Source organism: Lissotriton vulgaris, chromosome 5 (assembly GCF_964263255.1).
Source record: "Lissotriton vulgaris chromosome 5, aLisVul1.2, whole genome shotgun sequence".
Lineage (NCBI taxonomy): Eukaryota > Metazoa > Chordata > Amphibia > Caudata > Salamandridae > Lissotriton > Lissotriton vulgaris.
The window spans coordinates 1,515,312,458-1,516,367,414 of NC_141693.1; the positions used below are offsets into that span (position 1 = coordinate 1,515,312,458).

The 1,054,957-nt window shown below is 46.3% G+C and overlaps 2 protein-coding genes and 1 long non-coding RNA gene across 10 annotated transcripts; 1 reads left to right on the forward strand and 2 right to left on the reverse strand.

The window, feature by feature from the left end:
• Positions 1-9,652: 9,652 nt before the first annotated feature.
• On the reverse strand, positions 9,653-231,758 carry GNAT2 (G protein subunit alpha transducin 2). Of its 2 annotated transcripts, none has more exons than XM_086923569.1 (8): positions 231,256-231,758; positions 86,728-86,770; positions 57,943-58,084; positions 50,761-50,918; positions 49,471-49,599; positions 19,731-19,860; positions 15,433-15,586; positions 9,653-11,380 (listed from the first exon to the last, which is right to left on the reverse strand). In XM_086923569.1, the coding sequence occupies exons 2-8, from the start codon at positions 86,730-86,732 to the stop codon at positions 11,190-11,192; spliced, it is 909 nt and encodes a 302-aa protein (XP_086779695.1). In that variant the 5' UTR covers positions 86,733-86,770; positions 231,256-231,758; the 3' UTR covers positions 9,653-11,189. The 2 variants fall into 2 exon arrangements, with proteins under 2 accessions (XP_086779695.1, XP_086779694.1); XM_086923568.1 differs by lacking the exon at positions 231,256-231,758 and adding an exon at positions 115,878-116,177.
• Positions 231,759-235,405: 3,647 nt separating this feature from the next.
• On the forward strand, positions 235,406-900,330 carry AMPD2 (adenosine monophosphate deaminase 2). Of its 7 annotated transcripts, none has more exons than XM_086923574.1 (18): positions 235,406-235,717; positions 687,623-687,753; positions 688,843-688,973; positions 690,444-690,512; positions 731,658-731,769; positions 739,567-739,753; positions 740,674-740,815; positions 751,509-751,598; positions 806,400-806,529; positions 808,867-809,061; positions 841,740-841,871; positions 842,733-842,896; positions 845,006-845,132; positions 851,367-851,530; positions 856,077-856,197; positions 895,151-895,324; positions 897,003-897,113; positions 897,847-900,330. In XM_086923574.1, the coding sequence occupies exons 1-18, from the start codon at positions 235,708-235,710 to the stop codon at positions 898,060-898,062; spliced, it is 2,406 nt and encodes an 801-aa protein (XP_086779700.1). In that variant the 5' UTR covers positions 235,406-235,707; the 3' UTR covers positions 898,063-900,330. The 7 variants fall into 7 exon arrangements, with proteins under 7 accessions (XP_086779700.1, XP_086779702.1, XP_086779698.1 ...); XM_086923576.1 differs by lacking the exon at positions 235,406-235,717 and adding an exon at positions 239,096-239,309 and having other exon boundaries at positions 897,847-898,307; XM_086923572.1 differs by lacking the exon at positions 235,406-235,717 and adding an exon at positions 400,227-401,060.
• Positions 736,268-738,376, reverse strand: LOC147712899 (uncharacterized). The gene is made up of 3 exons (XR_015295773.1): positions 737,714-738,376; positions 737,160-737,651; positions 736,268-736,918 (listed from the first exon to the last, which is right to left on the reverse strand). It is a non-coding gene; the product is annotated as an uncharacterized LOC147712899 (long non-coding RNA).
• Positions 900,331-1,054,957: the final 154,627 nt, after the last annotated feature.

Sequence of the window (1,054,957 nt, forward strand, 5' to 3'; positions counted from 1 at the left end):
CAAGAGCCTAGACAAAGCTGATATACTAAAAATCTTGTCAGCCTTAAAACATTCGACATAGTACACTTTATGGACCAAACAGTGATCCCTTCTTAGTGTAAGGCCTCATTCCAGACTGCTTAAAAACAGTCAAGTTTCCCCAATCCTGAACGCTGACCAGATTGACACCAATAACTACTGACCAATTTCCAATATTACCTTACTAGCTAAATGTTTTCATAACCAATTGAGGCAAAAGAACAAACAGTTCAACCACCTTGACAATTGCCAATCTAGGTTCAGACAGTACGAAAACAGTTAATAGTCCACATATTGAATGAGGCATTACAGATACTCAACTGTAATGAATCCAGCCTGCTAATACTTTTTGATCGGTCAGCACCATGTGACAAAGTGATTCATGACTATCTACTAACTCTATTAGAAAGAAGGATGGGGGTCTCAGGAACAATGTTAAAATCCTTCTCATCTTTTTTCCACAACTGATCACAAAGAATCAAGTTAAATCAGGACCTGTCCAATCTAACCCCAGTGATTATAGGGGTTCCTCAAGGTCTCACCCTTACCCCACTCTATTAAATGTGTACGTGGAGCCGCTGCCTGAAATCCTTAAACACTTAACCAGCTTGTCACTTGTTCGCAGATGTTACTCAAATCTATATATAAATATCCCCTCCAGAAAGTGGCAAAATACTCAATGGTACCTTGATGAAGAGCCAACACTGACTAGCATGAAACAATATCAAATTAAACACACAACAGAATTTCTGTTAATCTCTTCCTTCAGCCGCACAATGGACCAAATACCTTCATGCGCTAAACTGCATCCCTCTTTGATAGACTCTACAAATTCCCTTGGAATCATCTTAGATAAAAACGTAGACATGCAGGCTCACATTAGCACCACAACTACGTGGGCTCTCTTCCAAATGAACACTCTAAGAAAGACCAAGCTTTTGCTTCCCCAACATACTTCAAGATTGCAGTTGAAGCTCTAGTAATCTCTAGGCTGGAATATGGTAGCACAACCCTCGCAGGGATAGACAAAACCAAGATTGGACCACTTATGGCTTTATTAAACACTACAGCTAGACTCCTCACAGGATCTAGAAAATCGGACCACATCACTCCCTCCCTTTAATGTTTAAACTGGCTACATTCTGAGGCTCAGATTCAGGTCAAAATAGCCTGTATGACACACAAAGCCCTAGATCCTAATACCCCAGATTACCTTGCGCAGAAACTCAAGCATTCGGGGGACAGCAGAAGTTCACGAAGCTCTTGTTGTCTGTTACTGAAACCGTGAAATTCAAATAGAAGAAAATCTACAACTGCTCATTCACTTGAGTAGCACCACAAAGTCACTACCACTAGAGACTAGGGTAAACCCTCAACTGTCTCCTTCAAGAAGGTGAAAGCTTCACTGATAAACATATTTCTTCCTTAACTGACACTACTACAATGATGGCACGCAATACAGCCCTAGTTAAGCTATGTAAATATTGTTCCTGATCTGTATCTTGACTGCAAGATTGACCTCAATATTTATGTGATTGATATTTTGTTATATGTTTGTCTACTTGCATGCTTGTACCACGCTCTGATACCGTAGGGGGTCATGCTCTCATTTTAAACACTCTAGATAAAAAAAATCTAAAGAAAGAGCGACACAGCTTTCCAATGCTGTTTCAAAGGCTTTGGGCACCTGGTGAGGTGTGATATCATTTACAAGACAAAGATTGGCACAACAGGTTTGTAGGTTACACAGAGATCTAGCGGATGACATAAGCAGACTAGTAAGGTAAGTCCCGAATGGGGCTTGCATCCCATTATAAGATTAGCTTTTACATGTCTGGGCACCCAACACATAGAATGTATGCAACCATTGGAAATTAAGTTGCACAAACTAAATCTTCAGATACCACATCAACAATCCTGAGCAGGGGGAGGAGCTTAGCGCGCAACCAAGATGGTCGCGTGAGCACAGGGCTCCTGAGACCCTCGCCGCCTCCCGCACATATCCTGTCACTAATCCGGATGACGACGGCGGGTTATTAAGGACATAACCCAGCTGATATAATAGCTGTTTTCAGGAATTGATTTGGATGCCGGGAACCGGACTTATTCCACTCCGAAGATTGATGGCCTCCACCGAGGAGCAGCCAGGGACTCGAGTCCCGGTGATGCCCAGGTGGTAGTTGAACAACAACGGTCAGTGGGAGTTGACTTGTGCCCTTGGGTGTACTTTCCGTTTCGTTTTTGGATTTTCCTATTGAAACCTGCCATCGCCCACCTTTGGTGGCCCATGGACTAAACTTTGGATTGTGTGATCGCCTGTTGCATCTCGTATCAAGACTCTCCCAGGACTGACTTGTGCGGAGCCATTCTTACCAGGTCCCAGAGGCCCCCCAGGGGCTCATCGCTCAACATGGCGGGCAAGCCAGACAGCGAGAAGCGGAAGACCAAAATCACACACCTTGGGGGTACCATTCAATCAAATGTTATGGATCGTTACACCCAACCTAAAGGATCCCCCAGTGGTGCTAGTAGGACTCTGGAAGAGGCCAGAGATGGCTCCGCTGCAACGGATGATTTAACTTTGCGAGCCGTCATGGGCGCTATTGCGAGCATGAAGACATTCATGGGCCAACAATATGAGACATTGGCTCTAAAGCTCAACACAGTGGCTATAGACGTCAACCTGATCAGGACTGACCTGGCGAAGAGCAATGAAAAGGTCAAGTCTCTAGATATAAAGACTGCCAGCCTTACGACCGACATGTCCGATCTGCAAACAGAGGATCGCAATCTACGGTCCTCCAACGACTTATTTGCCCGCCGACTGGAAGATTTTGAAAGTTTGGCAAGGCGCAATAATGTTCGTATCATCGGAGTTCCGGAGAAGTCCACCGAGTTGACCACAGACCTCCTCGTGGAAGACCTTATTCTGAATCATCTGGCCCCCAAGGGCCTCAGTAATTTTTTTGCTGTGGAACGTGCGCACAGAGCTCCAGGTGGAAAGCATAAACCAGGTGCTCCACCTCGGCCCATAATAGCTAGATTCTTTAATTTTAGAGACAGAGACGCTATCCTGCAGGCGTCGCGGGCCAATGGCCCCACGAAATTCGAGAATGCGACGGTCAGCTTCTACCCAGACTTCACTCAATCCGTTCAGAAACAAAGGATGGGATTCTTGGGGGTGAAGCGGAGATTGAGAGACATGGTATTGAAGTACGCAATGCTTTTTCCTGCTCGGCTTCGTGTTGAATACAACCAACGGACGTTCTGCTTTGATCGGCCTGAGAACGCTAGTGACTGGCTTGACTCTCTGCCGACGCACCGAGACCGCCCGGAGCAGTCAGGAGGCGCAGAGGGTGGCCCGTTAGAACAAGAGTGAGGAGTGGTAACCGGCCCGAGAAATATACGGAACTCACAGCTGTGGTTTGATGACTTTTGTGATTGTACATGCAACTGTATAATTCCCAGAGGCGGTAGAGGGGACGGGACTCTTCCTCCTTCCGGGGTTCTTTTTCTTCTTGTAGACTAGTTTTATGTTAGGGCGACAGGCACACTGCAAGTTGGGGTGGCTATTTAGTCTAACGCAGGGGTGCAGGGTGGGGGGATGTGTTCAGGGGTTTTTTCCGGTGGTGGGGAGAGGGACTTTGTTTGGTTGTTTTTCGTTTAGAGGCAATACATTGTTGCATATTCTGATTTGGGTGGCCTGTTCGCTGTGGGGTGGAGCCTGCCTTCACTTCTGGGATAGGGGGTTGAGGGTACTATGTTGGAATGTTAACGGTTTAGGGGACAGGATAAAACGAGGAGTAGTATTACAGCTTTTGAGACGTCTTTCCCCCGATGTAGTATTATTGCAGGAAACGCATTTGATAGGAAATACGTGCCATGCCATGAATCGGCGAGGTTATCGCTTAGTTGCACATTCGGGATTCACCACTGGATCTAGTGGGGCGGGTATCCTAGTTAGGAGCTCCCTCCCCCTGGAATTGGATGATACAATTTTGGACGACAGGGGACGCTATGCCGCCATCACGGGCAAGTGGGAGGGGAAGACGATCTCCTTACTCTCCATGTATGTTCCGCCAGGTTTGCAAACAATGACTTTTGCTGATTTGGGGAGAATAGTGTTGAGACTCCATGAGGGCATTTTAGTTATAGGCGGAGATTTCAACTCGGTTGTCTGTGGTAGGGAGGACCGCAGCCCTCCTAGGGATATTGTGAGATCGCAATCTTGGTTGGGTAACTTCTTGGAGACACTGGGTCTGGTGGATTGCTGGAGACTGATGCACCCGGGGCAGGCACAATACACTTTTCACTCAGGTGCACATGGTAGCCTTGCTAGGCTTGATTATGTCCTCATGCCGACAGCACAGGTCGTCTCAGTGAGGGAGATTAGGCACTTGGCCAGGGGTATCTCGGACGACTCCCCACTGTGGCTCTCTATTGATATACAGCTGGGAGAGGAAGGTCGGGTGGCCCAGATTAATCCCTGGCATCTTCGTAATCCTAAAACCCAGGCGGGCCTGGTCAAATCTATAGATCAGTATTTCTCCGAAAATGTGGGGTCGGTATCCTCCTCAATCTTACTGTGGGAAGCCTTTAAGACGGTAATCCATGGTCAGGCTCTGTCATTGATTGCTTGTGCAAAGAAAAGAAAGAATGAGGAGGTAGTACGACTGGAGGCTGAAATAACTGAGCTTTAGGGAGAATTGGAGTCTAGTATCACGCATGACAAGTTGCACGTTCTCAACCTCAAACAGCTTGACTATAGATCCTTGGTGACTGATGGGGCTAAAGCTATGAATCGTGAGCAGCAGGGATGGCTGTATGATGTTGGAGACAAAGCAGGGAAGCTGATTGCCTGGTTGGATAGGAAGGAGAGATTGAGTCGTGTGGTTCCCGTGATTGAGAGAGTGGATGGAGTGCGAGTTGTGGACCGTATGGAGATAGTGGGATGTTTTGCAGAACACTTTCAAAAGGTATATGCGCCAGTCTCAGACAGACCGGAGGAAGACTTGCATTTGTTGCTGCGAGATATCGCACTGCCTTGTCTATCCAACTCTGATAGAGAGCTGATGGATGCGGAGGTTTCAGACGATGAAGTAGCACTCGCCATCCGCTCCATCCGCTCAGGAAAAGGTATGGGCCCGAATGGTATCCCCATTGAGCTCTACAAGCTTCGTCCAGACAAAATGGCGCCGTATCTCCGTGAGATGTTTTTGGAGTCGCGAGACGTTGGGTCCCTTCCCCGTGATCAACGGCTTGCATCCATTGTTGCGATCCATAAGGAGGGGAAACCTCGGGACCAATGTACGTCTTACAGACCGATATCACTTTTAAATGCAGAACCCAAAATTTTGGCAAAACTGCTGGCAAACCGACTAATAAAGGTAATCAGCGATTTGATACATCCGGATCAGTCTGGGTTTATCCCACATCGCAATACCGCATTGAACCTGCGTCGTCTTCATGGCGTCCTGGCGAGAGCGGAGTTGCTGCGTGAACCGGCCATTTTGGTCTCCTTGGATGCCACGATGGCCTTCGACGCAGTGGAATGGCCATATCTGTGGGCCGCTCTTGCAAAGTTTGGTTTTGGCCCAGGGTTTATTAGCTGGGTTAAACTCCTTTATGAGGAACCACTGGCCCAGGTTGTGGTAAATGGCAGGGTCTCGGAGTCCTTTGTTCTCGGGAGAGGCACGCGACAGGGGTGCCCATTGTCTCCGTTGCTCTTTGCCCTTGCTTTGGAACCCCTAGCCGCTTGGCTGCGGTGGGAGCCATCACTTAAGGGTATTAAGTGGACCCCTGATTTTGAAGACCGAATATCACTCTACGCAGATGATATTTTGCTGTACCTCACATCCCCCCGGAAGTCATTAATAGTATTGTTTGATGTGCATAGCTCATTCGGGAGGAACTCTGGTCTTGTGATTAACTGGACTAAATCCTGTGTTTATGTCCTTACTGGAGATATACCCCCCCTCTGCCGCGTGTTTGCCCGATACAGGTATCACAGATTGGGTTTAAATACTTGGGGATTTTCATCTCGCTTGACCCTGCTGTCCCATATGAGCGTAACCTACTTCTCCCGCTCCGACGGCTGAAATCCGACGCGGCGGCCTGGTGCGGCTTGCTGTTGTCCCCTCTCGGGAGGGCGGTCCTTTTTAAGATGATGTCTCTGCCACGATTTCTATACGCCCTTCAAAACACACTTGATCTCGTACCGGTGAGCTATTTCCGTGAGGTAAAGAGTTTACAGAGGCAGTTGATATGGGGCGGGCGTCCTCGTATTGCCCTGGCTAAATTGACGTTGCCCTGATACGACGGGGACATTGCGTTACCGGACATCAAGCGCTATTACTGGGCATTTCAATTGTGCGCAATCAATCATACCATGTATGGCCCCATGCCAAATCCCGCATTTGAAATGGATAAGTGGCCGTTGCCGGGTGGAAACTATAACAGGGCGCTATACTCTAAATCGGTTGAAAGGAAGCTACTGGGACCCACTAAGATTGCAGTACGAGTGTGGCTTAGTGTGAACGCAGCAATGGGGTGGTCGGATACATTGACCCGGGCTACCCCGCTCTACGTCGCTGAAAGATTGGGTAGCTTGTGGTAAACGAAGGGCTTTGAGAAGTGGGATCTCGTAGGTATTAGTAGGGTCGGTGATCTTTGGATTAAAGATCGGATTAAGACCTTTGAGGAGTTGCAGTTGGAATATGAACTTAGTAATAAGGAGTTTTTTCGCTATATGCAGATCCGCCATGGGCTGTGTTCGGTTTTCCCAGCCGGGGCCACAATTCCGGAATCTTCTCCTCTCGAAGATCGGGCTGGACGGACACATTCTGGACAGCACCATTTCTTTGATATATAAAAAACTAATTAACGACCGTACGGATTCACTACTACAGCTCCGGGAGGCTTGGACCAGCGATGGGCTGGAATTGGATGATGAGGATTGGCAGGCTGCGATATCCTCTCCTAAAGAGGTCGCGATCCCGGCCCGTCTCCGACTGGTGCAATTGAAGATCCTACATCGGATCTATATAACGGGCCCCGTCTACTCTGTATGGATTATTCTGTGGATGAGTTGTGTAAGCGTGGGTGTGGTTCGATTGGCACTTTCCTTCATATCATATGGGAATGCCCGGAAGTGGTTGTGTTCTGGAACCGTGTGCATGCAGTTATGGAAGAGGTTACGGGAGTTTCGCTGTTGCCTGAAGCCCGGCGCTGTCTGCTGAATGTATGGGAACCGAATGATTATAATGTGGCACAGACTCAAAGGGCTACCCTTGGGAACATGATAGCTAAAAGAGACATAGCACAATTGTGGGGGTCCCAAAGAGCACCTACGGTTATAGCGTGGAAGGAAAACATGGATTGGTGCATGTTTAGGGAAAAAAACGGTGTATGTTGCTCGTGGCAGACCGAGGAAATGGGGTAAAATTTGGGACCAATGGAATCTGTACCGGGGGGAGGTGTGTACTCCTCCTTTTGTAGATATTCCGGAAATGTCGCAGTCCCCATAGCCGAGCATTCCTTGTACTGTTTAGATCCTCGTAGACACTGTAGTCTATCTCCTCCCTGCCCCCCTCCACTTTACCATTTAGTATTGAAACGTACATTGTTTTATGGCGTGGTTTCTTCCCCCCCTGGGGCAGGCACTCGCCGACATTGCTTATTTTGCCTCGTTAGTTCTTGTTTATTTATTGTTTATAATTAGATTTATATATAAATAAAATACAAAACCTTAATTTCATCCTGTGCGAGTATCTCATGATTAATACGAACTGTACGCTGAATCGCTGCCGGGCCCCTGGGTTGTCGGCTGAAGAGCTGTGTTTTTTTTACAATACCATGTTTGCGTCTAATTCAATTGGCGGCTGGCCCCTGTGGTTGTAGGCCCACGCTTGTACTGTTACTGAAATACACAATAAAGGTTTAAAAAAAAAAAAAAAAAACAATCCTGAGGCAAAGCACCGACATGGATCATGCAGATATGGTTCTTCGATTTAATGAAGATGCCTGCCACAAAGCTTAAAGGGAACTAGTCTGAATCGAGATACATGGTCAGTCAGTGGTACCTCTTAGTTTCTTTGCACCTTACTCAAATTGCTGATTCTTTAAATGAAAACATCAGTTACGAAACCGAGCTATCTTTTAATTCTTTCCTTGGTTTTCCACTTCACTGTCTGTGAAAGCATCTTTCATCAATTATAAGTGAGCGAATTCACCTGCAGCTCACTTGGAGACCCATGTGTGAAATCTGTCTGGACCTTCAGGGCGTTCAATTGTAGCTACAGCATATGCTGAAAAGACACCTAGATATTCAGAACTCTTCGCAGAACTGGTTGACTTATGTGTTTGGTAGATTCCAACTCCAGCCTAGTGGTTAGCCTCTAGCCTCTGTCCAGGCAGGTGCCAAGTGCACGTGGCAGAGATCAGAAAAATACTGCTTCACTCATTCCCGGCTGGCACAGTTGGTAATCTCACTCATTTATTCTCAAGGGATTGAAAATGGGCAGGAAATGTTGGAAATGCCCAGTACTCTTGTTCCATGTGGTTTAAACAGGCTGTGCCTGTAGGGGCATGAAATATTCTGAGCCCAGGCCTACACAATTCAAGCTCTAGAACAACAGATAAATACTTGGGGCTAGATGTAGGTAGGAACGATTTACCGATTTTAAATTACCGAATTTTACTGATTCGGTAATTTAAAATCGGTAAATCAATGGGTCCGACATGTAGGTATTCCAGATGTGCTGGAATACCGAATCGGATGAATTCGGTATTTACCGATTCGGTAAATACAGAATCGGTAATGCCCATTCATTCCTATGGGCTTTGAAGCCCATAGGAATGAATGGGCATTACCGAATCGGTAAATACCGAATTTCACAAGGGTGCTCGGGGTGTCACTTTGACACCCCCAAAACAGGCACGGGTGCCATGTGGCAGGCATGCCTGCCCTAAGGGCAGGTCTGCCTGTCACATGGCATAGGTGTGCATGCACACTTGTGCATGCACACCGGAATCGGTATTTTACCATGAAATTGGATTTGATGGTAAAATACCGATTTGTTAAGGCTCCTGGGACTCTTCAGAGTCCCACCTACATATGGGTGGCTCCGAATCGGTAAATTTACCGTTTTTTATTTTTTATTTTACCGAATCGGTAAAATTACCGAATCGGTAATTTTACCGATTTGGTAAAATAATGCCCCCTACATGCCATTCACCTGTTTACCGATCGGTAACAGCCGAAAATACCGATTTTCGGCCGTTACTGACCGACATACATCGGGCCCTTGGTCTCTAAATTAAAGCTTCCAGGTACAGCGCACATGGATGTTTCTAATTTAACATTAGACCCAGTAAACTGATGGCATGTCCAGTCAAACGCTAAAAGGGCCCCAGTTTGAGAATGCGCTACAATGCCATTGAAATGGTGGTTAGCACTACACATTGTGTATAATATAACAAGCTTAGCTCTGGCCCACCATGCAATCCGCTCGCCCTACCTTGGGTACCTGTGTGTTCACCAACCTGCAAAAGTGGAGCAAAATGAGTGGTTATGACATTTTTACTTATCATGGCGGCTTCCACCCATGAGATAAACAAAAGAAACACACCTTCGTAGGTGAGGAAGTAGAAGAATTTTATTTAATTAACACATATTTAAGGTACAGACACGTGACTAAGGGATTACGGTGGCTTCCGCTGCACCTCTAATACCTAGCACTGAAGCTCAATACTTACAACAGAACTATAAGACTAGAGAACACTGCTGACCCCCCTGGACTCGTGCATCATTCTCGATTATGGTGAATGTGGCTGCCCTGGGTGTGGAACCATATATGAAAAATCCTTGAATCTGCCCACAATTTACGATCCATTTTCAATCCTTCCATTGTGCCACCTGATCCAGTTCCGCGGGTTGTAGGAGTTACATTTTTCCTATCTTGGTATTGTGCAGCAGTTAAGAGAAACTTAGTCCTTGCACAGAGATGCTAGATGTGGCGGAGTTGTCCATGCACGGTAGTGCTTTCATGTGTCTTCCAGATGTTCAAGTCGAGTGTAGCAGCAATTGCTGTTCACCATCTGTCTGATCCTTGCCATTTTATGGCTACTCTTCAGAAACCCTGCAGTTGTAGGTACTGCAACAGAGGCTCTAGTGAGCGCTGTGCAACTATCATATTAATCAACGATTGTAGATGGAAGAGGAAGGCAAAAGGGCCCTGGACCTTGGTACAGACTCCCAATGGGGGCCTATAAACCAAGGTTTAAGTACCTAACTCACGCTTTAGAGGAAGTTTGACGAACACATTCTGATAAATTAAAAGTTTCCTATGTTTATTCAAACATCTTCCCCACCTCTCTGGGGTGGTGAGTGGGGGTGGGGCAGGGGGGGGGTAGAAGGAGGGAGAGGGAGTCGGAGCTATACGTATCATGGAATAAGCAATTTTCCTTTGCCCTCACAATTAGAATGTTAGCGCCATTGCAGAAGATTTTGGCTTTTTTGTGAGAACAAAATTGGACAGCCATTCAGCTAATTTTGATGCCCATTCGGATACAATATATTATCTACTTGGTCGATCCCAAAACCAGCAACATATTTGCTCAGGGATCTTCGGTGTTCTAAACAGATATGAAGGAATGAAGCAAACTGGAAGCAGTTCCTGTAAAAGTCTTCATATCTGTCTTGCTTTAACACGCTTTAAGAAGGGGGTGCCCATAAGTTGTGCAAGTGCAATAGTTAATCAAATCCTCGTTTCTGTTACTTCTGTATCCACTGTTTGCCTGTGCGAGGATTGCTTCAGTTCAGTTGAAGTCTAGGGTTTTGCTGCTTCAATTCCTGTCTACTAGTGCTCAAGTTGCAATTTAAAGGATGAGGTGATGAGTCCATGCTTCTTTTGCAGGCTACAGTAGATGTGATGAAGGTGTTTAACAGTGTGCATCTGGTCCACTGGGAATCTGTGAAAGAGATGCACTAATCTTGGAAACTAGATGCTTTGAAGAATTGCTGCCTAATGATGTAGTCAGTTCTTTCTTCACCTTCCTACATTCAGAAAAGAGAGGGATTGGTGGCTATGAATTGCTAACAGTTGGCCACTAAAATTCCTCTTCTGAAACGGGTAAGGTCATAGGGACTACCTGCTTAAGCAACAGTCCTTTTAGAAGAGGCCGCAATCCTTCAGGGTTTCCTTGATGACGATGTCTGTGACTGCATCAAAGACAAACTTCACGTTCTGTGTGTCCGTGGCACAGGTTAAGTGGCCGTATATTTCCTTGATATCTTTGCGCATGTTCAGATCAAGGAACTGTAGCTTGATGTAATTTGCAGCATCGTCATAAGTGTTGGGTCCTGGGAGCAGGAGAAGAAATCAGTTAGATACAAAGAAGCATGACTGAGAACATTGGAATTAAGTGTTTCTGAATTAGTAGCCCCACCAATTAATAACTTCTAAAGCACCTTACTGTTATATTTCATTATACTACTGAACTAGAATCACATTTAAAGAAAAGTTAAGGATATTGCCTTGCAGAATAGAAACGCACTGGACATCATGGAATTATGGATCGTGAGCCCGTGCTTTAAAAGGCCTACGTCTTTTCCAGAACCCTTTCCCTTACCAGCCCCCGATTATGCCTCAATTACTAATTTAGTGAAAGTGAATGTTGCATTTATCCAGACTGGAAGAAATCCGTGTTCTTGGTAGAAACATCAAGGCATCTGTCACTTTTTTATATATGATGTTTTTATGTATTGATTGTAGTTTTCCTGAATACCAAACGTTTCAGACACCATTTGACCCCTCCCCACCTAACAAATCTCTAAAATGTATTTGAATGTTTATTGTCGTTATTATTCCCAAAGCAAATATCATTAACCTTTTACAATTTGGGTCGGATGGACGATCAGATTACGCGCTGAGCCAGACGCCATCAGATGCAACATCACAATCTCCAACTGTAATTTTGTTGCCAGCATCAAGTGTGTCAGTCCGACTACGCGAGCTTGTTGGATACTTGTTACTTCTCAATGTATGGATTATGTGGTACATTCTAGTGTTCCTCCTACAGTTTTATTGATTGCCCTGACAACCCAATAAGAAAAAGCTGGATCAGTGAGTTGCTCCAGATCATATCTTTGCACATACTTTGTCTCTGTCACTCTTTCTGTAGCCTGGATCTCAAGGCTCTGAAGTTCTGTGGCAGATCAGGCTGCTCTAAGCACATAGTCTTAAAATCTAAGCACCGTGATCTGGCTCTATATTTAGGTTTTCTTATATGCTGTGCTAAATCTCAATCTGGCGTGTTGTCGCAGGTTTTTTTTTGCCAGCTGACACTGTATTTCACCTTGGATGTGTGAAGGGCTCATCGCCTGTGTGTCTGAATGGGACAATGAACGATAAGGATGCGTGGTTTGTGCATTAATGGTACAGGAATTTCCTGAAACCTATGAACCAAAGAGATGAGGGCTATGCTAGTTAGACTGATACCGCACATTGGCACTGGCATGAAGTTATATTTAGATTGTGTGTATATTTGTAATATTTGTACGGTGTTAACCTGGATCAGAATCAACAGACGCAGAACTATGCATAAGAACTGGGGAATATGATCACCATCATGGCAAGTGAGACAATTAAGAGGTAATTAATAAAGTGGGAAGTAATACTCCTTGAAGAGATCTGTCGTTTTTTTCTTTTCATTTAGAGTAGATTATGGGCAAAAGGTATTTCTCCATCCCTATAAACAATAGTCCTGCTCTCAGCGCAGTTGCAAAGAGCTCCCCTCTCTGTTTTCCAGTATTCCACCTTCAGAAGGTCTTTTTTTTAAAACTATCCGCAACTCATCCGTGGTCATCTCCAAAAACAAATTGTTTATTACGTATTCCCTGGTGGGAGTGACTCCACATGCTGTCCCTGCCAACACAGAGTAGAAAGTATTTATTGGACAACACACATACTCCGTGTTTGGGTAATACCCTGGGCAAGCTAGGATGCAGGATGGAAACTGCTACAGTACATAGTGAAGTGGATGAAATCTCAAATATTTCCCGTTGAGGAGAAAGGGATTGGTTGGTGCCCATAACTTATTGATAATGACATTACCAAATGATATTATATGACACAATATTGGGGAAATGATATTTAAATTGCCCTGAAGAAGTTGGTTATTTGTAGTGTTGCCTAAAATGCGTCAACAAGTTTTAATGGCACGTTCTGCAATGCACGGAGGATCTGTATTTGTTATCCACTGATTTTATGGAGACCTAGGGCTAGATGTAGGTAATTCTATTTTACCACTTCAAAAATACCGAATTTTACCGATTCGGTATTTAAGAAGTGGTAAAATAGAAGGGGGCACATGTAGGTATTTCAAAATCGGTAAATACCGAATCTGTAAGATTCGGTACTTACCGATTCGGTAAATACAGAATCGGTATCCCCCATTGATTCCTATGGGCCTTGAAGCCCATAGGATTCAATGGTGAATACCGAATCAGTATTTATCGATTCGGTAAATTCCGATTTTTGCAAGGGTGCAGGGGGTGTCACTTTGACACTCTCTGGCACCCCAATTCCGGACTTGTGTGCCATGTGGCACACAGACATGCCCTAAGGGCATGTCTGTGTGTCACATTGCACAGGTGTGCATGCACAGATGTGCATGCACACCTGGATTCGGTATTTTACCACCCAATTGGATTGGGTGGTAAAATACCGAATCTGAAAGGCCTGCGGCACTCAAAGATGTGCTACCGACATGTGCTTTTATAGAATCAGTATTTTTACCGAGTCTGTATTTACCGATTCGGTAATTTTACTGAATCTGTAAATACAGATTCGGTAAAATACCGATTCTGTAAAGCATGCTCCTACATTAGAAAACCCTAATACCGGTCGGAAACGGCCGAAATCGGCCGTTTCCAACCGGTATTAGGGCTCCTACATCGGGCCCTAAGTGACATAAAATATAGATGTGTTGGTTTTTTAAGACTAATTGTATTGTCTCAGATGATCTAACTATATATATATATATATATATATATATATATATATATATATATATATATTTTAATTGTGACTATGCATATGAAATTTTAAATGTGAAAAAATTGTAATGCTTACATGAAAAAATTAAAGCCATATATATTTTTCTAAATCTTCAGTGGTATGTGGTTGTGTTAGATCAGGTGTTTGCACAGTCTGAGTACTGATGTGAGTAGGGTACCTAGGGGAATTACATTCTTTTTGGACAATAGAATGAGTGCCATTGGGAGAAAGTGGATCTAAATATTACACAAGATATGTTTTGCTCCATGAAAGGGGAAGGGCGTAGACTTATTTTAAATCTCTATTTCATAAACAAGTCTTTTTTTTTTTTTTTTTAAAACAGCAATTCAGAATGACTTCTCTAGACCTCCCAAACTGGATGGTCTTATGAGACCTTTAACAAGAGTACTTTTGTTTGCTGAATACTTCACAGGTGGCTTGAGACTTGTATGAAGAGATGCAGTAAAGCTTTGGTCTTGGGCTATGAGCAAGAACATTTGCTTAACACAAACAACATCGAGGAGAGTGCAGTACAATGGAAGATGCTCTGAGTAGACTTGTTGCTTCTGATCACAGTGGGCAAGCGAGTGAATATATTCAATGACCTATTGAAGGTGGCTTATAATTGATTGCCTTGAGACAAGTGTCAAGGATACTTGAGCGCTATAAGTCTACTCTAGACTGCCCCATACCTATCCACCAGTACCAGTGATTTCTATGGAAGATCAGAGCAGAGAATGTAGATGTAATTTTTAATATTGCCAGGATAGGGCAATAATAATTTGGCATTCCAGTCTATTGGCACTGGGTGTGCACCCTCTGTGGCAGTTACAAATCAGGGAGAATCTTCTCTCACCGAAAGGAGGGTGCAGGTGGTTCTTCTTTTTGCAAACTTTTAAACCTGCTTCAAGCTTGTGGAACTATGTGGCAATTATATGTCCATGTAAAGTCATATGTTCATCTATTGCAAATGAAAACTGACTGTTCTTTACTATAAAAGATGAAGGGACCATGGCAAAATTAGCAGTGTGTTGCCCATGTTGCACCAGTACTTTTCCCCTACAAGTACACTGCAATGTATTAACTAATGTGTAATCTTGCTAATGTGAAATGTCCAGGCATTGGTACTGTACTCCACAAGGGTACAGAACCAATTTAACGGTTAAAGAACGATGAAAATGTCACAGAGGTGGACCAAGATCACATTCCTTTTTATTGACTTGAAGATACCTTCAGTCTGATTTATGGTTTCTCCTCTTCCCCACTTATGAAGGTTTATGTGGCAATGTCCTCCATCCTGTTGTACTCGGCATTGCCTGTATGTCCGATTTATGCCCCATCCACTCCTACTCACCGTCATAATCTGGGAAGCATATACTGAGATGAACCTTCTTGATCTTGACCTCGAAGAGATCTTTCTTATTGAGGAAGAGGACGATGGAGGTGGCGATAAAGAACTTGTGGTTGCAGATGCTATTGAAGAGGTGGAGGGATTCATGCATGCGATTCTATGAAAAATAGAGCACAATGTTAAAGCCTGCTGCTTACCCAGAGTCCATGAAGGCTGATAATTTTAGTGACCAACTCCCAATGACCCTGCACAGCCTGCTTTAATATGCATCTTCGAAATGGCTACTGCAATGTCAACATAAAGATTTCTAAACCATTCTATGCACCACTCTCCCCCTGTTTTGCATCTGAACCAGTGATCTTCATTGTTTATTCAGCCGTCTGACATTATACTAGTTAAAACCCTGGAGGAGTATCTAAATTCACCCCTGGCCCTTAGACGGTATAAAAGTCAGCAGTGAATTTAGATGCTCCTCCAGGGTTTTAAGTTGTATAGACTATGCAGTTTTCCTACTAAACAAAATGTGTTGCATACATATATAAATACATACATAACTGCACGGCTTCCTTGTACCGTTTTGGAACTCCAGAATTACAGTAACAATCATTCCACTCGCTGCACTCATTGGAAGTAAACGCGGCCTCTTTTCTTTTATAACTCAATGACAATGTATTCATTGGTCTCTTTCTATACTCTCTTTTCACCTCTAGAAATCCTTTTTTTTATGTTTGACATGTTATGTTTAATTGTGTTGGTTTATGGTATGTCGAGTGTTTAAGGATGTCTAAGAAGCAACTCCTCACTTTAGACTGCGGAGACCTGTCTGATAAGCTCAGAAAGGAAATGCCCTCAGTTTTTCAACTCAAGTTGGTTTCTGCATCTCACTCAAATAAAGCAATTTGTAGAGTTGTTGGGCACAAAGTCTTTTCACAAAAAAAGCTCTGGAGCTTTCTCGTCTAGCTTAAAGCAAACAATCAGGGGCTTTTCACAAACGTCAGATACTCTTTAGTGCTGAGAATATACAGAAAAGCCCCATATGCAAAACCATAGTGAACACTGTAGGCGACAGGACATTTTGCCTTCTGTGTGATTGGTTGCAGGAGAACCGAGGATGCCTGAGATCGTTGGAGCGTGTGCTTGGTTTCATATTTCGAGAACAGCAGAGCACAAAGGCTTGGCACAGACTGGAATCTGAATGAAGGCCCACCAGAGGAAGATTACAGGCACCAGACTGGACAAGCTGAATATTGCTCAGTTGAAACATCGTGGAACTTGGGTGGCCATGATGGGTGAGTGCGTGTTTCGTGGTCACTCTTTGGTAATATGCTGGCTGTCTCGCTGGAAGGTTGAGTTTGTTCCGAGCGTGTGCTTGGGGAACATTTCATTAGCCTGAAGTGAAAAGTACTTCCAGTTTTTATAGGCATGTTTAAGGTCGTGAGATTTTGAGCAGATGCGTTGCTCAGCTCATGGGTGCTCGGTGGCTGGGCCAGCATTTGTAGATTCCTGTCAGTAAACACACCTAGATACACTGGAAGTACTTTTCACTTCAGGCTATTAAAAAGTTCCCCAAGCACACGCTCGGAACAAACTTAACCTTCCAGGATGCACTCCATCGGATACTACTATGATTGAGGAGCTCATTCGCTATTTAGTTTAACTCAGAGCCCAGACGTTTAAACGGGTAATGAATCGAAGAGAAGAATTTTGAGAAGGAGGATAAATCAAATTGCCCTGATGATTTCCCTATAAGGGATGAAAACCATTGGCTGGGTCTGTTTTAAGTGTGATGGAATTGGATACTTAATAAAAAGAACTTTATGGAAAAAGACACCAATGTCTGGAAATAATTGAAAAATGAAATACGGAAATTAATTGAAAACAAAAGTGATTACAGATGCATGCACTTTGAATTGAAAAGTTCGATGTGAACAATGAAATTAGGTTGCCCTCCTAATAACGTGAAAACATTTACCAAGGATTACGTTTTATGGGCAGTCAGAACTCCAGGAGTGGGCATAAGAGAACTGTAAGAACTCCAGGAGTGGGCATAAGAGAATTGTAATATTCGGATATTTGCTCGGTGCTGTCCAGAAACACCCCTGCTGGCTGCCTCCCTCAAGCTGGAATAACCATGAAATGAGACTGTAGGAGGAGCCGCTTTTGGATATATGTAGACAGATGTCTGGAAATGCAGGCATGATCAGAAGATACAAATAAAAAAAGAAGGTGGGATCAAATCACAAATATGAAATTGAATTATGAGACGCCACCTGGGTTCACAACTATTTCTGATTCAGATCAGGTTGGACTGAAAACTAAAATCAGCCAGGCAAAAATGTGCACACCAGCCCCACACTGCAGGAGCCCGTACCAAGAATGAGGCTACAGGAGCATGGTTGAATCATGCAAGCCAATCTTCCTCCGAACTCCGCTCACTAGCCTGCAGCCCGATGGGATAATGCCAGAGTGGCATAAGGGCCATTCCTTCCTGAATTCAGAAAAGTATAGGACATGATGCCGAGACATTCAAATAATGTATTGCCAACCACATCTGGGAGGTTTTCAGTGACGGGGGAGGGAAAGGTAATCCATCCAGCAGGTGAAACAAACAACAGCAAGACAGACCCTGTGAAGTTTAATGTATGCGTACTCTCTACTGCATGTCATATTGGTATACTACAAGTCTACATGTATGTACTGCGGGTTTAGTAGATTTGTAAAGTGCAAACATAGCAAAGGAAATCTATACAATAGAGTAGTACAGTGGAATTAGTTTGAGGTAATGTCTTGGTCAAGGTGCTGGAGAGCAAGAGCTCCCTGATGGACGGGGAAGGAGCAGAAGATAGATCCAGAGGGATCTATGAATCGGCGGGAAGAGAGGCATGTTACGTTGATGGAGTAATTGAGAATATATAACTCTCTTAGAATTATTCCTTCTCAAGATGCATGTGATCCCTTGCATGCACCCAGGGATTTCTGTGTGCCTCACATGATATTCCTCTTTTACTCTTAGATACGGTAGGTGATGTGTGATGTGTACACAAGAGGGTTTTACTGCATTCCCACCCAAGTGGAGATCAGCAACCTATACTCTTAACAGAGTGCAGATGGCTATTAGTGTAATTGAAAAGCATTTAATGGTGGCCATCATTCAATCTTCTGCCCATAATGAGATTTAGAGCAACTATATTTAACTTTAAACTGCCTCCTCTTTGCCCTACATGCATCTGCTTTGGGAATGGGCGCAGTCAACCCTGATGCTTTCCCACGATACTCACTTGCGTGATTGGGTACATGTTCATTTGCTTATGAACCATTGCAGTTGGCCTCCAGCTCTCTCCAGCACAAGTTGTGGGACTTCCATTTATTCAATCTCATTGTATATTTCGTAGGCCCTAGTGATCCATTCATACCCTTTACAAGCATTCACATGCTAGTGAAAACTGAAAATCTTGGTGCAGCTCATAGTCATTCACCCTTGACCAGGGGTCTTCAAACTGGGGGGCGGACCCCGCATGGGGGAGCCTCAAGTGATCCCAGATGGGCGCCAATTCTGGCCAAAAGAAGCATTATGCTGATAACAGTGCTTTGTTTTAAGTGAGCGGCAGTAAATTGCTCTGCAATGGGTCATCACTAACATCTTTTATCATTTATTTCTTATCTGGGAGTATGTGTCAAAAGGGAAGGGAATCCAAATGTTCTTATAACCCCCATTTCTAATATCCACACTGTGGATACTTTTACACGTTAGTACGGTCTGCCTGACTAGAATAGTATGTTTGGCAATCATGTATTTAATTGCATTTTTAAAACTGTGTGAGAACTCCACTGAAATATTTAAATAGGTCTAGACATATTTAAACATTGCCAATTTAATATAATAATTGTGAAAAATTTTAAGGGGGGCCCAATGATTTATTTATTTTTCCACTGGCTGGCGTGCCATTAAAAAGTTTGAAGACCACTGTTCTAGACACATTTTGTCACCAAGTCACCCTTCCATCTCCAATATCTCACACCACAACCTCCCATCCCCAGCTCCCTTTAAGAAACCCGCTCAAACAAGCCTGAACATCCCAGTGGTGACGTCACAGGTGAAGCCCTCAGACCGAGCCTTCATCACATTCGACCTGCAGACACTCTCTAACACACAAGGGCGAACACTACATAAATGGGGTCCAGACCGGCTGTAACCCACACAGTTAACGTACTGAGACCTCACTGTGGGGTTAAGGACACATCTCCCCTCCAGAATCTCAAACCCTCTCAAGGCGGCACCTAAGAAGAGACGCCATACGCACCACTTCCTCGTCCTCCACCAGCACCATGTCGTAGGCGCTCAGAGCCCCGCAGAAGATGATGCAGGTGACGCCTTCGAAGCAGTGAATCCACTTCTTGCGCTCCGACCTCTGACCTCCCACATCGAACATCCTGCAGAAAAAGTACACAGAGAGTGAGCGCGCTGGCCTGTGTCATGCTTTTGTCCTGAGAGTAGACCTGTTGAGGTCAGACTTTCCTTCTAATACATAGTGCATTCTCCGGAGTCAGCGTTTCACGTTGTTGCTTACACTTTTACAGGGCTTTATGTGGGCCGGGTCGCACTGGCAGTTTTTAGGTCTTGGCTAGCGTAGGCTGCGCATGTGCAGTCTCGCTGGCGAGATCTTGTGTCTCCAGAGTAGCGAGGCTTGAACCCGCCCCTCTTCTCCATTGGCTGGCTGCCTAAACGGCGGCCAGCCATTGGAGAAGAGGGTTCTGGGATGTCATTTTTGGTAGCTACGCCCTGTCCGTTTTGGATGGAGGGGCGTGTTTTTTTCATTTCTTTCTCTCCTCGAAAAACACGCCCCCCAGTCTGCAAAGGACAGGGCTTGGCTTCCAAAAATGACGCACCTCCTCTACCCCACCCCTCTTCTCACCTCTTAACTGGTTTGTGCGCGCCCATGTCAAGCCGATGGCCGTCTACCAGCCTGAACCGAGTAGTTGAGCGGCTGTGGGAAAATACTGTCCTCCAACATCTTCATGACCTTCCATTTAAGGGGTTTGCAGCGGCTTAATGATTTTGTTAAGAGTTTCCCAGCGGGCCCGGCCGGGACCCAGGCGGCAGCCCAGATAGTTTAAAAGCTGCAAAGCGACCAGCCTGAGGCACAAGCGGTGCTCTGGGCTCGCTGGGGATGTGTTAACCAGCAGCACAGCAGTACACGTGGAAGCCATGATAGTCGCGTTGCAACCCCCTGGACAGCTCCAGAGACCGCAGCCCTAACTCTAGTCAAAAATCCACTCCTCCATGCCCCCTTCCAGTTCTAGGTTCACTTCAACTTCACAGTGATCAAACATGTTGCGCGCTCCTCTGCCCCAGGCTTGCAATTGGTCCACACAAAAGACACGTTGGTCTGATTGGGCCAGTGTTGTTCTTTTGCCCTCTCCAATGAGCACATAGTATTATGATTAGAGTGCATCGTTTCAATTGAAGGGTGAATCTATTTGAAGCTAGACCGCAACTCTTTTTTTTATCGTGAATCCGGTTTAGCAGCCACGTTAGGTCAAGTGCAGAAACATTTGGGTATAATAATCGGAGGAAAAGGATCAGCGCTAGGGTGCCCTTGCCGTATCATGAGCACAGAGACCTTTGATCTAACGCGAACACATTATTTAATACTAACCAACAAGTTATCATGCAACACTGATCTTAGGCCTAAACTACTGCAGCCTTGAATGTTATGTAATGTAACTGGTCCTTTTATAAAGTGCTCTTACACCTTTAGGTACAGCTATATAAAAACGCATTAAATAAATAAATGTCACTTGTCAAGGGGCCCTGGGGAGGAGAAGCGAGCAGCTGCACCTTCCAGTCACTGTGAGCCGTGGCTTTGTCTCTTGTGTCTCTTCTGGGTGTATGGAGACCTGATTAGGGTGGGGGGCGGTCCTGTTACTCTGACAAAGGTGATGAAGGTTGTGGGGGTCACAATAGATTCATCACTTTGCACCCTGTGGACAGGTATGGAGAAGGTCCAGTTTGACCATCAAAAAGTTAGAGTTCAAATATAATAGTAGGTCATGGGGAGGGCCACTGGAATTATGCGATCCTGTGTTTGCTGCTTCTGCTTTATTTTGCATAATTATCCCTCATCTGGCGCATAATCTGTACATAAATTGTTTCTAACTCAAAAGGATCAAAGCTTACTGAAAACTGTGGCTGTGTGTGTGGCTGTGGTTGTGGGTGTGGGTGTGGGTGTGGCTGTGTGTGTGTGTATGTGGCTGTGTGTGTGGCTCTGTGTGTGTGTGTGGCTCTCTGTATGTTTGTGTGTGTGTGTGTGGCTTTCTGTATGTGTGTGTATGGCTGTGTGAGTGTGGCTCGCTGTATGTGGGTGTGTGTGTGGCTGTGTGTGGGAGAGACAGCAGTGTGAGAGAGACAGCAGTGGGAGTGTTCTAGGGAGAGCATGGTGTGTGGGAGAGCATGGTCTGTGTGCATTTGTGAGTGATTAAGCGTTTGGCATTGTAAATGACAATGCCATTTATTTATCTGTTTTCAAAACCAACACATAAATAAAAAATGTGTAATTTACAATGCCATTAGCTCTAACTTTTGCGAAGGCGAGACCATTGCATTTTAAATGCTTGTTTTAAGGAGGCCTCGAAACTGGTCCCTATAGGGCTCTGTTTTGTGCCCTGCCTCAGGCGGTCCGTTTTTTTCCGGCCTGCAGTGACAGCAGGCACATGGATGTGCGCTGCTAACACTGCACACTGCTCACTTCTCACTAGTGGAGTAGTTACTGCGTGAAGTCATGCCAGGGGAGCGTTGTAGGGAAAGGGAAATCCTTTAAAGAGAGTCATTTTCTCTCTGGATTTCCCTTTTTCTGTTTTAAACTCAGGAGCAGCAACATTGTCGTGGTATCACCAGGGCTTTAAGTGGAAGCTTTTTCAATATTATATACAAGCCTTAGTTGCTGCTTATTATTCATATGCAACTAACACCCATTGACAAAGCCAATAGTCCTGACTTGTTGTATATATGATGTTACTTCTTGTACCCTATATCTGGATGCAATGACAGAAACAGCAATATACAAGTCTGGCGTCCCACAATATGGTAAGCACAGATTTTAAGCTTATGTGTTAAGCCACACCCTTAATTACATTGGCCATGCTCCTTTGAGAGACCCCCCAGTTTTTTATCCCACTTAATACCCTGCACTTTTCCCTTTCATGGTTCTTTCCCTGAAAAGCCCTGCACCAAACATCAACAAGACCTATCAATATCTGCCATTTGTAACGCACTCGACAAACCCTCAGAGGTGCGCAAAAGCAAGGCCTTGTTCACCTTTGTGTTCCTTAGTGTAAGTCATACACGTTTAAGAAAAGAAATGAGTACTGAAGTCATGAGAGATCATCAGAAATAAACACTTGTGACTCATAGGGGCTGAAGAAGGCAGTCATGCCGTAAGAGCAGGAGTTTGTGCTCATCTCCTAAGAGATGACCAGGAACGTGGTCTCATGTCTCAAGACATGCAGGAGACGGCGCTGACGGCATGGGAGAGTGTCATGATTGGGTGCTTCTTGCCATGCGATGCATGGTTGTATGCACTTACCATTTTGTAGCAGCAGCATTATAACATCAAAGCATCTTGGTGCACCAACACTTTAACTGGCCTAGTCCACTGTAAAGTACCTGCAACGCCCTACTTCTCCCCCACTACGTTTACCCATCCCACTTAGGGTGAAAAGTGCTCCGCAAACAAATGATGGACGTGGGTCCCTTGCTCACTTTGCCACTGGATTCAAGCTAGCCTGGCTGATAAAGGGTATTACCCAGAAACCGGTCCCAGGATGCGTATTTCCGGTTCAGGGAAGACATGGCTTGGCAGTTCGGGCTGGGCTGTTCCCATGAGGCACAGGGTCAAGACTGATTTGCATATAGCTGGGTCTGAACTGAAGTGGCGAAGTGAGCTAAAGAATGATGATAGATTCAACCCAGATCTGTGGCTGGGGGAGAGTGTCTGAAAAGTTGGATATGCAATCATCCATTGATTCATAACTACCCAACTTCTTGTGGACTTTCTGAAAGCTGACCTAGGATGCATTCCACCCATTGCTTACCTTTGGCTTTGTGATTTATAACCTACTATTGCTTGCTTTCTATTTACTGGCTTTATTTGTTTTAGGCTGTCAACTTTGTCTTTGCCCCTCTTGTGGAGATTAGCCAGTTTACTGTTTTCTTCCAGATTCCTTGCTTTCTGTTAACAGGCCTTTACACTTTGTTCTTATCTTGTCACATTTCCTGTGCATTCAAAGCCAAAGGTCAAATGGTAGGCTCTTTCTTCTGAGGGAGCCTGGTGTTTATTTAATTTGTCGACTTCAAAGTGAGAAGATGTATCTGACAATCTGGAGTGTGAAAGAAAAGGCTTGTTTCTAGCACACAACAAAATATTAATGCCTGTAAATGAACTGTGCAAATATTTCAGAATTAGGAAACCGCAAATAAAGCAAACTGTTTTGCAATTCTGAAGTGCGGTGGAAACCATTATTTTAATATGATCAAAACAAATCAACACACTAGGAGATGCCATTTTCACACATTATTGTTTGTGCGCTGCATAGTTTTATCAGTAAAACTGTATGTCTCTACAAATGCAATGGTCATTTCAATTGAAAATGTGTTGTCCCTAATGGCAGTGCACTACCACACGATGCATATGCCACCCTATTCTATGACACTCTAAACGACTCTATGCCAGTTGACGACCTGACACTCTACGCCACCCCACTCTCCGTCACTCCATGACTCTCCACTCTATGCCACTCCACTCTATTCCATTCAACGCCACTCCATTCTATGACACTTTACTCCAGTCTATGCTGTGCCACTCCACTCTCCTCTACTATACTTTACTCCACTCTATTCCCCTCTAAGCTATGGCCCTCCACTCTATGCCCTTCCACTCTACACCCCTCCACTCTACTACACTTTACAATGCTCTATTCCACTCTACAACACTTTACTCCACACTACTCTATCCTCTCCACTCTATGCATCGCCACTCTACGACATTCTACGATACCCTACTACACTACACTCTATTCCACTCTACTCCAATACACTGTACCCCCCTCCACTTTTCTCCGCTCCCCTCTACAAAACTGCATGCCACTGTACACCACTCTATTCTACTCCACTCTATCACACTTTACTCAACTCTACGCTACGCCACTCCATTCTATGACACTCCACTTTGTGACACTCCACTACAATCCAGTCTATTCCACTCCACAACACTCTATAATATGATACTTTACTCCACTATACCCTAAGCCACTCCACTCCACGTCACTCCACTCTATGCCAGTCCACTCTATGCCAGTCCACAACACTCTACACCACTCTAGTCCACCCTACACTAGTCTACTCCACTCCACTCTACGACACTTTACTTAACTTTACAACACTTTACTCCACTGAACTCCACTCTACGTCACTCCACTCTATGGCACTCCACTCTACGACACTCCATCCTGTCTCACTCTACCCTGCCCCACTGCACTGTACACCGCTGCACTCTATAATAATTATAACAATAATTACATTTGTAAAGCGCCTGGTTACACTGAACCAGTGTGTCCCCGCGCTGAGGTAACCGCTAAAAAGAGAGCAGCATCCACAGTGACCTGGTAACAAAACAAATTAAACCGCAGGAAACAAATAGGTCTACAGCACTCTACTTTACTATACTCTACTCCACAACACTCTGACACTTTATGCTACTTCACTCTATGCCCATCAACTCTGACACTCCACTCTACGACCCTTGGTAGACAGGTCAGCCTTAAGGTGTTCTTCCCCCCCAACATTTTGCCTTCCTTCTCCATTTTTCTGATTTCGTTTTTGCTGGCCTTAGAACTCTGCACACTTTACCATGGCTAACCAAAACATGGTACACCCAGTTAGCATATTTAATTTACTTCTAAGACCCTAATAAATTGGCACTACAGGTGGCAAGGACCTGTAAATTAAATACTATTAGTAGGCCTGCAGCACTGATTCTGCCACCCACTTAAGTAGCATTTTAAACATGTCTCAGGCCTGCATTTGTAGCCTGTGTGTGTGCAGTGTCCGGGTCCGGCAGAACCAGATATCCACAAACTTTCGACCTGGAAAAATAAAGCTTTTGCCAGGCCCAAACCTTCCTTTTTATTAATACATATAAGAAACTCCTAGGGTAGGTCGTGGACAGCCCAGAGGGCAGGTTGCAATATATTTAAAAAGTAGGACCTGTACTTTTAAGTTTTTCACTTCTACAAGGCCTATGTCTCCCATAGGATAAGTCTGGTGTTGCCTTATAAAATGTAATAAGTTTAATTTCCAAATGGGAAGAGATAAGCAGTTAATGTTTGGTGCCCCAGCAACAACAAAAACTAATCCTAACTTATGGTGAAGTCTATTTTTAATTAGAATTCTGAAAATGCCGCTTTTAGAAAGTTCAAAAGATTGTGAATGCACTCCTTCCCGTATTTTATTTATGATATCGCTGTAACTGCAAAAATGAATGCGTCCCCTCCCCGCATATTAAAGATAATGAAAAAAGTGACGCTGGTTGCGAGCCTAATGCCGACTTTTAGAAAGTTGGCATTTTTCTGTCATAGCCATGTAGTGCCCATAGCCTGTCTCTGGTCCCATGGCAGGGTGTAGCTGACAGTTGGGCTTTATGTATGCCTCCTAGACATATAGACACAATATGGAGCTGAGGTGAGTGCCTGTATGGGCCATCACTGTCAGGATGGGAGGGAGTAGCTGGGCCCAGCCTCACTGACACAGGAATAGGGTGTGTCCTGCTGCCACACAAAAGGCTGCAAACCCCCTGGAGTTAATCTGGAGCCAGGACAGGGAAGGTAGGATGCCTGGGGACATCAAAGGAAAACCTCTAGAAGCTTCTCCCACACGTCAAGGGCACTACCCCCACTTCAAGGGCACAGTTGGGCATAAACTTTGGACCGCAGACACCAATTCTTCAGTACCCTTTATGACCTGTGGATACTCGACCAGGAAGAAGGACTGAGGTGCTGCTATAAGGACTGCCACTCTGCTGCTCTGAAGGAACGGGTGTCCTGCGGTGCTGACCTTCTGCCCTCTTGCCTGGGTGAGATGGACTAGACTTGCATCTCTTGAAAACAATTTGAAGTTTCCGGTACATAACAAGCTTCCATCAACTTTGCATCTGCACCTAGTCTCTGCCATCTGTCAGTCTACACTGCCAAGAGATGTCGCCTCTGTCCTGGACCCTTGGAAGTCGGCTTAAGGTGCTCTGCCAGCCTCTGTGGATCCAGTGGAACGGGTGCATTGCCTCTGCTGTGCGGTGAAAACCGAAGCAGAACCGAAGCACCATCGCTGCTGCATGGATGAGATCTGTCGCAAAGAGCCACATTGCATTGTTGCCTCTTTGGAACCACCATTGTGTGATGCATCCTCAGCGCCAGACTCCACATCCCTCGTCGACGGAAGCCTTGGCGATGAAGCCAGACTCCACATCGTAGCCTTGCAGCTGACGCATTGCCCTAACTGCACATTGCATCTTCAATGCTGGACAATGCATCACTTGCCACATCGACAGGAGTCCCGACAACGACCCAGGCCCTAGCATCACAGCTTGCCACGTCTCAGAACCAATGCATCTCTTCGGCTGCACTACGCATCTTAGTCGCAGATCCTCGCAACGCTCTGAAAACCAGGATGAAGGTACTGTGTTCACTGGGCCTGAGCTTGTGGCTTTGACCAGGTCCGGCACAACCAGATATCCACAATTGGCGCTTTCTGCTTTTTGGAGCTATTTTGCCTAAAATCTTTACAATTAAATAGCTCCAGTTCTACTATTTGTATTTTTTTCGTTTTGGTCTTGTTTTATTTCTTTTATTAATCTCGATTTATTATTCTAACCTGGTGTATAACTCTTTCTGTGTGATGTTTTCACTGTTTTACTGTTTGTAGAGTTGCACAAATTCTTTACAAATTGCCTCTAAGTTAAGCCTGGCTTTTGTGGGTCAAGTTACCAGAGGGTTGAGCACAAGTTAATTTAGGGTTGGCCTGTGCCTCATCCTGACTAGGACTGCAGATGCTGCTTGATCAGGGCTCAGACCCCAGTAAACACATGTCTTAAAACCCTCCACTTTACAACCCTCTACTCTCCAACACTATACTCTAAGACACTAAATTAAACTCTTCGCCACTCTACTCCAATCCATGCCACTCTGCTCCACTTTATGCCACTCTATGCTATGCCACTCAACTCCGCTCTATGACCCTCCACTCCACGATACTCTACTCTTTGGCACCTTACTCTTTGACACTATACTCTCCTCCACTCTATGCCACTCTAAGCCACACTACTCTACTCTAGTCTCTTCTCGACACCACGCCACTCCATGTCACTCTACGCCACTCCATTTGATGTCACTCTACTCTAATCTGCTCCATGACACTCCACTCTACGACCCTCCACTCTACGGCCTTCTGCTTCAGGAAACTCCACTCTACGATACCCTACTCTGTGGCACTCCACTCTACGCCACACTACAACATTCCACTCCACTCTATGCCACTCCACACCCCTCTACTCTACAGCACTCAGCTCCACTCTATGCCACTCAACTCTAACATTATACGCAACTCCCTGTATGCTACTCCGCTCTACTCTAATCTGACCCACTGCTTCACTCTACAACACCCTATTCTTTGACACTCTATGTCATTCATCTCTACGACACTCTACTCAACTCTGTCCCACCACTCTATGACCTTCCACTCTACACCCCTATATACAACTCCACAACACCCCATGACACGACACTCTGACACAACACTTCACTCTACTCCACAACACTCTACTCTATTCAGCGACACTCCATGACACGACACTCCAGTCTACTCTACTCCACTCCACTCCACAAACCCACCACTCTACACAACACACTGTGCCAATATACTCTACGACACTCCACTCTATTTCTCTACGCCACTGACTGTTAGCCATGCTGAACACCAGCCACTACATTTCCAAAACAGAATGGCAAAGTCAATAGCTCAGGTTTTCTTCTCTGTTCAGAAAGCTAAATTCTTTGGCCAGTTCATGGAATAGCTCAGTAAGGTTCACTGTACGCTGCTTCTCCATTTAATACACTCCAGCACTCTATCCATCATACGCATTCCTGAGCGCAGCACAACACAGAGGAGAAGACCCTCTCGCTGTCCGACAACAGGACACAACAATGTCTGCTGTGAGTTTTTAAGGAAATGCGTAAAAGAATGTTTTCTATTTTACTTTGCTTTTCAGGAAATAGGCCCAGCCAGCTAATGCAACATTATTGTGTAATTTCCTTTTCTAGGTCTCCGCCTGCGTAGGCTGCGCTTGCGCAGTCTCGCCGGCGAGATCTTATGTTTTTCAGTGTGGGGCTTGAACCCGCCCCTCTTCTCCATTGGTTGGCTTCCTAAATGGAGGCCAGCCATTGGAGGAGAGGGGCTTTTGCCCGATCTTTTTGGGATTCGGGGGTGTGTTTTTTAGTTTCTTTCTCTCCTCTTCCCATTGGCTGGAATTTTACATTCCAGCCAATGGGAAGAGGAGAGCAAGAAAAACACGCCCCCAATCCGAAAATGACGGGGCTTTTCGGAGAGTAATTTCTGCTTGACCGCTGCCGGAGGAACAAGGGAGAACGTCCGAGTCTTCCTCCCCAGCCGGTGAGTGCTTGCTTTTCTTGCCTCTGCCCCCTGTTTGTGCTCCGTTGTGATTGTTTTTCTGCCCTCTGTTCCCCCTCATTTTCGGCCCTCTGTTCCCTCGTTTTTCTGCCCTCTGTTCCCTGCCATCTGTTCCCTCTCGTTTTTTTGCCCTCTGTTCCCTCTCGTTTTTTTGCCCTCTGTTCCCTCTCGTTTTTCTGCCCTCTGTTCCCTCTCGTTTTTCTGCCCTCTGTTCCCTCTCGTTTTTCTGCCTTCTGTTCCCTCTCGTTTTTCTGCCTTCTGTTCCCTCTCGTTTTTTTCTGCCCTCTGTTCCCTCTCGTTTTTCTGCCCCCTGTTCTCTCGTTTTTCTGCCCTCTGTTCCCTGCTTGTGCTTGATTGCCTCTGTTCCCTCGTTGTGATTGTTTTTCTGCCCTCTGTTCCCTCGTTGTGATTGTTTTTCTGCCCTCTGTTCCCTCATTGTGATTGTTTTTCTGGCTTCTGTTCCGTGTGTGTGTGTGTGTGTGTGTTTGTGTGTGTGTGTGTGTGTGGCTCTGTGTGTGTGTGTGTGGCTCTGAGTGTGTGTGTGTGTGTTGGGCTCTTTCTGTGTGTGTTTTGGACTCTGTGTGTGTGTTGGGCTCTGTGTGTGTGTGTGTTGGACTCTGTGTGTGTGCTGAGCTGTGTGTGTGTGTGTTGGGCTCTGTGTGTGTGTGTGTGTTGGGCTCTTTCTGTGTGTGTTTTGGACTCTGTGTGTGTGTTGGGCTCTGTGTGTGTGTGTGTTGGACTCTGTGTGTGTGCTGAGCTGTGTGTGTGTGTGTTGGGCTCTGTGAGTGTGTGTGTGTTGGACTCTGTGTGTGTGGCTCTGTATGTGTGTGGCTCTGTCTGTGTGTGTGGCTCTGTCTGTGTGTGTGTGTGTGTGTGTGTGGCTCTGTGTGTGTTGCTCTGTGTGGGTAGCTTTTTTGTAGGTGGCTCTGTCTGTGTGGGTGGCTCTGTCTGTGTGAGGGTGGCTCTGTGTGTGTGTAGGTGGCTCTGTGTGTGTGTGGGTGGCTCTATGTGAATGACTGTGTGGGTGGCTCTGTGTGGGTGGCTTTGTGCGGGTGCAAATGCAATAGGTCTCACATTTGCGAGCGATTAAGCTATTGCCATTGTATATGACAATGCCATTTATTTATATGTTTTAAAAACATAAATAAAAATGTCATGAGCAATGCCAATAGCTCTAACATTAACAATGCCGAGACCATTGTATTGTAAATGCTTGTTTTTTTTATTTGCAACATCGCTTCCTTCTGGTTAAACCTTCCAAAGCAGTTTTCTTTGTACTTTAGGTGTCATGTTATTTTGGATCATTATAAACTGTAACTGCTCGCCCCAAACCTTACATTTCCTTTAGGCGGACAGGATAATAAAGAATGACGTTTTGCTGCATGTTTTCTCTGGCAGATGTGACGTCTGCTACCACACAAGACAATCTTACATCTTAGTAGCCTCAGTGTCAGAAAGCACCAACACACAGGTGCTCTTGTACAATAGCCTTCGGGGCCTTGCAGCAGCCAGCTACACTGCAGTCCGACACCTGTGTGGTCATGAATGCTGTTTATGCCAACTTTGTAGTTTAGTTGATCCAGTTAGACGTGCTGCAAATAACAAATGCCAATTTTGCAGATAGTGACGTGAATAAACAGCCAATGAACGTTCGCAGAGGACTTTTTGATGGAGTGACAACTGGGACGAGACTGCATGTTAGGCCATGTCACCCACGGTAGTAGCTTCCTTTCACTAAGCTAATGGTGATCTAGTCCTGCTAATGAATGTGCGCGGATTCTGGAAGAAAAGGTGTCACCCTGGGTGTGTCAACCTGTCATTTGTCAATGAATGATGCTTTGAAAAGAATCTTTCGTAGCCCATTCATTGCTTCCCTCTTGTGTCAATCTTAAGCTTGATTTTTCAACTCACCGGTTTGCGGCAGCTTTGCTATCAAACTACGCGAACATAAATCTCTCAGGCATTCTTTGATTACAGTCATATATGTTGAAAATTGATTTCAGGAGAGCAGAGTTTAATCAGGGTTCTGTCTATGGAAGTATTACCATGAATAGTATTCGTGGTAGAATAAGAAAAGAGAATAGAATAGTGACAGCTTCACTGTTCCAGAGGTGTCGCCTCACTACAGAACTGGAAAGAAAATTAATTAGATTGAAGGAAGTCTTGGACCCCTCTGCTTACTAGAACCTTACGTTTTGAGATGCACCCTGTTCAGCTTCACTCACACCTTTTATTCAAAACTCATATAACCACTGTGTACATACGACCTGACCCCAAAACAGGGAACTCGCTGTATAGCTAAGAATAGGATGCCCGCGAGGCATGTAAAACACTTGATTACCACAAGTGGCCTCTTCATGAAAGGTGCTACATGATTCATGCATTATGGCGGAGAGACTCATGAAAAGAAGATGTAAGACATTTCTGAAAGGTGAGGGCTTTTTTTGTGGTCCACCAGCTGTTGGATGGAGTTCCTTGGGTTGGCTATGACTGCACGGAAAGCTCAGCTACTGATTCAAACCTTTTTGAACTTTGAGCTCAGGATAGTATTGGAGTTCATATACATCAATTTTTCCTCCACAAATAGGGAAATGTCCCATCTAGCACACACTGGGCTCTCCTGCCTCCTTAGAGGTCCGAGAAATGCTTTTTTTCCGCAATGACAAAGCCATTGTCAGCACCGCCCCAGGGAAACTACTATGCAGGCCTGATGCCAGTGGAGATGGTGTCATAGGGGTAGTGACCTGTCTGTGACATATCTCCTGATGTCTTTCCTGTCCTGGTCTAACATGTAATCCATCTATGGGGGTCTGAGACAGAAAATATGTGCCACACACCTCTGCACTAGAAGAAGATGTGGGGGGATATTGATTCTGTGAATCCTGAAGGTAGATGGGGCTCTATCTTCAGGTATCACAGACGTGTTAACAGGTCCTAAGCCTGCCAACCCAACACCAAACTCTATATTGCTCACCCACTTTATAGCTTGGGTGGAGGAGGCACCACCACCCAGCTCGGCCTTCAAAGCGCCTAATGAGTCCCACAGGACCCAGACTTTGAGATACAAATATGTATGATGTATGGGTCTATGGCTGCAACTGTACCCCCCATACACAGGAACCGCATGAGGTTTTCAGTATTCTGGAAATGTGCCTTCTTTTATTAGCGTTTGAGCTTCAACCAACGTGCAGCCATGCTTTGATGCTTGATTTGGCTTTTCAGCTGCTTCCATGGTCTAATCTTCAGCACCACAAGGTGGCCAAAAAATAGTGCATTTTTGAGAGACATGAGCAAAGGCAGAACATTTAAAAGGATCTTGGGGTGAAAATAATTATGTGGTTGTGGAGCTAGTGACATCTCATAGACCGTTTAAAAAGCTACGATTGTTAACCTGAAGTATTTGAATAGGCACTGCTACTTATACTTGTGATGTTTGTCGCACTAGCATTATGTCAGTCCTGCTTGTTCTGTTTTATGCAATGCTTTCTCTTCCTGTTAGTGAGGGCCCTAATGCAAGCTGTCCATCTAAAGGACTAGAGTTCCATTCTCTGCTTCGCTTCAGCATGGTCTGAGTAATAGATAAAGCTAAGTGCCCTAATGCTGATGCATATTAAATGCGACTGGTTCCTTGGGGGTCCACAGTTTTAGGTGAATTGAGGATGAAGTGAAAGGTAGGAGTTGGACTTGAGTGTGCTCTGTCAGAAACAAGTCAAGCAACCTCAATGCATCTTTACTTTTTGCTGCTAGGAGGTTGTCAAGATTGACGGTGCTAAACGCAGCAGACTTCACGATTGCACTGCCACCATTAAACTCTCTTTGCTTGTCATACAAGATTGATACCAGACTGGTTTGGTGCCCCAGAAGGCTATAAAGGTTACCTGAAAACCATCCAGGATGTTGGCTCCTTAGATATGCTCCCATATTTGTGTAGTTTCTGCCCTTTCCACGAGTTCCCTGTGTATGGCAGTTTGAAAATCACACTTAAGTGGAAGCTACAGGTGGTGTGACCCCCCAAGGCCAACCAAGTCCATCTGGGCTGGTAATCTCCAGCTCCTACCAGCGTTAACGGCAGCACGGGTTTTGGGGACGGTGACCTCTTCCTGCTCTTACCTAGCATCTCAGGGCGGCAAACAGAGAAATCTCTTGCCAGAAACCCCCTGCTCTTTACTGCGGCCGCCGCAGGAAAACGCAAGGACTGCCACAGGGGGCTAGCTATGCCACTGAGCCTGAAGCCTGGCTCTGGCTCTGGCTCAGCTCGAGGTCCTGTTGGAACCTTGAACAGAGCTTTAATATGGATTCCAGCCAGCCACCCTCACTCTGCCCAGGATGTGGCATTATGGCCAGAGTTTCCGACTTTAGAACTGTGGAACCAAACCAGGCTCGGGCCTTGGCATCGGCTGGCTACCTCCGATTATGGGTAAATCACTTATAACCCCAGTGCAAAAAAAAATGAATGTTACCTTGCATAATGTAATTGATGCTCATGTAACGTACTCCAAAACAATTGGGTCAAGTTTGTGCTATATAAAAACTGTAGAGAAATGGAAAAAAACGTGCAAACAATGCATTAATACAAAAAGTAAAGACAAATAGATATCCATTTAGTGGCTGATTTGTACAAGGGTGGAACCAGAAAATCTGGATAAATTGTGATTTCCAGTATAAATTATTTGATTTTAGGAAAATGTTATTTCACCTGAATTCCCTTTTCTTCAGAATCGTGTATGAAAGCAGTTTTTAAATATATGAGTTCAAAATACCAGCTGTACGAGAACCTATTGTGTTTGATTTAATACACTTTAATGTAGTTCTATTTTAATCTGGGCCAAAAACAGGTTTTACCCGACAACTGTCTTGCCTCTTGGTTCACTAATGGTACTGTCGCCAATGTTGAGACAGAGGCGGGAATAGTTTTAAGTTCATGTTTAAAAACGATCTCATTTAATAATTACTTCTCAGTGCAATGCTATAATGTAACGTTATAGTGTCAAAAAATTTCACATGTTAAAGTATTTCACTTTTAAAATGTTTAAGATACTTTTGATATTGTATGTTTGTTGCATGATTTTCCTACCCTTCATTTTCAGGGCTTGGCTTATATAGGGGCTATAAGAGCCAAGCCAGACCCTTGGTTAGGCTGTGGCTCTGCTCGCCACCTCTAAGTTCAACCTTGGAACCCCACTACGCACACTTAAAGCTACAACATATCCCCTTCAGGTATTCACGCACCAAACATGAAACTAACATATCATAGTTAAGCATTAAAGCAAAAATAAAAACTAGAAGAAAGCCCGAAAGGAAACCTGCAATAAATGAAAGGGAAACAAGAATTACTCAGTAGCATGATGGAAAGAAATATCGGGACTTACTTTGTAATATGGATAGAAAAAGCAACAGTAGACATTTTCTGAGAAAAGGTATAGGCGTGGCAGCCTTACCATGTGCAATCTTGAAATCTCATAGGTGCCCTCCTTTTTTAGGTCTCGGCTAGCATAGGCTGCGCACATGCGCAGTCTCACTGGCGAGATTTAATGACTGAGTAGCGAGGGTAAACCCCGCCCCTCTTCTCCATTGGCTGGCCTTCTAAACGGCGGATAGCCATTGGAGAAGAGGTCTCAGTTACGTCATTCTCTCGCTCTAAGCCCCGTCTTTTTCGGATTTGTTCCACTCTCTTCTCCATTGGCTGGAATGTCAAAAACAGGCCCCCCAGTCTGAAAAGGACAGGGCTTACTTACAAATGGCGAGCGTTGTACCCGGGTTGTTTTGTGCAGCTCAACTAAATGGATCTGCCACGAAGGCTCGCCCGATGCATTGACTACTTAAATGAAGCGGCGGAGCTGCTAACGATATAACAAAGAGTAACCTGGTCATTGTACTTGCAAAGCACTGTCATTACGAAGTTCGTAAACTTTCTGAGAGCACAGAAGAAGAATCCATACTTCACCTATCTCAAGTAAGGTAGTGTCAACCAAAGAGCTTTCAGTTTTAGACCTCGGTAAAGGCAGTTAATCTGGGCCTTATGTCACTTGCATGGGGATCAAATAGTGAAACTAAACCGGCTTGACACTCACTGACCCTCCTCTTCCCGTGTCACGAGCAAAGCATTAGCCAATAGCAACATAAAAGCTATCCGACCCACTCCCCGCAATTGTGAGGAAGCGGCTCTCCCCAGCACACGACTCCATTGACACGGCGCACGTACTCCGACAGAGGCTGTCCGCTTCAGATAGCGCCCTGCTAGCTCGTGCGCCCAAAAAGTTCAGTCCCCCATGCACGAAGCAGGGCATACACTTGAAAGCATTTTTACTTCTGTCAACAATCTTGTCACTACTAAAACTCTACCTGTCACCTGGTCTGACCACTCGCTTATCGAATTTACCCTGCCCTTTACTTCCCTTAACCCGACCGAGACAGTAAAAACCCTGGCCGCGACAAAAACTGGGAATTAATGGACAGACAATCTCTCCATTCTCAGCTGGAAGCTTCACGCCCGCACCTTACCGGGTCTCCTGAGACAACTGCCCGGGTATATACGAAATGGTTGAATGATGCCTTCAATATCTTCGTACCTCTAAACAAAAAACAGCTCAGTAACAGGCATAACCCATCAGTGCCCTGGTTCTTTGATGATCTGCGGAAGGAAAAGCAGCTCTGCCGACAATCGGAAAGACGCTGGCGGGCCAAGCTCTGCCCGAACGAAAAAGAAAGGTACATAGTTGCCTTAGCACAGTACAAGCGCCATCTGATAAGTAAAAAACGGATTTTTACGCAAATCAGATCGAAACAGCAAAAAATTCATCCAAAGAACTCTTTGCGGTGGTAAAAAAACTTACTTCCGCCAAAATCCCAGGGATCAAGAGTGACCAAAAGTTGTGCAATAACATCGCTGCCGCGTTTAAAACAAAAGTATTGGACATTGTTAAAAAATTTCAGGACTCTACCCCTCCATCCCCAAGGAAACCCATTACAAGAGATTCTAATGTCAACACACTTCTCTCTTTCTCTCCTATCTCCCCGGACACAGTAGCTAAACTCATCCTTGACTCCAGATTAGGGTCCCCCACTGACCCTTGTCCATCTAAAATTCTTAAAGAATTAGCCGACCAGATCAGTCTAAGTCTTACTGAAATATTCAATTCTATGTTTACTTCTGGTTCCTTCCCTTCTATCTGGAAAGGCACTTCCATCTTACCCCTTTTAATTAAAAAAACCCTCTCTGGATGCTTCCGACCCTAACAACTATCGGCCTATAGCTCGGTTACCATTACCGGCGAAAATAATTGTTAAAATTATGAACTCCCAACTGACCCTGTTCATTAACAAGAACAGCTTGCTAGATGCCTCCCAGTTCGGCTTTCGCCAGGAACACAGCACCGAGACTGCACTTATCAAGGCCACTGAAGAAATCAGGGCTGTGATGGATCGAGGTAGCACAGCGGTGCTAATTCTCCTCGATCTGTCAGCCGCCTTTGATACTGTGGACTATTCTCTCTTGCAAGAACTGCTTGAGAAGCTGGGGGTAGGGGGTTCAGGACTATCCCTGCTGTCCTTCTTTTTGAAAGACAGGAGGCTTACAGTCTCAGTCGACACATTTCTCTTGGAGCCCTATTCCCTTCCCTGTGGGGTGCCACAGGGCTCTTCGTTGAGCCCTTCACTTTTTAATGTGTATGTTTCAGAGCTGGCCCCGCTAATTCAAAGATTCAGTTTCAACCCTACATCCTACTCTAATGACACTCAGATAGTAGTAACAGCTTACAGAAATGAGGTTCCCCCCACTCTACAATTTTTAAATTGTATGTGCTCCATTAACCTATGGATGAACACACACTGCCTCAAATTAAACTCAGGGGGGGAAAAACTAAATTCAGATTTTTGGCAACCTAATACCCAGCTGGGGAAACCTGTGGTGGCCTCGTAAAGAAAATAAGGAAGATTCTCCCTTACCTCCCGGCAGACACAAAAAAAACGGTAGTAACATCCCTAATAAAGTCCAAACTAGACTTTTGCAACAGTCTTCTGAGTAATGTACAGAATCAATTTCTAAAAAAATTACAAAATGTACAAAACTCAGCAGCACGATTACTAGCTAACATCCCCAGGCACGACTCGATTTCTGCAGAAATTTCCGAACTGCATTGGCTCCCTGTGGAGCAGCGGATCAAGTTCAAGGTTCTATCTCTCGCCTATGAAGCCTTGAACCAAAGTGGCCCGTTTTTTCTACAGAATCTGCTCACCTGGTACGAACCCATCAGACATCTACGATCCTCAGCCACCAAACTTCTTCAGGTGCCAAAAATCTGCACCTTACAATGGGGCGGCCGTAGCTTTCACTATCACACCGCCAAACTCTGGAACTCCCTCCCCCTTGAACTTAGGAGTGCCCCTACCCTCCTTTCCTTCAGGAAGGGCCTGAAAACCTGGTTGTTTCAGAACTAGAGGCAAGCACACTTCCCCACTGTCCATAGCGCCAAGACACCTCCGGGTAAACGAGCGCTCTATAAATCCAGATAACATTAACATTATACCATACTGCCTCCCTGACCAATGTACGGGTAACCCATATAGGGGGATACTAATCCACACAGCTATTTCTCTGACAAGCTTGCCCCTCACAGGGGGATGAAGCCGGTAACCGGCACACAAAGCCCAGCCATGCGGGCGGCCTCGCGCTCCTGAACATAGCCCCGGCCACGAGGAGGAAGACAGACAGGGGCTCGGAGGGTAGGGGACACCCTGGTGCACGCACCTCGCAGTTCCGGCTTCCTTCCCTGCGTGTAGTGGTGGCAGCACTGCCCCCACTCAATTGCTCCAGCAGAGAGTGTAGTGCTCGCAAAATGGCGGCCGTGCCTCACACTGCTGGCAGCCCGCGAGCCCGTTCGGTGGTGCGCTCGCGGCAGCGGCGGATGTGGCAGTGGCAGTGGCGGCGGCGGCTTGGCGGTGGTGGTGGTTGTGGTTCCTCTCTATGGGAGCAAATACAATAGGTATCGCATTTGGGAGAGATTGCTATTGGCATTGTAAATGACAATGCCATTTGTTTATCTGTTTTCAAAACCAACACATAAATAACAATTTTGTCATTTACATTGCCAATAGCTCTAACTTTTGCAAAGCAAGACCGTTTCTACTCTGTAGTACTCACAAATCACTCTACTACTCTCTTCTCCCTAACTACTACTATCACTAATCACTACTACTCACTAAAATACTACTTACAACTATATAATACACTAATACTCTACTTACATATTACTCTATGATAATCATTCTAATAATCAACTACACACTCTCTACTGCTCGCTCTCTAATACTCGCCATTACTCACTCTACTACTAACTGTCAACTTCTTACTCATTGCTACTAACTTTCAAACTCACTCTTTAATACAACTCTACTAATAATACTATTCCTCTGTACAACTCTCTATTCCCTCTCTGCTACTCACTCTCTACTACACACTAGAAGTACTCTCTACTAATGTCTGTGTGGCTCTATGTATATGCCTCTGTGTGTGTATATGTATATCAGTGCACAAAATAAAAGTACTACTCTCACTACTACTCACTATACTACTCTAGTACTTATAATACAACTTTCTAAAATTAACTAATAAGTCCACTAATCACTGTCTACTCACTCTATACAGCTAACAACTCACTACAACTTACACAATTACTCTAAAAAAAGTATTACTCCATAATACTCACTATTAATGCCTATTACTCTATAGTGCTCACTACTACACACTCTATATTCCTCTAAAATAAAACAATCGACTAGTCACTATTAATCACTCTACAACTCACTCTCTACTACTAACTCTCTACTACTCATTGTATAATACCCTATTCACACTATTCTAATAACTATATCTACAATATACTACTCTCTCGCCACACCTCAAATACTCTATACTACTCACTAAAATACTCTGTAATATCCTAATACTCTCTACTACTCTACTCACTAATAATAATTCACTACTACACACTCTCTACTACTCTAAATAATTATACTAATAACTTTCTACAATATTAATCCCTATTACTCTATAGTACTTACTATTACACACTATATAAAACTATCTACTACTCACTATTACTCTCTCTACTACTAACTCTCTAATACTCAATTTATAATACCCTACTAAAACGATTCTAATAACTATCTACACATTACTACACTCATTAATACTCACTATAATACTCTGTATTAAAACTCTCTAATACTCTTCTACACTTTACTAACTACTCACTCTACTACAACTGTAAGCTACTCACACTTTACTCAATCTCTACTACTCTCAATTCACACTCTACTACTAACTCAACTAATCACACTCTAATACACCTTCTAACTACTCTCTACTACATACAAGTCACACTCCTCACAACTCACTAAATTACACTATCCACAATTGTATACTCACTCTCTACTACACTCTAATACTAAAAAGTACTAACTAACTACTGCTCTCTAATATATACTCTATTTTAAGTCATTCGCTACTCACTATACTAAATAGATATACTACTTCATATACTATCTACAACTCACTACACTACATCTATTTCTATCTACTACTTTTCATTACTCACTACTACTCTGTCTCTACTACTCACTAACTCCTACTTGCTCTCTACACACTATCTACTACTCACTCTATACTACTCTCCACTAATCTACACTACTCACTAACTACTATTGCCTACAACTCACTCCTACTCTATACAAGTATTCTCTCTATTAATCAACTAGTCGCTCTCTACTAACTATTAATCACTGCTAATACTCTCTAATGTTTACCTATTGCCATTGTAAATGACAATACCATATATTTATCGGTATAAAAAAGAAAACAATAAATGAAAAAAATAACATTTGCAATGCCAATAGCTCTAACTTTAACAAAGACGAGACCGTTGCATTGTAAATGCTTGTTTTAACTTGAGACCGGTCTGGCAGACCCATCAAGCTCCCACTCACCCAGTGCCACACCCAGTTCTCCTCCTTGTCCTTCACTCAACCTCTCATTTCCTTCACAACATACTTTGTCATTAACATCATCCCGTTACACCTCTTCTGTAGGTGTACCTCACAACCCTTCCTGAGGCGCTTTCCCTTCTGATACAACAACACTCTCCTTTTATTCCACCCCTGTCTACCTTTTAACTCAGTCTTCACTCACCATTCTCACCCTGACCAGTCCCTTAGCTTTTGACATACTTAGTCCAATATATGTAGACCTCGCCTTTACCCAATCGTCTTTGCAGGGCCTTTGCTTCCTCTTTGTTCCTACTTACTTCTCTACCACCTGACTATTCTATCCAGCCACTAAATCTATGAGCCATTGTGGTACCCGCATCGTAGATGCCTCTCTGCTGCCCATCACCCTGAACAGTGTGTGACCTGTGGCACCATTGATAAATGCACTACATGCCCACACAAAAACTTCAAACACTTTGTTTGGATTCAGACTGCTGTTATAAACCATTTAATCACCCAGGCAGTTCAGTTTACTCTCCCCACCATGCTAGTAGATTGTAAGTTATAAACAGTTGTCCTTATATGTGATGCTTCACACTCTATCAAGAACTATCTCCTTACAACAGAACATAATTGGGTCCCATTATCTGTTACCAACCATTTGGCACTCCCTGCCTTGAAAATATATTTCTTAAATCTTTGATGGTGCTAGTAGTGGTTATCTCCCTAACCCATTTCATTTCCAGCCACCGTCTGTGCATGTCCAGCATAGTGTTTAGTCTCAGGTAAGCTCTTCATTGGACCAATGAATTTCATGAGCATCCTCATCCATGGAGTACCTGGACCCTGCAAATGCCGTTTGTCATCCTCATCCACACTCAGCCTCTCTGCACTCTCGTCACAAACATCACAAGACTGAGCAAATCCCACCATTTCACTGCGCATTCCAGGCTACCGGAAGTTCTTCACTCTCCTGAAAGTCAAAGTTTGACCTTGATGACCTTCATTGGCCCTGGCCGACGACCCTCCTCCTCCTCCTCCTCATCTTCTCCAGTGGTGCAAACAATAGATGCCTCCAAACATTGAATTCCAGTCTGAGTGCTAATTCTTAACTCTTTCTCTGCTCCCTCCCCGTTCCTAATTGTGTTCCTCACATCACCTTCATAGTGGCCTTCTCATCCTCAACCTTAAGCCACTCCTCCTTTACGATGGCGCTCCAGTGCACCGTGACTGAGGTCTGTGACATCACAGCACTTCCCCATCCGTGCACGTGCCGTCCTGCAATTCGTGAGCCAAGGCGCGTGTGGTGGAATAGAGCAGTGACTGCACAGCGGCTCGAGCTGCTCGAGCTGCTCGAAAGGCAAACAATGGGGTGCGTGCGCTGCCACGTGATGGGAGTTCAAATGACCATTAGAGGCCGCACAGAGCCTGTCGCAGAGACAATTTAGTTTGAGCACAACGTTATATGTTATAAATGTTATGTTATATGTTATAAAACCTTTTATTACGCGCTCTATTACTCAAGAGTATCCTGGCGCGGTGAGTAAAAAAGAAAAAGGAGCAGCCAACATAACAGAGATTACAAAGTGATATTAAACAGATGGGTTTTGAGTCCCTTCTTAAACTGAGAAAGTGAGGGAGCAGTACGAAGGGCCAGGGGAAGAGCATTCCATGCTCTGGCTGCCTTGACAGAAATGGATTTGCCTCCTGTTCTTGAAAGCTTGAACTTTGGCTGAACCATCTGACACAGGTTGGCGGAGCGGAGAGCCCGATTAGGAGCATAAAGAGCGAATCTATTCCGCAGATATACTGGACCCAACTGATGATTAGCACGGTAGGCCAGGACCAGAATTTTAAACAGAATTCGATTGGCAACAGATAACCAATGAAGGCTGCGCAGATGTCCACGCACACTGGATCTCCTAGGTAATTGAAACATCAGTCTGACTGCTGAGTTTTGAATCACCTGGAGTCGATGGACCATATAGTCTGGTAGGCCGCTAAAGAGTGCATTTGCGTAATCCAAGCGTGACAAGATCAGCGCTCTTAGCACAGTCTCTCTAGCCTCACCAGGGATGAAGGGGAAAAACCTTCTGAGGGCCTTTAGAGTGAAGTACCGGTTAATTTCTTAATATGCTCCCCGAACTTTAAGTCCTGCCCGAACCAGACACCCAAGTTCTTTACAGGGCCTCCGATTGAGTTCGGACAGGGTAGATCAGAGGGCCAGATTTGCTCCCTGAAATTATCCGGGAAAGACCCATAGAGGAGGATCTGTGTGTAAATGTGTAAATGTGTTTCGATTTATATAGCGCGCTTTAACCCAGGGGCCTCAAGGCGCTTGCTTAGGGAACCCGTCCTGGTATTCCCCTGTGAGATACCCCAGCCGGGTATCCACAAGGTGAAAGCCAGGCGTCCCGCCGCGAGGGGCCGTAGTGGAGATTAAGCAAGCTATTGCCCAGAGTCGCAGAGTGTGACCCCGTGAGTCGAGTAGGCACCAGAGCAAGAATTGTCGACTCCGTGGAATTTTTTGAGCCTGAGACCCGCCGAGGCGGGGAATCGAACCCTGGTCCACGGCCGATCTCAGCTTCTGGGTCTGCCGCCTCTAACCACTGAGCCACGCTTCTCCACATCTCTGTCTTTTCCTCATTACACTTAAGTTGGGCCAATGCCAGCCAACGGAAAACGTGCGACAAACAGCTCTGGACGGTCAAGGGGTCTAAGTGGTTTTTTGGCCAAGTGAAGAGCAGCTGGGTATCGTCCGCATATGCCATTATTTTGGCACCCAGCTGCTCAGCTAGATAGACCAGGGTGGTCACATAAACATTGAAAAGCAGAGGGCTTAAGGTAGACCCCTGCGGGACTCCTGTGGTTAGTTCCTTAGCCTTGGATGCATAGGGGGGCATCCACACTTGCTGTGATCTGTCTTTCAAACACGAGGTCAGCCAGTCCAGAGCTCGGCCTGAGATACCGATGGCAGCCAATCTGGCCAGAAGCATCGAATGGGGCACCGTATCGAAGGCGGCAGAGAGGTCTAACAAAATCAGAACCGCCCTGCCACCTCCATCCAGGCACTCCCGAATAGCCTCCGAAACCTCGATTAATGCCGTTTCAGTGCTGTAGGCCGCTCTAAACCCCGATTGGGCAGGATGGAGCGCGTGAGAGGACTCAATGAACCCTTCGAGTTGTTTAAAAACCATCTTTTCACATGTTTTAGCCAGGGCTGGCAGTAGGGATATGGGCCGATAGCTGGAGGGCACAGCCGGATCCAGGCCGGACTTTTTCAATAACGGGAGGAGCTTGGCTTGCTTCCAACTCAGAGGCACGGAAGCCGAACAGAGAGATAGATTAACAATCCTAGTTACCTCCTGGCAGACTATAGACGACACCCCCCCCAAAACTCTAGCAGGGCAGGGGTCGGAGGGCGACCCAGATTTAAGGGCAGACAAGATTGTCAGAACATCCAACTCGGAGGCTGGGGAGAAGGATGTAAACAGCCCCTCCATCGGAACAGCTGTCAATATGGGCAGTGAAATGGATGTCTGGGACTTGTTCAAAGCAGTCTGGAGATCCTGCTGGATCTTTAAAATCTTTTCGGAGAAGAAAATTGAAAGCTCTTCGCACCATTGATTGGAAGAAGGTAGAGTAGGATGCCCGGCTCTAGGAGAAAGAAAACTCTGGACTATGGCGAAAATTTCTTTACTATTATTGCTGGCTTTTTCAATACGTCCAGCATAGTAGCTACTTTTGGCCGCCTTAATTTCATTGTAGTATTCCTTTTGGGAGCAGCGCAGCAGCTTCTTAGCCTCAGGCGAATAGTCATGCCTCCATGCCCTCTCCAGTTTCTTACACTTCAACTTCTGCTCCCGTAGCCCATGGGTAAATCAGGGCTGGGAAGGCGAGAAGTGAGGTCGGCAGATGCGATTATTCTGCAAGGAAACTGCCGAGCCGTTCGCCATCCAGGTGTTAAAAGGGTCGACTGCTGCATTGATTTCCGTGGTCGGCGACGGCTGGCAGCCAGAGAGGAATTCGGAAAGGGATGCAACATTGATACGTTGCTGATGGGCCTGAGGATGAGTTGACATTAATCCAGAGTCAGTTGCCAGTGTCCAGGAAAATCTAATCAGTCCATGGTCGGTCCAGGTCATAGGTTCTGGCCGCTCCATAATGATGTCAAAATTGGAGCAGACTAGATCAAGGACATGGCCACCCACATGCGTTGGAGTCTCCACCCATTGTTTAAGATGGGCCATTGATAAGGTTTCACCAAATCTAATGGCCTCACTGTAGTCCGGGATATCCATATGGATGTTGAAGTCCCCCAAGAGAAGATATTTTACAAACTGGAGTGTGCGGGGTATGATGGTTTCTTCAAAATCCCCTATGAAGTTGCCAACATAACCTGGAGGGCGATAAACTAGCGAGCCACCCAATGTACAGTGTGAGTTAAAAACAAGGCTAAAGTGTAGGAGTTCCGCTTCACTAAAACCTTCCAGGGGTTCACATACGAGGGTCCAATGCTCTCTATAGATCACTGCGATCCCTCCCCCTCTACCACTGGGGCGGTCTACTCTACTGTTTTTGAACCCTCGTGGAATTGCAAGTTCTACCACCGGGGCGCACGAATCGTTCATCCAGGTCTCCGTAATGAAGAATAGATCAAGCTGATTCTCCCCTAGGATGTCGAAGATGTCCGCTGCGTGTCTCACTAGAGATCTAGCATTAATAAGGGCCGCTCGGATCCGCATGGTATCCGTGCTAGCTTGAGCAAGATGGACCCCAGGCTCGGGGAGGAGGTAGCTACAGGCCGAGCACAATCTGGCCTGGCTGTCGCTTACCAACCAGGTATTACTCTCCACGCAGCCACGGGATCTAAGAGCCATCAAGTCTGTACGAGTATAACTCAGTGCAGTGCGGGGCTGGCGCATGATGAGACACCCTACGGGCCCTGCCCTGGGCCCGTCCGGGACACGGACGGGCACAGACGGGCCCTCCTTTGGCGCTCCTTCGGCGCGCAGACGGCGCGCCCGCTGCGCAGCGTTTGACTCCCAAGAGTGTTTCTGGGCTATGCGGCCTCCCTCACTAGAATCGTCAAACATGAATAGTTGCTCTGTTCCAGTAAAGTACCGTCCAGTGTAATGAGTTCATTGTTTCCACTTCTCTGCTGCAGCTCTGCTCATCGAAAAGCAGGCCAACTCATTGCTAACACGTGTTGCAATACCCCGTCCAAGGCCTTTATTGCAAACAGAAGCTGCAGACGGTGTGATCCCAAGGCCAGCCAAGCCCATCGGACTTGGTACACCACATGCATTCTCCAGTTCCCGCCATTGTTCCACTTTGGTATTCCACTGCCTCTCATAAAGCTACAAGAAAGCATATGTGTAATCTAATTTAAAACAAGCATTTGCAATGCCATAGGTCTGGCATTAGGAACGTTTGAGCTATTGGTATTGTAAATGACACATTTTTTATTTATGTTTTGTTTTTAAAAATTGCGAAATTAATAGCTTTGTCATTTACAATGCCAATAGTTATAACTTTCGCAAATGTGACACCTATAGCATTTGTAATGCAATTTGTGTTGTATTTACGTGACTTACATGTGTTGATATTACAAATAACAATGGCTTTTATTTTTTTTAATAATACTTAGATAAAAGTTATTGTAATTTATAATGGCAATAGCTTAAACTTTTGTAAATAATTTTTGTGAAGATTAAGTTCAGAGTATTTTATTCTGACGAAAATCCAAGAACAGAAGTGAAATATTAACATCTTTTTGTTACATTTGGAACATTGAGAGAACATATTTGAACCAGTTGTTGTTGAATGGTTGCACAGATTGATGCTGTGGTGGCGCTGAGTGATGTTGTGGTGGCGAACAAGTGATGCTGTGGCGTTTAGTGATGCTGTGGTAGCGCATAGTGATGTTGTGGTGCCCCTGAGTGATGTTGTGGTGCCCCTGAGTGATGTTGTGGTGGTGCTGAGTGATGCTGTATGCTATGCTAGGTTTTGTTTTGCTATGCTATGTTTTGTTATGCTATGTTTTGTTATGCTATGCTTTGTCATGAGGGGGTGTAAGGGTGTGTGAGGGTGTGAGGGTGTGAGTGTGTGAGGGTGAGGGGGTGTGAGGGTGAGGGGGTGTGAGGGTGAGGGGGTGTGAGGGTGAGGGGGTGTAAGGGTGAGGGGGTGTAAGGGTGAGGGGGTGTGAGGGTGAGGTGGTGTAAGGGTGAGGGGGTGTGAGGGTGAGTGAGGGAGGGTAAGGGGGTGTGAGGGTGAGTGAGGACAAGGGTGTGTGAGGGTGAGGGGTGGGAGAGGGGGGGGTGTGAGGGTGACGGGGTGTGAGGAGGATGGGTGTGTGAGGGTGATGGGCTGTGAGGGTGTGTGAGGTTGTGAGGGTTTGCAGGGGTGAGGGGGTGTGAGGGGGTTTGTGAGGGTGAGGGTGAGTGAGGGGCTGTGTAAGGGTGAGTGGGGGGTGTGAGGGTGAAGGGGCTGAAATCCTTGGGATCAGATTCTATGTGTCATACTGCAATCCCGGGACTGAATTGTATGCATCAGATGGAAGCCCTTGCACCAGATCCCAGACGTCCAATGTCAGTCCCATAGGTGATCCCATGTGTCGTTCAGGTACGCACAGAGAACTGACCTTACAACTAGAGCGCAGCTATCCAGGCGCGAGGCCCCCCGCTTTCATATCTTAATGGTTAGGAAATTAACAGGGGAACCCTACTCACTGGGAGCCTGGGTAAAGTATTTCTACAAAAACAATGGCTCCTGTGGACAATTACTCAAATAATATGGTAATATTACTGCACAATGTGGCGGAGTATAGAGTTGATGTTATTTTTACATTATTTTTGCATTGATAGGTTTTTTGAACCGTGGACAAGTTTCATGAATTGGTAAAAAATCATTACGAGTACACCAAATTGAGTCACGACAGGGGTGAGTTCGGATCGCCATCTCCATGCACATGTGCATATCTTGCAGTTGACCGTATCCTTAGTTACTGACCCTCCTATAATTGTCCTTTTTATTACAATTAGGTCCCGGCTGGGATCTCTGCAAGTTGCTTTCATTCACCTTCATCACGGTGTCACTGTTTTTGTATACATATTTACAAGCATTGAGCAGGTATTTCAAACCTTTCCTTCGAATTTATATATAGTTCCCTATAGATGCGTTGGTCCATAGGTCTAAAAATCTTTATTTAAACCTTTATTTTTTAGGTGCCCCGTATACAGTCAGTCCTGAAGAGACCTTCTATCCATACAAGGTCGAAACGTCGTCGACAACTTGTAAAGAAGCAGACCGTTTTTTAAGTTGGCATTACTGGTCAACTTGAATATTAATTTTGAAACTAACCAATAGGTCGCCTCTTTTCTTTTCTTTCCAAAAAACGAATTCACAATAGAAACCCTATGTCACTCCCTTTTCTTTGTATGAAATTTTGTAAATAAGTTGTGTTTTTTGTTCAAAAATATTCACTTGGGACACAAATTCACTGTTTTCAATTTGTATAAGTGTATATAAATGTGTATATTGTCTATATGTGTAAAATCAGTATTTAATTTGGCTGGTATTCAAATATATTCTTCCAGTGTATACACCACTTACTTGCCTTTCGTCTGTTTTCAAATCACCCACATTGCCATTGTGCAGTAATATTACCATATTATTTGAGTAATTGTCCACAGGAGCCATTGTTTCTGTAGAAATTCATATCTTAATAAGTCTTTTCAGCTTGCTTGAGTTGTTACATCACACGCATCCACTCAATCCTGGTTCACAACCTCTGCATGGAGAAATCAGCAATGCAGACCATTTTCAGAATGCATTGCCTTAATTACTTCCCCTGTGCATCAGTTCCCAGCGTCTCCACATCTTCAGGCGCCAAGCCCAGAGCAATAACACATCCGGCCAGACCACGGCTTTGACCCCTGCGCAGTCCTCCATTGACATCACGCGAGTCTATTCCATCCGGCTCACCGGTGCCTCCCTGAGGGGAATTGATACTTAGGCCGACAAAATAGGCCGCCGTCGACACTTCGCCCCGAGTACAGTTGTGGCGCCCCTGCAGAGCGCGCGCGCTCGATATCAGTAGTTCACAGACGGAGTTATTTTCCGCCTCTTTAGAAGGGGCCGCTTGCTGTGTCTGTTCTGGATGTGGTGTGTTGTATTAACAGCATGGTCTGTTGAAATCCAGCCAAGCCTGAATCTGCATAAGGAAGTGGACCTCACGTGGAGACCAGGCCTGTGCAGGTATTACTGACGGGCTTGTTAAAAAGAATCTCCGCGCTTTCTCCTTTAACAGTCCTTTCCTCCCTGGCAGACACAAACCTGATGCGTGGTTATTAACCAGAGATAAATTCAATTGTGCAAATTACTGTTCCCTCCCCGTCTCAACAAGGCACTACTGCCCCCGCTGCTCTGGCTGCAGTACATCAGAACAGGATAATTGCATAAACAAATATTGTTTAAGTACCAGCAAGGGCTAAAGGTCTACAATCAACACAGTGCCCGTTGTAACGTTAGGGCGGTCCAAACCGAATGCGTTAACTGTGCAGAGGCCAAACACTTAAAAAAACAAGAGGTGCTAATGCTACCCGCGCTGAATGCTGGCTGCCGAGGGACATGCGAAAAAAGCCCGGTGAGTGTGTGTGTGTGGGGGGGGGTGCGCACGCGTGTGTCTGTGTGTGCGTGTGTCTGTGTGCGCGTGTTTCTGTTTAAGGGGGGGGTGCGTGTGTGTATGCAGTGTGTGTGTGTGTGTGTGCCTGTGTGTGTGCATGCATGTGGCTGTGTATGTGCGCATGCGTGAGTGTGGCTTTGTGCGAGAGGCTGACTTACTGTGAATGTGAGACAGGAGATGTGCACGGCGCCGGGCTGGGCGTGCGCGCCCACGAGGTGAAATCGCCGAGGGCTTGCGCGTGCACATCCCCTGTCTCAGATTCCCAGAAAGTGGGCAACAATAGATACTTCGCTGGACGCAATGCTTCGCATTGCTTTTACCAGCTCGACCTAAAAAACGACATCTCGTTTTTTGTTTTCAATAAATGAGGAAATTGTAACCCTGAATGGTCTTAGTACTAACTTAATAGAGGTGATAACATTGTGAAACGAAGCCTCAAGCCCTGTCTCTTCCCCATCTCTGCCCCGATAAGTAAACTCTTAAAGGCTGACGTGTGGTGCTTCACTCCCCTGTGTCTCGCTCGCTTAAAGTCCAGTCCGTGCTTCTCATGGACCTCGGGTTATGTTAGCATCGTCTGTTGTGTATGGTATCTGTGGCAGGTTCAGGGCGTTGCATACAGGGTAGGTTGATGGGTTCTTACCTGAAGTGCAGGTCCTTGAAGGAGAACTGTGACTCGATGATGCCCGTGGTCTTGACTCGGGAGCGCAGCACGTCCTGCTCGTTGGGGAGGTATGTTGTGGCGGTGATCCTGTCCAGCTCATTGAGGTAGCTGCAGGCAAAACCAAAAGAGGGCACTCAGCACTGCTTACATAAAAGTCACTAGGGGAGTGTTTTATTCACACTGTGCTCCTTGCACACACTTCGTCGGAGTGTGTGAGACTTAACACTAGAGCGACCCTGCTTCCGAGCGTTGCTGATAAATAAGTGAAATGAAGCACAGACATTGGTGGCACTATTTGGTGAAGTTTGGAGGTTGTGTTTAGACTTTAAGTTTTCCCTTCCTTGGTCACTAAACCTTATTTTTTCCTAACTCTTAACTTATGAAGGAGCCCTTACTTAGCAGGTGCTGTGGAATGGAGGAGAGAGAAGGAAATGTGTGATGTGTGAGTGGAAGAAAGGAGTGTTGTGAGAAGCAGGATATTGGTAAGAAAAGTCAGATGAGCCTAAAAAAATTCACACTACTTTGGAATACCTATTGAGTGACCGCCGCTGAATCAGAGTCGTGGTATTGCGGCTCAACATGTTAAAAATTAACATGGCCAGGCCCCATCATGAGAGCCTGTGGTTAATAGTTCCATCATCACCCACCACCCCGTTCACCCTCCAGTACTTTGTTAGGTATCTATGTGTTTCCGACATCTTCTACAGTGCAACATGTCACCCCCCTCCCCGAGGAGAGGGATCGCCTAGTTCTCCCATTGTTCTTGTGGATGTTAAAGCGAAGATTGGAAGCGAGCCAGGAAACGGAGCATCTTAAATGGAGGGTAGTGAAATCAAAGTAAAGGTTGGTGAGACTGGAAGGAAGGAGAAAGATCGTGACAACTAGAAGAGGCGGAAGAGTAGAAGTAAAGATGATTGAGAGGAAGATAAGAAATGGAAGTGAAGATGGTGAGATTATGAGGAGGGGAGAAGAATGGAAATAAATATGAAATATCAAAAGTAGGGGCGGGAATTAATGTAACCAAAAGTAGTTCATCAGGAGCTGGATATGGTGTGGAATGGAAACATAGATTAAAGATCAGGTTGCGTGGACCGAAGGGAACTGTAAAGATGGGGCATGAGGAAGAGGAGAAGACGAATAGAAGTAAAGACGGGAAGATTAGAAGAAAGGGACAGGAATGGAAGCATTTATGGGGCGGGTAAGAGGGAAAGATTAATATAGCAGGAGAACAGAATTTAAAGAATTTTGTTGCTGCAGATATGGACTTACTAGGGCGCGGAGTCATTAAGCTGGTACTCAGCGGCTCGTTCGAAGCAGGCCTGGACCCCCTCATCCTTCCACAGTCTCTTGATCACATCCACCAGCTCCGGTGGCATGGTGCCCTCCTCGATGGAATCAGCCAGGTGGCAGAGAAGACGTCCATCCTCCTGGCAGAGACAGGTTCAGAGGACAGGAATGAGTTAATGAATGAATAATGTGTTTCATTGGAGCATTCTGTGATTCCTCTTGCCTTTAGCCACTCACCAGAGGTAGTCTTTACCTCTATGAAGCAGTCTTACTTAAGCAAAAAGATATTTATGCATTTTTGTTTATTGTGGAGTTGCAGCACGAACCTTTGACTAGGGTTTGCCAGCATTTTGACATTATTAATTTTATGTAATGTTGGAATACCTTTTTTGAGCGGAGTGTGCCAGAGCAGTGTTGTGATCTAAAACTGGAATTAAAGGTAGTGGCAGCAGACGGGAACGAGAACCTTTGGCTTTGACTTGGAGACAGAAGTAGGTTGTTACTCCTCTCGCCGGAAGTTGAGCCTCCACGGATAGGAGTTCTAGAGCGCCATAGCTTATACTGAGACACTCTTACCACCAATGCACAATTTTAAGAAAAATTGAACTATAAGACATTTCGGTCTTTTTATCTTCAGGGATTGTGAAGGAGCACAATACTAATTTATTAAATGTAGTGTTCTTGTCCAGTGATCCACACTGTCTCAGAGGAAAGGAAAGAAGGCGTCCGGCCTCTGCTTTGTGGTCATGTTATCCAAGCATGAGTCTAATTTTTGAAGTCTAAATTTTATATAGTGCACTTATTTCTTACAGAGGGATGCATTCTGCCTGCAGAAGCTTGAACTTTTACGGTCTGCTGCTAAGCCTAGTTTAAGGCATTTTTTAAATTTCGGTTGCATACACTTTTAGATGTCAGCTCGCGAGAGCACTGGGCCTTCCACCTATGACAGCGAGGCCTTGGTGAGCTCTGGGAACAAATCCAGAGAAACGCATAACTTTTAAAAAATGATTTCTTTCTTCGCGGGCATCTAACGTAAGAACGCAGTGGCACCGAAGAGTACATGCTTTCTCCATGGGATAGGAAGTGTATACATGTTGTGAATTCTGGATTCTTGCTCCAGGAAAGCCAGCGAGTGCTAAATAGACCCACTTCTGTAGTTCATGGAATAAGGCACCAGTGCAGGCACAGTTTGTGAGAATGCAAGTATCCTTAAAATTCTCCTCAGGAACTTGGGGCTGTTTTACAACAACAAAAATGTAGGAGATAAATGAACACTCATAAGCAAAACTGGGCCCTTAGTTATTAAGTCTGGCATTAGCCAAGACTTTTTGATTTTTCTAAAATGTACTCAATAATGTTCTTACTTAGAGAGGCTGTCAGCCACCCACTTCATCCATTTGTTGTTGGGTAATTTATATTTTTCTTTAGCCTCCTACTGCATGCAGTGAGGGGCAAGGAGTCAGCCTATTTCAGCCATTGGCTAACTTCACTGTGAGTGACACCATTATGCACTTTCACAAAAAGCACCTCCACACACCAAATAATTCCCTTCACTATCAGTGACTACTATGGCAATGTTTGCTTCTTTAGGGCAACTTTGTTTGTTGTTGTTGCTTTTAACCACTTAAAAAAATGGTTTTAGCCTGGCACTCCCCCAATAATAAAATGTTATAAAACCAATGGCAAAGCGAAACAAGCATTGAACATTTTAAAGGCAGGCCGCCAGGCAGATAACGCCAGACCTATTGACTTTGCCAGTGTTTGTTAACGTTGTTCCCCAGAGCAAGGCAGCCGCAAATGCAGAGCTCAGAGGGCCGCGCCCCTAGAAGAAGAGCATCTGTCAGGTCCACTGACATCATAAACTGCGTTTTGCCAGGGCTGGGCCTACATTTGTTAATTCAGATTTTGGGGCCTGAGTGCCTCAGACCTTATCAAGCACAGAAGGAGTGCGGCATCTGAGCGGCTGAAAACACACCTGAGTGCCACTGCTCCCCTCGGAGTTACTAGGAAGGATGACCTATATTCAGGGGCAGGAGGAAAACACTGAAAAGTTAGGACAAGGCACCGTACGTAAATCGGATGCACTGGTGGCAGTGCTGGAAAAGGGAAAACTTATACTGGGATCAGCTAAATTGGGGTCCCATAGGTGGAACAGAAAGGGACTGGGGTCACGAGGGGTGGAATCATGAGGACTAGATCTGACAATGAACTCAGACATTTTTTTTAAATAAAAACTCTGCTCTAAAGAAATTAGCTTCAAGAATTTGTGCTGGCTTACTCAATTGTTGAAAAAAGACTGCCTTTTAAAATATTTTATAGGTTAAAAGGAACCCACTACAACGATTTGTGTTTAGCCAACAATTTCCATGGGATAATAACAGTAAATTAATCCCGATGGCTTAATGCACTTGCTGAAGAAATCTGTGTGCTCTTTAGCCAATGGTTTGACTCATCGTAAAATAACCTAGACAGTTAATGTGCCTGTTGCAAAGCATAACCGGCAACTTGCAGGTCACAGACATCTATTTTATGTAGACAGCTCAGTGGGCGACTGCTTTTGCAGCAGTGGCCATTGAATTACCTGCAGGTTACATTTCATAATCCTTGCAATATAGTTTAGTCCGTTATGAACCAGCAACACGGGCCATGCTAACTTCAAGGCATAACTATAGATCCTTACAGTTTTTTCCTCACTGCTTTGTAATTCTAAGGTTGCTAAGAAAGGTTTCCTTTGAGTAGCTATGAAGACTTACTATTAAATGCTAAATAAATGATTATTGGTGAAATCACTCATAGAACAGATATAACTTAATTTTTTCAAAAGGTGATTGAGAGAGATTGAGAGTTTGTAGTGAGGAAATTTGATATTTGCACATGTGAATGTTTTAATGAGATATTTGTGTTGTAATCATGTGAAAAATGTAAATGCTTTGCAAAAATTGAAAAATTCTTCTTTTGAAAAATAAGTAATAATAAAAAAATTAATTCAGACAGTATTAGGAGTCTGTAGCGCATGTTTTTGGTCTTTCAATATGGCTGTATTGATTAGATTATAAATATATAAAAAACAGTATTGGCGTTTGTTTTGTTAAATACAAGTCAGTGGCTTGGCCTTACTGTTGGGAGCCCGAACCCAGTGGTGTTGTTAAATGCAGATGAACAGGGCACTTCTAATAACGGTTGTCTTTGAAGCTGCATCTTTTCAATTTCATTTGAAGACACTGTGTTCATGATCTCCCTCCAGTACTTATTGACATCCCTTATTAAAAGGGAGGAAAAGCAGGTATTGCAGATATGTAACCGAGCTAGAGATTAGAAGCACACTTTGGAGACCCATATCTCTGAGTTTGTCCTGGAATATGTCTTCAAATGCAGTAATATGCTGCAGACCAGACCAATAGAACTTAGAGAATGAAAAACAATAAACTCCAATAAATTGAAGGGGTCAATGATACCTGTCCTACTTAGTGTGTCTCAATAGGAAACAAGCATTGGCATAGCCAATAGGTCTCTCTTTGTGGACATTATAAGTGTTTTGCCATGCAACAGTTGAAGTTGTTGCACCAAGGATATTGTGCTGCATAACTAAATACTTATAAGGTCCCAAAAGCGAGACCTAGATGTTCTTTTGAATGTGGGGTTGCCTCCCTTTCAGTGGGTGCAATGCGATGTGCAAGGGACTCAAAGCTCTGGCACGAATGAGGATATCTGATATTTTACATTTTTGTCAATAAAAGGCCTACAGACAAACTTACCTAAGGGGTTCAGTAGAAAAAGACCACTATTGAATCAACACAACATATTTTCTTTCTGTAGATGTGTTAGCTTGATTAGTTTCCTACTGACACCAGCAGATGTCAGCAGAAAACTGCCGGTTTAATAGTATGCATGTCTCCACCATTTGGAATCAAATTTACTGATGTTGAAAGTTTCAGTATGCCTTGTGGAGACCACTCAATATTTTTAGGTCGAGCCTGGGCAGCGCTTGCGCTGCGAGGCATGCTGTACTCAGGTATGGACTTGGAGCGCTGTCCACTCTCCGCCCATATTTTCAGTTGACTCCTGTTACTGTCCTTTCTAAATGGTTGCTTCTGAATCATTAAGAGACTTGTTAGTCCTTCCTTAGTGTTATGTTCCATTCAGGTAACCCAATATAGGCTCAGATAGCAACCTAACCTCTCACCTATATTTCCCCTGCCATTGCACTACATAACAGTTCTTGGTACTGACCTTTTACCTGGTTATGCTATTGCTTACAGGCCGTGGGGTTTTCCCTGAAAACTAGCCTCCTCCATTATGCATGAGGATTCTTGGAAACTCAGCAGGACTACCATCTCCTGCATAATAACTATGTATACAGGTCATTCCTTCCATCATCTTAAGTAATGTAAATTGATACTTGTATAGCGCACTACTCACCCGCAAGGGTCTCAAGGCGCTTGTATGAATACCACTGTGGAACCCATCCTGGCTTTCCCTGTGAGGCGTCCACTCCTGGGCACCCCCAAGGTGGAGGCCAGGCATCCTTAGCGTTGTGGGGGCCGTTGTGGAGATTAAGCAAGCTATTGCCCAGAGTTGCAGAGTGGGACTCCATGATTGGAATAGGCACCGAGGTGAGAATTATCAGGTCCGTGGAATTTTTTGAGCCCAAGACCCGCCCAGGCGGGGAATTGAACCCTGGTCCCGGGCTAGACCTCTGCATCAGGGTCTGCCGCTCTAACCATTGAGCCACACTTCTCCACTAAGTCTGACATGACACAGCAAGGTAGATCCCCTTAGGGTACCACTTTGGGTATATAGACATCATATCTTTGCTGAGGCAGGGAGAAGTGAATAAGGACTTCCACGATGACACACTGACGCAGGACGCTGAGGTTCCTGCACGCAGACACTCCAGCTTGCAGTGGTCTGACATCCCTCGCAGGGTGTCCACCTCGGGACAAAGTCGGGCTCCCACAGTCTCTCACTTCAAGTAATGGGTTGACTTTATCCTAGAGGGATTCTTGGGTCTACACCTATATACATGCTAGGTACACTTACGTACATCTAGGTAGGGTTGCATCGTAGGAGTACGCATCTTATTGTCATGTATTTTTATACTTGCCTGTATTCATCGTTTTAGCACTATGGTAGAAATCTATCATCCTTTTACTCTTTTGGTACTTATAATCATTTAAATCTGTTTCTGTCTAATGGTTGTTTCAGCACACCTATTTTACTCTAGTTTGACTCTGGTTCAATAAATGCTTATTGAAAACGTCCCCACAGTTTATTCTGTGTATCTCCCTGAGACAAAGTGAGCACGAGTGACTAAGCAAAAGTATTACACTGTTTCCACGATCCCTGATGGGACAGATTTGTCATGTTCGATAGTTGCCAAGAACTATTCTCTCCTTGGTAAGAGGGGTTTCTAGTGGCACTGTGAGCTAGTGGGTATACAGGTGAACATACTCGGTGGGGGTGTCTGGAATCAGTTGGGACACCAATCCCATAAGGACCTTTTACTTGTATGGTTACACAGTATGTTTATTTAGTCTGTGAGATCTATTTTCTTTCATTATTTTGTCCTACTCCATTCACAGCACGCTTTCCTGCAATGGCCACGTGTCTTGCTTTCTTTATTTTTCCAGCACGGTCTGCTTACAATAGAGCGGGCACGTGCCTTTCTTTATTTATTAAATGCATTTTTTTTTTTAATCGGCCCATGCAGCGCTATAACGTTTATATCAGCCAAGCACCATTCTTTACGCGAGCCGCGTCTAAAGATATGGGCGTGGACGGCATTAAAATGAAAGGGCGGCAGGGGGCTTTAAAAAAATATATTTATTTGTTTGTCAACTTGACAAAAAAAATATTTGTTTGTCAACTTGACAAACAAATGCTTTATTTTGGTAAAAGCGCCCCACACCGCGCTTTCACTTTAATGTCGCCCACCAATTTCTTTAGATGCAGCTCATCTAAGGAAAGAGCACGGCCGACATTAAAGTGAAAACGCCGCATGGGTACTTTGACAAACAAGATTCTGCAATGCAATAGGTCTAGCATTTACAAGAGTTTCGTAAATTCGAGACTTATTGCATTGCACATGCTTGTTTATGTGTGCAACAAAGACCGTGTCTTAGTTTTCACTTGAATCCATAAACTGCAAAATTTTATGAGCCAGTTATGACAAACGGACTGTATCAAAACAATAAAACACTCATACATTTTTGTGACTGTCATTCTTTAATTTCTCTTGTTTTTATCAGAACAACTTGTGCAATAGAAGCTAAAGAAAAATTTCATTTAGGTCCAGCTCCAACTTTCTACATGAAACACATTCTGAAAAACGGGAAGCTTACTGGAGTACAGAGCGCGTGCGTCTCTGCCTCCACAGTGGCCTTTGCTGGGGCTTGGACACTGAGTACAGGTATAAAGAAGCAATCTTGAGTCAAGTTTTACAAAAGAATAACACAGTTTGACAGTATCTGCAAATTCATCAGAGAAAGAGTAACCCAGATAGGCCCTTTGGAGTATGGTGGGCACCATAGAAGTGACAACTGAGCTTTTCAACTCTTAGATGATCAAGGAAGAGAGCTGAGAGGTCCACAGACTAGCGCTTGGGGTGGCAACCTAACCCTTGGTCCTCACATACTCTTCCTCCAGTCCTGAGTTTTTGTGTGGCAACCTTATAAACTATGGGTATGTTTCTTTGCTTCTAATGACCTCATTCTACCAACATACTTGAAAGCATTTAGATGAAAAATCCAGGCTTAGAAACAGTGTCCATGATGACAAAGATGCCACACTCTTAAATATTCTAGCATGCCCCAGTAAGACCCCCACCCCTTCCAAATACCAGGTAACTTCAGAGAACAGAGATATGAGCTCAAGTGGACCTCTGAGCAAACCACCCTTCACAACACCGGGAGGCCTTTCTAGGGGCAGCAGGAGTTTGTGAAATCCCTATCATAATCCAGATGTGAAATTCTGACAATTTCTCAAAAGTCCTTAGGATTTTGAAAGTTGTCAGCATTCTTCCACTTTCCACAGTGACACAATATTTTCCATCACCAAGTTCCGACAGAGAGGGTACAGACCGAAGCCATGTCCACAGGATTAGAAGAGTGGGACAGAGCTTGGCCTTGACAGAGAGGAATTTGAAAATGAAGGAGTGGTACAGACCGCTCTCTGGTTGCTTCCATAGTCGATGCCCAGGGTGGTCATGGCTCGGATGATGGACAGGATGGACTGCAGCACATTTCCGTAGATGATGGCCTTGAACTCCATGCACTCCTGTTCGGAGTAACCTTCCTGGTGAATAATCCTAAGCAGGAGAAAGACATATCAAGAAGCATCAGTAGGAATGCGAGAGTTTGACCTGGAAACAAAAGGTTCACTGGCTACATGTACACTGCAGCGTAGAATGTACACCCTCAAAATTGTGCTCTAGTGGTTTCCAATCAAATAGCTGCTTATATGAATCAGGCTAGGCATTAGAGTACTTGCATACATGTTTGACTCCTATGGGTGTAGGCATTATATGTACATCTGTGCTTTCTTGTCTTTACATGTTCGGTAGTGCTTATAGAGGAGTGAAAGTAAATCTAGGTTTGATTTGAGGATGATGGTTTACTTCAGATCCTAAACATCTTGTGCACAGCGTGGACATTTCGTTGCGTTGTGAGTGCTACTGTGAACTTTGGCTATGTAATGTCTGGTGTGTCACTGAGACTTATTGTAATAGAGGGTCCTGCTCACTTATTGTATTAGGTGTAGAATTTCATTATGTTGGGTGTTCCCTACTAGACTATGACATTGTTGTATTTTAGGTGTTCCAGTGACTCATTGTGTTGGGTGTGCTGTGGTAGAATTTGTCTTGCTTGTGGTAAGTGTGCAGTAGAGACTTTGACTTTCTTGTGGAAGGCATGTACTAATTGACATTGACTTGCTTGTGGTGGGCCTGTTCTGATTGACTTTGACTTGCTTGTGGCGGGTGCGCTCAAGTCGAATTTGTCTTGCTTGTGGTAAGTGTTCTGTAGAGACTTTGTCGTGCTTGTGGTGGGCGTGTACTGATTGACTTTGACTTCTTTGTGGCGGGTGTGCTCAAGTAGAATTTGTCTTGCTTGTGGTAAGTGTACTGTAGAGACTTTGTCTTGCTTGTGGTGGGCGTGTACTGATTGACTTTGACTACTTTGTGGCGGGTGTGCTCAAGTAGAATTTGTCTTGCTTGTGGTAAGTGTACTGTAGAGACTTTGTCTTGCTTGTGGTGGGCGTGTACTGATTGACTTTGTCTTGCTTGTGCTAAGTGTGCTCTGGTAGACCTTGACTTTTTTGGGTTGGACGCATTGTAGTAGCTATTGCCTTGCTTATGGCAGGTGTGCTCTAGACATGCATGTGTTGGCTGTCCTCTAATGGACTATGACTATAATGCTGCTAAGTTTTGTGTTACAGACAATGTTGTTATGAAGTCACTCTAGTTGAGGATTCTTTGAAAGACTTAAACATTTGTCAGTGGGAAGTTTTCAGATGGAATTAGTGTAGTGTTCTAGTGATTTTGGAATGTTCACTGTGGGTTCCTCCTTAGTGTTCCGAATTGAACCTGGGTTTTGAAGGGGAGTTTGACGGTTGTTGTACTTGCTGTTGGCTGCTGCGCAGCACTTGTGCCATGGAATAAACACATCTTTATTTTACCTCAACTGTGTTACGGATGTATTTACTACAAAATACTTGGCGACGATACAAGGGCACAAGTGTCTGCCGAACCCACGATAAGAGAGAAACGTAGTTACCTATTTGTACTAGCCGAGATCTGCGAAGAAGTCGTTCGAAAAAGAGGCAGACGACGAAGAAGTTGCAGAGGTGGCCGATTAATGAAAAAAAGGTACTGTGGCAAATATTTAAGAATTTACGCGGCAGCAGGAGCAGCAGCAGCGCAACCGTTTGAAGGGAAAAGATTGCATCTAAAAAAAGCTGCGCGCGCAACGTTAAGGTCAGCGCACCAGTTTGCCAAAGGCGGACATATTTCAAGTAATTGTTGGTGTCTCTTAAACGGATCTACGCAACGCGCGTGTGACGCATTGGACGTGGGTGCCATCTTGTGTGTACAAAGAGAGACTAATCAGAGCGGCATTACGCTAGTGCGTGTGACGTATTTGACGTGGACGCCATCATGGGTGAAGCAAAAAAAAAAAGGCCTCATTTTCGAGGGAAACAACGTGCAAGATGATGAATATTTAATCGGAAAAAGTTGTTTTGGAAAATAACGAAGTGACGGAGCATGTACACGGTGACACGCACACCTGTGAGGATGTATTATTAACTCTCCTTCGAGAAAAAGACAAATACAAAGAAAGAATCGAAGAGTGAAATCAACACCTTTTCTTTACTTATTTACCGAGATGTGCATGTCGAAGCAACAGAGAGCTGATGTGTTTCAACAGTGATGTGCACACCAGAGACAGTATTTTTTAAATTATTTAAGTGTTAATACATATTTTGATTTTGATTTATTTTTATTTTAGGTTTAAAGCATTTTATTAAGACAAAAACATAGGGAGAGGGAACAGGAGGTTAGGGTTACATACATTGAAGCGAAGGAAATAAGTACGATACTACGAGTGCGACGGTGGACCAGTCCCCTGTGGAAAAGGAAGCAGCAGCAATTGAAAAAAGCTAAATATAAGCAACACCTTCATTCTGGGCATAGTCAACACCATCAGTCTGAGCAGAGAGCAATAAACAGTAACACAAGGAAACCCAACCCACCATCCCCTAAACCCCCCCCCCCCTGCCCCCCCGGAACACCCAAACTCACCCCAACTCCCCCCTCCCCCGTCCAATATATCGCTAATAACACTACCTGCCCCCCGCCGCACCCCCCCCCCTCCATGAACCCAGCCCCGCTATCCCTCCTAGTCTGCTGGAATCACCGGTGGCGTCAGCCTTAGAAGTCTAAGGTACCTCGGGCAGGTGAGTTCCCTAAATTCCGTAGTTAAAAGCACACGAAAGGGCTGCCACAGCTCATCAAATTGGTCTATCTCCCCCGCTACCGTGAGTGACAATTTTTCCATACCCAGCACATGCCAGAGCCTGTGCAACCAGCCAGTGATGGAGGGGACCGTGGTGGTGCGCCAGTGAATTAGGATGTTCTGAACCGCTGAGCCCAGCGCTATCGCGATTTGCCTGCCCCTGCGGGACTTCAGCGGATACATCAGGCCATTAGGAAGGCCCAGCAATACATACGCCGGAAAGCGCGGTAATTCAATTTCAAAATGCTTATCAACCTCATCAAGAACCTCCTTCCAATACGCAGCCAACAAAGGACAATCCCAAAGAATATGTGAAAGGGTCCCCACCTGACCACAACCTCTCCAGCACTCCCTCTCGATATGCCTGTTCATCTCGTGCAGTCTCTCTGGGGTGTAGTACCAGTATGTGGACACCTTGGTGAATGTCTCAGTGAGGCCAGTGTGATATGCTGAGTGTCTCGCACGGTGTGCAATCTGATCCCACTCCTTATGGCTAAGTGTCCTACCTAATTCCCTATGCCAGCGTTCCCTGCCCGGATTGTAGTAGTGAAACGGAGGGGGCTGTAAGAACTTGTAGAGATCAGTGATCAGTTTAGCATCGGAGGTGCGGGTCACCAGCCACCGCTCGTATGATGTTATCTGACGATCAGCTGTGTCCCGCACCTGGGGTTGAAGCGCCCAGTGCCGGACCTGCATGTATCGCAGTCTATCCGATTCCGGCAGGTGGAACTCCTGTTGAAGATGCTGAAAGGGGACCACCCCCTCCGAACCATAAATCTGAAAGAGCGCCCGACAGCCCGCCGCCCTCCAATGGGAGAAAGCGCCCGGCTCCATCCCCGGGGAGAAATCAGGATTACCCACTATGGGCGTAAATGGTGAGGGGAACGTGGTGAGTTCCCGAGCCTCGCAAACTGTGTCCCACACTCTCAGGGGAACCCGCGTGACAAAGGAAGCGTAAAGGTTGGGGGGGGGGGGGGGGGGGGGGGCGGTGAACCCGGCGCAAGAATGGAACTTCCTGGAGGGTACGCCCTGCCACCGCCTGGTCCTGAAAAAGCCAGTGTTTATCGGATTCCCACCTACTCCACAAGGTAGCGCAGCTGCGCCGCCTGAAAATATTTCCGGAGGTCCGGAATACCAAGGCCCCGGGGCAAGCGTGGAGAGAACCCTCTTCATCCGCGGCTTGCGGCCTTGCCAGACAAAGCGTGCGATGTCAGCTTGCGTCTGCCTGATCCAACCCACTGGCGGCTGGAGCGGCAAGGCTCGGAAAAGGTATAGGATTTGGGGCAGAACCGTCATCTTGACCGCTGCAATTCTGCCAAGCCAAGACAACAAGCCCTTGCTCCAGCGGCCAAGCTCCTCCTTGATCTTCTTACTAAGAGAGGTGTAGTTAGCCGATACCATCTCAGGCAACGTCGGCGCCAGCAGAATCCCCAGGTATGGCACCAGGGAAGATGACCACTGCATGGGAAAGAGCCGCTGAAGGTCCTGTCTAGTATCCGCCGCCAGAGACACATCTAGAGCCACCGACTTGCCCATGTTCATTTTGAAACCAGCCACTCGCGAAAAAGCATCCAATTCGTGGATGCAGGCGGGAAGGGGCCTCCTGGGATCGTCCAGGGTCAGCAGGACATCATCCGCATAAAGACTGACTGTGTGAACGAACTGCCCCATCTTGATCCCGATTGTATCCGGGTTTTGGCGGATCCTCTGGGCAAACGGCTCCATGTAAAGAGCAAAGAGGAGTGGGGAAAGTGGGCATCCCTGTCTAGTGCCGCGCTCAATTGCAAAACTACGGGAGCTGCACCCATTGACCCTCACCGTCGCTGAAGGGTGCCTGTAACAGTTGAAAACCATCGAGCAGAATTTATCACCGATGCCCAGTTTCTTGAGCACCTGCTCGAGGTAAGGCCAGTGTACCCTGTCGAAGGCTTTCTCGGCATCCACCGCCAGCAGCATCCGCTCACCTGGGATCCGTGAAGCCTTCTCCAGAATGTGCGTCACTCGCTTAGTAATGTCGACAGTCTGTCTGCCGGGCACAAAGCCAGCCTGGTTGGCTTCGAGCAGGCCCGGGAGGTGCAGGGCCAGCCTGGATGCCAGAATCCCCGTGTACAACTTAAGGTCGACATTCAGGAGCGAGATGGGTCTATATGAGCCACACAAGGCCCGATCCTTCCCAGGCTTCGGGATCACTGAGACCGTCGCTCTCAGGAGATCCGGCGGGATGGCTCCTGATTCGGAGAAGGAATTAAACAGCCGGGCGAGGATAGGGGCCACAACCGGGCAAAAGGTTTTGTAAAACAGGGACGTGTAACCATCCGGGCCCGGGGCTTTCCCGTGCTTAAGTCTGGCTATCGCAGAAATCACCTCCTCGACGTGGATATCGCGCTCAAGATATTCCGCCTGAGCGGAGTCTAACGCCGGAAGGGTCACTGATTCCAGATATTCCACGGCTTCCCGCGACGAGGGGGGCTCCCCGGCGTACAGCGCCTCATAGAAACTACAAAAAGTTTCCGCGACCTCCGCATCACCAGAAACAGCCACCCCGTCTGTACCCAAGAGTTCCTTCACCACATTACGCTGTTGCGCGACACGGAGCCTGTGTGCCAAGAGTTTGCCACACCTATCCCCCCCTGTGTAGAAGGCATGTTTCAGACGTAACGCTGCGTATTCCGCCCTGTCCATGTCCAGCGCCGACAGGAGCTTCCTGGCAGCCTTCAACTGCCTCCAAACCCTTGGGGCACCCGTACGGCGGTGGACCTGTTCTAGCTCCCGGACCTGGGAAGTCAGCTCCTCCCTCTTCCGCTGCCGTTCCCTGTTTTCTGCTGAGGAGATGGAGATGAATTCCCCCCTGAGGATCGCCTTCAGCGCCGCCCATTGTGTCGCCAATGAGGTGTCTGAGTTACTGTTGTATGCCTGGTATTCCTGTATGGCCTCCTCAATAATTTTTACAACTGTTTTTCTGTGCAGAAGGGTGTCCCTAAGGCGCCACACCCCCGAGAGGGGGAGGTCGCCGGCCACGCAAACGTACCCACGACCGGCGCGTGATCAGACAGTGTCAGGACCCCAATGTCCGCCGCCGTAGCAGCGGCACGCATCGGTCCACTAACCAAAAAGTAGTCCAACCGTGCGTAGGTCCGGTGCGCATGCGAGTAATAGGAATAATCCCTATCTATAGGGTGGAGGGTGCGCCAAAGGTCATGCAAATCCATGTCGGTGATTCGAGCCTTCCCTGCCTGGGAAAGTTCCCCAGTCTGCGGGAATCGCTGCGCTGACCTATCTAAGGCAGAATCGAAAACTATATTTAAATCACCCCCTAGGATGACATGACGATCGGGGGAGGCAGTTACATCCACCAGCACCGAATCTAAAAAGCGTTCTTGATGATCATTCGGGCTGTATAAGGAGCCAACAGTAAACGATGTGCCACCTAGGCGGAGGCGGTATGCCAAAAGCCTCCCCTTCTGTTCAGCAAATTTATACAACACTTCCCCCTTGAAGGAGCTCGCCAACAGAATAGCCATTCCCGCAGTCTTGGACGCAGCAGAGGAGAAAAACTGGGTGGGGAACTTGGCAGAGCGCATTCTGTGACAGTCACGGGACAACAAGTGGGTTTCCTGCAGGAGGCATATGTCAGCTTGCGTCCCCTCTAGCAGAGACAAAATCGCCCTACGCTTCACAGGGTTATTCAGACCCTTGACATTAAGGGTCACCACCTTCAGGGACGACATATCTCCCAGAGTCCGGAGAGGCTATGTCGCGGGCAGGCAGCCGGAGGGGGGGGCGCAGGGCAGCAGCGCAGGACAAGCAAAATAGGACCAAGCGTGAACACAGGAAATATCGGACGGTGTCTTCCCAACCCCTGAACAACTCCCGACCCCACCCCAAACGAACCAATGGCAACTAGCCAAATTCCAACTCAAACACAAACAACCCATTGTCCCAGTCAAGTCCCAAAACGGACGAGTCTGCAGAAAGTACCAAAAGTGGACGTCCGGCCACTCGCCTTCCCCGCTCCCCCCCGGCCCTCCCTCCGACCCCCAAACCTGGCAACGAAGAAGCTATGTCCATCTCCCCCCGGAGTGAGTCTAGGCCGTCAAGGCCACACCGTTCGAGGCGGCCGAGTCCCTGGCCGCTTCTCTCAGGGCGCTGGCCATGTCCGCTCTGATGGTGGGCGATTCAGGCCGTCCAGCGCTCGCCACCGATCGCCTTCTAGCCGACCGCCGTCGTCCTCCTCTATCTGAGCGCCTCCAAGTCGGCGTTGCTCCATCCTCCTCAGTAGCCGTGAGCCCCAAGACGCCACAAACATCCTGCAAGGAGCGCAGCTGGTGCAGTACTCCGTTCCAGCGGAATATCAAACGAAAGGGATGCCCCCAGGAGTACGGCGTCTCGTGTTCGCGCAGGAAGTCGGTTGCAATCTTGAAGGACCTGCGCTTCTGCAACGTGATGGCAGACAGGTCCTGATACAGCGCCACAGGTCGCTCTCGGAACGTCAATGGTTGTTTCCTGCGGGCCTCGGACATGATGCGCTCCTTCACCGGAAAGTCAGGGAGATAGGCCAAGATGTCCGGCGGAGGTGCCGCCGACTGTCGCTGACGGCCGACTCTGTGGGCCCTGTCGATGCGGATCGGGAAGTCCGCGGCCTCTCCCAGAATTTCCCGGAACAAGTCCTGCAAGTAGCCCACTAGGTCTGTCCCCTCATCTGCAGACGGTACTCCCCGTACCCGTATGTTATTCCTTCTCGACCTGTTCTCCAGGTCCTCGTTATGGGCTTGGAGTTCAACATGTTGCTCCCTGAGACGGAGAACGTCCTGTTGCAAATGGACAATCTCGTCGTCCCGGCGTTGGGCCGCCGCCTCCACCGTCTCCATCCGCTCACCAAGGCCCTCCACCTCCCTGCGGACCTCGCGCACTTCACTGGCCACCTCCTGCTTCAGCGTCTGGAAGTCTGCTTTAAGCGAGCTGAACAGTTCCTCCATGAAGGACCTCGTGACGGGGGGCTCACCCCCGGTCGGGTCCGCTGCAGCCCGGGAAGAGCCCGGAGACGGTTGCGCCCTGTCTCGCTGTTGCTGGGCCCTGCTAAGCATGTCTGGCAGGGTGCGATCCCCCTTCCTCGATCCTCCTTTCCCGGACATTCGTGTCCCGTACGCTGCCGCACTCAACCGAAGCAGGAACACTGGCTTCGGCCACCTGCAGCAGGCACTGCCCTCGATGAGCTTCCAACGTTCGGTAGAGTCCCTCGGGAAGGAACACCCGGCCAGATAGGGGACCTGCGCCACAGGCGACAAAATGGCGGGTCAGTCCAGTCACAGAGAGTCGTTCGGTGCCCAGCCAAGATTTCAACAGGGACCCCCACCAGGGAACCCCGGCTGGGGCGTCCCGCTGGAGGGGAGAGCTGCGCGAAGGCAGAGGTGTAGGAGACGACCTCAAGCGACACTGAAGGAGGGCTGCGTCACCGTCGCCGTGAAGACAAGATGGCGATTGGGCAGGGCCGGGTAGATCGACCAGGCCCGGCGACGCCACCAGGGCCACTCGAAGAGCCAGGTATACAGAGGAAAGTCCTATCCAGGGCCGTTCAGCTAGAGAGGAGAAACGGTAGACCAGGCTCCGATCTTAGGCTTTGTCGCCAACTGGCCACGGGGCCGGGCCCCGTACCACATGAGAGGCCACCACCGCAAGTCCAGGCACCACCACGATCACACAGCGGGGTCCTCGCTTAGCGAAGTTACACAGCCGTTGTCCCTCTGACGATCCCCGTCGAGTACCGGGGCGAGCTTCACTCCCGATCGCCAGACATCAGCACCAGCCCCGGCCGAGGCATCCGGACAGCGCTCCGCTCAGCTCCGCCTCCAAGGCGCTCCTCCGTCCGGCAATCGGTCTTTTAGCGTGCTTCCACCGGGGCGATTGGGGCCAAAGTAGCATCAACGTGTGCCCCAGGATCTCCGCCGCCTATCCCTCAGCCGCCGACCTTCAGCGGGGGGAGAGAAGCTAACGAAAAAGGGCTCGGGCCTAGTCGGGCCGGAGGAGCTGCGGGAAGAGGCGTCCGCTCACCCCGCCATCTTGGGTCGTCCCCCCTTTATTTTTATTTTAGAGTCAACAAGGATTATTGTAGGAGTTTAAAGGTGGTTATTCTTTACTATATTATACAGAAGCTATGCAGTCTGTTACTCCTCCACCACCTTTTTTAGAAGTACCAGGAGAACCCCCATTGCCTGGAAGAAATGGTATGATGCTTTCACTAATTATCTTGGGACGATTGGGGCTTCTCGTTACAGAGCGAAAAGGAAGAAATGCTTATTTTTAAATACCCTTGGGTTTGAGGGACGCTCCATTTCCAAACATCTTCCACCTTTAGTGCGTGCTCAAGAGGAGGAGGACATTGATGAATTTGTCGAAACAGTTAAAAAGCTTGAGTTACGTTTTGAGGTTCAACCGAGTTTGGTTGTTATCAGACACAAGTTCTTTAAAAGAGAGCAGACGCATGGGGAGAAAGTTGAAGATTTTATTTCTGCACTACGCATGTTGAGTGCAGAGTGCCAGTTTGAGAATTTTAGAGATCAAATGATCAGGGATCAGTATATCTGTAAATGTGTTGACAAAAGTATGCAACAAAATTTGCTCTCTTTAGGAAATCCCACTCTTGAGGAAACAGTGCGTGTTACAAAGAGCATTTAAATCTCTAAGCTTTCCGTGAAAGAGTTGGAAGAAAAGCAGCCTTCTGTCGCTAGTAAGGAGTATAGTGTGAGTGTTGTTAAATTTAAAGAAAATAAAAATAGTGTGCTTATACACATCTGTTTCAAATGTGGATATTTTCCACATGTGAAGTCAGGACGTCCTTGTCCGGCTAAAAATGTGACATGTAAGACGTGCGGGAGGGTAGGACATTTTGCTAAAGTGTGTCAGAATGTGAAGAGAAATGTGTCTTACTTTCAAGACAAAAAACAGGGTTCTCCTTCTTCCTCTTCTTCTACTGCTGTGGCAAATGTGAGCGTGACTGATTACAGACAAGAGGAATTAGGGAATATTCAAGATGATTTGCGAGACATGGTTGTTGTTGTCGGGGATTTGCATGGTGGCTCTGACTTGTCAACAGAATGTGTGGATCCATATACCGATATAGGTATAGGTGATAAGGTTGTGTGTTTATTGGTTGACTCTGGGGCGAGAATTACAATGTTGACTCAAGAATTATTTGATGAAGTTTGGAGTGGTCGTGAATTGCAACCACCTGAAAGATCTCCTGTCTCCTATGAGGGTAGGAAAATTGAGCTTGTAGGCTATTTTGAGGACACGTTAGAGTTCAGAGGGAGGAACATTTTTGGTAAGATTTATGTATCTATCAAAGGATTGAATATTCTCGGGTGGTTCCATCAGGGTTTGTTCAAGATGGTGCTTAGGCCGGGAACTAAAGATCCAATTTCTATTGTTCAAACGGATGACTTTGTTGACAAATTGGTTGATCAGTTTCCATCTGTCTTTGGTGACGAACTTGGAGAAGTAAAAGGATTCATGCATACCATAAAGGTAAAGGATAATGCTATTCCTATTAAGCATAGGCTTAGGAATGTACCTTTTAGTGTTAGGAGTCAGCTGGAAGAGGAACTTAATGGTTTGTGTAAGAAGGGAATCATTGAGCCAATTGAGTCTTCTCTTTGGCTTTCGCAACTTGTCGTCGCGAAGAAGAAAAATGGCGATCTTCGCGTTTGTGTGGACCTGCGTTGTTTAAATAAAAACATCTGGGTGGACTCTCATCCTCTGCCAAAAATCCCTGACATGTTGTCCTTGATTAATGGTTCCAAGTGGTGTAGTAAACTAGATTTAGCCTCAGCCTACCATCAGGTTGTTCTTGATCCGTCTTCTAGGCATCTCACGGCTTTTATTTCTCCAATTGGGTCCTTTCAGTACTGCCGCATGCCATTTGGATTGGCCTCTGCGGCAGCAGTCTTTCAAAGGATTATGTCTAACTTGTTAAGAAATATCAAGGGTGTCGTCGTCTTTCAAGATGACGTTTTAATTCATGGTTCCTCCTGCGAATCACATGATTACACTGTGCTGAAAGTCATGGAGGCATTGCGTGATGGAGGGGTTGTTTTAAAAAAAGAAAAATGTGTTTTTAGAGTTCGGAAAGTAGAGTATCTTGGTCATATTTTGTCGGAGCAAGGTGTGGAACCGAGACCAGGTCTTGTTAAAGCTATTGTGGACAGTTCTTCTCCAAAAGACAAGGTCGGTCTTAAATCTTTTATTGGGTTGTGTGAATTTTATTCACGGTTTATACCTGATTACGCATCAAAAGTGCAACCCCTTTCTAATATGCTTAAAAGGGATGTTCCTTTTCTTTGGGATGATAAGTGTCACTCTGTTTTCATTTGGATCAAAGAGCAACTTGTTGGATCGAGAGTACTTAAACCTTTTGTACCGAATGCTATGTGCACTATTACTGTTGATGCAAGTGGAGTTGGTTTGGGAGCTGTGCTCACACAGAAGGTCAATGGGATTGCGCATACGTTGGGTTGTGCTTCAAGAGTTTTGCGTGGTGCGGAGTTTAATTTTGCCGTTATTGAGAGGGAACTCTTGGCATGCTGGTGGGTTATAAGAAAGTTCAGCCCATACATTTGGGGTAATCATTTTCGGTTAAGAACTGATCACAGCCCTTTGGTTTCAATTCTGTCTTGCAACAAGGTGAAAGAGCACACTCCCAGAATTGCTTGTCTTTCCACTAAGTTGTTGCAATATGACTTTGACATAGTGTATATCCCTGGCAAAGAGAATGTTAGGGCTGACTATCTTTCAAGGCATCCACTATCTCCTCAGTCTGAAAATGACTGTGTAGAAGACTATGAAGATGAGGATTGTTTTGTAGCATACTTAGGTTTGGATGACATGTGTGCTATCAGTGAAGAAGAATGGAGAGAAGCACTCTCGAAGGATGTTCTTCTTTGTGAGGTTATCAATAGCATTAGGCATGGCTGGCCAAGGGAGAATAGTGTCTATTATTCTCTTCAAACATTTGTGAAGGTTGGAGATGAACTTTCAGTTGAAGGTGGACTTTTGGTTCGTAGTGACAAGTAGATACCTCCGGATGTGCTTAGAACAAGGATTGTGAAAGGTGCACATGAGGGGCATTTGGGTAAAACTTTAACCAAGAGAAGGGTTCGTGAGCATTTCTAGTGGCCGCAAATGGATAAAGACATTGATCTGCTCATTGATGAATGTGTGGTGTGCTCCAGTGCAGAGAAAAGTTTCAAGATACGGTCTCCACCACTTCAACCTATTCCTCTTCCTACAAGACACTGGGAGAAGTTAGGAGTTGATTTAGTTGGTCCGTTTTATGCATTGCCTTCTACCTCTAGATATGCCATTGAGGCTATTGACTATTATTCAAAGTGGCCAGAGGTACGGTTCATTGGTGAGCCCAATTCCAAGAATGTGATAGACTTTCTGAAAGATTTATTTTTGTGTGAGGGTTTCCCTTCTTCCTTGGTGAGTGATAATGGGGTGCAGTTTGTGAGTCAAGAGTTCAATTTATTTTTAAAACAAGGTGGCATCAATCATCTCAGAAGTGCTCTTCATCATCCCCAAACTAATGGTTTGGTTGAGCGTATGAATAGGGTGCTCAACAACTGTGTACAATGGGCCTTGTCTCAGAAATGTAATATTCAAAATGCTGTCAGATCCATGGTATGGTTCTAGCGCACCACACCACACTCATCAACAAAAGTTTCTCCGTATGAGCTTCTTCGTGGGAGAAAACCGTGTTCAAAAATCTGTCCAGGATGGATGTCGCTTTGGGTAAAAACTAATTCCTTAGAGAATGTGGATGAAGAAGTGAGGCACAATGTTTCTCAGGCACAGTTCAAACAGAAATTGGTCTTTGACTCTAGAAAAAGAGTTTTTTCACAACATTTTTTTGTAGGAGATAAGGTTCGCATTAAGATACCTACTCATAGAAGCAAAGGTGATTTTAAGTTGTCAGATGTTTTTGTGGTGGACAAAGTGTGTGGGAATGCTGTGAGAGTGGATGGAAAGAACTGGTGGAATGTCTCAAGGGTTGTTAAGATCAATAGGCAACCTTTTGATACTATTTTTGCTGACAAGGATTTTTCCTGTTCTCCTGGTCCTGGTACTTTGGGTCTTTCTTCTTCTTCTCGAAATGTTGAGCCACATTCTGCCAATGGTTTGCGCAGGAGTACGCGTCAATGTCGCGTTCCTGCAAGATATCGTTGATGTTTGTTTCTGGTGTTACTTCTTTCTAGTTCTTTTCTTGGTTTTTCCTCTTCTTCCCTTCTTTGTTCTTTTTCCTTTCTTTTACTCTTTTTATTGAACTTTTTCTTCTTTTTATCTGCCTTCTGTCTCTTTTTGTTGTTGTATTGGAAGGGAGGGGATAATGTAGTATTCTAGTGATTTTGGAATGTTCTCTGTGGGTTCCTCCTTAGTGTTCCGAATGGAACCTGGGTTTTGGAGGGGAGTTTGACGGTTGTTGTACTTGCTGTTGGCTGCTGTGGAGCACTTGTGCCATGGAATAAGCACATCTTTATTCTACCTCAACTGTGTTACGGATGTATTTACTACAATTAGGTTTTCCATTTGTTTGAAATGGCCATAGATCTTTCATGAATGGGTGTGCTATTTATGACTCTTTTACATTCTGTTTATGATCCAGTCAATTGTGTGAACATCGGAAAAATTTTCCCTATGACAAACCATGAAGAGTTTTTGGTCCCTTTGCACTCATGTAAATGAATATCCTAGAATTTTTTCTTTTTAGGGGTGGCGCATACATCTGACACACTGTGCCTTACCGTGCCCTAAGAAAACTGAGGGCAAATGTGTGGAGGGGGAGACCTCACACAAAGATGTGAGCACAATTCTACTTGGAACAATAAAGTTTCTTCACTTTTTTTGTCAAATTGTTCAATCAATAATCCAAAAGGTTTTTTCGTAGGTCATCTGATGCTTTATTGTTTGATAATTTCCATTCCTTATTATGTTTAATAACGGTGAATTATTCTTTCAAACAATCACGTTTTTACATTTTAATCCGTTGCCCAATGCATTTCGGGTCGAGAAGCATGACCCTTCATCAGGGGCCTGAAAATGACATAATACAGGACATTAGCAAACATCATAGGTAAAAAACGTATACACTATACATGTGCAAAAGTGTGTACGTGTTAGACAGCGTGATGTAAAGTGAGTCAGAGCAGTAGTGCCGGGTGATCAAAATACCAGCTGTGTGAATGATGTGAGTATACGACATGCTTAAAAAGACTAACACGTCGGAAAAGTTAATAAAAATGGTCAAAATGCAAACTAGTGCCGATGTGCGGCATAAGAGAAAAAATATAAAGTGGTGTTGCGGCAGAGAAACAAGCCGTCAAGATGGAAAAACGGAAACACTGACTCACTTTACATCACGCTGTCTTGCATTCTGACCACCTCGATTAATTTTCTGGTTGAGTTAGCCGTTTCAAGCATGCTGCATATTCACATTATTCACACTGCTGGTATTTTGATCACCCGCCATTATTTTTCTGACTCACTTCCCTCAGCCTGTTCATCCCTTAACCTTTGCATGCTTATTTTTTACTTATCGGTTAACACGTACACACTTTTGCACATGTATAGTGTATACGTTTTTTACCTATGATGTTTGCTAAGGTCCTGTATTATGTCATTTTCAGGCCCCTGATGAAGGGTCATGCTTCTCGACCCGAAATGCATTGGGCAACTGATTAAAATGTAAAAACTTGATTGTTTGAAAGAAAAATTCACCCTTATGAAACATAATAAGGAATGGAAATTATCAAACAATAAATCATCAGATGATCTACGAAAAAAACCTTTTGGATTATTGAACAATTTGATTAAAAAAAGTGAAGAAACTTTATTGTTCCAAGTAGAATTGTGCGCACGTCTTTGTGTGAAGTCTCCTCTTCCACACATTTGCCCTCAGTCCTATGACAAACCGCCCATGAGTTTACCTGGTTTACAGGAGCTTCTTACATTTATTGTCCTGCTAGTAAATTATGGAAATACTTTGATGGTCTATCAGTGTGTTACATTGTGATAAAATAATTATTTTATCACACTGTAGAAATAACCAACAGGCAGGTTGATCCTGAATTTGACACATAATCCTTGAAGCTGAGTCCTGGGAGTAACCAGTACAGGGGTTCTACAGTGGAAAAGAGATCACCGTCTGGTAACTTGTTATCGTTTACATATGTCTAATCAATCAATCAATCAAAGACATTTATAGAGCGTGCTACATACCCGTAGGGTCTCAAGGCGCTGGGGGGGGGGGGGGGGGGGGTGCCGCTACTGCTCGAACAGCCAGGTCTTCAGCTTCTTCCTGAAGGAGAGGTGGTCTTGGGTCAGGCGCAGGTCGGTCGGGAGGGAGTTCCAGGTCTTGGCGGCCAGGTAGGAGAAGGACCTTCCTCCTGTAGTCGCTCTTCGGATGCGGGGGACGTCGGCGAGGGCGTGGTTGGCTGATCGGAGGTGGCGTTTGGGAGCGTAGAAGTTGACTCGGCTGTTGAGGTAGCTCGGGCCTTGGTCGTGTAGGGCTTTGTGTGCGTGGGTGAGGAGGCGGAAGGTGATTCTTTTGTTGACGGGGAGCCAGTGAAGGTCTCTCAGATGTCCGGAGATGTGGCTGGTTCGTGGGATGTCGAGGATGAGTCTGGCTGAGGCGTTCTGGATCCGCTGGAGTCTCTTCTGGAGCTTGGCGGTGGTACCGGCGTAGAGGGCGTTGCCGTAGTCCAGTCGGCTGGTGACGAGGGCCACCAGAAGATCTTCCGTAGCATGCGAAGGATGTTGAAGCATGCCGATGAGACGTTGTTGACTTGCCTGGTCATGGAGAGGGAGGAGTCCAGGATGAAGCCCAGGTTGCGCGCATGGTCTGACGGTTTGGGTGCGGTGCCCAGGGCGGGAGGCCACCAGGAGTCGTCCCAGGCGGAGGGTGAGGAGCCCAGGATGAGGACCTCCGTCTTGTCCGAGTTCAGTTTCAGGCGGCTGGTCGTCATCCACTCGGCTACCTCTTTCATCCCTTCGTGCAGGTTGGCTCTGGCGGCGGCGGGGTCGTTGGTCAGGGAGAGGATCAGCTGGGTGTCGTCGGCGTAGGAGATTATGTTGAGGTTGTGCTGGCGTGCGATGGCCGCGAGGGGGCTCATGTAGACGTTGAAGAGGGTGGGGCTCAGAGAGGATCCTTGAGGGACGCCGCAGATGACTTCGGTGGCCTCTGACTTGTACGGTGATAGACGGACTCTCTGTGTTCTTCCGTCGAGGAAGGAGATGATCCATTCCAGCGCCTTGTCCTGGATTCCGACGTTGCTGAGGCGCTGTACTAGGGTGCGGTGGCAGACAGTGTCGAATGCCGCGGAGAGGTCTAGGAGGATGAGGGCCGCTGTTTCTCCGTTGTCCATCAGGGCTCGGATGTCATCGGTGGCGGCGATGAGGGCGGTCTCGGTGCTGTGATTGGCTCGGAAGCCGGACTGTGAGGGGTCGAGGGATCCATTCGTCTCGAGGAAGGCGGCCATCTGCTTGTTGACGGTCTTCTCGATGACTTTGGCTGGAAACGGGAGGAGCGAGATGGGGCGGTAGTTCTTGAGTTCGCGTGGCAACATCCCTTCCTCCAGCCCCTGGGACTCCTGGAATCCCTGTCATGGCATCTTTTTTTGGACAGGCCAAGGTAGCTGAAGAAGAGATCCTGAAGGCAGTTCCACTGCTGCAGTGAGAGAACACTGGGTGGAAGACACCGCAGTCTGCCCCTGCCATGCAGCACCACTGGGCGATCCCCTTCTCCTCTCTAAAGGTTGTAGTGGGGAAGCCTGGCTTTTAGGGAGAGGCATAGCCGCCTATAACTCCAAGGTACAGGAATCTGTGAATACAGACCCTCCTTTCCTGAAGCCCCGTCCTGGTGAGAAGTGAATGGAAGCCACTTTCCTGCTGCTTTCAAAGGCTTGTTCAGGGGGAGAGTGTGGGTCTGATGGGGCTGTTTGGAAAGTTAAGCACCGGGCCTAGCAGTTTGTTCCTTACCATCGCTGCCCCTCCTAAACCCTCACACTGGCGGATGAACAGGATGCTCCTGTGGAGCTGTCTAACTTACCATGGAGCAGACACCAATGATACAGCTTCTCATGTCCTATGGCAAGGAGGAGTGATGCTCAAATCAGGATTCGTAGGGGTAGCATTGTGACAGGGATATGTGGCACGGGAAGGAGATTTTTAGATGCTCACATAAGAACAAGTGAGCTGCTACATTATATCATTTTGGGTGTGCATTGCCCCTTTCTGATATGGATACAGTGCAAGAAAAAGTCCAAACAAAAATGTTTATGATAGAAACATGACTTGAGCATCTGCTTCGTAAAAAAGTGTGGCATTGAGATGCTGATGAACCTGTCTTCTGGGGTCTTCCTAAGCCCAGCAGAGACAGCTTTCAATATTCTGGTGTCCTTCCTAACCAGCATGTGCTCTGTTGTAGGGGAAAGATACAACGATGACCAAGAGGTTATAAAAGAGATAATGAATATTTATTTTTAAGTTACAGAGATAAGCTGGTGTCCCTCTCCAGGCTAGCAGGCAACTGCCCCACTAAGCAAAGAGAAAGAACACAACTACAATGAAGAATCTAAAAGGAATGCACATGTTAAAGGGACAGTGCAATGAATATAATATAAATACAAAAACAAGATACAACATGCTCATTGAGCATTTCAAGACTTGTCACTGTTTTAAAGTGAATGCTAGAAGAAGGATCTTTGGGTGGTACATAGTAGTACTAGAGAGAGGTGTCTAGCCTGTTGAGGTATGGATGGTTTTGCTGTGCCTAATGCTAGTATGGTGCACCTGGTTGATTAGTCAGACAGTGGTTAGCTGGAGTGCCAAGCGCCCGAATGCATTCAGGTAAAACAGACCCCCAGCCCTCTTGTTGGTAGTAAAACAGCCTGAGTTTGAATGCATTGTGACCCTCGGTCCTCTTGATCCCTGTGAAACTACACCAGCTTCACTAATATACACTGGTATATTTTCGGCAACACCTGCTCAGAGTCCTTTCTACCATGCATGCATCTGGACAGGATCTTCTCAGGTTCATCACAGACCATTTCTGACATCCTACCTGTTGCGCCCACTGTTGTTTGCTGCCCACGTAGGCCAAGGACCGAGCGCCGAGGGCCGCCATTGTGTTGCAAATGCCTGGGGGACCGGGAACTACGCTGCCCAGCATCCCTTGCAGCTGCTGATGCCGCGTTTCGCGCCAAGAGGCGTTTAAAGCTGGTCCAGGGCTCCCGCAGCGCGGGAGACCATTTCTGACATCCTACCTGTTGTCCCCACTGTTGTTTGCTGCCCACAGAGGCCAAGGACCGAGCGCCGAGGGCCGCCATTGAGTTGCCGACACCTGGGGGACTGGGAACTACGCTGCCCAGCATCCCTTGTGGCTGCTGACGCCGCGATTCGCGCCATGAGGCGTTTAAAGCTGATCCAGGGCTCCAACAGCGCGGGAGACCATTTCTGACATCCTACCTGTTGCGCCCACTGTTGTTTGCTGCCCACGGAGGCCAAGGACCGAGCGCCGAGGGCCGCCATTGTGTTGCCGACGCCTGGGGGACCAGGAACTACGCTGCCCAGCATCCCTTGTGGCTGCTGACGCCGCGATTTGCGCCAGGAGGCGTTTGAGGCTAATCCAGGGCTCCGCAGTGCGTCCACGCCCGTCGTAGCTAGGAGGAGACTGGGCTGGGCCACGTCCCTTTTATACTTCAGGTTTATTGTGGAGGACTTGCTGGTGGACTTGGTCAGAGGCTTTTTGATTGATTGTGTACATACAATTTGGGTATATCATATTGGCATTTACTAATATAAGCATTCTATGTTCTGTGGGGCTGTGAACCAAAACTTATAATAAGTGTAAGAGTAAGCGGGGGTTAGGGCCATAAAACGAAATCTTGTGGGGCAGAAGGCAGGGGGTGGTGGCAGGCACATTGGATTCCTTTTTGACTAGGGCTGAATCCGTGCTCCAGAACGAGATACAGCTCACGGAAAAAAGACTATCCTTAGGAGCCTATGCAGAACAAAAAAGGTCATCTTTGGGGGCAATAAGAATGGTCAAGTCACATATGGTAGCTACCCAATCTGCAAGCCACTCAAACATAGACCCCACTAAAAACCCACAAGGTGGCACGGTGGACACGACCCAGAGCCCGGCTCTGGAATGGAGAAATGTGCCCGATTTTTGTGCTGCAGAGGGCATTAGCTCTCCGAGACTGTCCTCACATTGTGCTATACATGGTTTCACGGTGGTCCCTAGTAATTTGCAGAACCTAGATTCCCCCTTGGTTCAAGTCTCAACCCACGCCCAATCCCATTCCCCCATTGACACTGGGGGAGCTCGAGATGATCAAGCAACTAGGTCAAAGAGACTTACAAGGGACAGTACTGGTGTAGTGGGTGGTTCGGGGGAACCTTTGTCGAAGCGAACCAGGGGCGGCTTAGCCACGCGGGACAAAAATAAAGACAAAGGGAAAAGTAAGGATCAAAAAGGAAAATCGCCCAGCATATTTGAGCCTGGGGACTCCATCTGCTAACCCTAATGTGACTGAGCTAGGTGATATAGGGGATAACCAGGTTTATTGGGAACATATGCAAACATTAATTTTAACTATCCTCGCACCATTTTGGACTAAACTAGGGGCCATAGAAGATAAAGTTGCCCACTTGGTAAAAGATTTCGAGGCAAGGGGAAACACAGAAATATCGAACGCTGCAGGGGAGGGTAGTGTCCCGAGTATACATATGGGGAATAAAGGATTATGTGGGACTCGCAACAAGGCAATGACCCATCTGGCTGCAGATAGCGTGAATGGAACAAAGCGCATCCCAATCCCACCTGCCCAGGGTATAAGCTTAAATACCGGGGGTCAGACACCATTACCTAGTATTATATCTCCGGGGTCAGATCGACAGACTCTCCTGCCATGTGTAGGTACTCAAAATTCGCAAATGCAAAGTGATCTGCCCAAGGCACTGATTGTTCCCCCAGTGTGCCATGGTGGTGGACACAACAAAATAAACAACACAATAAAAAACGCATTGCTTAAACCTGCCCGAGATATTTTAGATCTTCCACCAGCGGCTAGTCCCCTCGTTGTAGTCCTGGCTGGTGTTCCCCCATTGAGATTGGATACACCTGAATCTTGGACTCAGTTAAAAAATAACACTGTGGACTGGTTGGCCAGACAAAGGTTTTAGGTTCCTTCTGGCCAATAATATCCTGATGGTCCGTAGAGTTGCGTGGGTCGGTAAATCTCAAAAAGATAGGGGGGTTGCGTTATGGTCAACTTCCGAAGCCCCGTAGTTGCTCAAATGATCCTTGAAGCTCATGACCATCATTTTCCCCCCGCTACCTCCGTTGTGGCATTGGGGTATTTCTATAGGCCTCCGTTGAGACCACAAGGGGAGCTTATCCCGCTTATTGCGGTCTCAAATAGATTCAAGGCCCTGTCCAACTCAGATGACCAGGGTTGACTACAAGCAAATCATGTACCTACAGAGGAGCTATTAACAAAGGGGACAGTGGTAGATGAGGAAACCCCACTTATAATGTCTAATCCTGTATTGGTAGTATTACCCCACACGGTAGACCCCAATCCTGCGGTCCCAGCAGACATTGAATGTAATCCAATGGGGCAGACCGTAACCGCGCCAGAAGTAGAAATTCTCTCATGGAATATAGCCGGTTTGCGGTCAACAAGGGGGACAGGAACTGTGAGTCTTTCCTCTTAACGTATCACATTATTGCTTTGCAGGAAACCTGGGATTCGAATGATTCTTACTATTTGGACGGGTACTGTTCATTTAGTAAAAATGCTGTGCCATCAACTATGGGGAGACCTAGGGGGGGGACTTCTGTTAGTGATCAGTCTTAAACTATTGTATAAAACCAAGCTGATAGACACAAGTACACCAAATATTTTAGCAGTCAAACTCATAAGCGATACTTTACCAGGTCTCTTGGTGGTAAATTGTTATAATTCTTTCACAAGAATTTATGATTTGGAGCATCTAAGATCACTGGCTACCTTTTTGTATGATTGAGGCCAACGATGATGCGCCCTACCATCTATTAATCCTTGGTGATTTTAACACCCATGTTTGTCCATCCAATTGTCTGTTAGGCCTAGAGGAGGAGTATGGCCCGCAGGGGATATCCCATTTTGAACACCCGAAGTATGGGTTTTTTCTAGAGAGTTTTTTATCTGTTTATAATTTATTTTGCCCTGTACAGTCAGATACTTCGCCTCCAATTCCTACATATACTGGTCAAGGTCACCGAAGCATCATTGACTATATTTTAGTCTCAAGCCCATTGATGGACCTATTAGGCACCTTTTGTGTAACGCATAGTTGCCTGAGTGATCATAACCTCCTTACTCTGGCCATTAACATTCAGGCCTTTGATAATGTAAAACCCCTGACACTCATATCTAATTCCAACATCGCCACCAAAGACCAAGATCGGAGGCTAAGATGGGAGGTAATTAACCCGGAAAGCTTTCTTGACAACCTATACAGAAGCCACTAGAGGATTTTAGTATATGTTCAAATACGGACTCTGACCCATCAATAATCTTAGGTGCTTTTGACTGCATTACGAGACAGGTAGCAGCCAATTTGATGCTTCACTGTAAAGTAAGGCCCAAGAAACATAAAAACTGGTTTGACTTGTGTAGTAGCACCAGATTTTGGAGAGTGGTCAATAGTCCAACGTTTGACAAGACAATCAATTCTGTTAAAGACTGTCTTATTCCCCCAGAAAAGTGGGTTGAACATTTTAGTGGCATATACACTGTTGTGAGTCAGGAGTTGTCTAGCTGGCAGGGGGTTAATACCTATGCCTCAAATGTGGTATTTTCGGAGGAGGAAGTAACTGAGGCAATCATGTCTACCCTAAGGGGAAAGGCACCAGGCCCAGATGGTGTACCGGCCGATCTTTATAGGGCAGATCCTATTGTATGGGCCAGGATTTTAACTCTTGTTTTTAGCGCAGCGACACAGGTCGGATTTCCCCCGTCTTGGGATAAAGCTGTAATAATTCCAATATTCAAAAAGGGCTCAAGAGAGGATCTGGCCTGTTATAGACCGATTTCACTCTTGGACTCTGCAGCCAAGATAATGGGGAAGGTCGTACTTGCCCACCTAACAGATTGGCTAGACAAAAACAGCATCATCCCGGATCTTCAGTACAGATTTAGGCAGGGAAAGGGCACGAATGGGACAATGCCTTAATCTTCACCTAGTAATAGGGAAATATACGGTCGCTAAGCGTGGGGACATCCATTTAGCATTTATGGATTTATCCACTGCTTTTGATCTCATAAATAGGCAAAAACGCTGGGCTTCCCTTCATAGCATTGAGCTAAAGCCAGCCTTGATCTCCTTCTTGGCAGGCATTCACAAAAACACCTCGGTGGCGGTTCGCTATAATGAGAACGGCAGCCTAACTGATGCATGACACGTCAAGCAAGGGGTGCGACAGGGGTGCATTTTGGCACCCCTATTGTTCACACTTTACATTAATAAATTGGGAGATGTTTTGACCTCCTCCTGCAAGGATGTCCCAAGAGCAGGCATAAAAATGATCCCTGCATTACTGTACGCAGATGATGCGGTTTTGGTAGCAAGGACGTCACAAGGGTTACAATCTCTTTTAGATTGTTTTATTGATTTTATGGACTATCTAGGTTTAATTAAAAACCTCAAAAAATCACATTGAATGTCAATTGGCAAGGGCCGGGCAAAGAAGGTTGAATTTTATTGTAAGGGTTTGGAACTTACGAAAGTCCCTGCTTTCCCATATTTAGGCGTCTTTTTTGATGAAAGATGATCATGGGTTATGCAGCGTGTGCATAAAAAAGAACACTCTTGCCAGGGCGTCTGGGGTAATACTAGGGTTTGCAATAATAGGCTCTAAACCACTTCCGGCCTTCATGAAGATTTATAACGCCAAGTGCCTCCCAATGGAGACCTACGGGAGTGATGTATGGGGTTACAATAAGACTAGCGACATACAGACAGTTGAAAATAATTTCTTTTGCAGGATGCTGTCGCTCCCATCCTCCTCCCCAATTTTTAATCTTCATGAGTATTTAGGTGCCAGCTTTTTTTCAGATCAGATTGCGGTCACCCCACTATTATGTTGACTAAGAATCTGGGCTCAGCCATCACCTAACCTGAACCAGTTGATCATTCAGGACTGTGTGTCTCTAGACAAAGGACTTGATATCCCGTGGATCCATTATATCAAGACGCAAATGGATTCATTGGGCTGCCCTGACTTATTTTCAAACCCTAGAGCTCTTGGCAAGTTGGCCATTAGAGGCCTGAAGCACCAGTTTCTGAATAGCTCGATGTTAATAAGGGAGGAAGTGGAACTAGCCAAACCCTCAGTGAGGAGATTTGTTATGTTGAGCTCAGGCAGGGAGATGCAGCCATACCTAACGTACATAAATAAACCCTATCATTTGTTTGTGTTAATTAGATTTAAGTATAATATGGTTCCCTGGCTATTATCGTTTCCAAAAGGCTTTTTTAAAGAGGGGTCTTTGGGCCCGGGCCCCTGCCCCTGTGATAACTTCTCAGAGCAGAACACCCTCCATATGGTATTTTTCTGCGATTTTTATATCGCGTTATGCAGAAAATGTATTTTACCACTGTTAAGAGGTGGTAACTTTGAGCAAGTTAGGCCAGCGCTAGCCTATTTGCAAATGCTGGGCTCCAGGGTCATGTGTTTTAGGGGTAGCCAGCTATATTTCAGGGGCAATTAGGCTACGGAACAAACTTCAATTATAGTGGTGGCTTTCTTCTTTTTTAAGCATTTTAAGTAAAACTGACCTTTTAAATGATGGAATTTGGTGTGTGACAAACATTTTTAATATTTTTTTATGAACACCAGGGGCTGCTCTTTGGTGGGAACGCGTATTATTGGATGGCCCACGCTTTTTCTTGTGAATGGCATATTTATTGTATTGAATGTTTGTTTTATTTATAATGTGTCATAGGTAGTATGTAATGTGATCTGTACTTTGATGGTTTTAAATTTTAACCGAATAAAGTAATTTTTGACTTTGACTTTGCCTGTCGTGTCATGAAAGTGCATCTGTCTTGGTGTTAGTCACATCTGGTTTGTTTGGAACAATAAAATCAAAGCTATAAAAGAACAGCCCCAAGCCCCCTACCCACAGGCTGCCTTTGATTTACGCCACAGGTTTCGTAGACTCTGGGCCCAGAGGTAATGGAAGTCTATCCACTGAACCATTGTCTGTACCGTGCATCCACTCTGTCACGGTGGACTATGATTAATGACCATCGTGGTTACAAAACTGCACGCACACAAGCATCCGGCAGCACACCGTCGTGTATGTGTGGCATGCCCAACTACAGGACTTCCTCCAGGACGTTCTTCCCAGGTCTCTGAGCTCCACAGTCATGAGGTCACTTCCTTCTGGTAGCCCAGACAGCGGCAGCTCCTCTGCTATGGTGCAGGAGCATCGCCCCACCTGCCATTAGCCAAAATAATAAAAAATAAAACTATAATAAATCCTTCTTTATTATTGTTTTATTTTTGCTCTTGGGGGTGGGGCCAGGGTGATGCCAGGCTGGTGGAGGAGTGGTTGCACTGCTAGTCAGTGCGTATGACGGTCTGGTCGCCCGTCTCTGGCCAAACAAACCGCCATGCGCACTGAAGCGGTCTCCAACCCGAGCTGTGCTGGTGGGTTGGAGCGAGCAGGCACAGGCTCCCAGTCTAACTGGAATCGCAAATATCAGTGCTCAGGCCAATCCTGACGCTGCTTTCAGCAGCATGAAAGAAGCATCAAGATTGGCTGCAGTGGACTCGGGGAGCCTGTGGCTGCAGTGGAGAGGGGCGCCGTGCAGCAATGTGGCAAAGAAGTGGTTTTAAGTTTTTCTTTTTATTTGCCTCGTCATCCGTCTGTCCATCCCTCCCCATCTAACCAGGCAACTCTATTGACACACCGGCCGCTACTGAGCCAAGACCTCCTGGAGAATGGAGTCATGATAGCAGTGTCACTGCTAAGCCCAAAATGAGGAAATCGATTCTACTCCCCGAGAAGAGGAACCAGCAGACGGTGGTCAGAGAGCACCGGAAGCTGCAAAATTATCTACTCATGTCCTTGCTACACTTCTTCAAACCCAGCTGTAAAACGAGCAACAGTCTGTTCCATATGGGTTTGACACTTTGGTGTGAGGTTGGAGTGTGATTCTGATGGTGTTGGTTGGAAGTACGATTCCAACTAGTGGTGTAAAGCAAAATGAGGGGGTCTCCCTGCAAAATGTGGTGGGTGGTTTCTGAAACTCTTCTAGTTCCACAGATACTCTCAGGCCTCAAGCTGATTGTGGGCCCCTAATGTGCAGGGTCACCTCCTCCGCAGCACAGGGGTTGCAGTGGCCTGAGCTACGCACCTGATTGAAACCTTGCACCATGTCATAAGGATACCATCGACCTTATGTACCAAACATTTTTCCATTACGAAACCTGTGCTGCACTAAATGGCAGACTTTGCAGGGGGAAAAAAGCAAATATTGAGATGCATCAAAGTGACATTTAATTTACAAGGTCAAAATTACCAATGGCAAGTAAAAGTGATGTAAGTGATAGGCAAGGACATGCATGTATCTTTCTTTGGTTTGTAATTGTCAGCAGTTGTGAAGCATTACCATTTTTACCAACTGCCCATTTCATCTGGTAACCACTTTTTACTGATGATGCTGTACCACTGCAAGCGGCAGCTGCATGTATCAGGGAGAGAAGATGCAGTCTCATGGACCACTGAAAGCCCTCCTTCGTGATATTCCATGTTATTTTGTGCAGTGACCACTGTCCCAGCAGAAACAGAGGTCTACTCTGTGCATTTTAATGGGTCTGGATTTCTGTAAATGCTTAAGGACTGTGGATTGATCAAGCATGTGAAGAATTCGCAAGTCGGATTGCAGAAGGTCTGCAAAGATAGGTCTGTAATACCACCTGTCCAAAGCTACATTTTGCTTTGTGTGCTTAGTTCTGTTTTCATTTGCCATTATGATGCTTTTGGTAGTTGTGGGTCTTGCTTTTCTTCCTTTGAACCAATTGGACTAACGCATACAAAAACAACAATCTCTAGCATAACAGCTCAAGAATGGAAACATGAGTCCTGTCATCATGTACAGCATCAATTTTAGGACATCCTCATTTCTCATTCGTCATCCCTACTTCTCACTCCTATTTTGCATCCATCCTAAATTCTTCTCATCCATTATCCCTACTGCTCATCCCTGCTTCTCATTCCTATTTCTTATCCATCAAACATGTTTCTCATTCATCATCACTACTTCTCTTCCACAATCCTTACTTCCCATCCCTGCTTCTCATCCCTACTTCTAATCCATCATCCATGCTCCTAATCCATTGTCCTTACTTCTCATTCATCATCCCTACTTCACTTGTATTATTCCTACTTCTCATCCCTAATTCTCATCCATCATCCCTACTTCTCTTCCATCAGACCTACTTCGTATTCATAATCCCTACTTCTCATCAATCACCCCCACTGCTCATTCCTACTTCTTATCTATCAACCCTATTTTGCATCCCTACTTCTCATCCATCACCCGTACTTCTCAACCATCACTTTTCTCATCCATCTTCCCTACTTCTCATCCCTACTTACACTCCTCATCCATCATCTATCATCCCTACTTCACATTCCCTATCCCTCAGTCATACAAATATGCATGCTTTCCTTCACACTGATTGGTTGGCAACAGCCAATCAGAGTTAAGCAAGTTGGTGTGCTTCACAGCATTGAAAGTGTGTTGGTAAAACTGAGAAATGAGAAGTAAGGATGAGGTATGAGAAGTAGAGATGATGGATAAAAAGTAGGGATTACGGATGATTCACGAGAAGTAGGGATACAAAAAAGGGACAATGAATGATGGCTAAGAAATAAGACGGATGGAGAAGGAGTAGGGATTATGGATGATTGATGATGGATGAGAAGTAGGGAGGATGGATGAGAAGTACAGATGAGAAGTAAGTGATTGGTGAGAAGTAGGGATTATGGCTAAACAGTTGGGACGAGAAGTAAGAATGATGGATGAGAAGTAGGGAGGATGGATGATAAATAGGGATGAAGGATGAGACGTAGGATATGAAGTAGAGGTCATGGATGAAAAATAGGGATGAGAAGTAAGAATGATGCATGAGAAGTAGGGACGAGAACTAGGGATGATGGATAAGAAGTTGGAATGAGAAGCAGAGATGATGGAAGAGAAGTAGGGATGATGAAAGTAGTAGGGACGATGGATGGGCAGTAGGGATGATGGATGAGAAGTAGGGATGGGAAGCAGAGATGAGTGATGAGATGTAGAAGAAGTAGGGATGATGGATGAGAAGAAGAAATGATGAATGAGAAGTGAAAATGACTTATGAGAAGTAGAGTTGATGGATGAGAAGTAGAGATGAAGGATGAAAAGTAGGGATCAAAAGTAGGGATGATGGATGGGAAATAGGTATGAGAAGTAAGGATGATGTGTGAGAAGTAGGGATTATACATGAGAAGTAGGGATGAGAAGTAAGAATGATGAATGAGAAGTAGGTCCGAGAACTAGGGTTGATGGGTGAGAAGTAGGAATGATGATTGAGAAGTAGGGATGAGAAGCAGAGATTATAGAAAAGAAGTATGGATGATGGAAGACATGAGGAATGATGCATGGGAAGCAGGGATGAGAAATAGGGATGATGGATGAGAAGGAGGGATGATGGATGAGAAGAAGAAATGATGAATGAGAAGTGAAAATTACGTATGAGAAGTAGAGTTGATGGATGAGAAGTAGAGATGAAGGATGAGAAGTCGGGATCAAAAGTAGGGATGATGGATGCGAAATAGGGATGAGAAGTAAGGATGATGGGTGGGAAGGAGGGATTATGGATGAGAAGTAGGGATGAGAAGTAAAAATGATGAATGAGAAGTAGGTACGAGAACTAGGGATGATGAATGAGAAGAGAAAATGACATATGAGAAGTAGAGTTGATGGACGATAAGTAGAGATGATGGATGAGAAGTAGGCATCAAACGTAGGGATGATGGATAGGAAATAGGGATGAGAAGTAAGGATGCTGGGTGGGAAGTAGGGATTATGGATGAGAAGTAGGGATGAAAAGTAAGAATGATGAATGAGAAGTAGGTACAAGAACTAGGGATGGTGAATGAGAAGTAGGAATGATCATTGAGAAGTAGGGATTTGAAGCAGAGATGATGGAAGAGAAGTAGGGATGATGGAAGGGAAGTCAGGATGATGGAAGACATGAGGGATGATGCATGGGAAGCAGGGATGAGAAATAGGGATGATGGACGAGAAATAGGGAGGAGAAGCAGGGATGATGGATGGGAAGTGGAAATGTTGGCTGTGCAGTAGGGATGAGAAATAGGGACGATGAATGAGAAATAGGGATGATAGTTAAGAAGTATGGATGAGAAGCAAGGATGATAGAAGAGAAGTAGGGACAATGGATGAGAAGTAGGAATGAGAAGTAGGGAAGATAATTACGATGATAGATGAGAGGTTGCGGATAAGAAGTAGGGATGATGGATTACAGGTAGAGATGTGAAGCAGGGATGAGAAGTAAGAATGATGGAGGAGAAGAGGGAATCATGTATTTGATGGCAAAACATGGAGCCTTACATGTATGCCTGCCATTATAACTACACACAGGGTTATTGAATGCACTTTGCTAGGTTTGAATGTGCTTTGTTTGGTGTTCTCGTCCAAGCCTCTATATTATTAATTTACTGATACATTGTGTGATACCCATCCTTGACACTTCTTGATTCATGTTGTTCAACTTTTAGTGCACCCCCCCCTGTTAGTGACCCCCATGATCTCTAGCAATACTCACTTCATTTGTTTGACAATCGTGCTTTTGCCTGATTCACCAGCTCCTGGAAGACACAGAGGAGAAAACAGAAAGCGAGATTTGAGAATTGGAACACTGTGATAATCAGATTAATACCAGCATGAATTGCTTGTGTTATCATGTGTTTACCCATGACCTCTGGACCCCCTCCCTGTTTTTCATACTTCCGGGGTACACTCCCTCAAGAATGGCTTTCGAAGCACAGACCTCAGGCTAGAAACGTGCAGCCGCGGCCCATGCAAGTAAAAGCGGTGGGGCAGTGGGGTTGGATTTCGTCAAACGACGACGACCAAAAAATGAAGTATTTATTTAATTTTCCCTCATGGTCGTTTGTTGAAAACCCCCCAACCACGCCCCACCGCTCTGACCTTCATGGGCCACGGCTGGAAACGCAGCATGATTAAATGAGGACTCCACCTTTTCCGAAGTCCTCCTGACTGCAGCCTCAAAGCCCCAGTCTCTGCTTCACAGTGTAGGCCTTCATTAAGGGTGCCATGCGAAACCGCGACATCCATGCAGGATTTTGCAAGCGTGTCGCAAGTACGAATAGGTCAGATTTTTCTCAACCTTCGGAATTGTTTAGAGGTAAATATCGCAGACCAAACTAATGAATATTTATAGGTTAATAAGGCCGGGTAAATACCATGACGTAGATTTTGGAATGGTGTGCGCCCAAATCTGCATGTTTTTCCTATCACAATTGAGAAAGTTTGTAATAGGTACCACTTTTCTTATCCAATATAGCCTTATAGCCCGCCTTAGCGGGCTATACCGGCTATTAAAGGCCCACTGAATCGTTAAAGGCCCCGAGCCCAAGGCGAGGGACTTTAACGAAACAGCGGGACTTTCATAGCCGTATAGCCCTGCTACGAAGGGCTATAAGGCTATTAGAACATTCTGCCACTAGAGGACAGAATGTTCTAACAAATTAAACAAAGGGTTCTCGAAGTTCGAGGGGATATAAATCCCCTCGAACTTTGAGAAGCCTTTGTAGAACATTGGAATGTTGCTCTGCGGGCCTTTACCGGCCTGTAGAAGTAGGGAGCACTCCATTGTCTGCAATGGAGCTCCCAACATTCCAATGTTCTAATAAATTCTAAACAATAGGGAGTCGGTATTTAACTGGCTAAAAATTTGGCATCTGTAGTCTGAGTTGCTCGCTATTCCCATTGGAAGGACATTGTGATGGGGTGCAAACTGTCGAGCCATGGACCTCCCTCTGCCAGACCACCCACCCAGATATGCAAACCTCATGTTTCTGACTTACATAGAGTTTAAAGAAAGCTGAAAACCAATTTTATATTTACCACATTAAATAATAAATTATTAACACTATCAATGGCCCCAATAATTTCAATATTAATTGGAACATCAAGGAGGTGTGTGGCAACGAACAACTAGGCTAGAATATTTCAAATTAAGAGTGCATCATATTCAGCCCCGCAGAGGGCTGTGAGCAGGTAAGGATTCAACCTATAATGAATGTTGCTAGGTTAGTTGCCCATGTAGGTAATCACAAACGAAGCGACGGTGATCAGGGTCTTCCTGAAGGACACACAGGGGAGGATGATGGGCTTTAGATAGTGAGTCGTACATCAGCTATACTGGATGAGAAAGCCCCGCCCATATCTTGTGGCATGCTTTGTCATATGCTTCCTCACCCCACTGAAAGGTACCCACTAATAAAGGAAATACCTTGGATTTTCCTTGAGGTATTTTTAGCCATTTCTCAATCGATCCCTCCTTTATCCAGTATCTTTTAAAAAGAGCTATCTGATACTATGGTTGAGTCCGCCCTGGTAGTACCATCTTAAAAGGTTGGGGTGAGGATACCTAAAGTGGGTCATCCCCCCCTGGGTGTTCTGGGGAAGATCCTGATCATCATCACTTCAAGCACCTTGCACTTATCTCTGAGGGTAAGCAATGGTTGGGCCTCTGTCTCTCTCTGTGTAATAGACTTAGTTGCTCGCACTACCCAGCCGGTGTCCAGATAAGTTGTCAGCTGCCTTCTTCCACTTACCCTGATTAGGAAACCCTAAGTGAGGGCGATGCTGGTACTTTTGCCTTCCAAATATTCATTACTGGCAAAATGACAAGCTGGTACCTGCATCTTCTTAGTTGTGATAAGATAATGTTGCAGCTAAGCAAAAGATCTGAGAGTGGTTGGTGATCTCATCAAAAAGGTCTTAGCCGCTGGTCACTGTCTCCCACTATCTTGTGCAAGCGCAGTTTGGATGGGCAGACTTCACCCGCTGACATGGTGTCTGCCGTGAGTGGTAGTGCGCAGATACCCTTCAAAGTATGCTAATGTTGAAGCCTCAGGATCTACTGGGCAGTCAGGTAAAGGGATCTCTACTGGCACACTAGTCCCGTACCCTTGCAACATCCCCATTGCAATAGCCCTGGGGATATTGGCAGATTCGTGGTGTTGCCTGTTGGTGTTCTTGTCTGGGCAAAACTTGAATGCAAATCTTTTCCTTTGCATTGACTTTTATAACTTGATTTTTTTAAATAAAAGCCTGTTCTCCCAGCTGCCCTTCCAGGTTTGAAAGGCTGGGGCTCTTTGGGGTTCAAAGCTCTGCATCTGGTGCGCAGAAGTGCATCTTGCTCTGCCGGAGTCCTGTTCCACAGCTCTCTGCCGCAGCATCTCTTCCGATCGCAAGTCCCTATACACCTACATGTCCTTGCATTCACACTGATGGGAGCTACATTGTAACAGGGAAACACCTCAGTACACCTCAGAGGTGGGCTAGAGGCTCTATAGCAAGGACTTTCAGAATAAGGAGACCTGGACAGGAAGCAACTTTTTGTCACACGTCTACTAGAAAGGGCAAAAGGAGGCTTCGATTGGAATGGAATATTGTGATTTTCATTTCCAGATGATATGGTCCAGATTAGCAGAAGCATTTAAATATGAGATAGTGAAGTGTAAATAGAAGCTACCATAGTATTTTGTAGTTGTACTATTGAATATCGAGGCCATGAATATCGTGGTACAGCAATATCGTTCACATAAAAAATCGAAGACCAAAATATCGAAAGGTAAGAGTATATAGAGGAATTATAGATTCACTCCACATGTACGTAATTTGAAGATATACCCCTTCAAGGTATGTGGATGTGGAGCGAGGTATAGAAAATCACTAATTAATGACCTCTTTTGTTTTTGAGATTTGCCTCCTTCAACATTCTGGCTTCGATACTCAGAATGCCCACTGTATTCTGCCTATGGCATCTACGTCTTATATTCAGTTGTCCATTTATGGCTCATACATGTACTTGGCTTTTCCTGGGTACCGCCATATATACTGCAGCATTTTGACTTGCAAACCGTGCACATGACAATCAGTCTGGCTGGCATAACATTATAGCGGTCAGATCTGTGACTCTGCCGAGTCCCTGCTACTACAAACCTATCTTTCTTGGATAGAGAAGGAAGTGTGTTAAGTTTCCACCTTGCACCGTTTGTTTGGAAAGCCTCTGGAGCTCAGTCGAAGGCGAGGAGTCTGGGTGTACTGTCTGATGCAGAATAGTACTTGATCCCTCTGCTTGCCAACACAGTCCAGTACTGTTAGAAGGAGGCAAGAGCTGCCAGCTGTGCGCGATACATAGCAGCCATCATGGCCAAAGTGTTAGGATGCCCATCATAGGCTTTAGAGTCCTCCCTGTCCACACTTCCACTGTGAACTTCACGGTCACCCTTTGCTGGTAGTCCAAGAGGAAGACGCTGCATCTGATGTTTCTAGAGTCAAACCGAAGATGCTAGGACCAAATTCTTCCACATTCCTCCTCTATTGTCCCAAACATAACACACGCTCTAGCTCTGCACATGGCGAAAGCCATTTGACAAATTTTGGGACGTTTTAGGGAATCGGAGGCTCTGAGTGGATTTCCTGGAAAAAACCCAGTACCTGAACCAGCAGTGTGGTACCGGGAACTTGTTCAGAGTGTCTCAGGCTGGGCCAGAAATCCCTTGACACCCCCCTGTTCACGCAGTTACACGGCTAGTTCCGCAATGAGACATGACAAAGTCAGGACAAGATTTTATTTCAGGTTTTGCACCCGCATAGCACATTAACAGACGTGTAACACAGATTGTATTCTGCTTTTCCTGGATGAGGGGCAGGCTGTGCAAGTGCTATACCTCAGCAATTCCTCTTCTCTGGAGCATACGCAAAAGCGCTTGGCGGATGGGGATTCGAGCATGTCCCTCATTAGAAGACTAATTCTGTCTTCCTCTTCGGAGGAGGCTCTAAAAATACAAATGTAATTACCAGGATACATATACTTAAGGCTGTGGTCTATGTGCTATTTTCACAAACCACTTATTTTTTTATTCGCCTTCTTAGCACTTTTCTAGGAGTAGGCTTACCTCCTCCAGTCAGCTTTACATCTCTGTGCGAATCATCAGATCACTCCTCCTGGCTTCGTGCAACCATCTGTTTCTGTTTGTTAGACTTCACCAGAAGGAAATACGACTAAATGTGTCCCTTGTCAATGAGCAATAGGGTTTGTTTTCTCTCCTATTCTGACAGCACCTTCTTGTGGGGCTTCCAAGACTTCTTCCAAAAATAGTTGAATTGCAACATTCTGCGTCCTGGAGCACAACACTCTGTGGTGAAGTCAAGCCAGCCATATCAAGGTTCAAGAGCCCGAAAGGCCTCGATGGAAGACTTCAATGTATCATATGGAAGAGTCTTGATTTACAGGGAGAACACAACTACTGTCTGCATACGGAGTCGAGAGACAGATTACAAGTTCCGGTGCTTGTTCTCTCTGGTTTTTGGTTATGACAACTCACCTCATGGAGAATGAAAACCTGCATTGACTTGGTAGGTTCCACCAAACTCTGCAGGGCCATACCTAAAGATTACTGTGGAGTGCAGGGCTGAAGCTGCTGAGATCACCCTTATGAGGTGGCATCTCCCTCTCAGGACACCTACATGGGCCCACGCTGATCAGGATGGCCGGGATGCAGGTTTACTCAGGATGTGTTTCAATGTCATGGTCACCGAAATTCTTATATATCTTTGTACTAACTGTACTGCTCTTGAAAACCTCACAATATCCCAAAATGTTTCCTGTTGTAAATGATCCTACGGCCCTCCTGGTTTAGCACATATCTGCTTTGTGGTATCTGCTTACTCTGGGCCAAGATGACTCCTTCCTTGCCCCTTCCTTTCTCAGAGGGAATGCTTCCTGGGAAGAGCACTCGGATGCACGCTCTTCTGCCTACATCATAAACCCAAGCTTAGCATCTTAAGTGTCTGGCTCCTTAATCTGTGGCAGAGAGCACGTTAGCTTCTCAGAAGAGAATCTAATCTTCACACAAGCTGCATTAAATAAGAGTTTGAAGTCACCACCTTGCCTTATGCCCAATGTTCCATGCCTGTTTCCTCGTTAGTGTGTTCTGGAATTTAGGTTTTCGTTCTATAACTTGTGATTCCATCACTGGTCCCTACAGACATACGCGTACGGCTCGATTTCTTTTTAGAACAGGATAATCCACTGTCACTTTATAGAACTGTGAGATATTTCACTGCCCGTCAAGAAACGTCATCTGATTTGAAATTAAAATGTTTTTACATGCTTTGCTTTGTAGGCCATTTGAATCCAGGCATGCCTTCTACTTACAGTAAACTAGTGGTAGCTGTAGGGGCGCCATGGTGACATGGAAGCATCATCTCTGGCAGCTGTAGTGACGCTGTAGTGATATGGACGTATCCTGTCTTGCAAATGTTAGTGCCGCCATGGTGACAAAGAAGCATCTTCTGGCAGCTGTTAGTGGCACCATGGTGACATGACAGCATCACCTGTAGCAGCTGTAGTGACGCCGTAGTGATATTGAAGCATCCTGTCCGGCAGATGTTAGTGGCACCACGGTGAAATAGAAGCATTTTCTGACAGCTGTTAGTGGCACCATGGAGAATATCTCACGCATGGTGCACAGGCATGTACTTGTACCCTAAGCACACAACTGTGTGTGTACTTAGAATCATGACTTTTTTTACTCTGGCCTCGTCATAATCTAATGTGTGCGCCAAAGCCTATCCCTGATAAGGTGAGCTCCAGAACCTCCTCTATGACCTGGAGAGGTGCTCAAAGAATACCTTAGTAGTGGTCAGTGTACTCCTGTCCATGCGTTAGATGTATGCTTAAAGCAATAGTGGCAGCGTACTATATTTTGTGCATTTGTACTGTGAACACGCCTTTTCTCAGTGTCAAGACAGAGAGTAGTTGATAGACCCCTCTCATGTAAAGTTATGTTGATTGGGAGCATTGAAGTCAGTGGGATCTATTTTGGATGCCCCCGGTTTAGATTACACAAGATGGAGGGCGATAGGGGCAGCACCCATCAGACAGTGGGTGTGTATGGCCTGCATTCCTGTGGCTTGAGAGTGGAGACCTCGTCACTGAAGTGAGAAGGATCAAAACAGGACTGTCTTTAGAAGTTCCACGGGGGCCTTGGTAGCAAAGGACTGCTGATTGGTCCTTCCTGAGCACTTCCATTTAGTAGATTGTAGGGGTAAGGGGTAATATTACAGTTTCCATTCCTCAGGGTGAGAAGGTTTTTAGGCAGGTACTTCCATTTTGTTTGTTCCTGATTACTGTTTAATTAGGGTGATACAGCCAAGTGCTGAGATCTTACATTTCATCATGATAAACACACTGGCGAAGGGTCCTGCACCCTCTGCCTTCCGTTTAAAATCCCTTCTTTTTGTGGGTGTTCACTCAGTCGGGGTATAGACTCTTAGTTCCCCCATTGTATTACTTGTGCAAAGAAGCGAAAGAGTGTATACTCTTTTAGTAATGAGCCACACTCTTGTCCGTTTATGTATTACTTCAAATGTACTTTATTCCATTTTCCAGGGTAACAAGCTGAAGATCTGTGTGATGGAAGGGCAGCCGACACGTGTTCCCCCCCCTAGGGCTGATTGGGCTGGGGCTTTCTCAAGGCTGTATTGATCAAATAAGATAAAAGAAACTAAGAATGCGATTTTTGAATCAATGTCTTTGTTAAGTGTAAAACCATCGCCATTAAGTGAAAATGAGGACACGATATGCAATGTGAATTCTATTGGCATATGGATAATGATGTATTCGGAACAACTAAATCTGTTGTGCATGGAGGTGCCATGCATCCCACAGCGTAGTCTGTGTGGTGTCGTACGACAATGTGAACCTCTCAAAGGCCCCCAGCGAAGTCCGCAACTGTGTGAGTGCCCGACTCATGTTGCCCCGTGTCCCAATGACTGCATGAGTGGAGCATCCAGGATCACTGTTATTTATACCTCCCGCTCCACTAGGTGTGTGGTGAATGTGTGTCTATTGTCAGTTATGTAATTAGCTAATGCCTTGCAAAATGTTTCAAGGCATACTGGTTCCTCCAGCGCAGTGTGCTGCAAGCACCAGGTATTGCAAACAAAACAGGTGATGGACCGAATGTGGATCAATGTCACACATTCACCCCAGTCCAAAGATCTGGGCCCAAATCCATCGTTTTTTTGCACTCCACACCACCCTGGGTTAGACAATGGCGATATGCAAATCAGCTCTGACCCTGTGCCCCATGGGAACAGTCCAGTCCGAACTACAAAAGCCATGTCCTTCCCAGAACGGTATCAGACGTGGGTCCCAGGCACTCCACACCACTGGAGTCAAGCTAGCCGGGCTGATGAGAGGTGTTACCTCGAAACCGGTCCGGTCCTCGGATGCTTGTTTCCGTTCTGGGAAGGACATGGCTTTTGTAGTTCGGACTGGACTGTTCCCATGGGGCACAGGGTCAGAGCTGATTTGCATATCGCCATTGTCTAACCCAGGGTGGTGTGGAGTGCAAAAAAACGATGGATTTGGGCCCATATCTTCGGACTGGGTTGAATGTGTGACATTGATCCACATTCGGTCCATCACCTGTTTTGTTTGCAAGCACCAGGTAGGCACTGGCGGGGCAAGTCAAGTCAAGTCAAGTCAAAACATTTATATAGCGCACTACACACCCAGAGGGTTTCAAGGCGCTTAGGAAGGGGAGGAGGATTATTTGTCAAATATCCACGTTTTAAGCTGCTTTCTGAAAGCTAGGTGATTCTGGGTGAGGCGAAGGTAAGCGGGGAGGGAGTTCCATGTTTTGGCAGCCAGGTATGAGAAGGATCTGCCTCCCATGGTGGACTTGTTGATGCGAGGAACAGTGGCGAAGGCTTGGCTGGAAGAGCGAAGTTGGCGGGAGGGGGTGTAGAAGGACAGTCGAGAGTTGAGGCAATCTGGTCCGATGTCGTAGAGTGATTTGTGTGCGTGGGTAAGCAGTCGGAAAGTAATCCTCTTATTGACTGGTAGCCAGTGGAGGTCTTTAAGGTGACCAGAGATGTGTTCGTTGCGTGGGATGTCTAATATGAGCCGGGCTGAGGCGTTTTGGATTCGTTGTAGTTTCTTCTGGAGTTTAGCGGTGGTGCCTGCGTAGAGGGTGTTTCCGTAGTCCAGTCGGCTCGTGACTAGAGCGTGGGTGACTGTTTTCCTTGTTTCGGAGGGGATCCAGCGAAATGTTTTTCTGAGCATGCGAAGAATGTTAAAGCAGGAAGAGGATACGGCGCTGACTTGTCTGTTCATTGAGAGTGAAGAGTCCAGGATGACGCCAAGGTTCCGTGCGTGGTCTGTCGGGATGGGTGCATTTCCGAGGGCTTCCGGCCACCAGGAGTCGTCCCATGCAGAGGGGGATTTACCTAAGATGAGGACTTCTGTTTTGTCTGAGTTCAGTTTCAGACGGCTTTGTTTCATCCATTCGGCGACTTCTTTCATTCCTTCGTGTAGGTTAGTTTTGGCAGTGCTGGGGTCCCTGGTGAGAGATAGGATCAGTTGAGTGTCATCCGCGTAAGAGATGATGTTGAGGTTGTGTTGGCGGGCGATGGCCGCGAGGGGGCTCATGTATACGTTGAAGAGGGTGGGACTGAGTGAGGATCCTTGTGGTACGCCGCAGATGATTTCAGAGGCCTTGGACTTGAATGGTGGGAGACGGACTCTCTGGGTTCTTCCGGTGAGGAACGAGGTGATCCATTCCAGTGCCTTTCCTTGGATTCCGATGTTTTTGAGGCGTTGTAAAAGGGTGCTGTGGCAGACTGTGTCGAAGGCTGCAGAGAGGTCGAGGAGGATGAGGGCGACTGTGTCTCCATTGTCCAGTAGAGTTCGAATGTCGTCTGTTGCTGCGATTAGGGCGGTCTCGGTGCTGTGTTTGGCTCGGAAGCCAGATTGAGAGGGGTCGAGTGATTTGTTGGCTTCGAGGAAGGCGGCGAACTGGTTGTTGACAGCTTTCTCGATGACTTTGGCCGGGAATGGAAGAAGCGAGATGGGGCGGTAGTTTTTGAGTTCGGTGGGGTCTGCTGTTGGTTTTTTCAGAAGGGCGGTGAGTTCAGCGTGTTTCCAGTCTTCTGGGAAGGTAGCGGAATTGAAGGAGCAGTTGATGACGTCTCGGAGGTGCGGAGCTATGACGGAGTCTGCTTTGTTGAAGATGTGGTGAGGGCATGGGTCTGTGGGGGATCCAGAGTGGATGGAATTCATCAGGCGGATGGTGTCCTCAGTGGAGATTGGGTTCCAGGCGTTAAGGGTGTTGACGGGGGGAAGATGGTCAGCTGATGGTGGGGTGGCTTGGCTTCCGGGTTGGTTGTCAAAGCTGTTGTGGATGTCAGCAATTTTGTTGTGGAAAAAAGAGGCTAGGGAATCGCAGAGGGTTTGAGAGGGGGTAATGTCGTTGGAGTTGGCCGAGGGGTTGGAAAATTCCTTGACGATGTTGAAAAGTTCCTTGCTGTTGTGGGCGTTGTCGTCAAGTCGATCCTTGAATGCTGTTTTCTTGGCTTTTCGGATCAGTTGGTGGTGAGTACGGATTGCGCTTTTGAAGGCGTCCTTGTTGCTGGTGGATGGGTCTTTTTTCCAGGCCTTTTCAAGGGAGCGGCACAGTTTCTTGGACTTCTTGAGGTCATCGTTGAACCATGAGGCCTTCTTGATGCCAAGTTTGCGTTGACGTTTTTTCAGTGGTGCTAAGGTGTCGGCAGTGTTGGATAACCAAAGGGTGAGGTTGGAGGCGGCTTCGTTGGCGTTAGAAGAGAGGGCTGGGGAAGTTTGAAGGAGCGATGTGGAGATCTGTTCTGTGGTGATTTTGTTCCAGTTTCTTTGTAGAGTTGGTTGGAGGTGGGTGGTGGGTTTTGGTTTGTTGTAGGTGAAGTGAACGCAGCTGTGGTCAGTCCAGAGGAGATCCGTAGTGTGGCTGAATGAGACGTGGTTGCTGGAGGTGAAGATGGGGTCGAGAGTGTGGCCTGCGATGTGGGTGGGGGAAGTGACCAGTTGTTTAAGTCCGAGGTTGGCGAGGTTGTCCAAGAGGGTGGCGGTGTTGCGGTCGTTGATCTTTTCAAGGTGGAAGTTGAGGTCTCCCAGAAGGATGTAGTCTTTGGAGGGGAGCGCGTGTGGGGTGATGAAGTCCGTGATGTCTTCACTGAATTTTGCGCGTGGTCCTGGTGGTCTGTAGAGGAGGGTGCCTCTGAGCGTGGTCTTGGGGTCGGTGTGGATCTGGAAGTGAAGGTGTTCGGAGTTGGCGAGGTTGGCGTCAGAGCTGGTTGAGATGCGGATTGATTTCTTATGGACGATAGCGATTCCATCTCCTGTATGGTCGGTGCGGTCCTTGCGTGTGATCTTATAGTCATCCGGGATAGCGATGGCGATGTCAGGGGCTGAGGAGGCGTTCATCCATGTTTCCGTTAGGAAGGCGATGTCAGGAGAGATGGTGTCTAGTAGGTTCCAGAGGTCAATGGCGTGCCTATGGACCGAGCGGGTGTTGAGAAGGATGCATTCTAGGTGGTTGGGGTCGGCGATCTGTGTTGTGGTCGTAGCGGAGATGATGTCGGTTCCGCTAAATTTGCAGGAGAAGCAGGAGAATGGGCCATGGGTGCGTCCAGGGGCCCCATGCAGTGTGTAGTAATAGTAGATTGTGGCTGACACCCCGGTTAACTTAAGCTGTATGATAAGGTGACAAAGGATGTGGTCAAGCCGGACATATAGATCATGGGGGGGGGGTGTGGGGGGGGGGGGGGGAGAAATTAATATTCTCTAGTGACCGGGTTCAGGGTCCACCAGTGTGACAAGTGTGCAATCCATTGTGTGAGGTGTGTCTCTGCACATGCTTTGGGGGAAGTAGGGAGGGGCAGTGTGAGCGATCAAGGTTGGGGTCCATTACACAGTCAAAGTCGCCCCAATGATCCTTGACAAGCGGGACTGCTTTGTCTGCATTGACAATATCCTTGCCAGAAACTGCAACTGGGCCATTTTAGGCTCATACACGCTGCCCAGTAACACCTCCCATATGTCCAGCTTCTCTTCATGAATACATAGCCATAGCACACCTCTGGGTCCATCTCAGGCCACGTGCTTTTGAAAGCTACAGAGGGGCATAGCCAAATTAACGCCCCCCCCCACCCCCCTAGGCAAAGGCCAAATAAGTTGTGCCAATGTACTATTACCCCTCCAATACTTCTGCAGTCTCTTTCCCCAGAGTGATATGTATTTATTGCTATGGACCCCTTGTTGTCTGATATATTGGTGGACAGCGTGGCACATCCTGGCAGTGCCCATGCCCTGGGCATTCAGGATTAGAAACAATACTCTACCCATGATAATTCTCCGAGTAAGTGTGGGGGGGGGGAGGGGGTGGGGGGGAGGTGGCGGTGTGGCCAAAAAGGTGGATCTCCGATCGTGGGTTGGTGGGAGGTTGCCATGTTTAATACTGTGCATTTGTCAGGGGAGGCTCAAATGTAACAATGAAACCAATTCTTCAACTCTCACCCCCAGGGAGGCACAGCAACATATGGCTGCCCAAACAGTTAAAGTAGCCCAGCAAACTTATAGGTCCTGTGCAATTACATCAAGAGTTCCCAAAGTGGGGGGGTCCAAGCAAGATCTCTGCAGTCTGCCCAGAGCCTTCGACATCCAAGTGTGGCAGTGTCCGGGGGCTCACCTGCAGTGGAGAGTTGTCCTGCCTCTCTACCTGGGCCGCAGGGGTGGGGGGTTGAAGGGAGAAAGAGCCCCCCCAGGAAAAGTAAGAAAAGGAAGAACAAGAAGAGGGGGATGCCCCCTGTGTGGCCTACTGTATGCAGGAGTTACCAGTAAGAGAGTATGCAATTTCTAGTGTGACTCTATCACACTAGCAGCAGCTAGAGTATATCATCAGCCATCTGGGAGTGCCCTCAGGGAGAGGGATGGAGGATGCACTGTGCTGAAGGATCACTGACTCCTAGGATGAAGCTCCCATTACCCCTCAGCGGGACCAGTGGCATCTGGATCCCAAAAGTGAGCCACCACAGCAATCACTGATATCCGCTTGTATTGTGCCGTCACCAATGTGGGGGTCCTGGACACACTGGCATCACCTTGAGGTGCCTGTTCCTGGTGCCACCGGAGTCTCGGTTGGCCTGGGAAACATCTCCACTGGCATGTGGAGGAGCATCAGGAGGTTTTGTACCTCCGCGGTGGTCGCCTCCCCATTCTTCACCCTCTCAGAGAGTTGTCTTTGGTCCTTGCAGACCCAATTGTAGCACTACCCCGTCTACCGTGCCTCCCAGGTCTAGTCTGGTCCCCAAGCTGGCATTGAGGATGGCATCTATCTTTGCAGACATTGGGCCTTGTGAAGTTTGCGACAATGCTCCTATAGCAACAGAGTCCAATGCAATTTCTGTGGGTTGATTCGTAGTAGCCTCCTTACCTTGAGGGGCCTTACCCAGCTTTGTTCACACCATCCTTGTTCTCCTGCCCCAGGATCACAGCCGTCCCTCCATCTCGTAAGAGGAAGGGTAAAGATGTCCCACCTGCTAAGGGGGATAGAGGTGGAGGAACTCAATTGAGGCCCGCCATCCCCCAGCGCCGTGAATCCAGCCCAGAGGCACTGGGAGGCGTGAGCAGCCTCATGTTGTCCGGCTGTGATGACCCCACAGGCCCCCATCTAACGGGTCTGCCGACTGTGGGGCAAGTCTGCCTGCCGTACGGTCAAACGACTCAGGTGGCCGGCCAGGAACCAGCTTCTACAGGGCTCTCTCCCAGTCTACGTCTGTGCCGTGGAAGTGTGGGGGGCCACCCCAGATCCCACAATGCTTCCACTACTGCAATGGGAGAGGGGGACCCCCTCAGACACCAACATTCGGCTCCCCCTGTGCTTCGCGGGAGAGCTTATCACTGTCTACAGCATTGGCTGTCACCAGAATCCCAGCTCACTCCTCCCCACTCACCTCGCCTCCACCCCAGACTCTCAATTTACCACCGCTGGATGGGTGAGGTCTAGAGGACTTGTGGCGTCATCTGCTGCTCATGGCTCCTACCCCTTTTACAGGCCCGCAGCAAAGTGGCCCCTGCGCCCCAGCTCTGCAGCGCAGACCTCTTGGGTGCGACGCCTGGAGTCCACCCCACTGCTGCTGCCCGCCACAGGCAGTCACTGGGCTCGACGATGCCGCCAGATTTACAAGCCCCTAACTTGCATTGTCTCATGTTTTCAACATTTGTAGACGTTAGTATTTGTTTAATTAACGATAGCACATCAAGTAATATTACCCAGCATTAACACCAAAAACATCTCAGGAAGTGACGTCATGGAAGCAACATCCCAATAAATGCCATTCCCTGTGCTTGTGCTTCATACCTCCACAGCATTGGCAATCTTTATTTGGTAGGCTATCCTTTGCATTATAACAGGTAGCATAACTTGGAAACAGTGCCTTGAAGCAGCCAACTAGGGTAGGAGGAGGGTTAGTTTAAGGAAACAACAGTCAGTCTAAGCAAACATGACTTTATGGACCCAGTCTAAATAGCACAATAGGTTGTTACCTTGTGGCACCTGTCAGAGGTTGAGATTTGCAGCACAAAATGAGCTTTGGCCACCAATGATGGGCCATACATTCTTGCTACTTCCTGTTTGATCTTGAATCCTGGTACTTTTCGCATGATAAAAATAAGGTTAGTTACCCCATTGTTTGTTGGGCACCACATATTATTTTCTATCATTCATGTATAAACGTATCCGATAATTGAAATTAATGTTATGAACTTTCAATGCAGAGGCATCTACGGGATTTATATTGAAATTGTCTTGCAACTATATGATATTGAGCAGTTGTTTTCAATACATCTGTTCTTGATTCATTGCAAAAGCAACCAGTTGAAATCTACAAATTGCTGAACACAAATTGGGAGAAATAGCTGAGGCAGTAAGGAGGTTGAGGATACCTGTCCCCTTACTGCTTACATTGCACCCATCCAGCAAAACATAACATCAAATGCAGGCTGCAAAGGCTACCTTCATGCCACACTTTCATTTTCAGGTCCAGCTTGACAGCACAATGGTCTCCAAGAAGAAATTGCCAATTTCATGAAAAAGTATGAATAATGTATGGAGTTCTCTCTCCCAATCTAAACTTGTTTCTCATACTTTTCCGATTCACAAACATTCCAGAAAGAAGGCATGGAAGGTGTACTAGGTGCAGGTTTCCGGACTTACTCACAAGAAAATCATATGACTTTCTATGCTGGCTCCTATGTCTGATACACAGAGCTCTCCAAGGCAGGGAGCTCATTATAAAGGGAATAGTACACCTGTATTATTGTACTTATGTGGGGATGTTGGAAGGAACACAAGCAACCCAGAACAGGTTTTGCACTTTTTAGCATACTTTGATATGTCACCCTATGTGGGTCCCACTCACACTGTGTCACTGAAACCAAGCTATACCCAGCTGATGAACCCATAACTAGGCCCCAATCTGTTCTGGGTGTTTGTGTTCCGGTTCAGGGATGACCTAGCTTGGCAGTTCAGGCTGGGTTGTTCCCATTGGAGCAGGACCAAGACTGATTTACATATAGCTGGGTCCAAACTGAAGTGGCATGGTGTGCAAACTAACAATGGATTGAGATGTGACTAATTACTGGAGGCTGGGATTCATTCAAGCATTCCATCCATCACTTTTTTGTATACTTTGATATATCACCTTAAGTGGGATTGGTTTGCCCAGACATGGGTCCTGAGCACACGGTGTCACTGGAACCAATCTATAACCAGCTGATGAGCCAATAACTAACACAAAACTGGTCCTGGGCTGTTTGTGTTCTTGTTTAGGGAGGGCCTCGCTTGGCAGCTCGGGCTGGACTGTTTCTATTCGAGCAGGGTCAAGACTGATTAACTTACAGCTGGGTCCAAAGTGAGGTGGCATGGTGTGCATAATAACAATGGACTGGGATGTGGGCTGGGTAAGTACCAGCAGTTGAGATTAATTCAAGCATAACATCCATCGCTTTTTTGTATACATTGATCTACCTCCATAGGGCACAGTCTGCCTTCTGCCCCAAGTGCTGTTCTGTGTCCCATAGGTGAGGCCTGCTCTAAGTTTCTTGTGCAGTTCTGTTGCCATTCTGGCAAATCCTGGCAATGTCTTCATGTGACATTCTGTTTCCCTAAGGAGGACTTTACTCTCAGCATCATGCGAAGTTATGTCTCCAGTAGGGTGAGACTTTCCTGCTTTATGAGCAGTTCCGTCTCTCATATTCACTCATGTTCTTTGCTCCCATGCTTTATGTGCGGTTCTGTCTCCCATAGGGTGGACCCTGTTCTCTGCTTAAAATGCAGTCCTTCATCCATATACCTGCATATGTTCTCCTATGCAGTTCTGAGGTTCTTAGCCTTCTGTGCAGTTTTGTGTTGCATTAGGGCAAACTCTGGATTTTATTTATGTGTAAATCTGTCTGCCACAGTGAGGGTCCTGCTGTATGCATCTTGGAAATGTATGCCTCACATAAATAAGCGCTGTTCTCCACTGCATGGACATTTCCGGTTCCCAAAAGGTAGGACCTGTTTTCTGCATCATGTAAACTTATAGGTAAGCTGTGCTCTGTACTTCATGTGCAGTTCTGTCATCTTTTATCGCCTTGAGACCTCACAGTGAGATGTGCCCTATACAAGAATTTTTGACATTGACATTGACATTGTCCAGTGCCGTCTCCTATTGGACGGGCTGTGCTGTCTGACCCAAAGACTATTCTGTCTCCCAAAGGCAAATTCTGGTACCTGCATAACATGCAATTCTGCTCCACATAGTGAGGCCCTGATATCTGCTAGTGTGCAGCTCTGTCTCCAAAGGGTTGGGAACCTGCTCTCTGCATCATGTGCAGTTCTGTTTCCCATAGGGGAGCTCTCCTGTCTGCATCATGTGCAGTACTGCCTCCCTTAGGTATGCCCTGCTCTGGCATCAAGTGCAGTACTGCCTCCCTTAGGTATGCCCTGCTCTGGCATCAAGTGCAGTACTGCCTCCCATAGGTATGCCCTGCTCTGGCATCAAGTGCAGTACTGCCTCCCTTAGGTATGCCCTGCTCTGGTATGTGCAGTACTGCCTCCATTAGGTATGCCCTGCTCTGGCATCAAGTGCAGTACTGCCTCCCTTAGGTATGCCCTGCTCTGGTATGTGCAGTACTGCCTCCCTTAGGTATGCCCTGCTCTGGCATCAAGTGCAGTACTGCCTCACATAGGAATGCCCTGCACTGGCATCAAGTGCAGTACTGCCTCGCTTATGTATGCCCTGCACAGACATCATGTGCAGTTCTGTTTCCCATAGGGGAGCCCTACTATCTGCATCATGTGCAGTACTGCCTCCCTTAGGTATGCCCTGCACTGGCATCAAGTGTAGTTCTGCCTCCCATAGGTATGCCCTGCTCTGGTATCATGTGCAGTACTGTCTCCCTTAGGTATGCCTTGCACTGGCATCAAGTGCAGTACTGCCTCCCATAGGTATGCCCTGCTCTGGTATCATGTGCAGTACTGCCTCCCTTATTTATGCCCTGCACTGGCATCAAGTGCAGTACTGCCTCCAATAGGTATGCCCTGCACTGGCATCAAGTGCAGTACTGCCTCCCTTATTTATGCCCTGCACTATCATCGAGTGCAGTACTGCCTCGAAGAGGTATGCCCTGCTCGGGCATCATGTGCAGTACTACCTCCCTTAGGTATGCCCTGCTCTGGTTTCATGTGCAGTACTGCCTCCCTTAGGTATGCTATGCTATGCTATAGTGATTTATATAGCGCACGGCTGCCTCAGCAAAGGGGCGTCCCGGCGCTGCGGAAGGACAGAGTACAGTGAGGTGGAGACGCTAAGGAGGGAACTATTGTTGAAAAAGGTGTGTTTTGATAGCCTTTCTGAAGACTAGGAGATCCTGAATCCCGCGGATAGCTTCAGGGAGACTGTTCCATAGCTTGGCCGCTAGGAAACTGAAAGAGCGGCCGCCCACTCTAGCCAGTCTGGTGCGGGGGACGATTGCAAGATGCTGCCCCTCTGACCGGAGTAATCTCCTAGGGGTGTACATTGACAGAAGTGGGCGAAGCATTGGGGGGGAGGAGGTTTTAAGAATTTTGAAGGCGAAGCACAATGCTTTGAACTGGACCCTTTTGCCCACCGGGAGCCAATGCAGTTTCTTCAAGGTTCCCGATATAGAGGAATGGCGCGGGAGACCAACCAGAGCCCTGGCGGCCGCATTCTGAACTCTTTGCAATCTAGTGATTTCAGCTAGGTTAGCTCCCAATAAAAGGGAACTCGCATAGTCCAGTCTGGAGAGAATGGTCGCCTGGATGATAAGTTGACGAGTGCGGCAATCAAAGAACTTCAGAATGGGCCTGATGTTACGCAAAACGCCAAAGCATGTGGCGGCAACTTTTTTGGTGTGGTGCGTGAATTTTAAAGCAGAGTCCACCCAAACTCCCAGGTTTTTAACACACTCCTTCGGCATAGGGGGAGGGCCTAGCACATCCGGCCACCAGTTGTCACCCCAGGACGAGGTGTTTTTGCCCAGGAGGAGAATCTCCGTTTTCCCTGCTCTGGCATCAAGTGCAGAACTGCCTCCCATAGGAATGCCCTGCTCGGGCATCATGTGCAGTACTGCCTCCCTTAGGTATGCCCTGGTCTGGTATCATGTGCAGTACTGCCTCCCTAATGGTATGCCCTGCTCTGGCATCAAGTGCAGTACTGCCTCCCTTAGGTATGCCCTGCTCTGGCATCAAGTGCAGTACTGCCTCCCTTAGGTATGTCCTGCACTGGCATCAAGTGCAGTACTGCCTCCCTTAGGAATGCCCTGCTCTGGCATCAAGTGCAGTACTGCCTCACATAGGAATGCCCTGCACTGGCATCAAGTGCAGTACTGCCTCCCTTAGGTATGCCCTGCTCTGGCATAAAGTGCAGTACTGCCTCCCTTAGGTATGCCCTGCTCTGGCATCAAGTGCAGAACTGCCTCCCATAGGAATGCCCTGCTCGGGCATCATGTGCAGTACTGCCTCCCTTAGGTATGCCCTGCTCTGGCATCAAGTGCAGTACTGCCTCACATAGGAATGCCCTGCACTGGCATCAAGTGCAGTACTGCCTCCCTTAGGTATGCCCTGCTCTGGCATAAAGTGCAGTACTGCCTCACATAGGAATGCCCTGCACTGGCATCAAGTGCAGAACTGCCTCCCATAGGAATGCCCTGCTCGGGCATCATGTGCAGTACTGCCTCCCTTAGGTATGCCCTGCTCTGGCATCAAGTGCAGTACTGCCTCACATAGGAATGCCCTGCACTGGCATCAAGTGCAGTACTGCCTCCCTTAGGTATGCCCTGCTCTGGCATCAAGTGCAGTACTGCCTCCCTTAGGTATGTCCTGCACTGGCATCAAGTGCAGTACTGCCTCCCTTAGGTATGCCCTGCTCTGGCATCAAGTGCAGTACTGCCTCCCTTAGGTATGTCCTGCACTGGCATCAAGTGCAGTACTGCCTCCCTTAGGTATGCCCTGCTCTGGCATCAAGTGCAGTACTGCCTCACATAGGAATGCCCTGCACTGGCATCAAGTGCAGTACTGCCTCCCTTAGGTATGCCCTGGTCTGGTATCATGTGCAGTACTGCCTCCCTAACGGTATGCCCTGCTCTGGCATCAAGTGCAGTACTGCCTCCCTTAGGTATGCCCTGCTCGGGCATCATGTGCAGTACTGCCTCCCTTAGGTATGCCCTGCTCTGGCATCAAGTGCAGTACTGCCTCCCTTAGGTATGCCCTGCTCTGGCATCAAGTGCAGTACTGCCTCCCTTAGGTATGCCCTGGTCTGGTATCATGTGCAGTACTGCCTCCATTAGGTATGTCCTGCACTGGCATCATGTGCAGTACTGCCTCCCTTAGGTATGCCATGCTCTGGCATCATGTGCAGTACTGCCTCCCTTAGGTATGCCCTGCTCTGGCATAAAGTGCAGTACTGCCTCCCTTAGGTATGCCCTGCTCTGGCATAAAGTGCAGTACTGCCTCCCATAGGAAAGCCCTGCACTGGCATCATGTGCAGTACTGCCTCCCTTAGGTATGCCCTGCTCTGGCATCAAGTGCAGTACTGCCTCCCTTAGGTATGCCCTGCTCTGGCATAAAGTGCAGTACTGCCTCCCATAGGAAAGCCCTGCACTGGCATCATGTGCAGTACTGCCTCCCTTAGGTATGCCCTGCTCTGGCATCAAGTGCAGTACTGCCTCCCTTAGGTATGCCCTGGTCTGGTATCATGTGCAGTACTGCCTCCCATAGAAATGCCCTGCTCTAGCATCAAGTGCAGTACTGCCTCCATTAGGTATGTTCTGCTCTGGCATAAAGTGCAGTACTGCCTCCCACAGGAAAGCCCTGCACTGGCATCATGTGCAGAACTGCCTCCCTTAGGTATGCCCTGCTCTAGCATCAAGTGCAGTACTGCCTCCATTAGGTATGTTCTGCTCTGGCATAAAGTGCAGTACTGCCTCCCACAGGAAAGCCCTGCACTGGCATCATGTGCAGTACTGCCTTCCTTATTTATGCCCTGCACTATCATCGAGTGCAGTACTGCCTCCCATAGAAATGCCCTGCTCTAGCATCAAGTGCAGTACTGCCTCCCTTAGGAATGCCCTGCTCTGGTATCATGTGCAGTACTGCCTCCCTTACGAGTGCCCTTCTCTGGCATCATGTGCAGTCCTGCTTCCAATGTGCCAGTCCACTTCTCTGCTTCGTGAAGTTCTGCCTCCCACAGGAGAACCCTGCTTTCTGCTACTGCAGCCGCCACCTTTCGTGCTTTATCCTGGTTTGTAAGCACTGATGACACTGATGACATACAGAGGATTTGAAGATATTATCACCTTGGGCGGAAACTCACTTAGGAAGCCATCTAACTAATGAGGCCATCTGTTGGGACTAATCCTGGTCTATTCTTAGCGCGGCCTGTCTGAGGTGGGTGTCCCCGGGTCCCATGGGCCCATGCGGAGAGAGGGCCCCATCTCTGTACCCCCTCCAGAGGGTGTACCCCAACACACACCACAGGAGGGGTACTGCTGTACCTCAACATGCCCTACAGGAGATTTACTACTGTACCTCAGCAAGCCACACAGGAGGGTACTGAACCTCAACACGCCAAACAGCAGTGTGCTGAACCTCAACACGCCACACAGGAGGGGTCCTGCTGTACCTCAACATGCCCTACAGGAGAGGTACTACCTTACCTCAACATGCAAGGAGAGTACTGAACCTTAACACATCATACAAGAGGGTACTGAACCTCAACATGTGATACAGCAGTGAGAAGAGTATTGTTGTACCCCAACTCATATGGGGTACCATAGGATATCAACACAACCTGCTGCGGGTATCGCTGAACCTCAACATACCCCATATGAGGGAGTCCTACTGTACCTTAACATGCCCTGCACCTGAATAATCCCTACAGAAGAAGGTAGAGCTGTACCACAACCCATCTTACATGAGGAGATGTGACTGTGCCTGAAGAAGTAACGGACCCCTCTCCCCCAGCGCCTTGAGACCCTTCCGGGTGAGTAGCGCGCTATACAAATGACTTGATTGATTGAAGATGCAATGAACCTGAGCATGCCCTATACAGCTTGAAGCCAGGATTCATGCCCATCTACAACTCTAACCCTCCTCCTGGAAGGCCGATGATCTCACTACGCACTTTAACTAAAAAAATGACTTGGGTTTCAGACCAAGTAGCTCCACTCAAACTCAAACAAATAAGGCGAACCAAATCAAAACACTGCTTCAAAGTGGAACTTAATAACGAAAGGTGTCAATTCAGACAAAAGGAAAGGTCTTGGAGACTAAACCCCATGACATTGCACCTAGCGCAACTTACATCTGCTCGGCTGGCATACAAAAAAACAGTTTTTAGTGAATAGGCGTCTTTCTTCCGCAGCCAACTAGATCTGGCGAAAAACAGACCGAGAGAACTTTTCAACATTGTCAAAAGCCAAACAAACTGCACTCCCTCTCACGATTTCAAAGCCACCAAAGAGCGATGTGAAGAAATTGCCACCTTCTTCACTAATAAAGTCTCAAAAATTGATCAATCCTTCATCCAAACCGCAAACCCTCCGACCCTCTTAACCTGCCCCGCTTTATCCACCATTGACCAATCAGAAAGAGTTCTTACCAAGGACAATTAGGTCGGCCTCCAGCTAAAAAACAATGTGCATTGGTCAGACTTTGAGCTAATGTTGAAAAACAAGGTCTTCAGTATAATTTCTAACCTAAAATCTTCTTCCCACACTATGGACTCCCTCCCATCCCCAATTATAAAAGAACTCAACCACACCATTTCCCCATTCTGGACAAAAATCATCAACCCCTCTCTCATCTCAGGCTGCGTCCCAGACTCCCTTCCACTAGGACAAATAACGCCCATTCTCAAGAAACCAGGGGCCGACCCTAATGATCTTAACAACCTCAGATCGATCTCCAACCTCCCGTTCCTTGCAAAACCATTGGAGAAATGCATTCTCCTTCAACTCAACAAACACGTTGATGAAGTCAACCTCCTCGGCACCTTTCAATCAGGATTCAGAAAAGGCTGTAGCACTGAAACAGCTATGCTCAACATCTCTGACTATATTCACAAGGCTTTAGATGAAGGTGATGCCTGCCTACTCATCCTTATTTACCTATTTGCGGCATTCGACACAGTAACTCATCCAGCTCTTCCGGAGACCTTGTCGAAGCGCTCCGGCATTAATGGCATAGAACTAAAATGGTTCATCTCCTTCCTTCAACACCACTCGCAACAAATTAAAATCAACTCCTGTCTCTCGAAGCCAACAAAAATCACACTTGGGGTCCCGCAAGGCTCGATCCTCTCCCCGGCCATCTCCAATCTCTTCATGGAGCCCCTCACAATCATCTTGAAAAAAGCTGGAGTGAATTACCACCTTTACGCTGATGACACCCAAATCTATTTCAAAATCAAGTCTCCCAGCGACATCCGACACCTCAATGTCACTCTAACCGAGATACAAACTTGGTTCAACGCTAATCACTTAAAGCTCAACCCGGATAAAACGGAGCTAATTCTATTCTCTCCAAAAAGCAACCACTGACCAATCCAAGAGTGGCTCAAGAATCTCGTTGCCCTAAACTTCCCCCTCATCCTATCAGACTCAGTTAAGTCTCTAGGCATCACCCTTGACAAGAACTTATCAATGGAGTCTCACATCAAAAACTCTGTAAAAGGTGCTCTTTTCTCACTAAAATACCTCAAGAAATTGAAACCTTTTCTTCCCCATGATGACCTCAGGACGGTAGTTCAATCCCTAGTTCTCTCTAAAATTGACTACGGGAACGCCATCTCAACAGGGACTCCAAAAGCTCACCTAGCCTCACTAAGGGCAGTGCTGAACATGGCCGCTCGACTCATATCTGGAGTAAAAAAAATTGAACACATCACTCCAGCTCTCAACTCCCTCAACTAGCTTCCCATGGACGGGAAGTGTATTTACAAGCTGGCCTGCATCACACACAAAACCCTTCACTCTTTGGCCCCCAACTACCTAAACAACAAACTGGTAAGAGCAGGTCAATCCAGAACTCTGAGATACTCCAACTCACTCCTTCTTATCCCTCCAAAACTGAAAAAGAAAACCACTCAGTATCGATTGTTTTCTGGCAACGCTCCCAGGATGTGGAACGCTCTCCCTAGAGACATCGGATGTAACCCCTCCTTCTCCTGTTTCAAAATGGACCTGAAACTCCATCTCCTTGACAAATACTTTCCTGACCAAGGTCAGCTAACCTAGACTTCAATATCCAGGTTGACACCTCTCTCTCTTAACATTCAAGGATAGTTGGTAACCGGACTGTGTTAGCCACCTTCGTTTGTTTTCTCTCCCTCCCCTTCACTGATTACCTATTTTTCATGTTGTACTTTTTTTTAATCTCTATTTTTGCTCCCTTACTGCTTTCCCACTGTGTAATGCAACTTCCTTCTGTTTTTACAGTGTGTATGTAAAGCGCTCTGATACCTACGGGTCAAGCTAGCACTTTAAAAAACTTTTAAAATAAATAAATAAAAGAGATAGCAGTGTACCTGAACACAGCCTGTGTAATGGGGTAAAACTGTATCTCAAAGCATCCCACTGCTCTGCCTCAACATGCGGTACTGCTGTGCATGAAACAGCCTATACTAAGGGTTGCCTCCAAACGATCACAGACCCAAGTAGGAGAAATGTCCATACCTCTTAGCCACTGTATCCCCTCTCTAGTGTTGTACCATAACAGGCCCTCCAGGAGATGGTATCGCTGTACCTCAACATACCGTACAGGAGTGGGTACCACTCTATCCCAACTCATTCTACAACAAGGAGTACACCTGTACCTCAAAACACCCTGTAGAGAGGAGTCTCAGTGTAACTCAACATGCCCTATCCCTGAATACGCAGTGTACAGCTGTACGTCAACACATCTTACAAGAGAGGGTACCACTGTACCAGAAGATACCATGCACCTGAACATGCCAAGCCTCAAAGGATTCCAGTGTACCTCAACACGCCTTGCTAATGGGGTACAATCCGAACCTCAGAACACACTAAAATACGTGGTACTGGTCTACCTCAACAAGCCCTGCACACTGGAGTACGCAGTGCCTCAGAAATAACTATATTAAGGGGTACCTCCAACCTATCACAGATCCTAGTGGGAGAAATGCACATATCTCTATCCCCTAACTGGTGCTGTAACTCAACATGCCATACACAAAGAGGTACCACCAACCACTCACAGATCCAAGTGAAAGAGAAATCCTGTCCTCTACAGATCAATATCACTTTTCTTTGAGCAGGACACCCCGATCCATTGCAAGCAGGCGAAAGCAGCTTCAGATCTCTATATCTTCTCACAGTGCTGCACCTCAACATGCTCTACACATTGGACGGTGCACCTTTGTGCAGGATGCGCTGAGGCGCAACACTAGGGAGAAGCTGCAGCGTCTGAAACTCTCTTACTTGGAGATTGAGGGCAAGGCCTTTGTTGCATCTGTGGTGCTGCACCTCAACATGCTCTACACATGGGACGGTACACCTATGTGCTGGATGCGTTGAGGCGCAGCACTAGGGAGAAGCTGCAGCAGTCTGAACCTCTCTTACTTGGAGATTGAGGACAAGGCCTTTGTTGCACCTGTGGTGCTGCATCTCAACATGCTCTACACATGGGACAGGACACCTTGGTGCAGGATGCGTTGAGGCGCAGCACTAGGGTGAAGCTGCAGCAGTCTGAACCTCTCTTACTTGGGGATTGAGGACAAGACCTTTGTTGCATCTGTGGTGGGGCACCTCAACATGCTCTACACATGGGACAGGGCACCTTGGTGCAGGATGCGTTGAGGCGCAGCACTAGGGTGAAGCTGCAGCAGTCTGAACCTCTCTTACTTGGGGATTGAGGACAAGACCTTTGTTGCATCTGTGGTGCTGCACCTCAACATGCTCTACACATGGGACAGGGCACCTTTGTGCATGATGTATGGAGGCGCAACACAAGGGTGAAGCTGCAGCGTCTGAACCTCTCTTACTTGGAGATTGAGGACAAGGCCTTTGTTGCATCTGTGGTGCTGCAAATCAACATGCTCTATACATGGGACGGTGCACCTGTGTGCTGGATGCGTTGAGGCGCAGCACTAGGGTGAAGATGCAGCAGTCTGAACCTCTCTTACTTGGACATTGAGGACAAGGCATTTGTTGCATCTGTGGTGCTGCACCTCAACCTGCTCTACACATGGGACGGTGCACCTGTGTGCTGGATGCGTTGAGGCGCAGCACTAGGGTGAAGCTGCAGCGTCTGAAACTCTCTTACTTGGATATTGAGGACAAGGCATTTGTTGCATCTGTGGTGCTGCACCTCAACATGCTCTACACATGGGACGGTGCACCTGTGTGCTGGATGCGTTGAGGCGCAGCACTAGGGTGAAGCTGCAGCAGTCTGAACCTCTCTTACTTGGAGATTGAGGACAAGACCTTTGTTGCATCTGTGGTGCTGCACCTCAACATGCTCTACACATGGGACAGGGCACCTTTGTGCATGATGTATGGAGGCGCAACACAAGGGTGAAGCTGCAGCGTCTGAACCTCTCTTACTTGGAGATTGAGGACAAGGCCTTTGTTGCATCTGTGGTGCTGCAAATCAACATGCTCTATACATGGGACGGTGCACCTGTGTGCTGGATGCGTTGAGGCGCAGCACTAGGGTGAAGATGCAGCAGTCTGAACCTCTCTTACTTGGACATTGAGGACAAGGCATTTGTTGCATCTGTGGTGCTGCACCTCAACCTGCTCTACACATGGGACGGTGCACCTGTGTGCTGGATGCGTTGAGGCGCAGCACTAGGGTGAAGCTGCAGCGTCTGAAACTCTCTTACTTGGATATTGAGGACAAGGCATTTGTTGCATCTGTGGTGCTGCACCTCAACATGCTCTACACATGGGACGGTGCACCTGTGTGCTGGATGCGTTGAGGCGCAGCACTAGGGTGAAGCTGCAGCAGTCTGAACCTCTCTTACTTGGAGATTGAGGACAAGGCTTTTGTTGCATCTGTGGTGCTGCAAATCAACATGCTCTACACATTGGATGGTGCACCTTTGTGCCGGATGCTTTGAGGCGCAGGGCACCTTTGTGCATGATGTATGGAGGCGCAACACTAGGGTGAAGCTGCAGCAGTCTGAACCTCTCTTACTTGGGGATTGAGGACAAGACCTTTGTTGCATCTGTGGTGGGGCACCTCAACATGCTCTACACATTAGATGGTGCACCTTTATGCGGGATGCGGTGAGGCGCAGCACTAGGGAGAAGCTGAAGCAGTCTGAACCTCTCTTACTTGGAGATTGAAGACAAGGCCTTTGTTGCACCTCAACAGAGGCACCAGGAAAAGATTTTTCCAGATGAGGCAATGCTTGGACAAGCGTGTTGCTCAGACCTCTATCACCTCACGTATGCAATACCGCAGCACAGTGCTGTATAAATATGACATTTCTATGGAATAAAGTTAAAAGCACGAATGGTGTGCAGCCCTCCCTCTTTAGTGCTGTTTAGCCTTAACACAGCCTTATAGCCAAAGAGAGCCGGGGTTGTACCTTAACTCGGCTCTTCATGGAGACTTTCTGCTGAGGAAAGGGTTAATTGAAGCAAGGGCAAGTCTGTATTTTATCTGGCACTCTCATTTAACCAGGATAGGCCATCTTTTACCCAGTGCAGCAGCCTACCCCAGCAGAACATGCACACAACCTATCATTTAGAATATGGACTTTATACCTAACACACGTGCGTAGACATGCATGCCATATTTACAGATTATGGATCCTGTAGGTGTCTTTCAAAATATCCCTCAACTTCAGCCTACTACACAGTTAGTTAGCCTTACAATCATAACAGGCTTCCCACCATGAGGGATGTGTCACTCAAAACCTGCCCCGATCACATAGAATAAGTACTGGAGGGCCAAGGAACCGTTGTGTATTGCACAGCACATACTGGGAGTACTGTAGCTCAATCCACCTGCATATAATATATGTCCAACCAATACACTGAGCAAATGGGACATGGCCCACAGAGTATAAACTGCATAATTTATGATTCATACATTATGATACCAAGCATATGTATGCATACATACCAAACCTCAGGCCACACACAGAATTAAAGGGATCTCGTGTACATGCAATATACATTGCATGCAGCACATACTGCATGCGTCTGGACTATCTTACAGTGTGTGTTCTCCTGGCAGCACCAGGGTGTACACACAGCTCTCCACCTCGGTGCTTCCGGCAAGAAGGAACCCCGCGGGCACTTCATTTAAATCTCGGTGCGGCACTTGGACACGTGGGAGGTTCCTGGTCATTTAACAAACCACACGCGACTTTCTATTGCACCTATGCATGCATTAGAGGCGAAGCATGATGACGTCATCTGAGAGGGAGCGCATTTAAACGCACAGACTGCGAAGAACGGCTGCCTCCTTTGTCACATCCTACTGTCTATCAATTTCAAGGAAGCTTGGCCTGGGACCTGGGGGCGGGGTCCTTTAAACTTTGTGTACCGAGGAGCTTTTCTTTTTTGTTTTTGTTGGTTTAGGGGTCATGATCGATTTTTCCACAAGTGTAATTTATATGCAAAACTCATCAACGATCTCTACCTAGATAAACTTATGTTATGTTCCACTCATTTTCACAAATCACGTTTGAACATCGAAAAAATCATGTACTAAACGTATACAACCAAGCACCATCAAACACATAAACAACTGAACAGTCGGATGAAAGCATGCCTAGAATGGAAGCAGAACGTTTGCCATAACGATGCTAGAACATGCAATACCAATGCCAACATCATTTCAGCACACATTATTTCAGCTGAGACTTTTATCTGCACCATTCCAGTGACACAGCGATCATTTAGTGTGCCTGTTGTTCCCAACAACTCTTAAGTGTTGCCAGAACCAAAAAACACTCATATATATAGTCCCGTCACTCAGTGAAGCCCGGGTAGGGAAAGAATAAATGGGTGCTTTGTTTTGGTTTCGGTAAAGGTAGGTGGTTCTGAGGTTTGACTTTTCAAAAGGACTAAACGGTGCTGTCTGTCTGGGTTAGAGAGTTGGTGCTATTTTCTTTTGTAGTGTTACATTTTTGTTTGCCTCTTTTTTCACTAGGGTTGAAAAGCTGGATTCATTTTGTTTTGTTGTATTACAGGATTGGTTTGGGGTTTTTATTTTTTGACAAGGTTGAGGCTTTGGTTAGTTTTTTATTTTATTTACCGTAGATGGTCGAATTTACGGTTAGATAGTCAGTTTAAGGCATTAGGTTTGGCAGTGATGTGCGTTTGTTTTTTGTTTTTCATCAGGTTGTTGGTTATCTGTAGAAACAAGGTTTTTTTAATATGATTGAAAGGTGTTATAAGGTTGTTTTGTACGTTCAGTAAACAGGAGTGTTTGTCTTGTTATGTTTGGGTATCATTGAATTCCAGTTTTTGTTAGCAAGATGATGGTTTGTATATTTTCTAGCAAACACAAGGAGATGATGGACGGAGCGCTGAAACTTTTCAGACACTCACTCCCAGTCACAGATCTGGGTTGAATCCATGATCATTCTAAATCCATCATTGTTCTTTAGCTCACCTTACCACCCGAGTTTGGGCCCAGCCATATGCAAATCAGTGTTGACCCTGTGCCTCAAGGGAAAAGTCCAGCCCGAACTGTCAAGCCATGTCTTCCCTTTACCGGAAACAAATATCCTGGGACCGGTTTCGGGGTAACACCCCATATCAGCCAGGCTTGTTTGAATCCAGTGGCAAAGTGAGCAAGGGACCCACATCTGGGCATGCTCTGCCAACTTAGGACGAACAAAGCAAACGCAAGTAGATGATGGACAGAATATTTTTTCTAGGACATACATGTTGGGAAGGTGACTCTCCAGATGGACCGATAAACAGCGTTTAGAGTTTCTAGTAGTATCATTTAGAGGATGGTGTATGTAGATTTTAGGCAGCCCTAAGATGCTAATTATTTTTTCCCCAGAAGACATAGAGCACTGGGTTAGGAGAATTTCAATAGAATTGGAAGGTTTACGTTGAGCTGACCCGTCTAGGTTCTAGGTTGAGGTTTTCGTTTGGGTTTCTTGGTATGGTTGTTTTGGGTTTCTGTTTGTATGACAGATTGTTTTGCAGGAGTTGTCGAGGAGGTTGGTTTTGAACTTTCAGTACGATTGAGTGGTTGGTTTTGCACTTTTCAGCTGATTTAAAGCATCATCCTTTCATAAAGGTGCAAGGGCGGAGTGCGGGGCTTTGCTTACCAAGAAGTAGGAGCTTGACTGTCTTGGCATCCTTGTCGGCATCTTCCTGCAGCTTTTTCTCCAGCTCCTTTGACCGCTTTGCAAGCTCTTTGTCCTCAGCACTGGCACCGCTCCCCATGCTGTCGGTGTCCTCCTGCTCCAGGTCTTCCCTTTCAGGAAACCCCTCCAGTGGGGAGCCCACAGAGGAAGAAATGGCGACGAGAGGGTGGATCAACTTAAGGGATGGAAAGGATTGCTGGACTCTGGCTGCTACGAAAGTGCAGCTGCCCTGTGCATCTCTCCAACCTGCTCTCCCGTTACCTTAATTAGCAGTGGATAACACCAGCTCTTACTTGAGATTGTCAGTTTTCTTAAATCTCCCCACGTGACTGAAGGAAATCCTATTAAAAGGCTGAGAGGTTAAAGATGACTGGCAGTGTCTAGTAATGCCAGGCAGGGAGGCCAGGCTCGAGGTGCTTTTCCAGTAGCCCATGTTGCAGTTCTGGTTGCCAGGGGCAGCGAACCCACGAGCAGCACAGGGTGCTTAGGTATCAATGTGCAGAATTAATCCAGCAGTTTAGACTCCCAAATCAGAACATTACAGGGCTGAATCCTCAGGGAAACAATGCCCACACCTTCCCATCTCCTCCAAAGTGTGTCTGAGTTTCAAGTGTCCTGCTGTGGGGAGCAGCATTTCTGTCCCACTCCCTGTCGCACAGCTTGTTGGGGGAAATGTCCCATTGTTCAATACTTGTAATTCACTTTAATCCATATTCATCCATTGACTCCCAAAAAATATTCAGCTTTTTACTTTTGATCCCATTCGGTCCACACGTGGGGGTGTCAGGCTAATTTTCAAAAAACTGAATCTTTTTTGGAGTACTTGGATGAATATGGATTAAAGTGAATTACAAGTATGGAACAATTGGAAATTTCCCCCAAACAAGCTGTGGGACTGGGAGTGGGGCGGAAATGCTGCTCCCCACAGCATGATACTAACTTTTGTGCTACCCTGGGGAAGGCATTGAACTCCGTTCACGCACGCATTCGAAGATTGATATGGACAAAAACAGTGAAAGTTTTGGATAAATAATGGTGCGCATCCCTTTTTTCTATTGATGAGTTTCAAGTGTACCATTCTTTGCGCCTGGGCTCAACAGTCAGGGCATCTACAGCCATCGAGAGGCAGATGTGTCTTTACACCTATCCAAATATTGTAAAATGCCACAAAAGATTATGGCGCCTAAATGAACCAATGGCGGAAGTGACGCAACAGCGTGAGGCCAGATACAAAAAACTTGACGAGAGAGAAGAGTATTTGAGGGGGGGGGGGGGGGGGACGTTGGTCGTGGGATGCCCTGCTGAAGATGGGGTGCCCTTCTGTTCTTATGAACAATCATGCCACACCCCCTTCCCCCATGTCTGCCAGCTTCAGCGCTGATGCCACCGTGGCTACTCGCCCATCTGGCGGCCGCGGGCGGGCGGTGTCTCACGGCGAGCTGATGCGACGTGACAGGAAGCAAGTGTCACTAATCGCTGGCCACACTTGGCAGTCCCCTGCTAACTGGGTAATCAGGCTCTTCCCCAGCCCGCCACCTAAGCGCTTTAAAGTGTAGGCTTTGCGGGGCTAATCTTATCCAGCCTCCCTCCTTAGCACCCTCCGCCGTGCTACCGGCCCCACCCTCGCCCCCCGGCTGCTGGTTGGTCCTGCAGCCCTGAGCCCCTTATGGGATTATTGGCGAGCTCAGTTTATTTCAGGTGATGCAGGTGGCGCTGGCAGGAGCGGCCTCTGGCCCTGCCATGGGGGCTGCATGTTCATCCTCTGCGAAGAGGAGGGCAGCGCACAACAGGAGACACAGACGAAGGCCAGGGCGCTCAAAAACAGCGCGGCCGAGAGCCCGAAAGAAACGTTGGCGTTGAAAAAGCTGAATTCCCTGCACGTCACCCATTAACCACTCTAGATTTATTTTTTGGGGTCTGTGAACGACGCAATAACAGACCAATGATTGAAGAGTGCTGGCTGAAAGGCACTATAAGTAAGTATATTATGCTTATAATTTTAGTAAAATCAGAATGTCTCCATAATCGAGTATATTCTCCTTATAAATGTTTTGAATTCAGAACTTCAAGGCGCGACCGCCAGACCTAACATTAATAAAGTAAATTATAAACATAATTTTAGTAAAATCAAAAGGTCTCGGCTAACGCCAAACTTTTTTTTAAAAAAGAGGTGACTTCCTATATTTAGGTAATCACGAAGCAGAAATTTTGGACCACCGGTGTAACACCCACCTCGGCTAAATTCCATTGTGTGGAATTAGCGCCACCTCGTGGTCGACATTGAAACTACAGTAAAATACAGGCCCCGTCTATCCAAGGCAGTAGCTATAGATATTCCATCATGTACACGCATGATGCTCACGAGCTGTCGGTTCATCTCCTCACCTGCGCAGACTGGAAAGGTGCTTTCCTCTGTTAGTCTTCTATGTGTTGTTTCTCACAGAAACTTGGTTAACCTCTAGCTCTGGTCCGGATATTGTAAAAGCCCTCCCATCTGGATACCTCATATTTCATCAGGACAGGCCAGATGGAAGGGGGGGAGGGGTAGCCATCCTATACAGAGACAATTTCATGTGCAAGGCTGTGGATTGCGGCATTAATAATTCAGAAAGCTGCCAATTCGTGTTGCGACTATCCCCCACTTTCTCTATATCAGGCCTCCTTCTTTACCGGCCTCCTGCTACTATGGGTAACTTTGTAGACTCTCTTATCGAAGCAGTCATACCTTTAGCCGCGGCATCATCTAATTTTTTAGTTATTGGAGACCTTAACGTGCACTTTGATGACCCTCATGATAGATGGGCGAAAGACTTACAAGGCATGTTGGGTGCACTTGACCTTCACCTTGTTAACGTCGGCGCCACCCATGAGAGAGGCCATCAGCTGGATGTTATTTTTGCGAATTCAAAAAATTTGCTTGCCCTACATCCCTTCGCTCTTCCCTGGACTGACCACCATATGGTTCCTTTCAATTGGCAGTGGGTGAAAGGGAGAGACCCGGTTCCTCAACGGCATACTGTGGAACGTATCTGGTCGAGGCTGCCAGTGGGAAGTTGGGCAGCCGAGTTAGCAAGAACCTGTCCTCCCCCTGCTACTGACCCCACTATGGCGGATCAGCAGGTGGGTAATTGGATCACTAACACCCTGGATTCCCTGATCCCGAAAAAGAGGAGGCCTCTCAGAGAAAGAAGAGTTGGCTCTGCCCCTTGGTATACGCCCGAACTTAGGGTTCTCAGAACGTCATGCAAAAGATTAGAACGCGCTTGGAGAAGAGAGCGGACCGACGAAAATCGGAATGATTACAAGGCAGGGATGAGGAAGTACAAGGTGGCTTTGAAGGAGGCTAAAAAGAACTTTTTTAGTGTTCGGATCGAGAAGGCAAGCAATTCCCCAGGGGAATCTTTTAAGATCTTTAAAGAGCTGCTGAAGGCCCCGGTTCCCCCAGTTGTCCATGACAACCCGCAGGAGAAATGTGAGGAGCTCGCCAACTTCTTTCATTTGAAAATCGAAAAGATTCTGTCCTCACTGCCAGCGTTGTTGCAGAGCGTGGAAATGGACATCAGCTCAACAATAAGTCCCGCTGAGCTGCTATCGTTCGGCCCCTTCTCAGAGGAGGAGGTCGAAAAGGTCCTGAAAAAGATGAAGAGTGGGTCTCCTAGTGACCCGGCGCCTATGAAATCCCTCAAACAGGTGGCAAATGTTCTTTCCACTCCGCTTGCGGATCTTATTAATCTTTCGCTTGCACAAGGAATAGTGCCTCAAAGGTGGAAATCCGCTGTTGTCAAAGCACTTTTGAAGAAACCGGGATTAGATCCGTCTAATTTGGCCAATTTTAGGCCCATTTCACTCCTGCCCGGTTTTTCTAAAGTCGCAGAGAAGCTGGTCAATTACCAACTTTCTCGCCATCTTGAAGACCACCATTTGCTAGGGGACTCCCAGACGGGTTTTCGCCCTGGTCAGGGGACAGATACAGCCTTACTGGCAGTGGTGGAGGAAGCAAGGAGCATTCTCGATTCAGGGGGGTCAGTGGCAGTGATCCTCCTGGACTTGAGTGCGGCCTTTGACACCGTTAACCATCAGGTGCTCCTCCAACGGCTGGCAGAGGTGGGTGTTAAAGGGACGGCCCTCAAATGGTTGAAATCCTTCCTCTCAGACCGGTCCTATCAAGTCTGGGAAGGGGGAGAACAGTCCACCTTGTTCCCTCTTCAATGTGGAGTCCCGCAGGGCTCATCTTTGAGCCCTACCTTATTTAACACCTATATGGCTCCCCTTGAAAGAGTGGTCTCCCCTTCAGGAGTGAAGATCATCAGCTACGCTGATGATACGCAGCTGGTTGTGGGCCTCACCCAGCTGGAAGAACAACCCGAAGTCCTTCATGACTGTCTCTCCAATGTTCATCGTTGGATGTCTCAGTCTGCGTTGAAGCTCAACGGTGACAAGACTGAGCTGATGGTGCTGGGCAAGGCCTGTCCCTCTCTCATCACCAGTTGCTGGCCGCGGTCCCTGGGTGATCCACCATCCCCCAAGAAGGAAATCAAGAGCTTGGGGGTTTGGTTGGAGGAAGATCTATCCTTCAGGACCCATGCTAGGAAAACCGCGGGGGTATGCTTTGGCTTGCTGCGATCCGCTCGCAAAGTGCTACCTCTGCTCCCTAACTCTTCCAGGAAGCTTTTGATTCGCGGCCTAATTTTGTCGCGGCTCGACTTCGGGAACGCACTATTTTTGGGCGCCCCAGAAGCAACTTTCAAAACCCTTCAGCAGGTGCAGAATGCAGCAGCGAGGGTGTTAATGGAAGTGCCGCGTAGACAATCAGCTGCCCCCGCCCTGAAAGCGCTCCACTGGCTCCCTGTTAAGGAGCGGGTGAAATTTAAGGCGCTATGTACGGCCCATAAAATCTTGTACGGCAGGGGCCCTTCTATTCTGTCTTCTATGGCACGCCCCTACAAGCCCACACGCCCACTGCGCTCGGATCAAAGACATCTGATGCAGACCACAAGAGTAAAAAGAGCTCGCTCTGGGGGCCGACGCTTCTCGGTGCAAGTAGCGTCACACTGGAATTCCTTGCCCCTTAAGATCCGTGCTGAGCCCAATATCCTGCACTTCAGGAAACTACTTAAAACACACTTATTTCCAGTGTAGGATTGAGTAATAGCCTTTCGTGTCTGTGTTCACAGCGCCGGGATGCCCCTGGGTAACTGCGCGCGTTATAAATTTTATATAAATAAAAATAAATAAATATAACCAAGTTCCCGGCTGTGTGGATGGGTATTCGGCGCTGCAGCTTTGTTGTTGCTATGGGAGGGTTTGTTTGAATTCGACTTTTGGTTTGTTCTGTGTTTTTTGTTCACAGATCAAGAGATGTTCGCTTGGAATGGCTGCACTGAAATTTCCATCAACCGAGTGTCATGGCCGACTTCACCCACCACTGTTGAGTTTGGAGGGACCCGGCCCCAGGTCATTGCGACTAGGATGGTTTCGGACGCAAGGGGCCATGTGCAGTGCATTATGCTCCTTGTGCATGGCCATTATTCGCCAGGCGCATTGGCATGATCGTGGCCAGCGCAGTCTTTGGAACCAAGCAACGGCATCGTCCGATTTTTTTCTATAATAACTAAAAAGTAGAGAACGGATACGGAGAGCCAGGGGAAGGATGCCTTCTATGTTAGTACTCACAGCAAAATATGAATTCTAAGTCGAATCAAAGTAGACACATTTGCCAGAACTTACCTACAGCGTGGCTCCAGCATTAGTGACGGCTACCGATAACCAAGGCCCTGACTCCAGCCAGCATCAATCACATCATTTATGGTCCAATGAGGCCTGGGTGTTAGAGACGGAGCCAGGGGAGGTGTATGTATGAGTGGGTGGGGGGGGGGGGGCACATTGGGTCATTTACTAATCCTTCTGTATGAGTCTCCTGGCACCAGGTAGAATTAAATACCCTGATTACCACTAGATACTGTCACTGGAACAGAGTAGCCAGATCGTCTGGCTGAGCCTGACATTCCCATGTGTGAAATGTCCAGTTGATGTTAAAAGCCTTACAGGTGAGGTATGATATCTGCAAAATAATACATTACATTAGCATAACTTTAAACTACTTTAGCCATGTTTTGTACCCATGCTGACTAATGCATAAAGTGAACACCTATGTCTGACATTTTGAGCCTTTTTGTCAGAGCTAGGCTTCCGACACGAGAAACGGCTCGACCACAACGCTGAGCTCCTGTGGCAATCTGAAGGTCATCGTCCTTTCTCATGGTCTCAGTGTTACGGTTCCTCTAAATATATCACTTACTGTTCATCACAGAAACCTTCATGTAACACTATATTTACAAGCCCCTATCGCCTTCACAAGGTCACTTCCCACGAAGTGAAGGCACTGTTAAGCCACTTAAGGTGGCTTAACAGTGCCTTGCAAATAAGGCCCCTTTCATGCTATACTTAGTGTGAAAGAGGAGGGCAAAGGCTGTTGCTGTGGGCATTCCACCGCAACACCCATTGATTCTGATGCTGCCCCATATTTACAAGGGTGGCGTGAATATGGGGCAGCGCCAACATTTAGTCCAGGGAAAACCTAGTCTTACCCTGGTGAAATGAGGAGAAATGTTTCATTTCTCCTTGTTTTTGCTGTTTCCGTGTGTACTGTGTTGTGCAGCACACATGGAAACAGCAAAACTCCAATGATTGTTTATATGCAGGAAGGTGTCCCTTCCTCTACATAAACAATCATTTTTAAAAAAAATGACGTTTTGCAACTTCTATGTGTGATGCATCAAGCATCACACACAGAAGTTACAAAACACCATTTAAAGATTGTTTATGTGCATGAAGGGACACCTTCTTGCACATAAACAATCACTCCACTCAACACAGGCACCCTTTCACTATAGTGCAAGGGTGCCTGCATTGGCGCTAGGCAGCTACATTTAGCACCAGCGCAGGGGGAAACACAGATCTGCACCATATTCTTGTAAATATGTTGCAGCCCTGCTTTTTTAACATGGCGGAGTGTGTCATTTGCCTTCTTGATTTAACAACACGCTTCACCACTTTCTGTGTAAATATGCCCCTATATTTGTGACTTGCCTTTGCTCACCGAGCATACTCCATCCCACTTTTCTGGTGGACACTGTAATGTAATGTAATTTGATACTTGTATAGCGCACTACTCACCCGCAAGGGTCTCAAGGCGCTTGTACGAATACCGCTGTGAAACCCGTCCTGGCTTTCCCTGTGAGGCGTCCACTCCTGGGCACCCCCGTTGTGGAGATTAAGCAAGCTATTGCCCAGAGTTGCAGAGTGTGACTCCATGATTGGAATAGGCACCGAGGCGAGAATTATCAAGTCCATGGAATTTTTGAGCCCAAGACCCGTTGAGGCGGGGAATTGAACCCTGGTCCCGGACTAGACCTCTGCATCAGGGTCTGCCGCTCTAACCATTGAGCCACACTTCTCCTTTGTGGCCAGATGGACCTCTGATTCACAGGCTATTCATTTTTTTCTCACTAAACCTTTTTAAACTTCCAATTGCATCTGAGCAGAGTTTCTTTAACAAATCCTGCTTGTCCTAAGTGTGAGTGCAGACTGCACCATACCTGCAGCCACAGGGCTGAAGTACTGGCAGCATAGGCTGTGGCTCCCCCTCCAAAGCCACCATGGTGGGAACAGGCCTTCAAGGTCAATGCATGAATACATTCTGAGGTCCCAGATGGCTGACATCACTTACAAAGTGCTGTAAAACACAAGCATGCTCGTGAAGCTGCATCTTCGCAAACAGAAACCATTGCATCTGGCTCAGTCCATCTCTTTGACAAGCTTTGTTTCGAGATGGACCAGAACTGACGGTGTGGTTTGTTTGTTTTTTTAGTCAGTGTTAGTTGAGGTTAATTTTGTGATTTTTTCCTACACAATCCTGATGTCCCTTTGCTGAATTACACAAGCCTGAGTAATGGGCGTGCAAGCATAATACAAAAGCACCAGGCCCTCGCAGATTGGGATGTCGAATGGAAATGAATTGGTAATTACGGAACGGTTCTTGCACACAGTATAGTATGACCATCCTCTTTTAGCTTGCTTTGTATTACTCCTACTGGGATCCCTATGATTTTACTATCAATGATTCAACTATCAGAGGCAAAGGCATTCCACGAAAAGATGTGGCATAAACATCACACAGCAAACATCAAGTAACATTAGGATAATTAAAAAGAAATAAAAATGGGTTATTCCTTGAACACTGTTTCACTTTGTACAACATTAAGCACAGTGAAGTAAAGTCATTTGGCACTTTGGTCAAAATTTGGGAATTGAACGCAGGGGCTCCATGGGTTAGTTGGTGGGAGCGCTATCATCTAATTATCCTGTCAGCAGCAGGCCCCGCTGTACGCGCACTTAGAATGTCATGTCTAGTTGTCTCGCGCTCTCACGCCTGTGACGGATCAAGAATGAGCTCAGAAAGCTGGAGCGTTGCCCTCGATCCACCCTGATGGTTGTGGGGTGCGGGTCCTACAAGCTGAGAATAAAGTTTGGCTTTGTTGTGACTTCTATGCGGGCTCTGGGGTGTATCTTTACACAGGGCTTAGGTGTACCAGCGCAGAAACCAACAATTTCTAATTCTGATCCACCTCGCATTATCAGCTTAGCAGTGGCATGCCACAGCAACTCTGACCCGGTCTACAGGGATTTTGAACATTGCTGTCTTCTCATAGGTCCGTGTGATAGCCTGTCTCAAACAAGCATTGGCAAGGCCAATAGGTCTTGCCCATGTGAGAGCTATTGGCAATGTGTTTTAGTCGTGTTGTACACCAGTGTGGCTGCTCTTCAGCAAGGCTAAAGGTTAGTGGCATGGGGTAGATTGGAGTGGGATAGAGGGGAATGGGGTAGATTGTGATGTGATGTGATGTGATATTTATATAGCGCACTGTCGCTCCAAGGAGCATCTTGCCGCTTTCACTCGAACCAGATGAAGATGTAGCAGCTATACTTTCCCCGGGGATGGAGCGATTCACATCTGAGCTTTACATGATGAGTCCGACAGGCCATATATCCAGGTTTTCAGCAACTTCCTGAAACCTTGTTCGGGTGTGATCTCACGTAGCTGTTGAGGTAATTTATTCCATGCCCTAGCACCAATCACTGCCAGGGATTTACCTCCCTTTGTCGCCAATCTAAATTTAGGAACAATGAGCAGGTTGGCTGTAACAGATCTAAGATTACGGGCGGGGTGATATTGCGCAAAACTTCTGCGGAGATACAACGGGCCCTGCATATGAAAGGCCCTGTGGGTGATGGTAAGGACCTTGAAAAGGATGCGTTGGTTTATTGGGAGCCAGTGAAGGGTATCCAATGCAGCAGAGGCCGAAGACTTTCTTGGCCATCTAAGTACCAGCCTAGCGGGCACATTCTGGACCATCTGCAGTCTGTGCAGAGCCGATTTATTTGACCCTGCATACAGGTTATTGCAGTAGTCTAATCTAGAAGTGATTAATGCCACAGCGACTGTGCGTCTGGCTGTGAGGGGAGCAGGTCAAAACATTTCCTAAGCCCCTTCATGATTTGGAAACATGCGCCAGCTACCTCTCTTGCTTGCTGTTTAAATGATAGGGTGTCTTCAAATTTGATCCCTAGATTTCTTACTGCATTGATTGTGTTTGGTGGGGCTTCCGCATCCTCTGGCCACCACTTCTGAGGAAGAAAGGAGTTGTTTAGACCAAACGGCAAGATTTCCGTTTTGGCGGAGTTGCACTTCAGATGGTTATTTGCCATCCATGTGAAAGTCGCAGCTAGGCAGTCTTTCAGAGTTTGTTCCGCATTGGCCATGTCCTTATCCAGGACTAGGACTAGCTGCATGTCATCCGCGTAGGCGATCGTGCTGATGTCAAATGAAGAGATTAATTTGATCAGGGGGGCCATGTACAGATAAAAAAGTTTAGGGCTCAAACTTGAGCCCTGAGGAACTCCTGTCTTCAATTGGGATTGGGGTGGAGTGGGGTAGATTGGAGTGGATTAGAGTGGGGTACATAGGAGTAGGCTAGACCAAGGTAGATGGGGTGTGGTGGAGTGGGATATATTTGGGTAGAATGGAGTGGAGTGGGGTAGAATGGGGAAGAGTGGAGTGGGGTAGATTGGGGTAGATTCGAGTGGGGTAGATTAGAGTGAAGTCGGGTAGATTGGAGTGGAATGGAATAGATTGGAGGGGGTAGATTGGGTGGATTATACTAGGGTAGAATGGAATGACATTGGGTAGATTGGGGTAGTTCGGAGTGGGGTAGATTGGGTAGAGTAGACTGGGGTAGATTGGAGTAATGTGGCGTAGAGTAGGATGGGTGGGGTAGATTAGAGTGGGGGAAGAGAGGAGTAAATTGGAATGGAGAAGATTGTAGTGTTCTAGATTGGGGTATATTGGAGTGGGGTAGATTGGAGTGAGGAGTGGGGTAGATTGAATTGGGATTGATTGAAGTGGGTGGATTGGAGAGGAGTTGGACACATTGGAGTTGTGTGGGGTAGAATGATGTGGAGTTGGGTAGACTGGAGTTGAGTGGGGTAGATTAGGGTAAAGTGTGGCACAGTGGGGTCGCATGCCTTTGGAGTGGGGTGGATTTTGGTAAAATAGATTGGAGTGAAGTGGGGTAGATTGGAGTGGGGTAGATACAGTGGAGTAAATTGGAGTGGAGTTGGATAGAATGATATGTAGTAGATTGGGATGGGGTGGGATAGATTTGAGTGGGGTAGGTTGGGTTAGAGTAGGGTAGACTGGAGTGAAGTAGAAGGGGGTAGATTTGAGTGGGGTGGTTTGGATGGGGTATTGAGGTTCCGTGAGAATCGTAATGGTGTTTTTGACTCGTTCGAATATGGACGAGTTTGGTATCTATGAACCGCAAATGACGAGTTTAGTGGGTGTACGCGTTTTCGCAACGCTGCCTTGAACCGTTCGTCCTATTCGTGGGTTTCTCCATCTGAACCCACGGGTTCCATTTTAGATACGGCATCCATTTTGTTTCTTGCCCTCAAGTAGTCAGCGAACGGACACTGTCCGCTTCGTGACCCGGGGATTCCCAAGCTCTAGCGGAAGACACGTGTTCCTTTGAGGGTGTCTTTATGACGAGGGGGATGGCACTGCAAAGGCAGATGGCTCCGCTCGAGGCTCATCTTGCCGTGCCGGTCTATTGTTTCAGCCGTGCATGCATTAGGCACGAATCCTTTGAACCTGCAATCGTGTTTCCGATATTGCCCCCTACACTCTTTTTCAATCTGTTGTCTATCTTTGTCCTCCTTGCACTTGTTTCTGTCTCTTTTCTTAACTCGTTTACAGCCAGAATGGAATGTACCTAATGGTGGGATAATGTACTTTACAGTTGGGAACCGGCGATGCTACTGTAATTATGTTCCGGGCTCCTGAACACATGAAAGCAACCCTTTTGAAGTTTACTGTGGGAACTGAGTTGTAACCTTTTGTTCGCCATGTTGTGCTATGACTAAAATATGTATAAAAGGAGCGATCCACTGTTGCAATTCGAAGCAATCTCTCAGAACCTACACGAACGTGTACTTCTTGCGATTTCTGTATCCCTGCAGTAAATAAACGCTGATCTTTGACGCCGAAGGAAGTGTCCCGTGTCTCTGTGATTTGTACGCCGGAACAGGTAACCCACGAAGGTTTCAGGTGTTGTTCCCTGGCACCGCTGGGCCTTAGAATAGCCCAGTCCTTCAGTTGGCGCCCAACGTGGGGCGACATCAGCGGTACCGGTCCAAAGCCCGACGATCGTGAGGAACTTCATGTGAAATCTCAGAGGGAAGGTGCACTCCACTTCATCGATCCTGTTGTCGAAATAAGTGGCCCAAAGACTTTTCCCGCGAAGATTCCCGCCTCCTGACAGCTGCGACGGACTGATGCCCTGACTGTCGACCTGTTTTTTGGCACCTGGCGTAGTCCTTTGTACAGCGAGACGATAGACGGGCCTTCCTGGTGACGCCATTGCTCTTTCAGTTAAGTATTTGTGGGTCGCTCCCCAGAATCCTTGGTCGTTGTTGTTGATACTTGGTTGTTTGCATGGTTCCATTGCATTTGTGGTTCTTAGTTGTTGGTTCTTAGTTGTTGGGTTTTATTTGACGATTGCAATTGCCAAAAAACGAGGGTCTTGCATTTTTGCGAGGACATCGTAATTCGATAACCCTTGAAGTTTGTATACTCGGTTAGTGTGCACGATGCCTGGCCGTAGTACTTTGTTCGGTTTCCTTAAATGTTGCGGTACGGATTCCCGATTGGAGGACTCATGTCCGATACCTCCAGTTGGAACTCCGATTTATGAGCTCTATAGTCGCCACGGAGTAGGCCCTATCGTATATAATGAATATTGGATCCGTTACACTAAAGATGATGGTGTCCTTAGTTGGCCACCTCATGGTAGTTTCGAAAATGCAATTTTAGATAATCTTGAAGCTAAATTGTTTAAAAAGAAAGCTAGGCCGGCCATGTTTGATTCCTTTCGGTTATGGCGCAAAGAGGCCAAGCAGAAAGAAATCAAACAGATTAAGAAAAATAAGAGAGAAGGTATCATTGCGGTGATGAGAAATGCAGAGCAGTTTCAGCGAGACAAAGAAGAGAAGGAAAAGGAAGTTTTTGCTAGATTGCAACATATGGCGGTGGATAAGTGTTATCCTGTTTTACCGTCGAGTTCTGATAAGAAGGGAGAAGAAGCGGTAGAGGACCCTTTGTTGTCCTATCTACTGAAATCACCACCTCCATATGGACAGGATACTACAGCCCCTGTGGTTCCTCCTGTTCCTCAACCTGTTGTTCCGGCAGCTGCTGGTCAGCCTGCCGTTGGTCCTGTCCTTCCGAATCCTCTTGTTCCTCAAGTTGTCCCTGCTCCCTTACCTGCCCTTCTTCCTACTGCTCCACTGCCTATACCTTCTCAATCTATTGCTCCCGCTACTTCTGCTCTCTTGACTACTCCTACTGCTCCTACGTTCAGCCCTCATGTTGTTGCCCCTGTACTTCTCTCCTCTTCTCCTTCTGTCCGTAGTCGTATACCTAATGCTGTTGCTAATCTTTACTCTCCATTTGGACCGATTCTTGGGTCCGATGTTTCTGATGTCTCTCAGAGACGAAGTCAAATTCCTGGTGGTAGGGAGAGTGAGACGTTAGTGAAAATGACGCGTAAATGGATTAGGCATCCTGCTAAGTACACCCTGCGCATAGTTTTCGAGACGTTCTCTCAATTTAATGAGCCCACACAAAGATTTGTGTTTGAGGAAATGTGTAAATCCTTACGAGAGGAGTGGGATAATGATGAGGTAGACAATGTACCGCCCGAAATGACTGAACTCCAGAATCAGTTTTCGAACGGTATGATTGTGGGTGGTAATGCTCTTGTCCTTTCGATCTACAGTACAACCTCGAGCATTGTTTAATGATGAAACTGAGGAGTGGATGGCACAACCTGGTCAGTATCCCATGCGAGAAGTTCCTCCAGTGTGGATGCCAGGTAATCCTGGTGCTAACCCTCCAATTTTACCACACTTTCAGAGAGTTTGGATACACCTCCCATGGAAGCGGTCGGAAGTTTTGCAGGTGAAGCAATCTTTGCCTGACCCCCGCAAAAATCCGGCAGGTTATTATAAGGAGTTATCCCAATTAGCGGATGCTACTATTATGAACCTTGCCGATATCGACATGTTGTTCGGTAACGTAGTACCTCAACCAATTTGGGCAAAAATCCGTCAAGAGAATCACGTAGCTGAGTTAGGCGGTGATTGGGCTGCTCTTGCGGCGGCTGACGGACGACAAGTTAGTGGGGCTAAGCCTGAACAGCTCATTACTGATCTGCCCCAGAGGATTATTACACTTATGAAGACACTTATGCCAGCAATGAGAGTTAACTGGGATAAATTGTCTGCGTGCAAGCAAAAGAAAGACGAGAGTGTCTCTGATTTCTTTACCAGATTTGAGGAGGCATTTATCGATCATAGTGGTCAGGACATGAGCACTGAGGGAGGTCAGCGACTGTTTGTTGACAAATTTGTATCGAATTTGTTGCCTGAACTAAGCAACAAATTGAAAAATTCAGAAAGTTCGCGGGCTGTTTCTACCTCTGCTCAAATATTAGCCACGGCTCAATATTACGAAAATAGAGAAAAGGAAGAAAGTGATCGTGCAGATAAGAAAACGAAGGAGCTTAAAACTAAGGTTTTGTTGCAGCAAGCGTATCCTCCGCGCTCGAATCAAAATGATGCACAACAGCAAAATCGATCACAATCACAGTCTTCCAGGACGCAGTCGCGTACTGACTCCTCTACACCGAGATCTATGCTTGGATATAATCAATGCGCATATTGTAGGGGTGAGGGCCATTTGAAGTTTAATTGTCCGGTTTTACGTGACAGAAATAATGGTGTTTCGGCTCGAGGAGGTCGTAGTGGTCCTCAACAGGCATCACGTGGTAGAGGCCGCGGTGTCACTCAAAATCAGAATGAGCGTTCTACTACTTCATCAAACTCGAACAATTGCTTTGATCAGCGCGATTCATCGTCTGGTAGATCTTCACAGTATCATGTGGACGACTATTACGTCGAGCATGATATCGATGCTGATGGTAATTACTAGGACAGCCAAAGACAAAGAGAGGGAGTAGTATCAGTTCCGGTTGATCAGAGAGGGCCTTACGTCGCAGTTGCCACATCGGGCGTAGTTGAGCCTTTTCTGTTGGACACTGGTGCAGCGAAAAGTTCCATCATGCATTCGAAACTCCCTGGCGCACCTTTGTCTGGCTTAACAAATGTTTCCGTTGGATTCTCTGGCGCCCCGGTTAGCAATCCAGTTTCTAGCCCTTTGCCCCTTACGATCGGGCCACGTGAGCTAGAGGCTCCTTTGATTTCAACTACTGGTTGTGGTGAGAATCTTTTGGGCCTGGATTTGTTGAAACGGTTATATGCGACTCTGTACTGTTCTCCTGTGGGAGTGGAGCTTACATTGGGTCAGAGAGTGATCTCTCCTATGTACTTGTCAACTGATAAGCTCCCACCGAAATTGAGTTCTCTTCCTGAGTCTTTGTGGGCAACAGGTCCCAATGATGTGGGCCTGCTGGACATATCACCTTATGTCGTCCAATTGAAATCGAATGTGCGATTACCACGTATCCCCCAGAATCGTATCTCTCTTGATGGTGAACGAGCGCTATTAGCGATCATATATGACTTGATCAAGAAGGATGTTATTGAGGAAACTCGGGGAAATGTGTGTAATAGTCCTGTGTTACCTATTTTGAAAAGAACTGATCCATCCAAGCCTCCTGTGTATCGTTTTGTCATTGATTTAAGAGAGGTGAATACAATTGTGATTCCACAATTTCCTCTGGTGCCTGACATTACGGCTTTACTGACTCTGATTCCAGCCTCTGCCTCTTGGTTCTCGGTAATCGATCTGAAGAAGGCTTTCTTTAGCATTCCGATTGCTGAGGAAAGCAGAGATCTATTCGGTTTCTCATTAGGAGGTCGCAGCTTCAGGTTTAAACGCGCTCCTCAGGGCTACTGTGAGAGTCCGTCGATCTACAGTCAAGCCCTAAAGAGTCAACTTGATGCGTTTGTGTTACCGGCTGGTGCGGCCTTGATTCAGTACGTTGATGATCTGTTAGTGGCTGCTGACACTAAAGAGATTTGCAAAACTGCTACAGTATCGCTGTTACAGCATCTATGTGACTTACATCACAAGGTGTCACCTTCTAAGCTACAATATTGTTGTCAAGAAGTAACCTATCTAGGTCACTTATTGTCAAAGGAGGGAAGAAGGTTGACCCCAGAAAGAATTTCAGCGATCGCTCGAATGACTGTGCCAACAACTCAGAGAGATGTGCGTGCCTTTCTAGGTATCACGTCATACTGCAGGCAATGGATTCCAAATTTTTCATTGTTAGCGAAGCCATTGGTAGCCCTCACGTGCAAGGATGTTCCGACTCCTTTGCCATGGACTGAAGAGTGTCAGAAAAGTTTTTCTGAATTACATGATGCGTTGTGTTCGGCTCCTGTGTTAGGTACTCCTGATTACAGTAAGCCGTTTACATTATACGTTCACGAGAGGGAAGGTTGTGCGTTGAGTGTTTTGACGCAACAATTTGGCGGTAAGCAGCGTCCATGTGCATATTTTTCCTCGACCTTGGACCCAGTAGCTAGAGCCTTGCCGAGTTGTCTAAGAGCGACAGCGGCAGCTGCGGTGTCCATCCGACAATCTGCAGGACTGGTCATGGATAATATGCTTACGGTGATGGTTCCGCATGCAGTTGACACTCTCTTAAATCGAACGAAAACTCAACACTTGACGAGCGCAAGGTTGTCTGGTTATGAGTTGATGCTTTTGGCAAGTCATATACAAATAAAGCGCTGTAATGTGCTGAATCCGGCGACTTTGTTGCCGATTAATATGGAATCAGATGATGTACCACCACATGATTGTTATCTACGAACTGAGGAAGAAACGAAGGGTCGTGTTGACCTAAAAAACACTCCATTGGCAGATCCCAATGGTACTTTGTATCTTGATGGTTCATGTTTCAAGTTGCCGAATGGTGATGTGACGACTGCGTATGCTGTGGTAACGTTGAGTACGGTTGTGGAAACTGCGAGACTGAGTCAGAATTCAGCGCAAGCGGCAGAGTTGATTGCGTTGACGAGAGCGTGTGTTTTGTCTAAGGGAAAGCGAGTGAATGTGTTTACAGATAGTCAATATGCGTTTGGCGTTGCACATAGCTTTTGTCGTTTGTGGAGAGAAAGAGGATTTATGACATCGCATGGTGCGAAGATCCAACACGGACAGCTCGTGAACGATCTTTTGGACGCACTTACATTGCCTAAGCAAGTGGCAATCATTAAATGCAGCGCGCACCGAAAGGTTACGGATGATGTTGGTCGTGGTAATGCATTTGCGGATGAGATTGCTAAGGAAACATCTAAGGACCTTGCAACCCGAATGTATGTTACGAGTTCAGTGAGGTGGCCGGCGGAGACTGGTATGTGTGAAGACACTGTTGAGAGCGTGAAAGCGATTCAGAATGAGGCCACTGAAACTGAAAGGACTAAGTGGAAAGAAAGCACGGGAAAGTTAGATGCGCATGGATGTTGGGTTAATTTGTCAGAATGTCAGAGGTGGATGTTACCGGATGCATATGTACTAGCCGTCGTGACCATGGCTCATGGCTTGTCACATATTAGCGCGAAAGGTATATGTAAGTTGTTGTCCGCTGTATGGAAGAATGATGGTGTTGCTAAGTGTGCTGAGAGGGTGGTTAAGAATTGTATGGTATGTATGATGTATAATCCTGGCAAGGGCACTCCCACTCCACCTGGCCATTTTGCTCCTCCTACATGTCCCTTTGAGGTTATCCAATTGGACTTCATCCATATGGAGAGATGCAATAACCTGAAATATGTTTTAGTAGTGGTTTGCGCGTTCTCCAGATGGATTGAGGCCTATCCTCTTAAAGATAATACTGCCCTGTCCACAGCGAAAGTCCTACTGAAGGAATACTTTCCTCGGTATGGAATGCCACGGATTGTATGGTCGGATAATGGAAGTGAGTTTGTGGGGAGTGTGATGAAGAGTGTGTGTAAGGGCCTTGGAATTCAACAAAAATTCCATAGCGCCAATCATCCCCAGTCAGCAGGTTTAGTGGAAGGGTACAATGGCACTCTGAAACTGAAACTTGCTAAGATTCAAGCTACGACTGGTCTGTCATGGCCCGATGCCTTGCCTCTAGCTCTCTTGTCGACCAGGGCGACTGTACACTCTCGAGTAGGGCTTAGCCCATATGAGATTGTGTTCGGCCGTCCTGCGAACATTTGGGGAGTCCCGAGGCCTAAGGCCTTTGATAGTCTTGAATATCCAATGTTAATTGATTATCTTCATGATCTGACTGCTAAACTGAGGTTAATTCATCAACAGGTCTTTGAAGCTCTACCGGCACAGACAGAGGGTCCTGGACATCGGCTCCAACCGGGTGACTGGGTGGTCACCCGCAACTTTGGGAGAAAGCGTAACTTGGAGCCGAGATTTGTGGGTCCCTTCCAAGTCCTGCTGGCGACAAGGACTGCAGTTCGGTTGGAAGGCAGAAAGAATTGGGTGCACGCCACCCACACCAAGAAAGTCCCGATCCCTTTCCCGGCAGATTAATGGGTGAGAACTGGAATTGCCGCAACGGAAACAGAGACCCCTCTACGTTTTGTGCCGTTTAGTGATGCTCAACCTGTAGGAGACAATTCATTGCAGCCAGATACATCTGTTGAATCGTCAGCATTGGAGAATTCAAGGCTTGAACTGCCATCTGATCGATTGAATACTGTTCCGCAATCTGAACAATTATTTGAAGAACAGACTCGACCTGGGAGAAGTCGATATTTCCTTCGTTCTCGTGACAAAGACTAATAAAAGAAATCCCTTTTTTTTTTCCTTTTTTGAATTCATATTACCCCCCTTACTCTTGCCACGAACATTATGAACAATTGCATCCTCTATTAATTATTGAGTTCTTTTTCACGTGTGTTCCTTTTTCCACAGCTAGGAGATTTGCATTATAATTGAATGTTTGATTAAAGAAAACCTTTTTCATCCGGGTTGACTGTAGGGCCGTGCGGGTACTTCCTTCTGTTTAGCAGGTTTCTGACACTAGGTCGGTTACTTTTGTCGATTCCTGGGAACTCCAGGGAATTGATAATCGCTACTCAGAACGAAGTGCGTCAAGAACGTTACGGACGGATTTTAGAGGATGATTTCTCTAAGTTGTCGGAAGTAGAGAGGATGTCGGCTCGAAGATCGAGATTGCATAGGGTTGTACAAACAAAATGCTTTCTGTTTCAGGTATTCCTGCTGTTCCTGACTGTTTCTATGCTATTGGTGGGTGGAGTGTATCTTGGAATACAGTCATTATTGCCTTCCGCTTCACCTACTTCTTCTTCTGAACTGGATTCTATTCCCACTGTTTCTCCACATTCCTTTCATCCTCTGCCCCAACATGAACAGGTTAGACGTGCGGAATTCATGAACAACTCCTTTGCCCAGCTCCTACATCAGCATCAGTTGGTGATGAATACTACTAACTGTTGGGTGTGTGGATTAATGCCACATACCATGGATAGGGGTATTCCGTATCTGGTTCTTCCTTACAGCTCCCAGGGGTCAGCTCGAGCATTACAAACTGTGTTCCGTAGTGCACTAGATTCCTACCCCCATCGAGAGCCACGCTCCGCAGATCCTGGTCCCGGCCCGTACCACAAGACTTTGGCTAGAGCGATTGTTGACTTAGATAGAGATATTTTTGATGCATCGCTTATTCCAGAGGAAGAGGTGCGAGCATACAAGGACTCGAGTGAGGCTGAGTATAGCATGTCAGTGGGTGATAGACAGCTTAAAAGCTCGTCTCCGATTTGGATCGTACCCCATCTCGGTAATTTCTGCTTGCAAGGCCTTGGCCAAAATCCGCGAGCTCAGCTTGGGAAGAGTGCTTGCACTGAAACGTATGTTTTACCAATGCTCTCTTCCCCTGTTTTCCTGACTGCCAAGGGTACCTACTTTGTATGTTATGATCGCGCATATACATGGTTGCCCCGTGACTTCTCGGGCACCTGTTACATTGCGAATCTGTTGCCACCGACATTCACAGTTGCCTCGGACTATCACAAGACTAGAGTTGTGAGAGGCGTTATTAGCAAAGAGGACACTGCCGGTCAAGAAGCAGGAGTAAGGGTTTCCTGCCGTTTTGGGGACCTATGGTTAATAGTAGGAACCTGAGACAGTTGACTCGTGTGGTAGAATCGACTGCTAACATAACTGCAAGTGCCCTTGGTAATCTGACGGCCGAGCTTCAGGCGGATAGACTTATGACGTTGCAGAACCGTATGGTTTTAGACGTTGTACTTGCAGATAGAGGTGGTGTGTGCAAGGTGATCCATTCGAGTTGCTGTATTTTCATTCCTGACAACGCTCCAACTGTATATCAAGCTATCTCGAAGTTGCATAAAATCTCCGAGTCCATACAAGTGGACATAGGTGATTGGACGCTACTCGGATGGTTTTGGGGCCTAATGTCGAAGTGGGGTTGGAAGATTCTGATGATCATCGGGGTTGTTGTGACGTTCCTGTTCACGTGTTGTCTTTGCGTGCAGTGTGGTCCTGCCTTATGTGGCCTCTGTGCTACAACGTGTATAAGACGGCCATCTGTTACCAAAGAAGCATTGATGGATAGAATAATGTTGCAGCAACATCTGAACGATCTGATGAATATCGAGATCGATTCTGATATCGACTAGTGTTTGCCTACATGAGGGCAAAAGGAGCGTCTGAGGTTCCGTGAGAATCGTAATGGTGTTTTTGACTCATTCGAATATGGACGAGTTTGGTATCTATGAACCGCAAATGACGAGTTTAGTGGGTGTACGCGTTTTCGCTACGCTGCCTTGAACCGTTCGTCCTATTCGTGGGTTTCTCCATCTGAACCCACGGGTTCCATTTTAGATACGGCATCCATTTTGTTTCTTGCCCTCAAGTATTCAGCGAACGGACACAGTCCGCTTCGTGACCCGGGGATTCCCAAGCTCTGGCGGAAGACACGTGTTTCTTTGAGGGTGTCTTTATGACGAGGGGGATGACACTGCAAAGGCAGATGGCTCCGGTCGAGGCTCATCTTGCCGTGCCGGTCTATTGTTTCAGCCGTGCATGCATTAGGCACGAATCCTTTGATCCTGCAATCGTGTTTCCGATATTGCCCCCTACACTCTTTTTCAATCTGTTGTCTATCTTTGTCCTCCTTGCACTTGTTTCTGTCTCTTTTCTTAACTCGTTTACAGCCAGAATGGAATGTACCTAATGGTGGAATAATGTACTTTACAGTTGGGAACCGGCGATGCTACTGTAATTATGTTCCGGGCTCCTGAACACATGAAAGCAACCCTTTTGAAGTTTACTGTGGGAACTGAGTTGTAACCTTTTGTTCGCCATGTTGTGCTATGACTAAAATATGTATTAAAGGAGCGATCCACTGTTGCAATTCGAAGCAGTCTCTCAGAACCTACACGAACGTGTACTTCTTGCGATTTCTGTATCCCTGCAGTAAATAAATGCTGATCTTTGATGCCGAAGGAAGTGTCCCGTGTCTCTGTGATTTGTACGCCGGAACAGGTAACCCACAAAAGTTTCAGGTGTTGTTCCCTGGCACCGCTGGGCCTTAGAATAGCCCAGTCCTTCAGTATGAGAGGAGTTCAACCATATCCCTGAGCACACACTCAAATACAAAAACCCCCAGTTTTATAGGTTATTCGAAAAAAATGAAATCAATATTTGTTGTCTTTATTTTCTGACTTCTTTTAGCAAACACGTGTTGGCTAAAAGAAGACAGAAAATAAAGACAACAACAAATATTGATTGCATTTTTTCGAATAACCTATAAAACTGTGCTTCTGTATTAGAGTGTGTGCTCAGGGATATGGTTGAATTTAAGTAGGGCTTCTTGGTTGGATCCAATTGGGAGGGTCTGGGGTGATTCCCTCCTCCTTTAGAGCACCTGTTGGACAGGCCTCGTGGAAGGCCCGATCCCTCCCCGCATGGCGGGACCCGGACCCCTGCTCCTCCTGTGTCCTAGACAAGAACTATCCCGGCAACCCACCGGGGCAACCCACGGCCCGTCCCCGACGGAACCCCAGCTCCTGAACACCCCGGTATCCGCTGGCCCGGGCCCCTTCCAGGACCACTGCCCCCGGCCCAGCCACCATTTTGGACACTACACGACAAGGCCGCGTGGCCTCGGATCGACCCCAACCCCAGGCCTGGCCAGGCCCCGACATCGAGGCACCACCATCCACCCAGGGGGTGAAGAGACCACTTGGCAGGTCAATGGGAGAAGGAGTGTCGATGGCTCCCCTCCGCCAGGTGTCGATCGCCCCCAGCCTCCCCGGGCGCTGGCTCCACCCCCCTGCTGGGTGTCTGGACTCCCTCATCCCAGGCCTCCCGACCTCCAAGTGCGAGGGTCCGGACATCAAAGGGTGCCAGACCTGTAACTGGGGCAGCTCCAGAGCAGGAAGGCAGTTGTATCCTGGAGTCGAGGGACACCGAGACGAACTCATCCTTGGAGGCCTGCTGGCACTGCTGCGGCTCCTTCTCGCGAACCATCTTCCAGGCCTGCTGGCGCTGCCGCGGCTCTCTTCATCGTGAAACCATCTTCGAAGCCTGCTGGCGCTGCCGCGGCCCTCCTCATCGTGAAACCATCTTCGAAGCCTGCTGGCGCTGCCGCGGCCCTCCTCATCGTGGAACCATCTTCGAAGCCTGCTGGCGCTGCCGCGGCCCTCCTCATCGTGAAACCATCTTCAAAGCCTGCTGGCGCTGCCGCTGCCCTCCTCATCGTGAACCATCTTCGAAGCCTGCTGGCGCTGCCGCGGCCCATCCTTGCGAACCCTCAAGCTCGAGGATTGTGAGCTCCATCTCCTGCTGCTCCCGTACCGGACCGGTACTAAGACTGTCCCGCTACCCCTTTTCCCCAAAGAGACTAGAATTGGCAGGATCCTCGTATCCTGGTCCCGCTGTATCGTTTATCACCTTGCCTCAAGATTTCTATATAAAGTGTGCAGAACTCATCTTTGTGTGGTGTCCATCTGTGGGGGGGAAGTTACTTGTCTGTACGATCACCGGAGAGGGCCCTCACCGGAGGCCTCTCCCCCTGTACTCGGCCGACCCTCCGGGTCTCCGTCTAACAGCACCACATTATGACACCAGGTGACAGGTCAGTCATAGGTGAGCGCTGAATCATTCACCAATCTTGTATTCACCCCTGTGGAGATTAGAGTAGGGTAATTTGGGGTAGAGTGGGGAGGGTAGAGTGGATGAAGTGGAGTGGGTTGGATTGGACTGGAGTTGGGTACATTTGAGTATCTTCGCGGGAGGAACAAACATCTGTTTCAGCCACACCACCCAGCCTCTCTGGACTGACCACCACTGCGTCCATTTTACATTCAACACAACTACCACACCCAAGCCGCCCCGACCGCCACAAAGAAACTGGAGCAAGGTCACAGAGGAAATCCTCATCACCACCCTGCTCCAGGACCCCCCAGCGCCACGACCGACACCAACTCCGTAGCCACAGAACTTCACCGCTGGATCTCCGGCTGCGACACACTCGCACCCCTCCGACACCCCGCCAAGCAATGCCCGCTGAAGGCCGCCCGGTTCACCACAGAACTACAGGAAGCCAGACGCTCTTACAGACGCTTAGAGAAAACCTGGCAAAACCAGAGAGCCACGGAAGCACAGAACAACCACATGAGGAGCGCACTGAAGGAATACCACCAGTGCATAAGGGACACCAAACGGACCTTCATAAGAGACAAAGTCCAGACCAACGCGACCAACGCTAAGGAACTGGTCAGCGTCATACAGCAGTTCACAAAACCCCCAAGCGAACCTACGAAAGTCACACCTTCCCAGCAACTCTGCGACAAGCTCAGCTCATACTTCCATCTGAAGATCAAGGCCCTTTACGACAATTTCAGCAAACCGACGCCGAACATCACCCCCCCCAACTCTGCCGATAAGTCAACCATCATGAGCTGGAATCCCGCATCCGTCGAACACATCACCGCTACCATGCAGAAAACCCACTCAGGAGCCCCATCGGACCCCTGCCCACGGCACATATTCCACAGGTCCGCCGCCACCATCACACCGGAATGTAGACGGACCATCAACACCTCATTCATGTCCGGCATCTTCCCAGACGACTGGAAGTGGGCAGAGATAAAACCCCTCCTCAAGAAACCCACAGCCGACCCAACAGACCTGAAAAACTACCAGCCCATCTCTCTCCTCCCGTTAGTGGACAAAGTCACAGAGAGACTCGTGAACGCCCAGCTGACCACCTTCATCAAAGAGAACTCCATCCTAGACGCCTCCCAGTTTGGATTCCACAGCAACCACAGCACTGAGACCACTCTCCTCGCTGCTACTGACCACATCCGCATGCTACTCGACCAGGGACACACCGCAGCCCTCATCCTTCTAGACCTCTCCACAGCCTTCGACACGTTTCTCATTGCACTCTTGCAGACAGACTTCATGACGCAGGGATATAAGGAGCCACCCTTGACTGGACCCAATCCTTTCTCTCCAGCAGCACCCAGAGGATCAGACTCCCTCCCTTCCTCTCCGAACCCACCAATATCAACTGCGGAGTACGCCAGGGCTCATCACTCAGCCCCACGCTCCTCAACATCTACATGGCACCCCTCGGCGCAATCGTCAGACAGCATGGGCTCAACATTTTATCCTATGCGGAATACACCCAGCTCACTCACGAAGAATCCAGAAGACACCAGACTCTGCTTCCAGGGGGGAATGAAGAACGTGGCAGCCTGGATTAAAGATAGCTGCCTGAAGCTCAACTCAAAGAAGACCGAGGTCTCCATCCTCGGACCCTGCAACTCTGCCTGGGACAACACCTGGTGGCCCTCTGCCCTCGGGAGTCCATCCACCCCTACAGACCATGCACAAAACCTCAGCATAATCCTCGACTCTTTCCTCTCCATGAACCGCCACATCAACGCCGTCGCCTCCACTAGCTTCAACTGCCTGCGGATACTCCGCAAGAACTTCAAATGGATCCCCTGACTGCAGAAAGACCGTCACCCATGCGTTCATAACCAGCGGACTGGACCACGGTAACACCCTATACGCAGGAATCAACAGAACTCTACTACACAGACCATCCAGAACGCCACGGCCAGATACCCCTTTGGGACTCCGCATCACGAACACATCACCCAACACCTACGAGATATCCACTGGCTCCCTGTCGAGAAGAGGGTCACCTTCAATCTCCTCACCCATGCCTACAAATCCCTCAACAACATCGGACCTAAATACCTCAACGAGAGAGTATCTTTCCACATACCCAAGAGGATACTCCGCTCCGTCGACCTTGCCCTTGCAGAGGTCCCCCGCATCCGCAGAAACAGAACAGGCACGAGAACCTTTTCCTACATCACAGCCAAGACCTAGAACGAGCTCCCCGTGAACATCAGACGCTTCCCAACCCAGCACACTTTCAGGAAGCACCTCAAGACCTGGCTCTTTGACTGAACTGGAGCTGTACCCCCTCACCCTGATTGGAATGGAGCCGATATTGGAATGAAGTGAGTTAGATTGGGGAATTGTGGAATGCAGTAGTGTAGATTGGAGTGGAGTGGAGTGAGGTACATTAGGGTGGAGTAGAGTGGGGTAGATTGGGTGTATTAGAGTAGAGTAGATTGGAATGGAGTGGGGTGGATTTGAATGGAGTGGGGTGGATTGGAGTGGAATAGAGAGGGCTGGGGTAGACTGGAGTGGAGTAGATTGGAGTGGAGTATATAGGGGTAGATTGGAGTGAAGTAGATTGGGGAGTGGTAGATTGTGTAGGGTAGATTGGGGTGGAGTGGAGTGAGGTAGATTAGAGTGGGGTGGATTGGGGTAGAGTGGGTTAGATTGGAGTGGAGTAGGGTAGATTTGAGTGGATTGTGGCAGACCGGAGTGGGGTAGATTAGAGAGAAGTGGGATGGGGTTGATTTGGGTAGAGTGGAGAGAAGTGGAGTAGAGTGTAGTGGAGTAGATTGGAGTGGAGTGAGGTAGATTGGTTGGATTAGTGTTTGGTAGATTGGAGTGGGGTAGATCGTGATATATATTGGGGTGTGGTAGATTGTGGCATATTGGAATGGGGTAGCTTGTGGTGGCATAGGCTAGATGGGAGTAGAGTGGGGTAGATTAGAGAGGAGAGGAGTTGGAAACATTTTAGTGGAGTTTGGAGTGAAGTGGGGTAAATTGGAATGGAGTGGGATTAATTGGACTGGGGTGGATTGGAGTAGATTGGAGTAGGGTAGGTTTTAGTGGTGTGAGGTAGGCTGGAGTGGAGTGGGGTAGATTTGGGTGGAGTGTGCTGGACTAGAGTTGGATAAAGTGGAGTGCAGTGGAGTGGGATAGATTTGAGTGGAGTGGAGTGTGGTAGATTGGAGTGGGGTAGAGTGGGTGGATTGAAGTTGGAGTGGGGTAGATCACAGTAGATTGGAGTGGAGTAGATTGTGGCGGATTGGGGTAGATAGGAGTTGAGTGGGATAGATTAGAGTGGAGAGGAATTGGCTAGATGGTAGTGGAGGTTGGAGTGGGGTAAATTGAAATGTAGTTGGGTAAATTGTACTGGGGAGATTGACGTGGAGTAGAGTGTGGTAGATTGGAGTGGAGTGCATTGGATTGGGGCACTTTGGAGTGGGGTGGATTGGAGTGGATTAAAGTGTAGTGGGGTAGACTGGGTAGTTTAGAGCAGAGTTGGTAGATTTGAGTGGAGTATGGTAGTTTAGGGTGGAGTCAGGTAGACTAGGGTGGGGTTGAATGGGTTTAGGTTGAGTGGGTTAGGGTAGATTGGAGAGGAGTGGGCTAGATTGGAGTGGGGTAGAGTGAAGTATGGTGGAGTAGATTGGAGAGGAGTGTGGTAGATTGGATCGTATTGGAGTGGATTGGGGGTAGACTGTTAGAGTGGGCAGATTGAAGTGGGTAGATTGGAGTGGGATAGGTTGGAGTGGAGTGGAGTGTATTAGATTGGAGTGGAGTGGGGTAGATTGATTGGGGATGAGTTGTTAGTTTGGGATGGTTTAGAATAGGGTTGATTGTAGAGGAGTGGGGTGGGGTGGGGTGTGGTAGATTGGGATAAATTGTAAGAGGAGTGGGACAGGTTTGAGTGGGGTAGATTGGAGAGTGGTAGAGTGGAGTGGGGTAAGTGGTGTGGAGGGGAGTTGTGTGCTGTGGAGTGAGTGGCATACATTGGAGTGGCATGTAGTTGAGTGGTGTGGCGTGTCGTAGAGTGCCTTAGAGTGGGGGGGAAGTAGAGTGGAGTGGCATGTCGTAGAGTGGAGTTGAGTGGCATTGAAGGGAGTGGTATGGAGTGGCCTAGCGTGGAGTATGCATGGTGTGGTAGCGCAGTCCCATGAGAGACAACACATTTCCAATTCAAATGACCATTACATCTGTACTGTTTTCACCACACTTCAGAATGACAATTTGTTTTTCTTCATTTGGACTAATTCTGATATATTCTGAAACATCGGCACAGTTCATTTTTTGTTTCTTGAGTAAAGACATCCCACACTCTCTCCTCTTACAGGGGTACTCAGTAGAATTGCCACATACATTCTTTCACTGTGAAGTCAGAGAAAGAAGATTAAACACCAAGCTCCCTCAGAAGATTGAGCTTGACATTTGACCTCTGTCTTTGAATGCACAGCAAATGTGACAAGAAAAGAACAAGATTTAAAGGCCAGTTTACAGAAAGCAAGTTTGTGGAAGAATATAGTAAACAAGAATTGGGCAACGGGAGGGACGAACCTAAGCTGGACAGCCTAAAGCACATAAAGCCTGCAAATAGTAAGACAGAAAAAGTGAGTTACACACCACAAAGCCAATGGTAAGCAACGGGTGGAATGAATTCCTAGGTCAGCCTTCTGAATGTCTCCAAAATGTCTTTAGCTGTCTGGTAGGCTTTGACCTAAAAACACCCTTGGGTAAGGAAAAGAATCCCTCAAACAACTGAGTGTGTTGGCCTTTTCCCCACACCATGCCGGGCAGTCAAGCTGCAACACTGTGAGGGCTGGTATTCTGTACTTAAAATCTGCCGTCTAGCAACCCAGTGGAACTAGCTTAGGGCGTGCACAGAAGAAAGGAGGAACTTGTGGTATGCAAGCTGTTTCACCACAGCCGCAAGCTTGCCGGTTACAGGAAACATAAAGTGTGGTCTAAGCACTGGGCATGTTGTACAGGATCCCTTAGCACATTGTTTTATAGGTGGAGGAAGGTAGTGTCGTGAAAATTAATGCAACAGTGGATATTCTTGTGTAGATCAATGCTACTACTTTTTTAAAAACTTTCCTCTTTATTAAACAAATGCTTCAGACATTGTGCAGTACAATACATAGATAGAATGAAACATGGCAAGTAGAGGTTTGAAGAGCTCATACTGTGAACATTTGCAATGCAATATACAGTCATTACATAGGGCTATCTAGTTCAACCTTCTATATCTCAGCACTACAACCTACCTCCCATCCCATCCCAAGTTGTCCTTCCCTGAGTTAACTCATATATCGTATCCAATTATCCCAGATCGTTTCCCATTTGGTTTTTTTAAAACTTTATTGTGCAAAAAATATCATTACAAGTATGCGCCTATAACCACAAGGGCCGGCCGCTAGAACATGTGAAACAATTGTATAAACTCACAAAGCAGCGACCGCTCTCTAGTGGTCCAGCATAGTACAGGATACCTTTTCGGCAACACAGGATGTAGGCAGGATATAGATGTTTTTAATTTTTTTAGAAACAGAAAAGAAAGGAAAACAAAGGAACAAAACTCAAGGCGAAAGGCATTCTAGACAATGTCGAGCTCCGATGGGGGGGGACCTACAGTACCGAATGACGAATCAGGAGGGCATGAAAGATGATCAGGGGGGAGGCAGTGGGGAAGTCGGACAATAGGAAACAGGAGTAAATCGTTTCACGAACCTCAGGATCAGGGGGAAAGTGGAATGTCCGGAGTGTCTTCGAAGGGGTGTGTGCAGATGTTCCCTCAGTAGGCGTTCCATTGACCCCAAATTTTACTCCACGCCCTAGGCTTGCCCCTAGCCAAATATACCGTCTTCTCTCTAAACATGCACCAGTCCATATTCTCCTTCCATACCGACACAGTGGGAGGCCGTAGGGAACCCCACAACTGCGCAATATCTCTTTTTGCGATCATGCTCCCCAGTGCCGCCCACCGGGCCTGACCAACATTGTAATCATTCGGCTCCCACACATTCAACAAACATCTACGAGCCTCAGGCAGCAGAGCGACCCCGGTGACACATTCCATGACCGCATGCACCCGCTGCCAGTACGCCGCCACCTCCCGACACTCCCAGAGGATGTGGAGAAAGGTGGCACTCATTCCACATCTGCGCTTACACAACCCATCCAAGGAAAAACCCATCGCAACCAAACGAGGACCCGTAACATACACACGGTGAAGAATTTTGAGCTGGATGAGACGGAGATGGGCAGGAATGGCGACCTCTTTCGGGGAGGATAAGGCGGACTGCCAGTCCTCGTCATCCAACTCCAACCCGTTTCCGGTCCAGACCTCTCTGAGACGCACAAGGAGATATGCCCGATTGTTAATTAGTTTCTTATAGATCAAGGAGATCGTACTATCGGGCAGATGACCATCAAGTATACGGTCCTCGAGTGGGGAAGATTCAGGTACCGTAACACCAGCTGTGAAGACAGACAGCAAAGCGTGGCGAACCTGCACATACCTGAAGAACTCCCGATCCCCCAACTCACTTTGAAGCATCGCGAAGGTCTTTACCGCGCCTTTCACCCAGAGATCACCCACTCTGCTAATACCAATCATATCCCAGTTCTCAAAACCCTTCGTTGTCCAGAGGCATCCCAATTGTTCAGAAGCATACAAAGGGGTCGCTCGCGTCAATCGATCCTTCCATCCTATGGCCGCATTGGCATCTTTCCACACACGCACCGCAATCTTAGTGGGTCCCGTTAGGTTCCTCCCCGCCGTCCGAGAGTAGAGCGCTCTATTGAAGTTACCACCGGGCAACTGATATTTGTCCATCTCGAAAGCAGGAGTCGGACCGGGTGCATACATAGCATGGTTGATGGCGGACAACTGGGAGGCCCAGTAATACCTCGCGATGCCCCCGTCATACCAGGGGAGAGTTAGTTTTGCAAGAGCGATGCGTGCACGACCGTCCCAAACGAGGCTCCCCTGCAAACCTTTCACTTCCCGAAAGTAGGCCGCCGGAATAACGTCAAAAGAATTTTGAAGTGCGTAGAGAAATCGAGGCAGAGACATCATTTAAAAAAGTGCCGCTCGACAACAGCAATCTACGCCACCGAGCCACGTCCAACTTTAATCGTCGGAGAGGAGGAAGGAGATTATGCTCGTAGCGGGCAACTGGGTCTAACGATATATAGACTCCCAAGTACTTGAAGCCTGCTTGCGAGATTTGAATGGGAAACCTACTCGGTAAGGGGGGAAGGTCGCCCGAGATGACATACACACACGATTTGGACCAATTAATAATCAAGCCGGAGTTCTTACCGAAAGAAGTGAGAACGTCGAACAGGACGTTAAGGGATTTACGAGGGGAGGTGAGGTACAGGAGGATATCGTCGGCGTACAGCGAGACACGATCTTCAAAATCGGGGGTCCACTGAATGCCCTTTATCGACGGCTCCCATCGGAGCCAGGCTGCGAGCGGTTCTAGAGCAAGAGCAAAGAGCAAGGGGGACAGCGGGCATCCCTGCCTAGTACCCCTCCCGAGAGCAAAGGACTGGGGCACTCTGCCATTAACGACGACCTGAGCTAACGGATCCGAATATAAAAGTCTAACCGAACTGATAAATTCCGTGCCGAAACCAAACTTCGTCAGAGTGGCCATTCAATTGTGTCAAAGGCCATCGTGGCGTCCAAGTAAGCCAAGATGGCTGGCTCCGGAAGAGACTCCCCTCTAGCGAGAACGCCGTTTAGGCGCTGCAAATTAAGAGCAGTGTTCCAGTGCGGAATGAAACCGGGTTGATCCGGGTGGATCAGGTCACAAATTACAGTGAGTAAGCGATTAGCGAGAACCTTGGCGAGAATCTTCGGCTCGGCATTCAATAGGGAAATAGGCCTATACGACGCACAGTGATCACGAGGCTTGCCCTCCTTAGGAATTACAACTATGGGAGCCAGACGCTGGTCACAAGGGAGGGTGCCAAGCTCACGTGACTCCCCGAACATTGCGCGAAGATAAGGCGCAACTTTGTCCGGGCGCAGTTTGTACAGTTCGATAGGCAGGCCATTAGGGCCCATAGCCTTGTCAGAACGGAGGGAACGGATTGTGGTAGCAATCTCATCGACCGACAATGGGGCCTCCATGCGCTCTCGATCCTCCTCAGACAGACAGGGCAGTGCGATGTCCCTCAGCAGCAAACGAGAGTCATCTTCATCTCTGTCGGACACCGGGGAGTAGACCACACGAAAATAATCGGCATAACACTCCACAATCTCGCCAGGGTCAGTCATGCACACACCATCCGAAGTCTGAATCACAGGGACCACATGATTTGCTCTTTCCTTTTTATCAAGCCAGGCGATCAATTTACCCGCCTTATCCCCAACATCATACAATCTACCCTGCTGTTCCCTGTACATTGTCTTGGCAGCATCTGTAACAAGGGATTTATATTCAAACTGCTTCAAACTAAGGGCGTGGTGTCTCTCCCGGGTGACGCTAAGTCTATATCAGCCTCCAACTCCAGTATTTTGGCCTCCAGACTCACAACCTCCTCATTTCTAGCCTTCTTGGTCTCAGCTATTAAAGATAGGGCCTGTCCACGAATGACAGTTTTGAAGGCTTCCCACAGGGACACAGAGGACAAAACAGACCCCTCATTTTCCAGGAAGTAGTGATCTAGGGACTTTATCAGGCTGCTACGGGTCTTGGGGTTGCGCAAGTACCATGGATTGATAGGGGCGATCCGCCCCACAGCGTGTATCCCCGTATCAAAACTAAGCCACAAAGGAGAATGATCTGAAATGCCTCGGGCCAAGTGTCTGATCTCCCTAACGTAGGAAGACTGGACAGCAGGCATAAGGATGTAATAAAGCCTGGATAGACTCCCATGAGCCCCGGAGTGAAAGGGGTATTGACATTGCGTCGGATGCATTAACCTCCAGCAGTCCACCAGACCAAAGGTGTCTATGAACCCACCAAGCCAAGATTGGGAAGTGGGAAGATCCCTGGGAGGGTGGCGATCCAAACCGCCTGAAAGCACAGAATTAAAATCCCCACCCATGAGGAGAAGACTGTCGGGGAGCTCCAGCATCATTCGGCCAACGTCCGAGAAAGTAGAGGTCTGGAGACCCGGGGGAACGTATACAGTAACCAATGAAAGAGTCTTACCCTCCCACCTACCAGTGAGGGCGGCGTAGAGCCCCCTGTCATCAAGGATAACATTATCAATCTTTATAGGGAGAGAAGACCGGATCAAAATACCAACCCCTCTGGAGCCAGTGGTGAACCCCGAGTGCACAACCAATCGGTAACCCCACCTATTCATAGCATGACACATATTTCCCACCAAATGCGTCTCCTGCAAGATTACCACATCAGGAGACAAACAACGCAAATATTGCAGTACAACACCCCGTTTTATACGATCCCCCAATCCATTGACGTTCCAAGATACCAACCTCAACCCACTACCCCCCATCCCCACAAATGATGCATAAGTCACCCCACAAAGAGCAGGACACCTGAAGCAAAGAAAAAAACAATATGCCGCCTTGAGAGAGAAAAGCACACACACAAACACCCCATCCCACCCCCACCCAACACCCGTTACAACTCCCCCACCCCTGCAGTAGACTAAGAAGCCACCCCAACATGCAGTGTGCCTGTCGCCCTAACAACCCCATTCTACAAAAAGACCCCGGAGGACGAAAGAGGCCCATCACCACCCGCCACCCAGATGCGGACAACAATGAAACATACTATAAAAAGAAATAGAATCCAGCTGAGAAATGTCCAATGTTCGGAGGTCAGGGACCGAAAAGTCACTTCTGTGTAGGCTCACCACCCTCGGCACGCCAGGGTGCTCCGTCCGATCGCCTCGGCCAGGCAGGGAATCCAACCAGTCACTCACATTGTCGGGTCGATCAAAAAAGAAGGTCCGCTCCTCATACTCCACTCGAAGCCTAGTAGGGAAAAGCATTGCGTGCTTTAGTCCCAGGTCCCGAAGACGTCGTTTTACCCCTGAAAACCCATCCTTTGTCTCTGGACAAGTTGAGTGAAGTCCGGGAAAAAATTGACAAAGGAGTTCTCAAATTTTACCGGGCCATGCACTCTCGATGCCTGCAGGATCGCATCCCGGTCTCTGAAGTGGAAAAGTTTTGCGATGATAAGCCGCGGAGGAGTGCCCGGCTTGGGCTTACCACCCGGCACACGATGTACACGCTCCACTGAGAAAAACTTGCTGAGTCCAGAGGGGGAAAGATGGTTCAGGACGAGATCCTCGACCAGGAGATCCACCGAGTGAGTCTCGGGATGTTCTGGAACACCTATGACGCGAATGTTGTTGCGTCGTGCCCTGTTCTCAAAATCCTCCAGCCGGTGGGACATCAAGTCATTGGCCGATTTCAGATTGCCAAGTTCTGTTTGGAGTTCCGACACATCGGCCGTGTGGCTGGAAGTCTTCAGGTCCAATGACTTCACTTTCTCATTGGTCTTGGACAGGTCGGCCCTGATCAAGGTGACATCAATGGCGACCGTGTCGATTTTACGAGCCAGAGCCTCATATTGCTGGCTGATGGTCTCCTTCATGTTGGAGATGGCGCCCATAATGTCCTGCAGGGACAGATCAATGGGAGCGGACAGGTCCTCTTTGACGTCCTCTGGGGTACGACTGGAGAGTCCGGGGGATCCTTTGGACTGAGTGTATCGGTCCATAACGTTTGTCTGGACCGGTCCCCCACGAAGAGGTGTCTTTGTCTTCCGCTTCTCAGCTCGCCCCTGCCAGCCATGTTGGAAGATGCGCCCCGGAGGGGCCCGCGAGACCTGGTGAAAATGGCCGCCGGCAGGCCGGGCACCAACAGACCACAAAAGCTGGCTCGTACGGCCAAGACAAAGTCACAGAGTGATCCAAAAGGCTGTGATGTTAAAGCAGTGCTTGCCTTAAATGGAGGCTGGACTGGCCCCCAGCCGAGCGAAATGGTCTCTCAATCAGACCGTGCCGGGTTCCAGAAACGAAACCGAAAGTCGTGATAGGGCTACCAAGGAGACCCCACTGCCGTTGTTGTTCAACTTCGTCCCGGATCCACAAGTCACCCAGTCCCCGGCTCGCCTCCAGGTGGGCCCAAAAAGTTCAGATCGATGTAGTTTCGGTTGCCCAAGTCCGATTTAAATTCTGAAAAGAGTTATGGACTCAGTCGAGGTTCATCTCAAAGAATCCGTCCAAGAATCCAGGATATCATCAGGATAGATTACAAAGGGTGGCGAGGGTCCGGGGAGCCCTGTGCTCACGCGACCATCTTGGATGCGCGCTAAGCTCCTCCTCCTCTTTTCCCATTTGTGAGGGCAACCTCTTTAAAAGATGGTCTTCTCTGTCTGTTGCCACTACTCTAGATATTTTTTCCAGCCCCCAGTTTTTAGAGGCTCACCCGCTCCCCATGCTCATGCAATATTATTTTTGCCACTCCGTCTACCAGTCTAAGCTATATTTTAGCGCGTTTCGGCCAGACTATCTCTCCCGTCACTCCCAGTATATGCCATTGTGCGTCAACCGGAATTTGAATGTAGCTGAAGTATTCTCGCTCCCCTCATCTGATAGTCCGTCGGTAAGTTCCCAAAGTTGATCGTTGTCCCGCCGCGCCAGACATCTTTTAAATGTTCTATCCCGATGAGCCCACACATATGAAAACCTTGCAGACACTGCACCTCGACCAGCTGTCAGAACCACAACTAAATCCACAGGCGCCGAAGATGGTCCCAAAGCCCCACCACCAACACTGCCACCTGAAATATACTTCTAGGTGACGGCACTAGTAGGGGGGAAAGGGGAAGTGGAAGAAAAGAGAGACATCCTCTTCGCGGGAACTTGAAGTCCTCTGCGGCTGCTAATCTAGACTTTTCTGGAATACTCCTTCTGCATCTGCATAGGGAAAACAAGAATATTCAGACATGCAACCCATGCACTAAACAATACTATATAAATACTCAGTGATGTTCAATTACCCCACGAGAATAAAGGCTATTGCCTCTCACTTTAGAAGTTTCTTTTACTGAAGAATTTCTTTTCCGTTTCAATGGACTCACAATTATCACTACTAAATTTGCTAAATATTCAAAAGAAATATTTTTGTTTTAAATTTTTTTGTGCGTGATATATTTTTCCGCAGCTCAATAATGGCAAGATGGTACCTTTCTAGAATTCTGCTGAATCCTCTTCTTTGTTGCTGCTTAACGAAGGGTCAAAAGGACTGGTGGCTTTTGTTTAACGGGCTAAAAGAGAATATATATATATATATATATATATATATATATATATATATATATATATATATATATATATATATATATATATATAATATATATATATATATATAATATATATATAATTATTATTATTATTATTATATATATATTTTTTTGGTCGAGCCAAATGTGTCAATAAACTAAGCCTTGAACAAATGCCCAGTCTGGAGTGGCGCGTCCTTGGATAAAAATTGTTGTTTGGGCCATGATCCGGCCCCTACGCTGAGCTCTGGTAGTTGAGCACACTGCGGTCCGAGGGTCACATTGTTGGAGAGATATATATATATATATATATATATATATATATATATATATATATATATATAAAGACACACCCCTCCACAAAGATAAGGTCGGAGGCCAGAGGGGAACTCAGAGAAGAACCAGCTTTATTGAGGCAGACAAAGCAATGCTGGCGGGCGAATGCATTTCGGCATGGAGCCTTCTTCAGCGCCCATCATTGCACGAGCAGCTTCAAAGAATAGTCCAATTACTGCATCCTTTTCATACATAGGCTGGAAGCTCCGCCCCCTGCTAGTGGAGCTCACCTGTTGGCTGTCGTATAAATTGTCCGAACTCCAACTCCCAGGATGCACAGAGTAAGTGAAACTGGGTCGGCGGTGTGGGGAATGCTGTTTGAGTGACAGGAGACACATCCAGATGATGCAGGTGGGTAATGAGGTTGCGCGCTGGAATCTGCCCAAGTTCACCATCTCCTCCTTGGGTCCCCTCGGTCCCGCTGCTACCTCGGAACTCAGGTGAGCAATTTGGTAGGGACTGCCATTGCGCATAGCGTCCTAATGGAGGTAAATTACCTCGCTCCACCAGTGCCGTTCTGAGCTGGGAGGTGAACACTGGACCTCTCGGTATCCACATTACTTCGCCACCATAATCCCGACTTGATCACATGATACCCTAATGGAGAGTTTTTTCTGCTATTTAAATTGCTAGTGCTCCACACACGTGATAACACATCCTAGAGTAATCATAGACATACACAACATGCTGTGATGGATACAGTCAATTAATTTGCAATATGTGCCAAAATGCAATTACAGTACAATGATAAGTATCAAAGTGCAAATAACACAAAACTTCATAAATATTTATATATAAATAAATATTTCTACCACAGCTATAGCATAAATAAAATTTGATATTAATGCTAAAATCAGAGCTAAAAAATCATATATTGGAAACCAATATGAGTGTCCCCCAAATGTTTACTTTTTTATATATGTATTAAACTTTTGCCCAATATCGCTTCTACTTGTTTCGTTGCCTGCAGGTTACCAAATACGTTGCGCATGCGTCCTGGAAAGCTTCATCTCAAAAATAGAAAAAAACTACTAGCGGAATTACTCTACTCATGAAACGCTATTCTCTGCTCTAAAGTTGAAAATTTTCCTCAGGATTTTACTGCGCAGTTAGGAGACACTCGATTCTATTACAGGACCGGAGGCTTCAGATTATGCTTCTCATTCTTTTACTGAAACTCACAGTAGCCAATGAAAATATGTATTTTTCATTCAATAACATTAAACAAACTACATATCCCATCATGACATGTACTTAGGCACGCCCCCATAGTCCATAAGAACTCCTTGCGTGCAGCCATCTTCCTCTTTATTTGCTGCTCACAGCAAGAGATAAGTGCACTTTGTTTCCTCCCTCTGCTGTTTTGCATGGGTTGTTGTGTTACATTTGATGTTCTATATGTTTGAAGTATTTTTTATTTTTATTTTTTTAAATTTGTTTTTATTGTTGCATCAAATACAATAATCACAGTCATATTTTTCCGTTGGCTGCACCGTCAACATTCTGCTGCAGTCAACCAATAGCGCAACTTTTTCTTTTTTATTAAACAACTCTTAACTTTAAGGTCATCGATTGGATAGTTGGTACATTTCAGATAGATTATTAGAGCATTCAAATCAACCGCACAGTGGGCAAAGCCTTTAATACCACAATTTGCAGATCTATTATGCCAACCCTCAGAGCCCGGCAAACCCTGGGGCTACCCTGTCTGAGCCCCTCTCCACATTCCTTTCTCCCCTACTCAGTTTCCATCTCATCCCCTGAGCTATCCATGTCTTCCTCTTCCGGCAGCGGCTCACACAGCTCCCTCCTATAAGTGTTCCAAGGTGTCCATATTTTGTTCCATTTATGTGGGTTGGCTCTTTGTTGGTACACTGCCCGTTCCACCACCATAAGCATGTCCATATTCCGGCACCACAGTGCCAGGGTCGGCGTCTCGGATGATCCCCATTTCTGCGCTATATCTCGCTTTGCTAACATCGTTCCAATGACCACCCATTGCCTTCCATATGATGTTAAGTCGTTTGGGCCCCACACATTCAACAGACAAACTCGGGGGTCAGGTGTGATCGGGATTTGTAAGGTTTGGGCCATTGTGCGTGTTACTCTCCGCCAATAGTCCACCATACAGGGACAGGACCATAGGGTGTGATACAATGTGCCCTCCTCTCCGCAATGCCTCAGGCAGTAGGGGTGATCCGCTCTTTGGATTTTGTGCAGAGCGGTGCGTGTGTAGTATACTCGGTGCAATATTTTAAATTGCACCAACCTAAATCTTGACGAGATGCCAGCTTCTTTAGGCGACGCCAGCGCTGCATTCCATTCTGTCTCATCTAGTTCACCTATTTCCCCCTCCCATTTTTCCTTCAATTTCTGCAACGGGTCAGGTAAGTTGTTTATGAGTTTACGGTAAGTGAGGGAAGTAGCACTGGCCTCCATGTAGTCTGTAAGTAGTCGGTCCTCCAACGGGGCCGATTCTGGGACATTAGTGCCTGGTTCTATTGCTGACAGTAATGCGTGACGAATCTGTATGTAACGGTATGTTTCAGTAATGCCCAATTCGTACTGTTCACTCAGGGTCTCAAACGGAACCACTCCATCCTTCGTCCACATATCACCCACCGTGGAAATCCCGATATTGTCCCACTGTTCGAAGCCTTTACTGTGTCTCAGATTCCCCCAAATTCTGGAGTCCCACAGGGGTGTAAGTCGTGTAACTACTCCCTCCCATTTTAGTCGATTTTGGGCTTTATGCCATAGCGTCACAGTGTGTTTAGTTGGGCCGCTGAGTTTTGCCATCAATCCTTTATTGTAGAGTGGGGCCAGAAGCGTGTTTGTCCCTAGCTGCCTCCTATCCGCCATATATGCCGGATCGTCCTGCGGCCTGTGTATCCACTGGTTAATCACTTTGAGGTGGGCTGCCCAGTAATATAGTTCCAAATTTGGGAGTGCTATCCCCCCACTATACCAGTCTTGAATCAATTGCACATGCGCCACCCTGGCCGGTCTGTTACCCCACAATAAATTGGACAGTTGAGTCGATATTTGTCGGAAGAACGATGATGGGACCAACACTGGCGTATTTTCCAGGACGTATAGGAAACGGGGTAGCGCCATCATCTTGAAAAGTGCGGCTCTACCCAACAGTGTTAATGGGAGGGTTTTCCAATGACGTACGTCTGATTTTAGTCTGTCGAGCAGCGGCCTGAGATTTAAGTCCTGAAAGGTCGCATGCTCTCGTGTGATTTGGATCCCTAGATATTTAAAGGAGGTGGATTCTAATAATAATGGGCAGTCCGCACTTGGGGTCGGCGGTGTGCCGTGGAGCATATAGAGCACAGATTTCGTCCAATTTATTTTGTACCCCGAGGCTGTGCCGTGCCTCTCACACAAGGCCAGCAGTACCGGAATACCAGTTGCTAAGTCTGTTAGGTAGATCAACATGTCATCGGCATATAGTGACACCCTGTCTTCCCAGTCGCCTCCCCACTTATGCCCTTCAATAACTGGGTGGTCCTAATGATGGTGGCTAAGGGTTCCAGGACCAGTGCGAACAGGAGCGGCGAGAGTGGCCACCCCTGTCTCGTTCCCCTCGCTAGTGGTATTTCTCTCGAGATGTGGCCATTTGCTGTCACTCGGGCAATTGGGATTTTATACAAAAGTCTAATCCACGCTACAAATTTTGGGCCGAAACCCATATGCTCCAGAACCGCAAAGAGGTAGCGCCATTCCACCAGGTCAAACACCATTTTGGCGTCAAGTGACAGGATAGCTGCAGGTTCTGACAGTAATGGAGCCCGTGCCATCACGCCGTGTAGGCGCCTGAGATTCATTGCCGTACTCCTATGCGGCATGAATCCGGATTGATCAGGATGTATTAGATGCACCAGATGAGGTAACAGTCTGTTGGCTAGTAGTTTCGCTAAGATCTTACTCTCGGCATTAAGTAGAGATATTGGGCGGTATGACCCGCAGTCCTCAGGTGGCTTGCCGGGTTTTGGTATTGCTATTATAGTTGCTGCGCGTTGATCGGGCGGCAACTGTCCCTGTTCCAGACTGGCCTTAAACATATCTAGTAGGGGGTCGCAAGCGTTTCCGACATGGTTTTATACCATTCGATCGGTATCCCATTGGGACCTAACGCTTTTCCTGAGTGTAATGCAGTGATGGCTATCTGTAACTCTTCAGCAGTCAGGTCCATTTCCAACTCGTCTTTATTGTCCTGTGACAAGGTGCGAGTGGGTACTCCTGCGAGAGACGCCTCCGCCATCTCTCGGGTAACATCGAATTCAGGGGAATATACTGTTTGAAAGTGGTCAGCCAGGAGTTCTACTATCAGTGAGGGACGGGTTTGTAGTACCCCTGCGGGATCTCTCAAGTGTAGGATAGCCCTCTGCCCCTCCTGTTTTTTCTCTAACCAGGCAATGAGCCTACCAGCTTTGTCACCTACATCGTAGATTCTGTGAGCTGTCGTTGCTATATTGTCCACTACCTTGCGGCGTATTATTATTATTATTATATCTGATTTTGTAAAGCGCACAGCTACCCGTAGGTTTCCCGGCGCTAGGAGAACAGAAGTAATAGAAGGCAGACGGAATTGTAGGGAACAGATTATAGGGAAAACAGCCAGGTTTTCACTCCTTTGCGGAACTTGAGATAACAAGTTTCAGACCGCAAAGGGATGGGGAGCGAGTTCCAAAGCGTGGGTGCTAGGTAAGAAAAAGAGCGCCCTCCAACTCTAGCACGCTTGAAACGGGGGACAGAGAATCTACAGTGGGAGGACGATCTGAGAGTGCGCGAGGGACAGTATTGTTGAACTAAAGTGGATAGATAGGCGTATGTGGTCGGTATGACGCTGCTGGCACAGTCAAAGTCTGTGCAGCGTGTCCCTCGTCGGGTCAGTCTCATGCTCTCTGTTGGCCTCGGCGAGCCCGCCTTCTAGGTCTAGGAGCTCTTGTTTTTGCGTTTGTTTGTATCTCGTGATAGTGGAAATAGCCTGTCCCCTGAGAACCGTTTTGTACGCTTCCCATAGGATAATGGGGGACTTAACGGACCCTTCGTTCTCAGCGAAGTATGTCCTTGTCTCTCTCTTTAGTGCTTTTGCTACTAATGGTACTTTAAGGTATCTCGGGTAGATCGGGTAAATGCGTGTCCGGGTCCGTCCAGGGTTGGAGAGACTCAGTGTCAGGGGAGAGTGATCCGAAAACCCCTTGGTTTGATTTGTACATCTTCTATAGTGAGGGTGCCATGTCCCAGTGTTAGGAAATAGTCGATCCGTGACAAACTATCATGGACTGCTGAATGGAATGTGTATTGCTGGTCGTCTGGGTGGAATCGCCGCCAGAAGTCCACCAAGCCCTGTGCTTCCATAAAATCATGTAGTCGGGAGGGCCCGGGAGACTGAGTTCTCACCGGGAATCTGTCTTGTGTCTTGTGTGTTGTGTGCTACTGCGTTGAAGTCCCCACCCACAATGAGATCTCCCTCTGGAAGGTCTAGCAGGAATTTCCCCAATTCTGGTAGCACGACAGCATGCAGTGCCGGCGGGATATAGACCGAGACCACATTGAGCGGTCTCCCTTCCCACTGCCCGTGTGCCGTCGCAAAACTTACCTGTGTGTCTGATTTCGTGGATTGGAGTATGAATCTCGATGAGCGGTGCATCAGAATCCCTGTACCACGGGACCCCCTAGTGAACTCTGAGTGTACGATCATACTGTAGCCCTTCCTATCAAGTGCTTTGGTTGCTGTGCCTGTTAAGTGTGTTTCCTGGAGTAGGACCAGGGCTGGGATTAGTCGTTTTATGCTCTGTAACACCAAGCCTCTTTTAACTTTATCCCCCAGACCCCTAACATTCCATGTCATAAGGCACAGTGGTGTCACCTGCCCTGTCCTGGCTACCTCCCTTTCTACGTCAACCCGCGTGGTGTGCGCCATAATACCTGTGGTGGCCGACCTTAGTGTGTCGTGATGATTGTGTGCGAGCGCATTTCCAATGTGTCGCCTTTCGGTTGGTGTGTACCATATAGTTCCAATCTTGACCTGTAGAACAATTTAAACAATGCAAAACCTCCTGCCCCCCAACACCCCCCCACCCTGCCCCCCTGCTAAACGGACCTAAAACTGCCCGCCCCCCCAACTCAGCAGAGTGCCTGATCCCAACCCAAAACACAGTACTTGCTCGCTGGGGTGAAGGACTCTCCGGAGTCGGCGGCCCCCCTCCTTGACCACGGAGGATCTCTGCCCAGTGTCCATGGCAGCACCCCCGGTTAGCGACACAGTTGGCCTAGGTAGGCCTCATCGGGAAGCTATTGGTCCTCATTGTCTTCTGTTTCTGGTACGTCGTTCAGAGGTGAGTGTGAGTCTGCTTCTCCCCCAGATGATTGGGATCCCGTTCGGGGTCCGTTATTGCGATGTTTGTTCGATCTGTTGTAGCGGCGAGGCAGGCCTGCTGATCTCCATCCCTCCAGCCAATCCTGAGCTGCCTCTGGAGTGTCGAAAAACCATGTTTTATTGTCCGCCACTATCCTCAGTCTGGCTGGAAAAAGCATCGAGTAGGGAATCTCCCTCGCCCTAAGTTCTTTTTTAACTTCGAAAAAAGTTCTTCTTCTACGTGCGACTTCCGCCGTGTAGTCAGGGAAGAATGAGAATGCCAGAGTGGAGTTTTGTATTCTGATGGGGGGTGAAGTCCTTGCTGCCTGTAGGATCGCATCCCTGTCTCTGAAATTGAAGAGCCGAGCAATGATCGGCCTTGGGTTAGCCCCGGTTTTCTGGCGTCCCCCGGGAACTCGGTGCGCTCTTTCCACTGTAAAGAAAGCGGAGAGACCCTTGGGCTGAAGGCTTTGCTTGATCAGGTCTTCCACATACAGGTCCATCGCCCTTGTGTCTTCCGATTCCGGAACCCCTATGATATGAATGTTGTTCCGTCTCGAGCGCCCTTCCTGGTCATCCAGCTTATCCCGCAGCTCCTTGTTTTCTTTTGTGATCCGCTCCACATTTATCTGCAGTTCGGAGACATCTTCCACCAACGATTTGGTCACTACTTCCATTGCATTCACTTTTTCTGTCATTTTATGGAAGTCTGCACGTATGAGAGTTATTTCTGCTGAGATCGATCCCACTGTTGCCTGTACCTGGGTGAGGGCCCGCATCACGTCGTCCAAGGTCGCTTTCTTGCCCCCCGCTGCGTCCGCGGTTTTGCCCGCCTGCTGTTTCGCATCTGGCGGAGAGGAGGTAGACTTATCGTAGGCATATCTTTCAAGTCGGGCTTGCGCCGCTCCGCTTTTCGGCCCTTTACCGGCCATCCTGGCGGTCCCTTCCGCCGCGGTCCGCAGTGGTCGCTCGTTATGAAATCAGTTCCCGAATGGTGTTGCGACCGTTAAGATGGAACCCCTGCGGAGGCCTGTTCACTTCATGCTCACCGGAATTGGGCCGATCGGTCTCAAGGGCCACTGACCGATGGGGTTTGCTCCCCTCCGTGCCACCAAGTCTGTTGCGGAAGCGGCCCACACTTCCTGCTAATCTCAAGTCGCCGCCCAATCTCCGTATGTAGGTCCTACTCGTTGTGCAGTGCCTCTACGGATCGATTATCTCGAGCATATCGTTGCATGAGGGGTATGGGGCCCCGAGAGGTTGAGTCCGTGCCGTGGGGCTTGCGTCTATATCGTGGTGGTTAAGTCCAGATATGCGCCTGCTTGCCTCCGCCTCCGGTTGCGCCACTATGCGACGGATTTTGCACCCTTTTTCACCGGGCAGCCAGTGGTCTGTAGGATGAGTTCTGTTGTCCACCAAAACAGTCGGCTCTCGGGGAGGTCAGCGCGGTCTTTTCGCTGTTTCGCACCCCGGGCTCACCCGTGCTCCGTGGTCAAGATGGCGGCCTCTTCCCGGAGGTCGCAGGGATTTTTTGCTTCCGTATGTTCGCTGGGAGCTTCTGAACCACCACGGAACTACCGATCAGGATGTTTGGTCCTCCGGACCCCAGCCCCTCAAGTTCGGCGATGGCGCTGTTCCGCTGTTCCTTCCTGCGGCACTAGCTCGTCCATGAGCGGGCGCTCCCGGTGTTATCTCGCCCTGATTGTAGCACTTCCTGTCGGCTCGCCGCTTCAGTCTGCGGCCCGGCTGTAGGCCTGCTCTGCTGCCCGCATGGGCGTCTCTCGGAACTGTACTTCCCGATGTCGGATTTTCGTTCCGAAAGATTCGGTTTGTGCCGCCCGGTCCTGGGTGTCGATCCCTTCCCGTAGGAGATATTTGTGTGACGGATCAGTGGTCGGATCGTCGAGGAGGCCGCTTCAACCGCGGAGCTCGCCTTCTATGCTGTCGCCATCTTCGGCTGCTAGCCACGCCCCCCATGTTTGAAGTATTTTAATGACTATTGAGCGTTGCTATGCTCTAGACTTACCCTATTGTCGATCATTTGCCGTTTTTGACAGGGATTAGTGCACTGGTGGGTGTGCGCGCGTCGTAGGAGCGCGTTGTCACCCATTTTCAGGCATTCCTAGTGGCTCGTGGGCACCCTCTGAGCGTGTGATTAATTCAGGTGGTTGACTGGGAGCAGACCGACACCGACTCCTCTTCACGGAGCCTATTATTTCCCCGGTGGATATCTCCCTTTGTTTTGTTTAGGCACATCTCTCTCACAAGCGCAGGGTTTCCCTAATCGCCCGATGACGCTGTGAGGACCGGGTGGCTCTCGGCCGCAGCGTGCTCCCCAACGCGCTGAATTTGGGCTATCTTTTGGTAGAATTTCAGTCGCGTTTGTGTAGCACGCTACGGCGCGAATTTCCTTTCTGACAGTTCACGAGTGCTGGCAATCGTTTTTACAGCAGTGGTCGCTCTGCTCCCAAAATCACCTGCAAAGGTTGGAAAATAGTGGCCTATTGATAGTGAGCACACACTCTTCGTATCTTACCTTGGCCTGGGTCTCTGGCCCTTGTGATTACAGCTTTGCTGAGGGTGTCCAACATCAAATCTTAGTGTGCAGAGTGGGCTGACCCCCCCCTTTACCCTCCTTGTGGCCTGAGACGGTCTTATAACATCACAGTGTACTACAGTTCCCTGGAGTGGGAGTAGTAAGCCACCCCTGATAATGTCTGAAGGAGAGCAATACTATGAGGAGTATGCTGAGGAGAAGACCTATGAGGGACAGCAGGAGGCTGTCTTAGAGGACAATTTAGTCAATGCTTTGGACGCTTCTGTCCAGACCTCGGTGAATCGGGCCATGGAAACCACGGTCCCACAAACTGTCCAACAAGCCCTAGCTGCAGCCCTACGCCCTTTCAGGAAGCAACTGGAGGGCTTAGCTAAGAGAGACAGCTATGACAAGCCGCACAAGAAGAAGGTAGAGGCATCTGCGTCAAGTCAGCCAGCAGGTGATTCTGCTAAGTGGCCACATGCGCAAGCCTTATCCACGTTGCCCGCCGGTGAGGCAGTTGTTCACTCTTATTCCGGGGGCAAGGCTAAGTCCAAGCGCAAAACCTACCCGGACACGGATACCGACACAAACACCACTAACACGGACACAGACACAGATACCTCGGAGGAGCTTCCTCCAAAGAAAGCGAAGATGTCGCAACCAGCTGGGGTGGCACCTATAAATACCCCATTCACTTTCGACCCGTCAGATATTATGCACCCCAGGTCCTCGGACTGGGTGCCCCCGGCCGCGGTCACGGCTTATCTCCATGAGAATCTTCGGAAAAGTTTCCAGAGGGAGGTGCGTAATCGCCTCAGGTCTGAGTGCCCTCGGCCAGATCTCTCTGACAAAGTGGCGGAAACGCCGGAGATAGATGCTAGTCTTTTGACCTTTCTGAAGAAGTTTTCGAAGGACCCCAAGCGTGGTCTAGACCGGGCTTGGAGGGGTTGCCAAGACAAAATGTTGGATGCGGTAGGCCCTTTGGCCAAGATCCTAGAAATGGCCCTAGCGGCCAAGGAATCCTCTACACCAGTGGACCCAGATGTGCTGGCAGGATGGACCCAGCGGGCCATATGCCTTATTGGCAATGCGAATTGCGCCATATCTTCGGAGCGGCGCAAATCCCTCTTGATCAAAATGGAAGGCAATCTGACCGAGTTGGCCGATGCAGAACCGGGACCCCTAGCAGCGGGTCAGCTCTTCGGGGATAAGTTTGTAAAGGACGTGTCAAAGTATGTCGGGACTTTCACGGCGCTGGACAAGGCGCAGTCAGGCATCAAAAGAGCCCTAAGCCAGGATGTTTTTAACAGGGCCGGACGAGGCGGGGTTCGCTCATCAGGCCGTGGAGGTCCCCAAGGCTCCCAGAGAGGTGATTATGGTCGTGGCAGAAACGACTACGATTCGACCAGAGGAGGGACCTTCTATCCCTCGCGCAGGAGGTTCAACAGGAATCGTTTCCAGTCGAACAACAATAGAGGAAACTTCAAAAATCAGCAGAGCACAGGTGAGAGTTGCAGATCTTTCTCTTCTTCCTTTGGGGGGTCGGACGGAACACTGCCTCCGACAGTGGCAGGAGGCCTGGGTGTTACAGACAGTGCAGGGCTTTCACTTGGAGTTTTATTCTTGTCCTGTTCAATCAGGTATCCCTGCAAGTCTCCATATTTCCCAACTAGATCTCAGTTTTATAGAAGAGGAGATCGCTGGGTTGCTGCAAAAGCGCGCAATAGCACCGGTCGACCAGGGGCCTCACGGCTTTTGCAGCAATATATTAATTGTTCAGAAGAAGGGAGGTGGACACAGGTTGGTGCTGAATCTCAGGGACATCAATCAGTTTATCACTTACAATCACTTCAAGATGGAGGGCATCCATCTCTTGACAGACTTGTTGCAGGAAGGGGACTGGATGGTCTGATTGGACCTCAAAGACGCCTACCTCCGTCCCAATCTTCCCACCACATCGCAGGTACCTCCAGTTCAGGTGGAAGGGCCAATGGTACAAATATTTGGCTCTGCCTTTCGGGCTCTCCTCAGCTCCTTGGTGTTTCACCAAGATAATGAAGCTGGTCGTGGCTTATCTCAGAGAGAGGGGGATACGCCTCATAATCTATCTGGACGACATCCTGATCATGGCGCAGGATCAGAGGATCCTTCAGCAGCATCTCACGCTTACGACGACGCTGCTTCAAAACTTGGGTCTTGTCATCAATTCAAAGAAATCTGTGATGGTCCCCACCCAGGTAGTAGATTTCCTGGGATCCACAATAGATTCAATGGCGGCACAACTGTGCCTTCCAAAGGAGAAACTGAGGGATCTAAAAAAGGAGATCCGGAAGTTGCAGAGCAATCAGACAGTCATCCTCAGAGCAATCGCCAGAGTAGTGGGAATTTTGGCCTCATCGGTCCAAGCGATATTCCCGGGCCCTCTTCACTACAGGGCCCTGCAACAGCCAAAGATCAGGCACCTGCAGAAATGACTGTCCTATTCGGACGTCGTCCCTCTCTCGCAGGAAGTATGGACCGAACTGCAATGGTGGCTAGGCCATGTAGACGCCTGGAACGGCCGGGCAATATTCAGCTCTCACCTGGAGGTCATAATCGAGTCGGACACCAGCCGCTGGGGCTGGGGGGCGCGCTGCGGAGACATTTCTACAGGCGGCAGATGGTCTTCACAGGAGCTTGCGCTACATATAAATTGCTTGGAGCTACTCACAGGGTTGTTCGCCGTGCGGACGTTATCCCCGAGGCAGACCTCTTGTTGTATCCTCCTTCGCATGGACAACGTGTCAGCGGTGAGGTACATCAACAAGTTGGGCGGCACAAGGTCGTCGCTGCTTGTACAGATAGCCAAGGATTTTTGGCATTATTGCCTGGCGAACCAAATATCCATAATAGCGGAATATATGCCAGGCCAGTCCAATCAGGTGGCAGATTGGAACTCGAGATACCTCAGGGACTACAGCGACTGGAAGTTGCTCCCGGAGGTCTTTCAATGGCTACAGACTATTTGGGGTCCATTCCAGACAGATCTCTTAGCCTCCAGACTGACATATCAAATACCTCAGTTCTTCAGTTGGAGACCAGACCCATTAGCAAAGGCGACTGATGCCTTTCTCCAGGACTGGTCGAAGGAAATTCAATATGCCTTTCCCCCCTTCATGTTGATCCCCAGAGTAATGTCACAGGTGATCAGACAACGGGCGGAGATAGTCATGGTGACGCCGTGGTGGACGTCCCAGTCGTGGTTCCCCAAGTTATTACAATGGAGTTGCGATCTCCCCAGACTACTCCCGGAGACGGACCTGCTATTGCTGGACCCTCATCAGGAGCGGCATCCATTGATAATGGAGGGCAGACTTCAGCTGATGGCTTGGAGGCTTTCAGGGAACAGTGGCAGTTGCCAGGCGTTTCGAGCAGGACTTCCGATTTTATCAGGCAGGCCTGGGCGCCATCTACAAGGAAACGGTATTCCTCAGCCTGGAAAAACTGGGGGGATTGGTGCGTGGAACGACACTTGGATCCCGTGGGGGCAGAACTTCCCCATGTGTTAAATTTTTTATCGGATAAGGCAGCGGACGGTTTGGCTTACAGATCGGTGAATAACTTTCGGTCCGCCATCTCAGCGGGGCATGTATAAGTAGACGGGAAACCTGTAGGCATGCACCCAGTAGTTTGCAAGTTGCTCAAAGGTATTAGGGTGTCCAATCCCCCAAAACCCAAATACACAGGTTTGTGGGACGTGTCTTTAGTTCTAGCATTATTTACCAAATGGCCTGTCAATTCACTATTAACTAGGAAACAACTATCGGCCAAGTTAGCCATGTTACTTTGTCTCTCAGCATGTAGGTGTTTGTCGGACGTGCAAGCTCTCAACGTAACAGGTAGAGTATTTACTCCGGAAGGAGTTTCCTTTACCATTACAGGACGCACAAAGACAATGTCACGCCATATTAATTACAATGCATTTCATGATAATGAGAAGTTGTGTGTAGTTCAATGTTTAAAAACGTATGAGGAATGCACAAAGGCCATTAGGCCTCAGGGCTGTTCACAATTGTTAATTGCTTTGCAAAAACCTTTTAAAGCTGTGGCGGCTGCCACCATTGCCAGATGGCTTTGTTATATCATGAAAGAAGCTGCCATTGACATTACCATATTTGGTGCTCATTCTGTGAGAGGCGCTATGGCCTCAAAATCATTAATGTTGGGTTCCAGCATCCAGGACATTATGCATAGTGCAGATTGGTCCTCAGAGTCCACTTCTAGGACGTATTACTATAAGCCGGTGGGGGATATTACCTCTGTTGTTTTCAATAAGCGTTAAACTAGCATAATCTGAAGCCTCCGGTCCTGTAATAGAATCAAAAATTTGCTAACATTCGTGCCAAGAATTTTCAATTTTATTAAGGACACGGAGGCGAGGATTATCCCACCCGGCATGGTCACTTGTGTACCTGCTTGCCCACCCAGTTGTTTCGGTGGTTACGGTTTCATCTACTTTATTTCAGGTTCAGGAAAGAAAGCAGACTGAACGTAGAAGATTGCCAGGAAATTCAACCTGAGATGTTTAGTTATTTCTTCCATGTTGGAGGAGTTATGAAGTTGCAAGTTACTTTGGACTTGTTCGCCTCAAAGAAAGAGGAAGATGGCTGCAAGCAAGGAGTTCTTATGGACTATGGGGGCGTGCCTAAGTACATGTCATGATGGGATATGTAGTTTGTTTACTGTTATTGAATGAAAAATACGTATTTTCATTGGCTGCTGTGAGTTTCAGTAAAAGAATGAGAAGCATAATCCTCGTCGCCGTGTCCTTAATAGAATTGAAAATTCTTGGCACGAATGTTAGCAAACTTTTGATCCTCTCACTGCTACAGTTGAAGTGCGCAGTTCCATTTTGGAGCATGCGCATTGGTCTCTCTGCTCGTCGCGAGCTTAGAAACACTAGACTGCCAACTCGAAAACAGAGTACTAGTATCGGTGTTGGCATTTTCTCTGCATGAGTCTCGTAATTTTTTCATGAACTGTTTCAGAATTACGTTGAAGGCCAACTGTTGCCTTCTCCAACGAGGATATTTTGCTGCCTCTTTTAAACTACAGTTCTTCTTTTTCTTTGTCTTGAGAAGGTTTACACTTGTCACAGTGGTCTTGACACCAGCATATCGCCGTGCCAGAGTGGGGTCTGCTCTGTTATCCTCGCATCCCACTCTAATGATTTAGTGGCTTTCTTCCTTGCACGCACTACAGTCTGTGTGTGCGTCGGGAGCGAAGTGTCGCATGTCTTACTATATAATGCGGTTTGGTAGCTGCCTTTTCCCATAGCCAGGTATTATACTGGATAGGCAGGTTCAGAGGTTGGAGTGAAAACTCAGTCATTAATGTTACAAGATGGGACGCCAAATAGTAATCACTGATGTCTGATACTGCCAAGCCACCTTCCTAGAGCCCCCGCAGCAGCCCACGCAGTGCGATGCGTGGACTGCCGCCCCTCACCCCACAGCAGGGCGTGTTGTTCTGCCTCTATCCTCCGGAAGAAGGCCTCTGGTATCTGGTACGGAGTGTTCTGCAAAGCATACTGCAGGCAGGGAAGAGCCATCATTATGAAACAGGACCGCTCTACCGTTAAGGGAGACCGTTACTGAAAAGTGGGTAAACCAATATACCCTTGGAGGTTTGGGCAGAATAACTAATAATAGGTAAAGATGCCTTCAAGACATTTCACTAAATTCTCTAAATCAAAGTTATTCGAGCTAATTACTTATTGGTCTATCCCCAAATGGTAGCTGACTATTGAACAATCAACACATCAATGAACCTATTCAAAGCATACATTCTCAGCAATAGATAATTTTCAGACACAGGTATGTCTTTTTTTCAAATGGAAAACAATTTTAATGTAAACAAAATGAAAGAGGGTACATTAAAATTCAACAAAACACCATGATAGAGGATATACAAAGAATGAAACCTTCAAATCATAAGTGTAAACATCTATCCCAATTAATATACAAGGGAAAAGTATCTGAAAGTAATAGAAAACAGTCCCTAGAAAACAACTTTCTGTTCAACCCAATAGGGTTTCTACCCGCCCCAGTGGAGTAGCCACAAGTTGTACAGTATGGCATAAGAGAGTCCATTATCATAGTATGACGGCAGCTATCATCAACATTGGGGCGGAGGGCAAGTAGGTCACTAATAGTATACCTGATTAGTATCTTAGGTCCGTCCTTTGCGGAAAAATGAGCAGGTGTACTGGCCCCGGGCCCCGGTCTGCCGCGGACGGTCGCAGACGGGCTTGCCTTTGGCGCGCCTTTGGCGCGCCTCTGGAGCGCCCGCTGCGCCCGCCCGCTGCGCGGACGGGAAGGTGTTATCATTTTATTCAGTGGGAGGCGGGTGGGAAGCGTCCAACTACTGGACCGCAACCCTATTCCTTCCCCCAAGATGGCGACCCTCCTAGCCTGCCGGCGTCAGCACCTACATCGGCTGCACCGGTCAGGAAATTGGTCGAGGGACCTCGGAGCAACGTAGATCTTGCACCGAGGGGTCCGTAAAGCAGGCAGGTAAAAATGAGTAATTTAAAATATAATACAGTTTTTAAAATCGTTCCGCCAGCAATTAAGTAGATTCACGTGTGCCAAGGGATAGAAGGAGAAAGCCCCCGGCTTCCGCCTCAGGGGTGAGCAAAAGCAAATCTGAGCCCTGCAGAAGATATCGTGGTTAAATACCTATTTGGGCGGGCGGGAAGCGTCCAACTACTGGATGCAACTCTATTCCTTCCCCCAAGATGGCGACCCTCCTAGCCTGCCGGCTTCAGCACCTACATCGGCTGCACCGGTCAGGAAATTGGTCGAGGGACCTCGGAGCAACGTAGATCTTGCACCTAGGGGTCCGTAAAGCAGGCAGGTAAAAATGAGCAATTTAAAATATAATACAGTTTTTAAAATTCTTCCGCCAGCAATTAAGTAAATTCACATGTGCAAAGGGATAGAAGGAGAAAGCCCCCGGCTTCCGCCTCAGGGGTGAGCAAATGCAAATCTGTAAACAGCTTCCTTGGGTCACCTGGCAGAGAAAGAGACCCTGAAAAAAGGTTGTGAAAGTAATTGGTTACATCCGACCTCTAGGGAGAAAGATATCAACAGCTTACCCCAGTTGTTGCAGTTGTGTGCTGGATTTACTCAGGAATTGCCTGTCTAGATCCTCCTTGGACCTGTCGTCCTTCTGCGGTGCCCGAAATGAGAAGAGGAGGACCGCTGATCGAGTTTAAGTAGCCCCGTTTATTGTTTTCACCTGGGTAAGTGTGGAAATAGGAGGGATGCGCTTGCGCTAGATGCCTCGTCATTGCCTTGGGGCGCATGCTCAAATGAGCAGTGTTTCTCGCGCATGCGCATGGTGGAGTTCGAAGGACAAGGAGTGCCTCCGAGTCTGCGCATGTGGGCAGACGTAATGGAAGTCTTTTGCTAGCGAGCTTGGGCATGTGCACAGGCGTGATGAAAGACTGTTGCTTGCAAGGCTGGGGGGAGGGAAGTGCTCAAAAGGTAGCGCTGTTTGGCGCTAGTAGCAGGGGTGAGTTGCTCGAAAGAACAGTGGCATACCAAAGTACATTTATGTGTATACAGCGATTTGAATAGTATGCTGTATACGGAGGTGCCTGTATGTAGGCTAGGGCGCAGATATGGTGTACGAGGGTATGAAATAGCTTAGGCTGGGTTACACTGTGAGAAGAGAAGACAGGTGGCCACCAGCCATGTAACAATTGCAGCGTATGCCACTTGACATCACCTTCCAAAACCCTCAATTTGGAACCGGGCAAAACATGGACGCAACGTCAGTTCACAAACTGCAACTCGTCCAACCTGGTATACCTTATAACCTGCAGATGCGGCCTACGGTACATCGGGATGACTACCCGAAAAGTCAGAACTAGAATGACAGAACACAGGAGCACCATCCGGTGTGGCAAGAATATAAGTAAATTGACGGACCACTTCTTGTCCCACAACCACACTCCTAATGACTTCACATGGACTGTCATTGAACAGTTTGATACAACAGAAAACAATGAAAAATACCTTCTACAGAAAGAACAACGCTGGATTTACAGACTGTCTACCCACACAGTGGGTTTGAACGACTCAATACAGTGGAATTCCCTAAACCCCTGAAAAATATACCTTTGTACAAGCCATCCGCTAGACATACCTACGGAGGCCCCACTCCCAAATGTGATCACTATGTCATGTGTCCCAACCTGTCTTCTCTTCTCACAGTGTAACCCAGCCTAAGCTATTTCATACCCTCGTACACCATATCTGCGCCCTAGCCTACATACAGGCACCTCCGTATACAGCATACTATTCAAATCGCTGTATACACATAAATGTACTTTGGTATGCCACTGTTCTTTCGAGCAACTCACCCCTGCTACTAGCGCCAAACAGCGCTACCTTTTGAGCAGTTCCCTCCCCCCAGCCTTGCAAGCAACAGTCTTTCATTTCGCCTGTGCACATGCCCAAGCTCGCAAGCAAAAGACTTCCATTATGTCTGCGCACATGCGCAGACTCGGAGGCACTCCTTGTCCTTCGAACTCCACCATGCGCATGCGCGAGAAACACTGCTCATTTGAGCATGCGCCCCAAGGCAATGACGAGGCATCTAGCGCAAGCGCATCCCTCCTATTTCCACACTTACCCAGGTGAAAACAATAAACGGGGCTACTTAAACTCGATCGGCGGGCCTCCTCTTCTCATTTCGGGCATCGCAGAAGGACGACAGGTCCAAGGAGGATCTAGACCGGCAATTCCTGAGTAAATCCAGCACACAACTGCAACAACTGGGGTAAGCTGTTGATATCTTTCTCCCTAGAGGTCGGATGTAACCAATTACTTTCACAACCTTTTTTCATGGTCTCTTTCTCTGCTAGGTGACCCAAGAAAGCTGTTTACAGCAAATAGCCTGTGTGAGGATAATGTACTTTACTTACCTGTACCTCACCATGCTAATATCCGCTGTTTTAGCTCACCACTACAATCGGTTTTAAGATAAAACCCACGCAGGTCATGTCTCTGACATGACCACACCCTAGCCGTATATAGGTCGATCACCCACCTTATAAGTTGGCTAAATGATGTGGAAATTATCATATCATGCTAATATGACTCTACCCTGTACGTCTGTCTATGTCTTGTATATGTTATGTGTAGTAAAGCAAGAGGGAATCCCCCTCTAACATATAACGGACCTTAGGGAGTGCGACACATAGCCAAGAAATAACACAATCACTATAATTTAGTAATTGTATTTAACTGCACCTTTTTTCACATACTGACTTGGTCCAGAGGAAAGCCAGTTTTAAATCAAAAAAGGCCTGGCTGAAACATGTAGACCACACAGTACGCAGGAGGTCATAATTCGCACTCCAACACGTCCGCTTGCCTTTTTAGTAGCTAACAGGGGCCCAGTAATTAAAGTTTATCCATTTACCCTCGGGTACTGGGACCCACTGTATAGCTTTTTAACTTTCACTTTCTCACTCACTACACTGCACACTCAGCGAACATACCAGCTCCGCAGTAAACTGGCGTCGAAGCACACCCGGGACACACTCGGTGTCACTGTGGTGGGCCCGATGATGAAGCATGCCACCAACTAGGTTGGTGGGTGAGGGCTTCTTGAACAAACCAATCGGTTTGCCGGCACGCGTACTTTATTGAGTCCCCCCTCCCCCTAACATAGCTAGTCCTTTTTGATTTTGACATGGGTTATGTGAGTGACAGGGCTGGTGGATAACAGGTGGTGAATGTAAGGATTACAACTTGGTGGGAGGTGGGAGTGCCCCTGGACTCTGAATAGGGCTGTGCTCTGCCACCACAATTCTGGCTCCGCCCCCTGGGGAGCGACTGATGACTCAGCCGACACCTGGCCCAGGAAAGGCGAAGCACTGTCAACAAGGTACTCCTGGCTGCCCCTGTCCACACAATGCTGGCTCCACCTCCTGTGGAGCGTCTGATGTGCCTGCCCCTCACACTGAAAGCAGAAGCCAGAGTACACCCAACAAAGTGCTCAGAGACTGAATGAAGTAATGCAGAGGCCCCCCCGGCCTGTGAGAACAAAGAAAATGCTGTATAAAAGTAGGCGCCCTGCTCCTTGTAAATTAGAATCCTGTTTCTCACAAAGAACCTCTGCCCAACTAGAAGGAGAAGAAGACGCTGGAAGGACTGGCCTGCTGCTTGCCTTGTTGAGGAAGGAGAGTAAAAGACTTGCTGAAAAGACTTTGTAGACTTGTGCTAGAAACTTTCTCCAAGGGCTTGACTGAGCTTGCCCCCTGACCTGAGCCACAGGATCATCTGGCTCAACCTGCTCTCTGCTCATCTGCCGGTAATTGCACCGGAGCCGTGACTCTGGTGCCCCCCAGCCCCTCCTCGAGGCCATGACCAACTGTGTGTCCCCACCGAGGGAGAGCCCCGCTCCGCCGAGCCGCTCTCCCCCCGCTGAGGGATATCGCAGTGTCACCTGCCACTGGATGCTCATTGCCGTGACCTTGGTGCCACCAGCCCCTCCTCGAGGCCGTGACAAAACTGTGTTTCCCCGTCCCCGCCGAGGGAGAGCCCCGCTCCGCCGAGCCGCTCCCCCCCGCTGAGGGATATCGCGTGTCACCCCGCCATCGGAGGCTCGCTGGTGTGCTCCCACGCTCCCGCCTGAAATCCCCACCGGACCAACAGACCCAGAGAACAGACTCCGTGAAGTCCGGAAAAGGCCCTGGGTTTCTCGAGGCTCCTCTCATTGCATCCCTGCTCCTCACTGCAGCCGAGAGCCCCCACCTCCGGAAAAGGCCCTGGGTTTCTCGAGGCGCCTCTCTGGTATCCATTCAACCCGCACCGCGAGATGCTTGAGCCTTGGTAGGGTGCAGTGATTTCTCCCGTTTGAGGTGCCCGGAAGCGCTACGAAGCGCCCAGAAGGCCTAAGACTGGCCTGAAGTTCCTAGAAACTGCCCAAGAAGTATTTTAAAGGATTTTGGCAACCTTGCTAACAAAGACTCACCTTATATTTGAAATGTAACTAAGATAAAAAGGAAGCAGCTATTAATTTAACAGAACACTTGCCATTTTTTCTATAATCTTGTGGCCTAACAAAAATCGTTATATTGGTCTTGTGATAAGTCTTGCCTGAAAATATATATTTTTATATAAAAGAACCGTATTTTTACATAAGTACAGCCTGGTGTCCATTTGTGGGGGGATTGGTATATTTACTGTGTGTGTGACTGCAAATGCTTAACTCAGAAACGCCTGGAGAATAGCCTTGGCTGCTCACGCCACGCACCTAGAGGGTGAGCATGGGTAATTCTAAGGGGTCATCCTTTGCCCTGACTTAGAGGAGAGGGTCCCTGCTTGTCACAAGTGAATACTTGCGCCAACCAGAGACCCCCAATTCTAACATTGGACGCAGCGGTGAGGATTTGCGAATTTGCATTTGTAGTTTACATACAGTGAATTTCTGATCACCACATAGGGAGAGCAGACCTATAACTAGGGGTGGGCGGCCAGCTACGCTCCGTGCACGGAGTGTGCGTAGTGCCGCCCACTCCGCATTTTGCGGAGCTGGCGGAGCCAGGCGGCACTACGCACGCTCCGCAGACGGAGCGTAGCTGGCCGCCACCCGCCTCCCTCCCGCCCTCTCTAAATACTTTAAAATAAAGGAATGCTATATTTAAAAAGCACTTACCTTGCCGCCGCTGGCCGCCGCGTTCCCCGGGGCTTGTTATCTTCCGTCTTCCGTCTTTATCAGTAATGCGCATGCGCGGGCGGCCGCGCATGCGCATTTTCACGAGAAAATGCGCATGCGCGGGCGGCCGCGCATGCGCATTACTGATAAAGACGGAAGACGGAAGATAACGAGCCCCGGGGAATGCGGCGGCCAGCGGCGGCAAGGTAAGTGCTTTTTAAATATAGCATTCCTTTATTTTAAAGTATTTAGGGAGGGCGGGAGGGTGGCGGGTGGCGGGGCTGGCGGCCAGTGGTTTTGCGGAGTGGGGCTACGCGGAGTGCGGAGGTGGGCGTAGTTTCTCGCCCACTTCGCGTAGCTCCGCGAAGCCCCACTCCGCGAACTCCGCCCAGGGTTACCTATAACGCAGCCACAGATTTCCATTTTTATAATTTTGCTGGGAGATCTCCATGTGCTTGTGAAACGTCATGCCTGGTTCAGTAAGGATGGAAAAGGCAGCAACCAGATGCCTGTCGCCAGAGGAGTTGGCAGACAGGGCAGCAACCAGGGCACATGAAATGGAGATGTCAAAGTTAGCTGGACAAATAGAAATGGAAAAGCAAAAAATGGAAATCGAGAAACAGAGATTAGCCATGGAGGCGCAAAAACGCCAAAGAGCTCACTACTTGAGAATGAGAGTACTTGATTTGGAGCTTGAAGCCAGGAGGGCTTCAGCCCAACATCCAGAGATTTGTATAGCTCACAGATTGAGCTTTGCTGAGTTGGAGGTGGAGTCCAGCTCAGCTGGTGGCAGCAACATTCAGGTATCTAGTGCCGACAGCATAGTGCGCGTACCTAGAGATATGGCACCTGACTTGGAGGGGGTTAACTTACACCAGGAGGTTCAAGGGCATGAGGTAGCTCCAGTAGTGCGCAGCGCCCCTGAAGAGAATAGGGTAGCTGGCGTAGGAGTTCATGGTCCTAGTGGTGGGAGGGATTCCCCCATGGTTGAGGTCCTGGTGGGTGAGTGTGAAGACCGCCCAGAAGAGTGTGGGTTGTGTGACAGAGACAGTCCGCTACTGTCTGGCCAGTCTCAGAAGAATGGTGTGGAGTATGTGTGTAAGGCACTGGATGGAGAGGTGAAGGATAGTTTGGTTAACCCCGCTAGGGGGCTGTGTAATCCAATTGTGGGAGAGCATACTTTAAGTCCCAGTTTTCCAGAGCTATGCCAACACCTGTTTGAGAGTGAGTTCTCTGACCCCAGGGAGCTCACGTTGGAGGCAGCTCTTATGGTGGATTCCAGAGGGTCTGGAGAGGCATTGGGGTGTGATCCTGTGAGGAATGGAAACAAAAAAGTGTTATCCCGGTGCACTCAATGTTTCTAGAATTTTCAACAAAGTTAGTTCAATTCATAAGAAGGTGCTCTAGTCGTCACATGTAGTCTGAACGTGCCTTAAAATGTCAAAGAATGTTGAGGGTAGAACACACTATCCTCAAGGCTGAGCACTCATTTAACAAACAAAACAAGTTTCTACTCCAAGTTCATCGGTTTTATTTGCTTGATTCAAATTTTTCAGTTCATGCGTTGCATATGTTTAAACGAAAGTTTCTGACCAACATAATTCAATTCTTATGAAGTCATATCATGATTTTCAAATGTTTCAATCCACCCAATGCATTTCAGGTCCATACCAACATGACCCTTCGTCAGGGGTCTGAAAATAAAGCGCAAACAGGACCAAATTAGTCACTCTCTCATTATGAAAACAACACAATACATTGCACTTTGTCACAACACGATGAAGAAGAGAACTCCAAGTGACAACTCAGTTAAAAATAGAATGACGAGGGAGAGGAGCCACGCCGCGAACCAAGATGGCCGCATAAGCTCCCGGCTCCGCCGACCTCCGCCGGCGGCTCGTCTATCCTGTCGTCTATCCTCCACCCACGCCCTGTGCCTGGATGTATGAAGGTTGCCTGATGCCAGCGGTGCTTTCCCGGATTTCCTACCTTATTCAGCGACAAAGTTATGTCGTGTCCCGTTTCTGGCCTACTCCCGGGCTGCCGCCGGGACCTCGATTTTTGAATCACCCGAGAGGGCCCTGATCAACATCGGCCGTGGGACCGCGATTGTTGCCGGTCTTCCAGGTCTGGATAATTCTTTCCGCTCTTGATTCTTGTCCTCGTTGCTGGATGATGCCGGAGAAGAGACACTGTGACGTGCTGCGATCCTCCTGCACCGTGGCTGTGGGTTTTGTGCTTGACCCTCGTTTCCCGGTCCGGGGGCTAACAGGCTGCACCCACGGCCGGTGTTTGTCCTGAGTGTGCCAGTGCGGGGCGCCCTTGTTGTTGCGATCGCCAAATGTGCGCCCGGAGCCCGGCGTTGTGGGCTGGAGATTGCGTCCCCCTCCGTCCTGTCGACCCCGGGATGGAGGGGATGAATGGCGCACATTCATTGAGATCCGTAATGGCGGCGAGTGGGGCGCTCCGCTCGCAATTCACCGGCGCATGTGTCTCCCTGGCGGCGAAACTTGATGATGCCTGCTTGCGACCGGCCACAGACGCTGCAGCGCCTGCACAGAAATCCGTGCTCCAGACGAGCGATTTGACCCTCCATTTGCAGGGGCCCGAGTGGCAGCCCGACTTTGCTCCTCGTAGAGTCGACCTCACCTTCCCTTCATCTGCTGTAGTACATGGTCTTCCCTCTAAGTCTCCTATCCGATAGTTTGTCATCGCTGGATGTCCTGTTCTTCATTGCCGAGTCTCAGGGTCTCGTCGAAGTGGATCGCCATTTTTCTTTGTTCCGGCCCGTCTACATAACGGATGCCGCCATTTTGAGACCGGACTTTGTTCCACCTTCATTGCCTTGGTCCGCCATGGACGCTTTGACTGCCTCTGGTCGGATGTGGCTTGGTCGGGATGTGCTCCAGAACGGATTCGCACTAGCCAGGGCTGACTTTGACTTTGGGGTTTTCTTGCTCCTCGCCACTGCTGTGTACCATCTGAGACGCTCCTTTGGTTTGCAACTGTTATGACTCTGGTGATAGATCTCCTCGTGAGGCTTGCAGGGTTGCTTCAATTTCCCTGGGGTTGCTCCGTATATTTTTACCGGGACTGCACTGACTACCTCACCGGGCAGGGGGTGGGAGGGGGGGGGGTTTATTTCTGGTGACTGTCCTCCCCGTGATAATGCTGACTGTTCTTTGCTTTATTGATGATGATTGTGCTATGGGGGGGTCACCGCCGGCGGGGGGTATCAGGTGTCCGGGGGCTTGTTTGTTTTTCTCCTCCTCCACTTCTTCATATATTTTCCCTTCTGTGGGGCAGTTCCGGGGCGACAGGCACGCTGTTAGTGGGTTAGGCCGTAGCCATTACAGGGGTGCAGGGTGGCGGGTGCGGGGGGGGTTTGTTATTTTAGTTTGTTTTATTCTATGGTCCCTATCGCTCTTTTCCGGCTTTGGGAGGGTTCTTTCCTCTTCCGTAGGGTTGGCTGTCTCTTGGTCTTGCACCTTTCCTTTTTTTCTTTTTCGGCTTCTCGACAAGCCTCTGTTTTTCTGTTCTTGGGGGATAGGCTTTCTGGGGTGATTTTTAGAAATGTGGATTATTGTAATGTGGTTTATTGTCCAGTATTATCGCCGTGGCTGCCTGGATTGCTTAGTCGCTTTAGTTATGGCCTATCTCCGACTGTAATTGGGGTAATTTCCGATTGTCTCCTTTGTGCTCCTATCCTGTGAGGTGTGATGTCCTTGTTGTTGCAGCCCCTACTCTTTCTCTAAAATTTAAAATGAAAACCTCACATCCTGTTTGCGAGCCCCACAACCACATTTGGTATACTTTGATATATCCTGTTTACTGCTTGGCTTCAGTTTCTCCTGTTTTCATTGATTGTCTTTGCGGCCGGCCATGATGGTTGTGGGCCTGCGCATGTATCTCCTTCTTTGTTGAATAAAGGTTTTCAAAAAAAAAAAAATAGAATGACGATAACTCACATGCTTTACCAAAATTAACCATCAACTGCATTAAACTATTGCCAACGGATCTCGAAAGCACATTTTTAACGCTTAAAACAAAAAGATTCTCACTTACGAGTAACTGACGGAAGTTCTGATCCCCGCACATTCATCCAGTATTTTATTTGTTTGAATTGTTTGTCTGTTACAGCATTAACTCATGTTATCCGTTAGCACAATATATTGTTCATTTGCACGTTGATACGCATAAAGTTTGAGATTCAACACTAGGATTACTCCATGCTGATTGTTCGGTAAGCCGAGATATTCTTGTCACATGACCGGTCGATCCGCGCTGCCATTGGCCGCGGTCCCGATCACGTGATCAAAATCTGGCTATTAGAACTTCTGTTTACATACGCGGAAATCGAATCTAAACCGCGAAGACGCAGCCGCGTCCAGTTACTCGTAAGTGAGAATGTTTTTGTTTTAAGCGTTAAAAATGTGCTTTCGAGATCCGTTGGCAATAGTTTAATGCAGTTGATGGTTAATTTTGGTAAAGCATGTGAGTTATCGTCATTCTATTTTTAACTGAGTTGTCACTTGGAATTCTCTTCTTCATCGTGTTGTGACAAAGTGCAATGTATTGTGTTGTTTTCATAATGAGAGAGTGACTAATTTGGTCCTGTTTGCGCTTTATTTTCAGACCCCTGATGAAGGGTCATGTTGGTATGGACCCGAAATGCATTGGGTGGATTGAAACATTTGAAAATCATGATATGACTTCATAAGAATTGAATTATGTTGGTCAGAAACTTTCGTTTAAACATATGCAACGCATGAACTGAAAATTTTGAAAAAAGCAAATAAAACCGATGAACTTGGAGTAGAAACTTGTTTTGTTTGTTAAATGAGTGCTCAGCCTTGAGGATAGTGTGTTCTACCCTCGACATTCTTTGACCTGTGAGGAATGGCTCAGGTATCTTCCAGCCCAGAGTGGTGGAAGTGGTGCAGAGTAGCCCAGCTAGGTCCTGTGGTAGTGAGTGGGGAGTAGGGCCTCACATCCTGTTCTTAAGGGGAAGGAGTGAGAATGGGTTGTGTCCCGGTAGTGCCCAACCTCAGTCTCAGAGCCTGGATGGTTCTTTAAGGGAACACCAGGTGGGGAGCCTAGGCTGTCCGGATGAGTCACCCTCTGAGGGGGATCCCCCAGTGGCTAGAGAACGTGGAGGCTCTGTAACCAGAGCTCCAGTAGTTCTGGTGTCTGGCAGTACACCTCCAGTTGGGAGGATGCAGAAGTCCAGAAGGAGGGGCGAGAGGGGGAAAGAGTCCCCAGTGGAAGAACCAGTGGGTCAGGGGCCAGCCAGCAGGGCTGCGTCCCCATTGAATGACCATGGGGACACCACTTCTGTCCTGGGGGATCTTCCCACACTGTCAGAGGGACAGGGGTTGGGAGATCTGCGCCAGGCAGACTGTTGCACGCCACATCAGCTATGTGCCACCCTCAGGGGGGCATGCGTGCTCTTCGAGAAGTCCTGGTGCGCCAGGCAAGGGTTCAACTGCAGGGTTGGGTCCCTGAGTTGGAGAGCCAGGTTCAGGTGTTGTCTGACCTGGAGGGTGGGACCACTGTAATCAGTGTCCTGACCCATGTCACTTCTAGGGGTACCACTCCAGTGGGGAGTGGGCAGTACTCTGGAAGGGGGTGCAGAGGGAGGGAGTCCTCGCCTCTGATCCTGGTGCAGTTTGAAGGTTTAGACCCTGGGATAGAGGGCCAGGTGTAGGGTGTCCCCCCTGACCTGGTGCCCCAGTTGCAGGATAGCACCCCTGAACTGGTGGGCGAATTGTGCAGGTCACCTGCCACAGGTGCCCTGACAATTCTGGAAGGGGGTACCACTCCAGGTGGGAGGGTACAGAGCCCCAAGGAGGAGGACGGGATGTGGGAGAGCCCACCCCAGTCTTTGGTCCAGCCGCCAGGTACAGGCCTGGAGCTGGTGGGCTACTCCCCCCCGCTCCTTAACGCCACAGAGGTTTGAGAGCCCTGAGAGGCATGAGGCCTGGGTCTCAGCCCTGACTACTGTCAGTGGCCACTGTGATTTGATGACGGTCTGTTGGGACACACCTGTGAGCAAGTTAAGGTTAGAGGCTGCACAGGTGGTGTCCACAGAGGAAGAGAAGGGTGCCCCAGGGATTAGCTGGGTGGACCCTGAGAGTATGGACAGAGGATTTGAAATATGTTCAGATTGGTGTAGAACTGGAATGTGCCCCTGCTGTTGTGGGCCAGGTCCATGTTCTATCGCCCAAAGCAGTGAAGCCCATCACAGTGGTGATTGGTCTACCCTGCGTTTTGGCTGGAAGGGGGTTGTGTTGGACTTGGCCCTCTTGGCAGGGTCATCCCTGAACTTTTTGCCTTCCTCCAATATTCTCTCTGACCTGTTTTTGTTCGTTTAATGACTCTGGGCACTTTACCACTGCTGACCAGTGCTAAAGTACATATGCTCTCCCTGTGCAAAATGTATATGTGATTGATTTCCATGATTGGCTCATTGGATTTACTGTCAGTCCCCAGTAAAGTACACCAGAAGTGCCAGGGCTTGTAAATGCCAATACTGCTAGTGGGCCTGCAGCGCTGGTTGTGCCACCCACAGAAGCAGCCCTTTAAAAGGTGTCTAGGGTCTGCCATTGCAGAACCTACGTGCAGTCTGGTACTGTCATGCTGGCTGGGCAAGTGCACACACTTGCCAGCCTCTAAACCTTCCCTTAAATTCATCTTAGTCACCCTTATGGTAGGCCCTAGGGCAGGGTGCATCGTAAGTGTAAGGTAGGACAAGCCCTGATGTGTGTGGTATGTCCTAATAGTGAATTACAGCCAATTTCGTTTTTCACTATTGTAAGGCTACCTGTTCTCTTAGGCCAAGATGGGCTGCTGGAATTATACACCCTATAATCCCAGCAGGCTCAGGGAACATAGTAGAAAGTCAAGTTTAGTATGCCTGAACTCAGACCCCACCAGGAGCATCCAGCATGGTGCTCAGCCCAGCCAACTGTAATCTGTCAGGCAGATCACCAACATTCTGATAGATGCATCACATGAACATTCTAATAGAGGTAGAGAGGGATAGCATAAAGAATACCAAGATACTACACAGAGTACACCCAACAAAGTGCTCAGAGACTGAATGAAGTTATGCAGAGGCCCCCCCGGCCTGTGAGAACAAAGAAAATGCTGTATAAAAGTAGGAGCCCTGCTCCTTGTAAATTAGAATCCTGTTTCCCACAAAGAACCTCTGCCCAACTAAAAGGAGAAGAAGACGCTGGAAGGACTGGCCTGCTGCTTGCCTTGCTGAGGAAGGAGAGGAAAAGACTTGCTGAAAGACTTTGTAGACTTGTGCTAGAAACTTTCTCCAAGGGCTTGACTGAGCTTGCCCCCTGACCTGAGCCACAGGATCATCTGGCTCAACCTGCTCTCTGCTCATCTGCTGGTAATTGCGAGGATTCCTGCCCCCGCCGGAGCCGTGACTCTGGTGCCCCCCAGCCCCTCCTCGAGGCTGTGACCAACTGTGTTTCCCCGTCCCCGCCGAGGGAGAGCCCCGCTCCGCTGAACCGTTCTCCCCCGCTGAGGGAAATCACCATGTCACCTGCCACTGGAGGCTCGTTGCCATGACCTTGGTGCCCCCCAGCCCCTCCTCGAGGCCGTGACCAAACTGTGTTTCCCCGTCCCCGGCGAGGGAGAGCCCCGCTCCGCCGAGCCGCTCCCCCCTCCCGCTGAGGGAAGTGGCCGTGTCACCCTGCCATCTGAGGCTCGCTGGTGTGTCCCCACGCTCCCACCTGAAATCCCCACTGGACCAACAGACCCAGAGAAGACTCCGTGAAGTCCGGAAAAGGCCCTGGGTTTCTCGAGGCTCGAGAGCCCCCCCTCCGGGTTTCTCGAGGCTCCTCTCATCGCCTCCCTGCTCCTGACTGCAGCCGAGAGCCCCCACCTCCGGAAAAGGCCTTGGGTTTCTCAAGGCCCCTCTCTGGTATCCATTCAACCCGCACCGCGAGATGCGTGAGACTTGGTAGGGTGCAGTGATTTCTCCCGTTTGAGGTGCCCGGAAGCGCTACGAAGCGCCCAGAAGGCCTAAGACTGGCCTGAAGTTCCTAGAAACTGCCCAAGAAGTATTTTTAAAGGATTGCCAACCTTGCCAACAAAGACTCACCTTATATTTGAACTGTAACTAAGATAAAAAGGAAGCAGCTATTAATTTAACAGAACACTTGCCATTTTTTCTATAATCTTGTGGCCTAACAAAAATCGTTATATTGGTCTTGTGATAAGTCTTGCCTGAAAATATATATTTTTATATAAAGGAACCGTATTTTTACATAAGTACAGCCTGGTGTCCATTTGTGGGGGGATTGGTATATTTACTGTGTGTGTGACTGCAAATGCTTAACTCAGAAACGCCTGGAGAATAGCCTTGGCTGCTCACGCCACGCACCTAGAGGGTGAGCATGGGTAGGGAAAGCAGACCTATAACGCAGCCACAGATTTCCATTTTTATAATTTTGCTGGGAGATCTCCATGTACTTGTGAAACGTCATGCCTGGTTCAGTAAGGATGGAAAAGGCAGCAACCAGATGCCTGTCGCCAGAGGAGTTGGCAGACAGGGCAGCAACCAGGGCACATGAAATGGAGATGTCAAAGTTAGCTGGACAAATAGAAATGGAAAAGCAAAAAATGGAAATCGAGAAACAGAGATTAGCCATGGAGGCGCAAAAACGCCAAAGAGCTCACTACTTGAGAATGAGAGAACTTGATTTGGACCTTGATGCCAGGAGGGCTTCAGCCCAACATCCAGAGATTTGTATAGCTCACAGATTGAGCTTTGCTGAGTTGGAGGTGGAGTCCAGCTCAGCTGGTGGCAGCAACATTCAGGTATCTAGTGCTGACAGCATAGTGCGCGTACCTAGAGATATGGCACCTGACTTGGAGGGGGTTAACTTACACCAGGAGGTTCAAGGGCATGAGGTAGCTCCAGTAGTGCGTAGCGTCCCTGAAGGGAATAGGGTAGCTGGCGTAGGAGTTCATGGTCCTAGTGGTGGGAGGGATTCCCCCATGGTTGAGGTCCTGGTGGGTGAGTGTGAAGACCGCCCAGAAGAGTGTGGGTTGTGTGACAGAGACAGTCCGCTACTGTCTGGCCAGTCTCAGAAGAATGGTGTGGAGTATGTGTGTAAGGCACTGGATGGAGAGGTGAAGGATAGTTTGGTTAACCCCGCATTCTGTGAATGCCAAAAGTAGTAAGTGCATTCTGTGAATACCAAAATAATAGTAATTTTAGGATTGAGACTTAAGTTCATTCTGTGAATCGAATCGGGCCCTAAGAGCTCTGATGTGGCTACACAGAACAAGAGCAAAAAGAACCAGATGTTCTAAAAAGAATCTATGACTTTCTCTATCACACATTTAGAAATCAATATACTGTAAGCACAGTTTCTGTGCAAAGAACATTAGGACACAATGAAATACTCAGACACATTTAGATGATTTGGTTATTGTATTAAAGATCCAAAATCAATGCATGTGAGTAATATTTTAACGAGCTCTGTCATGAGTCTTACTGCATGTGGTATAAAACCACACATTTAGTCAATGTAAATTTATTGCTAAAGAAAGGAGTCCATAAAGTGGATGGTTTAACATTAGAATACCTTCCATCAACAAAGGCAAGAGGATGGTTCAAAAGAGTTCTCTTAGCATGGGCAATGGGATCAAGTTGAAGTCTACTAAGGAAAAGTTCATGGTCAAGTGGAGTGGAGCAATAATCAGGAGGGTTCAGGTCTTGTCTCTCCCAATACAGCTCTAAACGTCCAGTAAGCAAGTTCATCAGTAAAGGGGAAAAAGACAAAGGCATGAGAAAGTAGTCCCGCAAGCAGTCAAGAAGGATTCCTGACAATCTGCAAACAAGAAGCCATCCCCATCCCAGGAAAGTCACTTTTTATACTGCAAATCATCCATTGGTGACATCAGTTATCACCATACGATGGTCTGACCTTCATGTGATCATTCTTCAGTTCACCAGGTTCAAATTGATACTTCAACATATTTTCCCATGTTGCTGATAAGAAACGACTTTCTCTTCTTGGAATAGGTCGAAAGGTTGAGTTCTCACCAATTCACACACAAAGAAGCACTGAAACAGTGTCTTATTGGTTAAAGAATATTGAATAAACAGATCAGATAAAGCAACATTTGAGGAAACATAACAAATGTCCATTACATTAGGCTATTAAATAATGCAGTCTAAGGGGAAAAAAAATCAATACATTTTTAAAGTTAGCATTTCTGTCTAGTAAAAAAAACTCATAAATAATGTCAAGCATAATGAAATAAATCAAACATATCGTATATGAAAATATTTGTAATGTCAGTGATTATTACACAAAAATGTTCAACTGTAACCATGGCCTACTATCAAAGTTTAAAAAAGTACCTACATGCAAACTATGCCTAAATATCATTCAAATAAAGTTGTTTTTAGAAATATAAGATATTAATAATGTTAGGCACTTATACCGAAAGTTTCACTCATATAGCACATTGCATAAATCTTTCGCACCAGTTTCAATTATGTTGTGGTGCATTACAATGAAGGCAATAAAGATGCTAAGTTTCATCATTAATTTTCAAACCAACTTTGTTGCTAATATAAGGTAATTAGTTAATAAACATGTTAAATCCATTATTGCATTAATCCTACTATTTCTATCTACCCAAGCACACTTTTACGATATTGGTACTTCAACTTTTCTCAGTGTCAGTGTTGTTTTTCTAGACATATGCAAAGTGCAGACTATCGTTTCATTGTCATCATCTGTTTTTATGTTGTATCAAAAATAATCATCTTTTACGGTGCAACAGTTCAATTAAGTAATGTTTAACTGATCAGAATGTAGTGACTTGGTATGATAAGTAAATTCACAAACATTTGTTGTGTTGCAAAAATAAAAAAACATTGGCATTGCGAAAGGCATAAAATGGTTAGCAATGGCATCTAGAGAGCTGTATAAAATGGAGTCTACTGAGGCATTTTCCTCTGTGGGGTTTGTATCCATAAGTGCAGACCCCAATGATGAGACACAAGAAAGTACAAAAAACGAGCAATAATCAGAGCCATTCTTATCGTTGTGGTTTCTAATATCAATTAGCCAGTGGGAGCAATTGTGCAGTCATAAAGAAGACATGCAATGGGTATAAAAAGATTAGGCATTTTGCTAAATGGTGCCATACTTCATAGAGAATTGTACACGTCAATCAAGTACACAGAAGAATATTACGGAAGGATTGGAGAAATATAGTATGGTGGTATTAACAATTAGCTCTCGTGGAAAAAAAGGGGTGACCAACTTAATGTCATTGAACAAGTTCCCCTGGAATTCAGTTGAATGAGGGATCACCAATTACATCTGACAAGCTCTTTTACAAAAAGTGGCAGACTAAACGTTTACTTCCAGCAGACATATATCCATGGGCTTTTGTTAAACAGAAAATGTATATGTTGAGTAATTTTTGGAAGCACGTTGTTAGAAATAGGGTCTGTAGTTGACAAAGGTATGCATCCTGTCCAAGTAGGGACCACCCCTCTATACACAGTGATGTCAATGCGTCGGGTCCTTTGAGTGAAGCGCCAGTGCCGAGTGCAGGGGGTTCCAAAGACGATCGGCTGGATTAATCTATGCTGGAGGGGCGATGCTTTGATCTTCTCCATTCATTGACGGCAATGCAATGGTTCCGAAGAGGTGGGTCCGGATGCGAGGCGAATGTTTCAAGTGTGATGTGCTGATTTAATTCCCGTAATAGGGTTGTGTGCCGGTTCTGCTACACACAGACTGAAGATGTATCAATTTCTCTGGTGCAAGTATCTGGGTCCACTTCCAGTGGACCTGAGTCTCAATCAACAAGAGGCAAGCCAACAAGCCATTGGAGATCACTTTGGTGTGAAAGCAGAGTCCAGCTCTCCTCAGCAGAGTCAGTGAGCAACATGCAGCAGGACAGCATAAGAGAAAAGCAGGCCTTCCAGGTCAGCAGTCCAGCAGAGTGTCAGTCCTTGATGCAGCACAGCAGTTCTTCTAACAGAATTCAGTTGTAGGTCCAAAAGTGTCTGATTTGGTGGTGTTGTAGACCCAATACTTATACCCAAATGTGCCTTTGTAGTGTGGGCAACAAAAATGATGATGTCATCCTGAAAAGCTGCTACTCCTTCCATTCTCCCAAATAGGGAATCCATTAATCTCTGGAATACGGAAGCAGCAGGAGCTAATCCAAATGACATACATAAGTAATAAAATTCCCCACAAGGTGTTGCAAACGTGGTAACATGTTGGCAATTTTTTATTACTTCAATTTGGTGATATGTTGCTTTGAGATCTGAGGTTGTAAAAAATGTAGCCTTTCTCATTTTTTTAATGAAAATGTCCTGAACTTTGGGAAGAGGGTGACAGTCTATTCAGATCTGCTTGTTACAAGATCTTAAATCTATGCATAGCCTTAAACCTTCTGGATTTTTAAAAACTAAAATATTAAGAGACACTGACTGAAATGACTTAATGGGTTGAATGATTCCTTCTTTGCACATATTGTCTAAATTCGCCAAATGTGAAATTAAAAATGGATCCATACAAAATTGATTAAGTAAGCTCTTTAATAGGACCCCTACAGCCGGGTGAATCAATGCTTCTCAGCAGCACAGAGTAACTGCCAGGAAGGCCTGAGTCTCTGAAGCATATCATAGCAACAATAATTGAAGGTTAGCGCTTTACTAATGTGGAATTATTTATTTATTTATAGTAAAGGGCAGGCGTGAGGACAGGGAACCAACACAAGGGAAAATATGCACAAGGCTAACAGGGAAAACAGAGGAAAGAGAACAGATGACAGATAATGGGAATGTAATAAATACAACAGAATAGTAGTTAATGTGGGAATCTTTTAGTGGTGATGGTGGTGATCTTGTTGCTAGTCACATAGGAGGTCATTGACACTCAAGCGTCTCAGGAGTCTGCTCCTTCAAGTGGTGGTCAGATTCCTTTGTACAACTAGACCAGGGTAAGCTGCCTTTCAAAGTATCTTGAGGATTATTATGGGGAAAAGTACCTGTTTTTTGATGTGGGTGTTTTTCTTTTAAGCTGTTGTTGTTTTCACATATGTCATGGTAACCTGTGATTTAGACTTTATTGATATTGGCTGTTACATAAGTTATATTGTTGACCTTATTTGTTTTGTGTAGGAGTGTGTGTCATGGGGTTTGTGTAGAGGTGATGTAATGGAAGTAATTACCTCAGTACAATGTGGAATGTCGAAGTTAGAATGTGAGAAATGGCAGTTTAAGAAGTGAGTTGCTTGGAAGACGTGGAGTGCTTGGTCGCAAAAAAAAGGAAGTTTTTTAACTTCCATTTGTGTAACGTGTTACTACACAAAATTGGCGGTGAGTTGCGGCCAGGCCTTATTCACGAACCAATGCATTCCCATCTGATGTTTCCCGGTGAACCTCTTTCATATTGACTAGGAACTTTTAAGGAACGTTTTTCCAATGTGCGGCTGAAGAGATTGTGAAAGCTGTTGTCTCGTTGAGAATATCCTTTGTAGTGGTGCCTACTTACCTTGATCAGTAGGGGAGCTATGAGGAGAGCTGCACGGGACCTGCAAGGCTAGTGCGCTTGACGAAACACTGTGTGCACAAATTCCTCTGCCTCTCTCTCCAGAAACTGCTGCCTGGAGCTACCGGAAGGTGATTGCTCCTCAGGCAACCTGCACATTGAGGTGTTTTGGGGGATGGAGTACAGAGAAGATTTGAAGAAGTTTTGGTGATGTGAAGGGCCATTTTTATTCCGCATGTGATTTTCCTTGCATGCAGGTGTACTGTCTCTTGCTGAGGCAGTGAACAGCGGTGCGTGTATACACTGTGCTTTGAAAGGCATCAGCCGCCATATTCGAAGACGTGAGAACAACAGGGGCACCGTGAGTAACAGTGTACCAAGGGCACAATCAGTAACAGTGTACTGAGTGGCTACCCACTCACCTTGAGTATTTGGTGTGGAAGACGCTTGATGATTCGCACATCTTAAAGCAAAACTTATCATTTTAAGGAATGCTGTGCAGAGAACACTCGGTGAGTCACTCACCCTAAAGCATACCTAAGTATCTTAAGATTCGCACACCTTATAGCTAACATTTTTAAGCTATTAATGTCAATACTTTCAATTTTTAAATTTTAACAAGTTTTAAGTAACAGTCACCAGTGACAAGTGGATATTGTCGCACATCATAAGTCATGTTAAACTGCATAATTGAAAGGAATTGAATAAGCTGGTATTATATTAATTCTGTACTACTGGAGTGTATGTTTCAGACTGAGTGCTGTAATATCCTTATATTGGTACTTTAAGAGAAGTATTGAAGAAAATCAAAGTCACACTCCACTTCTAGCATGGCTAATATTATAGTAAACCCTCCTAAAGATTTTTTTGCAGTCTAGGTAAACTTCCTATACCATGGCTACAATTGAAGAAGCATTGTTAAACTACATAGTGACTATTGGTTTCAAGGACAAATTGCCATCTGGAAGAAAAAAGTTTATTACTACATTCATTGGGTTCTGAAGGATTATGAATGTATGCACAGCTTCATAGGAAAATGATGGTTGTGGGTGGTAATGTGTTTGTTGAAGCCACAACACATTTGGACAAGTATTTTCCTCCCAAGGTGTTTATTGAAGTCACTAGATCCAAACTATTTCAAAGGATATAACAAAAGGAAGAAACTATAGATTATTATGTTACACAATAGAGAAAAAGATCATTAGATTACAGGTCTGGAGGTCTACTCAAAGAATTAAACAAGATCAAGTATTAATGCTTGTGCACGATTCAACAATACAGGAAAGGTTGAAGATTAATAGTGATGTAGAGGTAAAAGATGTATTGTCTATAGTATGTAAGGCAGAAATGTCAGGAAGGTGTGCTAAAGCTAGAGAGAAAACAATTGAACCTGAGTGTGAGGTAGTAGCCAAAGTTACCATTGACAAAACAGGGAACAAGTCATATAAAAACAAAAAAGGGGACAAAACTCAGGTAGTTATCCTGTACACCAATGTCACAGCCTCGGTCCGTGTCGCCGGTGCGGTCTCTGGGCGCTTCCGGATCGGCCGTGGTACCCGACAGGGTTGTCCACTTTCCCCCTACTTGTTTGCCCTGGCCATGGAGCCCCTGGCGGCGCGGGTCCGAATGGATGTCCATCTACGTGGCTTTGTCTGGAACGACCACCTAACTGATAGGATTGCACTCTATGCAGACGACGTCCTCCTGTTCCTTACGGATTTGCGGCGCTCGGGTCCCCGAGTCTTGGAGATCATGCGTGGGTTTGGCGAGGTCTCGGGGCTTCATCTTAACTTGTCTAAATCAACCCTGTGGGTTCTGCGTGGCGGAGTGGTTGCCGATCCTTGGGCCGCCGACTTGTGCGTGGCGACGGACGGCCTGAAATATCTGGGTGTCTTCCTCTCGACCTCGCGGGCCGTGGCCTGGACACGCAGTGTCTTACCGGTATGGGACCGAGTCCAAACCAATGTCAAAACATGGTCCAGGATGCCCCTTACAATCTATGGGAGGTCGGCCATCTTTAAGATGGTGGCGCTGCCAAGGCTGCTGTACCAACTCCAGAACTTCCCACACCCTATTGGCATGGAGTGGTTCCGTCAGGTGAACTCTGTGCTGGGCCGCTTCCTGTGGGATGGCGGAGCTGCCAGGGTGGCCCTGAGAACGTGCTTTCTGTCCACGTACTGTGGGGGCTTGGCCACGTCCGACCTTCTCTCCTACTATCAGGCGTCGCACCTCCTTGTCCTCAATGACTGGTGGTATGGTGATAGGAGTGATCCGGCCTATGCCCTAGAGAGACACCTAATGGGAGATCGTACGCTTCACACCATTCTCTATTCGGCTCGTATACGCCGTGGGTTGCCGTCGGTCACTAAAGTGGTCTTTGCCGTGTGGCGGCAGTCTCTGCGCCGTATGGGTTGGTGGGGCAAACTGACAGCCGAAACGCCGCTGTGGCACAATGGCATGCTCCCGGAATTGGCGGCTTTGGCCGGGTTTGAGGGCTGGGAGGTTATTGGAATTACACAACTGGGCCAGGTCATGTCGGGCACCGCCCTCAAGTCCTTTGAGGACCTCCGTGCGGAGTTCCGGATGTCTCACTCCCAGTTCTTCCGCTACCTCCAGCTGAGGCATGCCCTGGCCCCGAGTATCGCCGGCCTCGACTCCCTGCCCGAGTTCAGCCCCATAGAGGCGAAAGTGTTTATGGGTGACTTGGGAGACAAGAAGGTTTCTAAGATCTATCAGTCCCTCGTTACACACTGCTCCTCCACTCTCAGCTCCCTTCGGGAGGCGTGGGAGGTGGATGTGGGCGCCCTGGACGAGGATGATTGGAGGGAGGCACTGGAGTCCCCACGTGGCACCGCTGTTGCGGTTCGGCTCCACCTGATACAATTCAAATACTTGCATCGTGCCTATTACACGCGTGAACGCCTGTGGAAGGCTGGTTTGATTGCGTCCTCGGAGTGCCTGCGTTGTGGGGAGGTGCCTGGCTCTTTGCTGCATACAGTGTGGTCGTGTGGTCGCCTGGCTGGATTCTGGAGGGGAGTATGGAGTTGCCTGGCTGAGGTCCTGGGATGGGATCTTCCTCGTACCCACCGTTTAGGCCTGCTGCACGTTATGGAAGGGGTAGGGGGTAACGTCTATAAGCGCCACCTGTTGCTCCTGGGTCTGGTCGTGGCCAAGCGTGACCTGGCTAGGGCTTGGAAATCTGTAAGGGCTCCCCCCCTGTCTGCATGGAAGGCTGGGCTGGACTACTTCATGGGCCTTGAGAAACCAGTCTTTGAGGCGCGAGGTTGCCCGCGCAAACATTTCAAAATCTGGAAGCGGTGGGCCGACTACCGCGGCCTGTCCTTGGAACCCCCAGCGGAACAGGAGGAGGACATTTGATCGCAGTGACATTCCTGGCCCGAATGGCAAAGCCCTGGTTGCATCATACCTGATTCTTTTATGTATACCGTCTTTATGTTGCCTCTGTACATGTGTGGTGGGGGGGGGGTGTTGGGTAGGGGTGGGGAGTAATTGGGGTTGGGGTGGGTAGTTAGGACGTCTTTAAAGCTGAGCTTCATCATTTGATTCATGGATTAACGAGTATATCACTGTGCATTGATACTGTTGTGGGGATCTTGGTATGTGAAGATACCACATTTTTGATACTCTTCTGCTCAATAAAATTGGTTTTGAAAAAAAAAACTCAGGTAGTTAATAAGAAAACTAAAATGTACATCCCACTTAACAAATATTTAAACCTGTCTAGCACTAAAACAAAAATGTATTAGATGTGGGCAAAGTGGCCACTATGTGCATGTCTGCAAGATGAAAGAAAAGAAATGTGATAAAGTAAAATGTGTTCGGTACTAGTACGAGGGTACTAGTACATCTAGTGAAGAGGAAAGTGAAAGCGTCTTGAATTTTAGAGAAAATGTATTAAATATCTCAGATGAAAACAGTAGAAACAAACCTATATGTTTCGTGAAGTTGGGGGATGTAGGTATACATATAGCACAAGATTCAGGTTCACCCTACACTATTGTGAATGAAAAAGCCTGAAAGAATGATTTTTTTACTTTGGGTTTTGAGGCCAGAAAAGCCTGGGTGGAGCGGAGATTTCTTGTCGGGTGATAGTGAGCTATTAGATTGCGGCTAATTGCTGGTCCCGTCTGCCAGAAAGCCTGATGAGAGAGTCACATTGCCTTGAAGGCAACTCTCTGTCGAACCGGTAGCCAATGCAGCTTGCTAAGTCCGGACTTGACTGATTGTCTGCGAGGCAGCTGCAGCAGGGTGCGAGCTGCGCAGTTCTGGACTACCTGGAGCTTTCGCACTGTGAATTCCGGGGCACCAAGGTAGAGGACATTACTAAAGTCCAACCGGGACTTGATCAAACCCTGAACTGCAACCTGCTTGGCCTCCATCGGTAGAAGCGGGAGAACTTTCCTCAACATTCTTAGGAGGCCAAAACAGGTCGCAGACAGTTTGTTGGCCTGGGTGTTGAAAGAAAGGGTCTTATCAAGCCATACCCCTAAGCTCTTTATGTTATCTTTAGGTGTTGGGGTAGTGCCCAGGCATGGGGGCCAGAGGGAATTGAATGGTACTGGAGATGTTGGTCCTAGGAGCATCAGCTCTGTTTTATCCCCATTCAGCTTTAGGGGAGGACGTTGTCATCCATTCCTTAATTTCCTCCAGGCATTTCATAAGACCTGATGAAGGAAGTCTGTTGCCTTCCTGCGCCAAGGAAACCAATAGCTGATTGTCGTCAGCGTATGAAATGATCTTAATACCAAACGGTTGGACGACCTTAGCCAGTGGTTTCATGTAAATGTTAAATAGCGCAGGGCTTAAGGAGGAGCCCTGCGGTATCCCACAGCTCAGTGATCTGCTGGCAGACACCGTATCACCGTCAAAAATCTGGAATTATCTATTGCTCAGAAATGATTCGAGCCATCTAAGTGCATTGCCTGTTACTCCAATGTTAAATAGGCGGTTCAACAGGGTGGCGTGATTGATAGTATCAAAGGCAGCACTTAGGTCAAGGAGGACCACTGCCACTGATCCTCCTTGATCCAGAATCCTTCGGGTTTCTTCGGTGACCGCCAGTAAGGCGGTTTCGGTTTCATGCCTGGGTCTGAAACCTGTCTGGGTGGCATCCAGTAGCAAATTATTCTCGAGGAACTTCATCAGATAAACATTGATGTGCTTCTCGAGAATTTTGCTAACCCAAGGGAGAAGCGAAATTGGGCGGTAGCTGCTAGCATCCTCTGGGTCGAGATTTGGCTTCTTAAGCAGAGCCTGAAACATGGCTTTCTTCCAAGCAATGGGCATGGTGCAGGATGAGATGGAAGCGTTTAGTAGGTTCAGTATTACAGGCAGGGTAGCCTGGCTCGCCTTTATCATGGCCTCTGGTGGAGCTGGGTCACGTGGGGATCCTGATTTTACTTGGTGGGCTAGCTGGTCAAGAGCTTCAATATCTAGAAGGGGGAATTGATCTAGTAATACCCGGTCCGGGGGGGGGGGCCTGTCTCAGTGGCACCTGGTCATGTGCTCTTAGATCTGTGACAGCCGTTGGGAACGTGGAGTAGATCTGAGTAACTTGTAATATATAGTAAGGAAGGGGCCATCAGTCCTTAAGTGGTTGGATCAAAAGACTTTACATATATTATCAGACCCCAGTAATAAAGAACAGTTTTAATTGTGGATGAAGGAAAAGTAATGGGAAAGGCAGTGATGAAGAAATTTCCTAATGTGTTAAATGGAAAAATTAGAAGGTTGAAACAATTTGAGCACACAATCATTCTCAAAAGCAGAGCTATTCCTATAGCCTAAAAGCAAGGAATATACCACTGGCAGTCAGGGATAACGTCACAATTGGTTGATGCTGGAATCATAGCGCCAGTAGAAGCAGCGGAGTGGTTAGCCCCATTAGTGGTTGTGTGCAAAGCCAATGGTAAAGTGAGACTGTGCATAAGATTGTTGTAGATCAGTTCCGTTTACCAAGGAACCGTAAAATACGGATTATGACAACGAGTATGGAAGTATTTTCCAGCTTGGATCTATCTGCCTCTTACCAGCAAATACCTCTTCATAAAGAAAGCAAGAAATACATGGCGTTCGCTACTCAATTAGGGTGCTTCCAGTTTAAAAGAATGCCATTTGGCTCAGTGTCAGAAGCCTCAATATTGAAATGCTGTGAAGCGGCCCATCTCCTACCTCGATGATGCGGCGTCATCACATAAGAACCCCGGCCTCAGAACCCAACCCCGGCAGCGTCTTTGGCAACCCGGGCTCCACCCCTCTATCCTCCATTTCAGGAACCAATGGGAGCAAACGGAAGACCAGAAGCACCCTCCCATGACCCCGGAAGTCCCTCCCTCCACCTGGAGCCAAAATCCAGAAAAGCCGGCCTCCAACACAGAAGGGCGTTCGATGCGGTGGACTCGTGGCAGGAGACAGAGTGCGGAGAACCCGAGAAAGCGACCGGAGAAGACGAGAAGGACGGAGAACTTGAGAGGAAGACCGGAGAAGAAGAAGATGACAATTGGACCGAGGACTGGTGGAGTCCCCAGGAGGTAGCTGGAGAGCGGCCGCAACTTGCGGAAGAGTTGCGGTGGGGCATGTGAGTACACTGTCTCCGTGTCCATTCACAGACGTGTGTCTGTATAGTTGTAAAAAGTAAACCCCCCCTTTGGCTCACACTCCACAATGTATATAGACCTTGTATAGCAATATATCTTCACAAGGTTCACTGTATAAAGACCCCCTCACCTACCCTTCACCCCTATACCTTTCTCCCTTCCTGCTCTTTATCTCTCCGCTCCTAACCCCTCCCATACCTCCCGCACGATGGCTTTAACCTTCTGCACCGCCTGGTGTTGGTGGAAAGCCCCGATCAGTCCAGGTAGCGTGGATTGACAGCCCTCTTCTTTTCTCTCATTTCAAACACCTCCGAGGACGCCATCTGGACCAGACCACGACCAGGACCCCTCATCGAGATGACCAGTCCCGCAAAGCACAGAACGAGAGGTCATCCTTCCGACGTCCAGACGAGTCAATCCCCAAGGACGCTTCCCTTCCTTTACCAACCTTTGGTTTTTACCGCCATCTGACATCCAACTCTGTAAAATAATAAAGAAAGGCAAATCATAGCTCACTATATCCGGCCTCCTCATCCTGTTATTCCGGTCCGCCCTAAGCCCACGATCACAGTTGGTGTCAGAAGTGGGATCTGCCGGAAGCATGGAGGCCGCAGTAAAGAAACTAGCTGAGACCCAGGAGCAGCTGGGAAGATTAATGGAGCAGTTCCTCAAGAACGCTGAGGACGACCGGGGACAGTTGCTTGACGTCCTTAAAGGCCAGGGCGCCGCCCAAGACCAGGCAATGGGGAAACTCACCGACGTTTTAGGGCAACAACGGCCGACTACTTCCCTTCCTTCAGTTGTCCTACAGAAGTACGTCCCGGGAGAAGACCCGGACTTCTTCTTTACAAGCTTTGAGCGACTGGCACAAGCAGCTTCCTGGCCCCCTGAACGCTGGGGTCATTATCTGGGTCCTCTGCTGACGGGCGAACTACAGTCGGCATAATCAACAGGCCAACATTCAGGGACAGACACCGTACGAAGACGTCAAAACCTGCATCCTGGAACATCTGGGTATCGACGAGGAGATCTACAGGGTAAGGCTCCGACAAGCCAGAGAAGGACCACAGGAGACACCTCAGGCTCTGTCCTTTCGCATCAAAGATATAACCAATCGCTGGTTAAAACCTGCCTCTTCCTCCAAAGAGGACATTCTGTCAAAGATTTATCTAGAACAATTTTTGGCATCCCTGCACCCCTCCACGCAAAAATGGGAAGGTCAACACACCCGACCCACGTTAGAGAGCGCTGTGGAGATCGCAGCGCCTACAGTCGTGCTCAAGATTATCAAAAGGGGAAGGAAGACCACATTCCCCGATCTCAAAACCCTGGCCACATCCGGACCCAAATACCTCCCCTCCCACGGAAGCCTGAACCCGTTCCTCTTCTTCCCTACCCAGTCATGCCCAGACCACCCCTCCTGGACCTCAGTGCTACCACTGCGGTGGCTATGGTCACATTGCCAGAGTCTGCCCCTAGAAGGAAGAACCAATGGAGGTGGGACTGGCCAGAAACTTTGTCTGTGTCACATCAAAGCGACTCCTCCTCGGTTCCACTGTCCAGTGAGGATTGACGGACACCCGGTACTAGCTCTGCCGACACGGGGTGTAGACAGAGCGTCCTCCGACCCCAGGAGCTGCCAACATCGGTGGGGCCAGTAACCGGTACCGTAGCCATACAATGCGTACACGGCGACACCAAAAGCTATCCTACTGCCAGGGTGCGGGTCCAGCATCCTACCGATCAAGCAACCCTACTAACCGTAGGTCTTGTGCCCAACCTACCGGAACAAGTAATTCTGGGCAGTGACTATTCGGGTCTCCCCACCTTCTCCATAAATCAACAGACTCCCTAGAAAAATGGTGGTCGGAAGACCCCTTTCCTCAAGCCCATCCCTCTGTGGCGACACCGATCAAACCCTACAAAACGAAGAGCCAAAAGAAAAAGGAGAAAAGAAACCATACTACTGCCTATCCCGTTCGATTGGACGAACACCCATGGGAGACAGACAGAGAATTCCGTGCCGCACAACAAGAAGATCCCGTCCTACAGGACGCTTGGGGTTGCGCTCTGGACAATGAAGACCCTCTGCAAGTAGTTCCTTATTTCTATAAAAAGAATGAGCTTTTGTATAGAAGGGGCGGGCCCCAACAATCCCCACAACTGATAGTCCCAGGACCCTTCTGTGACAAGGTGTTGTTTCTTGCCCACAGCCACTTATTGGGGGGTCACTTCAGTGACGAGAAAACCGGGCAGGCCATCCTAGAAAAGTTCTATTGGCCGGGCGTCTATCAGCAAACTAAGAAATACTGCAGTGAATGCCCTATCTGCCAGAAGAATAGCAGATATCGGCCCTCTAGAGTCCCTCTTCAACCACTACCCCTGATTGATATACCCTTCAGTAGAGTAGGGATGGACATCATAGGCCCCCTGTTACCATCCAGAAGCAGGTCCACCCGTTTTCCCGAAGCCATTCCCCTGCGACAACCCACCACCCAGAACATCGCGAAAGCACTGATCTCGATCTTTTCCCGGGTAGGGTTCCCTAGGGAGATCCTAACGGATCAAGAAACACCTTTTGTCTCCGCCCTTATGCGACAGGTATGTTCACAACTAGGTATCAAACAAATCAGGACCTCTGCTTACCACCTCCAGACAGACGGGTTAGTAGAGCGCTACAATGCCACACTGAAAGTTACCCTAAAGAAACTGTTAGCACTAGAGAGTAAAAGGTGGGAGGAAATGTTACCCCTGGCCCTATTTGCGATCCGGTGCAAGGTACAGAGCAGCACTGGCTATTCTCCCTATGAGCTTCTATATGGGCGACCCCCCGAACCCTACTAGACATGGCCCGCGAAGCCTGGGAGGCTGAGCCAGACCGAACCAGACCCCTCCCCGAGTACGTAGACAACCTCAGAACCCACCTTGGACAGATACGTGAAATCGTGAGACAAAACATAGAGGCTGCACAGATCAGCCAGTGACAGCAATACGACAAAGGCACGAAGCCCAGGTCCATTGTCCCTGGAGATTTGGTGCTCCTTCTAATGCCATCTTCCGACCACAAACTGCTGGGTCAGTGGCAGGGTCCGTTTACAGTCCTACGACAGGTAACACCAGTCACCTATGAAGTGTAAATGAACCCTGTTCGGGGAGTAAAACAGATATACCATGTGAATCTCTTAAAAAAATGGGAAGTACCCCGACCCGTTCTATCCAGTTCAAAACCCCAAACCACCCTCTCTTATGAGGTCTGTATAGATCCTGACTTGGCTGAGAACCAGAAACAAGACCTATGGAACACCCTGATGCCCCTACAAGAGGTCTTCTCAGCCAACCCCGGCCATACCACGGTCATAGAGCATGCCATCCAAACCGAATCAGGTGCCATAGTACGACAACGACCCTATCGGGTCCCGGTGGCTCGCAGAGCCATTATCAAGGAAAAAAAAGACCAGATGCTAGGAATGGGCATTATAGAGCCGTCCATTAGCAGCTGGAACTCACCCATTGTGTTAGTTCCTAAACCGCACGGATCGATAAGGTTTTGTATCGATTTCTGCGAGGTTAATAGGATCTCCAGCTTCGACACCTATCCTTTACCCCGTGTAGATGAGATGGTTGAACGCATAGGGGAAGGCTAAATATATAAGTACCCTCGACCTATGTAAGGACTATTGGCAGATCCCATTGAGGAAAGAGGACAAAAAGAAAACAGCGTTTTCTACGCCCGATGGATTGTTTCAGTTTACATTACTGCCCTTCGGCCTTCATGGTGCCCCCGCTACTTTCCAAAGAGCAATGAACCAGGTCCTGCAACCACACTCCAGGTATGCCGGGGCCTATTTAGATGATATCGTCATCTACAGCGATGATTGGGAACAACACTTACGTCACCTGCAAGAGGTCATCACTTCCCTGGGTTCTTTTGGATTCATCATTAACCCCTCCAAGACTACCTTAGCTGCACAAACCGTGAAATACTTAGGCTACCTTCTAGGTGAGGGCGTTATTCGACCCCAAAACCAGAAAACCAATGCCATTCAGTCCATCACCTTTCCCCAGACCCGAAAAGAACTCCGCGCCTTTTTAGGCCTTTTGGGGTATTATCGGAGATTCATCCCCAGTTTCTCCAAATCACTGTTCTCCTGACCGATCTCCTAAAGAACACCACAAAAACAGAAGAGGCACTAAAACATCCAACTCCCGTGATGCTACAAGCATTCAACAAACTCAAACAGTCCTTAGTGTCTGAACTGGTACTCATTAGCCCCGACTACTCGCAATCATTCATCCTTCAGACAGACACATCGGATCAGGGTTTGGGGGCAGTACTGTCACAGAAGGACCGGAATGGGGAGGAAAGACCTATCCTCTACCTGAGCAGGAAGCTATTTCCCAGAGAGATGAACTACGCAGTTGTAAAAAAGGAGGCTCTTGCCATCAAGTGGGCAAAGGAAAGCCTCCGCTATTACCTAGAAGGTCGAGAGTTTATTCTATACACGGACCATGCCCCTTTGGAATGGATGGCCCGAAATAAAGGACACAATGACCGCGTCCTCCGGTGGTTTTTGTCCCTACAACCCTATAGATTTAAGACATTACACCGAAAAGGGGTGGATCAGGGAAACACAGATGACCTCTCCCGGTACCCACCCCCTCCATCCAGTACAAGAAAGACAGCTAGGGGAAGGGGATGTGAAGCGGCCCCGTCTCCTACCTCGCTGATGCGGCGTCATCACATAAGAACCCTGGCCTCAGAACCCAACCCGGCAGCGTCTAGGGCAACCCGGGCCCCACCCCTCTATCCTCCATTTCAGGAACCAATGGGAGCAAACAAAAGACCGGAAGCACCCTCCCATGACCCCGGAAGTCCCTCCCTCCACCTGGACCGGAAATCCAGAAAAGCCGGCCTCCAACACAGAAGGGCGTTCGATGCGGCGGACTCGTGACAGGAGACAGCGTGCGAAGAACACAAGAAAGCGACCGGAGAAGACGAGAAAGACAGAGAACTCGAGAGGAAGACCGGAGAAGAAGAAGACGGCGTCTGGACCGAGGACTGGTGGAGTCCCCAGGAGGTGGCTGGAGAGCGGCCGCAACTCGCTGAAGAGTTGCGGCGGGGCATGTGGGTACCCTTTCTCCGTGTCCATTCACAGATGTGTGTGTGTATAGTTGTAAAAAGTAAACACCCCCTTTGGCTCACACTCCACACTGTGTATAGCAATATATCTTCACAAGGTTCACTGTATAAAGACCCCCTCACCTACCCTTCACCCCTATACCTTTCTCGCTTCCCGCTCTTTATCTCTCCGCTCCTACCCCCTCCCATACCTCCTGCACGATCGCTTTAACCTTCTGCACCCCCTCGTGTTGGTGTAAAGCCCCGATCAGTCCAGGTCGCGTGGACTAACAGCCCTATTCTTTTCTCTCATTTTAAACACCTCCGAGGACGGCATCTGGACCAGTCCACGACCAGGACCCCTCATCGATACGACCAGTCTCACAAAGCACAGAATGAGAGGTCATCCTTCCAACGTCCAGACGAGACAAGCCCCAAGGACCCTTCCCTTCCTTTACCACCCTTTGGTTTTTCCCGCCATCTGACATACAACCCTGTAAAACAATAAACAAAGGCAAATCATAGCTCACTATATCCGGCCTCCTCACCTGTTATTCCGGTTATTCCGGTCCGCCCTTAGCCCACGATCACAGTTGGTATCAGAAGTGGGATCTGCCGGAAGCATGGAGGCCGCTGTAAAGAAACTAGCGGAGACCCAGGAGCAGCTGGGAAGATTAATGGAGCAGTTCCTCAAGACGGCTGAGGACGACCGGGGACAGTTGCATGATGTCCTGAAAGCCAGGGCGCCGTCCAAGACCAGGCAATGGGGAAACTCACCGACGTTTTAGGGCAACAACGGCCGACTACTTCCCTTCCTTCAGTTGTCCTACAGAAGTACATCCCGGGAGAAGACCCAGACTTCTTCTTTACAAACTTTGAGCGACTGGCACAAGCAGCTTCCTGGCCCCCTGAACGCTGGGGTCATTATCTGGGTCCTCTGCTGACGGGCGAACTACAGTTGGCATATCAACAGGCCAACATTCAGGGACAGACACCATATGAAGACATCAAAACCTGCATCCTGGAACGTCTGGGTATCGACGAGGAGACCTACAGGGTAAGGCTCCGACAAACCAGAGAAGGACCACAGGAGACACCTCGGGCTCTGTCCTTTCGCATCAAAGATATAACCAATCGCTGGTTAAAACCTGCCTCTTCCTCCAAAGAGGACATTCTTTCAAAGATTTATCTAGAACAATTTTTGGCATCCCTGCACCCCTCCACGCAAAAATGGATCCATCAACATGCCCGACTCACGTTAGAGAGCACTGTGGAGATCGCCAGCGCCTACAGTCATGCTCAAGATTATCAAAAGGGGAAGGAAGACCACCTTCCCCGATCTCAAAACACTGGCCACATCCGGACCCAAAGACCTCCCCTCCCCCGGAAGCCTGAACCCGTTCCTCTTCTTCGCTAGTCAGTCATGCCCAGACCACCCCCTCCTGGACCTCAGTGCTACCACTGCGGTGGCTATGGTCACATTGCCAGAGTCTGCCCAAAGAAGGAAGAACCAATGGAGGTGGGACTGGCCAGAAACTTTGCCTGTGTCACATCAGAAGTGACTCCTCCTCGGTTCCACTGTACTGTGAGGACTGACGGACACCCGGTACTAGCTCTTGCCGACACGGGTGTAGACAGAGCGTCTTCCGACCCCAGGAGCTGCCAACATCGGTGGGGCCAGTAACCGGTACCGTAGCCATACAATGTGTACACGGCGACACCAAAAGCTATCCTACCGCCAGGGTGCACGTCCAGCATCTTACCGATCAAGGAACCCTACTAACCGTAGGTCTTGTGCCCAACCTACCGGAAAAAGTAATTCTGGGCAGTGACTATTCGGGTCTCCCCCACCTTCTACATAAATCAACAGACTCCCTAGAAAAATGGTGTTCGGAAGCCCCCTTTCCTCAAGCCCATCCCTCTGTGGCGACCCTGGTCAAACCCTACAAAATGAAGAGCCAAAAGAAAAAGGAGAAAAGAAACCAAACTACTGCCTATCCTGTTCGATTGGACGAACACTCATGGGAGACGGACAGAGAATTCCGTGCCGCACAACAAGAAGATCCCGTCCTACAGGACGCTTGGGGTCGCGCCCTGGACAATGAAGACCCTCTGCAAGTAGATCCTTATTTCTATAAAAAGAATGGGCTTTTGTATAGAAGAGGCCGACCCCAACAATCCCCACAACTGATAGTCCCAGGACCCTTCCGTGACAAGGTGTTGTTTCTTGCCCACAGCCACTTATTGGCGCCACTTCAGCGACAAGAAAACCGGGCAGGCCATCCTAGAAAAGTTCTATTGGCTGGGCGTCTATCAGCAAACTAAGAAATACTGCCATGAACGCCCTATCTGCCAGAAGAATAGCAGATATCGTCCCTCTAGAGTACCTGAACATCGCCAAAGCACTGATCTCGGTCTTTTCCCTGGTTGGGTTCCCTAGGGAGATCCTAACGGATCAAGAAACACCTTTTGTCTCCGCCCTTATGTGACAGGTGTATTCACAACTAGGTATCAAACAAATCAGGACCTCTGCTTACCACCCCCAGACAGACGGGTTAGTAGAGCGCAGAAAGTTACCCTAAAGAAACTGTTAGCACTAGAGAGTAAAAGGTGGGAGGAAATGTTACCCCTGGCCCTATTTGCGATCCGGTGCAAGGTACAGAGCAGCACTGGTTATTCTCCCTATGAGCTTCTATATGGGCGACCCCCCCGAACCCTACTAGACTTGGCCCGCGAAGCCTGGGAGGCCGAGCCAGACCGAACCAGATCCCTCCCCGAGTACGTAGACAACCTCAGAACCCACCAAGGACAGATACGGGAAATTGTGAGACAAAACATGGTGGCTGCACAGATCAGCCAGAGACAGCAATATGACAAAGGCACGAAGCCCAGGTCCTTTGTCCCTGGAGATCTGGTGCTCCTTCTAATGCCATCTTCCGACCACAAGCTGCTGGGTCAGTGGCAGGGTCCGTTTACAGTCCTACGACAGGTAACACCAGTCACCTATGAATTGGAAATGGGCCCTGTTCATGGAGTAAAACAGATATACCATGTGAATCTCTTAAAAAAATGGGAAGTACCCCGACCTGTACTATCCAGTTCAAAACCCCAAACCACCCTCTCTTATGAGGTCTGTATAGATCCTGACTTGGCTGAGAACCAGAAACAAGACCTACGGAACACCCTGATGCCCCTACAAGAGGTCTTCTCATCCAACCCCGGCCATACCACGGTCATAGAGCATGCCTTCCAAACTGAATCAGGTGCCATAGTACGACAACGACCCTATCGGGTCCCGGAGGCTCGCAGAGCCATTATCAAGGAAGAAACAGACCAGATGCTACGAATGGGCATTATAGAGCCGTCCATTAGCTGCTGGACCTCACCCATTGTGTTAGTTCCTAAACCGGACAGATCAATAAGGTTTTGTATCGATTTCCGCGAGGTTAATAAGATCTCAAGCTTCGACACCTACCCCGTGTAGATGAGATGGTTGAACGCATAGGGAAGGCCAAATATATAAGTACCCTCGACCTATGTAAGGGCTATTGGCAGATCCCATTGAGGAAAGAGGACAAAAAGAAAACAGCGTTTTTTACGCCCGATGGATTGTTTCAATTTACAGTACTGCCCTTCGGCCTTCATGGTGCCCCCGCTACTTTCCAAAGAGCAATGAACCAGGTCCTGCAACCACACTCCAGGTATGGCGGGGCCTATTTAGATGATATCATGAGATTAGTGGATGTGGAGTCAAACCTAAGAAAGGTTTGTTACTAGCTATTAAAGATCCTCCATGTCCACAGAATAAAGAGGTCTTCTGGTCATTTTTGGGGTTAATGGAATTCTTTTTGAAATTTGTAAGGAATATGTCCATGAAAACGTTCCAAGTAGGGAAGTTGCTAAAACCAATGTAAAGTTTCAGTGGCGAGATGAACGTAAGCAAGAATTTGATAATATCAAAGAGGCTATTTTTTCTGCAGCAGCTCTAAAAGGGTTTGATCCCCTGTGTACTAGCATAGTTATTACAGATGCAAGCAGCAAAGGCCTGGGGCAGTTTTGTCTCAAACTAATAGTGCAGGAGTTGAAGTCATTATTGTGTTTGCTTCAAGAGCAGTATCACCTTCAGAAGAGAACTATCCATTGATAGAGAGAGAAGCACTAGCCTGCGTATTGGCTTTGGAACATTTTATCTTGTTTGTATGAGGAAAGGGGGTGGTTATTAGATCTGACCATGAACTGTTAGGGAAAATTGACCGCCGGTCAAAAGTATCTTCTAGTTTAGCCCGGTTATCCATATGCTTGTTAGACTTCTTGTACAAATTTGAGTACTTACCCAAAAAGAAAAATGTGGTAGCAGATCTTTTAATGAAGGCGTGCCCATTCCATTACGAGAAAATCAGGAGGATTTGTTGTAAAGCGAAAGAATTGTGTGAGTGGTTGAAACAGGGGAACACTCATTAAATCTGGAGGAATGGCAAGCAGAGTAAGATCAAGACTTAAAAAGAAATGATTGACTTTGTGAAGGAGGGATGGCTAAATAAGAGGTATATGGGAGAACTCAGAGCTTCCTGGAAGGTGTGCAATGAACTGGCAATTGTGGAAGGATTCTTAGTTAGTGGGGAAAAGATAATTCCTTAATAACAAACAAAAGGAGTGATACCAGGACAGGGCGTCCTATCACGAAGAGCAGGGATAGCGAAAAAAAAAGTTTTTTCTTTTTTAATAAACCCCTCACTCACCGACCTGGTCGGTGACATGCTTCATCAACGGGGTCCACCTGAGTGACCGAATGCCACTCAGGTGTGCTACGACGCCTGCAACTGCAGCGGAGCTGTTTTTTTGTGTGAAAAGTGTGAAGTGGTGAAGATTAAAAAGTGTTATACGTGTCCTCTCTACAAACTTTATTGTGGAGTCAGTATATCACTAATAAAAACAAGTGGGATACTACTAATGGTATAATTCGACCAAGGAGTATCAAATTCTGATTTAAAAAATGGTCAACATGTTTCAACCGTGTTTGAATTGTCGGTTTTCGTCAGGACCAAGTGAAATGAGCCGGGCGGTCTACACGCGCTAAGGTGCATCCGTCCCTGACTCACCAGTATACTATACCGTGTACTTACGGTTTACCTTTTTTACGAACTTCCTTGTAAGCGTAATTAGTTTTTAATAGAGAATGTGCCCCATGGATGTCAGTCGGGGGCCGCCTAAGAGCGTTTTGTCAGTAGGCAGTGGCCCGGAGGATACCTATCCAAACCGTACGACATCCCGAGGATCAAAGAATAAAGAAAAAAGATAATTCCACCTTCTGGTTTGAGGAAAAATATATCTATGTGTGCCATGAGGGTCACCTAGATAGATTAAAAACTGAGGGGCATATTATCAACAAATAGCGATATTTATCGCAAAGTAGGGTTGGCGCCAATTTTTTATCACCGTGCATTATGGGATTTTATCGCTGAGATAACGTGCTAGTAGCTCAAAAGCGATAAAATTCCCGGCAAAATCCATGAATATCGCTGAGAATACAGCGATATTCACGCATTATCGCGAACAGGGTCTTAGCCATTATATCCACCTCCCATTGGATATAATGGCTAAGAACTGGTCTGAGCAGGTGTTAGTTTTTGGAGATATTCGCCCTTAGCTCGAATATTTCCATCGCTACGCCTGTGTTGCTAATAGGCGATAGCGATCTAGCGACTGCTTTCAGTCGCTAACAGGTTGGGTACGCCCACTTTGCATGTCATTAGCGATAAATATCGCTGATATGCAAAGCAGGCCCCAAGCCGCTCGCTATCGCCGACAAGCTGTCGCTAACTGCTGTTAGCGATAACTTGCTAATAGGGCGATAGTATTATCACCGCTTAGCGGCCAAAAACGGCCGCTAAAGCGGCGAAAATTGCCTATCGCCCTCCTTGATAATATGCCCCTAAATTGGCAATGAAAAGTTTATATTGGTGGCCAGGTATTGATAATGAGGTAGAAAGGGAATTCATACAATGCCATGTTTGCATGTCGGCTGATAAAACCCTGAAGGCATTTTTGGATTAAGCTTGCAAATTTGCATTAGGCAAAGATAAACGCCTGTTTTTTTACATGGAATAAACATTTTTAATTGAGTCTTGTTAGGAATTTGCAGAGGGAGCTTACATGGAAGGTTGTTGGCATGACAGCATGCCTTCCACATGAGCAAATCATTCGAGTGCCCGAAAGCTCCTTGGGAAAAAGAGGCAGTTGACATTATGGGGCCAAATGGGGATACGCAAAAATATATTGTAGTATTTATGGATGTATTTTCTCAGTGGCCTTACATCAAAATTGTTAACACAATTAATACGGCTACTATTCTAGGGTTCAAAGATGAGGTTTCCCAGAATGAAGGGGCACCCTGCATTTTACTGAGTGACAATGGAGTACAATATGTCTCATAGGAAGCTAAGGTATGGTAAGGTGCATCACTTTTCATGACGCACCAGCAGCTCATTTCACTGCCCCATATTTACAAGGACAGGAAAAGCCACCCAGCATGACTTATCCTGTCCTTGTAAATATGGCCTTTTTACACGCAACACTTTGCGTGAAAGGGGCGTTCCATGGGTGTTTCTATGGGTGTTCCACGCAACACCAACACCTACTGTCAATGTCCTTAGTTGGTGATAGAAGTTAGTAGTGACAGTGTACTCATTTTGGAGGATTAAAAGTCCTAAGCAGACCATTATCCTGTTCTGCAGGAAATTAAACCTACAGTTCACACTCATATAAAAATTTCCAGGACTTTGGTGTAACACCCTGCAGGAAGGTAGGATCCTTCTGCATGGTTACCCCCACTTTTTCCTTGGTCCTATGCTGGTTTATGACTAGTCTGACTGGGATCCTGCTAATCAGGACCCCAGTCTATCTGCTTTCTCTCTAAATTGCTGTGTTGAGTACTTAGGTACATTCCAGATTGGATACTGGGGTACCCTTATCAGTCCCTAGTATATGGTACTAAGGTACCCAGGGCATAGGTACTCCAGAAGCATGCATTATGCCAACCATGGGAGACCATGCAAAATGGATCTACAGGCCTGTCATTGCAGCCTGTGTAAGTTGGTGTTTGCACCACTTACTTAAGATATAGGTTTACTATATCTAAGGGTCACTGCACTTAAAACCTATAAGGCACCCCTATAGCAGGCCTTTGCAATCCTGAATGCAGGGTGCTTTGTTCTAAGTGAGAGGGAGCCCCTTCATGAGCAGGATACCCCTGCGGCCTACGAATTCCATCCACCGGGTTGTCAGTGAAGCAGCCATATAGAGGGGCACTGCGTAATTATGCGATGACCATCTCGAAAACGGATGCAACGAATCCTATCATGTTTGGTATCAAACATGTTGAAATCATACCCCCACACCATTGTCCAGTTCAAACCAGTTCTGGGAGCCGTTGGCTCCCGCTCTGGCGCGAAACTGGAGAAAGAACATGGGAGTAACCTCCACCCTGGCCAGAACCTCCCCTGGGAGGGTCTCCTGAATCTTTCCAACCCTTTCCTCAGGGTACTTAAGGGCTTACCTGGGTGTAGGTCCCTAGATTCGACGTGTGATAAGATTCTGATCAGACACTACTGCACTTCTACTGTCTGGGCACTCTAGACTTCGGTGGACTTCATTTGGGCCTGACTTCATCTCCATTCCAGTCTGCTGCATTGTCTGTGCCTGTGCATCATACAGGAACCTTCCAAGGCCTGTGAAGCATCAAAGGCACCTGAAGTAATGGAGTGAAGTAGTCACTCCCCTGCATTTGCAGGCATCGCAACTAAGTCGACCAGTCTGCAGATCCTGAGCTCCTCCGGACTCTGTGTGCTCTGCATTACAGGTAGTGATTTTCCACAGATCCTGAGGCCTGCTCTACCCTCTTACCAAGTTTGAGGCCACTATCCCTCACAGGGGTTGCAATAACCGAACCCCTGTGCAGTGCGTCCAACTTGCAGTTGCAAAGGCTTGTTGGCTTCTTTGTGAGAAGATATTTGGGCTCCAAGTAGCCCCAACCTCGAGCACCTCCAGTAACCAGAATCTTCAGCCACACCGCATTGTGTGGATCGTGGCCTGCATCTTTTGGTGAGCTGCTTGAGGTCCTCTCACGACTCCAGTGTCTCCGGCCTGTGGGTCCACTTGAGGGTTGCACTTGTTACTTTTGGGCTCCCCTGATTGCTCGGGGGCTGCCCTGACTCCCCTGCATGTATGCACCCGGCTACCTTGGTGTAGGTAACGTGGGTACTATGGTATACACGGGTGAGGTGGATCTCCAACCTTCTGTTTTTCAAGGGATTTCTTCAAGGTCCACTGGAAGGGTCCTTAATCTTTAAAAATCAAACTGCGACCTGCATATTGAGTTGTACAGAGCACGCGGTCGTGTTTCCACACTGAAAAGATCTCCGCGGGGGTCCCTATCTACTCACCTTGGTTGATTCCTTGGGGACCTAGCATTTCTACGTCCACTCGACACTGTCGTGACTCGAGTCGTGGTTCTTATACCACTTTCTTAGTATATGATTTGGTCTCTCCTGGGGCCACTGTGTATTTCGTGCTATTTACTGTGTTTCTTTGCTAAACTATTGTGTGCATTGTATTTATCTCTGTGTTGGTGATATTGGAAAGTACTAGAGTATTATGTAATATATACATATTTTTATAAATACTTGGTATGGTTCTTTTTCACTTGATCTATACTATAAGATTGCATTCTGTTAAACCAAACTACTTTACACTCCATCTGGACTAAGCCTGAAGCCTGCTCTCCCCAGCTACCACTTACATAGCTTTCTAAGGTTGTCTAAGACCTCTTAAATCACCATAAGAGTTGCCTGGATTGGTGCAAGGTTCCCACTTTAGTGGACATCATATACAGGCCAGCTTCGCATACACCCAAACACTTATGATGACATTCGATGTGCATGTGGAATGTGTGTGTATATCAGGTATGTGTGGCAGTGAGACTGTGTGCAATGTGAGTATTTTTGCTGGGACCCATTTTGGAAGGATCCTGGTGTAGCATGGCACATGCTGGAAGGTTGATACAGTTTCCCAAGACAGGGAAGTGTATTGACTGCATTCCTGGAGCTAGATACTGAAGTGAGAGAGGACTGCGACAGGCCTTTTAGCAATGCTGTTTAGATTTTCCCCGAGTCATTCAGGGGATGATAGGAAGGAAGGAGTGAGTCAGCAGTTTCTTTTGTTACTGTTAGGGTAAATTCTAGACAGGGCCTTCCCCTTTGTCTTTCCCTGATTGCTTTTTCATTAAGGCTTGTGAGAGCCGTGTGCAGAGTCTTCACACTTTACTGCATCCTGCTTGGTGCCAGCACCATCCCTATTTACTGTTTGAGGTACCATCTTTACCACAGCCTGTGTCTGCACTACAGTCCAAAAATTAAATTGAGAGGGAACCATCTCAAACCGGTTCCAGAACAATAGACACAGGATAAACATCCCCTGCCTTGAAAAGGAGTATAAATGTGGGACCCAAACCAACCCACTTGGCTCTACTTCCCAGCTGCTTCGCTGCCCAAGGTAGGAAGTGCTCCACAGAGTGCCCAAAGTGCTGGCATGAGACCAGGGCTGGAGTCTTCATGACACCTACTCTACCAGAGTTGAGGGAACATTACCTGAAGTCTGAACAACTTGCTGGAGAAGCAGAGGGACTTCCTAGCATATAAGCCTGCCTGCCTGCCTAAGGAGGGAATGAGTGTGCCTGGCTATGCTAGAGGACAGGCTGTGTAGGAGGAGAAGCCCAGCTATGTTCCTAGAATGTGGCACACCAAGGAGAAACTAAATACTATTGGGAGTGCAACCATTGCAGACCAAGAATTGCTATGTTGCCCAGTCTCTCTGTGAGGTTCATGAGGCACACTGCATGGAGAAAAACATGTAACTCAAAATCATTGTGTGCTGTCCAGTATATCTACAGTGTTTCCGAGGGTCTACTGCTACCACTGCTTACCGTGCAATGTGCCTAGGATGGTCACCATAACCACTATAGAAGAGAGCCTACCTTCATGGGCCGAAGGTCGTAACTGCCCAGAACAAAGAACCTGACGGCCACACCAGTCACACTTCATCCAAAAGGCTTCAGTAGAGAGTGAGTCCACAGTCTACAGTCTTGTGTAGGTTACGAGAGCACCACTGACAAGAAATAGACAAATGCGCTGTTGAAGGCTGCTACAGCTGCATACCTTATGAACAGGTAGCATATGCCTTTAAAGAAATAGACTGAGACTGTCTTGTGAACTAAAAATCCTACCACTCAGCCCGTAGCATTACCAGCAGGACCTGGATTAGCTAACAATAGAATGAACAGGGGTGGAGCTTCAGGGATGTCCACATTCATGCCTTAGTAACTGGGTCTTGGTGCCCTGAGTCGGGTTTGCAATGCTTTGGGGGCAGATTTACAAGAAAGTGCAACAGTGTGGCAACACAAGCCCTTTCACGCTGCAGCACTTTCAAAGCACAGGAATGCAACATATTTACAATCACATGTCGCATTCCTGTGCTCTCCCCTGCGCTGGCGCACAAACAGCTGCCATGTGCCGGCAGAAGCACCCTTGCACCATGGTGCTAGGATGCTTGTGTCTTGGGGAGATTGTTTTTGTGCAGGAAAGGGCACATTCCTGCAAAAAATAGTCACTACAGGCATATTCCTCTTTCAATGTGTGCAGCAGAATGCAGCATGCATTGAAAGAGGAAAAAAACTAGAAGAAATGAAAACATTTCTCCTCAATCCACCTCTCTACGCCACTCCAGGGGTGGCATAGCGTTTTGATGCATTCCAGGTTTAGGATTCCCCGTAAATCTGGAAATGTGTCTGATTCCATGGGTGTTGCGTGGAAACACCCAAACCAACACCCAGGGTACACCCTTTTCACACTCAGAGTTGCATGTAAAGGGGCAGTTTTTACGGCAGTTTTTACAAGGACAGAAAAAGTCACGTAGGGTGGCTTTTCCTGTCCTTGTAAATATGGAGCAGTAAAATGCACCACCTGTATGACACAAAAAGAGACGCACCAGTGGCTCAAGGGGCTTGTAAATCTGCCCCTTTGTCTTTTCTCTGAATCTGATGCAGAGAAGCCTTTTATATTTAAAAATGCACTTTCATCCTCATTTCGCTAAGACAAAAAAAGTTTTTATTTGTTCATTTTATGTATCAGAAATTTAAGGATATATAGTAACCGATTCACACAAAAAGTAGTGCATCTGCACCTACAGTAGGAGTCCTATGAACTGGTGCAGATTTACTATTTGTTGAAAAACACAGGCAGTAGTGGGCTTGGAAAGCAGCACCAGTTGAAGGTTTCCTGGCACTCTTCTGTTAATGTGATGTGACATTAAGGTCATGACCCATGAAAGTTATTATTTCCAAAATACAAACTGTACACACAGGACAATTTCTCATTAGGAAATACCAATTTGCAGTTGGACTTTTTGTCGCCATGAAGAAAATATTGTTCTCTATGTAGAAACCCCGTCAGATGCTTGACAATTTCCAATGTGGGCCATGGTCAGAGAAAAGATTGTAAAAGCCCACCCCAGCATTCAAAGACTCTCTAGGAAATCATGATTGATCCACACACTTCACATTCCCTGCCTGGAGCTTACTACTACATAACTGTATGACGTTGTGACGTACACTTAGGCATTAGTGAATGCTACATATCCTATGGCGGATATAAATTTTGCTTTCTGAATTGGTCACACAATGTCTATCTATTATGGGATGGATAAGTGCAATGAAAATATCAATGCTCGTATTTTTTGAAAGAGTGGTAAAGCTGTAGCTTTAGCGAATGCTTCGAGCATCTAAGAGCACTGCACATAAGTGGTAAGACATTAAACTGCACTCTTGCGAGATCCGGGAGCCAGTGCAGGGTTTTCAAAGTAGGATGGTGTGCACATTTCTCTGTGGCTTTATCCCCGCTCTTGTGTCAGAATTCTGGAGAACTTGCAATCTGCACACTTAGGGTCTCACTTATGAGGCCCTACCAGAACTTTTGCGCCTCTGGAACGTCACTTTTTTGACGTTCCGGTGGCGCAATGTGCCACTGACGTATTTGTAAGGCCTCGTAAAGCCACGTTACGTGGTTTTTCATGGTCTTATACATATGTGACCCTTTCATGCAGAAAACTACTTGAAAGGGGTGTTCCATGAGTGTTGCAGCGCCAAAAACGTATGCCTCCCCAGGCAGGGCTGGACTGGCCGTAGCGGGCACCAGACAATGCCCTGGTGTGCCACACAGGTGGGGGCCGGTTTTGGGCCCCTGGGGGTCGTTTTTGTTACAGGGCTGTTTTTGCAGTCCCTGTAACAAAATCGACACAAAACCGTCCCTGGCAAAGAGCTCGACGGCACCCTCAACCCTGCGCTGGGGGGTGGCGAGCCCTTTGCCAGGGTCGGTTTTGGTTCCCAGTCCGGCCCTGTCCCCAGGGCATTCTGCAGCACACATAGAAAGGGGAAAAGCCTCTTGTGTTTGTTTTTGTGCAGGAAGGTTTCCCTTCCTGCACAAACAAATGATCATCCCCGCAGCACAGGAACCCTTGCACCATGGTGCAAAAGTGCCTGTGTTGGTGCATGGCAGCACATTGTGTGCCAGAGCAGGGGACAAGGACAGGAATGTGCCGTATCTAACAGATACAGCACATTCCAGCCCACTTCTTTTGCCTTAGGTAAGCGCTGCCCTACGGCAAAAAAAGCTAAATGAGGCCCTTGGTTTTCGGGGTGCCTATTAGCAGTGGCCTGTAGAAGTCTTATTGTTCTTCAGTGATGGTTCTGAGATAGTAGAGCAATCTTTATGCATATATTTGTAGTGTCACATAGCACAGATATGACCTACGTAGAAGGCAGAGTGCTTCAGATAGATTCCAAAACACATCATGGGAATGCAAGATACTGGATTACATGAAACCATATTACAAGACAGGTACTTACTACTTAAGTTATAAGTGATAACAATGTATACATATTAGGAAAATATATAGGGCCCAATTTACAATGGTTAATTTAGAAGTGGAGAATTACGTACATGTAGTAGGATGCCTCCTAATGTACGTACTTCTCTACTCAGATGCTACTCACAAAAAATAATTGTAAAAATACACCTAGTAGTAAGTGTACATGTCCCCACCCAATCTAGAGCTCTTCATATTGTTCACAGACCGAAATTAAAATTACCTAGAAAACAATTGAACATAAATGTAATCTTGGGTGCCTCTAATAAGAACACTTGAAAATGGATGTTCAGGAATGTAAATTATTCCAGCATTGAATATTGATTCTACGTGTTTCAGGCCAAACTTAAGCCCACGTGGGTCAGTGGCCTTCAGGACTTGGATCCTATCTGAGACCAGCATTCCTATTCCACTGTCTGAAGATTGGTATCCTTCTCTATCTTGTACAACGTTGAAACCAGGTGCCATCCAAAACGGATCCCATTAGTCGCAGCAACCAATCTTATGCTTACCAAGGAGCCAAGCTGTGACACATGCGGAATACATCCACTAGCCACATATGCACTCGACACACACAAGACACATCAGCGCAAAGATCGGGTTGTCACATGCAAGTGGAACTTTACCTCTGGGAGGTAGAAGGCTACACTCTTTTTAGTAAAACAGAAAAGATCCTGCTTAGAACTATAAATCCTCAAAAAAACGGTGTGCTGCCATCACCACTCTATGCCATCAAGCTACACATGGACAACAGCCCCAGGTTGCTACAGAGGGTAGTAATGATGCTCCCTCCTAGGCCTAGGTCACAGAACAGGTTCTAGACCTTGGCTTTGTCATGCACTCACTAGAATAGCATGCTTGCTGGGCCAAAAAAAGTCAGGATACCAGATTTGCACAGTCAGTCATGCTTGCTGGGCCAAAAAAGTCAGGATACCAGATTTGCACAGTCAGGCACTCAGGACAGGGGCACACACCCATACCATGGAGAGGCCACCCGATCCCAACAGACATGCACTGTAACTATGCCATGGTTACTTGGGAATTAGCCACTATGTCATGGCCTTCGGCATGAATCACGGATGGGGATATCACAACTGCCAACCGTCCTGTGTGTGTGATGTCAATGTTGTGCTGACTCCAAATCTCAAATGTCTCATGAGACAATAGCTACCAACATTCCATGACTATTCCTAACTGATGGCTATAAAAAGCCTATTTTGGAGGTTCATTTGTCATTTTAGCTGTTAGGGTCTGTCCAGATTGTTTTGCATTTGTTTTCCGCCGTCACTCACATTTGTGTCCATGTCCTGTTTGAATGCTCCGCAGTTGTAATAGCCTGAATTAAAATGTATTCGCTACCAACGTTCATACCACCACCTATGAGTGAGCCTCGCTTGCTTGACCATAGCCACTACTCGTTAATCAAGGAAACTAAGGGAGTCGGGGTTGATGACTGTAATCTATTGACTATCCTTCTGAGCCAGTCTTATGAGCAGACAGTTTCACCCTTAATTCTGTTGTGGGCTCCTTTCAGACACAGTAGCTGCCAACTTCCTCCTTTCACAAACCTGTTGAGCCACCAGCGTTCTGTGACCTCAACATCCTCTCTTGTGAGACAGACTTCCTCTCAGCAGGCTGGCTTGTCAGATGTTTTTGCAGGTTCTGGGTGTGGGCCAAAAAACATCGAGCATGGAACCATGGGGCAATCTTCTTTAATGCCTGGTGAATCTGATTTAAAGTATTGAAAATATGTCTTTCAGGAACAAGAAAACATGACAGCTCCACCATCAGGTATCATCCATCGGTATGGCCATCTCAGCTTGCTGATCTGTATTTTACAGCAGGGACCTTGGGGCCTCGAAAGGCAAAGAAACTGGGGAAAAATGACCCCTGCGCCCTCCCATTGAGCAAGCTCTGCCTTTAGCTCCAGACATTACCAGCGTTCAAACAGCACAAAGGCACAGACCTGTGGTACGGTAAAACAAGACAGACCCCGACAGCTATAATGACAAATGATACTAAACTGTAGGCTTAGCTTTACCCTACAACAAGCTTCCTTGCAGCATTTGAGTGCATATCAAGCTAGTACAAGCAGGTAATTGATATACCAAATCACAGACATGACTTAGAAGAGGTCCTAAACATCCTGATGAAGGCCCAGACCTGTGGAGAAATAAGCCCAGATTAAATAATAGTAGCAGGTGCAAAGGTATTTAAGGAACAATGTGATGAATCTAGAAGTCACCAGGTATAAGTGAGGTATCAAATCAGTATCAAGATGGTGAAGCGTTAAAGTAGAGTGTTGAAGAAGAAAACGATGGTAAGGAGAATGGAAAACAAACAGGAATCTATAAGAAGGTGGTGAGTCACAGGGGAGGGGTATAGGGAGAATTAAACGATCAGGTAGTCCCAGAGGGAGTAGATGTTTGGTGAGAATATTGAACGAATAAATCAAGAGTGTTGCAAATTTTCAGAGAGATGATAGTACGACCTGCGGACTTTTATTCTGAGGTTTGAGTACTACGTATATATGCCACCCGAGACCCCAAATAGGGTGAGGCGACATGAGGTCTGAAGATTATAGATGGGAAATCTAGGTTGAGATTTACTTGGAAAATACAGTTGAGCTCATTTGTGATTTGCTCCCAGAATGGGGTACGAATTTTGAATTTAAAAAAACGTGTTCAAAGTCGCCACAATGTTCTGCGCAAGGACAGCATACATTAGAGTTTATCAGATGTAATTTGTTCAATTTGTCTGGTGACCAATGTAGTCAATGGATTGGATAAAGTATGGTCTGAGAGAGCCAGGGAACAAGTTTGTGGAAAGCGCCAAGTTACACATCCTATCTGATTGTTCCAGAGGTAATGGGTCTCTTCCTAGATTGCGCAAGTGTGTGGTCTACTTTGAACACAACACAAAGGAAGTGGGATTTTGGTAGATTATTTTTGTAATAATGTGTAGATTTTGGAGAGTGTGTTGCCTAGTATCTGCTATTGTGCAAGTAGTGACATGAGAGATGAGGAGCTAAGCGGACCCAATTTAGCAAGTTTAGGTTTGATTTTTAAAAGTCATAACAACCTTGGTAGCTAAACCAAATTTAAACTGAAGTGAGGCAAACAATAGAGAATTGCCTCATGAAAATAGATCCTTAACAAGGCTAATACCTCTTCGAGTCCATGCAGAAACAACTGGATGAGAATTTGTCACCACTGTTTTTTTGAGTGTCATAAGGAAAGTAAATTGGTTTTGTGAGTTCGACACAGCAACTTTTTGTCAATTATTTTTAAGAGCATTAATAGTTGGAAATATCATGCGTTTGGAATGTACAATTGTAAGATGATCCATGAATAGCCTTGTTTGCACAGGAAAAGAGGAGCACAGGTCATGGTCAAGGTAAAGTTGGGAGAGGATGTGGCCTAACAGCAAGAGCGGTTGACCTTGAAGCTGGGGAACCGGGTGTGAGTCTCGGTAAGGAAGCTCAACATCCTGTGATTCTGGGCAAATCACTTGATCTCCCTAGGCCTAACAAAATGAATGTGTCCCTCTATAACGCAACTAGTGGTCATACAAAATGCTCTGATACCTTCAGGTTGAGTTTGTGCTATATAAAACTCAACAAAAAAAGTTAGGTAGGGAAAAGAGTGAGTGATTTGATAGCCATTTTGCCCTTATGTGGCAAGATAAGCCGTTTGATAGCGATACCGGTTAGAGAAATTGCAACCTCCATCCCATGTGCTCAATCATAGTTTTCTTAGATACATTCTTGCTCTTTTATGAGACCATACAAATTCTGTAGTAGTGGTAATTTTATCGATAGAGAAAAAACATGATTGAGATAGGCATATTGGAATCATGCTAGAAAGATAATTAACAAATGAGGTAACCATTAGCTTAATAGTATCTAACCTCCCCCACGTGATATGTTCTTAGGTGACCATGCGGAGAGACGATTTTTAATTTTGAGAATGCTTTGATGTTCATTACAAACAAATGAGTCAGATAGGTTCCCAATAAACCAAATGACTAATTATTTTATAAAAATACAGCTCCCAATGAGAACCTGTAAAACCTGTAAACCTGTAGACTTGTAGAGCGCGATTGCTGCCCGGAGGCGTCCAAGCGCTAGGGTAACCAGAACCTACCGAAGAGCAGATGAGGAGGAAGCTAGGGATTAGTGGGGGAATTAAACAGGAAAGTCTTTAATTGTTTACGAAACACAGTGAGGTTGGGATTGGCTCTGAGATGTAGTGGCAGAGTGTTCCAGGTTCTAGACGCATTGTAGGCGAACGTCCTTCCGCCTGACCTGGATCTTTTTATTCTTGGCGCCACTGCTAAAAAGGTCTGGCTGGAGCGAAGGCTTCGGTTGGGAATGTAGTGAGTAACTAGGTCACGTGAAATACTGGGGCTTGTGTCCCAGAATGCTTGGTGGGCTATGCACATAGCTTTAAAAAGGACTCTCTGCCGAATCGGTAGCCAGTGAAGGCTGACCAGACCGGCCCTCACTGATTGTCTCTGAGGGATCTTGAGCAGTAAGCGCGCTGCGCAGTTCTGCACTATCTGCAGTCTGCGCAGAGTGTAATCTGGGGCGCCTAGATAGAGCACATTGTTGAAATCGAGGCGTGAGTGTATGAGGCCTTGTATGGCCGGATCTATGATGTTACAACGCGTTATTTTACAACGCATGCTGTAACATCGCAACTTTTACAACGCAGGTTCCATTACATCGGATGCCATTACAACGCAGGATATTACATAGCAGATGCTATTACAACGCATACCATTACATCGTAAGTATAGGTAAGTAAAACTTTTTAAAAAAAATGTAATTAAGTTAATTTAATTAATTTTATTTTACTAATATAATTAAAATAATTTTAAAAATGTAATTAATATAATTTATTTAAATAAGTTTAATTTAATTTTAAATAGGAATTAATGTAATTTAATTAAATTAATATAATTTTATTAATTTAATTTAATAAATTTTATAATAGTAATTATTTAAATCTAATTAATTTAATTTAATTAATATAATTGAATTAATCTTAAAATTGTAATTAATTTGATTTAATAAATTTAATTAATTCTAATTTATTTAATTAATTTAATTTAATTAAAGTCGTACTTTAAAAAAAATAAACCCTAAAAATACCCCTGAACCCCAAAACCCAAACCCAGCCCTAAAACCTAAAAATACCCCTGTACCCCAAAACCGAAACCCAGCCCTAAAACCTAAAAATACCCCTGTACCCCAAAACCCAAACCCTGCCCTGAAACCTAAAAACACCCCTGTACCCCAAAACTCAAACCCTGCCCTGAAACCTAAAAACACCCCTGTACCCCCAAACCTAAACCCTGCCCTAAAACCTAAAAACACCCCTGTACCCCAAAACCCAAACCCTGCCCTGAAACCTAAAAACACCCCTGTACCCCAAAACCCAAACCCTGCCCTAAACCCTAAAAACACCCCTGTACCCCAAAACCCAAACCCTGCCCTGAAACCTAAAAACACCCATGTACCCCAAAACCCAAACCCTGCCCTAAAACCTAAAAACACCCCTGTACCCCAAAACTCAAACCCTGCCCTAAAACCTAAGAACACCCCTGTACCCCAAAACCCAAACCCTGCCCTAAAACCTAAAAACACCCCTGTACCCCAAAACCCAAACCCTGCCCTGAAACCTAAAAACACCCCTGTACCCCAAAACCCAAACCCTGCCCTAAAACCTAAAAACACCCCTGTACCCCAAAACCCAAACCCTGCCCTGAAACCTAAAAACACCCCTGTACCCCAAAACCCAAACCCTGCCCTAAAACCTAAAAACACCCCTGTACCCCAAAACCCAAACCCTGCCCTAAAACCTAAAAACACCCCTGTACCCCAAAACCCAAACCCTGCCCTAAAACCTAAAAACACCCCTGTACCCCAAAACCCAAACCCAGCCCTAAAACCTAAAAATACCCAAACACCCCAAAACATATACCTCAGTACCCCAAAACATATACTCCTATACTCATACTTATTTTAAAAATTACTTAAATTAATATATTTAATTTATAATATTAAAAAACATAAATAAATATATTTATTTATAATTAATATTAATTAAATTAATTAAATAATATTAAAAATTAAAAAAAATTATATACTTACCAATACTTACGATGTAATGGTATGCGTTGTAATAGCATCTGCTATGTAATATCCTGCGTTGTAATAGCATCCGATGTAATGGAACCAGCGTTGTAAAAGCTGCGTTGTAACAGCATTACGACGTAAAAGTTGCGTTGTAACAGTAAGTTACCGTATGGCCACCTGTTTGGCTTCCAGGGGGAGGAGAGGGAAGATTTTATTTAGCATCCTCATGATGCCAAAACAGGTGGCTGATAGTTTTGTGGCTTGAGCGTTGAAGGACAGAGATCTGTCTAGCCACACTCCGAGGCTCTTAATATTGTTCTTGGGGGCTGGGGGGGGGGGCCCAGACAAGGAGGCCACAAGGAGGGGGGGGGGGGAGGCCAAGATCTGGGGGGCCTAAGAGCATCAGCTCTGTTTTATCCCCATTCAACTTGAGGGATGATGAAGACATCCAGGTCTTCACCTCCTCTAGACATTCTCTAAGCCCACCTGACGCAGGCCAGGTAGTATCCTGCGCCAGTGAGACCGCCAGCTGCGTGTCGTCCGCATAGGAGATGATCTTAACTCCGAATGGGCGGACGACATCAGCCAGTGGCCTCATATACAGGTTGAAGAGTGCGGGGCTCAGAGAGGAGCCCTGAGGAACTCTGCACTTTAGAGGTCTGCTAGAGGAGACGGACTCACCCTCAAAGACCCTGAAGGATCTGTTCTCCAGAAAGGATTTAAACCATGTCCAGGCTTTGTCCTTGATCCCGGCGCAGGACAAACGGTCCAGTAGGGTGTCATGACTGACCGTGTCAAATGCCGCGCTTAGATCAAGGAGGATCACTGCCACTGATCCTCCTTGATCCAGGATTTTTCTAGCTTCCTCGGTGACCATGAGGAGAGCGGTCTCGGTCCCGTGTTTCGGTCTGAAGCCCGTCTGGGTGGGATCTAGTACGTGATGATTTTCCAGGAAGTTCACTAGCTGTTGATTAATATATTTTTCTAAGACCTTACTCACCCATGGGAGCAGGGAGATGGGGCGATAGTTGGCCAAGTCAGACGGGTCTAAATGGGGTTTTTTAAGCAGCGACCTGACCATGGCCTGTTTCCAGATGGTCGGTACAGTGCTGGAGGTGATGGATGCGTTTAGTACCTCCCTAATAATAGGCAGGGTGATCTGAGAGGCAGCCATTATTATGTCTGGTGGAGCAGGATCATCCGGCGATCCGGACTTAACACTGAGCGCTAGTGGTTCAAGGGTGGTAAGGTCTAGTAGGGGAAAGTGGGACATGGTGTGTTGAGATAGAGAGTTGGATTGAGTAAATGAGTTTATTTTTTAGGGGGGGGAGGCTGAATAGATAGTGTTTACTTTCTGATAAAAGAATTCAGGGACATCATTGCAATGAGTGACGGATTTCTCGACTTGCAATGCAGGAGGGGTGTTCGTTAACTTTTTAACGATCTGGAAGATCTCCTTAGGTTTGGACTTGGCCTGTAGATTTTTTTCGGCGAAATAGGTGGACTGGGCTGCTTGTATTTGAACTTTGTAGTCGCCGATGGATTCTCGGTAGCGAGTTTTATTGTCTGCTGAGTCATCTAAACGCCAGCGTCTTTCCGACCTTCTACATAGGCGTTTCTTGTCCCTGAGAGCCTGCGTGTACCAAGGGGAAGTTTTTTGGGAACGCTTCAGCATAGTCTTGCTCATTGGGAGAGTATCGTCAAGAGTTTGAGTGATCCAGTTGACATAGGCTTGATTTGCTAGGACAGGGTCTTTCTGATCACTGGGTTGAGAGCTGGTGAGTTTGGTAGACCAGTTGTCAACCTCGAGGCGTGACCAGGCTCACCTGAGCCTTGAGGTAGGAGCGGGTGACGGTGGTTTGAACGAGGTCCAGCTGATGGGGACCAAAAGGTGGTCTGTCCAGGGCAGAGGGATTGGTGAGCCGACTAAGAGGTCGGGGCAGTTGCTGAAGACAGGGTCAAGCAAGTGGCCTTTGGCGTGAGTGGGGGAGGTGACACGTTGGGTGAGTTGCAGGGCCGCTAGATCGCCTGTCAGGGTGGCGGCTGTGTGGTCAGAGAGGGAGTCGAAGTGGAAATTGAGATCACCTAGCAAGGTGAAGTTAGAGGTGGTACTGACTCTATCGGCCACACTGGATAGTAATATTTCATGGAACTGCTTGGGGGAGCCGGGGGGGCGGTAGATAAGAGTACCAGAGAAGCAACTGTTGGGTGAGAGTTCGATATTAAAGCCAAGACTCTCACAGTCCGGGATGGTTTCAAAGGTGATTCGGCAGTGATATTGTTCCTTGTAGATAATAGCCAGGCCTCCTCCTCTCCCTTTAGGTCGGTCTTGCCGTGTGATTTGGAAGCCAGACGGTAGAGCATCTACTACCGCGGGATCGGAGTCGGAGGTGAGCCAGGTTTCCGTCAGGAACAGTATATCAGGAGTGTATTCCTCTAACAAAAGTGCCATTTCAGCGCTGTGCTTAGGCAGGGAGCGGCAATTTAGTAGGAACATGCGAAAGTCGTGTGTGGGCTCGGGGCTAGGTTTGTGTTTGAGGGGGAGGCGGCAAGTGGGGCAGGTTTGCGGCAGATCCTCGGCTGGATAAATATGCCGGGTGCAGACACTGGCAGAGGGCCTTAGTCCATAGAGGGTTTCTATGTTGTAGCATCTGTGCTGTAGTGGCTGAGATGCAGGGGGGGTGGCCCAGGGCCCGGACTCGGCGCGGACGAGCGCAGACGAGCTTGCCTTATGTGCGCCTTTGGCGCGCATTCGTCGCGCCCGCTGCGCTCGTCCGCTGCGCTTCCGGAACATGCACATATTTGTAGGGAGGGAGCAATGCAAGAGGCGTGGCCTTGAAGTGGGCGTGTCCCAGTCAGGGAGAGGGGAATGAAGTTGGCGGGAAAACGGCGATTTTGCCCTTACCAGTGCTCGTTTTTCAGCAGGGAAGGGTGCCTGCACACTGCAGTGATGTGACAGGGAAGGTGAGTGATTTTAAAAGCAAAGTGAAATTTTTCAGTTTTCAAACACAGTTATGCTCAGTTTTCCTTGCTACTCCCGGCTGTGCCTCAGGAGGGTTCAAAAGTTATCTAAGGCGCTAGTAGTCAGTGCTTCTTTTATAACTTTGAACAGGGGGGTGTGGCCTTAAAGTGGGCGTGTCCCAGTCAGGGAGAGGGGAATTAAGTTGGCGGGAAAACGGCGATTTTGCCCTTACCAGTGCTCGTTTTTCAGCAGGAAAGGGTGCCTGCACACTGCAGTGATGTGACAGGGAAGGTTAGTGATTTTAAAAGCAAAGTGAAATTTTTCAGTTTTAAAACAAAGTTATGCTCAGTTTTTCTTGCTATTCCCGGCTGTGCCTCAGGAGGGTTCAAAAGTTATCTAAGGCGTTAGTAGTCAGTGCTTCTTTTATAACTTTGAACAGGGGGTAACATTAATTGATAATGAGAGATTAAGGGGCCTTATCTCTGTTTTGACTTTATTTAAAGTGCATCCATAGAATTTGAAAAAGACTGTATGATATTAATAATGGATGGGATTACAAATTCTGTCTCTTCCATAAATATTAAGATGACATTGGAATAGGTTGCAGTCTTGCAACAGTTGTTATGGAGCGTGAAGCCTTTAATGTTGGGTGAATTGTTGGGAAGGCGAATAAGTGGATCAATGGAAATAGGGGGCTGCCTTGACGGGTGCCTTGTTGAAGAGTAAATGAGTCAGATAAAGAGTTATTGATCTTGATATTTGCAGAGAAGCCGGCAAATAGTGACATAGCCATTTTTATAAACGTATCACCAAGTGTGCACCTGTTTAGGGTTGCGTCCAAAAATGGCCAGGTAACTTTATCAAATGCTTTTCTGCTTCAAGCTCTATGTCAGCCGAGGGGGAGTTAGATAAGGAAGCTCTTTCAATAATGAGTTAGGTATGATTTTTGCGGTGATAGGTTCAAGACGTGTGGGTAAGATCTTTGCATAGATTTTTGCTTCCATCTTGATGACGGAGATCAGTCGAAAGTATTTGGAGTCCAGAATATCTTTGCCTTCTTTGGAGATTACTACTGTACTAGCAACCGCAGCAGTGCCTGATACTTGACCGGATGACGCAAAGTAGTCAAGCACCAACTGTAGGGGGAGATAATCACAACCTTCACAGATTTGTAAAAACGAATGGGAAAGCCGTATTGCCAGAAGAGATCCGTTTGACAGACTCTAGTATTTCTTTCTTGTCCAATGGCTTGTTTAAATTCACCTTATCATTGTCTAAGATATGAGATTGTGAAATGGAGTTGAGGAAAGCTAGTCACCACTCTCAGAAGGGTAAGACAGAGGGGGTATACAATTTGGCATAAAAGTCTCTGAAAACCTTCAGAATATCATTAGAGATGGTTTTAATTTTAACAGCAGTCTTTAATAATAGAAATGATGGAGTCGTGTTTTTATTTCAAGAATGCAGCAAGGGATGTCCCAGCTCTGTTAAGGTAAAAAAAAATTTGCCAGGGATGAACGCTTTTACTTATAATAAAGTTGTATCTATAGTTCTAGCTTTTTGAGCAGCTCAAAATTCTGAGAGTTTTTAGTGTTCCTAAATTTGATTTTGTGAAGCTTAATTTCTTTTGAGAGAAGTTCAATAGACTGGTTGATCTCATTGTTTTTGCGTGCCATGCAATTGATATGTTCCCTTATTGATCACTTTAGAGCATCGCACAGTGTCATCGGAGAGGATACAGATTATTCGTTCTCCTATAAAAATAGTTTGACTGCTGGGACCTACGGCTTTCAGTTCCTTCGGGTCTTCAAAAATGTCATTATTCATGCGGCATGATCTAGCTTTTGGGCAAGGTGGGATAACTTTTAGGCAGATTGTAATGGCAAATGCCACTGCTTTTAGTAATTTCTATATGATTAGAAGAGCTCCTGCATGCAAAGGGCCCATGAGGGAACCATAGGGGAGTTATTGACAGATCGACTGGATGGGAGAAGACACACCACCAAAACAGAATAAACACAGCAAGCAAAATGAGCCAAAAGAAAAAAATAGGGGGAAAAAACAGACACAATAGAGGCCACCCCTAAATGTATGTGTGTATTGGCATTTATATAGCGCACTACTTACCCGTAGGGTCCCAAGGCGCTTCGACCGCTGCGAAACCCTTCCTGGCTTCCCTGAGAGATGGTCCCTTAATGGGTATCTCCAGGGTGAGACCAGGCATCCCCGGCGGTCTGGTGGGGCCGTTAGTGAAGATGAGGCAAGCTAATGCCCAGAGTTGCCGAGTGTGATCGCTGATCAGAGTGGGCACCGAGGCGAGAGAATTATCGAGTCCGCTGACCCTGGTCCAGAAACCTGCCGTGCCGGGAATCGAACCCTGGTCCCGGGCCGTCCTCTGCTCTCGGGTCTGCCGCCTCTAACCAGTGAGCCACACTACTTCACTACTCAAATAGGGAAAAAGTGAGGTGGGAAACCCAATATACCCTTGTAGGCTTGGGCAAAGTTAATATTGTCAGGTAATGTGTGCCAGCAGGGGATTTCACTTAAATAATTATTTCTAACTTATATTGAGCAAATTAATACAGTTCAGTTATACACAATCTTGAACCAAAAATCTAATTATTTGTAGCAGTTCAACAATCATGAAGAAATTGATCGAATCAAAAGAGAGAAGAGAAATGACACGGGAATATCGTATAGTCAAAAAATGTATTTTCTTATAATGATTCATGTAGAAAAGGGGACATGCATAATGAAAATGAATCTCAAACAAACACATGAAAAAGGCAAATCATCATAAAAACCTATACTTCATGTGTATAAAACATCCATTCCAGATAAAATATAATGAGTGCTGTATTCTAAAATCATTATACAAAACACTTAAAATATCTCTGGGAACAAGGAATTGGAGAATAAAGTCGAAGTTTCGGTCTTCTGTGGTATAGATCCTTCAGAACATCTTCAGGAAAGTGAGGTAGTATATTAAACAAGCATTTGCATTGCAATAGGTCTCGTATTAGGAAAGTTTGAGCTATTGGTATTGTGAATGCCAAATCTTTTATTTATGTGTTGGTTTTGAAAATAGCGAAATTAATAGCTTTGTCATTTACAATGCCAATCGTTTTAACTTTCGCAAATGTGACACCTATTTGCAATGCAATAGGTCTCGCATTTGGAAAGTTTGAGCTATTGGTATTGTAAATGTCAAAAATTTTATTGACGTGTTTTTGAAATTACTGACATTAATAGCTTTGTCTTTTACAATGTCAAAAGTTATTACATTTGCAAATGTGACACCTATAGCATTTGTATTGCAATGTGTGTGGGGTTGTGAGTGTGTTGGGGGTTTTGTGTGTGGGCTGTGGTGTGTGTGTGCAGTTGTGTGTGTGTGGGTTGTGTGTGTGTGGGGGTGTGTGGGGTGTGTGTTGTGTGTGTGTGTGTTAGTGGGGGGGTTGTGTGGGGTGTGAGTGTGTGTGGTTGTGTGTGTGTGTATCTGGGGTTTTGTGTCTGTTGTGGTTTGTGTGGTGTGTGTGTGGAATTGTGTGTGTGGAGTCTTGTGTGGTGTTTTGTGTGTGGGGGTTGTGTGGATGTGTGTGTGTGGTGTGTGTGTTGGTGTGAGTGAGGGGGTTGTGTGTGGGGGGTTGTGTGTGTGGTGTGTGTGTGTGTGATGTGTGCATGTAGTTGTGTGTGTGGGATTGTGTGTGTGTTTGGTTGTGTATGTGGGGTTGTGTTTGTGTGTTGAGTTGTGTGTGTGTTGTGTCTGTTGGGTTGTATGTGGTGTTGTGTGTGGGGTTGTGTGTGGTGTGGGTTGTGTGTGTGTGCGGTTGTGTGTGTATGTGGAGTTATGTGTGTGGGATTGTTTGTGGGGTTGTGTGTGGGGTGTGTGTGTGTGGGGGGGGGTTGTGTGTATGGTGGTTTGTGTGGTGTTGTGTGTATGTGGAATTGTGTGTGTGTCGTTGTGTGTGGTGTTCTGTGTGTGAGGTTTTTTTTGTTGTGTGTTTGTGGGGTGTGTGTGAGGGGCGTGTGTGGGGTGTGTGTGTGTGTGTGTTGGTGTGTGCATGGGGGGTTGTGTGTGTGGGGGGGTTGTGTGTGTGTGTGGTGTTGTGTGTGTGTTTAGTTGTATGTGGGGTTGTGTGTGTGTGTGGTTGTGTGTGTGGGGTGGTGTTGGTTTTTTGAGTTGTGTGTGTCTTGTTGTGTGTGTGGGGTTGTGTGTGGTGTTGTGTGTGTGGTTGTGTATGTGTGGTGTTGTGTGTGTATGTGTATGTGGAGTTGTGTGTGTGGGGTTGTGTGTGTGTGGTGTTGTGTGTGTATGTGTATGTGGAGTTGTGTGTGTGGGGTTGTGTGTGTGGTTGTGTGTGGGGGTGTGTGTGTGCGTTTGGGGGGTTGTGTGTGAGGGGGCAGTATGTGGGGGCTAATGTGTGAGGTGGCAGTGTGAGAGAGAGCAGTGTGTAAGTGCACAGCGCACACAGTTAAATTGTTCTTGGGTTTGCATATATTTGAAAATGTCTGTTATTCAAAACAACTGCATTGTTGGTCACACCTCAGCTGGGAGCGCTGTCTGGGAATGCGAGGATGGGTGCACTAGGCACTTCCTGAGCAGCAGAGATTTTCAAAAGGTTTCTTTATGGCATTCCCTCTCGGCCTGCTGCAGTATAGAGAGGCGGGGGTGGCGGGGAGAGTGGAGAGTCCAGCAGAGTGACGCGATCTGTGGTGGGGGAGGGGGGGGGAATTGAAGCGCGGATGGAAAGTGCCCAAACAACGCAACACACTGCAAAGGCTATTTGAAGCTTGTAGAAGTCTCTGGGTGAAAGCATACCTGTTTGGGTGCGTGAAGTAAACATGAAATTAAAAGTGAGTAAGAGAGGGATGCAGAAAACAGAGGCGGGAGAGTATTGAAGTTGAGGGCAGGCAGCAAGACACACAGAGGTGAGGCAGGCTATGAGTGCTTGGTGGGGAGAGAGTGATATTCAGGAGAATGTAAGCAGGAGGGAAAGAAGGAGAATCCGACAGGGGAATGCGGCTTATCAGGAAACCTTAAGTGAGCTACGGTCAAGTAGTGAATCACACAGAGCAGCGAGCCAGGAGAAGAGTATTTTTTCTGAGAAAGTGAACAGATGCAAAGAGCGATCGGGAAGAAAGGCAGTCACAGGCCCAGCAGAGATTTCAGAAAGGTTTCTTTATGGCATTCCCTCTCGGCCTGCTGCAGTATAGAGAGGCGGGGTGGCGGGGAGAGTGGAGAGGCCAGCAGAGTGACGCGATCTGTGGTGGGGGAGGGAGAGGGAATTGAAGTGCAGATGGAAAGTGCACAAATAACGCACACACTGCAAAGACAATTAGAAGCTTGCAGCAGTCTCTGGGTGAAAGAATACATGTTTGGGTGCGTGAAGTAAACATTAAATTAAAAGTGAATAAGAGCGGGATGCAGAACACAGAGGCAGGAGAGTATTGAAGTCGAGGGCAGGCAGCAAGACACACAGAGGTGAGGTAGGATAAGAGTGCTGCGTGGGGAGAGAGTGATATTCAGAAGAATGTAAGCAGGAGGGAAAGAAGGAGAATCCGAAAGGGGAATGCGATGACCAGGGAACCTGAAGTGAGCTAAGGTCAAGTAGTGAATCACACAGAGCAGTACTTCTTGACTCCTGCGACGGATATCGGGTGGCTTGTGTGCTTATTATCACGGGTACACACCGACTTTGGCCCAGCAGCAATAACTTGCTTCAGGTGCAGGATTTGTCACAGCAGTGGGAGGCAAGGGGTTAGTGCTCAACAATAAATCAAAACAAGCTACAAACGTCTACCAGGGCACAAGTCCTTAAATGGGCAAAGAGGTGTCACGAGGGAGACGGGGAGAGGAAGGAAGAAGAGGGAACGTGGAGGGAAAGTGAATGCAGCAGGGGGCGGAGCGGATCCCTTTGAAGCACGGCCGCCGTGAAAGAAGTGTGTGTTAATTAGGGGGAGGAGAAGTAAGGCCGAGTGTGCTGGGGAAGCAACAGATGGCTTTAATTTGAAGCTCTCGGAGGCAGGCGGCTCGGATAAAAGCGCGGTCACGAGAACTCATGCATTCGTGGAAATCCGCTTTAGTTAAAGTTTTTGGGTTCACCGTAATAGGTCTCTCTACGAGACCTAAAAAAGCAGCCAGGACTGCCATAAGTATTAAAGTAAAACAGGGTCAAATGCTGCAAGCCACAGGAGTCTGACTTCTAAACGGTTGATCATAACCCATGCCCTCTCGTCAGTCCTGGGTATGCTTACAGAACCGCAGAAGAACACAAAGTGTTAGTGTCTGTGCAAAGCACATTACCAGCACACTAATTCAAGCAAGTGATGGCGCTGTGAATTGCATGAGAAAATATTTTGAGGGAATGGGATAACAATAGCAATACCAGCACACTAATTCAAGCAAGTACTGGCGCTGTGAATTGCATGCGAAAGTATTTTGAGGGAATGGGATAACAATAGCAAATGTCCATTAGTTTAACCCCTGGTTGACCCTTGGCAGGGCTGCAGTCTTACCACGGGCACTTACCTCCGTATCCTGCTCCACTCACGAACCCCTGACATGCTGAACTAGCTTATTGCACGAAGCAGCCATGCAATCAACAAGGGGAACATCGTTGGTACTATCTTGCTAAGTGTGTGTAATACAGAACGTAGCAAATACACTTGCCCCAGTCCGTCCTTATTGCAGTGGGACATACATTGCAGAAGAATTGACAAAATACACAACACTTTTTATATTACAAACTACTTAAGATGTGTAATAGAGATATGAGCAAAGAAACCCTAGTCCACGAGGAACCCTGTACCAGTAGAGATAACTGATTTTGCGTTGTCTGGCTTTTACATAATAAGGAGTGAAGAGACTGATTAGTGCATTAGCCACATCCAACATTCACATGTGAAAATGATTTAACTTGCACCTTCTCATGACCTCATTATGTAAACAATTTAATAAAACTGAAATGCAATAAAATCAGCTTCTGACACTATTCTTATATGTTCAAGATGCCCTTTTCCGTTTACACACACACATCAAGAGTGGTATCAACAGAATTTTCCTGCGTGTTAGCACCGAAGCAAGATGTGGAATAAAGGACAAAGTTGTCACATGATTACCAAGGAGGTTACCAAGGAGGTTAAGTAGCACGGGATCGCCTGAACTCTTGTGTGGCATAGACTCACAGCACCGTGCTCGTATGGTTCCCTGACGCCCCGTAACCCACTCAGCCAAACGTAAACTTTACACTCCTATAAAACCCCAAACCGCTTGGTGTCAGCGCCAGGTGGATGGGACCACAAGCTCGCTTTATACATTCAAGTCAGGAGCAATTTCCCATTATTTGTTACTTTTTTACTTAGGGGCATCTAATGGAAAGTTTGTTTGGTCCAGGAAAATGCAAGTAATGCCCAAAAACAGGCGGCCTGCCTCCTCTTTTGAAACCTATTCAGAGGCCGGGGCTGGGCTCTTCAGCATTTCCGACGTCATCCGTTGAAGCCCACGAAAACATTGCTTCAGTAACTGTCAATGATTAGCAAAGATTGCAGCCTCGGTCAGTGTGACTCGCCGAAGAGGCGCTTCCACGCCCTGTCCGGGTTAGTAAGCGCTATATATAAATGCAATTACAATACAATACAATACAATTACTACTTTACAGACATTGAGGACTCTGGAAAGTGCGGCCTGCCTCCGCTGCAGATGTGAAGGGCGGGTATGGCGGACAGTGGCAATAGAGGGGTAGGTGGGGATTCGGAGTCTGCCGGGTGTCTTCGCCCCTAAATGGGATTTGAAATTCTCACATGAGAGTAGGCTCCCGTCTTTTACAGTTTATGAACACCCATTGAAAGATGGGGGTCCACAATTTCACTTTAATTCGATCGCGGTGCTTGTACTTTGATGTGTAACAAGTCCATGATATTTAAACAAAACAAGTGGGATCAAAAACCGTGGAACAGTCTTTTGGCGACTCACGCTGTATAAAAGCAACTGAAATAAGTAAACGTTCAGTCTGTTGTTCACCTTTGAATATTAGCAACGTAAGCCTTTAGAGAGCCGGTGACAAGGGGATACCAAATATTACACAATGCCGGGGCAGCTGAACATTTACCCTGTGAAAATCCACAACAATAAGCAGCTTACGGGGAGAAGTTTAAATAGCGGAGATACAGGGTGCATGTATGATTAATGTAGAGAATGTCCGTGTGTAGTGTACAGTAGGGACTCCCTGGCCATCTGAAATACAACTGGTAAAGTAAAGCTCGTCGTTACCGTCAGTCGAGTTTGTTTACCTTCGGTCGAGTTCATTCTAAACAAACACGTACTACAACAGGAACAAGACGTCAACGCTTCACGTGAAATGGATCCAAAAAAAAAGCCTTTGATGCAGCAGGGGGCGGAGAGCAGGGGGCGGAGTGGGAAAAGCTGCTGGCGTGGTGGGTGATTGATGTGCGTGGGGGGAATCAGATCCCTTTGAAGCTGCTGCCTGCTTGTGGGGACTGGGAGGAAGGGTGACGATATGGGAGGAGAGATGCTGGCCTGAGGCAGAGCGCACCATATGGAGAGGGAGGGGGGTGGGCCGAGTGCAGGAGAAATGCTGCTGGCAGGGGGAAGGCTCGGGCAAGCTCGTGCACGAGGAGCTTGTCACGTGATTCGCTGCTCGTGAACTGTTGAATATCCGGATCGTAAAAAGTCAGCTTTGTGGATGGACGGCATTAGGTCTCTCTACGAGACCTAAAAAGGACCCTTGTATTGAACAGATCAATGGTGAATCAGCTTTAATCAGATTCAAATCCGGAGAGGAACGCAGCTACTCGATACTCTAACTTTCAACAATCAATGTGGACACTTTTCTGATGGTTTCTATTTAGAAATCGTGGTTGTGAGTTTCAGAATGACGCTCCTCTATCCAAAAAGGCAAAACTGATTGACAATTTCCGGTATGCAATTTTCAAAATAGAAATACGGCAAGAACAGGCAGCACTCCTTTGTGCGTAGAACTAATGAAATCATTATTTAAGTGAAATCCCTTGCTGGTACACATTACCTGACAACACCCCTAAATAGGAGCAGAGACAGAGATGTGTGTGTTTTGGGAAATGGGGAAAAACAAGCGAGGGGGAGCACGCTGAAGTATATTAACAACAGAGAAACTTAGGGTCCCTTTGGCGTCATTATGAAAATGAGGGTTATCATGCAATCTCAATTTTCCATTTTTCCTGATTTTTACAGATACATACAGACAGAAAACAATATGTTTTCTGTCTGTATTTATTGTTAAAAGTGTAACAATACAGAAAATGTTGCTTCTTGTGGGTGACTCTCCATGCTGTCTTTTGGGATTTCCAGGACAACAGTTGAACAGAGAGACAGCATGAGAAGTTAAAAAACAGGTTGAAATGTCCCTAAATACCTGCATATGTTAACATATATTTGTATTATATTGGTTATATTTACCAGCGGATATAATGTTTCAATATATTTGGCTGCTAAATTTGTGAACACGCAACAGGCCACAAAGTATAGTTGCATGTTTTTCAGTTAAATAAACGTAAAAAAATACCATTTTATGACTCCATTTAGTCTCAAAACACGAAATAAATATGGATAAATACCAATATGATGGCTCAAAAATAAATATGGATAATACAGACGGAAATGTTAAAAAAATTAATACCATAAAACCGGGAGCCCTACTCATATCACAGTAGATGAGTAGTATCATTAATATGGCTTATCAACATCTGCTGAGCACAACAAGATAAGCTAAAGATATACTCATAATCGTAGTAAAGTATGCAACAATCATTTCATAAATGTCAACACATAGTGCAATAGGGGAGATCTAGGCATTCCAAAGTTGTGACACAGAAAAACAAGTATTGAGAGTCGTCCTACCAATAGCCAATGGAAATAAAACTGGAATAAAATATCCAACTTCAACAGGTTAGCATAGGCTTGGTTCAGTGGCGTAACGAAACTTGAGTGGGCCCCCTGCAAGTTACATGGAGCCAGCCCCCCACCACCACTCCAGACCCATTTAAGCCCATCGTCTGTGCACAGTACACAGTGCCGGAGTGGGCCCACTGGAGCTTGTGGGCCCCATGCACAGCAAGGGCTGTGGGGATATTGTTACGCCACTGGCTTGTTTGCTGCAGTAAGGGCCTCCTTTCAATGTATCATATGAACATTCAGCCCAAGTGACCATGGTAAATTGAAAAAGGAACAAGAAGAGAAAGGCTCCAATAGCCTGCCTGCCAAATTGGTTAAACAGTTACAATACAGCTCCGCGAATCAAAAAATAAGTATCAAATTGAGTGCACAATGCGCCTTCAGTAAATACAATGTTGAGAGAAACAGCATTTATATAAGAAACAAATGGACAACCAAGTAATAATACTAAAAGACCCACAGAGGATCATAATGTCTGGGCACTAAGTAGGTAGAAACATCAGCCATTAACATTGACCCGTTAGTAGGGGCTAGTACAGTAGCAGAGGCATCAGAGAATAATTAAATGTGGCGATTTGGGAAGTGGAGAGTAATGAATCCACACTACAGAAATTTTACAAAGTGTAGGGATGGAGGCAGCAAGAATTAAGTGGAAAGTGGTGAAGAGGTGGGATCATCTCCCATGTAGGCTTCAGATTTATTATCGCGGAAGGCTACCAACTTTGAGGTTCCGTATAGCTCAATATTTTGCTGTTAAAGATAATCTTAAAGTTGGACAAACAAAGGAGTATTGAACTGACTTCTTGATGAGTCTCTTTCTAAGCACAAGGAAGCATTTTCTACAGATAACAGTAACTCTTTCATAATCCTGGGAGATGATAAGTTTTGATCCTCTCCAAGAGATGGATCTGATCTTTCATATATGTGCCAGGATTTCCTCTTAATGTTGGTGTCTCAGAGGTTTAAAGATGAAAGTCTTCCGATGTAATATGTCCTTGGGTTTAAATGATGAAACTGTATGAGCTCTTTCAACCTCACAGTCTCTGAAGAAGGAGGCTGTCAAGAAATTAGGGATCAAAGTAGTTATGAAGATTGCTCCGCCTATTTCTATTGTCTAAGTCAGTGATATCTCTCCTCAGAGAGGCAAGTATGTTGTCCATTTTGTGTAGCCTCTTCGATTGCAGGTTGTTGTGATCTTCCAAGAAATTGATCCTGTTGTCGATGTTGGTAATCCTCATTTAAAGATTCTTCAGGTCCTTCTTAATCACCGCTTCTTTCATTTGCATCACATTTGTGTAGTTTTTGTGCGTTGGGCAATGTCATGAACTGAATTCAGCTTCTTTAGAATAGTCTTTAATGCACAGTTTAATTTATGTTTGACAAGTGAATCAGGACGTGTTGGAATTTACTTTGCTCTTTTTAAATTACTTTTGGATTATTTTTCTTTATAGTCTTTATAGTCTTTATCGTCTTTGTGTTCTCTAATATCCGCCATGTTCATACTGTTCTTCTAAGGTAAGGCAAGCAGCAAGAGCTGGGGGGCTGCGTACTAGGGGGCATTCCTCCTGTGAACGCTCAAGGAGCTAAGGTGTGAGGAGTAAATCGTAATGCAGAACAGTAATAAGAAAGCACTGAGGATCATCACATAGAAGCATCAAAACAGGTAAGATAAGGTTGGAATAAAACAGAGAAAGCAAAAGCTTGTCAAATGTACTTTTGGATAATGGTAATCAGGTCTATATTTCAGGCATAAATTTGCAGCATGTGAGAGATATCCAAAATATTCTTGTATCAAAGACATGGCAAGTTGCTCACAAACATGTTCCAACAGTCACAGGGAGTAATAAAAAAGCAAAGCATCATCCTATGCATGCATATGCATAGTTACTAAATTTAGTATATGCCAAAGTAAGACATCAAAGAGGAGCAAGAAATTCATATAGAACTTGCCAATGGAGAGGGTGGGCTCAGGATTCCGACGTTGCCTTCCATATATACCGCAGCCTCCTGTGTGTTACTTCAAATGTCTCACGGACCGTCATTGATTCAGTTGCAGTAATAGCTTTGCAGAGATGGCATGTAAAAGGAGAGAAGATGAGGGCCTCCTAAACATGGATATGCGACATTCATTACCCGATCATAAAACAGCGCACCAGGAAGAGCCGTCACAGCGGGAAATTGAGCTTAGATGAGCGGCATCGCCATGACAGAAGAATCCGGAAATCGTGTCTGTGCCGACATCTCTGCAGAGGAGTAATGGAGGGCCTCCATGCAGGGGTTTGGGGGCCCTCCAGCAGTTGGACCCCCCCCACACCATTCACCTAATAGGTAGGCCTGGGCAGAGTTTGCAGAGTTCTGCACAGCCGCGCTATGCATTGCTCCGCAAGCGGTGGAATGAGTTAGGTCTCATCGCTCACACTGGATTTTAGCACTGGGTGTTTGTCCTTTGCAGGAAAATCAGCGTCAATGCACCACGCACAGCGCAAGTGGGTGCTGCTTCTTTCTGCCACTTGAGCAGATGTTCTACTCGAGCTGTAGCTTCCTCAAAGTTTCTCAACCTGAGCGGTAACGCCATCCGTGACTGCCCACATTGAGAAATCTCGCCGGGAGATGGTCTGGAGAGAGGTTTTCCTCGCTCGTGCTCACCACCAGAAAAAGTTTAACGGAACTCCGTGCGCCACACAGAGCTTGCAGTGCCAAATACTCCACAAACTCTACAAGCGGACCTGAATTTCGCTCCCAGGTCTGCTCATAGAGGGTGAAATAAAAGAAATACCAAAGCAGTCCCTCGATGAGCAGTCTTTAAAATCAAGAGGAGCCCCTTATACACCCATTGGGACTGGGGCACTTCAACAGTGAAATGAAAAAGATAGTAAAGGGTAACTTTTTGAACGTCTAGTAGGTATCTACCTCTAGTTTTTACCCTATAACTTGCAACATTCACCCATTGTACTTAGCATTCACCCAGGGAGTTTTTGTGCCATATATAACTGGAGGACAAATTATGCCACATATAACTACAGGACAACTATATAAGGTATGAATTGTACCACATTTATTTGATTACGCAACATTAAAATTCATCGGATTAAAATAACTGAACACGCAGCTCGACATGTCAGAGTAAAGAATCAAAACAATATAAAACAATTACATAAAATATTCATTGAAACAACAATACAGTAAAAGAGAGTTGCAAAAACAGACCAGTACAGTTGGTCTTGAAAGGTTTACACATCCATTCTCGAGAAACTTCTACCTGCATTGAGAGATAACTTTCCCGTTATTCATTATTCAAACAATGCTGAATGAATAGATTGTGTTTATTGTTGGGGCGTTGGCGCGTTTCGATGGTATCCTAGTTTATTCCATCTTTATCAAGACCAGTTAATAGCTCTCTTTATATATTTTTTTCCAAGTAATCACCTTAAGGGCAAAAGGTCGATTGCCTTGGATTCCTATGGCTTTGGGATCTTTTTTATTTCACTGTTGAAGTGCCCCAGTCCCAATGGGTGTATAAGGGGCTTCACTTGATTTTTAAGACTGCTCATCGAGGGACTGCTTATGCTGGCCAGCAGCAAACAAATGAAACACTCAGAAGAAGCAAGGTAGTTAGGGAATGGGTAATGGAGGCTCCTCCTCATGTGATGGAAATGGTCCAGGGCCACAGATATCGGTGAGGACCGAACTAGAAAGGCTTTGTTAAAAATTGCTGTTTCTGCACGAAGGCCAAAAATAAATTATATGTATATGTTTGGCCAAAATGATGTTATCAGTTTTGAAAGATGTGCTTTTTTAGATGCTCCGTGAACAAGACGATGTTAAATATTGATAAAACGGTGACTTTAAAATTATCATCTTTTAAACTATTAAAACATTTATTTTCCACCAGAGTTTTCAAGTGTTCAAGTAGGAAGGGGTTTTAAAGTTTATATCGGATATGTTTTTTTTTTTACTTTACAGAGTTTTATATAGCGTGAACTTGACCCGAAACGGGGATCAGAGCACTTTACATAGCACCAGTTGCATTAAATGAGGACACATTTATTTTGTTAGGCACAGGGAGATTAAGTGATTTTCCCAGAATCACAGGATGTGCAGGTCATTGCTGAGGCTCGAACCCAGTTCCTCAGATTCAAGGTCGACCGCCCTAGCCTTTAGGAGTTAATTCTCCATACAAAGGAGGTCATTAGGATGGCGGGCGGACTTTGCCTGCCCTCCATCCTCACGGGGATTGGGACCGCCCGCCATAAGGGCGGGGGTCCCTTGGTGGGGATTAGGATGCAACCGCCACAGTGGCGGGAGCATTTCTCTTTTTTAACATTGTGGCGGGCGGTGCTCTCTGCACTGCCTGCCACAATGTTAAACATGCATGTATGCATTTGCATACATGAAGCGGCAGGCACTGCACGGTGCCTGCCGCTTCGTGTATGCAAATGCTGGGGGGTACCACAGGTATCCCCCGTGTGCACCCCCCACATCTCCTTCACTCTGGGGGCCCTTAGGGGGCCCCCAGAGTGAAGACCGCATGCCTTTCCTTGGCGGCATCACCGCCACGGAAAGGCATCTAACTAAGCCCATTGTAATATGGCTGGTGGTGTCTAATAGACACTGCCACCATATTAATCCTTTTCCGCCCCGGCCGCAAGGCGACTGGGGCGGAAAAGCGGCCGACTGTCTTTCCGTCCGCCACGGTCCCCCCCCGCCATACTAATATGGCAGGGGGAATTTAGGTGCGGATGGCAGGCGGATTGGCCCCGCCAGGTTGGTGGTGGCTACCGCCAGCCTGGCGGGGGCAATCCGCCCGCCATCCTAATGGGCCCCAAAGTTTTGATGAACCTTAACTACACCTCTGCTATTATGTTTATCAGTCTGCATACACAGAAAAGAAATAACAGATAGCTGTGTTTTATGGTCCTGCAGAGACCTCTAAAGGGAATGTTTTACAAACCCTACCAGCATCACCACATGGAAATGCGCATAGAAAGCACGGATACTTTTGTAAAGTTGCATACTACAGCATACTGTGCTCATTTCTAGGCCTCACAAAGGTTGAAATTCATGATTGACAGAGGCAAGCCACAAAATATACAATATAAATAGTTAATGGATAAGACATCCTGCCTAGTAAGTACGGATTTGAAACCATCACTCAAGGGATGTTATAGTAGTAATACAAAACCTCGTAAAAGGGAATATTTATTGCTGCTTATAGATAGCTGTGGTACTACAGCATCTCCGAATTCACTGCTCGTGCGCTTCAGGCGGGCCCTTTACCTAGTGCACCTCCATGTTGTTTTTAGAGCGATGCTAGAGAAAGGCAAAAAACACAAGCCTGGACATTTGGGGTATTAAAATTAAAAACCTGACGAAAAACAGTGGCGAGTTGTCCCAATGGGTCCAACCGTGTGTTGAGTGGGGTGAACAGTAAGACTACCAGACCCAGCATGCAGGTGGTGTGTCATGTCTGCCCTGCACTGCTGCTCTAACAGTATTCACCACTCCCTCTGACTTTTCCTCTGCTGCCAATCTCATCAGAGGGGCAACTAGAGCCAAATTTCTGGCGGGGGGGGGGGGAGGGGCTAAGAAAAAATTTCGGGGGGGGGCTGAACCTTGAATCAGTAGGCAGAGTGGAGCCGCAGGGCCTCCAAGAAGGGGTGAAACAACAGCAAGGCCTAATTAACATTCAAATGGTCTTTTAAAGTCCTGTGAAACGTTCGGGTGCGGCTCTGTGTGTGCCCGGGATCTGTCTCATCCCGGCCTGCCACACATGAGGGGAGGGGGGGGGGGGGGGCTGAAGCCCGGTGAGTCCAATGGGTGTTGCGCGCCTGATTCTCATCATATAACCCCAGGTTTCTCCCCAAATCCCCTATTGCTTCATCAGGTCCCTCACCCCTGCTCTCCCTTCAGCCCCTACTCCTCTCCAGGCTGTGATATTTGTTCTGTTGGGATCCCACCGGCTGGATGATCATGAGGTTGTTTTGAGGACCAGGCCTCGCCCAGGCCGCCCTTCGCATAGGTGGTGCCTGAGTAATCTCTTCCGGTATCTGCAGGTGAGTCTGAGCTCTGACGACGTCTGTTTTCTTCCCTCAAGTACAAAGGTCATTGGCTTCGGAGCAGTGTTTGAGAACGGAGGACGTGGGCAGGTGACATTAGCTTTTGCGTAGAGCTTTCCCGTCTCCATCTACACTACACGCTGTACAGCTCTCAGCATCACGAGCCACACCGAAAGTCTCCACCACGAGCGGGCCAAAAACAATTATACCAAGAATCACCCGGAAGACTTCACCACCAAAACGCCGTCGTCAAAGCCGCCCACGTGCCATCTGCAGATCTTCAGCATCCGGTGGAATTTCGAGGCTTCCGCCTACGCAGTGCCGCAGCTCCACGCCGCAGGGGAGCATGGCGTCAAGTAATTGTAGAACTGTCAGGTGCATGTCATGAAACCACTGCCAGCATCTGCCAGTCAGTAACCTACAGGAAAATACTTATGTTTCTATCAAAATGGCGTCTCTGGAAAGCCTTTGGGTCCAGGGAAAGTCAGTCACATCAGATATTTAAGTGTTATGAAAAAAGAACGGGGTCTCCAATGGCCTTTGTAATCAAAGGTGTGGCTTAAACATGTAAACTAAATTTCTGTGATTTCCACAGCCTGCTACTGGGCCATCAGTTTGGTGCCTCGCTGAACTTTGTTATTGCATATATAATACAACAATGGATCTAAAACTAGCCAAGACTATTGGCTTTATCAGTGGTTGTACGCTGTTTGATATGAATAAGTAACAAAAAATGTGCAGTAAAAAATAGAAAATGTTTTAATTCTGAAACTATGAGACTGTGAATTAAATATGACTGGGGCCTGTGGAAGGGGAAGTGGTCTTCAGTGTGTCTCAGTCACTCCCGTTATGTTTACTCTATGTTAGACATATGCACCCTTTTTCCAGCCACATAGGGTTACATCTATGTCTTACACCTCATCTCTTTCCTCTCCAGCACCCTCTTTTTACTCTCTCCTGAATGTACCTTCTCCCATCTCCTTCACTTCACCACCCCCAAACACACCACTGTAAGCCTTGCCTTTTCTTTTACTTTTGCCATGACAATATTATGACAGCTGTATACCAATTTCACACACAGAAGCCTACAGAGAATCACATTTCTCTGTGTGGACTGCAGAGAGGCCAAGAATTAGATGGCCATGTATTATTAACACCTCTCTGACCCACTGACAGGCGCTGTCTTCAGCCTCAACTCCAGAGCTGTCAATCAAGGTACATTATAAACACCAGGGGCTGTATTATACATTGTGCCACCGGGGCGCAATAGGTGGGTTTGTCTGCTTGGTGCACTCCCTGGGCACAATTGTATTACAGAAGGGGGCCACAGATGCATGTGCATCCCCTTCTGTACTACTGATAGCGCTGGCGTGCATGTAGCGCCAGTGTTATAGTGAGAGGGCGTTCCATCATTTGTATGGAAGTGTGCACTCTTAGTGCACCTCCAAAAGGCAGCCCTCTGGAGTGGAGAAAGGGTGTCCCATGGAGCACCTCAGACATCACTAACCGTGGGCGGAGAGCTCCGCTCCGCCCGCGGAGTCTGCAGAGTTTTGTCTACTCCGCGCTCCGCAGAGAACGCGGAGTAGGCAAAACTCTACACACTCCGCGGCAGAGCGGAGTTGCCCAGTCTCCACCCCCCATATTAAAAATTAATTAGTACTACAATAAGAAGCACATAAAAACGACTTACCTTCACTGCGGCTTCCCCGGGCTGCCGTCCTCCTCTTTCCTACGTCTAAGGTTAAGCTGCACATGCGTGCGCGGTCGCTCATGCGCATTCCTTGCGAGAAATGCACATGTGCTGATCACCCTGAGACAGGAGCAAGAGGAGGACGGCAGTCCGGGGGCGCCGCAGTGAAGATAAGTTGTTTTTATTTACTTCTTATTGTAGTTTTAATTCATTTTTAATACGGGGGTGGAGGCGGGTGGCAGAGTCTGTCCCCAACTCCGTGGACCTTCGCGTAGTGCAACTCTGCCAGCTCCACCCAGGGTTAGACCTCACCCTGCATGCAGGTGCAGTCGCTCACTTCACCCACCTGCAAGGGGATCACAAATCCCTCTTGAAAATGCCGGCAGCATGTGCCTGCCCCTTGAAACACGGAACAGCTTTTAAATAGCTGCTCTGTATTTCACTTGATTGCTCTGCCCCAGGACAGTGCGAGTTCATGGCTGCCCTAAGGGCGGTGCATTCTTCATAATAGAGCGCACTATCCCAGTTTGCACTCGGTGCACCTGCTTATAAATGCACCAAGGCGCAAACAAGGAAATACCTTTTTAGTAATGCCTGCCCTGAAAGTGACTCCGTTCAAAGTATACACCATACAAGGGGAATATGTTATAAAAAAAAAACCAGAAACACAACATCCTAGAAATAGCAAAAACTCTCTTAGGGAGTGCCCGATTAAGTGAACCACGTGAAATATATACAGGAACTAATTCACTGACACGATTACCTTATCGTTTTTACATTAATTGTTTATAAATCGGTCAATGTTTTTGCCATTCAAGTTAAGTACATGAATATAGGGCCTGATAAGGACTCATTTCAATGTCCGTTCTTAATTCCTAGACAAGGAGAGACCCGGCCCACCTAAAGCTGTGAGTCACAGCTTTCTCTTGGGCTGCACGGGATCCAAAGCAGCAGGCAAATCACGGCAGGTGCCCGTCTGACAACGTGTGGCCCCTGACATGTGACACTAAGCTTACTTGGTCTCGTGCATTCATATTAACCAGGCGTAGGCTGCATTAGGCGCCCGTGGTTGGTTAATACCCCGAGATGTATCAGCTGGACACCTCTTCCATCCCCCTCTCCCTTCAATCTCCTCCTCCTTCCCCGCCAGCCCAACTCCGTGGTAGTCTGCAGCTGGAATGGAAATAAAATACTAAAGTAAAGCAAAGTGTATAAACCACAATTTCTTCCCACGCCCGTACAGATAACGTGCATGAGAATTATTTCCAGATGCCGAGAAACCCCTTTGCCCGTGAAGGCCTCAACGCAGCCCGGAGGCCGCGTTCACATGCCGCGATGGCTTGTTGTCTTTGAAATGGCATCACTCTGGCAGGGGGGGGGGGGGGTTCAGATGCCCAGAGCGCGTGTTGCCCCTGGGGAGGCATCAGTCCGGGGCGGGGGCTTGGTTTACTTTGTACAGATACCGTGCTGTCTAGTTGTAGATGTGCCAGGCAAGCCCACATAGGCCCTTCAGAATTGACTGTCCTTGACACAGTCCCGGTCCTGTCCGCTGTGCCAGGCCAGCAGCTTACTGACCCTGGCGCACTCCTGCTTTGCCCCTGACGTGCAAACACTAAAAATCGCTCACGTGCTCAGAGGCTGAGCCTATATTTGCAAGAAAAACACCAGAAATCCTTTAAGACCCGGGGACATTCTTGTCGCATTGCTCCGTGGTCTTTTTAGGACACTCTACCCTACTGCTATTTGGGGAGGAGGTGGGGCAGGACCACTGGCACCATAGGCAGTGGTGTACAATCGGAAAGTGGTCGTGAAGAGCGGGGGTGAATGGGGGCTCTCGTTTGTCAAACGCCTGGCAGTGCCAACAAAGCCCCGGTCCTAACCTCTCTCTTAGCCTCTGTGCCAAGCGGGGCCCAGCCTGGCACTTCTCTTGGCAAAGAACAGAATAGATGCCAGTCTTAACGTGTGTTTATCCACCGCCCCTCCCGCCTCCGCGCACCCTGCATGGCACCTGTCCTATGGGGATATTACTTTTCCAATAAAGGAAGCGGCCCTCGGGGGCACGCATTAAAGCTGCAGCAGTTGCGGTCTCTGGCGCTGTTCATCAGGCGGGAAGAGCGCGAGGGCGGACGTGCACCCGGCTCCGTGGGGGGACGAACGAAGGGTCCTGGCGGAAGGTTCCAGGCGCTGCTGTCTGAGGGATACTTCCGGGGAGCTCACCGCTGGCCGGGGGGCCTACCTGCGAGGGACTAAGTACAAAGGTGGGTTACGAAATCTGATTTTGAATTTCGGAAACATAAATGGGGGGCGGACATACCGTTTATTACTCCTGGAAGAACCATACTTCTCAGGAGAAGATTAGAGTTTGTTGGGTGGGAGGAGACCGTGTTTGAGACCCAGCTAGATTAACCCGGGTATAACACACTGACAGTTTCTAGAGAGAACATTACAGCTAGGCATGGGTGTAATTCAGGTTACAAAGGCTGGGCTGGTGACGATGTTCACTGAGTTGACAGCCATACTTCTGTATTGGCTTGATCGACCTTGAGAATGAAATGTCACTGGTGACGTTTGTGCTAATACGAAGTTGACAGTTTAACGGTGGACATCTTGAAACCTGGCAAAACCCTTGGCAGGGTTAGAGGTTCTTCTGCCTGCTGGCTGGCACCACCCACCTGTGTGGATCAGGCTTTCTGTGGAGGATTATGGGATCTGGTCAGCCCGCAGGAGCACTAGAGTCCACCTCAGCCTGACACCATCAGTTCCCAGGAAGGGAAGGCTGCCATATCCTGTGGTTACAGAAGCTGTTCAGGTGTAGGAGCCCAAGACTCCTCCCCGGTCTGACACCACCCTGGCCTGGGGAGGAAAGGGGCCCTGGCTTTCAGGGACTGGCAAGCCCAGGTAAAAGACACATTTTTGTCCACCACTCACATGGGATTATGGAAGCTGTTCAGCCTTCCCAGTCTGACGGCACCCTAGCCCAGGTAGGGAAGGTGTCCCTGCCCGATGTCTGAAGCAATGGCCTGTGGGGACTGGGCCTCTCAGGTGAAAGCCATGGCTTCACCCACCTCTCACAGGGGGATTATGGGAGCACTTCAGCCCACAGGAGCTCATGACTCCTCCCAGGTCCAACGCCAACCTGTCCCAGGAGCTGCCTGGCAGCTGGGCTTTCATAGGGGTGGTCTCTACCACGCTCCACACCCCTGAGGGGCGCAAGAGTCCTCAGGAGTTTGCAGTTACTCTGCCCGGAGTAGGTACTGTGACCTGACCCAGTCAATTGGCTAAGGCTGCCTCCTGTTGTTGCCTTCCTGGGGCCTGAGCCCTGAGCCTGGGGAGCTAAGAAGGGATAAGCCTCAAGCCAACACCCCTCTCCCCTTGAGCATACCCGAGAAGCCGCTTTTCCTCAAATATTCAGCCCCCAACATAGTGGGGGCTTAGAGAACCCGTGGGAGATATAAGTCAGAGTTGGCTGCGCTGGCCAACCCACCAGTCATCTGATCGTCCAGCCACTGACCGGTAATCTGGTGCACAGCCACTGATTGGTCATCTGCTGGGCTAGCCTGATGACCAGAAGGCTTGTGTCAACCTGATGACCAGAGTGCCCAGGCGGCAGCAAACAATGACGCTGGTGCCCTGGAGGCTCCTTCCTACAACCATCCACTGGCTCCTTGCCTCCAGGTGGCTCTGCTGGTGCTCACTTTGGCCATCTGGTCATCCTGCTGACCTGCAAGTAATTGTGCCCCCATCTCTACGACCAGCGGTGCAGATTAGGAAGGGGAGGCCACTGTGCTGTACTGCACATGGTTGAGACAGCCTCCCATGGTCTGGCGGTAGAGGGACCCTGGTGCCCACAGACAGAAACAAAAGCTTGGCTTAGAGGATGACTTTTAAAAGATCACAGCAAGGTAGCTACACTGCTACTTTTCATATGCTGACCCAGAATCAGGTAATCTACGAATGGTTTAGCACAAGGTGCCCCATGAAAATGTAGTGCACTAAGGGTGATGGAGGCGGTTCCCTTTGGTCCGGTCTCTGCTACCAGGGTGAGCAGCTCTAGGCACTAACCCAGAGGTTGTCTATCCCAGGCCAACTGAGGCTCCAAGGCTCTGCAGCATCATTATGGTTTAGGGGGGTTCTGATTTAGAGGCATTCAGTCATAATTCCACAGATGGTAGCTTCGCCACATTATCTCCTCAACCAAGCACAAACACTAAATGTCTGAACCTGCTGTTCCGCTTGTACTGAGCCGGATTGCTCATGCAACAACACATCATCTGTAGGGTAAAACAACACTATCTCCCAACGGTCTAAACCCAGCTCACGGTCCGTATTAGTGGATGAACAATCCAACACTTGGTGAATTCTGCTTCATAATCATAGCAAGAGCCAACACCAAGGAATCAAAAAGCGATGTTGCCATGGACGAGTGACCGCCACAAACCAGTTATCCAGGTGGTAACTTTTCTGACACCTCCGACTTGAGACTCAAAAAGTCTGTGACTATTACCGGACAGGCAATGGAGAGATACACTATGACTTGAGATGTAATATGAAATTCTAGCCTAGCCCAGTGAGCTGGAAGAATTTCAGGGTGTTGTTGCAGGTGTGCCTACTAATGACGACTTTCAGGCCAGAAAGTCTGCATAGTTCCATTGTAGGGGGATAGGGAAAAAGTTGTGTAGCATTGGTATTTTGTATGTGCTTCTATGGCTGTAGACTGCCCACATAGTCCCCTTGACACACTGTTTTTGGTTGGAGCTGTTGGATAGACTTTTGTTGCCTAATAACCAAACTAGCCTGTTGCATTAGACGTTCGTGAATGCAGGACCAACTTCAGGTGCCCATATGCCAGCACTGGATGGTTGCAGTTAAAATATTTGAGTTGTCTCTTGTCTTGGTTGATTATTATTCAGCCTGGATAGAAAACTTGAAGGGCCATTACCTTGGGAACCACCCATCACAGTCAAGAAAATTCTTGTGCTGGAAGTTTTCATAAGGCCCACGTGAACCTTACTAGATATTCTTTGGGAAACAGGGATCAAACAATTTGAAGATGTCAAAGGAGCCATGACAGTCTTTACTTAAAGGCCTAATGCAGCCACTGGTGTCAAACCTTCCATAGCCCAAAAAGCAGAGAATGTTCAGGAGGCTCCGATGTCTGCAGACACCTTTACAGTCACCAAGGAGATATTTGCCACCTAATTTGTGGGTCTTGAAGTACAGAGTTCAGGGATCCCCTGGTGGAGTAAAGTTACCTCATCATGCAAGGGAGCATGTTCAGCAATCAGAATTACAACATAACAGCTGCTCAGTTGGACTAGATCCGTCTTTGTCCTTCTCCTCGACTACTGGACCAACTTCTGTAATGGTGCTTGCTTTTCTGTTTTGCAGCAATGTTATATTCAGTTTTCAAAAAAGTACAATAATTATAAGATTACAAAATGAGGTTATTCATTTTTATAATATGTAAATTGGGAATTGTTTATGTTAGGTGCTGTCCTTTTTGTGATTCTACTGTATCTTCATTGAAAATAAGGAGCACTTCATATCCATGATGCGGTGCTGAAGTGCACCAGCGGAGTGGTAGCACGCTAGATTGTGAGAGAGTGCTTTGTTGGAAAAGTGTTGCATTGCAGTTTGGCCTTTGTTGGAAGTGCTTTTGTTAGTGCATGATTGACAAGTATGGTGATCTTATCCTGAGTTAGGTCAATCTGCCTACTGATGTAATGGAGGGGAATGGGGTGGGAGAGACAAATATATTTCAGGAGTGACAGAGAGGCTCATGGCATGCACAAGATAAGGCAGTCATGAAAGATGCTCTATTTAGTCCCTCAGAGTGATAGGTGTACAACCTCTAGGCATGCATGGTATATAAGAAACCATGGTAAATGGTGTAGAGTCCACCCTGGAGTGATAAAGGAACAGCATTCACTAGTCACAAAGAGCCAAGGTAAAGGTTTTATAGGATCCACCTGAAGCTACAGCAGAACAAACCAAGGTTTTCACTAGAAAGGGGGAGCCATTAAAAATTATCTTTATAGTTCATCCTGGAGCGGCTAGAAGCCCAGGTGCATGCAAAGGAGGAATACAACTAAATGAAAGCTCTCTAAGGACTACCCAGGAGTGACAACATAACTGCCCACAGGTATAGGCAGGCAGGATAATTGCTCTGTGGAGTCCACATAGGAGTGACAATGAAGCATCCCACAGAGATGCACTGGATACAGCCAGCCATGGTAAATTGTCTGAAAAATCCATTCAGATGCAATGAGAAGTGGAAATGCTGTGTGGCGCACACCAAGATAGCCACAGAATGGTTACCTCTTGTATAATAAACATAATATTTTGATCAATACGGAGTAACAATGAGTAACCCACAACTAAGCATAGACAAAGACAGCCTAGGTAAGGCTCTTTCGAGACTGCCCAGGTGCGACAGAGAGGCTATCCATAGCCATGCATTGGTTACAGGCAGACTGTGCTCCAAAGTCAAAATCAGATGAGGAGGGCCATGATGACAACATCTAAACAGTGGCAGACAAATAAATAAGCAAGTCACAAATCAAGGAGGCTATGGCAAAATGCCCTTCTCCTACAAGTAGCATTTAGACATTTGTCATCAATAGTTGGTTGTGCTAAGAAGATTTCAGTGTTTGGTTATCTTGGAGCGACAGAGGGGCAGCCCACACTGCGCACTGGTTTCAGGTAATTGCTCTATAAGGTCGCCCCAGGAGCAATGTTCACTCTAATTATTTTTCTCTGTGTGCAGGAAAAGAGTATTGGTGTGCCTCTTTTTTTCTTAGTTGTGAGCAGAACCAAGTGTAGACGCCTAATAATCAGTAAAACAAATATGCAGTGAGAGTCCAAAGTAGTACATTTATGGAACACACATGGGCGTCCGCAGAAATTTTTCCAGGAGGGGGCAAAATGTTAACGTCATCACTATCCTCCGACATGATGTGTGCCAGGTGGAGCACAAGAAACACTGGGGCACAGGAGGAGCCATGAGGGGCAGGAATCAGGCCGCATATGATCTCATACACCATAGGGTTGTTGTGCCACAGCCATCTCTTTCTTTTGTGGCACCCCAAAATCCATACCTGCCCTGGTCCCTAAAATTATCTCCTAGCACCCCAAAACCCATACCCACCCTGAAATTACCCCACCCCCCCCAAAACTCATACCCTCCCTGCACCCTAAAATTACGCCCCTGGCACCACAAAACCCACACACACCCTGAACCCTAAAATTACACCCTAGCACCCCAAAACCCATACCCACCCTGAACCCTAAAATTACCCCTGCCCCCCAAAACTCATACCCGCCCTGAACCCTAAAATTACCCCCTGGCACCCATAACCCATACCCACCCTGACCCCTAAAATTGTCCCCCTGGCACCCCAAAACCGCCCTGAACCCTAAAATTCCCCCCCTTGCACCCCAAAACCCATATCCACCCTGAACCCTAAAATTACCCCCCTTGCACCCCAAAACCCGTATCCACCCTGAACCCTAAAATTACCCCCTGGTACCCCAAAACCCATACCTACCCTAAAATTATCCCCCTGGCACCCCAATCCTTAACCCATCGTGAACCTTAAAATGACTCCCTGGCACCTTAAAACCCACACCCACCCTTAACGTCATCACCATCCTCCGACATGATGTGTGCGAGGTGGGGCACAAGAAACACCGGGGCGCAGGAGGAGCCATGGGGTCAGGAATCAGGCTGCATATGATCTCATACACCATAGGGTTGTTGTGCCACAGCCATCTCTTACTTTTGTGGCACCCCAAAATCACCATAGTGTTGTTGTGCCACAGCCATCTCTTTCTTTTGTGGCACCCCAAAATCCATACCTGCCCTGGTCCCTAAAATTATCCCCTAGCACCCCAAAACCCATACCCACCCTGAAATTACCCCAACCCCCCAAAACTCATACCCTCCCTGCACCCTAAAATTACACCCCTGGCACCCCAAAACCCACACACACCCTGAACCCTAAAATTACACCCTAGCACCCCAAAACCTATACCCACCCTGAACCCTAAAATTACCCCTGCCCCCCAAAACTCATACCCGCCCTGAACCCTAAAATTACCCCCCTGGCACCCATAACCCATACCCACCCTGACCCCTAAAATTGTCCCCCTGGCCTGGTTCTTTCTCCTTTGGACCCGCTGTCTTCACTGGCAGAGTTAGGACACAGGTCTCACTTTTCTGAAGCTGCTCTCCCTCACCCAGACCCCCACTTCCCCTCCACTTGATCTCTTATCTTCCTTCATCCCTACTTCTCGGTCTCTCTTTCCCCACTGCTTCTTTCTCTCTTTCTCTCCCCCCTCTTCGTTCACTCTCACCCCCCACCGTATCCGTCTCGCCGGCCCCACCAAGTCGTCCTCTGTCGCCCCTCTCTCTGCCTCCTCCTCATGTCGGTGATAGGGAGACCGGGGCCCTCTCTGAAAATGCGAGCTGGAGGTGACGTTCAGTGTGAAAGCACCAAGCTGTGAACCGGGAGAAGAGGTGGGGGAGAGGGTGGGCGGCAGGTAGAGCGTCAAAGGGGGCACTGGCTCTCAGAGAGGTGAGAAGGGGCGGGGAGCAGCCTGAGAAAAAGAACAACACCAGAGAAAGAGTCAGACGCTCTGCGAGGAGCCTGGTGTAAACTGAAGAAATGTACACTTCTCAGCACTACAAAGCAGCCGAAGGGCGCCTTTCACTAGAGCCAAGAACCTGACCCATCGCGAACAAACAGCAGCCACCGTAGAAACCAGCGGTGTCATGAAAACAACAAAGGACAAAGAGACAGACGACTGCGGCCGAAACCTGGAAGTACAATTTACACCTTTAACAAAAGGCAATTCCTGATGCAAGCACCACACGCCAGAACACTATAAATATATAAATCTCCCATCAATGCACACCTGAGAGTGAATAAAAAGATGAGCAGCAAACTAAGGCAATGACTGACAGACACTATGCTGGTCCTCTCGTACTATGCCCTATTGATATTTACTATGTCACCAGTCACTCCAGCGTGGAAGAATTCCTTATTGATTGCTACTCTGACCACCCCCTGTACCTCACTGTCTTGAATAGACTAATATGTTTTGTCGGACAAAATGTTTTTTTTTTTTAATCTGTGTTTAACGTTATACAGCTATTGTCCTCATAAGTTTCTCCCAGAGAAAAAGGGTAGTTTCCTTCCACAAGGATGATATGGACTGTGTGCACCCATACCCTCTTCCTGCAAAGCTAGCCCCTCCTCGACCCGGCAACCACCAGTGCTCCAGTATGCAACAGCCGTTTTACATGTTGTGATCAGCTGGTTCCTCGGTTTCCAGCTACACTGGGAATTGGTTGTTGTGCTCGACGCTGACCCTGGAACATCTGATTGGTTCTCTCACAGACCTGAGGTACTTGAAGCACCTACTGCGCTTCTAGGTTAACTTAATGTTGGATTCGACAAGCAGAAGGGAGCAGAGGGGCCAGTGGAAGTAGGCAGGGAAGCCCCTGAGGAGCGCATATTTCCCAACCAGGGCATTTCAAGTGGTGAAGGAACAGGCTGAATATTAAGTGCTACAAACCGACTAGCTTGCCAGAGGTTTCTGACAGGGATCAAGGCACAACATTTCCTATCCTCAGGGCACCAACGTAGTTTTAATAAGTAGTCCATTGTGCTGCTCTTTACTTCGGGTACTGGACCAGTACCTGTGCTATCCCGGAAATCTTCCTGTCCTGAGGTTTGGGGTGTTTTTGTTACAACTTGTGGTGCCCCCTGCCTAGACAGTCTATGTATGCGAAGGATCTCGGAATAGTGGTCCTCAATTATGCAAATCTCACAACCACTACATTTAGACCTTACATTCTTTTAAGAACCTACTGGCTATTTAGTTGGCTGCCTGTGTCAAATGTATACAAAAATAAAAACATGTGTTATGCCCAATTACAATGCTTTACTGTGATTAAGTTAAGTTAAGTTGAAAAAGGATGGATGGATGGCCTTTTTTGTCGCGTTACAAAGTACCTAATTATGGATTCTCAACCTTTTGTACTGTATTTTTGGTAATTAGGGAAGGGGATGATACATGAAAATGAAACAGATGTTTCTACAACCATTTTTACTATATACCTCACAAATTACGTTTACCCCTTGTACTGGTGTTACTTAACTTGGTTACCTTTATCAAGCTCAAGCAGTCTTGGAGCATGTATGGCAATTTTAACATTGGGTCAGAGTGGAAGTTCGAACTGCTTGGTCATCGCTGCCCCACTAACCCCTTGTTTCTGACGTCACCAGATAGTAACTTAGTGCAGGAGAGGAATGCAGACACCTTTTTGGCAGGATGCTACGGAAATATCTTCCCCAGTCTACTCAGGAGCACCTGCTATGCTGAGTTTGTGTTATGTTTTCATACTCATTTCTGTGTCATTGCATGACTCCCCGAGTTTTACTGTTTTCTCTCTCTGACCGTCTCATTTTGACGACAGCGCGGGCTCAGACTCTAGTGCACAGGTTGGGAGACCCTTAAGTGTGCATGAGGCACTGCCTCGTTTTGGGGTCCGCCAGTGGTGAGAGGTAGCTGCGAAAAGTAGTTCTGCCGTCGGCAGCCATATGCTTTCCTCACTTTGTCTGTCTACGGTTCTCACAGAGGTCTAAACTCCATGAGGCCACATTCACCACACAAGCGCAGCCACAGCATCTTAGTGTAGAGCACACGGGTAAATCAGGCCCAGCCATACTCCACCAATCACACTCTATGCTGTGAGTAGAATATAAGGCACTTAGCAGGGATACCCTAACAGCAGGGCCACTGTAATTATGAAGCACGGAGGGTCACATAAAGCGGCAGGGTTATGTGGCACGTTTTGTGACAGTATAACTTCATTTTGTCATTTTTAAACTTGTTAACACTGTTTGGGCATTAGTTGCACCTCATTAGTACTAGTTAAACACCCAAATATAGCATCAAGCTACAGAAAGTTGATCAGTCAACCTTTGCAAAGGACTTTCAACTGCCCGGCAGCATGTATTGCTGCTTTTTTACTAACTTTTGAACCATTTGAGATAGAAACAATTTTTTCTTAAACTCTGCAGATTATGCGGCAAATGTTGGATTATGCAACAAATGCAGCAAATATGCAATTATGCAAAAATCGCCGCACAATTGCATAATTCCAGTGGCCCTGCCTATCAGTCACATGGATGTAAACTTTCTGCTCTTTGGCTATCTATACCAATGGGCGGAAGAAAACGTATTTTGAAAGAATACATGCCTGATTTGCATGAGAAATCTGTAATTTTGCGGCAATGCAGGCAAGTGCCCAGAACGAGTTGCTCTTACCCTCAATGTGTAAGACTCAGAAGGGCTGTATGATCCTTTCTACTCATGGATACATCTTAGATATGCCTGCTCGTTGCGCCTCCTCCCTGCTCTGGACTACAGCGGTGTCTACACATGGACTCAGCCCCTCTCCTCTTAGCATCCTCGCTTCCTAGCCCATCTGGATATCCCCCTCTGAACTGACTTATGCCAACACTTCATTTCCATTCGTTTTCTGTTTGTGTTATCTTTCTTGATAAATGCAAATTATTAAATCAAAAATCATCCATCGATGTCCACCATTTTATGTAAGAGCGGTGCCTACGATAAAATATACTCTTTTATTCAAATGTGACTATTCTTTCTGCTTAGTAATTTACTTAACAGCAACTGTTCTAGGCAGTCTATCACTATAACCAATAATTATTTGAGAAGACTTTGCCTCAATCTTGTTATTGTGTCAGAGCGCGCTATAAAGTATGAGGTCTCCTGGCACTTCTGACAAAATTAAAAGATGGAGGGGAGGGGGGGCAGAGGGTACTCAGAAGGATCTAGAAAAGAGCAGAGTCTCCAGGTGTTGTCTAGATGTGACGTGCGATGAGATGCACAGGATTTCACCTAGAAGAGAGTGCCAAAGGGAAGGTGCAGGAAAATAAAGCCTGAGTCTGGTCCTACTGAGCCCTGGGATGTAGAGGAGCTTCAGACTAGAACAGAGAATGTGAGCTTAAGAGGAACAGTGGCTGGAGCACCATGTGTAATGCGGCATGGGCGTCCCCAGGGGGCAGGGCCGGCTTTAGCGCTGGTGGCACCCAGTGCGACAATGTTAGTTGGCGCCCCAAATTACCACCTCCACCACAGATTCTCTCACTAGAACCCTTTAACAGTGACCAAGTCTCCATAACCACTCTCTCTCAGATGCATTGAATTTGTTATATAGCGCTACTCATACCATTAAAGTATGTCAGAGCACTTTGCATCACACACACATTACACAGATAATCAATCATACTTGTGTAAATCAGTGTATAGGAAATGTTACATAAGCCAAAGGACTTAAAGTGTAGGAGTCACATGTCATCCATACTGGTAGGCAGTATAGATTAGGCGTGACTGGTGTGGAGAAGCACAAACTCAGAGTCGAAAAAGAAACAGCATAGTTGGGAGTTTTCTTTAATAATAAGTATCCATTTCTACCCAAATAAACCCTTTTTGCACCACTAATCAATGTTCTATACTTAGTAGAGTGTATGCACTTATATGATGAAAGTTAATACCTCACTATTCTATATTAGGACTTTAAGTTATAAATTGCAAGTAACAAAAGGATGTCTCTTTTAATAGCAGTAACCTGCTAATCTATTTACATTAAATGCACTCTGTAATCTACTTGGAACACGATTTTTGCAGTAGGTACATTAACCCTCTGTACTACCTTCACATAAGTCATAAACCTCAACTACACAAAACTCTGATCTCTGGCCAGTAGGAACATTAATCACAGGTCTTATCTTGACATTTTTGTGAGGCCTGTTAATTGCAGGAGGAAAGGAACACACAGCAGGTGCTTTTAAAATCATAATTAAGTTGTAAACACGGTGCCCCAAGGAAGCCAGCACCAGTTGCCCCACCCTCGAGCTGGCCCTGGCAGGGGGGGCAAAGAGGGACGCTCCAGGGGGCGGCAAGTGCCCCTCCTTGCCCTCCCCCTGCGGACGCCCATGGGAACACAACAGCATGGAGTGTAGCCTCACTCGAGTTTAGCTTGAAATACACTAGGTTTTATAGGTTATAGTTGCACAAAGGTACATAGCCCATCAGGGCACACCCAGCTGAGGTTTTATAGGTAACAGTACATGTTGCACAAAGGCACATAGCCAATCAGGGCACACCCAGCTTAATTACTTTTCAAACATTTATTCAATCGTTAATCAACACAAGACACTTAGCTATATTTAGATATTGATTTATTAAATGTTCTGCAACTGAAGCAATTTAGCCAACTGATTAGTACACTCATAGTCTCATGATTTCCTTTATTCATTAAGGCCGTGGGTCACTGCAAGCTCAGCACAGGACACCAGGCTTTCAGACGTTCTGTAAAGTCATTTAATAAGTGTCACAAAATGGACCCTGAAATAAACTGGCTTCCACATAAGTATTAAAGTGAGACACAATGAGAGTCTTTAATTGGTTTTGGGAGAAGAGTGTCCGTTCAAGATTTTGTTAAAATAAATCACTAAGAGCAACATTCAATCTGTTTTAAATGCATTTCACATACTTACCAACAAAATATTGGACAACGATGGTATAAAAGAAGGAGAAGATGTGAACATTTTTAAAAGCAAATTACAGATGATATACTGAGAAGAAAGCAAATAATAAAAGGGGAGAACATGGCGGCCGCCTTTCATGCCGGTCGCTAGTCTCCGCTGAGCACGCCACTACCAGGGTAATTTTTGTCCTCTGCCCTAAATTAGATGTGCCTTATCTAGTCGTTCTCGGGTATCTCAGCAGTCCTCATGGCTTTGTTGGAGGGCTTGGAGTCACCACTGGAAGACAAACGGGGGATCCTGTAGGGTTTGCGCCGTCCTGGAGCTGTAGAAAAGCCACAGGGCGGTAGCGTGAGGTGGTGGCAGCCCCAAGAGGTAAGAAGGGAGAGTGTTTCCTTGCTAAGTTCAGAAAAGGGGGTGGTGATGAACAGAGTGTCTGAATTAAGCAGACCACTCTTACCCAGTCCAAAGATCAGGGCTTGATCCATCACCGTTTTTTAGCTCACTGCACCATCCCAGCTCATAACCTGGCTACATGCAAATTAGTCTGTTCCTGTCCCAGTGCATGATGGGAACAGGGAAAACCAAACTACCAAGCCAATTCTTATACTGGGAAGGAAACAAGCTACCGGGGACCGGTTTCTGGCATTTCAGCCGTCGTCAGCCCGGCTTGCTTGAAACCTGATGGTGCAATGAGCAAGGGACTCACATCTGAGTATACCCTTCCACGCTTATGGTGGACAAAATGATTCAGAAAAGGGGGTGGTGATGAACAGAGTGTCTGAATTAAGCAGACCACTCTTACCCAGTCCAAAGATCAGGGCTTGATCTATCACCGTTTTTTTAGCTCACTGTACCATCCCAGCTCAGAACCTGGCTACATGCAAATTAGTCTGTTCCTGTCCCAGTGCATGATGGGAACAGGGCAAACCAAACTACCAAGCCAATTCTTATACCGGGAAGGAAACAAGCTACCGGGGACCGGTTTCTGGCATTTCAGCCGTCGTCGGCCCGGCTTGCTTGAATCCTGATGGTGCAATGAGCAAGGGACTCACATCTGAGTATACCCTTCCACGCTTATAGTGGACAAAATGATTCAGAAAAGGGGGTGGTGATGAACAGAGTGCCTGAATTAAGCAGACCACTCTTACCCAGTCCAAAGATCAGGGCTTGATCCATCACCGTTTTTTAGCTCACTGCACCATCCCAGCTCAGAACCTGGCTACATGCAAATTAGTCTGTTCCTGTCCCAGTGCATGATGAGAACAGGGCAGCAGGAGGAAGAAAACTGAGAAGAAGACAGCCAGTAAGACTGCCATACCCCCCAATTGGTGGGGGGGGGGGGGCAAGTCCAGGATTCAGTGCATTTGGAGTGGGGAGGCAGCGTGAGTAAGCTGGTAACCCGGTAGAGGGTGTCAATATTGAATTTAACCCAGAGCAAGCTGTTCCCCCCCACCCTTAGCAATTATGATTTTAACCCTAAATCCAGTATAGAGTGGTTTAGACTGAAAGTGAAACGAACCCGAAACCCTAAAGACGAGGAGGGGTGGGGGGGGGGCAAGAAAAGCAGAATTGAGAAATTGAATCGAAATATAAAAGTTACCCCTTCTTTCAGGACTTTCTTTAAAGTTCTTCCACCAGTGGTAATTCTCAAACATCAGGAAAAAGATATGGAGAGGCAATCGGGAGGTCCTGGTATGCTCGCTGAGGGGGGTACAGTCTGCCTAATGGTGCCACAAACAGAAGAAGTATCAGAAGAAGTGGCATGCGAGAAAGGGGAAGCCCGGGTGGATGAAAGCACACTATATACAAACAGGAAAAACTTTCTCTGGATGAACGCTTAAAAAAATCTCGGAGATCAGAAAGAAGATGATGTAGTTTTAGGGGGCTCTCTAGAAGATATGTTTGCATCACTCTCTGGGAATATCAGAAAAGGTTTTGCGGTATCTGAGGCAAATCAGAGTGGGATATGTAACTTTTGTGAGGTTTTAGAGAAAAAAATAGACTCTAACAGCGAGAACTCAGACACTGGAGACTAATGTTGGGGAGCTAAGGAAAGTAATAAGTGATAGCCAAAAGTAGATCCTATTACTACAAAGGGGTGAACAAGAACTACAGGATAAGGTGGAACAGCTTGAAAATAACTCTAGTAAAAATAAGTAAAGAATACTGAATGTCCCAGAGGGGAGGGAAGGGGACAACTTAAAATCATTTGTGGTCTCACTAATAAAAGAAACCCTCCAGATTGAAGAGAGTAAGGCAGCTATAGAATAAGACATTCAACGGATACACAGAGACCCCTTTAGGAAGAACCCAAATAGAGTGCATCTGTGGAAAACCCTTCTTAATTTCCAAACATATGCCTTGAAAGAAAAAATACTTCTAGGTGCATCAAATGATAAATATGTCACAAGAGTAAGGAAAGTTCTAATGTTTTGTGAATTTGAAATATTGAAAAAATAAAAACAAATAAGATTGAGAACCATACAAGGATGTAACTCACTGGAGTTTAGAAAACAATTCTCAGAAAAAAATATGATTTACAAATAGTTTTGAGAATAGCTCAAACAGAAGTTCAGGCAAAAATGCCTGCCACAAATATGGAACAAGGAAGACTGAAAACAAATGAACATTTGTGACAGATGTTCAAAAGAGGAAATAACTTGAAATTCAGCAGAAGAAAACAAGTTATGTCATCGTTGTGGGTTGCAATTTCCACATTCAGGTGTTTGTACAGCAATGACAATTTAACACACAGAAGTATGTTGAAATTTAAATATTTTGCAACTCATTCTGCTAGTGTATTGCTCTATGTAAAGTTAGCATTCACTGCACCATTTTAAGTTGAGCTGCCATTTTGAGCCATGACCGAAACTAATTTCTATCTCACTTGGTCGGCCTCAACAGAAAGCAGCTGTGATATTCTCTTCTTGTATTTCTCCATGGTTGAGCTTTGCTGTGCTAATGAATAGAATGTTTTTGTCATCACATAACTTTCTCGCTAGATAGGCCTGCTCCTACGCTTAGAGCGGCGGATGCAGACAAAGTAACCTTGGCTTTGAGATAACATGTACCCGGTCCTGGAATTCCAACTCATCCTTCTGTATCTCCATTGTTCACTAGTTACAGACTGGAAATTTCTGGGTGTGTCTTTAGTGATTCTGAATATGTACATTATATGTTGTCCTGTTGGTAGAAGTCAGTTCCTCTGCAGCAATCTAAGGAGGCTGGTCAGACCGGACTCCATTCAAGTATACTTTCAATAAATATCTTTGGTTTGTATTCTCTACTGTCTGACCGACTCTTCCTTTGTGAAGAAGACCAAGAGGTGGTCGCGAGTGACCCGAGTGACCCTAATCGGGTCACTTCCTTCAAGTATATCCAGTAAAGAGGAGACAGATGTTCTAAAAGATGAAGTTTCAAGTACATGATTGTTAAGAAATGTTACTGCACAAATGATTGCTAGTAATGACTTTTAATATTATAACAGAGCATTCCATATACCAAAGATATCAAATATTGTTTGTGGGTCTAGGAAAATTGAAAGGAAAGGCAGTAACCTTACATGTTAAGGTAGCAATAATACAATGTTTAACTGATGCATAGTAGAGTTCCTATCCATTTGCAGAAGAAAATGAAGGAAGATAAAAAAAAATCAGTATTACAACAGGATATCATTGAATCAGCCACAGTCCAACATTCTGGGTATCGCCTAAAGTGGTTGTCCCAAAATGCAAATTCCCATTACAGTGATTGAAAGAGAAAAGCAAACTGGGCCACATATAAATGGCATGGTCAGTAATTGTTATTGCGCTACTATATTAGATATTTGTAAAGGGTATCATGAACTTAGTATCAATGAACAATTCAGATACATAACAACAATTTCTAAACACATTGAATTGTCGAGATATATAAGACTGAATTTTGATATTTGCTAAGCTCCTGAAATATTTTAGGAGATAAATGAATGTGACCTGATCTGGTAAAGGTGTCTCTCCAAATTCAAGTCAAGTCAAGTCAAGTCAGATAATTTATATAGCGCGCTACATACCCAGCGGGTCTCAAGGCGCTTGATGAAGGGTGGGGAATTACTGGTCGAAAATCCATGTTTTAAGTTGCTTTCTGAATGCTAGGTGGTTCTGAGTGAGGCTAAGGTGAGTGGGAAGTGAGTTCCAGGTTTTAGCTGCCAGGTAGGAGAAGGATCTTCCTCCCATGGTGGTTTTGTTGACGCGAGGTACATCAGCAAGGGCTTGGTTGGAGGAGCGTAGCTGGCGGGAGGGGGTGTAGAAGGAAAGTCGTGTGTTGAGACATTCGGGTCCAAGTTCGTAAAGTGCTTTGTGAGCATGGGTTAGGAGGTGGAATGTTATCCTCTTATTAATGGGGAGCCAGTGGAGGTTTTTCAGGTGACTAGAAATGTGGTCTTTACGCGGGATGTCTAGTATGAGTCTGGCAGATGCGTTCTGGATGCGTTGGAGTTTTTTCTGAAGTTTTGCGGTGGTACCGGCATAAAGGGTGTTTCCGTAGTCCAGGCGACTCGTGACCAGTGCGTGGGTGACTGTTTTTCTAGTTTCGGTGGGAAGCCAGCGAAATGTTTTTTTGAGCATGCGAAGAATGTTGAAGCAAGATGATGAAACGGCTTTGATTTGTCTGTTCATCGAGAGTGAGGAGTCCAGGATGATGCCCAGGTTCCGTGCGTGGTCCGTCGGGATGGGTGCTTTTCCAAGGGCCTCTGGCCACCAGGAGTCATCCCAGGCGGAGGGGGAGGTACCTAAGATAAGGACTTCTGTTTTGTCTGAGTTCAGTTTCAGACGGCTGTGCTTCATCCACTCGGCTACTTCTTTCATTCCTTCATGTAGGTTAGTTTTGGCTGTGTTCGGGTCTTTGGTGAGTGAGAGGATTAGTTGAGTGTCATCAGCGTAGGAGATGATGTTGAGGTTGTGTTGGCGTGCGATGGTCGCGAGGGGGCTCATGTATACGTTGAAGAGGGTGGGGCTGAGTGAGGATCCTTGTGGCACGCCGCAGATGACTTCAGAGGCCTCTGACTTGAATGGTGGAAGGTGGACTCTTTGAGTTCTTCCGGTAAGGAACGAGGTGATCCATTCCAGTGCTTTTCCTTGGATTCCGATGTTTCTGAGGCGTTGTAACAGGGTGCTATGACAGACTGTGTCGAAGGCTGCGGAGAGGTCAAGGAGGATGAGGGCGACTGTGTCTCCATTATCCAGTAGAGTTTGAATGTCGTCGGTAGCTGCGATGAGAATGTGCAAAGAATGTGCCTGAACTACATTCCTTTTTGGGACTGGACAGCTACTGTTCAAAGTATATCAATAACTATATTACTACAAGTACCCCACGTAGAGAATTAAGTACGAGAAGGGAAATTATTTATATAGGACCAAAATTGTGGAAATGTTTTCAAAGAAGGCATATCAGTAGCTACTTTACTCAGATGTTTTAATCCTAATTTGTACACAGAACTAGTGGTGGATGCAAGTTATGTACATTTGGGTGCTTGCTATACTTCTACATCATTACCAACCACAGGGGCTGCCCATCACACCTGAACCAGGGGCAGTCAGTGTATAATCCTAACAATGGTTCAAGAAGCAATTTGCTTAAAAATACAATATTTACACACAAATCCAGGTCACAGATAGGACAGATTAGCAACAATATAGAAAGAGTAAAGAAAGAGAATGCCCATAAGCAAAAGACAATTTCTGAAAGATCACAAAGGTATTACATGTAAAATAATTAAGACAATAGCGCTCAATACAGTATGCTGGTATACAAACAAAACATATCATAAACCAGACAGGTGGCAAATAGAAAAATACACGTTACAATAAAGGAACAGCATGTACAAAATGAATGTGTTGTTCATTAGCTTTATGGCCACATAAGCGTCAACTGCGTCTTGACCACTGTAGAGTTACACGGTCATCATCAGGACTGAGGATTGCATTGAGCGTCACAAACAGTTCTGTATAAAAAATGCATATGGGTCACATTTGTTAAAAGGTAAGCTCCTTCGAGAGAAAAGGCCTACTCAGAAAAAAGTAGATGAATGTAAAACTGGTAAAGGAAATGTGAAAAAAGCCTGTACTGTGAAGTAAAGCATCCAAAGATACCCGGGAAAAATTAGAAACCTTAATAAGGCTCCATTACACACACCCAGTAGACCACAAAAAATAAACAAAATTACCATCACCAAGGTATCAAAAAGTGAAATATGAAAATTCACCTATTTAAAAGAGCAATCCAACCTTATTTACTTGAGTTGGTGGAAGAAGAATTTCAAAATATCACTAGGAAAAAAAGACTACAGTAGGAAACAGTTCCACGTATTCATTAGGAACTAGAAAAACAGGGGTCCTAAATAGTCGACCACTTACTTAAAATGGGCGAGTATGACTTCAACCCGTCCCAGAGAATGGTTAGGTTCAAATTGGCTGCATCTATCCTTATGATTAGGAAGATAATGTCCGGAGCCAGGTGATCAAATCACCAATGTACTTCCACACAGCAATAGGCTACAAAATAGAAAACAAAAAGACCTTAAATGTGATGAATTAGGGAGCTCAACTGTCCAAACACACTGTTACTAGTACCTAAACGATATTCAGCTTTTCCGCTTCCTACTGGAATTTCTAAATATTGTAAATCCCTTGTTATTTGGACTCTGATTTATGCATAAACGATATTCAGCTTTTCCGCTTCCTACTGGGACTTCTAATATTGTAAATCCCATGTTATTTGGATTCTGAGTTACGCTCGTGCTGTCCTCATCGCCAGAGACACTAGTAACAGTGTGTTTGGACAGTTGAGCTCCCTAATTCAGCACATTTAAGGTCTTTTTGTTTTCTATTTTGTAGCCTATTGATGTGTGGAAGTATATTGGTGATTTGCTCACCTGGCTCCGTACTTTGGGGCATATTTACAATAACTGGCGCATCCCTGCATATCAGCAGGGATGCACCAGTTATTCTGCGCCACAGCTCCGCCATCATGGATGACCCGCATTTACAATGCGGGGCACCATGGGGCAAAAACAGCACAGATGCCTGACACATCTGTGCCATTAAAGTGGCGCACTGCTGGAGTTGCGTTGCAAGTGCGACACAGCTCCAGCAATGCTCTGGGGACCCTATCTAGTTAATGCTGCGTCAATCCTTATGCCTGCTTTAGGCAGGCGCAGGGTTTTGACGCAGCATGGGCCTAAAAGTGACTGAGTGAAATTTTGTAGATTTCACTCAGCCACTTTTAGGAGAAATTCTGCGCCGGAACGCCCCCCCCCCGCCTTGCCCAGGAACGCCTACATGTGACGCAGGGCTTTACAACGTGATGCATATCCCAGATGCGTCACGTTGTAAGTACCCCGCACCATGGCCAGGATTTGCGCCGCCGCTGCGTCATGAGTCGCAAGGGGCTTGTAAATCTGCCCCATTATATTTGCACAATAAATGTTGTCTAAATTTTAAATGAAACTGTTCATATTTTAAAAATTACAAAGCTGCAAATACATGATTGTGTTACAAATTAATTTCAATAATTCATATTAAATAAGAACTTATAGCACCAATTAAAGAAGAGAAGAAATGATTTATGTACTCCCAAAGTGATTAAAACATGCATAATCCTTGCGATTAATATAAATACAAGAGAGAAATCCTTAACCCAGTCTGTTCGACAACAATGAAAATATTAATTTGCCAAAGACTGGAGGAGAAAAGTAATGCAAAACTTCCCACACTCTGCATTCAACAAAACTGTATTACCAGGAAGCTGACCTATATATTGTTTTCTTTAGCACAGTTATCAAATTGGTTAATCAGTTCCCAGTTATTTTCAATATAATGCACCCATCTGTGACCATGCAAGAACGCTATGTCATCTGTATCTCATTAAGATATGTGTGCTTTTTATATAAACTGCAGTTTGTATTCAGGGACTTTTAGTTTAATATTTTATTATTATAGGCAGTAACTTAATTATCCCATAGTACAAAGTGTGCTGGCTAAAAAGCAATCACTTGCTAAGGGTGTCACATATGCTATGAGGCTGATTGGTGGTTGTGTGTTGGTACAGATTGCAATTGTACAGTTTTCACCTATGTCTAAGCTTTATTGAACAGTTCCTAAAGTGATGATTGGTTCTGGAAAGAGACTGAACAGACTATAAAATACCTTATGCCAAAACTACTAGATCCATATAACCTGTAAGATAGCTCTGATGTCAGAGGCATGAACATGTCAGCATATAAGAGCTGTGCTGCTTGAGGGATAGGTCTGGAGTCTGAAACTGGATTCTGTAAGTTCGCTGCAACCTGATGGATGAAGCTGTTTGAAGTTGAGCTGTTGATATCTGTGTTCGGCCAGGGATTGATCTGCTCACTACATTTCAAAGCTGTACATCTGTATAAAGAATGAGGAATAATTCTGCTGAGGAGTGAGGCAGGGCGGTCAGAGGGTGGTACTGGAGGGAGATGGTGTGGGTGCTGGTGCCAGCCCATACCTTTGGCGAGTCATAACTTTTTAATAACTTTTGGTTTACACATTCCGGGACCATGGTAAAGTATAAACTGGCCACAGGTACGGCGAAGGAGACTGGGTCCATCAACCCTACTAGCACTACATTAGATGCCTTTCTTTTTTTAAAGTTTGAGTTTATTGAAACCAAGAAAACAGAAAAACAAAAATGAAGAAACAGTCAAAATGATACAACCATATAGATAACACAATACAAATATAAACTATGTAAAAATATTACAAAATATCAAGGTAAACATAGGGCAATGCCAATCAAACTATGCATAAAGAAATAACATCGTAAGCATAATAATACTAAAACAAAAAACTGATAATCAGTTAGTAAAAATGACAAAAAGGCAATGGGGGAATCATGGTGGTTTTCGAACTTCATCTGACCCAAGTAGAGACAAATTTGTTGGAGGAGCAACTAAAGGCAAATAATTGGTTAAGGGGACCCACAGGAGATCTCATTTAATTGCCAGGGAAATGGGAGAAACATAATTTGTGTCAAGACGGTGGTGAAAACCAACCGCGTTCCACCAGGAGCGAAAGGTGACATCATGTGCTTGCTTCCAGTTGGAGGTAATGAGGTGAAAGGCAATAGCTATGAAAAGGTCTATAAGCATGTAGTGGTGTGAAGATTGAGGGTAGATAGGAGAGAGAGAACCTAGAAAAATGTTAGTAATGGAGAAGGGAGAGTGAAATCTAAAAAAAATTGGGACCAAACAAGTTTCCAAAACTGGATTATAGGGGGGCAATCAAAGAGCGTATGCTTTAAATCAGCAGAAGGACATGGGCAAGACCAACAAGTAGAGGAAGTGTCTGAGGAAAAAGTCGATAAGATAAAAGGAGTCGATAAAATCGGATTATAAATTTAAAAAAGGGTTTGCGTGGTGCTGGCAGCTCTAGAGGTTTTATGAAGTTTCGACCAGATCTTGTCCCAAAAGGGGATTGACCAATCCTGTGATAAATCTTTTTCCCAGGCCACTCAATCTTAGATTTAGCTCTATCAACTGAAAATTTAATAGATTTATAAAGAAAAGAAGCGGAAGGGGAATGATCCAATGCAGTTGATATAGGTTGAAGTGTGTTAGGAATGTCATTAGTAATAGACAAAGATTGAAGATATTGAACAAGAATGGGATGAAGCGAATTATACTGTGAGCGAGAAGAAGAAGGCAAGGAAAATTGAGATTGCAAATCAAAGAAGGGAAGAGGTTGATTATGAGAAATACGTTGGGAAATCCATCTCAGACCATGGGAATACCAAGAGTTCCAGAATATGGAGCGATTACGGATCTTAAGCTGTTTATTATGCCAAATAGGTTGTAAATGAGTAGAATGGATAGAAGGGTAAGAGGAGTATAAAAAAGGAATAAGGAGTTTATGAGAGTGGGAAATGATAGGGTTACGAAGGGAGGCCATGTTAGATGTGAAGGATAAGATTTCGCGAAACTCAAAAGGAGTAAGAAAGGAAGACTCTAGTTTAAGCCAGAGAGGAGGATAAAAAGGAAGGACAGTCGAAAGCCAACGAGTCGCCTGTTTCAATGAGAAAGCTTGATGATAAGTTTTAAAATCAGGGAACTTAAGACCACCAGTAGATTTATCTTTTTTCAAGGTAGCAAGGGCTATATAGGAGTAGAATAGAATCAATTTTCTTAAAATAATGATAGTGGATATGAATAGGGATCATAGAAATGGTGTATAGTATAAGTGGTGCCAACATCATATTAATGGAATCAGGACGACAGCACCAAGAGAGAAAGAGAGGGTTCCAACGGGTAATGGCGGCGTTCAGTTTTTTTAGATATATGTTCAAAGTTTTTTTTAAGAGTATCAGACAAGAGAGGAGCCAACCAAAATCCCAAATATGTAATCTTTGATGGTTGCCAAGAGAAACCAGAATGTTCAAAAAGATGCTTTTGACAAAGAGGATTTAAAGGGAAAATTTCACATTTATCGACATTGAGATGATAACCAGAGACTCTGGAAAAGGAAGAGACCTGTTGCAAGAAGAAAGGAAGAGAAGATTGTGGATCAGAACAGTTAAAAAGAATGTCATCAGCATAGACCGAAAGTTTAACTTGTTTGGAGCCGAAATGAAAACCAGAAATTTGACGAATTTTAGTGAGAAAGGGTTCAAAGGCTAAAACAAATAATAAAGGAGACAATGGAAAACCTTGTCTAACACCTCTCTGTAATGAAAAAATGTCCGAAACCATACCGTTAGCAAAAATTGACGCACAAGGGCCCGAATAAAGTAAGGAGATTAGAGAGATAAATTTAGGTGGAAAGCCTGCCCACTTGAGAGCCTGAAACATAAAATCCCAACCTATTCTATCAAATGCTTTCTCCGCATCTGGAGAGATAGCGGCTAAAGGATGAGTAAGCGAGGGGGGCCAACTTAAAATATTAAAAAAGGCGCATGAATTGTCAGAAGAAAGTCTACCCTTAACAAAACCTGATTGCTCAGGACCAATCAAATCAGGCAAAAGGGGTCCATCCTAAGAGCTAAAATTTTGGCGAAAATTTTATAATCAGTATTTACTAAAGAAATAGGCGATAATTCTTACATAGAGAATGATCTTTATCCTCTTTGGGGATCAAACAAATCAGAGCTTCTTGAAACGTACCACGGGATGAGCCTGAATCAAAAAAGGATTGAAATAAAAGCAGCAGTTTTGGCAAGAGAAGGGAAGCAAAGTGACTGTAAAATTTAATTGTGAAACCATCAGGGCCAGGAGCTTTTCCGTGACGTAATACAGAGACAGCATGAGAGATTTCTGCAAGAGAAATGTCAGATTCTAGGGATCCAAAGTCCACATGATCGGAAGGAGGAGGGGGAATATTTTGAAAATAGGATAGAAGATCGACCGACTCAGAACAAAATTCAGGGGTATAAAGATTTTTATAGAAAGCGACAAACTCATTTAAAATATCTTTATCTTTAAATAAGGAAGCACCAGTGGGACCTTGAATAGATTCAATTTTTGTTCTTTCTTTTCGTACTTTAAGATAGTTGGCTAATAATTTCCCCATTTTATTCTTACCACCATAATAACGAGAGTTACATTTTCATAAAGAATTCGAAGCAGCATTCGTAGTAAGCTTATTGAAAGTAAATTTGGCATTGGTAAGGTCTTTAAGAGAGGAATCAGTATTAGAGTGGTAATAAGTGTATTCAAGTTGTTTGATTTTATTCAGAAGTTGGGCCGATTGAGCTTCTAAATACTTTTTCTTTTGTGATACAAAATTAATAATAAGACCTCTAGCAGCTGCTTTGCAAGAATCCCACACCATAACAAAAGGGGAATCAGGGGTTTGGTTAATCATGAAAAACTCAGTGACAATGGCAGTACATTTAGTACAAAAAGAGGGGTCAAGGAGTAAAGAATTATTAAACCTCCATCTTCCTGGGTGAGGGGAAAAGGGAATAAGATCAATATCAACAACAACAGGTGCATGATCTGAAATTAAAATAGATCCAATATCCGAATGAAGGGCAAGTTGAGCTAAGGATTTACTTAGAAAAAGATAATCAATACGGGATTGTGAATGATGGGAAGGAGAGTAAAAAGTATATTCTCTAAGGTCGGGTGACTTAACCTCCAAATGTCAACTAGAACATTATTATGAATAGAGGCAGTAAACTGAGAATGCATTTTAGAGGAGGAAAACTTAACTTTGGAATTTCTGTCTAAGATATGGTCAAGAATTTGGGTACAGTCACCACCAAAAATAATATAATCATCATTAAGTGTAACCAATTTTCCTGAAACAGCAGGCCAAAAGAACTTGTCAACACCAGTAGGGGCATACACATTAAAAATAACAACAGGAATTTTATCTATATTTAGCTTAACAAGCACCCAACGACCATCAACATCGCATTCTTGAGAAACAATAGAAACATTCAACTTTTTATGACATAAGATCACAGCTCCATTTTTCTTACCAGCAGCAGGGAAATTAAATACATGACTCACCCAGCAGCGTTTGAGTTTCGAGGCCTCAGCCTCAGAAAGATGGGATTCCTGGAGAAGGGTACATCAGCTTTAAGTCTGGCTAGATGGGATAATACCTGTTGCCTTTTAATTGGGTTATTTAAATCCTTAACGTTCCATGTGACAACCCGGAGATTGAAATAGAGAGGAAATCTGAGCACATACTATGCTTACTAGGTCAAAAAAGTAAGATTGTCGAGAGAAAATCAGATATAAAAAGTAAGAGCATGAATGTAGAGAAAAAGAAAATGCAAGGCTAAGCATAGGATAAAAATGAAAAGATAAAAAGGTAGCCAAGGAGAGCAGAAAGGAGAGAGGAAGAGAAAGAGAAAAGGGAAAAAGAAAGAGAAGAAAATAGTAAAACAGAAGACAGTACAAGTTAAAAGTAGACGACTGAGAAACATACCTTTAGATACAAGACAAAAAACGGGGGTGGCGACGTCAGAAGACGACAACAACAACAACGAGAGCAAACATCACCGAACATCCGATGAAATATGGCACTTCACATGACTTATGGGAAACATCAGGATGAATAGGAATAAGAAGGGAGCACACCTGTAGAGAAATGAGAAAAGAAAGAGATTAATCAGAGAGCAGAATATATATATATATTATGCAACAATACAGAAATGAATTGAAAAACGTATAGAGGAGAGCACATAAGGAATTAAATAGGACGAGAAACAACTCAATAAGCACAAATTAAAACTAGCAGATTAAACATTTCTTGAAATATCCATGGTGTCGGTTCCTTGCTGACGAAGAAATTCCTGCAAAACCTGTGGATCATCAAAAGTCGTAGTCTTATCTTTGTAGGTACCCTTGAAGAGGCAGGGATGAAGCAAAACAAATCTGGCATTCAGAGCACGTAACTGGGAAGCATATCCAAAAACGTTTTGGGGCGATCTGCTGTTGCTTTAGCCACATCCTGGGAAAGGAATAGGCGGTGACCCTCCCAGACAATCTGTTTTTTAAACTTGGCAGCTGACAACACTTGGAGAAGGTCAGTATATTGGAGGAACAGCATGATGACACCACGGGGTCTGTAAGATACTATCGGGCCCAGTCTGTGCGCACGTTGAATATTGAAATTAGAAGAAGCAGGTAAATCCAACATTTTTGGAAGAAAGGATTGAAAAAAGTCAGTGGGATTTGATCCTTCAATGTGCTCTGGAAGTCCATAAAGTCTAAGGTTCTTCCTGCGATTCCGATTTTTCAAATCCTCCGCCTGCTTCTTAAGGAGTGAAATATCCGCCTCCAAAGAAGATATCCGGGAACAGGATGTCTGAAGAGATTCTGTCGACTGTTCCACAAGGAGCACACTGGATTCCAATGAAGACCATTTATCATGTAAGAATTGTAAAGTCTTAGTGGTTGTTTCCGTGAATGGTTTAAGTGCACGAATTTCCTCTAGAATATAATCCATAGAGGCAGAAGTCGAAGAAGTACCTGGGGAAGTAGGATCCTTCTTTAGACGCTTTGTTGACGCAGTTATTGGAAGTTTACTTGAAGACTGCATTTTCGGAACTGCACCAGTTGAAGAATCAGACTTCTGAGAAGAAAGTACCTCCATGTCGTGAAGCGTTGAGTCAGAGTTTGGACAGGTAGCAGAGTCAACAGCAGAAAGCTTGAGGTTCCGCAATTTCCCCATATGTGTGAGGTGAAATGATGAGGGAAACGAAACCAAACTCTCAATGCCAGAAGTAAAGAAAAAGATCAGTGAAAGAGGAGACTGAAGGTAAAAGAGGCCTCAAAAGTGGAAATATTCAGCAAGCAGTAAGCTATGAAACACGAAAGTCCATTTGCTCCTCGAAGGTAAAATGGCGATTTTTCAGAACCATGAAGCACGGAAAGAAAGCTGAAGATTCAATAACTGGACGTCATCCTGATTGTAGACTGAAAACAGAGTGTGGAAATATACTTCAAAGAAAGAGTAATTGTTTTAAAAAGTGGCTTTGAAGAAAAAAGCAGTTGTGGAAGCCATTGCGTGTAAAAACGGCAAAGGTGCGAATAAAGGAAAAACAAAATGGCGGCCGAGCACAAAAACGGGCCGATTCGCGCTGAAATAAGGGCTTACATGGGCTTGATAAAATGAGAAAAACAGCAGAAGCAGCTCACCTCATGTTTAAAAAGGGATAGCTGACGTCGGAGGTAAGAGCTGCCCGCTAAAACCGGTATTATCTGTCCGGCATCGGAGTTCAACGACGGAGCTCCGCAGTTAAGCCGCATCTTGTGCGGCGTTCAAGCCACGCCCCCCATTAGATGCCTTTCTGACTCAGGCTTAGTGTGGTCTCTAACGAGACAGAGTGGTCTGAGAGACTGTTATCCATGGAACTGGGTGAAAACCTGAGTTTTGTTACTTCGCAACTAAAGTCTACACAGCAAGACACCACATATTTACCCCCTGACCTGATATCCATGGCTACGAGCCCCCAGGATGCCAACTCTCTTGTTCTGGTCCCAGAGGAGGGGCATTAAGGTTTTGATGCAACGACTGTGGAACATGATCTCTCAATGAGTATCATTTTCTGGGAACTCGTGGCTAAAAAGAAAAAGAAGGGGAAGTTAGAACCCACCGTAGCAAATTCTAAAAAATAAGGCCCTATACATCTATACTACTATTATAAAGAGAGAACTTGCACCTTTAGGCAAGGTAAACTCTGGAATCACAGCGCCAATCTACACACCCGATACACCGTCGAAATCGGCAGGGTGTGTAGATGGTCATAGGCTTTAAATTTTTTTAAAATAAACGTTATATAAAAAGTTACATTTTTACAAAAAGTAGTTCCCCCAAAGTAGCGCCGGCCGCGACTGTGCGTCGTCACGTCAAGAGCAGGGGAGGAGCAGCGTCCCAGGAGCGGCGGACATGGCGCGCAGGGGAGGAGCGGTGAAGTGAGGCCAGCGGCGGAGCGGAGAGGCAGATATGGCGCGGGGAGGAGCGGCGGCGGACATGTGGTGAGTGGCAGAGCGGCGGAGCGGAGAAATATGGACCGGCGGTGTGAGCAGCAGAGGCAAGGTAAGAATCCGGGGCAGCCAGGGTCGGGGCAGGCGGGGCACGGGCTGCTGGGGAATGTCAGGGCAGGCGGGGGTAGGGGAAGCCAGCATTTCAGGTTTGCGTGCTCTCCCGCCCCGGCCCTCGCCCGCCACAACATTGACCGGAACACAGACAATGTCGTGGCGGGCGGGGGCCTGGGCGGGAGAGCACGCAAACCTGAAATGCAGCCCCCTTCTACCCCAGGCAACGCTGGGGCGGGCTGCTAGTACATGAATAATGCCGGGGACTACTAATCAACAGATTGTATTCCCTTAAGGAGTCAAACCATCCATGGGGTGGGCTTTTGGATCAAATAAAAGACTTGGGGCTACATGCATCAAAATTGTAAATTGTGAATACATAATTGTGAATTCCTAGGAATCGGAATTAGGTAATCCCAATTTACAATGCATGAAACTCAAACAGTTTCAGATAGCAATTCCTAGGGAGTCGCAAATTCTAGATCGCAAAAATCACAGGGATGGTGGCCTGCTGATGTCAGCAGACCAACATGTCTGTGATTGCTATTAAATAAAGCAATCTTTTTTAGGTCTCGCCTAGTGTAGCAGCGCATGCACTGCTTGCTTGGCGAGACATATAGTGAGAGAGGATATTTCAGAAGGGGACTTAAAGCCCCGCCCATAGTTTTCATTTGGAATCGTCATTCGTTTATGCTATGTAAACAATATGCTAATCGCTGACTTCCCATTGAAAAGAATGCTTTTTCGCCAATGCCCTTTCTCCCTATCGTCCAGCCCATCGGGACTGGCTCGTCTGCTTTGCAGCTGCCACAAAGCAATTTTTTATCTTTATGGGGGCTATCTGTTTTTAATTAGCATGGCCTTAGCACATTCGCTTTCGTGGCCGTGCAGACGCCCTTGTTTATTTAGGGAGATTTGTCTTCTTTTCTGTTAGTCAGTTACCCTCACACCATGCACCCACCCTTAACCCCTTCCTCTATTTTACTTCCCTGGGCGCCCCCGTGAGCGCGTGGAAAGGCCGTTTCCTTGATTCCACTAAAGTGTGCTGTTAGGAGGTGGACGCAGGTGATCATGAGGATGGCGTTTGATTTCATTTCAAGGCCCCAAAGTGAGGAGAGCAATACAGAGTGTATCATTAGGGTAAGAACGTCATAAATACAGCTTTGTGTACAATGATTCCAAAGACTAAAGCACATCTAATAACAACGTTGCAAAGGCATCGCAACAGGACAAGCGCATACATTTAAGACTTGCAGAGCCTCGCACCTGTAGACTCTCTTCCTGGACCCCTCCCTGCCAGCTCTCACAACATCCACACACCACTTATAGCTTATCTTCCTCATCGGGCAATAAATCTCAGGCTGCTTGTTTCCTTCACTCTCACATCCTAGCCCAACCATTGCAGACCAGTCTGAAAAAATAACTTGTAATATGTCTCTCAGTTTTCTCGCCCCACTGGTCAGCAGCCAGTCTGTGCCACTCCCTCCCTCCCAAAACCACATGTCAGTCACTGCTTGTTTACCATCTTTTTGTCAGTTGTCCATTTTGCTTGTCTCGCCCATTGTCTGTGCGTTACCAATGCTTTTTTCTTTTTTACATTTCTACTTGTTTTGTTTACTTTTGGTCATTCACTGTCCAAGAGAACATTTCGGCAGTCCGTCCCCCGCTGTTCCCTCCCTCCTCACTTGTCTTGATCCCCACTGTCTGTTGCTGCTGGCCCCCGCATCTCTTGTGCTATATATCCTTAAACCTGCACAAGAGCAAATGACGAGAAGGTCTGTTTGAATATCAGGGCAATGTCAAGCAGTTATTTTGCTTCCACTGAGTCATAGACGATCAAGTCGTCAGTGCTGTTTTATTATCAAAAAAGAAAGTGGCAGTAATTAAAAGAAAAACAAGTACTCATTTCCATTGAGGTTATTTTTGCGGTGCCCGATGCAGACGAAGGAAATCCTGGATGTAGATGCACCATCTGCTTTTAACAACAAAAGGGTGGGGTAGGGTCCTAGGGAATTAAGTTTAGAGACCAACGAGGAGAACTTCCCCTATATATAATCTATAACACCATACTACCTCGAGTCTATGTATTTAGCACGTGAGTTGTGTGTGATGAAAGTGCAAGTTCGATCACATTTTTTTTTTTTTTTTTGTAAGTGAGATATAACCAATAAGGGGAGAATATCCCTTAAGGACTAGAACCCTCACTCACCCACAGGTGACATGCTTCATCATATAGGTTCCTCCTCCCAGCAGGAAATCCTAGTCCTGCTGAGGGCTACAACTCCCTCAGTGAAGTTATATCTCACTTACAAAAAAAAGTTTTTGGAGCGAACTTGCACGTTCATCACACACAACTCATGTGCTAAATACACAGACTTGAGGTAGTATGGTGTTATAGATGCACCATCTGCTACATAACAAATTAACCAGCCACGGCCGGCTCTAGGACGGTGTGACCGGTGCCACCGCACCCGGCGCTGGCTTCCTGGGGGCGCCGTGTTTGCAAGGTGATTATGTTTTCAAAGCACCTGCTACACATAACTTTCCTCCACAATTACCAGGCCTCACAAAAATGTCAAGATAACTCCTGTGATTAATGTCCTTCCTGGAGAGAGATCAGCGTTTTGTATAGTTGAGGTTTTGACTGATGTGAAGTTAGTGCAGAGGGTTAATATACCTGCTACAAAGTACGTTTACCAAGTAGATTACAGAGTGCATATATTGTAAACAGATCAGCAGGTTATTTATTTATTTATTTATTTATGGAATTTTTAATGCGCACTACTACCCTGAGGTGTCTAGGCGCAATGAGATACTCCAAGATACAGAGGTCAGGACACGATATTATAAGAAAGAGGCTATAAGCTCTTTTTGCCAGATGGTTAATATTAATAATATTATTGATTGAAGAGCCAGGTCTTCAGAGCCTTGCGGAAGCTAATCAGGGTTGGCGCAGTTTTAATGTCTAAGGGGAGTGAGTTCCACAATATTGGAGTTGCTACCAAAAATCGTCTGTCACCCCATGTTGCCGTTCTTGTGCGGGGTACAGGCAGTTGATAGCTTGCTGCTGATCGTAGGTTCTTTTTAGGAATGTACACCTGAAATGCCTCCTTTAGGAACTTCGGTCCAGTCTGATGGATGGCCTTATAGGCAATGCACAAAGCTTTGAATTTGATCCTGCTCTCCACTCTTAGCCAATGGAGCTGACGTATGGCTGCCGAAGTGGAGTGGCGTCTGGGTATGTTGAGCAGTATCCGTGCTGCCATATTTTGGACAGATTGAAGCTTGTTCAGGATGCATTTATGCGTGTTGAAAAAGAGAGCATTTCCATAATCAAGCTTGGAAAACACTAAGGTAGTAATCAGTGTTTTTCCTGCTGATGCTGGTAAATACGGCAGAAGTTTTTTTATCTTTTTCAGCATGAAGAACGCCGCAGAGACCACCTTGTTAACATGATATCCAAAGGATAACTTGCTATCAAAAATCACTCCTAAATTCCTAACCTTGGCGGCTGGAACCGGAGGAGGGCCCATCTGACTGGGCCACCATGTCGGGGACCACTCTGGAGAGATATTACCAAAGGTCATCACCTCCGTTTTCTCCGCATTAAGCTTCAAACAGTTCCTGTGCATCCATGATTGTATGTCCAGTAACCCCTCCTGAAGCTTAGCTGCTACCACTGGGCCGTTCTTATGCACCGCCAGCACAAGCTGGGTGTCATCTGCGTAGGTGGTTAAACGCATCCCATAAGATTTGATGACCCTCGCCAAGTCTGCGACATAAATGTTGAAAAGCGTCGGACTTAACGAGGATCCTTGAGGGACCCCGCAAGGCAGTTCAGACGTCGGTGAGTAATGATTACCCAGTTTGACTGCCTGCTTACGGTCAGCTAAGAAAGAAACTATGAGTTCTTTTGCCAGATGGTTAATCCCAAGGGCTGCGACACGGTCGACCAAGATGACATGGTCGACCGTGTCAAAGGCCGCCGATAGGTCCAACAAAATAAGCACTGCCGCTCCTCCCGAGTCCATAATATGTCTGATTTCGTCGGAGGCCTTTATCAGCGCTGTCTCGGTTCCGTGTCCTTTCCGGAACCCGAACTGAGTGTCATCCAAGAGTCCATTTTGCTCAATAAACTCTGACAGCTGTTGGTTCATAATGGCCTCTACGATTTTAGCCGGGAAGGGAAGGCAAGCAATAGGCCTATAGTTGGCCGTAACGGTGGGGTCTAGGGAAGGCTTCTTGAGCAAAGGTTTGACAATAGCCTTTTTCCAAATCTCAGGGTAGACACCAGTTTTGAAGATGGAATTACAGATATCGGTGAGCGGCTGGGTGATGGTGTTATGTAGTTGGTTCATTATGAGAGGAGGACATGGATCAAGCGGAGATCCGGATTTGATCTTAGCAACAAGCATGCAGACCTGATCTTCAGTGACTGACCGAAACTGAGCGAAGAGAGGGTGAGTGGGCGCTGGATGGGTGGATAGGTCCATGGATCCTCCCACTGGTTCTTTGGAGAATGTGGAGTAGATATCCATCACCTTAGAGGTGAAGAATGTAGCCAGTGAGCTACAGAATTCCTGCGAATTCTCAGTTGTAGGTCCAGTTGGAGGATTAGAAAGAGAGCTCACCACTTGAAAAAGCATTCTGGCTGAATTCTGTGCTTGCTCAATTTGGCCAGTGAAGAAAATATTCTTTCGCGTAATGAGAGCTTTCTTATATATTGCCAGTGCAGTTTTATAGACTTGCTTAGCGGGGGGGCTATAATGCTTTCTCCAGCGCCTTTCTAAGTTTCTGCAATACTGACGTTGGAGTCGCAGCTCCTCTGTATACCACTGGGCAGATGGAGTGGCTCTATTTGGACGATAAAATTTTTCAGGTGCAACTTGATTAGCTGCCTTCAGGATCCAATCTTGAAAATTAGTGGACATGGTTTCAGGATCACATGATCTTTCTGGGGCTGATGTCATAAGGAGATTAGTGAGGTGTGGAATGTCTGCATTTTTCCACCTCCGCGTCCCCACTGACGACCGGATTTTGGTCTGAGAGGGTTTGGAGGGTGACAGTCTAATCCTAAAAATAATAGCTTGGTGGTCAGACCATACCAGAGGTAGCACCGCTGACAGATCAATGCCCGGGTTATTTGTGAACAGGCCATCCAGTGTGTGCCCGGCCTCATGCGTGGGGCCCCTCACCAATTGCTGCAGCCCTATTGCCTGCATATCAGTGATGAGTTGAGCTGTGTCTTTATTGTCAAGGTTTTCAAGCGGGAAGTTAAAATCCCCTAGAATCGTATAGTCCGAGGATCCTATTACTAGTTCAGTTATTTCTGTAAGTTCAGCTAAGAATTTGGTGCGGGAACCCGGTGGCCTGTACAGAAGTATTCCTTTGAAAGCTTGCCTCTGCGTAAGATTGATAACAAACGCAAAAGCTTCGCAGGTAGTGCTTTGAATAGGCTCGAATTTTGCACGATAAGTGTCCTTATGAATTACGGCTAAACCTCCGCCTCGCCCAGAAATTCTGTCTTGTCTGGCCACACAGTAGCCTTCAGGGGTGGCCAGAACAAAGTCAGGGCCCGAAGCCTCATCTCCCCAGGATTCCGTAACAAAGAGAATATCTAGATTCTGGTTGAGAATACACTCCCTAATATCCAAGCTATGTTGGGGGAGGGAACGTACGTTAATCAGTGCTGCTCTATAATACTGATCAGCTGTGAGCAGGGCACTGGTAATTTCTGGTGAGTACAATGTGGTAATGGTTGCGGACATAGGAGGTGGAAGGGTATAAGCGCAGCCTACACATGAAATGGGCGTAGATGGCAAATGTTGAAAAGGTGGTAATATTTGGCATGACCTATCCAAACCTGGGTTCAGCTCTCTCAGCTGTGCGGAGGTGTAGCGTAGGGTAGGTGTAGAGTCGTGGATGGCTACCGGGGCAGGGGTGGTGGCCCTGGGCCCGGATATGGCTCGGACGGGCACAGACGGGCTTGTCTTAGGCGCGTCTTCGGCGCGCGCCCGCTGCGCTCGTCCGCTGCGCATCCTAGCCGAGCGAGGACTAAATAGCTCTCTCCCAGGAAGTGGAGAAGAGCTAGAACGCGTCCCGACCCAGCCCCAAGATGGCGGCTGGTGCTCGGCTCCAAGTGCCCTATTCCCTCTGCTCTGGCAGGTCGGGTAGGTGCTGGGGATGTGTGCAAATGCGCTGGATCAGTGTAGTTACATAAATAGTTTACACTAACACAATTAGGTTACTGCTTTTAAAAGAGACATCCTTTTGTCACTTGCAATGTATAACTTAAAGCCCTAATATTGAACAGTGAGCTATTAACTTTCATCATAGAACTGCATACACACTGCAAAGTCTACATTAGCACAATGGTCAATGTTGCAAAAAGGGTTAATTTGGCTAGAAATCGATTCGTATTATTAAAGAAAACTCCCAACTATGCTGTTTCTTTATCGACTCTGAGGTTGTGCTTCTCCTGACCAAGCACTCTTAAACTATACTGCCTACCAGTATGGATGACATGTGACTCCTACCCTTTTAGTCCTTTGCCTTTTGTAATATTTCCTATACACGCATGATTGACTGTGGCTCACTGATTAGAGCGGCAGACCCTGATGCAGAGGTCTGGCCTGGGACCAGGGTTCAATTCCCGACGCGGCAGGGTCCTGAACCCAAAAATGTCCACGGACTCGATAATTCTCGCCTCGGTGCCTATTCTATCATGGGGTCCCACGCTGCAACTCTGGGCAATAGCTGCTTAATCTCCACTACGGCGGCCCACCCGCTGCGGGATGCCTGGCTTTCACCTTGGGGATGCCCAGTAGGGGTTATCTCACAGGGAAAAGCCAGGACGGGTTCCCAAGGCAAACGCCTTGATGCCTTCGGGTGATACGTGCGCTATATAAGTCGCAATACATACATACATACATACATACCGTCTCTGTGAAATGTGTGTGTGTGATGCAAAGTGCTCTGACACCCTACACTGGTATGAGTGGCACTGTATAACTAATTCAATGCATCTGAGAGAGAGTGGTTATGGGAACTTGGTCACTGTTAAAGGGTGCTAGTAAGAGAATCCATGGTGGAGGTGGTCATTCGGGGGGGGGGGGCGCCAACAAGCATTGTTGCACAGGGCGCCACCAGCGCTGCTTACGGAGCATTCCAAGTACTTAACACATACTTGCAACTCCGCAACGACTGCTATATGGAGCACTCCTCTTGTGGTGGACTCCAGCACATGTGCCAGGAAGTCAGGGAAGCGAAATAAAAAGATGACCACTTCTGCATGAAGCTCATTTTCCAATGTAAGAAGTCTTTTGGAAAACGGGAAATAAATCACAAACAAAATCCCAACCGGGCGAAACACTACGGGAAAGGAATTCGTTTTCGGGTAAAAAAAACACATCAACAGTGATATGTAATACAGTCCCGTTTGTATGGCTATTTGTGGTTGTATGTGTTGCTTTTTAAAAATATATTAGCGCAGAATAAGACCAATGCTATTGGGCAGGGGTACGTTGTGGGTACATGTTACTGCTAAGGGTGTAGTAATGGGTCAGTAACTGTGGTGCCACAAGCAAATCTCCTTTGTACTCCTCCCCTTAGTGTTTTGTTCCTTTTTTCGAGTCACTTTGAAAATACTCTGTGATGTATTTCTTGTTTCTCATTGCGCAGCATCATACTGCTCATATTTATACTTGTTATGACCTTTTGGAGGGTTTGCCGCTGATTTCCTACCCGAATAAACCGTTTGCAACAGGACCGGACAGGAGCGGTGGTATGGGACAAGCACCCTCTGCCCCCACCCCGGGCGCAGATCTTTCTAATGAGGTCATGGCTGGGATGTCTGCAGATAGTGTTTGCTTTTTTGTGGGATGTCTGAACGTTGTTCTTTTAAACTCGTTTTGTTTCCTTGCTTGTATCCCTAGGATGTTATCCTCTGGTGTAGAACCTGTTTGTACAAACAGGTGAGATGGGGCTCGGACTCTGAGAGTTTGTAGGGTCTGTTTCCGCAGGGATTTCGACGCGCAAAAATAAACAAGATTCTCCAGCCCCAGGCCTGTCTTGAATTCTGTGAATTTGAGAGTCTTCACTCCACCCCAAACCGATCTCCCTCTTCCCACCCGCCCCACACACACTCCCCTCAACAGAAGCATTGTTTGAGGTAGGATAAAGCTGCAGTAGGTGGGTAATCCCTCTGAAACAGACATTTGGGCTTCGAAAGCTAATAAGCATTAGCAAGCCACTAGGTCAGGCTTTAAATAAATGCTGTATGGTTATATGAAGCATTATAAGTAAACAGCAAGAAGATGGATATGTAGTTACGTGGAGCAATTAACTGCAGACAAATATTGATGTATGAACCCCTTCGGCGCTTATGACGGAACCGTTCCGTCACGCGCCTCGGGTGAGCTGTGCTAGTGACGGAACGGTTCCGTCACGGCCCGCTCGACGGGCCTGCGCGGCGCTGATTTCGCGCCTGCGCGGCGCTGATTTCGCGCCTGCGCGGCGCGTTCTATTGAGCGGGCGTGTTCGTGACGGAACCATTCCGTCACTAGCACAGCTCACCCGAGGCGCGTGACGGAGCGGTTCCGTCACAAGCGCAGGTGAGCCGTGCGACCCCCCCACCCCCTAGCACTGCGGCGGAATTGCCGCCGCAGTGAAGGGGTCAAAAACATGTTAGAAAAATATTGATGTATGTTAAAAGGTTAAGTGACAGTTGCACAGTCAAGCCAGACCTAAAGTTGATGAAGGGTAACTCTAAGCAATGAAATTGCCCAACAGGTTTATGCATTTGCTGCTGAGATCATTGTGCAGTCTGCACGTGTGAAACCGGAGAGGGGCAAACCAAACACTCATCCTTCAAAAGTCGATAACATGTGCATCGCTGTGTTGTAGTTCAATAGCCCTTGAAGTAGGTGGTAATATGCAAATCTTTTGTGAAATACCGAATCGAAAACCTATTTTGCGATTCGGTAACAGGGACGAGGGAGCATTGAAAAAGGAGGGAAGGCATAAGGTGCTAGGTTTGTCCAATCTTGTAGGAAGGCATCTACTTTCATGGCTTGAGGGTCCGGCCTCCAACTGAAGAATTGTTTCAGTTGGGTGTTTATATGGTCTGCAAATAGATCTGTTTTGAATGGACCCCACTTCGATTGAATGGACAGAAATACATCTCTGTTCAATTTCCAGTTGCTGGAATCCTTGAAATTCCTGGAACACCAATCTGCAACTTCGTTTTTCAGACCGGGAATGTGTTCCGCTACAACTGAAATACCTTTGTTCAAACAGTAGTTCCATAGGCCTTTCGCCAAGTCTGTCAGGTCTTTGGAATGAGGGCCGCCCAGTTTGCTGACATAGCGAACTGCAGACACATTGTCCATTCGTAAAGTTACGCAGCATTTCATTGAGTCTTGAGTAAAACAGCGAACCGCAAACGAGCCTGCTAGTAACTCTAAGCAATTGATATGCAATTCTTTTTCTTGTTGGGTCCAGCGACCCCCAGTGGATAAGTTCCCGCATCTTGCACCCCAGCCTTCTAAACTCGCATCGGATTCTATTATTAGATCTGGCAGATCTCGGAAAATGGCTCTGCCATTCCAAGCTTCTAAATTTTTGAGCCACCAGAGTAGCTCGGTTTTGGATTCTTGATCTAGGAAATTAGTTGGGAGTACGAGCCGTTGGCTCTGAGGTGTCTCGTTTTCAGTCTCTGTAGAGCCCGATAATGGAGGGGACCTGGGAATATAGCTTGAATTGTGGAGGAAAGAAGGCCCAGGATTTTGGCTAGGTATCTCAGGGGAAAGACTTTCATAAGAAGTGTTTTCCTCAGTTCTTTTCTGACTTTCCTCACTTTGTCGCTGGGGAGACGGAGTTCTGTCTTTACAGTATCTACCAAGAACCCTAGGAATTGGGTCTGTTGAGAAGGAATTATACAAGACTTTTTTAGGTTTATGATAAAACCTAGATGTTGTAAAAGACGTATCGTGAGATCTGTGTGAGAGGAGACAGTCTTTCTTGACTGTGCCATTATAAGGATATCGTCGAGATAAATGATCATCCTGATTCCCCTTTGTCTCAACCAGGATGCGATGGGTCGGAGTACTTTGGTGAAGCACCTGGGGGAGGACGAGAGGCCGAAAGGTAGGCTGCAAAATTGGTATAGGTGGCCTTGCCATGTGAATTGTAGAAACCTTTGATGAGGTTCCCAAATAGGTATCGTTAGGTAGGTGTCTTTTAGGTCGAGTCTCGTCAACCAGTCTCCTTTCCTTAACACGTCCCTTAGGAGGTGAATTCCCTCCATTTTTAAGTGTTGATAAATCACCCACTGATTTAGTTCCTTCAGATTTATCACTGGTCTTTGTTCTTTGTTTTTCTTTTCTACCAGAAATATATTGCTGAGGAACCCTGGGGAAGAGGATTCGATTATTGCGCCTTTTTTTAGGAGTTCTTGGACTTCTTGAGATACTAACATTTTGTCTTTGCCCGAGAATGTTATTTCTCTTGGGGCTTTTCTCTGAAAAGGAGTAGCTATAAAATCTATTTTGTAGCCCTTTACTGTATTGAGTACCCACGGGTCTTTTGTCACCAATTTCCAGTTTCCAGCAAATTGGAGTAGTCTCCCTCCCACCTTTGGAGGGGTATCTGAAGGGTCTGGTAAGGTTCTTACCTGTGGAGAAGGAGCGTTGTCTCCTCTCGCCTCTGAAGTTTCTTCCACGGGATCTTTGTCTTTGGGGATAAAACTGTCCAAAGTTGTTGGAGTTGTTAAAGTTGAATCTGCCACCACCACGAGACATGAAGGGTCTTGAGTTTGAGTTTCCTCGGCCGGGAAAACGACCCCGCATTCTCCCGGCCCGAGTAAAAACACGATCTTGGAATACTCTCTTTATATCTTTTTGAGATTTTTGAATGGAGTTAAAGGCTCCTACGTATCTAGCCATATCTTTGATGAATTCCTCTCCAAAGAGGAAACCTTGGGTAGTTTGACCGCCATCGTTCTTAGCTAGTTCAATTAACTTAGGGTCGATTTTAAAAAGGACTCCATTTTTTCTCTCAATAGATAAGGCGGTATTGGCGTTTCCAATTAAGCATATAGCCCTTTGGACCCATTCTCTCAGTTCTTTAGGGTCGACCTGTCGGTCCTCGAGATAGGCTGTTTCTGCCATCTCGAAAATTTTTGTTATAGGACCAATAGAATCTAGTAGGCGATCCTGGCAAGATCTAAGGCCTTTATCTAGTCCTTTTCTAGGGTCTCGAGAGGTTTTAGAGATAAAAGCCACCACTTTGGGGTCAAGTTCGGGGGTTGTGGTTATTTTATTAGGTAGGGAGGGTCTAGGGCATTCAGATCGAAGTCTTGCCCTGACTTCTTGTGGAATCTCCCTCCGAAGCCAGAAAGTTAAGTAATCAGCGACGTGTTGGGAGGGGGTCCACTCGGGGGATAAAGGGTGTTTAATTAGAAGTGGGTCGAACATAGGGTCTCCAAAGGGGTCTAGTAGGGCTATGTTTTTCTCTGGGACCTTAGGTGTCCCTTCTGAGCTCCCTGTTCCTCTTTTTTGGTATTCATCTTCATCGGTGTCGAATTCAGATGAATAGGACAGGTCTATTTCAGGTTCTGAGATATCCTCGATATCCATATTAGTAGGGGGCTCTGGGCCTTCATTTTGCCCATATGGGGTGCCCGAGGCACCATTCTTGTCACCACCCCGAGGGCGTGAAGGGGCGGAGGTTGCCTTATGCTTTTTTGGATCTTTGTGATCTATACCTCCTAATGCCCTTTTTTGGGAGCCTTTCCTTTTGCTCCGGATTGAGTACCACTGGTAGATGGGAGGGGGGAATGTAAGGCCTCAAGCCTTTTATTAATATTTTCGTCAATTGAGTCAAGGACCTTTTCAAAGGCCTTATTGACTAGTTTCTCTAATTGACCCTCGATGTTTGGGATAGGTTCTGACATGCTTACCCGAGAAAAGGGGTAGTAATAATAATTATGGTCGAATAAGGGTTAAATATTAGGCAGATCGGTAAAGGAATCTCTCGTAGTAAAAGCGCTGTGAAAAACGCTGTTGATTTTGTGAAGGGCACGTTATGTGTGTCGGTAAACTGTCATTTCGTCGACAGTAGAGTAAACCATCGTTTTAAAATGGTTGTTTAATGTAAAAGAATAGGACTTGCCCAAGGTCCTAAAATGGCCGCCACGCACGTTTTACGCGTGCGTCTGCCGTTTGTAAGTGTAATTCCTCTAATCCGGCCCCTCTCGAGTAACGTTATCGAGGGGGCCGGAAAAGTCTGTGAAAAGGTGCAGAGCGGATTGCGAGCGGAGGCGGAGAGGTGTCGGAGAGGTGTCTACGACTTGAGAGGGAGTTGGGGGAATCACGGAGGTGAGCCCATGTAGTCCGTGTAGTTCAGACTTACACGTTGTGAGCGGCGCGCGTGTGCATCCAAACAATAACAGAGCTTAGAAAGCGGTAAAAGCATGAAACCGGTCCGAAATAGAACCGGAGGGGGACATAGTGAAAGGTGAAGAAAGGTACAAGTTACCACGGAGGTAAAGCGTAATATTGATACATAAACATATAAATCTAGTGTTATATCAAGAGACAAACCCAAAGTTATAAAAAACGTGCAGTAAACATGTAGTAAAGTCTACAGTGATATTCCCATTAAAGGTACAATAAAAGGGAAAAGCTAGTAGTTAAAATCACTAAGTAAGTGAGAGGATATAGGAAGAGCTACTTATCTTTCTGAGCAGCAGCAACAAAGAAGGCTGAGAGATGGTTTCTAAGAGACTTTATGCTTACTCAGAATGTTCATTGAAGTTCTATATTCTTCAATTGTTGCTACTGAGCTGTGGTAATAAAGGAGATTTGCATAATATTAGCCTCCGTGTCTTAATAAAATCCAGATTTTCTGCCCAGCAGGCTGTGAAAAATCTAAATTTGCTGCATCTGAATCGGCCTGTTTGCGGAGGCAAAACTGCTTGATGCATGTGCCCCTAAATTACCTCGGCTGTTGCACTTATCTTAGATAGGCTAATGGCTTTAGAAAGAAAGATCAAGGATATGATAATTGCAGCACAGACCCACCCAGTAGTTACGCTAACCTTTGTCTTCTTTTGATGTAACATCCACCTCAAATTATCAGAGCAATATTAAAACCTTGGGTAGACTCAAGGTCAACTGAATCTACTTTACTATTAAAGAACAAACCTAGTCTAGATGTAACAGAGAGACCCCAGCCCGACACCCAGATAAATCAAACACCGGCTCTGCTTACTTCTGAAAGTTCATCGAGTTCCCAGGTTGCTACTGGATATCCCTCGTACTACCACTCTGATCTTCACAAATACAACAGACATTAAATCTACTGCCAGCCTGCTGCCCTGTACATGGCAGTATTAGTGGGAGTACCACCTACTCCAGATAATAGGGAGGAGAATTTTACAGATTTAAAAAACAAAGTATGCTATTGTCTTACTAGAAATTCTGCCTTTTCTACAAATGAATATGAGGATATTCTCATGGTGAGGAGAGTAGAATGAGTTGGCCCCTCTCGCAAATCAATAGAAGGGGACTGTATAGTGTTAAACTGCAGAAATCCAGAACTTAAATGTCGATTAATAAACTCTGGTAACAGGATGGGACTCAATGGTTTCCCCGCTCCCCTTTCAATTGTCCCATTGGCTATTTCTATCATCCCAGTGCTCTCATCATACAGGGGGCTATGCATGGTCTCACTTTTCTGCCACAAGCAGTTGTAAGGACAGCTTGCACAGTCCCAACTTTTAACAGATACCAACTACTTTCCGACCTGGATGAGAATGATTGACTTGCTTATCTAGGGCGGATATATTCCTGCAAAAACGGGTTGACTGGGTTGGTCATTAGCAGTCCCGCTTTTCCCCTCCTGCTTGTGGTCTCCTGCCGGAAACAGGCAATGTAGTAAATAGACCTCCTGAAGTGATTGCTACTAACACTACTACACCTTCTCAAGCGGCCCCTTGCCATCTCTCGGTGGTAATTGATCATAGTTTGCCTAAGATAATTAAGCCTCAATTGATCAATATGGTTTCTACAACTCCACTGTACACAGTTGTGTTTAAAGGTGTCCCCTGAATTGGATCTGAATACAATTCGGTTATTCCTAATAACATTATTCTGGAACCAAGCACTGATAGGATGTGGACATTCCCTGAGGGTGTTGTCAGCCCCCAGGAATCAGAAGTGCTTCTTGAACCTCCCTGTAAACCAGAGACACCTAGTATTACTCTAAGGGCCCCTTTGAGAAGTTTGAACAATGTTGTTACAAAATGTTCTGACAATTTAGTTTTTAGTTCCTAGAACGTGCCAGGGCTTTACTCCAAACGATGTAATAATTAATGGCTGTCGTTTACCTTTACCTTTACTTTGACTTTATTTGTCGCCAGGAAACTTGGGTGTTTGATAATGTTGCAATTGTTGAGTTTAGGTCATTTAGTTTGCCCGCTGTTCCTTAAGGTTCAAGTAGGGAAAAGGGAGTCGTTTTAGTTCTCGTATCTACTAAAAGCAGGAATTTATGTGTTATGGAGTTGATTGTAAATCCCCACTATCAGATTTTGAAGCTTTCCTCCTAAAAGAGTTCAATATAATCCTAGTAAATTTTTATTATAAGTTTTATACCTCACAACCCATGAATATTATTGAGAATTTGAGGATTATGATCTCTGACTTAATGAGTGAAGAGACTACAAGCACCTCACTCATGTAGGCGGGTGATGTTTATGCTATCAAATGTACTCAGGTGTGTGGTACTGTCAACGGGCAGGGTGACCATATGGCCCACTTGCTGCATTCCTTCACAGACTAGAATAATTATAATGAATAATCTTTTTTCGTCAGAATTATGTGGCAACCCTGCTACGAATACCCTGACCTTTGTGGGGAGAGGTAAAGGCAGTGCTATTGATCATATATTCGTTTCTGAAGACTTGGCTCTATTAATAATTCAATAGAAACTTTATTGCATGATTTAAAAAACCTTTGCAAGTTACAAAAGATTAAAATGTACGTATTAAAAGAAAGTGGAACCCCAAAGCCTTATAGTAAAAGGCTCTATTAATAAAAAAATGACATTCTTCCTTCTCCTTTTAGTGACCATCGACTGATTATTGCCACATTTTGTCCCTTACCAAAAGCTTCTCTGACCTCCAGCCAAATTCTCCCTTTAACATTTTCCTCTAATCAAGGGGTGCTTAGAAAATGGCAATGCGTGGATTCTAATAAATTCCATGCAGAATTGATCACGATTAGACATGTCGAGATTATGGACTGCTTAGATGAAGATGCAAATCTCGTGATTGTACAGTATAATTTCTGGAAGATTTGTACTTCTATTTCTGGCATGCTAATAGCATAGAAACCACGCGTGGCCCGCCGGGCACATTCATGGTTTAACAATGACTGCACTAAGGCATATAAATTCTTAAAACAAATAACTAATAGAATCCAGTGTGACTCAGGTGCTATTAGAGCAGAAAGGTGTAATAGCACAAATGCAATTGATAGAAGGAAAAACTAGATAAGAATCAAGACATGGAAAGACTTGGAATGCACGTCTTCCCTATAAGCTCATAAGGTTTTTTGGAAGATAGTGAATCGCCATTTTTCCATAGGAAATACTCCCTGAGGTACTGACTGCCTCAATTTAGAATTGGACTGAGTTTCTCATTTCATGAAGCTATTGACCCCAGACACAAGAGAAGTAGATTCATTGAGCCCGCAAACCAATGTTGCCACTCGTAAGGATCTGGTGAACTTTAATAAATTGATTTCAGTGGGGTATGTGAGAAAAGCTATTATTAGTTCAGCAACAGGAAAGGCCAGATAGGGAAAAACAGGAAGGGTTCAGTTGAGGTCCCAGCTGAGCTCTTTAAGCATAACCTAGCTCCCGGGGCCCCTATGATCACAAATGTCTTAGAGCCTTAGTCAATAAAGGCCCAGTTGTCTCTTGGAAAGAATCTGTGACAGCTCCCATTTACAAGAAAGGAGACAAAAATGACCCATCAAATAATAGGCCAATTACACTTATTGACTCCTTTACTAAGATTTGTGGGAGGGGGATCTTAGAGAAACTGGAGGCCTGAGCAGAAGAGAGATTCTTCTTTACAGAATATCAGTATGAGCTGCGCCCAAGATTGGGTACTTCAGAGCTTCAAAGCAAGCGCTTAATGTGTCCCTTACTCTTGGCAAATATGTCAAGGGGAGGATAGGAGCCATACACTTGGCTTTTATGACCTCTCCTCCGCTTTTCACCTAGCGGATAACGATTTATTTTGGGACATTATGGGACCTGCAAGGGTTTACACCCCCCACCCCCCCCATTAATGGTTTTGAGAAGCTTACACCAAGACACTAACATAAAGGTATGATACACCCAGAGTAGTGACCAGATGCCCCCTAGTCAAGTCACCCAAAGGTCGGACAAGGCTGTAAACTGACCCTTTTTAATTGCTATTTTACATTAACACCCTAACAGTTTTTCTAAAGCCTCTTACGGCTGATATGCCCAACTTGGCACAAGTTCTGACCCTGTTTGTACATGAACGAAGCGGTGCTCTTAGCACACACCTCTAATGGCCTGCAAAGTCTTTTGGATGGGTTTAATTCCTTTATGCAGGATTTGAAGCTAAGGGTCAGCCATAATAAATCATAGTGGCCCAAAAAATACTAATTCCTAAAACAAAATGTTGTGAGGGACTTCCATAATGAAAATATCTAATTTCAGCTATTTGGGTATTTCATTTTCTGCCAATATAAGCTGGGAGCGATTAATAAATGAGAGTTCACAAGCAATGGAAGCGGCATGTGAAAAACTTTTTTTAGATTTGCCAAGAAATTGGGCAACAAACCGCCAAAATAAATAATTATTCTGTTTAAAAGCAATTGTTTGCCAGTGGTTACATATAAAATGTGAGTAAGGGAATACTCCTCTGTGAAGACCCTTCAGTCGGTAGAGAATAGATGTTCGAACAGATTTTTAAATATCCCTCGATCTCCCACTAGCCTGATTACCCAAAACGAATTGGGGTTAGGATTCCTAGACGCCTTGGTAGGCGTAGCTCCCATTCTGTTATGGGCCAAAATTTGGTCTGCCCTGAGTGAAAGTTGACCCGTAGTATCATGGAAGACTGCCTGAAACAAAGTAACGGGCAAACCCTTCCTAGGTTAAATTATGTTAAAATCTCTTTCCTAGATCTTGGGTTATTAATTTATGGGCAAACAAAGACAACATTAACTCCCACTCTAAAGTGCAGATTCAGGCAAAGTTTCAAGAGCATAAAGAAAAGCTGGGACTTGGGAAAGCAATTGATATCGTAACTGTCCAATATTACATATCGCTTTCCACAAGAAATGGCTTGGAGCCCTGCATAATGTGGGTCAAAGCCTCTGAACATAGGTTTTGTCTCTCTCGATTTAGACTTAATATGATTCAATATCGATAGGCTTTTCCCATCACAGAAATATGGTTTGTTTCTCTCCCGAGCTGTCCCTGTGACGGGGTGTCCTGCCAATCAATTAAACACTTTGTTATTCTGCCCTTTGCATTCATTCCCAAGTTCACGGATTTGATGCCACCTTTTTAGTGGGAGATATTTTAAGTTGCACCCAAGGTGTGCTTTTCTTAGAACACCTTAAGTCTCCAATGATTTGTTTTGCTGTTCTTCATTTTATTACCCAGGCACTGGGTTTTAGAAAAAAATATGCATCATGAACTTACATGTATGTATGTAGTGTATTTTGTAAAGCGCACAGCTGCCCCAACGGGGCGTCCTGGCGCTGTTTAACACTGTGGTACCCTTCCTGGCTCTCCCTGTGAGATGCCCCTCCTGGGCACCCCCAAGGTGAAGCCAGGCATCCCAGCGCTGTTGGGGCTGTTGTGGAGATTAAGTAAGCTATTGCCCAGAGTTGCAGCGTGGGACCCATGATTAGAGTAGGCGCTGAGGCGAGAATTATCGAGTCCGCAGACATTGACCCTGCCATGTCAGGAATTGAACCCTGGTCCCGGGCCTGATCTCTGCTTCAGAGTCTGCCACTCTAACCAGTGAACCACACTTCTCCACTACATGTCTGATTGCCGGGATTTAAAAACTGCTACTTAATATTTTATATTTCATCTTAATGTTTTTATTATTCTACTGTGATGTTTTTACTTGTTTTTAACATACTTTTATGGTTTTATTTGACTGAATAAAGATATTTAATGCTTGATTGAGTCAGTAAGATCTATTTAACATAAGGGATGATTATACTGTTGTAACCTAGTTCTGGTTCCCCTTGAACCTTAGGCAAGTGGTGCCTACCAGCTCTCCTGCGCGAGAGCATCCATTGTTCCCCCACCCTCCCCATTGGTTCCCCAACATTCTACACTGTTCTGGTCCCGTTCCTTTTCCCCCAACAGCCATAATGATTCTGCCTAACTGACCTACGCACCGCCTTAGATGTGGGGCTGATTGAATAAACCTTTAACTTCATTTCAGCACCTTGACTCTGACTTTAATTGCTACAAGTGGCGACGAGGACCTCAGCCCCTCATCGCGAATCCACCGCCTTCCAGCTTGTAAGTAGGAGAAATCTCTTCATTAGGCACGGTGCTGCAGCTGGGTCAGGGAAGAACTGACTTCTTACCGTTATCTGCTCTGGCGTGTGTGCTGTCTTGCGAATCGTTCCTGAAGAAACGTGTGCCTGGCGCTTTTCTTCGATCCTGCGACTCTACGAGTGGCTTTTCTTGGATCCTGCGACACGGCGACTCTACGAGTGGTGTTCTCCTTCTGCCGGACTAACGATCCTAAGGTACCGATTTGCGGCGTTCTGGCTCCTTCCACTGTAATTTTCAAAAGCACTGCGCACCGACCAAAGAAATCCTGTCAGGGGATTTTCGCGCCTCAGACGCCTTTCCCTCACCTCGTCTGCGCATGACCAAATGCGTGCTACGTCATTGAAACGCAGCGTGAGGCGCCATACTGGGAAAATTAGATCGGTGTAAGGAGTTCGATTCCGGTCTTGGCACATTCACGTTGATGTGCACACCAATTAATTGGCAATAAATGACTGTTAAAAAATAGTTTTATAAACAAAAAAGAATAATAAGCGTTTTCTTCAGTTGGTCACAGCTAACACAAATCTTAAATCAAATAACCTTCTTATCAGCATTCAACAGCCTACGTATTCATTATCTGAGGATGTGAACTGGTTGTCTTCTGGTTTTTATTTTAAATAACCTTTCCTGTAAAGAAAGGTTTTGCTTAGCCAATTTTGACATTACCTACCTGTGGTTGTTTTAATGCATAAATGATGTATACAATGAAAGTCCTACACTATTAAGGCTACGCACATCTTCACCTTAGCAAGCACAGCTCACTGTTGGCTAAATTCCTTCTTCATCTACATTTCGCAATGTGTGCTCTTAGTTCGCTGAATTTAATGCAGCCTCAAGCATTCTTACCTATAAAAGGTGCTCCTTGCATGCCTTGGAAGGAGTGGAAAGAATACTTTACCAATTATGTGGAGTGGTGTGGCTCACTGGTTAGAGGCGGCAGACCCAGAAGCAGAGGACGGTCCGGGACCAGGGTTCAATCCCCGACGCGGCAGGGTCGTGGACTAGGGTTAGCGGACTTGATAATTCTCGCCTCGGTGCCTACTCTAACCAGGGATCACACTCGGGAACTCTGGGCATTAGCTTGCCTCATCTCCACAACGGCCCCCCACAAACGCCGGGGATGCCTGGTTTCACCTTGGAGATACCCAGGAGGGAACATCTCACAGGGAAAGCCAGGACGGGTTCCCCAGCGGTCTATAGCGCCAGGACGCCTCCGGGTAGCAGTGCGCTTTAAAAGACACACACATTTACATTTACATTTACATTATATTGAAACGGTGGAGGATGAGGACTTCACAGCTCAGAAGAAAAAGAAAGTTCTGTTGTACTGTCTAGGTCCTGGTGGTGTCAAGACTTACAACAACATTGAGAAAAAAGTGAGAGAAGGCAATGATGTTTATCAGCATGCTTTGGATGATCTTGATGCTCACTTCTCGCCTATAGTATGTGTAGCTGTTGTGCGTTACAAGTTTTCAAGAAGGAAGCAAGGTAAAGAGGAGAGCATTGATGATTATGTGGCTGCTTTGAATAATTTGGCATTACCTGCAGATTGTGTCAACTACAAGAAGAATTTGTTTGTGATCAAATTATCATGCATGCCAGCAACCCTAATATCCAGGACAAAATCTGGGTTAATGGTGAAGCTTCTTTGAAGGAAGTTGTCGCTTTAGTAAAAAAAGCAGAGCTTACAGGCAGATGTGCTAAGGCAGTTTTAGAAGAACCTGCTGTAGTTAAGGCCATTAAATCTTCAAATGCTAGCAAACTAAGACTGAATGCAAACATGAGAGATGTTGAACATGATCATCATAAGAAATGTGAACATTACAAGTCCAAATATAGCAAAGAAAAACGTCGCAGTACGAAAAACAACGATTTCTCTGAACTTAAATGCTATCGATGTGGGTCTCCACCCATCTAGCTGATTCAACAAAGTGTCCTGCTAGATATAAAAAATGCACATCTTGTGGTATGACAGGTCACATTGCTAAAGCATGTAATAGAAGATCTTCTAAACAAAACAAACAAGTCAAACAAGTTCTTGAGGAAAGTGACTCAGATGAAGAAAATTCTGAGTATTCTGATTCTGACAGCATCAGCTATGTTTTCTCAATTGAATATGATGTACTGGAGCTCACACCCACAAGGAAAAAAAAACCCATGTGTCATGTGAAATTGGGTGGTGTGACAGTGAATCTAATGGCAGATTCAGGTTCTCCTTTCACAATTATCAATGAGAATGTATGGAAACAATTCAATAACAAAATTGGCTCTTCATTAGAAAAATCAAAAGTGATTGCAAGAAGTTACACGGGAAACAACATAGAGTTTTTAGGGACACGTGATCTGGAATTTGAATTCAAAAACAGAAAAGCATTCTGCAGGCTGTTTGTAGCTAAGAAGGGTCCTTGGGTCCTTGGTTGGAACGACCAAGCTGATCTTGGCATTATCCTCAACCCTAATAGCGACGATCCTGTTTTGTCTGTTGATGAATCCTGTAAACGCACCATCCAAAATGATTTTCCTGAAGTGTTCTCTGGTAAGGTTGGTCTTCTCAACAGTTTCCAACATAAAATTGAACTTAAAGACACAGTCATCCCATGCATTTACAAGGTAAGGCATTTACCTGTGTCAGTAAGAAGTGATGTTCAAGTTGAACTGAATAGACTTATCAAAGATAGTATAATTGAAGAAGTTGAGTCCGCGGAGTGGGTTTCTCCCTTGGTGGTGGTCAAACGTCCCAACGGAAAAATTAGACTCTGCATCGATCTCAGGGACCTGAAGAAGAATATCATTGTTGATCAATATCCCCTGCCACGCATATGTGAAATGTTTAAGCCACCAATGGTATGTGTGTATTTTCTATAATTGATTTAAAATCCGCATATCACCAAATTCCCCTACACGTGGACAGCAAAAATACAACACATTTATCACCCCATTTGGTTGTTATCGGTTCACCAGGGTACCGTTTGGTTTAGCCTCGGCCGCAGCGCTTTTCCAAAGGGTCATGACTTCCATCTTTGAAGGCGTCAATGGTATCAGGTTCTTCCAAGACGATATCCTGGTCATGGGTAGCAACCAATCGGAACATGATACGCACCTTAGGCAAGTTTTTGATAAATTAAAAATGCATGGTCTGACTGTTGCATTAGACAAGTGTAAAATATCACAAGACAAAGTAGTATATTTGGGGCACACCATTAGCAAAGATGGCATCAAACCTAAACAGGGTTTAGTGGACGCCATTCTCAATGCTCCCTGTCCATCAAGCAAAGATGATGTCAGAGCTTTTCTTGGTTTGACCGAGTATTACTCGAAATTCATAAAAAACGTTTCGGAGAAAACATACAGTATTAGACAATTATTGAAAAATAAGACAAAATTTGAATGTTCCATGGATTGTCAAAACACCTTTGAAACAATCAAAAAATAAATAAGCGACGCTCCTTTTCTCACAGGATTTGATCCAAAAGCAGAAATCTTTGTGACCACCGATGCTAGTAACAAAGGAATTGATGCAGTGCTAGCACAGAAGGATACCTCAAACCATGAATGGGTTGTAGCTTTTGCCTCTAGGTCACTAAACCCTGCTGAGGAGAAGTACTCAGTAATCGAGCGCGAAATGCTGGCCTGTTCATGGGTGCTCAATTACTTCAGAGCATACATATGGGGATTCAACATTCATCTTCTCACAGACCACAAACCCCTAATCAAAATACTGTCTGCCTCTGGTTTGCAGAATGCTTCTCCACGACTAAGCAAAATGTCTATCAAATTACTGGACTATTGCTACTCTGCTGAATATTGGCCAGGAGTTAAGAATAACATTGCAGGGTACCATGTTCAGAAATGCTAGTTCACACGATCTCCCACCTGCCACTGACTCAGCTGACTGTCAATCATCAGACCAGTCTGAGGGTGTCAATCCACGCACTCCGATTACTAATCGGAGATGTTACGGTGACTCCCACTCTGACTCTGAAGCCACGTCTGGCGGTCACAGCTTCAGCGGTAGGTTTGTAGAACCAGTAATGATTCTCATTCTGACACAGAAAGTGTTCCCGATGCCCTTGTTGCCAAGGGAAGATTTGGGAGAACCGTCCACAAACATAAACGTTATGAAGACTTTGTTTATGACTAATGTCAACCAGTTAATTTAGCACTAATGTTTCTCTTTGCCTCACGTAGGGCCTATATGTTAAAACTCGCAAGAGAGGAAGATGTGTTGTAACCTAGTTCTGGTTCCCCCTGAACCTTAGGCAAGTGGTGCTTACCAGCTCTCCTGCGCGAGAGCATCCATTGTTCCCCCACCCTCCCCATTGGTTCCCCAACATTCTACACTGTCCTGGTCCCGTTCCTTTTCCTCCAACTGCCATAATGATTCTGCCTAACTGACCTACGCACCGCCTTAGGTGTGGGGCTGATTGAATAAACCTTTAACTTCATTTAAGCACCTTGACTCTGACTTAAATTGCTACATATACTGTCTGAGGATTAAGCCTTTAAGATTTGTGTAAAGTCTGCGGCTGAACCCTGAAACGGTAACAACTAACAACGGTGTAACCAGATGGCTAGCTCTGTTTCAACCCATGAGCTCCTTCTATTTAGATGCTAGAACTGCTGTCTGAGACTTGATACTCTATACTAGGTGTACACATTGGATAACTTTGCTATCTGAGGACTATAAAATCTGTCTAACCTTAAGCATACATCTCCTGTCTTCAGCATGGTTTGGTAACCCCAGGACCGGACCTGAGCCAGCAGAACCTGGGATGGCCAATGGTCTGAAGCATGAGTTAAACTGTGCTGTGCAAAGTCTGTGGCTGCAAGATCTGTGTGACTTCAGAGATAGCTTTGTTCTCTTGCCAGGACACTGGGTCGAACCAGGACGGTTGAGACGTTCCTTGGGCATGTGAATGTATGCATGAGAATATGATTGTGGTGCCCAGCTCTTTCAAGCTGCAATTGGGCATCTGTAGATGTACACAGGCATACAGTAACATTTTCATTTTATTGATTTTGCACTTGTAATTTATTGTGCATGAGTGATATCACTTTCTGTAATGCAATGGGTGCATTAGCTTCAATGTGATATCACCTCTACTACCCCTTACTTGTTGGTAATGCAACACCCATGAGACTTATGTTGCCTTGTTACTGTAAGAACACAAATGACAATTCCTAACTACTTCCTTCACCAGTATCACACTGGCCCTGTTTCCTGACCCCAGTCATCCTCTTGGAGAGCAGCGGTATGCATACACTGCCCAGAATACCAGTGGTTAACCTCCAGTTGCTAATCACTGACAGCTCATCAGACACCACTAGCGTCTCCCGTACTTCGGAGGAGCCTCATTTCTGTTTTGACAAATCGAATGAGCCTTCTCGATACATCTGTCAATGACAAACCCCGTCCTTTTATTCCATTATCCCATACACATCCGCCCCGACGTCTCCCAAATCAGACTGGGAACACTCAGCAGCGGTCCGTGCAGGTAACGACGGCGGGGGGATTTCGAGGGACGATGACGAGGGAAAATTAATTATTTATTTAATTTTCCCTCTGCACTGTCCCTCGAAATCGCCCCCAACCCGGCCCACCGCTGTTACCCGCACGGACCGCGGCTGGGAACACTGTTCAATATGTGGCCTTGTGCCACTGCAAATTAGTGTTTTACAAACATACTTTATATTGAAATATATTTGATATCAATTTTACACAAACTTCTTAAATGCGCAGATAACAGTAGAAAACAACGGCGCTGCCATGTTTACTGAGAAGAAAGACTTTGCAGCTGTTCGAGGACAGCACTGTGGGAATATGTCTTATCCCCGGATATTTCTGCTAATTTTAATTTATTATTTGTTTAAAGCCTTCTCTTATCCCTTGAGATGCCCGTGGTGAGTCATAATAATAATAATAATAATAAAAAGAGAAGCTGCCATGGACGTCATTTAGGACGCCCATGTTTCCAGGTGTTGCATCTCCTACCCTTAGTTTACACCTGGCGACCCCGGGCACTTCCTTTGCGACACTTGGCTTCACAGGCTGCAAAGAAAGCAATAGGAATCGAGGAAATACAAGCAGCTTCTGAAGGCAGCTGTGCACAGAGGAAAATTGAAACATTTAAATGTTTCAACTTTTCAGAACAGCTAAGTTGTTGCCTAGCAACACCTCTGGAGGCTTCCAGCCTCTTTCAAGCAGGAATTTGCTTGGCCTGCAGGCTGTAGATTTTGGGGTGCTCCTAGACTGGCCTGTCCTGCTCCCTAGTGTTGCTGGACCCCAACTTTCTTTCTGGGATGTGAACTGCACTTTTGCAGAACTAAGGCCCAGATGTAGGTAAAATAGATTTACCGATTTTTAATTACCGAATTCTACCGATTCGGTAATTAAAAATCGGTAAATCTAAGGGGTGGATATGTAGGAACATCCAGATGTTCCTTTTACCGAATCGGTAAATATCTGTATTTACCGATTCGGTAAATACCGACCGGTAATGCCCCATTCATTCCTATGGGCTTTGAAGCCCATAGGAATGAATGGGGCATTACCGGTCGGTATTTACCGAATCGGTAAATACCGATTTTGACAAGGGTGCAGGGGGTGTCACTTTGACACCCTCTAGCACCCCCAAAAAAGATTTGGGGGCCATGTGGCAGGTATACCTGCCCTAAGGGCAGGTCTGCCTGTCATATGGCACAGGTGTGCATGCACACATGTGCATGCACACCGGAATCGGTATTTTACCATGAAGTTGGACTTCATGGTAAAATACCGATTCTGTAAGGCTTGTGGGACTCAGAAGAGTCCCACCTACATCTCATTGTTACCGAATCGGTAAAAATACCGAATCGGTATTTTACAGATTCGGTAAATTTACCGATCGGTAAATTTACTGAATCTGTAAAATATGTGGCCCTACATACCATTTTGTGAATCTCGGTCGGTAACGGCCGAAAATACCGATTTTCGGCCGTTACCGACCGACCTACATCCGGCCCTAAGCGTGTTCGCAACCTGCCAGGAATCGCAGCATTGCAGTCCCAGTAAGTGGTTTCATTTCACTTTGTGTTTTATTTGTTTATTATTTGCAAACCAATGTGTGATTATGATCCTCCCTCAGTGTTACATATTTGCCAAGTGATTTACCAGCTTGATTGTGTGTATGTGTGACATTTCAGTGACTTATTTATGACCCTTTAGTCCCAAATCTGAGTTGCTTTGTACTGTTAGGGCGCAAACTCTGCACCTGTAAATTCTGGTATGCTGCAACACCTCACCAGTACCGTGCAATTCTGAGTTAAACTCCTTGAAATGGAGAATAATTGTGCACAGCAAAACACACAAGATGATGGACGGAATGTTGCACAATGGCAAAACATTCACCCCCAGTCACAGATCTGGGTTTAATCCATCGTTATTTTGCTCACAAGCCACCCCAGTTTAGACATGGCCATATGCAAATCAGTCTTGACCCTGTGCCTCATGGGAACAGTCCAGCCCGAACTGCCAAGCCATGTCTTCCCTGGACCGGAATCAAGCCTCCTAGGACCGGTTTCTGGCTATCAGCCGTCTTCAGCCAGGATAGCTTGACTGCAGTGGCCTAGTGAGCAAGGGACCCACGTCTGGGCATACCCTTCCCACATAGGGTGAACAGTAACACACAAGATGATGGACGGAATGTTGCACAATGGCAAAAAATTCACCTGGAATTACAGGGCATAATTCTTCACAGTATTTCCTATTCGAAGATGTGTAATACACACATTGCATTACCAGGTGCTCTGAGCATCTGGTAATTACATGTATGGACTTCAGTGTGGGGCGATGAGGTGATGGGAAGGGTAGAAGGGGAAAATGACCATTACATGCTTCCGCCACACTTTGCTTGAGAGTGAGGCTGGGCCAGCAAATAGGTCCAGACTGCAGTGCAGTCCTTTCCTAATGCAACTTTACCAGCAGGATTTTCTATCAGCAAAATACGGTCTGATGTCCCAGCACGTGGTAAATCCAGTGTAGGAACAACAGTCTAATCATGATTGAGTGGAGCAAATTCCACACAGGAAATCTGCTCTATTCAACTTACAATCAAGGCCTTTTAGTGGTAATTATTCACACAAGTGTGAGAAAGTTGCGAGGATGCTCTAAAAACTTTGGGCTCGATTTGGGCAATCTGAGACTAAAGTCTAACTTTATGACTTTTGGTATTCACAGAGGTCAATCTTTACGTCTGCAGTCAAGCCGGAATCTCCGCACCCGACCGTATTCTCCACACCTGGGCTGTACTCTCCGACTCCAGCTGTCCTCTCCGGCTCCAGCAGCACTCCACGGCTCGGACATGATGAAGTGCAATCAATGGGCCGGAATTCAATTTTTTACAAAAAGGAACATTAAGAACGTGTGATAAATGGTAGAGGAGGTCATGAAAATCAGTTTGGGCAGGGAAAAGGGTGGGGCCGGACACTACATAATATCCCAGAAAAGTTTGCTTCCTTGCATCATGGTACATGCAGTCCATGGTTTGCACTCCTCATTTCTGAATGTATCGTCAGTCTAGACTTCATAATGCCCAGTAATTACACCCACCCCATCTCATAGATCTACTCCTGCATGGGGATCTGTAATTAAGAGCTGTAGGGAGTATAATGCCCTCAAACAGTGGCTTGCCTTTGATGACTGTGGGGTGCATGAAGTGCAACAAACTCAGATCATTTAGCATGAGATGGTGAGCAATCCTGGCTGACATCTTTACCCAGACCACAGTGCCTTCTGCAGATGGCAAGCTTTTAATTTCCTAGAGTAGTGTTGGATGAAAAAGAAGTAACAGAGGGCTGAGATGAAATGTAGGAAATGTAGGAAATGTGGAGGTAAGAGGGGAGTTATTGAGAAAGCAGCCTGACCGAGGAAAATCGAATATAGGAGACTGATGTCAGAAAAGGAAAAAAGCCTTTACAAAGCAGGCATTACAATGTAGTACCTTTACTACACAATGCCTTTACCACACACTGCTTTTACAAAGCAAAGCCTTTACCACAAATATGCCTTTACAACACATGCCTTTACATCACAAGGTAAGTAGGTGTATGGTAATTGTGTGTGTTTTATATATATATATATTTTTGGGTAGGGGTACCAGTGTTTTTAAGTTTTTGAGGTGGGTAGAGGTATAGGGTGGTGAGGGTGTTTTTAGCATTTGGGGGCGGGTAGGGCATATGGGATGATAAAGGTAATTAATAAATGGCAGTCACCAGTAGGTACTTACAGTTAGGACCTAGTTCCCATAGGAAATGCGTTTATTAATTTGCCATTAACTTTGGCGTCATTTGATGAATCCATGCGAAATTTTCCAAACTAGTTTCCCACTCACTTCAGCTGCTGTCTTGAAAATTTCAGATTGGTCCATCAAGCAGGGGCCGAGAAAAAAAGGGGGTCCCAATATGTGTTTTCCCCATGTTCATTTCCATAGAAACTTTAGACACTGGTAAGTGCCTTTTTGTGATTTGGTGTAAATCCGTTCAGTAGTTGCGGAGTTATTAAAGGCAATTCAAATTTGTATATATATAGGGACGCATAGGATCCGCGACCCCTCCAGACCTCGTGCTTAGATCTGATTGGCTGCCAACACTTCAAACCAGGAAGTGTTGCCAGGCATCAAGGGATACGGCTTGAGCCGTGTCCCAGAAATAACATTAGAGAAAATAAAAATGGACAGAGTAGAAACACCCTGACCACCCAGGACTCTTGGGGGGGTCCCACTGGGCCTAAAAAAGATTTGTTAGTTATCGGTCCCCGGATCGGCTAGGTCACGGGGTAATTTTCATAATAACGGAGGGGGTGTGCCCGGGGCCCCCTCCTGGGGCTTATTAATGCGGTGTGGAGCATCACCTCCCCAAGGTTTATTTATTTTAAAATGGGGGGCCTTCCGGACGCCCCCAGGGACCACCTCCTCCCTGGGGTCACATGCTAGAATCACATTTTCAAAACTAGTTTGCCACTCACTTCAGCTGCTGTCTTGAAAATTTCGGATTGGTCCATCGAGCGTGGGGCCGAGACAAAGGAAGGGTCCCAATACGCGTTTTCCCCATTTTCATTTCCATAGAAACTTCAGAGACGGCTGCTGCCCAAACTACTGAACAGAATTTGGTGTAAATCCGTTCAGTAGTTTCGGAGGTATTAAAAGCAATTCAAATTTGTATATATAGGGGCGTGGAGGATCCGCGACCCCTCCAGATCTCGTGCTGAGATCTGATTGGCTGCCAACACTTCAAACCAGGAAGTGTTGCCAGCCATCTTGGGACTTGACTTGAGCCATGTGTCAGAAAAAACACTGGAAAAAAGAAAAATGGACAGGGTAGAAATACCCTGACCCCCTAGGTCTCTTGGGGGCGGTCCCGCAGGGCCAAAAAAAGCTTTGTTAGTATCATCCCCAGTGTGAGCTAGGTCCTGAGGGCATTTTCATAATAAGGGAGGGGGCTTATTAATGCCCTGTGGACCACGGCCTCCCTGGGGTTTTTGTATTTTAAAATGGGGGTGCTCTCGGACCCCCAAGGGGACCACCACCTCCCTGGGGTCACATGCCAGAATCAAATTGGGGACCACTTTGACCACCCCATAGCCCAGTGACCACCACCTCCCCCACATACTAAAACATTATTAGCCCCCCCCCCATAAAAGAAAAAACTGGGAAGAAAAGCTGGTCTGGCAAGTCGCTGGAGGTCCTGCCCCCTTTCATCACCACTCTGCAAATGCGCCTCCTGGTGCACTACTAGTTGGGGAATGAAGTCCGCTTGACTCTTGAGGGTCCTTGGGTGCCAACTACCCCTCTTGTTACCTCCAGTAAGCCCCATTGCTGTGAGGGCATCTGAGGCCCGCCACCACTCTTCAGAGGTGCCGCCTGGCACACTACTGGATGGGTAATTAAGTCCCTTTGGCTTCAGATGGTCTTTGGGGGTGAACAACCCCTCCTGTTACCCCCAGTAAGTCCCACAGAGCAGGATTGCTGAAAGGTCTTTGGAGGCCATGCCCCCTTTCTCCACCACTCTGCAAATGCGCTTCCTGGTGAATTACTAGTTGGAGGATGAAATTCCCTTAGGGTCTTTGGGGGTGAACAAACCCTTCTGTTACCTCTATTAAGTTCCACACAACGGAATTGCTGAGAGGTCTTTGGAGTCCACCCCCCCTTTCTCCACCACTCTGCAAACACGCCTTGTGGCACACTTCTGGTTGGGGGATGAAGTCCTCTTTGATGCTGAGGGACTGTAGAGGCCAAAAAGCCCTCTTGTTACCTCCAGTAAGTCCCACACAGCAGGATTCCTGATATATAACTTACCTTATGTATACTTGCCTTGCGTTGAAAAGTCATTTCGTGGTAATGGATGCGTGGTAAAGGCATGTGTCGTAAATGCATGCCGTAAGTCATACAACCATCGGAGAATGTTTAAGATAGGTGGGATGGTGGGGGAGGTGTAGCAAATGATTAGTGAGAGGGAGAATTGATGAATAGATTCGGTTAGTTGTCAAAGATAAAGGTAAAGATTGTATGGGAGAGAACTGAGAGAACTCAAGACAGCTGGTCTGATTCAATAGGGAATGGTGGCGATAATGAGTGGGGTGGAGTTGGGAGGCAAATGGGAATGATGTAGTTGACTGTGAAATATGGAGAGAGAAATTTGAGCAAATTAGAGTGATGAAGCTGAAAGTAAGTGCCACATTTTGCACCCAAATTAGAGTGAAGGATATGCAGAGAAAGGAGAAAGAAGGGACAGCACCTGTCTGATACAGAGGTGAGAGAATTAGAGGGAGATATGATAGCAAATAAGTGAATAATAGTCATTAGAATTGGCAGTGGGAGAGAAAAGGTAATAGAAATGTGAGAAAAGGAGAAAGAGTCATTTATAAAAGTGTGGTTACGAGGTAAACTGGGAGAGGAGAACATATCACAGGGAAATGTAGCAAACCTGCTAAAGTAATGGTTCTGACACGAAAAGTTGAAGGTTAGAGGAAGATTGGGAAGGAAGGTGATAAGAAGATGGCAGCTATGGAGGTGAGAGGGATCATGAGGCAGAGCTGTGAGAGGTAGAGATGGGTACTGGATGAAACATGAGATGATATGATAAAAGAATGAATGGTATATCTATTTTAATAACGTTGAACTAATTGTAGAATTCATACCTTTTGTGATGTACTCTCTGCGACATCACCAGGGTTATAGGTCGCGTAGCATCACTGCTGTTAACAGATCAAAGGCCATATTATGTCACTTCATGTGATGTATGTGGGTCCAAGGGCATGTGATGTCACTTCCGCTAACCCAGCATTTTGGTGGAAACAGGGAACACATACTGGGTGCAATTTGACAACACATGAGTATCCAAAATAGACTTAGGAACAACTGGAAATGTCCTCTGAAGCTGTTATGCGCCCACGCCTCCTTCGCCATTTCTTTGAGTTCATTAGGTTTTATCAATCAGAGTACTTGTAGAGCGCGCTACATACCCATGAGGGTCTCAAGGCGCTGGGGGAGGGGGTGCTGCTACTGCTCGAAGAGCCAGGTCTTGAGGAGCCTTCTGAAGGCGAGTAGGTCTTGGGTCTGCCGTATGTGGGTAGGGAGGGTGTTCCAGGTCTTGGCGGCGAGGTAGGAGAAGGATCTGCCATCGGAGATCGTTCGTTGAATGCAGGGGACAGCAGCGAGGGCGAGACTGGCGGAGCGTAGCTGGCGGGTGGGGGTGTGGAAGCTGAGTCTGCTGTTAAGGTAGGCAGGACCGGCGTTGTGGAGTGCTTTGTGTGCATGGGTGAGGAGTTTGAAGGTGATCCTCTTGTCGACGGGGAGCCAGTGTAGGTCTCTAAGGTGGGGGGTGATGTGGCTGCGGTGGGGGACGTTGACGATCAGTCGGGCGGAGGCGTTGTGGATGCGTTGTAGTCATTGTAGGTGTTTGGCTGGGATTCCTGCGTAGAGTGTGTTGCCGTAGACCGGTCTGCTGCTGACGAGGGCCTGTGTCACATTCTTCTTGTTTCGGTCGGGATCCCCTTGTAGATCCTGTGGAGCATGCGGAGGGTGTTGTAGTAGGAGGAGGAGACGGTGCTGACCTGCTTAGCCATGCAGAGGGAGGAGTCGAGGATGAATCCTAAGTTGCGTGCATGGTCGGTGGGTGATGGTGCTGTTCCCAGAGTGGTCGGCCACCAGGAGTCATCCCAGGCTGAGGGGGTGGGTCCGAGGATGAGTATCTCCGTCTTGTCCGAGTTCAACTTCAGACGGCTGCTCCTCAGCCAGTCTGCGACAGCCTTCATTCCCTCATGGAGGTTGGTTTTGGCGGTGTGAGGGTCCTTGGTGAGGGAGAGGATGAGCTGGGTGTCGTCGGCATAGGAGATGATGTTGAGGTTGTGCTTGCGGGCCACTTGTGCAAGGGGGGCAATGTAGATGTTGAACAGCGTCGGGATGAGGGATGAACCCTGGGGGACGCCGCAGATGATGTCGGTGGCTTTCGGAATGGAAGGGTGGTAGGCAGACGCTCTGGGTTCTGCCGGAGAGGAAGGACGTGGTCCAGTCAAGGGCCTTCTCTTGGATTCCAGATTCTAGGAGACGAGTCTTTAGAGTGCGGTGGCAGACCGTGTCAAAGGCGGCCGACAGGTCCAGGAGAATGAGGGTTGTTGTTTTGCCGTTGTACAGTTGGCGCCTGATGTCGTCAGTGGCTGCGATGAGGGCTGTCTCGGTACTGTGGCTTCGTCTGAATCCGGACCGGGATGGGTCCAGGATGTTCTTGTCTTCCAGGTGGCGTGTCAGTTGTCCGTTGACGATTTTCTCGATGGCCTTTGCCGGGAACGGGAGCAGGGAGATGGGCCGGAAGTTCTTGAGGTCCTTGACGTTCGCTTTGGGCTTCCTGAGGAGGGCGTTGATTTCGGCGTCCTTCCAGCTTTCCGGGATGGTCGCTGTTTCGAAGGAGATGTTGATGATCTTCCGTAGTTGGGGTGCGATGGCTGCGTCTGCTTTGTTGAATATGTGGTGTGGGCACGGGTCTGACGGAGATCCTGAATGGATGGAGTTCATGACCTTGCGTGTCTCGTTGTTGATGACGTTGGACCAGGAGGTCTGGCGGAAGGCGCTGGTGGTGTTCACAGGGGAGGTGGAGTCTGGTGTAGTTGGGGGGGTAGTGGTGTTGAGGCTGTCGTGGATGTCAGCGATCTTGCGGTGGAAGTAGATGGCTAGTGAGTCCCACAGTTCTTGTGAGGGCTAGATGTCGTTGGCGCTGGGGTTGGAGAGTTCTTTTACGATGCTAAAGAGCTCTTTGCTGTCGTGAGCGTTGTTATCCAAGCGGTTTTTGAAGGCGGATCTCTTGGTTAATCTGATGAGGTGGTGGTGTCTACGGGTGGCGTCCTTGTGGGCTGCGTGGTTGTCCGGCATGCGTTCGTAGAGACATATTTTCTCCAGCTTCTGGCATGCGCATTTGGAGGTCTGGAGCTCGTTGTTGAAACAGTTGGCTCTTTTGCTGGCGTGGGTGTTGGAGGGTTTCTTGAGCGGGGCGAGGGTGACTTTAAACCACATGCAATGTTAATTCATTGTGTTGTTGCAATACTATTTAGATACAAAAAACTGTACCGATTCTGTTAAACAAACGTATGGTTTCTTGATCGGAAGCATTCACCCAGTGAGGTTGACAGTCAGTGATATGTTTAGCAATAGCCATATGTAGGTTTGAGTCCCTCTTCTGCTGATGAATTTCTCATATAGTTTAGGCACCTTCAATTAATACATGCATGAGTGCAATTATATTATATACCACACCAAACCATTCCTTCCAGGGAACTGATCAGGTAACACAGCTGGTCTGCATAGTTTCTTTTATTTTCGTGTGGTGACATGCGGCTGGATGTCAGAGTCTGTGGGGAAATAATTTTATTTTTCAACATTTTGACTCTGGGACCAATAGATTGACAACGTTTCTCATGGAGAGAAGGTGAGTTCTGGGACTGGTAGTTGTTCCGAAACGGCCACAAGGTTCCCTCCAATGAGAGCGAGGCACCATGTACTTAAATCCATATATGAGCCACTGACTCATTTTGCATTTGATAAAGGCACTCTTTGCCGAAACGTGTCATGCTGTTATGCTGCTCAAATAAAAGAAACCATGCAGACCACCCTTCCTACCATCTTATCACTCATCCATCCCTTAATTCAATCACTTCTTTTATCCATGTATATTTTTAACAATCTATTCTTTCACCATTCCTTTCATCTGCCCATCCTTTCACCCATCGTATCACCCCACATTTCATCAATCCTGTTAGCCTTCCTTTTACCATTTGTCCTTAGCTCGTTCATTTGAGCCTTCCTTATCCCCCTTTTTTCTTTCACCTGTGATTCATTCTATTTCCCCTGTTCTTAAGATCCTTTATTTATTATTAGAGGGTCTGGTAACCGCCTTTTGCTGGCAGACCACTTTGATTTTCAAAACTGCTTTAACACACCATATTTTTTAAAATATTTTTTTAACCATTTGAAATGGCGTCCACCATCTTGGAACTATAAATAAAAAAATATTTAATGCCAGCTGCATTATGCCACATGCATGCTTGGTGATGCGTGCTTACATTATCGTGCTTGGCCGCAAAGATGCACGTGAACACATGCACGTTATCACCTTTGTTTTCGTTCTTTTTTTTTATTAGGTCTTTGCTAGTACTGCATATCATCTTTAAAAACATTGGAAAGCTGATAAGTTGAAAAGGTGAGTCCTATTTGCTTTGCCAATGCTTGCCTATTTTTGTAAATAATTTCAATTTAAAAAAAAAAAATTGTATGTTCATACTTCGATTTAAAAACAAAAGGAGTAGATGTAACAGTGTGACCCAGAGGGATGTATCTTCTGATGAAATAAGTGGGTCAGTAACCTATCAAAGCATCTCCCTATAAGGGCCCACTTTTAGCACCCTGGGGCGCGGACTCTGCGCTGTCTGCATGTTCCCATGTGCCCGAGCAGTCTGTTAATGGGTGGATCGCCGCAATTCAGGTTTCGCGCTTGTAAGTATTTCCCAGTGTGGATTAACACAGCGTTGGCTTTATGTTTTTATGTGGGTATGCAAGAGGCATATAATTACTCTGGAGTGCATAATTATACTATGCGGTATAGGGGTACTTCCACGTACTGCTTAACGTGAATTTGTATAGAACGTTGTGCTTGTCGCTTGTGTTTGAGTGCTAATCACCTAACCTGATGGTGATTACCATATGCTATCCATGGCTTTTATGTGTGTGCTTTGAGTTTTAAGGATATGTTGGCCCGGATGCAAGACTTGATCATGAGGACCACTTGGTCGACTTTAATATATACAAGCAACTAGCAGTAGTTAAGCAACCTAATGAATGAATGTTGAGAGTACGTCTCCAAAGATGAATTGTGTCCCTGCAAGATATGACACGGTGCATGGGTGATGTTTATTATACATGCCTTCTTAAAAAATGTCTGTGTGTTGTGGGCTGTTCCTCCCCCAACATAGTATTATTTATGGGCAGACTCAGACCCCAGAGGATGTGATGGGTTGGCAGTGGCCTCTCCATATATGATGACCTAATTTACGCCTCTAACCTTTTGTTACCCTTTCATTAGTTTGTGACTACAAAGGACATCACCCCCTCCTAGACCAGGAAGCCGGAATCCCTTAAAGTCTAGGTTACGGAGGAGTCCAGCTATTTGAAGTCAATAATTTGTTCATAAAAATATTGTTACAATATGTCAATGTTGCATATGCGCCTACGAGGGTGTTACTTCCTCCCACTCATCACGTGTGTTAGTTTACAGTGGTTTGAAGCGACAGTGCACTTGCGTGCCCACGCTATAAATACAAGCATCAAGCATATGCTAATGTAGGAAAGCTGTTCTTTTTTTCCCTAATGTTATGCATCTTTTGTTAATCCCTTCTGAAAAGATTAATGGACTTACATAGATCAAGTATTAGATAGGATTCATATGGGTTATTGGTAGTTTACACACAATAGCAGCAATCGTCTATGTGACTGTTTGAGCCACTGAGGCTAGTAAAGGGATCTATAAACCCTGACGAATACCCCATGCCTGTTAGGCTATAGTTGGAGGGCAGAAACATGTTAGCAGATAAGAGATAGGTCTGTGTTATTGTCCTCTGTGTACCCGCTTGTCTTTGTTTTTAGATATACCTGGGGTACCCACTAATAAAGGTGAAATACAGAGGAACCCCAAGGTATTTTTAGTTTGTCTGAATCCTGCCTTGCCCAGTAGTTTTTATCTAAGAACTCCCTCCTTCCTTAAAGTCTTTGAGGAGGTTGAGTCCGCACTAGTGGCACTGAACTTCCAGAGTGGGGAGAGGATGCCGATAATGAAGCATGACACTACTATGTGTGTGAGGTTTCCTCTTCCATAAAGGATGCCTTTTGTTAAAAGCCTGGAAGAAGTCCTGTGATGTCCAAACTCTGGACATCTGATTGTTTCTGTAAGATACAGTCTATCTTCTATCTCTCCTTTTCCTTCCTTGCACTTCCATGCTCATATTTAGGCTTTACCTGCACAGCGTTTGCACTGTCTCTGTGAAATGTATTGTTAATATATATCTTTAAAGGGTGCTTACATCCCACCCCCTTGTTTTTCATTAGCTCCTTTGCTTGTCACTTACTTTTCCTCCATTTCTATTGGCTGTGGCATGCTATTTCCTGTTCTTCCTCATGTGTTTTCAGGCGCTTTTGAAGCAGATTTAAAAAAAAAATGTTTTGCCTGCACCTTGGCTTGCACACATATCCGACAGCTCTCAACTGTACTGCATGTGCCTAGTCAGTTTAATGCCGTCTCTTTTATTATTATTATCTTCGTCATGCTTGGACAGCCTGACCTTAATATGGCTGCCTCTCAGGACATTGCCTTGTTTTAATGAGTCACACCTCATGAGCGAGACACAATCATTCGCTCTCACCATTTATTGTTTTTAGGTTTTATATAGTGTGAAATCGACCTATAGGTATTGGAGCGCATTACATGACCACCAGTTACATTACACAAGAACACATTAATTTTTGGTAGGCTTAGGGAGTTGAACTGATTTACCCGAAATCAGAGCATGTTGAGCTGAAGGCAAGGCTCGAACCTGGTTCCCCAGTGTCAATGTCGGCATCTGTGGCCATTATGTCACAATCTCCTCCGGTTGCCTCTGCTTTTTAGGTCTCGCGTCAGCGAAAGACCTTTTGTTTTCAGTTTCCTGGGAATCTGAGACAGCTTTCGGCCACGCGCCTCTGCTGTCTCAGATTTGTCCTCGAGGGCGCGCACGGTGCCGTGCACATCCCCTGCCTCCGATTCACAGCCTCTCTCAATCACACACAGCCACACTCACGCATGCGCGCACACACACATACACCCACGCAGGCACAATGCATCGGGACACACAGACACACATATACACACGCACAGCTAACAGACACACAGCCACACATATACATACACACGCACAGCTACACACGCGCACACACACAGTTACACACGCGCCCCACTCACCGGGCTCTTCTTGCTTCCTCGCACCGTTATGCATTTCCTGCTCTCTGCCGAGAACCACATCACTCCTGGAATCCCTGCTTTCTTCTCCCGGAATCCCTGCTTGCTTGTGGGCTCCCACTGCCTCCAAGGTGCCGCGCTCCGGAAGACCTACGTCACCGCTACCCTGCTACAGAGGCGGGGAATCTGCCGGAACTTCGCAGGCTCCTGCCTATCGAAGTAGAGCCCGCCTCTCTCGCCTGCGTTCCACGCCTCGTTTGGAAGTACCCAGAGTTCGGACCTCCATCTTCGGCAACGATGGCTGCCGTAGTATCAAAGTCCTTACGGGTCCAGCTCCGTAAACAGCCCACTCTGCTTTTAGGTAATACTTGTTTTATGAGCAGTGGCTGTGGTTCCAGCTCCACTGATTGTGTGCGGCTTGCGGACGTCAGTCAGTGTCAGTCACTGCGTTCTGCTTTCATCTGCAAATGCCGCTACCTGCGGGCCCTGCTCGTGTCCTCTGTGTGGTAGTCGCTCGACTGTCCTCCTACGTTTCGCTTTGGACATATTCCTTCGTCGCTATTAGAATTTGGACAAGAAAGAACAGAGCATCATGCAGACAAACAGGCCCCTTTCATGTGCAAATCCAGCTCTGAATGGAGGATGGATGGGTAATTAAATAAACAGATAATTTCATACAGAAATACTGCATTTAAAGCCTGCCGTCTCTCCTTTAAACGAGGGCGCCGGCTGGTTGCCCACTTTGTTCCCAAGCTTTAATTGAGCCAGGCGATGAAATGAAGAATGAATGCCCTAGGGTGGTGCCACCCTTGCTGATACTCTCCAGAGCAATGCCCCCACCCTGCCCCTCCCGAGAGCCTTAGCAGAGTCCCCGTAGAGTTGAGAGGGGGCGTTCTGCTGCACACTCGTCTCTGTGAAGCCTGCAAGCCACAGCTCTTAATATCATTGGGGCCGACTCAGCCTCTCGACTTTCTGGAGTCGGCAAAATACGAACCACGGAACTGTCCGGTGATAGTCACACCTGTAATAGAAGCGTGCAAATCAGCATCGCAGAGTGAGGGCTGACACTTGACCTGGTTCACTAGTGAGAGAGACACACGGCTCGTGCTGTTGATACAGAGGTGATCAAGGCCGGGTGACTGCTGCGCGCGCATCGAAACAGCATTTTATTTTCTTTGAAGTATTTCTGAAGAGTACTGTGCATTTTAAGAATCTCGATCCACACCAGCAACCTAAATTCTGATGAGTGGAATAGAAGAACTCGCAAGGTAGAGATTGTTCACAATCACTTCAAGGGGAAAATGTGGAGATAGGCACATTCTGTTCAGGGGAGCAGTCTGCCCTAAGCAGGCGGGTGTTCTATCCATGCTGCTTTTTTGGTGCCTGCTGCACTCGAGAGGCACAGGACCACACAGACATCCGCCCGCAGAAGGGAGGATCCAGGCAGGGGTTTAAATGCTGCGACTAGATGTGGAGGCTGGGGCTAAGGGCGGGTCTAGGTTTTATAACTTCTTCAAGCTTAGAGTGCAAAAAGCTGTGTGGTTTGTAAGAATGTAGGATAGATGTGGAAAAGAAAGAATAATCTCAACAACTCTACTAGACAGTAAATATGGCCGACTCCCTGTATTCAGACGCACACAAATACAATATTTGGGCTCCGTGCAGATTCCGAACCTAATGAAAGCATTCAAAGTGATCTGACAGCTGGATAATGATGCTACAAGTTTAGAGAGTCACAAAATTCCTGAATTAAATAAATGCCAACATCCTAATCAATGCTTACTCTCACATTTGTCCATGTTGCCAATTTATTGCTGAGTTATAAAACAAGCATTTTTTATTAAGTCGGTTCGTTTAAATGTTCACAGTTGTCTCCGATTCCTAAGCCGATCTTTCTGTAGGCAACAGGTTAAAGGGACCGAATCAGTGATGGCTGCTAAATTGCATGACATTTCGTGCAAGATGAAACCACTGTATGTTTTATTTCAATTGTGGCCTGTCGTACCTGCGCTGCAGGTGGAATGAATACGAGGAGCCAGTCGTTGTGCCACACCTATTCTTTTCTGGTTATTCGTTCTCTAGTACGGGTTTATCTACTGAGAAGGCTAGTCTTTACCCATGCTTCCCATATTCTATCCCTTGCTGGACTGCCCTTTCTTACACTCACTGCCTGTCTTTCCCCAGACCCACACAGGAAGTGGTGTCCAGTGTCCAGCTGGCATCCCAAAGGTTCTAGTGTCCTCTATACTTGGCATCCCCTTCATCTTAGTGAAGAGTGATACATCTTTGACATGACACCACATAATTACACTGCACTCAATGCAACATACACTCCAAAAAACACTCAGGTCATAATTACACACCACATAATTACACTACTGAATGCAACACACACTCCACACAATACCACTCTGCCACATAATTATATAGAACATAATTACAATTCACTCAATGCAACATACACTCCAAACAATACCACTCAGTGCCACATAATTACACCCCACACATTTACACTCTACAGAATACAACATACACTCCACACAATACCACTCAGTGCCACATAATTATATGCTACATAATTACACTGTGCTCAACGCAACATAGACTCCAAATACCACTCAGTGCCACATATTTACATGCCACATAATTACACTGCACTCAATACAACATACACTCAAATTCCACTCAGTGCCACATAGTTACACGCCACATAATTACACTATCTATCTATTGCATCAACACAGCGTCACTCAGCACAACCACAGCATCACTCAGGGGCACCACAACATCACTATGCGCTACCACAGCATCACTGAACCCCACTGCATCACTCGTCGCCACCACAACATCACAGCATTAATCTGTGCAACCATTCAACAACAACTGGCTCAAATATGTTCTCTCAATGCAATGTTTCAAGCTTTATTACAAACTAGCAGCCCACCCCGGCGTTGCCCGGGGCAGAAGGGGCTGGGGGCAGCATGGCAGTAGGAGAGGCGCAGCAGAGCGGCCGTTTTGTTGGTCCTGGCCGCTTCTGCCCACGCTTTGTTTTCCCCGACGTCCCGACTTTGTGGAAAAGGCTTTCTGAGCACTCGGTGTTCATGGCCCCCGCCCGTCGTAGGTCCTGGCCGCTTCTGCCCATGCTTTGTTTCCCCTGACGTCCCGACTTTGTGGAAAAGGCTTTCTGAGCACTCAGTGTTCATGGCCCCCGCCCGTCATAGGTCCTGGCCGCATCTGCCCACGCTTTGTTTCCCCCGACGTCCCGACTTTGCAGAGTTTACTGCTCCACTGCTCCTCCACTTTTCGTCGCTCCTCACCGCTTGTCCGATTGCCGCTCCTCCCCGCCTGTCCGCTGCTCCTCCCCGCGCTCATGTCGGCCGCTCTTCCTCTTGCTCCTGAACGCCGCTCCTCCCCGCGCTCCCGATGTCATCACGCACGTCGCGGCCGGCGCTACTTCCAAGGGACTACTTTTTTTTTTCTTAAATTTTTTAAAGAACATTTATTTTTATATAGCCTAGGTCCTTCTGCTTGCCCTGACGTTTTCAAAGATGTCTTGGGTGTCTGGATTGGTGGTGTACTTTTCGAGTTTACCTGGCTCAAAGGACACAGTTCTCTCTTTATAATAGTAGTATAGATGTCACAAAAAGATGTAAATATTTCACATCTGTTCTTGGATTTTCGTCACAGTAAAATACACTGAACATAATCTTCACAAAAGGTTTTTTTACAAAAGTTTAAGCTATTGCAATTATAAATTACAATAACTTGTATTTAATTATTAATTATTTAATTTTTTTTAAAGCAATTGTTATTTGTAATATCAATACAGCTAAGTCACGTAAATACAACACATATTGCATTACAAATCCTATAGGTGTCACATTTGCGAAAGTTAAAAGTATTGGCATTGTAAATGACAAAGCTATTAATTTCGCTATTTTCAAAACCAACACATAAATAAAAAAATTGTCATTTACAAGACCAATAGCTCAAATTTTCCTAATGCGAGACCTATTGCATTGCAAATGCTTGTTCTTGGAGTTACTGTGTGCACCCCCAGCTGCTGCTTTCCGTTTCACATTGTAAAGTTAATTAATTAAACACAACTATCATCTAATGTTAGTAGCAGTGCAGGAAATATCTATCATATGATATCGTTTTCCTCCATCATGTCTAAGACTTTGCTTCTTCTAATGACATTTATCTGTTTCATTCAGAACAACACAGCAAGGCAAAAAAACAGATCACATTCTGTGTCCTACTGTTCGTATAAAAAAGTTTGACAGTCGGATTTATCAACAAAGTTTCTTTTTTCAACAGATTGTAAATTCAGTGTTGAAACAGTTTGTTTTGCGGTTAGTTACAGGGATAAAGTTAAAGCTGTAACTTCTGTAAACTGATTTCTTGGCGCCCCCCACTGACAGACAGAAGAAATGGAGAAAATGTCTTTGACTCCTCGATTCATAAAAGTATCTCATCAGATGCACAGATCTACAGTGAATGCTTTGCAGCTTGTTTATATCTGCTGCCTAAGCTTCCTACAGTGCCTTCAACAGTTTTGCATCTGACAGATTAATATTTTCCTTAGAAACAGAAGGTATATGTGGGTATGCTCCCTTGTATTAGTTACATGTTATTCAAAGAATGTATTATGGATCCCCGGGGCTGGCAGATGGGAGATTATAAACGGATCTGGCCTTTGTGGGAGGATTTCATTTACTTATCAAACACAGGATAGCCTTCAATAGTCGTAAAAATGTTAGGGGCATCAATTTATTAGTTACAGGAAACACATCCTTCTGAGAGGAGCAGCTGAAAGCTGCATGAGTTGGCCAGGTGCAGCTCCCCTGGAGATCTGAGCCGAGGTTTGTATTTATCGGGTATCTGTAAACCCCTTGGGATCTCAAGGCGCTGTCGGTGAGTTGAGTGAGCTATTGCCCAGAGTCACAGGGTGCTGAGTTGATCTGCTGCCGGGGATTGAACTGTGAGACCCCTGCTCCAGAGTCAACCGCTCTGCCGCTGCACCACACCTCTCCGCTGAGAAGAAAACTGAGACAAATATGAAAGAGCAAGATAGCTTTGCCAGCACTTGGGACATCTGTGTGTGTGGCCCACAAGGAACACTTTTGATACCTGGCAGGGCTGCATTAACATCTAAACCTTCTCAGGTCAATCATTTAAGTGCCTGTAAATAGGATAATGGTGCCCTTATTATTTACTCTGCTTACACATGCCAAAATTGTGATAACCAGCACTATTTTCAAAACAAAGTGCACCAACAAGATTAGTGGCACTATACAATGAGCATACAATTCAAAATAACCTTTTATTGCTAGGAATGTCTCTATTACAGCTGACTGTTGTCACCACCATGGAGCCTGTTTCTCACCTACAAAATCTCTGGACCTCACTATGAACACCCCGGTCAACTGATAGGCTAATTTCACACTGAGCATTACTGATATCGCATAGTTTCTTTTTTCCTGGGTACAGATTTAACGTGGACGATTGAAAGTTGAGAATCCTGTGGTGAATAAAGAATGACTATGGGGGTCGGTAATTCCAGTCCTGAAGCAATTCCTTGTGTTCTTCTGAGTGTTCATCGGATATTTAGGCTTCTTTCAGTAGTCCAAAATCTCCAGGGGATACATGACATGTCCATGAGGCTTTCACAGACTTTTCAATTCTTGATGGGATAACTATGCTGCGGCCACACCATGAATCCTAAAGAAGCAGCAAGTTGAATTCTCTCTGTAGTCAAGGCCTGTAGTCCAGGCAACATTTTTTCTTTGCCACTGCGCTGTTCGGCTGCAAATTTCTGGAATTTAAAATGGTATGTAACTGGATTTTAGAATTACTGCTCTTATGACGTATTTACAATATATTGCTTTCTCAGTGAACAAATCAGAACACTTTTACGGAGTTTCTTTAATATTGCACAGCTGGTCACCAAGCTACAACTTAGAAAAAAATAGTTATTATTAATCACATAAGCAAAACCTAATGCATTTACCAATGCTTGTTGTAATTGCAGTGTGACCTCATTAGTCGAATGTAGGCTGTAGTGAAGTCATGGATAGAAAGTTATGTTCAGAATAAGTTATGTGCTCATCTGTTGGTGGATGGCAGGACATGAGGATATAAGATGCTTACTACCTGCTACTTGTGAAGAATAATAATAAGGAGCGGAACTTTTAGCCTGACGGCATATTCTTTCCGCGCACTTGTCGCACACACTTGCCACATCATTTACCTTTTGCTGCATCATTGTACGATGTGAAGAGAAATAAATGTGTTTGTGGATCATACAAATTAACAAGCATTTGCAATGCAATATGTCTCGCATTAATTAAGTTTGAGCTATTGGCATTGTTAATTTTGCAACACCAATTGCAACAAAAGTCTATAAATTGTAGGCCAAAAAAATGTGTATTTATTTTTGTGGCAATGGTGGCATGCTGCGCTTTAGATGAATATGTTTAAAAGTGAAGTGCGCCATTCTGCAATTGCTACAATAGTTAATTGTGGATGCGTTAACAATTGATGTGTGCAGGGGGCGTGGCCGAGTGCCGACTATGGAGGACGTGTAGCTGAGGAGCTCCGTCCCGAGCCCTAAACACAAGCGGATTATCCTGCCATCCTGCACTGTAACCCACCCCATCTTTACGCCCACTGCTTCTGGGAGTGAGCGGAGTACCTTTACAGCGCACCACCTCTCTTGGACGCCGCCGAGACTTTGCTGACCTGCGGCGATCCCGGGGGCCTGTTTCCTCGTGGCGAGCTGCGGGCTTGATTAGCCCGGGAGCCGGGCCGCAGCGCGGCTCTGACGGGCTGCTGATGTGCCCTGGAGAGGAGCAAGTCCACGGAGCTAGGGCGCGCTACCAGGACCAGCGGCGGACGCGGCCCCTCCTGCCACCGCAGTGACTGCCTTCATACCGACGAGCCTGGGGGACCGATCCTGGCCGGTCTGCCCGGATCGCGGCGCAGGGGCACCGCACCCGCCCCGGCGCCCGCCTGTGCACAGAAGAGACACCCGCGCCTGCCTGGGCGCCGATGACACCGGTAAGGAGTGGGAGCCTGGGATTGCCCACGGAGGGCACTGCGGCCTGGTGCACTATTGCCTAGGTGCACACGGGGACCACTCGCGACGGCCTCCCGCCGCTGCGGGATCAGAGCCGCCATATTGCCTCCACCCTGCACCCCGGGCCCTCCCAGCATTTAGCGCGGAGCCCTGCGTCGCCCAAGCCGCGTTGCAGCGGCGGATCTATCATGGCCCTGACGACTCCTTGCACCACCGGCACGGCCCCCTGCACAGTGAGAAAATAAGGGGGGGGGGGGGGGCGCCTGAGAATTGCCACGGAGCCCGACTGCCTGAGGCTCCCACTGAAGGCACCTGGCTGCACAACTCCTCCGACTGGACTGCGTACCACGCTCTCCTTACTACTGACCTCCACCGGTCCCCCCAATAGTGGCCCAGCACCCCTGCACGTCGCCCCGTGGTGACCGGAACCGTGGATGGGAGGAGGACCACCCACTGGGGGCTACTACACCGACGAGGATCCTGTACTGTGGGCTTGACATCGCTCTAGGGTGTGACCCTTTCTTCATATCCTCGTGGTGTCACGGTCACCTCTGCTCATTGCCCGGAGTGCCATCGGGCAGCGCAGACCGGGAACGGAGAGTGCGCCCACTGCGCCGCCACCCTGCATACCAGATCAATGGGGAAACACCGAGGCAGGACCCAGGACCACGGCGCATCAGCGGGCATGCAGTCCACCGGCTCGGAAGACCCCCTAGCTTCATCTACCGCGGATATTATCCCTCCAACTGGAAAAAGCTCGCAGGACGCCAAGCTGGATCTCATACTCAATGAGATACGGGCCACGCGGGAAGCCTTAGAATCACGCATTGACAGCATGGCGACAGGCCTCTCACTACTCCGAGCCGACCATAACAAACTTGCGGAGAAAGTATCGGAACAGAAACTTGCGCTGAATGACCTCATACCGCAGCAGACGGAACACTCTGCGAAGCTGGAAGGTATGGAGAAACGACTCAAGCAGCTATGGGACAAGGTGGATGACGCGGAAGGGAGGGCCCGCCGCAACAACGTCCGCATCCTTGGCATTCCGGAGCGCAGCGAGGGGAGGAATCCCACCCAATTCGTGGAAGACTGGATCAGGAAGATGGTGGGCCCGGAAGACCTCACGGTGCTATATAGCATAGAGCGTGCGCATAGAATGCCGTCAAGACCTCCACAACCTGGGGCACCCCCACGTCCCTTGATCGCACGACTCCTTCACTACAAGGACCGCGACACTGTGCTGAGAGTGGCCCGGGAGAAGGCGCCGATTCGTTATGAAGACAAGAACATCTCCATATATCCTGACTTCACGCCCACAGTACAGCGGGCTAGGTCCACCTTCATGGGGGTAAAGCGCAAACTGCGGGAAAGAGACTTGAAATACGCCCTCCTGTTCCCCGCTCGCCTCAAGATTCTTTATGAGAACAAGTCCCACTTCTTTGACTCGCCGGAGGAGGCGGAGGAGTGGATGGAGGTTACGCTGACACCGCCGACCTCACAAGACCCACTTTCGGCCTCTGGGAATGTGAGGCACCAGAACCCACCGGACCGGAATCACCAGGCTTCCGGTAAGGGGCGGACCCCTTCACAAAAATCTTCCTCAAGGGGACGGTCTACAGCGGACCGCTTGACAGGCAGATCGTCGGTGGTGCAATTAACGGAGGAGGCCCTCGCCGCTCACGATGCGGACACCAACAGGGATCGGGCCAGCATCTCCGACACGCATACTGAGGTGTCCGGGTCGGCAGACAGCCTACAATTATTTCACAAGGTCACGGCACAGACAGCGGAGGACTTCTGACATCGGCAGTTTGCACCCTAAACGGAGTCCAGGTGGTAATGTATGAACAGTGTGTCTCCTTACATGATGGGGGGTAACTGGCAGGTTTGGTTACACAGAGGGCTGCCACACCACCGCAGGCCAGTACACGTTAGGCGCGAGAGGTCCACTCTCCCCCACTGTATGCATTTGGAACTGTTCACTTCCTGCCCATGTTGGGCACCCTGGTTTGGATCGCGGGCCCGTTGGCCCGGGGACCTTGATGTTGAGGGGCTAACTTTTTACACGACACTCTTATCATACAACACAAAGTACTTGGCATGGACACCCACGGTCCCACCATGGCCGCATTGCAGATTTCGTTATGGGGCTGCTTAATGTTTACGACTTGTGCACCTGGAATGTGCGGGGCATGGGCTCGATTCACAAGAGACACAGGATATTGGCCCAGCTAAATCGCCGGGGAATCATGATAGCCTGCCTACAAGAGACACACTTGAACTGCGCTGAAGGCTTGAAACTCAGAAAGAAGTGGAGGGGTCAACTCTTTGCCACCTCCTACTCAGCGTTCTCTAGGGGGGCTGCTATTTGGCTCCGCAACTCTGTTCCTTTTAAACCGCTTGAACAGCGAATTGATAATGAGGGCAGATATGTGTTTGTGAAGGGCCTGCTGGACGGGGACACGATTGTGTTTGGCTGTGTGTATTCGCCAAACTCTGGCCAATCTGATTTTCTAGTACATGTCAATAGGGTCCTTGCGGACTGGGCAGATCACCAGTGGGTGGTTGGAGGAGATTTTAATGCTGTCTTAGATGTTACTCTGGATAGGTCTCACCCCCCATTACATGCCACAGAAAGCAGGAGGCAGGCAGATGCACTGGCACAATGGGCAGTGGGCTGGGAATTGGCAGATGCGTGGCGCAGTGCGCACCCCCTGGACAGGGAATACACCTTTTTCTCCCCCCCTCACCAGCTACATACCAGGATAGACCATATATTCTGCTCCCGCTCCCTACTGGGGTCGGTCGTCCAAGCCCGACATATGGGGAAGACCCTCTCGGATCATAGCCCTGTGGAGCTCACCTGGCAATGGGGCCAGACGCTGGCCCCTATCCCGACATGGAGGTTGCCCACAGAACTGCTCGAAGACTCTGTCTTCAGGTCATCCATGGCGGACGCTGTTGAGACCTACTTTGCTACCAACGCAAACACTGCCAGCTCCAGACAGATTGAGTGGGACACTTTCAAGGTGTACATCAGGGGGGAGGCGATGGCCTCCCGAGTGGGCAGGAGGAGAGAGGTGATAGGTGCCCTGAAGGAGGTGGAAGGTACACTGGCAATGCTGGAGAGCGAGGCTGCAGGCACAAACACACACTTTACTCCTCTGCAAGAGGCACACATTAAACATGCCGAACTGCTGGAAGACTTGAGGCTCCTCGATTACAGAGAATACACTGTCAGGCAACATACACAGGCGGATAGATCAGGCCCACTACTGGCCCGTATTATACGAGACTCCCCCGGGTATCATCCGATCTTGGAAATATTAGACCAGAACGGTTTGCTTGTTTCGTCCCAAGTGGGCATCAATGCCGCATTCCGGGACTATTATGCCACAATTTATGGCCCTCACCAATGCCTCTCCGAGGCTGCATTGGAGGACTTCATGGGGGACATTGAATTACCCCAACTCACAGCCAGACAGGCCAAGGACCTGACATGTGCTATTACTATTGCGGAAATTAGACAGGCAATACGTGCTCTCCCGAAGAGCAAAACCCCTGGAACGGATGGCCTCCCGGCCGAGTTCTACGCTACGTACATAGACCTCCTGGCCCCGCGCCTTCACACTGTTTATCTAGAAGCGTTGCGCACTGCCTCACTACCCCAGTCCTCCCTCCAAGCTTTAATAACCTCCCTTTTAAAGCCGGGTAAGGACGGCATGCACCTAGCTAATTACAGGCCCTTATCCCTCCTCAACACCGACTGCAAGATTTTGAGCAAGATATTAGCGATGCGCCTGGCGCAATATATCCCTCACCTGATACACCCCGACCAATGCGGGTTTGTGCCGGGAAGGAGCACGGCCATGAACCTCAGAAGGCTTGCTCAGCTGATGCTGCGGGACCCGGCGGAATTGGGTTCGGAAGGCTGCATCTCCTTGGACCTGAAACAGGCCTTTGATTCCCTTAGATGGGATTTCATGTTTACTGCGCTAGCGAAATTCGGGATTCCGCCCGATTATATTGCATGGGTCAAACTGCTCTATACCCGCCCTACGGCCCGAGTGCGCACGTCCAGACACATTTCTGGCCCCGTAGACATAGCAAGGGGCACCAGACAGGGCTGCCCGCTCTCCCCGCTCCTGTTCATCCTGGCCCTTGAACCGCTGCTCTGTAAACTCAGAATGACCGCTCCCCACTATGGAATCCGGAGGGGCACGACCACCCATGTGGTCTCCGCGTACACGGATGATATTATCCTGTATCTCCGTGATTTGAGGGGAGACCTTGCCTCTATGTCTAAAATATTCGAGGACTTCATATTACTATCTGGCCTCTCCATAAGCGAGTCCAAGTCCTATGGGTTCATGTTTGCAGCCCCTGGCCAGCCCACACCCTTACCCTTCGCGCCACACACATTCCAAATGGCGGACTCCACCTTCCGCTATCTCGGGATTCAAATCTACAGAGATGCAGATATGATGATCGACGGCAATCTCGGCCGGGCTATGAGAGCGCTCAAATCCCAAATACAATTCTGGTTGTCACTGCCCTTATCGATAGCCGGAAGGGTGGCCATCTCTAAAATGGTGATGCTTCCCCGCCTCATTTACTATTTTACCAACTTGCCATTCCTGATTCCCGCCTCGACTTTTAAAACGCTGGATACTCTCCTCACGGAACTCATATGGGGCCCAGGACGGAGACGCATAGGCCTTGCCAAACTGCAGCTCCCTACTGGAGCCGGGGGTATGGGGGTACCAGACTTCCGGGCCTACAACTTTGCATGCCAGCTGCAATGGCTAGCCTACTGGCTAGCGGGTCGGAACCTGCACGAGATTGATATAACGGAGGAGGACCACTCTAGGGGGAAGATCCATGTCTTGCTACTGCCCCGCTCGGATCTACCAGGAAATACCCCACCACTGCTCCGGCTTGCTATCCAATACTGGCGGAAGGCCCTAAAATACACCACCCCGGCGACATCCTATGCCCCCACAATCCCACTACTGGGTATCCCTCTGGAGGCGGGCCCACTTACTGCACGCATACTCACGCCTTGGCATGACACTGGAGTGGCGACCATAGGGGACCTCTTTGCCGAGGGGCGAATACTGTCCTTCGAAGACTTTAGGACTGCACACGGTGTCCCCAGGGGATCGTTCCTCAGGTATGCCGGCCTTCGCCATTACGTGGCTAATAGGTGGGCGCACGAGGGAATAGAACCTCCCACAAACCCCTTACCAACGATGCTTTATCTTATGGGGACGGGAAGCCACCTGACAAAATGGTTGACCGCTAGCATCAGGACAGGGAGGGCGACCCCACTGTTGCTTCTCAGGGCGAAATGGGAGGGTGATGTGGGACGAACACTGAGGGACAAGGAATGGGAGCGTATCCTCCAGTTCCCCAAAAAAGTGGCCAGAAACCCCAAATTCAAATTCATTCAGCTTATGCTTCTACATAGAGCTTATTTAACACCTCACCGCATACACGCCATGTTCCGTACTGCAGCTGACACGTGCCCCCGATGCTCTGCGGATGACGCCTCTCTGGTACACATGCTGTGGGACTGCCCCAAGCTGGGCTACTACTGGTCCACGGTCGCCGGATCCCTCACCAATGCAGGCGCCCTGTCACACACACCCACACTGGAATACGCGCTACTGGGGCTGGGCCCCGCAGCGCGCACTAGAAGTGTAGAAACACGCTTTGCTGACTTGGCCATACTCCTGGCGAAGCGGGCAATTACGATGAGGTGGAAATCACCCAAACCACCTGACCCCGAATTATGGAAAACGGAAGTGACAAGGTGGGGCAAGGCGGAAGGTGAAGCGCTGCAGCGCGAAGAACACAGGGGCCTTAGAAAAACGCCGATCTCACTGGATTGGTTTGCCATATTAGGGATGTTCGAAGCGGAGGGAGATGGGGATTCTGTTGATTCGATGCCTTAGCACTGAACTGTGTCCTACGAATATAGAAACCCAGCTGACGCATCTGACTTTGGTGCACTAGATGATGACGCGGGATATCCCGTTCTGTTTATGCTGCTGCTCATGACTACCTGTATTAATCAGTACTATTGGGTGAAATGGACTCACAGGTGCAGCCAAGTACGATTTGGCTTACACATGCATGTACTACGAGTGTCGGGGGGGAGGGGTTTCTGTGGGTGGAGGGTGGGGTTTGTTCCGGTTTGTTCAGGGGAATGTTGCCTTATTAAGTATGCCATAAAATACAAAATGTACGATGTAATTGCTGATATTATACTTACGTGAGCACGCCTTATACTAGTGCTGACATTCATGCTAACTCTATAATGTTGCTCGACTCACTATGCTAATAAACAGATTTACAAAAAAAAAAAAACCAATTGATGTGTGCACTGATGGCTGGTGGTGTGTGTGCCTGTAGAAATTGTGCACTAATGGCTGGTGGTGTATGTGCCTGGTGGAAGTGTGCACTGCCGGCTGGTGGTGAGTGTGCCTGGTGGAAGCGTGCACTGACAGCTGGTGGTATGTGTGTGCCTGGTGAAAGCGTGCACTGGCGGCTGGTGGTGTGTGTGTGCCTGGTGAAAGCGTGCACTGACGTCTGGTGGTGTGTGCCTGGTGGAAGCGTGCACTGACGGCTGGTGGTGTTTGTGCCTGCTGAAAGCGTGCACTGACGGCTGGTGGTGTTTGTGCCTGGTGAAAGCGTGCACTGACGACTGATGGTGTCTGTGTCTGGGGAAAGTGTGCAATGATGGTGTGGTTGTGTGTGTGGTTGTATGTGTGGTTGTGGTTGTGTGTGTGGTTGTGTGTGTGGTTGTGTGTGTGGTTGTAGTTTTGTGTGTAGTTGTGTGTGTGGTTGTGTGTGTGTGTGTGGTTGTGTGTGTGGTTGTGTGTGTGTGGTTGTGTGAGTGGTTGTGGTTGTGTGTGTGGTTGTGTGTGGTTGTGTGTGTTGTGTGTGTGGTTGTGTGTTGTGTGTGTGGTTGTGTGTGTGATTGTGTGTGTGGTTGTGTGTGTGGTTGTGTGTGTGGTTGTGGTTGTGTGTGTGTGTGGTTGTGTGGTTGGTTGTGTGTGGTTGTGTGTGTTTATGCGTGTGTGTGGTTTGTGTGTGGTTGTGTGTGTGTGTGTGGTTGTGTGTGTGGTTGTGTGTGTGTGGTTGTGTGTGGTTGTGTGCGTGTGGTTGTGTGTGTGGTTGTGTGTGTGGGAGTATGTGTAGTTGTGTGTGTGTGGTTGTGTGTGGTTTTGTGGTTTGGTGTGGTTGTGTGTGTGTGTGTGTGGTTGTGTTTGCGGTTGTGTGTGTGGTTGTGGTTGTGTGTGGTTGTGTGTGTGGTTGTATGTGTGTGGTTGTGTGTGTGGTTGTGTGTGGTTGTGTGTGTGTGGTTGTGTGTGTGGTTGTGTGTGTTTATGTGTGTGTGGTTGTGTGTGTGGTTGTGTGTGTGGTTGTGTGTGTGTGTGTGTGGTAGTGTGTGTGGTTGTATGTGTGGTTGTGTGTGTGGTTGTGGTTGTGTGTGTGGTTGTGTGTGGGTGGTTGGCTGTGTGTGGTTGTGTGTGTGTGGTTGTGGTTGTGTGTGTGGTTGTGTGTGTGGTAGTGTGTGTGTGTTTGTGTGTGTGGTTGTGTGTGTGGTTATATGTGTGGTTGTGGCTGTGTGTGTGGTTGTGTGGTTGTGTGTGTGTGTGTGTGTGGTGTCCCTGAGTGCTGTGGTGGTGTCCCTGAGTGATGTGGTGGTGTCCCTGAGTGATGTGGTGGTGCCCCTGAGTGGTGTCCCTGAGTGATGTGGTGGTGTTCCTAAGTGATGTGGAGGTGTCCCTGAGTGATGTGGTGGTGTCCCTGAGTGATTTGTTGGTGCCCCTGAGTGAAATGGTGGTAGTGCTGAACGCTTCCTCCTGGTCACGTGACTGCATGCAAGCCGCTTCCTGAGCAAGTTGACATGGCAACTGATGATTTCTATTACTGCAACGTGTTCTGTTTCACATTATGCCCCTGTCACTTGCTTGTAAATTTCCAGCTAAAATATGTATTTGTGAGGAGAAAGCTCAAAATCTTCTGCAGGAGGGGAGGGGGAAACAGAGCAGGGGAGAATGGGGGGCAGAGATAATGAAACTTTGAGGAGAGGGCAGAACTTATTGCGACTTTAGGTAGTGCTGGGGAGGGGGGCGGGGGCGCACTGTTTCAAAGCCCCTATGGGCATGGGTTTACGCGGCTCCTGGCGGTATGACCTTCAGAGCTCCAGCATGGCTGCATTTTAGTAATGCACCTCGTTTTCAGTCTTTCCTTTTAAACAACATGTTTTTCCATATGGTGTTATCCAATTGGTAGTGTTCAACTAAACCAAGACTACGCATCCCAGCATGCACCACTGTAATTACGGAAAGTCTAAGACTGGAAATGATACCAGTTTCCCCAATGAACAAATGGTACCAGGGCCCCGAGGCAAGTCATCCAAACGTTTTGGATTGCTGTAACCATATTTTTCACTCGGTTCTTTATTTCAGTGCTCTTTACATTGTCACCAGTCGTCTATGTAGTGATAGGTGAATGTGCTTCGCCTTGATTCTCATAGTTTTTTCCTATCTGTCTCTGGACCGAGCTTTCTTGGTATGGGTGGGATGGTGCCTGCCATTGGGTTGAAAAGGGGAATCGATAGAGAAAGAAGAGATGGAGAGTCAGAGTGAAGGGGAGAGAAAGAGGTGAATTAAGGGGGAGAGGGTGAGACAAATGGAAGACAGACTGCAGCAAAAAAGACGGCAAAGAAGAGAGAGGTGCAGCTATGGAGGTCGTGGCATCCCGGGAGGTATATAAGTTCGAGTATTTATTAAAAAGCGAGTGAGGGAAGGGGCGAGTGAAACAAGGAAGAGAAGAACGTGAGAAGTGGTGAACAAAGGGACAGCAGAAAGAGAGGCAGAGGAAAGAGGAAAAGCAAGGGGGGGATATTTAGGGAAGACAGAAAGAGAGCGATTGGAGGCAAAGTCAGAGCGAGCCAGCGATGCGGAGGGGGCTGGGTAGGGTCGGCTGGGGAGGGCCTAGGCACGGTGTGGGAGGAGGGGGCTGAAGACGCGAGACACGGCCAGACCAACGCGAGAGCAGGGAAAGACACTGTATAGGGAGAGAAGAGTATTCCTTTGAAGTCCGATGCGGCGGGTGGGGGAGCAGCAGCCTATGAAGTATGATGAGCGGGGCAGTGGCAGCTTTGAAGTCTGATGCGAGGCACATACAAATGGTGGGTTGTGACGTGGCTGGTTTGTGCACGCGCCTGTCTCACATGAACTGTGGCTAATCCGCAGTTTTGGTAGAGTTTTCGGACCGCTTACTAGAATTCTCGACAAAAAATGCTTTAGGTCGAGACCTAAAAATCACTAATGGGCGTTGAATACAGTACCATTAACTATACGAGACATTTAAAGAAAATCTTCGATAGGTTATAAATGCAAGCTACAGAATGTGACCTGTACTAGTCAGTGGGACATGGGCTCAAAACGCCTCTATAAATCGATCTCCCATTTTATACCAACCAGGAACTTACAATTGTCAACTGCACACAAAATTCATAGACAAAACTTCAAACAATTGTAAGATCCTGGAAGATTCCTGGGTGTGCAGGAACCAACCCTGTGGAATGCTTAGAATCCAGATCTGGCAATAAATCCAACTACTTGCTGTCCAGCAATTAGAAGAAAACGTAATTTTTGTGCAAGAATTTTCACCAAAAGTAAGGGGTGACCATGCAAGGAAGGGGGTATGGTCAAAATAGGGCAGACTTGATTCCATTTGCAATAATTTGAGGGGGCGTGCTGCCGGTAAACCTACCTGCTCCCTTGTTGCTCGCTGATCATCTTGGTCTCCCCTCCCGCCGCCGCAGCTCTTCTCCTTGCGGCCGCTGAATGGAGGTGGGTGTCGCGTCGTAGTGGCAATAACGACCGACAATTCTTTATGTTTTAAGAGAGCTTTATTTCTACATCCTCTCCTGACCCTGTCCCTACTCTAACTGGCCCGGTTCCTGTCCCTGGCTCCTCCCGTTCCTGCTCCTCCCTCTTAGCTCCACCCCAAACACTAGACTACCACATGCAATCCTACATCTCCCCCGTTCTTAACAAAATGAACTTAGTTTCCACAGTGTTTGCAATTCTTCAATCCACCACACGGGTGGACGGACAGCTTGTTCTTCAAGCATCAGTAATGTCGAATCCTTGGTGATCCTGACTTTGATCAATCTTTCCGGTGTCTTAGCCAAGACATCCTTAACTGCGGGAATGCATTTTTGAGATTGCAACCCATTGCATGTGGGCTGCTTATTATTCGGTTCCGCAGTTATCGTGGTTCTTTCTTGTTGGGTGACTGCTACGGGCTCAGCTCGGCAGTGGCAGTCTGCCTTCCTTGGTGACTCTTGGTCTATTGCCGATTTATCTCCTTCGGGAGCGGACGGTGTGCTGGTCTTCTTCTGAGCTCCCACCTGTAAGGTTGTTTCACTTTGTCTCGTCAGGTTGGGGACCGCACTGTTCTTCTGTTCACCATCTGTCAGGTTGGGAACAGCACTGTTCTTCTGTTCACCGTCAGACATGCCAGACATAAGTGTATTATCTGACATGCGTGTCCTGTCTTGATTCTTGGACTCGTTTGCTGCCTCTGTTTGTTTCTTCCCTTCCCACTCGTGTCTGAGACTGGCGAAACCCTTGACCACCCGGTCAGGTGCCTGTTTGTCTCTCATTCAGTGACATTTCATCTCTGTCACCACGTTCGATCCTCCCCGCGGGGTGACGGGATAATCCTTTACCACTTGGTAGATACTGTCCCAGTCCTTTGTTCTCCTTCCGTCAGTTCTTTGAGTCAGCCTCTCTGACCCCATCAGGGGTGACGGTATATTATTCATGTCTTGATGTGGCGATGACTGATGTGACTTGTTGTCCTTTGGTTCTGTTGTGCGTTCGGGTGATTGATGCCATGGCCGTGGTCGGGACCATGATTTTGTTGACCCGAATGATCGGACAGACATGTTTTCCGACTCGGAGGAGTCGGTTGCCGATTCCCTTTGAGAACGTTCTTTTGAGGGCGTTGTGACTGATAAGTTTATTGAGTTGGTAGTCTGGGATGACGTGCTCCTGGAGTCGGAGCTATCTACGGAGTATTTCCTTGGGTATGTCTCTTTATGTGTCTTCTGTGTTGTTGCGGTGGAGGGGTCGTTTACTTCTTTAGTTTGGTCTCGGAGCATTTGGTCGTTACCCTTTTCACGGGACATCAATTGTCCGTCTTTAGTTTGGTCTCGGAGCATTTGGTCTTTACCCTTTTCACGGGACATCAATTGTCCCTTCTCCGTTTTCTCGTTGACACAACTGTCTGGAGTGCACATGCCCCTCCCTTTTCGGTGTCTGAGTGGCTTGCCACTCCTCATGTGGTTGGTTTCTTCTTCTCGCTTGTTGTTTGTGTTAACGTCCGTGCCATTGGGGTGATGTGTCTCACTGCTTGATGCTTCCTCAGACTCATCTATAGACTTTGGTGCATAGCGGGAGGATGCCCGAGGTTGTTTGTGCGCTGATTTCCGGCGTTGACGGGATAGGTCCCGCCTTCCGTAGTTCGTCTTTCTTGCCTTCTTGTTGAGTATTCTGCCATCTTGTCCATGGGTGTAATCTGTCCCACTTGACACTTCATCTGCTTCATAATCATTTTCATCATCAGTTGACTGACTCCTTGAGGTTGAGTAACTCTGTGAGGTTGTATCAGTATCATCATCTGTTGACTGACTCCTTGAGGTTGAATAACTCCATGAGGTTGTATCAGTATCATCATCATCTGTTGACTGACTCCTTGAGGTTGAATAACTCCATGAGGTTGTATCAGTGCCGCTTTCGCAATCCTGATTCATCCAGGTCTTCTGTGATGGTGATTTGGAGTGTTCCATGACGCTCTGTCTCTTGTTTCGTCTTGGCTCTGATTCACCCTCCCTCTTTTCAGCCTTGTTTGTTTCCTGGGCCTTGCCCCTAGACATAAGGGGTGCCTCTTTCCAGACATCCATGTGTCTTGCATTCGAGTGCACGTCTTTCGATAAGTCTTTTGCTTTTACCCGCACTCCAGCCTCGGCCCCTCTGATGATTCTCTTTAGCGACCACTGCTCCTGAAGAATCTTGCGCTTCGTGTCTGCGCTTGAACAGCCTCCGATTATTTGGAGCCGAACTGCTTCATCATTCGTAAATGTATTGAAGTAGCAGCAGGGTACCAATCTTTGTAATCGGGCAATGAATTTTGGCAGTGGTTCTCCTGGTTCCTGCCGTGCTGTGGTGAAGGCGATGCGAGCATGATCCACGTCTACCGGTGCATGGAAATGGGTACGTAATTTCTTTTGGAGTCTCTCATAGGTCTCTGTATCCTTTTCAGGGAATGTTCTGACTAAACGTCGGCCCTCATGGCCTATCAGCTGGAGAAGTAATGTCAGACATTTTCTATCTCTTCGTTCACCAATTGCGTCGAGGAAATCGTCCAGTGATTCCAGCCACTGGTTCCATTTGGGGCCCAAGCTCTGACTGTCAGTCTGGGTCACTGGGGGCGGTACTTCAATGCAGGGATTGGACTGATGGGTTGCTGTAACCACCGCCATGAGGTGGGGAAAGTTTCCGTCTGCTGCCGTCGCAGGATTGTTCACTTTGCCTCCCGTCTTAGTTGCTGACCGTCTTCTGCCGAGGTCCTGTGTCTGGTCGATTCCTTTGATTCTGGGAAGGTTCGCCACTCAGCTACACCATGCACTCAGCGAATCCCCACTTTCTTTTGAGTTGCCTGCTAACTGCAGGTGATTTGGGGCTCTTCCGCGATGATACGTGACACCAGTGACATCTCGTTCTTGTGTTTCTTTTGGCCTGGCACAGGTTATCCAGTGGTTTCAATGATGAGAGAATGCTTTGTTGATGTTCGTTTACTCATGTATCTGGATTATTTTAACTCCTTAGCTCTTCTTACTATTGACCATTTATCTTTGCGTGGTGCTGAAAGTTTACTTTGGTACTGGCCTTTAGCTCGTGTTTGTTACGTTCGGGATCTGCATTTGCTTGGTGTATTCAGGATTTGCACTGGCTTGTGCTTGTTGACTTCGGAACTTGCATTCGTCCGTGCTTGGTATGCTCGGGTTTGTCTTGGTTCGTGCTTATGGTGTTTTGGATTTGCATTTGCTTGTGTTTGTCGCATTCGATATTTGCGGGGCCTGTGCGTGTCTACGTTGAGGCTTGCATTCGCTCTGACTTGCGTATACTTGAAGCGTATGTTTGTTTGTGCTTGTTGCGCTGTAAATCTTGCCTTTCGCCAGCGCTTGTTGCTAACGGTCACTTTTGTTCATTCCACTTTCGTTGTTTACAACAGTGCTTGTTTGTGCTCACCGTTGTCTTTATTTGTCTTTTGCATTTGCTTATGCTTGTTTCGCCCCTCTGCTTGCATTAGCTTATGCTTGTTCTATTGCACTCCCTGTATTGGCCAGTGCTTATTCGTTTACCTTTGCCAATGCTTGCTCCTTTACAATTACCAGTGTTTGGTCTTTCACATTTACTAGTGCTTGTTGCTTTACGTATACCAATGCTTGTTCTCTCGCATTTGCCAATGCTTGATTTACTATTTCTCTCCTTGTCTTTATCAATGCCTGTCTTCTTAGACTGCTTCTTGTATTTGCATATGCTTGTTTGTCGTCTTTTCAGCGCTTTATTATTCTTCACTTGCATTCGCCAATGCTTGTTTGCATGTGTCAATGCTTGTTTTGTTACAGTCACCAATGCTTATTTCATTTACAGTTGCTAATGTTTACTTCATCACTTTTGCCAACGCTTGTTTTCCACAGCCGCCAATGCTTGTTTTGGTCCAATCTGCCAATGCTTGTTTATCTTCAATGCCAATGCTTGTTTTTGGTCTTTGCCTGACTCCAAAATGGCCGCCGCACATTTGCACAGGGTTTGTCTTCAGGGCTGCCTGACTTAAAGATGGCCGCCGCTGGGAAGTCTCGGTTCACACAAGACTTGGATCTCTCTCCTCAATGCTTCATTCACTCGGCCCCATTCACCACACTCACCGGGTGCGGGGGCTTCTTCCTGGGCACAAAGGCTGTCGCCGCATCCACCACAACAGCGAAGGGCACAGGCACGACCGGGGTGAGCTCCCGACGTCGCGTCCTCCGTCTTCTCCAGGACTCACGCTTCAGGGGTGAGATTTGAATTCTTTTTGGCGCGCGATCGCGCTAGCTGCATTCTTCACTGCACTCGCTCGCAGTGAGCTTCAGGTCACACAGCCAGTGTTCCTGGTGGCTCAGTCTTCGCCTCGGTGCTTCCTTTCGTCGCAGTGGGCGCGAGGTCAAAGTTCCCACTTGCGCCACCGGGGACAGGGTCATACAGTGTCACGGGATCACCACTGGTTGCGCGATGTGCCCGATCCCACCCTCGTCGCCAGCTGTCGCGTCGTAGTGGCAATAACGACCGACAATTCTTTATGTTTTAAGAGAGCTTTATTTCTACATCCTCTCCTGACCCTGTCCCTACTGTAACTGGCCCGGTTCCTGTCCCTGGCTCCTCCCATTCCTGCTCCTCCCTCTTAGCTCCACCCCAACCACTAGACTACCACATGCAATCCTACAGTGGGGGACTACCTGTCCCAGGCTCCTAAGCGGCGAAAAGCCGACAACGCCATTTCCGCGCCCGGAGGCGCATTTATTTGGAGAACAGCCCAGGCAGAGCCGGGAACATTTGCAATCATTTGAGGGGGCGTGCTGCCAGTAAACCTTCCTGCTCCCTTGTTGCTCGCTGGTCATCTTGGTCTCCCCTCCCGCCGCCGCAGCTCTTCTCTTTGCGGCTGCTGAGTGGAGGTGGGGAACTACATGTTCCAGGCTCCTAAGCGGCGGAAAGCCGGCAATGCCATATCCGCTCCCCGAGGCGCATTTATTTGGAGGACAGCCCCGGCAGAGCAGGGAACATTTGCAATCATTTGAGGGGGCGTGCTGCCGGTAAACCTACCTGCTCCCTTGTTGCTCACTGGTCATCTTGGTCTCCCCTCCCGCCGCCGCAGCTCTTCTCCTTGGGGCCGCTGAGTGGAGGTAGGGACTACCTGTCCCAGGCTCCTAAGCAGGGGAAAGCCGACAACGCCATTTCCGCTCCCGGAGGCGCATTTATTTGGAGGACAGCCCCCGCGTCACAGGATCGCGCACGGGCCTCGCCGGGAGAAGCCCGGGACAAGGGCGGGACCGTCTGTGGCAGTCCGGGGCCAGACGAGGTCGGGCTTGGCCGCCCCCCTTGGTCTCTCATTGACTGAGCCGGGACTGTACAACTAGGTATGCTATTGTTGGTTGTCGTTAAGGGTCATACCTGTAAAAGTGCAAATTGTTTATTTATAAACAAACATGAGCAAGCAAAAAATTATGTCTGGTCCGCTAGATGGGTTCTTTTTGAGAGCGGAGTCCCTAATAACTAAGGAAATTGCTTTGGTTGAGAGAAGGCTCTCTTTGGATCCGGCAAAGCTTCAAGTGTGTGTTGATACAGGCACATTAGTTGCTGTAGATGTCCCCAGCAAAACACCAAGTAGACATATTCCATCTCCTGTTCATACACCAGAAAATGCAAGTGTAATTAACACCACAATTACTGAAACCATTGACACAAATCAGTTAGGCTCAGATGAACTGCTAAATGTATTGCCAGTATCCTCAAGGGCAACCAGGCAGTGTAGGGCCAAGCAAAGGATACAGGAAAAAAGTAAATCTAAGTCCTTATTCCAAGGGAAGAATTTATACAATAGTAAGGGTGGGCGGGGTGGGCCAAAGACAGGCACCTCCAACAATGTAGAGCCAAATGTCACTACAAGCATAGTTAGCAGATCCTTTGGAATTCAAACAGATACGGTTCACTCCCCTTCCGTAAGCGGGGCCGACACCATGGTGGAATCACTCGAACATATAGTTGCTGACATCTTCAAATCCACCCTTGAATCTGTACAGGCCCAGAGTAATAACCTTATGAAAATCCGATTAAAGGAATTAGATACCAAAACCAATGATATAAATTAGGCAATTGTTAATCTGGACATTATGTTAAAAGGGGGGAGAGAGAGTTTGACAAATTGTACCAACGCACTTGTAGATCGAATAACAAGCTGTGGCAAAAAGGAAGAGGCTCGGTCAAAAGAGAATACCCTACTTCGGACAGGCTCACAAGCAATATCCGAGACAGATAATGTAGACATAAGGACTCAGAAAACAAAAGGGAAAAAACTCACTGGTAACACTCATGATTCCAGCACAGCAGTAACCAACAAGCCCATTGGACCAAGAGCAGACACAAGTACTATGGGCCCAGCAGCCTCTGTACCCCAACCAGATGCACTCTTGGTAACACCCAATAGCGATAATTTAAGACTACCCCCAGCCTCATGCCCTTATGTATTGGTACTAACTGGTGTACCAGCACTAAGGAGAGGCCAAGTAGAGACATGGCATAACTTAAAGAGCAAGGTTGTGGATTGGTTAAACAAATATAAACGTTTCTGTCCACAAAAATGTTACGAGATTATTATGGTCCGCAGAGTAGGTTGGGTAGGCGAGCAGACAAAAGATATTGACAGGTATTGTATAGTGGTGAATTTCAAGAACCCCAACATAGTTAATCACCTACTAAGAGCCTGTGATATGACCCAGAAGGAGAACACCAATATTCACGCTCTCCCATTGGGATATTTTTATAAACCCCTAGGTGAGAGAATTCATAGCCACCCTGAAATTCTCCCCTCTCTTCATACTATTAATAAATTTCAAGACTTAGCAAATTTGGAAATGGTAGATTGACCACCATTGGTAAAAATTATGGGCAGTGATTTTGAGTCTGCCCAAGTAGACAAAAGTAAAAAGGAGAACAATGCCCAATCAGTATTAACATTGCAAATTCATGTGCACGAGCATGAAATAGAAGAAAGGGGAGTGTTAATGGAAGAAAGTCTAAATATATTATTAGACAGGACCACCAAAGGTGCAAAATGTATAGGAACTACACATATAAAGGGCCAACCTATAGCCTACCAGCAAATACACAATCGTGCCAGCCACGCGTCAAATTTAAAATTAATATCTTGGAATATAGCCGGGTTAACGAAAAATCGAAGTGATCCAGATTGGTCCAATTATATTGAATCAAGTGCATTCTGCTTTTTGCAGGAAACTTGGGTACTTAGCACCCCACATAGAGTAGGCTATAAGACCTTCAATATTAATGCAGTCCCCTTTGCAAGAGGTAGGCCTTCGGGCGGACTCATCATCTGGGTAAATGTAACTCTTAAAGTCCGGGTCGGAAAAATTGACACGGATTCTTTAGATATACTGGCTCTGAAAGCTACTTCGAATGATGGAAAGGTGCTACATTTAATTAATGTATATAATAGACCCTCTGCATCAGCTAAAGAGTCAGTGACTCTGGGAAAGTTGGACAGTTTTTTCAACAGTAAAGAAGAGAAACCAACTGTAATAATAGCTGGTGACTTGAACTGCAATTATGAACCAATCACAGGTCTGGGAGACCTCTTCGATGAGGAAGATAGAGCGAACAATATACCCCTATTAGACAACATCGACCCTGTGCATTGTTCAGTATTGGCTGTCCAAATTATGAAGTTGACCGCGGAGTTTGGCATGTAATGGCCGTCTTCCTGCAGATCTATCCAAACAATCGACTTTTGTAAGGAACAATTCAAAAAGTAAGCTTGAATATATAATTGTTTCTCTGTATATTTGGCAGTACATGATTGACCTAGAGGTCAAAGACAGAGTCGAGAGTGACCATCGCCCACTGGAATTGACATTTGACTCTGGCTTACTTCACGGTGTGAGTGCTGATAATAGTATAGATGCCCAGACCAGTAATAATGATGTGATATTGGTTAGCAATAACAGGCGTTCGTTAAAATGGTCACATATATTGGAGCGTGGCGAAGCACTTGCTGGTATTTACCTACTTTTAGCCAATACCTTTTCTAACTATGCAAATGCCCTGCTGGAGGCTGATAACTTTATTAATTTACACAATGGGCTTTTCAAAAATCTAAAATCAATGGTAACGACAATGCCGTGAAAAAAACATCAAAAGTTAAATCATTTATCACATAGTAAACCATGGTATGGTAAAACTTGCCGTTTAGGCAAAGCGAGTCTATAAGTGGCAATAAAAACCAAATCTCCCGTTGAAATTAGGTTGGCAAGAAAAGATTATAAGCAAATTCAGGATGTGATAGAAGAGATTGGGAAGAAGAAAGTTGGGCAGATTTGCTAATAGCAGCCAAGATCAAGGACCACGTTGGTTTCTGGAGATTGGTGGCAAACGGGAACCACGTGGAAGAGTGGTAAAGGATGTGTATCTTGATGAATCAACTTGGGTTAACCACTTTACTGCCCTTTTTAAAAAACCTGATTTTGTAAATGCCTTGGGTGAGGATGCCCCGTGGATTACTCCCTGTGAAAATAAATTAGAGTTCAACATAGAGGAAACTGAAATGGCCATTAATGCTGTTAAGAACGGCAAAGCTTCAGGCCTAGACAAAATTCCAGGCGATCTTTACAAACACGAGCCTAGTGTCTGGGCACCTTATATTAACCTTTTGTGCAATATACTGGCGTCCGGGGTCGATTTTCCAGAGAGTTGGAGGGGTGTGGAGATCGTTTTAATTTTTAAAAAGGGCGATAGGTTTGAACCATCTAACTATCGCCCAACTAGTTTAATGGATATTTTACAAAAAATGTATTCAAGGCATATTTTAGCAAGAGTGAATTTGTGGATAGAAGATAACGCTGTTCTTACTAAGTTTCAATCTGGTTTCAGGAACATAGTAAGCACTGTAGACCAATCTTCAGATTCTGCTGCCTTTATTGGAAGTATGTGCATATAAGAAAAGAGCACTTTTATGTTGCCTTTGTAGATCTCATGGCCGCGTTCGACTTAGTATCACGTGATCTCTTATGGAAATCCTTACATTCACAAGGGCTACCATCCTGTTTGCACCAACAGATTATAAGGTTGCATGCAAATAATTTAACAAAAGTGCGATGGGGACCTAATGGAGATCTGACACAAGAAATACCGATTGAGCGTGGAGTTCGCCAGGGCTGTGTGCTGGCCCCCATGTTATTTTTATTGTTCGTTAATGATATCCCGTCCCACTTATCAGGCTGTTATAACGATTCCCCTAAGGTGAATGGAGAGAGGGTATCTGCCCTGTTATTCGCGGACGATACAAAATTAATCTCCCAAACCCCCAGAGGACTTCAAGCACTATTACATTCATTCCATTTGTACTGCAATAAAAAGGGCTTAGAGATCAACGCAAAAAAAACAAATGCATGGCCCTAAACCCCCATAAAACTTTCAAGGGGAGTCTGACACTAAATGGGCAAAAACTAGAACTAGTTTAGAACTTCTCTTATTTTCGAGTTTTCATTGACTCTAAATTTTCCTGGAGAAGCCAAATAGAGAAGAGCAAACTGACATTCACGCAGAACACCATACCTATTTTAAAAAAGCATGGTGCATGGTACAAGTATTAGCAAAGCTGTTTCTCCGGCATTAGAAGTATTTAAGTTCAAGGCCCAGTCTGCAGCACTGTATGTGGCCGAAATATGGGGGCCAATATCTAAGAATGCATTCACAACTAATGAGAATAAATTCTTGAGAAGCCTTGTGAAGCTGCCAAAGGGCTCCCCTTTAATACCACTAATGCTGGATTTTAATATCAAACGCACAGATCATTATGCCATACTACGGCCAATATCATTCTGGGTGAGGCTCTGGTCTACACCAGAGCTTCTAGATTATAGAAACGGACTAAAGGAAATAATGAGCCTGGCCTTACTAAAGACTAATGTCTGGCTCAAACACGTGCGCTCCTGGCTCATCAAAATTGGGTTGTCCCAGTTTTGGGAAGAACCAGAAAATCTACCCCAAAACTCCAAAAAATTGGTGAAAACTGCCTTCTGGGGCTATATTACATACACTCTGACCATTGAGCATAGGGGTGGAGCACTAACAAGTAATTTCTTGGTCTTTAAGGATTCCCCTACTTTTGAGGATTTCCTTGATGAGATCCAACCACCTTTGGCCAAAAGTTTATTTATGAAATTCAGGTACGGTAATATAAGAACTAATTCAACTTTAGCAAGATGGTGCAGGGTGGGCGAACTAGGGCAAAGTGAATCAATGCAAAGTGGACTATGCACTTTTTGTCAAAACAGCGCTAAGGAGGATGATCAGCATATCCTCTTATTCTGCCCTGCCTATGCGATAGCTAGGAAAAAATTGATAAAGCCACTGTGTAACCATCTAGGAGTAAGATCATGTAAAGAGGCCCTGAGGATCATTAAGTCAGATACTAGAAGAGTGATTGTATTTGGTATTAGCAGATTTCTACTTTCCATAAATTTTGTACGAAGCAAGAAAGGCCTTAAATTGTATAAATGAAGAGAATCTATTTTGTTGTAATATCCATTTATTTTTTTTAATCAGTACTTATTTTTAAGATTTGATAAGATACATTTTAATATTCGTATGTCTTTTTAACTAATTTATGATTCTTTTATTCAACGATCCCTACCCATACCACAGTCCCCTGTAACGTCAACTGTTCCTCTATATAGCAAATGCATTATGTATTGTATAAATAATCTTATTATGTACTGTTGATTTATGCATCTTTTATGGCTCAAATTGTGCCGAAATAAAGATTATGAATTGATTCCATTTCTTGTGCACCAGCGTCATTGGGACAAGAATAGATGACAAGCTTCATCATACCACAAACTGGGCTCCACTCGAGCAATGCAGGAGACAAGCTGGGCCCGGATAGAGGCAGATTTAAAGTTAGGAGCAGAAAGACAGTTCTTTGCAGGCAAATTCCAACATGAAATAGTGCCAATAATAGACCGTCATGTCAAACTTTTAGTATGAGTATCAAGTTTTCTTTGTTAAACAGAAACAATAGCATTTTGAGTCTGACAGCAGTGAGATATTATTAGATGTGATTATTCAGTCACCAACTGTGGGGCATATTCTCAAGAATGTTTGATAACCATCTCAAAAGTAACTTAACGCAACTTTCAACATCGCAGTCTATCGCTGGTAAATTATGCAATGTTAACGAAGCATTCTCAACATGGCGGTACCATGCGATAGTCACCAGGTAACGCGTCAAATGACCGCGTTAAAATCAATGCCACGCCACAAAAATGCAACACGCGAACGCAAAAAATCTTGCGATGAGGCCAATCGCAGTACAAAAAACGGAGAAAACCAGCAACAGGCGTGCAAATCCCACGCATCTGGTGGGAAAATGCACTATAAAAGCTACAGAAACAACACACCAGAAACAATCCAAAGCGCGTAGCAACATGGATTCCCCCTGACCGAGCGCAGAGGCCAACGCGAACCGCACAACCCACACAGACCACACAGACCACCAGCAAGGACAAGGAGAAGAGGAGGAGGAAGATGGGGTGCAGACCGCAGCAAATCCAGATACTCGTCACGGAGGTGACAGAACACTACCATCAACTGACCCACAAGTAGACCCCCGGGAATGCAGTCGGAGTGTTGAGGAGGCCGAGAGGCGCTGGCATGATGTGATAATCTAAACCAGGCACAAACCCGCTGCCAACAGGAAGGCTGCAACGGCGACAGGAGGTGGGAGTCCTGCGCCACAGGAGGAGCTGGAGGAAATGGAGGCCACAGTCATCAGTGTGGACACGGTGAAAGGAGTAGGGAGTACAGACAAAGCTTGAGAGGACCTGACAAGACGACCAGGGACTGGGGGACAGGGGGAGATGGGCACAATGGCACACATGCACAACAATGTGTAGCACACTGCACACCCACAATGATCCTCGATCATGTCCCTGATCCCCGTGGCTCATTCCAGCACACACACATAGCAAGAACAGCACACCCACATTGACGACAATGTGGTACAAGTTGCAAACCCAACACTGCATAACAGAGGACACAACTATCTCCACACACACGCAGAAACAGGCCTACTACGTCTGACAGAGCTGGAACTGTAAAATGGAAATGTACGCGCACAACCTCACATCCGTCATGTAGTCCAAATGTACACAGTCACGCATCTAAATCATGCACTTCCCAAACAGTCACAATGTACATTGTCATACAGTCTGCATGTAAGCAAGAACAATGCGCCAACATACATGTCAACATAATGTCAACATGCAACTCCCCTTCACATTGCAGGGGGACAGACAACACCTCCAGCAGAGCACCAAAGACCACACATCAGTGATGCCAGAGAAGACCACCACACCTTCAACACCGACGCCCTGGAACAACCCATGGGCGTCCCACGCAACCCACCACCAGGACCAGGGCAGCCAAGCTACTCAGAGGAGAACACAGACCCTGCAACAGACCACAGAGCAGAAAGCACCCGCAAGCACGGCTGGCTCACAACACTTCACCAACCCACACATGCCACCCCAATGCCAGGTGTCAGAATGGCAAAAGGAGGTGGCCGAACAGGTGCGGGTTGGATCCAAACTCATGGAAGGCGAACTAGATCACATACGTGGGTGTCTATTATCCTATTCCCAGTACAGAACCATGCCCAGGGGCATGCAATTATCAGTCACACACCCATGTTAGCCCTGCATACGACAGCCTAGTCCACTCCCCTTACGAATTGAGTGAGTGACGACAAAACTACATGCCCAAGCTCCAACCTGCTGCCTACTGTGACATGTCTGCATCCGCTGTACACAGCACAATGTAATGTCATAGGGTCCAGGGCATGCATACAACAGGACCACAGGGACACACGCAGATATCATGTTGAACTGGCTATGGGCACATGCGCCTGGCCCCTCTATTGGCAGGGCCACATGTACAGTGGCACCTGTGCTGGATGTGTGTGGGGTGAGTGTAAGCCAGCTCGCACGGAGTGCTTGGTACTGGCAACAACTTGAACAGTGGACACCAGTGAGGAAACTGAAAATACCTGCATAACAGAGTCAACTGCTGAGCAACATGGAGGGAGCCGGAGCAAGTACAGAGGTCACCCAACATTCAAACAGAATTGCCCATGAGTTGCAGTGCACTGAGGTTGGGGCACTAGAGCTGAGCGCACTCATGTGATGAAAATGACTAGGATTGTGTCCATTCGGGATATTCCTGATGCAGGTGCAGTGGGGTTTGTTAGACTTGCGTCATCTTCCTCATCAATGTCCCAGGTCTCCCACACTGCCTGAGGTGGCATTGCCGTGCAACTTCTCCACAGCACAAAACTAAATCAGTAACGGTCAATGGGCTGCGGTGCACTGAGTCAGCAGCACCTGGAGTGTTGAGCAGGGGATCAGTCAAATGATGGCATCCACGACAGGTCTGAGTAACTTGGTTAGTCTGCCTGTACCACTGTTTCAACTCTGTCTATGTCGAAGGTGAATCTGGTGGAGGGTTGGGGGGGACAGTGGAAGATGTCCTCCAGGGCATGATGCAGAGGGCAGAAGCTATCCGGAAGCAGCAAATGGTGAAGTGGAGTGCCCCAGCCTCATTGCCACCACCAAATCGGTATCAGCTAGATGAGGATTTAAACTACCCCCTAGTCCATAGACTCAGACGCCACCAATGTTCGACCAAAGAGTGTCCATGAATGTCGGGGGACAGACTTAGTGGCACAGGGGCTAAGAGGGGATGCATTCTGCGATGATGCCAGTACACTGAAATGACGTTCCCCATTGCTAAATCAAGATTCTGTGACCTACTGGACCGCAGTGTAGGCCGGAGGCTGCGGTCAGCAGTGGCCCACAGCCACGTGTTGTAGGCATGCGATGCACAGAGTTAATGACACCAGGGCAGTTGTCGGTAGCGTTCGATCACCTCCGTAACGATGATCCTTTTTTCCTCGCAAATGCAACGCATCATCCTCTTACACCTCTTGTTGCAAGCAATGATATGTACTCTGACTTTGAATAATCGCTGTTCAGTTCCAATTGTGTGACCTACTCGAGTGCAGCATAGGCAGAGAGAAGTAGTCCGAGTGGGCCCACAGAATCTTGTGGTTGTGATGCACTACTAAGACCTGGTGGCACCACATCGAAGAGAGTATAGTGACATGAACTCAGCCATAATTAATGTGCTCTGCCATGGTGTAATCATGACTCAGTTCCAAATGTGTGACCTACTTGTTTGTTGTGTCTACCGGTAGAGTACGTTAACGAGAAAGGAGTACTGCGGGCCTGTGTCATGGAGGTGGTGATGGTCTGAGGAGGCTGCCAAGGTCATGGCCCTCAGGCTTGGAGATTGCACCTGCACGTGGTGGGCCCTCTTCGACACACACCGGTGGTGGCAGGTGGGTATTGAGGCCTGGATACGCAGGGGCGAGTAAAACAGGTTTGGGGTCCAGCATCCCAGGGTGCAGTAAGTGCACAGGTTCGCAGGCAACCCTGCTCACAGCGACAGGCTCATGGCGGGGTGAGAGGCACCGCCCCGGCAGAGACGTTGGGCATTCCGGAAGAGGACCACGCCCAGAGTTAAGTGTCTTTTATTCACACCCCTACGCTGGCCTGGCGTACGCCGGGCCAGCCCACTCTGCTCACGCTTACGCGGGGGACGTAACAAACTACATTTCCGCGATCTTCCCCACTGGCTGGGGTGACATGTTTGCATCCACTGTCCACTACACTCCAAACACCAGCGGTGTGTGTCGACATGGATATGTGTGTGGTCTGCATACTGCAGTCTGGCAGGACATCCACACCACACTAGGCATTGTGTACATTCTCAGTCATCGGTCACTTGCCTCCTTCGCACATGCCTGGTCCCCACCTCTTCCGACATTCTGCTATTGTGTGGCTGAGGTGCCATGCCGTTGATGGCTTGTGTACATGGCTGGCCCAGGTTCCCACACTGATTTGCGCTGTCGTGTCTGGTGGGTGTGCATGTTCTATGTGAGCTTGTGACGTGTGCATTTCCTGTGTTGTGAGGTGCATGATTATGGAGTTGAGGTGTGCACAGTGGCGGTTCTCCCATGGGGGCGTTTGGGCGCCGCCCCACCTGTTTTCTCGCCGTGCGAGAAGAAGGCAGAAACAAATGGTAGTTATTTATTAATAACTACCATTTGTTTCTGCCTGCCCTTCTCGCACGGCGAGAAAGCAGTCAGCCGTCAGCCGATTCCGAACTTCCTGGTTTCTAGAGCCTCAGGGCAGTGGGGAGTGGCTTGGGGGAGTGGCTTGCCCACTGTTGTGAATACGTACTGTTTGGACAGCCTGAGAGGCTGTTCAAACAGACAGTATTAGCAACAGTGGGCAAGCCGCTCCCCCAAGCCTCCTCCCACTCTCTGTTCTGCAGGATGCAGACTGTGAGCAATGACGTATTTAGGGCAGCCGGCCGAACCAATCAGCGCCGGCTGCCATGGAGGGGAGGGAGGCTGCCTGCAGCAGCCTTCAATGACGAGAGCCCACATTCAAATACAGGACGAAGGCGGGAGCAGTCTCGGGACGGAGTCAGCGCGGGAACGAAGCCATTAAGCCAAGGTAAGTTTTTTCATTTATATTCATTGTATTTTGAGATCCATTCATCTCTTGTTCCCTTGCAGTATACTGAAAAGGAGGTAAACTAAACGTTCATAAAAATGTTGTTTTTTTTTTAAATGTAAACAGCGCAGTGGTTTACCAGCCGTAACACTGAAGGGTGCTAATTTTATGGCAAATGTGCACATGGATCGCAAGCAAAAATGCCGTAACTCGCGAAAATTCGAGACACTGGCTCAAAGGGGGCTGATCCGATGCCCCATACTATAAGTTGTGGTGGGCGCAAGAAAAATGTATGTGAATTAGTGCTGTGTGCTTTGAATGGGTGTGTGCATGGGTATGTGCTAGCGAATGATGGGTTTATGTGTGCGCTTGTGAATGGATGGGTGGGAGTGAGTATGTGTGTGCTTGTGAGGGACGGGAGGATGGGACTGTGCTTGTGCGTTCCCACGGCCCGCCCCACTAATCGTCGACATTACGAGCCGCCACTGGGTGTGCAGTGTGTGCATTTTGTATTGCCCAACGAGCAGGGCATTTCCATGTGTGCCATCCTGGTAGCACTGTTTGATGATGGACTGTCGGAAGATGTTGGATTTATGCACACTGACTGGGTGGTTGGCGTCGACGTTGGTGGAGATTCTCTGGTGGTCCACTATTGCCTGCACATTGGTGGGATAGGTGCACTTTCTGTTGCGCTTATTGTGTGCAGTGTTGCCAGGGCCATTAGTAGGACATGTGTGCAGTCAATTGCCCCCTGACACATGCGGGAAGCCAGCTGTGGCATAGAGGCCTTGCTTGGCCTCCGGCTGTTCCTGCGCAGTGTGTGGGAAGTATAGATAGTGGGGTACCAAGCTGATGGTGTCATCCATGACCATTGTGAGGGACTTGGATTTGCCTGGCTGTTTGACTCCTCCATCTAAGGCAGATGTTGGTTGGAGGGTACCAGAGACCAACACGTGCAGCACGGTTAGCAGTTTTGTCTGAGGTCGGATGTTGGTTGTCCGCTGTGTTGGTACCATCAGCCTGTGGACAATGGTGGTCAGGATGCGGAGGAGTGTTGTCCATATGAGCATGTAGTGGGCAATGACATTCTCTGGTGTTGGGTCTGTGAGGTTGGTACATTTTCTCAGGGTGGCTGTCTTTGTCTGTGCTGCCTCAGTGTTGGTCCTGTGGGGGGTGTCCAGGGGGTAGAGGATCGGGGGGGTGGTGACGGTGGGTGTTGTATCCCTCTTGGGTATCCGGCCAGCATGTTCAGTGGCTCAATGGCATCTGTTGTTCTTCAGGTGTGGCTCTGGGCTGGGCTCCCTTTTCTGGTGCAGATTGCCGTCCGACTTTACACCAGGTCAGAGCTGGTGTTAATATCCTGCTGCTAACCTGCTTATCGCATGTTTCGTGGTCTTTTCGCCGATCTGGCTGGTTGTTAAGAATGTTGCAGAGTGGTGTTGTCGCAGCTTTTGGCACAGGAACGCCTACTCTGCCTCTCATTAGGTATAGTTGCAGGGGTCATCTGTGGCGATGTTTTTTGCGGCTGCTATCGCGGGTAAACTGGTGCTATGGGCTGTTAGCACCAGCTTGTGAACGGGGTGATACATTTATCGTGGCTTTCGTTGTGATGAAGTGCCGTTAACTCGGTGATAACTCCTTGAGAATATGCCCCTGTGTGTTTTAGAAGCTGTGCCATAACTCGTTATTATGGATGGCTTCACTGTGAAGCTGTAAGCTCTAGGTGGAACAGAGCAGTACTGAGACACTGCAGTACCATTTCCTGTCACTAGAGGTTGCATTTGTCCCCCTGTGACACAGTAATGGGTTGCTGCATTGAGCTCATGGTGCCAAACCTAAACCTAGGGCTGTGAACTCCGCTCTGTTCGTGGAGTTTGTGGAGTTTTCTGCACTCTACGTTCTGCCGAGCTCGCGAAGTGCAGAAAACGCTTCTCCGCGTAGTGCAGCACAGACTTTTTTTTCCCGCTCGCGCCCTGATCTGAGCTATAGCAGTGCTGCTTTGCTTCCTGAGCTCTGACATCAGACTCTGGTTGCTGTCTGTTTCACTTAAACGTGTGGGCATTTACATCTGATCAGTGCACATGTATATGCAGAGCAAGGCCACTGACTTTTAACAGCGAGAAAGGAAGTGGCAGGCCAGGCTCCAAACGAGCGGAGGGTTTAAAAGTTCTGTCTTGATTACCAGGAAATGATTTTAATTACAGAAAGAAACTCTGATGACACACATTTACCAGGAGGAAAGGAACATGTTTGTACATCATCATGATCTCCCATAATAATACAGTGCATTTACAGAGTCAGCAAGGGTGTCATTTGACTTGGTACAAGCAAAGATAAAAGTGCCCCTAACTGCAGTTTGGGATTTGAAATGTGAAAACAATCAGGGTTTATTGGATCTCTCAGGGCTCTGGTGCTACTACACCTGCTGCACTGTTGACAGCGACACCTTTGGAGTTGTAGGTACAGACATTTGCGTCCCACAGTCCTTTACAATTGTACCTTTAAAAAAACTGTTTATCTGGCAGTGGGGGGAAATGCTCTTCTCTGGAGTGTGCTTTGTCTTTTGAGCTAATAATAGTTTGCGCGTCAGCTCTATATTTTTGACTTTTTACCTGCGTGCCTGAAGCATTTTACTGCGTGGCATTAGGTGGAAAGGAGGACGGGTGCACAAGCGCGCAGGCTTGAGGGCGCATAGCCCAAAACTGACAGAGGAAAGCCCATAGCATACACTGGCCATAGGCAGCCAGAAGGGCCAGATGTACGAAGCCTGTTTGCATTTGCAAACGGCCCAGTTCATTTGTGAATGCAAAAAGACTTTTTGTAATATATCAAACTAAATATGTGATTCGGTAACATTACCAAATCACAATTTGGGTTTGCGACCTAATTCCGATTTGATATTTGTAAGGGGTGTGTTTAGAGGGTCCCTCCCAAATACAGAATCGAAGGGCTATGTATTAATGTTTTTGACTGAAATGCGGCCAGAAAACATTAATATTTTACAGATACCTCTTAGGAGGTGGTAACCCTTTCGCAAACGTTGAGGGGTCCCCAAAGGACCACTTCCCATTTATGAATGTTGAAAAAAAAATGTTAAGAGTTGGACAACTGCCTACTCTTATAAAATAAAAATTACGCTTTAATTAGTTTTTGTTCAAACACATATTTTTTAAGGAAACCAGGTTGTATGTAAAGAATAAAATGCTTTGCTTATAACCAATCAGCAGGCCACCCTCCATCCCTGTGATAAACTCAGGAATCTGGGATGTACTTACACACAATTTATATCAGGAATGGTAACTAGTATCACAAGAAAATATTCAGACTTAAATGATCAGATACAAGAGTTGCAATATTCATCTTAGTACATGAAGAAGGGTAAGACAAAAGAAAGGTAACACATAACCTATGTAAAGTGAAGTAAATATGTATTCCTCATTCTTCACATGATGCGACAAAAGGCGACACATGTTGGTGCGTCCGTAGAACCTTGTAAAAAGTTGAACCGGAATGGTTCAGCTATATATATTGTTACAATGTCATGTTATCGTCTCTGATAGGCCCATCAGGGAGAAGGGAAATGCCAAGTCTCTTGTGGATGATATTGTCATCAATGAGGCTGACAAGGGGGCAATTTTTTGATCCTACATGTGGATGACTATATCAGAGAAGCAACCAGACAACGACAGGACACTAATTGTTATCTGAAACACACTCACAGTCCCACCAAAGAAATCCATTTACAATTTAAAAATAAATTGGATTATTGGAATAACCAACAACATCTGACCTTTAAGGTAAAACTGCATTGAACATCCCACAACGGCTATTTTCTATCTCCACCCCAACGTACATAAATTAAGTTCCCCTCCCCACCCAGGACATCAAATCATAGCTGGAATCAACTCTATCTGCTCACTAGTGGGGGAATATATCCTGATCTCTTTCAGGAAGGTTCTGAAGACTTGGCTTTTCAAGGCATAACATCTGTTATATTTTTTATTTTTAGCACTTTTTATCTCACGGCTGGCAGGATGTTGGAGGACAAGCGCCTAGACGCCTTAGGGTACTAGCTGTGCTACTCAAATAAATAAATAAAAACAATTACAATAATTTATGAAAGACCTCCCCTCATACATCAGGAATATAAAGGACATCTAAAGCAAATGGACAACATGGACTGGCATCTTGACTACATCTTTGTCACCATCGATGTTGTCAGTCTGCATACTTCCATCAAACAAGAACATGGCTCTACAACAATTAATAAAGCACTTTCTGAACAATGTCTTCATTATCTTATTTCACAGGATATGATCCTTGACCTTCCACGATTCTGCCTGACCCATAACAATAAGTAGTACCTTATTACTCCAACAAAATTTCCAATGCTCTTAAATCTTCCAAAGAGCCCTCTGGATTATTAAATCCCTGCTAGATCCTGGTCAAACTTCCTTGCCTATTACTCTCTCTCAGACCAATTTCAAGGACATCGCAAAACTTTTTTGTAGCAAGATTACTGATCTTACTTTTCCCTGGCCGCCGTTGGTGGTATGGAACAACAAGTTGGTCCAGGTTCTTCTTGCAACCCTAGCCTATCAAAGTTCAGTCCCACAGATTATGATATACTAGAGTCATTATTATACTGTTTTAGATCAGGTTTGCCCCGAGATACCCTTCCTTCTTAACAGATGATTAATATCATCAATGTGCTCTCCCCTACTTATTACAGCTTTTTAATACATCCCTGGCAGAAGGTAGAGTTCCCATTGACTGGAAACACACCACTGTAACCCCTTCACTTAAAAAAACCTACTCTAGATCCCAAAGTCCCTTCTTCCGATCCCTTCTTCCAATCTGTGCTTAGACAGGAGAATAGCACGTGAATAGCCATCTCTTTGGGTTCATGAAAACTTCTGGCCGCTATCCACCCGTTGTAAGGATGCAAAAAATTTGGGTATGCGTTTCGATCATGAGCTTCCAGTGGATATTCAAATGTCCGAAACTGATACCTACTGTTTCAGACTACTCAAGTGCCTCACAACAATTCTCTGGCTCCATCCATTGTTTGCACAAAAAACTGTGTCCAAGTCTTGATTATATCTAGGCTGGACTATGGCAATGTGCGCTATTTTGGCGCAAAGATAGATGTCCGCTCTGTGAGGTGGCTCCAACAGCCGACCTTCTAAACCCCCGTAAACCCATTACTAATCTGACCTGGACCAGAGATGGAGGATAAAATGGATGACCGGAACACAGTAGCAACCGAATAAAGCCGGAGATGGAGAAATCGGCGAAAGTAGCGTGGAGCCCATCGACGGAGGTCTAAGCAAGCTGACAAAGTCCCGGCCTCGAGTACATGTGTCAGAGGTGGCCTGGGGCGAACCAGAAGTAAGGTGCTGGGTGGGGTCTGGCTGGTCCACGGGAGCCCTTCAAAGTGGACACGGTGCCGGGGGAGCATGTCGGACTTGCCGGCGCCTGATCACACAGTGGTGATCTCCCCCCCCCCCCTTGAGGCGAGCGGAGTGAGAGGGATGGGGGAGCTGAACTCCATCAGCAATCATGGAGGGCTCTGGGGCACTGCAGCAGGCCTCCGCCACCTAAGCGGCATTACAGTAAGGGAACAAAATCAGCGCCAGGCCACAGTTATAGAGGCGCCCAACAGACATTCAGAACGGGTGGTGAGACAGGGAGGTTCCTCCCCCACCTCCATACCCCGGTCCAGGCTATAGACTGGAAGGAGCCTAAAGAACATAGTGCGAAAGGTGGGGGTATTATGAATAAATGGGCCACAATTGAAAATAGTGGGTACTTGTCATCCCCTCACCCCTTTGTTGAAACCCCCCACAGTGTGTGCACGGGTCATAGTGATATTAAAGGGGCCCCCACAAAAACGCAACAAGCATTTGCAATGCAATAGGCCTCGCATTAGGAAAATGTGAGCTATTGGTATTGTAAATGACACATGTTTTTTAATATGTGTTGGCTTTGAAAATATATAAATTAATAGCATCGTTATTCACAAAGCCAGTGGTTCCTAAACTTTTTTGACCCGTGGCTCCCTTGACCAAATTGGCAGTTGACCGTGGCTCCCCACCATTTTTTTACCTGTGGGTCAGGCAGCACACTATGCTAAGCACAGATTTGTAGCTTAAGTGTTTTAAGCCACGCCCTTTATTACATCGGCCACGCCCCTTTGAGACCCCCCCATTTTTTTCATCCCGCTTAAAGCCCTGCATTTACATAAATAATACAGGTGTAATGTGCATGCTCGTCTTGGAAGCGGGGCACTCTATATTTCATTAGTGATTACAAGAGCACTGAGTTTTGAGCTATTTTTAGTTGTTCTTCTTTGTAAATTTAAAGATTTTCGTCTTTTTCCTCTAAATACTGTAAGGAATCATTGTTTACAAGTTACTATCAAAATCGCTTTCGAAAACTTCACTTACTATTAAATGGACACACACGGCAGCACTCTACATTTCCTGAAATTGTTAATTATGAGTATACCTTACCCCCGGCATTCTACACTTCTGTGGCAAAACATGTGTTTTTTTTACCAATCCAAATATTGGAAAGTAGTATGAACCACCCAAACCTACAAAAGAATTCATAATGCAAAATACAGACAGAGCCTAGCAGAGACACTCATTTCAGAGATGCGGCCATGGCGTTGAAGTGTTTGTACAACCTTTTGAGTTGTAGCAGCAAAAAGAGATCGTAAATCTATCTGTGAAAGGTTTTAGTTTGGAAATAGCAATCCGTGGCAAACTCTTTTGAGTACTGACTGTGGTGGAAGGTGTATAACAGCATGTACATCTCTAATATGTAATAATTAATCAACTGGTAGGGAAGAGAAAAGTGATTGTGTCCTATTTATTTCCCCATGGTAAGTATCAAAGCAATCAAAAGAAAAAAGGACACTTGTAACAGTTCTAAACCAGTGGTTAGAAATTGAAATGTCCTCAAAAACTCAATGTTTAATTGGAAAAAGCGGTATATATTTTTCATCCGCCCCACATTGATGTTGTGGCAGTTATCATTGGACGTTCCAATACGTGCTTGGTGCCAGCCTCATCCAGAGGCCCTCTGGTATAGAATGTAGTGTCCAGAGATATATGGGTTACCCACACCAAATGATAAAAAAAGGGTTTCAAAAATTCATGGAAAAATATTAAAAAAGAGAAGGTCACCCTTGTGTTTTATTGTGAGGTGAGATTCAATTGGTTAAAAATGAGTTGGTACTACAGCAAGATCGAGTTACTGGATCTTTTTAGATTTGTAATTGATTTGTCGACATGTTTCAGCTCTTTTTTGCCCTACAGGGTCTATAGAGCTTTCGTTAGGACTTACAAACATATAGATATTTAACTTACACCATTCGTGCAGTCAACTTTGAGTGTACCTTTTTTGGTCCTCAGTAATGGAAATTCACTCTCCACAATCTGAAAAATAATTGAGAGAGGCACACAACAATACAGAGAATTATTCAACTGACATAGTGTTTTTGGTGCGGGATGTTGGTAAGAAGGCAAAGTAACCTCTTCTCACAACTACAGCTACTTATTAGTGCTGATGTGTTAATTTTTTAAAACAAAGGGGAATTGATTAGGCATGGGATAAACTTGTGGGTTGAATAAATGTGAAGGGTATCCTCTCACGGGGGATTGATAAGGCTATGTGAATAGATATTTATCATTAGCCCTCAGTATTTAGCGGTATGTTGTGGATTCTTATGTGGTTCTTGGTGGGTAGAACTACACTGAATGTCGTTACGGACTCTGTTCTGACATTGACAATAGCTATGATTATTGGCTGAATGATGCTTGCCCTCTTAATACAGTCTCATGTTTGGCAGTTTTAGTTTACAACAGGACTTAACACACTCCCTCTCTGTGGGAACGACATGACAAACAGCAAGTCTGTTCTGACATTAACAATAGCTATGATTATTGGCTGAATGATGCTTGCCCTCTTAATACAGTCTAATGTTTGGCAGTTTTAGTTTACAACAGGACTTAACACACTCCCTCTCTGTGGGAACCACATGACTAACAGCAAGTCCTATTTTTTTTATTTTTTATCGTTTATACTTTATTTTGGTTGCGTCCGAAATTCTCACATTTCTATCGAAAGACGTGCAATGGGGCGGAGAGTGGTTTTTATTTCTAAAAAGGGGGGGGGACTACCTCATAGTCAATTGTTAGAGGAGCACTAGAAAATACTACGAGTCAATGTGAAGCGGTAAGGTAAGGGTAATAAATCTTACATGTGTTGTTGGAGTATCGTTCTCCAGCGGGGGATGTTGCTTCTTAAAGCCCAGAGCTAGAGGCAAGGGGTGGATAGTTAGATATATTTCTGTTGTATTCTTACCGATACAAAAAGAGAATGGATTGAATCCGCCATTACCCGCGTTGCGCGTTCTCCGCCGACTTGTGCTGACTCTGCCCCCGGAAGTGGAAGCTTCTCTATTGAGCTTCCATTTAAAGGGGCTGCAACGTTACGAGTGTTGTCCAGAAAAATGTATCGCGGTCTTGTGCCCAGTGGACCTATGTGATGTTAAAAAATGCCCCAAAATTAATCCTAATAGACAGAAAATTATCGGCGTTCTAGAAAGAGAGAAAAGTCAGCAGTTTTACGAAAAAAAAAAATATATTTTTCTCATGGAGTCGGATCATAAAAATTACAAGATTGTTCCTTTTATGAATCAATATGGACATGGGGGAAAAGGGTTGAAGAACACCAATTTCCACAAGGATAATGTCCTGTTATGGGTGTCATTGATACATCTCTTATTTCTGTTGATAGTTTCTTTTTTATAGGCCGTGTATGAACCAACACATCTTTTAGATTTTTTGTTCTCCTATTGGCAAACCTTGGTTTCGGCCAGTCAAATCTCCCAGTATTGAGTATATGCCAATTTTTATTTACCAGTTTTTGTACTCCATAGGTCGAAGGACAAAATGTAGTTACACAGGTGGTTAGGTTTGGTGTTTGCTCCTTTGGGTGGATCTGTAGTAAGCAGTCTCTAGGTTGATTGCTTGCTCTTTTTCTGCATTTGGAAATGGTTTTCTGAGTATAATCTCTGTTTTTCAATTTTTCACTCAGTTCCTGGGCCTGTATTTTATAGTCCTCATTCTTACTGCAGTTTCTTTTCAACCGTAAAAATTGGCTGTATGGGAGGTTGTCTCTTAATGGTTTAGGGGGTAGCTCTTGTAAGATAATAGTCTATTTTTAGCAGTGGGTTTGGTGTAGGTTTTGGTTTGCAAGGTGTTATTTTCTGAGAAGATTGTGAGATCCAGAAAATCCAGTTGTGTGTTGTTGGCAGTATAGGTACATTTTAGCCAAGGGTTTAGTCTGTTCAGCCAATCCATAAAGAGTGTGAGATCTTGTTCTGCATTCCAAATTAAGAGGATGTCATCAATATATCTCTTCCAGTATAAAATACTGGAAGAGAAAGGATTGGTGTCGTTCAGGATATGTTGGTTTTCAAATTGACTGACATATAAACCTGCTACCGATGATGCAAATGCACTCCCCATGGAAGTACCATGGATTTGGAGGTACAGGTCTCCATTGTATTCAAATAAATTTTCGTTGAGTGCTAGTTTACAGCACTCAAGGATAAAATGTCTTGGGGTATTGTATTGCCAGTCCTCCATGTATAGAACGTCTTCAAGCATCTGGATGGTTTCGTCTTGAGGTAGGCTGGTATACAGCGATTCTACGTCTAAGCCGACAAGGAGCATAGAGGTAGGGTCAAAAATTTTTTGTTTGAAATCTGTATCAATAGATCACGTGTATCTCTAATATGTGTCAATGAGCACCAAAGGAGAGTATTTTGCGTATATGTTATAAAACGTATGCTGTACATCGTGCAGGGGGTTTAGCGATTCTCAAACAGCGCCAGTGCTGGGAATGAGACCACAAGTGTGAAATCTTTTCTAATATGAAGCCCTGCCTGCTTTCTCCCTCAGCATAACACAGTGCTGCAACTATGTTTCTTGCACTGCATTGCACTATAAAATTGCCTGCGGCGATCGATTTACAGGCACCACGGAGGGCATGATTGTGATGCGTGTTGAAGGTGGCATTTCTTTCAAACCCCACACATCCTGCGTGGCGCCGCGGCGCCCCAGGCTTCTCATCACGGCACACCGGGGTGCCACGGCGCAGACTTTGGGAACCACTGCACAAAGCCAACAGCTTACACTTTCCTAATGCGAGTCCTCATGGCTATGGCAATGCTTGTTGGTAGCAAGCAAGGACAGTGCTGTTGTGGTGCTGAGTGATGAAGTGGTTGGGCTGAGTGATGTGGTGGTGTATTAGAGTGATGTGTTGGTGTCCCAGAGTGATGTGGTGGTGTCCCTGAGTGATGCAGTTGTGGTCCCAGAGTGATGTGGTGGTGTCCCCGAGTGATGTGGTGGTGTCCCGAGCGATGTGGTGGTGTCCCTGAGTGATGTGGTGGTGTCCCCGAGTGATGTGGTGGTGCCCCTGAGTGGTGCCCCTGAGTGATGTGGTGTTGCCCCTGAGTGATTTGGTGGTGTCCCTGAGTGATGTGGTGGTGTCCCTGAGTGATGTGGTGGTGCCCCTGAGTGGTGCCCCTGAGGGATGTGGTGGTGCCCCTAAGTGATGTGGTGGTGTCCCCGAGTGATGTGGTGGTGTCCCCGAGTGATGGGGTGGTGTCCCCGAGTGATGTGGTGGTAACCCAGAGTGATGTGGTTGTGTCCCCGAGTGATGTGGTGGTGTCCCCGAGTGATGTGGATGTGTCCCCGAGTGATATGGTGGTGTCCCCGAGTGATGTGGTGGTGTCCCCGAGTGATGTGGTGGTGTCCCCGAGTGATGTGTTGGTGTTCCAGAGCGATGTGGTGGTGTCCCTGAGTGATGTGTTGGTGTTCCTGAGTGATGTGGTGGTTTTCCCGAGTGATTGTGATGGTGTCCCCGAGTGATGTGGTTGTGCCCCCTAGTAATGTGGTTGTGCCCCCGAGTAATGTGGTGTTGCCCCTGAGTGACGTGGTGGTGCCCCTGAGTGATGTGGTGGTGTCCCTGAGTGATGTGGTGGTGTCCCTGAGTGATGGAGGGTGGAGTTGGAGGGTGTAGATGGAGGTTGGAGTTTGAGGGTGGAGTTGGAGGGTGGAGTTGGAGTTGGAGGGTGGAGTTGGAGAGGGGGAAGTTGGAGTTGGAGGGTGGAGTTGGAGGCTGGAGTTGAAGTGTGGAGTTGGAGGGTGGAGTTGGAGTTGGAGGGTGGAGTTGAAGTTGGAGGGTGGAGTTGGAGGGTGGAGTTGGAGGGTGAAGTAGGAGGGCGGAGTTGGAGGGTGGAGTTGGAGGGTGGAGTTGGAGGGTGGAGTTGGAGTTGGAGGGTGGAGTTGGAGTTGGAGGGTGGAGTTGGAGGGTGGAGTTGGAGGGTGAAGTCGGAGTGTGGAGTTGGAGGGTGGAGTTGGAGTTGGAGAGTCGACTTGGAGTTGGAGAGTGGAGTTGAAGGGTGGAGTTGGAGGGTGAAGTTGGAGGGTGGAGTTGGAGGGTGGAGTTGTAGGGTGGAGTTGTAGGGTGGAGTTGGAGTTGGAGGGTGGAGTTGGAGGGTGGAGTTGGAGGGTGGAGATGGAGTGTAGAGTTGGAGTGTGGAGTTGGAGTGTGGAGTTGGAGTGCGGAGTTGGAGTTGGAGGGTGGAGTTGGAGGGTGGAGTTGGAGGGTAGAGTTGGAGTTGGAGGGTGGAGTTGGAGTTGGAGGGTGAAGTAGGAGGGTGGAGTTGGAGTGTGGAGTTGGAGGGTGGAGTTGGAGTTGGAGGGTGGAGTTGGAGGGTGGAGTTAAAGGGTGGAGTTGGAGGGTTGAGTTGGAGGGTGAAGTTGGAGTGTGGAGTTGGTGTGTGGAGTTGGAGGGTGGAGTTGGAGGGTGGAGTTGGAGGGTGGAGTTGGAGGGTGGAGTTGGAGGGTGGAGTTGGAGTGTGCAGTTGGAGGGTGGAGTTGGAGTTGGAGGGTGGAGTGTGGAGTTGGAGTGTGGAGTTGGAGGGTGGAGTTAGAGGGTGGAGTTGGAGTTGGAGGGTGGAGTTGGAGGGTGGAGTTGGAGGATGGAGTTGGAGTTGGAGGGTGGAGTTGAAGTTGGAGGGTGGAGTTGGAGAGTGAAGTTGGAGGGTGTAGTTGGAGTTTGGAGTTGGAGTATGGAGTTGGAGGGTGGAGTTGGAGGGTGGAGTTGGAGGGTGGAGTTGGAGGGTGGAGTTGGAGTTGGAGGGTGGAGTTGGAGTTGGAGGGTGGAGATGGAGGGTGAAGTTGGAGGGTGGAGTTGGAGGGTGGAGTTGGAGGGTGAAGTTGGAGGGTGGAGTTGGAGTGTGGAGTTGGAGTGTGGAGTTGGAGGGTGGAGTTGGAGTTGGAGGGTGGAGTTGAAGTTGGAGGGTGGAGTTGGAGGGTGGAGTTGGACGGTGGAGATGGAGTGTGGAGTTGGAGTGTGGAGTTGGCGTGTGGAGTTGGAGTTGGAGGGTGGAGTTGGAGGGTGGAGTTAAAGGGTGGAGTTGGACGGTTGAGTTGGAGGGTGAAGTTGGAGTGTGGAGTTGGCGTGTGGAGTTGGAGGGTGGAGTTGGAGGGTGGAGTTGGAGGGTGGAGTTGGAGGGTGGAGTTGGAGGGTGGAGTTGGAGTGTGGAGTTGGAGTGTGGAGTTGGAGTGTGGAGTTGGAGGGTGGAATTGGAGTTGGAGGGTGGAGTGTGGAGTGTGGAGTTGGAGTGTGGAGTTGGAGGGTGGAGTTGGAGGGTGGATAGGAGTTGGAGGGTGGAGTTGGAGTTGGAGGGTGGAGATGGAGGGTGAAGTAGGAGGGTGGAGTTGGAGTGTGGAGTTGGAGTGTGGAGTTCGAGTTGGAGGGTGGAGTTGGAGGGTGGAGTTGGAGGGTGGAGTTAAAGGGTGGAGTTGGAGGGTGGAGTTGGAGGGTGAAGTTGGAGTGTGCAGTTGGCGTGTGGAGTTGGAGGGTGGAGTTGGAGGGTGGAGTTGGAGGGTGGAGTTGGAGTGTGGAGTTGGAGTGTGCAGTAGGAGGGTGGAGTTGGGGTTGGAGGGTGGAGGGTGGAGTGTGGAGTTGGATGGTGGAGTTGGAGGGTGGAGTTGGAGGGTGGAGTTGGAGGGTGGAGTTGGAGGCTGGAGTTGGAGTTGGAGGGTGGAGTTGGAGTTGGAGGGTGGAGATGGAGGGTGAATTTGGAGGGTGGAGTTGGAGGGTGGAGTTGGAGGTTGAAGTTGGAGGGTGGAGTTGGACTATGGAGTGGAGGGTGGAGTTGGAGTTGGAGGGTGGAGTTGGAGTTGGAGGGTGGAGTTGGAGGGTGGAGTTGGAGGGTGAAGTCGGAGTGTGGAGTTGGAGGGTGGAGTTGGAGTTGGAGGGTGGACTTGGAGTTGGAGAGTGGAGTTGAAGGGTGGAGTTGGAGGGTGAAGTTGGAGGGTGGAGTTGGAGGGTGGAGCTGGAGTTGGAGTTGGAGTTGGAGGGTGGAGTTGGAGGGTGGAGTTGGAGGGTGGAGATGGAGTGTAGAGTTGGAGTGTGGAGTTGGAGTGTTGAGTTGGAGGGCGGAGTTGGAGTTGGAGAGTGGAGTTGGAGGGTGGAGTTGGAGGGTAGAGTTGGAGTTGGAGGGTGGAGTTGGAGTTGGAGGGTGAAGTAGGAGGGTGGAGTTGGAGGGTGGAGTTGGAGGGTGGAGTTGGAGGGTGGAGTTGGAGGGTAGAGTTGGAGTTGGAGGGTGGAGTTGGAGTTGGAGGGTGAAGTAGGAGGGTGGAGTTGGAGGGTGGAGTTGGAGGGTGGAGTTGGAGGGTGGAGTTGGAGGGTGGAGTTGGAGTTGGAGGGTGGAGTTGGAGTTGGAGGGTGAAGTAGGAGGGTGGAGTTGGAGTGTGGAGTTGGAGGGTGGAGTTCGAGTTGGAGGGCGGAGTTGGAGGGTGGAGTTGGAGGGTGGAGTTGGAGTTGGAGGGTGGAGTTGGAGTTGGAGGGTGGAGTTGGAGGGTGAAGTTGGAGGGTGTAGTTGGAGTGTGGAGTTGGAGTGTGGAGTTGGAGGGTGGAGTTGGAGTGTGGAGTTGGAGGGTGGAGTTGGAGGGTGGAGTTGGAGGGTGGAGTGTGGAGTTGGAGGGTGGAGTTGGAGGGTGGAGTTGGAGGGTGGAGTTGGAGGGTGGAGTTGGAGTTGGAGGGTGGAGTTGGATTTGGAGGGTGGAGTTGGAGTTGGAGGGTGGAGATGGAGGGTGAAGTTGGAGGGTGGAGTTGGAGGGTGGAGTTGGAGGGTGAAGTTGAAGGGTGGAGTTGGAGGGTGGAGTTGGAGGGTGGAGTTGGAGTTGGAGGGTGGAGTTGGAGGGTGGAGTTGGAGGGTGGAGTTGGAGGGTGGAGATGGAGTGTGGAGTTGGAGTGTGGAGTTGGAGTGTGGAGTTGGAGTGTGGAGTTGGAGTTGGAGGGTGGAGTTGGAGGGTGGAGTTAAAGGGTGGAGTTGGACGGTTGAGTTGGAGGGTGAAGTTGGAGTGTGGAGTTGGCGTGTGGAGTTGGCGTGTGGAGTTGGAGGGTGGAGTTGGAGGGTGGAGTTGGAGGGTGGAGTTGGAGGGTGGAGTTGGAGTGTGGAGTTGGAGTGTGGAGTTGGAGTGTGGAGTTGGAGGGTGGAATTGGAGTTGGAGGGTGGAGTGTGGAGTGTGGAGTTGGAGTGTGGAGTTGGAGGGTGGAGTTGGAGGGTGGATAGGAGTTGGAGGGTGGAGTTGGAGTTGGAGGGTGGAGACGGAGGGTGAAGTTGGAGGGTGGAGTTGGAGGGTGGAGTTGGAGGGTGAAGTTGGAGGGTGGAGTTGGAGTATGGAGTTGGAGGGTGGAGTTGGAGTTGGAGGGTGGAGTTGAAGTTGGAGAGTGGAGTTGGAGGGTGGAGTTGGAGGGTGGAGTTGGAGGGTGGAGTCAAGTGTGGAGTTGGAGGGTGAGTTGGAGTTAGAGTGTGGAGTTGGAGTTGGAGGGTGGAGTTGGAGGGTGAAGTCGGAGTGTGGAGTTGGAGGGGGGAGTTGGAGTTGGAGGGTGGACTTGGAGTTGGAGAGTGGAGTTGAAGGGTGGAGTTGGAGGGTGAAGTTGGAGGGTGGAGTTGGAGGGTGAAGTTGGAGGGTGGAGTTGGAGGGTGGAGTTGGTGTTGGAGGGTGGAGTTGGAGGGTGGAGTGGGAGGGTGGAGAGGGAGTGTAGAGTTGGAGTGTGGAGTTGGAGTGTGGAGTTGGTGTGCGGAGTTGGAGTGCGGAGTTGGAGTTGGAGGGTGGAGTTGGAGGGTGGAGTTGGAGGGTGGAGTTGGAGGGTGGAGTTGGAGGGTGGAGTTGGAGGGTAGAGTTGGAGTTGGAGGGTGGAGTTGGAGTTGGAGGGTGAAGTAGGAGGGTGGAGTTGGAGTGTGGAGTTGGAGGGTGGAGTTGGAGTTGGAGGATGGAGTTGGAGGGTGGAGTTGGAGGGTGGAGATGGAGGGGAAAAAAATAGGACACAATCACTTTCCTCTTCCCTACCAGTTGATTAATTATTACATATTAGAGATGTACATGCTGTTACACACCTTCCACCACAGTCAGTACTCAAAAGAGTTTGCCACGGATTGCTATTTCCAAACTAATACCTTTCACAGATAGATTTACGATCTCTTTTTGCTGCTACAACTCAAAAGGGTGTACAAACACTTCAACGCCATGGCTGCATCTCTGAAATGAGTGTCTCTGCTAGACTCTGTCTGTATTTTGCATTACGAATTCTTTTGTAGGTTTGGGTGGTTCATACTACTTTCCAATATTTGGATTGGTAAAAAAACACATGTTTTGCCACAGAAGTGTAGAATTCCGGGGGGAAGGTATACTCATAATTAACAATTTCAGGAAATGTAGAGTGCTGCCGTATGTGTCCATTTAATAGTAAGTGAAGTTTTCGAAAGCGATTTTGATAGTAACTTGTAAACAGTGATTCCTTACAGTATTTAGAGGAAAAAGACGAAAATCTTTAAATTTACAAAGAAGAACAACTAAAAATAGCTCAAAACTGAGTGCTCTTGTAATCACTAATGAAATATAGAGTGCCCCGATTCCAAGACGAGCATGCACATTACACCTGTATTATTTATGTAAATGCAGGGCTTTAAGCGGGATGAAAAAAATGGGGGGGGATCTCAAAGGGGCGTGGCCGATGTAATAAAGGGCGTGGTTTAAAACACTTAAGCTACAAATCTGTGCTTAGCATAGTGTGCTGCCTGACCCACAGGTAAAAAAATGGTGGGGAGCCACGGTCAACTGCCAATTTGGTCAAGGGAGCCACGGGTCAAAAAAGTTTAGGAACCACTGGCTTTGTGAATAACGATGCTATTAATTTATATATTTTCAAAGCCAACACATATTAAAAAAATGTGTCATTTACAATACCAATAGCTCACATTTTCCTAATGCGAGACCTATTGCATTGCAAATGCTTGTTACGTTTTTGTGGGGGGCCCCTTTAATATCACTATGACCCGTGCACACACTGTGGGGGGTTTCAACAAAGGGGTGGGGGGATGACGAGTACCCACTATTTTCAATTGTGGCCCATTTATTCAAAATACCCCCACCTTTCGCACTATGTTCTTTAGGCTCCTTCCAGTCTATAGCCTGGACCGGGGTATGGAGGTGGGGGAGGAACCTCCCTGTCTCACCACCCATTCTGAATGTCTGTTGAGCGCCTCTATAACTGTGGCCTGGCGCTGATTTCGTTCCCTTACTGTAAAGCCGCTTAGGTGGCGGAGGCCTGCTGCAGTGCCCCAGAGCCCTCCATGATTGCTGATGGAGTTCAGCTCCCCCGATCCCTCTCACTCCGCTCGCCTCAAGGGGGGGGGGATCACCACTGTGTGATCAGGCGCCGGCACGTCCGACATGCTCCCCCGGCACCGTGTCCACTTTGAAGGGCTCCCGTGGACCCGCCAGACCCCACCCAGCACCTTACTTCTGGTTCGTCCCAGGCCACCTCTGACACATGTACTCGAGGCCGGGACTTTGTCAGCTTGCTTAGACCTCCGTCGATGGGCTCCACGCTACTTTCGCCGATTTCTCCATCTCCGGCTTTATTCGGTTGCTACTGTGTTCCGGTCATCCATTTTATCCTCCATCTCTGGTCCAGGTCAGATTAGTAATGGGTATACGGGGGTTTAGAAGGTCGGCTGTTGGAGCCACCTCTCAGAGCGGACATCTTCCTCTGCGCCAAAATAGCGCACATTGCCATAGTCCAGCCTAAATATAATCAAGACTTGGACACAGTTTTTTGTGCCAACAATGGATGGAGCCAGAGAATTGTTGTGAGGCACTTGAGTAGTCTGAAACAGTAGGTATCAGTTTCGGGCATTTGAATATCCACTGGAAGCTCATGATCGAAACGCATACCCAAATTCTTTGCATCCTTACAACGGGTGGATAGCGGCCAGAAGTTTTCATGAACCCAGAGAGATGGCTATTCACATGCTATTCTCCTGTCTAAGCACAGATTGGAAGAAGGGTTCGGAAGAAGGGAAAAGTGGTGAAAATCAGCCCGACTTTGGGATCTAGAGTAGGTTTTTTTAAGTAAAGGGGTTACAGTGGTGTGTTTCCAGTCAATGGGAACTCTACCTTCTGCCAGGGATGTATTAAAAAGCTGTAATAAGTAGGGGAGAGCACATTCATGATATTAATCATCTGTTAAGAAGGAAGGGTATCTCGGGGCAAACCTGATCTAAAACAGTATAATGACTCTAGTATATCATAATCTGTGGGACTGAACTTTGATAGGCTAGGGTTGCAAGAAGAACCTGGGCCAACTTGTTGTTCCATACCACCAACGGCGGCCAGGGAAAAGTAAGATCAGTAATCTTGCTACAAAAAAGTTTTGCGATGTCCTTGAAATTGGTCTGAGAGAGAGTAATAGGCAAGGAAGTTTGACCAGGATCTAGCAGGGATTTAATAATCCAGAGGGCTCTTTGAAAGATTTAAGAGCATTGGAAATTTTGTTGGAGTAATAAGGTACTACTTATTGTTATGGGTCAGGCAGAATCGCGGAAGGTCAAGGATCATATCCTGTGAATTAAGATAATGAAGACATTGTTCAGAAAGTGCTTTATTAATTGTTGTAGAGCCATGTTCTTGTTTGATGGAAGTATGCAGACTGACAACATCGATGGTGACAAAGATGTAGTCAAGATGCCAGTCCATGTTGTCCATTTGCTTTAGATGTCCTTTATATTCCTGATGTATGAGGGGAGGTCTTTCATAAATTATTGTAATTGTTTTCATTTATTTATTTGAGTAGCGCAGCTAGTACCCTAAGGCGTCTAAGCGCTTGTCCTCCAACATCCTGCCAGCCGTGAGATAAAAAGTGCTAAAAATAAAAAATATAACAGATGTTATACCTTGAAAAGCCAAGTCTTCAGAACGTTCCTGAAAGAGATCAGGATATATTCCCCCACTAGTGAGCAGATAGAGTTGATTCCAGCTATGATTTGATGTCCTGGGTGGGGAGGGGAACTTAATTTATGTACTTTGGGGTGGAGATAGAATATAGCCGTTGTGGGATGTTCAATGCAGTTTTTCCTTAAAGGTCAGATGTTGTTGGTTATTCCAATAATCCAATTTATTTTTAAGTTGTAAATGGATTTCTTTGGTGGGACTGTGAGTGTGTTTCAGATAACAATTAGTGTCCTGTCGTTGTCTGGTTGCTTCTCTGATATAGTCATCCACATGTAGGATCAAAAAATTGCCCCCTTGTCAGCCTCATTGATGACAATATCATCCACAAGAGACTTGGCATTTTCCTTACCCCTGATGGACCTAGCAGAGACGATAACATGACATTGTAACAATATATATAGCTGAACCATTCCGGTTCAACTTTTTACAAGGTTCTACGGACGCACCAACATGTGTTGCCTTTTGTCGCATCATGTGAAGAATGAGGAATACATATTTACTTCACTTTACATAGGTTATGTGTTACCTTTCTTTTGTCTTACCCTTCTTCATGTACTAAGATGAATATTGCAACTCTTGTATCTGATCATTTAAGTCTGAATATTTTTTTGTGATACTAGTTACCATTCATGATATAAATTGTGTGTAAGTACATCCCAGATTCCTGAGTTTATCACAGGGATGGAGGGTGGCCTGCTGATTGGTTTTAAGCAAAGCATTTTTTTCTTTACATACAACCTGGTTTCCTTAAAAAAGAATGTGTTTGAACAAAAACTAATTAAAGCATAATTTTTATTTTGTAAGAGTAGGCAGTTGTCCAACTCTTAACATTTTTTTTTCAACATTCATAAATGGGAAGTGGTCCTTTGGGGACCCCTCAACGTTTGCGAAAGGGTTACCACCTCCTAAGAGGTATCTGTAAAATATTAATGTTTTCTGGCCGCATTTCAGTCAAAAACATTAATACATAGCCCTTCGATTCTGTATTTGGGAGGGACCCTCTAAACACACCCCTTACAAATATCAAATCGTAATTAGGTCGCAAACCCAAATTGTGATTTGGTAATGTTACCGAATCATTGCGTTTGATATATTACAAAAAGTCTTTTTGCATTCACAAATGATTCGATTCTATGAACTGGGACGTTTGCAAATGCAAACAAGCTTCGTACATCTGGCCCTTCTGGCTGCCTATGGCCAGTGTATGCTATGGGCTTTCCTCTGTCAGTTCTGGGCTATGCGCCCTCAAGCCTGCGCGCTTGTGCACCCATCCTCCTTTCCACCTAATGCCACGCAGTAAAATGCTTCAGGCACGCAGGTAAAAAGTCAAAAATATAGACCTGACGCGCAAACTATTATTAGCTCAAAAGACAAAGCACACTCCAGAGAAGAGCGTTTACCTCCACTGCCAGATAAACTTGATTACAAGTTAAACAGTTTTTTTTAAGGTACAATTGTAAAGGACTGTGGGACGCAAATGTCTGTACCTACAACTCCAAAGGTGTAGCTGGAGGGTGGAGTTGGAGGGTGAAGTTGGAGGGTGGAGTTGGAGTATGGAGTTGGAGGGTGGAGTTGGAGTTGGAGGGTGGAGTTGGAGTTGGAGGGTGGAGTTGGAGTTGGAGGGTGGAGTTGGACGGTGGAGATGGAGTGTGGAGTTGGAGTGTGGAGTTGGAGGGTGGAGTTGGAGTTGGAGGGTGGAGTTGGAGGGTGGAGTTAAAGGGTGGAGTTGGAGGGTGGAGTTAAAGGGTGGAGTTGGAGGGTGGAGTTAAAGGGTGGAGTTGGAGGGTGGAGTTGGAGTGTGGAGTTGGAGGGTAGAGTTGGAGTTGGAGGGTGGAGTTGGAGGGTGGAGTTGGAGGGTGGAGTTGGAGTATGGGAGTTGGAGGGTGGAGTTGGAGGGTGGAGTTGGAGTTGGAGTTGGAGGGTGGAGTTGGAGGGTGGAGGGTGGAGTTGGAGGGTGGAGTTGGAGGGTGGAGTTGGAGGGTAGATTTGGAGGGTGGATTTGGAGGGTGGAGTTCGAGTGTGGAGTTGGAGGGTGGAGTTGGAGTGTGGAGTTGGAGTTGGAGGGTGGACTTGGAGGGTGAAGTTGGGGGGTGGAGTTGGAGTGTGGAGTTGAAGGGTGGAGTTGGAGTTGTGGGGTGGAGTTGGAGTTGGAGTTGGAGGGTGGAGTTGGAGGGTGGAGTGTGGAGTTGAAGGGTGGAGTTGGAGTTGTGGGGTGGAGTTGGAGTTGGAGTTGGAGGGTGGAGTTGGAGGGTGGAGTTGGAGTTGAAGGGTGGAGTTGGAGTTGGAGTTGGAGTGTGGAGTTGGAGGGTGGAGTTGGAGGGGGAGTTGGAGGGTGGAGTTGGAGTGTGGAGTTGGAGGGTGGAGTTGGAGTGGAGGGTGGAGTTGGACGGTGGAGTGGAGTGTGGAGTTGGAGGTGGAGTTGGAGGGTGGAGTTGGAGTTGGAGAGTGGAGTTGGAGGGTGGAGTTGGAGGGTGGGAGTTAAAGGGTGGAGTTGGAGGGTGGAGTTGGAGTGTGGAGTTGGAGGGTAGAGTTGGAGTTGGAGGGTGGAGTTGGAGGGTGGAGTTGGAGGGTGGAGTTGGAGTATGGAGATGGAGGGTGGAGTTGGAGGGTGGAGTTGGAGTTGGAGGTGGAGGGTGGAGTTGGAGGGTGGAGTTGGAGGGTGGAGTTGGAGTTGGAGGGTGGAGTGGGAGTTGGAGGGTGGGAGTGGAGGGTGGAGTTGGAGGGTGGATTTGGAGGGTGGAGTTCGAGTGTGGAGTGGAGGGTGGAGTTGGAGTGTGGAGGTGGAGTTGGAGGGTGGACTATGGGAGGGGAAGTTGGGGGGTGGAGTTGGAGTGTGGAGTTGAAGGGTGGAGTTGGAGTTGTGGGGTGGAGTTGGAGTTGGAGTTGGAGGGTGGAGTTGGAGGGTGTGAGTGTGGAGTTGAAGGGTGGAGTTGGAGTTGTGGGGTGGAGTTGGAGTTGGAGTTGGAGGGTGGAGTTGGAGGGTGGAGTTGGAGTTGAAGGGTGGAGTTGGAGTTGGAGTTGGAGTGTGGAGTTTGGAGGGTGGAGTTGGAGGGGTGGAGTTGGAGGGTGGAGTTGGAGTGTGGAGTTGGAGGGTGGAGTTGGAGTTGGAGGGTGGTGAGTTGGAGGGTGAAGTTAGAGGGTGGAGTTGGAGGGTGGAGTTGGAGGGTGAAGTTGGAGGGTGGAGTTGGAGTGTGGAGTTGGAGGGTGGAGTTGGAGTTGAAGGGTGGAGTTGAGTTGGAGGGTGGAGTTGGAGGGTGGAGTTGGACGGTGGAGATGGAGTGTGGAGTTGGAGTGTGGAGTTGGAGTGTGGAGTTGGAGGGTGGAGTTGGAGGGTGGAGTTAAAGGGTGGAGTTGGAGGGTGGAGTGTGGAGTTGGAGGGTGGAGTTGGAGGATGGAGTTGGAGGGTGGAGTTGGAGGGTGGAGTTGGAGTTGGAGGGTGGAGTTGGAGTTGGAGGGTGGAGTTGGAGGGTGGAGATGGAGGGTGAAGTTGGAGGGTGGAGTTGGAGGGTGGAGTTGGAGGGTGAAGTTGGAGGGTGGAGTTGGAGTGTAGAGTTGGAGTTGGAGTTGGAGGTTGGAGTTGGAGTTGCAGGGTGGAGTTGGAGGGTGGAGTTGGACGGTGGAGATGGAGTGTGGAGTTGGAGTGTGGAGTTGGAGTGTGGAGTTGGAGTTGGAGGATGGAGTTGGAGGGTGGAGTTGGAGGGTGGAGTTGGAGGGTGGAGTTGGAGGGTGGAGTTGGAGGGTGGAGTTAAAGGGTGGAGTTAAAGGGTGGAGTTGGAGGGTGGAGTTGGAGTTGGAGGGTGGAATTGGAGGGTGGAGTTGGAGGGTGAAGTTGGAGGGTGAAGTTGGCGTGTGGAGTTGGAGGGTGGAGTTGGAGGGTGGAGTTGGAGGGTGGAGTTGGAGTTGGAGGGTGGAGTGTGGAGTGTGGAGTTGGAGGGTGGAGCTGGAGGATGGAGTTGGAGGGTGGAGTTGGAGGGTGGAGTTGGAGGGTGGAGTTGGAGTTGGAGGGTGGAGTTGGAGTTGGAGGGTGGAGATGGAGGGTGGAGTTGGAGTTGGAGGGGTGGAGTTGGAGGGTGGAGTTGGAGGGTGAAGTTGGAGGGTGGAGTTGGTGTATGGAGTTGGAGGGTGGAGTTGGAGTTAGAGGGTGGAGTTGGAGTTGGAGGGTGGAGTTGGAGTTGGAGGGTGGAGTTGGACGGTGGAGATGGAGTGTGGAGTTGGAGTGTGGAGGTGGAGTTGGAGTGTGGAGTTGGAGCTGGAGGGTGGAGTTGGAGGGTGGAGTTGGAGGGTGGAGTTAAAGGGTGGAGTTGGAGGGTGGAGTTGGAGTTGGAAGGTGGAGTTGGAGGGTGGAGTTGGAGGATGGAGTTGGAGGGTGGAGTTGGAGGGTGGAGTTGGAGTGTGGAGTTGGAGGGTATGGTTGGAGTTGGAGGGTGGAGTTGGAGGGTGGAGTTAGAGTATGGAGTTGGGAGGGTGGAGTTGGAGGGTGGAGTTGGAGTTGGAGTTGGAGGGTGGAGTTGGAGTTGGAGGGTGGAGTTTGAGTTGGAGGGTGGAGTTTGAGTTGGAGGGTGGAGTTGGAGTTGGAGGGTGGAGTTGGAGGGTGGAGTTGGAGTTGGAGGGTGGAGTTGGAGGTTGGAGGGTGGAGTTGGAGGGTGGAGTTGGAGGGTGAAGTTGGGGGGTGGAGTTGGAGTGTGGAGTTGAAGGGTGGAGTTGGAGGGTGGAGTTGGAGTTGGAGGGTGGAGTTGGAGGGTGGAGTTGGACGGTGGAGATGGAGTGTGGAGTTGGAGTGTGGAGTTGGAGTGTGGAGTTGGAGTGTGGAGTTGGAGTGTGGAGTTGGAGTGTGGAGTTGGAGTGTGGAGTTGGAGGGTAGAGTTGGAGGGTGGAGTTGGAGGGTGGAGTTGGAGGGTGGAGTTGGAGTGTGGAGTTGGAGGGTGGAGTTGGAGGGTGGAGTTGGAGGGTAGAGTTGGAGGGTGGAGTTGGAGGGTGGAGTGTGAGTGTAGAGTTGGAGGGTGGAGTTGGAGTGTGGAGTTGGAGGGTGGAGTTGGAGTTGGAGGGTGGAGTTGGAGGGTGGAGTTGGAGTTGGAGGGTGGAGTTGGAGGGTGGAGTTGGAGGATAAAGTTGGAGTTGGAGGGTGGAGTTGGAGTTGGAGGGTGGAGTTTGAGGGTGAAGTTGGAGGGAGGAGTTGGAGTTGGAGGGTGGAGTTGGAGTTGGAGGGTGGAGTTGGAGGGTGGAGTTGGAGGCTGGAGTTGGAGTTGGAGGGTGGAGTTGGAGGGTGGAGTTGGAGTTGGAGGGTGGAGTTGGAGTTGGAGTTGGAGTTGGAGGGTGGAGTTGGAGTTGGAAGGTGGAGTTGGAGTTGGAGGGTGGAGTTGGAGTTGGAGGGTGGAGTTGGAGTTGGAGGGTGAAGTTGGAGGGTGGAGTTGGAGGGTGGAGTTGGAGGGTGGAGTTGGAGGGTGGAGTTGGAGTTGGAGGGTGGAGTTGGAGGGTGGAGTTGGAGGGTGGAGTTGGAGGGTGGTGGGTGGAGTTGGAGGGTGGAGTTGGAGCGAGAGCAAGGAGTAACAGAAAGAGTGTGGGTGCGAGAGCAGGAAAGAGACGTAGAGAGAGGGGTAGGAGGAGAAAAAAAATAACACGAGTGGTGCGCACGTAGAACACCTGGCGACTGCTTATATTTTTCAATATTCAGTATTGAATCCGAAAGTAGGTTAGCGAGAGGGATGTTACGGGGAGAGTGAGGGAGAGCGCGAGAATGAGAGAAAACTACAGGGGAGGAATGCAGATAAAGAGAGCAAGGAGTAACAGAAAGAGCGTGGTTGCGAGAGTGAGAAAGAGACGTGAGGAGAGGAGCTTTTAGTGAGGGGCAAGCGGCCCACTGGTGAGCTTTAGCTAATGCATGGCGAGTGTAGGGCTAAAAGAACAAGATAGCGGGGAGTGCATTCCTTTCAAGTCTGATGGGGGGCGGGGGAGCGGCAGCCCTTGAAGTCTGATAAAAGGCGGGGGAGCAAATGGTGAGGCACATGCACTGGCCATAATCTGCATTCCAAAGCACTCTGGCATCAAAAGAAGGGTGGGAGGGAACGAGCATATGGGCTGTGAACGATAACAAAAGTTAGAGGGGGTGCAGGAAGTGAGGCCGAGCGCGTGCTGGCGAAAGCAGTCCAGATACCAGCTTCTCGCTTGAATGCCTCACATGCACTGGCCCTAATCCGCATTCCAAAGCCCTCTTGTTAGGCTTTCCTGGAGCCCCTACATAATTTCTTGCAGAAGCGATGCGCAAGCGCATTGGCTACAGCGAGACCTAAAAAGAAGAGGAACATTGAGGTCCATTGAGTGTGGTAGACTGTTTGAAAAGCGAAAGGGATTAACTGACAGGCCGCAGGGTGCATCATAGGCCCCTAACAGGCGGAAGCAGTTCCCTCATCTATAGTGCGTAATGGAGCACTCCACCCAGAACCGCCTAACGGATAGTATGACAGGAGGAAGAAACATGAAGTCCTCTCATCAAACCAAGCTCGACAAGTTCGCACATGTCACAACTTGCTCCCTGCGTTCTGTGTCCATCACCAGGGGGCTGAATTGTGGAACTCTCCAGTGTCATAATAAGCTACTGGACCTTCCCCTTCATGCATATTCTTACTTCCAGCCATTTAGACACTATTGGGGAATTCACATCCATTCCAAATCCATGCCATGTTTTGTAAAAGCCAGCCTGCTCATGCTTGAAGCCAGCCTGCTCATGTTTGACACTCCATTACCCAGAATTCCCTGCTCACTGCTTCGTCTCCACCCCTGTAGGCCAAGGATGGGTGGAGGAATTCAACTCAACTGTGGCTGGCTGCTGCTAGCCTGCTCACACCTGCTGCCTGTGATTACTGTGAGCTATTTTAAGCCCTAGCTCCCTTCAGACCAAGGTTGGTCATTGTAGCTGTATACCGGTGAGACCGATCCTTGTTCCCAATGTTTCTTGATCCTTTGATAACCTTGTTTCCAGTGATTACTGAGATTTAGTTGATCCTAGTTCCTTGATTCCTGAGCTATAGCTATTCCTTGTGCCTGAATTAGCACTGCCTGCAGTGCTGGCTTGTTTCCTGACTTCCTGAGCTATAGTTCTTCTTTGTTCCTGTTCCTGGGCTCAAGCTATTTCCTATTCCTGATTTGCACTGCTTAAAGTGCTCTCTTGACTCCGTGTTTCCTGAGCTGTGTCCTGTTTCCTTGAACCAGTCCTGCCTGTAGTGCTACCTTGACTCCTGAGCCTTAGCGCAATTCTTGTTCCTGCCCCAGCAATGCCTTCTATGCTACTTTGTTTTCTGGATTCCTTTACCTGCACTATTCTAGTCTACCCTTGTAGCCTCCTCCTATGTCTGTTCTTTTCCAGTCCCTGCCTTTCTTCCCATTTCCTGGGTTCCAGTTCTAGTTTGCTGTCTTTGTATTCTGCTGTCTTGCTTCTGTTACCTTGTATATTTGTTACCTGCTTTCTGCCAAGTGTGCCCTGCGATTTCCTTCCTTTCCTGTAAAGCACTCCTCCTTGCTAGCTCCTTGTCTATTGTGCTTGTGTTTAGTTCTACCCCTTTACTGTTACTGCCTTGCGTGTTCCTGTTTGATCGCCAGGATCCGTGGGCACAGCTGACTACCTAGGTGGTGTTTCTTGTTCACTGTGAGCATTGTCTTTGACTTAAATTCATAACATCACCATTGGTATAAGCTCCACAGACCCTGCCTTTGCATGCATATCCTATATGTGGGTATTTGTAGTCAGTATCTGTAACAGCAATTGTGGGTGAGAAACTTACTGAGCTTCAGTCTTACTGTGTGGAGCTCCTGAGTGCTTTACCCTAGATCCCCTTTATTGTTAATGTTGTACTATATATATGTCTTGCACGCCCGTCCTGGGTGTAGTTAGTCTGAGTGCTAAATAGCCTTGTGAGTGCCCTTCCTTTCTGAGTCTTAGCCATCTTGTTCATCTTGTACAGGCTTCCCCTTTGGATTTCTTTTTTCTCCTCTGACTCCTTGTGTGATCCTGGGCAGCGGTGTACTCCTCTCTGTGTACGTTTTCTACCCCGTTTACAGTCCATGCCCAAGTCCTTGACTGTGTTCCTGACATAGTCCCAGACAGTCCCTGACAGAACGTTCTGCAAAGGGGGAGGAGGAGATACCTGGTGGGCCCTCCTGTTCCTTGAATGACCTAATGGGTGCCATACAAGGGGTGCAAACTGTGCTGGAAACTCGACGCAGTTACAACGGAAGTGTAATTGATCTGTGCTGATCTACGCAAAATGGGGGAGAGAGCCCACGAGGTTGAGACCACCGCCAAAACCTTAGTTCAAGACTTGGCAACTCTAAAAACCCAAATGAAAGAAGTACAACTGCTTCAAGCCACATTGGAGGCCCGGATTGAAGACCAGGAGGGAAGGTCACGTCGCAATAATGTTCGCATTCCTGGGGTGCTGGAACGATCGGAAGGGCGGGAACCGGATCTGTTTGTAGCAAAACTGATAACGCAGAAACTCCAACCAAGAAGCCTTTAAAAAAAAAATTCTGTAGAGTGGGCCCACTGAGTGCCGTGCAGACGTCCCAGGCCTGGAGCACTGCCCTGACCTATCATAGCTTATCTTTTCAACTGCAGGGACCGGGATGTTATCCTACAACACGCCCGCTTAGCCCCACCAGCGCTGTTAGATAATGCGCAGGTTACCATTTTCCCAGACTTCACATTAAAAACTCAAGCGCTTAGACGGAACTTCACGGCAGCAAAAAAAGAACTCAGGAAAAAGGAATAAAATACTCCATGCTATTCCCAGCAAGGCTGCGCGTGGAGTCGGAGGGAAAGGTGTGGGGTTTGTTTGGGAATGGTTGGAGGGCTGGAGAACAGTGGAGGGACCCGGAGCAAAGACACTGCGAAGAAGGTTCAGGAAAATAGCAAAGAGGACAGAGGAACATCGTGAAGGGGACCCACAAGTGGAAGGGAGAACTCGCAGAGACCTCTACCAGCCAATACGGAGTGGCAGAACTGACTATAAGTTCGAGAACAGGCCGATCCAGCAGGTGGTGAGACTAATGGGCTCTGGCCGCAGGATATCTGCACTGGTCCCATGGACATAACGAGACAGTAAATAAGGGGGAGCGGGGGAGGGAGGGGTTGTGGGCAAGTCCACGTTTCTGATGTTCGTTACACGGGTAGTTGACAGGCTTTCTGTGAAGTTGAGGGGCAGGCAATTGGGGCTCCGTCGAGCAGGGATGCAGGGGGGTGAGGGGTTTCAAGGGAAGGTGAGGGAGGATTTTCAATTGTATAGCATGTTGGCTATTGTTTTTAGTATATTGGAAAGAAAAGACAGAACGTATCAAGGCACAGGCCTTACTTTAGATACCAATAGTACATACCACTAACGTGCCCAGTAGGGCCATACATCGAATAGGGACACAATGCAGCTTCCTACGTAACACATTATTGATACTGCGATGGCAGGGCAGACACCAGCGGAACTAAAAGTGATGACATGGAATGTGAACAGGTTGGGCAACGAAATAAATTGGGGTATAGTCCTGCAATTCATAAAGAGGCACTACCCAGATGTGGTGCTATTGCAGGAGACTCATTTACTGGGGAATACTTGTTGAGCGCTTCATTGGGGTGGTTACGAAATGAAGACACATGCAGGATATACCACGGGCTCCAGATGCACGGGAATCCTCCTGAGAAAAACCCTCCCCTTGATTATTGACAAGACTTGGATGGGCAGACTAGGGAGATATGTAACTCTATTGGGATTATGGACGGGGAGGTAGTAAGTATACTCTCACTATATGTCCCCCAACGTACATCTTTAAATCGCCGTGAGACGCGAACAGCTATCGGTTGCTGCCACGTCTATGCAGATACTCATGCGGCCATAATTAGACTCGCATCACCGAGCAGTACGCCGTTGTTGATAACTATACCGCCTGACGTTCTTAAAACTACAACAGCTATCTCCTGTTGCAACGTCTCGCTGTAATTTGACTCGCATTACCGAGCAGTACGCCGTTGTTGATAACTATACCGCCTGACGTTCTTAAAACTACAACAGCTATCTCCTGTTGCAACGTCTCGCTGTAATTTGACTCGCATTACCGAGCAGTACGCCGTTGTTGATAACTATACCGCCTGACGTTCTTAAAACTACAACAGCTATCTCCTGTTGCAACGTCTCGCTGTAATTTGGTTGTAACTAAAGAACACGACGATCTCCAATTGTTTCACCTACCTACATATGTATAAGTGGACTCACGATTTATTCACGTTAACAGAAATCTGCTCCATTCGTGGATTTCGTGTCTCTCGATTTTACATCTATGCCATCTTGAACTCTGCATTATCGAGCATCTGTTGATTGTAGCTTGTCCCAAGAGATTCTTCTGGACACCCCCATTAGACGTTCTATTTTATCAACACGAACCGCAAGATATATTTTTCCTTATAGGTGGTTCTCAATTTTATCGTAGTGAAAACCAACACTGTACGATTACGACAGATCTATAGAAAGAATACTTTGTGGCTCCTGAAGAAGGCGTTCTTTTAACGCCAACACGCGTGTCAAGTATATTAATTGTCTTTTTTTATGTTTATCTATTGATTGGTTATTAGTTACTGTTTTTAATTGAACATTGTATTCATTGATGATGATTATGTAATATAAGATCTGCTAATTTTATTATGTAATAAATATTAACCCTTTCTGATATTTTGCCTTATATATGTTACTTTTTGCAACCTTGTCCTTTTTCATTGTTATACTTGTTGCCTAGGAATTTATACACACAAAAGCTATTGCAGGAGACTTATTTACTGGGGAATAATTGTTGAGCGCTTCATTGGGGTGGTTACGAAATGAAGACACATGCGGGATATACCACGGGCTCCAGATGCACGGGAATCCTCCTGAGAAAAACCCTCCCCTTGATTATTGACAAGACTTGGATGGACAGACTAGGGAGATATGTAACTCTATCGGGATTATGGACGGGGAGGTAGTAAGTATACTCTCACTATATGTCCCCTAACATTAAAAGAATGAACATTGGAAGATTTAGGGGCACTGATGCTAACGCTTTCCTCTGGGAGGCTCCTCATTGGGGGGGGGGGGGATTTTAACATGACAGGATGTGAGGAGTTTTGATCTTTGGCCTGTAAGAACCCACATAGCGAAACCAACAAGACTGGCGGAGTTCCTTGAGGCTCTCGGCCTCCTGGATACTTAGAGGACCCTGAAACCCCACCAGAGAGAATACACTTTTTTCTCCCTGGGCACATGAGAGCAGATCATGCATCGATTATTTTATCACTTCAGATTCACGCTTCTCGCATTTTACTGATGTCATACAGCAAGGGGAATCTCAGATCACTCCCCCATTGGGATAACCTATAAGGTTGGCACCACACGGGACAATGGTGTAATCCCCATTAACCCCTGGTGTCTGCAAATACCGTTAATATGAAAGGGAATTATTAAAGCCCCCAAATACTACTTTAAAGAAAACGTTTCTTTAGTTGATTCAGCCCAGATACTTTGGGAGGTGTATAAGGCAGTGGTTCGAAGGCAGGCTCAATCACTGATAGTGGAACATAAACGGGAACAGAAAGCGAAGGTGGTGGAAATCGAACAAGAGATCATAGAGCTGGAACATCAAATAGTGACAGGGAGAGGATACTTTACAACATAGACAGGCAATAAAACAACAGGACTTCTCCAAATGGGTATAAGAAGAAGTTAGAAACTAACTTAAGGCAACACAGGGTCTATGAAGTGGGAGACAAAACTGGGAATCTCTTACCGTGGCTCGACCAAAGGGAGCGTGCTAGCCGATAGGTGTCACAAATAACACTTGCAACAGGAGAGGTCCTGCGAGACCCACAGAAGATTGCGGAGGCATTTGCAGACTATTATTCAAAGGTCTATAAGTTAGGTACAGAGGCAATGACCCAGGAGGCCTTGAAGTTCCTAGCAGATATTCCCATCCCGGTGGTCACGGCGGAGGGTAAACCACTTTTAGAGACCAAAATCACAGTAGAAGAGGTGACGCAGGTGCTCAGAGCCCTAACCTCAGGCAAGGCTGGGGACTTGAATGGAATCCCCGTAGAATTGTATAAACTTACAGCGTCTGAAACAATACTGCATCTCCTAACCATGTTTGAGGAAAGTAAAACGAAGGGGGCCCTTCCCATGGACCAACGGTTGGGGATGGTGGTAGTGATTCATAAAGCAGGGAAGCCCAAGGAACAATGCTCTTCATACCGGCCAATTTCACTCCTTAATGTAGAAGTGAAGATTTTAGCTAAAGTGTTGGCCATGAGGTTGGGCTCCTTGGCATTCCCTAGGGAGATGGCCATATTTGGAAGTTGTAATTGCTTGCATGACAAAAGTAGTAGGAATGGAACTAACCTTTGCCCGAAGTGCTGTATTTTAAAAGTATGGGGTGCCACTGACCTGGGACAGGCAGAGAAGACTTGGGTCACTTTAGGACTGATGGTAATGAAACGCAACATTGTTCGGAAATGGGGGTCATGTGAGCTACCAACTCAAAGGGAATGGTCACGAGACATGGATTGGTGTATGGTGGCCGAAAAGGTAGTATATATTAGTAGGGCCTGTCCCATGAAATGGGGTAAGATTTGGGACAAATGGAATAAACACAGAAGGTACCCCTGCACCCCACTCCTGGAAGAGACTGCCCGATTCAGCCTCAGCCACCCCAATAGTGATGAGAGTTAGAGACGAGGAGAGTGATGCCGTTCAGTGGTATAAGATATATGTTTAAATTAACCTTGGCCTTGCTGTATAATAATGTAATGATGGAAAATATAAAATATGGTATTGTCTTGTCATTGTTCTGCTTGGAGTCAACAATAAAAAAATGTTTTTTAAAAACTTTTAAAAGTCTTCAGTTGGAGAAACACTCTGAAGCATGTTTGCTTTGCCAGGTGCCTAGAAAATCTTTTGCTGCCTCCCACCTTTGATCCCTTTATGGGTTTATGGTGGAGAATTGCATACATTTTAAAACACTGTGCTTCATGCATAAGGTCCTATAAAGAAACGGCCCACTATATATTAAGCCGTTGGTGCATCGTTACTCCCCTGGGCATAATCGCCAATCAGAATACTAGTATGTTCTAAGTGTTCTTTGTCCTTGTCTTTATGGATAGCGTTGGAAAACTCTTTCAGAGTAGCCATGTGCTTTGGAAATATATTGATTGTTTGACTATACAAACACAAGGGACTGCAATGGGAGCCAAATGTGCTCCACCATATGCCTGTGGTATTATGGAAGAGGTAGAGAAATCCTGGATCTGGGATGACCAATTCAAGGAATATATACCCCATATCAAATATGTGGGTAAATTATGTCAATTATATCTTGTATATTTGGCAAGGAGACCAAGAGAAACTAAAGATGCACTCAAAGCTCACTAACAACGACTGGAACATCAGAACCACTGCCAAATTCTCAACCACCAGGATTAATTTCTTGTACCTCACTATTTACATTGACGACAATCAAATACCAACCACATTGTGTCACACTTAAACAGGTGCAGAATCCATCTTGCAAGCAGACAATTGCAACCCACCTTCTACTATTTTGAATATTCCTAAAGTTGAAATACTTAGCATGTACAGAAACCGTTCATAGGACAGTAGCTTTAAGAATAAATCTGAAAAGCTGACTAACAGACGACAGCGCCCTTTAGAGCTAACAACCAATTCCATCTCCTGCGCCATACTTCGTTAGTTGATAACCCAAAGGCCACGAATGCTACTGAAAAGGACAATATAAGATTCATAACACATTTACACAATGGTCATCAACACATTTCTGAATGCTAAAAAAAATTCTTCTGACTAATAATATTTCTCTTACTAACTATAACTCAGCAGAACCTCAGATGAGCTTCTGACGGGCCACCAGCATAAAAACAAATACTCTGCCCTTCTGATTTTAAAGATAAACAGAAAATCAACATCTTTTCTTTCAAACTCACCTGGTTTTACAGTCATGACTGCTCCATGAGCACATTTGACCTTAAAAACTCAAACAGTTTTTATATGATACAAGGACTCCCGCAAAAATTAAATAATGGATAAATTGTAGCAGTTCCTTTGTTGACTGCATCTTACTGTGCCCATGCTCCAAAAAGTATGTTGGGAACACTATTAGCCCTCTGAAAGTGAGAATTCAAGAGCACTACCACAACATACATAAAACCAATGAAGTACTCACTTTAACGGAACACAACATAAAATTTCATGAACATGACCGAAGATTTACTTTCTTTGGAATTAAACATATTCCCTTCTTTCACGGGGGCAACAGGGAACTTATAAAGCAACAAAAAGAGAGTAAATACATGCTGTTGTTTGACTCAGTAAACCAAGGCCTAAACAAAGATGTTGAGTTACACCATTAGTTAAAATAGCCGACCTCTAATGGGTCCCAATCCCTCCCTGGGGCCCTTATGTATATCTCTTGATTTGCATGATGTATGTTGGGGTTAACTACTAACATATATTTTGTTAAGCACACTACATGCTCCACTACTACTAACCACATGCTCTCCTGTCTGGTGTCTCACAATCGGTCAATGGACATCTTGTAGAACATTTGTTTTCAGGACAGCACAATTTGGACATTTCTGTAATCCCTGACAAGCTGTCACCGCTCAGTTGCATGACTATTCTCTGTTATTTTCTTCTATGTTCAACAGTTGGATTAGCCGTATAACATTTACTTGGCTTTTTAATTTTTGGGTATTTCATGATTGACTAAATGTGAATTTCAACTAAAATCCTTGACGTGTTCCACAATATGCTTATATGTTGATATCCACTGTTTATTGTTTTTTCTTTTTTTAAATATGTTGTTTTGCAATTTTTCATGGTTAACAATGCAAGTACTTGGACTTTTGAGTGCTGGAATACTGACATTTTAAAGCAATCCCAACTCTAAAATGGTGGATCTCTGTATACAGTCGGGAACTTGACTTGTACTCATACTCATCATCATCATCATCAAAATACTTTATTCGGTTTTACATGTGTTAAAACCATAAAAGCAACATTACAACTCGGACATAAAAATTTGAAGGAGTAAATAACACGATCATTTCCTCGATTTAAGATCAATTAATTTTATTTACAGAGGCATATAAAATATGTCAATAAAATACAAGTTTAATAACAAGTAAAAAAGCTGTCTGGGCTCTCTTGCGTTTCTGGATTTTAGTGCTGATTTAAGAAATCCAACCATGTATAAAGTGCTTTCGGGTTTTAACATTTGCAGGTAACACAGGGCGGGGCAGACCTGTTTGAATTTTAATTTTTTTAATAAAGGTTTCAGGAAAAACCTCCGGGGGTATTATAAAGGTGGACTCATAAATAGAAAATGCACCAGATCCTGCGGAAACATATTGTCGCAGCCGCAGGGGGGTAACATTTGACCTCTATATGATCCCCTGGGTACGGCTAGTAAAAGGTGATAATAACCCAGCCTGAACCTAGTTAATAGAAACCGCTCATGATTTGTAATGGGCCATGTTAAGTATGGCTCCATTGTGGATGTGGTTTTGAGCATTACAAAGTTGCGTATGCTAGGTTTTACCAATTCCACCTCATCTCCGACTAGTTTTTTCATTAGTGTAAAGTTTTTCTTAACATACTCTACATCAGCTGTGACAATCAGGTCTGGATTTGAGAAGAGTTCTGGACGCCCCAGCCCAATAAAACAGCATTTTAGCCATGGTACATTAAGCATATGTTCCTGGGACAACACTTCTCTTATCAGCTGATGATTAAGAACCAGGTCTTTGTTTAGCCAGCACTTGAGCCAAAACAGTAGAGGCCGTAGTGCTAAGGTATCGCCGATAAAGGGTATTCCAGTTTCTTTGTGTACTATTAAGTTGGCAGTTCCCTTGGGTACCCCCAGTAACTGTTTCAAAAAGGTGTTCTCGGCCACCTTAATGCATTCAACTGGAGCGTACCCCCATAGTTAACTGCCGTAACTACCCAGGGCAACACTTTTTGCCTGGTATATCTTCAATAGAGCGGCTACTGGGCGTTTGCCCATTTTAGCCGCAAAATTGAGTTTTGCTGAGCTTTCCTGTATTAGCTCGCCTCTTTTCCTTTGTACCAGCAGGCCCCATTTTAACTGGTCGTCAAACAAGAAGCCCAGGTATGAAAATTATGTGGTTATGGGTACCTTCTCTGCATTTACCATGAATGGATACTGTTTCTTTGGGCGTACTCATATCTGCATAATATATGATTTGGTGTTGTTTATGGCGAGGTCACGGTCAGCCATAAAGCCGTGAAAGGCGTTCAATAAAGATTGTAGGCCTCTAGGGGTTCTTGCCAGTAGAACTGCATCGTCTGCAAATAGCAAGACGGGCAAACCCCTGCGCCCAACATAAGTCAAATCAGCATTCTTTTTTACCAGAGACGCATCCAACTCGTTAATATATAAAAAAGGAAGGAAGGGGGCCAAAATACAGCCCTGCCTTACTCCTCTCTCAACGGGAAAGTCCCTGGATACCCTAAGGTCTAGCGAGTATCTTACGTTTGCCTTGGTGTCCTTGTGAAGATCCTTTACAAAATTGACCAAGGAGGGTTCCACCCCCATAGCGCCCATGAGATCCCATAATTTCACCCGGTTTATACAATCAAACGCGGAGGAGAGATCCATGAACGCCATGTAGATGGTACCCCTTTGTGCCATGGTATACTTTCTAAGGACCATATATAGGTTTAGGCTTTGTGCTAGAGTAGAGTGACCAGTGCGAAACCTGCATTGAATATCCGATATAATCCCTTTTTCCTCAGCCCATGTTAACAGTCTGTTCTGAACCACCACTCCCACGACCTTAACCACAGAATCGATCAGGGAGATCGGTCTGTAGCAAGTAGTGCTGTTCCGGTGTCCCTTCTTAAAAACTGGTACGATCGTGGATATTCCCCAAGACCCAGGGCAACCCAAGGTTGCTGCTGCATTGAGTACTGATGTGAGAACCGGCGCCCATAGTGCCATATTTGACTTATAAAGATCTGGGGGCATTGCATCGGGCCCTGTGCTTTGTTACTTGTCAACCCCATGATTTGTACTCAGTTCTCGTTTTAGCTCCGATGAGAACATATTGTAATCCCAGCATTTCCAGACCGCAAAAGACTTGGCATTTTCAATACCCCTGACAGACCTAGCAGAGACAATAACGGGGCACTGCAACAATTTGCATAGCTGACTTTAGTATCCTAGTATCCTGTTCATATAAATGTAAATACCATTTTCACCTCTTGTTCTGCCTGTGGAATGTGGTAGTGATGATGCGCTCAGGAATGTTGAGAGTCTGTGAGGAAAGTCACAGTTGAGAGGGGCTAAGCAGCATGCTGGCTGCTCCTGGTGGGGCTAGTTTCTGAGCTGATCAACAGAACATGTAACAAACTATAATAAATCCTCCTGAAGTACATCAACCAGCCTGGACCTCGTTACTACACTGACCAATTCAGGTTCAACTTTTTACAAGGTTCTACAGATGTACCAAATCAAACATCTTTTAATTTAGCTAAGAAAGCCTTGACAAGGCCCCAGGCCTGTGCACCGCCATGTGGCAAAACAGGTGTTGGCTGTTGTTGCATTATGTGAAGAACACAGAATAAATATTTACTCCACTTTATACTGGATCTTCGTAACTTTTTTTTGTCTTCCCTTCATGTACTAAAATTAATATTGCGATTCTTGTATCTAATAATATAAGTCTGATTATTAATTTACAATACTAGTGACCTCGCATGATATAATTGATAGCAAGTACTTCGCCAAATCCTGAGTTTGTTGCTGAATTGTATGTGAGAGGTAGGTGTCGTGCCCTCAAGGGACTATGCACACACTCCTATGAAAATCATCACAATATGGCATTATTTGTGTACTAGTATCTGAAGACCCCTTGTCACATTTGTACCATCCCTGTGATGCGGCGATTCCTACTGGGTCACAATTTGCGACCTTCCTCATTAATATTCATGAGGTAGGTCGAATTGCGACCCACTATGAAGCAGTAATTGGCAAATCGACGTATTAGTACATTGGTCGCTTCGCATCTTACCACACTGGTAGCAACAATACTAATCACAAATTGCCACCAGTATTTAGGGATCAATTGTTTGTATATCTGGCCCTCAGTACTTTAGAGAATCCAGCATAAGTGGCAGAGGAGTAGTCTCCAGGCATTCACTGGATATAGGCAACTAGGCGAATGATCTGAAGAACCCAACCAGGAGTGACAGAAGAGCGGCCCCTCTGCTTACAGGCAGCAAGAGTAATGGTCAACAGGGCCCAACCAGGAGCAACTGAGAAGTAGCCCATAGGAGACAAAGGTTATATGCAGCCAGGATAAATACCCTTCATGGCCCGGCCAGGAGTGACAGAGGAATAACCCAGGGCATGCACTGGTTACAGGCAGTCTCAGTAACATATTAAACAGGGTCCACATACGGGCGAAGAGTGGAGCAGCCCCCAGATTGCACTGGTTTCTGCCCTCCAAAGGAACATACTCCATAGGGTTGGCCCTGGAGTGACAGAGGAGCAAACCACAGCATGCACTGGTTGTTAGCAGTCAGGGTAACCTAGTCGATATTCTGTTCACCCGGGAGCAACCTGGTAGAGTTAACATGGTGGGTATCCGATGCTCCCGAATAATAATAATGGTAGTAGTGTAGAACTGTAGAAAGAATACAAGTAGTAGTTTAGGTGAGGTGAAGAAGGGGGACTTTATGTGTGAGAGGCCGAAGGGGAAACTGTGTCACATAGGACCCAGCAGTCCACAGCCACGTACAGAACATTTTTACCCTCTTTGAACTTCTTTTGGATGCCTCAGATGAGCCCTTGGAGAGGCTCAGGGGGCTGGGAGCAGGAGCCCTGTGGGGAGGTGCGTCCATCTAGTGAATCAGGAACTGGGCCTGCTAAGAGTGGGTGACATTTCCCCCCGAGTAACGATGTGTCGATATCCCACATGGTAATACACTCGTATGTGCATTGGTAGGTTTAGACCAGTCATGGGAAGCAGGTTGGTGTGATTTCTTCCTCTCTGTGGCCAGCTCGACATGGTGCATACATGGGAGGGACAGAGGAAGGAAGAGACGGAAGGGCTGGGTGACATGGTAGGGCAGCACACCTTCTCAATGTTATCAAGGACACCCATGTTACCTGAACAGACTTGAGGAGGAGAGGATAAATAGTGTCTGAGGTGTAGGCCTTTATGAGGCCTTGGATTGAATAACTCTAAGCAGGATACCCTTAAACATGTAGGAACTGTTTCTATAAAGATATAGGGCTAGATGTAGGTAGGAAAGATTTACCGATTTTAAATTACCGAATTTTACCGATTCGGTAAAATAATGCCCCCTACATACCATTCGCCTATTTACCGATCGGTAACGGCCGAAAATACCGATTTTCGGCCGTTACCGACCGACATACATCAGGCCCATAGTCAATTACATGATATCAGGCTGAATTGTATTCCAGACATATTTTGGTCATTGGTATACCATGAAACTCTTCGACGAATAGCTCAAGCCTTGGATCAATGCTCGTTATGTCCGCCTTTATCCCCCAGAAGGTCATTGTATAACCAGGTATAGGATTCGTGGTTCTTAAATATCTTTTTAACAAATGATTCTAGTTGGTTTTAGACAAACTCCTCCATGATGGCCTTTCTGTTTTTTTCGATGGCACTTCCTGTTCCTTGGCTGAGAGAGCAAGGGCTTGCTTAACATTTTCTGCAGCATTGATTTCTTGTTATTCAGTTTAAAAATTAACTCTGTAAAGATCATTTATTATCACAACCTTTGTTACACGTTTATTTTATTTAACAAAACCTATTTGAGTCTGTAATGTCTTCCTATTAGAGGTAATGCTCTCTGGGTAAAAATAACGTTTCTTGTACTTTATGTAATTTTACTCTTTTCTGGTTGGCAAGGTGGGTTTGCTAAAGTCATGTGACTTTTTATGCAACACATCTACATGTTCATGTTTTTCCTGCCAAATTAAAACTTTCGCTGCATGTTGTTTGTAAACCCGCAATCAATCATATAGAATTTTGCAGTTTTGAACAACATGTGTGTGCATGCACGTGTGTGTGTATGTGAGAGAGAGCGAGAGAGAGAGAGAGAGAGAGAGAGAGAGAGAGAGAGAGAGAGAGAGAGAGAGAGCACCCATGTAAGGCTCTTTGTACAGCTATGCAACCAGGAAAGCAGAAAGAAGTGCAATTCCTTCTACTGATGCAACTGTGCAACCAGGCTTCCCCGGTTCTTAGTCACACTGTAAGACAGCAGAGCTGTTTCTTGGGTGTCAGACAGACTACAGAGATAATGCCTCAGGCTACAAAGGCCTTAGTAACGCCTGAGCCATCAGAGTGATCGCCGAGGCTACACCATTCTCAGTGACACTCATGAGAGCAGAGAAAGCAGAGCTATCCATTGGGTTGTGCAATTCTCAGCAGTCGGGCAAAAGAGCTCTTTATTTACTTGCAATCATGCCGAGGCCACTTCGGGTTTTCTTATTTATTTAAAGTTTTATTAAGCATGAAAGACTGTGTCTGGATGGAAGCGCTGGAACCGGAAGTGTGTGCTTCAGGTTACTTCTATGTAATGCCAATTTCAGCTTCAACAGTCAATTCTCGTAGTACAAAAGCTCAACCGTTTTACAAACACTGTTTGCGATTTAGAGTAATAAGTTCTGGAGTCAAGGGGGCAGATTTATGATAACTGGCGCATCCCCAGGGATGCGCCAGTTATTTTGCGCTGCTGCTCCGCCACCCATGGTGCGCCGCATTTACAATGCGGCGCACCATGGGGCAAAAACGGCACAGATGCGTGACGCATCTGTGCTGTAAAGGTGCCGCATTGCTGAAGTTGCGTCGCAAGCGCGACGCAGCTCCAGCAAGGCTCGGCGTACCCCATCTTTGCAATGCTGCGTCAAGACCTACGCCTGCTTCAAGCAGGCGCAGGGTTTTGACGCAGCATTGGCCTGAAAGTGACTGAGTGATAGATTTCACTCAGCCACTTTTTCGAGGCGCACCTGCCCCGGAACGCCCACCCTGCGCCGGAACGCCTACAAGTGGCGCAGGGCTTTATAACGTGACGCATCTGCCTAGATGCGTCACGTTGTAAATGGGTCGTAGGGATGCACCACGTTTACGCCACAGTTGCGTTACGCAAACGGGGCGCATTCCCAACATAAATCCCAAGGTTTTCGGAAGCATCCCAGTAGTCCTTCATGACCTGGAAGTTCTGGACCCCGGGGATACCGCCTGAAGTCAGAGACTGCCTCATCTTCACACACGCAGGAAAGAGAGGGGAAGGCTGGGTCCTGTCTCTGACCGGCTTGGACCACTCTTATGAAACAAACAAAACACAGTGCCGGACAGTCTGGATTAATGAAAACAAATGCACACCTAGTATAATTAATTGCTAGGCTGACAAACCATTTGTGATTAATCACTTGTTTTTTATGAAAAAAGGTTCTTGAAGAAATATTTTGGCATCAAGGGATACACACCACATTTGCAGAAGTACACCAGTGCATTGAAAAAACCATATACATACATTAAATCAAAACATACACATATAACAATTGTGATAGTCAATGGATATAGACAACTGTGCAATGCCTCAAAAAAATTACATTTGGCTGAGGCACCAATCCTGGATAAAAATGAACAAGTGGACATGCAAAGATGAAACACAGGCCAACTTGTTTCCACCACCCCTAGATACGCATTATAAATTAACATATGGTGCAAAAAATAGGAAAACACAAAACTATGCAACAATGTAGAATTTGTGTAAGTTATATTCCTATTATGCCCTGCTGGTTCAGTATCTGGGTGGAGCAGGACGCCGACGCGTTTCGAACCCGATAGATAGATTAAGGGTTCTCCTCAGGACAAGGATTGGGGGGTCGTTGTCGCTGTGAATTTAAAAAAATGGTATCAATGGATTCATGACTACACCTCATTTGAACTCAAACACCGTAAGGGAACAAGCAAATACCTTATGCTTGGAATATCAGGATACTCCCTGTGGATAAGATGATATAAACCCTAATTAGTCTCTGTTACTTGTAAAGCAAACTGAGCCTCCGTATGATCAAAGGGAATTAACTGTGGGCACGTACCTTGATGTTTAAAACACTGCATAGTGTATGGGGTGCTGATGCGCATAAAATCAAAAGTTGTTGTGATGTGCCTAGGGAAAGTAAATACACTGCGCATTACAATCCCGACTTCTGACACCCTGATTTGCTGCTTCAAACGAAGCTTACAAGCAAAGCGAAAAAAATGAATGAATCCTACCTCAATCGGCAGAAGATTCAGGTTTGTGCACGAAACCGGGCGGCGGCCGCCGCGGCAGTTCGGCAACTGTGGAATCAAAAAGGGAACGGTAATCAGTGAAGGACCGGGGAAGTGTGCGCTCGATATTTGCCATTTTAGACAGGGGACTTACGTTTTGCACGAGTCAATCGAGCTGAGCATCGGACACCCGAGCGGCAAGACACTGGCAACGCGAGTGAGTTGGGGGCGTGTCCAAGCCTATTTAACGCGCAATGCGTGAGAAGCGGTATGCTGGGACATGTAGTCCGCTATTGTGCACGCGCCCGCTGGGACAATTAGAAAAACTCCATAACGGCAATGCTATGTGGTAGATGTTTGACAAGGGACTGCCAGAGGGGTATATGCGAGTTCGGGTTCGAAACGCGTCGGCGTCCTGCTCCACCCAGATACTGAACCAGCAGGGCATAATAGGAATATAACTTACACAAATTCTACATTGTTGCATAGTTTTGTGTTTTCCTATTTTTTGCACCATATGTTAATTTATAATGCGTATCTAGGGGTGGTGGAAACAAGTTGGCCTGTGTTTCATCTTTGCATGTCCACTTGTTCATTTTTATCCAGGATTGGTGCCTCAGCCAAATGTAATTTTTTTGAGGCATTGCACAGTTGTCTATATCCATTGACTATCACAATTGTTATATGTGTATGTTTTGATTTAATGTATGTATATGGTTTTTTCAATGCACTGGTGTACTTCTGCAAATGTGGTGTGTATCCCTTGATGCCAAAATATTTCTTCAAGAACCTTTTTTCATAAAAACAAGTGATTAATCACAAATGGTTTGTCAGCCTAGCAATTAATTATACTAGGTGTGCATTTGTTTTCATTAATCCAGACTGTCCGGCACTGTGTTTCATCTTCACACACATCATCAGCGGGATGCAGCACGCTTAGCCCCGGACAGCAGCACTTCTGTGTCAGTGTCTCTGCACCCACGGGCTCTTCAGTCCTGCACTAGTGCGTATATACCAGACTTCTCAGGTCTTGCACCAGTGTATCTGTCACAGCTGCCAAGGTTTCAGATTGCTTGTGTGTGCCATTTTCATAATTTCAGTATAATTCTAAGTGACATTCAACAACTTTCTCAAAAGCAAAATCAAGCAATGAATACGAGGGAAATATATACATGTCAGAAATGACACCCATTTGAGCATCGAGAAACTCTAAGAAGATCTTAAAACTGCTGCAAAGAATCAGAAATGGAAGGGCACTCATAGCTGCCAGTTTTTAAGATTGCTAATGTGTGATATTTCCATGATTTAAGGGCACTTTTGGGCGGCATTAAATGGCCAACGGTGAGAACCTTAAGAGTGACATTTTCTCACAAGTAAAAGCACACACCCTTTAAAAACATTAAACATGAACTCTAAGGTACAAGTAGGATACCAATTCAAGGGAGAGAGAAGAGGTTCTTGACCGTCTTTATGTTTTCATATTGCATTTCTAAAATATTTTTTTTGCATATAAGAAATCAGAAGCTTTTTAGTTGGAAGCCTGACAACTTTGCTGTGTGTACCACACATGTATTCTCTGTGTGGGATTGTGTATCTGAAATCTAAAGAAAAAGAATGCCTCTGGTTTTCATTGGAACTAATTGGAAGGGCGGCCTAGTACGTTAATGCACATGCTGCAGAGATCAGACAAGTGAACTTCAGTGCAGAGCGAGAGAGAGACAGAGAGTGTGTGACTCACCTGATTAGACTTGCAGTCCAGAAGTGCCTGGGCAGTGTGCACCAGGCTGAGCACTTGTCTTGAGGGTGTCTTCCAATTATTTTGGGTGGGCTGGACAGGGCGGCACCGGGCTGCTGCAGCAGAAGACAGGCTGTGCAGTTGACGTAGGCTAAGGCCAGTAAAATCAGGTGCGATGATTGGAAGAGTGGGGAGAGCCAGTGATGCCTTTCCCTGAGTGTATATAAACCTCCTGCTCTGTGCCCACCAGTTCCTGCTACGAGCCCCGACCAGTGAGTTGGTGTCCATGGGTGACAAGGCATGGTAAAGTATTAGGGCAGAATATATTGATGATTCCAAATTATTGGCCTTTTATCAGTGAATGGGGAGCCCTCCAAGTGGCAAAATTATATTTTGCCTCGAGAGATAAAAAAGCTTCCACAGTTCCTCCTGTTCTGCTAAGTTGGATGTCGACTCTCAGCTGTGTGTTTTATCCTACTTTTGCCCATGGTGTCTTTCCAGATTTTGCTCCTCATTGTCACGCTTGCCTGTATCTCCCTATTACACTCATGTCCCTACCTTTTAAATGTCTAATCGTTGTTCAGACACACACTTTCAAGAAGAACACCGAGTTTAAGGCTTCCAAATGTTAGTGAATTCATGGCTTCATATGATTTATTTTTGACCATTTATTTTAATAAATCGTTTGAGTCAGTACGATTCTTCCGCAGGCTTTCATGTAATCGCCAAAAAAAATAATTATTAATGCGATGCTGCTGTAAGAGGCCTGTTTTTTTTTTTATAATTTGTTTTTATTGCAGAATTATCAACAAAATTATCAATACAGTATGACCATTCTCTCCACATCTGTATAAGGCACTATACATTCTCAGGGTTGTACACGGCCCCTAAGCCCACATCCCAGAGGCCGGGCGGCGCAGCATCAAGTACTAACACAAGATCGTCATGAGTATTACAGAGTGGTTTACGGTCATCAGCCCAATGAAGTATCTGCTTTTTACCCCCTAACAACTCCCCCCCCTTCCCCAGTCACCCAGTGGCCAGCAGGGGAACGTACTTCCCCTGCTGGCCACGCACGGGCCTACTGATACTGTGTGGCCGGACGCCGTTAACGGCACCCAATTGGCCACTCGGCATTGCCTACCAATCGGATGTTCCTGGCAGTCCCTGTTGAGGTCCACAGCCCCCTACTCCGGATACTAACTGCCGTACTAGGCCTTGGCATAGCGCACTCCCTCCTCCCCCTCCCTCCCCCCTGCTGCAAGTGATGCGGGTTATAACTGTGGGATCCGAACAGAATGGCGTGCTATTCATAGGGAATACAGCTACACTCCCCAGTTCATGGAAGTCCATGCGCAAGAACCCTCTCATCCTCATCCTCTGTCAAGTAGTCACACAACGCTTGCACAATCATCTCCCAAGCTCTAGCCATCTCCAGGCTCTTTTCATTGCCAGTGCTGGTGGCTTGTCGCATTCTCAGCACACTTTCGTACCTAGATCACTTTAACAACTCGTTCGACCACCTCCTAACAGAAGGGCCTTCCTTAGACTTCCAGCGCCATGTGATCTCTCTCTGGGCCAACATGAGCCCTAAATCGAGAAACTTGCTTGTAATTTTCGTTTTTGCCGTGTGGGGAAACCAAAGTAGCAGACAAGCCGCCATGTCAAACTCCACCTCCCTGTCTGTAATCGCGTTCAGAAGCTCCCCCACCTCCGGCCAGTATGTACCCAACTTCGGGCAGCTCCACAACATATGATCCAGCTCTACCCCGGGTGTCAAGCACCGCGGGCATGCTGCGTCCTGCACCCGGAAGTGCCGCCGGAGTTTCCCCGGGGTCAGATATGCTCTGTGCAGGATGAAAAAATGCACCTGCTGGAACCTGGCGTTCCTACTACCCTTCCACGTACGTACCAGTATATGGTCCCAGGCCGTGTCCGGAATTGGCTTGCCTATGCTGTCCTCCCACTTGGCTTTCAACGTCGAGAGTGGTGCAAGCCCCTCATTAAGCATCCACGAGTGGAGACAAGTGACCGCCTTAATCGTGCCCGCCGCCATTACCACATACTGGCATGCCATGGTCGTTTCCGGTTCCGTTAAGCCTACTTTCCAGTGTTTCTGCATCGCTGCAGAGATAGCCGCGTGTAAAAGATACCCCCCATCCGGGAGCCCAAATTGTTCCTGCAGCACCCCAAACGGGGCCAGCTGCCCCTCCACAAACAGATCTCCAATCACTTGGAGGCCCAGATCCTCCCAGTCCAAAAGCGGAGACCAGTCGCCCCGTGCGGCAACGCCGTCAACATTCCCAAGGGGATCTCCGGAGCATAAGGTCGCGCGATCCCCACTCTCTTCAAGCTCCTGTGCCAACACAACCGGAGGGTGTTCTCCTCCATGGTGAGCTCCCTTAAATTCAATTTTTGTTGCATGATTATATAAGACAGGATGTGCCTCTGGATACCCTTCCCCCGGTCCTGGTCCGGGCACCTGAATTCCCGTGCAACGTTCCGTGTCAGAATCTGGAGCTGGGCTGCAAGGTAATATAATTCAAAGTCGGGTACCGCCATCCCACCCGCAGTTTTGGGTCTGATCATATTGTGCAACGCTACCCTACGCCTGCCATGTCCCCAAAGAAAGTCAATGATCAGCGACCTCAGATCCTTAAAGATCCGCTGAGGGATCCAGACGGGCAAGGTCCTAAAGTAGTATAGCAGTCGAGGCAGAGCCACCATTTTCAACAATGCTATCCGGCCCTGCACCGACAGAGGGAGAGAAGCCCAGAAGGACATGCATCCCTGAAGCCCTCTGATGCAGCGTCCTACATTGCCCTCAAGGAGACTCCCGGCGTCATGGTAGATCCTGACTCCTAGGTACGTAAAGCACTTGTCTTCCCAGACCACGTCGCCTGCCAGTGGGGGATACGGCACATCCGTGCGCAGCGGAAAAACACATGTTTTAGTCCAGTTCACTCTAAGGCCTGATAAGCTGCCAAAGGATGAAAGCATCGCCCTGGCCCCCCTAAGAGTCACCACTGTATCCTCCAAATACAGCAGCAAATCATCGGCATATAACCAAATGTGATGGGTGTTGTCAATGTATCTAATACCGGTAAAGGAAGCCCCCGTTCTAGCCTGCGCCGCCAGCGGTTCCATTGCAAGAGCGAACAAAAGGGGCGATAGCGAGCACCCCTGCCTCGTTCCCCTGCGCACCGGATAGGCGGGAGATACGAGCGGCCCCAATCGCACTCTAGCAGTTGCAGCAGAGTAAAGAACCCTCGTCCACCGCCCAAAGCCTCCACCCAGTCCGAACTTTCCTAGTACCTCATCTAGATAACACCATTCAAGGCTGTCAAAGGCCTTCTCAATGTCTACTGATAGCACAGCCGAGGCCTGGTCGGAGCCCAGCGCGTAGTGCAAAATGCGGAGCAACCGGCGGGTATTATTAGCCGTGTTCCTGGTAGGAATAAACCCTGCATGATCGTCGTGCACCAACAAGGTCATGTGTGGGAGCAACCTGGTGGCCAGGATACGGCTCAAGATCTTGTAATTGACAGTCAGCATGGAGAGGGGTCTATACGACGTCACATCCAACGCCTCTCTGCCAGGTTTCAGCAGCGGCACCACTAGCGCCTCCCTCATGGAGCTCGGTAGGCGTCCCAGGGTCAATGCCTCCGAGTACACTGTCAGCAGCCTGGGCGGCAACACATCAACAAATTTCCCGTAGAATTCAATCGGAAGGCCATCCACCCCCGGCGTCTTGTTCCTGGCCATCTGCTTGATAGCCCCCCTTATCTCCAGTATAGTGATAGGCCCACCTAAGGCCTTCGCTGTTTCCGCCTCTAACACTGGAAGCTGTACGGATCGTAGGAAGTCCCCTATCTCAGCCGGCCCCGCTTCCAACTGCGTATCATAGAGGCTCGTATAGTACCTCTGAAATCGCATCAGTATGGCCGATTGCGAGTGGACCACCTCCCCTGACTCATTTCTAATGCCCATGATCGGGCTGCTCCCAGGCTCCGGGTTCGCAAGCCTCGCAAGCAGTGTGCCCACCTTGTCCCTTTCCGCATGCACCTTAGTGAGATACAGTTTATAATCATAGCATCTCAATCGCTCTGTGTCTTTCGCCACTAGTCCTTTCGCTTCCAACAAGCGTTCCTGCAGGTCCGGGCTCTCAGGCCTGCATCGCTCAAGCTCTCGCAGCACACCTTCGGCCCTCTCTAGATCCGCCAAGACAGTCGTCCTCACATTCGCAAAGTTACCCATGCAGGCTCCTCTCACCACCACTTTCATTGCATCCCACTCCACCGATCTCGTGGTGGCCGATCCTTCGTTCTCCCCAAAATAAAGCTCCACGCCCTGCTGAATCCTGTCACTAAATATTGGATCCTCAAGGGTATCTGGCCTTAGCCTCCACGTCGGGACCGCTGACCTCGCCAACTGCCACTTCATCGCTATCAATAAGGGATTGTGATCCGAGATGGTCCTAGCTAGGTATTCAGTGCGCGACACCATGGCAGCCAGGGGGCCACTACATAGGATGGAGTCCAGTCTGACATGTAGTGCGTGCAAAGCCGAGAAGAATGAGTAATCTCTAACTTTAGGGTGCTGTTCCCTCCACACATCCATCAGGCCCCATCTCTCCTGCCAATCCCTCCTGTTTGCTGCTAGCCTATGTACAGGGGAGTCGGCCAAAGGTGGGTGCGATCTATCCCATGTCACATCCGTGATAGAATTAAAGTCCCCCCCTAATATGACGGGACCCGTCAGGAAATGGGCCAGCGAGCCTGAGAGGTTATCAAAATATCGGGCCTGCTCAACATTGGGGGTGTAAACACTACATAGGACCACCTCCTTACCATACAGCCTCCCTTCTACCACCACAAACCTACCCTCAGGATCCACCAGCTGACTCGTGACTTGGAACGGGATCCCCGCTCTGACCCAAATCAGTACCCCTCTCGCAAACGCCGAGTAAGAAGTGCCAAACACCTGCCCACGCCACCTTTTCTGCAAGGCCCCACATTCAAGTTTGGTCAAGTGAGTTTCTTGCAACATTACTACATGGATGCCCCTCCGCACCAAAAAGGCGTGTACTTTATATCTCTTAGTAATGATCCTGAGCCCACGAACATTCCATGTGAGGCATTTTAAGTCAGGTAACGACCCCATCGCAGCCATCCCCCCCCCCCCATTTCAAAAAAAGGAAAATTATCCCCGCATCAGTGCAGCAGAACCCCTCCCTCAAAACTCCCCAACAAACTACCCCAACCACACTCCCCAGGACAGGACCCAACAACACTGCTGTAGACCCCATCCAAACCTGCAACATCACACACTATTCACTATCCTGTGGTAGTTACCACAGTACGCCTTAAGGGCAGCGGTGTAGTGACTCAGGGCCGGCCCGGGGCGCGCCCAGCCCTCACCCCTGCCCACGATCCCTTATAATAGACACAACAGAGTACCTGCCAGTCGCCAGGCGTCAGGAATTGTCCGGTCCAATAATGAGTTATCGAGCCAAAACTATTCATTAAACAGACCATCCGCAGTTTGTGGCGTGACCGCCGGCCCTCCCGTACTGTCCACCTCCGAAAGTTCCCCTCCGGATTTTCTTTCCTCCTCTTCCGAGTCCGATTCCTCCAGCAGCTTCTCCTGTTGTGACCCTGTAATGGTCGCTGTGGCAGCCAGCGCCCCCCTACGGTCCTCTGCCATCAGGTCCTCGCTCATCGCTTTCTTGAGTTTATTGCACGATCGGATGCGCTGAGATTTGCGAACCTGGGTTGGCCTCTGTTTCTCCCTTCCTCCTCTGTTCTGGCGGTCCAGGCCCGCGCGGTATAACTCCAGCCAGGACCATGCTTCATCAGGGGACTGAAAAAATTGGGTCGACCCATCAAGGATCACTCTCAGTCGAGCCGGGAAGAGCAGTGAGTACTGTATCCCTTCCTCTCTCAGCTCTTTCTTCACTGCCAGGAAAGATGCCCTGCTCTTCTGGACTTCCTGGGTGTAATCCGGGAAGATCGTTACCGAGCCATTGTCCACCTTGAAGGGCCCCGTAGCCCGCGCCCTTTGTATCAGGAGGTCGCGATCTTTGTAGTGCAGGAGCCTAATCACCATCGGTCTGGGAGGCCGACCCAGCATGGGCGGACGGGCGGGGACCCTGTGCGCCCTCTCGATCGAAAAGAATGGAGACAGGCCATCCGGGGCAACCACTGACTTGAACCAATGTTCCATGTACGCCACTGCATCATCCCCCTCAACTTTTTCCGGAAGGCCTACCACCCGTACGTTGTTCCGGTGGTTGCGGCTTTCGGAATCCTCCGCTCTTTTCTCCAGCGTTGCCAGTCGGGTAAGTATGTTGGACAGTTTGTGTTCTGCGGTGACCACCGCCGGTTTTAGTTCCTGGAGCAGCTGTTCATTCCCCTTCACCCTATCAGAGAGCTTAGCGTGGTTCGCTCTCAGCAAGCAAAGTCCCGTAGCCACCTGTGCAATGTCCTGGTGCAGAGATTCCTTAGTCGCAGTGATCGCCTCTAATATGCTGTCCAGGCGTGCATTCAATCTACGTTCTTGCGCCGACGTGTCAGGGCTCTCCTGGAGAGTGCTAGCCGCATCCGGCATCGTTGCCAGGTCCTGTGTCCGCTCCGCTGCGGCCGCCCCCCCGACTGCGGCCATCCAGAGCCCTGCGTGCCGTGACCCAGTAGGGTGTCTTGATAGGTTATATAGGTGTATCACTCTTTTGCCAGGCAGTCACACCGCTTGGGTCCCCAGCCTCTCACCACCTGTTACACAGGTAATGGCCACCCGACCAGAAGTGCAGACTGCACTTGCCCGATGGGCACTGCGTCCCCGTCCAATATGGCCGTATTCTGTCTGTGCCCTCCGGGAGTGGATCACCTGGCTCCGCTCGTTCACGGGGGGATCTTCCCTGCAGCACCAACCCGGTCCTTCTCGGGGACTCGGTAGGTGCAGGATCGCCGCAGCTCAGTTGTCAGGTAGTGCGTAGGGCGGGGATGAGAATTGCGGTGTCTCCAGCAGGGAGGCGTCCGCTTCACTTAGCTCCCTGGGCAGCACTCGAGTCCACCGCCTCCCAACGTTGCGGCCGCCGCCGGCACCCAGGTCTGCCTGCCCATCTGTCCTGTGCCCCTTGGCTGCCTCCTCACATCTATGGCCGTCGGTTGCTGCCGGTCACCGCGGGAGCCGGGTGCTCTCCGCGTCTCAGCCCTCTAGCCCCTCTGAGAGTAGTCCGGGCTCCGGGGTGCTACGCTCCTCCGCTCTTGCCTGCAATCTCGTACCTTCAGGAGCTTCGGTGCACTCTCCAGGGCACAGCGGCCTGATGCCGCACCGGACTCCACCTCTCCAAGCCCCCGAGCCGCTCCACAGCCAAGGAGGGTTCCCGATGTCCGCGATGGGGGGACGGGCTCCCCGATCGCAGCGCGGTCACACCGCAGGAAGCCCCCTCCTCTGCTGCCGTTCACTGGTCCCTGCCACGAGACGAGCCCCCACTCCGCAGGTCCTGGTGGGCAGCAGCCCCCTCCTCACCGCCTTTCCAGGGCTCCTCGATCCTCCTTCCCGGCTTCACCAGTCCGGGCGGCCGCCATCTTAGGGCTTTGTTCTTGGCTCACCCGGGTCGCGATGTCGGCTCCACGCTCCTCCGCGGCCAAACCACTCGACCCCCGGAGTGTAACTTGGTGAGCTCGGATCGGCAGGCCGAATTTCGGGGGTTCCGCCGGCCTAGAGGCAAGGGATCTCAGGATTATTACGGGATCTGGCACGGAGCTACAGGCTCACGCCGCCATCCCAGTCGGCGTCCAAGCCACGCCCCTGCTGTAAGAGGCCTGTTAATAAATATGTGAGAGGCTTCTAATAAGAGCACTGAAAGGACACAAAACCCCAGCTCAGGCTTGGGTTGAAAGGGTCAGCTGTTTCTGAAATTCACTTTGACCCAGTGAAAAAACAATGATGGTCCATTGAATATTGACCTGTGACTGGCTCTTTCTGGCCAGACGGTGTACAGAATGACAATAGCGCAGAGTCATTGTTCCCTGCTGGATACATAGGATGAGCTAACCAATCAGAAAAAATGCTCTGAATTGAAGTTACAAGCTTGACTGGTGCACACCTCTGTGGAGTCTGCTTCGGCCATTCCTCTATTGAGGTCGATGATACAATGAACAGTAAATAAATTGGGTTTAAATGCTGCTTATTGTGACCATAAAATCATCACATTCTATACAGTCATGAAAACTACTGCCCTTGCAGAACAGAAGTCAATCGCAAGAGTTAAAAGTGTTGTGCCGATTATACTTTATCTCAATGGTTATTTTGAAAAATTAGGGGCGGTTTGCTGTGGTTTAAAATTAATTCACTTTCATAAAAATACCATTCTCAATTAAGGCACGAGACTCATGATTTTTTAAAGCAATAAAATGCTTTATTTTCTCTTTTTACTGTATAAACTTACTGCACTTCCATGAAACTAAATGGGGAAATTAAATTCCTCTTACTTGTTTAACAGCCCTCTCATCCCGTTTTCCTTTAAGGAAAACTGGTGCTTTACAAAACAAAATGCTTTATTTGAAAGCAATCACGGACATGGTGGTCTGCTGACCCCAACAGGCCACCATACATGTGTTTTTTTAAATTCCTAGGGGGTCGCAAATTGTGACCTACCTCATTAATAAACAAAAGAGATTTTCGTTGCGGTAACTGCAGCGTATGCCATTTAACAAGTAATACCAAAACCCTGAATATCGAGACTGATAAAGTATGGAGGCAGCAATCTCACACGAACTGCAATAGCTGCAATGTGGTTTATCTGATCTAATGTACATGTAACAAACGCTACGTGGGGATGACAACGAGGAAAGTAAAGCAAAGAATCTGCGAGCATCGCAGCACCATCCGCTGCAGGAAAAACGCAACAAAACTGACAGATCACTTCCTTGAATCGAACCACACACCAAATGACATGAGATGGACTGTTATCGAACAAATCACTGCTGGACCTAACATTCAGAAACAACTTTACGAGAAAGAACAGAGATGGATATACAGATTATCCACACATGTTACAGGATTGAACGACAATATTCCTTGTGCCAACATTTTTTGAACTTATGCCCCAGTTAACATGAACCTTCTCTCTCTCTAACCTGTTCATTGTCGGATCAATGTTTGATTACTGAATGAAAATACTAATGGCTGTATCAAATACGTGCCTTTGCTTGTCAAATGTCTCCCCTTTGTTTCTCTTCCTTATAAGTAAATTACTTGTAATCCTTTAAGAGGCCCCAGACTTTCCTTCGCTTCCAATTCCAGTCTGAATAGCCATTTGCTGTTCCTAGATCATCTATGCTTAGCAACACCAGAAACATTATTCAATCCCTAGCATACTCCCTCTTCCATTTCCATTAACGCTACGCTAATACGTCATCACGTATTTGCGTAACCCCGCCCACCCCGGAAGCAACGCTGGCGCTATATTCCTGCCAGCTGCTTCAGAACGCGAGCGGGGAGGCACGGAGAGGCGAGTAGGTACATAGAAACCTAACCTCAACTTAACTGTAAGTAACATCACCGCTCATATTCCGATCCAGGACCGTTTTTCCGGTCACGGTTTCGTGAGCATGTCCCCTGACAATTGTCTCCTCTTATTTCCTCATCGCAGAATATGGCATTTTGAGTCTAAATACCTTCCCTCCACCCCGTGAAGCCTAAAAGCCCCGAAATAGGAGTAAGCCCTGATTCCTTTTCCGGTCTATGTATGTGTGATGTATCTATGCGTAGTGTGAATGTATGTTTGATGGGACAAACATTGCGCGTCGTTATTAACTCACTTTAATTGAAACCGTGAGCAGTCGAGTTATGCACACGGAAGTGCTGAGTGCTTACGACTGTTTAAAATTAACGACCTATCGACCACTGGGCACACCACAATTGATAGAGTGTGTCAGCTCGAGTCAAAGTTCAGAATGTATATGAATATTTCACGTTGTTGTTATCTCACGCTAATGGAATTGTGAGCAGTCAAATCACGCACTAGGGAGTGCTGAGTGCGTTCGAGTGTTGGAATAACGACCTAGTGATCACTGAGCACAACACTATTGATAGAGTGTGCCAGCTCTAGTGATAGACAGACACTATCGATCACATTAAGCTCTGAATGGGATGCACAATATATCAGCAGACACGTGAGAACCAGCATGGCACTTCGTAACAGGCTTGTATTAATTATACTCGTAACTTTTTTCCTCTTTCTCCCACCATGTCTTTTTTGCTTTTAGCTCGACTATTTTGTTTTTGAGCTCTTTATTTTCACTTTGACAGATTTTGTCAGTAGTGTACAGGAATCTAGGGATCGGCAGGACGTTATTGTGCCCTGACCACCCATTTTCCTCTGGTCCTGACCAAAACCCGGTACCTTCCATCCTACGGGTTGAAACATGTAGACCTCACACATAAGTGATACACACGGTCATAATATACCTTATTGTATCCACACACTTAATTTTAATATTGTCCAGTACCTTGCAAATAAATTTTTCACACAAGTATACCAGGATAATTTTTAACCCTTTTTTTGTTCACTTCACACACACAAAAACCAGCTCCACTGTAGTCCAGGTGTCGCAGCACACCCTGATGGCATTCGGCTATCAGGGTGGACCCCGATGATGAAGCATGTCACCGACTAGGTCGGTGAGTGAGGGGTTTATTAATAAAGGAAGGACTCTCTTCTTTTTTCAGTCATCCCACTCAGACCGCTTTATCTAAGCAGTCTCTGATGGTACTCCTCTTTTGTTTGTTTATTACTGATACCCAGGAGACTAGGAGTACTCTCCGTTCACCTTTGTGAATTCAATCCCTCACTCTCTCTTTTGTTTAATTGTATCTAGGCAGCGCACAGCTGTGAGAGTTGTCCTTCCCCATTCGACATCACACCTAGCTTACATTTTTTCACACATCAGGCACACGATGGCGGAAAACAAAGGCCTTTCTTATTCCACCGAGGAAATTGATGCTATCTTGGAAGATATTTCCGGGTTCGCTGATGCAAGCATCTCACAAACCATCTCCCAGACAGGGGATTGGGAAAAACTTACTGAGATGAAGAGGAACAGAATTAGAACTATACTACATGGAACCATCTTAAAGGAATATGTGACTAACAACATGGCCCCGAAGGGTCTCCTGGTAACTAATGCTCCCCGTATTTTTCTAGAAGATGCCACTTTTAGAAAAGACTTGGCCTTAATAGCGTGGCATTGTACACACGACTGGATTATGCTAATTCTGAAAACAGCCTTACGATTATCAGAAGTCATCCTAATAGATATCCAGAAAACAGAAACCCATATAAAAACCAGCATATCTGGATACAAAAAGAAGTTAGATGAAGTTAACAAGGAGATTAATGAATATAAAGAAAACCTTACACAACAAAAGGTGACCAAATTTCAAAAAGATTTGAAGCGTTTCTCCTTTGTGAAAGCGTTTCCATATTCTGATCCAGACTTTGTACCTACAACCAAACCTGCATCTGATTCTGATGCTTCAAGCGTTTCATCCAACAGTAGCAATGGCTCAAATACTAGTACTATGAAACAGAAACCAAGAGGGGGTTACAGAGGTCAGAATCACTGGAAACCATTCAATCCACCAATGTTTCAAGATCCTTATAACCATCCACCACAGTTCCCAATGTACGGTTGGCAACCACCTTTCCCAACACATTTCCAACCACCACCGTTTCAACAAAACCAATACCGCCCTCCTTTTTTAGGCAGAGGCAGGCGGGGAAAGGGAAGAAGAAGACAAATGAACCAAGTACATTGGGAGGAAGACGAACCTGTGAGCGGCCAGATCAGGAGCAAGGCAGGACCAAGCAATATGAGGACTTAGTTACTAACTTATCCTCTAGAACACTATCAGAAACAGAAATGTGTGTACTAAACAAAGGTCTAGGTTTTGTTCCCACCACACGTCTTGACAAATTCCAACTGCATTGTGAACTGGCAACTTTCTTTAGAAAGTTGAGACTTAAAGCTTTTTTCGAGAAACAAGGACGCAATGTGGCTACTAACAATCAGAATGAGAGTGGACTAAAAAAGAAATCTTCTTTTGTACCACCGACCCATGCAGTCCCAGTAGAAGTAATTACGTTTGAGCAGACCGTCTACAATGATGTGGAGAAAATGAGTAACACTTCACAGTTCCAAAACTTGAGCCGAGCTGAATGCAATGCTCTACGAGATCTCTGCAGCTGCGACACCATAACAATAAAACCCGCCAACAAGGGGGGCGGACTTGTAGTAATGGACACCAGTGCATATCGCGAGGAGTGTCTGCGCCTGCTGGGTGACACAAAGAACTACCAGATCCTACAATCTGATCCCACTATGGAACTGCAATCAGAAATAAAAGGACTGGTTGAAACCGCAGAAGTACTGGGTAAGATCTCCAAACAGGAGGCAGAGTACCTATGTAACACCGAAGGCAAGATACCGTATTTCTACACCCTGCCTAAAATGCATAAAGGGAAACTACCACCACCAGGCCGTCCTATTGTTTCAGGCATTGGGTCACTACTTGAACCGTTGTCAAGATTTTGCGACTTCTTTCTAAAAACCATTGTACAAAAAACATCTACCTATCTACAGGACACTAAAAGTCTCTTGAGTCTTCTATAGGAAATCACCGTGGATGATAACACTGTCTTACTAAGCTTTGATATAGAGAGCCTATACACAAGCATACCTCAAGATGACACGTTAAGGATTTTGGAGAATACCCTAGGAAACATGGACTGGACATTCAACACACCCAGAGCCTTTATCATCGAATGTGCTAAATTAGCACTCAAACGTAATTATTTTGAATTTGAGGGAGCTCTATTCCTCCAAACCGGGGGCACATCTATGGGCAGTGTTTTTGCCCCTAGTGTGGCGGGTTTCTACGTCTATGACTTCGAACTCAAGTTCATTTTGAGCAATCTCAACCCCTTCAGAGACCATCTAAAATTCTGGAAATGCTACATTGATGATGTCCTTGCCATCTGGCAAGGACCGCTGGACCAACTCATTGAATTTACTACCTGGATCAATACGTGCGACCAGAACCTAAAATTCACCCACTGTTTCAGTGAGAAAGAAATACTGTTTCTTGATGTGGTGATTACAAAGGAGAACGATCATCTGGAGACCAGAACATATTACAAGCCTACTGCTAAAACAACCTGCTGAAGTTTGAGAGTTTTCATCCTCGCCCACTCAAAGAAAATCTTCCTTATGGACAATTTCTAAGACTGAGGCGCAATTGCAGCAAACTAACGGAGTATAAAAAACAAGCCTCTGATCTAACTGAGAAACTCCAAGTCCGTGGGTATCCTGCAAAAATCATAAACACAAGCCAGAAACGAGCCAGGAACCAACCAAGAGAGGCTCTTCTAGAGACAAAACCCGCTACAGAAAATAAGATACCTCTTACCTGTGTGACCACTTTTAACGTTGTCTCTAACCAAGTGTCCAAAAGCATTAAAAAACATTGGTGCATTCTCAGCACTGGCAATCTTCATTGGGACAAGCCCCTTTTTTTCCTACAAAAAACCAGCTAGCCTCAAAGACACATTGGTCAATACTAGAGCAAAGTTAAAAGAACGTGTTGACAATCAATCACTCACAAAGGCTTGGGGTCTACCTGATGTTACAGGACATTTTCGTTGCGGTAACTGCAGTGTATGTCATTTAACAAGTAACACCAAAACCCTGAATATCGAGACTGATAAAGTATGGAGGCAGCAATCTCACACGAACTGCAATAGCTGCAATGTGGTTTATCTGATCGAATGTACATGTAACAAACGCTACGTGGGGATGACAACGAGGAAAGTAAAGCAAAGAATCTGCGAGCATCGCAGCACCATCCGCTGCAGGAAAAACGCAACAAAACTGACAGATCACTTCCTTGAATCGAACCACACACCAAATGACATGAGATGGACTGTTATCGAACAAATCACTGCTGGACCTAACATTCAGAAACGACTTTACGAGAAAGAACAGAGATGGATATACAGATTATCCACACATGTTACAGGATTGAACGACAATATTCCTTGGGCCAACATTTTTTGAACTTATGCCCCAGTTAACATGAACCTTCTCTCTCTCTAACCTGTTCATTGTCGGATCAATGTTTGATTACTGAATGAAAATACTAATGGCCGTATCAAATACGTGCCTTTGCTTGTCAAATGTCTCCCCTTTGTTTCTCTTCCTTATAAGTAAATTACTTGTAATCCTTTAAGAGGCTCCAGACTTTCCTTCGCTTCCAATTCCAGTCTGAATAGCCATTTGCTGTTCCTAGATCATCGTTGCTTAGCAACACCAGAAACATTATTCAATCCCTAGCATACTCCCTCTTCCATTTCCATTAACGCTACGCTAATACGTCATCACGTATTTGCGTAACCCCGCCCACCCCGGAAGCAACGCTGGCGCTATATTCCTGCCGGCTGCTTCAGAACGCGAGCGGGGAGGCACGGAGAGGCGAGTAGGTACATAGAAACCTAACCTCAACTTAACTGTAAGTAACATCACCACTCATATTATTATTATTATTATTATGTTTGAGCTTGTAAAGCGCACTGTTACCCAGAGGTTTCCTGGCGCTGTGTAACGCTGGGGAACCCGTCCTGGCTTTCCCTGTGGGATGGTCCCTGCTGGGAGTCCCCAAGGTGGAGCCAAGCATCCCCGATCCAGGACCGTTTTTCCGGTCACGGTTTCGTGAGCATGTCCCCTGACAATTGTCTCCTCTTAATTCCTCATCGCAGAATATGGCATTTTGAGTCTAAATACCTTCCCTCTACCCCGTGAAGCCTAAAAGACCCGAAATAGGAGTAAGCCCTGATTCCTTTTCCGGTCTATGTATGTGTGATGTATGTATGCGTAGTGTGAATGTATGTTTGATGGGACAAACATTGCGCGTCGTTATTAACTCACTTTAATTGAAACCGTGAGCAGTCGAGTTATGCACACGGAAGTGCTGAGTGCTTACGACTGTTTAAAATTAACGACCTATCGACCACTGGGCACACCACAATTGATAGAGTGTGTCAGCTCGACTCAAAGTTCAGAATGTATATAAATATTTCATGTCGTTGTTATCTCACGCTAATGGAATTGTGAGCAGTCAAATCACGCACTAGGGAGTGCTGAGTGCGTTCGAGTGTTGGAATAACGACCTAGTGATCACTGAGCACAACACTATTGATAGAGTGTGCCAGCTCTAGTGATAGACAGACACTATCGATCACATTAAGCTCTGAATGGGATGCACAATATATCAGCAGACATGTGAGAACCAGCATGGCACTTCGTAACAGGCTTGTATTAATTATACTCGTAACTTTTTGCCTCTTTCTCCCACCAGGTCTTTTTTGCTTTTAGCTCGACTATTTTGTTTTTGAGCTCTTTATTTTCACTTTGACAGATTTTGTCAGTAGTGTACAGGAATCTAGGGATCGGCAGGACGTTAGTGTGCCTTGACCACCCATTTTCCTCTGGTCCTGACGAAAACCCGGTACCTTCCATCCTACGGGTTGAAACATGTAGACCTCACACATAAGTGATACACACGGTCATAATATACCTTATTGTATCCACACACTTAATGTTAATACTGTCCAGTACCTTGCAAATAAATTTTTCACACAAGTATACCAGGACAATTTTTAACACTTTTTTTGTTCACTTCACACACACAAATACCAGCTCCACTGTAGTCCAGGTGTCGCAGCACACCCTGATGGCATTCGGCTATCAGGGTGGACCCCGATGATGAAGCATGTCACCGACTAGGTCGGTGAGTGAGGGGTTTATTAATAAAGGAAGGGCTCTCTTCTTTTTTCAGTCATCCCACTCAGACCGCTTTATCTAAGCAGTCTCTGATGGTACTCCTCTTTTGTTTGTTTATTACTGATACCCAGGAGACTAGGAGTACTCTCCGTTCACCTTTGTGAATTCAATCCCTCACTCTCTCTTTTGTTTAATTCTACCTCATTAATATTCATGAGGTAGATCATTTGCGATTCCCTAGGAATCACAGTAAGTGTTCAGAACAATTTCATGCATGCCGTTTTGCAATTTCTTAATTGCAAATCGCAAGGATTCGCAATTAGGAAATGTCAGTGTGACAAGTGTGCACCACAACAAAGTGAGTGTAAAAAAGAAGGGGGTTTACTCACATGGGACCCAGTGGGGGGGGGGGAGCACAGACTTTTAGCGTACTTGCAGTACTAGCCGTATCTATGTCCGTGTGACACACAGACATCGATGAGTCATCCTTAACGCCTCAATATCGAACAATATTCTTGAACACGGATTGTCGTGGGTCACACAGACATAGATACGGCTACTACTTTGAGTACGCTTAATGATGGTCAGTCTCCCCACCCACCCCACTGGGGGTCCCATGTTAGTAAATCCACCCCCCCACCCCCCTTTTTACACTCACTTCGCTGTGGTGCACACTTGCCACACGGACAGTGGATTCTTATTTCAGATGTCCCTGCATTGTTAGCTCCTGAAGAGACCCCCTATTGTTGACGGGGTCGAAACATCGATGACAACTCAAAAGAAACCATTTTCCGACCTCTGTTACTGTACTAGAAGGCTGTGCTTACTTATCTAATACTTCTGCTATGGTCGTCTTTTTACCTTTGGAAACCATTTTTATGTCACAAAATGTCACAAATTGTTATGTAGGTTCTATGTTCACTTGGGTCGATAATTGTGCCAATCCATAAAACGGGCAGCAAGAAACAACCAGCCAATTACCGATTAGTAGCCCTGATCGACAATGAAGCTAAATACTTTGCGGGTACACTGCTGGAGGAATTGACAACTTGGGCGGAAAACAAAGAAATAATTCCGCTTAACCAGACAGGATTTCGAAAAAGCACCGGCACAATAACTAACATCATGGCAATGTCAATGCTAATGGACATGGCAAAAACCAAGCACATGCAGCTTCACGCTTGTTTCATTGATTACAGTGCCGCATTTGATAATGTGGACAGGTCCAAACTATGGGCGAAGCTAGCCAGATGGGGTATTTCCAACAATCTTCTATCACTGATCATGCTCCTACACTCCAACACCTGGGTTCAAGTAAAATTGGGCTCAGGAACGCATCTTTCAAGGAAAATTCAAACAACGAAAGGGTTGAAACAGGGCTGCGTGCTGGCCCCCACGCTATTCAACCTATTCATGGCAGACTTAACCCCGGCACTTAACAACTGCAACTCGCACCCACCCAGGTTAGGGGGCTCCCCAATATCTAATCTACTCTATGCGGACGACGTGGTCCTACTCAGCTACACCGCAGTGGGCCTGCAACATCTCTTGAACTGTCTAGAGGTCTATGCAAAAGAAAATTGTCTCTCAATAAACTTAAACAAAACAAGGTCCATGACAATAAACAAGAAACGAAAAAAGCCCTATCAGTGGCGCCTGGGTAATAAACATGTCGAGTCAGCAGAGGCTTACAAATACCTGGGTATATATATAGACAAAGATGGCCTAGCTAACAGCCAGCAACAGGAGATCAAAAGGAAAGGGATGATTCTTGCACTCTCTCTGAAGGGAGTCTCAGCCAAATTACTGGGCCCTACTCTGAATCCACTTTTGATGGTAGCCCGGGCCAAAATATTGCCTTCTATTACTTACGGCACTGAGGCACTGTGTGGGAGAGTCAGCAATCTGCTGGACAAAACAGTTGTTAAAGCATATAGAACATTGTTCAGCCTCCCGACCTACACTTCACCGGCACAAATTCGTCTGGAATTTGGCCTTATAAAGCAAACTTGGGCTAGCTACGGCGCTTTCATTAACTGCTGGCACAAGATTAGGACAGCAAACCCGAACACATTAAACTACCTCCTCTGGCAAGAGATTCAACAGAGGCCGAAATCACCCGTAGGCCAATATCTTGAGGAGGCTCTGACGATCACAGGCCTGTCCCCCTTATGGGACACACACTGCCTCCATTCGGCGTTCAAAAAAACGGTGTGGAAGACGCTGAAGACACTCTCCTTGCTAGAGGATAAGGCGACCTTCTCGCTCAGAGCGCATGCCTGGATGACCTTGGCCACATATAAGCACTTAGCCCCACAACACTACTTTAATCTGGGATATTCAAAAATACTAAAACAAAAATTTTTAAAGTTCAGACTTGGGGTGTTACCAACCACGCAGCAGCTTCCACCTTGGAAAAGGGAGCAGGCTTTCACTCTCTGTAGTCTGTGCAACAAGGACTCGGGCGACATCATTCATACAATCTGCACCTGCACTGAGCTGTGTCAAGAAAGGAGACAGCTGCTAAAAACTTGCTTTAATCAAAGAGGTATCAGGACAAGGAGACAAGCTGTCCTGGCATGCTTTGATCCCTCATCACCACAACTGAACACTAGGTTTGTTAAATTTCTCGAAGCAGCTCGTTTAAAAATGCCAAACTGATTGTCACTTTGTAGTCCATTGCGCTATGGCGGAAATTTTACTAAGTGATTGGATAAATCTTACAGCGGATTACAACCTCTCACAGGCAGTAAAGACAAAAACATCTGGGACATTTAAATTGTATTGACATTGAAACGTCTTTTGAAGGTCATGTTGCGACGCTCATGAGGGAGCATTCACTTTTAAACATGGAACATTTTAATATGGTTGTATTAATTGTATGCATTGCAATGGTTTTAAGTAACTATGCAAATAAAGTTTTACCTATGTTCACTTGGGACACTGTGCACTTGATTTCTGAACAAATGTGATGATTCATTTATATAAACATTCAAATATACAAGTATCACGCAGTATACAGTCTTAACTCTCTCCGACACCCACTTTGCCCTTGTTTATTGCCATTGTGCTGAACATTATTGTTTATTACATGCATTTGTCCACAGGAACCACTGTTTCTGTGTATATACTATATACCCTAGATCCATGTGAGTAGGGCGCCCCCTGTCTCCTTAACACGAAGTCCAAAATGTGCAGCAGATTAACAGAGAATCGTGCAGCATCCCCAGTACAGAAACAAAAAAGCTTTGGCTCACCCCCAAACTTAGGGTCTTTTATAACAATGTTCACCATAGAAAGGAATACAAATTGTACAGTCAGCATGGGCTGGCAAATGTAGCAATAGAACAGCAAATCATCATAGAGTGCCACCATAGTAGCACTGACCTCCTTAATGAACGATAATGGACCCCTCTAACCTAATGTCACCGGAGGGGTCTGCGTAACGCCAACATTTTAGAAGAGGAAAGTGGGGGATTTTAGAAAAATTATCTGGAGAATGTATTTCTGCCAATGACTATATCGAGGCCTGAATCGGGTTGGTTGTCTTGTATGGGACTTGAAAGTGTACTGCAGCAGGACCGGGTATTAGAAATGCAGGTACATGTTTCTTTTTCCCTTACCTGTCAGGAGTATGAAGCAAGCGCTATGGCAGGCAGAGAGCGTGTGATATAAATTCTGTGCACTGGCCTGCAAGAGCAGTTTCCTGGCAGTGAATACTACGATTCTCGCTGGACCAGTCGGTCTGCAGAAGCCTGGCGAGGAATTGGATTTTTGGATGTACAAGCCGGGAGACTAGTCTTCAAATCTGTATCCTCCTGCCTGAATCTGGAGGGTTGGCATGTATGCGTCAGAACAAATCTGTTACATGAACAGTGGGAAGGCTCATGGGTGAATGGAATGCAGGGTGCAAGCAGGAAGGGCCTTGAAATGTATCGAAAGGTTTATGCCAGAGTCCTTCGAGAACAACATGTTATTTCAGAACAAACAGTGCACATTTTGTTGTTTTGTTGCATGCAATGTTATTGGGAAATAAAAACACGATGAATTTCAATGAGAAATATAAACATACAATGAATATTTTGAAGCCGCAAACCATGGCTGGTGCCATGAGAAAGCTTATTTCCGCCCTGGTTATGTCCAAAGTTGACTACTGCAATAGTCTTCTAACTAATGCACAGGAAATGGTCCTTAGTAAGCTGCAGTTGGTGCAGAATGCGGCCGCTAGGATACTCTTGGGTACTCCCAAATTTAAGTCCATCTCTAACGTGGTGCGACAGCTCCATTGGCTGCCCATAAGAAGCAGAACTAATTCAAAGCTCCCTGTATTGCCTATAACGCCATTCACAATACAGGACCGGAATTCCTGACGAAGTCATTTCAGGTATACACTCCTATCAGAACTCTTTATTCTGCAGGTGCTAATCTTCTGGTCGGCCCTAGAACCAAGAGAATCAACTGGGTGGCAGATGTTTCGTAGTTGCCACTGCTAAATTGAGGAACTCTCTTCCCTCGCAGATTAAGATTATTCCTACTCTGCATTCATTCAGGAAACAAATAAAAACTTGGCTTTTCAAGTAATAGGTTTCTTTCCTGCCTTAAGCCTTACCTTCTGCAGCACATAGCGCTGAGACACCAACGGGTATTTGCACGCTTTATAAGTTGTTTAAATTAAATGAAATGGAATATTATTGGAAATGGACTTGAGGCCTAGTTTAGCATAAGTCAGAAAAACATAGTTCTGCGCATCCCAGCATTTTTGTTTGAATTGCAAATGGTTTATGTTAATATGCACATGGAATGTAAATCATGAGATAGCATTATCACCACCGTAGACTGGCAGTTTAGTCCAACAGAATTCACTGAGAGGAAATAGACTACAATACCTTAAACGTATTAGACTGTGACATAAAAGCTGACAAATGCAGCACTTTGCCTGCAGAACAGACATCTTTACCCCAGCAGCACTACGCCCCAGGCTTTCTCATGCCCTGCTCTGGAGTTCCTCCTGCATTACCAGCCTCTTAAGCCTGCACAATGATCGGGTGGGGGGCCAACTGTGGAGTCATATTCTGCATTTACACAATCCCAGTGACATCACAGGGCTGTTTATATTGGGACAGCGGGCACAGCATGTCTTTTAAGGGGGAGTGACAGTTGGGGGTTGACTCAAGGACATTGCTGTCCTCTTGCCACAGTGACTGTTGCACCACCTCAAACTTAATGCGGCACGCACTGCCTGCTGCGCACACTGTTCTCCACGTACTGCTATTCAACCAATGCTACCTTATCCACACGCCGCCTGCTGCACTACCGCTGGGCATGCCTGCTCCGTACGGCGCCTGCTGCGCTCCTGCTGCAGTCCCGGTGGGCATGCCTGCTCTGTACGGTGCCTGCTACACTCCCGGTGGGCATGCCTGCTCTGTACGGTGCCTGCTGCGCTCCCGGAGGGTATGCCTGCGCGCACATGGTACTCCTCGACCCACACGGGCACCCGCTGAGTGTTCCGAAGCTGTCTTCTCCGGAAAGTGGCAGCTCCGCGAAGTGCCTGTTCTAGGCCCTTTATGTCTCATATTATCAATCCACACAGTGCTAATCAGCCCACGCTGCCTGTTGCTCAAGCTGCTTTCTTCACAGCCACCCACTCCTTTCAACACACACTGCCGGCTGCTCCCACTGCCTTCTGCACCCGCTGACTGCTGCAAAGCACACGCTTTCTTCTGGACATACGATTGGTTGGTTGCCTGTTGAATAAACATCCTGCTTCGCTTACACTGCTGTTCTGCCTCCTCGCATGGTGAGGAGACTCGGCTCGGTGCGCCCCAAGTCAAGTCCAATGCCCCTCACACTCTGAGAATTACTCCTGAAGTGCCCCCTCATTCTCGGTCTGAACCAGCTCGGCCGCTCCCCCACCCGGTAGCCGGTGCCCCCACCTCTTGGTCTGAACATCTTTGACAGTTGCTGTGCCCCTACTTCCCAGGCCGCGAAGCTGCCTCAGCCGGACTGCCCTCTGCCCCCCCCCCCACCCCCTCAGTAACCCCCCGATCCTCGGTAGATGACCCCTTTCTGGTGCCCGCGCCGAGAATTTACCAGTGACAACCCCTCTTTACCACTTATTTTTCCAAAGAGCCCTGGCTGCGTGGCGGTGCCAGCTTCCTTCTACCCGAGCCCGCCCCCCCTCCCTCTTAGTTGGAGCTGTGTTCTCTGTAGTGCCCCCACCCTCTCGCCTCATCCGGCACAGCGTTAGATCCGGTTTGAAGAGCCCCACTGAGAGCTTGTTCCTCCCTGCCACTCTCGTGCCAGTCCCTGTGGCACTGACCCGGAGCCGCCCTCCTCCCTCCCGATGCCCCTCGCACCCCTGCCCAGGATCCCTCCCTCGGAGTGACTTCAGGGCGCTGCCAGCTGCAGCCTTTAGTTTCCAGGGAAACAGGAAGCCTGTGTCCCGCGCGCAGGGCCTAGGACTTTGGTCCATCCCCAGCCTTCAGGGCTGAATGATTAATCAGGGGGCCTAGGAGGAGCCACTCCTCCCCCGCGCGCTCCCCCCGCAGCGCTCGCTCGCGCATTGCACACACGCACCCCGCACGCGCTCCGCCGCTGGCACACAAGAGATGCTGCTCGGCTGAGTTGGGTTTACAATAAGAGTCCCTCTCGTTTCCTATTGGCTCCGCGCCGACGGCCAAGAACAGTGCCCTTTCTGCAGCTCTGATTCAACGGAAGGCCTCAAAATGTCATCCGGCTCCTCTCCGGCCAAGGCGAGGGCCAGGCCTCCTCCTTTTGCCAAACGCGCCAGCCTGCAGACTCCCATGAGCACAGGTGAGTGCAGCGGGGCTGGGGGCGCGAGGCGGCGGCGGGGCGTCTAGCTTCTTGTCCACCTGTTGATGCTGCGGGCGGGCCTGTGTGTGCACTGGTGTGCCATTGGCGAGGAGTGGGTGAGGTGGGTGTGCTGTGGACAGCATGTCTCGTCGACTTGCTGATGGTGGCTTGACAGTGCTGGTAGATAATGGCCCTCCTGCGCCTGCAGTGCCCCCCCACCCCCAGCTCTCTGGGTCTCTGCTGTTGGCTCGGCCGTAGCACTTAGTGAGCAGGAGGTGAGGGTGGGGGTAGAAGCCAGGAGACATAGGAGAGTGTGAAGGATGAAAGCAGGGCCGAAGCTATCAAGGGTACAGCAGGTGCCCTGGCACTGGGCCCTCGTGGCCTCAGCCCCCACAGCTCTAAATATTGCTATATTTTGTTACCCGACATGGGTCAGAGGATCTATTTTCATTGCTTGCACTAGTGCAGGCTTCTCCAACGAGTAGCTCGCGAGCTCCTGGTAGCTCTCCATCTGCCTGTAAGTTGCTTTCCTGTGTGCAGCCCAGCTTAATAAACGAGAAGCTTTTATTGGGTTGAAGTAATATATGTATATTAAAATTGAAAGCTTGTTTACAAGATTAAAGTGTATTTACAGAACTCATTCTGATGTTTGGATAAAAGTGGTTGAAATATCAAACTATATTTAAAGCTGATATTTGGGTTATGAATTTTGAGGCACTGGGAGGCTCTTTGCAAATATTATCACTAATATTATCCATTTGCGGCTGGCATTAATCGCAGGTGGGGGAACGGGGGTCACGTAGGAGGGGGGGTAAATGTAATAATACATTTTAAATAACGTACCTGTCCGCCGGCCAGGTCCCGCATTTTCTCGGCTCCTGCTTCTGCTCTAAGGAACAGGAAGCAGGCAGCCTCCCTCCCCTCCCCTAAGCCAATCACAACGCTGCAATGGCGCCTATGAGGGGTCCATTTTCTCCATGTATTGCTGCATTGCAGCCTGCATGGAGAAAGGGCAGAGTGCGCATGACTGGTTTGGGTGGCCCCGGAGGTCCACTCCTCTACTGCCCAGACCTGCTCATAGAGCAGACCCACCCGTAACCAAACACTTCTTCTTTCTCGCAGTGCCAGAAGCCAAAACATAAAATTGTAGTTTTACCATTTTATGTTTCTGCTTCTCGCACTGCAAGAAAGCAGTGGTACGATGCTCCTCTGCCCTAGTGGAGGAGCCGCCCCTGATATTATTACCTTTTCAGCTTCAGCTGTTATGTATTACAGTGAAGTAGCAAGGGGGCATGGTCCGCCCCAGGCTGCACAAGTTTTGGGGGCGGTGGCCTCCCCCCAGCTCTTACCTGCCGTCTCTCCCCCCCCCCCACTCTTCACAGAGCAGATGTTGCAGGGCGGCAACGGCATTCCTAGAAATCACTAGCACCCCCTGCACGCTCTTCAATGCGGGCAGTCTAAGGTCTAGCTACACCACTGTGCATTACCCATTGAGGCATTTCAAATTGATAAAGCCTTTTGACATTAGAATTCGTAACCTTCCCTGATGCACTGAGGTGATTACTGCTGGTAATGATCAAAAGAACAGATTGTGGACGGAATGCTGAATTAATCAAACATTCACCCTCAGTCACAGATCTGGATTGAATCCATCGTTTTTTTGCATGCCATGCCATTCCAGGTTAGACCCAGCCATATTCAAATCAGTCTTGACCCTGTTCCTCATGGAAACAGTCCAGCCTGTACTGCCGGAACAGGACTTCCGTGGACCAGAAACAAGCATCCTGGGACCTGTTTCAGGGTAACACCCCTCATCAGCCAAGTCTGATATGCATATGGCTGGGTCAGAACTGGAATGGCATGGGGAGCAAAAAAACGATAGATTTAGGCCCAAATCTCTGTACTGGGGTGAATGTCTGACATTGTGCAGCATTCTGTACATCAGTTGTTGTTGGTACTGCTGGTAAGCATGCATGGGTGACTGATCCAATCACTATTACTATGCTAATAATGGTAGCTGGGGATGATTTTCATTGAGTAATACTTAAAAATGTGGAGACCCCTGCCCAAGGGCCCATGTCTTGCTATTACACAGTTTAACCCCTTCGCTGCGGATGACAAAGCCAGCTCGTCATGGGCGTTACCTGCGCTGCGCGGATGACGAGCTGGCTTTTTCACGAACCGCGCGATTTTCAAAAGTCAGCGCACAGCGGGAAAACCCGTAGCGCGCATGCGGTTAAGGACACATTGCTTGTGTTTGTTAAACCCCTCAGGCTGGCTTTTAAATACAGGTGGACACAGAGGTCTCTTTTGCTGTGCAACGGAGAGAAGTGAAGGGCCACACAGCTGGGTGGACACTATGCACCAGATGTGTATTAGGCTCAATAACATGGCCATACAACAAAATGACCCCCCTTTGATTTCCTATATTGTTTGGAACCTCCCTTGAATAACATGTATCTCACTAAAATAGCAAACACCGTGCACTACATAAACACTTTCATACCCGTATGTGAAATTGATTATCAAAATGCAATACAAAGCAGTGTAAATAACACCATCATCATTCATATCATAATTCATAAATATAACAAAAATCATCTTTGTGTCACTATTTACAGGTAATATTACATATTCACATTATAGTCACTAATTGCAAACTATAAAAAAGGATAATATAATTTTAGGTATACACTAACAAAAAAAACATTGAATTTTAAACAATAACAAAAAAGTTTCAATGCGACATTTCAGTGGACTTCACTGGTATACATCACCTTCTTCAGGTCAAATGACTCTGATCTAGTGCGAGCTACTGGACATAAATATCGGAAAGACTGAAGGAAATGGCTACAATTGTAAATCAGTTAAAAACAGGAAGTTAGGAACATAGATGGTTTAATTTGATGTTGGGGGGACAAAGAATTAAGGGGTTGAAAAGATTAATTAGTTTTCGCTTGTGATAGATGAAGGATGCTGGTTTTAAATGTGAGCGATGCTCGCTTCCACACTTTAGCATGAGATTTTGGATTTTGTTAACCCCCATGTGTCCATAATCATTTTGTTATTTGCTCTGTAAACATAACCAAGTGCAGCCCATCTGTCATTTCCACACTCACCCATTCTTCACAGTAGATTTAGGGGTAATTTATCGAATATTTTCAGGCCTGTCTATGTTATTAAATATAATGTGGCTGTAACATATCCACCAGCATCCGCCCAAGAGATTCTCTTCAAAATTAATGTATGAATGTCTTCTGAATAAACATGTCAAGGTAACTTGACACCCATTTGCTAGTTTCCTCTTTTGTGTGTGTTCTAATAACTAGAGTGAGTTTTTCTGTTATTGCTCGTCTCATAGACCCCTCATTGAGAGTATTCCTTGCCCCGTAGGTACCAATTCTGGCAAAGAATTGAACATTCGTCGCAGCACAAATTAAATATAAATAGTGTATCAACCTCACAGGGTTCGTGCTGCTCCTGGGTACTCGCCTGCTCTATGTATGTGTAAGTGAACATATTGCATTGTCACGTCAGACCTCTGTGTGACTGTGGAGGAGCATACTTTTTCTGCAGCTATTGGAGGTCTCTCTCTTAAAGGAGGGTTATGCTCAGTACTTTGCCTGCTATGGAATGTCCAGGTTTCTCCCTTTATATTTGTGGAATGTTTAACTAGTTAGCAAAGGATGTCTCGTTGCCTGTGACGTTGTGTGGAATTGAGCTCTGGCTGTACATTAGGGTTAAATAGTGAGAGGCTCAGCAGTAAGTAGTGTGTCACACAGGAGTGAATGGGTGTCTGGAATTAACTGCGGCTGTTCTGTGTTTTGTACCAGCCATTAATTTGGAGATGCAAATCAGCTTTTCACTAAGGTAATACAATAGAGGCCACCCAGATGAGGGGGGACAGGCAGACACCTGTCATGCTCAGTCCTAGAGAGGTAACTGCCCAGAAGTCATATCTGGGGACTAAGCATCCCATGTATCAAAAGAGAAAGCATAGAACAGCGGAAAAAAACTGGTTGTCAGGTCTGAACTACTCGATGCTTCTGTTTGATTATATAGCTCTGTAATTTCATTATTAAGCCTAGATTAATATGTGTCAGCATAGTTCGATTACATTTGTAGTCCATGGTCTTCTTCAGGTGACATGCATGTTTGTACTATTAGCTCTCTGGTGCTTTAGTTTGTTACTCACATTGGACTAGCTGAAGTCTTTGGCCAATTTCCATCCTTTTTAATCGTTGTCGGGCAAGAAGTTACAGGACTAGAAAGACTTCTGTAAATTTAGCCCCCATTTTTCTGAGTGACTGGGCTACATGTTTTGGAAGACTGGTGGACAAGTTTGTTTTCTTGAAATGCCTCGAACAATGAAACCAATACTGAGATATCTTGTTTAAGCGTAGTTCAGACGCTGCATTATTTACGCGGTGGCATCACTTCCTATTTGCTAGTCATTGTTAAACAGACAAAAACTGCTTTGTGAGGGTGGTGGAGAAGAAAAATATGCAGACTGATTCTGTTTACACTCTAAATGAACCCTCAATCTTGGCATTTCGGGTGACAGTAATTCAATAAATAACCCTAAATAGATTCTTGTGATTTCTGGGAATAATGCGTAGGTCCCCCTCAATGCTAAAATGGATGTGCTACACTAAAGAGTGTAGCTCCGCCCCCCAGCTCACTGTGCTGTTGTTATATTTCTATGTTATGTCGTCGCACGCCAGTGCCTCGGCTGGTGGGTATGCACACTGAAATGTAGAAATGAAGAGATGCATTCCTTAGGACTGGCTTCATGATTAAGAATAGCCGTCTGTACGGTATCAGGTGTTAGGCTATGGGGGAGAGACACCACAGACTTATTGTAAGTTGTAACAGATCTCTGCAAAAACAACAGTTGATGGACAGAATGCAGAACAATGTCATACATTCACCCCAGTACAGAGATCTGGGCCTAAATCCATAATTTTTTGCTCAGCATGCCATTCCAGTTTGAACCCAGCCATATGCAAATCAGTCTTGACCCTGTGCCCCATGGGAACAGTCATGCCCGAACTGCCAAGCCAGGTCCTCCCTGGACTGGAAACAAGCAATCAAGGACTGGTTTCGGGCTTTCAGCCCTCATCTGCCTGGATAGCTTGATTCCAATGGCATGGAGAGCATGGGACTCACGTCTGAGCATACCTGTACCACTCGAGGTGACAAATGCAAAAACAATAGTTGATGGACAGAATGCAGAACAATGTCATACATTCACCCCAATACAGAGATCTGGGCCTAAATCCATCATTGTTTTGCTCACCATGACATTCCAGTTTGAACCTAGCCATATGCAAATCAGTCTTGGCCCTGTGCCCCATGGGAACAGTCCAGCCCGAACTGCCAAGCCAGGTCCTCCCTGGACTGGAAACAAGCATCCAAGGACCGGTTTCGGGCTTTCAGCCCTCATCAGGCTACATAGCTTGATTCCAGTGGCATGGAGAGCACGGGACACACGTCTGAGCATACCTGTACCACTCGGGGTGACAAATGCAAAAACAATAGTTGATGGACAGAATGCAGAACAATGTCATATTTTCACCAGTATAGAGATCTGGGCCTCAATCCATATTTTTTTTGCTCACCATGCCATTCCAGCTTGAACCCAGCCATATGCAAATCAGTCTGGATTAAGGCCCAGATCTCTGTACAGGGGTGAATGTATGACATTGTTCTGAATTCTGTCCATCAACTGTTGTTTTTGCTTTTGTCACCCAGAGTGGGATGGGTATGCTCAGACGTGAGTCCCATGCTCTCCACACCACTGGAGTCAAGCTATCCTTGCTGAAGACGGCTGATAGCCAGAAACCGGTCCTAGGATGCTTGATTCCGGTCCAGGAAAGACATGGCTTGGCAGTTTGGGCTGGACTGTTCTCATGAGGCACAGGGTCAAGGTTGATTTACATATGGCCATGTCTGAACTGGGGTGGTGTGGAGTGCAAAAAACGATTGAGTTAGGCCCAGATCTCTGTACTGGGGTGAATGTATGACATTGTTCTGCATTCTGTCCATCAACTGTTGTTTTTGCATTTGTCACCCGAGTGGGATGGGTATGCTCAGACGTGAGTCCCATGCTCTCCACACCATTGGAGTCAAGCTATTCTGGCTGAAGATGGCTGATAACCAGAAACCAGGCCTAGGATGCTTGATTCTGGTCTAGGAAAGACATGGCTTGGCAGTTCGGGCTGGACTGTTCCCATGAGGCACATGGTCAAGGCTGATTTGCATATGGACATGTCTGAACTGGGGTGGTTTGGAGTGCAAAAAAACGATGGATTTAGGCCCAGATCTTTGTACTGGGGTGAATGTATGACATTGTTCTGCATCCTGTCCATCAACTGTTGTTTTTGCATTTGTCACCCCGAGTGGGATGGGTATGCTCAGACGTGAGTCCCATGCTCTCCACACCATTTGAGTTAAGCTATCCTGGCTGAAGACGGCTGATATCCAGAAACCGGTCCTAGGATGCTTGATTCTGGCCCAGGAAACACATGGCTTTGCAGTTCAGGCTGGACTGTTCCCATGAGGAACAGGGTCAAGGCTGATTTGCATATGGCCATGTCTGAACTGGGGTGGTGTGGAGTGCAACAAAACGATGGATTTAGGCCCAGATCTCTGTACTGGGGTGAATGTATGACATTGTTCTGCATTCTGTCCATCAACTGTTGTTTTTGCAACTGATCTCCCACCAGACCCAAGTAGTCTAATGGCGAGCATTCTGTCCACAGTGTGACCATTATTTATATCATTGTGACTGTTCTGGCCACAATGCTGTTCCATTATTGACATCTTGTGATTTCCAACATAACTGATGCTATTCCTGGTATAATGGTGACCATGGCATATTGATGCCTATCTCTGCCTTACTGCTTGCATTCTTGACTGTGGCTCTCCCTGACATGATGGTGGTCCAGGCATGACATCATCCTATTATTTTACATAAATGTCGCAATCCCGGATGTGATTATGCTCATCCTTGACAGATTATTGATGTTCTTTACATCATTGTGGCAGATAGAGGCTTACTGGTAGCCCTGGTCTAAATCTTCCTGCTCTTGATAAATTGTGTTTATTCTTGGGATAATTGTGTCTATCCCTGACATAATCGTGGTCCCTGGTATACTGATCTGTGACTGGGGGTGAGTGTCTGAAAAGTTGTCTTTTAATTGTGTATTTTTTTACTGCATGAAATAGCTACAAATCGTCCCTTTTAAATATTATTGTTTCATTGCCATAATGTATGTGTATGTCTGTACTTTAATGATATTTATATCGAATAAAGTATATTGATGATGATGAAAAGTTTCAGAGCTCCGTCCATCCTCTCCTTGTGTTTGCTTTGTTCGCCCTAAGTTGGCAGGGTATGCCCAGATGTGGGTCCCTTGCTCACTTTGCCACTGGATTCAAGCTAGCCTGGCTGATGAAGGTTGTTACCCCGAAGCTGGTCCCAGGATACTTATTTCCGGTCCAGGGAAGACCTGGCTTGGCAGTTCGGTCTGGACAGTTCCCATAAGGAAAAGGGTCGAGCCTGATTTGCATATGGCTGGGTCTGAATCGGGGTGGCGAAGTGAGCTAAAGAACAATGATGGATTCAACCCAGATCTGTGACTGGGGGGTGGAGCGTAGGAAAAGTTTCAGCGCTCCGTCCATCATCTCCTTGTGTTTGCACTAGTATAATGGTGCCATAATTGACACATTGTGACAATTTTTTACATTACATCGGTTATCCCTTGCAGATTGGTCTCCATCCTTCCTTTATTGTGGGCATTCCTTACATAATTCTGGCCATTATCCGGGATCACAGTGGTCGAAATTCCTCCCACATGTATGTCTTTCCTGGCATTTGATGATAGCATGAAAGGCAGAATATATCCATGTGTGGCAGTAGTACACATGAGTGCTTCATAAAACCGACAAGCAGCTGATCAAACTTGCATTTAGTGAAAATAAAAATATGGTATTGCAGAACAAAACTAGTTGTTATTATCCACAAATATATTGGTGGGTGAATTGAGCTAATTGGTCCAAAATAAAACGTTTTTATTTTATGGGTAAACCGTGCTTTTGTACAAACTGGACAACTGTATTCTAATATTTCTGGTACTGCGCTGCCAGACCCCTAAGATCCTCCTCTGCGTTTCTGGTGACGGTCCCCAGGATCAATAGAGTGAGGATGGGTGGCCGTGCTTTTAGTTTTATGGCTGCCACTCTCTGGAACACCCTCCCGCTGGCGCTGAGGTGTAGACAAGATTTCATCCCTTTTAAAAAGGACCTCAAGACCTTTTTGTTCCCCAGAGCAATGTAATGGTAGTATGCCTGCAGGATAGACGCAGTCTCAGCGCCAGGATACCCTTTGGGTGGCAGTCGCGCTTAACAAGTAAATAAATAAATATAAATAAATAAATAAATAAATAATACAAAAACTATTGCCTTTTGTTAAACATATTTAAAAACGATGTTTAAATAATAATTCCTGCTACGTTGGGGAAGCTTATTGTTGATATTGCTGCCTTGGTACCCAACAGAATTTAGCTAGTGTAAATCTATACTACTATTATAAAGCGAGAACTGTGAACCTTTGAGGCGGGTAAACTCGGGAACCACTGCGCCAATCCAAACACCCAATACATCATTGGAATTGTCAGGGTCTGCAGAGTGACATAGGCTATATACCACAAAAAATATACGTTCTTTAAAAAATATACGTTAAAAAATAAGTAGTCCCTTGGAAGTAGCGCCGGCCGTGTGCGCTAACAACGTGAGTGCTGACATCATCAGGAGCGCGGGGAGGAGCGGTGAACTTTAGCGGACTGGAGCGGGCTGAGGTACGTGAAGCGAGGGGAGGAGCTGTGAACTTTGGCGGACTGGAGCGGGCTGAGGGAGGTGAAGCGCGGGGAGGAGCGGTAAACTTTGGCAGACTGGAGCGGGCTGTGTGCAGCTGATTGGGGGGCCATGAAGGTGAGAATGTTGTAAGCTTACGCTATGTGAACCTGCAAGATCTCTGTAAATTGAGCAGTAGATCTTCTGTATAACCCTGCAAGATTTGTCTTGTTTTTCCATTTAATGGGCTGTCCTTGAGAGATTTGTGTAACGTTTGATTTTGATTTACGGTCTCTTTCAAGTTCATTTTCAATCATAAGATATGAATAAGAATGAACTTTAAAGGGGAAATGATGATAACGAAAGAACGTGGGATGTAGAAATGCAGAAAGATGCAACACTTTTTAGAAAAATTATAATCCATGTGCTATTGCATAACAAGATCTTCTGAACTAGCTATAACACCTCTAGATGTTTAACTAATTTTTAGGAAAACTATGCTGTGAAATACATTGTAAGCCATAGTTTTGTCAAGTCACCTCACTCCTGGTTAGGGGAATGCTACATCACAAAGCATCGTCTATTTCTGGTCATCTTTGAGGCCATCCAGTCCAGTCAATCAATCAATCAATCAGAGTACTTGTAAAGCTTGCTACTTACCCGTGAGGGTCCCAAGGCGCTGAGGGGAGGGGGGGTGCTGCTACTGCTCGAAGAGCCACGTCTTGAGGAGTCTCCTGAAGGCGAGTAGGTCTTAGGTCTGCCGTATGTGGGTAGGGAGGGTGTTCCAGGTCTTGGCGGCTAGGTAGGAGAAGGATCTGCCGCTGGAGGTCGTTCGTTGGATGCGGGGGACAGCGGAGAGGGCGAGGCTGGCGGAGCGGAGCTAGCAGGTGGGGGTGTGGAAGCTGAGTCTGCTGTTCAGGTAGGCTAGTCCAGCGTTGTGGAGTGCTTTGTGTGCGTGGGTGAGGAGATTGAAGGTGATCCTCTTGTCGATGGGGAGCCAGTGTAGGTCTCTCAGGTGGGGGGTGATGTGGCTGCAGCAGGGGACGCTGACGATCAGTCGGGCGGAGGCTTTTTGGATGCGTTGTAGTCGTTGTAGTTGTTTGGCTGGGATTCCTGCGTACAGTGCGTTGCGTAGTCCAATCTGCTGCTGACGAGGGCCTGTGTCCCCGTTCTTCTTGTTTCGGTCGAGATCCACTTGTAGATCCTGCGGAGAATGCGGAGGGTGTTGTAGCAGGAGGAGGAGACGGCGTTGACCTGCTCAGACATGGAGAGGGAGGAGTCGAGGATGAATCCTAGATTGCGTGCATGGTCGGTGGGTGTTGGTGCTGTTCCCAGAATTGTCAGCCACCAGGAGTCGTCCCGGGCTGAGGGGGTGGGTCCGAGGATGAGGACCTCCGTATTGTCCCAGTTCAGCTTCAGATGGCTGCTCCTCATCCAATCGGCAACGACCTTCATTCCCTCGTGGAGGTTGGTTTGGAAGGTGTGTGGGTCCTTGGTGAGGGAGAGGATGAGATGGGTGTCATCAGCGTATGAGATGATGTTGAGGGAGATCCAGTAGATAGCAGTGAACTACTCTCCCAAACGTCTGATACATGCTGAAGATTGTGACTGAATTTCAGTTGAAGTTGAGTTTCATTTGTGAAAAGAAGTACCTTGATACTGAAATACTGAATTACCCCCCCCCCCACCCCCCAACCCCCTCAGAAGCTGTACAGAAAATTAATAAGATAGATAAATGAGCCGAATAATGCAAAACACATGAGGACATTGGCTGATTGGCAGAATGAAAATGTTAGAACACAATTGTGTCTGGCTTCTAAGAAAGGACATAAACCAATCTTGTGCAGATACAATCAATTTAGCTGTTCCTAATCAAAGATTATAGACTTTAAGATTTATTTCCGTTCTTTGGGAAGAAAGACATCTTCTTCCTTCTTTCTTTCTTTGTTTCTTTGTTTCTTTGTTTGTTTGTCTGTTTGTTTGTTTCTTTCTTTCTTTCTTTCTTTCTTTCTTTCTTTCTTTCTTTCGCTCTCTTTCATTTTCTCATTCATTCATTCTCTCTTTCGTTCCTTCTTTCTTTCTGTTTCCTTCTCTCATTCTTTCTTTTTCTTTTGTTCTCTTTCCTCCTACTAAAGTACACTAGACTACGCTACACAAAGTCCCCAACGCTGGTGTGATTTGGGGGACTTATTTTCCAGGCTTTCTAAGTAGGCAGGGGGACCAGACAGGGATGCCACTTCTCCCTCATCCTCTCCCCGCTGGCGATGGAGCCACTCACTATTTGCCTTCGTGGTGAGGCACTGAACTGGAGAGTCCCCCTTGCTGACAGCATACATACGGTGTCTCTACACATCCAACCTGCTGCTTTACCTTCGTGATGGGCTCTCTAATCCTACTTCCCTGCCACCACGCTAGATGAGTTTGCCTGTGTGGCAGGCCTCCGCGTCAGTTGGGCCAAATCTAGCATTTACCCGCTAGGCCCCGGTGCTCCCCAGTGGGAGGGTTCACTGGGGAGTTCCACACTCAGCTGGCAGGGCACCACTGCCCGGTACCTCAGGGCACTCCTTTACCATTCGACCGCCGACCTATTTGATGGTAATCTTAGTAAGGCCTTGTAGTCCCTGAGACCTCAGGTGCACTTCTGGCAGCAGTTCCCATTAGCCATCACCGGGAGAATAGCCCTGTCGAAGATAGTCATCATCCCCAACTCCAGTTCTGCTTCGCTCTTCACCGGCTTGTACCTCCTCAATCCTTCTTTCGAGAGCTAGACATTTTCCTAAGAGGTCTAATATAGGGTGACAAGCGTCACTGCATTGCGCTGGCAATGTTGCAGCTACCACCAGGCAAAGGTGGACTGGGTGCCCACTTTTTTAAGGCCTATTTTCTGGTGGCTCAGCTGCAGTGGCTTTCTCGCTAGCTTGCGGGGCGGAACCAAGGTGAGACAGGTCAGGTGACACATACCCTCACGACGACCGTAGTTAGGGGCATTTTGTTGAGAGGGCAGTCACCCTCACCCCCATGGTCTTTGCAGATGAGGATAGCCCGAAACTGCATGGCCAGGATATATTTCCTCATATGTCACGTCACGCCATATGCTCCAGCGCTACTACTGCAGGGCCTCCTGCGTCCCCCAGGGATATATAGTGCGTCGGATCTACGGCATTGGCATCAGCACTCCTTAGACACAATCGGAGACCTCTTTACGGATGGGTGATTGCTTACCTTTGATCAGCTCATAACAGATTACGAGGTACCCCCAGGCCAATACTTAATATATGGACTCCGCAACACTTGCAGAGCCCTTTGGTCCACAGTAGACAATGAACCCCCAACCTAGACATTTCTAGACATTGCTCCAAATGGGAGCCAGACAGCACCTCATCACCTGGATATACAAAGCTACCAGGGAGCATACCCGGCCTCTGCTCACTGAGCTAAGTATCAAGTGGTAATACGATATAGGGAGGGTACTACACAACAAGGAGTGGGAGCAGGGTCTGGAATTTCCCCAGAACGCTTGATTTAAAAACAATACATTTTCTATCCTCCAAAGGGCCTACCTCACTTTGTCCCTCATGCACATCTGTGCTGTCCCCAGTGCCAATCAGCATCAGCCGATCAGTAGCGGCCGCCTGTTTTGGCATCTTACGAGGGTTGAGACCTATCTTGAGGTTCTTTGATGCCTCAACTAGGCAGCTGGTCATTCAAGCATCCTTACTATCGCGGCTTGATTACGCCAGCTCACTATTGTTGGGGGCCAACCAGGCTGAAATCGTGCGGATGCAACGTATCCAGAATGCTGCAGCCAGAGCCCTGGTGGGGCTACCGAGGTTCTGCTCTGCAGAGAGTACCATCCGCTCTCTACACTGGCTACCGGTGGCACAGAGGATTTATTTTAAGACCCTGTGCCTGTCCTTCAAGATCCTCAGGATGGCCTCCCCCCCAATTCTTGACAATCTTCTGAAGCCTTATGTGCCTTCGCGCCCTTTGAGATCCCTGTTAAAAGTGACGCACTGGCGGCGCAAGGCCTTCATAAATAAGGCCCCTGGTATCTACGATCAATACCTCACCGGCGTGCTTCCGCAGGTTACGTCCCTCCCAGTCCCTGACTCAGCAGCAGGGACCCGCGTGAACGGTGAACCTGATTATCGCCATCCCATAGTTGCTTATTCGCCTCTTCACCCCCCGCATACCTCCCCCAGTTTACTGTTAGTTTTCTGGAGCACTTTCTCTGGATACAGTATGAGCCTTACACACACAAGCCGCATATGCAGCTGTTGCTCCATTACCCTCTAGAATTTGTAGGCACACCTTATGGGATCACCATCATACTGATGTCCATAGGTTATTGTATGTAGATTGACTTACTGCTGTCTCAATGCTGTTATCGACGAAGGAAAGCAAGAAGGTAGGAAGAAAAGAAAACAAATAAAAAGGATAAATTAGTACAGAACAGTTTTAAATAAACATAATCTTGTTTGGTATACTGTGAAATAGCAGCAGTCAAAAAAGGAAACACTCCAAATGAAATTTACAGCAGATGTATCTAATAAAGATGAAATGTGCAACAGAAGCGTCCTGCTATCTGATCAGGCTCCAAACACAAAGGCAACACTAAAGTAATTCTAAAGTAAAAACAAAAACATTGGCACTGAAGGGAACATATTGAGTGTGGTTGTGCCACTTGTGAGAGAGCAAAGTGCAGTGATTCAATGTAAGGTTAACAAGTGGTTTAAGTAGACTGACCCACTGCTACATGCTGTAGTGGGTGGAAGCAAAATGTGAACGACACAACAACAGATGAATGGATGAAGAGAGGTGGCTGAAATATTATATATATTTTAGTAAAATCAAAAAGTCTTGGCTAACACCAGACCTAAAAAGTCACCTTGACTTATTTCCCATCCTACCTATGAATTGGTGTTTGAACCGGGTGAGTCACGCTTGATCCAATGTATAATGAGTAAAATCTCCAGCTATGAATAACTTGAGAAGCTGATGTAAGTGGTTGGGTTGAATCAGCTATAGAAGTCACAGAGACCTGGTAAACTAGTGCAGAAATAGTTTAAAAGATGCTTTTAAGTTCTTACAGTCACTTGGTCATTTGATCACTTGGTAATCAGATGCAGAGGTCTCCCCTCAGTTTCCTAAGGTCCGTCCAACACAATCAGGTCTGCAGGAAAGGAGCCAACAGGACATACAGGATAACAGCGTCAGTTCAGTCTGAAACCCCAACTAATAACAACAAGGAGGTGGACACCCACGTTCAGCTAATATCTTACTATATATTATATTTGATTGAAAATGGGACATCAAAGCTTTCTGAAAATCACTTAGGGCCAGATGTACGGCCTGCCAAATAGCACCTTGCAAATTCCTTCGCAATTGCGACTCCCAATTTGCAAGGCGCTATTTGGCATTTACACCAGTGCGTTTAACACTGTTTGCGATTCCCAATGGGGTTGCAAATGGTGAGGTTTATGAATATTAATGAGCCTCTCGCAATTTGCGAGCCCTTTGGGAATGACAGGCCCTCCCAGGGATTGTGGCCCGCCTCCCTTAAAGTAAAAACAATTAAATGTTTTCGTTTCAGTTTTTAAGGGCAGGCAGTGGTCCCTGCATGCATTTGCAAAGAGAAAGAGGTCCCCTGAGGACCCCTTCCCCTTTGCGAATGCATTACCACCTACTTGAAGTAGGTGGTAATTAACAAGTGTTTTGCGACGTAATTGCGGTCGCAAAACATTGGTACATAGCTTTGCGGTCGCTATTAGGAAGGGAAGGCCCCTTTCTAATAGCGAGTTGTGAAACAGTATTTTGCGAGTCGCAATTTATTTGCGAATTGCAAAATACTGTTTATACATGGGTCCATGCTTTTTTAGCATGCGCAAACAGGCCTAAGACCCGTTTGCTCACTCTAAAAAGCGTCGTACATCTGATCCTTGGCCTCTTTTTTTTTTTTTAAAGAATTTTATCCCAACACATGGTTTCATATTTTAATTTTCAAATTATTATTTATTATTATGTGTACTTATTTAGCGCAAACTGTTACCTAGTGAGGCATCCTGGTGCTTGATGTCAGAACCAAAATCCAGATATGTTTAGAATACTTGTGCTTGCCTGAAAGCGTAAAGGTTGCTGATGTAACAGAACGTGATCAGCAGACTATTCCAGAGACTGGCCACCTGCCGGGACAATGCTCTAGCACCCATTCGAGCTTTCTTAAATTTGGGAACCTTCAAGAGGTTGGCAATAACTAAGGGTACAGATATGGGTGGAATATAGTGTTGTAGCTAGTGTTAAAGGGGATGAGGCCCAGTGAGATGGATGACTCTACATATTATACAAAGTGATTTAAACGGGACTCTCTTGGCTACCAGGAGCCAAAATAGAGAGTCCAGAGCAACTGAAGTAGAGGAGTGATGTGGCAAAGAGAGTGCACATGTTTTCAAGTTTTGCGGCCGCAACCCATATACAGTGTAGGCGTTGAACAAGAAAACCTTGTGCACTTAGAAACAGTGTGTTGCCATAGTCCAGTCTGCTCATAATTTCGATTTCTGTTTGGCACCACTAGAGGGAGAAAGCGAGTTGACAGAAAAGATAAAATTTAGCCAAGTGCTCTCATTAGACCAAAACCGATTGAAGAAAAACTCTTGATATGACTGGAGAATGATAGATCGCTCGCCGGTTGGACTTCCAATGTTCTAACAGATGTTGCAGTAGGCAGAACTGATTTAATCTCAGACGGCCAGAAGTCCACTGGTATAGGACACCCAAACACCCCTGAGAAACAGATCATAACGTCTGTCTGATCCCCTTTGAATTTAAGTGAATTGGTCCTCAACCAGTATGAAATGTCACTCCTGCATTCAAGAAAAGAAGCTAATGGGGATTGTGACGAATAATCCAATGCAAGGATTAGTTGTGTGTCATCTGCATAATTTACAAACTTCATGCCATGGTATCTGGTTTACTGAGCCAGAGGTCATAAATACACATTAGGTAATGTCAGGCTGATAGCAGAACCTTAAAAAACCTCCCCTGACTGGTCTGAGAGAGGAGCTTAATGGGGGAAGATGAACTGATAGCATCCTTCCCTCCATGAAGGATGCAGCCACTGCAAAGATCTTTCTCTGTCACCTATCTCGGGCAGCTTTGAAATTAAGATGTCATAGTCATTGCTCAGGGCCCCAACAACAGAGACCCAGATTATGTGGGATGGTTTACTAAATTATGCGGCAAGAAAATGTGCCTTATGCGGCATAACACAGCACATTTTGTGATAGTTTCATTTCATTGTTTTGTAATTTTTTCATGTTCAAGTCAAGTCAAGTCAAATAATATATATAGCGCGCTACATACCCAGAGGGTCTCAAGGCGCTTGAGGAGGGGTAGGGAAATTATTTGTCGAATATCCAGGTTTTAAGTTGTTTTCTGAATGCTAGGTGGTTTTGGGTGAGTCGGAGGTGAATGGGAAGTGAATTCCAGGTTTTGGCCGCCAGGTAGGAGAAGGATCTACCTCCCATGGTGGTTTTTTTGATGCGAGGAACAGCGGCAAGGGCTTGGTTGGAAGAGCGAAGCTGGCGGGGGGGGGGGGGAGTAGAAGGAAACTCGCGTGTTGAGGCATTCGGGACCAAGTTCGTAAAGTGCTTTGTGTGTGTGGGTGAGGAGGCCGAAAGTTATTCTCTTATTGACAGGTAGCCAGTGGAGGTCTTTCAGGTGATTGGAAATGTGGTCTTTACGCGGGATGTCAAGTATGAGTCTAGCTGATGCGTTCTGGATGCGTTGTAGTTTTTTCTGAATTTTTGCGGTGGTGCCGGCGTATAGGGTCTTTCCGTAGTCCAGGCGGCTTGTAACCAGTGCGTGGGTGACCGTTTTTCTTGTTTCTGTGGGGATCCAGCGAAATGTTTTTTTGAGCATGCGGAGAATGTTGAAGCAGGATGATGAGACGGCGTTGACTTGTCTGTTCATCGAGAGTGAGGAGTCCAGGATGACGCCCAGGTTCCGTGCGTGGTCCGTCTGGATGGGCGCTTTTCCAAGGGCCGCTGGCCACCAAGAGTCGTCCCAGGCGGAGGGGGTGGTCCCTAAAATAAGGACTTCTGTTTTGTCTGAGTTCAGTTTCAGACGGCTAAGCTTCATCCACTCTGCTACTTCTTTCATTCCTTTATGTAGATTGGTTTTGGCGGTGTTAGGGTCTTTGGTGAGTGAGAGGATCAGTTGGGTGTCGTCAGCGTAGGAGATGATGTTGAGGTTGTGTTGGCGGGCGATGGTCGCGAGGGGGCTCATGAAAACGTTGAAGAGGGTAGGACTGAGTGAGGATCCTTGCGGGACGCCACAGATGATTTCAGAGGCCTCTGACTTAAACGGTGGGAGGCGGACTCTCTGAGTTCTTCCGGCGAGGAACGAGGTGATCCAGTCTAGTGCTTTTCCTTGGATTCCAATGTTTCTGAGGCGTTGTAGTAGGGTGCTATGGCATACTGTGTCGAAGGCTGCGGAGAGGTCAAGGAGGATGAGGGCGACTGTATCTCCATTGTCCAGTAGTGTTCGAATGTCGTCCGTTGCTGCAATGAGTGCGGTCTCAGTGCTGTGTTTGGCTCTGAAGCCGGATTGAGAGGAGTCGAGGGCTTTATTGGTTTCGAGGAAGGCGGCGAGCTGGTTGTTGACTGTTTTCTCGATGACTTTGGCGGGGAATGGAAGGAGCGAGATGGGGCGGTAGTTTTTGAGTTCGGTGGGGTCAGCTGTGGGTTTTTTCAGGAGGGCGCTGAGTTCGGTGTGTTTCCATCTTTCCGGGAAGGTGACTGAGTTGAGGGAGGAGTTGATGACGTCTCGGAGGTGGGGTGCGATGATGGAGTCTGCCTTGTTGAAGATGTGGTGAGGGCATGGGTCTGTGGGGGATCCTGAGTGGATGGAGTTCATCAGGCGGATGGTGTCATCAGTGGAGATTGGGTTCCAGTTATTGAGGGTGTTCAGGGGTGGTGAAGGATCAGTAGAACGTTGAGTGGGTTGGTCTCCGGGTTGGTTGTCGAAGCTGTTGTGGATGTCTGAGATTTTGTCGTGGAAGAATGAAGCTAAGGAGTCGCAGAGGGTTTGAGATGGAGTGATGTCATTGGAGTTGGCAGTGGGGTTGGTGAACTCTTTGACGATGATGAATAATTCCTTGCTGTTATGGGCGTTGTTGTCTAGTCTGTCTCTGAATGAGGCTTTCTTGGCTGTCCGGATCAGTTGGTGGTGAATGCGGATGGCGTTTTTGAAGGCGTCCTTGGTGCTGGTGTTTGGGTCTTTTTTCCAGGCCTTCTCAAGGGAGCGACAGAGTTTCTTGGATTTCTTAAGCTCATCGTTGAACCAGGGTGCGTTTCTGCTGCCAAGCTTAGTTTGACGTTTTTTCAAAGGTGCTAGGTTGTCTGCGCTATTGGTCAGCCATTGCATGAAGTTAATGGCTGCTTGGTTAGGGTTCGATGAGTAGGCAGTGGGGTTTAGAAGAAACGATTTGGAGATCTCATCGATGGTGATTTTGTTCCAGTTTCTTCGCAGAGTTGGTTGAGGGTGGTTGTGGATCGTGGTCTTTTTTATAGTTGAAGTGGACGCAGCTGTGGTCCGTCCAATGGAGAGCTGTGGAGTGACTGAAGAAGATGTGCTTGCTGGAGGTGAAGATAGGGTCGAGAGTGTGTCCTGCGTAGTGGGTGGGGGTGTTGACTAGTTGTTTGTGTCCGAGGTTGATAAAATTGTCCAGAATGGTGGTGGTGTTGCTGTCGTTGCTCTTTTCCAGGTGAAAGTTGAGGTCTCCCAGTAGAATGTAGTCCTTGGAGGGGAGGGCGTGAGGGGTGATGAAGTCAGTGATGTCTTCACAAAATTGTGCACGGGGTCCTGGGGGCCTGTAGAGGAGTGTGCCTCTGAGTGTGGTGTTGGGGTCGGTGTGGATCTGGAAGTGAAGGTGTTCGGCGCTGGTGAGGTTGGTGTCGGAGCTGGTTGAGATGTGGATGGAGTTCTTATGAACGATGGCGATGCCTCCTCCTGTTTGGTTGGTGCGGTCTTTACGTATGATTTTGTAGCCTTCCGGGATGGCTATGGTGATGTCTGGGGCTGAAGAGGCGTTCATCCAAGTTTCTGTTAGGAATACGACGTCCGGAGAGATGGTGTCCAGTAGGTTCCATAGGTCGATGGCGTGTTGGTGAACCGAGCGGGTGTTGAGAAGGATGCATTTAAGGTGATTAGTGTCGGATCTCTGTTTGGTGTTTGTGGATGTAATGTGGGTCTTGGTGCATGCGTGCTTACAGGAGAGGCATGTGAAGGGTCCATGGGTGTGACCAGGTGTGGCTTGGGCACAGGTAGGGAGTCTGCCAGGGTTAAGTGCTAGGAGGGTGGATGAGCCGTATGTAATGCGGGTGGGCTGGGCAGTGCGGGGACCAGGGGGTCTGGCGCTGGGCGTGGTCCAGGCGTGGACGGGCGAAGACGGGCTTACCTTTGGCGCACCTTCGGCGCGGCCGTAGCGCGTGGACGCTGCGCGTTGGGGCATCTGTCTTAAATGGATAGTGGAGGGGCGGAGCGTGGGAGGGTCAGGTGGGAGGCGGTCTCAGGGAGGCGGGCCAGGGGAAAACACAACAACAAAATGGTGGGAGGGATTGGAAACGAAACTCAGCACAATGCCCGCAATGAATGCACAAAACAGTGAGAGCGCTATTAACTATACACTGCTGGTATCACACAATACAATGATATACAGTGAAAGCGCTACCAAAATAAATAAGTACTGCACAAAGCGCTATATATTTCAGAGCTACGATACCACACACGAGTTTTCAATGATATGTTTCAGCTGAGAGCGCTGTAGCGTGATTGCAAGCTGGAGCCAGGGAGCGTGGGGGAGCGACCGTTCGGGACGAGGTCCAGGCGGTCACAGTCTTGCCTGGGAGGTGTAGAGCCCTGTGTACGTGGGTGGGAGGGTCAGGTGGGAGGCGGTCTCAGGGAGGCGGGCTAAGGGAAAACACAACAACAAAATGGTGGGAGGGATTGGAAACGAAACTCAGCACAATGCCCGCAATGAAAGCACAAAACAGTGAGAGCGCTATTAACTATACACTGCTGGTATCACACAATACAATGATATACAGTGAAAGCGCTCCCAAAATAAATAAGTACTGCACAAAGCGCTATATATTTTAGAGCTACGATACCACACACGAGTTTTCAATGATATGTTTCAGATGAGAGCGCTGTAGCGTGATTGCAAGCTGGAGCCAGGGAGCGTGGGGGAGCGACCGTTCGGGACGAGGTCCAGGCGGTCACAGTCTTGCCTGGGAGGTGTAGAGCCCTGTGTTCGTGGGTGGCAGGGTCAGGTGGGAGGCGGTCTCAGGGAGGCGGGCCAGGGGAAAACACAACAACAAAATGGTGGGAGGGATTGGAAACGAAACTCAGCACAATGCCCGCAATGAATGCACAAAACAGTGAGAGCGCTATTAACTATACACTGCTGGTATCACACAATACAATGATATACAGTGAAAGCGCTACCAAAATAAATAAGTACTGCACAAAGCGCTATATATTTCAGAGCTACGATACCACACACGAGTTTTCAATGATATGTTTCTGCTGAGAGCGCTGTAGCGTGATTGCAAGCTGGAGCCAGGGAGCGTGTTTCACCTTCTTAGTACTAGTTCAACACCCAAATAGAGCAATATGCAACTCAAAGGTGAACAGTCAATCTTTGCTGACTGTGACAAAAGTTGCATTGTCCTGATATTGCAGATTGCTACTTCCTTTCAGGTATTTGGCGGCACACAGTTACAATGATGCAGCTTTTGCTAATTGTTACATCTATTTCACCATAGGGCCTCCATCCTAAACCTCGGGCTAAAGTGATTACACGAATTAAGAAAATTGGCCATGGCACGGTCTCCTTAAGTGGTGAATTTGAATGTTGCCTTCTGGTGTGAGTCAGGACATTGTGATATGCTTTGGTGTTACAAAGCAAAAGAAATCGATTTCATTGTTGAATTACAATGTGAAGCGAGGAAATTAAAACATGTTGGCATTGTGTTTACCCTCCCCTTGTAATTTGCCTATAGATTTTACTGTTACATTAGCAACTATATAATGCCAGTGCACCAGTCATGACGAAAGAGTTCAAAAAAAGGAAGCAGAGCATGAGCAAAGAGCGATTAATGTATATTGAGCATGTAGCATGAACATATAGAAACTAAGGGCCTTATTTATGAGAAGTAAAATCAGCAATTCGTCACTTCTACGGGCACCCTCTTTGCGACATGATGGATGCATCATATTTACTGTATGATGCATCATGTCGCAAGGAGTTACAGATAAGTTAGTATTTCTGATGTATCTGTAGGCGCAAAAGTGACGCATTGCAGAAGTGTGTCTGAAAATAGACGCACTCCAGCAAAGTGTCCTTCACAAGCCCCATGTGAAAGGGTCTGCGTCAGTCTTACTAGGCATAAAGGGTACCTCTTAAAAGACCTATATTGCTTTTGTCAAAAGAATATATCCAAGAAACATTTACATGTAATAGGATGCTATAGACAGGAGCCAAGACTTATAGATATTACAAAAACATTGTTTTATTTTCTTTGTCTTTTTGAAAAAATTTTTTTTTCTTTTTATAGATTTGTACAACTGTACATTTTATATTTTATCATATAACAACACAAGTAGAAATGTGTAAATGTTCGTTATACATTTTATAGATTTCAAAACAGTGCGGTTGAATAAAGTGCAGTTGAAAAAAAGTTTGTGCCCCTAACAATGTTGTGTCATACTAACATACATACTCTCTCACATACCAGTCATACATCTACATTCATTTAAAAATACATGGAAACATGAAAACAGGACTTTAACAAAATGAAACAGTAACCCGAAGGTGCATGTGGTGGTTCACTGTTGGTACATGCATTTGAAAATTCCACCAAAGGGGTTAGCATGGGGGCCTCTTGTGCCCCCAGCATAGCTAACATATACATGGGAGAATTTGAACTCAAAAACATCTTCAATGAGATTGCTCCATTTTACGAAAACATCTCAGATGGCACAGATTTATTGATGATGTTTTCTTCATCTGGACTGGCACAGAGAACATGCTTAAATAATTTATCGAATGGCTCAATCTGGCAGACAGAAACCTAAAATTTACCTGTAACTTTTCACCTGACAAGGTAGAATTTCTTGATATATGGATATGACACACAGGAGGAGTACTAACTGTCGACCTATATAGAAAACCGACAGCCAGAAATACTATCCTTGAACACTGGAGTTTTCATCCTAACTGTCAAAAGGATTCCATCCCCTTTGGAGAATTCCTTTTTTTTTTTTAAATGTTTTATTGCAAGTTGATCAGGTTTACAAGCAAATACTATTCACAGCACAAAAAGAAGATAAAAAAAACATAGTACTAATTAAAGAAAAACAGTAAAGAATCCTTCATATATACAGCAGAAATTGTATGTACAATACACAACAGTGTTAATGCATAAAATTGGTAAACTAGGCTACTTAACCGGTTCCTCCCTCCATCCATCGCTCTACCGGTTCCCAAATTTTAGTTCCCATTATCCTCCTTTTACTGCCTTTTGTACTATATATTGCTCGCTCCATAATGTATCTTGCCAACAGGCGTCCTTGCCAGGAAACAAAAGAGGGTGGGTCTGGGCTAATCCAATCTTGCGTCACACAGGAGCGAAAGATCCCAACAGAAATAAATAACAGTTTTTTATGATCAACTATCATAGATATATCAGAAATTCCTATCACAACAAGTTCGGACGTGAGTATTACAGGGATTCCAAGTATCAAAGAAAGAAAATGTTGCATTTCTAATAAAATTCTACTTAAATGTGGGCATGAAAAAAACATATGTACAGAGTCAGCTGCATGTAAGCCACATCTATTACAAGCAGTACCAACTGAGGAACCCCATTTAGAGATTTTGGCTGGTGAATAATAAAGATCATATAGCACCATATAATGTTGAGTTCTACTCCTACCCGAAAGCAAAATGGAATTAGCCAAGTGGATAGATTCTTCCATCTTGATTAGGTTTGAACCTAATTTCTCCACCCATAAATTTTGCCTAAACAATATATCATCTGGGTGTTTTGATATCAACTGATTGTAAAAATAGAAAAATTTTCCTTCTTTGATACAAAGAGTCAATCAAAAAAATTTGTTGTAACGACGTTCGTTCTTGTTCTGATAGTGTATAAAAATAACTATGCCACTGTAAGTATTTAAAATAATCAGCATTGGTAAGTTTGTATTTTACTTGAAGTTCGATAAATGACATAAGTTTATTATTCTGTAAGAGATCCCCAATCTGGGTAATGCCGAGGTTACGCCATCTTCTCATAGTACTGTCTATACCCACAAATGGGAAAATATGAGAGGAGGTCAAGGGGGTATATCTCGTAATTCTGGGGATGTCAAAAATTCGCTTAATGAATTTCCAAGCCCTAAAAGCAGCTTTAACAATTTTAAATTTTGTTTTTTTGTAATAGCTGGGCTCGACAAATTTTAGTAAGCAACCCTTAGCCTCTGTCCCTAGAACCAGTTCGTAAATAGATGGAGAGTGAGAATCTGAAATCGGAGCCTTTTCACTGACTATTAAGGGAGCGATGAACTGCAATACTGATGATAAGTAATAATAGAAAAAATATGGTGTACCCCAGCCCCCCTATCTTTTGAAACTATCATTTTTTGATAGGCTCTACGAGGTCGCTTGTACCCCCACAGAAATCTTCCTGTCATTTTCTCCAGCTGTTTAAAAATAAGCGTAGAGAATTCTAAAGGAATACATCGGAATAGATATAAAAATTTAGGGAGAATCATCATCTTCAAAACATTATTTCTGCCGTATAATATTGATATATGGATACGACACACAGAAGGAGTACTAACTGTCGACCTATATAGAAAACCGACAGCCAGAAATACTATCCTTGAACTCGGGAGTTTTCATCCTAACTGTCAAAAGGATTCCATCCCCTTTGGAGAATTCCTAAGGATAAAAAGAAACTGTACTACCATGAAAGATTTCATGATACATGCAAGCAGGCTAACAGAACGCCTACTTGCGCGTGGGTATCCCAAGAGACTTGTACGAAATTCGATGAAGAGAGCGAAGTACTACAATAGAGATGCCCTGCTCCAGTCAACAGCAAAACCTTTGGATCAGAAACTCGTATGTGTCCTTAATCATTCTACCATCAACAACAAGATAAGAAAAGTGATCAACAACAATTGGAAGATTCTCAACACCAATGACCAAGAAGGAGAACTAAGCAAACCAATCATAGCATTCAGACGTAATCAGAATTTAAGGGACAAATTGGTGCATAGCAGATGGAAAAACAAAGACCCAATACGACAGAGTACCATCGATGGGAATCCCTTACCTAAAGGAAACCACAAATGTGGCAATTGCCACGCATGTGATCAAATTATCCCAGGAGACAAATGGACATACGGCCAAAAAAAAGGAAATCTGAAAGAAATGACTAATTGCAAAACTTCAAATGCAATATACCTTATCGTGTGCCCTTGTCAGTTAGGGTACATAGGAGAAACATCTAGGGAATTTCGGACGAGATTCTCAGAACACAAATCTGCTGTAAGAACACAGAAAACCAATGCTCCTATGGTATCGCATTTCTTACAATATGGTCATACCGAAAAAGATATGAGATGGCAGATCCTAGAACGTATCCATGTACCACCAGGCAAAGATTCCACGAATGTCAGAAAAAACGTGAGACATTTTGGATATACCATCTAGATACAGTACGATATGGCCACAATGAAGAGATTTCTTGGATAGTGACCCTATTACTGCCCCCGTCGCTTATCTCAACGTTCTCATCAACCATTAATAGAACATTTTTTATCCATATCTCCACACAGTTCTCTTTTCGGACTGTCCAGCATGCCATCTGACTGCAGACCCCTATAAATATTGCAGGCCCCCATCCAATTCCACTGAAAATTGAAAGTGATAATAATTATATAATACCAAAATCTCTATCACCATATCTCTCTAGCTGCCGTAGAACTTCTGCGTGTAACACTCTGTTTCCTTGGAACGTTTAAATTGTCCCATTTTTTGCACAGGCCTATTAGACCTATCACGACCGCTATTTAACTCTAATATTTGTTTTATAAGCATTCGTTAACTCTATATATATCTTTTCAGTGATATCCACCGAGGAAAGTAAACACCCCAACTACGATGGTGTCTCCGTCTTGCTGTTATAGTAGTCCTACGCCTAGGTTTTCTCACGGACAGCTAGAGCCAGGCTATTTTTTCCGTGACTATTCCCAGTCGCACCTCTCTGTTTATTCTCCCTCAAACACCGCTCTCAGCTGCATCTCATTACATCTGAGCTGGCGGGAACTGCCCTATTTAATTCGGCGTCTTGAGTCTCACCATTTCGTACGCTGTGCGGACACACTTGGAACCCCCGGTTACAGCGATTTCCAAAACTCCAAAGGTAAGAATTCTGTTTAGCCATTAGTGCACATTTGGCACTATGAGTAGCCGCTTCGGTAAAATAATGCATAGCCCTGGCCGTTTTAAAATCTCCTTTTGAACAAAACGTTCAGGTTACATGTCTCCGTGTAACTAGTATTCACACCAACATTGCGATTAGCGTGTCGGTTGTTTCGATGGTAACCCTACGGGGCAGTGCGCTTGCAGCAATCACCAAATTTCGGTAACGACATCCAAACGTTATGCGCTCCAATTCTGTTACCGACTGTTACCCTCCATCAGCGGTTCGGTTCGGTTGGGTCAGTGGTTTCTCTAACGGTGAGCGCACTCGCAGTCATCACTATAACTTATTAGCGACACTGAATCAGTATGCACTCCATTCGTGTTACTGACTACTTCCGTTTATTTTCACATCAGCTATGCCCTAGCCCAAGCAATTGTTGGCTATCTTTACGCACTACTGGCAACTGATGTATGCCATACTCACGAACCCTTCATACATCACCCAGGCCTTTTGTGGTCATCTTTCAGTTAAAACCTGCCCTTGTTTATATTTACATACATCCAACGTCCACCATTCATAACCCTATAATATACAACTATTGTATTTTTTACATATTTTACAGGTGGAGAGGACAACAATTCCTCAATCAAACTCTGGCATCAGAATGTATAGAGCTTAATGTCCAGGTAAACACAGCACCATTATGCATAATTTCCCTAATGTATAATCCCTATCTGTGTTTAAATAGAGTCTATAATAATAGTGATCACATTTTATTTATGCAGAACCATATGAAAAAAATGTACATCGTCTAAATTTACAAATATACGGTGTCACCCAGTCTACAATCAACTCCTGGATCATTTCACAATATCGACCTATCTTGCTTAGCAGGTAATGCCCTCTAGAATAAACTTTATAGATTTCCTTCTATCTATAATACATTACCTTATCAATCCAATCATCTTTTCCAGATATTATTCCACCTGTAGCAGAAAGAGTGGATACAAACCTCTCCCTTTGTACATATTATCTGTACATATGTGACTAAAAATAGGTAACCCTTTTAGATGTCATTTCCTGACATTACCTATCACCTTCGGGTAGAGAAACTTCATGCATGACTGTCCTCAGCACTATCAATCCTTCCCAAATTTGTTACTAGTATGAGGTCACTGGGTGTTTCCTTGCTCTCCCTCTCAGGCTAGTTTTCAAATCTTCTCACATCTCCTATGTCTTTAATAAAATCTCTATAGATCTTTTACTATAGCAGTCTGCGTAAATTAGATATATGATAAAATACTGATCTATTTGACTGTTGTATTCATAGGATGCTATGTTGCAAAATGCTAAATGTGATACATGTGTCTAAGTAATAATCGATAGAATGTGTAAATGTTTACAAATGTTTTCTTTTACTTTCAGAAAAGAAAAAATCGCATTGCCCCTTCTTTTTAACCCTGGTATACTGATTGAGTGTATATGTTAGTTTCTTTTGCGTTTAATCATCTTGGCCCTGAGGAAGGTGATCTTATCACCGAAACGTGCGTAGGCCGTACACCCCAATAAGATCTCGACAATGAATCAAAGATTGGTCAACAACACACAGATCACTGATTAATTGGTGGAATTTTCAAATGCATGTATCAATCAATCAATCATAGGCATTTATACCGCACACTACTCACCCGGAGGGTCTCAAGGCGCTTGAGGGGGGGGGGGGGGGGCGCACTGCTCGAACAGCCAGGTCTTGAGCTTCTTCCTGAAGGAGAGGTGGTCTTGGGTCAGGCGTAGGTCGGGAGGGAGGGAATTCCAAGTCTTGGCGGCCAGGTGGGAGAAGAACCTTCCTCCTGTTGTCGCTCTGCGGATGCGGGGGACGGCGGCGAGGGCGTGACTGGTCGAGCGGAGATGGCGTTTGGGAGTGTAGAAGTTGAGGCGGCTGTTGAGGTAAGTCGGGCCTTGGTTGTGTAGGGCTTTGTGTGCGTGGGTGAGGAGCCGGAAGGTGATTCTTTTGTTGAATCGGGAGCCAGTGCAGGTCTCTCAGGTGTCTGGAGATGTGGCATCGTCTGGGGACGTCGAGGATGAGTCTCGCCGAGGCGTTCTGGATACGCTGGAGTCTCTTCTGGAGCTTGGCGGTGGTTCCGGCGTAGAGGGCGTTGCCGTAGTCCAGACGGCTGGTGATGAGGGCCTGGGTGACCGTCTTCCTGGTCTCGGTGGGGATCCACCGGAAGATCTTACGTAGCATGCGCAGGATGTTGAAACAGGACGAGGAGACGGCGTTGACTTGTCTGGTCATGGAGAGGGAGGAGTCCAGGATGAAGCCCAGGTTGCGTGCGTGGTCTGTCGGTTTGGGTGCGTTGCCCAGGGCGGGGGGGCCACCAGGAGTCGTCCCAGGCGGAGGGTGAGGAGCCCAGGATGAGGACTTCCGTCTTGTCTGTGTTCAGTTTCAGGCGGCTGGTCGTCATCCACTCGGCCACGTCTTTCATCCCTTCATGTAGGTTGGCTCTGGCGGTGGCGGGGTCGTTGGTCAGGGAGAGGATCAGCTGGGTGTCATCGGCGTAGGAGATGATGTTCAGGTTGTGTTGGCGTGCGATGGCCGCAAGGGGGCTCATGTAGACATTGAAGGTTGGCTGGAAACGGGAGGATCGAGATGGGGCGGTAGTTCTTGAGTTCGGTGGGGTCCGCCGTTGGTTTCTTTAGTAGAGCGCTGAGTTCGGCGTGCTTCCAGCTCTCAGGGAAGGTGGCGGTGTCGAAGGAGGTGTTGATGATGTCCCGCAGGTGGGGTGCGATGACAGCGACGGCCTTGTTGAAGACGTGGTGAGGGCAGGGGTCGGTTGGAGATCCGGAGTGGATGGAGTTCATCGCGCTGATGGTGTCTTCGAGGTTGATCGGTGTCCAGGCGTTGAGGGTGGTGGTGGGGGGCGTTGGTGTGGTCGTGGGGAGCGTTGTTTGTGTGCTGAAGCTGTTGTGTATGTCAGCGATCTTGTTGTGGAAGTAGGAGGCGAGGGAGTTGCAGAGGTCTTGCGATGGGGTGATGTCGTTGGTTCCGGCGATGGGGTTGGAGAGCTCTCTCACGATGTTGAAGAGTTCCTTGCTGTTGTGTGCGTTGTTGTCCAGCCGGTCCTTGAATGCTGTTTTCTTGGTGGCGTGGATCAGTTGGTGGTGCTTTCGGGTGGCGAGCTTGAGGGTAGTCATGTTGTCCGGTGTAGGGTCTTTTCTCCAGGCTTTCTCGAGGGCACGGCAGTTCTTCTTGGAGCTCTTGAGTTCGTCGGTGAACCACGGGGCCTTCTTGCTTCCGGGTCTGCTGGGCGGGGTCCTCAGAGGGGCGAGTTCGTCCGCGCAGGTGCAGATCCATTTAGTGAGGTTGTCGGCGGCTTGGCTGCGGTTCGCTGAGCTGGCGGGAGGGTGCTGGCTTAGGGATGCGGCGAGTTGGTCGGCTGTGATCTTGTTCCAGCTTCTTCGTGCAGCCTGTTGCTGGTGGTGGTGGACCGTGGTCCTTCTGAAGGTGAAGTGGATGCAGCTGTGGTCCGTCCAGTGGAGTCCAGTGGCGTGGCTGAAGGCGATGTCTTTGCTGGACGAGAAGACGGCGTTGAGTGTGTGTCCGGCGAGGTGGGTGGGGGTGGTCACCAGCTGCTTGAGTCCGAGGGTGGCGAGGTTGTCAAGCAGGGTGGTGGTGTTGCGGTCGTTGTTGTTCTCCAGGTGGAAGTTGATGTCCCCGAGGAGGATGTAGTCAGCGGAGGGGAGGGCGTGCAGGCTGATGAAGTCAGCGATGTCTTCGCTGAATTGAGTGCGTGGTCCCGGGGGTCGGTAGATCAGGGTGCCCCTGAGGGTGGTCTTGGGGTCATGTACCAACAGTGAACCACCACATGCACCTTCGGGTTACTGTTTCATTTTGTTAAAGTCCTGTTTTCATGTTTCCATGTATTTTTAAATGAATGTAGATGTATGACTGGTATGTGAGAGAGTATGTATGTTAGTATGACACAACATTGTTAGGGGCACAAACTTTTTTTCAACTGCACTTTATTCAACCGCACTGTTTTGAAATCTATAAAATGTATAACGAAAATTTACACATTTCTACTTGTGTTGTTATATGATAAAATATAAAATGTACAGTTGTACAAATCTATAAAAAGCAAAAAATTAAAAAAAAGACAAAGAAAATAAAACAATGTTTTTGTAATATCTATAAGTCTTGGCTCCTGTCTATAGCATCCTATTAAATGTAAATGTTTCTTGGATATATTCTTTTGACAAAAGCAATATAGGTCTTTTAAGAGGTACCCTTTATGCCTAGTTCATTCTTGTCTCCCCCCTCTGGACCTCAAATTAATTGGGAGAACTCCTCTTTATTTCTATCTGCGTCAGTCTTACGCCTGCTGTGAGGCAGGCGTTAGATATTGACGCAATGACGTCTTAGAAGTGGCCACGTTGACGAGGTGCAGGTATAATGTGGTGCTGGGGTTTAGCGTCACTTTGTAAATAAGGCACAACATGGCACATTTTTTACGCCGCCTGTGCGTCACAAAAAGTAATGCACAGGCAGCGTAAGAGTGCTGCAAGGCCTCATAAATAAGGCCCTAAATCTTAATGTAGCGCTTAATGTAGCTTAAGCAACATTTTCAATCCTGTAAAAGCATTTTTGTATTCATGTGTGCAATTCTGTGTGTAATGAACATTTCTTCCTGCTGTGGATGGTCGAACTCCCAGTTATCATTAAAGTCTCAATAGAAAAGAACTAATAATACTATTTTTGTTATTGGGATTTTTTTAAAGGAGATCCCTAACTTAATTCAGCAAGTAAGTCCTTGAAGCCCATGATGCAGTATGTATCAGGAGTTGGCATTTCAGGCAAACCCTTATATCTCTGGAACAGCCCTCTGTACGAAGGTGGAAGGCGGTGGCTTAGTTGCATCGCTGTGTCATCTGTAGTGTCTCAAGCAAAGATATCTGTACTCTTGACCATTATAGAACATTTCCAAACCAACTCAAGAAGGCGCTTCACAACGCATTATTCAGCCTTGTGAACGCGTGAAAATACCACCAGTGTAGTTGGAAACTTTTTATATCTGGGAAAGACTTTGAGGTATTCTTGTTGATTTAAAACGGTGTAAGTACGTCATGTCTTTCCTGTATGGAAACAGACAACAAATTAATTATGTTTGATTTAACCAGTTGGAAATATCTCAATCAAGTAGTATAATTGCATACAGCGGAACAGATGCATAGTTTCTGTGTAAATACCCCGGGCCAGTTGTAATTCTTTAGGGTAAAAACAAACGTGCGGAAACTGTTTACAGAGAATCATTTTCCTCAGTCTGCTTTCCACAAAATTTTCACCATGTAAGTCATTCACCAGGTTGTCAAAAACAACATGGTGAATGTTATTGGTGAAAATCTGAAATTCGTTTAGTTTTTCTTCTTTGAGTTTTTATACCCCGTGTAATATATCCATTGTATTCAGTAAGTCAGACGTAACTGCATAGATTTGATCAGAAACATGAATTAAACGTTCATTTCACACACTCAACGTCCCTTCGCTTTAATTATGAAAGAGCTTATTATGTTGCATTTCAAAGTCTGAACACTTAAAGAAATAGATTAGATTGGGCAACCGTCTGATAATCGAATACAAAGAGGAATAAAAAATTCGGAAACATTCTCATATTGCAGGTCACCTAGATTCAGTCCCTTGATTGATAGTCGAGGGCATTCTAAGCCCGGCAGGGCCAGGAACCAAGTGTCCATTTCACCCTCTTGGATGAGTCCGTGTTCAAATGTCCGAAGTCCCACAATCCATCCGTCTTGAAGGCAGTGGGCACCTACAGCAGGCGACACCACTCCCAGCAGGCCACAGACTTCCATGTTTGGCACAGTGACAACCCCCTGCAGTCCCAGAGGGATTTATAGTTCTTCCAGATTCCAACGTCGTCCAAGTGAAAAGAGGTCTTGTAAAGTGAATCTGAATGGTGCAGACGCGCTAGCCAATCACATTAATTTCCACACCACAATGCAACGTTGTTTAGTGTTAATTTCCTGCCTTGAAAGAGTGACTTGTAGCTGAAAAGCTCAAAGAGGCCTTTGCACTCAGAAACTCTAACATCGTGGGGTAAGGCACGGTCGATCAGAGCTCGCTCAGGCCTCAAGTCAACCCCCTGTTTTCTTATTCTAGTCCCCGAATGCACAAAGAGTGTCTTCACACTTCTAGTGCAGGTGGTGGTTTATTTTCTGAGTTGGCCCTTCAGCATAAACAGAGCAGACATTAAAGTACACATGTAGAACACTTGACAGATCATTAATACTAATGGGCATTACTGGGAGAGGCGCAAGGATCCACTTGAAAGTAGTTTCCATTTCCAGACAAAACAAGAATTAATTTTAATTTATATATATATATATAAATTAAAATTAATTCTAAAACGGTTGACACTATGCACAGGAATTTGGCATATGTTTTACATGTTTTTTTCACGGTGACTTTGTGCCTCTGATAATATGTTCGTTATGTTTATGCCTTGGGTGGGATGGGCTATTTGGGCTATATAGATTGCTGTTGTAATGGCGCCAATTAGATTGAGAAAGGCTTCGAGCAAGCAGAAACGCGTCTCTCTTTTAATTTTTCGGGATTGAGGCTGATCTGATTTAATAAAACAGGCGTGGTATCTTACCTGCCTGGAGTCCGTGTCTCCTTCCATGGCACACTCTGCGGGAGTTGGTTGTTTGTGTATATATATATCTATATATATATATATATATATTCAATGAAAAAACCATAGGTTATAGGCCATATATAGTTAGGAATTAGCATTTACAAAACCTTATTTTACTCGCATAAAACCATTGAAATTCCATATATAGTTAGCTAACTATAAGCGCTAACTATATATCGCGCACCCGCAATCCACTGCTGATGATGTCACATATTACATCATTCATGACATGGTCAGTGACATCACTGATGACATCACTGATTACAACATCCAGTGACTGTATGTTTCTGTAAAGTTAAAATATGTTTCACATATTGAAGAATGAGTGGATGTATAAGTGTCTGGATGAAGAATTTAGTAGGTGCATGACTGACTGTATGAGTGAGTGATTAAATGTGTCTCACTGAGTGCATGGGTTAGTGACTAAACTGTCTTAATTCGTGCATCAGTATGTTTGTTGTTGTGTAAACTGCTGCTTGTGTTGATCAGTAGCTATAAGAGTAGCCATATGGGTTATTGATTGGTTGCCCAAATATTTGAATGGGAGGCTGAGTGTGTGTGTGGGTGGCTGGGAGGTGCGTGACTCTGTGCATAGATGTGTAAGCAGTTGATTCACTAGGAGTATGAGTTCAAGAGTGCATGTGGAAACAGCTATATGAGCGGTTGACTGTGCATGGGTGTGTTGGTGAGTGAATGGATTTCTCATTGCTACATGTGCAAGTAAGTACGTATGTAAAACACAATACATGTGAGAGTTGAGATATATAAATAACTGAACATAAGAGCCAGTGAATGTGTGAGTGGCTGTATCGATCACTGTGAGCTTGTATCAGGGATTATATAAGAGAGTAAATATGTGTTATTATATGTTTGAATAAGTAAGATGTGTATAACTGTATAGTTGAGGAAATGGAGGTGTGATTGATTCTTTGCATGACTGACTAGGTGTGTGAGTAAGTCCATGGATGAGTGACAGTCTGTGAGTGTCTGTTTATACTGAGTGTATGTAAGGTTATATTAGAGTCTGAAGAGGTTCATTGTATTATCACATGAGTGATGTGATCAGTGATGACAAATGAGATGTCATCAGTGATGTCATTTGAGTTGTCATCAGTGATGTCATTTGAGATGTCATCATTGATATCATTTGAGTTGTCATCAGTGATGTCATTTGAGATGTCATCAGTGATGTCATCAGTGATGTCACTGACCATGTCATGAATGATGTAATATGTGACATCATCAGCAGTGGATTGCGGGTGCGCGATATATAGTTAGCGCTTATAGTTAGCTAACTATATATGGAATTTCAATGGTTTTATGCGAGTAAAATAAGGTTTTGTAAATGCTAATTCCTAACTATATATGGCCTATAACCTATGGTTTTTTCATTGAATTTTCAAGGTTTTGTAAATGCAAATTCCTAACTATATATCCACTATAACCTATGGTTTTTTCTGTGAATTTCATTGGTTTTTTAATAGCAAATATGAAAAGCTTTAAAATGTCAAGTACGTGATAGATAAAAACATTTTCGTATTTATGCACGCTGATGTGCTTTGAACGCTGCCCCCCCCCTCCCCTCTTTTGCCTTTGTTAGTACTCTCTCTTTGCAGATACAGAAGGGTAGTTAACGCAGGCCTTTACCCCCGTTGTAATCCGTCGTACCTCCTTGTCTCTCCATTTGATTGATTGTTGTCCAAGCATTTACTGTTTTAGAATTGGTTCTCTTTGGATCATTCTCTATTTACAAACAAGCACAAAGTCGCAATACTCTGTTTAGTCTTTGCAGATAGTGAAAAATCGTGTAAAAAAATAAAAGTAATCGAGCAAAATCAGTAGGCCACTAATTGGATCTCTTTTTGACCTCGCTAAAATAGAAATATTAGGAACAACCCTTCTTGAGAAATACGAAAATAGTGAGATGAACTGAGCTCCACACCATGAGGGCTGCAAGACAGCTCGGCTCCATCACCCATCCCGCACAAAATAATGACAAACCCTATGCAAATATTAAAAATATAGACAACACACCAGCAAAGAAATAGGGTAAAACATTTTATTAAAAAACTATTTACATAACGTTGGTTTATAAGATGATGTCAGTAGTGGACCGATGTGTGAATAGATCGAAAACAGCACAAGGCTCCAAGATCCGGATAGCAAGCTCCTGGATGTTGGGTGCCATAGTTTAGAGTTCTGAATTTCAGCCTTTTTCAATGCCTGTGCTTTGTTGAATCAAAATGGCGGCTTGACACAAAGCTGACTCAAGCGTTGTTACTGATGCTATGCAGACCAAAACTGGTTTTCAGTTTGTACATTTTTCTAGATTTTTCAATCCAAGTTTGGTTGACTTTGTAGAACGATGGCTTCAGATTTTCAACATACGGTGTGGTGGCGCTGACTGGGAGGGGGCGCTTCGCTCCTGCCCCCTCCCCAAGTAAGATTTTCATACGTGAAAGTACGTTAATGGTTTTGGTCCCCGAGATGCTTCGATGTCACTACCATTCTCAAATAGCATAAGTTCTGGATGTTGGGTGCCATAGTTAAGAGTTCTGAGCAGCGCTTGTAACACTGTCTGAAGCTTATTTCCTCCTACTGCAGCTTCACTATTCTCAAAGTAAGTGAGTGTCGTTTGTGGACCTGACTGCATTAGAAAACAATATGATATGTTACCTTCCTAAACAGCTTGACGGAGGCCCCTGAGGGGCGCTGTGATGGCCATGGACTCGGAGAAGACGCTTGGCTCCGACACCCTCCCCAAGTCTTATAGCACTGGTGTAGCCTGAGATCGCCCCCGACATAGGCGGCCGGCTCCCGCGGTACTTTTTGCCTTTTGATGACTCTTCAATTCTGGACCTTGTCCCACAATCCGTTTGACCTGAAGACAAGCTGTAGTGAGGCGCCCCTTTATCGTTTTAGTTGCCATTCCGCCCGCTTTTGCTACACTGTGCCTCTTCCGCCATTCAGCTGTTTTCCGCCCGCTCTTGCGACTACAGCGTCTCGCTCACCATGTAGTTGAGATGCGCCCGCTCTAGCGGTGCAGCGATAGGCGGCTGCCACAGGACTCTCAAAATGGCGGCCGGCTCTTCGGTTTTGGGCCTGGTCCACTAAAATGGCCCTGGGACACCTTGGAACTCGGACGCTTGTCTGCTAGGGCTTGGATCCCATTCTCGAAAAGCGTCCCCTCAGCCGTGAAGATTCTACAAAAGTCATGGGGGCCTCCGACTCCCGCAGGCTTCTGGTGGGGAGCGGCTGCCATGATTGCTCGTGGAATGGCCACGACGGAGCTACGAGATGGTAGTGGTCTCATGCTGACGCCAGCTTTAGTCTGAAACATCCAGAAACACTGTAGACTACCAATTCGATCAGTTCCGGTAGCGCCCCAACATGACCCGGAAGAGAAGAACTTGCCCTCCCCTCTTTGACTGATGGTTCTTGTTGCCTGTCCCCTCTGTTGTCATTTAACAGAACTTTTTGGACTGCTGAAAGGGGTTGTGTTCTGAACGCTGGTTGGTGGAGACATTTAGACTATATTCTTGACCTACGTTGTCGCGTAATGCGTTTTATGACACGCCGCGTTAGCGCACCCGGAAGTGATCCGAGGCGCGGCGCGCAGCGCGTAACGTAAGCATAACAGGTCATGTGACTTGTTAATAAAACTTTTCATTGGTTCATTTTACTTTTGTTAATTTAATGATGAAAAGCTTGGTCATATGACCTAAAAATTACGCTTTTTATTATTTTCGAACAATATTTTTTTTTCAAACATATGTTATAATATTCCAGGCTAATGTACTTTCCCGGAAAATTTACAACTGTCTGGCAAGTAAAATATATTCCTTTTTCGAGAAAAAGGGCGTTTCTTCCTTCCAAGACGGAGCCGTTGAGTAAAAGAGATTCGGCCTGCTGTCTTAGTCGCCGATGCGCCTGATTATCAGATTCTTATCGATCACTTTATGTTGCAGACATGAAAAACACAACTGCCCTTGACCATTTATCTTTACTGCGTTCCTACATATTATACCTTTTATCCGTCATGTAATTGGACTGCTTTATTTCACTTGCCTTTTACTGATTCGAAAACAGTCACTAAAAGTAAAAACTTTACAAATGAAAATACTACTACCGTGTTTTGTTTTAAAAACCTTTATTGTGAAAATGTCAGTATACAAATACGGGCCTATAACCACGTGGGCCGGCCACGGAGCAAACTCAAATCGTATATGATGAGGAGACATTTACACTGTAGAAGAACGTAACGAGCGGGCCATTAGGTGACAAGAACAAAGGTGTCTAACAGTTGCGGTATCGGTGGACGTACATTTTGTAATTAAAATACGACAGGGCCACTTACAATAACATTTTCTAGATATACATTTGCGGGCAAAGAGTTACGAGTCCCATTTATACCGGCGCCATTTTGGGCGAGGCCGGGCAGGTCCAAGATATAGTCAAAATGTCTCCACCAACCATCGGCCAGACCAGAACCCCTTTCGGCCCTTTATGTTACAAGATGATGTCTTCCATTCAGAAAATATTGGTGGCAGCATTTTGAAAGGAAACAGAAACAGCCGTTCTCCTAGTGAGTTTCACATTGTTACATTTAGGAAGAATGTTGAAGAGTAGTATGTGGAAAATCTGAAGCCATTTTTCTACAAACTCTCAATCAGACTTGGATGGAAAAAAAAACCTGAAGAATGTACAAACTGAAAACCAATTTTTGTCTGTATAGCACCAACAGTAACGCTTGAGTCAGCTTTGTGTCAAGCCGCCATTTTCATTCAATCAATAGCGTCCCCCTGCACACATTCAGGGACCTGGTCGTGTCTTCAGATGAAACGCATTGTAGGAAAAGAAGCAGAAAGGAAAAGGAAAAAAGTTCCGCCGGACCTAGTGAAGCTGCAGCAGGTGCAAATAAGCTTCAGACAGTCTTACAAGCACTGCTCAGAACTCTCAACTGAGGCACTCAACATCCAGGACTTGCCATTCGGATCTTGGCGCCTTGTATTTTTGTTTTGTTTTTGATGGAAGGGAAAGAACAAAAAACAGACATTGAAAAAGGCTCAACAGTGCAGGGCGCCTTGTGCTGGTTCCGACCTATTCACACATCGGTCCGCTACTGACATCACCTCATAAACCAACGGGGCACCCCACGCCGACTTTCGGCGCAGCATTGTAGGATGGACACACCAGTGCGGCAATTTGATGGACACCACCTCGGTGCCATCCAGATCTCGGCGCGTTCATTCATTCAATAGCGTCCCCCTGCACACATTCAGGGACCTGGTCGTGTCTTCAGAAGAAACGCATTGTAGGAAAAGAAGCAGAAAGGAAAAGGCAACAAGTTCCGCCGGACCTAGTGAAGCTGCAGCAGGTGCAAATAAGCTTCAGACAGTTCTACAAGCACTGCTCAGAAATCTCAACTGAGGCACTCAACATCCAGGACTTGCCATTCGGATCTTTGCGCCTTGTGCTGGTTCCGACCTATTCACACATCAGTCCACTACTGACATCACCTCATAAGCCAACGGGGCACCCCACGCCGACTTCCGGCGCAGCATTGTAGGATGGCCACACCAGTGCAGCCACTTGCTGGACACCACCTCGGTGCCATCCGGATCTCAGCACGTTCGAGTCACTGTGCCGGAAGAGTGACCGGAACTCAGCTGAACACGCCGTCTTTCGGCGCAGCATTGTAGGATGGCCACACCAGTACGGCAATTTGCTGGACACCACCTCGGCGCCATCCGGATCTCGGCGCGTTCGAGTCACTGTACCGCAACAGTGACCGCAATTCAGCTGGACACGCCGTCTTTCGGCGCAGCATTGTAGGATGGCCACACCAGTGCGGCAATTTGCTGGACACCACCTCGGTGCCATCCGGATCTCGGCGCGTTGTGCTGCCTTCGGCCTATTCGCACATCGGTCCGCTACTGACGCCGCCTCACGTGCCAACGGATTTTCTACGCTTTTTGTAGCCCTATGTCGCATAACAGGTCATGTGACTTGTTTATAAAACTTTTCATTGGTTCATTTTACTTTTGGTTTCCTAAAGATGGAAGGCTTGGTCATATGACCTAAAAATAACACTTTTCATTGGTTTAGAACATTTTTTTTTCCCAAACGATGAAAGCCCCACCTTGTTTCTGGATCATTCAGACTGAAGCTGGCGTCAGCATGAGAGCACCACCATCTCGTGGCTCCGTCGTGGTCATTCCGCGAGCAATCATGGCAGCCGCTCCCCACCGAAAGCCTGCGGGAGTTGGGAGCCCCCAAGACTTTTATACAATCTTCACGGCTGAGGGGACGCTTTTCGAGAATGGAGCCCAAGCCCTAGCAGGCAAGCATCCGACTTCCAAGGTGTCCCAGGGCCATTTCAGTGGACCAGGCCCAAAACCGAAGAGCCGTCCGCCATTTTAAGAGTCATGTGGCAGCCGCCTATCGCTGCACCGCAAGAGTGGGAACAACTCAACTACATGGTGAGCGAGACGCTGTAGTCGCAAGAGCGGGCGGTAAACAGCTGAATGGCCGCCACCTGGGGAGGCCCGTTCACGCCGCCTCCCCCCCCCCCCCGGGCCGCCGCACGCCAATTTTTGGAGCAGCATTGTAGGATACCAAAACCAGTGCGGCAGTTTACTGGACATCACCTGGGTGCCTGTCGTACATGTTGTGTCAGCCATGTGACACTGGACACAGACCGCTACTGACGAGGCCTCCCCCCGCACCACCCGGGACGCCCCACGCTGTTTTTCTGTGCTGCATTGTAGGATCCCTAAACCAGTGCGGCACCCAGGCGACATCACCTGGGTGCCGTCCAGAACTCTGCACGTTGTGCTGCCTTGGGACTATTCGCACAACAGACCGCTACTGACGAGGCCTCCCCCCGCCCCACCCGGGACGCCCCACGCCAATTTTCGGAGCAGCATTGTAGGATCCCTAAACCAGTGCGGCACCCAGGCGACATCACCTGGGTGCCGTCCAGAACTCTGCACGTTGTGCTGCCTTGGGACTATTCGCACAAAAGACAGCTTCTAACCATTGTTGCTTTTTGTGTTAATAAATGTTTAAATGTTTTTAGTTTTTGTTCTGTTCATTATCGTTAAAAGTTAATAAAGTTTTATAACCTTACTTTGTTGGAGTGTTATCTATTTTTTGAAAAACGGGTGAATGGGGCCTTGAATCGGGTTATTGTCATGTGTGGGCTTTGGAAGTGTGCTGCTGCAGGATCGGACATTTCAAACTCAAATGCACGTTCTTTTTCTTACCTTTCCGAAGCATGGAGCGCAATAGCAAGCAGAGAAAGGGTGATGCACGTGTTGAACACTACCTGACCTGGCAAGTTGCTGGCAGTGCCCCCCCGCCCGCTCCTGAAAGAGGGCACACACACACCGCCGCCCCGAGTACTTCAGAAATCTTTAAAAGACCATGCGCTTGTTCATGAGGCTTAAATGGTTTATCACCTCTTCTAGAACCCCTACATCGACCCTCTGACGTTTCATGGAAAAATTACCATGTAACACAATACCAAGCCCTATCAGCTGAAACCCCCAAGGAATCGTGGGGCATATTAGCAAGGGGGTTTATCTCCGCTTTTTTGGCTTTAAAAACCATGAAAGCGGAGATAAAATTATTTCCCTATTATCAAGCTGTCGCTAACACCAGTTAGTGACACCTAAAAGGAGATAGCGACCATCTTGGGCCCGGCTTTGCATGTCAGTGATACTTATCACTAATGACATGCAAAGTGGCGTGCCAAGATGTTAGCGACTGGAAACAGTCCCTAACATCGCTACCTTCTATTACCAACTTTTGGAGATATTCGCACTAAGCGCGAATATCTCCAAAAGCTAACACCTGCCCTGAGCAGGTTTTAGCCATGTTATCCAATGGGAGGTGGATAACATGGCTAAGAGCATTAGGTCGATAATACATGAATATCGCTGACTTTTCTGCGATAATAGCAAGGTTTATCTGCGATAAAAATCGCCGATGTGCGGCGATAATTTTTGTCTCTAAACAAGTTATAGACAAAAATTATCGCTAGTTGTTAGTAATATGCCCCCGGGTTTTTGCTTGCAGAAATCGGGAGGCGGGAGACTAGCACTGAAATCAGTACTCACACGCCTGAATCAGGAGGATTGGCATGTCTGAATTCTCTACAGCTGGGGCCATAAACTACATCCGCAGGGGTAGGTGATAGCCTGGGACCAGCCTGGCATCTAAAATGGCTGCCGTGCACGACAAAATTGTGGCATTCGAAAAAAGGCAAGATGGCGCAGCCGCTGGAAGAGATATATCAACATATATCAGCCTCCTCAGCCACCCTCAGGAAACATAGGGGATTAGGATATGTCTCCCGCACCCCCTTATACCTAGTACTTTAATTAACGAAGCACAAAATGGCGAATTCCCGTTTCGCTACCAGTTTGCGGCCCAGTTCGCGGCCCGTGAAGCGCTTCTACCGTGAAAAATCATTTTTTTTTATTTTCCCCACGGGACCCTTTAATAACCCCAACAACATTCCTAGGGGATCAAGAGGGGGATACCTTGCCCCCTTTCATTAAATTCCCCCTTAGTTTTTCACCTTTTCTTCTCTCTCGATCCTACCGAGAGACAAGATGGCGGCCGCTCCGGACTGTCACGCAGCAAAAAAAAAAAAAAAGCTCACGCACAGCCGCTGGAAGAGATGTATCAACATATATCAGCCTCCTCACCCACCCTCAGGAAACATAGGGGATTAGGATACGTCTCCCGTACCCACTTATAACTAGTAATTTAATTTACGAAGCACAAAATGGCGAATTCCCGTTTCGCTACCAGTTTGCGGCCCAGTTCGCGGCCCGTGAAGCGCTTCTACCGTGAAAAATCATTTTTTTTTTCTTTTCCCCACGGGTCCCTTTAATAACCCCAACAACATTCCTAGGGGGTCAAGAGGGGGATACCTTGCCCCCTTTCATTAAATTCACCCTTCGTTTTTCACCTCTTCTTCTCTCTCGATCCTACCGAGAGACAAGATGGCGGCCGCTCCGGACTGTTTAGAATGTTGACAGACACCGGAGAGCCAATCAGCTTTCTACGCGCAAAGTTCCGATAAGCGAAAAGTAAGCGGACCGGATCGCTGCCCAGAGCGCTGTTACAGATATATATCTTGATTTAAACGTTAATTTCTCAAAAACTACTGGAGCACATATATTGAGACCTAGCAAAGGCACATCGGGCTAACAGTCCCTACAATTTTGCCAAGTTTCGTGCAAATCCATTCAGCCGTTCGAGCTAAAAGTGAGTCCAACCGCCCTATGGAAAACTCAATGCAAAAAACGCGTTTTGGGACCCCCCTTTTTTCTCAGCCCCCCCTTGACGAAACCCCACCAAATTTTCAGGAGCTGCTCAGAAACAAAATGTGCCATTTTCCTGAAAATTTCAGCCGATTCCATCCACAAACGCCAAAGTTATTAGACATAGAATTTTCAAAAGTCCCATAGGGAATTTATCCTAACTATATATACCTACTGGCGAACGCCAGTAGGTAATATATATATATATATATATATATATATATATATATATATATATATATATATATATATTCCAAAGGCAAGCGATTTTCGGCGAAAAAAATCACACGGCCCACTTGGTCAGCTGTATCAGTTTATTCACGGCAAAGCAGGTAAGAACGATGCGTTTCGACCGCGTCCGTGGTCTTGGTCACAGAGCAGACATTAAAGTATACATGCGTAGAGCACTTGACAGATCATTAATACTAATGGGAATTACTGGGAGAGGCGCAAGGATCCACTTGAAAGTAGTTTCCATTTCTAGACAAAACAAGAATTAATTAAAATTTTTATTATATCTATATGTATGTATATGTATATATATATATATATATATATATATATATATATATATATATATATATATATATATATATATATATATATATATTGATTGGAAGGAGATATTAAAATGAAGATGACGATGTTGATCAATTCGAATTGCCTGATTTGGAGTTCTAGGCAGTGCATTTCTTTTCCACTGGAATCTTGTCGCTTGGGATTCATCTCGGGGGTTACAGCTCCTATATGCGGACAGTAGTCTGTCATTCGTGCAGGTTAGTGACTGAGAGACACTTCCATCTTACTTCATTGGGAATGTATCATTGCTAGTTCCTGGACACTACTCCTCAAATTAGTTGATTCTTGACACTTGTGGGAGCTTCTTCCCATGCACACATTTTGCGCAGAGAGTAAATGGTTAATACTTTAGGCCATTCCATTTCTACTTTTCTCGTTGACTTTTGGTAATGTAATAGTATTGCAGTGCATCATGGGAATTGCAACTAATGAAAGGCAAGTGGCACACTAGTACAGGTAAATATAGAAACCGCGAAGTACAGTAGATGAAGTATTTGTACCTATTTAACTGAGTAATACACAACAAATATTTTGACCTTATTTGCTATAAGCTGGGGTAGCACGACAGCTCCTGCGGGTTGGATACCACTATATTGACGTCAATAACATCGACCTACAAAAATATTGCACTAATTATCACTACACTAGAAGGTAAGGTATTCACAACACCTCCGACACGTAACCTGGGAGGCAAGTATAAGGGGAATTAAGAATATTAATGATATACTTTACTTGCAGTCTAGTGGTAGGCCGATGTAGTGCATTTGACATTTTTTTTAGCTTTATTACCTGCCATATATTGATGCTCCATTCTCCTTTGCGCTGTAACATGATTACCAAACCGAGGAAGTACACTAGGATTTAACCATCTTTTTTTTTGCAAAACTAAATGAGCACGAGGGCTCCAGGTGCCCCTCCCCTCGCACGCAACTATCGCAGGCACCTACGAAGGAAAATGGCCTGCAAAGTTGCTAGAGTCATGAAGTATGACAGTGGGTGAGCTTTAGCCCATCAGATCTTTTGAAACCTCTTTAGCCAGAGACATGGAAAAGGAGTCGGGCCACAAATGTGAAGCTGACCGGCATGATGGTGACAGCGAAGGCCGGAGAAATGGAAGTGGTAGACAGAGGGCAGTGAATGGAAGACCATTAGGAACATTTTCAACGTTGTATGGGTTTCGATACATATTATTACGAAGGGGAGGAATTCCTTAACCTCATAGATGCTATTAAACATTCCTCCCCAGTGCTGCGCTGTCCATTGGAACTAGTGCTGAATGGACGTCCAATGGTCGTGCGCAGCACTGGGGAGGTAGGGCTGCCGTCGGCCAATGCACCGAGGCAGCACTTAAGGGGTTAAGAGAGGCATGTAAACAATAGGTTGAAGGCGAAGGACTCCGTTGTAGGATGCTAGCATGAGGGTAAGGATGAGATAGAAAAGGGGTGGACACACGAGGACAAATAAACTGGAGTGAAGGAATTGTGTTTGAACAGACAACTGGGCCCTTGAGAAACAAACTCCTTAGCCAAGGGAAGAAGTGTTGGGATGTGAGCCACTGCTAGATGTTTCACTCTTGCAAGGCTTATCTTGAGAATGTTGTTCCAGGGTTTAGATTTGGAGCGTGACTTGAGAGTGCAGCTCTGGTGATACTGCTGGGTAGTTGAACAACAGCGGCCCTGCTGACTAGTCATATCTTATCTGTCACCAACAAATCTTATCATCATTCTTCTTGTTTTCAACATTGGAGACACGTGTTCTTGCTTTAGTGGCGATGAGCGTGAAGTGTAGACAAACAGCAGTGGGATTTTAGCTGGTAGTGTGAGCCTTAATGTATGAATGTTTGAGAAAAGATCACCTTTGAGTTGATTCTGAGGGGTGTGGTGAAAATTGAGCAACCCTGGGACTCTTTTGTTTGATTCACAGACTTACTGCGTGAAATGTGTGTCAAAGAAATGCCATTAGTTGTTTCAGTGCTGTTGATGTGTGCTGCGGAAGCTGCGGTGTGAGCCGCAAGATACACATGCCTTGTTTCTTCAGATAGGGAAGTTGAACAAATTTGCTGCTGAGCGGCAAAACTGCTGTCAAAGTTGCTCCTGGAAATGGGAAAGAGACATTCACCCTACTCCGTGACATGGCCGGACTGGGAACAGAAACCAGCACTGGCACATCTTCTCGACCGGCCTCAGCGTGGCAGTGGGGAGCAGGGGGTGCCGGGGGGCATTGTGCTACTGAGAAACTCCGCTGCTGCTTTTGTTACAGGGGACCGATTTTGCAGCACTAATTCAAAACTGCCCCCAGTAACAAAACCACCCGCCCACGGGTCAAAAACTGCCTCCACATTTCCGACCCACCAGGAAAACTCCTGGTGCCCGCAATGACCAGTCCGGCCCTGCTCTGTGAGGTAGTATAAAAGGTGAGTAAACATGATGCCAGAAGCAGGAGGTATCATTAAAAGTTGTGCCGGGCAATGCACATGACTGTCGTGAACATTTGGAACTTCTCAGTTTTATGCATTACTGACGCTGCTGATGCTTCTAGGGACTAATTTGCTGGTGAAACCAGAACTCGAATGAATGAATATCAGCAGCCATTTTTGGGGGGACTGTGTAAAGAAGCATTACACATTAGAAAGTGGATATTGAGTTAGTAAGGGCAAGTGGTGTAATTGACAGCGTTCTCATATATCATTATACAGCTGACAATGGTGATTACATTTCGTATTTTAGTGTGTTGTTTTGCAAGAAGTAGATGCCTCAGAGAGAAAAATGACTGCAGGTATTTCATAAACCATTTGACATTGTAACAACTTATATTTTTAATTTGTTATGTTCAGAGTGAACATTCAAGAGCTACTGAATTATACAGATCTAATTCAGAAAATGGTGGCTATTTTTTATTTTTTATTTTATTGTGTGGACACGCCATATTTTTCTATTTAAGCTGTTTTTAAAAGCTACCGGTACTGAGTTAAGACAGTTGATATTTTTGTAATTTAACAGTCAAGTCGTTTAATTACATATCTTTCATCCCAATACAACCAGTAATATCTCCTACTGCCTTATTACAGAATCAGAGTGGACAAACAGTGGGAGTGAAAGGAAGAATGGGAAACCTTTTTGGAGGTAGTAATAATGTATTTGTAGAAAATAATGAAAATTAAAATGATCCAGCTGAGGCATTGTTTCAGAAGAGAGTGAGACAAAGAACGTTGAAACACTTGCTTGTTTCTAGAAGGAAGAATACTGAAGATAAAGACGTGCAAAAACATGTAAAGATAATTTTGGAATGAAGGTCAATACTCTGGTGTCCAAGCATTGTTTTTCTTTAGAGTATGGATGCTTGCGGAGTCTATAGAAGAGTATGTGGTAGAACTGCGTAAGCTGGTGGTAAATTGAACTTTTAGGCTAATACATGAAGAGATACAAATTATTTCACTGACTTATACATGCAAGAACATTGTCATGTGTGAAAAAGTCAACTTAAGACAAGGCCTTAATATTGCAAAGTGCATTGAGTGTACTATGAAATACTTCAAAGAACTGAATCAGTGTAATATTGGAAAGGGAAATCGCAGAAAGGATGTAAAAATGAGTAATATATGTAGCAATCAGGTAAAAGCTCAGGTTGAGAAGGCAGGTAGTACTAAGACTTTGAAAGGTGGAAGAATACAATGTTATTGCTGTGGTAGGGAAAGGCATCTGGCTAGTTCGGGGAACTGTCTGGCCACCAAGAAGTAATATCATAATTGTACAAAAGTTGGACATTTTGCCAAGGGTTTTAACCTGTGCAAAGTGAGAAGAAAATGAGACATTGTAGGCTGTAAAGTACCATACTGGAAGAGAATTGAAGGGGACGATATATTGATGGAGGGCATATGTGAAAGTAAAGTGAAAAAAGTGAAGGAAAATGAAAAAGATGCTTTAGAACCATATAATCCACCGCTGTGTCTATTTGATGTTCAGACAGTGGGCATTGGCACTTAGGTGTATTCACAGGGACTTCCACAGTGCGGAAACTGTAAATTGGATAGTGCAAAAAAAGATTCAGAGCTCCTTTCCAACCTTTCACATTTGACAACAAATTAAAAATGCGATTGACAGGATATCCATTTTTTTAATGTACAGATTCACTCACACTTTTTAAAAAAATGATTGCATCTGGAAAAACTACTGAACAGATTTACACCAAACAAACAAAAGCATGCTTTCTTACTAAACTTGTACTTTTAAGCCAAATGTGATGTAAATCTGTTCAAAATGTGTGTAGGGAGCGTGCCCCCTCCTCTCTGCACTCTGGGATTGGTACAGAAACCTGAGAGGACCCTTCAATGTAAGAGTGACTCGCTACTGAAGGAATAATTTCCTGAAACACCTGCAAAGGCGGGTAACCCAAGAGTGTGTTATCATGCAGTACATTTACCACAATACATCTGGGCAAACGAGGTGCTCCTCCCCCCTTTTTTTAAATACATTCAGCAGCGGTTTGTACTGTAGGTGAGAGCATCGTTTGTTATGGCAACTAAAATCAGAAAATAGATCTTTGTCACCTCCACCTCAACTTAGTTTTTGGCCCCTGCACAGATGTGCACGAAAAGTGACTGCCAAATTTAGTGAAACTCTGTCCACGGAGTCAAAAGTTATAGGCAAATCAAAAATGCCCTTTCAATAAAAATTGTGGCTGAAGCATAACCACACAGTAGTGAACGACGTATGTGTAACACACACACATATACACATATATTAGGTGTATGTATGTATGATGTATGTATGTATGTGTATATATATATATATATATATATATATATTTATATTTATAATACATGTGTATATGTGTGTGTTACACATATGTTGTTTACACACACACACACACACACACATATATATATATATACATATATATATATATATATATATATATATATATATATATATACATATATATATACATATATATATATATATATATATATATATATATATATATATATATATATATATATATATATATATATGCGGGTTACATGGTTAAGCCATATATATATATATTCACTTAAAAAACCATAGGTTTCAGGCCTTATATAGTTAGGAATTAGCATTTAAAAAACCATTGAAATTGCTCCTATATAGTTAGTTGTACTAACTATATTTCGCACACCCGCAATCCACTGCTGATGATGTCACATATTACAGATTGGAATTTTGGTGGCCAGGCATGGACAGAGAGATTGATAGATATGCGAGGCATTGTGTCAGTGTGTGTCAAATGACACGTCTAGGGTGATAAGGCATTCGCTATTGATATGTTAGTGTCCCCAAAGAGCATGACAGAGGGTTTGTTTGCAGATCACAGGGCTGTATAGCTGTTGGATCAAGGATTTCAAATATGCCACAGTAATTGCAGATTTTTCAAAGTGGCCTGAAAATTAAGTATGTAAATGATGTGAAAACAGTAGATGTAATGTCTTTTGTGACAAATGTGTGTATGAGAGAGAGGGATGTTTGGAGATTGTGATTTCAGTCAAAGTTATAGTTTACTATAAAGAGAAGAGTACTTGGGGTATTTATCACCACCCTGTAGCACTATATCATACCAAAGCCTTTGGTTTGGATGAATGCTCCAATTGTTTGTTGACTTAATGCATCAACTTATCTCCAGGCCAAGGATTGGATTAGCAGAAGTAAGTGAAATAAATGTTATGGGCTTACTGATTGATGCCACATTTGGCAACAGGAAAGTGTCCTTTTACTATGTTCTGTGAAAGGATTACATTCTCTAAGATATGTCCATCTTGGATAAATCAAGTTATGGTATTGTAACATTGCAACTTAAAACGTGGCGAAGGGTTAAATGAATTGTAAAAAGAGGCATAAAAGAAACCACTTATGATGTTTTTTCCTTTTTAAGGTGGATGAATACGTGAGAATTGACAAGGCATACAGGGCAAGGAAAAGAAAGTCATCCTTTTCATGTTCAAAACGAATTGCAGAAATATATTTCAGTAATGTAGTTCTAGGAGATCAAATGTGGAATGCAAATATATTACCAGGGTGAACACAAGGTTTAAGGCAAGAGACCAACAGCTAAAATTAATGCGCCAATGACCAAAGGAGTGTGCAATGACTAGGAAAACTCAAGAACGTGTAAGAATTTGAATGAAATAATGCGTTTATTATGTCTGTGGAGGTTGCTTATTATCTCTGGGTAGGTCCTTTCAGAGTGTCAGGACACTTAATATGCTATAGTTAAGGAAGAGGTATGTGTTGGGATTTGTTTCACTGTTAGATGTTTCACTATTAAATATGTTGTCTGAAGAGCATGGGTCACATTGTTCAAAGTAGAGTGCAAACCTAGTTTTTGATTGAGAATGGTGCTTTGGTGATTTCATGGCTGCAGTCGTGCTCACTAAATGTTAACTGCCTTTAATAAATCCTATTCTCAGTGTTTAAGACTGTACTTGTTTTAAGACAAATGAGTATTCACGGTAGAGAAGCAGGGGTAAGGAGACAGGAAGCACAGAGAAGCGCAAGAACAAACAAGTGACAGCGGAAGGTGTCAGAGGCAAGTTGGCATGGGACCTGGGTGTTAATGGCCTGTAGAGATGCTGTCATGATGGACTGCGGTGGGCAAGGATGCCCTGTGGCAAAGAGATTTTAAGACCAGACCTTATTGTGGGGTCTCTCTTCATCATTTATTTTGTACAGACGTAAAACAATGCTACAACTCCCATATTACTGATCTGTTTATGAACACAAAGGACATCCCCACCTATAAATAGCAGTAGTCCATACACCATTTCCTTTTTTCTTGCTGCTTGAGATATATTACAAAACAGTGTTTGCTATCATTGGATAGTCATTTACTGTAGATTTCCTAACTGTTTGTTTGTTTTTAAACTGGAGTTTTGATTTCCTCAGGTCAATTTCACATAGGGGCCGGCTTTCAAGGCTCAGTGTAAAATTGTTCATTTGTTTTTAGTCCATAAAACCTGCCACCTTTTTTAAAGGCTTGTGGGACAAATGGTACTTTGTTTCAGTGCACTGTGGTTGTTTAGTTTGTTTACTTAAGGCAAACTTTGTCTATTTGGAAGGCACAGTATATGTATATTTACACTGTAGAGGTGCAAGGCTGCTTGCTTTTCTTCTTGCATTTTTTTTGCAAAGCAGATGATTGCCTGGGGAAGTGTTTATGAAAGCAGCTGTCTGGATTTCTGTGAATGCTATTTATAGGTACAACCTTTTTTCTTTATGCTTCATTATGTGATGTAACTGAAAGAAAGAAAATATTGTGCGTGCCAGTTCCCTCTCTGCTGACTAAAACGGTTGATCATAGTGTTAATAATGAGGAGGATGAGCTTTTCAGTAAAACCTCTGTAGATTTTTAGACAATTCCGTTTCCAGCTCTGTTCATAAAGCGGTCTATTAATCAGTGACAAGTGTGGCCACTGATAAACAAAGGTGGAAAGGCTCCCAGAGAAGGTGTGGATAAGGCACGGTCCTTGTACCAAGATATATTAATGGATACCTTGGGCCTTGTTTCCTTTAATTTGAGTGCTGCTGAAGATGCGAAGAAGTCGGGGGTCAGTAGGCCCCATAAATAATTTCCGGCTGGGTCCAAAGGGCGATCTGCTTTCATGGGAATGCCAAAGTGGGGTGTGTTGTTTGAGACACCTGCAAGACTGTTGTTGTGTATTAATCCCAAACTTGGTGAGCTAATAAGCTTGAATATTGGGGCAAAGTTTGAAGGGTCTCTGTATGGGGATGAATTTAATAATGAAATTGGGTGTTACATTCAGACCTTTGCCAGTCTGCAAAAGGCACAATCATCCCTAGGCGTGTTGCTTGAAGGGTCCCCATGGGCAAGTGGATTTGGAGGTCATTTCACCAGCTGGGGGACCTTCTACAGACCCTTTTACCTCCAGCAGCATGGGTTCTTCCCACAAAGGAGGGGAAAGTGGGTGCTCTGTACTCAGCAGAGGCCAAGCAAAGAGGGGGAGAACAAAAGGTAAGTGTAGTGTCTTTTTCCCCGAGACAGTGGGAGGCAAGTTGGCCCTTTTTTTTCAACAGTGGGTTTAATATCAAAACAGCCATAGATATTATAGATGGTGAGAGGGTTCATAATTCTATGCAACCCAAATACAGACCAGGTAGCCTTTGCCAATACTTCACAGAGTTACAGGAGTTGTTCCAAAAGGGAGCTATTGAACCATGTCACTTACACCAGACTTCTTTTGTCAGCAATGTCTTCCTGGTTCAGAAGAAGAAAAAAAGATATTGTCACTAATACATTTGAGGGAGCTTAACTGATTCATTTTGTAGCGCCATTTGAAAGTGGAGACTTTCATAAGCATGAAGAGACATCCTTCTTCCAGTGAACTAGATGGTGCATCTGAATTTAAAAGATGTCTAAGTGAGAGTACCAATATGCCAAGCACATTGAAGGACTTGCAGTTTCTGCGGCCAGGATAGGAGTTCAGATTCAAGTTCCGTCCATTTGGGCCATCCTATGCTTTTTTCGTGCCTCCCCGCGTTGATGAGGCTTCTGGCAGTGGTCCTCAGAGCACAGGAACTGAGGGCGGTGGTGTCCCTGGATGATATCAACTTCCTAGGATAGGAGGGAAGGGTATTTGTAAAGCAAGTTCAAGGGGCCATAGACTTGATTCAGTCTTTGGGTCTCATTATTAATATGGAAAAACTAGAGTTTGTGCTCTCAAGAAGGATTTAATTCTTGGGGTTTATGGTGGATTCCGTAAAGGAGATTCTTCTGCTGCCTGATGCAAAGTCTAAAGTGATAAAGAAGGAGTTGAAAGTGATGTTGTCACATCATATTTCTTTCCAGTTGTTGGCGAGGTTGGTGGGCCCGCTCTTGTCCTCAGTTCGCCCAATATTTGCTGAACCCTTTTATTTCAGAGCTCTAAAGTGCCTAAGGATAAGGCACCTTCACAGTTATCTAGAATAATCACAAAATGTCCCTTTAGATCAGGAGTCAAAAGAAGAGATGTTGGTGGCTCAGAAATGTCGATGCATGGAATGGGTGAGCCTGCCTGCTAAAACCAGGTTGAAAAAAGACCCCAGCCCCTCAAAATCTTCTAGTAAAGGCTGGAATAAGAATAGTCAATTGACTGACAATCCGAGGATTGAAGGGAACTGAGGGAATGAGGCTTTTATTGGGTGCTCACAGGCATACCTGGCCTTTCAAAATCAGCTACTAATTATATCAGAGCTTCTGGAGCAAAAGGTACAACAAGGGCCTATAATTCAGCATGGGATATCTGGAGTAGCTTGTGTGTGGAAAAGAGGTATTGACTCTGTATTCTCTGATGTCACAAGTGTTCTAAATTTCCTGGCTTCTTTAGCAGCGGGACAGATAGAACTAATAATAGAAATAGACGAGATATTGCAGAATGGTAAAGCTAAACCATTTTGAGGGGCACCCGGTGCTTTGTAAATTGTTGAAGGGTATGAGGTATACGAATCCACCTAAGATTAGGTATTATACTTTATGGGATGTAGAGGTAGAGGCTGCAACTAGGACAATATCTTCCACTTCCCAGTGTTAAAGAGTTAGCCACTGTGGGATTCACCGCTGCCGCTGGGGACTTGAAGTCCCAGTATTACCCACGAGCTCTGGAGCTGGGACCAATTGACTGATTCTTATAGTGTGCGCGGCAGTCTCGTACTCTGGGGGCTGTACCTGGTATTTTGCAGCCATAATTTCATTGTGTACCTATCACCTGAGAAACTTTGCTGCCTTACCTCCTGCCACGGGGAAAGGACACTGCCTTCTACATCCCAGTGTTAAGGAGATAGCTGCAGTTGGAGTCACTGTTGCTGCTGGGAACTCGAAATTCCAGTATTACCCATGGGCACTGCACCTGGGACCAACTGGCTGGCGGTTATAGCATGCTGCAGTCGCGCAGCACTGAACATGTTTTTGCCCCGCCCATCAGAACCCGGAAGAGGCAGGGCTGGGCCATACCTCTTTGATAATTTGTTTTTTGACATCTTCTGTTTCCAGCTGTTTGTTAATATAAATATTTTAAGATGTCCTGGGGTTAACTTGTCTGGCTTCACTTGCATAGTGACTCTTTTGGCTTAGCAATTATTTGTGGTCAGGGTAAGCCCATGGTTACTTTTGTTCCCATTCTCCGGCCGCAGCTTGCAAAGAGCCTATTACAACTTCTAAAATTTTACGGACTTGTACGCTGCGTGGGGCAGTAGTACATCCCCAATCCCATCAGGTAATGTTATCCCAGAGGATGACCGCCCATTGCATGGCCATCAGCCTCTGCTTGAACCAACAGTGGTATATGTACATAGCCCCCCCTGCCGACTGAGAGCGTGATAGCTTGACTCCATGTGGGGAGTGGAGGGCATGGGAAGGTTGTGCTACCAGTAGGTCATTTGAGGCCATATCAAATCTGTATGAAATTGTGATGACTTTACAAGAGGAAATAGTGGGTCTAAAAGCTGTGGTCAACTCCCTCATGTACCAACTAAACTCTTCAACCCAGATGATAGCTGAAGCGATCAGATCACAGGATCATGTTGTCACCTCATCCCCCACCCCAATACCTGTCCCATCCCTGTCTCCAGCATCTCAGGCCACAGTTAATGGTGGCTTAACAGCAGTTTATCCTGACCCTCTTTTTAGAGCATCTAAAAGAAGCAGGGGAGGTCAACACTTTTAACAGCTGTCCTCCAAGGCAAGATGTTCTAGATCTTCCTCCTGATTGTAACCCAAATGTGGTAGTTCTAGTAAATATGCCCCAAATTGCTCCAGATGCCAGGGAAGGATTTAATGAATTAAGAAACAAGGTAGCCATTGGATGTCCAGAAAAGTCAGGATTGAAGCTTCTATTCACATGCAGATAATTATGGCCCGTAGAGTGGGGTAGGTGGGTCGCAGCCCAAAAGCTTGTAAGAGGGACTGTACAGTAGTTAATTTTAACAACATATGGGCAGCAGCAAGAATTCTTACCTCTTTTCAGGGCACCCTGGACCATGGTATAAGCCTTTGTCCACTGGGATTTTTTTACAGACCAAAAAGGAACTTGATAAAGAGTGCCTCCTTAGTATCCTGAGCATCTGACCCCCCCCCCCCCTCATAACAGTACGGGAAGGTCTTGCCAGGGACCTTGCACCCACTCTGTTCTCACAGATCGAGATCAGTATACTAATCTTCATGTCAGGTCGCAACGTAGCGTGTTGATGTCTCTTAGTGCTCCAGTTGGAGACTTTTTTGCTCCTTTTACTGCTGCCAACAGATTTTAAAGTTTTGGGCTCTCCGAAGGGAGTGGACTGAACGCACAATCGAGGTGTCGGTTCTGTGATCCCAAATGAAGCTGCCGGGCAAGAAGGTGATTTATCAGAAATGGAACAGGGAGAGTATCTGAGGATTTTGTTGTGAAATTTAGGATGCCATAAATAGACTTATTTATTCGGATATTCTTACTAATCTAGAAGCTACCATTGAGAATTTCAAGAATTCCCCAAAAGTCAGGGATATGTGTATAATCGCCAGAGTTTCAATAGTCATTTTAGGGATTTAAACATTCCCCCCTGTCCCAGACCTTGCTTCTTATTACAAGACCCTATAGGGAGGACACTTCTCCGCTTTATCACTTTGAACACACTGCTCATGGCGAGCAGTTGAGCACCCCGATCCACTCGCAGAACCTGGTTATCCCCAGTGTACGGGCCATCCCCACTTATGTTGGGAGAGGTGCTGAATCCATTATGGAGCATTTTTTCATGCCCATGTCGCTCTTCCCTGCTGTGGTGGGCTATTCTGTTAAATGGGTGGCATGGAGCGATCATAATGCTTTAGCCCTGATTCTCTCTCAGCAGAGCCAGCTCTGTGCGGCAATAACTGCACAAAAACGGTCGGCTGTCTCAGATCAAAGAAGGAGGGTGAAAATTGTCCCTGTTGATTTTGTTGGTTACATGTTAAGCAATTCAGTCTAGAGGTGGTGAATTGTCTTAACCTCGACTTTTGCACCAAATATATTGTTTTATCTTTTTCTGACCTCTGTGCTGGTGTCAAATCAGCCTTAACGATGGCTGGCCAAGGACACCCTGCCTCTAACAACCCCGATGGTTTAACAGTGATTGCTCTAAGGCTTGGGGGGCTCTAAAGGCAGCACTTAAAACGCAGTCAAGAGATAGGGTCGAAGTACATCACCTACGATCTCCATACAAGAAGGTTTTAAAAGATAGAAATAAGTCCCTTAAGAGTGACATTTGGAATGAGCCGGCGCAAGCCAGAGAAAGCAATGATACTGAGGCATTTTGGAGAAATTCTAAACCATTCCTTTTTGGCAGTGGATTCCGTAACCGATCTGGCACCAGTTGCAATGGAAACCAAATGGTATGCTCATTTTGCCTCAGTTTATCTCCAGTCCAGAGGATTTTAGTGCTTAGGTCTCTCATTTTCCATTCCAGAAGTTATTGTAGCTATTAGCCGCCTGTCAAGGCATAAGGCTCCGGGCCTAGATGAGGTTCTGGCAGATCTTTTCAAGGGAAACATCACTATCTGGGCTCCCTTAGTGACTAATATTCTAAATGCCACGGTTTTCGATGGTCCCTTGTCATCTTGGCCGCAATCCATCATAGTACCAGTTTTCAAGAAAGGGATTGAGGGGACCCTATGTGTTATTGACCAATTTCACTTACAGACACCACAGTGGAATTCTTGGGACATGTTGTTTCAAAAAGAATGGCAGATTGGAAAGAGGAGAATGATATTATCTCCAAATGCAAGTATGGGTTCAGGCTGGGTTAAGCACCACAGGGCAATGTCTGAATCTCCACTTAATGATTCAGAAATATACTGTGGCCAAGAAGGCGACAGTCTTCCTAAGTTTTATGGACCTCTCAACAGCCTTCGAATGAGTGATCCAATCAAAACTGTGGCTACTCTTATTTTCTTGGGGGGTGGAGCCAGCATTACTTTATTTTACGGTCGACCTCTACAGAGATATGTCGGGTTCTGTAAGATTTACAAATGAGGGCACTTGCACGTAGAGCTTTGCCATCTCCTGCGGAGTACAACAGGGATGTATAACGGCCCCATTTCTGTTTATCATCTATATTAATGGCTTGGAATCAGCACTAATGGAGGTTCATGCTGGTTGTGCAAGGGTGGGTTCCCAGGCATTCCCAGTCCTTTTACATGCAGACAATGGTATCCTTATTTTGAGGACTGCATTAGGTCTCCAATGCCTCCTAGACCTGCTCAAACACAGGCCTTTATTAAGCTGGATTTTTATCTGGCTTAAGAGTGAGCCCATTCTTAATAGAGTGATTATTCAGGACTGTCTTTCCTTGGATAACTGCAAGGTCATCCTATTGTTGAATTACATAAAATCTGAATTTTAAGACTTGGGTTGCCCCAGCGTATTAACTTACCCAGAAAGGATCATAAAAGATGACTACCAGTGGGTTAAACAAACCTTCTTAATGCAGCTATCGGACAATCTGGAGGATATTGTGTCTCCTAAAGCATCAGTGATTGCTTACTTCCTGACACAGACAGTTAGCTCTCAGGAACCATACCTAACCTGGGTAAATAACATTTACCATTGACATCTTTTATCCAGATTCAGGATGAATATGTTTTTCCCATTGGTTAGTTTTCCCAAAGGATGGTTGGCTGGGGGCTGCTTAGGCCCCTGTGGGTGTGATGGTTCCTCAGGGCAGACACTGTTGCATGTCGTTATGTTCTTATGCTTTGTAATACATGTTTGAGCGCTAAATATTTCTGCTATGTAGTTATCTTTCACTGCAGTTCATTTTACAATATCAAGACGTTTATAAATGCTTCTACTTCCATCAAGTTCCCTGCCTTTTCTCTACAATATAAATTTAGGTTAGATACACTACTAGAGATATCTAACCTAAATTTATATTGTACATGTAACTGAGTTTGAGGGTATCTGATGCAAAACTTTTGATAGCTTCGCACAAGCCATTTCTGCCTGTGTCTTCTACTAAATATTCATGGCAGGGGTAGACACAAATTATTTTGGGACTCACTTGGAATGGTTGTGCAATGGCTTCTAAGGCTTTTTGGACCAGGGAAAAGTTGTAGAACTGCATATTAGTCAAGTCAAAAAGGCTTTATTTCGATAAAAAATTATCATAAAAGCTTCATAGAAATGCACAAGTACATTTAAAACAAGAACAAGCATGAACAAGATACAAAAATTTATATGCAAACAGTTTTTTTTAAAAAGATTGCAATGTCTTTAAAAGGAATCATTTCATGGTTAGATTAAAAAGAGATTAAACTGTTATTTTAAGCCTTTTGGCTCTGATGGACCAAGCCCATGATAAAAATTTAGCAAGGGCGCAAGCATAGGTGGTGCGACTGTCAGACATTAGTATGCGTATTGCGTCCATATGGCACCTAGTGCCCAGCTGACGGCATAGGTGTTTAAGCCATATCCTCCTGGGCAGGGCATACTCTCCACATTCAAACAAAAAATGGGCCACTGTCTCTGGTCTATCTAGACATACTGGACAAAACTCTGTAGTTTCTGCAGGGGATTTCCATCGTGCAGAGAAGGCATGCAAGGGGAGAGTTCCGGCTCTGAATTTAAAATAAAGGGCCCTATCAAAAGGTTTTTCGATGACATCTAAATATAATTCCCGTTTTGGTAGGTCCTTGAACTTCAAAAAGTCTTCAGTGAGTCTGCCCAAGGAAGTACTGGTGTTCCGTTGGTGCAAGTTCCAGTTCCAGTAAAGATTCTTGAGAGTTGCTTTTGGGGGAGAGGATCTATTTACCCACGCATCATTTAGGCCCAAGTTTAGTAGCAGTGTTTTCATGTCTCTCAAATTATTTTGGGACTCACTTAGAATGGTTGTGCAATGGCTTCTAAGGCTTTTTGGACCAGGGAAAAGTTGTAGAACTGCATATTAGTCAGATGTATCTACATGTAAACTTTCTATTGCATTCCTATCAAGCAGGTGGCTCTAACAGTTGTGCAAAGGCTTTGAACCTGCGTAAAAGACGGAGCCTCTTATCTTGTAATTCTCCTTAAAAATATTGAAGGAAATTCCTGATTGTATTAACTACAATAGAGGCAAATATTTCTTACCTTGGATATTTGTTATCCTCCGTATGGCAAATTGTAAGATACATGTGATCGCTTCTAGTGCCAATCTCGACTAGCCAAGCAGTTGGCTCAAGAATCCAACTGTAATCTAGCTGGACAATGGCATGCACTCAAGATTCGCCCTGAGAGGAGGATGACCAAAGTTATTTGGCTGCTTCTTGGTTTTCTATTACGGATTATGATATTTCGATTTTTTTTCATAGACTATAGACTGTGATTCATCTAGAAACGATGACATTGTGCATGGACTACTACTATCTTAAGGTGGAGATATCCATTGTTTGTCTTAGTAACATTCTGCCCAGAGGAGCAGGATTATGTGAGTTATAGTTCTCTTTTAAGTGTTTGCAATACCAGGAATAAAGAAGCACTTAGTGAAACAATTGCAGAACTCTGCATGAGACATTGCAAGAGTAGAAGAAGCAAAGAAACATTTAGAAAGGTAATATTAGCATGCAGGAAGTAAACATTGGTTGAGTAGGGCATCGCATGGCGATGAAGAAGTATTGAATGGCAGGCTATGAAAGGAAAATGAGGAAAGAGTCGAATGATTATTATTATTTTTTTTTAAGAGTGATTATTGGATAAATGGGAATTACTAGTATCGAACCATGAGATATATAAATGAGACCAGCCAGGTCCAGTTTTAGGACACCAAAAAACATCCTTTGATTCTGGTCAAATCACGTAATCTCCCCGTGCCCAACAAAAAATGAATGTGTGTCCTCATGTAACGTAACTGATGCTATGTAAAGCGCTCTGATACCAGATTCGGGTCTAGTTCGCGCTATATAAAACTTAAAAAAAAAAATACAAATATCAAGATAACGCTACTGTTAAATGTTCCCGCTGGAGAGAGATCGGAGTATTGTCTAGTGGCAGTTGTGACTCATCATACAGTAGTCCATAGGGTTCACAAGCCTTCTGCAAAGAACATGTACATGCAGATCTCAGGACTGTACTATATGTGAATAGCTCATTGTGTTACTGCTTTTATCACAAAGATACTTTTGTTACTTGCAGTTCATTTGCTACAGTCTTAATATAGCACAGTGACCTATGAACTGTCATCACAGAGCTGCATGCAAACTGGGTGGAATAGGTTAGAAAGTTATGTTTTCCTTCAGTCTGTCATTATCCGAGTTTTGCTTAAAAGCATTAGTTTGCATAGAAATGCATGCTTATCAGTAAAGCAAACCCCAACCATTGTGGCACATTTGAAATTCTGAGTTTGTGTATCTCCAGACCAAACAGTCTTGGGATATACTGCCTACCAGTGAGGATGATGTGATTCCTTCACCTTCCCACACCTTGTAATCATCATTGTTTTATGTAACATTTCCTATTGGCTGATGATTTACACACATATCATTCATTGCCTCCGTATCATTTATGTGTAATGTAGTAAAGTGCTGTGACACCCTCGAGTTTGTATGAGTAGCAGTATACAATAAATAAAACGCAAGTGAGAGAGGGGCTGTGGAGAGATGTTTGAGGGGGGAGTGAGGGAATCTGTGGAGAAGAGGTGATTGGAGGGGGCACCAAAAAAGATTGCCGCACCGATGCCACCAGCACTAATGCTGGCTCTGAGTGCAGTCATACAGAGAATAATTGCTGACTGTAGTCTAAGCCCTGCAGTCTAAAAGAAGATTAAATTAGGAAAGTGTTTAGTTGGAGATGATTATGGTTAGGTTATGAGACTAGTCTAGTTACAGCATGAAGCTGAGCAGCACCTGTCAACCGTGAGATCTAGTTGAACATGGCTAGTAGAGCAAAGCAACAGATGCTGCTAGAGACATTAGAAAGGGTTTACTCAACCACATGAAGGTGTGTCATATTCAGAATGTTTCAGCAATTATCTGAAAGCAGCAACATAGGCAGCATTGTAAGATGAGGATTATAAGAACCAATGCGAAAATTGGCAACATCTACGCAGAAAAATAAGCAGAGGGGAGCTTAAGAATTTACACTTATGTACCATCTCTTATACAGACATATAGGAAATAGGTAGGTGATCTCCGGAAGCGGGCAAGGAGTGCTGTGATACACCATAACATGAACAAATCAGGAGGCAGGGGTGAATGTGGGCGTGCAGTAATATAGAAAAGTAAAATGAAAGATGTGATTATTTGCCACCTGTTCCTTTTATGCATGCAGTAGAAGAACAGCTATTTGTGAGGTATGCCACGCCAAGGGAGGCATCGTACAGAAGATGTGAATGAGGCTTACGCTGGCAGTCTTGAATTGCACCTGCACTGCAACTTCCTTGGCGGGTAACAATCTGTTAAGGAAGAGGGATTTGGTACAAATGTAGGCAGATATGTTTCCACTTTATGAAAATTCACACATTTTGATACCAAATGCAAGCTTTTCATTCTGGAAAAATAAATTCAATTCTCCAAACTAAAAGCTTACCAATATATAATAGACAATAATTTTCATCCTTAAGTACCAGATTTTTCTTTTTCAGTAAATTCATGTTTGGCATTAATTAAGCATGTACATGTATTTATATGACACATGGAAAGATTTCACCTTGCATGCCTATTTATCACGGTCTCATGCAAAGGATGCCCATACTATATTAAGTCCAGTATTGTACCAGAGGTAGGCACTGTCATGCCATGTGTGCCCATAATACGGCAAAAATAATCTTTGCTCTGTCAAGGTCAGAGCTACTGTTGTCGTGGGTACCATCTTGAAATAGATGTCCACAGTAAGCAAGATTTACCACCAGTATATCAAGACCACCAACATACATGGTTAAGCACCATCATGCCAAGGATGCCCACAATATGCCAGGAATTACTATTATATTGTTAGGGTCTATATAATACGGTGAGTATCAACGGGTCTTAGAGGGGCGGGCACATCGCAAGATCTCTCTCAAGCACGTACCTGTGCAAACATGCACCTATGTTCTTACAAGCACACACATCAATAGCTTTCAAGGCTTTTTCTATACTCAATCACCAAGATTCGCTCTGGCAGCAAATTGGTTTGTGCCCTTCCACTTGCTTTCTACAGCTTGGCAGGCCTTTTTGCCATGGTTACACTGTGACTGACAGCTCTATGCCTGAAATATAGTCTATCACCTTGTGGCTTGAGCAGCAAAATGAGTGCCTATTACAGGCACTGACCTGTCCGACACACTGCAAGTGTGCCAAAAGTCATGTCACTGGCTTTAAAGTACCAAGGAGAGCCGTGCAGCATGTTTTTGGGCCCCTGTCTTTTACAGAACATTAGTGCATCACCACTCCAAGCAACAAAAACCCTGAATGTGTGATAATTAAGACTCTTGCCCCATCAAATATGCAGTTTTTTTCGTTGTCACTCCAAAAATGTGGACCTGCACAGCCTAGAAGCTCAGGTATCTTAAAATGGCAAACAGTAATAGTGGTGGACATATCCAATAACACCTCAGAGACGGCCGGTAACTTCCGGCTTTGCATGAATCAGGTCAGTCTCTGGATGCAAGCTAACTGCATGAAATTAAACAGAGATAAGCCTGAGGTCATGCTGCTGGGAGCCGACATTAACACCTGGTCACCTAACTGGTGGCCTGACGGCTTAGGCAGCTGCCCATCACCTGTGGGCAGCGTAAGGAACCTTGGATTCATGTTCGATTCCAAACTCACGTTTAAGGCCCAAATGAAGAAACTCGCCTCCTCGGTCTGGTTCACCCTGAAGCTAATTCGAAAACTACTGCCATATATCCCCCCTGACGCCTGTAAAACACTGGTAACCATGCTGGTCCTTTCCAAAATGGATTATGCGTACCCCTTATATGCTGGGCTCCAAAAACAGCTCATCTTAAAACTTCAGCGGCTGCAGAACGCTGCGGCCAGGCTGATACTGAGCATCCCTAGGTTTGAGCTGGTGGCATCTAAACTCAGAAGTCAACATTGGCTATCAGTTGAGAAAAGAATCCAATTTAAGCTAGCATGCCTGGCATATAAATCTATGCATGGTTCAGGCCCGCATTTTTAAAAAACAAACATGGCACCGTACATCCCACCTAGGACGCTAAGATCAAGCAGTGCTAACCTCCTCCGTACCCCCCCCCCGCCTCGATTTAAACAACTAAGATGGGGGGGAGAGGTTTTCTACTGCACTCAGCGATAACCTGGAACAAACTTCCTACAGAAATACAAAACAGCTCATCTCTGCTAGCTTTTAGAAAGTGCATAAAGACCTGGCTCTTCTCTGGGTAGCTTGGCCCAGATGTACGCACGATGCTCCCCCCGCTCAAACGGTCTCAGTCATTTCAGCGCCAAGACGCCATCAGGCATTTGTGCGCTCTATAAATCCGATAATCAAATCAAATCAAATCAGTGAAATCATGATGGGGCATATGGAATTATGTAATAGAATAACATGTTCATTTTTGTAAAGTGCCTGATCCCTGGTGGTGTGATGAGGGTTTAATTAATTAAAAGTATCTGAAGCAATTGTTTGACAATGTAAAACATATGTATCTGAAATGAGGTCCCCTAAAGTAAAGCACTGAAATAAGTACCTCCAACAGAACTGTTTCTGAAAGTAAGACCTTCAACCATTGCATTTACACTTTAAAAGGTAAGTATGCAGAAGCCAATTTTTGAACAAAAAGACATTCTGTGAATTGGCTTCTATGAAAGTGTAAATGCAATTCATTCTAAAATGTTCCATTAAACAGTTTAGGTGAAATGGTTTCTCAGTAATGGTATTCCATGAAATCATTTTTCTAGGAAATCACATACAACCGATTTCCAGTAGAGGGTATGAGGATATTTCCCCGATAAGGAAGTTTTACAAAAATAAGCCAAAAAGGGGTGTTCAACTCTATTTTCAAATAAAGTTGTAAAAAATAGGTTCAGGAAGGTTGGCATCGTTATCCAACTTAAAGGTACTCAGCTTACTGACTTATAAAGATAGCAGCAAGATTGCAATTTATGGCTTGGGGTTCTCAAAAACATGCCAGAGCGATTGTATAAGCAATTCCACATTAAATTAAACTGTTTATTTGATTGATGCATGTCAGGACAGTTGCTAACACTGGAATTTTTGGAAACTTTACAAATCTTAAGTTTTATGACAATAATAGAGTAGGTGAAGCTTTTTCAAAACAAACGTGGAGGCTTGGAACAAATCATGTATTTTGTTAAACACACTGCGCCTACTTATTTCTGTCAGGTAACAGAAGAGCAGCAATTTTCTGAAAAAAGCAGTGATAAAAAGCTGTATTACAATGTTGATATGATGCACCAGAAATACATTTTAATTAACCCCTTCACTGCGGCGGCTATTCCGCCGCAGTGCTAAGGGGGCGGGGCGGCCGCGCGGCGGCCGCATGCTGGTGACGGAACCGCTCCGTCACCAGCGTCGGTGGCGCTGTGCTTATGACGGAGCGGTTCCATCATGGCCCGCCCGCTCAATAGAACGCTCAGCGCAGGCGCGGAATTCGCGCCGCGCATGAGCAGCGAGCGGGCCATGACGGAACCGCTCCGTCATCAGCACAGCGCCACCGCAGCTGATGACGGAGCGGTTCCGTCATCAGCAGACAAGGGGTTAAATGAGGATGCACTACAAAATAGAACTATGAAAAACATCGCTGAGTCGTTTACTATGCACTGCTGGAAGAAAAATGATTTATTTTTCAAGTATTTCCAGAAGAATATTTTATTTTTTGTGTTTAAATCCATGAATATGTAAAAACAACAGCCACACACAAATTATGTACTTTGGGCACCCTGCCGTTTCACCGAAGCAGTCACAACTTGCAAACTAAGGCAAAAGAAGCCCGAAAATATAATTTAAAATCTGGTAGTTTGAACCCGCCCTGACAGTAAGGAAGTTTTAAGTACTTTATAGCACGCCTTAGCTGTTTATAACTCCAAATAAAGCTACTAATGGCACCCTCAAGTTTATTTTAAAAAAATAGTTTGGGACTCTCAAGGGTATTGCCCTGAATAAATAAAGAAATCTAGGCAATACAATCATTTTTATAATATTGCAACGCCCTTTGATACTAATTGTCAGTTTTTGCCAGACCCTCATTTTGGAAATCGTTGATTTAAGCAAAGTATCATAGTTCATTTTTATGACCTGCCGTATGTCTGAGGTAATCTGAACACCTAAATAGGTAGCTGACGCACAAGCTCCAGTTATAGACATTGTTGGTTGAAAATTAAGGATTGTCTGTGTTTTACTAACATTAAGCTGAAAAATGACCAAATAGACTTGCTTCAGTTTGAATTACTTCTATTGCATTTACGGGATTTATAGAAAATACCGCAATGTCATTGGCATAAGCCTTGACTTTCAGTTCTTCAGACCCTAAAGTAAGTGGTGGGATAGATGGATTGGGAAGCAAAGATTTAATGTATGGTTCAATATATAAAGCAAAAAGTAGGGGTGAAAAAAGTGCATCCTTGCCAAGTGCCCCTAAGAAACTTAAATGGTATAAACTGGTAAGTTAGATAGATTAACTTGGCTTTCGGGGACCTATACAGGGCCCGAACCCAGTCATAAAAATGCCCATTGATATTATATGCAATAAGTGTAGCCCATAAACAGTCCCAAGTTACACGGCCGAATGCCTTTTCTGCATCGAGCATAATCATTCCTACATCCAAATTAATTTAAACATTTTAGAGGCAGCATCAAAGGCAACAATAGCAGTGTACACATGTGCAGTTGTGTCTTCTCCGGGTATAAATCCATGTTTTTGGGTAGAAGCAAGTTGTAGCATAAAAGGTGCAAGGCGCATTTCCAATATTTTAGCAAAACATTTGCGTCAGCATTTATTAATGAAACCGGGCGGTATGATCCACACTGTTCACTTGGTTTGTTTTTCTTTAAGAAAAAAACAATATTTGTCGTGTCCCAGGTCTTAGGTGTCGACTTTTCAACAATGATATGTATCTTGTAGAATTCAACTGGTAAAGTATCTTCTCAAGGCTGCTTTCCCTGACGGAAGAGCATTGATAGCCGCCGATATCTCTTCCGCTGAGATTTCGAAATTCAATATGTCTGCCTGTTCTGTTTCCAATCTATTAGTCGTTTATTAAAATCACACTTTTCCAGATAGCTGAGGAATTTTTCTTCATCAAACAAATTAGAAATACTATATAAGGTCTGGTAGTAGCCAGAAAATTGTTTGACAATCTCTTCAGGTTATGTGTGAAGTTGCCCGTCATTACCTCTTATGCATTTTATCACCCGCTCTGCACGTTTATCAGAGAGTTGATGTGCCTGCACTTTTCCAACATGCTCACCATATTCATACTGTAGAGTTTTATGCTTAATGTAATTTGAAGCCGTTTTTTCTTTTAGATATCGATTTAGCGCTGCAGGTTTTTCAATTAAATGAAGGTATATTGGAGAATGTGTGGAAGCTACCATGTGTTGAAAAGTGCATTTCATAATTTCATCTGTGTGTGCTACTTCTAATTGTTGAATAGCACCTCTAGTGTCCTTATTTACCTGATTTTTAATTCGATTCTGTATTAAAACATATTGCTGAGTAGCACCCCTTATATACGCCTTAAGTGAATCCCAAACAAAAAAAGAAAGCAGAGCCTTCATTGTCCTGTATAAAATTATTAATACATTCCAGCATAAACATTTTATACTCCCTGTCTTTCAGCAAATAGCGAGGAAAAGAAAATTGGTGGACTGGTCTGACCGATGAGCTAAGTGTTATGGCCAAAAGTAAGGGATTGTGATCTGAAACTATTTTAGGGCAAACTTCACATCTAGCACTTTTAAGAAGGGAATCACAAGTAAAAAACATATCAATTTTTGAATATGATAGGTGTGGCGCACTATAATACGTATCGCCAGGCAATGAAGGATACAGTGTCCGCCAGACATCTTTCAAACTGTGTAGCCTAGCCATTTCCACAATAGTCACCCTAACTTTCCTCATTCTAACCGAAGCTCCTTGATTTCTCTAATCAATACTAGGATTCATAGTACAATTTAAATTGCCCATAATTATTAAGTCTTCCTGCCAATCAAGAAGCTCCATGATTAAAGTCTCAAAAATTAATGGATCATCAGTATTAGGTCCATAAATAATACATAGTACATATTTGTGACCGTTGATAAGTAACTGCGCTATTATCCACCTGCTTCGATTGTCATGAGAAGCTTTGAGCAAAGTGTAGTCTAGCCATTTATCAGCCAAAATAGCAACTCCTCTGATAGAGACTGACTGAGATGTACAAGCAACTATCTTATAATCCAATTGTTTAAGTAAATGTCTGTCTTTGTGCGCCAGATACATTTCAACCAATGCAACAATATGAGGTTTATAATTGTGTATTTCCGCCCGTACCAACTGTCACTTATTTGCTGAATTCAAGCCAGCTACATTCCATCATAAACACTTTATAATACCTATTGTTATATTTAATACTTGACTCATAACAAGACCTCAGGGTCAAAGAGCTGTGGTCCCTTTAACATCATTTTTAAGTAAAATAAGATACATCAAGCATTCATAGCATTCCATGCTGTATATATTGTTACAAATATAGGATATTAAATCAGACATATTCTTTCTGCTTATTCCTTCCAATATTTTCTGCTTAACTCCCCTACCCCCACCTTCCCGAGCCCCAACCAGTCCAGCACTAGCCAGATCTGGGGGATCCCCTCCCGCCCCACCCTGTTCCTTGGGGAAAAAATCACCCCCATCCAGGCTGTCGATGGACCTGACAGCCAGCGTGAACTTGAACCACCCCGAGTGCTACCCGCTCCACTCTTAGCACACCGTATACTTCTTTAAGGTAGATTGCTTAGAGAAAGAAGCCTCCCCCTTTTTTAGAAAAAGAGAAAAGCCCCACTAGGACCTGTAGATAACATTGATTCATTCAGACTATCATAAACATTATCAAAGATATACATTCAGTAAATATAAAGTCTTAAGGAGCTGGTTGTTTGGAGACTTCCATTGGTCAGAGAAAGGTGCGCCTATTTGACTGAGTGGAAAAGTCAAGTGTGACCACTGCGAATAGCTTTAAGTCTAGCGGGTTCTTTAAGAAATACTTGTGTGCCCTTGGTTTTCATAGGATCAATCAGCTGACGTAGATTCCATTGGCGCTCCATAGTTTCCTTACAAAGATCTGACCTCACAGAGAACGGGAATGAGTTGGATGAGCCGGGTCGAGTTTGAAAGAAAACTGCCTGCGTAAGTCAAAAATTCCCAAAATAAATAATCAAAGGTCTATGATGCTGTGGGCTGGCTCGTGCTGCCTGATTAAGAAACAAAGGAAGCCTATGGGCCCGCTGGATCTGGGGATCTCAGTCCCAGTCAGAGAGATCTGGGAAAGATTTTTGAAAAAGCTGGACCACATAAGCTCTAGGATCCGCACCCTCTTTTTCCTCAGGAATTCCAAACAGCTGTAAATTATTTCTTCGTTGTCTGTTTTCAAGGTCCTCGACCTTATTTTAAGAGACATAATTTGGGTTTCGTGTGTCTCTATCGTGGATACTGACACTGCAACAGTGTCTTCCGTGGTTGCCAAGCACTGTTGCAGTTCCGTTATTTCTTGAGAAAGTCCAGTTACTTTGGTTACTACCTCAGATAAGCCCTGTTGTATCAGACTACTATCAGCTCTGGCTTGGCTAAAGCTATTTAGCATCTCCGTTCTCTGATCGTGGAGTAATTGGAAGATAGCAGATAGAGTAGGTTCATCATTACTGTCTTGCCTTTGATCGCTTGAATTTATAGAAACAGTAGGAGTAAGGGTAGTGATAGTTGAAGAAGATGAGTCCCGTTCAGTGCCACCTATATTGCCAGCAGAACGGGCAGGATGTGTTTCACCAACATGAGCGCCAATGTCAGGACCTGGGCCCGAGCATGAACCGGGTCCCAAATCCAATGATTCCTGTGTTTGCATTTCATTGTTTGGAGAAGATCCAGATAGTCTTGAGATCATAGCTTTTACATCCCCTTTGGCAGTAACCCATTTTCTAAGGGGGCTGATTCTGTTAGCGCATCCATCTGTTGTTATTGCTTTTAGTGCTACAGAATGTAGCACAGCCTGCTCTTTAGCCGTCTGCTTCTTCTTCAGTTTTACCCCTTTATTGTGGCCATTATCAGCTTCAGTTTGCCTCATTTTTGTATCAGCAGACCCCTTAATTTTAGATGGAAGGTTACTACCCTTAGGAGCTGGATCATATGTAATGGCAGAAGAGGAATTAGGGGGATAAGTAGAATCCGGAGCAGCATTCATCAGGTTAATTATTGTTGGTTCAATGCCCTGTCCTAAGGTCGGTGTAGATATATAACAAGTCCCAGCTTCATGCGTTGCGTTTTCATTAAGATCTACTCCCCCAAGATAACTACGTGTATCCTGACCTTTCCCAGCTTCATCTCCTCCACTTATTATTTTATCTGGCGAGGAGACAGTTGTTATATTAACAGCCTTTAGCCGTTCTGCAGAAGAATGTATGTCAGCAAGCGCCTCAGGATTCACAATTGGCATGTTGAAGATAACATTGTCTGCATTTAACAGGCTTGATAGAATTGGTTGGGTCACAGGCGCAGCTATAGTCGGCGTTACTACAGTATCATGCAATAAAGACCCTCTCCTCAGGCAAACAATCAGTGGCAGACAAGATGTATCCTGAGTTTAACATTAAGTCATTACCTTGCATCACTGTTGAAGCCGTCAGGCTGGCGTTCAGTTCAGTAGGAGACAAGCAGGATACAGAAGTTTCTCGGTCTCTCGCCTGCTCTCTGACCTGTTCTACCTCCACTTCCTCCAATAAAGCTGCTGCCACAGACTTATCAGAATGGGTTACGCAGGACTGTATAACAGCAGCCGCCTTGCCTGATTGAAATCATTTAAGAACAGGTCTCCCAATGCGATGATTCTCCCCTCGCACATCATTGGCAATGCGTGGGCGGGTGGTGGTGGGTTCATTTGTTTTCATGCCCTTGCCTTTTCGTGCCAGTGAAGCATTATCAGACTCTGCGGCAGGAGCGCGCTGATTTCGGCCACGCTACGGGGCCATGATCCTCTCCAGGTGCGATAGTCGCTGCAGTCAAGAAGAGCAGAAAGAGTAAGTGTTCTGGAGACCGCGGTCGCAGTACGAGTTCAAGTCCGCCACGGAGCACCCGCGAGCTAGGCAGCTACTTGGCATAGTCGCAGCGGTCGACAAGCAGCACTTATCATCTGCGCTTTACTCCTGAAGTCTTCAAAAACCAGCAAAAGAGGTGAGAAGCAGGAGTGCTAAGGTCAGCTGTAGCCGAAGCCAGGATAGAGTCGGAAGCAGCCGAGGTTACTTGTTCACAGCGGCGGCATCAACCCTCCATCTTCCTTCCGCACATGACAGGATTGCTCCCACGCTTTTAGGAGATATATACCTTCTAGGGGTTTTTTCAAATGCTCCAGCTGTCGCGCTTGTAGATTTGGTGAGAATACAGTACAATAATTGACTCCATTTTCTACTGAACCTAAAAAGATCATGGGCAATTTCAATTGCAAAACAGATTTTGCTGTGTATGTCCTGACATGCACCTGCGGCTTAAAATATGTTGGTAATACCAAGCTGCAGGTGCATGTCAGGATTTTGCAGCATCTGCGCGCAATCTTACATAGTGACCCTGCCTACCCAGTGGCACGCCACTTTAAAAGAGTGCACAATAAAGATCTTTCGTGCTTGAAGTACTTTGTGATTGGGTCTGTGCCACCTTTGAAAAGAGGAGGGGATAGGGAGTCACTGTTGAGACAGCTAGAAACTAGGATGATATTGGAGCTTGATACACGTTGGCCCAATGGATTGAATAACATAGATGAGTTGCACCATTTTCTGTAGTTAAAATGATCTTCTTTCCATTTATATTTCCTGTTGATGGTTACAGACCCATGTTTACCAACAATCGTGATCTCCCTCTTAGTTAGGTTCCCTATTTTGAGGTTGAGAATGGGTCTGTACACATTATTTGCTAAAGGTGTAAATTATGATGCATAACATTTTCTATTTGCTGTAAAATTGAATGTATAGATTCTTTGAGGGATATATGTATGTATATGTGTGTATATATGGATTTATTGTATATACATTTATGCATATGTGTATATATATATATTTTTTTTGTATATATTTTTTGTACTTTTCTAATTTTCTACTTTTCTAGTTCTCGAATTTTCTACTGTTTTTCTACTGTTTTTCTACTGTTTTTCTATTTTTCTACTATTTTACACGAATGACGGGTTGATAAGATGATGAACATGAACATTATAAGAATGTATATATAAATTGTTGTGGGTTGTAAATATGTAATATAGAATTGTGTATATATATGCCAGTGAAACTGAAATGTGGTTATATATATATTATCAATTGATTATCACAAATCCGGGTGTATTCTAATGTTCAAGGATCCTTTTTAACTATTTATACTATTTATTATTCTTAAAGTACGTAAAATATACACATGAAATGCCAGGGTAATCAGAACCCATATATAATTCAAATGTGATTAGATATATTCTTATCGTACTAGATATAATGAATGGTATTGCACTTTAGCTGATACAGCTTTCTCTTCTTATGCACTTTTGATAATTTTGCACTTTACCTTATTCACTTAGCACTTTATCATACGACCACTGGTACGTAGACGGAAACACTCATAGGCCTGAATTGTGGATATGAGAACTTTCCTGTCATTCACTACTTTTGAGTAGATGCATAGCTGCATTTTAAATATGTGATATGATCACTAGTAATTAATGGACAGGTCTCTTATGGTACATTCGTATCAATGGATTTAACCAGTGAGGTCTTATGGTCTATGAATACTAATATCTGGATTTAACCAGCGATGTTTTTTCGTCTTTTTGGTAATTACCATTAGATGCACTGGCATTTAACTGTGGAAGTATGTTGTCTATTTCTATCAAGTCACATGACTCACCATGTCACTGTGAGGGGGTGGTCACGATGTGTAAATTGTATTTAAAAAAGCATTGAGTTCGATGTACTTGTTGCAGCGTGAACAAGGGCATATCTTGCCAGAAATGCGTAGCTGCTTTCTGTTGTTCAATAAAAACAACACTATTGATGTGACGTGGTCCGTCTCCTTCCTGTTTGCTGGTGTGCTGCGTGGTTGCTGAAACACCGAGAGATCCAGAGGAGTCACGTGATTTTTATATATATATATATATATATATATATATATATATATATATATATATATATATAGAGAGAGAGAGAGAGAGAGAGAGAGAGAGAGAGAGAGAGAGAGAGAGAGAGAGAGAGAGAGAGAGAGAGAGAGAGAGAGAGAGAGAGAGAGAGAGAGACCCTTATTTAGATCCTCGCATACATATGTTTCAATGTAGTAGTTGGATATCCCATCATTAACATATCAGGAATGCTCAAGTTGGTCACTCTCTGCCAAGACAGACCCCTGTTCATTCTGTTGAGAAAGCTGTAATCAAGATAACAAACTTCAAATGATTCTCCCCTTTTTGTTGTTTTTTGAGCTAGAATATTTATTATCATTATGGTGTGAAAAGGTTTGCATCCTTTGCCAAAGGTCACCTGGCATATGGCTAATATATTGCCCACCTCCATCCAGAATTGAAGCTCATGGAGCAAGATCCTAGCTTGTAGTTTTGCTATTGAGTCGAGAAGGGTGTATGTGCATTATATTTTTGGGGATCAACCCTGTTCCCTTTTTGGAAGATCAGGTGAAGGATGGAGCCCCTCCAGGAATTAGGGAATATTTGAATAGCTAGGCATGGTGAATAGAGAACTGGACAGGATCAAAATTCCGAGTCTAAAGTCAAGGAGATTAATTGTACCCACATTTGGGCCTGGGGCACGAGGCGAATAGGCGGCTTTAAGATTGTCTGTAACAACTGTTTTGGTGACATGATTGACATGACTGATTTCACAATTTCACAATTTCCCATTGCCATGGTATAGCTTAGATACAATCTACACTAATGGCATTGAACTTGTGTTGAAGTTATGTGGGTTTGTGGACTTGCATTAACGTCCAGAGCTTCTTCACATCGTGTCTTTGACCTACTATTAATGTCATCCCAGCTTTAAGATTGGTGTTCTTTTAATTTCCGGCAGTAACAAGCAAAGGGATAATGTCCGGACATCCACTATGCTGCTTCCTTGCTCACCCTCCTCTCCACACAATGTTCTTTTAGTTATCATAGCATCTCTCAAATCCTCTTAGTTCTTAACTTTTTAAAGCTATCTAAGCAGTTGTATCATAGTCTATTTTAGGACTTTCAGATCGTTGGTTTGTCAGTCAGGTTTGGTGAGCAGGTTTTGATGCACACAGATTTTTATTCTGCCCCCTTTCTTGTAGATTGGTGTCTGTTACTAAGACCTAATAGACCTGTTAGCCAGTTCTCCCAGAATTATAGGATTTCCCTACCTGGTAGGTGGCAGGGGTAAATTTAGTAACTGTTCTTTAACCTTGGCAGGACTTCCATACGCTAGTCCTCTGCTAGTCTTTTTATTGTGGTTATTCCTTCCTGTTCCCACAGTCTGGGTGTCATTTGAGATCTCATCAGTGATGTCATTATTGATGGCATTCAACTTGTCCTAAGTGATGTAATATGTGACCTCATAAGCAGTGCGTGGTGGAGGTGCAAGGTATAGTTAACTCAATAAACTACAACTGTTGGATTTTTAAAAGTTGTTGGGTTTTCAAACATTAGAATGCGCCTTATTTCAGTTCCTAACTATAATGCCACTTTAATCTTTGTTTTTGTCAGTGAATATATGTACCAAATATTACTATTTTAAAATGAGAGAGCAGTTAAGTGACTGAGAAGATGGCTAGGTTGAGTGAATAGATCTGGAAGGGAATGCTGTACTTATGCAGACATCTCTAGCTGTAGCTATTTATAGTCTCTTTTAAAATATATTATGCCTCAAATTATTAAAAACCCACACCTCCCTTCGCATTTTTAATCTTCTAGTTTAATTCCTGCATTACCATCGCAATGCTAATTTTCTTCAGCCTGCTCTTCAGGAAAATCGTTAAATTCAACATCATTTTGACAAAATGGCAATCAGGAGTGCCTCACTTTTGTCCATAATACTAAATGTTATTGGTCAAATTGTTTATTATAACACTGTGGTGATGCTGCAGCTGATCACTAGGGAGTTCATTGACAGATTGCTGGTGCTTTTGGAAATACATTTCACTCTGCAGGGCAGAATGTTTTACTGAAATGGATGAGGAAAATATTTGAGATCTCAGAAAATATGCCCTGATTTTAGCTTTCTAGAGCACTAATCATAATTTCCACAACTTAACACCACCCGTCCCATTTTCGTTTATATTTCATTTCTAAAGGAAATGCTGTAAGTTTTACAGATCTGATTCCATAAAACCGGCTTCAGGTGTGCTGTAGATTTGTCATGAATACAGAATGCTGGTGCTTTTCCTGTTCGTTAGAACGCTATGGGAAACTGCAGTAGAACACTGGGGAATCAACTGACAGACTGCTGCTGCTGCATGAGCTACATGTCCGAGGAAGATAGTGTGAACTTATAAAAAATTTGATCTCATTTTAGCTTCTGGAGTACCTCTCATAACCTTTATGAGAAAATCATTTGAGAAACAGTTTTCTTTCAAACATGATTCATCAAATCCCAGCAGAAGGACAGCATTTTTCACTTTAGATCACACTAGAATTCTTAAAATTTGGTATGGCACCACCATCAAATGAGTTTTAATTGTGACTGAAGTCTGCAGCACCCTTTATATGGGCTCCTTTTTTGTGAACCTCAAAACCTAGCATTCACTAAAATGCATCTCAATGGGGCCCATGTTCAGGAGTCCATTAATAGTTGCCACAAAATGTTGTCCATTTTTGGACAGTCAATCAAGGGGTGATCCAATTGGACCTCCCATCATGCACTGCTTTTTACTTCACATATTACATCACTCATGACATGTTAAATGACATAATTGATAACATCACTCAGATTTAAAGAACAAAGTTGTTCAAATGACTACTGAGCACAGCGGTCCAGAACTTTTAAGCAGTGCATGATGAGGATGCAAGTGATAGCTAATTGACAAAACTATCAAATACTTCAGATTTTTTTTATGTTAGTCCCTTTCTCGTTTCAACACCTAACTATAATATCACTTTAACCTGTGTTTTTTTGTGTGAAAATATATAGATTTATTGCATAGTTGTAATTCTCATACAATCCTTGCCACCTCTGCAGAGAGCACAGAGTAATGGTTATGTATGTGCTAATTGCAATTACCATTTTATGTGAAAGTGTGTGTAGGAGGTACACAGCTGTCGAAATACAGACAGTGCCATAGGAATAAGTGTGTGTGTGAGCATGGTGAAGAGGAGGTGATGCAAGAAAGTACTTGGGTAAGGACAGAGTGAAAATATAGTGATGAAGTGGAAGGACATGGTGTGTAAGATATGTAGATGGAGTATTTCAGAAAGGTGTGTGAAGAAAATGGGTGCATGTGTTTATCAGAGAGGGAGACTGCAGCCGAAGGGGGTGTGAAGGGCCCAACTGTGTTTTCAGAATTGAAACATATTTCCTGCTAATTATTCACAACAAAGTCATTGTTGTTGACACAACATTCTCTGGCAAAGCTAATAGGTGTGGCTTGTTTTATGTGTGTGTTTGTGGCAATATGTCTAGTTGCAATAACAGAAAACTAACAGACAGTTATTCAAAAAGAGGATTTGTTAGGCCACACCCTAATGTGGAGAAGTGTGGCTCAATGGTTAGAGCAGCAGACCCTGATACAGAGGTCTGGCCTGGGACCAGGGTTCAATTCCCCGCCTCGGCGGGCCTTGGGCTCAAAATTCCACGGACCTGATAATTCTCGCCTTGGTGCCTATTCCAACCATGGAGTCCCACTCTGCAACTCTGGGCAATAGCTTGCTTGGGGCCCGATGTAGGTAAATCTACATTTACCACTTCATAAATACCGAATCATACCGAATCGGTATTTATGAAGTGGTAAATTAGAGGGGGGGAGATGTAGGTATTTCAGATTCGGTAAATACCGAATCTGTAAGATTCGGTATTTACCGATTCAGTAAATACCGATTCGGTATCCCCCATTGCTTCCTATGGGCCTTGAAGCCCATAGGAATCAATGGGCATTACCGAATCGATAATTACCGATTCGGTAATTACCGATTTGTGCAAGGGTGCAGGGGGTGTCACTTTGACACCCTCCAGCACCCCAAAAAAAGGCATGTGAGCCATGTGGCACACAGACATGCCCTAAGGGCATGTCTGTCTGTCACATGGCATAGGTGTGCATGCACACATGTGCATGCACACCTGGATTCGGTATTTTAACACCCAATTGGATTGGGTGTTAAAATACCGAATCTGAAGGGCCTGTGGGACTGAAAGTAGTCCCACCTACATCCCAAATTTAAAAAATCGGTAAAATTACACATTCGGTATTTTTGCGATTCGGTAATTTTACCGAACCGGTAAAATACCGAATCGGACAAAAAAAGGTCCCCTACATCTCAGTAGGCCAAATACCGGTCGGAAACGGCCGAAATCGGCCGTTTCCGACCGGTATTTGGTACCTACATCGGGCCCTTAATCTCCACAACGGCCCCCACAACGCTAAGGATGCCTGGCCTCCACCTTGGGGGTGCCCAGGAGTGGACACCTCACAGGGAAAGCCAGGATGGGTTCCACAGCGGTATTCGTACAAGCGCCTTGAGACCCTTGCGGGTGAGTAGCGCGCTATACAAGTATCAATTTACATTCAATTTACATTTAATTACATAGGGCACACCTCTTGGAAATGATTCTGAGCTATGCTTGTTAGGTCAAGCTCCTTTCGTAGACACCTCTCCCCTACATCTTTTCATCCCAATTACACAATGCATCCCTCTTTAACAGGTATGAAACCCCTCCAAAAGTTGCCATGTGCAGCTTTTATCAGCACAACAAGCCCCTTCTGACTGCTATGGTAATGTATTAGCAAAAAATCTTAGAAGAAAGCTACAAATAGCCCAAAAGATCAGGCGGAGTTAACAATTTGCTGCCTCAGATTTCTTTTTCATACTTTCCTTGCATTCATTATTGTGCTTTATAGCAGTTTGTTAAATGTGGTCTTTGCAGAAATGTAGAGTAATCTCCTAGGATAGATTTCATATTCCAGCGGCACTTGATGGCACTACCCAAAGAGCACTTTCTGGTGCACCATCCAAGGGGTTAGGGGGCTACTCTGAATTGAATATACAAACTCCTTATATGTAAGGAAGACATCTTGGTCGCATATCTGCCATGGCCCTACACCCATTAATTGCACATATAGGTTGGCCCCGTAGACCTACAGTAAAAAAGATCAACACACTTACTTAAGCTTTTCGCAGGGTCTGCCTTTCAATAAAGATTGGGAAGCTTTTTGACAGAACTAGGGTCTGCCCTGACTAAATTCAAACCATTGCCAATCAAGGATTAATGGACATGGATCATCAGTGCTAAGCATATAAATCTAGCGCTGTCAATGAAGGTTTTATCATGCCCATTTTCAGACATTGAAACATAGTCTGACTGCCTGATTCTTCATTTTTGCAGTCTCTCAATATGCCTTTTGGAAAGCCCAGAGTAGACAACATAGCAGTAATCCAGGCAAGCCATCACCAGCTCTCTGGTTTTCTCATTGAGTACTGGGTTCGAAGGAGTAGGAGGATTCTCTGCAGTATGGACAGCTGTAAACTAGACCCCTTTATCTTAATGTTGGTCTAAGGAGCAACAGTGAGATCTGGGTCGAATATGACATCATCTTTTTTTCCTTTCTGAGATCCAGTTGGAAGACCTCAAATGACCGAGGGCCAATCGATCACAGAAGTTTCAGATATAGCCCTGGAAGCACGGGTATCTTGGCTTTAGCTTTGCTTATATAGAGGAAGTTGCAGTTTCTTACGTGACATGAATGGTGAGGGCTTTTGGTGGTATTTGTTTAGCTCACACAATATGTTTCCTAGCTGATCTGAATCTAGGTACCAGTCAAGTATATTACTGGCCGCATTTGGTATTGCCATGGCCCCAGTGCCAGAAGACACATATTAAGTGTTGTTGAATAGATCTGGGGACAGGTAGGAGCCCGGTGGTACGCCACTAGGTAGCTGTTTAGCATATGAAACCAGACATTAAATGTGCGCCTTATAGCTGTCGCCAATGAGGGAGGAGGAACACTGTTAATGCAAGAAAGGCCTGAAGAAAAGGCCACGTACAGGGAACTGATCAGGAACTATAAACTGGCTATCAAATCTTCGCAAGCTGCCTTCTACAACCTTAAAATAATCACGGCAAAATCTAAATCCAAAGAAATCTACTGCATAGTTAACTCCCTGATCAAACCCCCGCCCCCAGTCACAGATAACAATAACTCACCAACCAAATGCAATGATCTGGCGGAATTCTTCTTCCAAAAAATTAATAAAATCTATCTCTCCTTTCCCAATCCCCCCTCTGATTCCCTTGGCCAGAACCCGCACCTGATTTCAAACTCAACCAAATGCCTAGAGTCTTTCCCCCTGATAACTTTGGAAACCGCACAGATACTGGCACAAAAAATAAAATCCGGCTCCCCGTGCGACCCTGCCCCCCCAGGCTCGCTGAACCTTGCCAGCACTGCTATTCTCCCCACGCTCTTGGAGCTCATGAACTCCTCCATAATCAGTGGGACAGTCCCCCCAACATGGAAGCATGCTATGGTGCGGGCCCTGTTGAAAAAGCCTTCTCTAGACCCGACTAACTCTAGTAATTATCGTCCGATCTCGTTACTTCCCTGGGCATCGAAAATTCTGGAGAAACATGTCAATACCACTCTGACAATGTTTTTTGAGGAAAACCATCTCCTCGACTCCTCCCAAACAGGTTTCCGTACCAAACATGGGACTGAGACGGCCTTACTGGCTGTGACTGAGGAGGCAAGACGGCTCCTGGATCGAGGAGGATCAGTGGCAGTGATCCTCCTCGATCTAAGTGCCGCATTTGATACGGTGCATCACAAAATCTTGCTAACCCGTCTTGCCAACTTAGGAGTGACCGGAGATGCCCTGACATGGTTCAATTATTTTTTGTCCAACAGAACCTTTCAGGTCTTCGATGGCACATCACGCTCATCCATTCGTCCCTTGGGATGTGGAGTTCCCCAGGGCTCTTCCTTAAGCCCTACGCTCTTCAACGCTTACATGAGGCCACTGGCTGAGGTTGTCCGTCCGCATGGTGTAAAGATCATCTCCTATGCGGACGACACCCAGCTGGTGGTCTCCCTGGCAGAGAAGAGCGGCCTCCAGGCGCCACCAGACCTAGCGGCTTGTCTGGAGGATGTAAAGAAGTGGATGATGAGCTCCTGCCTAAAGTTGAATGACGATAAAACTGAGCTGATGATCCTGGGCACAGCCTCCCCCGTCTCCATAGAGGCGAGCTGGCCACCAAGCATGGGAGCGGCTCCACCCCCCAGAGACAACATCAAAAGCTTAGGGGTCTGGCTCGACAAGTCTCTGAGCTTTAACACACAGGCCACTAAGATCTCAGCTACCTGTTTTGGCCTCCTCAGAGTGATTAAGAAAGTCCTTCCCCTCCTCTGCTTCGAGGCCAAACAGATAATTATACAGGGCCTTATCCAATCCCGCTTGGATTTTAATAACGCCCTATACCTGGGAGCCCCGGACTACACCCTACAGAAACTCCAACGCACCCAAAACTGTGCTGCTAGAGCACTGTTGGGCATCCCCCGGAGGACCTCAGTGAGAACCAGCTTGAGGACCTTGCACTGGTTACCTATTAGGGACAGAGTAAGATTCAAATCGCTCTGCATTGCCCACCAGACTTTCTGGGAAACGGGCCCAGACATTAATCGACCCCTGATTTCTCCCTACAGGCCGAATAAATCCCTCCGCTCTTCTACAGCATTCCTGGCCGAGACCCCCAGAACTCGCAGAGTCAGAGCAGGAGGACGCTCCTTCTCGTATAACGTTTCCAAACTCTGGAACTCACTCCCTTTGCAGCTAAGGAACAACCCCAACCTGACCACTTTCCGTAAACAGCTAAAAACCTTGCTGTTTAATGCATAGCAAAGTAACCTCAAGAGGGCCCCATCTGTTTTTCAGCGCCTGGACGCCTCAGGGCAACTGTAGCGCTTTATAAATCACATTTTCATTTCATTTCATTTCATTTCAATCGTTGAGCCAGAAATATAAGGGTTGCTTGCATGAATTTATCCAAGATGCCATCTATTTCTGTCACGCCTTTTTCTACAGATTTATTTTAATTAGATTGTTACAAGTCTGGTACTATACCAAAGATTTGTTGGTCCATTGTAGAATTCTTCAAAAGAATTATTTCAGTACAATGGCAACAACAATTCCCATTACAGGGGATGCATTGGCATTTCAGGTTGTGATATCATGGGTAAGAAAGAATTCCATGGCATTGCTGGTTGGTTCAATACTTTTATTTTTTGGCCCATCCTTATTATCTCTTCAATAAGTTTCAAGCTCGCATGCATTGTCACTAATACGGAAAAGGTAATGGATTTGAAAAAGGAGGATTTCTGTTTGTTCAGGACGGTTTCAAAACACTTTGGGATTTTTAATTTGAAAAAGATTAAAGTGTTTGCAATATTGCTGGGGTGCGTGGGCATTTTGTCCATATCATTAGGCCAGTAAATTCTTTGAAAATGTTAAAGATTTCCTTTGCCAGTTTTAGTCACATTTCTTATTCCTATTGCAGGCAGGTATACATAGAGGAAATCTTCTCAATGTCTCAACGCCCGTTCTATGGATTGGCATGTGTGAGGCTGGTGGTACTTAAACACAAATGCATATGGAAAAATGTGGTACTAGCAGTTATTCCTCATTTCAGGATGAATATGTATTTATTTTCATGTTACTAATTCTCTAATTCTGTCTGCAGAGCAAACAGTCTTAGTAGAAGCCAGGGAGTTTTATAAATATATATATATCTTGAATCTCCACAAAACTATCCAAAAAGGTGCTACGTTTTGACTAGTTTGTGCATGGAAAGTTTCAGGTGATCCGTCAAGAGGGGACGAAGAAAAATGGGAGTGGGTGGGGGGCAAAACGCAAAACCCCCATGCATTTTCCATAGACTTCTTTGAGAAGTATACCCCAAAAACTGCTGAAGGGCATTACTTCAAATTTGGCAGGAAGCTAGATCTGCAGATATTGCTATTTGTGATTTGGTCTATATCCATTCAGTAGCTTTTTTCAAGTTTAAGGGTAAACCATATATGTATATCTGGATGGTTGGGTCCTCTAGAGGCTTGAGGGACTCTCACCGGAGCGCCAGTTTAAAAATGGAGTGTTCTGATTAGCCCAGGGAGCTTTATTTCCCTTGGTTCAGAAAAGGGGGTGGTGATGAACAGAGTGTCTGAATTAAGCAGACCACTCTTACCCAGTCCAAAGATCAGGGCTTGATCCATCACCGTTATTTATCTCACTGCCCCATCCCAGCTCAGAACCTGGCTATATGCAAATCAGTCTGTCCCTGGCCCAGTGCATCATGGGAACAGGGCAGACTAAACTACCAAGCCAATTCTTCACCAGAAAGGAGACAAGCTACCAGGGACCGGTTTCTGGCATTTCAGCCGTCTTCGGCCCGGCTTGCTTGAATCCTGATGGAGCAGTGAGAAAGGGACTCATGTCTGAGTATACCCTGCCACACCTATAGTGGCCAAAAACGATTCAAAAAAGGGGGTGGTGATGAACAGAGTGTCTGAATTAAGCAGACCACTCTTACCCAGTCCAAAGATCAGGGCTTGATCCATCACCGTTATTTATCTCACTGCCCATCCCAGCTCAGAACCTGGCTATATGCAAATCAGTCTGTCCCTGGCCCAGTGCATCATGGGAACAGGGCACCATCAGGATTCAAGCAAGCCGGGCCAAAGACGGCTGAAATGCCAGAAACCGGTCCCCGGTAGCTTGTTTCCTTCCCAGTATAAGAATTGGCTTGGTAGTTTGGTCTGCCCTGTTCCCATGATGCACTGGGCCAGGGTCAGACTAATTTGCATATAGCCAAGTTCTGAGCTGGGATGGTGCAGTGAGCTAAAAAACGGTGATGGATAAAGCCCTGATCTTTGGACTGGGTAAGAGTGGTCTGCTTAATTCAGACACTCTGTTCATCACCACCCCCTTTTCTGAATCATTTTTGTCCACCATAAGCGTGGAAGGGTATACTCAGATGTGAGTCCCTAGCTCATTGCACCATCAGGATTCAAGCAAGCCGGGCCGAAGACGGCTGAAATGCCAGAAACCGGTCCCCGGTAGCTTGTTTCCTTCCCAGTATAAGAATTGGCTTGGTAGTTTGGTCTGCCCTGTTCCCATGATGCACTGGGCCAGGGTCAGACTAATTTGCATATAGCCAAGTTCTGAGCTGGGATGGTGCAGTGAGCTAAAAAACGGTGATGGATAAAGCCCTGATCTTTGGACTGGGTAAGAGTGGTCTGCTTAATTCAGACACTCTGTTCATCACCACCCCCTTTTCTGAATCATTTTTGTCCACCATAAGTGTGGAAGGGTATACTCAGATGTGAGTCCCTAGCTCATTGCACCATCAGGATTCAAGCAAGCCGGGCCGAAGATGGCTGGAATGCCAGAAACCGGTCCCCGGTAGCTTGTTTCCTTCCCAGTATAAGAATTGGCTTGGTAGTTTGGTCTGCCCTGTTCCCATGATGCACTGGGCCAGGGTCAGACTAATTTGCATATAGCCAAGTTCTGAGCTGGGATGGTGCAGTGAGCTAAAAAACGGTGATGGATAAAGCCCTGATCTTTGGACTGGGTAAGAGTGGTCTGCTTAATTCAGACACTCTGTTCATTACCACCCCCTTTTCTGAATCATTTTTGTCCACCATAAGCGTGGAAGGGTATACTCAGATGTGAGTCCCTAGCTCATTGCACCATCAGGATTCAAGCAAGCCGGGCCGAAGACGGCTGAAATGCCAGAAACCGGTCCCCGGTAGCTTGTTTCCTTCCCAGTATAAGAATTGGCTTGGTAGTTTGGTCTGCCCTGTTCCCATGATGCACTGGGCCAGGGTCAGACTAGTTTGCATATAGCCAAGTTCTGAGCTGGGATGGTGCAGTGAGCTAAAAAACGGTGATGGATAAAGCCCTGATCTTTGGACTGGGTAAGAGTGGTCTGCTTAATTCAGACACTCTGTTCATCACCACCCCCTTTTCTGAATCATTTTTGTCCACCATAAGCGTGGAAGGGTATACTCAGATGTGAGTCCCTAGCTCATTGCACCATCAGGATTCAAGCAAGCCGGGCCGAAGACGGCTGAAATGCCAGAAACCGGTCCCCGGTAGCTTGTTTCCTTCCCAGTATAAGAATTGGCTTGGTAGTTTGGTCTGCCCTGTTCCCATGATGCACTGGGCCAGGGTCAGACTAATTTGCATATAGCTAAGTTCTGAGCTGGGATGGTGCAGTGAGCTAAAAAACGGTGATGGATAAAGCCCTGATCTTTGGACTGGGTAAGAGTGGTCTGCTTAATTCAGACACTCTGTTCATCACCACCCCCTTTTCTGAATCATTTATTTCCCTTGGGCCAATTCGCTCCCACAGGAGCAAGTGCTTTGATTGGCTGCCAGCAACATCAGAAAAATGTTGTTGGCAGCCATAACATGACCTGGGGTCTTAGTCCCCTGTCCTGAAGTGTTAAATAAAAAAAATATAAAATGGGCTCCACGGGTGACCCAGAGGGACCCTCCCAGGATTAAAAACAAAACAAAAAATAGGCATAATTTGTCACGATCCCATGGGACTCCAGCAGTATCGGGAAAGAAAAACCCATCCAAAATGGCAGTTGGGGCTGCTTTCTTTTATTAAGGGAAGGGGGCGCACAGCCCTCATACCTGAGCTAATATATATATATTTTAAATATTTATATTTTTTGGTATTGATACAGGTATGACAAACATATCAATCGGGATTCTTGTGTTAACGCCCAACTCAGTAACAAAAAGCAGTATGATCTATAACCAGTTTTGAATTAACCCCCCAAACCTCCCTCTGCCCCTCCCCTCTCCCATTACCCAGACACCGACCAGCCAGTTGCCACATGTATTCACAAAGAAGCCTAGAATCCATGTCTACCGCTTGCACCACCAGAAGTCGATATTAGTCCTTACAGCATCTCCTAATCTTGACTCCCCACTACTTTCATTATGTCTAGGGAGTAGTATTGCATCCATCTTCTCACTCGTCTAAACTTTTGAGGGCACCACCTACTCACATTTGTGACTTTTTCCACTGCCATTTACATATCCATGGCTGTTTTTCGTTCTGGAATAGTCTGGAAGACATTTGCCTTCCAGTATCTGGTGATAGCTCTCTTAGCCACAACAAAATCCAGACTGCCGAACAACATCTTGGCCTTTGGTAGATCAACATCGTTAGGGATCTCCAGGAGAATAAATTTAAGGTCCAGTGGGATCAAGTCCATAAGAACTCTGTGAAGTTCCTCAACAATCTTACCCCGGTAGTCCTCAAGCAATGGATAACGCCAGATAGTATCAAAGAAATAATCCTCCCCATCTAGCTATCTCAAACAACGTGAATCATGTGCCTTCTCCATGGTCTGAAGCCTCCGCCTATCATAGTATACCTATGATTTTTTTTAAATTATATTAAGCAGAGACTTGAATTTATGGTCACCTCCCTTGGGTACATTAATTCTGCCTCCTCATCAGTATCTTCCAACTCTCCCACATCATCTACCCATGTCATCCGCAGTATGAGTAACGTTTACAAACTAAATTCCTATGGTATTCTCCAGCTAGAAGCCTGCGTTCCTCCTCAGCTAGCCTGATATGCATTCCACATGTTAACAAAGCTCGAATGGGTGGCAAATCATTTACATTTGTAGCTTCCTGACTCTGGAATACATTGCCAATTGAGCTTAGACAAATTAACACTCTGTCACGCTTCAGGAAGGAATTGAAAACTAGACTCTTTCCCAGAGATTAATCTCCAGCCCTGTTTTTTTTAATTCAGTTACACACAGTATTTTTTTGGTAATCTCAGCGCCAGGATACCCGTTGGGTGGCAGCCCCGCTATAAAAGAGTCCCTTACATTACATTACATTACATGTCGGCATATTATTATTGAGGGTTCTATAAGTTAGGGAGATTGTGCCTTTGCCCAATTCCTCCATAATCTGTTGCCCTTCCAGTGGGTCAAATTCCAGAATGCCCTCCCCGGGAGCCCTTCGCCCGCCATATGTGTCTTATGTGTGCGTACCTCAAAAATGTGTTGGAGTTTATTTGGTATTAATGCTGTAGTGAGGAGAATGGCATTAAGTACCCCTCTTCTAACAGGTTTCCATCTGTGGATCCCAGTCTATCCCAAGCCTTGAATCCTTGCAGTTTTGGTTTCTCAGGATTCCAGGTCTCCTCTCAGAGAGGCGTCACCCTTGAGAATTTATGGTGCCAGCCCATCTGTTTTGTTGCCCTCCCCCAAGCCGCAACTTGCATGGCTGGTAGGAGATGTTGTACCCTCTTACCTCTGTATAAATAATGTAAGCAGGATTTCCTCCCTCACTGTGCCCTCTTAGGCCTAAAGGTGGAATGGTCTTGGGGGGCAAACAACCTGTCATTTATATTAATAAAAAGGGCCGCCCAGTAGTATGTCTCCAAATCTGGGAGAGCCAGACCCCCTTTGTATGCCTTACAGTAGACCGTTTTCAGGGCAATTCTAGGTTGCTTTACGTCCCACCTATTCACCTATGGGGCGATCCAGTAGTATGTGTTTTGTAGCACATACAACAGCTTTTGGAGGGAGATCCTCTTAAACATTGCTACTCGGCCAAATAGGATGAGGGGGAGTCCCTGCCACCTCTCCATCTCTCCTCCCAGCAGGCCTTTGCCTCGCTCCCCAGGTTTCGTTCAAAACATCTGCAATGTCAAAAAGATACTTAAGGAGGTAAAACCATCCTCCGTGCTGATCAGGCGGCGAAGTAGCAGGGACGTGTCCATCCCACCTTTTGGGAGGTAGAGTATTGATTTGTTCCAGTTTATACAATAGCCGGAGTAGCAGCCATACTCCTCAAATAAGCGAAATATTCCAGGAAGGGATGTGGACGGCTGGAAATAGACAGAAGGATATCATCTAAATAGAGTGATATTTTTTGCTTTGTCTTCTACTCCCATACTCTGGAAGCCCCGTACCTCTATAAATAGGTAAGTCAGGTGACACTATTCTATTCACTTGAACTACGGCCATTGGGGAATGATAGAGCAATTCCACTCACATGCAGTATTGGGTGCCAAAGCAAAACTTCACCAAGGTTTGTTCTAGAAAGGCCAATGGACAGCATCTAATGCCTTCTCCACTTCTAGTGTCTTGACAGGAGGGCCTGTGTCGCCGGCCTGTCTCAGAAGGTATTCAGCCAATTATGTCCCCTTTGGAGATTGTACCGGGTTGATCGGCCGGGCATAAAGCCCATTTGATCTCTGTGGATAAGGGGGGAGATGACCTTTACGAGTCTTGAGGCCAGCACCATTGCAAGTATTTAAACTTCAATATTCAGTAGCGAAATGGGATGGTACAAGTCTCATTTCTCTTTGGAGTTGTCCCCCTTAGGTATTACCACTATTAACAGCTCGGCGGAGATCCATGGGAATGGCCCCTTGTTGCTCCACCTTTAGCAACATGTTCAATTAGTGAGGGCCCAATAGATCCCCATAGCTCTTAATAAAGTCTGCAGGGAGCCCATTAGGGCATGGTGTTTTTTAAACTTTTATCTTTGCACTTGCGCCCTGGATATCCTCCAGCATAATCTGCGCATACAACTCCTCACGAGCCTCTGCCCCAAGTACCGGGGCTTGATCGATGCCAAATATTGAACTATGTGGGAGACATCTTTGAGGTGTTGAGCATTATAAAAGTGTTCTTAATGATGAGCAGAGGCTGCTACAATTGAGTCGCCTGTCTCGGCACTATTTTCCTCTGGCTCTATCACTCGGTTTACCCATATGGCTTCTACTTTTTTCTACCCAGCCAGGCGACAATTTGCCCAGCCTTATCGCCGGTCTTGTATAATCTATGAAGTGTGGCTGCCTTTGGGTCTTCACACCTTCCTGAGCCCATTCTCGATATTGTGTCCTCATGATGTCTAGCTGCCAAAGCAGAGAGGGTTCCAGTGATCGACTTGGCTGCCTTTAAGCTCTAAGAGTTTGCTTGTCATTTGTTCGAGTGCACTCATTTCTCATTTCGTATTTTGGGCAATCAAATTCTGGGCACTATTCCTCCAGTCAGTCTTATAAGCTACCCAGAGTGTCACCATGGATGTAACTGAGTCTTTATTCTCTTTAAAGTAAAGCTTAGATGCGACACGTAGCCCAAGGGCCACCTTCTGATCCAGCATTTCCCATGAATTCAGCTATCAGCTCATGCCGTCTCTAGGTCCCCTCCTACCCAATCTCATCAAGAGCGGGGAGTGATAGGAGAGCCCCTGTGAAAGGTACTCTGCCCGATGGATGGCCTCTACTTCCCCAGAAGGGGCAAAGATGTAGTCTAAATGTGAAAACACTTGGTGTGCTCCAGAGAAATATGAGTAGCGTCGCTCATTGGGCTGTGCTCGCCTCCACTGATCTGTGAGGCCTTAGGTTTGAGTAAATTGTGTGAACGGGGTAGAAAGAGTGGGTTTTCCCAGTGTCGTGGTTTTATCTTCTTCCATTGCGATCACATCATTAAAATCTCCACCCTTAATATGCAGAGCGGAATTTGCCTCCAACAGCAGCTCAGAGAGTTTTGCCAGCGTGGGAGGCTGTAACCGAGGTGAGTTATATACACTAATGAGAATGATATTTAATCATCCGAAGAGTCCCTGCACTCCAACACATCTGCCGATGGTGTCTATTGACGTCTTTGCTACCTGGAAGGGAGGGTTTTTTTCAGATTAATATTGCCACCCCTCGGTATCCTGATGTGTATCTGGCGTTGACTAGAACTGCATTGGCCCCTGTGTCCAAAAATCTGCACTGCAAAATATACGTCTTGCTGCACTCTCTGAAAATAGTGGGCCACCAATCACCTCTTGACCTTATCTCCCAGGCCATTCACATTCCACAAGAGGACATCAGAGCCCTAGAGTCTAGTGGGGGGATACCTACAGTGGGTCTCCAACCAGGCCCATGTACTAAGGAATGCGTGCAGCCATGGCTCCAGCAAATGTGTACTGCTTTGCTTAGCATCCCAGACCAAGCTATTCACTGACCGGTATGTCAGAGTCCCGCCCCCCCCCCCTGAAAACTGTAGAACACCAGAAAATGTCGTAGTGTATCCCACCCCACCCCAACAGAACCCCTGCAAGTGTGTACCTCCATAACTGAACTACAAGTTCTCTGCAAGGGAATAGAGAGGTCAATAGCCCACCTAAACTCACCCGTCAAACACTGTAACACCAATTCAAGACAACAACACCTGTACACTGCAACACTGTCAGGATAAAAGAGAAGGAAGAAAAATACATTTCTAATAAAATTTGAAGTTTTCCAGCCGCCTGTCTGAGAGGGCGTGGATATACTAAGATCGCCACTAGATGGCCTGTATGTTTAGTTTCCAATCCATCCACGACTCCCCTGTCACCAATCCAGAGGGTGTATCATCTGGAGAGCCCACTTCTGACCGCCCCTCAAGATTATCTATACCCACTGCCAGGAGGTGAGGGGATTTTGATCCTGTGTCTTGGTTGTCCCTGTGTAGCCATGTATGGAGTCTTCCTCAGTTGCGGTGGTCCTGCTCTTTTTAGGGTCCACAGTTTGGTGGCCATGAGAGTCTGACGAAACTTCTAGGCATCCCACGGGTTGTTCCCAGAGCCATTATAGGCCCTGGGAGCCTAATCCGGGTCCGAAATCCTCAAAGAAATGGGGGAGGGGGAGGGACCCAGCTCTCCTTCCTAAGATATTATAGGCCCCCGGGGCCCACCCAAGGGCCGTAATTAACAAACCACAGAGGAAGGGGCCACACAGCCTCCCTCCCATAGCATCACAGGCCCGGGGAGCCCATCCTTCGTGCCAAAATCACCAAAAAATTCATGTGGACCCTCCTCCCTGAGCCATCACATGCCCTAGGTAACCCGACCCTGGGGCGAAATGTTATCAGAAGGGAAGGGGGCATGCAGCCCTCCTGTCCGAGGCTCTAAAGGCCGAAGGGACCCCATCCCACAGGGCACCTAAACTTTCTAAAAGGGAAGGGAGGGGCCATCCCTGAGCCTTTTATGGCCCCAGGGACCCCATCCTCTGGGGCCTACTAACAAGCTCTGCCCCAGGGAGCCCACCCCTAGGACACAGTGGTTTCCCTGTCTACACTGGCAGGGAAATCTGTGTTTACTCCAGCCTGGTGAGAGCATTTATAAATCTCCCGCCAGGCAGGAACAAGCACTGAGTCTGCTCCCAGTGGATGGGAGTTTTGTAAATGCTGCTGCCAGCTGAGAGCAGACTTTGGATCTGTTTCCCTTCCCACACTGAGGTCCCCAGGGCCTAGTAAGGTTCCGGGAGGGGGGACCATGCAGCCCCCTAAACTTATATTTTATAAAAAGGGCCCTGTGGGATCGGGTCCTAAAAGCCTAATCAATCTTGGGGTGGTGGGCCATGCACACCATCCTCCCCTTTAATAAAAAGAGGCCCTGGGAGATGGGGCCCCCAGGGCCCAAAGACACTTTGGGAGAGTGGGCGCGTGACCCCCTCCCCTTTTTTGTACACTTCAGTCCCGGGGTGGGCTTCCTGGGGCCTATAACTGCTGGGGGTTGGGGCCCCAGATCCCCCCTCCCCTTTAAAACATAAAAGGCCCTGGGTTATGGGGACCCCAGGGCTTAAAGCGACTCAGGGAGGGGGGATCACACGGCCCCATAACCCTTTATCCTGGGGGATGGGGTCCCCAGGGCTATAGTAAGCTTTTGGGGGGCCACGTGTCCCCTCTCCCCTTTTAATATAAGTCCCGAGGGATGGGGTCATCAGGTCCATAATAGGCTCAAGGTCCACCTGGCCCTCCTCCACTTTAAAATAAAAAAAACGTCCTGGTATGAGGTTCCCAGGGCCTAACGAGGCTCAGGGTGGTGGGTAACTCGGCCCCCGCCCCTTTAACCCCTTAGCTGTGGCGGCGCTCGCATGCTCGTGACGGAGCCGCTCCGTCACGAGCCGCGGTTGAGCTGTGCTCATGACGGAGCGGTTCCGTCATGGCCCCGCCCGCTCAATGGAACGTCCAGCGCAGGCGCGGAATTCGCGCCGCGCATGCGCACCGAGCGGGCCATGACGGAACCGCTCCGTCATGAGCACAGCTCAACCGAGGCTCATGACGGAGCGGCTCCGTCATGAGCATAGAAGGGGTTAAAATATATATGGCCCTGGAGTGTGGGGTCTCCAGGGCAATAATAGTCTTGGCAAAGGGGTCCACGTGGCCTTCCTCCCTTTAAAAAACTGCTCTGGAGGATGGGGTCCCCAAGTCCTAAAGACGCTGAGGGAGAGGAGCCACGTGCACCCCCTTTTAAAATATATAAAATATATATTGTCCTGGGGAATGGGGTCCTAAAGGCTTAATGAGCCTCGAGAGGAAGCTGCACGGCACCCCTCTCCTTAAAAAAAAAAAACACAACCCTGGGAGATGAGGTCCCCACGGCCTTTTTAATGATGTCATTTGAGATGTCATCAGTGATGTCATAAATTATGTCATATAACATCATGAATAATGTAATAGGTGAGGTCATAAGCAGTGCATTGTAGGCACAAGTTATAGTTAGCTCTGCTAATTATAACTGGTGAATTTCTGAAGTTATTTTTAGTTCAAAATGTTAATGTTGTCACTGACATAGTCCCCTAACTTTAACTGACACTTTAACCTTAGTTTTTTTAATGAAGCTAGATAGACAGGTCGGTCGGTCAGTCGGACGATCGATAGATAGATTATCTAAGCTTGACTAATCAGATGGCAACAATAGTTTAAAGCATCAATATCGGGTGTTAACAGAGAGAGCAGGGATGATCAGAATAAAATAGGTAACCTTTTATTACAGGAATGATGTGCATGTAGGACTGATTTCTACTGAGTGCAACTCTGTATGGGTTTTAAAAAATACTTCCTTTATCTGGGAGGTACAAAGGACAATGTTAATAAAATGGAGTTCCTCTCCTGTGCAACTGTGTAGGACAAAATGTGCTTTTCCTTTTTGCTTATTTTGCATTGCGTTAATGCATTATTAAGTCCACACTCCTGCATAATTCAGTCCTCTATTACTGCGTAATACCAGTGGCACTAAGGACTGTAGCGATGGGTTTGCGGATGTGCTGTCCCAGTTTGGCATGGATGTGTGTATGAGGGTAGAGCATGAATATAAGGAGGTTGGGTATTGTGTATAAGTTAGGACGGTAGTATTTGGTTATACAGGATGGGTATGAATTCGGTGCTGGCATAGATTTTTGTGAGAGGAATTTGGGTAGAGTGTGAAGGGAGACCACCCCCCCCATATTTTGTATTACTGGCATGGAGATATTATATGGTTATATAGTGAGGGCGGTGGTGTGTGAGCGGGCAGCCCAGGGCCGGACTGGGAACAGCAACCAGCCCTGGCAGATTACAGCTCGACCAGCCCTGGGATTGGGGTAGGAGAAGGGTGGGGTGTGGGTGGTTGCTAGCAAGAAGCACCACTCCCGCTTTTGTTACAGGGGGCCGATATTGCAGCACTGCTTCAAAACTGCCCCCCCGCACAAAACCGGCCCCCAAGAGAAATTCCCGGTACCCACTACGGCCAGTACCTTGAGACCCTACGGGTGAGTAGCGCGCTTTACAAATTCCGTGATTGATTAAGTACGGCCCTGGGGCAGCTCTATTCTTCACAGTGGGATTAATGACATAAGGAGATGTCACTCTCTGCTGCAGGCAGAGGGGGCCATTGTTGAGCACAAGGACACAGGGAAGCAACTGGAAAAAGGGTGACCGTCCTGCCAGCTAGCAGCTGACAACTCTGGCATTACATCTGAAACATACGGGGGTGAAGAAGTGGTGTCCATTACAACTCGTGAAATTGATGGGCTTAACTGGGAGCGGGCTCGCACTGCTTGCATTCTGTATTTCTGAAATAACACTCATGGAGGCAGCTCACACATCTGGGTCCTATAGCACTGACATGCAAAGACGGTAGGAAGCTTCCACATCTGGGTCCTATAGTACTGATAGGCCACAGCCCGTAGGAAGCTCACCCCTCTGGGTCCTATAGCACTGATAGGCCACAGCCCGTAGGAAGCTCACACATCAGGGTCATAGAACTGACAGGTCACAGTCGTTAGAAAGCTCACACATCTGGGTCCTATAGCACTGACAGGCCACAGCTGTTAGGAAGCTCACACATCTGGTTGGTCCTGTAGCACTGATAGATTACAGTCGGTAGGACGGGCACCCTGAAGGAGCAATGCTGAAGTAAGCACGGGCTGCGGAATCCTACAGTGCTCACAGGTAATTTCACACTGGTGGAGGAAGCTCACACTGACGAGGCATTGCTGAAGGAAGCTCACACTAACGGGACATTGCTGGAGGATGCACACACTGAGGAGTCCTAGGGCACTCACAGTGAATCTCATACTGCTGAAGGAAGCTCACACTGAGAGAACACTGTTGAAGGAAGCTCACACTAACGGGACATTGCTGGAGGATGCACACACTGAGGAGTCCTGGGGCACTCACAGTGAATCTCATACTGCTGAAGGAAGCTCACACTGAGAGAACACTGCTGAAGGAAGCTCACACTAACGGGACACTGCTGGAGGATGCACACACTGAGGAGCCCTGGGGCACTCACAGTGAATCTCATACTGCTGAAGGAAGCTCACACTGAGAGAACACTGCTGAAGGAAGCTCACACTAACGGGACACAGCTGGAGGATGTACACACTGAGGAGTCCTAGGGCACTCACAGTGAATCTCATACTGCTGAAGGAAGCTCACACTGAGAGAACACTGCTGAAGGAAGCTCACACTAACGGGACACTGCTAGAGGATGCACACACTGAGGAGCCCTGGGGCACAAACAGTGAATCTCATACTGCTGAAGGAAGCTCACACTGAGAGAACACTGCTGAAGGAAGCTCACACTAACGGGACACAGCTGGAGGATGCACACCCTGAGGAATCCTAGGGCAAACACAGTGAATCTCATACTGCTGAAAGAAGCTCACACTGAGAGAACACTGCTGAAGGAAGCTCACACTAACGGGACACTGCTGGAGGATGCACACACTGAGAAGTCCTAGGGCAAACACAGTAAATCTCATACATCTGACAGAAGCTCACACTGAGAGGACACTGCTGGAGGATGCACACCCTGAGAAGTCATAGGGCAAACACAGTGAATCTCATACATCTGACAGAAGCTCACACTGAGAGGACACTGCTGAAGGAAGCTCACACTAACGGGACACTGCTGGAGGATGCACACACTGAGGAGCCCTGGGGCACAAACAGTGAATCTCATACTGCTGAAGGAAGCTCACACTGAGAGAACACTGCTGAAGGAAGCTCACACTAACGGGACACTGCTCGAGGATGCACACCCTGAGGAGTCCTAGGGCAAACACAGTGAATCTCATACTGCTGAAGGAAGCTCACACTGAGAGAACACTGCTGAAGGAAGCTCACACTAACGGGACACTGCACAGACTGAGGAGTCCTAGGGCACTCACAGTGAATCTCATACTGCTGAAGGAAGCTCACACTGAGAGAACACTGCTGAAGGAAGCTCACACTAACGAGACACTGCTGGAGGATGCACACACTGAGGAGCCCTGGGGCACAAACAGTGAATCTCATACTGCTGAAGGAAGCTCACACTGAGAGAACACTGCTGAAGGAAGCTCACAATAACGGGACACAGCTGGAGGATGCACACCCTGAGAAGTCCTAGGGCAAACACAGTGAATCTCATACATCTGACAGAAGCTCACACTGTGAGGACACTGCTGAAGGAAGCTCACACTAACGGGACACTGCTGGAGGATGCACACACTGGGGAGCCCTGGGGCACAAACAGTGAATCTCATACTGCTGAAGGAAGCTCAAACTAACGGGACACTGCTGGAGGATGCACACCCTGAGGAGTCCTAGGGCAAACACAGTGGATCTCATACTGCTGAAGGAAGCTCACACTGAGAGAACACTGCTGAAGGAAGCTCACACTAACGGGACACTGCTGGAGGATGCACACACTGAGGAGTCCTAGGGCACTCACAGTGAATCTCATACTGCTGAAGGAAGCTCACACTGAGAGAACACTGCTGAAGGAAGCTCACACTAACGGGACACTGCTGGAGGATGCACACACTGAGGAGCCCTGGGGCACAAACAGTGAATCTCATACTGCTGAAGGAAGCTCACACTGAGAGAACACTGCTGAAGGAAGCTCACACTAACGGGACACAGCTGGAGGATGCACACCCTGAGAAGTCCTAGGGCAAACACAGTGAATCTCATACTGCTGAAGGAAGCTCACACTGAGAGAACACTGCTGAAGGAAGCTCACACTAACGGGACACTGCTGGAGGATGCACACACTGAGAAGTCCTAGGGCAAACACAGTGAATCTCATACATCTGACAGAAGCTCACACTGAGAGGACACTGCTGAAGGAAGCTCACACTAACGGGACACTGCTGGAGGATGCACACCCTGAGAAGTCATAGGGCAAACACAGTGAATCTCATACATCTGACAGAAGCTCACACTGAGAGGACACTGCTGAAGGAAGCTCACACTAACGGGACACTGCTGGAGGATGCACACACTGAGGAGCCCTGGGGCACAAACAGTGAATCTCATACTGCTGAAGGAAGCTCACACTGAGAGAACACTGCTGAAGGAAGCTCACACTAACGGGACACTGCTGGAGGATGCACACACTGAGGAGCCCTGGGGCACAAACAGTGAATCTCATACTGCTGAAGGAAGCTCACACTGAGAGAACACTGCTGAAGGAAGCTCACACTAATGGGACACAGCTGGAGGATGCACACCCTGAGAAGTCCTAGGCACTCACAGTGAATCTCATACTGCTGAAGGAAGCTCACACTGAGAGAACACTGTTGAAGGAAGCTCACACTAACGGGACATTGCTGGAGGATGCACACACTGAGGAGTCCTGGGGCACTCACAGTGAATCTCATACTGCTGAAGGAAGCTCACACTGAGAGAACACTGCTGAAGGAAGCTCACACTAATGGGATACAGCTGGAGGATGCACACCCTGAGAAGTCCTAGGCACTCACAGTGAATCTCATACATCTGACAGAAGCTCACACTGAGAGGACACTGCTGAAGGAAGCTCACACTAACGGGGCACTGCTGAAGGATGCACACACTGAGGAGCCCTGGGGCACAAACAGTGAATCTCATACTGCTGAAGGAAGCTCACACTGAGAGAACACTGCTGAAGGAAGCTCACAATAACGGGACACAGCTGGAGGATGCACACCCTGAGAAGTCCTAGGACAAACACAGTGAATCTCATACATCTGACAGAAGCTCACACTGAGAGGACACTGCTGAAGGAAGCTCACACTAACGGGGCACTGCTGGAGGATGCACACCCTGAGGAGCCCTGGGGCACACACAGTGAATCTCATACTGCTGAAGGAAGCTCACACTGAGAGAACACTGCTGAAGGAAGCTCACACTAACGGGGCACTGCTGGAGGATGCACACCCTGAGGAGCACTGGGGCACACACAGTGAATCTCATACTGCTGAAGGAAGCTCACACTGAGAGAACACTGCTGAAGGAAGCTCACAATAACGGGACACAGCTGGAGGATGCACACCCTGAGAAGTCCTAGGGCAAACACAGTGAATCTCATACATCTGACAGAAGCTCACACTGAGAGGACACTGCTGAAGGAAGCTCACACTAACGGGGCACTGCTGGAGGATGCACACCCTGAGGAGCCCTGGGGCACACACAGTGAATCTCATACTGCTGAAGGAAGCTCACACTGAGAGAACACTGCTGAAGGAAGCTCACACTAACGGGGCACTGCTGAAGGATGCACACACTGAGGAGCACTAGGGCATGGAGGGCTGAGTTGCTGTGCCAAGATTTGATCATGTGGCCTGCCAATCACTGAGCCTTCCAGCAGCTACAGTGTTCCTCCTGGTGGCAGAAATTATAATCAGAAGCAGGTGGCTACTTCAAAATCACTTAAGGTAGACAGAGCTCTCTGTTCCTGTGACTCTGCCTGTCTTGTGTCTTGACACCAGCCAATGAAAGAACTGGCTTGAATTGCAGGAGGGAGACGTTGGTGACAACAGTTTCCTGAATAGATCCATATTTGCAGCCCATATGAACTGAGGGCATGTAAACAGCTGATGACATGGAAGGTGTCGGTTTCCACACACCCCTACCGCCTTTGGTATTTATTTGTATTCCGGATTGTATTCAGGATAAATTATTGCCACAACGCGCTGGAGGAAACATCAGTGTCAAGATGGTTTTTGAGCTGACTTTATGTCCAATAGTAGTCCTTAAGTGTCAGTGGCCTCAGCACAATCGGGCAGGATTGGCTGACCTCTAGCAATTGCACCCGAAGGGTTTTGTTTAGCATTTAGAATCATTTTTTTGCCATTTCAAATTGCTACAAAGAGGAGGAAGAAGACCATGACGCCAATGACAAGTTCACTCATCCAGCTACTTTTAGACCCTGTCTCTAATGTATCCGATATTTAAGAAAACAGCCTTTCTGTTTGTTCTCGACTCTCCAGAGCGCTCTTTTTAAACTTAAAGGGGTTTGTGAAACCTGGGAGCCGCAAAAAAGTAGCTCATGCATTATGGTGGCTAGTAAAAAAAAGCTTCCTATGTATACTTCTAACTGCAGATTCCTCACTTGTAGAATATCCCCAGGTGCTAGATTGGATCTGGAAGATCTAAGCAGCACTGCTCCCACATGCCAATAGGTGGTGTTGTGTGCTTCCGTGTTGACGTCATTCTGCCCCGGCAGTGATGATGGAGCCATATATAAGCAGTATATCTGTGTATCAATGTCAGTTTCTTTCTTTCTGCATCTTCGTAGGTGGATATGGAGCTCACTCTCAAACTTCTCATCATTCAACAAGTTTTTAGTGCAAATTTTGAATTTGCCAGTATGAAGGCAACTGTGTCCCCTACTAAAATGAAAGGGTTTAATCCTTGTAGGGATCGTCAAACCAAATGTGTGTGACAAACGTGCACGAGGTTTGCCTATGGTGTCTGGGTTCAGGTGATGAATCCAGGTTCTGTGACGAGTGTCCCCTTATGAATCCAAAGGTAATCTGGGAATGGGAAGCGAAAATGTATGTCGCTGAACACCAAGAAAAATGTCAGAAGTCCCGTTCCTGCTCGAAATCAAGGGCCCAGACCTGTTCCCACTCTCAGGGGCATTCTTGTGACAGCTTCTCATTGTGTTCCATGTCTTCCATAAGTGGCAGTGGCAGTAGAAGCACAACCTCTGGAAGCCCAAATGGATTTATCCTATGCTTGCCTGAGAAGACATGAGGATTGACATTCTCGTGGTTTTGCTCCCAATCCACAGTAGAGGAGGTGATTCCGCAACTGATCCCAATGCACCCCGTGTTTCCGGGTCTGTCGTGATGTCACAACAGATTGAAGAGTTTTGAGAAGTCCTCTAGCGGAGGCCACCAGTCGGATTACCACTAGCGGGTCCACCTTCATCACTGCCTGTACCACGTGAACTTACCTTGTGTTCTGCTCCGACTCTGAAGCCGACTTCCACTCCAGCACCAACATCCAGTCCCTGCAACATCAACGCCGATGCCCCTTGCACCGCAGGATGACTCTGTCACTAATGTCCCCTCTGACTCCGAGCTGAATCCATCTTGGCTCCAATTGAGATTGTGTCAAGAAGCCATACCAACGCACCCAACCACAGTTTAGTCTGACTCAGAACGGAAGAGAGTGCCTCCTTAGCTGTGGTGATGAAACAGGCAGTGCAACTATTAGACGTACAACGGCTGGTGGAGATATTTTTCTTATTAAGAGTTTTTCATTTATATCGACATCAACATCTAACACACATATGTCTTGAGTGTGTATTTTTCACATTTAGGTAGACAAATAGGTAGAACAGTTTATGAAATCTATCGCATAAATTGCCAAATTACCAGGCATGTTTAAAGGAATAACATCCTTCATTCTTATCAGTCTGGCTTCCATGTGGGCTTTAGTCTCTCTGGGAGGTCACAGAGTATATTAGATGTAACCTTGACTTGGGAAGAAAAGAGGTGGCAATGTTATTAGATCTGTCCACAGCATTCAGCATGGTGTCCCATAAAATTCTCTTGCAGAGACAGGAAAAGGCTGGAATAGTGGCTGGATCCTTGAATTGGCTTTGATCCTATCTACCTGTCAGGAAGCAAGCAGTTTATTTTTTATCACATTGTACCTCCCAGTTGAGAGCGGTACGATGGGGTGTCCCTCAGGGCATAGAATTGAGCCCTACTCTCTTCAGCATCTATCTACCTGTCCTCACTAGCACGTATAGCTCAAAGGTGGGGCCTGGACATTGTTTCCTATGCAGATGACACACAGGTTATGCTGGCATCCAACAGCTCAATGACATCGTGGTGGGTGACTTTCAGAGTTGTCTTACAGCTGTTGCCGATTGGATGCACAAAAGATGCCTACATCTTAATTCATTTTTGGAGAGACAGTGGTTCCTTAGTAAGTAGAAAGTCAAAACTAAATCAATATAGCCTCAATCCATACTTTATTTTAGGCGTTATCCAGCCGATAAGGGCAGTTTAATATGCAAATAAATGAAATAAGAAAAACTTGTGAATTAATTACAGTGGGACACAAGCCTGTATCCATGAACTCACATAACAAAGGCAAACGGAGAAAGGATCAGGCAGTTTGTAGATGTCTGTATCAAATAATTACAATAAAACAAACAACAATTGCAGAGGGGTTACCTTTACACATAATATAGCAAACAAATAACTGTGTATTAGGTTGACAACTTTGTCGACGGTGTTTGACAAAGCTTTGACATATATGTTTGCCTTTGTGATGCCACAGTGTGATTTCAATCTGGTTTTCACTTTCCTCTTGTGCACCACTTAGAGCCAATGCACAACTGTTCACTCGGTCTCCTGACTTTGAAGTCTGTGTTCCTGGTTGTGGTAACTACGGTTCGTCACAATGATGAACGCCAACTACTCTTGGTTCAGCCGCCTTACGCCATCCTTTTTCCAGATAAAGTGGTGTTGAGCACCAAGGCAGCCTTTCTGCCAAAGGTTGGAACTGCTTTTCACGTTGGGCAATTCATCACTCTCCAACCACTCTCGAAGTAGGAGGAGAGACTTCATTGGTTGGATCCCTGTTGAGCTTTTTTCTTCTACATCAATCACATCAAAGACCACCGGGTGGACGATTAGCTTTTTTGTGGGGTTCCCAGGGGCAAAGAAAGGCAAGGCAGTGCAGAAAAGGAATCTGTCAAGGTGGATAGTCCTCTGTATTAAGATCTGCTATGCCAGGAAGCAGCTTCCAGAGGGACTGAGGGCTCATTTCACCAGGGCCAAGACTCTTACCACAGCACTGGATTGCGGAGTGCCTGTCTTTCACATCTGTCAAGTCGCAATGCTGGCATCAGTGCACACATTAACAGAGCAACTCTGCCTTCACAGCCACATCTGACAGGAAGCGCATTTTGGCCATTTGGCCCTGCAGGGCTTTTTAGTATGAGTCACTCTTCAGACACCGACTTTAACGGTCGTGCTTTGTTACCTATTATAGGGTTGAGGAATCAGTGATTAAAACCTTTCATCAGAAGAAAAAGTTAGTTACTTTTGGTAATACTTTTTCTGGTGGGTAGTTGTTAGAACTGGGGGTCTCTAGTTGGCTGAGGTTGGTACCTTAGTCCAAATAGGGACCCTTTTTTGCTAGTCAGGGTAAGGAGGGACATGCTCTTAGAAAGCCCCTGCTCACCCCCTGGTAGCTTGGTATGAGCAGCCAGGCTTATCTCCAAGGCAATGTGTAAAGTATTTGCAACCACACTCCCAGTAACACAGTGATAACACCAAAAATCAACACAACACTGGTTTCATAAAAATAGCGGTATCTTTATAAAAAGGAATACGATGAGACCAAACAATAGAAATCCAACCTATGTGTATTCGTAATATTTCACTTTTCCGATTATTAGGTCAGCAATCACTTGTAGGTTCTTGCTGTATCAATGAGCAATTCACGATCTCTTAATGCAGTCCTAATGCAATGCTATGCAGTTTGTAATGCAGTTCCTAATGTAGTAATAAGACAGTCCTCAATGCAAGAATCAGGCAGTTCGTAATGTAAGAATAATGCGGTTCGTAATGCAAGAATCAGGCAGTTCGTAATGCAAGAATAATGCGGTTCGTAATGCAAGAATCAGGCAGTTTGTAATGCAAGAATATTGCGGTAAGCCAATCTGCGCAGTCAACTCGGGCACCACTAGGCCCCAACAGCAGAGACAGCGGTCGAAAGCTTAAAGGGGCGGCCCCAGTACTGCTGGGCAGGTACGGGCGGCTCGGGGACTCAGCACTTCTTACGCGGTGCAGCGGGAGAGAGATCGGAACACTCTGGTACTCCTCCTACACCCCTCCCCAGGCACACACATTTGCGGCACCCGACCGGAGTCTAAGCCCTACATGGTGGGGGGTGCGCTGCCTCGCTCTCTCTCGCCGCTCGTCGGCCGTCCTGCTGGGTGATCCCGCTCAAGTTGCGGCACTGTTGCTAGGCGACGCAGTAGCCGGACGGGTTACAGCGCTGCCTTCTCCTTCGTTGATGATCTTGGGCAGATTCCTTTAGACGAACAACGATCACGATCCCTTTCACCTTGTAGTTTCCTTAGCTTCAAGAAATCCTTTAGCACGATGCGGCTCAGGCTGGCGGCGGCGATCTTTACTCACAGCCTCAGTTACGATGACGGCTTGGGCCACAAACCAGCAATGCAGCAGCGTGGACGATGTTTCACGCTGCAGGGTCAATGCGGTCACGAGGCACCTCGTAAACAGCACCACTGACCACACAGCAGTCCCAGGCATGCAAAAGCGCACGCATAAGCGTCGCTGAGACACGGTCCTTAGTTTCAAGTAAGCCTTTAGCACGTTGGGGCTCGGGCCGGCGGTGGCGATCTTTACTCACAGCCTCAGTTACGATGACAGCTCAGGCCACAAGCAGCAATGCAGCAGAGTGGACGATGTTTCACACTGCAGGGGCAATACGGTCACGGGGCACCTCATAAACAGCACCATGGACTATGCAGCAGTCTCAGGCGTGCAAAAATCACACGCACACAGCGTCCCTGAGACACACTTGGAAACGTTTATGTTCTTGAGTTTCCACAACAGGGGACCAGCTCTCTTCAGGCCCTTGGAGTCAAGTTAGTTCAGGACACGGCACACAGTTAAGTTCTCTTAAGCTGGGGGACACAGCACACAGCAAAGTGCCTTGTCCTCTCCTTTGTCAAATCAGCAAACTGCAGGACAGTCCAGGAACACACAGCAAGGGCAGTCTTTCTCTTCAGTCTCTTCAGCTGTTCTTCTTTGGTAGAGGTCCCTCTTGATCACAAAGTAGTTTCAATCCTTTTTTCATTATGGATTTCAGTCTTGAGTTCAGGGGTTGCAGCTCTTACATTTATACCCCTAAATGCCTTTGAAGTCTTTGTGTTCAGGGGGCTATGACCCCAGTCCAAACCAGACCTGGGTGTCTTCCTACCAATGCACAACCTCCTCCTTTGATCGTCAGGGTCTGGTGCCCAAACGCTCAGCAGGAGGTGGAGCCATCCTTTGGTGGCAGCAACACAGCCCTCTTAACATCCAGGGGCCTACTCCTCCCCCCACATCAAACGCAGGTCAGCCTGTTGCTGTCTCACCTACTTCTCCCTGGGGTCAGGACACTTCCCAGACCGTGTCACATCCAAACCCAGGCAGGCAATATACAACCAGGCAGAGGCACACAGGATGATGTAAGACAAGAAACCAGCCACTTCTAGAAGAGTGGTTTCTAAATACACAATTCAAAATCCATCTTCACAGAAAGATGTGTTATTAAATTCTGAGTCCAGGCACACTAAACTCCACCTCTCCATCTTATGCCTATGGGAAGATATGCTGGAAACATGGGACACAGCATTCCCCATTCTGTCCTATCGGCAAGATGGCCTTGCAACATTAAAAAACGAATTTGGCAGTATTTCACTGTCAGGACATGGTGCACCCCTCAGTACAAGTCCTACCTTTCACATACACTGCACCCTGCCCAGGGGGGTACCTTGGTCCTACTATAGGGTTGTCTGATGGGCATAAAAAGGGAGGTAAGGCCGGCCTGGCAAGTGGGTGCACTTGCCAGGACAACAAGGCAGTTAACAAATTGTGTGCAGGCACTGCAGTGGCAGGCCAGATATCTCTTCTTAGGGCTACTTGTGTAGGTGGCACAATCACTGGTGCAGGCCCACTAGTAGCATTTGCATTACCAGCCCTGGCACACATAGTGCACTTTACCAGGGACTTTACCAGTAAGGCAAACATACCAGTTATGAACAACCAATTACCATAACACGTTATACAGGGAGCACTTGCACTTTGACACTGATCGGCAGTGGCAAAGTGCCCAAAGCATCTAAGTCTGCAACATAATGTCAGAAAAAGGTCTAGGAGGAATGGAAAAAGTTTAAGAAACTTTAGCCAAAAAGGGCCAAGTCCAACAGTAGTCTATCTAATTGCAGATTCCTCATCGAACTCCCATCACCTCTTCTGTGAAATGATCTATTTTCTCATTTAAAAGGGTTCAAAACTAGAGATCTGCACACTGGTATTTCTCATTAATGTTGGGTCCGCACTCTAGGGCACAGACAGTCAAGAAAAAGAACTGACGTTGATGCTCAGAGGTGGCTCTTATATGCAGCTCTATCGTCACTCCGGGCGGAATGAAGTCAAAGTGGAGCCACACAAGCACCACTTTTTGGCGCGTGGCAGCAATGCTGTTCAAGTTTTCCAGATCCAGCCTGGAATCTGAAGATATTCTAAAGGTGAGTAATCTGCAGTTAGATAGAGGAGCCACCAGAAAGAGTGTTACCAAATCCAAGTAACTTGTTTTTCTTAAAGATAATGACAAGGAGAGGAGATGCACAGGTTTTATTACTCAGCAAAGCAAACATTTCAAGTGAGAGAAGCGTCACAAGGACAATAAATATTTGCCTCTCCCTCAGGCTTTGGCAGAGTCAGAGTTGGATACAGGATCTTCTGTAGATATAGCTCCCCCCCCCCCTGGGGTCTGAATGTAGTTCCAGCACTGGCGCAGTCACTGGCTAGCTCTGGTCTCACCTCTGCTGCACGCCACCTCATTCTCAGCAATCAGTCCTCTCAGCTGGCAGGCAAAAGACTCGTCGTTGGTGCCGGCCTTCCTGGTCAGGTTGAAGAACACTCTTGTGAACGGGTGAGGGAGAAGGTAAGTGGTAGCTGTGGCCGAATGGTCCAGACTGGGGTCTGGTCGCAAAGCTCTGAAACAATGGTAGCACTCAGGTGGCACACCGTGGAAATGATTTGGAAGTAGTTAACACTGACAGGGCACAGCTAAGGGGAGCACGCACTTGTGGAAAAAACACACACTGTCAGGGTAGTTCTGAAGGAAGCTCACACTGCTGGAGTAGGTTCACAGGGGCAGGGCACTGCCAGGGGATGCTTACACTGCTGAAGAAAGGTCACACTGACAGGGAACCTCTGTTCTTGGCTCTCACTGCTGGAGAAAGGTCACAGTGACAGGGAACCTCTGTTGAAGGTTTCCAATGCTTTAGAAAGCTCACAGAGACAGGGCACTGATAGGGGAAGCGCACACTGCTGGAGAAAGCTCACAGTGACAAGGAACCTCTGTTAGAAGTTCACACTGCTGAAGTGCACTCTCAGTAACAGTGAAAAGTCACACTGACAGGGCACCATTGATACCATTGATGCGGGTGGCAGGGCAGTGCTGGTATTGTTAGACCCGTCGGCAGCATTCAACACTGTCTCACATGACAGGCTGCTCACGCAAGCTTTTTTTAAATTAGCATTAGAGAGAATTCCTGGAACTGGCTTAAAGCCTTTCTTGAGGACAGGAGTGCAGAAGTTTGGATACCGCCTATTCTTCCACAAGTCAAAGGGTGTCAGTCTGAGTCCCTCAGGGCTCTGCACTTAGCCCCACTATGTTTAACATCGTCTTGTCCCCCTTGGCTAAGGTAGTGAAATCATTTTGGGATAAGATTGTTTCTTATGCAGATGACACCCAGATCCTCTTTACCTTTAGAAGAAGGGGTTTCCATCGATTCGGGTGTCACTCAGCCCTGTGTCTCCGCGGTTTTTCAATGGCTGGCTTGCAACCACCTGAAATGCAACACAGAGAAGACAGAGGTGCTCAGATTTGGACATAACTGTAGGAAGGTACCTCCTGACTATGGTTGCCCCCAACTTTTTGCCCTGTGTTTTAGCTGGTTTTGGACATAGTCGACCTGGGACCCTGCCAATCCGGACCCCAGGCCTACTGCTCTCTCTTTAAAATGGATTCCATGTACCCTAGGTACATTTCCAATTGGTACTGGGCCACCTTATCAGACCCCGTAACGCAGGGCATAGGTGTACCCAGGGCCGCCAGGGGCTGCAGCATGTATTGTGCCACCCCTGGCTGGCCTCCTAAATTTGACACAACTGGCTGCATGACAGCTGGGGCAAAGTCGTGTAATCACCCTTTGCTTTAGGTATAGTAGCCCTATATCTAACCGTACAATGGACACCCGAGTTCCTATCAGTCACTCCTATGGCAGGCCTTGACAATCCTGAAGGCAGAGTGCGTGGGCCCGTGTGAACTAGGTTCTGGCCCGAGCCGAGCCGGGTTGCAGCTTGCGGAACAAAGACCCAACGGCTGTTCCATGATAACGCGTGCCACATCGGTAACTTCGGTGTCGCGTTATCAAGACATGTCGAGTAAGGTGTCATACGAATCGAGATGCTACCCCCTCACCAATTCTGGCGACGAGGTTAGCATTCCGCCCTTCTAGAGGGACACGACATGTACGTAACTGTGAACCCCGGTTAAAGTTAACTAAAGCCTCAGCTCCACAAAATGGATGCTGCCACCACAGACACGAGTCTGACCTCCTGCTGCTGGGAGTCCTTCCAGCGAGGAGCACTTGGACAAAGGGTTTCCTGTCAAGGGCGGTGTTCGCACCGTCCCAGACAGGGTTTGTGTATTCTGGGTAGGTAGGGCTTTTGCGAGAAGGTGACTGCGGAGTGGCACCCCGGTGCTCACTACGCATCTGCCGGTCAGAACCAGTTCCAGGGGCGCCAGCCCTGGCCTGGGGAAAGTCCGGCAGGGGAGAGGGGTGTAACTACCCCCCTTCCTGGTCCCACCCTTAGGGCAGGACCTAGTCATGTACCCACCCCTTTCTTTAGAATAAAGGCCGGAGCGGGGACCCTTCCAAATTAGATCATCTTTGAATCAAGAACTACTTTCTACGAAAGGACATTCGAGACTCTTCTCAAGATTTCTCCCTTGTGACTAAGGAGTAGTCACCCTGCATCAGCGGGCACCATCTAAGAACTCTGCGGTTTGCTGCAAGTCCTTCCTCAAGGAATCCGACGGCCCAGCTCGACGAGAACCGGCTTCCCTGGCACCTCTGACCTCTACCCACGTCATCAGCTCAGCTGTGATCTGTGGGTGCGACGAGACCTCGAGGGACCGGCCATCATCAAAACCTGCACGCTTTCTTAACCAGCACGACCATCGAAGTAATTCCCTGGTGAGTGCTCTGGGGTCCGAGAAGCCCCGACCCTGAGCCGCTCCAGCACCGAAGTGCAGTCTCCCAGCATCTCCACGATCTGCATGGGGCCCTTCTGCTCGCTGCTCAACACGTTGTCCGGTCACTAGCCGCTGGCTTGTGCCCTCCTGTGACGACATCCGACAGCCAACGCTGCTGGTCTGGTTGCTCCAGACTGGCCTTTGCTTCCATCTTTGAGAGAAGCACCCCGGACCCTCCTGGTCCCCTCAAGACGCCATTTTAGGCCCACCACGTGGCCCTGAAATCTGCCAAGGCTTGTTGCCCCAATCCTGGGCCCAGCGACGCCGACAGCATCATCCTTCGTGGGACAGCTCGCACCTCCATCCGGGTCGCCGACAACGCCACCTGGTCCGTGAGACTGCAGAGCCTAGCGTCGCCCACTCACCTAGTCGAGGTGACGGCCAACCGGTGCCCTCCTGGTACCCTCTGACTACTGGCTAGTAGTACGAACTTGGTCCCCTCTGCTTTCAGGTATCAACGATCTCTGATCCAGGCTTGGATCTCTACGAACTATTCATCACTGGTCGCCGGCCAGCAACTCCTTTTCTTCCGGCTCCTGGCTCGTCAGCGAAGACCCCGACGCCTGTAAGACTTGTGCAGCCGCAGCCCTCGTGGCTAGGTAACTCGGCATTTCGGTGCCTGCATAGCCTCTTTACTCTAGGGTCCTGAGTCCCTCGCTTCCGACTTGCCTTATCGGGTCCGCCCGAGACCTCTAAACTTTCCGTGTCCTCGGACACTTGTTTTAATTGTGCACTTGAAGTATTTTCCTAAGAGATTTGGTTGTGCTTAGTACCCTGTCCTCATAAAGAGTACAGGGCTGTTGTGAATCTTAATAAATATCCTGTTTATTTTCATAACACTTGTGTGGTGTCCTTTCACTTGGTGTTCAAGGGGTACATGTGTGGTAAACGGCTGGCTTAACACGCCCTCTCGAGTCTTTAGCCTTAGACTGCTCGTATCCACGCTACTAGGATAGCTGGTCTATAGGTTGACTTACAACCAATCACCATAAGGGTCGTTTGGAACGATACATAGCGGTCGCTAGAATAGCGAACGCTGCATATCGGGCCAACTTCTCACATTGGTGAGCAGCGGTTGGGATTTGAGCTTGCTGTTGTTTTACCACACGTATCCTAAGAATATCTTGTTGAAAGATCACATAAGTACTGTTAGTACATATAACTAAGCTTAGAATACTCTGAGTTCTACTGAACCAGCTGTTGCAGCTCCTCAAGGCCTAGCACACCTTGGCTGCAACTCTTAGCAAGGGATCAGTAGGTAAACACATAGTGTAGGTAGGTGCATCACTTACACCACACTAGAAACAGTATGTCAGACAAAGGAGGAAACTCTGAGTCTCCCCTTGTGTCAGCTGACCCTCCACAGGTCATCCCTTCAAGATATACTGTGCTGAGCTTCAAGGAGTTAAGACAGGTGTGTCACTCCAGGAAGATCAAGCAGGGGTCTAACCCCACAACTTCCTTTCTGATTGGTCTCTTGGAGACTTATGATGCCAGAAAAGCTGAGACCCTTCTTAGCTCTTCTAATCCAGAAGGAGACATGCCTCCCCTTGAGGGAACCAGAGACGATCCTGACCTCATCCACCTCTCAACTGAGACTGAAGATGTAGAGGATGATGAGAATGAGGATCCCTCTGGGGATGAGGCAGATAAGGGACAGGTAGAAGTCGGTAGACTAAGCAGGTCCAACTTAAGCAAACATGACAGTGGTACTGGGGGACCCCTGGGGCCACTAGCAGGTCAGCTTAACATTGGGAATGGACGAGCCAGATCTCTGTCAAGAGACTCTGGCAGATCCCTTCAAACCAATGGCTCTCACAACTCTTCTCAAAGAGGGATGACGTCCCCTCAGCGGAGAGTGTACGAAGCTAAGGAAAGGGCAGCTAATCTGAGGATTGAAAGGGAAGAACTTGCCCTGGCCAAAGAAAGGCTTGCCTTTGCTAGAGAGCAACAGTTAAGTGGGGTAGTCCCCACTGGTGGCAGCATTGTACCTAGTAATAGGGAAAGGAGTGTTGATACAAAACACCTTGGTAAGATAGTGCCCCCCTTTAAACAAGGGGACGACATCCACAAATGGATTACTGCTTTGGAGAGGGCCTGCACTGTGCAAGGCGTTACCCAGAGTCAGTGGGCAGCTATCTTGTGGCTCTCCTTTGAAGGTAAAGGTAGAGACAAGCTCCTCACCACAAGGGTAGAGGAGGCTAACAATTACCAAGTCTTGAAGAATACACTGGTTGAAGGGTTTGGCCTAACCACTGAGCAGTACAGGGTGCTGTTCAGGGATACCCAGAAAACGCAGTCTCAAGATTGGTCTGACTTTGTTGATTGTGCCACTAAGGCTTTTGAAGGCTGGCTACTGGGTAGTAAGGTTATTGATTTTAAAGGATTGTATAATCTAATTATGAGGGAGCAAATCTTAAATAATTGTCAGAACCAGCTATTACATCAGCACCTGGTAGACTCTGAGTTGACCTCTCCACAGGAATTGGGTAAGAGGGCAGACAAATGGGTCAGAACCAGGGTTAGGCCTAAAAACCAGGGTGGTGACCAGAAAAAGGAACCAACCAAGCCTCAAGAGAAGGGTGGGGATAAATCCACAGAGAAGACTTCCCAAGGGCCCCCAAAACTCCATCAAGGGTGGTGGGTCCCAGAACACTCCTTCAGAACAGAAGAAGCCTTATTGCCATACCTGTAAACAGGTGGGCCATTACAAAAGTGATGCCAAGTGCCCTAAAATAGCAATAAGGAAAACATACCCCCAAGTAACACTCCCAGACCTCCTGTTACCACTAGTGGTAATCCCCCAGGTGGTGGGAGTGCCCCCAAGAATGTGGTGGGCATTACTTTGGGCAATCAGGAGGACTATGGCCTAGCCAGGTTCCCTGACCACACTCTTGTCTGTGAGACTGGCATGGGGTTTGCCAACTTCACTACTGGACCCCACCTTTTGGGGAAGTATAGGCAAGAGGTCTCAGTGAATGGTCAGAAAGTTTAGGCATTCAGAGACACAGGGGCCAGCATCACCATGGTGATTGACCATCTGGTCCCCTCTGCTCAACTGACCCCTGGTTTTACTTATCAGGTGACAGACATTCACGGAGTGAAGAGAAGGCATCCCATGGCAGTAGTCAAGCTCAGTTGGGGTAATGTCACAGGGCCCATGAGAGTGGCAGTGACAGATAACCTACCTGTAGATTGCTTACTGGGGAATGACCTGGAACTCTCAGCATGGGCTGAGGTGGAGCAAGAAACTCACTCCCGAATGATAGGCCTATCCAGACAGGTTAGTGGGGCAGTAATAGCTACAGCCCCAGTCCAAGCACCATTCCTCCCTGAAAAGGTTGGAAGGGCAGTGGTAGCCACTGCCCAGGCTCAGACAGACTTTCCAGAACAGGATAGGAGGGCTGTGACAGTCACCGCCCAAACACAGACTGAGTGCCCTCCTGAAAAGGTTGGCAAGGTTGAAATGGTCTCAGCCTCTACTCAAACAGATAGTGAGGTTGTGAAGCCTGTAACAATGGATCACTCCACTCAAACAGAGAGCATTGAGGAGGAAGAAGAGTCTTCCCCCTCCCAGACACTAGGTGAGAGCCAGCCTCCTCAGGGAACTGACTCTACCCCTGTTGAAGGAACTGCCCCAGAGGTAGTCAGGCCTAGCCTGGCAGAGCCCCTGATGGCCGTGGACCCTTCCCAGGTGGGACCCAGTCTGGAGCAGGTAACCTGCACCTCTCTACCCTGTCTCAGTCAGCCCAGGGCTGAAGAGATCAGGGAGGCCAGTGGTGGACCCCAAAGGGCCCCCTGTCCAAAAGAACCCCTTAATCAGAAGATTAGGATCACTGAAGCTGGTAAACCTAGCCAAGTGAAAATAGAACAGACTCCTGAGGGATCCCCCTTTAAAGTAGTTAGGGACCTCCCACAGCTGGACACTGTTGGGCACAGCCAAACCTGGGGCCTAAAAACCCCAAACCTGACCTGTCCCTCCAGTAAGCCAAACAGAGGGACTCAGCCTCCAGCTTTAGGTAGCCAGAGGCTGACCCTGAGAGCTCAGTGCATCTCAGCTAAAGAAAGAAAGGCACACATGATGAATGGTGATTGGAGGAAGTTGAGCCCAAAGGTAGAGGAGCCTCACTTCAGTACTCCGTCCCAGCATCAGCCTTCTTCTTTCCCAAGACACACCAGAGACAGAGATTCCCTATGGTGGAGACCCTCAGATACCCTTAGGGTGAGGGGTTGCCTAGTGGACCATGACACAGGGGGAAACCAAGCCAGAGCTGGTCCTTCCTTATATGGCCACTTAGGTAATAGAGGCTTACCTGGACACGGATAGCCTTATCTCCTTTCGTTTGGGGGGGGGGGTTGTGTAGGAAGGTACCTCCTGACTATGGTTGCCCCCAACTTTTTGCCCTGTGTTTTAGCTGGTTTTGGACATAGTCGACCTGGGACCCTGCCAATCCGGACCCCAGGCCTACTGCTCTCTCTTTAAAATGGATTCCATGTACCCTAGGTACATTTCCAATTGGTACTGGGCCACCTTATCAGACCCCGTAACGCAGGGCATAGGTGTACCCAGGGCCGCCAGGGGCTGCAGCATGTATTGTGCCACCCCTGGCTGGCCTCCTAAATTTGACACAACTGGCTGCATGACAGCTGGGGCAAAGTCGTGTAATCACCCTTTGCTTTAGGTATAGTAGCCCTATATCTAACCGTACAATGGACACCCGAGTTCCTATCAGTCACTCCTATGGCAGGCCTTGACAATCCTGAAGGCAGAGTGCGTGGGCCCGTGTGAACTAGGTTCTGGCCCGAGCCGAGCCCGGTTGCAGCTTGCGGAACAAAGACCCAACGGCTGTTCCATGATAACGCGTGCCACATCGGTAACTTCGGTGTCGCGTTATCAAGACATGTCGAGTAAGGTGTCATACGAATCGAGATGCTACCCCCTCACCAATTCTGGCGACGAGGTTAGCATTCCGCCCTTCTAGAGGGACACGACATGTACGTAACTGTGAACCCCGGTTAAAGTTAACTAAAGCCTCAGCTCCACAAAATGGATGCTGCCACCACAGACACGAGTCTGACCTCCTGCTGCTGGGAGTCCTTCCAGCGAGGAGCGCTTGGACAAAGGGTTTCCTGTCAAGGGCGGTGTTCGCACCGTCCCAGACAGGGTTTGTGTATTCTGGGTAGGTAGGGCTTTTGCGAGAAGGTGACTGCGGAGTGGCACCCCGGTGCTCACTACGCATCTGCCGGTCAGAACCAGTTCCAGGGGCGCCAGCCCTGGCCTGGGGAAAGTCCGGCAGGGGAGAGGGGTGTAACTACCCCCCTTCCTGGTCCCACCCTTAGGGCAGGACCTAGTCATGTACCCACCCCTTTCTTTAGAATAAAGGCCGGAGCGGGGACCCTTCCAAATTAGATCATCTTTGAATCAAGAACTACTTTCTACGAAAGGACATTCGAGACTCTTCTCAAGATTTCTCCCTTGTGACTAAGGAGTAGTCACCCTGCATCAGCGGGCACCATCTAAGAACTCTGCGGTTTGCTGCAAGTCCTTCCTCAAGGAATCCGACGGCCCAGCTCGACGAGAACCGGCTTCCCTGGCACCTCTGACCTCTACCCACGTCATCAGCTCAGCTGTGATCTGTGGGTGCGACGAGACCTCGAGGGACCGGCCATCATCAAAACCTGCACGCTTTCTTAACCAGCACGACCATCGAAGTAATTCCCTGGTGAGTGCTCTGGGGTCCGAGAAGCCCCGACCCTGAGCCGCTCCAGCACCGAAGTGCAGTCTCCCAGCATCTCCACGATCTGCGTGGGGCCCTTCTGCTCGCTGCTCAACACGTTGTCCGGTCACTAGCCGCTGGCTTGTGCCCTCCTGTGACGACATCCGACAGCCAACGCTGCTGGTCTGGTTGCTCCAGACTGGCCTTTGCTTCCATCTTTGAGAGAAGCACCCCGGACCCTCCTGGTCCCCTCAAGACGCCATTTTAGGCCCACCACGTGGCCCTGAAATCTGCCAAGGCTTGTTGCCCCAATCCTGGGCCCAGCGACGCCGACAGCATCATCCTTCGTGGGACAGCTCGCACCTCCATCCGGGTCGCCGACAACGCCACCTGGTCCGTGAGACTGCAGAGCCTAGCGTCGCCCACTCACCTAGTCGAGGTGACGGCCAACCGGTGCCCTCCTGGTACCCTCTGACTACTGGCTAGTAGTACGAACTTGGTCCCCTCTGCTTTCAGGTATCAACGATCTCTGATCCAGGCTTGGATCTCTACGAACTATTCATCACTGGTCGCCGGCCAGCAACTCCTTTTCTTCCGGCTCCTGGCTCGTCAGCGAAGACCCCGACGCCTGTAAGACTTGTGCAGCCGCAGCCCTCGTGGCTAGGTAACTCGGCATTTCGATGCCTGCATAGCCTCTTTACTCTAGGGTCCTGAGTCCCTCGCTTCCGACTTGCCTTATCGGGTCCGCCCGAGACCTCTAAACTTTCCGTGTCCTCGGACACTTGTTTTAATTGTGCACTTGAAGTATTTTCCTAAGAGATTTGGTTGTGCTTAGTACCCTGTCCTCATAAAGAGTACAGGGCTGTTGTGAATCTTAATAAATATCCTGTTTATTTTCATAACACTTGTGTGGTGTCCTTTCACTTGGTGTTCAAGGGGTACATGTGTGGTAAACGGCTGGCTTAACACGCCCTCTCGAGTCTTTAGCCTTAGACTGCTCGTATCCACGCTACTAGGATAGCTGGTCTATAGGTTGACTTACAACCAATCACCATAAGGGTCGTTTGGAACGATACATAGCGGTCGCTAGAATAGCGAACGCTGCATATCGGGCCAACTTCTCACAATAACCTTGTCTTAAACTTAGATATCCATTGGCCTACAGGGGTACCCTCGTCAGACACCCAAGCTGCTGCTGTAAAAAACGTAAGGATCCAATTTGACAATAAAATGTCATTTCATAATCAAATTATCTCTGTGATTGGTGTTTGTTTTGCCATTCTACGCACGACAAAAAATGTTTTGCACTCCAAGACATTGTATGCAGGGTTGCCAAAATATCTCCTGAATAGACTTCAGGTCATACAGAATGCAGCCGCCTTACTGGTTCTGGGTTCGCCAGGACTGGAACATATTTCCTGTCATTTGTGCATTTTGGACTGGCTTTCCATTGGAAAACAGATTCTTTTTAAAGTAGCACTCTTAATGCATAGGGCTATTTTTCAGCTAGCATTAGTTTCTATAGCCCTGCGAGAGATTTACGCTCATCTGGTAATCATCTGTCTAAGGTCCCTAAGGTTCGTCTGGCTACTACGGGTGGTTGCAATTTTTCCTTCCTGGGTTCTGTATGGTGGAACAAGCTCCCTTTTGACCTGAGTCAAACAAAGGCTGAAGCTGGTTTTAAGATAGAGCTTAACACCATCGCCGCTGCACCAATTCCCCCCCGGTGCTGAACTTTTCAGATTTACATCATTTCATGACGAGCTGGGCTCGGCATCAGCGTGCGAGGAGGCTACGCCATGACGAGCCCAGCTCGTCATGAGTGTGGAAGGGGTTAAGACCTGGCTTTTTAGGTTGGGCCTGGGCAGCGCATGCGCTACTCTGCAAGGCATGCTGTATTAGAGAATGGACTTGAAGCTCCCTCCACTCTCCGCCCATATTTTTATTGGCTTGTGTCTTTGTCCTTTGTAAATGCTTGCTTCTGAGTCAGTAAACGGCTTGTTAGTCCCTCCTTAATACTCCTTCCCTTCAGTTGTAACCTCCCATGACAACTGGCCCTTTTACTTCTATTGTTACACGTTCTGTGTTATTTAGTCGGTGGGCACTATTTTCTTAGTAAGTTTTGTCCTACTGCAGGCACGACGTGCTTTGCAGCAATGTTCCGTGTGCCATGCGCCCTTTCACTTTCCAAGCAGCCCAGGACAATGACAATGACGATGATTCTTTATTTGGGTGATTAATAAAAACCAATACAAAAGGATGATCAATATAAAAGAGACAGTTAAAATAGACTAATATATATACACGTCTTGTTCCTAAAAATGACCATTTGGTGTTTTTGTTTTATAAAATGCAATTAGTATTAGTCCTTTAGATGCGCCAAAGCACTTTCAGTGGGGGCCAGACTGCGTGGGTCCCTCATCCAGATAGTTCCCATGGGGTGTCAAAGTTGACCTGTCCATAAGAGCTTGGCGGGCGAGATAGATGAACTTCACTGTGTCCAGCAAATATAACTGTTGAACAGCCTAATTTGCTGTCCGCGTGCCCAGTTGGAGGAGAATGGGCCCTAGATAGATTTGGCGGACTGGCAACAGAGCAGGACAGCATAGCAAGATGTGAGCCAGCGATTCACGCTTGTAATAGCAGAGGCGGCACTCTGTGGTGGCTGGTCTTACTTTCACTGAAGGATACAGATATTTTAGAGGGAGCGAATGTAGTCTGGCTGCGAGAATCCTATGTAGGGCTTGCCTCCCCACTGGCTGTGTGAGATGTGGCTTAAGGTCATATGATGTATGAGGGGAGCTTTGGGTCTCGTGAAAGCCTCTAGCTGTCAGAGCTTCGATGTCCAATATACGAGAGCATGAATTTACTTGCTTTTTTATTGATGTTTTAATGGTGGTATACTTAATTATATTGGGGTCCCAATTCTCTATGGCTAGGTTCAAAAGTTCTTTGGCTGAGGCAAGGCCAGTTGACCATGGGTTGAAAGGTTATTGGAAAATGTTGTTTATAACAGTCTTCATTAAATTCTCTGGAGCCACAGATGTTAGATAAAAGTATTTTGCTAAACTTGCCAGTTCTTCCAAGGAATGTCGACTAAGGTTGAATTCCAGGCGAATTAAAGTATTCCTAGTGCATGCTGGAAGACAAAATAACTTTATGTAAGCTGCACAGTGGATCTTTTCAAGGTCCTGCACAAATTTGCCTGGAAACCCCTGTATTGCATAATTGAGGGAAGGTAATAATTTTGCCCTCAGGACTCGTTGAATGGCCAAAGTTGTTGGACCATTTAAAACGGCGTGAAGTTTACAGATGGCGTAGGTAACCATTTTTCCTTTCTGCTGGAGCTTATGGCGGTGGGCCTGTGAACGGCCAGTTTCACTGAACCAGACTCCGAGATAGTTGTACGTTTGTGTACTGTTCAATATTAGTAGGCCTAAACTTCATTTCATCCACTTCTTTTTCGGATGGCGTACAAAGATCACTATCTTGGATTTCATTGGGTTTGCAACCAGCTTCTTTTTAGCATTATACTCTGAGAGTGCTGTTAAAGCTTTTTGGAGGCCGACTTTGGTGTGGTCCAAAAGGACCAAGTCATCTGCATATTGTATCAGCTGGATCTTGATTCTCTCAATCCAAGTCTGCTGTGTATAGATTGAAGAGCAACGGGGCGAGGACATAGCCCTGCTTTAACCCGTGATCTGTGTCGATTTTTGCGGTAGCAGATTCACAATAGAGTTTAACTCTTACCCAAGTTTGCGAATACAGCGATCTGATGGCTTGTAACATTTTCGGGCAGATGTTCCAAGAGGCCAATTCCTTCCATAGGATGTTGCGATCTACCGAATCAAATGCTGCTGTGTAGTCAATAAAACAAGCAAAAAGCGGCTGATTGCCGTGAGCCATTGTTTGGTGAACTAAGTATGTCTACTAGTTCTATCAGAAGAGTGCTTGCATAAACCTTGCCCTCAATGTCCAATAAGGCGATCATACGGTAGTTCCTATGGTCCGTGCTTGGCCCTTTTTTGTAAATTGGATGTAGTAGTGATCCCCTCCAGGAATCTGGGACATCCTCCAAGAGCCTACACTTGGCATACAACTATGCCAGATTCCCAGCCCAGAAGTCGATGTCCTCCCTGAAGAGAGAGCCGGGCAGGCCGTTAGGTCCAGGTGCTCCATTACGGCATCTTTTTTTCAAAATAATTTGTATTGCCTGTTTTTTTGAAGTAGTATGCAGGGCCAGAGATCCATAGTCAAAGTCAAAGTCAAAAAGCTTTATTTCGATAAAATTTCATTATCATAAAAGCAAGTTAAAAAAAATGAATGACATATATCCAGTTAATAGCAACAAATATAACATTTGCTAGAATAAATATGGTGTAAGAAGGAATTAAACAGTATTTTTAAGCTTTCTGGCTTGAATAGCCCAAGCCCAGAATAAAAATTTAGCTAAGGCACAGGCATAGGGTACATAGCTGTCCGAAACAAGTATCCTGATTGCCACATCATGGCTCCTGGTTCCCAGTTGTCGGCACAAATTCTTCAGCCACGCCCTTCTTGGTTTGGCATATTCCTTACAGACAAATAGAAAATGGGCTAATGTCTCTGGGTAAACTAGACATGAAGGACATAGGTCGGTTTTGTATAGACAGGAATTCCATGTTTTGGTGAAAGTGTTCAATGGCAAGGTACCCGTTCTAAATTTAAAATACAGAGATCGTGCAAACGGTTTCCCGATAATATCTAAGTAAGGTTCACGCCTGGGAATGTCTTTAAACTTCAGAAAATCCTCAGTGAGCCTTCCAATGGATACGCTAGAATGCCTTTGGGAGCAAATCCAATCCCGATATAAATTTTTAAGTACTTGCTTTGGAGGAGAGGTTCTGCTTAACCAAAAGTCCAAAAGGCCCAGGTTCGTCAATAGGGATTTCATGTCTGTTAGCCATTTAACTCTGGCCCAATGTGGTGACGCCATTATTTCTTCCAGTCCTCTGGCGTAGGCACTAAGTTCCTCTACTCGCCAAATACGGGCCCATAATAAAAGAGGACGAAAATTCGCAATTTCGCCAATCTAAGTACAGCCAAAGTCCATAAATAAGGGTAAAAGTGGGGTGCTTTGAGGGAGGGACATTATTTGTCTACAGAAATTGTTCTCGGATTTTTGGAGAGCTTTTGAAGATGCGAAGCCCCAAAGTTCAGCTCCGTAAAGTGCAGAGCTGACACCCTTGGCAGCATAGATCTCTAGGACTGTTCCTATTGGTTTGAACGAACTGGAACGTTGCTCCCTCAATAGGGCACCTGTGATCCTTTTGTGATTCAGCAGCATCTTATCTAAATGGGGAGACCAATCCATTTTGTCTGAAATGCGTATCCCTAAATAGTCAAACACTTTCACCCTTTCCAGGGGCTCAGTGTTTAAAATAGGGGGACGCACATGCTGTTTAGGGGGGTTAAGGACAAGGTATTTTGTTTTGTTGGTGTTTATAACCAAACCCCGATCAGTGCAAAAGGACTGGAAGTTATCCAGGAGTTTCTGTAGTCCCATGGGCGTTTTGGAGATTAGGAGCGTGTCATCCGCGAAGAGGAGGGTCGGTATACGAACCCCCGCCAGCGATGGTTCGTCAGATGGAACTTTGAGTAAGTGCTCCACCACCCCATTAATGTACAAAGAGAAAAGGGTGGGAGCCAGAACACATCCCTGGCGGACCCCTCTCTCGACCGGAATACAGCCCGTTTTCTCCCCTCCAGAGCCCCACCTAATTTGGGCAAAGCTGTGCTGATGGAGCCTAACTAATAGGGATAGTAGATACTGTGGGAGCCCCATGTTAGCCAGGACCCTCCACAGTAAGTCCCGAGGGACAAGGTCAAAGGCAGTCTTTAAATCGATAAATGCGAGATAAAGACTGCCCTTGCCTATCACTACCACCTTCCAGTAGAGCATCATAAGCCTAAAGGCCTGTTCTATCGTTCCAGTACCTACTCTAAAACCGGCCTGGAAATCGGTAAGTATTTTGTTTTCATCTACCCAGTTAAGAATCCTGAGTAGAATAACTTTACCGGCAACTTTTTGGGTTACATCTAGCAGGCTGATCGGCCTATAATTGGACGGGTCATCCCTTGGGCCTTTCTTGTAGATGGGAACCACCTCTGCCCCCTTCCATGATGCCGGAATGGGGGCACCCTTACAGATGGCAAGAAGGAGGGAGTGGATTAATTTGCCCCAGGTAACACCATCAGATTTTAACAGGTCCCCCGGAATGCCGTCAGGTCCTGCAGCTTTTTGTGGAGTAATGGAATTAATGGCATATTCTACTTCCTTCTGTGTGAATTCAGGATCACTGGGTAGAAGAATATAATTAATGTACGGAGAGGATTGAACAGACGCTCTCTCATTCAAATCATTATGACAGGAATAAAGTTTGGAAAAGTGATCCTCCCATACCTGCCCCGAAATATTGCAGGTTACGAGGTCGCTATCCGGTCTGTTCCGTGCCCTTATGGTGTCCCAGAAGGATTTAGAATCTTTTTTCATACTGGCTTCCTTAAGGGTTAGCCAGTAGGCATCCTCCCATTCCCTTTTAGCTACCTGTAGGGCCTTTTTGTGATCTTTTCTGGCAATTTGAATTAGTGGGGGGGACTTCCCTTTAACTGCCTCTATTAGGCGGGATTTGGCCTTCCTGCATGTTGCCGAATACCAATCATGTTTACCTTTGGTTTTTTGTAGAGATTTTTGTTTCCCTGAAGGCAATTGGATCCAAAAAAGGTCACCTATGGTTTTTACAGCAGCTGCAAATATAGCAGTGGCCTGGTCTGCTGCTACGGTTAGATCAATCGAGCCAATTTCAGCTTGCATGCTCTTAGCCACTTCACCTATTGCAGATAGTTTGTCGGTATTGAGCATTATCTTACTCCACTTTAGACGCCTGCCACAAGTGGCAACAGTAATCCCCTGTTGGCAACTTAGAGGGACTGGGAGTACTTCAGTAGGCCAAGGATTTTTTAGAGATAAGGAGAGTGGATTGTGGTCGCTCTCTATGGTGCTGGTGATAACCATGTCATGAACATGGCTCCAGAGGCCCCTATCCAGCAGAATGTAGTCAATCCGTGTGCTTCGACCAACTCTGTTGAATGTGGGAGCACCCTGGAGGTCAGATCGGGTGCGACCGTTTGCAGCTCTTAAGCCAAACTCCAGTGTAAGTGCATTTAGGTGGATTGCAAGGCGGGTCCAGCGTCTAATGGGTGGGATAGAGAGAGTGGGGATTCCCCATCTGTTATCCTCTTCTCCTAAATCTAAAACTCCTTCTAGGGGGAGTGGTTCGTATGTACAATTAAAATCCCCAGCTACTAGGATATGCCCATGTCCACTCTGCTCTCCTAACTGAGCCTCAAGCTCCATCATTGTAGGTGAAATACACCCATTTTTTGTTCCCCTGATATAGACGTTATAGAGGTCAACACTCATGCTTCCCCGTATGCCCAATAAAGAAACACTAAGGATATCCGGTGTTCTTGGCTTCTTAGTGATTATCCTGCAGTTAAGGAGTACACTTATCCAAATAATAAGCCCCCCCGATGGCCGCCCCTTCCCTGCCTTGGGTTTTATTGCTGGTGTGAAGATAGTGACATACCCCACCCGATGTAATGGTTCGATGGCCCATGTCTCTTGGAATATACAAATTGTATGTGCATCGACCAGGGCATTCCACTCCGGGAGACCTAATTTCCTTGAAATCCCAGCAAGGTTCCAACTAAGGATTTTTAGCTTGCCATTTGCTAAGTTTCCGTCTGAGATCACAGTGCATTGGGAATTTAATGGTTCACTACTGTCCCTAGTTAGTAAGGGTGATAGCACTTCTGAATTTATAGGGAGAGATGTGCCCAGCACTGGATCATTCATGCTGTTGTTATCACTAAGGAGGTTAGTATCTAAACCTCCCTTGGGAGAAAGTCAATCAACCTCATCCAAAACGCAGTACCTATTTGGGTGGGCAAATTGGGTATAGGAAGGGTTGAAGGACAAAGATGGGGACGGATCCTGCCATGGCTGCTGCCATTGCTGATTAGTAAATGATGGATGAGGAGGTTGTTGCCACTGCTGGGTAGGTTGAAGAAAAGGAGGAGGTAAGGGGTGGAAAGGTTGTTGCCACTGCGGGCCAGCATGGTGAGGGACAAAGGATGGGAAGTTAGGCGGTTGCTGCCAATGGTTAGAGGCATAATGGGGGGGTCGTGCGAACCCTTGATTGCTTGGCCGATGAAAGTTGGGTCTTGTCGAGTTGGGGAGGAAGTAGGATAAGGGGAGTGGTTTGATCTGGGTGGCAGGACCGCTATTAGGTGCATTACAAATAAAGGTCGCAGCCCCCACATCTCTAAAGTTGACAGTAATTACATCCCCTAATATTGTTTTCTTACTTCTTCCCACCCAATCCCCTCTGCGCACAGTAAGAATTTCCCCACTCATACTACTAGGTAGTGGTCTATGTAATTGAAGCCACTGGGCACATTTATTTCTTAACTCTACATGAGTCTCTCTAACTCCTTCCTTCAGCGGGGGGACAGCAGTCAGCACCACCACAAAAGGAGAAACTTCTGGTGGCAGACTAATAGACTTAAAACGAGTCTGCCTTGGCTTGGGGGCTTCAGAGTTATTGGTAGAGTGTGGGCCTGGGGTGTTCGTAAGTTTCCCCTTGGGGTCCGTGGCTTGGGAAGTTGTAGATTTTGATCCAGCAGCTGGTTGCTGGACCGGTGAGGGGTTGCTCACTACTTTTGGTGATAGTTGGGGGAGGTTATTCCCTGAGTGGGGAGGATGTGGTACAACTTGTTCTTTGGAAGGCTGAAGGATTTTCGCCTTGTCATTTGTAGACTTAGTAACCTTAGCTGGCGGGTGGGGGTTAGGTGGTGGTTCTCTATGCCCTTGTTTCTGGACAGGCCCAGGCTCATTGATCTTATTGGCCCATTTGGTGTTAATGAGCGATGTTAGTCTATCCAGTTTGGAAATCAAGGGTTTAATTTGAGCCACTATTGTGGTTTCAAGATCATGCTTGAGGTCCGTGACCATGTTTTCGACCCAGCATGGAATGCCAGGCGTTGTTTGCGGAGTAGGTGTCACCAGATTGTGATTGCTAGTGTTGGCTTTGGACTTCTCCTTGAGTTTAGGCTCCTTGGTTTTAGGCTTGGTTACTACTTTTGTAGGAATACAGGTAACCTTTCCCCTGGAATCACTGGGCACATAAGGGGTCGACTTGGCATTTAGCCCATCCAGGCCTGTCTCCGCTTCTCCGGGTGTCCGACAGGCTTCTAGATCTGGGGTCGCCTCCAGATCCACGAAGGACGGGTCAGACTCTGAACAGGTAACTGACAGGTCGACGGCACTCGGTACTGTAACAGTGCCCGTAGTGGTCAGGGGCAAGGGCAAGGAGCAATTATTCGAGGCTTGCTGGGAGGGTGAATTTGCGTTTACAAGGGAACCCAGGGAAGAGCGTTTGGCATGGATGAGGTCCAGGGAAACTCTTTTCTCCAGGAGTACAATGCTCTTGTCGATTGTCTCGGTTACTCGTGAGATGAAGAGGTCAATGGGGCCAGTCACTTGAGCTACCTCCGCAGCTTTTTTGGTACAGCTTCTTGTTTTATGCCGCATGGTTCGCTTTAACAATAAACAGGCTATACCAGGTGTTAAGTGTCTGTGGCTTCACGGAGGGCAAAGTAACAATTGTCCTACCTGATAGGTGGTCTCAGGGCAAAGAGACAGGGTTTCAGGGCCTAGGCCGTCCTCTGCCGTCCTTGAACGGCCTTAAACGGCCCGCTCTTTGCCCGGTCTTCGCCCCGAGCTGCGTCCCGCGCTGCGGGAGAACACACACTGTTTATAGTAGTTTGAAAGGGCAGGGGGCGGAGCTAGAGGGAGAGTGGACCGGAAGATGGAATCGGTCTCGCAGGGACACCTGGATCAGGTAGTCCCTGCACGCTCGCAGCCCTCAAGTCTTCCAGCTCCCAAAGGTTGCCCTGAAATACCCCAGTAGGATGCAGGCAGAGTCAGCAGCAGGACCCTCGGCGAAGCGGCACCCGCGGAGCGGGTGCGGCGAGCTGCAAAGCTGGGTCCAAGAGGTAGGCGCGGGTCCAAGGGTGCGTAGACAGCACAACAGGCAAGCAGGCAAGGTGTCCAGGCAAAGTGTCCCAGGGGTCGAGGGCAGCACAGTTGGTTTTATCGGCCCTCCGATGGGCGGGGGGCGGAGCTAGAGGGAGAGCGGACCGGAAGATGGAATCGGTCTCGCAGGGACACCTGGATCAGGTAGTCCCTGCACGCTCGCAGCCCTCAAGTCTTCCAGCTCCCAAAGGTCGCCCTGAAATACCCCAGTAGGATGCAGGCAGAGTCAGCAGCAGGACCCTCGGCGAGCTGCAAAGCTGGGTCCAAGAGGTAGGCGCGGGTCCAAGGGTGCGTAGACAGCACAACAGGCAAGCAGGCAAGGTGTCCAGGCAAAGTGTCCCAGGGGTCGAGGGCAGCACAGTTGGTTTTATCGGCCCTCCGATGGGCGGGGGGCGGAGCTAGAGGGAGAGCGGACCGGAAGATGGAATCGGTCTCGCAGGGACACCTGGATCAGGTAGTCCCTGCACGCTCGCAGCCCTCAAGTCTTCCAGCTCCCAAAGGTCGCCCTGAAATACCCCAGTAGGATGCAGGCAGAGTCAGCAGCAGGACCCTCGGCGAAGCGGCACCCGCGGAGCGGGTGCGGCGAGCTGCAAAGCTGGGTCCAAGAGGTAGGCGCGGGTCCAAGGGTGCGTAGACAGCACAACAGGCAAGCAGGCAAGGTGTCCAGGCAAAGTGTCCCAGGGGTCGAGGGCAGCACAGTTGGTTTTATCGGCCCTCCGATGGGCGGGGGGCGGAGCTAGAGGGAGAGCGGACCGGAAGATGGAATCGGTCTCGCAGGGACACCTGGATCAGGTAGTCCCTGCACGCTCGCAGCCCTCAAGTCTTCCAGCTCCCAAAGGTCGCCCTGAAATACCCCAGTAGGATGCAGGCAGAGTCAGCAGCAGGACCCTCGGCGAAGCGGCACCCGCGGAGCGGGTGCGGCGAGCTGCAAAGCTGGGTCCAAGAGGTAGGCGCGGGTCCAAGGGTGCGTAGACAGCACAACAGGCAAGCAGGCAAGGTGTCCAGGCAAAGTGTCCCAGGGGTCGAGGGCAGCACAGTTGGTTTTATCGGCCCTCCGATGGGCGGGGGGCGGAGCTAGAGGGAGAGCGGACCGGAAGATGGAATCGGTCTCGCAGGGACACCTGGATCAGGTAGTCCCTGCACGCTCGCAGCCCTCAAGTCTTCCAGCTCCCAAAGGTCGCCCTGAAATACCCCAGTAGGATGCAGGCAGAGTCAGCAGCAGGACCCTCGGCGAGCTGCAAAGCTGGGTCCAAGAGGTAGGCGCGGGTCCAAGGGTGCGTAGACAGCACAACAGGCAAGCAGGCAAGGTGTCCAGGCAAAGTGTCCATAGATTCAGTTGTCACTTTGCTTGGTTGTTCCCCAAGAGTTTTTGTTCTTTCTGTTAGTGTTGTTTTTGAGTCATCAGTGAAGTGGGTTTTTACATGGGCTGTCCAAGTGCATGCATCAAGTGGGTTCTCTCTGTTAGAGGTCCCATGGATAACCTTATGTAAATATTGCCAGAATTCTTGGGATTTGCTGGGTGCAAGCAGCTCAAATATCTTCAGCCATTTTGCCTCTGTAAGTTCGCGTTTTACCTGCCAGACCAGTGTTGAGTGGCTCTTGGCCACTAGTTTTAGTTCCTTTTTTGCAGACTCGGATCTAAATGCTCGATAGGCCCTGCGTTTGGAATTCAGTTGTCGGGAGCATTTCTTAATTGCTGGTTGATGTCCCAATTTATATGCGGGGTTAACATAGGTTCTATGAATGTTACTCCCCAGAAGCTGAGATGCTAAATCGTAGGCGAGTGAGCCCCATTACCCTATTCGGCCCTTGTCATTAAGGTCTGTCTGCCAGCCTTTCCATGTTCGTTTCCATGAGGCAAACTTATGACTCTGAAGCAGCTCACATTTGATTCTTCTAAGGAGTCTATATAACTCTTCTCCCTTTGTAGCTCCAGGACAATGGCGGCTGCTTCTTTGCAATTCAATAGGTTTTGCATTTTGGAGAGTTTGAGATATTAGCATTGTAAATAACAATAGCTTAAACTCTCGCAAATGCGAGACCTATTGCTTTACAAATATTTTTTGGGGACGTTGTGTCCAAGCGCCCATGCGGTGCTTGCCCTTAATAGAGGCCACACCCCTTTCTTTATGTGAGTCGTGTCTACAGAAAGGGGCGTGGCTCCCATCAAAATGAAAGCGCTGTTTGGGGAGCTTTTACCAAAAAAAGCATTTGTTTTTCAAACAAATGCTTGTTTGGTAAAAATGTCCCAAACCATGCTTTCATTTTAATGGTGGCCGCGCCCTTTTCTTTAGCCACGGCTTAACTAAAGAAAGGGGAGTCTCCTCCTTTCAGGTGCAAGCGCGGTAAGGGGCGCTTGGAAACAAAAAATATTTGCAATTCAATAGGACTCGCATTTGTGATAATTTAAGCTATTGACATTTACCATGCCAATAGCTCAAAGTCTCGTAAATGCGAGACTTATTGCGTTGCTAATGCTGTTTTTTCTCAGTAATCACATTCTATATCTGCTTCCTTTCACAGACAGTATAGCACCGGGACACTCTAGAGTAGCCGTGCGCTCTATAAATCCCTTCACAATCGATCACAATCACCCCAGTGGCTCACACTTATGGAGAAAGGTTGCATTTACAGGGGACCTCTGTTAGGGGCTCACACTGCTCGAGAAAGCTCACAGTGACAGAACACTGCTGGGGGACGCTCACATCACTGGACGGAGATCACTGTTGGCAAATCTGAAGGTAAAGAACACTCTTGGAAAATGTTCACCCTGGCAGGGCACGTGTAGGGGATGATCACACTGCTGGAGAAGTCGAAGGACATTTCTGAAGAAAGGTCAGACTGGGGCACTGCTGAGGGAAGCTGCCAGTGCTTGATAACTGGGGCACTGCTGACAGAAGTTCACGCTGCTGGCAGGGGCGGCTCTAGGGTCATGGTGGCCCTGGGCAGGGAGCGTAGGTAGGGGGCCCCGGAAGAAGGGGTCCGGGTGGGGCAGAGCGCGGAGGCCAGTAAAGAGGGGGGGTCAGGGTGTTTAGAAGTGGAACTGAGCCGGAGGCCGCCAAATCCCTGCCAGGGGCCGCCACACAAATATGTATCCATCCTCAGAGGATAAATATATTAAGGATATCTATTGGTGTGGTGGCCCCTGGGGTTTGGTGGCCCTGTGCAGGTGCACAGCTTGCACATGCCTAAGGCCGGCCCTGCTGCTGGGAAAAACTCACAGTGACAGGTCCTTGGTAGGGGAAGCTCGCATTGCTGGGGAAAGCAGACACGGACATGACACTTCTGGGGAAGATCACACTGAGAGGGAGGAGACTGCCGTCGGAAGCTCACGCTGCCAGTGAAAGCTCACCCGCGTGGGGCGGCTCGCGGAGAACTCACGCTGTCAAAACATTCGTAGCAAAAGTAGGCGCGGAAGGAGAAAGCTCTCACTGACAACACGTCTGCTTCTCACGCTACCGAAGAAAGTGCACGCTCACTGCAGTGCTAACACTGAGTGCACTCACTCGTCAGAGTGCTCTCAATACGAGAGTCTCATATTACTAGACTGAAGGCACTGCTGCGTTATGACACTGGTGTGCACTGCTGCAGGATGTTCAAACTGCTAAGTTCCATCACGCTGTCAAGGCGCTACTTCTGGAGTTTTACAATAGTGCTTGGAGGAGGCTGAGAACTGCTGAGCGCCTCACGGTGGAATCTCTACAAGTGATGTTTAGAGGAGGGGGGGGGGGGGGGGGCACAGTGGCCCAAGAAGAAAACTGGCGGGGCCACCTGCACAGGGCAATGGTGAAGTGTGTGTGTTTATAAACTGTTGAGTGCCATGGGGGTGGGGCGGGGGGAGGGGTTAGTGAGTGTGGTGGTAGGGCTAAAGATTTGCATACAACCAACATATTCTGTAGCTTTTTTGTTGTATTGTTCACCTCTGGTTAACTGCATATAAAATAACGCACACACCTTGGATGAAAAATAAATGCAAATTAATCACTGGGAAAAGCACTCTTACGTTTTGATGTCTGCGTGTATGGCCAGAGAGTCACAGAACTGAATCCTTGTTGATACCATGGCGAATAGTGACTTGTGTGTTTAATGTGCTATGCAGGGCTTTGAGTGGGATGAACAAAACGGGGGAGTCTCTCAAAGGGGCGTGGCCAATTTAACAAACATGTAAGTTAAAAATCTGTCCTTAGCATGGTGTGCCGCCCGACTGGTATTTTGCTGTTTCTGTCATTGCCTCCAGATATATGATACAACAAGTAACATGCCTACAAGAAGTTAGGACTATTGGCTTTGTCGATGGTTGTTAGTTGCATAAGGTAAATAAGCAGCTAGAATAGTTGAAAAAGCTTCGACTTGAAGCCCTGGTGACACCACCACAATGTTGCTGCTCCTGAGTTTCAAAAAAAGAAGGAAAATCCAGAGAGAAAATAACTATAAATCACTTTAAAGGATTTCCCTTCTCCTTCCCCTACAACGTCAATTGTCATGCAGTAACTTCTCCACTGGTGAGAAGTGAGCAGTGTGAGCAGCGCAGATGATGTGCCTGCTGTCACTGCAGTCCAGAAAAAAAGAATCCAGAAAAAAAGAAACCGCCTGTGCCAGGGCACAAAACAGAGCCCGATAGAGGTCCGTTTTGAGCTCTGAGGCCCGGGCGAAAGGGAAGATGCGAGGCCCCCTAATTGCATATTGCATCACAAGAAGTGACATCACAGAAAGCGACATTGCAGTACTATTGATCTTATTTGGCATCACTGAAGCTAACTAATGTGGATATCAGTAACATGGACAAAAAGTAGAGGGGATTGAAAACAGGTGAGCAAATATCAATTTATTATAAAAAGTAGATGAAATGAAATATTGCAATCAAACAAGGTTGAGAGAATGAACACAATGCTTGTTGCAAAATGCAGTGAGGTCACAAACTCCAAACCAGATCGCTTGTAACCACAAAAATGCTTTGAACATCTGGCCCATGGCTCTTCTAGCTGGCAAGTTAAAACTTTTTGATTCTGCTGGTTTTAGTTTGAAAGTGAAAATTACATAGATTGGTCCAAAGATCGCCGACCTTGCACCAGGAAGCCCAGCAGTTACAACAGTAGTTACTCAGGATCAGTCACGTTGCCCATTGGGCTCAAAGGGCTTCAGCATCTTTTTAATTGAGATTTTTCAAACAAAAAGTACAGGCACAGTATAGAAGAAAGAGGAGCAATCGCATAGTGGGGTATGAGGACTGTGAGACGGAACAGCATGCTTTGCTATCAAGTTGTAGAGTCAAGGTACCATCATGACGTAACATAACATAATAACATTTAATCTTAGTAGGTCATAGGTGCTTGAGATGAGTAAGGAGCTAATTTGCCTAACATTTTACTAGCTTCCCTGACAGCTGCTGCGCACTGCTATTCTTTAGTACAGAGGGAGTTAAATCACCATGGCATCTCACAGCTGGCTTCACAGCGGCAATCACTGCCCTGCTGCTATGACAAGTCTCTAAAAAAATAATGTGCTTTAAATTGCTTCAAGCAAGTCCACCTCACGTGGCACGGCCATCATGCTTTCTATTATCCCAGTTAGTGGTACCACTCATTCTACCAGCCCAGGAAAGATGAAGTGCTGGGTTGACCCCACCACTCCTCAAAGGAAAGGACATTTGACGTACAGGTAACACAATACCCACATTTGGGCATTGTTTCAGGAATAGCGCCAGATGCATCATTAATTAAGTCAGGACAGTTTTGTGAGACTGGTGGGGCCCCTGGGTTTGCCATAATGCCCAGTTTTGGAGATTTGGGCGGAATGGCTTCATCCAGCAACACTGGAGTATCCAGAGGTGACATGCGGATACCAGTCAAGTCTCGGGTGGCTTGGGGACATCAGCTTGGAGGGAACACAAAAATCTGTATTTAATGGATGATGAGGGTGTGGGTGATGGGGTGGTGCCAAGTACAAGTGAGGTTTTGCATGATGAAACGTTGCATGGTTTGGACAAAGGTGGGGATAAGTGGGGCTAATGGAGGTAGGAGCCTTGATACTTTACAGAAAGTGCCCACACTGTCCAGGCCAGAGGTTGAAAGAACTCACTGATGATAAAGACCCAATAAGAAAACCAGCGAACCAAGGCGCAGTGATCATCCTTTTGAGAAAAGACTATTACCGTACCCAATGTTGGAAACTCCTCTCAGATACACTATACTATGAACATTAGAGCACAGATACCACCCCTAGACTGCAAGCCAACATAGGAAATATCCTGTAAGATTTTCAAAAAAGAAGCAGAATATCTTATGACTACAGATCCAAAGACCACATACTTCTACTTTCTGCTAAAATGCACAAAAATAAACAACCACCTGTAGCACACCCTATAGTGTCTAGCGTCTCTTACCTTAACGTTCGTAGACAAGACAGTCAACACACCACACGGACTCAATGAGGGAGGAGGACGGTCGGGGCCCCGCGACGACATCATCCGACTCCTGCCTGCCTGGCCTGCTGCAGCCCTGCCCAGCTCCCCGCGGCCCGCCGCCCGTGTTAGTAATGTGCAGGTGTGAGTGACTGACTGACTTTCAGCCCAGTGGTGCCAGGTCACGTATGGCAGGCGTGTGCGCATGCTGAGTGCGTCACACACACTGAGCGGGGGCTGGCCAAAAAAATCATATCCAGGGCCGTCATTGGTAGCGCTTTCGCGCGCTACCAGATTGACGGCCCTGGGACCCACTGCCACTGTCACCTGAGAAGAAGATTCAAGGCCGGCGACGCCGGCGTCACGTCACCACCACAGGGCGCACACACCACCACCAACCAAGCTAGGTGGTGGGGGGTGCGTGCAGGCGTCATTGCGCAAACACCACACACAGAATGAAATGACGATTGTACCCGCGGTACGTAACGTGGCAACACAACAAGTGTGGAGAACGAGGCCTGGCAAATAAACACACTCACACACAGCCACTCTCGATATTATTGGACGGTCTCACAGACCACCGCCGGATGGAAGAATGCACTCCACTGTGTGCTGCTGTATGCTTTTCCCCAGGCAGGCCATCATCTTTTCAATTATTATTCCCGCAACTCACGGCCTACCCTTGTGGATTACTGTGGATTACTGACTCACTGCTAATTAGTTTATTCAACAAGATAAAAGGAGAACAAAGTGAGCGGTCAGCAGGACGTGTGAGCTGGGTAAACTCTGGGAGATGGGGGGGCGGGGGAGGGGGGGCGACGGCCAGGGGTCGGCTGGAGAGAGGATGCAGGTTTTGTTCAAAGGTGCGAAGGAGGTGTGGGGACATCAGTCTGCGTCACCTCCACTCTCCTTTCCGTGTCGCTCCCACCATTACTGCTTCCTTTATAAGTCTAGCTTGCAGCAATGACTATTTCATTTAGTGTGCTATACGTGTTTTCATTCCTTTCTTTGAATTCCATATGCATTTTGCCTTTTCCATCTCTTCATTGCCCATTCTCTTATCTTATTCTATCCTGCATGCCCCTCTGTTCGCTTCCTATTCCCTTCTCAAATTATTGACTTTCAAAGGCGGTTTTCTGACTGCCCATCGTTTCTCTGGTACTCCTTCCACCTATTTGTTCTTTTTTCCCACCCCTACTCTTCTCATTTATCACTGTCTTCTTCTAAATACTTCCAATCTCTGTTTAGACATTTCTTTCGCCCTTAGTCTTCACCTCATCCTATCCACTTTCCATCCCTCAGTTCGGTTCCTCCTCTCCCGTTATCCCTTCTCATTTTCCTCTTACCCTCTTTCACTACTTTATTTTCTTTATTCTTTCTCATTTTCTCCCCTCTCATTTTTACATCCCTGTATTTTACTTCTGTACCCTATTTTCTTTCTCTTATTACCTCCAGCTTGCCCGTTGCCTTCTCCTCTTTTTTTTTTTCCTGCGGGTCCCACTTTCCCCGTTTCTCCTCTCATTTTTCCCACCCTCTTTCTCTTCACCTTCTTTCTTTGTTCCCCTCTCCTCTTTTTCTTCCACTTTCCAGTTTCTCATCTCATGTTTCACACCCTCTTATCTTCTTTCTTTGTCTCTCCCCTCTCGTCCTTTTCTCCCACTTTCCAATCAGGGCCGGCGGCGGGGCCCCCCTGTGTGAGAAACAAACAAGTACAACACACTCTCGATATTATTGACGGACGGAAGCAGTGCGCAGCGCTTGTCCCCAGGCCATGCCATCATCCTGTTTATTATACTCGGGCCACAACTGCGGGGCCGGCGGCGGGGCCCCCCTGAGAAACAAGTACACACTCTCGATATTATTGACGGACCGTCACGGACGGAAGCAGTGCGCAGCGCTTGTCCCCAGGCCATGCCATCATCAATCATTTATTATTCCCGATTTCCCGGGCCGCAACTGCGGGGCCGGCTTCGGAGGCCCCCCTGAGCGCGAGGCCCTGGGCAGCTGCCCATACCGCCCATGGCTAGGGTGCGCAGCACCGGTGTGACCCAGCCCACTTAAAGCCCTGGTGCTACGGGGGTCCCTGTCTGTGACGAAAAACACTGTGAATGTGTCATTATTTTAAAAATGTTACATTCAGCATAATACAGGCTGCAGAGAAATGGTTTACTGTTAAATTAAAACAGGTTCTCTCAAAGTACATATTTGGTAATAGATAATCAGATTCTATATGTAATCAGACTGTTCCTAGTACTAACATTTTTATGTGTCCATTAAAAGGATGCATTGTTGAACTCAGCAATTAACACTCTTACTTTACCTCTCAGAAAGAATACATCTTTGTTACCATGATGCTGCTTTAGGAGATTCTATAAATTAAAGCCCAATTCTGGTTCCGAAACAGCCTTTACATTCAGTCAACAATCAATGGACACATTTGCAGTTCTTTAAGGTCGCAGGTACCCTGGTGAAAATGCTTGTTTCTTTTTTTGTTCTCAGTTCCCTAGATTTCAAAGTATGTGAGATCTGTCCCATTTCACTTTCAACTAGAAGCTCCCAAGGCCGGGATTAATCATTCAGGGGCAAGATGATAGTTTTTTTACAAATAGTATGGGAACTGATTTTGTAAAACTAAAAAAACATAGGCACATCAGTCCCCATAGATCCTGCCTGCATCCATCTCTGTATACATGCGGATTTTCCTCGCTAGCATTATGGCCCATGTCACGCTTGCTGTGCATTGCCTAAGAAAAAGAGGGGCAAGATGTGAGGTTTTTTTCCTTTCCTTTTTTTTACATAAAATGGCAGACAGACCGCTTTAAAGCCTTAGGCCAGTGGACTGGGCAGAGGAGCCATGCTTTGGGTATCATTGGCATTGCATTTTTCTCGACATTGGGGCCCAGTGGGGTGAGGTGCCAACTAAACCCCAATAATGTTTGTTTTATTATAGTTCCTTGCTTGCATTAGGGCCAACTGCATCCTTGCAGTGTCACTGTTGCTTTTGAACTCGAGCATTGGCTCAACACGGTTAATTCCTTTTCGTGAAAGTAACCTTTACACCGCTTATATCAATAGCAGAGCTGTCACTGATCTTCAAATCAAGTTCAGTCCAGCCCGGCGGTGGCAGATTCACAGGGGAGTCAAACAAACTCAGTTGCAGTGTCTTAACTATTGATATAAGCGTTGTGAAGGTTACTCTCACGAAAAGGAATTAACCGTGTTGTGTCTTTTCAGTAAGAAAAGGATGTTTTCATATGCAATATCTACTGTCCTGATGATGGTCTGACGGACTGACGCCATTTAAGACCAAAACTTCGACTCCACCATCTACTTTCGATAACATTTAATGTGTTCAAGTGACCATTATTTTCACCAGGAGATATGTCATTTGTGATTTCATTGGAATAGATGTTTTATTCATGAATTGTAGAATTAACTGCACTTTACCTCTTTCATGATTTATTGCTGAATTAATTGTTCATCTGAATTCCCCTTTTTAATTTGATTCATATATATATAAACATTTTTGTATTTTTGACAAAAGATATTCCTGTGTTTGTGCTTTTCTTACTCATCTATTGATTGTTTCAATTGAAAATTTGGGTTTGGAATCTAATTAGACTCACCCGTAGCGAAATTCCTTGATAAATAACTTCAGAATATTGTTTTGTAAATAAAATCTCTTGCAGGCGCTATTACTTGCTATTGTTTATAATACATGTGAGTGTCAGTCTGTGAGTGAGTGCATGAATATCTGGCTGTCCTGTGCACTTTGAAAATACGAAAATAAAAAGAAAAATATATTTTTTGATAACAAATTTTGGCCTTGTTGATTTACTTCAAGATTGGTGCTGCCTCCACATTCTTTCAAATGAATATCTAAATGGGTTTATGAGTGGGTGCATGAGTGTCTCACTGGGTGTGTGAGTGGATGCATGATTGACTGAGTGGGTCTGTGAGTGGGTGTGAGAGTGTCTGAGTGAGTTTGCAATACCTCCATGAGTGTGTCAGGCAGTCTGTGAGTTACTGCATGAGTGTCTGAGTGGGTCTGTGAGTGGGTGCATGAGTCTCTGAGAGGGTCTGTGAGTTTGTGTGTGAGTCTGTCTGTAAGTCGGGCATTAATCTCTGAGTACATCTGTGAGTGGGTGAGACATAATGTGTGATTCTGTAAATGGGTGCATGGGTGTCTGACTGGGTCTGTGAGTGGGTGTGAGAGTGTCTGAGTTGTTCTGTGAGTGGGGCATGAGTGCCAGAGCGTTTTCTGCTAATTTTCTGCCTTTTTATGCTCACTTCTGACCTTTATTTTGCCTCTTTCTGCTCATTGCTGACCTTTATTTTGCCTCTTTCTGGCCTAGATTTGGCATCTTCTGTTAATATCCGACCTTTATTTTGTCTCTTTCTCCTTGTTTCTGACCTTTATTTTGCCTCTTTCTGCTCGTTTCTGATCTCTGTTTTGCATTTTTCTGCTCATTGCTGGCCTTTATTTTTTCCTATTTCTGCTCGTTGCTTCGCTGCTAGCCACTATTTTGCCTCGTCCTGCTATTTTCTGACCTCTATTTTACCTCTTTCTGCTTGTATCTGATCACTATTTTGCCCTCTCTGCTTGTCACTGGCCTTTATTTTGCCTTTTCTGCTCGTTTCTGATCCCTATTTTGCCTCTTTCTGCTCGATGCTGGCCTTTATTTTGCCTCTTTTTGCTAGTTTCTGACCTCTGTTTTGCCTGTTTCTTTTTTCAAAACCATTTTTATTATGAGTTCGAGCAAATCTTGGTACAGACCTCCACATTCAGGAGGAGACTGTCAACGACAATACGAAAAGATACAGCATTGACAGAGCATTGAACCCAGTACTTTTAGAATGATATACCCCCAACTACCCCAACCCACCAATCCCAAGAACACCATCCAACCCCCCCCTTAGCTACCCACCCCTTATCCCACCCTAACCCAGTGCACGTGATCATAGTTCAGCAATATGAGTTGAAAAACAAAGGTGGTGCTGGCCAGCAGCCTAGGGTACGGGATCCACATCCGGAGGCAGTGCATCATCAATGTCCATGGGGGTATCACGGGTCAGGCCCCTGTAGTCCGCCCACCGTTTCCAAATTTTGTAATGTTTGCGGGGACACCCCCGGGCTTCGAAAACAGGCTGTTCCAGACCCATGAGGAAGTCCAGGCCCGCCTTCCAGGCACCGAGCGGAGGGGCACGCTCGCTCTTCCAGGCCTGTGCCAGATCCCTCTTCGCCACCACAAGCCCCAGCAACAACAGATGACGTTTGTAAATGTTGCCCCCAACATTCTCAAGGACACGAAGAAGGCCCAGCCTAGGGGTACGAGGCAGGTCCCACCCCAACACCTCCGACAGGCAGTCCCAAACCCCGGCCCAAAATCTAGACAGTCTCTCACAGGACCACACAGTATGGAAAAGCGTCCCCCTTTCAGCACCGCACCTCAGACATTCCGGAGCTGCTATAAGACCCGCCCGCCACAGGCGGTCCCTAGTGTAATAAGCCCGGTGAAGGTATTTGAATTGGATAAAGCGGAGGCGGATAGCTATAGCAGCACCACAGGGAGATTCAAGGGCCTCACGCCAGTCATCCTCATCCAGGGGGCCAACATCACATTCCCAGGAGGCCTTCAATGTCGAGAGGGAAGGGGAACAGTGTGTGACCAGGGAGCGGTATATCTGAGAGACCTTCTTGTCGCCCAGGTCCCCCATAAAAAGTTTTGCCTTGATGGGGCTAAAGTCAGGGAGTTGCTCCAGGCCCACTAGGCTAGGGGTAAGAGCGTGGCGAAATTGGAGGTAGCGGAAGAACTGAGACCTGGGCATGCTAAATTCAGAACTAAGGTCCTGAAAGGACTTAAGTGTAGTGCCAGAGAGGACATGGCTGAGGGATGAGATACCGATCGCGTCTCAGCCACCGAACCCGGACAGGGACGCCAGCGCCGGAAGTAGGCCATTGCGCCACAGTGGAGTCTCGGCCGTCAGTCTACCCCACCAACCCATACGGTGCAGAGCCCGCCGCCAGGTCGCGAAGACCACCTGGGTAACCTGCGGGAGCAGTCGCCTTCGCCTGGCCGAGTACAACAGGGTGTGGAGGGAGGCGCCACCCATTAGAGAATGCTCCAGGGCATAGGCCGGATCACTACGGTCCCCATACCACCACTCGTTGAGCACAAGGAGATGGGAGGCCTGATAGTAAGACAAAATATCTGCGGTTGCCAAGCCACCGCAGTATGTAGAGAGAAAGCACGTGCGTAGTGCCACCCTGGATGCACCTCCGGCCCACAGAAATCGGCCCAGCACAGAGTCGACACTCCGGAACCACTGCGGGTCAATCTTATATGGGTGATTCTGTAGTTGGTAGAGGAGACGAGGCAGGGCCACCATCTTAAAGATGGCTAAACTGCCGTAGATGTTAAGAGGCATACGCGTCCATGTCTTGATGTCCATCTGGACCCGATCCCACACCGGCTGGACATTCCGATCCCACGCCACCGCGGGCGAGGCAGAGAGGAAAACGCCCAGGTACTTCACGCCATCCACAGCCACCCGAAGGGATGCAGCCCAAGGACAGTCCACCGCGTCACCCCCCAACACCCATAGGGTCGACTTGCGCGGGTTAAGGAAGAGCCCCGATGCCCGACCAAACTCTTGCATCAATTCCAGGACTCGAGGGCCCGTACGCTGCAGGTCAGTCATGAAGAATAGCACATCATCGGCATACAGAGCTATGCGGTCCGAATGTTCCGCCCCCCACACGAAGCCTCGATAAAGCACATCACGGCGCACCCGGGCGGCCAACGGCTCCATGGCCAGCGCGAAAAGGTAAGGGGAGAGTGGACACCCCTGGCGAGTGCCCCTGGTCACCGGAAACCGAGCGGAAGTGGCCCCTGCGACACGCACCGAGGCAGTGACATCTGTATAAAGCAACTTGACATAGGAGACGAAGATCGGGCCTAGGTTCAGCAGCGGCAGGAGAGCAAAGAGGAAGGTCCAGCTAACCGAATCGAAGGCACTGTCGATATCAGCCAGCAAGAGCGCCGCTTGATCCTCCGAAGACCCAATTGCGTCAATCCCAGCCTGCGCCCGTCGAATGTTGTGCCTTGTTGCCCGGCGCGGCATAAAGCCCGCCTGATCCGGGTGAACGAGGGCCGTAATGTGTGGGAGCAGGCGGTTCGCGAGTGCCTTGGCTAGGAGCTTGGCTTCAAAGTTAATGAGGGATATGGGGCGATAAGATTCATGTCGATCAGGGGGCCTACCCGGCTTCTGGAATACCACAATTTCGGCATGGTGCCAATCCGGTGGAAGGCGGCCGTGCTCCCGCGCCTGTTCCAGGGCCCGCCTGTAATGCGGCCCGAGCTGCAGATAAAATTTCTTATAGAATTCACTGGGGAATCCGCTCGGCCCCGGTGCTTTGCCCACCTTCAGTTGACCCAACGGGTCACCCAGCTCATCAGCCGTTAGGGGAAGATCCAAGGCATCGCGTACTTCATCGGACACAGCGAGCGGGGGGGACCGTCGCGAGGTAGCCCGCGATGTTGTCGGGGGAGAGAGTCTCCCGGGCGGCATACTGGAGCCCATAATAGCGCGCAAAGCTCGTTGCAAGAGTTGCGGGGTCCATGATCGCCACCCCGGCATCGTCAACAAGGCCCGGTAGGGTGAGAGGCTGCAAAGTCTGTTGGCAAAGCCTGTGGAGCATAGAGCAAGACTTGTCGCCCCACTGGTACACTCTACTACGCGTGGCCAACCACGCCTGGCGAGCCTCATCCAATAGGACCGAGGAGTAAGACTGCTGTGCCTGTAGGAGCAGCCGCAGCGAAATATCATCGGCCACCTCCCTGTGACGAGCCTCTAGGTCCTCCACCCGCTCTGCAGCAGCGACAATACTTCCTTGCCGAGTCCGGCGTGCAGAGGCACACCAAGCGATATCCAGCCCCCTCAGGGTGGGCTTCATGGCCTCCCAGACAGTCACTGCGTCCATCTCCCCGGCAAGGTTGTCCTGCCAGTAGTGGGCAATCGCGCCACGGAGGTGCTGGGAGTAATCAGGGCGCTGCAGGTGCCACGTGGACATCCGCCATCTGAACGGCTGGCGTGCTCTGCGCAAGTCAATGTGGACCGCCACTGGGGAGTGATCAGAAAGCCCGTGAGGCGGGATCGCCGCCCCCTTCACCCTGTCAAGGAAGGCCCCCGGCACAAACACACAATCAAGGCGCGAGAGGGAGCCATGAACAGCCGAAACATATGTGTACTCTCGCCTCTCCGCATGTAGGTGCCGCCACACATCCACCCATCCAAGACCATCAATCATAGCCCCCAACCGTGTAGGGGAGGTCACGGCCGCCATCCCAGGCCTCCTCTGTCTGTCCAAGGTCACATCTACCACATCGTTCCAGTCGCCACCAATCACAGCCAAGGAGTGGGGGAGCTCAGTCCATAGGGCAAACAGTCGTTCCGCCAAGGTCCACTGCAGGGGGGGGGCATACACACAGCCAAACACCACAGGCTCCACGCCAATCTTCCCTTGAACAAAAGCAAAGCGGCCCTGAGGGTCGAGCCATTGACGCTCATGAGTGTACGCCAGCCGTCTATGGATAAGAATGGCCACTCCCCTGGAGCCCCTAGTAAACCCAGCATGGAACACTTGATGAAAGCCAAATCGCTGCAAACTCAAGGCCTTAGTGCCCAGCATGTGTGTTTCCTGGAGAAGGAGTACATCCGCCCGGTCCCTCTTCACCCAGCGAAGCACTGCCCCCCGCTTAATCTTGTCCAGGAGTCCCCGAACATTACAGCTAAGAACATGCATGGAAGCGCTAGAAGACGCTATCTGCGGGACATCAACCATTGTCACAATGCACCCAACACCACAATCCCCGGCTCCCGGCCCAGGCCTCCAACACCATAGTTGCAAAAATCACGAAGACCACGTGCACCCCGCAAAACAGGACCCCAAAACCCACAACCCCGGAAAAACAACCCCCCCGACCAGCAACCCAACAACCCAAGACCCCCCTCCCCCACCCCAATACCTCAAGAAACAATGAAGTATCTGTCGCGGCATACGGTACTTCATGCCCCAAACATAGCGCTGAAAGCTAGGCATGCCAAAGGATCCCAAACAGCCCCCCTACCACCAACCAAACACACTCCCAACACTACCCCCCAATCCCAACAGGAGGAAGCAGCCCTTGGAACGTGCCCCAGACCCCCCCCCCCAAAGCATAGAGTACAATCAAGAGCAGTGCATGATAAAGAACATCAGTTCGCAAGGGTCCCAAGCGTAAGCCAAAGGGGCAAAGTAATACTGCACCAAATCATGTCTGTACCGCCGACTGGCAGGCCGCCGTTGCAGTGACCGGTCATAGAAGAAAAGCTAGGAGCAATCAGGCAGCAGACAGAAATCAAGGCCCCTTGCCAGAATGATCGGTGTCAGGCTGCGTGTCCCCCAAGAGGGGGTCCCGGGACAGGGACCTCCGCCTCGAGCGAGACTTGCGATGTCGCTTCCCCTTGCTCGGCTGGTCGCTCCGTTCCTGAGAGGAGCTGCGCGAGGATCCGGAGTGCAGCCCCGGCTGGACATGTGGCCGGATCCTGACCGCCTCGTCAGTCCAGGTGAAGACGGCCTCCGGGGAATCGAAAAAGTGAGTCTTTGAGTCGAAGATCACACGGAGGCCAGCCGGGTAGAGCAGCGAGTATTGGATCTTCAGGCCTCGCAGCTTGGCCTTGGCCGCCAGGAAGGAATGTCTCTGCTGCTGGACCAGTTTGGTATAGTCCGGGAAGATCATAATTTTACAGTTATCATAAAGCAGAGTATCCTTGAGCCGTGCCTCCCGGAGAATGACGTCCCTATCATGGTAGTTGAGGATCCGGGCAATGATCGGGCGAGGCCGCTCCCCAGCCGGCGGCTTCTGCGTCAAGGCGCGGTGGGCGCGCTCCACCACGAAGCATCGTGACAGGGTGTCCGAAGGTAGCCAGCTCTCCAGCCACCGGGACAGGAAAACATCCATAGGCCCCTTCTCGCAGTCCTCCGGAAAGCCGACGAAGCGCAGGTTGTTCCGCCGCGCCCGTCCTTCAGCGTCCTCCACCCGGAGCGCTAGGCCCCGCTGCGTTTGCTCCAAGTCGGCAACCCTCTTTTTCAGGGCGCCGACGTCGCCCTCCACCGTTGTGACCCTGGTCTCAGCTTCAGTAATGCGGGCGACTGCATTGCGAAGGTCCTGGCGCAGCAGCATCACATCGGCACCCACCGCACCGATCTTCGCATCCAGCATGTCCCAAGACTGCGTGATGGCCGTCAGCAGCGCTGCATTGTCCGGTCCAGCATTCTGGCCTCCTCCGGCCGCCCCGGCGCCACCTCCGGAGCCGGTGAACTTGTCGATGGGCCCCGTCTTAGCAGCGGCGTTGCCTCCCCCGCCTCTAGTCATGGCGGCAGCAGAGGCGGTCCGGCGGTACGTACCCGCAACTCGTGAAAATGGCCAACAAGTAGGATCCGGGCCGTCCACAGCACGCCAAGCCCCCCGGGTGCAGCTCGCCCCAGCCCTCCAAGAAACAGGCCAGAACTCAGGGGAAGTCACTCCAGCACGGCACAGCAACCACCAGGCAGAGGCCCAGAGCGGGGCCGCCGCAGAGGCGCCTCCAATCCGTCCGCTCCAGTCAGCTCGGTAGGCCCCTAATGCCAGTCAGGGTAGTTCGAGCAGGACGATCGCCGGATCTGTACAGCTGTCTCGGTGAGACCCCACTCCGCAGGACACAGCAGACGGGCCCTTCGTCCCACGACTTCCGGTGACTCCGCTCCAGCCTCGCGGGTCCAGACGTAAGACGACCAGCCGGCGTTCAGGGTTATCCGGCGGGCGGGACAGAAATCGAGGTCCCGGCTCACCACGCGGCAAGCAGGCCCAACAGGCACGGTCTGCAACGCGTCAGCGGATGTCCGAAGCTCCAACGACCACACCACTGTGCTCCGCCGGACACCAGCAAGCGCCTGCACAGTAAGAGACGAGGGAAGAAGGTCTAGGGCAAGGATAAATTAGCGGATAAGAATCGGGCCGGCAGGAGCTCTACAGAGCCGCGTCCGCCATCTTCGGCCTCGAAGCCACGCCCCCTGTTTTGCCTGTTTCTGATATCTATTTTGCCTGTTTCTGCCCTTTGCTGGCCTATATTTTGCATCTTTTGGCTCGCTTCAGATCCATATTTTGCCTCTTTCTGCTCGCTTCAGACCTCTATTTTGCCTCTTTCTGCTCATTCCTGACCTTTAATTTTGCCTCTTTGTGCTCGTTGCTGATCTCAATTTTACTTTTTAGGTCGAGGACCTAAAGGCTGCGCTTGCGCAGTCTGGGGTCGGAGAATTAATGTTTCTTAGTAGGGCTGTAGAACCCACCTCCCTGCCCTGTCTTTCCTCCATTGGCTGGCTTCCTAAACGGAGGCCAGCCATTGGAGGAGAGATGCGTCACTCCAATTTAGCCCCGTCTTTTTCAGATTCGGGGGCGTAGGTTTTGCTGTTCTTTAGACAGTGACGTCATGTGTCACTCAAAACAGCAAAACCACGCCCCCGATTCCGAAAAATTCGGAAGCCTGCAGCTGCCATTTTCTTTCCCCCGCAGTGAAGGTGAGCCTCAAACCTCTGCCTCTGCCCCCGTTTGTGCCGTTTTTAGTGTTCCTGCACCTCTGTTTGTGCCGTTGTTCAGGCTTTCCTTTATTTATTTAATTCACCGGGAGCCGGCCGTTTCTCCAGCAGTGGGCTTTCCGCGAGAGGGCTTCGCTGGGGGCAGTCATGCAGCGAGCGGCAGAGGCAGGGGGCTCCTTCGCCTCTCTCCGCTTCGATAACCTGGCCCTGCGCGCACTGCCGGTTTTGTGTATTTATTTAATTCACCGGGGGCAGCCGTTTCTCCAGCGTACTCTGTTTGCCGATTTTATTTATTTATTTAATTTACCGGGAGTCTACCCCGGATTACAACTATTGAATTAATGGGCCAGAGAAGCTGCATGCAAACGCATAAAGATGCTAAATTGGACAGAAGCGGGCCGCATATATTATTATAGTTCAGAGGTCTTCAAACTTTTGTCGGCTGAGCCCCCCCATCTAAAACTTTTTACACGCTGAGACCCCCCCACCATCACCACCACCTGACAAAAATGTTCTGGAAGGTGGTACTCTGCATCATTGATGGCCCTTCCCTCCTGCAGAGCCCAGGTCGCATAGGGCAAATAATATTAAATAAATTAAGAGTGTTTATTAAACTGAAGTCTGCTTGCCGGTAGATGTCTGGAGGACTCAAAGGACATCTTGAGTTCCCTACAGAGGGCTGCCTTTAGGGGGTGCACTGACAGTGCTGCACCACCTTTTGTAGCCTCCTGATGGCTTCTTCTCCTTTTTAGCCAAGTTCATTTTATGGCACAGGTGGAGAGGTAAAGAAATTGTCCCTCCTGCAAATGAGGAACTGCGGTCTTGATCACTCTGCCACCCCAGTTCAGACATGGCCATATGCAAATCAGTCTGACCCTGTGCCTCATGGAAACAGTCCAGCCCGAACTGCCAAGCCATGCCTTTTCTGGACCGGAAAGAAGCTTTGGTTTTGCTTTGCTACCATAAGTTGGCAGGGTATGCTCAGACGGGAGTGCCTTGCTCACCTTGCCACTGGATTCAAGCAAGCCAGGCTGAAGACGGCTGAAATGCCAGAAACCAGTCCTCGGAAGCTTGTTTCCGGTCCAGGGAAGGCATGGCTTGGCAGTTCGGGCTGGACTGTTCCCATGAGGCACAGGGTCAGACTGATTTGCATATGGCCATGTCTGAACTGGGGTGGCAGAGTGGGTTAAAGAACGGTGATGGATTAAACCCAGATCTGTTGACTGGGTGTGAGTGTTTGATTGGTTCAGATTCTCTGTCCATCACCACCCCCTTTTGTACCATTTTGTACTCTTGAATTGAGCACTAGCACAAGTGAGGGATTGAAAATCTTCACTAACCACTAGCAAACTAATACTGGATTTGCTAATCAAATTACAACAGCCAGCACACAGATGAAGTGTAGTTCATAGAAATGTAGCTACCTAAAACTCCCCAGCAGCCTCCATTTTAACATAGAAATAACCTACTTAAAAATGCAGAACAGTTATTGCGTGCATGGGATGGTCTTATTGTAAGGTATTTTCAAACGTGACCACTGTAATAGAAGGTCCTGTGAGCTTGTGGCGTGTTTTGATGGAATTACAGTGATTTTTCAGAGTTTGCAGTCGACATCACTGGGAGCTGCCATTAAATAAAAAAATATTCTCTCTTAAAATCTCTGTGCAAGAGGTCACCACTCCTTCGTGCTACAGAAATGGTCTGCATTATTGGAAAGTTCTCATTATCTTGTCTCATTGATGCGTCCACCAGGACCCTTTATTTATCTAGGCGAGTAAACTAGAGCATCCCCAGTGCTGTGTTTTTATTTCCCTCCCTCTTGATTTTCCTTTTTTACTAGAGCAGAGGCCAGCTGCACCCGTGTACTTCACAGGCCGTTTAAAAGACCATTTCCGTGTAAACGAGGCTTTGTTGTTTTTTCACCTCTTAGCGCCCCTGCATCTTCAGTCTACCTACGGCTGAGACGCACGCCTGGAGGCAACAATGAAAGATGAAGTGGTGGCGCGCCCCCCCAGGGGGGCTCGCCCCACAGTTTGAAGACCTATGTTATAGGTGAAGCCCTCGAGACGAACAGGACATTTCGCCATGATGCTCATAGAGAAAACGCCTGTCCCGGATGTGATTCCCTGCTGTCCACATCAGATCTGCAGCCCGGCACGTTCTAACGTTAGTAACCATAGAGATGTGGCCGATCTGTGCCGGAAATCATAGAGTCGGTGCTGGGAACCATAGAGCGCATACCATTGTTCCTCGCCGGAGCGCTGTGATCGGCGCACACTGAAGATGGCTCAGCTATAGCAGGAGGCAGTGCGGGAGTTTGTGGCAGTGACCGGGGCCGAGGAAGAGAGGGCGTGCTTCTTCCTGGAGGGCGCTGAGTGGAACCTACAGGTGCAGTTGGGAGAGTGGGTTCGAGAGATCAGAAACCACCAATAAAATGTAGTGCTAGAAACGGCCACCATCCCCTAACACCAGGTCTGGGAGAGAGCAGTTTCCCTTTCACTCCTTCGACAGTCCATTCTATGGTATAGCGCCAACACAACCGTCATGATGGCCCATCAACACCCTCCCCCTCCCCCCTTCAAATGGTACATCACTTCCTCACCTTATTCCATCTCATAGAGTGTATACCATCGTACTCTTGATCCACCCTGGTAGCAGCTGCAAAACACACTTCATCTGATCTGGTGCAGCCGCCCAGTCTCGCCTCATCCAGTTTGATACAACTGCGACATTTTTCCTCCCCTTGCCCGGTCTGTACTGTATCAGTATATCACATCTAATCTGGTGCAGTTAGAGCAACTGGACTTAAGAGAGCGTGGGAAACCCCATTTTGTGACAGAGGTAGGAAATGATGTGGTATAAAAAGTCAAGTCATGCATCAGTGTGTTGTAAATTCAGTGGTAGTGTTCTCTGTTTTTTCATCTGAACACATTGATACAAAAGTGATCCCTATGTTATTCAGCCTACAAAGGTATCTTAAAATGGAAACGTATACAGGTTCACCAGATCCTTTTGAAAATAGTATTCTCTAAGAAATAACTATTAGAACTGCCTTAACAAACAAAATCACCTCATTAATACCGGTTTAATATACTAATCAACAGCTGAGACATGACCAGGCAACTTTTACAAATTGTCTGTTACTTCCCTTCATTGCAGGTGTTTTTATATTAACATTTGCTACGTTTGAAATCGGATCAGTTGTTTTCAGTCATTAACATTTGCCAGTTATTCGGCAGAGGGTATGTTTTAGTACTCAACATGTACGATACGTTAGTACTGTACAGTACAATGCTTTGCTACCGTTGAAATTCCCCAGTTGCATTCTGCGAGCCTGCCTGTTGAATGGAAAGGTGCTCCAGATGCGGCATGTATCATTGATCTACTGCAGGATAAGACAGTTTGTGGCTGTGCACTGTCTGTGCTAATGTATGCTAAGTGGAAAGGCTTTGTGTTAGCTAGAGGTGTTTAAGTGTGTGTGTGACTCTGTCATGACCAGGCAACTTTTACAAATAGTCTGTTACTTCCCTTCATTGCAGGTGTTTTTATATTAACATTTGTTCCGTTTGAAATCGGATCAGTTGTTTTCAGTCATTAACATTTGCCAGTTATTCGGCAGAGGGTATGTTTTAGTACTCAACATGTACGAAAAGTTAGTACTGTACAGTACAATGCTTTGCTACAGTTGAAATTCCCCAGTTGCATTCTGCGTTCCTGCATGTTGAATGGAAAGGTGCTCCAGATGCGGCATGTATCATTGATCTACTGCAGGATGAGACAGTTTGTGGCTGTGCACTGTCCGTGCTAATGTATGCTAAGTGGAAAGGCTTTGTGTTAGCTAGAGGTGTTTAAGTGTGTGTGTGACTCTGTGTGTGTGGGTGGCTCTGTGTGTGGGTGGGTGGCTCTGTGTGTGGCTGGGTGGCTCTGTGTGTGGGTGGGTGGCTGTGTGTGTGGGTGACTGTGTGGGTGGCTCTGTGTGTGGGTGGCTCTCTGTGTGTGGGTGGCTCTCTGTGGGTGAGTGGCTCTCTGTGTGTGGGTGGGTGGCTCTGTGTGTGTGTGTGGGTGGCTCTCTGTGTGTGTGGGGGTGGCTCTGTGTGTGTGTGTGTGGGTGGCTCTCTGTGTGTGTGTGGGTGGCTCTCTGTGTGTGGGTGGCTCCCTGTGTGTGTGTGGGTGGCTCTCTGTGTGTGTGTGTGGCTCTGTGTGTGTGTGTGGAGCTCTGTGTGTGTGTGTGGCTCTGTGTGTGTGTGTGGCTCTATGAATACTCTCTACTACTCTCTAATGCTCACCTATTGCCATTGTAAATGACAATACCATTTATTTATGTTTTTTTTAAAAATGAAGAAAAATGAGCAATGCCAATAGCTCTACCTTTAATAATGCCGAGACCATTGCATTGTAAATGCTTGTTTCTACTTTTTGCTGGCTTCTAGTTTGACTGCTTCTGCTCATTGCTAACCTTTATTCTGCCCTTTTCTGCTAGTTTCTGACCTTTATTTGGCATTTTCTGCTCATTGCTAACCTTTATTCTTCCTTTTTTGCTTGTTTCTGACCTTTGTTCTTCCTCATTCTGCCCGTTTCTCACCGTTATTTTGCCTCTTTCTGCTTGTTGCCATTATACTATGTATGATCCTCCAGGGCCCAGCAATATCATCTGGGTGCCCCCAAGGTACTGAGTGTGCAATGGGATCTCTGGGGAGCCTCAAAACCATTGTGGTCCCAACCGGCTCCCCGCCTCCTGTGGGAGCCAGCACTGCTCTGACAGACAGGGGGCTGTGGAAAGGCAGCACCCTGTCTGTCTGATCTAATGTTTTCATCTGTTTCTCTGCATGCATATTTGCATGCAGGGAAACAGATGAAAACTCCGCTTTCTGCAACCGGGAGCTGTTTCACAGTTCTGGCTTGCAGAAAGCGGAGTTATGTTTGTTTTTGCTTGGTGGGCGATGTCAGATCCCACCAAGCAAAAGCGAACAGCTACCTTCTGAGGGTGGGCAACTCGGGAGGTACCAGGAGCCAGCCCTGGGGAGTGGCAGTCCCCAGGGCCATCCATGGCTCCACAAGGGGGGCCACGTGCCCCCCCCCCACATTGTAATAGTTATCCCCGGGGAGGTGGTGGTTCCCGTGGCTGAGGTGGGGGCCAGACGGGCCTCCTTGCAATCATTTGATCTATAGCTAGGGGGAGGTTAGAGACCCTCGGACTGTGGGGGAGGCCACATGGCCTCACCTGCATCCATTTTAACTTTAGCCCCGGGGAGGTGGCAGTCCCCAGGCCTGCAGGCCCCGCATTTATTTTATTTATAGCCACAGAGAGGTTGCCATCCCACGGGGCTGCGGGGAGGGCAGTATGGGCACCCGCATTTATTCAGCATTTGCCCTGTGGTGGTCTCCAAGGTGCATGGTGCCGCACAGACCCCCTCACATACTTAAAATCCAGTGCCTATATGATTTAGGAAGGGGTGCCTGTGCACCCCGTCCTGCATATATTTGCTAATGCCTCCGGGACCTGGCCCACCTGGGGGCTAAACATTAGTGAAGCGTAAGAGCCTGCGCTTCTTTTTTTTTCCCCAGAAGGAGCCGAGGATCCAGCATAGTTTGAGCCAAAAATCTTTTTAAAAAAATGCTTTTGTGCCATGGCAGGGTCCCTCCACCACATCTAGGGGGCCAGGGTATACCTAAACTGCCCCCTTCTCTTTTATGTAACTTTTTTTGGGGACTCAGCTGAAGTCAAGTCCCAAGATGGCTGCAAAAACTTCTTGCTTGGTTGGAAGTGTTGGCAGCCAATCAGATTTGAGCACGGGGACTGTCTAGGATCTGTGTCCTTATATATACAAATTCGGATTTTCCTTAATATTTCCAAAACTATGTAACAGATTTAGGCCAATTTACAAAAAGGTTTATTTCTGTACCAACAGCTACCTTTCTGCCAGGATATAGTCATGTCTAAAATTCCTATGGCAATAAACATGGGAACCCCATGTTTTTGACCCCCCCCCTTTTTATCAGCCCTAAAACTTTTCAAGCACAATAAGAATCAGCAGGGCACATGTTTTGGAAATTTTTGCGAAGATTCGTCAACCAGCGCCAACGATATAGGCAAGTCGAAAATGCTTTTCCTATGGAAACATAGTCTTAGCTATAACTGCCTACAGGCAACCACCAGTAGGTAAGTATATATATATATATATATATATATATATGTATATATATATATATATATATATATATATATATATATATATATATATATATATATATATATATATATATATATATCACTGAAAAAACCATAGGTTTCACACCAGTTATAGTTAGCTGGAAATTTTACTGACATAAAACCATTGAATTTCCACGGTATAGTTAGTTGGACTCACTATAACTTGCGCGTGTAATGCACTGCTGATGACGTCACATATTACATCACTCATGACATGGTCAGTGACATCACTCATGACATCACTGATGACACCATCCTTGTGACAGAGTGACAGACCTCCTTTCACTGTAAAATAACCCTTGAAACACATATTCAAAAATAGAAACTAACAATTTCAAAAAAGTGGAGATACCCATACCAGTTACAACAGCCAATTCAGTAATTCCACCATTTATATACACATCCACTAATTCACCAACAGTTCTATATAGTCACTCATACATATACTCACTCATCACATAACTGGTGCGAAACCTATGGTTTTTTCAGTGGATTTAATAGGTTTTTTAAATGTTAATTCCTAACTATAACTAGTGTGAAACCTATGGTTTTTTCAGTGAATTTCAAAGGTTTTTTAATAGCAAATCTCTATAGGTATGAAAAGTAATATTTTTTATAACGAATTTTATATTGTATAATTATGTAATAATATTTTTTATATTTTTACTTTTTTTTCTGCCCCGGAGCGCTCCCGGGAGCGCTATTGCCGCAAACGAAAACGTGATGCGTCATATGACGAACTGCGTAAGCGCACCCGGAAGCACGCGATCGCATATGATCGCGCAACGTCTCGACACGCTTACGCCGCTCGCCCCGGGGAGCGCCCCAGGGCGCGTAGCGTAAGCGCGTCAGGTCATGTGATCTGAAAATAACACTTTTCATTGGTGCAGATCAGTTTTGGTTTCCAAATGATGAAAGCCTGGGTCATGCGACATGAAAATAACACTTTTCATTGGTCCAGAACAGTTTTGTTTTCCAAATGATGAAAGCCCCCGCCTTTTTTCCTTATTCTGACTTTGTCTTTTGACTGAAGAAGACCTTTTTGGAGTTCTATCTCTACTCTTTACTAGTTTGAAATGGCTACATTAGCAGCAGCAGCTGGAGGATCTGCCCCACCACCACCACCACCACCATCTAAAAGACCACCAGAAGATTACATTGGTGGTCAAGAGGATGAGGAGGAGAATGATGAAGGGGAGGAACAGAGAAGGGAATTCCTGCCTGAAAATAAACAGCCCTACCAACCAAAAGAGCACTTTATTTGGGAGTTCTACAAAATCCCAAGGGGTTTTAAAAAAGTCAACGCTGCAAAGGTGACTTGTTGAATTTGTGATGCTGAGTTGTCCAGGGGGAACCCTAACAAAAAGTATTCCTTCGGGAATCATACAATGATTCGCCACATGATGCGTTTGCATCCAAACAATTATTCTAATGCAGAGTTAAGGGACCTCTGCAGTAAGCTACCCCCATCAACGTCTAGACCCTCAACATCAAAACAACCCACTCCATCGGGTCCGGGGGCAAGAGACACATTGGCTACTATTCAACCTAAGTTTGCCGATTACAAAATCGTGTGCAAATATTGTAACAAGACACTTTGCTATGGTGAGCAAAGTATCGAACTTATCATGGTTGCTGGTGATAACCATAAGTGTCCAAGAAAACCCTAAGTGTTCCTGATTTTTTGCTCCAGTTGAGCCATTTACAATTCCCTGTTTTTTGTTTCTCCCCATAAAAAATACAAAAAAAATATAAAAGTGTTCAGAAAAGCCAAAAAAAGTAAAAAATGTTCCAAAAAACAATAAAAAAATATAAAACAACAAAAAGAAGAAAAAAAACAATTCTTTTTAGAACTACCTCCAATTTATAAAAAAAATGCTAAATTTTTTGAAAACTCTGTCATTCTTTTTTCCCTATGGTACGCTCCCCGGTACGCTCCCCGGTGCGCGTACCGGGCGCTCCCCCCGCGCAATCGAAAAAATAATAATTTTTTTTTGCCCCGCGGGGCCCTTTTATGGCCCCCACATCAAACCTAGGGGTCAGGGGGGTCTACTCTGCCCACTTATGGTCATTTCCCCCTTTGTTTTTGCCACCTCTTGTGTCTCGATTTTACCGAGACACAAGAGGGCGGCCGCTCCGGACTGTTTGGAATGTTTACAGACACCCGAGAGCCAATCAGCTTTCCGTGCGCAAGTCGCGTGGCGCGCCCGGTGCGCCCGGTGCGCTCCCCGGTGAGCGTACCGGGGCGCGCATATAGATATATATTTTTTTGACCCTAAATTACTCAAAAGCCAATGGTGCACATATCTTGAGACATAGCAAAGGCACATCGGGCTACCAGTCCCTACAATTTTGACAAGTTTGGTGGAAATCCATTCAGCTGTTCGGGCTAAAAGTGAGTTCGACCGCTCTATGGAAATTAACATGGGGAAAACACGTTTTGGGACCCCCCTTTTATCTCGGCCCCCGCTTGACGAATCCCCCCCACATTTTCAGGGAAGGAGCGGAGCGGGCCACGAAGTTTGAGAAATTCGCGAAGATTCGTCCACCGGCGCCAAAGTTATTCCCAATAGAATGTTGCGGATTTCCTATGGAAAGTAGATCCTAACTATAACTACCTACTGGCGACCGCCAGTAGGTAATATATATATATATATATATGTATATATATATATATGTATATATGTATATATATATATAGGAGGAGTAATTTGGGAGCAGTAAAATTGGCATGGGAAGATCAGAATGCCAAACTAATTGCATGGAAATGTGGCAATTTAATAACCAAAGAGGAGCTAGGATTTTTGAAGAAAGAATTCCCTGTTATACCCTCTTTTTATTTACTTCCAAAGGTCCACAAGAACACACAAATCCCTCCTGGCAGACCTATAATTTCTGCAATTAACAGTTCCACGGAAAAGATGTCAACTTACATAGATTATTTTTTACAGGACAGTGTTAGGGGCTTGGACTCCTATGTACAGGATTCTTCAGATTTTGTTAGGAAATTGGACAATTTTGTTTGGAATGAAAATTGTATACTCATGAGTTTGGATGTTACATCCCTGTACACGTCTATACGTCATTTGGACGGCATCAGGGCTGTGAACTACTACCTGAATAGGAGACCTATGAATTTTTCTGCTCATAATTCCATGCTCACTGCGATGATTAAAATTTGTCTAGAGCAAAATTATTTTTTGTTCAATGGCCAGGTATATCAGCAGGTTAGAGGGGTAGCTATGGGGGCCTGTTTTTCTCCCAGCCTAGCGTGCTTGCACATGGGCTGGTGGGAGGAACAGGTCCTCATGGTACAGCATCAGGCCATCATGGAGAGGAATGTACCAGTCTATTTGAGGTATATAGACGACCTCTTTCTCATTTGGCAGGGTACCTTGCTGGAGGCCCAAGAATTTCTAGAAAAATTAAACAGAAATGATCTGAACTTGGAATTTACATCCTCTATGAGTAAAACCCAACTATGCTTCCTTGACATAGAAGTTTATGTACATGAAGGTAAATTAGCAACACGACTATATAGAAAGCCAACTGCTGGCAATTCTATTTTGCACGCAGGAAGTCAGCACCCGCATCACTTGATACAGAGCATCCCCTTTGGGGAGATGCTTCGTATCAAAAGAATTTGTAGTGATGAGAGGCAGTGCACTAGAGCTATGGATGAAAGCCGCCAGCGCTTCTTGGCACGTGGATATTCAGCCAAAACGGTCACTAGGGCCATGGAACGAGCCAATAATCTGATCAGGGCAGAGATTCTAGCGCCCAAATCTAAGAACGATTTGGAGTCAGATACAGTACCCAAAGATAGCTCGAGAGTCGTGGTTACTTATAACCAGCAACATAGGGAAATCAGGCGGATTTTCAGCCGCAACTGGAACCTAGTGACGGGGGATCCCGTCATTGGGGGTTCAGTGGGCAGAAGGCCAGAGTTTTCCTTTAGGAAATCTACCTCCATGTCAGACAGGCTAGTGAAAAATCATTTGGAACCCCCAACATCTAAGACCTTTATGAATTTGAGGAAAGGGTTTCTGAAATGTTCCAGCAGCAAAGCTTGTAAAAACGGATGCAATACAACACGTTATTTCATTCCTTTCAAGGAAGATCCAGTTCTGATAACTAAACAGTTATCTTGCAAAACGGAGTTTGCCGTTTATGTGCTGCAGTGCCCCTGTGAACTCAGGTATGTAGGGAGTACCCGGCTGCCGGTTCACAGGAGAATACTGCAGCACTTGAGGGCAATCACCAATAAGGAACAAGCCTACCCTGTGGCACGCCATTTTCAGGCGGTACACGGGAGTGATCCCAAACATCTTGTCTATTTTGTTATAGATTGTGTGCCACCCCTGAAGAGAGGGGGTAATAGGGATGGGCTGCTCAGGGTACTTGAAACTAGGTACATCTTAGAACTTAACAATCGTGCCCCTGGAGGTCTGAACGCCAGTGAGGACCTTTACACTTGTTTGTAGTTCTTTTCTGAAAATAAGGTGCACCTATACCAGAGCTTGACTCAATCATACTGTTTGGTTGTTAGAATGGACTGTTCCAAATTCATGAATTACTAAATTTACAGTCAATAGTATTGTTTTGCATTTTTTTTGGTTGCTGCCGTGTATTTACATCTGTCAGATTAATGATTACGAAATAGGGAGGGGCTCTTCCCTTTTTAAAGAAACTGAGATAATTGCACTCAATCACTTTTAAAAATATTCTTTATTTGCAATTTTTGCGATGATGGCTGCTCCTTGTTACAAGATGGGAATTGGATATTTTCTAATATGTGTGTTTACATACGGTCTTTGTTTACATACAGCACATGACACTTTACTGGAAATTCCCACTTGGGATATATTCTTTGAACGTTTTTTCAAAAAGGGTTGGTGAAACATTGTCCTCTTGTAAATCATGAAATTTAACAATGGTTTTAAATGAATTGTATATTTATATATTTATATGTATATATTTATGAAGTTTTTTTGTACATGTTATTTATTTGCGTATTTGCACATGTATATACTTCAGTTTATTTACCCACTATGGGTTATATTCAAGATGGAACTGGATTATACAAAAATAACGATAGTCCTTCTGTTGTTTCCATGTACCCTTTTGAAAAAATGCTATGTTTTAAATGTGGTGGTTATAATCTAGTCCACCTTTTGTGTCTATGACTAAATGGATAAAATCCCATGTAACTTTGCGATCACATCATGTGATCAAGACAGTGGATACTGTCGAAACGCGTAATGGCGGGCATGCTGAGCGAGATTGAGCTAAAATAAAATCACGCTTGTTTGGCACCATTCCTGGGTTCCTCTCTTCGTCTGTCCGTAGCTGTGCAGGATTTGTGCAGTCTCTGTGGATTTTGGGACGAGTTCGCTTGAATATATATATATATATATATATATATATATATATATATATATATATATGTTCCACCAATTGCCCGAAAGCTTCAGGGATGCACACAAGGCAGATGAAAAACCATGCGGTTTTTATTTTCAAAAGCGGACAGCTTGCATCACAATCCTTATGGGTAAAAGTTCAATGACCTGACGCGTACTGTCCTCTTTCTCAAAGGTCGCTCTTCATAGGGGCGTGGCGCAGAGAGTTGTGTTCATGTGCATCTGTGTGCTTAATTGTTGAAGTACAGCCCCCAGTGGGCTACGCTCAGTGCGTAGGTGTTTTCCTGCATTCTGGGATAGGTAGTTTGATGCAGGGTAATTCAATCAACATTTGTATACACTGCGCGCACAGTCATACTAATTCAAGCATTTTTAAATACCCTTAGTGGGCCCCAGGATCGTCCGTAAGCTGAATTTTTCCTCATCCGCAATGCTGCTCAACAGACCTGGACTCGTACCGACCCAGCAGCCTCCTTCCATTTCGAGGATGGTGCTATCCCCCACGGCAGGGCTGCCGTGTTTTAAAACGTTCCACCAATTGCCCGAAAGCTTCAGGGATGCACACAAGGCAGATGAAAAACCATGCAGTTTTTTTATTTTCAAAAGCGGACAGCTTGCATCACAATCCTTATGGGTAAAAGTTCAATGACCTGACTCGTTTCGAGGTACTGTCCTCTTTCTCAAAGGTCGCTCTTCATATGGGCGTGGCGCAGAGAGTCGTGTTCATGTGCATCTGTGTGCTTAATTGTTGAAGTACAGCCCCCAGTGGGCTACGCTCAGTGCGTAGGTGTTTTCCTGCATTCTGGGATAGGTAGTTTGATGCAGGGTAATTCAATCAACATTTGTATACACTGCGCGCACAATCATACTAATTCAAGCATTTTTAAATACCCTTAGTGGGCCCCAGGATCGTCCGTAAGCTGAATTTTTCCTCATCCGCAATGCTGCTCAACAGACCTGGACTCGTACCGACCCAGCAGCCTCCTTCCATTTCAAGGATGGTGCTATCCCCCACGACAGGGCTGCCGTGTTTTAAAATGTTCCACCAATTGCCCGAAAGCTTCAGGGATGCACACAAGGCAGATGAAAAACCATGGGTTTTTATTTTCAAAAGCGAACTTTTACCCATAAGGATTGTGAAGCAAGCTGTCCGCTTTTGAAAATAAAAACCACATGGTTTTTCATCTGCCTTGTGTGCATCCCTGAAGCTTATATGGTGGAATATATATATATATATATATACATATATATATATATATATATATGTATATATATATATATATATATATACACACACACACCAGCTGCAGTCTCCCACCACACCGTCGACGCGATAGCAGAAAGACCTTGCAAATCCAACGTTTCTTCTTTAGGCACAGGTATTTTATTTAAGTTGAGTTACCAAATCTGACCCGTTTCGGGCATCCACCCTTGCTCACAGATCGTCAGTCAATAAAATGCTCACCATTTAAATAACAGCTGTTCCATAGTTTTTTTCTCAGATGCATTTTTTTCTTCTCAAACCACGTGATAGTGAAGAGTGAGGACATACTACTCAGTAAAAACATATATAGTGTGTCTTCCAAACAATTTAAAATCCGCAAATTACTGTTTGATGTAAAATGGATAAAAACAAATAACAGTTTGATCCATGGTAACATTTGTCTGAGTAATAAATATACAATAAAGATAAGTATATAACAAATATATAGAAGCATAAATGCCATGACCAAAAAATCATTACTGTGTTAGTCCATAAGGGTTGTCTCTAGTGCAAATGACGCATTAGAAATGAATGTGCAAGTATCGCATTGAGCTTCAATGTGCAAAATATCGCATTAAAGTGCCACAATGTTCTGTGCAAAATGCCAAGAAACAAATGTGCAAAAATTGCAATATGTAAACATATCTTGTTGTGCAAAAAACGCAATACTGTGTGGACATAGGAATAAATATATAAATATACAGAATATAGAGATAAATTCCTGTTAGTCAAATATGACTTAAAACCAGTAAATGATTAAAATATCAGCATAAATGCAGTAATGGTCATATATAATAGTTAATACTCAGAATATTAATAAATAACAGGCACAACAAAGTGGGAGATATCAAATAATGGAAGTAAACCAAATGTACATACTGTTTTGTCTATGTCCTCAGTTCAAAGTGTAACTAAAAGTGTATCCCATCAAATACAAAATGGGATTTTTAAAAAGAAAAACCAACAACCATGAAACTAAGTGAAGGGATAAAGGTGTGAATTTCTAAAATGAGATTCAATAATTGTACAAAACGGAAAGGCATAGCACTCCACTAAACCTAAATCATCAAAAAAGTGTATATTATGATCTTAGAGAAACACATACAAATCATCAGTGGTATTCAACCCATTAGGGAATTTGCTGTCCAGTTCTAAAATAAAATGTGACTCCAGCCTCCTAAGCATCTTGTCTCTGTCACCGCCCCTGCGAGGTTTAGATACTGAGGCGATAACATAGTAGGACAGACACAGTAGAATGTTATTATGTATGGCCTTAAAATGCCTGGCCACTGGATACGTACCATCATTATTAACAATGCTTTTCCTATGGAAACATAGTCTTAGCTATAACTGCCTACAGGCAACCGCCAGTAGGTAAGTTATATATATATATATGTATGTATGTATGTATATATCTGGCAGGACAAAATAATGGAGCCGGCCCCGGGGGATGGGGTCCCTGTGGCGTTACGAGGCTTGGTGAGGGGGGTTGCTCGCCAGCTCCCCTTACAGAACCGATTCCTGCTGGGTGGGAGCAAAGTCGGCTCCTGCTGCGGAGAGCTGACACAGCCACAGGGGCCATGGAGTTCCCACCCCAGCTCCTAACGTTCTGTGTTGCCCCAGGTCAAGTATTAGCTCGGGAGTTGGGCTGCATGCTCCCTCCCCTTCAAAAAATGAATATGTCCCGGGGGGATGTGGTCCCTGGGGCCTGTAAAGACTCAGGGAGTGGGGTTGCATGCCTCCTCCACCTAAAAAAATTATAATATCGCCCGGTGGATAGGGCCTCACCATTACGCAAGTTATGCAACTTGGCCACTGTGCAGAATTGCTATAAGCAGCTGCTACTATCAAATCACCTATATTTACATTGTCATCTTATTTTTCAATAATACTTTCAGCAAACGTTTTTGTTCGCTTCAAACATACACATGTAAAACAACAATACTCCTTAATTGCATTGTGGGTTTTAATCTGTTAGTAACACAGAAAAAACTTTGAAAATCAACTGTACAATAATCTTAATAATGAAGTATGCAGTTTTCATTCTTTCATGCCGGTGGATAGGGTCCCCAGGGCCTGTAAAGGCACAGAGAGTTTCCTTAAAAAAGATTACGCACCCGAATGGATGGGGTCCGCGTGCCCTATAAAGGCTTGGGGAGGTGGGGTACATGCCCCCTTCTCAATAATATAAAAGTTATTTTTTTTATTAAAGAAAAAAGAAATAACTCCAGGTACCCAGGATGGGTGCTGGCAGTAGAGCCACCGGGGCCCTTGGGCTTACTCCCACACGCGAGAACCCAACGACCAACAAAAAAATAAGGATTGTGTGGGCATCTGGACAACCAAAATAAAAATGCTAAATGTATAAATAATAAGCAGCAGGAACCGTTCACTTATTAGTCACTGCTCCTTAAAGTAGCATCCCATAATGCTCTTTAAATTTTAATTTGGAGCTAGACAATTTCCCTAGAAGTGGCAGGGGCACCCCCAAGGATTTTGTTTAATGTTGTAGGGAGCTGCAGCTTCGCCCCCCCCCCGCCCCCACCCCTAGCAACATAAAAAAACGGTAAATCTCCTGGGTCATTACATCCATGATCTCAGGAGAGATTGCCATTTTTTTTTAAAGCACTACTAACTGGAACTCTATGTTCTTTAGCTGGAGTGCAGAGTCTTCTTGTAGTGGGTACTATAGCTGCAATTTGCAGCTTGAAAAGTGTTTTAAACAAGCATTTGCAATGCATTAGGTCTCGCATTTACGAGAGTTTAAGCTATTGGCATTGTAAATGACAACGCCTATTATTTTTGTTTTTTAAAACATAAATAAAAGGCATTGTTAATTACAATGTTGATAGCTTAATCTTGCGTAAATGCGAGACCTATTGCATTGCAAATGCTTTTTCTGTTTGTATTTAGAACTTTTTTCCTCCATCCAGAGGCTGCACTTTGGAATAGAAAAACGTTAGTAAAAGACTACATTCACAGGGGAACAAATGAAAGGAAGGCGAGGAGAGGGTAAGGGTGATTTGTTGAAGGCATGGTTTTCTGCAAGTGAGAAGAAGCTAGACAGAAAGAGGAAACAAGTAAAAGTGAGCAGTAAAAAAAGAAAGCTTGTGGAAAAGTTAATATAGATGAAAGGGATATGAAAAAAAGTAAATAAGTCAGAGTTAAATAAATGTGACTGTAGAAATAGATGTAGGAAAGAGAGAGAGCGAGAGAGAGCCAAAGAAAGGAGTAGTGTGCGGTGGAACATACATTTAGTAATTGTGAAAGATAATGAGATTGAGGAAATTTGAGACAAGAAAAAAGAAGTAATCGTGAGATATAGAAAGGAGGGAATGTCGGAAAGTATTAAAAGGAAAAGTGCTTGAAGATGAACAGAAATGAGGGTGTAGGGAAAAGTGCAAAGGAGTGATTTGCAAAAAGAGGGATTTAACAAGAAAGAGAGGAAGAGGAATGGTGAAGAGGCTGATGGTGGCAGTGGGATGTCAGGAGGCTGCAGTATGCCTTTGCCCTTGATGAATGAAACTTACTTATTCGCGTTTTACATTTAAAATATACATATTCTTTTTCCTTATTGATTTTCAATAACCTCTCCTTAGAGAGACAAGGAAGTGGATCTATTATTCTACAAGTACATGGTATAAATAAAACATACATCAAGGGCAAGTTCTAATCTCCAAGCACTACTCAGGTTCACTAACAGGTGGAAACAGAATCTGCAAATGATACACATTTAACAGCACGTTGACTAATGGCAAAACTTTCAAACACACCCATGCAGCCACACACCCAGTCGTCACACATGCTATCATACACACACATAGCTGCATGTTAACTCTTATACATACATATACATCAAACACAAGTACAAGCCCACCTGTTATGAAACTATCAGTCACACACACAGGCACACGTCCATTCGTTAGAGAGCTGCTGTAAAAACATAGCCACATAGTCACTATCACACATGCTGCTAGAAACACAAAAGCACACAATCACACACAAAAGCAGCCACAAATCCAGTTGTCATAAAAAACATCCCTTATCCATACACAGCCTTACGTTCAGTTCACTTCTCATACATACACACCACCCACCTATAAACACACACACACTGTTTCTATCACTATCAGGCATAAAAGTGAGTTATTTGCTGTCCTGTTCTACAGCAGGGCTCTGCCCTAGTAAGTTCCAGAGTACTCCCAATAGGCTTTAAGATCTGGAGGGGGAAGCTGCGGCACCCTCTCTACCCACACCTCACATGCAGGGAATGTCACCTATTAAATACAATATTAGGATTATGTTTGCTTCCTGCCATACATACGAACACTGGGTCTTGTCACAGCCGCTGAATTTCAACAATGACAGTCCACAAAGTAAAATTTCCGTAAGCTAAAAGTGCGTGCAGTTTCAGAAGGCACAATAATAGGTTAAGTAAAAAAAAATGCATTAAGAAAATGGGCAGGATGTTTGGATGGATGGATGGATGGGTTTTTATATAGCGCAATATCACCGCCAAGTCTCAAAGCGCTTCCTGGTTTTTCCCTGTGAGATAGCCCCTACTGGGTATCCCCAAGGTGAAAGCCAGGCATCCCGCCGCGGGGGGCCGTAGTGGAGATTAAGCAAACTATTGCCCAGAGTTGCAGAGTGTGAACCTGTGATTCGAGTAGGCACCGAAGCGAGAATTACCGAGTCCGTGGACATTTTGGGCTCAAGACCCTGCCGCGTCGGGTCTGCCTCCTCTAACCAGTGAGCCAAACTTCTCACTCATGTATGACGTTACAACGCATGCTTTTACCATGCATGCTGTTACAACACAAGTATTACAACGAAAACCTTTACAACGCATTAAACTTGGGGGTGCTGGATAGTGAATAGTTTAATTTACTATTCCAACTCCAGTCCCCGTGGACACTAGGGAAGGTGTTGGATAGTAAATTAAAACTATTCCTTATCCTAGAGCGCCCCCCAGTGTAATGCGTTGTAATGGTTTTTGTTGTAATACATGCGTTGTAACAGTACTGCGTGGTAAAAGTTGCGTTGTAAAGGTTACATACCAAATGGGCATGCTTTACCTAAGGAAGAAACACTCCACCTCTGCAGAGCGCACTGCTCAGTTGCAAAGCCTGCAAATAGTATCCGGGAAACGATGAGGCTGCAGGGGGAATTTGCCGATGATCACACTTCACCGAGCGGGTCAGCCGGGACTGAATGAACGGCTGGCTCAATTGTGCAAGTGTGGCCCTAGAAAACTGATATACGCAAAAATTAAGGAGAGCGGTGGCTTTTAAATACCGACTATGAGCGTCGCCTGGGTGCGGTTGGAAAATAAAGGACCCTGTAGATGTTAGTAATGGTATTGCGTTTGGGGGAAATACCGATAGTGAGAACAAGCACTAACGAATGGCGGTGACAGTGGAAAGTAACCTTCCCTCAACTCTGTGTGTAAAAGCTAAGGATCCTGCCTTCCCTCCGTAAAGCGCACTGCAGAATGCGCATTAGCATTACAGCCACCATGCTGCTACTGCTGATTTTTACCCTGTTACCGCTGCGCTTCTGCTTCCGGGTAACGTTTGTATTGGGCATGTATGCTGGACATGTCAGGCAAAATAGAGTGCAAATTGAGTCAGCCAATCCCATGAGAAAAACAGCATTTATAAATGTAATAGGACTCGTATTTACGCGAGACCTATTGCATTGTAAACAAAAGTGCAGAGTCGAAAAAGGCACGAACTGGAGGGGGGAGGGGTGAAGGGGGGAACACAAGGAAAAAATAGCATTACAGTAAAGGGGCTGATAGCCTCGGAGGTCTACAAATGACAACATGGCCTTGAAGAGGAAGGACTAACAATGGGAAAACCAATGAGAGCACTGCATTTATGATGTAACCCAATCAAAAAGATGGGCGGAGAGTGGGCGGAGCTTAAATGAAGCTTCCCCGGTATAGTGTATACAGCATGCCTTCGCAGAGCGATGACAGCGTGTTGCGCTGCAACGCTATGCGGGACCTAAAAAAGAATCAAAGACATGTTTTTTTTAAAATTATACTTCATAACATTTTTATGACAATCACTTTTATCAAATATTGCACTGTGTGAATTGTTGAAATATACATTTCATTGTAATTATTTGTCATTTTTTAACAGTGAAAAAACATGTGCTTTATATATGTTGATATCCTGATCCCTTCATAAAGCCAATAGGTCCATTTCTTATACTGTGGTGTTCTGCTCCATAGACAAAGTCTGTAGGTCACCCTTACTTAAAATGACAACTATTCTCATAGTGCTAATTTTTCAAAGAATTGGATAAGACAGCAAAATTACTGTAGTTTGATAACATCTCAAGCCAAAGCATATTTTTATTCACCTCATAAATAACATGTTAAGAAGAATTATTAGTACATTGCAAGTGCAAAGTGACCCCCATGTGAGAAATAGCCAAATAAATAAGTAAAACTCCGAATGAAAATCCAAGGTATATTTGTAAACAAACACCCATAAAGTTCAGTCTCATTAGACCAGGCACAAGGTTACCTATTCACACACTGTTGTGAAGTATCAGAAGGTTTGAAGATGGATGGCACCTACTTATGCCTTCAAATGTATTCCTTTCAAGGCGTTCGCCAGTATGTAGTTATAGTTAGGACCTAGTTTCCATAGGGAAAGCGTTTTTTGTTTTCCCAATAACTTTGGCGCCGGTTGAAGAATATATTTATATATACATATATATATATATGTTCCCAAAAAGCCTCCAAGCTTAAAGCTGATTATACAGACTTGGGACCCTGTTATATTTAGCTTTGGTGACTTCCCTGCTGCCCAGCTGGTGTGGGTCTTGGAATGCCTGATGTCATCATAGAATCTTGGGTGCCTGGTAGGTGTGTGTAGTGGCAGTTGATGGCAGGCAGGCTGAGTGGCAGGGAGGCCCACTGGAGGGCCGTGAATAAAATGGATTTCAACACTGGCGAACTATAATTGAGTGCAAACAACGGACCCCACCAGGGGGGAAGAATTGGGACTGCCGCGCCCAGCATGCATTTTACTGGGGAAAAGCATGCAAATGATGGGAGAAATAATCGTGACAGTCCAGTCGGGTTGTTGCAATACGTCTATGTTGGACCCGGGCCCTTATGGCTGGTTCACCCCTGAACTTTTTGCTTTTGATGGCGACCTGGCGTTCATGATTTCTGGCTTGGCGCACTTTTCCCCTGAGTCCCAGAGTGAAAGTGCGTGCGTGAAGTATGGCTGGCCTGCCCTCCCATAGGAATGCATGGGGAATGTGTGTGTCCCCGGTAGTTCCTGATGCGTGGGGAGTGCAGGCTCGAGTTTGGTATGTGTAAACTCGTGAGAGTGAATGCTGCAAGATGGTGTCTGCGGCATGTGTGTGTCTAGTTGGGAAGTGCTACTTCTGGACATTGAGATATGTGTGCAGTGAGGGTACTGGAGCGTGATTGGCTGGAGCTGGCTGGCATGCCAGGCTCCAGGAAGTCTGGATGGGTCTGCCCGGTGGTGAGTGGGAGATTAGCATGAGTGATGTGTGGGAGGAGTGTACCTGTGACCTGGATGGGCTGGGTTTTCCCCACACAATGCTGGCTCCACCCCCCTGTGGTGTGTCTAACGACCCTAGCCTCCCCAGTGAATGAAATGGGTGGTTGGGCCATCAAGAGTGCTCCAGAACCAGTTGCGACTGGTTTTCCCCCCACCCTGCACATTGTGACAAAGGATTTCAGTGTATAAAAATGGGGCTGTGTCCCCACTGAAATTGTTCTCTTCTAGGATCTTGAGGGGGCTGCTGCTGCTGCTGCTGGGGCCAGGAGGAACCGCCACTTGGACTGCCTCCCTGCCTGGAGGGCCAGTGAGCTGGCCCCTGGCCCAGCCTTGCCCCCTTCCCTACCTAAGGACTTTGCTGGATTTTGCCAAGCACCTGAAAGTGCTTACTTTCTCCCCTAGCGCCTGGAAGCGCTTCGCTTGGCCTCTAGCGCTTAAGAGCGCTTTATTCTGTCCATTCGCGCTTAGGAGCGCTCTGGGTACTTTGGCCGGTGCCTACCCGGCATTGCCAGCGGAGTCGTGCATTTCTTTGTTGGCGCTTCGAGAGCGCTTTTGCTGGCCAGCCGGTGCCCACCCGGCATTTGCAGGCGTGTGTTATTCCTTCGAGTGCCCACCTCGAGTGATTGATGAGTTTAAACTCGCCGGTGCCCACCCGGCATTGCCCCCGAAGGATTGCCACTAGAGACTTCACCGCCGCAGCCCCAGGAGTGTGTGAAGCCCCGCCGGGCCGCCGCGCTGCCTGCGACGACCCGGAAGCAGCTTGCGGGCTGGCCAATCCCAGCGCGAAGGACCGGAAGTCCCGCCCTCAGCGCCGCAGCGAGACGCGAGGGAGAGGCCGGGAAAAGAGAACAGTCCAGCCGCCGCCCCGGAGAGTCCCGAGGAGCGGGAGCTCTCCGCCTACAGCCACCACCCCGAAGAGCCCAGCAGAAGAGAAGCTGACGCCGCGAGGAGCCGCCGCCTCCAACAGCCGGTGAGTGCGAGCGGGCTCCGGGTCGCTCCTCTGCTCTGGGAGGTGCAAGGGTGGGGGAGAGCACGGCAGGCGGCAGGGTCCCCCGAGAGGGACGTCAGAAGAGTAGAGACCTCTAGAGCGGCCCCGGTTGGCAGCGGGCCGCTCCGACGCTCTTGGGCATTTGTCTTCACGAGCCTGCAAGGCTCGAGGCGCCATTCCTGGTTTCGAGCCCACAAGGCTCCAACGATGCCCGCATTTTGTGATTTGTAGCCCAGAGAGGCTCATGGCCCACCGTTTGCTTTAGAGCCCCAGAAAGGCTCAGGGGCATTGCATGTTTCGAGCCCAGCGAGGCTCCAACGACGGCCAGTCTTGTGTAGAGCCCTGAGAGGGCTCAGGGGGCATTTCTTCAGTGTGAGAGCCGCGAAGGCTCCCAGAAGGGACAACCAGCTGTCCAGAGCCTGCGAGGCTCCAACGTTCGCACCCTTGGTATTTACAACTGTCCAGCACTTAGTGGACAGTTGCTACGTTTAGGCTGGGTGTACTTTTTGGCTTATTACAGCCTGCCCTGACTTTGGGACACAGGGACTGCCACAGGTTGTGGCTCATGTGAAGTTTTGCGCAATTGCTTGTGCTCGCACCGCTGAATGTGTTCTGAAGCATCATGTGTCTTTCCTTGCATACACCGCTGAATGTAGGTACTGCATCATGTGTTGTCTTGTGCTCGCACCTCTGAATGTGTTTGGATCCATCATGTGTCTTCCTTCCCTACACCGCTGAATGTTAATGCATCATGTGTAATGTTCCTATGCGTATACCCCTAGATGTTGGTGATTCCTAGGTGGTTGCTTTTCTCCTAGTACAGGTGTTGCTAGTTGAGGTCTTTTGTTCCCTGCGCAATAGTTGCCTAAGGTGGTTAGGGTTGCGTAGGAGGTTCTGATGCTCTACCAGTAATTACTGGTTGTGTGTTAATTTGTGATACACGTTTATTTTGGTTCTAAAAATATTCTATGTACTAATTACTATTCCCAAAAAGTGATGATTCCTGACAGTGGTCCAGGTGGCCCTGTCTTGTAAATATCCCCCTTGTAAATTCTGCCCGTGCCTGTTGGCACAGTGTAACAATATGTGTGTTTTATCTAATGTGTTTTTGATATAATACAAAGGCTATTTTTTGTATAACCTTGTGTGGAGTTTCCTTTGTGGTGGACCTTGGGTGTTGTTACTGGGTGCGCGCGCAAACACTTAACCTACATAGCCTCCAAGTTTAGCCTTGACTGCTCGCGCCACGTTACCTAGAGGGCGAGAGAGGGGTTATCTTGGTGTGTGACTCCCTTGCCCTGACACTTAGAAATGGCGATCCCTGACTGACCTCGACGCGAGTCTTGGCCGGCCAGGGTCCCGTTTCTAACATTGGTGGCAGGCGGTGTGGATCCGGATTTGTGTTTGCGTTGTACTGCAGTGGCAACAGGCCACACTTCAAAGCTCTGCATTTTAGATAATTACATGTTGGGGATTATTGTCCTTTGAAGTTCTAGTATTTCTTTTTCCAAAGAGTGTCCGGTACATTTGTCCCCTGCCCTGCTCCCAGAGTTTGGTACCTGTGTCACGTGTGGTCAGGTTGAGAAATCAGGGGTGGTAAAAACTGCCTTACCGGTACGAGGGGAGGGTGTGCGTGGATGAATGGTGTGTTGCCTGGGACAGATTAGTGTGAGTTCTCTTTAGTAGGGAGCTTGCTGAAATACTTTGAACCGTGTGCTCTTGCTTCAGCTCTGACAGTTAAGTCCCCTGTGTTGCACGTGTCTGTGAGCATCCTGTCAAGATGGAATCTCCTTTTAACCTCTGTGGTCTGTTTAAGTACAGTATGCATGAGTTGGTGCATTTTTGTAAGGAGAGAGACATCCCAGTGAGTGAGTCAGACACCCAGTCCAAGCTTAGGGATAACATGATCCTGTGGCAGAAGAGTGACTGGGAGCGTGAGCACAGTGAGAGGGAGAGGGCCCGGACCGCACACCATGAGGGTGGTGGGTCTGAGGGGAGCCCTGATGAGTCTGATGTGGAGAGTGAGTTTGACAGTGGATGGGCGCCAGCAGAGAGCGAGTACCCCCTAGATAGGGAGTCCCTTGCTGGGTCCAGTGTCAGATGTAGCACCCCATCCCTTTCCCTGTCCCCAGAGGAGTGGGTGGATAGGAGAGAAGAGAGGGAGCACCAGTTGGCCATGGAGAAGCTCAGGTTAGAGCATGCCAGAGAGATGGCGCAGCTGGGTGTGAATGAGCGGACTGCAGAGGCTGAGAGGGCCTTGGCCAGGGAGAAGATAGCCCTAGAGGGTAGGTTATCCCCTGACCGCAGTCATAGTTTTCTGGATTCCCCAGGGAGGGTTGGATCCAGTGGTGGCAGCAAGAGAGAGTTTGGTGCGGGAAGTGCCATGCCCCGTTTCCAAAGAGTGGTACCTTGTTCCCGAGAGGACACATACAGGTTGAAGTTCAGGAGCAGTAGGAGACTGCCTCACCAGGATTGGGGAGATTATGTGGATGATTGCCATGATACACTGATTGATTGGTTAGAGGTTCATGGGGAACCTGATTTTGATGGACTACTCAACCTTGTTATCAGAGAGCAGTTGCTCAATTGTTTTGTGCCAGAGTTGCGCAAACACCTATCAAGAGGTGACTACGTGAGTCCTTGGGACATTGCAAAAGAAGCAGACCGCTGGGAAGGTGCCAGTGGTTCTGACACGTCATGGGTGAGTGAACCCGAGAGTAGTGGGTTAGGTATCTTCCAGACCAGTGTGGTGGAAGAGGCTCAGAGTAGCCCAGCTAGGTCCCAGTGTAGCGAGAGGGGTGAAGGGGCTCACGTCTTGTCTCCGTGGAGTAAGAGTGAGTGGGGGACTGAGTGTTCCCAGGTGCCCGAAACCCAGTCTCAGAACCTGGATGGTTTCTTGAGGGAACACCAGGTTAGGGATCTAGGCTGTCCTGTTAGACCCCTTGAGGGGGATCCCCTAGTGTCTAGAGAACCTGAAGTATCTTTAAATAGTGTTCCAGTGGTTCTAGTGTCCGGCAGTGCCACTCCAGTTGGGGGGGCATGGAAGTCCAAAGTGAGGAGTGATTGGGGGAGTTCCCCAGTGGGAGAACCAGTGGGTCAGGGACTACCCAGTTGGGCGAAGTTCCCGGTAAGTGACCATGGTGACACCACTTCTGTTCTGGGGGATCTTCCCGCACTGTCAGGTGGACAGGGGACGGGAGATCTGCGCCAGACAGACAGTCACACAGCACATAAGTCATGTGTTAGCCTCAGGGGGATGGTGAGTGAGTCTCCAGAAGTCCTGGAGTGCCAGGCAATTATCCCGCCTAGAGGTTTAGACCGAAGGTTGGGAGGCCAGGTTCAGGATCGGCCTGACCTGAAGGGTGGGACTTCTGTAACCAGAGTCCTAGCCAGTACTTCTTCCAGGGGTACCTCTCCAGTTGGGAGGGTGCAGAACTCTGGAAGGGGGTGCAGAGGGTGGGAGAGCCCGCCTCTGACCCCGGCGCAACCTGAGGGGTTAAACCCTGGGTTGGAATGGCGTTCTAGGTGTACACTTCGCAGGAGGTGGAGGAACCCTAGAAGAAGAGGTAAGGGGAGGAGAGCCTTCCCTGAGACTCCTGGTCCACCTAAGGTTGTAGACCCTAGGCTGGAGAACCAGTGGCAGTCTAGCCCTGTCTTGCAGACAGGAAGAGTGGAGAGTGGCTACTATATGCCAGGGGTTACTACCCCCCACTCGGTGAGTAGGCAGGAACCAGTGGTACCTGGGTGGCCTAGGGCCTGGTCCTGGCCGCGGACAGCTGAGGAGTACCAGTGGGGTAGCCCAGTTGTTCCAGATGGTGGTTTTAGAAGGAATCCCAGGGGTTCACAGTGGCGTGGAACAGGACGGTGTCCCGGCAGTGGCGGGCCCGTGTCCGTGTTCTTTCGCCCAAAGCAGGGAAGCCCATCACGGTGGTGATCGGTCTACCCTGCGTTTTGGCTGGAAGGGGGTTGTGTTGGACCCGGGCCCTTATGGCTGGTTCACCCCTGAACTTTTTGCTTTTGATGGCGACCTGGCGTTCATGATTTCTGGCTTGGCGCACTTTTCCCCTGAGTCCCAGAGTGAAAGTGCGTGCGTGAAGTATGGCTGGCCTGCCCTCCCATAGGAATGCATGGGGAATGTGTGTGTCCCCGGTAGTTCCTGATGCGTGGGGAGTGCAGGCTCGAGTTTGGTATGTGTAAACTCGTGAGAGTGAATGCTGCAAGATGGTGTCTGCGGCATGTGTGTGTCTAGTTGGGAAGTGCTACTTCTGGACATTGAGATATGTGTGCAGGGAGGGTACTGGAGCGTGATTGGCTGGAGCTGGCTGGCATGCCAGGCTCCAGGAAGTCTGGATGGGTCTGCCCGGTGGTGAGTGGGAGATTAGCATGAGTGATGTGTGGGAGGAGTGTACCTGTGACCTGGATGGGCTGGGTTTTCCCCACACAATGCTGGCTCCACCCCCCTGTGGTGTGTCTAACGACCCTAGCCTCCCCAGTGAATGAAATGGGTGGTTGGGCCATCAAGAGTGCTCCAGAACCAGTTGCGACTGGTTTTCCCCCCACCCTGCACATTGTGACAAAGGATTTCAGTGTATAAAAATGGGGCTGTGTCCCCACTGAAATTGTTCTCTTCTAGGATCTTGAGGGGGCTGCTGCTGCTGCTGCTGGGGCCAGGAGGAACCGCCACTTGGACTGCCTCCCTGCCTGGAGGGCCAGTGAGCTGGCCCCTGGCCCAGCCTTGCCCCCTTGCCTACCTAAGGACTTTGCTGGATTTTGCCAAGCACCTGAAAGTGCTTACTTTCTCCCCTAGCGCCTGGAAGCGCTTCGCTTGGCCTCTAGCGCTTAAGAGCGCTTTATTCTGTCCATTCGCGCTTAGGAGCGCTCTGGGTACTTTGGCCGGTGCCTACCCGGCATTGCCAGCGGAGTCGTGCATTTCTTTGTTGGCGCTTCGAGAGCGCTTTTGCTGGCCAGCCGGTGCCCACCCGGCATTTGCAGGCGTGTGTTATTCCTTCGAGTGCCCACCTCGAGTGATTGATGAGTTTAAACTCGCCGGTGCCCACCCGGCATTGCCCCCGAAGGATTGCCACTAGAGACTTCACCGCCGCAGCCCAGGAGTGTGTGAAGCCCCGCCGGGCCGCCGCGCTGCCTGCGACGACCCGGAAGCAGCTTGCGGGCTGGCCAATCCCAGCGCGAAGGACCGGAAGTCCCGCCCTCGGCGCCGCAGCGAGATGCGAGGGAGAGCCCGGGAAAAGAGAACAGTCCAGCCGCCGCCCCGGAGAGTCCCGAGGAGCGGGAGCTCTCCGCCTACAGCCACCACCCCGAAGAGCCCAGCAGAAGAGAAGCTGACGCCGCGAGGAGCCGCCGCCTCCAACAGCCGGTGAGTGCGAGCGGGCTCCGGGTCGCTCCTCTGCTCTGGGAGGTGCAAGGGTGGGGGAGAGCACGGCAGGCGGCAGGGTCCCCCGAGAGGGACATCAGAAGAGTAGAGACCTCTAGAGCGGCCCCGGTTGGCAGCGGGCCGCTCCGACGCTCTTGGGCATTTGTCTTCACGAGCCTGCAAGGCTTGAGGCGCCATTCCTGGTTTCGAGCCCACAAGGCTCCAACGATGCCCGCATTTTGTGATTTGTAGCCCAGAGAGGCTCATGGCCCACCGTTTGCTTTAGAGCCCCAGAAAGGCTCAGGGGCATTGCATGTTTCGAGCCCAGCGAGGCTCCAACAACGGCCAGTCTTGTGTAGAGCCCTGAGAGGGCTCAGGGGGCATTTCTTCAGTGTGAGAGCCGCGAAGGCTCCCAGAAGGGACAACCAGCTGTCCAGAGCCTGCGAGGCTCCAACGTTCGCACCCTTGGTATTTACAACTGTCCAGCACTTAGTGGACAGTTGCTACGTTTAGGCTGGGTGTACTTTTTGGCTTATTACAGCCTGCCCTGACTTTGGGACACAGGGACTGCCACAGGTTGTGGCTCATGTGAAGTTTTGCGCAATTGCTTGTGCTCGCACCGCTGAATGTGTTCTGAAGCATCATGTGTCTTTCCTTGCATACACCGCTGAATGTAGGTACTGCATCATGTGCTGTCTTGTGCTCGCACCTCTGAATGTGTTTGGATCCATCATGTGTCTTCCTTCCCTACACCGCTGAATGTTAATGCATCATGTGTAATGTTCCTATGCGTATACCCCTAGATGTTGGTGATTCCTAGGTGGTTGCTTTTCTCCTAGTACAGGTGTTGCTAGTTGAGGTCTTTTGTTCCCTGCGCAATAGTTGCCTAAGGTGGTTAGGGTTGCGTAGGAGGTTCTGATGCTCTACCAGTAATTACTGGTTGTGTGTTAATTTGTGATACACGTTTATTTTGGTTCTAAAAGTATTCTATGTACTAATTACTATTTCCAAAAAGTGATGATTCCTGACAGTGGTCCAGGTGGCCCTGTCTTGTAAATATCCCCCTTGTAAATTCTGCCCGTGCCTGTTGGCACAGTGTAACAATATGTGTGTTTTATCTAATGTGTTTTTGATATAATACAAAGGCTATTTTTTGTATAACCTTGTGTGGAGTTTCCTTTGTGGTGGACCTTGGGTGTTGTTACTGGGTGCGCGCGCAAACACTTAACCTACATAGCCTCCAAGTTTAGCCTTGACTGCTCGCGCCACGTTACCTAGAGGGCGAGAGAGGGGTTATCTTGGTGTGTGACTCCCTTGCCCTGACACTTAGAAATGGCGATCCCTGACTGACCTCGACGCGAGTCTTGGCCGGCCAGGGTCCCGTTTCTAACAGTCTACCCCAGGATTAAGGTGCAGGTGTGCACAGAAACGAGTCGGGGATTTTAATTACCAGCCTGTTGAATCACTTCTATTTGAAATAAAGGTTCGGTTGAACAGTATCCTGCGGAGTGCTGCTTTAAGCTTGGAGGCTTTTTGGGAACGGAATACATATATATACATATGTATGCAAACACAATCCCCGATAGCACAGCACCTCAAGGCACCAACCAGGAAACGGACCACACCGGCAAGTTTTAAATATTCAGTGATTTATTTTCCACCATGCAGACATTAAGCTTTTCGTCCGGTGAAACCGGACTTGATCACATGATATGTATATATGTGTATAGATGTTGGCCCAGAAACTTGCTTTTGCTGTGAATCCGTTCAGTAATTTCATTATTTAAGTAAAAAAATATAAATACCTGGGAGCCCAAAATCCGACTGAAATCCTACTGAAATTTGATTGGCTGCCAACACTTCATCCAGGAAGTCTTCGCAGCCTTCTTGGGACCCGTCTTGAAGCCAAGTCCCACAAAAAAAGTAAGCAATAAATAAAAGGTGGCAGGGTAGGAATACACTGACCCCTCATATGATGGAGGGGTTACACTGGGGATTAATAGATAGTTTTTTTAAATTTTCGGTGGGAGACGCGCTATAACCGCTAGTCCTGCGAAAATCTAAAAAAAAGGCGCCTGCTGCAATACTTCGTTATTAATTGGTTGCCGGGTGGGCCAGGTCCAGGGGGCATTGGGTAAATATGGGAGATGGGGGCACATGAGCCCCCCCTCTCATGGGGCTTATTATGAACCGGGGACCCCTACCTCCCAGGGGCTTCTTAAATTTTAGTAAGGTAGTGTCCTCTTGGAACACCCAGCCCTGGGGACCGCCACCTCTCTGGGGCTTTTCTTAAACGAATGTGGGGGGCATACGGACCCCCCCCCCCCGCAACTCCAGGGGCTGCAACCTTCTTGGGGCTTTAACAAACCCACCAAGCCATAACAAACTCTGCTTCTCTTCTACCAAGCGAGAGCATAAAAAATGCTCTCGCTTACTAGAAGCAAGCAGTATTGCTTCTGGGCAGAGGGAGCTCCATGTTCAGAATCTCACTCTGTCCAAAAGAAATGCCAGGAACGCAGGGGCCTTGAGGCTTCCCCGCAATCACAGTGGAGAGTGGGTGCCCTCGAGGCACCCACTTAGCACGGCTAGGCCCTGAGGGATGAGGTCTCCGTGACTGGATTTGACCTATGGGTGGTGGGGGAGTCGCGCAGGTCCCAACCCCACAAATAAATAAAAAAGGCCAGACCCTGTGGGATGGGGTACCCGGGGCTCAATTCGTCCCAGGGACAGGGCCCACTGGACCCCACTCCCTTTAATAATTTTTTTTTTTAAGAGGTCGGCCCTGAGGATGGGGTCCCTGGGTCCAATATTGACCGTGGAGGAGGGCCTTTATTTAAAAAATAATAACATTTGAAAATAAAAGCAGGGCCCCAGGGATGGGGTCCACAGGTCCGAAAACAGCCCGGGGAGGGGGACCACACACCCCTCTCCGCCATATGAAAACAAAGCCTGGCTCTGGGGTATGGGCTGTCCGGGGCCGAAATTGGTCCAGGGAAGGGGGCCACATGACCTCCCTTCCCTAATAAATTTAAAAAAGAAAGCCCCACCCCATTTCTGCACCACTCTGCAAAACGTGCCTCATGGTGCATTACTGGTTGGGCAATGAATTTCACTTTACTTCTGAGGGCCTCAGGATTAAAGTGGACTTCTTCCCCAACCAGTACTGCGCCTGGAGGTGCATTTCCAGAGTGGTGAAGAAAGGGGGCGTGGCCTCCAATAATCTCTTAGTAATCCAGCTGTGTGGAACGTACTGAGGTAACATAAGTATTTTGCAGGTAAGTGTATTATATACATACAGATATAAATATATATACTGGAGGTAACATATAAGTATTTTGCAGGTAAGTGTATTATATACATACAGATATAAATATATATAGCGAGGTGTGGCTCACTGGTTAGAGGCGGCAGACCCGGAGGCTGAGAACGGCCCGGGACCAGGGTTCGATTCCCGACGCGGCAGGGTCGAGGACCAGGGTCAGCGGACTGATAATTCTCGCCTCGGTGCCCACTTTGGGCAGTGATCACACTCGGTAACTCTGGGCATTAAGCTTGCCTCATCGCTACAACGGCCCCCCACAGACGCCGGGGATGCCTGGCTTCACCTTGGAGATACCCAGCATGGGACCATCTCACAGGGAAAGCCAGGACGGGTTCCCCAGCGGTCATTCGCGCCAGGATACTCCGGTAGTAATTGAGCGCGCTACAAAAAAACACCTTACATTATATCTGTATGTATATAATACACTTACCTGCAAAATACTTATATGTTACCTCCAGTAAGTTCCACACAGCTGGATTGCTAAGAGATTTTTTTTGTTGTAAAGGCATGCATTAGAAAGGCATGTTTATGGTAAAAAATGGTGTGGTAAAGACATGCCTGGTAAAGGCATATGAATGCGTTGTATAGGTAATGCGTAGTTCCGGCGACGTTGTAAAGGCTGTTTCCCCTCTATTGTCCTTTACTTACGCACAAATACATATCCATTTCCATCCCATTTACTTGTAATACTCCGCTTTACCATACAACATTCATTTAAAGCCAGGCCTATTGACATTGCCAATGCTTGTTTTTCATGGAGGAAAGGGGTTGTAGAGGAGGTTGTGAACACCCACTGCTAGACGAGTCTGTAAGGGTTGGTTTACACATTTTCCTACCAAAATTGGCCCTTGTACTCCCATCGCCAACCTTCGAATGAGTTTGGCTTATGTGCAATAATTACACTTTCTGGCTGACGTACTGAGTATGGGAGTTACCTGCCTACGCTGGACAGTGATCAAAGTCTGCGCAGCTGTGAGTAAAGTGTTTGATAGCCGGATCTGTGAGGCAGGTGATTGGCTGCCCGGAGAGGATTCCAAGAAGCCTCCGCCATTATGATGTCAGAGTGACTTTCATTCTAAACCCTGGCTGATAAGGACTTGTCTCCGCTGGAGAAAGAAGGAAGTAGCGAGGCTGGAGCTGCTTGAAGAAAAGTTGTTGTGGCAGGAAGTGACCTAGCAGGAAGCGCAGTAGCAGGCAGTAGAGGGACAACGGGTGGTCTATAAGGAAGTGCAGCGGTTGCGGTTGAAAACGTTCCAGCAGAAGGTTCCAGAGCAGTAGATTCTGTAGTATGTAATAATGAGGCAGATGGTGATGTATTCAAAATTGGCGGGGAGATTGCTTTGTAGAAACTGAAAGTGCAGAAATTGCTAGCGCCAGGCTAGGACTCCATCTAGCAACGATGGAATTGCTCTAAGAAAAAGCGAAGTGCAACAAAAAAAATAACTGTTAAAGCAGACTTTGACCTAGCAGCACAAATTACCAAAACAAAACATTGGTGGGGCAGAAGGGGGCTCAAGCACGAAGCAGCGGAGCAAGGTGTGCTTGAAAGTGCTGGGTTGGAATGTTATAGCAGATAGTCATTTCTCTAGCTGGCAGCGAATGCAGGGGCAAAAGGTTCACTAGTCAGAAGTGATGCAGCAGCACGCGGTTTGGCAGAGGAAGCTGTCAATGCAGGAAGTGCTCTAGTAGGAATCAGTTTAGCAGATAGATCTAGGATAGGAATTGCTACGGTTATGGCGGGAAACGCTCCGCCAGCAGAGGATGTGGCAACACATGTTCTAACAAAAAGTGACGAGGTGGCTGAAGATGCAGAGAAAAAACCTGCTCCAGCAGGAAGTGGATCAGCAGAAAACAGTGGAGCAGGAGGTGTTCAAAACCCAAGTGATGGAACAGAAACTGTTCATGGAGGAAATTCCAAAGTCAGGAAACCAGCATGGAAACAATACAGAGGTATGTTACACTGACTTGCACAATGTATAAGGCCCCAAAAAATAGTCTGTCTCCTCGACACCAACAGCATTGAGTCTAGGGTTGGCCAGGAGTGTACCGTAGGGCGAGAACAGAGGCCAGGTAGCAGGTTTTTTCTAATTTGATGTCTTATCATCTGTTGCCTTCCTAGAAAAAACTCCAGGGCAGTGAGTGGTCTCAAACTGTTTAATGTCGTTCCCCAAAACGAAAACATATGTTTCGTAATTATTCTATAAAATTGATAGTTCTGGAAAAAATATTTTAATAATTCAAACATTACAGTGATGTCCACCTACCCTTTTTAAAAATGCAAGTAAACGTGTTTGCTGTAGTATGGAGGATAAACGAGTGGAATCCAGAAGATGATATTTCCAAGTAGTTTATGATGGGCACACTGTAACAGGAACGTGTCACACTCACTGGTCAGTCAGCAGCAGTCAAAGGCAGAAATAAATCAAACAGCTCCTGGCACATGAAAGTAGAAGGCGATCGATGGTCGTCACTTTTGGGGCTCTTGTGCCAGTAAGTTTGAATGCCCAGTAAAAAGTTTCCTTGTCAAATAAATCCTTATCTTTTTAAATTATCGTTCCGTTTTTCCCTTTTTTTAAAGTCTTTGAAATTCACGTGGAAGTTTACCCCACTCCTGGTACCAAATGTAGTATGGAGGATAAACGAGTGGAATCCAGAAGATGATATTTCCAAGTAGTTTATTCAGTAATCAAGTATAAAAGTAACAAACCCCACCAGGAGCAGCTTGTATCATGCTCAGCCCTTCAGCAACTGTCTAAACTCCCTCACTAACATTCTAAATACAAACATTCTAGATTGCAGTCACTATGCTGAGCATCATATAACAGGGAAGATATAATTCAACATACTACATTTGCCAAGATGCCATGGGCAACCTGGTTTTCCTAAAGTGCTAAATTATCCACAGAATGGTCCTTTATCAGAAATAGATTGGGGGGGGTTGTGTTGTGTCTGTCTCTTATCTTGTTCTCTCAACTCATGCCCCAACCCATTACATGGTCAGTGTTCTGTATTCTGAACTAGGAATGTTTGGGTTTGAAACTCCCAGGGTTGGCAGTTGACTACTGGGAGTGGAGCAGCTGCACCTCTGGGGACTTTCATGAAGCTCAATATTATATGGAATATATCAAGCCTTCACTACTAAGAAAACTCTGCTCCTCCTTGATTCACAACTATGTTGTGACAAGTTCACCCAGAGGTGAAAAACATGCACCTGGAAGACTTGTCAGCCTTATTAATTTTTTGCTGCTTGGAATACAAGCACCTTGTTGCTGCCTACAAAAGGCTTCCTTATGGAGGATGCTCTAATTGTGACCGTGGTCTGTGGCCTATATACTTGTTTGAGTGCAATCTGATGCCTCACAGCGTATACAGTCAATACACTCATAAACTTTACCTACTGCTGCTTTACCTCTTATCTGGAACACTGCTGGAGCACACTGCCACCTGGTGAAGGATGTGCATTAACCGCTGAAACTTCCATCGACCTAGAAGCCATCCTTCACATTAGTGCATGTTGTATTGAACACGTTGGCGCCTTTGTCACAGCACCATCGACCGTTTAGCCCCTTTCTTCTCTTTTGCATTGGAGGAGCTTTTTATGTACAGTCGTTTCCACCTATATTTCAGGTCTTGCTTTGCATGGTACTACTAATATTCTTTAGTGACTTCCATTATTGCATATTTCTGTCTATTGGTGGCAATTGATGGTTGTGATTCTTACATTCACAATGTGTGTTGTGAAAACGTTCATGCTTACTTGTCCCCCGGCCTTTTTTGCTTCTCACGGTGAACCAACCATGAAGTGGCCAGAATGTACGTAGTATTTTATAAATTATCTTTACACCACTGAAGATATGAAGTTCACACCTATCAAGAATAAGAACATTTTATTACACACATTAGGTCTTGAGGGTCTGAGAATTTACACGCAGGTGGAGAAAAGGCCCAGATCAATAGAAGAATCTCACATGTTTAGAAGTACCATAGATGACATAGACATGTAGTGGCTGCCACCAGACGGGGTAGTGGGGCGGGGGGAAGGGACAGGGGTTAATTATCAAAACAAACACTTAACCTTGGAACGGCCGGACGGGTGCCCCCTCCCCTGCATCCTCTTCCTTCTTCCTTTCTGCAGTCCGGCTGCAGCAGGAAACATCCGGCACACAGACTCCCCTGAGCCAACCACATTGCTGCAATGCAGCGTTGTGATTAGTCTGATTGCTGTGGATCGGCGCTCAATCAATCAATCAATCAGGAAATTTGTATAGCGCGCTACTCACCCGGAGGGTCTCAAGGCGCTTGGGGGAGAGGGGTCCGCTACTGCTCGAGCAGCCAGGTCTTGAGTTGCTTCCTGAAGGAGAGGTGGTCCTGGGTGAGATGGAGGTGGATGGGGAGGGAGTTCCAAGTCTTGGCTGCCAGGTAGGAGAAGGATCTTCCTCCCATGGTGGCTCTTCGAATGCGTGGAACGGCGGCGAGGGCGTGGCTGGTCGATCGTAGCTGGCGGGTGGGAGTGTAGAAGGTCAGGCGTTTGTTGAGGTACCTGGGGCCCGAGCCGTGGAGGGCCTTGTGTGCATGGGTGAGAAGACAGAACGTGATTCTCTTGCTGACGGGGAGCCAGTGCAGGTCTCTCAGGTGTCCGGAGATGTGGCTGTGTCGGGGGATGTCCAGGATAAGTCGTGCGGAGGCGTTTTGGATGCGTTGGAGTCTTTTCTGCAGTTTGGCTGTGGTTCCGGTGTAGAGGGTGTTTCCGTAGTCCACTCGGCTGGTGACGAGTGCCTGGGTGACCGTCTTCCTGGTTTCGGTGGGGATCCATTGGAAGATCTTTCGGAGCATGCGTAGGATATTGAAACACGATGATGAGACGGTGTTGACTTGTCTGGTCATCAAGAGGGAGGAGTCCAGGATGAAGCCCAGGTTGCATCCGTGGTCTGTTGGTTTGGGTGCGCTGCCCAGGGCAGGGGGCCACCAGGAGTCGTCCTAGGCAGAGGGTGATGATCCAAGGATGAGGACTTCCGTCTTGTCTGAGTTCAGTTTCAGGCGGCTGTTCCTCATCAATCAATCAATCAATCAATCAATCAATCAAGCATTTATATAGCGCACTACTCACCCGGAGGGTCTCAAGGCGCTAGGGGAGGGGGGGTCCGCTACTGCTCGAACAGCCAGGTCTTGAGCTGCTTCCTGAAGGCAAGGTGGTCCTGGGTGAGGGGGAGGTGGTTCGGGAGGGAGTTCCAAGTCTTGGCGGCCAGGTAGGAGAAGGACCTTCCTCCTGTGGTGGCTCTTCGGATGCGGGTGACGGCGGCGAGGGCGTGGCCGGCGATCGAAGTTGGCGTGTGGGAGCGTAGAAGTTGAGGCGGCTGTTGAGGTATCCTGGGCCTTGGTTGTGTAGGGCTTTGTGTGCGTGGGTGAGGTGACGGAAGGTGATTCTCTTGTTGACCGGGAGCCAGTGAAGGTCTCTCAGGTGTCTGGAGATGTGGCTGCGAGGGGGGATGTCCAGGATGAGTCGTGCTGAGGCGTTCTGAATCCGCTGGAGTCTCTTCTGGAGTTTGGCGGTGTTTCCGGCGTAGAGGGGGTTGCCGTAGTCCAGACGGCTGGTGACGAGGGCCTGGGTGACCGTCTTCCTGGTCTCGGTGGGGATCCACCGGAAGATCTTACGTAGCATGCGCAGGATGTTGAAGCACGACGAGGAGACGGCGTTGACTTGTCTGGTCATGTAGAGGGAGGAGTCCAGGATGAAGCCCAGGTTGCGTGCGTGGTCTGTTGGTTTGGGTGCGCTTCCCAGGGCGGGGGGCCACCAGGAGTCGTCCCAGGCGGAGGGTGAAGATCCCAGGATGAGGACTTCCGTCTTGTCCGAGTTCAGTTTCAGGCGGCTGTTCATCATCCACTTGGCTACGTCTGTCATCCCTTCATGTAGGTTGGCTCTGGCAGTGGCGGGGGTCGTTGGTGAGGGAGAGGATCAGCTGGGTGTCGTCGGCGTAGGAGATGATGTTGAGGTTGTGTTGGTGTGCGATGGCTGCGAGGGGGCTCATGTAGACGTTGAAGAGGGTTGGGCTGAGCGAGGAGCCTTGAGGAACGCCGCAGATCACTTTGGTGGCTTCTGATCTGAACGGGGGGAGGCGGACTCTCTGTGTCCTTCCGGCGAGGGACAAGATGATCCATTCCAGTGCCTTCTCCTGGATTCCGACGTTGCTTAGGCGCTGCACTAGGGTACGGTGGCAGACAGTGTCGAAGGCCGCGGAGAGGTCTAGGAGGATGAGGGCCGCTGTTTCTCCGTTGTCGAGCAGGGCTCGGATGTCATCGGTGGCTGCGATCAGGGCGATCTCGGTGCTGTGGTTGGCCCGGAAACCAGACTGCGAGGGGTCGAGGGATCCGTTCGTCTCGAGGAAGGCGGCCAGCTGCTTGTTGACGGTCTTCTCGATGACTTTTGCAGGAAACGGGAGCAGCGAGATTGGGCGGTAGTTCTTGAGGTCGGTGGGGTCGGCAGATGGCTTCTTTAGTAGAGCGCTGAGTTCGGCGTGCTTCCTTCTCTCCGGGAAGGTAGCGGTGTCGAAGGAGGTGTTGATGATGTCCTGCAGGTGGGGTGCGATGACAGCGTCGGCCTTGTTGAAGACGTGGTGAGGGCAGGGGTTGGTCGGAGATCCGGAGTGGATGGAGTTCATCGTGCGGATGGTGTCTTCGGTTGCTGATCGGGGTCCAGGTGCGGAGGGTGGTGGTGGGGGGTGGTGGTTCAGTCGTGGCGTGCGTCGGTTGAGTGCTGAAGCTGTTGTGTATGTCCGCGATCTTGTTGTGGAAGTAGGAGGCGAGGGAGTTGCAGAGGTCTTGTGAAGGGGTGATGTCATTGTTTCCGGCGTTGGGGTTGGAGAGCTCTTTAACGATGTTGAAGAGTTCCTTGCTGTTGTGGGCGTTGTTGTCCATTCGTTCCTTGAATGCAGTTTCTTGGTGGCGTGGATCAGTTGGTGGTGTTTTCGGGTGGCGAGCTCGAGGGCGGTCATGTTGTTCGGTGTTGGGTCTCTGCGCCAGGCTTTCTCGAGGGCTCGGCAGTTCTTCTTGGAGCTCTTGAGTTCGTCGGTGAACCATGGGGCTTTCTTGCTGCCGGGTCTGCTAGGCGGGGTCTTCAGAGGGGCGAGGTCGTCTGTGCAGTTGCTGATCCACTTCGCGAGGTTGGTGGCCACCTGGCTTGGGTTCGTTGCGCTGGTGGGAGGGTTCATGCTCAGGGAAGTCGCGAGCTGGTCGGCTGTGATCTTGTTCCAGCTTCTGCGTGCAACCTGTTGCTGGTGGTGGTGGATCGTGGTCCTTCCGAAGCTGAAGTGGACGCAGCTGTGGTCCGTCCAGTGGAGCCCGGTGGCGTGGCTGAAGGCGATGTCCTTGCTGGATGAGAAGACGGGGTCGAGTGTGTGTCCGGCGTAGTGGGTGGGGGTGGTCACCAGCTGCTTGAGACCGAGGTTGGCGAGGTTGTCCAGCAGGGTGGTGGTGTTGCGGTCGTTGTTGTTCTCCAGGTGGAAGTTGAGGTCCCCGAGGAGGATGTAGTCAGCGGAGGGGAGGGCGTGCGGGCTGATGAAGTCGGCGATGTCTTCGCTGAATTGAGTGCGTGGTCCCGGGGGTCTGTAGATGAGGGTGCCTCTGAGGGTGGTCTTGGGGTCGGTGTGGATCTGGAAGTGCAGGTGTTCGGCAGGTGCGAGGGTGTCGTCGGTGTTGGTCGTGATGCGGATGGTGTTCTTGTGTACGATGGCGATGCCTCCTCCAGTCTGGTTGACGCGGTCCCTCCGGGTGATCTTGTATCCGTCCGGGATGGCGATGGCGATGTCGGGCGCTGAGGAGGCGTTCATCCAGGTTTCCGTGAGGAAGGCGACGTCTGGGGCTGTGGTGTCGAGCAGGTTCCAGAGCTCGACGGCGTGTCTGTGGATGGAGCGGGTGTTGAGCAGGATGCACTTGAGGTGGTTGCTGCTGGTGCTCGGCTTGGTCGGTCGCTGCTGGTGTAGTGCTGGTCCGGATGCAGGTGAACTTGCAGGAGTGCTCGACACTCAGCTCCGTCTTTCATCCCTTCCTGTAGGTTGGTTCTGGCGGTGGCGGGGTTGTTTGTGAGGGAGAGGATCAGCTGGGTGTCGTCGGCGTAGAAGATGATGTTGAGGTTGTGTTGGCGTGCGATGGCTGCGAGGGGGCTCATGTAGACGTTGAAGAGGGTGGGGCTGAGTGATGATCCTTGTGGTACGCCGCAGATGACTTCGGTGGCCTCGGATCTGAACGGGGGGAGGCGGACTCTCTGGGTTCTTCCGGCGAGGAACGAGATGATCCACTCCAGTGCCTTCTCTTGGATTCTGATGTTGCTGAGGCGTTGTACTAGGGTGGGGTGGCAGACCGTATCGAACGCTGTGGAGAGGTCCAGGAGGATGAGGGCCGCTGTTTCCCCGTTGTCGAGCAGGGCTCGGATGTTGTCAGTGGCTGCGATGAGGGCGGTCTCGGTGCTGTGGTTGGCTCTGAAGCCGGACTGGGAGTGGTCGAGGGATCCGTTCGTCTCGAGGAAGGCGGCAAGCTGTTTGTTGATGGTCTTCTCGATGACTTTGGCAGGAAACGGGAGGAGCGAGATGCGGCGTAGTTCTTGAGGTCGGTGGGGTCTGCTGATGGTTTCTTCAGGAAGGCGCTGAGTTCGGCATGCTTTCAGCTCTCCGGGAAGGTGGCGGTGTTGAAGGAGCAGTTGATGATGTCCCGGAGTTGGGGTGCGATGACGGAGTCGGCTTTGTTGAAGACGTGGTGGGGGCATGGGTCGGTTGGTGATCCGGAGGGAATGGTGTTCTTCATGCGGATGGTGTCTTCGGTGCTGACCGGGGTCCAGGTGCCGAGGGTGGTGGTGGGGGGCGTTGGTTCTGTGGTTGGGTGCGTGGTCTGTTCGCTGAAGCTGTTGTGTATGTCTACGATCTTGCTGTGGAAGAACGAGGCGAGTGAGTCGCAGAGGTCTTGTGAGGGAGTGATGTCGTTGTTTTCGGTGCTGGGGTTGGAGAGCTCTTTGACGATGTTGAAGAGTTCCTTGCTGTTGTGTGCGTTGTTGTCTAGTCGATCCTTGAATGCTGACTTCTTGGTGGTGTGGATCAGCAGGTCATGAGGGCGGTCATGTTGTCTGTAGTCGGGTTTTTTCGCCAGGATTTCTCGAGGGTGCCGCAGTTCTTCTTGGGGTTCTTGAGGTCGTCGTTGAACCAGGGGGCTTTCTTGCTTCTGGGCCTGCTGGGATGGTTTTTCAGGGGTGCGAGGTCGTCAGCGCAGTTGGTGATCCAATGTGTGAGGTTGTTGGCTGCTTGGTTGGGGCCCGTTGATCTGGCGGGAGGGTTCTGGCTCAGTGATGTGATGAGCTGGTCGGTTGTGATCTTGTTCCAGCTCCTGCGGGGGGCCTGTTGCGGGTGGTGGTAAGTCTTGGTCCCTCTGAAGCGGAAGTGGATGCAGCTGTGGTCTGTCCAGTGGAGTCCGGTGGAGTGGCTGAAGGAGATTTACTTGCTGGAGGAGAAGATTGGGTCAAGCGTGTGTCCGGCGTAGTGGGTGGGGGTGTTCACCAGTTGCTTGAGTCCGAGGTTGGCAAGATTGTCCAGCAGGGTGGTGGTGTTGTTGTCGTTGTTGTTCTCCAGGTGGAAGTTGAGGTCCCCTAGGAGGATGTAGTCGGAGGAGGCAAGGGCGTGCGGGCTGATGAAGTCTGCGATGTCTTTGCTGAATTGTGTACGAGGTCCTGGGGGTCTGTAGATTAGGGTGCCTCTGAGTGTGGTCTTGGGGTCGGTGTGTATCTGGAAGTGAAGATGTTCGGCGGCTGCGAGGGTGTCGTCGGAGTTGGTCGTGATGCGGATGGTGTTCTTGTGGACGATGGTGATGCCTCCTCCTGTCTGGTTGACGCGGTCCCTACGGGTGATCTTGTATCCGTCTGGGATGGCGATGGCGATGTCGGGAGCTGAGGAGGCGTTCATCCAGGTTTCCGTGAGGAAGGCGACGTCTGGAGATGAGGTGTCGAGCAGGTTCCATAGTTCCACAGCGTGTCTGTGGACGGAGCGGGTGTTGAGCAGGATGCACTTCAGGTGGTTGCTGTTGGTGCTCGGCTTGGCGGGTGCGGGTGTGGTGCAGGTCCGGATGCAGACTGGAACAGGGAGCCTGTGCATGTTCCTCACCAGGCTGTGTAATGGAGCCTGGTGGGAACTTACAAAGTGCGCATGAACTGTTTGGTCGGCTCAAGGGGACCGGCCAAAGTGTTCATGCACACTGTGGGAGTGCAAACCACTCCTTGCCTGCTCTGGCCAGCCCCGCCCTGCAAATAAGGGACTGAAAAATCTAAGCCAATTTTGTCTCATGGTGTCACTGGAAAAAGAATTGAATTCAGTGGAGTGTCAAGAGTTCTTCAATTTTTGTCACAGATAAGACATACATAGCATCCGTCAATGACAGTTTCACTTGGAAATCTAAAGTATGCCAACAATACTTTCATTTTAGACATTTTTATGTTTTCATGGTAGCTAAATAACCCTGATGAGCCATCAGTTTCAGCTCCTTTCTCAACCTCTCTGGAGGTACAAATAATGAATGCCTCATAATCATGTTCCCAACAACTCATTAGAAACTTGGGAAAATACTTTCAAATCAACTGACAAATGGCTGCTGTCCGGCCATCCATTAACAATAAACTGCTTAACATGGAGGAGTTGTCCGTCACATGCACACGCATCATTCCACTCATCTTCAGAGATCTTTGAAGTGCACTCACCAGCAGCTTCTATTTCTGCCACAACATACTCAATATCATCATAATCACACTTGTCTGTCCCATCTTCCAACACCATGCGGGACACAAAGTCAGCACAGAAGCTCTTTCCATATGTTGCATCAAAACCATATTCCTGGAGTTTAGGCAACAATTTCATGAGATGTGCTGATGCTTTGTTGGAACCATTACCTTCAAACATGTTGACTAGGAGTTTGTGATCAGTATATATTTCAAACTTACAACCCCATATGTAAGATCTGAACTTTTGAACACCCTGGGACAGGCCAACGCCTCTCTCTTTATGGTGCTATAATGTGTCTCCAACTGCTTTAACATCCTGGACTTGAAAGCCCCCCAGACCAGTAAGACTGGCATCCACCATTATGGCTCATTTTGCACCAACCTGAATAGTGCTTAACGTAGGCGCATCCACAATTAGCTTCTTGATATTCCCCAAAAATCCATCCAGGTCACTAGACCATAGAACAGTTGTACTTTTCCTAAACAATGCCCATAGATACTCGACAGCTTGAGCATAACCCTGTGCCAAATTAGCATAGTATTCTGCCAACCATAGAAAAGAATGAAGGGCATCTTTTTCTTTGGGTGGTGGCTCATCCTTAATAGCTATGATGAGCCAAAATTTGGGTTTAATTCCAGAAGCATAAATTATATGCCCCAAATATGCTAACTCCTGTGTGTCCAATTTACATTTACTGCGTCTGATGGTCACACTAGTTTGATATGACACAGTCACAAACTTGGGCCTGATTTAGATGTTGTTGAACAGGTTACTCCGTCACAACGGTGATGGATATCCCGTCAGCCGAAATATAAATCCCATTATAGCCCATGGGATATATATTTTAGAGGACGGGATATCCGTCGCCGTTGTGTCTGAATAACCCATCTGCCAACATCTGTATCAGCCCCTTATGTAAAATCTCATTATTCTTTTCTATACTGTCTGCAAAATCTCAGAATGCCATTCAGTTGTGTTGGGGCACCCTGAATTTTATTAAAAAGTTTTTCCATTCATTTTTGATAGACGCTTGCTGCGTAAGCTGACCCAAATGGGAGCCTAAGGCATCTGTATGCCCAAAAAGGCGTCAAAAATGTGGTAAGCTCTTGCGATTCTATTGTTAGAGGTACCTGATGATACGCAGACCGTAAGTCTAAGATGCAAAAACATTTTGCCCACCCACGTTGGTCAGTAAATCATGTATCTTAGGAAGGGGGTGACAATCAATCAATATATTCTTTTTTAAAGAACGCAATTCAGTACAACGTCTAACCTCCTCTTATTTCTTACATGCCACCACTATAGGAGGAACCCATTGGGACAAGGTGAAATAATGCCTTAAGAACTCACATTTTTTTAGCACTTGTTTAAGTTCATCCCTTACACTCATCGGTACCAAACATACCTTATGTACCAAAGGTTGAGCATGCAGTTTTAACCGTATATGGTGCTCAAATCCTCTGACCACCCAAACATAATCTGTGAATACATTTTTGAACTGACTTGGGATGCCTTTGACGTCCTTTGCATGTGAAATATCTGCACAAACATTCAAATACAATACAAGCAACTCTCCCAACACTACAGAATTCTCTGCACCAGGTCTGAGATATAACCCATTCTAGATAAATTCTGTCAACCATTAATATTTCTGCCCTTAATCGCGACATATATCTTTGTCATAGTGCATCTACCGAGACATTCTAGAGTGGAGAGAAAATACCCCAACATATCTATATCCTCCTCCGCAAGCCCTTTAGTATTTACATCATGTTCAAAGTGCACAACATCATTATTCCAACGTCCATAAAAGTTTGTGTTAGTCAATATGGCGTTTGGAGACCCTGGTCAGGCATGACCTGTAATTTCTGCCCTCCAATTAGGGCTTCACATAGAGGTCCCTTAACCAGCTCCACATCCTTAACCATATTACATTCAGCAGTTGAAACAAAATTGTTCAACATGTCAGCACATGTGCTCACACTATCAGAAGTTTCCACGCTATTCTTTTTCACAGGAGCTCTGCTGTTTTTGCTAACCATTTGAAAATGGCCTATTTTGTTACATGACAAACTTTGTTTCCCAATGGCAGGACGTCTCATATATAGTTTCCAATGTGATTCTTTTAACCACACCTAAATAATTTCAGAGGCATTTATTTAAGAGACTGCTGTTTCCATGCCTTACCCCGTGCACTAATAGCACGTACTGGTTCACAGGTTTTACTATCTAAATCGGAAACTGATAAAGAATTAACAGACTTCTCCTTATCTAATAGTTTGGATGGCACAATGGACCTTTCCATTCCCTTTGCTTAGTCAATTGTTTCATTTAACAAGGGATTTCTACAACCTAATAACAACTAAAGACAAATTAGTCCCTTATATAAATGTCTACATTACACCCACATACCAGTGCCAAAACTCTTAATGCCGACACATATTCCTTAACACTTCCATCCATATTATGTTTACGTTTAAAAAAACGATGCCTTTCAATCAGTGTTCGTGGTTCTTCTGAGTACTGTTTATCAAAGCGTGCAATGGCTTCTTTGTAATGATCCCAACGGCCATCCTCACACAGCTGACTACTAGACGGATCTATAACTGGTAAATTGTCATAGGCTTGTTGTGTTGTATGCCCAGGACAATTAAATTAAATTGCAACCTTACGCACATGTTCAAATTGTGTAGCATCAATAGATACTAAATAGTTCTTGAACATTTTCAACCACTGCTCCCATTTAATCACTGCTTTGCAGAAACGTTGGTGGTTACCATAGTAACAAGTTTAAAATATAAATATTCCACCCAAACAGAAGAAATCAATAAAGAAGTATAAAACAAATCATCTCAATAAAACATCTCAAGTCATGGAGGCCAAATGCTGAAAGTTCCACACGTGTAAGCCACAGTCCCTTGAAATAGTCCCATTAGGTTGTGATCAGTGAATCTGATATTTAGGCACCATTCGGAAGCCTGCACTGCCTACGGATGAAAATTACTCACTGTGTCAATGAAGTATACGCGCTTACCGACAAAGACAGAGCAGGTCTCAAAAATTAGCTCTGCATGAGCATGCACATCAGCTGTCTTCGCAAGCACCTGACGCAAGACCTCGCCTTCCTACTCTCAATTGGGGAGAACTGGAGTGCAATCAATGATCCACAAGTGTTTGCACAATACACCTTGTGGTCACGTGCAGGGAGCGTGATAAGTGCAGAAGAGGATACGTGACCAGTTTTCCAAAACAGGTCACATGCACATTGCGTCCCTCTTTGACCTCACAAATGCCTACAGATCGCAGAAAAAGTGGAGGTAACAATGCACATGTCTGGCTCAGTCAGCGATCCTTGTCGCAGCTCTGTGTGATGCTAGGAAATTGCGGAAGCACAATCCAGCTTTCAGCAATGTTCCTGGTCGGTGGGTCCAGGTTTAATACTTGCTGCTAATATATGGAAGAAGACTCCAGGTCAAAACAGGTAATAAACAGGATTTATTCAAGAGAATAAATGCCTACAGCCGAGAATTTCCGAGCTGATTCAACGAGCAACAGAGAATGATTGTTGCCTCTGAATCCAACCCAATGCTCAAGAACGCATCATACTGGACCATTTACAAAATCAAACGTAAACAACATAATACCCAATAAAACAGTGGCTCTAAGAAGCACTCTGTTTACAAAGTGTCCCACAAGGAGATGCTATCATCTTGGAAGTCATCCTCTGTTAGCACACTGAGAGGTTTTGCAAAGTTTTCCAAGCCAAAGGGTTTTGGATCCAAAGCAAGGTCCTGCAGTGCATCAGCGATGTTCACGCTATGGCATAATGGGTCTCTTTGTTAGAATATGTAGGAAAAGACTATCTGACTCTAAAGTAAAATGTGTAACTGAGCCTACTGTGAGTGAATCTGTTGAATCAGAAGAAATTATAAAGATGGAATGTGTCTTGAGTGTAGGTGACTGCGTTCTGATGATAGATCGCAACCTGAGAAGTAAGCCTGTCTTGTGGCGGATTTGTGATTACCATTTATTATTGTGGGTGGAAAAAATTGTGTTCGTTCTGGGTAATGAGCTGAAATACTTGATAAACACCACAGGGAGTTAAGTAGACGGGCCTATTCCAATGGCTTGTTTCAGGGCCCTTCTTTTTAGGTCTCGCCTCTCAATGCGCATGTGCATTGAGCAGAGCGAGACTATAGCGTCTTAAACAGACTTTACCCAACTGGGCGATTTGGTGCTGTGCCGGTTGTATTCTTTGCAACAGCCGAAGTGGTTGTTCGTGTTCTTACTGTCTCGTCTTCCTAGCCCCAAAGCAGGAAAGATGCTAGCATAATTACCGAGTTGGGGAAACCGTGCGGAGTGAAGTGACATGCCTTCTTTTTATGGAAACAAGACCAAAGTGGTCTGCTTGCAGGGCTAGTGTGCCGCCGCTCAATATTGCTTCGCCCTTTATGGAAAGTAGTGGGCCGTAAGCTCATGAAGTACCTGTTTACACCACGATCTGCAGCTGGATTACCCTCTTTGCCGTGTTGTAACCACCCTGGAGTTTTGTTGACTGGCTTTCGGACTACACAATTATACGGATTTACAAGATCAGCTGTAAAGTTAATCGCCGATTATCGTCGTGTTTTCACACGCAGTGAACTAACACAATTTCGCGGCGTTTGAAAGTGTTGGTTTTCTAGTAAACCTCTCGGCATATAGATACTGTCACTTTTTCGAGAAAGTGGTAAAAGGTACCCAGGATTACTCAATCCACGTGTTTGCAATAGAATAGCAAAACGACACCTATTTACCCACTCGTAGTCCTCGTTCATGGAGTCTCTGTGAAGCACATAATTGAGTAGCAGTGGAGAGTGTTGGGAGATCCACATCCACCACCACATCCACATCCACCACCACTTCCACCACCACTTCCACCACGACATCCACCACCACCACATCCACTGCATCCACCACCACCACATCCACCAACACCACCATCACCTCCAAATCCACCTCCACATGCACCACCACATCCACCATCACATCCACCGCCACATCCACATCCACCGCCACATCCACAGCCACATCCACCACCACACCCACCACACCCACCACCACTACATCCACCACCACCACCACCCCATCCACCACCACCACTGCATCCACCACCACCGCATCCACCACCACCGCATCCACCACCACCACATCCACCGCATCCACCACCACATCCACCACCACATCCACCATCACCACCACATCCACCACCACATCCACCATCACCTCCACATCCACCATGACATCCACCGCCACATCCACCACCACATCCACCACCACTGCATCCACCACATCCACCACCGCTTCCACCACATCCACCACCACTGCATCCACCACATCCACCACCACCGCATCCACCACATCCACCACCACATCCACCACCACATCCACCACCGCATCCACCACCACCACATCCACCACCACCGCATCCACCACCACTGCATCCACCACCACCGCATCCACCACCACCGCATCCACCACCACCTCATCCACCACCACCACCACATCATCCACCACCACCACATCCACCACCCCATCCACCACCACCACCACCACATCCACCATCACCTCCACATCCACCATGACATCCACCGCCACATCCACCACATCCACCACCACAGCATCCACCACATCCACCACCACATCCACCACATCCATCACCACCGCATCCACCACATCACCACCACCGCATCCACCACATCCACCACCACCGCTTCCACCACATCCACCACCACATCCACCACCACATCCACCACATCCACCACCGCATTCACCACCACCACATCCACCACCACCACCGCATCCACCACCACTGCATCCACCTCCAGCGCATCCACCACCACCGCATCCACCACCACCGCATCCACCACCACCGCATCCACCACCATCACATCATCCACCACCACCACATCCACCACCGCATCCACCACCCCACCCACCACCACCACCACATCCACCACCTCATCCACCACCACATCCACCACCACCACATCCACCACACCCACCACCATCACTTCCACCACCACATCCACTACCACATCCACCACATCCACCACCACTTTCACCACATCCACCACCACTTTCACCACATCCACCACCTCCAACACATCCACCACCACATCCACCACCTCCACCACCACCACCACTACATCCACCCCCACATCCACCACCATCGCCACCACATCCACCATCACCACCACCACCACATCCACCACCACCATATCCCCCAGATCCACCACCACCACATCTATATGTGTGTGTGTGTGTGTGTGTGTGGCTCTGTGTGTGTGTAGGTGCAAATGCAATGTTCTTGGATTTTCGTCACAATAAAATACACTGAACATAATCTTCACAAAAGTTATTTATAAACGTTTAAGCTATTGCCATTATACATTACAATAACTTTTATTTAAGTATTAATTATTTACAAAATTAAAAGCCATTGTTATTTGTAATATCAATACATCTAAGTCACGTAAATACAACACACATTGCATTACAGATGCTATAGGTGTCACATTTGCGAAAGTTAAAACTATTGACATTGTAACTGACAAAGCTATTAATTTTGCTATTTTCAAAACCAACACATAAATAAAAAAAGTGTCATTTACAATACCAATCGCTCAAACTTTCCTAATGCGAGACCTATTGCATTTCCAATGCTTGTTAAATTTAAGGGCAAAGAAGCCTTGAGTGAACTATATTTAGTGGATAAGGGACCTTTCATATGGTTGTTGTGGTTACATCCATGATTATAAGGCATAACTCTGGGTACTAACAGATTCATACAGGTGCTAATTGTGGATGCTGCTGACACATTTGCCTGGGCCTTACAAGAAGAATTTCCCAAGGTGTTTTCAGGGTGTGTTGGGATGTCGGAAGGCTTTTTCCACAGGTTTGTGGTTAAGGAGGATTATAGGCACTAGAAGTAGGATTTCAACGGTGGTGAAGCACCCCTAAAATAACAATGCTGAAGTTCAGAAGGTGAATGAGCGATAAAGATGCCTCCAAATTTTGTTTTTATTTTGTTACTAAAACCAATTAGCATGCAACAGTAGAGCAATGAAGTACAGAGGGGACCACAGACAAGAAACATGGGGAGAAAACTGCCCTCGTGCAATTGTCATGTGTCCCAGTATTTCAAAGATACAGTTGATATCCGGGGGCAAGATTAAGGTGTCAGATTGTGACTGGGCGTTGGCACCCATATCAGTTGGTCAGGAGTTTTAAAGGCAAACGTGATTGTCACTTGTGTCAATCTGCGTGATTTCCTCTACAATGTCGGAAGTTGTCAGGGAGTTAAAAAAGGTTGGCAGTTCAGCTGAATCAAGAAAGTCTCTAGATTGGCCGTCCTTTGTGATCCACATGCTGACGGGCTCAATGAGCCCAAATTTGATGTCCCATTTTCTCAGTTGTGCCACGGTGCCAGCTTGCAGCATCTCTAGCGGGCCAGGCAGGAGAGGGGCCTCAATCCCTGCATCGTCTAACAGCTTTCCCAAGTCTTTGCTGCCTATGAGCGCATGCGAAGGAGCTGGACCGTGCTACAGCATAGATCATCAAAGTCAATGTGCAGGAACTCAAAACGAGGCAGCCTTCTCAATCCATGGCACAACTCTACCCCCAGCGCTATAGAATTTTACCAATAAGCTGCATATATGGAGAGATAAGCTGTAAGCCCAACTGTTTAGAAGTGGAGGTTGTGTTCTCCGTATGACCACCTGCATACTAGCTTGTTGTCTTATTTCCTTTTTGTTGTGACACTCATTGTGAACTGGTGTCCTGCGATGGGGCCACCCTGCTCCCAGCCAAAATGTATGTGCTTTGTACCATGTCTGTTACATATTGTTAAAAATGGTTTAAACAAAATAATAGAAGCGTCAAAAAAGACATTAAAAAGCTACTTATATGTGCAAATGTACTGGACATTTCAATGGAAAATGATATGTTTGCAATTGACAGTGAGCTATGACATCATGCTTTAGTAATATGTTTACAATTTGCTCCAAAATGCACCAACAACTACACATTACACTCTTACTGAATGGTCATCTCAAGATGGCCAATGGAAATATAAGAGATTAAACCAAGAACATCTTGGTGGATACGTTTCGATTGCCCAGAATCAATGAAATCTCCTCTATAGACCTGTCCTCGTTGTACCACCAAATACCCTTACATCAGTCTAGTAGGAGCCTTCAATCTTTTTGAGTGTTACCAGCCTGTATGTATGCCCTTGAGCCTCACCTCAGCAACTGCAGTTCTCCAGTGGTTGATATATGAACTATTTAAGAGTTGCGGTGGTGTGGGAATATTTCAGGATGTCATTTTAGTCATGTATAGCTACAGGACAGAACACAATCAACACTTATTGAGATTGTTGAAAACTTTGGATGATAATGGTTTACTGGAGAAATGGAAAAAAGTGCAAATTTGCATGAGGTCTTTAATGTATTTGGGAAAAGAGGAGGGTGAGGCTGGAGTGCTGTCAAAAAAGAATTGGTTGATGTAATTTTGAATCCCTATACACCAACTTTGAAGGCTTATATGAAATCTTCCTGGGACTTATGTATTTGTATTCAATGTTCGTGCATGATTTTGCTATTATGGCACATGCCCTTAGACAACTTTTAAGGCAAGACAACTGTTTGAATGTCATAAGAACCATCAAGAGTGTTTCACATCTATTAAAAATTACATTTCCAGGGCCACAGTTTTACAAGGGTTTGATCTGCAAACCAGTTCTAGCATACCAACCTGTGCATGTGGGAAAGGTCTAGGAGCTGTGCTTACACAAGTAGATACAAGTCGGAAGAAGGTTATCATAGCCTTTGCCTCACGCTCCTTGTCCCCATTAAAGAACTCTACTCCATGCAAGCCACTCTACTACTGGCTTGCATGTTGGGTATGGACAATTTGAAACAGTATGTGACAGTATTTCTGGGGATCTGAATTTACGTTAGGTACAGAGCATAAATATAAATCCCTTGTGAAGGTGATCACCAATTGCAGACTCCTCAAAGCCTTGTCCCACATTGCCAGGAGTACCATGCCTCTTTTTGACACTAAGTACAACGTTCAGTATGTCCCTGGGCTGAAGAACGGAGTCACTGATCTCCTGAGTCATGTACCCTTGCCCCAGAAACTCTATGTCAAAAATGAATTAAACAATATTGCTATGGTAAGTGTGGGATGCAATGGTGGTGGGTCCATTGCCAATGAGGAATAGAAGGAAGCTTAAGAGATTGATAATGATTTTTTATGGTAAATATGTTTTTGGATGAAGGATGATCTGAGACGAAGTGCTTAAGTAACTGGATTAGGTGCTGTAGGGAGCTGAGAGGGGAATTGGTGTATGACGCGGATTCTTATTGAGAAGTGGACAAGTAATACCCCCAGTCACCTTGAGGGAAAGATTTCAAGACATTAACCTACGAAGGCCATGAGGGTATAATAAAAAAAACAAATTACTTGATAAGAATCAGTATTGGTAGCCTGGTATAGATCGTTGTGTGGAGAAGAAGGTTTGTGAGTATTTGGAGTGTAGTTGTAGAAAAGAGTCGCAGCATACAGATGAGAAATAAGTTTATTAGAGAGTAAGCTGGGGCACTCAAATGCTTCCCAGTACTCTTGCCAACTGTTGTCCTCATCCTAACATTCCAGAACTACTCCCATGGTAACCAGCTAACCTGGATACCACACATCCCCTTCTTAACCCCTTAGCCGCGGCACAAATTTTGCTGCAGCGCGGGGGGCGGATTGGCGGGTGAGCTCGGCGCTTCCATGCTCGTGACGGAACCACGCCGTCATGAGCCATGGGCGCCGTGTGGTCATGACTGCGTGGTTCTGTCAAGGCCCCTCCCGCTCATTAATTTGCCCGCACAGACCAGAATAATGCTGAGTGGGAGGAGCAACAGCCGCATGACGGAACCACGCCGTCATGAGCACACGCCGCCCGTGGCTCATGACGGCGTGGTTCCGTCATGCGCAAGCAAGGGGTTAAAAGTACAATTAGTAATACAATCAAAATACAAATATATAATCATAGCCTGAAAAAAGAACTAAGACTAGAATGTAAAAGGACATTGACCATTAACAAATTAAAATAAATTACTGAGCAGTAAAGTTGATGAGATGACTGTACAGAAGTTTATCCTCATCCCATTAACAAATCTTGCAACGTTTTTGAAAAGGCAGTGAATCTCCCCACACGAGTGGAGACTCCAGCTACTCTAGTTTCAGCAGATACATCATCGCCATCACCCATTCCCTCCCATCCTCATTGTCAAATTTGTAGATAAGAGTCACAGCATACAGGTGAGAAATACGTTTATTAGGGAGCTAGCCACAACTACTCTCATGGTAACCAGCTAACCTTAATACAACAGTAGTGACGCAAATAAATCCCTGGTCCTGTTATGTCCATCTCTTAATGCATATACCTTGATCTGAATGTCCATGAGAAGCTATGGACATAGATATACTAGGAAACAGTTCTAGTTCTAATGGTGTGGCTACGAATGAAGGTAGTAGCAGGCACGGTACGTCCATTGGGGAGTGGGGGCGTAGCCCCCCCCCCGCCCCCCACAGCGTCTGCGTCTCTGAACTTAAGTAAACGGAATCAGTTTACTTAAGTTCAAAGACGCCCGGCTCGAGGGAGAACTAACTGACAATCATGTCACTCATGCGCACTAGTGTCTGCTCTGCTGGCGCATGCCCATTAGGAGAGCCAGGGTTGAGCAAAGGCGCAAACCTCGGTCTCCTAATGGGCAGGCGGGCGAGTAGTAACCATGCCCTTAGCCAATCCTGGCTGAGAGGGGTTGCCACTTGCCAGTCCACTCCAGTGCCGTTCGAATCGTGATGGCGCCAAGGGGAGTGAGCAGAGGTGGCGTGGACGGGCTGTGGTCCCACGTTGAAGCGCGAAAGGAGGAAGCAAGCAAGCCTGCTGAGGTGAGGAAGATTGGAGCTCTGAGCTGCATTTTCAGTGGTGACGGTGACGGTTCATGATTATGTTCACTATCACTACTAGTGATAGTGAAAATAATCACGAACCGCGAGTGTGACAGGCATTCTGGTAACAGAGGACGCCGCCTGATTACTGACTTCAGAGGGAGACGAACGGGTGTTGTTGCAACTTGTGAGCCGACGGCCAACCCTCGAACCTGGTTCACCTGAGGGGAACCAGGTTCGAATCTTGGCATAGTCAGTTCAACATCCTGTGATCTGGGCAAATCACTTAATTACCCTGTGCCCGCCGCAGCTCTTGAAAAAACTGGTGCAGAGTGCAATGCATACCAGTCCTGGCGCAGACAGAAATGTTGCTTGAAATTGGGCCCTTTTGGCACGCACCTCTGAGAAACGGACAGGCTACTGGAATGCTTCTCAGAGGTGCGTGCCAGCAGGGCCTAGCTTCAGAAACATTACTAGCTACAAGAAATGTTATGTTTCTGAAGCTAGACCCTGCTGGCACGCACCTCCGAGAAGCATTGCAGCAGCTTGTACGCTTCTCGGAGGTGCCTGCCAGCAGGGCCTAGCTTCAGAAACATAACATTGCTTGTAGGTAAAAATGTTTCTGAAGCTAGGCTCCGCTGGCACACACCTCCAAGAAGCAATGCAGCAGCGTGTCTGCTTCTCGGAGGTGCGTGCCAGAAGGGCCTAAATTCAAGCAACATTCCTATCTACAAGAAATGTTATCTTTCTGAAGCTAGGCCCCGAAGACCCTGCTGGCATGCCAGAGGCCCCCAGCCTTTCAGACCGGACAAAGCCAGGTCAGTTGTGCAGAGAGTCTTGCCCTGATGACCTCCAATAAATATTTGAAATATTATTTTCAATACATTAATTTTTAATATGGGTTATGTGTGAGACTAGAGTTTACTGTAGACATTTGGCAGAGAAATGTTGAGTTTTTTCCTGCAACATCCATAAAAAAGTTTCCTATAGATCTGAACAGGACCTCACAAAGAAACAAGCATTTACAATGCAACGGTCTCGCCTTTGCAAAAGTTAGAGCTATTGGCATTGTAAATGCCAAAACTTTTATGTATGTGTTGGTTTTGAAAACAGATAAATAAATGGCATTTTCATTTATAATGCCAATAGCTTAATCTCTCGCAAATGCGAGACCTATTGCATTTGCACACACACACACACAGAGCCACACACACACCGAGCCACAGTCACACACACAGAGCCACACACACACACACACACACACACAGCCACACACACACCCACACCCACACACACGCACACACACACACACACAGCCACATACACACAGAGCCTCACACATAGCCACACACACACACAGCCATACACACACACACACAGAGCCAGACACACACACACAGAGCCACACACACACATAGAGCCACACACACACACACAGAGCCACACACAGAGCCACACACACACAGCCTCACACACAGAGCCACACACACAGAGCCACACACACAGCCACACACACATAGAGCCACAAACACACACCCAGAGCCAAACACACACCCAGAGCCACACACACACACAGAGCCACACACACAAGATGAAACCTTAATTCAGACATTATAACGTTTACTCGATTTTAGAAGGCAAATCACTCTATAAGAGGGGTATTTATACAACATGTAAGAGTACGCGTATTCTAGAAGGTGTGTTACACAAAATTAAAAAATAGTATGCGTGATGTGAGGCCACTTATATTTTTCGGTAACCGAGCTGCGCAAATGTCAAATAATGCGAGAGTATCACGTATACAATTATACATACTAACGGAGTGACACGTCAATAGGATTCGAAATAATTTGCCTTTGACAATGCAGACTAGACTAGTTCACAGAGCTGGAACAGTACAGGAAAGTTACAACACTTTCTAACAGCAATCACCCCACTTCGAGCCAATAACTGCACAAACACACCGCGGTCAAGGTCCCCGGGGGCACTTTAAAGATGGCGAAGAAATTAAATGAGTAGAGCTGCTTAACTTTGCAGCAAATGTAGCCAGGCCCCCCCCCCCCGCTGCAACCGAGCCTCCGTAATGCGTGTAACAAGCCCGGCTGTCCTGTAAACACGGCACCTGCGTGCGGGGAGGGGTGGGGGTCACCCGCCCTGAGAGAACACGTGTATGTGTGTAGCACCCAGATGTGCAGCTGCAGCAGCCGGGAGCACTGCCGCCCATTCCTGCCGGATGGTTGAGGAGTTGTGACATAACGTAGCACCGGATGTTCGTGCAGGTTGGGGCCTGGCACAAGACAGGGATATCTGGTACAGCCACAGGTGTGTAGTAGTGTTGAACGGAGGTGTTCGCTAGTACAGACTAGGCGTTTAGGCAGGGAGCATTCAACAGTGCAGGCAAAGGGTGTGAGAGTGTAGGGCGCAGATGTTGTTAAAGCAGACTAGGTGCTAGGCGTTCAGGCAGGGAGCATTCAACAGTGCAGGCACTGAAACTCGCAACAAACGTTGGTAAACCCAAGCGGTGTGGCGGCTGTGTAGTAACAGCAGGTGGCAAGAGTGCCGGTTGCCCATCACTACATGGTGGTACGGGTGCATGCGCCATTTTGTGGTACCCTAGAGACTTGGAAACCAGACACATTGATCCACTCTCTTAAAATATCTGGGTAGAGGCAGCTGGGAACCAATCAACGGCATAACAAGGTGGAATAGGCCCCAATCCAAGAAAACAAATGAAGATCCCGGGCCTCTTAATTGAAAAGACAAAACACAGCTATACTTGGGGTTCAGGGGGACCCTCACACCACCTGCGTAACTTCACCTGGGCCATAGAAGACAAGTCTGCCCTCCTCCTGGTGCCATTTTCTCCTCAGTGCCGAATATTGGAAAGCTGCCCCTCTAACAACCCCCAGCCCTCCAAGCCCCCTCAATCACTGCCAGGCCCGGGCACCGGGGGCCAAGTGGGTTATGCCCACCCAGCAGACGGATCTTCGGAGGCGAGCGCGCGGGGGGAAGAGCAAGGCACTCCGGAAATTCGTCTGTGCCATGACATGGCGTCTGCGCGGCCCCGGTTCTACAGCGCCGCGACGTGCAGGTAATGAGCCCTCGTAGAGTGATCTCGGACAGCCCGACCCTGCCCGAGGCCTGTGCCTCGGGCAGGGTCAGGGTAAGGTGGGCGGGCTGGCGACAGGAATAGATTTAACAAGTTAAGGCACAAATAGGATGCCTGTCACCCGGAGAGAGCGTCTCCTGAGAGGGATCTGAGCGGCCGGAAGCCGACGGTGGCAGCTGGGGAGGGGGCGTGGAAGGCAGAGCCGCTGTCAACACCCCTGGTTCCGTTCAAATATAGAAGAGTGCACTCTTACCCCCAATCTCACCTCCGGCTCGAAATATAACTAAACACACGCCAAGACATAAGGCTTTTTAAAGAAGGGCAAAATGGCGCGAAGCCAATCAGGCGCATGTCTGCGATGGAACAAGATAAAATTGTGATTCACGGACTAGAAGATGGAGTGAGATAAAAAATAAGACGTCAGCGGTAGTTGCTTCTCCGTGAAATGGATCAAAAAAGAAACCAAGCGCTTGCCAGCCTTTTGTCTCTAAGCCCCGTCCTTTTCAGACTGGGCGCCCGGACTTCCTGCTGGCATAAAAGGTTCCTTATCTTCTTTATGGGGCCATCTGGATCCATAAAGAAGATAAGAAACCTTTTACTTCAGCAGTAAGTCAAGGAACCCAATCTGAAAAGGACGGGGCTTAAAGAGAAAGAAGAATGTCACTAGGACCTCTTCTCCAATGGCTGGCCGCAGTTTAGGAGGCCAGCCAATGGAGAAGAGGGGCGGGGCTTAACCTCGCTAGTGATTTTCTCTCTATCTCATTAAATCTCGCCAGCGAGACTGCGCATTTCAGCGCAGCCATCGCATGCTGAGACCTAAAAACGGGAGGGTGTCACAGAGATTATTTGATTAGTGAGCTGCTACTGTGTTACAATATTTGAAACACACCTAACTATACCTGAATGTTTAGGTGTGTACACATTTCGAACACAGATTTTACGCCTCACCATTTTCAAATGTCACCAGCCACCACTGGGTAGTAGCTTTTATTAGTCCCAAATCACACAGTGAGGCGGGATGCAAAACCCATATAAAAGTTACTTACACTTGAATTTATTGGTTTCAATGTTTCTATTGACATAATATCCACTCTCAATGAAATTAGAACCAATGGCTTCGATATTACATTTTTCCTAACTTCATTAACTTTTATATTGTTTCTCATTGATAAAATAATGTAATTGTTTGTAATTTACATGTGATAATTCCCAGTGCATTTCAGACTGACTGTCCATTTTTAGGGGAAAATTTATTAACAGATGCTGAAAAAAAAAAAAAAACCAGTGTTAAGTGGAGGGGTGAAAAATGTAAAAGGAGGCCTTTATGGTAATGGAAACTCCAGAACAGAGAGATGAAAGAGTTATCCACGTAAAGTGAAGGATTTGTATTCATGTTATTAGTCAGATGAGTTTATCTCATGCTATGAAAGAACTGTAATAATAACGGTTATGAGTATAGTTTGATGTTAACATGCCATATCAGTGATACAATTACTAAAGAACACCTAATCTAATGAAAAATGTTTAATATTTTGTGCACCAAACTGAAAGTTAGGCCAGTTGTCGAGTAGCCTCAAACGAGAGATAAAGTTCACCAGTGGATCAATAAACAGAATTGTGATGTCAATACAGAAAATGTATTAATCGGTAAAAACGTTGCTGGCCTGAAAGTCACGCTTACCTGATGAGTGTGTGCAGTGGGAGTTCCCGTGGCAAAACAATAGCTCCTCTGGCTGCTGGAAGTGCAGCAAGAGCGTTAACATGGTGTAAAATGTTGAAATGAAAAGTGAACTTGAGACTTGGTGGCCATATTGTGACAGCTAGACCACGTGATGTTAAACCCAGCGTATTGCAAGTAAATCTATATGTTAGAAATGGCTCAGTGACCATATTCTAACACTCAGACATTGCAATGTTAAACCTGCTGTGTTACTGCTGAAACCTCAAGTTAAACAAGTGTAATATGGTTAAAGCATTAGAAAATGACAAAAGAGATGATAAAATAAATAAAAATAATAAAACAAAAGCATCCAAAGTAAAAGCTGATGTAAATGCGATATCAGATATAACTCCTTGTAATAATTGTGTCAGCCATTTTTAAATGAGTTCTCAGCACATGTTGCGGTTTTGAACTGAAGTCTGTGCACATTATAAGGTAACTTTTGTGAAAAGCGTTCTGCAAGATGAATAATAAGCATTATGAACATTTGTTGAAGTCTTTGCAGCATACATAATCATACAATTGTCATTATTCCAAGATGTAAATATGAAAAAAATTAAAACCACCATCATTTGTTCTATCATCCAAGTAACAACTCAATTCGATACGATCATTCAGGCCCCCAGACGGCTAGTGTCTAGTCTTTTTATCCAATACAGTTCTCTCTTAGCAATCTATTTCTTTATGTCCAATTCGGGATTTTCTTCAATATATTCAATGGTTTGATATTTAAGCTGAGCAATCTAATGATTATTTTTAATGAAGTGTACAGCTTATGGGGATTTTTCTTAGTTGTTACGAATATTACTTATGTGTTCACTGATATGTAATTTGAGCCTCCTTTCGGTCAACCCTAAGTATAATAAGCCACATGGGCACTTCAAAGAGTATATGCAGTTGTTGGTTTTTCAATCACTACTCTGTTTCAATTTGATTGGTGTGCCCTTTTGTCGATGAAACAATACTGGACCCGTAATGACGTTGTTAAAGTGTACAGAGTAGTTCTGGCCTGCACACCTTTGTTGGAGATAACTTATTTTACGTTCTTGGTGCGTTTGTAACCAAACAATGGCCAATCTTTGAATAAGGATCCGAAATCAGATTACATTTGCAGAATGTCCCATCTGTTTTTAATGAAATATTTTTCTTGCTGGACTTTTTGTGGAGAAAGTAGACACAAAGTTCATTCTCGTAGAAGTGGGTTTATCTTGTTTTGATAAAAGTTGGTCACTTGTTTGTAATTGTAATCTTTGTAACAAATGTTGAAGAGTTGGTGAGCTGTAACCTTTTTGCATGAATCTAGTCATCTATTCTTATAATGTTGTTTGTAAATACCGTCAGTCAGATTTGATCATTTTCATTCTTAAAAATTGTGAAAATAGTGGATGCTGTTTAAGAGATTCCGGATGGAAGCCTGTTTAGAGCAGAAAATTGTTCTTGTCAGTGGGTTTTTTATAAATATTTGTAATGATTCTCTGATTCTGGATACTCAGTATTACATCCAAGTATGGAAGTTGCTCTTGATTGATGTCATGACTGCACATAATGTATTCACATTTAAAGTGTAGTGCTCATATATAGTTTTGAAATCTATCTCTAGTGCCATGACTAATCACAAAGATATCATCTATGTACCTGGTGTACATTACTATACCTTTTGTCCAGCTTTCATTGATATAGATGTATTGGTGTTCGAACAAAGACACAAACGCCCCAGAAAAACCCATTAATGTAGCACTGATGTGCAGATCAAATCTATTTTGCCATCCGAAGTAGCTATAGTATATAATGCAAAGTGATCTGTAGTTCAGTATCACAAGGTAATATCAGGTTTCGTAGTTTATTAAAAAAAATCAGTTGTGTCTTTTAAGTAGGATGGTGTCTGTTGTATCAATGGTTGGAGAAATTGATAAATATATTTCCTTATAGGTTCATGAATTGAACCACATCCTGAAACAATTGGATGAAACCGTGGGTTTTGTGCATCCTCGTGTAGTTTTTGGAACATGTATATTTATCTGTGGACAAAGTGGAAAAGTGGTTGTTAAGAAATTCTTAGTGTTAATACTGATCCAGGATAATTATTCTGCTGTGTGTATGTGGTTTCTACTTTAATTTCGTATAATGCAGATTCCATTATTACCAGCATTCCTCACTTATCTACTGTGTGTATAGATAACTCTTGTTTCTTGGCCAAAGCTGTAACGGTATCCCTGTCTTTCCTGGAAGATCCCTCCGATATTACTGTTAGTTAATGTATAGATAGCTTGGTTGAGGATAGATCGCAAGGTTTTCGCCTGGCTCCTTAAATTCCAATGTGTTGTTTCTCGATTTTTTTTTCTTTTGACTCTCCTGGTTTTTCTAAATGTGTGTTGGTTTGTTGTTGGATGCAGGACTGATAGATCAAAAGCTGGGCCTGTAGTCAAGTCAAAGTAACTTTATTCCATTTCAAAAGAATGCCGTAAAAGTTTATAAAATCAGCATTACAAATTATGATTCCAGTAGTCTATTTACAAAGCAGCATGAGAGACAATTCATAAGATTCAATTAATTAAAAGAATGAAAGGAAGAAATACAATCCTTCAAATAATTAATCTGATAAAAATGCAATCTATATTACACGGAGCTTAATACCATTACTTAGTGCAGCTCCCTCCATAAAGATACATCAATACTTAGGTTGTGTGATGGAAAATTACACTCTTCGGGTTCAACTACAATATCTAATACCGTTTCCTAATAGCCATTGCAACTTTAATGTAGTTGGAAACCCTAGTGCATATATCATAAGTAGCCAAAGAGTGTAAATAATTAAAATCTTCAATATAGGAACATGGCCTGATTTATTTAAAAATCAGAACTAAAACATTTCCTCTTGGCTCTTTCTAGAGGGGGCCAAACAGAATAAAGTGCAATGTGCTCTGAGCTACCAAATTATCATAGGGGCAAGGCTCCAGTTTATCTACCCACCCTGTATATGTTGATGGTTTGGGGACTTGATTTTGTTATGTTTGCGGGTTTCTTTGTTAATAGGTGTGTGGTGTGTTGTGCTGTCGTCCTCAAATCACTGCTTTCATCTGTCATTGTCACTAGGTTTTTTCTAAATGTGCGTCTTTTTGCCTATGGATGCGCCCATGTGTAAACTTTTTGGCTTCATATGTCATGATGCTCATGGACTTTTACTTTAACTGGACGGAGATTTGTATTGCGCGCAAATTTGATACTAGTGATGTCTAGATCTTAGGTAGGCTTTTCCTGAGAGAAGATTTGTCAAGCTGGGTTGTGGCGGAGATTGGTCCACAGTTTAATGCTAGTGTCTTGAAGGAGGTTCCTAAAGTGCATAGGAAGGTTTCTCTTTACCACCATGCTGACAATGGAGCAGTTGACCAAGTAATTATGGGTGCAGTCCAGATAGCTGTCAACAATGGTAGCGATTGGGAGAGAGAAGTAAGGGAGTTGGTCTGGGATGATCGTGTTACTTTCATTCATTTGCATAGTTTGTAAAAGAAAGAGCGCCGGTGCCCAAAGCTCTGCTTGGATGCACACAGCTGGTGCTATTAAATGTCAGTAAACTGAATGCCAAAGCTGTGTAGCCCGGAATACAACTCATGTCTTTTTATTCAACTACCAGACACTCATTGTCCCTTTATCTAACTTTTGCAGGTTCCGACGTTCTTCCTTTGTAATGGTGTTCTCTTTTTCTTTCCCCTTTGTTTGCTTTTCCCTCTATTTCTCTCAAGAACGTCTGATGAAAAATAAGTGCCAGTTCCCAATAAAGAGTGCTGGTGCCCCCACCGGCAGCCACTGGCTCCCACTGGCTCAAATTAAGCACTGCTTTCACCTTAACTGGGTTTAGCCCTTAAGGGATCTTGAGGGGTCAGGAGCCTTTTACTTTGGATAATGTGGATGGCTTGAATGTCTGGAGAGAGACAGAAAGACTGGTCTCTTGAGATTGTCAGACAGAATATTCTCAAATCGCAAGCCATTGGTAAAGAGTACTATGACAAAAAAAAGGGCACCAGGGAAGTATCCTTAGATCTTGGACAGTAGGTACTAGTGTGAAACTTGGCCTTTGGTCAAAGACGAGGGATAGTAAGTCTTTCCAAGCTTTGCAAAGTCACTGAAGTGTGTCATTTTAGCTGTTGTCAAAGTGTGCAAGAGAGGGGAAGGAGTTGTCTGTGTCTTAGAAGTTCAGATTTTAAATCTAGATGGTGTGATGGTGTAGCGGTTCTGGGTTGTAGTCCCACACTCAGGTTTCCTCTCCCTCCCACACTCAGGTTTCCTGTCTCTCCCTGGATCTAAGGAGTCCTGTGATAGATTCAACTGGTGTTCTAGGAGCTATATTGGATAATCGTAGTGATTATTTTGATTCCGCGTGTTAAGGTTCCAGAGGCTTTGGCAACGAGGTTGTTGTTGATCTGGCCACATTGCCTGTTGGGTCCATAGCGACGAAATGTTTATGGGCTGTTGAACTTCCCAAAAGGTTTAACAATTTTGTTGTGAAATTGGTGAGTGGGCTGACTTAACGCCCTCTAGGTTGTTGTGTGTTTCTGGTTGTTGTATTTCCAGGTGTTCCTGTGTTCCTACTTCCTTGTGTCTGTTTGCCATTCCGTTTTTGTTGAATTTTTAAGGGGGAAAATGTATTGTGTCTGTCTCTTATCTTGTTGTCTAAACTCCTGTCGAGATCATAACATGGGCAGTGTTGTTTGTTCTGAATTGGAAATGTTTGAGTTGGAATCTCTCCAGCTGGGAGATATTTACAGGGAGTGGACGGAGCAGCTGTACCTCTGGGTTCTTGCGTGAATAATAAAAAATCTCTTTTCACTACTGAGAAGACTACCCTCCTACATCTTTCCCAACACTTTGAGGATTATTATCCTGGCTGGGACACCTATTCTCAGGCAGGATATGAGTGACAGAAGATGTTACTGATGGCCCCTTATAGTTTTTTGTTTTAACTAAAAATGATCCGTTTATTGGCATTTTGTTGTCCTTGACTTAGAACCTAGCTCATATGCATACTCAAGGCATGAGGTTATAGAAGGTCCCACAATTATGACGTTGTAATGGGAGGAGAGGTATGAAAGCATCTTCTTCGAGGTAACTAATTGAAAAGAAGCCTTGCACCATGTACATACCATTGCACCATAGTAAAAGGATGTGTGTGTTTGTTTGTGTGTGTGTGATGCCTCGAGCAGGTTTAACACTGGAAGGGTATCCTTAGCTGCAGCTAAGAAGGCTGGGGCCTACCAATAACGCAGTAGGTATAACTGGGCATGCCTAGTCACTTAGCAGGTGTCTGGACAGGCCATGTCTGGCCCTTGGGTAGCAGAATCTGGGCATGCATGTCTGTAATATCTTGTTTGCCAGACTGAAGAGATCCATTTAATCATGCTGGTCCCTTGAGCTGGAAGCCATTCATACATGATTAGGTATATTTGGGCTCACCTGGTCCTTGAGGAGGTATAGCTGGCCTGCCCTGCACACTGACCAGCTATATCTTGTTGTGCATGCCATCTTGGAAGGCATGTCTGAGAAACAGCCGAGCCAGGCTGCATATCATGTCCAAGTATATTGGGACACGCTCTCTTAGTCAGCCTGTAGCCAGGGCCGGACTGGCCGTAGTGGGCACCTGGCGTTTCCCCAGTGGCCGCCACGGTGGGGGGCCAGTTTTAGGGCCCTGGGGGGCCTTTTTTGATACCGGGGGCCGGCAATATCAGCCCCATGTAACAAAATTGGCCGAAAACGGCCCTTTAAAACAGCTCGCCGCACCCCCTCCTCCCCACCAGGAGGGCGGGGGGGGGCGGCCGAACAGTTTGCCAGTGCCGGTTTCGGTTCCCAGTCCGGCCCTGCCTGTAGCCCACCGCATACATTAGCATGTACAACTAGGTACACTGTCCTGGGAAGGGCAGAGTATCTACATATGCTCTGAGGTAGATCATGGCCCATTGATCATCAGCAGGTTTACTCAGGTGTTCTTTGATGAAGGCTGCACCCACCATTGCCTCAGCATGTATATTGAGTAGGTATATCTGGGCACTTCTGGTCTCTGGCAGAAATAGGACACGTTACAACGCAAACATTTACAACGAATGCCTCTGCAACGCGGATTTTAAATCGCAACTTCCATTGCAATGCATGATTTTACAACGCATGCCATCACAACACATTTGTTGAAACTACGTTTACAACGCATTCCATCACAATGCATACCATTACAGAGCATACCATTACAACGCATAATACTTTTAGGGCTAAAGTAGGTTAAGTGTTGGATAGTGTAGGGGTAAAAATTACTGTTCCCACTCCAGTGAGTGCAACGGTAGGGTAAGTGTTGGATAGTGTAGGGATAAAAATTACTATTCCCACTCCATTGAGTGCAACAGTAGGGTTAGTGTTGGACAGTGTAGGGTTGAAAATTACTATTCCCCATTACTTACCTTATAATGCGTTGTAATGGCATGCGTTGTAGTGACATGGGTTGTAATGGCATGCTTTGTAGTGACATGCGTTGTAATGGCTGCGCTGTAATGCATGCAATGTAAAGGCGTTGTAATTACTGCATTGTATATGTGGTGCGTTGTAATGACTGCTTTGTAATGGTTGTTTCCCCTCTGGCAGGTATCTGGACATACTGTGCTTCCTGAGCTGGTGTATATAGGTGTACCTGACCCTAGCTTAGGTATATCTAGGCATGACTGGTCTCTGGCAGGTATATAGACATACCATGCCTAACACAGGTATATCTGGGCACACCTGGTCTGTGACTGGTATTTGGACACGTTGTGCTTCTTTAGTCAGCATATGTGGGTATCATTAGGTTAAAGTTTGGCATGCCTGTTCCCTGGGAAAGTTTATTTGGACATACAATGCATTCTGAGCAGGTATGTGAGAGTAAGCCTGTCCCTAGCTCTGGTATATATGGGATTGGCTGGTCTCTGGCAGGTACCTGGACATAGTGAGCTTCTGGAACGGATATATATACATATGCCTGGCCCTAGCTCAGGTATATCTGGGCACAACTCCTCTGTGGCAGGTCTCTGGACATACAGCGCTTCTTGGGTCAGTATAGGTGGGTATGGCTAACTCAGCTACATCTGGCCGTTGCTGGTCTCTGGGCAAGTTTATTTGGACATACAATGCCTTCTTAGCAGGCATATGTGATGCATAACCCAGATATGGTCTTTGGCAGGTAGCTGAACATACCATGCTACCTGAGCTGGCGTATGTGGATATGACTAGCCCAACTATAGCTTGGCATGCCTTGGCTCTAGGGAGGGTTTATTTGGACACATGAAGAATTTTTAGCAGGTATAAGCCTGGCCCTAGCCCAGGCATGTCTGGGTACGCCTGGTCTCTGGCAGGGATCTGAACACACCATGCTTCTTGAGCCACCATGTGGGCATGCATAACTCAGCTATATCTCGGGCATTGCTGGTCTCTGGGAAGGTTTGTTTGGCATAAGATGCCTTTTTAACAAGTATATGAGAGTTTGGCCGGCCCTAGCAGAGGTATATCTGGGCATTTCTGCTTCCTGGCCAGGGATATATGGGCATGCCACGACTCTTGACAGCTGCCTGCAAAGTGGTATTTTGTTACATGAAATCTATCAGGTATATCAGGATATATCCACATATATCTAAGCTGGAATATTTTAAAATGCCTGACCTCCTAGCAGGTATTTCATGCCTGGCTGCATGGGCTGGGGGTGGGGGGAGGCGGTATGAAACAGGAAGTAGGTAATATCAAGTTACCACATCATCATAGTCAAAATATGTAGGACTACAATATCGATCGACAGGTAAGCACAGCTTTACTTTGCTTCACTCCACATGTATGGACCCTGATAATACACATATGTTCAAGGTACGCAGATTTGGAGTTCGGAATGGTAAATATCGACTTACCTACGATATGCTGGTAACTCGATTTACTCTACTGGATTTCCCAGGCTCCTCGCCTGCCGCACCGGGCAGATTGTATAGATGTTTACCGGCCCCATATCAGGTGTATATCTGCGCACGCGCGGGCCCAGTTCCAGTGTGTTTTGGGGGTCTGCCTGGTGCTGCTGTGAGGAGCGGGTGCTTATCATGGGGCGCTAGTGGCTGCGGGTTTCGTGAGACTCGAGACTCTGTCGGCCGCAGATAAGGGTTTGGAGACACAGTTTCAGGCGAGGGAGGAGTGCTGACCGCTCGTGGGATCGTGAGAGATGGGTGGGAACAAGGCTTCAGAGTGATAAACAGAGCTGAGGTACTGGAGCAATGCAACGGGGCGCGTCCGAGCCTACTACAAGGCAAGAGAAGGAACTAAAGCAGAGGTGGGAAACATTGCCATAGGATGCAGGTAGGGACCACAGAACCAATACGGGCCAGAGTATCGCACAGAAGGTGCGGCAGGACCGAGGCAGGGGGCACTAGGACAACTGGGCTACCACAAAGGCCACGGCACCGAGTTACTGGCCACAGTACCTGTGCAGGGCCATAAACCAAGGCAGGGACCATTAGGCCGCAGTAAGGGCCACAGGACTGAGGCAGGCCCACAAGCCCTTAGCAAAGCCTACAGGACTGAGAGGTGGCTGTAAGGACGGTGTATGGTGCTGCAAAAGTGAGGCAAGTCCCAGTAAGGTACTACATGGGCCACAGGATGGAGTACACGACTCAGCTCCAGAGTAGGGGACAACAGGACAGTGGGAGAGCAGCAGGCACAGTATCGACACAGGACCAAGGCAGCGTCCACAGGGCTGAGTCAGTGACCAAGGGCCAATGAAGAGGGCCAGGCCAGCATTACAAAAATAGGTGCTAGTTATGAAGCATAGTCTCACCCCTGTAAACTCAACCTCTTCTAAGTCCCTTATTAGGTCTGGTTTGGCTGTGCAGCTGTTGGTAGACCTTATGCGATGAACAGAAAAAGAGCTTTTAGAAATGCTACTGAAAGAGAGGCTTTGGTCCTGCCCATGTGTTGGTTGTCTTAAGTACAGAATTTGATTGGTAAGACATCGTGTTCTTCCACTGAAAAATAGTGCTTGCTTAGCACTTTCCACCTTGTAGGAAAGCGTATTCTCAGTACAGCAGGAGTGTGTTGGTTATGTTTTTAAGCCATAGATGAAGGCTATACCTATATATCTATATGGTCTGTTTATTATGAAAATATATGTTAAAGGTAGTGGGCCTGGCATATTTATTGTGAAAAGCATATAGATCAGTATCATTCTGAATTAAAGCCTGTAAATTAAAGCATGTGGATCATTATCACTCTGTATTACAGCCTGTGAAGTGGTATTTTGTTACATGAAGTCTCATAGATTACCACAGCAAGCCAGGGTTTTAGAATTAGTTTCCCCAACCCTCCCCCATACATTTTTGGGTCAAAATCCTTGCTAGGCCCTCCTAGGAGGGATCGTATTTTGCATTGCCAAATGTAATTTTATATACATTTTTATTAATGTTATGGCAGTATGCGTGATGGCTACCTGTGGGAAAGCATCTTCTCAATACTTTAGACCTGAGTTGGTTATGATGACACGAGTCATTCACTGGGGAACACTATATCCGAAGTCATAGGTCTGATCTGTTTATTATGAAACATTATGGCAAAGTCAGTAGGCCCGGCTTATTGCGAAAATCATTACTTAATGCCAATACACCTTTAACAGTGAATTCTTCTCACACCATGGTATAGGCAGTATCTGGGTAGTTTATTACATGAAATCTTACTTACTACCAAAATAGCAAGTGTTTTGGGATTGGCCCAACCTCTGACAAACGCTGGGGGTAGACAATTCGTACCCTGATAATACTTGTGTTTGGCCCTTACACTGTTTTGTTAACTAATTGTATACACATTTGTAATTTTATAACTGTGTGCATGATGGTTGCCAGTGTATGCACACTTCAGTATCTCTGTATTAGATAAAAATCGCTACTCCAGCGATAAAGAATATGGGCCTCATTTATGAGGCCCCTTGTGCTGCTGGAACGTCACTTTTTGTGACGATCTGTGGCGCAGGAGCCTGCTCCATATTTACAAGGTAGCACTAAGCCATTTTTTTGGTCTTAATGCTGCCTCATAAATATCGTTCCCTTTAACGCAGTTCTCCACGTTAAAGGGGCGTGCAATGGGTATTGTTTAGGACATTTCCAGTACCATCCAAGGCCTTTTGACACTGCCCCAGATTTACGAGGAATTGTAAATCTGAGGCAGCGCCAAAAACATAAGCCTCCCCAGGGAGGCGTAAGGGAGGCACAATGAGAAGAAATATCAATAGTTCGCCACGTTTTTCCTTTTTCATTCTTTTTCAAACTGCAGCACACACAGAACGAAGAAAAAGCCTCTTGTGATTGTTTTTGTGCAGGAAGGTTTCCCTTCCTGCACAAAAATAATCATCCCGCAACCCAGGCACCCTGCACCATGATTCACCATGGTGCAAAGGTGTCTACATTGGGAGCCCCTTGTGCGCCGGCACAGAGGAAAAGGACAATAAAGCCCCATATCTGATAAATACAGCGCCTTCCTGCCCTTTTCTTTTGCCATAGAGCAGCGCTGCAGGAAGGCCTGCGAAGCTGCCCCTCGGCATAACCTCATAAATTAGGCCCTTTAGTTCTTACTGGTTTATTAAGAAGATGTGTCAGATTCCATGGGTTTACTCTGTTTTTTAAGAAACATTATTACAAAGCTAGTAGTCCTGACTTCCTTTTTGAGAAAAGCTTGTGTTTAAAGCAATAGGCTTATAAGAGTGGATTGTTGCTACCTGTAGGAGGGTATTTTGTTACATGGAGTCTAGCAGATTACTGTGGTAGGTAAGGGTGCTGGTGCTGATGACTCACTCCAACAAACAGCAAGGGCTGGAAGATTTGGACTGTGAAAATCCTTATTAAGCTGGCCCTTTTAGGAGGGATTTTCTATTGCTTTGACAACTGTAATTTTGTGCATATTTGTCATTTTATTACGGGATACCCACTGTTTGACTTTTGGGAAAGCCCATGCTCAGAATGGTAGGTTTGAGTAGGCAGCAGTGACAAGACAGTGAGAAAAGATATATGCCTAAACGGTTAATTGTGCAAAGTTATTTCAGATGTCACAGGTCGGATCTGTTTATTACGCAAAGTTAAAACAAGAGCAGTGGTCCTGATTTATTTATTACGGTGTGCACATTTAACAGCCAGTGTACTATTAAGGGTGGCTGAACTGCAGCAAAGCCTGCAGACATATATATTATTGCATGAAATCTCATAGATTACTATTGTAAGCAAGGATTTTGGTATTGATTACACTATTTAACAAATCTTAGAGGTTGGAGATTTGCACTGCCATTATGATTCCTGCTTGAACCCTTTTGTTAGGCCCCACAAGTATTGCCATGATCTGGTCATAAAAAAGCGCATTAAAAATTGCATACATGCATGTATATAAATATATACATATAATGCTTAGATGGGATTTGGATCCATCCTCTTCTGCCATTGGTCTGTATGAGTGTGTCATTTACAGCTGCTAACCATGACAGCATGGAGCAATGAGTCAGCCCACTTCAGCCATTGTCTTTCTTGCCCTGTGAGTGATGACATTTGTCTGATCACACATGCACATCTACTTGAAAATGAGAGTGCTTCAGTGCAAAGGCTGGTGGGCCAGTCCTTTAGTTTTCCAATTTCTCCTTTTAGAAGTTCCCTTTTATGTATTTCCTTCTCCTTTATTTATTTTTGTTTTACAGCATATTACTGCTCCCCAGAGGGTGGTAAAGGGCTGCATGCTTGCCATTCATTTCATCACCACTGTGTCACATCCCGTGTTTCGCCACTGCCGCTAAACCACCCTGGAACATTACTGTCCATATTGTATCATTGTTTTATCATTCCAAGTTGGGACAGCATATTGATTGTTTTATCAATCCAAGTTGGGACAGCATATTGGCTCTAAATGTGGCAGCCACACTGGAACATTAAAACAATTACACACTATGTACAATACCACTGCAAGACAGCCACCTGCTGCTATGTATAGTTTCATTTGTTATTGCAAGCATATGCTTGTCGTGCTTAGGTGACAACATGTTTTGTTTTTTCTACTTTTATGTTTCTTTCTTGTATATGCTGGTGAGTTTGTTTATGTTTTTTTGTGATTTTGTAGGTTGGTGAATGCAAAAATGACTCAGTGGGTAGATGAAAGGATGCATGAGTGCAAAAAAGATTGGCAGAGTGCATGTGTGATGAATTACTGAGTACATAAACCTGTCAATGATTGAAGAGGCAGTTTGATTTATAGGCCTGTCCTGTTGTCATCGGCAGTGCTTGTTTGTGTTTTGCAGGTGAATGCACCTGAAGGTTCAGCTAACGGTTATTATCAAGTGCATGTGTTACGCAAAATGCACGTCTAATCATTCTGATTTTTCGAGTGGACATTGTTTCATGTTGTTAAAGCTGCACAGGTTTAAAGATTCCATGCTGTGGTAACCAGCTTTAATAAAGCCAGTAGATCTTGATTTTTTTACAATGAAAAAGTTTGCTGGGGTGAGTATGAGGATAGTGTTTATGCCAGGCTGTAAGGCTGTGTACCTAAAAGGGGACTTTTACTTGTTAGTAGTCTCACAACAAGAACAACATATAATACCCAGTTGCTAGCCATTCTTTTTGCTTTGCCAATGCTTGCTACGAATAATGAATAGCAACAGCCAAAAAATCCAAAAAGCCCATTGCAGTGTGGAGATGCATGTGTTCACCTCACCACACGTGTGTGCATACATCATGTGTTATGTGAGAACTTGAGAATTATATAGACACTCGGAAATGGGGAGGGTCAGAAATACGTGTACAACAGTCTGTGACTGAGAGACACTCTGGTATGGAAAGCACCAGAGACACTTGTATGAAAGCCTGAGCGCGACAGAGACACTCCGAGATGGAGAGCGTGTATGATGATCTGAGAGTGATAGAGACACTCGGAGATGGAGATGCCCGGAGACACTTGTATGACATTCCGAGAGTGCTCGAGACACTCATAGATGGAGAGCGTGTATGATGATCTGAGAGTGACAGAGACTCTGGGAAATCAAGAGTGGCAGAGTCTCTGACTTTAAGATCAAAGGATGCCCCAAGAAATGGGACAAAAAGTGGGGACACTGGAATGTATTTAGAGGTGAGATCTGTACTTCCCCCACTGTGGATATGGCTATGGATAAGACTGGACCTAGACGTTGTACTGATCATTGATGTAATATTCTTTCTGTATTGCCCATCGTACCTGTTTCTGTATTGTATGGACTAATTATTGGATGATGACTCTGTTTTTTTGTTTTTGTTTTTCAATAAAATATTAAATTTTAAAAAAAAGAGTGGCAGAGTCTCATACTATCTGTTAGTGATATAGGTGCTTAAGAGGAAGAGGGCTGAAGGCAGCTGTGTGGAGAGTGCTGGAGCCGGAGAGTGCCAAATACCCTTGAACTATGGTTTGGGAACGATAGAGAGACTTGGAAGTGAAGTTGGCTTGAGACACTTCTACTGTGGTCTGAGTATGAGGGGGCGATGGCTCTAGTGGAGGCACTTGAACAATGGTAGGAAAGTAAAAAAGACTTTCAGAGGTGGAGTGCACCAGAGAGACGTAGAAGTATGATGGCTCGAAAAGAGAGTGATAGCGACACTCGGAGATGGAGAAGCCCTGAGTCACTTGTATCACGGTCTGAGAGTGATAGAGACACTCAGAGAGGAAGATGCCCACAGACACTTGCATGACGGTCTGAGAGTGATAGAGACACCGGGCGATGGAGATTCCGGCAGACACTTGCATGACGGTCTGAGAGTGATAGAGACACCGAAAGATGGAGATGCCCGCAGACACTTGCATGACGGTCTGAGAGTGATAGAGACACCGGGCGATGGAGATTCCCGCAGACACTTGCATGACGGTTTGAGAGTGATAGAGACACCGAAAGATGGAGATGCCCGCAGACACTTGCATGACGGTCTGAGAGTGATAGAGACACCGGGCGATGGAGATGCCCGCAGACACTTGTATGATTGTCTGAGAGTGATAGAGACACTAGGAATGGAAAAACACCGGGGACACTTGTACAACGGTCTGAGAGCAAACATGACTAAGAGATGGAGAGCACCAGAGACTTTTATAAGATGCCCGAAGAGTGATAGACATTGATCTGAGATCAGTGTGTGCCAGAGACATCTATATGACAGTCTGAGAACATTAGACACTCTTCGGGATCGAGGGCACTAACAAAACTTGTTGATAGTCTGAGATGGAGAACGCCAGAGACAGTTATACAATGATTTGAGTGATAGTCACTCAGAGATCATCATTGACAGAGACAATAGTGTCATCTGATAGTGAGAGGAAAAGAGTCGGAGTGGTTTGGGAGTGCTGGAGGGCAGCAACGTCTCTTTATCAGGGGCTTCAGGGCACAGCCCCCTTGCCTCAGCTCCTGTGCATTTTTAGGTCTTGCCTTGGCAGCGCTTCTGCTGTCTCTTCTAAACATACTGTATTCAGGATATGTGCATAAAGCTCCGGCCACTTTCCGCGCATCTTTTTAATTGGCTCCTATCCCTGTCCTTAGTAAATTGTGGCTTTTCGTTGGTCAATAGGCTTAGTAGTATCTCCTTAGTACCACCCTTTCTCTTCTTGTGTCTTCCCATGAGGACATCCTGTTACATGTGTTGCTACTCCCTAGGTTTTAATTACAGCCTCAAGGCACTATTTTCTTAAAAGGCTTCAGGCAAGACACACACTAAGCTAAGTTGGCAGTGGGTGCCAACTAGAACATCTCACATTTATATGAGACCATCTATAAATTTCCCTTCATCAGCTCCACATAGAGTACAACCTAATCCGAAATTAATGTAATAATTATTTTGTCACATTTCAAAGCTACTAATTGTATATAAGGATATAAGGACATAGCTATTTGAATGTACTCGTAGTACTGTGTTGCATGCAATGCATTATGGGTTGGGTGGGTTTAGCATATCTTCTGCAGGGTGCAGTACCATATGTGACCAAAAGAGGTCTGCAGTGCTGGTGCTTTGATCACTAGGGACCTCTAGAAGCAGTTTGCTGTACTGCACCTAGACATGCAGTGCTGGTGCCTTGCTCACTAGGGACCTCTAGAGCAGCTTGTAGGACTACACCAACCCATGCAGTGCTGGTGCCTTGCTCACTAGGGACCTCTAGGAGCAGCTTGCGGTACTGCACCTAGATATGCAGTGCTGATGCCTTGCTCACTAGGGACCTCTAGGAGCAGCTGGCAGGACTGCACCGAGACATGCAGTGCTGGTGCCTTGCTCACTAGGGACCTCTAGGAGCAGCTTGCGGTACTGCACCAAGACATACAATGCTGGTGCCTTGCTCACTAGGGACTTCTAGGAGCAGCTTGCGGTACTACACCGAGTACCACAATGCTGGTGCCTTGCTAACTAGGGACCTCTAGGAGCAGCTGTGGTCATACAATGCTGGTTCCTGGCTCACTAAGCAAGCATTTGCAATGCACTAGGTCTCGCATTACTGAAAGTATGAGCTATTGGCGTTGTATTATTTGCTACGCCAATACCTCAAACTATCAGTAATGCAAGACCTATTGCATTGCAAATACTTGTTCAGTTTAGCAGTGTTGATTAAAATACAAGTTTCAAGTCTTCATGGACACTGATGGTGTGCCGGTCAGCTCCTGCTAACAGGAGGATGAGGGGGCTGAGACATGATCCAGCTATACAGTGCTGTTAAAGCACAACTGGATGTGCATGTTTGAGGGTCATATTTCAACTACGATCCCCTCACACAGACACAATACATTTTATTTAGCAGGCTTACAGTGCATGCCTCAAAAAGCACAGTATATCTGCTAAAATGTGGTCGTCTGTGAATTCCTGAAACTAGTGAAAAGCCACAAAGAGCAGCAGGGTCAGGATCCCCAGAACTATGCCAGCTTCTTACAGGGCTGGTCTTCAGGTCCAGGTGGGTCTTCCCCTTTTCAAACCTGTCCTTGCTGCTTTATGTGGCTCCTCGTTGGGAATCATGGATTGTAGGTTCCGATGCCCAGCACCAGATTCCGGCTCTGTTATTGCCATGGAGCCGCCAAGTTGCCAACTAAGTAAGCAAGATAGGTAAACTTTTGATTACTGATCACTGACTTTGGAACAATATTAAAAACCGAGCATATTACATTTTGGCCTTTTTTCTCTTTCCTTAAATCTGTACAATTGCGGTATCTGAGGTTATTGAAGTAAATTATTTGGCCAATTTTGATTAAATACCACGTTTTGACCAAACTGTTTTGCAGTTTGCCCTGAAGAAGTCTGTGGTTCACCCCACATAAGACGAAACATGTGTTGGCTAGAATCTATGTTGAACTGTGTCATAAGAAAATAAAGAAGATAAGAAGAATTTTGTGGCAACTACTGACGTGGATTGTTCTGATTATTTTGGACAATTTTTGCTTGGGATATTAATTTCTTTTGTTTGATTATATGTGTGGGCATTGTCTACACATGTGGTGATGGTGGATGGCCATTACTTATATCCTTGAGCATTCTTATTTAGTCACTATTACTTTACGCAACCCAGTCCATTCTATACCCAGCCATCCTTTCTTTGTATTGTCAGTATTGATTCCAGGTTATCTGATTTCACATTTTGAAATTCCGCTACCTGATGCATATATCTGTCGATCCCTCTCTCCCGTTTTACATCAGAGGGCAGCAATTTGACTTTTATTCTTGGATCAAGACATGGAAAACCGACATTGCAGACCTGACTCACGGCCCCGGACCCAACTACCAAGCCAAGAATTCATTATTTGGGGTGTGTCACACTCCACCTCCCTGAAGCTACGCCTGTGACTGTGAGGCACATCTACAGTTTTCAGAGAAGGAACAAAGGTTAGGGATCAGCAGCCCCTGTGTACGAGAGACTCTAGCAAGACTGTGTAGAGGGCCAGTGAGGGCACGAGGTGGTCTGTGGCCCCTGTAGCCGAGTATACCCAGAAAGACGAGTAGAGGGAGATGGCTGCAGCTTCTGTGTACCCCGAGGATGTGGGGGGCGTAGTGTACCACGGCTGAGTAATAGAGGAGGAGGGCTGCAGTCCCTGCGTACTCTGGGATATGGTGTGTGTGCAAAAGTACCAGACCAGATGGCACTTGTGGTTGAAGGTGGAACCAATGAGTGTTTTTTCTTGCCTGATACAATGAGTGAGGCGGTCTCTGTAGAGCTTACAGGATGAAACCCAGACTGGGTAAGAGGCAACAAGGTATAGTAAGAAAGAAATTAGAAAACTGAGACACAGAGACCTAACGTCAAACATGTGGAGAGTGAGGTAAAATTGAATATGTGGCATCATTCTGTTCCCCCCCAAACCACACTTTTTATCATGGGTGTCAATAATTCACCACAGAAGCAAGCCATGAGCTAAAGGTGTGGAGAAAGGCATGCTCAGTGATAAACCACATTATAGCTTCAATGATTTGAAACTCAATCTCCGGTTGATGTCATCTTTAGCATCTCCAGATGTTCAATGACACATGTGGGATCGAGGTGGGCGAGACGACTCATTCTGGGCAAGTTGTTGTTGTCTGTCCAGTCCTACCACTTCTCATGGTTGCGCAGCAGCAGGGAGCAGTGTCTAGTGTCACCAACAGACAGATTTAACAATGCATGTGGAATTGAAAACATAAGAGGTGATGATTTGGCAAAGGATGCTGGGTATGCCGATATTATTTGCTGTGGCAGGGGATGCGGGTGATAGGGTCTGAGGTACCCTTTACCGTCACTGGTCTTCAGACGTGAACCAATGCAAGCTTTTTAGATTCAGTTTGGAAGTGCAGCTCTGTGCATCGCACATTGTTACCAGTAATGTAAATGTATGGAGAACAAACATTGCCTCCACTCAGAGTATTACTCTGTCACTTCATGATACTGAATGCTTGATATTTCATTCTGCTTTCTAGGAAGTGCTTTCTTTGGAATTCGTGAAGGGCTGTTTTACATTTAAACAGTACACTCAGTCATCGCACTCTTTGTCATTCAATCATTTATCTCCTAATTGTTTTCTATACAGAAAGCAACTCTTTGTCGCTATTTTTCCAAGCCCTGGCAAAGCCAGCATTGCTGCCTTTTATTTGAGGACGGGCATTCTGCAGCACAGTGATTGGAATGCACGCAAATAACATGTATTCATCTGTGTCTGCATACAGGCACCAGAAAGCCAGGCCATTTGCATTAGCCTTTGCTTGTTAAGGCCCCAATTAGACGTTGAGCTGAATTCCCATCCCAGCAGTTACAAGGCAGCCCATTCCCAATCCCCACCCGACCCTCTAGGAAGGTACAAGAGGAACATAGAATGCACCAGCCCCTCTGGTCTAAACAGGTAGCGAATATTCACATTGAACGCAAGGGAACAGGGATTCTGTGTGGGATTCCGCCGGGTATAGCCCTTTACACATCGTTCTTTGCCACTAATTTCGCGCGGTTTAACCGTAATAGGTGGATATATGAGATTCTGGGTGGCAACGAGTTCCCCTTGAAACACTACTGCAGCCTGTTACATTATATGGCTTGCAAACCTGTAACTCTAAAGTGTTTAATTAATAGCCCATAGCTATGTCTCGGCGGTGAGCGCTGTTTGCAGGGCTCCATCCCCCCTACAGCGTTGATGTGCCGCCCGTGACCTATTGTGCAGTCTGACTTTCCATGTTATGCAATGTTCCATTCCTGTTTTGGAAACAAAATCATTGCTTGGCAGTGGGCACAAGAAGCATTTTATTTCATTACTTTGCAGGAAATCATCCGCTGGACGTATTTCAGCACGTTTCTGCCTGAGCACTCCGATATTAGCCCTCAGCTCAAAATGTTAGAACGTGTAATGGTATCTGAGTCACTTTTTATTATTAATTCACTCCTGGGAATGTTGTTCTAAGATAGCGCATGACCGAACGCAATGGCGTCGAGGCGGGGTTAGCGCCTCTGCGCAGGGCGCTGGAGGTAGGCGCTGCAGACTGGAGCTTTACACAGATTCTCTACAATGTCTCTACCTACGCTGATAATAACACCGCATTTACGCGTAGTTTTAGATATTATTGTGTCAAGTGGGCAGGGTCGTTTAAAGGGTGGAGCGTGGCATGCGCAGGACCCCGGCCTCTCCCTGGCCTCCACCAAACCCTCCCCGGCTCACGTGGTTTCCGTGGCCGGCCCTCGGGCCACGCTGCTGTGACGCAGTCGAGATGTTATGGGCGTGAGGCGCTGGTTGGGGCGCGAGGGAGGGAGCGGATTGGGATGAGAAGCCAAACAAAACAACATGGGTTTCGAAATAGCCTGGAAACTGAAACGAGCCCTGCAGAGAAATGTGTAGCTTAATTTACTTAAACAACAAGGCTGGCTCATTGTACCACTGGGTCATGGAGTTCGTACCTATTTGGGATCACGCTCTGCTAAGGATGGGGAGGGCAGCATTAGCGCAACAACTGATGGAACAACTTCCTGGAGTCTAGCCCATGTAATCAGGGCTTTAAGTGGGCCAGGTCCTGCCGATGCTCAGCACTTCTAAAAAGCAGGTGGTGAGACTGGTCCCTATCGGGCTCTCCATTTTTGCCCTCAGGGTAGAAAAAAATCTAAACTCTGCAGCAGTACGCTCAGCCTTCACTGCCTTTGAGGTAACTTCAAGAGGATCGTTAATTCTTTCAGTCTCATCATTTCAGAACAGAAGCATTTTCAGTATTCTATACAAGGGAGCCATAGTTGTTGCTTATTTCTCTTACACAACCAACCTTTGGCAAAAGCCAACAGCCCTGACTTCTTGTGCGTGTATTGCTCGTTGTTGTATTATATATCTGGATGCAAGGACAGAAGCAGCAAAATACCAGTCGGGTGGCACACTATGCTAATCACATATTTTTACCTTGCATATTTTTAAGCCACACCCTTAATTACATCGGCCACGCCCCTTTCAGAGACCCCTTAGTTTCTTCATTCCACTTAAATCCCTGTATGTAAGTAAGTGCATGTATTGGGACCTCAGGGAATATCAGCCACTCCTCCCAGTGGGACCATGATCAGGGGCGTAACATAGTCACTGAGATTCGTGGCATGGGGGGATTGGGAGATGACAGAAGTGGGTTCTGAATCTCAAATGTTCCAACTATAAAAGTGGTAGGCTGCAGGGTGAAGAAGTTTGGGTTGTACTGTTCCCATGAAGAGCAGTATCAGTATTGATTTGCATTCAAAAAGCCTTTGTCCACAGTGGCAGGCTGTGCAAAAAATGATAGGTTGGAATGCTACCCAGAGCAATTCTCTATTCACAAGCATTCAAGTTGAAAGCTCTTAGTAAAATGAGAATGACGAGAAAAACTGACACCATCAGAGCAGACCGACTCCGCGTCCCCAGACCCAAATACCAAGCCAAGAATGCATTTGAGGGGGGTGGCGCACCACAAACACCTCCCCTGAAGCTGGGCCCCTCCCATTTGGGCCTGGTAGTCCTTCCCGTGAGATATCGATAGCATAGTGTGACACATTTCCATGTCTGAACAGATGCAAGTCTTATCAAGGCCTTCGTAGGTCCACTACTAATTTTGTGGTTTGGACCTTGTCTTGCAAACCGCTGTGCTACTTGTCTTTCGTCTTTGTGTGCATCTCATCTCCTACATCGGAGTGGAGTCATTCAGTACTTTTTTGCATTTGGCTGGCAATACAGTTTTGCTTTTAAGAATACATCTTAGTGCGCATGCAAGAACGTGAATGTGAGGTCAGACCTTACTGGGCTCAGCTACTTCTGCCCTACTACAGCTTAAACTCACAGCACCATTTCTCCATTGCTGCTTGCCTTGAAAAAGTCTGTAGGACGAAACACGTGTCGGCTGCCGTTGTGCTTGTTTTTTGCGAAAAGACTGAATAATAAACACCATGCCATAAAGAAGAAAAGTTACTCCGGACTGTATTTGTATAACTTCTTCTGCTACGAACCAGCATTAGTGTATGGATTACTGACGTCAGCCTCCGTACTCTATTATTTGAAAACGTTCTTCCTGGGACCTCATGACTACGGTCACGTACAACACAGCACGGCAGCAGCTCCTCCACTGAGGCGGAGGAGCATCGCCCCACTGTTCTGTGAGCAGTATAAAATGAAAACTAAAATGATAATATTTAATGTTATTATCAGTGTAGTTTTCCTTCCTGCTTAGGTGCTGGGTGGGGTGGGGCTGGCCAGAGCAGGGACCAGGGGGAGGAGAGTTAAGCACACTCTAAAGTGTGCAGAATGGCCAAACCGTCCTGCCCACTTTGCATGTTCCCCAGCTTCCCTATCTCTTCTGAGCACCGAACTACAGCGCTCAGACCAATCACAATGCTGCTGTAAGGCAGAGTCGTGATTGGCCAGGGGATTCTGGGAGGCTCTGTGCTTCCGGTTAGGCGCAGAGAAGTGGTAGCCGCCGGCATCCAGGTAAGTCATTTTATTTTATTTGTTATTCCCCCCTTCTGCTCTCTCCCCCGCCCCACCACCCCTATTCAGTAGCAGTAAATACTGACACAACAGCCTAGAGTCCCTTCTCTGGGATAACTTATTTTCTTTAATGTATTTTCACTACACGCACTCTTCTTTGTTCTGCTACAAGAAGCCTTGAATATACAGTTGTCAAATTGGTGGATGTAGGCAGAGCTCAATGTTTCCAGACCACCCCTCCTACAAATCACTTTTTCAAGTGACTGACAGCCCTATGTTCTAAGTATGAGTTGCAAATAGAGGTGGGCGCACCAGCAAATTAATAGGGCAAACTGAGCTAGAGCTGAGCCAAACGTCTGACTTTTGCTTTCAGAGTCCATGCAAAGGCTATGCGATGAAAACATTTGGCATGTATATCATGCAACAAAAATAATGTAAAAATCAGATACAGTCTCTTCAAAATTTAAATAAGCGCTTTTCATTAACATTCAAAAGTCTTATCCATAGTGCATCAGATTATATCACTGCATTGACAGACATGTATTAAAAGTAATAGTTTTTAAATATGAACTTAAAAACATTAATGGCTTTGCCCCTAACGACAATGCCATTAATGATCTAAGAGGCAAGTGCGTAGTTATTTGAACCCTAAACATGGGTTATACTCTTATTATAGATAAAGCAACATTATAGACTATTTTTTTTTTCACAATTTTTTTATTTAACAGGTGTTTATCTACATACAGTACCGTTCCGTGTCTCATTTCACTACAGCGAGGGTAATACAGCGTGGTATCCAACATTAATATCGCACCTGCGCGCAGGCTATGTGGTAAAAACGATTAAACTTTTTTGTCCCCTCCTTCGCGGATTTTTTGGGGAGAAATGAAGAAATGAGAGAGAGAAAGATAAAATCAAATATAAGAGGTGCTTATATGGTGCCTACCCTGAACTCAAGTGTTTAAAGGTGCTCTACTATGTGATAATAAAGATCTAAGAGGATCTGTGAAATAAAATGTTTGCCTAGGATCAAACAATTTGGACAAGCAGGGAAGCCAGTATTGATTCCAGGTCATCTGGTTTCACATTTTGAAATTCAGCTACCTGATGTATAAATCTATCTATACCTCTCTCCTGTTTTATATCAAAGGTCAGCATTTTGACTTTTATTATTGGATCACGACAAAAAAACCCTACACAGAAGTAGTAGGCCCGATGCAGGGTACCCAGATCGAAAATTGCAATCCGAGAATTAATGTATTTGGTGGATGTCACACCCTACCACACCGCTCTGACCTTTTTTTTTTTTTTTTTAAATTTTTTTTTTCTTTGGTAATCCTCATATATCACAAATGGAACTCTTGATGGGACACTGGCTCCTCCATGCACTACTGGCCGTTCTGCACCGACCCATGTTAGTTTTGGCCTGATGCAAGTTGGTTTGCCCGTACCCTCAAGCAGCCACTACCTTCCCCTCCAAACTCCTTTTCGACGATCTGTGTGCGCCCCTTGCTACTTAGGAGTACGGGGAACCAGCAGGGCTCCAGACAAATCATTGGAACACCAATCATCGAGATTGCCATGCCACCAAGGCTGCCCAAACATTCGTCTCACTTCTGGGATCACATGCCACATCTGATTTGCAAGTTAACATAATCTGCCTCAGGCAATTAGCAAAGGTAGGGGGGGTTGGATCTTTCCATGCCCTACAAATCTCGCGCCTTGCTAAGAGGATGATAAAGAATACGAATTTAGTGGGAAGGTCATTCACCTGATAGTTCGTAACAAGCCCAAACATAACTGTAAACCTTGGAAGTGCTATAGGCATTGAGAGTACTTCTTCCAAAAATTCCTTTATCTTCCCCCAATAGTCCGCCAATTCAGGACAATCCATAAACATATGAACATCGTCTGCCCTCAAGAGGCCACACCTTGGGCAATTGTAGTCAATATTTGAGAATTTTGCCAGTTTCTTCGGAGTTATATAGACCCTATACATGGTGTATATGTGGTTTCTTTTCAGCGCAGCCGGCTTGATTACAGCATTTAACACCCTGAAGGAGTCGTACCAGAAATCCATAAAAGGCCCGTTGGCCGGGGTAAGAAAATTGCACCACAATTTACTGATTTCAGCCTCCGTCACATCCTCCCCCTCTAACATTGCCGAATACCAAAAAGAAATTTGGCTTTTCCACTTACCCCTTCTGGCTACAGCATCAAATTTAGGGTTAGGGGGGTTATTATCATTGGGCATCCCAGATCTCGCTGTCCACCAGCCTGACAATTGGTAATATTTAAACCGCGTCAGGGCCCCCCTAGTTAGATTGGACAATGTGTCCCAGCTTAAGAGTTGGCCATCTCCCTGCAGGTCTCCCCACCTCTCCAGCCCTGCCTGCTTCAAAGGTAGTGATAGTTGATCATTAAGGCAGGCTGGGAGGCCTGGGGAGTCCCATATGGATGCCTGCGGCGCATAATAAGAAATGTTTAGTTTAGTCCTTACAAATACCCAATTTTTCAAAGCTGACCTTAAAATCTTCAACCTTACTTTTTTAAAGAATTTTGGGTCCCCAAACTTGTAAAGAAAGAAACTAGATCCCTGAGGAACGTCCTTTAATAAAACAGAGAATAGCAATCCCATTGATGATTGGTCCATACGGCCCGCCATAATTCTAAAATGCTTAAAATGAAAAGCATGGCAATACAACATTAAGTCTGGAAAGGCAAGCCCTCCTGTCTTGAGACCCCTTCTTAATTTCTTCCATGCTATACGAGGGCCTTTGGCATTCCAAATGAATGAGCCCAGTTTTCCTTGTAGTTTTAACACCGCTCTGACCTTGAAGTACATCTACAGTTCACAACACTAAAAGTGGCATGATACCTTGACTAGTGTATAAAAATGATTTTTTCAAACCCCCTACCATATGGTAGATTTTATAATCTACAGCTACAATCAGAAAAAGGGGCAATTCCAAGAATTGGACGAGGTAGGTTCACTCACGTAAGTGACATGCTTCTTCATTTGCCACCTCTTCCCACCCTGGTAAGTTTGTACTACAAGGGCGGACTATGGTGGGGCTGACCTGAGAAATTTCTTAGAAATCACTTATTTTTTTCTGGATAAAAACTTGGATCCAGTTCAATAGTTCTCAGCACAGGTTTTGTCGATAACCAAACAGGTATTTCCCAAGGACGGCTTCAAACATGCGAACACACTTTCAGTGATCACAGGCCTACCTCTAGGGTTCAGTTTCTGTAGATGGACAAGCCCAATGGGTGGGCCATCCTGCTCTATTTTCGGAGCAGACCTCCCTCCTGATTATGCACAGGTGCTGAACCTTGCAAACAAGATTTCCGGCAATCAGTAGAAGAAGTACTGCCCCCTCCTCCTTCAAATACCAACAGCTGAGCAGACCACTCTGTCCTTACCATTTGGCTGTTGAATAGGGCACAGTAGGACCAATGTGGACGCTCTAGCTTGACGCAGTGGGTTTAATGCCATAATAAACAAGCAGAAATCTGCACATACGACACCGCATTTATAATTGCTGAGAGGTATACTTACCATCGCAGCAGAACAATGTGTTTTCTGACGCTTTTTGTTACTTTGTTTTCATCTCTCCTCATATTGCATTAATAATATGATCACACTCAAAAGGGTGTGACTACAGGAGGCGTCCACACCTAACAGACCATGAGGCAATCCTCTTCTTAACACTAAGTAATGGAATCAGGGGGGGTCCAGCACGGCTTAGGGGTGGAGGGGCAGGTACGGGCTCGCGGGCTGCTTTTAAAAAAAACACAGCAACAAAAAACATACCTTGTCACCGTCGGGTCCTGCGTCTTCCCTTCTGGTCCTCTTTGTCCTACTCCAGGTCATAACAGAAAGCAGGAAGCCAGGCTTCTACCCTTAAGCCAATCACAATGTTCCAATGGAGCGTTGTGATTGGTTTGAGCGCAGTGACACAGCCCTCAGTAGGAGTGGGCATGTTCTCCATGCAGGATGTAATGCAGCCTGCATGGAGTACAGGGGAGTGTGCATGACTGTTTTGGGCGACCCGAGAGGGCTGACCATACAGTCATTGCGTACAGGAGTGTCTACCATTCCTCCCCTGCAGTTTCGGCCCAGCCCCTCATGCACTGCCGCAGCAGGAGGAAAAAATAAAATTCCGGTATTATCATTTTATTTTTTCCTTTCTTTGCTGCTCTTGGCAGAGGAGCTGCCACTGAATGGAATCACTTTGGGCTGATTTATGAAGTTCCTTTTCCCTCATGTGTGTATTTTCACCTGTGCGTGCATGGAATGAATGAATTCATTTTCACTGTGTCACGTGTGTTTTTGTCTTTTACATTTTTAATGTACAAAACTGTTAGAATACATTCTAATGATTCTACCATGATGGGAAGTTTACCATTTTCAGTTGCTTTGTGAATGTCTCTCCTGCTGCTACTTCTAGAGATACCTTTGTTTGTTATCGTTCCCTCCCAACCAGGTTAATGCACCTGATGAAAATATTTAAATTAAGAGAGGTAGGTCCTCTCTTCACATGTCCTAGAATTCTCTGCACTATTAGTATATTGGCGTAGGTTCGCCGACACGTGACCCTGATGAATACCAGAGACTGTTTAGCTCTTAAGAAATTAGGAAGAAACATGTTGGCTAGATAATTCAGCGGTGCGTGATGGTCATTGTAACCATAAACGTCCTCTGCCAATATCTTTTTTTTAAATAAGCATAGAATACCACCCGAATAAAGGATGCTTTGTGGTTTATCCTAAGGCTTTTTCAACTATTGTACTGGACCCAAGTTTTTACTCAGAAAAAAATAAGTCATTTCTAAGAGTTCCCTCAGGTCAGCCTCACCCTGAGCTTGAGTTTGCCCTGGTAGTACCACCTTACTAGGGTGGGGCGAGGTGGCAAATGATGAAGCATATCACATTACATGAGTGAGCCTACCTTGTCCAATTCTCAGAATTGCCTCAGTTTTCCTGGAGGGAGTGTAGCAGTAGGTGATGAGATTTACATTATGTTAGGTGTGTTGAAAAAAATTATTTTAAAACACTATTAAAGGGTATCATGCCAATTTTTGTGTTGTGATGGTTCGGTGAGGGCAGGCGTGAATCCACAAGTGCTTTTGACTCTTTGTGTGTTGTATGGTACATCTCCAGTTCACCCCGAAGGAACAAACGTTAGAGACCAACAGCCCCTGTGTATGGGAGACTCGCAAGAGTGGGTAGAGGGCCAGTAAGCGCATGGGGTGGTCTGTGGCTCCTGTAGCACAGTATACCCAGAAAGACAAGTAGAGGGAAAAGGCTGCAGCTCCCGTGTGCCCCGAGAATGTGAAGTGTTGTCTACCGCAGCTGAGTAGTAAAGGGGGGCTGCTGCAGCCCCTATGTGCTCTTGGATATGGTGTACAGACTGTACCAATAGGGAGCAGAGATGGGGTATGGCTGGAGCTTCGGTGTACAACGAGGATGTGGGGTATAGTGTTCTATCAGGGAACAGTTTGTGGTGGGCACTGCAGCCTGTGTGTACCCAGAGGAATCAAGGTATAGTGCACCTTGAGGGAGCAGGTGGGGGGCTGCCCATCTTGATTAACCAAAGGATGAGGAGTTTACTGTTTCTAGAGGAACTAGGGCTGAAGGCCTTGTGCTCCCACTATGGCCATCCAATGCATGTATGTATGTGGTATTTCTAAATGCAGCAGAACGCCGTGGAGGCTCACAATAAAACATAAAGTAGGTAGATTGCTTGTGGACAGTTAATGCACTGTGAGGTAATGTTCTATATAGGGTGGGTCTTCAATCTTTCCTAAACTGGAGCCTTGTTGGGCAGTCCTGATGAATACCTGGATGTTGTTCCTGATCCTGGATGCACAGATGGAAAGGCCTCCTCCCTTGGTTTTTTTTGTTGCACTTCTTAATCTGTGGTGTGATGGTGTCCTGGCTGAGGGTGTTCTGCAAATCACCAGAGATGGTGAACTTACTGCAAGATAAGTTGGGATGCTGGTTGGGATGGATTTGCAAATGATGCAACTGTTTTTTAAAATGGTGCGGTTCGGCAAGGGGTGCCAATGTAGTTCCATCAGCAGGGAAGGTTATGTGTTCATATTGCTTCATGCTCTCAATGAGATGTTGTGTGGCATATATGATGCCTTACAGGTTCCTAGTGTGGAGTCACGGAGACCATTGAGTAGGGCATTACCACCATCCAGATGAGAGTATATGAGAGCTTTAACAGCAGTTCTGAAGTTGGTTTCTGCACAGAATTATTTCAGGTTCTTTAGACTAGGCCATCTTTGTATTTTTGGGGAATGTGTTCCTTGAGGACAAGTTGATGTTCAAGGTGTGTCCAAGTGCCTTGGCATTCAGTAAAAGTTGGGGTTCTTAGTAGGCATGGGTGGTAAATTCCGTTCCGCTTGTGTAATTTGGGTAATTTTGCCTTCCACGGAGAAAGCAGAATTGCCAAAAATTCCGCGATCTGCGGGCTTCGCGTAATTTTTTGCTTGTTCGCACTTTCAAAATGCCTGTTCGCAAGATATTCCTTTCCGAGCACTCAGTGTCCGCGAACAGGAAAAAAGCACCGCGAGCGAGCGGAATGAGCATTTCACGTGTTCGCAGAACTTTTGCGTGCTCGCAGAGATTTTTACCACTTCACGGAGCTTTGCGTAGCACGACTACGCAAATTCTGCCCACCTACATCAAGGTGTATGTCACAGGGCCATGTTTGTACTGTTTCTTTTTTGTTCTTCTTGGTAAATCACAAAACTTATGTCTTAGGTTGAGCTTCTATTGTGTACTAGACATCAAGCAGAGAAGACTTTTATGTAGAGTTTGGTGTCATCGACATATTGGTGAATCTTGATACTGTAATCTTTGACTAGAGTACCAAGCAGCTGCATGTAGAGGTTGAAGATGGCAAGGGACAGAGCTATGCAGGTGATATGGATATTTTTGGGACCTGGAGGTGTCCAGATGAACAAACTGGTGGCAGTTGGAAACTTTGGAGGAGAACCAGTGAAGGATATTGCTGGTGAATCCTTTTCGAGACTTCAGGTTGAGTGTGAGGTGTTGATGGTGTCGATGGCATTTGAGAGGTCCAGCATTATCATGAGGCAGGGCTTATCTTCATCTGTTGGTCAGGAAGATATTGTCTACAATGTGTACGGTAGTGGTCTCCGTGCTGCAGTGGGATCTGAGGCCAGGGTGGTTGATGTACAGGAGGCAGTTATCATTAATGTGAACTTGGAATTGAACATAGACTGTTTTTTCAATGATCTTGCCCATGAATGGTACATGAGTGACGACCGATATTTGGCGACGTCCTCAGGGTCTACTGTAGGATCGGGAGGATTTGGCCTGTCTTGAGAGCTTCTGGGAAGATGCTTTCAGTAAGGGAGACACTGGCAATGGTGGGTAAGGGTAAAAGAGCATCTCCATGAAGAACGAAGGAAAGACATCATCTTAAGAAGTAGCCAGACACTGGACCGGGACTGGGATAATCCAGATCACTAAGCTCCCTCCGACTATCTGCTGATGTGGGGCAATACAAGACTCTGGTACAAAGGGTGATTGAGTCTCTCTGAGCCTCTAGAGCAGTATAAGACAATAGCGTTTTAATGTGTGAATATGTTTTCTGAGAACTGAATAGTTGCGGTGGAAGCACAAGCATGATATGAGAGGACTGACAGAAGGGGGACGGTTGCCGGCAACTCCCTGTGTTTCTTTTTGTCTTTGGAACCCCTATTTGTGCCACTGTGGGTATGTTCCTTGACTCCCTCTAGCTTCATTGTACGGTAAGTGCTGTTCTTTTAGTTTACATGAGCAACACCAGCAGTGGTGGCATTGGGCACACCTAGACCCAGACCCCGATGAGGTATCACTTTTACTAGTAGCGGCAGAGCTCACTTCAGAAGCTCCGTCAAAAATATTTGTGGGCACTCTCTTCACTATTCTCATACACTGTGTTGAAGGGTATCATTTTTCTAGACCAGTGGTTCCCAAACTTTATCGACCCACGGCTCCCTTGACCCATTGGCCCCTGCCCCTGGCTCCCCACTGTTATGTTTTTTTGGCGGGGATGTTCGCCCGGCCTCGGGAGTACTTGCATTTTCCTCCCTTAAAAAATAATTGGGATGAAGGTATTCTAATCATATAATGAAAACACAAAAATAGGCTGCCCCTGTGTTTTCATAGTGAAGTGGAGGCTGGCTCGCTCCTAAGCCTGTGCCTCTAGTTCCCACCCTTAGCAAGCGCTGAGGTTAGTGTGTGTGGATTATAATCATATACACAGGGTATTTTGTATTACTAAGGCAGTGCCTCTAATAAAATATTCCTAGTTACACTTCTTTGCCCATGCCAATTTTAGAGTAGCCTCTCAAATTTGTTATCCTACTTACAGTGCTAGACCGCACCCCTATGCATGTAGGCCCCGTTGCCAAAGTGTTTCTGCGCTTGAAGAATATTTGCATGCACTTCCATTTCTAACCACATCATAAGTGCCAACACACCTGTCTCGGCAGGGTGACTTTTGATTTTGTAAACCACATCTAGCTTTATTTTTGCTGTCTCCTCCCTAAAATTGCCTCCAAATCGAAGAATGTAAAATAAATTCCTCATATTTTTTTTATTTTTTTTAAACGTCCCTCTTTCTTGCCTTCAAATATTGGCATTATGCCGTATATGGTGTTTTACTTCTGTGTGCTCAAGGAGTGGGCAGGCCTGTCTGGAAGTGTGTGTGTACTGAAAGAAATGTGCACTGGAAGTTCCTATGATTCAAATACAAATGTCAATACTTAATAATACTTAGTGTGTTTAATAGAAAGCACAGCTGTACTTTCCTGATAACTTGCATTGGTGTAAAAATGCATTTGGAAAAAACAAAACTATTGACGAGTCTAACAAAATAAATCAGACATCTTCTGTTTACTTTGGGAGTGTTGGAACCAGCCGCAGCCGGCAGTGGGAGTACCTGCAGGGCGGTGACGTGGGGTGGGGGGTCAGGGGGCGTGCCAGGGTGGGGGTAGTAATGTATGGATTATGGAGTTTTACAGGTAAGTAACCATTTACCTAAATAAAACGAATTTCGTTGAGTGCACTTCATCCCCAAATGTGATGCAGTGCGCTCAACAAAATTTGTTTTATTTATTTAAAAGTTTACTTACCTGTAAAACTCCGTAATCCATACATTACTACCCCCACCCTGCCCCTCCCCCTCCCCACATCACCGCCCTGCAGGTACTCCCACTGCCAGCCGTGGCTGGTTGGAACGTGTGATCCAGGGAAATATATATAGATCATCTCCCTCGACATGCCATCAATTAAGCACTACGTTTACAGCTTTAGGCATATTACTTACAAATCATCGACATCATGTGGAGTGGTGTGGCTCACTGGTTAGAGGTGGCAGACCTGGAAACAGAGGACAGCCCGGGACCAGGGTTCAATCCCCGATGCGGCAGGGTCGTGAACCAGGGTCAGCGGACTCGATAATTCTCGCCTCGGTGCCTACTCTAACCAGGGATCACACTCGGCAACTCTGGGCATTAGCTGCCTCATCTCCACAACGGCCCCCCACAAACGCCGGGGATGCCTGGTTTCACCTTGGAGATACCCAGGAGGGAACATCTCACAGGGAAAGCCAGGACGGGTTCCCCAGCGGTCTATAGCGCTAGGACACCTCCGGGTAGCAGTGCGCTTTACAAGACACACACATTTACATGTGTTTAAGTCTAATTAGTTTAACTAAAACCAACAGACCCTTCAACATTAAATGCATTAAAGTGCTTGGTGCTCAGCTCCCCTGGATAGGTTTGGCGACTTCCCAGTGACCCATGGCACACAGTTTGGGAACCACTGTTCTAGACAATATGTTGGGTACATTGTATTGTAAATAACATTTATTTCAGCTTAAGCGATTTAACAACTTCTGCAGTGGATTTAGAGTTATTGCTCAATAAATTTTAGTGACAGAAATTACAAATGTTGCATGACATGGTGTAGACCTAGTAGGATGTGGAATTTCAGGTTTTAGTTTCTGGGGCTAGCAGTGGCAAATGGTGCATTCTAAAAACACACTGAACAGTTGCATCGATCTCCCTCCAACGGGGCTTAATAAAAAAACTTTGTTTCCTGGGTTCGAACTGGGATGGCATGCTCAGCAAAAAAAACAACAACGATGGATTAGCCCATATCTTTGACTGGGGGTTAATGTTTGATTTGTTCAGCATTCCGTCCATCATCTGCTCTTTTTGCCTTTTTAGCCTGAAGCTGCCTGTGTAATGCTTCCTGCTTTGCTGCCTGCTCCATTACTGGCTGTTGCATTATTGCCTCCTGGGTTGATGATTGCTGCTTTACTGTCTCCTCAAGAAGTGCCTGTTCCGTCACTATAATTTGCTGTTCCACTTCTCGGTTGATGCCTGCTTTGGGACTGTTAGTGCCCCTTTCATTACTGAGTGTTCGGCTGCTCCTTCATTGTGGTACCCCTCTAATGCCAGCAGAGTTATTGCCTGCCCTGTCAATATCTTCTCCGGTGGCGACTGCTCCTATTGCTGCCTCTTCCGTGCTTACATGCTTTCGTCGTTGCCTGCTCCGACATCTTGGAGCGGTGCTCTCTATTGATGCTCTCTATCGATCGTGCCTGTGACCGACCCCCGGACCTCCGCCCGCCGCTGCAGGCAGCAGCTGTCAGAGGAGCTTCCTCGGCTGCGCGAGGGGAGGGGCGGGGAGCTCTGCGGCCTCCCCTGTCCGTGGCTGCAATTGGTACAGTCCAGTCGGGCTCTTGAAGTGGCATCTTTTAGGATTGCGTCTCTGACGGGCACTGGTCTGGACGCCCTAAGACCACTGGAACCTCTGGAGACACTGGGCCCGTGAGAGCACCGGGGCACTAGAAGCACTGGGAACACTGGACCTGTGGGAGCACTGGAGGCACTGGGATCGCTGGAGTATCCGCGGCCAGAACAGCGAGCCCTGGGCAGTACTTGAGATCCGAAAGCAGCTGGAGCCAGGGCAGCGAGCGCCTGACAGCACTGGGAGCACTGGGAGCACAGGAGCACGGGAGCACAGGAGCACGGGAGCACAGTAGCACAGGAGCACGGAAGCACAGGAGCACGGAAGCACGGAAGCACAGGGCAAGCAGCGCCATCAGTCAGCTGAACAGAGCCAGTGTCTGGAGAAACTAGGGCAAAGGCAGCGCCGCATCCACTCGGGGTCTTTGAGGACGCTGGCACGGGCCACAGGGCCAGGCTACGGGCGCGGGGGCCCAGAAGTACACGGTCAGCACTCAGGTACGTGAGTGGAGTTTGCTGTTCGTAGAAGCGCATCCCCATTGCAGGGCATGCCTGGCGTGCTCATCACATATCATCTCCACGACAGGACATCTCCTGTGCATCCCCTGCCCATCACTGGCCATGCCCACTACAGGGTATCTTTGGACTGGGCATGCTCAACACATGGCATGCCCATCACATACGCATGTCCAACGCAGAGCATCTCCTTCACAACCAGCTTCTTCCCATGGCCTGTCCATGTCCATGTCCATCGCAGGTCATGCCTGTCACTCAGCCTCTTCTTCCCATGGCCTGCCCTCCACGGGTCTTGTCCATCGCAGGTCATGCCTGTCACCCAGCCTCTTCTTCCCATGGCCTGTCCATGTCCATGTCCATCGCAGGTCATGCCTGCCACCCAGCCTCTTCTTCCCATGGCCTGCCCTCCACGGGTCTTGTCCATCGCAGGTCATGCCTGTCACCCAGCCTCTTCTTCCCATGGCCTGTCCATGTCCATGTCCATCGCAGGTCATGCCTGCCACCCAGCCTCTTCTTCCCATGGCCTGTCCATGTCCATGTCCATCGCAGGTCATGCCTGCCACCCAGCCTCTTCTTCCCATGGCCTGCCCTCCACGGGTCTTGTCCATCGCAGGTCATGCCTGTCACCCAGCCTCTTCTTCCCATGGCCTGTCCATGTCCATGTCCATCGCAGGTCATGCCTGTCACCCAGCCTCTTCTTCCCACGGCCTGCCCTCCTCGTGTCTTGCCTATCGCAGGTCATGCCTGTCACCCAGCCTCTTCTTCCCATGGCCTGCCCTCCTCGTGTCTTGCCCATCGCAGGTCATGCCTGCCACCCAGCCTCTTCTTCCCACGGCCTGCCCTCCTCGTGTCTTGCCTATCGCAGGTCATGCCTGTCACCCAGCCTCTTCTTCCCATGGCCTGCCCTCCTCGTGTCTTGCCCATCGCAGGTCATGCCTGCCACCCAGCCTCTTCTTCCCATGGCCTGCCCTCCTCGTGTCTTGTCCATCGCAGGTCTGTCAGCATCTTCTTCGTGGGGCTTGTCCATGACAGGTCGAGCCCATTACAGAGAGCCAGTTTCTCAATTTGACCCCACAGGCTAATGACCAGTGGCATCTTCATCACGGGGCATCCCCACTCCAGACTATGCCCGTCACATGCCGGGCATCGCCTTCACATGTCCCCCGCTTTGCCGGTATTCCCTCCGGGCCTCTGCAGCACAGTGTGCAGCGGTCAGACCTGCAGCCGGCATCTTCGTCACGTGATCTGCAGAGCCGGCGTCTCCAGCACGAGCGGCGCTCTCTCTGCCCCAATCTAGCGGCCGGAGGCAGTGCTGTTCGCACCTGGCGGGGCTGGAGGGGTGAGGCAGTGCGGGGTCACTCTGTGACCTGCCCGGCTCTGTCCAGCCTTCCTGGGAGCAGCTGCTGCTGCTTGGGAGGTGAACGGGATAGCGGTAGGACCACATGATGCTGAGGAGAGGGAGGTCCAGACAAGAAGAGAGCTCGCAGGCAGACACCGCCGCGCACAAGCCAGACACGGGAAAGGTGTACAGATACAGGCAGGGTGGACACAAGCATTGGCAAAGCCAGTAGGTCTGGACATTGCGACGGTTATTGTCTTTGGCAATATGTTTTAGCCATTTTGTACACCCGTGTGGCTGCTGTTCAGTATGGCTAAATGTTAATGGCTTGGTGTGGGGTGGGGTAGATTGGAGTAACTTGGAATATGGTAGACTTGGGTGGAGTTGAGTGGGGGTAGAGTGGAGGGGGATAGATTATGGAGAAGTGGGGTAGAATGTGGTAGATTGTATTGTGGTAGATTGGGGAAGAGTGATGTAGACTGAAGTGGTTCAGCTTGTAGTGGGGTAGATTGGAGTGGAGAAGAGTGAGATAGATTGGAGTTCAGTGGGGTAGATTGGAATGGAGTGGGGTGGAATGGGATAGATTGGAGTGGGGTAGAATGGATTGAGGTGGATTGGGGTAGACAGGTAGAGTGGGGTACACTGAAATGGAGTAGGGTAGATTGGAGTGCGTAGACGGGTGGATTGTGTTAAAGTAGAGTGGGGTAGATTGGAGTGGGGTGGAGTGGGATAGATTGGGGTAGATTGGAGAGGAGTGAGGCAAACTAAGGATGGCTGGAGTGGATTGGGCTTGATTAGAGTGGAGTGGGGTAGACATGAGTGAAGTAGAGTGGGGTAGATTGGGGTAGGGTGGAGTGGGGTTGATTGATTGGATTGAAGTGGGGTAGACAGGTGGAGTTGAATAGATTGTGGTAAATTGGGGTGGGATAGATTGTGGTAGATTGGAGTGGGGTAGATTGAGCTACATTTGAGTGGGGTAGGTTGGTGTAGAGTGGGGTAAATAAGAGTGGAATTGGTTAGATTGGAATGGAGTGGAGATTGAAGTGGAGTGCTGTAGATTGGTGAACAGTAGAGTGGGGTGTATTGGGGTAGAATGGAGTAGGGCAGAGTGGAGTAGGGTTTATTAGTATGAAATGCAGTGGAGTAGATTGGAGTGGGATAGGTTGGATTGATTAGAGTAAGGTAGATTAGAACGGAGTAGGTAGATTGGAATAGAGTGGAGTGGGGGTAGATATGAGTGTGGTAGATTAGAGTGGGATATATTGGAGTAGAGTGAGGTAGATTGGAATGGGATAGAATGGACTTGGTTAGATTAGGGTGGGGTAGATTGGGATGGGATACGGTAGAATGTAGTGAGGTGGGGTAGATTGGAGTGGAATGTAGTAGATTGAGTAGACTGGGGTAGATTCGAGTGAAGTGGAGCAGTCTGGAGTGGAGTGAGATAGATTGGGGTAGAGTGGAGTGAGGTAGATTGGGTTTTAGTGGGGTATATTGGGTGGAGTGGGGTAGATTGAAGTAGAGTGGATTGGGGTAGATTGGAGAGGAGTAGGGTAGATTGGGTTGGGTAGATTATATTGGAGTGGAGTGGGTTAAGTGGTGGGGAGTGGAGGGGCATAGCGTAGAAAGACGTCGAGTGGAGTGGCATGATGTGTAGTAGAGTGTCTTAGAGTGAAGGGGGTAGAGTGGAGTGGCATACCGTAGAGTGGAGTAGCATGTCAAGTGGAGTGGAGTGTAGTAGAATGGAGTGGCATGGTGTAGAGTGGAAGGGCACTGAGTTGAGTAGAGTGTTGTAGAGTGGAGTGATGCAGAGTTGAGTGTTGTAGAGTGGAGCCGTGTAAAGTGGAGTGGGGTTGTGTTGAGTATGCATGGTGTGAGAGTGCAGTGCCATTACAGACAACACATTTCCAATGGAAATTACCATTACATTTGCCCAGACATACAGCTTTACTGTGCACAAACGATAATGTGTGGATATGTCAATATGTAGTGTATTGATATGTTTTGATCATATTCAAATATTTATCTCCACCATACTTCAGAATTACAAAAAATATGCTTAATTTCAACATTCCTAATTCTGATAGTCTTTGTTGTGTGCTAAAAAACCAACATCCTACAGCTTGATTCTCACATGGGTAGTCAGCAGGATGGATTGTCACATACATTCCCTCACTTTGAAGTTAGGGAAAGAAAAGTAAACACCAAGCTTCCTAGAATACAGAGCCTGACATTTGACCTGTCTTTGAATGCACAGCAAATGTGACAAGGTAAGAATAAAACCTAAAGGCCTTTTTATAGAAAGTGAGTACACTATGGACAAACTCAAGCTCAAGCTCGACTGCCTTAAACTGCCTTAAACTAATAAATTCTGCAAATGAAAAGCAAGCACATGTGAGTTACAAACCAAAAAGTCAATAGTAAGCAGTGGGCGAAATGCATTCCCAGGGAAGCTTCCAGAATGCGTACAAGTCATAAGTAACACAGACAGCTGCAATGTCAGGTAGGCTGTGCCCTAAAAATGGAGAGGAAGGGACTAGAAAGACAGCAAGAGATGGAACGCACATGGCTTTTTCTATTGCACATGATACTATTTATCCCGCGTCTGAACACTCCAAATGTTGTAGATGAAGGTAGCAAGGAGCATGGGGTGCTTGAACTTTGCCAAGAGCACACATGGGTGTTCTCTGAGGGAAATTAAATTATTAAATAGCTTAAGACAGAAGAGAGATAGCCACACATCTGGTGAAATGTAGGTGCATATGTAGTGAAAATACAATAGGCCATAGACCGCAATACAAAGAGCAGTCATGAAGAATGGTATAGAGTGTACGTAAGCTTTCCAGGCAAGTAAATAGGCCTCTTCCTAGCCTTAGAACCATTTCTTTTCTCCAAACTAGAATCACCACTCAGGGATTCTATGGAAACAAATGGTACTTTTGTTTAACCCCAAATATACTTACCACCAGGGGCAATGCCCATTGGGCTAAAAGATCTTCAGACCCCAGACACGTTTCTGAACGGAGCCTTCTGCAACTTCCAGGACTCGTAAAATTCTTTCACTGATGTGTGCTGTGCTGTGATGGAGTTGGGGTTTCGATTTCAGCATCATACACTGTATTTTGCAGTTCATCCAGAGATTGAAGTGCCTTAATGAAAAATATGGGGACTGTGATTGTGTGTGCAGTGAGGGCAGGGGCAGTGGCAGTGGCCCGCTCAAATGAAAACATAAACTGTGACTATTGTGTTGGCCTTTCACATTCAGGTAACTGTATATAAAATAACACACACCTTAAATGAAAACAAGTGAAAGTTAAATAAATTGCAGTGAATTCATTCTTTGGTGTTATGAAAGCTGAGTTGGCTAATCTGATCCATGCAGATGTCATTGTAACCAGAATGTCACATAACTGAATCCTTGATGGTGTACTGGTGAACAGTGATGTTTATTTATAGTGCTGCAAGGTCCCAGCCTGCAACTGAAAGCACTGTGAATATGCAAGTCAGTATTTTAAAATTGTATTACACACAATTGAAGATAGGCCGACACAAACTGTACAAAGAGATGTAGCATTTTAAGTAAAACAAGTGTCTTGAAAAATATATTTTATGTAATAAGCAATCTTACTGTGCCTTGTGAAAACCTTTAAAAAAGTATTTTTCCATTAGGATACACTCCAAAACTGAGGTGATAACTCACTTACAGACCATCTCAGATAGAACTAATCGTTGTCACCATTAAGCTTCAATGAACTCCATCAACTAAAGCCATATATTGTTCCTAAGCAGCCTATGGATTTGCTGATTAACCAATTGTTCTCATTTACAATCCTTTCAGATAGCAGCCACCCTGGTGAGAAAGGCTTGTTTTTTCTTGCACTGTCTGCCTCTCCCTTGGTTTCACAAAACAGGAGACTCCCCTCCCTTCCCTATCTTCAAAAGACACCTGAAGGTCAGCATTATCCATTTTGTAAGGGATGCATGGGAACTGTTTTTTGTAACAGTAAAAAAGTTTGGGAACATCGTTGGCAAAAGCTCTCGTCCCCTTCAGCCACCGAGGACATCCAAAAGCCATTTACAGTTAGATAAGGCTCTGTTTTTCATAGTTTCTTGTGCCTTCTGGCAGTGGTTCCCAAACTTCAGCTACCGACGGCTCCCATGACCCATTGGCCAATGCCTGTGGCGCCCCACTGTTATGTTTTTTTGGAGGGGGGGAAGGAGGGATGTAAGACCGTACTTGCATTTTTCTCCCTGTAAATAATTCGGATGAAGCTGATGAAGGTATTATAATCATGTACACAGGGTATTTTGTATTACTAAGGCAGTGCCACTAATAAAATGTTCCTAGTTGCACTTCTTTGCCCATGCCAATTTTAGAGTACTCTCTCAAACTTTTTTAGCCTACTTACAGTGCTAGAAAGCACTGTAAGTAGCTTATGTGCATATTTGCATGCACTTCAATTTCTACCCACGTCATATGTGCCAACACACCTGTCTCGGCAGGGAGACTCGTGATTTTGTAAACCACATACAGCTTTATTTTTGCTGTCTCCACCCTAAAATTGCCTCCAAATCAATGCAAATAAAATAAATTCCTCTGATTTTTGTGATTTTTTTTTTAAACGTCCCTCTTTCTTGCATCCAAATGTTGGCATTATGCCGTATATGGTGTTTTACTTCTGTGTGCTCAAGGAGAGAGCAGGCCTGTCTGGAAATGTGTGTGTACTGAAAGAAATGTGCACTGGAAGTACCTATGATTCAAGTACAAATGTCAATACTTAATAATACTTATTGTGTTTAATAGAAAGGACACCTGTACTTTCCTGATAACTTGCATTGGTGTAAAATGCATTTGGGAAAAAAACTATTAATGAGTCTAACAAAACAAATCAGACATCTTCTACTTACTTTGGGAGTGTTGGAACGTGGGTATCCAGTGAAATATATAGATCATCTCCCTCGACATGCCATCAATAAAGCACTACGTTTACAGCTTTAGGCATGCTACTTACAAATCATCTACATCATGTGTTTAAGTCTAATTAGTTTAACTAAAACCAACAGACCCTTCAACATTAAATGCATTAAAGTGCTTGGTGCGTGGCTCCCCTGGCTAGGTTTGGCGGCTCCCCAGGGAGCCATGGCACACAGTTTGGGAACCACGGCCTTATGGTGTTGCGGTGTCTCTGACAAGTCAGCCCACTTGCAAGGTGCCCATAGAAGACATAGGCCCTCATTGAGAACAGTGCAGAGCTGAATTTCCAAGAAGATACTCGTGAGATCAGGAAGAAAGAACCTGATTTTACCGACTGGTAAATCTAGCTGGTGTGAGAAAAGTCTGCATTGAAGCTCGGTCCCCTTACATGGTTTCTGGCCTAACGTCAGAAAAGCCATGAGGGGACCATTATATGTTTTCCCCTCCCAGCATTCTCTTTTTCTTCCTGCAGTCGCCTCTGAACCTCCCTGCACTCCTGCCTTACAACAGAGTAGGTGTTAAATATGTGTTTCAAACCTCACGGAAATGGAATGCCATGCAGAGTATCTCTTCATAAATCTGGGTCCGCCCAGTAATTCTCCATTCTGTGGAGTTTAACTGGTAATTGCTGAGTACTGGTGAATTGTAACCACATGGTACTGGCAATTACTGGTGTGGCGTTTGCAACCCACCAGCACTGTGCAACTTTTAATTGGGCTATAGTGGGCACGTAAAGTACGTGAGGATAGATCATCTAGGATGGAAGGCCCCCACATTCCCCCACATGTACAAATATGCTGCAGGGATACTTCACCACACTTTGACTGTAAGAATCAACAGAGAATGCATGGTTACATCAGAATGTAATAGAGAGAGGCAGTGATATTATATTGTATTGTTATTTGTGTAGCACTTTCCAAACCGTTTAAAGGCCCAACGCACAACTATGGCAGAAACACTGCTTGGTTTTATTTTCTTAATGCTTTGAACTCATTTATAACATCAGGCACTATTTATACAGAAACCTGCAAAAAATAATATAGGTTTTAGCAATGGTCTGATTCATGTTGCAGCCCACCAAAGGCAGACTGCTTTTTTGAGCCCAGGTAATTCTTACCTCAAGCAAAGTATATTGTGGGCGCGGTAGTCCCTGTTGGACTGTGAAGTCTATATGACTTTTTACTTCCACAGAGGCTGTTGTGGGGGTAGAGTCGGCTCACTCTTGGGCCTAGTAACTGCATCTCCCAGTAGTAGCTCCTTTATCTTTGTGCACATTCTTAGCCTGACTGTTTCAGCCATATCCACACATACACCCTTCAAGCACAGGCCAGACTGCACTCACTCCCTCCTGTCAATCAATTCAAATTGAATGCTTAAGCAACCTGTCTCTTAGTCATTACGTTCAAGCAGAGGCATGGCAACAAAATGTATTATGAGCATCGACATCAAAACGCTCCTCATACAGGCTGCATATAACAAACCTATAGCACCCCATGGAGCAGCATGCTACCCCTCTACAAATGTGCTCCGGTGCCTCTTTAAAATGATAAACCACTATTTAAATAGAATTAGAATACAATGCAACAAATTCAAACTCTGCAGAGATGCAATGCTATACTAATAGCAATAACGAGTTAAGCAAATCTCTATTGACATATCCAATGCCAGCCTTCAATAAACTTACACATTTTACTTAGACCTTCATTCAAAATTGTATTTTAAATTCCAATTCATGTGCAAAAAAAATGCTTGTACGCAAATTGGAATTCTGAGTTTCACAGCAATTACCACATTCTGCAGTTTTATCCTGACAGATTAAACCACAAAACGCCTGAGGAAATCTATCAGGTTAAAATGCCAAGGCATAAATACAAAACATGCAATAGTCACTGTGGTAAAAAAACAAAACAATTTTACATTTCCCGAGGTGGTGAACTTGGGAGAAGTTAATTACGTCGCCCATTAAATACCCCATGCTAGCGTAGCAGCAATCACCAAACTTGGAACCATAGCCTTATTAGTCTCTAGATATGTCCCTGTGTTCCTATTCTGAGGATATCCATAGAGGGACATAGCTTAAAATTTATCAGTTTCAGTTTTGAGTCACCAAGCCCACCTAGCTTTGCCCCTTATAGGTCGAGCATGAGCAGTACATGTAGTGCTCTGCGAGCCATGCTGTACTGGAGTATGTACTTGAAGCCCCGCCCACTCTCTGTTCTTTTTTGTCATTGGCTTGTGTCATTGTCCTTCATAAATGCTGGCTTCTGATTCGGTATAAGGCTTGTTAGTCAGTCCTTAGTACCGCCTTGTCTTCATTCGTAACCTCCCACGAGGACTGGCCCATTTACTTCGGTTGTTACACGGTAGTCTTCTTTATTCTGGAAGCACTATTTTGTTTTATGAGTTTCTCTTACTGCAGGAGGGACAAGCATTTGGAATGCAATAGGTCTCGCATTTGCGAGAGTTTAAGCTATTGGCATTGTAAATGACAAAGCCTTTTATTTATGTTTTAAAAAATTAAAACATAAATAAAAGACATTGTCATTTACAACGCCAATAGCTCAAACTCGGGTAAACGCGAGACATGTTGCATTGCAGATGCTTGTTCTACCTGCTGTAAACACCTAACCTCTTATAAATCCTGACTTAGGGGGTGATTACGATGGCGGACAGACTTCAGTCCATCCGCCATCGTATCAGGAAGTGGGACCGCCCACCTACAAGGTGGCGATCCCACAAGGCTGATTACAATGCGACCGCCACCACGGCGGTCGCACTCCCCATATTTTACATTGCTGCGGGTGATAAGGCAGCACCACCCGCCGCAATGTAAAAACACCACATTTCACTTTTCCCTGCATTACGTTTAGGCACCATGCGGTGTCTGCAACATGGTGCAGAGAAATGTAGGGGGGGCACCATATGTGCCCCCCCAAACCCAAAGTGCCAGGGGGAAAGCGGGCCCGCTAAGGGCCCACAGAGTCCATCCCTTCATCCTTTCCATGGCAGGTAAACCGCTATGGAAAGGCTGGCAGGGATGAACCATCGTAATTCCCACTGCGGTGCCTGGTAGGCACCACCACCATTTCAGGGATAGAGAGGCCCTCCGCTGCCCCTGCGGGTTCAAAGAGCCCCTCGGATGCATGGCGGTCAGAGTTTCAGACAGCCACTGTACTGTTCGCCTTCATAATATTGCGGGCTGAAAATGGCCTCATGATGGTGGGTTCATCGCCATCGTAATCATTCCCTTAATTCTTTGCCCTGGCAATAAAATTAAGTATGGTAAAAAGAGGAGTGGGGAGTAGGGTCTGGGATGTGAATGTGTGTGTAAAGGGGTAAATGTGTCTTGACCTATCTATTTGGATTATTTTCTACAGTCACCAGCTCTGTCTTTACTCTTGCATTATGATAACATCTTAGAAGACAACTCAATAGATAATTAAGATCATGCATAGATTTATTAAGACTGCCAGATTTGTATAATATGTAACATTCTTGGTCTACTATACACAAGTAGACCATGCTAAAAAGAAGATGTATCACCTTTTTGGATAGTCAGCAGTCAGGGGGTGGGGGAAAACCTGTGGTCTCTGCCACTCATGTTGAGGACTGTAAGACATTTGTAAAGATCCCCGCCTGCCTGTATTTCTGTTCTTTGAGGGCAGCCTTGGTGGCGGCACCTCCTTCAGAGCACTGCAGGTTTGCTGAGCAGGCACCATTTTTAGAACATCCACTCAGCAAAATTCTCTGCATAGAGAAAACAAACTCTCAAAGTGAGAGTTTATTTTCTCAATACAAAACTCTAAGGACCTAACACACGGGAAGGTAGAGCTCTCTCTCCAATTGGGAGCCACTATACAATGTCCCTACTTGTATCTACTGTACCTCAGGCAGGGACAATTAGTGAAGGTAGCCTCACCCTCCATAGGGTTGGAACACCATCATTGTGACTTGGCAACCCTTGGCTGATGGGTCATAAGGACAAAGTTTACACCAGCCGAGCCAGTGAAGGCTCCACCGGAGTAACATGGCCCTTTTGCCATCGCTAAGTAGAGCAGAGAGTTTGGCAGTGCGGATGCCCTGTCGATTCATGGTGGTGCTCCTGCTGCCAAATTCTAAATAGGGCCCTTTGTGTTCGCCTTTGTCTTAGCTGCTGATGTTACCAGCATGAGTTATAAAAAAAACACCAAAAATGATGTGATAAACAGCAAAGCATCATTCTTTAGAGAGAAGGACGGGCTAACATTCTCTTTCTCAGGCCCCCAACTCCCTGATGGCTGTTTTCAAGGCAATCTTCAATCTCACTAATCTGCCCTGTGTCAAAGTGATTACTCTCCCTCGCTAGTTGTTTCTGACGATTTGGCCTGTTTTTTCTGTGAGAAGATCATGATTGTATTGCCCAGCTTCTGGTTTCATCCTGCAGCATGCTTACAAGCCTTAACCCTTTTTTGCTCTCCTTGCACTACTCTCCAAATACCTAAGGAAGAGCTTTTTTCCTCACTTCCTCTGTAAAGTTGGGCTCCTCAGATGACATATTTCCAGTAAAGACTCTAAAATATGTATCTGCGCTCGTTCCACCTGCTTTTGCCTTTAACAATAATATGTTGTTTTTTGCTGACACTCCCTAGTGCAGGGAAGAAAGAGGTCTTCAATCCCCCTTTAAAGACGTTAATCTTGGACCACATGGCAGAAGCTAACTGTAGGGTCAATTTTCCTTTGCCAGCAATCACTGCAATTGGTTAGAAGTACTGGCTCACCAGCTTTCTAGCCATCTGTAAGAGCTCCAGTTACTAGATGCAGCCAGATGAGTTTAAGAACTGGCTTAGGTATTGAGACTATATTGAATGACAAGATTACAATAAAGTCATTTCTACCTGCTGCATCTTGCTGTTGCAGCTGTGTGATAATGTTACCTCCTAATGAGGAGCGTAAAGAAAATAAATATTTGTATTCCATGGCACTTGAAGGCGTGTGTTGTAAATCCTACCATAATTACTTGAATGAACTTTTCAATTGTTATGTTCGTCTTCTTGGGTTAGCTATTTACAAGCTTCACGGTGTTCGGAGCATGGCAGTGTGACTTGTCGTGAATTTCCCAAAATGTAACAGGCTTTGCAAAGCTTGCCATAAGCTGCACAGGTTGCCAGTGTCTATTTGCCCACTGAACCCCATGCTACTTATGTTCTCTCTTCTTAGGCTGAGTGATCCGTTCATTTTGGCCCTTCTCCCTTGCTGTCAGTCCCTTGAAAGGCTGCGGGGTTAAGGGAGAATGCTCCTGCTCTTGTTGTTTGCTTCGTCTCTTTGGGATACACAAGTCTGTCCTGCACTAACCCGGGAAACATCATTTACCACGAAGGCATTACCACTAATACCGTTTACCACGGGTCACTTACCACGCAAACGTCTTTTCAACGCGGGCGCCTTCCATGACCGTCTTTACCACGCAAGTAAGTTCTGCGTGGGCTGGGAGGAGACGTGGTATTCCTTCCAGTCGTTCTGCGGGGGCTGGGAGGGCTCGGAGGAGGGCTGGGGGGGTCTCCCCCCCCCAAAAAAAACAAACAAACAAAGGAGCAGGTAACTTAACTAAAAAAAACGCACTTCAGTACCACTGAAGTAAAAGGAAAGTGCCTCCCCCAAAGACGTGCCGTGTACATCAAAATAGCAGTCCTTTTTAAATTTTGGTAGACGTGTTTTGACGCTTGTTTCCATGGTAGATGGAAGTAAGGGCTGCTGGTGAAAGACGGGAAGGTGACAGGTAAGAAAATAATCTTTATAAAAAATATATATATATATTTAAGCGCACAGTAAAATAAAAGAATAAATAAATCTAAGGTAATTTGTAGTTTTTAAATGTTGAAAAAACGATCGATTGGGTTGTAAAGCAGTTACTACATACTCTAGAAATACTTTTTTGCCGATCAGTTTCATTATGTTAATTACAGAGACATTTATGCTTAATGGACGTTTCTACGCGTGGAATAATCCTTCGTTGAAAATTCCAGCGTGGTAAAGCCACTTGCGAACTAAAATTCGCGTGGTAATGCCATGCGTGGAACTAGTAATCGTGGAAAAATCATATATTCCACTAACTCAGGTAGCATTCTACATTTAGAAAGGCTCTTAAAATTCATCTATGTCATTAATTACCTTCGTATCGTTTCTGATGTTGGTATTCAGCTCTGTTATTCGGCTCAACTCGTATCTTCAATGCATAGGTCTTCAGTGTATTCAGTGGCTGCCCTCAGACATCAAACACACAGCTGTTCGCAATGTAGCAGAAATAGAGCAGAAGTGATGGGTTCTGGCTTTGGTCCGTGGTGATGGAGCATAATCATTTGAGGGACAGCTCAGGTGTCTGGTGCCTGACCTATTGGTAGATTGAGAGATAGCTCAGCTATGTGAAGCTCGAACAAATAATTTGTCTAACCAGAGACATACCTCTGCCGCCTAAAGCTAACACCTCAATCAGTTTCTTATAGCGCATTGTAAGACAGACATAGTATTTGCTTAACGTACAGCTTGTGTTTCCTCTGCGATGGTGTCTGCACAGAGACAGTACACCAGCTCTCCCCTTGTGTAGACATTGCATTGGTGTGTCCTGTCTCTTCAAATTAGTGTAGTGTGTAGTTTCATAAAAAGCTTGTAAAACCTAATTCTGCAGTCGAAACTAAACCTGGATCTGTCAAAAGAAGCATAACATCGATTTCATGTATATTAGTTTGCCAATGTAATATGATCACACAAAGAAACACTACTTTGTGCCACTTGTTCCAGTGTCACAATGACAAATTTATAACAATGTTGTCTGCCTGGTGACACTCTTTTGCCCGAGTCAAGGTTTCCCCTTTCTCTACTCTGGCCAGGCTAAATACTATAATTAAACCACAAGAAAAAAAGCTTGTAATAGCACACCCATTACTATGTAAAGCAATCCAAGAAAGTGTTGGACAGATACTAATCACAATCTAAATCAGTATATTTCTAAGCACATGAGGTTAATTCAGTGAGACAAATGATATACAGGGCATTAAGATAGTCTACGAGCGTCATCAGTTGATAATTCTTTTTATTGGTTTCTTAAAGATTCCCAGCACACGATTTAGCCGACACCTGTTTCGTCTGTACTCAGACTTTTTCAAGACAAAATGGGAATATTGAAGCAGTAAAGTCCAATATGGATCTGTCCAAGTAGTATGTCCGATTGCATGTTCACAAGCCCAAAATGTTCATGTGGTATAATCGATGGTCCAAAGGGAACAACTGCAATAGGGTTACACGGTGCAATACTAGGTCCCTAAGTCCAAATGATGAGCTGTGCACTGCTAAAGTCTCATCCTGTGAGTATTGTCGCATGTGCTTGAAAGCAATACATTTTTTGTTGTATATGCCGAACGTAACCGTCTTTGCAGTGCGCTGCATCTTTATGATAAATTTAAAAAACGGGGCACGACCATGGTAAGTCTGCAACCCTATATACGTTAGTGTCTCAACAGCAAAAGCACGGGTGTCTGCTCGTGTGTCCGCACGTTTTTGAAATGTATCATAAAGATGCAGAGCACTGCAAAGACGGTTACATTCGGCATATACAATTAACATTTTATTGCTTTGAAGCAAAAGCAACAATGCTCATGGGATGAGACTTAACCAGTGCACAGCTCATCATTTGGATTTTGGGACCTATTACTGTACCATGTAACCCTACTGCAGTTGTTCCCTTTGTACCATTGGGTATACCACATGAACATTTTGGGCTTGTGAACACGCAATCAGACGTACTACTTAGAAAGATCCATACTGGACTTTACTGCTTCCATATTCCCATTTTGTCTTGAAACAGTCTGAGTATAGACGAAACACGTGTCGGCTAAATCGTGTGCTGGGAATCTTTAAGAAACCAATCAAAAAAATTATCAACTGATGACGCTCGTGGACTATCTTAATGCCCTGCATATCATTTGTCTCACTGTATTATCCTCATGTGCTTAGAAATGTACTGATTTAGATTGTGATTAGTATTTGTCCAACGCTTTCTTGGATTGGTTTACATAGTAATGGGTGTGCTATTACAAGCTTTTTTTCTTGTGGATTGATATGCATGCTATCCTATAACGTGCTGATAGCACCTCTAGTAGGTGTTTGAAGCTACTTGAGCACCCCGCTGTACTTACAGCAAAATAAAGAATTATTCACGCTCATTATTGTCAGTTATAGAAACATTGTTCTTATTGATGAGTGGTTCTTTCCCTCTTAGGGAACACTACTACCTATCTGTCCTTTATCGTAAATACTATAATTAGTTTATAGATTTAGGACAACCACAATAGAGAATATGGCCACTCTTCTCAAAGAAATTGTGGAGAAATTTGTAACAAATGTTGCATTTTATATTACACATTGCCGCTGTAGGATTTAAAAACAACATTTATATATTAGTGGATTTTTTACATTATGCCCTGGCCTTTAGAAAGGAATTGAAAGCATGGTGTTTGTTATTAGGTTGTTGTTATTATAACATATGACACTAAAAGGCAAATTTATTTTCTGTGCATTGAATTGTTAAAAAGGGTTCCAAAGACAACCGGTAACCAAAAACCCTTTTATGTTGCCCGGCGGTATCGCCTCTATGACCCACCAATATTAATCAATGAAGAAGCAGGCGCTGGAGACTGGAAGGCGGGAAACGAGGATTTTATTCTCTCCGGAGGAGAACACATCAATTCAGACAGCAAGTATCGTCACGAGGTGCTCTAACCACATCTCTGAGGCCTGGCCTCTTATACTAGGGTTTATGACCTTTATTGCACATAGCACATTCTTGCAACACTTTAGTATTAGAAAGAACATCCTCGGAATCTCCCCTGCAGGCCCGTTCCCACACACATTTACAGTTGGATTCCCCACCCCGGTCACAACAGGTGATGGTTGTCGCACAGCAGGGCATTCCGCCGATTCACGGAATGCATGGGGTTGATCGGATCTCATGGGGCGGGGGCTTTGATCGGTTCGGGGGTCTTTTGATGGGGAGGGGAAGCTTCCTACTGTACGGGGTAATAAACAGTATCCGCAGGGCCAGGTGGCGGCCTGGGAACAAGGAAGACAAACGGGGGCACAGGAAAAGGGGTTTGCATCAAAAGGGTTTGAGGCCACGAAAGGAATGAGGGGAGGTGTTGCGCTGGGGACAGGATGGGATTCCGTGGTGAAGCTGCGCTGAAGAGGGGTTTATGACCCAAGGCATGAGAGAGCGGGGGGTTGTCAGCATGCGGGGGAATGCTTGCGAGGTTAAGAGAGAGAGAGACGCGCTGGCTATCAGCGAGGGGCAGGGAGGCCATGGTGCTCAAAATGGCTGCCGCTTACGCGCACGAATGGGCTTGGAAAAGGGGGCAAGATGGCGCCGATAATGTTCACCAAGTTTGTATTTATTTTTCATAGTCCTCCCTTTAACATTTCCAAGACATCTTGCTGGCCTATTTCCTATCTACACCTATATGCAGCGATCATAAGTAAGGGAGAGGGGACTTAGGCGAAAGAACTGTACATAAACATCACATTATAAACATCATATTGAAAAATCTCATCAGTTAGTAGGCGGGTTCATCGTTAAGTTGGTTGCAGAAAAAGTCATCGTAATGCAATATCAGACTAGAATTACGTAGCGAGGGCGTTGGGTACAGATCATAGAATAAGAACTGGTAAGTTATCATATAAGTAAGTCCTTTTTGTATACGGCGGGTGCATAGTCAGTCCAATGGTGGTTGGGAGAGAAATGAGATACAGTAAAAATATCAGAGTTCTCGTTGTCCTCTTGTCGTCTTCTGTCGGCACTGTTGAACACCTGGATTACCTATCAACAGAAATGCTCATGTGGATTGAGTCGTTGGAGGTCTGCGGACAGGGGTACATTTTGTCTTGTTTCGCCAGGCCTCATAGGAGGAAGGCGTTATGGTTTTGGGGCAGGTGCATCTTCTTCCGCAATGCAGAGCATAGATTTGCAATGGAAAATGCAATTTGTTCCAGAATTGTGAGATCTGTTCGTTTCTTTGAGTCTCTGTGGTGGGCATTTCCTGTTGCTTCCATCATCTTCAAGGTGCTTGGTAGCGGGCAGAACCACAGACTTTGTTTATCTTTTCTTCGGGGGCGACCCTTGGTGGAGTTCTAGGTCACCGTTCTGGGATTTAACATAGTTCGTGGTCTACTTAGTCGGAGCTCCCTCCCTTCTGACGCAGGGAGTACTCTTCTCTGGGTAGCTCAGTAGGATTTGGAGGAACTTGGGAGTTCGGGTGGAAAGGTGCGGGTGTGAACAGTCCTTATGGTAGGTCGGAGGAGGAGGGGATGGAGCAAGGCCAAGTCGGGAACAGATCAGGGGGAGGTGGAGAGTTTTGCGTCAGGCGAGTCCGTGACCATGTTCAGAGAGCGGGGGCTTTTTGGCACACGTTGATCATAGAGCAGGGGCTTCAGGTCAGCCCTTTCCTTTAGCTTTGTCTGAAACAGTGCCCCGTCCGGCGTCTCCATACTGCTGTGGTCTCGCCTCGGCCTCCGTCGCTGATGTTCCACAATCCGCAGTCAGGCCGCGTGCTCCCACATCCGGTCTCTTTCTCCTCCGACAGTGATACCCTTAAATGAGTTTCGAAAAGACAGTCTTTAGAGATATTGCAGAAGAAGGTAATTACATAAATCTATTTCTCTCCCAACACCAAGCAACTGGGGTAAGCACTCGCTACATTTGAGATTTTTGCGGCTTACGTATAAACAATTGATGATGGATTTGCTGGATTCCTTACAACTTCCTTTTGTTGGCTAATTCTTTGACGCTTTGATGATTATTACGTTCATTTGTCATATGTCTATTATAGTAGATGTCAGTTCTTCTGGCAGAGACCCATTTCCCTAGTACGAGTCTTGCAAGGCTAGGCTAGTCTTCAGGGCCTTGTATTTTACAAAAAGTGCAACGTGCTATTCACCATAGTCTGATAGGCAACCTTCTGAGGGATGAACATAGGCTAAACAAGTCTTCATTACATCAAAACATTTTATTTTCAGCAAGGCTTACAGCAACGAGGTCTTTCGATTTTCGATCTAATTTTTAACTTTGCATACATCTTTCTAACTTTCTATATAAATCCTCGCAACCTGGTTACTACAAAAAAAACTCGGGGGGGGTGGTTTGCTATAATTATTAAACTTATCCTCGGGGAAGGTGGGATCTTATGAAAAACGATTAAGGACACAGTGAATCGGAGCAAGGGGCGTTTTTCAAGTTCTCGTTCAAGGCAGCTGATACCAAACTAGGGGCATTTTGGGTAGATGGGGGTGTCTCGATCATTTCTTACAGCTTGGGGTACGGGGACAATTTTCAATGGGGATGGTCGCGTTACCACAGACATATTTTTATCATAGAAGCCACTGACAAATAGTTCCCTGAGAGTGGGTCAAATTTAGGGAACCTTAGTCGTCTTACCTGTCCCTTTCCTATCGGTCAATTTAAATTTCATCCATATTTTAGTAGAAAAGGAGAGGTAGTAACGTGGTACCGATACAATTTTATTTAGGACAAATTTGTGCAAATACTTGTGGTATTTGGGGCCAATCAGGAGGTGCACCAGGTTCGCCAATTAGGTGCCAGTTGCTAGGAAGAGGGAAAGTGTGGAGGAGTGGAAGAGTGAGCGAGAGAGAGAGAGAGAGAGAGAGAGAGAGAGAGGGAGAGAGAGAGAGAGACAATAGGCCAAACAGTACACGTGTGACATGGGGAATGACCGTGTATTGTTTGGGCTATTCAGTGCGTTACCCAACGTTAGACGTTTCGGGTCTATGTGAGGAGGTAGAAAGCATGCAGTTTTGGGACAGAAGAGTATTAGATCAGGTAAAAAGGTCGCATTGGGTAGAGCGTCCTTGTTGTGTCGTTTTGCAGCGCTAGTCCGTCTTCATGCATCGGGCGTGACGTGGTTCCAGATCCCTTATGATACTCTAATCGGGATTCTAATGTAACCTGCAGAGGGAAAAAGGGGGAAAAAAGGGGGAGGTAGGGGGACAACATTCGAACACATCAAATGTATGGGCACGAAAGTCCTTTACTTACCACATACTCGTACTTATCTCTTCGGGATATAATCCCTTAGGGTTTTGGTTTCCTAAAGTCATGGGGGCAGGCAATGTGATAGGTGGTTCATGGGGAGGTCCGAGGATGGTATTAAGGATCGTGTGTAGTGAAAAACGCTAAAAAGAGGAATCAGAGGTGCCTAGCGCGAGGTACCCGGTTTCGTAGATGTATCCGGTCATCGGGATCCCTAAATCATTCCCAAAGCTGTGATGTTCTTAAGGCATACCAGTTCTTCGTTCAACCCTGTACCTTAGTACCTTCGACCACCATATCCTTATAACATTTTATCAATCACACCATTTTACTTTACCCATTCTCTGAAGTCGAGGTCCTTCTTCATACGTCAGTTCCTGAGCTTAGTCGCATATCTTGGAGGCAGCGTATCATACCTTCGATTTGACCATCAACCCAGGGCCGAACAACCATTTCTCGGATAACCTTAAAAAAAAAAGCAGAACAGTTGCGCACAGAAAAACCCTCCCACCGATACCCGCATTTACAAAAGTACGCAATGCCTATCCATAGCTTTTTAAGACCTTTATTTGTAGAATTATTCAGTACGAAAAATGTGAGAGCGCAATTCATATTTTGGCCTGACATGTCGTCGATGGAAGCACATACAGTAGGGGTTATTTTATAGCACAAGAACATGTAAAAATGGTCTAATTAATTATTTGCAAGTAACCAAAAACATTTCATTGCGTGACGAAGGAATCAGGGGCATTTCAGTTCATAAATGGAAACACAGTCAAGCTCATCATAATCACATTTCCAAGATGTACACCGCGGGTGTGCATCGTAAGCGACGTTATGTATCAGTTACTACAAATATCAAAAATAATTTGTTCATTGAAATCAACATTTTACGGAATCCTTCTTAAATGTTTGCCAAGTGAACCCTCCTCCCTTTAACATCGAGTGCGCAATGGTTCATATATATACATATATATCTTAGTACATCAAGTTTCATTAGCTAAGGAACACCACGAGGCATCCGTAAGTTTCCATTGATACCAGCGCCATTTTGGGCGAGGCCGGTTTAGTCCGGAAGTAGCATCAGGGGCAAAATATCCCCGACAATTGGCGGTTGGACCAGAGTCCCTTTCGGTAGTCCAAAAGAAAACTGTGCTAACAAAGGGGCTGGTGGTGTGGACCGTCAATCAAGAGAGGGAGGGGGTAAAGTCTCTCTTACCGGGTCATGTTGATGTTCAGCCGGAACTTGCTCGAGTTCGTTAGCCCATAATGTTCCTGGGTGGTTCAGACGGAAGCTGATGCAGACACGAGAGCACCGCCATCTTGTTGCTGTGCCGTGGTTATTTCATTTGAGATCAATGCAACTGTTCCTCACCGGAAGCCTGAAGGGGCCGAGGGCTCTTGGGACTTTGGTAGAATCTTCAAAGTCGAGGGGATGTTTTGTCGATGGTGGGGGCTTGCGCCCAGATGGGCGAGTGCCCGAGTTGCAATTTCGGACAAAGTTACTCCAGCGGCCTAGACCCGCCTTTCGAGGGCCCAGACGCCATTTTGAGACCCTGTGGCAGCCACCTTTGCCGTATCCATCAGGAGTGGAAGAAACTTCTTGTGATGGCGAAAGATAGAGCATCATGCTGCTGGAGCAGGACATTTTGGTTCGGGGCGCCAGGGTGCAGCAGTGGAGCCTTCATCTGGGGAGGTGAGGGAGTCTCACCCGTGCTGTCTCCCTCTCCCGGCGCATCCTACACCGTCCCTTGGAATCAGGGGCGCACATGATGACCACCCTACACCCCTGATTCCGACTCTTGGGGGACCACTGTACATCCGGTGCTCCGTAAATATGCCCGTCGGACATTGTGTGTCCTGTACTACGCAAGTATACCAGCCGGGTCTTGTATATCCTGTACTGAGAAAATATACGAGTCGGGCATTGTGTGTCCTGTGTTGCGGAAATATGGCCGTCGCCCGGCTGGAGGACATCGGCGTCGGGCCAGGGCAGGGAAGCCTCCTACCTGTGGAGGTGGAAGAGGCTCGTCCGCGTCGCCTCTTCCTCCCTGCCCACCCTGCATCCGTTCGATGGAGGAATTCGTGATGGCCGGACCAGGAGATACAAGGGAGGGGGTCACTTTCATCCGCCCCCTCCCTACTCGCGGTCCGGGGGACGCCATCCCTGGAAGGGCAATATGGGAAGACCATTTCATTGCCCGCTGTGTGGGGTCTCCAGTACCTTCTCGCCAGCAATCTCTTTTTGGGCTCATGGTTGCTGGCAGGCCCCGCCCCACACGTGCTATGTGTTTCGGATGGGCGGGACCATCAAACTGTTACATTGGAAGACTTCCGGAGTGAGCATAATATGTTTTGTATTTTTCCTATTAGTAAAGTTTGTTTTCTAGAGAGTTCTACTAGTTATTCTATTTACTGTTGGTTGTGTGTTTTACCGTAATTAAATCCTGAGTTATATAATAGACGCTTGGCTTTCTTGAGTCTTTTCTCTAACGGGGGGTTGTTTACACTGACCTGCAGTTGTGTTTGTTTTTCAGAGTGGGGGAGCAACAGAGAGCAATCAGTCCCAGAACTCTAACATGTCGTTAAAATTGGTCTGACGAAATCTGTGCCATCGAGCATAATCAAACGGGGTGGTCCTGTCTGTTCTGTCTGCACTAGTCTGATTGGTTTTTATCTCACGTCCTTTTCCTTTCTGTCGGTCCGTCCTTTCTGTCAACCCTCCATTCTTACCTATGCTTTGCAGAGTCGGGCATTGGGCTTTCCAGTGTCCAAGACATTTACAGAAAGCACATTGGTTTTGTTTTAAATCCGTCCGTCCTGTGCGTAATGTCGGGGGATTTCCTTTGGGTCGTTGTGTTCCGGGGTTGGCTTGTCGGCACATCCCTTTACACCGTTCGCTTTTCATGTCTACTCCTCGGGACTGTGCCATCGCTGGACGTTCGGAGGGTTGTCCGTCGTGTCCCTTCATCTTTTCTAAATTCGTCGCCTTCCCTTCGTCGTGTGGCTTCTTTGCGCCACATGCCGAGACTATCGAGCATAATAGGTGTTGTTTCATTCCTACGAAGGGCTACTTCTACCGTTTCTATTTTGTCAAGATCAAAGGATCCTCTCAGTGGCCACTGTCTTTCTCGATCCTTTTTCGTATATTTATGCCATAGCTCACTATAGGCTATAGCGATTAATCCATGCTTCATGAACATGTCCTTATTAGGGGTGCCTTCCAGCGGAGCCGGATGGTTCATCTCTAATAAGCGGTCCGGGTAAAACAGGCTACTAACCAGTGGGGAGAAGACAGGCATGACGGATCACAATGGGATAATAGTCAGCACTACCTATCTTATCACTGCGCGCAAAGACTAGACAGAATATTTCTATTCTACGTTGTTTGCACGTAGTGAGTACCTCATGAACCAATTCTGATCAATCAATGTTAGGTCAAAAATAAAAAATCAATATGGTCAATGGGAAGAATAAGTAGGCTCGCAAAGGTTCGCGTCACCTACCCTTTCACTATCTGCAAAGAGGGGACCTATTTTTCCCTGTTTGCAGACAGAGAATCTCCAGAAAACAATCTATAACAGTTAATCAATGGGGGGAAGGGGCAATTGTTCAGTGGGGGAGAAAGATAGGTCCGACGGGTGCGTACCTATCCTTCGCTGTTTATAAAGGGAGAGCCTGTTGTTTCTCCGTTTGTAGACAGTGAATCTCCAATAAATTAACACGAAGTAATACTAGTATTTTCTCAACAATTATCAATTACTTTCAATTATCTATCACTTTCGCAATTCGTCGTGTTTACACGACCTTACCCGGACCGCATGGACAGTTTCTCGTCTTCCGAATCCAGCGCCCGATCGTCCTCTTCTCCTCGTACTTCTCGTGGCACTCCTGATGGTTCCCAGTCAGGACCGCAGATCACTCGAGAGAGGTCTGTTCGGAACCAGTGAAGTTCGGATGATCGGCTGTCAGACGAGGGTCTATCGGACAGGGTACCTTCCGATCGTTGCAGTCGTTCACTCTGTCGTCGGGACCTCTCCCACTGGATCCACGAGTCGCTGATGGGCCCCACGTTTGGGACGCCAATTGTTAAAAAGGGTTCCAAAGACAACCGGTAACCAAAAACCCTTTTATGTTGCCCGGCGGTATCGCCTCTATGACCCACCAATATTAATCAATGAAGAAGCAGGCGCTGGAGACTGGAAGGCGGGAAACGAGGATTTTATTCTCTCCGGAGGAGAACACATCAATTCAGACAGCAAGTATCGTCACGAGGTGCTCTAACCACATCTCTGAGGCCTGGCCTCTTATACTAGGGTTTATGACCTTTATTGCACATAGCACATTCTTGCAACACTTTAGTATTAGAAAGAACATCCTCGGAATCTCCCCTGCAGGCCCGTTCCCACACACATTTACAGTTGGATTCCCCACCCCGGTCACAACAGGTGATGGTTGTCGCACAGCAGGGCATTCCGCCGATTCACGGAATGCATGGGGTTGATCGGATCTCATGGGGCGGGGGCTTTGATCGGTTCGGGGGTCTTTTGATGGGGAGGGGAAGCTTCCTACTGTACGGGGTAATAAACAGTATCCGCAGGGCCAGGTGGCGGCCTGGGAACAAGGAAGACAAACGGGGGCACAGGAAAAGGGGTTTGCATCAAAAGGGTTTGAGGCCACGAAAGGAATGAGGGGAGGTGTCGCGCTGGGGACAGGATGGGATTCCGTGGTGAAGCTGCGCTGAAGAGGGGTTTATGACCCAAGGCATGAGAGAGCGGGGGGTTGTCAGCATGCGGGGGAATGCTTGCGAGGTTAAGAGAGAGAGAGACGCGCTGGCTATCAGCGAGGGGCAGGGAGGCCATGGTGCTCAAAATGGCTGCCGCTTACGCGCACGAATGGGCTTGGAAAAGGGGGCAAGATGGCGCCGATAATGTTCACCAAGTTTGTATTTATTTTTCACAGAATGTTATTACAGCATTAATATAGGGCTTACTACCTCTGTGTGGGGAGCTGATACGCTTCCAGCATGGGCAGTACGCTACACTGTGTAGGGTGTGTGGTTGGAAGGGCATTTTCTTTCTTTTGATCCTATGTGGGAAGTAGTTTTCCATGTCGTGCCTGATGACCACTGAGAAGCAGTCATGTTATTGGACGCAGAGAGTAGCAGTGTGGTGAATGACAAAGTATGAAATGAAAACACACAGTTTTATGGTTTTCAAAATACAGGTAGTTTTGAACAACTGTGCAGATCCCTTTAGGGTATTTTAAATGATGTAGTCTGCTTAAATGGCTACCGCATTAAGTTGTCCTATCTGAGGTTTTATGTGTAGTTGTGGTCCTGAGCTGGCATGGTTGGAGGGAAAGAGAATTGGAAAGATCTGTTGGGATTGCATTGTTAATTTATTATTGTGAGATTTAATAAGCGGTCATAGAGGATAGATATTTGTGACCTGCAGTGGTGGACTGTATGAAAGTCCTCCAAATTTTCCACCAGTATGTGACAGATCTTTTCAGTTGTTCCATGCCTGTTCATTTGGTCATGTCTTTTTTTGTGGCTGGACCATGTTGGTGATGCACAGTCCTTGTAGCAGATATCTCCTATGTGAATGTAAGCGGTATATGTTACAATTTGCTGCAGGATGCTGTGTATTCTTGTCTTAGTATTATTGTGGCCATTACTGTGCAAGTAGTTAACTATATAATGCCACAGTAAACCATAGGTCAGCCCTTTTTCGATTACCATCATATTGAAGAAGTCTGTTGTTTGAATGTTTCCAATTCGTAGGTTGTTAGCTGAGGATTACACTTGAGGGAGCAAGTGTTTAATGCACTCTGTTGCCGAGATGTTGGGTAATGCAGTTATCTGGGAAATACCTATGTTGTCAACTGCCTTCAGAATTATATATGCCCCTGGGTGCTTCTAATGCTGTATTGTAGTGAGTTCCAGAGCTTGGCAGCTAGTACTGAGAAAGCAGTACCCCCTACGGATCTCTAATGGTAAAGTGGTATGATTATAAGTGGTGCAAACCTGGAGCACAGTGTTCTGTTTGATTTGCATTGCTTTAATTTAACTTATAGGTATAGCAGTCCTTTCCCTTGGAATAATCTGTGGACAATGCAGAGTGCCTTGACCATTGTCCTTCTTTAATAGGTAGCCAGTGGAGCAATTGCCGGACTGGAGTCATGTATTCTCATTTGGTGAAGGGGTAGAAGACGCCATATGGCAGCATTTTGGATGAGTTGTACTTTGTTTATGATAAATGATGGTGTGCCAAGGTATAGGATGTTGGCATAATCAAGCATAGAGATTATGAGCGTGAGGATGGCTTACAGTTTATGTTGGTATGCAGGGTATGGGAAGATGCAACGTAGTGTTTTAATTGAGTAAATGGCAGTTTTTGTGATGTTGTGAACATGCAGAATCAAGGATAGATCCGAATATATGGTTCCTCCTAGGTTTCTGACTTCTCTTGAAGTTGTTGGAGGGGTTTCAAGTTCTTTAGGTCATGTGGCAATAGGTGAGTAGTTTTGCAATAATCGCTATCGTTGGGGTATTGACCTTTAGGCGCTTATTCATAATTCATGTGTTTATGGCATGCAGGCAGTCGTCAGGTTTTGAGTTGTAGAGGTCTTCGGGGCTATCCAAAGATTTGGGTGTCATCTGCATTGTTGTAATAAGTGAGGTTGAATGATTTAATCTGATTTGGTAAAGGAGTTTAGGTAGATGTTGAATAATAGAGGGGATATGATGGCACTCTGAGGAATGCCAGGGTTGTGTGTGAGGATGTGATGCGAAAAACAGTAGGTAAACTAAACGTTGTCTGTCTGTCAAATACAAAGCAATCCATTTTAGAGCATGTTCACGCATTCCAAAATCATGGTGTCTTTTTAGTTGCATATGGTGGTAGACAGTGTCAAATGCAGCTGAAAAAATCCTGAAGTATCAAACCAGATAACTTGTTCTTGTTTACTTTGAGTTTTAGATAATCTTAAATAGGTAGGATGGCTGACTGTGTCTCTGCCTGGTCTGAAGTCAGAGGTCTAACATGAAGTCATTAGATTATGTAACATTAGAGAGAAAAGTAACCATTGCTCTCTCAACAACCTTTTCCAAGAAGGGTCCATTTGACATAGGCCTGTTGTTTACCAAGTCGGATGGGTCAAGATTTGAGGAGAGGTCCAATGTGGGAGGTTTACAGCTCAGGTGGGAATAAACCTAGTTTCAGAAATTCGTGGAATTTACCCTGCATGGGGCAAGCGAAGGATAGTTTAAAATATTTTTGGTGGTGCTGTGTATGAAGGTGGTCCTGATGCAGTGCTTAATTTGAGCCTCAGGATTCCGGTGCTGGGCACCAGCATTTAAATGTCAACACCGGCGCCTTTGACAGTCTGTCACAAGGTGGCGCTGTCTGGCTAATTTAGAGATGACTACAACAGGTAGTTATGCATCCAATATACATTAAAATTACTATTACCTGCCGCCCAAATCATTCTTACAGCGTTGGGGTCCTGAAATAATCCGAATTGTCACACTTGTGGGTGTGTAATGGTTGGTAGTTGTGTTGCTACTAACACTGGCAGCATGTCAGGGGAAATGTGTGGTGCAAACTGCAGTGGCCTCTTGATGAAAGCCCTGGCACTTATTGTTTTCACTAATCAAGCACTTGATGGATGGCTCCGGTCTCCTGTTCGCAAAGGTGAAATTAAGTTCATCAGCCACGAGAGATGCAGGGGCTTCCTCCGGGAGCAGGGGCTGCTGTGACTTCTGTCTTGCAATGCTCCGGTCTCTTTACAGAGTAGCCTGGTGCCCGAGTATAGGAGTCTCCTCAGATTGCACTGTTCTTTTTCTCCTTTGGCATCATGTTTCTCAGACCGTCCTCCTCGATTACCATCCAGTTCTGCTGTAATGAAATATTGTAGACGGCCCAGACTAGGGCTCACTGCTGGGCGAGAACGTCAGGTGGGCCTGAAGTGTGTTATTACAGGGGCTAGGGACCTCTCAAAAAGAGGCAGCTGAGTTTCACTAGCACTCAGTCCACAATGTGTTCATTCTGGAACAGAAAGATGGGGTCCACTTAAGCATCCTTGACTCTCTGGGTAGGTGCACGTTGGCAGCCCAAAGTTTACCTCGAGAGGTATTAAAACACAGTAATCCAACCCACATTAAAGTGTAAGAGTCAAGCCAAGGGCTCTGTTTGCTCAACACGTTTAATAGCATCCCATATAGAAAATCTTTACAGGAGATGCGATTCAGACCTAATGACACAACATACTTCAGTAAACATTAGTAATACTAGTACTTTTTAATGTGTAGTACTTCATACCACACTTCTGCCATATCTAAGCGCAATAAATAATCGATTTTACTATTCCACAACACATGATTCTCCACTGAATGACTTCAGAAGAATGGAAGACAGGATGGAGTCTGGATGGAGGACAGAGTCTGCCTTGCTGGGATTTCAACTCATCACCTTGAGATCACCCAGTGTGTCAGCAGTGAGCATTCCTCTCACTGAACCAATGCCAGCTCTCTCACTGCATGAGACGAGGCTCGTACGCTAAGGCCCATGTAGCACTGGTCCCTTCTGTCTTAGGTCAATCAGGGAATTGTGAAGCGCTCTACTCACTTATGTGTCTCAAGGCGCTGGGGAAGTGGGGAGGGGGTGCAGCTCCGGTCAGTCAAAGAGCCTGTTCTTGAGGGTCTTCCTGAACATGTGCAGAGTAGGGGCGCATCTGCTGTTGATCAGGCGGAGCTCCTTCCAGCCACTGCCCTCCTTTGTTGCATCCAGGGCTGTGACTGGGTTTTATGGGGCTCAAGCAAGGAAAGAGTGGTGAACCCTTCTCCAACCCTCTCCTGGATGGTCTTTGATGACCTACAAGAAGCCTTAAATTTATTTTAAACCATTCCATGTATGTCGATTTCAGTTACATTATTTGCTAGCAAAACAAGTATCCTCTGGCCGATAAAGGTCCACTGTGAGTGGAGAGGTGGCCTGCTTCAGTTTCGTGGGCCTCTTGTTGGGATTCGGAGGAGAGCGTGTAACACACTATACCCGTCCAGGGGTCCGACCTGACAATCCCTCCCTTCCACTCCAGGCTCTGGTAGCGGGCCCAAATGCTACTCTCATTAACAATGAGGGGTCAGAATGTGGCTTAGGCCTGAAACCCCACTGTCAGCAAGCCCGGACCCCAGAACATCTAATGTCTTCGCTGGCAGCACGCTGTACCTCCATGCCTCTAGAACTGGTTCATAGACATTGACAGCAATAGAAATCATAATTGTGATTAAAAAAATGAGGTCCCAGAAAGTAGCAGCAGACAAGAACCCTACTGTTTTTAATGCCGAGGGCCCAGGCCCCAGTGTCAAGCTTGTGAACCTGACTGTTGACATAACCAAGGCAGGCCAGATCCCCACAGTCATTAAACCAGAGAGACCTGAATATTAACATTACAGCCAAACTGAGGGCTGACCAGAACACCACTGTCATCACTGAGGTTTCCAGACAAGAGGCAAGGGCAGCAGGTGGGACCTCTCTGCCACTCAGGTTCAGAATCTCAGGTGCTGAATGGAGGCCAATCACAGTCAGTAAATTTGAGCCTATTAAGGTGTGGGATGCTTGTTGTAGGTATGTGATCAAACCAAGAGTGCTCCATGTTGCTACAGCTGGTACCACATTAAATAACACCTACTAATCAGATGCCCACCTAGACACACTAAGTGCCCCAAATCTGTAACAATATAGTGACAACATGGGCAGAGGTTTTCCCACCCATACTCCCAAGTCTTTGCTCAAGAACTAAAAAAACAGCGATGACTGCACAACCAAGAGCACCCAGAGGGCCTACCTACAAGTTTATATTACTGACGAAGACTCTCCCCACCATGTTAAAAGAAACAATATAGCTCTATCTAGTCCTGATGATGACCTCATAAATAATGAAGGGCTGAAACGCACAACAATGACAGCCCTGATATAAAAAAGATAAAAGGGAAACTCGTGTGATGGAATACAAAGACCCAGTACCTCCTTCAACGTAGGATATATCTGGCACTCATCCTTGTTAACCAGGACCAGGAAACATTAGAGAGGTTCTTAAACACCCTTGATATCCTCAATGCACTGAGGATACACAGGTTTACGAAAAAAATAATATAAGCTTATCTTTTTGCAACATTAAAGACTGCATATGTAAAATACAAAACTATATCAACTCTCAATGGCTCATGATTAGGGCTCCCGGTTTTATGGTATTTATTTTTTTGACATTTCCATCTGTATTTATACATATTTATTTTTCCTAATTTTATCTGTATTTATCCATATTTCTTTAGGGTTTTGTGGAAAAATGAAGCTGAAATTGGTATATTTCCACGTTGATTTAACCAATAAATATGCACTCATGCTTGAATGCCTGCCAGGTTTCAGTGTTGTGAACATTTGCAGAAGATAAATCAATGCACTTATATGAATAATGCACATTTCAGTATCAACCTTGTGCATATCTACTGGTGTTAAAGCCTCTATATTAAAATCCCTTTCTTTTTAACCCCCTCTCCTATCAATTCACACAGCTATTGACCTGGCTGTCATGGCAGACAGCAATTAGAATTACTCCAAAAGCAACCCAATTTCCGTTTTTATCCATATTTGAAAATAGATACAGACAAGAAAATAAATATTTTATGTCTGTATTTATCTGTAAAAATCAGTAAAAACGGAAAACAGGGATCCTTACTCATGATGAATCATGATAAGACACAGGTTCCTATTATCAGCCAAATCCCAACCCAAGCGATGACACTGCAATAGACTGGCAAACTAACCTACTTGAAGCTACCATGCACACCAAAACAATCCACAATGCAAAATGATTAGGTATCACACTCAATAGCAAACTTAACTTAAATACTTACTTAACAAGCATGGAAAAAGGTGCATACAACCCACTAAATTGATTAAATAAATAAAGACTTTTATACCTGCTGAAGATCTATAGCAGGTAGCACACGTGTTAGTTACAGCATAACTGGAATTTAGTTTATTCATATGAACAGGTTTCCATGCAATTAGCACAGCCTTCTAATAGCTACCCTCTACACTGCTGGGAGACTGATCAATGCGAACGAATATATAAACACATTACACCAATCCTAATTTAAAAAGAATGTTTCACTCTCCTAGAACACTGTATTATCACTGTATGCCGAGTATCATTTTGAAAGCAATGCAAGGTAATACACCTCAGGAACTAAATAAGAAATTTCGCTTCCGGGGTAACGCAGACATTTACACAGTACAAAACATTTCGTCCTTGAAATTAACTGGTGCAATAGTCTGCAGCATTATCCTTCACCTTCTCAGATTTTGTTTCACTAACAGCAACAGGCCAAAACAAAATCTGGATCCGTTCTTTACCTCCTTCAAAACGCCATTGAAAAATGTATAATCCAGCTCAGTACATCCTGATCCTCTGCTAAATGTAAGTGCACTATAACCTATGGAAAAGCAAAATGACCGCCATTTATTCCTTCAGTGTAAAGCACTTAGGGCCCCATTGGGATGGCGGCCGGGCTTTGCCCGCCCGCCATCCTATCAGAAATCGGGACCGCCCGCCCTAAGGGCGGTGGTCCCGCACGCACCATTAGGATGTGCCCGCCACTGTGGCGGGCACATCCTGTATTTTTAGTATTGTGGCGGGCAGAGCTCTGTGCTCCGCCCGCCACAATACTAAAAATGCTTTGCAGCATTTACATAATCAAAGCGGCAGGCACCGCGCGGTGCCTACCGCTTTGATTATGTAAATGCTGGGGGGTGCCACAGGTACCCCCCGTGTGCCACCCCCCATTGGCCTTCACTCTGGGGGCCCACAGGGGGCGCCCAGAGTGAACACCGCATGCCGGCATTGAAAAATGCCCATTGCAATATTGCGGGCGGTGTCTGACAGACACCGCCTGCATGTTACTCGTTTTCCGCCCCGGCCGCAAGGCGACCGGGGCGGAAAAGTGGCGGGCGGTGTTTTGCTTCGCCGTGGTCCCCCCCCGCCATTCTAATATGGCGCGGGGGAATACAGGGAAGGATGGCGGGCGGATTTCCCCCGCCAGGCTGGCGGTGGCTACCGACAGCCTGGCGGGGGCAATCCGCCCGCCATCCTAATGGAGCCCTTAATATCTCCTTGGATAATGTCAGTGCTACTGAATGAAGCCATAGCAAAGTCAAGAGGTGTGGCTTCAATGTGCCAACAGTTGTAAACACAGGCATTCACAAGCCCTGAGTACATCCAAAAATGCTGTTAATCAATTTAAATCCTGCCTTATTGGCTTTGTTATTTTTGTAGGAAAACGCAAGAAACGACTTACTTTCTGCATGCATAATGCATATAAGAGATACAGGACTGCATTTGACTAATTTGCGTGCTGATTACGTGTACTTTTCAGATGTAAAAAAAGTCCCTTATGTATTCCAATGGAAGCATTTCCCAGAAAGCAGATTGATATAGCAAATAACTTGAGGTGAGAGTATAGTCCTCATTTTGGACCCAAAGCCCACTCTATATGTTTGTATGGGATAAATGGTCAAAGGCAAGTTTAAAGTGAACAAATAATAGGAGAGGAAGCAACGCTCCCAGGATATGGAACGCTCTCCCTGGAGTCCTCAGATGCAACCCCCTCCTTCTCCTGTTTCAAAAGGGACCTGAAACTCCATCTCCTTAACAAATACTTCCTTGACCTACGTCAACTAACCTAGACTTCAATATCCCAGTTGATTCCCATTCAAGGATAGTTGGTGACCGGGCTATGCTAATCACCTTTTTTCTTTTTATTGTTCTCTCCCCCTACGTTGCACTGTTTATTTATTTTTGCATGCTGTATTCTTTATCTTTGGTTTGCTTCCCTAATGCCAGCCTACTATGTAATGTAATGTCCTTCTGTTTTTCACAGTGTGTATGTAAAGCGCTCTGATACCTACGGGTCAAGCTAGCACTATATAAAACTTAAATAAAAAAAAGAAAAGTTGTAGACAGTTAATGCACTGTGAGTCTTCAGCTCTTTCCTAACGTAGAGCAGCATTTGGGGCAGTCCTGGTGGATTTGAGGATGTTGTCCAAGATCCTGGGTGCATAGATGGAAAAGGCTGCAATCTTTTTTACACTTTTAGTCTACAGTCTGTTGGTGTCTCCTGCTGCAGGGGTGCCCAGACTCAACAGAGATGGTGGGCCTGTCTGTGAGATAAGCAGGGGTGCTGGCCGTGATAGCTTTGAAAATGATGCAGCTGGTTTTGAAGATGGCATGGGCCTGGCAAGGGGAGCCAATGGGGTCCCATCAGAATGGGGGAGATCTGATCATATTTCTTCAGGCCCTGGATGAGACGTGCTGCTGTGTGTAGGATGCCACTAAGGGTTGCCAGTGTGGAGTGTGGGAGGCCATGGAGCAGGGCATTACTGCCATCCTAATGTGAGAATGCAAGGGCATGAACAGCTGTAAAGTTGCTTTCTGTAAGAAATGGTTTTACTTTCTTTAGAAGAGAGACTATCTTTGTGTTTTAAGCTATGTGTTCCTTGAAGGAAATGTTGGCGTCTAGGGTGAATCCAAGTGATTTGGTATTCGGTGATATTTGGGTTTTGGAGCTGTCAAGATTCATGTTATTGAGTCAGGTTGTGCTGTTTCTTATTTGTTGTTCTTGGCAAATAGGACCTCTGTCTTGGTTGGGTTGAGCTTCAGGTAGGTACTCGATATCCAGGTCTGGATGAAGTCCAGGCAGTGTTTGGGACATGGGATGTCTGAAGAAGAGGAAACTTTCAAATAGAGTTGTGTGTCATTGACATATTGGTGATTATTGATGTTGTTATAGTACAGCACCAAGCAACACGATGTAAGGGTTGCAGATGACAGGGGCCCGTATGGAACCCTGGGGGAGTCTGCAAGTGATAGAGATCTTTTGTGACCTGTTGGTGCCTGTCTGAGCTTGTGTCGGTTGGAAAGATAGGACAACCAGTAAATATTATTAAATACTTGCAGGCATCTGCTCTGTGAAGCCAGAACAAAGTAAATAAAATCAACAAATATGTCAGTGGATGCTTTTAACATTGAAATTAATACGGTGTCTCGTATGCACTGAAAGGCTTATATTCAAGCCCCCTGCGCCTCAGGTTCATCAATTTAATATGGGAAAAAGTGATGTATCAGCAGCGCAAAGGGCTTGTAAATAAGCCCCTGAATTTCTAATGGACCACCTAATGAACAGTGGTTGTTTCATTTCACCAAACCGTATAGATTACTGGCAATAAAAGTCACCAATCTATGTTTATTCTGCTGGTTTGTTTAGCTTAATATTCATAGAAACATATCTATTGAAATAAACTAGAAGATGAGATTGGTCTGTTCAGATATATGCACACCAGTGCATGTACAAAGGGTAAGGGAGCCGTAGAAACGCAGGCGCGAATAGTCCATGTATGCACCTAACTCTAGCACATCCCTCCCTTTCTTGGACTTCCTTACACATGAAGTGCAGTTATGCAGAGATTCCTACATGGCTGAAAGTGCTGAGGCACTTCTATATATGTTGAAGGTGGAAACCCACTCATTTTGTGTCATGCCTCTGACAGAGTATGGTTAGTTTTCAGAAACAGGCCCTGAGGAAGCTGCCCCGCACACAGTAAGTCCAGGCCTATGAAGGTAGCTGTCCATGGACTGTTCTCTCACCGAAGCTTCAAGGAGTAGGTCTGGCAAGAGCAGGCACTCTTTACTATGCCACAAAAAGTTGACCCGCACCAAGGTTTGTACACAAGTATTTGATTTATCCAATTTCTTTATTTCACAGTGATAATAGATATGCAGACAGAAACTTCCCACACATAAGAATTTCAAAAAATAGTTGATTGTCAATTTTTCAATTTTCTTTATTCAAGTTCTTAGTTAAAATTCACAGAATTGCTTGTTGCCAATGCGTTTCGTCACATCCGTGACTTCTTCAGGGCTCAAAAGTTAATATTCTGACAGAATTTCTGGTTAGTGTCAGCCACCATATAATCTCTACGAATTCTGGTCTGATATATTCACATTGATATGTCTGGCGCGTACCCCTCTAACCATTCAGTGAAACACAGGGAAGGTACCTCCTGTTCTTTTTGTCGTACCTTAAACAATTAGTGTCTCGTGGCCAGCACTTGTATGCGTATCGGTAGTTCCCCAAGCGTCCTGGACAATGTATACGTTGAGGAAGTACCTTCCCTGTGTCGCACTGAATGGTTAGAGGGGTACACGCCGGACATATCCATGTGAATATATCAGACCAGAATACGTAGAGATTATATGGTGGCTGACGCTAACCAGAAATTCTGTCAGAATATTAACTTTTGAGCCCTGAAGAAGTCACGGATGTGACGAAACGCGTTGGCAACAAGCAATTCTGTGAATTTTAACTAAGAACTTGAATAAAGAAAATTGAAAAATCTACAATCAACTCTTTTTTGAAATTCTAATGTGTGGGAAGTCTCTGTCTGAATATCTATTATCACTGTGAAATATAGAAATTGGATAAATCAAATACTTGTGTACAAACCTTGGTGCGGATCAACTTTTTGTGATATATGTTTTAGTGGCATTAGTCACTTTCAGTGGGTTATATGGGTCACATCCTCTACCGTGTCGCACAAGGAACTACCTGTTAAATAGGCACTTACTAATAGTGAAAATCTGTGCTGAACATTATAGTTCTGACCCTTGAGCGATTTTGTGAGACTCTTTACTATGCCAAGAGCACATATATCTGCATGGGTATGTATGGATGTGATGTATGTTGTGAACCTAGCTTCAAAGTGTCTGAGGGATGCACCCGATGGGTGGTTTCCGGTGAGTAGTGCAGAAGGAGCAGGACAGGGGTGGGGGTGTAGCACCATGAGCGTGGGTTGGCAGTGGAACGTGGAAGGGTTCTGGGGGTGCTTTCACTGATGGTCGCAGGCAGGGGGGAGCGGCAGAGCTGCAGGTAGGTGATGTTGGGGAGGTCGTGTGAGAAGGGGTCGTAGAGAGTCTTCCTCAAGCGTGGTCTAGTATCTGGGCGGTGTACTGTTGCTTGACTAAAATGATGGACCCAGGTGGATGTAGACTGGGCGGGAGTTCTGTGACCCTGCGACCCCTGTAGGTGAACATTTCACAGCATTGACACTTTCAGGGTCACGGGGTCATTGAGGGCGGCAGAATGACACGCGCACAGCTGGGGACTTTAGGAGATCCGCATTGCCTCATTTCTCTAAAGGCTTGAGATGCAAACGGATTTGCACTCAGTTGTACTTCACTTTGTCAAATGAGAGCCTCATGAACAGGTACGAAGGGGGTTTCTCAAAGATCACACAAGTGGGAAAGCCAAGATAAATGCCTAGTTGTCTTCTTTCCGAAGTCTGTAACATTTGTACCGTATTTCGTACTACCTTAGACTACCATGAACACACTAACAGACACCAACATTCAAAGCACACATTTGGCGCCTTGTGGAGCAGACACCATAACATCAAACCAAACAAGAACGACCCACACAAAAGCAGAAATGTGGCTATCCCTGGACAACTACCTGTCCTCACACAAGCCCCCCTAGACCAGCGGCTTGTCGGCACAGAATCTTTATCACACAGGCAAGGTAGCCTGACCAAGGATATTTTTAACGCGCACTAGTATTCCTCCATCTCCCACTCCCTCCTTTCTCCCTCTCTTACCTTTCTTTTCAGCCTCCCAGGAAAGCATCCGCGTACCACGGACACCGCCGCATACGACATACGAATGTAATACACATGCTACAAAAGCCATATGTAACCCAACCGGCACGTAAATGTTTTTGACAACTGCCTTTCCCCCCTGGGGGGCCGTGACTCTATACCTGTATACTGTACATTGTAAATACCTCAATAAAAGTACTGAAATAAAAAAAAAAGATTACAGAAGAATGCCCAGGGGTGAATGAAGGGAGTCTGCTGTTTTATCCTGTAACTGCTTCCCTGTGGGTATTTTTACTTTTTACAGCAAGCAATTTCTAAACGAGTCCTTAAAAGGTTACAATATATTAGCTCAAAAACAGAAATATAAAACAGTACGGAAGCTATTTTAAACCAACTTCGCTGTGATTCATTTTCTTCTGCTTCTCTGTAGTATTTACTTGCTGTTAATTAATCAACGTATTGATTGTATGGTGTATGTTAACTCCTATATACATGTTTCTACCTGCCTTCCGTTCTCCTGGGGAACAATCGTGTTATCGTGTGCTCACCAAATGGTTAGTTAACACTAATTTGAGAGCTCAGGTGTGCTAACTGTAATCTAAGCCATTCTGTGTAAACCCCCCAAAGTTTCCTGAGGGGCATCAATGTGTAAACACACTCACTGAGACAGGCCAGCCAACAGGCGCCTGGCCTTGGGGTCTTCAAGGGAGGGCAGGGGGTTAGGGAGTGGAGGGAGGTGTAGTTGGTGCTAGTGAATAGGACGGGCATCTGAAGTGTGCTCTGCGGTTTAGTTAGTTCCCCTGCACCTACATTAAGCTGACAGCTCTGTTAGGTCATTGTTTGTTAAGGGTTTGCAAGGCCAGTTGGCCCTTTGATATCCCCCCCTTCATGACTGTTCTACTGGTTTCTGGACCCTTAAACCACTTGGGTGCTTGTAGGGCTTCAACAATCTCTTTTGCAGTTACTATTTTTAGTGGGCACTGGGATTCCTGTCTGGGTTGAGACTTGGTTCCCCAGAGGGTTTCAGGTGCTGGCGCAGCCCGTGGTTCTTTTCCAACATTAGCTTGCGGAGCTGGATCGGAAATGTCGTCCTCTCCATCACAGTATCTGACTTCGGAAATCAAGGTGCATACTGGATAATTTGACTGCATTTGGGGTCTGCTCAGTCCTCTGGGACCTGGGAACGAGAGGGCAAAGAAATAGACATTGTGTCAAGTATTATCTGGAACTCAGGCGCAAGATACTACTACAAGCTCTCTGAAATGATAGCAATGTCTTTCATAGGTTTAGACCGCCACAGAGCAGCGGGGTCAGACAGTCAAGGCATACTCATGGGGGGCATTGTAGGCTTGGAAGCGTGTCGGACCCCATTCCTGGACCCATCGGCGGGCAAGGGCGACGGTGCCTCAACTGTGGGGATTGAGGTTGATCTTCTCTAATGTCCCAGGGCCTGTCCTACTACAGCTCTGGAAAACAGAGCCATGTCCACCCTACCACACTTGACGGGCAAGCGGTCATGGGTTTGTCAGGGAAGTAGTGTGGAAGTGCTGAAGCTCAGAGCTCAACAATCAAACAGCAACTCAAAAACGATTCTTGAATACACACTAGAAAGAATAACTACACACTGAGGAAACAGAATGCAGTGTATTGTCTCTGGATGCTATTTAGACAATGTTGCACCTCCCCCCTGCTTTCTTCCTCTTTGCCCCTGATCCAAGTTCTCGTCCCAGGGATCCAGGTGATCCCCTACCCCCCTCACTCCCATCCATGGGGTATAAAGTAGGAACGGAAATAAACCTCATGCGCAGTCTTTATCACACCCAAATAGGCTTGCTCGGTTCTCACAGTCACAGTTCACAGTCTTACCGCTCAGCAGTGGTATAGTACTGTTGGATGGTCTCCACCTCCAATCTCTCCGGTGCACTCATAGCCTCTTCTTGGAGAGGGTGCATGCCAGCCAGAAGCTTTGTCTGCTGGGCCCGCACTCTGTAGTGTGCCCAGCAGCCGCAGAGGCTGCAGTCGTGACTTGATGCGGTCTCAGGCGGAACAACGGCGAGTGTCTCGGAAGTCTGGGTCTCAATGGCGATCCCACGCTGGATCCGGCAGGTCCTTGCTGGGCCTGTGATCAGGCCTGACGACATCAAGCAGTTGCAGCCTCTTCTGAGCGGGCATTACTTCTGCAGCTGCTGCCTTGCAAGGGTCAGGTGCAATAGGCAGATGCAGACCCCACACTGGCCAGTTACTCTGGGAAGTCCTGGCCATGCACAGGCCGATTACAATATTAGGCAGTTGCAACCAATTACATGCTGATCACAGGATTTTGGCAGTACTGGTCATGCAAAGGCCGATCAAAACCTGAGTGCTCATGGCTATGCACAGGCCGACTCTTCAAATCCCAGTTGCAGCTGCTCCCATGTGGAATCCGACACAATATCATAGTCCAAATCGGACTCCAGCAATTGCGGTCACAGGTTCACAGTTCCAACTAGGAACCAGCACAAAGAAACTGCAAGGTCTTCGACACTACAGACCAACAGATCACTCTACTCTCCTCAGTCCTTTCTTCTAGGTGCACACAGACGGGAAACATCACTTACAACGCATTTATTACAACGCACTACCATTACAACGCAACCATTACAACGCAAACCATTACAACGCATTGTGCTGGAGGGCGCTCTAGGATAGGGAATATATTTAATTTACTATCCAACACCTTCCCTACTATCTACGGGGACTGGAGTTGGAATAGTAAATTAAATAAATCACTATCCAGCGCTTAAAAGCACTATGCGTTGTAGTGGTATGCGATGTAAAAACCGCGTTGTAACAGCAGGCGTTGTAATAGCCTGCGTTGTAACGTCACCAATTCGCACACAGACTCTACCCTTTCTGGACAGTCATCCTTCCTGCAGGGCTGGTGCGCTCCTTCCCTCTCTCAGCAGCCAGGCAGACACCTATGCACTTTTGAACATGTACACAGCTCACCCAGCATGAGTTCCAGGCTTAGGTGATGTCCCCTCACCTATGGGACAGTGACCGTCAGCCGGGCAACAGCCCTTTGAGTATTCCAGTGAGCACTCACTCTGTGGTCACTGAGGACTTGTCACTGGAACAATAAGTGGAGTGTTGTGGACCTGCTTTTATATATCATAGTCACACAAGAGAGGTGGATCCACTCTCCATCACTGTGGAACCGGTTTGGTGTGGTTTTCCTTTCAAGTGTCCTTCCCTGATCACTCTCCAGATGCAGCCTCTGTGCAGAGTGATGCTTCTCACAGCAGGGTAGTCTCCAACTTGGAGTACCCACAACATAGGCACAAAGAGGTATGAGGTTTCTGCATATGGGTGCCAACAGTCAAAATGATGGAGTCACCAGGGGAAGCCAAAAGGACAGTGGCGTAACAAACATGATAGGGCTCCCCTGCAGAATGTGGTGAAATCTCCGAAATACCCATATCTCATAGGTACTCAAAGCCTTGGGTTGAAAAGGCCCCCTGAAGGATGCCTGCCACACCTCAGTGGCTGCAGAGGTCTGTGTTACGCCCTTGCAAAAAGTCTGGCATTGTCTAAAAATCCTACATTCTACCACCTGACAGTGTTCAGGAAGAATAATCAACAGCTCCTTGCTAGAAAAAGGCCTATCAATTTTTTATCTAGCACTGTTTTTGCTCCCCTCACTTCACTGTCTCCGTCTCCTCCCTCCTGATCCAGGAATGTAATCAATACACTTCCAAAGTCAGGGAAAATAAACATCAATACAATCTTATGCCAAGGCCAGCCCAGGGACAGTGCTTAATTTAAGCTGGTGGTTTCTGGTGCTCAGCACCAGCACTTATTTATCAACACTGGCGCTTTTCATGAGCATCAATTAAGGACACATTATTTAACAGGGAGATTAAGTGATTTACCCAGAATCACAGGATGTTGAACCAATGCCGAAACGCGAACCTGGTTCCCCATCCCCAAAGCCGGCAGCTCTGGCAATTAAGCCACATCCTCTCCCAACTTTCATGGTTAGTAGTTGGTTCTGTTTTAGGCGGCACTAACAGGAGAAATGGGCCGGTGCAAGTTGCCTTCTGATGACAGCCCCAGCACTTATGTTTTTTTACATATTAACCACTGCCCAGGGGTATCCAAAATGGATCTCATGGCCTCCATTACTGTGACTGACTCATGCACTCCACTCAGGATAGACACATAAACATGCACAACATGCTCTCTGGATGTTTGCTCAAGAAACTGTGTAAGCGTGTTTTATACGAGTGGGTGAATAGGCCTCCACTTAATAGACAGAGATAAAAAGTTCTGGGAACCACTGTGGTTTCACAAAATGTGTATTGTTGTCACCACCAGTTTGTGTGCTAAACAAGTGACAGAGACATTAGTTGACTGTCACTTAATGAGGGTACTCTTGGTCTGCCCCTCCAGGCCACAGGCCAGGTTTGAGACAGTCTCATATCAAAAACAGGCTAAAGCCTCTGCACACATGCTATAGAGCTTGACACCAGGGCCTAACTAAAACAAGCACTGGCGTTGCCAATAGGTCTCGCAGTAGGAAAGTTGGAGCTATTACAATTGCAAATAACAATGCCTTTTATTTTTGTTTTCATTTTAAAAACATAAAGGGCTTTGTCATTTACAAAACCAATAGCTCCAACTTTCCTACTGCGAGACCTATTGTGCACTGCACAGTGCGTGTGTGAGTGGCGTTGCGTGTGTGAGTGGCATTGCGTGTGTGAGTGGCGTTGCGTGTGTGAGTGGCGTTGCGTGTGTGAGTGGCGTTGCGTGTGTGAGTGGCGTTGCGTGTGAGTGGGGTTGCGTGTGTGAGTGGCGTTGCGTGAGTGAGTGGTGTTGCTTTGAGTGAGTGGCGTTGCGTGGGTGAGTGGCGTTGCATGTGTGAGTGTTGTTGCGTGGGTGAGTTGCGTTGCATGTGTGAGTGGCGTTGCGTGAGTGAGTTGCGTTGCGTGTGTGAGTGGTGTTGCTTTGAGTGAGTAGTGTTGCGTGGATGAGTGGCAATGCATGTGTGAGTGTTGTTGCGTGGATGAGTGGCGTTGCGTGTGTGAGTGGCGTTGCGTGTGTGAGTGGCGTTGCGTGGGTGAGTGGCGTTGCGTGGGTGAGTGGCGTTGCGTGGGTGAGTGGCGTTGCGTGGTTGAGTTTTACCCATTGTACTTAATGACACTTTTCTGCGCCCTGAAACCTATTTGGGTGCAGTGGCGGCTGGTGACATTTGAAAGTGGTAGGGCGTAAAATGAAAATCGTACTGCAGACGACAGACAAGCAATGCAAACAGGCTGCTCAGACAGCTACAACTAATTGAGCCTCTTCTACTGGCGCACATTAGCAGCTCAGACGGCTCTGCGCCTCTGCCAGCCAGCGACAAACTACAGGTGCATCCACAAAGCTGCACACGTACAGGCGTCCAATTTACTTCACGCATTGTTTCAGCACCAAACCAATTGAAATATTCTTTGCAATCTATTACGCATTTTTTTATTGTATGCACGGTTCATTAAACAACATTGAAATTTCAGCTTCGAATAATAGTAACCCACCACATTATATGAATGAACAAAAAGCACCGTTAACCACATTTGCTAAAGCTTTGCACGGGCGCACTACACACTTAAAAGATGGATTCTGTTTACTTATTATTGTAAATGCCCACCTACGCAGCTATAAATCGCGCTGCATCGCGCTAGTCCAATTGTAACTTTTTAAATAAATACGCAGCCAGAACTCTTAAAACAGCAATCACTGAATTTTAATGCACAATGTGGTGATCTCGTGCTTCAGCAGCAACATTAACTAGGCGCCAACCATCACAACGGCCCCGTTAATAACAGACTGACTCGGAATAATAAAATAAAACCATCAGAACAGCCCCGTTTTTAACAGACTGACTCAGAATAATAAAATAAAACCATCACAACAGCCCCGAATAATAAAATAAATGTAAAAAAACGTACCTTGGCTTCCATCTCTGACTCCGGACTCGAGTCCTGTCCCGAGACTGCAGACTCCCGCCATCCTGGATTTCAAATGCCTCGTCGTCAGAGTCGTCACTAAAGGCTGCAGGCAGCCTCCCTCCCCTCCATGGCAGCCGGCGCTGATTGGTTCGGGGGCTGCCCTAAATACGTCATTCCTTCTTGTCTCCATGCTTTAGAACGGAGAGTGGGAGGAGGCAGGGGGGAGCGGCTTGCCCACTGTTGCTAATACTGTCTGTTTGGACAGCCTCTCAGGCTGTCCAAACAGTCCGTATTCACAACAGTGGGCAAGCCACTCCCCCAAGCCACTCCCCCCTGCCCTGAGGCTCGACTCGTAAACAGGAAGTAAGTTTGCTGACTGCGTTCTCGCTGTGCAAGAAGGGCAGGCAGAAACAAATGGTAGTTATAGATAAATTAACTACTATTTGTTTCTGCCTTCTTCTCGCACGGTGAGAAAGCAGGGGGGGCGGCGCCCAAACGCCCCCATGGTAAAACCGCCACTGTTTGGGTGGAATATGCAACTTATTCATTATAAGAAAAAACGAAATGAATAAATAAATACACAAGGTGGGCATATTGTGTGGGGAGGCGGGAGGGGGCTGAAAGAATGGGGCGAGCCCTAAAAAACAAGCTGCTGGGAGAGGAAAAGGGAGTGGGAGGGAGGAGGAGGCAACAGGCAGACGGCCAGAATGCGAGTCACGGCCTGACTCGCAAGTGAAGTGAATAATTAGGGGTGGAGTAACCAGAGCATGTGTGGATACAGATGTAATTAAGAGTGATAAGGGAGGAGGGGCGTGAAAGACGTGAGGGAAGCGAGTGAAGTGTGAAGCAGTGGGTGGGGAGGCAGGACCAAATGGGAGCCTTTGAAGAGCAGAAGCTCAGGCAAGCTTGTGCACGCCTCGTGCACTTCCCAAAAACTGCTCCAAAATCCGCTTGAGTAACACTATATTTTCTCCCATTTATTTGCCGGTTTATGGGATGGAGGAAATAAATAACTGCCAAACAGAGAAGGTCGAGAAAGGTTACCATCCGACAACATCTCTAAGATATCGGCACGCCTCATGCAAATTGAAGCGTCAATCACAAACACAGACTCTGGGGTTGTAACCGCAGCTACAAAAGGTGTCACCTTTAAGCTTTCTGTGAAATATTTTTTACAAGAGTCGTAAACATATAGGATTTAAATATTACAATAGCAGGGTATAAAATAAATGCAAAGATTTTTTATGCATTTTTTACTTTCTGGGTCAAAAATATCAGTTTGGCTGGTGAAAAACAAAACTGTTTTTCACGGGTCTTTGGGTGTGAGGAGAAGGTGCTAGGTGAAAGGAGAGATTGAACTACCCCAAATGCGTGGTCAAATATTTTACTTTACCAACAAAAGTATGGATAGATTGGATTCATATCTTACACGATTAGATGGCGTCTGCCTCCCAACTGCTCGCTTTCCAGCACCCTTTGAGGGCCAATCTGACCTCATGACTGTATATCGACAGTGCTAGTTCAGGTCAAGGTGTACGAATAGCATTATTTTGATTCAAGACTTCATTTAGTCTTTCAGAGAGAGCTGTTCATGTGTTCTGCTGCAATCACTCATTGATCATGAAGTTGGGGTGCACATGCGTTCCATGTTCCTTCACCTAGCATACACACAGTAGACGTGCGGCTCTCCTTTCGCCTTCATCCACTGAAGATCGTGCACAACCTTCAATTAATCCATTGCCGTTTTTAGTTTGCACAAATCCTTTGTTAAGACTCACTGGAGACATTTTGTCCGCACCTTGATTGGAAGGAGTAAAGCACAACTAGATTTATTTTTACAGCCATTGCTGATATTAGGCTTAGGCCTTAAGGTTACTGATGGTCTTAAGGTTAATGCACATTTGTCTCAGGGATAGGGTTAGGCTTCAGCCCAAGGTAGACCGGGTAAGCGTTATGCACTGGTTCATTAAATGTGGGTGCTTTTTATTTTTATAAACATTTCGGTGCATCACTGTAGTCAAGCAGCAATAATAGTATTATTAGTGGTAGGCATTTTAGTTTGTGTGTTAAGACCTACATCCGCTTACTAGCTAGTCAGCCTTTTCACAGCATAGCTGTTTAAATTGTCACGATTACTTTGCAACAACAAAAAAACCGCTTTATGATCTGCCTGACAGGCAAGACAGTTACTGTATCAGATTAAAACATCCGTGTTATCTTGTAATTGGATGCGAGGCGCGATGTTTCAAGCAACGAAATGTAAAATCGTTGCACATTTGCGTTTAAATTGTCACGATTACTTTGCAACAAAAAAAAAACGCTTTATGATCTGCCTGACAGGCAAGACAGTTACTGTATCAGATTAAAACATCCGTGTTATCTTGTAATTGGATGCGAGGCGCGGTGTTTCAAGCAACGAAATGTAAAATCGTTGCACATTTGCTCTCACTCTGGAAACAAATCACCCCGGCTTCCGTTAACATGGTTATCTGATCCGGAAAGCTTGTGAACCAGAGCGCCGAGCTCAGTGAAAACTGAATGCCAACAATTACCTCTCAGCCCGCGGAGAGAGGGCTTGGAGCAGCCTTTACCCAAAGTACGCCAACCTCAGAGGGGAAGGAAATGCAAGAGTTCACTCAGCAGACGAAAAGTAGAGTAAAGGAATGTACAGGAGCAAGAAATAAAATCGAGAGTCCATGAAAAGAGAACACGGAGATGCAATAGTTTGCGGGGAGAGAGAGGGGATGTGCTGGTGTGGGAGGGGGAGGTGCTGGTGTGGGAGGAGTGCTGCTAGGGCAAGGCTGTGTTTGCGGGGAGAGAGAGGGGAGGTGCTGGTGTGGGAGGGGGGAGGTGCTGGTGTGGGAGTAGTGCTGCTAGGGCAAGGCTGTGTTTGCGGGGAGAGAGAGGGGAGGTGCTGGTGTGGGAGGGGGAGTTGCTGGTTTGGGAGGAGTGCTGCTAGGGGAGGAGAAGCCTGATGCCGGATGGGGGCGGGAGAGCCTGGGAATGCGAGAGGCTGGGCTTGCATGCGATGCGCATGCTGAACAGATGTCCGTGAGGTGTGGGAGGAGTGCCTGATGCCGGATGGGGGCGGGAGAGCCTGGGAATGCGAGAGGCTGGGTTTGCATGCGATGCACGTGCATGTACACGTGAACTGCAAGAAAACCGCGGGGCTGAAAGCCCTTGGTTTGACTTGTGTTTTGCCGACATGAATTCTCGCTCCGCTCGATGCGCTTGCGCGCATCGATAGGTCGCGGGACCTAAAAAGAAGGATATGAAATATACATAGTTAGACGTTCAGGGCAGGATAGCACGACTTACCCCATGCATGGGGCATTCCATCTTAATAAAACATAAGTACAGTACAATACTTAATTAACCCTCTACTATGTTATTGTGCAGTCAGTGTGATAACTTTGAATTTGGAATAATGGGGCATATTTATCAAGGTTTTGCTTCATGGTTCATGCGCGACACAAACCCTAAAATGCGATTTATCAAGCCACGCAAAGACATTTTGCATGGCCCTAAGAAGCTAGATAAATTAGGAGTAACGCAACGCAGCACAAATCGCTGTGTTGTGTTGCTCTGCCCTGGGAAGACATTCCATGGGTGTTGTGTGGGTGTTCCCATTTGAAGCAATTACTCTTTTCTAGCACCCTTCTGAACATTGAATAAATACCCTCCCTCCAAGATGACAGCACATCAACTAATAGCTTGTATATTTCACATAATATTTCAATAGCACAACAGTCCATTTTTTACATTCTTTTGATAATATGTATCAAAGCACATAGACGATTGCCTATTATTGACGGCCTTCTCGAAGGGTCTTCTACAGTCCACTTCCATATACCTCAACATGGTGGACTAAGTCAGCGTTCTAGGAGTTTGACGCACGCGCACGCATGAGCTCTGTGCTTATGTTCCGGGTCATTTTGTCTGACCAGCTACAGGTAAAATTTCACTTTGCGACCTGATGTATGACTGTTTACTACATCACTTAGATTTATTCATTGATTCTAGTCATGAAGTAGTGTAGATGTATAATACTAGGTCCCGAAGAATTGCCACTTGATCCTGTCTAGACAACCAAAGGCAAGAAACATGTTGACCACATTATACAACCAATTGACACACCTTGCTTAGTAAAGACCATTATATCTTAATTGAGCACCATGTTTTTTTATTTAGGGTAGTGTGCTTTGTTTTCATTAAATGTTCTGATACTTAGCATCACTGCACCTATTTTAACCCGCCTCTAATCACCACACTACACAACCCAACCCACACTTCACCTTACGGCATTCAAAAGATCTCCGACAAAGAGCCCCCTAGTGGGTGCCCGTCGGGCATTGCAGCGCCAGCACGACAAGGAGCATGCCCAAATGATTAAGCATGACACCTTTTGGGTTGTGTGAGGGCACTTGCTCCTATTGGAGCCTTTTCCTTAAACATGGAACAAAAGAAACAGATCTTTGTTCCCCCTTCATTCCCCCTGTCGGAAGGGAACTACAACCTCTAGTTTTGATTAGTCTTGAGTCTGTTCTTGCAGGGACTCTCCCTTGGAGAGCTCGCAGTGAGAGCGCCATGTGCAAGAAGAATGTAAGAGCCTGGCAGGCATGTGAGGATGGCGAGGGTCTGGGTTCTGAACTTTGAGGGGCCACTTAACACAGTCTGCTGATGCAAAGATGCGATGCTGTCAGTGCGCGTTGGATGGACCATGCAACTGCGGAAAGAGGCAGGGGACAAAGCATTGGGACAAGATTGGGAGTATGCCGCAAGGAAGGAAGAACAACTTGAGCCATCCATGTGAAGGCAGTGTTTCCTCTCTGAGGTTCTTGAGCTCTTGCCTCTGTGGCGAGAGGCTCTCTCTCGCAGGACCAATGATGGGGCTCTGAGAAGTAGTCTCCATCAGGCAGGAGCTGCTTGCTGTAGTGCTTGAAGCAGCTGAGCCACAGCAGGCCTCGAGATGAGCTGCTGCAGGTTGTCAGCATACAGGCAGTCTGCCCCCTCGTCCCCGGGTCCAAACCAAACCAAGCCATCTGCCTCAGTGCCAGGGTCTGCACGAATCTGAAATGGGGTGTGCAACAGAAACCTACCCCCTGACCTTTGTCCTTCCTTGCTCCTGGTTCTGAGAACTCCACCAAACTGAAAAGAGGCTGGCTGCCTGGTTCTCAGGGCCTGCTGATGGTTAGACTCGGTAGCTCTTGTGCCAATTAAATGAATTACTCGTAAAATGTAAGGTTCTCGAAATGGGCCTGTTTATGGAACATCCCAGTCACTTTCTAACCAGGCATCCCATTGTACATGCATCCCTTCAGAATCCACGGTGATGGTCAACATCCCATAATACTCCCTGCGAGTGTATCGGCCCTCAAAGAAATCAGCCAAGTAGAGGTTGTTTCTGCGCTCTATGGGCCTCATTTATGAGGCCTTGCGTCCGTTTTGCGCTTTCTCCTGTTGCGCACTATTTACAAAGTGACGCATCTAAGCAGATGCGTCACTTTGTAAACCCCTGCACTACATTATATCTGTGTCAGGTATAATGTATGCAGGGGGGGGGCGTTCCCCCGCAAAAAGCCTCGTAGAAGTGACGCAGTGAAATCTATGAGATTTCACTGCTTCACTTCTAGGACGCCGTTGCGTGAAAATCGTGCGCCTGCCTCACAGCAGCCGTAAGACTGACGCAGGCCCTTTCACATGGGTCTTGCCCCTTGTGAAAGGACAGATTGCTGGAGTTGCGTCACTTTTGTGACACACGCCATCAATGCGTCACTTGTGCGCTTACAGATACGCCAGAAATACTGACGTATCTGTAACTCCTTGCGACATGATGCATCATACATTAAATATGACGCATCAGGTATGTCGCAAGGAGTGCGCACTGAGAAGTGACGCATTGCTGCTTTCACGCAGCGATGCGTCATTTCTCATAAATGAAGCCCATAGATTTCACTGCGTCACTTCTACGGGGCTTTTTGCGGGGGAACGCCCCCCCTACACTACATTATACCTGATGCAGGTATAATGTAGCGCAGGGGTTTACAAAGTGACGCATCTGCTTAGATGCATCACTTTGTAAATAGTGCGCAACAGGAGGCATGTTTTACGCCGCTTATGCGTCACAAAAAGTGACGCTTCGGAAGCGCAAAACGGACGCAAGACCTCATAAATGAGGCCCAGCAGGCGTAAGACTGACGCAGGCCCTTTCACATGGGGCTTGTCCCATGTGAAAGGACGCATTGCTGGAGTTGCCTCACTTTTGTGACACTCTCCAGCAATGCTCCACTTTTGCGCCATGATGCGTCATACAGTAAATATGATGCTTCAGGTATGTCGCAAGGAGTGCGCACTGAGAAGTGATGCATCGCTGCTTTCACGCAGCGATGCGTCATTTCTCATAAATGAGGCGCTGTGTTCCGCAGCTTGGCTATGTCATGCTGTAGGAGCTGGATACAGGGATCCAAGCAGGCTTTGGGCAGTGCAGGGGCCCAGTTGTTGGCCTAATGTCTTCCCTAGGGTTTTTCTTCCGTAGGCCGCTGGCAAGAGTGCTCGAACTCGCACAAACCCTTGGACTGAATTCAAAGACTCCCTCGCTGACCCCCTCAAGAGTTTACACGGCCAACCCTACCCATAGCGGCCGGGTTCAATATCCCGTGCAGAGGTGTGATAGGGTGACCAACCGTCCGTAAATTTCACGGACAGTCCGTAATTTCGGCCGTTTGTCCGTTGTCCGTGAAGGATCTTTTAACGGACGCCATTTGTCCGTAATTTTAACCGGGCACCGGTCGCAGCTCCCTGAAGCCGGCGCAGCTTCCACCCACCTCCCTTCTTGACTCCGATGCTGAGGTCAGGTGTCACAGACTCCGAGGCAGCACAAAAGCTCACATACCCAGCAGCATCGGAGAGGCACAGCGGGAGGGCAACCCTCACACCTCCAGCCCTTGATGAGCTGTTAAGAGGTGCTTGAAGGTGACTGCCTGCCCCCCCTCCACCCCCAAGCTTCAGGAGCATATTCAGATGCAAACAGCCCTGAATACGCCATGTCTCCACAATTTAGAGGGACTTCACACATTCCATTTCTGCCCAGGGCTACTGTGACACCAGAGATAGGTCAGAAATGCGACGGCCTGGAAGCTGGGAATACTGCTTTCTGGGCCTGAGAGCATTCCTGCAGGAATGGGTGCTCCCTGCTGCCTCGTCACTACAGGGAAAACAAAAGTCACGGTAGAAACCAAAAGCCTCGCATTTCATGATTTAAATGAAATCATGAAATGCGCGGTCTTTCGTTTCTACCATGACTCCCTCCATATACAACAGAAACACACACACACACATCTCTGTGGAGGGCTTTAAGTAGGATGAAAAAAACTGGGTGTGGCGGAGGTTCTCGTTGGGGGGGCTGATGTATAATGAGCGTGGCTTAACACTTTTGAGTTAGAAGAAATCTGTACTTAGCATAGTATGCTGCCCACTGCTCCGAAGAGATTGGGAACAGCTGCAGGGGTCATTAGTTGCAGGTAAGGGAACGCATTCCAAAGCACCCAACTTTGAAATAATCCATGTGAGAGGGATACCCCGGAACACTGGGAGCACGTGGGAAGGGAAATATTCACCCTGCTTGTTCATCCCAATAATACATCTGTGAAAGGCTGCTTCACACTCAAATCGAGACTCTGAATCGCACTTCATTCATTGGCCAGTCAAGGATGCTTACGTAAAAAACGATAATGTCTTGAATGATAAAAGGCTGACAGATAGCTTTATTGCTGCCCTGCTGTTATAGTTAGGGGTCTGTACGAATGCGGAGCATGTGTTTGTTTCAAGAAGACAATGGTGTAATGCAAGTTGTCCCTACCCGCCGGGCCCCAAGATTGTGAAGAGAGTCACCTGAGCATCCCATATCTGACAGATATTTACTGGCTTTCGGCTGAATAAGGGCCCCTCTGATTGATTAGGGGGCACCTGTGGGCCTAAAGGACACCTGTACCCCTGAAAGAAGACCGTGGGTTAATAGACTCGTTTTGGTTTTATACGTGATGTGTTTTGCGAAATCACACGTCTCCCGCTGTCACTGATAGCTTTAGACACTCTCCAAGACAATCAATCTCTCCAAAACCTGTGTACAGATTGACTCAACATCCGGTGAATTCGCCCTTGGGGCCTTTCATTTCTACCATGCGCCCATGCAACATACACACACAGCATGTGTTTCTGTTGTATATGGAGGCATGGCAGACACCAAAGGCAGCGCATTTCATGATTTAAATGAAATCATGAAATGTGCAATCTTTAGTTTCTACCATTGCTGCCTCCATATACAAAAGAAACACGCACACACTTCTATGTGTGCAAAGTTTTAAGTGGAATGAAAAACTGGGGGTGGCCAATGTAATTATGAGCGTTGCTTAACACTGTTAAGCTAAAAATCTGTACTTCGCATAGTCTGCTGCCCCACTGGTATTGTGCTTCATGTGTCATTGCCTCTCCAGATAAATAATACGAGACACACTTATAGGGCCTGTTTCCGTTGGTTGGATGTGCTTGGCTTGGGGGTCATATTGCAAGCAGACCATTTAGAGGATTGGGCTAATTTTTTATCTGTTTCTAATGTTTTCTTCATATTTGTGCTTTAACATGCTATATTTGGATCCCCGTTTTTCTCCAGTTTGCAGTAAAAATGTGGTGTAAAAGCCACCATTTGAATCAATTTTTTAAAAAAAATTCTTGCGCACCCTCCTTTTGTGTTTCGGGTTTGCTCCCTTCGCTCGCTTGCTCGTTATATTAGGATACAACATTTTTCGCCTCACCACTTTCAAAATCCACAAGCCGCCTCTGGCCCTACCCCACCCTGGAAGAGACCAAGATGATTCTAGAATACTGCATGCCCACCCCTGTGCCCACCCTGGTGGATCCTGTTCCCCTCCTGTGATGGCTCCTGTTGTCCCATCCCCCGGCCTGTGATGGCTCCTGTCCCCCCCTGTGGTGGATCCTGTCTCTGCCCTGGGTGGCTTCTGTCCCAGTCCTGGAATGGCTCCTGCAGCGAGGGTGAAGTTTTTGACGGGCCTCTTCTCAAAAAGGCTCAGCTCAAAATTAATATGGAAAGGTGGGCGAGTGAGTAAGTAAAGGGATGGCTGGATGAATTAGTGAAAGGGTGAATGGATGAATGAAAGATTGAATAGATGGATAATGGGAGGGGATGGATGGATTGATGAGTGAGTGGAAGGATGGAAGAGAGAAAAGGTAAATAGCTGGATGTATGGGTGGAAGGGTAGCTGGATGGGTGAAAGGGTGGATGGTTGAGTGAAAAGGTGGATGATTGAGTGAGTGGGTGGATGCATGAGTGAAATGATGGATGGATTGATGAACTGATAAGTGCAAGGGTGAATGGATGGACAGATGAGGGAAAGGGTGGATGTAAGGATGGATGAGTGAGAGTGAAAATGAAGTTAGATGGCCAAAAGGATGAATAGATGAGTGAAGGAGTGAAAGGATAAATGGATGAGAGAAAGGATGGATGAGTGATAGGGTCAATGGATGGATTCATGAGTGGATGGATTCATGAGTGGATGAGTGGATGAGTAGATAGGTGGATGGATGGAAGGAAGGATTGCTAAGTGAAAGGGTCGATGGAGAGAGAAAGGGAGGATGGATGACTGAAAGGGTGGAAGGATGAGTGACTGGGTGGGGTGGATGGATAGTAAATGAAAGGATGGCTGGATGGGTGAAAGGGTAAATGGCTGGATGGATGAGTGAATGAATGGATGGATGGGTAGAAGAGTGGATGGATGAGTGTACAGATGGATAGGTTGAAAGGGTGGATGGATGGATAATGGATGGATGAGTGAAAGGATGAATGAAGGGATGGATGAGTGAAATGATAGATGGAAGGATACATGATGGATAGATTTGCAAATGGTTTAATATGTTTGGATATGGCTGGGATTACTTATATACTATTGCGCGACCTCTGATGTGTCTGTAAAACTTATCCAATTGTCCTGAAGTTTTGTCCTGAATTTTGACCTCCTGTCCTGAATTTGTGTCCTGAATTTTGACCCTTTGTCCTGAATTTTTACACTCACCGTCCTGAATTTGCACCAATGCCAGTTGGTCACCCTAAGGTGTGAGCGGCACTCAGACCTGTAGAAGAGGTGAAAGGGGGACGCTATCTGTGTGGCCTCAGTGGCACTGGCTACCCACGTACAAATATAAATACATACAACCACACAAATACACGTATAAGTACCTCTACCCTCACGGACAAGCAAGCACACCACTCACATTGATCTTGCCCTCGAGTGATTGGCCCCGATCACGACAGATGTCAGGGCCGCGTCACGGCCTGGAGAGGGGGGGCGATAGCTGCATACCTCGATAGGGGCTCCTGGCTCACCTTGGTTGAACTTCTATCTCCAGTCGGGCCCACCGGGACCCCGCGCAGATGAGCGCGTTAAACCAGTACCCCGGGTTTGTTGGTGTGCCAGGCATCCCTGCAGTCAGGACGCACTCCTGAGTGCCGGGCCTGGCAGCTTCCCAGCGCCCGGTGCCCGGGCCGCCCCGCTCCACCATTAAGACACTGCTAATGAAACAGCCATTAGAAGAGTCCCCGGGGCGTCTTTCGGGGCGGAAACTAGTAGGCAGAGAAGAGTGCGGCGGATCAATCAAATATTACACCGCAGACATCTATCTGTAATAGAAACAGGGACACTGCGCACGGGGCTCCAGATATGAGGCAGTGCATCATGTATGGAGACACAGTTCAAGGCAATACAAATACGCTACTGTCCAAGGTTACCTGACCTTTCCGAATCTATGAATAATATTAGCATTTGTTACTGGCAGTAATTGGCGTCGTCTCACCATCCTGTTTTTCTGGCAAATCACGTAATCTCCAAGTGCCTAAAAAGTGAACGAAACTAGTGTTCATACAAAGCGCTGCAGTACCTTCGCGTCGAAACCGCAAAAAAGTTTAGCTGCATGTATAATCATCTTTCCACCACGTGCAAATACAGTCTCAGCGCCTGTTTACATTTAAACAAACCACTCCTATAATTTCAAGCACCTTGAATCTTAAACAGATCACAGGTATCCCCAGGCGGTCTTGTAAAATGGGATTATAAGGTCACAGCAACCATGCCCTCTCAGCAGCCACGCGAGCGCGCTCCGCCCTGGCTGGGACCTCCCTGCTGTGCATAGAGACGAGGCCGGACTTGAACCAAAATCAGCCCCACTGCAGGGGTCCGTGACCAGAAGGGTGCCATGGCTGGGTCAGGGTGGCCCCTCCAGCTCTGAGAGCGCACCCGAGCCTGCAGCCCACCAGAGAACTGCCAGAGTGGGCAGTCTGCCCTGCGCAGACCGGGTACCTGCAGGTGAGAGGTATCTGCACATTTATGATGAGCGGCAATCCCACATCCTGGGACAATGAGAAACCCCCTAGCGGGTGATCAGCACAGAGAAGTGTCATACCTGCACCACTGAGCAAAGTCAGCGTGAAGCTGCTCTCAGTATCCTGGATCGGGAAACATCCTTTACCAGGCAGTCAGCTTCATCTCTTCTTACAGCGCCAAGAAACCCACGGTGTTAGTGCGCTTTACAAATCCCACTTAACATAGCATAACATAACAGTACCACATAGTGCCTTTACATTCCAGTCAGTACCACGACTGCTACATTACCACACATTCCTTTAGCACACAAGTCGCTACAACAACTTGCTTTGGGAAACGAGGTGTTGGATTTTAAGTCCTACACCTTCCCTACTGATACACCGACTTGAGTTGGAATAGTCATTTTTATTACTCCTAAGTCAAGCACTTCCCTAAAGCAAGTCGTTGTAATGACTTGCATGCCAAAGGAACGCGTGGTAACGACGCAGTCATGGTACTGACTGTGTTGTTAAGCCATGCTTGGTTTTGGCATACGTGGTTCCATCATACAACCCTCTTGATCACCTGTTGGACCTTCTGGAGCTGGGATTTGCCCAAATCTTATCCATCCAGTTAATCACAGCAGAGGCTGTTCCTGGCCAGGTGTGGAAGGAGACGTACGTCTTGGTGCGACAGGAAGAATAATAACTTTGCGGGCCACCTCTCCGGATGTTTCACCAAGAAGTCTTCCGCGTGCATTGAACAATGGAGGTGATATCGCAGACTCCTGGGGGACCCTTCAGTTTATGTAGTGAAGCTCATGGTTACCTCCTGGGCTCTGCTTCTAACATACAAAGACAGGTTTCATCTCTTATAAAGCTCGCTTTAATTCAGTCAAGGTGCAAGGAGTTCTGTCTAATAGGTTTTGTTGAAAGTTTGTGTGTGTTGATTCTTAGTGGCTACTGCTGCTATGCAAATGGGACCACAATCCCTACAAACTTTAAATAGTCAAAACCTTCCCTTGTGTGGAAGTAGACACAACAGATCTCAGATACTTGCACAAAGTGGTGGGTGTACAGTACCACTCCAATAGGGAGGCGCTTGGTGGTTGTTCGTATTATTTATTTGTTTTGTAAAGCACTGGCCTATCGCATGATGCCAATTGATAGTACTGTGTGGAAAGCGGCTCCAGCGTCATCCAATCCCTTTCTGAAGCAATGGGTAATCTGCATTGGTGAAGCTCTAAGCACTGCATGTGGATTTTCAAATCCTGGCTTCGGAGCGAGGGGATCGATTGAACTCAAAGTTGCCATCTCCCTTTCTGGAAGAGGTGATAATACCCAATTACTTTTAAGGTGGGGATAGAAGGCGTCTTTAAAGAGGCTTGTCTTCAGTTTTCATTTAAAAGCTACCAGATAAGGTTGATTTATAAGGTCATGAATTACAGTGCTGTGCAGCTATAACACGGATCTTACTGCCTCCGTGGGATTTGCAGTCCTATCTGGCATTTGCAAATGGGTTTGCATTGCTGAACTTCAGGTTTCAGTTGGGTGCATAGATTGGAAACATTGTTTGTGGGTATTTTGAGCCACGGCTGTCATGTGCTTTGAATATAGTGAAGAGTAGTTTGAACTTTATTTTGTCACCCCACTGGCAGCTGGTGCACAGCTTTGTGAGCATGAGTCCTATGAGCCATTTGTTTACCTTAAGACAGGTCCCTGTTGGTTGGTTTTCCAGTTTTGAAGCTTCAGGATTGATATCTGGGGACCCAGGCATGGACAGGGTAACAGTAATCAAGTTGCCACACCACCAAGGCACTCATTCCCATGCCTAGTGATAACCGAAGCACAATGAGGATTTTTCTACGCTACATAAGATGGGAGTTAGATATGACGTCCAATGGAGTTTTATGTCAAACCATACAGTATTGTTTAGTGTGTGAAAGGGTGGCAAGGCAGGTGCTAGTTTCTCTGACCACTGTGGTTACCTGAAAATGTTGGTCTTTGTACCATTCAGATACATAGAGCTAGCACTTCTGTTTCAGGCAAGTAGTGACATTTTGCAACTGATCTTTTTGACAGTGTCTGGTGAGGGCTTTAGTGCCCTGTGCTGCAGTGTTAGAGCTGCCGTCAGTTCCACGCTGAGCAGTGGTTGTAGTTGGTACCCATAGGTGGGTGCCAGACAGCCAAGCTCTCTAACCTGGGTAGAGCCTCCTCATTGGCCTACCGTAGATCCTGGTGTTGATGTAACATTCTGTGGTGATATTAATAAGTACGGACAAAGAAAAAGTATTTGAAGCGCCTGCTGCAATTCATCATCTTGCATGTCTTGGCCTCTTTGTTTACACTCTCCATTCCTTTAACTCCCTATCTCTTTGCATGTCCTCCTTTTGCAACCTCTTTCTTCTAGGACAATTTTGTTGTTGCTTTAATGTAGAGCTTGTTATGGTGTACCAACCTCACATGGTCACTTTCTCTCCACATCTACCACCTTTCCTCTTTTCTCTCTTTCCTCTCTTCCTAATTCATATTTGCCACAGTTAGTACACCATTGAGCAAAGCTTCGTTGTGTTTGATATATTATCTCCCCGTCTGCAGGCCCTGACTCCTTTAATTTCTCCCTCCCAAGGGCCCCCCCATCCTGAGAGGCCTGATCACTCCCTACAAAGCCAACAGAGCATTAAGATCTGACCACCTCTACTTTGCAAATACTCCCAGAATAAAGAAGGCACAAACAGGCGGACGTCTCTTCTCCCTCAATGCCGCAAAGCTCTGGAACACCCTCCCCCTCAATATTCGGAAAGAATCCAACCGGAAATTCCGCAAACTCCTAAAACCTTCCTTTTTCCCTAAGCCTCCTTTCCTTCTGCTAAAATCCATACTCATAGCGCTGGGACGGCCACGGGTAGCCACAGGCTCTACAAATCCAATTCCATTCCATTCCAGTTCCAATGGACAAACAATCAAGCAGCGATATATGTGACTTATGGTGTTGACACTAACCGGATGTTCTTCATCCAGATACATTTTGCGTTCATCCATTAAGACACCAGGACAGTCTCAGTCTTCTTCTTAGGCCGAACTACAGCTTGTGCATGATGGAGAAGCACAAATGACTTTAGATGACTGAAGGGAGAAAGGGACAGTGACTTCTCTTCTACTTTGGAGCCGGCCAGGAGCAATAATATGTCTGTAGTTGCTTCAGCTTTAGGGTTTAATTTGGACTTCTTTAAGATAGGCTTTCTCACGCTTTCTTTCCAACTCGGTCGCTACACCTGAGACAAAAGAGACTTTTAATAGGGATATGATTGTAGGTAGGATTACAGCGTATGGGGCATGGGTGCCGGGCAGAAATCATCTGGATGTTGCAGACATGAATATCACCTGCACCACTTACTCTTGAATTTTCGATCTAGCTGGGCCATGCCAGATTGCTTCTGGTGTGTACAGCCCTGCCATATACCTTCCCAGATCTGTAGAAGTTGGGGACAGAGAAAGAGGAAGTTTTGGAAGGAAATGCCTGGAAGCTGTGGTCCAACTACCACATTCCTTGCCATATTTCACAATAACAGTAGTCATTACTATTCAGGGATTTGCGCCTCCTCCCCCTCACCCGGCTTCCTGAGCACCCAAGTTCCTGAGTTAGCTTGAATGTCTGCTATGATTTCCTTCACCCTTTCTCTGACAAAAATCTTCTGAGAATAATTGGAGCCAGAAAGCTATCTGTGGTAGAAGCTGATCTTCCTCTTCTATCGGGCTTCCGAGCATCAAAGGTTTCTTTTCATTCCCGGCCAATGCTGTTCTCCCTCACAGCCTGTCTCTCTTTTCCTCAGACTCCCATGTTGTCTCGAGGTTTCAGCCCTCTTCCTCCTGTCACTCACTCACTAAAAGCCCCTCTCTTAGACAGACCCACATTATTTCGGGATTGGGTTCGCGTTTTTATCCCATATTTCTCAATATTCCCTTTCTCCTTACCTACCAACCTACCTCACTCACTCACAGGAGGTCTCCCACTTTCTCTCACTTATTCACAAGGTGTCTCTCACGCTCACTTGTTTACACAGTATGCCTCTCTCCCACTCAATGACTGGATGTCTCTCTCCTTCGAACGCTCACAGGATGTTTCTCACTCACTGATGTGATCTCTCTCTCACTTACTAGGTGTCTCTTTATTATTTTTACACACAAAAGGCCTCTCCCTTGTTCACATAACAGTATCTCTCAAGATCTGATGTATCTCTCTCTCTCCCACTCCCTCGCGGGATCTCTCTCTTGTTTACTCATGGAATCTTTGTTTCTCTCTCTCTCGATCAATGTCTTTCACTCACAGGATATGTGCATCTTTCTTAAAGAGCTTCATGCTTCTCGGGAGCCCTCTCTGATTCCTCTTTACCCTCCCTATCACCATCTGCCCTTCTCACTCTCAGAGCTCAATGTTGTCTCACACCACCCTGCTCTCTTTACCTTCCCCATATCCTTTCCTCCTTTCCCTCTGTGAGCAGTCCAGCTCTGCCAACACTTTTTTCTCAGTGATTACTTGTAGCTTTATGGGATCTATGAGGCCCCTCTATGTTTCTACGGAGATGTTCAGCGGCTTGAGCTGCACCTGAACTTGGTAACTTTTTTTTTAAGTCAGGAAAAGCCGGTTATATCAACATAATAAGCATTGGTATATCCAAAAGATCTTGCTTATAACAGCCTCTGGGCTTTGCCACTGTATTTTAGCCATGCTGTACAGCATCACAGTTGCTGTGCTACATGGCTAAAAAAATAAAAAACACAATGCTTCTTTTTGTAGAGGCGCACATGCTTTCAACGTGAGATGGATCAGTAAATTAAACAAGCGTTTGCAATGCAATAGGTCTCGCATTTACAGGGGTTTGAGCTATAAGCATTGTAAATGATAATGCCTTTTATTTATGTTTTGTTTTTAACACCTTGGGTGCTAAGCTGATCCCCCTCCTGTGCTGATATTTACTGAATCCCCTTTTACATGACGAGCTCAGCTCGTCATGAGCACACAAGAGGTGCTACCTCATGACGAGCTGAGCTCGTCATGAGCATCGCAGGGGTGAAAACACATAAATAAATGGCATTGTCATTTACAATACCAATAGCTTAAACTCTCGCAAATGTGAGACCTGTTGCATTGCAAATTCTTCGGTGCCCGTGCTATAAAAATGCATTTAAAGCGTTCGGAGAGAGTGTGTCTTGCCTGCAAGAGCAGGCAGGACAAAGCTATTTGAGAAAATAGTGTTTGGAGGCTGTAATAAAAGCCTACAGAGTAAAAACACAAGTAATAGGGGGTGTCGCCATGGGAGGTTACAAAATGAGACACGGCGGTGCTAGGCGGGACTACTAAGCCTCTTGACCAATGAACAGCCACAGTTTACAGTGGACACTGACACAAGCCAATGAAAAATATGGGCAGAGAGTGGGCGGAGCTTAAAGTCCCTACCTGAATACAGCATGCCTCGCAGAGCAGCACATGCGCTGCCCAGGCTCGACCTAAAAAGGAGTAGCGCTGAAGTGCTCTTTTAAAATGTAGTGTGAAAGCACTTAAAAAATGAATGAGCTGGTTGCAGGGGTTGGGAAAGAGGTGGCAGGTGAAGCAACATGGGGGACGGGCAGGTGCACCAACACCAGGGTTGGGCGGGTGAAACAACATGGTGAGCAGGGGGAGAAGCAACACCAGGGAAAGAACATGGGCAAAAGTCAGCGGCAGAGGGGTAGAAGCTCATGGGCGACAGAGCAAAACGAATATGTATGGGAGGAGAGAAGGACATGGGTGAGAGTGCAATGTGGAAGAGGGGAGAAATGTGCATGAGGTAGACAGCTGGAAACCTCATGCACTTCCATGGAGTGCTTAAACAAAAAGAAAAAGATTGTTCCATAAAAGCAACAGAGGAGTCATAGGAGTTAGTCAGTCAAAGAAATGGTAAAGTGGCTATGCTCCAGGGAAGGGATGAACTCAAGGTAGAAAGGCTGGAACAAGGAAAGACACCCAATAGAAAGAAAGAAAATAAGACTAAAAGCAAAGCCAACCAATGGTAAGTAACGGGTTGGCTGCAAGCTCCTGAATGTTTTGGTAAGCCGACAATATGTCTTTGGCAACACAACAGCCTGTGCTGTTGGTAGGCTCAATCTTAAAATAGAATGCCTTCTATCTCCTTAACGTAGTACTTTCTTGTAGAAACACTTCTTGTGTCAGCTGATATGCACAACGTGTAATCAGGAAACCGGACTTCAATTTTTGCTTCCCTACTTGACTAATTGTGTGATCCTAAGTTATTGCATTAATTAGTGTCTTCCCTCTTTTGATCATCACATTTTAGAGCGCCTTGAATTAATTAAGTTCGTTGTGCTTGCACAAAAACCTCTCTTGTATGCGGTTTAACAGATAATAATGTTGCTCATGCTATAGTAATCCAGGCCACATATATGGGGCACAAAGAAGCTGGCTTGTATTTTGGGTCATTAATGGTTTCGTTATCACGGTGTGGGAAAAGGGCGATTCCTAAATGTTTCTAAATTAAAGTTTAGAAACCATCACTTCTAAAATATTCCACTCAATGCAGCAGTATAAACTAATGTAATACTGCAAAATGATTACAAGTGTCAGCGGAATACACTTTTTTGAATTGTTAATTGTTTTAATCATATTTTTTCATGACATTTCTTGCACCATTGCATGCCAAATATCTGTCTCTGACTCCAGGAGCCAAGTCAGTTCCTTGGCGTGGCTCTCCCTTTCAATTTGCTGGAATGCTCATCTCTGCTCATTGGAACTCTCCCATGAGCTCTCTCTTTCGCTCATGCACAGGTTAGCCCTCTCCCGTCCACTCACTTGATCTTTCTTTTTATCTCTTTTTAGAGCTCCATGGTGGCTCAGGCTCTCATCTGCTGCAGACCGCCAAGTCCTTCCAGGGAACTCCGCATTCTCTGAAACATTTCCCCGTGGACCTGACAACCTCCATGGACGGGAAGTACAAGGAGATGGCTGAGGTAATAGGACAACAGGACCAGACCTGCAAAAACTCCACTTGATCTGCACCAGACCACACCTGACTGTATTCGGCCTGCACTAATATTCTTTCGAACCCAAGTCACACTTGCACTAGACCATCCCCACCACATCTGCAAAAAAGCCATTTGATCTGCACCAGGGATACACAATCACTACATCAAACTTGCATCAAAATTGCCCTAGACCACCCATGCAAAAAACTGCACTTGGTTGTTAACCCTCACTAGGGCCACCAGCACCACATCTACACCAGACCATAACCTGATGTGCAGAAAAATTCAGCTGATCTACACCAAAGCTACACCTCTCTTAAATCACATCTGCACCAGGGCACGACTTGCACCAGTGCTGCATCACACATGAACAGGCCTTGTAATAAACTACAACTCAACATCAGGGTTACACCACACCTACATCACATGTACACCAGACCACCAGGAGACTGCTCCAGACCTGCACCAGGCAGCCCTGTCTAAAACTGCACCTCATCTACAACAAGGCTACCCACACCCAATCACCACCTCATTCAGAATTTCTTTCACCCCAGGCCAGGGAGCATCACGAGTGCTCTTACTCTTGGCATCTGACCGTCTGAAGCTCTCTCGTGCAGCTTTCTTACCCCGTGCCCGTGAGCATCTGTAGCTCTCTCACACCAGGTTCCTTACTGGCTGATGCTCTCTCACCCCACGCCCCCTTGTCAACTAGAGCTATCTAGCCCGAACCCCTGGCCGCTTTCTTACCTGAAGTCCCTGGCTGCCTGATGCCCGCTCACACTAGGACCCTGACCAAGTGGAACTTTCTCACCCCTGTCCCCAGGTCGCTTGAAGTTAACTCACCCCGAGTCCTGGACTCCTGGCGCCTGAGGCTCTCTCCCCACGCGCCCTGACCGTCTGGAGAAATCGAGTCACCTCAAAGCTCCATTACAGTCTGAAGCTCTCTATTGCATGCGCCCTGGCTCTCCGAGGCCCTCTCCCCGCGCGCCCTGGCCGTCTGAAGCTCTCTCCCTGGCCGTCTTAAGCGCGCTTCCGCTCGCCCTGAGTGACTGACACGTGTCTCTCTTTCCTCAGGAGCTGTACTCCCGCTCCATGGCGGACAGCGAGATGCGCAGCGCGCCCTACGAGTTCCCGGAGGAGAGCCCCATAGAGAAGCTGGAGGAGCGGCGCCAGCGCCTGGAGCGGCAGATCAGCCAGGACATCAAGTGAGAGCCTTAACTTCACGCGCGGCGCTGGGTGGGGAGAGGCTGTGTCCCACCCAATGTGAGGGCCCTTTGGGTCAATGCGGGGAGTGCAGTATGTCACGGTCACACGGGCCAGCTAGAAAGTGCCAGTGTCGGCCATGTTTTTTTGCGTCCTGTACGCGCTGACGGGACCGAAAAAAAGCCACGTGCTGATTGTTTCAAGCAGACCCATCTGGCAGTGCCAGGCTGCCCAGAGATCCAGCCCAACAAACCATGCGTGAGGGCGCAGCTGCCCCGGAGAGGGTCTGCTCACGGAGCTGCCTACATTGTGTCAGGGCTTTGTGGATCTGCCTTATCCCCCGGGCACCTGCGTGAGGGCCCTACTCTCCAGCAGGCAGCAATCTTGTCCTTAGCCGGCAGCTGTAGTGGATCTGCTCAGCACCCATGTGAAGTCCCCGAGGAGCCGCTGTACAAGGTCCCAAAGGAACAGCTGGGTGAAGCCTCTGAGGAGCTGCTGTGTGGGGAGGGGCTCGCCCGCCCTTTCGTTCCTCCTTTTGAGATGTTTAGACACTTCCTCAAAGGCATGTCTTTTGTAGTCGGTATGTATGCGCCTGCCATAGGTTTTCAGCAGTATGTCTGAGACTGCATGTACGAAACAGATGTGGACAGTTAAGGTCTGACCATGACAGACGCTATATATAGTCTACTATTTAAAAAAAAAAAGTATTTTCCCACATTTCCAATGAATGTGTTTTCTGTTCCAGCGCGTGTCTGTGCTCGTTTCGTATCACATGTTCAGCTTGAAAAATGGGGGAAAAGCTTTGCTGTGTCAGGCCCTGGTGTTTGGTTGCATTCTGTTACTTGTAGTTCTGCATTATATCACAGCGTCTGCTTGATAATCTCCCTGGTTGTGCATAGTCACTGTTTTTGACTCTTGTCTTTCTGTGTTCTCTCATCTCTCTGTGTGCCCTCCACCCGTGCGCACTCCCTACGTTCACCTGCTTGTATCTGTTTGTATTTTCACGGCTATATCCGTGTCTTCTACCCCTATCCCTGCATTCTTTGTATCCCTACTTCCCGTACTCCGTTCCCATACTATCCACCCCACCTCCTGTCCGCTGCCGCTCACCTGTTCCCCGCTCCCTACCCTGTACCCCTCCACCCTGCCTTTTGCCCCTCCCTGCCTTTTGCCCCTCCCTGCCTTTTACCCCTCCCTGCCTTTTACGCTTCCTCCCTGACTTAAACTCTTCTCCCTGCCTGTGCCTCTTTCCATCCACTGAACCTCTCCACCCTGCTATCTGCTACCCATCTTTCTCCATACGCACCCTCTCTGTCATTTGACCCCTGCCCTTTGACCCCTGCTCTTCCCTCATCTCCCTGCCTACTACCTAATCTCTCTTACCTTTACCTTTTCTTCTGGCTCTCTACCTCTTACGTGTTATGTCCACCCCTCACTTGTCCCTTTGCGCGCTCCCTGCTCACCCTCTGCAGACAGGAACCCGAGATATTAGTCCGAGCCAAACAAGACTTCATGAAAATTGACAGTTCAGCAGATTTTGGGTGAGTGCTTCGCAGGCGCTTCCCCTGCATATATTTTCACTCCTCTTACTCTAGGTCTGCCTCTAGCTATCTTTTGTGCCCTCTACTCCTCTCTCTGATATCTCTCTACTTACATGTTCCAGCTCCTCTCCTTCTCGTCTGTGTATCACTTCCCCCTTCCCTTTGATCTTCTGACACACTCACCTCTCTCTCTCTCAACACTCCTGCTTTCTTCCCCTCGTTGTACCACAGGGACATATGTTCTCTGAATTTATTAAGGGATCTGCCCTTTCCAGTGCACACAAAGATAAGAGCCCCCTGCAGCAGGCGGTGAGGGGCCTCTGAGCCTTCCATATCTCTCAGAAATTCAGAGGCATTTGATTGGTTTGGGGTGTAAGGTTTCTGAAGGACGAAGTCTCCTCCCTTGTGCCATAGGGGTCTCTCCCCTTGCCCTTTCAGCATGTGCCCACTTGCCAAACGAGGAGGGCAGAGAGGCCTCTGTTCAGATCCCTAATGTACGTTACTTTCAAAGATACAGAACCAGCACTGCTGCTGTAAGAGGACGGTGCGTGGGTTGTGGGGTAACACAAAATGATGTTGACTGCTGCAGAATGTGGTGGGGTGCCCCAGGGACTTCCAAATCTCACAGAAATTCATAGGCATTTTTTTTGTGACCAATTTGTGATGCTTTAATTCCTAAGTCGATAATACAACATGGTCATTATCAGTACAAGCCAGAAGCATTTCCTCTTCGCCCTCTCCTTATTTCCTTTTCATTACATATGAGATGCTGTGCCTCTACAGACCACTATAACAAGCCCAACTTCCATCTGCAAGAAAAATACAAGCATACTACTCCCCCCAGTATGTAGTGTCATGAGACTATGTGTGCTAGGACCCTTGTGGTTCAGGGCGGGCTCAGTAGTGGAAGTAAGCAACTAGTTGGGAGCTTTTAAGGTGTGGTTATTAACCCCTTCCATGCGTCAGACGGCCCCTGGCCGTCCGATGTCACAGTGGACATGTGCGGAGGACGGCCGGGGGCCAATCTATCCCCGCCCACTCAATATTTCGCCCCCACACTGCAGCGGAATTCACGCCGCGGTCAACGGGTTAATAGCTATGACATAATCAGAGATCAGAAAGTGTTTGTATGTTGAGGAATAATGATGTACAAACCAGAGCTCCATGTCAAGGATGCTACAACTGGTGACAAGGGCAGGATCTGTGCTCTGAAGAAACAAGAATGCTCTCCCTGGAGGTTTGCAATACCAACGCAAACTCCTTGTGTGTACCACGTGCGCCTATTTTGATGAGAAGCAGTTCGAAGTTCGTGTGTGTGTAAGTGAAGCCCCCCTCCTGCCCACATACAGCTGTCAAAGAAGTTAAAGACCATGCACATTCGAAAGCCCACTCGAAACACACTGGTAAGACCGGAAGAATATATACTGCACCACAGCCTAACAGAAAGTCATCATCGATACAGGGCAAAGCTCTAGAAGCAGCCACTGGCGCAATACAAAAAGCTGAAAGCCTGACAAATAAGTACGAGAGGCAGAACTTTTGCTTACCGTCAAGAAAGAATATGGCACCCTAAAACCTCTGCTTGGGTGTGATGACCCAGGTACAAGCACACAGCCAGTGCTTGCAGGAAGTACTTGCCCAAAAGAACAGCTGTCGTCACCTGAACAGCATATACTCTAAACAGTAGTTGAAAAGAGCACAAAGTACAGTGCAGCGCATTTCTGAATCCACAACTGCATTTGGACACCTCAAAGCAGTGGAATATTCCTGCCAGATGGACTGCATGGATCGAGACCATCGATGATTGCATACATGCCCTAGAAGAGATGATAAACAAATCATTAAGTACTTAAAGAACCTTGCTGGTGATGGAGTAAAAGAAGCCCTGAAGAAAATATCATAAGCTGATGCAATACCATACTGTCAAGTCAAGGAAGCATTGGAAGCCAAGATCAATCTGAGGCCGAACGTGACTATGAAAGGTACATTTTCAATCAGGCGTGACAGCAATCAATCAATCAATCACTCAGGCGTTTGTTAAGCAGGACTTCTCACCCCTTGGGGTCTCAAGGCGCAAAGGTGGGTGTGGTTAGCAGGCTTCAGTCCATCAAGGGGGGGGTCTGTTGAAGAGCCAGGTTTTGAGGTTTCTTGCGAAGATGGGGAGCGATGCTGTCTGTCTGAGGGGGAGTGGCAGTGCGTTCCAGGTTCGGGCCGCGAGGAAGGAGAAGGAGCGGCCTTCGGATCTGGTCTTTCTGGTGCAGGGGACCACAGCATAGGAGAGCTGGGCAGATCGTAGGGTCCTCTGGGGTGCGTGGAATCTTTGAGTCGGCTGTTCAGGTATGCTGGTCCGGTGTCGTGGCGGGCCTTGTAGGTGCGGGTGAGCATCTTGAAGGTTATTGTAGCTTCGATGGGGAGCCAGTGGAGTGTGCGCAGGTGCTGGAAGATGTGGCAGTGTCTTGGCAGGACGAGGACCAGTCTTGCGGCGGCGTTCTGGATGTTCTGTAGATTGCGGGTGAGATTTTTGTTTATTCTGGCATAGAGTGTGTTGTCGTAGTCGAGTCTGCTGGTGGCCAGGACGCGAGTGACGGTCTTTCTGTGTTCGAGGGGGATCCAATTGAAGGTCTTACGCAGGAGGTGGAGGGTGTGGAATCAGAAGTACGAGACAGTTGATCTGGCAGTCCATTTTGAGTAAGCAAGATGGTGAAATGATGGATGAGTTTGTTAAAAGACTTGATGTGCTTATCAAGCATTACAAATTTAGTGAATTTAATGAAAAGAAGTCATACGTCTTCGAGTTATCGATGGCTGTCTTTTCAGAGGCTGCAGAGGACACATGTTGAGAGAGAGGCTCAGCTTAAATTAAGTGCAAATGGTTGAAAGGGCCGACGAAAGAGCGGATCGACAAGCCGCTGACATGGAAGCTGGAATGGCAAAAATGAATTGGCGTTAACCATGAAGAGTAAAGACAAATACAGAGTAGACACATGCAAGTCTCCTTCTACAAAGAAAAAAAGGTTGTGTTTCTGATTTCTGATTTCTGTTTTCATATCCACATGTAGATATATGTCTCAATATAGGCCTGACATGAAAGGCTGCAGTTAGGAGAACCAATTCATAATGGTTTTCCGAGTGAAAGAGAAACTAGCTGAGTCACAGCTAGAATTAAAAATATATGCCAGAAAGTTCCAGAAGCCTTCTTGCCACGCCCCCAAACCAAAAAGCAGCATCTGTTATGACAATTAGAAACCAGACAAAGTTGATCATCATCAAGCTGATGGCACTGACGGACAAACAATTTGACATGTAGGTCTGGCTGCTTGCAAGAAAGTACCAATGACAAAAGCAAACCACCAAACGAAACAACAAAACTCATTTGGACATTGCCCTAAGATTACAATAAAAGTCAACGGTTGACCCACATCTTTCATTTTTTTTTTTTTTTTTTTTTATTGAGTTGGATTAGAATAGCACTACATAATACAAAAAGAAAGAAATACATTCATACATATAATGAAATATCAACTGGATAAGACGGCAGGTACAAAAATACAAAAGAGTTTAAAAAACCACAGTTCTACAATATATAATACAGATCTCCATCTAAAAATAATTTTGCAAACAGATAAAAATTCAATCAATTCATCCTCTTGTTTCCCTCCATTTACTAAGGGGTGCCCAGATTTTTTCACCGAATAATTTCTTCTTCTGTCCCTTAAATTTATATAGGCATTCTTCAATATTATGAATTCCAAGCAATCTTGTCAACCAAACCTGGAATGAGGGGGCAACTGAGTCTTTCCATGCCGCCGCTATTAGAATTCTTAACACTGCAACACAAAGAAAGACAAAGGCTTCCGCTTCGTGTGTGATTTTCAGATTTTCATCCCTGCCAATTAATACAGTCGTTGGGGATAGAGAAATTTGACCCTCTAGCAGCCCCAATAAAAATTTCTCCATTTCAGTTAAAACAGGTTTCAAGTTTGGGCAAGAATAAAACATATGAATTAAATCTGCCTGGCTTTGGTCGCATCTCGGGCATTTATCTGTATCCCTTTTCCCCCATTGGAACAGCTTTGATGGGGTGTAATATAGATTAAAAATCGTTTTGTAATGTTGTGTTTTTAAGTTGGTTGCTCTTAATATTTTCTTGTTCAATGCTAAAGCATAGTCTACATCAACATTTGGATCCCCAATTCTAAGAGCCCACGCGTTTTCCACTTGCACCATGTCATCTTCCAAACTCTGCAACAGGAGACCATAACCTATTTTGATCTTACGACCACCGTTCCTTATATATTGAACAATTGGGTGCATCTCTTGGATGGAAACCCTGGGTCTTATGGATTTCACTGATTGTTCTAATTGATTATACAACATCCAGTGATTTGCTGAGATATCATATCTTTGTTGCAAAATCTCGAACCCCACCAACTCTTCATTACTCATTACATCTCCCAGATATCGGATACCCAGTATTTTCCAAAGGGCACTGTTTCTATTCTGTCCAAGATGTTTAAAAGGGTTTGAATCCCAGAGATCTAAACTACCATTAATCTTCGGGATCTTAAGAAATTTCAGCAATTGTTTCCATACTCCCCATACATCTAGCATCAATTTGCTTTTACTCCTCTTATAAAATTGTGCATTTACTTCCCGTATCAAGATCCCCTTGGCTTTTTCACCAATTACTAATTCGTAAATTGTGTGAATTCTTGATAGGCCAGACTGACCTACCAGGGTGTTACAGCATAATAACTGTTTCATATGCAGCACTAAGCAGACCCAATGGTATAGTCTGAGATTGGGGGCTGCTAGTCCTTCCCTCTCTAATGGTAATGACATTTTGGTTAACGATCTTCTTACTTTACCATATTGCCAGAGAAACTGTGAGAAGACTGATTCCATTCTTTTTATCAAAGGTTCCTCGATTAATAAGGGGATAGCACGAAATAAATACAGCAGTTTCGGGAACATTGTCATTTTGAGAACATTAACTCGTCCAATCAAAGATAAATGTAAAACATCAATTCTCCTCAACTCTTTCTCTATCGCCGCCAATACTGGTAAATAATTTTCCTGAATTATCTTTCCCACATCTGCATTAATTTTAACTCCTAAATAAATAGCAGCGTCAACATATCTTTGATCTCTTTTCTGAGTATTCTTTGTACCAATTATTATAGTTTTTTCCGTATTAAGTTTATACCCTGAATATGCCCCGAACTGATAAGCCAGATTATTTAATTCCTGTATTGCTATATCCGGATTGTTAGTAACAATTGCCAAATCGTCCGCATATGCTAGTATCTTAGTAGTATGACCATGCGAAATAACAGGGGATATTCTGTCTGAGGCCAGGATTTTCCTAATCAAAGGATCTATATATAGCGCAAATAATATAGGTGAGCAGGGACAGCCCTGGCGTGTGCCTCTTTTGATTGTTACCTCCTCTGATTGAAGCCCCATAGTGGTGATTCTGGCGACTGGATCGGCATACATAGCTTTAATGCCTTTCCTACAGTTTTCACCGAAACCTCTTTTCTCCAACACATCCCACATAAAATCCCATACAACACGGTCAAACGCCTTCTCAGCATCTAATAAAATCATAGCCATATCACTCCCTGTCATATTTGCAGCGTCAAATAATGAAATAGCCCTTGCAGTGTGTTCAGTAGTACCCCGTCCGGGAACAAACCCATGTTGCCAAGGCGATACCAGTTTATCTATAATCCCTCCTAATCTTTTAGCCCAAACTTTTGAATATAGTTTCGCATCTGTATTGATTAGGGAGATCGGTCTATATGAGCCCGGGTTTTCCTCCGGTTTTCCCTTTTTGTGGAATACCACAATGTTAGTTTGCTTCCAACTATCCGGAATAACACCTGAACATATGACTCCATTAAGGAGATCCTCCAGTATTGGCAGAATTTCCTCCCTCAGAGCCCTATAAACCTCGATCGGGATCCCATCTGGTCCTGCCGCTTTACCCAATGCTAGTTCACTCAAAGCGTTTTCTATCTCCTCCTTTGTTATACCCAATTCCAGCCGATCTCTATCTTCCTCCTCCACCCTAGGTGTTATAAGAGATTGGTCTTGTGTAGGAAATACCGCCACTGCATCCTGATCATATAGTTTTTGGTAAAATTCCTGAAATACCTGTATTATAGAGTTCGGGTCATTATATTCTCTCCCATTGTAGCTTAGCTTACTAATGTTATTTCTATTCATATCTTGCCTTATACGCAATGCTAATGCTCTACCCGCCTGCTCCCCGGTCTCATAGCGCCTTGCTCTTTGCGTTTGATATGCACAGATCTCCTTCTGAGTGATTATTTTTAAAAGGTCACCCTTAGTCCTGGCCATATTTCTGGTAGTCTCGCTACTATCTTTGCCAGTTATTATTTCTTCAATATGGTGTCTCTCTATTTCAGCCAGGGTTGCTATCAAATTATCTGTCTTGCTCTTATCTTCCTTCCTGATTCTTGATGCGCAACTGATCGTCTCCCCTCTTAGTGCCGCTTTATACGATTCCCAGACAACGTTTCTAGATGTACTGTATCTATTAAAATCAAAAAATTCTCTTGACCACATTTTCATGTGATTTAAAAATCTTTCGTCATTTAATAATTTCCTGTCAAAAGTCCATCTAGAGGTTTTCCTAGATACACTGGGAACTTTATAAGTAAGTACCAGAGGATTATGATCTGAAATTATTCTTGGTAATTTCTGTATATTTACTTTCCCAATCTCTCCCATTGTGATGAAGAAGTAGTCTAGCTTAGAGTACTTTTGTGCTGGATGGGAGAAATATGTATAACCACTATCCCCTGGCATCTTATCTCCCCAAACGTCTACCAGGCCGTAAGACTGCATCATGGAGCTTATTGCTGCTTTAACCTTTCGTTTCCGGCCTGTATATAAGCTCCCCTGGCACCAATCTGCAGAGATATTCATATCCCCACATACAATCAACAGGGCGTCCCAATTAGCCAATTCCTCTTCCAGCTTATCAAATACCATAGAATCGTCCTCATTTGGACCATATATTACACATAATGTGAACCCAATATTCATTTCCACCAGCAGCCATCTGCCTGAGCCATCTGTTTTGATACGTTTCGCTCCACCAAGATGGGTTTTAGCTAATACAGCCACTCCTCTTATCATTGATGACTGGGTGGAACAACCAATCAAGGTAAACCCATACATTTCCAAGATCTTCCTTTTGTTCCAGGGAATATGGGTTTCCTGAACGCATACTATATCAATGTTATTTGTTCTAATTAAATGGGTCAGTCTCTGCCTCTTCCTCCAATCATTTAAACCCCCTGTATTGATACTACATATTCTAATGTCTGACATGTTTTAGATATTTGCCTTTCCTACCTTGAATCTTATCCAGATACCTGAAATTAACTTGCAGCCTATTCCTTTCCATCGCTTGTTTTTCCCATTTTTTTCCCCCACCTTTCCCCCCCCACCCCCACCCTCTCCTCCCACTGCGCTTCCTCCCTCCCCCTATCAAGCTCCAGAATAGAGCTCGCCCTCAACCCTCCCACTTGATTTGAGGCGCTCAGACCACTGGTCTGTGCACGTGATGGTTACAGCTCAGCGTGAGGAGAAATTTCAACTAATGTAACTTTTTGTGCCCCTTAATTTACCCCCCACCAGATTTGCCTTCGCAGAGCATAATCCCCCACCCTTATACCAACCACTCCACCATATGTGTTAGCTACCAGTTAGAATCCGCCAATTTTCTCTTTGGGCTCCTTCAGTGATACATCAGTTATACATGGGGGTACCCCCCTACTCTTTTAACTACCCAAATGCTACAGTGCTCCCGTTTTAGTTCCCATTCCCATTTGTGTCAACGTCAAATCATTCTTTAGTACACCAGTTACGTCATCAAAAACTCTTTAGCTTTGATCTCTGACGAGAAATAGAATGTTTTTCCATCCCGTATTATTTTCAGCTGGGCGGGATTAATCAGGTAAGCCTGCATACCCTTGTCTTGAAAAGGTTTGATCATCTGCCGCAGTCTCCAGCGTCTCTCGACTGTAATATGGCAGAAGTCAGGACGAACGAAAAAGGTATATTCATCAACTGTTTTTTTTTTTGTCTGGTCTTGCCATCTCAGAAATTGCTTGTCTCAAATTAAAATTGCCCAGAAAGATCAAGATTGCTCTAGGCTTGGCTCCTTCTTTTACTTTTTGATAGTTGTTTGCCGGGGTACGATGTGCTCTCTGAATCTCCCTCTCAAAATCCCAATCTTTCAGCTCTTTAAAGGCGGTCACAAAGAGCCTGACGATGAATGCTTTCATATCAGTCCCCTCGGCCCCTTCGGGAATTCCGAGGACCCGAAGGTTGTTTTGCCGTGACCTATTTTCTAACGATTCCAGTTTCCACTGAACGTCGGTAAACTGTTTTGCTTGCATGTCTACTTTCTTGACTGCGGCTGCTGAATCCGCTTCAGTGGATACCACTCTATCCTCCAAATTGGTCACTCGCTCACCGAGGTTTACACACGCCTTTGTCAGCTTTCTCACCTCCCCTTGTATTTTCCTCACTGCCGCCTGGGATTTCCGACTGTCTTGCCTTGCTTCCTCTCTGTGAGCCAATATCTCCTGGTGGATAATCTCCAGGAGCGACATTTGTGCCGAGGCCCCCTCAGGGCTATCTAGGGGAGCAGACGAAAGCGGTGGCTCTCCATTTTGATTAAGTGTTTTTGCTCTCACCACCGTTTTCACCGCTGTAGTTGGGGGGGTATTTTCCTCAGGTTCCGAGTCGCTGCCAGTCTCTATATCACTGATTTCTTGTTCCAAGCTATCGTCTCCTTCCTCGGACCATTCGCCACCCTCCGATACCGAGAAAAATGCATCACTTTGGGCTTCTTTTTTGCTACCGCTGCTTTCCCCTGTGTCATCCTGCAAGATCCCTTCCATGCCATGCTGTGAAGATTTAACATCACCCAGCTGATCTACCTCTTGCAGATCCCTTTCCTCCACCAATACTACAGAATCCAACTGCTCTGCGAGATCATCAGTTACATTGCTTGGTGGTACCTCTTCATTGCCATTGCCATTAACATTATCCGGGGGAGCCTGTGTGACAACCTCCTTCTGATCTTTTATATCTTTAGTGTCTTTATTTTTATTCACCTTCAGGAAGATGTCTGATATAGGAATAGTACCCTGATTGTCCAAATTCCCCTTGCTAGCGCCCTGCTGGGTTAATTTTTTTATCTGAGGGGAGCCTTGTCTCTTCCTCTTACTACCTTCAGTGTCAGCCATAGACTCTGCAAGCGCCGCTGCAGCTTTCCTCCTAGCTGCTGCTTTAGCGCTAGCACTCATTTTTGGAGCCATAATCGCCCTCCGCCTCTCTTCTGGCCCAAATGTCTCCTTACCGCCAAACAAATCCTCGGTTTCTTCAGTGTCCGCTTGTGAAGCTCCAATGCCCTCCAGATTGTAGACTCTCAGCTTCTCTCCGTCTTTTGGAAGGTGAGTATCCGGTTTCAGTCGCTTCTTAGCTCGAAACTTCTTTCCCTGCTGGGATTGCCGATGTTGGAAGCGACTCCGCAGGGCTTCGACTCTGTAGATTAACTCCGCAAACTCCGCCGCCTCCGCTTGCAATCTGGAAGCAGCTCCGCCTCTGACCCGCCGCGTCAGCTGGAACACCTCCTGTAGCAGCCGCTGCAGCGGCTGACAGCGCGTAAGTTTCATGCGCGTCAATTACACCAGCCGCGACTTCTTGCCAATTGCCGTTTTCTCAAGCACTTTCTTGCCCCTGTTGTCAGAGACCCTCGCGGATACCACCCAGCATCCGAGTCACCGCCGCTGTTAGGGGAAAAGCGGGGTCATTTCACGGTATTACACTCCTCCTCACGCGAGCCGTCTCCCGACCGTCTTACACGGTCACCATCTTGCCTCTCTGACCCACATCTTTCATTATAAACAGTGGTGCTTTGATTAACATAATGCCAGTTGAAAAGTTCAACAGCTTATCTCCTGTGCCACGTATCTGCCCATCAAACACAAAACTATACATGTGGGCAGCTTCTAAACCATTGTAGAGTCAAGGGTCAGTCACAGCGAATTTGAGACATAAAGCAGTATCTGTGCAAGCTCCAATTCATGTTCTTCAAGGAGCTCCATCCAGTGCTTGCCTACTAGCTTTGTCATCGCTGCTGATATGGGACTGATATCTATCAATTACAACCTCCATACTCAACCTGAAGTTGTGAGTCAGTTCCCATTGTTATTTCATGGCCTGGGCAGGCTCAAGACAATGAAAATGCAACTTCACAACAAAGAGGATATTCACCCTGTTGCACAGCGACACCACAGAGTCGCTTTCCACTTGCAAGAAGCAGTTGAAAAATAACTAGAAACGCTGTTGAAGCATGACAACATTGAGCGGTTAACTGGTCCCATGGCAGGGGTGTCACACATAGTGCAGGTGTCAAAAACGGACAGTGTGGATATAGTGCACATCTGTGTTGATATGCGCCAGGCCAACAAATCAATTAGAGAGAAAGATATCTGGATCCAGGCATAAGGGACATGATCATGCAACTAAACAATGCTAAAGTTTTCTCCCACCTTGACCTGAACAAAGGATATCCCAACTCAAGTTGGAAGAGAATTGCAGATACGTCACTACTTTTTCGACTCATGTTAGTTTATTCAGGAATAAAAGGTTGAGTTTTGAAGTGTCGTCAGCTGCAGAAATATTTCAGGATGTTACACATCGAATAATTCAACCTGTCACAAATGCTTTTAATTACAGTGATGACATATCTTAATTTGGAGCGACACGAAGGGAACATGACAAGGCTTTTACACATGTGTACCAATTACTTGCTGATGCAAGACTTACTATGAACACAGAAAATTGTGAGTTTCACAAGACCAAACTCAATTTTATTCAGCACATATTATTTTCAGATGGGGGAATGACTCCTGGCCCTGACAAAGTAACTCACTGTCAGCTACTTGTCCCCCGCTAGATGTCACCATGCGGCGATCATTTCTAGGATTGGCCAGCTGTTGCTCAAGGTATGTTCTGGATTTTGCCACTGTAAGTGCTCCGTTAAGAGAGCTAAAAAAGGAAATATCCAGTCCCAATGGTCAGTTGAATGTGATCAAAGTTTTAAAGGAATAAAACATGAAATTGAGAATGCAACTGAGATAACCTACTTTGAACTATAGCGACTTTTTAGAAAAATAAAACTAAAGTCCTATTTTCAGGGCAAGGTGATGCCGGAAAGAGTAGACACTGGATTCAGAACACCATATAAATTTACACCCACGTCCGCCATGTTGCCTAGCAAAGTACTCACTTTGGAGAAAGCGGTCCTAAAAGAGGCAAATAAACTAGAACCGAAGAAACCTTTTAACAACTTATCAGCAAAATCGAGAACAGCCGTAACTACATTCAGAGAAGATGAAAATATTGTCATAAAACCAGCTGACAAAGGGGGTGCCACAGTAATAATGAATACCTGTGACTACAAGCAAGAATGTCTACGCCAGCTAGCCAACATCAAGTACTACGAAACCGACCGCACTGAGACCCTGCTTACTCGGATCAAGATCACAGTGAATGAGGCGGAGATGCAAGGATGGATCACTACAGACAAGTCTGGTTTCCTTAAAAATACCTCGGAGTTAATTCAGGGATTTCTTTCTATGCCCCTAAGTCCAGATGACTCCTTCTTACCTGAAAAATACAAGGGACGTCCTCAACCGCATCACTCAAAGCAATACAACTAACATTGAAGAAATGAATCTCTTGATGAACTTGGACATGGAAGCACTTTACACGAACATTCTCCAAGATGTCACGATCGAAGTAGTGGAAAACCTACTACAGACAACAAAGATCCCTACTAACACCGGGTGGAGTTCATAATGGAAGGCATCACCCTTTGCCTCAAGAACAACTTCTTTATGTACAGGACCAACCTATACCATCAAATACAAGGTACTTCCTTGGGACGTACCTTTGCTCCCAGTCTGGCATGCCTATATATGGCACACTTTGAGTCTCAACACATCTTCGTCGACTCCAACCCCTTGCAGGAGAATATTCTGACATGGAAACGTTAAATTGATGATATCCTCATCTTCTAGAAGGGAACTGAAGCAAGCTGCCAGAGGTGCAACGACTGCATCAATAACTTGAATGTATACATACACTTCACCAAATCACAGTTCAACAAATAAAATCCATTTCTAGATCCACTGATCTCTATCAAACAGGGACGCCTACACACCAAAACCTAAAAAAAAGAAACAGACTGCAATAGTCTCCTCCCTTTCGAAAGCCAACACCCGAAGGCCCTACGGGAAAATCTCCCCTATGGCCAATTCCTCGGGATCCGGAGGAACTGCAGCTCACTAACTGATTATGATTCCCAAACAGCATCACTAACCACCAACCTGGAGACCAAGAACTAGCCAACAGGTGTGATAAAGAAAGCCAAGAAGAGAGCTCGCATTAACAATTGTGAGGGCCTACTGGAGAACAAACTATAAATAGAGGAAGATGTGATGACCTGTGTTACCACCTTCGTCTAACAAGATAAACAAGCATTTACAATGCAATGGTCTCGGCATTGTTAAAGTTAGAGCTATTGGCATTGCTCATGACATTATTTTTATTTATGTTTTGGTTTTTAAAGCATATAAATTAATGGCATTGTCATTTACAATGCCAATAGCTTAATCGCTCGCAAATGCGAGACCTATTGCATTTGCACCCACACAGAGCCACACACACAAAGCCAGCCACACACACATAGAGAGCCACCCACACAGAGCCACCCACACAGAGTCATTCACATAGAGCCACCCACACCCACACAGAGCCACCTACATTTACACAGAGCCACCTACACACACAGAGCCACCTACACATAGAGCCAGTCACACATACACAGAGCCACACACACACACAGAGCCACACACACAGAGCCACACACACAGAGCCACACACACACAAAACCACACACACACACACACAGAGCCACACACACACACACACAGAGCCACGCACACACACACACACACAGAGCCACACACACACACACACAGAGCCACACACACAGAGTTGTTTTTCCGTCTGTAAACATGTGTGTAGCCACAAAATATGGCAACTGGAAGCCTTGAATGTAATTTCGGGGAGGGGAATTCAGGCTTGAGGAAAGCTTCTCAAGTGGGGGGCTATAATCCCGCCCTCTAACTGCGCCGAAACTACGCTACGAATATGCAAATCCACAAAGCATTACAAAGGGGATGGGGCGAGAGCCGCTACCTGCCCCCTCCAGGGAAGGTGTAAATCGGCATCTGTGGACAATGCGACATGGGTGAGAGAGTACAATCCACATACCATTCACAGCTCAGCAGGCAACCTGCCATCGTTTTCGGGATACCCATTAACCGCCGTCGATGTCCATTTTACATTCACAAGAACAAATGATTTTTTTTGTTCCCAAGTGAAAACGTACTTCCTAGCGCTTAACTAATGTATACAGGCCTAACATTGGTTTGGGTTCAGTACAATAAACAAATGCTATTCAGAGGGGCACATGTGTATTCCACAGCTGCCGATGACGGTTGCTAATTCTTAGGCGTGGGAAGGAACATCCTGGAAGCCGTTGTAAAGACTGACTCAACCAGCAGCTGGCACTTCTGATTGGTGGAGAAATTAGTTGGCACGGGTTAGTATCCTCCATGGAGAACCCGAGCTGTTCAGGCAACGTGTGGAGTGATAAAAACACAGAGTGAATTCAGCCCAGAGGACTGTTTGAGAGACATGACCAGGGAACAATCTCAAACATAAAAGCAAGAATTTTTTTACCCCGAGTCGCACACACATAGGACTACACTGGGAAATGCTGCTCCGCTGACAAGAGTGGAAAAGGCAGAAACCTGCATGGAATTGAGGTTGCAAAAGTTTGATGGCAGGATGAATTGTATCGGATATACGATAGCTGTATTGGATAACAGGCTAGTTGGACTTGGGGTGGTTCAAAAGTTAAAATGTATAAGGGGGAAGGCAGAGCAACCACAGTAATATTTCGGATGACTGATTTCAGAGCTAACGAGACATGTCCCTGGCAGCTGTTAACCACAAGTTAGACTTGCATTACCAGGGTCACACTGTCCAAGATGTATCTCAAGACATCAGGAGGAAACAAAGGGGAAGAAGAAATATATAGCCCTGGTAGCTTCAGCCGTCAAACCTCAGAGTAACGTATGAAGACAAGGAGTATGTGCCATGAGAAGCAGTCAATCAATCAATCAATGAAATTTATAGAGCGCACTACATACCCGTAGGGTCTCAAGGCGCTGGGGGTGGGGGGGTGCCGCTACTGCTCGAACAGCCAGGTCTTCAGCTTCTTCCTGAAGGAGAGGTGGTCTTGGGTCAGGCGCAGGTCGGTCAGGAGGGAGTTCCAGGTCTTGGCGGCCAGGTAGGAGAAGGACCTTCCTCCTGTAGTCGCTCTTCGGATGCGGGGGACGGCGGCGAGGGCGTGGTTGGCTGAACGGAGGTGGCGTTTGGGAGCGTAGAAGTTGATTCGGCTGTTGAGGTAGCTCGGGCCTTGGTTGTGTAGGGCTTTGTGTGCGTGGGTGAGGAGGCGGAAGGTGATTCTTTTGTTGACGGGGAGCCAGTGCAGGTCTCTCAGATGTCCGGAGATGTGGCTGGTTCGTGGGATGTCGAGGATGAGTCTGGCTGAGGCGTTCTGGATCCGCTGGAGTCTCTTCTGGAGCTTGGCGGTGGTACCGGCGTAGAGGGCGTTGCCATAGTCCAGTCTGCTGGTGACGAGGGCCTGGGTGACGGTCTTCCTGGTCTCGGTGGGGATCCACCAGAAGATCTTCCGTAGCATGCGTAGGATGTTGAAGCACGCCGAGGAGACGTTGTTGACTTGCCTGGTCATGGAGAGGGAGGAGTCCAGGATGAAGCCCAGGTTGCGTGCATGGTCTGTCGGTTTGGGTGCGGTGCCCAGGGCGGGAGGCCACCAGGAGTCGTCCCAGGCGGAGGGTGAGGAGCCCAGGATGAGGACCTCCGTCTTGTCCGAGTTCAGTTTCAGGCGGCTGGTCGTCATCCACTCGGCTACCTCTTTCATCCCTTCGTGCAGGTTGGCTCTGGCGGCGGCGGGGTCGTTGGTCAGGGAGAGGATCAGCTGGGTGTCGTCGGCGTAGGAGATTATGTTGAGGTTGTGTTGGCGTGCGATGGCCGCGAGGGGGCTCATGTAGACGTTGAAGAGGGTGGGGCTCAGTGAGGATCCTTGAGGGACGCAGCAGATGACTTCGGTGGCCTCTGACTTGTACGGTGGTAGACGGACTCTCTGTGTTCTTCCGTCGAGGAAGGAGATGATCCATTCCAGCGCCTTGTCCTGGATTCCGACGTTGCTGAGGCGCTGTACTAGGGTGCGGTGGCAGACAGTGTTGAATGCCGCGGAGAGGTCTAGGAGGATGAGGGCCGCTGTTTCTCCGTTGTCCATCAGGGCTCGAATGTCATCGGTGGCGGCGATGAGGGCGGTCTCGGTGCTGTGATTGGCTCGGAAGCCGGACTGTGAGGGGTCGAGGGATCCATTCGTCTCGAGGAAGGCGGCCATCTGCTTGTTGACGGTCTTCTCGATGACTTTGGCTGGAAACGGGAGGAGCGAGATGGGGCGGTAATTCTTGAGTTCGGTGGGGTCCGCTGTGGGTTTCTTGAGTAGAGCGCTGAGTTCGGCGTGCTTCCAGCTCTCAGGGAAGGTGGCGGTGTCGAAGGATGTGTTGATGATGTCTCGCAGGTGGGGTGCGATGACAGCGTCAGCCTTGTTGAAGACGTGGTGAGGGCAGGGGTCGGTCGGTGATCCGGAGTGGATGGAGTTCATCGTGCGGATGGTGTCTTCGGTGCTGATCGGGGTCCAGGCGTGGAGGGTGGTGGTGAGGGGTGGTTGTTCGGTCTTGGTGTGCGTTGGTTAGTTGTTGAAGCTGTTGTGTATGTCCGCGATCTTGTTGTGGAAGTATGAAGCGAGGGAGTTGCAGAGGTCTTGCGATGGGGTGATGTCGTTGTTTCCTGCGCTGGAGTTGGATAGCTCTTTCACGATGTTGAAGAGTTCCTTGCAGTTGTGTGCGTTGTTGTCCAGCCGGTCCTTGAAAGCAGTTTTCTTGGCGGCGCGGATCAGCTGGTGGTGCTTCCGGGTGGCCAGCTTGAAGGTGGTCCTGTTGTCCGGTGTAGGGTCCCTTCTCCAGACTTTCTCGAGGGCTCGGCAGTTCTTCTTGGAGCTCTTGAGTTCGTCGGTGAACCACGGGGCTTTCTTGCTGCCGGGTCTGCTGGGCGGGGTCCTCAGCGGGGCGAGTTCGTCCGCGCAGTTGCTGATCCACTTCGTGAGGTTGTCGGCGGCCTGGCTGGGGTTCGCTGAGCTGGCAGGAGGGTGCTGGCTCAGGGAGGTGGCGAGCTGGTGTGCTGTGATCTTGTTCCAGCTTCTGCGGGCGGCCTGGTGGCTGGTGGTGGTGGGTCGTCGTTCTCTCGAAGGTGAAGTGGACGCAGCTGTGGTCCGTCCATTGAAGCTCTGTGGCGTGGCTGAAGTCGATGTCTGTGCAGGAAGAGAAGACTGCGTCGAGTGTGTGTCCGGCGAGGTGGGTGGGGGTGGACACCAGCTGCTTGAGTCTAAGGTTGGCGAGGTTGTCGAGCAGGGTGTTGGTGTTGCGGTCGTTGTTGTTCTCCAGGTGGAAGTTGAGGTCCCCCAGGAGGATGTAGTTGGCGGAGGGGAGGGCATGCGGGCTGACGAAGTCGGCGATGTCCTCGCTGAATTGTGTGCGTGGTCCCGGGGGTCGGTAGATCAGGGTGCCTCTGAGGGTGGTGTTCGGGTCGGTGTGGATCTGGAAATGCAGGTGTTCGGCGGTGGTCAGGGTGTTGTCGGTGCTGGTCGTGAGACGGATGGTGTTCCTGTGGATGATGGCGATGCCTCCTCCCATCTGGTTGGCGTTGCGGTCCCTCCGGACGATCTTGTAGCCCTCTGGGATGGCGATGGCGATGTCGGGAGCTGAAGAGGCGTTCATCCAGGTCTCTGTGAGGAAGGCAACGTCAGGGGCTGTGGCGTCTAGGAGGTCCCAAAGTTCGATGGCGTGTCTGTGGACGGAGCGGGTGTTGAGCAGGATGCACTTGAGGTGGGTGCTGCTGGTGTTCGACTTGGCGGCTGCTGGTGCGAGGCAGGTCCGGATGCAGGTGAATTTGCAGGCGTGGCAGCTGAAAGGTCCGTGGGTGCGTCGTGGTGTGGCTTGATGGCATTCTGGGAGTCGGCCGGTGTTGAGTGCGATGAGGGTGGCAGCGGAGTACGTCAGGCGGGTCGGCCGGGGTCTTCGAGGTCCAGGGGTCCTGGCACTAGGCGCGGTCCAGGCGCGGAGGGGCGTAGACGGGCTTACCTTTGGCGCGCCTTCGGCGCACAATCGGCGCGCCCGCTGCGCGTGACCGCTGCGCGTTCGCACGGTCGCCATATAAGGCGAAGTGCGCGGGTGGGCGGAGCAGCTGGGAGGCGGGAGCGGGGAGGGAACAGAAGGAAAAAAGGGGCGGGGTCAGCGGTGGTGGCGGGAAGCGGGGAGCGGGGAGGGAAGACGGAGGGCGGCGAGGTAGGCGGGCAAACAGGAAGGAAAAACGCTAACACGGGCACAAAATGACAATTACAATACAGCAGGCACAAATGGTGATCAGGACGCTAACACGGGCACAGAGATAAAAATAACAGGCACAAATGAAGGTAAAAACAAATCCAAAACAAACAACAGCAGAGTCGGCCGGCAGCCGGCAGCGAGGCAGGCAGCGAGGCAGAGGGCAAGGCAATGGGGCACACGCAGCAGCTGGTGGCCGTGCGGCGCGGGGGTGTCCCACAAGTGAGTCACCAAGCAGACCATGGAGACATTGCGCTCAAATGTTTGAGGACACCAGTCAAAGTTTTGGTGGAGGGGACTGGTGGGGATGTCCTTTTCTGAATGCTTTACTGTGGAGTTTCTTGTTTTTGTGACATTTTTACCCCTACAGCAACCACCAATTAAAATCCTTCTAAATACGCACTCCTATGCAGAGCCTCTTTAGATGGCAATGTTTGAACTCACCAGTACTACCTGCTTAGAAATAAGATACTCCCCAGCCTGGAACTTACAAACATTTCATATCAAGGTACCAATAAATCATCAGTGTTAAATTAAGCATTACATTGTGCCTTAGGTTAGGCATGGATATATGTAGCACCGATTCAAGTATATCCATGTGTCAATACCAGTCTGCGTGGAGGATGGAGACATTCACAGGAGGCAGGCAATTCAAGAGGTGAAAGATCAAAAGGGTACCTCAGGAAGTGTATGCATTGTGGTAGTCTAACACCTTTCCCTTCCGTGGGTGGAGTTGTTCTGAGGGAGGAGGTATGTAGCGCGGCGCCATGGCAGCTGCGGATAAGCAAGCAGCACGAGGGTAATGTTGCGGGGACTCTGAACTCACACTTGGGGTATAGACAATTCACATTTCTTGGGGTATTGGAGGTTTGTAAAGGTATGTTAAGAGGGCAACAGAGAATCTAGGTAGCTTTGGGAAAGTAGGTTGGGGGCTATGCGAGTCCGTTGGGATCCAAGTTAGAGCTTCTGGAGGGCAAGTTAGTGTATGTAGAAGGATAGGAGCAAGCCAGCACGGACCAATGTGAGGGTCTATCACGGGCTACACTACAGTCGCGAGTTAGGAGAGGGTTTATTTGATGTGTGAGAGTCTGCTGTCAACTGTAAAAGTTAGGACTATATGAAGGGAGCTTGAAGCAATTTTCTCTTGAAGTAAGAGTTTGTAATGCATGGAATTGCTTTAGGTTCAGCGCAATAGGGGGAAGCAATAAGTGTGAACTCAACAGTGGTCGGTGGCAGTTTATGGTTGCTAGTGCTACTGCACCCACTAATAGAGGTATGCACTGGTAAAGAAAAAGTAACACATTGAAAATGTAAGACTACTGAAAGAGCAGCCATGCTGAGGAAAAGATACCCCGGGATAGTTGCGTGTTCTGCAAAAATCTACTGCACTTCCATTTAAGAGCTTAAAGCGGCACATGAAGTACAGAAGCTTGTGCTGCTGGGTTGTGACACGCCTATTGTAGCCGTCTTGTGTGTGTTGGGGAAACTTGGTAACATCCTTTCACTCTACAAGAGACACAAGGACTGGTTTTGACAATTCATTTGCACCCCAACTTCACCGTTCCTCCCCTTTTCTCCGCACTACATTCCTATATGCTGTATATTTTGTTGGCACCCTGCTAACTCAACATATGGAGAACACAAATGTGTGTCAAATCATCTGTGCATAAAAAGTGGATTTATGTTATGTAAGACTTCTAATATCGTATAATCATATTTTATGCTATTAGACAAAGTAACACTTTTGTTAAAAGCATCCTTATTCAGATATAAGTAAGTACTAGATGAAACAGCTTGCATCTGCTTGCGGACTGGAGTACCACTGTGTTTTTTAAAGATTACCAAGAGAGGAGCATGAAGTCATCAGTTTGAACTATTCAACCCACTGTTAATCTCCACGAAAGGCAGAAGGACCAGGCCTTGGCACACTCACGTGCATTTCTTGCATCAGTGGGCCACCGACTCAGATTCAGCGTGTAACATTTTGTCTTTTCGTTTGCCTGAAGCTAGCAAGACTGAAATGAATATCACCAAGTCAGCACCCTCTTCAGAAGAAGGTTATGGTTATTAGGAAGTTGTTTATGCAATGAAATCCAAGCAGCGCTCACTGAACAACGCTGCAGGCCAAGAGAGCTGCAAGTGTCCGACCCGGCCTCTGCAGGAATTTAACACTCGCAATAAATTGTGTAAATGCAAAGGATTTATTCAACACCCATGGAAGTGGCAAGTCATGCTCGTAACTAATAATGTGCTACCTTTCACCATGATTTGCAATGTGACTGCTTGGCAAACCTCATTCCCTGTTCGACTCTAGAGGGTACTGGGCCTAGAATGAGCATTCAATATACCGAGCTTCTAAAACTCGAGACCCTCCAATCCCGTCCACCACATACAGTCCTGTTTCCTTCAGAATGACGTTGATTAGAACTCTTGATGCACAGTTACATAACCTGGACTACGTACATTGCCCATCTAGAGCCCTGTATCGAATTTTTCGAAGCTCGAGTCTCTGTTGAGTTGACCTCGAGTTAATGAGAAATCCCAGTTTACGGCCCGGAGAACGGGTCACCAAAGACTCCAAGTCATCGGTGGCACCTTGCCCTAGTTGTGGCTTTGGTTTAGCAAAATGCTGAACTGAGCAAATGCTAACTCACTGTCACAAGAAGGTATTGAGGAGAGATGAGCACAAACCAGCTGCAGAAACGCAGATGAGATAAAGGTACAACGACTTTATTGAGTGGAAAACACGAAAACCTAAGAGGGCGATAAGTACCTTGGAAGACTGGTTGTGCAAGGAAAAGACAGTCATGAGCCAGACCACTTCTGCCCTAAACTCCAAGCATTCAGAGACACCAGCTGAAGGGCAGTGACGGGAAGAAGGAGTGAAATCAGCGGTGGGGTGCAATGAGAGTGGGCATTGACAGGTGGGAGGGTTATAACGGGGAGGTGAGCTGTGATAGACAGGCAAGAGGTGAGAGGGATCTACTGCGAACGATAGGAGGAAAAGTGAAATGATGGTGCAAAAGAAGTGAGCTTTGACAAGAGCCGCTAGCAATGACACAAGGACGTGGGCAGAAGAGATGGACATTGATGGGATACCCCTGACGGACTAGGTGAGCCGCGATAGAGGTAAATGTGGGCACTGATGAGCTCCCGACCGACATCAGACGAGCCCCCAGCGCCTTTAGACCCTCACGGGGGAGTAGTGCGCATATAACTCCCCTGATTGGTTTGATTGGTGGATAGGCAGTGACTGTGGCGGTGGGCACCTACAGGTGGACACTGATATAAGACCTACACACAGATGAAAGAAGTGGAAAGTGTTCAAAAGGGGACTGTGAAAAGTCCATACAGTTGTGCTTCTGTGCATCGTCGCTGCATCCTTGAAGCAATAACAGTGCACTGAGGCTGCACAGAGCGCCACACTTCATCTTTATGAAAACCTTTATGTAGTCTTCACTCTGAGATGAGTGCATCTGAATTAATGAATGCATGCACTTGTAGGAAACCTGACAGCTGGATCGGGCCAGGATGAGGAACAATGAATATGTTTCACTACTCAGATACGGTTATGGGGGAGACGCTGCAACCATATGATGGCTAAAGAGCCTATCAGCTTGAGGGCCCTGAAGGTAAATGTAATGATGGAGGACAGGCCGCTTGTGAGGTCCAAGACTCTGTCCAAAGGAAGGAAGATGCCACCTGCTGCTCCACCGAGCCCTCCCAGCCTACTGCTCCTGTAACAAGTTAGCTTGACTTTACACTTCTAACAAGCGCCCCCCAAACACATGGACACGGATTCTTGATTCAATCACACACTCCTGCGCTCCATCCCATGAACCCCAGTCTAGCAGCCCCCATTCTTCTCAAAGCCACTGCCCGCCTCTCTTCAGCTGCACCGCCTACCCTACTAATACGCTCCTGGAAGGGGTCCACGCCCCCCTTGCCTGTCCTGCCCCAGCCAGGCAGAGACCCAAGGGTGGGACCCAGGATACTGCCCCGCCGGCCGGCTGGAAGATCATGGTATTACTCCCCCCTGCCCTGGGTCCTCTCTTTCCACCACTGCCCCAGGCCCCGCACTTCGAGGCGCCGCTGAGCTTCCAACGCACACCACATGGACTGAGACTCGACTGGTAAGAGCCTTTGTTGTGACGTACTTTCATCTTTCCTCAGACTGTCTGGGTTTATACTCGCCGGTCCTCCCCGTGTTAAAAACACTCCTGCCACTTAGCTGCTGCTTGTTCTGTCTGAACTCGGGAGCCCTTGCTGAACATCGGTTTCTGATGCGATTTATTATTTATGATGCCCTCCAAATGAACCCACCTTTCAAGGCAAGCACGCCATGACAAGATATTGCTGCTCGCGGGGGCGGGCAGCATTGATTGAAGAATAATGGACGCCCAGGGCTGGCCTCTCATGGTTTCAATGATACAGAGAAATGCGTGAAAGATGCACCCATGATGTGAGCATCGCCAGACTCGCTCCTGGATTGAGTTTCTATAAAGAAAGAGCTGAGCAGTCGTGTACATTCTGCTCGGACCCCGAATAAAAGAATCAGTGAAAACACACCAGCACCCGCCCCCTCCACGCCTCCAGGGAGATGTGCGAGGGGAACACGCAGCCCCTCTCACCCCGGGCAGGCTAGACTGCAGCACTTAATGGCGTCTTAGGGTACACAACGAGGACAAGTTAGAGAGCAAGGAAACAACTGCAGCGTGGAGAGTTTCCCGTAAAGTTTCACGGCGGAGTTACGCCAACCCCCCACGAAAATGACGGGCGTTTCTCCGAGCCATTTGTGAATGACCTCGGAGAAACATGGTGGTGTGGAGCGCTCTCTTGCCTTTAGATCTTGGAAGGCAAGAGAGGAGCGCTCCACACCACCATGTTTCTCCGAGGTCATTCACAAATGGTTTGGAGAAACGCCCATAATTTTTTGGATTGAGGGGCGTGTTTAGGTCAGACTGGGACCTCGGCGAGAGGGAGGGTGTAACGTCCACCACTAGAAAAGGGGCAGGGCTTTAAAAAAAGAGAGAAACGCCCCCGAATCTGCTCAAGCCGAGGCTAGAGCCGAATGACGCCCCTCTCCTCCAATGGCTGGCTAGCATTTACGAGGCCAGCCAATGGAGAAGAGGGGCAGGTTCAAGCCCCCATACTACACAACATAAAATCTTCGGCTCCGCCCACTGCTTACGCAGTGCGACGGTAGCCTCGACCTAAAAACATCTTGCTGAGAAATTGGAGGATCCTGAACACAGGCGCCTTTAACATAACACGACCCAGGTTCGCCTTCAAGAGGACAAACGACATAAGAGACCAACTGGTACACACAAGACCATGTCTCTGTAGAAACCTGGGAGAAAACACTCTTTGAAACCAGCCCCCAGTAACAGGACATTACCCTTGTAAAACCTGAAGCACCTGTACCTCAACTAGACACACCAAGACACTGCAACTGGGGGAGTTCACCTGGCAACAGAGACAACACACAAACTGCAACACTAAGAATTGCGTATGCTTCATATCGTGCCCGTGAGAGGATGACCACCAGACCAGCCAAAGTCAGGATAGGGGAACACAAGAGCACTATCCGATGCAGTCGCATCTTAACCAGAATGTGTAACCACTTTATCGAAAGCAAACATTCGGCGGACAACATCAGATGGATATTCATAGAAGCTAATCCTACCTGGAGCACCACAGCCCTACTAAGACGTGAACAACGATTGGTCCATCGTCTTGAAACTCACAAAAAAAGACTAAATGAGGATATCCTGTGGATCGACCTATGATCCACCTATTAGGCCCTTCCTCATCCGACCTTGAGACACTGTAAAACATGACCTTAGGTTTCCACCTTACTGCCCCAACGTCATGAAACCAGAAAAACATGAGTTCTTCCCTCCACATGCCCTATAAGATACACACCTGTCCCTCCTCACCACTCAGGGATGAGCAAATATGCAAATAGCACAGATACATGTGCTCTCCCTCCACACTTGTCTACCTGACAGGGGCACGTGACTTGATACTCATTACTCTTCACTTTTAACAAGATCACATTACCAGCCAAAAACTTGGTATGTCTTAAAATGCTCCTCCTGTCCGCATGTTGTCCCTGCTCTGGACGCTGACACTCAACCAGTGTTCTAACTGTGCACTCCATGATTCCTCTTGGTGTGCACTGCACCTCTTTTAGATACCCACACAAGTGCAATAGCATACTTGTCCCCACCAATATAACACGCTTAAGGGCAGGCTCTACAGTGCACTCTGTACTACACAACACCCCAAGATGCCTCCCCAATAGCGGCTAAACCTAACCGCATACTTCATAAGGCACCCTCCTTTTTCTACACTCCAAGGTGGCGCCCGCACCTGCGCCATGTACCGGGGAAATGCCAACCGGAAGCCAGGCAGCCTGATGCCAGGCAACTGGAGAACCACTACTAAGTGGGAACCGGTAAACCTTCCAGCCAACATCCAGGCGCACTTGCGAGGGTAGGTGCAACAGACTCACACACCCGGCACAAACCGTAAGTAAGATGCCTTTGGCTCTCCCCCAGCAACAGCCCCTGAGCGATGCAGCTCATACCAACATCGGGTACCGCCTACACCGCATAGTCTTCTAAAAACTGTACGTTTCTTTCCCCCTTTTCTCCATTAATAATCACAGTCCGTTACAGTGCCGTCAGCCATGCAATAGCCTATGGAGCCTATTGAGCACTATTAATAGGTAAGAATCTACAGAATTTTATGTTTTTAAATGTGTGCACTCCGCCTTATCGACAAGCAGTGATAAGAACTATATAGGTTTCTAATTGATACTATGAACCTATAATGTGAACTAGTGTACTAGGCTACCCTACAGCGGTGAGAGTGTGTGCACAGAGTGAATCTATGGTGCACGTATTTTACCCCCTAACCGGAAGCCCACAGTACCTCTGTCCTGACTTGCAGACGAGTACACAGTTTGGATGAGATGCCATCAACCATCTCTTCACTAAGAATCAAACAATAACAATGTTTTCAAGTCCTTGTCTGTTTATGTATCGTCTGTGTGGCTTTTTAATCTCTTCTTGATTCCTTGATGTCAGAACAATAGTTGTTACCACGAGCTTAGCGCGACCCTACACATTACACAAGGGGGATGATCTACCCCTTTAAATACAGGAGTTATCTATTTTAAATCTCACAACTATATTTAATCTTTTTCGATCCTGATGAAGGGTCAAGGATCATTTTGACCACCAGAGGGTGCGTAGCATGTTGACCATTTAGTAACAGTAACCTACAGGTTTTTTACTCTGACAGGGGAGCCTACATATTAAAAACTTTTTAAGTATCCCCTAGCCAGTTTTTAAATACTCACTCACCCACCTTTACAACCCCTCTAGGAATAAATCTCCCATCCACACTCATCATATGGCGTAATAAAAAAGATCTCGGCTAACGAGACCCTTCGGGGAACCCTTAGGGCATTGCAGCGCCGGCCCTACGAGGAGCAACGCCCAAAGATGAAGCATGATATCGCTTGGGATGTGTGAGGGCAACAAGAGACACAATCTGTGATTGTCTCTTTTTGAAAGAACAGAACCTAGAATCTCCCTTTCCCCACTTTACTTTACCTCTCTCTGGACACTAGTCGTGTTCCCTAGGTTCAGTAACCCTTTCTTTGGATCTAAATACCTCAGTAAATCCAGAAGTCTGTACTCCTAAAGAACAGGTGGATGAGAAAATTCAAAAGGTATGAAGAGAGCATATGAGGCAAATAATATGAAATTGACAGGTAATGCAGCCAGGACGGTCCAGTCTCTGGTAAAAGGTTTTGAGAATCTGACCGCAACAGTGCAGGAGGGGGCGGATAAGTTTGGCCTTGATGCGCATGCATTTTTTTAATATCTACAGGTCCGAAGCTACTTAGATAAATTGACGCATCAAGTTGCCACCCTATTTGATAAGATTACACTCATGGAATTGATTTTGAGGAGGTCTCGTATTGGGATGCTATATCAAAATCTACTCTCTGGTCTCCCAGACGATCTATCCACTCAGAATACCAAATGGGAGAATAAGTTAGGTAAGGCCGGTTAGGCTATCTTGCATTGCTTTAGAACATGGGTACTCACAAACTTTCTCTCGGGGGCCAAATTTAAAGTGTGGTTTGTGGCCGAGGGCCGCACCGGTGGGGGTGGGGTCATTGGGGGGCGGGGTAATTGGGGGCGGGGCTAGAGGGGTTAGTAGAGCGGGCTGGGAATCAGACGGCGGGAATAACCAGAAGATTGGGCCAGTGAGCAGAGTCAGGTGTGGCCAAAAAGAGCAAAACATCTCAATGTTTAGTATTTGTTTGGCATTTCTTTGCCCAGTTACAGCTTATTACGTTATATAATTCAACCAATGCAGTTTCTTAAATAGCTCCAGCTAGCTGAAAGTACAAAGAAGGAAGCAAGCATTAGCAAAGCCAAAAGGTCTAGCCTTGGCAAGATTGCAATGAATTGACAGCTTGCTGACGTCTTTGGCCCAGTCACTGAAAGTGCACAGGTGCACTCGCCTAAATTCTCAATGTGTTTACATTTTATAATCATGGCTAGTAACAGTGTTTTCAATATTGTAACACAGCAGTAGCTCACTAATATTACTGCAAGTAATGTCTGTGACACCACTCCCATTTGTCATATGTGAGTTCCTGTTTTGATCTAACATTGCTACAATGGCATGTGAGACAGGTGGGGAGAAAGAGAGATGATATCCCAGCCCTATTGGGCAATGAGTTCTGCGGGGCTTTTCGAATCTCCACTCTGGGTCTATTTTATAGTGCACAGTTGCTCTTTACAGTACCTGGATTCTTAGAGGATGTCATCAGGTAATCCACGTATGCTATCTAACCCCACCCCCTTTAAAAAAATGTGTTCAACAGAAAAGAAGGATTGGACTGGAACCAACAGAGCCAAGGTTCATGAGATGTTCCCTCTTGGTTCCTTTGACTGGTCTGGCCGCATTTTCAATCACTTATTTGTTTAGGCCTGGGGGGGATATCTCGATCCCAATGACCATCCTTTCACCTCACTAAAGACAGGTCAGCATCATTAGTGTTAATTGCAACCTTTATGGGAACGCTCTTTACAGCCCCAGTGCATGTGGGCAAAAAGTAAGAATTAATCTTGCACCGGCACAAGCCTGTCCCTCCATAGCATTAGTAGTATTTATTTATTTATTTATTTATTTAATTGCTTGTATCGCGCAGGAATCGACCAGAAGGTATCTCCGCGCTTTGCTCGCAAAAGTTCTGAAGTATGTCGTTTCTGTGGAAGCCATATGAAGAATTATGCCATCTGAAACAGGAGAGTTTTTAGGGTCTTCCTAAAACACAGGTGGTTGTCATTGTGTCTTAGGTCAGAAGGAAGTTTATTCCACATGGTAGGGCCAATAAATGATAGGGCACGTCCACCTTGTCTGACTTTTTTTACATTGGGGGTTTCCAGTAGGCATTGATTGCTCGAACGTAATAAACGTTCAGGTTTATATATCTGAAATTTTTGTGCCAGATATTTGGGGCCTTGCCCATAGAGACATTTGTGCACTAAGCAACAGATTTTAAATGTGACACGTTGTCGTATGGGCAACCAATGAAGATGACTTAACAGAGGTTTGGACGGGGTCCTTGCGGGAGCATTCAGAATTAATCTGGCTGCCGTATTTTGGACCACCTGCAAACGATTTAACGCCTCCTCGTTTGCTGATATGAGGAGGCCGTTGCAGTAGTCTAGGCGACTTATCACCAGTGCCTGTACAAGGGTCTTCTTATGATTGTCAGGCAGCATGGGGAAGATTCGCCTTAACTGGCCAATTGTTCTAAAACAAGCTCCTGTAACAAAGTTAGCATGTTCCTTTAAACTCAAAGTCTGATCTAGTTTTACCCCCAAGTTCTTAACAATTGGCTTTGGGCATGGGACGGGGCCAAGATCTAAAGGCCACCAGTCGGGAGACCAGAGCATGCTAGCTTTCCCAAATAGCATTACCTCCGTCTTCCCGACATTACACTGGAGGCAGTTGGTAGCCATCCAGTGGGACACCGCTCTCATGCCCTCGGCAAATTTGTTCTTCACATCGGGTGTCAGAGAGTTAAAAGGAAAAAGCAGCTGTGTGTCATCAGCATATGACACTGGTGTGAACCCAAACCTTCTCACAATCGCTGCAAGGGGGGCCACATACACATTAAATAATGTGGGGCTTAGACATGAGCCCTGTGGCACCCCCTTAGAGAGTACCCTCGAGGTGGAACGATAGGGTCCCATGCTAACAGATTGTGAGCGGCCGGAGAGAAAGCTCTCCAACCAGGACAGTGCCAATCCTCCAATACCCACTCTCTGCAATCGGCCGAGAAGAATCTCATGAGACACAGTAACAAAAGCCGCCGACAGGTCTAGCAGCACCAGAATCATTGATCCTCCTCTATCCTGTGACATCTTGATGTTATCAGTCACGGAGAGGAGCGCTGACTCTGTGCTGTAGTTGGGCCTGAACCCAGATTGTGATGGGTCCAGGCCCACTGTCGCCTCTATGAACCTGGAAACATGGATGTTTACGTGCTTCTCGGCCAATTTACCTAAAAGAGGCAAGAGAGAGATGGGACGGAGGTTGGAGAGTTCTGTCCATGGTAAGGCCGTGTTCTTCCGTATTGGGTTCACAACTGCCTCCTTCCACTGCCGAGGGAGCTGGCCTTCTTTAAAAGAAAGATTCAGAATCTTTTGAATTGTGGGGCAAACAATTGTATTCAAGGTGGCAATAATTTTAGCTGGTATCAAGTCAAGAGGGGATCCTGTTTTCATATTAATAATTAGTGTTTGGGTTTCACTATGGCTAATCTCAGGGAGGGTGAGAAGAACACCTCTAGATGTAGCAGGGGAATGATTTATACTGGAATACTCCGAATCACTGGGGTATTGGGCAGTGATAATTTTTTTATAAATTATCTCAATTTTGTCCTCAAAAAATTGGGAGATGTTATTACACAAGAGTTGTGAGAATTCGTCTGGACTTTCACATACAGTTGGTTTAGTGAAAGTGTCTAAGATTTTATACAACTCTCTGGAGGAATTACCAGCCCCCTCTAACTGTGCATTAATGCTATTCTTCCTTGCCTGCTTAATGTTTTTGTAATAGGCAGACATTGCTTTTTGATAATTGATCTTATTTTCACTGGTGTGAGTTTTCCTCCAGAGTTTTTCCAGCCTCCTACATCTTTGCTTTTCCAATTTTAAGGATTCAGTATACCATATATCCCTCTTGGCCACAGACGGTTGTTTAACTGTTCTTAAAGGGGCCAAATGGTTTACCATGTCAGATAAGATGGAATCAAATTTAGACACAGCTGATCCAATCTTATCGGAGTCCAGTATTACGGGCTCAATCCAGACTTCCTTCACTGTTTCTGCCGTGATTTTATACCAAGGCCGACGTTTAACAGTCAGTATACTAGAGGGCTTGTTTAGTTTATTTATACCTTTAAGAGTAAATTCTAGCATACTGTGATCTGACCAAGTAACCGCTTTAAGATGATGACAGTATACCGAAGTGCAATTGGTGAATATTAGGTCCAGTGTATGGCCACCCCTGTGGGTAGGCCCGCTATTCTGTAACTCAAGACCCAATAAGGCCAGGTCAGATATTAGGGTTTTCGTCTCTGGATGGTCCGCTTTGTCCACATGAAAGTTGAAGTCTCCCAATAAGATAAACTTTCCTCCAACCTTCATGTGTTGGGCCAGTAATTCCACCAAAGCTAAGGTAAAACCAGCATTAGGTCCCGGGGGGCGGTAAACTAAGGCTCCCTTCCAACACTCCTTAGGTCCCAGTACAATTGAAAATATCATGACTTCCATAGTAGGCTGGGTAATCTGTTCTAGAACAATGACTTTAAGATGTTCTTTATGTATAATAGCAATACCACCCCCAACTTTTTCCGGACGGTCCTGCCGTAAGATTTTATATCCAGCAGGGATCCCCGATGTAATAGAAGGGGTAGTATGCGGCTTTAGCCATGTTTCAGTGAGGAAGCTTACCTCAGGCTTAAGAGTGTGGATAAGGTCCCATATTTGTAAGTGGTGTCGTGGAAAGGAGCGAACATTTAACAGGCAGCATTTCCAGCCTTCTATCATGGCATCGGTCTTCCTAACGTGGCCCCTGATAATTGATGTGTGTGTAGCCTGAAACCTACACCTGACACATGAAAAAGGTCCTTCAGGACTTGGCCAACAGGCGTTAATACAACTATCCAGCCCCTGAGGCTGTAGATTTAATAAATCGTAAGAGGAATAACTAATACGTGAGTATTGCGTGGAATCCATGACGATAGGGACAGAGTGACAGGCCCCAGGCCCGGTCTGGCACGGACGGGCACAGACGGGCCACTCTTTGGCTACTCTTCGGCTCCACTGCGCGCTCCCGCTGCGCGTACACAGGGAGGCGAGGGCTAAATAGCCCCGAGCTAATAACCGCTAGAGCGCTGACCGCTGAGCAGTGTGCAACCAGGAAGTGGTGTCCTCCCACCCTTTCCAATCAGGGCTCAGGAGGAAGCGCGAAAAACGGGCTGCAAAGCGGCTCGAAAGTGCCACTAAGCCCCCAGCAGTAAGTATACAATTCAGTGTGTGCAATGTAGAGTGTCACCAGTCAATTTAAAAAGTGTCTCAATCAAATTTTTAAAATTTCGTACTTTCAGGTCAGTAACATTAAAATAGTTTCAGGCACAAGCGCACTCAGCACAACATAGGTTTTTCACTGGAAGCTTAGGCGAGCGAGCGGGTCGGGGTGACGCTGCCACAATCACCTTTACCGCGTTCCGCCGATGTAAGGCTCCGCCTAAATAGCCCCGAGCCAATAACCGCTAGAGCGCTGACCGCTGAGCAGTGTGCAACCAGGAAGTGGTGTCCTCCCACCCTTTCCAATCAGGGCTCAGGAGGAAGCGCGAAAAACGGGCTGCAAAGCGGCTCGAAAGTGCCACTAAGCCCCCAGCAGTAAGTATACAATTCAGTGTGTGCAATGTAGAGTGTCACCAGTCAATTTAAAAAGTGTCTCAATCAAATTTTTAAAATTTCGTACTTTCAGGTCAGTAACATTAAAATAGTTTCAGGCACAAGCGCACTCAGCACAACATAGGTTTTTCACTGGAAGCTTAGGCGAGCGAGCGGGTCGGGGTGACGCTGCCACAATCACCTTTACCGGTATTGTATTGTACTGTAAATATATACACATATATATATATATATATATATATATATATATATATATATATATATATATATATATGTCAGAAAACTGGTATAATCCTATTTGTAGAAACCAGAGTCGAGGCCCCAATTGTGTTCTCAGTGCTCAAGGTTTATTTGGCAAAAAGATAAACAGCCCCAACGCGTTTCGAGGTAAGCCTACCTCTTGGTCACGGGTGCACCCGTGACCAAGAGGTAGGCTTACCTCGAAACGCGTTGGGGCTGTTTATCTTTTTGCCAAATAAACCTTGAGCACTGAGAACACAATTGGGGCCTCGACTCTGGTTTCTACAAATAGGATTATACCAGTTTTCTGACTTATTTAAGGATTGGCGATCCTGTCGAGCGCCCGCCGTGCAAGAGGCAGAAGCACGCCGCTTTTTCGTGTTGTATATATATATATATATATATACACATACAGCACTTCATACCACTAACGAGGCACTGAAGTGCACTGTGGATGGTGTATATACCTCTTCATTGGCTTTGCCTAGTCTGAAGCCTGTAGGTTACACGAACACCAGTTGCCTCACAGAGGGACACATTCATTTTGTTAGGCACAGGAGATTAAGTAATTTGCCCAGAATCACAATATGTTGAGCTTCTCAGCCGAGACTCGAACGTGGTTGCTTAGCCTGGAGGTCGACCGCTCTAGCCGTTAGGCCACATCAGCTTGTTAGTATATCACACAATGCACAACTTAATCAGTTCTACACACATGTAATAACTATTTAACAAAGCCCCCTATCCAGATAAGTGTTTACGGGGGTGGCAAGGTCTCAGTCTAACACATAGAAATGTAAAACATTTAAAGCGCATGGAAGGGGTGATTATACCGGACTGGAAACAGAAAGCTGGTCTGCAACATATTTTAATATCTCCTCCTGTGCGCCATACATGTGCTATCTCCTGCCGTGGCCGGGTGCAACTCTCCCTAACATATTGCATATTAGGCTACTCGGATCAATTTCAATTACAAGTATTTCACTCTGGAATAACGTAAATAACAAATAACGTTCCTTCGGATTTACAGGGGTGGTGAAAATACAGGTTTCTTCCTCTTCTTTTGTCCAACCGTATTTCACACAGTAAATGACACCTCGAGTAGCAATTAACAAAAGCAGTGGTGACAGCCTGTGTGTTACGGTAATTAATTTCCATTGAAAGCCTCACAAACGTCACCTGAGGTCTTTGCTATCTGTTGCATTTCTTCCTTTCTCGCCAGGCACGCTGCTAATAAACATTACGCCCGGATCACCATAAGAATTCAACATCCATTCCTGGAGGAGTTGAATGAGTTTTTAAAGTCGAGGCCCAATGGTATTAACTGCGCGAAGCTAGGGGCTCGGCTTCAGAAATTCGCGAACCAGCTGCAGCCTGGAGAGGACACAAGGGGCGGGGGGCCGCAGCTTCAGAGGAGGACAGCGCGGCACCCCAGCCAGGACCAGGGTATGTAAATAACAACAAAGGTTTTCCGGCTGCAGTAAGATTCTCTGGGGCTGTGGGCTGCGAGGACATAGTCACCACGGACACAGGAAGCTTCTTAACATGACCTTTAAAAGTCAGCTGTAAAAGCACTAGTTACAGCTGACTTTTAAAGGGCCTGTGCTTCGCGCCAGGTGCCGGGTGTGACGTCCCAGAGGCTAAGGCCAATCAGAGGCAAGCATTAGCAGAGAAGATGGTCGCAGGAGCAAACGCTGTGAATACGTATTGAATACGTATTCACAACATGTGCGCCTGCGGCCATCTTCTCTGTTTAAACTTTACATGAAGGACTGGTATGGCAGCAAGGTCCGCGGGCCGCCAATTAAGGCCGGGCGGGTCGCCAGCGGCCCGCAGGCCGTACTATGAGTAACCCTGCTTTAGAACTATCTAGTACTGTGCTAATCTCCGGTAGTTATCGATCCTAAAGCTACATCGCCCTATTTGATCTTTACTACACCCCGGCTAAAATCTCTAAATGGGGAGGTAGAGGGGGCTATAGCTGCCCAATGTGTGCCTTGGCAGCAGCTAATGATGTGCATTTGTTCTTCTCTTGCCCCAAACTAGGTTCATTTCTCCAAGATGTCCAATAATTTATCAACTTAAGTCTTAACATTCCGGCTCTCCTATATCGAGTTAGTAATAATGGGCTGTGAGTCGGACTGTCAGTATGTGCGTACAAGGTACGCCTCTGCTCTGTTATGCATTGCTATGTCTTTAATACGCCTTTGCATAACCTCAGAACGGATCAGTCCGGATGCCCCCACCTTTGTAAATTGGAGAGCGAGGATCCTCGCTCTCCATAATTTAGAATCAGCTGGTTTTCTGAGGGGGGTAGGAGGAGGCGGGAGCTGGGTCAGAAAATCTGGGCTCCATTCGTTGAATGGCTGAGAAATTAACATTTATTTGCATAGACCTATGTTTTTAGTTTATCCATTTGCTCTGAAATGGTATATGAGCGCTGTATGACCCACTCACCTCTTCCTTTCTCAGATGTTCTTTTTTTTTACTCGCCTCTTCTTTCTTCTCTTTTCTTCTTCTACCCTTGTATAAATATGTAACAGCTATAATTTTCAGCCATGTTTAAATTGTCATGTTGTTACCTTTTTGTTTTATTTTCAAGCTTGTACAAAAAAAAATATTTTTTTAAATAAAAATAATAAATATTAAATCCATATCAGATCTCCTGCTCCTCAGGAAAGCATTGAAAGACCAGCTTTTTAACAACTAAGATTTACATGCCTATTCACCCCAGAACTGTTTAGCCCACTATATTGGAAGCAGCACCAAGACACCTATAGGTATACGTGCGCTTTACAAATACTTTTAACATAACTAGCATAACATAACTGTTCACAAAAATAGATGCGTTCAGTAGGGTGTCTGTAACATTTCCATCAAGAATGGAAATCAGATGTCAAAGATCAATTCGTTCAGATTGGGCCCCAGCTCTTGGCAGTTTTTCTTAGATAGCTTTGTTTTAAGATTGGATCCATCTTTTGTGCCTAGGATTTCGTCTAGATCCAGTTTTGAGGAGCAGGTTATTCCTCCAAAATGTCCAGATTCTTTGTCTCAGAAGGAAATTGATTTGAACAATCTGTATGTAAAGAGGGCAGTGCTCATTTACACAGATACAGTGGCTCGGTTTAGGCAAACAGAAGCATTGTCTGTGAATTTTGATCCATCCCACAAAGGTGGCTGATTTTCTCTACAGACTTAAAGTTAGTTCATTGAAATCTACGATTGTTTTGGCCTACCAAAATCAGGGGGGGTTCCTCCTCTGGCTGGTATCCCAGGGAGATCCACAGGGGGCATGTCTGTGTCTTGGGGTGAGTATCAAGATGCTTCTTGAGAAACATTTGTAGGTCTGCTACTTGGACACATCTCTCTACATCTATCAGGCACTATAGGATTGATAATGTTAGTCAGGAAGGATATGTTTGGTGGAAAAGTACTTTCTGCTATGAATATTACAGTAATAAACTTATATTCATGCATGAATATGTAGTTCATTTTCATGTTAGCTTTCTTTACCACTGTAATTAGTTGATTTATTACTTGGGCAATTTTAATATGTAACAAAATAGATCAAGGAAGTGGGGCACAGGGGTAGTGCCTGAATTACTTGCTGGTAATGCCATTATTCTAAGCCCATTCTTCCTTGTTCTGATGATTACATTGCGCCCATCCCTCCCTTCCACTTCTCTAAAGGGTTAAGTGGTAAGGGATATATCAGTAGTTTTGGGTTTAGGAGCTTGGTATATTACAGGAGAACTCTGTAAGTATTAAGCATATATGCTGCTATTGGTGGGAAGAGTATGTTTTTATTTTTGTTGCAGCAGGAAGTTGGACTTGTTATACTTGTCGTCGGTGGCATGGCACCTCATATGTAATGATCGTAAGAGGGAACTACGGGCTCACAGTAATGGAATTACTGGCAACTGATTTAGGCATTAAAAGTCACCATTCATGAACGTGTTGTGGACGAATCATGAACAATGAAGAACAGTAGTGGCAAAGAGTATATCAGAAAGGTGGCATTTTGTTTACTGAAAACCTGAATTTCATATAGAAACGGCTGTGCCGCAGCTTCAGCAGAACACCTTTTTCTACTTGGAAATCCAAGCAGAGACTATGCCTAAGTTCCTAGTCGAAGCAGTCAAAGACTCTGCCTGGCATTCACAGTAGAAGCAGAAGAATATGCAGCCCTATAATATTTTCCTTTTTTTAACTACTTCTGTTGGTAATATGTAAAGGTAAAGCATTTATAGCACCCGTTTTGAGTGGTCCTGGTGTTTGGAACTGGAACAAAAAGATATATCCCGGTGTAGTTAAGATTTAAACTACACAGTTACAGGTACGTTTAATAATTGTAATAGAACATAAAGATAAAAAGCTTTTTTCCTGAAGAATGCCTAAGGCTGAAAGGGCAACTACATAGACAGAAACATGTTGATACATGGATAAATAATTCTAAGGGTCATTATGAAGCCTAGCTATAATTGATGTTAATCTTATGAGTGTGGGGGCAAAAATAAAGTCACAGTAACCCCATAACAGTATGTTGACAGTTTGGCCATACAGATTAGGATTTCTGAAAACATGCACACAATAAAATGGACAGAACCACAGTTACAATAAAAATGGACAGAGCCACTGTGGGGAATCCTTTTTCACACAGAACAAAGAGCTTTGGATTGGCCTATCCCAAATGAGGAGTGACCGAATGATGAAGCATGCTAATTAGCGTTGGTGAAGTTTTGCATGCGTTTTAATTGCTACCATAGGAAACAAAGAGTTGGAATTTTTGTACTACTCTCCCTTCACTCCCCGATTCATTGTACTATGCTGGGTACATAGACGTATGCTGCTTTGGTGCCTGACATATAGCTCACACTACTTTCTCTCCCCTACCCTACCCTCACTCTGGCAGAGTTCCACAGGTCTTGCTCTCTCCTCCTTGCTTCTTAACATCTATTCATAGCCAGAATTCCATGGGATCTCTCCACACTAGGTTTGCTTTACCAGTGGGCTACTGATAATGTACATCTCACGTTCTACCTCTTAGGACTTCCAGACCAGCTGTCTGCCCTGGGCCAATACCACCTGGCCAGCAGTTGCCTTCAACTTAATCAAACTAAACCACAATTGCTCCCGATGCGTTACAATACAGAGTGCTTTGAAAGGGGTCTCCCCTTCTACTTTCTTAAACACTAACATTCCAATGTGTCATCTTTTAGCCAGGTCTCAAACTCCTGCCTTAAATTAAGGCGGCAGCAAAGACTGCTTTTTTACAGATTCACCTCCCAAGACTCATCTTGTTGGTAATCCTGTGAATCACTTTTCTTAATGTAGCAGTTTTGGTCTACTTCCACCTAGACTATGCAGCCACTCTTCATTCCGCCTGCACGTTTGACAAAAGATGCATGCGTGATTAAACAGTTTATCTGCCCTGTAACCTCATTGCAATCACTTCCCTCCATAGGGTTTGTGAACTGCACGTTTTAATAGTTAAGGAACCATTAATCCAATTGTATAAAGACCTGGTTTTCTTTAAAACACACCCTAGTTTCTACCAAAAGTCATCTCTCTTTTAATCGTCAGTCAAACTGTTGATTTCCTCTCCTTTTTCTCTCAACCACAGTCGTTTGTGGTATACCCTCTACACACTTTAGATATTAAAAGGCCCTCATTTACTACATAGACTGAACCAAATCATTTAGAAAAAATCAAACAACTTTTAATAGCTTTTGGCGAGCCCCACCTAGGAAATACAGTTTGCAAAACTTGCCCTGCCAGATAGCTTGTAAAATGCATTTAATTTTGCTATGCCAAACACACAGTAAACTCTGTGCCTAAGGAATATTTAATTCCTAAACAAGCATTGACAAGTCAATAGGTCCGGAGTTGGCTCCTAGCCTTTTGACAGTTCTTGTTTTGTTGGTATCATGGTTTTTGCAAAACCTTACTGTTAGGGAAGCTGGTGCGTCCTCAACAATGTTAAAAAAGAATGGCCAAAGGCAAACATGTTTTTTGGTCTCAAAAAAGCACACATTACAGAGTACCCCTTGGCACTTAAGGGGACAACTTTGTGTGTGAATGTACTCCTTGTGAAAAGGGAGCATGCTATAGCTCGATGTGAAATCAGCAAATGGCTGAAGTAGACTGACGGATTGCCTTTTGATGCATGCGGCAGTGGGAGGAAGTAAAATGTGAATGACACAACCACAGAGTAATGGATGAAGTCGGTATACACCCGTTACAACGCATCTTTTACTCCGCACTACCATTACAACGCGACTTTTACTCCGCATACCATTACAACGCATTGCGCTGGGGGGCGCTCTAGGATAGGGAATAAGTATAATTTACTATCCAACACCTTCCCTAGGGTCCACGGGGACTGGAGTTAGAATAGTAAATTATACTTACCACTATCCAGCACCCCAAAGCGCTATGCGTTGTAATGGTATGCGTTGTAAAAGTTGCGTTGTAACGGTATGCGGAGTAAAAGTATGCGGAGTAACATGGTACATCCGATGAAGTCTGTCTGAAAACCTCTTTAAGAGACTGTGGTATACACATAATTTTAGTAAAAACAAAAAAGGTTTTGACAAAAGACAATCAGACTGGTACTGGCTGCTAGGCTCTTGCTTCCAAGAAGGAAGGAAAGAAGGCAAGAAGGGAGGAAATAAGGAAAGAATGGAAGTAAAATGGGGATAACTCGATACAGAACAGTTTCAAATGGACTCAACCTGGTATGCTGTGGAATAGCAGCAGTCTGATGAACAAAGGCCACTCTAAAAGCTATTTACAGCAGCGTTGTCAGGTGAAAGGAACTGATAACGCTGTATCCACCCTGTGCTCACATCAGAAGCATCCTGTAATTACATCAGGTTCCAAACACAAAGACAACACTAAAGTAATTATAAAGTAAAAACAAAAACACTTACTGAAGGGAACTACCTTTTGTGCGAATGTGCTTCTTGCGAAAGAGAAAAATGCAGGCACTCTGAGTTACGTTAGGCAGTGACTGAAGTAGGCTGACCCATTGCGATGTGCTGTATGCTGCAGTGGGCGGAAGCAAAATGTGAATGGCACAACAACAGACCGATGGATGAAGAGAGATGTCTGGAAGCCCCTTTAAGTAAGTATATTATAGAGATAATTTTAATAAATTTAAGTGGAGACACTGTGACTTTCCTAGGAAACATCCCACTTGCAGATACCTGTAAAGCTGCAACATGATCTACTGTCCCTACATTCACTACGCATTACTGTATGAACATTTATGATTGAAAATAAAGCTCAAGTTAAACTGTACTTAAAACTCTGTCCTAAATGCCTTCCATTACTACTTGCAAGTCATCGTTTTATGGAGTATGGAGATCGGTATTGCATTTTCAGTCGGTGCAAAGCATGTGATCTACATCAGCACATTCAGAAAACCTAAAACGCTACTTACCTGTAATAATTGGTTTGTAGCTTATAGTGCTCCCTGAATGCAAGTTGAGAGTATTACTTCAAATAGTCACACTCAACAATATATGTTTTAATACATATTCCTCCACTTCCTGCTTCTGATCTCTAAACATACTCCTAACCATAAGAGAAAACTACAGTCCAAGGTGGACTCTGTGTCCTGGTGCATTGTGGGTTTCGGGGAAGGTGTGATGAGTAACCTCGAAAATTGAACCTTTTCTTGAAGGAAAACAATTTGTAACATTTGCACCCAACACTAAATAATAAGAGTGTAAACAGCATGTGAATCTACAGTCCTATAAGCTATAAACCAATGGTTGCAGGTAAGTAGCATTTTCTTTATGGACAATAAGGCAGGCTTAGGCATTTACCTTGTTTCTTCTATTCCCAGACTTTCTGGTATATCTTGCCAAACTAGGTATTTGTGATAGATATGTTCGGCCACGTAGAAAGTTTGTTGTTGCTTCTTCAGTTATTGATTAGTGATCAGTTTTGATGTTTCCTAGAACTCTCTCTGTGGCCCAGGTTTCTCATATTGTCGAGCGGGGTTTTGAAAGAGTGGGGTTGCAATTGATTGGTAAGAAACCCATCCTAAGGGTGGTGCTCGAAAACATACCAGTGTAGGATAGATGTAAAGGATCACTTCCCTTTTTGTTTTCAATTTTCATCTGTTCTACAGTTCTTTCGTGAACGATTTGCTTGGGTTTTCAAAGTAATGTTTCCTCTTTTCGAAAATAGCCCTGGGGAGACACACCTTAACTGTGAGACTAATCTCTCTCGCTTGTAGCTCTATAATGTATCCTTCTGGTGCCCCAGAGGTTTTGTCCATGGTAATGAAGGGCATTGTGTCTAGTTTTTGTCCTTCTGACTTATTTAGGTTAAATTGTCTTTCAATGCAAACCATATTTCTTTTAATCTGTCCTTTGGTAAGGCTAGAACTCATGGTAGTTGTCCTTCAGCCTGTATCCTATCCTTATCATAAAGCTGTACCTAAGTTGTTGAAATCTTTTGTAGACTGCAGAAGATTCCTGATGGCTTTTAATTTAAATGACAAACTAGGATGCCACTCACTTAATCCTTGTAGTTTCCTTGGTTGCTGTTGTACTGCTCCTACTCATATACTGGATTAGCCGGAAGGCGCCTCTGCTTCGGCATCCCTCACTATGAAAGACTTTTCTCAAGAAGAGGCAAGTGTAGACAATCTCCTGATTACTTACCAGTAATGTCTCTTACTTCTATTCCTACATGTCTCCATGACAGTCCACCTTAGAGATCCTAGCCTTTGTTCCTGATGATGCTTGCGTACGCTCAGAGATTGGGCAGTCCATTTGTATTACTTGTAAATGGGTGGAGAGAGCAACCATCTCAGAACTTGGATTTAGTTGTGTAACTCTCTCAACAGGACTGTAACTAGGAGGAGTAGGGCTAGTAGTACTGGAGAGTACTGCCAGTAGTCTAAGCATTCGATAGGCTCCTACGTCTTCCAGTGGTCTTCTCTCATCATTGCACCGTTATCCGCTATGCCTCATGTTCCATCTCCTGCTCTGAACATTTGCACTCTTTGTTCTTCCTACTTTTGCTGGTTGTTTGCGCTCATTATTCGTGTCTTTAACTGTATTTGTGTTGCTTTAGATACCGTTCATGGTCCTAGTCTCTGATCTCTCAATAGTCCTGGAGCCTCTGCTCTTCCTCTTCACAGCCCTCCCGCTCCACTACCGAGTTGCTCACACTTCTCTGCTTTCCAGTATAATGTCATTTGTTCTCTTTGCCTTTTGATGTCTGCAGCCCCAAATCTTACTGTATTTTGCTGTTTCCCGTGCCCTGAGGAGGTCCATCCCGTGGCGCCAGGCAATGCCATCTTTCCTCCCTTCATTTCAATTTTTTGAAAGATTGCTTTGTTTCTTTTCTTTGTGAGTGCTTTGAATGTTAGCGAGGCGGTACATCTAGATTAGTTAGGTAAAGAAGTATGGGCTCGCCACTGCACCCCTGATTGCAGGAGAAATCCTAGGGACAGTGGGAAGATGTCTGACCTTGGTGATCGAAGTGCTCAGAGGCAGCGGTAAAGTGGTATGCCTTAAGTAATCAACAATCTAAGCCCATTGTAATAGTCTATTATTGCTTCTGTCTCTAACTGACTTCATGAAGTGCAGGCAAAAACTGAAAACCCATCTGTTCTTTCAGCTCTAGTCTGCAATCGTATATATTACCTCATCCCCTCGAAGTCTCCGCCTCCTCTTCCTTAAAGCAGGTTGATGCCACCTAGGCGGCATTGGCGCTATATAAGCACAATTAACTGAAAAAAGGTTTTCTCAATCGCTTTATCTTTTTGATATTTTTTGGGTGCATCTCTCTTCTCATATTGCCCCTCTCTTTGTGCCTTTAATTTATTCATTCTACTGTCTTCTCCCAAGCCTGTCATTTCTCTCTGTCCCTTTCTCACTCTTTCTGTTTCTCTTGTTCTCCTCTCTGCACTGCCTTTCCCTATCCACTCTCTCCCCTACCTTCTGTTCTCGCGCTGTCTCTTTCCTTCTCCAGTCCTCTCTCTCTCTCCTCATTTCCATCTCTCCCTGTGCTGCCACGTCTGACTTTAACTATCTATTCTTTCTCCTGAATTCTAATGTTCTCTCCGCCATCTCGGTTTTTTCCATTGCTCTTTAATTCCATTCCTTTCTATCTCTTCCCTGCTGCATGTCCCTTGCTCTCCCTGATCCCTACCTCTCTAACTCTGTGCCTTGGTTTTTTTGCCTTCCTCTCGACAGGTCCTACACGGAGGACGAGGAGGATGCAGTGGACACCGGCACCAAGGAACGCGAGACTGTTGCAGAGCGACAGTTTCAAAAAGTCTCTGTTTCTGGAGAAGAGAAGTGCGGTGTAAGCCTATCTGCTTGTACAGTTGCAAGGTCTTGACTTAGATTGCAGTGGGGATAGAGGCCCTGGTGGTTGTGATGACGGGGGGGGCTAGGGATGATAATGCTAGTAGCATTGCATGATGGTGGTGCTGCAGCTGATGGTGGTGGGGTTGGTAATGGTAGTGGAGCAAAGTTTTATTTGTAAAAAAGAAAAAAAATGAAGAAGGAAGTAGAAGTGCCAGTCCCCAACACTTTTCTTGGGCAGCTCAGCGAAAAGACATTGTTTGCCGAGGAGGAAGTCCCTAACTTCCTCACTTTACCCATGTCATGACTCAGGGCCACTGTTAGATGGAGCCCAGGAGTGCCTTTGGAAGCTGCAATCCAGACTCTGCATTCAACAAGGCTGGAGAGGACTCTGAACACCGTCCGGGAAGGCAGTACAGCAGACCTTTTATTTCAATTATCTTTTGTGACCGCTCCTATGGGCAGCCCGCAGTCAAGTATAACCCTACATAATGATAAAGGCTTGGAAAGAGCAAGAGTCTAGAAAGGCTGGGTTAAGTGTCAAAGTCAGTCTTTGGTGTCTGAGTGAAGAGGACTTAGGCATTAGGTAGTGGGGGGATTTGATTATTTAAATGTTTGGCCAAAGAGGCAAGTTATTTGAGGGTCTTCCGAGTCTGACGTCGTCATTTTCTACTCTCAAATGAAATGGTAGGGAGTGCACTGGAAGGATCCCTGTGTATGGAGAGGTCAGCCTACTTTGTTATTTATTAAGTGGATATCCGTTAATTGCTTCTATTCGGTGAACTTCTGTGAGGGAGAGCGACTCCAGACTTACCGTTTTCCTTCCCTCAGTTGCTGTGTAAAAACAGGGCAGCCCACAACATGGATGAGGCGGAAGAATGTGCATTAAAATCCTTAGCAAGCTCTTAACTGCTTCGCTGCTGATGACGAGCTGAGCTCGTCATCAGCTACGGCGCTCGTATGCTGATGACGAGCTGAGCTCGTCATGTAACGCAGTTTTTTGAAAATAGCCGCACACAGCGGGGAAAAGCTGCTGCAGCGATGCGGTTATCATATGTATATTGCAGCCCCTTTGGGGCACATGGGGCACAACAGCAGAGAATACCCAACTCAGCCAAAAACCCCTATACATCTAGGAGTTCACTACTTCAAGAGTCATTTTAGGGGACCCTCTATGAATTTTGCTGGTGGCTGCATAAGATTGTAATGCCCTGACATGAATCATTCTAAATGTAAAGAATCTTCAACTTTCTTAAATGAATGGCTTTCTCTGAAATGTTCTGTGATGCTCTCATCACACATTTCTTAGAAAAAGGCCAAAAAGCAATACATGCTCCACAGCTCAAAGGTATCATGAAACTCCAAGCACCCCAAATCAGCCGCACATAACCAAACACCTGAAAGAAGTACTCTTTGTAAGTTCTCCCTGTTGGACCATCCTTTAAGTAACTAGTGCCAGACACCACAAAATCATGATCTCCAGCTGACCAATGTCCTCAGCTTTCCTCAAGGAAATCCAGTCACAACTATTGCAGCTGTGAAAATCATTACCAATGCCTCACTACTGATTGGTAGCATGTCTAAAGAGCCCAAATGTTCATCCATCACACCAGTGCTAAGGAAAACTTGTCTGCATCCAAATACCCTGCAAACTACAGACCAATAGCAAACAGGTGCTACTAGGCTAAACTAATTGAAAAGGCTGATTACATTCAAATGAGTAAATTCACAGAAAAGATGAAATTCTTTCAGCTGCACAGACTAGCTTTCGTTCTTCCTGAGGAACAGGATCTATCCTAACACGCGGTTGTGAGCGGAACCTTGGCCACGCAGTTTCTCAATTCTTTTTTGCAATACTTATAAATCTGGAACAATATTCCACGTGACTGTTGTGAGTGACAGTGAACGCCTCCAGGGAATTAGTCCACTGTTAATAGTTTCCCGGTTTGAGAGTTACGCTTGAAGAATGATGATAGATTCTATGATGCTAAGTAGACGAGGTGAGATTGAGAATCAATGCTTTACCTTATTTAAGGATCTTTAAATAGTTAATTTTTGGCGCTTTTACCAAACTTGAGACAGAATATTATGAGGTTATTCAAGATGGTGTAAGAGATGATGAAGAGAAGATTCTGGTAGGACTTGATTCACCTACTTCTATGCCTTGAAGAAGTGTTTGTCCTAATTCCTACTGAAAAACATGCTGGCTGTGCTCTTTTGACTACAAGCAACTTTGAAATGCTGTTATGACAAGAGCCAGTTCTTTTGATCTTAATTAATTCTGGATGTGAATGATGTTATAAAGAATTAGATGTCACTTATGTCAAATGAATCTAATATAGTTTAATAGAGCCCGCAAGCCTAATTTTAATAGAATTCGTGCAAAAATTAAATAATGAATGATCTATTTGAAAGAAATGAGTAAGTTGCTATTTATATTATAAATGCCACAGCCCACAAACTCCAGAATTCATCTTTGGGTTCGGCTGTAAAAATTATCTATCCTAATCTGTACAATGGGCCAACTAAGAACATAAGTGGATGCTGATAGAGTGATCACCTTGATCCTACTTGACCTCTTGGCCGCGTTCAATGTGGTCCACCACCCAACAGCCTTAACCACACTGAAAAATATCCAAGGAAAAGGCTGGGATTGGATTACCTCGTTCATATTCAACTGGAACCACATTATCTCACTGCAACCTTTCACCTCCAAGCCCTCTCACGTGGCTACTGGTACATCCAGAGGCTTAACAATCTCTCCCCTTGTTTTCAACATCTACCTCAGACCTTTGCCTGGACTAATTTAATTGCTTGCTATGTCTTGTTACAACTACAATGATGACACCAAAATGATGAAATTCAGGAATCTCAACCCACCAAATTTGCACCCTGCCCGATCACGTTGAAAGAGTGGATGATCACCAGCCATCTTAAACTCAACCGAGACACAATCAGACTCGAGAGATGTGGAAAATGTGACCTGTGCATGTGATTCTGGCCTGGCCTACAAACCTAGGAGAAGCGCCTTTATAAACAATCACAAAAAAGCTAGGAGTTATTTTAATATGACACCATAAATAGATGATGTAGTGAATTCCTCACTAACATGCTCAGAATCTCAAGACAGATGTTCCTGTGTCTAGGCTTCACGCACAGAGTTCAAGCCACAGCTGTGCTTGTGCTTTCTTGCGTGTACTAAATAAATGATCGATAGGAGCGGAGAAATCCCTCCTATACAGATTACAAGGGGTGCAAAATATAGCTGCGGGCCACTTCAATACCTGAAAGCATTGGACCACATTGCACCAGCTCTTGTGACCTTGCACTAGTTCCCATTGTCTAGCCAGATCACATTCAAAGCATTTTGCATAATACATTTAGAACTGTTTGGAATCGGACAAACATTTTTTAGGCCAAAATTGGTTTCACACCGCCCTAGACAAAGTCTCCCACAACTGAAAGTGCTAAGCTACAACAAGTTCCAATTTTGGGGTCCGCACCTCAACCAACTTCTCCCACGCAGGCCACCCTACAACTAAACACTTCTACTACGAAACCGGCAGGTATTCCTCTAAATGTTCTGGACTGTATAGTGACACAATGCCACATTAATTTAAGTTGCGCCTAATGCAAGTACCAGATAGCTTAGAATACATGTAGGTGCGCCTTGTAGCTTGTGTTGAGAAGCTGGGTTTCTGGCCCAAAAGATACTTATGTCAGAGTTGTATCCTTTCCTCCAACGTGGGACCACTGATTTATATAGAAAAGGGGAACAGACCCCATCTAGTGGCCGCATCACCAAGAATAAGAAAACTGAGTCCCATCACCAGGTACGCATCACCAGATACGCATCCCTGATACTGATACTATGTCAGCCGGAGGAGAGGAAAGTATCCACAGGACCATAGGAGGGTCACAGAGTTCCATTACTAACACAGTCTTTCTGTGGATGCGGCCTCAAGGTTTTCTCTGCATGCAAGAGGTGGTGTATCTTAGGATGAACCACCCAACTTGAGGGGCATGGGATTTCTGTTAAGCTGCTCTTCGGCAGATAGAGATCAGTCCAATGAGCAGAGATTATTTTTGACTGTAAAACATTCTCAGCATCCCTGCAGCAGTCAGAGAGATAACTCCTTTACCTATGAGTCCTGGTTGAACTCGTAGGTAAATGGAAGATCTCTCAGCTACTCTACAGTGGACGGAGAACAAGTTCTACTCCTGAGATGTAGTCCTGCACATTAGAAGTCGATAGCAAACTGGAAAAATCCTCCAAAGACCAAGGATTGACGGGTACTGCAACAGAGCATCATTTGCCACAGTGTTGTAAGTGTGGACAATTGCTGGCCTGACAGTGAAGGCTCCCAGCAAGGAAGATACACTCCTGGCAAAGACCTTGCGCAGAAGACTAAGTGAGAACGTCCACATTGGCACCAAGGGGCACGATCCAACTGGCTGCGTTAGTACCTGTTGCCAGGATGGTCTGATTGTCGAGTGGAGGCAGATGATATTAATATGGACAATAAAAGCAGGGTAAGGTCTAAACTCAGGAGAGCTCTCGGGGAGGAGGGCAGGCTCTATACTAGCCGCCCCTCTTCTGAACCTTGAGAGATCAGATTGTCCAACCCGCCAGAACAAAATGAATCTATTAAGAGGATTACAGAACTTGTTTGCTGAGACTGGCCACAGGAAAAAAAAGCGTGTTGAGGACAAAAAAGTGAAAGATGGCTTTCTGCCGTCTAATGATTGCAGTGTGACCTATGCTGGAAGCACAGGGTCCCGTGAGGCCCTGAACTGGCAGGGACACAGCCCCTCTGTCAGGATGGAGCCGCATTCCAGGGTTTACAGATGGGTCATGCTCTCCATGTGCTACTTATTAGGGAATTTAGAAAAGAGGTCTGTCGCCCTCGTGACCAGCAGGCATAATCTTGTTGATTTGCAAAATACCGTGAGGGATTCAGGCTGGCGGATTAATAAGGCAAGACGTATGCAATGCGGTGTCCCACAGAGGGTCCAGGGACCTTTCGCAGACTAAAGAACAATGATAAAGGGGCTTGGAGCAGCAATGAGGATAACACTTGTTTGTCCATCACATGCTCCTCGTGTAGCTCAGTGCGCATGCTAAAACAAATATCAATTTAGTGACACTAACAAACCCCAATTTAGTGACACTAACTTGTGCTAAAACAAATCCTAATTTAGTGACACTAACTTGTGCTAAAACAAATCCCAATTTAGTGACACTAACTTGTGCCAAAACAAATCCTAATTTAGTGACACTAACTTGTTCTAAAACAAATCCTAATTTAGAGACACTAACTTGTGCTAAAACAAATCCCAACTTGGTGACACTAATGTGTGCTAAAACAAATCCCAACTTAGTGGCACTAACGTGTGCTAAAACAAAATCCAACTTGGTGACACTAACATGTGCTAAAACAAATCCCAACTTAGTGACCCTAACGTGTGCTAAAACAAAACCCAACTTGGTGACACTAACATGTGCTAAAACAAATCCCAACCTGGTAACGCTGATGTGTGTTAAAAAGAAACACAACTTGGTGAAGCTAACGCACATGCTAAAACACAACTCAACATCGAATGTTAATCTGTGTGCTAAAACAAAACCCAACTTGGTGAAACTGACACGTGTAGGCACTAACCTGTGTGCTAAAACGAAACACAACTTGGTGAAACTAACACGTGTGCTAAAACGAAACACAACTTGGAACACTAACCTGTGTTTTACAACAAAACCCAACTTGGTGACATTAACGTGTGCTATAACAAAACACAACCTGGAACACTAACATGTGGGCTAAAACAAAACCCAATTTAGTGAAACTAACGTGTGCTAAAACAGAACCAAAGTTTAAGACACTAATCTCTATGCTAACGTGTGCTAGAACAACACCCATCTTGAGGATACTAGAGAGTGATACTAATCTCTATGCTAACGTGTGCTAGAACAACACCCATCTTGAGGATACTAGAGAGTGATACAACAAAACGCAACTGGATGACACTTATGTGTGCTAAATCAAAACCAAGTAGGCGATACTAACACGTGCTAGAACAAAGCCCAACGTGTAACACTAAAGTGCTAAAATAAATCCTAGCTTAGGGATGTTACTGGGGGAACTTGGAGACATAAACCCCTGGTTGTACTTAATGGGCATCTGAAACATGTATTTGTCCCGCCTACTTACTTGCGTCAGAAAATGATAATTTTTATCAGTTATAATGTGCAAAGTTTGTAAAATATTGGTCAAGCTCATTTCGAACTCTCGCACATAGAGGGTGGATTGGTAAAGATAGTGAAACTAAGGTTGTTTGGCGACTGCCTATATGGAATAGTGAGCGCTTGGTGCTAGGCACGCGCTCATCGGGCTGGCTGGCACATGCCAGGGATTGTGCTCTTGCTCATGAGTGCAGCAGTCAGTCTTGGCATGCGTTCACTCGCTTTTACAGTGCTTGCCAATCCCTGGAAGCAAGGATCTCGTTGAATGCACTTTCTGCTATATTTGGCCCATTTCGTTACATTCTCCCCTTCAGTGGAACATCGTGTTCTACCACCAGCCTTCCAAAAGCAATCGGAAGCTTCCAAAAATAAAATAAAATGTGCCTTTTTCGTTCAAAATGCGCACTGTCTAAAAACGTGGCTTGAGCTTATATTGTTTATTGCAGTTGCAAAATATTTTCAAAAACACGCAAAAGATGCAGAAATACAGAAGTCATTAAAACCTAAGTGCTTGAATATGAAATGGGTTGTTGAAGACTATGAAGTGTGAAAGGGAAGAGTTTTGCTGTGCCTGGCTGAACTGTCACTCCTCGTTGACATTTCGCCATGTTGAAGGTTTTGTGACTCCGCCATATAGCGTGGAGGAGTGCTGTGATTTGCGTTATGCGCATTAAGCATATTTAGATTCAATCCATCTGTGGGATCAGGCCTCTGGAGGAGCACCATGCCTGCTGTGGCCTTCACATAACATCCCTCCGGGTTACTTGCTCAAGAAATGGAATTTGCTGCCTGAAAGTGAACATGTGTAAACCCCTTGGTAATTCATAAGATCCTATTTCGCATATTGTAGTAGCTTTTTCTCTCTGTTTATCCACTGGAAGTGAAGTGGCTCGGAGGCTGTGCCTTTGTTAATATTTTGCTTGTGTGGATTCTGATTGCGGTACACGTATGTATGCCAGTCCAAACCCTGCCATCTCATGGACGAGCTCACTGCTCAGCTAACTGCGGGAAAGGCTAGAATTGACTAAGTCCACCACCAAGATCCACATGCCCTATGTGGCAGTCAGGGAGCTAGACATCAGTCCTCCATTTGGTGGCAAATGAGGACGCAAGCCTGCGAGAGAAGCAAATACGTCTCGGAATTCTTGCACAGGCTGATTTTTGCTGAAAAAGTCTGAGGTTAGAAATAGTATACCTACGTATTCCTCGAAAATTGTAGATACGCATCGCTTCACAAATACTCAAAGCACTAAGTCTTGTGGGTGCCACTTTAAAAGATTCTTAATGTTATTACTTGCTACTTCTGATAGCAGAACTAGCTGTGCTAACCCTAAATCAGAGCTAGCCTGATCTTAGTTATTACAGGCAACGTCCAAAATAGGATGAACCTTGGTTTAACAAAGTAAAGAGGTTTATACAAATGTTACAGGGTAAGAATGCGAAGGGGTGTAAGGAAGGAGTTCAGCAGTGTGCTGAAAGTGGCATAAACTCATTGTACGTGTGCTCTCCCAGAAGTTTGAATCTTAAATTCAGCCATCTTCCACCAACACCTAGGTACCCTTCACTGACCTCCTTGATGCCGCTAAGAGTGTGGTAAAGGCCCTCTTTATCCGTGAGAAGTACATGGCCCTGTCCCTACAGAGCTTCTGCAAGACTACTGCACGGTACCTGCAGGAGCTGGGCGGTAAACCACAGGAGACGGAGGAACATGAGGAGACACCAGAGAGTCCAGAGGAAGGAGGTGAGGACCGGTATAGGGATGAAGGACGAGAGAGACCATTGGGAAGAATGGGAAGGGCTTTATTTGAAACAAAGAAGTCCAGGGGTTACTAGAATGATCAAGAGGATAAATATGGGCTTTAAAGAAGGAAACCTAGAGCAACAGGGAGGTAGATAAAGTGTTCCTAGGGGCAGTTGATGTGGAGTGTGACTTAGGAGAGGAGCATGCTTCTTCAGTCGGCAGACCAGACTGGAAGAATATGGACTGGGGATGTCTAGACTAGGATGAGCTAATCTCAGAAAAGGGCGGGGATAGAAAGGCAGGGGACCAACTGCATAACAAATTGTGTGGTGGATGAAAGGACTGTGAGATAAATGGCTAGGATGAGGAACACTCAGGTCAAGGAGCAACCTGACTGAGGAACGGTGCAGGCAGCCGACCTGGTGTTGGGAGAGTTTGGTGCAGCTGGAGATTTTTGATAGTTTGTTTGAGTGGGAAAGGACTGTGACTGGAACCCCTTATAGAACAACTTGTGGCCCAACAGAATCGGCCAGAGGGCAGAACCTCGACAGCCTGAGGAATGAACTGCCTGTTGGAGGATACTCCTGGTGGAGAAACAACCTGCGGAAGGGCAGCTAAGGCACATGCAGCAAGATGGGGAAAAGTCTGGTTTACTGTAGAAAAGGTGCAGCCTGGGTTAATAATGAATTGGAGATGGGACAACCTGGGGCGGTGCAGCCTGGGCGAGGTACAACCTGGGCTGGGCAAGCCTGTTGTAAGGCCTGCAGTCGTTGGGATTAGATCATCCAGAAAGTAAACCTGGTTTCCGGTTGAGGACAACAGATTAAAGGAAGGATTTATGAGCAAGGATCAGGGACTTAGGTGATTACACTGCCCCCATGCTCTCCTTTAACATACTGTGCTCTTATCCTGTTCTACAGACATCTCTATGCGATACCCATTCGCCCGTCAACACCCATATGAGAAATGTGATCCCGAATCCATGCCGGAGGACATGGGCTGTGGTCTCAAGATGGTGCATGGTGTGGTCCATGTGTACAAGAAGAAAGATGTCATGGACAAGTAAGAACCTCTCGCCATTGTAGGAGGAGAAGGGCCTAAGTGTCCAGTTTGCAGGAGGTTTTAAATTCACCAAACAAGATGAGTCCCTAAAGGGAGCTGGGAGAATCTTGGTGTTTGAGATCTGTGGGTTTGTTGTGAGGGAGAAAGATCCCATGTGTTTTTAGGGTCTTGAAATGTTAAGACTGTGGAGCAACTCCTGGTTGACACCTCAGTTGCTCATGCTGTCATAGGCATTTTCTTTGATATCATGATACAATGGTTCCCAATGTCACCTCATGCTCTAGTGTCTCTCCGTGTTACTCTGTGGGTGCCTCTCTCTCTGTCTCCCTCTCTCTCTCGTGTGTACTGTGGTATGCTTCTCTCTCTGTAGACATTGTAACTCACGCTTATCTGTTGTATAAAGAGTGCTTACATGGCTCTTGTCACTGTAGGGCGTAGGTGATGACACACACACACACACACACACACACTGCATCTTTGTACATCTACGATCTCCCTCCTTATCCCTATGTGTCCCCTGGCAGCTTCAACATGTGTGACTCCTGCCCCTACATCAATGCACTCATATCTACATGGTCTCATTATTTTACATTTGGAGTCACATTGGTACTGTCCTGTTATTCCTGCTCAACCACCAAGTGCTCACACCTGCGCTTCCTCACTATCCCCGCCACGTGCTCACACCTGCGCTCCCTCACCATCCCCACCATGGGCTCACACCTGCACTGCCTCACTATCCCCATCAAGTGCTCACACCTGCGCTTCCTCACTATCCCCGCCACGTGCTCACACCTTCGCTCCCTCACTATCCCCACCATGGGCTCACACCTGCGCTGCCTCACTATCCCCACCATGGGCTCACACCTGCGCTGCCTCACTATCCCCTTTAAGTGCTCACACCTGCGTTGCCTCACTGTCCCCACCGTGGGCTCACACCTGTGCTGCTTCACTATCACCTCCATGTGCACACGCCTGCGCTACCTCACTATCCCCTCTAAGTGCACACGCCTGCGCTACCTCACTATCACCTCCATGTGCACACGCCTGGGCTCCCTCACTATCCCCTCCAAGTGCTCACGCTGCGCTGCCTCACTATCCCCACCAATGATTCACACCTTCGCTCCCTCACTATCCCCCCATGAGCTCACACCTGTGCTGCCTCACTATCACCTCCATGTGCACACGCCTGCGCTGCCTCACTATCCCCTCTAAGTGCTCACACCTGCGCTGCCTCACCATCCCGTCAAAGTGCTCACGCCTGCGCTGCCTCACTATCACCTCCATGTGCTCACACCTGCGCTGCCTCACTTTCCCCTCCATGTGCTCACACCTGCGCTGCCTCACTATCACATCCATGTGCTCACGCCTTCGCTGCCTCAGTATCCCCACCAATGGTTCACACCTTCGCTCCCTCACTATCCCTACCATGGGTTCACACATGCGCTGCCTCACTATCACCTCCATGTGCACACGTCTGCACTGCCTCACTATCCCTTCCATGTGCTCACGCCTTCGCTGCCTCACTATCCCCCCATGAGCTCACACCTGTGCTGCCTCACTATCACCTCCATGTGCACACGCCTGCGCTGCCTCACTATCCCCTCTAAGTGCTCACACCTGTGCTGCCTCACCATCCCGTCCAAGTGCTCACACCTGTGCTGCTTCACTATCACCTCCATGTGCACACGTCTGCACTGCCTCACTATCCCTTCCATGTGCACACGCCTGCACTGCCTCACTATATCCTCTAAGTGCTCACACATGCGCTGCCTCACCATCCCGTCCAAGTGCTCACGCCTGCGCTGCCTCACTATCCCCTCCAAGTGCTCACACCTGTGCTGCCTCACTATCCCCTCCAAGTGCACACGCCTGCGCTGCCTCACTATCCCCTCCAAGTGCACACGCCTGCGCTGCCTCACTATCCCCTCCAAGTGCACACGCCTGCGCTGCCTCACTATCCCCTCCATGTGCACACGCCTGCGCTGCCTCACTATCCCCTCCATGTGCTCACACCTGCGCTGCCTCACCATCCCGTCCAAGTGCTCACACCTGCGCTCGCTGCCTCACTATCCCCTCCAAGTGCACACGCCTGCACTGCCTCACTATCTCCTCCAAGTGCACACGCCTGCGCTGCCTCACTATCCCCTCCAAGTGCACACGCCTGCGCTGCCTCACTATCCCCTCCAAGTGCACACGCCTGCGCTGCCTCACTATCCTCTCCAAGTGCACATGCCTGCGCTGCCTCACTATCCCCTCTAAGTGCACACGCCTGCGCTGCCTCACCATCCCGTCCAAGTGCTCACACCTGCGCTCGCTGCCTCACTATCCCCTCTAAGTGCACACGCCTGCGCTGCCTCACCATCCCGTCCAAGTGCTCACACCTGCGCTCGCTGCCTCACTATCCCCTCTAAGTGCACACGCCTGCGCTGCCTCACCATCCCGTCCAAGTGCTCACACCTGCGCTCGCTGCCTCACTATCCCGTCCAAGTGCTCACACCTGCGCTCGCTGCCTCACTATCCCCTCCAAGTGCACACGCCTGCGCTGCCTCACTATCCCCTCCAAGTGCACACGCCTGCGCTGCCTCACTATCCCCTCCATGTGCACACGCCTGCGCTGCCTCACTATCCCCTCTAAGTGCTCACACCTGCGCTGCCTCACTATCACATCCATGTGCTCACGCCTGCACTGCCTCACTATCTCCTCCAAGTGCACACGCCTGCGCTGCCTCACTATCCCCTCCAAGTGCACATGCCTGCGCTGCCTCACTATCCCCTCTAAGTGCACACGCCTGCGCTGCCTCACCATCAGTGGGGACTGGTGCCTCAGAAAAGTTGTGGATGAGAATTGTGTTGCAAGGGAGCTAAATCCAATGAATAAAAGGGTAGTTTGAGAGGCTTCTTCCCCAAGACAACTTTGAAAAACGAGTAGTAAATGGTGCATTTTAAAGGAAATTTGAGAAAGCAGGCGAATTATAAAGCAATTGTGAACGTATAGTCTTGAAATATTTAAATACAATAAAAACGGTCCCATATCTTACGCATTAAATATTTTCAACTATTATTATATTGGGGGAAAAACAAGATTTAATTTTCACTGCTGTTCCACTCTATTCTGCCTGTATGCAGACAAAACAGCGTACACTACTATGCAAAATCCTTCTTCCACCCATGGCACCCATTTAGCCTGGACTGGACGAAACCCTCGGCGGGCCTTTCACAGCTAATATATGTGGCAAGACCTCCCTGGGCCTCCCAGTGACTCCGGCATTGGCAGAGAAGGCCTCTGATTGATAAGGCCCTTGTGATAAATAACGCATGGCGCACCACAGAGAGAACACGCGTCTGCCTGGAGCCAGATTAAGGGAGATTTCATTTATATGTAGCTTTAGAAAGCCGAAAACCAGGGTATCCGCAGATCAAATTGCAGCGCTTCCTCTCTGGTTAGGGGAATGTTTTATTTTTAATCCGGTGATAATGGGACAGACTGCAACGATTTTTACAAACGGCATTTTATTGATACTTCATCGATTGAGGCTATTAGGAGAAAATAGACTATCTTGAAAGATAACACAGATCAGATCCGCACGGCAGTGGCCGCCACTGTGCGAGACTCCGGAGCAAGAGGCAACTTTGATTGTATTTGTTCTATTAATGAACACGATTATGGCACGGAAATGCTAGGCTTGGAATGGCGCAAACTGCAAAGGTGCGATTCATTCCTGCTACACTGGGACCCTCCCCCCCCCCCACACGTTTATTTTAATCTTACAGCCCACACGAGGGCTTCCAAGGCGGAGACACCTGTGCAGCTAAACCGAGACCTACTCTGGTGTCTGCTCATGCGGGCTTTACTAGTCGAGAGAGGACTGTAACTTGCATTTCTGCCCGTGCCCACAGTCTCAACGTGTGCGTTTATTTCATTCTTCAATCGCTCTCGGGCGCTGATGGGCAGCATTAAGGGCCTGGTACCTGGCAAGGCTGATGCTGAATCCTGCCTTGTGCATACCGTATTCACGCTGGAGGGGTGTAGGAGTGCCTACGTGGACAAGGCAATGGTTAGAGAAGGGCCGAGCCCCTGAGTTTATTGGATTCCATTGCTGGAATCACTAGACCTGCCCCTGAAGCCAACCTGTCAGAGGTCCCAAAAATCATGTATGAGACGCTAAAAAGGAAGCGGTAAGCTGCGACAGGAACTGTGTCCTATGACCGGCGGTGACAGTCGGAATGGGTGGGCTCGTGAGGTGCCCAGGGCATGCCACGTTTCGTAGACGGCCTGTGAAAGCCAGCGATTGTCTATTTTGTCCTATGTGTGTTCAGGATTTTATACTGACCATGACATGTCTGTGTTCATAGACAGCTCAGTGTTTGTCGAGGTCCGTGGCGTGCGTGCCCACTGCGTTCCCAGGTGCCAAGTGTATCTTGTCACAATTAAACGTCCCAGGAAAGAGTGATAGTTGGAGAAATCCGATTGTGGGAGGTGGGCATAATAGGAGTTTCTAAGCGCACGAGGAAGGCGAACATATTCTTTCATAGTGCAATTTAGAAAACCTCTCGCAGGCTATCGCGCAGTGCTGCACAAATCAGTGTTCTTTGTAGTGGAGACTCCAGCGCAGGGAATGTTTAAAAAAAAAGTAACAGACATGAAGTCATCACGAGGGTCTCTTGAGGCCAGGACGACTGGACGACTGCAGTGGGGCAGTGGCGGCTGGTGACATTTGAAAGTGGTGAGCCGTAACATTGTTGTACTGCACTGCGGCGAGCGAGCAAGCTCATACAACCTACGGGGGGCTTGGGGGGTTCTCACCCCAAGAAAATTTTGAAAAAAGAGTGGTCAATCTGTGCATTTTCAAGCAAATTTGAGGAAGATGGAAGGTTAATAAAGCAATTAGTGCTGGGCCTAAACTACCCTCACATGCTTGGCTACAAGTTCCTCATCTGAGCACATCTTAGACAGTGATAGGCTGGCCACCCAACCTTACTTGTAGATCTCATCTTGTTTGATGGTAAAGCCAAAGAGTAGATCTCTTATTTCACCAATTGATCTTTCTTGGCCTTCTGCTGCTCCTCCACTTGCTACCGGCTGCCCTCCTACCGGTTAGTGAGCCCCATGGTTCTGTCCTGGACCTGTTGTTTTGTTACCCTTTACATGATGGTGATCCCAATTATGTTCTTCTTTCTTTCTCCTCTGCCTGGAACTTAAGGACCCTATTTAATCCTAGTTTGTGACCACAGTTCTTCAGAGCATTCACAGCTACCATGAGTTGATTACAGCTACTTAACAGAAGAATTAACCCCACGAGCATTACCAGTCCACACTGCTAATGTTCTGATTAACACACTGCTTGTAAACTAGATTACTGCAACAATCTAATACTGCAACCCAATATACTGTGTCTCAGCACAAGAACATTTTGAATGTTGCTACGTATACACTGTTCAAATTGCACCGCTAATCACCAAGCACTGCACAATAAAACGAGGGAGGCTGACTCTAATACACAAAGTGCACAGGACATACCCTTATTTCCTCACAATATTAAATGGTGTGAGTTTCTTCGCCTAAATTGGATGTGCTTCCATCCTACCTGTGCGCCTCGAGGCGCTGAATGAGCTGCCAGTAAGACAGACCACCCACACCTCAAGGACAACCCTCCCAGGCCCCTTGTGCAGCGCGTTCCTTTTGTAATGTGTGTCCCGGCTGGGTTCAGAAGTGGCATAGTGAAGCTGAAGTCAGTAAAGAAACACGTTTAATAGGCAACGTGCCCAGGACACTGGCTCCCTGTGCCCACTCCTCAACAAAGGACATTACCGTCAAAGACAACCTGCGTCCAGCAAAAATCAGTTTAAGCCAAAATGCACTATTCCACGAAGTGTAACAGCGATATCCATGCAGACTAACACGTCGTCTACATGCCATGTTGCTTTTAGAAAGAAGCAACATTTTTGGGAGATTTGAAAATGAAAAAATAGTTAGACAATTCCGCCATTGTTAGACATGGAAATAAAACACATACCCTATAACACTGAAACAATGAATGTAAAATGCATTGGAATTTTTCTAGCCAAGTTTGCTCCGGTTTCTGAATCTGCGCATTTGTCTATGTGAAGTGACACAATTAATATAGTCATACTTAAGAGGACATCAATGTGACACGTCAGAATGCATACATTATAGCTGATCTTATAGCGCAACGAAGCACATCATGAATGATTTCTCACCACGTTTTTAAAATCTGCAATATAAGTTATGCTGCCAACTATAAACTACACAGCTCGATGGAGCATGGATATTACTGTCGGCTATTGTACAGTTTATGTTCAATTATTATCTCTCATGTCAGCAGCTCTTTGCATTTATACCTTCTACTGACGATCACATGTTATTGCAGGTAAAATAGAAGAAACACAGAGATGGCGAATATAATCAGAGTCTGAACAGACAATGTAGCCGCAAAATCTCTGAGAAGGTTATGGGTTAATTCAGATAATACATCTGTCTCAGCCAACTCAGACGCCAGTCATAATGGCTTCAATCTGATGTGAAAAAGCGGCGTTACTTCTCCTGGCACGATTTAATGAGCAAAAAATGCCAAACTCTTGCATGATCGATCATTATACCAACCACTCTGAGGACGTAAAAAGTAGGAGCAAGTACAAAATGTTTAAGGCAACGAACGGGTTGAAAGCAGGGGGGGGGGGGGATAGGGGAGGCGATTCATTTAATGATTACATAAAAACAAATAAATAAACTTACCAGGCATCTCCCGCTCCAGTCCCGCGTATCATCACCCACAAGACGTCAGTGGAATTACCTTCTCCCCGCTTTTTTGTTTGAAGTGGACTGGCAAATCAGAAGACTAGGGGCGGCTACTCGGCTGTATCCTGGCATGGGACAGGGCTCTACGTCACCGCCCGAGCAGGATCCTATCCTCAGACTCCTCCACTACACTAGGCATGCACAGCATACCTAATGTAATGTCAATGGAGTGGGGAGATGAAAAACAAAAGCGCCCTTCTCGCAGATGCGCAGTCGGAGTAAAGTTCTGGACTCCTGCTTCTCTCACCTGCGTGCGCTGTGCGTCTGTTGACTCAGGCGCACTTTCACTTGTGAAGCTGCTGCCATAACATGTCGGAAATGTAAACAGACGATAGTCTGTTTGCATTCTTGCTTTGCTGCCCGATTCAGTGAGCAGTTTCTCTATGTGATTGCTTAGTGGGGCGCTGCCCAGCTGCCCCTATGGACCAGCCGCCGCTGCAGTGGGGAGCTATGATAATATATTACTATCATGTAGTGGCATCACCCTTATCTTTTGCGCTCCCTGGCTATGATGAAGAGGGAACAGTAGAGACTACAAGGAAAGGCTGCAACGGAAAGCAAATGACCTATCATTGTATGGCTTTATATTAAATCCATACAGTGATTGGCCTTGTTCTTCTGTAAAGTCAAACCTCCCACCTCCAAAGCTGCCTCCTAGACTAGGCATACTTGCCCAATCCTGGCGCTGCATACAGCATAAGGGCAGGGTGTCAGGATTGGCTGGAGCAGGCAAAATCGGCACTCCTTAGGAGAGCAGGGAGGCTGCGGCTGTTAACCCCGGCTCACTAACGTTGTGCTGGTAGGAGAGGCCCCAAGTGCGCATGTCGGGTTTGTGGTAGGAAGACCTCAGTCCAACCTGGCATGCGCATTGACACTTCACTGAGTGCAGACCCAGCCAGTCTTCCTCCCACCTGTAACTGAAAGCCTAGACACCCGCCTGAAATGTCTACCAGACCTGCCTGTCGGAAACAAAATCACAGCAGCATGGAAAAAAACCATTTAAATTTAACATAATTATTTGACATTTCTATTACGGGGGCCAGAGGGGCAATGCCCCCATGCCCCAATGCCCCAAAGAGAAACGGCTGATGCTCACTGTTCCCTCCACGTGCTCGCACCTGACCTACCTCACCCTTCCCTTCCACGTGCTCACACCTGCACTCCCTTAGATCACTCTCATTGTGATTTTTATTTACTCTGTCCTGCGATTCCCGTTCACATGCCCACCCCTGGACTGCCTCATAATTCCCCCCACATGCCCACTCCGGCTCCGTCTCATGATTCCAGTCTGTGTACAGTCAAGTCAGTGTCTTGTGATTCCCACCAACATGCTTACCCTGATCCATGCTTGTAATTACTGTCTATACTCACCATGCATCCCTTCCTGATATCCATCCATCTAATCACACCACACTGTCTACTGATTCCCTCCACGCTCACTGTGCTATGTCTCCTTAGTGCTGTCTACACTTTCACCCTGCACCTTCTCCTGAGCTCTATCACACACTCAACCTGCTCCAACGGGATCACACTTATATTGTCTTGCACTTCACATTTAGTTGCTCACATCAGTACTCGTGATTCTTGTCTTAACATTCTCACTGTAGCTTCGCTTTAATGTTATGTTATGTTAAGGGGTTTTATAGAGCGCGCAGCTGCCCCAGCCACGGGGCGTCCCACGCTATAATGCAACTGTCATAAGCAAGCCAAAAAGCACACAGAAGGCAGTTATGCCAGGATGAGGTAAGTTTTAATGGCTTTACGGAAGAGCGAATGATTTTGCATATTTCTGATAGGTGCGGGGGGGGGGGAGTTCCAAAGCTTAGGAGCACTAACGCGAAAGGAGTGTCCTCCAGCCCGTACTCTCTTAAACCAGGGATCAACAGCCAGGTGCTGCTCCCTAGAGCGTATCTGGCGGGTGGGTCTGTAGGGCGACATGAGGTTAGCCAGAACAGCAAGAGATTGGAGAAACATGATCCTGTGGGCGATACAGAGAGCCTTAAATTGAATACGTTTCTCAACCGGCAGCCAATGTAGTTTGCGGATGGAAATATTGATGGAACAGATTCTTGGCAGATGAAGGAGAGCCCGGCCTGCCGCATTTTGTGCCCTTTGTAGACGCAGTGTCTCTTCCCTATTGGCCCCGATATATAGGGAGCTCGCATAGTACAGTCTAGAGAGGACTATGGCCTGAATGATCACCTGACAGTTGATAGGTTCAAAGAAACCCAGCAAAGGTTTGAGCCTAGGTAGGAGCCCGAAACATACCCCGGCTACTACCTTAATCTGGGTTTGAAAAGAAAGAGCGGAGTCTATCCAGACACCTAGATTTTTTACTGCCGGTGTAGGAGCCGGCGGAGGGCCCAGAGTTCACTCCACAGATGGATGTCTTTGCCCACCACCATGATCTTCAATTTGTTGGCATTGAGTTGAAGACAATTGGCTGTCATCCAATCTGCGGCGGCTGTTAGATCTTCCTTAAACTTGAGTGCACCCTGCCCAGAGTCGTCAGATAGTGCCACCACCCGCTGTGTGTCATCCGCGTAAGATACCACAGCGAATCCTCTGTTCCTGGCCACTGCGGCCAGAGGTTGGATATAGATATTAATAAAAAGGGTTGGGCTTAAAGCCGAACCATGCGGAATGATGTCTACCTGCTCACAACTCTGTGTCTTGTGATTTCAGCTCATACTGGCACCCTTGCTGGAGGTCCTGGGTTTTCTCGCACACACTCACACACTGACCCTGCACCATCATACAAATCACATCTACACGGAAACCTGAAATCAACTCCTGGCCCCTACCTGTTTGCTTGCATCTACTTGGTGAAAAAGCATTATTTTCATTTATTTGGTGCAAAATGACTCCCACATCTATATCCAATATCATGTGATTTTGCTGTGCCTTCTGATTCCTGCATGTTTGCTCGAACATGCATCATTTTGTGAATTCTGTTCATCTATCACCACCTGCTCTGCATGACCCTCCTGTCACTTTATCTATGTACCACCCATAATTCCTACCTTTGTACTCACACTTGCTCCATCTCGTTTTCCCGTACCCTACGCTAGAACACGACTTGCTACTTTCGATACCTAACCAGCCATGCCTTACTGCTTCATTTATGACTCCCACTACTTTAATCCTATCCATGAATATCTGTGTTGCACTAATGCTAGCTCACTCTTGCTCATTGTGTGTTAAGCCGGACCCAGGCTATTTCTCTTTCTCATTCTCTTACATGCACAGTTCTGACTCCTGTCTCATTATCTAGACTCTGGTAATTTCCTCCCACTGAGTCACATTTGCCCAAAAGCATTCTTCTTGGGCACACACTGTAAATGTCCTGCTTTCTTGTTTCTGTCCTTGTGGTCATATCTGTTCTGTAACTCATCTATCCATAATCTATTGGTTTCTTCCTGCAGTCATAATTTGTAAGGGCACAATTCCCAATCACTTGCTCACATATGCACTATTTTGAGATATCCGCCTTCTCAGATACATTTGCTTGATCTCATGATTATTGGCAAAAGAATCACTTTCTCTGTCACCTGATTTCAACTCACATCCTAGCTCCAGTTCCTCAATGTCACCCATCTACATCACATGCACGGCCACTTTACTCCCACCTAGGCCGCCACACCTTCACGAGTTACTGATTCCGACCAACACATGCACTCTAGTGCTTCCTGTTTCCAAGCAGACACCTGCCCTATCTCCCAATTTCTGGCCACATACTCGCACTTGCTCATTTTTATTGGCTTTGATTAATACACATGTACCTACTCTGTCCTCCAATATCCACTTCTGCACTCACACCTCCTTTGTCATGTACATCCACCCTTGTCCTAAAGCCTGTGCCTTTTTCACCTGCAGGAGCACTGAGATGGACCTGCCGTACCTGGACCTCCTGGAGTTTGTGGCGGATATGAACGTCCTCCTGGCTTTAATTATCAACGGTCCCATGTAAGTCATAAGGCCTCAGGTTTGGAGAAGCAGGGGCGTTAGGAGTGGATATGGGGACAGATTCTACGCCAAAGCGGGATTGACAAATGTGGGGTTTAGTGGAAAGATGAGCCAAATTTTAGAGCATGGAGGTTGAGTGCAGTATAGGCAGGTCCATAGACAGTAATTTGTATGTTCAGGAGTCATAAGCCTCCTGAAATGACTCCTTGCAATTTTGCAAACTGTACACCCAGAGATCACTGGTCAAATTTACACCATCCACAAATTTAGGCTGTATTGACTGTACACTGTATTGACTGTACACTCAACTAAAATCAGGCACACCCCCACCTTGCATTTTTCTTAAGAATTTCACCTGTAGTGACTCACCACCTTGGAAGAATCGTGAACGTTTTTAGGTAATGCAAAGAGATTGTATCACAATTATGTGAATTGATCAGGTAATGTAATTGTGGGGGTTGGAGGGACGATTTTTCCTTTTGGTATTTCCCTTGTGTTATGATTGTTGCCTTCTACATATTTTCTGTCATCTGTTCTGCAGCCCATATTTATTAGTAGTGCTTTAGTCTTCAGCTGTGGGAGTCATGTGCCCACCAGCAGACTGCTTAATACTTCTTGGTGCTGTGCCAGCAGCTCTCCCAAGGCAAGCCTATGTGTGCCTCTGCGTGCCTGAAACTGCAGACTATTTGATTCTGTATTATTCACCTCTTGACTTGGAGTTTGTGAAATTCACATAATGTGCTTTCCCATAATTACACAAAATGTTGGTAAAATTATGTGAAATTACGCATTATTTTGCTAAATGCAAACCTGCCATTTTGCGCTATATTTTAGCAACAATTTATTATGCAAGAATGCATTTCGCTCTAAAATAAAATTGGGAAAAAATCCCAGGGAAAACAAATAAAACTCCTGACTGCCTGAGTTTCTCCAACAAACAAAGACCTTTCCAGTAAGTATTAATCCAAGGGTTGATTTATAATGGTTGAATATTGGAATTATTGGGGCTTTAATAGCACACCTCTCTTTCTAAATATAAAAACATATTTGGGATTACACACAGAATCCAGCTCCTGGCACTCCTCAGAATTAGCCCACAGTAAAGAAAACAATCCCCTTTGGGTAGCTCAATCATACAACTCTCATACTCACACCAACAAATTATATCACCAAAACATAAATACAGCTAATCCTACAAATCCAGATACTAGGAAACTCAATATGGGCCAGTAAATCCTAAAGTGATTTATTATACATTAATTAAAAACATTTTATAGTACAGGACTTTATAAAAAATAATTCATTCATATATTTAAAAAAAAACATTTAAAACAATTCTAATTTCAACACAAATTTTCATATTACAAAATAAAAAACTGGTAAATATATTAAAACATTTTTTCAATAGAACTAACAATATGGGAGAACATGCAAGAAAATTACTTCTAGTCCTAAGAACCGCACTAGTCTGACATTGACTCCTCAGAATTACCTAAATTGATACTAGGCATCCGTCAACTCAAAGAGAAATTGAAAGCAAATACTCAAACGAATAAAAATGCATAAAAAACACAATTTTTCTAATCATATCAAAAATGCTCCTATTAGGTATATCTGCTCAGAAATGTAAAGCTCCGATAGGTGAGTTTTTAACCCGTCCACAAGTCTTTCCTTCTTCATTACCGCTCTGTGAATATCAGTCTATTTTCTGTGCAGAAGATATCAAAAATCTGATCATAATTTTTTTTCTAAAGACTGAATCTCTTGTGGTCACTAATAGCTTACACAGCTTTAAGCTTATTTCTGAATTCAACCTCCTTTTGCCCATTTTCAACAGGATCTCTCTGGGTCCCCAATGACCGCAGCCCTGCCAAAACCCTCAAGCAAGACCTATGATGCTTTTCAGTAGTTCACTAACAAAAGATGAGATGCCCATTGCATTAGGTCCACAAACGTAAAGGGTTTATTAAAGAAATAATTATTTAGCACTGATGGCTGGTTCAATGTCACTCCGCCCTTACTTTTGGACACAACTTAAGATACTTTCCTTCTCACAGCTTCAGAATTTAGGAGCCTAATGGGCTTCTTGACCAGCCCATAGCAACAGCACACAAATAGTGGTCCTCTCTGTGCTTGATGAACTTTGGAAAGAAATAGATGGTGGTGCTATCTGGACGCTTGGACTTTTAGATTAATCCATCGATCAATCCGTCGACCATGCCATTTTTCCCCCCAGATAGTCTGAACTAGGCATGAAGGCTCCATTCTAAGCTGATTGCCCTCCAGTATGTCTCCCTCTCTTGAGCTCAGCCCCCATAGCCTTAACTTCCATGTCCTGCAGAGATCAATTCTTTATCATTTTCTTTTAACACATAGTTGCTAGCTTTGGCTATGTTACTCCATCTAGCAACAGCAATCTTTTTTAGGTGTGTATGTTAGAGATGGGCAAGCCAACAAATTAAATGGGAGAGCCAAGACGCTGGTCTGGCTCAGATTTTAGAGCCTATGCGCAAGCCGATCCTTCAGAGGGGGTAGGATGTTTTTGCTGAGGGATGCCAGTTCATTCAGGTTTGTTTCACATGCTCATTTTCCGTTGTTTAGGTTTCTTTAGTTGACACTTTTTTGTTCTTTCATCATCTGAGATGAGGTAGGTGATGGGGTGGTGGTCTAGAATCAAGCTGGATGGAGTCAACCTTCACAATGATTAGGTCCAGGCTTGCACCCTTTTTGTGTGTAGGGCTGTCGCAGATGTGGGTCAGATCAAGATCAGCTAGGAAGGTTTTAAGGCAGTTCACTGCTAGGTCATTCCAGTGTAGATTGAAGTCTCCAAGGAAAATTTGGGTGCCTTGATGACCATTGATGGTTGAGATGAATTCCATGATTTGTTCAAATAATGAAAGGTTGTCTCTAGGTGAATAGTAGCCCGCGTGAAGTTTGAAGAGTGGTCCATTGTTACTTGCAATATCAATGCATAGGTATTCATGGGTGGATAGAGCAATGGTTTGTGACTGTTTTACTAAGAGGAGGTTCTTGCAGAAAATGCAGGTAATATCACTACATGGTCTGTTAGTTCTACCTAATCTAGTAATGTTGTGACTAGGGAGAACTAATATGTCCAGTATAGGTGATGAGGAATCATTTAGCCATGTGTGGCTTACAGATGATCTGCATTTGAGTAGCATGCATTTCAGGTGAGGATTGGTGTCAGCTGAGGGAGTCTGTGTGATGGTAATATGCTTACGGTTGGCTTCATTAAGGACTCTGGTGTTGGGCCTAGGTTCTCTGTGTGGATTCACAGAGATAGTTTGGATTTGGCCCAGATTGTCTGCGGTAGGTATATATTAAAGGAGGAGGAGGCGGATAGTGGATTGTTTAGTTTAATGGGCTAGGAGGGGCGTTAGGGTAGGATATAGTTTGCTACTTGGATGAGGAGAGGAAGAGATATAAGAAGGCCATCTAGTGTAGTAGTTAGAGGATTGGGCATGGCTGTAACTAATGTTCTTCGGAATCCTACTGGGGTACTGATTGATCACTAGCTCTGCAGTGAGGCTTTGGAGTCCTGCCTTAAGTTGTTGAAGGTTCAGTGTAATCTCCCCTAGTCTGGTTTCAAGTGAGGCATGAAAACGTGTGGCCATAGTTTAGGGCAAGGGGCCAGGTGATGGGGGCTGCTCCAGGTTGTCGTCATCTTTCACACTGAGTCACAGTTGGGTCTCAAGTCATCAATGCTACGGTCCATCCTTGACTCGTCTAGGATAATTCGATATACCTAGCAGCCCCGGACAAGTTCTTAAACCATATCCAACATGTCCAAAATACAGCAGATCATTTTATTTACCAGTGTGTGAAGATGAGACCTCATTTTGCACCACTGACTGCCCTTTCCAGAGTTACGTTTAAAGCCACACCATTTACCCACAGGGCTTTCTATCAAGGTTTCTGAGTTCAAACGTAGATAATGCTTCTTTGGACATACCTTGAGCTCTGTCGAGCAGGTATGATTTCCCATCCCCAATGCTATCTTTGCCGGATAGGATGTAAGGCAGTAAGTCGTTCTAAGTATACAATGCAATATGCTGGAACCCTCTGCCTGTGTCCCTAAGTACGAAATCTTGTATAATTGGTGTTTAGAAGGTCTCTGAAAGCCTAGTTGTTTGCATGCTAGTCTAATAGTTGTCTGGGTGTACTTGTTATGTTTCTTTCAAAGGTGCTCTGTAACTTCTACGTCTGAGAGCGTTGTAAGTATTTTTTTTGTCAAAGGTATTTTTATTGAATTGTAAGTATTTTTAACATAACAGCTGCCTTAGAGTAGCTTCTACACAGTACACATACGGCATCATTAAGTTTGCTAAAGTCCAGCAAAGTCTATATATATGTGTTTTATTCCTCTACATAAATATCTCTTGAATTTGGGCCCTCTTCCACAAGTCATTTTTTGTGAGGCATTTGCCATCATATTAACTAAGATTTCAACTTTACATTTTTTCTTTATTTACAAACAATGATTTTATCTTCAATTGTGGCATTACAGTTGACATTTTTCGGTTTTTGCCTATAGCTTTGAATTTTTTTTAACACATTATGTTCTGTGATGTTTTCTATAACGCTCTTTATGCCTTATGCCATTTTACAGTTCATATTCTTAGTTAAAACTGATCTGGGTCAATACTTTCAACAGAGGTATTGTGCCTGAACTTATAACCATTCTCTAAGAGCTTTTACATTTTCATCGTTTAACTATTAAAAGAAACCCATGTACTATCTTGTAACTGCTAGATGTAGTCCAGCCCCACCACTTCTTCAGCCTCAGGAGCAAGAAAATCAGCTGTAAACTCACCTCCATTTTCAATGCATTCACCACCATGGCCACCTTCACTGATCAATGGAAACACGGAGAGGTCAGACCCCTCCTCAAAAAAAACCTTCACTAACCCCAGCGATCTCAAGAACTACTACCCCATCTCTCTGCTCCCCGTCCCCACCAAAGTCCATGAGTAGGCCATCAACCGACAAATCACCGAACACCTGGAGAATAACAACCTGCTGGACACCTCCCAGACCGTTTTTCATGCCATCCAAAACACAAGGACTACTCTGATTGCTCTCACCAGCACCATCAGAACCTTCCTTGACAGAGGAGACACAGCGTCCCTGATCCTCGACCTCTCCGCTGCGTTCGACACCTTATCCCACCACACCCTCATCAAGAGACTTTGCCACATCTGGATCCAGGGAATCACCCTTAAATGAAGTGTGTCCTTCCTCAGAGGACAAACCCAGAAAATCAGACTACCCCTCTCATGTCGGTCCCCAAGAGCATCATCTGCGGTGACCCGCATGGTTTATCCCTCAGCCCCACCCTGTTCAACACCTACATGACACCCCTGGCCAACATTGTCAGAACTCATGGCCTCAACATCATTTCCTACGCAGACAACACCTAACTCATCCTCTCTCTCTTAGATGACCCCTCCACCACCAGGATCAACTTCCTCAACTGCATGATGAGTATCGCCAAATGGATGAAGACCAACTGCCTGAAGCTCCACATGGATAAGACTGAAGTGATGATCTCTGAAAACAACACCTTCCCATGGAATTATACCTGGTGGCCTTCCAAAATTGTTGCCAAACCCATGCCGACAGACCACACCCCCAACCTTGGCATCATCCTGGACAGCAAACTTACCTTGAAATGCTATATCAGTGCAGGCATCTCCCCTTGCTTCTGACCCTTTGCATGCTCCGAAAGGTCTTCAGATGGCTCCCTGTTCATACCCCGAAAACTATTAACCAAGCCTTAATCACCAGCCAACTTGGCCATGGCAATGCTCTCCACGCTGTATTCACCACCCAACTCCTGAAGAGACTCCAGACAATACAGAATTGAGCTGCCAGACTCACCTTTAACTTCCCCAAACGGACTCACATCAGCCCCCCCTCAGAAACCTCCACTAACTTCCCACCTAGAAAAGAGGCCAATTCAAGATGCTGATACATGCCTACGAGGCCCTCTATGACCAAGAACCAGCATGCATCAACAACTGCCTGAACTACCACCAACCCTCCAGACACCTGACCTCCACATCCCTCACTAACACTCCCCAGCATCGGTCCTTCTCATACCACGTCTCCAGGGCCTAGAAAGACCTTCCCCTCCACCTCTGAACTGCACCCTCTCTCTCACAAAATTCATAAAGGGACTCAATACCTATTTTCCCTTTAGGGTGCGGCCCTTTCCTTCTATAAGCACCCAAGCTCTCTTTTGGAGCGCATACGCCAAACATGCAGAAAGAAAGACTTCAAGTGCTTTTTTAAAATTAGTGACTTGAAAGTTTCTCTTGGTACACGATGGCACTTACGCTCTGTGAGAATTCTTAAGATAAGTGTGGAGGCACTCTCGCATTTTGTGCAGAAACGTGCCATTTTTAGGTCTCGTCCTATTAATCCCGCAAGGGATAATTGGACGAGAGTATAGTAGGCCATATAAGCATTGAAACCAACGGCGGATTTGCCACAGTGCATGTGCTCGTGAACGTGCTTCTCCTCGAGCCGCCTGCCTCCGAGAGCTTCACTTTAAAGGGATCTTCCCACTTCACACCGCCACAATGCAGAGAGCCAGCGCTTCCAGCGTGGCCGTAAAGTACCAGTCCTTCGATTGTGCCTCATCGTTGCGTCTCTCATGCTCCTTCCCATGTTGTCTTTCCCACCATTGTTTATTTATGTAACGGACTGCAGGCATTACGAAATGTGCATGAGGCTATTATTTCTAAAAAGAACATGGCTGCAATCGTCTCTGCTTACGCTTTTGTCAGAGTAGGATGTAATCTACGTCCCTTTGGTCAGCTTTACCACTTTCCGGTTCTCTCTGAATCTGTGTGATCTGTGTGTTATGTAACTATTTTTTTAACTTACTCACAAAAGACGTACTTGCGCCGGTAGCACTGTAACAGCATCTCGCTCTGTTTGCAGATCATTCGCACATCAACTTAATTTGCCCCTTAAATCTCAGTGAGCCGCGCGGCCAACTCTCCCCCCTCCCCCCTTGGAGTCCGTGCCTTCTCGCCAACCGCCCCCCCCCCATCTCCCCTTCTTGGGAGCCGGCTGACCCAGAGCAAGCTGGAAAATAAAGGTATTTCGCCCTCATTCCTCCAACCTTCCCTCCTCCCAATGCTCACGCTTGTTTAAAAAAGTTACCCATCTGATACTGTTTGCAGATCATTTGCACATCAACTTAATTTTAAAAACTGTCTCCAGCCGGACTCTGTGATTTTTTTTAACTTACTCACAAAAGACGTACTTGCGCCGGTAGCACTGTAACAGCATATTCAGTTCACACTATTTATTTTGCTGATATCTTCGTTTTCTTAGGTGCAAACCGCGTGCGCATTATAAACACTTTGTATGTCCTCTCTTTAGTGTGTTCTGTTACTTTATATTATTCCTTCCGCTGTTATCTCCCTCTACTTACATGCAAAGTAAGCGCCCGTCACAAACAGGCTCCACCACTGAACGCCACAGCATCACTCAGCACCACTGAACGCCACAGCATCACTCTGTGCAACCATTCAACAACAACGGGTTCAAATATGTTCTCTCAATGTTTCAAGCTTTATTACAAATGTCACAAAAAGATGTTAATATTTCACTTTGGTTCTTGGATTTTCATCCCAATTAAATACACTGAACATAATCTTCACAAAAGTTATTTACAAAAGTTTAAGCTATTGCCATTATAAATTACAATACATTTTATTTAAGTATTACTAAGTATTACTTATTAAAAAAAATTAAAAACAATTGTTATTTGTAATATCAATACATCTAAGTCACGTAAATACAACATATATTGCATTAAAAATGCTATAGGTGTCACATTTCCAAAAGTTAAAACTATTGGCATTGTAAATGACAAAGCTATTAATGTAGCTATTTTCAAAACCAACACATAAATAAAAAGTTTGTCATTTACAATACCAATAGCTCAAACTTTCCTAATGCGAGACCTATTGCATTGCAAATGCTTGTTACACATGCTGCCAGCTTAGGACTGCTGCTGGGGTGTTTTATGTAAATAATTAAGATATGGGAGGCTGGTAATTGGGCACTGTGCTGATGGGCCTTGGGCTGAGACCCAGCTGTCGGGATCTTGGGAGGGTATGCAGTTTGTGAGAGTGGTGCTGAAGGGGGGTCTGCTAAAATTAATATGACATTTAGCAGTTCAAATCACATTTTGCATGACACTGGCCTCTCGGGTTTCAAGCAGCCCATAGTAGTATAATGGCTGAGGCCAGGAGTATAGGTGCGAAGGGTCAAGTGAAAACAGTAATGGGTTATTCTCAGCTACTATATTCCTGCCCTTAATGTTGCAAATAAAAATATTTGTTCTAATAGTAATAGAAGTCAGCAATGCTGTGCCTTTCACATTTCACTTTTGGACTTCACGTTGTATGGTTTATCCAATCCTGCTTCGTAGGAGTATTTTATTTTCCCAGATGTGTTCCAGTAATCTTTTTTTTCATGCAGCTCATGAATCTTGTACAGCGGCATCATGCAAGCTGAGTTGCTTCCAAGTTTTTGGGTGAGTTCAGGGTGCAGATGTGGTTTATGATGGGGCAAGATTGAGTGCTCCGAAATTTCATCTGAAAGCAGTGTGAGTTTCTTCTAGTGCCTCTCACTGGGCCATAAGGGTGTTCAGTAAACATGCTTATGCAAACTTTGGCCTCTCTGTGGAGCACGAGTGAATGACTCATTTGTGCCATCTGTAACAAAAAAGACGTATAGCTGTTGAGATATTGAGAGTGAAGTATTAAAGGTGGGAGGGTCAACAAATCAACCGGATTGTCCGAGGGAAGAGTCTAGCTTGGCTTAAAGAGCCTGTATATGAGCCAAGTCCCAATAGTGTGTGGCATGTTTTATGCAACAATCATCATGCAAAAATATGGGATGATCTCTTCAAAATTCCAAAAAGCATATTTCTTTAACATAAGGAAGCGTTTCACTTTAGTACATCAGAATATTTAATTAAAAAGCATTCAATAAAATTTACATTTTTAAAATATAAATTTAGAAACAATTATGCCTCCTGCCATGACACAATGCCATTAGTGAACTAAGAGATACGTCAGTTGTCACGTACACCCTACCATATGGCCTATATTCTTATTATAGCTGAAAACATAAAGTTACACCTATTAAATTAAACACAAGATATGTTTTGTACAGCTCATGTCTACAGCTTATGTATCTTACATGCTCTCATATGCAATAAGGAAGAAAAAAGAAACACATATATTACACATTTGCTTTAGATCACACAATCTGGTCAAACAGGGAAGCCAATATTGGTTCCAGGTTTTTTGTTTTCACATTGTGCAATTCTGGCACTAGGTAGGTATCTTATTCTCTCTCCTACTTTACATCAAGTGTTAATATTTGTCTTCAATTTTTGGCACACGAGCTTAGTGTGTGGGTGGCAGGCAGAAGCTGCATGAAAGCTCAGCTTGTTTTGGTCCTGAGGCTCCAAAAGGACCTCAAGGTGAGCCAAATTCAGGCACCTGGCTCAAGCCTCTACTGGCTCGCCCACCTCTACGAAGTGTGGACAGTGCCAAAGGAAAAGAAAATACATTGTGATGGAGAGAGTGAAAGCATGGCCCTTTGAGGGGACAGATGAAAGGCATAATGGGAGAGAACATGTGCTGGAAGGGTGTGCCTTGCTTGACACTCTGGAGGAACCAATGGTCCGTAGAGATGGAGAGCTAATAATATAAGTGAAATTGCACCCTCCCTCCTACAGGCCAGATGTATTCCATTGGGGTCAATCTAATGTGGTTTTGCAATTTTGGAGAGCAGGAGGAGTGTTGCTGTAGTTCTTTGACACCCTTGAAACTGCCACGTCTTCTGTATTGTGGAAAGAACTGTTGGACTGCTACTGCATGGGTTGTGAGGACTGATGCTGGCAAAAAGGTTTACCTTCAGAGTAATCCCCGAACTTGCAGTATTGTCTGTGGAAACGAAGAGCCAGGGAAGCCAAGGCAAATAAGTGGTCCTGGCACAACCCTGTTTAAAATGTTTCAGGGGTGAGTCAGCCTTCTTGCCAAAAACATGAGCATTATCAAAGGAAATGTTCATAAGAATCAACTGGACATTCATGAAACAGCCAGTTGAGTGCATCTAGGCATAGTGGTGCATGGCGATAAAGAAGCCAATGGACCTCACCAGCCATTCCACAGTATGTAGGCCAAAGCAGAAGAAGTTCGGTTCTCTTTTGCTGTGTCTTGACCATAATTCAACACTTCTGCAAAATGGTCCAAAAGGTGATTAGGGAGGTTCAGGAAAAACATTTATGAAATCTCCTAAAGATCATGAAAGTAACAGGGCAGAAAGCAAGTCACATTCTTGGAGAAAAAAGGCAAGATTCTCCGAAAAGAACAACTTCTTCCCCATTGCCTCAATCCTCTTAGATTCCCTCTCGGAGAGTAGAGAGAAAAGAGTCAGAATTCTGCTGGAAATAAGTGGAAATGTATACCACAAGACTCTGGGATTGAGCAAGGAAAGGTTCAGGTGAAGGATTATGACACTGGGTGACCTGATGATTCACTATCTGAGTAGAAACCTGTTTACTCCATCTGACCAAAATGAGATCTATGATGGGCTTGTTGAAAGACAACAAGGGATTTACAGCAGGGGAAGCCAGCTGTAAAATCTCTGTGTGGTTAGCTTTGTTTTCATCTACGGGCAAAGGCATTCAATAATCCTCCCAATCTTGTGCAGCACAACCATGAAGGAGGCAATCTCCTCCTTCGGAGGTGCCATGGACTCTCCAGATCTACCTCCGGGACAGTGCCCAGGCCACTTGCAGTTCCAAACTGTCCCCACCATCTGTGCTAGTAAGAGGAAAAGATTACCTGCTTCACTGCTGTCATCATGGTTGATGATATTGGCCATATGAGTGTGGTCTGAGTAAGAGCTAAAAAATCCCTTCAAGCCTGTCCAATACTTATCATAAGGTAAATCCCTGCTGGACTCTTTCTCCATCAACTATTGGGCATGGGACTGGGATCATATCAAAATTGACTTCACCTTTCAGAAATTTGCCACATATTGTATCAGATCAGTGATGGTTGAAACCCTGGCAGTGGAGCAACTGCTGTCTGTATCAGGTAGAGGCTAAGCAGGGTTTAGTAGGGCCAGGACTGAAGCCTATGCTGGAAACCTCGTCCAATTCAGAGGCTCCAAGGGCTCCTGTGGCTTTCAGGTGCACCTGAGAAAGTTGGAGGATAAAAGAGCCAGCATAGCCTGGGTGAAGACAACACACTGTGCATTGTCAGTTCAAGGAGATGGAAACCCTAGGTAGAGTGCAGGAGGCTCTCGATGAAAAGCAGATCCCTGAATTATATTGATGGCCCGGAAATCGTGCAATGACCTGCAGCAGTGACGCACCTGGTGTTCATCCTAAGCTTGTGCCATGAAGACCTCCACCTTCCACTCCTTCGTGGCCTTTGTGTGCATGAAGTTAGTTGCACTTCTCACACGGCCCAGAGTAATGTTTGGGCTCTTGGCACCAGAGGTATATATCTGTTGCTGTCCAGTGATAGGGCATGGTCAGCTCATCTCCCATTGTCCAATGGCAGGCATAGTTAGCTCATCCAATCCTATTTTTTTAATTTGCATTCTACTGCTCGTTGTCTTGTTTTTATAATGTGGTGGAAAAAATACTTGTTATGCAACGGCAAGAAAGAAACATGACTTGATCCGCTAATCATGCCTGACTTGGGAAAACTTGAAAGAGCTCTGTTGTATGCTTTTTCACACTATTCATACTACATTTACTTAATGGTACAAACATTTGAGTTCTGTAATTTCTGTGCCTGTTTAAGGTGCATGTGGAGTAAATGTCATGATCAAGATAGTCTATAATACGCCTGACGTAAATATAATTATTACATGCAGCTAAGAGAGAGTCAAAATGTGCCTTTAGTTTGAAGTGGTAGAACCAACTGACTTTGGTAGCTCATATGGTGCAATTGCTTGCATAGTGAGTTTTTACTTTCTAGCCAGAGTGCAGTTTTGGGCTATTGGTATAAAAGAACTAATTTTGGATGAAAACACCGCATAAGATGGATACTCTCTTTTTAGTACAAGATTGGCCACTGGGCACCTCTACAGTCCTGGGTACATTTCTGCTAATGGGGCTTGAGATGTGGAATGTCACTGTGGTGAGCCTTGTTTAAGTTAAGCTTATCCCATGCAAGGCAGGCATTTGGGCACCGTATGCCATTTACTACTGCGAATGCAGTAAGCAATTCTGACTTTTATATCCTGGAACTAGGAAAGGGGACACATTTCACTGCTGCTATTCTGAGCAAGAGACAGCAGAAGTAGGTTAGAGATGAGGCATAGGCTGTTGAAGTGTGATGCTGTTCTTTCCAGACCTTTAAATTGCATTAAATGGGTTACTTTCTTAAACTTATCTCATTGAATTGACTTATCCGCTATTTTCTGCTCGTGTTAAAGTGTCACTTAACATGCCACACATTTGCATTACGATGTCACACACACAGAAAACACAGAAATATGACACATAAACAACCAAACAACTTGGCAGCTATGCTGCCACTGAAAAGACTGTGTTGTCTGATTCATGGGTTTTCAGCAGCTGTACAGGAGATACTCACAGCCTCGGCAACTATATGTTTGAGGCATATGAACTGCAAATTCTACACTTTGCATTAGATCGCCACCTGGTGTTGGGCTCGGATAATTGCATGTTGTTGTCATCTTGGAAGAAGTCTTTGCAGTCACGAGATAGGTGACTCCTCCTTTGGACGATAGTGCGCATGGGCATCGGCTCCATCCGTAGATTGTTTTTTCCGCCACTGGGTTCGGATGCACCTTTTCCGCTCCGGTTCGAAATCTACTTTTCAAGGACTTCGACGGCGCAAAACTTTCTAAACAAGCATTTCAAATGCAATAGGTCTCGCATTAGGAAAGTTGGAGCTATTGGTCTTGTAAATTACACATTTTTTGTTCATGTGTTGGTTTTGAAAATAGCAAAATTAATAGCTTTGTCATTTAAAATGCCAATACTTTTATCTTTTGCAAATGTGACACCTATAGCATTTGTAATGCAACATGTTTTGTATTTACGTGACTTAGATGTATGGATATTACAAATAACAATGGCTTTAAATTTTTTAAAATAATTAATACTTAAATAAAAGTTATTGTAATTTATAATGGCAATAGCTTAAACTTTTGTAAATAACTTTTGGAAAATTATGTTCAGTGTATTTTATTGTGACGAAAATCCAAGAACAGAAGTGAAATATTAACATCTTTTTGTGACATCCATACTAATATAATAAAGAGAGAGCCCAAACCTTTGAGGCGGGTAATCTCAGGAACCACAGCACCAATCACAACACCCAATACAGTGTTGGAAAGGGCAGTTGCAGCAGAAGGACATAGGCTCTGCAGACGCCCACCATATACATTTGAAAGGTAAAAGAACCGTGCCAGCAAAGTAGTCCCTTGTGGGCGTGTCTGCGTTGTGCATTGGGCGTGTGCTGGGGGGCGTGACAAACGCTGGGGGGGGGTGTGTGGTACGTTACGCCCTTCATGCCATGTCTCATATCGTGCGTTAATCCCACCCTGCTCCCTTTAAATACCCCTGCACCCCATACTCATAACCCACCCTTACTCCTTAAAATTCCCCCACACCCTTAAACACTAACCCATCTTAACCCTATCAATATACCCTGTACCCCAAAACTCAAACCTATCCGTAAACCCTAAAAATAACACTGTACCCCAAAGCCCAAACCTAGCCCTGTACCCTATAAATACCCCTGTACCTCAAAACCCAAACCTACCCCTGAACCCTAAAAATCCCCCTGTACCCCAAAACCTAAACCTAGCCCTGAACCCTAAAAATACAGCTGAACCCCAAAACCCAAACCTACCCCTAAACCCTAAAATACCCCTGCCCCCAAAACCCAAACCTAGCCCTGAACCCTTAAAATACCCCTGTACCCCTGTACCCCAAAACCCAAACCTACCCCTGAACCCTAAAAATACCCCTGAACCCCAAAACCCAAACCTAGCCCTGAACCCTAAAAATAACCCTGTGCCCCAAAACCCAAACCTAGCCCCGAACCCTTAAAATACTCCTGTACCCCAAAACCCAAACCTACCCCTGAACCCTAAAGATACCCCTATACCCCAAAACCCAAACCTGGTCCTGAACCCTAAAACTACCCCTGTACCCCAAAACCCATACCTATCCCTAAACCCTAAAACTACCCCTGTACCCCATAACCCTCTATCTGAACCCTTAAAATACCCAAACACCAGACTATATCTGAAACCTTAAAATACCCAAACACCCCAAAACATATACCTCAGTACCCCAAAACATATACTCCTATACCCATACTTACCTTATCCAAACATTAAAAAAGAACATGCTTTTACCATTCATGCATTTACAACGAATTTCGTTGTAAATGTATGCGTGGTAAAAGCATATAAAATGTAATGCCATGCGTTATAATGGCATTGCGGAGTCATGGTACTTTCGTAATGAAAGTATGCGGAGGTATGGTATGCGGAAAGAAAGTTGCGGAATAATGGGTGTTTACCCTCCCCCGGTAAGTACATTGGTGGCACGGCGGCCCACATCTCCAGCAACATACTCATATTTTTTAACCACCCATTTGAAAAATGCACAGGTCTTTCTCATTGATGGCCAGCACCAACATACACTTTTAGACACACCTCCCTCCACAAGTTCTAGAATTGCGAACTTTAGAGCTGGGGAGCTACGTTTGAATCTCGGCATCAGCTCAACATCCTGTGATTCCAGGCAAATCGCTTTGTCTCCCCGTGCCTACCACAAATGAATGTGTTCTTCTGTAATGTAAATTGTGCTCATGCCATGTTGTCGAGTTCACGCTATATAATATTGCAAGGAAAAATAAAGTAGGGAAACTCGAGTTCACACACTACTGAACGCGCACTCTTAAGTGCATCAGCAGTGCACTGTGAATCGGAGCGTTTCACAGGCCTGTCACAGATAAGAAATGCTATCAAAACAAAATCCTACAAAACAATATACTACTGGCCGGCAGCAATTCATACCCGGACAACGTCGGGACGGGCTGCTAGTTTGTAATAAAGCTTGAAACATTGAGAGAAAATATTTGAACCAGTTGTTGTTGAATGGTTGCACAGATTGATACTGTGGTGGCGCTGAGTGATGTTGTGGTGGCGAAGAGTGATGCTGTGGCGTTCAGTGATGCTGTGGTAGAGTATAGTGATGCTGTGTTGCCCCTGAGTGATGCTGTGGTGGTGCGATAGATAGATAGAGTGAGGGCGATAGATAGATAGATAGAGTGAGGGTGATAGATAGATAGATAGAGTGAGGGCGATAGAAAGATAGCGTGAGGGCGATAGATAGTTAGTGTGAGGGCGATAGATAGATAGCGTGAGGGCGATAGATAGATAGCGTGAGGGCGATAGATAGATAGCGTGAGGGCGATAGATAGATAGAGTGAGGGAGATAGATAGATAGATAGATAGATAGATAGATAGATAGAGTGAGGCCGATAGATAGAGTGATGGCGATAGATAGATAGCGTGAGGGTTATAGATAGATAGCGTGAGGGCGATAGATAGATAGCGTGAGGGCGATAGATAGCGTGAGGGCAATAGATAGCGTGAGGGCGATAGATAGATAGATAGCGTGAGGGCGATAGATAGATAGCGTGAGGGCGATAGATACAGTGAGGGCGATAGAGTGAGGGCGATAGAGTGAGGGCGATAGATTGAGGGCGATGGATAGAGTGAGGGCGATAGTTGGAGTGAGGGCGATTAGATAGAGTGAGGGCGATAGATAGAGTGAGGGCGATAGATAGATAGCGTGAGGGCGATAGATAGCGTGAGGGCGATAGATAGATAGCGTGAGGGCGATAGATAGATAGCGTGAGGGCGATAGATAGATAGCGTGAGGGCGATAGATAGAGTGAGATAGATAGTTTGAGGGCGATAGATAGAGTGAGGGCGATAGATGGAGTAAGGGCGATAGAGTGAGGGCGATAGATAGAGTGAGGGCGATAGATAGAGTGAGGGCGATCGATAGATAGAGTGAGGGCGATAGATAGATAAAGTGAGGACGATAGAGTGAGGGCGATAGATAGAGTGCGGGCGGTAGATAGATGTGTGTGGTTGTGTGTGTGTGGTTGTGGTTGTGTGTGTATGTGTGATTGTGTGTGGGGCTGTGTGATTGTGTGTGTGGTTGTGTGTGTGTGGTTGTGTGTGTGTGTGGTTGTATGTGTGTGTGGTTGGGTGTGGTTTTGTGTGTAGTTGGGTGTGGTTGGGTGTGTGGTTGGGTGTATGTGTGGCTGTGTGTGGTTGGGTTTGGTTGTGTGTGTGGTTGTGTGTGTGGTTGTGATGTGTGGTTGTGATGTATGGGGTGATGTGTGGGGTGATGTGTTGGGTGACGTGTGGGGTGACGTGTGGGGTGATGTGTGTTTGTGTGTGGGGTGATGTGTGTTTGTGTGTGGGGGGATGTTTGTGTGTGGGGTTGTGTGTGTGGGTGTGTGAGGGCAATAGATAGATAGCGTGAGGGCGACATATAGATAGCGTAAGGGCGATACACATAGATAGCTTGAGGGCGATAGATAGATATATAGAGTGATGGCGATAGATAGATAGATAGAGTGATGGCGATAGATAGATAGCGTGAGGGCGATAGATAGCGTGAGGGCAATAGATAGAGCGTGAGGGCGATAGATAGCGTGAGGGCGATAGATAGATAGCGTGAGGGCGATACATAGCGTGAGGGCGATAGATAGAGTGAGGGCGATAGATAGAGTGAGGGCAATAGATAGAGTGAGGGCGATAGATAGAGTGAGGGCGATAGATAGAGTGAGGGCGATAGTTAGAGTGAGGGCGATAGATAGAATCAGGGCGATAGATAGAATCAGGGCGTTAGATAGAGTGAGGGCGATAGATAGAGTGCTTGAGGGCGATAGATAGATAGCGTGAGGGCGGTAGATAGATAGCGTGAGGGCAGTAGATAGATAGCGTGAGGGCGATAGATAGCGTGAGGGCGATAGACAGCGTGAGGGCGATAGATAGATAGCGTGAGGGCGATAGATAGATAGCGCGAGGGCGAAAGATAGATAGCGTGAGGGCGATAGATAGATAGCGTGAGGGCGATAGATAGATAGCGTGAGGGCGATAGATAGAGTGAGGGCGATAGATAGATAAAGTGAGGGCGATAGTTAGATAGAGCGAGGGCGATAGTTAGATAGATAGAGTGAGGGCGATAGATAGATGTGTGTGGTTGTGTGTGTGTGGTTGTGTGTGTCGTTGTGTGTGGTTCGGTGTGTGTGGTTGTGTGTGTATGGTTGTGTGTGTGGTTATATGTGTGGCTGTGTGTGTGGTTGGGTGTGGTTGGGTGTGGTTGTGTGTGTGTATGTGTGATTGTGTGTGTGGTTGTGTGATTGTGTGTGTGGTTGTGTGTGTGTGGTTGTGTGTGTGTGTGTGGTTGTATGTGTGTGGTTAGGTGTGGTTGTGTGTGTGGTTGGGTGTGGTTGTGGTTGTGTGTGGGGTTGTGAGTGTGTGGTTGTGATGTGTGGTTGTGATGTGTGGTTGCGATGTGTGGGGTGATGTGTGGGGTGATGTGTGGGGTGATGTGTGGGGTGATGTGTGTTTGTGTGTGGGGTGTTGTGTGTTTGTGTGTGGGGGGATGTTTGTGTGTGGGGTTGTGTGTGTGGTTGTGTGTGTTTGTGTGGTTGTGTCTGTGTGGTTGTATGTGTGTGTGTGTGTGTGTGTGTGTGCGTGGTGTATGTATGTGTGTGTGCGGTTACAGAAGGATGTATGTGGAAGAGAACAGCAGATCAGCACAGCAGAAGACAACAGGGAGTTAAAGAAGGAGGCGGTGGAAGAGAGCAGCAGATCAGCACAGGAGAAGAGAACAGGGAGTTAGAGAAGGAGGCAGTGGAAGGGAACAGCAGATCAGCACGGGAGAAGAGAACAGGATGTTGGAGAAAGGGCGGGGTGGAAGAGAGCAGCAGATCAGCATGGGAGAACAGAACAGGGAGTTAAAGAAGGAGGCGGTGGAAGAGAGCAGCAGATCAGCACAGGAGAAGAGAAGAGAACAGGCAGTTAAAGAAGGTGGTGGGGTGGAAGAGAGCAGCAGATCAGCGCAGGTGAAGAGAACAGGGAGTTAAAGAAGGAAGCGGTGGAAGAGGGCAGCAGATTAGCACGGAGAAAAGAACAGGGAGTTAAAGAAGGAGGCGGGTGGCAGAGAGCAGCAGATCAGCACAGGAGAAGAGAACAGGGAGTTAGAGAAAGAGGCGGGTGGAAGAGAACAGCAGAAAAGGACAGGAGAAGAGAACAGGGAGTTAAAGAAGGAGGTGGGGTGGAAGAGAGCAGCATATCAGCACAGGAGAAGAGAACAGGGAGTTAAATAAGGAGGCGGGGGAGTTAAATAAGGAGGCGGGTGGAAGAGAACAGCAGATCAGTACCGGAGAATAGAAGAGAACAGGGAATTCGAGAAGGAGGTGGGTGGAAGAGTGCAGCAGATCAGCACAGCAAAAGCGAACAGGGAGTTAAAGAAGGAGGTGGGTGGAAGAGAGCAGCAGATTAGCACAGGAGAAGAGAACAGGGAGTTAAAGAAGGAGGCGGGTGGAAGAGACCAGCAGATCAGCACAGGAGAAGAGAACAGGGAGTTAAAGAAGAAGGTGGGGTGGAAGAGAGCAGCAGATCTCCTGAGGCGAAAAGCCGGGAGTAGACGCTGTTTGCTGCTATTATTGAGCTTTGCTTACTTTTAAAATTGTACTTTAATCTTGAAAAGCACTCTTGCACTTTAGGGCATCACGGAGCGGATCTAGCGCTCACGTGACCCCTCACACCGGCGTCTTTCGCCGCTGGCCACGCCCACCGCTAGGCCACGCCCCTTTCCCCGCCCTTGAGGCCTCCTATATCAAATGTGCATCTACAGAACGCGCAGCGGACGATGCGCAGCGGGCGCGCCGTTTGCGCGCCGAAGTCGCGCCTAAGGCCAGCCCGTCTGCGCCCGGACGGGGCTAGGGGCACGACTCCATGCCAATTTTATCTCTCACTCCTCTGAGGAGCTTACCACCCTCCAAGGCCATTGGCCACTCTCAGATCCCGTCCGCAGGCACATTATTTCTCTAGGGCTTGTACCTTCTTCCATTCCTACACTGCCATCCTCTTTGCCCGCCTCTCCCCCACAATGCCCTCTCCCACCCGATCCTCTGCCTCCTACTCCGTCACTATCTATTCTCTTACTCAACACCAGGTCAGCGGTCAAGCACCATCATGAGCTTTTTGTCTTGCTCGATTCTGAGAAGCCTGACTTATTGCTCTTGACCGAAACCTGGTTCTGTGATTCTTCCCTTCCCGTTCTCCTGGCTACCCTCCCCCCCTCCTACGTGGCCTTACGTGCTGATAGTCCAGCGGGTAGGGTTGGCGGTGGAGTGGCGATAATCTCTCGGTCAGAACTAAATTTTCAAACCATCCCCTCTCCCCCCATTCCTTCCACTGAATTCCTTACAGTCCGCTCCCTCGCCTTCTCCCCCCCCATCACCTGTCTCCTAATGTACCGTCCTCCCCAATCTTCGCCTCTGTTCTTGCCGGCTTTTCAAGATCTATTGGCCAACATGGTGGTCAATTATGCATCGGTCTTGGTACTAGGGGATTTCAATTACTGGCCCTCGGACCCTTCTGAGTGCACAGCCTCGAAAGAATTCACTGAGTCTATCTCATCTTTGAACTTTGTGTCGCACATCTCTGTCCCCACTCACTCTCATGGTCACATACTTGACCAGGTCTGGTCCCTTAACCTTCCAGTCTCCCCGGTGACGGTTTCCCCCTGTCCCTGGTCTGATCATGCCCTTATTTCTTTCTCCATCTCTCTCAACCCGGTATCCAAAGTCCCCCACGCCAAAAATACCTGGGCGCGGAATTGGAACAGAGTTGACTTTCCCACACTGACTTCTCACCTTCGAAATTCTACCCCGACCCTCTCTGGTCTTACGTCCGACTCTCAAGCCAACACTATCAATACCTGGTTGGCTACAGGTTGTGACTCAGTGGCTCCCCTGCGTCGCATTTCCGTCCGGCGACCCAAGGAGTCTAATAGGTGGTTTAATGACCACCTAAAAGATCTAAAACTGTCCGTTCGATAGGCAGAAAGGCACTGGAGAAAAAATTACTGTCCCTCACTTAAAACCCTTTATCTTACATCACTCGCCGACTACAAGACCGCAATCCTTTGCCGCCAAAACCTCTTATTTCTCAACAAAAATAATGTCTGCTGAAAATAAACCCAGGGAGATCTTCGGCATAGTGCAGGACCTGGCCTACTCCGATAGGGCTTCACCTCAAATCCCCCCATCCCAGTCTCTATGCAACCAACTAAATACTTACTTTCTTGACAAGATTGCTACCATTAAGGCCAACATCCTCCCCCCCGTCTGCCTTTGTTGATCCTTCTCCTCCTACTATCCAAAACCTTCTCACCTCCATCCCTCCCCTCACGGAAGAGGTATTCCTGGAGATTCTCCCCAAAGTAAAGTCAGGTTCTCCGGCAGACATCTGTCCGGCGCGAATCCTCCAACAAATCTACTCCTCTTGTCCTGAACCCCCCATTACTTTCCTTAACAGCTCCCTAGCGCAGGGAGTAGTGACCCCTACGCTCAAATCAGCCACCATAGTGCCCATTCTAAAGAAGCCTGGCGCTGACCCATCCATCTCAGCCAACTACCGCCCCATTTCCCTGCTGCCCTACCTGGGCAAGGTGCTGGAGCGCTATGTCACCGCGGTATTCAGCACCCACGTAGAGGCCAATGGGGGACTGGCTTCCCGCCAGGCTGGCTTTCGACCTAGGCACTCGACTGAATCAGTCGTGGTATCAGTCCTGGACAACCTCAGGAAGGGTATGGATCACAACAAACACCAGGTGCTGGTACTCCTCGATCTCTCCGCCGCATTTGACACGGTAGACCATACCATCTTACTGTCCCGTGTCAAGGCGGCTGGAATTGAGGGATCAGCCCTGGTGTGGCTTTCCTCCTTCCTGAGGGACCGCACCCAGGCGGTCCGGCTACGAGATTTCGCAGCCACCCCACTCCCCGTCACGTGTGGTGTCCCCCAGGGTTCTTCCTTGTCTCCCCTACTATTTAACCTTTACATCTTCCCCCTCATTTTCGCTCTCCAGCAGCTGGAGGTCACCGTGTACAATTACGCGGATGACCTCCAGCTCATCTTTGACTTATCCTCCTCTCCCCTCTCTGTCTCCAGCTTCCAGCACACCATGACATTCATCAGGGACTGGATAAACCACAACCATCTCAAGTTGAACCCGGACAAAACCGAGTTGGTTCTTACCGGGGGTTCTTCCAGTCCCTGGAACTCTCTCTTCTGGCCCCCCACCCTCGGTCCCGCCCCCACTCCTTCCACCACGGTCAAAACACTGGGGGTTAAAATGAATAATCAGCTCACCCTTCACTCTCAAATCAGCTCTGTAGTCTCCTCCTGCTTCCTCACCCTCCGAACTATCCGCACTGTCGCTCGTTTCTTCTCCCCCCAGGCACTCAAAATGATCATGGCCGCTCTAGTGATATCACGACTGGACTATGTCAACGCTCTCTACAATGGCATACCAGCATACAGTCTAAGGAGGCTACAGTTGGTCCAAAACCAAGCTGCCCGGTTGGGTTTTGGTCTCCCACGCTATCACCACTCCACACCCCTCCTCAGGGAACTCCATTGGCTCCCTGTCAAGGAACGTTCTCTGTTTAAAACCGCCTGCATGGTTTTCCAGGCCCGTCAAGGCACCGCCCCCGCCTTCATTTCCTCTTTAATAAAAGAATACGTTCCCCCCAGAGAACTTCGTTCCTCCACCAAGTCCCTCCTTCAAATCCCACGCTTCAGACGCAAAAAGTGGGGTGGGTCCAACTTTTCCACCTTGGCCCCCACTTTCTGGAACTCCCTCCCAGACCACCTTCGTGCGGCTACCCATTATGTAGCCTTCCGTAAGGAACTAAAAACGTTTCTTTTTAAACAGGCTTTCCCTGTGTAATCCTCCCTTCCCGGCTCTACCACTGGTTCTTATTTTGTCTCTGTAGTCAATACCCTCCACTAGCGCCAAGAAACCGTTCGGTGCACGCTGCGCTTTATAAATGTTTTAAATTAGAAATTAGAAATTAGATCAGCACAGGTAAAGAGAAGAGAACAGGGAGTTAGAGAAGGAGGCACGGTGGAAGAGAGCAGCAGATCAGCACAAGAGAAGAGAATAGAACAGGGCGTTAGATAAGGAGGTGAGGTGGAAGAGAGCAGCAGATCTGCAGAAGTTAACAGGGAGTTAAAGAAGCGGTGGAGTTGAAGAGAGCAGCAAAACAGCAAGGGAGTAGAGAAAAGGGAGGTAGAGAAGGAGGCGGGTTGAAGAGAGCAGCAGATCAGCTCTGGAGAAGAGAAGTGAACAGGGAGTTAGAGAAGGAGTTGGGTGGAAGAGAGCAGCATAACAGCGCAGCAGAAGAGAACATGGAGTTAAAGAAAGAGGCGGGTGGAAGAGAGCAGCAGATCAGCACAGGAGAAGAGAACAGGTAGTTAGAGAAGAAGGTGAGTGAAAGATAACAGCAGATTAGCGCAGGAGAAGAAAACTGGGAGTTAAAAAAGAAGGCTGGTTGGAAGAGAGCAGCAGATCAGCACAGGAGAAGAGAAGAGAACAGGGAGTTAGAGAAGGAGGCAGGGTGGAAGAGAGCAGCAGACCAGCACAGGTGAAGAGAACATGGATATAAAGAAGGAGGTGGGGTGGAAGAGAGCAGCAGTTAAGCACAGGAGAAGAGAACAGGGAGTTAGAGAAGGAGGCGGGGTGAAAGAGAACAGCAGATCAGCACGAGAGAAGAGAAGCAAACAGGGAGTTAAAGAAGGAGTTGGGGAGGACGAGAGTAGCAGATCAGCACAGGAGAAGATAACAGGGAGTTAAAGAAGGAGGCGGGTGGAAGAGAACAGCAGTTCAGCACAGGAGAAGAGAAGAGACCAGGGAGTTAAAGAAGGAGGTGGGGTGGATGAGAGCCGCAGATCAGCACAGGAGAAGAGACCAGGGAGTTAAAGAAGGAGGCGGCATGGAAGAGAGCAGCAGATCAGCACAGTAAAAGAGAACAGGGAGTTAGAGAGGGAGGTGGGTGAAAGAGAGGGAGGGCGATAGATAGAGGGAGGGAGGGCGATAGAGTGAGGGCGATAGAGGGAGGGCGATAGATAGATAGAAGGAGGGCGATAGATAGAGGGAGGGCGATAGATAAGAGGGAGGGAGGGGGATAGCTAGATAGGAGGGCTATCGATATAGAGGGAGGGCGATAGATAGATTGAGGGCGGTAGAGTGAGTGAGGGCGGTAGAGTGAGTGAGGGCGGTAGAGTGAGTGAGGGCGGTAGAGTGAATGAGGGCTGTAGAGTGAGTGAGGGCGGTAGAGTGAGTGAGGGCAGTAGAGTGGTAGAGTGAGGGCGGTAGAGTGGTACAGTGAGGGCGGTAGAGTGGTACAGTTAGGGCTGTAGACTGGTACAGTGAGGGCGGTAGAGTGGTACAGTGAGGGCGGTAGAGTGAGGGCGGTAGAGTGGTAGAGTGAGGGCGGTAGAGTGGTAGAGTGAGGGCGGTAGAGTGATAGACGTGTGAGGGCGTGTGTGAGGGTGAGGGTGTGTGTGAGAGTGAGAGTGTGTGTGAGAGTGAGGTGTGTGGGGGTGCCGGTGTGTGAGTGAGGGTGTGTAAGGGTGAAGGGGTATGAGTGGGTGAGGGTGAGGGGGTGTGAGTGGGTGAGGGTGTGTGAGGGTGAGGGGGTGTGAGGGAGAGGGCGTGTGAAGGTGAGGGTGGGTGAGGAAGAGGGTGGGTGAGAGGGTGTGAGGGTGAGAGGGTGTGTGAGGGTGAGTGAGAGGGTGTGAGGGTGAAGGGGTGTGAGGGTGAGGGGGTGTGAGGGTGAGAGGGTGGGTGAAGGTGGATGAGAGGGTGAGAGGGTGTGTGAGGGTGTGTTAGGGTGAGTGAGAGGGTGTGAGGGGAAAGGGGTGTGAGGGTGAGAGGGTGGGTGAGGATGGATGAGAGGGTGAGAGGGTGTGTGAGGGTGAGTGAGAGGGTGTGTGTGGGTGAGGGGTGGGTGAGGGGGTGTGTGAGGGTGTGTGAGAGGGTGAGGGTGTGTGATCTTGATGGTGTGTGAGAGTGAGCGTGTGTGAGGGTGGGTGAGAGGGTGTGTGAGGGTGAGTGAGAGGGTGTGAGGGTGAAGGGGTGTGAGGGTGAGGGGGTGTGAGGGTGAGAGGGTGGGTGAAGGTGGATGAGAGGGTGAGAGGGTGTGTGAGGGTGAGTGAGAGGGTGTGAGGGGAAAGGGGTGTGAGGGTGAGAGGGTGGGTGAGGATGGATGAGAGGGTGAGAGGGTGTGTGAGGGTGAGTGAGAGGGTGTGTGTGGGTGAGGGGTGGGTGAGGGGGTGTGTGAGGGTGTGTGAGAGGGTGAGGGTGTGTGATCTTGATGGTGTGTGAGAGTGAGCGTGTGTGAGGGTGGGTAAGAGGGTGAGTGTGGGTGAGGGGGTGTGTGAGGGTGAGGGTGTGTGTGAGGGTGAGGGGGTGTGAGGATGAGGGGGTGTGAGGGGGTGTGAGGGTGGGTGAGGGGGTGTGAGGGTGAGGGGGTGTGAGGGTGAGGGGGTGTGAGGGTGAGAGGGTGTGTGAGGATGAGGGGGTGTGAGGGTGAAGGGTTGTGAGAGTGGGGGTGTGTGAGGGTAAGAGGGTGTGTGAGGGTGAGAGGGTGTGTGAGGGTGAATGAGAGGGTGTGTGAGGGTGAGAGGGTGGGTGGGGGGGTGTGAGGGTGAGGGTGAGAGGGTGTGAGGTCGAGGATGAGGGGGTGTGAGGGTGTGAGGGGGTGTGAGTGTGAGGGGGTGTGAGGGTGAGGATGAGGGGGTGTGAGGGTGAAGGGGTGTGAGAGTGAGGGGGTGTGAGGGTGAAGAGGTGTCTGAGGGTGGGGGGTGAGGGGACGTGAGGGCGAGGGTGTGTGGGGTGTGAGGGGTGAGGGTGTTAGGGTTGTGAGGGTGAGGGGGTGAGTGAGGGTGTGTCGGGGTGTGAGGGGGTGAGGGTGAGAGGGTTGTGCGGGTGAGGGCGTGAGGAGGTGAGGGTGTGTGAGGGTGAGGGCGTGTGAGGGTGGGTGAGGGTGTGAGGGTGTGTGGGGGTGTGAGGGTTAGGGGTGTTAAGGGAGAGGTGTGTGAGGGTGAGAGGGTGGATGAGGGTGAAAGGGTCGGTAATGGTGAGAGGGTGAGTGAGGGTGAGGGGGTGTGAGGGTGAGGGGGTGTGAGGGTGAGGGTGTGTGAGGGTGAGGGGATGGGAGAGGGAGGGCATGGGAGGGGGAGGGGATGTGAGGGGATGTGATGGAGAGGGGATGGGAGGGAGAGGGGGTGTGAGGGTGAGATAGTGTGTGAGGGTGAGAGGGTGTGTGAGGGTGAGAGGGTGTGTGAGGGTGAATACAGCTCTGGGATTGGAAAGAAAAATGCCTCCACAGAGCACTTGGCATCATTTGAACTGTCTTTTTCTTTCCAGCCCTTGTCCCTATGATAGACAACGACTGCAGTAAAAAACAAAATAAAAAAAAAACACAATTTTGTGAATATGAATGGAGGGACTTAAGTCTCTTGCCCTTTATAGGCTTCTATCCTTGCATTCACAGGCATTTGGCAGGATTCACAAAGCACACTTCTGCCTCTTTAATATGAATATTGAATCCTACTGAATGCCATTTTGTGCTGTGATCATTTTTTACATCTACTTCTGCACACAAATAATTTGTAGATGCTGCACAAAAATTTCATTTGTAGCGCGACCTGAGATTTGAACATGAGGCCATGAATGAAGGCCACTGAACAGAAAGAGAGTGTAAGGAGGGAGAGTCACTGAGTGTGAAATACAAGGATAACAAGACCGAAGAAGGCAAGAGAGACTAGGATTGTGATACGTTATGAGAGCAAGGGTGAGAGAGAGAAAGAAACTAGTGAGATTGCAGGACGAGAGGAACGTTCAGAATGTGAGATGCATGACGAGAGAGACAGAGACAAGGAGAGGAAGGCTGTGGAGAAACTCAATGCGAGATACAATGAATGAGAGACTGTTAAAGTTACTGCATGAGACAGTGAATGTGAGATGCATGACAAGAGAGTTAGAGGAGGAAGATGAGAGATACATGGCACGCGAGGAAGCCTTGCCACCAATTAGCCTGGGGCTCAGATCACATTAGACCACGTACCCTGGCAGCCACGATGAAGCCAATCACAGCCAAGGAAAATTCAGTCCAACTTACTCACCAATTCAATCTGGGTGACTCGTCTAGATGCCTGAGACAAGTGGGTGGGTGTAGAGAAGGGCATCGCCTGCCTGCGCCGATTTGGGCCTGGTATGCATAATGCACATAATTGCACGAGCATCCCATTCCTCACCTCGTAAAGCAAAAGAATTTAAAAGTGCTTTTTGTTGATTCGTGCTCATGCAAAAGCAATGTATGCAATGGAGGTAAGTGCTTGCATCAAGAGAAATAGTTTTGATGACATAGTGCTTGAAAAACTCCGTCAGGGAGACCGCATCAGCACACCGACTTTCTGAAACAAGCCCTTGGCATTGCTGTGGCGGGTGAGGGGGGGGGGGGGCGGGGGGAGCGTTAGCCTTTGAAGTCGGAAGCGTCAAAAACAGCGCTATGGGGGGGGGACACATTGCAGTAAGCACGGAGAGACGGGGAGCAAATGGGAGCGATTGGCTGGCGATTGTGTTGGTTTTATTTAGTGCTTTATACTGCACTCTGCTGTTGTGTGTGCTGTTGTTTATTTATTTATTTTTAATATTTGTAAAGCGCTGCATATACCCGTAGGCGTCTTGGCGCTAAAAACCAATATTAACTCAGGAAATGTGAGGGGGTAAGCCAGTTAATTAAACAAATGTGAGGGAAGAAAGAAAAGATTAATGAGAGAACAGCCAGGTTTTCAAGAGTTTACGGAACTGAAGCAGTGTGACACTTTGTCTGATGTTAAGGGGCAGGGTGTTCCAGAGTCTGGGGGCCGCCACCAGAAAGCGTCGGTCACCCCAGGTAACTGTTTTGGTGCGAGGGACGACCAGTTGGCTAAGAGTGGCTGATCGTAAAGCTCTTGTCGGTTTGTAAGATTGTAATTGGTCTCTTAGAAAATGTGGTCCTTGATTGTTGATTGTTTTAAATACAATGCAGAGGGATTTGAAATGAATTCTTTTTTGCACAGTGAGCCAGTGAAGATCTTTTATGTTTTTGGAGATGGATTCAAACTTTGTTTTACCGGTAAGAAGGCGAGCTGCCGCATTTTGTATTGTTTGGAGTTTTGCAATTACTCTGGTTTGGGCATTGAGGAATAGCCCATTGCAATAGTCCAAAGATGAAAGGACAAGGGCAGAAACCAGTGTCTTGATGGCAGAGTCAGGGAGAAAAGGGCGTATTTTCCGGATCATTTTTAATTTCAAATGTGCTGTAGATACTGTTTTGTTGGCGTGGTTCATGAAATTTAGTCCATCATCAAAGATGACACCGAGGTTCCTAACCTTCGAGGTGGGAGTAGGAGGAGTACCGAAGGTCTCTGGCCACCAGCAGGTGGGCCAAGCTGGAGAGAGTGGACCAAAAATGAGTACCTCGGTTTTTTCCGAGTTTAGCTTTAGGCAGTTTGTAGCCATCCAATCTCCTATATCTAGGAGCCCTTTCTTAAATTTTTCAGCTACTTGCTCTCCATCCCCTTTAATCGCCAACACTAGTTGGGTGTCGTCGGCGTAAGAGGTTAGGCTCATCCCATGTGCTTTGATGGTCTTAGCAAGGTCCGACACATAAATGTTAAAAAGTGTCGGACTCCGGGATGAGCCTTGAGGAACTCCGCAAGGAGCAGAGAGTTGGGCTGATTGAAAGGGTCCCAGAATGACAGCCTGCGTTCTTTTGGCTAGGAAGGACGCTATTAGGTTTTTGGCAGTGTGGCAGATGCCAAATCCCTGGACACGGTCGACCAAGGTGTTGTGGTCGACCGTGTCGAAAGCCGCTGATAAATCTAGCAGAACCAGTATGGCAGTGCCACCCTGGTCCCTGATTACCCTGATATCATCAGCGGCTTTGATCAAGGCTGTCTCTGTCCCATGATGTTTTCTGAACCCAAACTGCGTGTTGTCGAGGAGCTGGTGTTTTTCAATAAACTCGGAAATCTGGGTATTCATGATTTTTTCAATCATCTTCGCCATGAAGGGTAGACTAGCTATTGGTCGATAGTTTTTTAACTCACTTTTGTCCAGTGAGGGTTTTTTTAACAGAGGTTTTAGTAAAGTGTTTTTGAGGGGGTCCGGATAATTGCCTGACAGCAATATTAAATTGCAAACCTGCGTGAGTGCCGGTATGATGGCATCCATTACCGGTCTGAGTACAGATAGAGGGCAGGGGTCCAGGGGTGATCCTGATTTAATAGTAGATAGGGTGTTTTTTATTTGGTCCGGGGTGACAGGTTGGAAGCAAGGGAACGTGTTAGTTAGAGGAAGAGTGGTAGATGAGATTGTGCCCAGAGGTGATTTGGAAGAGAACGCCTCGTAGATATCATCTACTTTGGTGTAGAAAAAAGAGGCAAGAGAGTCACACAAAAGTTGTGACGGGGGGGGAGTAAGGTCTGGGGAATTGCCTGATAATGCTTTGGTAATTAAGAATAGTTGTTTGCTTGAGTTCTTGGCTTTCTCAATTTGATCACTGTAGTATTCTTTTTTTGCTTCCGCAATCATGGTTTTGTAAAGTGCTATGGATTCCTTATAAACAGATTTACTGCTAATATCATAGTCTTTTCTCCAAGTTCTTTCCTTACTACGATTTATCTGTTTTTGTATCCTTAGTTTGTCATTGTACCAAGGGGCGGTGGGTTCGGCTCTATTACTCGAATGTTGTTTGGAAGGGGCTGATTGGTGTGTTGCCTGGCCCATCCAGTCGTATAATTGCTGGAGCGCTAGATTGGGGTCTGAAGCGAACACTGGGTGGGTTTGTTCTAGTATGAGCTTCAAATCATCTTGATTTATATTTTTCCAATCTTTAAAAGATTGTTTGGGTATAGGGTGAGGATTGCTATTACAGTGATTATTGGTGGCTATATTTGCGAAAATTGCAAAGTGGTCGGTCCAAGGCATAGGCAAAATATTGGTAATTTGCAATCCTTCTAGATTAGAAAAAATGGGGTCTAAAATGTGGCCTGCTTGATGGGTGGAGGATGTGACAAGTTGTTTTAGCCCTAGGGTACCTAGATCAGAGATGAGGGCGGCAGAATCGGTAAGGTGACCTAAATCTAAGTGAAAGTTCAGGTCACCTAGAACCGTAAAGCTACTTTCTGTGGCTACAGTTGTGTGTTAGCCTGGGCTAAACATTGTTGGTTTCTGGTTTTTCTAGGGGCTCGCCAGTGCTAGGTCACCTAGAAATATTTTAGATAGCAAGTTGACTTTTTTGTATGTGTTCTTGAGAAATGTCAACGTACTACATGTTTTGTTGACAGATGAAGGGAGGCCATTATATTTATACCCCTAATGCCACAAGCTAATAAAATCTTCCTGAGTTCTCTTAGAAAGGATAAATCTCCTGTTAATACCTATGGCTGCAGCAAAGATCGAGACTGCTTGTCAATCCCCAAGAGTGCACATTACCCTGGGAGCAACAGACCAAATGATGCTAGCAAGCACGCTCAATAAACAGACAAGTTAGCAAACATCTAAATGCGGGAATTTACAGACAAAAACACAATTGTGCATCCACAAGCTCGTTTTTGACAGATTTGTAGCCTAGACTCTATGAAATAAGAACAAAGGCTAATGCAATTAGCACAGAGAGACGGGGAGCAAATGGGAGCGAGGCATTGCACAGAGGGGGCGGGGGAGAGCATTCCTTTGAAGTGTGAAGCTCTCGGCATTGCTGTGGCGGGTCCGATGCGATGATGCAGGCGGCTCGGGGAGCAAATGGCAGCAAGCTCGTGCACGGGCGCACATGCACTCGGCGTAATCCGCCTGGTTTAGCTTTCGTGTTTCACCTCTATATGTCTCGACATCTGCAATGCCAGAGGCATTGCCAGAGGTCGAGACCTAAAACTGAATATACATAGACTCGACTTCATCAGTTCGATTTCGGTCGTCGACGCGGGCCGTTGGGCCTACCCACGTGGTGAGGTATACAACTCATGGAAAGGACACCATTCAAAAAATGCCCCGTGCGGGGAGCAAAATTCGACGAGTCGAGCTGCACAGCTTGTGTGTCCTTTCAATCAAGAAGACCATTCAAGATCGGAGGGCCCGTCAACGCGACATGCAGAGATCAGCTCCGGAACCAGTGGATATCTTCGACGAAGGTCCATGTGTCCCCGAGGAAGATTCCGATGATCTCCAAATCGTATCTGAGGCAGACGACTCCGATGACTCCATATCATCAGGTCAACGCTTGAGTACGACTGCCCCTACCCCAGCCCCAACACTTAAAACAAAGGCTATGGTCAAAATTCCGCCTTCGGGGCCCAGTCAAGACCGAAACATTGCTTCGAAAGCCCCGCCATTGAACCCGGCTCAGAAGAAAATATTAAAGCCTTCCGGTAGCTCCATACCGAGCAAACCGCACGTGCCGATACTACCAGCTCCCTCTGCATCGAAACCGAGAGAAGTCCCGATTCCGAAAAGCACTCAGAAACCGTCTACTCCTAAAGACAAGACGGCACCGAAACCAATGGAGCCTGCTTCCAAGCCAACCAAAACAGCTTCCACCCCAAAATCTTCAGTGCAGAAACCTACAAAGCCTGCTTTGCCCTCAAACCTTTAGCCTACAAAGCCCTCAAACCAGGCCTTGACTCCGAAAACAATACCTTCGGTGCTGAAAACTATGCCAAAGGTCTATACAACAACTCCTAAGGCTAAAGACAAGCAGAAGCCAGGCCCGGAGCTGAAAAAATCGGCGCCAAAAGCGAATTCTCAAGAAAAAGAGTTTTTTCAACCTATTCCTTTGCAAAAAAGGATAAACATAGATCCAAAAACAGGGCATGTTTCCACTATGCCAAATAGAAAGAGGAAGATAGATACAGCACCTTCAACTCCAGTGCCTGTCAAGGAGAAGGATTCTGCCACATCACCTATGCACCCTTCTTCTCCTGTACTTCCTCTTTCACCTTCTATTCCTTTTAACATTTCACCTCAAAGTTCACCTGCTAATTCACCACAAAATTCTCCACCTCAATCTTCACCTCCTTAGAATGAAGATGAGTATAACATAGGGGATGGGGGAGACCCAGATGAGCCTTTTCCATACCCTAGTGATTTACCAGACTGGGAATATCCAAACCCACAAGGTACCAGATATCCCTGACCCACATACATATCCATCCAAACCATCTCCTCCTGAAGATAATATTGGGTTTGGACATCTACAGACAATTCAACTTCCTTTAAAAACAATACGCAAACATCCTCCAATAGAGGATATTTTAGAGGAGGTTACAGAGTTAATAACAATAAGGGAAGAGGTCGAGGTAATAACAACAATCAATCCTCTTCCACCACTAAACAGTGACTTCCTTCAACTCCCCCAACAACATACCACTCCTGTAGGGGGGAGATTAACACAGTTACTACCTGTCTGGAATTCCATCACAACAGACAAGTGGGTAAAAAAAATTATCTAGTATGGTTACTACCTAGAGCTTACAACTTACAGCTACCCCTCCACATATACCACCCAGACAGCGTCCAATGTCCACAGAACATCTAACTCTGCTCCAACAAGAGGTTCTCTCATTGCTGCAAAAAGATGCAATAGAGCTAGTTCCGTTAAAACATCAAGGAACAGGGGTTTGCTCACTCTATTTCCTAATACCCAAAAAGAACTTAACACTTAGACCAATTCTAGACCTAAGGCCTCTCAATCTGTATATACAATCAGATAATTTCCACATGATCACTTTACAACAAGTGCTCGCATTGTTGCAACAAGGAGATTTCCTAACCACACTAGACCTCAAGGACGCCTACTTCCACATTCCCATACATCCTTCTCACAGGAAGTATCTGAGATTTGTACTAGAAGGACAACACTATCCGTTCAAAGGACTTCCATTCGGGGTCACAACTGCACCACAAGTGTTTACAAAGTGCCTAGCAGTAGTAGCAGCACATCTCAGAAGACAACATATCCACGTCTTCCCGTACTTAGACGATTGGCTCATAAAAGCCAAGTCATTCAATCAGTGTGTCCAACACACATCTCAAACAATTCAAATACTGCACGACTTGGGGTTTACAATGAACTTCACCAAGTCACATCTCCAGCCCTCTCATGTACATCAAAACCTAGGGGCTACCATAATCACCAATACAGCTCTAGCTTATCCCAGTCCAGCCAGGATACAGAGCATTCAAACCTTAGTAAGGTTTCATAACCAACACTCTCTCCCAGCCACAGTGTTCACGCAACTAATAGGCATGATGACATCTTGCATTTTTATTGTACCATGTGCAAGACTGCAAATGTGCCCATTGCAGGAATGTCTAGCAGATCAGTGGAATCAGGCACAAGGACAACTAACAGACCCGGTGTTGGTGGACAGCCGCACACATCGCTCTCTGCAGTGGTGGAACACCAAAAACTTGTCCAAAGGGCAGCCGTTCCTAGAGCCAGTTCCACAGATAGTACTGACAACAGATGCCTACCTAATAGGATGGGGAGCACATCTGCTCTACCACACAACTCAGGGAAGATCGACTGCTCAACAAAAGGTGCTTCACATCAATCACCTAGAGTTGATGGCAATTTTCCTAGCACTAAAGTTCTTCTAAACGCACATACAGAACAGAGCTGTCTTAATCCGGACGGACAACATGACAGCCATGTACTACATACAAAAACAAGGAGGCACACATTCCCTGCAGCTGTCCCACCTCGCACAAAACATTTGGAGATGGGCCATTCCAAAAAAGATATATCTGCTTGCAAAACACCTTCCAGGAGTTCACAATCAGATAGCCGATCTGTTAGGTCGACAGACACAACAGATTCACAAATGGGAACTACATCTGCAAGTTCTTCAACCATTCTTTCACAAGTGGGGTCATCCAGACATAGACCTGTTTGCCACACACGAAAACGCAAAATACCCAACCTTCGCCGCCAGGTTTCGACACCCGTTGTCCAAGGGCAATGCGATATGGATGAACTGGTCAGGCAGATTTGCGTACGCTTTTCCGCCAATCCCACTAATACCACTAGTGGTACGCAAGCTCAGACAACAGTCTTTCAAACTGATCTTGGTAGCTCCCACATGGGCACGCCAACCGTGGTTCACCACACTGCTAGAACTCTATCTAGTTCCACACCAAAAACTGTCTCTGACACCATCCATGATAAAGCAGAACCATGGAGACATCAGACATCCAGATCCAAGCCAACTGAATCTGGTCTTTCAAACTGATCTTGGTAGCTCCCACATGGGCACGCCAACCGTGGTTCACCACACTGCTAGAACTCTATCTAGTTCCACACCAAAAACTGTCTCTGACACCATCCATGATAAAGCAGAACCATGGAGACATCAGACATCCAGATCCAAGCCAACTGAATCTGGCAATATGGCTCCTGAAGTCTTAGAGTTTGGTTACCTTAACCTGCCACCAGACTGTATGAATATCATTAAAGAAGCCAGAAGACCTACTACTAGAGCTTGCTATGCTGATAAATGGAAAAGATTTGCCATTTACTGCACTAATAATCAAATTGATCCTTTGGTTGCTTCCATCCAAAATATTATCTGTTACCTTCTCCATTTACAGAGATGTAATCTAGCATACTCATCTATACGCTTACATCTTGCAGCCATTGCAGCATATCTATAAAATAGACAACATATGTCGTTGTTTGGAGTACCAGCAATAAAAGCTTTTATGGAAGGACTAAAAATAATTATACCTCCTAGGTTACCACCCTCTCCAGTGTGGAACCTAAACATTTTTCTTACCAGGCTCATGGGACCCCCTTTTGAACCTTTACACAAATGTGAACTGCAATTTCTCACATGGAAAACAGCTTTCCTCATTGCTATCACCTCTCTTAGAAGAGTTAGTGAAATTCAAGCTTTCACTATACAAGAACCATTCTTACAATTACACCGTAACAAAGTGGTTCTAAGGACTAATCCTAAATTCCTTCCTAAAGTAATTACTCCTTTTCATCTAAAGCAATCTGTAGAGTTACCAGTGTTTTTTCAAAACCTAGACTCTGTAGCAGAGAGAGCTCTACACACACTAGATGTCAAAAGAGCTCTTCTCTATTACATCAATAGGAATAAATCCTTTCGCAAAATAAAGCAACTATTTGTAGCTTTCTCTCCACCACATAAAGGCAACCCCATTTCTAAATCAGGAATTGCATGGTGGCTTGTTAAATGTATACGAATATGCTGTCACTAGGCAAAACGCACATTAACAGTTCCTCCTAGAGCGCACTCCAAATGCAAACTAAGAGCCTCCATGGCTTTCTTAGGGAACATTCCCCTAGAAGACATCTGCAAGGCAGCAACATGGTCTACAACATACACCTTGCCTAAACACTATTGTGTTGATGTGCAAGCCAAGCAGCAAGCTGCAGTCGGCCAAGCTGTCCTCAAAACTCTCTTTCAAACTACTGCAACGGATACAGGTAACCACCGCTAGCGGAGACACTGCTGCACAATCAATGCAAAGTGTAGAATCTGCAGCTCATATGCCTCGAACAGAAAATGCTACTTACCAGTATGTATCTGTTCTTGGCATGTAGAGCTGCAGATTTCTCCATGCCCTCCCGCCTCCCCGGGACCTGTATCTGTTCCAGTTTTATCTTAATTAGATATACACGCATGGACATCCTTTCCTTCTTTCTACTAACTCCATCATTTCCCATCATGGGGAAAAACAATCTAAGGATGGAGCTGATGCCCATGCACACTATCGTCCAAGGGAGGAGTCACCTATCTCGTGACTACAAAGACTTCTTCCAAGACGACAACAACATGCAATCATACGAGCCCAACACCAGGTGGCGATCTAATGCAAAGTGTAGAAATCTGCAGCTCTACGTGCCAAGAACAGATGCATACTGGTAAGTAGCATTTTCCTTCTTTAATCCATCAGTAGAAAGAATTAGCATTGCCAAATCTTCCTGAACTTTCACATCTGAAAATCTACGTCCACAAAATAGTTTCATTGTGTAATTATTAAAGGAGTCATAATTTAAATGTGAAAGCAAAAGTCCACTTTTTTTAGGCTATTTTTAAGTGCCCCCATTTGATGCCATCTTTTGGAACAAGAGATTCAATAATAGTGCTCAACATCACACATGTTGGTCAAGAGGAGGTTCCATGATTTGAACTTCACTCTCTTTCTTTAGAACAAGTTAATCATGAAAGGTTAGAATATCAACCCATCCCATGAGGTATTTATGTCCACTCCACTGTGGCTTTAGGGACTGATTTAGAGGTGGCCAAAACCAGAATAACCTCCAATGGTAGATGAAGAGGCTCAAAGGATGTTCTGTTACTACCAACTTTAAAGTAGTCCCTGATTTTTGTGGTTCTGAAATTCATGGTGGCTTATTGACAGGTAATGCAGAAGCATGACAGAACATTTTTGTCCTTGAAAGTGGCTGTCAGGCCTCTCCATGCGAGAAGTAGATGAAGCGCGTATGTCTTAGCCATTTACTGTTTCCTCTGATGTGGGTTCTGAAGTTCATGTCTGAATTCTTTCTCTCTAATGTTGGAAAGAAGTGGATTTGATTTAACCAATCGATGCTGGAGTTGTTGTGGTGTCGGCTGAGATCACGAGCACCGCAACCTGTAAGCTCGACCAGGAGCAGAAGCTTCTTAGACCGCTCCTGTACAATCGGACCCCTGCTTGCTAGCCCCCTGCTCTGCTCTGTTCTCCCGACCCCTCATCCGCCATTACGACCATCCAGCCTGTGCCACTTTTGTATCTACCACCTAAGCTCTTCAAGTGTGTGGTGAAGCAAGGAATGGAGCAAGGTAAGGCTATAGGACCCCAGTGCGGTGCTGGTAGGTGTGGAGGAGGCCAGCACTAGGTCAGTGTGGCTTGTGCCTGCCCACCTGCTCCGTCTCTCCGTTTCTTGTACTGCATCAACAGACCCACAAAGCCCCATTTAAATGCACTGCAGCACATGAGGCAGCTGCCTGAAACTGAGGGACTCGCTTAAAACCTGCTAAATTCGGACCGTGGTTACCGGTGGGGTAAGGCGCTGAACTGTGCTGGGGAGTGGGTGTGAAGGCGAGTGCAATGGCTGTAGTCAGCCATCGCAGATAAGAGAGCCCGGGCGTTGCGGAAGTGGCCCAGCCAGGTCTGGGCGCAGCTTGCTGGGCCTCCTAACCCTTCCCCCGTAAGTCTTCCAGAAGTCCTCCAGTCGTCTGCCAGCTATTGGCTATAGCTGATGGCCGCTGAAGGCTGCTGGTCACCAGTGAATAGTAAGCACCTCTGGAATCTACAGTCAGTGTATCTGGAAGTAGTTACTGGACGTTTTCTGATACATACTGTGCTTAAGCAGCCAATTAGCTATTCATTCAGCTGGGAACTTTTACTGCGATTGGCTCCAACTTTCTTGCGGTATGCCTGACTAAAATGACATTACGGAGATTACCATCTGGTCATTTAATTGCAGCAGTCACTTTGTCAGAAAAGAATTAAGCTGCTCCGTCTTAAGTCTTATCCCTCCATTTCGAGTTTCTTTTCTGAAAATATAGAGCTGAGCCAGTAAAAGCACATGGTCATAGACCAGGATCTAGGTCTAAAGGTGCATAAAGATCCTTCATCCCTACCCTCGGTCGCCGCACAACAGGGGGCTCAACTTGGTAAAAATCTTCATAATATTGCTCTTTCGCTGAAATTAGAGTTAAAAGAGCAGAGAGATGTCACCAGGGATTTTGCCACTCAACTGGGTATTCCAAATTGGTATGAAATGACTCTGAGCTGGAACTCTTGAAGTTAGATGTTGCCACGCCTGGCCCAGTACAGAATGGCCATGCTAAGTTGGACTTTGCAAATGGCCTGTCTGACATCCAAATGTAGTATCCATGTCTTAATTGGGAAAACCATAGACCTCTCACCTGGGCCTGGAGGGTGAAACCGTAGTCCCTTAAGGATATGTCTCCTTTGGCAAATTCCATTGAGTTTGTCTGTGAGGGGGAGGTCATGCTGAAGGATTATACTCTGTCAGATAAAGACTTACTTGCCATTAATCCGCTGTTAGAGGCATGCTCGAAATCGCCTCTCCTGCAGTTCAGGAGAGAGACAAGTTGTTTCAGCTTTTGCAATGTCATCCCAGTGGCCAATCCCAGTCGTCAATCCCTGCCCGCCTTGTATAGCTGTACCTCTTCCATGAGGGGCTCTACTGGCTCTCTGAAATCCATTAATTGCAATAAATGTATGTCTTCTAGGGCTCAATGGTACTCGCAGACATCCAATTGTGGAGGGGAAGGTGGTTGGGGCTTCATCTGAATATTGTTTTGATTTGAGAAAAATTTATCTTCTATTTTATCCTTGCTAGGAAGATTTGTGTCAAATTCAGATCATGTGTTGGATGTGCTGTATCCAGTCCTTTCGGGGAGTTCAAAGTCTCATTTCCCTGTGGTCACGTCAAATGTCAGTCCAAAATGTGTAAGAATTATGCCTGGGTGGTGAACTCCTTATCTGTTTGCAGAGTTTTCTGCACTCCGCGGAGCTCGCGGAGTGCAGAAACCTCCGCTTCGTGTAGTGCAGCATAGTTTTTTCCCTGCTCGCGATTGCAAATGGTAGGAGCGCGAGCTGCTGCTCGAGTAGAATTTCTATCCAAGCGGCAGGAAGACCAGCGCGAACGGCAGAGTTTCAATTAGCAAAGCTCCGCAAACTACGCCCAGGCCTGGTAATAATTGAAAGCTGACTGCGGGGTCAGTGGTGTGGCTAAAGATGTTTGCATTCAAGTGGGGCAGCCGTGCTGGTTTGAGGGTCCTCCATACCAGCAAACTATGGTAAAATCTAAATAACTGGAGGACCATATATATTCCCTAAGGTCATTTTTAGGGGGTGCAATTCAGGTGTCATAGAGGATTACAGGGCGGTAAAAATCTTCCTAATTTTTTTTTTAAAGGGTAAATAATTCTGGTGGGGTTTCCACCTCTTCTTCTGAATTCATTACTGACCCCTCCACAGCTCCTATTAAGGTCACACAGATGGTCACAAGGTGGTTGGGGGGGTCATACTAAACGGCCCAGGGACTAATAGGTATAAAGAGAAGAGAAAAAAGAAACAGCATTTTATGAAACGCAAGCTAAAACAATTATGATTTTCAAGTGCTTTACTAATGGGTAGTGCAGAACATGCCCTATCCATTTCCTCACAAATACAAACTTGCCTGATGGTGTTCCCTCCTCTCTGGCCTCAGCACTTGGATGATTAGAAAACCCTATCCCACATACACTGATTGATGAGGTGGAGGAGTCCGGATTTAATGCAGCATGATGAAAAAGGGGGCTGGCATCTCACAGCGACAGAGGTGTCTCTGATTCACATGATAGTACAGATGGGATAAACCCCAATGGCGGTTGTCTAAGAGTGTTTGTGAGCATTGGGGGCGCGGGCGTAGGTTGACTCCCCTGGTGTCTCTCAATTGAGGGGGCATGGAGAGGTTATCAACATGATCCCCCTCGAAAAGATGCCCACAAAGCATGAGCAAAGGCCCTGTAGACCCCTTAACGAGGATGCACATCCTTTTCTTCCCCTCTCACATTGACCGGGCATTGGAAGAAGATAAAGCCAAATAAACTGAAAGGGGGCCAGAAGGGTCTACAAACAGCCCCTTTCTCAAACACACTGTATTTTGCTATTCTGTTTGATCAGGAATTTGATCCTTTGAATAGCCACTTTATTCTACACTCTCTTTTGGAAATGGAGTCATTGAGAGCGGCATCGAAAATGTTTATATACATCCATCCACCCCTCTGCCTAGCCCTGGAGTAACGTTTAGCTCCGGGATTATTGTAATGCTAATTCTGAAGAACGTTGAGTATTTCCTTAAAAGGGGAATCAATGTAATCTATGTAGAGCCTAGTGTAGAGTTTAACTGCAATATTCCCAAAATAAATAGGAACATTTCCAGGACCCAGTGCTGAGAGTGTCTGTTAAACCCAAGCATATTACCATTTCTGTGGGTAAGGAGAGTTGTAAATATAATAGAGACGGCAGAGCTGGGTTCTTGGGGGCCTGAGCGGGGATATGAGTTATCGAACTAGAGTTGGGTAGCGGGAAAACTGAAAGGCATCAAGAACACTATAAAGCATCAGTGTTGTGGAGGTACCCCGGGAAACACTCATGTCCTGAATATGGCAGGTCTGGGACAAGCTGATTTGAAAGTTAATTCTGTAATGTACCTTGATCCCTTGATTTTATGTTTGCAGGAAATTTGGGCCTGTTCTGACTTTGCTTTTGGGAAGTATTTTGTTTTTTCTTGTGATACTAAAGTAAATGCTAATGGGCATGCTACTGATGACATGGCCATTGTGCTTAAAAATAAAATAATTGAAATCAAAAAGTATTACTTCACCCTTAGAACCTATGTCTCTGTTTAAAGTTGGCTTTGCTCAAAAGTAGGAGGGCTGGCATTTTTCTTGCTAATCTATATATTGCCCCGGAAAAATCTCAGGACTACTTAGTTAACTCTATGTTCACATTGGTCCATAACATCAGTCTTATAGAAGAATGTCCTCTGGTAACTATTGCAGGTGATTTCAATGCTAAGGTTTCGAATTAAGCATATGACATTTAGCAATACCGAATTGGATGAAGCATTCCTGAAGTGGTGCTCCAGGAAAAGGTTAAGACAAACAAGTGGGATCTTATATTTTTAGATAATCTGAGGTTGCATGATTTTATATCTTGCAATGGTAGGTTCCCCGAAGATACACCTGCTTCTTATACTTTTCATTCCTCCCATGACAAGTCCCTAAATGATTATTTTTTTATTTTTTTATTTATTGCATTTTCTAAAGCGCACTATCACCTGACAGGCATCTTGGCACTCGTAACTCAGTCTGACCACCTCCGCAAGAACTTACTGTAGCTAGGCCCTAGTTCTTAGGAAATAACCATGTTTTTAGATTCCTTCTGAATTGCAGGAGATCACTTATTTGTCCCAGCTCAAGAGGTAAGGTGTTCCATAGCTTTGCAGCAGTGATCCCAAATGATCTACCCCCCACTCTGACTTTTTTTAAACGGGAGACTTTTATCAGTTTTTCCCCGGATGAACGCAAAGTTCGGCCAGGGACGTACCATTCAAATTTACGTTGAAGAGAAATAGGACCCCTTCTGTGCAAGGCTTTAAAGACTAGGCTAAGTGATTTAAACTTAATTCTTTGTATCACAGGGAGCCAATGCAGCTCCGCCAAGGCCCCAGAGGCGGAGGACCGTCTCGACCAGCCTAGTACCAACTTGGCTGCGGTTGATTGCATCCTCTGCATCCTATCCAATAAAAATTTTGGAGAATCAAGGAGCAAGGCATTGCAGTAATCAACTCGACTAAGTATGGTGCTCCGTGCTATCAAGGAGCGCACCATATGGGATAACAGAGGAAAGATCTTCCTAAGAGAGCGAATAATGGCCAAACAACAGCCCACCACTTTCGTGACATGCGCCTCTAGGGAGAGTTTACAATCAAATGTCACACCCAATTTGCGAACTGTCTTAACAGGCTGGCCAAGGTTGGGGGATTCTGGGGGTCAAAAATTACTGGGCAGCAGCGAGGGAGTCTTGCCCATAGCGCAGTAAAGCACCTCTGTTTTAGCTACATTAAATTGTAGTGAATTTTCCCTCAACCACTGCAACATGTCTTGCAGGCAGCTGTCAAACCCCTCTAAAGAAGTTGACCACTCTCCCTCGAGAGAGAGAGAGAGAGAGAGAGAGAGAATTAATTGTGTGTCATCCGCGTAATTAACAATCTTGATGTTATAACGCTTGATGACCGCCATCCCTGGGTCTCATATAGACAATAAAAAGAATAGGGCTAATGGCCGAGCCCTGTGGCACGCCATGTGAGACACATATATAGGCGGATTGATAGGGGGAGAGGGACTCTGCCTGCTGCCTCCCTGATAAAAAGGAGTGGAACCACCTAAGGGCACAGCCCGTCACTCCCACCTCTCTCAGCTGACTCAGAAGGATTTCGTGGTTAACCGTATCGAAGGCGGCAGACAGGTCAAGCAGAATAAGAACTGCTGCCTGACCCCTGTCTGCCCGCCCCTGAAGCTCATGGTGGTGTTACATCAGATGTTTAGTACATGCTTGCACCTGAAGATATACTGCGGTCGGATTTAGGTGACCACAGTATCCTTTCTATCGCTCTTTATTTAGACTTAAAGGTCTTTGCCACTTGAATATTGCAGTGGATAATGTAGCCCATAATAAATCAAAAGGACGATCCTTTTGGTCTTGCAACAGCATAAAGCCTTTGGGCCAATGTCAAGGCCAATTTTGGTGCAGTGGATATACTGCAGCACAACCATATTTCATGATATGAAAGCCATATGAATTCTTTACGATCTTATGGGAGTAAAGTTAAGGGATTAAAACCACTTAAAATGATCACCTGGGCTTCAAACGTGATAAATCAGGAAATTAACGATAAATCAGGCAATAAACAACCTTGTCAGGAAGCAATTTATGTCTTTTACAATCATAGACAGGTGGAAATGTTCCACCTTAAGCGCAAGATGGCTAGATTGAAAGTGACAGAACGAAGAAAAGAAGAGGATAGGAAATGGATTAATTCTGAAGGAAGCTGCTACTTGTAACAATTTTAGAAAATACTAGGCTATTTTTGCCCAAAATTGCGTTTCTAGAGTTAGTGATCAAGCACGTCCGAATTTAGATGATGTCTGGACCCAATACATTTCAGAGTTGTACGCATGTAATTTGTGCAGCAGTGACACTCCTGTCCTAAAAGCTATGGCAGTCAGTGACATTTGAAAGTGGTGGGGCGTAAAAGTTGAGTATGAGCAAGCTAAATGAGCAAGCTGAATAGGCAAATGTGGATTCCAGGGGGTCCTCCTCCCCAGAACATTTTTAAAAAAAGACAGGGCATGGGTGTAGTTGAAAGCAAGTTTTATAAAGCAGTGGGAATGTATAGTTCTAAAATATTAAACAAATTTAAAAAGTGCCCCATATCTTATTAAATTAATATGTACAGCACAGCAAGTTCGGGCCCCTTAAAGTGTGTGTTTGCCCAGTGTCTTGCACTGCATGCAGCATCGACTTTTGAAGAAAATGCTCTAACAAGGCCTCGGGAAGCACCCGCTGCTACTGGCTGCAATCAGTCATATAGAAATAGATGCAGACAGGTCTTTAAGTTGGATGAAAAACAGTGGAGGCTCTCTGATTCGTATAGTGTGCCACCGAACCGTTATTTTGGAGTCTATCTGAGATATTATTGCATTCAGATATATAAGCATACCATTTTCAGTCCAGCAAAGAGAGATATTGCTACAAAGGCAACGTGAAACAGGGAAAGTAGAGTAAATTCACTGCCCAAGCAGCGTGACAGAGTGTTCTGCAATGGATACATTTTTCTTTGTTCAGGTATAGGCAAGGAGACCGGTGATGAGAGCCTGAGCTATAAATAAGCCTTTTAAATACCTCCGTGACTGACACATGGGACAACAAATTCTAGTCCTAGGGATTTCTTTACCAAAAATTGTTTTCAGATGTGTTTGTACAATTGTTTCAGTTTAAATTAGCCCAACCTACAACTCCTGGAATGCTGCAAGATGACAGATACAGCTATGCTACAACGTCATTGCAGGCTGCCTGCTGTCGTAGCTCTTTGTGCCCTCCAGCACACGCTAATATATGCATTCAATTTGTTTGACAGTAATGTTACAGAATTTAAAAATACCTTTGTTCATCTGCTCCTTATTTTCTTGTTATGTTCTTAGCTAACACGTGTTTCGTCGCCACAGGGAATCAATCCCGTGACTTGATCAGGGCTGTGAAATATATCTTGGTTGTTCTCATCGTCTTGCTTGGTTCTACTTCTATCGCAGCCTCCGTTTTCAAGGTATTTTCATGCGTTATCGTTGATCTGGATCAAGATTCTGTTATGTTCTTTTCCTCGTACTCACTGCGTGTCCGCAGTGTGTTTTCCGGCTTCACGTGTACGCTCCATTGTCAGTCTGTGAAATTGATTCCCCGTGGCGACGAAACACGTGTTGGCTAAGAACATAACAAGAAAATATAGAACAGATGAACAAAAGTATTTTTGAATTCTGTAACATCACTGTCAAACAAATTGAATGCATATATTAGTGTGTGCTGGAGGATAAAAAGTGCTTTTTTGTTGACTTAGGTCACTTACTCGGGAGGAGGGTGTTCTCCCAACCCCCAAGCACCGCATTACACTTGAGAGATATCTAAATAATATCGCACAGGTCTAGGGTGCGCCATATCCCTTGATAATTCACCCAAATCACAGATAACCTATGCTCTCGTAGCTGTTTATGTCACTTTATTTGTGGTTAAAACGGTTACATTGTAAAACATGGCTACGAAACAATCACTTATTTAGGGCTAACAGTTATCTATAAAATTATCCCTTATTTCCAGGAGTTTCCATGTCATCATGTGCACCACCTTTAGCCTACCAGGTTTGTTTATAAGTCTACAGTATGTTGTATTCTCGGACTTGTATTAAAATTCTTTTTTTTCATTTAAACAAGGGCTTGGGAGTCTTAGAATGCTTACACACGGGACAAGACACAACTTGGCAGTCATGTAAATGGTAATACATAAATACACAACAAATGCATACATACTCCAAATCAAATGTTCTTGGGTATAACATGGAATATAAACAAAAACATGAGCACTTACCTCATGCACAGCAGTCAGCACTCCTGCATCGGTGGAATAAAAAAACAAGAACAGCAGGCAATCTTTTTCTAAAAAGTCTGCCAGAGTTTTCTGATTCCACTCGAATTGCTCTTCTGGATTCAGCAGGCAAATTATTTGATAACAGCGTTCTACTCTATCTCCAACAGTGGGCTATAGGAAATAACAAAATTCCCGCAGAGCAAGCTGGTTTTCGGAATAATAGTGGTACCCTTGATAACATTGCGGCATTATAAACGGTCATAGAAACATATTCCCAGTTGAGAGGTATGCCTGCGTATTCTGCATTTATTGATTTCTCTACAGCGTTCGATAGGGTAGACCGAGGGACGCTGTGGACAAAATTACATTTGCTAGGAGTTCCCGCTCCTCTTCTGAGGCTATTCATATGACTTCACTCTTCTAGTAGACCCAAGTGTTGATGGGTGGGAACCTAGGTCTATCACAAAGAGTTATGAGACATAATGGATTGAAGAAGGGATGTCTATTTGCGCCACTGCTGTTTTCACTTTACATTCCCAATCTTCCCCACAGAGTAAGAATGGTGAAGGTTGTCCACCCTAAACTTGGTTCTGTGGACGTATATTGTCTTTTATAGCCTGTGATGTAGTCCTGTTGGATTTAACGCCAATAGGAGCTGAAAGGCTTCTCAGTGCCTTGGAAGATTATGCCGCAGACCACTGTCTAAAAATAAACATCTTAAAAAGTTATGTATTGACTTTTAGAAAGTAAGGAGCTAAAATCATACTGAATGTTAATTGGATGTTGGGGTGTGCTAATATGGAAAAGTGCAATTTTACCTATATTTGGGCAAGATTTTTTCTAGCAATTGTTGTGACAAAGCACCCGTAAAGGCACTCTCCCAAGCTTCGGCTAATAGCAGATTTTATAAGAGCTGCGGGAAAAGGCACTTTGCACATGTCCTGTTGTCTTATAAGGCAAAAAGTCTGCCTACATTAAGTTATGCCTGTGAAGTGATGGACATGCATCTCTGGGCCTTTTTTGCCACAGTGAAGGGGCCAATTTGGTGCCAAATTTGCGATTTGAATTCTCTGGCCTCTTCTCATGTTCTTCGGCTGGAGTTTGGGCTACCTTCCACTATCGTGCTCACTCTGGCTACATTTTCCATTGCCAAAATCCCTTTTCAAAAATCTTATTAAAATATTCTGTGTACACAGTAATCATGGAAAGGGTTCCTTTTTTCTATACACAGAATGCGAAAAAATGTGGTTGTTCAAGAACGCAGTATTGGTAAAATGCCCCAGCCTTACTTTATTTGGAATCTCTCACATGGAGTGCGTAGAATTATTTTGCTTTTAAGGTTAAATTTGCTTCCTCTGTGTGTGATTATAGTAGGATGGGAAGGCGTACCAAAGGAACGGAGACTGCGAATTATGTTCTAAATATGGACAAGACTTAAAACATGTGGTCTTTGCACTATGAACATCACCACTTTTTAACCCCTTGCGTGCTTCTGTCGGCCAACGGCCGTCGCATGCACTACCTTCGTAGTGCTGCGCACGTCCGTTGGCCGACGTGGCCCCGTCCACTCCGCTGAACCACCGCACCGCGGCAGAATTGCTGCCGTGGTTAAGCGGTTAAGACCGATTTTTCTAAAATATAATGCACATTCGGTAACCGAGGCTCGCCAATGTTTATTTGCCCTCCACTCATGAGATGGTTGCGCTAACAATTTTAACTTCTTCAAATGTTTATAAAATGTGTTTTCATCTCTCCTATGTCTCTGTTAGTTGTTATTATGCTTGTGTATATGTATGTGTGTTTCTGCACTCCTGAAGTTTATAAGGATATTGTTGTGAATGTCGTTATTTATGTATCCTACTTAAATCATGTACCCTATATGTCCTATTTGCACTTCACATGCATTCACTTTTATCACTGTTTCTATTTTTTTGTTGTAATAATTTATTGTGTAATGTGTTTTATGGATGTAATTCGTACTTTTTATGTGGACCTCCATCAGAGTTCTAAAACATAAATAAATAAATTAATTGATTGACCTCTTTCACAGTAATTTTACACCTTCAATAATCCTTCTGCTGCCTACAAAAAACCATGATCCCTCATAAAACGAAAGCTTTTGGGTCCAGTATGAATTAACAACTGAGATCTAGATCAACAAAGTCACTCTTTGACGCTCATTTATGTTGCTGTGTCAATGTGCGGTAACTTAGTTACCGCACACTTACATTGCCCCACTAATACCACATGACTGCGTTACATTACAGAAAGTTTCTGAAGAATACCACCATTCATAGGCTTGGAGGGTCAGCGTGAGAAAACGTACAGTAATCAGGGAACTAACATTGTTGATCTGTTATTCCTCATTCTTTCCACATGAAAGCAGAATCTGTCGATACTTCTGCATGCTAAAGTTATTATTGCATCCAGGGCACATGTCAGGGGGTACACGCGGGTAGACTGCATCCACCCACTTTTCACAGAGTTGACCCTGTATCCACTGAGCCAAGAAATTGGGCCACACGGAAATATGCTGAACTTGACCCAGAGTCATTTTCAGACACTGGAACATGTTCAGTAGCTCCTGCACGTTGTCTGCTTTCCATTCCCAGCATCAATGTGCAGGCACCTAGGAAGGCTTTTTTATTTTGACCTCCAGCTGTGCCAAAGATAAAGGCCAAAGTTAGGGGCCTGGGCCATCAGTCCTCCTTTTGATCGAGTATCCTGACCATTAGTGGTCTGTACCTCACACTTGAATGCAAATGCAAGGGAGGGGAAACAAAAGCACACAGCTTGTTAATCACTTCACAGGTACTTAAGAGAGTCATGCTTTTTGACTTAGTTCAGTTCCAATATATATGTCGAAGCGCAGTAAGAATGTCAGGTGTTGGTCTGTCCCAGTAAATAACAATTTAAATAGCACAGTTTTATTTCTTTTAATAGCGCTAATCATCCCTATCCAGGGTGTCAGAGCGCTTTATGTAACATACATCTTATACAGTGACAATAAGTCATGCAAGTGTAAATCAACGTAGATGTGTTACATAAGACAGTTAGGGTTACGAGGTGTAGGAGTCACATGTCCTTCATAACTCACTGTGCTATATTAGAAGGATTACAATTTATGAACTACAAGTAACAAAAGGATCTTTGTGTTTAAAGCAGTACCCAACTTACCTATCTACATAAATAAAAGTCTGTCCTCTGCCTGTTGTATGATGTGCTTTACATGAGACACAGTAACGTTCTATACTACTTTGTTTCAAATCTGGGACTACATAAAACACAGATCTCTCCAACAAAGCATTATCCTCCAGAATTATCTTACCATTATTACTTTCATGAGATTTACTAAGCACGTAAAGATCTCTGCAGCAGGAGCCTTAACCCCATAAAATATCATGAAATGCAGACTTAGCAACCACTAATCTACTGATATGCTTCTCCTTGTTGCCAGTTTCTTTGTGATCGTGCTAAAAAAAATACATTTATTAGTTGAGGCCCAGACTTTGGGTCGGGTGTGCACCATTTTTTGGCACAAACCAGACCCAAAATCTAATTTATTAAATCTCATAATATGCTTTAGTGTGCTCATATTATACCCGATAAACATTTGCGTAAGGTCTTAATATCTGATGCCACTTCACGAGATGTCACTTCTAGTGAGGTCACTTCCTGTGATTCCACAGGCGAAGTCACGCGCCATAGTGTCAATTACATAGTGCCTAACTTGGTTAGTCCCTCCTCTTCTCGCAATTGTGCCCTGATTGCATCGAAGCACTTACACCGGATTTGTCACCTGGACTGAAATGAGGCCCTCCTAGTCTTATCCTGCAAGGGCCGGTGCAGGGTGGGAGGGCCGGCGCGTACATTCAGTTCTGGTAAACACACGGTCCCGCCCCATCATTCATTTCCCTCGGGAACATTCCCCGGTAGAAAGCGGAGAGCACCTGCAGCTGTTCACATGCTCTGCAAATATTATTGCTTGGATTAACATTCCAGAACTGGTGCCAAAGTGGCGGTAATGTTTCTGTTCAAAGCACTGTTTGTGCAAAGGTTCTTACCTCAGTGCCGCCCACTCGAGCCAGTACTTCCACCGTGACCACTCGAGTCAACAGGGGGCCCGCCACGCAGGGGGGTGCGAGGCTCTTCGGCACTGCATCTGCATCTCTCACACACGCCATGTGTCTAGTGCCCCCTTCTGCTATTGGCCTGGCTTTGTAGCGCTAACCGCAGCCTGAGTCAGCCTGTGAACATGTATGTGTTGAGAGGTGTGTTCACTTGTATCAAACAAGGGTTCCCTGTGATAAAGATAGTGAAACCCCTAGGTCAGGGAAAAAGCAATGTGTAGGTATCAACCCAGGCGGTAACAGATAAAACTTGCCCACATAATAGGGAGATACAATAAGAAATATTTTTTAATTAATTCAAGAACTGATACTTTGCTTTTTATGAAATTGTGATTACTTTGTCCTATTTGCTTTTATTGTATCTCCCTATTTGTTCACGTGTATATTAATCTTTTTCATATTTTTAAATTTAAAGACCATTGCTTTTGTGGTCTTTTATATATTCTGTTTTATTAAAATAAACTGTCTTTTTCCTGGAAGTAGGTTGTTGCGTCTTATCACTATTATGTGGGCAAGTTTTATCTGTTGCCGCCTGGGTTGATACCTACACATTGAGAGGTGTGTTCTGCAGCTTCTGCTCAGTGCGGGCTCTAGCGATGGCAACAATGTTTGTTGGCGCCTCCGACTGACCTCCTTCTCCGCTGATTCCCTCACCAAGTCACCATAATCACTCTCTCACATACATTTCTGCGCCACTCAAACCAGTGTAGGGTGTTAGAGCACTTTACATCACACAATACACACTGACAATGATTCAAACGTGTGTAAATCTGTTTAGGAAATGTTACATAAAACAAAGGACTACAAGGTGTAGGAGCAGCATGTCATCCATACTGGTAGTAGGATAGCTTAAGAGTGATTGGTCTGAGAAGCATAAACTCAGAATATAAAACGCGACACCATGGTTGGGGGTTGGCTTTAGTAATAAGAATTGATTGCTAACCAAGGCCCAGATGTAGGTAAATCTGATTTACCGACTCTAGAATACCGAATTTTACCGATTCGGTATTCTAGATTCGGTAAATCAGATGTAGGTAAAAATTCGGTAATTTTTACCGAATCTGTATGATTCGGTAATTACCGAATCGGTATATACCATTTACCGATTCGGTAATTGCCATTGATTCCTATGGGCCTACAGGCCCATAGGAATCAATGTCAATATGACATATACCTTGCAGTTTGCATGCAGCTCTTGGATGACAGTTAATAGCTAACTGTGCTATATTAGGATTTCAACCTATAAACTGCAAGTGACAAAAAGTTCTCTCTGACAAAAGCAGTAACCCAGTGACCTATTTACATTATATGCACTTTGTGATCTGCATGGTACACGTGCTTTGCAGCAGGCATATTGACCCTCTGCACTACCTTATGATGAGTCAAAGCGGCTACTCGACAAAACTCTGATCTCCCTCCAGCAAGTCCATTAATCACCAGAGTTATCTTGGCATTTTCATTGCTGCCTGAAAAAAACTCGAGCCAAAATCATAATATTCTTTAAAACCCAGCGCCTCCCGAAGTCAGCGCCCTAGGTTGCACCTGTCGCACCGCCCTAGTTTTGCTCCTGTTCTCAGTTACATGGTTATGCTGTAGTCACTGAGCTGTGAGTATGTGATTTTGTTGTTTAGGGATTAGGACCAGGTGGATTCGCTGTGAGCATGCACATTTTCTAGGTCAGTAGGTAAGCCAGTTGTCCAATGGAAAGGAGATGTCATACATGCCAACATTTTGGAAGAGGAAAGTGAGAGATTAAAAGAAATAAATCAGGAGAATGTATTTCTCCCATTGACTTCTATTGCGGCCTGCATCGGGTCTATTGGTGTGTATGGGACTTGCAAGTGTACTGCTGCAAGATCTGATATCAGAAACTCAAATATAAGTTTGTTCAGTACTTGTCAGGAGCAGAGAGAAATCGCCATGGCAGGCACAGAAAGCGTGTCAAAAATGTTATGCACTTGCTTGCAGGAGCAGGTTACTAGCAGTGCATAATCTGAGTCACATAAGATCAGCCCCTGCCTCAGCGGCGTCTCCTCCAATAAGGCAGAGGAGCACCGCCCCACTGCATTTTAAGCAGTGGAAAAAGGAAAAATAAAATTATAATAACACTACGTTATTATAATTTTATTTCTTTTTCCTTTGTCAGGCAGGTTTGCGGGCGGACTTGGCATGGCTGACATCAGCAAGGGGAGGAGTGGTGGGCACTTAAGTGCACATGATGGTTTGGCCATCCGTCTTGGGTTGGCCAAACAGTCATGCACACTTTGCATGTTCTTCAACAGGCTGTAATACACAGTCTGGTGGAGGGGGGGGGCTAAGGGGGAATGCGCAGGCTCCCAGTGCCTGTCTGAGACCCAAACCACGGCACTCAGACCAATCACAACGCTGCATTGCAGCATTGTGATTGGCTTACGGGATCCCGGGTGTGCTTCCTGCTTCAAGCAGGAAGAGAAGAGTACGTCGCAAGGCGGTAGTCTGGGAGCAAGGTAAGTAACTTATTACATTTATTTTTCCATTCACTGCCCAACCTGTGCTACTTAGTGGCAGCCGCCACTGCCTTGCTATCTGAAGCCCGCCGAGGAATTGGGTTTTTGCGTGCAGGATTCGGGAGGCAGGAGACTAGCCTTGACATTGGTAGTCTCTTGTCTGGATCGGGAGGGTTGGCATGTATGAGATGTATGTGTGCTGAGACTGTTGGTGGCAGTTGCATCGAGAACCAACTATGTGACCTGCCTGAGACTTGTTGGATGTCTGTTAGGATTTCTGCCTTATGTGTTCTTTTGGGTGTTAGCTTGAGGTCTATCTTGGAATAAGTTAAATTAACAGGGACTGCCATCTGTAAGGTAATCTTTACTTGAGAACATTTTAATAGAGAAGAACAGTAGGGTTTTTAGAGACTCAAAGTTGTACTTTATAAGCTTAATACAGTTATGGGAATTTATTTTAGACCAGTGGACAATGCTGTTGATGAATAAAATTTACACAGTGAATTAATATTTGTTTGTTTTTAAATAAGTTTTATTAGGCAGTGTATGAAAAGTTTTTGTGTTCTTGTCAATACATTCAGCGACACTGTAAAAAGAGTTTCATATGACTTTCCCTCACTCAATCTTTGGTAGCGTTGTTTGATTGGTAGCTCTTCACACCTTTTTCAGTACTGTGGACAAATAGTCAATTGAACACATGTGGGGTTCTTTCTTTCTGCCTGTAGCTGAAAAATAAGGATCGTTTTTGTGGAGTCGTCCTCATGGTTAGCTTTATCTTCATGATTAGTGTAAAGCTTCAACATCTAGGTATGCTTTCTGGTACAGCTCCTCGAGCAATTCCCGCTGAACGTCCAACATACGGATGGCATCCTTATTCAATTTTGGCTGAAAAACAAGCCAACTTCAAATAATGCCAAGACCACAACTGCGGATTCTCAAGATTTTTTAAAATAGAAGATTATGTGAAAGAGTGGGAAAATCAAGATAATTTTCAAGCCAGAGGAAAGGTTTGTGTGCTCCTGTTCTGTTCTCCAAATTTGACAAGCCCTATCCCAGCATATTTCTTCACTCACTGGGATGTGACGATCCCTTCTGTTATGGCAATCTGGAGACAGGGCCGGCTCTAGGCATGTGCAAGCTGTGCACCTGCACAGGGCCACCAAACCCGAGGGGCCACCACGCCAATATATATCCTTAATATATTAATCCTCTGAGGATGGATACATATTTGCGTGGTGGCCCCTGGCAGGGATTTGGCGGCCTCCGGCTCTGTTCTACTACTAAACACCCTGACCCCCTCCCCTCTTTACTGGCCTACAAGCTCCGCCCGCCCGGACCACCTCTTCCGGGCCCCCTACCTACGCTACCTGCCCAAGGCCACCATGAGCCTAGAGCCGGCCCTGCTGGAGAGGATAGATTAATTAACAAGATTGCACTGTGGGTAAATAAGAACGACAATTTTTTTCTGTATTGTAAATTGCAATAATTTCGTCCAGCAAATGGAAAAAGGTTGGTTTCATGAAATGTGTACTATTTCTACAAGTATTTATTTCTAAATCGCCATAGCGCATATTTTGTGATACATATTGTGTCATTTGAACTTTATAAAAACAAGCTTTTAATAATGTTGCAAACAAGCACGCTCACCTCAGCTTGTCAGGTTTGTGCTTGTCATTGATGATTTAAAAATATGCAGGTTGGTCGCCTTATGATCAATGGAATTGTATGGGTCCTTGTGTCTCTCATTTATGTACATTCCGAGGCATAGCGCTTGGCACAGGCAGGTGCTTCGTTTTGAGACCCGTGCTTCGCAGTTCTCTATACTCTCTGTTCTTCCATCGGTTAGAGCGCTAGACATGGAACCACCAGCTTGGAGCCAATGCTCTGACGTGGTATCACCTAGAACTACGGCCATGTAATCTGGCCATTTATCACTGTGACAAGACTTCGTGAGTGTACGTCTTATTCCAGACATGCTATATAATTTGGAAACTAATATATACTTTCAAGTCAGAGATTAGTAGCCACGCCAACTTGTCGGCATTTGTGAATCTAGGGGGTTCTTTGAGCCCAGTTCAATGACAGAAGCAACAACAGGTAGAGAATGGATCGTGTCTTTCCAAGGTGGTGTTAAACAGCCTTAGTTGTAATGTAATGTAATGTAATGATGTCTTGTCAATCACATGAATCACCCCACATGGGGTATCTCCGTGCTATAGACCCCTGGGGAACCCGTCCTGGATTTCCCTGTGAGATGGTCCCTACTGGGTATTTCCAAGGTGAAACCAGGCATCCCCGGCGTCTGTGGGGGGCCGTTGTGGAGATGAGGCAAGCTAATGCCCAGAGTTGCCGAGTGGATCCCTGATTAGAGTAGGCACCGAGGCGAGAATTATCGAGTCCGCTGACCCTGGTCCACGACCCTGCCGCGTCGGGAATTGAACCCTGGTCCCAGGCTGTCCTCTGCTTCCGAGTCTGCCGCCTCTAACCAGTGAGCCACACCACTCCACTATATACTTGTGCGCATGAACCTTATCTTTGGTGTTAGTTAGAATGGTGAAGCTGTATGCACAGCGGGTTATTGCATAGCTGGGATGTGCCTCTGCAATAAATCTGCTTAATTTACAACTAGTATCCATTTAATATGTGGAAAAATATTCCCACAGAAAGTTAAGGATTGAGAAAAAAAGCAAAGGCTGATGAGGGATTTTTGAAGGTTATCATCTAGCAGGGATCTGGCCATGTGTTGTATAATTACTATGGGCTGTAGTGGATGAGAAGTTAGTCTCTGTCTAAGTGGGGAGACAGTAATTGGTTCATTTGGTCATAGTGACATCCATCACAGAGCATTACCAACAAGAGGGTATGAAGCTTGCATTAGTGGCCAAAGATGGGACACTCGTTCCACCACAATAACCAGAACATTTCCCTGAGAAAGCGTCTGGGTAAGCTTGAATACATTTTATGGGCCACTGTGGAGAAAGAGTTTGAAACCATTAGTGCTGGTTGATTATGCATAAAGGCCAGAAATGTGTTCTAATGTGCTTCGGCTCCAGTGAAGTCATTGGGACTCTATCTATTCTAGCATGTCGGAATGTTGGCAGTCACTAGAATGATGGAGCTGTGCAAAGATCTTTGGTTTGCATATGTTGGATATTTTCCCAGTACATCTCTTTAATCTTCTGCTAGAGTCCATTTCTTCCTGCTGTTATCTATGACCTTTTCACATTTCTATGTACATTTTTAATAAAAACATTATCCCATGTAGAAAACCACAGGCCTTTCCTGTGTTGGACATCATTGATATTACAAGTTTGGTTTGTACTGGGGAGACACTTTGGTTCAGGCAACAATATATATATACATGATGGCTGAGACAGAGGAGGTCAGTCTTCAGTGAAGACTAAATCTAAGGGCTGATAAAGCAAAATGTTTGGGGTTTTACAAAAGTCAGGCCTTTTGTGCGCCTAGACACCTTAGGGTATTAGTTGCGCACAAAAAATCCCATAAATAAATAAATAAAGTGACTTGTAAATCCCCACAGTAACTTGGTAGATGGTTCTGCAGTCTACAGCCTTTGTTTGAGCTAATATGTGTTCACTGAAAAACTGTACACAATCCATAAACGTTCTGCTATTGTCACTATTCTAAATTTGATGTACTATATAGACTTCACACCACCTGTATAATACACATCAGCCACAAACTTTACTCGAACCGTGTGTATCAGCATTAACAAGTACTCCAACTGCGCACTTTACAACTGCAAACTTAACAGGTTACAGATGTTTTTCTACATCAGCTAACACACTTCTGTGATACAGTCCCAGTAGGTCTCACACTATTCATACTTAGTAATACCAAGGTGTGTCTAGAACATCATCACTGATGGGTAAAGGCAATACATTTCTCAATTCCTTGGTAATAAAAGTATTTTAGGCCTCAAAGAGAGAACCAGAGACCTCAAAACTACCCAAAGGTTAATTTGGCACAAGGAAAAGACCATGTCAAATGGCCACAGATTAATGGTGGAGTCAGGGTGGGAGTCTCACCAGTCTGCTTCAGAGGGCTGCTGGATTACTAGGCAGTGGTGTAGTAAACTGCTCTGCACCCTCTGAAGATATTTCTCTGTCCACCACTATTTGCTCAGACTTCTCCTTTGGTGACTATAACAGCCTCTTACTCCTCGATTGCTGTAATATTCCATCCTTTTTTCTCACAGAAAGTCATTCTGTTACCGGCGGCTGCAGTATCTGAGCTCCAAGTACCAGATGCACGTACTCCTGAATGAGATGAAGGAGCTGGCAGGGCAGAAGAAGGTGCCCCACCGTGACTTCTACAACATCCGCAAGGTATGGCGAGACCCCTCCACTCTCCCTGCCTCTTCATGACTGTGCACAGAGCTCTCACTAACAGTGGCGCGGCTTCATCACACAATTGTCTCTTAGAAGAGAGGTGACTCCCTGGGTAACTCAGCTTCTGTATCATTCAATCAGGGTCTGTAATGTAAAATGGGGGTCTGACCGTCCTCAAACGCATCCAGTGGGGAGCGGTGTCCAGACTGCTTGACATAAAAGTGGATTGGGATCTTTTGGCAAGTCTATTGGAACATCTAAAGTCCACACTGAATTCATGTACTGTCAGCTCCTCCCAGTGGACTTTAGGTTTTGGATATCCACCGCCAGTTGTCCGGGGAATAGAAACAGCACCCTACACAGTCTGAGTAGGCGCTTGTGTACATCTACCTCCTGGCCTCCCACCAGCATTATATCGAGTAACTGTTGACTCTGTCTTCTGTATGAGACTAGAAAACCCCTTGCTCTGAAGGATGTCTATGTGTGAATGTCTCTCAGGACTTTCCCCTGAAGGCCCACCTCTAACTCCCCGGGTTATTCCCCTTAGAATGCCCTGCGGTCTATTGCAGGTATTGCATGTTCTTTCTAAAACTGCTTTCTTTTTGTACCTCATGAGCATTTAATATGACAACATTGCAGCCGTCCAGCTTACTTCATGACCAGCCCTTCTCGTCTCAGCTAGTGCCCCAGTCCCACGTCACCTGTACTTGTTGAAGACTTCCATCCACTCAGTCTTTCTCTGTTAACACAATAACTATATTGTATTCCCCCAAGAGTAGATTTGCCTGTTAAGCCCAGACATGTCGTCTTAGTTGTTGATTTCTGCTGTTTGAAATCAGATGAATATAAAAACGCTATCACAGCTGTTTGTCCTCCCTTTTTCTAATCTATCCATCTATGTATCTATGTGGCCATACATCCACCTGCCCAGTCATATGCCGACTACAATCTGACCAATCACAAGTCCACCTGTCCACTCAACTGCCTGCCTGCTGATTCTCCCTTACATCCAGCTTTAGTCTTGCATCTAATAAAGCTTAGAAACTTTACATTACAGCTTCTCCGTGTGAGGAACCGCCTGCCCTCACCATGGCGTACGATACAACTGCCCAAAGAGCACATGCTGGTGCTCTAACTATTGGCTCTGCAAAGAATTTCAGCAAAGACATGGTAGTCTCTGCAATAGCTTCCGAAACATCTGCCAACCCATACAAATCTCACAGAGCTGTAAAACTCAGTTTTCAAACACTACAAACAATACACCACAAATGTCTCCAGGAACATGACGAAAATCAGGTTAATTAAGACCACAAGATGTGCAGAAGGACATTCAGCACTCAGTTCCACAATAGTCAGAACAGCTACTATCATGAAAGTGTTGTTTTGCTGCAGTCACTTCAAGGCTTAGAGTCAGTGGATTACAAGCGTTACCAGTAGACACACTATTTAAGATTTTTCTAAGACATAAGTTGTTGCTAAATACGAGTCTTTTCTGCCTACGGTGATTTCTGATTTTCATGTTAATCACACAGTTGACCTATTTCACCTATAAAAGAATTGCTTACGCACTACTTGTCAGAAAATTACTGGGATATTACATCAGCAGGATTGCTAACATAGAAGCGCCTGTTAGCTGCTTGTGACCTTTGGGCAGGTGGCAGGATAGAGAAAAGTGTCAAACATATTTGCTCATATAGAATGCTGCATGACTGTTGTGCTGCATGGAAGCAGCTATGGTCTCACTTCAAAGGTGGTTGCATTACACTGACAGAGACATGCAAAGCAGAGCATGGCATCCCACCCATGCCTTTGCTAAACGCTTCTGTTTGGACTTTGGTGCTAGGCAAAATGATCAAATGAGTTAAGCAACATTTAAGGGACTATTTTGGTAACCAACTTCACACAACCCTTTCCTCTCTAACAACTAACATGCCCTTTCCTTGCAAAACATATGGGTATTTCACAGAATGCTATTTCAAAAGGAGAAACTATTTACATAGGGCATTAGATTAGCAGCTTCAGTCTGTTATGGATTTCGCACCTAACTCACCAAATTGTCCTTTGAGGAATATATGGTAAAGCAAATGATAAGATGATCTTATGTGATCAATCCAGTAAGCAGTTTGAAGATGGCTTTCAATCTCCTGGGGCTCTGTGTGAAGGCAGAAGGGAAATAATTACCTTTACAATCTTTAGTAAATTCCCATCAGGTTATTTTTCTAATTCTTGTTTTGGTCCAGTGACCAGATGTGGTGAGTATGAGAAGCATGTGTTTCTTATAAATAACTATTACTTTCTCCTGCATATGACTCTGATCATGTTTTTCCCTCTCAGGTGGATACCCACATCCACGCCTCGTCATGCATGAACCAGAAGCACCTTCTACGCTTCATCAAGCGGGCGATGAAAAAGTGTGCAGGAGAAATCGTGCATGTGGAGAACGGCAAGGAACAGACCCTGAAGGAGGTGTTCGAGAACATGAACCTCTCTGCCTTTGACCTCAGTGTGGATACCCTGGACGTGCATGCGGTAGGACACTTCCACATTTTGTCTGCCAGAGTGTCTCATCATGAATTGTAGTGCTAGGATAGCTAAAGTATGCGTGGAAGGAAGATGCTTGGCTGGGCAGTTGGGGAGGTGAACCAGGGGCCTGGCCCACAGCTGGGGACAGGAAAGAGAGAGGTGATTGAGGAAGATTGTGGGTTACTGGAAAGCACACTTTATTGGATTCTATTTCAGCGTAGGTTTTCACTCACTTTCACACCTTGGAGAAACCTCACCAGCTCCGCCTGGAAGATCCTAGAATACTTTCAACAAAATAACACATAGTCCTTCAATCTGAAAATATGCTCTATATTTTAGGGGTGTGGCACCGCGGCTAGGGCGACTGTCGCTGGAATCTGGGAATCACGGTTCGATCCCCTGCGCCGGCACCAGATTAGTCCAGCACCATGTGACTCTGGGCAATAGCTTGCTTAATCTTCCCAATGGCCCCCAGCGCCTGGAGACTTTTACGGGTGATTGTTCACGCTTTACAAATGTGAATTATTATTTATTATATTTTAAAGCGTTCTGAATCCGGAGAGGGGCTTCCAGAAAAGAGAATTTGGGGCTGCAGCTACACACCAGCCTCTCCTGGTCATCTTTTAAGCCCTTTCTAGCAGGTGGCAATGCCCTCTGCTCTTCTGATACAGAAAGCAGGGCTAAGGGTTCAACACCAATTTATTGATCATTACGATAGTTTATTTTTTAAACATTGGAGACCTTGTCAGTCCTGGAAGGTTCTGTACTGCTGGTGGGAGCAATGTATGAAACAGCTGGAGCATTATTCTGCTTTCCACTGCCAAGTTAAGCCTAGGTAAAAAAAATATAAGTGGACCACACAGTTGCAGATTCGGTTATAGTATTCATGGTGAATTCTAGGGCAGGAAGTCCACGTTCCAGCCGGTTGTACCTCCTGGGCAGGATAAGTAGATACATGGAACAGAGGTGGGCAACCAAGATGGATCTTACCCATGGCGTGTGTGCCAGCGGTTGGTTGGATGGATGGTGTCCCCCTGAAGCCAGCATGGTAGAGGTGAGGTGTAGCACAGGACGTAGAGAGTTCAGATACAGGAAAAGGTGCTCCTCTGAGCATAACAATGTTGCGATGTGAAAAACACTGATCTTGATAGGTCAGAGAGACAGTTGGTAGAGTGAATGAATAACGCTCTGCAGGTGGAGGTTAGTGAGCCGCTGGCAGTGGGAGACTAGTTATGGGCGCAGTAAAGACGCTGCACTGGTAGTCTCCTCTGTCTGACCAGTGAGGAGGTGCCCTAGTCTATCTGGGTCCATGCAGCCGGGCTGGTTGAGCAATGTGACCTCTGCTGCATCCCTTCCGGCAGAGCGAAGACTTTCGCTTCGTGGTGCAAGCAGAGTGTCATTTAGTTACACTTGTGCAGCACACACCACACCATTAGACTAAGATGATGTCCCTTGAGGTCACTGGCTTGAAGACCTTACGCTGCACACTAGCTGCACATTTCACCTATCTAAATCTGTGGGCCTGGCCTAAAGGCTAATAAATGTTCACAGTTTTGTGTGTGAAATATAAAAGGAATTCCCATTCACCACATTTGAACCAGAGAGAAACAAACATAAGACAAATGGACAGAGTAGTACCTCCAGACAGGGGAAACATCCTTAACAACGACATTTTAATAACGACTTACCTGAACAACGAATCTTGAACAACGACCAATCCTTAACAACGACCATTTTAAACCACAACTTTCCTTAACCACGGTACCCTCCCCTCCACTCCTCCTAACGTGACACGATCTTCGCCCCATGGCATTGCCTCGGCAAAGCTATCATCAGGAAGACGGGCTGCGCACGGGGAAGCAGCCAGCCTCATCCTGCCAGCCTGGTAATGCGTTGCACTATATCCGTTCGTGTAACCAGCATCTTAAAAAACATCTGAACTAATTAAAAAAACAATTGAGAGGATCCGTAATTTATGTTAGTAAATCGCCATCAAAAACACACACACACAGCAGATACAAACTATCGGCCTGCGTTCCAAGATTCAGGGCGTTGGAAGCGGAGCAATCGTGTGTGATCTGTGCTTTGAACTGGCAAGGGTGTTCCTGTCATCGGAACAAAAAAGATCATTAGCCTTTGAAGTGCACTGAGATAGAGAGCAGGAGGGCAAAGGCCGCGCTTGCCTTTCTGGTATTACAGATAACAGGGCGAAGACAAATCTATCACTTTGTCATAGAACTGCATCACATTAAGAATTAGTAAAAAAATAAAACATGTCGATGATTACAAGTTTGAACTACTTTAGCTGCTGCCATCCATTCAGTTTGGGACCAGGACCAGACGGGCATATTGGGAAAACGAGCAGTGCCAGATGCGACAGTCTGTGGTCAGATTTATGGAAGTGTGTGGGCTGCCATCTCAGTTGGTCATTTTGCGTCACACACAGGTAATTGTTATTACAATACTGCCATCTATTGGCCAGTCACGAGATGTTGTTTTTCGTGGTTAAGGGACTCGTAAAAAAATGTAGTGGTTTGGCATTCCTCGTTGTTTAGCCTTCGTGGTTGAGGAATTCGTGGTTCAGGCGGTCGTTATTTAATCATACATCCCCAGACAGAGCTCATTCAGTACATTTTAAGCCGCATAGGCAGAGAGAGGATCTCTGTTGCACCGATGAGCGTCTGACGGCTACCACAACTGTAGACACCTGATACATGGTTCTCTAGTAAGCAGAGTGACGGATTGGCAGTGGCATTTTAATATAAAAACAAGGCACCAGAATAGCATGGCCTAAGTGTCGTCTGACAAAAATATCTTGCCTTCAATATAGTTTACAAAAACATCATCCCATTGAAGTTAATATTAGAAAATCTGCAACCGATGAGATCATATTTTTGTGAAGCATACTTAGGACGCAACACTTAAGTCAGACAATATTTTTGTTGAGATATTATAATGTGCAAACAAAAACAGAGAAACTAGTGCCTTGGGGAGGCCCGGGGGTTCAGCCTACCCCTTACTACCACGGGGCTCTACAGTATAGTGAACAATACATAAATATTGGAATATTTTAGGTGATATATATACATATATATATATATATATATATATATATATATATATATATATATATATATATATATATATATATATATATATATATTACCTATGGGATTTCTGAAAATTCTATGTCTAATAACTTTGGCGTTTGTGGACGGAATCGGCTGAAATTTTCAGGAAAATGGCACATTTTGTTTCTGAGCAGCCCCTGGAAATTTGGTGGGGTTTCGTCAAGGGGGGGCTGAGAAAAAAGGGGGGTCCCAAAACGCGTTTTTTACATTGAGTTTTCCATAGGGCGGTTGGCCTCACTTTTAGCTCGAACGGCTGAATGGATTTGCACGAAACTTGGCAAAATTGTAGGGACTGGTAGCCCGATGTGCCTTTGCTAGGTCTCAATATATGTGCTTCAGTGGATTTTGAGAAATTAACGTTTAAATCAAGATATATATCTGTAACAGCGCTCCGGGCAGCGATCCGGTCCGCTTACTTTTCGCGTTTCGGAACTTTGCGCGCAGAAAGCTGATTGGCTCTCCGGTGTCTGTCAACATTCTAAACAGTCCGGAGCGGCCGCCATCTTGTCTCTCGGTAGGATCGAGAGAGAAGAAGAGGTGAAAAACGAAAGGGGAATTTAATGAAAGGGGGCAAGGTATCCCCCTCTTGACCCCCTAGGAATGTTGTTGGGGTTATTAAAGGGTCCCGTGGGGAAAAGGAAAAAAAAATGATTTTTCACGGTAGAAGCGCTTCACGGGCCGCGAACTGGGCCGCAAACTGGTAGCGAAACGGGAATTCGCCATTTTGTGCTTCGTTAATTAAATTACTAGGTATAAGGGGGTGCGGGAGACGTATCCTAATCCCCTATGTTTCCTGAGGGTGGCTGAGGAGGCTGATATATGTTGATACATCTCTTCCAGCGGCTGTGCGTGAGCTTTTTTTTATTTTGCTGCGTGACAGTCCGGAGCGGCCGCCATCTTGTTTCTCGGTAGGATCGAGAGAGAAGAAGAGGTGAAAAACTAAGGGGGAATTTAATGAAAGGGGGCAAGGTATCCCCCTCTTGACCCCCTAGGAATGTTGTTGGGGTTATTAAAGGGTCCCGTGGGAAAAAGAAAAAAAAAATGATTTTTCACGGTAGAAGCGCTTCACGGGCCGCGAACTGGGCCGCAAACTGGTAGCGAAACGGGAATTCGCCATTTTGTGCTTCGTTAATTAAATTACTAGGTATAAGGGGGTGCGGGAGACGTATCCTAATCCCCTATGTTTCCTGAGGGTGGCTGAGGAGGCTGATATATGTTGATACATCTCTTCCAGCGGCTGTGCGTGAGCTTTTTTTTATTTTGCTGCGTGACAGTCCGGAGCGGCCGCCATCTTGTTTCTCGGTAGGATCGAGAGAGAAGAAGAGGTGAAAAACTAAGGGGGAATTTAATGAAAGGGGGCAAGGTATCCCCCTCTTGACCCCCTAGGAATGTTGTTGGGGTTATTAAAGGGTCCCGTGGGAAAAAGAAAAAAAAAATGATTTTTCACGGTAGAAGCGCTTCACGGGCCGCGAACTGGGCCGCAAACTGGTAGCGAAACGGGAATTCGCCATTTTGTGCTTCGTTAATTAAATTACTAGGTATAAGGGGGTGCGGGAGACGTATCCTAATCCCCTATGTTTCCTGAGGGTGGCTGAGGAGGCTGATATATGTTGATACATCTCTTCCAGCGGCTGCGCCATCTTGCCTTTTTTCCAATGCCACAATTTTGTCGTGCACGGCAGCCATTTTAGATGCCAGGCTGGTCCCAGGCTATCACCTACCCCTGCGGATGTAGTTTATGGCCCCAGCTGTAGAGAATTCAGACATGCCAACTCTCCTGATTCAGGCGTGTGACTACTGATTTCAGTGCTAGTCTCCCGCCTCCCGATTTCTGCAAGCAAAAACCCGGGGGCATATTACGAACAACTAGCGATAATTTTTGTCTCTAACTTGTTTAGAGACAAAAATTATCGCCGCACATCGGCGATTTTTATCGCAGATAAACCTTGCTATTATCGCAGAAAAGTCAGCGATATTCATGTATTATCGAGCAAATGCTCTTAGCCATGTTATCCACCTCCCATTGGATAACATGGCTAAGAACTGCTCAGGGCAGGTGTTAGATTTTGGAGATATTCGCGCTTAGCGCGAATATCTCCAAAAGTTGGTAATAGAAGATAGCGATGTTAGGGACTGTTTCCAGTCGCTAACATCTTGGTACGCCACTTTGCATGTCATTAGTGATAAGTATCACTGACATGCAAAGCGGGGCCCAAGATGATCGCTATCTCCTTTTAGCTGTCACTAACTGGTGTTAGCGACAGCTTGGTAATAGGGAGATAATTTTATCTCCGCTTTCATGGCTTTTAAAGCCAAAAAAGCGGAGATAAACCCCCTTGATAATATGCCCCACGATTCCTTGGGGGTTTCAGCTGACAGGGCTTGGTATTGTGTTACATGGTAATTTTTCCAGGAAACGTCAGAGGGTCGATGCAGGGGTTCTAGAAGAGGTGATAAACCATTTAAGCCTCATGAACAAGCGCATGGTCTTTTAAAGATTTGTGAAGTACTCGGGGCGGCGTTGTGTGTGTGCCCTCTTTTAGGAGTGGGCGGGGGGGCACTGCCAGCAACTTGCCAGGTCAGGTAGTGTTCAACACGTGCATCACCCTTTCTCTGCCTGCTATTGCGCTCCATGCTTCGGAAAGGTAAGAAAAAGAACGTGCATTTGAGTTTGAAATGTCCGATCCTGCAGCAGCACACTTCCAAAGCCCACACATGACAATAACCCGATTCAAGGCCCCATTCACCCGTTTTTAAAAAAATAGATAACACTCCAACAAAGTAAGATTATAAAACTTTATTAACTATTAACTATAACGAACGGAACAAAAACTAAAAACATTTAAACATTTTTCAACACAAAAAGCAACAATGGTTAGAAGCTGTCTTTTGTGCGAATAGTCCCAAGGCAGCACAACGTGCAGAGTTCTGGACGGCACCCAGGTGATGTCGCCTGGGTGCCGCACTGGTTTTGGGATCCTACAATGCAGCACAGAAAAACAGCGTGGGGCGTCCCGGGTGGTGCGGGGGGAGGCCTCGTCAGTAGCGGTCTGTTGTGCGAATAGTCCCAAGGCAGCAGAACGCGTTGAGATGTTGATGGGACTGTGTCCAGTGTCACATGGCTGACACAACATGTACGACAGGCACCCAGGTGATGTCCAGTAAACTGCCGCACTGGTTTTGGTATCCTACAATGCTGCTCCGAAAATTGGCGTGCGGCGGCCCGGGGGTGGGGGAGGCGGCGTGAACGGGCCTCCCCAGGTGGCGGCCATCTAGCTGAGTTGCGCCCGCTCTTGCGGCTACAGCGTCTCGCTCACCATGTTGTTGAGTTGCTCCCACTCTTGCAGTGCAGCGATAGGCGGCTGCCACATGGCTCTTAAAATGGCGGACGGCTCCTCGGTTTTGGGCCTGGTCCACTGAAATGGCCCTGGGACACCTTGGAACTCGGACGCTTGCCTGCTAGGGCTTGGGCTCCATTCTCGAAAAGCGTCCCCTCAGCCGTGAAGATTCTACAAAAGTCTTGGGGGCCCCCGACTCCCGCAGGCTTCCGGTGGGGAGCGGCTGCCATGATTGCTCGCGGAATGACCACGACGGAGCCACGAGATGGTGGTGCTCTCATGCTGACGCCAGCTTCAGTCTGAATGATCCAGAAACAAGGAGGGGCTTTCATCGTTTGGGAAAAAAAAATGTTCTAAACCAATGAAAAGTGTTATTTTTAGGTCATATGACCAAGCCTTCCATCTTTAGGAAACCAAAAGTAAAATGAACCAATGAAAAGTTTTATAAACAAGTCACATGACCTGTTATGCGGCATAGGGCTACAAAAAGCGTAGAAAATCCGTTGGCACGTGAGGCGGCATCAATAGCGGACCGATGTGCGAATAGGCCGAAGGCAGCACAACGCGCCGAGATCCGGATGGCACCGAGGTGGTGTCCAGCAAATTGCCGCACTGGTGTGGCCATCCTACAATGCTGCGCCGAAAGACGGCGTGTCCAGCTGAGTTGCGGTCACTGTTGCGGTACAGTGACTCGAACGCGCCGAGATCCGGATGGCACCGAGGTGGTGTCCAGCAAATTGCCGCACTGGTGTGGCCATCCTACAATGCTGCGCCGAAAGATGGCGTGTCCAGATGAGTTTCGGTCACTCTTGCGGTACAGTGACTCGAACGCGCCGAGATCCGGATGGCACCGAGGTGGTGTCCAGCAAATTGCCGTACTGGTGTGGCCATCCTACAATGCTGCGCCGAAAGACGGCGTGTTCAGCTGAGTTCCGGTCACTCTTCCGGCACAGTGACTCGAACGCGCCGAGATCCGGATGGCACCGAGGTGGTGTCCAGCAAGTGGCCGCACTGGTGTGGCCATCCTACAATGCTGCGCCGAAAGTCGGCGTGGGGTGCCCCGTTGGCTTATGAGGTGATGTCAGTAGTGGACTGATGTGTGAATAGGTCGGAACCAGCACAAGGCGCCAAGATCCGAATGGCAAGTCCTGGATGTTGAGTGCCTCAGTTGAGAGTTCTGAGCAGTGCTTGTAAGACTGTCTGAAGCTTATTTGCACCTGCTGCAGCTTCACTATTGCCCTGGTGTGGCCAAAGGTGGCACATGACATAGGCGGCCGGCTCCCGAGGTCCGGCGGAACTTTTTGCCTTTTCCTTTCTGCTTCTTTTCCTACAATCCGTTTCATCTGAAGACACGACCAGGTCCCTGAATGTGTGCAGGGAGACGCTATTGATTGAATGAAAATGGCGGCTTGACACAAAGCTGACTCAAGCGTTACTGTTGATGCTATACAGACAAAAATTGGTTTTCAGTTTGTACATTCTTCAGGATTTTTTTTTCCATCCAAGTCTGATTGAGAGTTTGTAGAAAAATGGCTTCAGATTTTCCACATACTACTCTTCAACATTCTTCCTAAATGTAACAATGTGAAACTCACTAGGACAATGGCTGTTTCTGTTTCCTTTCAAAATGCTGCCAACAATATTTTCTGAATGGAAGACACCATCTTGTAGCATAAAGGGACGAAAGGGGTTCTGGTCTGGCCGATGGTTGGTGGAGACATTTTGACTATATCTTGGACCTGCCCGGCCTCGCCCAAAATGGCGCCGGTATAAATGGGACTCGTAACTCCTTGCCCGCAAATGTATATCTAGAAAATGTTATTGTAAGTGGCCGTGTCGTATTTTAATTACAAAATGTACGTCCACCGATTCCGCAACTGTTAGACACCTTTGTTCTTGCAACCTAATGGCCCGCTCGTTACGTTCCTCTACAGTGTAAATGTCTCCTCATCATATACGAATACAGTTTGCTCCGTGGCCGGCCCACGTGGTTATAGGCCCGTATTTGTATACTGACATTTTCACAATAAAGGTTTTTAAAACAAAACACGGTAGTAGTATTTACATTGGTAAAGTTTTTACTTTTAGTCACTGTTTTCGAATCAGTAAAGGCAAGTGAAATAAAGCAGTCCAATTACATGACGGATAAAAGGTATAATATGTAGGAACGCAGTAAAGATAAATGCTTAATAGCAGTTGTGTTTTTCATGTCTGCAATATAAAGTGATCGATAAGAATCTGATAATCAGGCGTATCGGCGACTAAGATAGCAGGCCGAATCTCTTTTACTCAACGGCTCCGTCATGGAAGGTAGAAACGCCCTTTTTCTCGAAAAAGGAATATATTTTACTTACAAGATAGTTGTAAATTTTCCGGGAAAGTACATTAGCCTGGAATATTATAACATATGTTTGAAAAAAAAATATTGTTCGAAAACAATAAAAAGCGTAATTTTTAGGTCATATGACCAAGCTTTTCATCATTAAATTAACAAAAGTAAAATGAATCAATGAAAAGTTTTATTAACAAGTCACATGTCCTGTTATGCTTACGTTACGCGCTGCGCGCCGCGCCTCGGATCACTTCCGGGTGCGGTAACGCGGCGTGTCATATAACGCATTACGCGACAACGTAGGTCAAGAATATAGTCAAAATGTCTCCACCAACCAGCGTTCGGAACACAACTCCTTTCAGCAGTCCAAAAAGTTCTGTTAAATGACAACAGAGGGGACAGGCAACAAGAACCATCAGTCAAAGAGGGGAGGGCAAGTTCTTCTCTTCCGGGTCATGTTGGGGCGCTACCGGAACTGATCGAATTGGTAGTCTACAGTGTTTCTGGATGTTTCAGACTAAAGCTGGCGTCAGCATGAGACCACTACCATCTCGTAGCTCCGTCGTGGCCATTCCACGAGCAATCATGGCAGCCGCTCCCCACCAGAAGCCTGCGGGAGTCGGAGGCCCCCAAGACTTTTGTAGAATCTTCACGGCTGAGGAGAGGCTTTTCGAGAATGGGACCCAAGCCCTATCAGGGAAGCGTCCGAGTTCAAAGGTGTCCCAGGGCCATTTTAGTGGACCAGGCCCAAAACCGAAGAGCCGGCCGCCATTTTGAGAGTCCTGTGGCAGCCGCCTATCGCTGCACCGCAAGAGTGGGCGTAATTCAGCTGGATGGTGGGCAAGACGCTGTAGCCGCAAGAGTGGGCGCAACTCAGCTAGATGGGACAAGGTTCAGAATTGAAGAGTCATCAAAAGACAAAAAGTTCCGCCGGATCCCGGGAGCCGGCCGCCTATGTCGGGGGCGATCTCAGGCTACACCAGTGCTATAAGACTTGGGGAGGGTGTCGGAGCCAAGCGTCTTCTCCGAGTCCATGGCCATCACACCGCCCCTCAGGGGCCTCCGTCAAGCTGTTTAGGAAGGTAACATATCACATTGTTTTCTAATGCAGTCAGGTCCACAAACGACACTCACTTACTTTGAGAATAGTGAAGCTGCAGTAGGTGGAAATAAGCTTCAGACAGTGTTACAAGCGCTGCTCAGAACTCTTAACTATGGCACCCAACATCCAGAACTTATGCTATTTGAGAATGGCAGTGACATCGAAGCATCTCAGGGACCAAAACCATTAACGTACTTTCACGTATGAAAATCTTACTTGGGGAGGGGGCAGGAGCGAAGCGCCCCCTCCCAGTCAGCGCCACCACACCGTATGTTGAAAATTTGAAGCCATCGTTCTACAAAGTCAACCAAACTTGGATTAAAAATCTAGAAAAATGTACAAACTGAAAACCAGTTTTGGTCTGCATAGCATCAGTAGCAACGCTTGAGTCAGCTTTGTGTCAAGCCGCAAATTTGATTCAACAAAGCACAGACATTGAAAAAGGCTCAAATTCAGAACTCTAAACTATGGCACCCAACATCCAGGAGCTTGCCATCCGGATCTTGGAGCCTTGTGCTGCTTTCGATCTATTCACACATCGGTCCACTACTGACATCATCTTATAAACCAACGTTAGGTAAATAGTTTTTTAATAAAATGTTTTACCCTGTTTCTTTGCTGGTGTGTTGTCTATATTTTTAATATTTGCATAGGGTTTGTCGTTATTTTGTGCGGGATGGGTGATGGAGCCGAGCTGTCTTGCAGCCCTCATGGTGTGGAGCTCAGTTCATCTCACTATTTTCGTATTTCTCATGAAGGGTTGTTCCTAATATTTCTATTTTAGCGAGATCAAAAAGAGATCCAATTAGTGGCCTACTGATTTTGCTCGATTACTTTTATTTTTTTTACACAATTTTTCACTATCTGCAAAGACTAAACAGAGTATTGCGACTTTGTGCTTGTTTGTAAATAGAGAATGATCCAAAGAGAACCAATTCTAAAACAGTAAATGCTTGGACAACAATCAATCAAATGGAGAGACAAGCAGCCACGACGGATTACAACGGGGGTAAAGGCCTGCGTTAACTACCCTTCAGTATCTGCAAAGAGAGAGTACTACTAAGACAAAAGAGGGGGGGGGGTGCAGCGTTCAAAGCACATCAGCGTGCATAAATACGAAAATGTTTTTATTTATCACGTACTTGACATTTTTAAGCTTTTCATATTTGCTATTAAAAAACCAATGAAATTCACAGAAAAAACCATAGGTTATAGTGGATATATAGTTAGGAATTTGCATTTACAAAACCTTGAAAATTCAATGAAAAAACCATTGGTTTTAGGCCATATATAGTTAGGGATTTGCATTTACAAAACCTTATTTTACTCGCATAAAACCATTGAAATTCCATATATAGTTATAAGCGCTAACTATATATCGCGCACCCGCAATCCACTGCTGATGATGTCACATATTACATCATTCATGACATGGTTAGTGACATCACTGATGACATCACTGATGACATCTCAAATGACATCACTGATGACATCACTGAAAACATCTCATTTGACATGACTGATAACATCACTGATGATATCATTCATGTGATAATACGATGAACCTCTTCAGACTCTAATATAACCTTAGATACAATCAGTGTAAACAGACACTCACAGACTGTCACTCATCCATGGAGTTACTCACACACCTAGTCAGTCATGTAAAGAATCAATCACACCTCCATTTCCTCAAATATACAGTTATACAAACTTTACTTATTCAAACATATACTAACACATATTTACTCTCTTATACAATCCCTGATACAAGTTCACAATGATCCATACAGCCTATCACACATTCACTGGCTCTTATGCACAGTTATTTATATATGTCAACTCTCACATGTACTGTGTTTTACATATGTACTTACTTTGACATGTAGCACTGAGATATCCATTCACTCACCAATACACTCATGCACACAGTCAACCGCCCATACAGCTGTTTCCACATGCACTTTTGAAACCATACATCTAGTGAATCAACTGCTCACACATCTATGCACAGAGTCACACACCTCCCAGCTACTCACACACACACTCAGTATCCCATACAAATACTTGGGCAACCAATCAATAACCCATATAGTTACTCATATAGCTACTTATCAACACATGGAACAGTTTACAGAACAACAGACATAATGATGCACAAATTAAGACAGTTTAGTCATTAACCCATGCACTCAGTGAGACACATTTAATCACTCACTCATACAGTCAGTCATGCACCTACTAAATCCTTCATCCAGACACTTATATATCCACTCATTCTTCAATATGTAAGAGATATTTTAACTTTACAGAAACATACAGTCACTGGATGATGTCATCAGTGATGTCATTTGAGATGTCATCAGTGATGTCATCAGTGATGTCACTAACCATGTCATGAATGATGTAATATGTGACATCATCAGCAGTGGATTGCGGGTGCGCGATATATAGTTAGCGCTTATAACTATATATGGAATTTCAATGGTTTTATGCGAGTAAAATAAGGTTTTGTAAATGCAAATCCCTAACTATATATGGCCTAAAACCAATGGTTTTTTCATTGAATATATATATATATGAGAAAAACAGTCCAGGTTCCGTGGGAGTAACGGAGCCAAAGGTCAAGACCTCAGAAGCTTCGTGCCCAGCAATCCAACGTAGCCTCAGGAAATAACAAATCCAACAATGGAGAACAGGGAAGACGTTTTAATGAAAGGATGACAAGAGAGCTTGTTCACACCATATATATATATTCCTCCAATCCCGGCCAGTTAAGAACGGGTCCGACACATGCTAGGGTTGCTCAACGCTGATTTAATGCCACCAGGATACAGCAAAGGAAATGGTGCGATGTGCACACAGTTCTCAGCCCCTGGCAGATGCGTTTCGGCGGTTGCCTTCTTCAATGCCGGGTGTCTGGTGTGTGCTTCAAGATGACAGTCTTTTGCGGGGCTTTTTTTATATAAGTCCTACCGAGGACTCTCTCTATATATATATAATGTGTGTGTGTGTGTGTGTGTGTGTGTATATATATATATATATATATGCAAAAAAAAACCTCCTTCCGTAAAAGTAGACGAGGGGACACAGCGGGGCTTAGAAGACAAACCCGGCATAGCGCGTTTCGGCGACTGCCTGTTTGAAATGCCTCGAGTGATTTGGGGTTTCAATTCACCCGTGTAAGCCCATCTTCCTAAAGTAGCGTGGGACACACCTGAATCTCATTACTTCAAAGAGTGCTCAAGCTGTTTAGTGTTCAAAGACTGCAAGTTCTAGCGTACAGTTGGTCCATAGCGCTAATGAGTGTCTCTGTCAGCCTTGTTGTTTTATTACCCCAAGTGAGAATCTGAATAATGTGATTCAGGCTGAAACCTTGACACAGTGCTGGACAATGAACGGTTTCTCCTCCCTCACTTCCAACCGTCCTCTTGCCCGATAGCAGCATACCTGGAGGTGCTAATTCAAGTAACTGCATCTCTCCATAAGGTATGGACTGTCGATGACAACAGGTTCAGTGCTTCCTTGGGACGGCTGGCGATCCAGGTAAGTTGCCATTGAAACCTAGGATACTTGTGGAAGGGTCCCCGTTGCGTGCCACTGGCAGCAGGCTAAATAAGCAAAAAGAATCTCATTCCATGAAAGTAGACGAGGGGACACAGTGGGGCTTAGAAGATTCAGTTTACTCAATAACCCGGGATAATGCGTTTCGGCTACTGCCTTTTTCAAATGCCTCGGGTGAATTGGGGTTTCAATTCATTCGTGTAAGCCCATCCTCCTATAGTAGCGTGGGACACACTGAATCTCATTACTTCAAAGAGTGCTCAAGCTGTTTAGTGTTCAAAGACTGCAAGTTCCAGCGTACAGTTGGTCCGTAGCGCTAATGAGCTGAGCTGACACTCAGCTCAGAGGCTGTCTCCTCCAGCACCTTCAACATTTTGGAAGAAAAGGAAGCGCCACTAACCTCGAGAACCAGATGTAGTGAGCCACCCGGGCCCCTCCGATAATGTATATCAGTTTCACCCTCCTGGGCCGGGCTTGGACCAGGAGGTATAAATAAAGTATGACATCAGCGCTCGTGGCAGACAGCATGAACCAAGCTCCTGTGTAGACGTCCCGTTATTATATGCGCCCCAAAGTGTAGGCCTTGCCAATACCCCAACCCTATAATGCCCCACCCCTGGAGATCAGTAGCGTTTCGCGGAACTGGCGTGGGCCCAGCATGGCTTCATAGAGTGCGGGCCGTCACTTAGCGTGCACCGATGGAGGAGCGGCCCAGGGTGTGTGGAGGCTGGAGCAGTGTGAGCCCGTGAAGCAAGGGCGCATCGGAACTGCAGGTACTCCCAGTGGAGAGCGCCCGCCCGATGCGCCCGTGCAGGAGCGGCATGGCCTGCGCATGCTGTGAGGGGGCCGCGTGTGGTTGAGAGGAGCAACCGGCCCGCGCGAGGCTGTGTGGGAAGTCTCTGCCTTCCTGGGCGGATAGGAAGACTGCGCTCCGGACGGAGAGCAGGCCAATATCTGCTGAGCCACGTGGGAAGGCAGCATGGCAGTGACACCGGTGAGGGGTGCGTAGGCCCAGGAATATCTAAGAGGCCTAGGGGCGCAGGGTGGTAGCCTGCAGAGAGTCATCACGGGTGAAGGCTGCCCCAGGAGATGTCGGCAGTGAGCATACAAGCGGTGTGAAGGGCCTACCAACGCAAGTCCCAAATCAAAGATCCCAAGGGGATACCCAAAACAAAACTAAGGACTGGGAAACGCTCCACTCATACTTAACTGAAATATCGATGACGTCGCCAGAAGACCCGTCTATTGTCTCGCTCTACAAATCGTCAAAAGGCTCCAAGACAGGGCGACAGTCAGGGCAGCAGTCCTTCGTAGCCGTCGGAAAGCGGGGAACCTCGCAGCAAAGACTTTCGGACCACGACGACATACAGGGGTCGATGAAGTGGCAGGCCTTCCTCCAGAATTTTCACACAAAGCTCCTCACGATCTTCAGGCTTGGACTGGTACCGCTGAAGTCGCCCGCGTTGGGCACCAACTGAAGAACCGGGTTTTAGAACCCAGCGGCGCCAGGGGCACGCCCAATGTCTTCGGGTTCACTTGTCTTAGAATACAGAGACACAGGATACTTCTTGGTGACGTCAAAGACCAAATTTATTGGCTGCAACCAGGAACAGAGGTCTACGAAGCACAACACGGGTGGTTCGTCAGAGACTGTACAATTTTAGTATTGCGAGACATCGTCTTTTATGCCAAAAATCACATTCCTGACTAGCATCAATTATTTACGAACTGTCCAATCATACAGTGACATTTCAAAAGATATTGCATAACGACAAGCCCACTTTCAGTTGTCCAGCCCACCATAAATGACAAGGCAAAATCCAACATTCTTGCTCGGACAGGCCGGACAAAACCCATAATAACAGGACCTCAACCCAACCCATAAATAGGCCATAAAAGAAAGAACAGAAACAGATGAGAAACAAGATAGAAGGGTGTGTGCATGTACCATAAACTCAGCAATGTCCTGCTCTTTGATCTCTATCTGACCAGCTGCCTAACAAGGAACTGGCTCAACAAGGTCAGCTTCGGGCAATGGAGTCAGTTCGTTCAGGTCACACAGAAGTCAGCTAAAGGTGTACGTGTCCCAAAGACTCGTTCGGCCGTAGTCATCGGCCTATGTGAGGGCAACCAAAAAATGGCTGCCGCGCACAAAATGGAACCCGTAGGTTCGAATGAAATCCCTGAATATGCAGTGTATCCATCAATTGAACATGACGAAAACACTCGTACATACCGCACTCGTTATTTGCGGTCCGCTGATACCAAAATCGTTTTGATACGACAACCTTTATTGAACAGGTTCAGAATCACGGAACCTCAGACCCTCCTTTTGCCCTTACATAGGTAATAAACCCAAACTCATGTCAGTCTGAATCCAGGTCTATATTCGTCAGATCATCAAGATTTTGCTGTAGCATCATCCTATTACTTAGCAACTCTCTCTGGACAGGTCTCCTAGCACACGAAGTAGCACAAAGGCCACATATAGCAGGAGCACACTGAATGCAAAGACAGAACAGGAAAAGGATAGCTAAGATCATCCCAATGACCATCAGAATCTTCCATCCCCAGGTGGATAACAATCCCCAAAACCATCCCATTAACGACCAATCTCCTTCGTCCACATGTACAGACTCGGAGATCTTATGTAGCTTGGAAATGGCTTGGTACACTGTCGGAGCATTGTCTGGAATTAAAACGCAGCAGCTCGATTGAATCAATTTGCATACCCCTCCTCTATCTGCAAGTATGACATCTAACGCAACTCTGTTCTGAAGAGTCATAAGGCGATCCGACTGGAGCTCAGCAGTCAAGTTACTAAGGGCACCGGCAGTTTCGACTATGGTGGACTCAACCACTCTCGTCAGTTGTCGAATGTTCCTGCTGTTAACCATAGGTCCCCAAAAAGGCAGAAAACCCTTCAAGAAATCTCCTAATTCTTGTCCTGCAGTATCTTCCTTACTGAAGACACCTCTAACAACTCTCGTCTTGTGGTAATCTGCCGCAGCTGTATACGTAGGAGGCAAAAGGAACTAAACAAAACATGTGCCTGAGAAATCAGGGGGCAACCATGTGTACGCTCTATCATAGCAAACAAAATAGGTATCCTTAGCTGCTAGAAACGATGGGGAAGTCTGGGACGCAAAAACATACGTTTCAGTGCAAACACTCTTGCCTAACTGAGCTCTCGGATTCTTGCTATTACCTTGCAGACAGTAATGACCCTGATGGGGTACAATCCAAATCGGAGAGGATCTTTTCGCTCGCTGGTTCTCACTCAGACTAACTCCATATCCAGTCACGTTCCATCCAATATACTCTAGTGTCTCATCTCTCGGGATAGTCTCATAGGAACTAATTCCTCTGATCATATCGACTATACCCTTGACTAGAGCACTATTCTTTGGACTATCCTTCACAGAACGTAGGGGGTAAACTTCACGAGCATAGATGAACATCGTTCTCTATGCCCACACAGAACCATTGTAGCTAAAAGGCAGAACCAGGTAAGGAATACCTTTATCAGTAGTATGAGGCATAAGGCCACACACCCAACAATTAGTCGTGTTCACTACTAGCTGGTGTTGGTGCAGAAGCTGAACAAAGGAATTATTGACAAATTCCAATCTTCTAATAGATTCATGTTCGGGAAGAGGGTGAAAAGAATGCGAAGAAACAGTAGGAGAAGGCATAGGTTGTGTAGTGGGTGCAAACGTCACTTTGAAAGAGAATATTATATATCCCATCAGAAACATCATTAAACTAAACAGCATCAACAAACATAATATTAAAAAAAGTTTTCTGCTCATCACTGTACATATTTTGCTCTTGAAGCTCATTCTTTCAACAGGTCTCTCCATCTCGAAAAACTCCATCCTCTAACCGTGCTGTTCGCGGCGGTTGGGTCTTCCTTGCTAAGGAATGCGTCTGTCAGTCCAGGGAACGCCCTGAGACCAACCAGAACCGTCGACCTTGTGTCTTCGGCTTGCACTCCCAAGTCTTTGCACCGCGACCTTACAACTGAACCAGGATGGCGGTTCAAAAAACAAAAATCAATCAAAACAGTTCCTCGGAGGAGAGAACATAATTTCAAAAATAGCAAAGAAAAATAATTTCATTTTATTTGTCCCACAACTCTTGGTCGCAAATTATAACGGCCTTTGCCAGGCAATGTCTGATCACGGAACAAAAGTTCAGGTTCGGAAGTGTCCAAACGATTTGACGGAGGCACAGCTTCTTGCAGAAGATCGTCACTTTCTCGTTCAGAGTTTGTCCCAATTAAACGTGCATCGCTAAAAGGCAGAAAACGAGGCACGGTTTCAGTTTCAGAGTCAGGAATACCATTATGGACCCACTGGTCGTACGGCAGAGGCAAAGGGGCCCTCTTACAATGTACGCCTTGGATCCAGTTCTTTTTACCGCGCTCTCGCACTGCTGATCGCGTGGACAGTAGCACCAAGTAGGGTCCAATCCAGCGGGGCTGATCGTTCTTGGTCCGCTGTCTTAACAGTAAGAGCTATCAAAGGTTTCGCAAGAAGCGAAAAATTAGGGATCCACTGTCTACAGTACGAATTGATACCCAGGAAAGCACGCACTTCTCTCTGTGTCGTTGGCACACTCATTTTCGCAATCGCTTGAATTCGTTCTGGGGTCAATCTTCTTCCCTCCTTCGATAAGAGGTGACCTAAGTAGGTCACTTCTTGTCGACAATATTGCAACTTCGAAAGAGACACCGTATGACGGAAATCAGACAAATGACGTAACAACGACAAAGTAGCCTCTTTACAAAACTCTTCATTGTCAGCAGCAACTAACAGATCGTCAACATACTGAATAAGGGCAGCACCATCAGGTAAGACAATCGAATCAAGCTGTGTTTTCAACGCCTGACTATAGATGGATGGACTCTCACAATAGCCTTGAGGAGCGCGCTTGAACCGGAAACTTCGGCCTCCTAAAGAGAAGCCAAAAATATCCCTACTCTCCTCGGCAATCGGGATGCTGAAGAAAGCATTCTTCAAGTCAATCACCGAAAACCAGGTAGCAGAAGCCGGAATCAAAGTCAATAAAGCACTGATATCTGGCACAACAGGAAATTGCGGAACTACGATCTTATTCACCTCGCGAAGATCGATCACAAACCTATATACAGGCGCTTGTGAGGAATATGTACGTTTCAAAACAGGCAAAAACCGGACTATTGCACACATTGCCTCTCGTTTCTTAAATCACACCTTTCTCAATCAGATCATAGATGATTGCTAAAAGTGCTCTCTCACCATCACTGGAAATCCGATATTGGGGAATACGTGGCAATCTAGCATTCGCTTTCAACGTTACAACATATGGTGGAATCTCCAAAAGACCCACATCATTAGGACCAGTAGCCCAAAGAGAATCAGGAAGAGAAGACAATTCAGATGGAAGTCGATCTTTAGACAAATACATCGGAGAGACCACTCTCTTACCCAATGTAAGCTGTACTCCTAAAGGAGAGCAATGTAGCGTTGCATACAATCTTTTCAACAAGTCTAATCCCAACAAGTTCTCGCCACAACCTGTCGTCAGAATAAGAGGTGCTTCGAATTCACAAGCTCCAACAGAAAGAGACAAAGGACTAGAAATCGGATTACTAACTGGGGCGCCAGAAAAACCTACTGAAACATTCGTCAAGCCAGACAAAGGTGCGCCAGGGAGTTTAGAGTGCATAATAGAACTCTTCGCAGCACCAGTATCCAACAGAAAAGGCTCTGACACACCTGATGTAATCACATCAACATACGGTCCACTCTAATCTACTGGAACTGAAACAACTCCCTCTCTTTGTCTATGGCTGTCCTAGCAATCATTACCATCCATATTCTCACCTTCGACATAATAGTCGTCCGCATAGTACTGAGCCGTCCTACCAGACGCACCATTCTGCTGATCAAAACTATTCATAGAATTCTGTGGAGGCAAGGAACGCGCATTCTGAGGAAACACGCCACGTCCTCTACCTCTAGGAGCTTGCTGAACACCTCGACCTCTCACACCAGAAGCACCATTTGTGCGCTGTAACAGAACCGGACAACTACTCTTGAAATTACCCTCTTCTTTACAATACGCACACTGATTAGGGCCTACAAGAAAACGCGGCTGAGAAGTCTCGAACCTTTGGGAGTTTCTCTGATACTGCTGAGGTTGCTGATAATCGCGCTGATTATTACGAGGCGGATACACTTGCTGCAAAATAACCTTTGTCTTTAATTATTTAGTCTTCTTGTCGGCTCTATCTTTCTCGTCCTTATCCCTATTCTCGTAGTACTGTGCAGTAGCCAAAATCTGTGATGACGACAAACAGCCCAAGCACTCTCAGAATGCTTCAATTTAGTGCACACACCTGGAAGCAAATTATGCACGAACTTATCAACAAACAATGGTTGACCCCCTTCCGTACTCATGTCCTGGCCACTATGGTCGATAAACGTCTCTTCAAACCTAGTGAAGAAATCGGACACACTTTCGTCTTTCTTCTGCTTACATGCAGACAATTTGTCCCAGTTTACACGCATAGCAGGCATCAACGTCTTCATGTAATTAATAATCCTACCAGGGAGTTCTGCAACTAAAGGCTCAGGTTTAGCACCATCAACTTGTCGGCCATCTGCAGCACCAATATTAGCCCATGTATCACCTAATTCCTGCGCATGATCCGTATGACGAATCAGTCCCCATAAAGGCTATGGAACTACATTCCCAAACAACATGTCTATATCGGCTAGTCATAAAGTCATAAAATTTGTATAGCGCACTACATACCCAGAGGGTTTCAAGGCGCTTAGGAAGGGGAGGAGGATTATTTGTCAAATATCCACGTTTTAAGCTGCTTTCTGAACGCTAGGTGGTTCTGGGTGAGGCGAAGGTAAGCGGGGAGTGAGTTCCATGTTTTAGCAGCCAGGTATGAAAAGGATCTGCCTCCCATGGTGGTCTTGTTGATGCGAGGAACAGTGGCGAAGGCTTGGCTGGAAGAACATAGTTGGCGGGAGGGGGTGTAGAAGGACAGTCGAGAGTTGAGGCAATCTGGTCCGCAGTCAGTGATAATTCCTTATAGTACCCTGCAGGATTTTTATGTGGATCAGGCAAAGTCTGCTTAAGAGCCAAAACTTCAACTCGCTTCCATGGAACATGTACCCAAACAAGCTGAAAATGTGGCAGAATAGGTGGATTAGTGGCTACATCTCCCGCTCTCCAAACTGGGGGAACCGCTCTCATCGGATATTGACGCACTGTCCTCCTAACAGAAGAATCAGGCTCAAACAACGGCTGAGAAGGAGACTCACTCCTAAACGACAACAACGTCGCAACTGCTCTTTCAACGTCGAGACCCACTACAGTTCCCTTCGCAAACTCGGACAGTACGCGGAGCAACTCAGACGGAGTCTGTCCCAAATCACCATCTTCCCATTCTTCACGAAGGAAAGTACACATCTTCTCGAAATCATATCTCTGCTTCGGTGCTTCCCATTGACGGAAGACATCCATAACAGGCTCTAAATTATATCTTAAAGAATGAGTCACCCATTTACGTGCTAAATGATCCAATACTTCCCGCTCATCGGGACCAGGCAGTTTGCTACGCAACTGTGTACATGCCGAAACAGGGGTCATACCCAATGATCCAAAGAGAGGAGAGAAGAGACCAGTAACAGTATCAGTCATTCTCTGTCGAACAGAAGGAGAAGTTGACAAAAGAACAGGAGACAAGGCAGACTGAGAGGAAACCAACGTAGGAACAATAGCAGACGAAGTAGCAAGTACAGGAGACAAAGTCGTAGGAGTTGGAGACGGAGCAGGTAGCAAAGTCGGCGGCCCTGGAGAAGGCTGCACCAAAGGAATAGGAGCCAACTGAAGAGGAGCTGGCGGTTGTACAATAGCAGGAAGCAAAGCAACCGGAGGTTGCGCAACTATAGGTTGCGGAGGTGCTGTAGCACTCTGCACATAAGGGGGTGGCGAACTCAACAAATGTGACATCAAAGGATCTTTCTCAAGGTCCTTCGTTGCACCTTGCTGTTGAGGTGGCAAAGCTGGATAACACTTATCAAGCGCCATTTTACGTTGCCTGTGCAACTGCTCACTCGCTTGTTCTTCTTCGTTATCTTTAAACTGTATAGCAGCTTGCATTATCGAAATACCTTTCTCTCTTTTATTTCTTTTTGCTAACTTAATTTCTTTCTGTTTGGCTTCCTTTCGCCAGAGACGGAAAGAGTCAAACATCGCCGGCCGGGCTTTCTTCTTGAAAAGTTTAACTTCTAAATTATCTAAAATCTCTGTGTCATAACTACCATATTGGGGCCACTTTAGAACACCATCCTTCCTAGTATATCTAATCCATACTTCATTATACGTGATAGGGCCCACGCCATGTTTTAAATAGAGCTTATAGGTCGGAGTTCCAATCTGAGGCACCGGACACGAGTCCTCCAATCGGGAATCTCTCTTACAACCACAACAAAATATCTTTCCAAGTCTGCTAAGACCAGGCATCTTCGCTCACTAGTCTAGCTTCAAACTTCAAGGGAATATCGAATACGAAAGCCTCGTGAATACACGAGCCCCTCGGCTGAAGAACCGGGTTTTAGAACCCAGCGGCGCCAGGGGCACGTCCAATGTCTTCGGGTTCACTTGTCTTAGAATACAGAGACACGGGATACTTCTCGGTGACGTCAAAGACCAAATTTATTGGCTGCAACCAGGAACAGAGCTCTACGAAGCACAACACGGGTGGTTCGTCACAGACTGTACAATTGTAGTATTGCAAGACATCGTCTTTTATGCCAAAAATCACATTCCTGACTAGCATCAATTATTTACGAACTGTCCAATCACACAGTGACATTTCAAAAGATATCGCATAACGACAAGCCCACTTTCAGTTGTCCAGCCCACCATAAATGACAAGGCAAAATCCAACATTCTTGCTCGGACAGGCCGGACAAAACCCATAATAAAAGGACCTCAACCCAAACCATAAATAGGCCATAAAAGAAGGAACAGAAACAGATGAGAAACAAGATAGAAGGGTGTGTGCATGTACCATAAACTCAGCAATGTCCTGCTCTTTGATCTCTATCTGACCAGCTGCCTAACAAGCAACTGGCTCAACAAGGTCAGCTTCGGGCAATGGAGTCAGTTTGTTCTGGTCACACAGAAGTCAGCTAAAAAGGTGTATGTGTCTCAAAGACTCGTTCGGCCGTAGTCATCGGCCTATGTGAGGGCAACCACAAAATGGCTGCCGCGCACAAAATGGAACCCGGAGTTTCCAACAAAATCCCTGAATATGCAGTGTATCCATGAATCGAACATGACGAAAACACTCGTACATACCACACTCGTTATTTGCGGTCCGCTGATACCAAAATCGTTTTGATACGACGACCTTTATTGAACAGGTTCAGAATCACGGAACCTCAGGAGAGTAGAATCACAGCGTTGACAGACACAGGGGCCTCAGTGAATATTCTTGACGCAGAACACTATGCCTTATTTAAACCCAAACCGCTGTTACAGTGCACCCGAGCTAAAATATTCACCTATGGAGGAGACACTCCGATTTCACTCCAAGGAATGATTGAAGTGTAGGTCACTCATGTAGACCGATCGGCCATGACTTGGGCTTAGTGATATTTGCGTGACAGATAAACCAGTCACATGCAGACAAGATCATGGAAGAGTTCCCTAGCCTCTTCGAAGGATTAGAATGCTTAACAGGTGTAAAGGTGAAACTGCACATAGACAAAATGATAAAACCGTGGCATTGAGACATCGAAGAGTGCCATTTCACTTATGGCCGCTAGTGTAGTCAGAGCTAGAAAAACTGGAGAAAATGGGAGTGATCGAGAAGGTGTCCGGACCCACACCTTGAGAATCACCGCTAGTGATTGCCCCAAAACCAAAACAACCCGGTGCCATAAGACTCTGTGTGGACATGTGCCTGCCAAACACCGCCATAAAAAGAGAACGGCTCATCACACTCACAATGGATGAAATAGTGGCCGATATCAAAGGAGCGCAGTGGTTCTCCAAGGTGGACCTTAATTCTGGATATCACCAGTTGCTGCTTGACAAGTACATCACTACGTTTTCAACCCATGTAGAATTATGACGTTTCAAACAACTCAGTTTTGGGGTATCTGTAGCTGAAGTATTCCATGACGCTATCAGAGTGGCCCTACCAGGTCTATTGGGAGTCATCAATGTGAGTGACGACGTGCTAATTTTCTCCAAGCCACTCGGCCCCTCCGATAACTTCTATCACTTTCACCCTCCCGGGCTGGGCTCGGACCAGGAGGTATAAATAAAGTGTGATGTCAGTGCTCGAGGCTGAAGGCAGGAACCAAGCTCCTGTGTAGACATCCTGTTATTATATGCTCCCCAAAGTGTTGACCTTTCCACCGCCCGAACCATATAGTGGCCCGCCACATAACAGCAGCGACCCTTGAATTAATATTTCAGTCAAAATCATAAGTACAACCGGCTCCAACACCTACTCAAAGGCTGAAAAAGGGCATTGTGCCAAAGCAGGTCATCACTGCCAAGGGAGTCAGGTCTCTGCCGCTTTCTCTCTCTGGCTGGCACCGAACGAAAGCCTTGGATCAAAAGAAGAAGCCATCTAATGGTGTCGACTGCTTTTGGCTGTCGACCTCCAAAGCCACTGACAAGCTTTCTCCCCATTAGCAGCTGAAGGTTTCATTGATGCCAGTGCCCATCCCCTCGTCAACTCTGAAGCGATCATTGACCCTGAGAACACCCCTAGAAGACTGTCTCAGAAGATTGGGCACAGTCTATCCACCAAAGGCTATCAGAGGAGCCCAATGTGAGGCAGAAACCATCTTAATCCAACCCCTTACTGGGAAGATTTTGGCAAAACCACGTCCCCTCAAGCCCACAAAGACTCTGCTTTGGAAGAGGAAGCTGGTATTTGAGGAGGACCCTACATCAGAGGCCCCTCAAGGTCCCATGCCCAAGATGCTTAGAGACAGGGGAACCAGCCCTATCCCCTATGCTTCACCTCCACTGCCTCCTTCATCTCCACTTCCACCATGACCAGGTATACCAGCCCCACTGCCTCCACCAGACTCACACGAGTGATCTTCACACTACCCTTACAACCAAGGCAGTACTTTTAGCCCTGTTGATCCTTACAATGCACCCCTTGAGCCAGGGCCCATAGACGACCCATGGAAAGTCTACAATGTTGGCCCCTCATGCAACCCAGGCCTCAACCATTACCTTTTTAGGGAATCTCCCCCAACGCTACCATGGCCTATCACGAGGTAAGTCAATGGGAGGCCACCTTCCAAAACTTGGACACGCACTTCATCCATGACGAAAACAATTTCCTCATCGAGGCGCTATCCAAGTCAGAGCAGAGAGTGACATGTCTGCCCATGCTAAATGGCATGCTCAAGTTAGCCACTGAGACAGTCAAGGAACCTGTGAAGGCTAGGTTAGCAAAACCCAGCATTGAGAAAAAGTGTAAGCCCTCCCCCAGTGATATCAGAGGACACCTAATCTTCTGAGAAAAAAGCAGAGGAGACAATATCTGAGGGTAAAACTATCTCCAATGCAAACATTTGTTGTGCCATCTGTCGCAGGCACATTCTCCCGGGGGCTAACATTAGCATCCTTTTCAGACACCATCAGTGGGTTTAAGGCAGAAATTCAACAACATCTCTTTAACCTGCCCTTCTATGGGAAATGCCTATTTGGGCCTCAAGAGAAAATAAAGAAAGACACCAACATCTCAAAATCAGCGAGTGCCCTTCAAACTCTGGCTTCCAGTGGCTCCTTTTGAAGGCAGTAGCCTCGAAAAGGGACCAGGGCTACTTCCCCTGATCTCACCCATCAAATTAGAGACAACTGCAGTCTCTCCAGCAGCCGGAGCGCAAGGAGCACACATGGGGTACCTACAGGGGCAAAAAAAACAAGGGCATGGGGCGGAATAGCTCTGGCAAAGGAGCCTCCACCTCTAAGCATTGGCTTGCCCCACCTCCCTCCTGATCACACATCACATGTTGGGGGAAGAATACCAGATTTCCTCTCACAGGGAGGAAATCACATCAGATCAGTGGGTACACCACATCTACTGCCTTGAGCTTGTCCCACCCCATGTACAATCCCTCAGCAGAGAACATCTCAGCCTTCTAGAGGTGGAGGTCAAAGCGCTCCTCCACAAGGGTGCCATAACAAGAGTGCCCCCTCACCACCAAGACAAGGGCATCTATTCTCTTTACTTCCTCATTCCCAAAAAGGACAGCTCCCTCAGGCCAAACTTGGACCTCAGGCCCCTTAATCAATAGATCCTGCCAGAACATATCCACATGACAACCCTGTGCTCCGACATAGAAACTAGATTAGATGATTGTGCTAGACCAGAAGGACTCTTAAGTTCACAGTGCCATCCGTCCGACCCGCCGGAGCTACCTCTGCTTTCTGGGTGCTTCCCTATGGATTACCACGACTCCAAGTGACTTTGCAAAATGCCAAGCAGTGATAGCCGCTCATCAAGGGGGGCGGGCATCAACGTTTCTCCTTCCTTGATTATTGGATGATCAAAAACACATACAAGTGACAATTCCTAGGTCACACCAAAGCTTTGATATCCCTGCTTCACAGCCTGGCATTCACTAAAAAAGCCACAAAGTCTCACCTACAACTCTTGCAGATCCAGCCGTTCCTTGGGCCTGTACTCAGTGCAGTCATAGGACCACAGCCAGCTGAGGGTGTTGGTATTCCAATAGATTCTTCCTCTTTTTCGGTCCATTCATCAAATCCTAGTCAGAACTGTCATGCGCCTTCTATGGATCATAGCCTCCGGCATCGCCCTAGTACATCACCCCAAGCTCCACATGAGCCAGTTTCAGGAATTACTCTCGGCTCAAGGGTCACTGGGAACATATAATGTTGGTAAACTCTTGTGCCCATTTCTCTCTTCAGTGGTAGAATTGCAGCAAGGCAGATTTTTCTCAAACCCCATTCCCTAAGTCATCATTACCATGGATGCTTCTCTTGAAGAATGGGGGATTCATCTCAACCATATGACACTACTGGGGTTTGGCCCCCCAATGGCAAGGGATGGCACATCAACTATCCTAAGCTGCTAGTCATTCACCTCGCTTTTAAGACCTTCTTCAAATCATTTGAGACAAAGTAGTCCTTATCAATGCAGACACCACGACTGCCATGTATAAACTTCAGAAGCTGGGCAGCCCACACTCTCATCAGCGCTCAGCACTAGTGCTGGAGACCTGGCATTGGACTAGCCATCACTGCATACATCTTCTGGCGGATTACATTACAAGAGTGGACAATTACCTTGCAGACCTACTCAGCAAGACGCATCAACTTGTCCACGAGTGGTAACGCACCTCCAAGTCCTTCTATGGTGGTTTCTGCTTAGGGGCATTCCACAGATACACTACTCCCAAAAAGATAAAATGGCTAAATGTCGCCTGCAGGGTCCCACACTCACCATCCATGGGTAATGGATGAATTAAACAGGAATATTTACCTATGGATTTCTGCCTCTCCTATTGCTTCTGCATGTAGTATGTAAGATGTGGCAAACATCTCTAATGCTTATCCTAGAAGCCTCCTCATAGGGCAGATAGCCCTTGTACTCAACACACTGCAAGATGTCTATCAGCCCCCAGGAGAACCTCCCCAACAGGCCTGACCTTCTCACACAGAATAAAAAGACCAGATCAGGCAACCAGACCCTGAGGCAGCTCAGTCTAGCTACCCAACACCTGAGGTCCTACTGTACTCCTCCCTGCATCTCCCGCAGCAATGCATGGACATCCTCCATGGATCTTGCAGGCCTACTTCGTAGGCCTGTTATGCTGCAAAGTGGAAGAGGTTTATCCACTATTGCATCTCCAATCAACTGGACCTTCTTAAGCCTAGTGTCCAAAATATTGTTTGGTATCATCCACAAATGGCAGGCCTAGCCTACACTTCAATATGGCTATATATAGCTGCCGGGGCCACATAATTGCAAAACAGAAAACTCACCTCCCTCTTTTGCATCCCAGCAGTCAAAGCCTTTATCAAAAGTCTCAAGAGGGTTATACCCCATGCCCCTTTATGGAACCTCAATGTGATCCTTCCATGAACCCTTGCATTCTTGCCCATTGCAATTCCTTTCATAGGAAGTGACTTTCTTTGTGCCATAACATCTGTCAGGTGCATTATTGAGCTACAGACCTATACAATATATGAATCCTTTGTCTAGATTCACAGGGACCAGATAGTTCTCAGAACCAGCCAAAAGTTCCTTCTCAAGGTGTTCTTCACTATACACCTCCACCAAAATATAGAGCTGCTTTCTTTTACCCTCAGCCAGACTAAGTAACAGAGAGAGCCTACATACAATAGATGTTAAACATGCTCACATGAATGACATCCACAGGACCAAGCTTTTCTGCAGGTCTGATCAGTGGTTTGTAGCCTTTGCAAAACCTCACAAATGCCAGCCTATCTCTAAGGAGAGCCAGATGGATAGTCAAGTACATCAAAACCTGCTACCATAAAGCAAAAAGAGCAGCCACGTGACCTTCATTAGTCAAACCCCACACACCTTTACTAAGCATTATTGTGTGGATATCTGAGCCTGTCCAAAGGCTATGGTTTGCCTTTTTATCTTGAGAACCTCTCTTCAGACATTTGCATCACCCACATGCTAGTCACAGCTTGTATGGGATACTTCTTAACAGTCTATGCATAGCATGTGTACCAAAAACAAAATATGCCTCGAATGGAAAATGTCACTTACCCTGCAGGTATTTGTTTTTAGCATGTAGTGCAGAAGATTCACATCAACCTACTCTCCTTTGTGGAAGCATGTGTCTCTACTTGCAGTCTCTTCTCTTATTACCTATCTAGCTTTAACAATGCACATGATGCATCATTCGGTGTTCTCTTGCCACTCCATACTTACTCACACACACTGCGAAAACAGTCTAACATGGAATCAGTGCCCATACATATTGCCCACTCCACTGAAGGTGGAGCCACACTGCATCTTGTGACTCAAAAGTCTTATTCGAAGAAAAACAACTTGCAAATGTCCGAGCCCAACACTAGATGGCAGGAGTGTGCAAAGCATATGAATCTACAGTACTACACACTATGAACTGATGCTTGCAGGGTAAGTAACATTTTCCCTTACGGTCCAGCAGCCTCAAAGAAAAAAAGTACATGGGTACACAGTGTTAGAAAAGGCATTAGTAAATACTTACATCACAACCAGCGACTTAAAGAAGGAGGGCTGATCAGGTAAACGTATAAAGTCTGAAAGGGCAGCATGGCCGTAGCTTCAGCACTCAGGACAGCATACCACCCTGCTCGTTTCAGCGGCGGAAAGGCTTTGAAAGCCACTATATCCAGGGCACTCCCTATAAAGGGAATCCTCTGTACCAGCTGAAAATGGGATGTCTGTTTGTTGAGAGAGACTCTCAGAGAGGACAGCAATGAGACCACTGTCTGTAGGAGGTCTGCGACTGCAAGTCCACTTTCAACCGCCAGTCATACAATTATTCACATCTTTAGAAGATGGTCTGTGACCACTGTATCACCTTCACAAATACTCAGGGAGCCAAGGTGAGGATGAAGGGCAGGAGAGTGAACTGGAAGTGTTATGGCCTCACCACAAAGAGGAGGAAACACTTGTGGACTGCAGAATATGTACATGAAAAACACCCTAAGAACACCACCTTATCCTCAGGGTGTTAAGCATTGAGAACCTGGGCCATAATTAGCATTTTGCATTTGTCTTTCCAAAGGAAGGTGTTCATGAACCGAAGATCAAAGATCAGACTCAGCCTGCCATGTTTCTTGGGCACCAAGAGGTGAATATATGACGATACTACGTGATCATGTTGATCGCGGTATCTTACAACGTGGGTTTTACAACGCAAGTAATTTCAACGACTTGCGCTAGAGGGCGCTGGACTAGTATTACAACACCAGTCTACGTACAGTAGGGGAGGTGTTGGATAGTAAATCATACTATTCCTTAGCTTACAGCGCCCTCCAGTTGAAACGACTTGCGTTGTAAAACCCGCGTTGTAAACCTACTGCGGTTAAACTCCCATGTGGTACAGGTCGTCTCCCCCAAGAGGTGCCAGGAGTAGCACCCTGTACCCTTCATTGCCTCAGGGGCTTTCTCTATTGCTCCTTTATCAAGCAGCCGAAGCTGCACTTCCTGGAAGAGGATAGCAGCATTCTCTGCCAAAGTCCACGTACAAATTGGAGCCACATGAGGGAGAGGTTACTAATAAAGGGAGGGCATAACCATTTATACCAAACTCTAAGACCTACCAATCTGAGGCAATTGCATGCAAACTGGGCAGACAACAAACAGAAGCTGCCTTGTATTGTCTTCAGTTACTGAAGGGGAATCAGGGTGGCTGCAGGATCAGCAACCCCCCCCCACACCCCCCTGATGAGTACTGCCTTCGCTACCACCTCATCCCATAAAGCAACAAAAAGGCTATGCATGCTACTTCAAATGTTAGAATGATTATTAAGAGTAAGCTCAGAATTTGCAGTACTTCTGGAAAATTGGCAAGCCGGGGTCAATAAATTCAAGGAGGGAGCTGTAGCCTGGCTATCTTTAAATGCACCAATGCTGAGTCTGGGTATTCTACGAAGAGCCGCTCTGGAGTCATGAAACAACATATCCATGAGGGGCGCTTGTACATCGCAAGAGAAATCTGTGGAACACATCCAGACTTATCGCCAGACCAGCACGTTGGTCCCTATAACAATGCCCCATGGTATCTAGACCGGCTGTAAAATGTACTTGGCCTGAGCCTGTCCATTGTGAACCATCTGACAGAACAAGTTCAGAAACTCCTGCAAAAGGACAGGCAAGATTCTCCTCATCATATTCCAGATAGCATGTATATTTTGCCCCAAAAGGCAAACCGCATTTAGGAAACTCAGAGCCAAACTAGCCGAAAAGGTAACTCTCCTTCCCAACACATTAGTATATTTTGATTCCCTGCCCAGCACACCTGTGTGGAAAGCATAGGGGTTTACCTTATTCACAGAAATCTGTATGATTAGGCTTCCCAGTGTTAGATGCTGCAATAAAAAGGCTAGGTCCCCAGGGGCCAGCTAGTCCCCCACTAACAATAGGGTGGCTCGCTGGCTGCACCCGACAGTGCTAAGACCATGCTTCTATCAACGCCTCAATCACAGCATCATTGTAAAGCAACAACATTGTATGAGTTGAAGGACCTGGCTGCAAAATCTGGGTTGCAAATTTGCTTCAGTTTCCCGAGTTGCCAATTGCAATTTTAGCACCTCTGTGGCTGTACGAACCACTACTGCAAAAGCTGTCTTCAGTAGGGATCCCCAGTGGCGAGTCCAGCTCTTTCTCAGGGGAAGTGTCAAGGCCACAAGCATTTTGAAGTTATAAATGCAGACCAACCCCAGGGTAGTGAGGAAGGGTTAACCTGTCCACCTCCTAGTCATCCAATATTAATGAATATGCACTCTACATTAAAATATAAATTGAGACGGTCTAACTCATTATAGTGATTATTCACTCAGTCGTACCTGGCTGTAAAGTAATGGAGAAGTGTGTTCTTGTTGCTTTTTGAATTAGCTATTTTCCCTGGTGTTGTCTTCTTCTACTATTAGCGTTCAGGGGCCCTCTTTTTACTAGATCACCTCCTAGTCATCATCTTCTTCATGAGGAACATGCTGATTATCTTGTAGAGCATCAGAATCAGATCCAAAAATAGCCTAGAGCCATCTATTGAACTGGCTTCGAGGTAGCGGCATTGCAGGGGGGTCTTCCATAGGTAGCGGGAAGGATTTGCTAATTTCAGAATATCACATACGGCGAGATCTAGTCAAATTTAGCTCCGGATCAGAATGTGTTTTTTTGAGTTTGGATCTTGAATTGGCTCCTCCAGTGCCGATGTCAGAGCTGAACCAGCCAGGACTGGTGTTACCATCAACAAAGGCCTGGAGGTGCAGTCTGCTGTTGGCACAGGGCAGGACATGTCTCTAACTTGGTCAAGCAGCGCCGTGGTAGGCCACGACCATGGAAGTCCGAACGGTGGCCCTGGTGAATCAGTGGGGTCTTGAGGATATACCACATTGTCTTAAAAACAACAGCAGTGCCTCTTCAAAGGCCTCAGCCTGCCTGAGATTCAGTATGGGGTGCATCAATTCAACCTGTAGAATCAAATCGGAATTGGACTATGGCGGTGAATTCTGGTTCTTGGAATATAAATGGCATGACCTCTCTTTGTAGCGGTAGCTGTGGGAAGGAGTGGACTCTTGATTAGATTTTTTTGATTTTCCGCTGAGACTTATCTTTCAACTTCATCCTTGACCTACTCAAGGATGGTGCACTTGACTGTAACTAAGACTCAGGAGCTGGCCCAGGACTTTGAATGTGACCAGACTCACGTCTGGTGTTTGGCGACATACAGCAGCTGTGGACTTCCTGATAGCCTTCAGATGCATCAGGGAGCACTTGTCGCAGGACTTTTAGCCATGCTTGGAACGCAAGCATTAAAGGCTGACATTGTGTGGGTAAATGACCAACACCTACTTCCTACAGACATGCAAGATTTATAGCTTGCAGTCTTTGGAGAAAACATTTTCCCTAGCACACTTTTAGAGTGTTTTTCGGAAGTCGGTGAACTGACAAAAACATCCGGAGCAGAGCTCTGGTTCTGCATTGAAAGAGGTTGGGCAAACCCACAGCAGGGTCCAGAGGCACCACCTGTTGGCCGTGGGAGCTTTTGCAGAGCAACTTCCTTATCCTGTTTGGTATCTGGGGTAATTTGAAAGGGCGAGGAGTCTAAATTTGAAGTATTCAACAGAATCAGACATATATGTCGGTAGTTAACAATTTCGGCTGCCATTGAGGGAAGCCATAGCAGGAAACAGTATTTTAAAGACACAGAACCCTTTCAAATGCTACTTCAATAACTTGCTCGGGTGTAAAGGTTTTGAGATCCTACTTGATATGTAGCAAGACTTGTTAAAAGACCTGACATCCCTTAAAAGTGTGAATGCAGATAAGTAACTATTTCAAAGGAAATTTAAATTCTCAGGGAAATTTTGAAAAGAGGAGGGCTTAGGAAGTGTAAACTGGTACATGTTTGTATGATAGATTTTATTCAATTTTTTTTGTACACCCTCAGGACCGTAACACCTTTCACCGCTTCGATAAGTTCAATGCCAAATACAACCCAATTGGAGAGTCCATCCTGCGTGAGATCTTCATCAAGACGGACAACCGTGTCTCTGGGAAATACTTTGCTCATATTATTAAGGTAAGGCGCAGCATCCGGTCAGTGGAGCGCAGGTCCAGCCCTGAGAACTCAAGGCAGATGTTGTGCTGTGAGACTGAGAGTATTCTTATGTCAGTCATAAGTGTGAGCACCACTCAGAGGCTGATCTCAGTGGGATGGTTATCACTGGGATGATCCTGGGGCCCCGGAGAATGTATTGCTCACTTATATGACCCAAAGATCTATAAGGCTTATGTGTACACTGAGGCCCACCATTGGACTAGTGCCCCAAACATACTCTGACACTGGCCTTGGCGCCCGAGAAATCAATGTGCACTGCTCCATTTGGAGGTCCGTCTGACAGCCCTTTTGTGCATTGAATCCATAGTGTGCACACCACAATCACTGTGGCGATCGAGGGTCTGAAGTATGTATTGCAATAATTCTGGGGGGCTTAGGAGCCAATGTGCAAACAGAGACCTACCCAGGGACCTAAAGGGCCAATGTTTGCTCAGAGACCCAGGCTGGGACAAGTGGGATCACATAGTGTACAAAGGCCATTTCTGTCAGTATAATCACTCTCCTTGTTTCTGTCTAGCAGTAGTACTTTGTCTGTATACCGTGTTTGTTATTCCTCATCTCTGCTAATTTATTTGTGTATGTGTCTTTTTCCGAATGCCTATCTAGTGGTCCTTTTGCCTATTCTTCCTTTGTTTGTCTGTCCCAGTGTTTGTCTAGTTACTAGTGTCTCTGTCAGTTCTCTCCCTGTCCCTCTGTTTGAACATGTACCTTTCCATGCGACCTGTATGTGCCTGTATGTCGCTGTTTGTTCGTTGTTACATATGCTACTTTGTGTGAACACTGGTAGTGTTTCTTTGCCCTGCAGTACTTTTTTTTCCACAGGAGGTAATGGCCGACTTTGAGGAGAGCAAGTACCAGAATGCTGAGCTTCGTCTTTCCATCTATGGCCGCTCCATGAATGAATGGGACAGCTTGGCTAAGTGGGCCGTCAACCACAAGGTGCATTCCAACAACGTGCGCTGGCTAATCCAAGTGCCGCGACTCTTGTGAGTACCTCACAGCATCTGCACACACTGGCATCTATTGGTAATAAGCAGACACACATTGCTGTCAATCTTGATCTTGGTCCTACATTTCCCGTTTTGTCAGCACTACTAATTGGTAACCTTTCACCCACATTTTCTGGTCTCACCAGCCTCATGTAATAATAACAAAAAAATCATGCATGAAACAGAGTGATTTGGGTCAACCTGCTTTATTCGTTGACCTGTCACTCACATTTTGCTTCCACCCACCGCAGCACTTCGTATGGAGCAGTGGCTCAGCCAACTTCAGCCATTGGCTTTTTTCCATTGTGATTGGCAGCATTTTTTCTAATTAAATGTTCAATTCCTACTTAAAAGAAGTTTACTTCAATGCCAGGGCTGGTGGGCCAATAATTTACTTTGACAGTGTTTTTTTCCTTTTAATTCGTTATTTTTGTATTGCTGAGTCATCCTTGTTTATGCTTTGTCATCAGGTTACAGTAATACAAAGCCAATAGTAAATGTTCTTTGTGGCATAAAGACTTATATGTTTAGGTTATGTGCATCAAAATTGAAATGGGCATCTATAGCAGTACTACTTACACCTGCCTGCTAGGAAGATACAATTCTGTTCTGATAAAACTAAATTCAATGGTTAATTGTTTGTTTCATTACTATATTTTATTGCAAGCATAGGGCCACCTAAACGCGGCAGCATGTGTTCTCCCTCTCCCCTTATTTTCATGGTATATGCTTGCAATTAAAAATGTACCCATCATATCATCTTGCAAAGGCCAGGCATTTTGATTTTGCCAATGCTTGTTTTATCTCAGTACTCAAACCCTTGTCGTAAAGCATATTTTGGCAGCAGACCTTTTGAATCCGTCATACTGACATTTTGCCCTGCCTTCTCAGCAAAGGTGCTTTGCCCACCAACTATAAGCAGGCCACTCTAAAGCACTTGCGGGCATTTTATCAACAGCCAGCGATAATTATCGCTGGCCGGGCTTAGTGATAAATTTCTTATTGCAGGCTATATCTGGAATTTATCGCCCTGGTAGCGCGTTATTAACAGCACATTTCTCCAAGGCGATAAAAATTCCAGAGATAGCGAGGTTATCGCCGTTTTGCAGGGAACATTGCTGGTTTTCCAGCGATGTTCCGTTCAAAACGTCGATAACCTTGCTGATACGACCCACAGGGTGGTATCAGCATAATCCACCCCAATGTTAGGGATAGGTAAGTCTGCATTGTAGCAGACGTTAGTTTTCAGAGAAAACAGCGGTTTTCTCCAAAAACTAACCTCTGCTAAAATGCTGGGTCAGCCTTGTAAATATTGCGAGGTGCACATCAGAGATATTTGCAAGGTTGTACTGCCCAGTGACGCCCACTTTGAATATCATTAGAGATACAAAGCGAGGCGTTGCTAACAAGGCTGCATGTTAGCACTGCCTTGTTAATAGGGCAAAAACATTATCTCCACTTTTTTGAGTTTTAAAGCTAAAAAAGCGGAGATAAGGCCCTTGATAATATGCCTTGTTAGTTTTTGAAGAAATCCGCTGTTTCCTCCAAAATCTAACGTCTGCTAAAATGCCGACTTACCTGTCCCTGCAATTTTTATCGCCCTCGAGAAACGCGTTAATAACGCGCTACCAGGGCAATAAATTCCAAAGATAGCCTGCGATAAGAAATGTATCGCTAAGCGCGGCCAGCGATAATTATCGATGGCCGTTGATCATTTGCCCCTTGATTTCTCATGTAGTCTGAGGCGAGGGGCATGGGGTTATGATTATTGATAATAGTCATAATAAACAGCGTTAAAATGCTTGCCGGACCCAGTTATTCGGAGTTCTAAAGCTTACCCCTCCCCATGTGAGTCACAGCCTTGTGGTCTGTGTACAACCCCTCACTGGTTTGTCGCTGTCCTGAAGCAAGGGTGTGTGACCACCCTCTGATATCTCACATTGCCGGAGCTCACTGCGTCACTGCCACCCTCATGCATGTAGGGGTGGGCGAGCCGCGAGAAACTGCCTCAGCTCACTCAAGGTGTCATTTAAATTCATGTAGTAGTAAGATCTGGTTCCATCTCTCCTCTTTACTCTCCCACATGTTCTGTTTTTTCTTTCTCAGTGATGTTTATCGCTCCAAGAATCAGCTGGCCAATTTCCAGGAGATGCTGGCGAACATTTTCATGCCCTTGTTTGAGGCCACGGTTAACCCTGCTAGCCACCCAGAGCTGCACCTCTTCTTGGAGCACGTGAGTTCCTCGGCCTGTACCCATTTGAGATTGGGAAACCGGGTGATGCCATAAGATGCGTGGGCCCTCATTACAAGTAGCCTCTTAATTCCAGAGAGGGTAGTAACAGCAGACACTGCCCCTATGGGAGTTGTGAGATCTGCCGGAACCCTAGTTATCTGTTTATTTTTACTCAGTAATTTTGGTTGCATATATATATGCTCATGAAAATCCAGGGAGGATTGAGGAATTACTTGGGGAAAATCGGACACGGAACGTCTGATCTCTCTGTAATTCCTAATTTCTAAGGGGACCCTCTGGGCCGCACCTGTAATCCCACTATCAACCGCCCTCACAACCAGTATTTCGGAAAATTTGTAACTCGGGTGGGCCAGCGTCACTGGGAGGTATTTCAGGCCATTCGTAACGTGGGCCTTGATGGAGTGAACATGTGTTTTATTTATTTCTTAACATGTGTTGTGCATGCGTTTGATTACATGACATGTATTGTGTGTCACTGCACGCGCTTGATACCGTGCTGTGTTTCTTTCGTATTTAAATGTACTCTTGTATCTTCTGAGGGACGTTGCACCTTCTGCCGGTCGGTACACTGAACAGTCAGTTTCTTACGACAGTCAGTTACCGCATCGTGTTTATAGTTGTTGACACTTGTTATATGATGGTATGTTTTTACTTGCAAATAACATTTTGAAGACGTTTCTTAGGACAGGCAGTTACCGGATCGCAGTGTGGACGCTGTCGGATGATGGGCTCCTTGCGAGGGACAAAAGAGGAATACACATGAAGGATAATCGAAGAAGCTACAGAGTAGTGTCTTCATTGTGTCTCCTTACAACAACATGCCTCATACTTGGACTGGGCTCTGGATGGGGTTGTGCTAGGATTATGACACTGTTTAATGTTCTGTGCTTCTGGGTACTGGGCTTGGCAACCTACCTACCTGCTTCCGTACACTCTTGACCCCGTTCCGCCCCGGCATTGTGCCGTTTGTGCGGAGGGTCGTTCAGCCAAGCGCCACTTCCTGCTCCTAACACCACTTCCGCCCTGCCTCTCCACCTTGCAGGTTAGCGGTCAAGTGGCTGCAGAACTTTTTCTATTTTAAGCGCGACAACTGCACCTTTATTCAGACAAACGCAGCGATTTAGGCTGCGGGTGTGTGCTCGTCTCGCTGCTGATTTTATAGCTGATTTTACTAGCTGTGTTATACATTTATTTTGTTAGCGCAAATTTGTTTAATGTTCTGTGCTTCTGGGTACTGGGCTTGGCAACCTACCTACCTGCTTCCTTACGCTCTTGACCCCGTTCCGCCCCGGCATTGTGCCGTTTGTGCGGAGGGTCGTTCAGCCGAGTGCCACTTCCTGCTCCTGACACCACTTCCGCCCTGCCTCTCCACCTTGCAGGTTAGCGGTCTAGTGGCTCACTTCCCGGCCTGTATAACATGGCGGCCTGGCGAAAGCACAGCGGACGAGCGCAGCGGGAGCGCCGACTTCGCGCCGAAGTTGCGCCTAAGTTAAGCCCGTCTGCGCCCGGCCGCGGCCGGCCGCGTCCAGCGGCCACCCACTATGCCCATCGCATCACGTATTCCTCCAAGGACCTGTTCTCCCTCCAACACCCTGGCCCCCTTGACCTCCGCGCCGTTGGCACTGCTCAAGCCTGCGGCATCTTGAAACCTTACTGCTCCCCCTCTAGTACACCCGCTGTACCTATTCCCATCATCTGTAACAACTCCTCCACCTTGCCACTCGCTGATGGCCCACCAGCACCCCATTCCATCTCAATTGTTTACCTTAACACCCGCTCGCTGGCTAAGCATCAGCTTGAAATCTTTCAACTGCTGGACAACAGTAATATTGATATTCTTCTCCTCTCGGAGACTTGGTTAACTGATGACTCTACCCCCGACATCCTTGCCGCTATCCCTTCGGGCTATTACATCTTACATTCCAACAGGGCGGCGGGCAGAATGGGTGGGGGGGTAGCTGCTATCATCCGCTCCCAATATAATTTCACAAACTTGGAAACTACCACTATTCCCAACACCGACATCCTTACGCTGAAATTCACTTCTCCTAAGTTCTCCTTTATCTGTGTTCTTGTTTATCGTCCCCCTGATAATATGTCTCTCTTTTCCCATCAATTTGGCGACCTCATCTCTCGGTTAGTTATTAACTCCGCCAAAATCCTCATTATTGGCAATTTTAACTACTGGCCGCTGGATCCCCGGGAAAGCAGTCTTTCTGCTGAATTCACAGATCTGCTACTTGGCCTGAACTGCAATCAGCACATTTCAGTGGCTACCCATGCTAAAGGTCACACCCTCGACCAAGTATGGACGGCCAATCTTGACATCTCCCCTCCCCTACTCTATCCCTGCACCTGGTTGGATCACTTTTTTAGTTCCTTCTCACTGGAGCTGCTCTGCCCCCTCGCCCCTTACCTACTACCAATTTAACTGCACGGAACTAGAAGCGAGGCGATATCTCTGAATTTCACAACCCCCAGCGACATGACCATGACATCTACCCAAACTGACGTCCTCGACCAATGGCTGAAACAGGCGAGTGATGTGGTTGCCCCGCTGAGAACCACTAAAACTAAACGCACGCATGATGCTCAGCGTTGGTTCACGGACCAACTAAAACTGGACAAATTAGCTCTCAGACAAGCTGAGCGCCAATGGAGGCGTAACTATGATCCCTCATTAAAAACTGCCTATGTTGATCTACTAAAACTGTACAAAAAATCTATTTTATTGGCCAAAACCTCCTACTTTTCCCAGAAAATTCTTAGCTCAGCTTCTAAAACCAAGGATATCTTTTCAATTGTAGAAAAACTCTCCCTGCCCGACCGCGTTACTGTTCAACCCCAACCCTCACAGGCCCTTTGTGATTCCCTCAATTCATTCTTTATTGACAAGATCACCACTATCAAAAACAATATCCCTCCTCCCTCCTCGTCCACTGCCTGCTCCTTACCTCCCATGAATCTCTGCTGCTTTAACGAGTTCCCCCCCATCTCCCAGACAGAGTTCACTTCCTTGTTACATGCGGTCAGCTCAGGCTCCCCTAACGACTGTTGCCCCCCTCAAATCCTGAAAGCCGCCTTTTTGGCTTGTCCGGGTCCCCCGTTAGCACTCCTCAACAACTCGCTTGCCACAGGTTCTGTCCCTGATGCTTTCAAACAGGCAGTTGTCGTTCCTATACTCAAAAAGCACGGTGCTGACCCATCTGTCCTGAGTAACTATCGGCCGATCTCCCTCCTCCCCTATCTGGGGAAGGTTTTGGAGACTTATGTCACCCGCTGCCTCAGCACCTTCATTGAAGAGTCTTCTTTTTTAGATGACCAGCAAGCCGGGTTTAGACTGGCCCACTCCACGGAAGCTGTCATCGTGGCTGTAATGGATGTGCTGAAACAAGGCGCCGATAAGAACCTGGCCCAAGCTCTCGTCCTATTAGATCTGTCGGCTGCTTTTGACACGGTCGATCATGTCATCTTGATCGACCGTGTCAAAAACGCGGGCATTCTGGGCTTGACTTTAACATGGATCAGTTCCTTCCTGCACCAGCGCTCCGAGTCGGTTCATTTATCCACTTTCTCTGCCCCTTACTCCTCACTTTCCTGTGGTGTCCCTCAAGGTTCTGCTCTTTCGCCCCTCCTATTTAATCTCTATATGCAACCTCTTATAGCTTCTCTCCGTCACACCCCTGCCACTATTTTTAATTATGCGGATGGTTTACAGTTAATTTTTCCTATCGACTCCTTCCCTTCTTCCTGTGCCAATTTCCAATCCACTATGCTTGCCATCTCTGAGTGGATGCATTTCAGCCAGCTGAAGCTCAATCCCAGTAAGACGGAGTTGGTGCTGACAGGAGGGTCCTCTAACCCCTGGAGCTCCAGTTTCTGGCCTCCCTCCCTTGGCCCCCCACCCTGGCCTGTCAATACGGTGAAGAGCCTCGGTGTTATCATCTCTAGTGATTTATCTATGAGGCCTCAAATCAATGCTGTTACTTCTTCCTGCTTTTACCATCTGCGCAGGATCTGCAAAATTCGCAGGTTTCTCACTACTGAGGCTCTCACACTTGTCATCATGGCCCTTGTCACCTCCCGTATTGACAATGCCAACTCCCTGTACGTGGGGATCCCTGCTTACCACCTTCATCGGCTTCAGCTGGTACAAAACCAGGCGGCCAGACTGGTCTTTCAACAGCCCAAGCACCAACACGTCTCGCCCCTGCTGAGGAGACTGCACTGGCTTCCAGTAGCCTCTCAATGCATTTTCAAACTGGGCTGCACTGTTTTCAAGTCACTCCTCGCCCTTGCTCCAGCTTTCACCTCCCTCAGCCTCAAGCGTCACATTCCCTCAAGGAATCTCCGGTCTTCCACACATAACCTCCTAACCATCCCCAGGTTCAAACGCAAAAAGCACGGAGGCTCCTGCTTCTCCTTTCTTGCCCCCACAATTTGGAACTCCCTCCCGACTACAATCCGACTCTGTCCCAGTTACACCAGTTTCCGTAAACTACTTAAAACGCACCTCTTCCAGCTAGCTTACGAATAATCCTCGCTGTCTGCCTCCTCTGCTTTTGTCCATGAGCGCCATGAAACCGACTATTGACCGTGCACGGTAGAACTAATTTTAAAATAACATAACATAACTGTTTTCCGGTTAGAATTGTGATCCAGTGGGCCTGATGTGGCACTGGGCGTAGGGTGCTGTAAGGTTTGGACTGAACTCTGGTTGATTTGGACTGGGTTGGTTTGGCTCGGGTTTGGTTGGATCAGAAGCAGGGTTGTGTTCAAACTCAAAATGTTATTTGCAAGTGAAAAATACCATTATAAAAAGTGTCAACAATTATAAACAAGAGAGTTGGGCCTTAAATCGCAAAAAGTGTTTCAGACCTGTTTTCCGACGTCCCTCAAAGGATGTACACAAAAAAGCTTCTAGGACTGATGTCTATGTATTTATGTGGAATTTGTCTAATACGAACCTACCAAAAAAGGCGGCGGTGCTGTATAGGGTCAAAGGCAAGCGTAGTCACTGTGTGAAAGAAAAGAATGCTGTTTATTGGATTGTTACCGCCTTATGATGTAGTGTTCTTTTAAGAGAAGTGTCTTCAGTTCTGTCCTACATTGGAGCAGCGTTCGGGGGTCCTCATGGATACATGTATATTGTTTCAGTTCATGGGTACATAGCTGGAAAAGGCCTGCTCGCTTGTTTTTTCTTTGTTACACGTGTTAGTTTGCAGCCTGATGGTGCCTGGCTGTGGGTGTGCCGAAAGCCTCAAGAGATGGCAAGCTTGTCTGCAAGATAAGTGGGCGCTGGTCATAAGTGCCTATGCCGCACAATCTACAAATTACTGCATCTTTTTTTGTTTACCTTAACCAAATCCTCCTTTGGCGGATGCTAATAATGAGTACATACTGAATTGTGAAGCTTAGAACATATTTGGAATGTGTGGTTTAAATTAAGGGACGGTTGGGTACAGAATAAAGTACATCCCTAACGAAGAATTCTCCCAAGCTTACTTCAATTTGTACTCTGCAAAAAAGACAAAATGTGGCTTTTTTGGAAATGTTTTTTTATTTGAAAGAAAACACATTTTATTGAAGTTTTGAGCACCGCTAGCCGTGGAAGGCCTTTACATAAATGTATCATCAACAACACAATAGGCTTCAATAAACCCAGTGTTTGGAAATCTTTTTTAAACCTGATTTGGATGTACGTCGATTATCCCAGCTGCCATAGGCAGTAAACTTCTGAAGTAGCGTGTACATATATTTTGCATATAGACGCTGCTCACACCCGGGTTGAATATCCCTTTTATAAACAGAAGTAGAGTGGTTGTGCTGGGGCTGGTTTTCTGTGGTGTCCTGTCTGTGGAAGGTGCAGGACTTTTCTCTTGGGTCGGATAGCGGATGGTCTTGTGATGGACAGAAGGCATCTTGTGCCATAGAAGCATCACTGGTCCCTCTGACATGTCCCGTATGAGCCTGCCACTGGGAGAAGAGACCACCGTGGTTCTGGTTGAGATCCCATTCACGGTGTAGATGAAGTTCTTGCTATTCTTTCCAGATTCGCCCATAGTAGTTCTTTCAGATGCAACCTTCTGATCCGGCACTGCTGCAGAAGTAAACTATTTGCTTATTGAGTAAATCTAGATTGATTTTAACCCCGTAGTCCTTTCTGCTGCATTATGTGACAGTGACTATGTTTCCTCATTCACCCCTGGACAGGTGGACGGCTTTGACAGTGTGGATGATGAATCCAAGCCGGAGCATCACATCTTTAACTTGGACAGCCCCCTACCAGAGAAATGGACTGATGAGCACAACCCACCATATTCCTATTATCTGTACTACATGTATGCCAACATGGCTGTGCTGAACCACCTGCGTAGGTAAGAGGTGTGTGTGAGTACCCTGCCTAACATAGTAGTCTTGAGCAGCCTGCGTTGGTAAGAGATGTGCTTAGGTAATGAGTGTGTATGTGGGTCCCACCACAACATGGCCCTCCTGAACCATCTGTGTGAGTACAAAAGCAACCACTTAACATGGTCACGCTGAGCCACCTGCTCTGTTTAGTCCATGCCATGTATGCAGCTACACCAGCGTAACCCCCTTGAACTATATATGCACGACCCCTACCTGGCAGTTCTGCGCATCCATACAAGCAAAGTAACACTGCCTTGCCTGCAGGCCCTAAACGATGTGTGCATGTAAGAGCGTACCCAGATTTATGAGCTTGTAAGAGCTACCCTTGCATCCTCCAACATAACCACACTGAACAATCTGCCAGTATGACTCTTCCAGCGTATCAGTAGTGTGTACCTACCACACTGATGAGATTGCACACACATTAGTGTGTCCCTGCATCATACGTGGCTGCCCTGACAGAACAGCATACCCCCAGAATGGCCACGCTTACCTACCTACACCGGTAGAAATGTGCCCACATCCCTCTTCCTGCCCCAAATATGGCTACCGTGAACAGCCTGTGCAGGTGACAGTGTTTCTCTGCACTCTCACGAACAACATGACTATCCTGCTCCACCAATACGGGTGAGATCAGTGATTATTCGCCATCCAACTAGCAACCTGACCACGTTGAAACTCACTCACAGTCTGATGATGCTTGTCTTCCACTAGCATGGAACCCTTTTCTCACCTGAGCCGGTAGGAGTGTTTTTCCAACAAGAACCTTTTCTGGATTCACAAGCTGTGTATTATTCTGCCATCTATTGGTGGGCACTGTAATTTGTTTCTCTGCCATTCTGATTGGTCTGTACACATTAGTGTATCCCTGCATTGCTCCCATCTCCCAGCATGCATATCCTGAACTACTATTACGTTTAGGAGTATCTCCCAGCTCTTCCCCCAGCATGGCCCCTCTGAACTATCTGCACAGGCAAGAATGGCCTTTTACCCAACGTCCTAGTCCAGATCTGGTTACCTTGAACAGCTTGTTCAGGTAACAGTGTAACTTTGGCCCCCCCAATAAGCTGCATAGCTGTCCTGGACTACATGCGCTGTTAAGTTTGGTCTGCACTCTCGAACAAGCCACAAGCCTGTGCTGAAACACCTGCTCTGTGTTTGTATGTTAACCCTAGAACACTGTTACCCTTAACAGGCTGTGCAGCAAGCGGCAGCCAGCACATGTAAACGCTGTGGGGCGGGGGGAGGAGTCGACAGATGACAGAATAGGTATAATGAAATACATAAATAGTACCTTATTAGGTCATCAGTCCTCTCCCACGCACTTACCTCAGCCAGCCGCCGCTGTGTGCAGCTCAGAGTACTTCATGTGACAGGCCTGGACTGCTTTACTTTCCACCGGGTGGTCGTTTTTTTAGGGCAGCGGGCGTCTGCAGGTGCCTCTGTCAATCTCTCCAGCTCCCCTAGGGGGTTAAAGCAGGCATAGTGGGAGCTTCAAGAGCTAGGGGAAAGAGTAAGAGAGATGAAAGAGCAGGAGGAAGGGCATGGGGCAGGACTCTTTTTGATTCCCAGTCCACCCCCATGATGCTCCAACGAGCAAACATGGCCTCTCAGAAGAATCTGACCAGGTGTCCCTGCCCATCAAACCCAACATGACAACCTAACATAGGTGGCAGTGGTAACAATGTGATGCTGTGTTTCCGCTTGATATTGTTTTTCTAATGGCTCGACTATCTAAGGTGCTGACCCCCACCAACGCTGCACCACAGTAACCACTTGAATTACACTGTGTACTTGGAACCCCAAACACCGAGGACGTAATCGCTTATATTGTAACCGGTTTGATACCCATTGTTGTTTAACTTCTCTGTAAACTGGACATAACTGACTATCTTAAATATAATTAAACAATGTTGCCACTGTGCACTCAAAGTTACATATGTTCATCAACAGAATCTGTTTAATCTGTGTGCGCCCCTGTCAGTACGCCGAGTCCACTGGCGCCGACTTTAGTAACACAAGAATGCTGGGAGGGAATACTCCCTCTAAGCTGGCTGGCGCACTTATTTGGAAACCCAAGGGTTTCTTTACAAAATGTAATCAATTTGCATGAATGCGATGATTCATACCATACTTCTTTTTCCAGATTTAAGAATTTTATTCACTCAATTATAATCTGTGAGGCAATAATCTGTTCGTAACATCCACATTATGATGTCAAGTGGTCATTCATTTGTAAACAACCCAATGCATTTCGGATTAGCAAATAGAAGCCTGAGCAACAGTTGTAAGTGTAAAAGCAAATGTAAATTCACAACTCTCCAATGGATTAGGTGGTTTTCTCTTCTTTTATTATTCCATTTTCATAGCATCCTCAATGATCACAATTCTTGCTGGATGCTGTTCAAACCAAAGGGTAACCACAGAATTGCCAACACGTGTTTCGTCAGGCCAGTCAGCCAAAACTTCATCAGGGCAAACGCAACTAATAAAAGAACCAGTATAAATTCTTTCTGTTGTACACTAATTCAAAGCAAAACTCATTCCAATAGTGGCGATCACTGCATCACAAGTAATAGTCAAAGCAAACAAGAAGCAAGCTCCGGATTTCAGATCTCGGTCGTGGTACTCCGAGTCCAATCCTTAGATAAGTTGATACGGCAACCAACAGCGTCTAGACGTCACAAGACACTGCATGCTGTTGGTTGCAGTATCAACTTATCTAAGGATTGTACTCGGGGTAACATGACCAAAATAAAAGTCCGCATTTCGGAACATAAAAGCAATATCAGACTACGGAACACAAAATCAACCGTCGCTGCTTACTGGCTAGAAGCTAGACACAACATAGCGCAATTACGCTTACTAGAAGCACTCCAGCATAAACCGGATACTGACCCACATAAGTCGTTGGCCAGATCTGAATTTTTTAGGATCAAAAAATTACAAGCCATGCAGCCGAATGGAATGAACGACAGACTTGAATTTAACTGCTTTTTATGATTAACAACAGTATACACAAAATAATCGACGTCTTTGTTTGTTTTTCTTAATCTCCACGCTGATGACCCATTGTGCAGACACGATTTTGGAGTTTTTTTTATTTGTTCTTTTCTATTTATGTTCAGATTGATTGGTGATTTTAGCTTACATGCGACACTTTTAATAATTTAGTCACTGTATCGTTTGATTATGGGAGAGCATTAGTTTGAACTGCCCTTTTGACATCTACGTTAATTGTGAATTGTAGAGGGTTGATATATTGATTCATACATTGATTTGTACTTGTATATACCATCACAATGAACTTTATTGATGCTGGCTAGTATCACACTGACATTTCAACGCGGTTCCTTCAAGACGCGAGTATGCTCTCACAGCCCCTCGCACGTAACGTTTATGTTACGTCCGACTCTAAATTCACATTTACACTTTCACATCAAGGTGGCAAGAGACCGACACGCAACCATCCTGGTAGGCACTGAACTCTGCTTTAACCGCACCGCAACTATGTCACAGCATGATTGCATGCCTGAGTAACTGTATGTAACTGCATTGTTAGCATTTAACGACTTGAGGCACGCTAACAACGTTATTTTTCTGGTAATAGTTCCGGTCACAATGTCTTACGAGCTTTTCTTCGATGTATCTCTTCATCAATAGCAATTGGTGTAAATAGAGAAACGCACCTCGTTCGTTTTTTGAGTGCACCGCAAAGGTCTTTTTCTTCACATCTTTTTCTTTACACTTTTTACTTTTCCTGCACATCATCACGCAGCTTTGGACATGTCAGTCGGCAGACACACCCTGTACTAACGCTCATAATTGCAAGTTTATAGGGGCGAGTCACGTTTACCACTTGCTCTTTCAGCGTCAGGCATGCGTGGAACTGTCACTTGGGAACATAGTTAGCTGACCTAAGCACATAGCCAATAGGCTGATTTCTATGATTTATTTTCATTTGGAATGCTAAGTAGAGCCTCTTGTTTTATTTCCACAGCTTTATGAATGTAACCCATGATGTAGGGACATCTCGTGACATGAAATGCCATTGGGTTGTTTACAAATGAATGATCATAAGACATCATAATGTGGATGTAACGAAAAGATTATTGACTGACAGATGTTAACTGAGTGAATACAATTCTTAAATATGGGAAAAGAAGTATTGTATGAAGCATCACATTCAGGCATTTTGATTACATTTTGTTAAGAAACCCTTGGGTTTCCAAATAAGTGCGCCAGCCAGCTTAGAGGGAGTATTCCCTCCCAGCATTCTTGTGTAACATAAATATAAAGCATGTCGTGTCTGTCTCTATGGTGAGTTCCATTTTTCGTTGACGTCAAGAACATCAAGTATTCTATCTATGTAAAAAGCAATCTGGATATATAGATTGCAATGTTTCTGACACTATTTAAGGTTGCATGGCAATAAGCACAGTTAAACGTATGGCTGCCTAATTACCTTCCCGCCTCTCTGGTCTGTAAAAGTACATCTTTGCTTCTCTCCAGTAACCGGGGATTCCACACCTTTGTGCTGCGGCCTCACTGTGGAGAGGCGGGTCCTATCCACCACCTGGTGTCAGGCTTCATGCTGTCCGAGAACATCTCCCATGGTCTCCTGCTGCGGAAGGTAAGGAGCACCCCAGACCTCCTGGAGTAGGGATGGTACACAGACCTGTGCTGTATTACTTGCAAAAGCCCTGCATTCTTCCTCTTTACAGCCTTGAGTATCCTTGTATGAACATGTTTACAATGATAGAGGACAAGGATTCCCTGCACCTTTTGTTGGATTCTTGTTGCTGATGAGGTTCTTGAGCGCAAAAGGGTGAGGGGCAGTTTGCAGACTCATAAGTGCTGAACCAGTGCTGGTCCATTCCTAGCTCTGAAGACAGGGGTAAAGTGCCTGTCAGGAGGCAAAGATGTGAGATTGAGTCTTCAGGAACAAGGCTGTCTGTTTTCCCAGACTACCTCAAACTCGCTCCTGTTTGGTCAGTGCAGGGGTGGTTAAGTGACTATGGGCTGATAATAATGTGTGAGGTGTGGATGCTGGCTGGAGTTAGGAATAGGCCATGCTCACTTATTTTAACATATAGAAAATGTTTTTGGTACATTTGCCTTCTTCATTAATCCTTGAGGGTTAAAAGCTCTTTTTAGCTTGTCCAATGGCATAGCATACATTGCTTGATTCATGTAAGTTTGTCCTAATTAAAGGCCGATTTCTGCCATTTTTGCATCATGGAGGGTAAATAAATCAGGGTTTTGTAAAATGCGCTATTCACTCGTTAGGGTCTCAAGGCGCTGGGGAAGGAGGGTGGAGGGTGTTGTGCGGCTCCTTTGGGGTCACTCGAAAAGCCAGGTCTTGAGGTCTTTCCTGAATTGGTGCAGTGTCGGGCTTCGCCGGAGGTAAAGTGGAGGTCGTTGCAGTTCTTGGTAGCGAGGTATGAGAAGGAACTTCCACCCACTCTGGTCCTGTAGAAGCATGAGACAGTGGCTAGGGAGAGGTCGGCTGAGTGATGGTTTCTCTTGGGGGCGTGGAAGGAGATGCGGTTGTTGAGGTATTAGGGTCCGGTGTTGTGAAGGGCCCTGAATGCGTGTGTGAGCAGCTTGAAGGTTATTCTTTTTTCGATAGGTAGCCAGTGGAGGTCGCGGAGGTGTTGGGAGATGGGGGTTGTGCTGTGGAATGTCGAGGATTAGTCTGGCTGCGGCGTTTTGAACGGTCTGGAGTTTACAGAGGAGTTTTCTGTTGATTCCGGCATAGAGGGCATTGCCCTAGTCTAGTCTGCTGGTGACGAGTGCGTGAGTGATAGTTTTCCTAGAGTCGGGGGGAAAGGGTTCCCCATGAATGTCTTGCGTAGTATTCAAAGGGTGTTGAAGCATGCCGAGGAGACGGCGTGGATGTGGCAATTCATGGTGAGTGATGAGTCAAGTATGATTCTGAGGTTGTGTGCATGGTTCGACAGGGTGGGTGGGTTTCCGAGGGCGAGTGTCATCCCATGCGAAGGGGGTGGAGCTGTTGAGTTTGGCAAATTCCTGTATGATTGCATAGAGTACCTTGGAGTTATGGGCATTGGAGAGGATTCTGTCTTAGAAGAAGTTTTTCTTTGTGGATTTGATGAGTTGGTGGTGTGCCGTGGTGGCTGTTTTGTAGGTGGAGCATGCTTCCGGAGTTTTGCTGTTTCTCCATGTCTTTTCCAGTCATTGGCAGGAGCGCTTGGATTCTTGGAGTGCCGTGGTGAACAAGTTAGCTTTCTTGTTGTGTAGTCTTGTGGGGTTCTGGAGGGGGCGAGTGTGTTGGCGCAGTTGGCGATCCATTGGTGGACGTTTGTTGCTGCGGTGTTGGCGTCTGCCGTAGTTAGGGGTGGAGTGCAGGAGAGGGCAGAGGTGATGTATTCTTCAGAGTCTTTGTTCCAGATTCTGCGTGGGAGTCAACGCGGGTGCTTGTGTGCAGTGGGTTTACTAAAGGAGAAATAGATGCAATGGTGGTCAGTCCAGAGGAGTTCCATGGTGTGGATGAAGAAGATACTGTTTCCTTTTGCGAAGGCAGAGTCGAGTGTGTGTCCTGCTGTGTGAGTGGGGGTGGAGATGAGATGCTTCAGCCCTGTGTTGGTGAGGTTCTCTTGGAGGGCGGTGGTGTTGGGATCGTTGAGGTTGTCCAGGTGGAAGTTCAGGTCTCCGAGTAGTATTTAGTCTCTGGAGGCGAGGGTGTGGGGTGCGACGAGGTCGGCGATGACGTTGGTGAACGGAGCAAGGGGACCAGGCTGTCTGTAGACGAGTGTTCCGTGAAGCATCGTTTTGGGATTGGTCTGGTTTCGGAAGTGGATGTGTTCCATGGGGGGGCGAGGCATCGTCCGAGTCGGTGGTTGTCAATCAGAGGGTGCTTTTGTGGACAATGGTGAGGCCGCCTCCTGGGCGGGTGGGGTGGTCTTTTCTCAGGATCTTATATCCGTCAGGGATGGCGGTTGCGATGTCGGGCGCAGAGCTGGCGTTGGTCCAGGTCTCTGTGAGGAAGGTGACGTCAGGCGCATGAGTGTTGAGGATGTCCCAGAGTTCTATGGCGTCTGTGCAGGGAGTGTACGTTGAGGAGGATGCAGTTCAGTGGCTTGTGTGTGCTGGCATCTGGTGGTTTGGAGGCTGCTGTTGGGCTCTGGAGGTGGGTGAAGGTGAGGCAGCAGCGACGGCAGGAGAACAGGCCATGGGTGTTGCTCGGCGTTGAGAGCTGGCAGTTGTTGCCTCTGGGGTTGAGAGCGTGGAAGGTGCTAGAGTCGTAATGGCGGGGGTCGAGGGACCAGGGTCCTTGGCGCTGGTCACGGTCAGGTTGCGAATGGGCGCAGGCGGGTTTGCCTTTGGTGTGCCAGCTGTGAGCCTGCTGCCCGCATCTGCTGCATGGCCGCCATTAAGTAGGGGCCGGCGGAGAGGGATCAGGTGGGAGAAGCCGCGGGGGCAGAAGCAGCGGAGAGTGCGGGAAGAGGGGGCGGGCAGATGGAAAAGAGAAAGAGGCAAAGGGGGAAAAGAGGCAAAAGTGGAGAGAAATGGACAAAGAGAAAAGGAAAATAACAGAGAAAAGAGACACAGAAATAGAAACAAAGAGGCAAGATAATACAGAGAACAGAGGACACAGAGCAGAATAGCAGAAGAGCAGGCTGCTCTTCCACTAGACCAACAGGGATGAGGCACAGGCAGGAGCCTGCAGGTGGAGGAGGGCCTTGAATCCCTACTTGAGAGGAAGTCGCACTGGAGCTTAAGGGCAGGTCCTTAATAGTGGAGCTGCACCGGGAGAGCAGTGGCTCCAACCAGGAGGATAGTTAGCTTTTAAACATTTCAACTCTTGCCACTTCTGTGATTGCGTGTTTCCAATATCCAAGCTAAAATTGTTCCAGGATACCCCAGAAAATTCTGTATGTGCTCATCACAGAAGTGACAGAGAACCTCTTGTGGCGAGACATGCTGCCTTGCTTTACGCCTCGCTTGCTCTGCGTCTTTTCGTCACTGCGCCACCTGAAGTGCAAGCAAAGTTCCTTTAGCAATTACGTCATCTACTGCTAACTGACGTGGGCAAAGTATCGCTGGCCTATCCTCGGAAGGCCTGGATTAGCAAGTCTTCCTGAAGGAGACCAGAGCTCTTCTCACAAATACTGAGTGTGTCTCACTGTCATTGTCGTTAGTGGTCCAGGCAAGTGCTGGTGGTGGTCTAGCTGGCCTAACAAAAGACGAATTCCACGAGGACATCTGGTGAACACCAAGAGGTCTTCACTGCTATTCTTTCATGAGTTGTCCTCTTTGAAACTTTTTGGAATGTTTTGTAGTTTTAGGCATAGTAATGCCGCCTGGTCATTTTTGAATTAATTCTACCTATTTAATATTTTTGTTTGTTTCAGGCTGCTTCCAGCCCCTTAACCTTTTAGATACATTGTTTATTAGTTCATATCGACTTATGTCTAGACCGTAAAGTGTTATGTAGATTGATGGATTGAATAGCCTAAATTGTGGAGTTGTGGCAGCTTAGTCAGAATGTATCAAGCCCCTAGTTTCCCTTCCACCTCTACAGCCTATGTAATGATCACTTCTTGTACGTTTTTGGAAACTCTTGTGAGTTTCCATCAGCTCACATAAAGTATTTCAGGGACCTAAGCAGGTGTTTGCAGTCCTTTCATTTGTGCAGGTTTTCTGGCGTTGCATAGTCACTGATGATGCATCACCTTTATTTCCCAGATAGTCCTGCCTTTCCTCTGTTCTTCCTGTTTTGCTTTCTGTACTATCTGTGTTACTTAAACTCTGGTGCAGCGATACCTGTAGTGCCCTTTTATCTTTTCTGCTACTTAATTGTTTGTGTACAATGCCTAAAAGCAGACGGGGAACTGTCGGTGCCTGCCATGTCAGAGGCGAATGACAGACTCCATCAATATGACCGCAGCTTCCTATGTCAGGACATCTTGTAACTAAGAGGAGGAAGACTTGTATCCCCACCATCACCCCTACAACTGCAACAGCCTTGGAGTGCTGCAGGCGCTTCTTGCCAAGTAGTCCAGCTCCTCCTTATTCCTAGTCTCTTGCAGAATGTGGTTACAAGCTCTGGTACTCCATTGTGCCTATTATTCACCAAGTATTCCAGGAGTGTCACCTGTTCTCCATTTGTATGTCTGGACTTGCTTATGCGTCACCACTGCTCTGCTTCCATCGCCTCCCTGCTGCTGGTGCTCCTAGGCCACATTGTGTTGTAGTCTTCTAGTGAACATCAGCAGCAGTCGCCATGCAAGCTGCCACATAGATGTTGATGATACCCACTTGCAAACAAGGATCCCTAAGGGCCTGGCAAGCGGCTGTCCTGTTAAAGGCTACCCCTCCCACATATAAGGAAGGCTGATTCAGCCTCGTCTGCTGGCATCTTGCAGCTCCCTCAAGCTCAGTCAAAAGTCTGAGCGACATCTTGCTTCACAGGTGTCCTACATCCCACAAATAAATAACATGATCAATAATGCATTTTAAAACCTGTGACACGTTTTCGGGATCTTGCCATTACTGTTGACACCAATACCTTTGAGAAGTCAATGAGAAAAGAGAACCAATGGCGGACTCCAATAGCTGCACCTCCTTGGTGTGTTCCCCAAGTGATTGATTGGTAGTATAGTTTGAACCAGTGTGCATAATCAGCTCCGGCACCCACTGTTGTGGGATGCCAGCTGCCAGGCAAATATACAATACTTTGAGACCACTGGAGTGGTGTACTACCAGGTGAGTATAATGTCAATAAAGAAGCTTGATTAGTGTCTTTGTTGCAAAAATATAAGTTTTATTTTTAAATAGTCCATTCAAAGCATCAGCGTGATTCGAAATGAAGTTGCACCTGACTGCAGGAATATTAAGCGGGCTTTTATCAAGGAGGCCCACACAACTGATACAGTCCAAAGACCAACCATTTTGGCCTTCATCCCAACACCGGGGCCGGACCGGATTGGGCCACAAAAACAACTCTGTAAAGAAGCACTGCTCGCCACCACTCGTAAATCTTCACGCTTGCCCTGATGAAGTTCAACAATTGAACGAAACGTGTTGGCTGATGCTTTGCATGGACTATTTAAAAATAAAGACTAATATGTTCGAGGCATATAAGCTGCAGATTACACCCTGCTGCATAGATCGCCATCTAGTGTTGGGCCCAGATGTTTGCACTTGTTTTTGTCCTGAAAAGTTCTTTGGAAGTCACAAGATAGATGACTACTCCTTTGGATCACATTGCGCATGGGCATAGGCTCCATCCTCAGATTGTTTTTTCCGCCATCGGGTTCGGATGTCTTTCCTGCGCTCTGGTGTGGAACCGATTCTACTTTCGGCGCGCAATCCTTCACCCGTTTCAACTGTATTGTTTCGAAAGCGTTCCCCTATTGACGCGAGTCTCAACAACTTCGACGTTTTCGATTCCAGGCATCGACGAAGGCCTTCGGGCCTACCTAGGCCTTATCTTCTAGCTCATGGAAAGGACGCCATTTAAGAAGTGTCCTCAATGTGGGTCGAAGTTTCCCCACACCGATCTCCATGAGGTGTGCAACCTTTGCCTCTCACCGGAGCACGAGGCCAGGGACTGTTCAGCTTGCGCCTCCTTCCGCTCCAAAAAGACTATTCGGGACCGATGAGCTCGACGGACCATGGCTCGCTCGTCATCTTTGATCCCCGACTACATCTTTCAAGAGGGCGTCGAGGTCCTAGAACAGGAGCGGGCCGAAGAAGGTCTCAGCGACTCCGAAGTCGAGGACTCAGACGTCGAGGACATCACTCAGGCACAACGGGTTGTAAGTGCACACGTCAACCCCGACCCTTCCTCGACACCCTCGAAAAAGGCTTCGGTCACACTTTCGCCTTCGGGCCTGGATGCACACTGAGAGACTGCTTCCCATGCCCCGCCTTTGGGCTCGGTAAAGAAGCCTGCTAAGCCTTCAGGCGACTGGGGCTCGAGTCAGCCTACCCCCGGTGCCGACACACACCTACCGGCACCGAAAAAGAAGCCATCCTCTTCCTCATCCACGCCGACCGCTGCTTCGACATCCAAGCACTCGGCGCCGAAGACTGGCACCTCCTCCACCTCCTCCCCCACCACATAACTCTCCTACACCATCCCCTACTCCAGTAGAAAATGATGATGATGTGGATAACACCTCTGATGATACAGGGGGAGGTGCTGATGACCCACTAGGGAACCCTAGTCCTCTTACTCCCCTAACCCCTGGGGTGATTATAGCACCCCAGACTCCCTAATGTTCCTTAGAATGATATACACCTCTACAGGCCTTCCCCCCCAAGAGGACACTATGGGCTTTAACCAACTTGTACATAGGGTTGCCCAATACCATGGTGTTGACCTACACACAGACCCAGTGGAGGAAGACTTTTCTCATGGACACTTTCGACACCACACAAAGGTCCACTTCAATTCTACCCATGCTTAAGGGGGTCATTAAGCATGCACCAGAAGTATTTAAAGATCCAGTCAGGGCTCGAGCGCTCAACCCCGGGATCGAGAAAAAGTATAAGGCTGCCCCTATAGATCCAGTCTACATTAGAGGCCCTGCACCACTAGACTCCCTTGTAGTCTCCAATGCGCGAAAAAGGGCCAATTCCCAAACAGCAGGTGGGGCCACCCCACCAGATATGGAGTCTAAACTCCTTGACGCCTCTGGCAAACGAACGGCATCACAGGCAGTAAACATATGGCACATCGCTAATACTCAAGCGCTGTTAGCAAGGAATGACAGGGCACATTATGATGAGCTGGAATCCATAATGCAGCATCTCCCAGACAAATGTATAAATAGGGCCAATTAACTCATACAGGAAAGTAAAACTATCACCAATACCTCCATTCGTTGTGCCCTAGATGCGGCAGATACTGCTTCAAGGGCAATTAACACCAGTGTCCTTTTGCATAGGCATGCCTGGCTACATATTTCAGGTTTCAAACCTGAAGTTCAGAGTTCCATCCTCAATCAACCATTTGATTAACAACACCTATTTGTCCCTAATGTTGACGTATCCCTTGAGAAAATGAAAAAGGATACCGACACACCTAAATCTATGGGAGCCTTGCAGTCGCAAGCTCCCAGACGCTCCTTTCGTCGCTCATCCTACAGAGACACCACCAGAGGCTACTCCTCAGATAGCCCCTCCACTTCTTTCAAAACCCCTAGCCAATCCACCTTCACTAGGGGCTATCAAAGAGGTGGTTACAGGGGTAACAATAACAAAGGCAGAGGTAAAACTAACAACTCCCGATCTGCCTCCACCCCTACCCAATGACTTCCCTCCACTTCCCCCACACCATTCCACTCCAGTTGGGGGAAGACTGCAACAATTCCTTCCTGTCTGGACCAACATCACATCAGACAGGTGGGTGCGACAAATAATTCAAGCAGGTTACTGTCTTGAACTAACATCTATCCCCCCAAACATACCACCCAAACAGCTTCCAATGTCACCAGAGCATCTGATACTGTAAAGCAGGAGGTAATATCCCTCTTACAAAAGAATGCAATAGAACCAGTTCCCCTGTACCAACAAAACAAGGGAGTTTACTCCCTGTACTTTCTTATCCCAAAGAAGGACGACTCTCTAAGGCCTATTCTAGACCTCAGACCCCTAAACATATACATACAGTCAGACCATTTCCACATGGTCAAACTTCAACAGGTCTTTCCACTCCTTTCACAAAACGACTTCCTTGCTACCCTAGATCTCAAGGATGCATACTTCCACATTCCCATTCATTCCGCTCACAGGAAGTATCTAAGGTTTGTAATAGACGGTCAACACTATCAATTCAAAAACTCCCATTCTGAGTCACAACAGCACCACGAGTGTTTACCATGTGCCTGGCAGTAGTAGCAGCACACTTACGAAGACAGCACATTCACGTCTTTCCATATCTAGACGACTGGCTCATAAAAGCCAGCTCATACAGCCAGTGTGTAGAACACACTCATGCCACTATCAAACTTCTACACGACCTGGGGTTCACAGTAAACCACAACAAGTCCCATCTGCAACCGTCCAACATACAACAATACCTCGGTGACACAATAAACACCTCAAAAGCGCTAGCTTATCCCTCTCCTGTCAGAATAGCAAACATGCAAGCTCTTCTCACAAAATTTCAACCAAAACACTCCCTTCCAGCTCGATTGTTCATGCAACTCATAAGGATGATGGCCTCTTGCATATTCATAGTGCCTCATGCAAGACCCCAGATGCGTCCCCTTCAGAGTGCTTAGCACGACAATGGAACCAGGCTCAAGGTCAGTTAACAGATCTAGTTTTGGTGGACGGTCGTACTCGCCGCTCTTTGCAGTGGTGGAACACCAAAAACCTTTCCAAAGGACGACCGTTCCTAAAGCCAGTTCCTAAGATAGTTGTACATGTAGATCGGGGGTCCCCGCAAGAAAGGTGTGTTGTACTAGGTATGCTAGCACTTAAACAGAATTCAAAAACAAAGTACACATTTTTATGAAACTTGCAAAGTATTGTGATTTATTAACAACACTGAGCACCTAAACTGGTGACAATTACTTAATAATAATTGATATCTATTAAGAAGCCCCAAGGAGAGGGTAGAAAGGAAAAGAAAGGGGGTGCTTAAAGATGTGAAGTACAAAAAGAAATAGGCATATTTAGTCAGAACAATCAAGTGATGACAAAACAGGATCAAACATTTCAGATGCAACAAACCGAAATGTGTGGCCAAAATTAATAAAACTTAGAAAGACATTCTACGGTCACAGCCTATCAATGGAAAAGTCAGGGACTTGAACCGGATGTCCAAATAAACACAAGCCGTCACGTTTCGACCCCTGTATTATAGGTCAGATTAGGTCCTTAAGCGGGGTCTTCATCAGGACAAACCAGGGAAGGAGGTAATGGGGCACAAATATCATGGTCAACAGGCCCCAGAAGGCTCTGATATGGGAACTTGGGTACACCACTCAGTCGTAGTGGATAGCCGCCGCGAAAACAAATTCGCAACCTTGATTTAGAAGAGACTGGGACATCTAGAGCAACCAAACTACTTTGTAGGATTACAGATTTCCTACATACGGTCCTCGAGGGTCATGTATCTGCTACAGCGGCTCCAAGTGGTGCAGAACGCTGCCGCGAGAGCTATCTTTGGTTTGAACAGACGTGCCAGTGCAGCGGGCTTGCTGCAGACTTTGCATTGGCTTCCAATCCGCAAACGGATCGCCTTTAAAGCTTTGACCTTGGCCTATAAGGCCCTCCATGCGGTTGGAGCAAAGTACCTCCAAAAGAGACTTGCCTTCTACCATCCGGCTCGTTCTCTGAGATCGGAATCCCTGTTCTTGGCGGTTGTCCCGCGAGTGAGGAGAGCTCGCCTGGGAGGTCGCTCCTTTGGGCTACTGGCGCTACAGTTGTGGAACTCTCTTCCGCTCACACTTCGGGGAGCCACCAGCCTACTTGCTTTTAGAAAAGGTCTTAAAACCTGGTTGTTTACCCAGTAGGCCGCTTTCTTATCTGCCCTCTTTGCCTTTTGTCTTCTTCTTTTTTAACCGTGTTATGTTATTGTGCTGTAGCCCTCCTTACTCAAAGTGCCGGGACACTCTTTTTGAGTAGCCGCGCGCTATACAAAAGTAAATATAACATAACATAACATAACATAACATAACATAACATAACACTGGTGTCTTCCCTCTTCAGAGTCTGATAGGCTTCAGAAAATATTGCAGACACCACACATTCGATCTCTTCTGTAAACCCCACAGTCTTGAGTCAAAATAATTTACCTTTTTCTTGGTACTTCAAAAGTTACCTAGCTCCCTGCTCCATTACATTAAAACACTAAATACAATAAATCTATAACTTGAGAAGGGACGGGCAAAGAAAGATGCTGACTTTACCAGTCACGTTATTCCTTCATTATGCTATCAGCAACGGGTTTCGATGCATTGTCACTGTAGTCGTTTGCAGATATGACACCCAGCCTCAGGAGCACTGACTTCTGAAACAGTCTGAGCAGTGAAGTTCTGCCACTTCTGAGGGAGCTGCTTGGTCTTTCCATATGCAAGCATCCCTAAAAACATTACTCAGCAGTCACAATAATACCAGTGTCCTGATGATGGCTGTAATTGAGAGCCAGACCAGTTATGGAAGTCCGAATAACCAGACATTAACTGGAAGTTACGGTGCAGCATATGGAAGTCAGGGCAGCATGAGTGCATACGGAAAGTAAGCTAGTTGGGTGCCATTGTATCTCTTATACAAGTAACTGCAACTGTGCAAGCCACACGCTTAAATGGACGTTGCTGAATTTCAGTCCATGCCCTTGATTCTTCTACACAATGCCAGCGCAGCATCACACCACTCAATTTAATTTAATATTTCCCTATATTAATTCCCCACTAACCCTGTTTGGGTCCTGGGTAGCTTGCTTCCCACCAAAAAGCGCCTCAACACCTCATGAGGGGTAGCAAGTGCTATATAAATGCAAACCTTTCCCTCTTCTATCCTTCCACTATCCTACTCAATCCAAAAAAACTGACTAACATGCCCACCACTGAAATTAATTTCATATTTCACTATACTGATTCACCACTAATGCTTTTGAGTTCCGGAGTAGAGTGCTACTCGCTGAAAAAGCGTTTCGCGCCTCATCAGGGGTAGTAAGCTCTATATAAATGCAATTACAATAGAAATCAATGCCAGTCAGGTCCAGCCATTTTGACACCAGTATGCTGTTTGAAGTCTATGCAGTATTTACTCCAGGGCATTACAGGTCTTCAGTATTGTAGCCCCTGACAGTGAAAAAGAGGTCAAACTGGAATCATGGCTCAAGATCTAAGCATAATCAACCTATGTGGAACCAAACTATGCTTCATCAGTCTAACACCAGCTGTGGTTTTAGTGTAGACTGCTACTGGTATAGAGCCCATGGGTTTAATTGCTGGTATGTCTGGGCAGAGTCAATATGGGTATTTGCGTGACGTTAGCCAGACAGCCCTCAGGCTGACATTGTATCATGCGACCCAGCCGGATCCTGCTAGGCTGAGGAATCTGTGACCCTGCAGTATATTGTTCAGGCAAGTTAGAATGGGTTCTTTGTCAGAAAGCCAGACAAGAGAGTTCAAGTTGGTTTTTGTGAGAGGAGCATCTGTCCTGCCAGTACTCTGAATGAAAACCATTCCTTCAGGAAGAAAATTTGGGAGGCTAGAACATGTTTAACGCACTACCCAGGAACCCTCTCACACCCTCTTACCAAGTCTAGCTGCACCATAGTGAGCTGAAATTGCCACCGGTGAGACGTGGATCCAGGGAACTCTAGGCTTTGGGTAAACTGCCATACTCCTTCTAGGCGCCATCCATCCAAAGGGCGTCTCTGACCCATTAGTGACTGGCTGCAAAGTGGATAGGCGAAAGGCAGGTGGGTGATGACTGAGTGCACCCGGGAAGAATCCAGGATACGCTAATGGTAACTTTTAGTACAGGAGAAGAGGTTATTAATTTGGTAATGCATGCCCTGCATTGTTTTTTTAGTCTTAGTGTTAGATTGTGTTCGGCAGATGAGTTACTCCATCACAAATGTGACGGATATCCCATTCATCATATTACAAGTGCCATTGGAAATAACGCACTTGTAAAATGGCAGACAGATATCTGATACGGTTATGATGGAGAAACCCGTCCAGCAAGCTCTAAATCAGGTGACTTAGTTATGATGTATTTAGTTTGTTTCTTCATGTGCTGCATCCCTGTCTGTTCATAAATCCAGAAGACAGAAAAGACTCACCATCCTAATATTTATACGCCACTGAAAGTGTAGCAGCAGATATTTAAGGATCCCACAATGCTGTACAGCTCCATTGATCAACATTGGCTATGGTAAGCTTGACCCACAGAAGGTCATAGCGAGACAGCGGGGAGAACATGTGGAAGCCTACAGCTCCTAGGTGGAAGAGAGTTAGTTAAGACCCCCACAGTGTTAAGATTGTTGTAGGTGTAAAACTATAAAATGCCCGCACACCTAATCGGGGAATACGAAAAATAAAAGTATTAAACACAAAAAAAGGTGCTTACGTTGTGTTAAGGCTGCATGGGAGGACTCACAGGTTGGCAATACCTTAGACGGAGCTGATATGTAGGTCTCTGATGGAGTTTGACTAGGGTAACTCCCAAGCTCTAACAGAAAGCAAGGATGGCATGGTGCAGGCATATTGAAACCTCAAATGGTGAATGGGTGAAGAAGAACAGTTCAGGTGCCCCTGGGGTACGTTCACATCAGGATGTAAACACTCCACAAACATTACAAAGGCAAAGAAAAAGAGATCAGGAGTAGTAGCTGGCTTTTAATTCGCTTCAAAATGTGCAATGAAAGCGCAGGGGCTACAAAAGCAGCAATTAATTTACTTTGAAGTTGGGGAGGGAGGCACGATACCCCAGAATAACTACAAATATTGTTTAAGTTTAAAGAAATAAAGCAGAAGTACTGTACACTTGTGTGGACGGTTTCATCGGGGGAACATTACTTTGTATGGGGTGGTCAAGGACATGTTAATGAAGGAAGAATAACTTCGCCCTTCCTACATCTTACATTTTAAGTGACGTTGAGGCACTTACATTATCTGAGATTAATTAAAAGGGCCACCAGGTTGGTCCAAATAGTAATTCAAAACATTTTTTAAAGGTTAAGGAGCCATTAATCAGACCCGCTGGCCCTCTGGAAAACCTTTACAAATTAAAGATTCAAGTTGCTTGTCCTCACCTTGGTGGCAAAGTTAGAACTTCCCTCCTGTTTATTAGATACAACACCTTGTTTGTGTATTGTGCCTAAAAGCAGAAGGGAACTGTTGGTGCCTGCCATGTCAGAGGAGAAAGACAGACTACATCAATATGAATGTAGCTTCCCATGTCAGGACCTCTTGTAACTAAGAGGAGGAAGACTTGTTATCCTCACCGTCGCCCAGGCTACTGCAGTAGCCTAGGAGTGCTGCAGGCGCTTCTTGCCGAAGAGTTCAGCTCCTCCCCAATCCTAGTCTCTTGCAGAGTATGACGTGGCTTTTTAACCACGATTGGACTTTGAACTTGCATTTTGGCCATCGAAAGCCTTATTCCCCTGAGATGCAACTTGCTATATTTCTATTTTTGGAATCTGAATTTCACCCCGAAGTTACAAATCTGCTAAAAAAAAAAACTCTTAACAGTTTTGCCCGCCCATTGTTCCAAATGATATGTAGAGGCTTATCCTTCAGGTCAACTTGAAGCTGTTCTATGAGAAGACACTATATATTCCAACATATCATTATGCCAAAAAGGCTGATTCCCTACAAATGCATGGCCTTAGGAAAACGGACTCACATCTGTACAAACACCTATATTTTGTGACATCTTAGTATCTTGAGAACATAGTACAATGTATCCCAGGAGAGCTCTCAGTTCAGCTGTACTTCTGCTGCTAGTCAGTCTGACTGCTGGCACTTAAATAATAGAAATCCCTACGATTGAATATTCAGTGCCTGCCCATTGCACTGACCCTAGCATAAGAAATAAGAAGTAAAATCATCTTTTATTCAATTGGTGAGGTCTATTGCCATAACACTAAAGTGTTATTTGGTGTCTTTTGTCTGTAATAAATAAACATAAAGAATCGTAGGTAAAGGATTCTGTAGGCGACAAAGTCAGTGTGCAATGCACTAACCCAATAGTGCCTGTCGCACTTTCAAATTTTTCTGCATCAAAAATATGACATATCCAGGCAATTTAAGTAGATTATGACAGGAGAGTTTTGTACTTCACTTAGGGGAGTAGTGCATAAGAGCTTTTTAATGGAGTACCACTGATAAGAGCTACATAGAGCCAAACGAGGATGTATTCCCCACTACAGCTACGGTGTGGGTAGAAGATTGATATTGCCCAGTGGCAGGGTCAACAGACACAAAAACACATTTCTAAAGGATACTAACTGCAGAGTCCATGTCTTTCAATACTTGCCTGCCGCCAGATTGGATCTGGAGATTCTTTGTAGTAGTGATCTTGTGCTCTGTTAGGTGGAGTCATATGGATCCATGTCAGGTCCATACGACCCCGGAAATGAGGGGGCAGAGTTACATGCAGGCGTCAGTCCCTCCCCCCACCCCGTGTGCTGAGGTCAGTTCCTTTGTTTCTGCGCCTTCTGATGAGGAGCCGGAGCAGAGCCCCCAAATTTGATGAGTCTTCCGAAAACATCCGAACTTTTACAGTGTACTAAGGAACAATGTTCCCACTGGAAACAACAGGATTCAATCTGTGCCACGACTGTAGGAAACAGAAGGCGGTCATAGATTTGCTTGCAGTTTGTCCTGGGTGCCTGGAGTCAGGACACAAATCTCTTAAGACAATCAATAAGTTCAACCTCATGCACCTGAAGGTGTTTTGAGACTGGGAGGTGAAGTTCTGTGTTGTTAAACACAAGTCAAAGTTGCTGCTTTCACGTAGGTCTCACTTCCATTCAAAGTCACTGGCCAGGACTCGGTCATGGGGGCATTCCCCAGCTGTTTCCCTTCCTACTCAAAGTCCTTCAGGTAGTCCATGTCCAATTACATACACAAGCATAAGAAAAACAAAGCGGGACTCGACCCTGTCCAGCCACTCCGACTCCTAAGGAGAAGGTGCACAGGTCTAGATGTGAGTCACACTCTGTTAGGATCGCTGTCACTGAGCCAATTCCTCAGTGTATCCCAAAGCACCCTGAGTTTCCTGGGCCATTGTCGACCCTGAAACAGATTGAGGCATTCAAAGTACCCATGTTGCAAATATTCAGTGAGCTACTGGCTCCCTCTGGCACACATTGGAGCCGACTGGAACTGCAAAGGCCTCCGGTCAGGCTACTGATGGCAGGACACTCCTCACGGCCGTCTGTCCCCTTGGGAGCCGTTATTGGGCCCATACCAGCTACGGAACATACTTTTGCCCCGTTCCACAATGTGGTAAAGAGTTTTACCTCCCCTTCCTCTACAAGCCAACCGTTTGTTCCCATAGTGACTGACGGAACGTATTGCCCTCTTTTTTTATGAAAAAATTAAATTGATCCAGGATTCTTTTGAAGCCAAATCACAGGAGCGAGAGGATATTGAGGGCTCTCTCTCAGCCGCCTGTTCCAGTTCTAGGGCTTTCCTAAGGGAGTTCCCAGAGATTACTTTGGAGCAGTCTCTGGTGTTTATGAAAAGTTTGAAATCTGGCTCGCCCACTGATCCCTGCCCAGCCAAAGTGTTGTCCTCAATAGCGGATGTGATCAACACTTGGGTGAATTCGATCTTGAACACCTCTCTACGGGAAGGGTTAATGCCTCATGGGTGGAAACATGCTAAGATCCTTCAGCTACTGAAGAAACCTTCAGCGGACCCTGAGACTCTAACTACAGACCCATCTCGATTTTTACCTTTCTTTTCGAAGGTTCTGGAGAAATTTGTTAATAAAGTTTTAACAAACTATGTGGAGATCAATGATTTGCTACACCCTAGCCAGTCTAGCTTTAGAGCCAATTTCAGTACTGAAACAGCCTTACTGGAAGTTGCAGAAACTGTTAAGGCTACATTGGATAGAGGAGGGAGAGCTGTTTTGGTGATGTTGGATCTGTCCGCAGCTTTTGACACTGTGCCTCATCCGAGATTACTGGAAAGACTCAGGGATAGCGGTATTGGAGACACAGTGTTGAGTTGGTTTGCACCTTTTCTTACCAATCGCTCTCAAACCATCTGGCCGTCCCCTTTTATGGCGGAAATTTCCCTCTTGAATCTGGAGGTGCCTCTGCGCTCTATTTTGAGCCCTACACTATTTAATTTGTACATGGTCCCCCTGACCCCTCTCGCTGAGAAATTTGGTGGCAAAATAGTGTCATACGCTGATGACACTCAGCTGTTGTGCACCTGCGAGAAGGGAATCGAGTTTAATGGCAACTTGATCAACACCTGCCTCTCCAAAGTCTTCTCCTGGTTAAGCCATAACAATTTAAAATGCAATTCCGAGAAGTCTGAAATTATTTTCTTCGGGCCTCAGCCTCCAGATATTTGGCATGAATGGTGGCCCTGGGATATGTCGCCCCCTGTGTTGGCCGTTTCCTCAGTGAAAAATTTGGGAGTTAAGCTGGATTCCACTCTTTCTCTGAAGGTCCAAGTACACTCGGTAGCCAGGGTTTGTTTCGGGTTGTTGAAAATGCTGCGAAATTTCCTGCCACTGCTTTCGATCCCTTACAGGAAGACAGTGGTACAGGCATTGATAATGTCCAGATTGGACTATGTTAACTCCCTGTATCTCGGTCTTCCTGAATATCTTCTGAGCCGACTTCAAGTGATTCAGAACTCGGCAGCCAGAGCCATTTTCTTGACAGGTTCTAGAACCCATACGACCCAGCTCTTCTCCTCTCTTGACTGGCTTCTAGTATGGAAAATAATTCTGTTTAAAGCCTTGGTCCTGGTGTTTAAGGCTTTCCATAGGATCGGAGCCCTGTATCTTAGAGACAGATTCCAACCTTATCTCCCTCAGCGCACTTTGAGATCTTCCTCCCAACTTTTGATCATCACTCCCAGAGTGTTACGTGCCTGGAGAGGGGGCAGATCTTTTCATGCAACTGCCTCTCGGCTGTGGAATAGCCTTCCGTTTATGATCAGACAGAGTCCGGATCTTCTTTCCTTTAGGAAAAGTCTTAAGACATAGGTCTTTCAGCTGTGAGTCTTTAGCAGTGTTCGGTTGTGCTTTGTGTGACGTGACATCTGGATGTTTTAGCGCCGGGACACTCCTGGGAGTAGCCGCGCGCTCTATAAATATACGTTAACATAACCTAACAATAGACACCAGTTCCAGTCACCTCCACACCTGTACAGACACCCTATCGCTGTAGGATGATCTTGTGCTAGACAATGAACCGAGTTCACCAGGTGTCGCGCTAGGAAATTACAAACCGTCCCGGAAGATCTTAGTGCTTCCTTGGCCCACATAGTAAATGCTGGGCATGGCGGTGCTGAATATGTTATCCAAGCAGGTCTTGGTACCATAGATTGTGTTGGTAGTGTAGTTTGTACCAGTGTACTTCTTCGTCGACATGCCTGCATGAGGTCTACTGGGTTCTTCAGTGATGTGCAAGATTCACTGATGAACATGTCCTTTGATGAGTCCTGCCTCTTCAGTGAGAAGTCATACTCCATACTGGAATACTTTAAAGACAGTAAAGCCACAGGACATTCCTTTGGTCTGTTTGCCCCTGCATACTATTCCCACACCAGTTTCTGGAAAATTAGGAGCTACTCCAGAGGGCTGGCAACAGATTGTCCATCCTTTTGTTCTTTGGGTGCCGAGGTGTTTGGTGGCGAGGCCTTTTTGGGGACCGTGGGAGTAGGATGTGCTCCAGACTTCGGTGCCGACTGTGTTTTTGGTGTACTGACATGCGGCTTGATCGGTCCCGAGCCGCCGGAGGCTTGTCCTTTGTCTTTGGAGCCAGGCCCGGAGCTTCTGAAGTTTTGTTTCGGTCGCGACTAGGGCCGTCAGGCACAGTCTTGACCAGAGCCTTCTTTTTTTAGGGTGGGGTTGAGGCAGGGGCAGGTGTACTCACTCGTTGACTTAGAGTGATGTGGTTGTCGGAGTCCTCTGCCTCGGATACAGTGTCAAGATCCTCCAAATCCTCAGCCTCCGGAACGTCGGGACCTGCATCAAAGATGTCTTCTGGCACCGGTGCAGCCAGTTGCACCATAACGTGTTGTCAAGCCCAGCGATCATGGATAGTCTTCTTGGACCGGAAGGAGGTGCAGGCTTGGCAATGCAGAGAGACAGAGGTTGCAGACCTTGTGTTGGTCGCTGTGTGGAAATTGAGCTCTTGAATGGAGTCCTTTGCTTTAGCCTTAGGCCCGAAAGGTGTCGATAGGCCCAGCGGCCCACGTTGACGACCGGAAGCGAGTACGTGAGTTAGTGCGTCGAAAGGCACGCAAATTAAAACAATACAGTCAAGTTTGCGATGGTTAGGGCATCAAAAGGTTTGGAAACACAGCACCGAACCGGAGCGCTGAAATTACATCCAAACCCGATGGCGGGCAAAAACAATCTGATGATGGAGTCGATACCCATGTGCACTATCGTCCAAGGGTGGAGTCACCTATCTCGTGACTACAAAAGACTTCTTCCAAGACAACAACAACGTGAAGCATCCGAGCCCAACACCAGATGGCGATCTATGCACAAGTATGAATCTCTGCAGCACTACATGCCAAGAACAGATGCATACTGGTAAGTAGCATTTTCCTTGTGCTGTTACACCAGGGTGCTAGCATTTAGCAATGCCTCTTACAAAAAGGCAAAAGGAATTCACAAAAAATATATCCAGGTTTCTGCCTGGAAGACTATCACTGGTGGAGGATTATAGGCACAATGTGGGAAAGTTTGAATTCCTAAAATGCATGAAACTATGGCCACACAAGTGCAGAGCTCTTGGAGCATCAAGCTGTTTTCATGAACTAAATTAATGTCAATATATTGTTAACCCGCACAACAAGAAAGCTGCACTGCAACTTCCAATACACACGGTCTGGTCCTCGCTGCAAGTTTGTACCATGCTGTTGTTCTACAGGATGGCCCATAGTCTCCCTGATTATGCTGGTCCCTTCTAAAAGCTGTGTTCCATGCCCCTGCCTACCAGAACACCCACAAGTAAAATTTCTATCACATCAATCCCACCCTCGTGGATCTCCACTGGCTCCCTTGTCTGATGCGCTTCGTCTGTAAATACATCATATTAGCTCGACCACCTGGCTGTAAAACATACCTTCTCTGACACAGCTTTTCCACTGTCAGCTCAGACCTGCTTGTACTGTGACTTCCAGGGCAAGAAAAGAGAAAGCAAGCATATAAGCCTTCAGTTCCGTGGTCCACACCCACTGCACCAGTCTACCCTCTACTTGAGATTGACACCCTCAGGCCTCCCCTGCCTTCCAAGAACACGGCCACGCTCTGACATTACCTCAGTATAAATAGCAGTAATTAAATACCACTTCACCAAGAGAGCGACCTGAATTTTCCCTGTGTCCGAGTTTTCTTTAATTAGTAGATGTTCAATATTAATAATGCGTACTCTCAATGCTTTATTAGTCCCAGGAAGGGTGGAAGTGTGTGTCTTATCTTAGGTTTGAACCACTGCTTACTCTGCAAGAGATATTTTCAGTATCTCACTTGGGTAGTCAGTTAAGTGATATCCTGAAAAGATTAGATTTTATGGACACTTTACCAAAGATACCTATACAATAATATTTGTTATAAAGGCATGCGTGGTAAAGACCCAGTCGCTGTAAAGACTGTGTGATTAAGGCATAAGGCATGCGTAGTTTAGGCATGCGTGATTGTTACATACAACCCTTACGATCACTTCCCTGTTCACCCATACAGGAACCTCAGCTAGATATTCGAATGAAAGCATTACTAGTAAACAGATCTGCAAAGATGAGGCTCTTGGATCCACCCTCTCCTGGGCAATCCTCTCCAGAGGCAGCTCACTAGGCAACCAGAGGTTTCTCGCACACAACCTGTGCAAGGCCACTTTTATAGGAGAGTAGGCAATCCTTTCTCATAGTTATCGAATGCTAGAATCTTGCATTACTTCTGTTGTAACTGATGTATCTGGTTTTCTGTAAAGCACTCCATTACCTACGTGGCTGGGTCAGCCAAAAGTAAACACATAAAATAAATAAATAATACGTTTATACATTCAAAGCTTCTCTCGAAAGGCACGATTCACAAAGCATGTTTCTGAGCACAGATGCAATTTCTACTGGACATTTCAGAGTAAGTTGGTAATATATCAATGATCCTGCTGGTTCGCACAGCAGGCCGATGGTGATGGCTTACAGATGTTATTCTGCCTGCTCAGGAAACTGTTTGCGATGTCACATATGGTGGCAGATTATAAAACACCCAAAATGGAAAAACCTAAACTTTCAGCCTGGCACCAGAAGTTTAAATATGCACCCACTGAATGATTTGACCTCACTGTCTATTTGTTTATGTGAACCACAGTCACTCAAAGGTATCTTGGCCCTATATCTGTGTTTATTTCCACACGTGTTGGTAAGAGGTCCTTCTGCTTGTGTGATAAGGGTACACATTATACACTAATACACGGCAGGGCAGGACTGGAAACCCCAAACAGACCTTGTTGATTTGTCAGACCAGCCCCCAAATGATGCATAGCAAGCAAGCCTGACCTCTACAAAGTGGAGGGGTTCTCCCCGCAAGAAAATTTGGGAAAAAATGGCAAAAATGGTGCAGTCTACAACACATTATTCATGCTGTATTCAATTGTATCCATTTTTAAAACATAGTATATGATGACCTTACAGTGCACCAGAATACAACAATCTTTATTGGGGCTCTTCAATGATTCCCTCAGTATCACCCTCCAACAGTGCCTTTCATCACTTCATAGCCCCTCTCTCACATGTATTTCATTTGTTATATAGCACCTCTCGTACCAGTGTAGGGTGTTGGAGTATCGTACTTCATACACACATACAGAGACAATGAGTCATACGTGTATAAATCAGTGTATAGAATATGTTACATAAGACAAAGGGGACAACATCCTTGAATATCACCCAAACCAGCCTCTGCAAAAAACTGTTCAACATCCTGCGCCATATCTCACAAGACCGTATAAGACTTGAATTTGGGCTAAAGAATCAGACCATGGCAAGACGGGGAGTGCTGGTCAAATATTATTGGAGAATGCGAGTAGCAGAGGACGACTCCCTGGTACATTACTGCTGGCTGGAGGTCGAAAAGCAATCAAAATTGACTAATTCGGTTCATTCGTCCTTAAAAAAATCGATTGAGGCTTTAAAGTTAGAGGAAGCATGGCATACTACACCGTCATACTCTGAGTTTAAACAATTGGTCAACAAAACAGTTAACCAAATGTCCCAAGACCAGGATAAAGCCACGTTGTCCAAGAAAACAAATGCATGGACGGTGCTTCCGACATATAAAAAGCTAAAGCCCCAACCATACCTTTCGGAAAATTTTGTAAACCGAATAAAAAAGAAATTATTTCTACTGAGATTGGGAGTGTACCCAACTAAAGATTTAACTCCCAAATGGAAACGCACCTGGCTTTCAATGGACTGTCGCCTTTGCAGACAAGGTGACGAATCAGTGCTCCACCTACTTTGTATTTGTCCGGCACTATTATCCGAACGGAAAAAACTACTGCGGCCATTGTTGAAAAAAGAGCAGATAAGGACATGCAGATCCGCAGTAATAAAATGTTTAGGAGGGTCAACAGTGCAATTGGCATGCAAATCATTAAAGCTTTTAAGTCTAGCTGCAAAAGCGCTAGAAAAGAAAGACACTGAACTATATTCAGAAAATGCTTAGACATTTACTTTAAAGCAAATATAAGTACAAGAATCAGATGCCTCAAGCTAGAACAACTCCATAAGATAAAAAGGCACTAATTGTACTATTTTCCTTTGCCTTCCTTTGTTTTAATGATCAAAATGTTTTAAACAGAAAGTTTACTAACTAACTAGTGTTTATACATGAATTTTAAGTGTTTACGTGTTTTTAGCGGTTAACCCGCTCTTTGTATGATTTAAATCAAATCAAATAAAGTATTTTTACTACTGGGAAAACATGGCAAAAATGGTGCAGTCTACAACACATTATTCATGCTGTATTCAATTGTATCATTTTTTAAAGCATAGTATATGATGACCTTACAGTGCACCAGAATACAACAATCTTTATTGGGGCTCTTCAATGATTCCCTCAGTATCACCCTCCAACAGTGCCTTTCATCACTTCATATCCCTCTCTCACATGTATTTCATTTGTTATATAGCACCTCTCGTACCAGTGTAGGGTGTTGGAGTATTGTACTTCATACACACATACAGAGACAATGAGTCATACGTGTATAAATCAGTGTATAGAATATGTTACATAAGACAAAGGGGACTACAAGGTGTAGGATTCACAAGTCATCCATACTTGTAGATATTTTTTAAAGAGCACTTGGTCTGGGGAAGCACAAATTGAGGATTCAGAACTTAACACAGTGGTTAGAGTTGACTTAAGTAATAAAAATGTATTTCTACCCAAACAAACCCCTTTTAGCAAAATTAAGATGATGAAAGACAGGGGAAAAAACCATAACTTTCTAACCTAGATTACAATATTAACTTATTAACTTCAGAGTTACAATAGGATCTTTGTGACAAAAGCACAAACCCACTGAGCTTTGCACATACAATACTGTTCTGTGATCTGTCTAGTAGATCTGTAAAGTACACGCTGTTTGCAGCAGGCATATTAGCACCATACGCTACCTTAGATGAGTCAAAACTGCCACCAGACAAAACTCCGTTTTTTCTACAGCAGGTACACTAATCACCAGAGCTATCGTGGCACTTTTATTATTGCCTGAAAACTGTTGGCTATACAAAGAACTCAGCAGTTCTTTTAAAACTGCTGCACTGCTACAAAAGCGGACCCCATTCTTCCAGCCTCCCGGGGAAACACCAGATGCCCCGTACGGCTAGTCCAGCCTTGATACACGGTATGGCTTTATTGACACTGGGGTAAAAAGCAGCAGGTAATTTAGAAGACCCAACAACCTATCATAGGAACCTAGGAACCAGTTTCCACCTTCACGGTGGAAGGTGCTTTGAGTTGGGGTTGTGGCTGGGTATGGGGTGGTATGATGTTCCGTGTGTATGGTGAGAGGTCCATGATGTGGGGATCCCATTGACATTTATATTATTTTTGAAGCCAGACCACCAGGAAGTTTGATCTGAAGAGGTAGCATGACTAAAGTAAATGATGTCCCCACCAGCTGTGAGTTTTTTCCAGGGTGTGGAGATTTGCCATGGCAGCATCTAAAATGATGTCTGGCCCATGAAGAAAAACACATGGCCCTGCTCTCTGAATGGAGGGCAGAACAGCGAGAGAGTGGAATGAGCACATAGCAAATGTTGGCATTTTTCCATTACCACCCTTCTCTTAATTTATTCTATACATTTACACATATGTTAACCTATAAAGAAATCCCATAAGAATCGGGATTCGTCTGCAGCTGTCCTGTGTGACAGTCTGAAAAACCCCACACACAGCCAGTGAAAACGAACCACCTCACAGGTCCCATGAAGCAGCCAGGCCGGCGTGAAGCAACATAAGGTGTACAGTGACATTCACACAGTGTGACCCAAGCCTCGGCACCTGCGCTTTACTTTTAACATTAAAAGTAAAGCGCGGGTGCCACGATTATAGCAAAAGTAAAGAAATAGAAAAAAACATCTATTTTTTTAATTTTTGCTATAATCGCGGCACCCGCACTTCACTTTTAATGTTACAAAGTAAAGCGCGAGTGCCACGATTATTGCAAAAGTCGTTTTTTTTTCTTATACCAGACGGGCAAATTTAAATTCAGTTCCATGGAAGGCCAAGGATGTACGAAAGTGAATTGTCCGTACTATATTGCTCTATCTAATTTCTAGTGAGATTTTTAGTAATCTGAAATACCACGTCTAATTTAATAATTGTAAAAGTATACAATAGTCTCTATGGTGTCAAGGTCAAACTACAATCTGGACTTAAGCACCATCCAAAAGTCCTTTTCAAAATCTAATCTCAAATATATTAGAAACAAATTAAATATTGGTTATTTATTTTACCCAGCTGAACAGTACTAATTACATCAACACTGAATTCATATCTCAGCCAAAAAAAGCACTTTCATCTATTGCGATCATGTAGTTGCCTACAGATTTACACACCAGGAACAAGGACCACCACCCTATATTAGATGACCAAATGCATCATGCGCCAATGATGACTAGTGGGTTAAGGCACATGCTGCAGAGATCTGTGGGTATTCAGCAGATACCAACTTCAAATACAGTCACGATAACTCAAGTGGCTAACCTGTCTGCTACAGTGCATTATATGCTATCCACAGGTTACAGGTAATAAAAGCAGTGAATTCTCTAGAAAGATCCAAATGTAACCGTCAGGTCACAGGTTCCTTTTCTGGCTTGGTGGGCGATGCACATCTACAGGGCATTAAACTGAATTCCTTCAGATCTAACTCAAGCATTTTTTCGGTCTCGTGGCGTTTACCGCGTGAAAGCGAGGTCTCACCAGAGACCTATTGTCAACGGCTCAGCTTCCTAGGAGACAAGAGATGGTCACGCGCATCTTGAAGAATCGGATCGGAGCGGGCCGCGCGCGCACGCGAACGCGTTCTCTGTGGCCATCTCTTGTCTCCGTGGAAGCTCTAACACACACAGCCACACCTCCCCCTGCTTACGCATGCGCACACACAGAGACACACACGAGCGCACATGCACGCATGCACACATACAGAGACACACCACCCTCGCCGCCGCACACATACGCACGCACACACACAAGCGCACCGAGTACCCCCCCCTCCCCCCTACAACTAAGCCCCACTTACCGCCACTCTGGACTTCTGCAGCCACTGCGGGGCTCTCCCTCAGGCATGGGAGCCCCGCGTCACCACTGCTCCTCTGGCCAGGCACTCCGTGGGTGCGGGCTTCAGAAGACGGAAGTCCCGCCCCACAACAGGCTTCAGTTTCGCTCACGTCTTGTGTATCTTCTTCCCGCCGATGAGCCCCAGTGCACATTACTTTGGGTACAGGAATCACTGGCATTCGCAACACGGATTCTGACAAAGGGTGCCTGGGCATTACCAGAACATGCGGCAGCACTAGAACAGGACGTAGAATACAAGATAGGCACAGAGGAATACACCTGATCATTGTAATATTGCCATTACACTACACTTTTATAAGAAAGACATACAGCACTATTCCGCATCTGTCAGCTCGGTTTTCAAACCAGCACCCAGTCTAGATTTAGTTTTCAACTTGGTGTAGGACTCGCTGTCTAAAACATTCACCAGGTACAGCGTAAACCTAGATCACCCATCCGTAACCGAGGCTGTGATTAATAACTTGTGTGACGAACACAGAACAATTAATGCCAGTGAGCAACTCCCCGCAGCGGTCTACATACCTCAACGCTGCCATGCAGCACCGTTTTCTGTTTCAGCACTGAGACCTATGCTCAGCACTTTCAGTGAGCCTTAACGCAAAGCCTGTAGCACCTCATGCCATGTCTGCACTGGCATCCCTCACTGCTTTGTCACACCACTTCATTCTGGAGCTACAAACCCCCCTGCTGGTCCATATGTGGGTTTGTGTGTGCACCTTTATACTGGTCTGTAAAAACATCTGTCCGTAATGAGAGCCACTTACGACTCTGTCAAAGCACTTCACACTTTGCTTGCATCTTACCTTGCTATATTAGTACTGTGTACGCAGCTCTGGGCGACACAGTACCCTGCCATTTCAGTACTGATAACCACACTGGATTGCAGGTGCACTCATCTTGACTTTTACAACTACAGGCCTCAAAGTCAGTGCCTAATACCTTAGGTTATGGATTCGGTCTGTGAGGAATGCACTTGACCCCAGAGCGTCATTTGTATTGCAACATGGTATGCTGTTATCTTTTTCTACCAGTTCTTATCTCTGCACCCCCTTCTCTCTCCTCTTTCGCTGCTGCCCTGTCTCGTCGTCTCTCTACTTTCTCTTTCCCACCGACCGAAAAGAAAATGCTAAACTGCCCTCCAATCCTTGTCCTAGGACATATTTTCCAACAGTTTGCTTATTCTTCATACCTGTCAAACAGCGGCATGGGGAGGGTGTGGGAGCACGGGTTTGTGTTGTACTGTACAAGTAGCCAAACTCCGCCCACCACAGCAACGAGAGGTCTAGGCACACAGCCCAGGTTATGCTCTGTCAAGCTCGCCCTTCTTTATTCAGAGTGCAGATTGTGTGACTGCCTGAAGAGTGACTAAAGCTGTGCAGACAGGCCTTTCCCGTGCTGCGTGGCACCGACTCCCACCTGCTGAAACTGAAGCCAAGTCTAACATGTGATCCGTGTCTCGGTTGCAAATTGACTCGCTATCCAAGGCCGGGAGCCTCGAAAATGCTCTTGCCGTGTAAATAGGCCGCGCTACTGTTAGTAGGTCAGAGTAATTTACTAACCCTACAAAAACGTGTCATTACAGTGAAGACCGGTGGGATCACAGGTCTGCCAATGCGGCGCACCGTAATCCTGCCCTGCAGAGCTCACTCCTGTGTCCGCACTGGGCAGGGGGGCAGACACGCATGCTTTGTCAGTGTACTTTATTTCATAGCTGCAATACCCCAGCCATTCTAGCACTGATTTCCCTGCCTTTGTGCCAATATATACTCTATTTGTTTTAATGGCTTTTGCTTTTTTGTGTTTTAACAGTGCACCTTTGAAGATTTGAGTGGCTCAGTCTTGTTGTCATGGGTTGCACACAGAGACACACACACACACGAGTGCACATACACGCACGCACACATACAGAGACACCCCCCGCCGCCGCACACACACACGAGCGCACAGAGACCCCCCCAGCCGCCCACTCCAACTAAGCCCCACTCACCGCATCGGCGCCACTCCTCCCGGCCCAGGTGGGGCATCGGATTTCGACCCACCAGCCACCTCGCCTTGTTCCCGGCGCCCCACCAGCGTTAGTCCGGCTTCTTCCGTGAAGACTAATGGTCACACTGGCATTTCCTACCCAGGGGAGGGGCATCACGGGGGCGATACGGGCACCATGAGCGTCTTGCTGCTGGCTGAGCCTTGAGGGAGCCCACCCTTCCCGGACCACTGAGCCCAAGCCCTGCCTCGCGCCGCTGCAGTGGGAGGGCAGGACAGTGCAATACGATCCCACTACGCGCAGGAACGTATGAGCCTCCGTGACGTACGACGCGGTCATCATCTGAAGGGAAAAAAGCACTTGCATGCTGGTATTTTTAGTCTCCCTATTTGTCCAAAGTACTTCAAGACCCACGAACACTTTGTGCAAGCAAACGAAGAATACTGGTAGAATGGTAATGTATCCTCTCCTATAATATTTAGGGAACTTATTTGCCTCTCTTTCGAGTTTCAAGGGAGGCTCAGAAATACAGGCACTTTCAGGAGGCGTCAGCCCTGTGCGTGAGGTGCATCATCAGAGCTGTGTGAATAATAACAGCTGTGAGCCTGAGCCTGAGGTGCATCATCAGAGCTGTGTGAATAATAACTACCTCAGCCCCGTGCGTGAGGTACATCATCAGAGCTGTGTGAATAATAACAGCTTTGAGCCCGTGCGTGAGGTGCATCATCAGAGCTGTGTGAATAATAACAGCTGTGAGCCCTAGCCTGAGGTGCATCATCAGAGCTGTGTGAATAATAACTGTGTCAGCCCCGTGCGTGTGGTGCATCATCAGAGCTGTGTGAATAATAACAGCTGTGAGCCAGTGCCTGAGGTGCATCATCAGAGCTGTGTGAATAATAACTGCGTCAGCCCCGTGCGTGAGGTGCATCATCAGAGCTGTGTGAATAATAACAGCTGTGAGCCCGTGCCTGAGGTGCATCATCAGAGCTGTGTGAAAAATAACTGCATCAGCCCCGTGCGTGAGGTGCATCATCAGAGCTTTGTGAATAATAACGACTGTGAGCCCGTGCGTGAGGTGCATCATCAGAGCTGTGTGAATAATAACAGCTGTGAGCCCCGTGCCTGAAGTGCATCATCAGAGCTGTGTGAATAATAACTGTGTCAGCCCCGTGCCTGAGGTGTATCATCAGAGCTGTGTGAATAATAACAGCTGTGAGCCCTGTGCTGAGGTGCATCACCAGAGCTGTGTGAATAATAACTGCGTCAGCCATGTGCCTGAGGTGCATCATAAGAGCTGTGTGAATAATAACAGCTGTGAGCCCCGTGCCTGAGGTGCATCATCAGGGCTGTGTGAATAATAACTGCCGGCAGCCCGGTGCTGAGGTGCATCATCAGAGCTGTGTGAATAATAACTGCGTCAGCCCCGTGCGTGAGGTGCATCATCAGAGCTGTGTGAATAATAACAGCTGTGAGCCCGTGTGTGAGGTGCATCATCAGAGCTGTGTGAATAATAACTGCGTCAGCCCCGTGAGTGAGGTGCATCATCAGAGCTGTGTGAATAATAACATCTGTGAGCCTTTGCGTGAGGTGCATCATCAGAGCTGTGTGAATAATAACAGCTGTGAGCCCCGTGCCTGAGGTGCATCATTAGAGCTGTGTGAATAACTGCGTCAGCCCCGTGCTGAGGTGCATCATCAGAGCTGTGTGAATAATAACTGCGTCAGCCCCGTGCTGAGGTGCATCATCAGAGCTGTGTGAATAATAACAGCTGTGAGCCTGTGCCTGAGGTGCATTATCAGAGCTGTGTGAATAATAACTGCATCAGCCCCGTGCGTGAGGTGCATCATCAGAGCTGTGTGAATAATAACAGCTGTGAGCCCGTGCCTGAGGTGCATCATCAGAGCTGTGTGAATAATAACTGCGTCAGCCCTGTGCGTGAGGTGCATCATCAGAGCTGTGTGAATAATTACAGCTGTGAGCAACAGCATACTCTTGCACACACTCTCACTGCTCACCAATTCAAAGTTTGCTAAAAAATGTATGCAATGCATTGTCATACACATTGCCAATAACTCAAACTTTAATGCTGCGAGACCTATTGCATTGTAAATGCTTGTTTCTCTTGAGTGCGAAAAAACAAGCATAGAACTGGGTAGTGATTTACAGCCATTATAAAATGCCAAGAAACAATTACGATTGTGCTGTGTACTCAATACATATGGTTAAAACTAGACTTATTCACTCAAACTTACAATGCCTTACACATAGTTCGCTTTCCGTAGACATTTTTATAGCCTGTACTTTATATAATATGCAGAAAATGTTCTGCAATCAGGGGCGGCCTTAGGCATGTGCAAGCTGCGCACCTGCACAGGGCCGCCAAACCCCAGGGGCCGCAACGCCAATATATATCCTTAATATAATAATCCTCTGAGGATGGATACATATTTGCGTGGCGGCCCCTGGCAGGGATTTGGCGGCCTCAGGTTCTGTTCCACTCCCAAACACCCTGACCCCCCCTCTTCACTGGCCTCCACTCCTGCGTTCCTCCGGGGGGCCTACCTACGCTCCCTTCCCAAGGCCGCCATGAGCCTAGAGCCGTCCCTGTGGCAATTTCTGCTATCATTCTGCTTACGGTTTGTTCACTAGTGTGGAGAATAGTATGCCTATTCAGAGAGCTAGGGAACATACAGCCTTTATTGAATCAAATAGTTATCTGGAACTTTGCATTCAAAGATAAGCAATTGCAAAGCCAATAGGTTTTCCTTTAATGAATTAATGCAGGCAAACAAAGGCATGCAGAAATGTGCAGGTAAAATTTGTACAACTCCCTCTTTCTGTGTCCTAATAAGCTTGCAGTACAGCATGGCGGGGGGGGGTTGAGAGGGGTATATTTGCTGGTACATATAGCATGCTGTCATATTCAATTTTCATATTAGATACCACACAGTGAACCTCACAGTCATCTCGGAACTCCCACCCCACAAAAATATTCACACACCCCTCTCTTTAGTTAAGCGGACTAATTACTTGACAATTGTGCCTGAGACTCCTAGTTCTTGTGTGAACTAAAACATATTGACACGTTGCTCAAGTAATGACTTAAAGGGAGCTGACCCACCATCCCCTCTGTGCATATTTCTGGTATTGACGACCTGAGCTCCTGCATAAGAAACCTACGTATGGCCAGACCTAAACAAGCATTGGCATAGCCAATAGATCTCGCCTTTGGGACCTTATAAGTGTTTACTATCCAGCACAATATCCTTGGTGCAAAACATTAAGTGTTGCATAGCCAATAGGTTTCGCCTTTGGGACCTTATAAGTGTTTAGCCATGCAACAGTTAGTGTTGTTCCACTAAGGATATTATGTTGCATAACTAAATACTTATTAGGTTCCAAAAGTGAGACCGATTGGCTATGCCAATGCTTGTTATCAGAGAGATTCGTTTTTGGCAACCTCAGAAAACGACAACCCTGATTCCTCAGACTCGTGGAAACAATGTACTACATTTCACTCAGTCACTAGTGCTTGCTCATTTGGTCTCATATAGTTACACAGAAGAAACAATCGAGCGTGGTTACAATAAAAATGTATTGCACAGTTGTTCTTCTATTGTAAAAATATATGTGCTGCGACAACTGTTAAACAGTAGCAGAGATATATGATCAACAATACAGTGAATAAAAAGGAACCGCACAGTTGCCCCAGTATTGGAACTTTCATAGATTCCCATGCTTTGTATCATTCCCCGTCGTCGGAATGGGAGCCTCGGTAAATAGTAAAAAACTATAGTAGTAAGCACAAAGTGAAAAAATAGGCCTAGGCCTCATCTCATTTTGTAGCTTATCCACCTCTTTGTGTAAAAGAGACCAAATTTCTGCAGCAGCCAATCAGAGCAGCCTCACCCCATAGAACCTTCCTGAGAGAAGCTCAGAGCCTCAGATTTTCTACCGCACGTTGTGCAAGGGAGTCTCCATTGAGCTCTGCTCAGTTTTCTTCAGTTTTTTCTTCAACTACTTGGATTTTTTCTCAACATGTCGGAGAGGAAAGCCCTTTTTAGAGCCTGTGCCACCTGCTCTAAGAAGAGGTTGTTTGTCGAGGACAAACATGAGGATTGTATCTACTGTTTGTATCCGGACCATAAACCGACAGACTGTCCGATTTGCAGATCCTTCTCAGCCAAGACCCAGAGGGACAGAGAAGGACGTCTCCTCACATGGCTTCAGAAGGTGAAAGACCGGAAGGACATTATCTCTTCGGACAGTGAGGGCTCCTCGTCTATGGTGTCATCCAGAAGGTCTCAAAAGAGGGGTAGGTCCCCCCTTTCTGCTTCAGACGAGTCCCGACACAAGGCCTTACCAGGGACCTCTGATAGGTCTGACAGGCCGGCTGCCCAGAAATCTCCTCACCGAGGTGAAAAGGAGAGGCAGGGTAAGCCTGAGGAACTTCTGACATCAAAAAAGGTGAGAAAGGCTTCTACAGTCTCTTCGCCTTCCTCAGAGAAGGATCGTGGGGTCAAAAAGCCTTCAACCCCGATTCAAGAGGCGGCTTCAGACAAGAAGCATAAACCGTCGACGACTAAACTCCCAGGTACGTCGTCTACGAGTGTTAAAAAGGACAACTCTACCAAAGTTGCCTCGTCGACGGGCTCGTCGACGATGGCTGCGTCGACGCCTACACCGTCGACTGCTTTCAAGGCTCCGGAATCCTGCTCGTCGTCGACGAGGGTGACCACCTCCACGTCGACGACAATGTCTGCAAAGCTGCCGTCGACGGCGGTGTCGTCGACGAGGACGACTTCGACGACGACGATGTCGACGACGCCGGTTGCCATGTTGATGACGACGAGCTCGTCGACGGTCCCGTCGACGATTCCACCATCGTCGACGATGAGCTTCACCTCGTCGACGACACTATCCTCGTCGACGAAGACAGTTTCTATGTCTACACTTCCACTGTCGACACTGACACAGAAGACCTCCCCGTCGACGACGGCCTCGTCGACGAGGGCCTCGTCGACGACGACCTCGTCGACGATGGAATTAGCGGGAAAACATGTTTTTTCGCTGAAAAGGAAGCATATCACGCCAGAGATGACGTCTCCTCGCCAGGTTCAGAAGCTACCACCAACACTACTATTGGAGGATGACTCTGAGGAAGAGACTTTCAGTGAATTTGGGCAGGCCTATAGCCCTTCTGACCTCCAGGTTAAGGTGCAGGAGTTTAGCTCTGAGGAGGAGCAGATGGAACGACAGCACTATGCTCCAGAGCATTATTATGAGGAGGAATGTACTGCTACCAGGCAGGTGCCTCCACAACAACCGATGCGTCAGTTACCCGAGGGTATGGTGGCAATACCATCCGCTTTAGTGACGGATTTACAACTTATGTTGCGGGATTACAAGCAACGTTTCCCGACACCTCCGGAAGCCCAACAAGTGCGCACCACGACACCTCCGCCTCAGACATTGCGTCCTGTGGCAGACCATTCTTTACCCTCAAGAGAGCGTGCCGCTGCGCTGGAAGTGCGCCCTCAAGAGGTAGTGCAGGTGCAGGACACTGATGATGATGATGATGCTGCGTCTTCAGATGCAGACCAGCAAGCGGATCCTGATCAGGATCAACAGACGCCATGGAATACTACTGACCCTATGGATCCGGACAACACCGACCCGGATAATATTACTTCGCCTCCAGCGGATGTTGGAGGGTTTCACAACTTAATGGACAGGGCATCCAAAAGATTTGGTCTCCCAGTGACCACAGTGCAATCGGATTGCTTTTTGTATGACTTTAAAGAACCATTCAGGAAGTCAGTGAGGTCCATTCCAATCATCGAGCATGTCTGGTCTGAGGGCTTGAAGGCTATGCATAATCCGGCTACAGTCCTCCCGGTACTTCCGAGACTAGAAAAGAAGTATAAGGCACCGGATGGCAGTCCAGCATGTTTACTTGGCCAACCGAAACCGGATTCGGTCATTTCGCAGGCTGCCCAGAGCAAGTCCAAGAATCCTTCTGCGCCAATGACTACGCCGCCAGATAAGGAGGGCAGGCGCCTAGACAATGTGGGCAAGAGGTTTTCAGCTATGGCCAGTCTCCTGGTTAGGGCAGCCAATGCGTTAGCGATTCTGGGACGCTATGATCGACAAATGTGGTGCGATCTGGCCCCATTTGTTGACGAACTGCAGGATTCGTCTAAGGAAGATGTGAAGAAGATTTTGCTCGAAGGGGAGCGGGCCTCTTCGGAAGTCATTGATGTGGCAATGGATATTGCAACCACCGCATTCCGTGCACTAGCTGGCTCGGCGGTTCTGCGACGCCAAGGGTGGTTAAAGGCCACATGGTTCAGGCAGGAGGTACAGAATAAGATCTTGGATCTGCCATATGACGGTGAGATGCTATTTGGCAAGCACGTCGATGAGGCCCTGCAGGGAATCAAAAAGGACACGGATACAGCTAAGTCCTTGGGTACATTGCAGTATCGTAAGGTGCCCTTCAGAGGAGCTAGAGGAAGAGGCTTTTCGTCTTACCGTGGAGGTAATCAAAATCGCTACTCCTCTGGATCTCAGTCCAGCCAGTCGTATAAACCACAATACACTCAAAGGGGCTCTTTCTCTCGCCAGCAGCCTAGAGGACGCCAGGGGCAGCAAAGGAGAGACAACACCAGGAAACAATAGCGGCCAGGTGGCTCTTTCCACTGTTCCTGTTCCCTCATTCACATCTGTGGGGGGCAGGATTTCCCATTGCCTACACAACTGGATAATTATTACATCGGATCAGTGGGTCCTCCAGATTGTCAGAGAAGGACACACATTGGAGTTTCAAGACCTTCCTCCAACAAGAGCGCCGGATGCCTTCCTTCCGAAACATCTCAGGCTCCTTCATCTCGAAGCCCACCATCTTTTCACCAAGGGGGCAGTAGAGCCTGTACCCCTTTCGCAAAAGGGAAAGGGGTTCTATTCCAGGTTCTTCCTGGTTCGGAAGACAAAGAACAAGTGGCGTCCGATTTTAGATCTACGGCAGCTCAACACTTATCTCGTGAAGTTGTCCTTCAGGATGGTCACTCTTCAGGACATCCTTCGTCTGCTCAATCCGGGGGATTATATGGCGACCCTCGATTTGGAGGACGCCTACTTCCACGTTCCTATCCATCCAGCTCACAGGCAATATCTGCGCTTTACAGTGGGCAAGAGTCACTTTCAATTCAAGGTACTGCCATTTGGTCTCCGGTCCGCCCCACGGATCTTCACAAAGGTTCTAGCTCCGGTGGCAGCTTTTCTCAGAAAACAAGCTATTCAGGTGTTTCCATACCTGGACGATTGGCTGCTGAAAGCTCCATCTGTTCAAGAAGCGTCCAGTGCAGTCCGGACGTGCAAGGATCTGTTCGGGCGGCTAGGTCTTCGCCTCAACAAGGAGAAATCGGTTTTATACCCATCCAGGTCAACAAGGTTCCTGGGTGCCATCCTGAACACGGACAGTTGCTTAGCCCTTCCATCGGAGGAGCGCCAGACCAAACTAATGTGTTCAGCTCGTCTTCTCCAATCTCGAAAGACACTGACAGTTCGCAAGTACAAATCACTTCTCGGATCGATTTCATCTTGCATTCCTTTAGTTCCGCACTGCAGGCTCAGGATGCGTCCACTACAAGAGCAACTGGACAGACAGTGGCGGCAGGTCACAGGATCCTTCGACGACAAGGTTGTCGTTACCAAAGAAATGAGAAAAGCAGGCGGCTGGTGGCTGGAAAAAGACAATCTTTCCAAGGGTTTATCGTTCCTCATTCCTCCATCTCCCCTGATTGTAACAACGGATGCTTCCATGGAAGGATGGGGAGCGGTCCTCCAGGAGCTGAAGGTCAGCGGTCACTGGAGTCCAGTGCAACGCAAGTTCCATATCAACCTCCTGGAACTTCTCGCGATCCGCTTGGCTCTTCAAGCTTTTCTTCCGAGGATTCAAAACAGGACAGTGCTGGTTCGTACGGACAACACTACAGCCATGCACTACATAAACAAACAGGGTGGCACAAGATCCTCCACCCTCTCCAAGGAAGCCCAAACGATATGGAATTGGTTGATACAGAACAACGTCGCCCTTTCAGCGGAACATCTAGCGGGGACGCTCAATGTCAAGGCGGACGCTTTGAGCCGTCAGAGGACAGTCTCTCACGAGTGGGAGCTGGATCAGACCGTTCTGGAGGATCTCTTTGCTCGATGGGGGACACCATCAATCGACCTGTTTGCGACTCCCCAGAACGCCAAATGCCTGTCCTTCGCAAGCAGGGTTCACCATCGGGAATCCTTGGGGAATGCGCTTTTGATTGCCTGGTCAGGCGCCTTTGTTTACGCTTTTCCTCCCATTCCACTGATTCCGAAGTTGGTCAGCAAACTCAAGGTGGAACCGTGCAGGATGATTTTGATCGCTCCAGCATGGCCCAGACAAGTTTGGTACTCGGAGCTTCTTCTCCTCTCCCAGGACCAGCCAGTTCTCCTACAGCCTATTCCAACTTTGCTAACAATGTCTCACGGTCAGGTTCTACATCCGGACTTGAAGTCCCTGCGATTGACAGCGTGGCTCCTGAGTTCAGAGAGTTCCAGGGATTAGATCTCTCAAGTGAATGTAGAGACATTCTAGCTCAGGCTCGGGCCCCTAGTACCAACAAGACCTATCGAGCCAAATGGAAGAGATTCTGTGTTTGGTGCCAGAAGGAAGGTTTACACCCGTATACTTCTTCTCCACACAAGCTCTTGCCTTACCTCCTTTCTCTGGCAAAATCGGGATTGGCTCCATCGTCGATAAAAGTCCATCTGGCAGCCATCTCTAGATTCAGACGTTCATCTTCAGGGCCTTCCCTATGGTCGGCTAGGATTGTCAAACAGTTCCTGAAAGGTTTGTTCAGGGTTTTTCCTCCAGTTCGGCCACCTCCTCCAACCTGGCACTTGAATCTGGTTCTGTCATCCCTCATGAAAGCCCCTTTTGAACCTGTGCATAAGTCTGACCTTAAGTTTCTTTCCTGGAAAGTGGCTCTTCTCTTGGCCCTGACATCGGCTCGTAGAGTAAGCGAGATACAGGCTTTCACGATTGAGGAACCTTTTCTCCAGTTTAAGAATAATGTGCTGATTCTACGAACAAATCCTAAATTTATCCCGAAAGTTCCTTCGGAATTCCACCTAAATGAACCCGTGGTCTTGAAACCATTTTTTCCAAAACCTTCTTCACCTGCGGAAAGAACTCTGCACTCTCTGGACATTCACAGATGCCTGAAATTCTATCTGGAGCGAACGAAGCAGTTCAGGAAATCTTCACAGCTCTTTGTCTCCTTCAGTGCTCCACGCAAGGGTTGTGCTGTTTCGAAGGCTTGTATTTCCCGTTGGATTTCCAGTGCTATACAATTTTGTCACCAGGCGGCTGGGAAACCTCTGCAGCGAGCAGTTCGTGCTCACTCTACCAAATCCATGGCTTCATCTGCGGCGTTATTCGCAGGAGTCCCTATCAAGGACATTTGCAGGGCGGCTACGTGGAGCAGTGTCCACACCTTCACCCGCCACTATTGTCTGGATTCTTCTGTGAGGGAGGATGCAGCAGTGGGCCAAGCAGTCCTGAGGAACCTTTTCCAATAAGTCGGTGAGCTTTCCTTTCTATCCCGCCTTCCTTGGCATATTTTGTATACTGCATTATTGTCATATTTCATGATCCTATGTGTTATGCTGTTTTTACAGAGATGTGTCACATTTTCAGGTTTAGGTATGACAAAATATGTTTTTCTTTACTGCTAGTTACTCTGATACAAAGCATGGGAATCTATGAAAGTTCCAATACTGGGGCAAGAAAACAAGTTACTTACCTGTAACTTTGGTTCCCCAGTATTGGTAACTTTCATAGATTCCCATGCGCCCACCCGCCTCCCCTGGGAAAGCTCACTCTTCTGATCTTGGTGGATAGCTGTATACAACGGCTACGAAAATCTGAGGCTCTGAGCTTCTCTCAGGAAGGTTCTATGGGGTGAGGCTGCTCTGATTGGCTGCTGCAGAAATTTGGTCTCTTTTACACAAAGAGGTGGATAAGCTACAAAATGAGATGAGGCCTAGGCCTATTTTTTCACTTTGTGCTTACTACTATAGTTTTTTACTATTTACCGATGCTCCCATTCCGACGACGGGGAATGATACAAAGCATGGGAATCTATGAAAGTTACCAATACTGGGGAACCAAAGTTACAGGTAAGTAACTTGTTTTCTTCTACCACTTTGCAATAGCCATGAACATATACATGAATATAAAATGCATTTATGAAATAAAGGGCATACTCCTACGGTGCCTGTCTAGATGTACCTAAGTGTACCAGCATGTGAGTAGGTGCGAAAGAAGCCTGAATCCTGCTAGGATTTAGTCAAACCCCATTACCTGAATAGTGACAGTGTTGGACCTCGTCCTGGTGTTGAGTTGGTCAGCCCACAAGGGATGATTAGACCACTGTCAGCTGGAGCGACTGCATGCAGGAGCCTCAGTGTCTCTGGTCAGTGTGTCAGCCTGGAAGTCTCGGTTCTCTCCAACTACTGATAGCAAGAGGTGCTGTATTTATACAGAAAAGTATATAGAGTCTCTTTGTCCCTTGTTCTTGTGTTAGCCATTGTTGGGTATGAGGATGACGTATGAGATGAACCTCGTGCGTAGATAGTAGGAAGGTGGTGTGTAACCCCTGCCTGGTTTCCAAGTAGCCTCATGAATTATTCATTTGTGCAGTGTCAGTCTAAGGATGAAATCATAGAACACTGTTTTTCGGGAAAACCCTCATTCTGCACACAAGCCTACAAGTAGATAAAAGGTTCAGTCCATAAAAGGTATTCAATCCTTAGAAGGTATTTTGTCCTTAAACGGCTTGTTAGTGTGTAATGTAGGGGAAGGTGATAGGTGAAAAAGTATGATGTTCCCTGGACCTATATTAGGGTACCTATATGAAACATAACACAGTGAAGGTGTAAGCAACAATAATATTATTGCAAAAACTCTACAAATAATCTGAGGGTGATATTGAACGAGAGTGGATTTTTAGGTTTCAGTTTTAAGAATCAGGATATCTTAACAAACGCCACCTCTATGGCCACCCAGAGAATTTTGCTCCAATCCTTCTTTAACTAGTGCAGATCCAACCACCAGATGACCTAAGCATGCAAAGCTTGTAAATGGATCACAGATGCAAGCTGCAACCCCGAGTTACAGGTAAATAACTCAGGGACGGATGTACGAAATTTCTATTCACAAAAAGTGATTGCACAGCGTGCACGGCCTTTTTTCAAATGGAAAGGAATTTTGCAAACCAACCTATGTACTAAAACGTTGTTTGCTAACCAACCTATGTACTAATACGTCGGTTCACAAAATTCCAAATTGTAATGGGCCACAATCCAACCTACCTCATCAGTATTTATGAGGTAAGCTGTAATATGTGTCTCAATACAATTGGATACCATCAGAAGGATGAGGGTCGCTGGGGGTCAGCAGACCACCATGTCTGTTATAGCATTTGAAATAAAATCTGCACTCAAAAGAAAATAATTTTTGTGTGATTAGTTCTAAGTTGGCAGTTGTCCCGTTGACCACTGCTGGCTCCACTATGAACTTTTTTTAAACATTTACAAAGGGGAACGGGTGGCAACAGGATCCCATCCTATTTGTGAATGGGTTAATACTTTCTTTGAGATGTCAGTAAAATTTCAGGTTTTGCAAAACATTGGTACAGAATTGCTATTTGAAACAGATTCCATAAACTCTCCCCTCCCAACTAACTATTCATTATGGGTTTCTGAACCCATTTCTGATTCGGCGATGGTTACTGAATTGAAAAACGGATTTAGTACAGAAAAAAGGCATTTTGAATTTGCAAACCCTGTGATATTGCGAATCGTAAGCTTTTGAACCGCAAAATTGCTTAGTACATCAGGCCCTTTCATTTTCACAAGCTGTGTTTATTTTTCTCCCCAATCTTAAATGCCTTTTTCTCTACTGCTACATTACCTATGTATTCACAGTATTGCTAATGCACTGACGTCTTTGAATTCTTTGTGACTTCTTTATTTCCTTCCGCAGGCTCCTGTGCTGCAGTATCTGTATTATTTGGCTCAGATCGGAATTGCCATGTCCCCACTTAGTAACAACAGCCTTTTCCTGAGCTATCATCGCAACCCGCTCCCTGACTTTTTAGCTCGAGGTCTAATGGTCTCCCTCTCCACTGATGACCCCCTGCAGTTTCACTTCACCAAAGTGAGTTCAATCCACATTTCCTGGCACTATCAGATTTAAATAAATCAGCATATTCTTAAATATGGTTAATTTTTTGCCCACAGGGACAACTTCAGCCCCTAAGTCTAGTGCTCAACTCTGAGAACCTCTTTGCCTTTAACTGTTGTCTGTTTCTGGATCTGGTTGCCTTTTTATTCTCTAACTATTGTTTGTGACTGGCCCCACAAACCCTTTCAGTGACTGACTATTATCTATTGAGCACACAAATCTTTTGTGCCGGAGGGTTATCTGTAACTGGGCTATGAATCCCATGTATAGGTGACTATTTTCTGTTATTTGATTTCAGTGGCGGCTGTTCCCGGGCGAGTAGTAGTGCGACAGCGAAGGAGGCGGTTAAAAAAATGATCACTTACCCCCCTGCCGGCCAGCTGGCTTACCGGCCTCCGACTCTCCTCCATCTTCTTCCTTCTGTGTGAACAGGAAGCCGGAAGCACCCAGGCTTTCCTAAGCCAATTACAACGCTGCAGTGCAGCATTGTGATTGATCTGAGCACTGTGGTTCAGCGCTCAGACATGGACTGGAAGCCTGGGCATGTTCTCCACCCAGGATTTACAATACACCCAGTGGAGAACATGCAAAGTGTGCATGACTGTTTGGCCGGCCCAAGATGGCTGGCCAAACAGTCATGCGCACTTAAAGAGTGCCACCACTCCTCCCCCTGCTCTGCCCAGCACAACTGCCTCGGCACGGAAAAATAAAATGGTAATAATATTGCGTTATTATCATTTTATTTTTCATTTTTTGCAATGCTGAAAAGCAGTGGGGTGACGCTGCTCCGCCTTAGTGGAGAAGCCACGCATGTGTGATTTGTGATCCTCTGCATGATTCCTCAAGATCTGTGACTGGACGGGTGGTATCGTCTCTATGCGACTGGACCCAGACATTTTTTCTGTGCCTGTAACTGTTGTGTATGACTTCACCTGAAAACTTACATTAATAACTGAATTCGAAAATCTTCAGTCTAGGATGCCTGTCTCTGTCAGAACCAAGAATCCTTTGTCAGGGTTACTACTGTCCATGACTGGACCTAGAATCTCCTAGACGGTGACTATTGCCTTTCAGTGGACATAAAATCTTGTTTGATTGAATATTTTCTGTGACTAGTCCGTGAAATATTTTATGTGTCAGTAACTGTTGACTGTGACAGGACCCAGAAACGCTCTGAATGAATGAGAAATATTTATTATTGAATACGAAAACCATTAGTGTGCGAGGGAGGCTTATCCTTTTGAGTTCCGAGTTTTGTATTGCTTTTCAAAAGAATGGGCTTGGCATCCTCTGTGTATTTGACTTTTGCGAAAAAGAGAGGGTGGTGTAGTATTCTCTTGTGCATTTCAGGTGAAGGAAGATCTCCGGAGAGAAAGGGAAGGTCAGACTCGGTCAGTTTTGTTGTAAGGCTCCATTGGACATGATGCTGAATTGGGAGATGTTTTTTAATAAGAATCATTTTAAAGTATGAGAGTTTGCTTCTGGGTCCAAGAAGGGTGGACTGATAGGGTGAGCGAAGCAGCATCTGGGTGAGATTGATGAGAAATTGATTTGAATGTGTTCTATGGTGGCGCAGGGCGAGAGTGTGGTAGGTGGTTTTGTTGTGCTTTGCTGTACTTTAATACACATGTGTTTCTCCCATTTCCCACAGGAACCTCTAATGGAGGAATACAGCATTGCCACACAAGTCTGGAAGCTCAGCTCCTGTGACATGTGTGAACTGGCTCGAAACAGTGTGCTGATGAGTGGCTTCTCCCACCAGGTAGCTCTACCCTTCAACCGGAGCTTTCTTCAATTCCCCCACCCTGCAGTCTCAAATCGCTGAAAGCGACATATGCTTCAACTCCATAGAGAGTTAAAGAGCAAGGCACCGTAAATTCACATTGTGTTATCTTGTAGTACAAATAGATTTGCGGATTCACTTGAATTGTGCGAAATAATTTGTACTCTTTGTGGATAAACAAGGTTCCAGGATGTGAACCGAGATGCGTAGAAACAGCCAGTCCTTCATCTCCGTAGCAATTACAGTGAAATGTACTCATCATAAGAAGTTAAGAGAACCAAGCCAGAGAGTCTGAGAACCATGAGCCTGAGGTGTTGGGAATTCTCAGTCTAGGCTGTTAACAGCCTATCAATGGCTTTGACTCCTATGTATTACTAAGGTCAAGGTGCAGAGACTATGGAGTGCAGAGTGTTGGGGTTGCTGAGCCAGGACGTTAGAGTTAAAGGTGTTGGGATGCTGAGATCAAAGTGTTAGAAATCCTTAGCCAAAGGTGCCATGACTTCATGGTGTTGGCATAATAATCCACAAGGTTGTCCTTTGTGTCTGTTCCTTCTCGAGCCCTGTGGGTTTCTCTTGGGGTCCGTGTGGGGTCGGGTATCATTTTCTGCTTATCAGTGCCTATTCTCTTGTGATTCTATTCAGTTCCTTTACAGTTATCTTCGGTCCCATATGATGCATAAGCATAATTCACTTTGCCCCCATTTCTCTACAGGTGAAAGGTTACTGGCTGGGGCCAAACTACTGGAAGGAAGGAGCAGAAGGGAATGACATCCGGCGGACCAACGTGCCAGCCATCCGCATCAGCTACCGGTTTGAGACGATGTGTGAGGAGCTGACTCTGATCACGCAGGCACTGCGCTCAGAGATGGTGTCTATGCAGGAGGAGGATGCACTGACAATGACCTGTGTCCAAGGAGGCGTGAACTAAGTCCTTCGTGGCAGAAAGGATCTTTCGTTGGTGCAACTCATGGTGCTATAGATCCAGCAGTGGCCCCACACTCCATAGCTTGATATACCATCACTGGTCCTATTCACAACCTTTAGTTGCTGATATTTAAGGACAATTTGTGTTGTGCATTTGCAGTGTTATTTTGCTCATAGCTTTGTAATAATTTTAAATGTTTTTAGTATAAAGACCTGTGTCCTGCAGCAGGCCGCAGAGCACTAGTGAAATCGCAAGTCTCCTGGTTCTCTGGTGATGAGATTGGCTTTACATATTGGAGTCCGACTGCTTCGCTGTGAGAAAGGTTTTTGTGTCCTTGAGGGGTGAATCCTGCACTAGTGTCCTTGAAGTCTGTATATTGCACTAATGCCTTGAAAGTGGGGATACTGCACTGAAGCAGTGGAAATGTGAAACCTGAGCTAGTGAAGTATCATTGTGAATGTTGCACTAGTGCCATGGGAAGTGTGAATGTTGTTCTAGTGTTCTCGGATGGTTGTGTTTTGTACTAGTGCACTGGGAGTTTCCCAGTCCTACTGTGCTTTAGCTTTATAGTATTTCACGCACTATCAGAATAAAACTGCTCTTACTGTGACATGTCAGCCATATTGGAAGGATGCAGGTCAATCTGAAGCTTTCTTTAAAATACTAAGGGTGTTTTGTCTTCAAAAATATGTTTGTGTTTTCATTGGCTGTGGTAGTTCAGGGGCAGGATGAACCCAAAACCATAGCAGGCATGTCAGTTATTAAAGTAGGTAATCCTATATTTCTTTTTACAGTGTACTTTGCTCAGCACATAGTTTTTGGGTCTTGCCTGTAAGTTAGATGATATTGCCACATTTCTGGGATTTGCCTGGTCCGAATGCCATCAGACATATTCTTGGTCCTTCCTTGGCCCTTGAACGGTCTGGCTGGGTTTTTTGTTTAGTGTTGCCTGGGCCATCGGATGGTTTGTCGTATAGGTGATACTTCAACGTTGAACATTTGGCCCTAGTTTTGACCCTGAAGTGAAAGCATAGGTAAGCATGTTCTACGATAAGGGGGCTTGGAGTGGGAAGCCAATTTTATTGCAAAAATAATGGAGAGGACAGGCGCAAAGGTGTTTCCCTGCAAGAGTGGGTACAATGGCAGAGGGAAGCCATCATTTTATTGCAGGATATTTCCACTGATCAAGTGGGCCTAGAAGGAAGAAGTTCTCATCGTCCCATTAGCAAATGGTTTTGGACGCTAACATCTCTTGATCATTACTCTTGACTTAGCAGTCAGGACAATCTCTCCTTACCATAAACTTCTTCTGAGAGACTGTTATACTTTTCTCTTTGTTTGATTCTCATGCTTGGTACAGACCTCTGTATCAGTCTTGTTCACTGGAACGGGATGCGAACAGAATAAAGTGGGATCTCGTGGTCCTCCAGAAGAACTCTTTTTCACAGTTACTTTGGGCCCTTCTACGTCCCAACTCTCGACCTGCTCACTCCCTTGTCCTGGCAACTCCCTTAATCCATCCTCTCCCATGATGAGGCATTGGACCTCTGGCTTCGTGCTCTCCAGCTTCAGTTCAGCTGCGACCGTCCCCAAGGGAGGACTCTTGCTCCTGGTTCGCCACAGTTTAAATAAGAACTTCTGTCAAAAATCTGTTTCTCTTTTTTGAAGCTGGAAATTTCCTGCTGCACTTTTTCCTCTAGAGGAAGGCTTACTCTTTATTCCGGGATCACTTAGTCCATTTGAGTTTGCAAAACCAAAGCATCACAAAAAGCAAGTAGTTAGATGCTAATAGTAAAAAATATATATACTTTTGTCAATAACCATACATCCTAAGCCGGGAATGGAAAGATGGTTTAGATTGTGAAATACATTGCTCAAAATAAAAGAAATCACCCATTTCCTTCCTCGACTCAACCCCCTCCTGCAGATGATTGTCAGTCCTTTTAAGGATTATCACCAAGTGTACCATAATATTTGCAATAATTATCAACTCATTGTTAGGAATGACTACACGTTTAACCATTATTGTTTTATAGCTTAAGGATATTGTTGATTCCTGCATATATAGCAAAGTTCCTAAATCGGTTATATCAGGTAAGAAATCATAAGTATGAAAAAAAAATCCTCTGTCACTCTTTCTCCTCAATCAGTAAACGATTTTTGCAACACATTCCACAATTTGTTCAAGACTGTCCTACACAGCCATTTCTAGATGAGAACCTTTAAAGGTGCTGCAGCTGTTGATTAAATAAAAGTAATAACAATTTGAAATCGTAGGTGGACCAGTCTTTGCACACAATACAGTATAAGAACTGAATTAGTTTGGTATTGATGTAATTACTATCAAAACAATTTAGAATCTATAGCTATGTAAAGGAGCATTACAAAGGGATGTTATATTCCAAAACAAACCTGCTAATGTATCAACCCCAAAATATCGACTACCAAAAACTATTTCTAACTCATCATCTACGTAAGACAACAATATGTTGGTAGTTGATATTGTGGAGATGATATAAATGAAGGTTGATATTAAAAACGAAATATTTTAGCAGCAGACCATCTTGGGTTGTACAAGAGCTTGTTATTACCATAGGTTCTAGGTGTTGCATAAACTCCTGTGTTGCCATACAGGCTTGATAAAAAAAGTCAATAGGTTTTTAAGATTTATGTTTTTAAACAGCAAGCAATGATTACCATTTTTGAGGTAGGTAAAAAAAACCTTAGAAGCTCCTGCTGTAGCCCAATGGAAGATTTTCATTTCAGACAAGACCCAATTTCTCAAGAGAAATTTTAAAATGATGCCTTATTGTATCCAGATTAAACAGCAATTGTTCGCATCCAAGAGTTTGAAGAATTGAACCAGGAAATATAGCTGCTATAACATGAACCAATGCAACAATTTAGTTGAAAACAAACAATACTAAGTGAATGTTTCTGAGTGCAATATTTCTTTAATAAGCACGAGTTTCTGTGTTTTTTAGACAGCCTCATACTTAAAATGGTGGATTTTGGTCAGGCTTACATAAACACCAGTATAGTCAGCCTTAGAGGTTGGTTTAAATCCAACTGTAAACTGCTTTCCAAAACAGCTAGTGTTTTTTTTAATGTGACGTATGTAAGCAGACACATTGCAATACCATGCAGCTGCAGCTCATCATTATCATTTGCAATTATAGCCTTATGTGGATAGACTATATGTATTGTATGTATGTCAGACTATATGTATTTTATGTTGTTAGTCATTACATCAGAGTTATCACATTGTGATTACCAATACATTGCACTATTTCACTCCATGAGTACTTTACTTCACAGGTCAGGTGTTAAGTAGTACTTCTAATCTATCTGCATGGATAAAACAAAAGATTAAAGTAACACCATAGTTATATGTTGAAATAACATAAAAACGAATGTTTAAAAACCGAAACAACACTAAAATCCAGTAGTTAGAGTTTAGTGAGCTAACTACAACTTCCACAGCCACCATGCCCTGCTTATAGGCTCATATATTCTATCACTCATGACATGTTAAATAACATCATTGATAACATCACTGAAGGCATCTCAAATCACATAATTGTTTACATCACTCATGACATCACTGATAAAACCATAGTCATGTACAGCATAGTTACTGTGTGTGAACACGTGTGGGTGCATGGCATGGAAATAGTGTAAGACCTTGAGTCAAGTGTGGTTGTGCATGTTTAAAGTTATATATTGCAAGGTTTGCATATCACTAAAATTCGAGTTCTGAGTAGTACTCCATGTTAAACAAGGTAAAGGCCGAGTTCACATGACGTGGGTTACGGTTAAAAGGTAGTGTTTGAAAGCAGAATATTCCTTTAGGCCAAAGACTTTTTTAAAAAAATCTCAGTGAGCCCAGATGCCTCTGTTGACAATAGATTATCAACCAGTGTCTGTCTGGGCACGTGCCCATGTTAAACAGTTATAATACAGTGATATAGAGACATTCTATTTAACAAAGAAGTTTATAAGGTGTGGATCTTCCTTTTCAGAACTTCACAGAAAAGGTTGATGCATTGCCGATTACTGAATAAAGTGGAAATAGGGGTGACCCACTTAGAGGTGGTTTAACTCACACTGCTGTTGTAAACATGACTCAAAGGTTACATGCCATTGTGCCTGCCTCAAGAATGTGTGTGGTGCATTTTAATAAACTATAAGGATTGTCCAAAGGGCCTGGCAAAAGAAGGTGTATTTTCAGTGGCAAATGTATACCTGTCAACCTCTTGACTTAAAATTGTGGGTCAGGGGAAACCTCTACGAGGGTGATCCTGTTAAGTTGACCAGAATACAAACTCATTTTTCAGTGTGTTCAAGGATTAAAAAGAGGGGACCCCAATAATGTCTATTGACACATGATGTTTATTAGCTGGGTGATCATCAGTAGAAAAAAGTGTATAATATCCACTAAATATGTTCCACTTGACACCCTGCTCGACAACCTCGCCAACCTGGGACTCAAGCAACTGGTGTCCACCCCCACCCACCTCGCCGGACACACACTCGACGCCGTCTTCTCATCCAGCACAGACATCGACTTCAGCCACGCCACAGAGCTTCAATGGACGGACCACAGCTGCGTCCACTTCACCTTCAAGAGAACGACGACCCACCAACATCAGCAACACACCGCCCGCAGAAGCTGGAACAAGATCACAGCAGACCAGCTCGCCACCTCCCTGAGCCAACACCCTCCTGCCAGCTCAGCGAACCCCAGCCAGGCCGCCGAGAACATCACGAAGTGGATCAGCAACTGCGCGGACGAACTCGCCCCGCTGAGGACCCCGCCTAGCAGACCCGGCAGCAAGAAGGCCCCATGGTTCACCGACGAACTCAAGAGCTCCAAGAAGAACTGCCGAGCCCTCGAGAAAGTCTGGAAAAGGGAACCGACACCGGACAACAGGACCTCCTACAAACTTGCCACCCGGAAACACCACCAGCTGATCCGCGCCGCCAAGAGAACAGCATACAAGGACCGGTTGGACAACAACGCACACAACAGCAAGGAACTCTTCAACATCGTGAAAGAGCTCTCCAACCCCAGCGCAGGAAACAACGACATCACCCCATCGCAAGACCTCTGCAACTCCCTCGCCTCATACTTCCACAACAAGATCACGGACATACACAGCAGTTTCAACAACCAACCAACGCACACCACGACCGACCAGCCACCCCCCCCCACCACCACCCTCCACGCCTGGACCCCGATCAGCACCGAAGACACCATCCGCACGATGAACTCCATCCACTCCGGATCACCGACCGACCCCTGCCCTCACCACGTCTTCAACAAGGCCGACACTGTCATCGCACCCCACCTGCGAGAAATCATCAACACATCCTTCGACACCGCCATCTTCCCCGAAAGCTGGAAACACGCCGAACTCAGCGCTCTACTCAAGAAACCAACAGCGGACCCCACCGACCTCAAGAATTACCGCCCCATCTCGCTTCTCCCGTTTCCAGCCAAAGTCATCGAGAAGACCGTCAACAAGCAGATGGCCGCCTTCCTCGAGACGAACGGATCCCTCGACCCCTCACAGTCCGGCTTCCGAGCCAAACACAGCACCGAGACCGCCCTCATCGCCGCCAGCGATGACATCCGAGCCCTGATGGACAAGGGAGAAACAGCGGCCCTCATCCTCCTAGACCTCTCCGCGGCATTCGACACGGTCTGCCACCGCACCCTAATACAGCGCCTCAGCAACATCGGAATCCAGGACAAGGCGCTGGAATGGATCATCTCCTTCCTCGACGGAAGAACACAGCGAGTCCGCCTACCACCGTACAAGTCAGAGGCCTCCGAAGTCATCTGCGGCGTCCCCCAAGGATCATCCCTGAGCCCAACCCTCTTCAACGTCTACATGAGCCCCCTCGCGGCCATCGTACGCAAACACCACCTCAGCATCATCTCCTACGCCGACGACACCCAGCTGATCCTCTCCCTGACCAACGACCCCGCCGCCGCCAGAGCCAACCTGCACGAAGGGATGAGAGAGGTAGCCGAGTGGATGACGACCAGCCGCCTGAAACTGAACTCGGACAAGACGGAGGTCCTCATCCTGGGCTCCTCACCCTCCGCCTGGGACGACTCCTGGTGGCCTCCCGCCCTGGGCACCGCACCCAAACCGACAGACCATGCACGAAACCTGGGCTTCATCCTGGACTCCTCCCTCTCCATGACCAGGCAAGTCAACAGCGTCTCCTCGGCGTGCTTCAACATCCTACGCATGCTACGAAAGATCTTCTGGTGGATCCCCACAGAGACCAGGAAGACCGTCACCCAGGCCCTCGTCACCAGCCGACTGGACTACGGCAACGCCCTCTACGCCGGGACCACCGCCAAGCTCCAGAAGAGACTCCAGCGGCTCCAAAACGCCTCAGCCAGACTCATCCTCGACATCCCACGATCCAGCCACATCTCCGGACATCTGAGAGACCTTCACTGGCTCCCTATCAACAAGAGAATCACCTTCCGCCTCCTCACCCACGCACACAAAGCCCTACACGACCAAGGCCCGAGCTACCTCAACAGCCGAGTCAACTTCTACGCTCCCAAACGCCACCTCCGATCAGCCAACCACGCCCTCGCCGCCGTCCCCCGCATCCGAAGAGCGACTACAGGAGGAAGGTCCTTCTCCTACCTGGCCGCCAAGACCTGGAACTCCCTCCCGTCCGACCTGCGCCTGACCCAAGACCACCTCTCCTTCAGGAAGAAGCTGAAGACCTGGCTGTTCGAGCAGTAGCGGCACCCCCCCCCTCCCCCCAAGCGCCTTGAGACCCTACGGGTATGTAGCGCGCTTTACAAGTGTCACTGATTGATTGATTGATTGATATGCTACGTGCTCAGCATATATTCAATGGTTATGTCCATTATCACATGATTAGTGATAGAAAATTGGGCATAGATGTAACTTGCTGAATTACTTCAAGTCCACTACCCCCACAGGATGCTGTCAGAATGTCTGGATGATGTCTTTCGGCCATGCACATCTGAAGGCAGGCCGCAGGGCTAGGCCTCCAGAGAGGCCCTGCGTCATTCCTAACCCCAACAAGTGTCAATGGGTCTGGGTGTCCCTACCTTGCCAACTTACACTACTTCTGTTTTAATAGAAATTCAGGACACAGGGACTGAGTTCCCCAGTCCAGTAATGGCGGCCAAAGTATTTTTTCTGGGTTGTGGCCACCAGTTAGACCATAACAGCTAACAGGAGAAATTCACCGGTTATAGTTAACTGATCTAACTATAACTTTTGCCCCCATCATGCCATACTTATTATTTAAAATTTCATATCACCTATGACGTGTTCAGTGACATAATTGATGACATACCTGATTGCATCACTGCTGACATCATCGAACGTACTGCTGCTCAAATTATTCTATAAATGAAGTACTAAATGGCACAGAATCAGGTAATGGAGTAATACAAGTTAATCAACAATAATTACACATTTTCATTCCAGTTTGAATTGTATTCATTCGTCATGGTTGATCAGAATCAAGAATTCATTTTATTCAATATCGTAACAATGGCTTGGGTAATACAAACGTGATGACTCATCACTTTATATCACCGGGAATTGCATATTTCCAAATCTACTTTTTGCCTATATAGCTGTGAGTGAATAGTGTGCTTCTGCTTCATTATTTCCAGCTGCATATTCCCTTGACGAAGGCCTATGATCGCCCGAAATGCATTGGGTTTGCGTCAATATGATTAATCCGAGTCATTGTTATGATATTGAATGACATGAATTCTCGATTCTGGATACTTTGCTGTGCATTCAGGGGACGTTACCCCTGGGGTGACGCTATGTTCTCTCCAGAATCAGGTAAAACAAATTATAATTCACACAATCAAGCTCTCCTAGGTGAACCAAGGTCCTCATACGCAGAGCCTTGGCCGTGTGCCAAATTCTTTTTTCGATAGCCAAACTCATTGTATTCAATAAACCAGACACAAGAAGGCAAGCCTGTGCTACAGACGATCATTGTCGTATGAAAAACTTTTCATGGGGAACCCACTCAGTCCAGGTAGCCAAGCTCCTACTACACACAACCTATGTCCTGTACGGAAAACTTTAAGGAAAGCTGACCTCTTGTGGGCAATCAACCACACTCCTGAGTGGTTGATTATTGTGATTTGTTTTCACCCTGTACATAACTACTCCATGGAGAGCCCATTTGCCTTAGGTATTAAATGAAAGCCCTACTATGCACAGCCTTCACCCTGTACCCAATACTTTGCTTATAGCTGACCTCTTGTGGGCAATTAAGCACACCTGGATGGGCAACTCCCTGGTGCGTACAGTCTTCACTCATATGCACAACTTTGCATGCAGAGACCACTCCTTTCAGACACTCATGGCCCTTAAGTAGAATTAGCATCAACTATGTACAACTTTCAAACTGTCACAAAGCTTTTACAGATTGCCGACCTCTAATGGGCAATCAATGATACATGGGTCGGCATTTCATCGGTAATGTCAACAATGATGTAATTGAAGATCCCGTGGGTGATGTGATATAAGAGGTAATAAGTTGATTATGGCAGGGGCGCAAGTTATAGTTCGCTCAGTGAACAATAACTGGTGAATCTCTGTTTTATTTTTTGATTTTGTGTTTAAATTGTGACATTTTGACTGGCATTTTGACCTAACTACTATAACATCAGTGAATGTTCGCATGTATACATACACATTCAATTAAGGTTAGTCATTCCAAACCATCAAAAACCTACCTGTGAGGTAAATTACTATGATGTAAACTAGTGAAATCCTATTCTTGAACTAAAAACGTACCTGTGATGTAACACCCCACAATGTTTAAACTGCCATGTAATGGAGACATACTTCCAATTCCATAACACCTATACATATTTTCTCATTAGTCGAACCGCTGAAGGGTTATAATATTATTTTGGTCTTTAAGGACAACATCAATTAAAGAATATAAATAGACAAGAGGTTCTATAATGGAGGACAACCATCTGAAACATTTCTTTGTATAACACTTCAACAGCTTTGGATGAAGGGAGTCTGGTCAAGCCTCTGGATCCCAAAAATAAAGATAGACCCTTTGTCCGCCTTTGCTAATACTGCTAAGACAAACTCCAAGGACATGCCATTAAACACCTTTTCTGCATATAAAATTGCCATAGACAGCCGATATTCACCCCGTTGGACCCAGGCTGAAACTACCACTGCAGTGTTCACTTGTGAAGCGGAACCGATTACAGGAATAAATCATTCCTAACATGTTAACATAACCTAACATAAGCAACGTGTTTTCTATTACAGTCCAATGTCTTCTGAATTGAGGTCAATTTTAGACCCCTGCCCATCACTTTTTATGTGTCCCAAACCATAAACAATGTATATGATGTTTTATGTAATAGTACTTCTCAAATATGTAGTTGACATAACCAAGAGTAATGCAGTAATGCAAGGTTGAAGGATCATTCTTAATATTTGATGAAGTGAATGGTTCTGGAGTCAAAGTGTATTTGGGTGCCTTGATTCTGTCATATGAGTAGCATACAAGATCACCAGTTTATGGCTTTGCAAAACTGTAAGGCATATTTTAATCAAGCAAACTCTTGATTTGAGATACAGTAAAAAATAAAGACAGTCTCAGGTATTGAATTCACAGAGTAGAGTGTCTAAAAAGCTTTCAGTTAATGGGTTCCTTATCAGTACATGCAGTATGTTTGACATTCTCAAATAGAAGGCTAATTTATGTCTACTTGCCCATAAGATTTGTTTAATAACACTTAAGATTTAAAAAGCAGTATAAAAGGCCAGGACAACTTCATCTGCATGTAGAAAAACAAAACATTTGTTTATTCACTTCCCCAACTGTTTCTTTGAAGCCGAAAGAACTTTAGAACCTAAAGTATCCTCAATCTGTAGTTCCTGTAACACCATTTAGTATTTTATAATGTCGAAGGAGCAGCCCATGTTGCTGCCCTCCACATCTATGCAATTGTGGTGCACTGTGCTTTAGCTAAAGAGGCTGCCATTCCTCTTGTGTAATGCCCCTCAATACCATGGATTGAAGCCTTCTGATATGCCATTGTGATGACTGATCTAACCTATCTGCTCAATGTCTGGATCACATATTTCAAACCTATTTGTACAGATCCAAAATTTACAAACAAAGAAGTTGAAGGAGGAGAGCAAATGTCAGCCGTCCAATCTAAATAAATCAAAAGAGCACGCTGTACATCTAAGCAGTGCAATTTCTTTTTCTCTGGCGTGATAGGGTCTGAAAAAAAACTGATAGGAATATCTTACAAAGGCTCAAAAGGTGGAGCCATAAGAGATTCCAAAACGAATTACAGATCCCAGATGTGGAAAGATTTTGCAGTAAAGGGCGGATTTTAGAAAACCCCTTAAAAAATCCTATTAACCAGCTGGGAATTGTCATCAAAGTCACCCCACACTCTATAATGCCCTTATCTCAGCCCACTGAATTTTATGTGATGCAACTTTCAATTCCAGAGAAAAACCATCTTGTAAAAGCTCAAGCAATTGGACCAACTTAATCAACTGAGGGATCAGATTTTTCTTTACCCACCACTGCGAAAATATCGACCAAAGTCTTATCAGAGTGGATTCTCTCCTAGAAGCCTGAATAGAAAAAGCTAAGCTACCTGATAGACCCAGAGTCTTTAGTCCCTTTCTTTCAATCTCCAAGTCGTTAGGCATAACCATCGGAGGTGGTGGATCTGGAGGATCAGATAAGAAAGAGTAGACCAGATAGAATGATAACAGCCGTTCCTTGTCCACACATCGTCACTGCTAGAGAGAACCAAGTGCATCGTGGCCAACCTGGAGCACTCGGTATTGTGTCAACTCTCTCTTTTTTCACTTTACAAAAATTTCAAAAGCAGAGGAAAAGGGGAGAAAGCATGTATCAGTCCTGTCGACCGAGTGAATGACAGAGCATCCATCTTCCAAGTCTGGTGTTCTTCTGTCATCGAACGAAACCTTTGAAGATGAGAATTCAAATGGGTGGCAAACAAATTAATAACTGGCACACCCCACTTGTGATGCACTTTGTTGAACACCTGTCGATTTAGACAGAACTCTTGGATGGATGTATCTGACAGATCAACCTGCCCACCAAAACTTTGAGTGACCCCTTGATATAAATTATTGCTATTACAGGCAAATACCTTTCTGCCCGTTTGAATAACTAGTCAGTCAATTAAGCTAAGGAATGTGATTTTGTTCCTCCCGTTTGTTGAAATAGAATTTTGTGACATCGTTGTCTGTTCTGATCATCCCAATTATCCCTCTGACTTGATGAACAAAGGACTTTAGTGCCAGATATACTGCTTTGAGCTCTTTCCAAATTGGTGACTTTGACTAAAGATGAGGTTGCCACTGGCCTTGTATTGGAGCATTATCCATCCAAGCCCTCCAACCCATTGCACTGGCACACGTTGTAATAATGACAGGCTCCGATGTGTCTTGAAGCACTCCTTTCTGGATGTTTCTTCAGATTGTGAAATGTAGGCTGCGTATGTTGCCGCTCAGAACCAGATTAGATGCAGACGAGATTTCTTTTGAGGTAGCGTCTACCTTTTTATAGACTGCATCTAGGTGAGAGCAATCATCAGGATTTATGACAGCTCTACCAATCAGAGGTCGTAGAATAGAATCCAATGTGACTGCTGAAGGGAACACCTCCCCTGCCTCAAACAATGCATATGTCTTCTGCATAAACCTAGGTACAGCTGCTTGCTCAGGTTCTTTCCATTCTCGTAAAATCAGTTTCTTAATGTTGGAATGCAAAGGCACAGCCATAAAGGGAGAAGTTGAATACTGAGGAAACAATTCTCCCTGCTCCTTTGGCGTAGGTATAGATTCAACACCCAGATTTGCACGAATCTGATACAAAATTTGAGCTAAGTCTTCTCTGGAAATGTTTTTCCCAGCTGTAGGTTTTCTTCGATCCTCTTTGCCAGTAGCAGAATCAGAGTCCCCAGAGTTTTTTGCTTGTTTAGAAGAGTGTGTCAAAGCCTCTGAAACTGTCTTTTCGATAATTTCTCCCACTTGGGAAGCGGTCAGAAGCTCATGCGATTTTGAGGACAGTCTGCTGTTCCTCCCCTCGGGCCTCATCGCCCTCAACAGACGTGGCGGAAGGTGACCTTGTATTGTGTGCTTCCTCTTGTGTACTCTCTTGCCATCCATGATGAACTACCAGAAACATGAAAAACACTCCTTGTTTAAATAGCAGGCTAGACCAATCATCAAGCTAAACAAAGCTAAAATTGGAACCATGCCACAGCTGGCTCCCTTACCTGTGGCTCTAGTCCTTCCCCATACCAGCAAGGTAGTCTCTTGACCCCGCTATATAAGGCCGTTTACCAGGAACCTGGAAGACAACTAAGACGCATGAGCAGCATTCTCCACAGCCAACAACGAAGGCACAAGATGCTGTAGGTCTCCGATCCATCTGCGTTTGACTGCTCAGTAGACCACCTGCTCTACACAGCAGTCCAGGGCGACAACAGTCCGGGCGCATCATCTGGGTCAGACTACACTTGTCAAGACACCGGACACACCACTCCGCAGTTACCCGGAAGAATGTGCGAGCGAGAAACAATGAAGACAGGAAGTGGAAGGGGTCAAAATAATAGCTGTGTTTAGTTTTTTTTGGGGGGGAAGGGAGGTGTAGTAGGTGTCTAGGAGGTTCAAGCCGCTCATCGCAAAAGCGATATTGGGAGGAAATTAATTTCATTCTTGAAGGACAGATTATAATCACTTGCCTGTGAAAGTGTTAATCAGGTGTTGCATTATCTATCTTTGCAGAACTTGGAGAGTACTAATAAATAAAAAATTAATGTTCACCATCAGGGACCAGCTAAATAGGAAGTGCATGATGCTATTTAAAGTTGCCTAAGCAAAGAAGACATTCCCTAGGCTTATTCGAGTCCTTTGGAAACCTAAAGGTAAAGTGAGGCACTCTTTGTATTTATCTTTGGAATAATCCAGTTGGTCCAGTTTGGGAACACGAGTGTTAGAGGGTTGATTGTTAGAATGCTGAGGTTATGAATATTACCACTATCTCCTAAGGATAAGTAGATGGCGATTAACGTCAGTCAAAGTGGAGTTCATAATATTAAATCTACACTTACCTACACTTATGTACCTTAGCAGTATTGCAGTTGTCGGTAGTCTGCACTCAATGTTCTAGTGCTCTATATGAAAGTCTGTATATTGGAAACGGCACTGTGCAAGATCCCATAGCACCTTCTTATATATGTTGTGATGTGACATCTACTTAGTTTCCCCTTCCAGCAAATGACAATTCTGCTTCTAGCGCTGTGCATTATTTTACTGTTTCTTGATTTTCTGCTGTGTACGTTTAAGCATCTTCTATCCAATAGTCACCATTCCCAAGAGACTACTCTTACTCTGCCAGTTTAATCTTTTCCTGCAGGCAAAATATGGCAGCTTTGCTTAACGTATCGCATTGTCTAAATTGTTTTGTACAGTGGACAGTGATGCAACTTGTAGTGAGCACAGGTTCTCTCTATACCAACTCCCTTGGATGGAAAATGAATTCTGTAGTAGACCCGGTGTAAGCTCCTCTGTGGTGTGGTCCCAATTCCTTGTTTTTAAAACCTTCAAACGCTTTGCCGCAGCTGAAACATATGCCTTTGGATTGTCATAGCTGTAGCAAGTGCCATCTGACTAATCCTGTGGGGTATCGAGAAATGCCCTTATTCCGTGGGTCAGATGTTGACAGAAAAATATCTTATAATGCATTTGAAAGAGAAATGAAAAGGTTAGAAACTAACATATTTTTGGCTTTTTTTCTACCTGCATTGTGTTGCAAAGGTTCCTTAATTTGTACTTGCACAGCTGGAAAGATAGCCTTTGGGGATTTGCCTTTCTGATGGGTGTGTATACAGTAGGGATGGATTGGCTGCCTTCCAACTAGATGTGTTTGGGCAAGCACCAAGCAGTCCTGAGTGCTGAGCAGAGTGGAGGATTGTTGCGGCTAACTGAACAGTGTTAAGTTTGCGGCTAACTGAACAGTGTTAAGTTCCTTCCCATTCGCGAAAGCCTTCCAAATTCTTGATAGCTGGCTCAGTCCTTTATTGTCACCTCATTACCTGCTGAACTCTCAGCATTATCTCTTACCGGTGAATCCCTTAACTGGACCTTCCCGGTGCTGGGAAATCCTAGATTGTATGGATCGGACAAGGTCTGGTGAAGTTTTTTTATCTTGTGTTAGCCAGCATGCAAATGAGAATAGTGTGTTTTGTATGAGTCAGTGTATCTGAACAATGCTTTGAATAATTTCTAGTTTGTTAAACGTTTCACGATTTTTACACAACTGGGAGGCAATAGGCACCCTGAATCTCAGAAGTAGCTACATCGGAATTACATTTTTTGGAGCTGGAAACGAGTTGGTCCTATATATTTTATTACGGTTAAGTTGGAACCTATTTGTTCGGAAATTGAAGGGGTGGGGGGTGCCATATACATCTGCATGAGCCATAGGCCTATGGTATGTGCATCTCATAATTGTTTTTCAGGGTCTGTGCCAGGGGCACGGATCTCACCTGATGGATGGATCTGCACGGGTCTGTCTGTGTGTATTTGCACTGAATCACGTGTGCACTAATGGCAGGTGCCGGCTGCATTTGTTGGCTTGTGATGCATTTGGAATGTAGCATTGCCTGGTCTACTTGCCACCTTAGGGAGCTTCTACAAGGAACTCATGAGATCTTTAGCTGTTTTGGTAAAGGAGAACAATCTGGCGCCATGTGTTCTCTAGAGGTCAGGCACACTTGATTCATGTTTTCTCCATGGCTGAGGTTACATTGAGTTTGACCTCATTCACAATCAGAGGTCAGAGTGTTGATCTTCAAACCTGTGCTACGGTGATCCCCCGCTGCTGAAGTTTGCTTTGGCTTTTGACAATTGTTGCAGAACTTAGAATGAGTCTTTTGCCTGTCCTAACGCTGAAGGACATGGGCAGGAGTTAATGTGCCTGGGGCACTTAGAGGCTAAACACTTACTTTACTCAACACTGAGCAGATCTTAGTGTTCTCGTGTTCAAATGCGAAATAACTGCGGTGCGTGAGTGTAGTTTTAAAACAATACTAGGCATTCAGAGGTTAATAGCTGCAGGGAAATGGAAGAGTTTCATAATGGAACAGCCCCTTGCATTTGTCCTCAGGCTGTCTAGAAATGAACACAGTTTGTCTGGTCTAATGCAAGTGAGATCCATGCCCACAAAGACACTTCCACTCCTAGATCCTCTGATGGTTGTCAATGTTTGGTTGGGCAACCCTGACAGCAGACACCAAGGTGGGGCATTCTTTATTCAGTGGCGGCAAAATTGGATCTTGCATGTGCAACTAGAGAGATGGTTACAGCGTACACTCCGCTTTTTTAGGCATTTATGCAAGAGGAGCTTGTAACTGGGAGCACGTCAGAGCTTATTGGGTGGTATAAAATGTACATTGGCAAACTCCTAGCAGCCACTGTGAATAGGGTGTAAAAGCCTTAAGAATACCCAGAAAGTCATGCTGTGGCCTTGGAGTGATTAAATTGTGGATCTGGCCTGCAGTATCTCGCTCGACTAAGATGACTGAATAGTCTTATTGCATCAAAGACAAAGGTAGTGCCTTGGTCCTAGGCTGAAAATAAATGGTAAGTCTTCAGATATCGTTGAATCTTTGTGTCTATTGCAGGTGTCCAGGAAGGGGGTTCCACAGTGAAGATCTAGGCAAATGGAGCTTTCTCCCTCCAAATTGTTGTTATCTGTATTTCTGGAATGCTAGATGTTTGTCAATGGATGATCTCAGGGTTTTGAAAGCTGGAAAGGTTGAAAGATATTGTAGCGATACCTTACATAGCACTGCAACAACAAGTGGACCACGCATAGTTATTTTTTTTAAGTAGCCGGTGGTCTGAATGCTCCTATCCTAATTAAGGGTTTGGTAAGATCCTTTGTTGGTTTACCTGTAACAGTCCAGATGAGAGGAGCACATTGCAAGAAACAGTTTTATTTTTTGATGAATTATCCGCAGAGATTGGATCCTGATGTAAGCAGGGGAATGCAGCCTAAGTTACTGCATTGACTTCGAGTGTCAAAGAAAGGTCACTGTCCAACAAGTCTTTTATGTTGTGTTGGAGGAGGGCCTATAAAATCTGCCCAAGTCAAAGGTAACAGTGACAGTCCTACGAGGCACAGGAGCAGGATCTGGCTTTCGACCATTGTGGCAGAGACAGTAGAGTTTTTGGGAATGCTGAGCATCTGTCAGACAGTTTGTCCCTCTGTGAGGGTCCCCAGAGCCTTCCTGCAATTTGAGGTGCAAGCTACGGCTACAAAATATTTGTACGATTGATTAAGAAGTAAGTTAACCCCTTAGCTGCGGCGGCTATTCCGCTGCATTGCTAAGGGGGAGGGGGGGCTGCGTGACGCTCCCGTACTCGTGACGGAACCGCTCCGTCACGAGCCTCGGGTGGGTTGTGCTTGTGACGGAACGGTTCTGTCACGGCCCCGACGGCTCAATAGAACGCTAAGCGCAGGCGCGGAATTCGCGCCGCGCAGGTGCAGCGAGCGGGCTGTGACGGAACCGTTCCGTCACCAGCAGCCCACCTGAGGCTCGTGACGGAACGGTTCCGTCACGAGCACGCAACGGGTTAAGGAAGAAATGGCAATTTTCAATGATGCCCACACATGTAATCAAGCGATTGAGAAGCACATTGCAGTTGATAGTGTCGAGGGCCACCACAAGTCCCAAGAGTTGAAGATCACATGCCAGTCCTAGCTCATGGTGACTGGAGGTTCGTCTCTGATGTTGAAAAGTCTTGTTTTTGTATCTCTGCACCCTGGAACAGTGAGTGCAGTTTTCTTAGCATGTTGTTAATCTCATAAAAGGAGAACTGAAGTGTCACCGCTGATACCAAATGCATTTGCCATGAAAGGACAGCATCTGATGGGACTGTAGTTGGATACGGCTGTGAGTTAGAGTGTGAATATTTCAAATGTGAGCTGATAGCATACTTGAGTTTGTTATGTAAGAATTGTTTTCTTTGAACTCTCGCTATTAGCTGAAGTTACACAAGCCTCATTTTCGCTTTGCTAGGATTAACTAAGTTGCTTGCTGTTAGTTTCTCACATGAGGAGGGTACTACTACAAAGCTTGCCCAAGGATAGGAAATGTTAAACACCAGTCACCAACCTTCACACTGAAGTATGACTTTCCAAAGGGCATTGCCAGGAGCAGAGGGATGTATGATTGAAGATTGGTTGTTACACCTGTGGGTAGGAGGGTGGGGGAGGTCTGCTGCTGAGACTTTTGCAGTTGGATTCTGATGAAAGACTAAAGAGTAGTGCTAGAATTTACTTTAGCAGATGGACTTTATTGGGGGATTGTCACTTCACTGCTCTAGCAGTTGGATTCAAGCTGGGTGGGTCAAGGCCTTATGATGGTTCTCAAGTTGTACCCACACTTTGAGGCTGGACTTTCATTTGAGATGCTAGGTTGGATTGTCTGTCTCAGTTAGACTCTTTATGGAGTAAGGGGACTCAAGGCTGGACTTACTTATGCTGCTGGACTCTTATTGAGGGGGTGAGGAGCATAGGCTAGATTGACTTTTGCAGTTAGATTATCATTGGTGTGGTTTAGCCCACATTGGCTCGTGCAACCCTGGGTGGGTTTAAGGCTGGTGAGGCTTTCCAGTGTTTTCAAGGATATATGCGTGGTCCTGAAGTTGGGTCTACCTTTGCAACAACACTCATTTTTTAATACTGTGTTGGGAGTTTGAGGGTGTTCAAATCTCAACAAAGTTCCCCTTCAAATGAAACTGTGATGTTCTTAAACTGCCTGGTAACACTGATTTCTGTAGAGCCCATGGTGGCCCAGTAATGATTCTGACTGCTCTGTGCTCTTCGAACAGATGCCCCCAGTCTCTGTGAACTCTCCTTCCATTGTGTTTGTACTTTATGAAGCACCAATGGGCTTACCTGCTCGTCACTGCATCAAGATGTAATGTTTACAAAAGGCATTTTAAACAGCATGATGAATAAATCAGATCTTGGTTAAATTCCTGCCTGCCGAGTGTTTGTGGTGCAATATTAGTGTACAAGTGGAGGTCAGAACCCATCAAGTCATGAAAAACTGTTAAAGAAGCCCCCACTGCTGGGAAATAACTTGCACTGCTAATTAAAAGCTTACACTGCTGAAATAACATTCTTGGTGGTGGGAGACACCATATCCAGCTGACGAAAGCAAACAGCTGAAGGAAGGAAGCTCACACTGCTGAAGAAAGTGCTGTTCCTCCTACATAGCAATTAATAAATATTGCCTGACCATAATATTGCGATCAAAATATTGTGAGTGCAAAAACATTACGCATCAATATATTGAAGGTAAATTTATAATTTTGTGTTATTGTAAAATTATTATCTGAGGTTGTTGTGTTTGCTAGGGAATTAGGGGTAGTGATTTTATGCATGTATGTAAATTAAATATGTTGCATATTGTTTTTGTTTTTTATTTGTTTAAAGGTTAAGTGCATTTTCTAATTATGTATTCAATTTTTAGGTCTCGCGCCTGCGTTGCAGTGCCCAGCACCGCTCGCGCAGCGAGAGACCTCATGTAGGGAGTCTGAAACCGGACCTAGGAATCGCACACACTTGTGCGTGTGCTTTTCCTTTTGACCCACGCTATTGGTCTTTGCGTGTGTCTTTTTATGAAAGACAGCACACAATTGGCCAAAGGCGGGCGCATTGCTCCACCATGGCCTATTGGTGTCTATTACAGGCACCGCTACCATGTGGTTTAAATTATCGTGCGCGATCATTGAAACCTCATGGCTCGCTGTGGCGCGCGCGCATCACTCGTGGGCTTCTTCTTTTTTGGATCCATTTCACAAGGAAGCAACTCAATGAAAAAAGGAAAGAGAAGTGGGCTGCTCGCACGCACCACTCATTTCTTTTTACCGTGAGATATATGAAGAGCCTGATATTTTCTTTACTCTTTTTTAACCACTGGTTAGCATTTTGATGTTTTCCTAATTCTGACTAGCAGCTGCCTGGAGACTGTACGTGCACTTTAGGCACAGCTTTGCGAGGTACACCTGAGTGCCATGCATAACCTGGCATTAGGCTCCAGCTCTTCAAGGAGCATGAAAAAAAACATTGAAGCCACCACAACACCCTGGCCGACTCATTGTGTAAATAATGAAGTACTCCAATTAACACCTGTATCCAGGCATATTAGAGGCGGAGGGAGGACAGGCCAGCTTTCTTGTTTTAGGCCACAAACGAAGACCAATGTTTTTTAGTTCTCAAGGGCCCATAAATTACAGACTATCTTAATTCGAGGACCTTGTCAAACAGCCACTACTGCTCCCTCTGGTACATTAGTTATCCTTTTTGGGTGGCCTAGTTGTCTCATTCTTGCTCCCCGAGTGTGCCACATTTGTTTGAATTTTGTAATTGCTCTCTTGACCTCTAGCATCTCGCCTTGTGCCGTCGCACGGTGTAGCTAATCGCTTGGTCTGGTGGAGTCCTCCCCTGAGGACCGGCTTTACTGCTGCGGTCAGTTGTGATGACCCTGTTTCCCATTTGTCGCTGCCTGCCTTTGTTTCAAGGCGTCGGCGGCTTGTGCCCGTGGGCTGTGCTGAACCGCAGTTGTTTCTTTGCTGGTGCCTCCTTATTTGAGTGGTCTTCTTAATTCAGACACTGTTCATCACCACCCCCTTTTCTGAATCGTTTTTGGCCACTATAGGTGTGGCAGGGTATACTCAGACATGAGTCCCTTGCTCACTGCACCATCAGGATTCAAGCAAGCCGGGCCGACGACGGATGAAATGCCAGAAACCGGTTCCCGGAAGCTTGTTTCCTTCCCAGTATAAGAATTGGCTTGGTAGTTTGGTTTGCCCTGTTCCCATCATGCACTGGGACAGGAACAGACTAATTTGCATGTAGCCAGGTTCTGAGCTGGGATGGTGCAGTGAGCTAAAAAACGGTGATGGATCAAGCCCTGATCTTTGGACTGGGTAAGAGTGGTCTTCTTAATTCTGACACTCTGTTCATCACCACCCCCTTTTCTGAATCCTTATTTGACAAGCAGGTTGGGCAAGGGCAGCAAAAAATGCTTGGAGCTGAGTGACATTTGGCATTTCTGTTCGAGTTTCCTCATGGTCCGGGCCACATCATTCCTTGTAAAGCCTTTGCTCCCCTCTACTCCCAAAATTGAATGCACTGGTATTTTTCACCCTCGGTTTTAAAACCCGCTTGCATCCGTTATTTTTGTGCTCTGTTAACATTGCTACTTTTTAGGGCTCGGCCTAAGTCACCACGAAGTGGGGCGGAGCTCCGAGCTCTATTGTTTTATAAAAAAAAAAAAAGGTTTCTTTAGGGCTCGGGCCAGAAACATTCCTTAGTGCGCGTGGTTGTTTTATGGCATCTGCATAGTGATTCGTCTTCGCTGTGCTGTCTTTGTAGTAGCCTTGACGCGATAGGCTATATGTGATTTGCGTCCGCCATTGTGGGCATTTTCTGTGCTGGTTCACGCACGGCCGTCCATAAATATTAATTAGGAGCTGTCAGGGTGCCTCGTTAAGTGAATGCAGATGGCCGGGGCGCGTTCACCATTCAGCAGCGCTCCGCGCGCTGGCTCGCTCTGCACTGCAGCCTCAGCCTCACCTCTGCTCTGCTGCCAGACACTCAGTGCTGCTTTTATTTAATGTGCAAGCCGCAAGCGCACGGAAGAGACTAGAGTCACTTTATCTCAACATTGGCAGTTGTTTTTAGTTCAGCTTGTCTGACCAGCCCTCATCTTACATCAGCACTTCCACTGCGGCAGCTCCCGAAATCTGGTAAAGACTGACTCGACTCTTCCAGAACTAGTCCGAGTTATTCGGCCCTTCTTGCCTCCCTGCACACCGCCTCATCTGCCTACGTGCTGTAAAGCCACAGCCTTGGATACAGCACTTCATAAAAACAAAGTACATTATATTAAAAACCCACAGTGATGCAATCTGCAAAGCATGAACTTTTAGCTCAGTTCATCACCGTGAAGCTGACATCTGTGAGGCTTGCTCAGTGGGTAAGGCGCTGGTAGCAGAGGTCTATCACTTAACTTTCCATTCTTCTTTTGAGTTTGAATTGGAAAACGGCAATACAATTTGTGTGTTTGCATGTGTCTGCTTTAAAAATTGTACTATTAATTACGTTTTGTCACCTGTAAAATCAATATAGAATATTAGTAAACTTTTTGGTTTTTCCAGGCTATGCCTCCAGGCTCATCAGCACAAGGCTGCATTCATACATCCTTTCCATTGCTTGTTACCTCATTAAGAATGCGGAAGTCGTCTGCTGTGAGTGTGTTTACGTCTGTCTTTGTTGCTCGTGGAACATGAGGCGTGCAGAGTGGCGGTGAGTGCAGAGTGGCGGTGAGTGCAGAGTGGCGGTGAGTGCAGAGTGGCGGTGAGTGCAGAGTGGTGGTGAGTGCAGAGTGGTGGTGAGTGCAGAGTGGCGGTGAGTGCAGAGTGGCGGTGATTGCAGTGTGGCGGTGATTGCAGTGTGGCGGTGAGTGCAGAGTGGCGGTGAGTGCAGAGTGGCGGTGAGTGCAGAGTGGCGGTGAGTGCAGAGTGGAGGTGACTGCAGAGTGGCGGTGAGTGCAGAGCGGTGGTGAGTGCAGAGTGGCGGTGAGTGCAGAGTGGCGGTGACTGCAGAGTGGCGGTGACTGCAGAGTGGCGTTGCAGGTGCAGAATAAACAGTGTGTGACTATGCAGGGTGACATTGGGAGTGTGCGGGTGAGCAGTGTGTGAATGTGTAGGGGCAGTGTGTGATTGTGCAGAAAACACCACACACACATACACCACACACACATAGCACACACACACACCATAAAACCATACACCACACACACCACACACACATAAGGCACACAGAAACCACACACCTCAGTCTCTCAACACCACACACTCGTCACCACTCAACACAACACACTCAAAACCACACTCACTCCCCAGGCTCACCCCCACAGACTCACCGCCACACACTCACCAGTACACAGAATACAACACACAGAAAAACACATCCCCAGCCGTCAATGAATGCTTTCACCATGCACAAACACCAACAACCATCAGCCATCTGTGCACGCTTTTACCACGCACACACCCATCAGCCGTCAGTGCACCCTTCCACCAGGCACACACACCTCCAGCCGGCAGTGCACTTTTCCACCAAGCAATCGCAGTATGGTACACTTTACTTTTAAACATATTCATATAAAACACAGCATGCCACCATTGGTAAAATTACAATCCAACCCACATAATTCCACTACACACCACATGCACACACTCCATAACACATGGCGAAAAGACATTGGCATTTACAATGCCATTAGCTCAAACTCAAATAAATCCGAGCCCGATTGCATTTCTAATGCTTGTTTGAATAGGCTAATGACACTGTCAAAAAGGTAACAGTTGTTATTGTTGGTCTTTCCCAGACACAGTTTACATGTTAGACATTCAGAAATGGGGTGCACATTCACAGGGATAGACTTTCACAGACGGAGTTGCACATTTAAGTTAAGTACATGCTCATGGTGATAAACTTTCACAAATGGTGCTGCACGAGATTTGAGCTATTTGCATTGCATTATTATTTGCAATGCCAATAGCTCAAACGTTTAGTAATGCGAGACCTATTGCATTGTAAATGCTTGTTATTTCTTTTTGTTGTGTTTATTGCGGCAATTGGGTGGGTAGAGTTCTTTTTTATTATTTATGTATTAATTAATGTTAACTGATTAATTTGATGATTACTTTGTATATGTTACATGCTAATTGTTTAATTGTTTATTAAATGTTGTATTATTGTATTGTATTTTAAGTTCATATTGAGGGATATATTGGGTGGGTCGTTTTCCATTAGATATTAATGTATGAATATGCTAATTTTTGTCAATGCTTAAATTGTTATTTATTTGTTTAAATGTTTATAGATAGTTTAGGGCTAGATGTAGGTGGCCAAATACCGGTCGGTAAGGCCGAAATTCTGTAAATTTCAGCGTTACCTACCGGTATTTAGCCCTGTGCGATGTAGGTATTACCGAATTCAATCGGTAATAACGAATCGGTAAATTAAAGGGAAATCAGTTACCGATTCCTTATTTACCGATAGGTCGACACCGAAACCCCAAAATACCGATTAGGTAAACAAGGAATCGGTAAAAATTCGGTAATGCGATGTACCAAAATTCGGTAATACGGAATTTGTCCAAATTTATTATTTAAGAATCTGTAATTACCACTGACCCAGAGCAGGTGGTAATCAGGTGCAGTGCTTAAAAACTACTGCCCCAAAATGCAACAGTGTGAACACAATGGTGGCCCTCTACGTCATAGCAAGGCGGCTACGTTTGCGAGCAGTAGGACTGAGGGTTTGAAGCCTGGAAGAGCGTGTGTTCAGACTGCGTGTCACACTTTTCCAAATGACTGAGCCAGAAATACATGACAGGTACAGGCTACACCCACACACCATCCTTGACCTGATACGGGACCTGCAACCATACCTGGAGCATCAGACACCAAGGGCGCACGCAATACCCACCCATGTACAAGTACTCTGTTGCCTGCACCTCCTGGCATCAGGAAGTTACCAGGGTGTGATAGCTGCAGCAAGTGGTGTGTCACAGAGCTGCCTGTACCGTTTCTTCACCTCCTTTCTGGACGCCATGATGCAAAGAATGCATCACTACATACGCTTCCCCAGCACACAGGCGGAGCTGCAAAAGACAAGGCTGGATTTCTACCAAAAGGCACAGTTCCCACATGTAATAGGCTGCATCGATGGGACCCACATACCAATCTATCCACCTGCAGCTACAGAATACATATACCGCAATCGCAAATCCACTCACTCCATCAACATGCAGGTGATATGTGATGCCGACTTCATCAGTACTGACTTTGTGGCCAAATTCCCAGGGAGTACCCATGACTCCTACATATTCAGGAGCAGTGGGATCTATACACGTCTGGCTGCTAGTAAATTTGGAGAAGGAACCCTTCTAGGTAAATCAATGTGACACACCCTGATGTATACCTTGGATGAATGTATTGGTGACCCAAATTAATGGCAAATTCTTTCCCATTTACTTGACAGCGCATATGCCGTCCGGTCATTCATACTAACTCCATACCTCAACCCATCCACCCCAAGGGAGAGGAGATACAATGTGGCACATAAAAGCACGTGCAACGTTGTGGAGCGCACCGTTGGACAACTAAAAAGCAGGTTCCGTTGCCTCCACAAAAGTGGAGGTGCACGTCAGTACCGCCCCATCATCTGCTGTAAAATAATAACAACATGTGCAATGCTGCATAACCTTGCCACAAAGAAATGAACAGCAGTGGAACTAACTGACTCTAAGGACGAGGGTGAGGACAATCCACAGCCAGAGCATAGCGCCGCTGGTGTGGCAGCAGCACCGGATGGGAGACACAGACGGGCTGAGATAACACGCAACTATTTCTGAGTGAGTAAGGAGCCTGTCAGGGGGCCTCCGCCGAGGACGGACGGGGTGGGGACATTAATGCCTATTCATTTCGACCCCGTCCACAGGACACCTACGGTTCCTTTAATGCGGCTTTTGCTTCCCCGGAGGCGGGGTCTCCAGTCCTGACGTCACTGGCTGCGAGCCTGTCAGACCCAGAAGAGGCTGATAAAGAGACGTCAGCGGAACCTGAAGCTGCGAAAGCCGGAGGAAGAGTCGTAGTTTGGGAGCCGGAGCGAGAGACGAATAGTGAGAAGAACGGAAGGAGAAAGGACCGAGCAGGAGACGGAGAGGTCAGGAGGACCGAAGAGCCAGGAGGCCAACGATACCGCGATTCGCCCCGCCACGCTTCTGGGGAAGTGTGGCTGGGAAAGTTATGAAGTCGTATACTGCGCTTTTCTTTTTCACAGGGAAGGACAGGGTAGAACCGTCTGGGGAGGTCACGGGGCTGTGTGTGTTTTTTTGGGTTCTTTTTGCACTCACCGTCCTTATTCTATACCATTGTTTTGTTTGGGATAAGTGTATGGTGGCAACCCTTGGTGAATCCTCACACCCCGTCCCCCTCTTAAAAACCAATGGTCCTTGAATCCTTTCCTTTAAACTGTCTGGTCTTTCTTTCCTCATATCACGCCGGAGAGGAACCGAAGACCACTTCCCTGGAGAGACGAGCCCTCGCGGAGGCCGGGTGAACAAGGAACGCCCTTCCCTCAAGCCCAGAGCGAGTCAGCTGATCCCTACCAGTTTTGAATGGATGTTTTCATCTTTTTGTTTGATCCCAAATAAAGCCCTTAAATCTATCATTGTTCGGGCAGTCGTTGCTTCATCACCCAGCCCATCCCACTCATTCGTGACAGAGACATAGCCTGTTACTTTATTTGAGTGATGGTGTTTAATTACTAGTGCACACCACCAAGATCAGAAGCAGTGTCCATACACCCATGGGTTACATCACCCATTTCTGTACAACCATGGCTGGCTCTATTTCCTGCGCCCACGTGCTGCACTGCCACGTTCCTTTTCCCCAATGTCTGCACTGCCAGTTTGTCCTGGGCCAGTGCTGTGGCGTTCGCTGCGCCTCCTGGTCTCGGTGGGAGAGGGCGTAATGCTACCACGGCTAGTAGCCTCCTCACTTTCCCCCCATCTGCTGTAGTGGCCACCTTGTCTGTTTGCAGCAGTTCAAGTGCTGAGGTCACTGTGACCATCCCCCTAGCCACATCCAGACTACAGTGTGCCATCTCCTCCTGCATGGCTATTGAGCATCTGCCCATGAGGGAGGTAGCAGTGGACAGGCGGTTCACTGCCTTGGTGTAAGCATCCAGTCTCTGCCTCTCCCTGCGCATAGACAGGCGGTCCTCCTCCAACTTGCTGCAGATCTGCCTCACATCCGACGCCACGTCATTCATGCCCTCAGCCATGGTGGTGTTAATGGCACTGATGCCCTTTTCTATGCGATGCATGTGAGCATTCATGTGTGCCATCTCCCGCTGCACTGACCTAATCGCTCTCCCTTGCAGGCGCTGGACCTTCAGCATGTTGCCTTCAAGCCCAGCGAACACACTGTCATCTTCGCCCTGGATGTGAGGACAGGCTGCCCTTGCCCTGCGACGTATGGAGGATGTGTGGGCGCACTCTGATGGGGACTGTGATCTTTCCCTGTTGCCGTCCTCAGCCACTGTCGACTGTTGGCCCCCTGTGCTGTACTCGGACACCTCCATCTGCTGGAGGGTGGCCACGGCCTGCCTGACGTTGGTGGTGGCGTTGATTGTGGCAGTGGTGATGGTGATGGTGGTGATGGTGGCATTGTCTGGAGCTATGATGATGGTGGTGGTGGTGGTGTTGGTGGTGGTGGTGGTGGGGTTGTGTGCCCTGCAGGCGACTGGTCCTACTCCTGTTGTCTCACCTCTGGCCTGGGTGCCTTCCCTCTGCTGCACTGCAAGATGTCTCGCCTGTAAAGACAGAATGTAAATAAGCTCACTTATCTGGCAGCATTTGCATTGTAATAAACATTATGCCTGCCAATCACACTGACTGTCCTCTGCTTGCTAATTGCTGTCACATGCCTTTGGGTTTGCTAGACTGACTGTTCTGAACATGTGTTACTTCTGACTACATCTCCCATAATGCATTGCAGGTTATGAGTAAAACATGGACTGGCGTGCGAGTCCCTATGCCTCTCTGGGGATTGGGGTTGGGGAGGGGGGTGCACAGCAGGCTGTGCATGCATCTTACCTTGTTTGGTGGCAGCTCTGGCAGAGCTGTCTGCGTCGCCAATGCCACTCACACTCTCCGGCTGGAGGGTGGACTCAACCATGAGCTCCAGGGCTGTTGGTGCAGGTGCTCTGCTCCTCCCTCCACCAGTTTTGCTGGCCTGCTTCTGCCTCTCCGCCATCCTCGCCTTCACAGTCTTCCTCAGGTCGTACCATCTTTTTTTAATATCCTGTATGGAGCGCTGGGTGACTCCGATGGCATTGATCTTGCTCTGAAAAGCAAGCCAGATCTGTCTCGTCTGCAATTCCGGCACATGCAGGGATTGCTTGCCGAACAACATCTCATGGTCCTTGGTGACGTCTTCGATGAGGACCTCCAGCTCCCTCTCGCTGAACTTCTGCTTTCTTTTCCTTTCTGCTCCCTGCTTCTCTCTTTCCTGGTTTGCCATGTTGCTAGGTTTTTTTTGCAAAAAGAGGCTGTGTTGCTCCTGGCTCCTCTGCTCCGCTACCTACCTCACAGTCAGCTCCAGGTTCAGTGCAGCTGCCTGGGTGTGGCCACTTCCTCTTTGGGAGATAATTGGGATGCACAGGATTGGCTGATTCCACAATTGCTGAATTTTTAAATTACCGAATCGGTATTTACCGATTCGGTATAGGGATTCGGTATTTACGATTCGGTATTGAGGTTTCGGTATTTTTTTTACTGATCCATTCCGAATCGCTATTTTTTACAGATTAATACCGATTCAGCCACTTTTAATTAATCTTTACGTACATCATAGATTCTGATTCCTTAATACCGAATTTCGGTATTAAGGAATCGGTATTTCACGATTACCTACATCTAGCCCTTAGTTATGGATTACATTTGAAATTCATGGTGTGGCGTTTATTGGGAGATTGAGTGGGTGTTTTTTTTTTTAATAAGACATATCACTCCACAATTGCCACTCCATTCCATGCCACACAGTGCCATACCACTTCACATAACATAATATCACTCTACTCTACTCCAAACAATACCACTGTACTCCACCCCTCACATGCTTTACAAGGCCAAACAGTGGCACTGTACTCCACGCCACACAATGCCACTCCTTTCCACACAGTGCCACTCCACACAGGACCACTCTAATCCACACCACACGATGTCACTCAATTGCACGGAACCACCGGCTGCTCCACTTCACGCCGCACAATGCCATTTCATGCCAAACAATGCTCCTCCATTTCACACCACACAATGCCACTCTCTTCCACCATACTCCACCAAAGCCAATAGATCTCACATAGGTGAGACCGGTTGACTTTGCGAATGCTTGTTAACAAGAGCCATTCATAAAGTGCAAAGTAATAAAATATGTGCTCGACTATCATGTTTTCTGAGACGCACATTAAAAGGCCGGAGAGGGCAACATTTCCATTCCAAAATGTAACTATCAGGATAGATGACCTTGCAAGTTCTGTCTTAAGGAAAGAGTGGAGATATTGTAGCACTAGCCTTTGTGCACTTCCTAAAATTTCAATAAGAGTATTGTTAACTTTACAGTGTAGCAAAACAGGATCAGAAAGCAAGCTAACACAGCCTTGCTCCACAGACCACTATGCATAAGAAAAGCATATACAATATGGCAGTTTGTTGTGATATTAAAAACTAGTTGCTGTCTGGATACTCAAATAACAGGTTATGAATTCAAACATGATACCATAATAAGGTACAAGGAGAAAAATGGCTTATACAAATAAACGAATACAACTATGAGGTTAGGCTGCTTGTTGTAACTTGGGTAATAATTAAGCTAACTGATTAGGGATGTGTGATAAAATATGACTTTGGAATACCCAACCTTTGCGCTAATGTGGATGTTACTTGCTGAACTGTCTATACCTACATTATTATTAGAATTAGTATTACTATTGTCTTTATGTTTAGGCAAATAGTGTATAATAATTGGCTGTAAGGGTTCGGTCTCCTATTGGTCCTAGGGCTTATGATTGGTTAGGGCTAGGGTTCCCATTGGCCGAAGGGGTCCCTTGACCACTAGGGCTATTTAAGATCAGCCTGGGCGTCGAGGCTAAGGGTAGAGAGGACAAGGGCAGCTGCCTGTTTCGGCCTGTTTCGGCCTGGTCAAAATACTTGTAAGATTGATTAAGAAGTAAGTTAAGTAAGAATTGGCAAATTCAATGATGCCCAAATGTGTAATCAAGTAATTGAGAAGCACATTTTAGTTAATAGCGTGGAAGGCCACCACACGTCCGAAGAGTTTAACAGCACATGACAGGCCTAGTTCATGGTGACTGGAGGTTCTTCTCTGATGTTGAAATGCCTTGTTTTTTGTATCACTGCACCCTGGAACAGTGAGTGTAGTTTGCTTAGCAGGTTGTTAATCTCATAAGGGGCAGAGATGATGCCTATTTCCTCACTCACCAGCACCCACCCTTCCCCATCCACATCCACAACCAGAATAGCACACTACACATCAAATGTAATCTACTCATTTAGTACAAACTAACCCTAGACACACTTCAATGTCTCAGCATCCACTACAAAACCCCACAAACCACATCTTTACACCCTTCTACCCTAACCCCCACACATCTGAATCTTCACTCACACAAAACATTACTCTATCCTATACCATCAACCAATCCACTCATCAGAAACACAACCGACATCCACACCATACCTAACTATATCCCATCCAGACTCACACTCACTTCTTTAACCTCTTCGATGCGTCTGACGTCACGGTGGGTGTGTGCGTAAGACGGCTGAGGGCCATCTGTTTTCCGCACTTGGAAATTCTTTTAAGTGTGGAGTTTTGGAACTTTAAAATATTCACCTAAAATCAGCCGAACAACGAATTCCGATTTACTCACCTGTATCAGGAGACACCTCAGTGCTGCATCTTTGAGTCCAGTACTGATCCTGAAAAATAATTCTAACCATACTTACCAGTAGCTTGAATTTCCTTCCATAGGCTAACATCGACTGATTTCACTTGAAAATTCTTCTAAGTGTGAAGTTTTGGAACTTTTAAATATTCACCTAAAATCATCCGAACAACAAATTCAGATTTACTCACGTGTTATCAGGAGAGACCTCAGTGCTGCATCTTTCAGCCCAGTACTGATCCTGAAAAATAATTCTAACCATACTTACCAGTAAGTTGAATTTCCTTCCATAGGTTAACATTGACTGGTTTCACTTGAAAATTCTTCTAAGTGTGAAGTTTTGGAACTTTTAGATATTCACCTAAAATCATCCGAACAACGAATTCAGATTTACTCACCTGTTATTAGGAGAGAACTCAGTGCTGCATCCTTTAGCCCAGCACTGACCCTGAAAAGTAATTTTAACCATACTTACAAGCACTGTTCCCACTAAAGTGCGCGCGCGGGCACGCGTGCACGATGGTCACCCCAAGCGTGCAGTGTCCTGGATTTAGCGCGCACACTGTGAGACATCCCTACAAGACCCTTCGCGCCGCCGCTTTTTAAACGCGAGCGGCGCAAAATCTAGGTGTGAGGCAGAGACATGGTACTTAAAAGTGCGCAAGGCCCATTATGCTGAAAGGGCTTCTGCTTCAGCCTCCCCCCCCCCCCCCCCCCCCCGTCGTGTGTGGACTCCAGGGCTGCGAAAGCTTCCCGGGAACACAACAGACGCACAGAGTACTGCACGGGGCTTTAAAAGACAATTTGCATGTAAATGAACTTTGCCGTTTTTTCGCACCCGCATCTCCACACTTCTTATTGCCTACTGGGATTAGGGCGACTTCCTCTGCAGAGGCCGACTACCTTAGCATTTACGCTTCAGCTCTGGAACATTAGGAGTCTCTACAGGGGGGATACAACAAAGAGAGGCGGTGGTGAGGGGAGATTGGAAACAGGAGGCGTCAAAACATTCAAAAGGGCAGCTATTAGTCCCACAGTTATCAAAACCTCGCCAGCAAGCTGTTGAGATTCTAACTATAAGAACACTAGAAATACCTTTCGCTAAAGGAATATGGTGCAAATATTTCATCACTGCTTGCAACTTTAATAGGATGTTTCCTGCAATCCTATTCCTAAACAGACACACTGTGTGGCCATCGAGAGCTATTGGCAGTGGCTTTTCACAGCTGCCAAGATCCAAATGCTGGTAAGTATCAACGGGCTAGAGGAGATCTATGCTGAAGCCAGCCCGAGAAGTCGTGTGACTGCACCGTCGAGGCACAGGGACAGGGACAGGCCACTTTGCTGAGATGGAATACAAGGGTCCTGATTTAGATTTCAGCAGACTGCCACTTAGAATAACTACAAAGATGTTGACTGAGTCAATAATATAATTGCACAACAATCATAAACTAACTAATTGCCCAATGTAGTTTTCTATTCTGAGGACAGTAATGACCAATCCTCATATGGCCTTCATGTGACCTTATCAATTCGTTGATTTTATATTACTGCACCTCAAGTCTTTCCTTTCTAACCCTCTCAACTACATGCACAGTTTACAGACTAACAATTAGCCAACAAGAGGAGTGACAGCAGGCAATGATTTCTTGCTTGTCGTAATTTATATGTACCGGTTTTAATACATTTACTAACGTAAGTGGCTCTCTGGTATCCTGGTGTTGACTTGGTGATATGGATTGATGCATTTTGTGCTAGACATTCTGCTCTTGCTATAGTCATACATAGTAATCATAGGCTGTTTCCATAGTTTTCCGCATTTTGCCAGTTTTCTTCTGACAAGTTCTAACAGGTAAAAGAGATGTGTAAAGCACATCTTGAAACTCAACTACCTTGTGCAGACCCTGAAATACACTGCATAATTAATACTTAGACCTCGATGCAGTAGGTATTTACAGCATTTTCTTTAATTAGCTCATCATTTATATCCCTTCGAATTCGAAGACATTGACTGCGATCAATTTTAGTGAAGTAGCAAGAGAGTGAAAAACACACAAGGAGGGAAAGGAGGAGGAAGAGCAAGACCAAAATACGTGACAACGGAGAAAGCGGGACCCTGGTAAATAAAGGGGCTGGTGGTGATTGAAGGCATATGGTGAAATCAGAACTACACAGTCTGGATATTCGGTTCCCCGACTTTCAACTTGGGGCCCTGGCAATTAGTTTTCATTTACATTATTCACTGATGGTAGTTAAAATCATATTTTACACATACTGCTCGGAATGTCTTCATTTTTTGTTCAAGTTATTCTTAACACATCTATGTTCTGTTAAAATACTTAAAGGTGTCCTGATATTGTCTTTTTTCTACATTTGTGTGGTATGCACATCTCAAGCGTATTTCTGTTGCGCACAGTGCTTGACTAGTGGCTGCTGTGAAAGCTTTGGGGATCTAGCCAAACCGGGGCGATTGGCTTCTATTTAAAGTAGAAGTGGCGAATAGGTTTGGCTTACGAATTGGGTGAAGTCACAGAGGGGCATGGCAGACTATGCACGCACAAACACAGATCCCCAAGCACAAAGAGATAAAGATGCAAGCAGACAAATGGACATCTAGGCATACCAAGACATATGTGCATCAGAGCAAACAGACAACACATATGCACCTACAGACAACAGTACAAAGGCATACATACAGTCTCACATACAGGAAGAGGAATGCACGACTGTGTGAGTAGATGGATACGCGTGCAACTGTGAATGCACACATGGTTTAATGTATACACATGGGTGTATGAATGGATTAACAAATATACATTTGTTGTTATGACTTGTTTTTTGGCTTACAACTGATTGGATTTGTTTTACTATGATGCGATTTTGAAATTGCATTGTAAGAGCCAACGATATATGCTTAAGAAGCAGGTTCTAAACTTCAGTCTCCTTTAAGAGCATTCAGCCGTGATAATATCAAACAAAACATTTGAATGGGACAAGAGAATACATAAGTAATCACTACATGCCTTTACGGAAAGCAAGTCTGAAACACATTCAGGCAATTACAAAATGTGTGCCCCATCCTAGTATCTGTGAAGAAACAACCCCTTTTTCAATCCTAGATCAATGGCATCTAGAGTATGCACATAATGCCTTATTAGCCAAGCACCGACCACAAAACATATAATAATTATATAGAACAACCCTCAGACACTTATAGTATAGTAGGACGTTATCCAGAGAATGAAGCAAATGCAGCGGAAAAAAATACTCTAAATGCTGGGCTCCACCTCAAACAGCACTCACTATAGCTTATGATGGGCTACAATAGAGGAGTGCAAAACAAATAATTAGAAGGAATAGTCAATAATAAAAATTAACAAGCATTCTACTTTGAATACACAGTATAAATAGTTACTCAGGTATTTTGTTTTAATGGAAAATAACGAAGTTCAATGTGTGGTTATCATAAGATTTTTTGTCAACATATCTGAAAAAGAAAGTGCAAAGAGAATGTTTGACAGCAATTTAAATCCAATTTTTTTTAAAAAACTTGTCAAAAGACCACTTGTGGGTAATACTGAACAGTGGGCTTTGGGCTAGGAAATTGTTTTTAATTGGTTGGCTCTACAGTCAATCTAGTTAGTTAGTTCCTTATTGGATGGCTTTTGTCGCTCTTGTGATTTTTCTTCCTCTGGACCATAGTTTCTCTACCACCCTTTTGATTGGATGACTTGTATCCTTCCACTGCTCACATTTAGATAACAAGATTATTTTTATTTTTAGCACTACACAGGAGTGAGTACATGTGTTTTCTTGAGTTCTCTCCCTTGCCCTGTGTGTTGACTCTCTGTTCACCCTTCCGCCCCCTTTTTTCTGGTCAAATAATAACTTTGGTGATAAACATAGCATTTCATAAAAGCACACACAGTACATCCACAGCACATTAATATTATACAGTCTCTTAAAATCTACAAACTAGTGTTGTCTTGGGCGCTGTCCCAGAGCCCCTTTCCCATCGAACAGGGCTGGTTATTCCCCATTTGACAATTAAGGTGACTTTCAGACATGGTCCATGCTAGTCACCATGCAACAAAGTTTAATTCCGGCCTTAAGAATCAATATGAGCAGGCCTGACTGACTAAAGAAATCTTCTGAGATCGGGGCAGCCAGCAAGTTCAGAGAATACAGAGGCATGTCTTCTCAGGCTCCGGTCACACAATGCGGGAGGGTTGTGCCATTCAGCAGACCTCTCTGGATTATGCACCTGGACAAATGATCTCTGACGTGATATCCAGACATTACTCCATAGCTTGCACGTCTAATTGTAAATATGTTCTGTAATTGTGTATATATGTGAACTTGTATAGGCTCACAACATTTCCCACCCTATGACCAGTCCTTGAGCTGAGGATCTTCAGTAAAATCTTATTATGATACCACCATTGGAGTCCTGTGCTTTTCTAAACCCAAACTGTACTTGCCTGTGTAACCAATTCATGTCATTGTGTGTATATCAAAATTTAAAACCTGCCTTAAGACACTTCATGTGGCGCTACATGTGTAGAAATGCACTCTCTTTTCACTGTTTTAAGCATAGGTTTGGCGTGGAATTTGGCGCTGCACCACATACACTGTCTGGTTCCCTGCGCACATAGCCTTAGTTGCAGTGCACAGAGATCTTATACTGCCGTACACAGAGGAAAAAAATTAGAGGGAACATTGCTTACAAGTAACTTGGATTTCCTTCTATAGGAATCCATTGTCTGGTTTTCACCAGAAAAGTTTCTGTCTATTTTCACAAACTGCAAATATTCCTAAAACAAATCGCCTGTATGACGTAAACGCATTCTTTCAACTGTTTACAGGAGATGCACCAGTGCTGGATCCAGGATCCACCACTGAGTAAGAAAAAGTAACAATAACACTACTTACCTGCTAAGTGAATTTTCTTCCATAGGGTAACATTAACTGGTTTCACTTGGAAATTCTTATAAGTGTGGAGATTTGGAACTTTCAAATATTCACCTAAAATCAGCCGAACAACGAATTCCGATTTACTCACCTGTTATCAGGAGAGATCTGAGTGCTGCATCTTTGAGCCCAGTACTGATCCTGAAAAATAATTCTAACCATACTTAGCAGTAACTTGAATTGCGATTCTCCTATTAAGATGACCAGAGAATCTGGATTTCATTAAAGACACGGAGGCTGACATTATGCATTATCCTTTAATAAGCAACTCACACAGCCGCACTACATCATAAAGGATAAGTTCTAGAGTTAACAGTGAACAAAGGATGTATCCAGGATATGATCTGCCTCTTTTAAAAGAATCGCAGCAGGAAAGAACTTCACAAACGGAGAGAACCAAGAAGAGCTTAAAAAACATCTCGGAATGAACTTCAGTATCACCAGTATCTCAATGGAAAGCTTCTCAAAGGACATCCGGTTAAACAGAATTGCCTGAAAGAAAGAAATGATTAAGAATCAAGAGCCTAGAGAGCTATAAAATTTCATCACAATCAGAAAGATAACAGAATCATAGGCATAATAAAAGATTAACAATCAATTAAAGTTGTTCGATAAATTCAAAATCATAAAGACATATCAAAAGTTGTAAAAGGGAGGAGGGAGGAATAATGTCAGCCTCCGTGTCTTTAATGAAATCCAGATTCTCTGGTCATGTTAATAGGAGAATCGCAATTTCATTACAAGACCGGAGGCTACATTATGAATGTTCGTAGCCCCGAAGGACAACATCAGACATATGCTCGATACGCTTGCAATAATGACGAGCAAAGGTGTTAGCATTTGACCAGTCAGCAGCTTTCAGGATATCATCCAACTAACCACCTGACCAGAAGGATTTACTGGCCATAGCTCCTCTGATAGAGTGTGCTTGAAATTTAGAGAGGTCGATACCAGCAAAACTCATGGTAGACTTAACCCATCTAGCTATAGAGGTGGAAGAAACAGGTTTAAAAAGTTTCACAAAAGAAATTAAAAGTTGATTTGCATCGTTAGGGCGTAGGAGAGACATCATAACGTCATACTCTTTCATACAAGCAACCACACAAAGTTTAAGGAAAGTGTCGAAAAGAGGATAAAAGATAAAATCTGACATGGTTTTAGTTCTTCTCGGTAATTCAAACTTGACACCAAATATATCATAACACCTATTAGAAATGTCTAAGATTTTGATGTCAGAGACTCTTCTACAGGAAACTAGACACAAGAGAGTGGCGAGTTTGAAGGAGAGAAATTTTCTACTAAGGGAAGAGTTATCTGGCCAAGAACAAAAAAGGTCTAAAATACACTTGACATCCCAAAGGGTCTGATACTTAGGTCTAGGAGGTCTCCTTAGTCTTATACCCTTGAGGACTCTACAAATAATAGGATTTTTACCCACTGATTTACCATTGATAGGGGAATGGCCCGCGGAGATTGCGGACCTGAAACAATTAATAGAACAATAAGATAGGCCTCTGTCAAATTGTTCGACCAGAAAATTTACGATATTGACGACAGGAGTCTCCACAGGATCGAGACTCCTTTCCAGGCACCAATTAAACCATTTCTTCCAAATGTTGTTATACCTAAGGTGTGTTCCTGGTGCCCAAGATTCTCAGAGAAGAGAGAGAGCTGTCGACGAAAGTCCAGACAATTCGTTAGATTGCCTGACACTTTCCAAGCAAGAAGGTTCAAATTCCCCTCGCGAATAAGACGATGATCTTCCCCGTCTGCATTTGAGACCAGGCCTGGAGAGGCTGGGATCAGAAAGGGAATGTTGCATGCTAGTTCCAGGGCTGTCGGGAACCAAGCTTGAGATGGCCAAAAGGGAGTAATTAGGATCAGAAGGCATTGTTCCAATCTGACTTTCTGGAGGACCCTCTGAATCATGGCGAAAGGGGGAAAGGCATAACCCAGGAAATGAGACCATGGTTGGAGAAAGGCGTTCACAGCAAGGGCGCCAGGGTCTGGCATCCAACTGAAGTAGTTGGGAAGCTGGAAGGTAAGCTTGCTGGCAAATAAGTCCACGTCTATGGGACCCCAAAAGTGGAAGAGGGAATTGAAGACGTTCACATCGAGTTTCCAGTCTGAGAAGTCTAGAAGGAATCTTGAATTCCAGTCTGCAGAAATGTTCGATTTCCCTGGAAGATATTCCGCCCTGAGGGAAATTTTGTGTTCCAGACAGAACATCCAAAGTTTTCTGGCAAGGTTGGAGAGATCTGCAGATCTCGTTCCTCCAAGACGATTGATAAAGGACACAGCAGAAATGTTGTCCATTTTCAGAACAACAGACCTCCCTTGAATGGAGTGTTTGAAGCTCATAAGAGCGTATAAACCAGCTGTCAATTCCAGAAAATTTATGTGTTGGGAAGATTTTGTCAGGGTCAAAACCCCACCGGTGTTCTGGTCTTCTAGACGTGCACACCAGCCATGAAGCTGGCGTCTGATTCTAGGACAAAATCCGGGTATGAGCCAAGGTTAGCTTTGCCATTCCAGGCGTCTAAGTTCTCCAGCCACCAAAAGAGCTCTCCTCTGGCATCTGGGTCCACAGAGACAAGATCCCCATACCATAGACCTGAATTGAGCGCTTTTCTCTTTATTCTCTGAAGCGCGCGGTAATTCAGAGGACCGGGGAAAAGGGCCTGGATGGAAGAAGAAAGAAGTCCAAGAAGTCTGGCTAGTTCGTGGAGCGTTAAAGACTCTTGTTTCAAGACGGATCTGATCTCCTTCCGGATCTTGGCAATCTTCTTGGTAGGAAGAAGGAGAAGACATTTCACGGTGTCCAGAGTGAAGCCAAGGAAATCTATGGTCTTGCAGGGAGAGAGAATGGATTTCTCTTTGTTAATGATGAATCCTAGACTCTCGATTAAGTTCATTGAAGTTTTTAGATCTCTTAGGAGGTCTGAATGGGATTGGGACATGATAAGAATATCGTCCAGGTAGATGATGAGACGGATACCCCTTTCTCTTAGAATTGTAACAATACACTTCATGACCTTGGTAAAACACCAAGGGGCAGAAGAGAGGCCGAAGGGAAGAGCTTGGAATTGGTAAAGACGTTCTTTCCAAGCAAATTGAAGGAAGGGTTGATGTTCCTTGTACATAGGGATGGTGAAGTAGGCATCCTTCAGGTCTAACTTGACCATCCAATCTCCTTCGAGAAGTAGATCCCTTAGAAGGTGGATATCCTCCATTTTGAAATGACGATAAACCAGAAATGTGTTGACTTCTCGAAGGTTTATTACCGGTCTCCACCCTTTGTCCTTTTTCCGAACAAGAAAAAGTGTGCTTATGAATCTTGCTTCGGACCAGGGAACTTCCACTATTGCGCCCTTTTTGAGCATAGAAATAATTTCCTCCTCCACGATCTTTTCCTGATCTTGTGAAAGGACAAAGGGTTGGGGTAAGCGTGATTGGAAGGGGATCTCTAAAAAGTCTATTTTGAAGCCCATGACGGTTTCTAGAACCCATGGGTCTTTGGTGATTGAATTCCAAACATGATAAAACTGTTTTAGTCTGCCCCCTACTATGGGAGGGAAAGAAGAAGAAGGAGTAGTACTTACTGGTAGAATTGGAGGTGTTGGGAGTACCACGACCTCTGGAACCACGGTTTCTTGGACCCCTTCCTCTTTGGGGAAAGAAGGGTTGTCTAGGGGGTAGAAGCCCCTTCCAGTTCCTCTGAATGATGAGTAGGGTCGTTGATTGCCTCGGCCGGAAGAGCGACCCCTTCTGCCGGCCTGACCAAAAAGGTTTGTGTTAAACACTCGTCTCAGGTTGTTTTGAGCCCTATCGCGAGCAGTGAAGGTAGAGACGTATTTGCCAATCTCTTTAATTATATCCTCCCCGAAAAGAAGGCCTTTAGGGTTTTGGGAGGGTTCCTTCTCTGCCATATCTCCTAATTTGGGATTAATTTTGTTTAAAATAGACCTCCTTCTTTCAACGTTTAAACTGGAATTAGCATTGCCAAGGAGAACAAGAGCCCTTTGGCTCCTTCCTCGAACGAGATCAACGTTCAAGGGGGTAGAGGAGAGGTGGGATTTTTCGGCCATATCTAAAATTCTAACGAGTGGTCCTAAGACATCTAAAATACGGTCTTGGCAGCCTTTAAGAGCTCTTTCCAGTCCTTTTCTAGGATCTCGTCCTAATTTAAAGAGGAATTTGATGAGGTCTGGATCTAAGTTTGGAGTTTGACAGACTCTCTCCTCAATGGTAGGTCTGGGGGATTCAGACCTCATTGTGTTTCTAGTATTTCTGTCTAAAAGGTTTCCCAACCAACGTGTTACAAACTGGGAAACATGTTCCTGTGGGAACCACTTTGAGCTATTAGGGTGAGAGATGTTTAGGGGAGAGAACATCTCTTCTCCGATAGGATTCAAAATAGTATTTTTGGAGCTAGGCTCGGGATCAGGTTGAGAATTGAAGTCTTGTTGAACTTCATCTAGGTCAAAGACAAATTCGTCGGAGGGGTCTTTGGAGGAGTTGTCATCAAAGGAGGAGGAAGAAGAGTCAAAATCAGAATTCCTTTTTTGGTTAGCACTATTCCAAAGTGTGCCGCGAGGGACACCGTACATATTTGTGCCGCCATGGACACCAATCAAGGGAGTGTCCCGAGGGACATCAGGTTCAAGTGGGGCGCAGTGGCCTCCCATCCAAATTGAGGTGCTAGGACCTCCCGTACAATGAGAGGCGCTAGGGCCTGTAGTGCTTTCACAATGTTTAGTCTTTTTGGGTCTCTTGCCGTGTATAGGGGGGATCTTGGGAATCGGACGGCCTTTTAGAGAGCATGACTTCTTTGAGAGAGGACATCATGCAGGATTTAATCTCCTGTTGTAGGAATTTCTTCAGCGAATCGCCAACAGGTGCAGGTGAACTTGCAGTGGCGTCATCTGAATCCATATCAGACATGGTGTAGTAATATCAGTAGATTTGAAAAGGGGGATGATATTAATAAAGTTTAGGTAATAAAGCTTCTCCTCTCTTAAAACTCCTCTTTTTTTTTTTTTTTAATTAAGCACAGAATGTAACAAACTCCTTTTTTTTGGTTTTTTATTTTAACATAAGGTAAGGGAAGTGGGAAAAAACTAATCTGAAAATCAAAATTAATATTCCTATCGGTCGAATGGGGAATTGATACCCTTATCCAATTAATATCGCTATTTAGGTATTTTAAATAACCTTATTCAAGTATTTAGCCAAAATTATCGCTTTGGTTATCAATTTGGTGAAAATAAATACTTTTCAAAGCAATTGCGAGGAATCTGGCGAAAAAACGCGATGGATCGAGTATCTCCGGCGGCTGAGGCAGAGCAACTGATAAATATTGGAGAGTGCTCGAGCCCAGCCGCCGGAGAAGAGGAAAGTCGCTTAGGAAGGGAGGCACGCAACGCGGGCGTTGCCCAAGACCCTTCCTTTAATCCCTAAGCGTACACGGAAGTTAGGAAAAGGTCGGAAAGGCAGAGGGGATCGGAGAAACTAAAGCGCAAAGGCACGTTGGGGGAAAGGGAAGAATAAGGTGAGGGACGAAAATACATTGAAGGTCCATGGGAGGGGGTGGGGGTGGAATCACGAAATCGGCGCCACCGAGTGAGACGAGCCAATGAGTGCAAGAAGGGCACAAGTCAGAGCGTGAAAATGTAAGAAAGCAGATAAAACAGCCAAAGGACGGCGTTAAAGCATACATACATCATGAAGAACCATAACAAAGCATCAAACTGGCATTTAAACAGGCAAGGACAGCGTTCAAGCGTCACATAGCATCAAATTGGTACCAAATATATCATGATATACGAAATATAAGTCAAACGTTATCGAAGGAAAAGGAGAAACAAGTAGTAGTGACTTATCTGCTGGCGAGCCGCTTTTAAAAGAGGCAGATCATATCCTGGATACATCCTTTGTTCACTGTTAACTCTAGAACTTATCCTTTATGATGTAGTGCGGCTGTGTGAGTTGCTTATTAAAGGATAATGCATAATGTAGCCTCCGGTCTTGTAATGAAATTTCCTTCCATAGGGTAACATTGACTGATTTCACTTGGAAATTCTTCCAGGTGTGGAGTTTTGGAACTTTTAGATATTCACCTAAAATCATCCGAACAACGAATTCAGATTTACTCACCTGTTATTAGGAGAGAACTCAGTGCTGCATCTTTTAGCCCAGCACTGACCCTGAAAAGTAATTCTAACCATACTTACAAGTAACTTGTACTTCCTTCTATAGGAATCCATTGTCTGATTTTCACCAGAAAAGCTTCTGTCTATTTTCACAGACTACAAATATTCCTAAAAAAATCAACTGTATTACTTAAACGCATTCTTTCAACTGTTTACAGGAGATGCACCACTGCTGGATCCAGGATCCACCACTGAGTAAGAAAAAGTAACAATAACACTACTTACCTGCTAAGTGAATTTTCTTCCATAGGGTAACATTAACTGGTTTCACTTGGAAATTCTTTTAAGTGTGGAGTTTTGGAACTTCAAAATATTCACCTAAAGTCAGCCGAACAACGAATTCCAATTTACTCACCTGTTATCAGGAGAGAACCCAGTGCTGCATCTTTTAGCCCAGCACTGACCCTTAAATGTAATTCTAACCATACTTACCAGTAACTTGAATTTCCTTCCATAGGCTAACATTGATTGGTTTCACTTGGAAATTCTTCCAGGTGTGGAGTTTTGGAACTTTTAGATATTCACCTAAAATCATCTGAACAACGAATTCAGATTTACTCACTTGTTATCAGGAGAGAACTCAGTGCTGCATCTTTTAGCCCAGCACAGACCCTGAAAAGTAATTCTAACCATACTTAGAAGTAACTTGTATTTCCTTCTATAGGAATCCATTGTCTGGTTTTCACCAGAAAAGTTTGTCTATTTTCACAAACTACAAATATTCATAAAAAATCACCTGTATTACTTAAACGCATTCTTTCAACTGTTTACAGGAGATGCACCAGTGCTGGATCCAGGATCCACCACTGAGTAAGAAAAAGTAACGATAATACTACTTACCTGCTAAGTGAATTTCCTTCTATAGGGTAACGTTAACTGGTTTCACTTGGAAATTCATCTAAGTGTGGAGTTTTGGAACTTTAAAATATTCACCTAAAATCAGCTGAACAACGAATTCCGATTTACTCACCTGTATCAGGAGAGACCTCAGTGCTGCATCTTTGAGTCCAGTACTGATCCTGAAAAATAATTCTAACCATACTTACCAATAACTTGAATTTCCTTCCATAGGCTAACATTGACTGATTTCACTTGAAAATTCTTCTAAGTGTGAAGTTTTGGAACTTTTAAATATTCACCTAAAATCATCCGAACAACAAATTCAGATTTACTCAAGTGTTATCAGGAGAGACCTCAGTGCTGCATCTTTCAGCCCAGTACTGATCCTGAAAAATAATTCTAACCATACTTACCAGTAAGTTGAATTTCCTTCCATAGGTTAACATTGACTGGTTTCACTTGAAAATTCTTCTAAGTGTGAAGTTTTGGAACTTTTAGATATTCACCTAAAATCATCCGAACAACGAATTCAGATTTACTCACCTGTTATTAGGAGAGAACTCAGTGCTGCATCCTTTAGCCCAGCACTGACCCTGAAAAGTAATTTTAACCATACTTACAAGCACTGTTCCCACTAAAGTGCGCGCGCGGGCACGCGTGCACGATGGTCACCCCAAGCGTGCAGTGTCCTGGATTTAGCGCGCACACTGTGAGACATCCCTACAAGACCCTTCGCGCCGCCGCTTTTTAAACGTGAGCGGCGCAAAATCTAGGTGTGAGGCAGAGACATGGTACTTAAAAGTGCGCAAGGCCCATTATGCTGAAAGGGCTTCTGCTTTATTAGTTTTCATTTACATTATTCACTGATGGTAGTTAAAATCATATTTTACACATACTGCTCGGAATGTCTTCATTTTTTGTTCAAGTTATTCTTAACACATCTATGTTCTGTTAAAATACTTAAAGGTGTCCTGATATTGTCTTTTTTCTACATTTGTGTGGTATGCACATCTCAAGCGTATTTCTGTTGCGCACAGTGCTTGACTAGTGGCTGCTGTGAAAGCTTTGGGGATCTAGCCAAACCGGGGCGATTGGCTTCTATTTAAAGTAGAAGTGGCGAATAGGTTTGGCTTACGAATTGGGTGAAGTCACAGAGGGGCATGGCAGACTATGCACGCACAAACACAGATCCCCAAGCACAAAGAGATAAAGATGCAAGCAGACAAATGGACATCTAGGCATACCAAGACATATGTGCATCAGAGCAAACAGACAACACATATGCACCTACAGACAACAGTACAAAGGCATACATACAGTCTCACATACAGGAAGAGGAATGCACGACTGTGTGAGTAGATGGATACGCGTGCAACTGTGAATGCACACATGGTTTAATGTATACACATGGGTGTATGAATGGATTAACAAATATACATTTGTTGTTATGACTTGTTTTTTGGCTTACAACTGATTGGATTTGTTTTACTACGATGCGATTTTGAAATTGCATTGTAAGAGCCAACGATATATGCTTAAGAAGCAGGTTCTAAACTTCAGTCTCCTTTAAGAGCATTCAGCCATGATAATATCAAACAAAACATTTGAATGGGACAAGAGAATACATAAGTAATCACTACATGCCTTTACGGAAAGCAAGTCTGAAACACATTCAGGCAATTACAAAATGTGTGCCCCATCCTAGTATCTGTGAAGAAACAACCCCTTTTTCAATCCTAGATCAATGGCATCTAGAGTATGCACATAATGCCTTATTAGCCAAGCACCGACCACAAAACGTATAATAATTATATAGAACAACCCTCAGACACTTATAGTATAGTAGGACGTTATCCAGAGAGTGAAGCAAATGCAGCGGAAAAAAATACTCTAAATGCTGGGCTCCACCTCAAACAGCACTCACTATAGCTTATGATGGGCTACAATAGAGGAGTGCAAAACAAATAATTAGAAGGAATAGTCAATAATAAAAATTAACAAGCATTCTACTTTGAATACACAGTATAAATAGTTACTCAGGTATTTTGTTTTAATGGAAAATAACGAAGTTCAATGTGTGGTTATCATAAGATTTTTTGTCAACATATCTGAAAAAGAAAGTGCAAAGAGAATGTTTGACAGCAATTTAAATCCAATTTTTTTAAAAAAAACTTGTCAAAAGACCACTTGTGGGTAATACTGAACAGTGGGCTTTGGGCTAGGAAATTGTTTTTAATTGGTTGGCTCTACAGTCAATCTAGTTAGTTAGTTCCTTATTGGATGGCTTTTGTCGCTCTTGTGATTTTTCTTCCTCTGGACCATAGTTTCTCTACCACCCTTTTGATTGGATGACTTGTATCCTTCCACTGCTCACATTTAGATAACAAGATTATTTTTATTTTTAGCACTACACAGGAGTGAGTACATGTGTTTTCTTGAGTTCTCTCCCTTGCCCTGTGTGTTGACTCTCTGTTCACCCTTCCGCCCCCTTTTTTCTGGTCAAATAATAACTTTGGTGATAAACATAGCATTTCATAAAAGCACACACAGTACATCCACAGCACATTAATATTATACAGTCTCTTAAAATCTACAAACTAGTGTTGTCTTGGGCGCTGTCCCAGAGCCCCTTTCCCATCGAACAGGGCTGGTTATTCCCCATTTGACAATTAAGGTGACTTTCAGACATGGTCCATGCTAGTCACCATGCAACAAAGTTTAATTCCGGCCTTAAGAATCAATATGAGCAGGCCTGACTGACTAAAGAAATCTTCTGAGATCGGGGCAGCCAGCAAGTTCAGAGAATACAGAGGCATGTCTTCTCAGGCTCCGGTCACACAATGCGGGAGGGTTGTGCCATTCAGCAGACCTCTCTGGATTATGCACCTGGACAAATGATCTCTGACGTGATATCCAGACATTACTCCATAGCTTGCACGTCTAATTGTAAATATGTTCTGTAATTGTGTATATATGTGAACTTGTATAGGCTCACAACATTTCCCACCCTATGACCAGTCCTTGAGCTGAGGATCTTCAGTAAAATCTTATTATGATACCACCATTGGAGTCCTGTGCTTTTCTAAACCCAAACTGTACTTGCCTGTGTAACCAATTCATGTCATTGTGTGTATATCAAAATTTAAAACCTGCCTTAAGACACTTCATGTGGCGCTACATGTGTAGAAATGCACTCTCTTTTCACTGTTTTAAGCATAGGTTTGGCGTGGAATTTGGCGCTGCACCACATACACTGTCTGGTTCCCTGCGCACATAGCCTTAGTTGCAGTGCACAGAGATCTTATACTGCCGTACACAGAGGAAAAAAATTAGAGGGAACATTGCTTACAAGTAACTTGGATTTCCTTCTATAGGAATCCATTGTCTGGTTTTCACCAGAAAAGTTTCTGTCTATTTTCACAAACTGCAAATATTCCTAAAACAAATCGCCTGTATGACTTAAACGCATTCTTTCAACTGTTTACAGGAGATGCACCAGTGCTGGATCCAGGATCCACCACTGAGTAAGAAAAAGTAACAATAACACTACTTACCTGCTAAGTGAATTTTCTTCCATAGGGTAACATTAACTGGTTTCACTTGGAAATTCTTATAAGTGTGGAGATTTGGAACTTTCAAATATTCACCTAAAATCAGCCGAACAACGAATTCCGATTTACTCACCTGTTATCAGGAGAGATCTGAGTGCTGCATCTTTGAGCCCAGTACTGATCCTGAAAAATAATTCTAACCATACTTAGCAGTAACTTGAATTGCGATTCTCCTATTAAGATGACCAGAGAATCTGGATTTCATTAAAGACACGGAGGCTGACATTATGCATTATCCTTTAATAAGCAACTCACACAGCCGCACTACATCATAAAGGATAAGTTCTAGAGTTAACAGTGAACAAAGGATGTATCCAGGATATGATCTGCCTCTTTTAAAAGAATCGCAGCAGGAAAGAACTTCACAAACGGAGAGAACCAAGAAGAGCTTGAAAAACATCTCGGAATGAACTTCAGTATCACCAGTATCTCAATGGAAAGCTTCTCAAAGGACATCCGGTTAAACAGAATTGCCTGAAAGAAAGAAATGATTAAGAATCAAGAGCCTAGAGAGCTATAAAATCTCATCACAATCAGAAAGATAACAGAATCATAGGCATAATAAAAGATTAACAATCAATTAAAGTAGTCGATAAATTCAAAATCATAAAGACATATCAAAAGTTGTAAAAGGGAGGAGGGAGGAATAATGTCAGCCTCCGTGTCTTTAATGAAATCCAGATTCTCTGGTCATGTTAATAGGAGAATCGCAATTTCATTACAAGACCGGAGGCTACATTATGCATGTTCGTAGCCCCGAAGGACAACATCAGACATATGCTCGATACGCTTGCAATAATGACGAGCAAAGGTGTTAGCATTTGACCAGTCAGCAGCTTTCAGGATATCATCCAACTTACCACCTGACCAGAAGGATTTACTGGCCATAGCTCCTCTGATAGAGTGTGCTTGAAATTTAGAGAGGTCGATACCAGCAAAACTCATGGTAGACTTAACCCATCTAGCTATAGAGGTGGAAGAAACAGGTTTAAAAAGTTTCACAAAAGAAATTAAAAGTTGATTTGCATCGTTAGGGCGTAGGAGAGACATCATAACGTCATACTCTTTCATACAAGCAACCACACAAAGTTTAAGGAAAGTGTCGAAAAGAGGATAAAAGATAAAATCTGACATGGTTTTAGTTCTTCTCGGTAATTCAAACTTGACACCAAATATATCATAACACCTATTAGAAATGTCTAAGATTTTGATGTCAGAGACTCTTCTACAGGAAACTAGACACAAGAGAGTGGCGAGTTTGAAGGAGAGAAATTTTCTACTAAGGGAAGAGTTATCTGGCCAAGAACAAAAAAGGTCTAAAATACACTTGACATCCCAAAGGGTCTGATACTTAGGTCTAGGAGGTCTCCTTAGTCTTATACCCTTGAGGACTCTACAAATAATAGGGTTTTTACCCACTGATTTACCATTGATAGGGGAATGGCCCGCGGAGATTGCGGACCTGAAACAATTAATAGAACAATAAGATAGGCCTCTGTCAAATTGTTCGACCAGAAAATTTACGATATTGACGACAGGAGTCTCCACAGGATCGAGACTCCTTTCCAGGCACCAATTAAACCATTTCTTCCAAATGTTGTTATACCTAAGGTGTGTTCCTGGTGCCCAAGATTCTCAGAGAAGAGAGAGAGCTGTCGACGAAAGTCCAGACAATTCGTTAGATTGCCTGACACTTTCCAAGCAAGAAGGTTCAAATTCCCCTCGCGAATAAGACGATGATCTTCCCCGTCTGCATTTGAGACCAGGCCTGGGGAGGCTGGGATCAGAAAGGGAATGTTGCATGCTAGTTCCAGGGCTGTCGGGAACCAAGCTTGAGACGGCCAAAAGGGAGTAATTAGGATCAGAAGGCATTGTTCCAATCTGACTTTCTGGAGGACCCTCTGAATCATGGCGAAAGGGGGAAAGGCATAACCCAGGAAATGAGACCATGGTTGGAGAAAGGGGTTCACAGCAAGGGCGCCAGGGTCTGGCATCCAACTGAAGTAGTTGGGAAGCTGGAAGGTAAGCTTGCTGGCAAATAAGTCCACGTCTATGGGACCCCAAAAGTGGAAGAGGGAATTGAAGACGTTCACATCGAGTTTCCAGTCTGAGAAGTCTAGAAGGAATCTTGAATTCCAGTCTGCAGAAATGTTCGAATTCCCTGGAAGATATTCCGCCCTGAGGGAAATTTTGTGTTCCAGACAGAACATCCAAAGTTTTCTGGCAAGGTTGGAGAGATCTGCAGATCTCGTTCCTCCAAGACGATTGATAAAGGACACAGCAGAAATGTTGTCCATTTTCAGAACAACAGACCTCCCTTGAATGGAGTGTTTGAAGCTCATAAGAGCGTATAAACCAGCTGTCAATTCCAGAAAATGTATGTGTTGGGAAGATTTCGTCAGGGTCAAAACCCCACCGGTGTTCTGGTCTTCTAGACGTGCACCCCAGCCATGAAGCTGGCGTCTGATTCTAGGACAAAATTCGGGTATGAGCCAAGGTTAGCTTTGCCATTCCAGGCGTCTAAGTTCTCCAGCCACCAAAAGAGCTCTCCTCTGGCATCTGGGTCCACAGAGACAAGATCCCCATACCATAGACCTGAATTGAGCGCTTTTCTCTTTATTCTCTGAAGCGCGCGGTAATTCAGAGGACCGGGGAAAAGGGCCTGGATGGAAGAAGAAAGAAGTCCAAGAAGTCTGGCTAGTTCGTGGAGCGTTAAAGACTCTTGTTTCAAGACGGATCTGATCTCCTTCCGGATCTTGGCAATCTTCTTGGTAGGAAGAAGGAGAAGACATTTCACGGTGTCCAGAGTGAAGCCAAGGAAATCTATGGTCTTGCAGGGAGAGAGAATGGATTTCTCTTTGTTAATAATGAATCCTAGACTCTCGATTAAGTTCATTGAAGTTTTTAGATCTCTTAGGAGGTCTGAATGGGATTGGGACATGATAAGAATATCGTCCAGGTAGATGATGAGACGGATACCCCTTTCTCTTAGAATTGTAACAATACACTTCATGACCTTGGTAAAACACCAAGGGGCAGAAGAGAGGCCGAAGGGAAGAGCTTGGAATTGGTAAAGACGTTCTTTCCAAGCAAATTGAAGGAAGGGTTGATGTTCCTTGTACATAGGGATGGTGAAGTAGGCATCCTTCAGGTCTAACTTGACCATCCAATCTCCTTCGAGAAGTAGATCCCTTAGAAGGTGGATATCCTCCATTTTGAAATGACGATAAACCAGAAATGTGTTGACTTCTCGAAGGTTTATTACCGGTCTCCACCCTTTGTCCTTTTTCCGAACAAGAAAAAGTGTGCTTATGAATCTTGCTTCGGACCAGGGAACTTCCACTATTGCGCCCTTTTTGAGCATAGAAATAATTTCCTCCTCCACGATCTTTTCCTGATCTTGTGAAAGGACAAAGGGTTGGGGTAAGCGTGATTGGAAGGGGATCTCTAAAAAGTCTATTTTGAAGCCCATGACGGTTTCTAGAACCCATGGGTCTTGGGTGATTGAATTCCAAACATGATAAAACTGTTTTAGTCTGCCCCCTACTATGGGAGGGAAAGAAGAAGAAGGAGTAGTACTTACTGGTAGAATTGGAGGTGTTGGGAGTACCACGACCTCTGGAACCACGGTTTCTTGGACCCCTTCCTCTTTGGGGAAAGAAGGGTTGTCTAGGGGGTAGAAGCCCCTTCCAGTTCCTCTGAATGATGAGTAGGGTCGTTGATTGCCTCGGCCGGAAGAGCGACCCCTTCTGCCGGCCTGACCAAAAAGGTTTGTGTTAAACACTCGTCTCAGGTTGTTTTGAGCCCTATCGCGAGCAGTGAAGGTAGAGACGTATTTGCCAATCTCTTTAATTATATCCTCCCCGAAAAGAAGGCCTTTAGGGTTTTGGGAGGGTTCCTTCTCTGCCATATCTCCTAATTTGGGATTAATTTTGTTTAAAATGGACCTCCTTCTTTCAACGTTTAAACTGGAATTAGCATTGCCAAGGAGAACAAGAGCCCTTTGGCTCCTTCCTCGAACGAGATCAACGTTCAAGGGGGTAGAGGAGAGGTGGGATTTTTCGGCCATATCTAAAATTCTAACGAGTGGTCCTAAGACATCTAAAAGACGGTCTTGGCAGCCTTTAAGAGCTCTTTCCAGTCCTTTTCTAGGATCTCGTCCTAATTTAAAGAGGAATTTGATGAGGTCTGGATCTAAGTTTGGAGTTTGACAGACTCTCTCCTCAATGGTAGGTCTGGGGGATTCAGACCTCATTGTGTTTCTAGTATTTCTGTCTAAAAGGTTTCCCAACCAACGTGTTACAAACTGGGAAACATGTTCCTGTGGGAACCACTTTGAGCTATTAGGGTGAGAGATGTTTAGGGGAGAGAACATCTCTTCTCCGATAGGATTCAAAATAGTATTTTTGGAGCTAGGCTCGGGATCAGGTTGAGAATTGAAGTCTTGTTGAACTTCGTCTAGGTCAAAGATAAATTCGTCGGAGGGGTCTTTGGAGGAGTTGTCATCAAAGGAGGAGGAAATGAAATGAAAATTTATTTATATATTGCGCAACTATGCCCAGTGGGCGTCAAGGCGCCTAAACCAAATAAAAAGCTGTAAGCAGACAGAAACAGAGCCTACTGGTATGCCTTAATAAAGAGCCAAGTTTTCAATGACTTCCTAAAGAGGTCGAGAGAAGGAAGTAATTTGATTTCAAGGGGGAGTGAATTCCACATCAGAGGTGCCAATATGGAAAAAGCTTTGGACCCCCATCTAGCCTTCTTGGCTCTGGGAATTACCAGTTGGTGTTGCTCACTGGATCGTAGACATCTGCTTGGAACATATCTGGTAAGTAATGAACCAAGGGCATCAGCCGAGCCTGCAGATAAAGCCTTATATGTAAGGCAAAGGAGTTTAAAAGTGATCCTTGAAGAAATGGGGAGCCAATGGAGGTTCTTCCTCGCTAGAGTCATGGATGCCAGCCAGGGCAAAGCGAGTGCAAACCGCGCTGCAGCATTCTGTATGACCTGCAAACGCTGAAGCAGGCCCTTGTTGGCCCCGGCGTACACTGAGTTACAGTAATCAAGCCTTGAGCCAACAAGGGCAATCACCACCTGTTTCCGCGCCTGTGGGGACAGATAGTGCACTATCCTTTTCAGGGTCTTGATGACCCCCCAACAGGTCGCTACCGTTCTGTTAACCTGTAGCTCCATGGAGAGCTGGGTGTCAAAGATAACGCCTAGGTTCCTGGCAGATTTGGTAGGTATAGGGCAGCTACCTAAAGAAGGAGGCCACCAGTCACCTGACCATATGTCCTGGTCCTTGCCAAAGACCAGGACCTCTGTCTTGTCCCCGTTCAACTTTAGGGAGTTGGAAACCATCCACTCTGCAACAAGTTGCATGCAGGCCCTAAAGTTAGAAGCAGTTTCACTGACAGAGTGGGTCAGGGATACCATAATCTGCGTGTCGTCAGCATACGACACTACCTCCATCCCCTGAGATCTTACAAGTCTTGCAAGGGGGGCCACGTAGATGTTGAACAGGGTCGGACTCAATGCCGACCCCTGTGGCACCCCACATTGCAAAGACTTGGCAGGGGAGAGGTATTCACCTAGCATGACACGCTGCTCTCTGTGTTGTAAAAAGGAGCTTAGGAGGCTGAGCGCCGGTCCGACTACCCCTGCCTCCCTTAACCTAGATGTTAAAGTCAGGGGAGACAGGGTGTCGAAAGCTGCTGAGAGATCAAGCAACACCAGTACGGTTGTGAGACCCAAATCTACTTTTCTGCGGATGTTGTCCATGACTTTCGTCAAGGCAGACTCCGTACTATGTAGCTTCCTAAAGCCATGTTGGGACCCGTCCAAGAAGCCTGAGGTGTCAAGGAAGTTTGAAAGATGGAAATTCAAATGGGTCTCCAACATCTTAGCAGGGGCTGGCAGCAAAGAGATGGGTCTTTCAGAAGCGGCTTTACGATGGCTCTCTTCCAGAGTGATGGAAAAATGCCCTGTTCCAAGGCTCCGTTCATTACCTCAAGCATCGGGGGAAGAATAATCTCTCTGCAATTCTTAAGTACCTTAAGGGGCACTGGATCAAGAGGGGATGAAGATTTAGTTTTATCCAACAGGCTATTGAGATCTTCTAGCGTAAGAGCCGGGAAGAGTTCTAGGGACTGAGGGGAGTCTTCATTCCAGGCTTCCAGTCGAGTAATTTGCGAGGAGTCCTCTGAACTGAGCAAGTTCCTCTGCGATTTTAGGGCTATGTAAATATCGTCAATCTTTTTATAAAAAAAGTTCGATATGTCATCACATAGCTCCTGGGAAGCAACTACTGGGTCAGGAACCTGAAGAGAGCAAAGGGAGTCTACAATTTTAAAAAGCTCTTTGGAGGATGTTAAAGAACAGGTTAGGTTAGAAAAGTAGTCCTGTTTTTCCTTAATGACTCTCTTTTTATACTCCCGTAGTAGACTCTTATAGCCTTCTCTATCTTTGTGATCCCAAGATTTACGCCAGCCACGTTCCTTCTGTCTACATTTTTGTCTAAGGAGCCTCAAATCGGCAGAGAACCAGGGGGCAGATGGCTTCTGTCTAGCTGCAGATTTCAAAGAGGGGGGGGCTAGTTCATCCGCGGCTCTAATAATGGCATCAGTGAGATCTTGAGCCGATTCATCCACCTTCTGCTTAGTTGAAATAGTGATGTTACCAATAAAAGGGGCAAGAGTCTCATTGGTGAAATTTTTGAAGCTCCTTTTAGGTTGTTTTTTGCCAATGTCCACCGTAACATCAGGACAGGGAATGTCTAAGGACAGTGGGACTGCTAGATGGTCGGACCAGGTAATTGGTACCGGTAAACCGACTTCTAGTCTGGAATCGTTGGAAAAAATCCCGTCAAGGATGTGCCCCGCCTGGTGGGTCGGGTGGAGAACAAGTTGGACAAAATCACATGCCTCCAGGGAATTAAGCAGAGAGGAGGTATCTTTTGAAGCAGAATCCTCTAAATGGAAATTAGTATCGCCCAGAATAGTAAAGTGAGGCCTACCAAAATAAGGTTCTAAGATTCTGAAAAGTTCTGGACAGAAGTTGGCTCTAGACCCAGGGGGCCTATAGAGTAAGATGCCGGAAAAGGAACTCACCGGAGTGTGCGCAATACAAAAGTATAGCGCCTCAAAGGGATCCGTAGAGACTGATAAGGGTTTTATTGTGCAGGAGAGAGTAGATTTAAAAAGAATGGCTATTCCACCTCCTCTACAACGTTCTCTATCTAACCTTAGGAAAGTGTATCCTTCAGGTATGGCCAAAAGCAAATCATGGCCAGCGGACTCAGAAGCCCAGGTTTCTGTAACAAAGACCCAGTCAGGATTCCTCAGACTGACAAAGTCATGAAATTCGATCCCGTGTTTAATCAGAGAACGAGCATTGACTAGAAAACCCTGTTTGGGTTGAGAGATATGGCTGGTGGACTGAAGAGGGATAGCATGAATATCGGATTGAATGGGACGAGTAAAAGAACTATTGCAAGAGGGACATAAACGGGCCCGGCTCAGAACTTCAGGTCTAAGCCGATGATGGCAGCAGAGTGCACGGGGTCTCAGAGAAAGAAGAGTACCGTAAAGGTTCTCCAGTGAAGGGGGAGGATGTGCGCCGGAAGGCCCAGGGTCCAGCCCGTCCTGCAGCGCGTCCTCAGCGCGGACGGGCGCAGACGGGCTGAACTCTGGCGTAACTCCGGCGTCAGTCTGGCGTCCCCGCAGCGCGTATCCGCTGCGCGTCTGCATGACTCTCTTAAGTATCCGCCTAGCGTCCTCCTGGCGACTAGAGCGCGATACCAGCCAATCAGCGCTAGTGTTGAACCATCCCCATCCAAGATGGCGCTAAAAACGGACCTGCGCCGGGAAGCGGACCCGCCAAACAGCGGTGAGTGTCCCAAAGTTAAATGCGAGTGAGGGCCAGGTGCTGTGAGCGCTAGTTAAAAGCAGGGGATAATAAATGAGATCTAAAATAAATGACAAACAAGGTAGTATTAAAAGCGAGCAGCAGCTCGGTTCCTGCAGTGCATTAGGCGCATGCACAGATCAACTGCCAGCTATAGAGAGAGAGCAGGAGATTTACCTCTCTTAAGTATCCGCCTAGCGTCCTCCTGGCGACTAGAGCGCGATACCAGCCAATCAGCGCTAGTGTTGAACCATCCCCATCCAAGATGGCGCTAAAAACGGACCTGCGCCGGGAAGCGGACCCGCCAAACAGCGGTGAGTGTCCCAAAGTTAAATGCGAGTGAGGGCCAGGTGCTGTGAGCGCTAGTTAAAAGCAGGGGATAATAAATGAGATCTAAAATAAATGACAAACAAGGTAGTATTAAAAGCGAGCAGCAGCTCGGTTCCTGCAGTGCATTAGGCGCATGCACAGATCAACTGCCAGCTATAAAGAGAGAGCAGGAGATTTACCTCTCTTAAGTATCCGCCTAGCGTCCTCCTGGCGACTAGAGCGCGATACCAGCCAATCAGCGCTAGTGTTGAACCATCCCCATCCAAGATGGCGCTAAAAACGGACCTGCGCCGGGAAGCGGACCCGCCAAACAGCGGTGAGTGTCCCAAAGTTAAATGCGAGTGAGGGCCAGGTGCTGTGAGCGCTAGTTAAAAGCAGGGGATAATAAATGAGATCTAAAATAAATGACAAACAAGGTAGTATTAAAAGCGAGCAGCAGCTCGGTTCCTGCAGTGCATTAGGCGCATGCACAGATCAACTGCCAGCTATAGAGAGAGAGCAGGAGATTTACCTCTCTTAAGTATCCGCCTAGCGTCCTCCTGGCGACTAGAGCGCGATACCAGCCAATCAGCGCTAGTGTTGAACCATCCCCATCCAAGATGGCGCTAAAAACGGACCTGCGCCGGGAAGCGGACCCGCCAAACAGCGGTGAGTGTCCCAAAGTTAAATGCGAGTGAGGGCCAGGTGCTGTGAGCGCTAGTTAAAAGCAGGGGATAATAAATGAGATCTAAAATAAATGACAAACAAGGTAGTATTAAAAGCGAGCAGCAGCTCGGTTCCTGCAGTGCATTAGGCGCATGCACAGATCAACTGCCAGCTATCAAAATCAGAATTCTTTTTTTGGTTAGCACTATTCCAAAGTGTGCCGCGAGGGACACCGTACATATTTGTGCCGCCATGGACACCGATCAAGGGAGTGTCCCGAGGGACATCAGGTTCAAGTGGGGCGCAGTGGCCTCCCATCCAAATTGAGGTGCTAGGACCTCCCGTACAATGAGAGGCGCTAGGGCCTGTAGTGCTTTCACAATGTTTAGTCTTTTTGGGTCTCTTGCCGTGTATAGGGGGATCTTGGGAATCGGACGGCCTTTTAGAGAGCATGACTTCTGTGAGAGGACATCATGCAGGATTTAATCTCCTGTTGTAGGAATTTCTTCAGCGAATCGCCAATAGGTGCAGGTGAACTTGCAGTGGCGTCATCTGAATCCATATCAGACATGGTGTAGTAATATCAGTAGATTTGAAAAGGGGGATGATATTAATAAAGTTTAGGTAATAAAGCTTCTCCTCTCTTAAAACTCCTCTTTTTTTTTTTTTTTTAATTAAGCACAGAATGTAACAAACTCCTTTTTTTTGGTTTTTTATTTTAACATAAGGTAAGGGAAGTGGGAAAAAACTAATCTGAAAATCAAAATTAATATTCCTATCGGTCGAATGGGGAATTGATACCCTTATCCAATTAATATCGCTATTTAGGTATTTTAAATAACCTTATTCAAGTATTTAGCCAAAATTATCGCTTTGGTTATCAATTTGGTGAAAATAAATACTTTTCAAAGCAATTGCGAGGAATCTGGCGAAAAAACGCGATGGATCGAGTATCTCCGGCGGCTGAGGCAGAGCAACTGATAAATATTGGAGAGTGCTCGAGCCCAGCCGCCGGAGAAGAGGAAAGTCGCTTAGGAAGGGAGGCACGCAACGCGGGCGTTGCCCAAGACCCTTCCTTTAATCCCTAAGCGTACACGGAAGTTAGGAAAAGGTCGGAAAGGCAGAGGGGATCGGAGAAACTAAAGCGCAAAGGCACGTTGGGGGAAAGGGAAGAATAAGGTGAGGGACGAAAATACATTGGAGGTCCATGGGAGGGGGTGGGGGTGGAATCGCGAAATCGGCGCCACCGAGTGAGACGAGCCAATGAGTGCAAGAAGGGCACAAGTCAGAGCGTGAAAATGTAAGAAAGCAGATAAAACAGCCAAAGGACGGCGTTAAAGCGTACATACATCATGAAGAACCATAACAAAGCATCAAACTGGCATTTAAACAGGCAAGGACAGCGTTCAAGCGTCACATAGCATCAAATTGGTACCAAATATATCATAATATACGAAATATAAGTCAAACGTTATCGAAGGAAAAGGAGAAACAAGTAGTAGTGACTTATCTGCTGGCGAGCCGCTTTTAAAAGAGGCAGATCATATCCTGGATACATCCTTTGTTCACTGTTAACTCTAGAACTTATCCTTTATGATGTAGTGCGGCTGTGTGAGTTGCTTATTAAAGGATAATGCATAATGTAGCCTCCGGTCTTGTAATGAAATTTCCTTCCATAGGGTAACATTGACTGATTTCACTTGGAAATTCTTCCAGGTGTGGAGTTTTGGAACTTTTAGATATTCACCTAAAATCATCCGAACAACGAATTCAGATTTACTCACCTGTTATTAGGAGAGAACTCAGTGCTGCATCTTTTAGCCCAGCACTGACCCTGAAAAGTAATTCTAACCATACTTACCAGTAACTTGTACTTCCTTCTATAGGAATCCATTGTCTGATTTTCACCAGAAAAGCTTCTGTCTATTTTCACAAACTACAAATATTCCTAAAAAATCAACTGTATTACTTAAACGCATTCTTTCAACTGTTTACAGGAGATGCACCACTGCTGGATCCAGGATCCACCACTGAGTAAGAAAAAGTAACAATAACACTACTTACCTGCTAAGTGAATTTTCTTCCATAGGGTAACATTAACTGGTTTCACTTGGAAATTCTTTTAAGTGTGGAGTTTTGGAACTTCAAAATATTCACCTAAAGTCAGCCGAACAACGAATTCCAATTTACTCACCTGTTATCAGGAGAGAACCCAGTGCTGCATCTTTTAGCCCAGCACTGACCCTTAAAAGTAATTCTAACCATACTTACCAGTAACTTGAATTTCCTTCCATAGGCTAACATTGATTGGTTTCACTTGGAAATTCTTCCAGGTGTGGAGTTTTGGAACTTTTAGATATTCACCTAAAATCATCTGAACAACGAATTCAGATTTACTCACTTGTTATCAGGAGAGAACTCAGTGCTGCATCTTTTAGCCCAGCACAGACCCTGAAAAGTAATTCTAACCATACTTAGAAGTAACTTGTATTTCCTTCTATAGGAATCCATTGTCTGGTTTTCACCAGAAAAGTTTCTGTCTATTTTCACAAACTACAAATATTCATAAAAAATCACCTGTATTACTTAAACGCTTTCTTTCAACTGTTTACAGGAGATGCACCAGTGCTGGATCCAGGATCCACCACTGAGTAAGAAAAAGTAACGATAATACTACTTACCTGCTAAGTGAATTTCCTTCTATAGGGTAACGTTAACTGGTTTCACTTGGAAATTCATCTAAGTGTGGAGTTTTGGAACTTTAAAATATTCACCTAAAATCAGCTGAACAACGAATTCCGATTTACTCACCTGTATCAGGAGAGACCTCAGTGCTGCATCTTTGAGTCCAGTACTGATCCTGAAAAATAATTCTAACCATACTTACCAGTAACTTGAATTTTCTTTCATAGGCTAACATTGACTGATTTCACTTGAAAATTCTTCTAAGTGTGAAGTTTTGGAACTTTTAAATATTCACCTAAAATCATCCGAACAACAAATTCAGATTTACTCACGTGTTATCAAGAGAGACCTCAGTGCTGCATCTTTCAGCCCAGTACTGATCCTGAAAAATAATTTTAACCATACTTACCAGTAACTTGAATTTCCTTCTATAGGGTAACATTGACTGGTTTCACTTGGAAATTCTCCAGGTGTGGAGTTTTGGAACTTTTAGATATTCACCTAAAATCATCCGAACAACGAATTCAGATTTACTCACCTGTTATTAGGAGAGAACTCGGTGCTGCATCTTTTAGCCCAGCACTGACCCTGAAAAGTAATTCTAACCATACTTACAAGTAACTTGTATTTCCTTCTATAGGAATCCATTGTCTGGTTTTCACCAGAAAAGTTTCTGTCTATTTTCATAAACTACAAATATTCCTAAAAAAATCACCTGTATGACTTAAACGCATTCTTTCAACTGTTTACAGGAGAGGCACCAGTGCTGGATCCAGGATCCACCACTGAGTAAGAAAAAGTAACAATAACACTACTTACCTGCTAAGTGAATTTTCTTCCATAGGGTAACATTAACTGGTTTCACTTGGAAATTCTTTTAAGTGTGGAGTTTTGGAACTTCAAAATATTCACCTAAAATCAGCCGAACAACGAATTCCGATTTACTCACCTGTTATCAGGAGAGATCTGAGTGCTGCATCTTTGAGCCCAGTACTGATCCTGAAAAATAATTCTAACCATACTTACCAGTAACTTGAATTTCCTTCCATAGGGTAACATTGACTGGTTTCACTTGGAAATTCTTCCAGGTGTGGAGTTTTGGAACTTTTAGATATTCACCTAAAATCATCCAAACAACGAATTCAGATTTACTCACCTGTTATTAGGAGAGAACTCAGTGCTGCATCTTTTAGCCCAGCACTGACCCTGAAAAGTATTTCTAGCCATACTTTCAAGTAACTTGTATTTCCTTCTATAGGAATCCATTGTCTGGTTTTCACCAGAAAAGTTTCTGTCTATTTTCACAAACTACAAATATTCCTGAAAATTTAACTGTATTACTTAAACGCTATCTTTCAACTGTTTACAGGAGATGCACCAGTGCTGGATCCAGGATCCACCAATGAGTAAGAAAAAGTAACGATGACACTACTTACCTGCTAAGTGAATTTCCTTCCATAGGGTAACATTAACTGGTTTCACTTGGAAATTCTTCTAAGTGTGGAGTTTTGGAACTTCAAAATATTCACCTAAAGTCAGCCGAACAACGAATTCCGATTTACTCACCTGTTATCAGGAGAGACCTCAGTGCTGCATCTTTGAGCTGAGTACTGCTCCTGAAAAATAATTCAAACCATACTTACCAGTAACTTGAATTTCCTTCCATAGGGTAACATTGACTGGTTTCACTTGGAAATTCTTCTAAGTAAGGAGTTTTTGGAACTTTTAAATATTCACCTAAAATCATCCGAACAACGAATTCAGATTTACTCACGTGTTCTCAGGAGAGACCTCAGTGCTGCATCTTTCAGCCCAGAACTGATCCTGAAAAATAATTCTAACCATACTTACCAGTAACTTGAATTTCCTTCCATAGGGTAACATTGACTTGTTTCACTTGGAAATTCTTCCAGGTGTGGAGTTTTGGAACTTTTAGATATTCACCTAAAATCATCCGAACAACGAATTCAGATTTACTCACCTGGTATTAGGAGAGAACTAAGTGCTGCATCTTTTAGCCCAGCACTGACCCTGAAAAGTAATTCTAACCATACTAACAAGTAACTTGTATTTCCTTCTATAGGAATCCATTGTCTGGTTTTCACCAGAAAAGTTTATGTCTATTTTCACAAACTACAAATATTCCTAAAAAATCAACTGTATTACTTAAACGCATTCTTTCAACTGTTTACAGGAGATGGACCAGTGCTGGATCCAGGATCCACCAATGAGTAAGAAAAAGTAACGATGACACTACTTACCTGCTAAGTGAATTTCCTTCCATAGGGTAACATTAACTGGTTTCACTTGGAAATTCTTCTAAGTGTGGAGTTTTGGAACTTCAAAATATTCACCTAAAGTCAGCCGAACAACGAATTCCGATGTACTCACCTGTTATCAGGAGAGACCTCAGTGCTGCATCTTTGAGCCCAGTACTGATCCTGGATAATAATTCTAACCATACTTACCAGTAACTTGAATTTCCTTCCATAGGGTAACATTGACTGGTTTCACTAGGAAATTCTTTTAAGTGTGGAGTTTTGGAACTTTAAAATATTCACCTAAAATCAGCCGAACAACGAATTCCGATTTACTCACGTGTTATCAGGAGAGACCTCAGTGCTGCATCTTTCAGCCCAGTACTGATCCTGAAAAATAATTCTAACCATACTTGCTAGTAACTTGAATTTCCTTCCATAGGGTAACATTGACTGGTTTCACTTGGAAATTCTTCCAGGTGTGGAGTTTTGGAACTTTTAGATATTCACCTAAAATCATCCGAACAACGAATTCAGATTTACTCACCTGTTATTAGGAGAGAACTCAGTGCTGCATCTTTTAGCCCAGCACTGACCCTGAAAAGTAATTCTAACCATACTAACAAGTAACTTGTATTTCCTTCTATAGGAATCCATTGTCTGGTTTTCACCAGAAAAGTTTATGTCTATTTTCACAAGCTACAAATATTCCTAAAAAATCAACTGTATTACTTAAACACATTCTTTCAACTGTTTACAGGAGATGCACCAGTGCTGGATCCAGGATCCACCAATGAGTAAGAAAAAGTAACGATGACACTACTTACCTGCTAAGTGAATTTCCTTCCATAGGGTAACATTAACTGGTTTCACTTGGAAATTCTTCTAAGTGTGGAGTTTTGGAACTTCAAAATATTCACCTAAAGTCAGCCGAACAACGAATTCCGATTTACTCACCTGTTATCAGGAGAGACCTCAGTGCTGCATCTTTGAGCCCAGTACTGATCCTGGAAAATAATTCTAACCATACTTACCAGTAACTTTAATTTCCTTCCATAGGGTAACATTGACTGGTTTCACTTGGAAATTCTTTTAAGTGTGGAGTTTTGGAACTTTAAAATATTCACCTAAAATCAGCCGAACAACGAATTCCGATTTACTCACCTGTATCAGGAGAGACCTCAGTGCTGCATCTTTGAGCTGAGTACTGATCCAGGAGTTTTTGGAACTTTAAATATTCACCTAAAATCATCCGAACAACGAATTCAGATTTACTCACGTGTTCTCAGGAGTCAAGTCAAGTCAAGTCAGGATATTTATATAGCGCGCTACATACCCATAGGGTCTCAAGGCGCTTGAGGAAGGGTGGGGAATTACTTGTCGAATAGCCAAGTTTTAAGTTGCTTTCTGAATGCTAGGTGGTTCTGAGTAAGGCGAAGGTGAGTGGGAAGTGAGTTCCAGGTTTTAGCTGCCAGGTAGGAGAAGGATCTACCTCCCATGGTGGTTTTGTTGATGCGGGGTATAGTGGCAAGGGCTTGGTTGGAGGATCGTAGCTGACGGGGGGGGGTGTAGAAGGACAGTCGTGTGTTGAGGCATTCGGGTCCAAGTTCGTAAAGTGCTTTGTGTGCGTGGGTAAGGAGGCGGAAAGTGATCCTCTTATTTACGGGGAGCCAGTGGAGGTTTTTCAGGTGACCAGAGATGTGTTCTTTACGCGCGATGTCTAGTATGAGCCTGGCTGAAGCGTTCTGGATGCGTTGGAGTTTTTTCTGGAGTTTTGCGGTAGTACCGGCGTATAAGGTGTTTCCGTAGTCCAGGCGGCTCGTGACCAGTGCGTGGGTGACCATTTTTCTAGTTTCGGTGGGGATCCAGCGAAATGTTTTTTTGAGCATGCGAAGAATGTTGAAGCAGGATGAAGAGACGGCGTTGACTTGTCTGGTCATCGAGAGAGAGGAGTCCAGGATGACGCCCAGGTTCCGTGCGTGGTCCGTCGGGATAGGTGCTTTTCCAAGGGCCTCTGGCCACCAAGAGTCATCCCAGGCGGATGGGGAGGTGCCTAATATGAGGACTTCTGTTTTGTCTGAGTTCAGTTTCAGACGACTGTGCTTCATCCATTCGGCTACTTCTTTCATTCCTTCATGTAAGTTGGTTTTGGCGGTGTTAGGGTCTTTGGTGAGTGAGAGGATCAGTTGAGTGTCGTCAGCGTAGGAGATGATGTTGAGATTGTGTTGGCGAGCGATGGTCGCAAGGGGGCTCATGTATACATTGAAGAGGGTGGGGCTGAGTGACGATCCTTGTGGCACGCCGCAGATGACTTCTGAGGCCTCTGACTTGAATGGTGGGAGGCGGACTCTCTGGGTTCTTCCGGTGAGGAACGAGGTGATCCATTCCTGTGCTTTTCCTTGGATTCCGACGTTTTTGAGGCGCTGTAGAAGGGTGCTATGACAGACTGTGTCGAAGGCAGCGGAGAGGTCGAGGAGGATGAGGGTGACTGTGTCTCCATTGTCCAGTAGAGTTCGAATGTCGTCTGTTGCTGCGATAAGTGCGGTCTCAGTGCTGTGTTTGGCTCGGAAGCCGGACTGTGAGGGGTCGAGGGATTTGTTGGTTTCGAGGAAGGTGGCGAGCTGGTTGTTGACAGCTTTCTCTATGACTTTGGCCAGGAATGGAAGAAGCGAGATGGGGCGGTAGTTTTTGAGTTCGGTGGGGTCCGCTGTGGGTTTTTTCAGAAGGGCGCTGAGTTCGGCGTGTTTCCAGCTTTCTGGGAAGGTGCCGGATTTGAGGGAGCAGTTGATGACGTCTCGGAGGTGTGGTGCTATGATGGAGTCTGCTTTGTTGAAGATGTGATGAGGGCATGGGTCAGTTGGGGATCCTGAGTGGATGGAGTTCATCAGGCGGATGGTGTCCTCAGAGGAGATTGGGATCCAGTCGTTAAGGATGTTTAAGGGGGGTGGAGGTCCTGCAGAATGTTGGGTGGGTTGGTCTCCGGGTCGGTTGTCGAAGCTGTTGTGGATGTCTGCGATTTTGTTGTGGAAGAAGGAAGCTAGGGAGTCGCAGAGGGCTTGGGAGGGGGTGATGTCGTTAGAGTTAGCTGATGGGTTGGTAAATTCTTTGATGATGTTGAATAATTCCTTGCTGTTGTGGGCGTTGTTATCTAGTCGGTCCTTGAGTGCGGCTTTCTTGGCAGATCGGATTAGTTGGTGGTGTATGCGGGTGGCGTTTTTGAAGGCGTCCTTGGTGCTGGTGTTTGGGTCTTTTTTCCAGGCCTTCTCGAGGGAGCGACAGAGTTTCTTCGATTTCTTGAGATCATCGTTGAACCAGGAGGCGTTTTTGCTGCCTAGTTTGCTTTGACGTTTTTTCAACGGTGCTAGGATGTCGGTGCTGTTGGATAGCCATTGGGTGAGGTTAATGGCTGCTTGGTCGGGGTTTGAGGAGTGGGCGGGGGGGTTTAGAAGAAGCGATGAGGAGATCTGGTCGATGGTGATTTTGTTCCAGTTTCTTCGTAGGGTGGGTTGAGGATGGTTGTGGATTGTGGTCTTATTGTAGGTAAAGTGAATGCAGCTGTGGTCCGTCCAATGAAGAGCTGTGGTGTGACTGAATGAGACATGTTTGCTGGTGGTGAAGATGGGGTCGAGTGTGTGACCTGCAATGTGGGTGGGGGTAGTGACAAGTTGTTTGAGTCCGAGGTTGGTAAGATTGTCCAGAAGGGTAGTGGAGCTGCTGTCGTTGCTTTTTTCCAGGTGAAAATTGAGGTCTCCCAATAGAATGTAGTCCTCGGAGGGGAGGGCGTGTGGGGTGATAAAGTCAGTGATGTCGTCACTGAATTGTGCCAGGGGTCCTGGAGGCCGGTAGAGGAGGGTGCCTCTGAGTGTGGTCTTGGGGTCGGTGTGGATCTGGAAGTGAAGGTGTTCGGCGCTAGCGAGGTTGACGTCTGAGCTGGTTGAGATGCGAATGGAGTTCTTATGGACGATAGCGATGCCTCCTCCTGTTTGCTTGATGCGGTCTTTACGGATGACCTTGTATCCTTCCTGGATGGCAATGGTGATGTCTGGGGCTGAAGAGGCATTCATCCATGTTTCTGTTAGGAAGGCGACGTCCGGTGAGATGGTGTCTAGTAGATTCCAGAGGTCGATGGCGTGTCTGTGGGCCGAGCGGGTGTTGAGCAGGATGCATTTTAGGTGGTTGGTGTCAGGTCTCTGATTGGTGATGGTGGATGAGGAGTTGGTTTTGGTGCTGTCGAACTTGCAGGAGTTGCAAGAGAAGGGTCCATGGGTGTGTCCAGGGGCGGCTTGGACGCAGTTGGGGGAACGGTCTGGGTTAAGGGCTAGTAGGGAGGTGGCATCGTAAGTGATGCGAGTGGGCTGGGCATTACGGGAACCAGAGGGACTGGCGCTGGGCGCGGTCCAGGCGCGGACGGGCGTAGACGGGCTTACCTTTGGCGCACCTTCGGCGCAACTAGGGCGCGATCGCTGCGCGTAAACGCTGCGCGCAAAAGCTTCTGTCATAAGTGGATAGTGGAAGGGGAGGGGCGAGGCAGGCTCAGCTGGGAGGCGGGAGCGTGATTGGAGGGACGGGCTTGGACGTCACAAGAAGCAAATGGCTGCAACAATAACAACAACTTAACGCAGGGAGAGGTTGGGGCGAGCAGTGGAGCGCTTATTACAAAAACAGTTATTTTACAAATGAAATGGCTGAGACAAAGTAGCGCTATGAGCACAGCACATTAAAAGTATCAGGCGGCGCTATGAGATTGAGCACAGTGCAATGAATAAAGCAGCAAAGCAGGTCAGAGCACTTTTAAAATACAATGCGGCGCAATGGAAATGCAGCTGGAAGAATGTAAAAGCACAAGCAGCGTAGGAGTAGCGCTACGGTCAGAGCACTTTTAAAATACAATGCGGCGCAATGGAAATGCAGCTGGAAGAATGTAAAAGCACAAGCAGCGTAGGAGTAGCGCTACGATACCCAGGAGGACAGAGGGGAGCAACCGGATCTGCACGAGTCAGGACGGTCACAGCTCTCGGAGGGGAGGGGTCGGCCTAATCTATCTGTGGGAGGCAGGTTCAGCTGGGAGGCGGGAGCGTGATTGGAGGGACGGGCTTGGACGTCACAAGAAGCAAATGGCTGCAACAATAACAACAACTTAACGCAGGGAGAGGTTGGGGCGAGCAGTGGAGCGCTTATTACAAAAACAGTTATTTTACAAATGAAATGGCTGAGACAAAGTAGCGCTACGAGCACAGCACATTAAAAGTATCAGGCGGCGCTATGAGATTGAGCACAGTGCAATGAATAAAGCAGCAAAGCAGGTCAGAGCACTTTTAAAATACAATGCGGCGCAATGGAAATGCAGCTGGAAGAATGTAAAAGCACAAGCAGCGTAGGAGTAGCGCTACGGTCAGACCTCAGTGCTGCATCTTTCAGCCCAGTACTGATCCTGAAAAAATATTCTAACCATACTTACCAGTAACTTGAATTTCCTTCCATAGGGTAACATTGACTTGTTTCACTTGGAAATTCTTCCAGGTGTGGAGCTTTTAGATATTCACCTAAAATCATCCGAACAACGAATTCAGATTTACTCACCTGTTATTAGGAGAGAACTCAGTGCTGCATCTTTTAGCCCAGCACTGACCCTGAAAAGTAATTCTAACCATACTAACAAGTAACTTGTATTTCCTTCTATAGGAATCCATTGTCTGGTTTTCACCAGAAAAGTTTATGTCTATTTTCACAAGCTACAAATATTCCTAAAAAATCAACTGTATTACTTAAACGCATTCTTTCAACTGTTTACAGGAGATGCACCAGTGCTGGATCCAGGATCCACCAATGAGTAAGAAAAAGTAACGATGACACTACTTACCTGCTAAGTGGATTTCCTTCCATAGGGTAACATTAACTGGTTTCACTTGGAAATTCTTCTAAGTGTGGAGTTTTGGAACTTCAAAATATTCACCTAAAGTCAGCCGAACAACGAATTCCGATTTACTCACCTGTTATCAGGAGAGACCTCAGTGCTGCATCTTTGAGCCCAGTACTGATCCTGGAAAATAATTCTAACCATACTTACCAGTAACTTGAATTTCCTTCCATAGGGTAACATTGACTGGTTTCACTTGGAAATTCTTTTAAGTGTGGAGTTTTGGAACTTTAAAATATTCACCTAAAATCAGCCGAACAACGAATTCCGATTTACTCACCTGTATCAGGAGAGAACTCAGTGCTGCATCTTTGAGCCCAGTACTGATCCTGAAAAATAATTCTAACCATACTTACCAGTAACTTGAATCTCCTTCCGTAGGGTAACATTGACTGTTTTCACTTGGAAATTCTTCCAGGTGTGGAGTTTTGGAACTTTTAGCTATTCACCTAAAATCATCCGAACAACGAATTCAGATTTACTCACCTGTTATTAGGAGAGAACTCAGTGCTGCATCTTTTAGCCCAGCACTGACCCTGAAAAGAAATTCTAACCATACTTACAAGTAACTTGTATTTCCTTCTATAGGAATCCATTGTCTGGTTTTCACCAGAAAAGTTTCTGTCTATTTTCACAAATTGCAAATATTCCTAAAAAAATCGCCTGTATGACTTAACGCATTCTTTCATCTGTTTACAGGAGATGCACCAGTGCTGGATCCAGGATCCACCACTGAGTAAGAAAAAGTAACAATAACACTACTTACCTGCTAAGTGAATTTTCTTCCATAGGGTAACATTAACTGGTTTCACTTGGAAATTCTTTTAAGTGTGGAGTTTTGGAACTTTAAAATATTCACCTAAAATCAGCCGAACAACGAATTCCGATTTATTCACCTGTTATCAGGAGAGAACCCAGTGCTGCATCTTTTAGCCCAGCACAGACCCTTAAAAGTAATTCTAACCATACTTACCAGTAACTTGAATTTCCTTCCATAGGGTAATATTGACTGGTCTCACTTGGAAATTCTTTTAAGTGTGGAGTTTTGGAACTTTAAAATATTCACCTAAAGTCAGCCGAACAACGAATTCCGATTTACTCACCTGTTATCAGGAGAGACCTCAGTGCTGCATCTTTGAGCCCAGTACTGATCCTGGAAAATAATTCTAACCATACTTACCAGTAACTTTAATTTCCTTCCATAGGGTAACATTGACTGGTTTCACTTGGAAATTCTTTTAAGTGTGGAGTTTTGGAGCTTTAAAATATTTACCTAAAATCAGCCGAACAACTAATTCCGATTTACTCACCTGTATCAGGAGATAACTCAGTGCTGCATCTTTGAGCCCAGTACTGATCCTGAAAAATAATTCTAACCATACTTACCAGTAACTTGAATCTCCTTCCATAGGGTAACATTGACTGTTTTCACTTGGAAATTCTTCCAGGTGTGGAGTTTTGGAACTTTTAGCTATTCACCTAAAATCATCCGAAAAACGAATTCAGATGTACTCACCTGTTATTAGGAGAGAACTCAGTGCTGCATCTTTTAGCCCAGCACTGACCCTGAAAAGAAATTCTAACCATACTTACAAGTAACTTGTATTTCCTTCTATAGGAATCCATTGTCTGGTTTTCACCAGAAAAGTTTCTGTCTATTTTCACAAATTGCAAATATTCCTAAAAAAATCGCCTGTATGACTTAACGCATTCTTTCATCTGTTTACAGGAGATGCACCAGTGCTGGATCCAGGATCCACCACTGAGTAAGAAAAAGTAACAATAACACTACTTACCTGCTAAGTGAATTTTCTTCCATAGGGTAACATTAACTGGTTTCACTTGGAAATTCTTTTAAGTGTGGAGTTTTGGAACTTTAAAATATTCACCTAAAATCAGCCGAACAACGAATTCCGATTTATTCACCTGTTATCAGGAGAGAACCCAGTGCTGCATCTTTTAGCCCAGCACTGACCCTGAAAAGTAATTCTAACCATACTTACCAGTAACTTGAATTTCCTTCCATAGGGTAATATTGACTGGTTTCACTTGGAAATTCTTTTGTGTGGAGTTTTGGAACTTTAAAATATTCACCTAAAATCAGCCGAACAACGAATTCCGATTTACTCACCTGTATTAGGAGAGACCTCAGTGCAGCATCTTTGAGTCCAGTACTGATCCTGAAAAATAATTCTAACCATACTTACCAGTAACTTGAATTTCCTTCCATGGGGTAATATTGACTGGTTTCACTTGGAAATTCTTTTAAGTGCAGAGTTTTGGAACTTTTAGATATTCACCTAAAATCATCCGAACAACGAATTCAGATTTACTCACCTGTTATTAGGAGAGAACTCAGTGCTGCATCTTTTAGCCCAGCACTGACCCTGAAAAGTAATTCTAACCATACTAACAAGTAACTTGTATTTCCTTCTATAGGAATCCATTGTCTGGTTTTCACCAGAAAAGTTTATGTCTATTTTCACAAACTACAAATATTCCTAAAAAAATCGCCTGTATGACTTAAACGCATTCTTTCAACTGTTTACAGGAGATGCACCAGTGCTGGTTCCAGGATCCACCACTGAGTAAGAAAAAGTAACAATAACACTACTTACCTGCTAAGTGAATTTTCTTCCATAGGGTAACATTAACTGGTTTCACTTGGAAATTCTTTTAAGTGTGGAGTTTTGGAACTTTAAAATATTCACCTAAAATCAGCCGAACAACGAATTCCGATTTACTCACCTGTTATCAGGAGAGATCTGAGTGCTGCATCTTTGAGCCCAGTACTGATCCTGTAAAATAATTCTAACCATACTTACCAGTAACTTGAATTTCCTTCCATAGGCTTACGTTGACTGGTTTCACTTGGAAATTCTTGTGTGGAGTTTTGGAACTTTTAAATATTCACCTAAAATCATCTGAACAACGAATTCAGATTGAATCCCCTGTTATCAGGAGAGAACTCAGTGCTGCATCTTTTAGCCCAGCACTGACCCTGAAAAGTAATTCTAACCATACTTACAAGTAACTTGTATTTCCTTCTATAGGAATCAATTGTCTGGTTTTCACAAGAAAAGTTTCTGTCTATTTTCCAAACTACAAATATTCATTAAAAATCGCCCATATGACTTAAACGCATTCTTTCAACTGTTTACAGGAGATGCACCAGTGCTGGATCCAGGATCCACCACTGAGTAAGAAAAAGTAACGATAACACGATTTACTTGCTAAGTGAATTTCCTCCCATTGGCTAACATTGGTGATTCTATGTGAAAAAGTTTCTGTGTCAACTTTTTTTTCATAACCAATTTTATTATGAGTTCAGGCAAAGTTCAGCACAGCCCTCCACAGTCAGGAGGAGACTGCCAACAACAGATAGAAAGAGATACATCATCAATATAGCATCGAACTCAGCGTTATATAGAAAATGACATCAAACTACCCCCCCCCCCCCCCAACCCCACAACTACCCACCCCTTATCCCACCCTAACCCAGTGCACGTGATCACAGTCTAGCAACATGAAAAAGCCTACCAAGGTGGAGCCAGCCATTGGCCTAGGGTGCGGGATCCCCATCCAGCCGTAATGCATCATCAATGTCCATAGGGGGGTCAAGGAGCAGGCCCCGGTAATCCGCCCACCGTTTCCAGATTTTGTAGTGTTTGCGGGGACATCCCCGGGCTTCAAAAACAGGTTGCTCTAGACCCATGAGGAAATCCAGGCCCGCCCTCCAAGCCCCGAGTGGGGGGGCGCGCTCGCTCTTCCAGGCCTGTGCCAGGTCCCTCTTCGCCACCACTAGCCCCAACAACAGCAAATGGCGTTTGTAAATATTGCCCCCAACGTTCTCGAGAACATGGAGAAGGCCCAGCTTGGGGGTACGGGGCAGGTCCCAGCCCAACACTTCTGACAGGCAGTCCCAAACCCCAGCCCAGAATCGAGTCAGTCTCTCACAGGACCATATCGTGTGAAACAGGGTACCCTCTTCAGAACCACACCTCAGGCATTCCGGGGACGCAATAAGGCCTGCCCGCCATAGGCGGCGTCTAGTATAATACGCCCGGTGGAGGTATTTGAACTGGATGAAGCGAAGGCGGACAGCGATAGCAGCACCTCGGGGAGATTCCAACGCCTCACGCCAGTCATCATCATCCAATGGACCAATATCACCCTCCCAGGAGGCCCTCAGCGCTGCGAGTGAAGGGGAACGGTGTGTGACCAGAGTGCGATATATCTGCGAGACCTTCTTGTCACCCAGGTCTCCCATAAACAGTTTAGCCTCGATAGGACTAAAGTCAGGGAGCTGGTCCAGGCCCACCAGACTAGGGGTAAGGGCGTGGCGAAACTGAAGATAGCGGAAAAATTGTGTCTTGGGCATGCTAAATTCGGAGCTAAGTTCCTGAAAGGACTTTAGAGTAACACCAGAGAGGACATGGCCTAGGGACGAGATCCCAATCGCATCCCAACCGTCAAATCCGGATAGAGATGCCAGCGCCGGTAACAAGCCATTGCGCCACAGCGGGGTCTCAGCTGTAAGCCGACCCCACCAGCCCACCCGATGCAGAGCCCGCCGCCAGACAGCGAAAACCACCTGGGTGACCTGCGGAAGCAGTCGTCTCCGCCTAGCCGAATACAGCAGGGTGTGAAGGGAGGCACCACCCATCAGTGAATGCTCAAGAGCATAAGCCGGATCACTACGGTCTCCATACCACCACTCGTTGAGCACAAGGAGATGAGAGGCCTGATAGTAGGATAAAATATCCGCGGCCGCCAAACCGCCGCAGTAGGTTGAGAGGAAGCACGTGCGCAGCGCTACCCTGGCGGCACCGCCAGCCCACAGAAACCGGCCCAGCACAGAATTAACCGTACGGAACCACTGCGGGTCAATCTGGAAGGGATGGTTCTGCAGTTGATATAGCAGACGGGGCAAAGCCACCATCTTGAAGATGGCCGATCGGCCGTAGATATTAAGTGGCATGCGTGTCCAAGTCTTAACGTCCAGCTGGACCCGGTCCCACACCGGCAGGATGTTCCGGTCCCAAGCCACTACAGACGAGGTGGAGAGGTAGACACCCAGGTACCTCACACCCTCTACAGCCATCCGAAGGGATGCAGCCCAAGGGCAGTCCACCGTTCTGTGTCAACTTTTAAAATACAATAATATTCCTTAACAATCACTACTGTAACCAAAACGCTTTTACTCAACTGTTAACAGGAGATGTCCCAGGAATGAATCTAGGATCCACTCCTGTGGTTAGAAAAGTAATCCATAAAGTAACTAATTGCATTTAAATAGAAATTCCCATTCAGCTCAATGTTGCATTGTGTTTGAAATTGTGTTGCCCATTGCAACAACTGTAACTACTGTACTTAAAACTCTATTGCCTATTTGCAAAGTATTTAAACTAAAGTAATCCATTCTGAGAAAGTATATTTTGTAATGTAATTATAATGTAATTTAAAAAATAAAATATCTAAAAATAAATAGTTTAAACAAATTTAGTAAATCAGTATAAAAAGAAAATAGAAGAATTAATACATTTAAAAATTGTCATTTACAAAACCTTTGAAAATCACTGAAAAAATCATAGGTTTCAGACATGTTATTGTTAGGAATTAGCATTTAAAAAACCTTTGAAATTCACTGAAAAAACCATAGGTTTTAGAGGTGTTAAAGTTAGTTGGACATTTCACTCGTACAAAACCATTGAAATTCCCCCGTTATAGTTAGTTGTACTAACTATAACTCGCGCTCCCGCAATCCACTGCTAATGATGTCACATAATACATCATTCATGACATGGTCAGTGACATCACTGATGACATCTCAAATGACATCACTGATGACATCACTGATGACATCATCCACATGACAATCTGATACATCTTATTATACACTAGTATAACTTTTCAACACTCATTATAAAATATGAAGTACCATATTTGAAACCATTGACACACCAATACAAGTTTCTAAAAACCCACTCAGTGATTCCTACATCTACACACACATTTAAACACTTACCTATAGATTCACTCATACATGCTAACAAAGATCAATAGAACACTATTAAATATACTTATACACCTACATCATCATTACACACTAGCACAAATACTATTCACTCCCACCGAGAAATTGCATGCACAGTTTGACATTTCTGATGGATACATCTGCCTGTGGATTCCTCACCTGGTGGGTGTCCCCTGCGCCAGCATTCTGCGGAGGTTTTTCTTGGCTCTCTACGCCGATGAGGTCGTCAACGCGTCATGGCTATGCACGCGCCTCCGCATGACGTCACCGGAGCCGCGGGGAGACCGCGTCGGCTTGATGACGTCAGTTCCCTTTTTTCGGTGCTGTCGACACCAACCTTTTTTTCTGGGATTCTCCATACTTTGTTGGATACTTTGTGTCTTTTATTGCATCTCTTCCTTTCTTTGTAGCGACCATTGTACCTCCATTTGATACAGCTCTTCTTTACTGTATACTGTGACCCCCCCCCTCGTTGCCTGCTTACACCTGTTTTTTATTACCCACCTGGGTGCAATTGTCCTGTAATCTGTGAGCATACCTGTTTTTTTTCCCTCTCTACTTGATGTGGATATTGCATTTATGTCCTTCCTCCCACCATATTGTAAAGCGCTCTGATATCCGTCGGGATCTTGTTCGCACTATATAAAGTTTTATAAATAAATAAATTAAATAAAATAGATAGTAACTCATACTTAGTGTGTTATAAAATCACTATTACAAGTATACAGTTATACATACGTCACTCATACAATCACTGAGTCTTATATATACTTATTTATATACAACTGTCACATACACTGCCTTTTGTATTTCTAGTTTGTTGGACATGTATCATTGAGAAATATATTCACTCATCACCACACCCATAAAGAGATTCACTCACCCAAACAACTGTTTCCACATACAGTCTTAACCTCATATACCTACTAAATCAACTATTTACACATCTTTGGACAGTAACACACCTCCCACCCAACCACACACACATTCATTCACAATCCCATACAAATACGCACTTAACTAATTAATAACTAATATCGACTTTCACATAGCTAGTAACCAACTTATGTAGTAGTTTACTCAACAAGAGTTAGAGTGATACAGGTATTCACACAGTTTAATCACTATCCCATATATTTTACCCTCCTGGGTGCAATTGTCCTGTAATCTGTGAGCATACCTGTTTTTTTCCTCTCTACTTGATGTGGATATTGCATTTATGTACTTCCTCCCATCATATTGTAAAGCACTCTGATATCCCTCGAGATCTTGTTCGCGCTATATAAAACTTTATAAATAAATAAATCAAATACATTTTGTGAGACACTTTAAATTCGTCACTTAGGGGCTCATTAGGATTGCGGTTTTTCCGCATCCTCGGGGCCGGCGGAAGCCACCGCCGGCCAAGAGGATGCGGAAAAACCGCAGCGTACTGACCAAAGACCCACTGCCACATTAGGATGGCTGGTGGGTCCTGGTTTCCGTCCGCAGCTTTTCCGCCGCAGCTGGCTTACAACCGCGGCGGAAAAGCTCTAATCTGGTGACGGTGTCTCTCAGACACAGTCAGGCAGATTAGGATGGGATGTAAAACATGCTTTTCCGCGGCGGCTTTTCCGCCGTGGAAAAGCATGTGTAACTTCACTGCGGGGGCCCGTTGCTGGCCCCCTAGGTGAAGGGAGGGGTGGGGGGTGCACATGGGGGGTACCTATGGTACCCCCCTGCATTTGTATGCAGAAAGCGGCAGGCACCGCGAGGTGCCTGCCTCTTTTTCCATGCAAATGCAATGACTGCATTTTTAACATTGCCGCGGGTGCAGCTTGAAGCCGCACCCGCCACAATGTTAAAAATAGAGGATGTGACCGCCAGGGTGGCGGTCACATCCTAATCGCACAGGAGGGGACCCCGCAGCCCATGCGGACGTCCCCTCCTCCTCAGTGATCGCGGACGGACGCAAGTCCGTCCGCGATCATAATCGGCCCCTAGACAGTCAATCACATTGCTTCTTAATCCTCCATTCAGACACTTATACATCCACTCAGTCTTCAGGGCGGATTGCTATATATATATATATATATATATATATATATATATATATATATATAAAATACTTATTTAAATATCGAACCAAACCACATTCACTGGATGATGTCATTCATCAGTGATGTCACTGACCATGTCATGAATAATGTAATATGTGACATCATCAGCAGTAGAAATGTCAATGGTTTTGTATGAGTGAATTGTCCAACTAACTATAATACCCCTAAAACCCATGTTTTTTTCAGTGAATTTCTAAGGTTTTTTAAATGCTAATTCCTAACTATAACATGTCTAAAACTTATGGTTTTTTCAGTGAAAAAAAATTATATATATATATATATATATATATATATTCCTCCAATCCCGCTTCGATTCAAAATGGGCTGACACATGCTCGACGGTACACCAGGTAAGCTTTATTTTCACCTTCAGGGCATTTTACTGATAATGGCAAATAGCCATCGCTGTCCCTCTGGCAGACGCGTTTCGGCTTGGATTGCCTCTTCAGTGCCAGTTAAGTGACCCCAAATATAGATATTAGGGAAGATTCGGCTGAATCTACCATCAGGTTCATCACTGCATATAGTTGCCAGGGCAGGAAGATCCGGTCCATTCTAACTAAAAGTTGGCCTATATTAAAAACAGATGCAGTGTTGTCTCAACATTTGCCTGCTCTACCCAATATCACGTTTCGGAGGGGACCCTCCTTACGTACACATATTTCCAATCCTTCCCCAGAACTGTCCAAAAAGAAATCTTGGTTCCCACCCCGGTTTGAGGTTTTATAAATGTACCAGCTGCAGGGCATGTACATTTGGAGTTAACACCCAACATTATAATACTCCATTCAGCCCTACACCATTGCCAATTAAAGGAAATTACGGTTGTAAAACAGAGTATGCTTTTTACGTCCTGGCGTGCACCTGTGGCCTGAGATACGTGGGTAGTACCAGGCTACCGGTGCATGCCAGGATATTGCAGCATATTCGGGCAATCGTTAACAATGACAGCTCCTACCCGGTTGCTAGACACTTTAAAAGTGTACATGGGAATGACCTACAGCGTCTAAGCTACTTTGTCCTCTCCTCAGTTCCAAAACCTAGAAGGGGAGGTGACCGGGATAGGATGCTTTGTCAATTGGAATCTAAAATGATATTAGAACTAGAATCCAAGGTACCTAATGGGCTGAATACCACGGAAGACCTGTACCATTTCCTGTAAATAAATAATTTTCCTTGGGTACAGGCACTGGATTATTCCACAGCCCAGGCACCCCAGACTTATAGCAGAATTTTGGATAGTGCTCCTACTTAAGCCATTCTTTAATACTATTTATCTATACACAGTCTCTGTCCAACACCCAACATTTACTTAATTAGTTCTCTCTTTTTTTTAATTTTTTCGCAATGATGGATCCATGATTCTCCTGCATCACACAGCTTGCACTTTAAATACAGGGGGGAAAGGAAAGGAATTTTTTCCCTCCCTTAGGTGGGATTCATTCAGTAATTTTAGAAGGGGTTGCCATCATAAGTCGATGTCCCCAATGTTGGTTATTTTGTAAATATATCAAATATGAATGTTGTGTTCTTTAACACAGACGGAGTTCTTGAAAGCACTTTAATCTTTTGCGTCAGGTTGCACATTGGTCAGTGAAGTTTACATTGCTATTGTATTGCACATCCTAATGGAACTATTATGATGATGAAATCTAATGAAATAATATATTCTTTTAGAATGGTTTTAAGTATGTACATTATTACTTTTTAAACCATGAAATGACTCACATTTTATATACATATTTATAGAATTTTTTGTATGTATGTATATATTTATAGTGTTCTATTTACAATTGCAATGTATTTATTTGTATTTTGCACATGTGCAACTGCACGACTGTAACGCACTTTAAAAACTTAAAATTAGAACATTCTATTTTCAACAAGCATTTATGCAGGCATAGAAATTCTATCACATGTTTAACATCACCAATATATTTACAATTATGTAAAGGATGGAAAAAAAAACCGATGTTTACACTTTGACTTTTACCTACCAGTATTTTGTTTATTTTTATTTGTCACATGGTGTATACACACTCAGTTAAAAAGAGGGCATTGTGGGAAATATTTCTGATGTGAACAAGGGCAACTGCCTGAAATGCGTCGTCTGCCACGCTGCTGTACTTCTCTCAGGAATAAAATATCATTTGCCATCCTCTGGGATTCGTTGGTCTTTTGTGTTTGATCGCCGAGGTACAGGTGATCCCAAGCCGACCTTCTGTACCTGATATATATATATATATATATATATATATATATATATATATATATATATATATTCCTCCAATCCCGCCTCCATTCAAAATGGCCTGACACATGCTCGACGGTACACCAGGTAAGCTTTATTTTCACCTTCAGGGCATTTTACTGATAATGGCAAATAGCCATCGCTGTCCCTCTGGCAGACTCGTTTCGGCTTGGATTGCCTCTTCAGTGCCGGTTAAGTGTGACAGGGTGCACTGGTGAGGGTCTTTTGAAAGTCCAGTGTATTAATCCTATCTGATGGTATTGTGCGGCCACAGAAAACGGACTGCAGGATCCGGTCCGTGCCTCTCACTGCATGCTGGTAGTTTGAGTCCGTTTCAGCTCACACACTTCCAAGCCCCCACTCAGTCAGTAGGATGCGTTCTTTCACATGCAGCACAACAAAGGAAGAGCACTCGTCCAGGTTGTGAACATAGTTCAGTGTCTATGTAACAAGCAAACTAGTAGTGCCCTGACGTTGTCAGCAAACCGGTCGTGTTCTTCCTGTCGCTGCACTTTGAAGGTGATTCCGCTCATCTGGAGACACGTCTTACGGCGGACGATCCGCCGCTCTCTCCCCTGCCGGGTCTCATGGAAGCCCATGCTGGGGGGGCGCTGCGATGCGTATTTGGTACGCTCTCTCCACAGGTTTGTTGGCTTTTGCGCAGAGCACCAGAACGAGAGGCGTGCCAGTTGTCAAACACCAACAGCCTGACTACATACTCCTCCAATCCCGCTTCCGTTCAAAACGGGCTGACACATGCTTGACGGTACACCAGGTAAGCTTTATTTTCACCTTCAGGGCATTTTACTGATAATGGCAAATAGCCATCGCTGTCCCTCTGGCAGACGCGTTTCGGCTTGGATTGCCTCTTCAGTGCCAGTTAAGTGTGACAGGGTGCACTGGTGAGGGTCTTTTGAAAGTTCAGTGTATTAATCCTATTGGATGGTATAGTGCGGCCACAGAAAACGGGCTGCAGGATCCGGTCCGTGCCTCTCACTGCATGCTGGTAGTTTGAGTCCGTTTCAGCTCACACACTTCCAAGCCCCCACTCAGTCAGTAGGATGCGTTCTTTCACATGCAGCACAACAAAGGAAGAGCACTCGTCCAGGTTGTGAACATAGTCCAGTGTCTATTTAACAAGCAAACTAGCAGTGCCCTGACGCTGTCAGCAAACTGGTCGTGTTCTTCCTGTCGCTGCACTTTGAAGGTGATTCTGCTCACCTGGAGACACGTCTTACGACGGACGATCCGCCGCTCTCTCTCCTGCCGGGTCTCATGGAATCTCCTGCTGGGGGGGACACTGCGATGCGTATTTGGTACGCTCTCTCCACAGGTTTGATGGCTTTTGCGAAGAGCACCAGAACGAGAGGCGTGCCAGTCGTCAAACACCAACAGCCTGACTACATACTCCTCCAATCCCGCTTCCGTTCAAAACGGGCTGACACATGCTCGACGGTACACCAGGTAAGCTTTATTTTCACCTTCAGGGCATTTTACTGATAATGGCAAATAGCCATCGCTGTCCCTCTGGCAGACGCGTTTCGGCTTGGATTGCCTCTTCAGTGCCAGTTAAGTGTGACAGGGTGCACTGGTGAGGATCTTTTGAAAGTCCAGTGTAATAATCCTATTGGATGGTATTGTGCGGCCACAGAAAACGGACTGCAGGATCCGGTCCGTGCCTCTCACTGCATGCTGGTAGTTTGAGTCAGTTTCAGCTCACACACTTCCAAGCCCCCACTCAGTCAGTAGGATGCGTTCTTTCATATGCAGCACAACAAAGGAAGAGCACTCGTCCAGGTTGTGAACATAGTCCAGTGTCTATGTAACAAGCAAACTAGTAGTGCCCTGACGTTGTCAGCAAACCGGTCGTGTTCTTCCTGTCGCTGCACTTTGAAGATGATTCCGCTCACCTGGAGACACGTCTTACGGCGGACGATCCGCCACTCTCTCCCCTGCCGGGTCTCATGGAAGCCCATGCTGGGGGGGCGCTGCGATGCGTATTTGGTACGCTCTCTCCACAGGTTTGTTGGCTTTTGCGCAGAGCACCAGAACGAGAGGCGTGCCAGTCGTCAAACACCAACAGCCTGACTACATACTCCTCCAATCCCGCTTCCGTTCAAAACGGGCTGACACATGCTCGACGGTACACCATGTAAGCTTTATTTTCACCTTCAGGGCATTTTACTGATAATGGCAAATAGCCATCGCTGTCCCTCTGGCAGACGCGTTTCGGCTTGGATTGCCTCTTCAGTGCCAGTTAAGTCTGAGAGGGTGCACTGGTGAGGGTCTTTTGAAAGTCCAGTGTATATATAAAACCAAAGTGTCCCCACTAGGAAGTCACACCTGAAGGGGTTTAGCCACACTCACACCAATGGTCACGGCAGTCAGCAAGGTACACAGCTTTCAACTTGCACAGGAAACCAGACGCTTTTCAAGCCGTAGCTCTTCTTCGGTGGCATGCAAGTAAGGTAACAGAGGCACCAAAGCGTTTTGGAATGTTTTATTTGTTTGCTCAGGCCCACCCCTGTGGGCGCGCGCAGGCTAGGCATTATGGGTGTTGCAGTCCGTGAGCCTGCTCCTGAAATTCCATCTACCCCAGTGGGTCTTGATGCCACAGTAGTACACAGCAGTCCCAGTGGTCGTGTACTTATATAAAATTAAATCCAAGTGGGTAAAAGTTGTGAAACAATACTGACGGCACACTTTGTAAATCCAAAGGCGAGGCCCCCTTCACTCCGTAAGCGCTTGCGGTTGCAAGCGCATGGATAAGATGAGTTTGCGGCGGGACTTCCTGCGGCTGGACGAGCCGCTATATACACAAAACCAAAGTTTCCCCACTAGGAAGTCACACCTGAAGGGGTTTAGCCACACTCACACCAATGGTCATGGCAGTCAGCAAGGTATATATATATATATATATATTCGTTTCTTGTGCTGCTCGGGTCACGGATGAGGCGCTGCTTCCAGCTGTGCGTAATCTCGGGGCTGAGCAAAGCCGCAAATTATTTCCAAAGCCGTCTCCCTTACAAGAAACAAAATAGATTGCACTCCGATGTAGTGCAAAAATCAAAGATAGTTTATTTCTCAGAATTCTCCATTCAAATGATAAGCACACCAACGCGTTTCGAACTCAACTGAGTTCTTGGTCACGGTAACACACATAGCGCATACAGCCATATTTCACAAATGTGCAGTTGCTGACATCATTTCCTGCTGTGAGTCGCTAAGAGCATTATGGTTATAGTAGTGCAATATGGAAACAATCATTTAGTTAAGGAGAAACCAGACAAACTGGCAAATCATTACACGACCAAAGCAGCAAGGTTGGACTTCTGTTTAAAACAGAGAAAAACTACCAGCACCGACCCTTTTCCAAAATAACAATCTAAGAGTAAGCTAACCTAGCCTCTCCATACCTTCACACGATGAATTTATGGACCTGGTCAAAGCAAGCAGGCCTTACCACAAACCTTCAAGATAATTCTTCTAACTACCTCTCCTGCTACATTAATAAAAAAGAATCATCAATTCCCTAACTACCTGAATACTTCCAGAAGATCCAAAAAAGTAATACATATGCCCATTACTAAAGAAAACAAACCTGGACCCGCTTAACCCTGACAACTACAGACCAATTTCAAATGGACCTTTCCTGAGCAAACTGAGAGAAAGAGCAGCATTCGCCTGGATCTCACAATCCATGGTTGACAATTTCATGCAATAAGACAATATTCCATCCAGGAAGAGGGACTGCATTTGCCCTCATTGCCATCTGGGATGACCTTAAGAACACAGTTATCCGGGACGGGCTTGCTATACTACTTCTCATTGATGTCTCAGCTGCCTTTGACACGGTTGACCATGACACTCTAATACAAAGACTCTATGAAGCAGGCATAGAGGGGCGTGTTCTATAATGTATCACATCCTACCTACACAACAGAACCAATGTCATCCTTACCCCCCTTTCTCAGCCAAACCGTACTTCACAACGCAGGGGTCCCTCAAGGATCTATTATCTCACCCATGCTTTTCAACATCTACATAGTCATTACCGACACTGATAGACCCTGATCAATCAATTTCACCTCACATGCTATAACTTTGCAGATGACACACAAATACTCCAAAAGTATCAAAGGAAATAAGAAACCTCTGAATTACCATGGACTCCAAGCTATCAATAAATGCCCAAGTGGACAAACTAGCAAGATCAACTTTTGTTACTATAAAAACTGACGCAACTTCTCCCATCCTGGAGTTTCCACACATTTTCCAGGCTACTATCTTGTTCTGTCTAAACTTGATAATGCCGACAACCTTTACCATGGATCATCTTTAACAACTAAGAAAAGACTACAAAGGATTCAGAACTCTGCTGCCAGACTACTCTTACATATAAAGCCACAAGCCCACATCTCCCCTGCCTTGAAACCCCTACATTGGTTACCAGTTGCCAGAAGATACAAATTCAAGCTGCTTTGTACCACCCACGAAGAGATGCATGGAACAGGACCGCTCTTCATCAGGAATAAAATCCCCAAATACATTCAACAAAGGAATCTCCGCTCTAGATTGCCACCTAGCCTCAAAATCCCACCGTACAAGAAAAAAAACATTGGTGGCACATCCTTCACTGTTCAAGCAGCCAAAATAGGGAACTATTTACCCCCAAACATAAGAACCACGGATAACTACCTTATCCTCAGAAGACTACTGAAGACTTGGCTCTTCACAACATAACTACCATACTCAAACATACATACAGCATATCCTTCTGTATATAAGCATTTTTTTTTGGACTTAAGATGTGTACCTACATATGTGCATTGCTTTGTATAAACGTGTAAATATATGGATATTCACTAGTACTGCTTAACAATAAATAAATAATAAATACATATTACTTATAGTTATATAATTCTATGTTTAACATGCATATAGGAGACTGCATACATAAATATTTTATTTTACCATTACTCTTTATCTACAATTGCTTCACTAATAAATTACAACAAAAAATTACTTTAAATATAGCAACTCTTGAAAGTGAGTTTATTAAATACAACTTACATCAACATATATACCTTCCATGGACTCATGTATCTATATATTTATTACTTTGCTTCTAATTCAACATCTCCAATGCACTACCCTACATCTCACCCTATACCTCTCGCAATATACCCTCTACCTCCACTCTCTTACTCAGCACAAACCCCATTCTACTGCTATGATCCGAAAATAACCATTTCTGGACTCTTCCGTCCTTGCATCATCTCATACCTCTTTTACTATTTCAATCTTCCAAACAAGCCTTTCTAAAACCTTCCCTCTGACTCTTTCCCTTTGCCACCTCTCCTCCAAACCTCCTCCTACTGCTATGAGCTCCAAAAAAATAAAAATCTAAATCCTACCCTCCTCTGTCCCCCTACTTTGCTTTTCAATACAAATAACAGAAAAAACATGCCCACCACTCCAATTAGTTTCACATTTCCCTATACTAATTCACCACTAATCCTTTTTGGGTTCCGGAGTAGATTGCTACCCACCGAAAAGCACTTCAACACCTCATCAGGGGTCGCAAGCGCTATGCAAATGCAAACCCTTCCCTCTTCTATCCCTACGCTATCCATTTCAATACAAATAACAGACTAACATGTCCACCGCTCAAATGAATTTTATATTTCCCTATACTAATTCACCACTAATCATTTTTGAGTTCCAGAGAAGCGTACTACTCGCCGAAAAAGCACTTTAATGATGTGTCAGGGGTTGTAAGCGCTATATAAATGCAATTACAATTACTAATATCTGTACTTGTGTACTGATTTCGGGTTGTGGGCCATGGGTCTGTGGTAGCACCTGCAGAAAAGAGATTCTCTGACTGGTTTTATCTCACTCCTGACACTCTTACTCTGCTGATTATACCTCAGTAGGAGGCATGTGAGGCAGTTTTCCTTTTCTCCAACGAGGTAACAGTTTCCTCTTGGGGGATAGGGAACCTACTGGGTATAACCCCCAATAATTTAGGGGTTACACAACAAAAGACCCAGGATCCCCTGCTGCTTTCAGCAATAATCTTTTCTATTATTTTTTTGTTTCAATCAGATTTCCCTTTGAGGACTAAATGACATTTGTTTATTGCCACCATTTCAGCCTACAAAAGGTAGGTTCCTCTACTATTGCCCTGGAATGCATCCATTAGTGGCATCTCTATAACTTGGGCTATCCACAGCAATCCGATAATATTGAAAAAGGACCACCATAATGAAAGTAAAATAAAAGAGTTTACATTTTCCACGTGAGCTCAGAAATTCTACTTTAAAAGATGCTGCTAAGTGGAGGCCAAGGTGAGAGCCAAGGCGCTGGTGAATGGGCTCACCACAGTCATCACCACTTTGATCGACCCGGATCAATCTGGGTTCATGCCCCACAGGAGCACTTGGCTCAACCTACATAAAGATTGTATGGAGTGCTACATAACACCAAAATTAACCTGACGGAGGATGCTGCTCTGCTCTCCTTAGACGCATGCATGGCATTGGACCATATATAGAGGCCATACCGACAGGCGGTGTTGGGAAAATTTTGGGCTTGGACCGGGCTTCTGTGCTTGGGTACGGCTCTTATATGCGGGCCCATTAGCTAGGGTGAGAGTAAATGGGGAGACTTTGAGGACTATTCAACTTCATAAAGACACAAGACAGCTGTATCCGCTCTCGCCCATGCTGTTCGCTCTGGTGTTGGAGCCCCTGGCCGCATGGGTTAGGATAGACCCTATAATCCGTGGACTCAGTGGGGAGGGAGACTGGGTGGAAAAATATCACTGTATGTAGACGATATACTGCTCTATCTCACCAACCCCAGGTCATCTATAAATTGGACCATTCACATAGTCCAAACGTTTGGATGGTACTCGGGATATAGAATAAATTGGACTAAATCTCTACTGTATGTTCTAGCTGGCACAACCCCGTGCCTGCCAACTTGCGCATGCTCCTTAGTGATTAAGGCAACCTTCAAGTACTTAGGCATAATTATTTCCAATGGGACAACTAGATTCCTGTAGGATAATCTGTTCCCCCAGCTAGACAGGCTATGCAGGGATATTCAACACTGGCAAAAACTTCCACTGACTCTGATGGGACGAGTGTCCTTATTCAAGATAATGACACTGCAGAGGCGACTGTATGTGCTGCAAAGACCCGTGCAAAGTTCCGCTCAGTTTCTTCAGGCAAATAGACACGGATCTACGACTCCTTCTGTGGGATGGTGGACAGGCAAGAATCACCCTCCGTAAATTGCAGTGGTGCGTATATGAGGGGGGCTGACTGTCCCAGATATTAAGAAATATTACTGGGCTGCGCAACTTATAACCATCAACGAGTGGGTTTATGCAGGGAGAGACTATAGGGATTGAACATTTGGAAGATGTATGGAGGGGGCCCAACATGATCAGCTTTGAGAATCTTAAAGCAGAATACCACATGTCCAACAAGTTCCTTCGATACCTACAACTCAAGCATGCCCTAAAGAAACATGTCCCGGATGAGGAACAGCTGGCGGAGTTTACCCCGCTCAAGGATAGACTGTTTATGGACCCCATGCCAGATTATGCAGTCTCACTAGTATACAGGAAAATCATGAAAAACTCACCCGACCCTTTGGTGGCACTTAGGGAAGCCTGGACCAATGACTTAGGAACACTGGAGGAGGACGATTGGGTTGAAGCGATCGAGCCTGAGGGTGGTAGTGATTAGGGCTCGATTCCGAATGATACAACTGCATGTCCAACACTGGTCATACACGTCTAGAGTGCTCCTACATCGGATTGGGCGCAGTGACTCAGATGAGTGTGCTAGGGGATGTGGGGCAGTAGGCACTTTCTTTCATACATTATAGTCATGCCCATTGATTAAACACTTTTGGGAAGGAGTGATGATGGTCATGTCAGAGGTCCTAGACCTGGAGGTCCCTTGTGAGGTGAAATGGCACATCATGTGTATAACGGGGGAGGAAAATGGCCAAAGTACACTAGGATATGGCTTATGATGGCGGGCATTGTAACCAAGCACAATATAGCAAGAGAGTGGGGGGTGCAGCTGGCGCAGAGAGTGGGGAAATGTAACCTGGATTGGTGTTGCAATGCTGAGAAGGTGGTGTTCCAGGGTAGGGTTGCCCTAAGAAATGAGACAAAATATGGGGGAAATGGACTCAATACTGAGGACTGTGAATCACGGATTGGGCACAATTGCACGGGGGGTACTCACATCAGAGTGGGCAGTGCTGCCCTTGAATTAGTAATCAACGTTGTGTTTTGAAAGATGTGTAATGCAGCTAACTGATGGTTAAGACAATACCAATGTACATGTGCTGTGAATGCTTGCCAACCGCTTTACTGCCAGAACTTGTTTGGTTATTTATTAAAAATATATTATTTTTTTAAGATACTGCTACGGTTCCCTGTATCCTTCATGACTACTCATCCATGACCCTTTGCCACACAAGCTCAGGCCTCCAGACCCCTTTTGGACCACAGCTTCTCAATCTCCCTTCCCAACACCTTATGAACCCTGATACCTCCTTAGCACATCTGCAAGTGGCCCCAAAGGGTGCCTTCCAGTCTCTCCTGTTTTTATGCCTAAAGTACTATTCCTGCTGGTACAGCCACTGCGACAAACATAAAGGCCCTTATTAGGAATGGCCCATTAATGCCAGTCAGCTGGACATAGGAATTAAGAGTTCAGTCGAAGCACCGCTGATATTAGTAGAAGTCTCCATGTGGAATCCTAAGGAAAATCAAGGGGAAACTGGCACGATAAGCCCGATTTCCACATGTTGTTTCCCATAAACTCACAATGTTTTCTCCACACCCATTCAATTACTGTGACCCTGGCAATGGTAAGTCCAGCGCGGGGAAATTACAGGATTGATAATGAGCAAGTTATAATGGGAACCAAAGAGTCTAAATAAGGAGTGGGGTGCTTAACTATCAGCCAGGTCTCTGTTGTCAGGGGCAGAGCCAAGTGGTAGCAGAAATGGCCTCTGTGGGTGCGAGTGTGGCTTGCTCCTTTGGCTCCTCCACTCATCGCTATGACCCTGCTGTGACCCGGGGTTGTGGGTCCCTTTATCTGCTGTGTGCTCATTGCGCCCCACGGCCGTCCATGAATCTAAGGACATAGAGGCTGGCATGATCAATCAATTAATTCGAATTTATAAAGTACGGCTAATCACCCAATAGGGTGTCCAGGCGCTGATGGCACATGATAGCTGTGGAGAATCTGTACTGGTCTCGTTGATCCAGCCATTGTTGCTGCTCTTGCACTTGGAGGAAGGCAAGGTAGAGGCCCTGCTGGGATGATGAAGAGGATCTTTGTATGACCTTGTGTGGCCACAGGGAAGGGGAAGGGTGAGGAATGGGAATCGGTGAGGAAGCTGCGCTCAGAAGGAGCAATTCTGTGACTCTAGGAGGCTGGAAGCTGAATGTTTGGAGGTCGCACCCAATGTTGATACATTTGTGGTGATGTTTGGTTCAGTGTTGGGAGAGAGATGTGGAGCAAAACAGTTCTCAGACCAAGCTGAAACAATGTGATGTTATTGTGCTAATTTGGAGAAGGTCTGCTCCACCGCAGGCCATATAGAACCATAAATAACCTAAGTCTGACCGGTCCCATCTCTCTTTCGCCTGAAATTCCTTCATCCTTAATCTCTGCTGGCTTTATTGGCCTGCCTAAGCTGACGTGGAGTTGAGAAGTGAAGGTGTGCGGCCAGTGAAATATACACCAAGGAGGATGAATGTGATCGCCTCCCCACTCTATCTGCTCGCCTTACCACAAAGTGGGTAGACCTCAGGCCCAGGCTACGATGATGTTTGCTTGGCCAAAAACCTGCAGACTGCCTAACTCTGGTGCAGAAGGGCAGGTAGGGGAGTGGAGGATTGAAGACCAGGCAAGAGATCAACCAGGCCAAAAATGCTTATCTTCCATTAATTTATTTAAAAATTTTTTTTTTTTATTGTTAATCCATGATTGCACAAAAGTAACATTACAATACATCCAACCACTTGTTCCATATAATTGATTTCATACATAGTACACAAAGTAGATAGAAAAAGAGAAAAGAAAAGAGGAAGAAAAAGAAACTAATAAAAAAGGAAAGAAAGAAAACAAACCAAAGCAGGAGAAAGAGGCTTATTCTTCCATATAGACTACCACTGGACCCAGATCTCACAGCCTATTTCTTTTTCTGTCTGCGTATAAGCTACATTCTATATTGAAGATTGATAGGAATCTAGCCCTCCATAATTCAAAAGATGGGACATCCTTCTGAAGCCACATTGAGGCAATACATAATCTCGCAACAGCTGTTGCAAAAAAAATCAAATACAGATATTTATACAACACTTGATCCCTTTCCGTTGCCTCATCTACCCCCAACAATATATGAGCACCAGATAATCGCACAGACCCACCAGAATTTCTGCTAGAAATTTCTCTATATGGCCAAACAAAGGGGCCCATTAGGATGTCGGGTGGTGGCACCACCGCGGTGGTGGCGGGCTTTTTGCCGCCCGCGAGCAGCGGTACTCACGTCCGCCACATTAGGATAGCAAAACATAGGTCAATTCCCGTCCGCCGTGGAGTGCCGCACACCGCCATCAAAGTGCGCCCGCCACCGCGGCGATGTGAGCCAATCAAGACTCACCGCCGTGCGGAATGACCTCCGCCCACTACACAAATTAGGATGGCCCAAACAAGCAGACGCACCACAGCGGAGACACGCCCAACCTGAGCAGGCGGAAACTTGACAGCGGAGCAAGATAGCCGAGACCCGGTCATGAACGCCATGGACCCAGCCCTCCATATGCATCCGGTGATGTACCTCCTACAACACTACTGTCAGATGGGCCGCCGCGGACGCCGCCGCAGGTACGCAACTACACAAATACAACACACAACACACAGGCCGGAACAGGGTACAATCACCACACAGACACCCTGCTGGGGGTCACAACACATCCACAAGGGCACCCACACATGACCCACCTGACAACAAGGCACCCCTCAGCATCCGGGACACACATCGACCGCCAACCAGCAGCAACGTCACCGCCGCGGTCAACTCATTGCACAATGCAGAAGGCAGGGCCACTCCAAGGCATGGGCAGGGCACAAAGACCACACCACCCCCAACCACACATCAACACACCCCATCAAGTCACAGGCAAGGTGCCCATCCTGTTCCCCCGCATGTACACCAACAAGCAACAAGCACTGCAGCAAGCAAGCACAATACACACCCTGCACCACACAACACACAACCAGGGAGGCAGCCACTGCAGGAGTGGCTGACAAGGAAGACACAACACCAGTGCTACACATGCTGAAGGCTCACAATCCTTGCCAGCACATACACACACAAACAAACACACACCTTGGGTGTAGCCACAAACACAACACACACACAGGGATGCCTCAACAGATGCCAGCACAAGAACAACACACAGACACTACAGGAACACATACTGAACCCCAACAAAAACAGACATACCCTGTCAGCCAAACTGGGGAAAGGCAATGGGAGCACAGACACAACAGGAGTTCACAACATCATCACTCAGAAACAAAACACACACACCATAACACATATCACACAAGAAGTGCATCAGGACAAACCCACACTGCCACATCAAACCAACCACAGATGCACATGAAACACTAATCAACAAACACCACAGGACATCAGGGTATGCACATCAGGCAATGCCAAGGCCACATACACACAGCACTGCATGCACAACAAGCAGCGTGAGCATAACAAGCACAACAGCCACACACAGACATGATTGACACAACCTCATCACACACACCACAAACCAGTACAGCACAAATACAACAGCACACCCAGGAAGTGAAGCAATACCACAGCCAACACACACACATCCAACACAACAACTACACATGCACCACACTGGGACACAAGAGCCAAGCCATCTCCACCAGAGCACTGGGCAGCACACACAGCTGAAGTGCACATGATCACTACAGAATGACCAATAGCACAAGGACAGCACATTGTGGCAATGTCCAGAGGGGAACAACACTCATGGCCCAAGAACTGCACCACAAAGCACAAGCTCACAAATGAAGTGATGTGGAGGCACACACACATGGAAACCAAGGGGACAGCTGACATCAAAGTGAAATACCCTGCATGTCAGTAGCAGACATGTAAGGGGTGTACCACACACAAATAGAGGGAGGGAAGACCCACAATGGCCAGGCACAAGTGGCACGCATAGGGGGATGGCTTTACACCACACATATCATGCCATACAGGAGGAGAAAAGCCACCATGTGCCTGCAATGCATACAAACACAAACACAATGCCAGTGTGGAGCAGCAGGGCCACACAGTCTACACAAACACACCCAAGACACATTGAGGATCAAACAAACACAACACTGATGTGTAGCTCACACACTTTGCACACTTCTAACTTACCAACATAACAAGGAGGAGTCACACACAACAGCATGGAGACACCAACACACAGCACAGTGCACAACAAACAGCTCACACAAGTGCATACAATCTTATACACAGGGCAAAACAAAACAAACAACAGGCACACAACTCCTGGGTGACACATGTGTGTCTCTCACAATCCAAGGGCACACACACATCCACTACAAACTTACACCCTTCACACTGCACACCTCTGCTACACACAAGACCTCGCATCTCATGTAGGCCATGGTACCAGGACTAAGGGCCAACACAAGATGACCATACACATACACGGCTGGGCACACATAAAGGAATCCCCACACATACATCTTTACATATTCCAGCCTGCTTCCAAACCGTTGCACAACATCACACCCTGTGCTGGCAGTGCCCCCCAACCTTCCATGTGAACAGTGTAGCCAACAATAGCAAATCACCAAGAAGAAAACTGCATGACAGGTAAAATAGCCATCACAGATTACACTATTATCAGGTTCAGAATAGACAGAAGACCCTGTCACCCCTGTCTAGAAATCTGATGCGTGCAAAGAGCTTTGCAATGTTGAAGTGATACAGAGAGCATTGGGCATAGGCAATCAAATGCAAACAAAAAAATAACTTTAATCAGCAAGGACACTGACAAAACAAACAACAGGAGTAACTGTATTTATTCACATATTGCAAAGATGTAGCAGTAGAACAATAGTAGACAACAGCAAGGCACAAAGGCCCACATGCATCAAGCATTTTTGTAGTCGCAAACGGTGCGATTCCTTAAAATCGGCCGTTTGCGAATGCAAAAGTGCTTTTTGGGATGCATGAAGCAATTTTAGAATTCGTAACATGTTTGCGAGTTCTAAAATTGCGGGTGCTTTTAAGAAGTCGCAGATGTGCGATTTCTTAAAAGCAATGCATCATTAAATTGAAAACTGTAAATTCGCAATTAGGGTGCCAAATTTACCGAGTGGTTGAACCACTCGGTAAATTTGGAAAAAGTGTTTAAAATGCTTAAAATGGTTTTTTTTCAACATTCATGTTTCACACACACATGTCCTTAGGACATGTGTGTGTGAAACATGATGCGAAAAATACATTTCAGGGGTGCATGGGGGGGTCCTTTGGACCCCCCCCTGCACCCATGAAATTTTCAAAGTGCCACTCGCAATTCCCATTGACTCCTATGGGCCTTTTGGCCCATAGGAATCAATGGGAATTGCGAAAATTAACTTAAGAATTCGGTATTCATTTGGGATTCGGTAAAAATTGTGATTTTTACCGAATCACAAATGAATACCGAAAATAATGATGCATAGCATTTTGCACTTCTTAATTTGCGATTCCTTATTTTTCGCAAATTAGGAAGTGCAAAATGTCACAATGATGCATGTGGGCCAAAATGATCATCATATGCAAGATAGTATGCACAGGTTAAATACAAACAGGAAGGCCAGTGTCCATAGCACGGGGAGAGCCCAACACAGCGGAGCAACAGGGCCAGTGTCCATAGCACAGGGGAGAGCCCAACACAGCAGAGCAACAGGGCCAGTGTTCGTGTCACAGGTGAGACAGCAAGTGCATGATAGGCTGCACTGGGGAGAGTACAGCAGAGCAACAGGGCCAGTGCCCATGGCACAGGAGAGACAGCAAGTACATGATAGGCTGCACAGGGGAGAGTTCAGCAGAGCAACAGGGCCAGTGCCCATGGCACAGGAGAGACAGCAAGTACATGATAGGCTGCACAGGGGAGAGTTCAGCAGAGCAACAGGGCCAGTGTCCATGGCACAGGAGAGACAGCAAGTACATGATAGGCTGCACAGGGGAGAGTACAGAATAGCAGAGCAACAGGGCCAGTGTCCATGGCACAGAGGATAGCCCAACATAGCAGAGCAACAGGGCCAGTGTTCGTGTCACAGGTGAGACAGCAAGTACATGATAGGCTGCACAGGGGAGAGTACATCACAGCAGAGCAACAGGGCCAGTGCCCATGGCACAGTTGAGACAGCAAGTACATGATAGGCTGCACAGGGGAGAGTTCAGCAGAGCAACAGGGCCAGTGCCCATGGCACAGGAGAGACAGCAAGTACATGAGAGGCTGCACAGGGGAGAGTACAGAATAGCAGAGCAACAGGGCCAGTGTCCATGGCACAGAGGATAGCCCAACACAGCAGAGCAACAGGGCCAGTGCCCATGGCACAGGGGAGAGCCTAACACAGCAGAGCAACAGGGCCAGTGCCCATGGCACAGGGGAGAGCCTAACACAGCAGAGCAACAGGGCCAGTGCCCATGGCACAGGAGAGACAGCAAGTACATGATAGGCTGCACAGGGGAGAGTTCAGCAGAGCAACAGGGCCAGTGTCCATGGCACAGGAGAGACAGCAAGTACATGATAGGCTGCACAGGGGAGAGTACAGAATAGCAGAGCAACAGGGCCAGTGTCCATGGCACAGAGGATAGCCCAACATAGCAGAGCAACAGGGCCAGTGTTCGTGTCACAGGTGAGACAGCAAGTACATGATAGGCTGCACAGGGGAGAGTTCAGCAGAGCAGAGCAACAGGGCCAGTGTCCATGGCACAGTTGAGACAGCAAGTACATGATAGGCTGCACAGGGGAGAGTTCAGCAGAGCAACAGGGCCAGTGCCCATGGCACAGGAGAGACAGCAAGTACATGAGAGGCTGCACAGGGGAGAGTACAGAATAGCAGAGCAACAGGGCCAGTGTCCATGGCACAGAGGATAGCCCAACACAGCAGAGCAACAGGGCCAGTGCCCATGGCACAGGGGAGAGCCTAACACAGCAGAGCAACAGGGCCAGTGCCCATGGCACAGGGGAGAGCCTAACACAGCAGAGCAACAGGGCCAGTGCCCATGGCACAGGTGAGACAGCAAGTACATGATAGGCTGCACAGGGGAGAGTTCAGCAGAGCAGAGCAACAGGGCCAGTGTCCATGGCACAGTTGAGACAGCAAGTACATGATAGGCTGCACAGGGGAGAGTTCAGCAGAGCAACAGGGCCAGTGCCCATGGCACAGGAGAGACAGCAAGTACATGAGAGGCTGCACAGGGGAGAGTACAGAATAGCAGAGCAACAGGGCCAGTGTCCATGGCACAGAGGATAGCCCAACACAGCAGAGCAACAGGGCCAGTGCCCATGGCACAGGGGAGAGCCTAACACAGCAGAGCAACAGGGCCAGTGCCCATGGCACAGGGGAGAGCCTAACACAGCAGAGCAACAGGGCCAGTGCCCATGGCACAGGTGAGACAGCAAGTACATGATAGGCTGCACAGGGGAGAGTTCAGCAGAGCAGAGCAACAGGGCCAATGTCCATGGCACAGGAGAGACAGCAAGTACATGATAGGCTGCACAGGGGAGAGTTCAGCAGAGCAACAGGGCCAGTGCCCATGGCACAGGAGAGACAGCAAGTACATGATAGGCTGCACAGGGGAGAGTTCAGCAGAGCAACAGGGCCAGTGCCCATGGCACAGGAGAGACAGCAAGTACATGATAGGCTGCACAGGGGAGAGTTCAGCAGAGCAACAGGGCCAGTGTCCATGGCACAGGAGAGACAGCAAGTACATGAGAGGCTGCACAGGGGAGAGTACAGAATAGCAGAGCAACAGGGCCAGTGTCCATGGCACAGAGGATAGCCCAACATAGCAGAGCAACAGGGCCAGTGTTCGTGTCACAGGTGAGACAGCAAGTACATGATAGGCTGCACAGGGGAGAGTTCAGCAGAGCAACAGGGCCAGTGCCCATGGCACAGGAGAGACAGCAAGTACATGAGAGGCTGCACAGGGGAGAGTACAGAATAGCAGAGCAACAGGGCCAGTGTCCATGGCACAGAGGATAGCCCAACACAGCAAAGCAACAGGGCCAGTGCCCATGGCACAGGGGAGAGCCTAACACAGCAGAGCAACAGAGCCAGTGTCCATGGCACAGAGGATAGCCCAACACAGCAGAGCAACAGGGCCAGTGTCCATAGCACAGGGGAGAGCCCAACATAGCAGAGCAACAGGGCCAGTGTCCATAGCACAGGGGAGAGCCTAACACAGCAGAGCAACAGGGCCAGTGCCCATGGCACAGGGGAGAGCCTAACACAGCAGAGCAACAGGGCCAGTGCCCATGGCACAGGTGAGACAGCAAGTACATGAGAGGCTGCACAGGGGAGAGTACAGCACAGCAGAGCAACAGGGCCAGTGTCCATAGCACAGGGGAGAGCCTAACACAGCAGAGCAACAGGGCCAGTGCCCATGGCACAGGGGAGAGCCTAACACAGCAGAGCAACAGAGCCAGTGTCCATGGCACAGAGGATAGCCCAACACAGCAGAGCAACAGGGCCAGTGTCCATAGCACAGGGGAGAGCCCAACATAGCAGAGCAACAGGGTCAGTGTCCATAGCACAGGGGAGAGCCTAACACAGCAGAGCAACAGGGCCAGTGCCCATGGCACAGGTGAGACAGCAAGTACATGATAGGCTGCACAGGGGAGAGTACAGCACAGCAGAGCAACAGGGCCAGTGTCCATAGCACAGGGGAGAGCCTAACACAGCAGAGCAACAGGGCCAGTGCCCATGGCAGGTGGGCCAGCAAGTACATGATAGGCTGCACAGGGGAGAGTACAGCACAGCAGAGCAACAGGGCCAGTGTCCATAGCACAGGGGAGAGCCCAACACAGCAGAGCAACAGGGCCAGCAACACATCCAGGTTGTAAACAATGGTCAGGACTAGCACACCTGTATGAGGCACAGGCGTATGAGGGGGATGTCAACTCACTCCTGACTGTCATGCGGACTTGGACCTGGCTGTGTGTCGGGGACAGCAGGCCCACTTGACTGGGGTGACAGAGCCCCAGGTGATGTGGGGCTAACAGTGGCTTGGCAAGCTGGAAGGCTGTGTGGACCAGGTGGCATAGTGGCACGTGGAGATGGAGTCATGCAGACCTCTGACACAGTGTGTGTGGGAGAGGTTTGAGGGGTGCCCTTCCACTTTTTGGGAATATGAAATGGCTTCCCTGTCTTGGGGTTGATGGGAAGTGGTGATGACACAACAGGCACACACACCAACTGTCCCACATCAGGTGCAGACACTGGCACTACCTCTGGAGATGTGCTGGATCCTGCGGAACGCTTGGTCTGGCTACGCCTCTGGACCACCTTCCCCTCTTTCCCATGTACCCCCTACAGTGCCCTCCTTTGTCTTTTTCCAAGGTGTACCCCCTACAGTGCCCTCCTTTGCCTTTTTGCCAGGGGTGGTCTCTACAGTGCCCTCCTTTCCATTTTTGCCAGCGGTGGTCTCTACAGTGCCCTCCTTTCCCTTTTTGCCAGGTGTGGTCTCTACAGTGCCCTCCTTTCCCTTTTTGCCAGGGGTGGTCTCTACAGTGCCCTCCTTTGCCTTTTTACCAGGGGGTATCTCTACAGTGCCCTCCTCCACCTGCTTCAATGGTCTTGGAATTGGGGTTGATGTGACCCTGTGCTCTTCCTAGGTGTACCCCTGATATGCCACACCTCTTCAGTGGGCACAGACACTGCATGGGTAGGTCTGTGTGTTTTTTTCAGTGACAGGAGAGTCTTTTGCTGGTGATGCCTCTGCAGCATCTGAGCCTGATGTCTGTCTCATTGCTCTTCTGGCCTTGCTCTTCCCTGATTGACTCTTGTCTGTGCATTCTGGGGTGGCCCTGCTCTTCAGTGGGGATGGTGTCTGTGGGCGGGAGTGCTTGGGTTGTGTCTGTTGTGAGCTCCTTGTGCTGTATCGTTTTGGTGACGCAGGCGAACCGTGGCCACTGTCATCTGATGTGGCCACTGACTGGGGGGTGGACAAAGGCACCTGAGCTGGAATGAGAGCATGTTCCTGTTGAAGGGTAGATGTCACTGTGGATGACAACGCCTGGACTGTACGGTGTAGCCCACCCACGTCAGAGTATATGCCCTCCATGTATGCAACCACCTGGCCTAATTTCTTGTCATGGTCACTGAAGGCATTGAGCAGGGCGGTCTGGCCCATACAAAGCTGGTGCAGGAGCTCTACACACTCTGCACTGAGGGCAGCAGGGGGGACAGGTGCAGGAGCAGGGGTGCCAGGTGTGAATGTGACTCGTCCCCTCTTAGTCACACGGATACGGGCAGCACCAGAGGAAGTGGATGGGAGGCTGGGCGCTGGGCACTGGATGATGATGCAGACTCCCCATCCCCTGTGCCTGGCAACATGGATGCATCCCCGCTGGCATCAGATGATGTGCTACTCTGTGTCTCAGCCACGGATTCCTCCTGCATACTTCGGTCCCCCTCAGATGCGCTGGTGGGCTCTGTGTCACTGGCCTCCGCTGCAGCTGTTGTGCTACTCTCGCCACCACTGGTTTCTGGCTCATGTTCCTCCGTGGTCTCTTACGAATCTGCATGAGAGAGAGATTCAGGGTTGTGTAAGTGTCATCATCTGATCACACGAATTCAAATCAATGCAGTACAGGAGAGGCCCAAATCTACATGGTAACCACCACACCCTGCAACCACTGTGCAGCAACACACAACATAGACCACAACAGTGCCTGTAACGCAGAATATCTGCCATTGTCGGGCCCTCATTAACATATGCACAGCGCCGTTGCAGCTGCGCGCAATAACGGGACCCGGGACACCATAGTAGCTTTCCGCGTGGTCCGGACTAACTCTGGGGCCACGCCTCCTTTATTTATACCTAGCGCGGGGTGACGCATCACGCCCACGCCAGCGCACGGCTACGTGCGCAACAACTAGACTGCGAGCATGCAGTCCCAGAACATTACAGCCATGAGTAAGCCATGTTGATGCCACACACCACTACACCTTGCCCGTAGATGGAGTGCACCACACACACAACTTGCCCTGCCCTCACCTGGGGACTTGATGTGGGTACAACACTTATTATCACTGATAGACCTTAAGGGAACAGGAGGGGACAACACACACACTTATTATGACATTACAGTCCACAATGCCAAGTAGGCCATAGCATGCACCATGTGGTAATCTGGGGAACATTGTTTTCAGATGTGTGGGCCTCAACGATGATGGTGCATGCAAAGTAGGCATTAATGAAGTCACACTCAGAAAGTGGACACTGCTGCTCACCCCAGAATAGATTCCCAACACTATCCCAATAATGAATGACCATGTGGAGCCTAACACATCTGGCAATGCGAAAGTACAGCAGGGAGGATCAGCTTATTAGGGCCAGGGTGGCCCAATGCCTCATACAAGCACACCTCCCGGCAGCCACTCACATTACACAGCACAGCACAGCAACACACGCACATCACATGGGTCACCACTGCCACAGGCCCTGTACACATGCATCCACTCTCAGCAAAAGGCACCCTCCCCAGATACTCACCACCCCTGCCTTGCTGGCAATGCTCCTTCAGACGTGCATCCAGGTCTGGATGAGTCACTGCCAGGATGCGGCCCATCAGTGGAGTCATGCTGCGCTGTGCCAAACGCCCTGTGCGTGGTAGCATCCCCAAGGTCATCTCTGCCACTTGCTTTGCCAGCCGGCTGATGTCGTACCACCTCTTGTGACAGTGGGTGCGTCATCTGTTCGATACCCCCAGGGCTCACACCTTTGCTGCAATGGCACTCCACACGGCCTTACGCTGGTGTATCTTGAGCTGCAGGTATGAGAGAAAAGAAGGGTAAATGACCAGTTACGCAATGTCAGGTACCAACATCTATCAGTACAGTAGCAAGACACAGACTCAGGACCAATTGTAACCTCCCTCCCTCCAAAACTGGGGCACCCCTTACAAGGGCACTCTGCATGGCCCAAACAGATGTGATTGCATGCACACATTAGGGCGTTGAGGGTCCATGACAATCTCCCAAATGCAGGATGCATCAACAAAATATGCATCGACAGAAGTGTGTAAGTGTGCAATTATAGAGGACACAGATGGGCCATATCTACTATTCACTGTGAAGGAACTGGAGCAAGGAGCATGTAAGTTTGGTGATGTTTTCTCGTTTTGGTGGGCAGGCACTGGACCTACTCTCTGGGTCACACTGAGTCAGACAACAGGGGCACACTGAAATATTCACACAATCAATTACTGTCCTGGCACCTACATGGCTAACATCCGGTGGCTCTGTATGGCTGACAATGTAACACACTCCACTCACATATACAAGTACAGGCATGGAAAAGAGTGACAACAACACTCCTTTGCCCTGGAGACAGCTTGTCTGTCAGTGTTTGACGCAACCCCACACCCCCAGGCATATACTGCAGCAGCACAACTACACGTCTGACACCCCCCTGCCCTACAGCTACCTTCATGGTGACTTACCACTACATTGGGACCACCAAACAGCCTTGGGTACTGTGCCAGCACCTCGTCCACAAGGACCTCCAGCTCCTCACTTGTCAATTGACTGGCACGGATCGTCTCTGTCCTTGCCATCCCTGTGGACATGGAACACCTGTGGTGGAAGTGAGTGGTCCCAGGCAGCAGGCTCTTGAGGCAGCAGCAGGAGAGGGTCCCAGGCAGCAGGCTCTTGAGGCAGCAGCAGGAGAGGGTCCCAGGCAGCAGGCTCTTGAAGCAGCAGCAGGAGAGGGTCCCAGGCAGCAGGCTCTGTGAGCAGTGAAAATGTGAGGCTCACTCCCACAGATGTATAGCCCCCTGGGCTTGTTTGTAAGCTGAAAAACTGCAACAATTGGTTGTCCAGGTCTGCCTCTTTCAAAAGCATCCAATGACCGCCTCCGCAGTGGCGGTGCACACCTTCCGCGATTTTCAAATCTGCATCATGCCACCGCAATCATCGCTGACATTGGCTCTAGGCAATGCTCCATGGCGGTGATGCACCGCGGGGGCCAGGCGGTAGCTACCGCGATGGTGCATCTTTCAAAAGCATCCAATGACCGCCTCCGAGGTGGCGGTGCACACCTTCCGCGATTTTCAAATCTGCATCATGCCACCGCGATCATCGCTGCCATTGGCTGTAGGCAATGCTCCATGGCGGTGATGCACAGCGGGGGCCAGGCGGTAGCTACCGCCATTTGGGTGGCGGATCATGCCCACATTCATCTACACATGTCTCCATGCCAATGGCTACCGCACTTTTGAAGGGGGTGGTGCTGGTTTCATACCACCTGGGCCAGGCGGTAGCTATCGCCATTTGGGTGGCGGATCATGCCCACAGCCATCTACACATGTCTCCCTGCCAATGGCTACCGTACTTGTGAAGCGGGTGGTGCTGGTGCCACACCACCGGGGCCAGGCGGTAGCTACCGCCATTTGGGTGGCGGATCATGCCCATAGCCATCTACACATGTCTCCATGCCAATGGCTACCGCACTTGTGAAAGGGGTAGTGCTGGTGTCACACCGCCGGGGCCAGGTGGTGGCTACCGCCATTTTAGTAACATTTACTGGCTATGTTTATCGTGAACACTGCATCAGTACACAGCAGCAACATGGTGAAGTCACACAATGCCATTCTTCCATATCATCCACAGGTGGACGCACGTTCTGTGTGGCGCACTTTGGTCTGTGATCCCTGCCATGTCACTTATGCATTTGATGGTTGATGATGCTTGACACTCTTAAGCTGGTGTCAATTATGTTGAAGAAATCAATGTGTTGTGGGTCAGTGCTGAGCTTGTCAAGGCTTGTCTCACTGTATGGTATTGTACCAGACTGGTGCTTTCACATCAGCTCATGCACACAACTCAAATGTTTCCGTCTACTGTGATCATTGTGTTGTGGATGTGTGCAGAGTTTACAAGACGCATTGAGGTGTGACAGGGACAGCAGATGGGTATGATAAAGTCATGGTCATTTCAGACACATTGGCGGATGGTACAGCACCAGGCGTGCACATGTGAAATGTGTGGTTCTGTATGTGTGCATTCACATTGACCTATGTGTTGTTTGTGGCACTTGTGTATTGTTAGTGGAGAGGTGTGCCCTCTGTGTGTCTAAACTGGCCACCCATGTAACCTGGTGTGCCATGCATCTCTCAGGGCAGTCTATGTTTTGCCATGACATTGTTGATGGTGAGTTCTGTGGCTATCTCATGATGGTTGTCACTGACATTTGCACATTTACATCTCAACTAGGTGGAGGCCAAATCTCCTACGTCACCTGACCGTGCTGGGGGACATGGAGAATGTTGCAATCATTCGGAAATTCCGCCTCGACAGACCAACACTGAAGACCCTGTGTGATCTTTTGGAGCCCCACCTGCAGCCTTGCCGCCACTATCCAACAGCATTCCCACCCACATACAAGGTGATGGCAGCCCTCCACTTTTTTGCAACTGGTTCCTTCCAGGAGACCGTGGCCAACGCTGGAGGGATGTCGCAGCCCATGTTCAGCCAGGTGCTGAGGGATGTTCTTGCAGCCATGATGCGATATAAGAATCGCTGCATTCATTTCCCTAGGGGAGCAGAATTGGCCGGTGTGAAGGGTGACTTCTATCCCCTTGGGTGCATCCCCCACGTTGGTGGTGCCATCGATTGCACCCATGTAGGTCTGGTGCTACCACAGGCAACTGAGCACATTTTTAGAAATCGTAAACATTATCATTCTATCAATGTGCAGGAGGTGTGCCTTGCGGACATGACCATTTCCCATGTGTGTGCAAGATTACCTGGCTCTGCACATGATTCGTACATCATGAGGAACAGCATGGTGCCACGGATGATGGAAAATCTGCATCCGGAGCGTGCTTGGATTGTGGGGGAGTATGCCTACTGATATGGCGTGCTGTGTGTTACCTGCTGCACTCTGGCTGTGCAACATTGCAATGGGTGTTTGTCATTCACAGGTGACTCGGCATATCCCAGTCGGCCATAGCTGTTGAGCCCGCTAAGCAATCCCAGGACCCCGGGTGACGTCCGGTACAATGAGTCCCATGGCAGGACCCGACGTGTAATCGAGCGGACTTTTGGCGTGCTGAAGTCAAGATTCTGATGCCTTGACAGGACAGGAGGTGCACTGTCATACTCGCCTGGGAAGGTCTGCAAGATCGTTGTGGCATGCTGCATGCTCCACAACCTGGCAAACCACAAGGGGATTCCCCTGCTCATGGACAATGGTGAGGAACCAAGGCCACCGCCTGCTCAAGGACCTGAGTCCAGTGATGAGGACAGTGGAGAGGCGGAAGGAGGTGACCTGCGCCAACAGATCATCGACCGCTACTTCACTTGAAGGTGGGTGACGAGGTACGACTTGTACATTGTCTGGTGTGGTTGCTGTTGTTGTGAAGGGCTATGTGCGGATGTAACAGACAGGCACATGTGGAGTGACCTGTATGCGAAAATGTGTCAGTGACATTTCACCTGTGACCATATGCAGGACTCTGTTTGTTGACACTTGCTGCACATTGTGTTGTCTGCTTGTACAGTCATGTTGATGTTTGGTGTTGTGTTATATCTGTGAAAGCACACTGACGCCAGTGACTGTTGTTCTATTGTGTCTCCCTATGTGCTACGGAGTCATCCTGGCCTACATAATGTACATCTTTTGTATACATCATGGACATTTTGGAGACAGTCAAAATAGCACTGAAGACAAGACTGCACAAATTGTAGTGTGTAAGGTGTTTTATTTACAAAGTTAATCAGTGAAAGGATCGGATGCACACCGGTTTTATCCAAATGTATTTTCGTGTACTCTTTGAAACTGTGTGCGTTTTGCTGGAGTAAGTGCCTTGCCCAATTAGCACTACAGGTTTAAGTACACATTCAAAATGTGGGGCAACATGTAGCCCCACTTCCAGCCGCACTGCTGCAATGCGCTACATTTTTTGCGACAATTCATTAAGGTTCTCTTCAGGTAATCCGTGTTTTCCCATTATTTAAAAAACAGTTCAAACTTTCTATATCAAGCGTTACTCCAACGCACGCAGTTTCAAAGAGTACACAAAAATACATTTGGATAAAACCGGTGTGCATCCGATCCTTTCACTGATTAGTATTACATGTTGCCCTACACAAGGATTGCACCCAAAGAAAGAAAATGGACAAAAGTAAAAATGGGAGAAAGAAAGGAATCATCCACACGCAAGATGTAAATGTAAATGTAGACGTATTTGTAAAGCGCACTGATACCCCGGCAAGCAGTGTGTCCTGGCGCTGTACTCATACCGCTAGGGAACCCGTCCTGGCTTTTCCCCGTGAAATGTCCACTCCTGGGCACCCCCGGGGTGCAACCAGGCATCCCCAGCGCTGTAGGGGGCCGTTGTGGAGGCTAAGCAAGCTATTGCCCAGAGTTGCAGCGTGGGACCCATGATTAGAATAGGCACTGAGGCGAGAATATCCAGTCAGCCGAATTTATGAGCCAGAGACCCGCCGAGGCGGGAATCGAACCCTGGTCCCTGGCCAGAACTCTGCATCAAGGTCTGCCGCTCTAACCATTGAGCCACACTCCTCCACATGAAACAACTGCGTTTGTTAAGCCAGTCGGCGTTGATGACATGAAATAATTACCTATTGTACATCGGTATACCCTGTATCAAATATTCGCTTGCATTGGTTAATTATGTTTTTTTAAACTTGGGTCACATGCACTATACGATTATAATAATCTCTCGAACTGATCGGGATGTATTTATTGCATCATGGGATATGTAGTAGTTTAATGGGAGGAGAGTCAGAAAGCAGTAGCTAATTATGTAACTTAATTAAGGGGAGGAACAGGATGTGAACGCGATTAAAACGGACGGAAGAAAGGGAGGGGTGAATGACCTTTGGATGATGTGAGACAGAGGGAGAGGACTCGGTTTTTAAACACCACGGCAGGTATGAATCATCTCCAGTGGGAGGTTTTCTTAAAAATAATGTAACATGATGTTAAAACTCGTTAAAGTTTAAAATAATGAGTGAGTTTGAGCCAGATAAGAAAGTGCCCACAGATGAAGTTTAATTAAGAAACGAGGGTGATACTGGCTGATATGAATGGGAATGATGATTGGTAGGCAGAGGAAACAGAGGGAAGTGAAAAGCATTCGCAAACAGGAGGAAAGGGAAGAAAATGACGAGGAGGGAAGGTTGCAAAAAGGGTTGAGTTATTTAATATAAAGATAGAACATGGATGTAATCGATTTTGTCATGGGATATTTAACACCAGGTTTTTTATGCATGGTTAACAGTTCACAAGTAACAGATAAATTTGATGTACTGATTATATTTAAACGTATGACATGCTTATGGTAATATATTTTATCGTTACCCACAGTTACCCCTGTAAAATGCATCAGGTTTTTAATAAATGCTGCCTGGAACGAACAATGCACTAGTCGTGTTTCAGTATGAGGCCCGGTTGGGCACTACAGTAACATAAGAAGCTTGGAAAATGGCATTAGCGTATCTGCGTGTGGATTGGAGTAAAACGCTTGATATAGAAAGTTTGAATTGTTTTTTAAATAATGGGAAAACACGGATTACCTGAAGAGAACCTTAATGAATTGTCGCAAAAAATGTAGCGCATTGCAGCAGTGCGGCTGGAAGTGGGGCTACATGTTGCCCCACATTTTGAATATTTACAAAGTTGGCATGTGAGATGTGCGTGCATTTTCACATGTAGGTGGTGATGGAGCATTGAGTTGACAGTCATGGTAGATGAGATGCAAGAGTTGAGACCACATGGATGTGGTGACCCAGTCCAAAAGACATGTGCCATTCAAAAGGCAGTGCAGGGAAGGACAGTTCAAAGAGTCAATGCAGTGGGGAAGAGGGTTGCCATCAGGGCTGGCTACGTGACTGGCGTGTGGCTGGTGCTTTGCCTCCAGAGACTCCCAGGCTCTTCTTTGGACGCCCCCTTGATCTCTTGGAGGGGGGCTGCTGCTTGGCCAGCGGCGTCTGAGGACTCACTCCTCTCTGTGGCCGCAGGGGAGGATGGTGCACTGTCATCCTGTGGCACAACAGAGGGGGGCTGAGGTGTCGTTTGGGACGCTGGCCGGTCCCTCAGTAACGCCACTTGCTGGCCCATGAGGTTCACCATCTGTCCAAGGCGGTTGTCGATGGACCTCATCAGCAGAATGAGCTCCCGTAATAGTTCATCAGACCGGCCACTTTGTCCCTGGACCTGTTGGTATGCCTCCACAACTCTGGTGAAGTGATCCAGGGATGGTGTCCACTCCTCCTGAGGTCTGGTGGTGACCCTGGCCCTCCCACCTTCCCTGCTGCCACGGACCTGTTGCCTCGCCACTCTGGGTCCATGCACACTCCCCCTGCCCTCTACAGTTGTTGGTGTGGCCTGGTCATCCCCGGGGACAGGGAGGGTGCTGCAGGTGGTACTGATGTTACTGGTGTTGGTGGTGGTGGTGGCGGTTGTGGCAGCGGTGGAAGCAGAGGCCGTGACTGCAGGGGTCTGCTGTGCTGTTTTTGTTGCAGAAGACGTGGTGGTGGGGAGGATGGGGTATTTGGACCTCTGGGTCTGTGGCCAAGGTGTGCCTTGCGGACATGACCATTTCCCATATGTGTGCAAGATTACCTGGCTGGGGCCGGCCTGGAGCTCATCGTCCAAACTGTCCTGGGAGTCAACATCCGAGAGTCCATGTACCGGGGGTGGAGACTGGCTCTGCTGTTCGTTGTTGTGGTCCTCAGCAGTGAGTTCTTCATCACCTGTGGATTAGATGGGTAATGGTCAGTATTGGGCACTGTGCTAGTATTGTGTCATCTGTGTGTCATCAACTGTCTGTACACTACACAATTGTGAAGTCACCACTAGCATTATTCATTGCAACATGTAATTTCATGGTGCAGAGGAACATCATTTACTCATACATGTCAGGTGTCAATGCATTGCATGCAATTGTTGCTGTGTAGGGATGCAGGTCTCACACACACACATCAAAAATAGTGAAGATGGCTACCTACCTTTTAGGTGAGGGTGAACAGTGCTCCTGGGTGGGAGGGAGTGCTCCATGCGGCTGGGGTGTGGGCCAGGGGGCATGGTGGGAGTTGTAGAAAAAACCTCCCTCCCCAAACAGACTTCCCAGTGAAGATGGCTACCTACCTGTTAGGTGAGGGTGGACAGTGCAATGGCTGACACATGCTCCTGGGTGGGAGTGAGTACTCCATGTGACTGGGGTGTGGGCCAGGGGGCATGCTGGGAGTAGTGATACAGGCCTCCCACCCCCAAACAGTCCTCCAATACAATGGTTACCTACCTGTTAGGTGAGGGAGAACAGTGCAATGGCTGACACATGCTCCTGGCTGGGAGGGAGTGCTCCATGCAGCTGGGGTGTGGGGCAGGGGGCATGCTGGGAGTAGTGATACAGCCCTCCCACCCCCAAACAGGCCTCCCAAGCAAGTTGGACAAACATCACAAGCAAGATGGCTACCTACCTGTTAGGTGAGGGAGAACAGTGCAATGGCTGGCACATGCTTCTGGGTGGGTGAGGCCTCCATGCTGCTGGAGTGTGGGACAGGGGGCATGCTGGGAGTAGTGATACAGGCCTCCCACCCCCAAACAGTCCTCCAATACAAGATGGCTACCTACCTGTTAGGTGAGGGAGAACAGTGCAATGGCTGACACATGCTCCTGGGTGGGAGGGAGTGCTCTATGCGGCTGGGGGGTGTGCCAGGGGGCATGGTGGGAGTTGTGGAACAGACCTCCCAGTGAAGATGGCGACCTACCTGTTAGGTAAGGGTGGACAGTGCAATGGCTGACACATGCTCCTGGGTGGCTGAGGCCTCCATGCTGCTGGAGTGTGGGACAGGGGGTATGCTGGGAGTAGTGATACAGGCCTTCCACCCCCAAACAGTTCTCCAATACAAGATGGCTACCTATCTGTTAGGTGAGGGAGAACAGTGCAATGGCTGACACATGCTCCTGGGTGGGAGTGAGTACTCCATGTGACTGGGGTGTGGGCCAGGGGGCATGCTGGGAGTAGTGATACAGGCCTCCCACTCCCAAACAGGCCTCCCAAGCAAGTTGGACAAACATCACAAGCAAGATGGCTACCTATCTGTTAGGTGAGGGAGAACAGTACAATGGCTGACACAGGCTCCTGGGTGGGTGAGGCCTCCATGCTGCTGGGGTGTGGGACAGGGGGCATGCTGGGAATAGTGATACCGGCCTCCCACCCCCGAACAGTCCACCAATACAATGGCTACCTACCTTTTAGGTGAGGGAGAACAGTGCAATGGTTGACACATGCTCCTGGGTGGGAGAGGCCTCCGTGCTGCTGGAGTGTGAATTAGGGGCATGCTGGGAGTGGTAGTGCAGGCCTCCCTCCCCCAAACAGGCCTCTCAGTGAAGATGGCTGGCTACCTGTTAGGTGAGGGTGAACAGTGCAATGGTGTTTGGGTTGTGAAAGGAAGTACTTATCAGTGTGTTGTTTGGCATTTGTTTGTACTTACCAGCCTCCGTTCCCTCGGCTACTCCTGTGAGACTCTTAGGATGCAGTATGACAAGCACCTTCTCCTCCCATGGTGTGTATGTTTTCGGTTGGAATGGAGGGCCACTGCCAGTCACGTTCGCCAGCTCCCAGTTCTTGCTTCTCTTCTCCCTGACAACCCTCTTGAGATCATGCCACCGCTTCATGATCTCCTTCTTGGATCTTGGGGTGGTCCCTACTGCATTGACCCTTTGTACTATCCTTTCCCACATGTGTGTCCTTGTGGCTAATGGTGTCTGTTGTACCAGGCTACCAAACAGTTGTGGCTCTACTCTGACAATCTCATTGACCATGACTGTCAACTCACCCTCTGTGAATTTGGGCATCTTCTGTGAGGTCATGGTGTGTGGTGGTTGAAGTGTTTGTGGGTGCAGGGGTGTGGGTGGCGGGTGTGATGTTGGTGTGTTAGGTGTGTTATGTGCTGGGGGATTGTTGGTGCTGGTGTGATGGTGGTAGTGATGGTGGTGGTGGTTGTGTGTGTCTGCTGTGCCCATTTGCCTCTCCTGTCAGATGTGGTGTATGGCCTTCTCTTCTGGAGTGTTGCAAAGGATTGTGGTCAGTGAAGTGGCTGGTTTTATATTCAGCTATGTGGGTGTGTCTAAGTGGGATTTGGCTGTCAGGTGTGTTGTGGCGGTTGTCCTGTGCTTTTATTTTTGGTTTTGCATTTATTTATTTAATTTGTATGTTTTTTATGTATTTGGGGGTCCTAGCTACTTTGATTTGTGCAATGTTTGGCATCACTGAGGTGTTTTTGCATCGTTTGCCATTTTTTTCATGTACCTTCCGCTGCGGTGACTATGCTGCAGCTCTTCCACTATCTCTCCCATTCACTCCTGTGTGCGACCGCGGCGGTCGGAGACAGCGGTTCCGACCGCGGGACCCTTGGGGATATCCTAATTTCCTGTGCGGTGTCTCCACTTTCCTTGCGGCGGGTTGTTGCTTTTCCACTGCTTTTCCGACCGGCGCAGTCGTTTTTTTGCCGTCACCGCCCGCGTCGGGCGGTTTTGGTAGGCCCGCTACCGCCGCAGTAGGTCTTTTGTGGCGGTTGATCCTAATTTGGCCGCCGGTTTATCCGAGGTCCTGGTGGGCGGTTGTTTCCTGCCTCCATGGCGGTCGGGGTGTTTTTTCGCCCGCTATCCTAATGGGGGCCAAAGTGTTTAAGTGCCTGCAGGCATAAAACATGTGTACAATATCCGCATCATCTGACCCACAGCGGAAGCATTTCCCGTCGTTAGACCCCCCCATTTAGATTTTAGCTGGGGTATAATACAAGTTGAAAATGGTCTTATAATGCTGTGCGCGAAGATTGTATCAATAACAGGAGCAAAAACCCGCGAAGATTAGCAGACATAAACAATCTCCCTGACAGTTCAATAGAAGCTTAGAACCGAGTGCCTAGGCACCCCAGTCGATTATCCCACTTAAAATGTTGAATCTCTAAGTCATTACCCTTGGTATCTAACAGTAAAGTATAGAGAAGACCAATGCGTGCATTTTTCCCCACAGCTTCAATAACAGGATTCACTTCAATTTTCCATCGATGTTTGAGTAGATAGTCATGGACTTGCAAATATTTTTAAAAATCTTAGTGACGAAGATGAAATTTGTCAATTAACATTTCCAAAGACATCAGATCCCCATCAGTATACAAATCTCCTATATATTGAACCCCTTTAGTCCGCCAATTGTCTACAATTCGGTCCCAAAATATTGATGGAAGAAGAGTTGTAGCGGTTAGCGGGGTATACCAAGATATCTTTTCAAATATGTAATTCTTTTTCACCGCCTTCCATACTTTATAGGCTGTAATAAGGACCTTAAACCTAGTTCTCTTGTAATAACTCATATCCAAATTAATGAACAAATGATTTTTGGCATCACTGCCGAGCAGCATTTGGTATATGGAGGGGGCATCGGCCACACTAGTCGGTTCTACCCCGGGTAATAAGATGTTCATATGCTGTGAAATACACACATAATAATAGGGTGAAATCTGGGACAGCCCAACCACCTTGCTCGCGAGACAAAGTCATACATCGCATGGCTCTCCTGGATTTACCCAGTGACCACAAAAATCTAGCACACAAAGATTGTAACAGTGCCAAGTTGACACGAGAAACCTCCAGTGGCACAGATCTGAAAAAATATCAAATTTTGGGAAGAATCAACATCTTGAGGACGTTACATCGTCCTACCATAGACAAATGTAAACATTCGCACCGGTCCAGTTGGTTACGCACATCCCTTAGAAGATGCAGCCAGTTGACCTCAACCAGTGCGTTTAAACAGGTCCGCAACGTGATCCCCAGGTATTTCGCCTCGTTCATAACCCTTTGATCATCAAATGTCGTTATATTAATGCACAAGATTTGTGTCTTGGTAGTATTAAGTTTGTAGCCTGAAACAGCACCAAACTGTACAGCCAGTCGCTCTATTTCTGGCATAGCTATTGAGGGGTTCGGCGTTACCACAGCTACATCATCTGCATATGCAAACACCCAGTAGTGCTCTTGTCGCCAAATTACCGATTCAATCCTTGAATTATATTCTAACATTTTTAAGAAAGGATTTATGTATAGAGAAAACAACAGGGGGTAGCAGGGACATCCCTGCCTAGTTCCCCGTGTAATATGTACGGGAGCAGATTCTAAACCCATAATACAAATTCTAGCTATGGGTTGGTGAATGGTGATACAACATTTGCAAGGCAGAGACAGAGTTTTGCTTAAAACCCCGACGGCGTAACACCGCCCATAAAAGTCCCCATGCGACCCGGTCGAAAGCCTTTTCGGCATCTAGTAATATAAGAGTAAATTCACTCCCCGTGGTATTTGCAATATCCAACAAAGTTACCACCCTGTTAATATGGTTAGTTGTCCCCCTCTTAGGGATAAAACCATGTTGTCGTTTTGATACCAATGGGGTTATTACTTCCGCCAACCGGGTCGCCAGGATTTTAGAGTAAATCTTACCATCTGCGTTTAAAGACATATAGGGTGTTATGAAGCAGGTTGCTCAGCAGGTTTATCCTTTTTTTTAAACTATAATACTGGCCTTGTCCCATGTTAAAGGAGGAGCACCAGCCTGAGCCTGCCTAAACATAGCAAGCATATCAGATTTCAAAATTCCCAAAAAAGTTTTGTAAATTTCCAGTGGGAGCTTAACCGGTCCAGCGGCCTTTCCCGTTGCTAAACTAATAATGGCTCTTTCCAACTCCTCCATAGTAATAGGGGCCTCCAATAACTCAGCATCTTGTCTACCCAAATTATTATCACAAAAACGCTGCACCAAGGCCTCCCCAGCTTGTAAATCATAGCTTTCCCCCGTATATAATGTCTCATAAACGTCATGAAACACATCCAGCATCCCAGCCTCTGTTTCTATAAGGTTGCCCCTAGAATCTGCACTCGCACTGATCCTTTGGGCCACCTCTTTAGATCTAAGCTTCTGAGCAAAGCACCATCTACTTGCCTTCCCATATTCGTAGTTCAGCTGTTTCTTAGTCAGATATTTCTTGACTGTTTCTTTACTCCAATGGAGGTTAATTTTAGCCTTGCAGCGAGCCACTTTAGTTTGAAGATCGGTAATCTTGTGGCCCCCATGTATGCCTAGCGTAAGCTTTTCTTCTGCCACAGTTAGAGCAGCATATAGTTCCTTCAGTGCTGCTCGCATTCGTTTTTGCTTATATAGGCCAAAGCTAAGGGCTTCACCCCTAAAGGCTGCTTTAAAAGTATCCCATACACACCAAGTCCCTGCACTAAAAAAATGCTCAATCCTCATATGATTTACAAACTGTTTATCAAACAACAATTTCCTATCGAATGAAAAGGCTCGCGCTTTGGTTCCAGTTCTAGGGAGCATTAAGCTAAGCACAAGAGGACCGTGATCTGAAGTAACCCGTGGATACACCTGTATTCTTGCCCCGACCAGCATAAGACTAAGTGAGAAGAAATAGTCCAACCGTATCAGTTTCTGATGGGGACAAGAATAAAAGGTATACCCAGGCTCCTCACATCTCAAGGTGGCCCAGCCATCCACCAACCCGCTACCTTATGGAGGGGGGGCAGCACAGTAATGTATCCCCGTGTGTTTAGCGCTACGAGTGACAGTCATTCAGAACCCCAATCAGGTCGCTATAAGTGAGTTAAATGTAACATGCAATCACTGTTTCGTCCCGAACTTATGGAATGGACATTCACAGACTGCTAAAATATTCGCAGGAATAAGCTTGCACTATGTTTAAACTAATGGTTATGTTTATTTAATCATGAGTTCAACTTGTTTGATTTATTTATTATGAATTAAGTGGGCGTTGATACTGATTGAAAGTTTTTTGGATTTTCAGAATCATTTCCCTGATGAAGGCGGGAGACCCTGCCGAAATGCATTGGATGTTATAATTGGGAATTGCTATTATTTGGGCATTAATTATGGAGAAGTGCTAATACAGACACTCACGAATTAATTTAGGACTTTTGAATACTTATTTTGATAAAACTCGCTGGAGGACCAGCACAAACCTGGGCTCAGGGTGACAGCTATACTACAGCAGTACAGCTGCTACGTGAGAGTATTCAGTACGTTCCAGGCGGGGAGCGATACCTTGGTCGCACGGAAAAAACACAAAACTTCGGATTAAGCGGTGCACAATCCTACACCTTTAAGCTCTTTCCTGCAAACATATCAGGTCACTCTGCAACATCAACAGCTCTCTCGCAACCCGCTGCCTTTTATTATAATTGTTTAGGCCACTAACATTCAGAGAGCAGCACCGAATACCTCCATATATACCACTAACGACCATCAGTTTCCCCTGTACTTTTAAACTTGCAGACTGTGTACCAGAGACCATCAACTATCCCAACCCACATTATCGTACCATCATGGATAATTTTTTTTTCCCTACCCAGTGACCCCCACCAACCCCAAACCCCCATAGCCACCACCCTCCACCCCCCCCCCACCCCAATTGAGGCGATAGGACCATGTCCTCAGTGATGGAAAGTGATTGTGAAATGCAAACCCCCGCAGCCCACCCGTGACCTACCGTACCCCTCTTAGACGACCTTCTTAACACGCACACCCATTAGTAACAACTAAAGAAGACAAACAAAAAAAAGGAGGAAGGAAGGGCCATACATGATCAGATATATGTTAATTTCACGTTGTCTTTAAGAAATCTTGAGCAGCAATTTCTGATAGAAAATACTGAGTCTTTTCTTTATATATCACTTTTAGCTTGGCAGGGTTTAGAAGAAACGCCTGCCCCCCTTTGGCCTGGAGCCCTGAGATCAGTTGACGTAGTCTCCATCTTTGTTGCACAGTAACCTGACAGAAGTCCGGGCGCACAAAAAAGTCACACCCCTTACCAGTCCGCCGCCTGTCTGGCCTAGCCAGATCATATAATGCTTCACGTAACAAATAGTTATTCAGGCATATAAGGATTGCCCTAGGTTTATCCCCAGACACCCCGGATTTCCCTCTCTGCACAAAAGGAAATCTATGTGCACGAATATTCTCAATCTCCCAATTCCAGCTCTTTAGATCAGGGAAGGCCTCCGTGAACAGTTCTATAACAAATCGTCTAGCATCTTTCCCCTCCCTGCCTACGAGGACACCCAGAACATGAAGATTATTCTGTCTAGATCGATTTTCAAGATCCGTTAACTTCCAGTCAGTATCTTCCTTTACTTTTTGTAATGCTGCGATCGACGACCTCTGTTACACAAGTTGATCTTCCACTACAGATATCTACTCTTCTGCCTGAACGATTCATGTTGATATTTCCGCACATGACGCACAGTAATTTGCAGTTTGCGCACCGCACCCTGGTTCCGCAAACCTTCAGCCTTAGTTTCTTCCCTATGAGCCACTATCATCTTATAGATTGAGACAGAAGTGAGGGGTCCCATATGGGTTGGCCAACAGGGGTCAGATCCTCTTTTAAGAGAGGGTTACAAGGATCGTACATCTTTCAAGCTGTCTCTTGATTCATCGAGAGCTCTGAGCTTGGATCATCCTCCTCTTGTTGCGAGTTAATTTCATCTGCCCAATCACCTACTGCACTCACATTATCATTCTCTGAAAAATCTGAGAGACCGGACATGGAATAGAACTGCCCACCAGAGCCGGCAGATTCCCCATCATTCAACAAATCTGTTACCTGGTTCCCAGGGTTCTGTGGGTTTAATAAGCTCTGCGTGGCCACAAGTGAATCTACTACTCCAGTCCCAGAAATCACCTTTGAATTCCCCTGCAAGCCAGTGTCAGAGCCAGCACCCCCCACCCTCACCTGACCACTCACAAAACTGTCAGTTGACACTGTTGCAGTACTCACAGCATTGCGCAATTCCACTATGCGATTTACCACCTCTTCTCCAGCAGCTACTGCTTCTGATGATACATTGTTGCTGGTTGGTTCTCCCAGCACCTGCACTGTTGGCTGACTATCGAGTAATTCCTCTGGTTTGCCTCTTAATGCAGGTTTCTTTTTGAATATGGCAGGAACAGTTCGCTCTTTCAAAGGGACAGCGTGTTGCCGACCTCCACAACTCTGTGACGCGGTGTCCACCCCAGCCTCCGACTCAGCTCTCCGATGTTCAGGGTCTCGAGCTTGATCCAAGGAGCGGCTTTCTGCCTTCCTGTTCCATCCCCGACCTGAGAAGGAGGAGCTGCTACCACGGCATTACCCACAACGGTAATCACCGAAGCTGCTTCTGCTGCGGCGGAAGCCCCTCGGGTCTTTGCGCCCCTCCCGGTCCCCTGCGGAGCCATTCCAGGGCGTTGCTCAGGAGTAGAGGAGGCTTCGTGTATCCTGACGCTGCTATCGCTTGCGCTGCGAACACCGGCGCAGCCCTGAACAGCGCCTCTAACACTGCTGAGACACCACCAAGCAATGGCGGCACACCGCCTCCAAATGGGAGCGCTTGCAACATACACCAGGGGGCGAACACCAGCACCGGATCTGTAGAGATGTCGGCAAAGTATTACCACCGCATCACACAGTTTCCCGGAAGACAACAGTTACGGTAGATCTCATGGGAGGGCTCCGATACGAGGGAGCAGCTCACAAGCCCCTCACACAGCCACTACAGCGGCCGCCATCTTGCCCTCCTCAGTCGCTTACCTTCCATTAATAATGACAACAGTACAGTTACTAATACTGGGAGGCTAACTGTGTTGCTGCCTGGAAACATCAGAAAGCACTTTCCTGTGTCAAACAGTGTAAGTGTAATAGCTTGTAAGAAGCAGGGTCTAAAGTGGCTTTAGCAATTAAATTGACCTATGAGGTTCCCACGTCAGATTCCAAGGTGGTTTATTTTGCTGATGTGCAGTATAGCAGCTGAGTCATGCAAACTGGGTCTGGTGTGGCCCACATACTTACGGGGAATTAAATTGGAGGAAAGGTTGAGGTAGATCATTGGTTGGGTTCTATAACAAGTGAATCACTAATTAAAACTTTAGTCCAGGGACTGTGTACGAAAAAACTATGAAACGAAAACAACTTGCTTCGATATAGTTGTATGCCTCTGTCTCCAAGCATTAGAAAACTCCAACTTCTATGGCACCAAATGTAAGTTGTGTGGAGTGGCCTCACCTTGTGCAATTACAAGTTTAGATAGTGCTTGTTTACATCTGTTAGGTGCTCATGTGTTTTCCTCACAACTCCACACACTAAAAGCATGTGGAATTTCACTGCAGTAACATAAAAGGAATATGGGGAAAGCATCTAGAAAAAGTCTCTGTAATTCTGGAATCTGTATGTTTTTCTCCATTCTAGGCCCGTAAAGTGCTAATTGGCTAGTAGAGGGCCTGAATACCAGCCAGAAATGGACCTTGTATTCCCTTAACCTCTGTACCATGCAGCTCAGAACTGGATCTGTGTCTTTAACACAATACCATAATGAATGTTCTACTACCTAGAAAGTGCAAAGCGAATAGTTCTGATTTTGACCACCAGCTTTTGTGCTTTTCTCAATGCTGGTTTTGTTTTGTCATGTTTTTTGCAAAACGTTTCTGTTGGAAAAGCTGCCTAACCCTTGTCGATCTAAAATAAAAACAGTGGCTGTAAGCAAAAATATTTTTGGGGTCTTAAACAGCTCGCCTTGCCCCAGTAGTCTCTGGTTCTTAAGGGAACTACTTTGTAGGTGGATGTACTCCTTATGAAAGGAAAAGATGCTGTTACTCATTGTTGAGTTAGCCAATTTCTGAAGTGGGCAGACCCACTGTTCTATGCTGTGATGGGGAGAAGACAAACGTGACTGACCCAATAACAAACCAATGGATGAGGAGGGCAGGCAGAAGGCCCCCTATATGTAAAAGTATTATACATATATTTTTATTAAAATTAAAAGGTTTAGGCCAAGGGCACTCGCAAACATTTTCCCAAGGGCCACAAAGCTTGATCTGTGATTTGACCGAGTGCCACATGGATCCCAGCCATGATGGTAATCCATGGGGGGAGGAGAGGATTGTAAGGTGGTATAGGGGCAGCGAAGCATATAGATCTAGTGGCTGAATTGCACAATGTGAAACTAGAAAACCTAGGATTCATTTACCCCAGCTTCCCCACTTACCAAACTTTCCCTCCTTTTTCTTTTATTATCACATATAAGAGGACTTTGAAATACATGACGTTCAGATGTGCGCTGTACAAAACCTCCTTCTGTGTTTCATTTAATAAACTCCACTCTTTTGCTGCTTTGTTGATCTAACCCTTCAATAAGGTCTACAGACAATTGTTGTGGAAGAAAGTATCGGATTGGGGCATCCCATCTTCAATTCTAACAGCCATAATGTCCTCTATTTGGAAACTTGGGTACAGGTGAAACCAGGCCCCATGTCTCTCTCGGCAAACATCTGTACGACCGGTGGTTTGAAACAAGGTTGTGTGCTTGCTCACCTCATTTTCAACCTGCATACCGCTGATCTGGGAAAAGCTCTTGTCAACAGATGCCTGGCCCCTCCCTGACTTGGCAATCGATCTCTACATATTCTTCAGTATGCAGATGACATAGTCATCATGGATCACACCAAAGTGGGCCTCCAACGCGCTTTGACCAGTTTCCACGAATACTACACATCCAACCATCTTACTATCAACTCTGATAAGACCAAGATCATAGTAATAGGCCAGCAAAAACACAAACAACGTATCACATGCACAATCGGCTCCAAGATAGTTAACACAGTGCAGAAATATAAGTACTTGGGGATATGGTTCACAGACACAGCGAGGTCCACCACTCATAAAAAGGATCTGAGCAATAAATTGAAGGCCATAACGTATGGTTTAATAAAATTGAACAAGTTAAAATGTCCGTCAGCAGAGGCCATTAGAAAGGTCACTCAAGCCTCTCTTCTCCCAGCACTCTCATATGGGCATCAAGCGTTCCCGGGCGCTTGTTCAGAAACCCTAGAGTAGGCTCAATGTGTGGCCTTCAAAACAATTTTTCATATTCCAAAACACCCCTCCAGGGCGAGACTTAGGTTGGAGCTCGGGTTAGTCAAACAATCACTCACCCTTGAGGCCGACTTTTTAAAAAACTACATTTGAATCTCAAAATCTCCAGGGGATTCTTTAAAAGGTTTCCACTGAGACACATTCGAATGAACTGGATCGCCATGGAATAAGCAGCTCATAAGAGCCATGGTCTCCATAGAAATAAACCAGCACTTGCTCTGTCTTGCATTTCATACACTACCTGGAAAATGTGTATTAATCAACAAGTCCAACAACTTTCGTTCCAGCAAGACCGGGCAACATTAAAAACATTACCCTTCTGATACCACTCAATGACTCATATCTAAATAAATAAACCTCAGCCCTATCTTTTTCCACTCTGCTTAACCCTAAGGCCAGAAGAGAGATTATGTACATGAGTGTACTGGCACTCCCACTCACGGACTTTGGCCAGGCTTGGGCAAACTAAAACACAGGAGCATACCGTCTGTGTGAATACAAACGAGAATCATAGCTACACCTCCTGTGCTGCTGCCCGACCTTAGCAACTGAAAGGAGGATCCTTCTTAGAGAACTGTGCTTGAGAGAAAAAGCCAGGAGGTCTCTGCAGTATGCGACACACTAAAAGTAACTTAAATCCTGGCCTGATACTGAAGATTTGTACAAACTATCAGGGGTGCTATGCACCCTGGCACGGCCTCCCAACCTAGCCCTCGAACTGTCCAAACGCTGATACTGGATTATTTAAAACAAAGGCCCACGAAAGAACATTCCCCTACACAATCGCAAAGCACAACCCATTTATCAAGAAAAAGAGTATCAGCGAATCAAATGGAAACCAAAGTAGTCTTGGTGACTTGAAGGAGCTAGTAGGGTGACATTCTCTTATGGGACCAGCCAAAAGGCAACGCCCAATTGCAAATATGATAAGAAGCCCCTAGTCAAACGCTGGCATTTAACTATTGCACTTTCCCAGATTTTGTTTTAACCTCTATGAATTGTGATGTCCTTTTTTAATATTTTATTGTAATGTAATGGTTTTAATTACCTTATGCAAACAAATAAATTACAGTCAATAGACACGTGTTTCTAAAACATATTAAACTATCATGTAGTTCATGTATGATAGGAACCCAGGCCACCCTAAGAGTGCACATAACAACTGACTAGTCTCTTAGTTCACTATTGGAATTGTGGTCAGTGTGAAGAAAGGGGGAATGTTTCTAAATTCATGTTTGAAAATTATCACTTAACAAATACTGTTCAATGCACTGATATAATTTGATTGGGGAAATGGTTCTGCACGTTAATGAAATGCACTTTTTGAATTTTGAACATACCTCAATATATTGTTATATTTTTGCTGCAATATTGTCGCAGGGATTCTGCTCCTACACAGAACTGTGCATAGAGACTTGGAACCTCAGTGAATTAGGGTGTGCCAAAACTCACCTTAGTATCCAAAATCCCCTACCAGACTAGCAATCAGAGTCTCATTGGTTCTTACACACCCCCAATGATTAGACAAACCAGAACATGAACTTGGAACACCTCAGGTCACGTGGAACACATGAACACTCTTTCGTTATACTAACATACCAGTCCAGAAGGAGGAGTAAATGAGGACACGTGCAAGTTTGAAATATTTATTTCTAATGCCGTGTTCTCAGGCGCAGTATCTTAGCTAATACAAGCAAACATATTATAAGCAACAAGGTTAGCAGCATAGTTACTATTCCATAAAATACAAAGGGAGAAAGCATGGTAAAATGCTAAAGGAAAGAAGGCTAAATTACACCTACGTCTTACCCTGCCTTGCTAGTATATAATATTATATCTAAAGAAGGTCTCTTTGGGTTTTAGCAGGGCGACCCCATTCCTCTGGTTTTAGTAGAAAGGGATCACATCATCTTCTACACCAACTCTCTGCATGCAAATATTCATCAAGTGTGTCTGCATGCTCTGCGCAGCGCATTATTAAGCGCGCCAAAAGCCAGAGTTTACCACAGCTGTACATGTGTTATGTCTAAGACGTGCGCTGATCAGACCGAACAACAACCACTGTGTTGAAATAACTTTGAAGGCCTCAGCACTCACTGTACAGACATAGCTTACCAAGCAAAGCTGATACTATAGGAAAAACATTATTCTTGTGTGAAGCAAAATAGTCTACTAGGCTCAAAGCACTAATAACTATATGTGCCGTGTGCAGAAGCAGCAGAAAGGAAAGATGGCGTTTAAACTTCTAATAAGCTCATGCTAACTTAACACTGTGTGAAGGCAAAGCCTATCCGCACAACACCCTCCCTTGATCCGAGCACGAATAAGATAAGGGGCAAATTTAGGAATGCATAGTTTAAGAACAGTCCGAACACAAGTCTCCAATTTGTTCCTAGAACGATAGAAAAAACCTTTGAAGAAAAAACTTCATAGTTTGTCAACAGATCAAATGTAAAACAAATGTAGCCTTTGGACATAGGGAAGTCAATAGGTCTGGGCAAAAATTAATGAAAAAGGAAAAAAAAAAATCTTCGATGCCCAATAAGTGCCAACGTTCATAGAGGAGAGAGAGAAGATATAACTCATCCCAATAATTAATATGCAAAATATGCAGCAACAGCCTCCAACAGGAAATCACTGTTCTTATCCGAAAATAACACAGCCATCCAATTTAAAAAAGGGGAAAGAACATACATGTTCCTCAATTACCAGAGCCTCAAGCACTATCAGAGGACAACTCGGTGGGTTTTCAATGAAGCTGCGTGCCAAGAAATCTTGCGCCGCTGCAAATACATTCCAACGACCCAGTATTCCATGCATCGCTGCAAAGACCATAATCCCTCCATCAGAACAAAGCAATTCATGAGCAACTAAGGGGCTCATAAGTTGATTATAATCCGCATCGGGAGACACTGTATTGCAGAGACACAAATCCAGGGCCCAGTCGAAGTCGCAACTCAGGCAATGAAAGACAGGCTGGACGCATGTAAACTAGGGAAATCAAAACGATAATCCATAAACCGCACTCAATGTAGCAAGAGGCAGCGCTCCATAGTACTCAAGCATTCGGGCGGGAAGCAGCCCCAGCCGAGACAGCTCTCCTTGTAACACAGGATGTGCCTCCATTTTGAAACAAGCAAAACAGTAAAAGCACGCCAGCAGCCAGAGCCAGCAGTAAGGCAAATCCACCAAACAGGAAAAAATAGAATGAAAAAATGCTGGAAAGACACCAAATATAGTCTAAAAAGAAGTGGCAAGGCCACTGGTTACAACTTTAAAAAAGTGAGCCAGCCCAGTTGTGGAGGGTGCATTGAAGATAGTGTGAATTAACTCACCGAAATTCAAGGGCAAATCAGTATTCAATAAAGCATGCACCTCTGTGCGGGTGTTAGCCACGTGAAGGACGAATGTTTCACGAGCAGATGTAAGGGCAACTTCTTTCTAGGACAAAAGAGCTCTTATGCGACTCGGCTTTCAAGGTCGGAATCTTAGGCCAGATGGAAACATCAAGCTTCCCATGCGGGGGAGGATACATTACATTTTTACAGCAAACCACCCGCTCACTGACTGTAACGACATAAGCAATTCCCTTTATTAACCCACAACAATCTTCATTGTTTAAAAGTAAATAACTCCCATTTGCCAGTAATGTGAATGTGGGAACGATAGCAGGCACAGGTGTACCTTTCAAAATACAGGCTAAATTAGGCTCATTCTGATTACAAGAATCATGTAATTGGATATGTCTACAAATCAATGAGTGATTTGGTGTTTCAGTGTATTCTTCACCATTCAAATAAACCTCTTTACCCTCTGTTGGACCTGGGCCTCTTGGCAGGGTCATCCCTAAACTTTTTGCCTTCCTCTAATACTCTCTCTGACCTGTTTTTGTTGGTTTAATGACTCTGGGCACTTTACCACTGCTGACCAGTGCTAAAGTGCATATGCTCTCCCTGTATAAAGTGTAACTGTGTTTGGTATACATGATTGGTTCATTGGATTTACTGTCAGTCCCCAGTAAAGTGCACCAGGAGTGCCAGGGCTTGTAAATGCCAATACTGCTAGTGGGCCTGCAGCACTGGTTGCGCCACCCACAGAAGCAGCCTTAAAATGTGTCTAGGGTCTGCCATTGCAGAACCTGCGTGCAGTCTGGTACTGTCATGCTGGCTGGGCAAGTGCACACACTTGCCAGCCCCTAAACCTTCCCTTAACTTCATATTAGTCACCCCTATGGTAGGCCCTAGGGCAGGGTGCATTGTAAGTGTAAGGTAGGACATGCTCTGATGTGTGTGGCATGTCCTAATAGTGAATTACAGCCAAATTCGTTTTTCACTATTGAAAGGCTACCTGCTCCCTTTTAGGCCAGATGGGCTGCTGGAATTATTACACTCTATAATCCCAGCAGGCTCAGGGAACATGGTAGAAATTAATGTTTAGTATGCCTGAACTCAGAATAATAAAATACTTCTTTTAGTAAAGTTTATTTTAATATCCTGTGTTTGCAAATGCTACTTTTAGAAAGTTAGCATTTGCTTGCCTAACCATTTCAGCCCGCCTCTGCAGTATGTGTATCTGACTGTCTGGGATGTGTGAGTGACAGGGCTGGGGGATGACAGGTGGTGAATGCAAAGATTACACCTTAGTGGGAGGTAGGAGTGCCCCTTGACTCTTAATCTGGCTGTGCTCTGCCACCACAATGCTGGCTCCGCCCCCCTGGGGAGTGACTGATGACTCAGCCTGCACCTGGCCCAGGAAGGGCGAAGCCCCATCAACAAGGTACTCCTGGCTGCCCCTGTCCACACAATGCTGGCTCCACCTCCTGTGGAGCGTCTGATGTGCCTTCCCTCACACTGAATGCAGAAGCCAGAAGTACCCCCATCAAGGACTCAGAGACTGAAAGTGGCTATGCAAAGGCCCCCCTGGCCTGTAAGAACAAAAGAAACTGTGTATAAAAGTAGGAGCCCTGCTCCTAAGAAATCAGAATCCTGTTTTACCACGAAGGACCTCTGCCCGCCTAGAAGGAGAAGAGACGCTGGGAGAACTGGCCTGCTGCTTGCCTTGCTGAGAAAGGAGAGGAAAAGACTTGATAAGAAAAGACTTTGCTGCTTTGTGCTTAAACATTCTCCAAGGGCTTGACTGAGCTTGCCCCCTGACCTGAGCCACAGGACCATCTGGCTCAACCTGCCCTCTGCTCGTCTGCCGGTAATTAACCGGGATATCTACTACTGCCGGAGCTGTGAACCAAACCCCATAGGGCCTAGAGGGGTGGAAAAGTGCACAATCTGGGCAGAAATGAACAAGGAATTAAGGGAACACTGTGGAATACAACTTGAGATAAGAACAGTGCATTTTGAACTACAACTAAAAGAGAGCTTGCCTATTTACAACCTGTGGGCATACAGAAACGTTATTTGATCTTGTGATAAGTCTGACCTAAGAGATATATATATTTTACATAAAGAAGCGTATTTTTATATACTCACAGCCTGGTGTCCATTTGTGGGGGGATTGGTACATTTTACTGTGTGTGTGATTACAAATGCTTAACTAAACAACGCCTGGAGAATAGCCTTGTCTGCTCACGCCACGCACCTAGAGGGTGAGTAAGGGTCATTCTAAAGGGGTCATCCTTCGCCCTGACTTAGAGGAGAGGGTCCCTGCATGTCACAAGTGCATTCTTGCGCCAACCAGAGACCCCCAATTCTAACACCCTCTCTAAGGCATCTATAGGTAAACGGAAGCGACCAAGCTTCATGGAGATAAGAACTTCCAAGAGGCACGTATCAACCAATTGCAAAATACTTCATACATCCCTCGAACTTGAAAAGAGGAAACAGGAGTGTTATTAAACCGTGGATAAGCCACGTTGCAGTATTGGCTTCTGCCACAGAAAATGGTAAAGGTTCCAACCTTTCAATGTGTAACATAGAAAAAGATGTATTTTTCATCGACAGTAAACGTTGCTTGTCAGTTAAATTAAACGGGGCAAACAAGGACGATGTATTCATGCAATGCCAGGGCACTTTCCCTGCCTTTAAGGTCTGCAGTGTCAATGCAAACTGCATAATAGAACGCAATTGATTTTGACCATGGTACAGAAAAGACACTTCATTTTGCACAATATCAAGAACAGATGATATAATATTGTCTAATGTGTAAATGCGGGAAGAGAGCGTGTTCATGCTATTATCTACAACCGCTAGTACCTTATCTAAATTGGCTTGATCTATAGCCCTAATGCGGGTAGCCGCCTCAATCTGGGATGTTTTCCAGAGTTCGTTGTAAATAGCATATATCCATCTTTTAGATCTCCCGTTAGCCGAGCCCTTAATAAAATCATTCAGATCAACATCGTCAGTCAGGAGTCTCCAACCGGTCGATCGTGAGCTACCAGTAGCTCGCCACTGCCCCATGAGTAGCTCGCGCCGGTAAGGACAGAATTTTGTAGCCTATCAACGTTGTTATAGCATTTAGGCCTTTTTTTAGGTGACGTTCCCCCTCACCAGTTGCTCAGATTGACGTAACGGAGCCAATCGGGGCTGTAGTGGTTTCTTCTGGTTCCTGCAAAGCAAAGGTGGTGCTAAACTTTATCTAGCAGGTCACGTTTTTTGCATGTAGATTGCCATATTTCTACAAGTCATTTATTACAAATGACCCAACTGCTAGTAATGAAACTAGTATGGCAGCCTTCAATAGGATACCGTTCAATTACGGTCCAAACACTGCTTTTCACTTAATCCTGCCTTAAAAAACCTGATATTTGTTTTTAGAGGATTTCCTAACTTTTAATGGCATGAAATAAGTGGTGCTCTGTGTGTTGCACGACTCAAAAGCAGCGATGGCAGGCCTGTGTGTACATTCTGGATGGAAAAGAAAATGCGTTGAATCTGAAAAACTCCCTCATTGATGCCGATGTCTGGAGCACAGATTTAAGCAGGATTAAAATCCGAGTGACCTTGACCACAGGAAACAGAGCACCAAGCAAAGTAAACGTTATGGCTATGTAAAAGAAAGTGTTTAGGCCCGGTTATTTCATTAATGTTCCACACTCGATGAGTAATATTTTGCTTCTCTTTTTTTTATTTTTCTGTCTGCAGTTAGAAATTCGATCATTCATGTTTTTCGAAAAGTTTCAGATTAGGAGCCTACATAAAGTACAGTTTTGTGCTCATTTGGAAACATATTGAAGTTGAATCTGGTTTATGTCCCATCACTTGAAATTTAAGTTCATGATCATGAGAATAAGCCCTGTCTGTGCGCTGTTTGTACTATGGCAGCAGCCCATCTTTCAGCACCTGTGAAATCAAAATGGCATTATGTGCTGGCCTGGGCATTTGACATGTATGACCTGCAGTAAAAGCATTATCATTGATACTTAGGCCTTGTTATTTCAGTAAGTTCTACACTGGACAACTGATATTTTGTTGCTCTGCTGTTTTAACAGCCTGCAGTAAAAAAATTATATCCTTCACGTTTTCTGAACAGTTGATGTAAAAAACTTTCAGATTAGGAGCCTGAATGAAGTATGGTTTTGTGCTCATTTGGAAACGTATTCCCGCCCTCGAATCTGGTTTATGTCCCATCACTTGAACTTTAAGTTCTTGAATTTGAGAATAAACCCGGTCGGTGCGCTGGCTGTACTGTGGCAGCAGTCCATCTTTCAGCTCCAATGAAATCAAACTGGCGTCATGTGCTGGGCATTTGACATGGATGACATGCAGTAAAAACCTTATTATCAAGAAGACTTTATGATGTGCTGACAACAGGGATGATTCTGAACACATCAGCAGCTAAAAGACACAAGATAACAAGCACATTGTTAAAAAAGCGATCAATGCGTGAGTTGCTTGTCCTTAAGTAGCTCATGACGATTTTCACAGATCACAAGTAGCTCTCACTACAGAAAAGGTTGGAGACCCCTGGTTTAGACAAATGCAGTTTAACCGACGCCAAGGTAGAATGTTTGAGCCAATTCTGACACAATTTCCTACCGAATAGGTAGTCACAGAATGGCCAATTTCAAAACGGGGATCCACCCTGACCTGTGTAAAGCCTTCTGCCAAACCCAGAAAACGATGCTGGCAAGAGTCAGCACTTTTGTGCCAGAGCAACCAGCCTTTGGGATCCAAACTGGAACTGTTAAAGGAAGAGTTCAACAACAGAGTTTGTAACTCTCTCATTGAAAATTTAGTGGCATTATTCCACCCGGAATATTCTTCTAATTCAGGAAAAGAAGAAGAATTCAATTTTTTAGTAGGAGCCAATCCAAAGCAAGTTGTCTGTGAAATCGTAGAATTCAAAAACAACATATGGTTCGGGATGAGGCATGCACGGTGCAAACCCTCAGTGCTTTGCACTTGCCAGCTTTTAGAACCCCAAACTGATTTAAGGTCAATGGTATCCTTCCCCAATTCGTAGCCCCCAACAGCCAACTGGTCTAGAAATGACTTTGAATACAATAATATGGTATCTGTAAGTCTAGCTTTGGATGTGGACTTCTCAAATCATTTTAAAATAAAATGCATTGGGATTTGACTGATTAAAATCTGTAAAGTAAGTGAACCTTTTCAAAAAGGAAGCAGAACTGCCTTGTATAGGAGCTGGACAATGTTCCCATTGTGTATAATTCACAGTGTTCCTCCTGGTATTAGCTTTATGGAGGTAATGATTGCCAAAATGTTGGTAACAATATAAATCACCGTAATTAGCAGATTCTAAATACAAATCTTCAGCATCAAAGGCAGCATAATATTTCAAATCAGAAAACAAAGCTTCTACGGCCTGAACATCCCAATCATCAGAACGTATATTTTGTTTAATTACATCCCCCATAGAAACTCTAAGCACATTATGGACATTTATAACCTCAGTGGGCCCATGAATTTGAAATCGAACAGCATCCCATAAAATCCCATCTAAGACAGGGCAAGCAGTGATGTTAACAAAGGCCAAGTCTCTCTTCAATCTGTGTGATGAGGAATGGAGAGCCAATGTTCCATTGATATTCGGATGCATGTTCTCTCCTCGACACAGTGTCCATTCACGAGTCGGAAAAAATACACTACAAAGCCAATTGACATAAAAAGGTAAATTGAAAAAAGAACCAGCCAAATGTAGGTCCAAGGGGGAATCAAAAAATGTTTTTTAAACAGTCTTACCAAAACAGAAATTCTTGAATGTTACCCTGATGTGTGTGAATCAGTGTCAAATGAAAATCTGGATTCTGTAGCCAAACGAGTTTGCAAATCAGGCATTGATAAGTCAGTTGTGTAAGTGTAGTCTGTTTAATTAAGTTGAGTACTAGGCAGCATACTCTACACGCATTTACAATGCAACGGTTTTGCCTTTGACAATGTTAGAGTTATTGGCATTTTTTTTTGAGTAAACAGATAAATAAATGGTGTTGTTGTTTACTAGTAAATAGCTTTATGTGTAGCAAATGTTAGACGTATTGCATTTGCACTTATACACACACCTAGGTATATGTCTACAGAGACATATACACACACAGAGCTCTCCTTCTACACATATTGACTGGCTTTGTATAGACAACTACACACACACAGCACGAGACATACATAGTTATACAGACATACACAGTTACACTGTATTATACATACATAGCATCACACACATAGCATCACACACAGACAGCATTACTCAGCTCCTGGACATATATCTTCACACAAACACAGCTACATACACACACAGCCACATATTACTACATACACACACATAGCATCATATACACATAGCATCACATACACAGTATCACTTAGCTCTTGTATACATAGCTGCACACATACACTTGTACAGAGGTACACAGTTCGACCTTGCTATAGACACACAAAGTATCACACACATATAGTATCACACACACATTGCATCACACATACATATAGCCTCACTCAGCTCCTGTACACATAGTTCCACACATACACAGCCACACACAGCATGACATTCACACACATAGCATCACTCTGCTCTGGTACTTATAGCTCCACATATATACAGCCACAGAGACACAGTCAGACATTGCTATATACACACACATTACACACATATAGCATTACATATACATAACATCACACATACACATAGCATCACTCAGCTATTGTACACATAGCTCCACACATACACAGCTACACAGTCTCACACTGCTACACACACACATCTTATAACACACATAGACAGCATTATATGCATACAGCATCATGCACACACAGCATCACACATATAGCAATCCACACATACAGCATTGTACACACACAGGATTACACACATACAACATTATACAAACATAGCATTACACACATATACAGTAACATACACACACAGTTGTACACACACAGTACTACACATACAGAGCCACCCTACACATTTTAAACACAGAGTTTACACACATACTGAGTTCTACACTTATACATAGAGTTCTACACGCACACAATGCAAGCTTAGATGATGGTGTCATATAGCACGGTAGACCAACATCCTCAAATAATGGGTGCATAATAAAAAGTAGAGTGCAGTTAAGCAAGATAATGATGCTAGGAAAGGCATATGGAATAGAAAGAAGTGAGCATTGTAAGACAACAGATAGTAAAGTAGAGCAACAAGTTAAGCTAAGGTAATACAGGGTGTATTGATATTTTTCCTCCTTTACTGTTTTTGAAAGTATACTCTTGAGGCAAGCATTACTCTGTTGGCTGAGTGTTTGTTTATCAATTGTTATGGCGATTATTAGGCTTCTTTTCTTAACATTGTATTGATATACAATATTAAATCAAATCAATAGCTACATACATGTGACTGACCTTAATTTGTTTGCACTAAAGTGTACACGGAGCATCTTCCACCTACCCAGACCCAAAATACCTACATATACTACTTAGACATAAGGCAAAAAAAACTTGCAAATCAATTAAACGAAGTAAGAATATGTCATGAAACTCGCGCTTACCTTAAAAGCCCAAAATGTATAATAAATTACAATTGTGAATAAAACATCAACTCAAAGGGAACTTTATCGAAGAAATCCACCATAACACGGACCCAATACCCCAAAATCCCACCAAAGACGACAACGACAGACGACACAAAACACGCAGCTGCTCACTTGATTCCAAACGCTACTACGAGGCAACACAGAGCATCTTACACCTACAAAATAAAAGAGAAAAAGATAACATTAATTTAAATAAACAGGTAACAGAGGGACGTACCATTCACTACGACGGAACACACAAAGAGGTGATCGCTCAACAGTCAAGACACAGGGCATCTTAAACCTACAAAAATAAAAAAGAAACAGATCAGATTGATGTAAATAAAGATGTAACAGAGAGACGAAAACGACACACAACACGAAACACGCAGCTGCTTACTTGATCGCAAACGCTACTACGAGGCAACACGGGGCATCTTACACTTACAAAATAAAAGAGAAACAGATAACATTAATGTAAGCAAACGACAGAGGACAACGACGAAACATGCAAAGAGGTAATCGCTCAATAGTCAGGACACAGGGCATCTTAAACCTACAAAAACAAAAGAGAAACAGATCAGATTGATGTAAACAAAGATGTACAGAAACAACAGATGACAACAACCACACGCAGCTGCTTACCTGATCGCAAACGCTACTTCGAGGCACACGGACAGCGGGAGGGGGGGGGCTGATCGCAAACGCTACTACGAGGCAACACGGGGCATCTTACACCTACAAAATAAAAGAGAAACAGATAACATTAATGTAAGGAAACAACAGATTACAACGACGGAACATGCAAAGAGGTGATCGCTCAACAGTCGAATACAGGGCATCTTAATCCTACAAAAACAAAAGAGAAACAGATCAGATTGATGTAAACAGATGTACGGCAACAACAGACAACAACAACCACACGCATCTGCTTACCTGATCGCAAACGCTACTTCGAGGCACACGGACAGCGGTAGGTGGGGGGAGAGGCTGATCGCAAACGCTACTACGAGGCAACACGGGGCATCTTACACCTACAAAATAAAAGAGAAACAGATAACATTAATGCAAGGAAACAACAGATTACAACGACGGAACATGCAAAGAGGTGATCGCTCAACAGTTGAACACAGGGCATCTTAATCCTACAAAAACAAAAGGAAAGCAGAACAGATTGATGTAAACAAAGATGTACGGCAACAACAGACAACAACAACCACATGCAGCTGCTTACCTGATCGCAAACGCTACTTCGAGGCACACGGACAGCGTGAGGATGTGGGGAGGCTGATCGCAAACGCTACTACGAGGCAACACGGGGCATCTTACACCAACAAAATAAAAGAGAAACAGACGACAACGACGGCGGAAGGGGGAGGAGAGGCGAGAACGGCCAAAAGCACTCACGTGGACCAAGACTTCCTCCGGCGGCGGTCGGCCGCAGAATGAACAAAAGAAACATGGACGCGACAAAAAAATAAACACCGCCCACCGCCGCATGACGATTTTGAAAGGGGTGGAAAGCCTAAAATTTGCAGGAACGCCCCCGAATCTGCTCTCAGTATGACGAGCAGATGTCTGTTCCAATGGCAACATTAATGCAAATAAACAGGTAACAGAGGGACGTACCATTCACAACGACGGAACACACAGAGGTGATCGCTCAACAGTCAAGACACAGGGCATCTTAAACCTACAAAATTAAAAAAGAAACAGATCAGATTGATGTAAATAAAGATGTAACAGAGACGTACCATAGCATGGACGAAAACGACACACGACACGAAACACGCAGCTGCTTACTTGATCGCAAACGCTACTACAAAGCAACACAGGGCATCTCACACCTACAAAATAAAAGAGAAACAGATAACATTAATGTAAGGAAACGACAGACGACAACGACGAAACACGGAAAGAGGTAATCGCTCAACAGTCAGGACACAGGGCATCTTAAACCTACAAAATCAAAAGAGAAACAGATCAGATTGATGTAAACAAAGATGTACGGAAACAACAGGCGACAACAACCACACGCAGCTGCTTACCTGATCGCAAACGCTACTTCGAGGCACACGGACAGCGGGAGGGGGGGAAGCTGCTCGCAAACGCTACTACGAGGTAAACGGGGCATCTTACACCTACAAAATAAAAGAGAAACAGATAACATTAATGTAAGGAAACAACAGATTACAACGACAGAACACGCATAGAGGTGATCGCTCAACAGTCAGGACACAGGGCATCCTCATCCTACAAAAACAAAAGAGAAACAGATCAGATTGATGTAAACAAAGATGTACAGAAACAACAGACAACAACAACCACACGCAGCTGCTTACCTGATCGCAAACGCTACTTCGAGGCACACGGACAGCGGGAGGGGGTGAGGCTGATCGCAAACGCTACTACGAGGCAACACGGGGTATCTTACACCTACAAAATAAAAGAGAAACAGATAACATTAATGTGAGGAAACAACAGATTACAACGACAGAACACGCAAAGAGGTGATCGCTCAACAGTCGAACACAGGACATCTTAATCCTACAAAAACAAAAGAGAAACAGATCAGATTGATGTAAACAAAGATGTATGGCAACAACAGACAACAACAACCACACGCAGCTGCTTACCTGATTGCAAACGCTACTTCGAGTCGCACGGACAGCGGGAGGGGGGGAGAGGCTGATCGCAAACGCTACTACGAGGCAACACGGGGCATCTTACACCTACAAAATAAAAGAGAAACAGATAACATTAATGTAAGGAAACAACAGATTACAACGACAGAACACGCAAAGAGGTGATCGCTCAACAGTCGAACACAGGGCATCTTAAGAAACAGAACAGATTGATGTAAACAAAGATGTATAGCAACAACAGACAACAACAACCACACGCAGTTGCTTACCTAATCGAAACGCTACTTCGAGGCACACGGACAGCGGGAGGAGGGGGGGAGGCCAATCGCAAACTTTACTACGAGGCAACACGGGGCATCTTACACCTACAAAATTAAAGAGAAACAGACGACAACGATGGCAGAAGGGGGAGGAGAGACGAGAATGGCCAAAAGCACTCACTTGGACCAAGACTTCCTCCGGCGGCGTTCGGCCGCAGAATGATCAAAAGAAACATTGACGCGACAACAAAAAAAACACCGCCCACCGCCGCATGACGATTTCGAAAGGGGCGGAAAGCCTAAAATTTGCAGGAACGCCCCCGAATCTGCTCTCAGGATGATGAGCAGATGTCTGTTCCAATGGCTAGCCTCCATTTATGGAGCTAGCCAATGGAAACAGAGGCGGGGACCAAAGCCACTCTACTCTTTCATAAGGTTTTCCCTGCAGCTGCGCAGTGCGCAGCTCGCTAGTCAAAACCTAATAAAGGACTGGAAATCGTAGGCATCTCGGTGGCAACATCAGGCATTGGATTAGAAGTCGGTACCAAAACAGAATTTCTCAAAATCGAAGGACATGCGACTGCCGGTGTCGTACTAAGAAGAATCGGCCACTCTGTGTATCTGGACATTGTCAATGGAGATGTACCTGTTTTCCTTACGACCTGGAAGTGGCGGTAAAATTACTGTTCTAGTGCCCTTCACACCAAGCACTGGAACCAGAGCACGATAAGAGGGACCAAATTGTTTCTTGTTTTCGATCTTCCCTCGAACCAGTTCTCCAACGTGGGGTAGCCAGCCAACTACTGGGATCTGCAACGCATCATCCGAGGTGGAGGGCAAATGTTCCTATGCAAGACTGTCTCTTGTCTCTTGTAGATTCTGTAAAACATTGCAATGTTCATCTACGTCAAAGGAGGCAACAACAGCCGCCTGGTCTAGACCGTCAAGGTCCGGTACAAACATCTTGATACCAAAGAGCATTTTGTATGGGGTCCGCCCACCCAGAGACCTTCTAGCGAGAATATTAAGAGCACGCTGCACGCCATTGAGGTGGGCCAGCCAGTTCCTGCCAGTGCCTATAACTCTAGCTGTCAAAGACTGCTTTAAGTCTCAGTTCATTCGTTCCACAACACTATTACCCTCAGGTCTGTATGGAGAAGTAAACTTGACTAGGACCCCCAACAAAGTCATGGCATCCTTATGCGCCTTAGAGGCGAAAGCCGGACCCTGATCCGAATGAAAGGTACCACAGGCAAAAATCCCTACAAAGACACGCAAGTCTCTTATGACAGTTCGTGAATCAGTGTTGCGGTGTGGCCACACCCACACAAAGCGGGTGCATGAATCAACTGCTACTAAGATGTACTTATACGCAGTATCAGAAGAAAAAGGACTGCGTGATCTAAATACACACGTCCAAGTGGTTTATTAGAAATGAACAACTGTGTCTGGGGCAGACGCGTAGCAGTTGAAGGCTTTATCTGCTGGCAAATGTCAGATTGAAGGACATAATCATGCGTCTGTTTGTACAGTCCCCGCCACCAGAAACGTTGTTGTAACTGAGCTACAGTAGCCGAAACGCCCGTATGCGCAGACGCGACACCTTCACGGGCTGCGTTGGGAATCAACCTCTCACCAACGTTAGGTATTTTCACATAAGGAACTTATCAGGACTTAAGTGGTATGAATACTTCGAAGGGAACCCCTTAGGATATTTACTTCCCTTCTCAGTTGCAGCACCAGCTGCCAAGATATCATCATCGATCTTACTTTTGGAACGAGTAACTGCTGCAACCAAATATGACGATACTGCTGATTTTGCAGCCTCATCAGCCAATGAATTGCCAACAGAGCAGACTCCTACGCACTGATGACCGAGAGTGTGAATTACAAACACGAGTGGCAACTGTTCTTTAAGCCCAGCCACTCGGACCCAGATTATTTTATGATTTATTGTGCTACCCTTGGAATCACGAAAATCATTCTGAATCCAAAAGAACAAGTTTTCATTGTAAGACTGGGCCCAATAATAAGAATTACTCACAATAAGATTTGTCACACTAGGATCAGCGTACTACAATGCAAGCATCAGAGCACGAAGCTCTGCCAATTGTGCGGTGCAGTCCCCTAAAGTCTGCATGTGCACGACTCTGGACTTGAACTCATCATTCACCATGGCACCCACTACAATGGCGCAAGCGGAAACGTATGAGTGCTTAGACCCATGTGCAACTTGCGCTGAGCCATCAGTGTATATGATGCAATGGAAATCCTCCAAAGGCCGCATAGCCAAAGGCGCAGGATGAACAAATTCATACTGCAAAAATTCCTGGGACTGTAAGGAGGCATCAAAAATAAAAGTGACATCCGGAGATGTCAATGATGCTGCCCATTGTATCCACCGTGGGTGCAAAGCTTTAGAATTCGGTACACTGGCCTTTGTCACTGCCTCTAGTGCAGGATACGGGGTAACAACCAATATGCGTTTTCCCTGCGACAGTGGACGTTCCTTAAGAATCGCTATTTGCACTGCTGTCAAAACTTTTTCCACAGAGGAAAACCGCATTTCAGCCGAAGTGTACAAGTGTGACTTGTAAGCAATAGGTACTGTGTCTCCTTCGTTAAAAGTAAGGTACGTGAAACCCATCGCCCCAGGGATGATTCTTATCACCAGGTTGGTGTGGTTATCACGAGTCAGTAAGAATTTAGATTCTAGAAGATCAGCCTGCAAAGATTGCAAAATAGCTGAATGTTCTGGCATCCAGCAAGTTTTGGTAAAAGTAGGGTGTATTAAAGCATACAAAGGCTTGATACGCTGGGCATATTCGGCAATATATGTACGCCGAAATTCAAAAATCACAGAAAGGACTGTAATTTTTTCAGAGTTGTAGGAGCGCGCAGTTGTGTAAATTTCTCCAAGAAGTGAGGAGTCAATCCTCAACCTTCATTGTTGAGGAACAACACTGTGTACCCTGCAATGTGAGACTTCGCAAAGATGAACTTGTAACCAAAGTCCGCAAAGTTACAAATGATGCGGTCAACATGACACAGATGCTTCCAAAGCTCGTCGTCTTGTTGTAAATCAACGGCGATTAGGTTAAGCATTAGCAGAAGACATGCTTTGTTTAACCCTTATCGTAACAAATGTGCCGACTCCATCTTGAATTTGTAGCGGTCATTTTGTGTGCCATACATTGCCATGTGCTCGTCATGTGCTTGGTCCTACCTTCTTGTTCATCGCGCCTGGAGTCTGCCCGGCAACAGACTATTTTTAGTAGTCTACACTTCCAACATGTCCAGACATGCTGTTCTGCGACCAGTCGAATCCTCAGGGTTGGTTCGATGCTCAAATAGTATCCATCTCTAAACCGCCCCAAATCTGCTATGTATAGTACGCAGACTAAAGGATGGTTAAGCGAGGGAAAAATGGATATAGCCAGGAAGGAAAGGATGGGAACAGCGGGGAGGGAGACCTTTGAAGACACAAGGAGAGAGAGAACAAACAATTACTAACCACTATAAGCGTGTTCTTTCTTATTGACAATGTATATCAATTGGAGCTACCACTAACCTGTAAAGAAAAATACATTGGAATTCACATAGGAGTTGTGTATCAGAAGTCTTCAAACTTCGGGAGGCTGAAACAACAATGAGGGGTATCAGACTGTGCTCTACGTATTCTACAATGTCCACCTTGAAACATAGAGTAAGCAAACTACCTGTCTAACATAGACGCCTCTCTTAATTCATACACAACTCCTGTAAAGAAAAGAGAAAAGCATGTAGTTCATGAACATCATATTTTGAGCCAGGCATTTTCCATATTCCAAAGTATATAACACGATTACTCCAGGTAATAGCTTAATGTTAATCTGAGAGTTACGTCACTCTCCACCAAAGGAACATGGACAAAATCAATCACCCAAGACTCCTTCGCGTTGAAAATCACCAAAGAAGTCAGGAATAGCTGAACAATCCGGGACACTACAAATCACTCCTTGCCCCCAGCTACAAACTTGTAAATCCGGTCATAGAGTACCATAACCAAGGGAGAGATCCCCCCTCGTCTTCAATGCTCACAACAAACTCGAACAGTACCAGGGTTTCAAAGTTCTTCAAAGCACGATTCCGTGCAAACAAAAGAAAAGCGCCGTTTGTTACCACCACAAACGCGCTTAAACGAAGCTCAGGCAAGTACTCCAATGGTGGTGCCACAGGCACCCTTACCAGCCGCCAACAACTCTGGATCTCCAAACTCCAGCCTCCGGTGCACACAATAATCGGCAGCGTCCTGCCCGGTCTCCGTGCAGATATGCGCTGTAATCACGTGACCCGGAAGTGTTCCGATCACGTCGCGCATGGCGCTACCGCTGCTGGGCAATGTAGTCTCTGACGGCTGTGCCCTCGTACGCTCAGTGCCCCCTAAGACATGCGCAGTAGGATCAGTGACCGTTACTTAATTGGTTCCAGACAGGAATGTGATCGGAGACTGTTAACTTTCTTTTGCCCCCTCATTGTGTATAAAAGGGGCCATGTGCTTCAGTTCATTGTACTACTCAATACAATACTGAAGGGTGTTGTGTGGACTGTAGTACCACCTTTAAAGGTTTAATAAACTTTGCTTTATTATTTTCCAGTGTCATTGCCAACTTCTTCCTATGGTCTGAGGACTCTGTGCAGAGAAGGGCGAACCCTTGCACTAAGTAGGCCTAGCTGAGGTTTGCTTACAACAAATTGGTGCCCGACACGTGGGGCTCATCGGCGACTCGGATGCCCGAAGGAGTGGTCGTGACGAAGGATTGGAATCTCGCTGCGGAAGCGTACGCATGCCAGAGGAGACCCGAGTCTAGGCATCCAAGGCGTTTTTTCCTTTCTTTCCGAGCTGACCATCCAGGTGGTGCCGGTACTCGACTAGAATCTCTTCTGTTGGCTTGCCATGCAGTGGCTGTTTGGTCGAATTTAGAACTTGGCAGTGGGCATCTGGATACCCTGTGATTGGTAAGAATCGTTCTACGGTACTTGCTGTTGGTTTTGGAAGCCTGGGATTCGCAAGGCAGTTTTAGGATACGCTTGCTGTGGCAATTTTGGAATGACTAGTCAATGTGTATGTGTATGTGTATGTGTAATATATGTATAGGCAGGTAATGAGGAGATTTTTCTCTACAATGTGATTTTGATTTGAACGGCACAACGTATTACAGATACTTTAAGCGCTACTTTGATTATAATACTGCATATTTTGCACTATTTTTGGCATGCCTGCTCTTAGCGCACTTCGTAGGTTGTGCTGCTTTTGTGGAGATAACCGGTTAAGACTTGAGGAATCGCAGCTGGCTCCCCCAGAGGGGACGCCTCATAGAGAAATGTACTTGAAATACGGTCTTTCTTCTATAATGTACATCACATTGTGGAGGAAATACATGTGAAAGGATCCTGAGTTATGGTGGCCAAAGTATGGGTCGTTTGATATGCGAAAGATTGAGTATGTGGAACAGTGTTTGTTTAAGCAAAAATCTAGACAAGATATGTTTGAGATGTGCGAATGTGGGTGAAAGAAGTATGTGAGCGCGAGAAACGTGAGCAAGCGCTGTTTGAACAAGCACTGGCGTTGCCAATAGGTCTCGCAGTAGGAAAGTTGGAGCTATTGGTTTTGTAAATGACAAAGCCCTTTATGTTTTTAAAATGAAAACAAAAATAAAAGGCATTGTTATTTACAATTGTAATAGCTCCCACTTTCCTACTGCGAGACCTATTGGCAACGCCAGTGCTTGTTTAACTTGTAAAGAGCAGCTGTATAAGTGTTATTCACGGTATGGGAGACTGCATGGACTTGTGGTTGATGCAGGCAATGTTCGTGGTAATATCGGAGCAATCGACAGTAAACAAACTGTCCACTAAATCATAAAACAGGCCCACAATCGGTCAGAGAACGGCCTCACACAACTGACCTGTTAGGCAAGCCCTTGAGGCAGTGCCAGAATGCCCTGTAGGCCGGTCCACTGGAATTGCGTTGATGGTGTTTTATACCTATCTATAGATTTGCAGCATTTACCATGTAATCCATCATCTGATATTTTCGTAATCGGGATATGTTAAAAATAATCAGGAGAATGTATTTCTCCAATTGACCTATTGAAACCGAGGCAATTACAGGCTGGAGATAGCCCAAAATAACGCATTTATTTCCTTTATAAACCGAGTCTTTCCCTGAATCGAGTCCATTGGCACGTGTGTATTCGTAAAGCCATCTTTTCTACCCGCTGCATTTTTCCCCCAACTAACCTGCTGTTCCGTTATTTATTTATTTATTTGTGATGGTGGTCTGGCAACAGCCCGGCTTGGGTTAAAATGGCGTCCTGGTCGCTCATGAATCTTGGGACGTGAGGTATTTTCGTTCTCTGTTAGCTATTGGCTTACTAGAAGGGGAGGGGTTTGTATACTACAAGTCCCAGCGGGCACGACAGGTTCCCTGCTTGAATGTACCGGCGGGAAGCCTCTGGAAGAGGATGAGGCAGGGAGGTTAAGAGTGGAGAGGTTCAGATCCCGGAAAAATAGTTGGTTTCTGTTCCGTATGAAGTAAACCACACTGGACCGGAGGCCCCGTCCGGAGCCTCCCTGTTCCCCGCTCACTACTTCCGATGCCTTGCCTAGGGCTGCAACCACAGCTGGAGGACAACTGGAGAGCCACAGTGAGTAAAGTCTACAACCAGAGGTGCATCACTGTTGCCGGGCACGGCGCGGCCAACTCTGCGTCCGGTCCTCAGCACCTTAAGCACCACCCTTCATGTGGTACTTTAACCGTTTTGGGAAACTGGAGTGAAGCCCGGCTGCCTGGATACAGCTGTCCTCCTGCCGCAATGTCATAATGCCTATGTACCCTGCCAATGACTCAATGCCAGTTTTCGTTTTGCAATGGATGGGTGAGAGGTTAATTGTGGAATGGTAGATTCTCAGTAGTAATGGTACAGACTCCAAAATAACGGGTTCCAGGGTTTTCAAATACTTGTACCTGCTAGCCCCGTCCTACTGTTGAATCGACATATTTGTAGGTTTAAAGGCACATAACGTTGATTACACGGCTTGGACGTAATACTCCAGTGGTAATCGTTTTTTTGTACTCTTAAGGGGGAAGTTGGCGTATAGCTGATGCTTAACAGTCCTTTTAATCATGCAGTTCAGGGATATGAGGAGCATAGGCGCTGTACTCGGTATCCGGTAAATGTTTGCGCTGGGCAGAGGTAAAAGTACAAATGTTTAGTATTTCTTGCCTTTGGAAGGCAGACCCTCCTTGGTAGTTAAATGTTTGGAAGTATAGGTTGTAAAATCCAGGGTAGTCACGCCGGTGTTTACGTCAAGTAATTTCTACTTTTTGTGTTGTCGCTCATCTGGAGCTTTGTCAATGTTCTGCCATTTCTTTGGCCCGTGGTTCTCGATCGTCTGCGTTGTCACCAGAAGCTCCTTTAGCTGCCCCTCCACCACACAAACTGGAGGTGGGCCGGAGATGGCTAGGATCCTCCCTCCCCCCAACCCAGGAGAATAATGAACGCTCACGTACATTACTCCGCCCTTCGTCTCAGGCGAAGGAAGGGTGGAGAAATGCAGAACCTCCGATGTTATACAAATCGCATTAAGCGTTGTGGGATTTATTCTGTGAAGAAAGGCAGCCTTTTGATTAGGACGGTTTATACAACAATTGCATCTTTTTAAAATTGCTTGATTATAATGTTTGGGCCTCGTCGATGCATGTTTAAACCGCCAGTATTAGAAGAAATTTGCCTTATGCAAAACTCGACAATACATAATAAAAAAAACTGTGTCCAAAATACCTCTTTTTTTATAAATATGTCGGGCTGTTATCTTTTATTAGTGATCCAGGTGGGGGGTGAGGGGTGGGGGTGATCCATCTTACACTTTGCAGCATCCCAGTTCTATTTTACAACTAGAGTGGTACCACAATGTACATGCCGGCGGATAGCATTGTATTTAATCAAACTAGCGACAACCATGTATGAATAATGTGTTTAAAGAGCATGGTGTTTGCGCAGCTACTATTGGGTAACTGCACAGTACGTTGGGGTAAGACCTACTTGGCGATATAGTTAAAGTTAGTATGGTGGGTGATGCACTTAGAAATCATTTTTAATAATGATCATATTACACAGTAACGTAGTTTCTGAAAGGTTTGTGGTAGCTATCCTAGTAACGGTGGGTGCTGTAGGATGATTAAGCAGGCGAAGTTCGAGAGTTGGAGTAGAGACGTGTTTTTGGCGGCCAGCCAGGCAAGTGTAGAAGTAGATGGGATAATCTAGGGAAGGTTTCTGTAGTTAATGTAGTCCTTTATCAAGGCTTTTTCTGAAGGAGAGGTAAGGAAGTAAAACTAAGAGAGGGCATGACTACGTAGAAATGTAGGCCTCAAGATAGAGATTCTGGAGTAAGACTGAATGTACCTCACGGTAATGCCTTTTTCAGATTTGCAGTGCTAAATCTGCCTGTTTATATGCGCAACAGCAAAGAATTGGAAGAATATGGTCTTAAGAAATGCCTTCCATTGGCGGACAGGCCTTCAATGGGAAGGACGCCCCCCCAAGTTTAGTTAAAGCCTCGTCCCACCATTTTTAGGCATGTTGAGAGATTGCACTCTCCATCAGAGGAAGTAGAATGTTGTATTTTCATGGTTGCCAGCTGTATAAACGTGATTGTCAGTTAAAGTAAGAATAGCCCGGAAGAAAAAGGATTGTGCGAAAGCGCGATGCTGTTGAGAGATTGCACTCTCTATCAGAGGAAGTAGAATGTTGTATTTTCATGGTTGCCAGCTGTATAAACGTGATTGTCAGTTAAAGTAAGAATAGCCCGGAAGAAAAAGGATTGTGCGAAAGCGCTATGCGCTTGGAGAGAGGCCGGATGGGGGCGGGAGAAACTGAAAGTACGTGTAGGAGGGAGGGAGGGAGGCTGATGCGCGCGATGCGCTTGGAGAGAGGCCGGATGGGGGCGGGAGAAACTTAAAGTACGAGTAGGAGGGAGGGAGGGAGGCTGATGCGCGTGCTTGTTTGGTCACGTGATTCACGTGAACTTAATGAAAACCGCAGCGCAAGAAGCCCTTGAATTGACGAGGATTTCGAGCACTTGAATTCTCGCTCCGCTCAATGCGCTTGCGCGCATTGATAGGTCGCGAGACCTAAAAACAACAACGAAAGAATGTGTATGAAAAAGCACAAGAACTAAGAAAAAAGCGAAAGAGTTGGAAGAGAGACAGGAAAAAGAGCGTAGATTACAGATATCTGGCCAATATGCTGTTCGGCAACCTCTTTATCCTGTCCTTAATAAACCGCAAGATGATTTTTCTTTGTTAGATCGCCCTCCGCCTCCGTATGTCGTCCCGTCCCCCCCGAAACCTAGTACCCGCTCCATGATTTCGGTCGAACGGGCGGCTGAACTTAGGAACCTGGCTCGGAAGTCACTTAAGGATACGGTTACTGTTTTAGAGATTTTAGAAGCTCTTAAGGGGTGGCATGATAAAGAGCAGTTGTATTTTACTAAGTATTTTGCAGATGAAGTCGTTGGAATGTTTCGAAAAGTGTCTGATGTTCTTTAACCTGATGATGTGGCAACTGATTTTAAGCAATTGCGTAAAGGTTCTTTCCCTACTTCCCAGGTGACTGATATCATCAGGCGACTTGTTAAACTCCGAAACGATGCGCTTCGGCTACGAGAGGAGCAACGAAAAGCTAAAGCAGACGAACGGACGGGATTGGTCGACGGGAAACAATCATCTATTTTGTAAACAGATAAGACCGCGATAGTGCATGCAAAGTCTATGCGAGAGGCCGCGCCTTTATACGTTCCTCCTAAAGGAGCGGGTACGAGTGACGATAAATATTCTGTAGATGCTAAAGGGTATTTCATTTACAATTGGGTGTATACTCCCTGGAATAGAGCAGATGTCATGGCACTCAAAACTGCATTGCCTGATCCGCGTAAAAATCCTGCCTCCTTCTATGAGGAAGTTGATGGAGCTTTAAATTCTTGTACCATGACATTAGCTGATATTGATTTATTTTTCGGGCTAATATTGCCGCCGGATATGTGGAGATCAGTGCGTAAAGTTGATGATCGTGCAGCGTATGGGGCATTATGGAAAGACATAGAGAGGGAGGATGAGAATAGGGAGCCAGCGAAAAAGCCATGTCAGTTGATTTTAGATCTCCCCGGTGCGATATTAGTGAAGCTAAAAACGATTATCCCCCCTAAAAAGATTGATTGGACTATTCTAGCATCTTGTAAGCAAAAAACAGATGAATCAGTTTCAGATTTTTTCACTCGTTTTGAGGAAGCTTTTCATGATTTTAGTGGCCAGCCGCTAACGGACGATACGGCCGACATTTGTTTGTAGATAAGTATGTTTCGAATTTATTACCAGGAGTGGCTAGCCGATTGAAAGCCAGCGAAAGCTCTTGGACTACGTCTTCTCCGGCATCCCTCCTGACCATGGCTCAATATTACGAGCGTCAGGAATTAGAAGCAACGGGTAACAAGGATAAAAAGTCTAAAGAGTTAAAAAACGAGGGTTATGTTATCTCAGATTTATGGTCCACCTCTTCGAGGTAACGATAAAGGCGGACGAGGATTTTATAGTTCCTCCTATGCTCATTCTAATTTGGCTGTTGATCAATGTGTGCACTGTAAAAAATTTGGTCATTGGGCAGATGAGTGTCCATCGTTGCGCTCGCAGCGCTATGTTCGTGGCCGAGGATCCATGAGGAACCGCTCTGGGACGTCAGGACCCAGAGGTGCTATGAATGATCGTGCTAGGTCTGATTTTAATGTGCGGGTACAAAATGGGTTCAATACTTTTGATAGGCGTAACCAATACCAGATGTCTGCTTATGTGCAGCCTGAGTCGCATGATTCTGCTTATGCATAGGATTGCGTAGGATGGGGTAAGGAATCAGTTGAAGTTCCAGTAGATCAGAGGGGTCCTTATGTTACAGCACATGTTTTGGGTTCTACTGATCAGTTTCTGGTCGATACAGGAGCTACTCGTAGCGCTTTGTCTAAACAATTGGTTCCAAGGGCTCCCCTGTCTGGCTTAACCATTACATCGATAAGGTTCGATGGAACTCCGTCCCTTAGCCCATTGTCACAACCACATGCGTTTCATGTTGATAGGTTTACTGCCCCATGCCCGTTTTTCCTTTCCCCAAATACACCAGATAATATTGTGGGTCTTGACATGCTCAAGTATTTCAGAGCCACAATAAGATGTTCCCCTGAAGGAGTGCGTGTGATTTTGAATGATAATCCCCCAATAACAGACAGAGTTTGCATTGTTCAAGAAGATATTGCATTAGCTTCCCTACCTAATACTCTGTGGGCCACCTCAGATACGGATGTGGGTCAGATGATTATCCCACCAGTGCACATTAGTGTAAAGGATGGAGCTGTGTTGCCACGCCTGCCTCAATATCGAATTTCACAGGAGGGTGAGGAAGCACTCACATGAATTGTACAAGATCTTATTCAAGTCGGGGTTGTTGAGGAAGTGCCATTTAACATTTGTAATAGTCCGATTCTCCCAATTTTGAAGAAAGATACTGATACCAGGATCTATCGATTCATTATTGATTTACGGGAGGTAATTAAGATAGTGGTACCGCAATATCCGGTGGTCTCTGATATCACAACACTTCTTACTTTGGTTCCACTTACTGCAACTACGTTCTCTGTTATAGACTTGAAGAACGCTTTATTTTCGATCCCTATTCATCCTGATAGCTGATATTTGTTCGGTTTCACTTTGAATAATCAATCGTATAGATTTTGCAGAGTTCCTCAAGGCTATACTGAGAGTCCTAGTATTTACAGTCAAGCATTGAAAAGACAACTTGATTCTTTTGTTCTGCCTGAGGGTGTGGCCCTTATTCAGTCTGTTGATGATATTCTGTTAACAGCCGATACCGCCGAACAATGTGAGAAATGCACGCTGTCTCTGCTTTCTTTCCTTGCTTCGCACCACCACAAAGTCTCCAGAAAGAAATTGCAATATTGTAGACCAAAGGTAACCTACTTAGGTCACCTTTTGTCTAAGGAGGGGCGTGCACTCACATCAGATCGCATTCAAGCAATTTCAGACACACCAGTACCTACTACACAGAAAGGGGTTCGAGCATTTTTGGGTCTTACTTCTTTTTGTAGGCAATGGATATTAGGATTTTCACACATCGCTAAACCTTTGTTAGCACTATTGACAAAAGATACTCCAGTACCCCTCCCCTGGACAGATAAATGTAAGAATGCTTTCGGACAGTTACAACAAGCCCTTTGTTCAGCACCAGTGGTAGGTACTCCAGATTACACTAAGCTTTTAACATTGCATGTACACGAAAGGGATGGATGTGCATTGTCAGTTTTAGTACAGACACACGGCGATAAGCAACGTCCTTGTGCATATTTTTCAGCAGTACTTGACCCTGTTGCTCGAGCGTTGCCTGGATGTTTTCGCTCAGTTGCAGCAACAGCTGTGTCAACACGCCAGAGTGAAGGGATAGTCTTATCACATAAATTGTTGGTGTTGGTACCCCATGCTGTTGATACCCTTTTGAATCAGACAAAGACGCAGCATTTAACTAGTGCTCGTTTGACAGGATATGAGCTGACGCTGTTAGCTCCTCACATTACACTGAGGAGATGTGCAACACTAAACCCAGCCACGTTGTTGCCATTTCCGGCGACTCGGCTTGAGGCGCAGGATACACACGATTGTATATTCTTGACTGAGGAACAGACAAAGTGTCATACTGATTTGCAGGATACGCCCCTTCCAGATGTGGATGGAGAACTGTGGGTTGATGGGTCTTGTCTGAAGTTATCGGATGGTACAACTTCGGCTGCATATGCAATCACTACGCTCCATACGATAGTGGAGACAGCTCGCATACCACAGAAGTCAGCTCAAGCAGCAGAACTGATAGCTTTGGCACGAGCGTGTGAGCTTAGTAAAGGATTGTGTGTGAACATTTATACAGATAGCCGCTATGCTTTTGGAGTGGCGCATGATTTTGGCCTGCTCTGGAAGGAAAGAGGCTTTCTGACATCACACGGGATGCAGAGAATGCATGGGGAACGAGTGCATAATCTTTTGACTGCATTAACATATCCAAATAAGATAGCTATAGTGAAGTGTAGTGTGCAGAAGAAAGTGACTGACAAGGTGGGACAAGGAAATGCTTTTGTAGATCGAGTGGCACGTGAAACTGCGATGCAGCCTGACACTACTTCCATGTATGTAGTGAAGTCACAAGCTGAGCGGTGGCATGATGCTAGGAAAGAAGTACTAGAGATACAGAGGACCGCTTCTGATAAAGAACGGGAGCAATGGTCCAAAGATGTAGAGTTGGATGATGAAGGTTGTTGGCGAAACAAGCAGATGGATAGATGGAAGTTGCCTATAGCTTTCGTGCAACCTATGGTTCAGATGGCATATGGGCTAGCACATGTTGGAGCTTCACCAATAGTGAAATTGCTTACGCAAGTTTGGGAGCATCCAGAAATTGCTAGCACAGCTAAGAGAGTAGTATAGTCCTGTATGATTTGCTTACGATTTCATCCTGGAAAAGGGACACGAACTCCAGCAGGAGGGTTTGTTACACCGACTGCACCGTTTGAAGTTTTGCAGATGGATTATATTCAGCTTGAACGCTGCAATAATCTGAAGTATGTCTTGGTGGTGGTATGTGCCTTCAGTAAATGGATTGAGGCGTACCCCACAAAAGACAACACTGCAATTACTACAGCAAAGGTGCTTTTGAAGGAATTTTTCCCACGCTATGGAGTTTGTAGATTTTTGTGGAGTGATAACGGACCTCATTTTGTAGGGGACGATATAAAGTATGTCCTGAAAGGATTAGGGATTAAATAGAAGTTTCATGCAGTATTTCACCCACAATCAGCAGGTTTGGTGGAAAGATACAATGCAACACTGAAACTGAAATTAGCTAAAATACAGGTTTCTACTTCTCTGACTTGGCCAGATGCGTTGCCACTGGCATTGTTGTCAATTAAATCCGTACCTCATTCTTGGACGGGCCTCACACCTTATGAGGTTCTTTTTGGCCGTCCCATGAATATCTGGGGAATTCCTAAACCAACTTCTGTGTATGATGTACCTTGTGTCTTAATGAATGACTATTTGGCACAATTAACTGATAACTTGGTTTCTATTCATCAACAGGTTCGAGAAGCACTTCCCGACAGATCCGAAGGAGAAGGCCACAACCTCCGACCTGGTGATTTTGTCCTCCTGAAATCCTTCGAGAGGTCGAGCAGTTTGGAACCGAGGTGGTGTGGGCTGGAGCAGGTGCTACTTGCTACAAGAACTGCGGTTCGAGTCACAAATCGGAAGAACTGGGTTCATGGGACCCATTGTCGCCGAGTACTCCCGACTTTGGTGGAGCCTGCCGTATTGACTGACCACCGAGAGGTTCTGACTTCGGAAAGAGGTCGTGCTGTGACGCCTGACGAATCCGAGTAGTTCTTCCCGGACCAGACAGTCCCTGGAGCAACCAGATATAATTTGAGGCCGAGAGAGAAATCTGCAGCATTGTGAAAGTTGTCGGAGCATTCCCTGGGTCAGTGAAACGGAGAGCCGATGTGGCAAGGGGGATCAGCCCTGCATTAGAGTAGTGATTCAGAAAAGGGGGTGGTGATGAACAGAGTGTCTGAATTAAGAAGACCACTCTATTTCGATTTCGATTTAGGATTGTTCTTTTTCGTAGGTGCTGCATTAAATAGCAGGAAAATACGACGATTGACTAGAGTAGTGGAAGCTGTTATTGTTCAAACAGCTGCAGCCTTAGGAAACATTACTGAAGAATTACAAATTGCTAGGATTGTAGCTTTGCAGAACAGGATGGTGCTAGACGTGATGTTAGCAGATAGAGGTGGTGCATGCTGTGTTATTAGTAGTAGCTCCTGCATGTTTATTCCTGACCATACCCCATCAGTGTATAAAGCGATTAATAAACTTCATAAAATCGCTGCAGACATCCACACAGAAAATGGTACATGGACTTTTACAGGATGGCTTTGGACTTTGATCTCTGCTTGGGGCTGGAAAGTATTAACAGTCCTATGTATAATCATTGTGATAATTTTTTCCTGTTGTGTCTGTATTCAATGTAGCCCAATAATTTGTTCTATGTGTGTCAATGCTTGTATATCAACAAAAAGTAATATTACGGAAGTCAAAATGCAGAATGATCTGAAAAAGGAAATAGCTAGTATGATGGCCACTGATATAAGAGATGAATATCTGGCCTTTCCTAGGAAATCGAATGTCTTCAGCTAATGCTGAAAGGGTCGTCAGTTGTAAATCAACGGCGATTAGGTTAAGCATTAGCAGGAGACATGCTTTGTTTAACCATTATCGTAACAAATGTTCCGACTCCATCTTGAATTTGTAGCTGCCATTTTGTGTGCCATACATTGCCATGTGCTCGTCATGTGCTTGGTCCTACCTTCTTGTTCATCGCGCCTGGAGTCTGTCCGGCAACAGGCTATTTTTAGTAGTCTCCGCTTCCAACATGTCCAGACATGCGCAGTAGGATCAGTGACCGTTACTTAATTAGTTCCAGACAGGAATGTGATCAGAGACTGTTAACTCCGCCCATCTATCGATTGTGCCTTCCAAAATGTCCTTGTATGGTCATGAATCTGCTCTTGTCCTTTGTACCGCCTTTTCTTGAGCCCCCTCATTGTGTATAAAAGGGGCCATGTGCTTCAGTTCATTGTACTACTCGATACAATACTGAAGGGTGTTGTGTGGACTGTAGTACCACCTTTAAAGGTTTAATAAATTTTGCTCTTGTATTTTCCAGTGTCATTGCCAACTTCTTCCTATGGTCTGAGGACTCTGTGCAGAGAAGGGCGAACCCTTGCACTAAGTAGGCCTAGCTGAGGTTTGCTTACAACAGTCTGTGAGATATATGTCATCCACATACGAACACGCATCTGTGTCCACTCTCTCCAAGAGAGAGACAATACGGGCAGCATACACGCCTGGACTATTCTTATAGCCCATCGCTAAGCGTTTAAATTGGCGCTGTTTGCCGCCACAGGTAAAACTGGTCCATTGGGAACTCAGTCCATCCAAATTGTGGGCAAAAAAACGTTTGAAATGTCAAGTGTGGTTTTAAACCGCTTTCGCACAAGACCATCCACAAGAGCAGAGCATTGGGTATTCTGTACTGCACAGGTACGGCAATGGGAGTTTAAATGCCGGTAATCCAATACCAAGCAGTACGAGCCATCTGGCTTGGTCACAGTAAAAAGAGGGTTATTCATCGGTGACACACAAGTTTCAACTACACCTTGATATTCCAATTGTTCAAGGATTTCCGTGACAGAAGCCTTAACTTCACGTCAGATAGGATATTGAGGTTGAGGCTGTGGCATAGACAGCAAAGGAATCTCGTGGTGTGGGAAAAATGTATCCCACCCACAATGTGTACGGTACAAAGCCGGCGCAAGAGCCTTAGCCCACTCTTCTGCAAAATTCAGCGCATGCTCTTTCGAGACTGTTTGCGCGAAACTAGGGAGGATTACCTCCTCCCCTCTTGTAGCCGCGAGCACAAAAGGTGGTGGCCAGTCAGCCTCCGCTAACAAAATGTCATAGGTAGTTGTAAGATTTTCCTAAAATACCTCTTTGATGGTATGCTGTATGTCACCTTCAATTAAAAGGACTATTTCATAAAGTCTATCAGGGGAGCTACTCTAGTATCAGCTGTCTCCACAACAACATAGTCAGTCGCTGTCACCTTCAGTAGTGGACGCAGGACCTCTCGCACTATGGTAATCTCCACCGCGCTGTCCAACGTCAGCGCCCATGTCAGATTCCAAAGCCGCATTCTCACTATCTGTGGCATATCTCGCTGTTAAAGTGGCAACTTTCTTTTTCTGAAACTGGGGTCTTTTCGGTGTCGAATCATCCTGCTTGCCTTTACGGTCTTTGGGGCGGGGCTGGTCGCGTCCCTGCTGGCCACCCTGACCTCTGCCGCCTCCTCCACCACCGGTCGATGAGGCCGATGAGTCCTGAAAAGAACGAGGAGAGCATTGTTCAGAAACCTGAAAACGATCAGGTGATTTTATTGTTGCGCGATCGCGCAAGTCATAAACACATTCTGTAGACTCAGGCACTGGAGATGCAGGACGGGACTCCTGTTTCTGCTGTTGTTGTTTACCCCGTTTCTTATTTTTCTGCCTGTTTTGTTTTTTAGCCTTGGGCTGTTTCGTCTGTTTCTGACTTTGGCCCTTGGGGTTGCTTTTTCTCTTTAACAGAGAATGGCTTGACACCTAAACTATTGCGGCCCACGTTTTTATAAGCCGCCACAATAATTACTGGTAACTGTCGGGTTTATCGGCATCGGGAACCGCCAGCAAAGCATTAGACACCTGAAAGCTTACCGCATCTCCCTTGACATTAGCAAGTACGAGATCAGAAACTACGTCAAAACTGCCGCATAAGCGCGTACCCAATTCAACCGCTGCCTCAGGTCCGTGCTCATCTTGAACACGCTTAATGACCGAAGGAAGGACAGTCATTGACGGGGTGCCAAAGCATCTCGTATACACCGCCGCAAAAATCTTACCCCAAGACTCACAGTCACCAGCTTCTGGGATCAAGTCTTTAGGCATACTAATCGTCAGGATCCTGTGTTTTTCACCAGGAGTCGTGTTAGGAAATACTGCTTCCAGCTGGTCAAACTTTTCGGCAAGCCAGAAAGGAAAGTCATCCTTATTCTGGGGGCGCTTGCCCATCACTGCGTTTACCATTACAGAGCTAAGCTTCATTCCGCCCTGCCCGGCTGGAAGCGCCGCAACACCTGGGGCCCCGCCCGGGAGATTGCGGGCAATGTATTGTACTAACGACTTAATAACACTAATAGCGACTGTATGTAGTCGTCTTATAGCTGCAAGGGGGCATGCTCCTGCTTGAGGATGCGGTGTAAATCCAGCCAAAACAGGCCAAGTAGCGCCTGGAATGGACAAAGGCCCTAATCTTGGAGTTAACGAAGAGTGGGGTAGGGTGCCATTAAACCAAACTTGGTGCTGCCAAGCAGTAATCGGAACTTCTTGTATCCTATACGGAACATATTCCTGTGGCATGGCAGTGGGAGTGTACGTGTCGAACACATTAGTATTTGCGTTCACAGCTGGAAAGGTCTCCCATGAGTAAAAAATCTCAAAAGGGTAAGCGACTTCCGCACTCACAACCAAAATTACTGCCATGCCATCCACAGGGACGTTATAAGTCTGCTAATGATTGCGCACCGCAATGCGACTATGCTGCGGTATATCAACGCCAGCCATAACGACACAGAAAGAAAGCTGTACAATAAGAACCTACGTAGCACCACTGGGTAGTATTTCAAGGAAACCGTTTGAATAGACTCAAGCTTGAAAAGACCTATGTAATTATAGGTAGGTTTGTCCGACACCACTGTCTTCCGAAAACAATAGCGAAGGGGGTTAAGGACTGAAAGAAGTACTAATCAAGTATCATGTAATAAGACAACCAACGATTGGGCGCCATGTCGTAGGGATTCTGCTCCTACACAGAACTGTGCATAGAGACTTGGAACCTCAGTGAATTAGTATCCAAAATCCCCTACCAGACTAGCAATCAGTGTCTCATTGGTTCTTACACCCCCCCAATGATTAGACAACCCAGAACATGAACTTGGAACACCTCAGGTCACGTGGAACACATGAACACTCTTTCGTTATACTAACATACCAGTCCAGAACGAGGAGTAAATGAGGACACGTGCAAGTTTGAAATATTTATTTCTAATGCTGTGTTCTCAAGCACAGTATCTTAGCTAATACAAGCAAACATATTATAAGCAACAAGGTTAGCAGCATAGTTACTATTCCATAAAATACAAAGGGAGAAAACATGGTAAAATGCTAAAGGAAAGAAGGCTAAAGTCTTACCCTCCCTTGCTAGTATATTATATTATATCTAAAGAAGGTCTCTTTGGGTTTTAGCAGGGCAACCCCATACCTCTAGTTTTAGTAGAAAGGGATCACATCATCTTCTACACCAACTCTCTGCATGCAAATATTCATCAAGTGTGTCTGCATGCTCTGTGCAGTGCATTATTAAACACGCCAAAAGCCATAGTTGGCCACAGCTGTACATGTGTTATGTCTAAGGCGTGCGCTGATCAGACCGAACAACAACCACTGTGTTGAAATAACCTTGAAGGCCTCAGCACTCTCTGTACTGACATAGCTTACCAAGCAAAGCTGATACTATAGGAAAAACATATTATTCTTGTGTGAAGCAAAATAGTCTACTAGGCTCAAAGCACTAATAATAATATGTGCCGGGTGCAGAAGCAGCAGAAAGGAAAGATGGTGTTTAAACTTCTATTAAGCTCATGCTAACTTAACACAGTGTGAAGGCAAAGCCTATCTCCATGACAATATGACTTTGAAAATAAAGTTAAGTGGTACAAGAAAACGTATTTACTTCCTTGCCTTAACTTCAATTAACCTTTAAATAAAGGCTTGTATGTATATTTAACATCTGTTTAATGTTAGTGCTGGGTAGAGTGAACCGCAGCCCAGTGCTGGTGTGGGCCAGGGGGCTGCATGTAAAGGTCAGGAGGGCCGCACTTTCGGTATCACTGGTCTAGGCTAACGCAAAAACAAACAACCACTGGCAAAGCCAATAGAATTGGCCTGGGCAAGCTATGGCGAAGACTAGTTTTTTTATTGCAAGCGTATGCCACAGAAGTAAAAAACAAAACATATTGTCACCTAATTATGGTGCAAAAAGAACAGATGAAGGATGGAATGCTGAGTTAATTAAACATTCACCCCAGTCACAGATCTGGATAAATCCAACTTTTTTGCCACGCCACGCCATTCCAGTTCTAATCTAGCCATATGCAAATCAGTCTTGAACCTGCTCCCCATGGAAAGAGTCCAGCCCGAACTACCAGACCAGGTCCTTCCTAGACCAGAAACAAGCATCCTGGGACCAGTTTCAGGGTAACACCCCATATCAGCCAGGCTAGCTTGAATCTGGTGGCGTATTGAGCACAGGACCCACATCTGAGCATGCCCATCCCATTCGGAGTGACAAATGCAAAAAGAACAACTGATGGACAGAATGCTGAATCATTGCACCACTGGATTCGAGCTACCCTGGATGATGCTCATAAACCGGTCCTAGAATGCTTGTTTCCGGTCCAGGGAGGACCTGGCTTGGCAGTTCGGACTGGACTGTTCCCATGAGGAACAGTCTCAAGATTGATTTGCATATATGGCTGGCTCCAAACTGGAATGGCGTAGTGAGCAAAAGAACAGTGGTTAAACCCATGTCTTTGTGACTTGGGGTGAATGTTTGCATTGCTCAGCATTTCGTCCATCATTTAATCATTTTGCTATTGTCACACCTAATTATGGTTGCCATGTGTTTAGATAAAAATGTAAGATCTGAAAGATATACTAGTATGGCTATTTCAATTCTGAAGCTTTTTAAAAACCACTACTTTGCAATCTCGTAATAGGCAAGATCCTGTATCCTGTTCTTTATTTACATTACAATGGATCCTGGAATCTATATTGACTCTTATTTTTATTTTGTAATAACACAGCAATTAGGTTAGTTCTGCATAGGATTGTTACATCAGGTATAGAAACACAATAGCGGGCCTTCCACAATTACATTCAATTTGAAATCACAGGTATTAAACATGACATTGTGAACACATCGCTTCATCAGCCATATATCCAAGTAGCTATCATTAGTCTAGCTCCTCATTTTCCCCATCGGTGCTTGGTGGTTCGCAGATGTTACCCCTGAACGTGTTCCACTCACCCCATATCTTACCCCATTTGCTTGGGCAACCACGATGAATATATACAGCCTTTTCCGCTACCATTGCCCCATCCACATCTTTACACCAACTATTTAATGTCGGTGACACTGCAGAGCCCCAAAGCCTGGCGAATCAGCATGCCCAGCATCACCCAGTCCTGCTGCCGGTGGTTCAAGTCATTTGGCTCCCATACATTTAGTAAGCATCGCCGAGGCTCCGGTAGCAGGGAGATGCTTATTGTTTGAGAAATCGTGCGCATCACTGCTGTCCAGTACATTGATATGAACCTACACTCCCAGATAGTGTGGAAAAAAAGTCCCTTCTTCCCCGCAATTACGTAAGCAGAATTTATGCACAGCTCTTCCTATCTTGTGTAGGGGTGGTCTGGTATAGTACGTACGATGCAATATTTTGAGATGGATCAATTTTAGTATAGAGGGGATGGCCGCTTCACGTGGAGAGGCAAGGGCCTCCTGCCATTCAGAGTCATCAAGTGGGCCCACCTCCTCAGACCAGCGTTGTTTCAGGGTATTTGTAACGTCCGGGAGGTTATTAACTAGCTTTCTGTATGTGAGGGAAGTGGCCCTTTCCTGCATGAGTTCGGTCAAGAGCCTATCCTCGAGAGGAGTGGATTCCCCAAGGACAGTGCCAACCGGTATAGCCGATTGAAGCGCATGTTTAACTTGAAGGTATCTAAATATCTCTGTTTGTGACATTTCATATTGTGTTTGTAGAGGGGCGAAGTCTACCACCCTACCCTTCTTCCATAAATCTCCTACCACTGAAATACCAATGTTATCCCAGGCCTGGAATCCCTTACTATTTCGGAGGAAAGCCAGCCTGCTTGAATCCCACAGTGGTGTCATTTGGGTGATGGTTCTCAAGCATTTGAGTCATCTGTTGGCCCAGTACGAAAGCTGCACAGAGTGCTGTGTTGGGCCTATCAAGTCTGAAGGTGGACGGGGGCTGTATAGATTACCCAGCAGTCCCCTGCCCCCCAAAGAGTGTCTGTCAGCATGATACGTAGGTTCAGTTTGCGGGGGGTGTAACCAAAAATTAATCTACTTAAGATGTGCCGCCCAGTAGTAGAGCTCTACATTTGGAGGTGCAATTCCCCCATCGTACCAACTCCTGGTCAATTTATCTTGCGCTATTCAGGGTGGACCTCCACTCCACAGCAGGTGGGATACTGACGACGCAATCGTTTTAAAGTACCGTGTAGGGACCAAGGAAGGAGTATTTTCAAGAACGTAAAGGAAGCGGGGGAGAGCCATCATTTTATACAATGCTGCCTTTCCTAGAAGCGTGAGAGGGAGAGTCTGCCATACCTTCACGTCACTTTTGAAACGGTCCAATATGGGGCTGAGATTTAGATTGTAGAATTCATCGGGGTCTGGTGTTATGTAGATACCTAGGTATTTGAATGCAGTTGTGGTAGCCCTTAAGGGGCAGGTCAATGGTAGAGTAGGCGGCGGACCAGAAAGGATAAACAGGATGGATTTAGTCCAGTTAATCTTGTATCCTGATACTCTACCGAACTTTTCACACACATTCAGTAGTTCAAGACTTGATTTTTTCAGGGAGGTGAGATACAGAAGGATATCGTCCGCACACAGGGATATACGATCCTCCCATATTTCAGTCCACCGGAGCCCCTTGATGGAGGGTTCCCATCTGATCCCTATATTGACTCTTTTAGAGAATTATATGGAAAATTCTGACCTGATATTGGAAACACAAACAGGAATACTCCAATACTTAGTGGACAAAAAGAGGTAAAAGCAACGTAACCAATATCCTCAAGTTACCATAAGAAAATCAGAAGAAAATGAAGGAGGAAAAGAGCAAGGCCACAAAGTATTCTTTACGTCTGAAGACCATTCCCCATTCAAGAAACCAATGGCAACCAAAACGGGTAGAGCTACCCAAAAAGAGAAGAAAAGCAAGAACGCTATGGATGATAAACTCTACTCTCTCCGTAAATTATTTATAGACCCTATAAGTGACATAAAAGCACATGACGTCATCCCATTTTTTCCAATCAGAGAAGATCTCCAGAGCCATTTAATCACTCAACAAAAAAAGAAGAAACAACTAAACCTTGAACTCCAGTCACAAAAAAGTCAGAGCTCATGCCATCAAGAAACAAAATGGAAATAAAAAAACTAAGAGGAAATGTATCAAGAAAAGAGCTAAACGAAGATTCTAAACGGAAGGTGCGGAATCTAACATTTTTACAGTCTCTGTCTCCCGAACAGAAAACTTTAGGATAAGTGCAAACCATTATGTTTCTAGAATATACACATAATAAGGGCCATCATCAATTATTATTATTATTAGGGGGTTTGTTGCATGGCTGCCCTGAGGCTTCCCAGCGCGGAGTGATCAGAAACTCGGCAGTATAACTGTGACTTAGAGATATTGCTTGAACAGCCAGGTCTTGATCTCTTTTTGAAACTGCAATTCCCTGTCTATCAGTCTGTATTCCAACGGCAGGGAGTTCCAGAGTTTGGGAGCCAGATGGGAGAAAGATCTTCCTCCCATCTCTCCCTGCTGGTCTTTGTTTGTATTAGGCATTCCTCTGTGCTGCAGCGTAGCCTCCTATTTGGGATATAATAACTTCCAGATTTTTTACGGACCTTTATTATGGCGTGCTCTGTGAGGGATGATCAAGATCAAGACTTTAAATATAATTCTTCCTTCTATCGGATGCCAATGGAGACCCACTAGGTACTTTTTTACTGATTCCCATGTGGGAACGTTACAAAGCAGACTAGCAGCGACATTCTGAGTAACTTGCAATCTGGCCATGACATATTTTGGTGCCCCTAAGAACAATGAATTTCCATAGTCTAGTCGCGATGCGACCAGAGAAGGGACCACCATCTTCCTGAGCTGTATTGGTACCCTATCCAGTATTTTCCGTATGCTTCTCAGTGGTCCAAAGAAGGTTGCACCAACCTTCTTGGCCTGTGTCCCCATGTAGAGGTCTGTTTCTAACCAGAATCCTAGGCTTTTTATTATTTCTGTGGGAGTGGGTGGCTTACCTAGGCAGGCGAATCTATGATGGGCCTGGGTATTGATTTGTTTCAGAGACATAATATCTCGGTTTTCTCCCCATTCAACTTTAAACAACTTCTCGTCATCCACTCTTTGACTCTTATCAAGCAGGAGGACAGTTTCTCCCCATCTCTACTATTTTGTGGGTCCAAGGAGATAACCAGCTGCATATCGTCGTGGTCATGAATATGTCAAATTCCTGCACAATCTTGGCAAGGGACTCCATGTACACATTAAAGAGGGTTGGGCTCAATGCTGATCCCTGTGGAACGCCGCACTTCAGCAGCATGGTTTTGGAGAGAGTGACATTTTCCTGTACTTGTAATGTTCTTCATTCAGGAATGAGGACAACCATTTGAGTTCCATGCCCTGAATCCCTATATTTGAAAGCCTTCTACGTAGTATTTGGTGGTGCACTGTATCAAATGCGGCGCTCAAATCTGGTAAGATCAGGACTGCTGATTTTCCCTGGTCTAGTGATCGTCTCAGGTCTTCTACTACTACCAGCAGGGAAGATTCCGTGATATGCTGTACTCTGAAGCCCATCTGAGTAGGGTGAAGGCACTGGTTGGTCTCTAGAAATTCTGCCAGATTACTGTTGACATGTTTTTCTAGCAACTTGCCTACAAATGGTAGCTGGGAGATGAGACGAAAGTTCCCCAATTGCCCTCTATCTGCATTGGCTTTTTTTTCAGCATAGGCTTTATCACTGCATGTTTCCAAGCCCCTGGGACTTTGCCCAGCTCTAGGGATTGATTCATAACCTTCATTAGTTTTGGTGCAATGATGGATGTTACTGTTCTCAGTATTTGTGGGGGCTGGGTCCAGAGGTGAGCTGGACTTTACCTTTCCATCAACGCTTCTATGTCCTTTTGTTCTATGGGTGGGGGTCTAGTGATAAACTGTTGTGGGGGAACTATTTCCCTATTTTCTTATCCCTCTGTTTTGATGTCTCCATTAGTATTAAATCTACTGTAAATATCCGTCACTTTACAGAGGAAGTATGTGGCCAGGTCATTACACCTCTTCTCTGAGGTTTCGGTTGGACCAGTATCAGTAGTTGCATTAGTCATGGTATTTATTACTTGGAACAGTTCCCTTGAGGAATTCTGAGCCCTATTGATTTATTCCTCAAAGAACTTAGCTTGACTAATTTTAATATTGTTAGATAATTTCTAATGTTTTTTATACTCTGTTTTGAGTTGAGGATCGTTCATTTTTCTCCACTCCCTTTCAGGCTTTTTGCATTTTTTTCTTTAATACTAGTAGCTGGGAATTGAACCACCCTTCTGCTCTAGTTCTGGTTTTGGGCTTGAGTGGTACATTGGGATACAAAATCCAGGGATTGAGTAATCCAGGATTCCCATCTTGAGTATCCTTCTTCAACCGACCCTGGATCTTCAATGTCCGGGTTTGCACTGTCTGTTAAATGATTGATCTTGGCCCAGCACCTTTTCCTTGTAGTTGCATTGGAGGAATCTTCTCTGTCCTCCCTTCCTAGCTTCCATATCTCAAAAGGGATAAAATGATGGTCTAACCATGGGACCGGTATTAGTGCGGCCACATTCATATCCGGGTCATTGGAAATTACAACATCCAGGGTGTGTCCCTTGTCATGTGTGGCCGTTGTTACTAGCTTGGTCAGTTGTAAGCTTTCTAGTTCTGCTAATAGTCTTTTTATACTTGAATGGCTCTTATTTTCCATGTGGAGGTTTAGATCCCCCAGTATAGTAATGCATGATTTTTTTTAGTAGAAGACTGGCCAACACTTTGGGCAGTTCTTCCAGAAACTCACCATAAGGACTTGCTGGCGATAGATTAGGAGGCCTGATAGAGTACGGTTCAGGGATAGCAGAATTGAGAAAGTTATGTTAGGAGTATTTATTCAGCGCACAGCTGCTCCAGCGAAGGAGACAGTGAGACATTCGCATCCTTCAAGGCCAGTGACTCATTGGTACAAAAGAAGATCAAAAACAATTAAATCCCCTGGCAGCAAATTTTTTCATAATTCCGATAGATGACTGTCCATTTACGACTAATTAAGATCGAGAAATTGAAATAACTTCTGGGATCTTAAGTGGACAGGAGCAGCAGATTCACTCCTGCATCCTTGAAGTAACTGACCTATTCCCCGTGGGAAATGATCCACTGAACCGTGGGAGAATAGTAAATCTATTCTGCAAGATTCACTCACTTCACTCTCTGACAACATCAGAAATAAAACTAGTGGCCTTCAAGAATAAATCTCAAACTATGGTGGCAACCGAGTTCTGGGATCACGTAATCCCCTCCATAATTTTAAAAGAGTGTGACATCGTTCACAAAAATGGATTTGACATAGCATGAGTAAATCACAAAGAAAACCTAATACAGCAAAAAAATCCTAAAAAGAGAAAAAAATCTCCACTAAAATCAAATATCTTGTGGTACCAAAGATTCCACTAAAACCATCAAAGGAAATCTAACCATCTCTATCAAAAATGGAGAGAGACAAATCTGGAATATCCATCCAATAAAAGCAGAGATATCATCAAAGAAAAATTACTGGTCCTGGATCTCGGGTAATCTGAATAGTAATGAACAGGGAAAGGCAAACAAACTCCATTTTTAGCAGACGTTTGAAAATTGCATTGTGGAATATTGCCGGGCAAATATCTAGAAAAGTTAGCCCTAATCCACGAAAACACCCCGGAAGTAGTGACCCTCCAAGAAACGTGGGCTCTAAAACCTTTCAATAAAAAAAAGACTACTTTGTCTATGACGCCCCGGCGGAGGCCGTGAAGAGGGGACACGCAAAAGGTGGACTTGCAATCTTCCTAAGAAGAAATCAAGTGGGACTTGGAAGTAATTAATATGCTTCTCATGAATGTCAAATTAATTAAGTTCAAGCACTAGAAAGAAAAATCGACCTCTCAAGATCTGCTAATTTTTTATATTTATATCATAATCCAAATTGGATTCATTAATGATAAAAACATTTGAGGCAATTGAATCAGTGCTAGAATCTAAAGGGTATTTCCCCGTAATCTTAACAGGAGATTTTAACAGAAAAATGTCAAACGCCCGGTTACAAAAATTGGATATTGGTGATCAAGAGAAAGCCTGTTCAATTCCACTACCAGTATTTCCAACAAAGGTAAAAGCAGACAAACATGGGAAAATACTACTCACTTCTTTAACAGCAAGGAACTGAGTCATTCTCAATGGAAGTTTAGAAGGAGACAACCCTGCTGCTTTTACGAGAAAATGTAATTCCAGCTCCTCAATTTTAGACTATATAATTTGTAGTCAAGTTCTATTCAGGAAAGCTCACTTATTAAATATTAAATTTACACAAGAAAGTGTTCATGCAATTCTGTCGCTGAAAATTGGAACCTAATGCAGTCGACATTCCCATGGCTCTTAACACAGGTGAACAGTACCCCCAAAGTAGAACAAGAAAAAGGGCGGTTAATATGGCAATCTAAAACTATTAAAATGAATTTTGCAATTATTTCCTCGCAATTACTCCAGTGCGATAATTCAGCAGATTCTGTAACAAGTTATGAAGACATTGTCTCCACGGTTGTGGCTAACTAGCATGAAACATCAAACGGTCAAAAAAAGACCATGGGTCATCGAAAAAGAAAGAGCCCTGATTACAAAAGAACTAGGTTAAATAAATTGATCAGATAGCAATTTCAGAATTTCTCTGGTATAAGACAGGAAGAAATCAAAAAGTTTAAAAAAAAATCTGTCAGAATGAAAAAGAGAAAAAAACAACAAGATCATACGGACAAGTACTGGGTCGATATCCAAATAGCAGTCAAACAGAACAATAGTAAGGCATTCTGGAGCTTTATCGCTAAAGAAACAGGAACAACATTCATGGAGAACCTGATGAGGCAACGAACGTTGTATAATCATTAGAATATTTAGTTTGTAGTGCGTTAGCCGTGCTATCTTCTGGGGAGGGTCATGATGATTTGCTTCATTTACGTTGTGCCATCAAAGCTTTGGTTTGATGTGGGGGTATTTTTAGTAGGTGAGTGAGTGGATTTATGAGTGAGCAAGAGTGGATGTATAGATGGATGAATGAGTGAAAGCATGGAATGCTGGGTGAAAGAGGGTGAATGATTGGATAAAAAGGCAGATGATGGGTGGATACGTGAAAGATTGAATAGATGAATGAAAGGAAGGGAGGATGAAGGAAAGGAAGGAAAGATGGATGAGTAAAAAGAGGGATTGAGTGAAAGGGTATGTAATGAAAGGGTGGATGGAATAATGGAGTGAAAGGTTTGATGGATAGATGAGCGAAAGGATTGATGAATGAGCAAAAGGGTGGATAAAGAGATGGATGAGTGAAAGGATGAATGGATAGGTTTGGAGATGGATTGATAGGTTCGGATATGAAGTATGGACAGACAGAATGGTAAACTGAATGATGGATGAAAGATTGAATAGACAACTTAATATAAAGGTTAAATGGCGGACATCAGCAGGTAGGTAGGATAAAAGGATGACTGGATAAATCTATTGAAGAGACCAGAGCTATCTTCGTGGGAGGGTCATGATAATTTGTTTAATTTATATTGTGCCATCAGAGCTTTGGTTCGAAGTGGGGGTATCTTCAGTGGATGAGTGAGCAAGGGTGGATGTACAGATGAATGAATGAGTGAAAGCATGGCTTGCTGGGTGAAAGAGGGTGGATGATTGGATAAAAGGACGGATGATGGTGGATAAGTGAAAGATTGGATGGATGAATGAAGGGATGGAGGATGGATGAAAGGGAGGGAGGATGAATGAAAGGGAGGGAGAATGGATGAGTGAAAAGTGGGATTGAGTGAAAGGGTGGATGGAATGAAAGGGTGAATGGAATAAAGGAGTGAAAGAGTTGATGGATAGATGAGCAAAAGGATTGATGAATGAGCGAAAGGGTGGATAAAGAGATGGATGAGTGAAAGGATGAATGGATACGTTTTGAGATGGATAGATAGCTTTGGATATGAAGGGTGGACAGACGGAATGGTGAAAAACTGAATGATGGATGAAAGACTGAATAGACAGCGGCGGTTCTTGCATGGGGGCGTTTGGGCGCCGCCCCCCCTGCTTTCTCGCCGTGCCAGAAGGCAGAACAATGGTAGTTATCATATTATATAACTACCATTGTTTCTGCCTTCTCGCACCCGAGAAAGCAGAACTTCCTGGTTAGAGTTACTTGAGGGCAGGGGGGAGTGGCTTGGGGGAGTGGCTTGCCCATTGTTGTTAATACT

Bases quoted from the DNA above. Each gene is read 5' to 3' on its own strand.
- GNAT2 (XM_086923568.1), bottom strand. From the start codon at position 115,995: ATGGGGAGCGGTGCCAGTGCTGAGGACAAAGAGCTTGCAAAGCGGTCA. The intron at 19,861-49,470 runs GTAAGAACCCAT...CTTTTTCTGCAG, and splicing joins TTCAAGGACCTGCACTTCAG to GATGTTCGATGTGGGAGGTC. The intron at 15,587-19,730 runs GTGCGTATGGCG...TATTTTTCATAG, and splicing joins TGGTGGAGGACGAGGAAGTG to AATCGCATGCATGAATCCCT.
- AMPD2 (XM_086923570.1), top strand. From the start codon at position 570,759: ATGGCGGGAAACGCTCCGCCAGCAGAGGATGTGGCAACACATGTTCTA. The intron at 841,872-842,732 runs GTAAGGCGCAGC...TTTTTTCCACAG, and splicing joins ACTTTGCTCATATTATTAAG to GAGGTAATGGCCGACTTTGA. The intron at 845,133-851,366 runs GTGAGTTCCTCG...ACCCCTGGACAG, and splicing joins TGCACCTCTTCTTGGAGCAC to GTGGACGGCTTTGACAGTGT.